General features: G+C 37.3%; 23 protein-coding genes, 2 long non-coding RNA genes, 2 other non-coding genes and 1 pseudogene across 37 annotated transcripts; 11 read left to right on the plus strand and 17 right to left on the minus strand.

Annotated features, from left to right (window-relative positions):
- The first annotated feature begins 70,245 nt into the window (after positions 1–70,245).
- On the plus strand, positions 70,246–71,939 carry LOC134743953 (uncharacterized). Its single transcript, XM_063677584.1, has 2 exons — positions 70,246–70,547; positions 70,890–71,939. Exons 1-2 carry the CDS (start codon positions 70,415–70,417, stop codon positions 71,927–71,929), a joined length of 1,173 nt encoding a protein of 390 aa, XP_063533654.1. The 5' UTR covers positions 70,246–70,414; the 3' UTR covers positions 71,930–71,939.
- Positions 71,940–74,769: 2,830 nt separating this feature from the next.
- Positions 74,770–498,337, plus strand: LOC134744237 (26S proteasome non-ATPase regulatory subunit 12). Of its 3 annotated transcripts, none has more exons than XM_063677982.1 (10): positions 74,770–74,779; positions 488,865–488,943; positions 489,335–489,451; positions 490,109–490,221; positions 492,314–492,542; positions 492,861–493,010; positions 493,559–493,782; positions 494,651–494,807; positions 495,241–495,404; positions 497,286–498,337. In XM_063677982.1, exons 2-10 carry the CDS (start codon positions 488,884–488,886, stop codon positions 497,425–497,427), a joined length of 1,356 nt encoding a protein of 451 aa, XP_063534052.1. In that variant the 5' UTR covers positions 74,770–74,779; positions 488,865–488,883; the 3' UTR covers positions 497,428–498,337. The 3 variants fall into 3 exon arrangements, with proteins under 3 accessions (XP_063534052.1, XP_063534051.1, XP_063534050.1); XM_063677981.1 differs by lacking the exon at positions 74,770–74,779 and adding an exon at positions 488,635–488,747; XM_063677980.1 differs by lacking the exon at positions 74,770–74,779 and adding an exon at positions 488,638–488,781.
- On the plus strand, positions 125,185–163,846 carry LOC134744222 (chaoptin-like). Its single transcript, XM_063677954.1, has 6 exons — positions 125,185–125,495; positions 158,025–158,195; positions 158,703–158,847; positions 158,943–159,053; positions 159,136–162,128; positions 163,484–163,846. The coding sequence occupies exons 2-6, from the start codon at positions 158,027–158,029 to the stop codon at positions 163,765–163,767; spliced, it is 3,702 nt and encodes a 1,233-aa protein (XP_063534024.1). The 5' UTR covers positions 125,185–125,495; positions 158,025–158,026; the 3' UTR covers positions 163,768–163,846.
- Trnat-cgu (transfer RNA threonine (anticodon CGU)) lies at positions 232,230–232,301 on the plus strand. Its single transcript has one exon. It is a non-coding gene; the product is annotated as a tRNA-Thr (tRNA).
- On the minus strand, positions 299,136–300,080 carry LOC134743989 (uncharacterized). Its single transcript, XM_063677620.1, has one exon. The coding sequence runs from the start codon at positions 300,078–300,080 to the stop codon at positions 299,136–299,138; it is 945 nt and encodes a 314-aa protein (XP_063533690.1).
- Positions 359,341–373,496, minus strand: LOC134744204 (aldo-keto reductase AKR2E4-like). The gene is made up of 7 exons (XM_063677923.1): positions 373,367–373,496; positions 371,871–371,960; positions 371,102–371,281; positions 370,622–370,738; positions 365,859–366,026; positions 364,076–364,273; positions 359,341–359,766 (listed from the first exon to the last, which is right to left on the minus strand). Exons 1-7 carry the CDS (start codon positions 373,424–373,426, stop codon positions 359,527–359,529), a joined length of 1,053 nt encoding a protein of 350 aa, XP_063533993.1. The 5' UTR covers positions 373,427–373,496; the 3' UTR covers positions 359,341–359,526.
- Positions 387,041–387,113, plus strand: Trnat-agu (transfer RNA threonine (anticodon AGU)). The gene has a single exon. It is a non-coding gene; the product is annotated as a tRNA-Thr (tRNA).
- LOC134744205 (uncharacterized) lies at positions 395,184–447,708 on the minus strand. The gene is made up of 8 exons (XM_063677924.1): positions 447,375–447,708; positions 428,393–428,493; positions 405,969–406,122; positions 404,656–404,841; positions 404,194–404,417; positions 402,937–403,153; positions 402,215–402,418; positions 395,184–401,711 (listed from the first exon to the last, which is right to left on the minus strand). Exons 1-8 carry the CDS (start codon positions 447,546–447,548, stop codon positions 401,574–401,576), a joined length of 1,398 nt encoding a protein of 465 aa, XP_063533994.1. The 5' UTR covers positions 447,549–447,708; the 3' UTR covers positions 395,184–401,573.
- LOC134744206 (NADH dehydrogenase [ubiquinone] 1 beta subcomplex subunit 10) lies at positions 454,693–457,954 on the plus strand. The gene is made up of 4 exons (XM_063677925.1): positions 454,693–454,883; positions 454,951–455,086; positions 455,583–455,722; positions 457,755–457,954. The coding sequence occupies exons 1-4, from the start codon at positions 454,781–454,783 to the stop codon at positions 457,859–457,861; spliced, it is 486 nt and encodes a 161-aa protein (XP_063533995.1). The 5' UTR covers positions 454,693–454,780; the 3' UTR covers positions 457,862–457,954.
- Positions 460,369–488,414, minus strand: LOC134744207 (meiosis regulator and mRNA stability factor 1). Its single transcript, XM_063677927.1, has 21 exons — positions 488,001–488,414; positions 487,299–487,462; positions 486,122–486,265; positions 484,054–484,214; positions 483,274–483,391; positions 482,766–482,956; positions 477,720–477,873; positions 476,323–476,455; positions 473,926–474,168; positions 473,196–473,733; positions 472,795–472,949; positions 471,437–471,572; positions 470,968–471,073; positions 470,605–470,760; positions 469,937–470,131; positions 469,153–469,507; positions 468,476–468,628; positions 463,575–463,742; positions 462,503–462,660; positions 461,929–462,028; positions 460,369–461,351 (listed from the first exon to the last, which is right to left on the minus strand). Exons 1-21 carry the CDS (start codon positions 488,128–488,130, stop codon positions 461,311–461,313), a joined length of 3,699 nt encoding a protein of 1,232 aa, XP_063533997.1. The 5' UTR covers positions 488,131–488,414; the 3' UTR covers positions 460,369–461,310.
- A 1,279-nt stretch (positions 498,338–499,616) lies between the features above and the next one.
- Positions 499,617–509,857, plus strand: LOC134743893 (uncharacterized). Its single transcript, XM_063677526.1, has 9 exons — positions 499,617–499,849; positions 500,288–500,410; positions 501,203–501,310; positions 502,518–502,672; positions 503,498–503,653; positions 506,563–506,669; positions 507,963–508,074; positions 508,970–509,100; positions 509,661–509,857. Exons 1-9 carry the CDS (start codon positions 499,685–499,687, stop codon positions 509,822–509,824), a joined length of 1,221 nt encoding a protein of 406 aa, XP_063533596.1. The 5' UTR covers positions 499,617–499,684; the 3' UTR covers positions 509,825–509,857.
- A 752-nt stretch (positions 509,858–510,609) lies between these two features.
- Positions 510,610–515,429, minus strand: LOC134744255 (uncharacterized). Its single transcript, XR_010128072.1, has 2 exons — positions 511,376–515,429; positions 510,610–511,323 (listed from the first exon to the last, which is right to left on the minus strand). It is a non-coding gene; the product is annotated as an uncharacterized LOC134744255 (long non-coding RNA).
- A 1,284-nt stretch (positions 515,430–516,713) lies between these two features.
- Positions 516,714–526,530, minus strand: LOC134744227 (inositol polyphosphate 5-phosphatase E). Of its 3 annotated transcripts, none has more exons than XM_063677966.1 (10): positions 525,742–526,530; positions 524,840–524,959; positions 523,926–524,054; positions 523,266–523,423; positions 520,418–520,690; positions 519,196–519,296; positions 518,661–518,786; positions 518,161–518,275; positions 517,722–517,860; positions 516,714–517,017 (listed from the first exon to the last, which is right to left on the minus strand). In XM_063677966.1, exons 1-10 carry the CDS (start codon positions 526,383–526,385, stop codon positions 516,903–516,905), a joined length of 1,920 nt encoding a protein of 639 aa, XP_063534036.1. In that variant the 5' UTR covers positions 526,386–526,530; the 3' UTR covers positions 516,714–516,902. The 3 variants fall into 3 exon arrangements, with proteins under 3 accessions (XP_063534036.1, XP_063534035.1, XP_063534037.1); XM_063677965.1 differs by having other exon boundaries at positions 517,722–517,869; XM_063677967.1 differs by lacking the exon at positions 524,840–524,959 and having other exon boundaries at positions 517,722–517,869.
- A 1,353-nt stretch (positions 526,531–527,883) lies between these two features.
- On the minus strand, positions 527,884–533,808 carry LOC134743954 (uncharacterized). Its single transcript, XM_063677586.1, has 4 exons — positions 533,676–533,808; positions 532,581–532,711; positions 530,572–530,701; positions 527,884–528,041 (listed from the first exon to the last, which is right to left on the minus strand). Exons 1-4 carry the CDS (start codon positions 533,728–533,730, stop codon positions 527,884–527,886), a joined length of 474 nt encoding a protein of 157 aa, XP_063533656.1. The 5' UTR covers positions 533,731–533,808.
- Positions 533,809–536,506: 2,698 nt separating this feature from the next.
- Positions 536,507–546,085, minus strand: LOC134744208 (ionotropic receptor 75a-like). Of its 2 annotated transcripts, none has more exons than XM_063677929.1 (12): positions 546,027–546,085; positions 545,578–545,682; positions 545,140–545,306; positions 544,579–544,753; positions 544,109–544,298; positions 543,186–543,358; positions 542,754–542,800; positions 540,999–541,098; positions 539,201–539,388; positions 537,949–538,056; positions 537,381–537,547; positions 536,507–536,785 (listed from the first exon to the last, which is right to left on the minus strand). In XM_063677929.1, the coding sequence occupies exons 1-12, from the start codon at positions 546,067–546,069 to the stop codon at positions 536,524–536,526; spliced, it is 1,725 nt and encodes a 574-aa protein (XP_063533999.1). In that variant the 5' UTR covers positions 546,070–546,085; the 3' UTR covers positions 536,507–536,523. The 2 variants fall into 2 exon arrangements, with proteins under 2 accessions (XP_063533999.1, XP_063533998.1); XM_063677928.1 differs by having other exon boundaries at positions 542,754–542,998.
- A 1,742-nt stretch (positions 546,086–547,827) lies between these two features.
- On the plus strand, positions 547,828–594,130 carry LOC134744233 (putative inorganic phosphate cotransporter). Of its 3 annotated transcripts, none has more exons than XM_063677973.1 (8): positions 547,828–548,110; positions 585,645–585,829; positions 588,316–588,555; positions 588,947–589,156; positions 589,629–589,793; positions 590,945–591,161; positions 591,495–591,733; positions 592,030–594,130. In XM_063677973.1, exons 1-8 carry the CDS (start codon positions 547,978–547,980, stop codon positions 592,210–592,212), a joined length of 1,572 nt encoding a protein of 523 aa, XP_063534043.1. In that variant the 5' UTR covers positions 547,828–547,977; the 3' UTR covers positions 592,213–594,130. The 3 variants fall into 3 exon arrangements, with proteins under 3 accessions (XP_063534043.1, XP_063534044.1, XP_063534045.1); XM_063677974.1 differs by lacking the exon at positions 547,828–548,110 and adding an exon at positions 564,458–564,670; XM_063677975.1 differs by lacking the exon at positions 547,828–548,110 and adding an exon at positions 582,723–582,857.
- On the minus strand, positions 583,320–703,512 carry LOC134744254 (uncharacterized). Its single transcript, XR_010128071.1, has 2 exons — positions 703,374–703,512; positions 583,320–583,550 (listed from the first exon to the last, which is right to left on the minus strand). It is a non-coding gene; the product is annotated as an uncharacterized LOC134744254 (long non-coding RNA).
- LOC134743894 (zinc finger matrin-type protein 5) lies at positions 594,847–598,177 on the minus strand. Its single transcript, XM_063677527.1, has 3 exons — positions 597,908–598,177; positions 597,429–597,563; positions 594,847–596,464 (listed from the first exon to the last, which is right to left on the minus strand). Exons 1-3 carry the CDS (start codon positions 598,062–598,064, stop codon positions 596,208–596,210), a joined length of 549 nt encoding a protein of 182 aa, XP_063533597.1. The 5' UTR covers positions 598,065–598,177; the 3' UTR covers positions 594,847–596,207.
- Positions 602,841–606,158, minus strand: LOC134744209 (uncharacterized). 2 transcript variants are annotated; one of them, XM_063677930.1, is made up of 3 exons: positions 606,039–606,157; positions 604,783–605,773; positions 602,841–603,674 (listed from the first exon to the last, which is right to left on the minus strand). In XM_063677930.1, the coding sequence occupies exons 1-3, from the start codon at positions 606,126–606,128 to the stop codon at positions 602,857–602,859; spliced, it is 1,899 nt and encodes a 632-aa protein (XP_063534000.1). In that variant the 5' UTR covers positions 606,129–606,157; the 3' UTR covers positions 602,841–602,856. The 2 variants fall into 2 exon arrangements, with proteins under 2 accessions (XP_063534000.1, XP_063534001.1); XM_063677931.1 differs by having other exon boundaries at positions 603,466–603,674; positions 604,796–605,773; positions 606,039–606,158.
- LOC134744236 (proton-coupled amino acid transporter-like protein pathetic) lies at positions 609,832–620,860 on the minus strand. Its single transcript, XM_063677979.1, has 9 exons — positions 620,737–620,860; positions 618,342–618,490; positions 616,176–616,320; positions 615,551–615,681; positions 612,972–613,195; positions 612,559–612,756; positions 612,062–612,170; positions 611,231–611,447; positions 609,832–610,074 (listed from the first exon to the last, which is right to left on the minus strand). Exons 1-9 carry the CDS (start codon positions 620,758–620,760, stop codon positions 609,877–609,879), a joined length of 1,395 nt encoding a protein of 464 aa, XP_063534049.1. The 5' UTR covers positions 620,761–620,860; the 3' UTR covers positions 609,832–609,876.
- Positions 637,397–651,315, minus strand: LOC134744251 (RAD50-interacting protein 1). Its single transcript, XM_063678000.1, has 14 exons — positions 651,027–651,315; positions 650,426–650,667; positions 649,827–649,982; positions 648,976–649,148; positions 647,671–647,885; positions 647,002–647,248; positions 646,355–646,532; positions 643,034–643,226; positions 641,639–641,783; positions 641,445–641,554; positions 641,013–641,194; positions 640,485–640,659; positions 639,919–640,046; positions 637,397–638,353 (listed from the first exon to the last, which is right to left on the minus strand). Exons 1-14 carry the CDS (start codon positions 651,156–651,158, stop codon positions 638,146–638,148), a joined length of 2,484 nt encoding a protein of 827 aa, XP_063534070.1. The 5' UTR covers positions 651,159–651,315; the 3' UTR covers positions 637,397–638,145.
- Positions 653,108–661,668, plus strand: LOC134744235 (lysophospholipid acyltransferase 7-like). Its single transcript, XM_063677978.1, has 7 exons — positions 653,108–653,399; positions 654,769–655,079; positions 655,892–656,043; positions 656,453–656,664; positions 657,720–657,893; positions 658,998–659,136; positions 660,066–661,668. Exons 1-7 carry the CDS (start codon positions 653,170–653,172, stop codon positions 660,294–660,296), a joined length of 1,449 nt encoding a protein of 482 aa, XP_063534048.1. The 5' UTR covers positions 653,108–653,169; the 3' UTR covers positions 660,297–661,668.
- On the minus strand, positions 661,657–688,528 carry LOC134744241 (keratin, type I cytoskeletal 9). Of its 3 annotated transcripts, XM_063677989.1 has the most exons (6): positions 688,360–688,528; positions 674,189–674,255; positions 668,481–668,615; positions 666,334–666,765; positions 665,940–666,036; positions 661,657–662,497 (listed from the first exon to the last, which is right to left on the minus strand). In XM_063677989.1, the coding sequence occupies exons 1-6, from the start codon at positions 688,360–688,362 to the stop codon at positions 662,437–662,439; spliced, it is 795 nt and encodes a 264-aa protein (XP_063534059.1). In that variant the 5' UTR covers positions 688,363–688,528; the 3' UTR covers positions 661,657–662,436. The 3 variants fall into 3 exon arrangements, with proteins under 3 accessions (XP_063534059.1, XP_063534057.1, XP_063534058.1); XM_063677987.1 differs by having other exon boundaries at positions 665,940–666,765; positions 688,360–688,524; XM_063677988.1 differs by lacking the exon at positions 688,360–688,528 and adding an exon at positions 680,396–680,537 and having other exon boundaries at positions 665,940–666,765.
- Positions 703,513–757,851: 54,339 nt separating the features above from the next.
- LOC134744211 (uncharacterized) lies at positions 757,852–762,956 on the minus strand. The gene is made up of 2 exons (XM_063677932.1): positions 761,951–762,956; positions 757,852–758,167 (listed from the first exon to the last, which is right to left on the minus strand). Exons 1-2 carry the CDS (start codon positions 762,908–762,910, stop codon positions 758,132–758,134), a joined length of 996 nt encoding a protein of 331 aa, XP_063534002.1. The 5' UTR covers positions 762,911–762,956; the 3' UTR covers positions 757,852–758,131.
- A 76,407-nt stretch (positions 762,957–839,363) lies between these two features.
- LOC134744248 (uncharacterized) lies at positions 839,364–848,216 on the plus strand. Its single transcript, XM_063677995.1, has 2 exons — positions 839,364–839,789; positions 847,966–848,216. Exons 1-2 carry the CDS (start codon positions 839,383–839,385, stop codon positions 847,988–847,990), a joined length of 432 nt encoding a protein of 143 aa, XP_063534065.1. The 5' UTR covers positions 839,364–839,382; the 3' UTR covers positions 847,991–848,216.
- Positions 842,640–844,424, minus strand: LOC134743955 (uncharacterized). Its single transcript, XM_063677587.1, has one exon. It carries the CDS (start codon positions 844,394–844,396, stop codon positions 843,038–843,040), a length of 1,359 nt encoding a protein of 452 aa, XP_063533657.1. The 5' UTR covers positions 844,397–844,424; the 3' UTR covers positions 842,640–843,037.
- Positions 848,217–853,129: 4,913 nt separating the features above from the next.
- Positions 853,130–861,572, minus strand: LOC134743956 (uncharacterized protein K02A2.6-like; annotated as a pseudogene).
- Positions 861,573–1,006,687: 145,115 nt separating this feature from the next.
- Positions 1,006,688–1,083,942, plus strand: LOC134744239 (voltage-dependent calcium channel gamma-3 subunit). The gene is made up of 6 exons (XM_063677983.1): positions 1,006,688–1,006,950; positions 1,071,849–1,071,969; positions 1,073,778–1,074,016; positions 1,075,833–1,075,925; positions 1,080,846–1,080,986; positions 1,082,944–1,083,942. Exons 2-6 carry the CDS (start codon positions 1,071,866–1,071,868, stop codon positions 1,083,708–1,083,710), a joined length of 1,344 nt encoding a protein of 447 aa, XP_063534053.1. The 5' UTR covers positions 1,006,688–1,006,950; positions 1,071,849–1,071,865; the 3' UTR covers positions 1,083,711–1,083,942.
- Positions 1,083,943–1,085,378: the final 1,436 nt, after the last annotated feature.

Below are 1,085,378 nucleotides of genomic sequence, written 5' to 3' on the forward strand. Positions count from 1 at the left end.
AGTTTGTACGGGGAATCAGTAAAAAGCAGATTGTATAAAAGATGCCCCCAGATACGTATTACAGGATTTTTAATAGTGAATACCCCCAACCCTTTAAATTAGGAGATGGAAGATTGTCATAAGCAGTTGCTTATGAGCGATGTTTGTAAGTTTACAAAAAGTAGTGAAATCCCACCAAAAGCATTTCATGCAAAATGTTGCCGAGACGAAACCATAAGTTATCAGATCTTTTGTAGTAGCCAAGCTTCTAACTTTACAAACTCTACACCTTAGTTAAAATATGTGACTTGGCCGTTTTGTTACATAAAAAATAATTTTTAGTGAATATATTTTTCACCTTACGCCTTACGTGACGGTAGCGAAACGGCCTAGCCACATATTTTGACTAAGGTGTAGAGTTTGTGAAGTTAGGGCTTGTAGAGTTAGAACCTTGGCTCTACAAAAGATCTGATAACTTTTTGACAGTGCGAGCCTTATGATTTCATCTTGGCAACATTTTACATGAAATGTTTTTGGTGGGATATGTACTTACTTTGTGCCAACTGCCCATAATTTTGCCAATTTACAGAGGTCAGATATAATACCATCATTTTTTTTTCTAACATCTCCATGAAACAATTTTGACCAATTTAAGGCCGTGCCTAAAATTGGATTTCCATAATTTACAAACAAATAAATATACTTAGTGAAGGTAATAAAATGCTTGTAAAAAGTATATCATGCTCTTAATTAGGCCCCATTCTCACGAGAGCTTTTTCAACGCGCGTTAAAAAAGCGTTTGGATAAAACAAATGGATAACCATGTAATTCTTAATTCATAATTCTTTATTGCAACCATGGTACAGTATAGATGTAAATTATAATATACATACAATGTCTCACATGGACCCTGTAAGGGCACAGCATATCACTAGCTTACTCATAACATATTATTATTATATTTTTTATTGTATTGTATGTAGCAAATTATTAATTTATCTAAAAAAAATATCAGGTCATAAAACAATTATTCTAATTACACATGAGATCATTAATAAATGTATTATAATAAATAAATTATTGTACAATATTCATATTATAAAATTGTTTTGTTATAAATTTAGGTAAGTATGTATGTCATAGTAATTTAAGTAAGTATGTCATTGTTTTAATAAATTTCTTAGAAGGTGTCTGTAACATTATCATTAAAAAAGTCCTTTAAGTCGTAGTAGCATTTATTTATTAGAAAGTCTTTCAACACTTTATTAAATTGTTTCTCATTTGCTTGAGCTTTAATGTCGTTTTTAAGGTGGTTATATATTTTAACTGCCATGACGTTTGGACTTGTACTATGGAGTTTGAGTTTAGAAGTTGACGGCAAAGCTAAATCATGTTTATACCTTGTTTCGAAGCGTCGGGGCTGGTCTACTAACTTTGTAAATAGGTCCGAATGTTTTCTTACGAATTTACAGGTTTCAAAAATATACATCAAAGTTAGGGTCAGAATTTCGTAGTTAATGAAATGTGGTCTACAGCTCGCTGGACTCCTAATATTCGCGAGGATGCGTATGCATTTCTTCTGTAGTAAAAATAAATCATTTACGTCTGTGCTATTTCCCCAAAGGATAATACCGTACTTGAGCCAAGAGTAGGCATAAGCATAATAGGCTATTTTTGCCGATTGTAGACTAGTCGTTTTTTTAATTCTCCCAAGGCATATATGAACTTAAGCATTTTATTCTTGATTTTCGTAACATGTGCTTTCCAGTTTACGCCTGTATCGATATCAAACCCTAGAAGGGTGAAGGTTTCTACACATTCCAGTTTGTGGCCGTTAAACGAATAATCAATTTCTAAAGCGCGCTTTTGTACTGGTTTAAATTGCATGATTTTTGTTTTGTTTAAATTTATTTCCAGATTGTGGTGATTGAGCCAGCTTACTACTTTATTCATTGTGTCATTTAGGTCGGTGTCCAAGGTGTCGTTATTTAAACATGATGTAAGGATTGAGACGTCATCCACAAATAACACGCATGATTTGTCTATGACTTTAGGAAGTTCATTTATATAAATTATAAATAACAAACAACTAATTACACTTCCCTGCGGTATAGAGTGATTAATGATTTGTTCGTCTGATTTTTTGTTAGTTATTTGACCCGTGTTATGATCGTGGTATTGGATTTCAACATATTGCTTACGATTTTTTAGGTAGGAAGCAAGCCATTTATGTGTTATACCTCTCACTCCTATGTCGTATAATTTATTCAATAGTAGATTACATTGTACGCGGTCGTAGGCTTTAGACATGTCTAGGAGGATTCCAACTGCATATTCTTTGTTATTTAGGGTATTAAGCATGTGTATGTGTATGTGTTCACACGAGGGCGGTTTTTAAGCGCGGCGCTTTTTTATCGAGCACTGTTCGATTTTCGGTATTGAGCGTTGACCGTTAATAGGGTATTTGACTACTAGTCAAATCAGTTTCTTTTTTCGAACTGTCAAAACGATTTTGCTACTATGGAACTTATATGAAACACTAGCATGTGACGTCACAATCAAATTACTTACTCTTTATAGTTTTATACGGGTTTTAAAATATAAATTGTGTCTAAAAATAACTGCTGTCTACGTTTCTCTATTAATCTTCTGGTGCTTTATTTCATGCATGGTGTAAAATAATTTATTTTAAATACAGTCAAATACCCTATTAAATTGAGCATACAAAATTTTGTGTATCTGTTCTCACAAGCGTTAAAAAAGCGTCGGCGCTGCTGTCAGTTAGCTGTCAAGTGTCAATCTTTGGTGTCAATCATCATGGCTGTGCCGAATTCGTAATAAATAGCTATGTAGGAGCTCGATCCCGAATTGTTAATACTAGAAGTCTAGTCTCGACCATTACTCTATGTTAAATCTTTACCGGAATACGCAAATATAGTACTTAAAAATGAAGCGTGTTTTTATTACTACACGTCCACAAGGCAGGGAGTACGAGTCACAAGTGATTTTTAAGCGTTCGTATGAACACAAATATTAGAAACGGTAAAAAAGCGCCAACGTCGGGTTTAACGCGGCGCTTTTTAAGCTCTCGTGCGAATAGGGCCTTAGGCTGTGTACTGTGTATAAATTTTGCTCTTGTAGACCATCGATATTGATAATTCGTGAGAGTGTCTGCGAACAATTTTCCAGCCAGTGATTTCTGCTATTTGGACTATTTGGTTTCTAACTTACCTACTTGGTAGATACCAGATACCTGAGTTTACCCGACTGAATGGTAAGTTCACACATTTAGCTAGGCTTTATTCTATGAATAACTTTCTAGACAATCTAATAATATGTATTATTATATTTATTATAGTTTGTCAAAGGACTGTCTCATTTAAATCATAGACAGAGAGAATCATACTATCCTTGTCTTACACTAGTACTAGCACCCAAAAGAAACGGATGAGTATAGTTTTTTTGTCCTTATTTACTGACAATTTGGTTTGACCAACTATAGTATCTAATAAACAGATTAAACTTATAATTTTATATGTAGTAAGGAATAGTACATTGTGCAACATGGGGCGTAAGTTAAATATTGCAAACGAGACATAGTTAAATCGCGAATCGCGACGGCTTGCCGGAGCGATTTATAGACTCAAGTTTGCAATATTATTACGCCCCGAGTTACACACAATGTTTTTCATTACACTTGCGATACAAAAATGAAGTATAAAGACAAAAAACTGTTAATTATAATACTAGAAACTTCATCCCTAGGGAAAACGCTTTTTCTATAGTTCCTTCTAAGCCTGCGTGCAATTCCACATTTACTGAACGAGTGTGATGAAAACATATATTATTAACTATGAGCTGCGGTCTACTGACGCATATCATTTAACCTATACGGGAAAGTAAATCAAATGAAGCTCGCGGTGATTGCTAATCCTTGAATATAATCAAAGGAACCTAATCCACGTGATTGTTTAAAACCGCGCCTTTGATAACGAAACAGTATTTTTGAATAATCAAGATTTCAAAGATGGTGAATCTCGTTGCCTATATTAAGGTAATAAAAATACAAAAGAGATTATTTTATTTGGTTCAAGCAGATCCATCTTCGTAATAGTCCATCCTATTACACATTTTTGTCTGACGTTGAAACGAAGAAACTTGAAAAGAAATGTAATTTTGCAAATTGTATATCACAGCGATCCCTGCGGGCTCGTTTCATCTGGAACACATACCTACATGCTACACTTGTTATTTATTACTTTTATGTTACTCTAACGCAAAAACTTGTTACATACCTTGTCTATTATTTGTTTTTTAAGGGTTCTTTGACGTTCTTTCTCGGAGAATCGCTACTCCTTAACATCATATCAAAAATCTTGCACAGATGGATGAGTGTCTAAAGTTCGCTCTATAACATAAAATATATTTTTCACTACTCATGCTCGTAAAATTCGACTTTAAGTCGTGCGTTGTCGACATAAAGTTGCTTATTATGTTCTGGAGCATAAAGTAAAATCATCTGTTACGACCCTTATTGACTTATCAATAAAGTCCAAATTCTGCCATGCAAAGTGCCAGTCCTGCCGGGGCGCCCCTGCCCGGCGTGCACCGCGCCCCCGACAGAACCGAGTACTTACTTTAGTCTTGAATGAATACGGTAAAATAACCTAAAATATTGGATATTTTTGTATATTTTACTCACACTCAGGCATAAATGTCGATTTTTATCCTCGACTATATTGGTCCTCGCTGCGCTCGAACCAATAAATTGCCTCGGATATAAATGGATCGCTTTATGCCCTTGTTGTACAATCTACTATTATAGGCGTGCATTGTTGAACTAAGATTGTCATTTCACCCCCTGCCAACAGAGGGGTGGTATAATCTCCGACGTAAACACAGAGGTTTAGGGCGCAAATTGACAAATAGTAAGAGATTACTTAGGTACTATTCAACCATGCCACTTTAAGTAATAATTTCCACAATAATGTCAAAATTATATTGAAGTACCCAAAATTTTATTTAGAATAGGCCTCCAGTTCTTAAAGCGGATTTCGCTCGTATCTACTAACGGATACGAGACTGGCGTTATAATGTCAAGGGTCGTCCATATTTTCCGATTCCCGTAAAGATGTCATAAAGTTTCCCTTCGGAGGTAGATAAGAAAGTTATATGGAGGACGCGACCCTTACGGGCGCATCTAACTCGCACTATCCATCACAGGTAATTGCAGCACTTCCTTCAGTGTTCACAAGAAGTATAAATGGGACGACCTGGACGTGACCGCCCCGTAGGCTCATTTATAACGCGTTTCGTGGGTACACGCTGCAGAGATAGGTACGCACCTACGCACCAGTACCTAATACACGCTAGTGTACTGATTTACTTGTAGGTACCTACATTGTTAATGTGGTAACGATCTGTCGATCTTTTCCCTATGGAGTTGTTCATGAATAGTTATTTTCGATACAAGTGCGGAAAAGAGGAAATTCGAAACGAGTGGCGATAAATTAAAACACGACCGCAGGGAGTGTTTTAAATCGACAAGTTGCGAATTACCTATTCGCACGTGTATCGAACAACGTTTTACAGTACATATGGCCCTATAAACTTTCGACATATGCACGAATAGTGCTCTTTACGCTCTAGTGCGAGAAAGTAGCACCATATGTATTGTAATAGTACATTATGATACAAGTGTGCTAAGTTTGTCATTACACACGAGGCGATATTGTGCGCGCAAGCTGTAAGCGAGCGCGCAATAAGAAAGCCGATGTGTGTAATGACCAATGCACACGCGTTTCATACGACGTTTTTCAACACACTTGCGAGAAAAAAAAGAAACTTTCATATTAATCAAATTTTAATAGTTAAAACAGTATTGTGTGTTTCATCTGTCATACTCGTACTGCCGGCCGGCCCTCGCTCGCCCCGGCCGCGGGCGGCGCGGCGGGCGGGCCGGCCGGGCCGCGCGCCGCGCACTCGCCTGTGGGCGCGCCCGTTCCCGCCAGTCCGACCAATTAAAGAAGAGGCTCCCTTTCCATGCATATTATTACCAATCAGTTAGCTTCTTAACTCAGTCGGATAATATAATGAAAAAGCACGAGTGGAAAAATACACTGAAAGAGCACGCGTGTTTAATATCTAGGATTATGAGCCAAAAATCGGTGGAATAAAAACGTCGTTTTGAGCAAGTGTGTTGAAAAATAGTTTATAGGTTGTATAGATGTAAAGCGTATTTTATAGATGAAATAAATAAACGTTAAAATACCTAGGTACTTATGGCGTTATTCATAAAGGCGCTACAAGCCTCATTTCGATATTATTCGTTTGTCTTAATCTGTCATTTTGGCTTATAAGAAGGGGATAAAACATAAAATAACAAATTGAACTCGTATATAATATTGTCTTCGGTTACCGCGATAGTTACACATGAAATAAAACTATGAAAACGGATTATATCGCGTATATTGAATTTATAATACATCCCGACGTTTCGAACCCTTTACAGCGCTCGCAGCGGTTTTGAACTCGTATAGTTTTATGAATAAGGGGGTTAGATAACATTACACGATAAGGCGGTATTCAGATAATATTGATACGGTATTACCGCCTTCTTCCTGTATTGCTCTTGTTTCATTTTAGTACGAGTAGGAAGTCAGTATAAAAAAAATCAAGTTGCGATTTTCAAGTTTTGAATGCGTTCCTAATATAAGTCCCTTCTCCTATTATGAATTGATGTTATGATCTCATTGATATCGATGTCTCAATTAGTTAGGTTTGCCCGAGCATTAGACTCGCAATATATTACAGTTGCTTATTCTTATTTAGATTGTAAAACATGATGCCAACGTAAGCTTTGCAGTAACATAGTGGTGTAAGAAGGACGGATGCTTAGAGCGACTTACGTACGTATTGTTGGTATCATATTTTTTTAAATCTGATTACGCCTGCAGTCCAGTGGCTACAAAAGAGGTAGCTGTGCTACGCGACGCGTAGCAATCTCTATAGCGGGCGGGCGCGTAGCAATCTCTACAGCGGGCGGGCGCGTAGCAATCTCTACAGCGGGCGTGCGCGTTCCCCTTTTTTGGTGTGCAATAAATACACAGAAAACACCCAAGACCTTACCGGGATTCAAACCCAGGTCCATCGGCCTCACAGGCGGTTTGACATATCAAAACATTGATTTATGAATTGAAATTCTTTCACTATATTTCGGTATACTTTTTTGTTTGACATCAGATGGCAAATTGTTGCGTTGATAATACGAGGAAGAGGTTGATAATAGGAAGACCAGGAGAGGCATTCGAACTTTACAAATAGATTTTATTTTGACATCTCACATTATGATGAGTTTGCAAGTAGGCTTCACTTGCAAACTCCAGCATCGAGCGAGGAGTGAACTTGGATTTCTGATCATTTTATCTTTCCTGTTTTGTTTTTAATTTTATTTAATAGGTATTTTACAGTCGGCAAAATGAAACATTTGATATTGCTAATGCAATATCTCTGCTTTGAGCATACTTAAATAGTCTTCTCATAAAAGCTTTTTCGTTTGATTAAGTATTCGAACTGGTTTAAAAATATAGACCAAAAATGCAGAAAATTGTAGTCTGGTAAGCTAGTGTTGAGACTAAGAATTTGCTGAAAATTATGCCCGGATAAATACTTACTTGGCGATCACGTTCAATGTATGAATATACATGTTGTGTTGTGAACATGTGTGTTTTCGTAAATATTGCAATCTAAATATTTTTCGCTAGGGGCACTTACATGTGTCTCCGATTGCAAGTCCTAAGAAAAAAAAAACATGGCCGTGGTGGGTCTATTAGGTACTTTAATTACTGATTGTGCAAAATTGCTTTCTTTTAAAATTTGTTTGGTTTCCTCGCATTCGATATGAAAAGTAGTGTTTAACTCGGGTGAAAGACACCATTTCCGTCTCGGACTATTGGCGCTCTCACGTACATATGATACATATTATAAATTAAATTACAAATTAAAATTAGTTTACAGTCTATAATTCAATAACAACTAAAACTTAATAAAGATTAAATAATATAATAAAAATTCTCGATGTATTGAGAATCGAATTTAAACTGTTGTGAGACATACTAACATTAAATATCTCCGAAACATGTCACGCAAGTGACTAAAAACAAGTCAGTCTAAACCGTAAAATTATTTAATGTATTGAGAATCTCCTGCAATTTTTTTAAGTTAATTAATTAATCCTAAAACTGTTACACTAATAATGGCTGGTGATGAACCCGTCATAGCATTAAAAGCAAATAGGTACAGCAATTTTATTGCTGAATGTACAATCCTTAAACAATCACCGCTCTGAAGGATTATTGCCAATAATTATACAAAGAGCCGAATAGTGAGGGCGAACCCTCGCTTATTATTTAACAGACTTTATTGTCAATGCAAATTACATTGTAAATCCAGTTTAAACAATGGTGGTAATCTAGCGTGCTTTATGTTATTACCGTTGCCTATTTACCTAGCGCCTCAGGAAAAATAATACCTACCTAAACCTGTGATTTTTAATAGGGTAAATAGCTGCCATAGTTGAATTTTATAACTCTGTCCGCGACTTCGTCGTCGTTGTCAAAACTGATATTGGTTGTTATTTTTACAATACAGAAAGACAGTTACTTTCGCATTTATAATAATTGTAGAGATTTATACATTCAGTATGTCACGTTACATTGTAACAAAACGTTCGACATACCGAACTTCATATCTGACTTTTGTTTTGCGTTAAATCATTCACTGCTAGTTTGAGCGTCTCCGCCTCTGTTCTGCTCGATAAGCTAAAGGAATTAACAACTTTGTAGGCACAGGGCTACAAAGGGTGCCCACTCGACCGATGTTTTCAATGGAAATTTAACGCCATGCCGAATTAGAATGGGGGGCGGGGGTCTTTCACGATAGTTTGACGTACCTATTGATACTCGTATTATATTGAAATTGTATTGATCAGTACGGGATTTACTACGTACGTACCTAGTGGATATCTAGTTGATATCTAGATCATTGTTCGAATTGGCCCGAAAGTCCCCCGCCGCGTCTGTCTGTATGTTCGCGATAAACTCGAAAACTACTGAACGGATTTTCATGTGGTTTTCACCTACCAATAGAGCGAATCTTGAGGAAGGTTTAGGTATATGATTTATTAAGGTTTACTCATGTGGAGCACGGGCGGGTCGCTAGTTGTGGATAAATCGAAACTTTCTCATCAGTTTTCGAAGACGAGCTGGTGTGGTGAAAATAACTATTACTTATCTTTTCCCAGTGGTGTTATGATTATGATCATAGTATGCATTTCATTACATCAACCACATTTAGCGCACTGATCAACATCGCTCAGCAGTGAACTATGAAAATTCCCATACAATAAAATTTTGCGAACGCTTATCGGTTAGAGACGGTTTGATGCAAGTCTGCTTAATGTGACGGACTGGCAACATGACTCAACATGCTTGAAGCAACAACATGCTGTTCACGACTGACAAAAAATTAAAAACTATTAAACTTGATATCAATATATGTTTCTGAATACACCCTCAGGGATTATGCCTTGTTTAGTCCATCATACCCGCCTGCGCATTATTAAAACACCAAATAAAGGCCTTAAACTTACAATGATTCGCTCCCCGCATTCTTTTATCCACCTTGCCCGCTTTCAGGCGTCGGACAGCTACACTCGATACGAAGAGGACATGATTAATAATTCCCGGTCCATTATTCACAATTGGTTTCTATAGCGGGCTGACAGCGGGGCTGATAATTCGTTAAGTCCTAAACCGCGGCCGCTGCGTGCGCCCGATAACACTCCAATAGGATTCGGCAAATATTTAACTGGGTTATGCGGCGTCAGTGTGGGTGCGTCCAGCTCTGTTCGCTGCATAATAATGATTGCTTACATCTCATTACCACTACCTTGAATAACATAATCGAGTAGGTATGATATAACTTACAGATGTTTTTCTTTATTATCAGAGATAAGTAACATAAAACAACCCTGCTTGCAAATGGACTTGCTTTGCTTACGACGATAGTGAACGTCCGCTTCTCAATACAAACGTAGTCCCTATATTCCTTTCTGGATATTGACACTATGGAAAATATTTTTACTCAGTTTAATGTACCTATATTGACCATGCCCCTTCGTTTGACTTTTTTCGATTTTTTCTGTGCTATTTCATTTCAGTTATACAAAATCAGTTTCCTTTAAAAAGTAAGGCTTCTAGGTATAGGTAACTCGCTGACGTCATGGAAGCTCTTTGACGACTAGAATTTAAAAAATGACTATTAAAAACCACAATATTAACACGACCTCTGAAAGTGATAGGATGACACTTATGTTTTCTTTTTGAGCGCCCGGTAAGCAACGAGAATTCAAGGTCTATTCCCAGACCAATCGAAATCTATTTCCATACCGATATTGTATAGGTAGCCAGGAAGGCAAGGTACGATACGTTACAGATTCCAATATGAGCTCACGATAGACTAGGATGTTTGCTTTACGCGAGATACCTACATGAGATAGTATAAGTCAATCACTTGTGTTATGTGCATCAAGGTTTATAGACATACACGTAACCAACTTTGCTTATAGTAAAAATGCTTTTTAATAATATTATATGCTCTAAGAGTTGAATCAATCAAACTTAAATTGTTTTACGAATAGATAACTTAAGTTTTTACATTACATTTGTGTCGTGTAACTGATACTCTTGTTTATAAAGGTGGTGCGATGTTTCCATGCTTTTTTTAAAAATAGCTACACTTAGAAATCATTTAGGTACCTACGAGTTACGATAGATGAAACGCGTTTAACTGTTCAGACATGCGAGAATTACACAAATAAAAAACCGGTTGTGTGAGTTCGTTTAACTCGCGCATCGAGGGTTCCGTACAAATATACAATTTTCTCATGTAACTATATTCACGAAAGACTTTTGACCAGAGTATACCAAGCGTAATTGTGTACAACGCCATCTATCGGCAAATTAGCTAACTAATTTGCGCGACCTGTATGCAGGGATCGAAACCGGTTTTTGGCAAAAACTTCGAAATAACCATATTCGAAATAATTATTTTATACTCGAAATGTAGAACTTAGTTGTGTTTGTAGGTAACGATTTCGTATTATTAGATTGCAATTAGAAATAAAATAATTAATTGCAAATTAAATTAGAAAATGATTTTTGATAAAAAAAAAGTTTTCAAGATGAGGTGTGATTATACTTTTCCTATAATATTCATGATAATGTTATTATTATGTAAAAAAATCATGACTGAAATTTTGCACCCTATATTGGGGATTTTCCATAATTAATCAAAAAAAACCGGCCAAGTGCGAGTCGGACTCGCGCACCGAGGGTTCCGTACATTACACAATCCATAAGGGTTCCGTTTTTTGCCATTTGGCTACGGAACCCTCAAAATTACACTTCTAATGTGTTTGGGTTAGCGTTGTTCATAACTATTCCAAATTTCAAATCGATAGTTTAAATAGTTCACGAGATATTTAGCAATGCGATAAACAGACGGATGGACGGACAGAGTCGCACCATAAGCGTTTCCTTTGTATGTTTTTGGTACGGAATCCTAAAAAGGAACGTTGAAACAGTGTAAATACAATTTCTGTCTCTTATTTGTGTCATTAAGGAAATAAAACATCAAACAGGAAATATGGGACAAATAGAGAAGCATAGCCGTGTGTACATGTACGGCGCGCCATCGCCGCGCCGCGCCGCGCCGCGCGAGCCGCGTGCCCTCACCCGTGCAACGACTCGTTAGAGAATCCGGTTACAGTTCCCGTTCAAAGTTTGTGTGCTTTTGCCTGACGGATGTCCAACATCCTGATTTTCTCTATGCCAAATTTGTGACTTTCATGCCAAATTTTTGATATTTGCTCTTCTAACAACGGAACGGTAATACTTGAGTTTACTTTATAGCAAAATTGCGGGTAATATTTTCTTTTGCGATTAAATATTTTACGAATACAAATCATGGAAACGAATAGGTAAGTAATTATCGAATAACAGGCGAGATGGACACTTGGAGAACTGTGGCAATTACGCATGATGGATCGTTGAACTTCCTCGAACTGGAATGACCCAACGTGATGCTTTAATAACGTTTAGTTTTCTTCTAACCCTTTTCTTATTGTTATTTAATAGCATGTTTCATAGGTATCCAGAGACTAATAAATGTTTCCAATTATCAAAAACACTTACAACCAAAAGGTTATAAATGTTGTTGAATAAAACCATGAGATCAGTATTACTTAAAATAATAACTTTAGAAAGCTTTTATTTCCGACTGATATTTCATTCGCACATTAATGTTAACGGTTAGCTTACAAAGAATTTGTATTATTTGTACCTACGTACCTACTTAACTATGTTCCATTTTTAGTCAATTGGACATTGGGAATCGATTAAAAACTTGCTTCTAATAATTGATCTGATCTGATTCAACATAATACCTACGTAAAAAGGGGTTTAATTGAAATGAGGTAACGAGGGAAAATCAGGAACTGTCAGATATAGTTCCTAGAAATAAATTAGTCTAACTTATATACATTCTGATTTTCCTTTAGGTATTGGCATATTTGGATTAAGCGTTCTGCATACATTGCAAGTAAATAAAAGTTAATAAAAAGGCTTTGCTATAGTTTTTTTTTAGATCCAACCAAAAATTTAAATTATCTGGTACGATGTTTTCATCGACGAAACGATGTAAAAGTATTGGTGGTTTAAATAAGGAATCGCATTAATATTTTACATTCGCACTTTCGCGAGGAGATTATTAAAGGGATAAGCCGGGAACGACGCGGTACAGACTCTGGTTTATTAACCTTATATTTTTTAATCCGGTGGGATGGATTTTGGGTATAAATTATGTAATTGGGTCTGGCGCTCGCGCCGCGATAAGTTTAGCCGGAGTTGTCGCGTGGCGTCATCCATCTTGCGCCGCCGGATTACCTGGGGCGTATCAACCGAACGTGATTAACGGGACCGCTCATGCTCTCATAAAACGCTTGCCCTCGACAGATGACCGGAAACTCATCACAAATGATGGCGACCCGATCACGCCTATATATTGCGGTTTCGCAAATTACAACGAACTGTTAAGTATGTTATTTAAGCATGTAGGGTAGGTACTCATAGGCCAGGATTGCACTTGTAAGTTTTACTTACGTAAGTAGGGACAAAGCTATTTGCTAGAATGAGATAACGATATTCATATCTCATTCTGTAGTATAGCTGTGTCCCTACTTACGTAAGTAAAACTTACAAGTGTAATCCTGGCCATAGGTAAGCGTGCTCCACCGTAGACCGCATCATCACTTACCATCAGGTGGGATCGTGGTCAAACGCCTGCCTATTCATCATTAAAAAAAAACGATTGATTTATGATTATCGATGTTATTTATAGCTACAGGTACTAAATGAATTTTGATGATAGACATTATGGCTAGTAAATTTTAAGGGACAGCTGTGTGATTATGAGAACATATAACTTATAGCAAAGATAGATATAACTCCGTAATAGATGGATACAGTCTCAGGAAAAAACGTGCCTCGAAAATAAAGAAAATTTTATTCTCGATCAGATGGCGCCACTACCTTTGGCCTACTCTCGTATAGATGGCGTTGATGGTTTCGTTTGTTATTTAACATTTTTAACGCATATCAGTGAAAGAACATGGGTTAAAATCATATAAAAATAATTAATGCAAATAAAAAAAATAATTTATCCATATATCAATATTTATTTTGATATTTTTATTTTTAGTTTTAATCGTGTGTCGATAGATGGCAGTGAATTTACTGTGGCATAAAATTTACTATGACAGTACCGCTTTATCCTATGATATCCTCTTTGCTTATAGTGAGCAAACCGCTACGAGCATATTCTATAATGTATTATTTAGGTACTTCAAAGCGGGAAATACCTAACAGGAGCGGGGCTAGAAGTTACAATTTTCAAATAAAATCCAGTTTAATATAAAAATCAAGGATTTGAAAAAATGTTGAAGGCATATTTATCGTTTCTCGTCGTGATATAGTATCTTTTATAATATCTCAATAATCTTTTTTATATAAGCAAATTTATAACAGCGGAAAAATTAGCCCCGCTTTGGGGCAAGTTGTTCCACCTTTGAGGCAAATTGTTCAGCACAGATTATGTCAATAAACAATTAATTTAACATAGCTTTTCTGTAATACAATAAATATTTAAATCCTTATAATCATTACTTTTTATGCTTTGCACGACTAAATGCAACGTAATAGGTAATAGGTAATCTTACTTTGCCTCAGTTATCACAGATTTTTATTACATTTGCTATTGTTGTAAAGGATTTACCTCTTTTTACACGACTGCCCAAAAAAGGAGTGTATTGTTTTTGGATGATTTTTTATGATTTCGCATTGTAAAAATGAAATATAATATCTCCGTTATTTTTTTATTAATGAAAACGATCTAAAATAATTGTTCTTAGCAACAACTAGACCCTTTAGAAGGGAACTACTTGCCCAAACTAAGATTATGTACATAACAGTCAGCAATACTATTAGCTTGGCACCCCTGCATATAAAAAATGTATGCAGGGGTGCTAAGCTAATAATTTCGATGAATGTACGTGGTAGGTACATACGTAGCCTGACTTACCGAAAATTAATAGCACATTATCGCAGAGGCTGGAAGAAGGCAATTCGTGGATGAGACTTACACCCAGTACAGCTATCATTTCATGCAGTTATTAGAGCGGTCGCTGGGCACTTGCGAACGGGGCCCGATGACTCTTGCAATGATCGTGATTCGATGGCCAGGCTGAGGTTACCGTTTCACAAAATATCAGAACATCGTTCGCAAGTGCCCGGCGACAGTGGATCAAAAAACTGCATGAAATGATAGCTGTGTCGGGCTGTGTGGATTTCATAATAGGCTATTTGCATTGTTTCTTCTTAGTCGTAACATGGTACTTAGAACGGTAAAATAAATATTTAGATTTTTTTATTTGTTTTTGACATTCATGAAGATCTTCCAGTACTATTTTTGCTATAATAAGACGAGAAGAGAAAAATAATATTTACACGAGTAACACTGATATTGACAGCTACTGAATACAGTCACTCAATCGTCGTTGCCAATGTAACTTTTTAGTGCCAAAACTAGTTACCTGAAGTTATTTCTGCGCTTTTCAAATATATTGCTATTTCTCTTCCTTACAAAGTTATTACCGTCGGAACACCTTACCCCGGGAACATTTAGCCCCGGTCTTCCCTACGTGCCACGGCGTAGCGGTACGAAATATTATTATATAGCGCAATGAAAGAGTTAGGTCCCATCTGTAAATCCGTTTGTATCTATAATGAAGAAAATTAAAAACAAATATTAATTACGCTTCCCGGATGCCAAAAGTTGCCTGAAATGAATAATTCTAAAGCAATGGAGAAGGAGAAACAAGGAGGGATGTGACAAGTGCTCGTTAATTCTTCCTCTCGGCGAGCCTCTAAACTGTTAAAGGAGTAAGGTAATTAAGTATGATGGATACTCGGAGTTTATCGCGGGTGGCGGAGACGGCAGCCACTGGCAACTTCCTTATCGCGTCCTAGGGCGTAATTCTGATTGCTCACCAAGCACCATATGTATTTCGGTTGCTGCTATAACAACAAATACTAAAAAGTACGAAACCCTCGGTGCGCGAGTCAGACTCGCACTTGGCCGGTTTTTTTTTGACTAAACATTATGTGTTTACAATCTGGAGATCACTGTTATACTGGCAGGTCCGTAAGTTCGACGATCTTGTACGTGGTAATGAGAATACGCGGTCTGGTCCAACTTTATGACGGCTCCGCGTCGCGAAATATTGCGACTTCGTCCGTATCCGTGACTAGTAGTCCGCACCCGTATGCTGCGATCACAAATCGTCCCCAAGGGTATCATCACATAATGTTTACAGTCAGTGCGTCAGTGGTGTACTATCATTCAGTTGCTGTAGTGCACTTTATTTTAAATAGTAATGGAAGCTGCTTAAATAGACGTATATAATTTTATTAGAACATTTTAAAAATCAATTGAAAAACAATTCAGGGAATATTACGCGAAACTCTTCACAGGGGGCGCCACTACCATAATCTGAGGGTCTATCGCAAATGATCGCAAAACAAGAAAATCAAAATTTCGTTATCTAACATCTCTGTCACTATTGCATATTCGAGCGATAAAGAGGCAGATAGCGAAATTCGGAATCGAGTTTCCCGGTAGGTTCTCTGTAAACACACCGCCGTGGTGCATCAATGTCATATTTTATTATCTCAGGCGGTCTAGCATAAGTTGCGTTCTCGCGCGCGACTCCATACATCTAGCGCGACTTCAAGTATGGACTCGCGCGCGAGAACGCAACTTATCTGAAATCTTGTCAAAAAACTGTTAAAGGCACAGTATGTACAAGTTACTCTATGGTTTACTAAACGGGCTAGTGCTGCACTCTGTTGGCAGAACATTGCAGTAATACCCCCTATTGACTCCCATCGATCCAATTCCGTTCAGTCATGAAACTCATGACGTTTTGGAAACGAAATAAAAGAAACACTTCTTACTGTGTGTGCTTATAAAGTTTGGAAACTCGTCGATTTCTCGTAAATCTTATCGATCTCACCATCAGTTCTGAAAAAGATGGCATCAATCAAGGAGTAGCTACGCGTTTCCTAAAACGATGTAAGTACGGTTGAATGTCTCACAATAGGTAGAATTCTTGATTGTTAAATAACATCATCTTCCTCGTATTGTCCCGGCATTTTGCCACGGCTCATGGGAGCCTGGGGTCCGCTTGGCAACTAAATCTTGATTGTTAAATAACATTGAAATAAAATCAGGTAATAAAGACAAGTTTTCCAAGTTAACGCCGATACATAAAAGCAATACAAATATTAATTTTATTAATAACGTCAAGAACGCGCATAGGTAAGTATAATATAATCCTCAACCCGTACCTAACCAGTACAACATTCAGTCTAGTAGTTTTAATGATAACAGATAAAGCTAGCGAATTAGGGCCTTTTAAACCTCACGGCACTTCACCTCTTTTGGGACCTCACGGCTTCACGGCTTCGGCGGCCCATTTAAAAGGCCCCTAATTCACTAGCTTTCCTCGGTGTCCTGCTTCAAAACTTGTATCATCGAATTAGGCGTGTCACCCTTAATGATTAACTTTTTCTAAAAATTATTTAATATGTTACTTCTTAAGTACATGTTTTTTCATTAGTTTTGAATCGTCATTTGCAAGATAACATCTCACGGCTAGGTACACAACATTATGACTTACATGAATACGAGGGTACTTGCTAACCAGTGGAGGTAGGTATTTTAATGAGATTCTGTGGCAGAACGAAGATCGTGTGTACAAAAGATTCGGTTCTACGTTCATATTTAGCTGGAACCACGGGGACCCTTGTCAAAGGAGATTTGTAAACAAAATACCCTCTAATTTGGTTTTGAATTTAGAAGTCACCAGCAGTTAGCCGTCTTATTAACTGTGCCGTAGAAGCCTTTAATTTAACGTTTAGGTACAATTAGGTTTTTAAGTATTCTTCTCTGAAAGAAAAGTGTTTTCCTTCCTCAGTTAAACTTGTAAGTTATTGTGTTTTTATTTTATATGCCCAAGTCTTCTATTTTCTTTGTTTCAGTTCCGGTTTACTTTGAATACTAATTTAAAAGCTCTGAAAAGGATGTGTACACTACACAATTACATTTATAAAAAAATATTTATCCTTATAATGTAACTGCGTACATTTTTACATAAAATGTTATTAGGGGCGAGCGGAGGTTAAATCAAACCAAGCGTAACGCAGGTGTTGTTGGGAATGGCCTCTTTGACCACATACCTAATGGTGGGTCGTGCCTTCTCTGCTAATTATAGAAATAATGCTTTTACAAGGACCTACTTTTATAACCTACCCGTTAATGAAATGATGCTGTTTTTATGATATTTTTTTAATTCAGACTGAACTGTTTTTTTTTTAATTCCGACTTCCAGGCAAATATCTACAAACAATTGTTTACTTTGATTATACCGTAAAATTATTAATTGAAGATAATAGTGCAAAAAAAAATCATAACCGTTTTTACTTCCCAACGGGGTGAATAGACACGATAACAGGGTGAGGAGACCCGCTATATGGGGTCAACAGACACGTCATATGGGGTGAAAAAGGTGACTGAGGGGTGAAGAATAACGAATGGGGGTGAATGGAAATATTTTTGCTAGGGTTGTCAAAACGTATTTTTTTCCATTTTTTTTTATTTCTGTTCTATGTAGATATGTAGTATTATGTAGGTATGTTGTATGTGCGTGTATGTATGTAAAATATCTGCGAGTATATACGCGTTGGTATATGAATTTGTGAAGTAGCAGCATAACTTAATACCCAGCTTGTAATATATGTAAGCAAAGAGCGATTTTTTTACATACAAATCTCAAACGTTTTATGAGTACCTATGTCATAGCTTAATAAAAAAAGTGATTTACACGTGAGTGAGTGAGTGACTCAGTTTATTTATTTACGCTAACCTAATAAAAACCTATTTGAAGATTGTGACAGCCCTGACTGTTTTTTCTATCCCTTCTCACGAATGTGTCGAAATCGGGTAGGTTTTCTTGATTTTCTCTAAAATAAGTGGGTAAAAATTAAAAATACGTATACAAAATTGAAGAACCAACTGAGACTCATACAAAAAAGTTCACTTTTATATAAAAGATATTTGAATTCATTGTTAAAATCTAGCTAGAACTTCAAAATCGTGTCTATTCACCCCGGTTTATATTTATAATTTTAGGTGTTTGCTGCTGTCTTAGAAAAAATACTGTGTGCAATGCAACGGTACATAATAAAATTAGGTCTTAGAATTCTCGGGCCTGTCTTTACAAAACTCAACTTCGTTTGGTTTTGTAATTTCGGCCGTTGAATTTTAACAACCCTGATTATGTACCGGTTATACAAAATACTATTTCATATTTCTTGAACCCATGGTTCAAGTTAGTTTTTTTTTCTTTCGGAGCGATTATTTCCGAAAATATCCACTTTATCAAAATATGTTTGTTGAAGACCCCTATTTGTTTTAAAAGACCTATCCAAGGATATCCCACACTTTACGTTTAGGGTACCATAAACATTTGTTTAATTTTATTTTATTGTACGAATTTGTCGGATTTATTGATTTATATATATATATCCATGCTAAATTGCAGCTTACTAGCACTAACGATCACGGAGCAAAGCCTCGGACAGACAGACAGACATAGCGAATAGTTGTGCCGTTCCCGCGAAAGTTCTCCATTTTGTATGGGAAATGTTCTCGAGTAAACGGAGAATGTTCTCGGAAACGGCACAAATATAGGCGAAACTATAAGGGTTTACCACGGAACCCTAAAAAGCGCTACGACTTTTCAAAATGAATCATAGCGTATGAATGAACAATAAAACTATAATATCATTCGTTATAGAATCATCGGAAAAAAGAGATCCTGAACTTGATTTAGCAGGATTTGCAGTTATATCCTTCTTATTTCTACTTTTGCTGAAAAAACAGAAACCCTCGTCAAGACGGATTTGTTAACTGAAAAAAGATGTACAATTTGGCTTTTATGTTTTGTTACGTCACCTGATCAAGATAAAGGAGGAACGGGAATCGCGTTTACTTTACGCGATAACATCTACAGCTGTAATCGAGAGAGATGGTAAACTTAAACACATTACAAATTGAAGCTTCAAACCATGACCTTCAAAATATGAAGAAGGGCTTCTGAACCAGTTGGGTAAAATACAGTTAACAGTGTAAGTTACAGTTCACTGTTTTCTTACAATTAAAACGAAGGTACCTACTACCTACGTTATAAGCCGATGAGTTTTAAATGAACGTAAGCGGTTAATGGAAAAACTAAATTTTATTCATGTAATCCCTTTTTAAACGAAATAATAATAAAACGGTTTAAAGCGCGTTCTCATAATAAAGGTTTTAGGATTGTACATTAAACAAAATATCTTTATCACCTCAGCAGCTCGAACAAGCCTACTTTCGTCACTCCCTGGAGCTTTCCTAGCTTTTTAATTTAGTGAAGTCCATTAACTGCCACTTCATACTTCATGCTTTGTAATAGTACAAATTCGTTTTTTTCTGTATTATTATGTGTAATTCGAAATACATTTTAACCTTTAATATGTTCTCACTACTGAGGTGAAAAATTATATGTGTCACACGGGAGCAAAGTTATTTTACATCTCGTGTTTTTGAGTCCCTCGCTACGCTCAAGATTCTAACATAGAATCTCTCGCTTCGCTCGTGGATCAATTATAGTATCTTTCGCTTTCTCGGGACTCAAAATCAACACTCGCAAGAAAAACCAACTTTCCTCTCTTGTTGCACAAATAACTATTTCACTTCTCATGCTCGTAAAGTTCGACTTTCAGTCGTGCATAAACGACATAAAGATGCTTATTATGTTCTAGAGCATAAAGTGAAATCATCTATTACGACCCTTATTGACGTAGCAATAAAGTCCAAAATCTGCCATAAAAACTACCAGCCCTGCCGGCGCGCCCTGCCCCCGACCGGCGTGCCCCGCGCCCCCGACCGGCATGAGTACAATTTTCTTTAGTCTTGAATAAATCCAGTAAAATAACCTATAATATTGGATATTTTTGTATATTTTAAAGTGAAGTAAAAAGTAGACTGTATAACTCAGGCATAAATGTCCATTTTTATCCTCGACTATATTGGTCCTCGCTGCGCTCGAAGTCGAACTAATAAATTGCCTCGGATAAAGATGGATCGCTTTATGCCCTTGTTGTGCAATATATTATTTTGTGTTGAATAAAAATAAGGTGAGGGGCGTGAGGCGTTAAACCGCTTATGGCCAAGAAAAAACCTCTATTCAGTTAATGCTTTGTGATAATCTTCGAGTTATTTTTAACAGACTTGGATATTAATACTTATGTAATACATTTCTTACTTCATTCATCATTCCGTCATTTCAATCATTACACTCTTAATATTGCGAGGCAATATATTGTCATTACTCCAATACTCATGCAAAATTTTAAACTTCTGTATTTACCGTCATTCCTTCATTCCAATCACCACACTGTTATTAGTAATGACATATCTATCTGTATCTGGTCCGTATTAAATCCTGTCATAGAAGTGCTACTAATAGATATACATTGGCGAAAAACGAAGCAACTAAGTATCTATTAATTTAATCTGTCGATCTATTTCTGATTTTATCGGGTCCCCAAGATAATGGAATTTGTTATGTTGATGTTTACTTATGAAATAAAACTATGAAAACGGATTATATCGCGTGTTTCAGAGAGCCCAGAGGATATGTGATGACCAGCATCTGGCCGCGGAGCTCCAGCATGCCAGGCGCGCGCTCCAGGCAAACGAGCTCAGGATACCGCGGGTCAACCAGAGGTCCCACATTAAGATCCCCACAGTCGAGCGCAGGCCTGCCATTCTGCCTTTTGTCAGGGGGGTCACGGACAGGATCAGCCACATCTTGAAGCGTGCTTCTATAAAAACATATTTCAAGCCAATGAAGAAGATGTCACAATTCCTGAGGCCTGTAAAATGCAATACCCCTCTACAGACTGCAGGAGTGTACAGGCTGGACTGTGAGTGTGGCCTATCATATGTCGGGCAGACGAAACGGAGCATTTCCACTCGGGTGAAGGAACACATAGCTGATGTCAAGCACCGTCGACCTAGGTCTGCTGTCTGTGAGCATGTCATGGATAAAGCCAATCACTCAATCAAGTTTGATAAGCCTCTGGTTCTTGCCAAGGAGAAGCGTTACATACCCAGAATGCTGCGCGAGGCCATTGAGATTAAGAAATATCCAAACTTTAATAGGGAAGATGGCTTTTCTCTACCACCAGCTTGGGATCCTGTAGTCCACCTGATAAAGGAGCAAGCGAGACATAGACTGTGAGACCGTAGTGTTGGATGATGCTGGACATTCTGATGTTTTGAAAAGATGTGTCCCGCCGAGTTTGTTGCCGGTCCCATATTGGGATACCCTCCTACAATTTAGGAGGGAATTAAATCTTCTCGGGTCCGTGGTGTAGGGTTGGAGCCGGCATAGTTTATTTTTATCGCGTATATATATATATCTTTACTTGAAAAATAATTATAGTGTATAACTAGCCTTATGAACCGATTTTGCATGTACAACCAGCCTTAAAGTTTGTAGTCTATGATTGTTCATTATTTTAGTATGTGGGTATTTTTGCATTTTGTAATTTTTCCTCAGTCACCCGTTGACCACGAACGCTGTAAAGAGTTCGAAACGTCGGGATGTATTATAAATTCAATATACGCGATATAATCCGTTTTCATAGTTTTATTTCATGAGTAACTATCGCGGTAACCGAAGACAATTTGATGTTTACTTGTTAAGTAAATGCTTCTGAGAATTAGGCGTTATTAAACCAGGTTGTTGTTCGAGGCACAACAACACAAACAGGTCTATAACTACATTAATAATATTAGTATACTCGTATAATGTACACAATTAAATTAAATTAATGCTTACATGTGGATTGTTAATAGTTGTATTGGCAGTACAATGAAAAATAACATATGAAATCAGATAATATTATATATAAAATTAGAAACACAACAATGAAATGGCGTCGGTCAATAAATACACGTTTATTTTTACATATAGGGACAGCTCCAATTGAGACGACAACACACCAATTTGCACAGCGACAACACAGCAATTAAATAATCGTATTATATCTAGCAGACTCGAGTAGGTGACACAGTTCAAGTAAGAAAAAAAAAACAAATTTAATATTAAATATCTCGTGGCAATCAGTCAGATTTATATACAAGTAGGTACTTATGGATTTTTATTCTTTTATTAATTTACTTGTCAATATATATAGATTATTCTATTACATCAAAATGTAATTTTTCTAATTTTACCTCCATAACTCGAAAACTGAAATTTGACCTCTGTAACTCTAAAAAATAGACGTAGTGTTTTATCACCTCTATATCTCGAAAGTACTTATCAACAAACATCTGTAATTTAAAGGAAAATAATAAGACCGTACTTAACACGAATGTATAATTACCTCTCTAATACGAATTTTCCATTCGCTTTACCTTTGTAACACGAAACCTCTTAAGAACGAAAAAAGATCTTGAAAAACCTCTAAGTCGATAACCTTTATAAGACGAAAACTCGTTAACACGAACTTTTTGGTGTTCAGGTGCTTCAGATTCATCCTATCGAGGTTCCGCTGCACCTCACGCACACATTACTAATCAAATTTCAGTTACATGAATGCTAACAAAATTACGAATAGGTATTTCTTGTTTGTATAAGGAGGGTACAGTTGAGTATAGTGTTTACAGAAGTTATTGATAAATAATAATAGATAGGCGTACAAGCTAGAAGTAAAAGTTAAAGTAAGCTCCGTATTGGTTTATTAATACAGCATTATTAATTCACGGTGAAATTGGTTGGGCGCTCAATTGATTACGTGTATAGCTACGTCAGCAGGATAGGTACATACCGGGATCTCACATCTACTGAAATATATGTGTTGTTCCATTTTGATTGTTCTGAATAGTAGGTTTTCACCATCCCAGAACCCTTAACGCCACTTGTACCATCCCACTAACCCGGGGTTAACCGGTTAAACCGTTAACTCAGGGTCAAATTGTATTGGTAACCATGGTAACTCCACGTTTAACCGGTTAACCCCGGGTTAGTGGAATGGTGCAAGCGGCCCTTAGGGACACTAGGCATATCTTAATATATATTTTCTAAAACAACATTTGTCAGCAATGCTTGAAACTCGTTAATTTTGGATAATAATAAAACTTTTATTAAGGTTCGGGTTCTTTTCTTTTCTCACTCTCACTGAGCGTAAGCGTGACCGCGGATATTATGTTTTAGATTTTTTTTGTATTTTATTAATAAAAAAAGTAATGGCCGAGTTCCCTCAAGCATAATATTGCTAATTGAAATAATTTTCATATTTTTAGTTTTTATAATCAAAATTTATTATAATTTTTTTAAATGCATTTTAGACCTATAATGTTGTTGATTTTTTTCTATCGAGCGAAAGTCAAAAACTCAGGTTTCCAATCTCTGAAGGCCCTATTAGAGAAAGGCTAATTAATTAATTTATTTTTGGCAACCATATTATTATGTAAAAAAGCGCTACGACATTTTTAAATACTCAGATTCTTAGCCTACTGCACCTTAATGCCCTACAAGACGGCGGTAATAACTGAAGTGCATCTCGCAGTTCATAATTTTTGTTACAATATCATTAATAAGTGCTGTCTTATTCCTAAACATTACATTTCTAAGGCCGTATAAGAGGAGTCTTTGAACTATTAGGAGTATATAGGAGTAGTTGAAAGTTGAATCTATTTGTCAAATAAAACCTTACTTACTTAAAATTATTCAACCTAAATAAGTATCTAAGACTCATTCCGCTCACTAATGTACCGCTTTTGTTTATTGCCTTAAACGGTAAGTATCTAAAATTGCACTCAAGATTTGAGGGATAATCTCTAAATTGGGGTCTTCATCTCATTTGCATAAATTCTACCTCAGAACAGGAAGTGACTAATGGCTAGTGACTTGTGTTCGCCTGCGAATCGACTTCGGAGGTAAGGTCACTTAATTGATAAATCACAGCTTTGGTTTATTTGTACCGTACGACGTGCTCGATCGATCTTGTGGTAAACGAATACACTACTTTTACGATAAAAAACAAAGTAACGAGTGAGGATGTAGATATTTACCATGTTTTTATAGAGTTTATCCGAAGTAAAGCTGTGAGAACAGAGCATTTCGGTGTAAATTACTATGCCATCGTTGTTGGTTCTAAGGTATTTTATGCCCTGTCGATAAAACGAAATTTTTATTTTTCCGGTTTTGGTAAAACAAGATTTAGATTAGATTGATTTTTTAATTAAAGTTTTTAACATTACCTTCACATTGGATTAAAATGAAATGTACCTAAGTCCGACCAAAACTTCAGATATAACTTTTATGAAAGAGTGTACCGATGACAGTGATTGTTCGATGGTCCAAATGTAAAGCTATAAGTATTACCTACTTATACTAAGTAACTAGATGAACCTGATGAAATAATGTACATGTTTCAAAATAATTACATAATATTTTTAGCATTATTGTATTCATTTCTTCAAATGCAATAGCAGGTAGAACGGACCGCAGCCCATGCCACCACAAAGCTGCGGGCGGCTCCAACCAAGTTTGCATTTGTTTCCATAAAGTCCGTACTATCTCCGAGTGATCTCCGACGTGCTGGTTTATGTGTTGCTGAACGAATCCTTATTACTTTTGATATTTTGAAGTTTTAAATAATACAAGATAATTATTTACAGTTTATGAAAATGGTTAATAGTAACAGAGAGGTAGCGAAATAATGTGATCTCTTGGCATTGGCGCTTAAATTACTAGATTATTGAATTTAAGTGGCAATTTATAGTATTTATACTAAGTACCTAAATAGGCGCAAAGGGTGAATTTATTTAAGTAGGTACTTATTTAAACTCTCCGAAAAATGTAGGATTACCCCAACAGTGTTTAGCTAAATATGCTGAACAATAAGAAGAAAGGGGTACATTATGTAAAAACCGGCCACGAGTAGAACTCGCCCACCGAGTTCCGTACAAATTTAACTTTTTTTCTACAAATTTATAGTTTTTTGATTTTTCCCTGTACTTGTAGTGTAAGACGATATTACTCGCCAAATTTCATAGTTCTAGCTTAGAAATAAATTAAAAGTGGAAAAATTCACTGTCTTGTAGTTACTGGTGAATTTCCATTATGACTTGGAACTCCGGTAGCCGTTTAAGAAGAGTAGGACTCTTACGGACTTTTTAATTCATTAACTGGTCGCCCAAGATACAGGCTATGCCTAGTTTGGGGACCCTGTTCATACTGTTCTCTATAAAAGTACCGCTGTATGCATGCAACCTCGACTTCATGTATATTCCATACTGAAAAACCCATTTTTGTGAGTGCAGATAAATATTTTTTTCACCTCACTCGCTCGGAAAACCTCAGTTTACAGCGCGAAATCTGCGTGCAAAAGTCTATTTTATCCGCTAGCGTGCAAAATCTTAGATTCCTTCGCTCGCTCAGCTTTCAATTTCAACACACGCCAAATAACCACTTTGCAGCCTTGCATAACAAATAACTATTTCATTTTTCATTTCATTTTCATAGACATGGGAATGTTCGATACTTTTGACGTGTAGTCGGAACCGCTACTTTTGGTGCTAACTGTACCTATCAAACATACGTTTAACATGCTCGTATATACTAAGTATATACGAGTTGATACAAGTATATACGAGTTGATACAAGTATATTATACTTGTATCAACTATGTATGTTTTCGAGTTAATATGGTTATTCTCATTATACCTTATCAAGGCTAACCAACCAAAACTACTGACGACAACTTTGACGAAAGTGCCGAAATATCGGGAAGTGTACCCCTAGTGTAAATTTCATTCGATAGCGTGACGTGACGTACGCGTTTACGTTAAATGTCATTTTGTATGGGATTTTGAGTTTCCTAAACGTCCCGTTTGGCGCGCTGTTAAAATCCCATACAAAAATAGACAACGCAACCGCGAACGCTCGTCACTCTATCGAATGAAATTTACACTAGGGGTTCTGGCGTCTTTAGTTCACGTACTCCCTCATTTTCAGTTGTAAGCCGTTACGAAAATAATCTGAGAATTGGGGATCAGTAAAACCGAGCGGCACAGGATCGGTCGGAGTGGCGAGCCTTGGGGGAGGCCTATGTCCAGCAGTGGACGTCTATCGGCTGACATGATGATGATGATGATGAAAACCGGCGATGTGCGATGACAGCATAGTGTATTGAGACCGTTAAAGGTCTCCAAATACAGTTAATGTGTGTTATGCGTGACCAAACTTGCTACGCTTCACGTCACGTAACGACTGTGGTATTTGAAATTACGCTATGTTATCACGTGAAACCAGTTATGTTAAATTGTAGATTTGAAAGGTATTTATCATTTATTGAATCAAACCGGGAATTAGGTCAATGAAAAATAAAGGTATTGACGATTGTAAACCATTATTAGTGGAATGTATTTATTATAGATATGTATTTTTTCTAAGATTTCCACCGTTATCAAATTTAGAAATTTAAATACGAGCATGCTTCAGTTACAAGAGGGCCGACTAGTCTAAATCCAGGAGATCCATTATTACAGAACTTACATGTAGCTTTAATAGAACACACGAAGGTGATTATTATAGTCCTGTGTAATTAACCTTTTTACACTTTCACGGTGCATCTTTGTTATGAAGTGCTACCTCGTAGCCTGTAGCATGTTATTTTAATGCAGTGAAACATTGTTCTGATACGCGAGCGCAGCATGTGAGTTATTTCGAACTAGGAAATCGGAGTTCCTTTTCAGGTTTTGGCCTATACATGTCTGCAAAAAGATGAAAACTTACACTTAATATGGAACTCAATTTTTTTAAAATAGCCAGTTAAAGTGTCCCACTGCTGGGCAAAGGCCTCTTGATCTCCACAACTTCCGCTGATGTGCTTTTTCCGGCCAGTTACTGATGAAGGTGTCTAAGTCGTCCCGCCATCTCCGTCTGGGCCTGCAACGTCCGCGCTTCTTTTGCGGCATCCACTTGGTGGCTATACTAGCTCACCTATCCGGATGCATGCGGCAGACGTGACAGCATTAGGTTATGTATACATTCAATTCCGTCATCATCATCTTTCTAATTAGGTTACTAGTAAGCGCATGCAAATGTGCATTGTTGCACTAAGTACCTTACTTCTTTAGCGCATACAAAGAATAATATATTTAAAGCCTTTTTAAATTTCAATATACTTAAAAGTAATATCAAAGCCTTGTTTTTATTCCTATAAAACCTTGAATTTTATTACCGCTACCTACTAATGATTGCAAGGTGTTTATCATATCTTACCATGAAATGTTACAGAATCCAATAATCCATCCTAAATCAACGACAAGTTTTCTCATATAATCTTCATTTACTTACGGTATTACAATGTGTCCTGGTTACGGTATTCAAAATGTTATTAACGAGGAGGATAATGTGTATCGGGTAGTGGAGACATTTTTATTAAGAGAAGCAGGGCCTATGCCGGCACGTGCCATTATGCTCGCCGCCCCACCGAGTGCTTAATGCAGGATAATGGACTCTCTCACTATTAATTTTGCTGTTTTTGTTTTCGAAACCATAACGTATTGGGGTCATCTTGTTATGGCGATTTGATTATGTACGAGGAAACATCTTGTCTTTGTTGTTTTTATGCAATAAACGAGTAGGTAAACTTTGTACTGTGGCTCACAAAATTTAGCTTTTGAGACACAGGGAAACCTAAGGTTTACGAGTAGGTAGAATAGAAATATCTTATGTCCTATTTCAGGTTAAACTAGGTACCTGCAACCCAAATGTTACCAAATAGTTGTTTGAGAGATGTTTCATAACTTTTTTACTCCAATTTCAGTAATAAAGAACCACACACACATAAATGAAACAAATAAATTTAACAAATAAATGAAATTACTACATAGTATAAAACAAAGTCGCTTTCCGCTGTCTGTTTGTCCCTATGTATGCTTAGATCTTTAAAACTACGCAACAGATTTGGATGCGGTTTTCACCTATCAATAGAGTAATTCTTGAGGAAGGTTTTAGTGTATAATTTGTAAAGGTTTTGTGTAACTCGTGTGAAGCCGGAGCGGGTCGCTAGTGTTACATAAATAACCGTTCAATATAAAAAGTAATGATACTTTGAAGCCTTTTTGAAACAGAAGTGTACAAAAAAATTCTTGAGGAAGGTTTTAGTGTATAATTTGTAAAGGTTTTGTGTAACTCGTGTGAAGCCGGAGCGGGTCGCTAGTGTTACATAAATAACTGTTCAATATAAAAAGTAATGATACTTTGAAGCCTTTTTGAAACAAAAGTGTACAAAAAGAGGAAATGTTAATAAATGTAAATGATTGTAGATAAGTTGGTATTGGCATTTCCCATAATTGAAAATAACAAACTTGTGGGCGTACCTATTTACTCGTATATCTGGAGGAGGTTTAATATCTAAAAATAATACTGAAGTTAGCGAAGTTCAAGTAATATTAATAAATAAATGTTATGATTTTTAAATAATATTATAATGTTTTGGTCACAATTATTAAGCCTAGCAACACAAATGCCAAAACTGACAGTCCGGTTCCAAATAACCAATCACGGGCGAGTATAAAAACGCCAATCCGACTTGTTTCCGGTCCGATTCTAGGCGCCATGTTGGTTGCAAAAGGCGGGTAGGATGGTGACAACGCTTTATGAGTGCTGACGTATTGTTAAGACTGAATACTTTGAATATAGCCGTATTTAATAAAATCAGTTACAACGAAGATTGACTTTGAATCTACAAAATAAATAACGCTTGTTTGCCTTTCAAGTGGTAAACAAATAACGATAGTTTTAGTAGACTTCAGCATAGAGAAATAAGTAAGCTTAGAGTGCTTACTCACATAGAGTCGGTGCGGAAAGAGAAGGGCCGTGGCAGAAACGGAAACTAACGTTTTTAATTTTATATGGCATTCAAACCTTTGACAAGTTCTTTCTTGTAAAAAGTAAACAAACTTCTGACATTGTGTATTTTTATTTACAAAAACTGTAAGTTTTATGTGTGAAGTATTTTCTAAGCAGGATAAAACTGTACATAAAACCACAAGGGAAATTATATTTGACATTGTTCGGTTTTGTCACCGGGAAAAAAACGGCTAAAAGCCGACTATCGACTTACAAAAGTTCACACAACGTGTTTCCGCTATGACGGGTAATTATGTTGTATTTAATATAAAATAATTAACTATTTAATAGTCCCCCTTATTAATTAGTCTCAGACACAATCGGTAAGTATATTCATTCAAAATATATTAATTTACTTAAATATGAAGGTCATTCATGATCTTAAAATAACCGACAAATAGTTTTGATACTTCGCCATTTGAGTCATACTTATACATATATGTATAGTTTATTTTCAGGACTAGGGTAAAAGTACCTATAGTATCTCGAAAAAAAAGACCATTTATTAGAAGAATATGCAATTATTTGTAATCCACATGTCAGACTCAAGCACATCCAGCTTAGATGAAGATATAATACATAGTTCGATGAGTGTCTCTGGTTATTTTGAATCTAGGTCAATCATAAGTTACGTTGAATATTTTAGATTCAGACTTCGATTTTAATGAATAAAAGTTTTCAATTAAAATATTTGATTATTTTAAAATTCGTATATTCGTATTGGTATTCGTAGGTTTTTTTAGTTACGAAATATTATTTCATATTTACCAGTGACTTTCGACGAAGGATACTATCGTGAGAGATCTGAACAATCCCAATGAGCTCCCATGCCGAGGTTTTCCCGAGGGGCTACCGTATGGGGTTCTTCAAAAAAGGAGAGTACAGGGTTTTAAAGGGTCGGCAACGCGCATGAAATATCTCTGGTGTTGCAGGCGTCCATAGGCTGCGTAATTGGGCCGTATGCTTGTTTACCACCGACGTGGTATAAAAAAAGCGTAAAAAAATGCGACCGTTTATGCCGCAAAAAACGTATAAGTATTTCGCCCCTCTCAAGGGAATCAAAATATATTGGGTACTTCCTGTTGATCTAGAACTATGAAACTTGGCAGGTACTATCATATTATACTACAAGTACAGGGAAAAAATCTCAAAACCAAAAATTTGTAAGAGAAAAAAAAGAAGTTAAATTTGTACGGAACTCTCGGTGAGCGAGTCGGACTCGCACTTGTGCGGTTTTTTGTATACGGTTTGTTAATCTAAAACAAAGATAATAGTGTTGGCTGTTACAAAGTTATTGATTTAACTGTAAAAGTAGCACGATATTCATTAAAATATGCCGTTAATTTTGAGAGGGTATACAGCGAAACAGACAGACAATAAGCAGCTATGGTGAAATTATAACGCCAAACTACTTAATAACATGACTACAGAACTAAAAACAAAGTAGGTAATCAAGTACAATGATGTTAGCTAATTATATACCTACTTATATATATAACCCAGAGAAATTATTAATTATCACTCTTCGTTCACATTTAAGGCAAACTAATAATAAAGCAGCCAAAACCAACACAGGCGAGCAAACAGAAAGTAAAACATTTTAGTGATAACAGAATAAACGTAGGTTTAATATGAAATTCGAGTCGGGCTGGATATAGCGGTTGTCATAAACAAATAGCTTTACGAACATGAGCATACTCAAATATTGGTAGAACGTGGCTTCAGAGACACCAGCCAAGATTTATTTCGCAGTGTATCAGTGTTATTGATTTTTATAACATATAGACTTTGTATATAATAGGGATTTAGATACAGGTCTTAAAGTTTATTATGTCAATCATCTTTAATTTTCGGTAATTGTATGTACTGAACGATATTGTTAATTATTCTCCCAAGTAACGTTAATTAATAATATTCGATATTTTATTTGAATAAAACAAACACAAATACTGCAAATACTTGTAGCAGCAGCATCTAGTTACATTGTTAGTAACGCAATAAAGTTCTCCACTAAGCTTGTAATTACAGGAAAACGTAACTAGATTCGAGACTGTTCGTCCGTATTAGCCTTGCTCCTATGGAATCCCAAGTACAAAAGTGACATTCCACGATGTCTATTCTGCTTTCATCATGCCGAGTACGGCACCGTAATAAAGAATTACAGTAAGTGAAATTACTGATGCGTAGAAATACGTTAGTTATGCCTACGGAAAGCTTCCACCTTGCTTACAAGACGAGTGAATTTCTGGCTTCATTATTATTTATTACAATATAATCACACGCCAGGACTATAATTGGGCATTAATTAAATTAGAAGATACGAGATATATTTAAGGCTTATTATTATTCGGGCAACTAAAATATTAAACAGGAACTTTCATTGATGGGCATATAATAACATAATTTGGCCGCGTATTAATATTTTAGACCTTAAAAATTTATAATAGCTCCAAATATAAGCATCATATTATTATTTAAAAAAACCGGCCAAGTGCGAGTCGGACTCGCGCACGAAGGGTTCCGTACCATTACGGAAAATAACAGCAAGAAAATCACGTTTGTTGTATGGGAGCCCCATTTAAATATTTATATTATTCTGTTTTTAGTATTTGTTGTTATAGCGGCAACAGAAAAACATCATCTGTGAAAATTTCAACTGTCTAGCTATCACGGTTCATGAGATACAGCCTGGTGGCAGACGGACAGACGGACAGCGGAGTCTTAGTAATAGGGTCCCGTTTTTACCCTTTGCGTACGGAACCCTAAAAACTGGCAGCAAATTCAAGCCACCAACATTATGAATAGGGAGCTTGAAATGATAGTTTGGCGCCTAAATAATAAATTGGCATCTATTATTGTTTAGCGTATGATTTTTAATATTTGTTAAAACGGATAACAACGCAAACACCATTATTTGCGCGTACCTAAGACCTAAGAGTTTTTCTTAGGACGGTAGGTAATTCGTTTCATGGGTGTTATACAGTTTTAATGATCATATAATAAGGTTTTTTAAAATTTGATATTTGGAGCATAGGTATTTCATTAAGTAGCTAAATCGATTTTTAATACAATGACTCAAAAAGTGCTATTTCGCTTAGCACTTTTTGTAAAAATGTTGTAAAAAAAGTAGAGGTACATATTTATGAACTAGACTGTACCTAGTTTACCTCACGCGTTTGAAATCGTCGCAGCGCATTATATAGTAGCCTAACAAAATTAAAGATGTTTACTACCCATAGGTTCGATTAATTTTTAACAAGCAGAAACGTCTGCGAACGATGCTATTAAGCTTAGAATAAATTTAAAAGTGGAAAAATTACTGCTTTGGGTGAGACTTGAACTCACGGCCTCTGGATCGATACTCCAGCGTCCGCCAACTGAGCCACCAAGACCTCATCCATAGTCAGCAAATCTTCCCACTATATGGGTCTAGGGGGCCCTAGCGACATCTACCGTAAGAGCGTTACACTTCTTAAACGGCCACCGGAGTTCCAAGTCATATTGGAAATTCACCAGTTACGATGTGCTACCCATACTAAATTATTTTTTAACAAGCAGAAACGTCTGCGAACGATGCTATTATTGGCTGAGCGCTGTAGTATCGATCCAGAGGCCGTGAGTTAAAGTCTCACACATGGCAGTAATTTTTCCACTTTTAAATTTATTCTAAGCTTAACCCGTGAAACGCCCTACGGTCACACGTGTGTCCGTAAATAGTACAGTTCCATACTACTGTGAAACTGGGGCACTCCAGGGGTTAATAGCACCAACGGCACCAAGCACCAACGGGCTCTTGAGCGCGGTCGCAGGGGCCCATGACAGCCCGATATTTGGACACTGGGCGAAGAGAGATTAGGAACTATACCAACCATTCCTTTCTATACCATCCATACTCATAACCTTACAAAAATCTATATTGTAATAACATTAAAGTATCCATATAAAACTATTGTCATGATCTTCTGTTGCTCCCCAAAAGATATCTCAGGTTAGCCTGGGAGTTCTTTTGGTTTTGGAGCAGCTTGGAATCCGGAAGCTATTATCTTAAGATTCTAAACGACATCCCTTTAAAGCCATGGTTTTACAATAAAAAATTTAATAGACTCGAAATATCATGTTTACCACGAAAGAGACTGGGCCATACAAGTGCTCCTTCTCATCTTGCGAGGTTTGAATTTATAGATAATTCTAAATGTGACTGTGGTGCTGAGGTGGCTGATATCAATCATATATTTTTCTCTTGTCCGCACTGTTTTTATGGAAGCCTTACAATCCAAACATATTCCCTTTCCAACAGACATCCCTTTCTTACTTATTGATCCTGATCTTTATAATATCTTAACTTGCTTCTTTACTAAGTATAGTTTTTTTACCACATTGTATTTTTTTATTTATTTTCCTACGGTTTTTGAACACATTTTAGAGCACTAACGATATGTACGTAGATAAAAGGAATTTAGAATTTAATTTAATTTATTTAATAATGTATATGTAGCTATTTTTAATTGTTTAAGTAATATAATATATGTGAGGTAGGAATAATGTCTACTACTAAGAATTATTTAATTTATGATATGTTAATTTATTGTTTGATTTTTTGTAATTTGTTTATGTTGTAATATTGATATCTTGTCCGAAATAAAATCTTTAAAAAAAAAAATTCTCGGGTCCGAGGTGTAGGGTTGGAGCCGGCGTACCTTTATCGCGTATATATATATATATATCTTTACCTGAAAATAGTTGTATTGTATAACTAGCCTTATGAACCGATTTTGCAAGTAGATAACCAGCCTAAAAGTTTATAGTCTATGATAGTTCATTATTTTTTGTATGTGGGTATTTTTGCACTTTGTAGTTTTTCCCCAGTCACCCGTTGACCACGAACGCTGTAAAGGGTTCGAAACGTCGGGATGTATTATAAATTCAATATACGCGATTAATCCGTTTTCATAGTTTTATTTCGAAATGAAAGTAAATGGATGTAAATTGTAAAGTAAATCATTTATCTTTTCTATTGAACTTCACTTTACGCGAAAAATATCTATGATATTAACTCTAAAACAAAACTAGGTTAAGCAATTTTTGCAACAGTAGTTATAACTAGTGCTCAAAAGTAAAACCGCAGAAGTTGCCTCGTTTCAAATCCGTCCGGGCGAAGTTATCCCAATTTATACGACAATGACGGGCAAATTTGTATTTCATCTTCCGATGGCGCAGTTACGATGATCGTTCATATTGTTCGCGATTAGAGCACAGGGTTGAAGGAGATATATCGCCGGCAATACACGGACCGTGGCGCGATGGACTAACAAATTATTGTCGTCCAGGGAGCACGAAATATCGTCCGAGCCGGCACGTTCGCCCGCGACCTACCAGAAATATATATCTGCACTCACCATCGGCTGGAAAGTGGAAAACCGAGGGAATACTGAGCGAATCTCGCAATCGAGGCAAGGCGCGGACGCGGTTCGGTTAGCTCGAGGGAAAACTATTCCAGCCTCCTAGCTTGCATGAGTTGTATGTTATCATACCAATCTGTTTGAGAGATTTATGTCTAGTTTGATTCGGCGAGAAAGTAATTTTCAAATATTTAAAAGTGTTTGTACTCTTATTTGTTCTTGCAGAATAAGGAAGGTCGTATGATTCTCATAAGTCATAACTACACAACCAAAAACACTTTTAGCCCCTTGTGTATATTTCTATCGTTATAATATGTATTCCATCGTAACTCCACTCGCTGTCATCATCATTAGATTCGTCGTAACTTTAGAGATCTTAGTGTACAATATTATGGGGAGCCAGCACTGATGTACACCAATTACTCATATTACAAAAGAAATGTATCCGCATTCTATCAAATACCCGGGTACCAAATAGCTGTCGTCCGCATTTCATTAAACTTGAAATCCTTACGTTACCCTCTATTTATATTCTGGAAGCAGCTCTATTTGTTAGGAAGAACATGAATTTATTTAAACAAAAAGTAATAAAATCACAGAGACAAAATAAAATAAACCAGCTAGAATTACCAACTTCAACGTTAGCAATGTTCAGAAATGGTCCGTATTACCGATGTATACTAATAGCAAATAAAATACCCGAAGAAATAAAAAACGAAACCAAAGATGAATTGTTCAAACGAAAACTTAAAGATCTGCTAATTAAAAGGTGCTATTACTCTATTGATGAATTTTTTAATGATACAACCTTATCGAATTAATATATATATATATGTAAATGTTAATAAAATGTAAATCATATTTTCTTGTACATTGAATCAATTTAGATTTTAAGCAATTATGTAAAATATTAAAAATGAAATTTTATTATTATATATGAATTTAATCATTTTATTGTCGACGTTAAATTTAATGGTTCCTAATCTAGTTAAAATAAAAAATATGTATTTTTGACGTGTCATGTTGCATGCAATATATATAAAAATAAATGTTGAAATATTATTGCTTTAGTATTTAGTATTAAGTTTTAGTTAATAAGTACATTGCTATATACCCTAACAGGGTTCATGTTAACACTTTAGCTGTAAAATGCTCTTTGTAAGACCTTCTGTAAACACATGATTATAAATGCAATAAATGAATTATGAATTATGTACTTTTAGACATTCAAGTTCGAAGGAACTAACTATATTATCAAAATCAAAGACCTTTTATTTACTAATATCAATATTTTGAATATACCATTGCTGTAGGTTTTACCTTTTATAAACGTAAATTGCTTAGTATTCTTCGTGCTGGTTAATTTTGCAAATGGTTTTGTTGAATACAAAAATCCTAAAGACTCTCGGCCGCCAAGGCAGGTCTGCCTTATTCTCAAAATCAGTTGTAAATAAATTTAGAATAAAAAGTTAATATAAAATGTATTTACCTACTTAACTGCGATGAACTTGTAATTCATTCCAAACGAGCTTGAGCTGAAGACAATAAAGTATTAACGATCTAATTTTATCCTGAAGACTGACGCCATTAATAATAAAAAAACGATTCCAGTGTACCGCCGAGCGGACCGTTCATTTAGATGCTCGTTATAGGGCACTCACACAGGATTAATTGTTAGAGCCACTATTTAATGATGAGCTCCTTTCATTTTAAAACCTATTAATAGAGTTTGCTTCACATTGCTTTTCATAATAAATGCAAAAGAAATGGCTAAACTTTTCCGCCCGTATTAAAGCGTAGGGTATTACATAGATTCAAATACGACAGGGACATAGAAAGGGAACGAAGGGCCCTGTCGGTCCGGGCGAATATGATCGCTCACAGATTTGCAAGGTTCTCCAAAGAGGTGAAAGTTACATTGTTCAGGGCGTTTTGCACTTCCCTCTATACCTGCAATCTGTGGGCGCAGTATTCGCCACGGGCATATGGGGCTCTTAGGGTCCAGTATAACAATGCGTTTCGGGTGTTAATGGGGCTGCCTCGTTTCTGTAGCGCATCGGGGATGTTCGCGGCGGCGCGCGTGGACTGTTTCTACACTACCATGGGTGCGCGCGCGGCATCCCTGGTGCGCCGGGTGCGCGGTAGTCCCATCAGCATTCTGCGAATGATAGCGGACAGGGTTGACTGTCCCTACTTGTCACACTGCGAGGGATTGCATTCTCCCGTTAGTGTTATTTTGTTTTAAATTTAAGTCTAGCTGTACCTACCTACTAACCCCTTAGTTTTGTAAGTGTTACTAATAAAATGTGTCTTGGTTACATGAAATAAATGTACAGAAATTGAAATTGAAATAAATTAAATGCGAAAAACTTCGATTATGTTCTAAAGCAGCTGATATATTATAAAAGTGGAGTTCGATAGAAATGTCAAATAATGTAAACCAATATGACCACAGAACTAGGATGACAAAGTATAAATTTTAGGTCTGTGAATATGACAGATTTTAGTTAACATTTGACGTATAACCTAACATTTTTTTTTTACTGAAATATTAATAAATAACATATTGTAAATAGAAATTTATACAATAAATAAAGGATATATATATAGGATGTTAATAATATCATGATTGTCGTTAAAGTTAAAATAAAGGTAAATTGGTTTACATTATTCGGAATTTCTATTGAACTCAGAAGAAGAAAAAGACGATTAGATCTTGTATACCGGGTGGCTAAAACAATAAGTGCATTCCCGTTGCCAGGGAGGTTTTGGGATTATGCTGAGCAACTTTTACTATGGGATTGACCACGAAATCGCGAAAAAGAAGAAAAAGACGATTAGATCTTGTATACCGGGTGGCTAAAACAATAAGTGCATTCCCGTTGCCAGGGAGGTTTTGGGATTATGCTGAGCAACTTTTACTATGGGATTGACCACGAAATCGCGAAAATTACCCTCCCATAGAAAATGGACCAGCCAAAATGTATAAAGCAGCAAAAATTTTTTTCGCGATTTCGTTGTTGCCCCCATAGTAAAAGTTGCTCAGTATAATTCAAAACTTCCCTGGCAATGGGAATGCACTTATTTTTTAGCCACCGTGTATAATGTTGAAAGGCACTAAATATAATGACCAACTAAAAATACTTTGGTACCGTAAATAAAGAAATATCTTTCACCAAAAAAAAATACTAAACACCAAAACAATAAGGTCTAAAATTACAAAAGTACCACCTGTTTAAATCACGACTGCACTTCAAATTTTATTCAAACACCATAAATTATGAATAATCACCAAATATAATTAATGATCACCAAATCTTGAAGACAGACAGAGGAGATTGAAGATCTGGTCTCCGAGCCGAACATCATCGGAGAAACGAAAGCCGGCCGGAAATGGCTCGGGCACGTAGTCCGGATGGGGGAAGATCGCGCAGTCTGGAGGGCGTACTCTGGAGTACCAAGTGGCCGAAGACCGTCTGGACGCCCTAGGTACCGCTGGAGAGACGAAGTGTAGAAAGACCTCAGCGAACTCGGCGCCGTCGACTGGACAGAAACGGCTTTGGACAGAGTAGCATGGCGGTCTTTGGTGACGGAGGCCAAGATCCACTTCGGGTCGTCGCGCCACAGCAGTAAGTAAGTAAGTAAATCTTGAAGAGCAAATTAATGCGATATTTTCATTTAAATAAACCACTATGATTACCAAAAAATGTCCAATTACCAAATAAAGTAAAATGATGCCAAAATGACTAGCCCCTCCCGCTCAATCCCCCGTAAACCGCACTGCACGCGCCGCGCTCGCCTTACCCAATCCTCAATTCAGTCACGCGTCACGTGCCACCTTTACAGAAAAGAAATGCTACTAGAGAAGTGGGTTAGGTTAGGTTAGAACTGCGATTGCGCAGCGCCTGTGTAGCTGCGAGGCGCCAGTACATGCGCCAAAGAAGGCGCAGGCAACAGGATGAAAACGAGGAACGCCGTTTGTACGAGGCCTACAAGACGTCCAAACAGGACTTGTCCGTGGCTATCGGAAAGGCAATTGAGGCGAGTCGTGCCGAATTCTTGGAGACCCTCAATACTGATCCGTGGGGAAGACCCTATAAACTCATTCGGAATAAGTTGCGCCCCTGGGCGCCTCCGCTGACTCAAACTCTCCAACCGGAGCTTGTGACGCGCGTAGTTGCGGGGCTTTTCCCTGAAAGAGGACCTCACCAGCCGCCTATCATGGCGCCGCCAGCAGTGAGGCCAAGACCGGAGGACATCGTTCCACCAGTTCTTCCTGTCGAGCTTGGCGTGGCAATTTACCGTCTCCGTGGCAAGAACACGGCCCCGGGGCCTGACGGCATTCCGGGCCGTGTGTGGGTGTTGGCCATGGATGCGTTAGAGCCGAGGCTGCTGCGTCTTTTGACCGCTTGCCTGGAACAGGGTTTCTTCCCAAAGGAGTGGAAGTCCGGGAAGCTAGTGCTACTCAGAAAGGAGGGATGACCGATAGACTCACCATCTGGTTACCGGCCGATAGTTTTGCTGGATGAGGTGGGCAAGCTCCTTGAGCGAATAATTGCTGCTCGCCTCATCAAGCACATGGAAAGAGAGGGCCCGGACTTATCCGACTGCCAATTTGGGTTCCGCAGAAACCGGTCAACGATCGATGCAATTCTTCGGGTCAAATCAATGGCGAACGAGGCGGTGATCCAGGGCAACGTCGTCATGGCGGTATCACTAGACATCGCCAACGCTTTCAATACCTTGCCCTGGAACACAATAAAAGAGGCGTTACGGTACCATCAAGTACCCCTTCACTTGTTCCGCATAGTCGAAGCATATCTCAGCGAGAGGTTCGTCACTTGGCCCGGGCAGCAGGAATGGGGAAGCGAGCAATGTCCTGCGGGGTTCCACAGGGGTCAGTCCTAGGACCACTCTTGTGGAATATAGGTTACAATTGGGTTCTAAGGGGGGAAAACTTGCGTGGAGTAAACGTCACCTGCTACGCCGATGATACACTTGTGACGGCTAAGGGACTCACTTACCGTGACGCAGCCGTGTTAGCCACGGCGGGAGTTGCTCATTGCGTGGGCAAGATCAGAAGTCTGGGCCTTGAGGTGGCCCTAGCGAAGTCTGAGGCCATATGTTTCTATGGTCCACGGAAAGCGCCCCCAGCTGGGGCGGCTATTGTGGTGGGAGGAGTCCCGATTGCCGTCAAGCCGACACTGCTCTACCTTGGCGTCGTGCTTGACAGCAAGTGGAATTTCTGTGCGCATTTTGAGCGCCTGGCACCCAAGTTGTTGCGTGCCGCATCCGCCTTTGGGCGTATACTTCCAAACCTGGGAGGGCCTGCGGCTTCACGCCGCCGCCTGTATACGGGTGTGGTGCGCTCGATGGCGCTCTACGGTGCCCCAGTCTGGGCAAATGCTCTCAATAGAGAAAATATCGCTCGGTTGCGCCGGCCGCAGAGAACAATGGCCGTGAGAGTTATAAGAGGGTATCGTACGATAAGCGCGGAGGCCGCATGTGTACTAGCCTGCTCTCTGCCCTGCTCCGTGAATGGATTGAAAGGGATTTCGGGGTTCTCACCTTTCGGCTCACTCAGGGGCTGTCGGGGCATGGTTGCTTTGGCAAATACCTGCATAAACAGGCAAGAAGAGAGCCGACCCCGGTATGCCACGAGTGCGGAGCACGCGAAGACTCGGCCCAGCACACACTGGCTGAGTGCCCGGTCTGGGGCGTCGAAAGAGAGGAGGTGATTGCCCGTGTTGGGCAAGATCTGTCGTTGCCAGCCATAGTGCAGGCTATGCTGTCTGGTGAAGAGGTGTGGCAGACGATGCTGGATTATTCAGAGCACGTCATGGCTAAAAAGGAGGCGGCCGAGCGCGAGCGCGAAATCCAGGTTGAGGCTGACCCAATGCGCCGCCGTAGAACCAGACGCAGGCGTGCTGCGCACGACAGACGCTTGCCACCTTAACATCGACCTCCGGGTGGCAGACACGGGGGCGTCTGTCACCCATAGGGAAGAGGTCCTCGGGTTGGAAGGCATGTCAAGTGTTCGGACATGCCCTTAATGGTGGTTTCGGGCAAACATCCGCCCGGTGATGGGCCCTAACGGGCAGCTGCTGGTGGGGTTGCGGATGAGTGACGCCGCGTGCCCGTGACTCCACCCCAAAGGCAGAGAGACGAACACCCCAGGTTTTTTAGTGAGTAGAAATCTCACATATCCTCAGTGCCTCCCCCTGGCGCTGGGGAATCTTTCGAAGATTTTTCCTGGGCAAAAAAAAAAAAAAAAAGGTTAGAACTGCGATCCTCACAGAACCGAACTGCTACCAGATAAGTGGGTTAGGTTAGGTTAGAACTGCGACATTTACAGAAACAAAATGCTACAAGACAAGTGGGTTAGGTTAGGTTAGAACTGCGACCCTTACAGAAACGAACACTACTAGAAAAAGGTGACGAAGTGGATTAATTAATTTAATGGGATAACGAGATGTTAAACATTTGCATATTTTTAATAAAAATTTGGTTAAAATTTTGGTGTTATTTATTATTTTTGGGTTTTACAATGATTAATTTGAAGTCATTTGCTAAAATAGGATAGCAAAATCAAAAATTTTGTTTTTTTTTTTTTTTTTTTAATTTATTTATTCACTTTAAATATTCATACAACTTTTGCCAGTATGCCACTATTGTAAACCTCTTTGGTTTATGTAATAGTTGGCGAGTTCGCGCGGTCCGATCCGCGTTTGCTTAATACTATTAGGTATATAATTATATTATACTATTATATATATATATAAAACTAATCTATACACATCAAATCTCTGCATCTATTTTATACATTACTCTAGACTTAGGTAGTATTTTTTTAGTCTTGGCATACATCTGCCGTGGTTTTCAACTATGTTAATGAGATCATACAGTACATTTTTAGGTAAGGTGTTTAGTATACATGGGAGTAGAAAGTCAGTTACTCTTTTACCGTATACATTGTTACTTTTTGGAGTTGTATATGCAGGTAGATAATCTAAGGTACGCAAATTACTGGAGCGAGTATTTTTATCTAATGATGGTATAATTTCACACTCCTCTGTAACTAAGGACAAGCAAAACCTATCAAAAACGTTAATAACTTTGCAATGTTTAAATAGACCCTTTTTATCATTTTTATACTTTCCTTTAATTTTATTTGGTACAATTGTTTTTAAAAGTGCTGATTGTAGGTTATAGATTTGTTTCAAGTAGGTTTTGAATGTCCGCCCGTAGCTTGTGATACCATAGCATATAATTGAGTCGGCGAGTGATAAGTACAGCATACGTAGTGTATTATATGGAAGTTTGTATTTAAGCAATGATAAGTTGGCCATGACGGATCTAAGTTTTGAACATATGTGATCTATGTGTGGTCCCCAATTGAAGTTATTATCTATAATTAGGCCTAGATAGGTGTGGTGTTTGACAAGTTCAAGTGTTTCGCATTTGCAGTTATTGCTAGGGTTGTGTAAGCAGTGATGTGCATGTGGTTATAATTTCACATTAAAATGGAGTTCTAATTTTAGTGATCATTTACTATTTTTGGGTTAATAATGATTATTTTGGTGTTATTTGTTTTAAAAGGATAAAAAAATGGTACAAATCTGGTAATCATTTCACATTAAATAGGAGTTCTAATTTTGGTGATCATTCATTATTTTTGGTGGTAAAAACGATTATTTTGGTGTTAAATTTTACTAAATTTGGTGATCTGTTAAATACATGCCAATGTTGAAATGTCAACTCGCACCGTCTTGAGATGTAGTGGGTTTAATCCAGGCACCCAGTAGTGTGGTTTGTGTGGCGATAAGAAAGCCAGAGTAGGGAGCTGGAAGGCTCCGGCATATGTGTCGTGAGGATGCGGAGCTGTGATTGGCTAATTGTACATATCACGCGATATTTAGGTGTTATGATCATGAAGTTATTCTACATTCGTGGTTATGATTGGGTGCGGCTCGATACAATGCAAATATGTGCTCAGTGTAGTGGAAATAAGGTTGAATTTAGAATGGATATAAATTAAGTGGTAAACGCAGCGAAGCGGCGTGAACATGCTCCCGGCCGTTGAAAGCTCGTACAGCTTTCAAGCTGTGTTTCAGTGTGGTGACGAAGACAGACGAGGTCATCTAGGTTTAGACGAAGGGAAGTGAAGATCGTCGCCCAGGCTAGGAGCCGGCAACGACGTTAAAAGATTGCCTGCCAATTAAAAGAGTCCCGGGGTAAGCGGCAGGAAATAATTTGATGATCATCAGTCAGTCATCGATTATTTAGTTAGAAATAATAATTCCATAACAATAATATCCCGGGCACGCACGGCTATCCGCTCAGTGCTCGGCGAGCTGCGTTCGGAGAAGGACCTAAAATCACTGCACCTTATGTCCGTTGTTTTTGACGTTGAGCCATTGAAAATGGGACGTTCAACCCAATAGGCAATATTACGCGAAACTCTGTGTAAGGGGCGCCACTACCACAATCAGAGGGTCTATCGCGAAACAAGAAAATCGAAATTTCGTTATCTAACATCTCTGTCAGTCTTGCATATTCGAGCGATAAAGAGGAAAATAGGGAAATTTCGGATTCGCGTTTCCCGGTAGGTTCTCTGTAAACAAACCGCCTTGATGCATCAGTGTCATATTTTATTATCTCTGAAAACTTGTCAAAAACCTGTTACAGATACAGTATGTATAAGTTACTCTATGGTTTACTAAAAAGGCTAGTGCTGCACTCTGGTGGCAGAATATTGCAGTAATATCCCATATTATCGCTCAACGATGGAACCGACCCGATAAATTCAAACGGCAACTTTGTGCGCCATAACGTCAAAAGGTATTATATAACTAATCCCACATTTGGCATTATAATAGGGGCTCATTCGCTGGTCCAATTCACAAACAAACATCAGTATAATTCGCTTTCCCCGTTTAATTAGTGTCGTTTCACGTCAAAAGGAATATTGGTGTATAAATGGCGAAGGCTGGCATTGTCACAGGGTGGTATATCATCGCAGTGCGGAAATTCAAAGGGCGCCCGGAAGTACTTGATTTATGAGAGCGCGGCCCATGTACGAGCCAGTATTAAAAATTTCATAAAAATATTCTTTATGAATTGCTTGCATTGTGTGGTGGTAAAATGCGGATTCATTCGCACGGCGACCTTGCCCGATTATTGTACCAGGGGTGTCGCGTACCTATTACACTACCTAGTGCTTATACCCTCATTACTCTTACGCACTATCATATTGTAGCGGCAAAAGTGCGAGGTGATACCAAAGACTGCAATAGTATCAAAGACATATCTCATTTTGTTCATGTTTGCGCGCGTGAGTATCAAATGTGCCATACAATGTGCAGCACAGTGCCGCACACTGGTGGAATCCCGCCTTTACTTGACTGTTAGTTGACTACCTGTCAATATTCACTTTAGTTAAGCTGGCCATACACGCTAGGGCACGCCTGCGCAGTTTTACCTGTACAGTTCAACTGTTAAAAATGAGAGTCTGTGGCAATCGACTGTGCAGTTTTCTACGACTGCACAGTTGACCTGCGCAAATATGAAAATAAATATTTTTTACCTGCGGGCTCTTGAACTGTACATCAGGTCAAACTGAGCGTGTTTGGCGTTCGCCTGCGCAGGCCTCAGTTGATCGCGGAGATCGTAGATCGCGGGTAGATTGCGACTGCATAAAAATGTTATAATGAGTTGATTGAACTTATATAAACAAAAACAAAAACAAAAATTATCCAATTCAAACCGACACAGAAGAAACCATTAAAATTGCAACTACAAATAAATAACAATACAATAGAAGAGGAAAATTATTTCAAACTGTTGGGTATAACTATAGATTCAGGGCTAAACTGGAAAGAGCATATCCAAAGTCTCAAAACAAGAATAATCAAATTTATCTACGCTCTTGGTATATTAAAAGCGAACACGGATTTTGAGTCGGCTTTATCAGTATATTTTGCTTATATCTATTCTGGCCTCCGATATGGCGTACTTTTCTGGGGAGATAGCACAGACGCCAAAGATATATTCATCCTACAGAAAAAGTGTATACGAATCTTAGCGAACGTACACATTCCTAACAGCTGCCGCCCTCACTTTATACGGTTTAAACTGTTAACGTTGCCCTCAATATACATAATGGAGGCTGTACAATTTGTCAGACAACACACAGAATTATTTCCATTAGAAGTCGATACGTGTAAAACTAGAAGTCAATATAGAAATAAGCTGCTACTACCTAGACCTAACTTAGCTATGTATAAGAATGGACCACAGTATAAATGTATCCAAATTTTTAATAAAATCCCTAATGTTATCAAATACGAACTAAATGAGAAAACTTTTAACTCTAAACTGAAAAGCCTATTAATAGAAAATTGTTATTACACAGTCGAATCATTCCTGGAAGATAATACGTTAGATAAATATGACATCGAATTAGTGTAAGACTGTTAACTTGACATATTGCTGCCATCACTTTAATATTAATTGATATTCATTAAATAAATAATAATTATAATAATTTGACAAGTTAATTCAATCAGACATTATTATATCGGTGCATTGTTGACGTCGCTATTGTTGAAGTTACTAAATTAATTTATGAGACTAACTAATAGGTTACTAAACCACTGATACGCTAATATGTTATTTTTATTATGTTACCTTAATTACAATATGTAGATTAGAATTAATAGAATAGAAAAACTGTACTATTGTGTGCCCTTACAGGGTGTCATGAACTGGCTATATAAAATGTAACACCTTATTATGTACATGACAATGCAATATTGAATAAATGACTAAATGACTAAATGACTATATCAGAGCTTTGACTCTGGCGTATCAAAAGTTTTAATATAGATTTCTGTAATACTGCCTTTTAATATAGGGTGTTACTATTGTTAAAATTATTGTTTTTTCATCCATCCTTAGATAGTTTCGGTAATCTTTAGGATATATTTTGAATTCTTTCAGTTAATCGACATGGATCAACTGATCTCTTTTTAGCAGCCATTACTTAGACCACAATTTAACGTTCTTTTGTTTCTTATTTGCTTTCTTTCTTACGCTTTATAATTAAAAACAATAACGTTAATAGTGCTGCGTCAATATCAAGCACAGCTGACGACGGTACCATCGCTCACAAAGCTCACACAACACAACTGAGACACAACTGAGAGTTTGTGCAGGTTTACCGCTATCGTGTGTGTGCTCCACCAAGCTAGGGTTTACCTGTGCTGTTTAACAGGCATAACTTGTTGTTTCAAAACTGGATTAATTACCTTCGATCTACCCTACCCATATCCCCCTGATTATCCGGTAATTAAACATTGTTAATAATTTTATAGTTATAAATAATAAGCCCATTATATATCTACTAACCCCCTTATTCATAAACGTCTACTAAAGTTGACAAGCCGCTAATAATCGTTTGTCCCTTTCCATCATACCAATACGTCGGAAAGGGACAAACGATTATTAGCGGCTTGTCAACTTTATCTTTATTGCATAATACTTACATACAAATGGCGGACTTGGGCATTGTCAAATGTCAATTAATTATCTAATCTCACCATATTACGACATATCTCTAAAGGGACCATATTGCCATGGGTTCCTCTGTATGTAAAAAAGTAATAAGTAGTTATTATTAAATGTACCTAATATAGCTAAATAAATTGTAATTTTCTCTGAACAATTGTTCCTTAGATTCCTAATTTTGTTGACTTTTGCCTGACAAAAGCTTTGGAACTCACAACGCATTGGCCGTTTTATACAGTGTGATAGAACTGTTTTCCGCATGGTCAGTGGCGGCGCTTACACGCGTAGTCGGTGAATAATTTGCATGAGGGGGGCCGCCGGCCGGCCGCGGGCTGGGGCCCCCGCTAAAGGCCACGGGGAGCGCCACAGCCGCAGCGCAGCTAAACGCAGAATAGGCACAATATCCACGCTTTTATCCTTTTCAGGCAAAGCTTTTATTCGAAGTGCTGTTCGAAGAGTTAATGTCGTCTGTTAGTCTGTGTAGAAAAAAACCGGCCAAGTGCGAGTCGGACTCGCGTTCCAAGGGTTCCGTATATTACACAATTTAAACAATGTATTTTGTATGTGAAACGTAAGTGAAATGTCTTTAAAAAACCCGTAGGAGTCGGATCAAAAACTAAGTAATTAAGTCCGACTCACGCTTGACTGCGATTTCTATGCGATTTTTCAAAATTTAGACCCAGTAGTTTCGGAGATAAAGGGGAGGGAATGGTCATGTTTTGCCTATTTTCTTGAATAACTTCTAAATTATTTATTCTAAAATTATAAAAAAAATATATTTGAGAATCTCACAATGAGCTCTTTCAATTGATATATATATATAACATGATATAGTCTGAAAAACTTTATTTTTTAATTTTTTCATTTACCCCCCAAAAGTGGCCCCCATGTTTAAAATTCATTTGTTTGTGTTACATGTCCGTCTTTGGGTCCCAAACGTACATATGTATACCAAATTTCAACTTAATTGGTCCACTAGTTTCGAAATAAAAAGGCTGTGACAGACGGACAGACAGACCGACAGACAGACAGACAGACAGACGCACGAGTGATCCTATAAGGGTTCCGTTTTTTCCTTTTGAGGTACGGAACCCTAAAAACTGCTTCGTATCATGGCGTGAGTAACAAGCATTCTGCGAATGCAATCTTTGTTTATATTTTTTGCCGCTAAGCAAATATTGTGATATGCATAAAAGAATGACAGAATGTCAACTCACTACTTATTTAGGGGAGTGAGCCTAAAGCGGGTACGCCGCCTAAAGCGGATATAGGCGCTGTTTTATTGCGAAATTAAGTGCGAATTTTATGTAATGATTATGTGAACTCTTCCGAGTTTTTGTAAGTTCCGATCGGGCACCAGTTATGATATTATGTAACTTGATTCTAAACAAAGAAAATGATGAATTTGTTGAAACTATGACAGGAATATTTCATCGGATAATTCGAAGCTTGTATATCTATCATAATGTTTATGACTATAGCTAAAACTTTTAGGCGTTCTTTGTTAGCTACCTGCTTTGGGCCTCTCTCCCCTAACTTGTATACATAATAGCAAAATTTGACAGTTCACGCAAACACCTTTTAAGTAGCAATATTATTAGGGTGACCCAAAACTATAAAGTTATACGCACTTTACTAGTAAGTATGTATATGTAGCACTACTGAAGCTTAGCTAACTGCGGACAGGATTTAATGGCGGGCGGCGGCGGCTCTCTGCCTGCCCGCTGGAGATACTCTCATCTCACCGGGATAACCACCATTACTATTTACTGGCTTAACGAATTGCAGTATGATTTACTGCTCAATCCTCTACTTTTACTTCACGATAATGAAGCGACCCATCGACCCATGTCATTGCTTCGCTGGCATTCATTACGCATGAATTTGAAGGAATTATATTTTACACGCGGAGTTGCACACATAGCCACCACCATTTCTGTTAACATGTTCGTTAGGTTCAAGTCATTGTTATTTGGAGATTTAGAAGGTTGGCAACGAATGTGTTCTATTTTAACAAAAGTACCTTGTGCAATAAGGATGGATACAATTGTTAACGAAGTCAATAGAATCCCGATGTGCGGCGCGCAGGGGTTCTTACTTCTTATGATTCGAATCATAAGAAGAGGGTTCTTACTTCTTATGATTCAAATCATAATAGCCCTGTACAATTTTAACACCAATGTTTTTCATTACACTTGCCGAAAAAAAATATAGTGATGATCGCCTTTATTTATATAATTACAAAATAAATATCGTCCACCATTTTCGTTTATTTTTTGATGTAAAGCGATAAAAGATTCGGCATACAGCTACGATTTCAAATCATGTAAAAATATTTAAACAGCTTTTAATGACCAAACCGCACCGATAGGTTTGCAGCAATCTTGCGCAAAAATGCAGCGTCTCTGCTGAGCAGAACGAGGGACAGCCCAAACAGCATCCTAAAGATGATTACTGATCATGCGTGTTGTCCTGTAATTAATGAAATAATTTTAAATGTAAAATCTAATTTAACTTTTAAGTACTAACATTATTTTTAAGAACATACTAACAAAAATAAGATCATTGTTAACTTTATTTAATAAATAAATTGAAATTGAATAATTCAAATTTAACTTTATAATCATACACAAAAAAGGTGAAGTAATAGGAATCACTATTTTGAAAGAAAAACTCATTTGTAGCTTGGTTTTAAATAAATATTTGAAAAGATTTAGGTTTCTTAGTTCATTGTGACGAAGTGATATAAAGAAAAAAAAACCATAACTCTAGGGATAAAATTTCGCTTGACTATAACGCCTGTTTAGAAATGCAGTACATTTTTATTTTATTTTGACTTAAATTTGTCTAAAATTACTGACTGTTACTATACATTAAACATTATCATAGCTAATCTAGCAAAAAATATGTTTTTAGACGTTGATAGCTTTTTTATACTTACATATTTAGTTATACACACGTTGATAGCAATTCGCAAATAAATATGCAATGTCCTTTCCTAAGTACCACGTCTGCTAAGAATTATGTAATCAATGATATTTGTCTCACAAAATTAGGTGTACATAACCTACGCTTACTTTTTCATGATTCATAACCCTCTTTATAAACAAAAAATAAAGTCTTCGGTTACCGCGATAGTTACTCATGAAATAAAACTATGAAAACGGATTATATCGCGTATATTGAATTCAATATACGCGATATAATCCGTTTTCATAGTTTTATTTCAAAAAATAAAGGTTCATAATTAATTGTGCTTGTTTAGGGAGTTGAACAATTAAGATAAACTTGGTGCACGTAAACGTTTACTCTTGCAAAGTTACAACAATGAACATTGAACAACCTTAACAAGGCCATCTCGTGTCTATTGTATGGTTAACAATTGAAAAACAAAATACATACATCGTTAAACAGCTCCCACCCGCTGTTTCCCGCTATTAGAGCAAAACGAGTGAACTTACATCTATCACTCTGCTGACATTATACCGATCCTTTAAACTTTAACGGGGTAAATTTTGTAGCTGTTTTTATTTACAATCCCAACCCATTCAGGTAGAAAGGAATGTACGAGTAACATCAAAACGTACACGTAACAATGGAAAAAGGTTAATAAAATCATTAAAAAAGTGTTTTAAGATACTGAAATTATTTTCTCATTGTATTTCTTACTACACTGCACATAAATCGAGAGCAGGAAGATTTCCATGGTTGTGGCTTTGATCTGTCAGCTGTCAACAGTGACATTCTTGGATGGAAAAATCTGGTTAATGAAATAATGTTTCTGGTTAAAAATTGTCTCATAACAAGAATACAAAGATCGAATTGCCCTCCAGAGCTTAAATTCGACTTGTTCTAAAGACAGCTCGTAAAATGACAATCAAAGTAAATTGTTGTAAAAGCAGGCATATTATTGATTTAGTATCTAATAACCCGATATAACGCCGTAATAGATGGATACAGTCTAAGGAAAAAACGTGCCTCGAAAATCACGAAAATTTGATTCTCGATCAGATGGCGCCACTAGTTTTGGCCTACTCTCGTATATCTATACGATATTTCTATATTATCTGGCGTTGACGGTTTTATTTGTTGTTTATAATTTTAACGCATATCAGTGAAAGAACATGGGTCAAAATCATATAAAAATAATTAATGCAAATAAAAAAATCATTTATCCATATTTAAATACATTTTAACGTATTTTTATAAATCTTCATTTTTAGTTTTAAAGTATGTCGATAGATGGCAGTGAATTTACAGTGGTTACAAAATTTACTATGACAGTACCGCTCTATCTTATTATATCCTCTTTGCTAATAACTAAAAGATTGCAAAACTGAAGTTGCAAGGAGACTGTCGCTTACCTACAGATTTACAGCCCTTTTGGTTTCCTATTCATGTTTGTGGCACTCGAAAGGAAACGTCATCAATATGCAACATTGAGTTAGTGCGGAAATTTCCAAAGGTGACCCAGATGCCACAAGTGATCTCCGTTCCTAACTTGCAGTATATTAAGTAGGTGCCCAGACTTAAATATGCTAAATCGTTTTGACGCAAGTCTTCGTGGCGCGTTTACAGTGCGGTACATCGCACCGCGGCTGCGTCATAAATATTCAGTTTACGGACACTCAACTGACTTATGGACGCGCTGATTTACACCATTCCTATTCATATTAATATTTAATACCTTGTCGTGTATTCCAATTGCTCGCTTAGCTAGGCCAATCGAACGCACAGGTAAACCACTGTACTGTAATGTAACCTTGAGATACACTCGGGATTATACTGAGCAATAAGAGTTTTGAATGATTCACGGATAGTTTCACTAGACTTATATTGACAGGGATAAAGACCGTGATTATATACTGAGCAACTTTTACTATGGGACCAACCACGAAATCGCGAAAAAAAAGTACCCTCCCATAGAAAATGGACCAGCCAAAATGTATGAAACAGCCAAATTTTTTTTTGCGATTTCGGGATTGGTCCCATAGTAAAAGTTGCTCAGTATAATCCCAAAACCTCCCTGGCAACGGGAATGCACTTATTTTTTGAGCCACCCTATAGAGAACAAATAAAAATAGGTTAACCTGAGCGTTTAATTCGCTTGCGTTCGGGAATAACAACTCTTGTTCCCGACTATGGAATGCGCCTACCTCCGTTTAAACTCCTTTTTACGACCTCCTTTCTAACCCGAACACAGACATGTGACGCAAGTACTTTTTTCATCCGACTGGAGCTTTACCTCAGTCTTATTTAAGAACAAAAGTGTGCCTTGAAAGTGTTTTTCGAACTGGGTCGAGTGTTTCAGCTCACGAGCTGGTGATAATATCTTTGAAAGCCTAAGTCGGCCGATAACCGCATGAGAAACAACTACACAGTAGATATCGGCTAAGATACATTCAGAGATTTTCTCGACTAAGCTTTATTCTTGGTGAAATGTTTGAACACAATAGAACAGAATTAAGTCAGTATTTGGGGTACACTACATAATTCAGAAAATTTTTATTCCGTTTTGATGGGTCGAGCATTTTAAATTTCCGTTTTTAAAATGCTCGACCCATCAAAATTCCGACTGTCGTAATTACGAATGATGAAAAATACGAAGATTTATATTTCCGAAAACCCAAAAAGCCGATTATAACAATTCCGATGGTGACAAACACCGAATTTAACAATTACGACTTTTGAAATTACGAATTCCGAATTGCCATTATTCCGAAATTTTAAATTCCGAACCACATAATTCCGATTATAGCAATTCGGACAGTGACAAACGCCGAATTTAACATTTACGATTTTCAAAATCACCAATTCTGAATTGCCCTTATTCCTAATTGACGTGATTCCTACTTTAAATATCCCAATTTTTAAATTTCCGAATAACGATATTCCGAATATATTGTTAGTTCGTTTTCTTGAGGGTCGCAGTTCTAACCTAACCTAACCTTCTGGCAACAGTTCGTTTTCTTGGGGGTCGCAGTTTTAACCTAACCTAACCCACTTCTGGCAACAGTTCGGGTTCGCAGGGTCACAGTTCTGCCTAATTTATTTATGCCGAATTTTTATACCAAAAATATTTTTTGCCGAATTTAACATGATGCGGCACGACAGGCACCCGTAATAATTACTAAAACGTGAGTCTTCATTTGAATGTCACGGATGTAATTTTTTCGACTTTACAAATAACCGAATTTCTGAATACCGAATTACTAAAACGTGAGTCTTTATTTGAATATCACTAATTTCATCATTCCGACCTTAAAAAAAGACCGAATTTCTGAATACCGAATTATTTTATTTCCGATCGGACAATGATATTTCGGAATTTAAGAATTCGAAAAAAAATATTTTCGGAAAAGTGTATAATCGGAACTTAAAGCTTTCAGTCAAATGACAATCGGATTTTAAGTTTTCGGAAATAGCACATTCGTGATTTAATTCCATCGTGTTTTTAAAAATAGTAATTTTGATATTTCGGACTTATAAAAAATCGGGATTATGAAAATCGTGGTTATAAAAATTGGAAAAACGTGCTTCGGAATATTTGGGTGTTCCCCAGTATTTGAACTTGCATTTATTTTGCATAGGTATAGGAAGGTTTTGGTAAGAATAGCGGCAAAGTCCCCATATCACTTGTGATTTAGACGTAAGACATGACAAATTAGTTGCTTACGAGGTGCTTAAGACGCCCCGTAAAGCCCCTTCACTAGCTATTTTATATTAAATTATACTGCTATGGTATGCAGGGTAAGTAAGTAAGTAAGTAAGTAAATATTCTTTATTGCACCAAAATTATACATTTTACATACATGTAAAACTACAAAGAAATATTTAAAGAAAAAATAGAACCAGGTAACAACAGGCGGTCTTATCGCTAAAAAGCGATCTCTTCCAGACAACCTTTGGGTAGCAGGAAATGTAGAACTCATACAAAAGTCAACAGGTAGTGCAAAGAGCTAAATATGGAGACTATTAAACACAAACACACATACTACAATTACTACTTATACATATAAGTATTAAAACGAAACCTAACACACAAATAAATATACAATACAATATATATATATATATAATATATATTTATACAAGCATATATACAATATATAAAATGGCAACTTAAGGCAGAGATAGAAAGTATAGTTTTAGCTGATTTTTGAATATGGGGAGAGATTTAGCTAATCTTAATTCTACTGGTAAAGCATTCCACAGCCGAACAGCCCGGAAGGTAAAAGAGCTATTATAAAATTTAGAAGTAGATGAGGGAGGAGCAAGAATATGAGTCTGAGAACATCTGATAGAAGAGAGATACTTGAAACGCTTTTTGAGATAAGGTGGTGTAGCGGGGTTAAAGAGAATGCCATAGAGAAGGGCGAGAACATGAGAGTCACGGCGAAGACGAATAGGAAGCCACTTGAGCTGAGAACGGAACTGTGACACATGGTCAAATTTGCGCAGACCAAATATAAACCTTATACCGAGATTCTGGAGGCGCTCGAGCTTATTCAGCTGGTCCTCCGTAAGGTCCAGATAGCAAATGTCGGCATAATCTAATATGGGCAATAAGAGGGATTGAGCTAGCGCAATCTTAGTGGCGTAAGGCAAGAAATTACGGAGTCTGCGGAGTGATGCAGTTGCAGCAAACATTTTCCTGCTAACCTCATTCACCTGAGGTACCCAAGAGAGACTCTGGTCCATCATGACACCGAGATTCTTTACCTGGAGAGAGTAGGGAATCTGAATACCGTCAAACACAATGGCAGGTAGAGAACCTAAATCAATCCGGGCAGTGAGCTTTGAGCTACCTATGACTATAACCTGAGTTTTAGTAGGGTTAACCTTGAGACCGTAACGTTTACTCCAATTTAAAATACTCTCCAAGTCAGTGTTCATGGCGCAGATAGTCTGTGATAGATCGGTAATAGAGCCCTGAGAGTAGATTTAAAGGTCGTCAGCGTAAAGGTGGTAGGAGGACAAAATATTGGAAGTGATAGAGTTTATGAAGATAGAAAAAAGAAGAGGAGACAACACGCCGCCCTGTGGGACACCAGCAAGCGTGTTGCACCACGAAGATCGATAGGAATCCGCCTTTATACGCTGCCGACGCCCTACTAAGTAACTGTGAAACCAGTCAACTACCGCAGGAGATACATTAAGTGAACGCAATATGCCTAACAAGATGTCGAAGTCAACCGTGTTGAAAGCATTACTGAAATCCAGGGTAATGATATACATATGAAAATAAATAAAAGTTACTCATGTTTTCGTGATTTTTTTCTATTGAGCCAACTTTAACCTTCTAATGTTTTGGCTAGAGTCAGAATGGTGATGATGACTGAGATCTAAATGATGTCGTGTTAGTTAGTTATCGTGCGTGTCGCTGGCGCCAATACATGTACGAACAAGTACAAGCGAAATGCACGATAACTTAATGACATCATTTAGATATAATTTTGATGTCAGTATTACACTGTTCAAATTGGCCTGAAAGTCTAGTTTCTATGCGATTTTTTTCTTGACCAAATGCCCTTGATTGTAAAATTGACATGTAAAAATTAAAAAAAATCTTTAAAACATTTTCAGCGACGTATAATGGTGATCATTTCCCAATTGCCAGTCACACAAATTGCTAAATTGATGTACTACCTAGTAGTATGTGCATCAAGTTACTATTGATGAAATACCAGACAGTTTTTGTTTTTTTCTGCCATAATGGATGATGATGATGATGATATATTATGTAAAAACTGATAACGTGGGTGCCGGTGGCATAATAAAGTACAACAAGTTCACGTCACTCTGTTACTTAAGGGAATTAAAAACTGAACACCCACGAGCCATTCCGGTTAATGTTATTATATATAGGTATATAAAAAGTGAATGTTTATAGTTTTATAGTCGTATGTTTGTCATAGCCTACATGGCGAAATAACGATAGGCAAAAACACATTGAAAATGAAGTAGTAAGACTGAAAGGTTTTGATTTTTAGGGTACCGAAGCCAACATATCAAAATATACAAGTGTTACCTATTAGTTTTAGAAACAATCGAAAGTCCAAAATAAAATAAAAATATGTCCTAAAATATACCTACATTCCAGGAAATTTATGTTGATTGAACATGATTGATCTGCTTTAGTTTTCTCCAATTAACTTCTCTTCTTAATGAATGACGTATTATTATTATTTTTATTTTGTTTCTCCATTTTGGATATCACGGGCCTTTAAATCCCGGTCTTTTGATAGGCTTGCGTGGGGATATAGATCCAACACGTAGATGCCCTTTGGATAGCTTAAATGTCATGCAGAACGCCGAGGCGCAACAATAGACACTCATGAACCGGTTTCAGCAGGCGTTGGGACTATCGTAGAAAAAGTGAACAGTATACCGGTCTATGGATTGAAGTTTGGGTGGACAATGAGACTGGGCTAGTGTTGTTAAAAGACTAGTCTTTAAGACTTTTGAACCTTAACGACTCGCGAACCTTTAAGACTCAAGCTTTGAAAGCTAGAGCGTTAAAGGTTCGCTCACAAAGCGGTTTAGAACCTTAACAACTCAAACTTTATATGACTTGTCAAAATGAAGTCTATAAGACTCGGGCCTCGTAAGGGAACTCTAGCTTTTTAAGTTAAGCTCAAGCCCCCGAACCTTAAAAGCTTGTGTCAAGCTTAGAGCTCATACGTTGAGCTCTCTTTGCAGAAATTATTTTTGTGTAGAGAATTTACGAATATTATAATATACCTATCTATATCGGAAGAGTAACTTAACATCAGTTAACGCATTTACTGCCTGCAACGTATACAGGGTGGACCATTTAGAACCGTGATTCCGTTGCGTATGTACATCCAAATACATTTTCTATAAAACTATATTTTAAAATTTTCCCGTTCCGTCCGGCCTATATGAGTGAGTCATAAGAAATAAAAATAAAAGTATTTAAAAAAATATATGTTACTTAATTAAGACTGGGTGATTACTTGAACCGCTTGAACGTTTTAACTTTTAACCGCCTCCGCTATTGACTAAATCATGAACGCAAACTAAACAACTAAGAGACAAAAAAACAAAACGGTTTCTGCAGAACTGTAAAAATTCCGCGGCATACATTTATGGACTGACAGACAGACGAACGGACAGACATGGCGAAACTATAAGGGTTCCTAGTTGACTATACGGAACTCTAAAAACGCGATAAGTCATAATTATCTTTTTCTGTTTTTCCCTATTTCACAACAACGTATTAAATTTCACCCTACCCTATAGCATCTTATTTGTTAAAAGCTTTTACTTTTTGCTCCAAACCTTTACTGCTAAAAACCTTACAGACTTAAACCTTCAAAGCTTAGGAGGCTTTAAAGCTTGAGGCTAAAAGACTCGAGGTTTCTTTGCTCGTAAGCAGCAACACGAACTCTTAGTTCGAGTCGTTAAGGTTCCGAGGCTTTAAGGTTCGAGGCTTCAAGGCTCAGCAGTCGCGACTCAAGTCTTGTAGTTTACGCCTCAAAGCTTAAATCCACAACACTAGACTGGGCTATTGCAAAGAGGTCTGGACACCTGCCATAACAATGTTTTACACGTTATCGAGGCAGGCGGTGACTCGCCGCCCACTAAATGGACCCCTGAAACTGCCGTCGTAAAAACGACCAGGAGCGACACCGGTGTGAGCGGCTCAGGGGTGTCGAGAGGTGTGCGCCGTTATTATTACGAGCCTATTGTGTCCCACTGCTGGGCAAAGGCCTCCCCCCCTCTTCTTCCTCTCCTCCCGGTTTTGAGCTACATCTGGCCAGTCTCTCAAAAAGGAGTCCAAGTTATCCCACCATTCGCCGGCGAGGTCTGCCGGATCCCCGGTTTGACTCACGGGGCACCCTCTCCGTGGTTATCTTGGCCCACAAGTCATTCGGCATACGGCAGACATCACCAGCCCAGTCAGACAGTGTTTAAAGTGGAAATGACGTAATCACCTAAAATACCCTTTTGCTTGTAAGGTATATAATATATATATATATATATATATATATAGTATGCAGTTTTTTCATCTGAAAACTATAAATTTGTAAAAAGAAAATAAAAAAACCGGCCAAGTGCGAGTCGGACTCGCGCACCGAGGGTTCCGCACTTTTTAGTATTTGTTGTTATAGGGGCAACAGAAATACATCATCTGTAAAAATTTCAACTGTCTAGCTATCACGGTTCATGAGATACAACCTGGTGACAGACAGACAGACGGACAGACGGACAGCGGAGTGTTAGTAATAGGGTCCCGTTTTTACCCTTTGGGTACGGAACCCTAAAAAGTAATATTTGTACGAAAACCCTGGTGAGCGAGTCCGACTCGCACTTGTCCGGTTTTTGTTTTGCGTTTTCGTCCGGCGTTTCTATCTTTTTAGGGTTCCGGGCAAAATTTTAGTCTAGTTACTAGCGGCCTGATTCGAACTTTAAGATATGTCAAAAATTTGCTAAAGATACGACATGGATCGGATATGTCAGTGACAAAAGTGTTTGAAGAAAATAAAATTGATCCCATCCAATCTAATCGTATCTTTACAAAATTTTGACGTATCTTATAGTTCGAATCGGGCTGCAGGACAAGTGGGGTACCATTTGAAAGAGCTTGAGTTGTATATTACTTGAGTTGTTTATTACTTTTTCACAGTAAAAAAAATATGAAAGAAAAAATAAAGAAAATACCATTCGAAATTTATCTCCGAAGTCTATCAAAGAATAAATTCCGTGCTCATCACACAAATAAATCCCGGGATTCGAACTCAGGCCCATCGGCTAAATCAGCCCACAGGCAGGGTAAATATAAAAATGTGCATAAATTATTATTGTTTTTTTAATTAACAAAAAATGTTACCGAATTTAGTTTGCTATTTAACCACCTTTGCGTGCATTTATTATAGGTACTTGACATTTCTATGAGATTACACTTGTTTCTTGTTTCAAATGAAAGAAAAATTATTGAAATCAGTTCACATGATAAAAAATTGTCCCTTAAAAACTAACATAGGTACATACATATATTAAATTACTTAGGCGATTTGCTCTATCTATACACATAGGTAATAAAAAAAATTCGTGTTTATAGTTGCATAATTGAACTCACTCTATATGGATTGTCTAACGTTCAGGTAGTACCTAAATAAACGGTAACTACTTATTTAGACACTGAACAAATTAGTATTAGTAGAGCGCTAAATAAATACATGGTGTCCCAGAACAACCACGTCACAGTGACCCGGGAGGTAGGTCAACTGAAGAGGAACGTAATCAGCATTTTTTTTAGTTGTTTGATTTTCGAGTTATCGATGCTAGTAGGTAAGTAAATGTAAAAACAGGGGAAAATTCTCAATTTTTTTTACTTCGGTAATAACTCGAAAACCTTGCAACTTTTACTGGGGTCATGTTGGCGGGTTAGGTTCCTCTTGAGTTGACCTACCTCCGGTGTCACTGTGTCATTGTACTTCTGGGACATCCTGTATATAGTGGGAAGCAAGGCGGATGGGAATTTACTTGGCAGGTAACTACGCTGGTGCTAATTTGAAGACGCTCCTACCTACCTTACTTTTGGGCGTGACAATGAAATTACCGACGGCCGGCTGGAAATAAACTACATATTATAAATTATAAATGTATTATAAATTCAATATACGCGATATAATCCGTTTTCATAGTTTTATTTCAAAACTACATATTAATTAAAATGATTTTAAACGGTTCACTCACGTATTATTAAGTCGAATAGATGCTCGATATTAATTCATAAAAACGTGGACAAAGTTGGTTTTAATTGTCGCAAGTCGGATACTTTTCTAAACAACTAAAAACGATTAATGAAATACGTAATTTTGTAAACTATTATGAACAACATAACTACGAAGTATATTCAGGTAAGGGTCGGTAACTATTATACATATTAAAACTACGACCCGAACATGTTCAGTAAACGGTGTGCAGATTTGTATCGTAATTTGCATAGCTTAGGGCCTCAGATTACGCAAAGCCAGTATAGCGAAACTTACGCCATAACTCTCATAGCCGATGTCAGCGAGCAAATAAGTAAAGTCGCAAGTTTCTGGCAAACACTATTAACTGTTTAGTAGTTTAAGAAACAGTCTCAATTTACCCTTAGCGTAATCTAGTTAACGCTTAATCAAAATTCCGGGTCAGGCGCAGAAGTGTGTGGGGTAGGGTAGACTGGTGACAACTGAAACAATTTATGTTTGATGGCCTGTAACTATTTTATTTTTACACTAAGAAAGGTATGCGCCTATGTTACTAAACCTTATTTTATTTAGTTCTTAAATAAAGATTGTTTGAAAGCCCTACCGCCCATGGTTATGTCACGAAAGGGAAAAAGAGAATGTGGGAGAGTGGTTCAATTGACCCCATAGGTGTGTTAATTCAAACACTATGTGAGTTCTTGTAGTTTTCGTGAAATTTGACTTGTTTCAATCATAACGTCATTCAATTGTCCCCATTCTACCCTAATCGCCCTTACCTAAGCCAGATGGCAGTTTTCGACTGCTGCCGTTGGACCGCTATTAAAGTACAAATTAAATTAATAATTGTGTAGATATAATGTGAACAGAACATTCAGTGTTGACGTACTTTAAATTCAAACCTGCCGGTTAAATGGAGCTATTATTCTTCTTCAAGAAGAAAAAAAAATGTCTTTTATATTTGTACCTAATCTAATAGGTATCTTAATTATACGCTCGCTATAATTTATTTTTGGTATTGTAATTAGGTATACAAAAATATTGAACAATCATCCTTTTTTACGGCTCATTGAGGCAAATGTGATTTAATGTAAAATTCTTAAGTGCTCATTAAATCGCTTCTTAGTGCGCACATCGAATGCTGAAAGCGTGAGTATTTTGTAATGAGACATTCTTTATCTTTTATATATGAAACGGCTGGGAAAAAAGGATAAAAAATACACTAAATAGTTTTCAAAACTGTATCAAACCATCTTTTGCACACAGTTTACAAAAACACATTACATAAATTAATTGGTATTACAATACAAACAAGGGGGACGATTTTTACCTATAGCAATAGGATACTAGTGCAGGCAGTTCAAAGCTAGTTTGTTATTATTATAATAAGGTAGAAGGATAAGTGTATAAAAACCGTCTGTCGATCACAAACTAAAGTTCAAAGACAACTTTTGTCACTTGTCACCTGTCATATTTCATGATAACGCGTTGCGAATCATAATGCGTTTTCTTCGCTCACCTTGGATAACGTCCCAGAATCTAAAAATGTTTTGTGTACTTAAATAATAAGTATTTGTAAAGTATATATTAATATAACTCTATATTTATATATAACGAATGTGTATAGCCGTGTGGGTATTGTTATCTAATTAAGGATTCTCTGTGTGATATGGAGCGTAGTCGCAGCACGGTCAACTTGTGTTGGCTCTAGTATAAACATGGACTATAGGCATGCATCTCATTAAAGTTCGTTGTACCTACTAAAGTCTATTATGTAAGTAACATTATAGCAATGGAATAAGCATAAACAAATTGTAAGGTGGATTTCTTGTGTATAACTCTGTAGCAAGTTTAATATGACGTCGAAGCATTGCAGTTAGCAAAGCAAAACTAAACAACCAACTCGTATAGGACAACTTAGACGGCACTACGATTCATTGTTGTCCCAGGTGCGAAAACTGCGAATGTCATTACAAAACTTTATAAACTAAAAGTACCTATCGATTCAACCGAAACTCAAGATGTGTAGCTTTGTATTAAATATTCAACAGCTTCATAGCAGCGGTGGTGGTTAAAATTTCAAGAGCGAAGCGCTGGCATCTCTTGTGGAGTATCGCGAGTTCATAAATTAGTTACTTTACGGGAGAAAGGTCGCGCCCTCGCAGCGAGGGCCGTGTATAATTTTCATTTTAAACACGGCCAGCCACAGGTCCTTGTCGTAAATCAGCACCGACCGTCGACGGCCGCCCTTTGACTTGCCGTGACGTAAGGCCGCCGCGCCACCCGCGCTGCGCCAGCCCGCCGCGCCGCCGCGCACCGCACCGTCCTCTATATGTAACAATGTAAAGACATTCGCATTGTACCCTAATAGGGCATTGTTTGTCACGTAAATTTCACCGCTGAATATGTAAATTTTGGCCCATGCAGACCTCCTACGAGAAATATTGCAAAAGTTTCGCGAAACGTAAAATCGCGGATCGGAAACAAGTTTAATAACGATCGTAATACCTTCGAAAAAAGTGTCATCGTGAAAGCAAAATGAAGTTAGCAACAACAACGTCTTAACAAAAAGGCAATATACTCAACGCCCTTCTAAATTTAGTAATAAAATGTTTACTTTTTAGTCAATTCTAAAATTGTCAATCTTTTCTTAGGCTGGTACAGTTGGGACAGATGGGAACGCCGTACATTGCATCTGTTCTTGACGAACTTAACATTAGAACGAGGGTCTCCACAGTTTGCTCCCAACGTGTACTTGGTTTCTTCGGCCATCTGAGCAGGACGGGGCCAGATGGCCTGGAAAAACTCATAATTACTGGCCGCATGGCAAGGAAGCGTAGGGATGGACGTATGGCCACGCGTTGGGTGGACAGAATAACGTCAGAGATAAACGCCACATTGCAGGCTAGCATGCACGGCCCAGGACAGAGCGGCTTGGAGACTCACGTATTTTAAGTCGTAAGACGCTCGACACGTTTCACTCCGTACCGAGGAGTGTCATCAGGAGCAAACCGTAATATCGTCACACATGGTTATACTACGTATTATTTGTGATTTTTTGGCATACTACATATTTCCGTCACGGGTGCGGTTTTTTAAATAGGTAATTGTTTCTATGGAAAAGCGGTAAATACGAAAATTAACATTTTAATTTTTTTTTATTGAAATGGGTTTTACATATCATTGTTATGCTATACTATGAATTTCAAACGATTTGGCTTGAAAAAAGTCGAGTTATGTTTTTTTTTAAAACAATGTATATAGCCGGAACAAAAAATCAATAAATAATAATAATAAATTTAAGAACCGCAAAAAATACCGTATTATCCTCGCAGATCGTTTCACCAAGAATTATTTGTGATTTTTTGGCATATTTCATATTTCCGTAACGGCCGGGTGCGGTATTTGTTTAATAATCGTTTATTGTTTCTATGGAAAAGACAAAAACCAAAGTGGTATTTTTATTTTATTTTATTGAAATGGGTTTTTACGAGTATTTTTATGCTAACCTTTGAATTTCAGATGATTTATCACGAAAATTCAAGATATCTCGAGATGCGCAAACACGCAAGATGGTTATACAACGAATTAATTATAATTTTTAGGATTACTACTCATTAATAAAACAGCTGCGGTTTTGCTGCAAAAAAAAAGAAAAAAAATCATAACTCGTAACTATTTATACCAAACTCATTTCAATCAAAAAATTACAACTTTAGTTTTTGTGTCTTTTTCATAGAAACAATACTTAAACGATTTTTTTAAACCCGTTACGGAAATATACATGCGAGGACATTACAGTATTTTTTGCGGTTCATACAACGATGGTGGCAAACAGGAATACAGCCCGCCCGATGGTAAGCGGCAACCGTAGCCCATGGAGGCCTGTGACGTCAGCAACAGTGATGTCGACAATCGTCGCACCTGTCACCGTGGTGAAATAGGGGCCGGTGACCTTGTTTGCATAATCGGAAGCATCGGAAGTCGATTATGCAAAAGTAGGTTGTCTGGGAGCAACTAAACATCGCCTCTATCTTTACTGACGTTAACTATATTCCTAGCCCCCCCCCCCCTCCGCTTTTGATACTGACTGTGTATGTTTTTTTACTATGGTATCTGAAGCTACATAAACTAATTACAGACCTAGATATATCTTCTTATTGACAGTACAAAGTTTCAAATCAATCTAGCTAGTCGTTTTAAAATGAGAGCCTAACTACGTTTGTATGGAGAACCGAGCTTGCCGGGGACTCTTAATGGATCAGGAGCTTTACCATCGAAACAGGGTAATTAGTAATGTTAGCAAATACTTCAGAGGAATTATATGCGTCAAACATGCGTCAAATTAAACGTTCTAATGAGTGGCTTACATATTGAATCATAAATATGCATGGAAGTTGTCGCTCGGCGGTGCGGGGAGCATTACGTGAGTATGTTACGTTACGAGTTACATTTAGAATGGTTTACCTCTGGGTATCGTTCATTTCATTTCATTTCAGCGTTGCAACAATCATCCGTCAGGGATGCAGTGGCCATTGATGATGATGGGTTGGGTATATACAAAGCTTTTTGTTTTTAAAATTTTCTTTGTTGCTGTGCTTTATTTTATTTGTTCGGGCCTTCTTTTAATAAAACGAGTTGGTCCTAATTAACATTAAATAATTTCTCGGTTTAGACACTTGTTTTAGTCACTAATTAAATGGAATAATAGAAAGATTTAAGCACAAATTTAAATGTGATAACCTTAGTTGTACTTACTCGTATTGTTATAGTTCGACAAGAAATTGTAGAAAATTATTGAGGGCGCCACTTCCTACGTAACTGTCACATTTTATTTATTTAAACATTTGGGAAACAAACAGGCAAAAACAACACACATAATAAATCAGATAACACATTCACAAGCCACACAGTTTCCACTAATGAATGATAACAGTTATGTTGAGTGATGTTTTGACGTAACATGCTTAAACATGGCAACAATTTAGTATGTAAGTTTTTTAGTTCCATTTTATATAGTTTCTACTATTTTATGTAGCACTATAATTTACATCTAAGTACAATGTTACCATGCAGTAAAACCTAGATTCTCTACTCTAAGCATTTTATGACGAATCAACCGGCTCGTAACAGAGTGGCTTACGACGAATATCCCCTGAGAGCCTTGGAACTCATAAATAGCTATAAAGCCCGAACTTTCAACGACGCCTTTATTAGCTCTAAAAATATTAATACATAACAGTATGAAACTCATTACAGAGATATAATAAACCTCATTATACAGTAAGAGCGAGATCTCGTTACCTACAAATAAAAAGTCTTTTTAAGGGAGGCTGTGCGGTGGCCTGAGGCGTTAATATTTAAAGCTGCGCTGCCGAGATGGTTCTAATGTGCTATTAGCCGCAGCGTGTTCAGTCGACGGGCGGCACAACCGCCGCCGCCACGAGCCTACCTCACAGATTAGTTACAGTAATATAAGGCCAGACACCACACTGTTGAACTTATACTTAAAACTAAAATTATTATCTCTACCATTTTTATTGCAATATCATGCAATAAAATTGCGTAGCTCATTACTATTCTAAAAATAAACTTAACCGCGGAAAAAAGCTTAAAATTTAAAAAAGCGATTCTGAGCTGGAAGGGATCAACCGGAGAAAGACTGTCTAAAGTTGACATAGACATCTTCTAGCTGTGCGAGTTTTTCGAACTACCTGCACTCGATCTCGGATAAGTCCTGTTTTAGTTAATAATAATGTGCAAAAATGTTATCTAAGTACTATTTATGTGTTTCCTGCTCATTTAAAGTTGCAAGCTGAGGTTGAATGGGTTTGTTATTAAATTCACGCTTTCTGCATGCATAGTATGAGGTGGCCCCTCTGCGTTCGTTTGTTTTGTTCCTACGCTCCCCTATAGCCGCTGGATTTGCTTTGTTAAACCAGGGCAGTGTCAAGCACCTCTGGTGGTGTGGTTTTTACAGTGCAGAAAACGCTTAGCATCAAAATTATTTAAAATAAAACAAATGACATATTTCAGCTTGTGAGTTGGGACCCTTACTCGTACCTTTGAGTTTTTTGGGACTATGGTACGAAATATCATTTAAAATTTACCAGTTGCTCTTCGGTAAAAGAAAGCATCACGAGGAAACTCGAGTTACCCACTGGTTGGATTGGATGACTCGGTGGCAGAAGCTTTCGTAACCAGTGCCTGCTGGAATGCCTGCAACTGTTTAGCTTAGGTTACCTCTATAAGGTCAGGTTTCTTTAAGGTACCTACCGGAAAGCGATTGCTTCTTCTAATATGACCATTTAGGAAATAATAATAGGGAGGCATTCAGCACCTATTATTATTGTTCATTGTTTCCTATAACACTTTACATATATTCTTTATTACATCCATTTGTACAGTTTCATTAGTATAATTCATACAGTTGACTTGCCACTGAAACTGATACATATAACAAAGAGGCCATGTTCACAATATGTAACTTATTGGTATTTGTAAAGGCCTCAAGCTGTATATATAGTGTATATCTATACCTGTAGAACATCAGCGATATTCGATATAATTACCTAATTAACGTGACTCTACAGTTTCGTTTTTTTAAACCTACTTAGATTTCGTAAAAGCGCCACCATAAATATTCATAAAATACCGGGCATCACAATTAAATTTCAGCGAGATTTCCGTTAAGCTATTTGCGGTTTACAAATAAAAACAGGTTGGTCTACTGGATGCTTAGGACACCAGTAGCCGTTTATAAAACGCGGCTCACAATTGTACATTTAAAACGTGCGGATGAAAGTTCTGAAAAGCGTTACCGTTTCGTTTTATTTTTTGATGACAGTCAAACGCCATCAGCTTTGTTGGGATTGCTCGCAGTGCGTCAGCCTTTGATCAATAAACATTGTTACAAATTCAAACAGTTGGAAGTTTGAGCCACAAATACGTTTTAAAGGCAAGGTTTTAAAACTGCCAAATTTTGAGCCGATCGGGTAAATTGATCTCGTCTATTTTTTTCCGCCTAAAATTAAACTAGGATAGGTAGGATAGGTTCGTTAGGTTGCTTCAGATGCCCGAAGGGCAAACTGTCTGTTGACTCAGGGAACGAGAATTTGATTTTCACGATTCACGAAGGGCTAGGAATTTCATGATCTGCCTGATTTTACAATCGGCCGCCGATACCTACCTATAAACAATGTTAATGGTAACCATTCATCCCACTAAGTCGTACCGCATTCTTACGAAAATTACTAAAAGTTTTGTGGCACGTACGAGTCATAGGATTCATGAATACTCGTAAATGTGAATCAATTGGACTCCATTCACCTTTACCCTAGACATTACACTGAGCAAATTATTCTGCTCAGTTAATACATTTTCGGAACATTATATGATTGAGTCTGGGACATACATATAGTATAACATACACCCAGTGACTTTTTCAAATACAACTACTTCAAGAAATATGAATGATATATAAAAAAAACTCGTAGGGATTTGTAATAAAGGGAAATCTAAAAATTTGAGTGGTACCGGGGCATTGTATAGTACCTAACGTACGATTTGATAATTTTTAAACAGTTCAATCAAATCACGTACTTATTCTTTATTGAGATCACGTTCCACTAATATTTGGCCATTCTGTCGGAATTACGTAATACGTACGACCTGACACGATTCATTTAATCGAATTTCAGCCAATAAATGGACAATGTCGCAAAAGTTTCCTACTTGCCTTCCACGTATCGAAGCCATAAAAGAAAATGTGTAATTGTATGTAACTTTCTTGTTCTGCTAGTTTGTTATAAAAATAAATACATTATCTTCTTTAGTGCTAAAAACAGTTACGTACGTTTTTATTAGAAAAGCTACATTAATCATTTGTTTTTAGTCATTGACATCCGTATCTGTAATATACATACTATATAAGTACTCTAAAGTGCTAAATTATATATAGAAAGTACCATCTCCTTTTTAGGGTTCCGTACCCAAAAGGTAAAAACGGGACCCTATTACTAAGACTCCACTGTCCGTCTGTCCGTCTGTCTGTCTGTCACCAGGCTGTATCTTATGAACCGTGATAGCTGGACAGTTGAAATTTTCACAGATAATGTATTTCTGTTGCCGCTATAATAATAAATACTGAAAAGTACGGAACCCTCGGTGGGCGAGTCCGATTCGCACTTGTCCGGTTTTTTTTATAAAGCATCAAGTGAATAAATTCACTAAGTAAAGGTGTCAATTTGATAAAATCGGAAAAGCGCTGGTGGCGTAGCGGTAAGAGCGCGCGACTTGGAATCCGGAGGTCGCGGGTTCAAACCCCGGTTCGTACCAATGAGTTTTTCGGAACTTACGTACGAAATATCATTTGATATTTACCAGCCGCTTTTCGGTGAAGGAAAACATTGTGAGGAAACCGGACTAATCCTAACAAGGCCTAGTTCAGCAGTCGCTTTCGTAAAAACTAGTGCCTGCGTCAATTCTTAGGATTAGTTATCAAGCGGACCCCAGGCTCCCATGAGCCGTGGCAAAATGCCGTTATAACGCGAGGAAGAAGAATGAACTTGGTCGTTTTCTGCAGAACGACGACGGTTAAATAGTTAATTATCTTTGTATGGGAGATACGAGGTGATGGTACTGACGATTGCACACCCCTCGCATTCATATCGACGATTAAAATTAGCCGTAATTTAATACCTACCGTGGTAAGGATTTAACATTGTCTCTCTCATTATTATTCAAAAAAAGCTTACCTGCAAATGGATGAGTAACGCACCTATTGCACCTATTTTTTACTCAAGGAAAAATTATAACTAGTTTGAGTGTTAATAAACTATTTCCCATTTATGATTAGTCTGATTACCTACTTATTTTTTTGGTCATTCATATAAATTAAACATCCTACTTGTTCGAAGCAACTTACACGTCATCATCATTTGTATTGTTACAATAAAATTGCTAAGGTATATTATTTAGGACCGCATAAAGTTAGAGACCGGTGGTGGTATACCAATTATTATACATTACCAGTATTTTATATTTTTGATCTCTTTCAAGCTTTTGTGACGTTTGCTTGTGATGTGGTCCGCTGGATTTTCTTTGATGTGCGCATGCTGACAGGTTGCTGGTTGTCGCTGACGTCGCTGTCGGCGTGCTTTCATTTTGCTTTGATTTTGTTCTACAAAATACAAAATACAAAAATCTTTATTTGTTTTAAACACAAATTGCCATGATTTAGGTGATGGAGCCGCCCGGTAAGCAAAAAATTGCCTGTGTCGGGAGGCACCGCTTCTTCCCTAGGTTAAAGCAAACTATTTGTACAAATAAAAAATTAAAATCTAAAGATTAATTTCTAAAACCAAAACAACAAAAATTACCATTTAACTTACACTAAATTTTAACAAACTTATGATATTGTAACTTAAATAATTTATAATAATAACTATAAATGCATGAAAAACGTGTGTGTGTGTGTTTGTGTGTGTGTGTGTGATACTGTTCTGTCCGTTTGCCTATTTTTTTTTTTTAGTATTCTGATATTAGTAGTTTTTCCGTTTCTTCGTATGATTTTGTTTTTAGCCACGCAGTAAGAAGTGTTTTGCAATCTCGGTGTGACTTTGAGTGAATGTCTAATTCTTTATTTATTTTAGTTCTACTCGTACTGATACGTTTTTTTAATCAGCCAGCGTTTTTGCCAGCATTTCGCAATTAAGGCCCCGTGAGTTCTGGTTCTTCTCTCACTCCCACTGAGCGTAAGCGTGAGCGAGATGACTGTGAGCGCCCGGAGTCGCAGATATCATGTTTTTGATTTTTTTTTTGTAAGTTTATAACGAAAAAGTAAGCGATGAGTTTGATCAAAAATAAAATTGCGCATTTTTAGAAGCAATATTCATATATTTAGCTATTGTGCAAAATTTCTTATAAATTTTTAAGGTGCGTTTTATATTCGTGATTTTTAGGGTTCCGTATCCAAAGGGTAAAAACGGGATCCGATTACTAAGACTCCGCTGTCCGTCTGTCCGTCTGTATGTCTGTCTGTCCGTCTGTCTGTCACCAAGCTGTATCTCATGAACCGTGATAACTAGACAGTTGAAATTTTTACAGATGATGTATTTCTGTTGCCGCTATAACAATAAATACTAAAATCAGAATAAAATAAATGTTTAAGTGGGGCTCCCAAACAACAAACGTGATTTTTTTGCCGTCCAAGTCCGACTCGCACTTGGCTGGTTTTTTTCTATGGAGCGAAAGTCAAGAAACCAGGTTTTGAACCGATAAAGTTACAAAAAAAGGCTACAAGATTGCTAACGAAATGTTTGGCATAAATATTGTGATTTAAAAAAGTGCTACGATTTTTCAAAAATGATGCTGGCTCGCTGGCTGAACGTACTTAAATATATCTGTGGAACCTACTATACACCCTAAGTTTTAAAGACTACTTCTGATCGCATTCAAACTGCTGTCATAATATGAGGTGACGTGTCGCTGAAATATTCTCCTTCCCGAAATATCTTCCCCATAGGTACATTACGATTTTCATTTGCCCAATAATTTTCACTCTCCATGGATTTGTATATTTTATCACAGTACAGTCAATGTGTCGTTTATTGACATCGTAATGAATTATTAATTGTCAACAACAATTATGTTTCACAGCTTCATTCTTTGCGATTTAAAGTTAACCCTTAAATGCATGATTTTTTGTATAACTTTTTAATAAATTGAAATAGATGTGTCATGCTGTATAAAAGTAATAAATGTGATTTTGGATAGCTGCATATTGAGCCACGGACCATCAAATATACGATGCATATATACATCATTATGCATTTAAGGGTTAACATAGTGTAGTAGCACCCCCAAGCATCAGCCTTGCACGGTTTTTTAAAGTTTTGTACTGGCAACATTTAAAAAGAAAAAAGTTACCCCTTCCACTACTCCCACCTGGCGACGGTTGGAACCGCCATTTTTACTTCATTATTCATTCCCGTGCTCAAGCCTTCGCACGCGTACCTTCCACTTTAAACATGGGGAAACGGAAGAATGAAGAGGATGAGATTAGGAGAAAAATTAAGAAGCTAGAAACCAAATTGCTACGACGGACACGTGGCCGATCAAGAATTCTATATTCTTCAGATTCTAGTGAAACAGACGGTAAGTTATAATTTTCTCTAGCTAGTTTTCATGAGCTGATGAGATTCTATTGAAAATGTGATGCGTTTTTGCTAATTACGGGCATTGACTGTCACGCATATGTTACTTTTGTAACAGCTTGAGGTCGAATGTTAGACCCATTTCAAAGACTGTGATGCGTATTTGCTAATTACGGGCTCTTACTGTCACACTTATGTTACGTTTGTAACTGTCTGAGGTCAAATGACCAACTTTAAGGATTGTGATGCGTATTTGCTAATTACGGGCTCTTACTGTCACGCTATTCCTTTCCTAGGCTCGATTTTACGGCGTTGTACAAGAAAATACAGAACGATTGGTTCTTTTCAGACGACATGATAGTCGATTCTGAAGCACGTCAAGATCGATGCTCGTCGCCGCGCGGCCACGTGGCCGCGCCGCCGCCGCCTCGCGCCGCAGCGTCGTCGCCAACACCAGCGCCAGACTCGCCGCAACAACCACCGCCTCAGCCCCCGACGCAACAAGAGCCGCCGCGACCAGCCTCTCCGCGCCCAGGCCCGTCGTCTGCTCCAGATCTACCAGAAACTCAACCGCAGGTACTTTCGTCTTCCGCGCAGGATCAAGAACTTGATGACGACATCTTGCTAATGCTAGGCGATGCTCCAAAACCAGAACTGGCGTTAGGCGACAGCATACACAAGGACGTGGCCAGTAGATGGCATGAAATCTTACTAAAAGGTTTACAAAAGGAGGTTAAAGAAAAACTTTTTCAAGAGTACCTCGTGCCCAGCAATTGTGACCTCTTAGTTGCTCCTACTCTTAACGCTGAGGCTAAAGCGGCATTAACAGTTAGTTCAATAAAAAGAGATCATGCCATAATGGAAAAACAGAAGCAATTAGGAATTGCTCTGTCTGCTCTCGCGCAGGCCACGGATTTATTGCTTAAACCAGATGCATCTGCGCAAAAAATCTTGAAACCAGTCAGCGATGCTTGTCGTATCTTGTGCGATAGCCACTACTTAGAAACAAAAACACGTCGCTACTTCGTAGTTTCATCAGTTAACACCGATCTTAAAGAGACTCTTACTAATACGGTTAGAGACGGTTTCCTTTTTGGAGATAATGTAACTGACAAATTAAAAGCCGCTCAATCTATTCAAAAGTCTGGGGAAACATTAAAACATACACCAAAACCGTTTAACAATCGTTTTAATAAAAATAATTTTGTACTTAACAAAAAGTCGCAGAAAAACAATTTAAACTTCAAACCCCTGCATCAAAGGACGCAGAGCAAGCCCGATGCAGGGCACTACCGGCCGCCGCCGCGCTCCAGCCGCCCGAGCGGCGCCCACGCCCCGCGCCGCTCGAGCTCGCCGCGCCGCCGCAGCCACCGGAGCTACAGGAGATAGCTGAACACGAGGTACGATACGCAGGACGATTACGAAACTATACCCATAAATGGGCACAGATCACTTCGGATCCTACGATCCTTCAATGGACCCAAGGGTATAGGATTCCTTTTACTTCTGTGCCTACCAGAAGAGATTGTCCTGCTGTTTATTCCAAGACAAGATCGGAGCGATCTGACTATGAAAAAGCTATCAATAAGCTTTTAGAAATTAATGCCATTTCAATGTGTGAACATGATCCCGACGAATTCATTTCTAGTATTTTTCTGGTACCTAAACCAAATGGCGAAAAAAGGTTCATTCTAAATTTAAAATGCCTCAACAAGTTTATCAAAACACGCCATTTTAAAATGGAAGATTATAGAACCGCGTCTAAATTGATAACTCAGGATTGTTATATGGCTTCTATTGATATTAAAGATGCTTATCTTTTGATTCCTATTCATAAACCACATAGAAAATACCTACGGTTTATGTTCAATGATACCTTATTCGAGTTTAATTCTCTTGCATTCGGTTTATGTACCTCGCCATACGTTTTCACGAAAATGCTAAAACCTATAGTCGAATACTTAAGACTACACAACTATCTGTCGTGTATATATCTGGATGATATATTATGTGTGGGTAGATCTTATGATGAATGTCTTGCAAATGTCACTGCATCCAAATCTCTATTAGAAGATTTAGGATTTATTATTAATAGCAAAAAAAGTTGCTTAACACCTAGTAAAAAATGTAAATTTTTAGGATTTATTTTCGACTCGAAAATAATGACGTTAAGTTTGCCTGACTCAAAAAGAAATAAAATAAAGGATAAACTTACGACATTTATCCGAACCCATAAATGTAAATTACGCGAATTTGCTAGATTAATTGGTCTTTTAATATCTGCCTGCCCTGCTATACAATATTCTTGGTTATACACTAAGCTTTTAGAACGTCATAAATATCTCTGTTTACTTAAAAATTCTAACTATGAAGCTTCAATCACAATATCATCTGAAATAAAGGATGACTTGTGTTGGTGGATAAAAAATATTGACAATGGGTTTTGTCCGTTCAGATTTAATCAATTCCAATTAGAAATATTTTCTGATGCATCGAAATCTGGCTGGGGTGCATACTGTAATAATCATAAAGCGTACGGTTACTGGAAAGAGAGTGAACGTTTGTTACATATTAATGAATTGGAGTTAAATGCAGCTTTTTTGGCTTTAAGGACATTTGCAAACGAAATTCATAATCGCGAAATTATTTTAAGAATCGACAACGTTACCGCTATCGCTTGCATAAACAGAATGGGCAGCGTCCAATTTCCTCACTTAAATCGTATTACAAAGGAAATCTGGCAGTGGTGTGAAAGGCGTAAAATTATAATATTTGCATCATATATCAATACCAAGGAAAACTATGAAGCTGACAAATTATCACGTACTAAATTTTCTGACACTGAGTGGGAACTAAGTAATAATGCATTTGTAAAAATAAAACAAACTTTTGGTATGCCTGAGGTCGATTTATTTGCAAGCCGTTGTAATACTAAGTGTTCTCTATACGTTACCTGGAAGAACGACCCAGATGCATGGACGATCGACGCTTTTACGTTTTCCTGGAAAAATATTAATTTTTACGCCTTTCCACCATTTTCATTGATTTTAAAGGTCATACAGAAAATCATTAATGATAAAGCCGAGGGTATTGTTGTCGTTCCAAACTGGCCCACACAGCCATGGTTCCCTTTGTTTTCGAAATTATTAGTTGAAGAACCCATTTACTTTCGGCCAAGTGCTAATTTGCTAACGTCTCCTTGCAGATCGACTCACAACTTGCACAGGACCCTGTCGTTGATTGCCGCAAAATTATCAGGAACTCGTTATTAAATAGATCATTATCCCCCAGATCGGTTGAAATAATGTTATCTTCACTATCTGATAATACATACAAACAATATGGCCCATGTATCAAAGCTTATATTGATTATTGTAAAACCTATGGACATGATTATATGGAAATATCAATACCAATTATTGTTGATTTTCTGACCCGTATTTTCGATACTGGCGCTAAGTATGGAACGATTAATAGTTATAAATCAGCTATTTCATTATTACTAGGTTGCACTTTAAATGATGATCGAATCAAACGGTTTATGAAGGGTATTTTCAAATTAAGACCAACATTACCCAAATATAATTTAACATGGAACCCGAGTACAGTTCTTAACCACCTAGGCCACAAATGGCCTAATGATCATCTTAGTTTGGAAACGCTTTCAAAGAAAACACTCACCTTGTTGGCATTATGCTCGGCACATCGAGTGCAAACCTTTTCATTAATAGAGTTGAATAACGTAAACATGCAAACCGATTCAGAAATAGTTATCAAAATTCCAGCTTTAATTAAAACATCACGACCTTCGTCGTTTCAGCCAATTCTCAGACTGCCGTTTTTCAACGAACGTCCTGAAATTTGTCCAGCGAGATGTCTTAAAACATACATAAATAAAACAGAGACACTCCGCCATTCAAATAACCATTCTTTATTTATAAGTTACAAAAAACCGCACAATAAAGTCACATCTCAAACGCTAAGTACTTGGATAAAAACAACACTGCGCGATAGTGGAATAGATACTTCCATATTCACTGCACATAGCACTCGTCACTCTGCCACATCCACTGCCAACAAGATGGGTGTAAGTCTTGACCTAATCCGTAAGACGGCAGGATGGACTGATTCCTCATGTGTATTTGCCAAATATTATCATAAGGAAATAATCACAGATTGTAATCAATTCGCTCGCTCAATTCTCTCTTCTGCCGGAGACCTGTAAATAAAACAAAAATTGTTAGTATTATTTGATACATAAGGATATATATGATTGTTATAAAACAGTACGTGTTGTACTTGTGATTAATTATATACATTTAATGTTTAAGATAAACAATTAAAATAAATCTAAAGATTTCTTTATGAAGGATGTTTGATTATATAATAACAAGTATGATGTTTACAAATGTGAATAAATAAATGATCTAATATCATTAATGGTTATTACTTACCTAGGTAAATCCTTGGATCCTTCACGCTTTATTTCACATTGACATGCTCTGAACATCCTACACTATGTTAACTTTAAATCGCAAAGAATGAAGCTGTGAAACATAATTGAAGATCAAACGAACTTACCAAGTGAAGTTCGATCGAAATTATGTGAACAGCTTCATTCGACGCGATTTATAACAACCCGCCCTCTAAACTTAAATATTGGGTACACAATATTAACTAACGCCCTACCCACATTAATATTGATGTGAAATAAATGCGTTTAAATTATGCTGTAAACAAATGAAGTAAAAATGGCGGTTCCAACCGTCGCCAGGTGGGAGTAGTGGAAGGGGTAACTTTTTTCTTTTTAAATGTTGCCAGTACAAAACTTTAAAAAACCGTGCAAGGCTGATGCTTGGGGGTGCTACTACACTATGTTAACTTTAAATCGCGTCGAATGAAGCTGTTCACATAATTTCGATCGAACTTCACTTGGTAAGTTCGTTTGATCTTCAATTTAATGTAGGAACTTAAGAACTAGTAACAGTAATTTATATGTAGTCAGTACGCGCTAAAAACTTTTGGTTAGTTTGAGCTTGTTTGTTTAAAACATTAACATTAGTGTTTGTGAAGTCAATCAATGTCTTCAGCAAACAAAGGTCGACTTTATGAATTCACGATGGCAACATTTATGTCATGTCATTTTTGCGTACATAATTTGTAATTAGTGTAAGACTAGTAGGTATTGTCCACACAAACTTGTTAATAAGACAAATCTTTTACTTCCTAACCGCTTGCTGTAAACTTTAGATCTGTGGGGCCAATATGCAGTGCAGGGGGCCGATTTTTGAATTCACATCAATATACTTCCACGACTAGGCATTTAAATCCTACTAATAGAATTGAAAAAGAGTGATCAATACCACTAGATTCCCAATTTCTATTGCTCGTATTTCAAAAATATCAATTCGCCGTTTTCCACAGATTTTCGAGTGACGAAATCGAGCGCTCGAAATTCAAAAATCGGCCCCCAGGTACAAAAATAAATGTGTACATTAAAGGGAGCGCTACGTATACTTATCTCTAATGCTGACCTTATTAGGGCCAATTTCTTTAACCCATTCAGCGCGTTGTCGTTTTGCCTCTACGAAGCATTTTCGCTACATACTGGAAACCCATGTTATCGTATCGACTACGACGTAGCGCTACGACCGTAGCTTAGCGGCGAATGTACGTAAGTAAGGTACCTAGTCGTCACAAAAACCGGTTTTCTAAATTACGCACGGCTTTGTGACCCCTAGATAACCCCCTTAAAATTATGTTATATCATATATGTATGTACTTAATGAAAAAAGTGTCAAAATGTTGGTGCAATATCGGAGTGTTACTAAGTATTAGCAATAGAAAACTTGTTGGATTCATGGTACGAGTCCTTTAAGCAGATAAAATATAATATATCTATAAAATAATTGAAAGAAAAAAAATCGCACACAAAACAGAAAATAAACATTATACCCATTTTAGAAATGTAAGTCTGATTACGTAGAGGATAAAAATGAATACCTACAATATTTGCTGGTGTTTCCTTTCGTAAATAAATACAATCGTTGTAACATTAGTAGGTATAATAACTCTATCTATTGAAGTTGTATAATACCGCCCTAAAACAACTCTTAACAAAGTTTTGAACGCCAAGACAGTTAATCGATAACCTTATCTTTGTATTATCTTGAAACACACTTGAGCAAACACTTTCTATAAAGGATGTCGGATGCAAACAGATCATAGTGGGACTTACTTAAGCGAGGAATTACGCGGACTTAAGCATATTTACCGCACTTAACGACTATATACATAGCTCCCCCTTCCTGATTGTAACTTCACACTTAAGTAGGCACGTATGCGCCATCCCGTATACCTACCTGTAGCAAATCTAATATAAATGCGACATAAGAAACGTATTTTTTTGTAATTATAAGGAAAACTGGACTGCGTAAAATAAATAATAAAAACCAGTCAAAGGTGAGTTGGTCCTCAGTAAAAAAAATAAAGATATTAAATATGTGATGTTATGAAAGTTACGAAACTCTTGGGGCACGTAAGCGCCATCCCGTATACCTACCTGTAGCAAATCTAATATAAATGCGACATAAGAAACGTATTTTTTTGTAATTATAAGGAAAACTGGACTGCGTAAAATAAATAATAAAAACCAGTCAAAGGTGAGTTGGTCCTCAGTAAAAAAAATAAAGATATTAAATATGTGATGTTATGAAAGTTACGAAACTCTTGGGGCACGTAAGCGCCATCCCGTATACCTACCTGTAGCAAATCTAATATAGTAAATGCGACATAAGAAACGTATTTTTTTGTAATTATAAGGAAAACTGGACTGCGTAAAATAAATAATAAAAACCAGTCAAGGGTGAGTTGGTCCTCAGTAAAAAAAATAAAGATATTAAATATGTGATGGTATGAAAGTTACGAAACTCTTGGGGCACGTAAGCGCCATCCCGTATACCTACCTGTAGCAAATCTAATATAAATGCGACATAAGAAACGTATTTTTTTGTAATTATAAGGAAAACTGGACTGCGTAAAATAAATAATAAAAACCAGTCAAGGGTGAGTTGGTCCTTAGGAAAAAAAATAAAGATTTTAAATATGTGATGGTATGAAAGTTACGAAACTCTTGTGGCACGGCGCGAGTCCGAATCGTACTTGGCAATTTTTTCATAATAGTTCTATTAGCATAATATTTAATTGAATGTGGAATGTTATCCCGTGGTTATCCCATTATAAATTGTGCTTAGTTTTACTGAATGAACAAACCAATTATTTCATGTTTGTAGACGTTAATATACACCGTGTTTTTATTGAATTCCGTTAACTTCAGGGTATGGCTAAGTACGTTTAAGAAAATTAAATGGCATAGTTAATTCCCAAAAAAAAAAAGTAATTAAATGTTACATATAGCGTTATTTTAACATGGGCATTACATTAAACTTAACCAACAATTGAAAACTGTGATATGTCAGTGTCATTTCGAATATCAATCATCTTAAGTTTAGTAGCAAATGTATGAACTCGTACTAAACACTAATCAATATGTAAACAGGCCCTAAGGCACTGTACACATTCGTAGGGACCTTATCAGATTTTTTTTATTGATTATCTTCGAAATGGAGTTGAGTAGAATACCGGTGTCTTTGAGAAAGTTACTTGATTTAAGCTCAGGAATGCACCCTTGAAATTTATAGAAATAAAACAAGTGCGAGTCGGACTCGCCCACCGAGGGTTACGTAATTTTTAGTATTTGTTGTTTATAGCGGTAATAGAAATACGTCATCTGTGAAAATTTCAACTGTTACAACAGCTATCACGGTTCATGAGATACAGCCTGGTGACAGACAGACAGACAGACAGACGGACAGACGGACAGTGGAGTCTTAGTAATAGGGTCTCGTTTTTACCCTTTGGGTTGGGAACCCTAAAAACACGGTGTATATAGACGTATTATTTATTCAGCAAAAATATAAATATTCTTCCAAATTTAATTTCGGTATATTCAGTAGATAGGCAATGAATAAGGGTGCCGCGCGGTCACTTAGAAACATTGTTCGGCACTTCAGCTGAAATGTATAGCGTCTTATCTAATTTATAAAGTAAGGATTTATGAGGTCGTGAGAAGGGAAAATAGCCTCACGCAACATGTCTGCACCGGTTCTATTGGATACGTGCCTGTGATACATCGAACGGCTCTCCACAACACGTAGCCAGGCGATTTATCTAGACGACTCTCCGACAATACGCCCCGCTCCTGGCTTGTTTACACCCAATAAAATAAATAGTACATTTTAAAACGCTATTTTATAATACTTACAATCAATCTTTATATCATTTTTAGAGGCTAATAGGAAATGGGGTGTTAGCGGTGTCAGTGTGACGTCCGAGGTATTTCGAAAAAGCTACGAAACCGACGGTTTTCCAAAGAGCGTAGGTAACGTTAATACTTTAGAGGCCGTACTACAGACTGGATGAAAATATCCCCGACAAAGACATCACAGAAACACGAAAATACGATATATCCAATGCTTTTGTTTGCAGTTCGTATGTGATTATTTTAAGCGCTGGGCGAATATAAATAGTTTCAAACGTACAGTATATGTTTCAGGTAGAAACTCCATTATAAGGCTTTCGCGCAGTTATGGACAGTTGGACAGAGTTCCCTAAAGTGATTTCTTTTTCAATAGACAGTTACTTCAGATCTACATTAATATTACGGTTTATCAAGTTATCCCTGTTCCCTCTTGGAAGCTTTTAAAAATACTTTTTAGATAAGTTAAATTGAATTAACAGGTCGGAGTTTGTCTAAAAGGTATTTTGCCGAGTTCAGTTGTTTGGGACTTTTAACTGCACAGGTAAAGCTGTATTGTATAGGAAACTGCACATAAGACACTTCGTTTTACTTGTGCAGTTTATAAAACTGCGCAGACTTTCCCTATCAGTGTGTATGGACAGCTTTAAATCGAATTAAACTTATAATGTTGTTTTTATCTATGCAACATAATAGAAAAAGTAAAAGATAAATTGAAAATAGTAAAAACATAGACTTACAAATGTGTGGTTTTATAAAGTATGGGGTTATGCAATATCACAAATCTACAATGAGTAAAAAAAAGTACTTAACTATGACATAAAAGCCGTGTTGGTGTCTGTATAATTATGGATATAAAACGAAAGCTATCCGTCTCTGATGCGGTTAAGATTGTGGTGTGTTAGCCATGTTCTCAAACAGCTTGACATTTCAAGTCTGGCTACATCACCCCGACACGCCCTTGTCAAGATACATGTCGGCACCTGCGTACACGCCGCTCGCAATAAAATTAATTTAAGTTTGTATTATCAATACATAAAGTTATTGAAGACCCGTGTTTCAATGAAGAACGCCCACATCCCCCTATCGACGGGATATTGGTGACCCCGACGTGATATTGGTGACCCCGACGTGATATTGGTGACTCCGACGTGATATTGGTGACCCCGACGTGATAAGATGATGAATTCGATCACATATTACTAACTACATAATTGCCTTAAAATGATATCACTAAAATGTTAAAATAACACAGTGAATGAAATAACTATCAGTGATCGAATTAAAATTAAAATAACACATAATTAGGAGTACAAAAACGGCAGGAGAAAAAGTCGATACCAGAAAAATTAAGTTAATAAGCTTACTGCGAAAGGATATTTCTATTTGCAGTGTCGGAAACGAAGAGGAAAAATTATTAATTGACTCAAATTTGAAGCACGAGCTACCAAGTCCGCTGCGAACTCAGGCCAAATGAAATGTTGATTTTACGTCGCGCGTTTTACGTGCTGCTGACGGCAGATGAAACAAAATACACGTTCATTAGCGCAGACCAGGAAATTATATTACGTCCGTACTTGATTACAAAATCAGCGAGCCGTCCTTCATCAGGCGCGGATTCCATACTTGGACTTGTATTAAGTACTCTGCCGTACTCGTGTTAGACATCGACACAGCAATTATATTTTACGGCGTATGATTCCCAAATACATTATTCATTATATAAGCCCCTAGTGCAAAATAAATTGCAGCAGGTGCGCTGGTATTAATATTGCAAATACCAGCAAAAAGTAAGTGATCCTAGAAGAGCTGTAGACATTTTGATGCAGGAGAGTTAATTTGATGGTAATGGATTCTGTGTGGTTGCGTTTAGCTTAGTTTATGAATACACACGTTCAAATGCTTACTGGACCTGGACAAGGGGGCCGATTTTTGAATTTCGAGCGCTCGATTTCGTGTGATTCACATCAATATATCTCCACTACTAGGCATTTAAATTCTACTAATAGAATTGAAAACGAGTGATCAATACCACTAGATTCCCAATTTCTATTGCTCGTATTTCAAAAATATCAATTCGCCGTTTTCCACAGATTTTCGAGTGACAAAATTCAAAAATCGGCCCCCAGGATTATTAACACTACCTCGACGCATTTGGGGTAACAGGTTACATTAGAGAATTCGGCAACGGGCGACGCGTCGCGTCGCGTCGCGTCGGTGACACGGAACAGCATTCGATGCATGCTGACATAAGACGAAAGTAGAGGACCCGCGCGAAATCGCCTTTTTATACAAACGTAGTCCTCATTTTCCTCTATGGATGTTAACATTATTGACAATATTTTGACTCAGTTTGTTGTATATCAACTATAACTATGCCCCTACTTTTGTTTTTTTTTTGAATTTTTAAATATTATAGGAATTATAAACATTTAAAAATTTGTATGAAATCGGTTTTTCGCACCTAATTTTTACAATAATAAAGAAATCGAAAAAGTTCAAACGTAGGGCTAGCTATGGTCATTTGATGAACCTATACATCAAATGATTTAAAAAATATTTTCTATAATGTCAATATCCAGAGAGGAAAATGAGAACTAAGTTTGTATGAAGAAGCGGCCGTCCCCTTTCCTCTTAATCCCAGGTAATGGACGTAATAAAATGTAAGAGGCGAGGATAAAGACGAACGTGCGCACGTGACCTGTTATCTCAAAATTTAAGATGACTTAAGTCAAATCTTTGACGCATGGACGTTGGTAATTAGAAACTTTGTAATTCTAATAAACTTAAAAAGCAAGCTTGTCATAAAAGAAGAAATATGTTCTGACATCAAATGTTCTTTATGAAGGTATCATCAAAGACAACTACCAACAATACCTCAATCGAAAACGAGTCCTCTTTCCTGATCCCACTCAAGTGGATGACGATTGTGAAATACCTCGTTGAAGAGGAAGTTTTTATCATCATAAGTTAAGATCACCTTCACTTTTTCTTTATGATGCTGGTTTTTGACAAATTAACACGTCAGCCAAGAGATACGGCGCGCGTCCCCGGGCTGCCCATCAATATTGACGCAGCGACCATTACTCAATATCACTCAAGTGGAACTGCCCAATTTACAGCTACATTTAACTGATTTGATTGAATCCATCGAAAGTTACCACCCTCGAGGATACGAGCGGTAGAGGGAACCGAATGTGCTTTCGAGCTTGTATGCAGTAGGAAACTGTAACCAACCGAAAAAATACATACCTAACGAAACCTTATCATTCACGTAGCACTATAAAAAGGTTTTTCTGCTCGTCGACTGTAATGATTTCGCATACCAAACTGTAATTTGGTACTTTTCGTGTATGAGCTTCCAACTTAACTATAATATTCATTTCGATACGAGTCAACTATAATGAATTGACCAATCACGTGGCGCCGCGGTCCAGTGGAAAAAACACTATAGGTATATATCATGAGTAATACCTAATCACATATTATGCACGCGTTGATGAATTTTGTACTACTGAGATACTTACCTATTTTTATTTAATTATTTAGGTTTTATAGTAGAAAAAGTATTATTTTAGATGACTCGTAGAAAAAGTATTGTATCACTATTGTACTTGTATACAAATGATTGAATGGATTATTCCAAATTTTATACCAAATGACTGTGAATATCCTCTATATAAGGTCTAAAAATAAATGTTTGTTTTAATGTTGAGTTGCAGTTTAATGTAACAGAAAATTATACTGTTTTTTTACTTGATGTACTTTTATTATTTTTTGATATATCTGGTTAATTTTTTTAGACATTATCCATTCCAAATTTGGAATTATCCATTCAGTCATTTTTATTTTAGAGCAGTTCTAAGTCAAGTATGGATCGTGAAATTTTTGAACGTTTTCTAATAATTTGTTAGACCAAGTAGTGAAAATGTTACATTATGTTATATATTTGTGATCCACTCACAAAGCCCTTTTATTTGGTACCCCACATGGTATGTTAAAAAGAAAAAAAGTTAAAAACTATGTACCTATTGCCGACTTTATGACGTCACAGCAACTACCCCCACCACTTTCGCGCTTATGATCTCATATATTTGTGTTCAGGACATAAAACTGAATGCGTTGATACCATATTAACCTATATCTGAGATGACATGAGCGAAAATCGATTTCTAGAAGACTTCTAGAGAAGCACTATAAAGCCACTATAAAGTAAACATGAAAGTTTTAGTAGCGAGCTTTCGAGATGGATCGTCCTTTACTATTAATAACAACTGGAGAACCGGATGCCAATATACGGATTGTTTTTTTAGAAACAGTTATTGAATATTCAATTACTCGGAATAAGTTTCTGATGAGTTGGCAAAATTTCTATTTAACTTTATGCAATGTCAAAAGGCCGTGGCAGGATAATAAAGGCTCGGCCAAACACAAGGACGCACGCACGCCGCGCCGCGTGATGCCTGTTCAAACAGGTCGCGCGCGGATCGCGCCGGCCTCGCGCTCTCAATACGCCCCGCGCGCGCGAACGCGGCGCGGACGCGGCGCGATGCGGGCGTGACTCGCGCCCGATACAGCAGCATGCGCGCGCGGAGGGTTTTCTCATTCACGTCCGACTGATGTGACCCAGTGTGCCGCCGCGTCCGCGCCGCGTTCGCGCCGCGTGGCGCGGGGCGCGACAGAAGCGGGGCGCGATGTCGGCGGGACGCAGTCTGTTTGACGTCGCTAACCTGTTAGCATGGGCGGCGGTCGCGCCGCGCAACCGCGGCGTTGAGTCGCGCCTTGTGTTTGGCCGAGTCTTAAGAGACCATCTTGTGCCTTAACAGCTTTTCGGCCTGATTTTTTTTCTGATGATTGGTCACGTCATTAGTAAGTGTTATACTAAATTTCAGAATTCGCCTTATCTTATTTTTGAACAAAAAATAAATAAATAAGAAACATGATTTTTCATGAATCGTTCCGTTTTAATGGAACGAATTACTTCGTGCTTTGCATATAATACACTTAGTTAATACCCGCTATTTATCCCTATAAACCGGATAACACTCCATATAAAAAAATAAAAATACATGTGTCAACATTTTTCAATATTTCTTTTTGGTCTTGGTGTTTTAGATAAAAACGTTCCATGTGATATAGAGCAGCAACTGACTGTAGTACCATCCTCCAGAATCATTTCTCCCAGATACGACATAGCTTGACCCATTTGTTATGTACCAGTAAAAAAAATATTAGTTGTTGTTCTGTCAATTCTGGAAAGTCAATAATTTCAGTACTATTTATTGGTTCTAACGGCAACTTTTGCAAAGAATGACTGAAAAGAGAAATGAAGAGAACGTTTTAATTAAATTAGTCGAAGAACATGGATGGCTCCGAAAAAATTGCCGTTAGAACCAATAAATAGTACTGAAATCATTGACTTTCCAGGATTGACAGAACAACAACTAATATATTTTTTTACTGGTACGTATCAAATGGGTCAAGCTATGACGTGTCTGGGAGAAATGATTCTGGAGGATGGTACTATAAATATGCAATTCGTCAAAGATAAATCTAACATCTTGAAAATACAGGTCCAGTCCAGTCACATGTCCAGAAAACGTTATCGTTGTTTTGTGGAATATATTCCAAATTGCCATGAAATTGACGGTACCTATCAAGAGTTTCTTCTGTGAGTGTACTCGCGACACGTACAGTCAGTTGCTGCTCCATTGCTGCAATCTGCAATTGTATACTATTTTGTATTGTATTGTAATCGTTTATTGCAGACAAATATTCCATATTATGTACCTACATACTATTTACAAGTAGAATTAAAAATGATTAAAAATAATCAATCACAAAATTCATAAACCAAGTCAAATAAATATAAATAAACGAACAATTAAATCATAAAAAAAATTAAATAAAAATTGAAATAAAAATTAAAAAGATTAAAATTTAAAAATTCAATATTACAAATTTAAAATGATTATATATGTATATGCATTTGTATTATATGATCTTTTATAGGTACGAATACATATAATATGGAGTCAAGTTATATAAAGGGGATATGTCAAAATTTATAAACATCTCAAAAACCAACTACATTTGTTTCTCGCTAACTAAGACAGGACAACCTAAGCAAAACATCAGCTTGAAAATTCATAAATGTCGTCCTACTCCCGACATTGCCTGTACATGCACTACAATGGAACAGGTACACTCAACAAAATACCTAGGTGTTGAAATCGATGAGAATTTAAAATGGGATCTACATTGCAAACATATTGCTAATGAAATTAGACAAACCGCGTATATATTTCTAGAACATCGAAATATAATTGACCAGAGAACACTTGAAACTGTGTATTTTGCCTTAACCCAGACTATACTATTGTATGGAATCATAGCGTGGGGTGCCTGTAGCGCAAAAAATATAGCAAACATTGAGATTGCACAGAAACTGATCCTAAAAATTATTAAAAGAAAACCAAGGCGTTTTTCTACTGAAGCAATTTATAGGTTAAGTAAAGTGTTAGCACCAAGGCAACTATACATCTGGCAAGTAATAATATATATTAGTAGACATATAGATGACATGGTATTAAATGTTAACCCGGCAAACCTTCGAAACACCAGAAGCAAATATAAGATACCGATTACGAACAGTGCTGCAGCTAGGAAACACTACTCATATGTTGGAACTAGGCTTTTTGACAAATTACCAGGTGACCTACAGGACATAATACAACCTAGCTATTCAAGCGTGTCTACTCAAAATAATCAAAGTTACATAAGTAGGCTAACTAAAAAAACTAAAGTGTTTCTCCTGAGTTTTTCTTTTACTGAATTTAAAGACTTCTACACAAAAATATTTCCTCAGTGAATAGATTGCTACGTAACTCCGTGTCATATTTCTCTATTTTTCCATATAATATATATGTATGTATGTGTATTAGATAGCAAATAATATATATAGCTACTTACATAATTATAAAAACCCAATATACGTATATTAAATACGTACATAAAAATAAAAAATACCAGTAATGCATGTTTATTTAATTAAGCTTTTTTAATTGAATTAAGTAAACTTTATATTATAAGAAAATTGTTTATCCAAAATCCGATCGCTCTCTAAAAATTGTGTCACATATATTGTAACTAGCCCTAGCACAGGCCCCGGTCTTTTTGGGCTGTTACTGCACACTATGTCTTTAAATGCTGGCTTAAATTAAAATGTATAATTAGAAATAGTGAAAAGTTTGTTGTATATATTTAATGAATAAAAAAATATAAAAAAAATATATATATAATAATTCTAACGATAATTTTGAAATTTAGAAAATTAACACAGTATAAGTATAACATTCAATAAATTAAAATCTTAAAATTAAACTAATCTGTGTTATTGAGTCCGGGAGTTCCGGGGCCTGACATGTAGGTCGATAAGTACTTTCGTGAGAGGACAGTCCAAACGATTTGCTAATACGTTGAGGATGCTGTTGGAGCTAGATCGCGCCCTGCGTGCAAGCGAGGCGACCCGTTTGCGCATAACGGTGTGGAAACCATCCGTGCGCGCCTCTGCGAACATGGCTGACGCGCTAGCGCAGTAGCGCGGCAAACCCAACAGCATCCTCAACGCATTATTATATTGAACTCGGAGGGCATTGATGGTCCGTTGCGTATAGTTGACCCACAGGCTACAGGTATAAAATGACTGACAGAAGGCTCTAAAGAGCGTGGTTTTACTTCTGTGGTACACCTCGCAAACCTGCGCGCCAACATATTGCTCCGGACCGCCAATGCCCGCCGCTCCCTTTCCACGTCAATGTTGTCCGAGAGGTCATCGGCGACCCAGTGAACCAGGTATTTGAGCTTTGACACTCGCGTTAGTTGCGTTCCGTGTAGTGTAACGGGCGGCACTGTGTCAACTTTGCTACCGCGCGGATTAAACACTAGCAGCTCGCTCTTTTTCGAGTTGTACCTGAGTCCATGGGCCCCCGCTTAGTCCTCGCACACACTGACTAGCTTCCTGAGAGCGCCAACCGATGGACTCAGCAGCACCATATCGTACACGTAACTGATATTATTTACACATGTTCCATCAATAGAACATCCGATTTTGGTATTGCTGAGCTCAACGATTAAAGAGTTCACATATAAATAAAATAATTTTGGTGACGTCAGCCCCCCACTGCCTCACTCCGCATTCCAACCGGTATAAGTCCGAGCGCGAGTCCGCCCACCTGACAAAATTTGTTTGACTATTGTACCAGTATTTAAACATGTCAATAACATCGCCAGGCAAGTCAGTCTCGCACTCCAACTTGCTCCACAGAACGTCGTAGGCAACCAAATCGAAGGCTTTGGATAAATCTAGGAAGCACGCATACACTGGTGTCTTCCTATCAGTATAGTACTGCACAGTTTGCTTGAGACACAACACCGCGGACTCTGTGGACAAACCGGCTTTGAAGCCAAATTGTGCATCGTGCAATTTGAGATGCTTCGTGAGAATTTTGTCAAGCAAACTATCCAGTACCTTGGCCACTATGGTCGCTAACGAGATGGGCCTATAGTTGGAACTATCGGCTACATCACCGGTTTTATTTTTCACAAGAGGAACGACTATTGTTTTAGTCAAGTCATCGGGTAAGTAAGAGTGCCTTATACCATAGAGTAACTTATACTAGAGGGGTACTGTCATAGTAAATTTTGTAACCCCAGTAAATTCACTGCCATTTGTCTACGCACTTTAAAACTAAAAATAAATATATATAAAAATACGATAAAATGTATTTAAATATGGATAAATGTTTTTTTTTATTTGCATTAATTATTTTTATGATTTTGACCCATGTTCTTTCACTGATATGCGTTAAAATTGTTAAATAACAAACGAAACCGTCAACGCCATCTATACGACAGTAGGCCAAAGCTAGTAGCGCCCTCTGAACGAGAATCAAATTTTGTTGTCGATCACGGCTACTTGCATCGAGCACCCGCGCCTTCGCGCGACTCTGAGGGAGTTCGACTTTGAAAACATTTTTAAAATGGTTAGCAATTAAACACGTTATTTATCACATGGAAGGTTTTTATCTAAAATACCAAGACTAGCCGAGAAATTAAGCAAGCGTTTTAGAAATTACTTAATGATAGTAATCATTAATGAAAATAGCGACGAGGACGATTGAGTCTAGTCTTACTTTTGTTATGATGCACCATTGTTAGAAGCTTGAATTAAATATATGTTATAGCTCATTAAAAAGCCTATTATCAGTAAAAAAATTGGAGGTGTCTCTGTTTCACAAGTTAGAAAAAAAATATTAAAAAATGTTGACACATGTATTTTTATTTTTTTATATGGAGTGTTATCCGGTTTATAGGGATAAATAGCGGGTATTAACTAAGTGTTATTATATACAAAGCAAGAAGTAATTCGTTCCATTAAAACGGAACTATTCATGAAAAATCATTTTTCTTATTTATTTATTTTTGTTCAAAAATAAGATGAGGGGAATGCTGAAATTTAGTATAACACTTACTAATGACGTGACCCATCATCAGAAAAAAAACAGGCCGAAAAGCTGTTAAGGCACAAGATGCTCCCTTATCCTGCCACGGCCTTTATCATTGTGTGCCATTTATCTATATGGTTATTTGTGGTACAAGAATGAAAAATAATCCATCATATGGACAACGTCACGTGTTGGGAGGAAATCCGACCGAGACAGATCTAACTATTAGAGTACACTCCTCTTGCTGTATTGAATCCTGAAAAAACAGTAAACTAATTGGAGTTTGTTGATTTCTCGTCATAAATTAGTTACAAATTGTTCCATAGTACCGGTTCCTGGTAATAATTACCTACCTACACTTAAATAATTATTCAGCAATTTCCTGGCGTTCTAATGGAGTTCAAATTGCTTTAAATCGAAAAATTATTATCAGATATTAAAAGTGCCTGCAGACGTACCGTTAATATATTCATAAATTGTAGTTAGAAGTACCTAAATCATATTGTAGTAAAATGATTTTAATTGACTTATGTCTCAATAAATCAAATGATCAGGTCTCTGAGGAATAAGAAACTGACTGATTTGATGGCATTATCTCATGATAATTGAGTTGACGATTGATCATAATATTGGTAGGAAGATATTATTATTATTGATATCTGATCGAAAATACAATTCATAATTATCACCGAAAATAAATAATCTAACCTCACATCCTAACAAAAGTGAATAATAATACTTGCTCGTATATATTAAAACTATATATATATTCTTAAAGACCGGCAACGCACTTACAACTCCTCTGGTGTTGCTGGTGTCCATGGGCGGCGGTAATCGCTTACCATCAGGTGATCCGTCTGCTCGTTTGCCTCCTATATCATAAAAAAACTAGCTATCTACTTGCAATATTTTAAAATTTTCCTCTTAAATAAACTACGTGTAGCATAAAATTACGCAAGTTAAACACCCTTTAAATTCGGGAGGCGTGACACTTTGGAAAATGGTGGCTTGTATATGGAAGTCGATGCGACTTTGATGTATCGCAGAGCGTCGTCGGTCGTCGGACCCTGAATATTTACGACGCTGAGCCTGCCCGCGTCTACCGTGGCCTACCTCTAGCACAGGACAATGGCTCTGTACAGAAGGATTCTTCTCAGTCCAAGCAATTTTGAAGCTACATCAGACTAAGTATGCACTTCATACTGAATCAATTAAAACGACGATGTAAATAGTTACGAAATTGTTGGGACGAATGAACGTTCCTCTTTAAACCAGTACGGTAACCACGACTTTGACACTGAGGTCAGTATCAATCTCGTGGTAAAACTACAGGTTGTTATTTATTCACGATCACAATAATAATATATACACGTTTAAATTAATATAAAGTGTATTTCACATTTTACAAAATTTAGAAAAAACGAAAAACAAATAAAAACCCGTACTTTCTTGTAAATTAACTAATATGGAGGTCCAAAGAGGCTGTCTAAAAAGCAAGCTAAGATATCTACCTATTCGTGCAGAAATATTAAGCCTTCCCATGCCTGCTCTCTCAATGTTCGATGAGCTTGTTAATTACTGCCATCACACATGTAAATAAATAGTAGCCAACGCAACGTATATATCGGCTGGTAGATAGTTACATATGTTTAACCAGTAGGTATTGGCAGTAGCCAATGCCTCTAATCACTGGTTATTTCAAACGGTCCTTCTGTATTTTCTATTTTGCACCTCTAGCGTCTAGGGAAGCGCGTCACATTATTCATGAATAGGGATATTTTACAATAGCTGCTGGCCCATTTTGGGGGTCGATTTGTGGCAAAACGGAAGACCGACTAGCGGTGCAAATTATAGCTCGTGCCTAATAATTGTTCCTCCATTAATTTTCATGTAAATTCCTTTTTTAGGCTATTCATAAATACAAGGTCTACATTTTATCGCAGCAAAAACGATGTGATATTTATTTAAAAAAAATACCCTTTAGTGTGCGCGTTTAACACTGCAATGTTGTTTGTACTAGCAAAAACTCATATAAATTTAAAGCCGATGGTATTTTACCTACAAACTTTATATTACCTACCTAAGTACTCGTTTTACATGAAAGGTTCTAATTTACAGCTTTAGAAAACTATCATAATTATTACCCTAGCACACAATACCTAAAACATGTCTATGTAAATTGATGAAATCAAAGTACCTTTTACCTACATAAACGAAGTAGCTGTAATATAAAAGTACAAAATTACATTCAATTTTGTTTGTAAACACTGGTAATTAAGTCATGTATAAATTATCAAAAAGCAAAATAAATTGATTGTAGTTAACAATCAGATCGTTCTAACAAATAAAATACATAGATATCGGATATTGATACAGTGTGTTAAGTGTGTTAATTGTATATGACCTATTTGTGGATAATTGTATGGGGCAAATGTTGTCAAACGGACGGTAAATGTTGTGGAAAACAAACAAAGAGGTAAATTACGGGAACCGCAATAATTTCTCTTGTGGACATTTTGTTTTCCTTTATTGGTTATATTTATCAATGAGCGCGCCCGCGGCGGCAAATAAATCGCGCGCCCGCTTCACGAAATATCTTATTTCTTCACGGCGTTCTTGAAACGAGACGTTGGAAAATATACATAAATCAAGCTGCGGAATATTAAAATAAGAGCGGCAACTGCATTCTAATAATACTTAATGGTTGAGAATAGGAGCATATATACCTGCATTTGTTACATTACACATGTAAGAAACGGTCGGAAAAAAGTTCGGCTCATATTGGCAAACTGTCTTTAATCCTAAATCTCGACATTTAGAAAAAAATAAAAAAAAAATAAGAATCTATAATAATTTACGCTAAAAAGTATTTTTGGCCAACGCAGCAGAAAATATTTGTAGTATATACATATTACCATATATTTCCTATTTAGGACTAGACTTTTTTGTGCGCGGTCGCCGTGGGTTATTGGAAGAGGAAATGTCAGCTACCTCCTTTTATAGTATAAAATCGCTCCTGTCATCTATAGAGACCGTGCGTGTTGGAGGGTTTGCCATCTCGTGACCTGAATCGATAGCAAAAACAATTTACGCTTCTAAGCTCTACTTCGCATAGCCAAATAGCCATCTAGTGGCTTAAATAAAAAAATGGAAACGACATAATGCTTCGCGCGAATGATTAGGGGGCTTCTGTGCTGCCGTCTACAGTTCATGCACGTTCCGTATAGGAGGCCTCATGGATTGTTATGAATCGATCTCAGATTTTCTTTGGGGACTTTACTTAACACCCTACAATCTACAAGTTAGTACATAATATAGGTAATGTGTTGCTTGTGTTCTTATTGACTCATCTTAAAATATTACCTATGTTAGTTAAAGAATGTCTATCACTGGTCGTAGTAGAAGTTAGTTAATGGTGTTAATAGACTATTCCAACTTGGAGCGCTAGGGCCCAACTTCGTGGTTCTAAGCGAACGCAGTGCGACTGTTCATTAATACTCTACCATGTATATTGCATTCATCCGTTCCAATAGTTGTTGTACTTATACTTGTGTTATATTTAGTGATGTCTGTACACGACAAAAAAGGTTAATTTGGCGGCGTTTGATACTGGTGAGATCTCTTCTTGTATAATTAATAGTTCATAGGACTTTTCCGATGATACCGCCGCGTTACCATTAACGATTTGGTCTATCGCTCACTTGCTACCGTTTCTGTGCCTACAATTCTCTCATACACATAGGTATGGCAAGAGATAGCAAGCATTCCGATGGAGCCACACTGGTGCCGTGGAAACTAAGTTCTGGTGTAGTACGTGCGTCGACAAATTCTCGCAGTCCAACATTCCGGTTACCCGCGATCAAGTCGGTGCTGTAGCCGACCAGGCCCATCAACTAAAGTGCCGCAAATATCATGTTTATTTACTGCAAGATTACGAGTTTGCGGCGCTTGCAGTGATAGTGGAGTGGTTCGTTGTCGGCCAATATGAAAGCCTTTTTAGGGCCATATCGCCACGGCTGTGGTTGACGCCACGGGAGACCTCCCAGCATATCTGCGTGGCAATACAAGACAGGTAATCCATGCCACAAGCGGAATAATAACTTTGAATTTATATACAATTTGTTTCCCTGTCCTTTTATTCCACTTCTGACTGCTTAGCATGACTTGAGCTGTCGCGCGTGACTCCATACTCGAAATCGCACGTGATATATGGAGTCGCACGCGAGAACGCAAAACATGCTAAGCGGTCTGTTAATACTACTAGCGACTGTTTCCTTTTCTGCTAAATATATTTAAGTACCTACCTACTCACAGCCAATCAAAAACTCTACTCGCAAATGGGCAAAATACAGACTTAGCCTAGTTTCATCATTGATGTATCGTGTACTAGTATTTTAAAACCTGTTTTGTCAAAAAAATCATTTTGTATTTTTGCATTTTGTATAATTTTTCGAGTATTTCTATACATTTTTTTGCTTGTTTTAAGTTAGGGTTACACTAGTTTTATTTATTTATGTATTTCTTTATCCATTTAAATGTTTTACTTACCTATTTATTAACTTTATTTACGTCTTTCAAAAATCACTTTAAAAATATCAGTATTAGGCAGTAGATGCAATATTGTATTGTGTAAAATGTATTTTTAGGGTTCCGTACCCAAAGGGTAAAAACGGGACCCTATACGGGATTAAGACTCCGCTGTCCGTCTTTCCGTCTGTCTGTCTGTCACCAGGTTGTATCTCATGAACCGTGATAGCTAGACAGTTGAAATTTTTACAGATGATGTATTTCTGTTGTCGCTATAACAACAAATACTAAAAAGTACGGAACCCTCGGTGGGCGAGTCCGACTCGCACTTGGCCGGTTTTTCTACACAATATTTTTCTCTCACAAGTGAATAAGTGAACCGCAAATAAAGTATCGTAGTTTAAAAGTAGGTATCATGCCCTGTCAGAATTCGTTTAGACACATTTTACATAAAATTACTTATACAAACATATTTTAACTCTCGGGGACAACTCGTGGGGGACTCTTTGACTAGGCTTAAGTTTAGTCTTAAGTTTATTGAACTGTTTTTGTTTTTGTTTTGACTTTAACTCTTAGTAAATTGTGATATGTAAATATGAATTAATCCGTATACTCCAAAGGGCAATATAGGTGATAATAAAATTATAAATAAAATTTCAATGTTTTATACTTTGGCTATTATATACTTAGTTATGAAATTCGACATTGTACAGTGTGTTGCGGACAAGACACTATCAGTAATTCAGTAATAATAGTAGCAGCCTTTAAGTAGGAAAGTGACATGTAATTATTAGAATGAAATAAAATGGTCTGAAAATTGGAATGAATACCAAGGAACGTCTTCTTTAATGCAAGTTAAAAATAAATAAATAAATGTATATAAGCTTATTTTCGTCTGACACAACGGGCAGTACACTTTGCCACTATCGTGGAATGTTAAGTGCATGAAAAGCGTGTGACACAACTTTTGCCGGAACCACTAGCACGTTCATAATATGGATGAGACGAAAATCGAATTTTATTATGAGTTCAATCGAGTCGACGATAGGCGTTCACGGGTAGCTGAGCCGGTAAATAAGGAATATAAATTTCTCTTAAATTCTTCCTCCCTGATGATGGGAATACGCTGAAGGAGAAAATTGCGAATATCGTGTCGCGCAAACGCTTTAATGTAACAAGCTAGTAATTACTACTCCATGCGGGGAAGGTATACGACGTATTATATGATGTAACATAATAAGACACCCCTTAGGTAGGTACTCGTCTGTCGGTTCGGCACACCTTTCCCTTAGAGAAGAGCATGTTGACGAGAAGAAACGTAATACTGTACACTCGCTAGACAATGCATAAAATGTTACGTCTACGGTTAATAGCAAATACAGTAAAACACTCAATACCGATGAAATCGAAAAACTAACGGAAATTTTCATTCTAACTGATCTGTTTTCATTGATATCGAGTATAGAAGGTACGTACTCGGAATTACCTAGAATTTATATAGGTGAAAAGGGTTCCCCTCATCTGGCATAATATTGTTTGTCAGATTACACTTCGTATATCATGTATCGCAGAAATACTTATATTACTTGACATTACTATTACCTACTATGCATACAATACATTTTGCAGCATATTATTTAGCAGAAGATTACTTTGGCCGAATTTAGTTTAGCATAATTTTATGTAGCATACTTTTATTATGGCATAATGATTTTTTCTGCTAGCAGAAGAGTAGATTAGGTACGTTAAGTAAGAACTACTGTGGCCCAAAAACATTGAACCTGTGCCAGAAAAGTAGGTTAGGTTAGGTTAGAACTGCGACCTCCTTCATAAAACGAACGGCTGCCAGAAAAGTAGGTTAGGTTAGGTTAGAACTGCGACCTCATACAAAAACAAACGGCTACCAGAAAAGTAGGTTAGGTTAGGTTAGAACTGCGACCTCCTCCGACAAAAACGTACAAAAAATTCTAAGCAATTATGCTATCCCATGTACATGTGTCACACAATAATGCAAGTGAAGTTGAAGTAATTTATCTGATTAACTTTAATTCATCTTGATAACTTTATGCCACGTAATTATTATGCAAAATATTTATCTGCGAAATTAATATTCGCCCAAAAGACTATTAAGATCATCAAGAGTATGCCAAAACATAGTTCGGGATTTTAAAAATCTGCGAAGTGATTAATGCTAAATGATACTATGCGAAAGGTTCTGCCAAACGATATTTCTGCCAAATTACATTATGCAATACAAAAATATGTCAAAAAACTTTCTGCAACACAATAGGGAACCAGGTGAAAAATGTGTTACGACTAATAAATAACATAGAAGAATACAACATTGATACATACAACTACGTTCACTGATTTGCATCGCACAGATCGCGCGCATCAGTTATACCAGTTTTTTTACGATTATTTTCAGAAAAAACGTCAGTAATCTCTGTAGCTGACTGTACTTGTTATAGTGCTTAATTTTCCTCTGAGTTTATTTCAATGACTTTTGCTACTTACTAAGCACGCAACTAAATGAACAACAAAACTTTGACGTTAGAGCTCTCTGTCATAATAGAAAAGTTTCAGTTTAAGAGGAATGTTCTTAGACACGGGCAGAATAATTTATTTTATTAGCAAATATTTGCATTGTTAAAACCGTATAAAGTATTAATAAAGCTTGTGCTGCAGGTATAAATATAAAAGTACTAGCTATTGCCCGCGACTTCTTTTGTGTGAATTTTGATAAATATTGTGCTGCAAAAAATAGCAGTTGGGTATTTGACAACAGGTAACATTTTTCCGTCCATCTATCTACGAAATCTTAATCTTTTACCCAAAAAAATATTGGTCCTCTATACAAACTTCTTTTAACCCTCTTAAGGGAAGAATCTTAAAAACTCTGAAAGTGCTTTTCTGCTTTTCTAATACTGTGTCTTTCTACGAAGTTTCAAGTCCCTTACTCAATAAGAAAATTGTTCACGATACAAACTTTCAACCCGTTTTAACCCCCTGATAAATAATGAATTTTTATAAAACAAAAATTACTTTCTTATTTTTAAATATTATGTCTTTTTCCGAAGTACGAGTATCATGTCCCTCACTCATATACATTCATATATTTTCATTTCGTTCCCGATACAAACTTTCAACCGGAGATGAATCGTCAAAAACGCTGAATTTTTTTTTCTAGTATTTTAATAAAATGCCTTTTTACGAAGGTTCAAGATTATATCTTAAAATTTTTAAAACGCTCCGTAGCGTAGCGTAGCCATCTCTCTCTATCACTCTTCCATATTAGTGCGACAGTGACAGTTGCGTTTTGTTCGCTACGGAGCGTAAACGATCGGCAAATTTAAACTCTCTAGCTTTTTTGTAGTGTCAGCTCTGCGTTGATGAGTCAGGCACGCATTTATATAGTTATATGTAGGTATATAATCTATTGAAAACAAAGCACAAATGCACGGCAAAAAAGCAATTATTACCCGGTTGCGGCGCTCAAAATAGGTAGGTATGTTAGTTCATTGATGGCACTCTCAGATTAAACGCTTAGGCCGACTGATGATTCTTACGTGTACCTATGTCTCGATTTATCTTCATTGTTTGAGTGCCATTACAGACATGATAGTTAAATGGAATTCAGTATGGCGACTTTGATTTGATTGCGTGGAATTAATACTTCCATGTGGGACTCCCTCAGTAAATTGTACTGCCCTTTTCACCCACTTAATGGAATAATTTCAGTTTGAAATCTATCTTGTCCCGGGGCTCGAACTATATCCACCAAATTTTACCTAAAAAAAAAAATAACGGGTAACGCTGTAGATACATGGCAATACCAGGCGATATGGTCATTTTTAGGGTTCCGTATCCAAAGGGTAAAAACGGGACCCTATTACTAAGACTCCGCTGTCCGTCTGTCCGTCCGTCTGTCCGTCTGTCTGTCTGTCACCAGGCTGTATCTCATTAACCGTGATAGCTAGAGAGTTGAAATTTTCACAGATGATGTATTTCTGTTGCCGCTATAACAACAAATACTAAAAAGTACGGAACCCTCGGTGCGCGAGTCCGACTCGCACTTGGCCGGTTTTGAAATAATTCTGCCATACAAAATCAGAAAATAGAATATTTCGTAACGTGGCGATGTTTGTGATATCACAAGTTGGAAAAAGGTGACATGGGTACTAAATAGTTAAACGGTCTAGAAGCAACAAAACCACTGAAAATTCAGTTTTAAAGAGAGCTGCGCAATAAAAGCAGTTGTGACAGATGTAGGCGCCCCGCGACTTACAAGTAGCCGAGTCAAATTTTGTAACAAGAAAAAGTTTGTGTAACAACAGTGCCCGCGGTCTTCCCCCAGGACGAGCCCGCAACAAATTACTAACAAACAACTTTGAAATAAATTAACTCTCAACTTCAAGCGTTTTACATTCTTTCTGTTACATGAAAAACAATTTCCTTTGTATTTATTAACGTCACCGAGTGGTCGCTGAATGCCTGTTATAGTACGAACTCGCAGCCATGCAGTTTTCTTGGCTAGTTTAGTTGATTACGTCGGTAGTACGTTAAACAGGTTAAGTTTCCAAGAGACGGATGGAAAACAGCTTCTATTTACATTGTTGCAGCTAAAGGAATGTATAGAATAACAATAGCCTCATTTTCAAAAAACTATTCAGGGCAGCCTTTTCAGAAAATAGTGCTGTATTTATTCAGAATATGGTATTTCTAGAATTATGCCACCGACGTTCAGACAGACTGACGGACAGATATGGATATGGCCAATGTACAAGGGTTCCTTGTTTACTTAACCTTAAAAATTGCCATTAAGCGGACAGTAGGTAAATGATGATTCCGACTAAACCAACCAAAATAGTGTGATTAAAAAAATTACATTTTCGTTTGTTTCAAAAACGCCCATACATTCTACGTAATATTTTTTCTTATTCCTTATTATTATGACATAATTGTATTAATATATTCCACGACTTATATGCTGCGATTACTTAATATATCGCATGAATTATAATTTCGTATAATAAAGTAATTTCCTACAACAATTATTTATTCAGAATAATTTTCACGCGTGTATCTCATTAAATTGTAAAAGACTATTAGAGTCGACAAATCCAGTATTTAATTGTGCCCTCCGAGAGTTTTCACAAAAGCTGAAGTACTCGTAAACCTCTGCTCAATTTGCTTTTAATTTCCCACTCTATCTACAATGTATGATATGAATGATTCTAAAGGAGTCCTACGCCGTGTTAATATTCAGGATCCCATGCTCGCATGTAATCATTCCACTTTGTGTTTCCCAACCCAACAACGGACCTCCTCTTTATTTATTTATGCCCTCGTCGAGTTGAAGGCAGACATGCGGGTTGTGCGGCACGGATTTTTATATTTAAATATTTTAAATACTTTATGATATGTTTTTGGTTAATTGGATCTTGTGAATGTGGAATGAAGGTCAAGCCATGCTTATGAAGGTTACCCTAAGGCTGAGGACAGCTACATATATGAATACTACATGTCTATTAGGGCATTATTACATGAGAAAAATTTTCGCTCAATGATGCAAAGCTTTTCAATCCCACTCCCATGTCCCCTACATTAAATACAACACAGGGAACTTCAAGGAACTCCGTTTTAGTATCAAAAATCACTACCATGGATAACTTGTTTAACTATGTACAACTTACCTACTAATATAATAAACTAGCTTTTGGCCGCGACTTCGTCTGCGTGGAGTTAGTAATTTGGGTAGCTTATTTTTATCCAATCTGCTTTTTATCGATTTCCTATACAAACTTCCACCCCCCTTTTCACTCCCATAAAGGACGATTACTGGGATAAAAACTACCCTATGTCCTTCCCCGGGACTCAAACTATATCTATACCAAATTTCAACTAAATTGGTTACGGGGTTTAAGCGTGAAGAGGTGACACACAGACACACTTTCGCATTAATTAATTTATTATTAGTATGGATGTCAGTATAGGGCTTGCCGGAGTATCATTAATTAGCAACTTTGGACCTAATACTAAGTTACTAAGATTATGTTTGTTATTAAGAGTAGATCGCGGGAGAGTCGTGTGGGTTGAGAAATTTAATCTATATCTTTAAGCTTTGATATCATGAATGTTTAAATAATTCCAGTAACTATATCATGATAGATTCCTCAATTTGTATTATTCTGTCATAAAATTCAACGTGTCAATATCCGCTATTGTATATTTTGTACACGCGCGTCATGTAAGTATATACCTATAGTGACTCAACAGTATCCGGAAAGTCTCTGACTCTGCAATTTTGCGCCGATTCTGTCCAGGTACCTACTATGTAATATTAATAATTAGGCAAAAACAGGTGTATTAAAGGATTAATTACCAAGGATTAAGTGCACGCAGTAATTAGGTCAAGTTCAATATAATGGATGACATGAATACCAATAAAATACCAAACAAATTATTTTATTAAATATTTTGATTTGTGTTTTTTTAAGTAGTAATTTGATTTGTTCCCAAACTTGTTTAACAAGCAGAAACGTCTGCGATCGATGCTATTCAGCTTAGAATAAATTTAAAAGTGGAAAAATTACTGCCTTGGGTGAGACTGTAATTTTTCCGCTTTTAAATCTATTACAGTTTTCAAAATATTGGTTAAACGTAACCTAGAAACAAACAAACATTGTCTTTCACCACCAAAATGTCATCAATAGCGTGTCGTTTCACTGTTTGCACGCAGTGTAGATAGTTTATATTGATTTATATAACAATACGTCGTGTGACTTCCAGATGATTTGCATAAAAAGGCAAACCAAGGAATGTTAAGTATATAAACTCCGGAGTGCTAATAAAAGCCACGAGTTTCCTATTTCACGACAATACAGATTGACACATAAATTGCGGTACAATATAATTTTCCTTTATTCTACAAAATTAGACATTCAAAATTCAATTCTCGGCCAAGAGTCCAATTTGGAATGCAATTTACGGCTAATTAGACTCTTAAGCACAGAGGCTGGGCGCGGGCGTCGGGCCCGCGAGCAGCGCCGGCCGAGCCCGGAGGAAGTTGGAATGGCTGCGTTAATGCTATGGAGGCTCAGGCCCAAGCACCGCCCCTAATGTGCACTAACGAGCCCTGTTTTGTTCCTGTCGTGCTCCCACTGACTTCGATCCGACACGAATGTTAGCGCGCCCATAGCGCCGATATCCTCTAAAATCCGCGATAAACACGCCTAATTGTGTGAAAAGATACCCTGCGATAATGCTCAATACCGTAAGGGAATCGAAATGTTTGCGGCTTGTGAAACTCTCATAAGAAGCGAGAAGTTGCGATGCGAGAGGTGCCTTTAAAATATGCTTACGAGGAAAGGGGACGACTGCCCCGAAACCGCCTTTCCATACAAACGTAGTCCCCATTTTCTTCTGGATATTAACATTATTGAAAACATTTTTACACAAGTTGATGTACTTTAATCATAGCTATGCCCGACCGTTTGATTTTTCTCGATTATTTTATTATTAAAAGAGTTAGGAGTATTTAAAAAATTATATGAAACCTGTTTTTCGCTCCTAATTTTTATAATAATTAAAAAAACCGGCCAAATGCGAGTCGGACTCGCGTTCCAAGGGTTCCGTACATTACACAATTTCTGCACACATAGGTTTTCCTGTCATTTATAGGTATTTTCTTGAATAAAGTCTACACTGTTTATTCTTAACTTATATTCAATAAAGTTGATATTTTCACAATGAGCTCATTCATTCGGCGCCTATCTCGTCGCATAATAATTGTTTGTCCTAATGCGAAATGAGTTTTTTGCGTAACAGTACATTAGGACAACCAATTATTATGCGACCCAATATAGACTACTTTAATTTGATATGTAACACGATATAGTTTGAAATTTTTTTGTTTTTAATATTTTCTTATTTACTCCTAAACGTGCTGCCCCCATGTTTAAAATTCATTTGTTTACGTTACATGCCCGTCTTTGGCTCACAAATTTACATAATGTGTACCAAATTTCAACTTAGTTGGTCCAGTAAATTCCGGAGAAAATAGGCTGTGACAGACGAACAGACAGACAGACAGACGCACGAGTGATCCTATAAGGGTTCCGTTTTTTTCCTTTTAAGGTACGAAACCCTAAAAACCGACAAAAAAAGAAACGGTCGGGCATAGCTGTAAAATTCTGTAAAAATATTTTCCATAATGTCAATATCCAAGGAGGAAAATGAGGACTTTCTAACGTAATCTTATTTTATTTACAAATAATATTAAATTATTTATCTCATTTCAAGCAAAGCTACGTTACGTACTTACCTATAATATTAAATGAGCGTATCTCCTGAATTTCGCGACATCGTCGCATACGAAGCGTGTTATGTTAATTTTATTAAGCAAATGTCACAAATGATGGAGAGTTCATCCCGCCCTTTAACTAAATTCTTTTGTGAGTGGTGGAGCAGAGTGCTCGAGCGGAGCGCGAATCGCCTCGTTACGAGCGCGCGAGTGCCCAGCAATCAACATAATAACGCAGCGGAGCCGCCCGATGCCTCTCCCAGATACCGCCGAGTACCTGCGAACTTTGCTTAAAACATTCTAATCGCAGTCACGTCAAGCTGTCTTGTCTAAAGCGTCGCAACGCGCCCGAGATTAGACGTTCGATTACGGCTTTGTAACAGTTTGATAATTTCCCGACAACTGTCGTAATCCAAATATTCTCAATGAGTCAAACTGGAGTATTTTCTAAAATAGCTTAGAGAAATTATTTAATTTATCAAATTTGCCTTAGGAAGGATCCCACCTTAACGCTAAAAGCATTCCAGAGCTTCTTAATCAACGGTTCACGAATATTAATTTAATTACTTAAAAGTTTTTATTACTCTTAAGTAAAAAGATGAAGAGGAAAAAGCCTCCACGGCGGCCAGGAGTCATAAAAGAAACTTTAGACTTTTCAAATCACGAAAGCTACATTTCATTTATCTTGCCTATTTTTAAATCAATTAGTGGAAATGGTAGCGTGAATAACATTTACATTGCAAAAGCTGGCTTGGGGAATTTAATTACTAAGAAAAACTGAGTTACAAAATTTAAATATGGTGGGGCAATTCGGTTAGCTTATCGTACTGTAATAACGGCATGTGAGTTTCATGCGAGGCATGTGAAAGCTGACGCCAAGCGCTGGGGTTTTATGATATTTAAAAACTGAAACAATTACCAGGCCTGCTATTGAAAGACACATAACATAAGACGGGTTACTTAACGTTTAGTACCGAATAAATTTACGAAATAAGTCATCTTTATCTTCTTATTGTTATGGTTGGTTGCCCATCTTTTATAAATTAAATTAATGCAAAATGGAATGGATCTTTTTTTTCTAATTTGATTGGAAATTTTATATTTACTATTCTAAGCTTGATATTAAGTATCGTGTCTCTAAGTAACCTAAGATCAGGCCGCGATTATAGAACTACGTAAGATAAGGTTTACTTCATAGTTTCTATTTGTTATTGTCTGATCAACTTCCTGTTAGCTATAGTTTTTACGAAAAGCTCCAAGACAGAGGAGAAACATTTTGTATAAAAACTTGCAACTTTATGCATTGCATGCACTGCTCGTAAAATTTACTCAAAATCAGTCTATCGTCTCCGCAAGCATCCGAATTTAAAAAAATGAAAGATAAAATGAGATAACCCCCCGTAAATAATTTTAACTCCCCGAATTTCCACACAAAATTATAAATAAGCGGTTTGACTTTTTCGCCGTGTACATTAAGTGGTAGTAATTGCTATAACGGTTCAAAATGTAAGATATCTACGCCAAACGGTCTCCGAGAAAAAGGCATTTAACCTATTTACAAGACCGAAGTGATCCCATAACTGCTTCATGAACAAAGTATTGTACGAAGCACTAAAATAGCCCATCTCACAAAGTCGGGAAGCCTAAAAATATCTCACCTTTCGTTTTCCCGTTCCGTCCATCTTCGGTCAACTTAAGAGGTATTTTCACGACGTTACTTAAAGCTCTAAATTCCATAAAAAATATTTCACAATATACGCCGAAGTAGTTAGCAGTTTTTCTGTTGAGCAAACAGAAATGAACGACACGGAGATATAAGTAATACGTGATTGTATAGGTAATAACTCATCTGGAACCACATGGTGACAATAGGTAGGATGGAAGGATAATTCCCCGGGACGTGCATATTATCCTTTATCCCCCCATAATTCACGAGGCATAGAAATGCGACAATATTGTTCTATCGTTATAGAATGCGACTAATCCAAAGCGTGTTACACGCATGCCTTTGTTATATTGTTATAAATACTGGAAAGTACAATTTCAAAACTCGTACGTTAGCGATAGAAAACTTCTTTCTGACTTTGAAATACGCCGTAAATAAGTTATACTTTAACAAATAACTGTTTTAATAGAGTGAATTAATAGTTTTAAAGCAATATCTTTATTTACTTATTGAGCTACTTACGTAATAAATAATATAATGTCGTGAGCAAAAAACCGGGTAGCTCAATCATTTTTGTGTATAAATACGACGTTAAAAGCATTTTCAAATAACAAAATCAGCGAAAAAGCTGAGACCGATAAAACCATGTCAATTCGATTGCTCCGCACGTTTCTCGATGCATTATCAGCTTATGTTCAGAAGAAAATATATGTGTAGGGGACGTCACGCCTTCTTTAAAAGATCCGTCGTTACGGCGCGTGGCGCGGTGGATTCTCCGCGGGGAGGTCGCCACTTTCGCTAAGGTGAGAAACTGAGAACACTACGGCCGCAGCTCTAATCTCTTCGCTGGAGAGTGCTTCGTACTTGGAGGATATAACTAAACGGTGACGCCATGTCTGTAATTTTCTGTACAAAACAGTCTGCCGATTTTTGCGGGGAGGGAAACGTCAAATGTATACGTACCGTAAAAATAGCCATGTCAGATAAACTACGTCAGTCCATACATTGTGTATGACCATTGGCCGCCTATTTTCGACAGAGGGGAACGCCTGTTAAGGGGCTACCTGAGGTTTTCATCGATTTTTGACAAGTTTTGAATCGTATCTCCTACTTTTGCACTACATATAGAATTATAAGACAAGCGGCTATCGGTTCTTCAATCTTTTATCTCCATTTTTGTCTAGCGGATTGTGAAAAAAATTAATACTTATTTATTTATGATTGTTTTAAACATTGTCTAAAAAAACACTCTTTTCGTATCTCGATTGCTGTGAAAGATCTTACTTATACGAAATCTACATATTCGTCTTAGACGTCTCTAAAAATTTGTCTAAGGTTTTAATTTTAAACTAATTAACACAAAAGTTATGGCCAGAAAACCAGTTTTTTGGCCTAAAATTGTTCAACTTTGATGCCAAATATTTCGAAAACAATGAACTTTGAAGTAAATATGGGATACTATATTGCTAAAATCCGTTGCTGTTAATATGATAAGCTACAAAAAACATTAGAAAACTAAGGGATTCAAATCGAAGGTCATTGGGGCATGGGATCCCCTTAATGGCTACTCCGTTTGGTTATATCCTCTAAGGCTTTGTACGAGTATATATATCAGCCCATAGGTGTATTTAACCAGAAGTAGATTTTTAGTACCTACAATTATTTATTACGCAATTTTTTTTTAAATTCTTTTATGTAAAAGAATTAAAAAACAATTAAGCGTAGATGTGGCGCGTCTTTAATTATATTAGCAAATTCCATTTTCCCTCAAACCTGCCTGTTATGAAATAGTCTTATCGGTTAGGTAATTACTTTAAACGGGGTATTTTTTTTTCGGTAGCGGAATACGTACTTATCAACCTATTAAATATAAATATTTAAAAAAAGTTTAACATGAGCAGGACCGACGGGCGTGTACATGGAGGCCAAGACTGATTTCGGGTCGCTGCGGCGGTAATTAGGTTTGTTTAGTTTTCCTATAGAAGTTTATTTATTTATTGTCTACACAAAAATTAATGTCGCAGTCGTCATTTCATAATGAAGGATCTATCTATACAAAAAGTCAGAGCATGTAATTACCATAACCGACGGAAGACCGTCCGTGAGGCTACCGATGTCCGGCAGGTGTAAAAAACAAGTATTTTCTCGCATAAGATGACGAAGAGAATGATGAAGCAAGGTAACATCTACAACCCCGTATGTATGAATAAAAAAAATCCCATAATGTTTACACTGCCGGCGACTTATTCTTAGAAAGTACACCTGGATGGACGTAAAAACCGCGCGCTAATTGTTTCTCGCTTATTGCCGGCGTTGGGATTGCTGCCTAAATAGGTGGTATTTTATTATTACATTAGCTACCTATACCAACGGCATTTTCTTGTGTCTCATTAGTTTGAAATTAGTTTGTTATGTTTCTTTTTTCAGAGGGGAAGAAAAAATATATTTCAGGAAAACTAGGTCATTTTGAAAGTACCTATCATATATCATAGTTATCAGTTATCATATTATGTAAATCTGACTTTGCCTCTAATAAAACTTACGAGTATACAGATCTCCTGGTCAAAGTTATTGGCTACGTACAAGCCCCATACCGGGGGTGTAATAAAAGCGACTGCAGTGAGAGTAGTGGCAAAACAGTAATAACTTTTTGTCGATAAGCTGATTGTAAATGTTAAAATTTGCTTTTCTAAGGGCCAGTTGCACCAACCACAATTAACAGGCTGATCAACGTCAAGCAGCAGAGAACTATGAAATTTCCCATATAATAAAATTTAGCGAACGCTAAAACGGTGACAAACGGTTTGGTGCAACCCGACCTAACTCGTATAAGTTGAGTTTTCACCAATGGTCTGTGTATGAGTGTCAGAAAAAAATATCTTCAATCGCGTCACCATTGACGTTACACTACTGCGTATTTTTTCTCCAGTCATATTACAAATTACTGTATACTGCATGGATGACAATTTATTCAATACTACTACGGTGGAGATTTCATAATTTTGTCTGATATTTTGCAAGTCTTCAGAATCTCGGCTAAAACTATTTTTTGCCTTTGAGGGTTGAGATTGAAAACGTAATTGATACGGATTTTTTATATATACGTAATATTCTTTGATAAAAGAACCGTTGTGTACGTACTTATATTTTGGATTTGGATTTTATGCTTTCTTTTTAGGGTTCCGTACCTCAAAAGGAAAAAACGGAACCCTTATAGGACCACTCGTGCGTCTGTCTGTCTGTCCGTCTGTCACAGCCTATTTTCTCCGAAACTACTGGACCAATTAAGTTGAAATTTGGTATACATATGTAGGTTTGTGACCCAAAGACGAACATGTAACGTAAACAAATGAATTTTAAACATGGGGGCCACTTTTGGGGGGTAAATGTGAAAATTAAAAAATAAAGTTTTTCAAACTATATCGTATTACATATGAAATGAAAGAGCTCATTGTGAGAATCGCAAATATATTTTTTTTATAAATTTAAGATAAACAGTTTAGAAGTTATTCAAGAAAATAGGCAAAAAATTACCATTCCCCCCCTTTATCTCCGAAATTACTGGGTCTAAAATTTTGAAAAAAATACACAAAATAGATAGAGGAAAACCAATTAGAAATGTGCAGTCAAGCGTGAATCGGGCTTAATTACTTAGTTTTTGATCTGACCCCTACGGGTTTTTTTTAAGGAAATTTTACTCACGTTTCACATAAAAACTACATTGTTTAAATTGTGTAATGTACGGAATCCTTGGAACGCGAGTCCGACTCACACTTAGCCGGTTTTTGTACATGTCGTTTGCTAATGTTACCTAACATTAAAAAAGTGCGTAATAAAACTTGAATTGCAACTAGGTACTTTATTTTTAAAAGAAAAACAATAAATATTTTCGATAGTAATTTTCAACGCTACCAGGCATTGTAGTACAACTAACATGCAGGATCCCATACCGACTGGTTCATTCTGTGTTCAGTAAGCGTTGGAAGTGACAGCACAGGGGCAACATTAAAAAAAAAAAAAAAAGCATTTGAAATTCCCAATTCAAATTCATTTTAAAAAGCATTCGCAGCGCATCTTGCTCGCAACGAGACATAAGTATAAGCGAGATGCACTAGTGGTGCCAATATGAGATCAGACTGAGAACAAAGAATAAAAGTCGAATGCCGCTTTAGGTACCGCGGCGCATTTTAATATAAGTAAATGACGCGCGGCTCAGTAAAATTTGACGGCACATCTCGGCTGGATTAGCGGCATACAAAGGCATACTTCCATGACGTTTATCGATATGGGTACCTTCGTTCACCGAGAATTTGCTACTAATATGTGTACTCGTAGATGCAGTCTTATTATATGATTGTAAGGGTCATCCGCATATGTGGGCCGATCAACTATTTTCTGTATAAACCTGTCCTGTTCATTTGGAAAATATTAACTCCTACTATATATGTATATTAATTTAATATGTTATAAGATCATAATCACAAACTTACATCTATTTTCTTATGTTTGCTTTAGCTTATAATGACGAATTTATTAAGTTTTTAGGGTTCCGTACCTCAAAAGGAAAAATCGGAACCTTTATAGGATCACTCGTGCGTCTGTCTGTTTGTCTGTCTGTCCGTCTGTCACAGCCTATTTTCTCCGAAACCTACTAAACCAATTAACAGCACGCCAGGCGCGCGCTCCAGGCAAACGAGCTCAGGATACCGCGGGTCAACCAGAGGTCCCACATTAAGATCCCCACAGTCGAGCGCAGGCCTGCCATTCTGCCTTTTGTCAGGGGGGTCACGGACAGGATCAGCCACATCTTGAAGCGTGCTTCTATAAAAACATATTTCAAGCCAATGAAGAAGATGTCACAATTCCTGAGGCCTGTAAAATGCAATACCCCTCTACAGACTGCAGGAGTGTACAGGCTGGACTGTGAGTGTGGCCTATCATATGTCGGGCAGACGAAACGGAGCATTTCCACTCGGGTGAAGGAACACATAGCTGATGTCAAGCACCGTCGACCTAGGTCTGCTGTCTGTGAGCATGTCATGGATAAAGCCAATCACTCGATCAAGTTTGATAAGCCTCTGGTTCTTGCCAAGGAGAAGCGTTACATACCCAGAATGCTGCGCGAGGCCATTGAGATTAAGAAATATCCAAACTTTAATAGGGAAGATGGCTTTTCTCTACCACCAGCTTGGGATCCTGTAGTCCATCTGATAAAGGAGCAAGCAAGACATAGACTGTGAGACCTTAGTGTTGGATGATGCTGGACATTCTGATGTTTTGAAAAGATGTGTCCCGCCGAGTTTGTTGCCGGTCCCATATTGGGATACCCTCCTACAATTTAGGAGGGAATTAAATCTTCTCGGGTCCGTGGTGTAGGGTTGGAGCCGGCATAGTTTTTATCGCGTATATATATATATATCTTTACTTGAAAAATAATTATAGTGTATAACTAGCCTTATGAACCGATTTTGCATGTACAACCGGCCTTAAAGTTTGTAGTCTATGATTAAACCAATTAAGTAGAAATTTGGTACACATAGGTAAGTTTGTGACCCAAAGACGGACATGTAACGTAAACAAATGAATTTTAAACATGGGGGCCACTTTGGGTAAATGAGAAAATTAAAAAATAAAGTTTTTAAAACTATATCGTGTTACATATCAAATGAAAGAGCTCGTTATGAGAATCTCAAATATATTTTTTTTTGTAATCTTAAAATAAATAGTTTAGAAGGTTTTTAAGAAAATTACCAAAAATTACCATTCCCTCCTTTTATCTCCGAAACTAATGGGTCTAAAATTTTGAAAAAAAATATACAAAATAGTTTTTTACCTATAGATCACAGGAAAACCTATTAGAAATGTGGAGTCAAGCGTGAGTCGGACTAAATTATTTAGTTTTTGATCCGACCTCTACGGATTTTTTAAATACATCTCACTCTATACATAAAAAATCCGACTCGCACTTGGCCGGTTTTTAAGAAAAATCATGGCGACTCAGGTGACGAAATTTGTCTCCCATACAAAATATTACTGTCCCTAAGGCGCATGGACTCACTACTAATGGTGATCCTGAAAATATTTTCCTAGACGACTTTTTTTATTTTACTCTGTTATTAAAAACATTTGTCTGCTTATTTTAAATTACTAGGACCCGTGCATGTTTGCCCCCGTCAAACCGGGGTATGATATACGGGGTATAACCGGGGTATTCAAACACTTGTGTGATCATATTATGAAACTTTTTTCCCTCGTTTCATAAACCAATACTCGTAATTTAATGCCATTCATTATATAGCAGTCACATAAACTACCAGAGACAATATTATATTTAACATTTAAGTAAACGAGTCACGTGTATTTCAATTTTCCGCCATATTTAACCTATTTAAACTTCTACATAACCATCTAAATTAAGTTAGTATGACCTAAAGAAAAGTGTCCCTAGTAGTAATCCCGCTTTTAAGCAAATAAAATGTTCCCAACCGTCAATTGCTTTATTTACTAACCACTTATCTTCGTCAACGCAACCTCATTTTTTTTACTTTATTTTGCATGCAGCTAGGTCCCTATTGCAAAAGCGTAGTGTGTAAGATAGGAGCTTTAATGGATTACTGTCGCAATACTTTAGAAAAGATCGTCAGCTTACTGACCGCTTTGAATGCATAATGAGCAGCAGTTTGAATAATTAAAAATAATTATTTTAACGAAAACTGATTTAATAAGTATTTGACGCGTTCTTAGAGGGGTTTTTAAACCTAATTAAAAGAGACCGCATGATTTCGAAGGATCATAAAAGTTAAAAGCATATTTTAATTTATTTCTCTTGTTCTCGACCGTTATGAGTTAGTCATTGTGATATGTGTAACGAACAAAACTATCCTTGGCAGGGTTACTATATTAAAGTATCCGAGTCTATAGTGTAATGTTTAGTAATAAAACGTTTCTTCAGTTAACACCGAGTTTATTATTATATTCCTCTTATGTTAAGTCTACACAGGCACCACCATTGATCGTCCAGACAAGAGAGAGAGATCTAATATGGCTAATCCTATAGTTACACAGTTCATTATAATTTGACAGCGTCTGTACTTCGAAACGACGCTCGTTGTCACTGCCACTCCCATATGCATTGGGTCATTATAAACAGTCTGTAGTTGCGTTCTGTTACAAGCATACATTACTACATATAGTCTGTATCTTTAGGTAGTTAAATCAATGTAAACAATGTGTTTTTACATTTTCGGATACTTGAAACATTTATCAGTTAACCAACCAAATAGAAAACTGCCTGGGTCTGTTCCTCATCGTTCTGGCTTTAACCTATTTCATTTAATCGTGTAATGTTTTCATCTACCGTCAAATGGCTAAATATATAATCTTGTTTTAGGTTCTTTGCTAGGGCGAAGTAATAGCGTATATTACAAAACTAAATTACTATTGATTAATCATATCATTCCGATATATTCCTATAGTAGCACGTTTATATGCTCAATTTTGTTTATTTATTTTATAGAGTTAATAACGACCCATTCCTGGCGAATTTATTTTCTAGATAATTGTTTAATTTATTGAATGTTTTTTAATCTATTATATAGAATTTAACGAAACTGCTGACATACTATTGTAATTTAATAATTTTGAATGTAATTTTGATTGTCTCTGTTATTTTTCATATTCAATTATTCATAATGTAAAAAACCGACAATCACAATATAAATTCCTAAGAATCTACCATGTGTAATTTTAAGTGCAATTGTATATTGTGAGATAAATAAATCATATCATATCATATAGCAGCTTCGTTGTTACGTTGAGTAAGTAATTATATCGTAGTAAAACTTCTGTAAATTATGGCATTTCCAGTTAAATGGACTTGAAGAATTTTCTTGCCCAATAAAATACCTAATTGTGGTTTGTTTACATTCTTTTAAATACCTAAAGACACAGACTATACATTTTACCCAATTGTAAGTGATGTATTTATTTAACATTGTAAAAATAGTGTGCATGGGGATGTTTGTTACGTTCCATGCCTAAAATGTCCTTTTGCGCATGGAGCATAAGGTCCCTTTAGGTATGGAATGCCACATTTGGTTTCAATGTAGGCTCAAAACTACTGAACCAGTGATTAATGGTTATGATAGTTAATTAATTGGCAATATTTTGATTTATAGCACGGGTGGCATAAGTAACATTTTTTTAACCATTTTCAAAAAGAAAGAAGTTTGTAAGTAATCGAAAAATCTTGTTTTTTTTTTTCACTTTTTAAAGACTTCTTTGCTTAGAGATCGATTTCATTCTGCTTAGAGATCGATTTCATTCGTTTGTAATTTTTGTTAAAATTATATCCGGAATTGATACGTTGTAATTCATTGAAAATAAAGACTGGCGTAATAATGGCGATAGGTCTTCTTTCGAATGAGTAATATTAATATGTATCAAAATTGGCTCGAAATCGCGTTGGTTACGGAGCGCTGGCTTGCAGTAACGCGAACCAAATGATTAATTGAGCAAAATTTTTTTTGTGAATTCGGTCCTAAAAACAGGTTTACTCTTTTAAAGTAAAAGTAAAGTAAAATTATTTATTGTACACAAAGATTTAGGAAGAAACAAAAATTATCTGGTCTTGAAACTAAAAGACAATTATGTACATTGCAAGTTTTATTCAAACAACCGCCTCAAAAAGGAACAATTTAAAGAGTTCATGAACTTTTTATTGTCTCGGTTTGCATGCGAGTACAAAGTTAATGCAGGGACAACGTCACCAAGCGTATTTTAGTGTAAGCTGCTAATACCGAGTTATTTATTTGTGCTTCCCTTAGCTTAGCTGCGCCGGATTAAACAAAAAATAACGTCGCTACGCCGTAGGCGGTCTACGACGTAGCAGTGCTACGGCGTCGCAGTGCTACGGACATTGTGTAATAAACGTTCTAAATGAAGTTGCTGATAACGTCACTAAAACAGAAACAGACAATATATCCTCAGAATGAGTAATATAAAACTCATTATGTAAAAGCTACACATTATATTGTTACGTCATTAGACATGATTGCACAATTACTGTAAACATGTGGCGGTGTGTTGCCCGACATCGGTACCGAGGTGGTAATTGTCACTGTCACGCAAACGGCTAATTATCAGAGAAGCACGTGTGCCTTAGACAAAGACTGCCCCCCACCGACTCCGCATTATGAAGCAATTCCATCGCGGTCACATATACTTGTAGGTCACATATACATGTAATGGTTATTCGGCTTGCGGCTCCAGCAGCGGGATGACGAGCGATGTCACTGTCAATATCTTTGGTTAAATTACTGACGTATTGAAAGTTTTAATCACGACGTGCGGAAAGGGCAGTAAAGCAATTTAAGTTTAAAGCAAGCAGACGACCGGTCTGGCCTAGTGGGTCCTGCCTCCTGCCTATGAAGCCGATGGTCCTGGGTTCAAATCCCGGTAAGGGCATTTATTTGTGTGATTGAGCACATATATTTGCTCCTGAGTCATGGATGTTTCTATGTACTTAAATATTTATATATTATATATATCGTTGTCTAAGTACCCACAAAACAAGCCTTCTTGGGCTTACCGTGGGACTTAGTCAATTTGTGTAAAAATGTTCCTATAATATATAATTATTATTTGTCAAGGAAATTTACAGTGATATTTTCCCACCAATTATCTGCTGCTGCAGCCGCAATCTGAACATTCAAATACTACGCGGCAAGCTTTTTAGACTGATTTACGCATTAGAACTTACCGTGTAGGGTTCCGTACCCAAAGGGTAACAACGGGACCCTATTACTAAGACTCCGCTGTCCGCCTGTCCGTCTGTCTGTTCGACACCAGGCTGTATCACATCAACCGTGATAGCTAGACACTTGAAATTTTCACAGATGATGTATTTCTGTTGCCGCTATAACAACAAATACTAAAAAGTACGGAACCCTCGGTGCACGAGTCCGTCTCGCACTTGGCCGGTTTTTTTTGTTGTTCTATGACCCATGTTTATACATTCCCAGAACGTAATTGTTTTTCAGATTTGTACTTATGTGTACTTGTTGAAGTAGACTTTTACTTTGTGAGTTCGAATAAGTATTCGCAAATTGTAAACTAGCATGCAGTTAAAATGAGCGTCTGAGTGGCTCTCATATAAAATTAGTATATGGCGACCGCAAGTCATCTTAAAATATGTAGGTAGGTACTCCGTGAAGCAGATAAGTGATCTATGGACTTAGCAAAACCTATTAAACACTCCCGCGCGACACGAACACCGTCAGTGACGTCACAACTCTATACCAACCTGTAGATAGAGAAAAGGAATCAGATTAGTTTTCATTTCAATGATGTGTGGATGCAAGTGTTCTTTTTACCTTTGCGGCATTCAATGTGTATTAAAATTATGAGATGTTTTGTGCCTTGGTTTAAGACGTACTGTAAAATAAATAGATAGTATCGGCCTATGATAATACTTATAATTATAGCGCCTATTCGGTACCCGATATCAAAACAATGCTGTCACTTTGGAGTGACATTTATTTTATTTGCCACAAACATGATTTAAATTTATAATTTAAAGTATTTAAATTACTCCATATTCTATCATTTTACGTTCTTCTTCGTCAGTAGTTCCACTTTATTACCAATTGGCGGATTCCGAGAATAAGGCTACGCGCGCACTGCGGTGCGGCGAGTTGCGGTGCGTTTTTAAAAACGCAAAGGAAAAAAAATCGTGTGTGTGCAGTACGCGCACAGCGGTGACATCTGCACGTTTTGCCATTCTAGTCCCAACTCAAGTTAAGGACGGACGTTGAAAATTCGGAGGCGCGCTAGGCGACGACATGACCGCGCAGCAACGTGTCGCGAGAACAACTGCGTCACTGGATGGCTGCCGGCCGGTGTCCGCACGGATTTTATTCCGCAGTGCGCGGATTTATTCAATAGTCCATAGGATGCAGAAAATTCGTGCGGCACCGCACCGCAACCAATCTGCAGCAAACCACTGATTTTAATCCGCATAAAGATTATTTTCCGCAGTGCGCGCACTTCAAAGAGGTTGCAGACTTCATAGATTTTGCGGAAAAAAAACGCACGGCAGAAATCCGCAGTGCGCGCGTAGCCTAAAAGATAAAAACTAGTGGCTCTGTTCTGAGCTATTGACCTCGCGATTGCCTCGCTATTGGTAAGTTTAAAACATGTAAAAAACAAAAAAAAAACTTACTTCAAACCGAGATAAATATCATATACAAAGGAAAAAATGAGCAAGGCCTTCAGTGTCCAGAGCTAGAATCGAACCAGCGTCCTCTGGTAACGCGACAGATGCTAGACCGCTCGGCCTTATGGTATATGATAATTTCCTGAGGGCTTGTGGCGCCCCCTGGCTATCCGTAAGGTAGAACAGTATGGTTCGACCTCCTAACTAATAAACTCAGGTGGTTACGGGCTAGCGAAGTTTAAATAGTAGTGTGTCTACTTTAAATAAAACAAATTAAAATATTTTAATAGAAAATAATGTTAATTTGTTCTTAGAATAATTACTTCGTTGAGTCATTATCATAGCATACTCACAATAGTCCTAAGTGCCATAGACGCTAATGGCACTTTAGTCCTTTATGCTACTTTCCACTATTTTGAACATCAAAAAAAAAAAGTAAATACAAAAAGTTCTATGTATACTGAACCTGCTCACAAAATTTCACGAGAATCGATTGAGAATTGCGACCTGTACCTATAGAGGAGAAAATCCGGAGTATCCGGACATACAAAAGCAGATTGTCCGAGTCAAAACGGAGACCTTCGCTAATGCTGTGCTATGATGCAATACCAAATTTAGAAAGTAGAACGAGCAAATCGAAGCCAGCTTACTAGTGTAGGTACATGAGTAATATTATCTGTTATCATATCCACTATTCCACGCCGACGTATTGCACTTTAATAGTACCTACCTCTGTGCCAGTTTTGGCAAAATATTTCTTTAAACAGAAACGTCATTTTTAGGGTTCCGTACCCAAAGGGTAAAAACGGGACCCTATTACTAAGACTTTACTATATAATTTAACAATTTAGTGCTGGATTTGTTTATAAAAATACAAAAATCACAATTTATAAACGTGAACATAATATACATATACATACAAATACAACAAATATATACACATATTATTCCTTTCTTTTTCGTAAAATAAAGTGTTTAGTTACTTGCTTACTTACACATTTACATACATACATATATAATCATATAAAAAATGCAAGTTAGGCAGCGATAGGTAATGTAATTTCAACAGATTTTTAAAAATGGGAAGGGATTTAGCACATCTGATATCTAACGGCAAAGCATTCCACAGCCGAACAGCTCGAAAAGTGAAAGAGTTAATGTAAAATTTTGATGAAGAAGATGGCGGAGCGAGGAGGATATATGGTGTGGTACCTACTTGTATAGTATTGTGTACGTTTTTTTACATTTACATATAATTTACTATACTTCCCTCAACTTTCTTTAGCCAGACTATAAAGAGTATCCAATAAACAAAATGTGTACCTACTACATTTATGGTTTACAACTAAAAGCAGGACCGTTTGTGTGACGAGGTGATCGCGACACTATGGCCGTCCCACCTGACACGATACCAGCTAATTGTGTTCATTCAGGCGCTGCCTGTGGCACCTCAGTGCCGCAATATATTGTATTTATCCCCGAGGAAAAAAGTGACCCGAGAAAATGTTGTTTTCCTTAATGTGTAAAGCCCGTGAAACCTTTGCCTGTTCCTTCACGTCCGATGACTTTATTGTATTTATGTCAGAGCCTAATCCTTATATTCTTAGCATATATAATATGCAGATATAGGTACGAAGATAGATGTATATGTATACACATCATATAAGATTTCAGTTTAAAGCTCTTAGGTGAGTTTGTAATTGAAGCTTAAATATTTCACTACGTTTAGCCGGGGATTAGCGTTGACTGAGCAGGATTTGAAATGTGCCGCCCGTATTTTAGTTAATTTTAGCGAGTGGCACTTTATTTGACATGGGCCGGAGTATAGTATGGTTTAGCTACAGAAATGTAGTGCACTCCGAGACGAGCTCGACTTATAAATTATTCAAGTAGCGACACACTTCAAATAGCGCAGTAGCCGCGCATTATTTTGAGAACAACGCGACGCCTGTGTCGCGTCGCGATCGTAGCGCTTGGCTTCGTTCCGTAGTCCTTTCAATTGCTCGTGCTCTTCTATTCGAACCCTGAGTTCTCTATTCTATCCTAACATGTTCAACACATTTTGTATTCGTGATGTTTGAGTCACGTTACCTAAAGAGGTTTATTATCTCACACCTTAGGTACTTATTTGGAACTACTTTAGAGTGCATATGGTGGTAGTGAAATTACGGCTTCCATTGTCTTTAAGCTCCGTCATTGATTCGCTATTAAGTATTAGTATGTGCAATATACAGCTATTGCAAAATCTCTAAGCTTTAAATATTCTTTAAGAATATTCCATAAATAAATGTTTCCTATAATTTGCCGGCTACCACAGTATCTATACAAGCTGCACCCGCTTTAACAAAGTCCAGCATTTGTTTAGAAGCTGTAGGGTTATTATTTTTAATATTTCTAAATCAATTTCATAGTTAATGGAGCTGCGCGCCGCCACCGTCGCGAGCGTTGTCATAATAATGACACAAAGGCTTTATTTTAAGAACCGCTATTATCTTTCCGCAGCGGCTTTTACACCGCCGGCTAAATTAAAGCATCTTACTACCAGGAATGAACTTTGCTCTGGCTTCATAACCACCAACACAATATACGCACAAATAGGTATGTGGGTATATAAATTATTTTGAATCGCACTATGATAAAGTACCTAATAAGGAGCTTTTAGAATTAATTAATTATTTTATTTAAAAGAGCAATAAACTGAACATAATTTATAACAATATAGACAAACCCGATGCATTTTGTGTAATATGCAGGTTAATATTCAAATGACCTCCTTAATCTGGTACTTTGTCACGCGATGTGTTATTACAAATAAGTAAACCTTTTATGTATACGCCTTATAAAACAAAGTGCTCCGCCGCGGGGTTCTGTCTGTATGTAGGTATGTATTACGCAATAAACTCAAAAACTACTGAACGGTGACATGATGCGGTTTTCACCTATCAATAGTGATTCTTGAGGAAGGTTTAGGTGTATAATTTGTTAAGATTTTGTGAAAGCCGTGCGAAGCCGGGGCGGGTCGCTGGTCAATAAATAAAAAAATATTATAGGACATTCTTACACAGATTGACCACGGTAAGCCCAAGGAGGCTTGTGTTGTGGGTACTCTGACAACGATATATATAAAATATAAATACATAGAAAACACCCATGACTCAGGAACAAATATCTGTGCTCATCACACAAATAAATGCCCTTACCGGTATTCGAACCCAGGACCATCAGCTTCACAGGCAGGGTCACTACCCACTAAGCCAGACCGGTCATCTAATAAATAAAAGCTAACATTTCGTTTTCTTTATTTCTTGTCAGTAGTTTGACAAGCGGTTGGCAGACAGGGAATACAATACGCAGTAAGTATGTGTGCGCTAGCAATAAAGTCACATGTTACGCAAGGTAGTAATTAAACCTGTACAAGGCGAGGCGTAAACTAGGAGCACCTTCGAATAAAGTGCACATAATTGTCAAGGTGGAGTAGTGAGCACAATTATTTCGCAATTATTTACCGGCGAGACATAGGGGAATGAAGGGGACTTGAGCCGGAGCCAAGAGCGCTCGGAGCCGGTCGGCGGAGGCCGTGTTGAGAATCATAAGAATTCATAAGCCTTTATACACCCGCCGCGAGACAGCCACGTATAAGCACTTTGAAGTGACACAGTTCGTCTCAGGTATAGAATATCTAAAATTCAAGGAAGGCTGTGCATGGTTCGGGCGCTCGCGCAACTACACAGCGAATACCGGCTACGGCTTAATTGACATACTAAATTAAGTATTTTAAAGATATTTCGCACCGCCGTCGTCATACAATAAAATAAATCTCAACAACGAAAATTTTATCAACACACTAGCTTCTCTATGGTATCTCTACTAAATTGGTAAACATTACTGGTGACATAAAGTCATACCCAATCTGGTATAAAAATATAATATAAATATTGAAGATTGGTTGAATACAAAACAATATGTTACAATTGGATTTAGTATGACCGAGTACGGAAGACTGATGAACCGAGAATTACCCTTTTTTGGAAGTTGGTTGACAATAATAGTAAATTAAAAGTAATTATGTTATTACTACTACTGTATTTAGCGAGAAAAAGGGGCGAAAGAGAAAGTGAAATTTGAGCTAGATTGTAATGAAATTATGAAGTTATGCAGACTAAAGTGTATAATAAGTGTAAGCGAAGTTACCTCAGGTCCGGGAACTGTGGGAACCGAATCGTTGGTCACCGTTGAAGACCGCAGGCGTTGATTCTGGCTTTCTGTCGCAAGATACAGTAAGCGTAAAATCGTTACCTGCTGCAGTCGCACAACTTAGACATCAGATTTCCACTCCACGGATGAGTTCCGCACATGACACCGATGACACCGGGATTTACCGACATAACACTGATTTTAATAATGTATTAACTAAAGGTGTGCTTTGAATAAAATGCGAGAATAGACGAGAGTAATAAAAAAAATATACATAGCCAAAGCATATCAATAAATAAAGGAAGTTACCAATTTAGGCATAGTGAAGGCATACTTCATTTCTATTATTCAAATGCTAACGAGTGAAAAAAGTAATTTCTAAGTGTAAAGTTTTTACGTAAATCCGCAGAGTGAGTGAATGTACTTAATCTGAAGTAGTCTTTGGCACCCCGCTCGTATAAACTAAGGCTGATTCAGTTGCATAACACAAGAACGTCTAGACGCATTCAGTACGCACCCTGAGCTGCTTGCATTTACGTCTTGCGTGCATACTTGCATATACTGCTGTGTGTGAATGATGCACGCATAATTATGTTACATGTTACGGTAGCTTTATGGTATCATCTCTTTTACTTGTGAAAAAGATATGTCATATTATGTAGTATCTGTTTGGTTATCTATTTCTATGAAACTGAATTCATGCTTATGTACTGTGCTACAAAAAATTGTAGAAATTAAATAAAATGGAACGAAAAGTTAATCATAGTGGCAACACCAGTTGTCTTGTCAAAATAATCCAATCCTAAACACTTCTGTGTTTAATGAGATGTCTTTCGAAAAAATGAATATTAGTAAATTTAATCGTAGTTCAACTCAGAAGATGCAAAAAACGTTGGCCAACGTTGATCAAATTGTACGGTAGTGATTTGTTTTAAAGATGTTTATGAATAACCTGCTAAAATGTCTGGTAAGTATACCATAATTCATAAGTTTTATAACTTAATTGAGTTCCAAACCAAGGCATTGTGTTACAAATATTGATTTAATTCTCCTAATTTCATTAAACTTTACAAGCCTCAATTAGTTAGATTATGTTTTATCCCTTTCTTTCAAATACATAAGTCAAAATTACAGATCAAGGCAAGTGATAATTAGCTAATTGAGGCTTGTAGCGCGTGTATGAATAAGTTAATTAGAATTTCGGTCTAATTTATGTACATATTGTGAAGTTTTGAGGTTGCTTGAAAATATCCGTTCCGGTATATAATTATGTCAACGGCAAACATTATCTCTCAAACAGAAAACGTACACGACGCACTTATGCGGCAGAATGAGATTTATGTATAGATGTTTCTATTATGTATTGCCTTTGGAACTCAGTGGCGCCCTCAATAAATTTCTTAAATTTCTTTTCGGACTGTACGTCTTAGTTGTAATTGGTTCAAAAATAGGGAATATTAAAAACTTTGCGCAGGGGGCGCCACTAGCACAATCTTGAGGGCCTACCCCGAAACAAGAAAATCTAGTTATTCCGCTCTATCACTGTTGGCGACAAACCCGCCACCGCATCAAATTAACTCCCCAAGCAACAGCGATGACGTCCACCTTCACGTCACCGGACCGGTTAGCCGGCGACGGGCCCGGGGGCCGGTCCGCGGGGGGACGTCAGATTCGAAACAACGGCTCGCGCAACGACACATGTCGCGTCGCGTTAAAAATTAATCTTGTAACTTGCAAATAAATTTAGTGTTTACAGTCCACTAGTATCATTTCACTCAGCAGTCTAGATCTCCAAGGTTCAACGTACGAATTAGGCACTAGACGCAACACATGGTCCTTCGAGCCGGATTAAAGGCCGCCGATTAAAGCTACAACTATTCCTCGTCTTGAGCTTTGCGGGGCCTTATTAGGCGCAAGGTTGTGCACAAAGGTTCTTGAGTCACTTACCCGGAAACCAGACCATTGCGTATTTTGGTGTGACTCGATGATAGTCATGGGTTGGCTATCATCATCTCCTTGTTCATTACGGCCTTTTGTCAAAAACCGGATATCAGAGATCCAGGAAAGCTCCAAAGCCGCTTCTTGGCGCTACGTACCTGCAAAGGAGAATCCTGCAGATCTGGTATCTCGAGGTTTAGGTGCCGACCTCATAATGAACTCTTCCTTGTGGTGGTCGGGACCATCATTCTTGAAGCAGAACATGGCCTATTGGCCGTCTGCCCCAAGGTCTGGTAACCAGTCTCCACTGCCAGAGATGTTACCGGCTAAAGCATTTGTCGCATGTCCCCCCCCTGATAACTCTTGCAACCCAATAGAACATTTAATTAAAAACAAATCATCATATTCAAAATTGCAACGGATAATAGCGTATACACTTAGATTCATCCACAATTGTAAAAAAGAAAATACTAAGACAACCGGTGGTCTTACGTTAGTTGAGCTAGAATCGGTTTCAGTTCTACTTCTTCGCAGGTCCCAACAAGACTCTTTTCCTGACGAGTACGAACTTCTTAAAACAGGCAAACCATTGCCAAAGAAAAGCCGGCTTAGTTCGCTATCGCCATTTTTTGATTCAGGGCTTATTAGAGTCGGGGGTCGACTTGTCAACTCATTCTATGACTATGGCATAAAGCATCCTATAGTCATTTGTAGTAAGCATCATCTTGCAAGGCTGCTTTTTAAAATGTTCTACTTACGTCTACTTCACGCGCCTCCTCAATTACTTCTAGCGACTATAAAACTTAACTACTGGCCGCTCGGAGGAAGAAACTTGGCAAAACAGGTTGTCCATACTTGTCTCAAATGTGTTCGGTTGAAGGGTGAAACAGTGCAACCAATAATGGGTAACTTGCCGAAGGAAAGGTTGCACCTTGAATATCCGTTCCTTGAAACAGGCACCGATTATGCCGGTCCAATTCTTATAGCTGACCGCAAAGGTAGGGGGTGTAGGCTCGTAAAGGCCTACATTTGCATATTTGTGTGTTTAGCATTCAAGGCACTTCATTTGGAGCTTGTTTCGGATTTAACCAAGGAGGCTTTTATGGCAGCTCTTAACCGATTTATTGGTCGTCGTGGCAAGCCAAAGGTAATCTTCTCAGATAATGGCACGACCTTTGTTGGTACCTTCAATGAGCTCTCAAACCTATTAAAACAAGACTTTGCGGCAGATATGGCCGACGCGCAAATCAATTTCTCTTTCATCCCAGCATACACACCTCACTTCGGAGGAATCTGGGAGTCTGCGGTGAAGTCGGTAAAGTACCACCTGCGACGAACCCTAGGTCTTACACACCTCACCTATGAGTTATTGGCGACGTGTTTAGTAAAGATCGAAGCGATTTTAAACTCACGTCCTCTTACGCCACTTTCTAATAATCCATCTGATCTATCTTTTTTGAGTCCATCTCACTTCTTGATTGGAAGGCCTCTCACGTCTTTGCCTTACCCTCAGCTTACTGACCGAAAGATTACCTCACTACAAAGGTACCAGCGCATCGAGTTCCTGAAACAGCACTTCTGGAACAGGTTCTCCACTGAGTACATTTCTGGTCTACAACAGAGAACCAAATGGCAGAGCTCAAGGGGCAAACTCGACGTCGGAACCATGGTAGTAATCAAGGACAAGAATCTACCGCCGCTTATGTGGCTGCTCGGCCGCATCGTCCAAGTGCTGCTTGGCAGAGATGGCATCGCAAGAGTAGCCGACATAAAGACGAAAAAGGGAGTCATTCGTCGGGCCTTCAACACAATTTGTCCTCTACCCATCCAAGATCTTGAAGACCCAAGGTCTTCAACGCCGGGAGTATATGTTGGCGACAAACCCGCCACCGCATCAAATTAACTCCCCAAGCAACAGCGATGACGTCCACCTTCACGTCACCGGACCGGTTAGCCGGCGACGGGCCCGGGGGCCGGTCCGCGGGGGGACGTCAGATTCGAAACAACGGCTCGCGCAACGACACATGTCGCGTCGCGTTAAAAATTAATCTTGTAACTTGCAAATAAATTTAGTGTTTACAGTCCACTAGTATCATTTCACTCAGCAGTCTAGATCTCCAAGGTTCAACGTACGAATTAGGCACTAGACGCAACAATCACTCTTGCACATTCGAGCAATAAACACGCAGATAACGAAATTTCGATTTTCGCGTTTCCCGGTACGCCTTCTGTAAACAAACCGCCTTGATGCATCAATGTGAAAACTTGTCAAAAAACTGTTTAAGGCATATAATGTATCAGGTAATAACCCTTTTTCTCTTATTTTAACCCTAAATTAATATTTACTTTTAGTTCAACAAGCAATCTGCTGAAATTACATTATTGCCTACGCTCATTCTCTTGAGAAAATCGAAAAAATAAGTCTGTTAGACTATTAAAAATACAGACTAGCGGGCCAATTCGAACAATGATCTAGATATGAAACAGAAACGATAACGAGATACATATTAAATCACAATTAAAATCGGGTCTATTGCGAATTTATTTTGTTACATTTATTTACCGACGTTTCGACACAGGTTTCGTAACCGACCGACCGAACCGAGGTGTCGAAACGTCGATAAATAAAGCATAGAATAAGTAATAGTATTACCATACAGATCTGCCACGCACCGCCCCGCCCCGACTCGAATTACCTCGCCCCGCGACACCAGATTGCTGGCTTTTCGCCGGCCGCTCAGTTCAGTTAGCGACGCGGTCACGCGATGACGGAACGTTCAAAATGCCGATGTATTGTGCGATGTATGGGTGCCTATCAAATTGGAGAAATAAAGAAGTTTTTTTATGTACTTAATAATACTTATAACTACGTGAAGTGTACCTAACATGTACCTATATAATACTGATAATACATCAAATAATGCGTTTTCTACAATCACATTCATTTAAACTAAAATTTGTCGAAAACCCAAATGTACGTCAATATAATAAAGTGTAAAAGGTGTGATAATATTTATTTATTTACTAATATTTATTTATTTATTTATTTTATTTAGGTACCTACCTAGTACCTACCTACCGATTTCAACCACCTGTTCGTTGAACTTGTGAACGTTAGCTAACATTCAACTACCTATAGGTAGGTAGGTCCATCTGCGGACTGCCCCGCGCCCCCCGACCCGCCCCATCAGCGCGTGCGCAACGAGCGACGAGGCGGGCGGCGCGGGCAGTGCACGACGTACAACCGCCGCGGACACTCGTGCCTGAGGATGGATTCCCAAAGAATCCGAAACATGTCGCCAAAAGCGACTAAAAATAATAATGAGTAAAAACCGTACTGATAAATATTTTGAAATATGTCTCACGATAGTTTAAGTGCGATTACCTATAGGTAGATACAGTCGTAGTCGGTTCCCTAACATAAGTATCCACTTTTCTATACAATTAGTATGGCAACTTGGTTACTTAAGTGGGGGCACCGACCGTACATAGATATTATTGCTTCGTAAATATTTTGTTTCTTGGTACACTTTTATCATATCTGAAAAAATATAATATCTATACAATATAACCGTTTAAATTAATAAAAACAATAATGCAAATACCTATTTAATTTAATAATAATTCCGTTTTCAAAGTAGGTACAGTTGAGTGTAAGATTATAAACCGACCAAGGACCAATTGCTTGGTGAACGGTAGATTGCTCATACAATTTCGTTTGTATACAATGTATTTTTTATGTGAAACGTAAGTGAAATGTCTTTAAAAAACCCGTAGGGGTCGGACTAAGTATTTAAGCCCGACTCACGCTTGACTGCAATTTCTAATAGGTTTTTCTATAATCTACATGTAAAGATCTATTTTGTATATTTTTTTCAAAATTTTAGACCCAGTAGTTTCGGAGATAAAGGGGGGAATGGGCATTTTTTGCCTATTTTCTTGAATAACTTCTAAATTGTTTATCCTAAAATTATAAAAAAAAAATTTGAGATTCCCACAATGAGCTCTTTCATTTGATATATAACACGATATAGTTTGAAAAACTTTATTTTTGAATACTCTCATTTACCCCCCAAAAGTGGCCCCCATGTTTAAAATTCATTTTTTTACGTTACATGTCCGTCTTTGGGTCACAAACTTCAACGTATACCAAATTTCAACTTAATTGGTCCAGTAGTTTCGGAGAAAATAGGCTGTGACAGACGGACAGCCAGACAGACAGACAGACGCACGAGTGATCCTATAAGGGTTCCGTTTTTTCCTTTTGAGGTACGGAACCCTAAAAATGGCAAAAAATACGCATCCGGCAGGACTAAAGAAAGCGTATTTTTTCCATTTTCCTTTAATATAAAATTTGTAGTAGGATCGATCGCAGACGTATCTGCTTGATAAAAAATTGATTTAACTTGATAGCTACGTAACAATGTAGATTGTCCTCTTATGTGGAAAATAAGTCAGAGAACCAAATCACTTTTATTCACCTATATTTATTATTTAAACTTAAACTTGCTTTGGTAAACTACTTTCCATTATGTTCTTTGAATAAATTATATTGTATTCGGTTACCGCGATAGTTATACTCATGAAATAAAACTATGAAAAACGGATTACATCGCGTATATTGAATTTATAATACATCCCGACGTTTCGAACCCTACAGCGTTCGTGGTCAACGGGTGACAAATTCAATATACGCGATATAATCCGTTTTCAGTTTTATTTGAATAAATTAGTTTAAAAAAAATAGCAATATTTGCCTTGGCCTACCTTGTTGCCTGAATTAAAAAAAATATCAGAGAACCTCCTCCATTTTGAAGCCTATTAAAACAAACTTTTGATAAAACTATATTTTCACTTGCAATACAATTAGTAGCCAAATAATCTGTTAACCGTTTAAAACAATTTGCAGTTGTTACCATTAAGGCTACGTCGTATAGTGTGGTATATGAGTACGTAAAATTAGGTATTAGAAAAAAAAGCGGCGCGACAAGCAGGCCTGGGTACCTGAAAGGTGAAGCTGAAAGCCCGCGCGGTCGGGCCGCCCACCGAGCGGCCTTCGGGCCTTCGCCAGTTTCACCGTAGCTGCCGAGGCGACCCGTCGCGCGCCGACATCTTGCCGCATGTTCGTTCATCCGTACAGTGCGCAACTTTAACATGGTCAACAACTCGCCGAAATTATACGACAAAAGTGACTAATGAGTTCTACGGAACGCCGAACAAAACGCTTAGACTTCGGATCTGAAAATTGCAATGGTGTTAGTGAAATGTGATTAATTGCTAACTATTCGTAAGTTTTCATTTATTACTAATTTTTCTCTAGAAATTACATAGATCTTAACTAGTCTTTGCAGGACATTATTTATACTATTATAGTTTAAGGTGGGGATGGCCGCGTTTTGATCTTTAGTCATTTTAATGAAATGTTTAAAAATGCAAGGTTGGTGATCCGGACCCTGAATGGATAATTGCTTTTCTGAAACCTGTGTGCTCACAGTTTAAAATACAATTTAGATAAAGTTTCATTATATTCTTTCAAATTTATGAGCTGAATACTGATGTATGATAATTTTCTTATTCATTGACAAAGTTACGTTGTTACCGTATGGAGATAAATTTATGCCATACCTTTTTAAATATGGCAAAGGAGTCGGATAAAAAGTTTACTGATGTATTTTGTGTGTATAAAAAACAAATGTTTTATGAAATTACTGTAAAAATTGCAAAAGTAAATTTTGTTAACATAAAAGGTCACAAGAAATTTAAATAATATTTTCCTCATTTATGTTTAAAACAACATCAGTGTGAATAAATTGCTTTTTTGTAAATATGCTTATATTTACAAAAAAGCAATTTATTCAATAGGTACAGTCGTTTTTTTTTATATGAGATTTCTGTACTTACTAAGGATTTAAGGTAGGCAGTTAGAGTTGACTCATCATAAAATTCTTAGAAATATAAATAGATTCATTACATTACTTACCTACCTTTTGATAAAAGGATTGAAATTTCCGAGTAGGTAGGTACCTTATTCTCACAGGAGTTTAGCACGTGTAAATCCGGCGTTTCTAAGTAGTTAAGTAGCTCTATTTTATGAGAAGGTGCGAAGTCGGGAGGCCCTTAAGAGTCAATACTCGCAGCGGTTTTACGTAGGGTTGACAGTCATGCGTTGCTTGCAAAAAAATGAACGGGAGTGTTTCGCTAAAGAAACCGGCATCGACACGTATATGAACATGACATGATCAATTTATAGGAGTAGGGCTTCTTTTGAGTTTACGTACACTAAGTATTAAATACCTCTAAATATTAAATTACTTCCATTATCACGACACCTGAGGCGCACGCACTAATGCAAATCAATTCAAATTACCAACATTTTATCCAATATATATTTTAGTCCGTCATATAAATTGGCATTTACTGACTGACTGACATATAGATTAATTAATTAATTTACTTCCGATGTCATAGAAGTTCCGGGCCAAAAAGTTCAATCTAAGTGACCATATAGGGGAGAGTTGATTATATTGTATCAGTTTTTACTTAAACATACACGTTTAAGTAAAAACTGGTACTCCGATATGATACTGACCTGTCAGTGTTAAAAGTCACGTTTTTGGATGAAGAACTGTCACTTATGACACTGACAGATAAGTATCATATCGGATTGAAATCTAATAACTAAAACTAGACTTGGCCTAGTAGACATTTTCTTTATGAAAATAGTTACAAACGCCTTCTTGGCTACATTAAATATGAAGAAGATCATTCAGATCATGAGAGGAAATTAACATAGTCAAATGCATTTTTCGGTACGATTTAGCCGACGTTTTGGTAAAATCATACCATCTATAATTATTTAAAATATATTCATGTAGCATTCTGAAAGTTTACTGCTTATTTTACAGATTAACCCTTAAACGGGCCTGACGCATTTTTACTTTTGATTACTGATTCGGGTAGATAATAGCGTTAAAAGAAAAGTACATTTTTATATACCACGTCGGTGGCAATCAAGCATACGGCCCGCCTGATGCTAAGCAGTTACCGTAGCCTATGGACGTCTGCAACACCAGAGATATTACATGCGCGTTGCCGACCCTTTAAAAACCTGTACACTCCTTTTTTGAAGAACCCCATACTGTAGCCCCTCGGGAAAACCTCGGCAGGGAGCTTCCACAGCCGAAGCGTCCGCGGGAGGAAATTCCTCTTAAACCGCACAGTACGCGACCACTTAGGTTCTAGGGTGTGGGGATGAACACCACCGACGGCGAGCGGTGCGGTGATAGAAAGCGGCCGTTGGCATCATGTCAAACAATTCTTCAGAGCACAACCCATTGTAGGTACAAGCGGTAGAACACACACAAGGAGGCGAAGTCTCTCCTATAAGACTTAAAGGTTCAATACCGCTTGTGAGTTTGGGATCGTCGACGATTCGTACAGCGCGCCTTTGGACTGAGTCGAAGGGTCCAAGCTGGCATCCAGGTGCATCTGCCCAAAGGTGACAGCAGTACTCCATATGGGGCCTGACTTGCGATTTAGCATTTATTAATATTGCATTCATATTTGATTTTTTTCCTTATTATCATTAATTCAATAAAAAAAAACCCGGTGGTTTTTATATGCCCACTGCCCGTTATCAATGGTGCTAATACGTGGTAAGTACATATATGGCCACTGCCTTGTTAGCCATACAGAGTAGTTTTAAGTTTTATTAGTAATAAGAGCCCTCACTTAATGACTATAATAATTTACAATTACCTTCCAAAAGGAATAACTAAAGAGCAAACATACACAAAATTCGTTAACAAGCTGAAAACCTACCTAATAGACCACACTTTTTATTCACTGCAAGAGTTTTGCAATGCAAATAAGTATTATTCTAAACTTATAATAGTACATTATGACACAAGTGTGCTAAGTTGGTCATTACACACGAGGCGATATTGTGCGCGCGAGCTGTAAGCGAGCGCGCAATAAGAAAGCCGATGTGTGTAATGACCAATGCACACGCGTTTCATACGACGTTTTTCAACACACTTGCGAGAAGAAAAAGAAACTTTCATATTAATCAAATTTTAATAGTTAAAACAGTTAGTATTGTGCGTTACATCTGTCATACTCGTACTGCCGGCCGGCCCTCGCTCGCCCCGGCCGCGAGCGGCGCGGCGGGCGGGCCGGCCGGGCCGCGCACTGCGCAGGCGGTCGGGCGCGCCCGTGCCCGCCAGTCCGACCAGTTAAAGAAGGCTCCCTTTCCATGCATATTATTACCAATCAGTTAGCTTCTTAACTCAGTCGGATAATATAATGAAAAAGCACGAGTGGAATAATACACTGAAAGAGCACGCGTGTTTAAAATCTAGGATTATGAGCCAAAAATCGGTGGAATAAAAACGTCGTTTTGAGCAAGTGTGTTGAAAAATAATATTAAAACACTAATACTGTACGTGTTTAAGTATTATCAAAGATAGATATAACTCCGTAATAGATGTATACAGTCTAAGGAAAAAACGTGCCTCGAAAATCACAAAAATTTCATTCTCAATCAGATGGCGCCACTAGTTTTGGCCTACTCTCGTATAGAGGGCGTTGACGGTTTCGTTTGTTATTTATAATTTAAACGCATATCAGTGAAAGAACATGGGTCGAAATCATATAAAAATAATTAATGCAAATAAAAACTCATTTATCCATATTTAAATACATTTTAACGTATTTTTATAAATCTTAATTTTTAGTTTTAAAGTATGTCGATAGATGGCAGTGAATTTACAGTGGTTACAAAATTTACTATGACAGAATCGCTCTATCTTATTATATCCTCTTCGGTATTATAGTTGGTCAAGCAAATCTTGTCAGTAAATAGGAACAAAGAAAACTATACTCATCCTTTTCTTTTGGGTGCTAGTACTAGTGTAAGACAAAGATAGTTTGATTATCTCTGTCTATGTTTGAAATGAGACAGTCCCTTGACAAACTATAATTGAAAGATTTATGTACCCCTGTCTTGGCATATTTTAATGTACGTGTAATTGCAATACTCTTTTAGGGTAACATGTTGTAATGGAATTATTGTACTTAGAGTAAGACCAACATGAGACCAATAAATATTCTATTCTATTCTATTCTATTCCATTCCATTCCATTCCATTCCATTCCATTCCATTCCATTCTATTCTATTCTATTCTATTCTATTCTATTCTATTCTATTCTATTCTATTCTATTCTATTCTATTCTATTCTATTCTATTCTATTCTATTCTATTCTATTCTATTCTATTCTATTCTATTCTATTCTATTCTATTCTTTTCTATTCTATTCTATTCTATTCTAAGAGTAAGTCACGTGCACGTCACATTTACACTTGCGTCAGAAAATGCACTAACTGTCAGCACTTGCTTGGCTCGCGTGGATGTCGTAGCTCGTAAGATTAACCGTTGAATAAATATTTAATTTAAAAACCAAAGGAAAATACATTACTTTTGTATTATGAGGGTTCATTCATAGTAATAAATCTTAGCTATAAATGTTATGTAAACATCCTACAGGGCAGTGGCCACTTAGAAACCACTTGAACGTGCCTTAAACGGGCAGAGGGTTAAGTACAGAAGCCTCAAAGATACTTGGTCGTTTAAGTCGTACCTATGCCGGTAGGTTATTAAGCATCGATATCCCTAAAATAAAACGGTTTATAAAAAACCTTAATCTGAAAATCTTCGCGGAAGTTTTGCAATTTGCAACTCTTATTAGGCGCCGCTTTAGTTGCTTTAAAATAATTTCTCACTTTCCTCGTCGTGAGCACTTCGTTATGGTTTCATTCATGTTTTAATTTATTTTTCTCCAGATCGTTTATCATTTAGAATCATTTAGAAACATTTATTCATCAATTGTGTATCGTTTCAAGTCTCTTTAGCATTCCGCTCCTAATGCGTCAATTACCGCAAATAAAATGCAGTAAGTAATTATCACTATTTACAATTAAGAAGGAATAGAACAGAGTCTGTGCGCGCGGCGATATTCAGATTTCTTTTATGCACGAAAAACGGATTTTGTTTTATTATGCATACAAAATGCTTTTATTTAGAGTTTTCGAATACTCCGCTAGTTTGGCACCATTCGTAGATATATTAATTTCATCCAGCGATAATCGATATATGCTGATGAGTTTTCCGGGACATGACTCAATTAAATAAAACAAAATAAAACTATGAAAACGGATTATATCGCGTATATTGAATTTATAATACATCCCGACGTTTCGAACCCTTTACAGCGTTCGTGGTCAACGGGTGACTAAGGAAAAATTACAAAGTGCAAAAATACCCACATACTAAAATAATGAACAATCAGTAGGAGTATCAATTAGTATGTGGGTATTTTTGCACTTTGTAATTTTTCCTCAGTCACCCGTTGACCACGAACGCTGTAAAGGGTTCGAAACGTCGGGATGTATTATAAATTCAATATACGCGATATAATCCGTTTTCATAGTTTTATTTCATGAGTAACTATCGCGGTAACCGAAGACAATATTAAATAAAACAAGTGAGAGTCGGACTCGCGCACCGAGGGTTCCGTACTTTTTAGTATTTGTTGTTATAGCGGCAACAGAAATACATCATCTGTGAAAATTTCAACTGTCTAGCTATCACGGTTCATGAGATATAGCCTGGTGACAGACAGATAGACGGACAGACGAACTGACGGACAGTGAAGTCTTAGTAATAGGGTCCCGTTTTTACTCTTTGGGTACGGAACCCTAAAAACAGTTGTGTCAATCCGACTCGCACATCGCGGGTTCCGTGCAAGCTTACCTAAGTATGTAACACTTACAGTTCGATTCCCAATCTTCTAACGAAGAGATAAACTTGTACTCAGGGACAAACTTAACTTTGCAGTTAGAAACTTGTTATCCCTATACATCGACATATGTAGCGTATAATGGGTTAATTTACCAACTGAAAATAATTTTATAATCGCAAAAAAGATATGTTAGCACAATGCCATGGCATTGCTTCTTGCCAAATTTCATGATTCTAGGACAACTGAAGTCCCCTATAAGATTTAGATTCCCTTACGCACACGGTCATATCTTTAGATTGCGTTGCCTTAAGTTCCACCCCACACTAATAGCGCCTCCAAAGCGTCGGCGCCTAGTCAACTCTATGGCTGCTGCTCGACGCAATATTGGCGCAACTGCGCAGCGAGCTCAGAAGACGCTACTGACGCTAGTGTGGGGTGGCCCTAAAAGTTTGATTTTTTTACTACTTCAAGGCGTAGCAGATCTCAGATGATGTTTAGGTAATATTAATTTCACCTTGATACCTCCACGCGTTCCCGAGAAAAAGCGTGTTAACTAATGGACAACAAAGTGATCCTATGGGTTCCATTTGCCGACTGAGGTACCTATCTTTTGAAATTATGTAAAAAGTTAAATACACCACATTTTTTTATAATTACCATATACCTACATAAACTATATAGTAACAAGCAGTAAGTCCGATTCAAAATAAATCTAATTTAAACTACATAAAACATAACATTTAGTATATTTAAAAGTCTGCGATATTTTACATCGTTATGCACCTTCACAAGATTTTTTTAATCAGCGCGAATGTGCTGCTTTAAAAAAAAATGTGTGGTTTTAGGAAACAACGATGCAAGTGAAACTTTTTTCGGATTATATGCATTTAACTGAAATTTAAAGGTTTTAAAGAGTGAAATGAAAATAACAAAAACATAATAGTAAGTAGGTTGAATCCACCGCTTGCAGCTTCTGACTCTATATCCATTTTCTTTGCAATAATTAGGTATCACATTAAGATAATTTCGGGTAATATCGCCACGCCACGCTCTGTAGCTCCGTACACAGTTAGCTCCTGAAATTATTTTTTAAATTAACACATGAGTAATGATGTCATTGGAGTCTAAAAGAAGTCATGAAAAATAAAAGCACAAGTATGGCCATCAAGAGGAAGCTTTTTGATACCTGCATAGTACCTGTTATCACACACGGATGCCAAACCTGGGCAACTAACAAATCTCACATAAGAAAAATAGAAGTTTGTCAAAACGCTATGGAAAGGAGTTAGGTATGATAGGAAAAAGACTGTCAGACAGAATTAGACTTACAACGATAAAAAGGTACACTAGAACCAAAGACATTACAAGAACCATCAGAAAACTGAAATGGAAATGGGCAGGACATACAATAAGAGGAAGCGGAAAATGGTCCAAAACAGTAATGTTCTGGTTTACAAAACACCTGAAAAGAAAACGTGGTAAACCCAAAAGAAGGTGGGTTGACGAAATAAAGAAGGAAGCAGGTGGATGCTGGACAACATTAGCACTAGAAAGAGAGAAATGGAAAGAGTTGGGGGAGGCCTTTGCCAACAAAAGGCATACAGACAACCCTATTATAATAAATAATTAAGATGTAATATACAAAGGTACCAAGTGAAACCATGTAATTGTCTGAAATAAAGGCTATTTTTATTTATTTTATTTATAATGATGTCATGATTCGGGTCCATCTTGTAGCTGAAGAATTTCAGGCATAGCTCTTACCTTTTGTATAAGCAGGTACCTTCATAGATGCGCTCTAGTTCCTCCCTTTAGCGGAATCAAATCGCACTATTTTTTGCAGAATGTCATCGGACATGGTTGTCGTGGACAAAATTAAAATTGCCTTGAGCACTACTAAAATTGTAAGCCTCCATGTGTTTTAATATTGGGAGGCTAATTTCCCTATTTGAATCATTCTCGTGTTTAATGCTTGCTCCATTTTTAAATAAAAAAAAATAATGGGAAAAAAGCGTATATTATCAATGACCTTTATTTATTTTCAGTCTTAGGCTAGGCTTTTTACAATATGAGTATAAAAGTAAAATATAAAAACACTTACAAAACATTACAAAAATATATAAACACATTATAAAAAAACCTAACCTAGGGTGCCGCCGGCAGCGGGGCAGGGCCCAAGCTGCCGGTGGTCAGGGCCGCAGAGAGAGGAACCGGCGGAATATCCGCGCCGTGTCCAAGATCACCGCCTTCTGCATCTGACCCTTGATCCAACCACCTAGCGAGAGTCTCTCAAGGTGTTGGTCGAGACTCTTCGCTATGAGACCGTTCGCTGAAACGACTATCGGGACAATGATCGTCGAATCAACATCCCACATGGCGGTTATCTCGTAAGCCAAGTCTAGGTACTTACTGGACTTGTCCTTCTCGGCTTTCACGAGATTCTCATCATGGGGGATGGTGATGTCGACGAGCACGGCCCGGCGCTGCGATCGATCTATTATCACAATGTCAGGCTTATTGGCTACAATAGAATGACCTTTTATTATTAATAGACGCGTGACATTCATAGTTGACAAAACTAAAATGCAGGCAACATTTAGTACAATCATGGGTTTTCTATTATTTTTCTTTATTATGTAATATTAATCTCTATCTGGCTTTGCTATCTGGTTTAAAATTACACGAAGTTTTAAAAATAATTCTTGCTGGGTTCATTGCGCAGTTTATAAAACGCCGTAAACACTGCGGTTACTGCAGGGCCATATGACCTTTTAAAATTAGTAAGTATTTCGCAAACACTAACGCATAAATGGAATATTATAATTATTGGAACTTAACTTGCTTATTATGTAGTTATTATAATCACTTAAGAGAACAAAAAAAACATACATTACATAAACAGTTTTAAATATGATTAAAATACATAATTTAAGATTTTGATTTCATTTTATTTCACTCCGCTGTTTAAGTGGGTATTTATCATATCTAAGCGTCGGCAACCCTAGCGTTGTGCCGGTGCGCGCGGTAGGTATTTGCGTTTTCTTTGAGAGATAAGTATCTGTTCGTAAGAACTATTATATAATCTGTAGCATGGGTACCTAATGTACCTATCTTGGACCCGGTCTGCTTGAGGGTACCTACCTTGGATCCGCCTGGTATGCCCGCATTAAGTTATGGGTATTAGTTTAGACCCACTTATATGTATACATTTATGGGTTACTAATTACTATCTTGTACCCACAATAAAACAATGGATATATTTATGCATATAGGTACTTGGATAGCAACTTGTGTCACGTGTAGTCTTCATCGGCCAGATACGTAAAAAAAGACGAGTTCCGTATTAATAAAAGTTCATCTATAAATTGAATGTATACAAAGGACGCACTATGCGTGCTCCGACGACGTTACATGTGACAACGACGGCATGATTCCATGCACTGCTGCTTTGTAAATTATATTTGTTGTCTTGGATTTGGATACGAAGTATAATTAATAATCAAATGAACCTGTGAAGTTTTATTACAATTATACGAGTATCCAAATCCAAGACACAAAGTCCCGCCCTCCCAACCCCGAAAATGAAAATAAAATAGCCTCTGTTCATAACACAAAAAGATCCACTGAAATAATGACGGGTAAGATTGGTTGGAGGGGGAAGGCAAGGGGATTATGGCATAGTAAGAGAGGGACGGCGCGAACTTGTTTTTTAAATATTATATCTCTAAAATGTGTGACAATGACGGCATGATTCCATGCACTGCTACTGTATTTTACTAATGTTGTAATGCATTTTATGCATTACTCAACATGCTAAAGACAGCCCAAAAAATTTGGGGCGATAGAATAAAAGTTTCACTTTAAAATATAAGGTTATTACTCTAAGAACAAATTAAATTATTTTGTATTAAAATATTTTAATTTGTGTTTTTTCAAGTCACACTACTATTTAAACTATAAACTGAAATAAATGTCATATACGAAGGAAAAAATGACTAAAGCCTCTAGTGTCCAGAGCTGTGTGATTTGATATTTGAATCCAGATTAAGTTTTTAATCCAGTTTGACCTAATCGAAATTTTGCTTATGGTCCTTACACCTTTTGGTCTAAAATCTGGCCTACAGTTTACATCTCAAAGTCAACGGCCTGCAGAACCTTGCGGCCGGAGAATCTTCCGAGTGCATTATACGCTATCCCAAAGGATCCTCCGTTTGTACACAAGTGGGCTTCAGCCGGCGATGTTTGAGCTCCTCCGTTGCCGTGCAAGATTTAGTGGAGCCCAGTAGGTAAAACAGTTGCAGCGGCTAGAGCATTTGCTTTGTTTGTGCTACCAAGACTGCATATCATACGTGTAACTTCTGTGATTTGCATTAAAAAATAAAGATACTGATAAATAAAGATATTGATACGATTTTAGCATCCCCTGGCACTGACTAAAATACCGACTTGGTTTGACATTACGTCTCAAAACTTTTTTGTAATAATCTTTTTACATGTAATGTTTTTGATGGGATCTCATCTCTTTTTGTAGGCAGTCCTTCTTTTCGTGTACTCATACCCATACCATACTCATACACATATCATAATTATACACATCTTCATTCATACGCACATCGTACAACCTCATACTTAACCTACTAATTGTAGGAACTGCAAACGTAACTTTGTTATCGCATATGTTTATTATTTATTAGGATTACAAACTTACTTGTGCAGTTATTAAATCTTTAAAACGTAACTGATATTGCAGAATTTTTAAGTTTTTATTAGCTTAGTACGCTAAAAACTAATTACATTTCAAATTTGGAGCTTGTGGGTCTGCTAGAAGTACCTTAGAATTATGATGATCGTGAGTGAGTGTGTCAGTGACAAAACTAAGGAACTTTGACATGCAATAATTCTTAAACTACATGTTTAAATTACATGTTTGATTACATGTTATTGAGAATATATCTAAATTATGTTATGCTCTATACGTTACTGAAAATTCAGGGTTCTAGCTTAAACTATGACAAAATTACAGAACGTTGAAAATGGCCTGAGTGGCTTCGAGAAAAGGATGGTACGGCCGTGCCTCTTTGTTTTGCTCGACTTGACAGAACTACTTATATGTAAATTATCGACGTACGCAGGAAGTTATCAGTCTATTTATGAGATCTTTATAGACCGAACCATATATAATATATGGGTGTGTAATGTTTAATATAAATATATACACGGTATTTCATGACCCACTGAAAACCTAAAAACAGTTTGTTCAGAATCGATAGGAGAATCGATTGCGCTACATTTAAAGGGAGTAATGTTTTTATTATTATTTTTTTATTTTTACATGCCCAGTCTACAAGTTTGTAATGCAACAATATCATAACTAGCATTTGACACGTTATTTGTCAATGAGCAACACCCTTAACTGGCCATTGGTAAACCTTATCTCGTTGCAGTAAGGTATGCATATGGTCAGTTAACAGTGTTTACGATGGTAACTAGCAATTGTTTGACGTCACTAAAACCACGAAGCATCTTGTGTAGAATTACCAGTCGAATAGAATTGTTAAGAAAACTAAACAACGAATATTTTTTTTTAATATTTATCGGATTAATGAATAAATACTCAAGATGAGTTCAAAATAAAAAAAATCTGTTGGGGTGTCTCAGGTTTTCAGTGGCTCAAGTAACACCGTGTATATAATAACATACATTTGTTATAACGCCATTTGATATATTATTATATCTTATAATGCAATTTTTATTATACGTTTCCTTTGTTATATTGTGATTTCATCTAAACTATCATTGGTATAATGCCTATTGTTATATAATTTTTAAATAGTATATGGACATGTTTTATAATTATATTTGTTATATTATATTTTCATATAACGTAATACTTCATATAATTTAATCAATTATAAATACATATATTGTATAACCATTTTTAGCATATTTTATTTAAGAATAACGTAACATTTTACATACTTTTTATCACTAGTACGCACAAAGAAGGGAAGTTTTGAATAAGAAAGAAAGGATTGAAAATATTTTAAACAATAAAACTGAATATACCGAAGCAGAGTTCTTAAGGGGATCCCATGCCCCAATGACCTTCGATTTGAATCCCTTAGTTTTCTAATGTTTTTGTAGCTTATCATATTAACAGCAACGAATTTTAGCAATATAGTATCCCATATTTACTTCAAAGTTCATTGTTTTCGAAATATTTGGCATCAAAGTTGAACAATTTTAGGCCAAAAAACTGGTTTTCTGTCCATAACTTTTGTGCTAATTAGTTTAAAATTAAAACCTTAGACAAATTTTTAGAGACGTCTAAGATGAACCCAAATATGTAGATTTCGTGTAAGTAAGATCTTTTACAGCAATCGAGATACGAAAAAAGTGTTTTTTAGACAAAGTTTAAAACAATCATAAATAAATAAGTATTCATTTTTTTCACAATCCGGTAGACAAAAATGGAGATAAAAGATTGAAGAACTGATAGCCGCTTGTCTTATAATTCTATATGTAGTGCAAAAGTAGGAGATACGATTTAAAACTTGTCAAAAATCGATGAAAACCTCAGGTAGCCCCTTAAGAGCAATTGTATCCAATCTTTATCTCAGAACAAACTAAGAAATGTGTTCATTATTATTATTTTATTATTTATTGTTTTGTGCATGCTGCATTTTTTAAAAATAAAATTTTGATTTTCTAGTTATGTGTTTTATGCTATCTAGGGAGGTCTCAGTTCTAACCTAACCTAACCTAACCAAATTATTCACGGATTTTGATTCTGTGGGTGCCGGTACCTTCAAACCCAACCTAAACCACTTTTTTTCCTAGGTATTTCATTCTACGGGGGGTCAAAGTTCTAACCTAACCTCGACTCGCAGTTTCAACGTAACCTAACCAATTTATATCATGCAACTATTATGCCACACAAATAATTATGTGATAATTATGTGTAATTATTGTTATAACAAATAATATTCTTTAGAGTATGTAATAATTTTGGAAATATATATTAGACGAAGTGTAAATATGCCTTATGACCATTATAGCAATAATTACATCATGTGTACCGTTAATTTAACTATTTTTTATTTATTTTTTAATTAGGTATTACGGTAGTATGCCATTTATAACGTTATTCAAAGTAACGATATACCAAACTATTATATATGAAAAGTAATTATAACAACTATAATGCACCCATAATATATATATGGTAAGTAGAGTTGACGTTACCTATTTTTGAAAGATTTTAACTTGGATATAAAATACAGCCTCATATTTTTTCTTCTTTCAAAAGTAACTTGCTTAAAAACAATTGCCTTCATAAAATAAAAAGTGGTCTAGCCGTTCTTTTTAACACGGGAAAAGTATTTAATGTTGAAATGATTAATCTTTCTTTACATAAGTTAGTAATCTCAATATGTATAATATTTTGGAACTACCCAGATGTTGCATATTATATTTTCCATTACGTTGCCGTCCGTTGTCAAAGTGGCGAGTTTGTTTCATCCTGTTATTGACTAGCGACCCGCCCCGGCTTCGCACGGGTTACACAAAACCTTAACAAATTATACACCTAAACCTGCCTCAATAATCACTCTATTGATAGGTGAAAACTGCATGAAAATCCGTTCAGGAGTTTTCCAGTTTATCGCGAACATACATACACACAAACAAGACGCGGCGGGGGACTGTTTTATAAGGTGGAGTGATTTGTTGTTTGCTAAACAACTTCTTATTTTTGGCATGGCATTGAAAATCTTGTGAGATCATTGTCAATATTCAGAGACGTTCCAATGGGGACTACGTTTGTATGGAGAAGCAGCCGTCTCCTTTCCTTTTAAAAAATAATTAGGTTAGGTGAAAGCGGAACCTTGTCTCAGCTCGGTCAACAAGACGAAATGTGTCACAAATAGTTATTTAAGTACATACCTACCACTGGCCTAGGTGAGATACAGTCCGACAAGAAATTGTAGAAATAGGGGATATTACTGCAATGTTCTGCCACCTGAGTGCAGCACTAGCCTTTTTAGTAAACCATAGAGTAACTTATACATACTGTACCTTTAACAGGTTTTTGACAAGTTTTCAGAGATAATAAAATATGACATTTGCATCAAGGCGGTTTGTTTACAGAGGACCTACCGGGAAACGCGAATCCGAAATTTCGCTATCTGCCTCTATATAACGAAATATTGACTTTCTTGTTTCGCGATAGACCCTCAGATTGTGGTAGTGGCGCCACCTGCGCAGTTTCGCGTAATATGCCCTATTAAAAAGTGAGTATTGTTACTTTTTAATAGGGCATCCCGTTTTCTTAGATGATTTATTTGAAAAGGACAACACTACAGTCACTTTTTAATTTCTACAATTTCTTGTCGGTGTATACGACAGTTTCAACACAGCGACAAATTGTGATGGGACTCATTTTAACTTACTTCAAGAAGGTTCTTAATTCAATAAAAAGCGCATGCGAGTTCTCGCACTGTCAAAATGAGTCTCGAGAAGTAGGTAGGCATAGAAAATTAAGTACCTATTATGGACAAAAACTTGTTTACGCAAAAATCATTCCTTCTTTGAAAATTATTTAAGTGCAGAGAATATATATATATATATCTTATTGTGTCGATGCTCTTTGGTTGTGGTTATGGAACAAATATGCATGGTCTGATATGCATCTGGCCCATTTATATAGGTAGGACACAACTTTCAGAACAAATCAAATTATTTTATTAAATACTAGCGACCCGCCCCTGCTTCGCACCGGTGCAATGCTGATGTATTATACACAATATAAACCTTCCTCTTGAATCACTATCTATTAAAAGAATCCGCAACAAAATCCGTTGCGTAATTTTAAAGATCTAAGCATACATCCCTATGTATGCTTAGATCAGACAGACAGCAGGAAGCGACTTTGTTATACTATGTAGTGATGATGTAGTGATTCACCACTGCCTGCCTTCAGCACTGGGAGGGCTTCGTCACTTTTTTAGGGTTCCGTACCCAAAGGGTAAAAACGGGACCCTATTACTAAGACTCCTTTGTTCGTCTGTTCGTTTTGTCTGTCTGTCCGTTTGTCCGTCTGTCTGTCTGTCACCAGGCTGTATCTCATCAACCGTGATAGCTAGACAGTTGAAATTTTCACAGATGATGTATCTTTGTTGCCGCTATAACAACAAATACTAAAAAGTACGGAACCCTCGGTGGGCGAGTCCGACTTGCTGTTGTCCGGTTTTTTATTACATCTATTTCTGTTTATAATTAGGTACCAGTTAATAAAAATAAATATTACGTACATTCATAGTAAACAAGAACAGGATGAGTTTAAATAAAGCTTCAAAATTTCTAAATAGTCGTGCAAAATTTTATGACCTGTCAAATTTTACGATCACATTTGCCTTAAAGGGTTTGAAGTGAATGTTCTTGTCAGAGCATAAACGAGTTTTGTTTATCACGGGTCTGTGTAATAAATTTGGGACCATCATAATGAGACACAAATTAAATGTTATCCTAATAAAGTGTACGGTCTACGAGTATACATACCTACTTGCAATATATGAGTAATATTTAACCTATCATCACTGCGCAACTCAGAATTGCTTTTTGACCGCTCGTGACGTGAAATCGCAAAAAATGTAGGGTAGTCGAGCCTAACGCCGGTACCCTTACTATGGCGCTGTTTTATTGAAATGTAGGACCTAATAATATGAAACTTTTGGAGGCTTAACTTGTTTTGACATATTCGTATTAAATACGTGTTATTTTTTCAAACACTTAAAGAAATGACATCGGGACGGCACTGGAATTTTCTTAGTGTGTGAACCTATCGCACTAGGATTAGGTACTTCCAAGTAACTGAAGTCGTCACCGAAAGCGTGTAGATATGCTGAATAGTTTGGGTGTATATGTGACGGCTGTGATGCTTATGGGCACGTTTATGAGTAGATTCCGTTCTCATCTACATCGGTATAATAAGAAGGCGCGCCGCAATAGCCGCTGCCGTAACGTAATTCAAAGCGCGACTCGGGTGCAGCCGCATTTTTCCGCCGTGAACCTCTGGCTCCACTCCAATCTTTATTTTCTCGACTACTATAAAGCACCTTCACAAAGCGTAAATAACGCAACAACTTTTGCTGTCAAATGAATTCTCTTTGAGTTTTCGCGCGTGAAAATGAAATTTTGTTATTTTTATGCGTTCATTGAAAGCGTGTCATGTAATTTAGTACATGCGGGATGCTGTTTGAGCAATTAGATGATTTCGTACGTATTCGAGTTTGCCGGGCCCTAGTTAATAGGTATGCATTCAACGTTCTAATTTCGTGACTGGGGTTAAATCAGTCGCTTCCATTTTACAAAAAGTACATAGGTGGTACCAGTGGCGAAGCGACAAATGTAACCTATTATTGGGCATGAAATCCTTAAAAATAAAATAAATATTATTGAACTACATTATCGTAATATATTTAATTCATTTCTTCAATTTTGGCCCGATCACAATAAAAGTTGATATCAGGGTCAGGGTGCCTACGCAAGATGTTAATCGTTCGCTTCTTAGCGAACGATACGCATATATGTCTCTCTCTCGCACTAATATGTAAGAGTGATAGAGAGAGATTACCGTTTCGTTCGCTATGGAGCGATCGATTTGCATCTTGGCTAGGCCCTTCAAAATAAATCCATAGTCGAAATCGTAAAAAACGCAGCCATCATGAATTTATAAATATACGATACGAGTAAACATTTTATTAAAGAAACAATATAAGGTACGCTGATTTTACAATACAATACTGAACAATTAAAAATTAAAACTAAAAAATACACAAATAAACCGCTCCCCGCCATTCCCGGCGCGAAGGTGCCCTTGATGCTCACAGCATTTCCTCGCTGAATTATTATAGACAGCCTTTGCACCAGAAACGACCCGAAGCCTCCCCCTTCTGTCTGAGTCGAAGACGGCCTAACTCGCGTGCAAACTAGCAAAGGTACTGACGCACGTAGCGTCCCACACCAAACACCGGCCCCGTTTCCTTGGAACTAAAGTTAGGCCATCAGGTCGTACACCATCTGTGCGGCTAAGACCTGGTGGCTCAAGCACCGAAGGGACACCAGCCGACCTAAGGGCCCTCTAGACAGTATCGTTAAGGGTATGGTGACGCGGATGCCTACCTGTGCAACGGCGGCAACTCAGTGCGTGATGCCCAGCCGCCGTATCCACCGTAGAGCCGCAGATGCATACGTCACAGCCCAGGCGGAGAGCAACGGCCACACGCAACGAGTCGCCGTCGAGTAAGGTTCCCAATTGGGGCGAAGGCCATGCGTGCAGCCATGCCCCTGATTCAGGCTGAGACACTGCCAGAAGCCTCGCACGGTCCACTCTTACGGCGCTCGTAATGAGGTCATCTATCGTGGCTTTAGTGCGAGTGTCATCCCACGCACGCTGAATTTTGGAGTTCTCTGGCATAGTCGCTCTTCGGTTGACGCACAACCAAGCCCTCAAAGCGTCCGCCACATGTGGTGTACACCCCGTCGCCATTTTGAGATACAATATTAGCAACAAGGCCTGCCACCCTATGGGCCGCACGCCAAGGCCATCGTAACGGACCGGAAGGGCTGCTTGTGTCCACTGGTTTTCGTTCATCGAAATGTTGACTATGGACTCTATAGTTAACTTTATAGCGGCGTCGAAGCAACCGATTTCGCAGGAAATAGTTAAATAGATTTTTATAAATCCATTTTTTAATAAATAGCGAGTTCTGAGCTCGGGCTGAACTTCCTACTTACTAATTAATTAAAACAAAACAAAAACAATGAAATATGGTTATGGCCAGGAAATGAATGCCCAAAAAAAGTTATAGAGGGAAATGCTTGGAACACAATTTTTGACTTCCTAGATTTATTTGGACTAGTTAGGAGGTGAACATAACTTACTTTCTTATTGCTTGGCCTATCAGGTCAAATCAACAAACATCACACATAAATTAAATTAAATTAAACAGAGGATGTCAAACTTAAACTTACACACATATTTTTATACAAAAATGCCATTATGCATGCGTCAAATACTACACATTAATAACATTTTCGACCTCGACTGTACCCGGATATATAAAAATTTAGCAATAGCTCAGATTTTTTGGTTAAGTATTTAAAAATGTAATTAGCTATCGTTTCTTTAATTAAGGAAACTGTAGGTTTAAAAATATTATCATGTATTTCTGCTTAACTATAAATGTATACAACCGCTTGTTTCTTAATAAACAATAAACATTTTCTAGTCAGCATCATGTTTGATGTTAAAAAAGTCATTAAAAAGTGCCAGGGCTCTAGCAGTGGGAGCGTTCTGGGCTCGACGAGTACGAATCGCACCGCGCGCGAACAGAGGCCCTCGTCTACGCACCCCGCCCTCACCAGTGTCTTCCGAGCTCAGTCGCGCCTGCGGTACATACTGACTGATACGCTCAGACAGTTGGATTGTCGGCATTATTATTGAGCAGTTGGTAGTAGTGTACCGCAAGTAGCAGTTTGCGCCGTAGCTCGAGTGTTTCTAAGCCCACCATCCCCGTCACGAAAAGAGAGGGAACCAGAAAAGGATAATACCCATATCGTCTTTTGTAGAGAAATCTCGCAAATTTCCTTTGGGTCTTCTCCAACATCAAGGTGTACTTTTTCTCATTTGGATTGGATCCTAAGCCGTGGACCCGAATTCCAATAAGCTACGTACGTAAGCATTGTACAATACTTTGGGTACGAGTCTGCTTTTAAACTGGGAGCTGACTCTCATTATGAAACCCAAAGTTTTAGTTGCACGCTTACAGATGGCAGTTATATGCGAACAGAAGTTAAGTACCCTGTCCATATGCCATATTCCTGCTCTCTTGCTATCAGTGAAGCCATCAATGTCTGTGACTAAGCGCAAAGAGTAGGAGCTGCGCTCAGCGATAAGGACCCCGCCCCAGCCCACATCACCAGCACGGTCCTTGTGAATCACTGTGCACTCTGGAGGGAACAGTTCAGCACCCAGTACTGAACTATTCAGGAGTTTCCGTAAGCGCGATGACGTCACACGGAAACAGTAATAAATTATTAAAAAACAGTTGGATTTTAGATCTAAGCCCACGTACATTCTGGTAGAAGATAGACACATGTTTCACATTGGAATTATTTTCTTTGCGCCCTTGTGGCCTCTTCGGTTTATATCCCTAATTAATAAGGCTGAGAACATGACAACGTGCCCGACACTAACAGCCTATATTACTTGAACAGCCCTTAATAATTTATGAAGCACTTTAATATTTCACTAGTTGTAAGTGTAGGTACGTATGTATGTACCCCAAATATTGTTGAGGGGAGACCGATGTAGGTTAACACAAAAATAAGTTGACACAGCGTCCGTATCTCGCAAACTATAGACCCTAGAAGTATGTGACTTGATTATTATTAAAAGTCAATTATGCCCTTACAAAATGACCAAAACATATTTACAAACCGAATTTTATTGAAAACTGTTCTGAATGGTGGAGATCTCTGTATGGAGCCAAACATGGAGGATATAACCAAGTTATATCCTTGGTTATATCCTTTCTTTTTTTTGTTCACGGAGTGGGCGAATGCATCTACGCATTATCCCCCCGGCCGTGGGAAGGCCATTGATGGGGTGGGGGGGGGGGGGGCTCAACTGGCGAGAGGGGAGGAAGAACTTGGCCCTACCCACTAAACCCACTCCGGCGTTTTACCCTCTTTGCCGTTTGCGAGAGCGCCATGGGATCGAGTTCACTTCACCATGGCGCCCCCCGGCAGCCCCGGCTTGGCGCCAGGACACCCGCACAGTGGAGGGGGATTAAAAACGCTTGATCCCCCCCGACGACGTATGTGGAGCCGTGCAATGCGGGTCCCGCACCCGTTGGCCCCACTAGGGATCGAGGCGAACATACGCTCATCGTCTTCGACCCCGCCGCCTGCGTCGGAGAGGACGGAGAGGCAGCGCGTCAGGATCAGCTTCGCGCCTCCTTTCCGCCTCCTCCTTTAGCAACATGACTTGTTCTCAGAAGGAGGCCACCGCTTCCCGATTCCTATCGCTGCCCAGCATCGCTGCTATGATGCCGTGCAGCGAGCGACAGGTACAATCCTTGGTTATATCCTCCAAGAAGCCAAATTTCGATGACTTTATACGAGGGTAAATCTGTAACTCTTAAGGTCCCCTATCATGGGCTTTACACTGGGTAGGGGAGACCGAGGTAGGTTAACACAAAGATAAGTTGATACAGCGTCCATATCTCGCAAACTATAGACGCTAGAAGTTTGAGTCCCAAGAAAAAAAATACTTAATTTTCCATTGTAACCAACTTCATCATACATGGTTTAGGCCTCAGATGATCAGTTGAGGTTTTACAGCGGAAATTCAAAATATTGCTAAACGTAAGTTTCTCGTCATTTTTTCAAGGCCATTTCTTTATCAGTTTTCGCATTTTTTGCGATATATGTTTAAAGCAATCTGCCAGTGCTTTTTATCACATATTTGGACCTATCAACGCTTTTAAGTCAATTCCATGTTTTGTAAACTAAAACTGCAACGAAGTGTAAACATCTGAAAAATGCAAGGGTGAGGTATGTTGAAACACCTTGTTGCAACTTGCCTCGTGTTTTTTTTGTTTGAGTTTGGCAGAGGCTGGTCATACCAGACTGTTGAAATTATATTTTTTAATTTAATTTTAGAATTTTGGTTACCAGTTGAAAGCTTATTGAAAAATACGTATATTTCATAATGATTTCGTCACTAACAACTAGATTACTCAACAAAAAATATGGATCATGTAGCATACTTTTATTTTTAAAATTATCAGTACCTGCTTCAAGTTACCTCGGTATTACGAAAGTTGAAACAGATTGGATTGATGCAAAAAAACAAATGTTTTTAAATAGTTCTAAGTACACTATGGTATTTCTGTTCTGGGTGGCAATAGCTTATGAAATTTGCTATCAGACGATACAAATTTCTAACTTGTAATACAACAGAGTTATGACCGAAACAGTAAAATTTGTTTCAACTCTCCTTGGTCTCCCCTACAACATATTTATACGTTAATTAGGTGACAACTATCCAAACTTTCTATAAATTTTGACGAAAACTGTTTCTAGTTGACGAGTATATATTTGATGTCTAACTCAGTTTGTAGGTACATTAATATAGTTAGTAATAGCTTTTATAAGTTTTTCGGAGTTTATGTAATAAATAATTTAGGATAAGTAAGTTTTTCTTGTTAAATAATGTTTACATGAATGGCGATGCTCCTTGGCCTTAGATGTAAAAGTATTTAAATTTATATAATCAGTTGATCACATCTGTGTCTGCCTGTCATGTCGGTCCGTTAAAGCATATTTAATCGTTAACGCTGAAAGATAAACATTTTGAAATGAATTTCAAATTATTTCCTTGAAGTCTCTTCCCAGATTACCGTAACTACAAGATGGAGCATGTTAGACAATTCGCGGTCACCAAACACAGGCGCTCCCATCCCAATACACACATTAGCCATAACAACAACTCATTTAGAGTCCTGAGTGACATAGTAGTTTTATAAGACCCATAATAATAGTTTTAGGTGATACTATGGAAATAAACGGTCTTATTAATACACTGGCGCTAGTAAGGTGATATAATAGACATATGATTGCATAATGCAGCTAAAGGCTGTAATAAGGTGGTATTAGCTGCCTCTTTATATATTATGGTTACCACTTTAAGTAGATTTTAACGCTGAAGGTTCTTTTGAGGTGCCCATTATAACTTACTCGCGCTATAGCTCTATAATCGTGTTATGTTTACCTTTTAGTGCTTAATGCCGCCTACAGTGTTACAACAGCTATAAAAATACTCTTAAGCCATTTAAGAGTGGCAACAGTAATTCTTATAGCTCTTAGTAATATAGTGATACAACCGACATAATTTTCCCAGTTAAATCACTTAGTTTTTTAGTGCTAGAAGTGCTATAACAGCAGTACGGAACCGTAGCTCTTCAAGAGTGTTTGTGCGAACATTATTACAGCTTAAAGTTATTTTTAAGTATTTCAGGTATAAGATACCTCTCTCTATAACCTTTAATGGTTTATCGTGATACATTGTTGTTTAAAGTTGAATACCACATTAAATATAGCCTTAATAGGCTCAAAAGCTCTAAACTACGACATAAGAAATTTTCTGTTAGGTTAAGTTTCTCGGCGCATTGGTGTTTGCTGTAATGCCGTTTAACCAGAATTGTATTAAATAAATAAAATAAATAAGTGTTAATAATCATTTACGCCATTTTGTTTAGAAACAAACACAAAAATGCTTGAAATATCTAGTAATAAAGCAGTAATTGTTAAGGTCATTTTGTTCTGATATTACAATATCTAGTATGATTAGCATAACTATTCACAAAACTAAAGATTATAATTAACTTACTTACAAAAAATAAACTAGGCTAGTATTTTTAGTATACAAAATTTATCAAAACATGTATATTTACAAGGCGCTTGAAAATTGAGATGTAAAATACCATATATAATGACAAAAAAGTAATAACCGCAATAGAATTTCAGTTGAATTCTCTAATACGTGTCATGAAACTTTGCTGTGTACTCACCAGGTAATAATAATTCCAATAAACCATCAAGCTGTCGCCATTATAAACAATATGTCTGACTACGTCACGCAACACTATGAGCGATTATTGGAAATTGTATTAAATATTTTGACATTTAAAACTACAAACGATTGTTTTCACTACTGCAGCGTTCTTGTAACACTGTAAGTGATACAAGATTACATATTACAAGGTTATTAGACTATAAGTAAAAATACTGCTACTTTAACCCTTTATTATCACTTCCGGCAAGAATAATCCCTATTGTAGCACTATTATATCACTAGTTTATCACTATTGCACATAAAATGAACCACTGTAGAGCTTCAAGCACTAACGTCGGTGCCTAATTCGGACTATAAGAGAGTTATAGCGTGCTATATCGCTAAATTTTAGGCCGCACTATCGCTATCAGTGTTTAATCGAAATAATAGTCAGCTTTTATAGAACTAGTTTTATCGCTAAAATGTTACTTGGGATACTTACTACGAGTATAAAACCTAATCATTGAAATATCCAGGAATAAATGTATCATAGGTATAATAACTTCCATCAAGGTATAGAAATCGTCTTTGGCTCGTGAAGTAAATAACTTAAAAGAAATGCGCAACAAAGGAAGTGTTGTAACCAACGAACGTACCCTGTCATAATACTCTTGTGTCACACAAGAATATCAGAGTACAATACATTATGTTGTTTTACCTCGTATCCAGGGGTTCTCGACACAATCTAAAATAACGAGACGCTATGTCAGCCGTTATAGACCACAAACGCAGGTTCTATTTCTGCTGAAAATGTGCAAAGAATATCTGTAATTTTGAAATATTTTTTTTTTATCTTTGCGGCTCTATTTATGTACTTTAGTATTTCTTGTCTAAAGCAAATAAATAATTACCTACATCTTTTTAAGTCAGGTTCATGCTGATTCCGCAAGTTACTCAGGCTCTTCCTTCGTTTTTTTTATTTTGTTCTTTTAAATGAGTTGTAATGTAATATAATTTAAATTTATATAAAAGGTATTAATAATAAATAACAATAATTAAAACTAATAATAAACTAAACGTCTAATATGCGCCTCCACCCTGCATCGTACCCGGCTCAAAAGTTCCCATGATGCCTGCAGCATTCCTTCGCTGCACTGCAATTGAGATCTGTTGAGCCAGGTACGATTCAGAGCGGGGGTTGCAGCCCCTCTCCCGTAGACGCCTCCCCAGTTCACCAATCAGACGCCGAGCCTCAGAGCCCCAGGGCCCCGCGGTTTCTATTGCCACCGGCACGAAGTCATAGCTTGATTCCAGGGCGGAGTATTTGGTGTGATTTAGCTTGGCGGCGGATTCCGCCGCCGAGCCAGCTCACCGTGAGGTTTGCCTCAGGTAGGACGCGGCAAAGGTGCTTACACAAGTCGCGTCCCACAAGAGACAACGCCCCCTCCGCCATGGAATCAAGGTCAGTCCGTCCGGCCTTTTCCCGTCCGTACGGCTCAAGCCAGGGGGCTCCAATATGCATGGCACGCTAGCCGACACCATCGCCCTTCGTATTATCTCGTTGATGGATTGGTACCTAGGAAATCGCCCCGCGCACCTTTGGCAGCTCAAACCATGGTGTCCGTTGGCTTCTACCATTGCTCCGCATCTGCAGCGATGAGCCTCGCACACACTGGCCCCCAATCGGAGTGCCACTGCTATTCTTAACGAGTCGTTATCTAACAGTGTACCAAGCTGGGGTGAGGGCAGTGCATGCATCCAGGCCCCTGACTCTGGCTGTGCAAGAGCTTTAAGGCGCGCGAGATCGACACCCGAGGCGCCAGAAATCAACGAGTTATACACACCTCTGCTCCAGATGTCGTCCCATTGTCTTTGTACGGAGGGGTCGTCAGGCCGTGAGTCGCCCGGCGTAGATGCGGACCACTTTGCCATGGCTTCTGAGACAAATGGAACCGGGGAGTTGCCACCATTAAGAGCTAATTCGAGTGACAAGATCCACATTTCCATTCGCAGATGCTAAAAAGGCAATGAGTCCTATGTCTTCGATGCGACGAATTCCAAGGCCGCCATATCGTATTTAGATTATTTTTCTGAGTTTTTGTTTAACACCTTAAAAAATAAATCAAATAATTTTCAACACAACCAAAAATAATCTGTTGTCCTACGCGATGTTTGCATACAAATTTACGCGACAGGGACTTGGGATTAGAGACAGTAAAAGCTTTTTTTTTGATATTGCAGCTGTCGCTGCTGTTGTTCCGTTTGTTATAGTTTGTTCAATCAAGTCTTCACAGAAGCTTGCATTTTGCGCCAAACATTTAAATACTTATTTAATCGGTTTATGATCAGACTCCGACCACGCTAAGTTTGCACAGACTCAGCACCCTGGCACTAACCTTGACCGCGGCGCCATACTCCACAAACTTGGCGGCCGACTTAGCGTGGTTAGATTCTAATATCCATGTTTCCAGAGCGTCACCTACTGACATATAAAATGTAAATCTTATCAATAAATAATTGAAATTGAATTGAAATTGTCATGTTCTTACATTTGGTCACATGGACAACAAAATTAAGGTCAAAAGTTTAAATTTATCATTCCTGCAAATGTAACGAGTCCAAATCCTGTCAATATGACCGCCACCTTCAATCTCCATCTCCAGATGAGCTTGATGGCATCATAAATTGCATTATCACCGGATAAAAAATCACAGTACCTACCCTTTCCAAATGGCTTACTATTATTCGGGCATGATGGCGTCAAACTTTCCCAAGAACATGTCATTATTATTTGTCTGTCTTTCCATATCACGGGACTATGGGATCCCGGGCCTTTGGGAGGCATGCGTGGGGCCAAAGCCAACAGCGCAGAGTCCCTTTAAGACAATTTATTCTAAAAGCAAGGGATACACGTGGCGGATATCATCCCCGAACGCACAATGTGATACATCCGGAGATGGTCCCCGCCTGGCACCTGCAAAGACTATTGCAGTGCAGCACTTTTGTGCTGCGATGGGAAGTAAGGTCATGGGCTATAGATTTGAATGTTGGATGGACTGGATAATGGGCTATGGGAGAGACTAGCGGACACCTGCCGTGACAATCAGTCTCAAAATTGTTAAAGACAGGTGGTGACTCGCCAACTCATTTAGTGGGCCCTACAACGGCCGCACGCACAGTGCGACAATAGAGCAACACTTCAGAGCGGCTGTGAGGTTGTCGAGAGGTGAGTCTGCGGTAACCAGATCCCGGTGATCCGTTCAGCAGGCCGCCGGCGTTATGACATTTTACACTTCCAACCTGGAGCATAGGTCCCGCTCTTGCGACTCCACTCTGGTCGGCCAGTCAAGGCAAGCACAGAGGCGAGGGTTAGTTGAAAGGGCCCTCTGGAATAGGGGTCCGCGGTGTCGCCACTCACCGTCAGCTCGCCACAAGCTGCCCCCGCGGGGTCATTATTATTCTCTTTATTTATTCTTTTTCTTATGCTAGGTTTTTTATAATATGCATATAAAAGTAAAATATAAAAACACTTACAAAACAATACAAAATACATATAAACAAATTATAAAAAACCTAACCTAGGGTGCCGCCAGCAGCGGGGCAGGGCCCAAGCTGCCGGTGGTCAGGGCCGCAGAGAGAGGAACCGGCGGACTATCCGCGCCGTGTCCAAGATCACCGCCTTCTGCATCTGACCCTTGATCCAACCACCTAGCGAGAGTCTCTCAAGGTGTTGGTCGAGACTCTTCGCTATGAGACCGTTCGCTGAAACGACTATCGGGACAATGATCGTCGAATCAACATCCCACATGGCGGTTATCTCGTGAGCCAAGTCTAGGTACTTACTGGACTTGTCCTTCTCGGCTTTCACGAGATTCTCATCATGGGGGATGGTGATGTCGACGAGCACGGCCCGGCGCTTATTATTATTATTTGTATCTCCTTCTGGATTTCACGGGCCTATAAATCCCGGTCTTTTAATAGGCTTGCGTGGGGATATAGATCCAACACGTAGATGCCCCTTGGAGAGCTTTAATGTCATGTAGAATGCCTGCTGGAACCCGTTCACAGGTGCACCAATAGACACCCATGAACCGGTCGCAGCAGGCATTGGGACTATTGTAGGAAAAGTGAACAGTATACCGGTTTATCGATTCAAGTTTGGCTGGTCAAAAGATTGGGCTATTGCTGAGAGGTCCGGACACCTGCCATAACAATGTCTGTACACGTTATCGAGGCAGGCGGTGACTCGCCGCTGACTAGATGGGCCCCTGAAACTGCCGTCGTAAAGACGACCAGGAGCAACACCGGTGTGAGCGGCTCAGGGGTGTCGAGAGGTGTGCGCCGCTTTCTACCCAGTGGCTGTTACTAGCCACTGTGCCAACTCGCGTCTTATGCATCTTTCACTTCCATCCCTGGAGCATATAGCTCTTACGACTCCCCTCTGGACGGCCAATGAAGGCAAGCCAGAGCTGAGAGTCCTGCGGGTCCCCTTGGGGTCCACTCCGCCGTTGGTTTGGGATGCAACCTGTGCCAATACCCTAGCGCTATCCCATCTCCATGGCACCGCAGTGAAGGCTGGTTCGGCTGCCAATTCGGCCGAGCTCCTCAAGCGGCGCAAGTATGCAACCATAAATAGTGGTTGCATATTTGAGCCGTTTGTTGTTGAAACTATGGGGCCTTGGGGGGAAAGCGCCCATAGGGTTTTTAAGGAATGTAGCCGCAGGTTAATAGAGTTGACGCTTGACCAGAGGGCTGGGTCATATCTAGCACAGCGGATCAGCATTGCCACCGTGGCAATGCTGCCAGCCTTCTGGGCACGCTGCCAATAGACGGTGATTTGGGGCAAATTTCTATTTATAGTTTATTTTTAAGTTTAGTTTTTAATTTAGTTTGTAATTTTGATTTTAATTCTTTTTAGAAAAACAATATATTAAATGTTTTATATTTGTTTGTTTTATATAAGCCTCGAGTAAAATAAAAATAAGGGATAGGCACTGTTGTTTTCTTAGCACTTACTCACCCGGCACTTAGACCTTGCGAAGGTACGGGGCATGCCCTTATTTCAATTTCTTTAACCCTTGAGGGAGAAGGCGTGAGCGGTATCCTATGCTTAAAAATAATACGATAACGCTAGATCCCTTTGAGATATTGAGATCAAATTTACTTTGTCGTGCATTAGGGATTTCCATCAACCGAGACGTGCACTCTGTTTGCTACTTAGTTATATGCAACATATTATTAGACTTTTGAATGATTCACGCTTAGTTTCACTAGAAATAATACAAAAGGTAAAAGGTCTTTAAGTATAGGTATTTATTCTCTCGATTCCAAATTATATGGAGCAACTGAAACCTGAACTAATTAGTAGAAGTGTTTAGTAAATATAATAAAATCTCGTTCCGTTCATTAATGATCGCTATCATTGATCGCCGCTAGTGAAATATAGGTTCTCCGGAATACGCTATTTTAAAGATGATTCAAATCAGCTGCCTGCCCACTTTTTACGGAAAGTCGAAATGTAATCTATACGGTGTCGGTTTCAGTACGGATCCAACGAAGGCCAACGATAGAGGACCTAATAGGTAAGAACTACCGACTTGACCTACTTGTTCAGCGAAAATTAATGGTTACGGAGGAATCATCAATTTTGTGTTCCCGGTGAATTGTCCCCACCCTAACCTCATTTTTGATTATTATTGAAAGTTAGTTATGCCCTTACAAAATAACCAAAATATATTTACAAACCAAATTTTACTGAAAACTGTTCTAAATGGTGGAGATTACTTTATGGAGCCAAACTTGGAGGATATAACTAAGTTATATCCTTGGTTATATCCCCAAGGAGCCAAATTTCTATGACTTTATACGAGGTAAATCTGTAACTCTCCCCTATCATGGGCCTTACACTAAGTAGGGGAGACCGAGGTAGGTTAACACAAAGATAAGTTGACACAGCGTCCATATCTCGCAAACTATAGACGCTAGAAGTATGAGTCCCAAGAAAAAATACTCAATTTTTCATTGTAACCAACTTCATCATACATGGTGTAGGCCTCAGATGAGCAGTTGAGGTTTTACAGCGGTTAGATCTAAAATATTACTAAAAGTAAATTTCTTGAAATTTTTTCAATGCCATTTCTTTCAGTTTTTTTTATTTTTTCGATATAAGTACATATATGTTTAAAGCATTCTGTCAGTGCTTTTTATCATATATTTGGACTTATCAACGTTTTTAAGTCAAATCCATGTTTTGTAAACTAAAAGTGCAAAGAAGTGTAAACATCTGAAAAATACAAGGGTGAGGTATGTTGAAACACCTTGTTGCAACTTCCCTCGTGATTTTTTTGTTTGAGTGTGGCAGAGGCTGTTCATACCAGACTGTTGAAATGATATTATTTTATTTTATTTTATTTTAGCATTTTGGTTACCAATTGAAAGCTCATTGAAAAATACGTGTATTTCGTAATGCTACAGTCACTAAGAACTAGTTTAATCAACAAAAATATTGATTAGTGTAGCATATTATTATTTTTAAAATTATAAGTAGCTAAAAGACGAAATTGAAAGCCAAAATTCTAAATTGAGCTTCGGTTACCGGTGAAAATATTTCATTGACACTAGTTTTCTATTTATCGTTTAAATTCATAAATTATAGATGTGTGTCAAATTACCTCAGTACCTGTTTCAAGTTACCTCGGTATTAGGAGAGTTGAAACAGACTGGATTAATGCACAAAACAAATGTTTTTAAATAGTTCTAAGTACACTATGGTATTTCTGTTCTGGGTAGTAATAGGTTATGAAATTTGCTATCAGATGATACACATTTCGTAACTCAAGCTTCTAATACAACAGTTATGACCGACAAAGTAAAATTTGTTTCAACTCTCCTTGGTCTCCCCTACAAATGTGTTAACTATGTTTAGTGCAGAAATCACGGAAAAATTACTCTGATCCGTCCATATCTGTGAATGCGTGATATACAATGTATGAGACTATGAGAGTACATAGTTTTGAAAGCTTCGTTGTGTAACATTTTATGTAGCATGGGTGGTTAATTTTTACAGTTCAGTTTACCTATAAAGGTTTGCAATAACTCCTTTGCTTTAGCTATAGCAGAGCGTCCACTGTGGTTGGATGCGACATACAAATTTTCGCAAACATAACGTATGCGAAATGAAATCTGGACAAAGTTTTGAACATGTATAAAGTAAAAAAAATACTGAAATTATATCTTACGGCCAATTTAAAGTCTATATATCTGTCAATTTATCCGGAAAGTTTCATGGGTTTCAATTTTATTATGGTCAACCGAGAAAAACAACGTCGCGGAACTGTATATAATTTCTTCTATTAATTCGCTATGGCCGAAAGCGAAGATAGTGGAACATTTTGTGGAAGCGGTTTAGAGATAAAGGTCTGTTTATAATATTTTTGCGTCCTTTTTCTTTACAAAAAGCTAGAAAGCCTGGTTCAGGGAAACATAGCCAGTTTTCTGAGAGAGATCGATTAAAGAAAATGACGTCCCGAGTCACAAAATCTTACAGCGAGGTCATGAGAACATTCAAATGTGGCAGTAAAACTTTTTACAAATACATATATTAAAGATATGGGCATCGGCAAACGTTCAAGGAAAGTTAAGCCCACCGTCTCCGAAAATAAATATAACTGAAAATGCCGCTATGTCATGTAGTCAAAAATATTAAAAACAGCTGTTTTTGCATTATGGGATTTATGGGTAATCATAATTGAAAATTCTTGGTAAGGTAACTATCATTTTGACGAAAATGTGAAAAAAAACTTAAAGAAATGATAACATTTGTGATTTTCGACAATGATGGCCATAAAGTATACCATACCATAACTTCCGTTAAAAATCTCGCATTGGAGTACTTTTTCTTGCATTTAACGTTGTTAAATACTTTATTAAAGAACATAAAGATTTGTAAAAAATAATGATGTATTTACTTAATACGACATTGTATTTTGTTCAGATTGCATTACGCATACGCGGCATACGTTATCTGCATAACCATCGTAAGTACGATAAGTATTAGTGTGTGCTCAGAACATTGTCTCTTTTACTTTTAATTTATTTATTTAACGTCACCAAATGAACATACAACACAGTAGGTACACAATAAAATAAATAAAAAGAGCACCAGGGCCACCAAACAGGATCCCAACTCAGCATGATGCACGGCAACCATAGCTTTTCAAGTTTTCAGCCAAAAACTTACTAACCTAACTTACAGGCGTATAATAATTTTAATTAAAGGATATGACTAGATCAGATCCATATTTAATCCAGATCTAATTCATATCCTGTAATTAAAAATAGAATACGTCTGTTAAACCAGGATAAGTGCCGACACAGACGCCAGCGAGCGGTTACACGGCTAATAAAAATCAATAATGTAAAAACAGGAATAAATATAACAATACGCAAATAGGATAGACAATCTTTTACATATTTAATAATAAATAATAATAATAATAAATCAGTTTATTAAAAGACAACATAGGTCCACACATTACATACAAAGCATAATTACAATTAAATAAATTAAATTAATTAAAAACAGAACAGAGATCAGTAATATTTTACATATCTATTTACTTAAAGCACATGTGGAGTGCACTACAGTGGTTCAGGTATGCCCCATCTAACCTGTCAGCATACATGGCCAGGATGCTGTTGGTGCTGTCCCTCACCCTGCATAACAATGAAGCGGCTCTTTTGCGCATGATGGCAGCAAAACTATCCACGCGCGCCTCTGCAAACATTGTTGATGCGCTGCAGTAGCGAGGGAGCCCTATCAGCACCCGAAACGCATTATTATACTGTACTCGCAGGGCGCTGTACTGTCTTTGCGTGTAGTTCACCCACAGGCTGCTGGTGTAAAAAGATGTACAAAAGGCTCGGAATAATGTTACCTTCACTGTCGGTGAGCTACAAGCGAACCTGCGGGCAATCATGTTCGCTCTAACAGCCAGCGCCCTGCGCTCCCTCTCGACGTCAGCACCGTCCTTGAGGTCAGAGGTAATCATATGTCCCAGGTATTTAAAACTGCTTACCAACTTAAGCGGGTTGTTGTTTAGTTTCAATAATGGGACTGTTGACGGACATTTACCTCTGACTCCAAACACCATCAGTTCGCTCTTAACAGCGTTGTATTTAAGCCCGTGTGCTGCAGCGTATCGCTCGCAGACCGTTATAAGCTTCGCGAGACCACAGGGTGACGCGCTCAACAGCACCATGTCGTCCGCGTAGCTAATATTGTTAATGCAAACGCCCTGCACGTGGCAACCGACATGTGTGCTGCTGAGCTCGGCAATAAGTCCATTTACGTATAGATTGAAGAGCTTCGGGGAGGTTAGCCCTCCCTGCCTAACCCCGCACTCCAAACTATACGGTTCCGACAACGCTCCTGCCCATCGAACGCTATTGACCTGTCTTGTGTACCAAAATTTGAAAATGGATATAAGCTCCGGAGGTACCTCCATATCCACAAGCTTTCTCCATAGTATATCATAACAGACCAGGTCAAAAGCCTTCGATAGGTCGAGAAAGCACGCGTACACAGGTGTGTCTCTATCAGTATAATACCTAACAGTCTGCTTTAAACACAATATGGCACTTTCAGTCGACAATCCGGGCCTAAACCCGAACTGATTGTCGTGCAGCTGTATATACTTATCTAATTGAGTATTAAGCAGACTGTCAAGTATTTTTGCAACAACAGTGGCAAGCGAAATTGGCCTGTAGTTGGTCTTGTCCGTCGTATCTCCAGTCTTGTTTTTTACAATCGGAACAACAACGGTTTTCATTAGTTCGGCCGGTAAATACGAATGCCCCAGACATAAATTATATAGCATTGCCAGCACCCGAGGTACGTGTGGGCCCGCATATTGCAGGTGTTCGATGCTGAGACCATCGTGACCCGGGGATTTGGCTCCAGACATTTTCTTTATCGTTTTAGTGACATCCTCGGCGGTTATTTTTGTCCCGATCGCGATGGTCTCAGCCTCGCACCCTGCAAGTGATGGTCCTAGTGGTGAGCGAACCAAAAATTGATTTTTAAAAAGTTCTGCAATCTGTTTGGGGTCACTTATACCATCGACACTCGCGGGACGACCAGGTTTAGTGTTCATCCTATTCGTACACTTCCAAAATTAAGTAGTAAAAGACGCCATTTTAAATCATGCCTTTTACCAACGGATTTTGTGTCTTGTCAAGCTGGAATTATAAATTACATTTCAGACTCAAAAGAGTCCATACCGACTGAGTCAAAGAGCGCCTTACTGGGTTTGATTCCTTCGATGAGTCAGTTAGGATATTATCTAGAATATCATGGATGGTATGGTGCAGTGATGAGAACATGTGTTTACAGTGATGGTGTTGGGCGATGCGTGCGTGCGCGCGCTACACGGGGCCACGCTGCTGGCGCTGCTGGTGGGCCCGCTGGCGGCGCCGCGCCCGGAGCCGTGCGCCGGCAGCCCGCTATGCTCCTGCCGCGACAAGCACATGTCCTGCATCGCGGTGCCGCTACACCGCTTCCCAGGTACAAACTTTAATAGGCATAGATGCTAAGAAACCAACCTTATAAAATTTGCCAATACCCTATGGATTGTCTAAGTATAAATAAAATCAAAGTAAATAATTGTTTGTAGATCTTTGCCTAGAAGTCAGAAGTGCACCTCCGACCGTCCTAGTCTGGGACCAGTCTGAAAGCCAGCGCCGGGCATCTCGGCCCGGCACACGCGAGACTGGAAACCCTTTACCCAAATTATATTCGAATTTGTTTGCTTGTACTTATAAATTAATAATTGTTTTTCTTTTATGAAATTTTATTTTCCTTTGTACTTCTGCATATGTGGCAATAAACAATTCTTATTCATTCTTAAACGTTTCTCTTATTCTGTCATTATGATTTAGGTATGTATTTGTAAGAATGGAATAAAATATAAATTAACTACTTGTCAGGTCCAAGCTGCTGTTAATTACCTATCCTTAGTTCGTACAATAAATAAGGTGTTTATCACTTACCTACTATATAATTCCTTTTCAGAATGGCCTCAGATAGAGTTACAACACTTGGATATAAGCATGTCAAATCTGGAAGTCCTATCAGAGAGCGCACTGGATGGCCTAAAACTTCAAACCCTAGTATTAGTAGCAAACAAATTACATAACATCGAACCACATGCATTTAGGTATGGATATGGTTCCCTCATCGGATTGGCTATTTTAAAAAGTATTTCAAAAGTATACTAAAGATATTTTAACAACTGAACTTGCTTCTTTCCAGTTCCATGGCTGTTACACTTGCCTCTTTAGATCTCGGATACAACGATTTCACAGAAATACCGCAACAAGGCTTGAAAGATTTAAAAGTTTTAAATTGGTTGAATCTGCAGAAGTAAGTCCGAACATTTAGACAGACATTCCTTTAAATCTTTCCTCGTAGCGGGAAGTATATTGAAATTTAAAATTTGTTTTAGCAACAACATAGCACATGTCGAACCTGAAATTCGATGGCATCACTTAGAAGACACATTGACGAGTTTATCTTTGAGCAACAACCAAGTGTGCGCACTGCCGCCGCGCGCGCTGAGCGCGCTGCGCCGCCTGCTGCAGCTGGACCTCGAGGGCAACCTACTGCGCTCCATCAGCCCGGACTCCTTACCTCCCTCCCTAACCCTCATCAAGCTCTCCAATAACTTTTTACACAAATTCTCCTGTGATTTAGTTTATAATCTCCCTAGGCTACAAGGTATACAATTACGACATAATTTTATTAACTTTGACCACAATTCCACTTGTTCGAACAACAAAACCAAAAAAATAGAGAAACTAGACTTGAGTAATAATAGACTAAATGACTCTACCGATATACTTATACTCCAAGAAATCCAAATTAGGCAAATTATTTTAGATCTCAACGAACTAACAATAGTTCCTAAGTTAGTGTATGCTAAGAATCGTGTAGAGAGATTGTCTATCTCGTACAATAACCTTAAATATATTTACAATGACGTATTTTTATCATTGAAAAACTCATTGGAGCACTTAGAAGTGGAGCACAACAAATTGTCCCACTTGCCGGACAGCCTGGCGCAGGTCACGCGGCTCCGCCATTTATCTCTGGCGTACAACCAGTTGGAGGAGTCGCCGCCCCTCCCCGGCCGCCTCCAGACGCTTTCTCTGGCCGGCAACTTTTTAACTGCCATGCCCTCTTCGCTTCAAACACTTGAACCGGGTTCCATTCGTTACCTCGATTTAAGCTATAACAGGATATCTAATTTGATGCCCGATGAATTCCGAGACTGGGCTATTGCTCTAGCGACTATCAATTTGAGAGGAAACAGGATTGCACAGATTTATAAGAACGTTTTCCCAGCTAGTATGCCAGTAAAAGAAATTAATTTGAGTTTCAACGACTTGTACTACGTTCATCCGCAATCTTTTTCGAATGTTACTAGCTCCTTGCATGTTTTAGAATCATCTTCCACTCTATTTAGTGGTTATTTTCCGTTCGAAATAGACGAAGGTCTAGTAAACCTTAGTTGGCTTTCTTTTGATAACAATGATTTTCATATACTGAGATTAACAGACATAGCGTTACTGCCGTATTTAAAGTTTTTAAATCTAGACTATAACAGGATCGTAGACATAGTTATCGACGAAAGTCATCAAAATGTCACCTTAGCTCTAAACAGCATAAGAATTTCCTATAATTTTATAAGTTCAATACGAGGCCGAACATTTACGAATATGCCTGACTTGAGAAACTTAGATTTATCTTATAACCGAATCAATAACTTAACTAAGCACAGTTTCACCAACTTACCGAACTTGAGATATTTATCTCTGGCTGGGAACATAATCGATTCGATGGAGCCGGAAACCTTTGCTAATTTGCCGAAACTAGAAATATTAGAGCTCCAAGGTAATAACTTCACGTACTTTCCGCTTCATTCGTTTCTCAACGTTTCTCATGCCGATATTACGTTTACGTTAAATGTCAGTAGAAATAATATTAGAAGCATAGATGGCCATTCCACAGTTTCCGTAAATATATTTGACTGTTCACACAATGATTTGCATGAAGTGCCAAATAATATCTTCCTTGTATTTGAGTCCACAATACGACAAATTATTCTTTCGCATAATAAAATTATGCATATTTCGAGTGAAGCGTTTGGCCAAGCTGCTCATTTAGAGATACTAGATTTGCATAAGAACAATATAAACTCAATTAAAAGAAAATCTTTTAGTGATTTGTTTTCATTACAAATATTAGACCTTTCTCATAATGTCATTTCCCAGCTAGCAGTGGAGCAATTTAGCAATTTAAATAGATTAAGATACCTGAAAATGGACCATAATAACTTAAGACTCCTTCCTAGAGATGTATTTAAGAATACTATGGTCGAACATCTAGATCTCAGTGTTAACGAGATCTCAATATTCCCAAGCACTGCTCTCTCTCAGATTGGCTTCACTCTCAGGTATCTAGATTTATCTTACAACCGAATTGAATATTTAGATAGCAACATATTTCGTAACACACAGTTTCTATTAACGTTGAACTTAGGTCACAATTTACTTACAGTTTTATCCGATAACACTTTTTCCTGTCTCGGAGGTTTGAGTCAGCTCGACTTAAGCTTTAATTCCATAAAAGCAAACTTTAAAGAGTTGTTCCACAACCTCCCCAACTTGCGGCATTTGAATCTTGCAAATATAAGTTTAAAATCAGTGCCTTATTTACCATTGACGAACTTAACGAGTCTCAATTTAACTTCAAATTTAATTAACAGTTTTAAGGAGACTGACGTTAAACGGCTAGTGAATCTTCGCCACTTAGACATTAGCCATAATCGTCTTACCTCTCTGGTGCCAAAGATGTGGTCGCACTTAAATAATTTAAATATTCTTGATATTTCATTTAACCCTATTATAAAAATCTCGCCAAGTAGTTTTAAATGGTTGAGCAACCTATCTCACTTAAATTTGATCGGTCTCAAGCATTTAGATATAGTTGATCAAGATTCCTTCCGCCCCTTAATGTCTCTACGGTCTCTGAGCATACAGACGTGGTCCACCATAAACCATTCCACTTTTCGAATCTCTAATATTACTTCGGCCCTTCCTTCCCTTTACAAGTTGATTATACACTGGACTGACGATGTAATGGACGATCAGCTGCATGGAATTGATGCAAGAAATATTCGTTACTTGGAAATTCGAGGATCGAGGCTGCGTAAAATATCAGACGAAGCCTTCGAGCCATTTTCGAGCAGTCAAGAGATGTTTATTCGGATAACAGCCACCTCCCTGGCGAAGTTGCCGACGGCGCTGATGCGGCACCTCGGACAGGTGCCTCAGCTGGGCCTCGACTTGAGCTATAACCAGCTCACCACACTAAATCCGGCCATTTTCTACCCGAACTTTACAAGCTGGAGTCATGTAGCGACTAAGCTGTTGTCAGGTAAGAGGTGGTAGAAGATTTAAGGTGACAATCGGATGGTAACTGCAGCTGAATTGCATGTTGTGGCATTCCTGCTGCGGCGGAGAAACGGACGCTGTCATTGTCAATTTCCTTGATAAAATGAATGACGTTCGTAGCCGCATTACTGTCGCGATAAGAACACACGAATAGGAAATTGACAGTGACAGCGCCCGCGTTAAGGCAGAAGCAGCAATGTCGCTACAGCAGCTGCAGTCACCATCCGAATTTCACCTCGATGCTTGTAAGTTTCCTAAGCATGTTTAGTTAGTATTAGAACAACACTCTCTTTGCTTTAAGGCGTTTGGAAAAACTAATATCAATCAACCAATATGCTAAAATATGATTTAAGTTTTAGGCTATTTATTGCTTGGAAATGTGTAATTTTAGTTATACTGTCATAAACGTACCTGCTATTGAATTTGAAGTTTGATCTACATACTTTGACTGTGGATAATTAGTCTAAATTCTGCTACCTACAATTCTGACCAAATTCTGTTCGATATTCATTAGCCGTCGCGACTTGCCTAAAATATTGTTCAAATGTTACAGATTTTTGTGTTGCAAATCTATTTCCGACTTTAATGCCAAGCTTATAGATTATTCACAAAATTTTATTATTCGTTTCCTGCAAAATGGATTCATGGAAGCGTATCTGGAAAATAAATTGTAAACAAAGAGAGGGGAAAAGTGTCTCGAGTAAAAGTCGAAAATATTGACTGATACTATATTTGAAACAAAAGTATGCTTTTAGAGTTGCGTGCTTTCAAAGGAAAAACATGGGAATCTTAATAAGATCACTCATGTATCCGACCTTCTCCCTTTACCGCCCTATTTTATTTGATACGGTATTGCTATACGTACCCACATTCTTCAAATTTAAAAGCATGTTGTGAGTCAAACACGTTATGTAACGCTTTTGGTACAAGTTATTATTTGACTAGACTTATATTGAATGGGACCGTGATTACCTTTTGTATTGTTTTTGAGCTCCCGATCACCGTGAATCATCTAAAACTGTTTTATTATTTCCAAGAATTTGAATGGAACCTAATTTTTGGGAGCCTAAAAATATCTTATCGGGTAGCAATATGCAACTCAAACCATTAGTAAGTAGGAAGTTATTCATCAGGTAAAAAAAAAGTTATTATAAACAACCTATATAGGCCGAATATTACTATCCATTGAGGTAGAAGCATCTTATGGCCAACTCATAACCTAATAGGATATGACCCCATTTTTAATCGTCTAAGTTCACCTTACTGATATTGATTACCTGCTGCGGATGGTCCAAATCTGTACCAATATATAAAGCGGCAACAATTGTTTGTTGGCAGGCGGCTTGATTCTGTCGGGTAACCCACTGCGTTGCGAGTGCGAGCTGGCGTGGCTGGGGGCGTGGCTGCGGCGATGGCTGCAGGAGAACGAGGCAGGCGCGGAGCTGCGACGAGCCGTGCGCGGCGCCACCTGTAAGGATCAGCTCGGCCGCCGCGTGCCGCTGCTGCAACTGCGCGCAGACGAGGCCGAGTGCCACGCCAGCGCTCTCTCCAGTGACGCGCAGCCAAAATACACGCACGCATCCTTCATCCTCGCTTTACTTTGGACTCTTATCTTCAGATGATGTTGTCCTAACTAGTCATTATTGTAGATACTGTACATATAGTTTTATCACAATTTTAATGATAAAGTTTGCATTTTGACAGACTGTAGTTCAATTAAAGTTTTGTAAGTACCATTACACGAATTAGCAGTAATTCTGGTCAAGATGTAGATATTACAGTTTTATCTAAATGTAGAATTGAACTGGCTATTGTCAACGTTTATAAAATAAGAGAATAGTGATATAATTCCCGAAGGGTACTAGAATTGTTTTGTTACAGATTGCAAAGAAGAGTTTTCTATCACTACCAACGTAAACTTAGCAACTTGATTTTATACATGAAATGATTTGCAAGTTATTTAGTATTATATTTGCTACCATTTTGTTTTTATTATCTTTTTTTATGTCTTTGCCATGTTACGAATTGTAAATATGTACAGAGTAAATATTTTTCCAAAATACACCGGTTTTTCCTTGTCGCGCCGATGGAGGCCAATCGGAGTGATTTGATAAAGGCGTCAGTTAGGCCTGACGCAAAATTCAAGAAATGTTTTATCACTCCCTTAATAAATTCACAAAAACTCCGTTTGGCTAAAGTGGGGCTTTGTGCTTTCAACTGTATATTATGATTCTCATTGTGATTTTAGCCCCAGACGTTTCCCTGGCATCGTGCTTAATCCCCGTACCAGAGCTCAAAGCAAATTGCTTCGCTTTATTCTATGTTTCTCTCGATTTTGCTGTCGACTTTATTCGATACTAATATAATATAGTTAGGTGTACGAGGGACCTCTTTCCGAAAAGTAAATACCATCAAAATGGGCTTCAGCAAAGTAAATAAATTTTGTTTTAACAACTAATTCAATAATGGAACGATTTTGCCGCAATTACTTGTTCAAACCGTGCGCGTTGTAGTTTTACTGGCATATTAATAAAACAAACTAACTTTTCACCTCAGCAGCTCGAACAAGCCTACTTTCGTCACTCCCTGGAGTGAGGAAAGTGCGACTTTCGTCACTCCGGGGAGTGAAACAATGTAGCTTTTTAATTTAGTGAAGGCCATGAACTTCATACTTTTATTAATTTTTTTTATGGTACGGTACGGTACGGTACGGTACGGTACGGTACGGTCCGGTCCGGTCCGGTCCGGTCCGGTCCCGTCTCGTATCGTATCGTATCGTATCGTATCTTATCGTATCGTACATATTATAATACTTTTTTTTCTGTTTATTCTGTGTAATTCGAAATACATTTTAACCTTTAATATGTTCTCACTACTGAGGTGAAAAATTCGCTTCGCTCGTGATTCAATTATAGAATCTTTCGCTTTCTCGGGACTCAAAATAAACACTCGCAAGAAAAACCAACTTTCCTCTCTTGTTGCACAAATAACTATTGTCAGTTCAGGCAGGCGTGAAAAATTCATATCAACATTGCAGGACTTAAAACAATAAGCATTTATTTATTTCTTTAGGTACTGAAACTTACTTTAAAAAAGTAAACGTTTTTAACAAAATATACTTAGGTACTTAATAGGTATATAAAAAAATATTACCTACCTAAATGATTCCGTCTGTCACCGTAAAAGCCCGTTTTTGTGAAAAAGCATTTTCCCTAGTTAAAACCAGTTTTCCATAATGCCTCAGTGAAAACTAGTTTCATCTGGGATTTATCCTTGGTGAAATTGGTGGTATTGGTCCTTTGGTGAAAATTATTCAAAATTTTTTTTAGTTAAGCTGGTTTTGATTAGTGAAAACGTTCTGCCAGCGTCGAAATAGGTGCGAGGACGAGAGTAGCGAGAAGGAGCGAAAAGCGAGCGAAGCCAGGCGAGAGAAGCAACAGTGCCACGGCAGCGGTTGGCGAGTGCCAAAATCGACTTTATGTATTTTATTGTTAACTTCAAAAAAACCTTTTTTTTGTGTTATGTGCATCGTAATGGCGACGTATTAAATATATTAATAACGGGTCACTCACGTATTTTAAGTCGAAAAACGCTAATATATTTAATATGTCTGTGTCTCACGGAAGTTTTTTTATTAAAATGGTGACGTTTCACGGGTAAAGGTACCTTATGGCGGTTGGCACTTACGGTATTATTAACGACGCTCCAATACTAATGCGGTGCTACGCTACGTAAGCGCCGACCGCCATAAGGTACGTACGTTGCTTTCTCCAAGTTCCCTTGCGAAAGCTAGTTTTGACTGAAAAATCTCAGTTGAAATTAGTTTTCACAGAGGCCTTACGAAAAACTAGTTTTCAAAACTAGTTTTAACTAGGAAAACTGCTGTTTTAACCTTTTGGACGCCAATGACCGATATATACGCACCGTAGGTTCAACGCCAAAGACCGATTAATCGGTCATAGACCACAGAGCAACATGCATATGCATAAAGTTCAATTTCTTCGTTCACGTGGCGTCTGGATGACAGCTTTTGTGTTTGACACGGCGTCGAAAAGGTAAAAAAAAACGGGTTTTTTCATACATCTAACAGATTAAAAAAACCTGCAACACAAAAACAAAGACAATAAATGGGGGTTAAGGCTTACATGGAGTCAGTCGACAATGATATATAATATATTTTATATACTACGAGGAAGCTGACTCACAGTGTAGTTAAGCAGATACTTAAATTCTATTTAAAAATATATTTTGTATTTAAAAAGAATAAATATTTATACCAAATATAAAATTTAAAGTTTTGATGAGGAACCTGAGGCACCAATTTTTTACGTATAATTAAACCCTGAAAAATCTTATCGCTGAAAGATCACATCAGTTAATAAAAAATTAGACGCTAGCTAGACGGTGGTGACCAAGTTTATTTTAAGTTACTGGGCAGGAGACAGCTAACCATACTCTGAAGTGATGAGCTATAATTGATATAGATGAGCTTCCAAAGCGCTTTCAGGCACTGCATAATTGCATATCGTACATGGTGGAACTAGATTCGTGTAGTTATGTTCGTAATCTATCTTTGAGGGGGCTGAATGTTGTATCGAAGTAGACGTCGATTAATGGGTGGGTTTATGTAGTCGATTCAATGGGTGGGTTTATGTAGTCGGTTCAATGGGTGGGACGAATGACTGAATGAAAGTATAGTACGTCCATATCAAAATGCTTAAATTTTAAAACTCAACAGCATTGCAGAACTATTAGTGGCGTTCGGCGGCGGTGGGGCGTGCAGCGTGGCGTCAGGCTCACAAGTGATGTGAGTACTGTAGCGTGAACTAAGCCGCTTCTATACGTTTGCATTTGTTTAACATGCAAGCCGCACGCCCCGTCCCGCTGCACGCCCAACTCGAGCGTCCACTCAGGCCTTACACCTATAATGTTAAATATCACTACAATCTTACGTATAAAAAGTCCCCCGCCGCGTCTGACTGTGTGTGTATGTAGTATGTTCGCGATAAACTCGAAAACTACTGAACTGATTTCGGCTCATGATTCTTATAGTATTCTAGTTTATCTGAAAGAAAAGTACTTACTTAAAAATCCTAAAAATCAAAGTATGGACACGAAATAATCTGCATGATATGGTAAATCTTAAATGAATGTGGATTTTAAGCAGCGCTTTTTTAATGATTTGTGGATATCAAACTACTTACATAATATTATTTTATTTAGTAACCAAAAAAAAGGCATACCATCAGATCCACAGCGCAAGGCTTCGTCACATTCATAGTGTTCATAGTGTTCGTTTGTCTATCTTGATCTGTTTATTGTTTCATTCTCAATTGCTCAAAGGTTGACTGGAAGAGATCCCTTATAGGGATAAGTCCGCCTTTGTACATTGTATATATTTATGTTCTTTTATTGTGTTTGTAATCTGTCTTATGTACAATAAAGTGTTTACATACATACATACATACACATTACAATAAGCTCATCCACCTCAGGTTTCGTCAAAACAGAACGTTCGTTTACACGTAAGTTATCTGCAACACGCATCGTCAACATTGATTAAAAACAAAGAAAAAATTATGAGTACAATAATAATAACATAAAAGAGCAAACCTAAACCCTAATCCGGTAATTAAAATACAATCATAATATAACGTTAACTTGTCTGTGAGTTTCAGCATTATATAGGTATATTCCACCGTACCTATGTTTTGTTGAACAGTGTTTTCTGATAATCTTTACTCGCTTCCTGCTACAATGCTACAATTGTATTTATATTTTCACAAGTTGTTTTACCCTCAATAGAATGTCGTCTTACCAAAAACCGGCCAAGTGCGAGTCAGACTCGCGTTCCAAGGGTTCCGTACATTACACAGTTTAAACATTGTATTTTTTATGTGAAGGCTATATGTCTTTAAAAAACCCGTAGGGGTCGGATCAAAAACTAAGTAATTAAGTCCGACTCACGCTTGACTGCACATTTCTAATAGGATTTCCGCTGATCTATAGGTAAAGATCTATATTGAGTATTTTTTTCAAAATTTTTGACCCAGTTGTTTCGGAGATAAAGGGGGGAATGGTCAATTTTTGCCTATTTTCTTGAATAACTTCTAAACTATTTATCTTAAAATTATAAAAAATATATATTTGAAATTCTCACAATGAGCTCTTTCATTTGATATGTAACACGATATAGTTTGACAAACTTAATTTTTTAATTTTCTCATTTACCCCCCAAAACTGCCCCCGTGTCTAAAATTAATTTGTTTACGTTACATGTCCATCTTTGGGTCACAAACTTAGGTCTTAAGATGACAATTCTATGTGCTATGTGTATTAAAATGTTCAAGATGTACCTATGTATAGTGTAAAGTTTTGCATGCCTATAGTGGTGAATTATGTTGAACTACCAATTTATGTCCACAATCTACAATGTACCATAATTCTAGCAAATAAAAAACTATGACTATCTATGACTATGACAGTTAAAAAAAATAAAAAAAATTACAAGAAAACTTGGTAAAGATTGTCCGAAGACGCTGTTCAACAAAACATAGGTATGGTCGAATATATAATGCTGAAAATCTCAGACAACTTAACGTTATATTATGATTGTATTTTAATTATATAGTTTGATATTAACAAGTTATTAAAAAAATTGCTGCTTGAAAATCCTCATTCATTTAAAAGATTTACCATATTATCCATGACCTGATTTTTTCGTGTCCATACTTTAGTTTCTAATGTCACAGGAACTAAATAATGGGCACGTTTTGTTGCAAGCAATATTGAACATAAATAGTGCAATTATAACGATTTCTAAAAAGTTTATGCTGCTGTTAGGTAGGTATGAAATGGGGAATCGTGGAATACATTTTCGGCAGACCTAAGTAAAATTCAATAAATTAGAATATATATGCATCTATAGAAATTAGACAAGAATATTGTTTCTCATCGAATAACGTCTGTTAATGGTGATATAATTTATATGCGGGCCGATCCAGGGGGTGAGGGTCATGGGGGTCATGATCCCCTGGATCCGCCCTTGTAGGTATTTATATGTTTTTGAATATCTTATTTGAGTCTGACGCAGTTGGTTGATTATGATCTATGAGTGGGTGCTGCGATTCACATATTTATATGCGTTGTTTAATAATTTTTTTAAGGTATCAAGCCGTATCACATATATATCAAATACTCAGGTCTTCTACGTCTTGGAGCAGTAAAAGAAATCAAACTACTAAGATAACGCAATCTTAAGATAAATCCGCCGTTTATGCTCCGTTAATGGCGCATAATATTTTGAAGCTTACCAGAATCAAAACCTATAGACTTCCCATTGATCTAGAATCATGAAAGGCAAGAAGCAATACCATGTAGCACAATTGAAGGAAACATTTTGAAAATCGTAAATAATTTTTCCCCTCGGAAAGTTGTCATTTATCCTTCAAGACAAGCGGGGAAAAACGCGTTTTATCCACTAGTGGGGAAAGTAATTTGACCTTGGATGGAGCGTGTTTAAGTAGCTTGACAGATAACAAAACGTATAACGCTCATGATAATGGTTCGTTCAATTTTAATTATCATGAAATAAATGGTTTGAGAATCTAATAAAAAATACCAAATTTAGCTTTATTTAATGATTTTAAATCATAAACCTTAAAATTCCATAAGAAACGTTTGTTTTTTTATAATGATGTTAAATATAATTCTGAACGCACAAGTTGAGTCGATGCAATTTAAAACGCATCGTTGACATTTCATACATCAGAAATGTCAACATTGTCAAAAATTTTTTTACTTAAAACCTTTTCTCACCGACTCGCGTAAAAATACACAACTTCCAGAGTTTTCTGTTATAATATCGTAAAGAAATGAGTAATTCCAGTGATGAAGATGATCTAACGCCTGTGGATGTTGCACTTTCCTCGCTATAGTGAGGTGAAAAGTTTTGTGTTACACACGGGCGCAAATGTATTTTTCCCCTCACTAGCTCGGAAAGCCGTCTTTTATCCTTTAAAACAAGCGGGGAAAAACGCATTTTATCCACTAGTGGGGAAAGTAATTTGACCTTGAATGGAGCATGTTTAAGTAGCTTGACAGATAACAAAACGTAAAACGCTCATAATAATGGTTCGTTCGATATTAATTATCATTAAATAAATGGTTTGAGAATGTAATAAAAAATACCAAATTTAGCTTTATTTTATAATTTTAAGTCATAAACCTTAAAATTCCATAAGAAACGTTAGATTTTTTATAATGATGTTAAATATAATTCTGAATGCACAAGTTGAGTCGATGCAATTTCAAAACGCATCGTTTACATTTCATACGTCAGAACAGAAATGTCAACATTGTCAACAAAAATTTTTACTTAAAAGCACTTCTCACCGACTCACGTAAAAATCAGAATATCCAGTGTTTTCTGTTATAATATCGTACAAAAATAAGTGATTCCAGTGATGAAGATGATCTAACGCCTGTGGATGTTGCACTTTCCTCGCTATAGTGAGGGGAAAAGTTTTGTGTAACGCTCGCTACGCTCAGGATTCTATTTTAGAACCACTCGCTTCGCTCGTGGTTCAACTATAGAATCCTTTCGCTTGCTCGTGTTTCAATTCCACACTCGCGGGTAAAATACAACTTTGCACCCTTGTATAACAAATAACTATTTTAATACAGTTGCTCAAAAAGTGCTACTTTTCGTGGCTGTTTAGCGTGCGGAAAGTTGGTTTTCGCGAACTAGTGCTTTTTACTTTTCCAATTTTTTTAAATTTTTACTTGTTCCAATTCATGACCACTTATTGATGAGTGTTAATATTAGTTTCCTTTAAACGTCGTAATCAACATAAAAACCTACTGTTAATGTAAGAATACGAAAAATATGCATATTTCATTCATCATTATAAGTTTATTTTTTAATGTTGAAAAACCGTTCTTAATAAGTTGTCTGAATGGAACGGAACGCCTGTCAAAGAAGAGGCGTATTTTCTTACTGTAAGAATGTTTTAAGTTTCCCAAAGCAACATTTGATATTGTTTTTATAAATATACGATACACAAATAATCGTAAATAACGATGTTTAGGTAATAATCGTACAATGTTTTAATATTTACAATTGTTTCTGTCTTATAGAAAATGAAAAAAAAAAAACTTTCATTGAAGTGGGTTCAATAATAATAACAAAATCTATTCTAGTCGAATAAAAGCTAGAAAAACACCTCTTCATAATGTCAATGTCAATGATGTCACAGAATTAATAATATAAAAGTTTCGAATTCCATTCCTTACTTGTTGCTTTTCGTGCGGAAATGTCATTCTTCACTCGTCCCGAGTCTTGCCACTCGCCTACTCGTAAAGTAATGACATATTCTCCGCACTAGCATCGAAATGTACTATTATTTCTCGTGTGTTGAAACACTCGCTACGCTCAGGATTCTATTTTAGAACCACTCGCTTCGCTCGTGGTTCACCTATAGATTCCTTTCGCTTGCTCGTGTTTCAATTCTACACTCGCGGGTAAAATACAACTTTGCACCCTTGTATAACAAATAACTATTTCAACACACTTGCTCAAAACGACGTTTTTATTCCACCGATTTTTGGCTCATAATCCTAGATATTAAACACGCGTGCTCTTTCAGTGTATTATTCCACTCGTGCTTTTTCATTATATTATCCGACTGAGTTAAGAAGCTAACTGATTGCTAATAATATGCATGGAAAGGGAGCCTTCTTTAATTGGTCGGACTGGCGGACACGGGCGCGCCCGACCGCCTGCGCAGTGCGCGTTCCGCCGGCCCGCCCGCCGCGCCACCCGCGGCATGGGCGAGGGGCGGCCGGCAGTACGAGTATGACAGATGAAACACACAATACTAACTGTTTTAACTATTAAAATTTGATTAATATGAGTTTCTTTTTTTTTTCGCAAGTGTGTTGAAAAACGTCGTATGAAACGCGTGTGCATTGGTCATTACACACATCGGCTTTCTTATTGCGCGCTCGCTTACAGCTCGCGCGCACAATATCGCCTCGTGTGTGATGACCAACTTAGCACACTTGTATCATAATGTACTATAAGTTACATCACAAAATAAATCCTTTTTTGCGATTATATGCTTATTCGCAATTGGTAAACTAACCGCGACCTATGTCGATGTATAGGGACATCAGTTTTCCCACGGCAAAGTGAAGTGTATCCATCAGTACAGTTTATCTTTTCATTAGAGGAACGTTCGAAGGAACTATTCACAAGTAAGTTTGTATGGAACTCAGTGCACGAGCACGAGTCCGACACGCACTTGACGGTTTTTTCATACTACACCACTCTTTATCTATAGGTAAGTATATCGCTATTCCTAATACCAAAGATAGATATAACCCTACTCCTTGGGCTAACCGTGGGACTTAGTCAATCTGTGTAAGAATGTCCTATAATATTTATTTATTATTTATTTATTTATTTATAACTCCGTAATAGATGGATACAGTCTAAGGGATAAACGTGCCTCGAAAATCACGAAAATTTGATTCTCGATCAGATGGCGCCACTAGTTTTGGCCTACTCTCGTATAGAGGGTGTTGACTGTTTCGTTTGTTATTTATAATTTTAACGCATACCAGTGAAAGAACATGGGTCAAAATCATATAAAAATAATTAATTGAAATTGAAATATTTATTGCAGACCGTGGTCCATAGTGTGTTAGTATAGGTACAATTAATATTTACATGTAGGTAACATAGGTAATTAAATTATGGTTAGTTATTACATAGGACACAAAACAAAACAAAACAAAACAATTACAAAAAATATTAAAGTTACACAACATAAAATTACATCCAAGACTGGGTAGGCGCTCTAACATGAAGCTCTATCCAGTGCTTCTGAAAAGGACAGTCTAGCCTATTGCTCACTACGGTCAGGATGCCATGGGTACTGCCACGAACACGCTGCGCCAGGGATGCGACTCGCTTACGTATAATCGCGTGAAACCCATCTGTACGCGTTTCTGCAAACATAACCGAGGCACTGCAGTGTCGCGGCAGCCCCATTAACATCCTGAACCCATTATTATATTGAACTCTTATAGTGTTCAACGTTCTCTGCGTATACTTCACCCACAGGCAATAATAAATGCAAATAAAAAATCATTTATCCATATTTAAATACATTTTACCGTATTTTTATAAATCTTCATTTTTAGTTTTAAAGTATGTCGATAGATGGCAGTGAATTTACAGTGGTTACAAAATTTACTATGACAGTACCGCTCTATCTTATTATATCCTCATTGCTAATACTAATACCCTTACAGAAACGATATGCTACTAGATAAGTGGGTTATTAGGTTAGGTTTGAACTGCGGTCGGCGGCCCTTATGGAAACGAAATGCTACTAGAAAAACGTGACGAAATGGATTAATTATACTGTATCTAATGATCAATTAAATACCAGCCAATAAGTTACATGGCATTTCAAACTGTTTTAAGAAGTCGGTTTTTTTCTATTAAAGATTATTTTCCTTGCCAGTTCCCCGTATCTTGTACAATTTCCTAATATAACGACTGGCGTAAGCCAGGTTACCCTATTATAACTATTTTGGAAGCAGCATGACGGAACATAACCCTAAACTGCTGTTAAATGTGTTATATTTTATACCTATAAAATAAACACTAATACAAGCTGGCAAACTCCCGAGCTACGGTTTAATTACGAGTAGTTGGAAGCACTGACTTCACAACAACAGCTGTCTTTCAATACTCCGCTACGTTTACTTCGTTATAGTTAAACTGTCAAAATTTAATTAAATACTTTGTTCCGCTCTATACACATCGCCAAGCAACTAGTGTATACATACTTGCCATCAGCTTGCCATTCGTTCCGGAAACCGAGTTACGTACAAAGATTTACGAAGTATTTCACCAAGATGTAAACTAAGTCATTAAAAATGTATTTTTCAGTGAAAGTGTTGCAAGGGATTATCGATTTCTAGGAGTGACGAGACTCGACTCAGTCTCAGTACATAGGACTCTAGCCGCCAGTCTTATCTGGAAACTAATAGTCGCAGTGAAGACTAGTGTTTTCGAAGACTAGCTATAAAGAAAACTCGCGCTCGCGCTCGACAGATGACGCACACTCGACCCGACTCGGGGCTCGGAGTCTTCGAGCTCATCTAGTCGTCTATTAAGTGAGTCGAGTCGTCAAAATTAGGACTCCAGAACTCGAGTCTTTTACAATATCATCAGTGATTCCACTTATCCCGGTCTTGTGGGAATGTTATGCAGAAGGTGATGCACAATTTTACTATACAGTTATATTGGTAACTAAGAATCGAACCAACTAACAAGGTACTTAATAAAATCTTGTATTCTTTTAGCAGAAATTATTTCTATTATAATTATTTCAACGACCAATCGAAATAGAGAAAGCTTCAAGTTACGAAAAGCAGCATTTTATTGTATGTACCTAGTCAGAAAGAGAGCGAGAGAGGGAGAGAGAGAGGAGAAGAAAATCTACTTACTCAAGAAGAATTGGTTACTTATTATCTAAATACATAGGTAACATCCGTAACGCGCGCGGACAAAAGTACGAGCGAAATGCATGATAACTGAATGACATCAGTTAGATATCATTATGATATCAGTACAGTACAGATATCGAATTGGCCTGTAAGTAAGTAGATATGGGCACTAGGCGACGATATACATAGAAAATAGAAACATACCCATAGTACAAGCTTTGCTTAGTATGGTTCTAGGTAGGTCGATCTATGTAAGATTGTTCCCAAATATTTATTTAGTTATTATTCACGAGATAAAGTCACAATTAAGTCTACAAAAATGTAATAAATTGAGATAGCCTTGAGCCAGGTTATTTATATAAACCAAATGAACATAATGAAGGAAAGCTCAGGTAGACAGGAAACGAATAAAATAGGGTGGCTTGGTGCGGCTGGATAGGAATAAATCAAAATGTCTGCAATGAATACATTTAATTTCCCGAACCGGCTTTGACATCGTATCGATTGTTCACCTATTTTGGTGCTACTAAATTCGTCGGAAGCTATTCAATTGGTCCACATTTCACCAGCTGAGTGCGAGCTGAGAGAGTAAATAAATAACATCCAATACCTACGCCTTTAGTGTCTGGACAATAATACACACTTCGCTACGCACACTTCAGAGAGATCGATTAGGTTGTCAAAATAATACTAAACTATTAAAACTTCAGTTTTTAAGGTTCCGTACCTCAAAGGGAAAAAACGGAACCCTTATAGGATCACTCGTGCGTCTGTCTGTCTGTCTGTCCGTCTGTCACAGCCTATTTTCTCCGAAACTAATGGGCCAATTAAGTTGAAATTTGGTATACATATGTAAGTTTGTGACCCAAAGACGGACATGTAGCGTAAACAAATGAATTTTAAACAGGGGGACCACTTTTGGGGGGTAAATGAGAAAATTAGAAAATAAAGTTTCTCAAACTATATCGTGTTACATATCAAATGAAAGAGCTCATTGTGAGAATCTTAAATATATATATTTTATAATTTTAAGATAAACAGTTTAGAAGTTATTCAAGAAAATAGGCAAAAAATTACCATTCCCCCTTTTATCTCCGAAACTACTGGGTCAAAAACTTTGAAAAAAATACACAAAATAGATCTTTACCTATAGATCACAGGAAAACCTATTAGAAATGTGCAGTCAAGCGTGAGTCGGACTTAATTACTTAGTTTTTGATCCGACCTCTACGGGTTTTTTTTAAAGACATTTCACATAAAAATACATTGCTTAAATTGTGTACAGTACGGAACCCTTGGAACGCGAGTCTGACTCGCACTTGGCCGGTTTTTTAAGCAATGACATTGTTAAAATAAGCATCCGTACGTACGAGTATTTACTTTATAGAAAAGTGTTTGAATATTGTACTGGGGTTTGAGTGGACTACCGGTAGTCCACTCAAACCGGCCATAGCTAGTTAATTTAATAGCTTGTCTTAAAGTTTAGTTTAACCAATATTTTAAATTTGCCCATTGAGAATTAAATGCATAAGGGCGTTTTTACTAAATCGTGTACCCACACTTTACTACAGGAAAATGATCAGTGTTCATTCACAAAAAATCAATACCATATACTATTAATATTCAATTTCGGAGCGACCACACGCAGCATTATCGATTTAAAAACAATATATTCGAAATTCAAGCCGAGCGCTCTCTAATTCTCTTCCCCGCCTATAATTGAAACTCACGCGCTATTTTTCTTCTCGCTCCAACTAATACCTTTCTGCTAAGTCTGTCTTTGTCTTCATGTTGTCACGTGTCAACACTATTTTGACAATTATGAAATTTCGGTGACGATAGGTGCCCTGTAATTTTGTATGGAACGGTGGAATCTTGGGGTCGTTGGACGGATTGTATCGGAACAGATGGATAAATGAAGTGACACAACGAAAATGACCTATTTTTATTTAATTTTTTGTGGGTATGTTGATATCCAGAGGAAAGAAAATACCTACTCTAAAATAAGGTGCAGGGGGGCAATTTCGACTAAGAACGATTTCGAAGAAGATTTTTACTAGTGGGATCATTATCATAACCCATCCACGGGGATATATTATCAAGCGAGACTATTATACCTCCGTAACGTCTACCTTTCTTCGAAGAGGGTTGTGTCTTCAATTACAAAGCGGTCATGAGGCAACATTTTTTTTAATATTCTATGGGGCCCTTGACACTTAGACTCAAGTTTCTTAGACTGACCTGTTCCTCCAACTATAGCTCTGACTACCCTAACTAGATTTCCTTCCTTGTACCCTTCTTCCTACTCCTATCAAATCTTTCTTTATTCTTTTCTTGGTTTTTCTCTATTGACTCCCTTGCTTGTTCCCTAATTTCTTCTTAGTTTGGTTATATTACATCTCTATCTATTTCCTCTATAACCTCGCTTAATACTCCCTGAGGCAGTGTTGGCCGAACGCTAATGCCATTAACCATTAAAAATTAACAATTAAAAAGGTTAATGGCCATTAACCATTAGCCATTTAATTCGGATTAAAGTTAATTCGGATTAAATTTTTGAGACGTTAATGGCCATTGAAGTTAATTCGGATTAACTTTAATTCGGATTAACTTCAATGGCCATTAAAGTTTCAAAAAATTAATTAGAATTACTCTCAATTGCATTAACGTCTAATAAAATTACATTCGTGATATTTTAAAATGAGACAGCAAAATGACCCTGACTGAACCCTGGCAGTAGTAGCAGTACCTACCTACTACCTAGTAGAATTCTGGTTTGGTGCAACACAGACATACGCGGTTTTGGTCATTTAAATCGTCTTGATGAGCACTTCGGAGAGCCGTACCCATGATAGAGCTGATGCTGAACCCTGGCAGTACCTAATGGATCTAAGGTTTGGTGCAACATAGGCACACGCTGTTTTAGTCATCCGACTCGTCTTGATGAGCACTTCGGAGAGCCATACCCATGATAGAGCTGATGCTGAACCCTGGCAGTACCTAATGGATCTAAGGTTTGGTGCAACATAGGCACACGCTGTTTTAGTCATCCGACTCGTCTTGATGAGCACTTAGGAGAGCAGTACCCATGATAGAGCTGATGCTGAACCCTGGCAGTACCTAGTGGATCTAAGGTTTGGTGCAACATAGGCACACGCTGTTTTAGTCACCCGACTCGTCTTGATGAGCACTTAGGAGAGCAGTACCCATAATGGAGCTGATGCTGAACCCTGGCAGTACCTAGTGGATCTAAGGTTTGGTGCAACATAGGCACACGCTGTTTTAGTCACCCGACTCGTCTTGATGAGCACTTAGGAGAGCAGTACCCATGATAGAGCTGATGCTGAACCCTGGCAGTACCTAGTGGATCTAAGGTTTGGTGCAACATAGGCACACGCTGTTTTAGTCACCCGACTCGTCTTGATGAGCACTTAGGAGAGCGGTACCCATGATAGAGCTGATGCTGAACCCTGGCAGTACCTAGTGGATCTAAGGTTTGGTGCAACATAGGCACACGCTGTTTTAGTCACCCGACTCGTCTTGATGAGCACTTAGGAGAGCGGTACCCATGATAGAGCTGATGCTGAACCCTGGCAGTACCTAGTGGATCTAAGGTTTGGTGCAACATAGGCCTGCAAAACAGCGTGTGCCTATGTTGCACCAAACCTTAGATCCACTAGGTACTGCCAGGGTTCAGCATCAGCTCCATTATGGGTACTGCTCTCCTAAGTGTTCATCAAGACGAGTCGGGTGACTAAAACAGCGTGTGCCTATGTTGCACCAAACCTTAGATCCATTAGGTACTGCCAGGGTTCAGCATCAGCTCTATCATGGGTATGGCTCTCCGAAGTGCTCATCAAGACGAGTCGGATGACTAAAACAGCGTGTGCCTATGTTGCACCAAACCTTAGATCCATTAGGTACTGCCAGGGTTCAGCATCAGCTCTATCATGGGTACTGCTCTCCTAAGTGCTCATCAAGACGAGTCGGATGACTAAAACAGCGTGTGCCTATGTTGCACCTAACCTTAGATCCATTAGGTACTGCCAGGGTTCAGCATCAGCTCTATCATGGGTATGGCTCTCCGAAGTGCTCATCAAGACGAGTCGGATGACTAAAACAGCGTGTGCCTATGTTGCACCAAACCTTAGATCCATTAGGTACTGCCAGGGTTCAGCATCAGCTCTATCATGGGTACGGCTCTCCGAAGTGCTCATCAAGACGATTTAAATGACCAAAACCGCGTATGTCTGTGTTGCACCAAACCAGAATTCTACTAGGTAGTAGGTAGGTACTGCTACTACTGCCAGGGTTCAGTCAGGGTCATTTTGCTGTCTCATTTTAAAATATCACGAATGTAATTTTATTAGACGTTAATTCAATTGAGAGTAATTCTAATTAATTTTTTGAAACTTTAATGGCCATTGAAGTTAATCCGAATTAAAGTTAATCCGAATTAACTTCAATGGCCATTAACGTCTCAAAAATTTAATCCGAATTAACTTTAATCCGAATTAACTTTAATGCAATTGGTTAATGGCGGAACTAATGGTTAATAAAATTGATCAATGGTTAATTAAAATTAACAATTACGGCCAACACTGCCCTGAGGCTTTCCATGCATTATCTTTAATAGTTGTAAAATGGTGGCATTCTACTACCAATTAATATATGTATAAATTATAAAAGAATAATCAAGTCTCAAAAACGTAGATTTCGTATGTTACTAGCTTTTGTTAATATTACCGGTAAGATTAGTAACTTACTGGTAATATTCCCAAATGGACTGGTAACAAGTATCTTACCTGCGACCCATCACTAGTTAGGACCGTTTCGCGGATCACTGTCGGACTTTGACTATCATTCCTAACTTTATTATTGCTTTAATGCAATGGATCCCATATAGACATTTGTTCCTAAAAACAAAACTGATCGATTGATACCAAAAATTTGTTATCTAATCCTATTACAGGTTCAGTATGCCCTAAAGGAACGTATGGTATTAAACCTAGCCCCTTCAAAACAGTATCGTTTACTGTTGCCCACTGTAGTCCTAAAGTTTCCGCGTCTGACTTACGTAAAAGGGTAGTCTAGTCTCACAATCCAATTCTATGTGACAGGCTATTGGATTGCCATTAATTTCAATTACCATCTTATGTTTACTGCTGGTATCGTCATTTGATGAATCACGCAGATCTTATTATTTTTGTTTACATGGAGAACTTTCATAACATTTATTTATCCTTCACGTCAGGTTTAGTGGCCTTTTTGGGACAATCACTAATAGCATGACCTAACAAATGACAGTACGAGCACTTAACAATGGGTTTTGGGCATTTAGAACACGGGTGCCCCTTCTCGTTGCAATTGAAACATACCACATTATCTGAACTTTGCCGTGATTTAGGAGGGGTCGCGTCACTACCGCTAGTTCTGTAATTTAGTTTACTAGACGTGTTATTATTATTAGGAACTTTTCTATCCATCTTCAGATCCGTGGTATTTTCTTTGTTCTGAACTTTAAGGGTTTTAAAGAATTGCAAAACGTGTTCTATTTTCTCAAAATGTGCCGCTTGAGCGCCTTAGAGGGGGAATGCGTTACGCATACCACCCAGGCGCAGGGACGGGCCTGGGATGGTTATGTGGGACTCCCATACAGGCTAATGGGACCCATGGTTTACCCACTAAACCCCCTCTGTTGCCGCCTCACTGCTATACGGCGAGGTCCCAGGAACGCCGAAGTACTCTTCCGCAACCTCGCCAGCGGCCGTCCGGACTCGGACCCGGCTCTTGGGGAAATTACCCCTTCACCTCAATGGGCGCCTTGTTTGCGCCCGCCCACGCAGGGACCTTTGTGTAGGCGACAGACGTCCCCGAGCCTGCCGCCCACAGGGACCCTTATGGGGGTAACCGGCGGTCGTATGCCAACCGCCGCCGCCCCACGCGCTTGCGGCGCATTGGCTGAGAGGTCGGATCTTCCTCCCTGCCGCGTTCCGCTGCCTCCTTCTGCACCATCACGTCCTCACAGAAAGAGGCCACCGCCTTCCATAGACTCTCCCCACCAAGCATGGCTTTCACCACCGCTGGCAAGGAGATGTCTCTTCCCACTGCGGCCACGAGTGCGGCCCGCTGCTCCGCCCACGCTGGGCATCCAGCCAGCGTGTGTAGCGCTGTGTCTTCAGCGTCGCCGCAGTGGTGGCACTGCGTCGTTGGTTCCCGTCCCGCCCTCCTACACAGGTATCTCCCGAAACAACCGTGTCCCGAGAGGACCTGGGTAAGGTGGAAGGAGAGGAACCCCCCCTTTCTTTTGACCCATCGCTCCAGAACGGGTCGGATGGCTTCGACAGTCCAGTGGCCGGCACTTGGCGCCTCCAACCTTTCATTCCACTTGTGGAGGAGCACTCGACGGGAGTCAAGTCTCCACCGTCTGACCTCCTCCAGAGGTGGTTGGATCCCCTCAGCCCGCGCCTCAGTGACACGCCAATAAACATCAGCGAGCACTGCTGCGTCGAGGTCCCAAGGCGGAGTCCCCGCCAACACGCACGCTGCCTCGTAGGAGACGGAGCGGTATGCCCTCACCATCCTGACCGCCATGACACGCTGTGGCCTTCGCAATTGGGCCTGATTTTCGGCGGTCAGGGAGAAGGCCCAAATGGGCGCCCCATATAGGGCCATGGACCGCACTACACCCGCGTACAGTTTCCTGCAGCCCACATTCGGCCCACCGACGTTGGGTAGAAGCCGGCTAAGTGCCGACGTCGCTCCAATTAGTTTGGGAGCAAGTCCCTCAAAGTGTTTCTTGAACGTCCAACGGCTGTCAAGGACTATGCCTAGGTACCGCATTATCGACTTAACACCAATGGACGTTCCCCCCACCATTAAGCTGGAACCCGCCGGAGGGGCTTTCCGAGGCCCATGAAAACACAAGGCCTCTGATTTATTTAGAGCAACGCCGCTTGAGCGCCTACCCTAACCCCCCTATCGTCCACACCATGTATAATGCAATCTATAGCTTCCCTACCGAAAATTTTGCAGCGATTCAATAGATTTATTTTCGAGAAATAGTACAATTCTAAGGATTCGCCGAAACGAGCTCTCTTAGCTAGCATCTCTGTTAATAAGTCTGCATAATTCTCGGTTGCAGGAAATGATTCCGTTAGAACTACTTTCCATTCGGGCCAAGTCCGTTTCAGGGATGGTAACCCTTGGTACCATAACTTAGCATGACCAGTTAGTTTTGGCAAAGCATAGTGGATAGTTTGTCTATCGTTCCATTTATACATTTCAGCGCATTCATCCACTTTGCTTAGCCAAACCGTAATTGGTTGTTCTCTACTTAATGGGTCATAGTCCGGAATGACATTGTTTAATACAGGAAAGCTGTTATTTTGCTCATTAGTCTGTTTCTTCATAACATTTAAAAACTCTTCAAAAAAACGAGATGTTGAATCATACCTGTCCTCGTTGTCCCTTCCAGGGCTCAGTCTCCGATTACGAAGCTCCATGTACCTCCCGGTACTTTCATTGTCCCTTCCAGGGCTCAGTCTCCGATTACGAAGCTCCACGTACCTCCCGGTACTCTCATTGTCCCTTGTTGGGCTCCGTCTCCGATTTCGGAGCTCCATGGACCTCCCGGTCTCCATGCTGTTCCTGTCCAGAGTCCGTCTCCGAATAGCAAGGTCTGTGAACCTGGTTCCCTCACCTTCTTCAGGGCTCCGTCTACAATTGCGTAGCTCCGAATCTCTATGACGTGCGCGTTCCTGAAGTCCCGGCCGTTCACGCTCGATCCTCAGTTGACTTTCTAGAACACGTAAGCGCTGTCTCTTGAGCTCCACCGCCTCCCGTAGCCTCTCGCTGCGCAGAGAACTACGACTACGAGTCCGACTGTGCCCTCGAACAATTAACCCAACACTAAGGTTTCGTTGACGGCTGCGACTCCTAGCCGTTCGAATGCTACCGGTACGGCTACGGTGGCGACTCTGCCTAGAGGTGGATCGGATTCTCTCTGACCTGTGATCTTCTCGATTACCGGCAGTCTCGTTTGGCGCATGGCGTCCGGCAGTAGCAGCCCTTGGCCTTTGTAGCACAGGACTGCTTGAAGTTGGTTGCCCTAGCTGGCCATTGTCATCATCACCCTCCATAATTCGTCTTTGTCTGAAACTTGTAACAACCACACTTGTATATGATATCATAATCCTACTCGACCTAACTAGAATAACTATAAAATATAACTAGAATAACTATTCTAGTCGTTCCCTTTAAGAAGCCACTTCGTCGTTCAACGAACTAGATTAGGAAAATAAATAATATAATGACTCAATGTTCATAACAAATATAGTATAATACATATAAATTTAATTTAATTTAATAATATCAATTGGGAGGTAATTAAATGATGACCAATATTATTATTTAAAATAATCTGCTATCAACTTTTGCGAATCAGTTTAATTGTAATCCAAAATGATGAAATCCGCTTACCCACTGATTGCTTAACAAAATTTGACTAATGGATCGCTTACTGCCGATCAAATAATTAATTAGACAACCAAATCAATTTAGAGCAGCTCAGAATGACATTATTTGCGAACTGGTTTAGAATTACTTGCTAACCTTAAGTTTCTGACAAGTATACATTTTGGCTGACCAAATATATATTTTTGTTCATCAAATAGGAATATTTTGCAGATCGATTAATGACACCCATATATAATTTTGTTTGTAATGATCTTTATTGTTACTAAGATCAAAAAATTAGAATTTTCACTTCGTCGTTAACATAGGATCATTCAACATAAATTAACATAATAATAATATGATAGATTCTTTTCCAAAACAAATACAGCACCCTTTTTTTTTGTGTGGGTCATATATTTTGTTGCTATCATTATGTCTCGTCAACTAAGAGTCAATTGTAGCATATTTAAACGAGCACGTGTACTATGCAATTTATCAATAATTAGTAGTGAAATGCATTTTTTTTTGTTTAGTTTAATTGCCATACAACTAGAGTTGAAGGAGTGACCTAAAAGAACGTAACTAAAATTTCATGTAGCGACTCTTTTTAGTTTGATTTGGAAACAGTATATAATTCAACCATTTAAGACCGTTCCATCGGTTTGCCGCTGTCACTGTCACATTTCGCAAGAAAGAACGGGAAAGATAATGCACGCCAAGTGTCAATTTTGATCGAATTTTGTCGATTTTTATTTATTTTAAAAACGTTACCTAACAATATCGAAATTCGAAAGCTATGAAATTACTATTTAAGTTAAGATTGTTTTTTTTCCCTTTTTTGTTTATAGTATCACATAATAAATAACCTCGTAAAGTTGGATTAAAAGTCCTAGTTAGAGGTTACTTTGGGAATTAATTGTATTGAGCGAAGTGTCATAATTCGTGTATCGGAAGCTATGTTATTAAAGATAATATAGTCAAAAACTACATATATTTTTTTCACGTCTACTAATATCAACGCCTCTTAGAAAAACATGATCATGTAAGGAGATTTTTCGCCTTCTGGCTCAGGGAACCGCCTTAACACATTTTTGTAGGTCAATGCCTTCGTATTTAGGTAATACAGTAAGAGCAAAAGCTGGCAACACCGTAATGTCTAAAATTTTATTAATAAAACTATCGCGTAGGAAATAACCTAACACTACCGCGTTTCTATCAGATTTTACCCATAAGCGTCTTTTCCTATGTACGCCAATAGCAACGTGTGTCATTTTTGTGATTAGGTATGTATATACCTACGTCGGTTGCAAGCCTACGTTTACAACAATCAAGTAGGAAGTGACATATTGTAGGCTTACCTACTGATAAACTCCGATCGCATAATAGGGTATTTGACTGTATTTAAAAATAAATTATTTCTCATCAATCTCATCATGCACCAGATAATTATTAGAAAAACATAGATAGCAGTTATTTTTAAACACAAGTTCTATTTACTAAATCGGATAGAAATATAAAAAGTAGGTAATTGTGTGATGTTTCATATAAATTCCATATTAGCAAATAGTTTTGACAGTTTTAAAAAAGAAACCTATTTGACTATATTGTAGGAGAATACCCTATTTGTTCACTTATTACTTATAGGTTTTGCATTCAATTGACATTAATTTGTTACTTACAAATCCATTTGTAGCAATACAAAAGAATGATATGACGGATTTGTATTCCAAAACGAGTGCAACAAGACAAATTTCAAACTAAATCGATAATCAGAAATGAATTTTAATTGGACCCCAATACAGTAAAATCACAGTTAACGTGTAGACTTTATTTTGACCCGATTCATCCTTATATACACACACGTTCTATTTTATATATATTTATAATTGTAACTAACAAATCTAACTTCCCAGTGAAGTAATAATTGAATAGTGGTTATAAGTTATGTAATTCATTTCATTTTAGGACCTACAATGGTTTCGGTTATGGTCGAATCATCTTTATGGACTAACATTTTAATATTCATTGTCGTAAATCAAATAAATTATGAACAATCGTTAAAAGGGAAGTGAAAAAAAATTAAACCGAATTAACGGTAATTTACCTTTTCGTGGGCCTGTGTTTTTATCCCGTCTTCTGAAGTTGATACGCTGCCACACTTTTTATTGGAATGTATAACAAAATAACACGAATAAAACGATGTTTAATAATTCACTGTTATATTATGATCAGTAAAGTATTATTTTACAATCGACCGTTAGGATTCGAACCCCTGACACGACTGGACTCTTTTTAAGTCGGATGCCCGTCCTTTTTCCATCCACCCTCTATATCGAATAATCAACTGTCAACAGTGTCAACTTTTTAGGGTCGTCTACCTACAACTAAATGTTGGTAGTAGGTTACCTTTATTAGAGAATAATGTTACATATGTGAGTTTCTTTATTCCACCATAACTTCTAAATGCCTTAACCGATTTAGATGTATGATATACTTATCATTAGAATCCTTACGTCATCCCGGGTGACATAGGCTATGTGACGTCATAATAAAATCAATATGGCGGACGTAATTCACAATAATGCGCGACATTTGGAAAACAACTTTAGCCAGTCTTTCTCCGGGAAAATGTCGTCTTCGAAACGTTGAAGATAATTTAAAGTTTAGTTATACGCGATGAAGTCACGTTTAAGTAAATAATAATGTGTTAAAATCGTGAAAGTCAATCAGTTTGTTCATTTGTTTAATGGGTTCCAGCGCAAAGTAGGACGGTTTAATGATACTGGTCGACATAAAATAAATAAAAAGTCCGGCAAGGCCAATGTACTTTCCTAAGATATCACTACACCTTATAAAATTAAGTCCCCCGCCGCGTCTGTCTGTGTGTATGCAAGATAAAGATAAGATAAAATATATTTATTCATGACGATCACAACGCATGTACAAACAACAACAGCAAGAAACGAAGAAATCATTAAGTGTGCATCACGAAATGGACCCAACTCAACATAATGCATGTGATATGTTCGCGATAAACTCAAAAACTACTGAACGGATTTTCATGCGGTTTTCACCTAAATTATCAATGGAGTGCTTCTTGAGGAAGGTTTAGGTGTATAATTTGTTAAGGTTTTGTGTAACCCGTCGAAATAGAGTGCCAAACTGTCAAATGTTGCATTACGTTAGCCTTATAGGTAATTGCTCTGTTTACTACTGATCTACTTTAAAGAAAACAGCCTATACTCGTATATTGCTCGTACCCAACTTTCAACATAAGAGGTATGTTTAAAAACACATGCTCGTAACGCTATAAATCTCGCGAGTCTCTCGCCGAGATAATCGTGCATAGTGCGGGCTCAAGCAAGCCAACTAGCGCAAACATGCAATATACAAACTCAGAAGATCCGGTTTGTATAAATAGGTGAGGAGTACGCTAAATTACTTGTTATGAAACGAACTAATTTCTGGTCCAGAAATGCCACTGTTGACAGCTGACAGATCATAACCATAACCGTTTCCTAACAAGAAATTAAAATTTGAATCGGACTCCTATTCCAAACAGCCATATATTGTTATGAATTATGATCTCCCGTTTTAGGGCTATCGTTCGTGAATTTTAAGCTGAATATTTATTAGCCCATTGGCAGTTAGAGACGCGTCGTATGAAGCCGACCTTCTGTGCGTAACTATTTTGTGAAGGCAGCAAGCGACAAGATAGCATAAATCATTGTGGAGCTAGTCGCAATTAGCCGAAGCCGACGCCGTGAAGCCTGTCCCCTGTGTGCTGTAATCTAAGGCACTGCTAAATTTTGTTTACCCGCTTCATCTGCGCTATTAAAGCGATGCGGTGCAGTCAGAGGGTACAGGGGTTTCTAAGCGTTTCAAGTAGATATTTATTTTATTCCTACTTCATGGCAATCACTATGAATATAAATATTATATAGTCCTTGAATATTAAAACTAAGCAAGTAGGCATGTTATAGTAGGAAAGCTGGTAGACATTTTTAACCGACTTCAAGATTTCAAAAGGAGGACGTTATCAACTCGGTTGTTTTTTTTTTAAGGAACTTCTCTCCCTGGTAAAGGCATACATATAGAGATTTTTGTAGTTTGTGAAGTGAAACTGCTAATGATGATCAGAACGGAACTCTTTAACGACGCATAGTTCTCACGTTTGGCGATTTGTCATCTTCGTTATGTTTGTAAAGCAAGTTAGTCATATTTTGTCATGCTCGAGTTCTGATGATGGAATCAATGAGGAATCGAGGGAACTTCTCATATATTATAGCGATTTTTTTAGTTTTTAAAAACTAAGCATTTGCATTTAATTAGTGCTACCTACTGTTGAAATAAAACTGCTCATGAAGACCACAATGGAACTCCTATACGACAAAAGATATTTAAAAGTCTTGAGGCTAATTATAATTGTTATGAGATGCACTGTGGTTGTAAGTTAAATAATTATTAATGACATTTCGAACTGTTTTGTAAAGTCGGTTTTTTCTCTATTAAAGATTATAGAGTAGGCATTTGAGGCAAGCAGAAAATTTGTCTCATACTTCTATCGAACCCTATCACAGAACTGCAGACCTGGCTGGGGGGTAGCGGGGCTAAATTAATCCTTTATCCTCATATGTATATTTAAAGTCGTATTTTTTTGCGTAAAAATGTTCTCGAGGCAATCTGTAATTTATATAAGTCAAAATAGAATATCTAGAGTAATAAAAATAATAGGTATGCCAGATCATTTGGTCAGGTCTTTAACCTTGCTAATCTTTATTTTGCAAAAATTAAAGAGGTATATATTTGAGGCAACTTGATATTTATACATATATGCTTACAAAGATAATTACGAAGTCACTTTTGCAGTGCAGTAAATTAAAGGTACACTAGGATCACCACCACGACCAGTGAAACCTGTCGAAATGTCGGAAATACGAAAGGTAACAAAGTAAATTCGCGACAGATCTAGTTTCAAAAGGCTCTCTTGATTGTTCAAAAACTGAAAAGAAAGTTGCATTTTATTCACATGTGAGGCAAAGTAATCAAATGCAAATTTTGAGTTGTTTTCTTATGTTTGCTGGTAGAATTGACTTTTGAATGATAAATATTTAATAACATTCATTTTGAATCCATTTGCTTTGATTTTGTTTGATACTTTACAGTTAGTATTTTCCTTGTGCTGATGTGGTGAAAAATTTTGTGTTTCACTGCAACCCTCGCAACGCTCAAGATTCCATTTTTCGAACGGTTCAATTTTGGAATCTTTCACTTGCTCGGGTATCGATATTAGCACGAGAGGTTAAACAACAATTTTGCCCCCTTGTAAAACAAACAACTATTACCCGCTTCATCTGCGCCATTAAAACGATGCGATGCAGTAAGGTTTCTAAAGTTTCTAAAGCGTTTCCTAATTGATATTTATTTTATTTCTACTTTATGAGTATATACCTACTATATCGTCTTTAAATATTAATTAACACTAGGCATGTTAGGACAGTTAGAAGGTGGAATTACAAATAATCGCGCTGAAGGAAGAGGAAAAGCTTCGTTAATGGATTTGGCAACTGTCAAAGGTTTTATTTTGCATAGATGGCGCCATCATAGCTTGCCCCTTTTTCTATGAGATTTAGCTGAAAGGGCTGGCATCCAGGGCATAAAAGTCCATTAAAAAAACAAAAATTTGACACATCTAGGGATTGACAGGGCAAGCTATGCTGGCGCCATCTGCTAAATACTTTAACCGGCCAACCCCATTGTGTCACTTGTGTCATTTTCGATGCAAAATATGTAAATAGATAGTTACTTATTAATAAGTTCTTTTCTTCGGTAGGAGAAATTTCAAAGACCAAACCATGTGCGAGTAGACACAAATGTAATAAATGATAAAGCATCAATTGTTAAAATGAGCGTCACAGAAGGCAATCATTTAGGTAAGTAAGCATCTGTAATATCCGTAATTAGAACGCGTGATATATCTCGCCAGTGACAGCCGCTGGCTTAGCGGGGGTTAAATCACGGAGCATTCCTACAGAGATTCGGCAGCGATCTCTCCACTCGACTCGCACTCGCTCCCACATCGACGTGCCTACGCTGCTCACGCTCCTTACACAATTTATGACCCAACCCGACTTTAACTTAGAAGCCGGGACAACTTCTACGAACTGCAAAAATAACTTCCATGTGAAATAACTACCTATATCTGATCCAAACTGTCTGCGACAGCAGCGGCGCTTCAATTTATTTAGAGTAATTTAATGTATGCCTAAGTAATAGACCTTTATAGCAATTTAAAAAGTAAATCGTTTGAAGTAAGCGAAAGTTATACGGGTATAGTTTTCTCTAAGCGAAAAGCTTTCAATTATCATAATATAGTCGAGTGCGGCGACCCGTAAACTTGCTCTCTCTTCAAATAAACACTGTACTGTCAAATATCTGCAATATTATTTAGTTTTAAGGTCTCCGAAGTACTTCGTTTTACACACTTCACAATTTTTTTAGGATTCCGTACCTCAAAAGGAAAAAACGTAACCCTTATAGGATCACTCGTGCGTCTGTCTGTCTGTCCGTCTATCACAGCCTATTTTGTCCAAAACTACTGGACTTATTTTATAGACTTTGATTATACTCATGATTCATGAATTGACTAGAAAATAGGAGGACGATTTAAACTAAGTTTTTTTGTAACGAAACACTTATGGAGACGATCTGTCAGCTGTCAACAGTGACAAAACTTCTGTTTTTAATTTCTAATTTCTAATTAATTTTTTCCTACACTACGTACGATTGTACGTGTGTTTATAGAAAATACATTTTATTTACAATAACATCTAAATTTCGAAGTATGCAAATGTGTCAGTCTGCTAACAACAAGATAGGCAGTTATATTAATAAACAATAAATATATAGGTATATTATATTACACACATTTTGCGGTTGCGTGTTCAGGTGGGGTCCCAGCGGAGGCGGTGCCCGACTGGCACGCTTCAATTACCTTCCACATACGCCACTGGAATTGCCAACATACTACTGCCCTATAAACTGATTGTCATTTATTTCACTGTATAAGTTGGACTATATTCGATAATTAGGGTTAAAATACATCTACAAGGACTTAGATATTCCTAATCAACAGAGGTGTAGGTATAACAAACCTAAAAAAAAATTACAAATTAAGATGGATAAAACCAATAGCCAGTTTTATCGTTTGTAAGAGAAAGCGCTTTATTTATAAGGACTCATAAAATTCGGGAAGCTATCCAATTTGGGATCGTACAAAGGTAGAGTCTGTGCGCAAAGAGAAGAGTCGTAGGATTTGAGGGCGTGCCGGTGCTATTTTATGATTTTTGATATGCTGACAATGACAACACTGTCACAGTTATAGTATTACACACAATTGTAGTACGATACTAAAGGTCATGATACTTGTTCCCTTTGAATCCCTTTGTTCCGGTTTTTTTGTCACGGCTTACTAAAGGGCTTACTAGTAAACGAACTTACAAATAAAGACATATTTTATTAGAAAAAATTGTATTCTTGAATCAAAATATTCAATGTCACTTATGTTTGAGCTAGCTTCAGAACAACCAGCGAGACTTGTTCTTGAATCTGACACGTAGATTACTAATTATTGCATATCACCTACTTAGTGAACTTTTATTCGAGATACCGTTTGTACTTTTACTCATTCCTGAAAAAATATATACATTTTTTCAAAGTATGACAACTATTTACAGTTATTTTAAGATCATGAATGACCAGCATTTTTATAAAAATTAATATATTTTGAACGTATATTTACCGATTATATACCGGAGACAAGTTACTTAGGAGGCCTATTAGATAGGTAATTATTTAATATTAAATACAACAGCAATATCCGTCATAGCGGAAACACGTTCCGCGACTTTATTGTAAGTCGATAGTGGGGCTTTTATCCGCATTTTCCCGCTGACAAAACCGAATACTATTAAATATAATTTCCCTTGTGGGACGGTATGATGGTTTTATTCCGTTTTGAAAGTATTTTATACATAAATCTTGCGGATTTTGTAAATAATAAAACGACAGAAGTTTATTTATTATTTACAAGACTGGTGTCAAAATTTTAATTGCCATATAAAATTGATAATGTTAGTTCCCGTTTCTGCCACGACTCTTCTCTTTCCGCACAGACTAGAATATTGAAGGCGGAAATCACAGACTATATAATATAATATTGTCGTTAGGTGTTATAAATAAAGGTTATGAATAAGGGCTAATATTTTTCACAATGGCACTTACGCGATGATATAGTGTTAGGTATGGTTAATTACATTTTCCAGCATTTAAATATTGTAGTGGTGGGGCTAGCACCTTTGTGGAGTAATGAAACAGCAGTGTTATTGCCGCGGGGCATTATACGTGCGGTGCATAAATTCATAAACGCTAACAAAACAATCTCCACTGATCCCGCATTGAACCGGGCACTGAACACTAGTAATATTGAGCTGCAGTTTAATCCACTGCAATCGTTTCGTTTCCAATAGAGAAATGTGAATTGAAAGAAAGATCGTCTCCGAGCCCGAAAGTAATTGTCCATACTTACAGCAAACGATTTCTATTGCTTATTGCCTCCAAGGATTTCTTGCAATTTTCTTAATGTTATTCTCTGACAACTGGATTTTATTATACTTTGGGACAGGCAAATTGCCATAAAGAAAAAATCTTTTCGAGACGTGAAAAATGGATGTTGAGTATCCTATTCAGGATTTAATTTTTTTTGGCAATTATCTGAATACGTGACGAAAAAAGTGCAAATAGGAATGGAGACTATTATTATATAGTGGCTGTTAGGAAACAAATGTACTTGGTGGATATACGCTAGGGGAAATAAGTTTGTAACAAGACACAAATAAAGATAATTATTTCAGGAGCTCATTAGCAGGCCCACCTAGTTAATGGCCTAACTTAGATAAACTTGGCGGCAACGAGTTCGCAGACTCCGTTATTATAAGTCTTCACATAACATAAGTAATAATATTCACGTCGTTTTATTGCTTATTAGGCTTTCAACCTAAGAAGTATTTTAAATACATGTGAAGTCTTTTGTTTTGTATCTTTTTGTCGAGCCTAAAAATATTTGTTTTACAAGGGCACAATAACTATATGTGCTAAAATTGATACTCGTGCAAGTGAAATACCTTAAAATTTAATCATGCGAGTGATTCCAAAAGTGGAATTTTGAGCGTTGTAGGGATTGAAAGACAAGAGGGTTAAACAGATTTTGTTACCGAGTAAAACACAACATTTTTCGCCACACCAAAGCGAAGAAAATACTAACCACAAAAAATAAAAAATACAAAATGAATCCTTCTAAATATTTATCATTCAAAGTCACTTAAAAGTCTATTCCACCAACCAAGCAGTCACCTGCGCCAGTTCTCGAAAGTGGTCGTACCACGCTCTATTGAGATCGATTTATCATCACTGTGTAGTGAATAAAAAAGGAATTGTAGTGAATAAAAATCAATTGTAGTTGTTAGGAAAGAAACTATGATGAATATGGAATAATGCCTGGATATGCCTGCGGCAAAGTATTGTCCTGTTGGAGTGCAAGGACCTTACATCTAAATCGGTGCTGGAAGCCTGGCAGGAAGTTGCAATTAACAAGACCAGATAAATTACATGCAGTTTAATATCAATTGGTAGGAAGAAGGTCCCTAGTTTACATGGCCGCTAGGGCAGTGGTTAATTTACACCCTTACTTCTAAGCTAGCGGTCGCGAGGTAGAACGGAACGCGGAATTCCGGCCGGAATAAGGGACAAAAGTTAGTGGACTCAAACCTTCGTGGACGTCGCTCCCGGTGAATCCCAATGTCGGTAGCGGCGACCAGAGCGCCGGCCGGAGGATACGGGCGTCCGTCAGCCGGGCTGAGGACAGGCCACGGGGGCTGGCCCTTTGTGTAGGGGCTCACATAAAGCGCCTTAGCATCGTCCTGGGACACGCAGCCTGCGAGCCAGAGCTGCGTCCTACGGCGTAAGGTATGGCGTCACTGCGCCACGCCGAAAGGCAGGCACCTGCGCACTGGAGGGCGCGGTGCCCCATCCTGCTGGGGCGGTGGTGGCGATGACGAGTCCGCTATCTCGCGCACTGCACTATACCACACGCGGTATCACGCGCACTTTACATCGGTGGGCTCCTCCTAGCCTAGTCGGACGGCAGGGGAGAAAGGATCAATAATTCTCAGAGCTTCGCGAAAAACGATCCGCCTTCAGCCCACTCAATATCCAATCAGTCCACTCATCCAAAAAATGGTTTACCCGCAGAGAGCGTTCCTATACGCGCTTCCCTTACAATCGTCAAATCACCTCGAACTACTTTCCAAATCAAACAATGTTCGAATAAAATAGATGTTTGTTACTATTTATACTACTCTAAAATACTAATGTTTATTACTAATAATTTTAATCTTATTGCAATTTTTTACTTTGTTTCATTTACAATGTCGTTCATCTTTGCGTAAAACCAAACTGTGAGGACTGTCACTTCACTTTTTGACAGATAAACGTCATTGCCTGATGTACCTACAAAATTCGTTTTAAAATTCATTAACCTATTTCATATATAATTTTGAAAACACTAAATGATTCGAAACGTGACCGATCTAAATAGCTTCAGTGAAATGCAAGAAACAATTTGATATGCTCATAGCTAAGTTCTGTACAGTAGTTGTGGTATAATTTAGATGTCAAGTTTCGCCAAAATCATGTGTTCTTCGAAGTTAGCTGGTTAAGAGGTATCCAGACTTCGAAGAACAGGACCTACAGCTGAGAAGGTATGCTTTAGTTTTACATAAGTGTTATACTGGAATATATGTTATTTTGTTGAAAATACGACATTGATGTTTTGCAGGTTAAATGGTATGTTTTCCTGTATATAAATCGCTACAACTGACAGGATTATTGTTGCCAATAAGCCTGACATCGTGCTGATAGACCGATCGCAGCGCCGGACTGTGCTCGTAGACGTCACCATCCGCATCCCCCATGATGAGAATCTCGTGAAAGCCGAGAAGAGCACATCCATCAAGTACCTAGACTTGGCTCACGAGATTACCGCAATTTGGGATCTTGACTCGACGATCATTGTTTCGATAGTCGTGTCAGCAAACGGTTTCATAGCGAAGAGTCTCGACCAACACCTAGAGAGACTCGCTGGGTGGTTGGATCAAGGATCAGATGCAGAAGGTGGTAATTTTGGACACGGTACGTATAGTATTTAGGTACGTCGGTTCCTTACTCTGCGGCCCTGACCACTTTTTGATGAATAAAGAGAGCCTTTACGAGTTGGTGTGGTAAAAATATTTTTGTGTAAGTAATCAATGTTGTTGATGGATAGCTTTTACTAGTATCTATGTTCAACACAATCTGAAATATTCGGTAATGTGCAGTGGGTACGTATTGTAGACTGATTATTGATAAAATTAGGTATGTTATATACTGATTTAAACTAACACTATTTTCACTCATAATTTTAAAACTAACACGGAACTTAATCACATACAAACTTACGTTTATTTATGGCCTGACGTTTTGAACATGACGTTATGTTCGTGGTCACATCAGGCAGACTGGCGAGGAATTGTATCAACATCTTCTTGCCGCGCGGGGGTTTTGAGAACTACCCGCACTTGATCTTGATTATTAACTTGTACGCTAGGGTTGTCACTTTGCCTACACACAACACTCACGACATCCGATGTTATGTGGTGGGATGTTTTCCCCCTTACATTTGCTAATTACTGGATTCCACGTTTTAAAATTATAGGTATGTTATTATTATATGCGTGAAATTTTTGTTAAAAAGATGTTTAGTTATACATATACAAGTGTCAGAGTTATCTTAATCAGGGGTTGACAATGTTATTTATAAAGAAGAAGAAAAACTAATTAGAATCAACATTGACCTAAAATTGGAGTTAATTGATATTAAGTTAATACTCGTAAGTGTCCCTAAAATAGAAAACGATACTACTTACTCTACATCAAAGAGAGTGTAGTTAGCCGAAACTCAAATGTTTCCTCGTAACCCACCCACCCATGAAGGCTTGTGACGAGAAATGAATAAAAGATACAAAACCCGTGCCATAGAAACAACCTTTGGAGCAAATTCCTTTTGTATTGTTGTCTGATATCGAACCCTGAATGCTACAATATCGTTGATGAAGAACTTTAAGATAAAACACGGTTCTCCCTCCCTTAGTAAGAGGAAAATAGTAGTTGTTTGGTTAAAATTAAAGAAAGTCGAATTGTGTCTAATTTCAACATGCATTAGTTAGGAATAATCGGGTCAGAGAATTAGTTGTCCATCCTGTCAAGTCTGGCAGGGGTGGCTTCCTCGCAGTGAAAACTGATGGCGCGGAAACCGAGTGAAATGAACGCCCGATGACTTTCGTTTTCTTCCGATTCTTTGTATTTCTGAGGAGGAAAACTGCCAACCACTTGACTAACCAACTACCCGTATTTAATAATATTTATTTTCCTGTCGTATTTTTGCTTGTAATTTTAAAAATAGAAAATAAATCTATTTTTGCAAAAACTTTTATTGGGATTTTCCTTTTTGCCACCGGTTCGCTACTCAAACATCTTAAAAGTTAACCAAGGATTGTAATTTTAAATTTGACTTTGTTTGCCCATTTCTTGACTACTATTGGTCCGACTCGCTTTAGGTTTTATATTGTTTACCTTCGGCTTGCATTTGGAATGTACTTAATGTATCCTCTCCGAAGGAGGCAAGTTACGTGAAGTGGTGTCTGCCCTCGTCTCTGGCTTATGAGAATACTTGGAAGTTCAACTCAACATTAATAAACAGATTAGTTCCACATAGAAAAATGAACTAGTTAAAATGTCTTCCAATTCCTGTTATAAAAATGTATGTAAATATGTACCTATGTTGGAACGAACGCCTTCCTGCCGATGCCGTCCGGTTGGACGCCTGTGCAGGTGTTTTCTAATAAGTAATAGTAACATTAGATTAATATTGAGTAAGACTATCCATATTTATTTACTATTTTAGGATCTAATTTATAGTTTTTGTTTTACTTACCTATTGATTCATCAGTCACCTTAACATAACTCAGACTCAAATAACAGTATAAGATGTACTAAGGTATTAAAATAACGCTCGTCTGCGACTACCTATATGATCTTAGATCTATAATAGCGACTCATAACTTCTCTGTTCGACTGTAAGTCATACAAGAGAGTTAAGTAGCGATTGCGATACAAAGAGCTATAGAAGACTTTTTATCGCCTGTTTAGAACCTTAAGTCCAAATTGCAGATCCTTTTTATTCATATAGATGTTAAGATTGTACAATTCACTTTGAGCTATAACACTAGCTGCTTAACATGCATTATGGCAGCCAAAACAGCTACTGTAGACTTTAAAGCTTTAGATAAACCTCTTAAACACTTTTATGTCACCAGAGCTTGTAGGCTAATACTAAATACTAAATATGTAGCTATTCTAGAACCAGTATATGGTTTTAGGTAGGTAATAAAATAGGTGCTAAGTGTCGATGTTGCCTAATTGTTTGTTGGGATTTATATGACGGTGCGCAGTGACCCATGTTGAACAAAATTCATCATTACTTGGTTGTGTAATATCATACACCAATAAAACTTATATTTTTTGATGGCTCATAATTTTTTCCGTATATTTTGAAATGACATTATTGCGGTAAAGTTATAATTGCTTGAGTCAGAAACATGTTTTAGTCATCTCATCAGTGAGACTTGAACTCACGGCCTCTGGATCCAGAGGCCCTGAGTTCAAGTCTCACCCAAGGCAGTAATTTTTCCACTTAAAAAAAATAACAATAATAGTATGTTTTATAATCTTTCAAACTTCACACGAACCGATCGGTCCCATAGGACGAAAGATGTGAACAAATATCAATGATTTTAATAAAAAAACTTCCGTGAGACACGGACATATTAAGTATATTAATAACGGTTCACTCTACGGATTTTAATTAAATTTTACATATAGATAGACTATGGCCTGGATTAACACATGGACTACCGTAAAATGGGGTGAGTAGGGACAAAACTGACATTCAAACCTCGATAACATTTTATTTTTACATATGCAAACTGAATGGTGTATATAATAAGTGTTCCGGACGTTTGTATTTTAGTTTTTATTTTATTTTGGGTAGTTCCATTTCATAACTTTGAGGATAAACAGGAAATCCCACCTCACCCCGTAGTCCCACGTAATTGGGGTGAGATGGGATTTCATACAAAGGTGATTTTGGAAGATTGTTGGATCGATTTTTTTTATTATGAGTATTACTATAGCTCCATTTTAAATTAGAATACATTATTTTTGTAGCAGTAGTCTTAAAATCCCATCTCACCCCCCTTTCATCCCTTCTCTCCCCATTTATAACCCAACTCTCCCCGGTATTTTATTTCTAATAGGAAACTGAATCTACGCAAAACAAAGTTAACGGAAAGATGGTATTGTAAAAAGGTAAAAAAAGAGTACTTGAGTCAGACGCGGTGAGCTGTAACTCTGGAAGTAATGCCTCTACGACTATGAAATAAGTGTCATTTTGTAGTTAAATGTATAAGGTATTTAACTTCTTTAGCCTATTTTATCACCACTCTTGTCGTTTTCCTATAAATGAAGCAAGAAAGAAAAAAGTGTGCCTGTGTTTACAATTTCATAATATGTTGATGGCTGTATATAGAAATATATTAATGTTACCACTATAAAATGTAGTATCGTTTTGTAGGCAATTTATCGACGATGATTTGGTCTCTGAAGAATAAACTCCTAAGTCGTATCGTTTTTGTAGAAAATTCAGAAAACCAGAATGAGGGAGATAAAAGGGGGGTAAAGGGGGGAAACAATAATTTCTCGACGTGTTTCCATATCGACATTGAAGCATATATATGACAGCTACATTCATGCCAAGTTTCATGCTTTCTTCACGATGGGACCATAAAACTGATTTTTGTTAGGACATGGAGCCGTACTAGGGCTCCTCGGTACGGAGTGAAACATGTCGAGCGTTTTTCGACTTAAAATACGTGAGTGACCCGTTATTAATATATTAAATTTCAATGATGATCGCCCGCCATCTTTCCCCCACCTTTTTTTCGACCCTTTCCAACCTCCATAAACTAAAACAGATCAATTCGTATTCTGGAGACCAGGAGGAACACATCCAGTTTTAGGTATTTAGAAGAGATGTCGACGACTTTTCTGTCGTACAAAATATCCATAAAATGGAATTTTTTAATTTTTTTAATTTTTAGTCGGTACCCGGACGAGGGAAGCGAATTTAAAAAAAACCTTTGAATGCAGTTTTGTTTCTAATGTTCCCTATAAGTAAAATGAGCTAACTTAAAGGTTTTAAGGTACTTTCCCTCCAGGGCCCATTAATTTTTTCCACACTGTATACTCAACATAATTTGAAAAATACTTATACATACTTTACTGGAACTTGAATTTGGACCATAGTTGAAAGTTGTGGACTAAAGTAACATGATTTTACGTTACGTACTCCCTTACATTAAGGTAATTCTAGCTCGTATTTGTTTAGAAGACAAAAATAAATTCACTCGGAAAAACAATTAAGTGTTCGATTTCGCAGGTGAAACAGCCAAAAGATAGTTCCGGTGGTGAGCGGTAAATGTCATTAGTGTGTTGATTCAGGGGCGGTGTGTCAGGCGTAAGCTCTACACAAACAGCCCAACCCAACAGATACCTATGTGCGCATACGATGTTCCGTAAAGTTTATGAGCTTAGGGAATCGTAATAATACAAGTCAGAGAATATCTCGATTGTACGTTTAGGTACTTGAGGTCTACTATTTATACAAATTAATAAATACCAATTGCAAAGACAAATATAAGGTTAAAATACTTCAAATATAAAATACCAAGGCTGATGCCACACCATGCATGACTTCTTAATTTTTAGTAGCGTAAACGAAAAACTTTCAAGAAAAAATGCATACCGTGGATATCCACGGTATGCATACCTATGCAAGTGATGTGCAATATGGAGTTCAAACTTAGCAGTAAGCGGTCTTATGAGACGCTCATTCGTCAGAAATCATTATTACAACACCTCTGTAACATAATACGTTCCTTCATATGCTACAAAGGTAGCCAAGGAATTAGGTATGGGACTCTGTTTCATGTGAGCTGTGCGTGTGAAGTGCAATCAATAACAACCCATTGTTAGTGGAACGAAATATCTGTTCTTTGGTTTTCATTTTCTTTCATCACAAAGATTTGATTCATCGGAATCACACTAAACCAATTAGGGGATTGAGGAAAATTGCGGAATATTTCATGTACAATTTATTTGTTTCCCTCTTATCGCTTTAGACTGACGGCGGAACTCAGCTGTCTCAAAATTAAGTAAATATTGTAATTTGTTTCGATTATTTGCAGAAAAAGTTATGAACTGCTCCGCGGCGTGGAATTTGAAGAAATACAATTAAAGATGTGTTACGAATTATAACTTTGGAATGGTAACAATGTTTTTTTTAAAAGATAAATAAATATTTTAGAACCATCTTACACAATTCGACCTAATCCCACAGAAAGCTCAATAAGGCTTGCGTTGTGAGTACTAGGCGACGATATATGTATATGTATACAATACATCCATAACTCAGGAAAAAATATTTGTGATGAAAATTTATGTGTATAAATGACCTTAAGCTTAGAATAAATTTAAGTGGAAAAATTACTGCCTGCTTGGGTGAGACTTTAACTCACGGCCTCTGGATTGATACTCCGGCGCTCTGCCAACTGAGCCACTAAGACATCATCCATAGTCAGCAAATCTTCCCACTATATGGGTCTAGGGGACCCTAGCGACATCTACCGTAAGAGCGTTACACTTCCTAAACGGTCTAGGTCTCAGGTCCACGTCCCTTAAACCTGTGAAAAAATCAAACTTCTAAGTAAAAGTAAAAAAAGAGCTACGGCCGTTTATGCTGCAAACAAAAACGTAAATTTCGACTATCTCAAGGAAATCAAAATGCAGGGTACTTCCCGTTGACCTAGAACTATGAAATTTGGCAAGTAATATTGTCTTACACTACAAATATAGGGAAAACCTGAAAACTATACATTTGTAAAAACTAAAAATAAATAGTTAAATTTGTACGGAACCCTCGGTGGGCGAATCCTACTCACAATTGTCCGGTTTTTTTAAATATAAAATGGCTATATTCAATTAAGTAGGTAGGTATCAGTGAGGCATTGTTCGCGAAGTTCGTTATTGAATCGTGTGAATAAACACCTGCACCTGAGAGAATGGGATACGAGAGTATTCACATAGTTTCAACCATATTATACCCAATGTAGGCACTTTGTGATCTCGACAAAGGGCAATAGTCGTTTATTTACCTGACGTTTATTACAAAAGATCATGATAGTCGTGTCACACATAGCATTAACAAATTGCTCAGATTCACCTAGATAATATTGGCAATATTGCCCTTATTAAATATTCAGCTTATGTAGCGATACATCTGGTAGGTGTAAAGGTAGTATATGCAAAAATAAATTAAAGAGAAAACAGCTTTTAATTTTGTTAACGCATTTGCTACCGGGGTGCGATAAGCTGATTGTAAAGAAGTCAAAATATTTTAGGGGGCCCCGGTGGTTTGCTTCACCTACTTCCTTAATTAAGATGGCTAGTGAAATTGTTTGTTTTACTGAATGATAATTAAAAAACAGCCGATTAGTGTTCTGGCAATAACAAACGTAAATTATAAGTAAATAATTCTTAGACGATGCTTTTGTGAACGTTTCGTTGTTGGCTGGCAATCGCTTATTGACTTTTCGGAAAATGGGCGTCTTTCTCGTGCACAATATGAAAATTAACAATTTGGGTTCATTTTACATACATACAGCTTTAAAGAAGTAGAAGTTTTAAAAGGCGTATAAGGGATAAGCAATTTTATTTTAGGCAAATTGAGCCTTAAAATTTATTTAATGATGTCCAGAGAAAAGAAGCATAGCATAACTAAAAATTTTTAAGCTGTTGCCAAATATCCTAATCAATCGTCATTGATTGAAACGGAAAAGTTAATTTCAACATTCCTATCATGTTTTCAATTAGAAATCAAATTAGCTTTATTTCTTTCCATTAATCAAATCTTCCTAGTTCCTGCATACTAAAAGTAGAGGATTTATATATATTCCTTTGCGTTAATTTGTCGTTGAAATTTAGGAAAATTTCTAATTGTTGATTTAATAAGTCATTCCTGGAAGCAAGGATTTAATTAATTATTTGAAAAAAAAAGAAAATGTTACTGGGACTTCATTTTGACGCAATAGTAATTTAGAGTCGCTTGTCTACTAAATGCCTAATAATATGGTTTAGGGCCACTCTGTGTAGCGAAGTTGTTAATTAGGTGCTTCAACCCATTCCAATTCTAAAAGTAGTGATCCGTTCCAAGCTACTTTATCGTTCTGCGACTGAATATAGTAGTTATAGTTGAGAATGCCTTTGTAAAATGTTGGGACCTGAACCACTCAAAGGTCTGAGAGCACAGACGCTTCTTATTAACCGTAGATATTACCGTGTGATTCCGCACAGACAATAAAAATGTTTGGATAGTATTGACAGAGCATCCGCGGAGGTCTACTGTCGTCGACGATTGATTGATATCGGCGCACACATCTACGACACATCAAGCACATGAACAAATAATGGTCATACATCTCTGCCAAGATAACGCGCTCCCCAGGTACGATGATAGCGAGTTTTTTGTTTGGCGTGTGACAAAGAGAAAATTGATAATTCATCAGAAATTCTCGTTGTTGCTGAGTGCTGCTGATGGCGTAATTCAAAGGGGCCAATTCGTTATTTTGACCTTTGTTTTGTTATCCGAATTCGGGACGTTAAGTAAGCTGAAAATGAAACTCCTTGACGGTTAATCCAAATAAGATGGATTACGTGACAGGTGAGGTTAACGATTTTCAAATGAAACCAGTAAAACAGCATTTGCTTTATATGAATAAGATATACTTACAATTAACTAACGACCAATCAATCAATTAATTAATTGACTTATAATTAGAATAGTCTTGCTGACCTAATAAACATAATAGGTAATAACATAATTATCTTAAGTAAGCGTTTAGGGTGGTCCAACTTTGCATGAAAAAAAAGTAGAGTAAAATTTATCTACATATTTCTACAAGGGAGCCCCCACCTTTATTCTATTATGAAATAGTAATCTATGTGCTAAATTTGTACTTATTTGCTAATGATTTAGTGGTTGTTATGATTTTGTGATTTGCAGGCGACAGCAGGGTGTCAACTAGCATGTTGAGCACTGGCACGTTTACTAAAATAATATATTTTGTTTCACCGTTTTACGATAGTACAATAAATTTGGTTCACATGTTTCATGTAATGAATGTTTGTCTTTGATCTGTCAATTAGATAAATAAGATTAGTACAAATAAAATAAAAAAACCATTCTTCTAAAATACAAATAGCACATGAGTTTTCTTATTGTTAATTTAACTTGTGTATTAAACACAATATTGAGTAAAATACAAAAAGAAACAGGAAATTGTGCAGTCATTATTTATTGACGATAAGGTTTTGTCAATAGTATGTATTTTCTTGTTTGATGATGTATTTCTGTTGCCGCTATAACAACAAATACTAAAAAGTATGGAACCCGTGGTGCGCGAGTCCGACTCGCACTTGACCGGTTTTAGTATTTGTTGTTATAGCGGCAACAGAAATACATCATCTGTGAAAATTTCAACTGTCTAGCTATCACGGTTCATGAGATACAGCCTGGTGACAGACAGACAGATGGACAGACGGACAGACGGACAACGGAGTCTTAGTAATAGGGTCCCGTTTTTACCCTTTGGGTACGAAACCCTAAAAATAATCGTTTTGTTCTTGGTTTGAGTAATTGCTGCTATATATGGTTTAATATTTACTCGCATTCCATTTAGATGTCATTATATAGGTTACTTAAGCTATCCTATTTAGGGTGCTCAAACTACAGCGGGCCACGCAACAGTGCGTACGGGTCGGCCCTATCTGCTCCACGCTCGAAATATCTAAGCACATGTTAGTAACAAATGGAATTTTCTGCGTTGGTGACAGCATGATCCGGGTCTATTATTCAGGGCCACAGTTCATACAGCCAGGCTCTGGGCGGATTAGAAGCGTCGTTCGCGTGCACCTGGTGGTGCGTTGATGAATTTAGGAGGCCCAAGCTAGCGACACCTGTCTGCCGTGAAATGAAAAGTACTTATTTGCTTGTGAAATATGAAATACATCGGAGCGGTACAGTGAAATCCAGAGGACAGGCTTCTGCTATTTATAAAAAATACCTATAGATGACGACCATACATCGTAATAAAAAGGAAGGCGCAGCGCATAACATTTTATTTTTATTTAAATATTGAATTGTAACACGTTTTCAACTCATTTTTGCACTCAGACAACATTAAGTATGATTTCCCCTGCAATAAATAAAACGTGCGCCATTTAAAGTTTTACCTTATAAATAACCCTAATCACAGTACCGCAAACAGGTCCGATCATTAGTCAAATTATTTCAGCGCATACTTATACCCGCAGGTCATAAAACTTTTGGGCTTTCTGGGAATTGTAAATATTCCGGTCATAAACATTTTGGTATAAACAAATTCAGCGGGACGTCGGGTCGAGTCGGCCGCAGGCGTGTGTGCTACAGCCACACGTTATCCATTACGGTAACGAACTTTGCGCTCTGGCAGCCGATTCATTAGAAGACCATTCATCTCCGTACCGGCTGCAGGTAAGTCGTCGAACACGAGCCCCGTTAGTGGCTAATATAACTCGTTCCCTACTAATAGATGAATTACTACGATCTTATTACGTTAGTTAAGAATAGTTTTCTACGCAGAAAACGGCAAAATCAAGGGCAAGACAAGAGTAGGTATACGTTTATACGTACCTATTTAGTCGCCTCTAATAATTAAAAACCCACTATGTAGTTAGTGGTAAATCGGTAGATAGTAGGTACTTTGAAATTAATTTTGCTTTAAATCGAAGCATTTATTCCATATAACATAATTGGGTACAAAAATAATAATACAATCCTTAAAAAATACCTAAGAACTAAAAATAATCTATAAAAAAAAACATAACTATAAATAAAACTAAAGTAACCTATAAAAAAACTACTCGAATAACCTCGCTGCGTTTCCGCGTTGAATCGCAATGGACAACCTCTGCGCCAGGAACGACCCGGAGCGGGGGTCGTGACCCCTCTCCTGCAGGCGACGCCCCAGTTCCCCGAGAAAAGATTTCGCCTCCGCGCACCAGCACCCAGACGTCTCCACGGCAAGGGGAACAAACAAGTAGCTTGTTAGCCCCGAGTACTTGTCCCTCTTTAGGGACGCCGCCTGCTCAGAGGCAGCTCCCGCCGATCGCACAGTGCGGCCAAGGTGCGTTGCGGCGAACGCACTGACGCAGGTGGCATCCCACAAGAGGCACTTACCCCTCTCCCACGGTACCAGGGTCAAACCGTCCGGTCTTTTGTCATCCGACTGGCTAAGGCCCGGCGGCTCGAGCACACACGGGACATTGGCTGACACCAATGCCCTTCGAATAATATCATTTAACGCGTTGTGCCGTAGGAACCTGTTGCTTTTAGCATTCTTTAGATTATTATTTGTACGTCTTTCCCAACACGGAACAATGGTGTTCCGGACCTTTGGGAGGCGTGCGCGGAGCCGAAGCCAATACATAGATATATGCCCTTTTGACACTTAATGAAATCTAAGGGGTACACCGAGCGGATGCTGCCCGTGTCATGGGACGCACGCAGAGGCAGCACCCACCAGGGTGTAAGGGCTATTGAGAGTTGATGGAATCTAAAATGAACTAGGTTTATTGGGTGAAAGCGATGGACTAAGTACTGAGCTATCGGATAAAAAACCGGACGCCTGCCAAATAAAACGGCATGCAATTTTATTTCCGGCAGACGGTTTCTCGCCCTCACAAGATGGGCCCCCACAAAAACCGACATCTAGGATGGCTCAAAGGCAACATCGGTGTGAGCAGCTTAGGGGTGTCGAGAGGTGTGCGCCGTTATCTACCCAGTGGCTGTTAACAGTCACTGTGTCAACTCGCGTCTTATGCATATTTTACTTCCACCTCTGGAGCTTATACTCGTAGCTGTAACTACTCCACTCTTCAAGACGCATGACGCATTCTTTCAAGATGCATGTAACGACGTCGAAATATCGGGAGCTCAAAAACAATACAAAAGGTAATCACGGTCTATATCCCGGTCAATATAAGTCTAGTGAAACTAACCGTTAATCTTTCAAAACTCTCATTGACTCCACTCTTGCCGGCTTGATCAGGCAAGCCAGAGGCAGAGAATTCTGTAACACCAACCCTCCTTGTGGGTAACAGAACTCTCCAGGAGCACTCGGGTACGTGGGGTCGCTACTCCCCAACAGCTCGCCACAAGCTGCCCTGCTACTTATTATTATTATTATTACAAAGGTAATATCGAGTTCAAGTTACGGATATGTGTTTTGCGGTGGCAAAAACACCTCGACATTGGCTTTCTTTGGTTCTCTGAAAACAAAAGTGAATATTTTACAAATATATTTTATTTAAACTCGACTTCAAAAGAGCCTACGCATAAAGTAGGTAATACTATCAAATGAAAACGAAGTCCCACTAGGTAGGTGAGATGCGAGTTTCCAACTTGACAAATGTGAAGCCTGGATGAGCGCACAAACGACTGGTCTGGACGTGTGCATTTAGTTGAACGTAAACTTTTCGCTTTGTAAGAGAAGTGTTCAGTTTAAAGCGTACTCTCGACTATCCGAATATCCGTCAGAGAGCGTACATCGCGTGTGTATTCAAGCGAGGCGAGAGACGCGAGCAAGCGGCCGCGTACGATTGTCCTACCGCTCCTACGACTCGCTGCACGATAACGAAACTCGTGCACCACCATTGTCGGCGAACTGCTCTGTTTCACATTCTATTATTCTACAGCTACACATAAAGGAGTATTAAAGGTAAATATTATTCAGTTTCTCGCTCTTCTAAATGGAGGCAGTTTGTTGGGCTGCAGAACGTAGCGACGTACGTCTGAAAATTTACTTTTACTACGCAATACAAAGACGACGGAATGAGGGTTTTGTATGTAGGAACTTTTCATCTTGTTTATGCGAGGTGCTTTGAAATGCGTGCAGCTATTTTAGCGGTGGAAGTAATTATAATTTGATGTTGGCAGTTGTTTTCTTGTAGATGTCACTAATTTAATATTTTCTGTTCAACCTACGCACTGTTTTTACTTTTACTGCTAATTTATTTTAACTTATACGTTGTACTTTTCCATAAGTTTCGGGTGTGAAAATAAGTCAGTTATGTTTGCCAATATCTAAAGAACTTATTTTAACTAAGTTTGAGGGCTTGTAGATGGAAGTTGGAGACACAGAAAGAATAGGGAGCTAGAGGAGCGCTTGCGATGCCCAATATAAATGGCGATATAAAAGCCACGTACAGTAAGTATTATTTTTGTTCAGGAAAACAGTCTACACAACCAGCGGGAGGGGTATTACAAGATAATTAAGGCCATACAAAATTTGTAAATCACAAATTTGCAAACCATTCTTAGTTGGCCCAGTTATTTTTAAAGCCGTTATAATTGGTTGGAGAGCGAGATGAGCCGAGTTGGCTCGTTAAGCTCGCTCCAAGTCGGGTGTGTTTGCGCTCGCCCTCAAAACCAGCAAACACTCTCGAGTTACACCCTCGCAATCTCCGAAATAAACATACGTCGTCGGCCCACTACTGGTAACAGCCTTACCAACTTGTGCCATGCCAACTTTGCAAGATTAACCAAGCCGAGATGTGTCTCATGCATAATTATCACTAATTCGGCCCGAAAACACTTGTCCTTTAAAGGGTCTGAATGGAGTTATTTTATGGTTATATGGAAATTGCATTAGAAGCAATGCTCTACGTCTTTATGAGGTGTAGCAAGATTTAATAACTTGATCTGTGTATCAAATACCTTGTCGATTTTACTTAAGTAGGTACTCAAATCAAACTAATGATGTCAATTTGACGTTTCATGCAGTAATGTCGCGCTGCAATGCAATACTGCTGTTAGTGGATGGTTAATGCAGCTGCATTACTGTTGCGACATTACTTACGGCTTACCTATACCAACCTATACTAATTAATTGTAAGAGTATTTTAAATCTTAATTTTCTGTTAAAAACTACTCAAGTCATTTTATGTACTTCTAACTGAATTTCTCCTGTTAGAAATAGCACGACAAACTGAAATACCCAAGTCCAGGCGTCGTGTTCAAGCGTTCTAATTATAGCTTGTGATATCGCTGTTTATATGACACGGGACATAGATTTAAAATAAAAATATTGAACGTGTAGCAGGTTGTAAAATAAAATATCATAGAAAGTTTTAATTAGGTATGTATTCATAATTGACCTGATATCTATTTTTTTGATTAATATTTATTAGCAATTAGGTATTGTAAAACATCCGTGAAACTTCACTATACACTATATTTAAGGACTGCTCGACATGGTTCGCATGTCGAGCAATCATCAACGCATGAGACTCTTTTCGATTTATTTAATATCTAGTAATAACAGTCAAAATTTATATTATATGACAGGATATTTCAGTTAAAATTGTATTGAAAAATAGGACCCATAAAATTTTAAATAATTTATGTAACTTACCTAATGCCAAAGCAGTCGGGCAAAAAAAGGTTCACTTAAACGTTAATTAATGAAGGAAGACTAAATTAATTATTTTAACAGGTATGTTTTCTTATAATGAGATTAATCCACACGTTAATTTATTCAAGATTCAAGTCCGATAATTTTATCTACCGCAAAGTTATTGAATAGAATAGAATAGAAATGTTTATTTGCCAGAATACGTTACAATTAGGTCATAAATGTCATAATACATAGCTGGGGAGCCGACGATGCTTAATGTGTAGTAACTCGAGCGTCGTAGAGACCTATTGGAATCGAAAGATTAGATGATAGGAAGAAAAAAATGTTAAATAATATTTTCTTTTTTAGCGAGCAGGAAAGCGTCCACAGATTTTTTTTAATGTAAAAAAATACCACCTTGTGGAGTTACTCGAGCGCGTCAGATATTGGTAGTGTCAGTCGCGCAACATGTCTCTGATAACAAGGGTATGTTAATCTGCCGGTTTACATAGGTGGTGATACGGAAGGGTACAAGAAAAAAAAAAAATTTACTCGAGCGCGTCAGATATTCAAAGGACTTGTTAAATGGACCCTACAAAAGTGTCTATTTCAATAATCTGATGATTTCAGCGAGCAGTAAGCAAATGGCAGTCACAAAGTTGCAAAAAAAACCGCCATCTTGAAATACTCGAGCGTGTCAGATTATTATACAGACAAGTTCAGATCGATGTCCCAGTTATGTAAACCCTTAATCTGACGAGAATGTGGATATCCTTATTATAACGATATTAATTTTTATTTTTTATTTTGATGATAATTTTAAAAATTCCAGTCGTATGTATTTATTTTATTTGTAAACTTTTTTTTTTACCTAAAACACTGAGCCGAATGCCGCTAAGTAGATCAAAATCGACCAAGCTTTTTACTATTCTGACGGGCTGTCCTTGACTCCCTGCTCGGTGTCAAGGATGCATACTTAGTGGAGGTACTCAACAGGATGCAAGGTATCTTAATCTGATGCGCTTGAGTGACTCCAAAAATCCCCTCTTGGGCTCCCCGACTAACAGTTATGCTTTACTTAATTTGCAGACATGATTACTTTTTTGGTCGTGTTTGTATTAATAAAAGTAACTCTGATATAGGAACAATCACTAATCTTACTTGACAACTTAACTTTTTGGACAAGATTATGAAGCCGCTTAAGTAAAAAAAGTCTTAATTGGTGTTACATTAAATTAAATAAACAGCTAGCTAGGCGAGATAAAGTATTTGGTTGAAGTAGGTAACAACCACTATTTTAACTTGTCTACATATAGCTGTTTAGTTTTTATATACCGTAAAATGGGGTTAGTAGGAAGAAAACTGACATTCAAACCTCGATAACATTTTATTTTTACATATGCAAACTGAATGGTGTATATTATAAGCGTTCCGGACGTTTGTATTTTAGTTTTTATTTTATTTTGGGTAGTTCCATTTCATAACTTTGACGATAAACAGGAAAACCTACCTCACCCCGTAGTCTTCGTAATTGGGGTGAGATGGATTTTCATCCAAAGGTGATTTTGGAAGATTGTTGGATCGATTTTTTTTATTATTAGTATTACTATAGCTCCATTTTAAATTGGAATACATTTTTTTTGTAGCAGTATCCTTAAAATCGCATCTCACCCCCTTTCATACCTTCTCTCCCCATTAATAACCCAACTCTCCCCGCGAACCCTACTCACCCCATTTTACGGTAGATATATTTTACAATAGTTGCCGTTTATTTTATCTTGAATACCTACCTCTAGTTAATTGATAACATTTTTAATATAATAGGTTTTGCCCAGATGTTGTAGCTTTAATTATAGTATAAATTGTGTTTAGTTATCTCTTTTAAATCAAACGATGGTTGTATTTTATTGTAAAACGCTTAAAACTTAGTTATGGTGTTACAAGAAATGAACAGCTAAGCGAGATAAAGAATTTGTTACAAGTTATGGGCCCTCTAACTCCCCGGGGCTAATTACGTTGTTACATGACAAAAGTTTTGGGTCTATTGGAGTTTCTTTAAGTTTCTTACAACCTCTCCTGAAGATCAATAACATTAGCTTCGCGCCAGAGCACATACAAAGATAATGACCGGTAACGGTCGGTGAAGTTATTTTATAATATTCATAAAATTATTTGCATGATTAAACATTAAAGGAATTGGAAAATTAAAGCCGCAATCTGAGCGGTTTTGTTCGATATTTCGGCCTGTCTATATCGCCTTGGTGATAACGCGATTTCAGTAGTTACAACTAGTTTTCACCGAGGCCATACGGAAAACTAGTTTTAACTAGTGAAAACGCGTTTTCACTGAGGTGACAGAGAAAACTAATTTTAACTAGGGAAAACGTGTATTTATTGAGGCGATAAGGAAAACTAGGTAGTTTTAACTATGGAAACGGGTTTTTACGGTAAAATCTACATTTAAAACAGTCGATTAAATTTGAATTAAATAGAAAATAATGTTTGACATCAGTGGATCGCGTATCGCGCTTGCTCACTTATTATTGTTACTTATTTTGGTTTTTCCGTTCACGGAACAATGGTGTTCGGGACCTTTGGGAAGTGTACGCGGAGCCGAAACCAATACTTCTCTACGCACCTTTTGATACTTTAATGTGGTAGGTGCTCAGGTCTAATTGTAAGGGGTACACCGAGCGGATGTGGCTCTTGCCGGTGTCATTTTTTCAGTTTTTATTAGCTTAAGAAGGCACACAGGCCACCAAGGTCTAATCGAATCTAATTATTTTCTAAAACATTGCTTATTCAATTTTTTGCAATTTTTTGTGAAAGGTACTTTAAAATTAAAATGAATACTGTAATAAGAATCATAATAATAATATAGTTTCCAAATTCAAGTTTCTTTATTTGGCCAAGTAACAAAATACGTTACATCTAGCAAGTCATCAATGTCATCATATACAGGTCATTGCTAAAACTAATCATGCAATGTCTTAATAGATAAAATTATATTGACATGGTAAGTAAATTCATATAAAATAATCATTATTTTATACGTAAATTCATTGATTGAATAAAAGGGGTTACATTAAAAGAAACATTTCAGTTTACTTTTAAACTCTATATACTCTATACCTACATGTTAAATTCGTTATGTTTACAGGCAATAGATTGTAGAGAGTAACTTTTAGGGTAATACCTTGCTTAAATGTTTTGACTAGCTTTGTTGAAGGAACGCATAGCTTATCTATATTACGTGTGCTATTTACTTCTGTGGATTTCTAACAGGCTGTTAAATATAAACAATGAAATTGCTGTCATAATTCGACTTAGTATAAATAATTATCTAGCTGTGCCTTTGCGTAGACATATGGCGCGATTCGAGAAATCAATTAGAGATTCACAAGATATGAAATAGTAAAAATATGTGACATTCCACGGCAAAAGGTACCTTATGGCGGCTGGCGCTTACGTCGCATAGCGTCGCAAATTATTGCGGCGCTATGCGACGTAAGCGCCAGCCGATATTAATTGAAGCGGCGTTAATAATAGCGTAAGCGCCAACCGCCATAAGGTACCTTTACCCGTGGGACGTCACATATCTTTACTATTTCATATCTAGTGAATCTCTAATTCATTTCCCGAATCGCGGTGTAAATAAAATTCTCAATGCTCATTTTTGTGATAAAAAAATTCTTTGTATTCCAACAGAATTGCCCCAAGTAGTAACGGCATAATTTAGATGAGCGTGAACTAGTGCGTAGTAAGCCGATATAAGTGTTTTACGATTAATATTGTCTTGGGTTACCGCGATAGTTACTCATGAAATAAAACTATGAACACGGATTACATCGCGTATACTGATAACTAGCCTTATGAACCAATTTTTCATGTACAACCAGCCTTAAAGTTTATAGTTTATGATGGTTCATTATTTTTTACACGACTGCCCAAAAAAAGGAGTGTATTGTTTTGTATGTGGGTATTTTTTCACTTTGTAGTTTTTCCTCAGTCTCCCGTTGACCACGAACGCTGTAAAGGGATCGAAACGTCGGAATGTATTATAAATTTAATATACGCGATATAATCCGTTTTCATAGTTTTATTTCATGTTTTACGATTAATTAAGGGTCTCAGTTTTAATGGTGCGTAATTACCAGAAGCAATTTTATTACAAATTTTGTCAATGTGAAATGAGTGGATTAATTTATTGTCAATGTGATATCCTAGAAATATTGTGTTAGTAACCATTATTAATGCTATCTCACTAATATTTATTATTGTATTATGAATAAAGGTAGATATCTAACTATAAATTTGTAGTAATAATAATAAACACTACATGTTTAATTAAATAAATTCAATAGTAAGTACCCACGTAGCTTGTAACTATCGTAAAAATTGCCAGTGCGGCGCGCGGTGATGTGCGTGCGTAAGCGCGTGTGGCAACGAACTGGCTAGCTTATCTACCGTGAACGGGAGGCGATTCGTGGGTATGATTCCGAGCTCGTGCGGAGAGTTCCATAGGCCTGGTCCGAGCGTTATCATGACACTTGTCTAGATAGGTCTGTACATAATATTTAAAATATATGTCTGTTAATCTCAAAGCATATAAAATCTTCTCTTTACAAGGGGTCAGGGAAGTATAATTTATATTCTAAACAAAATGTTATCGTAATTACAAGGGGTCAAAGTCGTGCTTTCTTTATAGCCGGCCATTGAATATAAATCGGGACCCTCGCTCCCTCTGTTCACTCCATTCCTACAAATAGGCTTTATTATGATCTCTTTAAATACAGTCCAAAATTAATTTTGTCAGTGATTTTAGGGTCCGCCTGTCTCCTTAAATTATATCTGGGCTTGCGTTTTGTTTCTTAATTTAATCCAAACGTAACTTCAATTTAATCAACTTATCAGTGCGTTGCAAAATAGAACCGTTTTCCCCCGAAGGGTAAAAAAACGGATATTTAGGTTCCTGCCGAAGCTTGAACCACATATGAGATAACACCCTTGTAACAGCCCTAATTAAGAGAATTTATCAACGAGTAGCGCCATCTATCGCGCTACTCAAAGACTAAGGTCGCCCGGTTGCTAGCGCTCGGCTGCTTTCTCCTCAGTACCATATTGTATCATATCTTCGGCAGAACCCTAAATATCCGTTTTTTACCGTTCGGGGGAAAAACGGTTCTATTTTTTAGGTGTCCTTGCCTCGCGCTTGATAATAGACATAAGAAGCTTTATATAAAGGTGAAATGACTGCAAGCCTCAAAACACCTCTTACTCGGCCTACTCCCGAGAGAAATGTACAAGCGACAAAACGAAAATACTAATGGGGTTTATTTTCGTGCATCAGTGCTTTATCGTAATATTTAAGACGAGTAGCGCGCTAAGTGCCGAGTCAAGTTCGACCTGCAAAATGTAAGCATCCTCGTCATTTGTACGTACCACTTAATGTAAAAAAAATACTGGAGGAAAATACACACGAGTGTGCACTGCTAATATTTAGTAAAATGTGACATCTGCCGTAGCAATTAGCATTGTCTCATGGAACATTTTAACGCTTTTAGGGACATTCGTTGCGAATGGGTTAGGCGGTCGTTTTGCCACATCTGAGATAAAAGAGACGTAAATTTGTACGTAACGTAAATGATACGTAAAATTGTTAAGCATAGATAGATCGAGCATTATACCAAATATGTTTTTATTTTAAGCATGTATCGGTAAAGAGGTGTTAATTGATATAAAACGGGGTGGTTTGAAACTAATGAATTTGCTCTAGAATTACTTAGGTACCTCAAATACTTTTTCCCCTCACTAGCTCGGAAAGTTGTCTTTTAACCTTCAAAACAAGCGGGGAAAAACGCGTTTTATCCACTAGTGGGGAGAGTAATTTGACCTTGGATGGAGCGTGTTTAAGTAGCTTGACAGATAGCAAAACGTAAAACGCTCATAATAATGATTCGTTTGATATTAATTATCATTAAACAAATGGTTTGAGAATCTAATAAAAAAATACCAAATTTAGCTTTATTTAATGATTTTATTCATAAGAAACGTTTGTTTTTTAATAATGATGTTAAATATAATTCTGAACGCACAAGTTGAGTCGATGCAATTTCAAAACGCATCATTGACATTTCATACGTCAGAAATGTCAACATTGTCAACAATTTTTTTACTTAAAAACTTTTCTCACCGACTCCGTAAAAATACACAACTTCCAGAGTTTTCTGTTATAATATCGTAAAAAAATGAGTGATTCCAGTGATGAAGATGATCTAACGCCTGTGGATGTTGCACTTTCCTCGCTATAGTGAGGGGAAAAGTTTTGTGTTACACACGGGTGCAAATTGTAAAATGTATTTTACTTCTCGTGAGTTGAAGCACTCGCTACGCTCAGGATTCTATTTTAGAACCACTCGCTTCGCTCGTGGTTCAACTATAGAATCCTTTCGCTTGCTCGTGTTTCAATTCTACACTCGCGGGTAAAATACAACTTTGCACCCTTGTATAACAAATAACTATATTTTTTATTAATGAAAAGGGAAGTAAAGACTGGTCTGCATTTCTTTAGTAATTCAGCTCTTGCTTGGTGTTTCTAAGCATACATAGGTAAATGAAACAACAAATAGATATAAAATACAAAGGAATCAAGTAAGTGGGATAAACGACAGCCTAACCCGAATGTCTTTCGTGAAAGCTGTACTATCTAGCGGAGGCGTAGTGCCGTTTAAAAAATGTGGTTTTATGTCACGAAAGATTGCAGTCCTAAAGTGTTATAGAATCTATGTTTAAAGAATTTTATTTTCCTCAAAAGAAATTGTACATTTCACTTCATGAGACTACATTAAAATAAAAGTAAATCAGTGAGCATCGCATATTATACAAAACAATCTTGGATCTTGTTATTTTTATGCCTTCTGAATACCCAGATAGGTTACTTTTGAATTTTCAGACATTTAGTAAAATGTAGGTATTTGTTGTTAATAACAGGTTACATGATTTTTCGTTGAAGTTATTAGCGTCTGTGAAAGTTTATATTATTTATATACGGTGGGAACCTATTTTGAACTAGCTTCTCCTCACGTCCCTATCCGTGTAAAAACCGTTATACTTACTACTCCGTCCCATCTCGTTTAGAACTTTAGTATTAACTTTATGTTTAGGCCAACCCCGAGTATGATTAACATAATAATGTTTCCCTGTATGAAATAAAACTATGAAATCGAATTATATTTCGTATATTGAATTTATTTACATTCCGACGTTTCGAGCCTTCTACAGCGTTCGTGGTAAACGGGTGACTGAGGCAAAACTAAAATGTGTAAAACTACCCACATACAAAAATAATGAACCATAATAAACTATAAACTTAAGGCTGGTTATACATGCAAAATCGGTTCATAAATTTAATAAATACGCGATACAATCCGATTTCATAGTTTTATTTCATGAGTAACTATCGCGGTAACCGAAGACAATATTATTTTTAATACAGTTGCTCAAAAAGTGCTACTTTTCGTGGCTGTTTAGCGTGCGGAAAGTTGGTTTTCGCGAACTAGTGCTTTTTTCTTTTCCAATTTTTTTAAATTTTTACTTGTTCCAATTCATGACTAAATATTGATGAGTGTTAATATTAGTTTCCTTTTAACGTCGTAATCAACATAAAAACCTACTGTTAATGTAAGAATACGAAAAATATGCATATTTCATATTTTATTACTTACCTCTTCATCATTATAAGTATTGTAACACGTTTATTTTTTAATGTTGAAAAACCGTTCTTAATAAGTTGTCTGAATGGAACGGAACGCCTGTCAAAGAAGAGGCGTATTTTCTTACTGCAAGAATGTTTTAAGTTTCCAAAGGCAACATTCGATATTGTTTTTATAAATATACGATACACAAATAGTCGTAAATAACGATATTTAGGTAATAATAGTACAATGTTTTTATATTTACAATTGTTTCTGTCTTATAGAACATGTATTTAAAAAAAAAGTTTGATTGAAGTGGGTTTAATAATAATAACAAAATCTATTCTAGTCGAATAAAAGCTAGAAAAACACCTCTTCATAATGTCAATGTCAATGATGTCACAGAATTAATAATATAAAAGTTTCGAATTACATTCCTTACTTGTTGCTTGTCTTATTTTTTCGCGACTGTATTAAAAAACGTCGTTCGATACACGTGCGGATATGTCATTCTTCACTCGTCCCGAGTCTTGCAACTCGCCTACGGCTCGTGGCAAGATATCTCGGTACTCGTGAAGTAATGACATACTTTTCACACTAGCATCGAAATGTACTATTCCCTGTATGTTTAGCAAATCTAAATACTAATATAATTAATTTCGTGACTATCCGCTAATAAAATAAAACTATATTAACTAATGGAGAGTCACGAGATGAGTCAACTATTTTGATATACGGGCAAGCTTAGCGTAAAGTACCTACCTACTCTGTGCCGAGATTAGTTCGTCTATGTATGTCACACGCGGATTAAGTACTGAAACAGGCTGCAGAATAGATGCATGCCAGCTCAAACTTGTACATATCAAGTGCACGTACACTACGCAGTCCTTATTACAAGTTGCAGTTGGAATGCAGTCTATCTGTCTCATAGAAGCACATTGTGATGGACGGACATGCCACTAGATATGATTTGCCTATAATAAGTATTTAAAGAGTTAGACCAAGATAAGTCTGCAACGATTTTGATAGCACTGTGTGTGCTATCAAAATCGTTGCAGACTTTTCTTGGTCTAACTCTACATCCTAATTTAAAACATGTATGGAGGAATTCATATAAACAAATTTCGTGTGGCTGAGATGTATAAAAAAACCGGGAAAAACATCATATCGTTTTCGACGCATTTTTAAGCCTATTTCTACCAAAACTTGTAAATGTCGTAGAGATAACAAAATGACATAATTTTGATAACGGAATGTAAGTTTGAATTGGCCTTTTTTGCCTTTGCAACCAGAAAAGACAATAACCTCCTCGTAGAACCTGAACTCTGTTAGGCGGTGTTCACACTGAATACGAATCCGCACGCTGTGAGGAGGTTGAGGTAACCGCGTAATGAATGCTCCTTAAGAGTCCCCGGCAAGCTTGGACGAATTTCACCTTCCCATATAAAGGGAGTTTCGTTCTCATTTTAAAACTACGTGTTGGATTGTAGTGAAACTTTGCACATACAATGACATGAGGTATATCTAGGTCTGTAATTAGTTTATATAGCTCCAGTATATAAATGAAACGAAATAGAGCAAAAACAAGTTTTGTATTAAAAACTTAAATTCGCTGTATTTCTTTAACTATGGTATCTAAAGCTACATAAACTAATTAAAAACATATATATACCTTATCCTATTGTAAGTACAAAATTTCAGAGCAAACTAGCTACTCGTTTTAAAATGAGAGCGTAACTACGTTTACAGTACATATGGTGCTACTTTGTCGCACTAGTGCGTAAAGAGCAGTTTTCGTGCATGTCGAAAGTTTAAAGGGCCATATGTACTGTAAAACGTTGTACGATACAAGTGCGAATAGGTAATTCGCAACTCGTGTTGATTTAAAACACTCCCTGCGGTCGTGTTTTAATTTATCGCCACTCCTTTCGACTTTCCTCTTTTCCGCACTTGTATCGTAACTAACTATTGTATGGAGAACCGGGCTTGCCGGGGACCCCTAACATAATAAAACACTATCAATACCTACTATCATGTTGTTCCCTGTCACACAATGTTATATAACATTTTATCACAGCTAATGTGGGAGCACCATAAGACATACAAACGCTTTTATATTCATTTCGTCGTTTCATTGAATGTTGAGCCTAATAATATAAACATATAAGAAGACTGATCATTTTTGATTTATTCTCGGAAATATGTTTTTACCTTGACATTTAAACAGATAAAAAAAACACCGAAGAGCCAGCTAGTAAGTAAGGATTTTTTATTCAATCCTTACAGTACGTACCGATATTATTAGATGCTACTTCGGAACATAACCAGGCTGCGTGTATACGGCGTTGTGTAGTAAATGTAATGATGTACACAACGTTGTGTGGTGAATGTAATGATGTACAAAACGTTGTGTAGTGAATGTAATGATGTAGTACAACGTTGTGTAGTGAATGTAATGATGTACACAACGTTGTGTAGTGAATGTAATGATGTAGTACAACGTTGTGTAGTGAATGTAATGATGTTACATCTCTAAGGATAATTTGATGATTCTTTTTTTTTTTTTATTATATATAACCTAGAGACTTTTACATTTCTAAACAATTTTAATACTTCTGTTGTTTGTATTTTTTTTATCAGTTTTTTTTTGTGTAATTCGAGATTTAGAGACTGGATACATCTCTAACAAATTGTCTAATATTTTATTGACTCCATATTTGTAATTGGTTTTTGTAACTTTTGGTTATTTTTATTGCTTGTAAAATTTTACATGTAAAAGGGCCCCTGTGGCCTATTTGCTGAATAAATGTTTGATGTTGATGTTGATGCTAATGTAGTACGAACTGCACGTGTTCGTTAGGCCAAGCAATAAGAAGGTATAGAGGGAAATGCTAGGAACACAATTTTCGACTTCGTAGCTTTGTTTGGACTAGTTAGAAGATGAACATATCAAAAGTCCCCGACCGTAACCCTGGTGCTGGGGGGGAGAGGGGAGTTTAAAGGTTAAATTTTTCGGTTTTTCGATTATATCTCGGAAACTATGCGTCTGAGCGACATGGCCACTTATACCAAATTAAAAGTGATTTAATTTGTTACAAGTTTTATTACGTCGTTTTTTGATATCTTGTATAGTTTTTGAGATATCCGCTCTTGAAGGTTTATTTAGGGCTCTCATTTTCATCTTGATTATCTACATCACTGAAGCTGCTAGGCCGGGTTTGGGAACGTTTTTGTATAAATCGTGGGTGCTGAATTCATTTATTGTATCAACATTGACACCTTTCCGAAGTAAAAAGATATAAATTTTAAACAAATTTCTTTTTTTTTTACTCCTCTTCACGCTTAAACCGCTGAACCGATTTAGTTAAAATTTGGTAAATAGATGTTTTAAGTCCCGAGACAAGATATAATATAGTTTTTATCTCAAAAATCATACTTTGAAGGTGTGAAATTTGGTGTGAGGGGAATTCAGCTTCTTCGCCGAAGTTGAATTCCTGAGGTTAATACAATTTAATTTAGGTTTGAAGTCATGTTTGGTATCATTTTCAACTAAATCAAACATGTAGACCATCCCAAATATTATTTAAATAGGTTCAGCGGTTATTGATTCCCCAAACAAATTTCCCCACTTTTCACACCCTTAAATTATGATTTTGGTTATAAAAGCTATTCTATGTACTCTCCCGGGACTCAAACCATCTCTATACCAAATTTCAATGAAATCGGTTCAGCGGTTTAAGCGTAGAGAGGAGTTAAAAAATTTTTTTTTTTAAATTTTGTTTTTACTTAGGAATGGTGATACCATAAATGAATTCAGCACCCCCAAATTATTCGAAAACGATACCAAACCCGGCCTAACAGCTTCACTGATGTAAATAATCAAGATAAAAATAAAGAGACCTAAATAAACCTTCAAGAGCGGATATCTCAAAAACTATACAAATTATCGAAAAACTTGATTGAATAAAACTTGTAACAAATTAAATCTCTTTTCGTTTCGTATAAGTGGCCAAGTCGCTCAGATGCATAGTTTCCGAGATATAATTTAAAAACCCAAAAATTGAACCTTCAGACCCCCCTCTCCCCCCAGCACCAGGGTTACGGCCGGGGACTTTTGATATGTTAACCTAACTAGTCCAAACAAAGCTACGAAGTCAAAAATTGTGTTCCAAGCATTTCCCTCTATAACTTTTTTTGGGCATTTATTTCCTTTTCTTTTATTAAGATCAAACCATTAAAATTGACTGATGTTTTATGGTATAGACTTGCTCTCTCGGTACCCTAAGGCAAAAATCTCAATCTCTTTGGCTGACAGATGTATTGACAAAATAATGTCGGAAAATTGATGATTTTGTGGAGCGCTGTTTTGGTTGTTTCCGTGAATGTAATATTTATTGTTTCATTTATTAAAATAAATAGGCAAATCTTGTTATAGGCAATTAATAAAACGACTACAGGTCGAGTGATGCAGCCGTTATTTACACTTATGTTTTTAGTTCAAGTCCAGAATGACTGAAAGCATCAAGTTATGTCATGAGGAATCGTGACGTTCGGATGTTAACTACAGCAATATTACTGTTGCGGCACTAGTGACATTACTATAAAGCACTTACAAATATTTTTATTTTTTATCTAGTATCTAACATATTTATGTAATAAATATATTAATAATATTTATTTGCAGATTTTCATGTCACAATAAATAAAACAGTAAATAGAAAGTCCATGCATAGATCGTGATCGGCAACGCAGGCTTCGTCAAGTGGACACAAAAGCAAATCAGCAACAGGCTTCGTCATCTACTTACAAATGATGTAATCCGCAACAGGCTTTGTCAATCTTAACCACTAAGCTTAGAATAAATTTAAAAGTGGAAAAATTACTGCCTTGGGTGAGACTTGAACTCACGGCCTCTGGATCAAGTCTCACCCAAGGCAGTAATTTTTCCACTTTTAAATTTATTCTAAGCTTAATAGCATCGATCGCAGACGTTTCTGCTTGTTAAAAATTAACTTAACCACTAAATTAAACTATTTAGGCTATGGTGCCACCCCGGACCGTAGCCGGCCCAAACGTCCCCATGACACTGGCAGCGTTGCCCCATTGAATTGCCAAGGAGATCTGTTACCAGGTACGATGCGGAGCGATGATCGCAACCCCTATCTCTCAGTCGCCGACCCAATTCCCACACAAACTCCTTAGCCTCCGCACCCCAAGGTCCTGCAGTCTCCACCGCAACTGGTATAAAATCATACAGCCGCTTACTCCGCAGCTGAACCAGCAGCACCGATGGTGTGACTCAGATGGGACGGGGCAAAGGTGCTAACACACGTTGCGTCCCATAAGAGGCACCGACCCTTCTGCCAAGGAACCAATGTAAGACCATCTGGCCTTTTGCCATCAGCCCGGCACAATCCCGGAGGCTCCAGGACACAGGGAATATTGGCTGAGACCAAAGCCCTGCGAACTACCTCATTTATCGCATGGTGACGCGAAAAACGCCCAGCGCACCTCTGACAACTAAGGCCATGGTGACCGTCCTCCTGAACCATGGCTCCACATATACACTTAGTACCTCGCAAACCTTTGAACCCAATCGTAAGGCAACCGCAATCCTCAAAGAATCGTTATCTAGTAACGTGCCTAACTGGGGGGAAGGCAACGCATGAAGCCATGCTCCTGATTCGCACCTAGATGCGGCCTTGAGGCGCGCTAAATCTGAGCCAATAGCCTCGCTCAGCAAATCCGCAACCACCTTCTTACATAGGATGTCGTCCCAACCTCTTTGGGTCGCAGGATTGCTTGGCGGTTCCGTACCCTGACAAAACGATGACCACTTGACAAAAGCCTCCGCAGCAAAAGGTATCTGGGAATTGCCACCATTGTCAGACAATATTCGAGTGACTAGTCCCAAAGTACCATGTGCCGAGGCAAGGAAAGCCACTACGCCTACTTCACGACACCGACAAACCCCAAGACCCCCGTGACGTACCGGAAGAGCAGCCTAGGTCCACTGCGCCTCATTCAGATGTACATTTAATATTGACTCCAGCGCTAACTTGAGTGTTTCATCTAATAAATTGATTATGGCCGTTTTTTTAAATTTTAATATGAGATTTTGATCTGTTGTAGTTTTTTTAATGGGGTAACTAAATGTAATAAAACTTTACCCCCTCCCCCCACTAAATGTGAGTTGGCTCTCTATGGCTCCCGGTCTTAATCCACTTCAAACCAACTGCCAAGTGTCAGCGCACAGTCACAAAGTGCCAGTGCAGCTAGGCCCTGAATGTCGTTTTATATGAAAACCACCCTTGTCAATAGATGTCAAATGTCTGTATAAATACTAGATAGGGTTAGGGTGCAGGCCGATATGTTTAAAGATATTTTGATTCTAAATTTTATCAGAAATTAGATTTTAAATTATTTCAGTACAAATTGATACTAGTAATATCAATCAGGAAACAGCTACAAAAAGCGGCAACTGTATTAATAAAGTCATATTTCTAGCTGCTGTGGATACGCAATTTTCTCAAAACTGGGTGACAGAATCAAACAAGCGGATCAGCGTTTGTAAAAATAGTTTTTAAATATTCCGTATTTGGCAAATGCGGCGAGCCGTCAAAAATTTAGGCAGCGGATCGAATGATTGGCTGTCAGTACGTCATCTGTTTAGAGGAGCGGCATCTGCTGCGTAATTCAAAAAACATATTGAATATTGCCTCTTCCCCACTAAAACTTGACGTTGAGAATCGTTGAATTCATATTTGTAGACCAAACTTTTGCTAGTTTGTCCGAGGCGGTGTGTTTGAAAACATTGTCAATAGCTGACCCTAAAAACTATCCCCAACAAAAAGCAACGGGTTTTTAATAGGAATATGTGCTAGCATGGCGTATGGCATTGAATTTAGTCATATTTACGCAATTATTTGTTTTATTTATTTATCACTAAAGCGTCTCGTAATAAAGTCATTGTAGTTCAGTCGGGAACCCAAAGTGAAAAGTATGCGATTATAGTGTGGTACCTATACGAAGTCTTAATTCAACCATTAAAGTCGACGCGTACAATAATTAATTAATGGATCATGATTAAAGCAGCCGTTGCTGCAGGCGTTGTGTAATACAATTGGCTACTTTAAGCATGATAATAGGACATTGCGTCTTTTACTCAGCGGGTTGATTAGCGTGGCAGTAGCTTTATCGTAACGACGTCTTCTTCTTGTTGGCACTTATGCCAATCAACAAGTTTTAATCCCTTGGCGAGCGAAGCAGTATTCCTGCTAGCAACACATGTCCAATGCCCTTTTCACAAGCTCTCAGAGAACATTCCGATACCTACCTACCTACCTACGGCAGCCAACCAGCGCCCAGATGAATGGAGTAGCGGTAAATAGCTTGTTATTTTGGTCAGTTTCGTATGCGTCGCACTAATAGCTTGACAAATAGCTACTTGTAACCGTGTAAGGTACCTGCAATATAAACTCTCAAGGATCATTACTTCAGTTCTTTACTAGACCTAGCTGCCGTAGGTATTCAATTCCAAATGATAACTAACAAATAAGTCAGGCGTCCTTGCAAGTTTTGATGATAGAATATTCATGAAAGTCTGAAAGCATTTAGTTGTCCATTTACGTAATGGTAGTATAGGTAACGGATAATAAACTTCGTAAGTTTGTCGTTTTAAGGGTTCCGTCCGTAGTCAACTATTTGCCAGCTAGTTGTGCCATATCCGCCTGTCTGCCCGCGTCCACGGCTTAACTCAGTGATCGCTAGTACTAGAAAGCTGTAATTTTTTGTGGATCTAGAACGAACAAAACAATTTTAAGATACCTCCCGGTAGTTACACGTAGGACGCGGTGTTTTTCCTACATAGTGTGAGGTGTACGTTTCTGTGTTTAGTCAACAATATCTACAAATACATATCCACATAGGTATTGTGATGGACGGGCAAATACGGAACCCTACACTAAGCATGGCCTGATTTGTATCTATAATAAATAGTTTTTTATATCGGTATAATACACGGTGACATTAAATCGGTGATCAGGAGCCCATTTTTCTAATTTAGTAATCGATGGCGATCACTTTTATGTAGCACTAACATAACTAAGTCATTTTTTATAATACCTAATTTTAAGGAAAATTAAATTTTAATTGAAATTTACTATCACCCTACCAATGGTTTAGCTTAAAGAGTTTAAACCTCTTTCCAAAGTAACAGCCATAAAAACTAAAGACATGAGCAATAAATAAGCTGTCAATTTGTTATTGTCAAATTTGTATTAAGGTGCAGTAGGTTCAGAAAACGGAGCGCTTTTTTGGATCACAATACGGCTGCCATAAATTTAATTAGCAATCTTGTGGCCTTTCTCGAGGGACCGTAACGATTCGAATCCTGAGTTTTTGACTTGCACTCGATATAAAAAATAACGAACATAGGTCTAAAATGTATAAATGCATTTTAAAAGTTTGTAACAAATTATGCACAAACGCTAAAAATATGAAGTGCTTCTAATCTAAAAATCGGCAATATCATGTAAACGTACAAAAAATTTAAAAACACCTACGGGCACGCACTTCCATCTCGCTCACGCTTTCGCTCAGTGAGAGTGAGAGAAAAACACGAACTTACTGGGCCTTGAACGATAGCACTTGAGGTACCGGACTTACCTTCAATAAAAGTAGGCTCCATGTATCCAGTGGCTATTAACTTTAACGATATCATTAACTGTAATTAAGTAAGTTAAGTAAATTGCATGAGATCTCGTGTATTGAACTTCATTTAGGTTGGTAATTTATATTTTTCAGCTCCTGTTCACCGATTAAATTTCGCCGTGTACCTATATTATTTTCTTCTAATGTTCAAAAGTACGCTATTCAGAAAAGCTAACAAGATATATATATATATATATACGAAAATATATAGGCACCTATTAAGTATAACAAACGGTAAGAATTTTCACACAAAACAGCAATCAGTAATATTCGAATTCATTGTGGCCGCAAGATCGCAAAGCCCTTATCCATTACTGCGTCCTGATTTGTCACGGTAGCTGATTCATTAGAAGCGCATTAATCTTCGGTGGGGTGTGAACAAGCAAGGGCAGGAGGCGGGGGAAGAAGGAGGGCAACTAGCGCGGTGATAACGCTTTTACACTTTACTTTGCTCAAGACGCCGTGACGAGCTCCTCGGGAGCTCGGGACACAGGGCGCTGAAAGCCCAACATTGGAATTTAATTAACCCAAACTTGTCCTTTTGTCTTAAGAGTATCGCGGCCCAACCCCGCGCTAAAATGTTTGTCAATATGTGGTTACTAGTGCGACGAGATCTCTGTTTTACTAAGTGAAGCGAATTTGATTGGCGGCATGTGGTAGTCAATTTAAACGCAAAGAACACTAGGCGATGCTTGTTTTCCACATCACCATACTTATTTGTTTTGCGCCATCACGTGGTGGTGCACATGTAAACATGTCGCGCGTTTTACTTGCACCGTCGTACAAAGATTTAGTCCAGCTCCGTGGTAGTGTGCAGCTGCATTGTTCTGTTTATATGTTTGATCCACATGTAGGCAAATACTGTCCCCTTCTTTCAGAAAGGAATAGTGTGTGACATCAAACGTCGTATTATTTTCTACTACTTCGTCTGAGGCGAGTACTCAGTATTATGGAGATAACAGCTCTGACATACAATATGAAACCGGAGAGTGGACGTGGAGACACTCACAAACTGAATACGTGTGTCTTCTGGCGCGTGTCAGCCGAGTACTTATGAATGTGCGTGAAGCTGTGAGAATGATGGGAGGAACGCGAAAAGCGGAAATAGAATTACATACAGTCACGAAAACCTGAATAATAAATGAGTCTGTGTAATCATTCCGAAAGAAAATGTAAATTAAAGTAGCGCCCATCATTCGTTGGGACAATATATTGTACTCGTATTTTATTCCTTCATGATTTTCAAGTGCTCTATAATATAAAATAAAAATTATATAGTTATTTAAATTTAAATGAAACGGCCCGCAACTAAAATCCAATTGATTTGTTCTCGTGTCAAAGATCTAACGATTATGTCCGCCGTAACCCTGGTCAACAATTGTATTTATTGAAAATATCTAAATTTCTTCTTCAAATGTAAATATACAGCAGACATCATGAAGATGACTATATGATTACTGTACCAATGAAAAAAAAAAGTATGGAAACGTGTATATATGTAGATATTTATGTAAGTATATCATATAAAGTATATGTAGTTTATGATTTCATAGTATATTAATTAGTATTTATTTTGTAAATACTTATTTTGTAAATAGGAGGTAGCGATTATCGTTTTAATTTTTCTAGTATTAATCCTGCTCCTAACAACCATCTCTTTTTAGCCCAGCGGTTGACTGGTAGAGAATGCCTTATGGCATTAAGTCCGCTATTTGTACTTATAATTTTATGTGCAATAAAGTTTAAATAAATAAAAATAAATAAATAAATATATATGAGGATTTAAATTGAATCAGAAATGTAAATAAATCGAAATTTGCATAAAAATTTAAAAGCTAAACTTTATTTTTATTTTTTGTTGGTTTCCCGGGAGTGGGACTGCATTTAATCCCTGTAACAAAAATACATCCTGAATATTTTTCATCATACCAAATCAAGTGATTTTTTTTAACAAGAACTTGTACTGTACTGTAGGTTTAACGTTTATATTTCAGGTTGTGATTTAATAGCATTTCTTGGTTATTGTTACAAGTTCCGTTTTTTTTACATAAAATGTGTACAATATCAATACAGTCACTTTTTAAATTTTAATTTCTATTAATATTGTATAAATGAAACAAGTATCACGAACAATAGTAGATTGTTAACCAAGGCATGAAAGGCACTCATATCTACCGAGGTCTCACTGCGTTCGAGCGCCAATAGTCCGAGGCTGAAATGATGCCTTTCACCCGAGTTAAACATTCTACTTTTCATTTCGAACACGAGGAAAGTAAAATGCATGTGTTGTTTTAAAAACATGACTAAGTATTCATTTTTATAGTATTTCTTGAGGGTACTTTTAATTAACAATTTAGGCAAAAGTATCGTTATTTATGGAATGGGGAGTTAAATATCAAAATGGAAATTTTATAACAAATTCATTTAAACCCCAATTTCAATTGTTATCGTAAAAAAAATCGTACTTGGAACGTACAATGTTCTAGTGCAGAGATGTATCATTTTCTGCACACCTTTAGAACAGCAATGACCCTCTTTCAGAGCTTGAGAAATGAAAAAAAAAAATTGTAACCATACTAAATTTACCTTAGACTTACACATACGTTTTTTCAGGCCAATTCGAACGTGCACCTAACATCAAAATAACATAAAATTGGTAATACGTATATCAAGAGGTTTTGTTTTGTAAATTGTACATGCACGGTGGCTAAAAAATAAGTGCATTATTTTTTAGCCACCCTGTATAATTATTTTTCAATAACTCTTACTAATATCACGTGATGTTGATGTATTGACTTTTCGTAACTGTAAGAACTACTATGTCGAAAACACAGTCGTTTGTTTTGAATTACTGTTTCACTTTGTCCCAACAATAAATGTGAAATATCCCATCACAAATGTTAAGTAAGCGCTCCAATTTTTTCAATACCATCAAAGCGTCGTTCCATATTGACAAATAAGGGAACGACACTACTTAATAAAAGTACTTCAAAGTGTCGATATTGGAAAGAAATCATTCGTTTTGGGACTTTTGGGGACTCGAGCCACGCGTCGCGAATATACCTAATGCAATTACGAGAGATGGATTGCTCGAGTTCGAGCCGGGAGGACGTCGTCGTATAACTTCCTTATCTTCTCGAGGTACCCACTTTTATGACGACTTTGCGTTATAAAAAGGGAAGCAAAAATACGAGCACAGCATTTAGACAACGACGTCTGAGAAAACCGTACAACCAGGAAAATTATTCTTATCTGCAATTTATTTTGAACACTTGTTACTGTGTGTGAGTAAAAAATATGCGTGTAAGTTCATGTTTTCTGAGTATCATAATCATGTTCTTATCAAATCTTCGAAGGGAAAATGGCCGCTTTGCGGTATTTTATACGGACATAAAAATTGGCGAGGCATGAGCGATCAAGGCTATTACTATTACTTACAATTTATGTCCTAAACTCGCATTTTCCCATGTGGCCAATAATTCATTTCGTAGGTATTCAATGTAGGCAGTACACGTACAAGTCTTTTGATTTTACACATTTTTAATCATTAGGTACTTGTTTTCTTTGTAATAAGGTTGATAATTGTATGTAGGGATTTTTCTGAGAGATAGACGTGTGCACTGTTTCAAGATTTATTTGTGACTGAATTTTGACACATACTTACATGCATACATTAATACGTTCACTCACACATGCTTAAAACGCAACGCTTTTTTGCAGTTTATAAAATGGGCGAAATAGTAGGTAGGTTCTTACATGTTGATCAAATAATGTAAATATCCAGGGAGAAAAATAGGGAATACGTTTGTATGGAGAAGCGGTCGTCTACTATACTCTTAATTGGAAAGCTGGTAGGCGGTTTTCTGTGGTCCACATAAAAGCAACTCCTTCGAAATATCGGTAGGTACTTAAGGTGATTTGGCAAACTTGTTTTTTCTGGTTAAGATTTTATATAAAAAGTATTGGGTGTAAGTAGATTCGATGATGTAAACGTGACTTTATGCTAATATAATTCTACCCGCGAAGTGAAAATACGAAAAATAGTACCTAGCTGCGTTATACGCTTTGGTTCTGTTTGAACAGCAGTTTATTTCTTAAGTGATGATACTATTTAATTATGTAACTTGCTTCTTGCTTAGCCTTAGTGCAATTTACTCAATAGTACATTATTACAGAGGCCGCGAGGTAAGGGGCCGAATACATATAGACGGCCGAACGTAATGAGACCGGATAGTTAAGAGCCTGATAACCCCTTTTCACGCCGATGTATGTAAAGTGCTCTCTCGAATATACAATGAATGAAATAAATAAAGAAATCTCCACGAACAGTTTTAGTTTTTTTCAATACCTCGGTGAAGAATTTATCAAATTCGGTAGCTCCTTCTAAATTGGAATCTATAATTTTGTTATCAATATTTAGTTTAAGATCATTCATTTTATGTTTCGATTTCGAGCGACCAGTCTCCACATTTATTACTCTCCAGGTTGCTTTAATAATTTTGGAACCATTTTATATTTTCTGACTCAGATAGTTTCGCTTAGCTATATGACAATCTATTTTAAACTTCCTTGAATATTGCTTGATATGTTCTTTAAATTCATTACTCGTATTAATCCGCCGTTCCTCATATATACAAGGCATACAGTTCACGTCTTTGTTGATGTAAGTCCGCAGTATCCCACTCACTAAAAACTGATGTATGAAATTTCATTATATTAGGACACATTTACTGAGTTTTCAACAACTACGTTCTTGAAAATAAATATATTGTTGTCTCAAATATTTTCTCCCAAGTCATAAAAGTAAATTGGTGTTGCGAGAATCGGATAAATTATAGCAGAAGTTAGAGATGTTGTGTTTAGTTTCTTAATTAGTTGCTTAATTGGTTCATGTTGAGGAACTTGTTACTTATATTATATATTATTAATAGTCGCTTAGTTGTTATAGTTGTTACTTTTCTTAGAATCATGATATATGTAAGTAGTAGTCAGCATATAGTATTTTTTCGCCTCAGCAGCTCGAAGAAGGCTATTTACTTTGCTGCTTAAAAACATATCACGCTGAGCAAAATTCAATTTTGCTCGCTGCAAGAGACAAAATTACATTAAAGTGACCCTTACAATTAAATGTCATTTCAACGTACAGGGCCTAATACAATTTCAAAATACTTGGATTCCATTTGCTATGTCCCTTTCACGTCGCTAGCACAGAGAAAGTGACAGAAAAACGTTCAACCGTTTGTTGACGGTTTATAGTAGACCTAAAAAAAGCCAAAACGCATCGTTCAAAAACACTTACTCGTACGAGTGTGAATTCGTAAAAAGAACCCGTTATCGATTTTAGTCGCAAAAATTTAAAATTGATAGATTTAGACGCTGAAATTGTACACCTTTTGATACGTAATATAAATAACAAGTACTGGTTTCTATTAGCACGTCTTCTCATTTTGCCGCTTTACAGATCAATTTTTTGAAAGCAGACTCACTAAATTAAATTAGTAAAGATTTTTTTCTGATGGACGTTTAGGTAAACACGCGTAAAGCACTGATTTTGTCGCTCTTATTTGTCAAGTATGGACGGCTAAAAATGGTAATTTTGTAAGTATTACACATGTCCTGTACTCCACCTTTTAACAGACTACATTATTATTATTATGACTTTGAAGTAGTGTAAATGAAAGTTAGCCGAAATCAATTTTCTCCAGAAATTACTTCAAAACAAGTGACAATTTCTCTGAAAATCGACTTAATTTCAACGGAATTTTGATACTTACAACATTTGCTGAAACTGTTCTTATACATCGATTTGTATAATTTACCACCATAATTTTTTGATGAATTTTTAAAAACTGCCCCTTTTCTTGATATACTACTGGTGACGCACGCTCGCGACCTCTCATTATTAAAAGGCAAGATAAGAAGACGTGCTAATAGAAACTAATACTTGTTATTTAGATATTACGTAACAAAACGTGTATAATTTCAACGACTAAATCTATCTTACATTTTTGCTCCAAAATCGTTACCGGGCTCTTAAAAATTAAAATTAATTTATAATAATAATAATAAAAAAAAATTACTTATAGGTTTGTAATTGGCTATGCGTTCTCAAATTTTCGTGCCGTTTGGTATTCAGAGCGAAACTAGTAAACTAGAAAACAACACCCAAAAACGTTTATTGCCTGACGAGAGTATTCGCTAACTCAATAGTCCGTCGGATTTCGTTGATATAACAAAGCGCCTGTGGCTTTGAGTTGTCCCACTGATTTCAATTTTTTCACTGCGTCGGCCCGCGGCGCTTCTCCACGTGGGATCTCGTTACAGGCGCGATTGAAATATTTCCGTACCGACACACACCTACCTATCACTATTTGTATACCTACTTGTGTCAATAAAGGAGCAAAAGCCTTATTGTACCCCGCTGGGACCGCGCACTACACCCGACCTTTACCACTCCACTCTTTGCCTTTGCCTCAGGATTTATAAAACAATCTCAGCTCCCCATGATTCTGAGGTATCCGGCATATTTTAACAACGCAAACCGGCAAATTTTATTTACCTAGAGACTATATTATACAATGATATCTGGGCTGCATAGAAACGGGCGGGCACTAAACATAATTTTAAATCTTTCAAATGTAATTTATTATTCTGAAAATTGAGCTTAATGTTCATCATCATCATATATTTAAGAGTTATACAATGTTACATAATGTTGCCTAAATAAACAACGGCATAGGTACCGTAAGGTCGGGGTACTTTAGCCCTTATAAGGTTACTTTGCCCACCCATGAAAACCCATTTATTGAATTAATAAATTATTAAAAATTACACTAAACGCTTACACAAAAACAGATTCATCACATAATGTCGTTTTTAGGAATGTATCAATTCAATAAAATAGGTTTTCATGGGTGGACAAAGTAACCTTGGAGGGCTAAAGTACCCCTTACGGTACATCCCAACTGTAGAAAATCTGTCCAGCTAGGGAACAAAATATTATTTTTAGTGTTCCGTACCTCAAAGGGAAAAAACGGAACCCTTATAGGACCACTCGTGCGTCTGTCTGTCAGTCTGCCCGTCTGTCACAGCCTATTTTCTCCGAAACTACTGGACCAATTAAGGTCAAATTTGGTATACATATGTAAGTTTGTGACCCAAAGACGGACATGTAACGTAAAAAAATGAATTTTAAACACGGGGGCCACTTTTAATCATAATCATAATCATTTATTCTTTTGGGGGGTAAATGAGAAAATTAGAAAATAAAGTTTTTCAAACTATATCGTGTTATTATTATTCACAACGACGGGACTTAATCGCGTAAAATAAGTTTTAAATTTACCTCCGACGTACGCGATTAAGTCCCGTCGTTGTGAATAATAATGAGTAAAAATCGTGAAAGTTTAAATCAGTGTATATCGTGTTACATATCAAATGAAAGGGCACATTATGAGAATATCAAATATATTTTCTTTATAATTTTAGGATAAACAGTTTAGAAGTTATTCAAGAAAATAGGCAAAAAATGACCATTCCCCTTGATCTCCGAAACTACTGGGTCTAAAATTTTGAAAAAATACACAAAATAGATCTTTACCTATAGATCACAGGAAAACGTCGAATAACCTCGAACCTCGTTAGAAATGTGCAGTCAAGCGTGAGTCGGACTTAATTACTTAGGTTTTGATCCCACCCCTACGGGTTTTTAAAGACATTTCACTCACGTTTCACATAAAAAATACCTACATTGTTTAAATTGTATAATGTACGGAACGCGAGTCGGACTCGCACTTGGCCGGTTATTTTAGTTAGTTAGTTTGTTTTTTAAGTAGTCACACTACTATAATATATAAATTATAAACTGAAATAGAATCATACATTAAAGAAAAAGTGACCAAGTCCACCTGACCACTACCGCCGGCCACTACCGGTGGCCGGGTGGTCTAGTGGTCAGGACGTTAGCCGCGTAAGCTGAAGGCGCGGGTTCGATTCCCGCCTCGGCCACCGGTTGACTTGGTCACTTTTTCTTTAGTGTATGATATCTACTTTAGTTTGTAGAAAATCTGCTTAGTGCCTCAATCACGGTGTTTTAGAATAGATACGACGGTATTTCCGAGATGGTGGTACTCAGATTTACCTCTGCTTTTATCAGGCTAATGTTCGTAACGACTTGAGCTAAACCGTCTAACCTATACCTTAATTTGGTAAACTAAATTTGCGTGCTATTTCAACTACCATACTAATTACGGTTCAGTGTTTGAGGTGGATTTAGTCTACGGACTGTACGCAATGTGAAGAAACAAATCTCTTACTCTTACCGGTTTAGGTATTAATCAACTTTACCATTGGGACTACAATTGTTTACTTGTTGGTAATTATAAACTTGATACCTATTCCTGCATTTTATAATCAACGACAAATTAGGTAGGTAATTAATTGTTTCTGGAAGCCCAATCAGTACCTTGGTATTATAAGAGCCTGATACAGTTTGCCATAACGTTCTCTTTAGTGCAATTAAGGCTTGGTGGCTTATAGCGCGTATTTAATTTAAACAAAAACATAAAACACACATTGCGAGTAATTAGCGCTCGTACAACTAAATATCGCGGGTGTTTGAACCATTAAGAAAGCACGTAGTCGCGACAGCATTTACTTTGTCCAAACCTATGTAAGGTGATATTTTAAACTGAAAAATCCATTTAATTATAGCAGCACACAACTATGCACGCACTCAGCTTTCACTATTAATGATGTCTTAAATATTCATCGCATTCATATAAGGAATCGTAAACTCGTTTGAGATGTACGACACATTGCTGTAATGGACTTATCAGCGTGCCGCCTTTGTCTGTACGGGCGATAGCTCAGCGTCAAACAACTGCGCTCTCTTGTGAATACACGATGGAGATTGCACTAATACTTTTGAGACCTTGTGTCACATAAAGTGGCTTGTGACTAAAACTTAACTATCACCTACGTACGACTATCCCTGTTAAGTAAGATAATGTTCAAAAATCGTAACATTTAGAAATTACATAAACTTATCGTTTTTCAAGCGCATTAGTAAGTGTCAACCGCTTTTAAGCCGCCACCCTTTTCCCGTTTTGTTAGAGGGGATTGTGCAGGAAATTATAATATCGAATAGGTAGGTATGTAACTTTAAAATGAGTCGAATCCAAATCAAATCCCGTGCGGATTCACGAGGCACGTTAAACGCGTGCTAATAGAACCGGGGTAGGGAACACTGTTCCAGATCGCGCCGTTCCGCCGAACACCTATTACGTTCTCATTAACGTGGCCATAGTGCGCCGCTTTACCCGCTCGTTAACATTGGCCTGCCTGCAAATTGTGCCTTCAGAATGAATATATACGACGATATTTAACAAAATTTCATTACTGCGTTTATGCGGGGCGATTCAAAGCGACTTTAAACACAAACGGAAAAGAAAACGTAAGATAATTTACCACGAAGCGTAAGCGAACGCTCGGCTGTTGAGTAAACTTTGTTGTGGGTTTTTAAATCTTTTTCTTTTCTAACGCCTGGGCAGATACTAGCGGTTTCGACAGCCGGGAGCAGGTGCGAGAGCTCCAATACCGCTTTTTGCATCAAACGCTTGTTTTTGTTCAAACTCGGGAAAAAGGAAAATAAAGACGACGAAATGCGTTTTGGATTACCTGCCACAGGAAATTGTGTATTGAAGATCGCTCCCACATGTTACTTTAACAACTTTTTTTTAGTACCACGTGTATTGCTGGTTACCTGCAAAGCAAAATCATATATTTTGACGTTCGTTACATAAGTCCACAACAGTAGTCTGTGACTAATATTAGATTGCATATAGGTACGTATATGTAGTGTACATAGTAGGTGGATAAAATGTTTTTATACAAAACTGGTCAAAATTAACTATCATTTGAACACGATTTTCTCAAAAACCTATGTTTTCTAAACTTTTGAAAAAGACATCGTTCACGTCGGACGTAATATGTTTCTAGGTAAACCCACGCTTAGTATAGGGTTCCGTAGTTGCCCCTCGTTTGTTTGTTGCGTCACTATAAAATGCATCAAAAGGGGTCATACTAAATATGGACATAAAAAGCAGAATTGAGTATCATTTCGGCACTTACCTCGTTCTCCTATCCTCACTCTACGTGTAACCGATTGCTATATACCTTTACCAAATTGCAGCTTTCTAGTATTGACGATCACTGAGCTTACTTCGGAGGGACAGACATACAGACATACGTGAGGATTCCTGAAATGCGTTTTAAACTCCTTTAGAGTTAAAATGAAACGCTTAAAATCTATTTGCGTATGATCCAAGTTTAATGTTAATATTATGGTATTCAGGCATGGAACGCCCAAATTATCATTTAGTAAATAAATCAGTAGTGTACTGAAGGTGAAATTTGTCTATGGCTTTCAGTTGTGACTATTTTTCCGCGGCGTAATAAATAAATGTTAAAGCTCTATCTCGCTGCGACAAAAGTTAATAATTACGCCCGTTATTGCCGTCAGCGCTAAAAATAGAACTGAAACAATTGCACACGAAACGAACGCAATAAACCCATTGGTGCAGCTATTGATTCAGAATATTTCATTATTGTGGTATAGATTTGGTCTTAAAATACCCGCACCCTTTTTTTTAACACTAAAAGCCTGAAATCATGACGTATATTTGTACCTAAATACAACCTACCTACCCGACGCTTTTAAAACAAGAGCTTGTTCATATCGTAAGTTTATGGAGTTCAGTCCTACGTAAAGAGACCCCAGGGACCACGGCCATATTATACATGAATAGCCGTTGTCTTCAGCACATCTGATGTTTTGGGGCCTTTTCTTTGAAACAGTTTATCTGAATAGTTAATGTATCTAGATACAATTTACTAAATTGTAAGATAAATTTATTAGGATTTGCATAGAAAACTCACTTTAGGTATATAGATTTATAAAATGGATACATTTTCCTAAATTGCTCATTAAAAAAATAATGTTCAAAGGCAAAAGCACAAAAACATTGAACCTTTGCAGCAATAGGTATTTGAAAAATGTCGCAAGCTGAGGTTGTTTGTGGGCGATTACAATTAGTGTTCTGAAAAATGTATTCCAGTTTTGTCTTTACGAGGACAGCTTTTTTTAATAAAGATTAAATTCCAATACCCAGATCGGCGAAAGATGGGTCCTGTGACACTTCTATCGTTTTTGGAAAATCGAGAAAGTGCATCAAAAATCATAAAAAGATCCCGATGAATTGTTGATGAATGAATGAATTTTTAAGTCGGTTAGTCATTTATTTGAACAACTGCCTACGAGTAAGTACCCATTGGCACTTTTAAGAGTCAATAACCTGTTTTAGAATCGTGAGTCGGAAAGCTTGTATTTTGACATTACATAGCGCTTATTAATTGAATCCCGGGGTCACACCGGTCGGCGTCACGTGCTATCCTACAGGGATTAGCTATTGATTGAATCCATCAGTTCCCGGCGGACGTTGATTTTACAGGACGGCCAACCGATCCACTATGTGTGACGGCTACCACATTGACAGAAAGCCTATTATGGCTTGATACTTATAACAGATAAGTTGATCTGGCTCGAGCTTTGTGACAAATAGATACGAGCGACCACGCCGCGGTAATATTACTACATGGACCTTAATGTTATAACCGTAAAGATTAGTTTGCAATAAATATTTAAAACAGTTATTGGTAATTGTAATTGGCATAGTTTAACAAAATTAACCTACAATTATTGGGTTACGTCCAATGGGTTGGGTTGGGTTCGATTATTAATTGGATCTGATATTTTAAATATTTGGATTATAAATTCATAATTATTATGCTTAGTAACATAATGTTTGACATACCTGTTACAGGTATTTTACATTTCATCAAACAGGTACAGTACCTGTTTGATGAAATAGAGGGACGTATTGAGGCGGTTGCCTTGCGTTTGGGGTGTAAGGTGTGCGAAGCACATCGGTGCATTTGTGGGGTCATGGTTGAAGAAGACGGTCACCATGGCCTTTGCTGCATGAAGTGCGCGGATCGTTTTTCCAGGCATCATGCCATCAATGATGTCATCCGCAGGGTTTTAGTGTCGGCCAATATTCCTTGCGTTTTGAAGCCTCCAGGGTTGTGCCGCACGGATGGCAAGAGGACTGATGGTCTGACATTGGTTCCATGGCAGAGGGGACGATGCCTCTTGTGGGATGCAACGTGTGTGAGTACATTTGCGCCGTCCCACTTGAGTCTCACTGTCAGGTCTGCTGGTACTGCCGCGGAGTATGCCGCCAAAATGAAGCATGCCAAGTACTCTGCCCTGGAACCAACGTACGACTTTGTGCCGGTTGCAGTCGAGACTGCGGGACCTTGGGCTGTGGAGGCTAGGGACTTTGTGAGGGATTTTTGTCGGCGGCTGAGGGACAGGGGGTGCGACCCTCGGTCCGGATCGTACCTGGTCCAACAGATCTCGTTGGCCATTCAGCGCGGTAACGCTGCCAGCGTAATGGGGACATTTGAGCCAGATACGATTCGTGACGGTTATTTTATTTAAACAAAAAAAAAAAAGACGAAGCCTGTTGCGGATATCATCATTGGTATTTTTGGGACGAAGCATTGTTGCTGATTTGCATTTGTAGCCACCTGACGAAGCCTGCGTTGCGGATTTTTAAACAAAAATAGTTTATATTACTTATGAAAGCAAAAGAATGTAATAGATTGTATATGATTTATAATTGTAACTTATTAGCTGGGACGTATTGACAAGGCATTTGGTCATACGTCACATAAACATATATTCAAGTCGGTCAGATATCTACTTAACTTAAAAATAAATTTATGGACTCGCCGAAAGGATTATTTGGGCAATGAATCAAGCTACAGGCAAATCCCTCCGGTGTATCAATATTATATGTACTGAAATTTCACTGATATGGTACCTCTAAGAACAAATTAAATTACTTTATACGATAATATTCTAATTTGTGGTTTTTCAAGTGGACACACTACTATTTATTTATGGAGCCTCGTCTGCCAACAAACCACTGTGTGGTTTGGCAGAAGAACATATGAATTTAATTGTACGTAAGATTTTTGAATAAACATTTTTTTTATTTTTTTTAAACTATAAACCGACATAAATGCCAAATACGAAGGAAAAAATTACCAAAGCCTCCATCACCTGTCCGGTAAACGGGGGACGCTGGTTCGATTCCAGCTTTGGACACTGGAGGCTTTGGTAATTTTTTCCTTCGTATATGACATTTATTTCGGTTGATATGGTACAGTCAATACAAAATCACTACATAGTATAAAACAAAGTCGCTTTCCGCTGTTTGTCCGTCCGTCTGCCCCTATGTATGCTTACATCTTTAAAACTACGCAACGGATTTTGATGCGGTTTTTTTAATAGATAGAGTGATTCAAGGGGAAGGTTTGTATGTATAATTTGTAAAGGTTTTGTGTAAATTAGTTGAACTACCCGTGCGAAGCCGGGGCGGGTCGCTAGTAAATTAACAAATAAAAATAATTTATTGAACAAAGTATTATGCACTGGTAGATCTTAAAGACTAAGAAGTGTTATAAAAGAGTGGTTTACAAAAGCCTAACTGTACTACACCTTTAGTCAAAATATGGAGCTTGGCCTTTTCGCTACCGTCACATAGGTGAAACAAGACGAGACACAGAAAAGTAATGTGACGATAGCGACACCGCTCGGCTTCCGCTAGACAATAGTTCTTGTGGTAACGAAACGGCTGAGCTACATATTTTTACTAAGGTAAGGTAAGTTTGTGAAGTTAGGGCTTGTAGAGTTAGGGCATTTAGAAGAGTTAGAAGCTTGGCTCTCCATGAGATCTGATAACTTTATGACAGTGCGAGCCGTATGGTCTCGCCTTGACAATATTTTACATGAAAATAATTTTGGTGGGATAATGTATTTTGCTCATATTATGTGATTTAGTTGTATTTTCACCTCAAAGCTAGGATTTTTTATTTTATTTGAAAATATACATTTTATTAATTTAGTCGCCAAGTACCTTAAAATGGTTAATATGTATTGCTGTTACCAATTTAAATATAAAAACTCGTGATAAATATACGTTAATAATGGTAAACAATGTCAGTTAAAACGCCACCAAAAGCGTGCAAAGCCCTGTGTGACGAGTGTGCATTAAAGTGCACGTGCCAACAACCACAATCAATATTATAAGTTTCACGAATGCCGTTAGTGCTCGGCACTTCATCTCACTTGGGACAGTCAGAACTGATTATGTTGGAATTTATGAATTCTGGTTTTACTCGTAGTTGTATGCGTCGTGTAGGTATTTACTTATTTTATTTCATATTTTACTTGCGATACATGTTTACTATTCAAGCAAAAAGTGTTATGCAGAACCTTATTAAGTATGCATTCAGTGGAAGGAAGTTGTTAGACGGTAAACTAAAACACTAAAACACGTAGTCTAGCGTTGTATTAATCATAATCTCAAAAATATATCTAATGTATATGGAATGAGATCTGATAAAGAATGACAAGCAATACCTACTTGCCAGAAACAGAAATTATAAGGACGCCCGTCGCCTATCTATGTATGAACAATATGTTCATGCCAAAAAAGTTTTTCATATGCCTAATATCCAACAACAAGCAATATAACAATAAAAATTATATATTAAACAAGGGCCAGAGCGAAATTACGAAAAGCTCTACTATAACCAACGTGACGATTCTGACTTATACTTATCGTGTAAGGTAGACCAAACGACGATGCAAACTGGTAAAAGTTAAGGATATTCGAACTAATGGACCTTTTACATTTACTGCAATTTTTATAATTTACCCAATTATTCGTAAGTCAAACAGCAAAATCCACGTGTATCCAATGAATGTTGTGTAAGTATAAGTATTTGTAAATGTTTTATCAAAACTAACTTAACTTAATTTTATAGGTTAAGTATAGAAATGTATTAGTAATTTATAAAACGTAAACATTTTTAGGTTTTTGTTGTAGCTAATCTGTAAGCTGGTGTACATATTTCAGTTAAATACCCAGGTAGAGAAAATACGTAGCTAAAACCTCTTTAGTAGTGAAGTGTATCATCGTACCTATATCATACGATTTTCTATAATACGCTTCAAAATAAATGAAAGAGAACAAGAGTTACAATAAGCGGCCATGTTGTTAATTTGATCGAATATTTAAAGGGCGTTTACAGAAAGCGAGAAGAAAAGATTGTTGATTACGAGTACAATGAAGAAACCTTTCAACTATGTAGACAAATAAAAAATGATCATAATTTAAAGGAAATTTCAAAGGAACTGAAGCCGAAAATACTTCTAGTGTCTTTTAAATATGTTACATGCCAACGTGTCTGATACCAAAGAATCTCTTCTTCAGAATATATATACATACTACGACACAAAAATATTTTTATTGAAGTCCATATTATTTATTATTCATCATCACCTTTCGCTCACTAAAGGGAGCCTGGGGTCCTCTCAGTAACCTATAGGCTAGGAGGATATAACCAAACGGAGTAGCCATTAACAGGCGTTACCCTCTGTCGAAAATAGTCGGCCAATGGTCATACACAATCTATGGACTGACGTTTATCTGACATGGCTATTTTGACGTTACGTATACATTTGACGTACACCTCCCCCGCAAAAAATGGCAGACTTTATTGTGCAGCAAATTACAGACATGGCGTCTCCGTTGGTTATATCCTCCTAGCCTATAGGTAAATGATAATGACTTTCTATTTGTAAATCTGTCATTTTAATGATAACTACTGTCTGAAAATACTACTTTTTATCTTGCATCTCTTGTAAATAATTGCACAATGCTTACATATTAATTCATAAGTGCAATTTATAATTTCCTTCGTTAATGCCGAAACGATAAGAAAAATCGGGTCACAATTTAAACTTTCCCCTTTCGACATTAGACGGTTTAAAGTGGTTAAAAAATATTCCTGTGAATCTTAAAAATACCCGTGACGTTCGCCCGTGACAAATTACTAAGAGATGATATTCCTGTCACTTACAGACAGCAGGCGAATAACTAATATTTTCAGTATAAGTTTGATGTTAGTTAACACATAGTAGTCATGGTTATCACGGTTATATCAAGTTGAAAGTTCGTCTTCGCTCGAACGCAATTCTTATAATAAGGCCTGGCATCATCGTGATTCTCCGCTGAAAGCGCCCACCTGTCGAGAGCTATCAACCTTTTTCACGGTATTTCATCAAGAACATAACTCCGTAAGGAAAACCTATTGAGCTTATTGAAAAGAAAGTGTAACGTAAAATACTTTGCGTCCAAAGGTATTGAAATAAAAATATTGTAAATGACAGTTCATTATATATTTATGTTTTGAAAAAAAAAAGAGGTAAATTATTATTTGAAAATGGCATTGTAATCAAATTGGTTCGACCGCATCGATTTTCCCTATTGAGATATTAAATGTGTGTAAGTGCGCTGCGCTGATAATAAATACGGTTTGAATTATATTTGGCTTTGTTTTTAATACCTAAATGTAGGTCTTGGTTTTAGAAAATAAGTTTACTTGTTCTTTGTGAGATTGTTTGTCTGCAGTGCCTTCATCAATCGTTCGTTTGTTTATGGTGCACATACGTGTGTTGTTATTAGTTTTATTCTCCTGTGATCACAGACTAATTGACTTCGCTCCGCTGTGACATTTCTGCTTCCGGGAACACCAGCGCGTGGGAATGACACGCGCTGCGCTACAAAAACTCACCTGCAGAGCAAGAGCGTAATAAACTTAGTGCATTCTACGGTGATTGGTAAGATAGGTAGTAATGTTTATGTGGATTTCAAATATTTTTTAGGTATGCGATGTTTGGCATCCAGATACAGAAAACCCGCTTAAAAAGATTCTAAAGGGTCCCACGGACTACCAAGAATACCACGTCAAATATGCATCTTAATCGGGAAAGCGTATTAATCGTGAAAAAAAGTATGAAAAGAAGTTGATGGGACCTGTGAAAATGACGTATAATGCCGGAAATCGTATTAAACTTGTTCGTATTAAGCGGGTTCTCCTTTTAGGTACCTATTCACATGGACTAGGAGCTCCGTAAAAGGTATTATAAAGTCCTAACAATTTAGACTGTGTCAAAAGATACACAATGCAAGTTTAAAAAATAAAAAGCTTTAAGCATCTTAGTATTCAAAGAACGATATCATTTAGCGTCGACGCCCGGGATGGCTAAGTGCTGTTAATGTCTCTAACAATACTGCTCAGTAGCTTGCTCTATGCATAATCACAAACTGATTTGTCACGCCCGCTGATTCATTACGCTAGCATTAATCTTGGAGCGTGGTTTCACAGTAACATGATAAAGCCATAATAAATTTACAAAATTCTCCCGGCTCGCTATCCCTGTCTGACGTATGAAGATTATCGAGTGTCGGAAAGGGCTACTTATGTTATCTGAATATAGACGTCAGTTTATTGTATTCCCGGCGGGCTAGACCTTTTGCGCCTTCGCCGGCCAGTCGCGGCTTGTAGCACTCCGCATACTAGTGAGAGTAGTGAGGATGTACGGCCCAATAGATTTATAACGTACCATTAAATAAGTTTCAGCTAACAATATTTTTATTGTGAAATAAATAAAACGCAGGTGTGCTGCGTGAAAATACATTGTCGAGTTATCATGTCAATGTTCGTTCGTTGATTTTAGGTGAATTTCAAGCGCACTTTGTAATTTATTTATGTATTTATATATATATGTAGCAGCTAAGAAATATTTTCCTTAATATTGTGCGCATGAAAATGATTTAGAAGATATGGTCAATCTGTTTCGAATTTCTTAAATAGCTGGTCGTTTCTAAAGAGTTAAATAGTACATAAGTCACGTTTTATACAACACAAGCTTCAAAATTCAGTCAAAACCAGTGCGAAAACGATCGAATTCTATAAATACCCAATCACGAGGTTATTTGAAAGACCAGTGTGGCTACCACCAGTTTGGTACTGACATAAACGCTATCGAGAACGTAACTTACTTTCTATGCATCTCGCTCGTACTCGCTAATTAGTGCGAGCGAGATATAGAAAGTAAATTGCGTAGACGATAGCGTATTTCAGTTTTGACACTGTCAGTGACTCATGGTACAGGTACCGTTTAGAAATATATTACTTACTCGTTCTGTGTTAGTAATTCAAGCATATATGTCTTATATATATATATATATATATATGTCCTATATAGAATGATAAAGAAGGATGCGTTTTAATATCTACACGAACATAAAATATGGATTTATTATTATTTAAGTGCCAAATAGCACCATTTTACGGTTTTCTATGTTCGCCTTGTTCACGACATCGTCCTCGGATAACTTGCAGTCACTCATGTCCTTTAACACTATTGTTCTGGGTCTGCCCCTGGATCTTCGACCTGGGATGGAAAGTTGGAGTGCCAAATTTCCTAGGTAGTCAGAAGGCCTTCTTTTTATGTGACCATACCAACGCAGGCAGCCTACTCTCCTGCATTTTATCGTTAATGTCGCGTACGCCCAGGCTTCCTCGTATGTACTCGTTACGGATTTTCTCGAGCCTGCATGTTAACGCCGCACATCCACCTCAGCATCTTCATCTCGGCAACTTGGATGGTATGGACGTGCCTTTGAGTCGTATCGAATATTTATTTTCGTAAAATATACAAGTGTTTATAAAGTAGGGATAGTGCTGCCCGGTAAGAAAAAATTGCCATTGGGCAACACCGCTCTTCCTTAGATAACAGATTGTTACAGGAAAGTTTCATGTACTAGTTACTAGTTTAAGTAATAATATAACCATTAAAAATATCTGGTTTGTGTAAGACATGCAGTAATAAATAGGAAAATAACGGAGCCAGTAATAGATGCTCGTTTAAAGTGACTCCTAGGTATTTAATTTATGATACTTTTTCAATGATTGGGCAGCTACAATTATTGAGATTCGATCTGTCACGCTATACATAAGAACCGGCCTTATTATACTTTTTTATACCAGACCCTTGAGTTTGACCGGCATTCTCCTGTCATACGTAACACCAGTCATTTCTCGCCATTTTAGCGAAGCATTTTATTGAGAAAAAAATTAAGATTGAAATAAATTACTCAATTTTATAGGTACGTGTTCACGAAGATGCTGCTTCCAATACGATTCCTCCACTAACCCATGCGATAACGTCATTAGTGTAGTTTCAATGCTTTATTTCGGAACGATGAAGACAAAACAATATTGATATTAGATAATGGAAAGATTGCGTGCAAGACACAAATTACTAGCGAGGAAAATTGCTATTTCCTGCCGGTGCTCTATCTGGAGCTCCTTACCTTAACAAAATAAATAACTGCTATAGCCAATTTCAGGCTATGTATGTTTCAAAGCAATAAGCAAATACTTCTTTCGATTAAATTGGGGCTAAATTCATTTATTAAAAGTACCTACCGAATGCGTCCCTTTGGAAGTGTCAATATTTTTAAAACAAAAACAAAAAATGCCGATAAATCTAGTACAATAAGCGCCACTTGCACCATTCCACTAACCCAGGGTTAATCGGTTAAACCTGAAGTTACCATGGCTACAAGTACAATTTGCCACTGGGTTAACGGTTTAACTAACCGCTTAACTCCGGGTTAGTGCCATGATCAGTTACGGGTGTTGCCGTTTGTTCCTACATCTGTGACGTTTTCAGACAAAATGTTATGTCAATAGGACTGTTGTTTATTCAATTCTTTGTCACGGACACCTTAATGACAATCGATGAATTGAAACTATTTGGCAGTAAATGCTATTTAATTTTGATGTTTTAGTATTTTGAAAACGTGCCCGTTAAAAGCATGATGGAAAAGTTGGCAACTTACGTACTCCTTAGGCCCTCTGCACACGAGGCGTAAGCGTAAGAGACGCGTTATACGCGCGTAGAACGAGAGCGCTACGAGCACGTACAAGTTCAAACAAGTCCGTACACGAAGCGTAGTCATAGCGTAGCGTAATATGCGATTTCTGTTGTTATTACGACAGTCTTACGACTGCGTAGCGCCTGCGTAGACCTTATCTCGTTGCAATGAAGTTTACGAAAGGTCACTTGACTGTGTCAATCGCCGAGTTGGATGACTGCCGCTGATCGGATGGGATGATGGTAGAGGGATAGGCGCTCGTAGTTGACCACAAAGTTAGAGGTTTTTTGAGACAACTTTGTTGTCGATGGGATGATGGTAGAGGGATAGGCGCTCGTAGTTGACCACAAAGTTAGAGGTTTTTTGAGACAACTTTGTTGTCCTATTTGTCAAAAAAATTTACTACTGAAACTGTACACGTGTTTTATTATTTTTCACGCACTTGCTCATTTTTTAATTTGGTTAATAATAACGATTTCATGGTGTATACATAGGAAACATCCATAACTCAGGAACAAATATTGATACACACAGTGATAAAACACAAATAAATACCTTTATTTTTACTCTATGCAACACTAATATTGTCAAATGAGTCCAAGTTATGTTTTCTTTTCGTTTTCAACATCATGTTTTAGCTTTTTTTGTATCTTTGTTTACAGTATGGAAATCCGATACTATCCAATATATTTAATTGATGGTGGAGGAGTAGGGCCCAACAAAAAAAAACTTACAAAATAATTGACCTATAAAAAGTGCAGACCTAAGACACAAGTAAATGTTTACTTACTTTAGGTATTGTTATCAAATATCCACGAGGGACAGAAAATAAAAATTCGTTCGGTATTAAAGTTTTTAACTTGACCTGTACCTATTTTGAGTTGAATCTATGAATGTACTAGTATTTAAGTATAAATTGTATATTTACCATTGTATAAAACCAATTAGCATAAGTTTTAAATGAATAAATATTATCTTATCTTATCTTAATTAGGCTATATAATTAACAACGAACTAATACGATTAAGTTAATCAACCTCTATAACATCGTATTTCACTTGTATTCCAATAATACATATATACATCTGTTTCAAACAATTACTCGATATTACCTCCCTGTATTGGCAATATTGGCATGACATTTTATACCTGGGGGCATCGAAGTAGTCCCAATTAATCGTCAGCGCTACTCATAATAGTTCGCGGCATTATTCGCGGAGTATATTACTAGTAATTACCAACTCCTCGTGTAAAGATGAAGTTGGTAACAAGCGCCGCTAATAGACTCTTTAATATGGTAGGTACAGTAAAGTCGAAGAGAGAACTTGTTCTTCAAACTAATTGTTGCAACTATCACATTAAACTTTTAACAATTTTAAACATAAGCTGGCTACTGTTGAAAAACTGCTGCTATAAATTTAGCATCAGTCTTATAGGAACTATTAAAGCAACTTTTGCTGTCTGCCTTTTTAATATATTCTACTGGTATTCAATAAATTTGAAAGTAGAATACTCGTATTCACCATTAGCTATGATTTAAGGTGTAATATTTCAACTTTGACGCGTAATCGATGCTGCGGAGCTACATGGAAAGGACATTTCCAACGTTTTCTTGGTTCATAACGTTTACTTCCTCGACGTTTTGGCTATCCCTTTACCTCTTAATATAGGACCGGCCAAGTGCGTGGACCACGCACAAGGGCGGTTTCATTACAGTATTATTAGCAAAAAAATACTCTACTAAACAATTTAACTGAAAGCCGCGGTGGGAAAGATGGAAACTACTTAGAAATGACCAGTGACCACGGAAACTTAAAAAAGGATCTTACATTTTTTTTTAATTATAATACAGATAACTTATTTAAATATGTTATATTGCCATGAATAAGTATAAATTTATAATATATTATGCGACTGGATTCCATCGTTTGAGGTAACGTAACAAATATCGTTTAAAAAAAATCAAGTACATATAATGAAAACGGGTACAATGGAAAATATTTACAATAAACCTGTTTACCCGTTCCCATTATTATACGTTACGTATTACGTACCGTGCGGTACCTAGTGCCATTTTTCATTGCTCTTAAGTGTACAATAGGGTGGATCACAAAAGCTTTTTTTTTGTTTATTTATTTGTTTGTTTATTTGTTTATATTAGGATCACCAACAGAAGATACAATTTACATACTAGAATAACATACTAAAAGGGCACATCTATTATTGATCCCCCACTTAAAGGCAATAACATTTCCGACGGGGCACCCACGTATTATGTAACACTTATTATGCTGATAGAATACACCAAGTTTCGTAACTTTATATCAACTACAATACAAGGGGGTGCTCAACTGCTCAACCACTGAAATGTTGTATGTTGTATGAAACCCAAAAAAATATATTTATTTTTCAGATTTTTATTTAAGTATTCACACTATTTAAACATGTGATTTATATGTTTTGAAGTAGAAAAACATTTTAATTTTAATTTTATTTAATTTTTCAAAAGTTATATTTTTGAATTTCACCTAAAAATCATAAAAAATAGAAATAAAAATGTTTCTTTACTTATTAACTTTTAAATCACACTTTCAAATAATGTAAAAACTACTACTTACATAAAAATCTAAAAAAATATCTAAACAATGGAAAATTTCAGTGTTTGAGCACCCCCTTGTAGTTGAGATAAGGTTACAAGACTTGGCGTATTTTATCAACATAATAAGTGTAACAAAATAAGGGGTTGCCGCTTATTCTAGCTAGTTTGAATTTTTCCCATACAAATGTGAACCATCCTGTACAAGGTAGTAAAATGTTTTCTGGCATGCAGTGACATGTAGTTGATGTGTAGTTGGCTCGTATGTCGCGACACCTGTACCTGTACGAAGGGCGTGCGTAGGCGAGGTGCGGTAAGCGGTAAGCCACTATCATTACTCATATTTCTCTTTGACACAGTATTCTCCGAGTTGTCTGCTGCTCCATGTGAGAAGGATTAAGTGCCGCCTGAATACAGCTGTGTCCTGTCGGATAAACATAATTCACTAACGACATATGCCAATCCTAACTTAATAATGGTGCAAATTACGTAATAATATTATTGCGACTACGACAATCAGGGGATTAACATTGTACGCCTTGTCGAATGTATGAATTATGAAAATGAATTAGGGTGGTTTTTCTGACAAATTATTTGTATTCTTGGTCCTTAAGAACTGCTGAGTGGCTTTGATTATAATATCATGTAATGAATTATCTGCAAATCCCCTAATAATGTATATTTAAAAGAATAAAGATCATTTATTTCGGCTAACGGTTGCAGACATTCCAGGGGTCTCCGCACTAGGCAGTGCCTGTATCGCGGGGAACCAATTACAATTTAAATATCAGATCTGTTACAAATAAAAACTATCAATTAGTAAGAAACTACTAACTACAAACTAAGGCACAATACAGACACAATATTGAAACTAAATTTTGTTAAATATGGCTTCTGTCTCAGCATAATTATTTAATTTTCTCGGGATATTTAGACATTTATAAACCAGTTAATAGATGTAAGATAATGTCCTGAAACAACTTAAGTGAGCCCTTCCTTGGAGAATTTAGAGATTTATATAGATAGGTAAGATGAACTAATCCGTTGACGATGGAATTGCGAAAGACACCTGATGCTCACAAAGAGAAACAGTTTATCCGAAAACACAAACGTATACTAGAGAAGATACAGTACCTTGAGGTAGTGTATAATGTAATATTTTGTAAGATATATGCATTTGTATATGGGTTCAAATTGCGTTTTCGTATAAAGAGATGAATGTTTCTGTGTTCTCTTTCGCTAATGCTTGCAAAACAGATTTCCTTTTTGTAACACTTAGCTTTATAAAATTGGGCCTAAGTTAACATATTAAGTTCTAACTTACCTATATCCACGTATATTATAAAGATTCCGAATGTTTTTAAAGGTAACTGTTATTTACTAATTTTTAATGTAATATTACTTTTTAGAATTGCCTGTTAATAACGCTTCGAGAAATAAATGTAACATCTTCCAACTCTATAGGTACATACTTAATCAAACAGTCGATATACCTACATATACATAAATACCTAACAATCTGAGCAACGCTAATTAATTAAACTATAAATATGGTACACACTACATATTTACCTATCTTCACCCACACCAAAGATAGATATAACTCCGTAATAGATGGATACAGTCTAAGGAAAAAACGTGCCTCGAAAATCACGAAAATTTGATTCTCGATCAGAGGGCGCCACTAGTTTTGGCCTAGTCTCGTATAGAGGGCGTTGACGGTTTCGTTTGTTATTTATAATTTTAACGCATATCAATGAAAGAACATGGGTCAAAATCTTATAAAAATAATTAATGCAAATAAAAAAATCATTTATCCATATTTAAATACATTTTAACGTATTTTTATAAATCTTCATTTTTAGTTTTAAAGTATGTCGATAGATGGCAGTGAATTTACAGCGGTTACAAAATTTACTATGACAGTACCGCTCTATCTAATTATATCCTCATTGCCCACACATAATATGCGCTATCAGGTAAGTACATACGGGACAGGGGATTGGTCGCGCCGGTCCCCCGAGGGTTATTATGACACTCGTGACACGACGACTTGACCTGTCTTGCCCGTGCCTATCCAAATTATTGTAAGACCTTTAACTCACAATGCGTTCTCATTCGATATAATATATATAAAATATAACAAGTAATGCCCCAAGTTCAAATATAAGTAAATACTGGAGATACTGTACCTACTCGTTATAAGATGAGAAAGTAAAGAGGCCATGGCTTTTTAAACGTCAGAAACTTTCACAACCACAATGCGTGTTTTGGGAAATATTTCATGAATTATCACGTGATAGCTGACACTAGTGGATGGAAACATTGTGCCACTCTAATTGGTAAACGAAAACTGGCTCAAATCAGTGTGACATGCATGTACTGAGGACAACAAGGACACTGGTCACGGGCGGTTCAACACGCACGGTCTACAACACCCTCACGGGTCGTTGAACTGATCATTTCTATATCTCCCGATGGTTGACTGGTCGAGAATGCTGTTAAGTGTTATGTCTGCCATTTGTACATTATTTTTGTATTTTGTGCAAAAAAGTTTAAATAAATAAATTTATATCAGCGGCTGATCTGAACAATATAATACTGTACTTTACATAAGTATAATTAAACATATTATACTTATGTAAAGTAAGCGAAGTAAACTACTTAATTGTACCTAAATTGTCCTACGAGTATAATTCTCCTGACTGTAAATGCAGCGAAACTCAAGTTACTTGTTAATGAAGTTATGTGTGATCCCCAGTGCAATTTGCAGTCCAACGTTATTTTCACACATTATAGTTATATTTATTCAATGTTAGGATCGATCTATTACTTAGCACGGATAGGATCTTGCAGCCAATATATCGACAGATCAATTGCAGCGCCACGCCGTGTTCGTCGACATCTCGTTCTACCATGATGAGAATATCGTACAGGCCGAGTAAACCAATCCAGCAAGTACGTTAAAAACCGGACAAGAGCATGTCGGGCCATGCTCAGTCTAGGGTCATTTCATAGTTACCGTTCTGTCACGTACAAAAAAGGAGTACTGCCGTAGCGATCTTTACTAAGAAGAGAACACTTTTTGTGATAATTCTAAAACGGATTAACCCATCATATCCGCTATAGTTTTCGTTTTCGGGGGACGACGCACATTTTTACTTTCGGGGCGATTATTTCCGAAAATATTCGCTTGCTGCCCTTGCCCGTGTCATGGGACGCATACGCAGAGGCAGCACCCAGCCAGGGTGTAAAGGACTATTTAATTGAGAGTTGATGGAATCTAAAACGAATTAGGTTACTGGGTGAAACCGATGGGCTAAGTACGGAGCTATGGGATAAGATATCGGACGCCTGCCTAATAAAACGGTATGCAATTTTTTTATTATTATAATGGTGATAGTTATTTTATTTCCAACAAGACAATAGTCTAACAAACAGTAATATTTAGTTATAAAACTAAGCCTAATTAAAAACTAAATATCTAAATCTAAAGCTAAAGTTGGCCCCTATAACTAGATTTATAAAAGGAAAAAGTGCTAGAAGGTAAGCAAGATAGCAAAGCTTGTTACGGTAAACTAATGTTTCATCATTTAAAGATAATTAGGTATGAACCTTAGCGACGCAGTACTAATTACATTATTAAGTATTTAGTAGCTTCTTTCCACGCGGGGCTTTTTATATTCCCACAGGAATTATAGGGGGATTAAATGAAGGAGAATAGACCTTTTGATAAAGTAAGGACGCTAAACACGTAGAATTTTGAACATTGACCCTATATATATCGCTGTCTCGAGTGTCTCGCCCATGTGCCGGTGGTCAATGCCACTATGCGAGGGCGACAGCAATATGATTATGCGCGTGCGATAGAGATAGGAAATTGCAGGTCAATGTACGGAATTTATTCGTGCTTAGCGTCCATACTCTAGTAACGATTTAAGACTACGCAGCAAGCACGGCCGAATTTCACCTCCCCATACAAACGGAGTTTCGTTCTCATTTTAAAACTACGTGTTGGATTCTAATGAAACTTTGCACATACAATGACATGAGGTATATCTAGGCCTGTAATTAGTTTATATAGCTCTAATGTGTAAAACAAACGAAATAGAGCAAAAATAAGTTTTGTATGAAAAACTTAAATTCGCTGTATTTTTTTAATATGGTATCTGAAGCTACATAAACTAATTACGGACCTAGATATACCTTATCCTATTGTAAGTACAAAGTTTTAGAGCAATCTAGCTAGTCGTTTTAAAATGAGAGCGTAACTACGGTTGTATAGAGAACCGAACTTGCCGGGGAGTCTTTAAGTGGATAAGCAAATTATGAACAGTGCATAACAGAATGCAGTTAGGGTTCATCCATTTATTACGTCACACGAATTTCTAGATTTTTTGACCCCTCCCCCCTCCTTGTCACACTTGGTCACATTTGGTAAACCCCTTCCCCCCTGATGTGACGTCACATTTTTTCAACGAAATCCGCAAATCGAATTAAGTATTATTAATTCAATTCAATTCAATTCAATTTATTTTAATTCAGACATAAATATCCATAAGATTGTTATTACACCTTTACATATTTTAGACATTAATATTTAATCAAAATTTTTTTGACAAAAGAAATAATAGTAATTTTATAACAATTATAACCCAAAACTGATTAGGAAAGTAAATTAAACGAATAAAAACGATTATCGTTCCTAAAACTGTACAGCTAATAAAATAATTAAAATAAGTTAGTGTCGTCATGAAGTTTGTGACCCCTCCCCCTTGTCACAACATGTCACATTTTCTTAACCCCCCCCCCCCCTAAACGTGTGATGTAATTAATGGATGACCCCTTATTAGTAGACTTTGAAAGAGGATTACATGTTTTATGAACAAAACATGTTTTTCAAATTTTATTATTCTTCTTACATACCTATTTAAGGTTCGTATGATTGTTTGGATACTTTATTTGCCTCTATGGGATTTACTGCGTGCAAAAATAGTCAAATCTTTATCTTTATCTTTACCTATACTTAAGTGAAATAGCAAAGTTATATTTAAAAAAAAAAACATGGAATACGCAAAGTAATGCCCGTTTCAGTATATTATACCTAATTTATCTAACAAAAATAATAATCGAAGTCCGCCATTGAAATAATGTATACGTAATTTCGATTAGGCGTATTTTCATTTGATGGAAAAAAATAATAACGGCCACGATTTCGAAATTGAACGCGAAAGGAGTTTTCAAATAGGAAAATTCCAGTGAACCAGAGATTGGCCGGTTCGTATAAATTAATTTTGCCCTGACCCGTGTATTAATATTCAGAGCACTCTCGAAGTTCGCTCTAACTGCGAGCGGAAATACTCAAATTTATTAATTTTAGTAGCGTCTCGTCCCACGGGCCCCAATGTTCTACTTACATGTCATTCCCTTGAATACTTATCTTTTAAAATACGACTGTTCGAAAAATAAGCATATTTATTATTGCCGAAAATGTATACTAACCAGGAAGGCGCATATAAATAAGTAGGTACGCCTTAATATGTGCTTTGATTTTTTTTATGTTTTTGGTTACGAAAAAAAATGAGGTTCACAGATGACAAATATGGGCAAGTACTTTATATGTATAATCATTAACACCACTAGTTGATAGTACAGTACCGTATACCTAAAAAATTTAAATTAATGCATTATGAAGAATTGATATACGTATACAAACCGCCTAAAAGCGGCCCTTATAAAGGTGGATTAGTATAGGAAATATAGTTAGTAAATACGTAATTCATTCGAATTTAAACTGTTGTGAGACATACTAACATTAAATAATTTTACGGTGTAGACTCGCGATACACGCCCGTCGTAAACGCTGCTCGCACTATTACTGCTTAAGAAAGGAGATAAGGAGACCTAGGCTCTCCGAAACATGTCGCGCGAGTGACTAAAACAAGTGAGTCTAAACTAAACCGTAAAATTATTTAACGTAATTCATTATGTAGGTATGCTGTTATAATAAGGACATCATATTACGATATTATTAACTGTAATATTGTATATACTAAGTATTGATCATATTTAAATAATGTTTATTGCGCTTTTCAGAAAAGCAAAATAGAATATTCTACAATGAAGGTGTTATAACATGTAACTCAAAACTTATAATAATGGGAAGATGCCCCGTCATCAATCACGCATCGGTTCAGGTGGATCGAGTCACGAGCCCGCCCAAAGCACTTGATATCTGTCTTTATATTATTATAAGGTGATATGATTGTATATACCGTAATATAGTGATATAAATAATGCATTATTAATTTAAAATTATTAGGTATACTGTAAGGATAGTTTAAAAAACTTTGGAATAATTGCATGAGTAAATAAAGTTTCTACCTATAAATGTATAACCGAAAGTGAATAGAATGATAAAACTGTTATCTGAAATAATCAAAAGATAGTAGAGTAGCGTATTAGATAAAATCTGATCAAACATCGCGCGAAGCCTATTTACCGAGTTGGGTATATGAGCACCTCAAAAATGCATCCAAAAGAAGGAGCACTTCGTATTCTGAAGTTTGCCTCGACAATAGTTCCACTGGACTAATCTATATTTACAAATATTATTATACTTTTATTCCTAGTTAGTACCTAACAGTTTATGTAGAACTACGAGGGCTGGTCCGAAGGTTATTTTATTGGCTGCTCCAGCTATACTCAGAATGCGATTTGAAATATTTGATTCGTTACCATTATTCATTATTTGTATATATGTGCCATTTTCAACCAAAAGGGTACTTATTGTCGCTTGTCAGTAAGGCGCTATTTCCATATAGCTTCAATTAGAAATCAAACTTATCAACAAGCGACAATGTGGTACCTTTTGGTTGAAAACGTCACATATTTAAATGGTGTACTCTTTTTTTGGCGAAATATATTTCGCCGAATTTCACTTGGCAACCAACTTTTCGCCAAAGTTTCATTTGACAAACCAATCGTTGGCATAACCTTATTTCGCATTTTTCTAATTTCGCAATATTTTTATATTGCAAAATGTTACTTCATCACACTTCCATGTGGCAAATATTTATGTAGCAAATGATTTTCTTAGGCGTTCAAGACATTGTCAAATATCATTTGGCAAATTTTTACTTTGCAAAGCAAACTTTTATGTTGCAAAATGTTGTTTTTATGTTGGTGGGGCTGCAGAGGAAGAGGAGTGTTGGTGTTACGATGTGCCGTTCTCCCTGTCCCCTGCAGCCGAGTTGTGGTTTTGCGGCAGAACCATAGACCTGATCTGTAGCCGGGCGCCGGGGAAATTCCTGGCACCCGTGACTTCCTTGTGGCGGGCTCGGGGGGGTCCGCTACAATACAGAATGGAAGCCGAGGAGGAAGGCGCGTCCTACCATCTGGCGCGCCTAGCGTGAAGGGCCTTCGGGCATTCGCGAAGGAGCCGCGCTCGCGGGCGGCTGCCGCCGGTGGGGTCGCGGATGAGTACGCAAGCGTTCCTGTAACCCCACCAATAGGGCGGCGAGGCGGCATATGGGGGGTTTTTTAGTGGGTACACCGTGGGCCTCATTAGCCTAGACGGGAGTCCCACATAACCACTCGGGTGGTTTTGTGCCTTTTTTCCTGCCTAACAAAAAAAAAAGGTTAGAACTGCGACCCCTTAGAAGATAAACTGCTGGCACAACAGTAGGTTAGGTTAGGTTAGAACTGCGACCCCCTAGAAGATAAACTGCTGGCAGAACAGTAGGTTAGGTTTGGTCAGAACGGTTTGCGGAGCACGCGAAGACTCGGCCCAGCACACACTGGCTGAGTGCCCGGTCTGGGGCGTCGAAAGAGAGGAGGTGATTGCCCGTGTTGGGCAAGATCTGTCGTTGCCAGCCATAGTGCAGGCTATGCTGTCTGGTGAAGAGGTGTGGCAGACGATGCTGGATTATTCAGAGCACTGTGACTGGCCAGAAGCCTATTACACAGTAAAAAGCTTACTTATCAATATAAAACTTACATTTTTAGCCTTGAAGCAAAGTTCGTTTTCGTCGGTCCTTTCCATCGCCGGTTTTCTCCGTAATTTCATCGATTAGTTTAACAATAATAACTTCTAACACTGCTTTCACGGCCTACGTTTTATCACATATAACTGAGGTTAAATTAATTACTAATTCACTTAGTAAAAACACAAAATACGAGCAGAAATCCGCTTGAGAAAATATAAAATATATTGACATTACGATTGTTTGTTGACATTGAGGGAGACGTAAGTGTCATAACGTTCCAAAATCGTTATGAAATATAAAGTCCAAAAGGTGCAATACAGATAAGACGTTGCCATAATTGAATTTTAAGTTTCTATATGTTTTAATTCAATATGTTAAAAATAAACATGAAATATTTCAAAACGAGCATCATTTTGAAATAACAAGCTAAATAAGAAATAATCTAAAAATGGGAAATTGTCAGCACAATGGAGTTTGACAGATTTTAGAACATACCGTTTTCGTTGAGCTAGTTCTACATGTGTGCGTGAAAATCGTCTTCGTTAGCATTATGGGATTTGGAGCTGTAATATGTTTGACATAAAGCTTATTAATCAAGGCGGGATTATAGACATGTGTTCGTGAGAAACTTTTGGTCGTTAGTTCAACTTGTGTGAGTGAAAGTCACCTTCGTGAGCATTAATGGATTTGGAGCTTTAATATGTTTGACTTAAAGTTTAGTAAGCAAGACAGGAGTAACTTTTTGTCGCCGCTTTTACAGTACCACACAAATGTAATTCCAAGATCGCACCTGCAGAAATGCCTACGTAGGTTATTTTGGTAGCATTAATAGATTATGATTCTTAATATGTACTACAGATGACTTAGCAAACAAAGTAGGATTTACGACTATTCCCTTTTGGAGTGTGTCGCTAGTTTTACGGTTTTATGGTTTAATAATTGCTTTCTCGGATTATGAAGAATATGGTCTTTAATATGATGGGCGTAAGACATAGTAAACAAACCGGGGATTAAATCCTTATCTTAGTAATTAAATTCTTAAGATTTATTAGCATATTATTAGAATCTTTTAATTTTTTTTTTATGTGATATTCAGCAAACGAGCAGACGAGCCGCCTGATGGGAAGCAGTCATCGTCGCCCATGGACGTAAGCAACATCACAGGAGCCACTTAAGCATTGCCGACCCTTGAGAACCCTAAATACCCGCTTCTTGAAGAATCCCATGTCGTAGCACAAAGGAAATACCTCAGGAGGCAACTCATTCCACATTCTGCACGTTCTGGGAAGAAACGAGCGGGATGCCCGCTTATTCATGGTGTGCCATGTGTCTAAGAAGTGAGGATGAGCTTTGCTCCTTTGGCGGGAGCTGCGGTGATAGAAACGAGACGATGGCACCAGATAAAAAAGTTCTTCGGAACATTCCCCATTGTACAGACGGTAGAACATGCAAAGAGAGCCAACGTCTCTCCGAAGACTAAGAGGTTCTAAGCCGTCAGTAAGTTCGGAATTGCCGACAATACGAACTGCCCGACGTTGGATGGAGTCAAGGGGAAGGAACTGGTATTGTGGAGCGCCAGACCAGAGATGAGAACAGTACTCCATACTCCATAATTTGCCAGCGTTAAGCGATTGTAAGCATTAAAGTGTCGGCCATATGCCTTTCCTTAATGGGAAACAAACCAGGACTTATGATCTTTCTTTTAGAATATGTCGCCATTTGGCCAATATAAAGCAGGGCAGGGGGGTTTCATTAATTTTCTATCCGTCAAACTAGCAGTGTCTCTGGCTTCGCGCGTGCATTACTTTCGTAAGTGAAATTACTCTGTCACTCTGTCCATTTGTATAGCCTAGCTTAGAGCTATCTAAGCGAAGTTAAACTTAGGACATTGGATTTGTGTTTGATTGTACAAAGATAAACCTATCTCTGTGGAATTAAGCCTGGACTATGATGGAGGATCTTTACTTACCTGTTTGATTTATTTTATTGTGAAGTGAGGTTTCCTACTCTGTGTTGTTCTTAGTGCCGTAAAGCTATGCACAGATAGTAAATATCGTGCATATCAGGAACTGGGAATGGTGTCTTGGTTTGATTTTACGGAAAGCAATTTTCGTAACGTTAAGCCTGGATAACAGTGGGGGAATTTCATTTCTCTGATTGGTTTATTTGTTCTGTGAAAAGTTTAGTTACATAAAAGTGAACTTAATTATCTTAGTGTTCTGCTATGTGGTGCTTTTACTATATTACAAGCCAGATCATTGTTTGGACAGACTGTTTGTCCAGCCAAACATCCAGTTCCCTTGCGGTGTTAAGAAGTGGATGCTTGGGAGTCTTTGTTCCAAGATTTGAGGCTCTTGGCATCTCGTTTATATTTACATAAGAGATGAACTACCTCCCAGGTATCAAGGTCCAGCTGTCCGATAAATGTGAGGGCATCACGTGCGTGCCATTCCGAGTAATCGGAGCTCATTGCAGTTGGCAGTAATTGATCCCCGGTCTTCTATTAAATATACTTATATATTTCGGTGCTCCGGTTCATACTAGTGCTGGCTGCAGGGGAGGATTCTGTCGTGACTGATGTCATACACTTACAGTCGTAGTCTCGGCAGAGCTTCCAATGTGGGTAGTGCTGGTGTGTTCTAAGGGTGCCGATCCACTGATAGACACGGAATAGGGCGACTTACTCTATACCACCGGGCTTGCGAGCTTGTATAGGGGGGAGTCACACAACACACTGGCCGATAAGTAACTATACCTCAGGGTCGCCTCCTGAACTGTACAGAGAGTTAGGGACACACTTGCGTACATGTCAAAGCACTAGGCCTATGGTAAGTACGGATTGTGCTTTGAGTGTACTAGCTAGGGCTCCAGGTAGGTGTAGGGTAGAATCGCACACTATTTATCGAAATCTAATCTGGTTGGTATATATTTCTCTATTAAAGACTTTTAATATGGCTTCATTATCCTAAAAAGCGTACGTGTAATAGGCAAGGGGTTTAATTGCCTATATATTCCTATTTTATAATGTATCTGCGTAAAAAGGTATTGTTGTATATAAAATCTTATCCTAATTGTTTTATTTTGCTAAAATTTCTAGTGTTCTGATGTAAAATAGAGGTACTGAATATTTCATTCTGGTTTCCAAGGTATATACAAAATAAATTCTTAAAATATTAAGCTGGGTTTAGGTATACATACCGTTCTGGAATAGAAGAATGGTTTGTTTTAGGGATCCCTTGGCAGGCAAGAGCAGTCCAATGGGAGATGTCAGAGTGGAATAATGCTCGACTTGATATTTCTGTCTCATAAAATATAGTAAATAACCTTAGTACTTCGTTTGTGCGTCTAAAGACTAGAAATACAGTCTATTCTTTCAGTTTTGGGGATTGGGGAAAAGGGATCAGTATCCCTAGCTTTTGAACATAAAAAAATAAGTAATTTTGATTGATTGATGATACTTGGCGCTTCTTTCATCAGGTCATCTAGGAATGCATAGGATTGCGAAGCGTTGGTCATAGCCCGTCTGGCTACAATGTTAGGATAGGTGACCCGAATGATGTTTTGGAACGGGCTAAGAGTTTTCAGACCCGCATCGAGCATGCGAAGCAGTACGTGTGGACTCACACATCGTTTAGAAGGTGATAGTATAATTATAACTTTCCTAAAAAGCTAGGGTGTAAATGGGCTCATCCCAGGAGTACTGCTTTGTATGTTAACCCGAAGACTTAATAGGTGTAGCGGGACTTCGCCAAAAACATTTTTAAACTAATTTTTCCAACAACATTTTTAACCTCATATTAACCATATATGCTGCAATTACCTAATTAACATCATATGTAGTAAACCTTTAACAGCATTTACATTACACGAATAGATTTAATAAAAATGTAAAATTATTTACATCACTACGCTCGAGATTCCATTTTAGAATGCATCACTACGCTCAGCATTCAATTATGGAACCCTTCGCTTTGTTCAGGATTCTATATACTGAGACATATAGGATACATAGTGGTGTGTTTGGGTTTGGGTCACCTAACACTTGTAGCGACACACATCACGAATTCACTATGTCCACTACGCTGTCACAACACTCACTGGCATTCTGCTGAGGAATCACAGGCTTCCATGCTGGCGGCATAGCCCAGCCGCTATCCCGATTGAAATACACCCAAGCCTACTTGTTTTAGTCGCGCGAGTGACTAAAACAAGTGAGTCTAAACCGTGAAATTATTTAATAATAAATTCGCTTTCACCCAATAATCTAGATCATCTTAGATTCCATCAACTCTCAATAGTCCTTACACCCTGGCGGGTGTTGCCTCTGCGTGCGTCCCATGACACGGGCAAGGGCAGCATCCGCTCGGTGTACCCCTTACCCCTTACATTTCATTAAAGTGCCAAAAGGGCATCTACGTGTTGGCTTCGACTCCGCGCACGCCTCCCAAAGGTCCGGAACCCCGTTGTTCCGTGATGGGAAAGACTTAAATGTTGTATATTCCCAAACTCAACAAAAAAAATATTCAAATTAAATACTCCATTTTGCCCTCTCACACAAACAAGCCTGAGCTCCAATTCTAGTTCCAATAACAAAATAAATTTAATTCCATAGTCCAGTAGAACAATGTTTGAACTGCGCTTTGCTTGTTTTCCACCCAATACCTCGCCTTTTTTTAGGCCTCAGACCAGTAAATAAAAGTGAAATCAATACAGATAACCCTATATTAAAATATCATTACATGAAAATTTAAAATTTCAAAATAAAAAAGTCGCCAGGGAGACGAGGGGCGGTAATTGACAGTGGTTGTATCAGCGCTGCAAACTTTTTATGACGTCATAAACACGAGATGAAATTATATCCTAACGGCTCAATAAACGAGAAAAACTCCTTTCAGCCACCCGTTATTACACGAACGGAAAGCCTCAGCGCCGTATTTGCCCTGCAGTTATATCAGTACTTACCGATCTTACTACCGCTATTCAATTTTCATAGCGTAATATAGGTAGATTTCGTTGCCACCGAGGTTAATAATTAACGCGACATCAATAAACGTATTAATCACATTTCCGATTTATTTTGGAAGCGTTTCGTTTCGTATTGCTTACGCAACATTGCAACTTATTAATCAATGGAAAACCGTTGTGCTAGCAATCGGTGGGATCGGGCCGTTGGCGAATGGTGCTGAATCTCCCAATTAGCATTTAATTTAGTTTTATCTCTCATTTCATTTCAATGCTGAACAACACCCAGCGACCCTCGTCACTGAAGCCTTTCACTGGAAAATAACAAGACCTTTGTTTATTTTCTTTATTTTTCCACGCAAAATGCTGCTAAAGCAACAATTAGTCTCAGTGAATTAAAACCTGATCCAAAAAAAACAACATTCTGTGCCTTATCTTCCCCACAACCGGTTATTGGGCAGTACCGGTCGGTTTAAGCTGTTGCAAATATTTATTCGTAATCCCCTTTCAAAATCGTCATTTTCCGGTATTCATTCTTGCGAAGCGATTCATTCTCATCCGAGGCAATTTATGTCCGAGCGCAGCGAGGACCAATATAGTCGAGGATAAAATGGACATTTATGCCTCGGGGGTTCGGGGCACGCCAGTCGGGAGCGCGCCGGTCGGGGACACGCCGGCAGGGCTGGCAGTTTGTAAAATATGTTTTTAATTTCTCATGTTTTAATAACAAAACTTCCGTGAGACACAGACAAATTAAATATACTGCTCATGCTCGTAAAGCTCGACTTTAAGTCGTGCGTAGACGACATAAAGTTGCTTTTTAAGCTCTAGTGCATAAAGTAAAAACGTCTATTACGACTCTTATTGACTTAGCAATAAAGTCCAAAATCTGCCATACAAACTGCCAGCCCTGCCGGCACGTCCCCGACCGGCGCGCTACCGACCGCCGTGCCACGCGCTCCCGACCGGCCAGAGTACAATTTTCTTTAGTCTTGAATAAATATGGTAAAATAACCTGAAATATTGGATATTTTTGTATATTTTACTCACAATCGATAAATTGCCTCGGATAAAAATGGATCGCTTGATGCCCTTGTTGTACAATCTACTATTACAGGAGGTAATTGACATTCTGTTGAAATGAAACGCCGGTTCTCAGCTAAACTAGTAAGTAAGTTTAAGCGACGTCGCGCCACGCAGCCGCTCCGCGCTACACCGCCACCCGCCTTCTGCTCTGCACCGCTGCAAGATAAACTTTAGAGGGAGTTACACAACTCTTTAAATGAGCAGCGTCTTGTTGGAGTTGCAACACTCGCCGTCAACTCCCTATATTAACTTACCTTGGTTTATACCGCTGTTTCTTTTGGCTACCTACTTCTAAATGATATTCGAAGGAACGTAATCCTGAAGTAGAATGAATAGATTTTTATATTTGTTATTGAACCTGATTCGTATTCATTTACATAGAAGAGTAATAAAACCTAAGCATAATAGGTTACATAAATCAATTTTTAACCACCGTAAGTTACTCAGTCTGAATACCAAATCGCAAAGAAAACCCGACCGAACTTAAAATTCATCCTTGCTCTGCAATTTATTAATTTCCCAATAAAAACCGCACTTTTCATAAGTCACATTATTAAAAAGTTCTCGGCACTTGAATGAAAATAAGAGTACCTATTTTAGTTTTGTACGTATATACTGTATTAATAAATAGGTAATCGTTTTGATTACATATCTACTGAAGATATAATGTGTATATGAACATTGCACATACTTATTAAGTGGCGTGTAGAATAGGTAAAGCAAGGTTGCAGTTTAAAACAATTTCAGCCTTAAAAACTAATTTATTCGTAGGTAACCTACTATATGAAAGCCACAATTAATTGTTTACAGACCACCAATCAGATTAAAATATTTTTCGACATGAAAAGCAATTTACAGAGTTGGCCACAGCACAATACCCGTCAGGAGCAGCTTGAATCTGCAATATCTGGTTGAGGTGGGAAACGCTGCACATTTTGCTTGCAAAATAATTCCAACGCCATTTTTGTTCAGAAACGAATTTATATATGTCACTATGGATTAATGGGTACGGTTATAGGCGTAACAATTGCATTTACCTATTAACTAAATTCATTATACGTAAAAGCTCTACAGCAAAACATGTACCTCAGTGACCGACATACGATTAATACAGAAAAATCCGTAGATATCGACATAACAAACGAAAATCGCCGTCTCTTCGCCGCCCTTAATTATATTTATATGACTTAAAGCTTGACCTATCATGGTAAAAAATATTTTCATTGAAAGTTTTAAGCGTTTATTGAGTTAAGGATGACTCACGTTAGACCGGGCCGTGTCTGGGCCGGAGCTTCCGGCGCTTACTTTTCTATGACATGACAGGTGATCACGTGGTGCTTTCCATAACGAAAACGAAAACGAAGCGCCGGAAGCTCCGGCCCGGACACGGCCCGGTCTAACGTGAGTCATCCTTTATGCTTTATGATTTTTTTTGTATTTGTTGGATACATAGTTTAAAAACTGGAGGAGGGGCACATTTTTTAGACTTTCAGAGTGATTATTTCCGAAAATATTACCTTTGTATCTTCACATATGTTATTCATTTCTTGGTAATTTTATTCTACTCTTATGCTACTAAGCCAACCTGCCCCACTTTTCCTAATCTGGTAAGTTTTGTTTATACATATATTTCTAAAGTTATAAAGTTTTATGTTATCATGCAATCATGCAAAGTATAACTACTTATATAATTATCTGCCCAGTAGTCTTTGATAAATTAAATGTACCTACTTACATATTATTATTATAAAAGATTGACATTATGGTCAGAGTTAAATATATGTACGTTGGTATCGTTAATATTTAACTAAATAAATTTAATCGAGGTCTTGTGGACACGAGAAGTTATGCTTTAAATTAAAAAAAAAGTGACATGAGAAGTTAGAATATTTAAGAAGCTGCAACAGTTACACTCGTGAGGCTGGCACTCTTTTAGATTCCATTCCTTTTAGGAGGCTAATAAAAAATTTAGAGTGGCGGCCGAGTTTTTACTTGATGTTTTGGGTACATGCACGAAAAACATTTCCAGCTGTAAATGTTTGATAAATTTAAATTCTAACGTTAATGTACACACGTTTATACGTAACAAGTGTTTAAATATTAAGTGTGAAGTAAAGAGGTTTAGTAAACTTAACGAGGCTTCTTTAATTTAACTATCCCAAGTATATTATCGTCCAATGTAAAGTTTAAATAAAACGACGCTCGAGTCGAGACGCCTACGCTTAAGTAAGGAGGTTAGAAGGCTCTCGACACGCAAAAGCGATCAGACTCCTCCTAATTTGCATTGATCGATTATAAATTGATTAGTTTGAGTAGCTAAGTGTTTTGGTCTATTCTAACCCTATCACGTTCGGGTGATTTTCAAACTGTTCAAACTGTTCCCGTTAAAATGGCGACACGACGCTCTCTATCTTGACTCAAATAATTCCAGAAGAAACTCTCAATGAGGTTAAGCATCTTGACGTGATTAATTGTGATCCGTTTTGCGAATGCGTAACGTAGTTTAACAGTGTAGGTCCTACGCTATTAAACTACGGTTACGCATCCGTAAAACGGATCTCAATCCTACACTGTAGGATTTAGTTGTTGAAATAACATTCCTTTGAACTGATATCACTGCAATTTTACAATACCCTCACCCTTCATGTTATTATGTTTACGTATTTAAAGATACAAATAAAATTACTATGACTAAAAACGTAAAATAAATAATATAAAAAGTGAACAATTATGGTTGCCTTCGTCATTGACAATCATTTCTATCTGTAATTATATTTTTAATACGTGCAACTAACACAATTACGTGCCGCAAGGTACCTACGACGTATTAAATTTATATTTACTAAACGTTAAGTGCTTGAATAAGTGCAGCGTAATTTTGGCGAGGCTGTAATATTCGCGCGGTTGAAAATTTGAGAACACGCCCGCCTCGCTGATTTTAGTTCATATGATGCAACTATATTCAAACGTTGCCTCTCGGTTACACACAGTAGCCTTGCCATTGCAATTATAGTGCGATACATAAAGCAAAACCAGGCCAAGATACGCCGCGGAATTGTATGAATAAAGTCCGTTCACAGTTCGGATTTCCTAAATGTTCAAAGCTGCCGTGATAACTAAGTGATTTAAATAAAATCTAAAGAATTATTATACGTGTGTAAATCTAATACGGGCCATAAATTAAACCACACATAGAACTCATTAGTGCAATCATTAATTAAGATGTTTTTTTAAGCTGCACTTAACTGTGACGCCATAATTAATTTTTAAAATTTTATCAGCAGCAATGTACTGTAAACATGGTTGCGTTACCAGAATATCTATTCGAAACGATTACTACGCATTTACAAACTTACCTAATATCTACAGGAACAATCACATGTTAGTAGTATTACACTGAGTTTAATGCACTAAGCATGTTAAAGATATTAAATGTTATTTATTTATCATTTTTATCAACAAAGAACTGACTTCATCTACTTAATGTCATTTTAATCAGTCACGATAACAACACTTGACGTGATGATTCTTAGTACTGAGCATAGACATACTTTAATAGCACCTGACCTGACCTGAGCACAGACAATTATTATGATATCACTATTTCATTTGTCTGATTTTGTTATACCAGCCGGGCTAGCACATGATTGGCGCGAGAGTATCTCGCCGCGACAAAGACTACCCGTCCCTCTTTAATTCATACAGTTAGTAAAAGACGGGTAGTCTATCTCGCGGCGAGATACTGTCGCGCCAATCATGTGCTCGCCCTACAGATGGTAGGAAATAAGCATACGGCCTTACCAAAATTGATTTTGAGAATTAACTAAACAGTCTAAACACCACAAAGTTTGGTACATTGTTTTAAAACGTGACAAACTCTTTGGTAAAGTTAAATGTTTTTTTATTTTATTTCAACTTTAATTTGACAAGGTCAGTCATTCTATACAGAAGTAATCGTAAGTTATAAAAATGCCTCGTTTAACAACTTTTACTGTTCCCGAATTAATGGACATGATTTTAATTTACGGTGAAGCATTACAAAATGGTAATCGAGTGTTAACTCTATACAACAGAGAGCGATACCCTGATCGAATTGTACCAAGAAACGCTCGAGTAATTGTAAACGCGATACAGCGAGTTCGCGAAGGTTTGCCCGTGACTGGAAGGGTGGAGTGGAGGGAGCAGATATTCACGATGAAGTACCAGTTCCATTACAAGACCGAATCCTATTATAAAATACAAGGAAGACACGTGGAGAATGTATCTGCGGCGAAACCGGCAAAACTCAGGCAGCTCAGGTTGCAGGCGTACATAGGCTACGGCGACTGCTTAACATCAGGCGGGCCGTATGCTTGTTTGCCACCGACGAAGTATAAAAAAACTAAACTGTGCTTTTAATAAGTAGGTATTAAAATAAATTGCTTTTTTAAGTCGTTTTTTTTACGTGTACGAGTAACTAACTTTATTTTTGAAACTAGGTATTACGTATATCAGATAAAAAGCATCATACTTGGTTAGTATTTGCCCACTCGTGACAGTTAATGACAATAATTACATTACATACGCGATGTGAGCTTTTGAAAGTAACTGTCAACGAGCGTTTAACGCGAGTGTGTTTACATTACATTGCGGGCCGAATTATTTTGTATGGATAAAATTTTAATTGCATTTCTAAGTAAAAGTTATCTAATTACATTTCTTATGTCCTATACTAACCACCGTTAAGAGATTCGGCCGTATTAGATTTACACACTGTACATATATCCACTTATCGCCGTAGTGAATTAATATTAATAAGGTTCTGCAAATTAACCAAGTTCATTGGTGCTTTATTCAATACCTAACGCATAAAAGTACCTTATCGCCAAGTGGTTGGTTCTGAGTAAATAGGATCACTAGGCCCAAACAAAATTTAAAATAAACTTATTAAGCTTATTTGTTCCTGCTATACTACTGAAGATAATAATTAAATCGACTATTATGCTATTCACTTACAAAATATGTACATATATCGATGGCATAATATTTGTTACATGACCACTTGCTCGTTCCTAAATTATTATCATAACATACGAGCGGCCTCTACGACCAAACCCTCCGAGCCCGAAGATAATTTTCATAATAAAACATCCCTTTTCTCAGGCACTTTGCTGTAAATCAAGTTTTCCGACCGCCCTTTCAATTTCCTGACCACAATACTGCGCCCGCCAAACGAAATTTTCATTAGCTCTTAAAACAACCTACGTTCGGTCCAAAATAATATTTTTGCTAACTGATTAACATCAGTGGGTAGGCTTCGTAACTTCGTTGGGCTTACAGATACGTAGTGTAAAGTGTGCGAGAGATAGAGAGAGGAGAGAGAGAGAGAGAGAGAGAGATAAATAAATTAAATGTAAATAAATAATGTCTCTACCTACTCGTCGAAGTAAATCATTATGTCTCACCTCGGATATAAGAGGCAGCAGGCAGCTAATACTAACAATAATGCCTCGGCACATAATGAAAGCACGCTCCGAGCGTCACGAAGGTGCATTTCGTGGTCCTCGGGTAATAAGCTCTATCCTAATCTACCCTGAGTGTTGGCCCTACCTAAAGCGCCACTACTTCAAGTACAAATAACTTGACACTGCGCTATGACTGAAGTTAAATAAAAAACCGGCCAAGTGCGAGTCGGACTCGCGCACCGAGGGTTCTGTACTTTTTAGTATTTGTTGTTATAGCGGCAACAGAAATACGTCATCTGTGAAAATTTTAACTGCCTAGCTATCTCGGACACAGACGGACAGACGGACAGCGGAGTCTTAGTAATTAGGGTCCTGTTTTTACCCTTTGAGTACGGAACCCTAAAAAAGAGTTTATTGCATTGTGGTCAAAGCCAACATAAAGATTACCTCACTGACTGATCCGAGGTGTGCTGTAGCCGTACCATGAGTTGAAATTGGACGTTTACGTAACGACTGCATAAACTCGATTGCATTCCATCTCGCTAGCACTGATGTATTGTTGCGATAGAGAAGGAATGCGATCAAGTTTAAGCCGTCGCTAACGTAAATGTCAAATGCCAAGACGTGGTAGCCGTGCAGGTTGCAAATTAAATATTTTGAGAGTCATTTGAGTACTCTCAAATTTAGGTTCTTAGTTTTAGGATATTAAGTGGTTTAATGTGTGGCGGCTGCATTGCGTATTAACCATCGAACAATTAAGGCATGCAATCCTTATTAAATTTGAAAACACGTTTTTAAATATACATAGTTCTTAGTATTAAATTTGATCTGTATAATAATTCAATATTATCATGGAATAATATTAACACCAATAAATTGCTCTGATAATTAGCTTAAGATAATATATATGTACATATTATTCACCATTCATAAGTCCTTGTTGGTAGGTCTACATGAATAAAGTATATTTGAACTTGAACTTTGAGATAAATGATTAGACCATAAATAATGTACATAATTTAGTTAGTATTTGTTGTTAGTTACAGAATTTGACTTTTGACGTTTTGACTCAGCGAGGAGCTAACTTACCTACTCTGTTACGGGCCAGGCAATATATCAAGAGTAATGACATTACTTTGAAGAAATGACATTACTAGTGATAATGTAGTGATTGTAATGGCCAAATGTAAAAACCAAAAATGGAGCAATTCAAGATGGCGGCCGTTTTATTCCAGTTTTGACCCCAGAATAAGGGGATTAAACTCTCGGATTCGCAGATATCGACTTTTATGATCAGAGCAAGATTAGACCAGAAATGAAAAAATCAAGATGGCGGCAAGACAGTGCGAGATAGCAGGCCCGTAATGACGGGCCGCCGCCATGGACCTCATCCAGGATGGCATTAATTTTCAATACAAAACCAATGAACCTCAAGCACCAAGGATTTCTCATGAGTATATTAGTAATTCCTGTAACCATCACCTGACTCCATCACGAGATGCAGGACGTTATCTCGGTAATTTGAAGTCATATACCTACGATTTTATAATAATATTATTACCTTAACTTATTCCCAACTGAGTTTATCACTCAACTCCGCATAAATTTAATAAATCCTAATCAGAATTCAAGTAAAAACATAAAGAATAACCATTGAATAACTGGACAAGAATTGGGTGATGACACTTTTTTCATATAAGTAATGGAATAGTTAGGGGAAGGCCGGGTAATCAAGAACGCTAGGTAATCGCGAACGCAGCTGTTTCTGTATGTTAGAGAGAGCTAACATGATTTCACTCATCGCCATCTTAGAAATAACGCCATCACTACTGCCAAGCGACTAGCGGAGCGTTACCCGTTTACACAGGATTCAAGTTCTAAACTAATTCAAATATTTGCTTACTTTCGTTGCAATTTTACCATAAATTAAACCATTGTAACTTATAAAGTAATGATAGTTCTAACACGACATTTATCTGCATAAATAATCAGCCTACATTAACCTACAAATACTATCTTTTGATTTATTCCAAAACTCCCTTATATAGGTGTTCGTAATTACCCCGCCTTCCCCTATACTTGCTAGTTTAATGAATGAACTATAATAATTATAATATTTATTTACAAAAAGCAAGCATTTACGCCAGATCCTTTAATGAAAAATGAAGCATTTTGTAAAATATGCGCGTTAAAGGAATAAGGCCTCTTTAATGCATGCATTCTTTTATGCATTTAAACTTTTTTTATGCTCCAAACATTTCAGTCTGCATTTTAAGCTTCAACTTTGCGTTTGGTCCTATCAACGGTTTGCAGGCCGAGCCAGTGATTAGAGATAAAGTTGACACAATTTTTGGGCTCCACTTCACGTATTTAGTAGATATATTTGTTTACTACACCCATTCGTTATTTATTTAATTACACGTTAGTGTAGTTTCCGGAAGCCTTACCTATTTTAATACAGCGCCATCTATTGGCAAATCGGCTCATTAATTTGCGCGACCTTATGTACCTATGCATGTTGGATTTCAGGGATAATTTTTTATCCCACCAAAAACATTTCATGTAAAATGTTACTAAGACGAAACCATAAGGCTCGCACTGTCAAAAAATTATCAGATCCTTTGTAGAGCCAAGCTTCTAACTCTACAGGCCCTAACTTCACAAACTCTACACCTTAGTTAAAATGTGCGGCTTGGCCAGGGACCATGTTCAGCAGGGATTTCCAGGCTGATTATGGACTCATTGGATATTGACTAATTTAATACATCAACGACTAGGTATATAATACAGTTACAATCCCCAGCCAGCATAATATATCTTCAAAAAATTACGATTACAAAAATGGAAAAGAACGCGGTGTTTGTACCATTCTTAATTAACAGTGGGTACCTACAATTCTCCTATCGAATTCTAAAACATTACTACCCTGCTTGATCGCCATTATTTCCTACTAGTTCTACGAGTACTATCTCTGATAGTTAATAGTGTTTTTACTATTGCGCCAATGCCATTAGCATTCAGGACGTGGCCTTGTTGGAATCAGTTGTTTTATTTAATTTGGAGCACGTTCTTTATTTCGCCCGTGCCAGGCGGTGCCTAGCCGGTAATACTTCGACGGCTGCTTTGCCTACCACTACTTTCATGGTCACATTTATCTATATTTATCACCCTTACTTACAGTTTTTCAGTTACCGTAAAATGGGGTGAATAGGGTTCGCGGGGAGAGTTGGGTTATGAATGGGGAGAGAAGGGATGAAACGGAGGTGAGATGGGATTTTAAGGCTACTGCTACAAAAATAATGTATTCCAATTTAAAATGGAGCTATAGTAATACTCATAAGAAAAAAAAAAACGATCCAACAATCTTCCAAAATCACCTTTGTATAATTCAATTCAATTAATTTGTCGTCAAAGTTATGAAATGGAACTACGCAAAATAAAATAAAAACTAAAATACAAACGTCCGGAACACTTATTATATACACCATTTAGTTTGCATATGTAAAAATAAAATGTCATCGAGGTTTGAATGTCAGTTTTGTTCCTACTCACCCCATTTTACGATACAGTAAAGTAATCGAGTATTTTTAAAGCGGTTATTTGTTTCTCTGAAATGACTTCTACCTCATAAAAATAATTACTAAACTAATACTCCAATTGGCACAGTAAAAGGCTATAAAGCGGTATTCGGCACCTCTGCTGAGCTGGTGGCGTAGGCGTACACTATTTTCCAAATTGGCGATTTTGAAGTTAATATTTGGATAAACTTAAAAATAATATTTATCAACTGTAATGACGGCGATTATATGGATAACCACAGAGCTCTTTATGCAAATTACTAAAGCTTAGTAAAGTAGTGGTGAATGTAAATGACGTATTGAAATTGAATCGATAACCTATTGGCTACTACATATCAAAGCTCATATTTATCAGTCTCCGCGCATGCAAAATCTTTTGTATCATGTTTTCACGTTACCGAATATGATGCCGTATGAACAGTAATTTTGTAGAAAACGCTACGGTGCTATAGAAGTTGCTCGTAGCAAGCTCTTCGCAACGAGATGATAAGATATGCGCTCCAGGCGTGTGCATAACATGAATATTCTATAAACGATGGTTGTTATTCATGAACGATAACATCGCATGCGCAGGCGTGTTCGTGGTTGATGACAATACATGACATTCTGTGTGATTGGAATTTGGTTACAAAAGTTGGAAGTTATCTGGTACATTCAACGGCATAAATATATATACATAGCCAAAGTTTCAAAAATATGTACATCTACCGGAGGCTAGTAAATAGAAACGACCGACAACACCAGTAACAGGCCGCACGCCTCGTGTCTCGTCGTTACTGTAGGTACCTAGGACCAATTTTTAATTTTTTTTGGCGATTTTATGTTTTTGTCAGATTTTGATAAAAATAGGTAGGTTTGAAAAGCTCCTTATTCTGGTCGGAATAAATACGAAATCCAAATTTGGGACAATTATTTTAAATAAAAATTCCCATTGAGTTACGGAAAATTTCATACGTTTTCCGTAACGTTTCTATTAAAGATTATTTTGGCTTTAAGTTTGACACTTTTACATTCTTTGTCATGTTATTCCTAATATAATTCCATGCGTAACATTGAACCTGCCTGACCGCTTTCAGATACATAAAAGTACAATGATATAATAAGAGAATATTACGCATATTTTTACTTGTATTAAATACTATCTAGTAAGCCTGAAAAATTAAAAAAAGTAAAAAGTAGGGTAGGGGCGTAATGCCCATTGCCCATGATAATTTTGCCAGTCTTATGACTGATGCATTTTACTGTTTAATGTATCTGAATATAATTATTTAAAAAATTCATAATCGCCAGTTTTAAACCTATCACCTAGAAGTCATGATGGTATGATTGGTCTATAGTAAAAATAATGAAACTCTATAGCGCATATGAAGGATATTAGTACCTAAAAGTATTCGATTTCAATAGGTAAGTCTCGGTAGCTTAGTAGGTAAAACGGCAACGGTAACAGACAGACACATTTTATTTATTTTATTCCCATGAACTTTCAATGTTACTGTAGCTTTCATTCAATATTTATTGAATACCTACATACATACGAGTATATAAAGACCACAGAAGCACCGAGAACACATCTCATTTATTCTGCGCCCGTTATACACTCACTCATGACAAAATAAGAACAACGATACAATGAAGAGGCCATAAAACGGCGCAAAACAATTGCAATCGGTTTTTTGTTATAACAGTCCAGGTGTGTTCTGTGATATATTGGCAAATCGAATCGTTTACGTGGTTCAGAAAGCGCTTGGCAAACGGTTAGGTACCGCAGCTGACTTAAAACGAATATTTCAGTAAGGACATACCATTAATCATTCAAGCTTCTCTCATGTGTACCTACACCTACTAGCTATACGGTGTGGTTGATACATTAGGTAATGTTACAAAACAGTTTAGTACCTGTTTCAATGTTTACAAACTGGGGCAGCTTATACTTAGTTGTAATATTATGATACACAGTTTTGATAAATTATTGTTCCGAGTCAGAGGAGTGTGCTATGTGCAAATTACATAGAGGCACAATATGGCGAGATGAGATGAATTGGAATAGTTTCGGGAGGCCTATTTCAGTCGGTAAGCAGTAGCTACGAAACCATACATAGATTCCACTGCCGAAATGTAACTGCTAATCTTTGCTTTTATTTATTTTGATATTATTACGTAAGATACACATAACAGATATCGTCACATTTTTCTTATAAAGTAGTGTGCAGTGTCTATGGTATAGGCAATCAAAAATAAACTATCAACTTTCGTGTTTTCTCTCCGAACAATGGATTACGCCAGTTCAACTGGCAACTTGGTCAAGTGTGCGCAGAGCTTTTGAGTACGAAACTAGAGTACCTACCTATTAATAATTCTGTATCTTGTAACACAAACTGAAAATCGACATGTATTTTTTTACCATTAACCTTTTAACCCATGTACAAAGTTGTTTTAAGAGCATTATACAGACACGAGTGACACGACACACACTGAAACTCGTTTGACAGCTTACAAGATTCTGTGAGATCATTATTTACATCGCATAATGAAGATTTTGTCACCGTTACAAAGTCAGTCTCTCAATTAAACAGTCTGACGCCGCCATTCACGGCGTATAAAATGCCTGCTAATAGGAGTTAAGCATGTCTGATAACCTATTTATGGGCGAAAACATATTGATTCAATACCACGTCGCGTCGTTACGTTCCTTTTAATTATAATCTCCTCGTTAGTTCGGCATTTGCACTTTGAGGATTTTATGTCCCTAAACACTAACCACCGCAGGTATTGCTGATGGCTTGCTAAGCCAGTATGCCTGTTTAAGTTGTAATTTAATGAATTTAATCTACTATGGTTGGTTGCCTTGGAATTACTGCTTTGTCTCGGTGTAATTCCGAGGCATCACAAGCGGATTACTCCGCATCAGGGGGCGTTTACCTCCTTGATTTGGATACTCGAAAGCCCATGTATCCACATATTGCTTCGAAGTAAATAAAGATTATTTATAGGCACATAAATTACTATTATAACATTTACTAGTCAAAAATATACAGTCATATATCTACTCGTAGAAACGTATTTACTAACATATACAGGGTGATTCATGAGACGCGAGCAGGACTAATCCTGCACACTCAGTAATTGTTAATTGATCGACCACCGTCGTATTTAGGGGAAACAACCGCACTTTTGCATATGTTTTAACTTTTTTGGTGAGGACAAATTTAATTCTCTAGTATCATGGTCACCCTACAACACCTAATTAATAAACATAAAACCACTTTAACCGTAATGACAGCATTTTGATTATGAAGAAAATAAACTGTCAAACTTGAGTGAGATATGAGGTTTCAAAAGTAACCAGACTGATGACAGTGATGAAGTGATGACACTCAATTTGACACAGAATATCGGTAGTTTAGTACTTATTCTAATTGTAGGGCGACCATGCATGTCGTAAATAAATTAATAACTTTTTTCAACGCGACTAAAAAAATTACATTAATCACTAATACTGATACGAAACAGTTGCTTATAATTTACGAAATGCGCAGTGTTGATCCTGCTCACGTCTTCTGAATCACCCTGTATAGTAACATACTTAAAACAAAATAATATGACTAGGAATGAAAAAATTAGTAGGTACATACAAACTTTTCTGGTTTTCATGTAAGATGCAACAGAGAGATCTACGACTGTTTTACATTCACTTGTGTCCGCAATACTTGTACTTGTTGTTGTTGTTGTTGTATTTGTGTACTTACAAATAATCATAACTATTAAGAGTTCATACATTTTCGCGGTTATAAAAATATATTTTTAATATTAATAAAACGAATCATCGCTTTGTAAATTTGGAACAATTGCATTAAATACCAAGAACAATTTTGAATCTTAAACTTCATAAATAGCTAATCGTAAATTCAACGTTTTTTTAGTAATGAAGTAGATTGTTAAAGTTAAAGTAGTTACCTAAATACCTACGTTGTAAGGCAGCAGATGTACCTATTTACGCTAAAGAGAATAATGTACTCTAAATTAGGTATTTTTGATATTATTTCGGCATTGCCAACCTATCATTTATACGATTTTTTACATAATTGTCTCCACGCTATCCCAATGCGGATTCTAGTCTTCACCCAAACCTTTTAATGTTTTCACTGTAGTGTATCTGATACTGTATAGGATTATGACAAGAGTTTAATGTCCATAAAATAAGAAACAATTAATAACGTATGTTGTAACTATTTTCATAAGTATAATCTCTGTTAATTACACACTGATAATTTATATAGAATAGAAGCAAAGTGGATCAACGACTTTGACGTGTACCGAGCTATTAACAGCGGCGAATGTATGCAGCTCGGGTGCGCACGGCACACCACTCGCCCCTCGCACCCCGCATGATTGCCCTGTCTATACGTCTTCGTCGAATGACTGTATTGTTTTATATACTGTGACAGAGGAGTATGTTGTATTTTAATTATTGTATTAAATTTTTAACAAGAGAAGCATTTTCACAACAGAAAGATCTTCTATACATTAATGGCGTTATTCATAAAAGCACTACAAACCTCAGTTAGCAATTATCGTTTATCTTTATCTGTAACTTTGACTTATAATTATACTTGTAAGACAGGGATAAACCCTAAAGTAACTAACAAACTAACCAACTCTTTTCAGTAACTTGTGATATGTACTATGTACTACATTTGTATTCGTTCTGTGCAAGAAAAACATTTTTTATCTTATCTTTACCTACCCAATAATTGGCAATGATTTTAACGAAAATGATTGTCATTGAAAAAGTATCAGTCTATGGCATTTGTTTTTGTAGGAAAATTGCTGCTTCCTTAAGACGGAAAAAGCTGTATAAGTTATTATGAGGTATGTTAGTATCCGCAGCTTTCAGATATTTCATTCACCCGAATATATTTGTGTGTATCCTTGAGGTGTATGGTACAGTCACCTGCAATAATATCTCTCTACAAATAGGCTTTACAAATAAGATCGTGTCAGATATTTTTGCGGTCTTCGTTGTGTAACATATATTATTATTGCAGGTGACTATACATTATACTAATTTAAAAAAAAAACGAACTAACACATTTAAAGGAGATGGGTACTTATTTTCATCATGTTAATAAATAAAGTATAGAAACATCTCTACATGTATGTCATTGTGATGTGTAGGTAAGTGTACCTTACCTACGTGATGGTGACAAAGGTTTTTACGGGACGGCGCGTTGCTTATTGCCTTCCGAGTTACGATGCGGACGTTTTTCACCTCGAGCCCTGAGCTGTTCCCAAAGCCTGCTGTTCACAACAGAGCGCCCGCCAGAGGCAAACCCGGACAACTGTAACTTAAATACGTAACAGCTAAGTAGGTATAATCAGACATAATGTGTATACTTGGTGGCCCAAAAATACGTTAAAAATTATTTTTTTGGAATATTTTTCTTAATAACACGTCTTTTAAAAATGTCACTAAAAATTTAAACTAGGTACAATCATTTAATTAAAACAAATATTCATCTTCAAAATTATATCCTAAAGCTTTGATACACAAACGCAAACGTTTGTTAGGATCATCAACAATATGCCGTAGTAAAAAATCTTCGTCAACGTATTTTTAAACTCTGTACTGGTTGGTCAGAGGCCAACACTCGCCTGCACTTGTGAGTGGAGTAAATATAGGGCCTGTTGGTATAAACTTGCTGTGGTCTCACGCACATAACATGCACCCGGTGCCGCCCAATACTAGCCATTTATTATTCTGTTATAGATCTACAGCCCGTCTTCGGAATTACATTGGCGTGAAAAATTGCCTCTAAAAAAGCTCCCGTAACAAACAGATAGGTACCTGCAACAACCGCTTAGTTGACAGTTGATTTTTTGAATGATTCGCGGTTAGTTTCACTAGACTTATATTGACCAGGATATAGACCGTGATTACCTCTTGTATTGTTATTTTGGGGAAGTGAATTGTCGAGCATTTTATCCAAAAATTTAAAGTGAGCCGCGATATATGTATATAAATAAAGAATAAATAACAGGCCAATTCGAACGTACACTGACATCATTTAGATATCATTATGCTGTCAGTATTTGTTCGAACTGGCCTGTAAGTATCGTATCGGTCAATTAGTAGACGCGAAGATAGTTACTGGTATTCAGTGTTGGCCGAAACGTTAATGCAATTAACCATTAACCAGTACAAATTGAACCGTAAACTGTAACCGTCCGTTACGGCTTACGGTTCAATTTGTACTGGTTACTGGTTAATTGCAATTAACGTTCGGCCAACACTGCTGGTATTATTCCAGTCAAAAATATAATACCAAAACGTTGACTCTTGGATACGGTGTAACTATAAAACTCGTTTACATATTTATTTACCTACATATAATATAATATATGTATACACACGCACCATTTTGGTACATCGTAATGCAGTGCTCCGCGCTAGAAACATTCATCTTCTTACCGACTTAACCCAGCGCCGTATATGCTAAATAGGTAATGTTGCATGTCTGTCTACAACGCGCTACACGCCATTCTGCGCTGTGGTTAGTATACATTTATTACCATGTAAAGCGGGGTAGATAGAGTGGAGATTTAATGATACCAAACCTGACCTGTTTAAGGATCTGAGGGATAAGCCTCCATATGTAAATAGACGTTTTAGAAAAAAAATGCAGGATATATAACTTTAAAAGAATTTTATAATATTTATAACGTATGTATAATAATATTGATTAATAAGTACTCATAATTTACTTAAATAATTTTAAAGATACATCTTTGTATTGGATCTAGTCAATTGTCTATCCAAACCGTCTTTATATACTCCATCTGTCATAGATCTCTGCTGAGTTACTTTTTTCAGACCATTGATTATGGTTGATACAACTGAGGGCGTAAAGGGTTAGAACCTTAAAATTCATCATATAATTCTATTATACTAATTCGTACACCCGAAAACATTTTATACAGGATGACCTTAGCCATTGGACAAACCCTGAAATTACACTACTGCTCAGGAATGCTCTAACGTTAACATTTTTTAATTATAACAAAAAATTAAAATTAAAATTCCAAACAAAAATTCATTCCAATGATCGACAACAAAAAGAAACATACTGTATTAATCATTGGCAGTGTTTTTAACAACTGGTTCGAAAATGTGCGGCAATGATGACATTTGTCAAAAGTCAGAATCTTTTAATGTCATAAATAAAAAAGGTAATCATTAAGGTCGAAGAAGGTTTCATACTATTTATTACCTCAGAAGCTATTAACACATACAGGCTGCTCCAAAGTAAAAAATCGTAATTTGTTAATTTCTTGATAACCGCTACACCGGTTGTTATGATACTTGGTATACTGATTCTAAATACCCTAATGCATAATATGTACATTTCGGCTTTGTCCAATGGCTAAGGACATCCTGTATACAAGCAAAACCATGTAATTTCACATCTCAAAAATATTTGCATACTCTTATTATCAGTTTCCGTAAGTTTTTAATTCATAGCCGCTTCGTAGCCTAAAGTAGGTACCTACTCATTTAACTTTTTACTTTTAATGAATGGTTGACTTTAAGATCGTGACCTACGTCTCGTCGGGATATCAGACGGGGAACGGAAGAGTGCTGCAGCTGCAAGCCCTGATTAGTTCAACTCAAGATAGTGTTTACAAACTTTTAATGGAATACTAACAGAAGAAAATGCGGAAATTACATTGTGTAACCGCCCGCGCGTGAAGATAATCAAACAGTGAAGTTATCTTAGGAATTCACTTTACATTATTCGTCACACTCATGCTTAAACGCAACTTTATTACAATGTGACAGAATAGCTTTGTAGTATTCATTCGATTAACATTACATGCTTTCGCATTTAAATAGTAAATCATACTGACTTACTACTTTAAAAGCGAATTGGGACCGTGCACGACGACAGCGCCACACATCGGTTATAACAGATTTATAGGCTCGTATTTTGTCACAACTATTAAGCGAGAAGTAAGTAAATCTTAATAATTTAATTGAAAACGTCTGAACGGATTTTTATGCGGTTTTTACCTATGAATAGAGTGATTCTTGAAGAAAGTTAAGGCGTAAAATTTGTTAAAGTTTTGTGTAAATTGGTTGAAATATGACGATATTTCAAGTCAGAAAAAAATCACGCTGGCTAAAAGCTTTAATCGAAAACGCTACCCAATCCGTTTGAGATATAGCAACACAATGGTGGAATTGTCTCTCTGTCATTGGTCTACAAAAAAGTCCGCGATATCTTTTAAGGATAGCTTACTATACCCATTCTTATCTTTTACAAAAAGATTTCATAATATGTGGTATTTTCAAAGTTATTTATACGAATACAGTATTAATAATTATCAAATTAAATACGTTAGTTATATTAAGCATTTCATACAGATTACAATGGTCCCTTACACCATACAATTTAAATGAATATCTTTTTTTTTTTATTACAAAAAGGCAAGCATTTGACCGCAATCTCACCTGATGGTAAGTGCCGATGCAGTCTAGGATGGATCATGCTTACCTAAAAGATGTCTATTCACTCTTGATTTAAAAAGATCCAAGTTATAGTGTACTGGGAATATATTTGCGGGAAGTGAATTCCACTCCTTAGCCGTTCGCATGATAAAGCTGGATGCATAGCGCTTAGTACGAATCAGTGGCAGAGTAACGACGTAAGGGTGAAATGCAAGTCCGCGTCTAGTCCCACGGTGGCAGAATGGAGATGGGGGGATTAAATTATGTAATCCCATCGCACACTCCCCGAAATGTATCCTGTAGAACACCGATAAACACGCTACCTTTCTACGGTGTTCAAGGCTCTGCAGTCTAGCCTCTACTAATCCCGCATCTCCAATAAGCTTCCTAGCGCGTTTGTCTATGGAATCTAAGGCGGCTAACTGATATTATATATCTCAGGAGTAATCGTAAATTAAAGTTCCATTTCGAGCCATATAACTTGTATGAAATGTTTAAGACTCTAACATCCATTAGTTGCCTATTTTTACCACCTTATGCGCTGCGATCGCTTTATTTACCCCCAACATGCACGCACGGTGCCATGATGCTAAGCATATATAATTTCGTACTAAAACCCGCCATTTCCCGATGATTCCGGCGGTCAATGCCACTATGCGAGCGGGACTGCAATAAAAATATGTGCGTGCGACAAACATAGGAAATGGCGGGTCGAAGTACGAAATTATTCGTGCTTAGCATCCTTATTTTATTACAACTGGCATTGGCATTTGGCATGCTGAATGCTTAAGTCCTGGAAATGGACATAATGTAGTTTTTGGAAATTGACCCCCATTATGTACTACATATTATGTAGTTTATAAATACTAGCTTACCCCCGATCCTTACGCGTGGAGTTTGGTCTGCGTTGTTTTCCCTTCCTCCAGGGGGTCAATTTCCAAAAACTACATTTTGTCCATTTCCAGGACTTAAGCATTCAGCATGCCAAATATTATATTACCGAAATATATTATATTTCGGTTTGGATGGTGAGGCCCGTTTTGTGTTGCATACATTTTTTGCAATCTGTTTTAAGAATAATATAATAAAAATATAATAACACTGCAAACAAAAAATATTATATAACTTATAGCAATTTCATGTTTAGAAACAGACACTAGTAAATGGATTGGTACATGAATTGAATCGTCATGATGATACGAGTATGACTTTTAACCCTTAAATTCATAGTAGTGGGGATGCAACCTACACAACAAAAAACATATAAATTTATGCATAATTAGATACAATTATTTTTAACAAAAACCTGCAGTATTTTAGCGTCAATATTTTGTGAAATAGCATCATACATCTGAGCTAATAAATTGGCAAAAGGGCAATCAATTTGGCTTCTGGGGCCGATGCCCCCTACAAACACGGCTATACCCTTTGCGCAGTATCTTAAGTTAAAAAATTTACATTTGTTTTAAGACAAATTCACGGAAAAAAGCCTTTAAGGGTTAATTTCGATTTGTCTTGATTTGCTTATAATATATTTTGGTTACTTTTATATAAAAAAAATCTAGCTTCGATAGTTAAATATGTCATAAAGCAATTTGTCACGACATCGACACTAACTTAGATAGATAGCCGAAGTTGAGGAACTGCGCCACCATCCATTACGTAGTTCGTGGCATGCAAATGATTTAAATTGTTTAGTAATTATAAAGAATAATGTGCATATATATTCCCAACTTTTTCAGTTGTAGATAAGCTTTTTAAATCATCTTTAATTTCACTTATCTGAAATTCTCAGACAGATGAACAAAAAATGTATCGAAAAATGGCGTCGAATACAAATCAGCCCTACACCTCACAGGTTGCTTTGGAGAAAATAAATAAAAAAATATTATTGAAAACTTGTTAAATTTTTTGTTTATATTTTTTCCTGGATTGTTTTGTACCTTCGTAGCCTGTGTAGTAAAAAGGTATTTTTTTGTAAATAGGTAACGTAACGTATCGTAGTAGAAATTAAATAAAATGGAACTAAAAAAATTCCATACTAAATTGTTGCCATCAAAAATGTGACAGCTCATTACGTAGGAAGTGGAGCCCTCAATGTTTTTTTACAATTTCTTGTCGGACTATAGTGGCACTAATGATCGACAGGAACCAAAACAATAAAACACTTACTTCAAATACTTGCAACTTGAAAGTATTAAAGCTGAAGGCAGAAGTACGTACTTAATTTATTTAGTAATAACGGATGAGTACATGTGAACAAAGAGCTGGTCTGTGACAAAGGGCATACATGTATTGCAGCAAGAGATTGACAACCGGGCGTAACCGGAGAGCCCCGGGCAGGAAGCCCCGACGGCCGGAAGGCCGCGTGATGTATAGTGTTAAATCCGATTAATTTGGGAGACCTGTTACCGGGACAATAACGTTTAAACACATTCTCGTGTCGGCGTCTCCTGTGCTGCGTTGCGCCGCGCCACCGTCCCGTAATTAGTTAAGGTAACACGTAAACCCATTTAACAATAATTGAAATAGCTAACATATCTAATCTACGTATCTATTATTTGCGTACGTGCATCGCCGCAAGTTTCTAGATATTACAAGCAGGTTTTAGTGACAATCGCCAGAATGGGTTAATAATACGCTCTATTTTAACTAGCTGTAGGTATAATCAGACAAGCCCTTCAGTTATAAACTGGGTGGGACCGCAACCTTGGTCAGCGAAATATTATGTAGGAAATTAGTGCGATTAGTTCATATAAGCGCTGGTGGTCTAGCGGTAAGTCGCATAATATGGATTCCAATTCCAAACTGGAGGTCATACCATTGGAATTTATGTATCTACCTACTAAATATCTTTTGATATTTACCAGTATTTGGTGCAGGAAAACATCATAAGGATACTGGACTTATCCCAACAAGGCTTAATAGTATCTACTCTTGAGTTGGAAAGTCACATGACAATAAAAACTTGCGCCTGCGCCAATTCTCGGGATAAGTTTGGAAAATGCGGTTTGGTAAAATGTTATGCAGCCCATGCAATATCATGAGAACTATTGTCTTATGAACTAACGCCATAAATAACACATAATACTCGCCCGGTTTAAATCCAAGTTTCAACAAACATCAGTTGACAGTTGCTCAGCTTCGAACAAGGCTACCTAAGTAACTTAGTACCTAGGTACGAAATGTACTTAATGTCGTATTTCGTATATTTACTATTTAATGTTATTTAAATACTTATACATTTTAAATACTTACGTAAAAACACATTATTTATTATTACTAATATTTGTATTATTTTAACGATTTTAGTTAACAGCTGACTTAAACACGATGTTGACAGCTCGAGCACCGTTCAGGATTTCAGATACTCAACTCTCTTCAACTTCGGGCCAATTTATTTACATTGCACTTTGTAACCAAATGTACTATTTTATGGTGAGAAATGCGATAACTCCCTGATTCTTATATTATTACTCCACTGGTGGATAGCTGGCAACTTCCGCACGCATCAGCATTATAATAAATACAGTGGGTTAAATGCTGCCAGAATCCGTGACGCCTTGGATTGCCGAGATGCCCAATAAATTTTATTTATCTTAGTTTTATTTCATCTTGGTTTATGTGATTAAATTCAGTTTTAGTATTTACTATAGTAAAACGTCAGCATAGCCATCAAAAAATATCTACCTATAAATATAGGTATTATTGTAAATTATCAAACTACGAGTATTACGCATGAATGACTCACGTTAGACCGTCCGTGTCCGGGCCGGAGCATCCGTCGCTTACTTTTCTATGACATGACAGGTGATCACGTGATGCTTTCTATAGAAAATGAAGCGCCGGAAGCTCCGGCCCGGACACGGCCCGGTCTAACGTGAGTCATCCTTTACGCGTGACAAAGGTAACTAAATTTTTTTTATTCCGTAGACTAAAATGACGTTTCATGTGTATGAGATGACATTTCTTAGTACCACATGAAATGTAATTTTAGTCTACGGAATAAAAAAAACAGAATATACTTAGGTACTGATGTTTTAAGTGTTTTCGTTTGCAAAGCTAGCTGAAACTTAAAAGAGCAAGCGGGATTCTTTGTGCAGCGAATAAATGATGAAAAATAACGATTAAAAGAATTCACGATCTGACTGGACTCAGCTTTACAGCGGGAAATTTACATTTTATTCCGGCGGAGAGCTTAAAAGTAGTATTTTCCTGGTAGGAAAATATGACTCACAAGGTTGGTCTTAGAAATAACTTGTACGCGAGGGCGGCACTACGTATGTTCCGTTAATGTCATTAGCATAGATACAGTACTCAGTCGGGCTGTGGTAGATGCAGTGCGATTACCGCAATCATGATGCAGACCAGCTTCTGTGGTTTCGTGCTCCTGGCGCACAGAATGTTCAAATACTGGATGATACTGAATAACTAACGATGCTATTTGTTTTCCATCGCTTTTATCACAAATAATAAATAAAGTACCTAAGTGCAAAACAGAAATCTTCTGCGTTCATACTTCGAAAATTCAAAATTCGTTTATTTTTTAACAAGGTTTATCCTGGGTGTCGACTCCTCCTTTTAAGTTTGACACTTGTGTTAGGAGGTATTCGCTCTTTCATACAAAGCTGAGAAAAAATTAAAAAATAGGTTTGACAATATTATAAGTGTTATAACTAAAACTAAACATTACAAGAATTGATAGTTCTAATGTTTTTTTTTCCTGTCGGTGTAGGTGCATTGAGCGTTCACGGTTGTAATTATAATATAATATATATACACATACATATATACACATACATACACCATATATGTATATGCATACATACACACATACATACATATATACATTTTGATTTTACATAAGGTGTGTAACCTTACATTTCAAATAAAGAGGGTAAAGATCTTAATTAGGTACAATAGTAAGTGTGTAAGAGTGTATGTGTGTATGATCGCATGAGTCGTGCAAATCTCGGATCCGGTGCGATAAAGGTCAATGTATCATTGTTTCGGTTTCTTCGTATGTTTTACTTTTTAACCATATCGCAGTCTTTATTTTACACTCGTTATATGATTTATTGTAAATACTAATAATTCTGTTCGCTTTGTTGTAAAGATGAATAGATGTTGTATTAAATTGCCTTTTAGCAAAATAAGTCCTACCAATACTTAGTTGATTTATAACTGAGTAAGGGTTACGTTTTTTTAATATGCCAACATCTGGTTTTATACTTTTATGAACTTTTAGAATACAATTTAAGATATATAACTGTCTCACAGTTAGAACATCAGCATCTTTATAGACATCAGTAGTGCTGTAACGTATATTTTTGCCTAGAAGTACTTTGAGGATTAATCGCTGGGCCCGTTCCAGAACTATGAGTTTATTTTTGTAGGTACCGCCCCAACCAGGCAGGCAATAAAGTACAATAGATTGCACAAGTGTTTTATAAATGTAAATTAATAGAACCCTATCGGATACTTGTCTAAGATATTTAAATAACCATATCAGTTTTCTAATTCGATTAGCGGTAATATCAATTTGTTTGTTCCAGGAAAGAAGTTGGTCTATATGGATACCCAAGTATTTAGTGGAGTCAACATGAATTAGGCTAGAGCAGGAACACGTATTAGTTTCTTGGCTTTTACATGTATGGCCAGTTAAATTAAATTTAGTTTTATCAGGTTAAGAAGAGTTTAAGATTGAGAATGTAATGTAATTCGTTTTGTTAATGTTGTTAATTGCTCGTCTTTCATCAGCATAAACGTTCATAAATCAATAACCTTTTTAGGTTGGCCTTTTGGCTGGCAGGACACATTTCGGTACTTAATTAGACCAAATTTTGTTGTTTTTAACGTAATCAACGTCCAACGTACTAAAAATTATTGGTCTTCACGTAATTTAAGGTCGAATATCGCTCAAAGACCGGATGTTTGACGCGTCTTAGTCACAAATGGAGCTTGCTCCCTTGACGACCCTCCTACATTTTACAATCGATTGTCAACTATCTTCCACCCACTATATCTTCGTCTTCGAATGATCATTGCCATGATAAAAACTATCCTCTGTCATTTACCAGGACTGGAACCATTTCCATGCAAGATTTCACATAAATACGCTTACGCTTAAACGTGAATAGTTAACAGACAGATAAATAGGGATACTTTCACATTGAGAATATTAAGTGATATCATTATATATTATGTCAATGTAAAACCCGTTTCTAGTAAAAACGCGTCTTCACTAGTTAAAACTAGTTTTCCGTAAGGCTTAAATTAGTGAAAAATAGTTTTGACTGAAAAATCCCCGTGAAAACTAGTTTTAAGTTTTAACTAGTGAAAACGCATTTTCACTGAGGCGATACGGAAAATTAGTTCGAACGCGTTTTCCCTAAAACGGGTTTTTACTGTAGGTAATACACACATATATATAATATATATATATAATGTCATCGGCTACACATGCGCGCACGCACACACGCACACACGTCCAGACACACATCCGGGATATAAAATAAATAGTTAATAATTTATAGATTCGTACGCGGACTAATAATTATAAAATAGTCCACATTGACGACATTTTCACTCAATATACCTCTCTTCTTCTTAGTCGGCGTCTTCATTGCTGAAGGTCGTGTCTAGTTTGAAGAGTTTCCTGCGCGATGTACCATGCTCTTCCAAGTGTTCCTGTCCTCGGCGGTCTTAATATCTTCAGGTATTGGCAAGCCGGTAATGGTTTTTATCACGTCTGACTACCGCGTAGGTGATCGACCGCGTCCTCTTTCCCCTTCGACCTTACCAACTACCATCAGCTTTTCTAAGCTATCTGGGTCTCTACGAGCGACGTGCCCGAAATACATAAGGATTCTCTGGAAGCAGATAGTGGACAGCCTTGTGGTTATTCCGAGCTCCTTGAGTATGGACACGTTGGTCCGACGTGCGTTCCCGGGAATTTGAAGCGTACGTCTCCAACACCACATCTGCCTTATTGTCCAGGATTCGGCGCCATAGAAGAAGATTGAGAATACTAACGCAATATACCTACTCGTAAATATTTATTTACCTATACCAAAAGAACCGAAATTCGCCTTAATCATTCGGCGGTTAACTAGTTTTGAATAAATTGGAACAATTCCAACCAGATCAACCCGGCTTTAAAAAAATATATAAAAATATAGCTAACTGAAAGTGTGGGCTGCCGTAAAGTGTTTAATCCTATTTACGAGAATAAAAACAGGCGCAATTTTCCCTTTGGAAATTGTTTTTTTTTTCATTGGACCTTTTTTACGACAACCTACTTGCTATAGTATAGTTAGATACAAATACAATAGTGTTGTATCAGATTTATGTGCAACCTACTGTTCAAATTCTGATGAAATATTTAGTACATTTCGACGTAGGTACCTATTAGTGATAGGCTCAATGGGCACTTTATTATGGGGAGTGTCCCATGGATGTATACTTACGGTTGAGACGTATGTGGTTTTAAAGCTCTTAATCATAGTATTATATTTTATTGTATTCTTTGAAGTTTGAACCTCGTTGCGCTGCAGCGATACAAAATTCACGTACGTGACATGACGTCACGTACGTGACATGACGTCACGTACGATTGCAGTGAGCGGGGTAAGCGAGTGGTGCGGGTACAGAGCGCTTACCTCCGCGTGCTCCGCCCAGACGCTCAAGGGCATTGGGCCTACCTAGCGTCTTAACAGTCTTCATATAAGTAATCCTTATTAAGGTCAGATAAGAGGAACATAGTTTGTTTTGGCCGGGGAAAGGAACAGTAAGAGAACTACTAAGAGACAAAATATGGTTTTTGCTGCTAGAGCCAAGAATACATGTTATTTTTGCCCCTGTGTTCCTCGTAGCTCATTTTACTTACTTCAAACTTGTGAAACATCCGCAACACTACACTTCATCTCGTGATATGTTGCTAAGTAAGCTTAAATTCCCCAATAATTAATTTATTAGAGAACAAGCTCCACGAAGGCTCTTAAATGGAGCTTTTGAACAAACTTAGGTCCTCATTTAAGACCGCGTGTAGTGTGCTCCGTGGCAGCCATTGTTATAATACTAGCCGCACCCGGAAAGGATCCATTCTCAAATTCTCAAATGAGCAGTCGACGTATCAAAATGATATTGAAATTACATTTTGACACGCCAACTGAAAATGATAGTTGTTTGTAACACAAGTGTGGAAAGTAAGCAATTATCATTGAGTGGCAGTAGTTGAGAATATCTTACCACGCTTATTATTGGATGTGTACCTTAGTATTGTATTGTATATTTAATTATGTAAGTACTGCGGAATGGAGTATCGAGACAAACCATTCTGGTTTAACGATGCTTTTTATCAAATATCATGTAAAATTTGTGATTTATCTCTAATAAACAAAAAAAATAAAAAAAATACACATTACATACTGAATTATGAAATAAGATACCTATAGGAAAGGATATATACATTTTATAATTTTTCTTCGAATGTTCATGACCTCAACATGTCTTCCTCGTTGCGCGAGGAGCGCATAATTACTTTACAGTATGTGTATGGCAAAATAGTACTTCATCAAAAAGATATGTCGTATAAAAATATTTTACATGTTTTGTAAACATTATTATATCATTCGTATTTATACCTAGCATTCTTCCTTACTGATAACGTGGCAAAAAATCTTGCCTCATGTGCGACCCTCTGATATACATATAACAAACTGAATGGATAGTACCTATTTTAATGTTAGTTTCCGAATATACCGCAAGCGCGGCAAGTACGACTATTGTTATAATACGCCTAATGATTCTCCAAACTAAGCGACGTCGTGGAGAGAAACAGGCTTTGCTGATTGCAAATTGTGCTTACTGTCGAACACAAATTGTAAGCGAATTTGCTCCTCTCGCTTGGTTAATTCTCGAATGGAATTGACCTCCTGTAAAGCTTTTTCGCGAAGATATTACTCTTCTGTTAAGCTGCGAGGGCCATTTTAGTAGCGCACGCGATATATTCAGAATCTATTCCTTTACTTTACGACATCGGCTTCCTTAAGTTGCTTCGTCACGACACAAATAATAGGTAGGTATGCAAATATTAACATAATAAGTTATTTAGGTGTGTTGATAAACTCTTTGATATATTTGTTTAAAATGACGTCTGAAAAAAGGACGATCATACATAGAATAATCATAGTCCTACATTTAGTACCTACGCAGTTAAATGTATGAATATCATGTGGTTATAATTATTTTGGAAGTACACACCATATTTTTTAGAGCTGACCTGAAGAATGGTCTGATTATTAAATCCATGACAAAGAAGACAAGACCACAATGATCCATTTTTTTTTTAATTTTAATGGAAACATTGTACCGCATACATACACAGCCTAGATAAAAAGATCCCCATTTGTATGTAGTAGACATTCCAAATTTTAAATAACTAAATAAGTGTCCTAAGTTTTTACGCATAATAGATAATAGGTATATAACAAAAGTTGTTAACCCTGCTGGCCAAAGTACGGAATATCCACATAAGAGGGAGTTATAAGATCGCGCCCATAATCGACAAGGTTAAAGAACGTCGCCTACGATGGTATGGACATCATGTACGCCGCCCTGAAGACCATCCACGACAGCGCGAGGCGCCGGAAGAAGGCCCGCCACCTGGTTGACGGCGGTCCAGGTGCAGAACGACCTGAAAGAGATAGGAGTAGATAACACCGTAGCCCAAAACCGGGAACAGTGGAAAAGGCAGACAAGAAGAGCCGACCCCAGATAATGGGATAAGGCTTAGGACAAGAAGAAAAGTTATTAATCCTGTCCACTTATATAGTTGTCAATGTCAAGTAATTTCTTAGAATAATTAAACCGGGCAAAAATAAGAACTTGGTAGAAGGTATATACGCTATTACATATCATATTAAAGGCATATAGCCTATGAGTAAATGTCGAGACAACAATCCGCAATAATTACCTTTCGTTTTTTTTAGGCTTGTCACTAAAATGAACTGAGCAAAATGTCAAACGGATGTAATTGGATGTAATATATATCCACAGCCATATTAAATATATAATTGTTATTTCACAGTAGATTGTGAACATGTACCAACTTTAATAGTCGTATTATATTTATTTTGTTGAAATATTTCGCGGAATTTCACCGGTCATTTCGCTTAATTTTAATATAATATTGTTGCGATTTCTGAAAGATTGTTGGAAAACGTGCTGAGTTTTTATTTGTAATGCTTCGAAGTTCCTTATGTGACAATATCTTGTGTGATCGAGGGCTGTAAATCACACACAGGAACAGAAGAAAATAACCATGAACAGGTAACCTAATCTAACCTTATATTGGTAAGTTTTGTTCAATTTTGATGATATAAATTTATAGGACCAAGATAAATATAAAAATCAATATTAGTAGTTTATGTAATTATACTACGCCAGTCAATTCTGTATAAATTTTTACATGTATTTTCGAGATTTTCTGGAAACTATGAAAGGTTACGTTTTTTCGCATAGTGATGTGTGTTTTTATCGACCTCGGAACAATTATCTTAATATCATTGATGAACTTTCCTTATCTGACACACCTTAACTTTTTATTTCAGATTTACAAAACGACGAGGAATTATTGAAATAAAAAAATATATATTTAAACGTTTACTTTCATTTCCATTTGGTAAATAAGATAAGTAGCAACTATAGTTAGACGATCCTGAGTGGTGGTTTTATTACTCAAAATCCAAATCAAAAATATTTACTCGTATGTGTAAACGGACATTCGTAGACGAATAATTTAAACTGCCTTGTATATTTTGTTATCTATTTGCCAATACGTGATATATTTTTTTACATAAGACACATAGGTGCATAATTTATCGATATAAAGGTCGACATAGTACATCACTAGCAAAGTACCAAACTTGTGACACCCTACACAAATGTGACGTTTTCAATCAAAAGGTACCACATTGTCGCTAACCATAAGGACGAAATTAGATTGTATCTTTATACGAATAATCTGTCAGAGCGTCCTTATGGCAAGCGACAATGTGGTACCTTTTGATTGAAAACGACACAAATGAGGAATAACAAACATACATCCCTTTTTCACACATTATCTAATTCATAAGGAAGTTAAGGACATACATGTTTGTGAAGCATTTTTGTCCAGTTTCTATGCGTTAATTATTCTGAGAATAATCTAGTATATGCGTTTTTAAAGTGTAAGTACATACACATTACACATGCAAGACACATACTTTTAACTCTACTACCATTCAGTGAAAATTCAACAACATACATTTACCTCTACTACATAAGTACCTAACGTATACATTTCAATTTCACCGTTAAAATTGCTGAAATCTTAATGTAAATCCTCATTGATATTTCTCCAACAAATTACTAATTAAAAACGAAGTCCTTGGAATTACGAATAAATATCGCGATCAAACGAAAGGTTTTGTTAACGTCACAAGCAATCAAACTTTGCTGTTTTCGTCCGACTAATTAATTAATAATTAAAAATTAATTGTAAGCAAAGCTAGGTTTTACTAACAAAGAGAAATGGTGGTAGAAAGTAGATAACGGGTACTAGCACAAAATATATATGTAACGTCAAAGGGGTCGATTTGTAGGTACTTACAAATTAATGCCAATTTGTTCTCATTTTTATCTGCCCGTTCATCTCCCTGGAATTATATATTGGTGTGAGCTATAGTCTGTATCTTTCATTGGGTAATATGTAATTGTATAGACTAGAGGCGGCCTCTCGAAGAAAATGTTTCCGCACCTCGATGAATAATTACGTTTAGTACGTCACCGACTACTGGCGAGAAGCCACAGAACCGAAGGAAAAAAAAAATATTGTGCGTAATGATAATAATGTAATATTAATAATAAAATGCTGTTCCCATTAGCTGTAAGTATTGTATTGACATGTAAAATATTTACTTATATTTTATCAATAAAAGATTGATTGATTGATTGAATGATAATTTTATATATCTAATTATTTATTTCTGTGGTGCCAAGCCAAATAGTACAATACTGGTTCTGTCTCTCATCGAACTACACCAGGGTTGGCATTCTGGTTGACGGCGTGTTGACGCTTTTAAGATTTGGCTTGGCACCGATTTTAAACGTATCAGGTGCTAGCGCATATAACACGGGATGATATTTTATTTTATTCTTTTTGAAGTTGGTTTTGTTATGAGATGTTTATTTGATGGTGGGCCTTTTTATCTGACCATTGCATAAAACCACTAGTTATGTACAACAAATTTTCATTATTTATACATATAATATTCACGATATCTTCGTTTTTTTTTAAATGGATATTGCTACATGTACCTAGGTAGCTAAAGACTCTATAAAGGTTTTAGTTGTGTAAAAAACCTATTATAACTGTACTCGTATTTTTAAACCCACTTTAATATTGTTTTTGGAAAGTTTTTTTACAGAATAGTTGTTTGCAGAATAGACAGATTTACATTTACATTGTGAAGTCATCATTTAGCAAACAAATTGACAACTGGGGTTTCCACATGGCTTATACGATCATTAAATTCTGCTTGTTTGTGCCCAAATTTACGTATGCCCTTCGATGCAGTCACTTTTGGAAATATCCCCAACTTTTGGCCAAACTAGACGAACTTATAAAAAATAGGGTTTTTTTTTCAATCATGAACATTCATTTGGACAACCGTCAATGGACCCAAGCCACCTTGCCCATCAGACACGGTGGTATTGGGATCCGTCAAATTTCTAGTATCGCATTACCTGCCTTCCTTTCTTCGGTTCATAGTATTCAGAATGTATTTATCAAAATTCTAAAAATCAACACAGTTAACAGTTTGGACTTGCCTTTTTTGTCAGAAGCCATGGCTAGCTGGAAGGCTGCCTGTCCCAACAAGGACCTGCCCGAGATGCGCCATTCGCAACATCAATGGGACGAGCCGCACTGCGTGCTGGTACGTGATAATGATAATATTTATGAAACGGCCACCAGCCCTGCAGAGCGAGCTCGTCTTCTTGCTGGAACGAAATGGGAATCTGGCGCATGGCTGCAGGCACTCCCTTCCAGTAACCTCGGCACTCTGCTAACCAGCAGTACTTTTAGGCTTGCGGTATCACTGTGGCCCCACACCGTTGGCACTGCGACACTGACGTGTCCAAGTTCGGCACCCACGGCCTCTCTTGCTCCAAGAGCGCCGGCCGCACGGCACGCCACGCCAGTCTTAATGCCATACTGCGCCGGGCCCTCGTCACTGCCGGAGCGCCGTCGGTTCTAGAACCGACGCATGGGAAGAGGAAAGATGGCATGACAGTGGTTCCCTAGAGGCTGGGTCGACCCCTCGTCTGGGACGCCACGTACGTGGATACCCTCTCGCCGCCCCATCTTCCAGGGACCTCTGCTGGGGCTGGCGCTGCTGCCGATGCGGTCGAGTGTCTCAAGCGGCGCAAATATGCAGCCATTGACACCGGCTGCATGTTTGAGCCGTTTGGTGTGGAGACGCTTGGGCCGTGGGGTCAAGGCGCGCACAGCATCTACAAGGAGTTGGCCAAGCGCCTAATAGACGCAACGGGTGATCGGAAGGCTGGATCATACCTCGCCCAACGCATCGGATTTACCGTTCAGCGCGGCAACGCCGCCAGCTTTAGTTAGTTTTTAGGTTTATAGGTTTAATTTTAATAACAGTTTATAGATTTTGTTATTGTATTTTGGTTTACTTAGTATTATGTATAGCAATAAATCAAATCAAATATTGTCCTACTTCGGCCCCATAATGAGGAGGGGAGATGAAAGCCTTGAAAAGCTGATCATTGTTGGAAACACGGAGGGCAAACGAGGCCGGGGACGGTCTCCAACTAGATGGAGCGATCAAGTAAAAGGGGCCCCATCCTCAACCAGCTTTTGCTCGGTCGTCAGAGACGCGATGGACTCCACTGATGACCACGATCCTCAGTCATGAGGGAGCGACCACAGAGAGATAGCAATAGAAACAACGTTTATACATTATATTTATTTTAAAGCTATAAAAGTGTATATTTTACGGGTTGAAATCTCACTCCTAGGGGTTAACAAGCTCCCACGTGACGTGCCCTCATAAAGCATCGGTCGTGGACAGCAGTAATCAGAAGAGTGTAAATGTTACGTCGTTACAGACCGTGCATTGATCGCATACCGAACAATCGCCGAGGTAAACCAGTACAATTTGTTCTCAGATTAGGAATAATGGCTTCGGATCTCGATAAGTACCAACTTTAATGGATTCACCTGAGGCAAACGCTCTGTTAACCATACACAATAACAGTTCCGACCCCGCCGGGCTGCCGTATCATGGCTATCTCATGTAACTCAAAAAACATGATTTTGAGTAAAATTAGTTAAGATTTTTTTTTTCATTATTCGTTATTTATTTAACGGTTATATGCAAAAATTTAAATAAAATTACACAAATACCGAGAGTATTAAACAGTCAAATAGAAAAATGAAATAAAAACTATATTTTTAAATATAAGTAAGTAGATATTTATGAAAAAAGTAATTGACTTTTTTGGCATCAAAAAAAAGTATTAATTTAAAGTAAAGATTATTTGCAGAATTACTTTAAATAATAAATATTTTTTGTAACTAAACCTAGTTGTTAAAATTAAAAGAGTATTTAACAATCAAATAGAAAAATTAAATAAAAACAACACGCGACGAGCTACGTCACAGGTAGGTACTTCCAAGTTTCGCGTTCAACTTGGAAATGTTATTGGATTACGCACAGTGAGCGATGTCCTGACTAATCAATATAAAGCTTGTCGTGATGGCTATCTCATGTAAATAATTAAAGTTACACTATTTAGCCGTCATACACTAATAGCAAAAACTGAATTACACGACCCTGTGACAGACTTGTTTCTAGGAATTGGTAAGGGATATTCCACAAATTGTTTTTACTTCTCATGCTCGTAAAGTTCTACTTTAAGTCGTGGGTAGACGACATAAAGTTGCTTATTATGTTCTAGAGCATAAAGTAAAATCATCTATTACGACCCTTATTGACTTAGCAATAAAGTCCAAAATCTATAAATCTATAAAATCACCCCCAACCGGCGCGCTCCCGACCGGCGTACCTCTCGCCACCGACACAACCGAGTACAGTTTTCTTTAGTCTTGACTTGAATAAATACGGTAATTTAACCTAAAATATTGGATAGTTATGTATGTAATATGTATATTTTACTTACAATCGAAGTGAAAAGCAGATAACTTAGGCATAAATGTCCATTATTATCCTCGATTATATTGCCTCGGATAAAAATGGATCGCCCTTGTAGTACAATCTACTATTTTTGGTAGGTAAAGACATTGGAAAAAATACGTTAGACTTTTACGCGTAACTCGTGTATCTCAAGTTCTTCTCTCTTCATAGGCATGATACGGCAGCGGGCAAGTACGATAAATACCGTCTCACCTAGCCTCGCCTGAACACAATACTGACCAAATATAGATTTAGGGCTCTTTGTCTTACGTCAAATTTAAATATAATACAGTCTGTTGGCAGTAAATCCTAATAGAGACAATAGAGCAGAAGATCTCTCTTCATGCAAATTTTGTCCCTGGCAACCTGAAGAAATTCAATGAGGGTTGGAAGCCGGATTTCTGCAAGTAACTTAAGGTTTCAATATTATAGCGTGTTGAAGAACTCCATACACCTTAATTCCGTAGAGACTGCAGCCGTTGTTCGGAAAACGGACATACTGGCGCCTACACTTACATATTTAAGTTTAAAAAAAACCGGTCATTTAGCGCTAACTAATTTGCGCGTCCTGTATGTATGTTAGTTTTCCAGAAATAGGATAATTCTTTATCATGTGAACGGATTTCAACAAATTTGTTTTATTTGAAAAGATGTTTAGTGTAATCACATAGGTAGATATATACAATATAATGAACACCTGCAAAGGGGCTTAAATTATTGCTTGTAAATTAAATTAGAACATGTTTTTTTAATAAATAAAAAGTTTTCAAGATAGAGGTGTGATTATATTTTGCCTGTAATATTTATAATGTTATTATTGTGTAAAATTTTCATAATTTTTATTAAACTTCGAAGATAGGAGGAGGGGGTGGTATTTTTTTTACTATGAAAAAAATAATGTATTGTTTTCTAATGTTCAATTTGAGCTCTTTCAAATGGACGGTTTAAAATAAAGTGGAAGTTTCCGTACAATGCACCCTAATTCTAGTATGTACATGTCAAATAAGGTTAGCAGTCCAAGTTTCCTAAACAAAGGTCGGCAAGAGTCTCTCGGCTTAGCTCCGCATACCGCTCTAACACACTTTTCTTGAATCAAGAACGCTTTATTAACATCTGTGCAATTGCCCCATATTGATATGCCATATCTTAACACTTGTGCGACTTATGGTGTTATGTCGCACGCTCAAGGTCTTTGTGCTAGATGGAGTGGTGACCCATTAAAAATCAGAAGGTTTAACTTATTATTTTATTTCACGTATAGTTACAGCAATGGTCTCTCAAGAAGTGGCGGGGCCCGTGAGAACATACCTGACGCTTACTCCCCGCGCGTCCCGCGCCCGATCCATTTTCGCTGCGTAGTGGGATTAGCTAACCAAGTGTGTTCCCACAGTAATCCCCCCCTTTTTGAAAAAAAAAGAAATCAAGCACACACAAAAAAAAAATAACAAAATAATTTTAATACACTTGCTCCGGTATCACATTGCCGGCTCGAGTTGCAGTAGGAGGCGGCAGCGATGCGACGGCTTTCCGTAACCAATTTCTCATGTGACTTTTACATTTGGCGCGTAGGACATACACCAATACGAGGAATAGGACCACGCCGACTACTATGAGCCCTATTCCCACATAATTTAATTTTGCTTCGACCTGCCCGGAGATCGACTGAACCTGGGCAATCGCGATGTTGCTGTTCTGGGACTTCTCGTCTCTACTTTGACCCAGACCCATTCTTCCAAGTAAAATAATGATTAACGAAAATAATAACGAAACGTAAGGCAGTAGCGCTTACGCTGGTCTCTGATTGAAATTGGTTACGTCCCGTCGAAATCGCTATTTAAATATTACAAGATTAGCTTACTGGCAAAATACAACATGAGGTTTCACAAGATTTATTTAAAAGTATGTCTAATTCAAAACAATCTTAACTAGGTTGCAACCTAAGATATAGCGCTATAGGTAAGTATAATTTAAACACAAGTGATAATGATTCCTTTGCATTACAGCTGACCTCGTAAACATTACTGACGTTGCATCTCGGTCGGCCGAACCGTACGATGTTACAACAGCAATGCAACTTGGTGCCATAACCATTAAGTAATAAGTCATATTTTAAATAACACATGACAGTAGATAAATACAACATGTATGTAAGGAGGACTTTGCTCCTTTACACAAGAATGCCTGAGCTCTCCTTACGGAAATCGACACCATAATTACATAAACACTATTAAATTATTTCATAATATATATTAATGCTATGGATCGATCCTAAAATCTAATGTGCACATAGGTTAATACGGACTCAATCGTCAATCAAAAATCGAACTGGCCTCTTAACAGTCCTTCCGCTACGTGTGGTCCGAGTCACCGGAACAGGAATGGGCGATGGGGCCGCTGATGGCGTTTCCCGATCCCCCGTATCCTGGGACGTACGCATATTCTTTGAGCTACTTTGATTATCAGAAACGTCATGATCGGTATTCAAATTAAGTATAAACGCCGGTTTTAACCTATCGATGGATACACGAGCTTGTCTGCTGGGAAGTTGTATTAAAAATACTTTTTCACCCCTTTCGATGACCTTAAAGGGTCCATCATACGGCGGTTTCAAAGGCTTACGCACGGTGTCGTCTCTAAGGAAAACATGCGTGCACGTAAGCAAGTCATTATGTACGAAAATAGCCCTATCTCGTCTATCACGCTTGAATGCTGGCTTGAGACTAGAAATGTGATCCCTAATTTTCTCTACCACGCTGTAAGGATCGACGGGGTCCCTATCCCGCGTCGTTTCGAAAAACGCTCCTGGCAGACGAAGCGTACGGCCGAACGTCATTTCCGCTGCGCTTATGCCACTGTCGGACCTACCCGCGGTGCGTAACCCGAGCATTACACAGGGAAGCACATCTACCCATGAGCTTCCATCTCCGAGCTTTGCCATGAGCGCAGCTTTGAGTGACCTATGCCAGCGTTCGATACGGCCATTTGACTCTGGTCGATAAGGGGTGGTTCTTATCTTATCTACCCCTAATAACTTCATTAGTTCCGAAAATAACCTGCTTTCGAATTGGCGTCCTTGGTCGCTAGTTAGCCTTAGCGGACAACCGTAGCGAACAATCCAGCCTTTGTAAATGGTTTTGGCCACTATCTCTGCGGTTATTTCCGAAATAGGGAATGCCTCGGGCCAACGTGTATACCTATCTATAATGGTTAGGAGATACTTATACCCGTCTGCTGTTGTTATTAATGGCCCCACGATGTCTACATGTATATGTTCGAACGCTGCTGAGTCGGGGAATGTGCCGAGATCTGATACCGTATGTCGGCTGACCTTCGCCCTTTGACATTGAATACACGACCGAGCCCAATTTCCTACATCCTTGTTTAATTCTGGCCAAAAATAGTGCTTACTAACCATTTTCCTACTGGTGCGGACTCCGGGATGACTTAATGAATGTAAACTGTCAAATATTTTTCGACGGAACTCTAAAGGTAAATAAGGTCGAGCTTCGCGTGTAGACGTTTCGCAAAGAATAGGTTTAGTGCAAGTCGGTAATGTTATTAATTTGAGTTGCACTTTGCTCGCGTCATTGGTACTCGATTGCGCCATGCTCAAAACATAATCATCCTTAGCTTGTGCGTCGGCTAATTCTGAGAAATCTAATACCGACGGGCAATCAATTGTTTCGACTCTAGACAGTGTGTCTGCGACTACATTGTCCTTGCCACTTATATGACGTATGTCCGTGGTGAACTCGCTAATAAAAAGGAGTTGCCTCGCGCGTCTGGGACTTTCCTTGCTGTCATCACCTACCTTATTAAACACTGTACATAAGGGCTTGTGGTCGGTATACAAGGTCAATTGGCGACCCTCAAACGACTTTCGGAAATGTCGGATCGATAAATAAATAGCTAGAAGTTCGCGATCGTACGTACTGTACTTAGCTTGGGCCGAGGACAACTTTTTTGAGAAAAATCCCAAGGGTTCCCATGAGTTATTTACCCGTTGTTGAAGGACACTGCCGACGGCAATATCTGATGCGTCACACATCAGGGCTAAAATGGCGTCGGGCTTGGGGTGCGCGAGTGTAGCTGCCTGTTGAAGACCTGCTTTACACTGCGCGAATGCCTCCACTGCTTTTGTTGTCCACTCAATCTTGGTTTTGTCTTTCTTTTTAGTGTTAACTAAATACTTATCTAACTCTGCTTGCTTGACGGCCGCGCCCTGAATGTGACCTCTATAAAAATTGAGCATTCCTAGGAATCTGCGCAGCTCTTCCACGGTTTCTGGCTTCGGATAGTCGACTATGGCACTTACCTTATCCTCGAGCGGCTTGATACCTGCCGTCGAGACATGGTGCCCCAAAAACTCAACCGAAGAGCGTCCAAAACAGCATTTGTCAAGATTTATCGTGATTCCGTACTTTGTGAACCTCTCAAACACTAAAGCTAGATGTCGCTCATGCTGCTCGTGGTCGTCGCTCGCTATGATAACATCATCTAAGTAATTAAAAAGGAAATCCAAACCTTGAAGTACGGAATTGTTCATAAATCGCTGGAATGTCTGGGCAGCATTCCTGAGGCCAAAACTCATGCGGGGGAACTCGAATAATCCGAATGGTGTAATAATACTTGTTTTTTCTATGTCCTCTGGCGCAACGCTAATACAGTGGTACGCGCGGTTAATATCTAATTTAGTAAATATTTTCTTCCCCGCCAGAATGTAAGTAAAATCGTGCAGTCTCGGAATGGGATACCTATCGGGCTTAGTTATAGCATTAAGCATCCGATAGTCCCCACAAGGTCGAATGTCACCATTCTTTTTCGCTACTACGTGTAGCGGACTAGCCCACGCACTTTTTGATGGACGACAAATACCTAACTCCTGCATTAATTCAAACTCTTTTTTAACTTTCTTATACCTATCTGGGGGAAGTGGCCTAGCACGCGCAAAAACTGGTGGCCCTGTAGTTTCAATGTAATGTAGTACGTTATGCGGTGCCGTTTCTTTAAAAGAGGCGGGTTTAGTAATTTCCGGGTACTCGGACAACAGTTTACGGAAGGGATGCTCCTCGCTAAATGCGAAAATAGAGGGCTGAGTGGTACTTACTATTTTTGCGGTGACCTTGAGAAACGTCGTCAGGTCTATCAACCTACGTGCACTTAAATCAACAACCAGCTTATGATGGGCTAAAAAATCAGCTCCTAAAATAGGCTGCTTAACGTCGGCGACGACGAACTCCCAACGGTACGGTCTACGTAATTTAAGGTCCAACACTAACGTTTTAGTCCCGAACGTTTTTATTTCCGTATTGTTCGCGGCATAAAGTTTATATCTCGCGCACTCGTTACTATAAAAACGATTCTTGGGCGGCAGAATAGATACATCGGCGCCCGTGTCAACTAAAAACTTAAGTCCACTTTCCCTATCCGTAACACACAAACGACGGCTAACCGATGTAGTGCAAACCTCCGTCGACGATTGCACCATCGTTTTTAGTTTTCCGAACCCGACAGTTTCCACGCGCACGGCTGGAAGCAATGCTGGGCCTTTTCGCCGAACTTGAAATGATATCGGCAAAGCCATTCTGGATCGTCCTTGGCGCGCCGAGGCTGTCCGCGCGAAGAGCTCCTACCGCGCGACGTTGACCTCCCGTAGCTGCGTCGTCGCTGCTTCTGGTTTCTCTGCCGCGACCTTGACCGCTCCATATTCGACATTTGGGCGGTGAGCTTGGCGTCCTGCTTAGTCAGGAGGGCAATTTCTGACTGTGAAGAGGTCGACGCGTTGCCGTCACACGGCGGCTTGCCGAATGACGATGGTTGCCTGACCTCGGACACATAGCTATGTCGCGTAGCTTCGATTACATTATCCGCGATAATGGCCAATTTGTCGAGGTCGCTTGTTTCTGCTACTGCCAGGACTCCTCGTACGTTCACAGGCAGGCGGCCTTGCCACAGAATCCGCAGGGTTTCGTCTGGGAAGTTTTCTCGAGCCAGGTCCTTCATTCTGTTCAGTAACTGGCTTGGTTTTGACTCACCGAGCTCCAATTCGCCGATCAATCTTTCAATCTGACGGATTCTCGTGTCCTCGAACAAGGATAACAGCTTGGCCTTCAGCGCGGTGAACTTGTTAGCGGCCGGCGGGCGAGACAGGAAATCCGTGAGCTGCACAATCACTTCCTTAGGCAGTTTCGCGACCACAAGATCGAATCGGGAATCATCCCCGAGCTTCTGCGGCGCGAGGATGGCTTCGACGCGAATGAACCACACTCGCGGCTGGTCCGTCCAAAATTCCGGCAAACGGGACGACAGCGAAATTGCCATTATATCTGGCTTGGCTTCTTCTGGCTCGGCGATTGGGTTTGCGGCGGCGCCTCCGCCTGCAGGAGGGGCGTTCGCCTGTACCGGGGCTCCTCTCGGGGCTTGTGGCGGATCAGGCATCGTTGACCTTGAGACTTAAATCTTCGATGTTTAAAAAATCACGTCGGGGTCACCACTGTGCGACTTATGGTGTTATGTCGCACGCTCAAGGTCTTTGTGCTAGATGGAGTGGTGACCCATTAAAAATCAGAAGGTTTAACTTATTATTTTATTTCACGTATAGTTACAGCAATGGTCTCTCAAGAAGTGGCGGGGCCCGTGAGAACATACCTGACGCTTACTCCCCGCGCGTCCCGCGCCCGATCCATTTTCGCTGCGTAGTGGGATTAGCTAACCAAGTGTGTTCCCACACACTGATGCAACATAGCCGTGGTACGCAAGCAATGCTGTTTTTTCTCCAGCTACGGTCCTAAGCTGTTTTAAAGCGTAGACAAACCTATCGAGTTTGTCGCATATTAGTTTTACATGATTTTTCCATGTACAGTGTTGATCTACGATAATGCCTAAAAACTTCATTTCGTTAACTCCCTCAATTATCTGATTCCGACAATGTAGTTCTAAGTCCATTGGTTCCGTTTTGTAGTTCCGAAACTGAATATAACATGTTTTTGATGTATTAGTTTGTAAGTTGTTTCTGTTTAACCATGAGTCTATTGCGTTTATTGTTTCATTCAATTGGTTTGTATAAGAAACTGTTGTGTCATCAGCATGCCTTGTGATGATGGATATTGTCAAATGTCAATCTGAGTAACCGCATTCAGAAACACGAATTTGACTTATACTTTACACAGCTAGTACAATCAAAGAATCTTTGGTTAAACGTAGAAATTGGTTATTATTGTAGCTTGCAATTGTAAATCACTAAACTTGTAGGATTGTAACACTGTTCCACTCGAATGTGCCATTAACTTAAGCAAATCGAGCTCCAGTGAAAATAGTATTGTGCTGGGCGAAACGCGGTGCTAGCAGTCGGCATCGTCAATATTCATGAGGCAACTTTAACTGCGCCTCGGACTAGGCGTTTTAAACGGCCATTACTATAACAGCATCTCTGTTTGTGTACCGGGATGTAGCGATTAGCAGGTTTACTGTTCCGTGTATCATATATGATACGTGAATAGCATTTCGTCCTTAATACTTTTCATAAATCAAATATGATGAAGCTAAAAATATTGCAATATTGTTCATTGGTAGTAACTTCAACCCATATTCTAATAATAATGAAAAACTGCAAAATGGGACACAAAAGTGAGGGAAAGGGGAGCAACAAGCACTTGACAAATTGCTTCTCCTTCTATTTTTTTTCTTACCTACATAACCTACATGCATGCCAAGTGCTTTCTTCCGGTTAGGTAAAGTTACTTTGAGCTTACGAGTCCGGACAATCACGTGGATTTCAATTAAAGCTTGCAGAAACAATAACGAAACAGCGTCGCTCGTCGCTCGTTATGTCTTTAAGCGATCCGATGACTCAGGTGCGAGTAAACACATTCATTGTTTCATCGAGTTAATTGTCCATGCACATTGGTTGAATGGCGGCGCTGTCAGCCCACTAGCTTGCACATTCGGTAATCTCATGCATTACAATGCTGACTGCAACACAACGCCTAGCTGTAGCATATTAGAAGGAATCCAATTTGAGCGCACAAACGCGACGCTCTCGCCGTCTTGCTACTCGTACACGCTATCTCTACTGTTTAAGGATGACTCACGTTAGACCGGGGCGTGACCGGGCCGGAGCTTCCGGCGCGTTGTTTTCTATGGAAAGCATTACGTCATGACCGGGGCTCGGGAGTGCGACGGTGCGGGCACGGTACGGGCCCGGGCCGGTCATGCTATGTGCAAAGGCCTGACATCCCGGGGCCTCCTGACAAGCCATTGCTCTTGGGGTGGTATTCCACTTGTTTAAGATCTGTGTCCAACGTGCATTGCGTCTCACTCTCTCATTAAGCAAAATGTGAAATACAAATACACGTTGGACCAAGATTGGACAGATGGAATACCACCCTTCGCAATATGCATGCCCGGGTGTGTCGGAATATATTTGCCAAAATAAAAAGGTTGCAAAACGTCATATATTTGTTTCTTAAATATGATGGTTTAGCTAATTCGTTAATTGGTCGGTTTATGTTCATGACATCCCGGGGCCTCCTGACAAGCCAGAGACTCAATTCTTCTCTTGGGGTGGTATTCCACTGTTCAAGATCAGTGTCCAATGTGCATTGCGTCTCACTCTCTCATTAAGCAAAATGTGAAACGCAAATACACGTTGGACCAAGATTGGACAGATGGAATACCACTCTTCGCAATATGCATGACCGGGTGTGTCGGAATATATTTGCCAAAATAAGAAGGTTGCAAAACGTCATAAATTTGTTTCTTAAATATGATGGTTTAGCTAATTCGTTACTTGGTCGGTTTATGTTACTTGGCGCAAAGAGAAGTTAATCAACAATGACTTTCAATCTCTTTAAAAATGCACATTACCATAATCTATTTTAGTCACACTGGCTCTACATTTTACTTCAGATAGTTGATAGCGCCAGACAGCCAGTTGCCTAAGAATTTTTTTGCCAATTTTAATACTTCCGTTCATTTTTTGACTTAATTGCATTGAAATAAAAAATGTTTTCAAGAAGCACTTGTAAACAGACCTGAGAAACAAACCGCCTTGATCATAGACATAGTATAATATACAAGTAGTTATAAACGCGCTACCGAGCGACCGGGGGTAAAAGAAAGAATATTCATATAAAATTTGGCAGCATAGGATTTTTTCTCTTTCACTCTTATAAATTCGGTATTTCACCATCGCCTCCTATATATGATGCTACCCAGTCGGTGATAGGGACAAAGCATTGCACTATTTTCTCTTTCCTCTTATAGGAATCGCACTATCTTTCTCTATCATAGAGTGTCAGTGGGCCTTGATGTATAATGTCAGTTAAAACTTGTCAAAAAACTGTTGAAGGCCTAGTATGTATAAGTTACTTTAAGAGTTAGTATTGTGCACCAGTGCTGCACTCTGGCGGCAGAACATTGCAGTTATACTTCCTATTAAAATGCCTGCCTGCAAAGAGTACAAACATCATATTATTTCATTGTATTACTCATAAAGGGATATTTATTGCTAACTGCGTGTATTATACACCATAGCGTGTAAGTAACGTATACATACTATGCCTTAAACAGTTTTTGACAAGGTAATTTGTTAACAGATGGCCTACCGCGAAATGCAATAATCGAAATTTTGTTATCTGCCTCTCTGTCGATCGAATATGCAAGAATGATATACAGGCAGACCGAAATTTCGATTGTCGTGTTACGCCGGTTACGCGGTAGGCCCTGTGATTGTGCTAGTGACGCCCTCTACCTATGCAGAGTTTTGCCTATTTTCTGTCTAAAATTACCCAAAGGCACTAACTACTGAAATAATACAATAGTACTCTTCGTATATTTTATTGTTCTTTTTTAATATTAATGACTAAGACGTGGAACGCGTAATTTCCTTAAGGGAGCCGCCAGACATCCAAAATAAAAATTTCATCTATGTGTGCCTCTCCTCCGCACAGATATATATAAGATCGATAGAGAGGCAAATAGATGAAAAAATGAAGTGGTTCGCGGTTATAGCCCTGACTGTGAAGTATGAAACCAGGCATACTGCATGTGTAACAATATTAAACTACAATTCTGCCATGGAGTATGCTCTACAGCTGAAACATAAGAAAGCGTACAACGAAACTAGTGATACTTATAGATATTTTTTAAACTAGTCTAGAATTGTAAAGAGTCTGTGCGGAAAGAGAAGAGTCGTGGAATGTATAGGTCCCAATACATTCCACAACTCTTCTCTTTCCGAACAGACTAGACATTATATAGATATTTCCTATATATTCATTAAAGCTAAGGTGGTTCTGCTGTGGAGCATGAGTAGCATGACACGAATCCCCTAGCCTGATCCTCTAGGGATCCTGGTGAATTTGGGGCCTGAACCCTCAAGCCGTAAAGCTGCAGCGTTTACATTACGGCAAACATATATAATTGTTAAAGGTTTTCTTGTTGTTCAAACCGCGAGTTCTCAGTCCGGTCCGGGGCGAACTACTAGTTATATATCAAACAACAAAGAATAAACATTTATTGAATATATCCTGCTTAGACGTGGCTGCTACGGTCTTCAGGATTTGATTTGCCATGTGATCATCGCTTTCCGGTTGCAACTTGATGCCATCGAGGAATATCCATGGTACATATATGAAAAAAAAAAATGTTTATTATACCATTCATTGTACCTATCACAATACCTAATACTACTAGAGGGCACCTGTAACATTATTTTGGCTATCTGGTTGTCTATATCAGGCATTCTCAAAGTGTGCTCCGCGGACCCCTAGGGCTCCGCAAAGCCTCTGTTGGGGCTCCGTGAGAATACTTGTAATAATAAGAAAAAAAACAGTTTTTCTATAGGTATATCTGGTCCATAGTGACGAACGAAAATTTTAATTTGGGGCTCAAATACATCCTGCTTAATCGGTTCAGTAGTTTCGGAGAAAATAGGCTGTGACAGACGGATAGACAGACAGACAGACAGACGCACGAGTGATCCTATAAGGGTTGCTTTTTTTCCTTTTGAGGGAACGGAACCCTAAAAAATAACTTCTACTTAACATAGCGCTGTTTCTTTGTAAATAATAATATTTAATGTATCTACCAATCCTATGATACGACCTCTGTTCATGGGCTCTGCTCGTTTGCCTCCTATATTTAAAAAAACCGGCTAAGTGCGAGTCGGACTCGCGCACCGAGGGTTCCGTACTTTTTAGTATTTGTTGTTATAGCGGCAACAGAAATACATCATCTGTGAAAATTTCAACTGTCTAGCTATCACGGTTAATGAGATACAGCCTGGTGACAGACAGACGGACAGCGGAGTCTTAGTAATAGGGTTCCGTTTTTACCCTTTGGGTACGGAACCCTAAAAAGGGGCAAATGCGAGTGGGACTCGCCCACCAAGGGTTCCATACAAAAGTATCTTTTTTTTACGTTAACTTAGAAGTTTGATTTTTTCACTGTCAAGGGGCTATATAGACCTGAGTAGGTATATGATTTTAATTTCAAGTCTATTCCTCCACGCGTTCACCAGATAAAGGGTCTTGAAATACACTCAGACAGATAGACGGACGGATGGACAACAAAGTGATCCTATTAGGGTTCCGTTTTTTTCCTTTTGAGGTACGGAACCCTAAAAAATAACTTCTTCTAACATAGCGCTGTTTCTTTGGACATACTTGTATGGTAATATTTGATTTACTCCGCTTCTTACTTATTTCAGTTCCTTTTACATTCTTATATATAGTCCTCCATATCGTGTCCGACAACGGCGACCTTTACAATTTCCTTTGATGAGCACGTATATGGCTCGCAAAACCGAATTTTGTCTTAAATATCCGGTCGCACTGTGCACAATAAAGCTTTACGTTCTTACATAATACGTGAAAGACAAGTCTAATGCATACTAATAATATGTAGGTATTAGGTCTCACAAAGGCGAAAGCAGGAAGCTCTGTCCGTCTGGTTCCTATACTAAGCTGATTCAAGCGGCACTACACTACACCATATCACACCTATTAGCCAATACCTTACTTAGTACATCTTATGTTGTTATGTTACTGACGCGCGGACCGCGCGGTAACACGATACATTACATTCAAAGTGTTCTTGCATATTTATTCATACATTTGGTATCTTTCTAAACATAAGATCACTATTTTCTCTCTTGACATGTTTATTTTACTATTCGAAAAACATGACAGCATCAAATATGTAAATGTCGTAAAAAGTATATAAGTAAAAAGGCTCAAGAAAAGAGCCCGCAACATATTATTATTATTTGTTAGACCCTTTAGTCTTACTTCAGACCTTTGCTTCAGACCAACTACACTAGAGCAATAGAAAGGTACAAAAATGAAAAGTATTTTGTTTTGTTTTTGTATGTTTTTGTATTTTACTTTTATATACATATTGGAGTTTTGAATGATTCACGGTTAGTTTCACTAGACTACAAAATTACAAAAAAAAAATTGTATTATTACAAAAGGTAATCACGGTCTATATCCCGGTCAATATAAGTTTATATACATATGACGCTTCGGCTGTGGAATGAGCTCCCATGTCGAGGTTTTCCCGAGGGGCTACAGTATGGGGTTATTCAAAAAAGGAGTCACAAACCTACATATGTGTACCAAATTTCAACTTAATTGCCCCAGTCGTTTCGGAGAAAATAGGCTGTGACAGACAGACAGACAGATAGACAGTCAGACAGACGCACGAGTGAGGGTTCCGTTTTTTCCTTTAGAGGTATTGAACCCTAAAAACGGCAAAAAAAAATCACGTTTGTTGTATGGGAGCCCCACTTAAATATATATTTATTTTATTCTGTTTTTAGTATTTGTTATTATAGCGACAACAGAAATACATCATCTGTAAAAAAATTCAACTGTCTAGCTATCACGTTTCATTTGATATGTAACACGGTATAGGTAGAAAAACTTTTTTTTTTGATTTTCTCATTTTCTCATCGTCGAGCGGCCCCACACTATCGGTTCGTGTTAGTCGTGAGGCCAAAAACTGACAGAGAACTGTTAGTGTGTGGCCTTTTGCGGTTAACTGACAGGCTGATATCGTCCGGCGGCCTGGTAGTCAGTGGGCCCCTTAAGAAGTAAGAAGCTCTATTTACTGAATCTCTCTGACGGTGATGAATTGAATCCAAAGATACTTTAAATATATACATAAGAAGAAATTGGACAACCGCCCCGTAGTTTCTATACAAACCTAGTTCCCACTTCCCATTTTCCTCATTGAATATTGATATTATGGAAATTATTTTTATATAATTAGATGTAGAGCGAAGGAAGATAGCTATAGTTAATAAACATCTAATTTTATAAAACTATATTCGTAATAATCTAGAGAGGAAAATGGGGACTATATTTGTATGGCGAACCGATTACTCCTTTCTTCTCAATAGCTTTATATATGCTTCGGCACATTATTATACTTATTTGTTATACACAATACACGCATTGTATATCTTACCTTAAACAGAGAGCCAGACGATGTTTGCTGGTTATTGGTTCCTGAAATCTAGTTATTGGTTTGACCAAACGGTGTTTAATCCTGTCGTGAATGGCTTCGAAAGAGTCTTGGGTCATATGAAAATAATCAAAAAATTTGTCGTCGTAGGTCCAACGCAGCAGCCTCTTCATCTGCCGTTACGGCAGCAAGGGACAAAATTTTAATTTTATTCGGCCTTTCCATTTTTTCTCCTAGTTATCACTATCAGCAAACAATTATTTGTGACATTTGTCATAAACAGTCCGTTGCTCGGATATACAACTAGTGTCGGGTGGCCCTGACGCCCCGGCCCCGGAACGCTCCGGCGACGGTGGCGCTCCTGATAGCCCCTGTGTCGGATCGCTCCGGCCCGCCCCGGTCCGGTCACGCCCCGGTCTAACGTGAGTCATCCTTTAGTGGTTAATTACTGCACCAGCCAATTTACCCGCGGATCGCGAACACGCGATTTAATAATAAACCCCGCGATTGCCCGTGATCTGCTATGAATACAAACAAACAACACAATTTTTTTAATACAGTTGCTCAAAAAGTGCTACTTTACGTAGCTGTTTAGCGTGCGGAATGTTGGTTTTCGCGAACTAGTGCTTTTTACTTTCCAATTTTTTTAAATTTATTCTTGTTCCAATTCATGACTACTTATTGATGAGTGTTAATATTAGTTTCCTTTAAACGTCGTAATCAACATAAAAACCTACGGTGAATACGAAAAATATACATATTTCATATTTTATTACTTACCCTTACCTACTTCATCATTATAACACGTCTATTTTTTTATATTGAATATTGAAAAACCGTTCTTAATAATTTGTCTGAATAGAACGGAACGCCCGTCAAAGAAGAGGCGTTTTTTCTTTCTGCTTTAAGTTTCCAAAGGCAACATTTGATTATTGTTTTTATAAATGTTTTTTTATTTTTTTTATTTTTTTATTTAAGCTTTGTTTGTTCTACAGTCAATTTTTTTCTTGTTTTTGTGTTTTTACTTTGGCTTTGTTTTGGGGCTGACTGCAGATCCCAACTGCTGGGTAAAAGCCTCCTCACTTTTTCTCCACTCATCCCTGTCTTGGGCTTTTTGGAGCCAGTCTTTTCCTGCGACGGAGGAGATGCCGTCTATCCATTTCTTTTTGGGCCTTCCTGAGCGCCTCCGTCCTACAGGTCCAGTCCACTTTGTTGCTTCCAGTGTCCATCTTTTGTCCCGATATCTGGATACATGACCTGCCCATTGCCATTTTAGATGAAGAGTTTGTTGAAGAGCGTCTGTAAGTTTGGTCTTTTGACGTATTATTTCGCTTCTAATTTTCTGTATTTTTCTTATATTTAATAGACTTCTCTCCATCGATCTTTGACAGGTCGTTATAGCTTTACGCACTTTATTTGTGTATGTCCAAGTTTGGCTTCCGTAAGTTATATAAATGTACGATACACAAATAATCGTAATTAACGATATTTGGGTAATAATAGTACAATGTTTTTTATTTACAATTGTTTCTGTCTTATAGAACATGCATTAAAAAAAAATCTTTCATTGAAGTAGGTTGAATAATAATAACACCCAGCTAAAAAAACACCTCTTCATAATGTCAATGTCAATGATGTCACAGAATTAATAATATAAAAGTGTCGAATTCCTTACTTGTTGTTTTTCTCATTTTTTCGCAACTGTATTAAAAAACGTCGTTCGATACACGTGCGGAAATGTCATTCTTCACTCGTCCCGAGTCTTGCCACGAGCCGCAGCCGAGTGGCAAGATATCTCGGTACTCGTGAAATAATGACATACTTTCCGCACTAGAATCGAAATGTACTTTTACTTCACATAATCTTTAAAATTTAAGGTAGTTTATGGTCTTACAAATTAATGAAACTAACTTTTACAATCCGTTCATCATAAATTAATCTCCCCCCTCCCCCTTCCTCCTTCTCCGGCTCCATTAAAATTCTATCAAGAATAAATAGTAAAAAGGCTTGCGATCACGCTTGTTTAATTTTAAAAAATCCTAAAAATGTGTATGGTTGATTGTTGACTGAGAGTTGAATAGCACTAGTTTTCAGTTGAGATAAAAGAAAACTTCGAGACTAAAATGACCTGAAAGGTTAAGTAAGTAAATACTCTTTTCTTTATCTACAATCTTTCATATATGAAAAGTTCATTTTAGCGTAATTAATTGGTGAGTATATTTTTTAGGGTTTCGTAGTCAACTAGAAACTGTTATAGCTTCGCCATGTCCTTCTGTCTGTCCATCGAAGACTTTTTTCTCCGAGCTCCGTGACCGTTAGTGCTAGAAAGCTGCAATGTCGCATGGATATATAAATCAACTAGCTGTTGCCCGCGACTTCGTACGCGTGGATTTGTGTTGGTTGTTATATAAGTCTTTTACATGAGCATAGAACATTATGCAGCAAAATATATCAGTAGGGATGGTTAATCATTGGTTAATAATTATACAATACATAAAATTATTCTTTCACAAGCTACGAAGTTTCAAGCCCCTAACTTACAAAAAATGTTGTCGATACCCACTCAACCCTCTTAGAAGATTTTCAAACCACTACTTATTTAAAAAAAATGTTCGCTCCCGATGCAAACTTTATTAATACAACTTCAAAAACGGTGAAATCAGTTTTCGTCTATTTTAATATAATGCCCTTTTACCAAGTTTCAAGCTCCTACCTTAAAAGAAAACTTGTACCACATATAAACTTACATCCCCTTTTTAACCCCCTTAGGGGTTGAATTTCTAAGAACGTTGAAATAACTTTTTTTGTTATATTATACAATGCTTTTCTAAGAAGTTTCAAAGCATAATAGATTCAAACTTTCAACCCCTTTTTTACCCTTTTAAGAGATGAATATTTAAAAACGCTTATATTACTTTTCTTGTATTCTAATAATATACTTTTATACAAAGATTGAAGTGCCGCACTCAAAAAAAGGTTTGATCTCCATACAAATTTTCAACCACTTTTTCACCACCTTGGGGGATGCATTTTTAAAAACGCTGGAATTAGTTTTCTTTTCTTTTCATTAAATATCTTTCTACGAAGTTTTAGGTACCAAGCTTAAAATAAAATTAGGACCCCTAAAAACTTTCAACCCCTTTTTAACACCCTTGGGGAATGAATTTTCAAAATCGATGAAATTACTTTTCTTGTATTCTACTAAAATACCCTTATACAAAAAGATTCAAGTCCCGCACTCACAAAAATATTTGATCTCCATACAAACTTTCAACCCCTTTTTGACCACCTTGGGGAATGAAGTTTTAAAAACGCTGAAATGAGTTTTTTTTTTAAATATAATACCTTTTTGCAAAGTTTCAAGTTCCTAGCTTAAAATAAAATTTGAACCCTAAGACAAACTTTCATCCCCTTTTTTACCCCCTTAGGCGTTGAATTTCCAAATCGCCGAAATCCCTTTTTTTGTAATCGGCTATTATACCTTTTCAAGAAGTTTCAAAGTATTTGCAATGGATTCAAACTTTCATCCCCTTTTTAACCCTGTTAGGGAATGAATTTTAAAAAACGCTGGAATTAATTTTCTAATATTCTAATAATATGCCCATATACAATAATACAAGTCCCGCACTTGAATTTTTTTTTATCTCTATACAAACTTTCAACCCCATTTTTCACCACATTAGGGGATGAATTTTCAAAAACGCTAAAATTATTTTTCTTGTATTTTAATAATATATCTTTTTCCGAAGTTTCAAATTCCTAGCTTAAAATAAAACTTGAACCCCATACAAACTTTCATCCCCTTTTTAACCCCCTTAGAGGTTGAATGAAAACTATAGCGAACATGATCAGTTAAGGCGTTTTTGAGCTATCGCAAAAAGTCTTCCCTTCTTAATAAAAAGATGTCGAGAGCGCTGCGAAGGTACTCCCCTTTGCTTGTTATGTACATGATACCTACTTACAGTACTTACTAATAACCCGGCCCCCTTGAAGGCAACCTATTATGACAGATGGGTAACTACGGATCCCTACATGCTCTTGGCCGGTTTGTTATAAGTATCTACTTAGGTTAGGTAGGTACCTCCTTGTTTTCTTAACAACTGAAATCCCCTAAAACTGAAAGCTTCACTAAAAGATGTTTGTATCGCATTCGTCGGTCACTCTTTTCTGAACGTTGCCATCACAGATACAATTTATCACAGGTTCAATTTTGTCAGACCATGCAAGAGATGCAAGCAGGTTTCCACTAGTTCCACTTCACCAACTAAGTACGACCATTTTTATAGCAGCTCTGTCTATAACGTGAGTATAGTAAGAAAGCAAAGTTAGTACCTAACCGATCCTTTATCCATTACGAAATCGAATATAAGTTACGGTGAGCGGCGCCGGCGTCTCTGGGGTCGGCCCACAATGGCGAACGTTCACGGTGCAATCTCGCCTCCTTGTCACATGCAATATTCAACTGCATAATGTCACACTTCTTTGAAATACTAAAACACTTTGTTTGCAATAGAACCATAGTATTGTATTGGTAACTGGTAATATTTAGGATAGCCAGAAAAACTATTAAAGGAGAGTGATTGTGACATAAGGGAAGACATCATTGTCACATCATCCACACACCTTATAATGCAAAGTCCTCTGCCACGTCTGTCTGTCTGTTTGTTCGCGATAAACACAAAAACGACTAAAGGATTTTAGCACCGATTTTAGATTTTAACAACATAAAAACTATTATAATGTATTCAAAAGGTACTTAAATACAAAACACAGTACCTAGCGGCTCGGGATTAGTTGCCAAGCGGACCCCTGGCTCCCATGAGCCGTGGCAGAAGCCGGGACAACGCGAGGAAGATGATGATGAATCACAAATATATCCCCCTGATGACAAACCCCTGTGCAGTTTAACAAAATTGGTTAGTTAAATTATTAAAACTTAGAATGTCCGCAATTAATCAAAGTACATTGAAAGAAAGAAAGAAAGAAAGAAAGAAAAGACATTTATTGTAAAGACCTTCTACAAACAGCGCCACCTCAGTTACAAAAAAGAAGAGAATTACATTGGGTAATTGCGGACGCCAAACATCGCCTGGGAAAGAAACAAGTGTCCACAATTAGTCTAACAACGGATATTCGAAGAAATTAAATATATAAATTATTATTGAGCGAAGACACACGTTTTGGTTTCATTATTATGTTAACTCCTTAATATTGTGGACAAAAGAAGATTACAGAGCAAAATATAATGTCGTCTACGCGTATATTAACAGTCTATTACGCCGCGTACTACGTAGGCGAACAACACGCGAACGCGAAGCGGCGCAACAATGATCGGTGACAATGTAATATATAATATATTATAAAGACATCATGCTGATGCAGGAATAGGAAAGAAGGGATAGTAGTACCTAAATGACTGTCGAAAGTTAAAGCTTGAATGTCTAACCCGTTCGTATAAAAATACCGCAAATCGATGTACAGGTTAGCCGTTTGGCACACACATACTAGAGGCCAAAAAAAAAATTTTGAATTTTTGTTAATAATATGAAACCGTTACCAAAACGGTCGGTTTTTGTCGTTCATACCTATGTAAGCGTGAACTAGACAATAAAAACAAAGTAAAATGTTACAGCTCTCGTACATTAAACTCTGAAGTGAGAGTCGGAAAGGGGACGGACGTATTATTTCTTTTACTCAACCTCGCTAACAGATACATTAAATATACTCTTCAAATAAATAAATAAATCTATTAGTCCTCAATCTAATATCCCTCGGTTAATTTCTTTTGCGAGCGTGTGTATACACATTTTATTTAACTCGTTCGTATCTTTCCTGTAGACATCGCACAGTTAATGGAATTTTATGCTGGACCCTTTAAAGCGGGATACATTCTTTCTGTACTTGAGACTCATAAAATTTAACTGGATCGATCTCGTTATTAATAGCGATGCCTGCTGAAAATGACCCTTTTTGTTTCAGTACCATATCTCCTGTAAATATTAAGTTATCTATGTTAAAGGGAAAGAGTCGCAGTCCCCCTACGCGCGTGATAACGCCGAGAACCACCATGATAACAACCAACTCTTAACTTCCCCTACTTAAACTTTGTGCTTTTCCTCAAGTAATACTACTTATATAGTTTGTTTTGATTGAGACAAACGCTTAAGAGTGGTAATTAAAAAAATAAGTTCACAGTTTCTCTATTTTATATTAAGAAATTTTCCTGGATACAGGAAAACTCTTATTAGGTATCTACTAGATTTTGATTTGTATAACTGAATGCAAAGATTAACCCTTCATTTTTCAGTCTGTGTCTTCATTTGACGTCCAAATGCGGTGAAACAATTAAAAAAACAGTTTCTTTCATTTAATAGCTGGTGTCAAGCAAATGGCTTCCAGAGATGTGTCGTAAAAATAATGGCAGCCGTTTTCAAAATATTGCGAGCTCAGTTAAGTACCTAAAGGCTGTTGGAATTTACGGTGAGTAGACCATAATACAGTAATAAATAATCTAATAGGGCTTTTAATTATAAAACTGTTCACACCATAGTGTATATATTGAAACTGTACAGAGGTAGCTAATTATTACCTACGTGACACAGCGTAAGCGTCGTCTCTGTTTCAGTTTGAACAAAAATGTTTTCGTATGTCCGGATGTTCTCCTCTGCAGGTCGCATTATTAGCTCACTACCGTATTTTTCTAACTATTACTAAGTAGTTTTCTGTAGTTTCATTTCTTGAAATGTTTAAAATTGTGGAAATTGGCATAAAGGACTTAATTGTCAGTAGGGTAAATGGCACTTCAGACCATTGTGAATTCGCTGTGATAATGACTCAACGAAGTAAGTTTTTATTATAAGTACATATTTTTTAAGCTTATGAAGATTGTCGCGAGGTCTTACTCATGTATTTTAACAGGCCAACTCTATTTAGTTTTAATTATTAGATCTGTTTTCAATATGCTACTGATATGATACTGATCTGTCAGTCAAAAGTGTCATTTCTTCAACCAAAAACATCACTTTTGACACTGATATGGTGTCATAATAGAAACAGATCTAATAACTAAAACTAATTGGCCGGTTGGTCGATGATTGCTCAACACGTTTCACTCCATAACAAGAAGCTTCTTTGGGAGCACGCGTTGGCTGACCGACGTAGACTGCATAATACAGAATAATACTACTAATGTGAACACCGAAGGTTGCTAATTTCAGGCATATTTCTCTTTTACTCCACTTAAGGCTTAATTGTAGTGCCAGAGATAGTTGCTCGAAATTTACGAACTTAGATTTTCGCGACTATATGCCTGTACTATGTCTGTACATTATATGTACTGTTTGTAATGTAGTTATGAATTAGAGAACCCATTAATAAGTGTGGATCGAATTTAAACTGTTGTGAGACATACTAACATTAAATCATTTTACGGTTTAGACACTTGTTTTAGTCACTCGCGCGACATGTTTCGGAGAGCCTAGGTCTCCTTTCTCAAGCACTAATAGTGCGAGCAGCGTTCACGACGACCGTGTATTGCGTACGTATTGTGTGTTCCGAAACATGTCGCGCGAGTGACTAAAACAAGTGAAGACCTGTAAAATGCAATACCCCTCTACAGATTGCAGGAGTGTACAGGCTGGACTGTGAGTGTGGCCTATCATATGTCGGGCAGACGAAACGGAGCATTTCCATTCGGGTGAAGGAACACATAGCTGATGTCAAGCACCGTCGACCTAGGTCTGCAGTCTGTGAGCATGTCATGGATAAAGCCAATCACTCAATCACGTTTGATAAGCCTCTGGTTCTTGCCAAGGAGAAGCGTTACATACCCAGAATGCTGCGCGAGGCCATTGAGATTAAGAAATATCCAAACTTTAATAGGGAAGATGGCTTTTCTCTACCACCAGCTTGGGATCCTGTAGTCCATCTGATAAAGGAGCAAGCGAGACATAGACTGTGAGACCTTAGTGTTGGATGATGTTGGACATTCTGAGTATAATATGTTTTGAAAAGATGTGTCCCGCCGAGTTTGTTGCCGGTCCCATATTGGGATACCCTCCTACAATTTAGGAGGGAATTAAATCTTCTCGGGTCCGTGGTGTAGGGTTGGAACCGGCGTAGTTTTTTTTATCGCGTATATATATATATCTTTACTTGAAAATAATTGTAGTGTATAACTAGCCTTATGAACCGATTTTGCATATACAACCAGCCTTAAAGTTTATAGTCTATGATTGTTCATTATTTTAGTATGTGGGTATTTTTGCACTTTGTAATTTTTCCTCAGTCACCCGTTGACCACGAACGCTGTAAAGGGTTCGAAACGTCGGGATGTATTATAAATTCAATATACGCGATATAATCCGTTTTCATAGTTTTATTTCATAAAACAAGTGAGTCTAAACCGTAAAATGATTTAATAAGTGTGGATAGTCAGAATACTCTGTTTATTAGATAATTTACGATAGCTACCGTTATTACGTTATGAATCAATCCACTTAAATCGAATGAACCTATAATAACCTCATTCGAACACAATAATGACAACAGATTTGCTTAATATAGTTATTTGAAATCAACGTTATTGACTTATTGACTGGTTGTGGTTATCGCGATATTTAAATTATAATGCGAATAGTAGAGTGTAATTTAAATAATCGACTTTCGCTCAAAAGTCTTGACCTCATCTCATGATATGGCATCTCGGATATGGGTATATTTGGTATCAATGCATTCAGTATGGTGTCCTGCATACAAGTATACGAGTATACGAGATTGTGCGAAAATGGCGGGGGTAGTGACTGCAACGTCAGAAAGTCGGCGGTACAAAGAAAACTTTCTTTTTCTTTTAAATATATGTACCAAATGGGATATCAAATAAAATGGCTTTGCATTGATACTATATTTACCCATATCCGAGATGACTTGAACGGAAAGTAACCTAAAACCTGGAGCGGTATTCGACATGCGTTAAGTGACGTTACGTGTTGAACTTCAGTTGAATGGAAGAAATCGTGTGTTGTCGAATAGGTAAATTTGACATTAGCAATCCACAGTTAGGTGACAACGAAACCAAACCGAACCACGACGAGTTCAGAGCCATTTTAAACCGTATAGTAGTAAGAAAACAAAGTTGATTTTTGTTGAATAATTTTTTCAATGAATGAGTTTTGGTTGTACCAAATGATACTTTCCACGGTTGATGAACAAATGATTCATTCCACTGTTGAACTGATGTTGAAGCCGAAACTGACAGTTGTGCATCTCGAATAGGGCCCCTGATTTTACACCGTAGGGCCGCCGTAGGGCCGGGTCCCCCACCCTCGCTATTAGTAGTAACAGCGACTATGTATGTATGTTAAAATCCAAAAAATATTTAATTAAATAATAAACAGTTATCTTAAAAACATTGCATCAGCCTAATAATCATTTACAGTATAATTTTAAGGCACTCTTCATCACGTTTTTTTTTGTAAATATTTACTACCAACTTTTGCCCGCGATTTCGTCTGCGTGGAGTTAGTAATTTGGGTAGCTTATTTTTTATAAAAATAATCCAATCTGCTTTTTATCGATTCCCCATACAAACTTCGACTCCCCCTTTTCACCCCCTTAAAGGATGACTTCTGGGATAAAAACTACCCTATGTTCTTCCTCGGGACTCTATATACCACTTTTAATATATATGTATATTAATCTTTTAATATGTATATCATCACAACTATCTATATACCAAATTTCAACTAAATCGGTTCAGCGGTTTAAGCGTAAAGAGGTAACAGACAGACAGACACACTTTCGCATTTATAATATTAGTATGGTAGCAGTTGCTTGTTATTCTATTTTATTTGAGGTCAGGGATGGTAATGTCACATGCGAGTTGCCGAGCCATTAAAAAACCTGTAGGTACTCTCATGTGTGTTAATGTCTGTATATTTGAGTTCAAACTTCCATACCGGAGTCGTATCATGCTTTCTACACACTCCCTAGAAAAGTTGGGTAGAATGCGATATTAATCTCACATTATATTTCCCACACAAACTTCTTCAATGACGTAATTAACTTGTAGTAGGCGCTATCAGCGTGCTTTTGATCATGACTTTTAGAGCAATAATTCAGAGTAAAAATAATTTTTTTTTAACGAGAATTCACACTGGATCAGATTTCTGAACGTACACTTCCTACTTCCCGCCTAAGACATCTGTCAGTGTCACCTCATTGTCGTTTGTCATGTTTGCCAAACGGTCTTGACTTTCTATTAAAATATCAAGTTTTATTTAAAAAGGACACGAAACTCCTTAAAATATGTAAAGAAGAGTGACCCAATTGTAAATTGGAAGATAGAATAAGAAGATCGCAGAAGAAGATACAAGAACGTTCGCGATCAAGGTCGAGCGTCCCCTCGTCTGCAATTCGGCATGGCCGGTATGCTGGGACCTGGGACGCGTTACATGTTGAGATCACGATCTTGGACCTATTCTAGGTCGGCAACATAAGATCCCTATCTCCGCCAACGGCGTCGAGAAGTAGATCTCGCTCGGCATCCAGATGTAAACCTCGCTCTCCGATAGTGCCAGCATTCCAAATATTCGATTAATTTTACTATTTAATACACCTAACATTCCGAAAGGGAACATTATTGCAAGGTAAGAAATAGAATGTAGTAATACCAAGTGCAAAATTGTTCATGTTATTTTATTTCCATTTGGTGTTAGTGCTGTGCGTTTGGAATGTTATAACTAGACATCTCTAGTTGCTGACTGCACTCGGTGGTTGTGCTGTACAATTTGGAACGCTATTTTAGGCGTATCTGGTTGTTTACTGCATAAAATGGCTGTGCTAATCATTTTGGAATGTTAATCTAGACATCTCTGTTTGATATTTGCACTTGGCAATCTTTGGCGTACTACAACTAGGTGCGTTAATTGCCAGTAGCCATGGGATATTGTTGGTGTTGTCTCATATCCCTTGCCAACAGCACTATGAAAGCCACCTACAAGTCTTGCTAGATATACTTACTTACTGGTTTTGTGGCGTGTTTGACTAGACACAGCTCTTAACCAAATGAGTTAATCATGTGGTATGCCAAAGAAAAAGGCTGTCCTGTGATATGTACTCATCTTCAACTAGGTACTGCAAATGCGTAGTGGCAAGTCTTGCTAGACGTACTTACCTACAAGTTTTGTGGTGTGTTCGACTAGACACAGCTCTTAACCAAATGAGTTAATCATGTGGTATGCTAAACTCATTGCATGATTGTGGCTCATGATATATACTCATCTTCAAGTATATGAATTTAAGTAGGTACTTATTATAATTTCAGCAAGCGAAGAATTAAACTAGTAAATCTTGACCTTGTGGGAAGGAGGCACCTTAAATTTGGATATAGTAAAAATTCTTCTAGGATAATGTTGTTGTCTGTTTGCAGATATAAAATTAAAAACAATACAAAACAAGACGACCCGACCCCACAGACTAAGCTGCGGCTGGTGAGATGCTTCTCAGTATTTACAGTCACTACAGCCTTGTTCCCTACAAGGCTAAGTATTGAAATGAAACAAAATACATTTTCTTATTCTTTAACAATAATGATTTAGCTCTCAAGTATTTGTGTGCTGTAGCCAACTATCAAAAGGTGATGGTGCTCTTAAGTGACTCTGCTCATTTTTTGTGGGAATCCTACACCACAATAAATGGTATATGAGGTTTTTATCTTTTTTAAATCTTTTTAAATATGCTGTTGACAAGTGACCTTTTTAGAAAAATCTAGCGAAGGACTAATGACTTGTAAATTATTGAAAGTCTTACTTACAGCCTCGGTCAGCCGTATCAGTCATATTTTCCAATGTATGTCTTGCTTACTTACTAATAACATACAGGAACTCTGGTCAAAAGCATCGATAAGGAAGCGGAGAAAGATTTTCCTCTGCAGTCACAAATGTGGCCGCACTCAGTGACATCATGGCAGCCTGTGTTCATTTGGAACAAAATTCTTGAAGCTGTGGTTTGCTTAAATTATATACTCTTTTCAGCAATAGCATCATATTTACAAGGATTTTGTCCGGGATATCTCATACAAAATTCCTTTTTTATCTGTACCAATACCTACAGGTATTCCAAAAAGTGATAATTGACAGTCAAATACAGAAAAAATATGTGACTGTGAATGTATACTGCATGTACAAATATATGCCTATGATAAGCAGTTTAAGTTAAAAGGAATTGGAACTGCCATAAAACTAATAATACAGAATTGCTATATGAGCATTGCTCCAAGATGTATTTACTTGATTTATTGGTGATTTCTTGAATGTAGAAAACATCTCTGTTTCATGTGAAAATATGAGATTTCAGTTATAAGTCCTGTCTAGATTATGGGACTGTATATCTCTAGCTAGCTATATGAATCTCCTAATAAATGTTTTATTTAATACTATGTACTACCTATACAAGATTAGGCTTGATACCATTACCTACTCGTACATGGAACTGTAATCAAGTGGAGATAGCTTCTTGGCACTTACCTCAGAAAGCTGACTAATATCTAGATTTATTTCTTTACTTCTTTCTTTCTTATTATTATTTACCCAAAACTCAAAGTTAAATAAGAGATAAAGCTCTTTATAAAATTGGTCATATATTTTATAAGTTTTAACTGCCATAAAAATGGGTTGTTTGTATAGCTATGTTTGGCTAATGAATATGGCTATGTGTGCAAACATACACATGAGAAAAATATATAAAGGTATTCTGAATTCAATATGGTTAAAGAAATGTAATGCCAATATGTCACTTAGTGTGACATGATTCGGTGGCTAATTAAAATAAAGGGTTATAAAATTTATGAATATAATTTTATTTGCAAATGTTTATTCAATTAATTCACTTCAATATCGACTGTTGAATTATGAAAGGAGCCTAATAGAATAAATTGCATTAGTCTTGTTCAACTTATGGTGGTCTTCCTTATGTATAAAGACCTTTCTTTCTGATTTGCCAGACTGTGGGATACTTCTGAGAGAAGACAACACAGTTGTCGAAAAATGAAATACCTACAGTATTTTTACCACAGTATTTCTGTATCTGGGAACATCTGGTAGTGGTGTGAAAAGAAACATTGCAATGTTCTGCTTAAATGCTGTATGTGTTAGAAGTGTCATGAGCAGATTGAGAAATAATAACGTAAGATTGCGGAGATTTAACGCAAAATCGAACAATGAATAAGGTATTTTGAAATTTCCTGCATCATTTTGAAGCTCCATATACCTACCGATGAAACATGTCACACGCTTGACATATATCTTGGTGATGCCCAGATGTTTTTTCTACATAGATGCTTTCACATTTTCAGGGATATAAAAATTGCTTTATCTATGCTTTCCTTCCATTTGAAATGAAATCTAAGGTATCAAAGTTCTAGGAAAAGAAGAAAGCATGGTCATTCGGGTCATTGTACCTACTCAAGTTTGACAACTTATATATTTTTTCTCTGTCTGTCAACATGACAGTTTAGTGTTGCCGTGGTTATTTTGTGAAGGTGGCTTCACACTAATGTATGTGGTCGCCACACATAGGAATTGTATAGTTTGGAGCCCCAGCTCTCATTTACAAAAACTTATTCCATTAACCGATTTCAAGTTTCAACAGCGTCCTATCCTGGTTATCCGGGAAGTGCCATCAGCCATGGCACGGAAGAGCGGAGGAGCGGCAGAAGGCGCGGAGAAGAGGAGCTTCCGGTTAGTGCGTCCAACAGTATGGTAAAATCCATTGCGGCCAACACCATTAAGCAGTATGATAATAATTAAAACACTGGTATATGTTTTTGTGGAAATAATTACTTTAATTATTTTATGGCACCCGTCCCAGAAGTGCTTGCTGTTTTAATAGCATTATGTAATGAGGGAGCTAGGTATATAAATGTAAACTTTTGTGAATTTGCTCTAATTAGTCATACTTGTTATGGCCATTTTTTGCCCGGATGCTGCACTTCATGATAAAAGCAAGCCGCTTTGCACAGTGCTAGTAGGGACCAAACTGAGCGATTTGACCCGCAGCAGCGCAAGTTTCACCCCTTAGGAACGGAGATGGCGCCACTTCTTTAAAAAATATTTCAAAAAATTCTACAAGCTAAACCAATGAACCGATTTAAATGTTTAATATCTCAAATGAAAGCTCATTATATACATTACTTTTAAAAAAATACTCAAAAAATATATACTGATTACTTTCGACAAAAAACGGCATCTTAAGTTTTTTTTTTACTCGATTGATAGTTTTTACTTGGTTTCTCTCAAAAAATGTACGGAACATGAATAGCTTAATGCATGTATATATTACTGAATAAATAACAAGTATTATAAAAAAACCTGACACCGATACCTCTCATACTTCACGAAATATAAAAGTTTGAATGTGAGTGTAAATTTCTTCAAAATATATTTCAAAAAATTCTACAAGCTTAACTATTTGACCGATTTCAATGTTTAATATCTCAAATAAAAGCTCATTATATACATTACTTATAAAAAAATACTCATAAAACATATACTGAACCCTTTTGGCAAAAAACGGCATCTTAAGTTTTTTTTCTTACTCGATTGATAGTTTTTACTTGATTTCTTAAAAAAATATATTATGGAACATGAATAGTTTATTAAATATATATATAGTACTGAGTATATAAAAGTATTACAAAAAAACCCGACACCGATACCTTTCATTCTTCACGAAATATTTAAGTCCAAGTATGCACGTTCTTACAAATAAATCCTTTTAAAGAAATCTTCAACCGCAGTAAGTGCACTGATTTTAATATGAAATGTGTCATATGAAAAGAAATCACCCAATTTATTTTAATAAATAAAAAATTTATAAATAAAAACTGAATAAAGTTTTTTCCTGGTGGTGAATTACAAAAAAAATATAACAAATCTAAAATTAGGAATTATTTTATTTAAAGTGACTACATTTGTAAACAAAAAACTTAAATGTCCTCTTCGGGTTCATATTTCAACCATGGTTTTATAGGTATTACAAATTCTTGGTAGTTCCACATGGACCCCGTGGGGGCATGCCAATATTACATGCATACTTAGGATCTAATCTTAAATCTATGTGTATAATATAAAAGTAGGTCAATTTAGTAGTTTTTATACATATAAGCCGAATTGAATCAGATAATTGTCAGTGTATTAAATACAAAAATAAACGGGCAACTAATTATTATTAGGTGATGTCAAAGAGCATATAATTACTACGTTCTATGTCAAATTATATGGTTCACCGGTAGATGTAAAACTGAAAAAGAAAAGTCGTTTTGAAGTACTCGTACCATTCCAATACTACAAAATCACTGATCATACATGAACTGGGTGCTGTAGATTACTGTTGAATTATTTTTGTGCCTAGTTGATAACCATTAAACCTATAATTTTGTGCCAGACCTATAATTAGTGGTCAGCATGCAAAATAACCCTGGATTGAAAATTACATTAACTTACTTTTGATTTGTACAGCCACATTTGCATGATTTACACTGGGCTGTGCATGGCCAGCTGACGCGACGACACCCACAATGCATAGTTTCGCAGCCAGATTTGCAGCCACAATGGTCCAAGAGGCTTAATTGAGACCAAATCGCGGTAACCATTCCGGAGTCCAACTCTCTTTTTCCTCAGTCCATCCCCAAAAAAGATGTACATGGTATGGAAACTTCTGGTTTCAGAGCGTTTCCCCATATATGGCCCTCTTGGTAAGCTGCTCGAAGTGCATGTTTATAGAGAGCAGCTCATGTAGGTGGCAGGGTTGGCAGGTTCTAATTTCTCGGCCAAATCAGATTTGTTCCCTGAACGACGCCCTCCATTGACTGACAACGAAGGTGGACAAATTTGGTTTTCGTACTGGAAGAATTCGTTCAGATCAAGCTGCCTTTCTCTGGCCACTATAAAAAGACGGGAAAATAGGAGTATGTCAACTTTTAAGTTTTTGATTTTGTCAGTTGTCAGGTGTGTAACTACATATTTTAATTTTAGTATAAAGTTACCCTAGATTTGTGTTATTGTTTGGCCAAACGGAACACATAAACGTAAATGAAGTTCACAAATATTTGTTAGCTTCAAAAAACAAGCTTCTGACAAGCCTGCCACCTACATCAGCTGCTCTCTATAAACATTCACTTCGAGCGGCTTACCAAGAGGGCCATATATGGGGAAACGCTATGAAACCAGAAGTTTCCATACCATGTCCATCTTCTTGGGGATGGACTGAGGAAAAAGAGAGTTGGACTCCGGAATGGTCGGCAGTTACAGCGATTTGGTCGCAATTAAGCCTCTTGGACCATTGTGGCTGCAAATCTGGCTGCGAAACTATGCGTTGTGAGTGTCGTCGCGTCAGCTTACCATGCACAGCCCAGTGTAAATCATGCAAAGGTGGCTGTACAAATCAAAAGTAAGTTAATGTAATTTTCAATCCAGTTATTTTGCATGCTGACCACTGATTATAGGTCTGGCACAAAATTATAGGTTTAATGGTAATCAACTAGGCACAAAAATAATTCAACAGTAAATCTACAGGCACAAAAATCATCCAACAGTAATCTACAGCAACCAGTTTATGTATGATCGGTGATTTTGTAGTATTGAAATGGTACGAGTACTTCTCAAAACGACTTTTTATTTCAGTTCTACATCTACCGGTGAACCCGAAGAGGACATTTAAGTTTTTTGTTTACAAATGTAGTCACTTTAAATAAAAATAATTCCTAATTTTAGATTTGTTATATTTTTTTGTAATTCAGCACCAGGAAAAAACTTTATTCAGTTTTTAGTTAATATTGTCTTCGGTTACCGCGATAGTTACTCATGAAATAAAACTATGAAAACGGATTATATCGCGTATATTGAATTTATAATACATCCCGACGTTTCGAACTCTTTACAGCGTTCGTGGTCAACGGGTGACTGAGGAAAAATTACAAATTGCAAAAATACCCACATACTAAAATAATGAACAATCATAGACTACAAACTTTAAGGCTGGTTGTACATGCAAAATCGGTTCATAAGGCTAGTTATACACTATAATTATTTTTCAAGTAAAGATATATATATATATACGCGATAAAAAACTACGCCGGCTCCAACCCTACACCACGGACCACGGACGGATATTTATAATCCGTTTTCATAGTTTTATTTCATCAGTTTTTAGTTATTAATTTTTTTATTTATTAAAATAAATTGGGTGATTTCTTTTCATATGACACTTTTCATATTAAAATCAGTGCACTTACTGCGGTTGAAGATTTCTTTTAAAGAATTTATTTGTAAGAACGTGCATAATTGAATATAAAAATATTTCGTGAAGAATGAAAGGTATCGGTGTCGGGTTTTTTTGTAATACTTTTATATACTCAGTATATATATTTATTAAACTATTCATGTTCCATATTTTTTTTTATGAAATCAAGTAAAAACTATCAATCGAGTAAGAAAAAAAACTTAAGATGCCGTTTTTTGCCAAAAGTATTCAGTATATGTTTTTTGTATATCTTTTTATAAGTAGTATATATAATGAGCTTTTATTTGAGATATTAAACATTAAAATCGGTCGACTAGTTTAGCTTGTAGAATTATTTGGAATATATCTTGAAGAAATTTACACTCACATTCAAACTTTCATATTTCGAGAAGTATGAGAGATATCGGTGTCGCGTTTTTTTTATAATACTTGTTATTTATTCAGTAATATATACATGCATTAAACTATTCATATTCCATACAAATTTTTTGAGAAATCAAGTAAAAACTATCAATCGAGTAAAAAAACAAACTTAAAATTCCCGTTTTTATCAAAAGTATTGAGTATATATTTTTTGAGTATTTTTTTAAAAGTAATGTATATAATGCGCTTTCATTTGAGATATTAAACATTTAAATCGGTTCATTGGTTTAGCTTGTAAAATTTTTTGAAATATTTTTTAAAGAAGTGGCGCCATCTCTGTTCCTAAGGGGTGAAACTGCCGCTGCTGCGGGTCAAATCGCTCAGTTTGGTCCCTACTATCACTGTGCAGAGCGGCTTGCTTTTATCATGAAGTGCAGCATTTTGTTCATAACAAGTATGACTAAATGCTTTTATTGGGAAAAAGGATCTCCTCAAATGATAGAATGGAACGCTTTATCAATAACGATTTTTCGATTACACCCACCTCGACCTTAAAATGTAAACTGGCACCCTTAATCAGTCTTAAATCATTTATCAACAACGTCACAAATTAATTATTAAAAATATTTCATCACAGACCTAAAGCCCGCTCCAGATTACGCGGCCCGAGGCCGCGAGCGCGAGTGTGGAGGGAGCTTAAGAAAAAGTAAAAATTGCTTTATTACTTTAATTAGCTATTGTGATTGAACACAGAGTAATATCATTTTTTTACTAGTATTCTGATTTTCTGTCCTTATAGAAATTTCAGCAATCTTTGCTATCCTTAGCATTCATTTTTCAAGGGAAAAAGTTAATTTGAAATTGAATAAGTTTTGCTCGGGCCAAAGATTATATAAATGACGATGATAATATTCGTGATGGTAGTTGATAGTGATTACTTATTGCCCCCAAAAACCTCATAAGAAAATCACTTCCCAAGCGATTTGGAGATGGATTAAGTCAACTCTTAAAGATGTTACTTATTGATGTTTTTATTTATTTATTATTTTCACCACTCATTTAACCTGTTATGCGTTGATGTCAGCCGCAAATCATTTAGAAATATTGATGGAAGAAAAACATCAAAGTGGAGTGACACTTCTAATGTTTTATGCTCAATTTCATAATAGGGCCATAGTGCCATCCAATAATTTTGCTAGATCCTTAGTATCTAGTTAATGAGAAAATAAGTGTTACTATAGATTGTAAGCAGTAACACACTGTCAAGAGTTGCATAAAGTTGTTGAATTGGCTAAAAATGCATCTCATGCAATCCTTTGATTTCTTTGATAGTCCTATAATAATTAAGTTTTAATGTGGTCTTTGGTAGTACTAATGAAATACCTATTAATAAGGAACAAATTATTATTTGTTTCAACTATCATGTGATAGGTAGTTTGATGAAATGATGATCTCGATAGATCCCTAAATAATGTTGTAAGAACTAAATATCCATATTGATCTCGATAGATCCCTAAATAATGTTGTAAGAACTAAATATCCATATTGGAAATACAGTTAATGATAACTGAAAAGGTACCTATTTTTTATAATGAAATCGTAAATCGTTGTTAATAATTGATTTCATTGTTGCAATACAAAGCCATAACAAACTTTGAATACCTATCTCTAAACATCTACAAGTTAATTACGTCATTGAAGAAGTTTGTGCGGGAAATATAATTAGGAATTAAACGAACTTACCTGTAAGTGAAGTTCGATTCTTATTATATGAACCGCACAAACTTCGAAATGATGATCCCTCCCGCCCAGTACCCGCGTTGTCCTGCGACAACCAGGGATTCTAACAGTGTAAATCCCTGTCAAAGTTTAAAATATTATTGGCTTTGCTAAGTTGTGGGCCAGGCTGTTATGTCTGGTGGTATGTTCACTGCCAGCGCGAGCTACGAGTGAAGCTGATAACACGTGTTTTTTCCGCTTTGTAGCGACAAGCGCCTAAGAATAGAGAATCCGCCTAGCGGGTCACTGGCAGTGAAATTGTTATGACTTGGCTTGTACTCTAAACTAAATGAGGTGACACTGACAGATGTCTTAGGCGGGAAGTAGGAAGTGTACGTTCAGAAATCTGATCCAGTGTGAATTCTCGTTAAAAAAAAAAATATTTTTACTCTGAATTATTGCTCTAAAAGTCATGATCAAAGGCACGCTGATAGCGCCTACTACAAGTTAATTACGTCATTTCGAAGTTTGTGCGGTTCATATAATTAGAATCGAACTTCACTTACAGGTAAGTTCGTTTAATTCCTAATTTTCTCTCATATTTTCTCATATATTCCTCACAAGAACCGTGAAGACATTGACAAAAGATATGTGTTAGGGCCCGGGAAGTTAAGTAAGTGATGCTTCAGACCAAACTAGCTGCTAGTCGTGCTTGCATAAGGTAATATTGTTGAGAGCTTGCCAAGTATGATGGCGCATTTATCAACGGTAAGCTCTTTTAAATACCGAGCGCGAAATTCCCACGGATAAAAAAGACAATGTACTGCATGGCGTGTGTGGAGGCTGACACTGTTGTGCTTAAAATTATGTGGCTTACCATCATAGAAACTGAAAACTAAAACTAAAAATGAATTTTGACGACATTAATTTAATTATTTTAATTTTAGAAAGAATGGCTTTTCTTTAATATAAAAGGCGTCGGCTATTAATATCTTTAATCATCTGCCTAATGAAATTAATAGCCTCGAAAGAAATACACTTATATAGGATCCTTAATAAAACTTTTTAATAGTTTTCTATAGCTTGAAATAATTTTATAACTATGTAAATCCTTTATTAAACCTTAGTTTAAGATAAAATAGATTGGTGGCCCGAAAAGGGTAAAACTGTTGATACGTATCAAAAAATATACCTAGCTATACTACTGTACCTACACAGTTTATTATGATAAATATTTCTGATTCTAATTGTATATGTATGTGGATACAGTTCGTCATCAGTAGGTACCTACACAAAGTAACAAGTAATTTTCAATAAAAAAAAATTGTGACACACACTTTTATTGCTGGCTGTACTTCTTCTCGTTTGCATGTCTATCGAGTACTTCTTGAGACCTTTATAATGAGCCTAAACTTGATCTGTTTGTGTTTTTCCATCGAGGAGTTCCTTTGGCTACCTACCGGCTGCATCATCAAAACACCTCCATGTTAGGATATTATTGCCTTGTCACCGGAATTACGACAGTACTCCAAATTTCAACTGAATCAGATACCGGGAAGTGGTTTAAATTTTAGTTACAAGATTTGAAGCACTATATATACAAAGGTAGGTATATACGCAGTGAAGCTAAATAAAAGTGTGTAATAATAATAATAAAAGTGTGTAATAATAATAAAAAAGCTAGGCAGTCTAGTTTAATATGGGGGAAAGCTGGGAACTTGAATTGAAATGTGCAGGTAGTGTGACGATTGTTACGTAATCCGGTCCCTTATGTTTTGTGTTTGGGTGTATTTATTATTTACTTCATATATATAGAATATTCTCGACATACACTAAGAACAAAAATAAATTACTTTAATGTTTAACAAGCAAAAACGTCTGCGAATGATGCTATTAAGCTTAGAATAAATTTAAAAGTGGCAAAGCCACCGTGACCAAATGGCCGAGCGGTCTGGGTATCGGTCGCGTAAACAGAGGATGCTGGTGGATGCTTTAATGCCAGCTTTTGACACTTGAGGCCTTGGTCATTTTATTCCTTTGTATATGACATTTATTTCGGTTTATATGTCGTTTTCTTGACAAGATAATAATCACGCACATAAAATTTATGTATGGTACCAGCATCATTTCGGAAACACTTAAAATAGGTAAGCTTGTCTCATTTTCTTCGGTAACAGGTCGGAATGGGCACCGCACGGCATCTTTATGAATTAGAAACGGCTATTCAACTGCCGAAAAGAAGATTAACTATGGCCAGGCCAGGTAGAGTAAAGACCGGACTATTCAATATTCATGACGCGACAACGACGTGGTTGGTAAGCCCGGGCGCTACCTCCGGCACTCGATTAGAATCCATCGCTAATGCGGAACTCTAATTCCGCAGACAACAACTACACGTACCGACATTCGGAGTGTGAGGAGAAAACAAATGAAACGATAAGCCGGGAAGAAAAACTGAGACGAGATTAGAACAATCACTCTCGCTGGGATTGTTAAAAATTAATAATGGAAACAAAATGAAATAAAACGCAGAATAAAAATATATTTATTAAAATACTAGCTTCTACTTGTAACTTCGTCTGCGTGCTGATGATTAGCGAGATTATAGCAGGTCGTTATTGCGCTAAATTATTTTTTTATATTATTAATTATGCCTTAATTTGCAGTGCCAAGAATGCGCTCTGGAATCGAAACTAACTTTCGTTGTAACATAATGTTAGGATAGGATAAATAATACATAGTTACCATTATTTAAATAAAGTAGGTATAACATAACTTATACGACCTGTCTTTGAAGACCTGTCTGGCCCAGTGGGTAGTGACCCTGCCTGCAAAGCTGATGGTCCTGGGTTCGAATCCCGGTAAGGTCATTTATTTGCGTCATGGGTGTTATTTAAGTATTATTTTCTATGTATCGTTGTCTGAGTACCCATAACACAAGCCTCCTTGGGCTTAACGTGGGACTTAGTCAATCTGTGTAAGAATGTCCTATAATATATATTTATTTAATTAATATTTACTAAGATTAAAAAAACTACTGCCTTGGGTGAGACTTCAACTGAGCCAACAAGACCTCATCCATAGCCAGCGAATCTTCCCACCGTATCGATCCAGAGGCCATGAGTTCAAGTCTCACCCAAGGCAGTAATTTTTCCACTTTTCAATTCGTTATCGTGCTGTTTGTGATAACATCAGGTCGCCAAACATTACCCTTAGTTGCGATAACTATTATCCTAACCCATGTTACAATGGACATAGCTAAAGTGACAATCGTTTATAGAAAACGCCGATTGAAACTTGAATAATACTTTTATGCAAATGAGGACATGACTTTTCATCGCATATGTCATCCCAACATACACATACACACAACACAACAGTAGGAGGCACGCGGAGTGCGAATGCGAACGTTACAATAACAGTTCATACGCACACTTGGCACCTCCGCGGCTGACGGCGGCTGATAATGGACGCGCCACAGCCGCCACAGGTGACCCCAAACCTCCTCCACCCAAGAGGTCAATTCTCGAATAGTATTTCATACATTTACTATTAGATTTAAATAACATTAAAGATGTACGTCGTACGATTCATATTATATTATCTTACAGTGATGCAAAATGGTAGCTAAACTTTTAATTTGAAATTATAATCAATAATTTTTGCTTCAATTCAAAAGGTTTATGAACATTTCATAAGTTCGAAAGAGGTAGACTACAAATGAAAAAAATGTGACCACTTTTGAGCTTCATAGCGGCCGCCAGGGGCCAGCTAAGCTTAGCCGACTGTAAAATACGAAAAGCTGCGTTTAAGAGATACGGTGTGTAGTTATATCATAGTTTTATGATATATTAGGCAACCGAGCAGACAAATCGCCTGATGGTAAGTGATTACCGTCACCCATGGACATCCGCAGTAGGCAGTGCGTAGCCGGGATCGGATTATGCTTTTTTTTCTTGAAGGTTGAAGGTCGTATCGGTAATACTGTTACTAAAACAAATAATTAGACAATTAGTTTTAAAGGAAACAAAATATATATTCATATACTACTGTCTTTTCTTTTCTTCCTCGCGTTATCCCGGCATTTTGCCACGGCTCATGGGAGCCTGGGGTCCGCTTGACAACTGATCCCGAGAATTGAAATAGGCACTAGCTTTTTCGAAAGCAAGTGCCATCTGACCTAGGCCTTATTGTGATTAGTCCAGTTTCCTCACGATGTTTTCCTTCACCGAAAAGCGATTGGTGAATATCAAATGATATCTTGTATATAAGTTCCGAAAAACTCATTGGTACGAGCCGGGGTTTGAATCCGTGACCTCCGGATTGAAAGTCATACGCTCTTACCGCTAGGCCACCAGCGTTTATAACTTAAAAGATATACTAAATTAACTAAATTAATAACTAGGTAGCTTAAATCTAAAATAGGCCCTTGAGGCATTGTACCAAGAATGCTGGCGGCATTTCCTCGTTGTATCGTAATGCTGATCCTACGTTGTGCCAGGAAGCCAGCAACTCTTCGGTCACTAGTTACGACAACCAGACGCTTCGCGATTTCTGCAAACAATTTTAAATTCAGTTCTTCCAATGACATTTGACATCATTTCGATTTTAGTCGCATTATTGATTATTTACAGGTCATCTTGTACATACCTAATAGATCTGAGGTTTCGTTCGACATCTAATATGTTTGTTTTGAGTGCCTGCATGCACGAGTAACTGTCGGTACTCACACCACGTGTAATCCGATAAGTGTGTCTAAAATTACCTTTAGGTATTCTTCAATGCTAATTTGACCTTTTAAAACATAGGTATCTATTTATCGAGAGCGCTTGATTGATAGCACAACAGCGCAATCATATGTTTGCAAAAGCGACGCACAAATAATCATATCAAATTATCCTAGATCTCATTCCACACTAAATATAGCCTTGGTACTTAAATCAGATTAAATTGAAATTAAACTAATACAAACCAACTTGATCGCTCTTACCGAACACAGCCTTCACACTCGCTAATAATATCTAAAGGGATACGAATTTAATTTAATTTAATCGTCCAACCGCCGATTGAGTTATCTGAAAACTAGTTAGATGTCTGATAACGTTAGATAGGTACATATCTGTAGGATTTAATATATTTAAACCATAATTTAATCAATGTAATTGTAGGGGTGTAGTGAAATAAAAAATTACAAACATATTTTGTACTAGCGACCCGCCCTGGTCTATCCTGATTATACACATAAGCCTTTCTCAAGAATCACTCATAGGTGAAAACTGCATGAAAATCCGTTCAGTAGTATTTGAGTCTGAGACAGACAAACGCGGCGGGGGATTCGACTTTGTTTTAACGGTGTAGCGATAATTCCTGCAGTTACTAGTGCAAGTTTCGCGTTCGCTATTATCCTCCTTACACATTTCGCTATTCGCAGGAATGTGTAGTTACAATAATATTTTTATAGTACCTATTTAATCTCGTGATGTTGTGGTGGTTAAGTTGTCTGGAAGAGATAGCTCTTTCCTAGTCTACCTTTACCTAGTCTTAAGCTTGTATTTCGCTTTCTCTGTATTTTTTTAACTTTATGGTGCACAATAAAGAATATTCACTTAATTAATATTTAAAATAACATTAATTGTAGGAACATAGGTATTAAGTAAAAAAAGTTTACTCAAGTCAGTAGTAATTAAAACGTGAAGCCTATGCGATTGCAACACTTCCCAATCAGTGGTATAATGATAAATCACTCTATTTTTACGACTCATGCAACGGTTTCATACCTCCGAAATGAACTTAATTAAAACGCGAAAATATTTTCCATATGTGACATATCATTTTGCGTTTAAATAATTGAATCACTTCAAAGTTTAAAAAGAGAACCGGGGCCGGCATTAATATTTTAGTAGGATTATTTCGAGCCACGTACTCGACATGACATGCAGATGCCGGTTTAATGTATCCTTTACGGCTCACTTTGATGGAGTTATTCATCAAAATGTCGGTAGCATTTCTCTTGCTATCTTATTATTTCAGCGCGGGAGTGGCGCGTAGCCAGGGAGATAGAAAACTTTATAATTCAGTCCGTAGTTCGGACAATCCTGCGCGGCGCGGTCCCTGCACCCTCGCTCTTGTGTAATTAATGTTTGCTCCAATTATAACGCCACAAGAATATGTAACGAATTTTTTCGCTGTTCCGCCTCTTCAACTTTAGCCATAAACCTAATGTGCTAGCGTAATCACATTACATTCCACAGGGAACTGTGCTGACGAGCTTATATTTAAATATGTATTGTTATATTTTGTACTAAAAGAGTTATTAAAAAGTTGCTCAATTTTACTTTCACAATTTAGACACAGACCAAATCATATTACGATAAGGATTCGGGTTTGAGTTTTTCGGTTCTTAACTTTTAACAGCCGTTAGAAAGAACTTACCTAACAAAATCAACGACATTTCTAAAGCGGTAAAGAAGATCGACAAAAACATTTCCTCCTTTAATGAACCTTAAAGGATTTTATCTTTAATACTTATATTTTCGAGCTCTATGAATTCTTTGGCGTTATCGTGATACGAAAAGCTGAAAGTTCGCTGCAAGTGAGCTAATACACCGATAGCCACGACCGCGGAGAGTAACTTGAGTTCTACTACGAAACTAAGCGATCGTAAAACGAATAAACTTTTAATCTACGTACATTGCACTACTACTATCGGGCCTGCCTTGTTTCCCTCTTGGTCGTAAAACAAACGAGCTGCGACGAGCGATGTAAACTCGCCCTTTACAATTTCCATTCTGTGACTTGATTACGGATCAGCTTGGGCGGCCTCGCGAGCACTCCCCCCGATTGCACTCAATATTGTTGGCACCTACTTTTTTCGGCTACAATGAATATTCAATCAATAAAAGTGCAAAATTTTACGATATTAATAGTATTATTATAGTATTTTTCACATAGCTTGGGTACGGTTTAAGGATGATTCACGTTAGACCGGGCCGTGACCGGGCCGGAGCTTCCGGCGCTTCGTTTTCTATGGAAAGCACCACGTGATCACCTGTCATGTCATAGAAAAGTAAACGCCGGAAGCTCCGGCCCGGTCACGGCCCGGTCTAACGTGACCGTGAGTAATCCTTTAAGGTTATAGCTATGTAAAAAATATTATAACGTGATAGGAATAGTTTTTTTATTGAAAAGATGATAAATAGGTACAGAAGGTACAATAACGAAGAAGATTAAACAAAACCAAATTATGACTACTTATAAAATAAAACTAACAAAACTAAACCTAACTAGGAAAAATAAAAGTGTGTAGTATTTGTACAGCTATAGTAGCGTACCTAGTACATTAAGAAAAAAACATTAAGTAAACCTATCTAGTATATATTCGTGGGATATCAACATCCTTCGGATTGTGGTGAAAATAATGTAAACTAGCGGCTTTGTGAGCCTCGGATCGATGGATCGACCTCGTGATTATATTCATAAACTTAAAAAAATTAAAAACAAAAAATACTTACTTCGCTGAGTCGCATTATCACAGCGTAATAGCCATAGACCCTAATGGCACTTAGTCCTTTATGCCAATTTCCACCATTTTGAACATATGCCAAAAACGAAAGAACAGAAAAAATCTATCTAACTACTGAACCTGTAAAATTCTTTTTACCAATAAATAAACTGAACTGAACTGAACTGAACCTGCTTACAAAATTTCAAGAGAATCTGTTGAGAATTGCGACCTGTAGAGGAGAACATCCGGACATACGAAAGCAGTTTGCTCAAGTCTATAGGAGACCTTCGCTAACGCTTCGGTCAATAAAGAATTTTACTAAAATACACTAACCGTTTCTTTTCTAATCAACATTTGTCGGAATCATGAGAAGCATATTGGTTAGTGCTGATCAAAATGCGCTGAGGCACATGCAAATCTGATACCCCAACCATTAACTTCCTGGTTTGGTATCAGGTTGCACAATATTTGTATTTCTGTCCTCAATATGTCAAACGAAAGTGACGCAACGACACAACGCAGCAACAAACCAGTGAGTTGTGGCTTTAGAGCACGACACTGATAATTTGATTGAAGTTGGCCGAACTCTCAAAATCATGTCGACATCACTACCTTCACTAATTTCTAAAAGCAACCAAATCTGTTCAACATATTAACCATGCGGAACAAAATATCAGAAGAAATGCGATGATGCAGAAAACAAGTCAGTTATGGAATTATGTATGCAGGTTAGCGCTTCATATGAATAAGTTGCTAAAGTCTGAATGGAATGCCATTGCGATTTCGACGTAGCCCCTAAAGTTTTGTCAATAGATCGAATATAAGTATTTATTTCTTACTTTATTTTCTATTGTAACATAATTATAGGAAATGCTGTGTTTATGACAAAAAGCCATTTTTTTCATGGCATTGGATCTGCAATGTAATCCATCAAACTGTTTATAATTCGTCAGCAGAAAAGTATAAAGTACCTAAGCGTGAGATGTTTTAAAACCGGCCAAGTGCGAGTCGGACTCGCGCACGAAGGATTACCATTACCCAAAAAACGGCAAATAAAAATCATGTTTGTTGTATGGGAGCCATACATAAATATTTATTTTATTTTGTTTTTAGTATTTGATGTTATAGCGGCAACAAAAATACATCATCTGTGAAAATTTCAACTATCTAGCTATCACGGTTCATAAGATACAGCCTGGTGACAGACATACAGACAGACGGACAGGAGTTTTAGTAATAATAGGGTTCCGTTTTTACCCTTTGGGTACGGAACCCTAAAAATTATGTGTACACAAGTCTGTAGTTAAGAAAATAAAATATGAGACACCTTAACTTAGCAACTTTTACTGCTGCTGACAGTACGTACCTACACCAACAGTCAAACACAATATCCACCTTTTTTGGTTTCGATATATTTAATAACATAAAAATATAAATAAATATTAAATAAATTGCACATTGTTGCGGATCACCCAAGATGGCCAAGATTAGTTACTTAGCTAAAAATACCTATGTAGATATTGAACAAATATACCTAGTACAATACCTATACGTATTGTATGATCATCCGAAGTAGTTTGAAGAAATTTATATGCAGTACCTTTTAAGTAAACGGTTTTCTTTAATTCTTATTGTATCGTATCTTTTTACAATATCCTCCTCATTTTTCCCGAAGGTAAGTGTTAGGGTCCCATCGTGCAGTAATAAAATGGTAACTTTAGCGGTATAAAGAAATAAGTTGGCACTGCCTGATCGGTATTTATTATTTATGGATTTCACTGTGCTTTGAATTTAATGAAGCTGAATGCAGTCACATGGGGTTTTTTGAACGTTTATTTGAATTTTTATTTGAACGTCACTAATTACCACTAATTTTCTATATGTATATTTATTCACACAGTAAAATACACTTTCAAATCTGTTAGAATTTACGCAAATCGGATATTTTAAAATGTACAGAATCATATCATAACTCTTTCGGTAAGTTTGTGCTTAACTTTTTCGGTATAAGTCGTGTTGTCTTATTTTGGGTGGGATTTATTTCCTGTCAGAGAAGGTGAAGGGAGGATTGTCGGGTTCACGAGGCAGGCACAAGGCCGGCCCGATATTTTTCCTACTCTGGCCAAGTCTTAAAAGGGAAATTGTTGTAATGTTATTACTCACCAGATTGAAATTTTTTATAGCGACGTTGAACCTTACTTTAGAGAATCCAATTTCTATTTACTTTGCTTGATGTCGAATGAAAAAGAAACGGAATCTGAAAATGCCCATTATAACATTTGAAACAGTGCCAGAAGGCTTGTAAGTTGATCGACCGTGAAGAAATGCATGTACCGCGTGGAATCCCGTAGGAAGGCGGACAAAGCTGAATTGTAGCGGAGCGTTGTCGCTGTGAGCAGACGGCCTCAATAAAACTCTATTGCCATTGCCAATACTTTTCCGACGTACTGTACACGTTTATATATTATGCATTTTCAGCATGAGTAAACACTGCGCAATGCGACTATTTCGACTTCAAATACGAGAACTGTTAAAGCACAACAATTTGCTTTGCCTACGGCAGAATGATTCGCTTTGTGATAAGCGCTAGTTTTAGTTTGCGTGCTATTTACGCATTATGTTTTGGTGCTCAATTAAGCTTCAAACCACGGGATGTCACTAAGTAATTGATTTATCCAAATATTAAAAAGCGATAACATTTAAATTATAAGAAGATTTATGGGTACTACCCGTTCCTGTATCCAACCAAGTATCTCTTGGGAACCCTTGGATACAATTCATTAGAAATCAGACGGACCTTTAGTTTGCTATCTACTGCATGTCGAACACTGCGCGGAGAGTCAGATTGTCCGGAACTTGTGAGCCGCCTCGTGCGACTGTTTGTTCCAGATGTCTCCAGAATAGATCTCAGGCCGCGGAGACGCGTTCTTTTAGCTGTGCCGGCTGCGCGAACTGTGTCGCGAAGAAACTCGCCACTGCCGCGCGCTCTCTCTCTACTTAATGCGCTCTTGGCGTCAGCACCTGAATGCGATTTGATTGCATGGCGATGGGTGGCTGTGAGAAACGAATGATTGAGGTTCTGTGGGTGATGGATGCTAGGCCCTCGAGTGTAACGTAATGTTTGTTATCCGTGTGTGAAATGTAGTGTAATGATTCTATGTTGTTATGTGTTAGTTTCATGTCGTATTGGTTTACTGTAAAGTCGTGTAAACGTATTTATAAATAAATAAGAGACCGTTCCAGTAACTCCTTAACATAAAGATCGTCCTGAATCGCTCCGCTGTCTGTCTGTCCGTCTGTCACCAGGCTGTATCTCATGAACCGTGATAGCTAGACAGTTGAAACTTTCACAGATAATGTATTTCTGTTGCCGCTATAACAACAAATACTAAAAAGTACGGAAACCTCGGTGCGCGAGTCCGACTCGCACTTAACCGGTTTTTTATCTCTGAATCCGAGCTCTGTTTTATGAAACGCATCAACATCTCTCGACGATTTTAATGAATGTGCATCTCAAAAACGAATTTCATTATATTCGTGGCGACACTCGATCTAACTCCGACTCTCGCGTTCGCGGCAAAGCGGTGGATAATGTAAAAGTGCTTATTCAGCGATCGAATTGTGGCATGCGATGCAAGCGGCTGTCGCTCCCCGAGGACGAGGTTGGGTTGGCGAGTGGTATGGCGCTGGCGCCCGTAGCGCCCGTGGCCCCCGCGCGTTTTGGCGCCACAAAGTGTGCATGTGCAATGCACATGCACAAAGGGGACCTATAGCGTATTCAGAAACTTAAAGTGTGGTACGAATTTGATCTATGTTAGTGCAACACAGTTTAGAGCATGCGACACATATCGTTATTGAAATCAAATAGGTCGAAAATTAAAACTCCAGTGCCTCTTATCCATTCATTGGTTCTTCTGACACGAGGTAGGTCGATAGCTTGAGCTAGGAAAAGCTCTTTGTGGTCGGCCACGGGAAAAAATATTTAGAACACCCGACCCGTTGGACCGACCGGTTGTCATAAAAGGAGCTTATTCAGGCGGCTGTTTGAAAAGGAAAAATGTGCGAAGCCTTGTTACATAAAGCAATTTGGTGGCGACTCTAATAAGTATAGGAATGAGAGACAGATAATGATATAGGTATAGGCATATAGGCAAACCATATTTCCAAGACTTTTTACTTCTAGATACTAATATACTATGTCATCTCAAATTCGTTCAGTCAGACATTACAGGATTGCAATTAAATCGCTATAAAATCTTTACAGCTTGCACCGATTGACGTTTTGTTTACGCCCCGCTCGCTTGGCTCCGTTGCAATGGGGCGTATTTACACAACACAAGATCCTCACTATGTCCTAGTAAGTGCTGTCTACGCTCGTTTCAGACGTTTTTTTACTGACCACATCGAGGAAAGCCAACTTTTTTACCCGCATTACTTAACCAAAAATTGTTTTTCTCGAGTGTTAGTTGAATCGTAAATACTTTAGTATAGTACCGAATTATTTTTTCTCTTGTAGCTAAATGCTGAAATTACGGAAGTTTTCTCATAGACTTAAGGATGACTCACGTTAGACCGGGCCGTGACCGGGCCGGAGCTTCCGGCGCTTCGTTTTCTATAGAAAGCATCACGTGATCACCTGTCATGTCATAGAAAAGTAAGCGCCGGAAGCTCCGGCCCGGTCACGGCCCGGTCTAACGTGAGTCATCCTTTATAAGAAAACCCATGAAATAAAACGTGACTACCTAGAGGAAATTCCCCAATAACGTTAAGAGCTCACTTTTCTAAAAGTGCCGGCTAAGTTAGTTCACATATTTTCATTTTTGCATCGTTATCGTGTGAAGCCAAAATTTTCTACTTACAAAGAAAAGTTTTAAAGCCACACCTAGCTCTCGCGTACACAGTTTAAGCATGGTTAATGGTAAATTCAGAAACTTTAATATCGTCATTATTAAGTGTACGTAGGGATGCCTACTAATTAAGGTTTTATTATTTTAATGTGTTTTTTTTTTTTTATTATTATTATAAACTGATCGGCGATTGGCCCTAGTCACACCTGATGGAAAGTGAAGACAGGGCCTAAGATGGAGCTCACCGGTTCAGTAACAGCCTATTCACTCTTGTTTTAAAGATAAATAGATTAAATGAATGAAATGATTAAATAGATGAGATTAGATTTAATAGATTGTTGTGTTAGATTTTTTAAATAAAAACAGTCAAATGAGAGTTTGTTACCATAAATAGGTATCACACAAGTTTTTTGTTCCTTTAGAAAGACTTATTTACGCGTCGATCGCTTTTAATTGTCTGTTTTATTTTTTTAATTGTTTGTAATATATACCTATTTAACTGTCATAGGTGTCTAGCAAAAAAAACACTTCGCTTGTTGCAGCACTAATATATAGGTAAATAGGTACGTCTTCTGTGTGTATAATTTCAATTATACCTACTCAGATCATGAAATACAGCGCCCTGACTAACGGCCTGATTCAAACTTTAAGATATGTAAAAAATTAGCTAAAGATACGATGTGGATCGGATATGTCAGTGTCAAAAGTGACATTTTTGTTTGAAGAAAAGTTCGAATCAGGCTGTAAGCCCAAAAAACACCGAGGTAGGCGAGGTAAGCTATAGATACGCTTCGTAAAATGACTAATATATTTTACAAAAATCATAAATATCGACGTAATTATATATTTTTACATTTCTCATTATTTAGATTACATAAAAATATAATAACCTTTTCATCAAAAAACAATAATTTTTTGGGGTTTCCCCCATCCTTAGAGCTGAAACTCGAAAAAATTTTTTATCAAACCCATACGTGTGGGGTATCTATGGATAGGTCTTCAAAAATGATATTGAGGTTTCTAATATCATTTTTTTTAACTGAATAGTTTGCGCGAGAGACACTTCCAAAGTGGTATAATGTGTGTGCCCCCCCCCCCCCCCTGTAACTTCTAAAATAAGAGAATGATAAAACTAAAAAAAATATATGATACCATACCATGCAAATTTCCACCGATAGGATAAGATAAGATAAGATAATCTTTATTGGTACAATACAGGTACACGTCAAATACAATTTTGTACAACATAGAGATGACACAATTACAGAGTATTTCGACAGAAAATATACACAACATTGTAATGTCATCAATTCATAATTAATAGAATATAATAAATTACAAAAAAAAAATATAATTAATTATTATATCATAAAGTCATTGGCAGTTCCATTATTTCATTAACAGTATAAAAGTTTTTTTGTGAGCAGCCACACTTCTAAATTCCTTTTAAAGGATGGGTGAGACGGTGCATCTCTTATGGTATCTGGTAGGCGGTTGTATAACGCAGGGCCTATGACGTATACCGACTGCTCTGATCTTGAGAGTTTGTGAAGCGGTGCAACTAGACGGTCTCGGTGTGAATTACTTCGTAGGTTATGTGAGGTCACTATGCCTTTACGTTTAAATTTGTTTATATTTGTGTGGGTAAAGGTCGCGATTTGGAGAATAACTAAGCTTGGTAGGGTTAAAATGCGCAGGTTTTTAAAGTGATCGCGGACTGATTCGTCACTACGGATACCTACGATGCCTCTTACTGCGCGCTTCTGCATTCGAAAGGCACGATCAAAATCCGATGCTCGGCCCCACAGCTCAGTGCCGTACGACAATATCGAATGGACGGTTGCGAAATAACATAACCGAAAATTGGTTTGACCGAGATCTAGTAAGTAGGTTTTTTTAATACGTCATAAATCGTAAACCGCAATTTACCTTTCATTCAATCAACTGGAATATAAAAATAAAAAAATAAAAAGTACGGAACCCTCGGTACGCAAGTCCTACTCGCACTTGGCCGGTTTTTTTACCCTTTGGGTACGGAACCCTAAAAATGACTCATTCAAAGGTTCCCTCTGTTTTAATCTGTAGGTTAGTGTAAGTAGATAGGTTTAGTTAGAATATACTTTAGCATAGGTATCTACATTTCAATATTACCGCAATGATTCTTATTCTTTTATGAAGATTATTCAATTTTAAAAACATAAGTAACTATTGAAATAAATAAACAGTCTTGAGGGATAAGTTTTCCAAGACGGTCCAAGTTTAAACCAACGACCTCTGAGCACATAACCATACAGAACTTAATTTCGATGACTTAAACCCATCCTTTTGAGTGAAATCACGTTCTACAAATGTTTGCTGTCGGAGCGTACGTCGAGACAACCATCTAAATCTAAAACAAAGTTATTGAAACTTTTGTCATGTGTGCGTTACACTGCGACCTCGAGCAGCGACACGGGAGCTTGATACTTCACTAACTGTATCAAATAAACAGCATTATACACTGTGTCCTTTGAAATTTACTGTACCGTATGATTTAATTAAAATGATACAAGAGAATGTTTCCTTACGGGTATCTAACTAATTTCTGCATTTAATTTGTATAAGAAACATTATAGTAATAAAGAAATAAATTATACCAAAGTATACCCATTATATTTTTAATGATATCTACTTAGCGATATACTAAAGGTTGTTGGTAAAAGAAACTGGAAAACATTGTGACGTTTGTCTTGAAGCGTAATGATTTGCATATAGGTAAAAATCCAAGGTAGGTATTTAATTTTTTAATTTTTTCGGATTCTTGTTTAGAATTTGAACAGTCATTATTATATCGGAGCTACAAACTTAGATATAATCCTTATTATTTTTCATTCTTTCATCGTCACGTTTTTTCTGATAAAATCTCAGATTTCACCATATACAAGTAGAGATGTAAATGTAAATATTACCTACCTACTTATATTAGGTGTTTACTGTTTATACTTAAGAATTATCAATATCTAAAATAATATAAGCTTACCATGCAACCTGTAAACCATACAGAAACAAAAACAAAATCCAGGCAATAAAACATTATCGACGAGAGGATTGCTCAGTCTGAGACTACGAAACTTTTCGATACGATAAGAAAATGCGAAACGATGTTTGCTTCGGAAGAACTTTGCGTCGTAAAATATTTAAGTTTTGTTATTTTACAGAATTCGATTTGAACCATATATTATGTGTACTGTACTTATGTTCTTTGTCTTCATAAGAGTTAGGGGACTTATTTCAAATTCAACCTGATAAAGTTAGGACTGTAAAAATAACGTTGGAGGGAAAATTTGACCGTAGGTATTCTTGTTGCTGGCACCGTATATATAACATTAACCAGTGTGTCAATTCTGCATAGATGAATGCAGAAGATTCTAAGAGTAAAGATGAATCCATCGAAAAATCTTACTTTTTTTTAATCGCCTGCTATGTTTTGCACGTTTTATCTTGAAAGTGTGATGAAGCAAAGAAACAGTTAATACAGACATGACAAAAATTAAAGAAAAACATTTAGTTTATACACGTTTGACATGGTAACGAAATTACTGTAGAAGAGTAGATTTAGTGGAAATACTGCATAAATATACTTTGTATATGAAGTGTCAAGCTACAGATAAGTTTAATTTTGTCGAAGTCATACATTATGTTATGACATGCCGACCTTTATACGAGTACGTACTATACTTTCGGGGATAATGTCCGTAAAAGTCTCCTCCGCTCCGTCACAGTGTTCGAACGCAACGCGTGAGAAATTCTTGCATTGCTCTTTATGTAATTTAAACTGTTAGATACATACGGATTGTTTGCTATAGATTTGTTTAATATTGGCAGCATCCCTTCGTAACTGATCATTAATCAATCAATCTTTGCAATCAGTTTCTAATTATCAGTAAACAGTGTGGGCGACGGTATTTATTTAATTTACGTACAAAATCATTAATAAGTATACTACAAAATATTTAAAGGACTAGATTTTTGGAATGGCAACGCATTGCACAATTATAATCTTGCAATATTTTAAGAATTTAGCCGGAATTAATAATGTGAACAAAAAATCCGTTGACTTGCAGTCGAGTGTACATTATTTCTTAAAACAAATGCTGCGTGGGCTACAAGACATTTTACCTTCTCAACTATTCCAATGAAACACAAGCCAACATTTCTGCTTAAATTTATTCCAAGCCACGTGCTTGCGCATAGTAAACAACATATGTGGAACGAAATTAAACTTTCGTTAACTTAAAATCTTGTACAAACTCCGTGAGTAAGTTAATCATAGCGAATAAATTTCAGAGAATGTATTCACGTAAATTAATCCGGTACTCTGTATTATAATCACAGAATCTTTTAAAACGTGTTAGTTTTGAAATGATAATTTTAGATCAAGATCAATATTGTGATTCTATGTTCAGACGGCATTTTTAAATTTAATGTTAAAGAATTATGTTATTCTTTAAATGTCCATTAAGAAACGTGCATACACTGATTGGCTGACTGTCCGCCGAAACGGTATTTTATTTATTATTAAAGTTGTCTCTTCTATTCTCGAAAGTGAAGGGTAATGGAAACTAATTTCTGGTTGAGACGAATATCGGTTAACACCGTGGGCATAAATTGCACTAATAATGATCTTTAAGGAACAGAAAAGGCAAATTGAAACCTTAATCTGAGTGACTTAGATCAGCTGAATAAAAAATAAGTAACAACAATGTGTTGAACACATAATTTAAGTCGGTCAAGCGTGAGCGTCTTCAGTTCATAATCAGAACATTATTATAAAATGTATGGATTATTTGTGCACGAGCTCAGCTTGTACTCGTTTTTGTTTAATATATGTGTAGGTAACCAGACAATCAAACAAATTGACCGAACATTATTAGCCCGGAAATTATTATTCTATCGGGCTTGGTTGCCTGAAAATAAATGAAATTTAATTTGACTTGATTAAAACGGAGTCCCTTTGTTTGACATAATTATTGAAAGTCATAATGTAATGATTGTCATATTCTCATTAGTCATAATTCTGAAACCTTTAACTTTCAGGATTTTCCTCGGGTTATCCTATAGATAGGTTAGGTTAGGTTAGGTTTGTTTTATGGCAATCCTGAAAAGTTACGCGTTTTTGAGAAAAACCAAATTATGACTAATGATAATATGACAATTATTACATTATAACTTTCAATAATTATGTCAAACAATAGAGACCCGATTAAAACATTTCATCGTATATTGGCATCAATAGATGCCATCAGGGTACCTATTTTGCGACATTGATAAGAGGGTACGGAAACCACTAAGGTATATATGTGTCAAAAGTTTAAATAATGACATTGTGAAAGTAAGTATTCAGGGACCGCCGGGTGGCAGGCGCCGGCGGCATCAGATGTGCAATGTTGGATGTTTAAGGGATTGTCTCGGCGGGCGACGCGACGTCGTCCCTTGTTAATATTCCATCTGACAACACTGGATCCACTGTCTTGTGAATGTTGAATAGAAGGCTACAATAACAAAAGGCTTCCTGAATTCTGAGCAGCCAACTGATGATGAGTACGTAGTGACTGACTTATTACAGTGAATAGGTATGAATAAGCAAGTTTAATGTCCTTTTGAACTTAAATTAATAATTGGTGATAGCCTAAAAATGAATTAAGATAATTATTTGTTTGATGCGCATTATACATGTAAAAGTGACCAACATATTTTTAATCAATGAGTGATGATCGAACATAGTCCTAACTCTAGTCACTTTGTTTAGTTTGATTATAATTCAAATGATTCAAATGAAGTAGAAACTGCCGCAGGAAAAACTGAACTAAAATAATTTAAACGGATTATAACTATTGAGTATAATTAATATAGAATACATTCATATCATGCAGGAGTTTACTAGCTGGACTGAGGCAGACAAAGCGGAGCATTTCTACTCGGGTGAAGGAAAACATAAATGTCAAACACCGTCAATCAAAATCTGTAATCTGTGAGCATGTCATGGACAAAGCCAATGTCATGGACAAGGACAAAGCTAAAGTTTGATTATTTTCTAGTTCTTGCCTAGGAGAAGTAATATATTCCCAGAATTTTGCGTGGGGCTATTAAGAAATATCCAAACTATAAGGGGGAGGATGGTTTTTCTTTGCCACCAGGTTTTCATCCAGTAGTTCATCTGATAAAAGAGCAACCAAGAGGTTATACATTTTCTAGAGTTTTGAATGATTCACGGTTAGTTTCACTAGACTTATATTGACCGGGATATAGACCGTGATTACCTTTTGTATTATTTGTGAGCTCCCGATATTTCGACGCAGTAGACTAGACAGTAGACTAGAGGGTAGACAGAGCGCTGTCTACACAACTTTGACACCCACCCGCTATCTTCAGTCACCCGTGAACATGATGCATGTAACTGCGTCGAAATATCGGGAGCTCACAAATAATACAAAAGGTAATCACGGTCTATATCCCGGTCAATATAAATCTAGTGATACATTTTCTAATCTGAAAAAAGAACGGACTATAGTTAGACAATGCAATTTTGACAGAGAATAAAGACTACACGATGAAACCCGGCCAATCATGAGTGTATATTTTTACCGAATGCACATATTCAAGCAGTTCTTTTAATTTAATAATCTGTAATTATTGTAATTTAAAATAAAAATACAATCATATTACAATGTATGGGCTCCTGTGATTTTTTGCCAAATATATATATAAATTCATCATACCTTAAAGTTTTTGTCTAGCGTTTTTTAATAAACTTCACTACTATACTATGCCACAATTGTATTTACGTTTTCATAAGCTGTTTTATGCTCATTAGAATGTCATCTTACCAAAAACATACTTTTTGAAACTCTTTTCTACTTGAGGTAGTCAGGAAAACTTTCTACTCTAAGCACTGGAAGTTGTTTTATATGGCAGGCATTTTTTGTCAAAAGCCTAATTCATCAAAGTTAAAACACCACAGAACTATCTCAATCTGAACACAATCAATTTTTTTTTAGGTATTATGAAAAGATAATTAAGAGTACAAACTAGGTACAATTTGGTTTATATAATTAAAAATAATAAAATATTTTAACTGGAAAATTTGGTGAAGACTGTCAGAAGACCGTGGACAAAAAAATATAAGTACTGTGGAATATATAACGCTCAAAGTCACAGACAACCTAACTTTATATTATGTTCCTAATTTTATTATGTAGTTTGATAATAACCACAAAAATATATAGGGAAAAGTGTTGCTTGAAAATGTACATACACAAAGTGGCCGGGTTTCATCGTGTACACAGTCTTTAGTATTTTTCCTTAACCCTTAAATGCATAGTGATGTATGTATGTACACAACAAAAAACATATAATTTTATGCATAATTAGGTAAAATCTATTTGGTCCTGTATATTATTTTGATCGTAACTTTCCGTCGTTTTATTGAAATTTGCGCAGTATTTAAGTTTAAAAAAATTACATTTCTTTTAACACGAAATGGCAGAAAATTGGGAAAATTTAATGATTTTTAATATGTAATTTAGGCGGTTTTTTCGGGGTTTGTAATTATTTATATTTAAAATCTTTATTATAGGTATATTACATATAGTATAAATTTCTAATGGTAGTAAGATTTTTTATATCTTTTACCAATAATTGTATAAATTTACATAAATTATTATTTACCCTATGTAAATTCTAATACTGGTTAAGCAGTTAAAATCGATGTTTTAATTTATATTTTTATTTTTCCTAGAATCAGTAAACAATTATGTAAGACATATATTAATTTCAGGCAAAAAGAAAAAATCATGCATTTAAGGGTTAAATCACGTCGGGATGTATTTTAAATTCACTAACCGCGATACAATCCGTTTAAATTTTAAGTTTTATTTCATGAGTAATGGTAGACAAAGACAATGTTATAACTGAGGTAAATTAAATCAAAATAGTTTTGTCATGAATAGCTTTCCGTAAATAGGTCTTCCGCAATAAATAGCTTTCGACCAAAGTTTTTCTTCTATTCTAGGTAAAGGTTCTAGGTTCCTATAAGGAAAAAAAATCTAAAATTTATTGTGCCTAAAAATTATATGCAAAGCCCAATAAGTACAAATATTGTAGAGCTAACAGTTGTCACATTCATAATTTAAAGGTTCAAATTTCTACTATTTCAGTTGTCTGATATGAACGTAGGTACTTATTGGTTCTCTAAAGACTGTAGACGAATAAACTATACATATCTCTTATAAACACTTACGAATTGACCTGCAACAATTTAAACTGTAAGATTTAATAGAATCGTGTAATTATTTCAATAGCGAGTCTTGACAAATAACGGGTGGCGTGACGTGAGCCATACAAATGGTCTGCCCGGCTTCTCTCGTGTGCGGTATAAATGTGCGAGCTCACAGCGCGACCGCGCCGCTAAACAGATATGTAGCGTCCACACAAACTAATTGCAGACTGGATCTAAGCTACCGCTGAAAAACCGGTAATACTGCAAACGGTATAGTTTCACGGTACGGGTTGAGGTGAGATACTATTATTATAGACTACAATAATATTAGAGCAAACAGTTGGCTCATTGAAACTTGACTTGTCAAAAACACTTTAAACTAGCATTTTAAGAGGCCGGTGTCGATTTTAGTCGCAAAAATGTAAAATTGATAGATTTAGTCGGTGAAATTGTACACCTTTTGTTACCTAATTGAAATAACAAGTACTGGTTTGTATAAGCGCATCTTCTTATCTTACCTTTTACCAGATCAATTTGTTGAAAACAGACTCACTAAATTAGTAATGTTTGCTTTTCTGATGGACGTTTAGGTAAACGCGCGTAAAGCACTGATTTTGTCGCTATTATTTGTAAATTTCGTATAGTTTGGACGGCTAAACATGGTAATTTTGTATTACACATATCCTGTACTTGACGTTTATCAGGCTACATTTTTATTATTATGACTTTGAAGTAGTGAAAACTCCAGAAATTACTTCAAAACAAGTGACAATTTCTCTGAAAATCGACTTAATTTCAACGTAATTTTGATACTCAAACAATCTACAACATTTGTTGAAACTATATTTATACATCAATTTGTATAATTTACCACCATACATTTTTGATGAATTTTTAAAAACTGCCCCTTCTTTTCATATATTACCGGTGACGCACGCTTACAACCTAATTATTAAAAGGTAAGATGAGAAGACGTGCTAATAGAAACCAATACTTGTTATTTAGATATTACGTAACAAAACGTGTATAATTTCAACGACTAAATCTATCAATTTAAAATTTTTGCTCCAAAATCGACTACGGCTTCTTAATAGGTAAATACTGCCCACCAAGCATAACCACCTTTACATTTCAAATTGTTTTTCTAATTACTGTTACGGTGTTATAGGTGGTTAGCCAGAATAGACCAAGATTTACATTTAGATATTAACTTTACTGTTTTAGGTTCCTAATACACAAAAATTACTCTTCATTTTCTTTAATACGAGTACATTGAAATTAAATAAAAGAAAGAAAATGAAAGAAAGAAAGAAAAAGATATGAATATCATTATTATCATTAAAGTAGCTATAGACCTAATGACCGTTGTGGGCTTACTAAAGACCTGTGGGCCGAACCCCCATGGCTCCGCCATTTTGAACAATTTCCGAAAACTAAATTGACGAAAAAACTACTTAACCATTCAAATTGGCAACGTCATTTTGTAGTACTTGGAATTTTGATTTTCTCAATTAATCAGATTTTAAATTTAAATTACTTAATAGACCACGAGCTGGCGGCCTGCCACTTGAAGGGTTAATTCTTTAACCGCTTACAAAATTTCACGAGAATCTGTTGAGAAATGCGACCTGTAGACAATAACATCCGGACATACAAAATCATTTATGTCCAAGCTGAAACGGAGACCTTCGCTGACGCTCGGTCAATAAAAAATAGGAAATGGAACTTCTTACAATAATAATATATAATACTTACACACAAATGGATACAAGGGAACAATGTAAATGTAATCAACTGCGTAAAGAAAATAATTCTACTCCATTAAACAAATCTTGACATCAAAGTACTCATAATTGTTACGGAAATTGCTTCAAAAAGAATAAAAACGATTTATTGCCACATCGTTTCTACGCCATTACGTTTTTGATAGGAATGGAATGAACAATTAAGTATCTTTAAGAAATGGATGTAGAATTTTGTAACATGCGTAGGTACGAGATACGTAGATAGTTAAAGAAAAAAGCATCAATGTATTAAATACTTTCAAATATTAAAAATATTGACTTTTTTCTTTGAAATATTACATTTAGTAGGTACCTAAGTACTAGTTTATACTAGTTTAATGTTGTTGAAAGTCGTACAAAATCATAACATGATATCATTCATTCATACAAAATAAACAACCAGCGAATTAGTTACCCCAAAAAATAGACAAATAGTTATATTTAAAAATAAAACATTGTGTCGTTTCAGTTCATGATTTTAAGTGGCCCATTTAAGAACTTTCAGTGTTACCTGTGTATCTACTGTTGTATACATACCTACATTTTGTCGTCAACTGTCAAAGAGCTTAAGCTTACTAAAAGACTGGTCGACTTCACTGGTGACTGGCTGGCAGCTTCCTCGCGCAACGTAAATACAGCGGGGATATGCTTTCAGCATCCTCGACACCATGCCCAATTTTCTAGATATTTTTTAGTTGTAATACATTAGTATTAGTTTTTAGTTTGTTTAATTTTCTTTTATAAATAAAATAAACAAATAAATATTATAGGACATTAATTACACAAATTGACCAAGTCCATCGGTAAGCTCAATTGAGCTTGTGTTGTGGGTACTTAGGCAACGATATATATAATATATAAATACTTAAATAAATAGAAAACACCCATGACTCAGGAACAAATATCCGTGTTCATCAGTGAACAAATGCCCTTACCAGGATTTGAACCCAGGACCATCGGCTTCACAGGCAGGGTCACTACCCCCTAGGCCAGACAGGTCGTCAAAGACAGGTCGTATAATGTGTTACACCTACTTTATTTAAATAATGGTGACTATGTATTAGTTATCCTATCCTAACATTATGTTACAACGAAAGTTAGTTTCGATTCCAGAGCGCATTCTTGGCACTGCAAATTGAGGCATACTTGGAACGGAGAGCCCTCGCTGCCTCCTCTTCACTTGACCTCACCATATTTAACGCTCACTGCGTTAAGCTTCGTTTCTTAACATCCGGAAAGTACGACAAGTTTATTTTGAGCCATGAAAATGTTGTCTCTAAAAAAGTGAAGTGACCCAAAAAAGTGCGGGGTGGGGGGACATTTAAATGCATTTCACGTATTATCACGTCAATTTTCTTATTTAGAAAATGTTTTTGGTACGGGAGGTAAAAAAAATTGTGTCGTAATGTGGTCGTAATCTTAGTTTATGGGATTAGACCGCACTGAAAGGGTTAGCTCTTATTACTAAGCCTAGACTTTTAGTCCGTCCGAGCTTTAACAGGATTTTGTCTTTAACCGTAAATACTGTATACTATAAAATCTGGGCATGCATGATCAAGAGGCTAAAGAAATTAAAAACGAGTGGTCAATTACGGTCAATACCACTAGATTTCCAATTTCTATCACTCGTATTTTAAATTAGCATTTCGCCGTTTGCCACAGATTTTCGAGTGACGAAATCAAGCGCTGGAAACCCAAAAAAATTCAATTCGCACCACATTCTCAAAACAGTTTTTAAATCATTCACTTTTAAGTATCCATTTTAAATATCCAGGATGCCATAATATTACGGTACAGATTTTTGAATACATGAATAATAACAAAACTATGTAATTTAATACGTGTGAAGAATAAATATGACATGACGCATCATGGCGGTTTGTTTACTGTTTGTCCTAGTAGCGCCTCCCTACGCAGAGTTTTGTGTATTTTGATACCAAAATAATGTAAAATTGTTTGTCCGAAATACACTTCGCATACCATGTATCGCATACCATATTTTGCATAACTATTACTTAGCATTACTATTACTACGCATACAATACATTTGGCAGCATATTATTTAGCAGAAGATTACTTTTGCCGACTTTCGTTTAGCATAATTGTATGTACTATAATAATCCTGCAGCCTATAAAACACGAACGGCTGCTAGACAAGTAGTTTAGGTTAGATTAGAGCTGCGTCCCCCTACAAAAACGAACAGCTGTCAGAAAAGTAGGTTAGGTTAGAACTGCGACCTCATACAAAAACGAACGGATACTAAAAACGAGCAACTTCCAGAAAAATAGATCAGGTTAGGTGTATTGGCGCGAGCGAGATGCAACCGCCCGGGCGAATGATAACAAAACTTATAATTCTGACATCAAAATGTAAGTTCGAATGATACTATGCGAAAGGTTATTCTGGCAAGTAACATTATGCAATACAAAAATATGACAAAAAACTTTCTATATCTCGGTACTCGTGAAGTAATTACATACTTTCCGCACTAGCATCGAAATTTACTATTCTGTAAGGCCTCGGTGAAAACAAAACTGGAATTTTTCAGCCAAAACTAGTTTTCGCAAAGTGCCTTGTTGAAAAAACTGGCCAAGTGCGAGTCAGACTCGCGCACTCATATATTTTTTTTAGTTTTATCATTCTCTTATTTTGGAAGTTACATGGGGGGACACACATTCTACCACTTTGGAAGTGTCGCTATCATTATCTTGTATCTCGCGCAAACTATTCAGTTTAAAAGAAATGATATTAGAAACCTCAATATCATTTTTGAAGATTTTTATCCATAATACCCCAGACAGTATGGGTTTGATGAAAAAAAATTTTTTGAGTTTCAGTTCTAAGCATGGGGAACCCCCAAAATTTATTGTTTTTTTTTCTATTTTTGTGTGAAAATCTAAATTCGGTTCACAGAATACATCTACTTACCAAGTTTCAACAGTATAGTTCTTATAGTTTTGGAAAAAAGTGGCTGTAATATACGGACGGACAGACAGACAGACAGACATGATGAATCCATAAGGGTTTCGTTTTTTGCCATTTGGCTGCGGAACCCTAACTAGTTCTGACTAGAATATATAATAACATAAAATATATATTTTAAGATTGACGGATTTAAAATGAGTTCTTTCCTCGATGGTAATGCCTGTAGCCTACAGCTGTCGAAAGATTCTTGACATGCCCCGCTGACCGGAATGAGGGTTGAGCGAGCTTTTGTCGCGGTTATCTTCGTTCATAATGATAGCGATTAGTTCGTGTCGCCGGGCATAATTTATAATACGGTCTGGCGAAACGGCCAACTAACTTTTCGCATAAATAAACTGATGATAAAAACACTACTGCCTACTACTATACAATATAAATTACGCAAATCCTCCTAGCTAGCCCGCTCAAGCTATATTAATAAGCGCAGTTCTTTGAAATAAAAATAAATACCTATTTTTATAACATATTCCTACATGAGATATGAGAGAGACAGCCAGAATTATCCCATTCCATTTGATACTTTATGGAAATAATTCTCAAAGGACACAGCAGCATAATGTCGCGTTACACGACATTTAGGCCAATCAAATTACATAAAAAATCGTTTTGAAGAGTTAATTCCCAGCTAGCTGGAAATACCTTCATTTGATCGTAAATGTGCATATATTATGGAAGCCTTGGGAGATACATTTTTCCTTGGATTGTCAAACCACTCGATGTAGAAGGAGAAGGAACCTGTAACAGATTGACATCTACTTTCATTTATTTACTCTATCGGAAATTACTGAATTTGTTAGAATTGAATTTCGCGCGTTATATTATCTGACTGAAATTGTGACAGTGTAGTCAGAGCGCCATTTAGCTTTTAATCAGTAAACTAGTAGATAGTCTAGTTTTGATTCACGCTTTACTACCCTGCGAAATTATAATATTATTAATTAATATTATTAATATAAATTATTAAAGCAACATTTATTGTTTAATTAATTAAATGCAATGAACTACTTCATTGAGCTATGAATTTATTTATTCATGTTATCTTTAGAGACGCCATCTGCTGTAAGGCAGATTAATCAAAATACGCGGGAATGAAGAAGACCAATCATATGCAAGCGTAATAAAGGTTATCCAAGGATTTTGGTTGGATCTATGAGCAACTTGCATTAACATGGCGGTTTAGGGGTTCTCATGGGAGCCGAGAGCGAGGTTATTTAAGGGACTTAAAAGAGGATTCGAGGCTTTTTTTCCGTCAGCAGAGCGTCGAGTTAATAAGAAGTCCAGTGTTAGTTTGTAAGGAAAACCATGTGTTTAAGCTTATTTGCAGATACGATACGAGTATTAGCTGCCGTCTTCAGGAGTTCAAGATGTGAACAAGAGCTAGAAACTACAATGAGCGAGACACCGCCTCCAGCGTCTGTTCTTGACTTGAACCATGGGCATGAAGAACGGTGTATGTTCACCACGAGACAGCTACCAAAAGAATTACATCTAACGAGCATCGGGTCATAAAGGACATACTGTGAATGGTCAATGCGTGAGAAGGAGCTTGACGAGGGCTGCGACAAACATGGGTGGCACGTTGTAGGAGCTTCATCTGGACCGTGGGCGTGTACACGAACCCATCACGGGGCAGCTGCCAAAAAACTACGTTTCACGGTACGTTAATTCCATATTTAGTCATTTTATATCTCGAGGAAACCAACATACATGTTGCGTTCGTCCATAGGCTGCAGTGATTGCGTACTATCAGTAGGATTGTAGGCTTGTTTGATACCGCCAAGGTAAAAATAGAATCATTATTTTTATATAGGTATTCATGAATACCTATATAAAAATAATGATTCTATGAATGATTTATGAATATGAAAATTGAATAGCGGGTAGGCTGCATAGATCGCGTTAGGTTACACTCTTCATTGTGCGACAAAAGTCCAATTTCTGTTCATGGTTAATGTAAGTTCAATCCTGGTATGTTAGTGCTATTCTAAATACTATGGCAGTGGTGTTCAGTATATTCAATTATATTTGTTCAGTGAAAACCTTAATCGTGCATGTGCTTGTGTGCTTACATTAACTCAATTTGAAGGTAGGTGTATCAAAGTGTTCGTGTATGCAATGTGAGTACAGGATACCTAGATGCATCCAATTGCGATGAAGTGAGAGAGGTTAATATATTTTGGTACGTAAATAGTATTTAAGCTGTAAATCACGGTCTATATCCCGGTCAATATAAGTCTAGTGAAACTAACCGTGAATCATTCAAAACTCTAAGCTGTAAATATTTTAGTCGTAGGTATATGTACCTATGTAAGTTAATGAGCAACATGAGCGTGCTTGTGATTGTAGACTAATTGACTTCTAAGAGAATAGCAACGATAATGCTTTAGTCATCATGTAAGGGTATTAAGTGTGTATTACGTAAACTGTAATCCTATCTTATAAGCCGGCAACGCACTTACAACCTTGGTGTTACGGGTGTCTATTGGTTGGCGGAGGTCACTATAATCAAAACGTCAATCACAAACCAGCCATCATTTACAATGGCACTAGTTACCAGCAAGGGGATCAGACACACCAGTGTCAAAGGCGTTTTCAGATTTTAAAGTAAGTTTTCGGATTTTAAACTAAGTTTTCGGAAATCAAACATGAGCATACTAAAAATAAAGAAATTCAAACTGGCAGCCATTTTTTACAACTACAAATTCATATTAAGGTACCTTTCGGATCCTCAGATATCAATTTTCATTATGATTAGAGAAACAAATCCGTCGAACATACCGTTTTCGACCTACAAGCAAACAACTGAAAAAGACCAAAAAATTTTGCACATTTAGAAGCAAATGAAGGTGTTAAAATGATTTCCAGCTTGCTGGGAACTAATTCTTCAAAAAAATCTAATTTTATTTGTCTAATTGACGTAGATAAGTATTAAAATAAACTAATTGGAAGCAAAACTGGAAGACGGTAGTTAGTGTTAGTTAATTACGTGATAGAGCACTTTTGCAGCTAAAAACGAAGAGAAAACAAGCAGCTAATTAATTAAAGCCTCCAATGCGCCTGAAATCTACGTCAATGGACGCGCAAATAGCTGACTAACTAGTATCTCATTATATCGGCTCATTACTTCAGCAACCTCGATCTGCTAGTTTCAAAGGACGTATGATACATTAAATGGAATGTAACGTACGCTCTTTTAGACTATCCTGCGGCCTATAATATCAACAGCTCGCGCCCAAATCAATTAGGTGATCCGAAAGCCGCAGGCTCAGATAAAAGCTGCGGCATTTTCTTTATACCCGCGGGCAAAAGAATTTAATTACTTAATACTAAGGAGATTAAAAAGGCTAACACAACTCCTTTGTGGTAAGGTGGATAGGTATTTAATTATTGGAAACGTGTTCTCTCTCCCGCGCAGTGTTCTCAGTTATTTTAAGTTTTAGTACTCGATTCAACAACACGAAATTAACAAGTTTGAGAACAAATCAAATTATTTTATTAAATATTTTGATTTGTGTTTTTAAAGTAGTCACACTACTATATATAAATTAAAAACTGTAATAGATGTCATATATTAAAGAAAAAGTGACGAAGCCAGTGGTGAAGGCCGGATACGGCACTTTTTATTTAATATATGACATCTATTACAGTTTTTAACACGAAATTAATTTCACTTTACCAAATCTTTGATCGGGAAATCGTTAATGAAAAATAATTTGCAGTCAATTGCTAATGATGGAGTAAAGGTCCACTTACCGACAACTTTACTTACCCACGTAGGTATTGCACGCAGTAGACCCGGATAGTTTGGACGCAATACAGTGCTTATCTATAAGTAGGATAAAAAAAAACATGTCGTGCACAAATATTATATTGAAATATTATATTTTTGTAACGTTTGTGTGTGTAATTACTTAAATTGAATTATAATTTAAAACCCTTATATTACCAAATCACAGGTTTTTACTACGATATATCCTTATGACATCGTTATTTAAGAATCTTAGTTTATTCACCGTAAAAAAAATTACACATAGGTACATAATTACATATTAGAACCATAATTTAGACCAAATGCCTGTTTTTGTTATATGCGCTTAATAAGCGAATTTTGTTTTAGTGTTTGTTAGTTTTTAGTTTAGGTTAAGATTTTTGTAATTTTTGTGTTGTAGATTTTAAAATTTTCCAATTGTATTTCTATTTACTTTGTAATAATGTATTATATTTGGCTCAGGCTTAATAAGTAATAGTAGCCATATTTATGTATTCAAGTGATGTAAAATTTTACTGCAGCATTTACTGAGTTAACGATTACTGAGTTACGAATGTACTTAACACTTTAACGTTCAGTTTTCAATCCAGATTCATTATAGCATACTTGCAGTGAGAGGTAAATTAATAAAGATATTTAAGCTCCACACAAAGCCAGTGGCCCGCCCCGTCTGCGTTGTACACATAACAGCACTATTTATTTAACGTATTATTTTTGTTTCTGTGATATGAAAACTGTCATCTTACTGATATGTATAACTTCAAACTGTACTCGTAGTTGAACGTCATTCGCATTAAACCTATACTGAAAGCTAAATAATTTAAGTCATTTTATTATAATACCTAGGTACTAAACCATCTACTTTTAATCCTCTGTCCTAAATATATCAAGATAGAATAGTAAATTAATAAGATTCTAGGTGGAGCTATTAACTATAAGTATAGATGATTTCAGGAGAGCTGGCACTAATGGTTTGAACTTAAGTAATGTTACCTAGTTCTCACTGTGCATATCATTATTATACAGGGGCCTCCTAATATTTTGTAAACAACTACATTATTATATAGTTTTTTGAGAGAAAGAGAGAAATTACTAGTAAGAATAATCAGATAAAATATATGACAGTGGGTACTGTAAGATACTTAAAGATTGATATAGTTAGGTAAGAAAATTAAACTTGACTATTTTCTGCAAAAATTTGCCATCATGGAGTTGGTTTTCGTTTTGTATACCACATTTTCACATTGACTCTGCAATCCAGAAAATTACGGAATAATGACACAAATTCAGTTCTTCGTGTTCTTCCGCTTAAAATTCCGCAGTTCACGTCGTCAGTGCGCAAACGTGGTCACATATACGTAAGGTTTTATTTGTTCATATAAATCATATATATTATAATGCATGAACGTTAATTTACGAAACCAAAACATATTGACTGATAAAATTCTTATTATAATGGCACTGTCCATGTCCACTGATCGTCAAACATTTAGTTTTATACTGTAAAACTTTTTTATCTCATTTGGAAAATGGCTTCGTCTAATCTTGGTTCAGGAAAAACAATGAACAGTCCCAAAAATTCATTATCTATTTAAAAATGATTTTTCACCATATTATGTTTTAAGCAAAATAATCATCGAAATTATCACCATAATGAGCCGTAAGCCTAGTGTCTGGGATTTATGACCCAGGTTAAAATGTGTCATTAATAAATTCTAAATTATTAAAGATAAATAAAAACAACTGATATAGAAACGGCAAACTTGAGTAATATTAAAGGTGTGAAGAATACAAAAGGTATGGTATGGTATGGTAGGTAGGTGGTGGTGGTACTCAAAATAAAAATATATAAAAATTGAGTCAAATATGGATATTTTCGTCATAGAAAATCTTCCTTACGATTTTTTTATAATAGGTTTGGATTGTACCTATAAAAAAATTCAAATTAATGCAAGATGAAGAAATAAACATTTTACAATATAATAGTCCAGAAGATAAAAAGAAGCCCCTGAATGGATGAAATTAAGAATTGGACCATTTAAAATCCTAAAAAAGATTTCTAGCTCAATATTATCGAGCAATCGTTTTATAGCTATGATGAATTCATTGCGTGTAAGGCATAAATCATAATGCTTACTGTTATTATGTTAATGTTCCACCATTTGTAGTATACATTATTAACTATTATATTGACAATTATTATTAAATCATTTAGTTAATTATTATTAATCAGAACTGTTTGTACCTAATAACTATATCACTATTATTAGTAAATCACTATTATTCATTATTTTTTATTGACGTGTAAATTGGTTTTATAAATAAATTATTATGATTATGATTATGATTAAATAAACTTGATGCAGCACACAAGAAACTGGAATTAAACTTTTACCACATTAGCACATTACAAAATTGTCTCCTGCGGTGGCAGCATGGTTCCATTTTTATTGCCTGACACTATGCCTGTCACTTTCGCACTTACATACTTGTTAGAACGTGACAGAGACATGGTGACATGACAGGTAATAAAAATGCGACCGTGCTATGGCCGCAGTGTTCCTTAGTCCCTAAATTACGACGGTTATCGAGTATTTTTCATATTTACTTAAAACATGTTACGTTAGTTACATTGTTTTTGAAGAGTTCGACCGAAATCCATGTAGTCAAAGTTCTGATTTTAACAGCTGCAATCGATCATAATCTCGTGAGAAAATATTGTTAAAGAATGGTTTTTTGTACTTGTTTATTCCCACGTGCCGATGCCTCTGAGGCGTATTCCAATTTTAATAATACGAATAATAAAAGTACTCACAACACAAGCCTCCTTGAGCTTACCGTGGGACTTAGTCAATTTGTGTAAGAATGTCCAATAATTATTTATTTATTTAATTTAAATGACATTTATAATTTTACTCGCTCACGCACGTGAATTTCCGGTGATTTTATAAGCACGTAAATGCTAAATCAATATTATATTTTTTAAATTTGAATACACCCCTCGCTCAAAAGCTGCGTGAAAATTTTGACGGGCTGATGCTGCTTAATTAAAGTGACTACAACAAACTGAGATGAAAGGAAAACAACGTTGTTATTTAATATCCAAATTATTTTAACAAACAGCAATTTCATTATTCGCTACTTTTCTTTATGAAGTTTATTCTTCTTTTATCTTTGATAGTAAGGTTGGCACGTTTATTCTAGGGTATTACGTAAGATTTAAGTTGTTTACAATATTTTTGGTTAAAATCACCGATATTCCCGGTGGTTTAACGTCTGGAGACGATAAGTAATAGTGAAATTTCTGTTACTTTTTCGCCAAAAAAGAAACATTGGTTATATTATGTGAATTTAAACGATCCAGTTATTGAATATGAAATAAAGCTAATATTTTAACAAAGCTAGAAAAATATGGATGTTTTTCGAAATAACGAAAGATGCCTTGCCTAAAAGGTATTCATTACTGTGTTGCAGCTATTTACGTCTGAGGCAGGGCAATGTGGTTATCTGAAAGTAAATAAGAACAAAACAAGAAGTAAATCCCAGTATTATAGACATGGGCGTATATAAAATAATGGCTTATTACGGTAGATTTGCTGCAATGGGGACGAAATCTGCCGGTCACGGACGGAAGCCCGAATTATAGTCAGAAACAAAAAAAAAGGGAATCAGGAAACTAAAGGATAAACTGAAATAAGTAATATTAAAAGTCTTGTTCTATATTTTAATTTCTTGTTAATTATGTTATTCAATTTCATACATTATTCTAGAATGTGAAAAGTATAAAATTTGACAGGGAATAACATTTAGTGCATTCGTTTAGACAGCGTTTACGAATTATTACCCTAAAATGAAATTTACCATCGAAGTTTATACTATCCTGTGTTTTAATCCTCCTTGCTGTGTTCAATAATGTACTGTATTTCAGCAGCTGTAAGGTTCTTTTTTTCAAAAGGAAATTCTGGATGCGGGTACCATTTAGCCGGTGTTCTGAGCCTATAGTCTTTGTTAAAGGTAGATAACTCAGAAATCTCCCGGGGGCTCAGGCTGAAGTCACATATGTCAATGTTCATCTGTATGCGCTCCTTGTTCGTGGAGCGAGGAATGGCCACTAATCCTTGATCAACCTGTAAGGTTGTAAAACGTACATAAAATGAGCTAAATTTCCTGTCTCAAAGATTCTTGAAAGTGAGAAAATGTATGGAAAATAGATTTAAATCATTTTTAACACTTAGGATCCGGTCAACAAGATACCTATATATAACAATATCTTGTTGTCCGGAAAACGTAATTCTGTACATTAATTTCGTAGACTAACGCACAAAACTTGGCCATATGTTAGAAAACAAGTCGTATTTTTACAGGAGAGCAGAAATACGTCTTCTCCTTTTGTTAAAGAAATGTATAATATTATGCCTATTATAATAAGTATTTACAAATATTACTTGATCTTTTGAAAATCGCCCTGGTTCATTTTAATGATAATCATTAACCATATGCTTTCCGGCAGGAAAAAGGTATAAGATAATGGCTTAAATTTAAATGAATAAACAGCTCCCAAAAAGCTACCTAGAATTATGAAATAAAACTATGAAAACGGATTATATCGCGTATATTGAATTTATAATACATCCCGACGTTTCGAACCCTTAACAGCGTTCGTGGTCAACGGGTGACTGAGGAAAAACTACAAAGTGCAAAAATACCCACATACTAAAAATAATGAACCATCATAGACTATAAACTTTAAGGATGGTTGTACATGCAAAATCGGTTCATAAGGCTAGTTATACAATACAACTATTTTTCAAGTAAAGATATTTATATACGCGATAAAAACTACGCCGGCTCCAACCCGACACCACGGACCCGAGAAGATTTAATTCCCTCCTAAATTGTAGGAGGGTATCCCAATATGGGACCGGCAACAAACTCGGCGGGACACATCTTTTCAAAACATATTATACTCAGGATGTCCAACATCATCCAACACTAAGGTCTCAGTCTGTCTCGCTTGCTCCCTTATCAGATGGACTACAGGATCCCAAGTTGGTGGTAGAGAAAAGCCATCTTCCCCATTAAAGTTTGGATATTTCTGAATCTCAATGGCCTCGCGTAGCATTCTGGGTATGTATCGCTTCTCCTTAGCAAGAACCAGAGGCTTATCAAACTTGATTGAGTGATTGGCATTATCCATGACATGCTCACAGACTGCAGACCTAGGTCGACGGTGCTTGACATCAGCTATGTGTTTCTTCACCCGAGTGGAAATGCTCCGTTTCGTCTAATAATCGTCGTCTGTCGTGTCGTTTCGTAATTTAGGAGGGAATTAAATCTTCTCGGGTCCGTGGTGTAGGGTTGGAGCCGGCGTAGTTTTTATCGCATATATATATCTTTACTTGAAAAATAGTTGTATTGTATAACTAGCCTTATGAACCGATTTTGCATGTACAACCAGCCTTAAAGTTTATAGTCTATGATGGTTCATTATTTTTAGTATGTGGGTATTTTTGCACTTTGTAGTTTTTCCTCAGTCACCCGTTGACCACGAACGCTGTAAAGGGTTCGAAACGTCGGGATGTATTATAAATTCAATATACGCGATATTATCCGTTTTCATAGTTTTATTTCATGAGTAACTATCGCGGTAACCGAAGACAATATTATCTACCTAGAATTACACAACGTAAAAAAAATTCGTTTCATAAATGATGTCTAACAAATAATGAATTCGAGTTCTGACTTCCTCCACGAGGGAATTACCGAATATGTAATATTATCGCACTTCAATAGGCACATGTAATATTTGAGTTGAAACTACAAGTCCCTGAACGCTTGGGACCGATGAGCGGAGTTCTAAACGTCCAGGCCCGCGCCAAATATTTGTTTTTAGTAAATAATATAGTAGGTATCGAAACTAAAGTCAAACATGATACCGGTTATTCTGGGAGTAGAGATTGATAATTATGCCCTTGACATGGTCAGAACAATATTTAGGGCGAGCGAAGCGAGCCCTATGACTATTCGACAATCTATGCATTTTTGTGGTACACTTTACAGAAAAACTATCAAACTGTTAGCTTTGAGATTTAACATAGTAATTTATATTCATGTCTAGATGTGTTATCAAACATAAAAATATAATTTTATAAATATAAAAAAATTAAATAAAGGAATAATACTTTGTATGACTACTAACGCCATCTGTTAGAAAAATAATGAATTAACATTCGTGCTAATGTTTCTTTCTTTTTCTAACAGATGGCGTTAGTAGTAAAAACCGGACAAAGGCGGATAAGTGCGAGTCGGACTCGCCCACCGAGGGTTCGTACTTTTTAGTATTTGTTGTTACAGCGGCAACAGAAATACATCATCTGTGGAAATTTGAACGGTTCATGAGATACAGCCTGGTGACAGACAGACAAACGGACGGACAGAGGAGTCCCGTAATAGGGTCCCGTTTTTACCCTTTGGGTACGGAACCCTAAAAAAGGCAACGACAAAATAAAATCTGTAGCAGACAGGCGTACCGGACAGCGAGCGACCGTGGTCCGGTCAGTATATTTCTTTCTAGCTCTCAGCTGCGTTCTTAAGAGTCCGCAGCAAGCTCGGGTCTCCATACAAACGTAGTTACGCTCTCATTTTAAAACGACTAGCTAGATTGCTCTGAAACTTTGTACTTACAATAGGATATGCCTGTAATTATTATAGTTTATGTAGCTTCGGATACCATTGTTAAAAAATTACAGCGAATTATTATTTTTACAAAACTTGTTTTTGCTCTATTTCGTTTGTTTTATAAGCTGGAGCTATTATTAACTATAGATTGTCAAAGGACTGTCTCATTTCGAACATAGACAGAGAGAATCATACTAACTTTTCTTACACTAGTACTAGCACCCAAAAGAAAAGGATGAGTATAATTTTTTTGTTCGTATTTACTGACAATTTGGTTTGACCAACTATAATTACACGCATAGATATACCTTATGTCATTGTATGTGCCAAGTTTCGTTACAATTCAACGCGTAGTTTTAAAATGAGAACGAAACTCAGTTTGTATGGGAAGGTGAAATTCGGCCGAACTTTCTGTCTCTCTATAACTCTTCCATATTAGTGCGATGCGATAGTGACAGCTGCGTTTCCTTCGCTACGAATCGGAAACGATAGGCATGCGGGCTACGCACCCTGGTTACAATAATAAACAAAACCGTTGAATATTTAAATGTGAAGTTAAAGGCGTTATAATTTTTTGGCATGAAATAGAAGAACTATTCTATTGGAGCGTCAGTCATCATGAGGTACCTATCTATAAGTACCTTTAACAGAAGCATAGAAAACAGCTGTCTAAACGCGAATTATACAGCATAACTTGGTGAAAACATGAAAAATTAAAATTATGCTTTCACCCATCGCGGAACAATGGCTCTGGCTGGACACTTAGGAGGCTTGCGTGGAGCCGAAGCCAACACGTAGAGTCACTTTTGACACTTACACCTTACACCGAGCGGTTGCTAGCAAAGTGGTACTTTTTGATTGAGAACGCCACAAATATTATTTTATTCTGTTTTTAATATTTGTTGTTATAGCGGCAACAGAAATACATCATCTGTAAAAAAAATCTACTGTCTAGCTATCGCGGTTCATGAGATACAGCCTGGTGACAGACGGACAGACAGACAGACAGACACACGGACGGACAGCGGAGTCTTAGTACAAGGTACCCGTTTTTACCCTTTGGGTACGGAACCCTAAAAAGGAAAAACAATGTCGACGTGGCGTCGTCGTATCAGGCTGTCAAGGAGAAGGCAGAGAACCGACATGCATGGAAATCGCTTCACCAACAACAGTCTAACTCTTAAATATATGATGATGAGGTAGAAAAACTCCGCGAGCCCTTAAAAAGCTCTGCTTTTTGCTAGTTTACTATAAACATGTGGGGTTTTTGCCGATATGTCACAAATACTTTGAGCCGAAATTGCCTGTGCATTTATCGGTTAAACTTGAGATGTAAATTGTTATGAACCTTCAACTTCAAATAATGTCAAAACATAATTACTGATGAGATGACCATGCAGTTACACAAATACTTATTATGATATGATTCATAGCATATTATGTTATTTGTTTCGTAATTACTTTTTGCTTTTTTAATTTACTCAATTTCTCCATTTAAAACTAGTAGGATGTTTTCTTATTTTACACCCAGAAAAATATTCCCCAAATGGCATCACTAAACCAGTTCAATACTTCCTTGTTTTCTGGTAAATATTAAAATCGAATTCCTCATAAGATATTTCCCACGTGGCTGACGTGGCATATTTAAATCGTATGAATATGAATTAAGACGCATATCAGAGCAAGTGCCTATTAAAAGTTAAAACATAGTACCTACTCATATGTCTCGTGAGTGTTTACATTTTGAACACAACTTACCAAATATCTTATTAATATCTGTGGAACAGTTTTGTTATATTTGTCGGCTAGACGGCGCAGGGTCGGGTGGTCGGCTCTTGGCGGCGGCGCGGTCGGTTTCCGGCCGAGAATGGCGCCAAACGGACTGTAAGCCATCACGACCACTCCATGGGCGCGACACCACGTTATCAACTCAGTTTGGGTTATCGTTGGGTTCACCTGTAGAAGTCATTCTCATTGATTTACTAGTGACTTTTTTCCTAGTTACCTAAATACTAGTTGTCCTAATTCCTAATTATTACTTAACGTATACTTGTTACCGGCTGTCGGTAAGTAGGTACACGTACGATAATAATAGCAATCAGAAGCGCGGCCTATTATTATCGTACGTGTACCTACTTACCTATATAATACGAGATTCACAAAACTTTATCGTGCAAAATATCCAATATGCACCGCTTGTCTCTGCTGTTATTTATATAAAAGATTAGAATAAGGACAAATCATATCCTGATCTTAAAATTGGACATTTTATAATCTGTTAGCCATTCCACTAAAAGGCAGCTCATGAAATTGCCAGCAAATTTCGGCCACTACTAGAAAAATAGATTTATTATGGCTAGCCACCCGATAGTCATAAAATCTTAGGATAAATTATCCAAGTCTACGAACTGCTAAGAATTGAACAACTGGACAAGAAGCTCCTCACTCAGTATTATTTTTAGTTACATTATAATACAGAATGTATAAATAATATAAATATCGAATTGATATAGGCATGAAAAGCCATTATGATGTGTAACGTGCAGCGTGCAGGTGCGTGCCGTCTAGGTATATTGCGATGTAGAAACATTATGGATTGTAAGTTAAAATTAATTTGAAAATTTGTAATCGTAGAATTTCAGGTAAGTTAATGAACTCTTAATTTACCATTCGTGTATAAGCCGCAAACCCTTATGATATTAAGTACCTACATCACTTATTATTTATTATACAAATATGTACAGTCGACGTCAAAGCGATTACAGCGTAAAAAAGAGTAAAGTGCAAAAGTGTAAACATACTTGTATCTTTGACCTACGCAAATCACACACCAAAACATTTTTTTGGTTTAAGAACGGATTTGGAGCGTGAAGGGCACGAACCATGCACGAACAAAATTCAGGGCGTCAGGGGACTACCAATATTCAAACATTTTAGGACTTCCACATGTAAGACCATTAACTGGAAACGCACGTGTGATGAGGTCCTAACAGTGTCAGTGTCATTGACTCATTGTCTTCCTCTTCTAAATTCTGTACATTTTGTGTAACTTGTGTATGTATCAAGTGTTTTATTTTATTTTTTATAACATACCTATGTTATGCTTGCAATTATCCTCTGGAGTACATTGTGTTTTAAGAACGTTACAGTTTGCTGCTTGTTGCGAATTATTCCTTTTAAAAATACAATACAATGCGGTTTTGAAAAGAATGCGAAGCAGGCGCCTTGCTATGCGGGAAACAGCGGGAGGTGTTTTCGTTAGCACTCATGGATTACACATGTCGCTTAACATCAGACTTGCATGTAAAACCAACATAAGTATATCGACAATGCTTTTTTACGTAAAGCCGTAGAAGTTTTAAGAAAGCAAAAAGTAAGAAAATTAAAAAGGTAGGCACCTAGTAACATCGCAAGCCATTCACAATACAAGAAATTTCTAAATGCTCAAATATATATTCAGTTGATCTACAGACATATTTATAAATAATTTAGAATACAATTAAGTAAAAAAAATAAAAAATGAAAAGAAAATCATATCTACCTCGATTTGTAAAACTGCCGGTTTTATCCTAGAGTTATCCCAAAGTCGCTGCATCTGCGTTACGTTGAAATTTGAAACACCTATGGACTTAGTGAGATTCATCTCTTTAGAATCCTCCATGCCTTTCCAAGTTTCTAGGTAATCTGTAGAACTGATGCTGCCGTCTTTCTGCAAAGTGTAAGATAACCTCAGTATCAGTAGGTAACATGAAGTTAGCTGTACTTTCTATGGCTTATTGTTTAGAACTTCATAATATATGTAAAATGTTCCAACTGTTCCAAGTATGTATTATGTTTTAGATTTTACTTAGTATTGAAGTATTGATAGTTTCAAGACAATTGCTCATTAACCGGGGAGTTTTTAAACTCCAAGTAAAACAGACATGCTTTGATCACATTGTGTCCTGTATAAACATTTGTGAACATGAACTCAAAATAAAAATATCTACAATAATAGTTATTCGTGAAGCAATAAAAATATTTAAACTTTATTGCACATTAAAAGTTGCACTACTTAAAGGCAAACTTCTTGCCAAAAGGCATATATTTAGCACAATCGGATTAGGTCTAACCTCAAAATCTCTTCCAAAGTTATGAAATTTGGTATGTATCTATAGATTAGAGGTCTCTTTTTCATAGTACATTTGGGGACCTCGAGGAAGCGCAGCCATCTTGGAAAATGTGTACCACCCTGGAGAAATTTGCGTTTTACTCTAAATCTACGTTCTCTGTGAAAATATGGTGCAAGGCAACATTAAAGCTTATTAAATTCTACACAAAAAAGTCCTAGATGTCTGCGGAAAAAATACATCTTGTTATAGAAAATAACTGCTGAATCCAGATTTAGCGCTTATATCCTTTCAGGGGATATTCTCTTAATAGGAAACTTGTAGAAATATGAATTCCATGACAATTTTATGACACGCAAACAGGCATCCCTTAAATTGTAGGTGTCAAATTTCATTACTGTCACTATTGTTTAAACCCCATTTAAGACCTAAAATCTGTTTTTGCAGTAACATTTTTGAGTCCAAAACATTTTTCCTCCATTTATTTTAGTAAATTTGTATTGCATAGCACTCGTGTACCAATTATGCATCTACTGATGTCTATTTTATTGAAATCCACTCCATAGTTTAGGCGCTAGAAGTAAAAATATGATTTAATATTCGGCATCCTCTCAAGGCGGCTGTATTGTTTTTCTTTAATAAAACAAGTGTAAACAGGTTGTGAAGGGTAAGAGGAATCCACCGATATGTTACTTTAAATAATCCGTCCAGTATCCTGAGCTACAGGGTGTACTGATTATCAGTATTTACACCCATAACCCTACTTTCTGTTTAAATCGCAGTCGAGTAAAATGTTGATATTGGGGTATAACGTGTACAAATGTATAGACAAAAGTGGAATTCATATTATCCTTGTACAACAATGTACAACCTTTTAGATTATCCCCTGAAAGGGTATAAGCGCTAAATCTGGATTATTTTCTAGAACAAGATGTATTTTTTCCGCAAATATATCTAGGACTTTTTTGTGTAGAATTTAATAAGCTTTAATGTTGCCTTACACCATATTTTCACAGAGAACGTAGATTTAGAGTAAAACGGAAATTTCTCCAGGGTGGTACACATTTTCCAAGATGGCTGCAATTCCTCGAGGTCCCCAAATGTCAAATAGTGTGGACTTAAAAAAAAGAACTTTAATTAACATACATACCACATTTCATAACTTTGGAAGAGATTTTGAGGTTAGACCTAATCCGATTTTGCTAATATGTAAAAAATAATTAATAATTGTAATGCCAATGCTAAAAGTACCTATTGAATTCTTATTTGACAGAAAGAATGTTAAAAATTGATACAGTGTAAGGGAGCTCAAGTTTTAGTGGGGTCACGTCTGTATTTGATGTCCTCCTGTGCAACTTATGTGCGCTGCATATTTCTAAGTTCGGTAAACGTCAATCATGAAATTGACATTTATTTGTAAGAATCTACATAGTGCAATAGTATACGGGGAAATAACATTTTAGTCCAACTGAATGGTAAATAAAAGTTTTTTTTTACAACTGGTTTTAAAAAACTAGACAAGTTCTATTTTATTCCACACTAGCGACCCGCCCCGGCTTCGCACGGTTAGTTCAACTAATTTACACAAAACCTTTACAAATTATACATATAAACCTTCCTCACTCTATCTATTAAAAAAAACTAAATCAAAATCCTTTGTGTAGTTTTAAAAATCTAAGAATACATAGGGACAGACATACAGACAGCGGAAAGCGACTTTGTTTTATACTATGTATGTAGTGTTGTTCGAACGTTACGGTACAGTAAGCATAACTTAAAAAAAAAAACAAATTCAAAATTTATATCAAGAAATACAGAAATTTCAATAAAAGCAGTACAGTGATCCCCACACTAATAGGCTGAGCCTGTAACGTGGAAATCTTAGAGAAATACCGAATATAATTAATATCAAACTATATTATACCTAAATATGATTTTTTAATTTTTTTACTTAATAAAAGAAATTTTAAAATGCATTTAATTTTAAAGCCTGACCAGAAATATATGATCATTAATTGTCAAGAGGGCGCTGTTATTCTCATGTATAGAGTGACAGTTCAGTATAGTATGAAAAAAATAGTTCCAGTGAAATTCCGCAACATGGCGCGTGATCATTAATTCCTGGTCAGGCTTCAGCAAATGACAAATAGGTAATAGTGTCGGTAAAAATAATACAAACTTGGTTAAAATTATAAATATCATTTTAAAACCTTAATTTAAATTAACACTGATCTTATATTATAATAATTGCTGTCCATTACAATTCGCCGGAAACACCTGAGTATTAGATTCGGATAGGAGGTATGAACCATAGGGTTGGCTTAAGACGCCGGAAGAGATTGCAGTGATTCGCCGCAGTGATTCGGGTGGTGGCCGAGTGGTTAAGACATCTGCCGCGAAAGTAGAGGAGGCTGGTTCGATTCAAGCTCTGGGCACTGGAGGCCTTGGTCACTTTTTCTTTCGTATACATTAGTATATGACATCTATTTCAGTTTATACCTTTTTACTAAGTTTTAAGTCCCTAGCTTAAAAAAAAACAACTACAGATCTAGTCACATTTCATGAATCGAACTCAATTTATACTTGGTCTAATGAAGGCTCACGCAGGCTCAAGCTGTTTTCCTTCCGTCTCCTAATAACTATTTTTTTGCACGGAATTAACAATTAAAACAAAACGACGCAGTTCTTAAAACTAATTTCTGCAGAAAACTTGTAGCGAGTTAAAAAGCGTCCAACAATTTTAAAATGAAAATACAGCGAATAACTTGCAAAGTTTCAAGTAGTCTTGCCTTTAAAGTTTTTGCTGACACCTTCAAGTTGCTAAATGAAAGTAGGTGTTTTATGTTATAATCTTTTAACCCAGCACGGGTGTGCTAGTTGCACTTTTATCGCTTATTATGTCATATAAGCTATTCTCACAGTTACAATAATTTCAAACATAATACGGTGCGTCATCGTTACATCCAGGGGTCCGCCAACCTCTCGAATGTGGAATGTGCCCTGTAACGTCCACTGTCACCGTGAGGGGGCTTGCTCAGTAAAACACAAGAGGTTTAGTTCCGTCCACGTGCGACACGTCCAGCGTCTGTCTGTTCTACCCACACATTATTATGGTCATGACAGCGGGCGGCTCGCCGTGCACATTTATTTATGTATACATTACATGCCCAACGCGGAACGTGGATCCGCGCAGTAAGTATTGAATTCTAATTAATTAATAAGTTCCGGCATTCGAGAGGTTAAAAGCTGGCAACATTTGTCAAACTTTTAAAACCGCATGGTCCAGGATGTGGCGTAAATACTATTTTTTTTTTACTGTAATACCCCTATAGGTACAGTCGCCATCAGATATATCGGAGCGGCTAAGGTGCTCAAAAATATCTGAACACGCACCCTAGCGCCTTGACAATAGAGGCGTGTTCAGATATTTGTGAGCACCTTTGCCGCTCCGATGTATCTGATGGCGACTGTACATGAATACCGTCAAAGAAATATGCTCTTCAAAAGTGTCATTAATAGTAGTTATGCATGCGGAAATAGTAGACTGTGTCACAAGGGAGCAAAATTACATATTTACGTCGAGGGCGTACATTGAATCCTGAACGAAGCGTAGCGAGGGATTCTAACATAGAATCTTTAGCGTAGTGAGGGATTCAAGTGATAACGCCCAAGATGGAAATAATTTTGCTACCATGTGACACATACTGTTTTTCACATCACCTATGAGAAAATTATTATGTTCTAAAATACTAATTACCTAAAAAAATTGTATGCAAAAAAGAAAAAAAACGAGTCCTAGAACAGAAAAGTGCCACTTTGATCCCTCCTAGCGGGGATGAATAAGCCCTTTTTCGAATAGGTGATGTGAAAAATAATGTGCTTGCGAATAACCCAAATGCCATTGAATAGACAGTATTGTACTGCGCTGTAGTGAAGAAAACTCAACACTACTCGGAGAAGTGTTTAGATACTCGTACAATCCTCCGAGATATTACATTCACAAACGAGTTACTTTTTATAAAATTATTCAACAGTCTAATTAAATCATTGCTCTTGAATGTAATATGCAAATTCTCTTAAGAATGCCTAATACTTACAATTTACAAGCTCTACTTGAAAAATAAGTACAATTCCATTGAAATAGCATGTTGAAGTTCCTTTTGCTTATTTTTCAAGCTAAGTAAAACAAATATACCTTATATGCCATTGGATAGTGTACGAGGTAGAGATCGATGTAGTCCATTTGCAACAGCTCTAACGACTTCTTCAGAGCTGGAATCACATCGTTTCTTTCGTGAGCATCGTTCCATAACTAGAGAAAAAGAAAATAGAACACGTTTAATGTTTCGCCACGACAAAGAAACGTCATTAGACTAGGGAGACATGAAAGGTAGCGTGCTATTTTAACCAGTTTTCACCGGCTAAACAGATACGTACGTTATTATAGTAAAATGCTGAGCGGTTAAGCAGGTTATACGGCAAAATTTTGCGTGATAAAGTATAATCTAAGAGTGTAACAAGTTGTTCAACGTTATAACCTATAACAAAAGTCAAACGTCTAAAGTTAGAAGCGAGCTGAGGTAGTAATGCACGGAAAATACTCATTTACATAGTGTTCCCGTGTGAGTATTTGACTGGATGGTGTAGGTTAATTGTTAAACATCGGAATACTCACTTTTGTGGTGACGTAAACGTCGGCGCGGGTGTCGTTGTGTCGTAGGAAGCGGCGCACCCCCAGGCCGACCTCGTCCTCCACCCGGTACAACGCCGCGGTGTCGATGTGTCGATAGCCGGCCTCCAGGGCCCATTGTACCGCGCGGGCGAGCGAGTGGTTCGTCGGCAGCACCCGCGTGCCCTGCACGACGGTTAACATGGCCAGGACATGTCTGGGTGTTAGCTCCGCATTTGTTAACAAGGCCGCACTAAGGCCGGTTTCATATTTAGAAACTGTCCAATATATATTCCGCACGGTAACGGTAAGATAATACCATTTCAAAAAAAACTTGTACCTACCGTCTGTTTGATATTAGAATTAATGAAGTAGATTTTTATAAAAACTCTATACCTAACTGCTTGTTACTGTACACCTATAATAACTTTTTTTAACTACATCAATGTACAAATAAACTATAATATTAAACTATTAAATGACATATGCAGGATATAACAAAAATAGTGGGGATCCCTTTAAGGGGATATTCTGCGTCAAGAAATTATTTCTTGTACTTTTGCCTAATCAGAACACGATACCGAAAATGCCCTTAAACGGATCCCCACCATTTTTGTTCCAGTGAAACGTTATTTACAGGTATACCCCCTACCCTATACCATTCAAATGCAGTATTTATATTACTAGTACCTATATACATTGAATATACAATGTAATTCTCACGCAGTGGCAAAACTTATTCCGCGTTAGAAATATTTCAATTTTGCGAACTTACATCTGCCAAATGTCCCAGGCTGGTGCCTAGAGCAACAGCAGGAATTTCATTTCCGTCGTTTAGTTTGTATTTTATTAGTTCCCCATTTACCTGCAAGATAACAAAATGAAAATCACAAATTATATTACTTTCAATTCCTTTTGAATATCTTTGTTTCGTATTAAAATATTTTACAAGTTGACGGGCAATTTTAAAATAAAATAATTAGTCTTAAGCAATAATTATATTGACGCTGCAACCAGATGTGGCTATGGTGTGCGAGCGAGATAGTTATGCATGTACCTATAGCGCTGTCTCACTTGCACGTCGTCTCCATAGCGGCGCCCGTGTAATGACCGCCTATAGCTAGTAGTAAAATGAATTAGAATTTGTTATTGTAAGCTGTTTATCAAAGTAAACATATACATCGTAAAAATAAATTATATTAGTACCTAGGTGTGACACGTCGTTGTATACAAAGTATTCATTAAGATCATATTTATGTACCTGGATCTGTAATTTGTTTTTAAAACATAATGACAAAAAAGTCTGAATGGGTGAAAAAAAACCTGTCAAGCGCAATTCGAGCCGCGATTAATGTGCCGCGCCGACCAATACAGAATTACGAGCCATTCCCAGGCTGAAAAACAAGCCTCAATGTACCTAATGGTAAGCTTTTGTAGACATAGAACATGTTGAAGGTGCCCAAATTTTAAGCTCTATTATAATTATAAGGCAATATATTTTAAGGTTAATTACAAGGTAGGTATTTAAGGTTACTTGTAGGTTACAAGTAGATGATATTTTGTACATGGCACATTTTGTATAACTGCAGTTCATGGTGATATTTTTATTTCGAACCAGATTAAAGGAATCAAGTACACATTTATTAAGCTATAGTATAGCTTCCTTCATTGTTGCTTTACACGGGCTATTGTAAACTTAATGAAATTTCTGACAGTTGCCACTGGAAGTTTGTATCAAAGAACTCGGCTGACTCGGCAAATTCATTGGAGCTGTCCGTAACGCCCTGCGATTTTGATTTTGATAGATCTACCTATAGTAAGAGAGTTGCGTAACAGAAAGCAATTCATATATCGTATCCTTAGTAAAGAAAAAAAATCTTCAGATATCCGTCAGGCCAACCTACGTATCCAAAAATCATGACTGAAAAACACATCAACATCATAATTATGACAACGAATCATTTTTGGTCAACGAATCAATTGAGTCAATAACTTTATGAACAAGAATCCTTGTATAGCGGTTTAACTATTTAAGCCTTATTTGGTTGCATTTGAATAAAATCTAACTGAGCAAATAAATGTTAAAATTGTATGATCTAATCTTAGGGTCATCGTAGTTCGGATCTCTCACGCGTCATCTTACACGTCTGCCTTGAAATCTTCGTGTTCTGTATTTCTTGTATATTCCCACTTATAACCGGCATAACTAAAATTGATCGGATCTTAAAAATGGTAATGTGTTATTATCACTAGTTACAAAAATAAACTAACTTGAGAGAAACAAAACAGTATCGATAAGAATGATCCCGCGCACTTGACCGTAGCGACCATGATGCGTGACAGACTCGATTGGACTGCCAGTTATAAAACAACGTAATCAGAGACATACTCGTATATATGAGGCAACATTCTTCCTAGGGTGCGTTCAAAAACAACGCCGACAAAAACTATACGCCTAATTTTACAGAATCCAAACTCGGTAAATAATAGTAATTTATGCAATCGTGATATAATAGAGAGCTTTTCAGTCGAGTACTTTGTTGGCCAACCAATCACAAAGCAGATGCGACGCAGCAGCTTGTTTAGTAGGCTAATTTGCATTGAATCGACAAGAAATATTTAATAAACATTTTATCGAAATGTGTGAAGTTTTATTGTTCGATAAAATTCTTATGCTTGAGTCGGAAGTACCATAGAATATCTAACGTTGAAAAGAATAAGGTTGTAGTGTTGCATATGAAGTTGTAATACACAGATTATACTCGACGAGTAGAAAAACGTTTTAACGGGACTCCCTCTGGTCGCAGGTCGCATAACAACTTTTGTCATATTTTTAATGGTCATAACACTATATGCATAAAATTGTGAGTCATAATAATCTGTAGTAAGAATTATTCCTGAGTATAACTGGGTTTTTGCCATAAATGAGATGTCATAATTTTTATAGTCATGAAATTTTAAGTCATCTGCTTAATATCCATAATTGTTTTTCGTTCGAAGTATTGCAGTGCATACTATTAATATAGACATAAAAAGTTAAGTCATATATTTAGTGGTCATAATATGTTTTTTTCATCAATGTTACAAAGCATAAATAATAAATATGTATGGTTGTGAGGAACCCATGAAGCAAATATTACTTTAGTCATAATCATAACCACACAAAGACCGTATAAAAGAGATCGAAGGAGAGGAGTCCCATCCAGTAGGAGTACCGGTTTTATAAAAGAAACTAGTCATAGATATAGATTTATTTAAGTAGTAGGTAGGTTAGGTTCGTTAGGTTTCTTTAGATGTCCGAATGATAAACTACGCAGAAATAGGAGCCCCGCGTCAGCGGGGCTCCGTCGAATTAAGTGTTTGGACGGAGATTAGGGAAAACTTTTTTTTTTTACGCCTAAAACTTATTGCGATATGAGGATTGCGAGGATTATGAAAAAAAAACATCAGGAATATTGATCGTTATGGTAAAAATGCTTAGGACAAATGAGTTTTAGGGCAACCATTATAACAGTTGATCGTTAGGGCTAGTGCCCATTAGGACAAAACAGGGCAAGTGACTTTAGTACAAATGTTGTTAGGGATTTTGAAGGAGACCCTACCTACTCAATTCTTGCATAATTTCAAGACCCTGTATTTGCGGCGTAAATCCCTTTCAGTAAGTATTCTAAAATATTCTTGTTCTTAATTCAACGTTCCATAAGGCAGCCCAAACATTCCGGCGAGATACCGATACGTTTTCTGCAAACCATTACGTAATTGCCTAAACCATAAAGCCTGTTCTACCTCGGAACTGTAAATACAGAAAATTCAAAACGTTATTGTAGAGTGATTTATCTAGAATACATTTTTGCCCTGAGCACCCACTTGGAGAATAACGAGTGGCTGGCATTTTGCCGCAGTAAAAGAGGACAAACTGCAATTTAAATTCTCGTAATGTCTCTCGTTGTACGTTACCGTATATAGATGATCGAGTTTAATTTAGGAGCAATCAGTAATTACTTCGGTGCTTCTCCTGCAACGGCAGAGTGTAGGGCTGGTGAAGTACGATGTACCTAGTCCGATACTGGAGGCGCGGGTCTATGCAACTCGTAAAGCCGTTTTGAGAATTTAGGTTCTGCGGTAATTTAACAGTTATTTAAAATTACCATTGCACACTATCTATATTTCAAATGTGAATTTGCTCCAAAATAATGTACCTACATTTGGTAAAATCGCTTGTTCTGTAATATGTTTTATTATATTTGTTGATTTCCTGCTGCTATAAGTTACCCCGTTACCTAGGTGATAAGAGTACCTCCTATATAAGTGGATATGTGAAACGAAAACTGTGACGTTTTAATGTATCAGATTTCGTTGGTTTTCAAATTAGATTTCATAAGGGCTGTGAAACAATTTAATTTATTTATAGGAAACGACTTCCACTTTGAAGCCCACAGGGCTATAACCGCGAAAATCGAAGTTCGCAAATTGCCGGCATTTTTCTCTGTCACTCTAATTACGCCTACATTGGAGTAAAAGAGAAAGATCCCCGCAATTTGCGAATTTCGGTTTTCGCGGTAGCCCTGCAGATCCTTCCAATCGCTATTATCCGAACGCGGGAGTCACTACGTGTCATAAACGTTAAAATTAAAGACAGATTTAAATACTTTAAAACAATACCTACTACAGCGTACCAAAATGACAAAATAACAAGTCAATTATCATGGAAATGTTATAATCAAAAAAAATATCCAACGCTCTCCGCTGATAGTTTTATTTTGACTGAATTTACCCTTTAAACGATACAAATTAATAATGATTTGCTGCTCGCAGTTCGTGACCACTGTATTTTTATCGCGGATCAATATCAGGTTAGAGGTGGTCTAATTTTGGAGGCTGTTTCAAATCCAAAGAGCAACTCTTACCTACCCAAGTGAAGCTAGCGTAATAAATTATTTCATGCGAACCCTTTGCGTGGTTAAGCTCGGAGGTATTGGAAGTTAATGTATCGGCCGGGGGCGGTATTGCTCTGGTACAGTAAACTACTCCTATCTGACCTCCCGCGTCCTCTGTAATACAACCTCGAACAGAACAAAGAAGGTACAATCCATTACCTTCAACAGATCGCATTATGTTGGATATATTGCATGCTAAATTTCCTAATATACAACTAGCCACATCCCTAACTCATTCTAATCCCTCGCGAATACGAACAGTTCGTAATCATGGTAAAATGTTACAATTACATTCTAAAAGGTTTATCCCACGTGATAGTTCGAAAATGATGTTTAGATTAAAGTACGAAGCGCACCGCCTGAACTGAAATAGCTTTATTGGAAATAGCAGAGGCTTCTCTGAAAATAGCAGGTGCAGGTGACATTTTCTAATTTGTAAATATCAAAAGCCAAGCAAGCAATATTTTAGAAAATATTCCATTAACCACAAAATAAAAACAACTTGATTTCTTTATGAGATATATTATTATAGGTATTTTATTTATAAATCAATTTGCAGTAAGGTTAGCCGGGAAAATTTCGTCACTGTGTTTTTCAATATTTTTACTCTTCCTTTAAGCATTATGAAATATTTAATTATAATTAGTGTATAGAAATATTTTTCCGCTCTTTGTTTTGTACAAGTCTTTACCAAGAAAAGTGATGAAAATTTTCGCTAGACTAAGTAATTTAATGATACACAGTTTTTTTTACCGGGAATTTAGACGCCTTTTGTTCCTTTTTGGGAAATTTCATCATTTTAAAAATATTGAATATAATTAGGTTTATCAAACTTCATAAAATGGGTTCAAAATACAGTATTAAAGAAGACATTAATTAAAACTAGTGGTCAAATACAAATATTAACGACCTCAGATGGAAAATTATATAATCTGAGAAAATGCGTCTTTAATTTGTAGACGCATTTACGCAAACCTAATTACAAGATTTTGTAATTAGGTTGTGTGTTTTTGACGATCAAAAGACTGAGATGAAAATAAGTTCAGAGGGGTTTTATTTTTACCTTTATCACTGATCGAAAAAACGATTGCTAAAATTAAATAAAAAGTCTTTCTGGTAAAAAAGGCTGGAATATTTATTATATATCATATCAAGAAACAGGTTGTTGAACACCACATAGGAACACCACGTTGACATTGGAACAAATGTGTTACGCAGACACAGTTACCTCAAAGTTGCTGACGCATTTTGCTTGAGAAATTTATTCCACGAATTTGACGGATTTTTTCCAAAACAAAACCGTTATTAACAAAGATAGTGTATCGTACGTCTCAGCAAACTAATATTCGTCCCATTTATTACAAATTATTATCAAACATCTCAAGAAAATCAAGAATGTAAACGGATTTATTGACTTACTGCGTGCAACCTGTAGGTCTGACGAGACACTAAATTTCGGAATGGTCGACGACTTGAATACGAATTCTCCAAACGCCCTCTATATATTACGTGTTGCTTTTCAAGTAGGTAGTTCAGGCCTTCATCTACATGTAGATGATGGCAGGAGCTGTAGTAACTAACGTTGTATAGAGAAAATAACTCAAATAGACGCATACTGGCATTTATCCCGGTTGACTTTAGGTATATATTCATAACTGCAGCTGTATACAGCAACGCAAAGTAATTTTTGATGCGTTGGTTATGCAGTTTCGATGTCAATGACAGATTGAAAGCTCCAAAAATACCAGAAAAACCCATCGCTATCACAAAGCGCAGAAGACACGTACGATAGAACTTTGTATATTATGATGGTCCAATCGCTCGTTTTAAATACATGAAGAGAATACTTTTATTTTGTTTTTGGTTTGCCAAGTGAAATTCTGCAATACAATTTTCGGCGAAAAGGCAGAGAACCTAGGTACAAATAATTAGATAAAAAAATTACACATATTTGGTGCAGTAAATAACCATACGGATGGCTTTATAATTGGTTCTCTGCCTTTTCGCCGAAAATTGTATTGCAGAATTTCACTTGGCAACCAATTTTTCGCCAAAGTTTCATTTGGCCGAATTTCATTTCCCAACTTTACATAATCCAACCTAACCTAACCCAACCTAGTACGTCATTTTCATTTCCCAACTTTGGGGTTGGGAAATGAAATGGTTGCGAAATAATTATTTGGTAACGATTGGTTTGTCAAATGAAACTTTGGCGAAAAGTTGGTTGCCAAGTGAAATTCGGCAATACAATTTTCGCCAAAAAGGGAGTACAGCTTGTACCTATTTATCAGAAAAATTTCAACTTTTTCAAGATATTCTGGCTCGGTAGAAAACCTCACTGAATTAAAGTTTTCTGCGTTTAACTAACCAGCTCGTACTTCTGATGTAAAAGCTCAATTACAAAGTCCAAAATAGAGAAAACGAATTAAACGAGCAACTAGGTAAGTAACAAGATCAGCCTTTGCTACAGTTTTAATTTACAGAAATGTCTAGTTTTTTCCGTGGAGTGAATTTTCCCGGTTCCATTCATCAGGCGACTGTCACTGTCCCCCGCCGAGCAATTACTGATGTCGCACTCCACTGCACTGGCGCAATTACTACCACCTACCAGTAGGCATATACTATCAGTACATTGCAACCTACCACGACTCCGCGGCTGTCTCTGCTTGTCCTACACACACACACACACACACACACACCTGGCATACGCACAGTCGTCTCTGGTTAGGACGTTGCTACTAAAAGCTGGTTTGTTTTCCTATTCTCACGAATAAATGCTGTAATAATAGGCTGTTCTTCATAAAAGTGACATCGCCAGCTGTCAATAGGTTCATGTTAGAATTTTTTTGTTCAATATGTATAATTTTTAAATATTATTTATTAATATATGTTTTGAGACACTTTTTACACAGAGGCGTAATGATTCGAATTAGATTCAATTAATTTTAATAATAAAAATATAACGTCGTTTTATCATTCACTTTCCGTGTCCCAGCGCGGGGTAAGTTAATTTAAACTACATATATTATTCACTTAACTTGAATCCCGAATTTTATTTGTATATGTCTTTATCCTTTTAAAATTGTACTATTGAATAACAATAATATACATAGCCTCCTAGCCTTGTCGGTAGTGACCCTGCCTACGAAGCGGTCCCGGGTTCTAGGCACCTGTCCAACAAAGTCGGATGAACGACTCAATGGCAGGGGAACTATGCGTCCCACTAAAATCATCGAAATTATTGAGCAGTCACTAACATAACATATTTTACATATACAGAAAGATATTTTACATAGGTATACAGAATAGTTATTTGTTATACAAGGGTGCACAGTTGTATTTTACCCGCGAGTGTGGAATTGAAACACGAGCAAGCGAAAGGATCCTATAGTTGAACCACGAGCGAAGCGAGTGGTTCTAAAATAGAATCCTGAGCGTAGCAAGTGTTTCAAGACACGAGAAGTAAAATACATTTGCACCCGTGTGTAACACAAAACTTTTCACCTCACATAGCGAGGAAAGTGCAACATCCACAGGCGTTAAATCATCTTCATCGCTGAAATTACTAATTTTTCTACGATATTATAACAAAAAACTCTGGAAATTCTGTATTTTTACGTGAGAAGTTTTTAAGTAAAAATTTTGTTGACAATGTTGACATTTCTGACGTATGAAATGTCAATGATGCGTTTTGAAATTGAATCGACTCAACTTGTGCGTTCAGAATTATATTTAACGTCATTATTAAAAAACAAACGTTTCTTATGGAACTTTAAGGTTTATGACATAAAATCATTAAATAAAGCTAAATTTGGTATTTTTTATTAGATTCTCAAACCATTTGTTTAATAATAATTATTATCAAACGAATCATTATTATGAGCGTTTTACGTTTTGTTATCTGTCAAGCTACTTAGACATGCTCCATCCAAGGTCAAATTACTTTCCCCACTAGTGGATAAAATGCGTTTTTCCCCGCTCGTTTTAAAGGATAAAAGACAACTTTCCGAGCTAGTGAGGGGAAAATATATTTTTTATTATAGGTAGGCAGTGCAATTATTTCACTGAGTTATGTTCCTTTTTAGGGTTCCGTACCCAAAGGGTAAAAACGGGACCCTATTACTAAGACTCCGCTGTCCGTCTGTCCGTCTGTCTGATATCAGGCGGTATCTCATGAACCGTGATAGCTAGACATTTTAAATTTTCACAGATGATGTATTTCTGTAGCCGCTATAACAACAAATACTAAAAAGTACGGAACCGGCGGTGGGCGAGTCCGACTCGCACTTGGCCGGTTTTTTTTAAATAAATATTTATAGAGATAATTTACTTATATCTTAAATAAAATGCGATAGGTAGGTAAATGACGTCCATTTGCGGTGAATGATAACGAGTAACCGGGGCCTAACTAAGATGACAATCGTTCGCAGATAAACGAAACGAAACGCTACCTGTCTCTATCGCGCTAATACTCGTAAGGAGTTTTCTACAAAACGATTGTCATCTTGGCTAGGCCCCCTGGTTACTCGTTATCGTTCACCTGAAATGGACGTCATTTGCCTTACTACCCATAGCATTTTATTTAAGATATAAATAAATTAATCGCATTTTATTTAAGATACAGGTAATCGAGAACAGGTGCAGGTTAGCAATACCTGTCGATATACCTTTCAAAATGTTTATTTCAATTTGTACTTATTACTCGCTAAGTCGCTAACCTGCTTCTATTGTCGATTTATCGATAACCTGAGGTATCATCATCTTGCACCTGTCAATTAAGTATACGTCGTTCACCTAATTTTCAAACCCCTATTTCTTCTGAAATATTTAAAGTACTTGTTTCCTCCGTTCAATTTATCAGTTATTTAATTTGCATTCGTGATCCAAATAAATATTTGTTTTGAAAAAGAATCTATTTTAATTCTGCGTCGTTGCTACTTTTTTTAGAAACAGCCAGTAGCACATTCAATTCACCGAAATAACATTATATTGTCAGTATAACAGCACGACACGAAATAGTTGCTTATTAAGGAGCAGGGGCCTACCAATGTCTGTGTTTATTAGAAAATACCTTTTCCTTTCACGTCTCACGTAAGGAATTTTTCTCGTTGGCGGAAATTTACCCCTGCGCACCTGCTTTTTTTATACGCACCAACAAAGGGCGGCCCTTCCTCGCTTTCACCTCGCGTAGTTTTTTCCTTCCTACGAACGCCCTTATTGGGATCCCGATCAAATAAGCGTTATTTATTTAAATGGGGGAACTAATCGAACCTAGAGATACGAAACCGGCTTGACGGACAGAACAAATAATAATTTGCACGCAGCGCGCCCCGTACCTTACAAAAACATTGTAAAACGAAACGACCTTAACGAGCGCAGGGATAACAAAATATTTTTGTCATGAATTCACTTTGATAAATACAGCTTTCAATCTAGAGAAATAAAAATGAGTCAATGTGAGAGTCAACAATGCGGAACAAGTGAAACGTTCCGATAATAAAAAAGGTAAAACGGATCGCTGTCGCCCCGATTTTCAATAAAGTTTGCAGGTGAACGATGGTGTTATTCATATGTGTAAAGAGTTTCCCTTATGTAATGCTTGCATCATCTGATATGCGGATGTTTAATACCGTTAATGCTTTAAATTGAGTGTAATCGTACAATCAGCGTGTTGCTCTATTCAAATTCACAACATTCTTGTTAAGACGATCGTTAAATGTGTGTAGTTAGATACGTCTTGATAATTTCGTTACGACATTGAAGTCTCATCTCTTTTCCAGACTTGGAAAACCATTTATGCAGAATGTATGCAGTCGACGTCGCAATCTGAGAGAGGGTTGGGGCTCGTTCTATTCTCGCATCTCGTAGCAGCGGCCTCTGTGGCGGATCTGCCCGCATCAGCTTCGACATAGAGATTTTAGTATCTCGGCCTCGGCCTGTTCAAACTGGATTAGTTTCCGTGAGCCAAGCTAAATAGGTTTGGAATGAATTTAGCAGTGACTTTATGGCAACGATATATTTTCTAATATGTTATGTTTCAGTTTGTGATATGAAAAAGCGGAAAATATTTAATATAAAAAACCGGTCAAGTGCGAATCGGACTCGCGCACCGAGGGTTCCGTACTTTTTAGTATTTGTTGTTATAGCGGCAACAGAAATACATCATCTGTGAAAATTTTAACTGTCTAGCTATCACGGTTCATGAGGTACAGGTGACAGACAGACAGACGGACAGACGGACAGCGGAGTGTTAGTAATAGGGTCCCGTTTTTATCCTTTGGGTACGGAACCCTAAAAACCACCACAATTGAATAGTTATATATGTATTTGGAACTATAATTTTATTGTCGAACGAGCGAACGGAGCGAAGCGAAGTTTTTACATTCAACTTCAACGGCTGACTAAGGGCAAGTCCCGGCATTTCGATGTCTTATGACTGAACTATATTTCAAATCGTCATCTGAAAGGCCCTTTAAGAGGCCGTAGTCGATTTTGGAGCAAAAATGTAAAATTGATAGATTTAGTCGTTGAAATTATACACGTTTTGTTACGTAATATCTAAATAACAAGTATTGATTTCTATTAGCACGTCTTCTCATCTTGCCTTTCAATAATGAGGTCGCGAGCGTGCGTCACCGGTAATGCATGAAGAGAAGGGGCAGTTTTTAAAAATTCATCAAAAAATCATGGTGGTAAATTATACAAATTGATGTATAAGAATAGTTTCAGCAAATGTTGTAGATTGTTTAAGTATCAAAACTACGTTGAAATTAAGTCGATTTTCAGAGAAATTGTCACTTGTTTTGAAGTAATTTCTGGAGAAAATTGATTTCGTCTAACTTTCATTTACACTACTTCAAAGTCATAATAATAAAAATGTAGTCTGATAAACGTTAAGTACAGGATATGTGTAATACAAAATTACCATGTTTAGCAGTCCAAACATTACGAAATTTACAAATAAGAGCGACAAAATCAGTGCTTTACGCGCGTTTACCTAAACGTCCATCAGAAAAGCAAACATTACTAATTTAGTGAGTCTGTTTTTAAAAAAATGATCTGATAAAAGGTAAGATAAGAAGACGTGCTAATAGAAACCAGTACTTGTTATTTCAATTAGGTAACAAAAGGTGTAAAATTTCACGGACTAAATCTATCAATTTTACATTTTTGCGACTAAAATCGACACCGGCCTCTTAATATAAATCCGTCGTAATTAAAAAAAAAACGGCAGTCATCTTGAATTTCTAAATTTTTTTATTCAATCGCGTCGAAAATTAAATTAAAATTAAATAGATAGTGGCGATACTATAGTGTTGTCCCTTTCAAATCTATCTAAGAAAACGGGACGATACTACAGTATTGCCACTTTTCAATTTCTACAATTTCTTCTCGGACTGTACTCTATATACGAATCTACTCTATATAGTTTTTGGCTAACCACGAGTTTCAAATTTTGGGCGGTATACTAGTTATGTTATTCCTACTATTAGCATTACTGTGTTTAATCATTTATCTTATATCGCAGGGTGAAGCTCTGTGTAAAAATCGTGAAAAAAGTGCAATGTCAAGATAAGAAGTAAATATATTGAAATTGATTTCCTTGCAATACCACAACCAATTTAAAAATGTCGTTTTCTATTATTATACTAAAATAAAGTAGATAATAACACCTATACCTAAACAATACCTAGTCAAAACCAGTATCGATTTCTATCTAACATAGCGCAGCGTACTACGTAGGCGAACAACACGCGAACGCGAAGCGAAGCGATGTGGCGCGGGGTGAATCAATACTTTGATACCTATAGAAGTTTACGTGAAACTCGCTTTCACGTAAAAGAAACCCCATAAAAATCAGTCCATCTGTTGGAGAGCTACGACACCACAGACAGACAGACATTGGCGTCAAACATATACCTAACACCCCTCTTTTTTCTTGGGGGGTTAAAATAATGAAGTCAATATTGTGATCTGATATTCTTTGACTTTCTAGTAGTTTAGACCCTTACAAATTTTGGGCTAATCGTTAAATAAATTTAATCATTTATTGACACAAAACAATAAAAATGTGCACACTACATAAAAAAATTTTTTTTGGAGAAAATCGTAAAAAATAATCTAGTTACAAATACATTTTGACGTCACGGACATTCATGCTAGAATTGAATAGCGCATCCATTGCATTCAGAGTAAAATCTACATATCGGCTAAGCAATGCAGCCGACAGTTCCCGCCGTCGAGGAGACCATTCGATCGCCGATGAAATGGTTATTGCCAAATCCAAGTGGAATGCAGGCATGGAAATAGCCGATACCAGACAATGTCGTTTACATACATGCAAGGTGTAGATGTGTAGCAATAGAGATACAAACAGCGTCTTTCGATGCGATGTAATTGCACCAACCAATACGAAGATCAATATTTTAAATACTTGAACTGTAAAAACAATACCTTGGTATGTAACATAACGTATTGGTGATTATGTTACCTTGCTACTTTAAATTGATGAGTAGTGACAATTAAAAACTATCACAACCTTTCAGTTTGTTTTTACATTTCTCTAAAATGTCCTCAACGAGTTATATAAAACATAACTATATAAGAACGTATGAAGGAATTTACGTAGCGTCTAGCGAGATTACACTAGAAAAATAAATGTTTGTCCGAGTTCAGTTCAGTCACCCGGTTATTTTTAATATCTGATAGAAACAAGGTTTAAAAGTTGTAACATGGCAAACCTGCATAGTACAGCCACCGCGCGCACTGGCCGGTTGTAAAAAAAACTAAGCCATTCGCCCGTCTTTTGTTTTTTCTTATAAATTTTCTCTTGAAATTTTGTTGCAAATAACCCACAACTCTGATTACTTATAATTATTTAATGTGACTCCATGCTTATGATTTGTGTTAAAAGTACTAATACGATAGTAATACGAGGGCTGCGTCTAATGCAGGTAAAATTCGTATAATTGTATTATATAGTATTAAGTTTATGTTTATGTTGTATTCGAATCGCGACGGCGCTTAGAGCTGGATTCCAAGCGCGACGAAATAAAGGCCAGACCACCTGCGGCAATACATAATAATTACTCAAATGGTGGGTCTCACATGCCCGCAATGCCCGCGAACTTTTGGAAACAAAATTGGCTACGTCAGCCACTTGCGAGCACACCAGAGACAGCAATAACGGAGTTGATAGCAGTCGCCGTGGCCGAATCGGCCGTGGAGTTATTATTATTATGTTTAAATTAAACCTAATCCAAGTCTTATTTGTACGTCACTGGTTCTTGTAACTGAATGAGGCTTGGGTTAGGTTTCAACCCGAAAACTAAGAACGCACGATTGTTGCAGCCCTTTCTTTTGGTTTAAAACTGAAGACGCATGATTGAAGCTACTTATTTTCTGGATATTCGCTCCCGAAATTTTTATCTGCTTGCGCCTGGTGAGCCCGTGTAGCCCGCAGTTGCTACTACCGCTGCCGAAATTCATCGTTCGGCTCGACGAAGATTGGAATTTGAAAACGTTAAGGCCAGTGACGATATTTTATTGGTTTTGACTCGTGTACTGACAAACCTCCAAAACTCTCGCCAAAATCAAACTGGATGTCACAAAAACCAAGGACCCTGAGCTGGTGGACGCTTTTGACAACTTGATTCGACAGCAAGTATCTGTATGGGATGCACCCGTTGACGTAGAATGGAATTCTATTAAAGACCTCCTCACGGGAACAGCATGCGAGGTTTTGGACTTGCCCGGAAAAAAGTTCCAAACTGGTTTCCCGACAATTTACAGGAGCCTTTCTTAGAATCTAAGCGTGACACAGCACTAAAGTACCGTTTAAACCCCAGCCCGGGCACCCGCACAGAGTACTGCACAGCGAAGTCTTCGCTTCAACGAGCATGCCGCCAGCTCGCTAACACCTACTGGTTACATCTGTGCAAAAGCATCCAGGACTGTGCTGCCGATGCCGTAGGAAATTTTCACGGTCTATGCTGGAATAAAGGCGGCTCTAGGCCCTGAGCAAAAGAGAACGGCCCCTTTGAAGGAGATTGACGGAACAGTCATTACTGACAGTAGCCGTCAACTCAGTCGATAGGTGGAGCACTACACTGAGCTTTATTCTCGACCGGTCGAGATCAGCCCAGTAGGCGTGGATTTATTCAAATCGCCTAGCGGGGTACTAACGGGCATATGATACGGAGGGTTGAAAGTCATGTGATGCGAAAGGTATTACGAATAAATGTGGGAGAATGTAAGAGGAAACGAAAACCAAGAAAAATGTGAATGAATTAAAAGTGGAAAAATTCACTGTCTTGGGTGGGACTTGTATCTTCCCTAATTGCTATAATATATGGTGGAAATATTCGCTGCTTTGGGCGTACCCAACCGTAACCGTAGACAAGACCTGGACCGCGAGCCAGGCGCAAATTTCGTCAGTCATCGCGTCCCGGGCGAAAACTCGTATAGTGGTTAACGGCTATGTATGATGAACCCTCGTGAACGTCAGCTGCCGCTCCGTTGGTGGGTTGAAGAATGGCAGCCACCTAAACGTACAACACGTACGGTCTTTCCACCGCGATACAACCGGCTGACGATTTATTTTATTAACAATAGCATCTAAACTATCATCTCACAAAGTATCAAACGGGAGGCGATGACGCCGTTGACTGAAAATAATTTTTATTTTTACATGTTCATGTGACCAGCTGTCGGTTTTTCCACTGCGATACAATCGGCCGATGATTTTGTTTATTGCTTTCCCAGTATATTGTTATTGTGTATTGTTTTATTCACAGTAGCATCAAAACTATCATCTGACAAAGTATCAAGCGGGAGGCGATGACAAAAAAAATTATAGACTTTATTTGCTGCCATTCCTTAACCCACCAACGGAGCGGCAGCTGACGTTCACAAGGTTGATCATACATAGCCGTTAATCACTATACGAGTTTTCGCCTGGGAGGCGATTGGTCATGGAAATCTGTTCCTGGCCCGCGGTCTAACCGTAGTCTTGGTGGCTCAGATGGTAGAGCACTGTGCTAGTGACCCAGTGGTCGTGGGTTCAAGTCCCACCCAAGACAGTGAATTTTTCCACTTTTAATTTGATTCTGATCGTTCGCAGACGTTTCTGCTGGATACAAAATTAAATGTGAATGAACTGCGTGAGGGATGATATGAAAAGAAAGCAGGTGAATGGTGAAATGACGAACGACAGAGAGGCATGGAGGAAAAACACATACTGCGCCGACCCCAAATGATTGGAAATGAATGAAGGGCAAGTGAATGATAACGTATACCCCGTTCAAGGCACCGGCCCGACATGATCCTGGCCGGTTTTGCTAAATATAACAGAGCATTTCTTCAATTTAAGCACTCATCTAAAATAAAAGGATCGAAAGTATTTAAGTGACCACTCCGAACTTTCTTTCATTACATCATTTACATATACAAATTTAATCGGTGATCAGGAGTTCAAAAATATGTATCAACCTAAATATAATTCAATACGCGAGATCTCGTGCAATTTACTTCCCCGTCTAATTATTTACGGTTAATGATAGCGTTAAAAAGTAATAATTACTGGATACATGGACACCCTGTTTTTATTTGATCCTTATAGATAATATTTTATAGTTTTACTCATTTTGCTTATTATTCATTTAAAAGAAAAACTGCATTTGTACGAGAAAGCAGTTAACGGAGACTTTTGAGGCAGCTAGTTTTTTTAACAAACCATTCCACACCCTGAATGAAAATTTAAGCGGAAAAACATTCGTCATTTAAAAGTATGAAAGAAAGAAAGTACGAGCACTACAGCAAATATTTTTCGGAAAGCCTCCACATGTTCAGGCGAAAGATGCGATTGATAGGCAAAATGAGGATGTATTCGACAGGTTTTACCTAAAAATACACCCTCTACCTGCGACTGTCGTGAGATATTGTAAATCGGACCCCGGGCCATCCGTTTGACCTTTTTTATTGGCAACATTTTACCCGTTCCGCATGTTTGAGCGTTTGAATGGAACTGCTCGTGTTGTCAAATTGCGCTGATATTCAAGCCGGCGCTCACACGCGAATGATGGTAGCTGCCGGTATTCACTTGTCGTTAAAAAATGGCAATAAATATTTAATTATCTCATGTACTAGGTACCTAAAGGTACGTAATTATTAAACAAAGTTGTCGATGGAGTAATAAATGTTAACAATAAAGGCTTTCTATTTTAAGCGTGCTCAAATAAAACTTCCGATGGTTGTGCTTAACCTTCGTGCTCGTACCAGAATAGATGATACTACACAAAGAGCTAGCCCGGAAAAATGGTGCATGATATGAGAGCAACGTCACTTGACAGTTAACTTGCTATACTATCCGAATTACTAGATCCAGGCTTTTGGCTGGTCAACTTTTCTTGGAAGTATCCTCCTCCTCCTCCTCGCTTCGTTCTCCTCAGAGCTGAGGGTCGGGGAAGAAACCTAACCTAACAAAAAATTACAATTTATTTATTACAATTTCGCTCAGAAAGTTCAAGTATACACGGTGAAATTGAATCGGTGTTTAGGAACCAATTTATCTAATTCAGTCATCGATGGTGACCACATTTATGTAGCACTAACTCAATTCTAAGTCATTTTTTATCATACCCAATTTTTAAGTTGAAAATATAATTTAATTGAAATTTATTGACACCCTACCAATGGTTTATTCTAAAGAGTTTAAAAACCTGTTTCCAAAGTAACAATAAAACCAGACCTTTAATAAAACCAGAGCCTTATGAGAGTTATGAGCAATAAGCTGTAAATTTGTCATTTACAAATTACGTACACGACGTACGTACGACGTACACCTACCCTTCCCTTCAATAAAAATAGGATGTCTGTTCAGAACGCACCCGAAGTGACGTCACGGACGGTCAATTGCGTCCGAAATTCAAAGATCGATAATCATCGGAGGCCCTATATAACGTCCGCCGACAGCAGCTAACGCTAATCTTCCAAAACATATTGAACGACAAACTCGAGTTGTACTGTATTTAATTTAATTATAATTTACAAATAAATCTTTGTACACAAGTTTAAAAATAACAAGTCTTCATTGAAGCAGGCATCCGTGCATTACTAGAAAGGAGCCTTGGCCTCAACAGTGTCCATATGTATCCTGTAGTTATTAAATATTAATGCTATCATTAACCGTAATTAATTAAACGGTGAATTCAATACGCGAGATCTCGCGCAATTGGTAATAAATATTTTTCCCCTCACTAGCTCGGAAAGTTGTCTTTTATCCTTTAAAACAAGCGGGGAAAAACGCATTTTATCCACTAGTGGGGAAAGTAATTTGACCTTGGATGGAGCGTGTTTAAGTAGCTTGACAGATAACAAAACGTAAAACGCTCATAATAATGATTCGTTTGATATTAATTATCATTAAACAAATGGTTTGAGAATCTAATAAAAAATACCAAATTTAGCTTTATTTAATGATTTTATGTCATAAACCTTAAAGTTCCATAAGAAACGTTTGTTTTTTAATAATGATGTTAAATATTATTCTGAACGCACAAGTTGAGTCGATGCAATTTTAAAACGCATCATTGACATTTCATACGTCAGAAATGTCAACATTGTCAACAAATTTTTTACTTAAAAACTTCTCACGTAAAAATACAGAATTTCCAGTTTTTTTTGTTATAATATCGTAAAAAAATTAGTGATTTCAGTGATGAAGATGATCTAACGCCTGTGGATGTTGCACTTTCCTCGCTATAGTGAGGTGAAAAGTTTTGTGTTACACACGGGTGCAAATGTATTTTACTTCTCGTGTTTCAATTGCACACTCGCGGGTAAAATACAACTTTGCACCCTTGTATAACAAATAACTATTTCAACTCGAATCCTGATCACCGATTAAATTTCATCGAGTATTATGTTTCACAGCTTCATTCTTTGCGATTTAAAGTTAACATAGTGTACAAATATCTCATCATATGGTAGGACGTTCACTACTGCTGTATTTGTTAATACTACACATACGCACTAACACTCACCACACCTTTACATCCCTACGACACTTCTATTCTATTCAGACATTATAATGGCAATTTTATTAGAAATAGGCCAATTATTCATTACTATTATAACATTATAATTTCTACATTGATAGTCTGTTAGTGACCTGGGTTCTAGCAGAATTACCAGTGCTTCGCTCGAAAGAGCGGAGTGTATAACTGAGCCAGAACCCTTTTGTTTTGCTGCAACGCACACAGCAATCGGTTTATTATTTTTAAGTTTTGTTTTTTATCTTAATGTTGCTTTTTTGTATTTCTTCTGTTTCTTTTTTTTATATGTGTGTATTGTGGTAAACGAATAATTGATTTAAAATTTATCTATCTATCTATCTGTCTCATTACAAAGTCGCTTCTGATGTATTGGATTTATATAACAAAATGTTATGGCTTAAGAGTCCCCGGCAAGCACGGCCGAATTGCACCTTCCCATATAAACGTAGATCCTCTCTCATTTTAAAACTTCGTTTTGAATTGTAATAAAACTTTGCACATACGATGACATGAGGTATATCTAGGTCTGTAATTAGTTTGTATGGCTCCAGTTTATAAAACAAACGAAATAGAGCAAAAACAAGTTTTGTATGAAAAACTTAAATTCGCTGTATTTTTTTAACTATGGTATCTGAAGCACATATTATATGGTACATAAACTAGTTGCAGACATATATATACCTTATCATATTCTAAATACAAAGTTTCAGAGCAATCTAGCTAGTCGTTTTAAAATGAGAGCGGACATAAATTCTCATTTTATCAACTACTGAATTTACTTACATTTTTTTTAGAGTCGCATTACTGATGATATTTTTCATGTGCAAACATTTCTGAAATTCGAAATGACACTAGTTTGAAGTATTTCCTTTTGAAATCTTAGGGATGATACAATAGCGCTCGTAGGTATCTAATAAATAGAAGATAAATATATCCTGCAAAACGCATTAATTATTTCAACACCAGGAAACAATTAAAACCAGTAAACAGCAAATTTTAAAAATAGTAACACTAAAAAGTACCTTAAAGTGAAATTTCAGCATACTTAAACAACAACAACGTAGCTGCCGCGAAAAAAGTTTCCATGCGAGCTGTATTTCACGGAGAAAGTCAGCGGACTCGGTAACCATAGCTTGAAAAAGTAAGCAGCCATAAAACCGCCTAGCACTGTATCTCAGCGGCGACACTTTGCAAGTAGTTTACGGGGTATCTAGTACACATTACTAGCGCAGCGGGAGCGGGTGCACTGCGAACCAGTCTGGAGGATATTACTTTAATCGTACAAGGCCTCCGTTATGGTCAAAGTTTCATGGACGTTACCAGCCGCAACTCGCCCGCTTATTGCTCCCGTTGGTTGTTACAATTCTCTCTCGTTATAACTCCGCCCTTTATTTTCACTCGCCAAGAAAAGTACGTTACGTATTAATTTTTGCGTCTACCGAGGCAACCGTTTACACAACAGGTAATTTTGTTTCGTCGCTAGGTAACGTTTTAACGGAAATGGAGGAAAAGATCTGATAACAAATCCGCTATTTCAAGAATACGGCTCCATTGTAACATTTTAACCAATTACGAAAAAGTTTGTTGCATTTTACGTAAATAAAAAACTTATCCGCGATTAATATTAAATACTTATCGAAAAACGTAGTTTTGTGTTGAGCGTAGATTTCTTTACTCAAGATATAGATAGCCTCTATCAAAGACGTTACTAAGACATATTTGCTAACTAAACATATAACTTGTAAGCTAGCCATCATATACAACAAACATCGTACAAATTAGAAGCACAAATCTCCGCCGAGCTTGCCACTAGATAAATAAAACTGTTATGTTCCACCTAATTGCCTTCATTTGTTGCGAAGTTAAATTAGAGTGTATTTATTATTGCTCCTCCCGAGAAGTTCGCTCGTCAGCGCCGCGGCTTATTTTACATGGCTCGCTGTATTACAGTTAATTTCCCAAATCAAAGTTCAGTGCGGGACATTTAGAATTGCTTATAAATAATTCATTTTGTAATTAATTACATTAAACATGCAATCAAATTGGATTTGTTTGCTGAGCCGATTATACTAGGCTTTCCTGTTTTGTATTTATTCAGATAAACCGAAATAATTCAGATAGATTTAATTTGTTCTTAGATAGCGATCGACGGACTTTGTGAAACTCATTTAACAAACTTGCTTTAGACCAACTGAGCAAATTGTGTCACGTAAATAAATATAAGTATATTCCAGTAATGTTGCATGCTAGTCCGGCCAGGACAGTTAAATTTAATATGGATAAAAATCGGCCAAGTGCGAGTCGGACTCGCCCACCGAGGGTTCCGTACTTTTTAGTATTTGTTTTATAGCGGCAACAGAAATATATCATCTGTGAAAATTTCAACTGTCTAGCTATCACGGTTCATGAGTTACAGCCTGGTGACAGACAGACGGACAGACAGACAGATAGATGGACAGACAGACAGAGGAGTCTTAGTAATAGAGTCCCGTTTTTACCCTTTGGGTTCGGAACCCTAAAAACGACTTGTTTTTTGGAACAGCTGTACAAAAACATTACCTAAATATATTAAAGAAAATAAGCTAGCTTAAGTAGTGATTGTGTTTTCCAAACATTTAGCACCAAATCTTCGCCCGACTTAAATGTTTGTTTAGTTCAGCTGCAAATAACGAAGCCGGGCGCTGTTTGTATATAATCCAAGTCGGCGAAAGAGTAAACAGGCGACCGGCACGGTCCAGCTAATTGAGCGCATTAGTCATACGTGGGTTCAGACACAACTTCCCCTTATCTCAGTGATTTGTAGTATCGCTGAAACTTAAGTGGCTGCCTCCAGGGTTAATTATAAATTACAACTCCGCAAATATGGAGCGGTTAGGTAGGACAAGGGTTTAGTTGTTTAGATTACTTGGGGATTTCGGAAAATTGTTAAAGAGATTTAAGGCTACGGTATTATTTTAATTTTATTAATAAATGATTGTATTGCATTGTATTGTATATAGGTACTTGGAATAAAGGATCATAACACATAACACGTGCATATAATTTTATTTTATAGCAATAGCTATAATAATATACTGATATCTTATATCAAAGAAAAAGATTATAGCTTCTTTTATACCAAGTAATAATGGATATTCCCTGCTAAAAAATAATACATACAGAAAAATCGGCCAAGTGCGAGTCGGACTCGCGCACGAAGGGTTCCGTACCATTACTCAAAAAAGGGGCCAAGTGCGAGTCGGGCTCGCGCACGAAGGGTTCCGTACCATTACGCAAAAAAATCACGTTTGTTGTATGGGAGCCCCACTTAATACGCCGGCCACAATAATGTGTAATATATTAGTATGTAATTTCATGTATGTAATTTAGTTTATTAGGTACTGTTCTGTAACATAACATAGCCTGTATGTTAATACTAACAACTATGGACTGTAACTGTCTGAAAATATATATTTTATTTATTTATTTAAATATTTATATTATTATAGGGCGCCGCCCAATCTCGAATGCTTCACGTATTTTACGTGGTACGTAGCATTTTTCCGTACCAGTAATCTCACCTTGTCGAACCGAAGATAGCGCGACGTGCCTGTATCTAGGGCGTGCTCTGCCACTGCAGAGTTGCTGCAGTCCATCTTCTTCACACTTCGTATGTGTTCTACGCAATCGCATGGTATCTCGTAGACGCCCGGGTTACCCAGCGGATCCTTGTCCTTTGGTGAGATTTGTGTATGCTGTCCAAATGATTTAAATAATGACTATTTGTTGCAGATCAGTTTTAAAAACGGCTGATCATTTAATTACTTCCCTTAGATTTCATCAAAAACGCTTCGAGATGCTATCTGGTTTTAAAGCCTGATATATGATCATGCGCCATGTTGCGGAATTTCATTGGAACTAATTTCTTACACTGGCAATAACTTTTATGATAGGTTGTCACTGTTGTTGTCAAAGTCATTGTGGCGGTTTACTTGAATAATGCTTAAGTGTTGATATTAAATAATAAATGACAAAAATGACCAAAACTATACATAGTCAGGAGTGGAACATGTAAATAATAAACTGCTGGAAAAGAACAGTTCGGGAAATTAAACCATTTCGCTACGAAACATTTCCAAATTAAGATCAGAGCTGACAGGTAAACAAATCAAAATGTCATTATAGTCTGGTTACTGCGACTTAGTTATTGCAGTGTTATGTTATACAAGCGAGGAAACACGGTAACAGAAATGAGTTTGAGTTTGAAAAATATTTACTATGGGTCCCCAAAGGGTCCAATCTTGTTAATTGACAATGTAGCAGAACCTATGTAAGGTTACGGAATATATACCTAGTAACATGACCATCTTCATCATCATCATGGTGGCCTTTTGGTGATTTAATCTTGGGTCTAGGTCTACCTCTTCCCAGAATGGAGTAACATGATAGACGAAATATTTTTCAACTATAGAGCTGAGCTGAGCTGATGGTGTGGCTAATAGTACTCACACCCGACTAAATTAAATACATATATGTAAACTTATATAAATAAATTTCTAGGTAAATCGGAGGCATCGATTACGCGGATTACGAGAGAAGGTTTTATGCAAACCAAAAATAAAAAAGAAGATGCAATTAGACGATTTTGATGTGTGATACGTAAGAAAATACATGAATTTTATACGGTAAAAAAGAAGTACCGACTATAAAAAAAAGTGTAGACACTAAATAAATAGGTTCTGATTTTGATTACGGTGAATAAAAGTAGATATAAGTCAAACGAGTTGCCAATCCCCATTGTTCAGACTATACTGAACTGTTGCCATATAAATGAGAATAATAGCGCCCTCTTGACAATGATCATATATTCCTGGTCAGCTTTACATCCTGGCACTCTGCGTTTCGTTAGTTTCAGAATCAAACAAAGGATGTCGCTAGTATTCATGGCACAGTAGTGTCCTCTATCAAGGAATGATTGCACACAATTTCATCTCTTTAGTCCGTGCTGTAGCAATAGGGAACGTGAATGAACTGTAGGGGGCAGCACAGGAGCCCCCTGTTTAGCATTGTCTTGACGGATATCGCGCGCTTCGCGCGACTCCGGAAATTAAACAAAGCTTCTAGTCAATATTATTCTTTATTAAAAAAGACCTTTATAAATATTCGGCTAACAAATCCGATATTCCTTGACTCCAATACAACCCTTCTCTAAAATAGACATCACAGATAAAAATATAGACACAGAATATTTTTTGCCACTAAATCTTCGTTTGGTGTCTTATCAAACGCTGTTTAGCTTCTCGTGGTTAACATCAACAATATAATAAGTCGAGACCGAAAGTATAATCTAAAGTAAAATAAAATGATTCATGTTCAAAATATATTTTCATGACTATAGTAATTGGGCTAACATTATGTGTGTATCTACTTCTTTCGGTTTACTTTTCTTAAGAGTAATAGTATCAAACCCAACAAAGTATTGACTATGCGTTGATATCTACTTTCGCTACTAACGCTGCGTGATATATAGTTAACGCTATCTCTACTGAGCTCGTTCACTTACCTGTACTAACAATGGCATTCTGCTAAACAAAAGCCATTATTTCTTTTGTGTGAGCGCGTGGCCTTTGTGCCTGCGCGCGTGGCCAATTGTGTGTGAGCCTCAGACACAAAGGCCACGCGCTCACACAAAAGAAATAATGGCTTTTGTTTAACAGAATGCCATTGTTAGTACAGGTAAGTGAACGAGCTCAGTAGAGATAGCGTTAACTATACCTGGGGTCTAGCCAACATTACAATCGTTGATAGAAAACGTCCATCGAAACTTAAGTCCCCGGCAAGCTCGGCCGAGTTTCACCTTCCCATACAAACGGAGTTACGTTCTCGTTTTAAAACTACGTGTTGGATTGTACTGAAACTTTGCACATACAACGACATTAGGTATATCTAGTTCTGTAATTAGTTTATATAGCTCTAGTATATAAAACAAACGAAATAGAGTAAAAACAAGTTTGGTATGAAAAACTTAAATTCGCTGTATTTTTTTAACTATGTTATCTGAAGCTAAATAAACTAATTACAGACCTAGATATACCTTATCCTATTGTATGTACAAAGTTTCAGAGTAATCTAGCTAGTCGTTTTAAAATGAGAGCGTAACTACGTTTGTATGGAGAACAGAGCTTGCCGGGGACTCTTAAATAATGTATGGAAATAGTCACGTGACTTTTCGTAGCATCTGTGATCCCGATACATTTTTCTTTTCGTTTGGGGTCGATTCGTGTCGATGTACAATTTACATCTTGGTTAGACTATGGTACAGTCAGCATTAAAAATAGTGGATCATTCAGTGGATATTCTAATAGGTTTACCTACAAAAAGTGATCTCTATTTGTACCTAAAACTATGAGAGCTTGGCAGTTACTTTTGGCGCAATGTTCTACCCGCTACTATTGATGCTGATTATATAGCGAGCTGCAAAAGTTCATGGCCACTTCTTTATAAACTAAATCCATTCATAATGTGTCCATGCAATTTTGCAGCTTACTGTACATAGAAAAGTAGTATCATTCGTGATGCAGTTAAAAAAAAGCAACTAATTCCCAATAGATACTCGTAAATAAGTATATAATATTAACTTGACAATGTGTGATTACCAATTAAGTTGTTTAAGAAAGTTTATAAAATATTCCAACAAAAAACCGGACAAGTACGAGTCGGACTCGCCCACCGAGGGTTCCGTGCAAATTTATTTTTTTGTATTTGTTGTTATACCGATAGCGGCAACAGAAATATATCATATGTGAGAATTTCAACTGTCTAGCTATCACGGTTCATGAGATACAGCCTGGTGACAGACAGACAGACGGACTTAGTAAGTCTTAGTAATAGGGTCTCGTTTTTACCCTTTGGGTACAGAACCCTAATAAAAACCGGCGGTAGAGCATTTTAACGAATACTGTGCGACTGATTGTGTGTGTCAAAATGAAATAGAAAACCACCCCGGAAGTGTCTGACAAACCGACTGACTTAAATGGTTCGGTTATGAAATTAAAAAACGTTTCAGGATACCCCCATTAAATCATACTTCATTTAGTCCATGGACTGTGAAAGCCTTCAATGTGAAAGTTTTAAAGCAGTTTTAAACATAGGATAATAATATGTAAAATAGTTATATGATATGTTTTAATAGTACAGCCCAACTTCTTAAATCTACAGGAATGTAGACAATTGAATAGGTGAGCAAATAGTCCAAACCACGAGGTCTTAAATAACAGGTATCGATGTCATTTATTTTAAGGATGAACATCCACCAAAGCTGTGCGAGATTATGCAGCAATGCGAGGAAGCATTCTTGGTGCGTGCGTTTTTCTTGGCGTATGCACTGGTTGTGGTAGATTTTCCTCGCTATCTGGCTCAGCTCTGGTGGATGCTAGACCCAACTGTATAAGTATCATATAATAAGTATATACTTCGCTCCCTGCAAAATAATACCTTAATTATTTTATTAATAGATTTAAAGAAACAAAATCATCAATTTAAAACTAAAAATGAAAAATATAATTTCATTTTCCCTTTTTATGTGCAAATAAATGATTATGATTATGATTGGTCTTAAAATAATTTATACAGATTTTCATGCACGTAATGAACGTTAGATGGATGACTGCTAACGGGATAGCAGACTCTACCCCGTGACCACAAATTCTGGAAATTTCTCAAATGTCGGGATGTACATAGTATAGTACATCCCGACATTTGAGACCCTATGTAGGTACATAGATATTTCAAATTCAATATATACCTACGCGAAATAATTCGTTTAATATAGGTATCCAGTTTATCATTTTATACACCAGAATCATGTTGAATTACTGTGATATTAATTTAAATAAGGCAAAACAGTAATTTCCACCGTTTTATCAATTGATAATTTAAAATCGTATCTTTGGAAACGGTTAGACTGTAGCATTGATATTGCTATATTTATTTAATACATAATAAGGGGATTTCATTCCAATAGGTCATTAGATATTGTCGCATGGTAAACATTATACACAGGTACTCTAATGTCACATATACCTAATGTTAATGATCTAACAAAGAGCAATAGCAGCTAAACATCATTTCATAGTAGATACTATAATAATAGGTTTCAGTATATAAAACGTGCCTTATGTATTTTGACGGCTAAATACAATATTTACAAGATCTATGGTAAGCCTCGTGATTAGTGAAAAACCTAACAGACGAAACATTTTCGAATGAATTCTGAAGACACGGTATGATTATTACCTACTAGCGATCCGCCCCGGCTTCGCACGGGTTACACAAAACCTTAACAAATTATATACCTAAACCTTCCTCAATAATCACTTTATTGATAAGTGAAAACAGCTTTTGAGACTCACAGACAGACAGACGCGGCGGCGGCGGGGGACTTTGCTTTATAAAGTGTAGTGATATACAATTATATAACTATTTATTTATTTGAGAATAGGTAAATGAATCTACATCACAACATCCATTATTGTTTAATTCTTTAAATACAGCAGGTATGTCAATCGTAAATGATAATAATAACAAATTAAATCAAAAATTATAATCCAAATGTTTTAACTTTTTTATCTTAATCATAGACTGATTGTTAAACCATGGTAGATGGTAATTGCATGTTACGTTAGACATTTTTTTCATAAAGCAATGCTACTGTAACCAACATATACTACCAGATGTAGTTGTAGGAACGCACAATCTAGGAGACAGGCAGGTACTTAAAGGATCTCCGTTCAAATCGCGTTGTAGTTCTGTGGCCCATTTCTCGGATGGTAATAATAGGCCATAATATTATTAGTCCACGAACTCTCAAGTCGTATGGGACTATGGGTTACCATGCCAACACACTAATAATATTAGACTAATACCGTTTGAGAAATTTGTGCCTGTATATGACTGTAGTGCTTCTACTTATGGGGCACATTTGTTATCGGACAGTTGATAGCTTTCAAATAATACGAAGATGTTTCATGAAACTACATAGTGCCGCCGGACGTTATCGCTTGTATTTCCACTACCACGCACTTCACACATAGCTGACAAGTTTTTTTGGAATGCATGCCCTAAGCGAAATAGCATATTATAAGTTCTAAAGTTGCATACACAACCGTGGTAGTCATTTGCACTTAAAAAAAAGCCGACTTGAAGACGTGAGATGAAGGTACAGCAAGCTGCAAAATTGCATGAACACATTATGATTAAATCCATTCATAAAGTGGCCAAAAGCACCAGAAGTCTTTAAGCAGGACATCAAGCATCCGTACAGCTGGCTGTACACTGGTGTGTAGACACACCTTTACACAAGTTAATCTTATAAGTTATAACGTCCTCCGATATCGTTAGAATGCTTGTTGAGCAAATACAAAAAATTAAATATTAGGCTGACGCCAACATTCATCAACATTACATTCAAGGTACATTTGAAAAAAAAAAAACAAATTTGTTTAAAAGCTGGTCCTCTTTAATATATTTTTTTAATGTATATAGTTATGAAACTTATTTGGGGCATTAATTATACCTACGAGGCCTGATGTAACTACAGTTTTTCTAATAATTAATTTAAACGAATACAAATTTCAGTTCACGAGTTAGATCATGCATTTTGTACATGTACTTACTTATTATGGCCTAATTTCATTAAGCCCATTAGAACAACTACGAGAATGGGTTATACGACCATTTTAACAGTTTACCTACAAATTATTAGTTTATTTTACATGTGAACGACTAGAATCGTTTCTATATAAGATGAATTATTATAATGAACGGGCTACTTTCTGTGAATATCGACCGACCGACCGACTAATAAATGAGGGTTTTCAGGAACGTACGCGCAATAACATGTACTTGGTCGGATGTCTTCAGATAACGTTTAATACAACAGCGATGGATGGAGTTATCTTTACTTCATATTCGAACTTTTGTACCTTCGTCCGTTACAATAAAGCGAAAAACATCTAATATTTGACTCCAGGTACGTACCTTCAGGTCTGAGTGTTTTTAATACCATTTGCATGTCATTTAAAAAACCATTATTGGAACCGGCAAAATTTGTTAAAATCCGTCAATATAAACATGTTAGCATACTTTGCTTAATAAAGTTACCTACTTGCATAAAGCATTTATAATAATTTATATGTTCACATTGCATAAAGTAAAACGGTTCCACCATCCCCGCCATCTTCGAAAATCGGGGATAATGCATAAAGAATTGTAAACCTCTTTAAAAAAGAATGAAGGTGATGAAAAATACAAATTACTTTTAAAAAGGTCGATACTACCTAACTTATAAAAACAAATAAAGAAAATATAGCGGATAATTTGATACCCGTAACTGTTTAAAAATCTTGTAAGCTTAAAGCAATTGATGGAATTACTGTTTACTTGAGCAACCCCGGACCCTGTGGCCCTTGAACCGATGGACGATGGACTCCGCGTGTTACCTAAATATATAAATAGCCATGTTTAATAAATTTCCGATTTTGTATTATCGCCTACTGCGACTTTTCCTTTTACAATTTTTTGGCACAATACAATTTTTACGTTAATTATTAGAAAAAGTTATGTACTTACTTACTTACTTCACTGGCTCAGTGACCCAAAAAGGATCTTGGCCTCCGACACAAGAGAGCGCCACTCTGCCCTATTCTGCGCCACTTCACGCCAGTTGGGTATTCCGAGGGCGGACAAGTCTTTTAGGGCTTCGTCACTCCAGCGGTATCTGGGACGCTTTCCGCCCGGGTGCCCCACATACGCTCTTCTCACAGCACGATCCCCTCCCATCCTCTCCAGGTGACCAAGCCAGCGGAGTCGTGTGGCTTTGATTTTGCCAATTATATTAGGCACCGCAACCAGCTCCTCTAGCTCCCTATTATTCCTGCGCCTCCAGGTTCCATCTTCTCTGATAGGCCCCAGAATCTTTCGCCAGTTTTTCCTCTCCGCCACTAAGAGCTTGTTCTCTTCTTTCTGAGTCAGCGTCCAAGCTTCAAATCCATACATCAAAACTGGCCTAATTACAGTCTTGTAGACTCGAATTTTGGTCGGTCTACTGATCAGCTTGGACACTAAAACTCGATGGAGCGCTGCCGAGCATCTTAGGGCGTTTTGGATTCGCAGATCTATCTCTTCCTCCCTTCGGTTAGTATCAGTATGTACTTACTACCAATACCTATTTGGAGAGTGCAAGTAAACCGGGTGTCTCAAGTTCTCTTAAAAATAAGTACCGTAAAATGTATTGTGGTGTATAAGTGTTGTGGTTGTTTGTATTTGTAAACCACCTACTCATTAAGTGAAATGTGAAATGTAACATTTCTTTTAAATAAGGAGTTTTCAATCACCATACAAAAATAAGAGAAGTTTCGGAAATTTCTCTTGCAGAAATTTCGCAATTTCGGAAACTTTCCAGCGGCACATCAGTTTTCCACCAGTTCCCAGACAGCCTTGCACCGTTGCCTACGCTAGGCAGATCTTGTCTAGTTTTTGCTTTACCGTAGTAACTCGCGCCATCAACTCTTCTGCCCACCGGTGGGCAGTGCGGTCGATTGTGGATGGCACCATGATGCACTGCATACCTCCGAATTCGCATGCCATCTGTAATGATGCAAATGAAATATAAATACATAGTCAAATAAAACACTATTAGATATTTTATAAAAACTGTAAAATACGTATAGGCTCCTATGGACACTATAGGTAGTCTACTAGTCCAAAGGCATTAGGTATGTTTAGTCGACGGAGTTAATTAAAATCTTTTTGAAGTTCGTCGCTCCAGCGGTACCAAGGACGTCGGACGGACATACGATCTTCACCCATACTTACTTTATGCCCATACGCACCATGAGCCCGAACCATTGGAGTCTTAGCGGTTTAGCCAAAGAAACTGTACTACGTACAGTTATCAAACTGCTAGTTAGCTGTAGTTTGGTCGCTCACCCGATAGTCATGTAGCAACGCGCGGTCAGTGGCGCTAGCACCGGGGGCCATCTCCCAGAGGAAGTGGTTGCCGAGCTAAACTGCTAGCTAGACGTAGTTTGGTCGTGCGGCCAGTGGTCACCTCAAACTTATAGCTATTTCGTCGTAGTTAGGTCGCTCACCCGATAGTGATGTAGCAACGCGCGGTCAGTGGCGACCCCAACAGCGCTAGCACCCGGAGCCATCTCCCAGAGGAAGTGGTTGCCGAGCTCGATAGCGTCGCTGGGCCGCACGGCGTACTTGCTGCGGTGCTTGAGCGCGTGCGGCGCGGCCCAGCGCCGGGTCTTCCGCGACGTCAGCAGCGGCGTCGGCGCGTCGGCGTCGTCCTAAATAGATTAACAAAAATTAATCATATTATACTTATTTTTTTAGGAATGAGGTCGTGTATATAGCATATATAATACCTATAATTGTAATGTATAGTAGGTAAATAAGGCGTAAACTCTCTCGATTTTAAGAGATCCAAGTAGACACCATACTCGATAAATAAATTGAGGTAAACATTTTTGTTATATTTTCACAAGTTGCGGTAAGAGTATCAGTAGGGTAATAGAATATAATAAATATAATAATATACTTAGTCTATATTATGGCAAGCAGAAGAAATTTTCCTAAATATGAACACCGACACGAGCTTAGGAGGCCGGTAGTGCGGCGAGCAGCTAGCAATCTGGTCGACGTAAATTACTATTTACGGTACACTAACTAAGGGCTAAGCTAAACCTCGCGTAGGGGTTACCGAGGGCTACTTGTAGGTACCTACCTGCGGTGCTATAGCACGCATCCACATCTCGTCCTCGTTTGTCACAACCAACTACAGCCGTAAGTAAATCTAGTTTCTCACCTCCCACCGCAAGTAAAAGAAGGCGTTCCTAAAAATGAACGCTGAGGGCGCCTTCGCCGGCGTATTGTATGAGGCACGCAGCGCAGTGAGTAGTGCAGGCAGCGTGCGCTCGCGGCGCGGCAGCACCGCCTCGTCCACGTCGATCACCAGCAGCCAGCCCGCCGTGGACATGGAGCGGTACAGGCAGTCGTTAAACGCTGCGAATTGACCCTCCGTCCTGGAAATACCAAAGGAATAATAGCGTACATTACAGAATACAGAATACAGAACTTTATTGGTAAAAGCAAATTTTACAGGTCACATTTTACACTTATAAAAAAATATATGTACATATGTTCGTTAATATAATTAATTACATATTTCATAACATTTTTAAACTTAAAAAAAAAACATTATTAGATTTAAATATAACATGAATATATTTTTTTTTAAATTACCATTAGTACAACTTTGCATGTCGCCTGAGGCTAGGCTAGGTTCACACGGCAACGTAGGGCAAACCTTGGCTTATCGGTGATACTTGGTGATACTGCGTTATTATCTTACGCTAAGCTCACACTGGTGAAATGTAAGCAATTAAATCGCTGCCAACCCGATTGCAAGCATCAAAACTGATAGCTGCCATCGATCTTATAGCTTGTATTTCCTCATGGTGAGAGCTGTGTAAGATAATAACGTAGTATCACCGAATTACCAAGTATCACCGAAAAGCCAAGGTTTGCCTGCACGTTTTTTCATGTATTCGATTTTAAACGTACAACCAGTCGGGTGTTCACACGGTAGATTTTCATTCGTTTAAAAACCGTTTTCACGCCGAATTGCCACAGTTTTCACGCAGTTGCCACAGTGGGTAGACGTCTGTGATGGATTCACGCTTTACCGTACTATTTATATTGGTATCGATGGCCTTCCTTGTGTTGTCGACACGCAACATTCACACCTCGAGGGCTAGCGGTGAATGGCTTAAATCCGACAAGTAGACATGTATGTGTGCAAATTCAGCTTGTAGTGAAGCCGACTGACCATACCTCTGTCTATCAACTTTGTGAATATCAACGAACTACTAGCGACGATTAAGCTTATGTCACATTATTCATGCGAACCTTTGACTATTAGGCTTTGATTATTATATATTCGTGTATTTTAGCTTATCACCTATGTAGGAATACCTAGTATTACCTAGTCTTTAACATAAGGACATGATGACACTAACTTCATCATTAATGAAACCACTGTAGAAAAATATGTCACCCTTACCTTATTTCTACTTTAGAAACTATCGGCAGTTTCCACTGTAAGAGCGTGACGAGACCCTCTCGCCGGTAGTGTTCTAACAGGCACGCTACGGGAGCGCTCAGTGAGCCATTGTACATGTAGAAGTGGCTCGCCCCCAGTAGACGGTTCAGCTCGAACCACTCCACCAGCCAGTCGTCCCTGGCGTACGAGTAGTGGAATGGTTTTACACAGACGTGTAGGTTTTCCTGGAAAACAGAATCGTCATTGCAATATTATGGCTCTATGGTTAAAGTACTCAAAAGCAATATAAATTCACTATCTTCTACATATTAAAAAAAATATTAAGAAAATAGAGTTAGTCTTGGTGATATAAATAGCCGATAGTTAGTGTTTTGTCCCCAACAGTGGCACACGTTACTGTTGTATTAAACTGTCATAACTCGAAGACTTAGTAGTAGTAGTTAATATTATAACTGAGCCTACCTCTATGCCACTCTTGGGCGTGGTGTCGAGCACTGGCAGTAGGTTGGTGGGCGCGCTATGCGTGTGCGCGCTAGCCATCACCGCCACTGCCGCACCAACAGTCTCCTGGGGTTTCACGCCAGTGTCCCTCAGGCTACATAGCACGTACGTCGCACTATATTTGAGGTTCCAATTTTCGCGTATAGGCTGAAATATGAGAGAACGGTGGTATTGTTTCGGATCGTCGATAGAAAAGTATGCTAACTTAGATTGACCCATTATAGATAAGTAGGTACACACATCTCGATTTGAAACAATCAAAACAGGGAAACTATTTATAATAGGGTTACATAGTGAATTATATATTCATTCATATTAAAATACAGTGCTTTTTTTTTATAACGGGAAATTTTATTCGACTCCACCAGTAGGTCTCCTATAATTCAAATTAACCGCAAGTCCGTATACATAATATCTTTTTCACATCACCAATTTGAAAAAGGGGTTTTTCTTTCCTGCTAGGAGGGATCAAAGTGGCACTTTTCTTCCCTGCTAGGAGGGATCGAAGTAACACTTTTCTTTTCTAGGACACTATTTTTACATTTTTTTGCACATATTTTTTTTTAATTTAAATAATATTTTCAAGCATCATAATTACCTTATAGGTGATGTGAAAAGTTGTATGTGTCACATGGTAGCAAAAGGATTTCCATCTTGGGCGTAACACAGTTAAATCCCTCACTACGCTCAGGATTCTACTTTAGAATCCCTCGTTACTCTCGGGATTTAATGGACGGCCTCGCCGTAAATATGTCATTTTGCTCCCTTGTAACAAAGCTACAAAGCAGGCTAGAAAGTTACTACATCCATATTTACTTTACTGTGCTCGCCTAAAAATTTTACGGGCATGAGATTGAAACAAAATCTGGGAATTATAGGTATACCGTGCTTTCCAAAATATCCAGATTAAGATATCCCCCTATACTTATCTTTTTCCCATTTAGCCTTTTACTTATATCTTATATATTTTTTGTTAAGGCCTTCAATTCATCTTAGTTCTCTGCTTTAATACTCAGTATGCTGCTTTAATACTCAGAGTAAGCGTTCGGTTGTCGAGCAGAAACAGGTGGCAGGGCCACGCTGTCTGCGCAGCGTGTTCACCCGTGCCGTTCCCAACTGCTTGTCACTTCAAAGTACATAAGTAGGTAGTCTAATATACCTGGAATCGGGCCTCGGAGTCGTCGGACATGCAACGCTCTCTTTATGTCTTCGTCTTGTTTGTCGCGACACCCACACCGAATCTACCGTCGATCGCTTAGTAGCCTGTTTCATACCTTAACTCTAGCCTTGACAGTAATCGTACGGTTGTCCAGCAGCCACAAGCGACAGACCACGGTGTCAGCTCCGCGTGTTTTGGTCGCCGCTATGATCCGCACCGCGCCCACCGTCCGTCGCTCCATATATGCGGAGTATACGAAGAATTTGAACCTGCAATTAAGAAATGTTCATGAGAACTCATACTTTTTGAAAATTGAATTTACAGTTAAAACTTTTTCTTTAAAAAATGGCACTCATATTATTGTAAAATTATAGGATAAGTTCATATTTACATAGATATATTGCTGGAACTATGCTTAAAATTACAACCGATTTTAAATCATAAAATGTGTTGTGTGGAGGAGTCACAATAACTGAAATGAGATCAAAATTACATACACTACATAATATTATATTCATCATTTCAGTTATTGTGACTCCTTGCTGAGTAACATTAATTACAATAAAAATTCAACATTCTTTAATAAACACCGTTTAAAGGATGACTCACGTTAGACCGGGCCATGTCCGGGCTGGAGCTTACGGCGCTTACTTTTCTATGACATGACAGGTGATCACGTGATGCTTTCCATAGAAAACGAAGCGCCGGAAGCTCCGGTCCGGACACGGCCCGGTCTAACGTGAGATCCTTAAACATAAAGTTAATATTTTGATATTTAGTAAACAAATTAGTGACCGACCTTAACCTATTTTCAACCGTAGAAAACTAGGCCTCCCTCCATTCTAGCTAAAATAAATCTGCAGCGAAAATTCATCTCTTTCTATACGACCGAACTTTTATATCGAAACGAATCAAACAATTTATATTTAATAATATTTAAAGAAGAAGAATGTATTATTATAGAATACGCTTGTATTATAGTATTGGTAATTTCTAAACTGCTTCTAATCCAATTTTATCTTCATTGCCGTAAGCAAAAACGAGGTTTGTATAGAACGCCCTGCACAAATAAAGTACCAGCGCATTATTTTCTTCCTTCTATTTCTAGTCTTAAATACAATTTAAAGTAACTTATAGCTACATTATCAGGCTTTAATAAGAATTCATTTTTGTCAATAACAGGAAGTAGGCAATTGGTGGACAAGTAATAATTCGCATCTTTTCTTTTAATCGTGTAAATGTAACCTTTAATGCTGTTATTTTTCTTAATTAATTTCAACACATCAGGGGTGGAACGGAGGTAGAATTCATTTGAATATTTTTTTTTAGTAAGTGCGTTTAGAATTAGATGATTTGCTTCACCAACTGTAGGTACCTATTACTTATACATATTAGGTACAATGAACGCCTTTTTCGGTCAATAAACGATACAGACCTTAAATTGTTTGTATCGTATACATTATCAATATCAACCTTAAAGTACTTTTATTGGTCATGTATAGTGTAGATATGACGTGAAAAATCAATAATCAAAGTGCATCTCTTAAACAATAAAATAATGAGCACGTTTTTCGCCGGCTTAAAAATTTGAAGACCCTAATGTCCTGGTTTTTTTTATCTGTCTCTCAAAAAATAATGAAAATGTTTTTAAAAATTACTATCACAAACATTAAACAAAAAGAGCGATTTAATGTATGTTATAGTAAACACTTTCACTTGACGCACAAATTCCCAAATACCTCAACAAACCAGATCGCGAACAAAACACCTCTTTTCGCCGGCAATTCTTCTTTTTCCATTTTGATAAAATATTTTTCCTATTTGGGTAGTCTCGTTATTAAGAGCAGCCGACTGAAAAATCTCATTTTGTTATATGCTAAGCCGTGGATGCTTACATTAGAGAAATATGAAAGGACCGGTCCACGTAATAAGGGCTTTCCTTTGCCCCTAGTTAGGCTAGAGCTAGAGCGCGTCGCAAGAATGAGCCTGATTTTAATATTAGGTATTTACATAACAATTGTATGGTCCTTTCGAGTAGCTAATATTACTGAAAATATTTTAATCCCTGCTTTATAAATAATCCAAACTGGAGTATTAAAACACTGGCGATTAAATAGGTAATGGGTATATAGGTTGCTATCTTGTACGTCTTAATAAGACCCATGTTTTCATTGTGATGTAAGTATTATTTTCATATAAATTATTGCAGTATCTAGCTTGTGGATATATAGCGTTTATCTAAAGGATGACTCACGTTAGAGCTTCCGGCGTTTCGTTTTCTATGGAAAGCAATCACGTGATCATCTGTCATGTCATAGAAAAGTAAGCGCCGGAAGCTCCGGCCCGGCCACGGCCCGGTCTAACGTGAGTCATCCTTAATTCGGCTAGCGGCTAGTCAGATAATTTAATATTCTTACCTAAATACTTCAAACATGTATTTATTGAAAATGTTGGACGATATTTCTGTTTAAATTTATACCGTCTAGATTTAGAAAAACAAGAGATGTATTGAGATGGTATTTTTTTTATTGCGTGTGCCTTGCTCGTCAAACTTGCATATAGTAAAATGCTGCTACCGGAACACAGCACATTCTGTTGAAAACTACCTGTTTATATTACGTAGTTTCCACATGTTCCATAGCGTAATACTATTAGGTTTACATTGATTTACATGCAATTGCAACTACGCTGCTGTACGCGTGAGTCGAAGCTAAAATGTTATTAAGCAAACTAATTGCGAGTTGTATGTTGGTACGTGGTGAATTCATAGGAGTAAATCAGACTGAAACATTATTAAAAAGCTCATTTAATTATTTTATGATAAAAACTGTCACTACTAGTACATTGTATCTATGTATTAACAATTTACGTCGAAATGAGCGTGAATTAATTCGGCAACGCTATTATTAAAATAGCCGCTTGAACGTTCCAGAGCCCGCATGTCAAAGCGGAATTAATTTTGCATTTGCGAATTCGTGCCGGCCGGTTGTTCCAAAACAAAACCGAGCTTTGAATTCAATCCCGGCTCACTGCACCGCTCAAGGGAATTAATTATATATAGCGAAAACTTATTTAATTGCAGTGTCTGACCTACTAAACTAACCAAAACATACTAAAAGGCACAAGGCAAGGGCTTGTTCGTGTACAGTTGTGACTGGTCAGGTGCCTATTGCCTAGTATTAACCTCGATTTTTCATTTTATTAATTATTACTCTTTACCACATCGGTGGCAAACTTAAGTAAGTATGTACAGCTTCCAGCAAGACGGTGTTTTCTTTTCCTTTTAGCATAAAATAATATTTCCATCTCCATAATCGAATATATCACTCGACAAATACAAATTAAGCTTGTAATTAATAGCTAGAGTAAGACCTCCAGTGAATGAACACTTAAGCAATTATCTAAGTTTGAAAAATCATTTCTCAGCATTAATAATTGGAATAATTAATTGCAATGTAATCAATCCTCATTTAATAATTAAGAAATTAATTTCTGCGACTTTTTATTACTTTCATAGTTTTTGAGTTATAGCATAATTTATCAAAAAGTACCTAAAAACGTAATGAATGAACATGAAAAATAGCGAATGAACATAATCAATTTTTTAACATACTGATACGTCTGCGAGCGATACTCCAAATTTTAAAGTGTAACTTTTTCCATTTTTTCCTTTAATATAAAATTTGAATGAACATAATTTCGATCTTTAATCGGTATTAAAAAGACATTTTTAACACAAAACCCGTTTCCAGCTCTATTTTAGTAGGTATAGCGAAAGCGTTTATATATTTTTATCCCCTCCATATTAATTTTAAATATATCAGAATGTAATAAAATGATGGTTATTCACCAATAACAGAAATCTAACATATTAATAAGAAAAAGAGAATTAATCTTTAAAACAAGTAACAACGTGCATATTTTGATGAAAAAAGGTCAGGCTCAGCAAATAATGCTTAAAATAAAAGACTTTTCATTGCGTTGTTCGCGGTTACATTGTTCATACATAGAATTAGTAGAAACCTAATAAATGAACAAGCCAAATTTTGTACTGTTCATACATAGGCATGAAAAGTAAATGGACTATAGAAATTTGGTTTGTTCCAATACTGACTGAATGAATCTGAATCGTTTTCTATGCAGAATCACAAAAAACAAATTCAATACTATTTCGTTTACATATAAATTTAGAAAAAAAATGAAATCTAGACGACACCAGTAAATGAACACACCGTTCATTTACTGGTTTCAGAACATTTGATAAGCCAGTAATGGAACTATAAAAAATAAAGACTTAATCGCATAATACGCCAACAAAGTGTGCATTTATAGAAGGTTTAACTCTTAATTTATTTAAATAACTAAACTTTGTACAGGTAAATTTTAAATAAGCACTTCATATGTTGCTCCAAACGTACACTGTTCTTATCTGGGATCTAATTTTTCCATACAAAACTTCAAAACCAGAAACACGTAAACTTCAAACGCCAGTCACATTCAAACTGGTCGAAAATAAATTTTATCACGGGTTGCCATTGCATAGGAAATAAAATTGTTTATAAGAAAAAAAATAGGACAAGTGGTAGAAATTGCTATATTTCTTATTTTATACAAAAAACGTGAATTTGTCATTCACTGGGGGTGTTCATTCACACAACCAAATACCCGTAACATACGCAAACGTAAGTAGGTATATTATTAAAGCAAGCGATTGCACACTATCTAACGCTATAATACACACATTCCACATTAGACGATACCAGGCACAAACCACCTCAACTAGTTAAGTAGGTACTAAACGGAACACATAAGACAACCGAGGCTACTAAAGGTGTACCTGGGTTGTTATAGTTGAACAAAGCGTTAGCGAAGGTCTCCGTTTTGACTCGGACATACTGCTTTCGTAGGTCCGAATGTGTTTATTTGTTGTTTCGTATGTGCAAATTTAATAATGTTTTATTTATTTTACCTATTTTTAGTTATGCTGCTCGAATCGTAGCATTTCATAAGTAAAATTGCACTTATGTGTGGTGATCACGAGCTCTTTGTCTATGTAGTCTGTGCCCCCAGGTAACGTCGAATGTGATTTAATGACTTAAGGATGACTTAGACCGGGCCGTGTCCGGGCCGGAGCTTACAGAGCTTCGTTTTCTATGGAAAGCATCACGTGATCACCTGTCATAGAAAAGTAAGCGCCGGAAGCTCCGGCCCGGACACGGCCCGGTCTAACGTGAGTCATCCTTAATCCTAATAACACACATTTACTACAGCAGGAAAGTACGTGAAGCAATTGAAATCAGAAAACATCGAAACTTCAATCAAAATGAGGGACAGGGGATTTCGTCTTCGTGGAATATCCTTTTGTTTCTTTTTAAAAATAAAAGAATGTTTCCTGTAAGTAAAATGAGCTAACTTAAGGTTTTAAGGCACTTTCCCTGGGCCCATAAATTCTTTCCACCCTGTATATAAAGTATATATATTTGACCATGACTGCATACTTACAGGCCAATTCGAGTTTTAGTTATTCGATACTGATCTGTCAGTGTTAAAAGTGACATTTCTTCAACCAAAAACTACACTTTTGACACTGACAGATTAGTATCATATCAGAACAGATCGAATAACTAAAACTCGAATTGGCCTGACAGTGTCTGATAAATGACGAAACGAAGCTCAAGTCAATTTCGTTCCAATATCTGATGTACTTACCTAATATCAAATGAAAATGCGATTACGATTTTGTACAGGTTGCCATATTTGGAGCAATATTGTAACGGGCTTGTGCTCTTAGCTTAAATCTATTGAGTAGTTTTATAGGTAGGCTTAAACCGTGAAACTACATTCAACAGGAAATGTAATCTAATAGCTCACAATGACAACATCCTTCGCCGGAACTAGGAACAGGCGGTTGTTGGCGACTTGATGGATGGGTTTCCGCTATTCCATTATACACCCATACCAGCGCCTTTTCTCTACTCCCTTTTCTCGAATAACCAACTGAACGAAGAACAAAATGAAATTGGATTTTTACGGAATTTGTTCGCAGATCCTAAATTCGATAAAAATTTTTTGCTCATATCATATGAACAGTCGTCTGTCTCCGAACTTGAATTGCCTCAGGGCAAGCATGCATTCGTTGTCAACCCCAGGCGGTTCATTCTTTAATAAAAAATGTGACTTTTTCAAAGAAAAGGTACCACATTGTCGGTTGATTTCAAATTGAAGCCATACGGAAGTAGCGCCTTATTGACAACCGACAATAAGTCCCTTTTGATTAAGAATGGCACAAATACTAAATTACAGCCCAATTCAAACGATGCTTATACGATGTCACAGCGATACGATACCGATCTGTCAGTGTCAAAAGTGACGTTTTTGGTTGAAGAAATGTCACTTTTGATACTGAAACACACTACTTATTTTACACTGAGGCTTCTCAAAATATATATACTTATAACTTTTAGTAGGTGAGAACTGTGCTAAGGCTAACCTAACTTTTGTAACTTGATTGTTTCAAAAAGTATGAATGTAAGTCAATTGTGACCTTTCAATTGTATAATAAAAGTCAGGAGACCGAAACTGGCTACATATGAACCAGATTTGTGTGAAAACTGTTTTAATGTAGGTATGGAGTCAGATTTAGGGTATCTGTCCAAAACCATAAATTTCCACGGAACATAAATGGGGTCCAAATCGTTTGCACTAGTTTAGGATCTTCTGTATGACTGGCATTCGTTTGATCTGTACTGAACGCAGTCCTCTGATGTATTTTGAATCATAAATTCATAATATTTTTAATTAAAAGTTGATTCTCCGAGATATCAGCTAAAGAAGTTTACTTAATAATCAGAATACGAGCAAATAAGATATTAAGTACCTATAAACTTGAGTATTATTTCAATGTTTGAAAAACTAAGAATAAGTGAACGGAGAAGTATTATTTGTAGTAATTTATATAATAAGAGATGCATCTTTAAGCAAGATACTAAATACCACCATTTTACAAAAAAAATATCGGAATATTCACTATTGTGAATATGTTTATAAGTTATGCATTTACTGCATAGTAACGTGCGAACCTGAAGTGCAGAAGTGAAGCAGATATAATGCCATTTAGAGCTATGAATTTTTTAATTCCAATTCAACTTTATTCAGCAACTTCAGCGAAAGTTTTTATGTATATAAGATATTAAATTGATCTCTCCCTATTCCAAATGTTATCAAGAACGTGTGTAGCATATAGTAAAGAGTTCTAAATTAGTTCCAGGTGTTCCAAACGAGTTCCAGTTCCAGCTTCTAACCGACGTGCCCGGAACTGCAAACAAGCGTCATTTCCCTTCCACATATAAATCATGACGGATCTGCCCTAGTCATTTCCTATTCAGTACGCAGACAATGCGGACGACACGACAATCTGGAGCGGTATACGACATTTTAACAGCCTCTAGACACATTTTAAAAATACACTGATGGCAAAGAAGTATAAAACATAACGTATCACCTATTGGTAAGTGGTTCCGTAGCGTAAGGATATATTGAACTCGACTTGTGTCACATGCACCGGCAAAAGCAACCATTTTAAATCCCTATCTCCCCACTAATATTAAAGATGCGGAAGTAACTCACTGTCGGTCTGTCTGTTACCTTCACGCCTTAACCGCTGACCCGATTTAGATGAAATTTGGTATGGAGATAGATTGAGGCCCGGGGAAGAAGAGAATAGCTTTTATCACACAGACGAAATCCCGGGCAGAAGCTAATAGTACCTCCATAATCCTTTGCAAACAAGTTGTGAAAAGTTGCGATATATGTAACAGGGAATGTACGGTAAAAGTAAGTCTTACCTAAAAACAACGGGTAGAAATTTCACATCACGACACAACATTAACGATATCACGGCCTGTCATAATACAAACTCAAATACATCACCTATGTTTTACAAGTTTTACACCGTGCGAATGTTTTTTTAACTACTTAATATTGCTCCGGACTCCTGAAAAACAAATGTTCCCATTAACCAGCACTTAACATACAAAGCTTCAAATAACTACCTCAACAATTAACCTAATTCGGGCGATATTCGAGCAAAAATAAATAAATTTTACAAACTTAATAAATGAACCAACTACAATCAATCAAAATAGTTACTTACCTAAATATTTGTTATAAGCTCTACCTAAAGCAAGACATTATTATATGTAATTATGTAAAATACTTAAGTCGCGTTCGTATGAATTGCAAATTTGTTTTTGAACAAAAATAAATTGTAGTAATTAAAAGCGATCAAATATATATCAATCAGTTGGTCGGTTTTTTCATCTTAGACATTTTCATAATGGGTAGGTATTTATGATGGTGAGGTGGTTATTATTCAATCCGTAATTGGATATTGACTTACGAATTCGTTCCACGTTCCTTCAAAGCTGAGAAAGTATTTCATATAGAAAATACTTTGACACAATTTGATGTACATATTAACTATAGATATGCCCCTTCGTTTCACATTTTTGATTGATTATTATAAGTTGCGAGTAAAACACTAATTCCATGCAAAATTTAAAAAGCAAAGCCTGCACCAACAAACGCCCTTTTTGGCCCAGTGGTTGACTGGTAGAGAATGCCTTAAGTCCACCATTTGTACTTATTTTATGTGCAATAAAGTATAAATAAAAAATAAAATAAATAAATAAAAAGCTCGTAACTTTTATAATAGGTAATTGAAAAAGAATAAAAATAATAATAAATGAAACGGCATAGCTGTTAATATAAAAATATCTATAAAGTTAATATCCAGAGAGGAAGCGGTCGTCCCTTTTCCTCTTAATTAGGGCTCAAAAAGCTACCCAGAGGTTAGAGGCAAGGTCTCTGAGATAAGACCTTAGATAGTCAATTTGTTACAAATAACTAAAATATAAGCAAAGGCAACTTACAAATGTGTAAAGCCGATCAAAATTGGTAAGTTCAAACTAAAAACTGCCTCATGTTGTAAAGTTCAATATAGTGTAGCTATGTTTGTATTTCACCTTTACTTAGCTCTGGTTGTTACAGAGGTTGTATTTTCGTAGATTAACTTGCAAAATAGGCAAAGCTTCCATAAATACCTCTAGCCCAGCAATCTGGGTCGCATGATATCGGGAAGGCTCTGTCAATATTAAATAGTGCCACTGCCTCAACAGTTTGGCGCTGCACTATTTCGTAGGTAGGGTTCACATTGCTCAATTTTTCAACAGGACCGAAACCTTGTCACAATAATCATTTATTATGTTCACTCGTGCAGTGTGGGTTGAGCCCATGTAGGTATTCCCGGGGCGGGCGGTAACTTATACCTCGTGAAGAAAGGAAAAACACCAGAAAGACCTCTTCTTTATGTCGTTGTAAATATTTGAACAGATATGGACTCATATGAGTGAAATCAGTTTACTTTACCTAGACACAGGTAGCTATTTTAAGCTAAAATTATACCGCTGAGCTTTTTTCTCTGTGTGCAAAGATCGCGAGGTTCACCTGCTTCGTACAAAGTAAAAACAAATTCGATCACGACACTCCGCTCTCACTCGTGTGGCAAAGGCATGTAAATAGAGGGTTGTAGTTATTTAGTAGGTAAGCATCATTAAGTAATCCGCGGTACAAGTGCGTCCTTTATGATAATGGCTCCAAATTGGAGGAGTATCGGGAGTTAAGTAAATGTTTACATTTTAAGAGACTAAATAAGCATAAGCATAGTTTTTTAATACCTATTTCATGTCATCACTTCTTCTCAACAAGGTTTTAACTTCGATTCCTAACTTTTTAACATTATAAATATTCAACTAACTCTGTTTGTTTGTATGTCTATTACCTTTTCACGCTTAAACCGCTAAACATATATTATTGTATGGAAATCGTTTGACCCCGGGAACGGAAATAGGATAATTTGTTGTCATGGAAATCGTCATTCTACGCAGACAAAGTTGCAGGTTGCAGGCAGAAGTTTGTCAACAATACTTGTGTAATATTTTGACTGTCAGTATGTCAATTTCAACTATTGTCAATCAGCTGTTGTAGCATGGTCGCATTTTTATCACCTGTCCTGTCACCAAGCCTGTCACGTTCTAACAAGTATGTAAGTGCGTAAGTGAGAGGCATAATGACAGGTGATAAAAATCCTACCATGCTACCGCCGCAGGGGATTGACATTAGACTTGTCAGAATGATATAAGATTGATAAGTTTTGATATGTCCATACTTGCTCTAGTTATGGGCTCGCATGATGAAGAACAAATACATGAAAGCGTCCAAAACGTAAACAATGTAGATTCATAATATAAAACTTGATAAAAACCGTATTTGCGCCGAATGCACCAGACACCAAACATTGCTTATAATCTAACTATTTGCTGATAAGTTGAGTGCAATTTAAGTGGTCACTCCTAGCTAAATCTTCTTTATTGCACATTCTCGTACGAGCCACGGTAAATTGATATTGGATTAAGTTCACAACCAACCTTGCCATTGTTCGTGGCCTTAGGTACTCTATATTTTCTGCTGGAGCTGTAACTTACTCAACTAGTCTGCGAGTTGAACAAACTGTAGGGAAAAATGAAAACATTTACCGAAAAATTAAACCGTTCCGATGGATTCAATAACCCAATAAATAACGATTAAAGTTATCTCCGCGAGTGCCAGCCCTAAATTATTCATTTTTGCGCAAACTGCGAATTGAAAAATATAATATCGTCAGTTATCAAGGGAAGACATCAATCCGAGGCTGACAACGCAAATTCGCGGAATGAAATACCGCGCAGCGCGAACTTTGTACGACGATATTAATTCCGAGCCGAGTAGAATTTCTCGTCAGCGGCTAACATAAGCAAAGCATTTATTAGGAAGTTTAATTCACACGAATTCCGAGACACTAATTAAATTCCTTCACATCTGGCCGACATACAACATGTGCCTATTTAGGTGTAGGCAAACATTTGTACATGTTGCTGTCGTTTAATTACAATGAATATTCATTATTTAAAATAAATTTACGCGCTCTCTGATGGGGTAGTAAACGTAACTCATATATTGCTCAATATATGAGTTACGTATACAATATACATTTACTTATTAAATATTCAGAATGAAGGAAACTGTCGAGAGCAGTATTCAGAAATAGAAGTTTTGGTATAAACGCCCGCGAGCTCGCCGTTTCGCTTAAGTTTTAACTATTAATGTTAGCCAGCGAAGTCTTCCGGTAATGAATATAAAATGCAGCTATTCTAGTCTACCACGAACTACGATATCGTTCAATACATTTTTAATTTCATGAAAACACATTTCAAGGATCCAAAGTGCAATTTATTTCTTACTAGAGAATTGACTAGTGTGGGAATAATACACGTGGAATAGTGTAGTACATTTCAATGCAAGTGTGGAAAGTGTGTTATTATTATGTATGAGCCGTAGGCGAATAAAATACCTACATGGGACAAATAAATAATAACACTTTCAAACGCAATGTACGTGTTACTACAACTACCTACGTTTTTTATTACATTTGCGTAAAAATCTCAATAAAACAAATATTGGTTACATGAGTATTACACTTACAGTTACGAATATTCCCTTGAACATGAATGATATTGCATATTATATTATTATTATCCAGCACTATAAAATACGTTCAGCGTTGATTTAAATTGCAAAAATTAATCACATTAATTTATTGCATTTAAGTAGAACGTGTTATTAACGCCAGCCGTCTTTCAGGCTTTAAACTTAGGCCTTGCCTTGTAGTACTAATAAAAAGTAAGATTGTTAGATTGATACTGAAATTCGAATGCACCTACAAGTCCTACAAGTATTATGATCAAAATAAAAAATATGGCATTAAATAATTAAACCTCAAATTTTAGCGAATCGCTTTAAGTTTTCTGACAGAGAAGTTATGCGCCGAATAGGGAAAGGACTCTTACTTATCCGGACCGTTCAGCGTAATATACGAAAATCGTGATTCCCATTTGTTCCATAGAACAGCGACGTCATAGAACTAAGTGATATTTCAATTTTCAATTATTTCATAAAACATAAGATTACCAAATATAATTTGTTCTATAGAACTATTATTCTATGGAACAAAATCATATAGCCTTATTGTCATTTGTTCTATAGAATACATGGCAAAATTGCATTTTAAAATTATTCCATGGAACTGACAAGGTACAAACAAAAAGCAAATAAATAACAACCAATAAGCTTTTTCGAGCTTCTGGTGTAGTTTAAATATATTGGGATAGGACAAATGTCAAAATCTCGAGAAGAAAGCTGGAATTCGGTTGGTATGTATGTTATTTAAAGATCCCGTTTCTATGTCCAGACTATTTCACGTTTGACTAGGTACCTACATCACGCACATACAAGTTAATTTTATTCACACTAGTTCGGGACAATGGAACTGACATTTTGGGATACCTTTTATTAATGGTAGAATGGAGAATGCTGACGATTCTGAGAAGGAAGAGTCCAAGTAAGTCCAGATTTGTAAGAATCAGGTTTTCAGTCTTTTTCTTTTGGCAAACGCTCTGTAACGTCGTTTGCAAAGGGTTGCCTAAAATACTAGTACGTAATTCTCTGGGACATCTAGGAAATGTAATTACTTGGAACAAAGTGAGATATAATAGTTTTATTTTGTTCTATTGCGTCACTGGCAAGTAAACTAGGGTAAAAAGTTAGTATGTAGTTCTATAGAACAAAATGAGAATATAAATCAGTTTGACATCATGCTAAACAATACCAGGGTACCTCAGGTGGACAGGGCAAAATACTTAGGCTTCACAATAGATTCCGGACTAACATGGTCCCCTCACATTGACCTCTTATGTGACAAGCTATCGTCGGCATGCTATGCGCTCTCAAGACTTGCACCGAGTTTGTCATTTAAAAATGTTAAAAAGGCATACTATGGATATTTCCAACAAACACTATGTTTATGTAAAACACTATGTTTTATGAATAAATGCTTGAATCTTGAATCTTAAATGCTGTTTTCTACGGAACGGAGTGTGGAACAAACGGGAATCACTCGTAGCGGCAGAGGCACTACATTGCGACGCGATTTGCCCTCGCGGGACTTGATGGCTCCTTAGTGCAAAAGTAGAGGTTATTAACGCCAATGACATCTAATTCTGGCTTTTACAATTATTGTAATTCAACGTCTAATGTTATTCAAAAAGAAAAAGTTATTTAATTAAGCTTATTAACCAAACTGTTTAAACTATACCGATAAAAAAAGCAAATACACCATGAATCTGTTTTTCTACTTACTTACTTAAAAGGATACCTTCTCGTAATTTCTATAGACGACTATAATTTATTCAATTTAAGTTGACAAACAAAACTGCGTATTCATTACTCATACACATTCATTTGAATTAAAAATGTATGTAAAAGCCCTAAAATAGCCCTTTTTCCTTTATCCTAATTCTGTATAAGCATAGTTGCTGGTGTGTGGTACGGCTTGAGTACGGCTGCACTAGTGGTGAATTGATATGCATTACGCCGTCGCCTGCAGGGTGCAGGCTCGCTGTAAATTTATACCCCGTTCGGAATCCCGCTACACGCTATTAACACATAAAGCAGATTAAACGATTCAATTTGTTTGTACCAATTTGAATCCGGGAATGCAGCGCGCGATTTAAAAAAATTATCCCTTGGGGATACAATTTCACGCCCAAGTTTTTATTAAAAGTATTACATTTACTTACTTGAATTACGTGTATGGGTTCCCTATTGTGTTGCAGAAAGTTTTTTGACATATTTTGGTCTGGCATAATTTTACTTGGCAGAATTACCTTTCGCATAGTATCATATAGCATACAATCACTTTGCAGTTTTATAATTTAGAACCATATTTTGGCATACTGTTGATGTTCATATTAGTCTTTTAAACGAATATTGATTTCGCAGATAAATGTATTGCATAATATTTAGGTGGCGTAAAGTTATCAAGTTGAGGCTTTCTCTACTTCGAATAAACCCTTTGTCGTTCCACGGTTCTCAAACTATCAGCATACAAAATTCCATCTAAGTCACTTTAGCGATTTAAACGTGAAGAGGTAACAGACAGACGGACAGAGTATGATGGAATTACTGTTTGCTAGTTTTTAAAGTGTGTCTATACGGTAAAATAATCAGTAACTATAAGGTCCGTCGGGTAAATATAAAATATTATAAAATTAATTTCATAATCTAATGATAGGTATGTTATGTTCTAACCTAATCTATTTTTCTGGCATTTGTTCGTTTTTGTATGAGGTTGCAGTTTTAACCTTTTTTTTTTTTTTTTTCGTCAGAAAATGCTTTTACGCATACCCGGGCTTGTAGAGGGAGCCCGGGTAATGCAGGACTCGACGGGTGTATGTTGCCCGTAATACCTGCTAAAAACTGACGTTGGCCGCTTCGCTGGCTTTAGGTGGGAACACGGGTCCACTTGCGTATTCTTAGTTTTAACCTAACCTAACCTACTTTTGTCCGTTTTTGTAGGGAGTCGCAGTTCTAACCTAACCTACTTTTCAGCTGTTCGTTTTGAAGGGGGTCGCAGCTCTAGCCTAACCTACTTTTCGGGCAGCTGTTCGTTTTTTGTCGTGTCATAATCTAATGATAGGTATGTTATGTTCTAACCTAATCTATTTTTCTGGCATTTGTTCGTTTTTGTATGAGGTTGCAGTTTTAACCTAAGCTAACCTACTTTTCTAGCAGCTGTCCGTTTTTGTAGGGAGTCGCAGTTCTAACCTAACCTACTTTTCTAGCAGCTGTTCGTTTTGAAGGGGGTCGCAGCTCTAACCTAACCTAACCTACTTTTCTGGCAGCTGCTAGTTTTTGTAGAGGGTCGCAGTTCTAACCTAACCTTACCTACTTTTATGGCAGTTGTTCGTTTTTGTAGGGGGTCGCAGTTCTAACCTAATCTAGTTTTCTGGCAGTCGTTCGTTTTTTATAGGAGGTTGCAGTTCCAGGGGTCTTGGGGTCTTACCTAACCCAATTTTCTGCTAGCAGAAAAAAACATTATGACATAATAAGAGTATGCTGCAGGATGATTATGGTACATAAAATGATGCTAAACTAAAAACGGCAAAAGTAATCTTCTGCTAATAACATGACATAGATGAGGGTAACCCATGTGTATGCCTTTTTGTTTGAAAAATTTATAATATTCATAATTTTTTTTTTTTTTCGTATACTTAGATAACACTGGTACCTAGGTAATATATATAGCAATTTATAGTACAGAATATATTTCTACCGAAGAAATGAACATGTAGCATCCTTTTTCTTACCTGTATATTGTTACTTACATGAACGTCTACAGGGCCCAGGGGCCCATTTCTCGAACGGTATTAGACTAATAATATTAGTCCACGAACTGCCAAATCGTATGGGTTACTATGGCAACACACCAATAATATTAGACTAATACCGTTCGAGAAATGGGCCCCAGAAGTCAATAATACAAGCCCATAGGTATAATATAACCTATTTTCTTTACAGGTCGCATGACATTTCTTACGTACCTACGTTAAATCTTAGTATAAAGGACAATACAATACAAATATTCTTTATTGCTCACCAATATGAAAAGAACATGACATACAAATTAAGCACTTAAACTATGGTAGACAACAGGCGGCAGGACTTTTACTAAACTCTAAACAACATTTCTACATTCCAGCCACATAGCAAACATGTCACCTGTAAAGTGCCGGTTCAACGGGTAACGACTTCGAAACGGTCTGACGTAACGAACGTACAGACTGACTCAGGAAAATCGACTTCGACAAACCCCGCAATATGCATGTCGAGAAAAGCGCTCGCAATAAAATTCCGCCAACTTTATTTTACTTTTATAAATATTAAACGGACTCCTCTTGAAAACAGAACAGTATTATAAAGAAAGGTTGCAGTGCAACGAGCCTTTAAACTTTCGTCACAAAAATGAATCCTTCAAAGTTGTGCCATCAAAGAGTAATAAAAACAAAGTGAAGCCACAACAATATGTTTTGGAACAAAAAATCCCTCGAGGCATGCATGTTAAAGTTCAACGGGAGGGGCACCGTGTAGAGCTGTTGAGGACTCTCCGTCGATGATACTCATCGAAGCCTTTCAACTCGCCCTGGCAATTGCCTTTGCTCCAAAAGAAACACTCTACGTTACCCTCTCAGTGCCTATTGTATCAAGGCGTCAATCACAGCGTTTGTCTATATCGTGATTCTCCATTCCATTGTGCAGTTATTAGATCGTTTTCAGTAACAAAAATGCAATAAATAACAATTTACATCAGCAAATCGTACCCATGATTCAAATATTGATTTAACAGTTTTATCATTTCAACAGAGTCTTAAGACAGTGTAGATTACTTATTGTGAGACACTGCAGTCTGAACTAATATAACGGTGTAAATCTGTAATACAGATCTCCAAAAATATATGTTTCGATTTCAATAAGCAATTACGTTAAGTGATGTGCCATGGGAATTTTTCGGAACAATGAATATTCCCTTATGGGAAATTTCCCGTTCCCGGGAATATTCCCCAAACATTGAAATGGAATATTGAAAGTTGAAATATAGACTAAGACGACAAGTATAACTGCGTTGAGTAAAATAAAGTAGCCATAAACCGTAAACTGCAAGTGGCTTCCCAAATAAAATACTTGGAAAGTGAGTTTGATTAAAACAGTCGCCACTTTGGGTTTTCAAAAAAAATACGGCATCACTTTAAGCCCCGGAAGTGCCTGGGATGCGAAATCTTAACGAAGTAGAAATTTTCTCCATACAAATACAAAAAAAAAAAATTTCGATGGGCAAACAAAATGGCTACAGTTTTTTTTATTGTATATTTTGATTATGCATTGCATTGCAAAAGATTTCACAAGAACCCGTCCTTAATACTCGTATGTATAAGAGTTTCTTGGTAAAAAGCTTACGGAACTCCACTATTCTTATTAGTACCTAACTTATTTTGACCCTGATTAAACTGTGATGATTAGTATCGACTTTGTTGATTAAAGATTATTATTGTTAAACATATTTTATTTTGGCCGGGTAATTATTGCCAGTAACTATGGGAAAATTCCCAGGGTGAATGGAAAATTATAACATTTAAAACCTTCGCGCTTTGAACACATATTAATCATAATCATAATCATTTATTTGCACATAAAAAGGGTTTTACATAGATATTATTAAATCACAATTAATAACGGGTCTATCGCGAATTTATTTTGTTACCTTTATTTACCTACGTTTGGGCACAGGTTTCACTGGTCGTGGTCGCGGCTTACTGACATCCCAGCAAATTCGCGATAGACCCGATTATAAATGTGATTTAATATGAATGGGAAATTTCCCGGGAATATAGGAAATTTACTTTGGCGGATGAGATACGGTTATTAATGTTTTTGAAAAAGGTTTAAGATGATTTCTGATAATAAAATAGTATATATAAGATGCACAATTGCAAAATTCCCCTATTTTCCCTTCAAAAGCGAAATTTCCCGGGAACGTTTCCGGGAACGGCACATCACTAAATTTACGTTTGATTGGCCGATAATTTATGCCTTGTCCATTAGGTACTCGAATAAGTTCATGACATTTTTCAATTTTCCCGTTGTCATTCTACTTATACTTGCATCAATAAGGAAGTTGAATTCGAATTTTACTTTGTGGACATTCAAATCAATCAAGATTTTGTCATGATTGCATTGACCTATGTGAGCTTTTTATATTTATTTAAGTATACATAGTATTTTACATTAAAAATAAATGATCAGGCTCTAATACATCTTGTCACTATTATCAAGAAAATAATCTCTAACATCAAGGATAATAGAGGAACGGATAAGGTTTCCTCCATATTATTATTAGATCAGACAGCTTTGTTGTTCCTAATAGGGGGTGCCATTGACTTTTGTTTTACGCAATAATCATTACCTACCCACTAAACAATCAACAAACAACCAATCGATACGCAATGTTATTTGTACAAAAGGAACAGTATATTTTCATAATATTAAGAATACAAAATAAAAACAAAGTTTCGAAAAAATACTAGTTCTTTAATTTACTCGTCTTGTACGAGTAAGTATGACCAAAGAAGCCTTTGAGTTTGTTCAAAAAAATTAGCATAAAATGCAAAGTAGGTACGTATTTTGCCTAACGTGGCAGCGCAGCGGTGGATTTGTAACCTGATGAAGGTATCTGAGTGAGACCGATGTAGGTATAACACACGAAATTTGAAACAATTTTCAAGTAAAATAACGAAAGTAATACTTTACAACCACGAGTTGGCAGGCAGCCAGCAGTCCGGCCGACAGTTTAAATAGTTTTATTAAATGCATCGCGCTTGAAACTCTTAAGGGCATTATGAGTTGATAAGTGAAGAAGTTTTAAGCCTTTATTGAATACTTTTGAGACTTTTTAATTATGTACATCCCAAAGTTCCGAGTTCTATGCATTTATTACATTGCCTAAGAACTTTATAAATTAAGTACGAGTAAATCACCATTTTAATACATTCATCAGCCAAAGTAAATAAATACATTTTGCTAACAGGCAAGTAAGTAGGTATATACTACCTTAGTAGGTATATACTACCTTATATTAACTCCAAGCTGCCCGCCCTTGTTAAAACAAAAACGTCAAGAGCAAATCTGCTCTTAAGTTACTTTGACTCGACCCTACTTAACGGCCCTGATTGTATCTCTATTTGGAAATTCTATTAATTAAGTAGAAAATGCGTCTGGAATAAGATAATGTATGGGATGCCTATATATAATAACTAAATAGGGAGCTATAGACTCTTAATTAGGAGAATCGCAGTATGTCAGTGAGAGATATTAGACTTATGAATGTTTCACGTTTATTGATTTTAAGTTTACGATGTACATACCTACTGTTGAAGTTCAGGTGGTTTGTTAAAAAAAACATTGGTTTTTACCTGATTGGGATAAATAGAACGGGGAAGCACAAAGAAACCCGAATAACTTGATGGATATTATTGTATGAAATGTGGTTAGATTAGCCACACAGTTTTGTAAATTGACAAATTAGGGTTTGATTACAGCACAGAAAACCACCTATGTGGATGACAGCAAGCCGCCGAGACTGTGCAATTTAAAGAAAAACACCTTAAGATACATAACCAATCATCATCTACGTAATTTCCAACGGAAATATAGTTAAAATGCGTTTCAAACTTCTTTTTACTTTTTTTCAAAAACGCGGTTTTAGATGTGTCTTAGGTTTGATGATTTTTCAAAAAATAGTATGGTCATGTAAGGGTCATGATATTTTTTTTGTATTAGGTAGCTTATATAACGTAGATTTAGGATCCATGTTTAACTTCATATCGAGCATAAGGACCCTTTAGCCACGGAACGTCACATTTTATTAATTTTGTCAATTAAAAAAAACCAGACAAGTGCGAGTCGGACTCGCCCACCGAGGGTTCCGTACTTTTTAGTATTTGTTGTTGTAGCGGCAACAGAAATACATCATCTGTAAAAAATTCAACTGTCTAGCTACTAGCTATACTCATGAGATACAGCCTAGTGACAGACAGACGGACAGACTGACAGCGGAGTCTTAGTAATAGGGTCCCTCTTTTACCCTTTGGGTACGGAACCCTAAAAATAAACTAGACAAAGTAGGTAGCTAAGCAATATCTTTCATGCCAAGATTATAGATATGTTATGCATTTTCAAACTTTACATTTCACACCGATCACTATAAAATGTCGTATAATCAGAGCACATAATTATTACTATTATTAGGTCTGCTTTCTTTAACACTATATTAGAAGGCAAGATAGAAGCGAGAAGAGGCCGCGGAAAACCACGAGCAAGCTACACACAACAACTGAAAGCGAAAGCAAATGTCGTGTCTTACAGGGACCTAAAGAGCCTGGCCGAGGACCGAGAAAACTGGCGCATACTCCACCGACAAGAGCCATGCTCTTAAATTATGAATGAAGGTCTGCAAATGCTCAAATAATATAACGTTTCTCATGCAATACCTACATAATATAACAAAGAGCCGTAGGTACAATAACTTGGCCTAAAACGACTAATGTAGGTACTTCCGTTTCTGTTTCACGAGGTTAGATCGACTTTTGAAACTTTTCAGTGTACAGAAATTATTCAACAATTTAAGGCTTAAGTCGCTTACGCGTAGGTATTAATTTGGTATTGTCACTTTGGTTTGAACATTTATGCTGAAGATTGACAATGACATGGTTCAACGCTCAACGGTCAACGCTGCAACGGTATCGCAACTCGGTTTGTTATTTTCTTTATACTGCTAAAATAAAAAAATACGATTATCCATATGTGACACACAACCTAATTTGTTAAGTAAATATATGTTTTACTATTTTACAAAGTAGGTATGTAATTCGCGGTAAGTTATTTGCGTCCGATGCAAATAATCGAGTTAAAGGAGGTAATAATGTCCGAACCATCAAAACATACCTACACAGAAATAAATGGGTAAGGTTCTTTTAGGGCAGCTGCGAGTAATGGTCTCATCGGGGGTATTTTCGTAACGTTATTCCAAGATCTCATTTAGTGTGTATGCCTTCATCTAGGGCTTTCACGTTTTTACAGTGCCTATAACAAGGCCTATGCCCAAAAGTGCGATGTTTATAGGCTGGTAATGATGTTAATAGTTTCATGTATAATCGAGAATAGATTTAACACTTTGTTATAAGTAAAACCAAATCAACGCAAACTAAGTGCGCAAGACAAGTGTGCAGAATAACATATTAATAATATTCTCAGCATGTTTACCATAACAAATATTTCTACGCGACCCTTGCCAAATTATTATACTTTTTAATGCGGACACAAAAGTTGTTATGTCCAAATCCCGGAGGGTCCCACTTTCCCGGAATGTTTTTCTTTTATCTCCTTTTTATCTTTGCTGTTTAGTGTGTATGTTAACATTATGTACTTACTAATGAACCTCCAGGTCTGTTTTCTTAAGTATGTTAAGTACATTTGTACTTCAAACCCATTTGTATATGTGACTGTTTGTGTTCTAAATAAAGTAAAAAAAAAAAAAAAAAAAAAAAAAAAAAAAAAAAAAAAAAAAAAAAAAAAAAAAAAAAAAAAAAAAAAAAAAGATGTAAACTCATCGTAGTTTTCGGTCGGGTTTCCCATTGCAATGTGTGTTTACTATGGAAATTTTGAGCTTTATTTGGTTGTCACATACAGAATGTTTTTTTTTCGATACGAGGATATGAAATTAAAAAAATAAAACGAATGACTGTTAGTTACTTACTTGTCTTTTTGGCCAATTGACCTACTGTGGTATCTAACATAAAAACATAACTGGCCTAGACTAGGATAATAATTAACCTATCATCATTGATTGTGTGTGAAAAAACCCTTAGATTCTTGCACAAAGCTACAAACTAAGAGTTCCCCAGACTTTCCCATTATTCATGGCATTGTCTGGTATTGTATTATTCTTATTGGGCTATTCATTTACGCTGGCATTTAGTAATTATTTACGACGCTACGTCGGCATGAGAGGAATGTAACCCAGGCCGTATATTCCCAAAGAGTAGCCGGGAGCATCGAGTTTTTAAAGCTCTTACCTGAACTTCATCGCAGGGCTTTGCCGCGGGTGTATCATAAAGGAGATCCCGAAGATGCGTTTTTTAACAATCCATTTCAAAATAATCTCGCAGACTTTAATTTATACGAAAGTGTCATGTGAGCTTCTAACTAACCCAAACGAAAAATTACGCTTAATTGCGATTAGCCTTGTTTACATACTATGTGTTCCTTCGCCAAATTGCAACTGGTAAATATCAGTTTCAATAAAACTCAAGCAGCCTGCATGGTTTCGAATCCACGAACATATAGGTTGCAATTGTTTCCTGACCTTAAGTTCCATAATACTATGTACATTTATGTGTATGTCACTTTATTGCACATAAACACAAGGTTTACCTAAAACAAAACAAAATAAAAAGAAAATATATAACATTTTATTTATATTTTTAGTTTGGCGAACTTATCCCTAAAAGGGAGTTACCATGGAGTTACCATGATTACCAGTACAATTTGACACTGGATTAACGGTTTAACTGGTTAACCCCGGGTTAGTGGGATGGTGCAAGTGGCGCTTAATGTTGGTTAGTCATTTATAGTCATATATTGGCGATTGGAATCACACTGATCGCACGCGTAAATTCTCGTAGCTTACCAAATACTGGTTTTCGAAATCCGTACAAGTAACCGCGAGTTACATATATAAGTTGGTTTGTCTTGGGAATACGAGTGCGGAGTGCCGGCGATTCGACTGGCTGCCAGATAGCGTCCGTGCCGTCCGCGCCTGAATCGCCTTTGGCTTCCCATCCCTGTGTGTGTGTGTGTGTGTGTGTTTTTTTTATGATTAGGAGGCAAACGAGCAGACGGATCACCTGATGGTAAGCGATTACCGCCGCCCATGGACACCCGCAACACAACAATGTTGTGTGTAACATAACATTCAACTATCGGAGATGTGCTCACCGAGTGCCGGCGACTGGCTGCCAGACAGCGTCGAGCGGCGCGTGCGCTGGTGGCGGTGGATCCGTGCCGTCAGCGCCTGAATCACCTTTGGCTTCCCATCCCTGTAACAAATCAATTGCTTTAGTACTTATTTCGTTATAGTAAAAGTTCGAAGGAAAAGCCGTGCGACTCTGGAGTGTGTATAGTTATTGACTCGTTAAGAGGATAATGGACAGCCGCTTCTCTATACAAAGTAGTCCCCATTTTCTTCCCTGGATATCGACATTATGGAAAATATTGATACACAATTTAAGGATGACTCACGTTAGACCGGGCTGTGACCGGGCCGGAGCTTCCGGCGCTTACTTTTGTATGACATGACAGGTGATCACGTGATGTTTTCCATAGAAAACTAAGCGCCGGAAGCTCCGGCCCGGTCACGGCCCGGTCTAACGTGAGTCATCCTTTATTGTATATTAACCATAACTACATATGCCCCTTTGTTCGATTTTTTTAGATTTTTGATTATTTTAAGATAAGACTTAGAAGTAGAGTTATATCCTCGAGCGAGAATATTCTCCATACAAAACAAAAAACGTTCTCGAGAATGGCAATACTCTAGTTAGAAGCGTCAAACAAATTCCATACAAAATTTTAAAAACCCCCAAATCTTATAATACTTAAGAGCCAACAGGAGTGGTCATTTCTCCATACAAACGTACTCGACTGTTTCCTCCGTGGTTTTTGAAGCTAGAGCAATGATTTTTTCAACACAAATTAATATTGTCAATATCTGTGTCGGTGTGTTTTGCTTTTTTTGATATTTTTGTTTTTTAAGGCGCTAGAGCCCTTCACACATGGCCAAAAATGGCCTCACTGACTATGCCGCAATGAGAGGCGTGGTATTCAAAACTGGTATCAATTAGCCAAAAAATCAAAACAGTCCGACACAGACAATTTCATAATCATTTAGATTTCCAAATTTGGTTACGATTGGTTAAGTTTTGGAGGAGGAAACAGTCGAGTACAAAACCTCGATTTTTGAGATTTTTACGCAGGATTTTTCGCCTAAGCTGCAGTTGTTCTTATCGCACTAATTTTAGGGGCGGGGTCAAGTTTCTAAATACGTACACAGACAGAAAAGTGATGGGCAATAGTCGACATTAAATGTCGATAATCTAGTGATGTGATAAGATCGATAAACCATTTTGAAAGTCGCGATTTGCCTCTTAGTAGGCGAAGTAAGTAAAGTGAGTATGCACTTTGGCCTCAGGGGATATCGTTTAACACTATTTATTATTCCTTGGTTCATACAAAGCTGAGCTGACGCACTAGCTACGAGATTAAGTCCTGGTAACCCGCGAAAAAGGGAGGGGAAAAGTCGGCTTCTGCGGTCCAGTTTGCCTCTATTTCTACATATCTGTTGCTATGAGATCAAATTTGGTATAATTATTGTGTAAATTAGGGACGAATAATTTATTTTAGAAATAATAGTTTCACATTTTCATACACAAATCTGAATATATGAACGAAACATTAAAATCATATATAATTTTTGGTCACTGATTTGCTCTTTAGAAGCAAATTGTGGTGATTTGCACTAAAAATTAATTACACAATTTAGTCCATTTATTCGTTATTTAGAAAAGTATCAGTTCTAAGTACGTATTCATACATTTGATTGTAAAAAGAATTAATAATACTTTGGTTAAAATATTGTTTTATATTTTACAATTTTCACTATTATTCTAAAATTTATTTTAAATAAAGTATTACTTCTATTAAATCGTTTATGACGTGATCTTATTAAGTATGTATATGAAAAGGGCTCCACGAGGCGAAATACTTTTTACGCCAATTATTTTCTTTTTTTTTTATTTACAACAAAGACGAAAGTTCGAGAAAAATGTGGTTACTTAATAATTGCCTAACTTGTTGAAAAAATAACTTTACATACTATCAACTTATAACCGTAGTATATTCCATGATATGTTTTAAATGCACCATATTTTTTTCTAATTTTTAAAAGAATATTTAATACCTTTAAAATAATATCTGTCTGTCTGTCTGACTGTCTGTCAATCTATCTGTCAGTCTGTATCTCATGAACCGTGATAGCTAGACAGTTGCAATTTTTACAGATGATGTATTTCTGTTGCCGCTATAACAAGAAATACTAAAAACAGAATAAAATAAATATTTAAGTGGGGCTCCCCAAACAACAAACGTGATTTTTTGCTGTTTTTTGCGTAATGGTACGTTTGCGTTTTTTGTTAATAGCTTTTGAACTTTTTTTATGTGGGAATGCTTCGAATACATTTTTCTAGACATCATTCCGAATCTAATGAGGTATCATACGTATTTTTAGGAGTTAGTATCTCTATTAGTGGCAGCCGTACAAGCCCAATTTCAAAGAAAAACCGCAAATGGATGTACAAGTTAGCCGTTTGGCACACGCATACTGAGGTCAAAACAAAATTTTTGACCCGCAGTTCCTAAAAAAATCCCTTAGGAAGGGTGTGCTACAACTTTTTTTTTTTGTATGGAAAAAAACATTTTTTTTTTCAAAAACCTATCGTGTGTGGTTTACGAAAGGGCTTTTTGAGGCGATTCTAAAAGTATACCAAATCATTTCATTTTAGCCATTTTTTTTTGTAAATTAAAACAAATAGAATTTTCAAAACATACCAAGTTTGGGGTCAAGTTAAAGGGTTAAAGAGGTATTTCCCGTTGGATATATGGATATTACGTATCCTTGTATGATTAATATGTACCGTATCTGCAGTACAGTTCCATAAGTCTCGTAAAATAGGTATTGAAGTAGAACGGCCGGTCCGGGCCGTAGCAACTACGCTCGCATTCCATTGCTAATTGTTCTGTTTATAAGTTATTGATATACCCGACAAAAAAAAACAAAAAAAAGTGTTTTTTGTTTAATTTAGTTTAATTTGTATACTTTTAGTTTAAGTCATATATGTTAATACCTACAGTATTAAGTTATTTGTTATAGGTTAAGTGTGCGCTCACCGATAAAATGTATTTTGCGTGAAAAAACAATTAATTCTCGTGTAAGTGAATATTATGTATTCTTATAAGAAAATAAAGATCTTTAAACCTAACTGTGTCACTTTGTATTTAAAAAAAAACTAAATAAAATTATCTTCGGTTACCGCGATAGTTACTCATGAAATAAAACTATGAAAACGGACACTACTATGAAACTATGTCTTCTCGGGTCCGTGGTGTAGGGTTGGAGCCGGCATAGTTTATTTTTATCGCGTATATATATATATCTTTACTTGAAAAATAATTATAGTGTATAACTAGCCTTATGAACCGATTTTGCATGTACAACCAGCCTTAAAGTTTGTAGTCTATGATTGTTCATTATTTTAGTATGTGGGTATTTTTGCATTTTGTAATTTTTCCTCAGTCACCCGTTGACCACGAACGCTGTAAAGAGTTCGAAACGTCGGGATGTATTATAAATTCAATATACGCGATATAATCCGTTTTCATAGTTTTATTTCATAAATAAAATTATTTTTAAAATTCCTTTTTTTGGGTTAGATATGAGGAAATCACGTATCATTTTTGGTATATTGTACAAAAAAAAATCAGCCATATCGTATCTGGAGGAGCCCAAACTTGGTATGTTTTGAAAATTCTTTTTGTTTCAATTTAAGAAAAATGGCTAAAATGTAATGATGTGATATATTTTCAGAATCGCTTCAAAAAGCCCTTTCGTATGATAGATAAGAGAAGAATACGATAGGTTTAAAAAAAAAAGTTTTTTTATACAAAAAAAAAAAAGATTTTTTATACAAAAAAAAGTTTCAGCACTCCCCTCCCAAGGGATTTTTTTTTAGGAACTGCGGGTCGATAATTTTGTTTTGACCTCTAGTATACGTGTACCAAACGGCTAACCTGTACATCGATTTGCGGTTTTTTAATGCGAACAGCTTACACTATATTTTTAACCACCTTGAACGTTTTGTAGACTAGACCATTGTCCCAAATTGGGGTTTCTTATTCATTCCGACCAGGATTAGGAGCTCTTCAAACATACCTATTTTAATCAAAATCTGACTCATAAATAAAAAACGGACCATTAATAAAACTGTATAATTACATCAACGTAAGAAATATCTCATGTCACATGTTTCTTTGTTATGATAATTTTATCTAACCTGAGGGTTTCTTTTTTTCTAATCAACGAAGCCGGAGAGCGACAAATTTGTTTTTCATCACACTTGCTCGAAAAGATCTTATTTCATGCAGGTGTACTGAAGGGAAAACAAAAGGCCTATATTGTTCCCGCGGGAGTTATAGCTTTCTTTTTTTAATTAGATATGTCACTAATTCATACGAAGTACGAACCAAGTAAGTTATAAGTAAAATACTTTGTTTAAAGTATAAGGGTGTGTAAGGGAGTTTTACTTCTAAAATACTGACAATTATAATTTAGTATTTTTGTTTATAATATTTAATTGGATTAATTTAATGGCCGTTTAAAATATTTTTACACAAAATTTTCAATCGTGGCTGAATGCCGAAGGTCTGTGCCTTAGATGCCTAACCTGTTAAGAAATGACAATATGGCGGACGAATATTTGAAATGTTACCGTATTTTATAATTATTTCCCTGAAAATTTAGTTTTTCATCACAAGTGTAACGAAAACCATTGTGTGTAACTCCGGGGGTAAGAATATTGTAAACTCCTCCTTTACAAAATCTCACTTACCCCCCTCGTTGCACAATGTCGGTACTAATAGCACAGCGTGTCGAAAGTTGATACTTTCCGCACGGAAACGAGAAAAGAAATGATTGTTTTTTTACTCTCCTGTAAAAGTCAAAATGTTATTTGGATTGCAGGTTGTAGAAGGATATTGAATTCAGCTACCTAAAATCAAGGTTAAATCACAATAACAGGAAATAAGTAAACGCTCAGTGGTGGTAGCGAGCTAAGCTAACAGAAAAAGTTTGTAAGAACTAGCTATAGCCTATGATATGCCTATATAGCGGGCCGCGACCGCGACGCGACTTGCAGGCATAAGGTCCGTGAGCGCAAATGACGTGCGCGTCTGTGTGCGTGCACCACACACACGGGGATATGGCGGCGCCGCCCCCGTCAGCGCGACGGAGATAATCAGTTTGAAATCTCAAAATTGAGAATTCGCTCAGCTCCTGTTGGCTCTTAATTTAAAAATCGAAAAAAAAAAAACAAAAAAAAATCAAAAATATCAAATCAAGCTCTGGTTAAAATAAAAATACATCAAATAGCGTATAAAATATTATCTATAATGTTAATTTCCAGAGGAAAATGGAGAATCACACGTTTGTATGGAGAAGCTCTCACGTGATTTCGTCTTCTTTTCGTCTTAATATTTACAAAGTATATGATAAACACAGGCTTTTTTCAGGCATTTTGCAGGCGTGCAAAATTGAAAATGGATTTCTCATCAATGGCATCTTATGCAGATAATTTTTGTGATTGTTTTACCATGAATAGATACCAGATTGTTAACCAAGGGGGGAAAGCAACCTAGATCTGTCAAGATATTTGGTCCATCAATATTTCAAGTCAGAAATGGATGCTTCACCCGAGTTAAGTTTAGATTACGAGAAACCTGATTAAGTTATAGTGGACGGCGTACGAGCCCAATTCCAAAGAAAAACCGCAAATCGATGTAAAAACTGTACATTGTAGCCATTTGGCACACGAAAGCTAAAGGTCAAAACAAAAACTAAGAAGAGCTGTCATAATTATGTTTTTTGTACGGTGCAAAAAAATTTTTTTTTGGAAACCTATCGCGTGTGGTACCATATAAATAAATAAATAATTATTGGGGACATCTTACACAGGTCGATCTAACCCCAAACACTAGGCATTAGGCAACGATAGAAACATACTTATTTATATGGATAAATACATACTTATATACATAGAAAACAACCATGACTCAGGAACAAATATATATGAAAGGGCTTTTTGAGGCGATTCTAAAAATATACCACATCATTACATTTCAGTTTTTTTTTTATTAAAACTTAAATTATTTTCATAACATACCAAGTTTGGTCTGCTCTAGATACAATACAAACTTTTATACAAACTTTCAGAGCATGACCAGAGCATTAAAAACTATATATTTTTTAATTTTCTTAAATAAAACTTTTAATAAATTTAATTAAGAAATTAATTGTGATTTTGCTAATAATGCTCCGGGATGTTAGTCTATGGAAGCTTTATCGGGAAATGTTATGATTCGCGACTAAAAATCATTCTGATTAGATCGATTTTATACTTATGTAACTATTTAAAATAGACATTGATACGATCGATCGATCAAATAGGCAAGAGTGATAGAGAGGCAGAAACCGAACTTTCGATTTACGTGGTTCTTACTTGGCTCTACATGTCAATTTCACTAAAACATTTTATCAGAAATCAGTTTACTTGGTTCAAACATGATTTTTGAGATCTAAAAGTGTAATACCTGTCTGAAATTTAATATTTCTATTTCAATTCAAAATTGACACATTTATCAACTATATCTACTTAATTAAAGCTGTAGGTTTAATGAGATACCTTAAGAATTCCACCCCATTGATTACGTTTGAAAGATACACGAACTAGAGCCGCGGAGCGATAAGCTAACCTTTCCTTAATTACTGCATCAAAAATTTATGGCTCTTCTGACAGTATTTGAGAAAACGTTTGAAAATGGATTTTCAATAAATATTAAATATTCTTACAAGTTCGACACTAGAAAGGTGTTGGAGCCAGGTTCATAAGTTTATTACAATATTTAAAGTACCTATTGCGATATCGATTTTATCCATTTTCAAGTCGGTGGCCGCACACCGAGACCCCTAAAGGTTCGCGCTGGCGGCGTATGTTTGCAGCAGGTAAAGTCGACCACATTCTTGGGTTTCGAAATCGACCGAAAGCTGTCCTGGGCTCCCCATATAGATAAGCTATGTGGGAAGCTAGGGGGTGCATGCTTCGCACTGCACCGCCTCGCTCGAGTCGTGCCGAGACATGTGGTGCGGACGTGCTACTTTGCAACCATCCACTCGCAACTGCAGTACGGCACAGAGCTGTGGGGGCGCGCCGCGGACTGGCTGCGCGCGTTCCGACTCCAAAAAAGAGCCGTGCGCGCGGTGATGCAGCTGTCCCAAGATACCTCCGTAAGGCCCTACTTCAAGGAACTTGGTATACTAACCTTGCCGTCCCTAAGAATATTACAGATTGCCACGTACGCCTACAAAAATATGTGCCATTTTAAAAAACGCTCCGACTCAGCCCGCGTGCTTCGTCACCCGAACAGGCTGTTGCCGGTAAAGCGCCGACTAGCGAGATCGGAGAAGATAACTCACGTGATGTGCCCGACTGTATATAACAGGTTGCCAGTGTCAATCACCTCGGCTCCTTCTCTAGCTTGTTTTAAAAAGAAATTAAAAAAATGGCTTCTCGAGCACACATTTTACAGTTTCGACGAATTTTTAAAAAATTAAATTATGAGTTATACCTAGTGTATAATTATTATAATTAATTATATTAATGATTATTGCCTATATTATTAATCAACTTTTATATTCAATATTTTTTGTAAATAACTGACATGTAATATTAATATTATACAATAAATGATTATGATTATGATTATATGTAGGTACTTGTACATACTTAATACTTATAAATAAAGGTACACAATATCATAGGACACTTTTTTACACAGATCGACCTAGTCCCACAGTACGAGTAAGCTCAGTAACGCAGCGTCTTATTTACGTAAGCGAACAACTCGGCGGGCCCACGGCGTTCGCGTTCGCAACGAGATCGCCCACGCTACCCAAGTAGGACACTTTTATAGGTATCAAAGGATTGATTCACCCCGGGCCGCATCGCTTCATTTCGCGTTCGCGTGTTGTTCGCCTACGTAGTACGCTGCGTAAGGCTTGTGTTGTAGGACTTGTGGGTACTAGACGTCAATTAAAGACAATGACATTGAGACCCATCCGAGTCTGAGCGCTCGTCACTGTCCCAGCACATGACTGTCATCTATAACCTTAAGTCACTGTCAATAGTGGTAAGCATAGTGTCATATATTGGCTATTAGTATGTCAACTATGTCAAGGTCAAGCACTGACAGATGTCATTTCAATACAATTTTGCGAGATTTTGCGTTTTCAGACATTTTATGGCGATGACATCTGTCATCGTACCCGAGCTGTTTGAAAAATACTATAGAAATACTTCCTAGGTAGCAGTGACCTCAGCGACGTCATAATGACATAACGGACGTCATAATGACGTATAAATGTTACCTAAGTACTGTAAAACGACAATTTCGATAACATTGATGAATATAGCACATAAATAAATACCTATTTCATTATTACGATAACATACGTTGCATACAGTAATTAAATAAATAATCGGCCAAGAGCATGTCGGGCCATGCTCAGTGTAGGGTTTCGTAGTTACCATTCTGTCAAAATAGGCCAAACGGGGGTTATTAGTAAGTATCATGTAGATACATTACAAGCATACGGCGCATTTTGCAGCGCTTTGTATTTGTACGTCTTTTTTTACTAAGAAAAGAAGATTTTTTACAATAACTCAAAAACGAGTTTTTATTGAAAGTACTTATTTATTAAGCTTTTGATTTTTCTCTTTTTTTTTGGACCCATGGTTCAAAACACATATTTTTTTTCTTTCGTAGCGATTATTTCCGAAAATATTACCTATATCAAAAAATGTTTTTTTTTTACCTTTATTCATTATACCCATTAGGACAAAGCAAAAAAAATGAAAATAAAAACATTTTGTAACCCTAAAAAAATTTTTTTTATACTTTTTATTATACCGTTCTGTCGCGATGCATGATTTATGTATCTATGCCAAATTGCAGCTTTCTAGCACTAGCGATCACGGAGCAAAGCCTCGGACAGACAGACAGACAGACATGGCGAAACTATAAGGTTTCTAGGTGTAGGTGACTACGAAACCCTAAAAAGGGAACCCGTAAATTGCAGCATTAATTGTGGTTATTTCCGATCAATATTACTGGCGCTGACCTTGTGATCGAGTGTCACGACTTCAGATAGGTACCTACTCCACGATTTGATTAATGTTTAGCTACTTTAGCTTGGATGCTACTCTAGTATAAACTTTTATGTCACTTATGTGTAAGTAATGGATTGGATACTGTTAGCAACACTGTTTGTAAGGATCATTATTTATTAATAGCTTATATTTTGATCATTTTTACTTTTACGATTAGCTTAAAAAAGAGTATCAGTTGACCCTTACTTGTCACTGGTTCCCGCCATGTTGAATTGTTATTAAAAGGCGGGTACACTGTGACAAGGGGCAGTTCGTGTACAGACGAGTTACAGTGTAGACGTCTTGGAATATTTATTGTAAATTGGTCGTTATTATGTTGGTAACGAACGAATAAAGTTAAAATATTGGTACAAGTATTAGTTTTCATCATCAACCCGGTGGTAACCTAACAATACGTTATGGTCCAGTTCAATTAAGGGTTTCACCTCGGATGAGAGATAATAAGCTGGAAATCTTGAAAATGGCTCATCTCATGAAAAAATGTTTGCTACCTAACGCTTTCTGTGCCCGTCCCAAATTTTATGCTCTATAGCTCCTACCTACATGTAAATAACATCGGAGATATAGAAATATCCGCGAAAAATAGATTTGTATAGCATTTGACCTTGAATAACTTCTGACGCGCACACGATATATGCGTCGACTTTTAAGAGAACCTTTAATACGTCATAACGAAGGTGTATACGAATTTCTAGCTTATTATCTCTCATTCCGACCTTTTTTAGGCTTAAGATGACTGGCCCATTAGGCTAGTACCAGCTAATAATATCGGCCTCATATATTTGTTTATTTTTATGATACTTCCTGAAATATTTATTTTCAGGCAATTCATTATTTGATTCTTATTCATTGCAACATGTGAACAGTGGTAATTGGGCGGTAAATGTGGATTTGTTTATTTAGTAAACTTTATATAGCGCAATAAAATGAAAAAGAACCTAAAGATCGACTGAAAGTATTTAGGTAACTACCCGTCAAATACATTCATACTGCAACAACTGCCAAGTTTCACCGACAGAAAATTCATGCATATTCATTTATATGAAAATATAAAAAGGCTATATTTTATTACATTTATATTATTTATTCTGTGTTTTCTAACAATGCTACCCATATAATATTGTCTTCGGTTACCGCGATAGTTACTCATGAAATAAAACTATGAAAACGGATTATATCGTGGTCACCCGTTGACCACGAACGCTGTAAAGAGTTCGAAACGTCGGGATGTATTATAAATTCAATATACGCGATATAATCCGTTTTCATAGTTTTATTTAATGCTACCCATATTTGAACGAATTTGCGCACTATTGAATCTTACGACCATGTTTCTTTTTATCGACGTCAGCTCAACTGGCTTTCTATCCGTCGGCGTAGGTCCCTTAGAATCCTGAGTATATTATTTTCCATCTTGTTCGAGCCTTCTACACCAGGATATCTTAAATGTAAATTCACTTTTGTCGCCCCCCGTCCAGGCTGTGAACTGCGTTCCTCCCGCTCACTCAAACTCTCCATCCCTTCTCACCGTACTGGTTTTATGTCCAACTCTTTCGCCGTTGAGGCAATCCGTCTCTGGAATTCCCTCCCTCTCTCGATTCGACAAGCCCCAAGCAAGCCTGTTTTTAAGCGTCTACTCCGCAAGCATCTTCTGTCAGAAGAATTTAAATAATGTTCTCCATCTTGTATGTACTAATATGTATTAGTTTATCTTTAGTATATCATATAAGTATTAGTATTTAATCATAATTTTGTTAGTTTACGGTATTATGTTTATATATATATATATACATAATATTTGATTTTTTTTGGTTCTATTTCTCGTTATAATTTATGAATCTATCCTGCACCAACATTTATGTCTCTGTTTGACCTAATGGTTGACTGGTAGAGAATGCCTTTTGGCATTAAGTCCGCCATTTGTACATTTTTCTTTGCTTGTGCAATAAAGTTTAAATAAATAAATAAATCTTGGTATTTTGAGCGCTGTCCCCGGTTTGCTACGCAATTAGATTCCTTTAGGACCAGAGTTCTTCTATTCAGTGGCGTAACTAGGGGGGGGGCTGGGGGGGGGCACGTGCCCCGGGCGCCGTCCAAGGGGGGGCGCCAAAACGGGCGAAAAATATTAAATTATTTTCAAAAACATTGATTGTTCCCGCCGCGTCGAACTCTGTTAGTTCGGGGGTCTACAGGCTACGTTTGGGGGGGCGCAAATTTGGTGCCTGCCCTGGGCGCCATTTCCTCTAGCTACGCCCCTGCTCCTATTGAACCATTTACACATTTGGAGTAAGCTTTTAAGAGTACCTATAGCTAAGAAAAAACAAATGGACAAAAAATAGCACGATTTTCTGTTTTATATTGTTGCGAGCACGGTACGTAACAAAATTAGTTTAATAGAAGCACGTTCACTTTCATCCCTTCGGCACTTAATTGGGATGTCCCTAGTGTCCCTACATAGCCCCTCGGGTTAGTTCCCGATTCGCCGGAGTCGTGTTTCGTCGGATTCTCGTATACTCGGATTGTGACGTACTAAAGTAAATCCGGCGAAACAGGAATCCGGCGAAACGGGAACTAACCGCCCGTCAGACCCAAATGTCACCTCTAGCGCGAGATTATAATTTGGATAGCGACTACAGCAGCGCTACAACGACGCTAGTTTCATTCTCATTCTCAATTCATTGACATTAATTTGTAGACATAAATATTGTATAGGTGACTTGTTACAATATTAGATAGAAACATTTGACCAGTGGTTAAACTTGGAAACAACATGGAAACCAATAAACTATGTGCTGACTTCAAATTGAAATTTCGCTATCCCCTCTTTATCACTCTTACATATTCGAGCGATAGAAACGCAAATAGACGAAAGAAATGGTTCGCGGTAATCCGTCAGAAAGTAGCGCCACGATCACTTGTGGCGCACTGTCCGCAGTATGTTTCAAGCAAGAAAATTAGCGACGTGACGTGAAAATATCATGGAACTGGAACTATCGGTGTGAACGTACGATAAATACTGTGTCGGTATAATTTTTACTGTCTATATTTAGTTTCAAGTAGACTTGAATTTCGTAGGTGTTAAATTCTTGAACTGTCTCATATTATACTGGATATTTTAAAATCAATTATTATGAAATACCTATGCCTCCATATTACCTACCAAGATTTATTATTTTTAGGTACCTACCAAGTGTTAATGTAGACACTCGGCAGCATTTACAATATTTTATACGTACCTAAAGTCCAATAAAGTTATAAACCAGACAAAAGTAATGATTATTTTCCACGGTTTGAAGTGGAAATTCCACTTGTTTTTATGTAATTAGAAATATAGTTAATGTGCAACAAGAGAGGAAAGTTTGTTTTTCTTGCGAGTGTTTGAGTCCCGAGAAAGCGAAAGATTCTATAATTTAAGTCTAAGATTCTAAAGTTAGTATCTTGAGCGTAGCGAGGGACTCAAAAACACGAGATGTAAAATAACTTTGCTCTCGTGTTGCACATATAATTTTTCATCTCAGTAGTGAGAACATATTAAAAGTTAAAATGTATTTCGAATTACACAGAATAATACAGAGAAAAAATAAATAAAAAAACTCAAACTCAAAGGTACTCAAAGGTTAACTGGAAGAGATCCCTCAAAGGGATAAGTTCGCCTTTGTACATCTTATTATTTGTACAATGTAATTTTTATTATGTATATTTGTACAATAAAGAGTTTACTACTACTACTACTACTACTACTAAAAAACGAATTTGTAATAGAAGTATGAAGTGGCAGTTCATGGCCTTCACTAAATTAAAAAGCTACTTTGTGTCACTCCCTGGAGTGAGGAAAGTGCGACTTTCCTCACTCCAGGGAGTGACGAAAGTAGGCTTGTTCGAGCTGCTGAGGTGAAAAATAAATAAAATCATTGGGAGGGAACTTAAAAATACTAAATAAGGTACCTGCTCCAAAGATACATATACATGTATATACATATGTTTATAATTGTGAATGGGTTAAAATTTTGCGTCCACATTCGCTAGTAGCATAGACAAAACTGCATGTTCATATTAAACGTAAAAACATATACATATATAACGCTAAACCTTCTTTGGCACAGGTACCTTATTAAAGAGAAAAAATTGGCTAAAGGAAAAGTAAAACTGCGTGAAAACCATTTGCAAATGAAACAGTTGAAACTGTTGCACGGCTCACAGGTGCCTGTTTTATTACTTCCGGAAAATAGGGCACCCGGCAGCCTTTTTAGTTCTGTTTTTGAAAATGCTTCGACGAATAGAATACCTACCACTACTCTACACTTGCTTTGGAGGCATATTCAGTGTTTGTTAAAAGGTAACTATGGTCACAATATGGTATCAATATGTCAGCCATTCTCAAAAGTGTGCTCCGCGGACCCCTAGGGCTCCGTAATGCCTCTGTTGGGGCTCCGCGAAAATACTTGTTAATATTAATTAACACCAGCTCTTCTATAGGTATATCTGGTCCCCAGTGATGAAAGAAATGTTTTCATTTTGGGCTCCGTCAAATATTTCGCGATCCAAAAGGGTTCACCAAAAAAGTTTGAGAACCGCTGCAATATGTACCTAACGCTTGGACTAAAATATTTGTGCGACAGGGACGGAGCGAGACGAATGTTATTGATGTTGGTATCAAATTTTCAAAATCGCAATACACCTACGACTTTACAAAGACGAACCATTTCAGTAACGACTTTTTTCATGAGCTTTTAAATATCGATTGTTTGCACAAAGCTCTTTTTAGGGTTCCGTACATCCGTAGTCAACTAATAGTTTTGCCATGTCCGTCTGTCTGTCTGTCTATCCGAGGCTTGCTCCGTGATCGTTAGTTCTAGAAAGCTGAAAAAGGGCATGGATATACATATAAATCAACCAATCTAAAAGTCGTAAAATAAAATGTAAAGAAAAAATTTAGAGTACCTAATATGATGAATAGGGTAAAAGATATACATATATGTATATAAAATCGTAAAATAAAAGCTTAATAAATACTTTCAATGAAAACTATAGCGAATATAATCTTCTCTTCTTAGTAAAAAGAAAGACGTACAGTCGCCATCAGATCATCAGATATATCGGAGCGGCCGAGGTGTTCAACTGTTCACAGTATCTGAACACGCGCTCTAACGCCCTGACAATAGAGGCGTGTTGAGATATTTGTGAGCACCTTAGCCGCTCCGATATATCTGATGGCGACTGTACAAAGCGCTGCGAAACTATACGCCCTTTTGCTTGTGTGTACATGACACTAATAGATAGCCCCCGTTTAGCCTATTCTGACAGAATGGTAACTACGGAACGGACCCTACACTGAGCATGGCCCGACATTCTCTTGGCCAATTTTATTTAAAGCGATGTTCCATTTGGACGAATTACCCTGAAAAAGCATATATGTTTCGTAAAAACATATCTAACAACACATAACTACAAACTACAACAGAAACTACAGGACGTACATATATTTAAAAAAGAACTTTTCAAATTCCTAGTAAATAAAGCATATTACTTCATAAAAGAATACCTAGATGAGATATAAACATTAATTCCATATTAATTAGATTCTCGTTCTCTTTGACATTTGTATGCCAACCGGCAAAACATATTGCTCAATGTATACCTACACCTAAGACCCATGTATACCTATGTTTTACAAATAAAGCATTCTGTTTCTGATTCTGATTCTGATTCTAAAATGTTATTGAGCATCATTAAGTGTAAAAATTATAAAAAGGGTCATAGCTCTTCTAAGGCTCTTCATAGCTCTTCTAAGGCTTCTAAGGCTCTTCTAAGGCGGCGCGCGTGGACTGTTTCTACACTACCATGCGTGCGCGCGCGGCATCCCTGGTGCGCCGGGTGCGCGGCATCGGCAGTCCCAACAGCATTCTGCGAATGATAGCGGACAGGGTTGACTGTCCCTACTTGTCACACTGCGAGGGATTGCATTCTCCCGTTAGTGTTATTTTGTTTTAAATTTAAGTCTAGCTGTACCTACCTACTAACCCCTTAGTTTTGTAAGTGTTACTAATAAAATTTGTCTTGGTTACATGAAATAAATGTATTGAATTGAATTGAATTGAATTAAAACCTATTTGTACTTAATGTACTTACTTACCTGTACTTATAATAAATTGAAGGGTACACGGAAATAACATGTCTAGTCACTTTTTTCGGAAAATGAGATTTTCATCTCAAAATATAGAGCATTTAATGAACTTATTACTTATATGTTTTGTTACCACGGTATAATATAATATTATACACAACTTATTTTACTTTAAAAATTCCTAGTCACGGAATTATCATACATTTTGACATTGTTCCAAACTTTAAAAACGTGATTACTCAAAATGTTACTAAAGTGACTAGACTAGACATGTTCTTTCCGTGTGCCCTTCAAATAATATTTACTTGAGGGATAAATGGTTGTCATGGCTAGCTTAAGTTGGTAGTTTACATAAGCACATAAGTAATTTGAATTTGATCCAGATCAATGGATAGTCCTAAGGGCGCACAAACGTAACTTCATAATTTTCCCGGTCTCACCAAAGTTGACCTTACCTTCCATTCCACACAGGAAATAGCACATGACAACAACAGCGATTGATAGGACAACAAAGCTCAATGAACCAACAAATTGGATCTCCGCGGGTAGAAAAGCAGAAAGGAGAATAACAAGTCGATTGTCAGTATTCAGCGAAGGGGGTTATTGTGATCAGTTCGTCTTTATGACAGGAAAAGATTATCACGGGTTTCTTTAGTTTAGATAAACGTAGGAGTTGATTTACTGAAAGGATCTACCTACAGCTACAGATGTACAAGTAGCGGAAAGTTTCCTCAAAGTTGGAAAAGTTCTCAATTGTTACCAGAAAATTTAACAAGAAAAAAAAAAGCTTTCTGGAAATGGAAAATTCCGTGCCCTATATAAAAATATGAGAAGATTGCAAAATTACATCATGTTGAAAATTCGTAATTTTCAAAACTTCGAGGGCATGGCACTTTAGCCTACCTAGGTACCTACAACAATAATCATAAATACTCGTAAGTAATATTTATTAAAGCTGAAATCATGAGACAAAGAAAAACTGACCCACATACGGACGTGTATATTTATGAGATTATGAGATAAGTATTTCATGAGATTATTGCGTTATGGTATATTTTATAATGCATTCATTGATTAGTTACGTTTATTTCACGTGAGTATATTACGTTCATGCGATAAAAAATCCGAGGCTTGTTCAATATACATTATGACATACCTACATGATTCAGGAATATTTAAATAGTTGATTGTTAACCAAGGGATGAAAGACACCCACATCTGTCGAGGTAGTTTGGTGCTCGAACGCAGTGAGAGTGCCAGTAGTCCCGAGACTGAAATGGTGCCTTTCACCCGAGTTAAACACTCTACTTTTAATTTCGAATACGAGGAAAGTAAAATACATGTGCATTTAAATAGTATTTCTTGAGCTTATATACTTTCAAATAACAATTTAGGCAAAAGTATCTTTATTTATGGAATGGGGAGTTAATTTTCAAAATGGAAATTGTACAACAAATCCATTAAAAACCAAATTTTTATTGCTTATCTTAAAAAATAAGAAAAAAACGTACTTGGAAAGTAAAATGCTCTAGTGCATAAACGTATCATTTTCTGCACACTTCTTCAAACAACAACGACCTACTTTCAATGAAAAATCAATTTCATTTCTCATGCTCAGAAAGTGGGTCATTGTTGTTCTACAAGGTAAACAGAAATTGATACGTTTCTGCACTAGAGCATTTTACATTCCAAGTACGTTTTTTTATTTTATTTTACGATAAGCAATTAAAATTTGGTCTTAAATGGATTGATTGATTTAAAGTAACACGATTTTCACTCATGATTTTCACGTTCGAAACGTCAGGCCATAAATAAACGTAAGTTTGTACGCGATTAAGTCCCGTGTTAGTTTTAAAATTAAATGGATTTGTTGGACAGTTTCTATTTTGATATTTAACTTCCTATTCCATAAATAACGATAAGTACTTACTTTTACCTAAACTGGTAATTGAAAGTACCTAACTTTAAGAAGTACTATGTAAGTTTACGAGTATACTTAGTCATGTTTTTTTTAATACATGTTTTTTACTTTCCTCGGATTCGAAATAAAAAGTAGTCATTAACTCGGGTGAAAGGCACCATTTCAATCCTTGGTTAACAATCTACTATTTACTATAAAGGGAAGACTTTTTGCGATAACTCAAAAACGGCTTAACTGATCATGTTCGCTATAGTTTTCATTTGATGTCTTTCTTAAGCTCTGTATTTACGATTTTTTTCATATTTTTTGGACCCATGGTTCAAAAGGTAGAGGGGGGGGGATTTTTTTTCTTTCGGAGCGATTATTTCCGAAAATATTAACGTTAACAAAAAATGTTTGTTGAAGAACCCTATTCGTTTTGTATAAGACCTATCCACTGTGGGGTTGAAGCAAAAAAAAATACACCCACACTTTACATGTAGGGGAAGGTACCCTAAAAATTTTTTTTTTATAGATACCTATTACGACTTTGTCGGATTTATTGATTTATATATCCATGCCAAATTGCAGCTTTCTAGCACTAAGGATCACGGATCAAAGCCTCGGACAGACAGACAGACAGACGGACATGGCGAAACTATATATAGGGGTTCCTAGTCCTAAAAATGGGACAACAAAAAAGTTCTAGATAATACGTGCGTTACCGACAATCTTATCTATACTTATAATAACGCAATTTTACCAATAAATATGTTGATTCATTTTTCACGATTTTAATTATACTAATACAGCCAGCTTCAATAGAAGCGGAGGAGACAATGCATCAAAAGTATTTCTTCTGTAATAGTTTTATTCCAGTTACCTGTGTTCCGGACTCTAGAAATACATAATATACCAATAATTAAATTATTAAAATATATAAAATATATAAAAAAACAACGAAAAAGGGCATTCTTACACAGATTGACTAAGCCCCACAGTAAGCTCAAGAAGGCTTGTGTTATGGGTACCTACTCAGATAACGATATATAATTTACAAATACATATATACATAGAAAACACCCAAGACTTAAGAACAAATATCTGTGTTCATCACACAAATAAATGCCCTTACCGGGATTCGAACCCAGGACCATCGGTTTTACATGCAGGGTCACTACCCACTAAGCCAGATCGGTAGTCAAAGATACGTTTAATAATATACTTTTACTCATTGATTTATTAATATTATCCTTGCGACACTGATTGTAATAGAAGAAGTGAGGCAAATGGATACGAAGTTGATGGTAGGTAAATAATGAAATATATAGGTACCTTAATACCTACTCATTTTATTATGAGACAATGACCCAGCCTTTTCACCAATTCTCAGGACGCCAAATTAATCTTTTTAACTATTGTTCGTTTGTTAGTTAGGCTGCCGTTCCATGGGCCAAACATAAACCACCCTGTATATCATTCATGTATGATTAATAATCTTCAATTACACTAACCATAAAATAGTATTAATAGTAAAACAGTACAACAGTATAGCTACTCATTTGAGTGCACTTTTGGTATACCTACCTACTAAACTGATGATAAGGAAAATTGTCCAGTTAAATAAATGTAAATGTAAATTTCTTATCAAAATAAAGCTGATTAGCTCAGTTTTATCACTATTTCGGCTACATTTAACCATAATAAAAAAACTTATTGTTTCGTTATTATCAAACAATATTATCAAAGCACAATGCTGAACCTTTATTTAATATCAAACCACCAAAAAAGCTCTTCACACTTCACAAAATCCGTAAACAATTGAATGTTTTGTAAGCTGACCTGCACGTCGTCGCTATATCGGGACCTGGAAGAGGCGAGTGGCGGGCGCTCCAGTAGCAGCAGTTCCGTAAGCACGATCACTCCGAATACCGCGAAGAACATGATGAAGATGAAGAAGCTTATGTTCGCGCGCTCCTTGGCGCGCGAGGTGGTGGAGCGCGCGCGCCACCGCATCCTGCCACTAGCACGAGACGCGCCCGCCTAGCTCCGCTCCGTGTTGTCACATGAGCAGGTGGCCGTGCTCCGCCTGGCGCCTGCCACGCGCGATGCCGCGCACTGCCGCTTACTAAGTGACAGGACTCTGTTGGACGCGAGTTGCAAGCGTAACGCCGCTTATTTACTAGCATTCACGTGGAGAGCTTTGCTTGTAGATAAGTACTCCGTTTGAAAAAATAAGAAAAAATTGTTGAGGAAAATATTTAAAATACTATACGATTAGTCTCACAGGCAAATTAAAGAGCATTGTAGGTATACGTACGAAACCTAATTTAAGCAGGTCAGTTTCTTGTTAAAATAAACTTAACGAAACTGTTGAACACAGTATGCAACAGACAATGAATTTAAGGATCCTAGTAGGTATACGGAATTGGGCATCTGAGGGATTCTGACTTAAATGAATTAACACTGAATGCCTCCTACTTGTGTTTGAACTATTCGATTTCGTTCGGGTAATAACATAAGATTGTGCTATTCGTGTTGAGCCAGCAACCCCAAGGGACGCCAGTATCCGCGCATGCGCTCGCCGCCGTTCGATGACTGGCCGTAGAGCTTCCCGCGCGAGCTTCACCCCCAACAATATGCGGAATGCCATTATCATCTCAAGTAGGTAATGCGGCCAAAACAACATAAGTAGCTGCTCAATTGCTCATGTTTTGTCTCGTAAGACTCAAAAAATAAGTTAAATTATTAAATTACACTGTTTTTGGAGATGAGTCAATAGATTAAATTAATTTCAACTTTTACACCCGTTTCGATCAGTAAGGTAAGAGGAACGACCTCTGTAGGAGAATAGTTATTAGTTTTACCTATAACGGCTATAACACAATGTTATTAGTTTTTACTATACAAGGGGGCAAAGTTGTCGTTTAATCGCTCGTGCTAATATTGATACCCGAGCAAGCGAAAGATTCCATAACTGAATCACCAGCATAGCGAGTGGTTCGCAAAGTGGAATCTTGAGCGTTGCGAGGGTTTCAAGGCATGAGGGTTAAACACATTTTGCCACCGAGTGAAACACAAGATTTTTCACGACACGACAAATATTTATCATTCAAAATCATAATTTAAAAGTCAATTGTACCAGCCAATAAGGAAACAACTCAAAATTTGCATCAGATTAATTTGCCACACGTGGATAAAATGAAACTTTCTCATCAGTTTTTGAATCAAGCGAGCCTTTACCGATACCGGCTGGTGTGGTGGAAAATAATTGGCCCCTTTTAACACAAATAGTTGTTGAAAACAAACGTCGCCGTCGGTACTAAAAATGGAAATTTTATCAATGTTTCACTGGCTCACATCCTATATGAATACTGTAAACGCCATCCTGTCGCGTCCGAAGGTCTCATACCATCGCAACCGAAGGTATGAGACCTGCCGGACCTGAGAGTGGCGGTTTTTCAAGAGTGGAGTCACCTTTTTATTTAATTAGCTAGACTGTAGTGACCGCTAAGGCGGTTACATAACTAGAACAATTTCGATGTATTTAGGTAATTATTTGTGAGCTTGAGTGGTTTGCCACCCGGCTATTGTTTAAAGCCCTCTTGTCCTCCGATTTTGAGAAATCATTCAGTTTGACGTTCATTTGGTCGATAGTATTAGTCTTGGTGGCTAATAGACGCTCTGATAGGCCGCCGTCCGCAGGGCAGAACCGTCTTCCGAGTGAGTAAAAAAAGAATAATGAGGGAATAATTCCATGGCGCGAAACGTGGGAGTTTTCTTAACCATAAATCCGGTTGTTTTCAGATTGGTCCGTTCCATCTTTAATATTTAAATGGCATCTACCTACGCCCCGCTGCAATTTAATATATTAATGTATTTTGTAGCAACAGATAGTTTTTAAACTGAAATAGATATCAGAAACAGTAAAGAAAAAGTGACCAAGTCCACCGGTGGCCGAGGCGGGAATCGAACCCGCGTCTTCAGCTTACGCGGCTAACGTCCTGACCATAGATTATGCACTAGACCACCCGGCCACGACTAGCTAATTACACACACGACGCACGACGATACGACGCACACCATCACGCACGACGCACACGACACGACGACACGACACGCACACGACACACGACGGGGCAGGACGGGCTAATTTATGTATGTGACTACTTACTTAAAAATACAAATCAAAAAATATTTCATAAAATAAATTGATTTGTTCCCTAGTTGAACAGATAGTTTAGTTAAAAGTTTTGGAAGTTCTGGTGCATAAAAGTAATCCCCTTTGGAATAAGCGGGAGCTTTTTTTACATTTATTTTACCCCTTAAAATACAGCAACGTTACAATTTATCATTTTAATTTAACGTTGTAGCGGAAGCCGCTCGACTCTAATTTCAAAGGAATACCGCAAATCGATGTACAGGTTAGCCGTTTGGCACACGCATACTAGAGGTAGAAACAAAATTTTTGACCCGCAGTTCCTAAAAAAATTTCGCTTTCCAAAACCTATATCGAGTGTGGTATCATACGAAAGGGCTTTTTGAGGCGATTCTAAAAATATATCACATCATTACATTTCGGGCATTTCTTTTTAATTAAAACAAAAAGAATTTTCGAAACATACCAAGTTTGGGGTCCTCCAGACACGATATGGCTGATTTTTTTTTGTACAATATACCACAAATATTGTACAAAAAAAAATCCTCATGTCTAACTCCAAGAAAGCAATTTTGAAAATAATATCATTAACATTTTTTTTTTATTTAAAAACTGTAATAAATGTCATATATTAAAGAAAAAGTGACGAAGCCCTCCAGTGGTGAAGGCCGGATTCGAACCGGCGTCTTTAGCTATCGCGGCTAACGCCATGAATCCCTAGGCCACCCCGCCACGGCGGTGCCCGTCCGAATTTCTCGACTATATGCCATCTTAGTAAGACTAGGCGTCTTTGACCAGCTCTAAGGGCAAGCAGTGCGCGCTTGCACCTCCAACACGAACTCCTTACGGATTTACGTTGTAGCGAGAGAGACTGGTGCTGCCATCTATGAACAAGTTTTTTTTTTAATTTTTAATTTTACAAAGTGACACAGTTCTACTTCAATACCTATTTCACGAGACTTATGGAACTATACTGCAGATACGGTACATATTAATCATAAAATGATACGTAATATCCATATATCGAACGGGAAATACCTCTTTAACCCTTTAACTGTGCCTTTCATCAGTTGGTATAGTTTGTTTAGTATTTGACACAAAATATCAAGATTGTATCCTTCAGATACGATATACCCTATCGATTTTTCTTTGTACAATATACCACAAATGATACGTAATATCTTGATATCGAACCCCAAGAAAGCAATTTTGAAAATAATATCTAACATTTTTTTTTTTTTTTACAAACTGACACAGTTCTACTTCAATACCTATTTCACGAGACTTATGGAACTATACTGCAGATACGGTACATATTAATCATAAAATGATACGTAATATCCATATATCGAATGGGAAATACCTCTTTAACCCTTTAACTGCTCCTTTTCATCGGTTGGTATAGTTTGTTGTTTTTGACACAAAATATCAAGATTGTATCAGCCATATCGTGTCCGGAGGTACTTTGGTATGTTTCGAAAATTCTTAATTACCACTCCCAGCGAATTTTTTTTAGGAACTGCGGGACAAAAGTTTTGTATTGGTCTCTAGTATGTGTGAGCCAAACGGCTAACCTGTACATCGATTTGCGGTATTTTTATACGAACGGGTTAGATTATTGAAAATAGTCCTCCGCGCATCAGTTTTGGAATGCGCGCGCGGAATCAAAAGAAAGTAGGTGTACGTAACATGCGATTTTTTTTAGTATTTAAAAAAAATTATAATAAGCATGGTGTATTTCAAACATTTCAAAAATTTATTCCCGTTACAAAATTATCTTTAAAATTAATATTTCAAACAAGTTAGGCAATTGTATAGATACCTAACCTAACCTACTTAAAAATATTCTCAAACTTTTGTCTTCACGGTAAATAAACTTAAAAACAAAATGTTGAAATAATTGACGTAAAAATATTTCGCTTCGTGGAGCTCTTCTTATATACAGACTTGACACGGCATAAAAGTTTGGCAAATTGGCCCCCTTTCGAGTGAGGAAGTGAGGAAAAACTACAAAGTGCAAAAATACCTACCAACATACAAAAAATAATGAACCATAAACTATATTAAGTTTTTAGTTAAAGTTTATAGTTTATGGTTCATTATTTTTTCTATGTGGGTATTTTTGCACTTTGTACTTAGATTTTCCTCAGTCACCCGTTGACCACGAACGCTGTAAAGGGTTCGAAACGTCGGGATGTATTATAAATTCAATATACGCGATATAATCCGGATTCATAGTTTTATTTAAAAAAAAAATAACCGACTTGTCTGACGAACGAAATAAGTTGCAATGGAAAGTATACAACTTGTACAACATGAATCAATTAGGTTGCCTATCTTTTTTCGGTGACTATTATGTGGTTGCCGTGTGTTAGGTGAGTTTATGTCGATAATTGCACTCATCTGTCTGACGCTTGAATTATATAGTCTGTTCGGAAAGAGAAGTCATGGAATGTATTGGTGCCCATACATTCCACGACTCTTCTATTACCGCATAGAGTCTATCAAAATGATGATAATTTTATTGTGAATACAGTGGTATAGGGTTGCTAGTGAAAATCCGGTCACAAATTTAATAAGTGTTGCCAGGCTTTTGCCAGCATTTTGAACTAAAATCGTACCACAACTGCCTATTTCGAGACAAAATACCTTCGCAAAATATCCTCTCTTCTTTATGCCGGCTGAACTCGCGGGTGGTATACTTGTATACTCTCTTTTGCAAATTTAATGAGAAAAAAGTTCACTCCATATAACTGGTCATGAGGGGTGGGGGGAAATGTCCGAACGGGATAGTCTTATTATCTTTCAGTAGGAGTAGCAGAGAAAGCGCTGTTATTGTTTGTCCTTGTCACAGTCTCACTTTTTCTTTATTCCCCACCGTAAATTTAGTATGGTTTATTGCGTATGTTTTGTCCCTCACGGGCGCACGCGTATAGCTGATCTATGTAATGCTAGGTCTATGGTTCACACTAATGAAATGTTGGCAAAATATGAAAATTCCTTAACTTTGACAGGAAAACTTAAACCATCGCCAAAACTTGATTGTTTTGCCAACAAAGAACGGATGAAATAGCGCAAGCAATATTCAGTCTGGGAATGTTGAGTCTATGTTGAGTCGAGGTTGAGTCGGTCGACTCACGGTCTAACTCGCGGATGCAAGTTATGCTAGCCGTGCTGGGAAAAATTACACTGGCACAACAACTTTGTCAATAAAATAAAGACTTGGCTTAAAGGACTCACATCCTGGCCATAATTGTTAAAAAAAATAGAAAAAGGCGGTAAATAAAAAAAAATTGGCCCGAAGAGTTGACTTCCCATAGAAAATTTTAATTTCGCGCCTTTTTCTACTGACAAAGTGACATTTTATAGTCTGTCAAGCCATTTCCGTCAGTAGAAAAAAGCGCCAAATTTACAAAAAAAAATTGTCGCGAAGTGTTATCGTCCCATAGAATTTCGAGACTTTTTCTACTGACAGTTGTTTGATAGACTATAGTTTGTGAAAGGACTGTCTCATTTCAAACATAGACAAAGAGAATCATACTATCTTTGTCTTAATACTCTTAATACACTAGTAAAGCCTGATCAGGAATATATGATCATTGTCAAGAGGGCGTTATTATTCTCATTTATATGGCAACAGTTCAGTATAGTCTGAACAATGTCTATTTATTAATCTGTGACAATGTGGATCTGCAACTCGTTTGACTTACATCTACTTTTATTCACCGTAATCAAAATCAGAACCCATTTATTTGGTATCTTCACTTTTTTTTATAGTCGGTACTTTTTTGCCGTTATAATTCATGTATTTTCTTACGTATCACACATAGGTCAAAATCGTCTAATAGGGGATATTACTGCAATGTTCTGGCACCAGAGTGCAGGACTAGCCTTTTTAGTAAACCATAGAGTAACTTATACATGCTTATAACTTTTAACAGGTTTTTGACAAGTTTTCAGAGATAATAAAATATGACATTGATGCACCAAGGCGGTTTGTATACAGAGGATCTACCGGGAAACGGGAATCCGAAATTTCGCTATCTGCCTCTTTATCGCTCGAATATGCAAGAGTAACGGAGATGTTAGATAAAGAAATTTTCTTGTTTCACAATAGTTTCAGATTGTGGTAGCGCCCTGGCGTAGAGTTTCGCGTAATATTCCCTATTGCATCTTCTTTTTTATTTTTGGTTTGCATAAAACCTCAGGAGGTACAACCTTCTCTCGTAATCCGCGTAATCGATGCCTCCGATTTACCTAGAAAATTATATAAATTTACATATATTTAATTTAGTCGTAACATACCAAATGGTGTGACTACTATTAGCCACACCATCAGCTCAGCTCAGCTCTATAGCTGAAAAAATATTTCGTCTATCATGTTACTCCATTCAAGGGAAGAGGCCTACATTCAAGATTGCATTGGATCACATTGGTCATGTTACTAGGTATATATTCCGTAACCTTACATAGGTTCTGCTACATTGTCAATTAACAAGATTGATCGTCTCCACAGCCCATAGTAAATATTATTCAAACTCAAATTCACTGTGTTTCCTCGCTTGTATAACATAACACTACAATAACTAAGTCGTAATAACCAGACTATAATGATATTTTGATTTGTTTACCTGTCAGCTCTGATGTTAAGTTGGAAATGTTTCCTAGTGAAATAGTTTAATTTCCCGAACTATTCTTTTCCAGCAGTTTATTATTTACATTTCAAGTAAACCGCCACAATAACACTGACAACAGTGACAACCTATCATTAAAATTATTGCCAGTGTAAGAAATTAGTTCCAATGAAATTCAACAACATGGCGCATGATCATATATTTCTGGTCAGGCTTTACTATAATATCACCCAAACATCACCCAAAAGAAAAGTAAGTATAATTTTTGTTTTGTTCTTATTTACTGACAATTTGGTTTGACCAACCTATAACTGTCATGCCGTTCTAATCTATATTAATGACTATCATGTTAGTTTCCGAACAACCCCTCTGAATTCAAACGTCAATGTCAAAATAATCGAACTTCTTTCATTTTCCATCGATTACTTATTTCATTTTACATAAATACAACGAAAATGACCGCAGGGGACACGAAAGTACCAGGAGAAGATAATGCTTTCAAGGCGTTTATGAGCGCACTTTATAAAACGGTTGATGCACCAGTAACATGGTTCCGAGGTATTATATTTTGAGCACTAAATGTTAGTTATGTAAGTGTTTGGGGTTAAAAATTGTTTTGCTTCAGAGTCGATCGTGGAGCCCAACCAGCAGAAGTACCCGTGGTACCACCAGAATTATCGCCGAGTACCGACTATCGATGAGTGCTACTCTGACGACGTAGTGTGTGACTTCGAGGCGAACGCGCAATTCAAACGCGATAGGTTAGTTTTTACAAAATTATTTAGGGGGTAATTTTCTAGTAAGCATTGTAAAATGTAATAAGTATTTTGAAGTTAATTAAAAAATAAGTAATTTTTTCTGACAAAATTTGTTTGTAAAACGTAAACAAGACAGAAGTAAACAATAGGTGATCTTATTGCTCCTGAATTATCTCTTCTGGACAACCTTGGGTCAGGAAGAAGAGAGGAGATTGATGGTCTACAGTTTTAATTATTATTAAATTTACGATACAGCGGGGAAATGCCGCCAGCATCCTTGGTACAATGCCTCAAGGGCCTATTTTAGATTTAAGCTAGTTATTAATTTCATTTACGTAATACCACTGTATATATCTTGTATGTAAATAAAGTGATTATTACTTAATTATTTAAATTAAGCTTGTTGATGATATCAAAATAATCATTAAAAAAGATAATTTATCAATAAACTGTAGATAAGCATGCAGTATTTAAACCAGTCTTGTTATATTTATTTCAGAGCTGTAGACTCTGAAATCCTGTCCATCCTCCGCCAACGTTATGAAGAATGTATGCTGTATGAGACTCCAGACCACCTGACTGTTTGCAAATCTCTGTGGGACAAGTACAAGGATGCCGAGGAAGCCTGGTTTATTAAATGTAAGTGCCATTTACTGTGCTAAGTGCTACATCAGCAGCACAAACATTAACCTTTGCGATACTGTGTCAAACACAAAAGCTGTCATCCAGACGCCACGTCAGCCAAGCGTCAAAACTGAAATTGTATATGCATGTAAGTCTATGTTGCTCTGTGGTCTATGACCGATTAATCGGTCTTTGGCGTTGTACACACGGTGCATATATATCGGTCATTGGCTTCCAAATGGTTATATAATTTCAACAATCCCGCCAACCTTATCTTTTGCTCGGCAATGATTTTATTTCTACTAGTAGGTTATAAATAAGCCCTTATGGCTTCAGAATAATATATCTCTGGGCAATGGGGTTGGCAAGTCGGCAACTGTCAAAGGTTTGCATAGATGGCGCCATCATAGCGTGTCCCTTTTTCTATGAGATTTGGAGGGCATAAAATTCTATTAAAAAAACAAAAATTTGATACAATTCTAGGGTTTGACAGGGCAAGCTATGCTGGCGCCATCTGCTAAATACTTCGACCGGCCAACCCTATTTTATTGAATAAAATTCAATAATCTGCAAAAGACAGACTTGATGCCAAATCGTATTCTCTGTCAATCAACCATGAGGTCAATCAGACGAGGCCTTATTACAAAGGCGTAAGGTGCAAAAGTGTAAACACATGTTTGACGTTGACTGTACAAATTGTGTAAACCCCAAAATTAAGTATATGGGTTAGTTAGAAATATGAATAATAATAATATTCCTTTAGTACTGTTTGGCAACTAAAAATTGGTAACCAGCTTCGAAACGGGAAAGAAATACCAATTCGTAACTGGCTTCAATTTGGGACTTGGACGATTTGTAACCACGTTTGGTAACCGGCTACGATACAGGAGAAATTAATCCCGGGTAACTGTTTACAAAATTAGCCACGGTTGTTGGAGTAAGCTCAAGTTCGTCAGACTGTCTCTTTTCAAAAAAACATTTCCTTCACAACTTAACTATGTCTGGGCGGTTTGCCCTTGGGTCATTTGAAGCTACCTAACGAACCTAACCTACCCACCTATTGATTTAATGTAATTTTGGATTTACGGTACGGTACCACTCTGGCACAGATTAATAAATAGTTACTGCGTAACAGATACATCATTTCCATACAAAAGCGAAAATACCTACGCTATAATAGCCTGAAAAATCTTAATAATAATACCTGCTGCTCAGGATGAGAAGAAATGTACCATAAGTACGCGCACAAAGAGTCGAGACTGTGTTGCCCGCCGTGCGAGTCACGTGCCAACGCGTCATCGTAAGAATGCGCTAGGGTTGTACTGTACATATGATGATTATTGTAATAAAACGAATGTTGCGAATCAACCATATTTTTTATTAGTCAATCAAATATTTAAAAACAACACTGAAAAATACTCCTTAATTTACGATTTACCTACTTATGTTCAAAGAAATAAATGGTGACAAAATTCATAAAGATTAGATTTAAAATACTACTCACCTTTTTTCGTCTCTCGGCAATGAAAAAAAACGACACATTTTCCTTTGTTTTTTGACTTTTACACCCATCTAGTGCACAATAATTACGTGGTTTCGGCATTTCGAAGCGTAGGCGCGGGCACATACGGTGCGAGCGCTCAGGCGGACGTTCGGCGGCCCTGTCGGTTGTATCGTCGACGATACGCCGAGCGGTAGGCATGTAGCGCGTGGCCTTGAGCGAGTGACGGAGGCCAGACTGGCCCAATTCGTAACTAAGTACATACAGGGAATTTTAGATTCCTGTTTTGTAGCTAGTTACCAAACGGTAACCAGCGTCACAGTATTACAATTATTATTCCCTACGGTAGCGCAACGCCTTTGATGTCGCGCGATGCGTAACCCAATACGTAACCGGCTTCAGACTGGGAATCTTGATTCCTATTCTGTAGCTGGTTTGTCCCTTTCCATCATACCAATACGTCGGAAAGGGACAAACGATTATTAGCGGCTTGTCAACTTTAGTAGACGTTTATGAATAAGGGGGTTAATGTTTTTTTTTTCGTAGATGGCGACCTTGGAGGATACGCAGATGCCAGGAAATGTTACATGAAACAAAAACATCGTATGATTTGGGAGAAGCGCAATGGTCCCCTGTCGGACCAAACTAAGTAAATGAAATTATCAGCATTTCTGATTAGTTTCCTGTACATGTTATAATGTAATATAGACATTGGTCTGCTATATTAAATCAAAGTTTAGTATTTACATCCAGTATTATTTCTGTATTTATTAAATAGCACATAGCAACATTTTTCCTTGTGTCCAAAATATGTGCCGGGATTCGAACCCAGGACCATCACCCACATTGGTTTCTTAAGTATGGTGTCTAGGTGATGTCATGTGAGAATCACAGAAAAAAAAAATCTAGTAAATAAAAAAACAAGATTCTAGTTATTATAAAAATATCATTTATTTTCCAACACTACATTCATTTTTCCATGCAATACTAACAACATACTACATCCAAACACTGATATTTCACTATTGGTGACAAATCAATGAGCGGAAAACACGAATTAGTGTTCACTACAGTACACAGAGAAAATAAAGATTATATCTTATTAATTACCCTCTTACTGTACTTTCAAATACTTAAATCTATAAACCTTAGTGTTATAATTGTAAAACTTTGATATTGGTCACATAAGAGTAAAAACAACATTATCTTAAAACGCTACAGTCTTAAGTAAATTCAAAATAAAAACATCTATGAAACAATATTTCAAGACTTATTATAAATTACAAGGACAAGGGGCCACCGCAAACTTCGAAAATCAAAATTTATGTATCTCCATTCTGTCGCTCCAATAATGCAAAAGAGATAGAGACAGACGATTACGACTTTTGATGTTCGCGGTGGCCCCTTAGTATCACTTCACTCGAAATGCGAACTGGCAGTGATGAAAATCGTAACCCATATAATTCCATATTATATTGCGATCCGCAGTCGGCGTAAGGCCCGCCTTACTGACGCGGATCTCGGGCGGGTTATTAGTGGTGCGTTTTAAACGCTTGATTACTCTGACCGCGAAATTATTAGCTTATTAGAGATGTTATAAGAAAAAAAGACTGCATTATATGGATGTCTTTAGGTAATTGATCGCTCTGCTGCCTAAGGAATCGAGCGTTATAAACTCTACAAGAATAACTCGGACCCGCTCGCCGACATTCCACATCGATACCTAGGACCGGACCGGCGTTATATAATCATGTACGACTCCTAAATAAATTTATGCTACGCTTTGTACCAATTTTTGCGCGTGATTAAACATATGTACACTATATACATAAATAAATCGAGTTCACCTAGCAATATGCAGCTCATGATTCTTAACGCATATATTTATGTACTAAAATGATAGGATTAATTTCGATACCAGTTGCGCCCTTGATATAATACTAATGAAATATCACAGTAGTAAGTGTTGCACATAGGTTAAATACACTATTTACAAAACTAACATATCCATACACACGGCTAAAGACTACACGATGAAACCCGGCCACGCATGATGTGGTAAATCTTTTAAATGAATGTACATATATTCAAACAGCACTTTTCCCTTAATAATTTGTGGTTATCAAACTACATAATAAAATTAGAATCAAAATATAAAGTTAGGTTGTCTGTGACTGAGCGTTATATACTCCACAGTACCTATATATTTTTGTCCACGCTCTTCTGAGTCTTTACCAAATTTTCCAGTTATAATATTTTATTATTTTTAATTATATAAACCAAATTATACCTTATTACATTATCTTTTCACAATACCTAACATTTTTCTGATTGTGTTCAGATTGAGATAGTTCCGAGGTGTTTTAACTTTGGTGAATTTGACTTTATGACTTATGACAAAAAATGCCTTCGCAAAATGCATTCGGTAAAAAGATATACCAGATCATGCACGGCCGGGTTTCATCGTGAACAGTCTTTATTATACAGAGAATATATTAAGTATTTGTTGCGCTTCGAACGCGTGCTGCAAACCATCTAAAAAACGCGCCATAAAAAACCCTCATAAATGCATTGTGCCACGACAGACCTTTTTAGCATATACCGGAATGCCGCGGTCATCGCACACTACCTTATCAGTCCAACACATCTTGACAATGTAAGATACACACTTACATAGAAAATATATTTGTACCCTAATTATCAATGTGGAACTGCGAGCAGCAGGCGACATAGACAAACAAAACTGCGCGAAATACAAGAACCTAAGTATTCTACCAGGTCGGAACAGATGCATACAACCGTCTATGAGTCAACTCCAGCAACAACAGCTTCAATGATATCCAGTTGTTTCTAAACATACTATTAATAGTCATAGTTTAATTATCCCAGAGCGAGCACGATTTTTCTTTTGTCAGAGAATATGTATTTATATGTGTTATCACTTAAATATACAAAAAAATCGTAAAAAATTTGCACATCTATAATTGACTCTTAACATTGTAGCTAAAAACGACCACAATTCGGTCGTTGTTATAAATGTAAACCTGGCATATCGCGATGTAAAATTTTATATCTCAAGAATTTAGTAAAATAGTTGTCTAAAAATTACAGGACTTTGAAACAGTGATATTTTCTATAACCGACGAAGTAAAACAATTAAGACTGTACAGTAACAATTCTTAATACATTTCAATAAACAGGTAAGGCCTAATTATAGCGATTTGATGGAGATCATGTAAAAGGATAAAATTCTTACGACGAAACAAACATACAGTAATAATATTGTACTTTATAAGAACATTCGGAAAATGTTATTTACACTTTTTAATATTATAAATAATAATTACATTCAATCGTATACCTACTAATATTTGAGCTTGACTTACACCTCTTAGACAATAATTATTGATATTTCAAAATGGAAAAACGAACGTAGTTACTTCTAATTTGCGTTAACTATTAAAATCAGACGTACAGACAAATCGATCAAGATAATAAATGAAGATTGTTCAGAGTAAAATGCATGAAATATCAATAATAATTAGGCCTGTTCTAGTCTTCCAAACCTAAAATAAAAAATGTCAAATGTTAAAAAGATTAATACTTCACATTCATTAATCGGTGCATCATTATTAATGAACAGACCAAACCTAATTCCATGTACCGCTGATTAAGGACGATCAATACATTAATAGTAAATACTCGAAACATACTATAATATAAACGAGAAATACTTTTTGTCAATAAAGTAAAACTGGGGAGAACTAAATATAGACTATACACAATTCTTAAATAATTTTAATATAACATTCGAGATACACACTGATTTCATTTTGATCAGGGTGCAAATTGTATGCATTGTAACATTTTCCGAATGTGTTGAAATATCTTATCCTTAATAAACACACAAAAATATACGATCTAGAACATTATTGTTATAGACATCACATTTTTAGGACACTTGAATTAGTCTAGATGATAAAATTCGTTGCAACCCTGGATACAATCCTGATATAGCTGGGGTGACGTTGGAACGCATGCAATTTTTACGAGATAAAAATTGGAAGGAATGTATCACCTTGCTGGAGCGGCCGCGAACAGCCTATTGCATGGCGTCGAACTGCGCCGCCAGGCGGATGCGGCCTGCGGAGGAGAACGGGGTGTTGCAACCAGAAATCACAATCAACCATTCATTACGAGACTTCTGGAAGAGGTTCTATGTTCCAGTTTTTTTTTTTAGGTCAATCAAATTAGATCCAAAAATAGCGTTTTGAAGAGTTAATTCCCAGTTAGCTGAAAATCGTTTTAATACTTCCATTTGGTCCTAAATCCGTGCATAAATTGTTCAGAACTACAAGGCTGATTTTGCAGTTTGTTATGGAACAATAAAATTGTAACTAAATAATCACTCGTAAAAACACATAAGTACATAGGTACATACATGCCAAATCTTGGTCTGCCATTTGGCTCCTTGATGGTTAAAGAACAAAATTATGGGGAACAATATAAACGAAGAAAAAAAATATGGCGAAAAAAATTTGCAAGATTTTTTTCATAAAATTTTCGTTAATACTTTAAACTTAAAGCGGGAAACTGATTTATTACTTATGCCTGTAAGGTATCAAAACGATTTTGTTATATTATGTATGATTAAAGTAACATTGCAATGCGCCTATCGCTCGTTTTATGCGACCTGCAGTTTCTAAGAGATAATACATACGTTTGCTCTCGTGCACGAGCAGCGCCGTGGGCGCGGGCAGCGCGCTGGCGGGCGGCGAGCACCACAGGCTCGTCTTCGGCGACTCGAACACGCGGGAACCCTGCAACAGACACACATGCTATATCGCCCCGATATTTTATTCATATAGGTACCGTAAGGGCATGGTATAAAGACCGGTTTTTTGTTGCGGTTTAAAGCTAACATTAAACTACAACGGTATAGCTTGTACATCAGAGCAAGCTTCAATTAGCTTGTCTCATCTGTCATTTTGACATATATATTTGTGAGAAAGGGATAAAAGATAAATTATCTAATTGAGGCTGCTAAATTTTTATGCATAAAGGGTTAGTCATTCTGGCATTAGCCATTAGAATTCGTCCAAGTTGACGTACTCGATTCAGCTCGAGCAGTGAAGTGAGAAGTATCTTTTCAAGTCATTATTTTTGTATGTTTTTCATAGATAAATAAGCCCTTTTGAAATAAATTCTCATTAGTATTCTGAGCGAAGCGTGGGAATCAACTGTTTGTTCCCGAACCCGAGAGCTATCGAGAGAGCAAATCTAAATATAAGTACCTTTTGTCCCGGCGGCGTGTCGTGAACAGAGTAGTCCTCGTGCCTCTGGGAGCCCAGACAGCGCGGCGCCGCCACGCCGGCGCTCAGCGCCCAGCGAGCGCCCGCCTCCACGAACACCTCGCGGTAGTGCCGCAGGAAATCCACCACCGACTCGAAGCCTGCCACACCACAGGTCAAATTAATATTGTACTTTATCTTTTTTTGTTTAGGAATGTTCTATTTTTAAATGATGGAACTTAAGACGAAAGTGGGGGAGCGTGAAATCGCCTTTTCATACAAACGTAGTCCTCATTTTCCTCTCTGGATATTAACATAACTGATTTTTTTACACGATTGGTTGTATATCAACCACAGCCATGCCCCTACGTTTAATTTTTATCGAATTTTTAATTATTATAAGAGAGGAGCATCAAAAAATTTGTATGAAATCTGTTTTTCGCTTTTAATTTTTACAATAGTCAAAAAATCTAAAAAAATATAGCTATACATCAAACTATGCAAAAATATTTTCCATTATGTCAATATATAAAGAGGAAAATTAGAACTACGTTTGTATGGAGAAGGTGCAGTCCCCTTTCCTCTTAACGCGAATAGTTAACAGAAACATCGCCGTCACGCGGCTCGGGCCAGACGGTTCGTAGATCGAGCTGTTTTGTGCCGCGATTTTCTTGTAAAGCAGTTCATTCCATCGCGCCTCTAAAACACTGCTGTGTATTTAGTTTGTATGTATGTAGTCTTTATTGTACAGAGCACAAAAACACAAATATGGCATAGGATAGGCAGTGCAAAGGCGAACTTATCCCTTTAAGGGATCTCTTCCAGTTAACCTTTGAGTAGATGATAATTGATGAAAATTTTAGTCATGCACTAGCGACCCTCCCCGGCTTTGCATGGGTTAACAAATTATACACCTAAACCTTCCTCAAGAATCACTATTGATAGGTGAAAACCGCATGAAAATCCGTTAAGCAGTTTTTGATTTAATCGCGAACATACAAACAGACCAACGCGGCCTGGGAATTTGTTTTATAAGGTGTAGTGATTATGTCTTAAGTAATTCAAAAGAACTCACCCAAATCCGCGCACGGGAACAGCGGTTCGAAGCGACTGGTGTATTCGCCGAACACGTCCATGGCGGGCATGGGCTCGGGCCGGTCGGCGAGGATCTGCGCCACGCGCCACACCACGCGCCACGCCGGCGTGAGCTGCACGCAACGCGCGTCAGCCAATATTACTCCAGCTAGGACAATGACAATAGTAAATAGCATTCAAAAATGCAGCCATAGTAAACATTTTTCTAAACATCTACAGGGAGCGTGCGTAACCTATATGGGTCAAGAGGTACACTACATAATTCCGTAAATTTTTATTCCGAATATTAGAATGTCCAATTTTATCATTCCGATTTTTAAATGCTCGACCCGTCAAAATTCCGACTGTCGTAATTACGAATGATGAAAATCACGAAAACCCAAAAAGTTGAATTTATGAATTCCGAACCACATAATTCCGATTATAACAGTTCCGACAGTGACAAACACCGAATTTAACATTTACGATTTTCATAATCACATTCTGAATTGCCCTTATTGACGTGATTCCTATTTTAAATATCCCAATTTTTTTATTTCCGAACAACGATATTCCGAATATATTGTTAAAGTTCGTTTTTTTTTAGGGTCGCAGTTCTAACCAAACCTAATCCACTTTTCTGGCAACAGTTCGTTTTCTTTGGGGTCGCAGTTCTAACCTAACCTAACCAGTTGTAACCTAACGTAACCCACTTCTAGCAACAGGTTGTTTTCTTAAGGGTTGCAGTTCTAACCTAACTCAATTCTGGCAACAGTTCGGGTTCGCAAGGTCGCACAGTTCTGACTAATTTCTTTATGCCGATTTTTTATGCCAAAAATATTTTTTGCCGAATTTAACATGATGCGGCACGACAGACACCCGTAATAATTACTAAAACGTGAGTCTTCATTTGAATATCACGGATTTAATTTTTCCGACCTTACCGAATTTCTGAATACCGAATTTCTGAATACCGAGTTACTAAAACGAGTCTTTATTTAAATATCACGAATTTCATTTTTCCGACCTTACAAAAGACCTAATTATTTTATTTCCGATCGGACAATGATTTTTCGGAATTTAAGAATTCGGAAAAAAATATTTTCGGAAAAAGTGTATAATCGGAACTTTCGGTCAAATGACAATCGGATTTTAAGTTTTCGGAAATAGCACATTCGTGATTTTATTCCATCGTGTTTTTAAAAATCGTAATTTTGATATTTCGGACTATTCTGATATTTCGGTTATAAAAATCGGATTTCGGAAAAACGTATTTCGGAATATTTAGGTGTTCCCATGGGTCAAGAACACCACTGTTTTATTCACGCGTGCATGAATTGTAGGGGGCAGGCATAGGACCCCTTGCTTATTGGCGCGAAGTGTAAATGTCAAGTTTAAGCTTCCAATGTAGCCTATAAGATGGCAGAACCTACAATGCACAAGAAAACGTACGTGAACTGTAGAGGGCAACACGTCACGTGTCACTGTATAGTTCATATATGTTTCCGCATGAGGCCACAAGATGGCAGACCCTCCAACGCGCACGGCGCCTATAGTGTGAATGGTAAGTTTCAAATTTAAGCCGCAAAGTGGACGGGTGAGACGGTCCTTTTTTAGAAAATTAGAATTTTACAGTTGATGGTAATGGGTAATTTGCCCCCAAAGGTAATGCATAAGTAACCCCCTTATTCATAAAACTTTATGGGCCAGCGGGCGCAGCATGGTTCCATTTTTATCGCTTGTCACTGTGTCCGTCACTTTCGCACTCACGTACTTGGTAAAACGTGATAGGCATGGTGACAAGCGATAAAAGTGCGATCGTGCTACCGCTGCCGATTTAGTTAAATTATGTTTTATCCCTTTCTTACACATACATACGTCAAAATGACAGATAAAGACAAACGATTCATAGCTAATTCAGGACAGTAACGCGTTTATGAATAACGTCATAAGCTTTTTTAAATAGCATTATGATGATGAGCAAGTAAGTAAATGATTGTAGATAATATAATATGGAGGTACCTAGCGCCAGTCGTCGCACATCAGGGTCGCAGCCGCGCAGCTTCCTGAAGGCGCTGGAGAAGTACTCCTCCGTGCTGCCGCGCGCCACGCTGCGGTCCGCCGACAGCACCGCGCACGTCGCCACCCACAGCGGATTGTAGATAATATAATATGGAGGTACCTAGCGCCAGTCGTCGCACATCAGGGTCGCAGCCGCGCAGCTTCCTGAAGGCGCTGGAGAAGTACTCCTCCGTGCTGCCGCGCGCCACGCTGCGGTCCGCCGACAGCACCGCGCACGTCGCCACCCACAGCGGATTGTAGATAATATAATATGGAGGTACCTAGCGCCAGTCGTCGCACATCAGGGTCGCAGCCGCGCAGCTTCCTGAAGGCGCTGGAGAAGTACTCCTCCGTGCTGCCGCGCGCCACGCTGCGGTCCGCCGACAGCACCGCGCACGTCGCCACCCACAGCGGATTGTAGATAATATAATATGGAGGTACCTAGCGCCAGTCGTCGCACATCAGGGTCGCAGCCGCGCAGCTTCCTGAAGGCGCTGGAGAAGTACTCCTCCGTGCTGCCGCGCGCCACGCTGCGGTCCGCCGACAGCACCGCGCACGTCGCCACCCACAGCGGATTGTAGATAATATAATATGGAGGTACCTAGCGCCAGTCGTCGCACATCAGGGTCGCAGCCGCGCAGCTTCCTGAAGGCGCTGGAGAAGTACTCCTCCGTGCTGCCGCGCGCCACGCTGCGGTCCGCCGACAGCACCGCGCACGTCGCCACCCACAGCGGATTGTAGATAATATAATATGGAGGTACCTAGCGCCAGTCGTCGCACATCAGGGTCGCAGCCGCGCAGCTTCCTGAAGGCGCTGGAGAAGTACTCCTCCGTGCTGCCGCGCGCCACGCTGCGGTCCGCCGACAGCACCGCGCACGTCGCCACCCACAGCGGATTGTAGATAATATAATATGGAGGTACCTAGCGCCAGTCGTCGCACATCAGGGTCGCAGCCGCGCAGCTTCCTGAAGGCGCTGGAGAAGTACTCCTCCGTGCTGCCGCGCGCCACGCTGCGGTCCGCCGACAGCACCGCGCACGTCGCCACCCACAGCGGATTGTAGATAATATAATATGGAGGTACCTAGCGCCAGTCGTCGCACATCAGGGTCGCAGCCGCGCAGCTTCCTGAAGGCGCTGGAGAAGTACTCCTCCGTGCTGCCGCGCGCCACGCTGCGGTCCGCCGACAGCACCGCGCACGTCGCCACCCACAGCGGATTGTAGATAATATAATATGGAGGTACCTAGCGCCAGTCGTCGCACATCAGGGTCGCAGCCGCGCAGCTTCCTGAAGGCGCTGGAGAAGTACTCCTCCGTGCTGCCGCGCGCCACGCTGCGGTCCGCCGACAGCACCGCGCACGTCGCCACCCACAGCGGATTGTAGATAATATAATATGGAGGTACCTAGCGCCAGTCGTCGCACATCAGGGTCGCAGCCGCGCAGCTTCCTGAAGGCGCTGGAGAAGTACTCCTCCGTGCTGCCGCGCGCCACGCTGCGGTCCGCCGACAGCACCGCGCACGTCGCCACCCACAGCGGATTGTAGATAATATAATATGGAGGTACCTAGCGCCAGTCGTCGCACATCAGGGTCGCAGCCGCGCAGCTTCCTGAAGGCGCTGGAGAAGTACTCCTCCGTGCTGCCGCGCGCCACGCTGCGGTCCGCCGACAGCACCGCGCACGTCGCCACCCACAGCGGATTGTAGATAATATAATATGGAGGTACCTAGCGCCAGTCGTCGCACATCAGGGTCGCAGCCGCGCAGCTTCCTGAAGGCGCTGGAGAAGTACTCCTCCGTGCTGCCGCGCGCCACGCTGCGGTCCGCCGACAGCACCGCGCACGTCGCCACCCACAGCGGATTGTAGATAATATAATATGGAGGTACCTAGCGCCAGTCGTCGCACATCAGGGTCGCAGCCGCGCAGCTTCCTGAAGGCGCTGGAGAAGTACTCCTCCGTGCTGCCGCGCGCCACGCTGCGGTCCGCCGACAGCACCGCGCACGTCGCCACCCACAGCGGATTGTAGATAATATAATATGGAGGTACCTAGCGCCAGTCGTCGCACATCAGGGTCGCAGCCGCGCAGCTTCCTGAAGGCGCTGGAGAAGTACTCCTCCGTGCTGCCGCGCGCCACGCTGCGGTCCGCCGACAGCACCGCGCACGTCGCCACCCACAGCGGATTGTAGATAATATAATATGGAGGTACCTAGCGCCAGTCGTCGCACATCAGGGTCGCAGCCGCGCAGCTTCCTGAAGGCGCTGGAGAAGTACTCCTCCGTGCTGCCGCGCGCCACGCTGCGGTCCGCCGACAGCACCGCGCACGTCGCCACCCACAGCGGATTGTAGATAATATAATATGGAGGTACCTAGCGCCAGTCGTCGCACATCAGGGTCACAGCCGCGCAGCTTCCTGAAGGCGCTGGAGAAGTACTCCTCCGTGCTGCCGCGCGCCACGCTGCGGTCCGCCGACAGCACCGCGCACGTCGCCACCCACAGCGGATTGTAGATAATATAATATGGAGGTACCTAGCGCCAGTCGTCGCACATCAGGGTCGCAGCCGCGCAGCTTCCTGAAGGCGCTGGAGAAGTACTCCTCCGTGCTGCCGCGCGCCACGCTGCGGTCCGCCGACAGCACCGCGCACGTCGCCACCCACAGCGGATTGTAGATAATATAATATGGAGGTACCTAGCGCCAGTCGTCGCACATCAGGGTCGCAGCCGCGCAGCTTCCTGAAGGCGCTGGAGAAGTACTCCTCCGTGCTGCCGCGCGCCACGCTGCGGTCCGCCGACAGCACCGCGCACGTCGCCACCCACAGCGGATTGTAGATAATATAATATGGAGGTACCTAGCGCCAGTCGTCGCACATCAGGGTCGCAGCCGCGCAGCTTCCTGAAGGCGCTGGAGAAGTACTCCTCCGTGCTGCCGCGCGCCACGCTGCGGTCCGCCGACAGCACCGCGCACGTCGCCAGGCACGACGTCACCCACAGCGGGGCATCACCTGTACAGTATACAGTACAGATATATGTAAACTCAATAAGAAACGCTTATAATCTGAGAGATGAAAGGGAGAGGGAAAAGGTAGTTTGTTTCGAGTCCTATGAATTTGCGACACATGTTTTTATTTCATTAGCCATATGGATTTTTATTTCAGCCGTGCCACTAACAGTTTGTCACTAACAATATATGGCACGGCTGAAATAAAAATCCATATGGCTAAAGAAATAAAAACATGTGTCGCAAATTCATAGGACTCGAAACAAACTACCCTTTCCCTCTCCCTTTCATCTCTCAGATTTATCTCTCAGATTATAAGCGTTTCTTATTGCGTTTACATAACTACTAAACTTTTGATGAAAAATGTCAGTATGGCTATATATAATAGATGCTGAAATAGATGTCAAACACAATAAAAAGTCCCCGGGCCAAGGCCTCCAGTGTTCAAAGCTCCCAACTTTATCCCGGCGGCTAAGCTCAGTGAAATTTGTGATTGGTATGCATTAAATATGCACAATAGGTACACACCTGGGGCACGAACTAGGCCATTCTCAACACAGCCACCCGTCGCGTACACGAGCTCTTCCAACGTCGAGGCATTAAGGACGTCCGGCTGCGGGGGGGCGCCGAACTGCGCCGCGTAGGCCTGAGGGAGGGTCTCTAAAGTCACAGGGCCGAGGGCTCTGAATCGCGTAGCTAATAATGCCCGGGCAGTTCTAATAGCCAGCCTCACGCCCCTCTCGCCGCTCGGTTCAGTGTATACGGAGACAGCGTCGGGGATAATGTCGAAAAGGTCGACGAGCTTGACGCAGCCGTAGAGGGCGACGCGGAGCTGGCTGCCGAAGTGAGCGTGATAGGCGGGTACGAAACGGGAGAATTCCATCTGAGAAAAATATTCAATTATAAATATACGACGATAAGGAATATTGTCTTTAAAGATCTAGATACAAGAATATAATTTTTAAAGTTATATACGCCACAAAAACAGCATTGCTGGCGATTTTTCACCTCATTTAAATCGATAATAGAATCGATTATATATTAGGTTCTCGTCTCATCATGGACGAGACGTCTAGCTAGAGTCTCGAATAAGGGCCAGGTAAAGCAATCACCATTCGGACGTTCCTCAGAAGTGAAGTATGAAACTTCCTATACAATAACATTTTGCAAACGCTCCAAGTGCCTCTGCTGTCTCGCGACACGTTACGCGCGGCGCGGACACGTTAGACGGATTTTACCCGCGACGGTGCCCTCGGGCGTGCAAGACAGCGGAGCCACTATGGAAGCCACCTCGGCAGTATCGGATACTCACCCTCAGGTTGGGCGTGTAGCACAGCAGCTCGACGGCCTGCAGCGCGAACTGCGCGGCGCGGGCGCGCTCCTCGGGCGTGGGCGCGCGGCGGGGCAGCGACACGGCGCCGTCCGCCGCCGTCGCCACCGTGCCCGCCGACACTCGACGCATCAGCTCCGCCAGCGTGCACACGCCGTACTCCGCCGGCGAGAATGGCTGGAATCACATATTCATTCAATCGTATATTCTAAAAATCGGCTACAAATCTCGGATGGCTGGACGCTTCTACACGTTAAGTTAAACTTTTCATAAAAAGAAAGGCCTACCGAGAAGTCTCTTCGAGCTGTTGGCAGCGATTTTGAAAGCCCAGACTGTGCAAGTATTATTTAAATGTCACAATTTCATAGAAGTTTGCATTAATAGCATTTGCACAGTGGGCTATCAAAATCGCTGCCAACTTAGCCTGGTCTAAATCATCTTTTAAGATTTACTGCAGAGCTTTGTTCAAGTTCAATTATTATACAGATCAAATTTAATACTAAGAATTTCACAAAAAGATCGTCAAACATTGTTTCAAAGGAGAAACAAAGGTTTGGAATAATGCGAATTTAAAGTATTGTACCTGACCGAAAGGACAGCAACATCGTTTGAATGCACTCGTATGACCCTAGTAATGAACATTGACCAACCTTGCCGAAGTTCTCCTGGTACAAGGCAGGAATGTCGTTAGGGTACACGGCGCGGCCGGGCACGGCCTTCAGCAGCTTGAGCAGGTCGGCGGTCCAGCGCCGACCCTGTGCCGCCGCGGAGATGGTGATGATGCGATATGACCCTGAGCCTAGTACCTGGGAACGGACGACTTTGTTAGAAAATCTGGGGGAAAATTTACGCGACAAATGGCACAAAGCCATAAATGCCAACCCTGAAGTAATAGCGAATATTCAAAACCAAATGCGGGTAGTTCGTAAAACTCGCAGTTCTAGGAAGATGTTTGTACTTGTACCTCTACTAGCTTTCTTGAAAGTAAGTAAAACGATAGATTATGCACTCACCACGATAGTGCTGCTGAGCGCGGAAAGTAATTCAGGTAGCTTCGTGAATCCGTAATCAGCTACGCGGCACTGGCGACCGAAATGATGATGGAAAGATGGTATCAGCCTAAAACAACAATTATGTTTAAAGAATTGCTATGTTTTACGCAATTTAACTATATTAAGTTATAAAAGCTAAGCCACACCCAAATTCGTATGCATCATTCTCCACCTGTGTGTAGTACGTAGTATATAACTTGCGTTGCGTACCGCATTCGTTATAAGTGCCTACGCAATGCAAACGGTGTACTGCAATGAGAGATGGAGCCGTGCTGTGTGCATCGGCCTGAAGGTCGCGGAACGCTCCGATGTCGTACGCCAGACACTTGTTTTAACCAATGTACGCCGGTCGGCGTCAGAGTCAAGCGCACCTCGGAGCGTGAATTTCGTGAGTGAGGCGTTAGAAATGTACATAAACGTGTTTACTGACTTGCTGAAGGGTATGCAGCAGCGGGGCGCGGCTCGCAGCAGGTCCACGAGCTCGCGCTCGAACAGAGCCAGCATCGGCTCCAGCGCCGGCGCCGTGCGCGGCCGCTCGCGTTCGCCGCTCGACCGGGAACTAGAGCCTGGACAGGATACTGATTTGTTATACAATTGTAAAAACTAACTCATTCCAAATCATGAATCTAGTATAACTGGATCGGTCATGAGGGGTGGGGGAAAATGACCGAACGGGATAGTCTTATGTATCTTTCAGTAGGAGTAGCAGAGAAAGCGCTGTTATTGTTTGTCCTTGTCATAGTTTCACTTTTCCACCGCTGCCACAACCGAGGTTGTGGCACACAAATAAGTACGTGACATGCTGACATGTCATGTTTGTTCGTTGCTTGTTTAATTATTGTTGTTTTGTATGAAATTGTGCTTTCTCTTATGAAATATAGCGTTAGCGTTAGCGTTTTGAATGCTTGAACTTTGATAAAATAATGGTGAATTGTTCTGTAATCGGCTGTAATAGCTGCTCTGAGCAAAAATATGAGATCATAACCTTTCACACGTAAGTACGGTATTTTACACCTTCCTCTTAACGCACTATGTGAGAATAACATCGTAAAATTACGTAACACTCAAAGCAATGTAGAATCAAACGATTTCAATAAAAATATCGCCCAAATTACGTAGGTAGGTAGGAGTCTTGAGGTCAGCCATTTTTAAACTTCTTCTTAATTTAGCTGCATAACTATCATGTTAGGGATACCGGATGAAAATATCATAATTTTATGGGTAATTTTGACCTAGAAGTTTTTTCGTACTTCTATTTCCAAAAAAAAAAAAAACAAATGTTGTGAAGATTAAATGTGGTGTACATTAATTGGTGTGATTGCGATTTGTGATTTCTTTGAATTTTAACCCATAATACATTTTATTGTACGTTTTATTTACTAAACATGTACATACATGTGTTTATGTACATAGTTTTGTACCACCTGCGCGAATTATAGGAGGTATTTCATTGTTCATACGCCTAAAAAGAACGGCCCATTGACATTTTATTTAACAATTTTTTAATACCGTCAAACAAGCTAACTTTGCCTCCAGGGTAATCGCCCCAACATGATATCAAATATTGGGGTAATTTTTACCAATATGGTATCCCCACGTTTATGACGTCATCTATGTCTATCCCTCACGGGCGCACGCGTATAGCTGATCTATGTAATGCTAGGTCTATGTTCCAAATGTATAAGGCCGCCTGCGAGCAACGAAAATGATAAAGTAATGTTGGTTATGTGGATCTATATGGAAAAACACTTTCAGAACACAAGTTTACATTGTAAGAACAGAACTCACTGAGATCGTGCTGCAGCTCCTTGCGCACCAGATGGCGCGAGGGCGCGTCGCGCAGCTCGACGCCCGCGGCGCCGTGCAGCAGCAGCTCCAGGGGCACTCCGCGGGTCGCGTCGTACGAGAATGACGAGAATGCCGCCTCGTAGCACTCCACGAAACTGAAATACGAATAAGTTATGACCAAACTACTAGGTACTACGAAAGCTTGCACGAATGGAATAAACGAAATTTTCATTGTACGAGTGACACTGTATTGTAACTTCAAAAAATTAGAACACCACGACAGAAACGCAAAGAGTAAGTAATATACTTATTGAATCCTCATTTAGACCTAGTCTACACGCATGAAGACAGAGCGGAAGACGAAGCACAAAAAATAATTCCTACATAGGTATAACACTAACCTTAATAAAGGCAATTTTCCTCCATGGCTGTCCAGCAGCGCTAGAGTATTCTTCGCCAGCACAGAAATCTCCATAAAGACGGGCTGCAGAATCCTACTCCCATCCTCATGTCCCGTACTCAATCCGTCATGAATATGACACTTCCACGGCGCCTCCTCCATGTCTAACTCTGTAACTGGTGTTAGATCCGTTAATTGTACGAGTCGCCCGTAGCCTTCGTGGATTACGACAGTGTCTTTAAGCCTGGCTATGTCGGAGGTGGTTAGCGCACAGCAATGGCGGCTAGCGTAGTTATCTCTCAGTCGGAGCAGAGGCAGGGCGTGGTTGGGGTGGTCCAGCAGGATGGCCCGGAGCCTGGCGCGCAGCACGTCCTGGTTGGGTGCGGGGGAGGGTCTGCCGAGCGCCAGCTCCAGGCGGCGTCCGCCCCACGCGTTGTCGAGGCGGCGCTTGTGCACGCGCGCGATGGCCAGCCGCGCGTCCCACTCCGAGCGGACCACCACGATGGCTATGGGGCCGTCGTTGTACACCCACACCGTCACTATCAATAATAAAACCTTTCTTAACATTCAATGGCGGACATTAAATGAAATTTACGAAAGTACACAGTAAATACAAGACGAAACACGCTATTGCCCTTTAAACTATATTAAAATCAACAAAACTCTGGTGGATTAATTGTGACGTTGAATCTCCGTTTCTCATAGTTGTATGGTAAACATCAGAAAGTTACCTTTGACAACGGGGACGTACTGGCTGAAGAGTTTAGTGAGCATGGCCTGTATGACGGCCGGGTCGAAGGGCGGCAGGTTGGTGACGGTGAGCTCGGCCGTGGAGTCCTCGGCCTCGCTGCCGGGCTCGCTGAAGGAGGCGGACGAGTTCCACGGCGACGCGGCGCGGCTCTGGCTGTCGCGGGCGCGGCTGTCGTCGCCGCTGTTGCTGGACGAGCAGCCCGAGCGGTCCAGCGGAGCGGATCCTATTTACAATTAATCAATATTACCCCTTTGACCGCCAAACACGTCAAATGACGCGGGCGGCTACAGCCCAATATCAACCTTCGTGCATTTCGACCACGCTTACGATGACGCACCAGCGCCACGCACGACAGGCGTAGCGTTCAAAGGGTTAACCTTTTAACGCAGAATGCAGTCCATAAAACGACCTTTTCCAAGATTGTGAACTTATAGTTAGCCTATAAATCTTTCATTTTAACTTTTCAACTCATTAAAGTATCCAAATTACCTCCTACACAACCTTAAGGTTATCGTAAATTTCATTACGCCTAACGTATAAATAATTAGACATTAAAAAGGACGTCTTCTGACCATACAATGAGGGCCTCAAACGCGCCTCACCATGACCAAGGGCGAATGAGCCAGCGAGGTGAAAATTATCTTGTATTGCCAGAATGCAGGTAATAGTCATCATCATTTCAATCAATTCAATATTGTCCAATAAATATTTTTAGTCACTTGTTACTTTTCATCATCATGGCATCAACTGTTTTTTTTACGAACTGTCGAGGATTTAAATATAAAATAACTAGCTTTTGCCCGCGACTTCGTCTGCGTAGAGTTAGTAATTTGGGTAGCTTATTTTTTATCCAATCTGCTTAAGGGATGACTTCTGGGATAAAAACTACCCTATGTCCTTCCCTGAGACTCAAACTATCTCAATACCAAATTTAAACTAAATCGGTTCAGCGGTTCAAGCGTGAATAGGTAACAGACAGACAGACAGTCACACTTTCGCATTTATAATATTATTAATATGGATATTCACCAAAGTTTGGTCATTTAATAAAAAAATATCTTTATCCAAAATTATAAACTTTTAACCAAACGCCCTACAGAGCAATACCTAATATACCTATAATGCATACATCAGCAGATGATAAGGCCTTAAAGGGTCGGTTGCACCAAACTGTTTGTCATCGTTAAAGAGTTGCAAAATTTTATTGTATGGAATAGAATAAAATTTCATAAATTTCATGGAAAGTTTCATAGTAAACCGCCGCGGCGAGCCGGGTGACGTTGATCAATCTGTCTAGTGCGGATGGTGCAACTGGCACTAATACTTCATGGGCATTTACTAAAATAAATATTGAAAACCCGATTCTTTCAAATCTGGCCATTATTGGGCTCATTCTAAGAATCGACAGCATTCTCCATCCTACCTTTAAAAAAGATGTCCCAAAAAGTTTTAGTGTGAAAAAAATTTTCATTCGTATGTGTGTGACGTAGTAGAATGAACAATTTTCATACAAATTTTTTTATCATCAGGATTGAATATGCTAGTGATTCTTGAGTTGAAAGAACCCAAAAACCAGTGTTGGCCGAACGTTAATTGCAATTAACCGGCTCTTGTCGGTGGAGTAACCGCCACTCCGTTCTTCTTTCTGCCACTGTTTTGAGCTCCTGATACGTCACTACGTTGATTTTCTCTTTGGCTTGGTCCAAAAACGCACGTCTCGGTCTTCCTCTGCCTCTCCTTTTTTCTGTTCTTCCTTCTATTATAGACTTTATGTAAGTATTGTGCCGTATCAGGTGCCCCAACATGTTTCCCCTTCTGTTTTCAATGATTATCAGCAGAGATCGTTTCTCACCTACCAAATCCAATACTTCTGCATTCGTTTTCCTCTCCTTCCAGCTTATACCTCCATGTCCACATTTCAAAAGCGCTTAGTCTGTCTCTATCACGTAGGTCTTGATAAATCGCTTTCTAATGTTTCGGGATATCTTTGCTTTAAATAGGTGTTTTTTGGTGTTGAAAGGTTTTTTTAGCCATGACTATGCGTGTGACGATATCCGAAGTGCATCTGGAGTTGCATGTTATAACGCTCCCTAAGTATTTAAAACTTTTTACTTGCTCAATTACTGTATTTCCAATTTTTATATTTTTATTTTTAAAGGACCATTAATAAGTACCAGTACAAATTGAACCGTTAACCGTAACGGATGGTTACAGTTTACGGTTCAATTTGTACTGGTTAATTGTTAATTGCATTAACGTTTCGGCTCACACTGCCAAAACCACCAGGAACTGTGAGAATCAGGTTTTCTATTGTAGATTTATTTTATTTTAGAAAAGGCCCTCATAACACTGACGTCAGGACGTCACCGTCACTGACCGTGCATGCCGCGGATCTTGCGCGGGCGCGGCGCGGGCGGCGGGCAGAAGTCGAGCGGCGGCGGCGTCGGCGCGGGCAGCGTCTGCAGCGCGCGCGCCCACTCCGTCGGCGGCGCCAGTGGGACAGGTGAGGCCTAAGGGACAAGTTACGATAGTCAATTAGCTCCATGCATGAATTTATTTTTATTTTTGGATTCATAATTTATATCGTTGGAACACCGGAAATGATAAAAATACTTTTGTAAACCTTAACATTATTTTATTAAAAAATATTTAAAATGTTAAAAATTTTTGAGCGGTTGAAACGCACATAATTTTTGGCGCGAATTCGACAGAGCGTGATGACGTCACACGTTGGGCGGCCCAACTGACGTTTGCTACTAATGACACTAATCTGTCGAACGTGTGACGTCACGTGGCGTTTCGAGCGTTTCGCTCACTAGCTTTTCGCGGGCAAATTTTTGTACTTTTTATTAATTATCTTAAACAATTAAATGATAATTTAATAACGGAACTGCATTTGTAACATGATATAACGGTAGCAAACATGCGAATAAAAAATATTTCGTTCAAATATAATGTTCATGCATGAGGCTAATTAGCCTTATGCATGAAAAAAGCTAAAAGCTAGTGAGCGAAACGTCACGTGACGTCACGCGTTCGATAGATTATTTCACATAAGTGTCATTAGCCGCCCATCACTGGAATTCTTCTTTAACACATCCAAGAAAATAATATAAAACTTTAACGGCTCTACACTTTCTGGTACTTGTGATGTTATATCTATTGTTCATTTCTTATTTTTCTCCTTATGTTGGCAATGGCATGCTTCTTAACTGTCAAAACTGTCCCCTTTCCCGCTCTTTTTCTAATAAACTGAACATAATGTCCTGTCCTGTTGTCTGTGTTGTTCATAACAATAAATGTTTTTGTTCTAGGTTCCCAGCACAATTCCTCTTATCCAATCAAAATTAATTATTCACCGAACATTCTCTTCGTGCGTTTTAAATAATTTTTAATAAAATAATGTGAAGGTCTACAAAATTATTTTATTTTTCCCGGTGTTCAAGCGACATAAATATGGGGGCACGGAAGTGCCCCCGCCAAGTCGAGCAAAACCAAGAGGCACGGCCGTACCATCCTTTTCTCGAAATCACTCAGGCCATTTTCAACGTCCTGTAATTTTGTGATAGCTAAAGCTAGAACCCTGAATTAACATGATTTAGATACATTTTCAATAACATGTAATTTGAACACGTATTTTAAGAATTATTGCATGTTAAAGTTCCTTAGTTTTGTCACTGACAATCGCCGCTGGAATACGCGTGGTAGGGCTGGAGGGGGCGCAGGTACCGCGTGCTGATCTTCCGACCGAACACGTAAAGCAGCTTTGCTCACCTGCACTGGCGGCGGTATGAAGGCGGGCTGGTCGACCCCGGCGGTGCTGTAGCCCTCGTCGCTGGAGTACGCGTGGTAGGGCTGGAGGGGGCGCAGGTAGCGCGTGGTAATCTTCCGACCGAACACGTCCTCGCCGTCCATACGCTTCAGTGCCCTGGCGAATATTAATAATTAGTAAATACAAAACGAATATTAATAATTAGTAAAGAAAAATTATAACTTGTCAAAGGGCCATGGAGCGGAACATCATGAACCTAAAACTTAGAGACAAACAACGTCACACGGTTATAAGGGAAAAATTAAAGTTATCGACGCACTATCACATTGCAAGAAGCAAAAATGGAAGTGGGCTGGCCACGTCGCACGAATGAACAACGAAAAATGGACTAAGAGAGTCACTACATGGGCGGGACCTCCCGGTAAAAGAAAGTCAGGCCGCCCACTGGAAAGATGGGCTGAAGAACTAAAAAAGTTTGTCAGCGACGACTGGATAACTATTGTTACCCAAGATAGGGAAATGTGGAGTAAAATGGAGGAGGCCTTTACTCGTCAAGAGGTCCTTAATAATAAAAATAATTAAAAATATTGTATAAAATCGCTACCGACTTAAACATGCATGTTAAATAATTTGATAATATTTAATTTAATTTATTAATGTATTACAATTATTATATTTTGAATTTAATAATGGAATATAAATATGTGTATAATTATTAAGGAATTAAATGGCTTAAATAAATAAATAAATACAAAACGGATTATCTTTCACAATTCAATTTAGATACAGTTATTTGTTTTATAAGGGGGCAAAGTTGTTGTTTAACCGCTCGTGCTAATATTGATACCCAAGCAAGTGAAAGATTCCAAAATTGAACCACGAGGCACTGTCTCAAGGCACAAACCAAAATTTGCCAATGAGTGAAACAGAATAATTGTTACCCCGCCAACGCGAGGTAAATACTAGTTAGACCAAGATAATTCTGCAGCGATTTTTATAGCAAAGGAGTGCAATGTATTATTTGTCATAATTTCATAGAAGTTTGACGTTTAAAATAACACTTATTATTATTTATTTATTTACAAAAACATGTCCGGCTCACAGCGGAGGCCAAACGCCATGACATGAGAAAAAAACATTTCATACACAACACAAGACAAGTAAAACACAACAAAACAAACAATTCATCAGAAATAACATAATTAAACATAATAAAACAACATTCGGGCATATCTCCCAACCGCCTTAGTCTAGGGACGTGTGACAAAAACATTTAAATATTGAGATATTTTTGAGCACAAAAGACACAACTTGTCATTTAAAAGGTCAGCATCCTGGACCGAGCCAACTAAACCGTTTAGAAGTTCGAGGGCTCTCGACGTGGGCGCTATGTGCAATAAAAACCGCTGCAGAGTTTGAAGCAAGGAATGGAAAGCAAGTAAGTTTAATAAATGTCATAATAAAAATAGTTTTGATTTGTTAGTTTTTATTTTTTTTATTATATTACTGAATTATTATTTTTTACAATTTGACGATCTTTTTGTGAGTTCATGTTATTTAGATACATTGTGACATTGTTAAATATCATGTAATTCCCAATAAGAAATAAATTAATCTAATCTAATCTAGTGAAAACCGGCTTTATTGAAATGACAAATAGGAAAAGGAGCAATAATATTTACAAATTATGACTTGAAGTGAAAATATTAATGGTTAATAATGACTGACTATGATAACGTCAACGCTTTGCGGAGTATCGTTATTTTGTAGTTAGGAAAAACGAGAATTCTTACTCGCTACATTTGAATATTCCCTATATTTTTCTAATCGTCTAGTCACATTTGATATTATAATAAGCTAAGCTTAATTTTCATATAATCTGTTGTCAATTATATCCAACCAAATGTCGACTATTTTATGAATAATAATAATGGTAGGTATAGGAACTCTCATCATCCCACCAGATAATCACACTATAATAGCTTATCGTCCTACGATTTTCATACCTATAATAATATATGTAAATACAATTGAGAAAACACCTAAACTGATTGCAGTGAAAACCTTTAAATATTCAACTAATTAGCTGTTTATCAGAGTAAACCACAAACGTACACATATATTCATATGTGTACGTTTGTGGTTAATAAATCAGAAATCAGCCGTTATCGTTCAACCATTATAAAACGAACAAAGAAATTTGAATTTGATTCGTTATGGAGTGACAGGTGCAACCCCCTCCAACGTACATATTTGAAATCAGCTGTCATAGTCCCGCCATATTTTTAACCGTTATGAATGAATACTTTTCCCGCCAATTCTTATTTGGATAATAATAATACGATATTATATTAACATAGCTCCAAATGAAAGCTTGATTTCAATAAGAAATACATGAATGATAATTAACTTCAAAACCGCCTACTTGGCCGGAGAATACTGCTTACAAAATGTTGCTAAAGAGAACCATTCAACTCCTAAATACTTTTATTTGGCTAAATAACCAACACAACCTTAGCAGCTTTGTATAGCGGATTTCAAATGTTACAATTATAACATTTTTTGTTGGTCACAACAGTACGTAAATAGTAAAATCTATTAGGTCTCATTACAATAAAAGTTTAGAAAATATTTTTATTTTCCCAGCTTTTCTATTATATTTGGCATTTACTTTATATTTTGTTTAGCGATCAAGTGTTAAAATTGTATTATTAAAAAAATAACCAAATATTTCGCCATGCTTTTTAAGTATTCAAGTTCAACAATAAATGGTTACTTTAATGATATGTTATGGATTATCCACTAATAACGAACTTAAAAAATCTAAAGTAAGATACTGAAAACCGTTTTTCCTATACAAAATTCCAATAAATCGTCAAATTAGACAAAAAAATCTTACCCTGAGACTAGCATGATTCACAAATAAATAAGCAACGAATAAAAAAGGCGTTTGACGCCTATAAAATTAAACTTATAGTGTTAGACACCACGAATATCGAATTATAGCCGTTAGAAATTATTTAAATTTCGAAAGTATAGTAAAAATCACTGTTTCTGGCTTGTGTCTGGCGATGTAATGACCGTTTGGACGTGGAAGGACGACACTGTAAGGTGACCCCTATTGTGGGTAAGTACACATTTGCGACAACTGAATGAGTATAAATGATGAAGTACCCACATATGAGATTCTAACGGATGCGTTCAGTATAAGATTATTTATACAGTTCTATGGCAACAATAGGATTGAAATCGAAAGTGTATTTTTTCCATTTTGCAATTTATATGAACTCAACAGTTTTAGACTAAAATATTAAATTGTAGGTAAAAATTATGGCGTTATGCGCCGGAATGTTGGAAAACTACTAAACAGAGAATCCGCGGTGTTTGAGTTAGACCAAGATAAGTCTGCAACGATTTTGATAGCACACGCTGAGTGCCAGTGTTATTTTAAACGTCAAACGACTATGAAATTATAAAGCTTACTCCACACTCGTGCGCGAATTGCGGCGCGATGCCGCGACGCGAGTGTGGAGCGGGCGTCGTAGATCTGCGAAATCGACTCCACACTCGCGTTCGCGGCTTCGCGCCGCCATTCGCGCACGAGTGTGGAAGGGGCTTAACGTATAAATAACACTTGCACTGCATGCAAAATCGTTACAGACTTATCTTGGTCTAACTCTACCTCTAAAACTCTAAGTCTATTAAGAATACCTACCTGCTATTTGTGTACAGAAATAGAAATAGTTTATTTGGTGTTGAATACAAGCTTAACCTATAATACAAATATCTTATTCTAATACAGGACACCAAAATGGATGCCACTGAGCATGTGCCGATGACTATCGTCCTTAGCCATGGCGCTGATTTTCAGGGCAACCAATTTAAATTAAAAACACATTAATAATATAAAATAAAGCAAATCTTAATCCAACATGTGGCACAAGAGGTGACAGTTGAGTTAAACTATAATTGACAACAGTACATATTCCGTGCTTGAACAATTTTAAAGTAGAAGTATATATGTGTTTGAAAACATGAAGCAAGCTATATAGCTGAAAAATAACAACATGTAATAACAATATTTAGCGCAGCACGTCAGCTCATACGTTGGAGGTTAGAACAACAGAAATATTACTTTTAAAAGTTGCTATTGTCGATAATCATTATTACAAAATCGTCTTTTTAGGGTTCCGTACCCAAAGGGTAAAAACGGGACCCTATTACTAAGACTCTGCTGTCCGTCTGTCACCAGGCTGTATCTCATGAACCGTGATAGCTAGACAGTTGAAATTTTTACAGATGATGTATTTCTGTTGCCGCTATAACAACAAATACTAAAACACGGAACCCTCGGTGGGCGAGTCCGACTCGCACTTAGCCGGTTTTTTTTTGTTACATAAACCAGCAAACATTAAAATTACAAATTTTATTAATTATAATTATTGTAATTCGGGTCCAATCTTATTTCAGCAAGTAGATGCTACAGAAGTAAATAGATAATAAAAAAGCTAAAATCACAACAGCGTAACGGCTCGTTTTTTGGGTGTAATTAAGTAACCTTGTAAAGCAGTCAAGCGCATGGTATTGTCGTTAACCAGTAGATTTTTATGGTTAAAATGTCAGTCTACCAGAAATTCTTTCTTTTAAAATTAATACCAGTAAACCGAAATAAAATAATTAAAAGTAAATAAATTAAATAATTTAATTAATAAAATAAATAAGTGATTTAATTTATTATTAGAGTAGGTATTAATTACCAGTAACTTACGTATTGTGTTACATATTATCGCCAGTACATACCATATACATATAGTAGGTGTCCAGTAAATAATGGATTCTTAACCATGGCACAGATCATATAAACCATGGACAGGGCAACTTAGGCTGGTTCCGTCCTGTCCCGCAGCATGGCCGTGGACGTGCACAAAGAACAGCTAACAGGAGTACCTGGCAGCATGGTCGGGGGCGTGGGGAACCGCAGCACGGCCGTGGACGTGTCGACGCGCAGCCTGCGACCCTCGGTGTCTGAGCACAGATAACAGGAGTACCTGGCAGCATGGTCGGGCGTGGGGAACCGCAGCACGGCCGTGGACGTGTCGACGCGCAGCACGCGCCCGCCGCAGTTGTCGGCCAGCCGGCGCAGCCTGCGGGACACCCGGTCCGGCGGCTGTTCCAGCGGCAAGTTCCTCACTTCCACCTCACATATTGGGTCCTCCTCCTCTTCAGTTTGGCTTAGCGTCTATGAAATAATAATAACTGTATTGTCTAAACGTCAGTAATACATAATGTGAATGCAGCAAAAAAATGTGGAACCCAACGATTACAGAAAAGATCACCGCCTTAAGCAAACTGCAAGATTCGAACTTGCTACCTTTCGGAAGTCCGGTTTGATCGCTCTAACTAACTGAGGTAAGGAGGCTTGCCAGACCTGTGCGAATTTTTCCATATCTTCTTTTTGTTTACACACCTTTTGCTTTGTTTCGTTCGCATGCAGATATCTCTGCTCAGTACAAAATTAATACCAAATATTTTTTAAGCCCATACTAAAATACATACCTTTGGGTTTCTAGGCAAGTGAGCAGTTAGTTCGTTATAACAGTAATGCGACGAGGCGCAGGTTATAAGGGCGGACGATGTATTCTGCTTATGCACCAGTATTACTTCCATATTTTTCCTGTTACAAATGAGAGTACATTATTAATTATGCTTGCAATATTTTTAATCATGTATATGTTATTAGACATTAGACATAAATATAGAATGCATTAAATCAGTTTACTAATTAGAAATGAGTTTTAATTAGTAATGGATATGTAAAAAAAAGATTTATCATACTTTACTAATTACAATGTAGCAATCATGATTAAATAATCTCTCATTATTAACTCATTCAAATTAACTCTTCAAGACCGAAAATGTTTAGATGTTTTGTGCCCGATATTTTTAGGTAGATTGATTCATTTTAGGTCAACTATTTTTTTTTTGATTAAGACAAACCAAAACTTCTAAGAATTCTAACATTAAAAAAATTACAAGATTTTATTTTTAAAAGTAACAAGTAAAATGTTTGAAAAAGTGTAAACCGATAACGGTTTCTTTTTTAATCTTAATGTCTGTTAAAAATGTAGTCTACCTCTCCTAAGGGTGGTAGACTACATACCTGTCCAATTTCTTTGTCCAATGTGCATTGCGTCCCACTCTCTCATTGAGCAAAATGTGAGACGCAAATACACATTGGACCAAGAAATTGGACAGGTGACAGGTGTAATAACTAAGATACAAAACGGATTGATAAAGGCTTCATTTATTAAAGGATAGCAATGAAAAAATTCATACCTATGTCTAAAGTCACTTAAGTCAGCCGCAAAGTTAATGTCCCCTGAGATCAAGAGTAGCGAGGCGGGGGCGCTGTGCAGCTCCCCAAACCTGCGCATACACTGCCGCAGCTTCTCATCGGCTGCGTTCTTTTGCGTGCCGCACACGTGGATCAAGCTTACCTGTTACAAAAACGGTTTACCCTCGTTTTGCAGAAAATTGTTTCATAGAATGTAATGTTTCGCAGAATTTTCATTTCATAGAGAACATATTTTTTCACAAAGGGTCGCAGTTCCAACCTAACCCAACCTACTTTTCTGTTAGACCTAATGGGTTCTACACCATCATGACCTTTTAGCTGTACCTAAAAAGTTATCGGTTATTAAAAAAAAGTTTCTATGAAATAAAAATTCTGCGAAACATTACATTCTATGAAACAACTGTCGATGAAAGAAGAGGTCACCTACAAAAACATAAATTTTTAGCAGAGTTACAGGCAGTCTGTGAGAAAATAGTAAAAGAAAGTATCATCTTTTGAAAGATTTTGTATTCAAATATTACTTCTACAGCTTAATTCTGCACAATACAGCAATTTTAATTTAATAAACAATATTTTTACGAGCATTACGTGTCACATGAACGTCATTCGAGTATGTAGATTACAAAACAACTGATTACAGTTTGTAGCTATTAAAGAAACTTTGTGTTATGCAAATAATCTAGCTAATAGTGCTCCAGTTGTAATACTATCTGACTCAAGGAGTGCACTTCAACACCTTAATTTTTTTTTTTTATTTATTATATCGCGTATATTGATCCGTCGGGATGTATTATAAATTCAATATACGCGATTAGACATCGGCGGCTCGTGGCATTTAGGTAGCATTTGACGTTTCTGACAGACTAGTGATGTAACTGTGTTTTTACAAGTAAGTTCGAGTAAGTTACAAGTCGAACAAAGGAAACCAATTAGAAATATTATTAATATATGACATTCGTGATATACAATTAATATTTGTTCTAAATTATTACAAGTTATTCTACGGTTGTCAAAATACAGTGGATTCCTTCCCACGTAGGGTTAGTAGGAAACGAGGCAGTAGATAAGCTTGCTAAAACCGCTGTAATGGATGACTCTGTACTAGATTCTATACCAATTCAAGTGAAGTAATTCCCAGAATAAAATAAAAGATGTTTACAAAAATGGGAATACCATTTTGGAGAACAATCTTTATCAGGGGGTATAGGAATCTGGTACAAAACAATCCAAGCTAGACCCTTGTGGATACCCTGGTTTGATACTGTCAACCTCGCTAGAAAAGTGTTAGTCTCAGCTCTCCGAGTTGTCCAGACACATCTCTACAAACAAGTTTCTGTGTATGATGGGTGTTAAACCCACCACTGTGTGTAGACTGTCAGAAGTCTGATGCCTTTCTCACGTGTTGTTGGACTGCGTCAATTGGGACTTGAGAAAAAGAATTTTTGGTAGTTTTGGCTTCATGCACAATGGACAGATCAATTGTTGGTTGGCAGAGCCTTTATCAGACGAAGCAATCAGTGTATACCACTTTATTGATCTCTCCCTTGAGTAGGGAACTATAAAAGCACCCACGAGGCTGACATGTTCACCTAGATAGTGTCCAAAGCCTCAATAAAAATCGAAAATCGAATAATTTAATACTGGGTTTCCGAGAAGGGGCTGGGGTGGTTAGTGTAGAACTACTAACGCAAAATAGGCACAATGGCTGTTGATTTGTGGAAAATGTCCAGGAAACTACTGACAATAATAATTTAATCTCTCTCAATACCTTGATACTGGCGAAATAGTCCCACTGGGCTGAAGCCATAATTTTAAAAGAAGAAGAATTTAATCTCATATTATGTTTTTAGGGGAAGAAATATACACCCATATTTATGACCAACAGAAAAACACTGAGACTGAATACAATCTTTATCTTTATCTAGTGTGAACTTGTTAACTGAGTGAACTGACAGATTTTTGTTACTTACAAATGTTTGATATTGAATTACAAGTCTTCAGTTATAGAGATAACAATTTAATTAGATTCAAGATAATAAAGCTACTTACTTGAGCATCATTAAGTTCCTGGAGCCTCAGTGGTAATTCTTTCCTCACATCACAGACCACCACAAAGTCTGCCTCTCGCCGCCCCGTCAGAAATTTGGCACGGATAGCTGCTACTACATCAATTGCTGAGCAGCCACGGGGCACCTAAAATTAACATTGATATATGTTCTCAGTTTTAAGTGCCACCATATTTTAAATACTTAAAATAAATATTTGGGGGCATCTTACACATATCAACCTAGCCCCAAACCAAGCAAAGCTTGTACTTTAGGTACTAGACAACGTAAAACATACTTATATAGATAAATACATACATATACCACATAGAAAAAAAACATTACTCAGGAACACACAAATAAATGCCTTTACTGGGATTCAAACCCCAGACCAATGGCTTCATAGGCAGGGTCGCTCTCCACTAGGCCAGACCGGTCTACCTCATTTTCGTCCTCATCCTCATTATAGTCATTATGTAAACATAAAAGAGTCAAAATATCTTGTGATTATTGGACCGATATCCTTTGATTCTATGAAAAAAGGTCATACAATTTTTTGAGTAGTATCAGAAGCAAATTCCTATAAAAATGTATAAGTAGATAAGATAATTATTTTGCATAAACATTTATTGCTCTGTACACATTTACCATTAATAATATAAGTGCATTCAATGCTTTATACCGTTATTTTAACACATATTTACTGTTGTTTCTATATTTACAAATATGTAATTAATTTATCTGAATTTTATATAGGTAATGAATTGAAAGTGTATAATCTTAAACCTCTTATTATGATAAGTTGTGAGGTTATCTGTATTTATAAGCATCACTTTGTAATAAAACATGTGGTGTTTTCTATAAAAAGGGACCTTATTATCGATGGCGCTTACGCCATTATAAACGATGCTCCGATATAAATACAATGCCGCGTGATGCTGTGCGGCGTAAGCGCCATCGACAATAAGGTCCCTTTTCATAGAAAATGCCCCATATGTTTCCATTTTATGTGGATCTTTGTTTACCATCAAAAGTTTGAACAGTGCTATCAATTATAAATAATATTTACTTACAACAAAGTTTATCTGCTCAAGTACTACCTATATGTAAGTAACATCATGAATACGAAAGAAGTTTTTAGCTTTATGGCCAAAAAATTTAAAAATATCCAAGATACCAACCTGACAGTTCTCTATGTCCCAAAATATTCCTAAGGGTACAGTAACATTAGACCTCTGCTTATAATGTCGAAACCTTGATTTGACTCGGGTCCGTTCCGGGTTAAACACTCCCTCATCCCTCACACAACTTTCAATTTCTTCAGAAGATTCCTCATCTGACACATCTACAAGTAAATAAATTTATGAATTAAACACATGGCAGAAAACAGCGATGGCCATGTGCTGATTAAATGAATTCTTATAAAATGGCATTTAATTGATATCTCAGTAAAATACGGTATTTCAATAAACAAGTTAATATTAACTCAGTACACTTAATTTAAGAAGTAGTAAAGGAAGAAATACCAAACAAAATTGGGAGAAAGTAGGCCATATCTAACAGATCAGTGTCACAAGTACAATAACTAAGTAACACACACAAAGTTCCACATGAGTAACATGATATCTTTATTGTATGACTTAGTGAACAGGATATTCAGTTACGTAGAGCTTATTAATTGAACTCGTGTTCAAACCATTCTAAGCCACAATCAACAAACCCAGATCAAAATTACTAATATGGACATGTCATGACTTGTGCCATAAATATAAAATAATTGTTTTTAATCTTCATAGTAGTTAGTGTAATAATTAAGCCTGTAGCCCCCCCGTAACTTGTCGACTGTTACCTAACAAAAAATACCATTGTCAAATAGAACGCACCTGTTATCCACAAACGGGGAGGTAATGGTATTTTCATGACTGGACTAGATGTAACATTGTTGGCCAGACCTTGAGCAGAATGACTTCTTGTGCCCCTGTCACAACTCTCAAGATCTCTTAGAAAATCCATAATGCGTAATTAACTGGTTCTACGTGACGAATACAAAACTTATCTCTCACTCAGCATATGCTAAACAATGCAAAATTAGGCTACCAATGTAGTAAGTACACAAACAATCACAAACATGTCACACTTTGAACGTACAAACACATTACTCTCTACACTAAATACTTAAATCACAAGATTTGTGTCTTAACATTAAAACAAATATATACAAAACGTAAAAATAATATCGACATTATCTCTACGCCATATCCATAGCTGAATGGTGAAATGAAATTACAATCCATTTGTCATAAACAAACAACGAGCAGTAGAGTAAATGAATGAATGAAATATGTTCAATTCAAGTTCGACAACATTATCATATTTTTAACTGCCTTCACACTATAAATGCTATAAAGTACTATATTGGTTAGATCGTGTGTTAACGTTTTAATATTTTAGAACCTTTCAAATCTACGTGGTTTTGGAGCATACAGCTTTTTTTTGTGGCAACACAGCGATTTGTTAACGTCAAACTACGTGAATTGTCAAGTCAAGAAGAGGATTGCAAGTCACTTTTTTGTTTCTTGGTTTATTATTCTCACTATCATAGTCAATTTAACTTAAAATAATACAAAAGGGTGTGTATTTGAATAATACTTCTGTTATAGTTGGGTAAATTATACATAACACATATATAGTACTGTTTTATCGCCGTATTTGTTACCGTTTGATGTACCGTAACTTTTGCTTTTCAGTTTCTATTTTCCTGAAAAAATGTCGACGAACGATGATCTTACTAGTCTTGATGCCGGAGGCAAAATAGTAAAAATGGAGGTAAGGACGCATCTAAGGTTCCTTCATAATACATCATTATTTTTGTCTAAAATATAGGTTATGAAGATGGCGCTATAAACAGCGCTACTTTGGTTTAATAAATTGCCGTCGACTGGGTTGGCCTAAAGCAAAGGGGGTGCAAAAAAAAGACTTAGAATTTTTTTAGTAGGTACAATAACGTCTGTTCTGGCGCTCTGTTTGATCGCGATCATCGCGGTCAACCTAACACTCCTCGCTTCGCTCGTCGTCGCACCTATCTTGTCTCTGTTACTTAAATTTACTGTTCCAAATGATTGATTTTAATTTGTCAAGTAGTAGTTTCAAATTGCGGGTCAAATATCTCGGCCATAATTTTTTAATGTTTATATTATAGTACGTTTTACAATTTTAGGTGGACTATAGCACCACCTGTGATGAAAAGATCCCCTTGTGGAAATCATGGGCCTCCAAAGGCAAGGTTCAAGAAGCCATCGACCAGCTGCTGGCGCTGGAGAAGCAGACACGAACGGTAAGTAAAGAAAACTTGTTTGTAATGAAACTATTCCTTTGAGAAAAACAAAAAACGTCACCCTTCCTTTTTCATCAGCTCGTAATAGATTAGCGTCCAAGAAAATAAACCGTCTTCTGGTTTCTTGGATGCTAATCTACTAATTCAGGGGTTTCCAAATTATGAAACCACCTAAAAATCAGTTCATGTGATTTGGGGCATATATGAATTCTATAGAATGTATTCGCTACACTTAAGAGCCCGGTAACGATTTTAGCGGAAAAATGTATAATTGATAGATTTAGTCGGTGAAATTGTACACCTTTTTTACATAATTGAAATAACAAGTACTGGTTTCTATTAGCACGTCTTCTCATCTTGCCTTTTTCATTTCGTCTTACTTTCATTTACATTACTTCAAAAATGTAGTCTATTAAAGTTTGAGTACAGGATATGTGTAATACCAAAATTACCATTTTTATCAGTCCAAACTTTACGAAATTTACATAAACGACATCAGTGCTTTGAAAAAATCATTACTAATTTTGTGAGTCAGTAATGTAGTAATAGTCACAATTTCACCAACTAAATCTATCAATTTTACATTTTTGCTACTAAAATCGTTACCGGGCTCTTAACATATTCCATGTTATTAATAAAAAATATATTTCATTTCAGGGTGCTGACATGGCTTCTACTGCCAGGATTTTAGTTGCAATAGTGCAAATTTGTTTTGAGGCTAAGAACTGGACTGCACTGAATGATCAGATTGTGCTTTTGTCTAAGAGAAGGTAATATTCCATAATATCCTAAGCAAGTTTATTGTATCTTTTGTTATAGAGTTAGAATAAACTATATAATATAAGTAGTGTGCAATAAAGGGTCAAATAGGTAGCAAGGTAAAAAAATCTAAACAAAACTTCAAGACAAACATTTTTTAGTAACAAAAGGTAAACAGACTTTTTTAAACAGGCCAAACTGACAATCAATATAATATCATTATCATATTGAATGAACCATCCAAGGATGTAGAAATGCATATGATTATAATAACAACATCAGTTATGAATACTATACTGGCTCTCACACCAAATGTGGTTGTCCCTTTAACCCGTGGAGCACCCTACTGTCTTCTTCCTTCTTCTTATTCCTTGTCGTAACCTCATGACGTGATGAGTGTGGACACTCTTCACCAGTGCTCTCCAGGCCGCTCCCTACCCTACTGTCACACGTGTGTAAGTAGTTAGTATAGGAGTTCTGGAGTGTAGAAACTGGGGCGCTCTAGGGGTTAATGTGTTAACACTAGTGTCTTACCGGAACAGTGGAAAACGGCAAATGTGACCCCGATTTTTAAGAAAGGTAGCAAATTCCGTCCCGTCAAACCGTCAAATTATAGACCAATAAGCCTTGCCAGTGTAGTCTGCAAGGTCATGGAAAAATTAATAGTGAAACACATCAGAAGCTTCCTTACCCAGCACACTATTATAGGTGACCAACAACATGGCTTTCGTCCGCACCGCTCGACTGTCTCCAATTTGCTATCCTGCCTTTCCTCATGGACAAATAGCTTTAATGTAAGAGAGCCTACCGATGTAATCTACTTAGATTATGAAAAAGCTTTCGACAAGGTTCCCATAACAAGGCTTATTTTCAAACTGGAACACCTGGGCATTAGAGGAAAGCTATTAAAATGGATCGAGGCGTTTTTGCGTCATAGAACACTCAAAGTGAGAGTGGGTGAATCAATGTCAATGCAACGAGACATACACAGCGGAGTTCCACAGGGGTGAGTTCTAGGCCCTGTTCTGTACATAATATATACTTTTGACTTGCCTCACTGCTTAAACTGCAATATCAGTACCTTTGCAGATGACACTAAATTATTTGCCAACCCATTGCTTGACTATGACTTGCTACAAGACAACCTGAACAAAGTATGGAACTGGTCTAAAGAATGGCTCATAAATCTGAATTCTACAAAATGTACTGTTCTGCACATAGGTAAAAACAACCCTCATTACACATATAATATGGACAACACTCCCTTAAAAGCTGTCAAGGTACAAATCGATCTGGGTGTCAAAATCACTGAGGACTTGAAATGGGAAGAACATATAACTGCAATCGTTAAGAAAGCAAAGAGCCTTATCTACCTCATAAGAAAAGCTTATGGGAATCTGACGCCGGATATGATGCTCAAAATTCACAAAACCTATGTTAGGCCTATATTGGAGTACGCATTTCAAGTATGGAGCCCTTATTTTATCAAGGATATTGAGATGTTGGAGAAAGTTCAACGTAGTTTCACCAAGATACCGAAGAAACTCAAAAACATGTCCTATGAAGAAAGACTACAATTCTTAAAGCTCACAACCTTGAAGGAGCGCAGAGAACGCGGAGATCTGATTGAGACATACAAAATACTAACCCAACACTACGACCTTAAAGATTTCCATAAGATGCTAGAACGCAATAGTAACAACCGTCTGAGAGGTCATCAGTATAAGCTGGTGTCTCACAGGTCCTACAATAATCCTCATAGACACTTCTTTAGCAACAGAGTGGTCAACGCTTGGAACAAACTCCCAGAGGATGTAGTAGCGGCCCAAAGTGTCAATGAGTTTAAGAATAAATTAGATAAGCACAAAGCAAATTCTACTCAACACTGAGAACTCGGTTTATGACTCTGGATACAGGCATTATCAGTTGTTTAAACTGCCTGCCTGCATTACAAATAATAATAAAAATAATAATAATAATGTTCTTATATCTACTGTCACATGTGTGTAAGTAGTTAGTATAGGAGTTCTGGAGTGTAGAAACTGGGGCGCTCTAGGGGTTAATGTTCTTATATTGGTCTTGACTGTATAAAACTATTTTTAGATCTCAACTTAAACAGGCGGTTGTCAAAATGGTCCAAGAATGCTACACTTATGTTGACAAAACGCCAGACAAGGAGACTAAAGTCAAACTCATAGAGACTCTGCGATCCATCACCGAGGGCAAGATCTATGTGGAAGTGGAGAGGGCCAGGCTCACACACATCTTGGCTAAGATCCGGGAAGAGGAGGGCAATGTGGCAGAGGCAGCCAAAATTATTCAGGAACTTCAGGTACAATGTATTATCTATTAGTACAATACAAATATGGTACTCGTTATTAGGCGTTTGTTGGTAGTCTGATTAAACAATTTTATTTTATTTTATTACACAATTTTGTCTAAAAACAGGAAAACTTAATTAACTTAACTGGAAAGGTACATTGAGATTTCCACTGTATATTTTTTCCTTCTCAACTGGACAGTTTTCTTGTTATAATTTAATAGAGTTTTTTAATTCCAAGAATGTATTAAAGTAAACTTGAATTGTGTTAAATTGAGTTTATTTTAACAATGATAATGTGTAGAAAGTATTATAAAATCCTTATTCTAGGTGGAAACCTATGGCTCCATGGACAAGCGTGAGAAAGTGGAACTTATATTGGAACAGATGAGGCTGTGCCTTGCTATCAAGGATTACGTCCGGACACAAATTATCTCAAAGAAGATCAATACAAAATTCTTTGAGGAAGAAAATACTCAGGTAACTGTGCACCATTTAAGCTTAGTAATGTAGAAAAAGAAGTAATATCTTATAAATAAAAAAGTAATAATATTTATTAACTTTACACAGTGTCTCAGTCAGTATTATTTAATTCCACAACATACAACAATATACAGACTAGACATAATGTAAACTAATTAAATTAAATTATAATATTACAAAATTACATTTATTTAAACCAGGCTGTTTATATCTCAGCATCATCATTTATTTTACTCTTGTCAAAATTTATATTGTATGATATTATATTCTATGAATCCCCAACCCACTCAACAACCCATGGTCCATTTAAACTCACTTAGGGCCGCTTGCACCATTCACTAACCCAGGGTTAACCGATTAAACCTGTAGTTACCATGTGTCCAATTTGACACTCGGTTAACTCCGGGTTAGTGGGATGGTGCAAGTGGCGCTTAGTGTTGTTTTGAAAACAGAAGAGTTACTAAGAGTTTAACGTGTGTTTGTGTTATAGAGTATTTTTTTATTATTTAGGGACTTTTATAAATGTTTCCATTAAACATTGCCAGGAGTTAAAGGAGAAATTCTACCGCCTGATGATCGCCGTAGATCAGCACAACGGAGCCTATTTATCCGTGTGCCGGCATTTCCGAGCGCTGGGCGCTGCGGGCGGCGCGGACTCGCTCATAGGCAGTGTGGTGTTTCTCGTACTAGCACCGTATAACAACGAGCAAGCTGATCTCACGCATCGTGTCAACGAGGACAAGGATCTTGACAAACTGCCTGATTACAAGTACGTACTAAACATACATCGCCTCAATAAAAAGATAATTATTGCCTGTCCTTTGATAAATATCCTTGTGTCTTGACTGTTCTTCGTAAACTTTTCACAATGTTTTTGTTTAGTCATCTGCAGAGAAAATTATCCCAATTCATAGAAGTTTGTATGCAAATGTTCGACGATCGATCTGGCCTAGTGGGTAGTGATCCTGCCTGTGAAGCTGATGGTCCTGGGTTTGAACCCCTTTAAGGGCATTTATTTGTGTGATGAGCACAGATATTTGTTTCTGAGTCATGGGTGTTTTCAATGTATTTAAGTATTTATATATTATATATAGTACCGGCCAATAATATATCACTTCCATGTTTTTACGGTATAACTTTTTTTTTATTTTTGTGAGTGACTTCCACCTCACTGTTTTAGGTAGCCTAGTAGTATTCCTTTGTACGGGCGATGAGAAAAATTGTTCTCATGTAATGGTTTTTTCATAGAGATTTTTTTTCAATATATTGTTAACATCATTTTTATACTAGAGGTTTTTTATTAATATGCAATGAAACTACTGTAATTCACAGTATTTCATTGCAATATTCATCATATATTTGTATAAAATGACTAGGAAAATATGCAATCTACAAACTAACATATATTGTTTTTTTCTCTATACAAGCTCATACAAAAACACTCAATATTATTGGCCGGTACTGTATATCGTTGTCGTAACACAAGCCTCCTTGGGCTTACCGTGGGACTTAGTCAATCTGTGTAAGAATGTCCTATAATATTTATTTTATTTATTTATTTAAATGTGCTAAGCTAATAGTATTGCTAACTGTACAATCTGTACATAGCTTAACTAGTAAGTTCTCTGTTATTTTAGGCAACTACTGGGGCTGTTCATAAACCCCGAGATCATAAAGTGGAACAGCATCTGCCAGCACTATGAGAAGGCGCTGCGAGCGACGCCCTACTTCGACTCGACCGACGAGAAGGGACAGGAGCGATGGAACGACCTCAAGAACAGGGTGGTAGAACATGTAAGTTAGTTCAGTTCAGTCAGGTTTTTGTTTATTATTCGGCCCCATAAGCATCGCTACAGTTATTGACATGTTTTAGACTTGAGGCAGTGATATATAGAGTGTCAACATCCTACTGATCAGCTTCTACTATAAGACCAAACCCTGCAAGCCGCAAATAATAGCAGTTTCCTACAGTTCGGCAGTTAAAGGTCCGATTTACGAGATCCGGTTACTTTTACAAAGTTTAAAGCTTTGCTGGAAACACTATAAATGATTTTGGTGGGATACTTTGTAGAGTTCTCAATATTCTTTGGGCATTTACCACCAATAATGATAATGTTCTATAGATCATCATAAAGAGAAAATTATTCTGTGTCTTCAGTACTCATGCAGAAGCGATTAACTTCTGTGAAATGGAACTTAGCTTGAGAATAATGTATTGTTTTTCCAGAACATTCGCATCATGTCGATGTACTATACGCGCATCTCCACGAAACGCATGAGCGAGCTGCTAGGCCTCACTGAGACCGAGACGGAGGAAGCGCTCAGCCAACTTGTTGTCAGTGCCGTTGTGAAGGCCAAGATCGACCGTCCTGCTGGCGTCGTGCATTTCAGGTAACTGTCATAAGTCATAATCTACCTAAGGCTTCAGTTGCGGGGTCGCCATAAAACAAAAGTGAATCAGCGCCAATGAGAGGAGGATGGAAGAAGCGCTCAACCAACTCGTGTTCGGCGCCGTCGAGGAGGCCAACATCGACCGTCCCGCCGGCGTCTTGCACTAGGTAACTGTTATACACATTACATTTGACTTCAGTGGCTAAGTCGCCATGTGAAGGGGCGTTATATGACGCAACTATACACAAGGTTAATTCTTTCCCGAAATGCTTACGCGAAACGTAAGGGCTAGACAGCGTCACCGGGAGCAAGACGGAAGAAGCGCTCAGCCAACTTGTCAGCGCCGTCGTAAATGCCAAGAACCGTCCCGCCGGCGTCGTGCATTTTAGGTAACTGTCTTAATCAACATAAGACTAGTGGTAAGTTCACCATGAAACGTGAAAACGAGACAGCGTTACCAAGAACAAGATGGAAGAAGCGCTCAGTCAACTATGACCAATATGACCTCGGTCTCTTTAAAGCAAGAGTAAATAGGCTATTACTGAACCGGTGAGCTCCATCTTAGGCCCTGTCTTCACTTTCCATTAGGTGTGTCTAGGGCTAATTGCTGATCAGTTTATAAAAAATAAACCGGCCAAGTGCGAGTCGGACTCGCGTTTCAAGGGTTCCGTTCATTACATAATTTTTAACAATGTATTATTTTATGTAAAATGTGTGAAATGTCTTTAAAAAACCCGTAGGGGTCGGATCAATAACTAAGTAATTAAATCCGACTCACGCTTGACTGCACATTTTTAATAGGTTTTCCTGTCATCTACAAGTAATGAACTATTTTATATATTTTTTTCAAAATTTTAGACCCAGTAGTTTCGGAGATAAAAGGGGGGGGGGAGGTCATTTTTTACCTATTTTCTTGAATAACTTCTAAAATGTTTATCCTAAAATTATAAAAAAATATATATTTGAAATTCTCATAAGGAGCTCTTTCATTTCATATGTAACACGATATAGTTTGAAAAACTTTTTTTTAGGGTTCCGTACCTCAAAAGGAAAAAACGCAACCCTTATAGGATCACTCGTGCGTCTGTCTGTCTGTCTTTGAAAAAAATACACAAAATAGATCTTTACCTATAGATCACCGGAAAACCTATTAGAAATGTGCAGTCAAGCGTGAGTCGGACTTAATTACTTAGTTTTTGATCCGACCCCTACGGGTTTTTTATAGACATTTCACATAAAAAATACATTGTTTAATTTGTGTAATGTACGGAACCCTTAGAACGCGAGTCCGACTCGCACTTGGCCGGTTTTTTTTTAATTTTCTCATTTACCCCCCTAAAGTGATGGGGGTCACTTTAGAATTCATTTGTTTACGTTACAAGTCCGTCTTTGGGTCACAAACTTACATATGTGTACCAAATTTCAACTTAATTGGTCTAGTAGTTTCGGAGAAAATAGACTGTGACTGACGGACAGACAGACAGACAGACGCACGAGTGATCCTATAAGGGTTCCGTTTTTTCCTTTTGAGGTACGGAACCCTTACTTAATTGGTCTTTTAGTTTCGGAGAAAATAGGCTGTGACAGACGGACAGACAGACAGACGCACGAGTGATCCTATAAGGGTTCCGTTTTTTCCTTATGAGGTACGGAACCCTAAAAACTAGTTATCATCGCCGTCGTGAAGGCCAAGATTGACCGTCTGGCCGGGGCAGAATTTGGCCACTAAAGCCGCCACTGTTTGATGCCGACTATACTCATTGCTCAAAATTCAAAGGCGTCAGAGAAAATACTCCCTTATTAGTTATTTTTAGAGGTATTATTCGAATTATGTTGAACGTGTTGTTACGTTCGGGTATTTCAAGACTAACCTTGTTCCAGCTTGAACATGAACGCATCAGACCGGCTCAACGAGTGGTCGAACAACCTCAACACGCTCATGCAGCTCGTCAACAAGACCACGCATCTCATCAACAAGGAGGAATGCGTGCACAAACACTTGCTCGCCACGGTTGCCGAGTAACTTACGCGTACCTTATGTCAAATTAACAATAATTTTCTCTTCCATAAACTATCAGTTGGATAATTCAAATACCGAGGCAGTTTCTCGCGTCGATCAGCGAGAAGCAAGTAGTTTTGACGGTGTTTTTTTTTTCTTTGTGGGCTAGTTTACTTCGAGAAAGGATGGTATGTGCATCTCCTCCATTCAACGAGACTTACATATACAAGTACGTTGTTGAACGAAATAATTCTATCACTAATCGCCCGGATAGCTGCAAAAGTTATTCTACCTTTTGGATGAAAACAGATGGATAAAAAAATACAGAATGGTTGCATGAAAAAACGAACGCGGGCGTAATAAAACTTTATCCGATTTTATTTCCGAATTCCAAAATAATGCTTGTCCTTTGCTAGGATCGCCCCCAAAAATAACTTGTTGCATATAACCTAACCTAACTCTTATTATTGTGCAACGTTAAAGACTAATTTCGTAAATGAATCGCCTAAGGGTATTCCATCTGTCCAATTTATTTGTCCCATGTGCATTGCGTCTCATTCTCTCAATAATCAAAATGTGAGACGCAAATACACATTGGACCAAGATATTGGATAGATGGAATACCATCCTAAGCTAAACTCTAGAAGGAGAATTATTGTTCGGGTGAAATATTTTATTCATCAGTATCGGTATACATTATTGAAAATAAATATATGCACCGTTGCATTTGTTCCATAGAAATAAATTGGCTTTTAATATAGAATATGACCTAGATTATTCAATGTATTGTCTTTGAAATTTTATTTGAATTTTAATAATTTTAATTTCTGGTCAATAGTGAGTTCCAATACGTGTCTGTCTGGTAATGAAACTTTATCCTTACTTACCTTATTTCTGTAAGTCTAGTTAATAAATACGAATTGATATAAAATAAGCGCATTTTGATTAATTTGTTCCTTCTTAATCACATCCATTACATAAAGACAAGACCAAGATAAGTCTGCAACGATTTTGATAGCACACGCAGTGCAAGTGTCATTTTAACGTCATAATTTCATAGAAGTTAGGTATAGAACTCTACGGTAGTATCCATTAGTATCCAGTATTAGAAAGGATGACTGTGTAAAGATAGCTATTTAATGTAATTATTACTACTATTCCCTGTGTAAAACCATACTAAATACTACATTGTTAACTGTGGACCTTACAGCGTTTTCACATCGTCTGATTCGATATCGGATAGAACTAAAATGTATAACATATGTGTTTTCTGTACATATTTAGGAAATCTGCATGGCAAAAAAAATGTTAACGAAAAAAGGCGGACTTCGTGCTGTTTTTTTCATAAATGCCACCCGGCATCCGATATCGGATCGACACTTCCGATAATTTCAGCCATATCGGACTCTAGTCCTTATAAATAAATTACATAACTCATCGTCTATATCCTATTTTGTTAAAAAGTAAGATAAATAAATGCAATCAGTTGCGATTAAAAAAAAAACCGGCCAAGTGCGAGTCGGACTCGCGTTCCAAGGGTTCCCTTCATTACACAATTTAGACAATGTATTTTTTATGTGAAACGTGAGGGAAATGTCTTTAAAAAACCCGTAGGGGTCGGATCAAAAACTAAATAATGAAGGCCGACTCACGCTTGACTGCAATTTCTAATAGGTTTTCCTGTAATCTATAGGTAAAGATCTATTTTGTGTATTTTTTTCAAAATTTGGACCCAGTAGTTTCGGAGATAAAGGGGGGGGGGGGATGGTAATTTTTTGCCTATTATCTTGAATAACTTCTAAATTGTTTATCCTAAAATTATAAAAAAATATATATTTGAGATTCTCACAATGAGCTCTTTCATTTGATATGTAACACGATATGGTTTGAAAAACTTTATTTTTTAATTTTCTCATTTACACCCCAAAAGTGGCCCCCATTTTTAAAATTTATTTTTTATGTTACATGTCCGTCTTTGGGTCACAAACTTACATATGTATACCAAATTTCAACTTAATTGGTCCAGTAGTTTCGGAGAAAATAGGCTGTGACAGACGGACAGACAGACGCACGAGTGATCCTATAAGGGTTCCGTTTTTTCCTTTTGAGGTACGGAACCCTAAAAACGTACTTACTGCTTAACACATTACTGATAATTTACACTAATAAAATATCACGATATTCCTGATAAGATATTGTATTGTACGGATGTTTCATTATCATCATTTGGCAATCGTTAGCCACCTGATTAGGTCGTCTAGCATAACACTAATTTACTAAAATGTTAACTTTAATAATTTCTTTGATAGTTCCGCTATCCCTTGTACTAATATTTAGGTTTTTAAATGCAGAGCGGAAACCGGCGATATTCGGAGTTTACCAGCAAAGGAACAAGACTTACTTTCTGAAATTTATTGTTTTGTACTTATTTTTAAGGAGTAGACAGGTAAGTTATTATTTTATACTTTCCTAATCATTACAGAAACAATCGAGAGAAGATAATGTGGCATACAAAAGCCAGATGGATTTCTACAAAAATGTAACGCGAGTCGCGATTTAATTGCGTGTTTTATTATAGATGCAACTTTATGTATCAAAATATCTAAGGATGTAAAATAACATTTATCTATAGATAAATTGACACTTAAATTTTTATCATGAAATTTTAAAGAATAGGTACGCAGGCCTGCAACTCCTGTTTTCCCGGCCTGTTTAATTAACAGTCAACCAATTCGTTTCCTAGACCACTATAGACCCTTGTCGCTTTAACTACTAGATACATGATATACATCACCTCAATAAGCACTGTCGTAAAAGATAAACATATTGATTCGTTATGAAATGGTTTTATAGTGGCCTGTACCACTTACATTTCATGTCGTAGTTAATCAGACACCTAAGAAGACTGCGCGCCGTTGATGTGGGTCGAAGCGATGATGGCACCATCAAACCACACGAACAAGACGAGCCTCTGGAGAAGAAATACTATCTAGGAGATTATCCACTGGTAAGTCTCTTATATATACCGGCCTATATTTCCCACACTAGATAATCAGTATCCCACCAGCATCCTCACACCCTAGAACCTAAATGGTTGCGTACTGTGTGGTTTAAGAGGAATTTTCTCCCGCGGACGCTCCGGCTGTGGATTGAACTCCCTTCCGAGGTTTTCCCGAGCGTTTACAGTATGGGGTTCTTGCTCTGGAGATGCAGACGTCCATAGGCTACGGTGACTGCTTACCATCAGGCGGGCCGTATGCTTGTTTGCCACCGACGTGGTATAAAAGGCACTTGAAACAATTAAACACCGTAAGAAAAATCAACCAACGAATAGGTATGCACAGTTACTATAGAGAAGCCATACCAAACAATGAAATTGTCGCAATCGCAACCTGTACCTCGCGACCTAAACGTCGTGAAATTTATGGCGCTTACGCGTTTAGGTCGCGAGATTCACGCTCCCCTTCCAACTATTTGTTGTCGGCCGTCAACAACTCATGGCGCAAAATACTGGTTCTCTGATCCATCAGATAAATCGGAGCGGCCAACAAGATGCTCAAAAATATCTGAACATGGAGTTTAAAGGCTTTGTTCAGATATTTGTTACCTTGGCCGCTCAGATATATCTGAGGGTGACTGTACCTATGTACTTACAGATAAATACTTACCTATAGCACCTATAGGGTGTATAGGTCCTTTTTACGTTTTGTTCTTGCCTACCAGCCTTACCCCATTATGATTAGCAGTGACCTACGTTTCCTAAACCTTTTTGATAGGTAATTATTGTTTTCATTTGTAGGCCGTGGATGCGGTATATTACAACGGGATGTCAAAAGAAGGAGCTGCTTTAGTCTGCGGCCTGGCATGCAGGGCTCACCACGATGTCGATGCATTTATGTACTTGAAAGTGAGTTCATACTTCTTACTGTAACATTATCCATCCTAAGTTTGGAATTAAACAGTCGAAGTAACCGAACAGGGCCGTATAGTGATGTGTCAAATCGAAAAAAATTCAAACCGAATAAGTCGACTCCGATTTAAACCCAAATCGGTTTGCAAACCGATTTGGCCAAGTCGATTTAACGTCAATTTTTTTAAGTATCAGTACAAACCGCTCCGTAGTCCGTAGTCACTTGGTTTTGAGTCGAGGAAATCGATTTGTCAATTTTACCTTTTATATGTTTGACCCTTAGAATCCTTAGCTAGGACAGGACCTAGACACACGACAGCGAAAACTATGACGTAAAAACTTTTGTAATATTTTTTTACTTTCCGCTGCGCCGTAGATCACAATTTCATTCATTGCTAAAGCTAAAAAAACGGGAAAGCAGTATCCGAGCAAGTAGGAAAGAGCGTGCGGTCTCGTGCGATTCCGTGAGTCATTGCCGCGAATTTGTACAGTTCGCAAATCGACGCGGCCCAAAACTGCCAAACCGATCCAAGTTTACCGCCAAATCGATCTCTCGAGCTTATTCGAAATTGAACCTTACTACTCAAATAATAAGTTTCATTTTACTTTACTAGTAGATACGAAGTTTCGACGACTCAATAATGGTGGCTATGTGCATGGCAACAGTTTTCGTGGTTTGAAGTCGATTCGCGTACATCTTATTTCTCAATATGTCAAACGAAACTAACGAAAGTGACGCAACAACAAATCGAAAAGGTTGCGTTTAGAGCGGGTGAGGTAAACGTATCTTAAATCGATTTACAGAATACTCACGTCGATTTAGTCGACTTCAGGCCTAAATCGGTTTGAACCGACTTTTGAAGTCGAATCGTAACATCGCTAGGCCGTAGCCAGCCAATGAACTAGGGGGGCAAGTTAATATCGCCGGAGGCCTAGAGGAGGGGCAGAGGGGCTCCAGTTCAGCTGCCCCCCTGCTCCTACCTGCCTACAGTGCCTACGCCCATGCTGTAACCGAACGGCGTCTTACGATTAAACGACTAACGTCATTAAGGTGGGTCCACCTCATGGCCACTCGATCACCAATCGCCCCACTATTCAGAACCATTATATAAGTTACCTAGAAGATCATGTATACCTTCATTTTATCAAGATAAACTACGTTTTACTATTGTACCATTTTGTCTTACTTATCATTTATCTACAGGTAGAAGGAGAAGAATTGTTACTCACACCAAATCTCCCCGACACTTGTGCAACTCAAACAGCAGTGGAACAGGGTCACTACAAGTCAGGGGGACTCTCCATTGTTAATTTCATACCTATGCGGACCTGGGAGGTGACTTACAGCGGCGAGATGAAGTAAGATATTTTTATTACTTAACATGATAGCATAATACCATAGAGTAACTCTAGAGCGGTACTGTCATAGTAAATTTTGTAACCACAGTAAATTCACTGCCATCTATCGACACACTTTAAAACTAAAAATGAAGATTTATAAAAATACGATAAAATGTATTTAAATATGGATAAATGATTTTTTTATTTTTATGATTTTGACCCATATTCTTTCACTGATATGCGTTAAAATTGTTAAATAACAAACGAAACCGTCAACGCCATCTATACGACAGTAGGCCAAAGCTAGTAGCGGCCTCTGATCGAGAGTCAAATTTTCTTGATTTTCGAGGCACGTTTTTTCCTTAGACTGTATCCATCTATTACGGAGTTATATCTATCTTTGATAATACCTATTATTTACTAGTCTAGGTACAGACTTTTTGAGTAAACCGTTAGCGACTACTTTTTATATTAACATGTTTCCTCGCCTTAAACAATGGAAAAGTATTGTCTTACTTAAACGACTAATAAATGAGTGAATTGCAAAAAGATACATAGTTAAGGACCTGTTATTAGTCTGAAGTTAAGTGATTCCATTGTGTTACGACAATTAAGCCATTTTGTTTGAAGTTATTTGCATGAAAGTGTATCAGAGTATGCTATAGACTTATGTGAATGAATTTAGTACAATAAATACAATACAATTTACATGGTTAATCATCGTAGCACAATTGAATCCATTAACTTAAGACTGCTTCTTATTTGCAATTCACCCAAATTGTGTTCTCGAATAATATTTAATTTTGGAACTAATTTGTCTTAATTATAAATATTTTTTTCCAGAACCAAGGATGGCAAGAAGATGGACGTCGAATTAAGCGTCACATGGAGTGCCCACTTCGGCCACTTCAACTATGACACCCAGATGGCGCCACTCAGTATGGCTAGCGACATGGCTCGCGAGGCTTGGTCCGCCGACTATTTCAAATTACTTAAAAAGTTAGCGTTTCATTAGTATGACCTTAATTAATATGATCGAAGATACATTGATTGAATAAGAGATACGTAAAATCTAAGACAATTCGTGCTTCGAATTTGACAGATAAACGAGATGGCACTGTACAGCTGCTTACGTTTTGCAGTAACTCTGTCAAAAGTTGACGTTTGACAATCCAGTGACCACAAAACATATGGCGCAGCACAGCGCCATCTGTTTTGGATGTCAAACTAACGGGCACTTTTTTTCCTAGACTCCTCTCTGTTACAATTAATTATCTTTGATATGATTTATTTGTTTATACTCGTACAAGCAGTAATTGCTGCGATCTCATGCAAATCTATAAACATTTATTAAAGTGTCATACCTATATTAACTTTCAACCCAGAGGGACAATTAACCTTCTCCATTCGGATTAAATACGCAGACTTTGCATATATGATACAGTCAGCAAAACCATTAGCTTAACTCACCTGCATAATACATGTTTGTATATATTGTATGCAGAGATGCTGAGCTAATAACTTTGCGGACTGTACATACATGAACTGCTATCAACGGCTTAATGTACTGTTAAAATCTTTTTTACGGGGCTTTTACAAACAAGTAAAAGCCCCGTAAAAAAGACCTACATCATTGGCCTTTAACATCAATTAAATGATGGTTTAAACAGCGTCTATGACATTGCGGCACTTACGTGAATGACTATAGTAAGTCCAATGTGAGAGCGGCAGCCGTGACCGCATAGCGGACAGGAGAATGTCATGCCCCGTGACGAAGGTGGGATATTAGCGCGCTGATATTTCAGTTTTCGCCTAGTGTGAAGGAGGTTAAGCCATGCTTCTTACGATGGACCCTGCCACTGTCCAAAGTGACCCCTGGCATTCGCACTAATGCCTACCTGTTTGGACTTAGAACCGGTAACTGCCACTCTCCGTGTACATAACTAGCGGCTAGCGGGCTATCCCTCTGGGAGTCGCGCGTTCTGGTCGCTCGCCAAAGCTGCCGAGGGAAATTTTTGTCAGTCGTCTTTACCACCTCTGCGAAAAGCTGATGGTGATCTGGCCCACAGTGCAAAAGAGAAAGCCGATCTTCTTGGTACTCTTTTTGCCTCGAACTCGACCTTGAACGACGACGGTAGCGCCGTGCCGCCCACCATCCCGCGGTGTGCATACTCCATGCCCGAAATCTCATTCACGCAGAGGGATATTCGGCGGGAGTTGCTATCCCTAAACGTTCATAAGTCGAGCGGGCCAGACGGCATTCCAGCACTTGTGCTTAAGCAGTGTGCTCCTGAGTTATGTTCCGTGTTGGCGCGTCTCTTCACACTCTCTAGCAACAAACGGCATGTTCCATCTTCGTGGAAGACGGCCCTTGTGCACCCTGTGCCTAAAAAGGGCGACAGATCGGACCCATCGAATTACAGGCCTATCGCTATTACCTCCCTTCTCTCTAAGGTCATGGAGCGTATAATCAACGCAAAGCTCCTGAGATACCTAGAAGAACACGACCTGATCAGCGACCGTCAGTATGGTTTTCGCCACGGTCGCTCGACTGGTGATCTTCTAGTGTATCTCACTCACCGCTGGGCTTCGGCCATTGAGAGTCAAGGTGAGGCATTGGCAGTTAGCCTAGATATAGCGAAGGCGTTCGATCGGGTCTGGCATCGGGGTCTCCTGTCGAAGTTACCATCTTATGGATTGCCGGAGGGACTATGCAAATGGATCGCTAGCTTTTTGTCTGGCAGACGCATACGAGCCGTAGTAGACGGAAGCTGCTCCAATAGCATGGACATTAACGCTGGCGTTCCGCAAGGCTCTGTGCTATCCCCAACGCTGTTTTTGCTGCACATCAATGACATGTCGTCTATCGACGACATTCATTGCTATGCAGACGACAGTACTGGGGATGCCTATTACGCAGGCCGTGCCAACATCCCTCGTTCCGTGGTGCTAGAGAGTCGTGAAAAGCTTGTGTCGGATATTGAGGGCACTCTATCCAGAGTTTCGGTGTGGGGCCGGGACAATTTAGTGCGATTCAACCCCACCAAGACACAAGTTTGCGCGTTTACCGCTAAGAAAACCCCATTTACTGTGGTCCCACAGTTCGAAGGCACAGCCCTTACCATGTCAGGGAGTATTGGGATCCTCGGTGTCGACATCTCCAGTGACGTCCAATTCCGTAGCCACCTGGAAGGGAAGGCTGATCTGGCATCCAAAAAACTCGGTGTGCTCAATAAAGCACGGCGATACTTTACTCCGGGGCAAAGACTGCTGCTATATAAATCGCAAGTCAGACCCCATATGGAGTACTGCTGTCACCTTTGGGCAGGAGCACCTGGATGCCAGCTTGGACCCTTCGACTCAGTCCAAAGGCGCGCTGTACGAATCGTCGACGATCCCAAACTCACAAGCGGTATCGAACCTTTAAGTCTAAGGAGAGACTTCGCCTCCTTGTGTGTGTTCTACCGCTTGTACAATGGGCTGTGCTCTGAAGAATTGTTTGACATGATGCCAACGGCCGCTTTCTATCACCGCACCGCTCGCCATCGGCAGGGTGTTCATCCTCACACCCTAGCACCTAAATGGTCGCGTACTGTGCGGTTTAAGAGGAATTTCCTCCCGCGTACGCTTCGGCTGTGGAATGAACTCCCTGCCGAGGTTTTCCCGAGGGGCTACAGTATGGGGTTCTTCAAAAAAGGAGTGTACAGGTTTTTAAAGGGTCGGCAACGCGCGTGCAATATCTCTGGTGTTGCAGGCGTTCATAGGCTACGGTAACTGCTTACCATCAGGCGGGCCGTATGCTTGATTGCCACCGACGTGGTATTAAAAAAAAAAAAAAAAAAAAAAAAAAAAAAAAAAAAAAAAAAAAAAAAAAAAAAACATAACGTAATCCATATTTTACATTTCAGGTTCCATCAAACTCGCTATGAGCAGATGGGCCACCTACTAGGCACTGTGACCATCAACGGCCTCACGACGGATATAAGCATGCCGTGCGTTAGAGATCATAGCTTCGGTAAGTTCACACTAGTGGCTCTGTGAGCTGTAGACCTCGCGATACACTTAAAAAAAACTTTACGTTGAGCCATTATCACAGCGAACTCACAACTGTCTTAAGTGCCATGTACCGTACTGGCTCCCGTTTAAGTATGCCAATATCCGCCATTTTTTTTTTTCAAAAAACAAAACAGAAATGTTATGTTTAACTACCGAACGTGCTCACAAAATTTCACGAGGATCGGTTGGGAAATGCGACCAGCAGAGGAGATCGACATCCGGACATACGAAATAGACCGTGAGCCAGGCGCAAATTTCGTCAGTCATCGCCTCCCGGGTGAAAACTCGTATAGCGGTTAACGGTTATGTATAATGAACCCACGTAAACGTCGTGGGTTGAGGAATGGCAGCCACCGAAACGCGTAACACGGTTTTTCCACCGCGATACAACCGGCTGACGATTTGTTTTATTAACAATAGCATCTTAACTATCATCTGACAAAGTCTTAAACGGGAGGCGATGACGCCCATGACTGAAAATGTTTCTTTTTTACATGTTCATGTGACCAGCTGGCGGTCTTTCCACAGCGATACAATCGGCTGACGATTTTGTTTATTCACAATGGCATCTAAACTATCATCTGACAAAGTATCAAGCGGAAGGCGATGACTATTTTTTTATAGACATTATTTGCTGCCATTCCTCAACCCACCAACGGAGCGGCAGCTGACGTTCACGAGGGTTCATCATACATAGCCGTTAACCACTATACGAGTTTTCGCCCGGGAGGCGATTGGTCATGGAAATCTGTTCCTGGCCCGCGGTCTAAAAGCATTTTTGCCCAAGCTGAAAATTGAAACGGAGACCTTCACCAACGCTCGGTCAACTAGGCAATGATAATATAGGTTCTAGTATAGGTATGTAGGTACATTATAGATACATTATACGTCTCACTGCTGTATGCTGTGTGCTGCATGTAGATACATTATACGTCTCACTGCTGGGTCCTCATAGCCCATCCAGAGCTCGTCTAACTTTTCTGCACATGGATAAGTCGCTTTAAGTCCATCACGTACTTCTCACATAGCCAATATGAGAATGGATGGGTGACGATGGTCGAAATTTCGTTATCTGCTTCTCTATCGCTCTTGCATATTCTCAGAAAGGCAGATAAAGAAATGACGATTGCAACTCGTGTTTGCGTAGGTACCTATTGGCTTAATTTCGTATAGCATATTGACGAAGGCAACCAACTCGACTCGACTCGACTCGAAACGTATACTTACGTAATGTTTTTTTATTACATTTCAGGAAACTATCGCGATTGGCGCAATTTTCACAGATACGTTCTTCACTTTTTGTATCTCGAGAACGGAGATTGTCTGACTGTGGGTTGCGTATCACAACCTGTTGTCATTTCCCAGTGAGTATAAAAAGTGTTTACCTCTACTATTCTTAAAACTACTTATTTCCCACCTTTTTTAAAGCTTTTAAATAGGCCATGAGGTTTTAGTATTTATAGTCATCGTCAATACATATAATAAACCTGTGCAAGTGGGCGATTGAGCGATATGCATAAATTTTGTATTAACACATTCGCCGACACGAATGCATGTCGCGTAGTTTTTTGTTTCCTTTGGCCTATGACACATGACGTCCTGACGCGAACGTGTTAAGCAAAAACGTCTTAAACACTCTTACGGTAGATGTCGCAAGGGACGCCTCCCTAAGGCGCATAGATTTGGAAATATTTACCGTCCTCGGGTGTAGTGTCTCGGTAGCTCAGTTGGCAGAGCATGGGCTAGTGAACCAGTGTCGCGAGTTCGAGTCTCGCCCGAGACAGTGAATTTTTCCACTTAATTTATTTTTAAGCTTAAGAGCGTTCTGCGTTGAATGCTGTTCACATACAATTGGGCATACCTTCGTGTGAAGACTGTATGCGGTTAGCTATATGTTACGATTAAAATATCTACCAAATCATTTTCAGTTACGACGATATTGGAAAGTCATCCAATTCAATTTGTACGCATTGACTTATATAATTATTACTTCTTATGGGCACCAAGAATGATGCCAGCACAGCGGTGTCACTGAGTATTGGGCTGCGAGCCAAGCGTGCAGTCCAACGCAATTGTGTTGCACCCATCGCGCACGTGATGCGAACTCATCAACCAATCGCGTTGTAGCATTCCACCGAGGCACACCAAACGACAATGTTCGATCGGAATTATATGAACGGGCCTATCTTTACTTTTGAAATCTTTGTTTCTGTTCTACGGTACTTTGTCCTTGTCGCAATGACACTGACTTTTTTTCAGTCTCACTATTGGCTACCTATGCCGAAAGGCCGATCAGACGATATTTCCCGTGAAGTCCACCGATTTTAAACTATACCAACACGGAGAGAACGGAATATTGCCAAAGGATTACGGATTCAGTTTTAAAGCAGGTAAAAGCAAATTAAGAGCATTTTATAGTGAGTTATTAGTCACATTGATTCTGTAAGAAGTGTAAAGTCTTTTAAAGCCGTAACAGACTACTGCACCGGACCGCGACCTCAGTGCGGTCAAAATATCTCTTTTTCGCTCTAACTTATAGCTGTGTCCGTAACGCACGTACGGCGACCATATTATACACTAATTACACTATCGTTACGTGCGGTAGTCTGTTATCTACGGCATTTAGAAAAAGAGGTGATAAGTTTATGTGTGCCACGTACACCTAGCCCACGTTTTTTTACACTTCGTGTCTTAGGAGGCCCATGAGAAGGCGCATTCAGTAATAATTATCACTAAAGTATTACGCCTACCTAATAATATATTGACCATGAAAGTAACATTAATACAATGTGTTAATGTAAAAAAAAAAACAAATCTACTATGTCATGACTTCACGAGGAAGTCAATTCAAAATTTTAATACACATGAATACCTAAATATACTTAAATAACCTAACGTAACCATTGTAATGTAGATTTGAAGTGTATAATTTATTCAATTATACTTTCAGGAGGTGAACGGTACGTAGTCAAAGTGTTAGTGGACGAGGAGGATTCATTCTTCATGGGTAAAGACCGGGAAGCGAAGATCTACGAGCGCTGGTGCACCGCTGAAGTAAATGGCCTTAAAGGCTGGGGCTGCGCTGAGTGGCACTATAATAATACTCGCAAGTGAGATTTGTATAATTAAAATTTAGTAGGTAATAAAGTATATGCTTGTTTGCTATTTTTTTGTTGTCTTTTTAGGGTTCCGTACCTTAAAAGGAAAAAACGGGCCCTTATAGGATCACATTGTTGCCCGTCCGTCCGTCTGTCTGCCAAGACCATTTATCTCGGGAACGCGTGGAGATATCGAGTTGAAATTTAAATCATATACTCAAGTCTAGGGTGTCTTAAAGGTGTGAAAAAATCAAACTTCTAAGTTAACGTAAAAAAAAGATACGGCCGTTTATGCCGCAAAAAAAACGTATATTTCGACACTTTCAAAGGAATCAAAATTGATAGGGTACTTCCCGTTGACCTAGAACTATGAAATTTGGCAAGTAATATCGACTTACACTACAAATACAGGAAAAAAAGTGAAAACTGTAAATTTGTAAAAAATAAAATAAATTTTTTGTTAAATACTAGCCACCTTGGCTTGGAGCTAAGCTAGATAGCTTAGAAATAGAAAAATAATTTCTCAAATAGAAAACAAAAATAGGTACTTATAGCTAAAAAATACATACACTTGAACATGTCATTTTCATAAATACGTTCATAAGTGACTAGAGAATAAAAACACAACTTTGTAGGGATTATCTCGTAGTATCTCGTACGTAGTCGTAGATAAATTTAAATCGCGCTGTCATTTTCCACTAAATTGGTCACTCTTCTAGAAAGTGACCTCTGCGACAAATAATTAACCTTAGAAAAAAGAGCTGTGAAGCTACCTGAATATCATTTTCGTTAGTAAAAGTCTTTATTAGCGAGGAAAATTTTATTAAATAGTGTAACATTTTAGTATTCCCTTAATAATACTATAATTATCTAAATATATGGACTAGCCAAATATCGCTTTGGTGAAAATAATACTTTGTAACACACATATCAGACCGTTACAACTACAAAAATGTTAAAGGAAAAGTCGTGGCTTCAATAGTCGTGTCAATAGGGCGTCTATGTACCTATATTATGTACTGCGACCTCTTGTGAGTCGTCTAGTTTACCTATTTTGAAGCTTCAGATTTTTCCTAGACATTCACAATCTTTATAATTTATTAGTCTCTGATCCATCTTTTACTTTTATAACTACTGTCGAATACTTTTAGTAACATGATTATTTTAGTCATACAAAATAGCCTGTAAAATTAGGTTGGTACCAATAAATAACAATGCACTGGCTGCACGGTCGTCAAAAATCGGTGGACACTTGTTGGATTGTAATGTGCATCCATAGTAATAATTGTAATAAAAAATACAAGGATTCTTGAGGGCAACTGTACAGTAGCAGAAGTGGCTACAAATTTACCTGCGAACATTCTTAAATTTGTTTTAAGTTAATTTCGAACAGCTTGTCCGCTTATAAAATTGTTCTGTACAACTGTTCAGTGAACACGGTGTTCACTTCAAATTACTCGCTTTAATTGAATCGAGACATCCTATTCCATCGAACATCTTGGTGTAAAATAGTACCTATAATGTGCAAACTAAGTAAAATTGTGCCGTCCTCAAACACCTATAACACCTATAATGTGCAAACTAAGTAAAATTGTGCCGTCCTCAAACTAAAGACTGTATCTTCTAGTCTGAAAAACTAGCAGCGTTTGTTTGACGCCGGGTAATTAATTTACCTATCACTATTCTCCTTCTAATAACAATTATTTTATTATGAAGCAAAAAATATATTTTGAGCGTAGCGTATCTAAACTAGTTGTAATAGTTAAGGTAAACAATGCAGTTATTATTGATTACTTCAGAACTAAACCAGAAGGTAGTTAAAATTGCCCTGCACCCTATTTTATTATTGTTCTTGCGTGAAAAAGCGTCACCATAATATAATGCTATGCAATTAATGCAATATGCATAAGCACAAGCATAATATTACGTTTACATACAAACATCACATTACAAGGTATGGAAGACTGGTGGATTTATTTAGACAGATACGATTCACGGCTCATAGGCTCCTTATAGGAACCATGGACAAATAAAACGAGAAGATCGACAACGTGTATACAAAATCGCGTTCTTCCAATATTCACTTTTTCCAGATGGCGTCACTAACGCAGCAGGTTTCTGTTCTATCCATTTTGTTGGATCCTTTCGGGTTCGGGAACCGCAGCGCCATCTATTGAATGGAAGTAGAGATATTTTGAAAAATAAGTCTCATTTCCATCTATTTTGTTCGACGCTTAAGTTCTGCAGTCCTAGAATAGCGGTGCCGTCATATAGCGGCCGTCTCCATACAAAATAATACGGCTAAATATGGATGAGTAGTATTTTGTATTGAGACGGCCGCTATATGACCACTATCCTAGGAAACCAGAGCTATAGACCTCTGTCTTTGGGTTCGGGTACCGTAGCGCCATCTATAATATGTCTCAGTTCCATCTTTTTGTTTGACGCTTAGACCTTCTGTCAAAACACCTCAACTTCCGTTCAATAGGTGACGCTGAATGAAGAACACTACTTTGTAGATACCGTCTTCTTGTTTTATTCATCCACGTAGGAACTGAATCCAAAATATGTATTTTCTCTTTTGTAATAAATATGTAACTATAATAGGTATATAATAAAATCACAATAATTAAAATTAGTGGTTTAGAAAGTACAATCAATCGGTAGGTGTAATGATGACTTTTTGGTGTTGTTTGTTATCGTAATCGAGGCTGCAATGTTTATTTTTATATTCGTACACTTATTTTATAGAATTATAGCTAGAGACGGTGAAACATACAAAATAACAATTGAACATTTTTATTCGAATAATAATCCCAAATTTTAGTTTTTAGTTATAAAAGGTTTATAATTATAAGAAAACAATTATAATTTGTCATATATGAAACTGGTTTGCATTTACTAAGACTTAGTGTTCCTCATGTACTAGCGTTTTCTTTGAAATGACTTTAAAATTGACTTCTGCAAGTACATTAATAAATGTGTTTTTGTACGCTTTAAAATGTTATAATTATAGTGGAGTACGATAAGAGAATAACGTAAGATCGCATATTTGTCAGTTATGAATTGACCCTTACTAATATGACGTTAAGGCGAAAGTGGAGGACCCGCGCGAAATCATCTTTTCATACAAACGTAGTCCTCATTTTCCTCTGGATATTTAAATTATTGGAAATAAATAAATAAATTAAAATTTGTATGAAATATGTTTTTCGCTCCAATTTTGCAATAATCAAAATACATGTCTAAAAAAGTCAGACGTAGGGGCACAGCTATATTTAATATACATCAAATTATGTAAAAATATTTTTCATAATATCAATATCCAGAGAGGAAAATGGGAACTACGTTTGTATGGAGAAGCGACCGTCCCCTTTCCTCTTAAACGGTAGTTCTTAGCACATTTGCGGTATTGGGAACCATATGCTACAAGATTAAATAGAACGAACTAAGGGGTAGGTAGTTAGTCGCTATGAACTTTGGAATGGACATCAGACTAGAAACCAGAGTAAATCACAGCACATGATTTGAAATGTTCTTAACATTTCGCAGACGGTACTGTTTACACAGCGTTAAGGCAGAGAATGTCGAGGCTTCGCACGTCCCATATTCTAATATACACGAACCACACAACAAACATAAATATTTATATAACTACACGAATAAACGATTCCTCGTGCTATAACTATTCAAACATAGTTTTGGCATCAACCAACCAACAGCCAAACTCGATATATTCTTGTTTGACGATTCTATAGGTTGCTGATGCTGATGCATACTGACGAAATTTGTCATACTCGACATACTCGTACAGAGCTTTGACATTGTGATGTCAAAGCTCTGTAGTTTTCATGCCATATTTGTCTTATTTCGTCACTCGAAATACGAGCGATATAAATAGGGAATCTAATGGTATTGACCAGACGTTTTCAATTCTATTAGTATAATTTAAATGCCTAGTAGTAGAGATAGTATTGAAGGGAGCTACATGAAATCATGCGCTCGAAATTCAAAAATTGCCCCCCAGTCGCTGGCAGTTTTCACTAGTTTTGATCACGACGACGAATACGTATGTTCATAGTCGGATATCAGGTAGATGCGTTCCTTAAATGAAGCTACTAAAAGCTGGCAGCAAATCTGAGCATTCTACCGAAGTTTAATCCTAAAGTTCTTAACAATGGTCCTCTCCGGTGCGAAGCCTCCCTACTGTTTCAGTAACATCACACATCTATCTTACATTTATATTACAAGCTCATTCTTTCCTACCTTTCTACCTGGGCTACTAACAGTACTAACTATTCAAGTTTATAAAGTATCTACTAAAACTCAAGTTCCTACAACACAGCTAATAGGTATAATTAGAAACATTTAATAATTATAGTATAACTTAAAAATAATACATAAAGCGCGTTCATTTTATATTTAACTCATCGCAATGATTAAAACGCAAGACTATACTCCGAATCCAATCTACTTCATTTAAATTTTCATCAATCAATCGATCAAATGTATTATTATAAACGATCGGCCACACCGCTGCTCATAATACGGTGACTGTACGGAACCGCAGTGACGTACCGTAAACGTGACGACTTTATCGCATGCCACACCGCGGGTAAAAATACGCTGACGCAACGTAGTTTTGCATAATGAGGCATGTCACTGCGATTCCGTACCGTCGCCGTATTTTGAGCAGCGATGTGGCCGAACCTTAAGATGGAAACTTGAATAGAGTGGAAGGTTATAATAAGGTGTTTTACTTAACAACGAGGCAAGACGTCACAACGGTGGTGTTACTAAATTATGTAGGTAGATACATATTTGTTTGTTAGGGCTCCAATTTGAATTCGGTCCTTACCTCGCTCCATCGTTGAAAAAGCACGGCTTAAAACCTCTACAGAAAACATCAATATTAAAGGTTAAACAGCTTTTTAAAACTTAATATTAAGTAATATAATAACTGTAATACGCAATGAGTTTTATGATTAATGGACATCTTTTGCACATAGGTACTTGTACTAATACCTAAACTATGACATATTATTGGCATGGAACCCATTTTACATATAATATACACAGTTGGTAAGTTTGGAATTGTGGTGGTCAGTGTACCAATTTAGGGATAACATTATTTTAAGTGAACATTTGCAAAGCATCGCATCGTTACCAAATTAATCTGTTCGAATAACGTCTTTACTGTCTAAATAAAATTATTAGAATTTTAACAGTTTATACGTCTGGAATCTTAAAGAATGACTACCTGGACAGGCAAATCTTGTAATACTATGAAATACTATCAAATTGGGATTCAATTTAGCTATAAGATTAACATAATTGTTAGATCCACTTCAATTCCAACTTCTACTCGTAATACACCGTAACAAAGCCATTATAAGCTAACAAAAAGCAATAAGCAACTATTTAAAAATACTTAAGTACTCGGTTGCAACACAACAATACAATGACTAGACGATGTCTTTTTTTGGGTACAGCGTAACAACTTAAATATAACAAAATTAATATATTTCAACGTCTTTTTTCATGTCTTTATCATGTGTCTTAATTCCAATTTATTTGAGCACCTACTCCAATTAACCAGGTAACAAAACTTGAAATAATACTCGCAACACAGCACTGTAAACATAAATAATCAATTTGTACCTATTTGTGCGATTATGCACTATAAATAATATTCAAAAATTAAATATTGCGTTGTAAAATGAGCAACTTATTAAAAAAAAATAGTTTTTTAAGTAAATAAACTTTGTACTAAATAACCTCTGTAGAAGTTCTACGTTAAACGATATTGAACCATGATTTTGTAGTTCATTTCGAATTTTTTTAATAATACCTATATAAATAGAATATTTGAAGTACCTTTTGCCCCTTTTGGTACAGAGAAATTTATTTTTAAATAAATAATGTAATGGGTTATTATTAAATAAAAACCCTTTAAATATCAAAGGACCTTGATACTACTAATAAATTTGTGCATACCTTAAGCAAAATTGTGCATTAAGCTTAATTTCTAAAGAAAAGAACCATCGTTATGTATATTGTTCCCTACATTCAGAATGACAGATATTTATTACAATATTAACTAAACAAACATAAACTCAAATGTGACTGACACCTTGATTTAAATACTGATATAAGATATTCGAAATATACTTAGCCCCGTAAAAAGTTTTTGAAAATATTCTAACATTCATAATTGCCTTATTAAAATAGTGTCCGAATCAACAGTTACAGTTTAGACTTACATTGTTACGCTAAACTGCATTTCAACTGCTTACTTGTATCACAAAGGTCCGTCTAGGTCTGGCTTATGAGCCACTTTTAAAGTCGCTCACAACGGGCTTTACCTACTCGTACAGATGTAGTGCATAGGTAATTGTTTTCCATCGTATTTTCTCGGAAACGTTCGTATTTGTCATACGTATCCAGCGTATTGCTGCGTAAGCGTGTTGTTGCGTTCGTGTTCGTTTTGTTCGTATTTGTGTACTTCAGGAAACCTCAGTACTTTTTGTACCGAGACTGTCTGAAATAGCAACACACTTTGGTACGTTTCCGTGAAAATACGATGGAAAATAATTATGCACTACATCTGTAAATCCCGTTGTGAAGCGGCGGGTTTCGTTCCTTCCATTAAGTACGTTTAGCACGCTTTCGGTAGTCAACCAAATACAGTGCTCTGTTAAAGGTCCGAGGCGAAAAGCTCACTTCATTTAGCCTAGCTTACCCGATACGGGCATTCCACGAGAATGTCGCTAACGTAACGCCATTCTTCTAATACTTCTGAAAATGCTGATAAAGCGATATTGGGTCTGATAATATGCGGATTTCCTTCAGAGAAGGGTCCTTATGCTTCATTTATTTATTTATTTATTTAACCATGACGGCTAGCAAATTGTCAGTATATTCTCGAGAGTTACGGATTTGATTGAGGTAGCTGCCATATGAAAAAGCATCACGTAAGCGACATTCTCTCGGAATGAACTTATTATAGACCCGAATCCGGAGTCAATGTGGTTCAATATAAGCACTCAGGTGGTATCGGCCGTCTATTTTAGTAAAGCAATTATGTGTTTGGGTTATTGTATGGCGCAGACGGCGGACGTGCCGGGCGCGTGGTCGAGCACCGCGCGGCGCCGCTTGATGCCCTCGAGGTACACCTCGCGGTTGAACAGCCCCGCTGCTAGGGGGACCCTGGAATTTTGGAAACTTGTGGTGATTGGTAAAGCAAATAGGTAATTACTACAAAAAGAGATTTTAAGTGTAAGAAGAAACATGTTTTGAAATTGACATCTGGCACTGTAATTATGTTGACAATCAATTTAGGTCACATAACTAATACTCTTTGCTAATTAATACCCATAAAACTCTTTGCTAACCACAACTGAGTTAGGTATATGCGCTTTTTCAAAAACACATTTTTAAAGTGTTATGTCATGGGGAACCGTGCTGATATTGCAGGCCTTATGTCGTCGCAGTAAGGTATAGTTTAAACTTAAACGTCGGTACCGGGCTACCGCGGCGAAGCGCGGCCGCAAGTAAGCCCCACACCGGCTTATAGTTGCTGATAAATACATATCAGAGCAGTCGAGACACGCACTCTAAAACCTTGACAATAAAGGCGTGTTCAGATATTTGTGAGCACCTTGGCCGCTCCGATATATCTGATGGTGATGGCTGAGTTGAGTTGTATACCTCGCAGTTCAACCTTGTCACCACTGATAATAAATAAATAAAATAAAATAAAAAGCTTTTATTTCAGGCATTTACCCATATTGCGTACAAAAATTAAATACTACTTAAGAACTAATTGACACTGTAAAGGGGTGCCAGTCATGTTTATATGTAATAGCATTGCCGACCTTATGTCGTAGCAGTAAGGTATAGTTTGTACTCACACGTCGGTGCCGGGGCGCAGCGCGGCCGAGAACAGGCCCCACACCGGCTTATGGTCGCTGGTACATATCGACTGCACAGAGTTGTATAGTTCACACTTCAACCCTGACTGGACTGGGACTGCGCTCAGACGGCGTAGACCTGAAATCACTGGAGCCCGTCAATTTAAAATTTAGTAGTGCAGGAGGTAAGGAAAGAAAGGGAAGGTATAGGCGGACAGTGAAGGGGGTATAGGGGGATAGTGAAGTTCACCAGCCTCCAGCCAACTTCCGTCCTACTTCAGGCTGGGAACAAGCGTCTCATTGTATAAGAGGGTTTGTACTACTAGGTTAATTTGATTGGACAAAAGCTGGGCTAAGGACTAGGTATGTGCAAAGTGCGTGGTGTAAACATACTCGTAGCAATAGAAACTAGGAAAGTGTATAACCGGTAAATATTCACCTGAGAAGGCCGAGGAGTTCCCAGTCATAGTCCTGGCCTTAAAGAGTATCCGATCGGTGTAGGCCGGGGCGCGCTGCTTGCTTGAAGTATCGAATTGCTGACTTCCCGGATCGTACTGTAAACATATATTGAGTCGGCTAGTAGAAATTCAAAATTCCAATCTAACTTTAAGAATTAAAGATTTTTGTCTAGCAAATTTCAAAGTTTTAAACCCTAGGAATCAAGGGCCTAATTATCGCTACGTATGAATTAAACTATCGTAAAATGTGTCCGGTTTCACATTGAGAGTTTTTGCAGATTATTTTATACATCTCTTCTCTTCTAGACTTAACGAAATCCTGCCCTAGCCCTGTGATACAATCATATAAGTGTAGCTGGGTAAATTAGTATTCAGAATAAGTTAGAAGTCTGACCTTTTCACTTAAGGAGAATATCGCATTATCATATAAAACAAATAGTGGATATGACTGTATCTGGGTTGGGTTGTGTATTTTGATTACCTTATAGGTGGGCGGGAAGGTAATGGGCGCCTCTCGGAAGTCCCTGAAGGCCGCGCCGTCCTCCAGCACGGCCGTCAGCTGGTCGGCGTGCAGCAGGCCGTGCGGTAGGTGATGGGGCAGCGGGAACTAAAGCGAAACAAGTTAATACATCGCTGGATATAGGCAAGGCTCGGAAAAACGGCAGTTGTTTTTTAAATATAACCATACATTAGGACCTATTTATAAGTTTAAAATGTTCGTTCAGTCATTGGGGCATATTCAATCGTTGACATTGGTATAATGAAGTCTCTGTTGAACGGAACGGGGTTATGTTTTCTGTAGGAATTGTTGTCTCCTGCTTGGGAATTCAATTTAGATGTGTTGTTTCTCGTCCGTTGAAATGTTTTTTGTTTTTATAATATTTCTAGGTAACTAGAAATGTACAGTAAGTGCCGCAATTTGTAGTCAGCGACTAATTGGGTATCCGATCACTGATTAGTCTGCTAGTCAGCCAAATCCATAGTTGGTATATCACTAGTAGGTAGATACTACTTACCTCTGTCTGCTCGATCCACTGTAAAACAGCAGTTCTCGGTTCACCCAGTCGAAAATTTAGATCACCACACCAGAAAACGTAATCAAAGTTATTTGTTACATCTGGAAAATTACAAGTAAACAGGTTAGGGTTTCTGAACACGATATTATACGGCGTAAAATAATATTATATGGACATTCTTACACAAATTGACTAAGTCCCACGCTAAGCCCAAGGAGGCTTGTGTTATGGGTACTCAGACAACGATATATATAATATAATAAATAAATAAATAAATATAAATAAAGCCTTTATTACTGACTTATTTTTAACAATAAAAAAACATCTTTATATATATATTTCACTTATTCTAATTTGTGTTTCTGACATCCGGGACGTTTTCATTGTCAGTCTGCCCTTTGGCAAAGGCCTCCCCTAGAATTTGCCATAACTCCCTGTTCATGGCTTTCCTTCTCCATAATGGTCCAGCTATTCCTCTAATTTCGTCCTCCCATCTTTTCTTTTGTCTTCCTTTTCTCCTTTTCCCATCACGGGGGTACCAGACAGTGATATCTTTGGACCATTTGTCTTTCCGGCTACGAATCGTGTGCCCCCGTAATATATAATATATAAATACTTAAATAACTAGAAAACATCCATGACTCAGGAACAAATATCTGTACTCATCACACAAATAAATGCCCTTACCGGGATTCGAACCCAGGACCATCGGCTTCACCGGCAGGGTCACTACCCACTAGGCCAGACCGGTCGTCTTACACAGTTTCAGTAATAGGGTAGTTGAAAAATGTTTATTAATGGTCTCAGTCGATCAGGTTTGTATTGAGAATCAAATGTCTGTATGGGACCCATTGCCTTAAAGCAATACAAAAGTCTCGAAACGCTCCTAACAAAGTCACGATGTAACGTCGCTATTGCTTAGAAGCCGTTTCGACGTACGGAAAACAAGGAAATTGCGATTCTGGCACTGAAATGTTGCGTTTATGTACGAGTATATTGTCGCTATACAATATTATTTTTAATAAAATGTAAGGAATCGAATCGTACCATTATTTTGTTCCTTTTTGGATGTTTAAAAAAAACTAAAATTTTATTATTTTCATGTTCCTTTTTTAAGTTTTCAATTTATTGTGATATATGTATTGCTCGTTTTCTATCTATTTAACAAGATTTAGTTATAAAATTCAACATGTGTCAACCCTATTATACTGCTTGGACATACCTTTACTTTTATGTCTGCACGGCAAATTCTTCGGTAAATCAATAGCCCTTATAATCCTCTTGATATCCGAGACTCTCTCCTTGACCTTTTCCTGGTGCGCGGTCAAGTGCGCGGTCACGAACAGAAAGGTCGAGCCGAACAGCGCGAAAGAGATGGCCACAGCACCTTTCGTTCGGAAGGCGGTACCCGGCCTTACGGACAGGCTGGCGTCCTCTGGTAGCGAGCAGAACCATATCAGATCTCTTCTGATGAATACTGTTAAGTGGATTGTTCCTGTGAGAAAAAGATCAATTAATTAAATAAATGTCATCATGTCAGTGAATTTAATTTCCTAACCAAACTGTTTTCAGCAGAGACAAATTTTAGAAAATCAAATTTAAGAATGTCCGGTAAGCTTTAGTTGTCTAAAAGATATTTATAACGGTCCATAAATAAAATGAAAAATCCATTTATTAATCGGTTATTCATACTACCTACTCAACTTCATAAATTATGATGATTCAAGATTCAATAAAAAACATACTTCCCAGCGATACCTATAGTGGGTCAAGCAAATCTTGTCAGTAGAAAAAGGCGGCAAATTTAAAACATGTAGGCGCGAAGGGATATCGTCCCATAGAAAATTTGAATTTCGCACCTTTTTCTACTGACAAGATTTGCTTGACCAACTATACCTATTTCTTACGGTTCAGGTTCAGTTCGGCTAGGTTTTGAATTCGGAATACCTATAAGGGCCACTTGCACCATTAACTAACCAGGGGTTAACCGGCTAAACCTGGAGTTACCATGGTTACCAGTACAATTTGACAATGGGTTAACAGTTTAACGGGTTAACCCTGGGTTAGTGGGATGGTGCAAGTGGCCCTCATAGGGTAGTCCTTATTTCGTCAAAGTAATATTTTTTCCCCTCACTAGCTCGGAAAGTTGTCGTTTATCCTTCAATACAAGCGGGGAAAAACGCGTTTTATCCACTAGTGGGGAAAGTAATTTGACCTTGGATGGAGCGTGTTTAAGTAGCTTGACAGATAACAAAACGTAAAACGCTCATGATAATGGTTCGTTCGATTATAATTATCATTAAATAAATGGTTTGAGAATCTAATAAAAAATACCAAATTTAGCTTTATTTAATGATTTTATGTCATAAACCTTAAAATTCCATAAGAAACGTTTCTTTTTTTATAATGATGTTAAATATAATTCTGAACGCACAAGTTGAGTCGATGCAATTTTAAAACGCATCGTTGACATTTCATACATTAGAAATGTCAACATTGTCAATTTTTTTTTTACTTAAAACCTTTTCTCACCGACTCGCGTAAAAATACACAACTTCCAGAATTTTCTGTTATAATATCGTAAAGAAATGAGTGATTCCAGTGACGACGGTGATCTAACTGTGGATGTTGCACTTTCCTCGCTATAGTGAGGTGAAAAGTTTTGTGTTACACACGGGCGCAAATGTATTTTACTTCTCGTGTGTTGAAACACTCGCTACGCTCAGGATTCTATTTTAGAACCACTCGCTTCGCTCGTGGTTCACCTATAGAATCCTTTCGCTTGCTCGTGTTTCAATTCTACACTCGCGGGTAAAATACAACTTTGCACCCTTGTATAACAAATAACTATTCTACGCTTAATGTAAAATCTACCACTAAAAAACAAATGTAATTTTTTTTCAGAATTTTTAGCGGTTTCACTCATATGTCGCGCAAGTGACTAAAAATACGTGAGTAAAACCACTAAGTTAGCTAAGCTATTTTAGGGGACGCTACCGCGCTTTGAAAATTTGGACCCTCCGACGAAATAAGGACCACCCTAACTTATAAGCATAATCTAATCGGACATTCTAGCGGTTCTTAATCAGTCGATCTTGCCTTAATTAAGTTGGTGAATTCGGTTCGTTGTAAAGGGCTAAAGAGACCGGTAATTAAAACTGATACATTAAAAAACCGGACAAGTGCGAGTCGAACTCGCTCACCGAGGGTTCCGTATTTTTTTAGTATTTGTTGTTAATAGCGGCAACAGAAATACATCATCTGGGAAAATTTCAATTGTCTAGCTATCACGGTTCATGAGATACAGCCTGGTGACAGACAGACGGACAGCGCAGTCTTAGTAATAGGGTCCCGTTTTGACCCTTTAGGGAACCCTAAAAATCGACTACTAAAGGGCCAAGGCTAGATAAAATTAAACAAATATTTGACATTCATTTAAGTAGAACCTAGATTATGCATATAGCTTTTTAATGTTTGGTAATAAATGTTATCTTATAGGTAACATTGCACATTGCTGGACCGACTTGCATTTATCTGCTAAGAGCACAAAGTTAACTTTCCTTAAAAGGCATTTGTATGTCTATTGTTTGATGTGACATTAGGCATCTCATTGTTGCCAAAAAGAGACCAAGAATACCTCTCTCTTTCGGCTTCCATTATTAAGAGTAAGTGCTAACAGCGACACTCTTAACTAACCATTGATGGACCTTATACATTCGCAATAAGGTTTAAAATATGACAGTTAAAAGCGTGGATATCGGCACACAATCACAATCGAAATGATGATTAATGTGTTTATGATGCGATCTAGTGTGATAATTGTTGTTTCATTTATATTAGACACATGCCGAGTTTGTATAGGTTTGTATATGGGTTCGTATATATTATATATGGTTACCTCAACTCACCTCAACTACTTACTTAAAGGTTAGTTTTTAAAGCTTAAAGAGATTTCTTCAAATTCTGTACATGAGGATAGATTTAACAAAAAAAATTTTTTAAAATAAAAATAATATGACATGAAATATACTGACTAAAAAAACGTTTTCATTATGTTTAAAGTGTCTTACCTAAATAATAAGAGTGAAGAAGCAAATGTGACGGTCCTAGCACCTCTTGAATTGTTATTTCCCACTCTGTCCGCTCCGAATATGACTCCTGAGTGCCAATGGCGAATATGTCTGGTACATGTTTCACTTGGTTAGGGAAAATAAAATCGGCTAGTTCTCTGAAATTTTAAAATGTTGCTTAACATTGCTGAATTATTTTATTTCTAACTATAATATCGTTCACTGCAGCCAATACAGAGACGTTTAAAGAGACACTTTTGAATTGTAATCTCCGTTTAAGAACGAAACGCCAGTTGCACCATCCCACTAACCCGGGGTCAACCGGTTAAACCGTTAACCCAGTTTCAAATTGTACTGGTAACCACGGTAACTCCTGGTTTAACTGGTTAACTCCGGGTTAGTGGGATGGTGCAAGTGCCCCTAAGTGACTTATGAAATTGCCTGTAAGTGGGGGATCAATAAAAAATGTGCCCTTTTTGAAAGTTAATACTAGTATGTAAATTGTATCCTCTGTTGGTGATCCTAATAAACAAATAAAGAAATTACTACAATGTTTCGTGAAGATACAAGAGTCTAGTGAAAAGGCAATAATTCTGAACAGTTTAATACTGCCCTTTCACTAGACAAATTTAAATATTTGACTAAATCTCATGAACATACTTGGGTGGAGCTTGGCCATTCATATTCCATGTTCCCACGAATATTTTCACCTCCCTTTCTGGAAAGACGTGTTCCAACTCAGCAGCACCCAGAAGGGAGTGGGATGCTAGTCGCCCATACAAATAATTCCTGAAAAACATTATGTAGGAATGAAATAAGAAATAGTTACATAATAATACAGTGTACGGCCTAGGTGGCAACCAGCGGCGCGTTAGACGACCAGCGTCGAGCGTTCAATGGATTTGACTAGCGTGTACTGAGGCCACTCGCATATGCTTGCATTTGTTTGAGATGATCGCCTCGCCAAATGCCCGGCTGGTCGCCGCCGGTCGAGTGGCCTTTCAGTTTGCATATTTTTATTAGTTTCTTGTTAGTTCTTAGTTCTAAAAAGTTAGTTCTAAATTTAAATATAACTTAACAGTACTGTACCTACGAATTCGAACCAGCCTACATATTTTACTCGGAATTTTAAAGTAGGTACTGAGGATCTTTGAATATTTTTATTTATTAAATAGACAATTATTAAAGGCAATAATAAAATCCATGCTACTGATAAATAGCATAACCAAACCATAAAACACAGAATGAGGCCTAGAAGCAACCTAGGGTAATTGCGCTAGTTTTCGTCCAGCTCTAATTTTCGCCCACTTGGCGAAATATGAATATAAACCTACCTCGCCGCACAAACTTGGACTTATTGCAATCCTTAATGTCTAAACAATAGATCTATCTACATAAAAAGAATATTTCGAAAATAGCAAATTAAAAATGAAATATATTTGTTGCTAGTCCGTCAAGTGCAAGAAAACTAGAGCTGCATGGAAACTAGCACAATGACCCTAACTGTTTATAAAAAGAATTATAAAACCATAAAGCACATAAAGCTAGCATGAAGAATAAGGCATAGACACAACCTCTCCCTCGCCTCCTGAGTGGGAATGAGCCGAAGCACCTGAGCAGCGAGCAGAGAGTTGCGAACCAAGCTGTCTGTGCTACCCGCACGGGAATGAGATCTGGTTATTGTTGACTTTGTCCTGTATGAAAAGTTACGATGTAAGTATCAATATAGCGCACACCATATACCTTTACCAGTTAAGTATTAGTTTACATTGTATGTAAGTAAGCATCAATGTTTTTTTTTTGGATCTTGACAATAAACACTGCTCACTAAATTTAGAGCATTCTATCTATCTATCTATAGATAGAATGTTCTAAATTTAGAACATTAAATCTTACTTAATAAATATAATTCTAAATAGACCAAGGAAATGAACACCTTGATTCAGGTCTGCATTGTTAATCAGCAATTCAGCATAATTACTTAATAACTTTATTACAAGAGAGAGTTAAAAAGCTGTGAATACAAGAAGAACTACCTTATGAATGAATGATTTGTCAACACATTTGCTGCGCCAATTAAATAATTAGTAATTAACCATACTTTATATCGGGTCTTTCAGCCCGGTGCAACAGTGAGCGTGTTAAATGAACCTTCTGATTGCATTAACTCTGTCCTTTAGAGGGCATACTTTTTTATTGATTTGTCAGAACAATTTTTTATCAATATTTTTTTTTATTTTATAAAAGAAGATTTATAATATTTTTGTTTATTTTGGTTTATTAAAATGTCAAATACTTAAGTTGTTCCTTGTGGTGTTCCTTTTTTGTAGTGGTTCGAAATAAAGATTTAATACTTAATAGAGTACCTACATTTCATTAAAATCACAAATAAATACTTAACAAATCCTGACATACAAATGTGAACAGCACTTTATAAATGTACCTTATACAAATAAAATAATAATTTTTAACTTACCTTTTTTTGCGATCTAAGGAACTGCTTCTATCACTTTCAGGAGATGATGTATGAAACAGTGGTTTGGTGTCATTAGATATTAAATGATCAACTGATAATCTCTTAACAAACAGTTTACTCTTTGGTTTTATGCCTTCAAAGGACCCTGAATGTTCAAAGTACTTTCGAGGATCTTCATTCTTCGGAAACTTAACAGTAACTTTTGGTATTTCGTCAGACTTAGTTTGTGACACTGAGTTTTCACTATAACTATTGCTAGTGACTGGGCTGCATGGTCTGGAATTAGTGTCAGGTTTTGATTGTGCTTCTACTAGACTCTTCGGCCGAGATCTTCTGAAGAATGTTTTACAGCACTGAGGATTGGTATCGTCGTCCTTGTGAGAGTGATCACTGCCTTGGCTTGTGTTGTTGCTAAACGGCTCCGACGCATTCTTGTGGTTATCGATAGACTCCAGGCTCGTATCAACTTGTAACTGACTATGAGCAAGGAATGGGTCGGCCGGGGAAATCGGACGAGACGTCGACTGAGAAAACTCATCATTGGAATCTGTATCGACATAGCAGCCAACTTTGGGTGACTTTTTAACGAACAACCGTTTCCGTAACGACAGCTTCTGTTTGGTTTTGGTGGGTGAGGTGGTCATATTGTGTTATATGCCACCAGCACTATTAATTTATGTTACTAATTACATTTTATATAAAATATAGACAACATAACCTACATCACTTTGAATGACATTTTGCGCTACGGAATCTGTCAAAATCCTGTGATACGTTCCGAAGTCGGCACATGCTTGTCTGTTTATAAAATAAATATTCGTATAATCAACTGCACTAATTAAGTTCAATATATGTGATTAATTTTACATTTATTCATAAACCAAGTATTGATGTGCATAATATGACATACAGTTATGCATCATAATAGTTGTTATGGAAACCGTAGCGTAGGCAGCTGAGCATTAAAGCGATGACCCTTCATGGTGCCATGTCAAAACGGTACCTATTATTGTTACATTTGTTACCCACCAGTGCTTGGTGGGTACATGAAGTTATGGTGGGTAACAATGAACCCCGCCCCGATGCCCGAGGACGCGGTGGAACGACATAGCAATATCACTTGCTCTCTCTTACGCAGAACTGCGTTTGTATGGGCTCTAAAGACTTCACTGATTTTTGCGATTTGTAGGCGCCATTTGCTAAATACTTCTCCCGGCCAACCCCATTAAAATCCACACTTGCTATCGGGGCCGATGTCGGGCCCGACGTCGGGCCCGAGCAAGAGTCGTTTTCCGTTTCACGGAATATTACATAGTATAGTAGCTATAGACATGAAACCGAGCGACCAGGGGTAAGAGAAAGACATATTCATGTACCTATATTGACAGGTTAATGTATGGCAGCATAATCCTTTTTCTCTTTCACTCTTATAAATTTCGGTATTTCGCCACTTTCGCCATCGCCTCCTACCTATGCTGCCATAACCCGACCATGAAAAAAAAACCGGTCGGTGATAAGGACAAAGCATGGCACTATTTTCTCTTTCCTCTTATAGGAATCGCAATAAGCCTATCTTTCTCTATCAAAGAGTGTCAGGCCCTTGGAATATTAGCAGTATCAGCACATCTCAAACAATATTTGATATCCACAATAAAAAAGGAAAAAAATATATTAACATTTAATATTTGATATGTAAAAAATACTTTGTCTCTAATAGGGAATATTACGCGAAACTCTGCGTAGGTGGTGCCACTACCACAATCTGAGGGTGTATCGCGAAAGAAGAAAATCTAAATTTCGCTATCTAACATTTCTGTCACTCTTGCATATTCGAGCGAAAAAGAGGCAGGCAAATTTCGGATTCGCGTTTCCTGGTAGATCCTCTGTAAACAAACCGCCTTGATGCATCAATGTCATATTTTATTATCTCTGAAAACTTTTCAAAAACCTGTTAAAGGTACAGTATGTATGAGTTACTCTATGGTTTACTAAAAAGGCTAGTGCTGCACTCTAGTGGCAGAACATTTCAGTAATATTCCCTATTGCCAAAAATGTTCAATGTTTGATATTTTTTGATATTTTTGGATATAAATGTGGAGGTCTGGATAAAAATTTAAAACTTTTTAGTTGTTTACTAAAATATTAAATATAAACGGTAATCGCAGCGAGAATGAATAACAATAAGAAACTAATCTGAATAGCCGAAGCTCCGCCGCCAGTTCCAGGAACGAGTAGGTTGTCTCCCACATATTCCGGCGTCGGTGACAGGCTACCTCCCACCACCGACTGGATTCCATCACCTATTGAAAACATATAAAACGTAGTTCAGTAAGTTTACTTTACTGTACCAACCCATTGCAGTTCTTTTACTTATCGCACGTTAAGGGTCCTCTACACGATGGCCCAGCGTAGGCCAGTCCAAGGGACACATTTATGCGTAAGAGGGAGCAAGTGATATTGCTATCTCATTCCACCGCATAGCTGCGTCCCTTGGACTAGCCTACACTGGGCCATCGTGTAGAGGAGCCATTATATCGAATACAATTTTTTTACAATGGCAGGCATCAGTTGAAGCTGCTATTTTTTTTGTAACGAGCAGACTAGCCGCCTGATGGGAAGCGGTCAATACCGCCCATGGACAAGCAACATCAAAAGAGCCACTTAAAATGCGTTGCCGACCCTTGTGAACCCTGAATACTTGCTTCTTGAAGAACCCCGTGACAAGATGACTGATCGTTTTTGAGTATTAACTTAATGCTTTAGAAGGTGGGTAAAAACCTTTTTCCATGCTTCTAAACCAGGTACCAGTCGCTATTGCAGAACCTTGTATCAAAGAGGATATAATATTATAGAGCGGTACTGTCATAGTCAGGTATCCATCTATTACGGAATCTTTGCTTGTGTCTACACCACTACTAGACTGTAAAGTAGCAGGGGGCCTAGCCAAAAACCATCAAGACCGATCGATGGAAGATCGAAGAACGCCAAACGAATAGAAAAAAATCTACCGGGAAGACAGGGTCGGCAACGTGCATGTAACACCTCTGGAGTTGCAGGCGTCCATAGCATAGGCTACGGTGTCTGCTTACCATCAGGTGGGCCCGTCCCACCTGATGGTAAGCAGACACCGTAGCCTATCGTAAGCTTGTTTGCCACCGACGTAGTATTAAAAAGACCGGACAAGTGCGAGTCGGACTCGCCCACCGAGGGTTCCGTACAAATGTAACTTTTTTTTTTACAAATTTATAGTTTTCAGATTTTTCCCTGTACTTGTAATGTAATACGATATTACTTGCCAGATTTCATAGTTCTAGGTCAACGGGAAGTACCCTATAAATTTTGATTTCCTTGAGTGTCGAAATATAGGTACTTTTTTGCGGCATAAGCGGCCGTAGGTATCTTTTTTTGCGTTAACTTAGTTTGATTTATTCACAGCTTCAAGTGACTATATCTGCGGTTTTTTCAAAATCGGTTCCGCAACCGCAAAAAAATTAACGTACGGCATGCTTTATAAGCGCACGCACTTAAAAGACTGAAACCGCAAGAAAAAAAACTGCAGTGCGTTCTAAGCCAAAGGCGGGATTCTATTCTACCAGTGTGCGGCACTGTGCGGCACTGTGCGGTACAAGCATTTTTGTACGGAATATGCTTACAAAACTGGCGTATAACCGCGATAATCGAAGTTCGCAAATTGCGGGCATCTTTTTCTATCACTCTAATTACGCGTTCATTGGAGTAAAAGAGAAAAATCCCCGCAATTTGCGAATTTCGGTTTTCGCGGTAGCCCCCCTGATGTTCATGAGGGTCATTTTAGGAAAGCAGCTTAGGATATCTTTGTTCTGTTAAAGTCAGGAAGTTTGTTCTGTTAAAGTCTGTGCAAAGTTAGCGGTGGACTAACAGACTGCAGTGTAACGTTGTCGGTTAAGGGTCCCCGGCAAGCTCAGTTCTCCATACAAACGTAGATCCGCTCTCATTTTTAAACTACTAGCTAGATTGCTCTGAAACTTTGTACTTACAACCGGATAAGGTATATCTATGTCTGTAATTAGTTTAAGTAGCTTCAGATACCATAGTTAAAAAATACAGCGAATTTAAGTTTTTCATACAAAACTTGTTTTTGCTCTATTTCGCTTGTTTTATAACTCCGTTTGTATGGGAAGGTGAAATTCGGCCGAGCTTACTGGAGACTTGTTTAAAATGGCGTTTTCTAATTTCTATCAACGATTGCAATCTTGACTAGGCACCCTAGTGTTGCAGTAGCGACTACTAGTAATTAATTAATGGGGATATTAGATTACGTATTCATTACAATAATTAGCGCAGGTTCGCTAAGTGCTCTAGGGAAGTTAAGCTTGTGCTATTTCGGGCATATTGCCAAAGTTTTTATACTTGCCAACTATGGACGAAATATACACGAAAAGCTTACAGCATCCTTAGAGTACAGTACAATGACGCTTTGCGAATTCTGACCAAACAACCACGGTTCTGCAGTGCGTCAGCGATGTTTGTTGAAGCCAGGGTACCTGACTTCTTTGCCATTATTAGAAACCGAATAGCGTCGTTCTGGAACAGGGTACGCATTTCTAATAATAGGCTTATTGTGACAGTAAATGAAAACATTTACCAAAATGCGTTTTTCCTGCATTGGTTGTCCGCGCATCAGCAACCGAACCGTAAGTAGTTTAGTTTTTTAGTTTTTAGTGAGTTTTATTTTATTATATTTTTATTCTATTTTATTTTTACCGTATTTCTTTTTATGTTTTATTGTATTGTATGTAATGGGTCTATTGCCTGAATAAAGAAACATTCATTCATTCATTCATTCATTACCTATATTGCAAAGGTCGTTAGTGCACGCTCGATAATAAGTGCGGAATGTGGAGTCGGTAATGTCGTGATTAAGGAAATCAGGGGTTTCCTCGCAGCCTCTGATGAAACTGGCGACCTCTCCTATAGGATCCTGGAAAATGTATAGGGTAAGTCAGCGAAGTTACTCGTAAGAGCCCATCTACGTGCTCACTAGCGCCACTGGTAAATAATTGTGATTATTTAAATTGAACAATAGATATCAAAAAAGGGGGGCGCTATGTACTGTATTTTGTATTCAGTTACCTTTTGAATACATTATAATATACTGGATTCGTCAATCTATGCGTCCAGATAAAACGGCTGTTTTTGTGTTGAGTTCATAGATCGACGAATCCAGCAACATAAACACTAGTTTGATGTATTCAAAAGGTACTTAAATATACATAATTTTTAAGAAAAAAAACCGACTTCAATGGGGGATGCCGCTGAAAGTTCACTTATTGTTGATGGTGCACTCTTAGATTCCAGACAATGAAATGAAAAAGACAGTATCTTTTGCCTAATTATGTAGAAAAGGAGGTAAAACCACCGACTTTTCTAGTAGCATTTCGTTTTTGTAAGGGTCGCAGTTCTAACCTAACCTACTTTTCTGTTAGCATTTCGTTTCTGTAAGGGTCACAGCTCTAACCTAACCTACTTTTCTGATAGCAGCAGTTCTGTTCTGTGAGAATCGCAGTTCAAAACACACCCACCCACCTAACCCACTTTTCTAGTAGCATTTCCGGGTCCGGGTCTGAGTCCGGATCCGAGTCCGGGTCCGTGTCCGGCTGTCCGGGTCCAAGTTTGGGTCAGAGTTCGGTCCGGGTCCGGGTCCGAGTTGGGGTCCATGTCCAGACCCGGGTCTGGGTCCGAGTCCGGGTCTAAGTTTGGGTCTGGGTCCATAAGGAAGAGAACAAATCGCCAAACGTGAACTATGTGTCATTGAAGAGTTCCATTCTGATCATCATTAGCAGTTCCACTTCATCAAATGTCACTATTTAAAATGAAAATGCTGGATTTGTTGATAAAAATACAAAAATCACTATATGTATGCCGTTCACATTTGAGGAGTTCCCTCGATTCCTTATGGATCCCATCATCAGAACTGCTTTTTTGAAAAAACGGAACCAATCTGTATGTATATAATTATAATCAAAAAAAGAATTTTCAAAATCGGTCCAGAAATGACGGAATTATGGAGTAACAAACATTAAAAAACAAAAGAAACACAACCGAATTGAGAACCTCCTCCTTTGAAATCTTGAAGTCGGTTAAAAATACAGTACATAGCGGCCCTCTTTTGAGCGCTGGCGCTAGTGAGCACGTTGATATGGGCTCTTAAAAACCGCTACAATCACTGTGGTATGGGTAAGCGCTTATACTTATTATATGATCTTATATATAATCTCTATTTAAAGGCGTAGACAAGATACCAATCGTTAATGCTCCGTAGCGAACGAAACGCAACTATCTCTGTCGCACTAATATGGAAGAGTGACAGATAGAGATAACTACGGCAACTACGCTACGCAACGGAGCGTCAACTGCATCTGCTTTAGGAAATTTGGAATTTTTGACATGGTACGGGACTGATAAAAATTGTAGAAAAATTAAGTACCTAGACTAGACTAATTATAGGATTTGTCACTAAATTAGCGATTCATGCCATCTTGTGGGCTACAGCGGAAGCATAAACTTCACATTTACGCCTCGCGCCAAAAATCTGACGCAATCTGACCTATCTGACGGCTCCTGTGTTGCCCCCTATATGCACCATATTCCAAGAAACAATCCCAAATCGTTGATCTTTTAGGCCCCATCGGCACGAGAGCTTAAAAAGCATTGCGTGTGCGACGCACCCATAAGTAAGAGCGAGAAAGCGATATCTCTTTCTAGCGCAACGCTTTTTAAGCTCTCGTGCGAATGGGACCTTAACGTACCTATGATTTACAGAAACGCCTAGAATAAAAGAATAGCAACCATCGGCTTACCATGAACTCCTGCCGCATAATGGTACAGTATGTGTAGGGGCAGTCGACAGTGCGCGTGTCGTCGGTCACATCCAAGCACGTCCGGTCTGTGTCCACGGATGAGAAAGAGCAAGCGTAGCACCTTAGCTCACCTGCAGAAACCATAGCTGATTAATAAAATTGATTATAATTTATAGACTGTTAAGCCATTTCCGTCAATAGAAAAAAGCGGCAAATTAAAAAAACCGGACAGGTGGAGTCGTACTCGCCCACCGAGGGTTCCTGTACCTTTTAGTATTTGTTGTTATAGCGGCAACAGAAATACATCATCTGTGAAAATTTCAGCTGTCTAGCTATCACGGTTCATGAGTTACAGCCTGGTGACAGACAGACGGACAGTGGAGTCTTAGTAATAGGGTCCCCGTTTTTACCCTTTGGGTACGGAACCCTAAAAATGTAGTCGCTAAGTTTTTTTCGTCCCATAGATAATTTGATTTTTTACGGCTTTTTCTACTGCCAAAGTTGTTTGACCGACTATACAGTGTGGAAAAAATGTATGGGCCCTGGAAGGAAAGTGCCTTAAAACCTCAAGCTAGCCAATTTTACTTAAAGGAAACATTCTTTTATTTTTATAAAGAAACAAAACTGCATTCAAAGAATTTTATAATTCGTTTGTCTCGCCCGGGATTCAAACCGACAAAAAAATCCAAAAAATAAACGTTGGCTATTTTATTGTATTTGTTGTGACTCGATGCAGTTAATGTTAATGATAACACTTCTCCAAGAAACATTATGTTTTCCACCCTGTACTGTATATTAGAATGAAAACCGAAGAGACGTGCATGGTGTACAAAATCAGAGCTCCGGTTTTGACAACAACAATACATAGAGGTATTGGTCGTTCTACGTAAGTAGGTACTAGTACTAGTTAGATTAAATACAAACTACCTACTAAAACATTACAATATGTATGTATCAAACAGGAAATAATAAAAAGGAAATTTAACGCTTTTTAGCACAACTATTTAATCTCCTTATTTCTTTTATCTAAATGTATTTATTTACGTATTGTATATATAACATTAAAAAAACGAAAATCACTAAAGCTAGACTTACCCATGGATTTTCCCACTAGCGCACAAAGCACTAACAAAACAACACTTGTATTCATTGTATTTCTTAAACAAATACTTAATCGATACTGAATGCATGTGATTTCCCGCTATCTTTGTTATCAATATGGTAAATGATAATCAAAATCAAAATGCGGACTTATATCAGTCAAGTATTAATTGAGCCGGAAGTAAATATCGTGACGTATTAAATAAGGTACTTATTAAGTAGTTTTTATCTAGTCAGCCCAGCGAAGGAGAGCGGCAAACGGCACTTTGCTACTGACTTTGATTGTGATATAAAAATAATATTAAGTACTTTCCGTTTTTGCAACCGTGAAACCGTCCGTTTTTTCCCTGCTAATAAAACACCTAACACATCAAAAACAAAACGGGATTGTGCAAACCGTAATCGGACTACGACTTTTTGAATTCTTCTTTGCGTATAGGTTTGCCTATTTTGAAGGAGTTAAGCATCTGTATTTAAGAAGAAACATAGTATTTATGCTGTCGCAAGAATTATTTTATAATTATCAAGATTTTTTTGATCAACCTATAATTGTTTAAATGCAATTAATTTATATACCTTTACTTCTTAATATTGTATAAATGTTATTAATATTGTGATATTTAAAATGTTGGCGTGTAACTCTGTTATTAATAATAAATTTAATTTAATTTCATTTCATTTAATTTCATTTCATTTCATTATCATCGACTTGCCCTACAGGACAGGTATGGTTGACGCGCTGCCACTAAATAATAAGCGGACTCCACGAGGAACTCGGAAAAGTCGGAAAGCGGTCGAGGGAGACAACGGGGGACCCTCGCGCGGGCAGCTTTCTTGCTCAAAGGCTTGCTATCGCGATACAGCGCGGGAATGCTGCCTGCGTGATGGGCACCTTGCCAAGAGATCAGGGTTTATTATAGGAATTTTTATTTTTGTAGGTAGGTTTAGTTTTAGTCGTTTTATTTTATAAGTAGTCATAATTTTGTTTTATACAATTAATGTAAATGTTATTTATCATCTTTTAATAAAGCTTAAGCTTTTACTTATGAGCTTATGACATAAGTGTGTGTATCTAGTTGTGGTAATAATTATACACTATGTCGCGTTCAGTACGAAACAAACGAAGACCAATGAAACCAGTGAATAGGCTGTTACTGAACCGGTGAGCTCCATCTTAGGCCCTGTCTTCACTTTCCATCAGGTGTGACTAGGGCCAATCGCCGATCAGTTTATAATTAAAATAAATAAAATAAAACATTTATTTTCGCTGAAGCTAAAATACATAGGCTCCTTTATTATTGGCCTTCGTTTGATCCATATTGAACGCGACATCCTGATGTATATTTAGTCAACATCTAATTCTACCCAAAATTTTAACAAGTGAAGTCTTCCGAAGGTAATTTAAAATTTAAAACTGTCTTATCGCAATCAGGTTTCCGTTAGCCGGGGTGCGGACAGTAATTTAAACAGGAATCTCCAGCCTCAGTGAACCTGCAATTACTTTAACCATGGGCCTCACCGGGACAGCTTTACTACCAATTTTAATTAAAAATACATTTCAAACCTGACTAGTGGTTGATACAGATCCATGAAACTGAAAACTTTATGTTACTGAAACAAACCAGTTAATGACTAAGTAACTCCAATCATACGTACACTCAGTGAAAAGTCGTTCGCAGAATACCTATGTGCCATGTGAACACAAAATTTTCGTTGGAATTAGGTGGAAAATAAACAAAAAATAAAGTAAAATTGTTGGTTACTTTTTTTATTAACTGTACTAAGTACACTACCAATAATATAGATATACCTACGGTTACTAACACAAAGCTCACCAATTTTTTCTCTACTATTTATATTATACTAGCTTTTGCCCGCGACTTCGTCTGCGTGGAATTAGTAATTTGGGTACCTAAATTTTTAAACAACCTTGCTTTAATTCTTTTCACCCCCAAAAAGGACTAATTAGTCAAAAATGCATAAAATTTTTCTGTATTTGCAATAATATTTTTTTTTTATTTATTAATAAGTTTTGTTTCTTCACTTCACTTCAACTTCTCCAAGTTCTTCAACTACAACTTCTTCAACTTCCACCCCCATCTCATCCCTTTTTTACCCTTAAAAGGTGATTGGTCAAAAATACATAAACATTATTTATTTCTTACGGTAACTAAAATAGTAAAAGGCTTATGTCATTTTTAAAGAAATTATTGATCCCCTCTACAAATTTCCAACCCATGTTTAAGGGATGATTTCGGGGATAAAAAGTATATTATATACCACCAACTCAAACTATTTTTGCACCAAATTTCATCTAAATCGGTTCAACGCGGTTGTTGATTCCCCATACAAATTTCCACCCCCCTGTTCACCCCCTTAAGGGGTGAGTTCTGGGATAAAAAGTAACCTATATCCATCCCCAGGACTCAAACTATCTGTATACCAAATTTCAACTAAATCGGTTCAGCGTGAAGAGGTAACAGACAGACAGACAGATATACTTTCGCATTTATAATATTATTAGCGACCCGCCCCGGCTTCGCACGGGTAGTTCAACTAATTTACACAAAACCTTTACAAATTATACATATAAATATTTCCCCTTGAATCACTATCTATTAAAAAAAACCGCATCAAAATCCGTTGCGTAGTTTCAAAGATCTAAGGCTCTAAGCATACATAGGGACAGACGGACAGACAGCGGAAGGCAACTTTGTTTTATACTATGTAGTGATGATAGTATGGATGGATGTGGCCCATTCTAAAACCTTATTACAATGTTAGCACTAAAAATAAGCTTATACGCGACATGCAACAGAATTTACCGAGCAAATGATAATAATTAATAATCTCCTACATCAACACTACACGTTTTTGCACGACTAATTTTCCTAAGAATATCGTTTCTTCGTTTTGTCAATATTTCTAAGAAGAGCAGACCAACAGAGAACACAGCTCCGTAAAATAGCACCAGTAAGGCTGGGTAGCAATCCACCATGCTCACGGACACAAAACTTCCCCCTTGCCCACTGCATTTAGGTCGTTTTTCGTATAGCAAGCGATTCTCTCTGGATTGTAGACCGTGTTCTTGGATACGTTTTGTTCTAGAAGATAATTAAATCGATTAATGAATGGCGGACATGAATAAAAGGGTTTCTAATCTCATATTGTGCGTCCGTGATAACACTGATAACGCTCACATGCACAACTAGGGCTGAGCAGTGAATGGCTGCAACGCGAAAAGCGAGTATGTGTGCGCGAAATTGGCTTGACTTGAAGTCATAGTTTTGTCTTAGCGGTCCTACTCGTATCTGTATATCAACTATTGGAGTGTCATGGCTCCTCTACACTCTACACGATGGCCCAGCGCTGGGCCAGCGAGATGGCCATGCGATGGTTAAAACGCAACTACACGATGGCGGCATTTAGGCATCGCTGGCCCACCACTACTTTGATGTGCGGACGAAAAACCGACACCGCGGCTATCCCATTGCCACCCCGCCGCGCCATATAATAAACCATCCGAAACCACTACCCTCTCTACACGCTGGCCCATCGTAGTAGGCCACTATGATGGTCCATCGTGTAGAGGAGCCATCACAATATTATTTCTTTATAATCCACTATCGTACCTACTTGGTAGGTATCGAAATAACGTGACGTCGCAGGACTAACCGCGAAGTCGGTTTTAGAACTCACCCTAGTTTGAACATTTCCTTGTAAGGCGTATTTTTTCTAACCGCCAACCACGGGTCGATCACCTGTAAATACTGTATTTCCTTAAGCCCACATTTTTCGCTTTCTTGGAAGTACTTTCCTACAAATTTGTAGCCGACGCCGGTCTCCATATGGAATGCGAATAGACCCTGAAAAAGTAGGTAGTGTTTTTCTAAACTCTTATCTTATAACCGCAATCTTTTGAAATTTCAAACAACCATTACCAGATGTGTTTCACTCGATGGCAAAATTTGTTTAACCCTCGTACCTTGAAACCGTCGCAACGCTCAAGATTCCATTTTTGGAATCTTTCGCTTGCTTGGGTATCAATGTTAGCACGAGAGGTAAAACAACAATTTTGCCCCCTTGTAACACAAATAACTATTCTTGCATATACAATTTATGGCGTAGTTAGTACTTTATAGTTAAAAAAAAGCAGTAGTAAATGTTGTCACCATGACAAGAGCTGCCATTTAAAAAAATCGAATACCGCTCAAGATGATCAATTGATCATTAATCTTTTATATTTACTAGTATAGTAAGTATTAACCTTTTGCATTTTCTTCACACCTTCTTCCATAGGCATGAACCTAGGTGTTGACCCACGTGGCGCCACCTTTGTTTCATAAATGGCCTTTCTGACAGGTTCCGTTGCGGTCTGTAAAAGAGGTAAAAATAGTCCTCACCCTATAGAATAGAATAGATAGAGATTAACTAAACATTAATTATTTTCTGACACATTTTTTTAACGACTGAATTACCTATTGTCTGTAAATAAAACAATAGATGCTTGAACAATGCGTTAAATAAAATGCTATCAAATAGGTACTAGTAAAATTAACAAGTTCCTGAACTTACATAGCCAGACTGCCGGTATTGTTCATAAATACATACCTACTAGGACATATATATGTAGTATATACTAGTATATACGTAGCAGCAGTGTGGCAACAAAACCCTAGACTAGAAAAGAGAGCTAGTGTTACGGTCAGGGGCGTAGCTAGAGGATATGGCGCCCGGGGCAGTTACCAAATTTGCGCCCCCTGACGACTGACAAAAGTTTCCCTGATGCTGCCTTTTGCCCATTTTGGCGCCCCCCCTTTGATGGCGCCCGGGGCACGCCACGCCACTGGTTACGCCACTGGTTACGGTTGTTATCTGATGATACCTATTCTCTCTCTCTCTCTCTCACACACACACACACACACACACACACACACACACCACTCTTTAAATATAAATTCCACTTACGCATGTCTCTCCTGTATGTTTTATTTCAATTGTATTTTTTGTTTGTATATGCACCCTGCATGCACTTTTTATAGTTGAATTAATTATATATTTGATATTTCTCATTAAAAAAAATGACCATCATATTCAGTTTCGTTAAAATCTCTCAGTAAATTCTATTTTCACGGTTCCCGAGATATGCTGAGCCTAGTTTGGGGCCGATGGAGATTAGCTTAATTGTAAAATCTAATTTTTTGTCAAGTTCAATCTGTGATGTCAATTTGTAAAATATACTTGGTAAATAAACGATTTGTATTTGTATTTATCCTTGGTGGAGCAGCAAGCAATAAACTAACCAGAAAAAGTAACGTAAAAAACTTTGTGCCTAAATTCGTAACGTAAAATTATTATATTATGTAGTAATTAATTAAAAGTAGATCATTACTATCATGTATTAACACTTAAATGAGGTTGTGATATAGATTTCATATAAACAAACTGTTGGAGCACAAGTACCCATAGTTAATGGGGAACAAAATAGGCACATTTTACAGCGATAACTTCAAACTTACTGAAAAATAATACTTGTTGAAGACCGTGTCATGGACGCCGAACTTAATCCTGGAGTGGAGAAGGTCTTCCAGTGTCTTTATTTGCGAAGAGCTGGACTGCAGGAGAGCCACGATATTGGCCGCATACGAAGTATACAGGAACATCAGAGCCAGGAATAAGATGAGCATTACAATACGGCCTAGGGAGCCTGTTGGGTATTTAATGAGCCTTGAAATATTTTTAGTTTAGATCAAAGACCTATGTTACTCCGTATAAGATAAATAGTCTAAGGAAAAAACGTGCCTCGGAAATCAAGAAAAATTTATTCTCGGCTAGATGGCGTTGACGGTTTCGCTTTTTATTTACCAATTTTAACACATACCTACAGTTGTGTGCAATAAAATAGGAGAATAGTCAATAGGAAAATGAAAATTAGGGTAAAACAATAACTTTAGATCAATTATATTGGATCTTTTTTTATAATTCTTCTGCATTACTTAACATTGCTTCAAATTAACCGTTACTTAAATAATATTGGAAGTATTAAAAAAATATCATGAAAATTGGCTTTTTTACTACCTTGCGGAAATATATCTTACAAAAACGTATCAAACTACGAAAAAAATACAATTGTGTACTATAATTGTAATTTAATATCTTGCCTATTATTTCCAGTCAAAGCTTTACATCTAAACCCATGTCATCCATTTTTTTGGGTGTTATTTAATCGATCTGCAAAATATTCCTATTTTGATGAACAAAAATATATATTTGGTCAGCCAAAATGTGTATTTGATCAGCAACTTAAGGTTAGCAAGTATTTCAAAATCAGTTCGCAATTAATGTCATAATGAGCTGCTCTAAATTGCTTTGGTTGGCAAATTAATTATTTGATCGGCAGTAAGCGATCCACAATTAATCAAATTTTCTTAAGCAGTCAGTGGGTAAGCGGATTATGTCATTTTGGATTACAGTTTAACTGATCCGCAAAAATTAATTCTAACCTAACCTAACCCACTTTTCTAGTAGCAGTTGTTTTCTGTGAAGGTCGCAGTTCTAACCTAACCTAACCCACTTTTCTAGTAGCTAATATCTTCCATTTTACACCTATAATACTCTCAAAGTATCAAAAAATACGCCTCTACATACAAAAAACACCGCAATGTGACTGCTAATAATCATCGAATGAAATACACGCGCACGATTCCGCTCCGCCTGCAACCCTGCCGATTTTTCAAATCAAACGCAATCCATCTTATTATATCAGATTACCATTTGTTTAATATGCATACGTCTCAATTAAACTGCCAACCAAATTTTAAATCTTGCTGACCAAATGGCTGACTATTTAATTACTTCCCTTTTTTTTTTCATAAGACGATCTTCGTCTCAGAGTGTACTAGTAGTCCATCATTCGGACTTTGTTGTTGATTTTTGACCTTCCGTTTGGCCTTCGATGTTATTGTCAATAACTTAATGCCAAAAGGGTTCCCCATACTTTTCAGTAGGGTGACCAAGGATTTAGGAAAAAAGGGGACAAACAAAATTACTGCTACCTACCTACTGTCCGCGCGCCAATTCCGTGCATTCGGAGGTCGAGGAAGTGGGAGGGTGTGCGCCGCGCCCGTACATACAAAATGACACTACTCTGTCATGACGCCCAACATTCCTAACATTCCTCAGCCGTGCACGGAATTCGCGCGCGGACAGTTACTTGTTGTTAATTATTGTTAATCAATTACGGAGTTAGAAATACTACAATTATCTTCGATATTTATGTAAACAAGCTCTAAAAGAAAGTAAGTTTTGACACTAAACCTTTTAATTCAACAATGCTTCCTTGTTGACAAGCAGCTCCAAAAATCAAAAGCACCACATCAACTACACTTGCTCTTAAGATGCCGGAATCTGCTTCTACCTAAAATAAAGTAAAGGGTTTTGCAAAAGTTATATCCAAGGTATTTATGATTACTAGATGTAGGTACCAACTCTAAAGCAAATTCACAATTTCTGAGTTTCGAATATACAGCCACGTCTAAAAATATCGATACGGGCAATGTGCCAATAATATGTATACCGACCTTATTGTCAATATATTAAGGTAGTGTATACATATTTTTGGCACTTTGTCCGTATCGATATTTTTAGACGTGACGTGACTGCTAAATTGGGAAAAAAATTGCGTTTTTAACAGAATACCTATTACCGAGGAAAAATACATAAAAATGCTTCATTTACCGTATAGGAAATGGCATAGATATTATACTATACGATGCCACAAAAGTTTTTTCACCTCAGCAGCTGGAACAAACACACTACTTACTTTCTTAAAAACAGTAAGCAAAATGCGATTTTGCTCACTGAGTGAGACAAAATGGCATTCAAGTGACCTTTATATTCGAATGTCATTTCAACGTGCGGGGCGGGGCCTAATACAAGTTCGAAATACTTAGATTCTATCGTCTGTCCCGTCTGTCCAGTCTGTCTGTCCCGGTCACGACATTAGCAAAAAGAAAGAGACAAAAATAGATCAAACGTCATTCAACGTTATATTGACGGTTTATAATAGACCCCCGAACATGGAGACTATATAAAGGAGCCAAATCTCTATGTATGAAAAGTGTCCATCAAAAAACAGTAATTAGGCGGCGCCACCATACATTAAAATACTACCAAAAACAACCTACGTAATTTGGTCGGGTTATTTGTTGCCTTACATGTTATACTCACGTCCCAGAGCCTAACTAGCGCCACCGGAGAGATTAGGAACTATTATTTAAAGCTGAAAGCGGTCACTTTTGCAACAACTCTGCCATAAGAGATTGGCATCCTTTCTATACCATCCATACCCCCGAAATAAGTCAGATCGTCAGATCGCATCGTTCCAAAACACTCATAGGGAGTATGAATTCGTAAAAAATAATTAATTTAAAAAGTTAAAAATTTCATAAAAACACTATATTTTACATATTTTATAATACAATTAAAATAATGAACTAAAAAAATTAAAGATTATCACGCAAAATAAATAATTCTACTTTTAACGACCTCTTGTATAGTTTTAACAAATAGTTGTATCCGCAATTCGGACCGTATCATACAGTTTTTTTGAACAAGAAAACGTTGTCGATTAAATTAAATTGTCAATTGATGTTCGTTATTTTCATATAATTTCACTGAAATTTCTTTCGTTTTGTTTTTGTGTTTTATTGCGGTAATTAAACTTATTGTTAGAATATCTTAAGAAAACATGAGTGAAAAAGTGATTAAGACGGATTACATTTTTACAGGTTGTATTTATTTTTTCCTTCCAAATATGTTCTCACTGCTGAGGTGAAAAGTCTTGTGTACTACACGAGATCAAAGTTTTTACATCTCGTGTGCTTTTGAGTCCCTTCCTACGCTCAAGATTCTACTTTATAGAATTATAGAATCTTTCACTTGCACGGGACTCAAAATAAGCACTCGAAGAAATATCTAACTTTGAACTTTGTACACATAACTATATTGACTTTATGAAAGAGCATGCTTGCTTTTGAATTACAACACGGACGTAATATTTGGTGAAGGTACCTTTTTATCTTCGTGTCCGCGTGTCTTCTTCCATTCCCAAATCGTGACTATAAACAGAACTATCACTAATAATAGAAGTAAGGCTATGGAGCTATACCAAACAGATGCCCGAAAGGACAAAAGGAACAAGTTATTTTCATAAGAGAGCTTTGGTTGCCGGAAAACAAATTTGGACCGCGTTGGAGTTGGGCTCGATATGTAATCGACTATGGAGATCCGTTCTGATGTGAAGAACATCGGTGAACCTGTGAACATATTATTTTGTATTAGGATAGTTAGAACAATATTCAATTACCAATCTATCGGATATTATACGGATCACGCGAAACGTCTAGTTCTCTCTCAGGTGAACCGTGGATGATCTGGATGTTTGGAACTGAATCAACATTTTCCTTTACCTACTTATAACATTTACAAACATTATATCATTACCTCCAATTTCAACCTCTTCCCTGATCAAAGAACCAGTCATTCCGTTCCAAGTGCCATTGACTCGATATCCCCAAGTGTTAGCAAACACATATTTTCTGGTCGCGTTGAGGAAATCTAATAAGTGGTTCGTTGTTGGAAAATTTACTTTTGTTATCGTGTCGATGTGGTCGTTTCTGAACAATGGACAATGATTATTATTATGACAGTTGTAGGTGATATACAAGTACTGAAAGTAAAGGAGGAGAAATACCGGTTGCTGTAGATATTTAATTTAATTATGTTATAAAAGTAAAAAGTTATTTCACCACACCAGCTCGTAAAGGCTCTCTTGATTAGCTCTATGTTGGCTGGTAGATTTTACTTTTAAATGCGCCGTTTAAATAATAAGTTTAAATGATAAATATTTAATTACGTTTGTATTTGATTGGGTTTGATGTTTTACCGTTAGTATTTTCCTCGCGTTGATGTGGTGAAAAGCAACGCTCAAGATTCTACTTTTCAAACCACTCGCTACGCTCGTGGTTTTTTCGCTTGCATAAATATTATAGCACGAGCGGTTAAACAACAACTTTGCCCCCTTGTAAAACAAATAACTATTTTCAGGTTCATGCATTGCTCTATTACGTGTGCCGTTTTCAATCAAAAGAGTACTTATTGTTGGTTGTCAATAAGACTCTATTTCCTTTAATCTTCAATTTGAAATCAACCTTATCGAAAACCGAAAATGTAGTATCTTTTAGTTGAGAACGTTAAATTTGGTAATGTATTCTTCTTTCTTCAATACTATTACCTAAGTCTTCTCGACCTTCCTATTTGTTTGCTGAAGTTTCCGTACTTTCATGAACTTAATTGGCGAACATGGAATTAATTAAGTCTACAAGAAGCTAAGAAACATGACATAAAATAAAATAAAAACAACATACACGTTATCATAAAGGTGGTTAATGCTGTCATTATCGGTGAGAACGTAGCAGATTGCAAGTTCAAAACTCTCCAGGTCTAATCTACGTAGAATTATTTCTCCCTCCGTAACTTCTTTTTGTAACCTTCTGCTTTCATTCCAAGTACCGTAAAACTCCTTCTTCCAATCCGTGTTATAACCTATTCTGTAAACTGCAAAACAACTGTAGAACTGAATAACTTAAGGCGCATAAATACGCATTCTACGGCTATCTAAGAACCGTATACCCGTCACCCGTGTGTGTATAATCGTGAATTTACTTACTGGAGATTGGTGGATTGAAGAATTTATTTTTGAATGCCTATTTGAAACTCAAGAATGCTGAGAATATATAGCCATCAATTATAATAAAATGGAGTTGCGTTTATATGAGTGTAACATTGCGTTTGTATGGGACTCTCTGTATGGGAATTACTTTAAATATGTACTTACTAAGATGTAACCTGTACGACCCATCTACCAAATGATGAGCTAGTATTACTTCAGAATCAACCAATATATCGAAGTTAGCAACCGCGTTGGGAATATAGCTTTCAGACGTATCATTATTGCCCGAATCGATCAGTATCCAACGGAAGGGTGATCTGAAATGCTTGTTTAAACTGCTCTGAAATCAAATACAAGGTGAAATATAAATTGTAATTAATCAGAAGTCTTATTTTAAATCATGTACAGTAAATAATATTACTGGGTGAAGTTTGGACACTCTATACGATACACTGCAATATTATATATGACACTTTCCATACATTAATATGTAAAAAAAGTACGGTGACCATGGTTTACTGAGTTTTTTTTTTCATTCTTATTTTCAGTGAAATGACAGTAATTGCTAAATTCAGAAAATGTGATTTCCGATATAATACGCATCTCGGAGCCACCCTGGATACCTTTTACTATAGAAATAGATAGGTACTTTTGCAATGTAGGTATGTAGCAATGTCTGTCTGTGTGTATTACTTAATGGAGATCAAGAATATCAAGATACGATACCGTTCGAAAGTAGGAAACAATGTCCGGGCAGTCCAGATCAGCTAAGAAGACAATATGCTGGTCCTGCGCATGTCGCTCGGGCACTGTGCCCGCCTTCAAAAATTGCATCATGGTTATTTGTGTCACATTTTCCCCTTCGAGTGCCGAATATAGTTGCAATTTCAAATCTGTTAAATAAATAAAAATTAAGTCTAGGCTGTCTAGGATATCTTTATCTCTTTTCATCATGTTTTTTATCCTTAAAATAGGTATTTAAAATTGTAACTAAAGTTCCTAAGGTTAATTAATGCTAACTAATAAGATGTAAATTCCCTATAATATAAGAAGTATAACGGTGCAACATTAAAAAATACAATAAAAAAATATATAATAAATAGGAGGTATATAAAAACCAAATCGTGCAGATCTATTTTCGATCCTGATTGTCAGTTTTCTTACTTGAAGTCCAGCAAAGCATAGCGATCACGGCCGACGGCCGCTGCATCGCGCGGATAACGTCGGCAACCATAGCCGGCTTCGATGCTTCTTCCGCATGACAACCAACTGAAAATAATAACGGTTTTTTTATTATGAGGGGAAATACAAAGTGTAACAAAAATAGTGAGGATCCGTTAAGCCCGCATATTCGGTATCGTGTTCTGATTAGAAAAAAAGTTAAAGAAAATATTTTTTTGACACGAAATTTTTTTGACCTGGACGACATGCCCCATAGAAAAACATGTTTTTTTATGTTATAAAAAAATCTTCTTCTTTTTCCTAATCAGAGGACCTAAACGGAACCTAAAGATGTAGTAAAACTGTATGTTAGTACGATATTCATTAACTAGTAGGTACTTAATTTATAGCTAGTTAATCGAGAGTATGGTTTAGGATTCACGAAAAAATACCCTGTATAATAAACAGAAACACCGTAAAGCAGAACAGTTTCATGATGAGTTGACACTTGATTGCAGCATCGATTCAAGTGTAAAATAAACGCAGAGAAAGCTGGACTTTATATGAAATAGAAAGTAAACACAAAATTGCTAAAATTGGTGTGTCGATTTACAATTCAATTATTCAGGGATTGGTTCGCTCGATGGCACAATTGGCACTTTATTATTTTAGTAGGTTACTTTCGTAGTCTACGGGATTTGTAGTGAAATTTTATTCGTGTGTTATTTTGCATTCATTTTGTTTTAAATATATAAAGAGAAATCAGCTAGCTTTATTTATATATTCTTGATATCATTGGGTAAACAGTTAGAAATCTGCAATCCTGCATAGTTATACATTAAGTATCTTTATACCTTATTAGAAAAAATAGCCCCTTGCATACTCTTAAAAAGTCACGTCATCATAATTTCCATATATAGTAAGTTTAGATTGGCATTTTCGAACGACGATAAAACGATTTTCACTTGACTAGGCCCCCTGATGCCTAACTTCGCCGAATAATAAGTTTTTAGCAAAAATTTCATTTTTGGTACAAGCTTTTATCGCTGACTGTATTTTTCTTTCCAACAAGTAACTAATACCAACTAATACTCATCGAGACAATAGGGATGTTGACACGAATAGCGAATATATAAAATGTTATGTTTTTATCATAGCATATTTTGTACTAACGACCCGCCCCGGATTCGCACGAGTAGTTCAACTAATTTACACAAAACCTTAACAAATTATACATATAAACCTTCCTCTAGAATCACTATCTATTAAAAGAAACTGCATCAAAATCCGTTGCGTAGGTAGTTTTAAAGATCTAAGCATACATAGGGACAGACATACAGACAGCGGAAAGCGACTTTGTTTTATACTATGTAGTGAAGTGTAAATATGCGTAATAAATTAATCAAAAATAATTAAGTATTTAAAATAATGCCCAGCATCACGTGACTGCAAACGCAAATCGAAACCTCTGGCACTGACAGCAGTTTGTTTATCACATCGTTACGTCATCGTCATTCAGATCAGATCACGTGACAGTTTGGAGCGTTTTTGCGCGAAATTAAGACACTAAACTAATTAGTCGGTTTTTTATTAAAAATTAATGTATCTATAAAATGAAAACAGTACTAAAAAATTGTCAACAGCTCTATTCTAGAAACCCCAAACACAATTAGGTTTTGTATAATCTGTGATTAGGTTGCGTTGTTTTATCACAGAGTTCCTATGGCCACAGCCTGTCTCCATCATCAGATCAACTCGATGGTACCATAATATTGCATTGTCACCTGTATGTATGCAAATTATCAGCTTCAATGGAAGTCGGGAAGTGGGTCAAAACTCAAATTTAACTTGCAAGATTTGACCCGTACATACATTAGGTATACATTGCACGTTATGTAAAAGCTTGTAAAATGCCTAATACGATCAAGGTTACTCAGATAGGGATCAGTTTTCTTATAAATGAACTAAAATAGATACGCACCTAATATATAATCCACAGTAAATTGATTATGAATGTACCTAACCTATCTAGTTAGCTATAATCACTTATACTTTACGCCTTATGAAATGAAATGTCTATTTGTATCCTAATTGTACCTATATATTGTGAAACCAGTGACCGCGTGTACTTATCACAACGATATCTTTATTTACAAGCAATGTAATTACTGTATCTGTTTTCATTTACTATACATAATTGTTATTGTCAATAAATACTCATTCAAGTATTTATCGCACAATTATCATCATTTGAATTCATAAGTCGGGTGTGTGGAGCGTACTCATGTATGCTGCAAAATCGCGTTGTTTCTTGACATTTAACCAGCATCAAAAATTCTACATTCGTATTTTGAAACCGCTTTAAGTAATAATATATAATAAAAGTGTGAATTACTTTGAACTATGGACGTTTTTGCAAAAGTGCTGACTAGCAATGGAATGGATTTAGTTTCGTTTGAGAAGCAAGGAGTATCTGCATCCGAATGGACACCATTGTTGCCGAGGGCCTCGAAGACTAATACACGATTCTGCAAAGGTATGTTGCGTATCAAATGATTATCTTGAATTGTACGTGGTTGTGTACCTAAAGACATATCTGCCTCTACCAATGTAGGGTACAGTCAGCATCAAATAGATAGTAACGGCCAAATTAGCCATCTATTTGCTATCACCATCTATTTGATGCTGACTGTACAAGGGGCCATTTAACTGGGAGCGGTATATGTAATTGTGCATGCCTATCAAAGCGAACTCGCAATTCCCGATTCCGATACGATTCTCTAATTACTATTTAATTAGGTATGGATTACGAGGAATCTCTGAAAAAGTCTATGTAAAGTACCAAACCTATCTATAGAAATTTTAGAAAAATTAGCAAAAGCCTATCATAACTAGATATATTTGTACAACTACAGTCAGTCCTTCCAACAAGGAATGCCCACGGATATCGTCCACAGACCGCAATAAGCTATGTGAAAATTTCCACTGCCCTGCATGATAATTAACAGTCGAGATAAAGATGTTTGTTTATTTACCTTGCTCTTCAAATAATCAAGCTATTAGCTAATAGCTTAGGATGTTATCTATATTGGTAAATATCAAGCGCAACAATGTAAGCAGTTCTCAACTGGAATGCCATCAAAAAGGAAGCGGCTGGGCGTTTAGCCTGGTTGGTTGGAACTGTCTACGGAGTTGGAGTTTATTTATTTGATAAGCACACAGTCAGCACAGATGAGTTATGGATGTTTTCTGTGTATTGATCTCAACTATTTAATTATTATACCTGTTATACAAATCGGCGTCTAGTACCCACAACACAAGACTTATTGTACTGTGGGACTTCACTTGATTGATATTTATTTATTGGGCTGATAGGTAAACATGTATTAACTAGGGATGTACCGACTAGTCGGGAAAGCCGACTATCCGGCTACATTTGTAGTCGGCGATTAGTCGGCGACTAGTCGGCCAAAATGGCCGATTAGTCGGCCTTCTATTAGTTACAGAAAAACAGGACATAAACTAAATAAACAGCAAATACATTTGATAAAATTTCAATTTTATTCAATGAAATTAATTATACTTTATACCTGCTAAGGGTGCATACGAATATTGTTATTCATATTATTATATTAAATTCATGTGTAGGGAGTAAATAGATAGATTTATTTGTTTCTTAAAGAAAAAGACACAGTACTTTATACAAAGAGATAAAACAAAATGCTTTCACGAAAGGATCTTCAACTTAAAATTGAAACAGCAAAAATAACAACTTATGAAGTAAAATATTAAATAAATAAAAAATGTTACAATAAACACTGTGATGTGACTCACAAAAAAGAGGTATTGCCGAAATATGAAAAAAGTATGTATGTCCTCGCAGTCCATTAAATATTATGTAGTTGGTTGCAATTACAAACGTTTTATTACAGTGCCTATGTAATTTTTATTATTTGAGGCGCGCGGGTCTCTTAAGGTCTCTTAAGGTCTCTTTTGCTCAAAATGTTCAAATGGCAATTGGCTTATTTATGCATAAAGCTTGTATTTGAAGGAAATATTTTTTATTCGAATATTTGATGCCGTAATATCTTGTAGCATATGCATTTCCTTGGTTAAATTGTCATTTAATTGCTTAAAATGTGAAATAAAATGTATTAAAATTACGTGCTAAAAGCTAAAACGACGAAAGGAACAAGAAATTTGTTTTACAAATGCATCCTAACTTAGACATAGCTGCTGCAGTGACCATCTGAATGTAAACTTTAAAGAGAAATAATGATTTATGAATTTGGCCGACTAGCCGACTAGTCGGCCGACTGATCGGCCATCGGAGCGCCGATTAGTCGGCTAGTCGGCCAAATCAATAGTCGGTACATCACTAGTATTAACCAACTTACGCCAGTCATGAAACAGCTGTTCTAAGGGCCACTTGCACCATCCCACTAACCGTTATAACCCAGTGTCAAATTGTACTGGTAACCATGTTAACTCCAGGTTTAACGGGTTAACCCCGGGTTAGTGGGATGATGCGAGTGGCGCTAAGCAACTAAATATGTAAATCTAAACATGCACGTGACTTTGCTTCTGATCTTACGACTGAGACCTCGTTGTTTAGGTATGACATAACAAGTATGCCAACATTTTGTCTAAATATCTTCAAATATCTTAGCAAACAAACCATTTGCCCTAATATGCGTAAACACCTACCTACCCGAAATAGGCGATAAAACAATAAATAATCATTATTATTAAATTAAGCTGAGCTATTCCTTTTAAAGTAACAGTTTTGCGAAATCAGAGATCGGCCTCAGGGTGCCTAGCTAAGGTGACAATAGCTTGCGCTACGACAACGAAACGCTTTGTGTCTCTCTATCATTCTTTCATATTAGTGCGATAGTGACAGCTGCGTCTCGTTCGCTACAGAGCGTAAATGATTGGTAGATATATTAGCTACGCATCCAGATTTTATATTGTTTTTTTTTTCTTACCTCTTATTTTTTAAAGCTATAATTAAAATTATACTTATTAAATTACCTTATAAATTCGTGTCATAAACCCGGCAAACCGTAATAATTTGTTTTGGCTGAAGTGTCTACCTAAAAAAAAGCTTTTGCTAACATCCTATTCAATATATGTATTTATTAATGTGTGCGAACGAGTACCAATAGTCCAATAAGTGGATTCGAATGTGTATTAACTATTTGCACTGATAAAAACTTGGTAAGTTATTCACTTATTTATTTACTTTTAACAAAGCGAAGGCCATTGACTTAAGTTAAATATAGAATAAGGAAGTGAGTACTAGGTTTCAGAGTAGGTTTTCAGAAGTACTTAGGTATCCTATCTCTATAGTTGGTCAAACCAAATGGTCAGTAAATAAGAACAAAAAAAACTATACTCATCCTTTTCTTTTGGGTGCTAGTACAGTGTATGATAAAGATAGTATGATTCTCTCTCTATGTTTAAAATTTGATAGTCCTTTGACAAACTATAGCACTACCAGCCACCGACTCAGTTGACAACTTTTTTCATTTGATTTAGTTTCGCAAACGTAGGATATACCTATAGTAGTATTAAAAAAAGTTTTAGGTGCCTATATAATGGTTGTGTTGTGACACTAAATTATGTTCATCTTTATATCCTTTATTCTACTTTTATAACTATCTTATAATGTAAGTTAGGTAACTAATGTGCCTCGGCCAAATATGACTTTTATGTGAAACCAACGTACGGAAAGTTTACCAACTGGAAGAAGGTCGCCAGGCACCGTGACAACTGGAGGGAGATTGTGTAGGAGGCCGACCCACAAAGGGTTGTAGCGCCAACGAAGTAAGTAATGTGGTACTTGGACAGCTTGGTCATTTCTATTACTATTTCTAAAGAGCGTTCTGTTTAGTATCATCACTCTTCTTTTTAACTGCCGGTACAGTCAATTTCATGCTGCATTGTCAATTTGTAAATTGTCATACTTAATGCAGGGTCTAGAGCGCCTTTTGAAGCTGGCCGTATTAGGCATTTTTTTCTGTAGTGGTCGTGATTCACTGGACTTTTTTTAGGATATGTAAATTTAATGTTATTTGTGCCCAGAATCATGAGCTGATTCCATGCTCCTAGGAAAGAAACAATGTCCCAAAATTTTCATACATTTTACGTGTTTACCATTTCGTTACCGCCGTACTCGGCCGTGCAGTGTTTGAAAAATGGCAACGGAATGGAAAAATAAAAATTGGGACGCTTTTTTCCTCCTAGTAGGAACGAAGGAACTCGTGATTCTGAGTAGGAAAAACATTAAATTTACCTATTTTGGAAAAAAAGTCCAGTGCATCACTATCACTACAGAAAAAATGCCCAAATTAACATCTTAGGCACATTAACATACCACCCGAGCAGTAGGTAGTCGAGTATAAGTGTGGCAGCCAGGCAGTCTGCCGCGCCTAAGCCATTACTGCACCGGACCGGTAGCAAAACCTTCAATTACCGACCAATCAATTACTGACCGAACTTGCCAATGCGCCGTTACTGGCTTCGAACTCATTTTGCGCTGTTCTACTTTTTTAGGCAATACCGAAGAAATTTTATACTTTATGCGGGATTGACATCTTATTTTTTTTGAAGTTAGCGCGTTAAGGAAAGCCATTAATTAGTTCAAGTCATCCTTTTAATGTACTTTGTAAGTAAGATCCGAGACTCCAAGGCTGTTTTTATTTTTTGTCTGGTTGTAATTGTAACTGGTGCAGTACGTTGCCCGGCGCGTGCCAACCGGGCAATGCATGCATGATCTTGTTGAGGTCCAGGTTGCTTAAATAATTTTTTCACGCATCATGGTATAGAAATACCAGACAGATAAATTGAGCATCGTTTTCGATGCATGTTTGAAGAAAAGAGAAGAGTCTAAAATTATAGATTAGAGAGAGACATTATTTAATAAGCTAACCTTTTGGTGGAAACTTGTATATTACTAAAATATAAATACAAAAGTGTGGCTAAAAATAATTTTGCTACCATGAAATTGATAACCTTTCCAGTAGTTAAATAACATAAGTTGAAGTTCGTCACGCTGCAATCGATATCGATGCATTTAATTGAAGCTCATTTGTTACATCATTAAACTACAAGATTTCGTAACGTTACGTAGAAGTTGATATGTTTAAGTTAAAATATATTTTGGAAATCGACGACACAGCTCTATGAAAATCCAGTTTGACATCGCGGGTGGCGCACTCCAGTGGCCAGTGAAAGGCGCATTACGTGTATACAACTATGCACCCACACATTGCAGTTAATTTGCTCTAAACATCGGAGAAGTGGTTAATAAGTGGTTATGGTAAAAGGTGCAAGGACGGAACTGCATTCCGTAATGATGGATCGGCGATTTCAACAGAAGATGGCTAGGACAGATATTATTAACGTAATTTTTCTGACAATGCGAAACATACATAGGTATAATGATATTGAATAGTAGATGTAGGCAATTTTTTTTAATAGCCTGTAGTCTCCCACTGCTGGGCAAAGGGAGAGGCCCTTTGATTTCCATGACTCCCGTTGTTGAGCTGTTTCCGGCCAGTTATTAGTGAAGGTGTCTAAGTCGTCCCGCTATCTTCGCCTGGGACTGTTACGTCCGCGCATCTTTTGCGGCATCCACTTGGTGGCTATACTAGCCCACCTATCCGGATGCATGCGGCAGACGTGACCTGCCCAGTCCCACTTCAGCCTAGCGGTCTTATCCCCTACGTCAACTATGCCTGTTCTGGAGCGCAGTGACAACATATTATATGTCATCATCATCATCATCATCATCATGTCAGCCGATAGAAGTCCACTGCTGGACATAGGCCTCCCCCAAGGCTCGCCACTCCACATATTATATGTAAAATAAACAAAATAAAAATATTGTTTGTAAAGAAAGACGAATTCTTTTAAAGTTAATACGAAACAAGTCCACAAACGTGTTCTTTATATATATTGTGTTAGATTTTCTAAACGGTTAGTGGCCGGTAAAGACCCTGAGGTACTTTTTAAGGATATTACCTTTTTCCTGTAGCAAAATCTACATAATATTAGGGTCTTCATTATACCAACGTGAAGTGAATATATATACATAATAACACCGCCACATAACAAGGCTAACTCGTGGTTAAGGTGTCGATATTAAGTTTGAATCACAATATTTATTTAAATTTTTAACAGTGTTTTTTTTATTTTTTAAAGGGTACTTATTGTACTTATTGTAGGGTACTTGTTGTCAGTAAGGCGCTATTTCCATATAGCTTCAATTAGAAATCAACCTTATCAACAAGCGACAATGTGGTACCTTTTGGTTGAAAACGTCACAAATAGTGAAACTAGCGCGTGTACCAAAATACATAAGTTGTGCCGACTACGACGTGCGAATCGCATCCAGTGCAATAACCGCCTTTATCACTTGCTCATCTGTTCGGATAACTTTACAAAATCGGGTTAAAGATATTTATTATTCTCAAAAGAAATTAACATTTCACTTCATGAGACTTAAAAACTATTTACTTACATGCCATGCAATTGCGCCCGTAAGCATTGAATTTAAACTTACATTATTTACAAATATCACAATAACAAAATTTACAAAAACAATCGTGGGTAATTATTGCACTACTAACAAATAGAGGGACGGGCAGAATACAATACGCGCACGCGCAAATAACACAAGTTATCCGTGAATAAAGTTTTGTACGGAACACTAAAAACAATCGGCACGGCACGATATCTAATTAATAGCTGCAAATATCCGTTTTTTGCTAAAGTTTTTTTCTCAATTTTGCAACCGCTTATACTGATGGAAAACAATAATAACTGACCTAGCTAGTTGTTTCCATGGGGGGTATTATAATGATAGAAAGTGGGGCATAATGTTACATTGATGTAAAAAAGAGTAACCGTAGCATAGCGTGTCATGGATTTATTGTGAAATTCAGATCTCAAAGGTATCGAAATCAAATCACAACTTACTTTAACAGTGTTGATGCGATTAATCTTTCGATGAAATTGAGTATTTTTAGGGTTCCCTATTACTAAGACTCCGCTGTCCGTCTGTCCGTCTGTCACCAGGCTGTATCTCATGAACCGTGATAGCTAGATAGTTGAAATTTTCACAGATGATGTATTTCTGTTGCCGCTATAACAACAAATACTAAAAACAGAATAATATAAATATTTAAATGGGGCTCCCATACAACAAACGTGATTTTTTTGCTGTTTTTTTCCGTAATGGTACGAAACCCTTCGTGCGCGAGTCCGACTCGCACTTGGCCGGTTTTTTATGGATAATTTACCTTATTGATTAATCTTAATCTTTTGCAAAAAAGTGCTGGTAGCCTAGCGGTAAGAGCGTGCGACTTTCAATCCGTAAGTCGCGGGCTCAAACATTACTCATTAGGTTTCATTTCAATTGATTTTACACTTAACTAAGGTCAATGTGGCGAAGACCGGCATATAAAATTGTTGGTTGGGTCACCGTCATAGACCAAGAAGTATTTGAATAAGTTCTTAGCTTCGCTCAGACACAGTCAGCATGGAAGAGCTTCGGTCTTTCTGCTCTACCGACGTGTAGAAACGCAAGAGTTAGAAGCAACGAAAGAGCTTGTAGATGGTCTTATAATTGACTTGACAGACGGACTTCTCTTCCTATATGGATACACGGTGTTACTTGAGCCACTGAAAACCTGAGACACCCCATCAGTTTTATTTTATTTTAAACTCATCTTGAGTATTCATTCTTTAATCCGATAAATATAAAAAAAAAATCGTTGTTTAGTTTTCTTAACAATTCTATTCGACTGGTAATTCTACACAAGATACTTCGTCGTTTTAGTGACATCAAACAATTGCTAGTTCACCATCGTAAACACTGTTAACTGACCATTTGCATACCTTACTGCAACGAGATAAGGTTTACCAATGGCCAGTTAAGGGTGTTGCTCATTGACAAAAAACGTGTCAAATGCTAGTTATTGATGTTGTTGCATTACGAACATGTAGACTAAGCATGTAAAAATAATAAAAAACAATAAAAAATTACCCCCATTAAAATATAGCGCAATCGATACTCCTATCGATTCTGAACAAACTGTTTTTAGGTTTTCAGTGGGTCATGAAACACCGTGTATACATGTATCTATGCAAAATAATATACTTATAATTAAAATGTCTTTATAGTTCATAGATCAGCCCTGTTTTAACGGAGTTGTTACCATCTAGGTACCTTTAATAGGAAAAACTGGTACCTACATAAACGTAGCTACAATGTTTTAGCCGTATTTGCGCGATCTTGTCGTAAATCAGTACTGAATTAAGGTGATTAGATACGTTGCAATACAAATGTCGCAACTCGTAACAATGGTCAAACAGCCTAGCAAAGGCATCACATTGTCTCTCGATTTCCTTTCAGCAAGTACCACGCAAGGTTGCTGCGGCTGTGACCCTGCTCGGCAGATTTGCAAAACATCTAGATAAACATTTTTTTTATATAAAATTTGGTAATTTTTATGTTATATCTATTCAGAATCACGATCTCATTCGATCGAAATTGGAGAAAAAAAAGTGTCCTAAGATTTTATCCCATTCCGTTACCATTTTTCATAAACTTCGTAGGTAAGTATGCCGATAACGGAATTCGACACTTTGCAAGGAGCAATTTGTGTCACATACTTTGGATCATATTAAGTGTAAGCATTAGTTAGTACTTAGTAGTATTTTCAAATAGCGAAGGGAGCTATGGCTCGGCTAGATAAGATTTGGAAGGATCGTAGTATATTAAGACAGACGAAGATTAGACTTGTGCGTTCTCTCGTTTTCCCAATCTTTCTGTATGGTATGGAGACATGGACTATCCGAGCCAATTTGACCAAGCGTATCAACGCGTTTGAGATGTGGTGTTGGCGCCGGCTTTTACGAATACCGTGGACGGCAATGCGTACCAATCAGTCCATACTGGAAGAGCTTGGCATAAAACGCCGGCTGTCAACGATATGCCAGGACCAAATGCTTACTTACTTCGGACACCTCTCAGGTCGTTCTCCGGATAGCCTGGAAAGAGTAATATATAATGACGGGCAAAGTTGAAGGCACTAGACCTCAGGGCCCTCCTCCCACTAGATGGTGTGCTCAAATTACGGCACCTATGCAATTAAAACTGCACGAGGCCATGCGCTTGGCGAGGAACAGAACCCTATGGAGGAACCTTCAGCAGAAGGACATGATGTCACTATCCTCAGTATTGAGGGACCCACTGAAGAAGAAGTATTTTATTTACGGAAGGGATTGCAATTTCACTTTCCTACTTAGAGGTGATAATTTATAAGTCTTATTGTATGTAAGAAAATTTTCATACTTATGTTATTTAACTTTTCTAAAAAAAAATATGTATCTCATATATACATACCTATAAGTATTTTATTTATTGAAGCAAATATAAGGTCAATTTTACAAGTTTTTAATTTGGTACATATACTTTTACCAAGCTTGGTATCTTTTGGTGTGTTTGTGAACCTTATTAGTTAAATTTTGCTTGGTAAGTAGTCGAGTTAGACCCGGTTTCCATTTAGTTAAAATTTAGGCCCTATGACACCGAATCAAATCAACACCGAATTAAATGCCCGAATCCGGTTTTGATCTCAATGTGCTTTGTTTTATAATAATATATCTAATGCGACTTTGCAGTTTGGCTAGCCGGCTATAAATTTTTTACATGTCTACGTTAAAAACATTTTTCTGTAATAAGTTTTTAGCAAAAATTCCATTTTTTGTACACGCTTTTATCGCTGACTGTATTTTTCTTTCCACAAGCACCTAATACACATTAAAACAATTCTAAAAACCCAAACACAATTAGGTTGCGTTGTTTTATCACAGCGTTTCTATGGCGACCTCCTGTCTCCATCATCAGATCAGCTCGATGGTATCATAATATCGCATTGTCACCCGACTTACGTATGTTGCAAATTTTCAGCTACATCGGAAACTGGAAAGTGAGTCAAATTTAACTTGCAAGATTTGACCCGTACAAACATACATAATAGGAACATTGCAAGTTTAAAAAGCTTGTAAAGATAACCATGTTTATTTGACAAAATAAGTTAATCCGCAGTTACAAGTCATTCACTCGGTAAATAGGACATAGAAGAGGATTTAAAAACAACCACCATATACCGCGTATTTACATAAGATTCCTTCTCGGAATGTGTTTAGGACTTTAGTTGTGATTTCCACGGATCGTCAATTATCAATATTTATAAATGGTTACGGTGAGGCAACCACGCCTCCACGACTTGAAAATCGTAAATAGGTTGTCTTCAATCAGAAATGTTACCCTTGACAGCTGGCAGATCATAACCATAACAAAATGACATAATTTAGAGTCTGTTCGGAAAGAGAAGAGTCGTGGAATGTATTGGGCCCCATACATTCCACGTTAGTTTGATATTTTCGTCATGAACATCGTTCAGACGCCAACCAATCGGATAAATCGGAGCGGCCAAGGCGTTCACAAATATCTGAAAGCATCAGACATCAAGACATTAAAGAGCATGTTCAGATATTTGTGAGCACCTTTGGCGCTCCAACATTCTGATGGCGACTGTACAGTGTCTATTGAATTATATTTAACAGGCGCACAGCATAGGTTCAAATGAAAACTGTTAACCAATTATGGCAATGATATATTGACAAATATACTCATGTTTTTTGGGTTTCCTCTAAGCACTCGTGCCGTTGGTGTGACAATTCGCACATATCACTCTGAACACTTACCTATTATTTTTATTCTGATGCGTATTTATTCTCAATGCAACATTTAGTTGAAAATTTTGAAAGTAAGTAACATACGATAACCCATCATGTACATTGCTTATCATTTATCAATGTTACTTACAGTTGTTTTCAAACCCCGGCTCGTACAGTCGCCATCAGATATATCGGAGCGGCCGAGAGACTCAAAAATATCTGAACACGCACCTAGCGCCCTGTCAATAGAGTCGTGTTCAGATATTTGTCTGCACCTTGGCTGCTCCGATATATATGATGGCGACTGTACCAATGAGTTTTTGGGTGTACGAAATATCATTTGATATTTACCAGTCGCTTTTCAATGAAGGAAAACATCCCAATAAGGCCTAGTTTACCCTCTGCGTTGAAAGGTCAGATGGCAGTCGCTTTCGTAAAAACTGGTGCCTAGGCCAATTCTCGGGATTAGTTGTCAAGCGGACCCCAGGCTCCCATCGAACCGTGGCAAAAAACCGGGACAACGCGAGGACGATGATGACTTACTGATGATGAGTTGTTTTCATTAATAGTGTTTAATTTACTCTGACATCGGTCGGTAGCCTTATTAGAAAATCGTCCAACAAAACGATATTAAAAACAAATTGCATAAATGTTTGTAAATAATAAATATGTGTACCATCAGCATGACCAGCACATCTTGCCGCGACTCGTATGATTTCATATACAAGTTGCGTCGATTTGTCCTCGCGCAAGTCGCGGTAAGATGTGTTTCAAAAGTATCTGGACGCAATGGTATTGAAATTGAATTGACATCACATTGGTAATGAATACCTATCTATAAAGTTTTTAAATGCCACAAAGTTCGCTGAGAAAGTCTAAAAATCGCAAATTTTAAACTTAAAAACAGAATATCATCCAAAGTCGGTTATGCGTTAAGGTTTAACGCTTAACGGACTTTGGATGATATTCTGTTTTTAACCGCTTAACGGTTAAGCGGTTAATAGAATTTTTTTCTTAAACACTTAATTTTAACCAACTTTTTGGACAACTAAACCTACAAGACAATATTATATCTATTAAAAAAATATAGGTATTGTGTGCTCATAAAACGGATACATCTTTTGACTTGTTTTAGTGTCACCTCGTGACATAGCGATCATTTGACTATTTTTGCGAGAAGTGGCGATATTATCAGCGACATTTAAATATTACAAGTCATGTCAAAATGAGGTATTTACCTAGACATTGACATAATATATGGAAAACTTCGTAATATAGCTTTCGCCATATCAACATTGTATATAGTGATTATTAGAAACGGTATAAAATTGGCATTAATTTAAATTATAATTAAGCTAGCTAATTTAAATTATAGGAAGCTTAAATTTTACATTATATTTTATACAAGTAAAAAGTTACACTAAACTGAATAAAAATAAAAATTACAAACCAAATTAAAAACTAAACTTAAAAATGAACTATAAATAGAAAATTTGCCCCAAATCGCCGTCTACAAGGCCCCATAGTTTCAACTCCAAACGGCTCAAATATGCAACCACTATTTATGGTTGCATACTTAGCCGAATTGGCAGCCGAATCAGCCTTCACTGCGGTGCCATGGAGATGGGATAGCGCTAGGGTATCGGCCCAGGTTGCGTCCCAAACCAACGGCCGTCCCATCTTACATGGCACGAGGGTCATGCCGTCGGGGGCGTCGGGTCTTTTACCGTCATCGCGGGCCAGGCCGTTGGCCCCAAAACGGCCGGTGCTCCTGTACTGGCTAAGGCCCGACGGATGATATCATTAAGGCCTGCATGGCGGGGGGCACACCCAGCACTTCTGCCGCAGGATAGTCCATGGTGGCCCAACCAGTCGACTGGGTCACCACAGCGACAACGATGTGGGGCATCACAGTTCACTCCCATGCGGAGAGCGACAGAGAGGCGGAAGGTGGAGTTGTCTAAAAGTGTTCCAGTTGATATGGAAGGCAGAGTTGGAGCCACTGCCCGGATTCCCATTCGAAAGCGGCAAGCAGGCGAGCGCGCTCTTGAAGGCTGGTTGCCGTTTGATACAGGTTTATGCCGTACCAACGCGGCTCGTCCCAAAGTAGTTACCAGTAGTTAGTCAAAGGTGGGAAAAAATTCCCAGTAGTTACCACTGGTAAGAACTTGGTGGTAACTAGTGGGAATAACTCAAAATTTTTAACATCTTCTACGCGGCTGCGTAACGTTAAACTACAAAAATTTAAATCAATGACGTAAAGACTTTGATATAATATTTATGATTTATGATGTTATGCAAAATAATACGCACTAGGTTATTTGCTTCGCTAAACAAACAAGGTCTTATTATAGTTTATTTTATTGAATATTAAAAAGCCATCTTACTATTTCTGAGAAATGTTTATGAGGACGGAGGAGGATTTGCTTCTACGGTTTGAATAAAGTTAGGATCTAGCCCTGCTAGCTAAATCTCTGACCTGCTAGCATGAGTTGCGTTCTCGCGCGCGAGTCCATCCATACTTACATCTTGTGAGATTATCCTTGTCCGAATCCTTGGAATCAACTTGTTTTAAATCAATAACATGATCCAGGACAACACCGACTAGCCTAGCATGACTTGCATTCTCGCGCGCGAGTCCATACTTGAAGACTTCAACGACTTTGCAGACTTCGGTGAATTTTATAGCATTACCTACTTTACTATTTGTCATTCATAATGTCTGGCTGCACAGTAGTTTTTTGCACTCAATCGCATCGCATATTAGGTACCTATTTACAAAAAATATTATTTACTAAATCGGGACTAATACTGTGTTTACGCGATAAAGTCCTGTTTTCGTAATAATTTTTAAGAAAAAAAAACCGACTTCAATGGGGGATGCCGCTGGAAGTTCACTTATTGTTGATGGTGCACTCTTAGATTCCAGACAATAAAATGAAAAAGACAGAATCTTTTGCCTAATTATGTAGAAAAGGAGGTAAAACCACCCACATTTCTAGTAGCATTTCGTTTTTGTAAGGGTCGCAGTTCTAACCTAACCTAACCTACTTTTCTGATAGCATTTCGTTTCTGTAAGGGTCACAGCTCTAACCTAACCTAACCTACTTTTCTGATAGCAGTTCTGTTCTGTGAGAATCGCAGTTCAAAACCCACCCACCCACCTAACCCACTTTTCAAGTAGCATTTCCGGGTCCGGATCTGGGTCCGGATCCGACAGTCCGGGTCCGTGTCCGGCTGTCCGGGTCCAAGTTTGGGTCAGAGTTCGGTCCGGGTCCGGGTCCGAGTTGAGGTCCATGTCCAGACCCGGGTCCAGGTCCGAGTCCGGGTCCAAGTTTGGGTCTGGGTCCATAAGGAAGAGAACAAATCGCCAAACGTGAACTATGTGTCATTGAAGAGTTCCATTCTGATCATCATCAGCAGTTCCACTTCATCAAATGTCACTTTTTTTAATGTAAATGCTGGATTTGTTGATGAAAATACAAAAATCACTATATGTATGCCTTTCACATTTGAGGAGTTCCCTCGATTCCTCATGGATCCCATCATCAGAACTCGAGCTTGACAAAAATGTTTCTTGAAAACCTAACTTGCTTAACAAACATAATGAAGAGGACAAATCGCCAAACGTGAACTATGCGTCATTAAAGAGTTCCGTTCTGATCATCATCAGCAGTTCCACTTCATCAAATGTTACTTTTTTAAATGTAAGTGCTTGATTTGTTGATGAAAATACTAAAATCACTATATGTATGCCTTTAATATTTGAGGAGTTCCCTCGATTCCTCATGGATCCCATCATCAGAACTGCTTTTTGACAAAAACGGGACCAATCTGTATGTATATACTTACAATCAAAAAAAGAATTTTCAAAATCGGTCCAGAAATGACGGAGTTATGGAGTAACAAACATTATATAAAAAAAAAACCGAATTGAGAACCTCCTCCTTTGAAATCTTGAAGTCGGTTAAAAATCGTGAAAGTTTGAACAAAAAGTAACAATTACTAGGTGTGATACCAGCTTATTTTATACGAACTATAGGTACTTACCTACTTTTATAGGTAGAAATTATTTTCTAAATAAGGTCTAGAACACGTCGTTTAACCATTTGTGTTCTTACCGACCACGTTGCAATAAGAATTCGTGTTCTCTGAAATAAAACTAATTGGTACGTCGTAGATAGGGATTAATTTAAACAGGTACGTGTTGAACGATTGTTATATATTCTTGTGCAAACAAAGGGTTGATGTTTAGAATGGTAAAACTTATTATGCAATGTTAGTTATGTTAGTAAGGCAGGTTAAAAGTACCCGTAACTCATGACGTGTTCATTTTAAATAAACGTTAATGACATCTTTTGTTTATATTAAAATCAATAAAAAAAACAAGTTTATAAGACATTCTAAAACACTCATTTTTTTTTTCAATAAAGCTACAGCTTAATATAGTTAATGACTTCAACAAAAAAAATAACTTAGCCTGACTACCAGCCGACTACGAATTTCCTAATTTTTTTTATAAAATTGCATTCATTTTTGAAATTTTAGCTAAAAGTATATTCGAGAACAGCCTGTAAAATGAAATTAAAGTTGTTTTCTCTGAGAGTGCAGTAAAAGTGAAACATGCGCTACTTTTCAAACTGCAGTGGTGAGCGTATGGGTCTAGACTCTAAACTTGACCTTTCGTGCTCGTTACGATTACGTAAGTGCGTTTATGTAATTAATGTAATTAGGATTATTTTGACTTCTCCATTTAAACCGGAAGCATTGCAATGTTAGCCGACTAGACACGATTGACTAATAATGTGTTTATAAGTGGCAAATCAATTTTAGGTTTAGAGAATGCGATTCAGCTAACCTAAGCTACCTATATGTAGGCGCGAAGGGTTATTATCCTGTAGAAAATTTAAATTTCGCGCCTATTTCTACTGACAAAGATGTTTGACAGACTATAGCTATATTTTGATTGATTGGTTGTATAATTCGCTACTATTCACTGTATCGTCTGTATCACAAAAATTTTCTTTTATATTAATAAAGAAAAGTTTCAGGTACTTATTCTACAGGCTAATTTGCGAGGTTTTCCTTCCTTCGAAGATCTAATATACTAGAATTAATTTTCAATAAATAAGACCCTATTAACCGGTCAACAATAAGTGGATTTCAAGATATTAGGCTTTTCAGGGTATGAAACGTAATAAATGTGCAGCATCCGTTATCTAAGTATACAAGTTTGGCCGAACTGAGGTTTTGGGTTTGTATTTGTACTACAAATGTATTTTTTTAGTAGTGTCTGTATTTGAAATTTTGCTAATAATTACTGAAGTTACTTTTAAATCTGAAAGTCGCGTACTTAATGACGATTATGTCCCGAGCTCCTTGTACAGATTAACGGATAATTTACTGAGAGGCTTTCATCACAAGTTCAAAAAAGTTATTAAAGCAAACAAGTTACTAAAGGCAAGTCAGAAAGTTACAAAAAAATATATCTAATATTTCTTATCTTAAAAGATTAATCCATTTATTTTTGACCCCCGGTTTATAGTCTTATGTTTTGCAAATTAACTCTAGTTTTATTAGCTCCTTGAAAGCATAAATTGAATTACAAATCAATACAAAATACAATACAAAAAATTTACAGTTTGGGTACCTTGGTACCTACGTAACTTATGGTAGGGATTATTAGCGTATGCAACTCGAGTAACCAAATATGAAGAGAAAAAATCCCTAAAAATATTTGTATTCAATTACATTGGCTGTAATGGTATAGGTAGGTAGATTTATGTTGTAGAGTTAGTACCTATGTTGTATTGGTTAATTGAACAAAGATAAATTCAGGTGTCTATTGTTTTCCTTCTGGAATGGAAGGTGGGGTGAGATGGTAAAGTAGGTGAAAATTACCGCCTGCGCCGAATTTTGGTCTAATATCATACAGAAACCCCACTGATCCGGAGATTCGGGTACAGTAGGTTACAATACTTCAGCTCGTCAACCATCCTACATGCTCGCCGTACTATATAGGGACGGAGCGTCTGCGCTCGCGCCTATTGCGAACAGAGCCGCACGCGCGTATGACGCCTGAATGCCTACCACTCCCGCGCCGCGAACACAACGCTCTAAATTTGAATATTTTTATTTTTTCGAATCGAACACAAGTAACTAAACATATTTATAAATAAAACACTGAAGGGACTGTGGGTGTTATTCAAAGTATTAATCTGTTTTATAATTTTTTTGGTGATTGGACAGTGATGCGGACACAGACTTAGTGATTTAGTGCATCCTATTTAGAATTGAACTATCAAAATGTTGACCGGCTGGCAGTTACTTTTATCGAAATGTAAGTTTAAAATGTAATTTTTAAATAATACAACCCTAACATTATTTCCAAACAACTCCAAACCATAATTTTATTACCAAATACCTACTCTTTACTAATTTTTTTTAACAAGCAGAAACGTCTGCGAACGATGCTATTAAGCTTAGGACAAATCTAAAAGTGGAAAAATACTGCCTTGGGCGAGACTTGAACTCACGACCTCTGGATTACCTATTCTTTGTATTTTAGTGTGGTTATAAATAAGTATTTGTGCTGCTACTATTCAGCTTAATAAGTTATTTAAATGTCCAAATGTGTGTAGGATGCAAGTCTACCGGACTTAGCTTTACTATGGATCCCTACCTGACGATATTTTTTTTATTAGTATACTTATTATGTAACCAAATGTAATATTTATACATATTAATACGGTCAGCCGTAGAGAAAATTACCCAAGCACTTCTTGGCCATTCTACGAAAAATTGTCCACACTTATTTCATTTTATTTATTCTTGAGAGAAAAAAGTATCCCAAAAACTTCCATACATTTTTTTAACCTGACTTGGGCTCTATTACACTAGGGCAATTAAAGCGATAGGACTGTGTGGGGGATGGTAGCCTGGGGAAAATCCAGGACCCTTCCGCATCACACGAACATTTTTCGTACCATCATTTGTTTGTATCAGGAATGTAATGGAATGGAAAACAAGGAAAGAGAGTATGTAGAGTAGAAATAACATTAATAACATAACATTTTCCAAATTAGAAAATATTGGTTTAACTTTCCAAGAAAATAGGAACATTTATTACTTATAGCTCTGAATTAAAACAATTTTTTTAGGTTAGGGGGCCTGAGAACCTTGACCTAGTGAAAATAAATGACCTACAAGTAGGTTACTTTTAGTATAAGTAATTACTTATAAATAAGGTGATAGTGTGGCTAGATAAGATACTTACAATACCTACATATACAGGGTGACCTTATGTTTGTCCAATGGCTAAGGACACCCTGTATACATACCATATTACTAAGACAGGTGCCATTTTACCTACTATCCTAAATTGTTTATATTAAGGTTATATCAGATTACTGAATTTTAAGTAGACAATAGACATAAACTAGGTTTACTATATTTATAGCATTATTTCATTTCGCTCAGTCACATGGTAGATATCAATATTTAGCAAACATTAACCTTCTAAAACCATTACATTATATCACAGTAACTGTGGCATAAGTTAGTTTTTAACACCTAACGGTGTATTAACATGTATTTGACCGCCGCCATAGGTACTGTACATAAGGCGGGGACAAATGGGAATAGTTCATATAAAAACACGTATTCCCATCTGTGCCTAGCGTCCACAAATAGGAATACACCGACCTAGCTTAGCTCGGGAACTAAACAGATATACACCCTGGTAAGTACATTTAGTAAAGTTTATCAGTAATTTAATAATTTTTGTTGTTTGGAAGAGCTCGCTTAGCAGCGATATGGCCACCTGTTGCTACCTTTATTTACATTATTTTTTCTTTCATGGTGCAATTAATAAATAATCTTTACTTAAGTTATTATTTCGCTATTGCCAGCAATATCAGAGCTATATCAAAAAATCGGCCAAGTGCGAGTCGGACTCGGGTTCCAAGGGTTCCGTAAATTACACAATTAAAACAATGTATTTTTTATGTGAAATGTAAGTGTTGTCTTTAAAAAACCCGTAGGGGTCGGATCAAAAATTAAGTAATTAATTCCGACTCACGCTTGACTACACATTTCTAATAGGTTTTCCTGTGATCTATAGGTAAAGAACTATTTTGTGTTTTTTTTTTTCAAAATTTTAGACCCAGTAATTTTGGAGATAAAGGGGCGAATGGTCATTTTTTGTATATTTTCTTAAATAACTTCTAAAATGTTTATCCTAAAATTATAAAAAAAAATATTTGAGTTTCTCACATTTTTGATATGTAACGCGATATAGTTTGAAAAACTTTATTTTTTAATTTTCTCATTCACCCCCCAAAAGTGGTCCCTATGTTTAAATTTTATTTGTTTACGTTACATGTCCATCTTTGGGTCACAAACTTACATATGTGTACCAAATTTCAACTTAATTGATCCAGTAGTTTCGGAGAAAATACGCTGTGACAGACGGACAGACAGACAGACAGACAGACGCACGAGTGATCCTATAAGGGTTCCGTTTTTTCCTTTTGAGGTACGGAACCCTAACTAGCAGGGTATTTTTAAACGTATAAAATAAACTAATAACCATTTTCTTCATTGGGTCCTTTCTTACTTCTAAAGTTTCTAAACCTTTTTGCTTCCTTGGTCACTAATATCTTGAGTATTGATACTTTGTATCCATTGGCTCTAGCATTTATTTTGTCAATACAAAGAAAAAAACATTGTTTTGTCAGCCAGCCAGACAAACATTTTGTATCACGTTGATCAAATGACCGGGTCACAACTCACAAGCTTAAGAAATAGACAAGCTAAAATAATTTTATTAAATTATTCGACGGAATGCACGACGATAACAAATGTAATACCCGTATTTTTTACTCGACATAACTCGAGATGGGCATGATTGTTATGATTATGACTGGAAGCATACCGCTTCATCCACAATTTACGTCAAACAATAGACTATTTGGATATGTGCCACTGCTAGATGGATCAACTAAAAGCGATGACAACGTTAGCCGTGGCAAACATGTCAACTATCGTCGGACTAATTATTGACACTATTTGACAGTCAAATAACGAATATACTTATACGTCCTTTATGGCGGTATCACCGTCATGGACATTTCTAATACAATAGTTATACAGACGTCACAGTTCATAGTATCTACGAATATTGGATGTATTTTGTCCCTAAATTATATCGGATAATTAAGTAACATTAATAGAGATCGACATACAAGTAATAATATTAAGCAAATTGTTAAAAGCTAGAAATTTGTACAACATGTTTGGGTTTTGAAACTCTTTTGCGGAATATACATATAGTCAAAACAAGATGCAAAAAATAAATTAATTATATGTTATTTTATAGTTTCAATGCCAATGTATTTTATTTATTTGTGTTACAAGGGGGCGAAGTTGTTGTTTAACCTCTCATGCGAATACTGATACCCGAGCAAGCGAAAGATTCCAAAATTGAACCACGAGCGAAGCTAGTCTTGGAATGAATCTTGAAGAGAATGGAATCTTGAGCGTTGCGAGGGTTTCCAGGCACGAGGGTTAAACAAATTTTGCCACCGAGTGAAACACATTTTTTTTACCACAGCAACACAAGGGAAACTAACTGTACAATATCTAACAAAATCAAAATAAATAAATTCAAATTGAAATTTATTAAACATTTATTACACAAAATCATCATTTAACGCCTTCACTGCCAGGGGGCGTGGCCTAGGAACAAACTTATATGACGGTGAACGCACATGTGCGTTGGGGGCAGTAAATGTGTTAAAAGTCACATCTAAATAAAATGTAAGTTTGTTATCAGTTTTTGAACAAATGCGCTTACACGCCGCAATGCGTCGTCGCTAAGATGAATCACATACACGTAATTAACAACTTTTGACAGGTGTCAATGTCGTTACAAGGCGAAGATAGGAGTCACGTTGTAGGAGACAGTGTGGAGAGACACGTGGCTAATTTATCTAATTGTATAGGAATTAAAAACGTAATGGCGACTACGTCAGAAGTAAACTGGATTAATAAATCGATAAAGTGAAATCGTTTATTTATGATCATCATCAGTATAACAATATACACCTTAATTCTGAGGCACAGGAAACATTTTATTACTATCCATTCATGAGGCAATGAGGAGGAGATATTTTGATATTATTAATGTTCAGAAGTTTTTAGTAAGTAAGTATATAAGTATTTTTTGTTCTGAACGACAAGACTATAGACTGCAACGAGACAGTTTTACGAAAAAAAATCGGCCAAGTGCGAATCGGACTCGCGCACCGAGGCGATACTTTTTAGTATTTGTTGTTATAGCGGCAACAGAAAATTTACAGAAATACATCATCTGTGAAAATTTCAACTGTCTAGCTATCACGGTTCATGAGATACAGCCTGGTGACAGACAGACGGACAGACGGCCAGACGGACAGCGGAGTCTTAGTAATAGGGTCCCGTTTTTACCCTTTGGGTACGGAACCCTAAAAAACACCATTTCTTATAAAAAATATATATGTACCTATCCATTAGATATCTATCTCTTTTAAATGGTTATTTCAATATAAAGTAAAGGTAGTCAGCAATCGAGTTAAAGGAATAGGTAGAAGATTTTAGATAAAGTTAAAAAAGAAAGCACTTGAAACCTTTGGTTTTAAATGGTGTGTGGCACTGACATTATTTAGTATTCTGTATCTACCCATATTAATTCTACATGCTAATTCGCAGGAAATGCATGGTCGAAAAGCTACAATAGTAGTTTGTTGCATTGTACCTAAGCATTGTGACAGACATCAGCTCTTCAGAAGCAAGGTTGTGCATGACACACGACATGGCATCTGATTAGCTATTATATACAAATTGTACAAGTCTGGGATAATGTATTACATTCCTGGAAGTGTGTGATCGTAATGTACTTAAACTATATATTATGTAGATGTCCGAAATTACAACTTATGTCGGCATATCGATTTCAGAGTGCAGTCAGCAAACATGCGCTCAAACATTTGGCTGATTTGGCTCTGGCTCTACCTACTTATAAGCTCTATTAGATCGATTGAGAGTATGCAACTAATTTGGCTACTAACCAATGGGGGTAGCCGGTCGAAGCTATTTATAGATGGCGCCAGTATAGGTTTCCCTGTCAATCCCACCAACAGTGTCAAATTCTGTTTTCTTTATTCATTATTTCATGACTCGGCTGCCAGTCCTTAAATATACCTTTATCTAAGCCTAGAAACCGAAAAAACCCTACGCAAATTAAATTTAGGATAGGGAAAGCTGGAAGATACTCCACCGAAGTTTTAAGACGGCTTAAGTTAATGATGATGATGATTAAATGAAATTTGGGTTTAAAATGTTTGCATGGATTTGTTATTTATACAATTTGCATTCTGATATTTAACTCCCCATTCCATAAATTGCCAAAATTGTTAATTGAAAGTATCCTCAAGAAATACTACGCATAAAATTTTTTTCTTAGTCATGTTTTAAGAAAAACACATGCATTTTACTTTCCTCGTATTCGAAATGAAAAGTACTCAACTCGGGTGAAAGGCATCATTTCTCGGGTGAAACTACCTCGGCTGGAGTGTCTGCTTTTCATCCCTTGGTTAACAATCTATGTCCTATCGTTAAGCACATTTCAATAAAAACAGTATGAACCTACATAAAATGAATTAAGTACAACGGACTAACCTATAGAGTTAGACAAACGATAGGCTGTCTTATCGCTAAAATGCAATTTCTTTAGTTTAGTTATTGTACAGTTTTAATTTAATTTTATATTTTTAAATTCTAGAGGTCGAGGGCTATGATTGTATTAAAGAGTTAAAATGTACTACTTAGAATTTCAATTATTTACCATTGATCTCCTCAAGTGTTAAATGAGTTGACACGGTCAGCGGATACCAATTTGTTAATCGATTACAAAAATAAGGTTAGATAGAGACACCGCTCTACTATAAAATGTGACAACCTGTTTATCGACAATGACTTTACATATTTACATCTTTGAAATCCAAACCAATCAACTTTTGTACTTTGTTTTTTTACGATTATTGTGTGTTTTTATTAGCTCAACCGTATTGACACGACTCGTTGATTTGTCACTACGTAAATCAAATTGATGCAGACTATTGCAGGCAAATTAATTATGTAATTACCTAAATAGGAACACTAACAGGCAAGTCAGGCATATTACCCCAGTAATTGCGGGACACACTAAACTGTTTAGATATTTAGTGGCACTCCAATAACGTTCTAGATGCGAGTTAGCTCAGTTATTACGAATACTAAGGAACTGATTTATCGAGTGCGGAGAAAGGGGCCCAGCCAGCCTGCCGGCTGCTCTCTGTCATTAGGAGAGCGTTGTAAAGTTGTGACTCATTTTCTGGGAGCCTATTCGACTCAAGTGACAGGAGTGAATATGTGGCTATTGGCTATAAACTTAACGAAAGTGGAGAATGGCTCAACGTGACAACATTACGCTTCAAATCTTTTGTCCCTTAAATAGCTAACGAAATCGCTTTATGGTCCGACCTGAAAGTAGACTTAAAGAAGTTGATGTCATATCAATCAAAGGTATGATGAATACATAATTGAAAGCTACAAATCCGGGTAACAAATGATTTACTTGGTCATTTACCGTTGTTTATATTTTGGTTTGGACCAAAAACTGAAAAAAAAAAAAAAACTATGAAAACGGATTATATCGCGTATATTGAATTTATAATACATCCCGACGTTTCGAACCCTTTACAGCGTTCGTGGTCAACGGGTGACTGAGGAAAAAATTACAAAGTGCAAAAATACCCACATACTAAAATAATGAACAATCATAGACTACAAACTTTAAGGCTGGTTGTACATGCAAAATCGGTTCATAAGGCTAGTTATACACTACAATTATTTTCAAGTAAAGATATATATATATACGCGATAAAAACTACGCCGGCTCCAACCCTACACCACGGACCCGAGAAGATTTAATTCCCTCCTAAATTGTAGGAGGGTATCCCAATATGGGACCGGCAACAAAAGTGATTGTTGACCACGAACGCTGTAAAGGGTTCGAAACGTCGGGATGTATTATAAATTCAATATACGCGATATAATCCGTTTTCATAGTTTTATTTCATGAGTAACTATCGCGGTAACCAAAGACAATATTATGAAGAAAAAAAAACTTTTTTTTTTTCAGATATATACGTATTTGGTTTCCTCTAAGACAAGTCTAAATATGGAACCTCACAAATTAAGAAATGGACAAGATTGTTGATTGTAGAGATTCAGTACACACCTGAAGGACTCAAATTTTAAGATGGGATAGAGCAAACTCGGATTATACGCATTTAGGGCCAAATTAAGGTATTAAAATGATTACCAGCGTGCTGGGAATTAATTCCTCAAAACGCTTTTATTGGATCTAATTTGACTGGCGTATGTCGTTCTATCTCTTTTGCGATCGAGTCTTGCGAGTGATACTTTTTAGGGTTCCGTACCCAAAGGGTAAAAACGGGAGCCTATTACTAAGACTCCGCCGTCTGTCTGTCCGTCTGTCACCAGGCTGTATCTTATGAACCGTGATAGCTGGACAGTTGAAATTTTCACAAATGTAATAATGTAGTTAATTCTGTTGCCGCTATAACAACAAACAACAAACACTAAAAACAGAATAAAATAAATATTTAAGTGGGGCTCCCATACAACAAACGTCATTTTTTTGCCGTTTTTTGCGTAATGGTACGGAACCCTTCGTGCGCGAGTCCGACTAGCACTTGGCCGGTTTTTTTAATCAAAATAGCTAATGGAGGAATACAGATACAAATACGTAGCTATAGCCTACTTGCCGGCAAGCCTCCAGTTCTTGTATGACTGGTTTTCTGTTGCTGTTGCTAATGAAGTTCCGTTTGATTTAAGTATTAATTAAACGCTCCTGTCGCGTCTTGTGTGCTAATTAATCCTTAGAACCTATGTTTTATTTTTGTTTTTAGTTATAGTCGTAAAGAATAAAAATGGAAAGTTATGCAACAGTGAGCTGCAGGCTTTGCTTTACTCGACTCCCCTGCATGCATGCCAATAGTTTTAGGATCCAGTATCCTTATTTTTAGGGTTCCGTACCCAAAGGATAAAAACGGGACCCTATTACTAAGACTCCGCTGTCCGTCTGTCTGTTACCAGGCTGTATCTCACGAAACGTGATAGCTAGACAGTTGAAATTTTCACAGATGATGTATTTCTGTTGCCGCTACAACAACAATTACTAAAAAGTACGGAACCCTCGGTGGGCGAGTCCGACTCGCACTTGTCCGGTTTTTAGAAATAGACAACTTATTATAAGTTAGGAGGCAACATAGTGTTATGTAACTCTGAGACTATATATCTGAGGTATAGTAACTTATTTAACTAACAACTAAAGGCTTTTCTTCGTAAATCAATCTTTACCTACTTCGTCTACATAATTTAAAGCTAAGCAAATATTACACCTAGTACGCAATGTTAAGTTACTAGCTAAATTTTATCCATCCGCTGTAGTGCCTGTAGTCAAAATCAAGAGTTAATGGAATTTTCCAATACATATTTAAGTACTTACGACTACATTAAGTCCATCCAGTAAGATGGCGTATGTCCATCAGAATTCAGATTCATAAGCGCCATTTCGCTACGTGAGATCAGATGCGCTTGCCAGCCAGCCTGTCTGCCGAAGGCAACTGCTCCAGGTCTGCCATTGGCCGACGAGCCTCATACGATACCTGCACAGTAAATACTTTATTATCAGTAGGTACTTAACTTCTTTAACTGGGAATGTTAGCTAAGTTTTAAACAAGTAATTAATGGCATACGCATTCCATTACTCATTCCTACATGACTTTTTTGGACCTGAAAATTCTCGAATACTTCAGGATTTATCCAGTTAGATTAAGTAGGTAACATGTAGTAAATAATAATAATAAACTAGTCTCTGTGACCTGTAGACCTTACGAATCCATACAACTCCGCCATTTTTTAAATAAATAATATAATAATATACAACGACATATATATTATAATATACATAGAAAACAACCATGACTCGGAAAGTTCGGAAACAAATATCTGTATCATCACACAAACAAATGCCCTTACTGGGATTCGAACCCGGGACCATCGGCTTCATAGGCAGGGTCACTACCCACAAGGCCAGACCGGTCGGCAAACCATTCCATCAATTTTGAAACCATAAACAGTATCGACTCAAAAATTCCAACCAATTATCTCCGCACACAAAGTTCACATTCTTATTTTTGAAAAAAATGAAAGTAAATGAAAGATTTATTGGGTACACAACAGGTTTTAACTAGGATCGAAACAAGTACCTTCTTTTAAGTAAAAAGATACTTGTGCCAGAAGGCTCCGCTCTTCCATTAAGTACAAGGCTTACCAAAATCATCTTAAATTAAATTAAATTATCTTAAATCTTAAGCTTATACTTATTATAAGGTAAGATAGGTACATTAGGTACTTTAGATTAGAAACTAAGTTTAATTTAATACATATTATATAATATTACCATGAATTTCTATTTCTATTTAACATTTTTATTTAACACTAATAGAATCGGTTGAGAAATGCGACCTGTAGAGGAGAACAACAACCGAACAGACATACTAAATTTTGCCCAAGTTAAAAAGAAGACGATCAGTTAACTACGGATAGGTATATACATGTGTGCCACATATTGAAAAAGTATATTATTATACGTTATGTGTTAATAAATTAATGATAATGCATACAGTGTATTAGTTACACCCCAAATTACAATAACAGAGACATTCAATTCCATAACTAAGGGGTCCGTTATTCAGAGGGTTACTGTCGTAGTAAAATTTGTAGTCACAGTTTACTGCCATCTATCGACACACGATTAAAACTAAAAATGAAAATTTCAATTTCAATTCAATTCAATTTCAATTTATTAACTAAAATGTTTAAAATGTATAAAAATACCAAAAAATGTATATATGCATAAATGATTTTTAGGGTTCCGTACCCAAAGGGTAAAAACGGGACCCTATTACTAAGACTTCGCTGTCCGTCTGTCTGTCACCAGGATGTATCTCATGAACCGTGATAGCTAGACAGCTGAAATTTTCACAGATGATGTATTTCTGCTGCCGCAAAAACAACAAATACTAAAAAGTACGGAACCCTCGGTGGGCGAGTCCGACTCGCACGTCCGTTTTTTTTAAAATATTTATTATTTTTATATGATTTTGACCCATGTTCTTTCACTAATACGTGTTCAAATTATTAAATAACGGACGAAACCGTCAACGCCATCTAGCCGAGAAAAGGTCAAAAGGTGTAGCACCATCTATCCGAGAATAAAATTTTCTTGATTTCCGAGGCACGTTTTTTCCTTAGACTTTATCTTATACGGAGTTACATAGATCTTTGTACATAAGTATATAGGAAAGTTGAGGAATGGTTGCTTAAAACAAATTTAATTAGCCTCCCGTAAAAATCAAGTTACTGATCTATGTTTCTACGCTGTACCTAGGTACCTATCGCCGGAATGCATCGGCCGGTTCAATAGAAATCTGAGATCTGCGAGTACGCGGTAAAAACCACTCCTTCTAACGAGTTTCTCAATTCCAATGCCAATTTTAGTAGCCGACTCGACAGGAACGTGCCGTCTTATGGTCCTGGTTTTTGCGCGGTGGAGTAATACTAATGATGTGCGTACGTGTACGCATCCGATTAATTGCATTTTGCAAGTTATCTCTGTTGATGTACATTTAATGTGTAACAATTTATTGATTTATTTGAAAACCTTGAAAATACCATAGAGATATCATCATTATTAAGCAACATTGAGATAAAAATATAGGACAACCAAGGAAACAAAAACGCAAAATAAGTAGAAAAACTATTTTTTATCAACATAATAAAATGTCAACTACCTTACAAGATATGACAGGCCGTCTCAATTATTTAGAACAGCAGAGTCGGGCCAGCAACGTCGAGATACAGTGTGTACCCCAAAAAAGTAATGAAAATGTAATTAAAATTGTTATGGACTTAGGGAAGATTGTAAAAAGCGAAGTAAAAGAAGAAGACGTCTCTCACTGCACGCGAGTCATGAAGTCAAATAACAACAATAACCGACCTAAATCCATTATTGTGCAATTTAATACACCCAGACTTCGAGACTCATTCTTAGCTGCAGCAATTAACTTCAACAAATCTAAACCTGTTCCCGAAAAATTGAACACGTCACACCTGGGATTTGTGGGTGTGAAATCCCCGATATACGTTATGGAACATTTGAGCCTCGCAAACAAGTCACTTCATGCGGCAACACGAATAAAAGCAAAAGAGAAGGGATATAAGCATGTCTGGGTGAGAGGAGGCCGCGTCTTTGTGAGAAAATCTGACGTTTCCGAATATATACTGATTAGAGATATGGACTCTTTAAATAAGATAGTTTAAGATAGTTTAAGATACCTAGCAAGCTGATTTGTTATAACTATTTTAAAATTCTCGAGCATTAATATATATTATCAAAACATAGGTGGTCTTAGAACCAAAACTCATAGTGTTTATACGAATGTCTGCTGTTCTAATTATGATGTTATAGTTTGGACTGAGACCTGGCTAAACAAAAGTGTTTCTTCACATGAACTTTTTGATGACCGTTATACTGTATTCAGGAGGGATCGAGAGTCAACCGGCTTTGATTGTGGTAAGGAGGGTGGTGGTGTTCTTGTAGCAGTATTGAAAAGGTTCGCGCCCGTTAGAATGTATAGTTGGGAAACTAACTGTGAAGATTTATGGGTCACTCTCGATCTCCCCTTGCATAACTCATGTGCCAAAATTGCTTTATGTGCCGTATACTTACCCCCACCTGTTGTGAAAACTACCTTAGATTATTTCCTCTCAAACTGTAATGAGGTCATGGAGTCAATTGATAGCTCGACAATTCTTATAGGAGACTTTAATCTGGGACGCATAAACTGGGCACAACCGAATAATCAGCAATCACTTAACGTTAAATTGTCGCTGACAGAAGAGATGCTAATTGATTTTGCGAATTTAAATAACCTTGTTCAGCGTAATGGCATTCTTAATAATCTCGGCAGAACACTCGATCTAGTTTTGACAGATATTATATCTACATCTGTTTCCAATGCTTGTGAGATTCTTTCTAACCCAGGCTCTCATCATCCGCCCATTGTTATCACTATTCCTTTAATCGAGACCAATAGTTTAAAGAGCAACAACCTTCCCTTGATCCCAAACTTTCGTAAAGCTGATTATGACAGCATAAATAAACACTTAGATCGTCAAAACTGGGATGAATTATTTGGAAACTGTGACGATGTTAATGAAATGGTATCAACGTTCTATGAGGTTCTTATGGATGCAATTATGTTACTGGTCCCTTTTTATAAAAAAACCCATTCGAACACATATCCAATTTGGTTTAATCGTACTCTTATAAAACTATTAAAAGAAAAAAATAATGCAAGAAAACGGTACAAAAAGTTTAAAAATCCGCGAGACCTAATTGAATTAAAATTACTAAGAAAAAGATGTGACGCATACGCAATCTCTTGCTATAACTCCTATATTTCTCACGTTGAAAATAATATACATAATAATCCAAAATATTTCTGGTCCTTCATAAAAGCAAAACGAGGAGGTGCGAGTAGCTTTCCTGCTTCGATGACAGACGGGGTTACTGTAAGCTCGGAAGGATTAGAGATTTGTAATTTATTTGCTCAATATTTTTCATCAGTTTACAGGGAGGATGACACCAATAACTTTAATATGGCCAGTGTCATAAAATCATCTGAATGTCTTAATAACGTAACATTAAACCTTGACTCGATTAATAAAAAACTGAAACACCTTGATGCTGCTAAAGGAGCTGGCCCTGACGGTATCCCCCCATTTTTTATATCTAATTGTTCAAAAACATTATCTTATCCGCTACATATTATTTACCGTGAATCGCTTGAAACTGGTATTTTTCCAGATGTATGGAAAAGAGCTAAAGTTGTTCCAATACACAAGGCCGATGATATTAGCGTAGTGAAGAACTATAGACCGATATCTATACTTTGCACTTTTGCCAAGATATTCGAATCCCTTATCTGTCCTTTTATTCAATGTCACTTCAAACAGTATATAACCGATCATCAACATGGTTTCGTTCCTGCACGGTCAACTTCTACCAATCTTGCCTCCTTCTCTGAGCTTGTCACTACGGCTGTTGATATTAATAAAGAGATCGACGTTATCTACACCGACTTTAGTAAGGCATTTGACCGAGTTTCTCATATGGTCTTGATTCAGAAGCTTTCTTCCTACGGCGTCACGGATCCCCTACTAAAATGGATTGAGTCATATCTCCATAACCGTTCATTTTATGTAGTTATTAATGGTTTTTCTTCTCAGACTTATAATATCCCTTCAGGTGTTCCACAAGGCTCCCACCTTGGTCCAATATTATTCAATATATTTATAAACGATTTGCCCGCCCAACTTCATCACTCTATCCCGTTCATGTATGCAGATGACCTCAAATTCGCTAGAATGATAACTTGTCCTTCCGATATCGCTCTCCTCCAGGATGACATTGACAGACTTAATAAATGGTGTTCAGAAAACGGTATGTCTCTCAATGCCAAAAAATGCTCCTCTATTAGTTTTACACGTAAGATCAATGCAGTTTCTTCATCCTATCATATTGCTGGCGAATGTCTTCCTAAAGTGCAGACTATACGCGATCTAGGAATTATCTTTGACACAAAACTTACATTCGTTCCTCACATCGATGCAATAGTAAAAAAAGCTTCAAGTATGTTAGGATTTGTCATAAGAAACGGAAAGGTATTTCGTAGGACACAAACCAAAAAACTCCTCTATTACAGTCTAGTACGCAGTCACTTAGAGTATGGTAGTATCGTCTGGCGACCACATTATGCAACTCATTGTCTTCGGATTGAAAGATTGCAAAAAAGATTTATGTGGCACTTGGCTCGATCGGTAGGTCTTGCTAAAAGATCTTTCTCTTACAAGGATAGGTTAAAACGTTTTAAAATGATATCTCTTGAGAATCGTAGAGATCTACTCGATCTCAAATTTCTCACTAAGCTTATAAGAAATAGTATAGATTGTCCACAACTCCTGAGTAGCTTTCGATTCTCAGTGCCTAGAAGAACACCGCGTTTTGCTATCAAGCCACTGTCTCGCCCCCAGCGCCGAACTGTTTTAGGGTCAAACTCCCCGGTACCACGCTTGAGCATTTTAATAAATAAATATAGTGACAAGTTCGACATTCACTTTGACTCCTTGTCCAAAATTAGAAATTTATTCACTAGTAGTTAGTATATTTAGTTTTAATTCCATATTTAATAATACAACTTAAACAGTCGACATCATGGTTGCGCTTTGCTCCTTATTCTACAATAATAAGGTGTTCAAATGTGTCGGCTTTGTCGTTGACTTTGCTTTTAAATTATTCGCATGTGGTGTTTACCAGTAATTAGTTATACATTTAGCATGTAATTAATGTTTGAATAGATGTAAGCCTCAATGTAATAACTGTCGGTGAACCTTAAAATAAAATAAAATAAAATAAAATAAAAACAGATGTCCACAATAAACAGACAAACTACTGAAAAAAAAATTGGTAAAATGTTTGTTCGTTGGTAAGTATAATTAAATAGTTTTCAAACCATTCCAAAGATAATTTAGGTAGGTAGATATGCACTGTCTTGTTTCTGAAAACTAGATAGACGAATAAACTGTGGAAATTGAGTGTACCTAAAATCCTTGTTTTTAAATTGTTTAATAAATTCATTTATACATATATAAGTAGATATGCCTTTTAATGAAATTATTAACGTTAGAACTCTATTCTGTTCATCAGTATTCTGCTCAGGCAATCGGAATCGGAAATAATAAAACTGTCTTTGTGTGTCGATGACGTGCGCAGCATTACGTCGATTGTCTAAATATTTAATGGTCTGGTGATGCCGTTAAACATATATATATTATTTATTTATATTTGTGCTGTTTTGACATAACATACCTATAAGACAACAATAAAAAATAAAGAGCTAAAATATGACGTGAAAACTAAAAACAGGATCCAATTCCTAATATAAATAATCTGCAAAGCTTTTTCAGTCCTTAGATACATGTAAGTATAGCCCGCTCCAGACTACGCGGCGCGAAGCCGCGAACGCGAGTGTGGAGTCGATTTCGCTGATTAGCGAACTAGACTCCACACTCGCGTTCGCGGGTTCGCGCCGCGATTCGCGCACGAGTGTGGAGGGCCCTTATAATCAGAAGAAGTATCATGAGTAATGAGTATAAACTTGCGAGACTTTGTGAAGACTTTTTTCTACAATTCCTGAAAGACTAAGTACAATCCAATTTTAATAATTTACAATGTAAATATAACAAAACTTGTAAAAACGCTGAATATAAATTTTTTGTTAGGGTACCCACCATTTTAGACTACTTAATGGACGCAGTCCAAATGAGGCATAGAATGAATAGCTTCTACACCATTAAATAAAACACAAAGCAAAACAAAACCACTGAATGCAATATTTTTTGTAACAAACTGTAAATGAAATGCTTATTTTGGAAGTTTGTATTTTGACAACCATATCCGTAGAGAAGACGAAGGCTATAGAACAGAATCTCTAAAACATGCTGCGTTGGAAAGTGCATGTCAAGAGTTACGTATCGTTTATTCAAGTCAGGTGGAGAGGCGATTAACAATTAGTGTGTCAATAGAAACACCGAGTTAACACCGATAATTACTTAAGTGTTGTTGAAGCGACAACCGCGGATATAGAACTTTTCTAAATGGACGTTAAGTAGGTAAACTGTTGATTTGTGCACCCATATTTTTACACTTGACTGTACATAATTATATACTGTAATCGTTTTCGTCTCAAAAGATTTTTTAGATAACTGAGATCGCGAAGGTAATCGCCATCATGAATAAGCAAATAACCCTACACAATGTGATGCGGAAAATATGAGTTGTGTTCAGAGCGGACACCTTGTTGTCCGAGGTTGTATTGTAACACACAGAAGAACATTAAGGAGAAATCAGTCCATGAGTTCAATCGTGAACCTCTTTCTTTATTAAAATCTGCAGATTTAATGACGTTAACTCGACAGGCTATCCGATCCAAACTCATCGCCTCCTATGAAAATCTAGTTTCGTCCAGATGCTCCAGTCATTGTTAAACCCTTCACGGTTCGCTTCACAGAGGAATGACAACAATTACACATACGCCCTTTGATTCCACGTATCGTGGTTATTGTTCGAGGATCAGTGTCATTAGTCGTGTCGTGGCCAAAGGTCTCGGCTGCACTTACGCGTTGACACTACGGTGGCGTGTAAATAGGCTTCTGAAAAAAAAAAACAACGTGCACTGTCAACCATTGTCAACACAATATGAGTCGTAAATTGAGTTATTATCTCGCGTATGTCGTGAATTAAACAGTAGTTGAAATTGATTGTACCTACTGTGATTTATGGGGAATGTAGACGTTTTAGAGTTGATTTCAATTATAGGTTATTAATGTTGTACCACAATGTTAATGATTTTTGGAAAAAATACACGGAGACAATTGATTTCAAAAAATATTTTAATATTACCATTTATAGGGTACAATCAAATATTGTAAGGCAAAAATGACCACATCAAAACACCATCTTTTTGTATTTTTTCTTGAGCAGAATTTTGCAGGAACCCGTTTCTGAATAAACAGTTTATATATTATGATTTTGACACGATCTTGATGATCCTCTTGATGATTGGTTCGCATCTCAAGCACAATTTTATTGCATTTCGCAAGCACCAATGTTTACGGTCGTATCAAAATAATATAAAAAACAGAATAAATTGTTTAATCAGAATCGGCATCCAGTGACGCCATGAGGTTGAAAGCTTTCATGTAAAAAACCGGCCAAGTGCGAGTCGGACTCGCAGACTATTACGGAAAAAAACAATAAAAAAATCACGTTTGTTGTATGGGAGCCCCATTTAAATATTTATATTATTCTATTTTTAGTATTTGTTGTTATAGCGGCAACAGAAATACATCATCTGTGAAAATTTCAACTGTCTAGATATCACGGTTCATGAGATACAGCCTGGTGACAGACGGACAGCGGAATCTTAGTAATAGGGTCCCGTTTTTACCCTTTAGGTACGTAACCCTAAAAACCGAGATGTGCTTACCTATGTACGCTACGGCAGGAAAAATGTAGAAACGAAGATAAAACATAGATGTAGAAGCGATGCGAAGATAAAACATTTAGGTACCTGATGCAATCCTAAATACAATCAGTGTACCATTCCTAGTTATACTATCTACATTAATGAATTGCCTCACTTACAAGCTATACTTGATCGATGTTTATCTGAGATGATTATATATCAATGAAGTTAATACACTAACATACCGGATGAGCAAATGCTAACGGATCGGACGAGATCCTCGTATAAGGCTACTGACCGATATGTTTATACTTTATAGGTAAGTGCAGCGGCCTTTTCATTCACTAGACTAGACCATAAAACATAATTTTAGCCGACGATACCTATCAAGAAGGCGTTACTATATATTCAAAGTATCAAAATAAAGCATATTTAATCTCTGTTTACGCATAGGTAATACAGTCAGCTGCAGAGAAAAGTGTCTATACAAAGGTGCTAAGCGAATATTATAGCTAAATGTCTACTGAAACAATTAAAACGGTACCTTAGTTCTTACTTTAAGAATTAACATATTGTGCTGCATACGGGGGGTTATGTCACAAAATATATAATAATAAAAAATATTAATAGTTTATAAATAAAATGGGTGACTGCCTTGCAATTTAGCGATACGCAATTACGCATACGTATGGCGGGCATGTTAGAAACGTTTAGAAGTTAACATTGCCATATTTCATCATGGCATAGGTATGACTTGGTTCATGTCAAACTGAAGTCTTACAGCTAACAATAAGAATTATTAAGGGGCCCACTGACTATCAGTCCGCCGGACGATATAGGCCTGTCAGTTAGAACAAAAATTTGACAGTTCCGAACAACTGACAGGCCGATATCGTCCGGCGGACTGATAGTCAGTGGGCCCCTTTACACTTTCCGCCATGAGTGCTTTAACCGTCACGGATTCCTTGATGTGTGCACGCACACTTGACTAAATGTTTGCTGAATGCATTCTTGTCTGAGTCACAACAAAGCATGATAAGGACATAACCCAAATATTTTATCGTGTAAAAAGTGTTAAACTAGCTTAACGTCATACGGAAGTCTTTATATAGATAATGCAAGTTTTGTTTTAAGACGAGCATTTAAATATCAAAAGTCATTGGATTGGAAGGATTAAATGCAGATGTATTAAAACTTCTGGTATAAATTAAAGTTCAAACGAATGGTAATAAGGAATAGATAAATTGACTGCAGTCAGAGACATAGGTAATTATTTATATATGTACATTTTACATCAGGAAGACGTAACGTGGAAGTCTTATTTGAAGGTTACAATTTCGATCTAAATGCTCATATAATCACATAATTACGTTTATAAATGTTACTTAAACTAATGATACCTAGTTTTTGTCAGGTTCTGCAATAGCTTTCTAGTGATTAGCTATGCTGCTTATTACAAGAATTGTGAAATAGTAAAACTGCGTACAGTAAACACAAGGTATTTTAGAGTATTGTTTCGATTTGTCGCTTAACGGCTTAAAAACTGTACTTCTCATTATAGTAGGTAGTAATGTTGCAATATTTTACCAAGGCCTTCGCCAATAGCTATCATAAAAAAACCCGGGGAAGTGCGAGTCGGACTCGCGCACCGAGGGTTCCGTACATTACATCATTTTAACAATGTATTTTTATGCGAATCGTGAGTGAAAGGTAAATTGCGGTTTACGATTTATGACGTATTAAAAAAAAACTACTTACCAGATCTCGTTCAAACCAATTTTCGGTGGAAGTTTGCATGGTAATGTACATCATATATTTTTTTCAGTTTTATCATTCTCTTAATTTAAAAGTCACAGGGGGGGGGGGACACACTTTTTACCACTTTGAAAGTGTCTCTCGCGCAAGCTATTCAGTTTAGAAAAAAATAATATTAGAAACCTGAATATCATTTTTGAAGACCTATCCATAGATCAGTTCCAAGTATGGGAAACCCCCAAAATTTATTGTTTTATTTTTGTGTAAAAATCTTAATGCGGTTCACAGAATACATCTACTTACCAAGTTTCAACAGTATAGTTCTTATAGTTTCAGAGAAAAGTGGCTGTGACATACGGACGGACAGACAGACAGACATGACGAATCTATAAGGGTTCCGTTTTTTGCCATTTGTCTACGGAACCCTAAAAAGTATCCTTGAGGAGCCAGTAAACACTAGGTTATTCCTAAATAGGTGCATACTAGGTTAATGTAAGTCAAGTCTCAACGGGCAACGTTTTTAGTTTTACGAATCCGACATATACCTACTTACCCCCTTATTCATAAAACTTTACGGGCCCGGTTTAGTTAAATTATGTTTTATCCCTTTTTTACAAAAAGACAAACGATGCATAGCTAATTCAGGCCAATAACGCGTTTATGAATAACGCCATAGTTATTTACCCACGTTCTCAGTTACAGTTGGTCTAGGTCAACTACTTATTTGATTCTCTAGTACTATGAATACTATGAACTACTGAAGATCAGCAAGTCTTCATATGCAATGTATTTTGCAAAGGACATAAAATAAAAATTCGTTAGTCTTAGGTTATGAAGGACACAATTTTATTTTAACCCTTAAATTCATATTGTTGCCAAATGTATACAAAAGCATTAGACAGCTCACAGATTCAACAGAAAAAAAGCTTAAGTTTCTGAACGCACCTTTAAACCAAACCAAAAATAAAAAATCATGCATTTAAGGGTTAAATTGGATAACGATTAAATTATGTTTTAAACAAACTTTTAAGTTGTAGGCACCTAACCTCATCTAATATTTCATCTACTTAGCGACATCAAATAGGTCGAAATGAGTGTCGAAACACTCAAAGCTAAACGCAGATGGCGCTGCAATCGTTTAAAAACAAAACTTGTCCTTAAATATGCCAAATCCAAAGAAACACAAATCATAGACTTCTGTCATTTTTGTTGCCAGTTGGAACCAGTATACCTAATCTTTGGGTGTTTAACCTCATTCCGAGCTAGTGGCATAGTTCGGAATTACGACTTTTGTTGATGTCGTTTATGCGGGCTCAGGTAGATACCCGACATTGTTTAAACGTAGTGACATTTCTAAAATAGCGATAATTTAAAGTTCCGTCGATAGAAAACCAAATCGAAAGTACTTTGAAAATGCCCCAAAACGGCATAGGCTCCATGCAACGGCATTGATTACTAATCCACCGGACGGACGGTTTGTTTCATTCTCAATTGCTCAAAGGTTGACTGGAAGAGATCCCTTATAGGGATAAGTCCGCCTTTGTACATTGTATATATTTATGTTCTTTTATTGTGTTTGTAATCTGTCTTATGTACAATAAAGTGTTTACATACATACATACATACAATATCGGCCTGTCAGTTATTCAAAACTGTCAAATTTTTGTTCTAACTGACAGAGGCTGATATCGTCCGGCGGACTGATAATCAGTGAGCCCCTTTAGAGTTACTTGTAAATCTTGTAGTTAAGAGAGAAGTATACCACGTACTCCATTCTCCATGATTTTTAGTAGTCACATTAAAAACTAGGTTTATAGGTTTTCCTTTTTTTTCAAAATTAGCAATACAAAAAATTAGCAATAAACCAAATCAAAATCAGTCCCGAAATGAAATTTCATAGAAAAAGTACCGTTATTTCGTTAGGAATATTCTTCCCTCTTAGTTCTGTTAACTCCCGATTAATTTAAAACACAGCATATTTAATTTATTTATTTATTTATCGTATGGCAATTATATTTTACACTGTTCATTTATTAGCTAGCTTATAATCTAAATCTACAATTGTCCAAGTAGGTGATGGCTGCACTCGTTGCGGTTTTAAAATCTTCCACTGGGCCATCGTACTTTGTCAGTGGACACTCCAAGACGATATGCCGAACAGTTTGCTTTGGGCATCCGCATTCGCAGCACTCCTGATCACTCCATCCCCATTTTTATTTAATTATTTATTGTGTTACAATGAAATACTATTAACTTAGAAAATAAGTCAGTTTATCACAAAACTTTGTTTGTTTTCAGTTTTCTTTGTACCGCAGCGATGGGTGATGGCTGTGATGGGTTTCCTGGCGGTGGCCAACGCGTACACCATGCGGGTGTGTCTCAACATCGCCATTACGCAAATGGTGCGACGGAAGGCCGCCTCCACCGGCTACGATGAGGGTTCATGCCCGGCTGAGATCGAGGAAACCGCGGCCGATCCTAATGTAAGCATGTGGCAAGTTAATCTGTAATTTTGACGTTGGTTATATCCCTATACTTAGGTAGGTACACCATTCGGGTATGCCTCATCATCGCCGTAACAGACGTAGATGCTTTGTTGGGCTAATTCCGCCGGTTTTGATGAGGGTTTTTGCCGATAAGGAAGAGGTTAAGAAAACCACGCCGGGCTTTGCGATACGAATGGTAGGTATCCTACGAACTGTAATTGTATGCGCGGCAGCGGGTGCGGGACCCGCATTGCACGGCTCCACATACGTCGTCGGGGGGATCCAGCGTTTCTGATCCCCCTCCATTGTGCGGGTGTCCTGGCGCCAAGCCGGGGCTGCCGAGGGGCGCCATGGTAGAGTGTACTCGATCCCACGGCGCCCTCACAAACGGTAAAGAGGATGAAACGCCGGAGTGGGTTTAGTGGGTAGGGTCAGGTTCTCCCTCCCCTCTCGCCAGTTGAGAGGGGACAGGAGCGGCGAGTCCTACAACACCCCCCACCAATGGTGGGGGGACGGTGCGTAAAAGTATTCGTCCACTCCGTCAACAAAAAAAAAAGGAAATCCATGTACACTGAAGGCAGCTAGTAACCTGAAGACTTTGCTAGGCTTAGTGGCGGAGCTGGGTTGGTTAGAGTAGCGCTACCTCGTCTCACGCAAAAGAGGCACATTTGGATGTCGATTTGCGGAAAATGCCCAGCAAAACTAACTAACTAGCATCACCATCACGCAGTCAAGTGGTGCGTCGCGTCGGTGACCACAGGGGATACTAATATGTAAAGTTAGTATTAATATTACATTCTCTTATCCAATAAGCGGTGACGGGTTATCTTTTGAAAAAATTACACAAAATAGATCTTTACCTATAGATTACAGGAAAAAATTGCAGTCAAGCGTGAGTCGGACTTAATTACTTAATTTTTGATCCGACCCCTACGGGTTTTTTAAAGACATTTCACTCACGTTTCACATAAAAAATACATTGTTTAAATTGTGTAATGTACGGAACCCTTGAAAAGCGAGTCCGAATCGCACTTGGCCGGTTTTGAATAGTTTAGCCACTAAAACTAAAATTAGGTTAGTACCAACTCAATTATTTACCTAACTACAAATGCCTACTTATTTAGTTGTGTCATTGTTGATTGAGCTGTGGAGTGTGGGCGTCTGTGAAATTGAGGAGACATAACATATCACATTACGTTCATCGATTTTTAATTACCTTTATAGTAGATACCTACCTACCTACCTAATATATCTTCACATAATAAATAGGTTAATAGTTCCGTAACTTTATAATTATAATACTTAATTACTTTATTGAATAGCAATTACTATTAATTGATTTTAACAATTTTTATTTCAAAAACAATTAACAAAAACAAACATAATAAAACTTAACCTATAGGTAAAAAATTTGGCCTAAATCGCCGTCAATGGGCAAGGTGCCCAGAAGGCTGGCCGTATTTCCACGCTGTGTAGCGATACTAACACGCTGTGCGAAATAGTGGCCAGCCCTCTGGTCGCCCGAGGACTCTATTAGGCGCGTCGCCAAATCTTTATACAGCCGACGCGCACTTGGTCCCCATGGCCCCAAGGTTTCAACGCCAAACGCCGCAAATATGTAGTTACTTCCTAGGACGGCATATTTGCGGCGCTTGAGGCTTTTGGCCGAGGATGCCGCAACGCCAGTGGTGGCGCTGGTGCTTAGAACATGGGACGGTGCCAGGGTATCAACGCAAGTAGCATCCCAAACTAGCGGCCGACCCATGCTCCAAGGCACCAGCGTCATTCCGACAGGCCTCTTGCCGTCGTCCCTGGCCAGCCCGCTGGGCTCGAGGACTGCCGGCACTTTCGCACTGACAAGGGCCCGACGGATGACATCGTTAATACTGGCGTGGCGGGACAATCTACTGTGCATTCTACCAGCGCTCCGGACACATGAGAGGCCAATTACTATTTATTTTATGAGTCATAAATGTCATAATTGGCCAGCTTAGCCAGGACTCCGAATGTCAAAACATGATGATGAGTTCCTAGAAAGCTTTTCCAGAACTTAAGATAAGAATAGTTTTTAATAAATAATAACACAAATAATGCAGTTGGTAATATACCTATTATACCTAATAACAATTTGTAGGACTCACAAAACAAGGACTCAGCTGGTACTTAATTCGCCGGGTCCACACAGAGCGAGCATACGCGCGAGGAAATGGCCTCGCGTGTATGCTCGCTATGTGTGGACCTATACCTATTGTTTGTCTCATTACCTGCTTTTATCCTTGTCATTATTAAGATAAAGAATCCTAAATGCATCGTAATTGGTTATCTCTATGGGAGGCGGAGTTTAGCTCGCTGGTAAGGATCGAGGTAAAAAATTCTGAAGTGCTTCACCGGTAATACCTACACCGCCGCGTTAACAACCTCAGATATTTTTATAAATAAAAAAATACTAAAAGAACAAATATCATTTGTGTTTATCTTTTCAGGATTTATCTGGTTTCGACTGGAACGAAGAAACCCAAGGAATAATACTCAGCGCATTCTACTACGGCTACATAGTGACGCACTTGCCTGGAGGCATGCTAGCCGAGAGGTTCGGCGGCAAGTACTCGCTGGGCTTCGGAGTGCTGAGCACGGCCGTGTTCACCTTGCTGACGCCGTGGGCGGTCAGCATGGGGGGCGCCACTGGACTTATTGTGCTGAGGGTGCTGGAAGGTCTGGGAGAGGTAAGATTTTTTTGTATTACATAATGCCCACTTTCGTATTTTGAGCACTGTAACCTTCACGTAGATAATACCGTGGGCGATAACCATGGTTGGCGCCACTGGGCTTATTATTGTGTCAAGGGTGCTCGAAGGACTGGGAAAGGTGGACACAACTTACCTAATGTACAAACAACCGAAGAGTGCACCACAGCAAAAAAATACAATAAAGTGAATTTATAGAGTATCCTACCATAAGACTCCTTAAAGGTTGGTTTTAGATTAAGTATTCGTCCCTATACCTACCATTGCCGGAGAAATAAGAATTCTTACGAACATATTTAAGATAGATAATTTTAGGATCATAATAACACATCTTGGAGTTGGAGTTTAATAAAAGGTTTGGCCTTTTCAGGGTACCACATTCCCAGCATTAAACGCTATGCTGGCTCGCTGGGCCCCCATCACCGAGCGGGGCCGGATGGGCTCGCTAGTGTTCGGAGGGGCGCAGATCGGCAACATCGCCGGCACTTACCTTTCCGGACTCATCATGAAGGAGACTGGCGATTGGCAATCGGTGTTTTACCTCTTCGGTGCTGTTAGCATACTGTGGTTTATTCTATGGGTAAGAAGAAACCGGTTACATTACTTCTAAGAATTTGGTACGGAAACGTGAACAATACAATGGGCAAGAAAATTATGAGGTGCACTATTAGGTACCTCTTATAACAGCGGATTGCTAGGTATCATACCGAGAGAGGTGTATTTATAAAAACCTAAGATAGGTACATTTGCTTTTTGATGAATAAAAATTATAGTTACTTAGGCACTCATTTATATTATAGTGCTAATAAAATTGATTGCGAGTATCGAGATATCACAAGATGATTCCTCCTTAGTAGTTGTAAGACGATTGCGTAAAACCCAGAACATGTTTCTCTCTCCCAAAACACCTTCGGTGTTGTATTGCCTTATAGTTTTAGTATCAATTCATGTGACCCCACCACATGGGGTACTGTTTATTTCCTTGTATACAGCATACAGACATAAAGAATGATCAGAACTACCTATATAAGCAAAGTGAATTTTTTTAACAGTCGGTGCTCTGCTATAACGACCCCGAGTCCCACCCCTTCATTTCCGATAAGGAGAAGAAATATCTAGAGGAGGCGCTGGGCAGCCACCGAAACAGTCAGCCCTCAGCCATCCCGTGGAAGGCCATCTTCATGTCTGTGCCGTTGTGGGCCCTTGTTTGTGCCCAGGTGAGTTAACAAACAGGTCAACTACTTACTACATAATTGTCTTTAATGAAGACTATTCAGGATTTACCTCTTCATGCTCTTTAGCTGTTTATCTTAACCAGTGGCGTCTTAGAGTATCAATAGTCTCGATCAATTGCTGTTACTACAACACATTAACGCTTGACTAAATAGATAGGAACTCCATATGTTAATTTAATTTCGACATTTAACTTTTGTGATTCTTGGTAGGCCATTAATTACGCAAAATATATGTGCATATTCGAGTAGGTATTTATTAGGTACACCGGTAAAATTACCATTATGAAAATTTATGGTGTAGGAAAGTAATATTTCTCACGATAAGGAAGCAACACACATTTGCATAGCTGCTAGGTGACGGTCAATAGAATTATTCGAATATAAGTAGATATATTACTTTAATAGTATATTATAGTATATATTATCTTATTGGCTACAATAGTCCTGTCAGTGATGATAGACCGATCCCAATAGAGCGTGGCACGACCATTTTCGAGAACTGGCGCAGGTGAGTACTTGTAGTAGGTCACTTTGCGGTCCACAAGGCCGAATAGGAGAGCAAGCTGCTGGTGAATAATTCTGGCTACGAGATTTATCTTATTATTATTATTTGAACTGCTGGGCAAATGACTCCCCCAATTTCTCCAAAGATCTCTGTCCACTGTCCAGTGCTATGGCCACTCCTTTAAGAAGGAGTCCAGTTCATCCCGCCATCGCCGGCAGGGTATGCCAGATCCCCGATTTGAGTTTTCGGGCTCCAACTTTGAAGTGATTTTGCCCCGGCATTTGGCATTCGGCAGACGTGACCAGCCCAGTCCCATTATAGCTTGGGTGCCTTCCGAGCTACATCGGCGATTTGGGTCTTCGAGCGTAGCGTGGTATTCCGGACTCGATCCAGCAATTTGACATTATCTTATCTTATTATAGTAGAAATATGTTAAACCTAATGTCGTTCGGAAGTTCCTCTTCTTCCCGTAAACTCGGCTACTTAAGCATTTCTATCCAAACCACCACATAAAATGAAGCGATGCTAATCATGACTTCAAACAAACATTTGCAACGTATGTTTGTAACGTACAAACATGAAAATCCACCCCTAGTTGACTCCATCAGACGTCCTTGCCACGTTACAGATCGGCCATGACTACGGTTACTTCACGATGGTGACGGACCTGCCCAAATACATGACCGGCGTGCTGAAGTTCGACATCCACCGCACGGGGACGCTGGCGGCGCTCCCGTACGCGGTCATGTGGATATGCTCCATCGTGTTCGGCTGGATGTGCGACAAGATCGTCAAGCACAACTGGATGACGGTTACTAATGCCAGGAAAACGTTTACAACGATAGGTGAGAACTCTTCAAGGTTCAATTATCTAACATAAAGTTTTCGAGCCGATACTGGCTCTTCAAGCAATGCAATCATATTTTATGTTAACTGTTGGCGACACCCGAAAGAATAGGTAATATGTAAGAATTATCATCAATTATCGATAAATGATAAAAGAAAGGTCGTGATGAGATGTTCTTTGTATCTAAGGGCCAACTGTTAATGCAACAGTTACAGCGGATTCTGACTTCTTCTGTCACATGCTTGTTATTCTTTGTTATTATACATTTTTTTCAAAACAATCCCTATATGTAGTTGTATACTCGTATTAATTGATGATTGTTAATTTTCAGCGTCAGTAGGCCCAGGAATCTGCATGATCCTGGCCTCATACTCCGGCTGCGACACGTCGACCGTGGTGATCCTGTTCACCGCCTCCATGGCCCTTATGGGGGCCTTCTACCCTGGCATGAAGGTCAACGCGCTAGACCTGAGCTCCAACTACGCGGGCACCATTATGGCCATTGTGAATGGCATCGGGGCGATCACAGGCATCATTGCTCCGTATTTAGTGGGGTTGCTGACGCCTGATGTGAGTACCGTTTCGTTGCGGAGGTGATATTACCAGGATATTGCAGTCAAAATATTAATAAAATCCTTGACTGCCCTGAAATAAACATTATTTCCGTTAAGTTACATAATTAGGTACTACAATGCTAGGTAAATCAGTGCTTCTTTGCAGTTGAACAAATGCATAATACCTATAAAGTGAAAAGATAATCCTCCGTGGTTCACTAAAACATAAATATTTATTTTTAGGCTCAGAGCATTCTACACATCCAAATCCATCCAAATGCATCCACTATAAAAATACTTCTTTTTTTTCAGAGCACCTTAGTGCAATGGCGCCTTGTATTCTGGATAACCCTCGCCGTGTTCATCGTGACGAACCTGGTATTCGTGGCGTGGGCCTCCGGCGACGAGCAGTGGTGGAACGTCGCCGCCCAGGACCCTCGGAAGCAGCAGGAGGCCGAGATGACGCGATCCGTCAACGCGGAGATCAAATTGTAACTGTGGGATGCACGAATATGAGAGAATTCACTGTATGTGTATTACCTACATGTAATGCACTAATAACCGAATTTAAGACGTTAACGTCAAAAATTAACCGCTTGGCACCTACCCGTCGCCGGCTGATGAAAAAGTGAGAAAAATATAATTTCACTTTTATATCATCTGTGTCAATATAATATAAATATAGGTCATTGAAAAAAGCGACAGACAGTTAAAGTACTAACGACATGAACGTGCATAGACAAAATAGTGACGTAATGTAGCCAACAATGGTGCAAAAAATAAAATATGATTAATGGAGAACATGAGCAGCTATTGAAATGTCGGTGGATTACTTTTCTAGGTACCGACCGGCATTCGAACAGTACGGCTACCACCAGTTTGACACTGACATATTCGCTAGCGTGTAGTGAATATGTCAGTTTGACACTGCTAAGGCAGTCGTGGTAAGGCTACTGGGCCCTTAGGACTGATTGAATATGAGTGTTAAGAGAACTAACTAATGTACCTATATAGCGGTTACGTAAAGTACATATTTAAATTAAACTTTATAGGATTTTTATATTATATGAATTGACAACATCGAGACTTTAGCTAAAGCAGCTTTCTGAAGAGGAAATTGACAAATTTGTGGACAGTTAAAACAAAAACAAATAAGCTGAATTTGTGATTACGCATGATATTTATGTCGTCTACTTAGTTAATGATTACTACCTAGCTAATAGGGAAATATAGCGTTAAATGATAGATAAGGTTTATTAGGGATTTTTTCTAAATATTGTAATCCACAGCCAGTGTAGTGTAGTGTGTAGTACCTAATTTAAAATAGAGACATCCAAAATATCATATTATTCTTATTAGAAAAATATTTTTAGACGAGTCGAATAGAAATAAATAATAAGTCGTGTCGTTCTTAAGTAGTACAGAATGATGTTCTTAGTAATGCTATTTAGTTTTTACCTTAGCAGCTTGAAAAACCATAGGTAATTTAACTTTGCTGATAGCAAACACCATAATACAAAACCGTATTTTGCTTAGCTACTGTGCGCGTGCGCGTGCGCAGTTATGACAACAATATTGGGGTGGTTGACTGGTAGAGAATGCCTTTAGGCATTAAGTCCGCCATTTGTACTTTATTTGTTATATTGTGCAATAAAGTTTAAAATAAAAAAATAAAATATTAGAGTCTGGCTAATGAAAGTTAAACCTGAAAAAACGCGGCAATTTCAAAAACTCTGTAGCAGGCAGCTCTTTGATTACATAATATTTGTACTTTTTATGATTTCTAGAATATGAAGATTATAAAAAGTATAAGTAAAGGAGGCCTGTGCCCAGCAGTGGGACGTATATAGGCTGAAATATTATTATTATATTATTATAAAAAGTATAAAAGTTATGCAATCTTTGTAATCAAAGAGCCGCCTGCTACAGATTTTTTGAAATTGCCGCGTTTTTTCAGGTTCAACTTTCATTAGCCAGACTACTCACGCGGTTTGTCATTTCATAGTACGCGGTATTTTTAAGATTGCATATTTTTGAAAATTCTTTCAAAAATGACGTGGTAAAAAGATTGGATTGTACCAAAGGAGACCGTAACCTTGTGACTTTGAGTTTCTCGCTACGCTCGTGAATCTGTTAAAGAATTTTACATTTGATCGGGACTTGAAATCCTCTCTCGCACCCAAAACCATCTTTGCTCTCTTGTTTCAAAAGCAATTACTGTTATATTATGAAGTAAATAAAAGTAAGTTAACATCCACCTGTTTCATAACTCATAATATGAAGTATTTTGTAATTGTAATATTAAGTGTTTCTTTCCTAATTGTTGTAAATATAGGTAATCTAAGTTATATCTTAATTAGGACTGTTATAAAACATTTCTTAAGAGTATTGTATAGTATAGTTGAAGGGTACACGGAAAGAACATGTCTAGTCACTTTTTTCGGAAAATGAGATTTTCATTTCAAAAGCTCTTAATGAACTATTAGTTATATCTTTTGCTACCACTGTATAATATATGTAACAAAACTTTTTTTTTGTTAAAAAAGACTTGGTCACGGAATTACCATACATTTTGACTTGGTTCCAAATTTTAAAACCGCGATTACTCATAATGTTACTAAAGTAACTAGACATGTTCTTTCCGTGTACCCTTCAGTTGTATTGTATTGAATGTACCTATATGTATTTGTAAAAAACAAGTATTATGATCGTGTACATGATACTGAGGTACAATCAGCTAATAGGTATAAATATAAGTTTCCTATAGGTATGCAGGCATGCAGGGGTGCATTTTACGGACTGTACTGTACACGGGTTGCTGTCTTACTAGATGCGATTCGCACGTCGCTTTGATGTTTGAGCGAGACAACGCTATACGCGCATTATTATATAGCGACATCCCGCTCGTACATCGGAGCGACGTGCGAATCGCATCCAGTGTGATAACCGGCGTCTTAGACAAAGATCTGTTTAAATTAGGACCACAATTTGGATTTTAATGTGTTTTAATGTATATTAACAAAGGCACTTTTACATTATGTATGTACCTACCAACGGTTTTGTTTACAAACTTAAGAAAATGTATCACTTAAGGGCTGTGAACATCTTTGATTAAGGTATTTTCTAAAAAATTGCCCTCAAAGTGCATTTGTGCCATTGTATAGGTATTATTTTATACGAATGAGTGAGATGTTCAAACAAAAAGATAAGACAAAAGTACAATATCAAGATTAATTTGTTAAATAAAAACAATGCTTGAATTTATTGAAGTTTTATTACCCAAAGTTATACCCAAAAAAAAGGATGAGTATAGATTTTTTGGTTCTTATTTACTGCCAAGTTGGTTTGACCAACTATAATTTGTCTAGTTTGTGTTTACAAATAAAAATAATTCAATTTTATTCTATAATAATACGGATTAATTATTCACAGTTTTCTCCACATTTCTTTCTCAGAAATATGGCAAGCAGAATTTGTAATATAAGTAAATTGCGCATGATGAATAAGCTACGTTATATCGTAAATATTTTATGGCTATGCGATACATATAGAAATTTTATCACGCAACAATGGAGGCATACTATATTTTTCTTGCGATTTTTATATTATTAAGCATACAACAGGTATGACTTTCTTTTACACACTACATATTTAGGTAAGTTAGTACCTACAACAATATTTTTAGCTTACAAAAAATATATAAGTAACTTTGAAACGAAACAAATTATTTTATCAAACATTTTGAAAGATGTTGGTTGTGAATGCCGAAGACGCTTTTTCTTTATTAATATGACATCAATTTGAAGGTAAATATTTTATAACATTATAATAAATCAATTCACCATTTTAACTCATTCATTCATTCGTCATTTTTAACTCTTGTTGTAGAGTAAGCGGTGTCATGTCTCACATAGAATGAGCAATGCTCCAATTCAAATAGGTACCTAAATAAAACATTTTTTTCAGTATAATGCAATAAGATATGAAGTACCAAAAGAGTTTCGATTTATAAACTATGTACAAACTGAGTATTATCTACCAAAGAAACAAACAATACCATGGAAAAGGAGAATGTATTCAAGAAGACGTTTTCTGTAATAAGTCTTATTAGATGTGGCATGACTGTCATAAAAGTATATTTTTACTTTAATTGGAACTACATAATTTTACCTAACCACACTGGCATCGCCTTCTAGCCGCAAACCCACTGCTGCGCACGGTCCAGCTATGCGCGTGGGTACAAAAACGCATTGTATTCAAAATGTAGGTGTTGAAACATCCACAGCGGTGCACAAGCACGCTACGTATGGACTGATATCACTCATATACGCGTGACCTGTTCCGAAGTGCCCCCTATGCACATGCTGAACTACAAACGACTAAAAACAATCATCCTCTTGATTGTGGTGATAAAATGTTGTGGAATGGCCAATGCTAAAGTATTCACATAACATAACTGTCTTGAGTGGGGATAACAAAATGTCCATTCGTTATCCCCACTCATTAACTTCAGAATTGTAAAACTCTCCCAAATTCACTCTTCTTACACTCGGGGGCAAAGTGCCATAACTTTCAAACGTTTCATTGTAAGTCCAGGGGAAAATGTGGGTCAGTCCATTCTTATCATAAATTATAGTGTTGCTGTCTGACTCACTGCGTTTTGATGATTTTTCAGTTTGCAGCTTTTTGTACAGATCTTCAAGTGATGGTTGGAGAGGATTTGTTTGTTTATGTTTCTTTGATGCAACTGTAAGATGAGATACATAACATTACAATAGCATGTAAAACAATAAAAGTATATTAACCTAAGGCCCAAGGTCCTACATACAGTACCTCTTCAGTTCGATGAAATTTAAACCCTATTCAACTGGAACAGACGCTTTTGCTTTGTTTCGTTCAATTTTCCAACAACGCAAAATCAACTCTATTTACTACACTATAGGTTCAAATTTCAGTGGCAAATTTTGGATTTTTCATTTGTATGGCTGGGCCTTATGAGGTTAAAGTTACATAAATTCTAACTGGTGCTAGTCATACTAACACTACATAGTTACTTATATTAACCAAGTGAGCAGCTTTACTAAGCTATTGTTAATAACAAAGGCAAAACTTTGACATTTGTGAGTAGGTCATAACATATTTCCTATGAAAACCTGCCAATTGTGAGTCTGACTAGTCATTGGAGCATTATATACTTGAGTATAACAAATTTATTAGAACATTTCCTTTTTTGAGTCAGAATCATTGTTAGCCAATTTATTTAGAAACAAAATACATAAATTAAATAAATAAATGTGCTTGACAGATACAAGTTTTAATATTTAAATCTACCAAAATACCAATAATATAAATTCAATATTTAAAACCTATAACACAACACTTATTTTATTGACCTAAATATGATTATAACAAGGTAGACATTTAAATGAATAAAAACCATCTGTCAACACACAAACTAAAGAAGAATGTAGCACTTTCCTAGTCACATCCTAAAACCAATGTGGTAACTGCTAAAAATCAGTAGTGTCGAACCAAGCTAACTCTACATGGCATTTGCAATGACAAAGTGTGGCGATGCCATCAATCATATCAAATTTCTATGAAATATGGCATTAATAAGGAGACTCTTTCACTTTGTTCCATTCAAGTCGGTACAAAGTTAGCTTGGATGGACTCTATGAGTTTACTAAAGTTCAAATAATGTTATATACCAATTTCCTTCAGCATCTGTAACTGTTCCGGGAAGTAGTGTGAGAAGCGACAAATGCTACCAAACTGACATTCTCCCCTCAGAAACCGACTGCATGGTTTCTTCATACTTTCTTCTTCCAGGATAGTCTTCGGTTCTGAAATTATATAAAATTAAACATAATATCACAATCAATAAACATAATTCTAAATAACAAATATTTCTTACCAGACCTGCTAGCATGAGTTGCGTTCTCGCGCGCGACTCCATACATCTTGCGCGACTTCAAGTATGGACTCGAGCGCGAGAACGCAACTCATGCTGGACGGTAGACGGTCAACTTGTAAATTAAATATATTTCAACTTTGTTGCATCACTTGCATCATAGCTAACAAACAATGACATTTACATAACAAATTAGCAAATGTGTCTTGGTTACATGAAATAAATGTATTGAATTGAATTGAATTGAAAGGACCAAAATATCACATAAGTATTTACCTTTATATTGTTGATAATGTTCTTGAACTAGTTTTTGATGTAACAGCCCTTTATTGTGCGTTTTCACGATTGCCGGCGTAGCAACCATGGTCTTGTCACAATATTCACAGTGATAGCGTTTACCCATGTTTTGGTACGGTAATTGTAATTCCTTCATTAATGCTTCACGAAACTCTTAAAAATGTTATATGTAAATTACATGTTTATTTTAATTTACTTTCAAGAAAACATTGTTTATTTACTATAGGTTTCAAATACGGCAATACAGCAAATATCATAAAATGCCATCTATCACATTGACAATATTGACATTGACAGTTAAACTGTTAAAGGTAAATAAATGGGCTCCACAGACCTCTTGAAGCATTTTATAGAAACTCATTTGAAAGCGCCATCTCTGATTTGCATCCGATTTTACTATGTAGATATGTGTTCGTGTCACATCAAAATATGCACCAGTATGTGTACTTTCGACCTACAAAATATTAGGTCTACTTAGGCGGTTTACAAGTAAATTTTTTGTTTGATTTCTTGTAACTTACTTATTATAGTTTTTTTTTTACTAGATATCAACCCAAATATTGACTTGTAAGCCGCCCAAATAGACCTAAATATTGTGTAAAAAAAGTTTTAAAAGAATGAAATCAAAACAAAAACATAGGTATGTATAATCGCACTTAAACTATCGTGAGACATATTTCAACATATTTATCAGTACGGTTTTTTCTCACTATCCGAAACAAAGAAACCAAACAAATAAAAACCAAGAAAACCGAAACAAGAAAGAATAAGAATCCGAAACATGTCGCTAAAAGCGACTAAAACCGTACTGATAAATATAGGTATGTCAAACCAAATTTTCAGTAAATAAGAACAAAAAAAACCGGCCAAGTGCGAGTCGCACTCGCCCACCGAGGGTTCCGTACTTTTTAGTATTTGTTGCGGCAACAGAAATACATCATCTGTAAAAATTTCAACTGTCTAGCTAGAAGCTAGAACCCTAAATAATAAACGATACTCATCCTTTTCTTTTAGGTGCTAGTACTAGCGTAAGACAAAGATAGTGTTATTCTCTCTATGTTTCAAATGAGAGTCCTTTGAAAAACTATACTTAATAGTAAAGCAACGATTTGTATTATGTTTATTGTTTTCAATTTGGTTTAGGTACAAGATAGTAATAGACTAGGTGATCAGCACTCGCAGCGAAAAATAACTTTGCTCTCTTGATGACCTATTTAGGATAGGAAATTTGGAAGGAAAGCTTCATTACAGGAGGTGAAATAGGTAAGTCAAGTAAATATTACTGATTTGCTCGGACGATAACTTTAATATACCGACATATAATAATTAAGTTTTCTAACTAGGCACTTACCATCTCATCATCATCATCATGTCAGCCGATAGACGTCCACTGCTGGACATAGGCCTCCCCCAAGGCTCGCCACTCCGACCGATCCTGTGCCGCTCGCAACCACCGAATTCCCGCGACCTTCACCAGGTCGTCGCTCCATCTCGTTGGAGGCCTACCGGCAGTTCGTCTTCCGGTACGCGGACGCCACTCCAGAACCTTCCGGCCCCACCGGCCATCAGTTCTGCGAGCAATGTGCCCCGCCCACTGCCACTTAAGGTTTGCAATTCTGCGAGCTATGTCGGTGACCCTAGTTCTACTGCGGATATCATCATTTCTGACTCTATCACGCAGAGAAACCCCGAGCATAGCTCTCTCCATTGCCCTTTGCGTGACCTTGAGCCTTCTTATGAGGCCCATTGTTTTCGCCCACGTCTCAGATCCGTATGTCATCACTGGCAACACACACTGGTCAAAGACTTTTGACTTAAGACACTGCGGCAATTTGGACGAAAAGATACTGTGGAGCTTCCCGAACGCTGCCCAACCGAGTCGGATTCGACGAGTGACCTCTTTCTCGAAGTTGGACCTACCTAACTGGACTGTTTGTCCTAGGTACACATAATCGTCAAAAACTTCGAGCGCAGAGCCTCGGATTAATACGGGAGTTGACACAACATGGACGTTAGACATGATCTTCGTCTTGTCCATGTTCATTTTCAGACCAACTCGTTCAGATACTCTGCTGAGATCAGCGAGCATCGCACTGAGGTCCTCCATGGTCTCAGCCGTGACTACGATATCATCGGTAAACCGAAGGTGAGTGATGTACTCGCCATTTACATTGATGCCTCGTCCTTTCCAGTCCAGAACCTTGAAGGCATCCTCCAATGCAGCGGTGAACAGCTTTGGGGAGATTACATCTCCTTGTCTGACTCCCCGCTGCAATGGAATAGGCTTCGAGCTCTGGCCCTGTAGTCGGACGGACATGGTGGCGTTTTCGTACAAACACTTCAGCACTTCGATATACCGGTAGTCAATTTGGCACCTTTGGAGAGACTGCAGCACAGCCCAAGTCTCGATCGAATCGAAGGCTTTCTCGTAGTCCACAAATGCAAGGCAAAGGGGGAGGTTATACTCCTCAGTCTTCTGTATAACCTACCGCAACGCATGTATGTGGTCTACGGTACTATAGCCTTTACGGAAACCTGCTTGTTCGGGAGGCTGGAAGTCGTCAAACCTGCGTGCGAGACGGTTCGTGATGACTCTCGAAAACAGCTTGTAAACATGGCTCAGAAGTGAGATGGGTCTATAATTCTTCAGCAAGGTGTTATCACCTTTTTTGAACTTAACCATCTACTTACCTGATAAACCTAAATTTTAGTAGTAGTCTGAATCTACTGCGCCTTGAATGTAAATAAATCTTCTTATTAATGTCGTTGTTATCGTTCACGTAAAGTGCCTAAGCCTATTTTAGGTGGAACTAATCTTTTATTTTTAAAAATAAACAAAACTGCATTCATAGATAAAAAATTAAAAATCTTCTATGATAGCTGCACACAATATAATTTTACAAAAACCATAACAGAAAGAAAAAATTACACTAGCAAATAAAATTAAATTACAAAAAAGTACCATAATAAAAATGAGACAGAAATGAGTAGGTACAGAAGTAAAATTATGTACAAACTGTGTGCGTTGCAGCAGGACAAAAGGGTCACGGCTCAGTTATACGCTTCGCTCTTTCGAGCAAAGCACTGATTTTCTACCGGAACCATAAGCATAAATTTTAGGTCTGTGACCGGAACCCAGGTCACAACAGATAATATAATTATTTACGATGTACTTACGTAAGTCGGAATGAATGAGGGCTATCGTTTTTTTGCTCACCAGTTGGCGCCTCTGTTGATGTTGGTCCAAAAGACTAGATATGGATGGTATGGTATAGAAAGGATGCCAATCTGTTAGGCAGAATTGTTACAAAAGTGACCGCTTTCAGCTTTAAATAATAGTTCCTAATCTCTCCGGTGGCGCTAGTTAGGCTCTGGGACATGAGTATAACATGAACCATATAAAAATAAAAAATAATAATAAAAAATAATAAAATAAAATAAATAAGGCAACAAATAACCCGACCAAATTACGTAGGTTGTTTTTGGTAGTATTTCGGTGTATGGTGGCGCCGCCTAATTACTGTTTTTTGATGGACACTTTTCATACATAGAGATTTGGCTCCTTTATATAGTCTCCATGAGACTAAAGAACAGCTGTCAGTCATTGAAGTGACAAGTGACATTTCGAACTATGGAAAAGCACCATCTACACTAGCGCCCCTAGCGGCGAATTCATACGCGTTAGCCCTCATTGTACAGTGTAAAGTGTGATTATATGTGCATGTCGTGTGATCATTCTTAATTAAATACTTAGACAGTAGGTAGGTAAATTGACCCCTGGGTAGTGCACTGTGTGTAAGCCTCCTAGTTGTGTGACATCAGCCATCAGCCCCACCATGTTATATCCTAAAGGGGCCCACTGACTATCAGTCCGCCGGACGATATCGGCCTGTCAGTTAGAACAAATATTTGACAGTTCCGAACAACTGACAGGCCGATATCGTCCGGCGGACTGATAGTCAGTGGGCCCCTTAAAATCTGCAACGAAATAGCTGAATGGAATCCCAGCGGTTTGTTTTTCAATAAGAATTTTTTTTAATGTTTTTTTTTTTAGATTTAAGCTGTCTTAAAGGCGGAGGGATATCATTCCAGCATTTGGTCGCAAGAAAACGGAAACAACCGGAAAAGGCAATCGTCCTATGAGGATGTACTTCTAAAATGCAACGTCGAGTAGATCTTGTGGCGTGTCGATTGTGAAAAGAAGAAATATTTATTTTAGAATAAAGATATTCGGGTGACTTGCAATTTATAACACCAAAGAGAAGACAAGCAAGTTGTAAATGTCTACGTGAATTTTGCTTGTCTAAAAATATTCTCGATTTTATGGATATTTTGTACGACAGACGAGTGTAAGACCTAATGTTTCTTGGAGAAATGTTATTATTAACTAACTGTATCGACTAGTAGAATAAAATAGATGGTGTTTATTTTTTGGAATTTTTAGTCGGTTCGACTCCCGGGCGAGACAAGCGAATTTAAAAAATCTTTGAATGCAGTTTTGTTTCTTTTTAAAACTAAAATAATGTTTCCTTTAAGTAAAATACTTTCTCTTTTAAAGTACTTTCCCTCCAGAGCCCATAATTTTTTTCCACACTGTATACGTTTGGCTGATTCTATGGAACAAATGTTTTGAGGTCTAAGTGAAATGCCGTAATTCATTATTTTTATATTATTGACCTTGCCTAGCGTTTCTAAACTATTTTTTTAAATATATTATCAAGATATCTAGGTGATGTAAAATATATTTATTATATCTTATATAAAATATGTTATATAAAAATGTACCTACTTACTTGTAAAATTAAAAACATTAAGTTTATAGAGTATCATTAAACTCTCACGCAATATTCTACTTAATCTACATCTTAAAATACATATTTGATGCAAATGGTAAAAATAACATGGAATAATCTTAACTTTATGAAAGTCTACTGGTATTCGACCGTTCTCGAAAAACTCATAGCTGTAGTGGGCGTCGCAACAGCGCGGTGCCAAGTTCTAGAAAATCCTTCAGAACTCTGTGGCGACCCTTCAGGCGCGGCTTGTCGTAGCGAAAACACACTTGGCGAATGATTAAACGAAGGTGGTTTTGATTGAATAGGCTGTGGTTGAAGGTGTTGCAGTATCTTGAATATATTTATCTGATCTTGCGATGATAGTGATCCAAATTGTGCGAAACGCTCTAACGGCCGATGAGGGGGCAGTGGTTTAAATGGTCCAATCGGTTCGAGAGGTGGCAGCGGCGGCAATGGTTCGAACAGTCTATTCCTTATAAGAGGGCGAAGTGGAGGTAGCGGTTTAAACATTCCGAAGTGTTCTAGCGGTGGAAGAAATCGCTGCAGTTCATTTTGTCCATTCCCATCCAGTTGCCAAGGAGGAGGCAGCAGTTCATATGGTTTCATTGGTTCCAGCGGTGGTAAAAGTCGTGATTCGAATGGTCTATTAAACTCTAGAGGACGCAGCGGAGGCAGTGGCTTAAAGGGTTCCATTGGTTGCAGAGGTGGCAGCGGTGGCAGAGGTTTAAACCCTCCATTACCTTCCGGCGATGAAAAAGGTGACAGCAACTTAAATGTTTTATTTGCATCAAACGGTGGAAACGAATTTTGCGGTGAAGTAAATGACTTCCCAGTTGGAAAAGAATTTCTTGAAAGTATGTTAGAAAACGATGGTAACATGTTAGAAATATCGGGGTTTGAATTTTCTAAAGGCGAATACGGATATTCGGACTGACCGGACTCGCTGTTACCTGAAAACAATATTTAAATCTGTTAGGATTTGAAAATGTTCTCCGAATAAAATAGACTGCAAAGCAATTAGTAAAAAAAAAAACATTAAAAAAACAAGTTTGTTGCTAAGAGCGTAATGAGATTTATTCAATACTTCTGAGAAAAATCACTCCGAAAGTCAAACATATTGTGCTCTCCCCTCTGTAATTTTGAATCAAGTGTGAATAAAAAAATCTGAAAATAAATGCTTTCCACGAATATTATGTTAATTTTAGGGTTTCGTACCCAAAGGGTAAAAACGGGACCCTATTACTAAAACTTCGCTGTCTGTCTGTCCGTCTGTCACCAGGCTGTATCTCATCAACCGTCATAGCTAGACAGTTAAAATTTTCACAGATGATGTATTTCTGTTGCCGCTATAACAAAAAATACTAAAAACAAAATAAAATAAATATTTAAGTGGGGCTCCCATACAACAAACGTGATTTTTTTGCAGTCTTTTTGCGTAATGGTACGGAACCCTTCGTGCGCGAGTCCGACTCGCACTTGGCCGGTTTTTTTAAACACTTATCTCCCTATTAAAATGACATTAAGAGTGCCTCGAAGTTACACCTTTTTGCTTTTGTATCGCTTTTCATATTGTATGAAGAATTGAAGATACGGAACCCTCTACTATGCTTGGTCCAAGGTGCATATTGGCTGTTTTTAGGGTTCCGTACCTAAAGGGTCAAACGGGACTCTATTACTAAGACTCCCCTGTCCGTCTGTCTGTCACCAGGCTGTATCTCATGAACCGTGATAGCTAGATAGTTGAAATTTTCACAGATGATGTATTTCTGTAGCCGCTTTACCAACAAGTTAACAACAACATAGTACGGAACCCTCGGTGGGCGAGTCCGACTCGCACGTGGCCGGTTTTTTTTTTACCTGCGATAGCCTCCGGTATTTAACCTTTCCATGAAACCGACGAAAACGTTCACGAGGTTTTATGATACAACTTTATATTCTCAAGTAAGTATTTCCAAGTAACCTTATCGCCCATGAGAAAACGATTTACGAAATTTCCACCAAGCTTGTGAACCAGTGACTGTAAAGTCACAAATTAATATTATTTTGTGAATTAATTACCGAAAGAATTAACCTGCAGCCCTGACAGTGGCGAGTCTTCTTGTGGAGCCATTCTCGTTTCTGCTGCTGCTACTTCTGGCAAATCAGGTGTACCATCTCGAAGAGGAGATTTTTGATGGAAAATTCTGAGACTCTTTATTGGAGAAATGTCAGTTAAAGCCTCAATATCAGATCTCACCAGCGATTCAACACCGACATCTGATAATAAATCTGATCTGGCATCTTGTTCAGCATCTATGGAAGTTGGTACATTCTCTTCTGGGGCTGCAGTTCTTAATTGCGAATATTCACTAGCGCCTTTTAATTCAACTGGTGCTATTTTAGAGTTCTTGTTTTCTCCAGATCCGGTTTTAGAATTATCTTCGCTTGCACTTCGAAGATTGGACATTTCTATGTTATCTTCTTCAGGAGCTCGTCTTGATTCTTTAATATTTATATGTGATGCATCATCTCGATCAGCAGTTTCAGTTTTAATAATTCCTGATTTTAATTCTGGCGCCGCATTATCATGTTCACCTGATCTACTTTGGCTTGAGTCACTATTTCCCTTAGAATTCCTTAAAGTCCCTGCACACTTAGCACATGGTATTACTCCAGTTCTACTAGATTCTGCAGATTTTTCTGGATTGGATGCTCTGATGGCAGCTTTTTCATCATTAACGTCTGCTGACCTGGTTTCTTCCTTCTTACCTTCCTTGCTGGTTTCGTCGGTAGATCGTTCGTGCCTTTCCGAGCTTCCCGATTCTGCAGCGCTACGTTCTTCAGTCGCTTCCGACGTGTCAGACTTAGACTTAGCTTCTTTTTCTTCTACTGTCCCCTCTCTAGAATTTTCTTGTGTACTTCTTGAATTTGCTTCGTTGCTTGGTGCGTCATCGGATTTATCAAGTGATCGTTCTTCTGGGGAAGAATCGGATTTAACAACTATGCGTTGTTCTGCGGAAATATCAGATTCTCCAGCTGATCGTTCTTCTGGAGATATCGGAACCGGGACCTGAGTGAACCAATAAATTGCATTAAGGTCTATTATTACTCATAAAAATTATATATTTAAGTACCTAAGCTTTTGCAAACAATTTTAAATATTTTGTACTTTTAATAACTACAGTACAACAGATTACATGGGTACTTACACATTAAATATATTTTCGTTTTTTCATTGAAAGTATTTTAATTTTAACACTTAGCCATTAATACAATAATTATTACAAGAGTAAATGAGCTATATATAACATAAACAAATATTACAATTAACTTACTTCGTCCGGTATTACTTTACACTGGAGCCCCGCAGCTAAAAGCACAATAATTGTAAATACTTTAATCATATTTTTCTTTGTGTAAACCATGACTCGTATAATCTAACTGCCAGCCCGTGGCCTGCTTAGCTGATCTTATTAGGTTTTGCCATGAAATCGATTGGAGACGCTGATTCACTAGTTATTCACTTATAAAGTTAAAGTTCCAAAGGTATATAACTTTAAAAGGAAGCCTTTTTGGCAGGGCTTAAGGCACTTTTTTAACAAAATCTACAGTTTTGTTTTAAAACTTTCATCGGACAGTGTCCTAAATAATTAATAAATAAATAAAAATGTAATTTATTCAGGTATCAACCCATTACATTACATTTAAATAATAATTATTATAATTAGAACATTCAGACAACTTATTAAGAACGGTTTTTCAATATTCAATATTAAAAAATAAACGTGTTATAATATAATGATGAAGAGGTAAGTAATAAAATATGAAATATGTATATTTTTCGCATTCTGACATTAGCAGTAGGTTTTTTATGTTGATTATGACGTTTAAAGGAAACTAATATTAACACTCATCAATAAGTAGCCATGAATTGGAACAAGTATAAATTTAAAAAATTGGAAAAGTAAAAAGCACTAGTTCGCGAAAACCAACTTTCCGCACGCTAAACAGCTACGTAAAGTAGCACTTTTTGAGCAACTGTATAAAAAAATCAAATTTCTGGCCTTAATATACTTACTAGTTTTGTCAAAGACCGATCGATAGGCATGTGTGTGGTATGTCGCTTTATTATTGATAAAGCACTGATTAAAGTCATGCTATTTAATCATTGTTTTTTTATGTTTTTGTTTATTAGGGCATCAACTGTGCGTCAACTAATTGCATTAGGCAGGTAAATACGAGTAGGTTACTTATTATTAATTTACTTCACAAACCTGTTACACGGTAGATACATTATTGTTTTTTCCCCTCACTAGCTCGGAAAGTTGACGTTTATCCTTCAATACAAGCGGGGGAAAACGCGTTTTATCCACTAGTGGGGAAAGTAATTTGTCCTTGGATGGAGCGTGTTTAAGTAGCTTGACAGATAACAAAACGTAAAACGCTCATGATAATGGTTCGTTCGATATTAATTATCATTAAATAAATGGTTTGAGAATCTAATAAAAAATACCAAATTTAGCTTTATTTAATGATTTTAAGTCATAAACCTTAAAATTCCATAAGAAACGTTTGTTTTTTTATAATGATGTTAAATATAATTCTGAACGCACAAGTTGAGTCGATGCAATTTCAAAACGCATCGTTGACATTTCATACATCAGAAATGTCAACATTGTCAACATTTTTTTTACTTAAAACCTTTTCTCACCGACTCGCGTAAAAATACACAACTTCCAGAGTTTTCTGTTATAATATCGTAAAGAAATGAGTGATTCCAGTGATGAAGATGATCTAACGCCAGTGGATGTTGCACTTTCCTCGCTATAGTGAGGTGAAAAGTTTTGTGTTACACACGGGCGCAAATGTATTTTACTTCTCGTGTATTGAAACACTCGCGGGTAAAATACAACTTTGCACCCTTGTATAACAAATAACTATATTTAATTGGGAGAAATTGATAAGATGCAAAGCAATATGTAACGAATTAACAACGGCAGTAAATGTCAATTTAATGCCTAATATGCCGCAAAAACCAAGAAAACAAACCTAATTATCTAGATTCAAAATGCTGTGCATAAAACTTACACGCTTTTTTAAAGTACAGTATAGTAGACATTATATTTACGTAAGGAGTACCTAATACTTAGTGGCGCGTATTTAAAAATGTGATTAGCTCCCAATCGTAGTTAAATATGTAAGTCAAAAAGGTAAACTCTGCAAAAGAAAATTCCATCATCATCATTTGCCATAAAATTATATTTTTCAAACAGCGGTACGGTGACAAATGTCATCTCCATACCCTTAAAACGCAAACTATAGTATAAAATATAGTATTGAGATGACTTGTGTCACCGTACCCATGCTGATTGAAAAATATTATAAGTGAAACCACTAGAATTTGCAAGTGTAAACATTTCTTTGATGTCGATTAAGTTATACCTTCCTACGTCAAGGGGATTTTGTTATTTAATTTCACCATCATCATCGTCAACCGAGGTAAATTTAGGATAGGTAACTGTATTTTTTTTTGTTTTTGGTTGGATGGTTGGTTGGTTAGAAGTGGTTGTGCTTTGAGGATGTTTTTATTACATTGCACAGTGTTAGATTAGTTTTAGGTTGGGTTAGTTAAAATAAATACAGATATTAAAAAAAGCTATATTTAAGTATCTCAAATACGTAAACCTAATTTTGCAGGGACTTTAGAGTAAATGACAATAGTGTTACTATCTAGAGCGGTGAGCCGGGGGCCTACACAAGATGACAAATGACATCGACAAATACCAAACAAATAGAAAAAATGTATCGGACTGAGAGATGCTAAGAAAAGTCACATGACATGACTATTTCGTATGGCGTTTTCTACCAAGGATTATCATTATTATTCACAACGATGACGACGACGTAAAATATGTTTTAATAAACAAGACCAAGTACGGCTAGTTCGAAAAACTCGCGCGTCTAGAAGATGTTGATGTCAACTTTAGCCAGCCTTCTCCGAGACCACGGGGACAACGCCGTCCTCGAAACGTCGGAGGTAAATCTTAAAACTTAAATACGCGATTAAGTCCCGTCCTTGTGAATAATAATGAGTAAAAACCGGCCAAGTGCGAGTTGGACTCGCGCACGAAGGGTTCCGTACGATTACGCAAAAAAACGGCAAAAAAATCACGTGGTGGAAGCCCCACTTAAATATTTAAATATTTACAGAAATACATCATCTGTGAAAATTTCAACTGTCTAGCTATCACGGTTCATAAGAGACAGCCTGGTGACAGACGGACAGACAAACGGACGGACAGCGGAGTCTTAGTAATATTCATATTCATATTTTTTATTTGTATTAATCATACATTGTAATAGGGTCCCGTTTTTACCCTTTGGGTACGGAACCCTAAAAATCGTGAAAGTTTAAATAAGGATTGTCATTTTGGCTAAGTCCCCTGGCATCCCGGAGTCGCTATTTCAAGAAATCTCTACTGAGTACAAATTTAATATGTTTAATACTTCATGTATTTTGTTTAGGTTTATAATATTTTCTAGGTTTCTGGCTATCCCAGTTTAAAGCATTAAGAAAGGGTAAGTAAGTACTTGTTACTATTTATATTATTTAGCCGTTACAGTCGACGTCAAAGATGGCAAGGCGGAAACAGTGGCTCAACTCGAACAGTGGCTCAGTCGCCCAAATATCGCCTCTCTCGTGTTGAAATTAGATTGAGTGAGCCACTGTATCCGGCCTTGACCATATGCATCTTACCCCTTGACCCCTGCGAGCTGAAAAATTGTATAGACACATTGTGAAAGGAATAGGGAATATTTCGCAAAACTCTGCGTAAAGGGCGTAACTAGCACAATCACAGGGCCTACCGCGAAACATGAAAATCGAAAGTTCGGTTTCTGCCTCTCTTACACTCTTGCTTATTCGATCGATAGAGAGGCAGATAATGAAATTTCGATTTTCGCGTTTAGCGGTAGGTCACCTGTAAACAAACCGCCTTGATGCACCAATTTCATAGTGAAAACTAGTCAAAAAACTGTTTAAGGCCTAGTATGTATAAGTATGGTTTACTATGTGCACTAGTGCTGCACTCTGGCGGCAGAACATTGCAGTAATACGACCCTATTAATTCATAAAGTGACCATGGACTTTTGCAGCTGTGTGTACATCATGGGTCATTGTAAGTTAGATATTAGTCCTCTTAAATTGGAATAAGTCCCGGCAAAAAAGAACAGTACGCCTACTAGTAGCACTAAAACATTTTTCCATAGACGCCATTTGTATTTTCCTAGCCCTGGGTCCTCCCAAATGACAAGTAGTTCAATGATGGCGGGAAAGATGAAGCCCATATTTGACAGGCAAAAAGCTCCGAGCTGCAACATAAAAAAAAACATTTTTTTTAATTTGTAATGGGCATTTTCAGTACTTTATTACTACTGAAGATTGCGTGTAGAACAAAATATTGAGTAAATGGTTATTTCCCTTTGCCGTGAGTGAACATATTTCTCTATCTGTTTCTACAGGGATTTATCCTTTAAAATTAACGGTTATTTCCTTGATAGTACCCTAATTAATAGAGCTTGTTAGTTATCGCTCTGCAGGAAAAGACGGCAATAGAAGGGTGACGTAATTGAAGGTTACCAATATTTATTTTGCATTTTTACAAGCTTATATTTAACTTGCCCTGTTAGTATGTAATGTATGTATGTTATCCTCTAAGAACAAATTAAATTATTTTCTATAAAAATATTTTAATTTGTGGTTTTTCAAGTAGACACACTACTATTTAAACTATAAACTGAAATAAATGTCATATACGAAGGAAAAAACCAGCTCTGGACACTGGAGGCTTTGGTCATTTTTTCCTTCGTATATGACATTTATTTCAGTTTATGTATGTTATTTTGTTAATGTGGGTCAAATCTTGGAAGTTAATTAAATTTGACCCACTTCTCTATTTTTCGATTGAGCTGAAATTTTGCATACATATGTAAATCGGATGACAATTTGACAATGCAATATTATGATGACATGGAGCTGATCTGATGATGGAGACAGGTGGCCATGGGAACTCTGTAATAAAACAACGCAAACTAATTGTGTTTGGGGTTGTTAGAATTGTCTCGATGAGTATTCGTTGCCTGTGGATAGAAAAGTACAGTCAGCGATAAAAGCTTGTCTACCAAAGCGCAAATGTCTACCAAAAAATATTTTTTTGCCAAAACCTTATTTTTGCTTAATTCGTAAAGCCTATTTATAAAGCTTCCTTAGGCGGTACGCATCATTGGCATCATTAATTACATAGAATATTCCTAATTTATTACATTTAAGGATGACTGGGCCATGCCCGGGCCGAAGCGTCCTACATGTCATTTTCTATGACGACTGGTCGATGATCACGTGGTTGCTTTCCATAAGTAAACCAAGCGCCGGAAGCTCCGGCCCAGTCTAGCGTGAGTCATCCTTTACTTATTGTAAACAACACAACCACATAATATTTATTTTAGATTAAATCTCTAAATTACTTACCAGACCCATCAAATTTCCAATATTAGGAAAGCCAATAGCGATAGCGCTAATAGCAACGATGAACACAGCTCTGTACACTCTTTCCCACAGCCAGTGCCTCTTAGCGTCGTGTTTCTTAGACATGTAGTGCCATACCAGGTTGAAAGGCGCCCAGAAATTTAGCGCGAAGGTTATGAATATCATAATGCCCATCAGGCACTTTAAGACTATTGGGAACCTAAAAAAAATATTTAAAAAATTGAGGACAAGTTTTATATAGAAATTTTAAATGGTAAACGTAAAATGTACCTATATGCGGTATTGAACTTTTGAGTCTTTAGAAAGACTTTGCCTCCTTGTGTGTGTTCTACCGCTTGTACAATGGGCTGTGCTCTGAAGAATTGTTTGACATGATGCCAACGGCCGCTTTCTATATCAGCGCACCGCTCGCCGTCGGCAGGTTGTTCATTCTCACACCCTAGAACCTAAATGGTCGCGTACTGTGCGGTTTAAGAGGAATTTCCTTCCGCGGACGCTTCGGCTGTGGAATGAGCTCCCTGCCGAGGTTTTCCCGAGGGGCTACAGGTTACAGATACAGTACAGTGTCCAGGTTTTTAAAGGGTCGGCAACGCGCCTGTAATATCTTTGGTGTTACAGGCGTCCATAGGCTACGGTGACTGCTTACCATCAGGCGGGCCGTATGCTTGTTTGCCACCGACATGGTATAAAAAAATATGTCGGAGTCGGATAAAAGAGTTCTATGGTATTTCTGTATACCTTTTAGGTTCAGTCAACTTGAAAAACTTACCTACACATTATATTTTTCTAACAAAGGTAGGTAGTTGTACTTACGCGCTATCGATTGGGAAATTCAGAGTAACTGGTGATTCCGAAAGCTCTCCAAATCCCCAGTAGCCAAAAAATCCAACCAAGATCAAAAATGAAACCACTACGCACATACCTACAAATAAAAACAGAAAAAATGTTGTAAAATACATGCACATGTTATACGTAAAATATTTTTGTACAGTCAGTTCACAAACACAAGCCGTAATGAACTCGTCCGTACAATAAAACAGTGCCATATATCATTCTCACAAAAGAGCCATGCAGCTTAGCTGCACTAAACCGTCTAATGTGATCGTATTTATTTATATCTGACGTTCGCTGAGATGTTGTAGGTACCTACGATTCAAATGGGAGGAAAATTGTATCTTATACCTATATTGTTTTTATCATGAGATCAAGATGCTCTTCATGGCAAATATGGCGATACCACTAAGCTGGAACAGGCCCATGCCGTCCTTTCAGGCCGAGACGTTGCTAATAAGCGGGGAAAATGTACTTACTAGCGCAAAGCACCTTGGAGAACTTGAGTGGATCTTTCATATTGTTCTCAATAGGCAGCGAGACCCCGATTCCCTCCATGCTGAAGATGGCAATGCCACTGAACTCGAAAAGGCCCAAGCCATCTTTCCAAGCAGGGACAGTGCTGATTGGTGGGGGATCGCGCATGCTGTAGTATAATGTCGCTACTACGCATACCACTGAAAGAACATAAATTGTTAGTGTGCAATAGCTTTGTAGGAGCGGTGAGCGGTCGCCTGGAGTAGTGCGTATACGTATGAGTCATATGACATTACGCCACAAGCGTTTTTTTTTACTTACAATGCATACAATACTTTGTGATGGGCCTCAATCTCAAGCGTGAGGAAACGACGAAAAACAACGTAAACTAACAGTAACACAACGGAAGACTTACCAATAAACACATCGGCAAGCAACGTAAAAGGCGCCAAGTACTTCAAGGTGGTTATCATGCACATCAGCAGTATAGGAACCAGAAGGATGAGCACATACAGCCGGAGCCTGTTGATGTCATCGTCCACGCCCTCGGCTACTTGGAGGATTGTCTTTGCTATGATGATCTGGTAAACGCAGCAGGCACCGAACAGATCTATGCAAATCACTGTGTCTACTGCGTACCTGAAACAAGTGTTGATCAACGAACATTGGTTGACATTTGACGTCAGCGAGATTTGATTTTTCAATGATAAAGAATTAAAACTGTCGTTTTTGCGTGCATATGCAATTGTATATCATTATGTGTAACCGTAATATTTCATGAATTGAAAAGCGTCTGTTTTCCAGTAAAGGACGTACCTACTTATAAATACCTGTAAGAAAAAAGAAACTGACTTATGATTACATTACCTAGGTATGTTAGAATTCAGTCGTATAGCCAGTGACAATAGTTATTTGTTATGCAAGGCTGCAAAGTGGTTATTTGGCGTGAGTGTTGAAATTGAAAACTGAGCGAGCGAAGGAATTTAAAATCTATAGATTCCTGAGCGTAGCGCGGCTTTCAAGACACGAGACGACACATAATTTTGCAGCCGTGCGGAACACACAATTTTTCACCTCACTACGGCGAGGAAAATGCGAGATGCAAAAAAAAGAAAAAAAATTATATATATATATATTATTTTTAATTTACACTTAATTATGACCCCGTAATTATTATTATTTTTAATTTACCGAGCAGCAATGTACTGCAAACATTAAGAAACATAAGATGACATTACATTACGAGATACGAGTTAATAGTAACTGCCAACAATTTAAGCGTGGACAGTTACTTTAAAACGCTCGTATCTCGAAACTTGTGTGGTGTATTACATTGTATGGATAAAATTTTAATTGCAATTCCAAGTAAAAGTTATCTTATTACATTTCTTATGTCCTATACTAACCACCGTTAAGAGATTCGCCCGTATTAGATTTACACACTGTATATGTATATATATATATATATATATATATATATATAAATAATCATGTTTAATTTTGCCCTCTATTTAACATATCAAATTAACACAACACACTCAAATCCAAACAAAATAAACAAGAAAAAAGCACACATATTCATCTTGTTCGAAATTCAAATGACTTATGCACGCTAGCGGATAAAATAGACTTGCACGCAGATTTCGCGCTATAAACTGAGGTTTTCCGAGCGAGTGAGGTGAAAATTTATTTTTTAATACAGTTGCTCAAAAAGTGCTACTTTACGTGGCTGTTTAGCGTGCGGAAAGTTGGTTTTCGCGAACTAGTGCTTTTTACTTTTCCAATTTTTTAAAATTTTTACTTGTTCCAATTCATGACTACTTATTGATGAGTGTTAATATTAGTTTCCTTTAAACGTCGTAATTAACATAAAAACCTACTGTTAATGTAAGAATACGAAAAATATGCATATTTCATATTTTATTACTTACCTCTTCATCATTATAAGTATTATAACACGTTTATTTTTTAATGTTGAAAAACCGTTCTTAATAAGTTGTCTGAATGGAACCAAAGAGGATATAATAAGATAGAGCGGTACTGTTATAGTAAATTTTGTAACCACTGTAAATTCACTGCCATCTATCGACATACTTTAAAACTGAAAATGAAGATTTATAAAAATACGTTAAAATGTATTTAAATATGGATAAATGATTTTTTTATTTGCATTAATTATTTTTATACGATTTTGATCCATGTTCTTTCATCGATATGCGTTAAAATTATAAATAACAAACCAAACCGTCAACGCCCTCTATACGAGAGTAGGCCAAAACTAGTGGCGCCATCTGATCGAGAATCAAATTTTCGTGATTTTAGAGGCACGTTTTTTCCTTAGACTGTATCCATCTATTACGGAGTTATATCTATCTTTGATGGAACGGAACGCCTGTCAAAGAAGAGGCGTATTTTCTTACTGCAAGAATGTTTTAAGTTTTCAAAGGCAACATTCGATATTGTTTTTATAAATATACGATACACAAATAATCGTAAATAACGATATTTAGGTAATAATAGTACAATATTTTAATATTTACAATTGTTTCTGTCTTATAGAACATGCATTTGAAAAAAAATCTTTCATTGAAGTGGGTTCAATAACAATAACAAAATCCATTCAAGTCGAATAAAAGCTAGAAAAACACCTCTTCATAATGTCAATGTCAATAATGTCACAGAATTAATAATATAAAAGTTTCGAATTCCATTCCTTACTTGTTGCTTTTCCTATTTTTTCGCAACTGTATTAAAAAACGTCGTTCGATACACGTGCGGAAATGTCATTCTTCACTGGTCCCGAGTCTTGCCCCTCGCCTACGGCTCGTGGCAAGATATCTCGGTACTCGTGAAGTAATGACATACTTTCCGCACTAGCATCGAAATGTACTATTGTTCTCTGCAAGTATAATTTTAATAATTCCGACGGGGCTGTTGGAGGTCGGTTGCCTTATGTTGGATGTTGATTATAAATTTGAAAGCAATATGTCCTACCTGAACCACTTACTGTATTTCCTCAGCGTGGGGAACGGGCCGATCTCCATGGCAGCCTCGGCCACGTCAGGGTACGACAATGTGGTCACATGCAGTCTTTGGTACAGCACTTGCGCTGATTTTACTAGTAACTGAAATTAAAGAGATATTTTTTTACCTGACGTCTTAAACAAAATATGTTAAATGGTTTAAGGTTTTGCGGGCTACTTGAAACCGTCAATATGACTAAAGTTATTGTTAATACCGTACAGTCAAGGGCATAAATATACATGTATACATTCCCAAAGTTTCAAAAATATGTGTACGCTCTTACACCTTAGACAATAAAGTCGTGTTCACATATTTTTGAGCCATTTGTCTGGATCGATATTTTTTGCCTTCGACTGTACAAGCTGCAGCAATTATAAAGTTAAGGGCAAGTGTTGTTGTTTATATTAGGTACCATATATATTGGATATCAGAGAAATGACATCCTTGACAACTATAATTAAGCTATGTAGCATAAGTTCCACCAGTAGAGGACTAGAGAGCCAAAAAATTTTCTTTTGTAATATCATCAGGAGACGTTGTAAGCTCCTGTACCTACTCGTCTATAAAAACAAACACAAAACTCATAAGTACTCACATGTACGCAGTACGTAATATAGAACCCGTAAACTACCGTCAGCACGAGCGAAGTCCATAGCCCTGCTTTCATGTACGCTTCGTGTATGCCTAATATGCCACCTCCAAGGCATCCTTTTATTAGATGGCCAGTCGATTCAATTACGCTGAAATTATTAATATTAAATATCATGTATTTAATATGGTAATAAATAAAATAGTTTTTTTCATATCACCTATTCGGAAAAAGGCTTTTTCTTCCCTGCTAGAAGAAATCAATGTGGAACTTTTCCGTTCAAGGACACAATTGTTTTACTTTTTGGCTTAAATAATATTTTGAAACATAATAATTTCATCATAGCGGATATATTTCCACTTAGGGCGTTAACACTTGAAACCCTCGCTACGCTCAGGATTATATTTAAGAATTCCTCGCTTAGCTCGGGATTCAATTATAGAATCCTCCGCTTCGTTCAAGATTTAATGTCCTCCCACGCCGTAAATATGTAATTTTGCTCCCATTAAGGAAATTAACTTGTGACACAATCTACTATTCTGAGTACGTATCTATAAGTAGGTATCTTAAATGTCGTAGCGTAGGTATGAATTTGCTAACCGAATAGGTGTAACTAATTAAATACATTAATAAAATAAAACTATGAAAACGGATTATATCGCGTATATTGAATTTATAATACATCACATACATTTTGCACTTTGTAATTTTTCCTCAGTCACCCGTTGACCACGAACGCTGTAAAGAGTTCGAAACGTCGGGATGTATTATAAATTCAATATACGCGATATAATCCGTTTTCATAGTTTTATTTCATGAGTAACTATCGCGGTAACCGAAGACAATATTACATTAATAAAATTACAGTTAAATGAATAGAAGAAATCACTATGGAATTACTGACCTAGATGAAGTTCAAACCCTTGACTCGTAATAACTGTTAGTAAACAGAAACAAGACGCTTCTTTGTCAGGGACATGGTCAGTATATGGGGCATTTTCTGTGAAAAGGGACCTTATTGTCGATGGCGCTTACGCCGCACAGCGCCGCGTGGCATTGTATTATATTATATCGGAGCATCGTTAATAATGGCGTAAGCGCCATCGACAATAAGGTCCCTTTTTATAGAAAATACCACATATCTCCAATGATGTTCGTTGCTACAAGTATAATTATCAAAAAGCGAATGGTTCGTTCGGTAACTACTCGTACAAAACTTTTCTCGCACATATCTCGTAAATATTCAATATTTAGCCAGTTAAGTTAGGAAGTCTATTTTACAATAAAAAGGAAACACCAATCGTTACGCAGGGGCTTGATTTGACATAATTTAATGACAGCTCCACACATGGCATTGTCGCACATATCACGTAAATATTCAATCTTTAGCCAGTTAAGTTAGGAAGTCTATTTTACAATAAAAAGGAAACACCAATCGTTACGCAGGGGCTTGATTTGACATAATTTAATGACAGCTCCACACATGGCATTGTCGCACATATCACGTAAATATTCAATCTTTAGCCAGTTAAGTTAGGAAGTCTATTTTACAATAAAAAGGAAACACCAATCGTTACGCAGGGGCTTGATTTGACATAATTTAATGACAGCTCCACACATGGCGTTGTCGTAGAAACGATTTAGATGACTATTTGAGGACTAATATTAGCGTAAACTCGCCGTAAGTTGCCACAAATGATTCGGCCTTACTATTTATTTGGATTCATTGACAAATAAAAATACGAGCACGTTGCATTTATAAATATGAATATATGACTGTAACTAGTTCCGATTTTAATAGGGGCCTATAACTGCGGAAATGGCTTTATTACGAGATCTATATATGCTTGCATCCAGATTCGTCAGATTCGTCTACGATATGAACCTAGGTACGACCTCTTGGGTATATCCATTTTCTTAAAATTGGATCCCAAACTAACTTTCTTATGTAACATAAATTCGATTTTACGTGCGTTTTTTTTAGTTAGGTACCAACTGTACTACCTATAGTTAGTCTAAACTTGATTTATATCTACTTTTTGCCATCATTTACCTGTAAGTCCAGGCAAAAACACTTTACTGTTCCCCAAAAACGTTCACGAAGGGTTCCTTATCATTGAATTTTCATTGCCGGGAAGATATACCTGAAAAATAAAATTTAGAGGGTCTCACTTGGTAGGTTTGGACAGGTTCCGTGCAGAGACAAAGTCAAAGGGTTCCTTATCGTAGTGCCTCACAAATTTCTGAACTGGCTCATCAGCTAGCGGCGGTTGTCGAGGCGGTTTGATCTTTGGATCCACCTCTGTTTGTGTGTGGTTGTTCTGTGAATAAAATACGCTTTATCTTTCCTCATTTAGGACGGACAGCAAAGGGACGGCACGATTAAGACTAGGTATTATGCCACTGGCTAATGATAATGACATAATGAACTTAAAGGTAGTTATGTACCTATAGGCATTACTTGCATTAGCAATGCGTTGGCAACTTTACTGTAAGAGGAAAAGTAGGAAAGTGTTTAAAAATCTGTATTTGCTTATTAGTTGTAGGGTAATTCCGGGGTATAGATGGCCATAAGGGCAAGATTGCCCATCGAAATATTTTTTTAAATGGAAATGCTGGATTTGTTGATAAAAATACAAAAATCACTATATGTATGCCCTTCACATTTGAGGAGTTCCCTCGATTCCTCATGGATCCCATCATCAGAACTCGAGCTTGACAAAAATGTTTCTTGAAAACCTAACTTGCTTAACAAACATAACGAAGAGGACAAATCGCCAAACGTGAACTATGCGTCATTGAAGAGTTCCGTTCTGATCATCATCAGCAGTTCCACTTCATCAAATGTCACATTTTTAAATGTAAGTGCTTGATTTGTTGATGAAAATACTAAAATCACTATATGTAAGCCTTTAACATTTGAGGAGTTCCCTCGTTTCCTCATGGATCTCATCATCAGAACTGCGTTTTGATACAAACGGGACCAATCTGTATGTATATACTTACAATCAAAAAAATAATTTTCAAAATCGGTCCAGAAATGACGGAGTTATGGAGTAACAAACATTTAAAAAAAAACATACAACCGAATTGATAACCTCCTCCATTTGAAATCTTGAAGTCGGTTAAAAAGGAAAAGAAGTTAATTGAGATAGATGTGGTAGGGTGGAAAAAATATCACTATAGCCTCTTCTCGTCCATGTTTAGAGTGCGCTGTTTGTGGTATTATGTGGCCTAAACGGGGTCTTGAGAAGAAAAGAGACTTTGGAATTAATTTTAAAATTACTGCAGTTTGTTAAAATGTTTGTTTTAGTAAATATTGCAATCAATTTTTTTTCGCTAGGGGTTACTTATCTTCACACATGTAAAGTCCCCGGTTTGATTCTTATTAGGTACTTTAATTACAAATTTTGCAAAATTGCTTTGTCTAGTTTGATTTCCTCGCATTCGATATAAAAAGTAGTGTTTAACTCGGGTGAAAGGCACCATTTCCGTCTCGGACTATTGGCGCTCTCAGTTCTCACTGCGTTCGAGCGCCAAACTACCTTGACAGAAATGGATGCATTTCAACCCTTGGTTAACAATCTATTATTAACGGCCTTCATAGCCACGTGTCATGAACCCGTGAAGAATCTTACAGCAACACTCTTAACTGTCCATCGGTCGACCTTATGCCTTTTGTAATAAGGTTTACGAACTATCAGTTAACAGTGTCGGCGATGGTACAGTCGGTTCCCTAACATAAGTATCCACTTTACACTTATGGCAAGTGATGGTATGGCAACTGGGGCACCGACGTACAACTTAATATAGTAGTTTAAGATAAGACAGGTCTGATTGAAACAAAGACATTGATATGATGCACTTGTAAATAAGCCACACCTGTAGGTATAAATTAGTCAGAAATTTTTTGTGCCTCTTCTTGGTGGGACCAGTAAGTAGGCTTAGCAGAGGAGCGCCGCGACAGTATCTCGCTCGCTAATCTACCCTAGAGTTAGAAAAAGACGGGCAGTCTATCTCGCGGGCGAGAAACTGTCGTAGCTCTCCTGTGCTAAGCCTCCAGACTCCAGAGGGGGATTTTGTACTCTTATATGCTATCATAGCACTGAATGTATTAAGCATTAAACAGAGCTAGTCCTACTTTCCTTATACGAATAATTTATTAAGGTACGATTACCTACATTGTCCAGAAACGTTAAAAGAGTTTGTGGACCTTCGACTTCATCTAGAAGTAATTTTTCAGTTACTTATGAGTTTGCAGTCCAAGTGTCCACCAATTCCACCTTATTTTGGAGACTTTAATGATAAGCTATTAAGTACATACTCTTTTACTGCACTGTCTGCATAATTATATAATTAAATTCAATTTACTACTGTTTTAGAAAAGTTTCAGAATTTTCCTAATTCGGAATTCCTAGTCCCCAATAACAACTGCTATAAAACAGATGGCGTTTTGCTAGGCTAACATTAATAACGACACAATTTTTTATAAGAGCGACATACGTTTTTACTATAGGTAGGTATATATGAAGATATTTATTATGAAATAGGTACTTTAGGTACTTACATGATTGGCGCAAGTCAGTTCCATGTTATCAGCTACACACAACCTGCTCTGTCGTGATCTTTGAGTCGATTAACTCTCAGATCGTTTGCATGCGTCCAACCTTGTTGTGTACAGTCAACCAGAAAATATAGGTACAAATAAAACCTAAGGCCTAAAAGTGAAGCCGGAAGGAGACAAAATTAGGCTGAAAATTTTGAAAATAACTAACTTCGGTCATCTAAGCACCATATTCCTATGAAAATAACTAACTTCGGTCATCCAAGCACCATATTCCTATGAAAATAACGGGAACACCGTTGTTAATGACACCGGGGTTAGTGAGGTAGAGCTTGGTGACAGACGGATAAACAGACAGACGGACGGACAGCGGAGTTTTAGTAATAGGGTCCCGTTTTTACCCTTTGGGTAAAACCACTGAAAAGCCACTGCCACTGCGGGGTTGAAAACTGAGGCATCGTAGCCATATATAATTGTGTTTTTAGCTTTAAGATATATTTTATAATATGTAGGTATGCTAGTTTTAAGGTATTTATCTATGGGACAATAGTCGCCTGAAAATAAAGATTTTCATTTCATTTCATTTATAAAAAATCTGCTGTTTGCTGCCAGCTTTTCATCCCCTTCTTAGGGGGTTATTCCCAAGATAAAAAGTACTATGTACTTATAAACTGTACTAGATATAATTTATTTGTAGATGTTAGATTTCACTCTTTGTTCAGTCAGTGTCAGTTGCATATTTGTGCAAGAAACATTCAAACATCTAAATATCCAAACACAATTTTTTATATTCACGAACATATATCAGGAAAGACCTTAATAGTTGTTTTCGTATCTTTTAGGGCTCCGTACCCAAAGGGTAAAAACGGGACCCTATTACTAAGACTCCACTGTCCGTCTGTCCAGGCTGTATCTCAGGAACCGTAATGCAATACGTAACGTAACGTAGCGTGACGTATAATGTCAGTTGAAATTTTCACAGATGATGTATTTCTGTTGCCTATAACAACAAATACTAAAAAGTACGGAACCCTCGGTGGGCGAGTCCCACCCGCACTTGTCCGGTTTTTTATAAGAAGGAATGATATCTTATTGGTATGGGTCCCATACTTATAGGTCTCCACTACTCTTGGCCATATAAATAAAATACCTGGTAGTAATAACCTATTCTAATAATTGAGCAAATTGACAAGCATCATTTCCAATACTAAATACGTATAGGCATTTATAATGGACCGATACGATTGGAGTAATGGACATCACTTGAGGCAATATGCGGTGATGGGGATATTTAATGAAATCGTCAATATCGCCACCAATTTGTTAGTTACATCGGAAAGATACAGTGTGGTTGCTGTACCAAGAGCAACATCACACTGAAATTATGTTTGGTAAGGTATCTAATATTAGGTGGTGCAATAAACTCACCTTCCGAGGTTTTCTCGAGGAACCTCAAACGGAGTTCTGCAGAAATGGAGTGCAATACCTACCTATTCGATACAATACCTACTAACCACAGAATACAACGAAAATAAAATTGCTTGCAATTTCTTGAAGCGTCTAAATAGGCTTTCACTTTGGAGAAAACTTGCTACTCCTCCGCACTGAATAGACATTTTTAGGGTTCCGTACCTCAAAAGGAAAAAACGGAACCCTTATAGGATCACTCGTGCGTCTGTCTGTCTGTCTGTCTGTCTGTCCGTCTGTCTGTCCGTCTGTCACAGCTTATTTTCTCCGAAACTACTGGACCAACTAAGTTGAAATTTGGTACACATATGTAAGTTTGTGACCCAAAGATGGACATGTAACGTAAACATATTAATTTTAAACACGGGGGCCACTTTTGGGGGGTAAATGAGAAAATTAAAAAATAAAGTTTGTCAAAATATATCGTGTTATTAATATATCAAATGAAAGAGCTCTGTGTGAGAATCTCAAATATATTTTTTTAATAATTTTAAAGTATAAACTATTTAGAAGTTATTCAAGAAAAAAGCGAAAAATGACCATTCCCCCCCCCCCCCTTATTTCCGAAACTACTGGGTCAAACATTTTGAAAAAAATACACAAAATAGATCTTTTCCCCTCACTAGCTCGGAAAGTTGCCGTTTATCCTTCAATACAAGCGGGGGAAAACGCGTTTTATCCACTAGTGGGAAAAGTAATTTGACCTTGGATGGAGCGTGTTTAAGTAGCTTGACAGATAACAAAACGTAAAACGCTCATGATAATGGTTCGTTCGATATTAATTATCATTAAATAAATGGTTTGAGAATCTAATAAAAAATACCAAATTTAGCTTTATTTAATGATTTTAAGTCATAAACCTTAAAATTCCATAAGAAACGTTTTTTTTTATAATGATGTTAAATACTGAACGCACAAGTTGAGTCGATGCAATTTCAAAACGCATCGTTGACATTTCATACATCAGAAATGTCAACATTGTCAACAATTTTTTTACTTAAAACCTTTTCTCACCGACTCGCGTAAAAATACACAACTTCTAGAGTTTTCTGTTATAATATCGTAAAGAAATGAGTGATTCCAGTGATGAAGATGATCTAACGCCTGTGGATGTTGCACTTTCCTCGCTATAGTGAGGTGAAAAGTTTTGTGTTACACACGGGCGCAAATGTATTTTACTTCTCGTGTGTTGAAACACTCGCTACGCTCAGGATTCTATTTTAGAACCACTCGCTTCGCTCGTGGTTCACTTATAGAATCCTTTCGCTTACTCGTGTTTCAATTCTACACTTGCGGGTAAAATACAACTTTGCACCCTTGTATAACAAATAACTATTACCTATAGATCACCGGAAAACCTATTAGAAATGTGCAGTCAAGCGTGAGTCGGGCTTAATTACTTAGTTTTTGATCCGACCCCTACGGGTTTTAAAATACGTTCTGTGTCTAATTGACAAAGTCAATTTTGAGGCGATTAGCAGGAAAGTATAAATATCAACCAAATTAAACATATAATTTAATAACCAGTATGATTCGGTCTCACTAATAACAAATTGTGATGTTTTCAACCAAAACGTACCACATTCTCGCTAGTCGATAAGGTTGATTTCACATAAGCTATATGGAAATAGCGCCTTATTGACAACCGACAATAAGTACCCTTTTGGTTGAGAATGGCACAATTGGTTATTTACTTAGATTAAAAAAAGAGATTAAAAAAACCGGCCAAGTGCGAGTCGGACTCGCGTTCCAAGGGTTCCGTACATTACACAATTTAATCAATGTATCTTTTATGTGAAATGTCTTTAATATTTATCTTATTTGGATTAGTCCCGGCAAGCTCTGTTCTCCATACAAACGTAGTTACGCTCTCATTTTAAAACGACTAGCTTGATTGCTCTGATACTTTGTACTTACAATAGGATAAGGTATATCTATGCCTGTCATTAGTTTATGTAGCTTCAGATACCATTGTTAAAAAATACAGTCAATTTAAGTTTTTCATACAAAACTTGTTTTTGCTCTATTTCGTTTGTTTTATAAGCTGGAGCTATATAAACTGATTACAGGCATAGATATACCTCATGTCATTATAGGTGCAAAGTCTCATTATAATTCAACACGTTGTTTTAAAATGAGAACGAACCTCCGTTTGTATGGGAAGGTGAAATTCGGCCGAGCTTGCCGGGGACTCTTAAGGAAATTAGATGAAAACATAATTTTCCTCAAGACCTAAACAAGTTATAACAAACTGGTTTTACACCTCTTTGATTAGGTTGCCTAAGTAAAAGAGCGGGTCAAACCTACATATTTAATGAACACATTTATTAAGAAACCTTCGTGTTTGTACACGTTTCGCAAATCCCATAGAGACCTGAGGGCCTACCGCGAACACCGAAGTTCATACATTGCGGGCATCTTTCTCTTTTACTCCAATTAAGACGTAATTAGAATAACAGAGAAAGATCGCCGCAATTTTCAAACTCGGTGTTCGCGGTAGGCCCTCTGAAAACTTTAGTGCGTCTAGAGGCCCGTCGCTCTATATCTTTCAATTTCTGTAGTAAATATCCGTATAATTTTTTATATCCGATGTAAATCGATATACTTACGGTAAAATCATATTACAATAATTGTTTTACGTTAAGTACTGACGTACAGTCAACAAGACTATTCGCTTAGCACCTTTGCATACAAACTTCTATGCAGGGGCGGTACCTTTTCTCTGCAGCTGACTGTACATACGAACCGTGTAACGAACATGATGTGAAAATACCTATAGAAAAGTATGTAATAATAACTCTGATAGCTATGGTAAATAATTAGATTTAGATATAGTGCAGTGAGTTAGCACTTTTGTCTCTGGCGATGCCGCTTGGCACGGATCGTGACTAGCTCATAAAATCCTCTAGCACGAGTTTAACTCTTGACTAGCCTACCCCTTAAAACGGGAAGGGGGAAAGGTGGCTCCGGCGGTTTCGCGCTAACCGCAAAAAAAAATCTGGTTGTTGTAACGAGAATTCGGTAGACCCTACAATTTTTATCGTAGTATATGTGACAACTCTACAGATAGTAAACTCAACTATTAACTATTATATTAACAAATTGAACATTGCCCGTTACAAACGAATTGTAATCGCTTCAAATCAAATGGTTGGCTAACAGAATTTTTTTTTGGGAGAACGCAAAATTTGTTACAAGAACAAATTCCCATTTACAATACATTCTGGTAGTATTGTAAAAAATATTTTTTTCCGTGCTCAGTTTCTACCTACCTATAGCTATCAAGTCAATGGGATCGTCAGGAATTCATGTTTATAAAATAATTGTATACCTTTAAATAATATAAAAAATAAATAAAAAATTCAAATAATATGTAATTTTTAGTCACTATTGTGATTATTATGGTTTGTGGATACTAAAAATATACAAATTTATCGCTAACAAGTACACATCAATGACGACAAGGTTGCACACTTCATTTATCTTAATTCATGGAATAATTTGGTCGAGAACTAAATTATGACGACATTAAATTGGTTCGATGCGAAGGAGTTAATAAGCACATATACAATATCGCGGCCAATGTCCACTATTATTTATGTATGCCATTGCCAATAGTTACTTTTGTCGAAAAAAAAGAAATTCAGTATATAATTCTATCACTATCCCATTTTAAAAATCTAAACCACAGGTCTTTTTTATACATTTCATATGAAAGGCAAGATTACTAACTTTTTATTTATTTTTATTACAAAAAGGCAAGCACTTGACCGCAATCTCACCTGATGGTAAGTGCCGATGCAGTCTAGGATGGATCATGCTTACCTAAAAGATGTCTATTCACTCTTGATTTAAAAAGATCCAAGTTATGCCAAGACACAGGTTTGCGCGTTTACCGCAAAAAAGTTAGAATTTGTCGTATCACCTCGTTTTGAGAGCACTCCCCTGACTGCCGCAGCCAGTATCGGAATCCTCGGCGTCGACATTTCGAGTGAAGTCCAGTTCCGCGGCCATTTAGAGGGTAAGGCCAAATTAGCCTCAAAAAAGCTCGGTGTGCTCAACAGATCGAGACAGTATTTCACGCCGGCCCACCGCCTACAGCTGTATAAAGCGCAGGTTCGCCCACACATGGAATACTGTTCTCATCTATGGGCAGGGGCACCCCAATACCAGCTTCTCCCTCTGGACCGCATCCAGCGAAGAGCGACTCGAATTGTCGACTGCCAGCGTACTTCGGAACGGCTTGACTCCTTGGCGCTGCGTAGAGATGTGGCCTCGCTCTGCATTTTCTATCGCGTGTATAACGGGGAGTGCTCCGAGGAATTGTTCGGATTAATCCCTGCAGCTTCTTTTCGCCATCGCCCTACGCGAAAACATTACCATCCTCACCACTTAGATGGTTGGCAGTCCTCAACTGTACGTTTCTCTAGAAACTTCCTGCCTCGCACAGCTAAACTGTGGAATGAACTGTCGCCTGCGGTATTTCCGGACCGATATGACCTTCAAACCTTCAAGAAAAGAGCGTATTCCCATCTTAAAGGCCGGCAACGCACTTACAACCCCTCTGGTGTTGCGGGTGTCCATGGGCGGCGGTAATCGCTTTCCATCAGGTGATCCGTCTGCTCGTTTGCCTCCTATTTCATAAAAAAAAAAAAAAAAAAGTTATAGTGGACTGGGAATATATTTGCAGGAAGTGAATTCCACTCCTTAGCCGTTCGTATGATAAAGCTGGATGTATAGCGCTTAGTACGAATCAGTGGCAGAGTAACGACGTAAGGGTGAAACGCAAGTCCGCGTCTAGTCCCACGGTGACAGAATGGAGATAAAAAGAACTTATTGATATCGCGTCGTTGGGACGCAGAGGTAACTTTACTACCAGTATGATAATTATCGCGACTTATTATAAGAGGTAATGGGTTAAAAGGTCATATAATATTCCTCTTAGGAATCAAATACTTTATATAGAACGGGTCGGGAAGTGGCGGTCACAGAGATTTTAATCTGGAGATCGTGGGATCAAGTCCTGGATCACAATCAATCTTTAACTAGTTTTTTGTTGAAGAACTAGAATACGATTTTAGAAAAGTAGTTTTCACCGAGTCATGTGATTTGATAAATAAGGCCAAAGGTACTTTCTCATTTAAAAACAAACCAATTTAACCAATATTGATATATTTTTTTAAAGAAATAAATAAAAAAACAATGCTATGTCTGTTTGTTTTCTCTTATTACGCTTAGGATTTAAACACTTTGAGTAAAATTAATATTGTTGTAGGTATGACCAGTATTTTTACCAAGTAAAGCAAAATATTTAATCATTTTCAGTTTATCTTATTTTATCATTTAATTATAATTCCATCTGCTATTTGTTTAACGAGATCATAAAGATAACGCCGCGATTAGTACAGTCGGTTTCAAATATGGTTCAGTTCATAAGGTGGAATTGACGAATAAATGTTACCTTGAACAACGTTAAGTAAGTAATTAAGTATAAACCGAAATTAATATTTTCATAGAAAGTAATTTAATTTGTTCTTAGAGTACAAGTAAGCAAGTAAGTAAATATTCTTTATTGCTCCAATAACAATACATTTTACATGTAAAATTATAATGAAAATTTAGAAGAATAATATTAAAATCATAGCAATTATATCGTAAACTTTTACGTATTCAGTTGGATTGGTTTGACATCATTGAGCCTGAATTGATTACAAAATAACATTGGGTAGGTATCGAGTTGAGTGTGTACTAAGAGGCAAAGAAGAAACGGTGTTCGAATTCAGTTAATAAGAGTTTCATTAACAAGATAAATATTAAACAGTAGGTACAAAATTACTTAGTCCCTGACAGGGAACTCAAGATCGGACTTATAATCAAGAATGTAGATGAAGTTTGCTTTGATTCTGTTGGAATGGTTTACGTATCTAATCTCTAGATAAAAAAAATGCCAATGCATATCAAACACGCTTAATCCATGCAAAACTTAAATGAAAAGTAGGTAAGCATGGTATTTCTCATCTTACTGAAATGAATATAATTACCCAGGTCACGGTCACGGTTATAAACATGAATACATTTCCACTTTATAGGCCATGCAATAAGAAGGTATAGAAGGAAATGCTTGGAACACAATTTTTAACTCCGTAACTTTGTTTGGACTAGTTAGGAGGTGATCATATTAAAAGTCCCCGGCCGTAGTCTTTGAGCTGGGGGGAGGGGGTATGAAGGTCCCATTTTTCGGTTTTTCACATATCTTGGAAACTGCATCTTAGCGAAGCAAATCGCAGGTATAGCAATAGTTATATTCATCACACCAGCTGGTAAAGGCTCTCTTGATTGTTCAAAAACTGATGAAACATTGCATTTTATCCACATGTAAGTCAAAGTAATCAAATGTAGTTTCCTTATGTGGGCTGGTAGAATTGACTTTCAAATGATGATTTTGAATGATAAGTATTTACCTAATAACATTTATTTCAAAAGTATTTTGTTTGATATTTTACGGTTAGTATTTTCCTTAGGGCAAAATTTGTTTAACCCACGTGTCTTGAAACCCTCGCAACGCTCAAGATTCCACTTTTCGTACCACTCGCTACGCTCGTGGTTCAATTTTGGAATCTTTCGCTTACTCGAGTATCAATATTAGCAAGAGAGATAAAACAACAACTTTGCCTCCTTGTAAAACAAATAACTATTGTTTTCCTTTCAATGAAAACTATAGCGAACATGATCGGCCCAGCCGTTTTTGAGTTATTGCAAAAAATCTTCTATTCTTAGTAAAAGTATACTATTCTGTAAGAGCTACGTATTTGTATGATTTGATGTACATATATATTTTATAATCAAATTCCTATAAAGAAAAGTACCTACTGTATGTAATTGCATGAATTCATTAGTAATTTAAATTGTATTTTTTCTTATTTACTAGTAATGCATGTTAATTATAAGATGTATTGTTTTGAAAAGATGTGTCCCGCCGATTTTGTTGCCGGTCCCAAATTGGGATACCCTCCTCTAATTTAGGGGGAATCTTCTCGGGGCAGAGGTGTAGGGTTAGAGCCGGTGTAGCTTTATTTGACGTTCATAAACGCATTGTAATACCTATGTCTACTTGAATAATAAACTTTCTTTATCTTTATATGATACATACTAATAGCCCCCGTTTGGCCTGTTCCGACAGAATGGTAACCAAGAAACCCTACACAGCATGGCCCGACATGCTCTTGACCGTTTTTTTTTCTTTTAAGGAATTGGGTAATTTTGGTATGCATCGACGCATATTTATGTTAGAATAAATATCCAATATTATTCAAATTTATAAAACAAATGTCACCGTTGATGTTAATGTCAACTGATTGACGTGCCGTTAAATATAACTTAGTAGGTTTTTTTATGATTTTATATTGTATATGATTTATGTAATTATAATAGAGTACATATAACTTTGCGGTTACTATTTCAAATCAATTATTATTACTAAATCATGTTTTACTGGTGTTAATGTTGGCCTTTCCATCGGCGGAGCGAAGCGAGTTGGACACACGACAATTTCATATTTGAGCGAGCGAGCGCGAAGCGTCTCCGTTTGAGTTTGGACAAAAATACTTTCGTGTGTGTTCGATAATTGTGGTTTTTTTTTGCAAATTTAGTTCTAGGATTTTTTACAAAAAGGCAGAGCCAGTGCTCGGAAACCGTTTTATGTTTCAAACCGTTTTCGTTTATACCCGGGAACGATAAGGATATCGTTTCCGTTTGCGGTTAGGTACCGGTTAAAGAACTGTTGTACCGAGTCGAGACACGAGTTTTTTTAGTTCGCGTTTTATCAGTTAACTGGTTATTGAATGAACGAATAATACAACGGTTTTGGAACGTATTATGTGTATGTATGTATGTCACTTTATTGTAAATAAATTAGTTAAGAATTTTTTTACAGGTATAAGTACCGGTTCCGATTCCTTAGTAGAGCCATACATTTTTCAAAATTTAAGTAAGGCAAACACAGACGCGAGGTCTACAGAACCACTAGTTTATAGCGATTGAAGAAACTAATCGAATTTAAACTGTTGTGAGACATACTAACATTAAATAATTCTCCGAAACATGTCGCGCGAGTGACTAAAACAAGTGAGTCTAAACCGTGAAATTATTTAACATAATTACTAGTTCAGTAAAACATCATTGTCATTGAAATGCAACACTCAAGTCACTCAACATAAAACAATTTAATACAACATTTTACATCAGACACCATAGAAGACAATAAGATTTTAACTAGCGTATTATGTATGTAGGTAGGTATGTGCTTAACTATATAATATTTATTACACTTGAACTTGATTATTATTTTACGATTTGACATGCACATTAGTAGTAGTAGTAGTAGTAGTAAATCACTTTATTGTACAAAACAAAAATTGTTAACATGAAATTCATATAAATTTAGGTACAAAGGCGAGCTTATCCCTATTAGTTTTGTTACGGCGAATTTACTTTGCTATATTCGCTGTATTTAGCAGCCGCATCAGTATGAAAGAAATGACAATTGTAGTCTAACGGTTTAGCCACGACATTGTGCGACAGCGGCGAGCGTCGAGTCCGTATGAGTGGGAGTGAGAAGTCACATCGGGGCGACTCACTCTTACTTGCCGCTGCCGGTACCAGGCGTTAAGTACGAGTACGTGCGCTAAGTAAACACACAACGAAATAAGGAGCTACATTCCAACTTTTATCATATGAAATGATTTTGGGGTTTTATTTATTTGGCATTACTGACAATCTCACTAATTTATAAATACGAGCGAGATGCACTGCCAGTGATGTCAGATCAATATCAAATATAGAACAGACTTGTTGTTCGATTACCTCTTATCCAATAGTCATATGCGCAAATAGAACAAATAAATGCCCTGTCAGTTACGTAGGGTATAATAACTATGCCAGTGATGCAACATAGTTACGAAATTAAACTATTCATTTAAGCACATCTTATGTCATTTATTAATTTAGCTACCAGTGTACAGTGTACATCGAAGTTGTTAAAATAAAATATCTATCGTTTACTTAGAAAAAGGAGATTAGAACAATAGGTGTCATCAGTAATATTGACGTATACACCCTCCGCAGTAAGGTCCCTTTTCTGTGAGTGTCTGCGAGCGACACATGATGGTGCTTTGCTCACGAATCTAACATTGAAAACGACAATTAACGTTATTTGCCATCCAAGGAGTTGATTAAACATTTAACATTCACATACAAGAGGGAGGCTTCATTCCTTCAGTCATCAAACATTAACAATCGTATCAATTCTTCGATAAATAACTTAATATAAAATTTAAGAAAAAATACAACATGTATAAAATTTCGTAATTTTTAAATTACATTCGTATAAAAATTGAGTAGCAAAAATATATTAAAACATTCCATTTATGTCGTTCACGACACCTACAGCTTGTGTCTGCGGCTACTTTGAAAATCATAAAAAATGGCGTATTGTAACATGAATCACATACGGCTTAAGTGCCCGGTTGTTTTATGCGATAAACGCAGCGGTACCTAAGCGCATTGTCATTTTCCCTACATTCCGTGATCGCATGCGTTCAACGCTGCGTTTATCGCATAAAACAACCGCGCACTTTAATGTACATACTTTAAAGGCTACACAAAAACAGGACAACAAAATCAGACGAAGGTACACTTCTTGTTGAATTGAGTCTACAAATTCTACAATATTCAAGCGCCAGCTTTCGTGTTTTTATTGTTACGTTCTCAAATGTTAGAAATGCTTGATATTTTGCTCAAAATACTACTGGTAGTTTCCGCACAAGCTATATTTATTCCACGCGTCTACACAAATAAATTAAAAATTTAATACGTTTAATGTAATTCAGAATTAATGAATGTAATTTCGAAGATTTAAATACAAATCGAATCTAATGTTTCCCTAGTTGCATAGCATAGCCATCAGATACAACTTGTTTTTGTTATGATTTGTATTTGTTGTTATTATATAATGATACGAAAACCTCTATTATCAGCACTTCTTTAGTTCTTATTGGCACATTTAGACTTATTTTTATATCAAATCGATAGTTTATTTCAACCTATGCTTGGCTCTAAATAAAAGAGTTTCGTTTAATTACTAAAGAAAACAAAAGTTACAATTGCCGCCAAACAACTACGCATATTAGCTTCTGAACTATTTAACACACTATCAATATGATGCCGATTTTGTAATACCGCTTCATTTTTAGGGTTCCGTACCCAAAGGGTAAAAACGGGACCCTATTACTAAGACTCCGCTGTCCGTCTGTCTGTCACCAGGCTGTATCTCATGAACCGTGATAACTAGGCAGTTGAAATTTGACATACACAGATCAGAGATGGGCATTAATCGATTAATCTTTTAGTTAACTAATCAATCGATTAAAAATATCAATCGTCATTTTTTAATCGCGATTAATTTAGTTGCGATTAAATTAGTTGTGAGAATGTTCGACTAACAACTAAATTAGTTTTAGTTTCAATCGACTAAATTTCACGATTAAATCTATATTAAAACTACGTAGTCGCCCGTTTTTGCATTTTTTATCTTGCAATATGTAACTACAAGTACGTATGTATGTAACATACGGAGGTACTCGTATGTTGTAACTATGTTAGTTTGGGTAGAATTTTGCGACTTATTTTGAAGCAGATATCTTCATCCGATTGAGCTAAAATTATGTATACACGTTTAATTTGAAATGCTTGAATGACAATGCAAATAATGCCATAATATTATTATAACGATATATTGGTAATAACGACAAATAGCGAAAAACTGCATTGTTTACAAATCGCAAACAATAAAGTAGGTTGGTGCATTATTAATACTTTGAATTATACGATACTGAGTAAATCTTAGACATAGAAACTTTAATATACTACTTTTAACATTTTGCTGTCTCTGACAATAGTAAAACTCTTTTTAGTGTCACGCGGTGACAAAACAATGGGATAATCCTACTTACCTGGAACTGGAAGTTGTTTGTTGCATTTTGGTGCAAGTGCCGACGCATCTTCTAAAAATAACACGTTCTATTGAATGACACATCTGCATGTTGTTTATTATCTATATCTACGCGGTCTATTTTGTTTTCAACGTGTGGTCATTAAACTTTAGCAAAATAATAGTGAGAACAGATCTCACTCCTTAGAAACGGTCAAAATATCGTAAGTAATACATGACTATTTTATTTTTAAACATCCGTTAAGATGTCCTAATCAGTCTGTCAACATAGCCATACCGAGGTATTCTATTCAATTTGCTTCTAACATTAGTCGCGAGAAAATAGTCTAACTAATTAGTCGATTACAAAATTTAGTTGTCCGAAATCAATCGGCAACTAATTTAGTTGCAACTAAATTAGTTGCACTCTATACAACTAAGATTGATCAATCGTCGTTTTCAATCGTCAGTCGCAATTAATTCTTGTAATCTTAATCGTTAATCGTTAGTCGATTACATTTTGCCCATCTCTGACACAGATAATGTATTTCTGTTGCCGCTATAACAACAAATACTAAAAAGTACGGAACCCTCGGTGCGCGAGTCCGACTCGCACTTGGCCGGTTTTTATTGTACATTTTAAACCACCTAACCACTAATTATTATTAAACTAGAATTTTAAATAATGGGGCATTTCACGTCAAGCGGGCAGCGAAAAAATTGTCAGGTTCTGGATTTTGTTTATAGTTGGGTTAATTGGACCTATATGAGAACTAAAAATTTTGGCATTATTACTTTTTTAATATATTGCTTTGTAAAAAAATTATACGCATTTAAAAAAACGACAAAGTCTGAGGAACGGATTTTTTAAAAGTTATTATTGCAATTCTTTTAATGGATTTAATAATAACTAAATAGTGAATATTTGAGAATATTAGTTGATTTTCTTGGAAATTAATAAAAAAATAAATTTGTATGTTTTTTTCATATAATAAACCGGAAGTTAATATTAAAAATCCATTTTTTTTCAAGTTCGCATTTTTTTATTTTTTTTATTTTTACACAATAATGTAGCTTATAGTGTACAAATGTCCTATAAAAAATTTCATAATGGCATCTCGATTGGTTTTGAAGATTCATGAAGTCATTCGAAAGTACTGTGCGACGCTCCGTACTGAGCGGTAGTTCTATGTGGCAGTATTTAATGGCCAATGCAAGAAAATAATGAAACATCGAATGTTTAATCGTTTTATCTTACCGGTTTTATTACTTTTGCGTAACGGAGTTCAAACAATAAACAATATTAATTCAACAGTTAAGATTTATAAAAGCAAATCATGTATTATTCAATCGTGCCTTGTAGCGCCATCTTTTATCAACCATAGGTAATCGCCCGATGCTGATGTTAAGTGCTAGAAAGAGATAGATAGTGACGCTTAGCAAGCGTCACTCGATGTTTCCGTTACTTATTAAAATTTAGATGTCACTTTGGCCGCTTCGCGTTCTGTTGTGTTTTCTGTTATAATTCGTAATACTATGAATTACTACGGTAATCGGTGTTATAATCCCTTAAAGTTAGAATCTCACCCAAAATCTAGTAATGTTAGAAAAATTTCAACAAGTTTAGCTGAGAGGTGGGGATTTTCATCATTTATTTACCTGTGCACGTCCTGCAGGATGCGCCTTTCGAAGGAAATACCTCCAGGAACCAATCTCGATCTTGTGCAGTCGCAGACGTCACATAGCAGCCAGACGTCAACTGAATATTCGCAAAACCAGGAAAATGAATCATTTGTTCCCGAAGAAGAAGGACATAAAACTATTTCAACACAGACAGACATAGCTGCAGGAGACCAAGAAATTATGTGCCAGCTAAAACAGAAATTTCATGAGCCGTCTACTTCTGCATCTATGAAAACGTTAATACTTACAGTTGCTCCAAAGTCATGGAGTGAAAATAAACTCGCAGAAGAATTTGGTACGTCGCGACGTCAAGCGAAAAAAGCTAAAGAACTTGTTAATGAACATGGCATTTTGGCGTCACCCAATCCTCGCAGCGGCCGTAAACTACCAGTCGAAACCGAAGAATTGGTGAGAGCGTTTTATCTTCGTGAAGATATAAGTCGAGTTATGCCTGGTAAGAAAGATTTTGTATCTGTCAAAACAGACGACGGACGAACACACTTGCAAAAACAGCTCATAATGTGTAACATCAATGAGTTGTATCAGCAATTTAAAGAAGAGTATCCTGACATTAAGGTAGGCCTAACCAAGTTCTTTACACTCAGGCCCAAACAATGTGTTCTTGCTGGAGATTCCGGTACACACGTTGTATGCGTGTGTACATATCACCAGAATGTCAAATTGATGTTAACTGGAGGAAATATCGATTCTCTGACTGCAGGGACCAATATGCATCTTTCATCTTATAAGGAGTGCCTGCGAATGATGATGTGCGCCGATCCTACGTCAAAATGTCATTTGACGACATCTAAATCATACCCGAGTGAACGTTGTAATCTTTGTCCTGGATTAGATGCGATTCGTGATCATATACAAATGATTTTTGATGATAATCAAATAACAAACGTGCAGTTTGAGCAATGGTTAGGAACGGATCGCTTTTCGATAGTAACGCAAGTGCTTCCCGCAGATGATTTTGTAGATAGCTTCTGTAACGCTTTGGATATCTTGAAGCCTCATGCTTATATAGCTGAACAACAAGCGCTTTACTTTAAACAGCTGAAACAGACAATAGCTGAAGGCGAAATCTTGGTTCAGTGTGATTTTGCCGAAAATTATAGTTTCGTTGTACAGGATTCCGCACAGTCCTTTCACTGGAACAACGATCAAGCTACTCTGCTAACGTCAGTATTTTACTACAATGACGGGAATCAATTGAGACATGGAAGCATTGTCATCATATCAGATGACTTAAAACACGACACAGCTTCGTTTTACGCTTTCCAGAAATTATTACACACACCTCTTAAATAAAGGTATTGCTGTAACAAAAATTATATATAGTACTGATGGAGCCTCACAACATTTTAAGAATAGATTTAATTTTGTAAATATTCATTGTTATAAAGAAGATTTTGGTATTGAAGCAGAAATTCATTTTCATGCAACCTCACACGGAAAGGGGCCATGTGATGGTCTTGGCGGGAACCTGAAACGACTGGCAACCCGCGTAAGCCTTCAAGTGTCGGCAAACAGAGCCATAACCACCCCTTTACGTTTATATGATTGGGCGAGAACATCTTTGAAGGAAACTTCAGTGTATTATTGTTCCAAGGAAGAGATCCAACAACACAGACTGTTTTTGCAACCACGATTTGAGAAGGCAGTAACCATTCCAGGGACAAAAAAATTCCACGCCTTTCTGCCGACGTCTGAGGGTATAATGGTGAAACGAACAAGTTTTACGGCAAACTATAAAGTCACTAAAATAATAAAATAAATTATAGGTACTATTTTTACCACTGCTTTGTTTCATTTAACCCGCCGACTTGTAAACAAAGAATATATAATAAGTTTAAAAATTATTTCATTAATATTGTAATATTTAAAGCTAATACCTTATACTAATAGCCATTATATAAGCATTTGTTTATTAAAATAGTCATCGAACTATTTTTTATTAGTATAATAATAAATAATAAATCATACAGAGTAAGTAACATCCAAGAACACCGCACTAAGAAACAACAGTAATGTGCGCCCCGCGACACCTTCATACTAGTGTTCATGAATCTTCTAAACTAATCGAGGTGCCATTATGAAATTTTTTATAGGACATTTGTACACTATAAGCTACATTATTGTGTAAAAATAAAAAAAATAAAAAAATGCGAAGTTGAAAAAAATTTGATTTTTAATATTAACTTCCGGTTTATTATATGAAAAAAACATACAAATTTATTTTTTTATAAATTTTCAAGAAAATCAACTAATATTCTCAAATATTCACTATTTAGTTATTATTAAATCCATTAAAAGAATTGCAATAATAACTTTAAAAAAATCCGTTCCTCAGATTTTGTCGTTTTTTTAAATGCGTATAAATTTTTAACAAAGCAATATATTAAAAAAGTAATAATGCCAAAATTTTTAGTTCTCATATAGGTCCAATTAACCCAACTATAAACAAAATCCAGAACCTGACAATTTTTTCGCTGCCCGCTTGACGTGAAATGCCCCTAATATTAAATTGGAATGCTTTTAGAACGTTGGTTAACAGTTAAAACTCATTAATTACAGTCAGAACAACGTAATAAGTGATTTTTGACAGTTATGAATTTAGTCTTAACCTTTTTATGTATAAGACAAGGGTCAATTCATAACTGTCAAAAATAATTCTTACCCTACTTTGAGTAAAACAAATACTTCCATAAAATGTATACCTACACTTGCGAGAAAAGAAACTAAATCACTTTACATGTTCGGTTTCCCCGCTCAATAATTTTCCTAATTTTCATGCAGAAAATATCTTGAAAAAAAAATTAGTTTCAATTGAAACGTGGAAATATAACCTATTAAAGACCTACAATTTCATTAGTTTCAGGTTTGACAACAAAAAAATACCTGTTTTCTAAGAATAGACAAAAGAGAAGTGATTTATAGGTAGGTATAGTGAGAGTGATAGCTAGCATTGGCTAATGCGTTTTGTTAAAAAATATAATTAACTATTAATCTAGTAAGGTATTCGCCTGCTTTACAAATCAATCAGTCACGCTTTCAATTAAGTCAAACTTAAAACCACTAATGGTTGAAAATATTTTGAAGTTGCTTTGTTGTGTGCAACTCGGTTCATTTATACTACAAATTAGTACTAAATGTTAAGATATTTTGACAACGGCCTGATGTACAGTAACCAAATGAAGCGGTATCACCGACACAGGCACCTGCACGTGCACACACCACACGTCAACTTAAAGCCCTCCCCCCTCGTACCCTCAGAAGAGGTCCATGACGGAGCGCTCGGGCACGTCGCCGAGGTCGGTGCGCTGGTCGAGCACGCGCAGCGCGTGCGGCGGCGCCACGTGCCGCACGCCGCGCATGCGCAGCGCGTCCGCGCCCGTGCCCGGGTGCGCGCGCACCAGGGAGCGCAGCCGTCGAGCTTCGTCGTACTCCATGTTCAGGAGCACGCACGATTCTAGCAGCCTGAAATGTGCTACAAGTTAGGAGACTCGACCATCGCAGGTAGTGGAAGGGGGAACCGACTATTTATTGAGCCCCGTTAGCCAGTAGAAGGTTGTTAGAAGAATTTGTATACCACGTTCGACTGCCACTTTATGGAATGGGCTAGTAACTACCCCAATAAAGTGTATCTAAACTAAAAGGAGAAAGTGACCAAGGCACCGATAAGAAAAAGTTGATTCACTCAAAGATTAAACTTTTTTGATTCTTCGATAAGAATCTAGAGTAAAAAACGAATAAATCTACTTAACATGCTGAATAACGAGGAAGATAAGTATAGAAATAGGGTACTTGCCAATGATCAAGATACAATATGCCAGAATAATCACGAAACGCACCGCAAAAATAAACGTAAAAAATTAAACTAAAATGAGGAATCATACAGGCAGTCCAAAATAAAGACAATGAAAAGCAATTTTTGAATTTTTATTAATCTAATTTAGCTCGCACGTGTGCAGTGTGCACGCGTGTTTGGCGCGCTGATTTGCCCTCACAAACATAAGATGTAGTGTGACATTTCATAATAAGCAGTTTAGTCAAAAAAACACTCTATTCTATTGTAAACGAAGAAAGTGGAATTTACAATACATTTATTATTAGTTTGTGATTGATGATGTTTTTAAAAACATGTTTTTGTTTTGTGTTTGTTTTGTTTTGTTGTTGTTTCGTTTCTTTTATTTATCATAAAAACAATATTACAGCATAACTAGTCGATGGTATGTCTTAAATAATATACAGGTGATTTTGCTATGTCTGGTCAGACATACATACATGGTATATATTATGGTCATTGGTCAATGACCATACCATGTCAGACATAACACAATCACTCTGTTTAGACTTTATCATCTTCGTGTTAAGATAGAAAATCTAATAAAATAAAAGTTGTAACCATTTGTCAATCACAAAATAGCTTCGAAACACCTGTACTTACGTTCAAAACAGAATACATGCTATTGGCAAGGTGCGAAGTCGGTGGAAGAAGAAGTGACACCGATGCTAGCGGCCGCCTTCTTCTTCTTCTTCCTGCCTCTTCTTCCATTCTCCTCTATCTTTCGTCACCTCAGCACTCACTCCTTTCTTTCTCATATCCTCTTTCACACAATCCATCCATCGTTTTTTGGGTCGACCATCCACTCACCGTCCATCAACATTCATCCGTTTCATTCTCCTCATTACATGCCCATACCACGCTAACCTATTACTCCTCATCTTCTCCGTTACTGGTGCTACTTTCAAACTTCCCCTTATATACTCATTCTTAATCCGATTTTTTCTCGTCACTCCAAACATATCTCTCAACATTCTCATTTCCGCTGCGTGCACTCTTCTTTCATCCGCCACTTTCGTCGCCCAGCATTCTGATCCATACATTACAACAGGTATCACGATCGTCCGGTAGATTTTCCCCTTAAGTTTCTCTTAAGATTGAACGTAGAAAAGCCTATAAAATGAGGGCAGCGCCCGTCGTGCACTTAGCAAATAAATACATTCAGAATACAGTCATGCTGGCAATAACGATTACTCACTTTGGTAGAAGGTTGGTCTGCGACGCGCTCTTATTAGGCGGAGCGAAGGCCGGCACGAGGTTGCGCTTCACGTCGTGAGTGAACTGGATTGTGCCGCCCGTGTTGAACCAGCTTTCCAGCACCACCTCCTACATACATCTTTTATTAGTCACGTAAAATGAGGAACCGTATTCAGATTGATTTAGCCCCTATTTGAGGAACCGTATAATAACATTTTTAAAGGATGTAACTTTTTGGTCAACAAAATACCTGGTGTGATTTAGCGAACCCAAAAAAAAACAAGAGCTCAAGTGCGCCCTAAGTTATAACCTCTTGCATGGAACTGATCTGTATAATAAATGCGCATCTCACATTCACACGCATTCCACACATACATTGCTGTAAGTCTACGGGTTAACATTTACAATTTTGAGGGGTTATTATGGTGGATAACGGTGTGATGAAAGGTTTGGCTGCACGCGACTGACTGGTATAAGTATCAGTAAGTAAAGTTCAATAGTCGAATACAAAGCTATATTCTACTATAAAACTACAACACCTGTCTGTCTATGTGTAACGTCCATTACCTCGAAGATGTACTGGTCGACGCTCTCAGCCAGGAAGCTCCTGAACCTCACGGCCAGGACAGGGGCCAGTTTGGCCGTGGCGTTGTTCATGCGCGTGCAGAGCGCGGACAGAGGCGCGCACAGAGGCGATGATACGCAGAGCGCTATCTCTTCCACTACCAACATCGCGTGCCATCTGGAATGAACAGTCAGTATATATTGATCATTTTTAGTACAATGTGTGGTTGCTTCTCTTGTATTTTTAATTAGCTTCCTCCACTCGATGTCACCATTATGTTCAAGATGGTTACATGTAGGTACTTACTTCTGCCGCCTGTCGTCTCGAGCAGCGCGAGGTTGGCGAGTGCAGTGAAACTTGCATCACCAACAGTGGTCGCGTCCTCCGCTCGTTATAACCATCATCTTGTGGGTGACTGTGCAAACTTTTGCAACCCCACTTTGACAGTAGAAATGACGCGATATTAAAATTTTCTATGGGAGGACAACCCTATTTCTACTGGCGGAAATAGCTTGCCAAATTATACTTACTTCTGTCTCCTATAGTCTCGCATGGCGGCGCGGAACTCGAGCAGAGCATGGTCGGCGAGAGCAGTAAGTCCGGCGTCACGCAAACGCGCTAGTAATGCCGGCGCTTCAGCAAACACGCCCGCTTCTTCAGAATCGTCGTTAGATAGCGGCTCCGTTACGGACAAGTTTGCTATTGGCGATGTCTGCGACAAAATAATTACAAAGTTACTAAAAATGCCTGCAAGAAAATTGTCCTCGTCGTCTTCGAATAAAAATTTCCAACATATTAGAACAAAAAACAAATTAAAATCAAATCTAGTTTTTATTAACTTTGTGTTAGGAGATCTATCGGACCTTCGGAATTCGTTCGCAAACTGGAAAAAAAATGCAATTTTTCCAATGTGGTACCTATAAAATAATTGCACTAACAAACTCGAAACTTGAGGAACTTACGATATCAAACCGGCTCAATTCAGGCAACACTGAATTGCGACGCATCACTTCATCAATAGCTTGGTTTTTCGCCTTCTGCTCTACATCTTTCAGCGACAAGGCGTCATCGTCTGTGAAGAGTGTATAAAACTTGAAGTTTACAAGCAAACTTACACCTTAACACCATATAGTAAGGTGCAGCATCGTTTTTTTACCTGTTTTTTCTTTTTCGTCATCACCGTCCGCGTCAGATTCGTCAGATTCTTCATCGGAGCTGGACGCCGATTCGGACTCGTCATGGTGTTGTTGTTGGGTGAAATGTTGGAACTGGCGACGGTAGTAGTGCAGTTGGAGATAGTGCTGCAAGAAATTAACCAAATTATAGCAGTGTAACAATAACATTATTAAAGTCCGTGCTAATATTATTCACTGCTATAAAAGTTGTAAAACTTGCTTAATAAATTACTTGACAGAGAGGCTTAAAGAGCACACGCGGTTTTTTTCTGCGTTAAGTTTTTTTTTCCTTTTTTAGGGTTCCGTACCCAAAGGGTAAAAACGGGACCCTATTACTAAGACTCCGCTGACCGTCTGTCCGTCTGTCTGTCCGCGTGTTACCAGGCCGTCCGTATGTTGTATCTCATGAACCATGATAGCTAGACAGTTGAAATTTTCACAGATGATGTATTTCTGTTGCCGCTATAACAACAAATACTAAAAACAGAATAATATAAATATTTAAATAAATATACAACAAACGTGATTTTTTTGCTGTTTTTTTTCCGTAATGGTACGGAACCCTTCGTGCGCGGGTCCGACTCGCACTCGGCCGGTTTTTTAATATTTTAATAGCTACTTTCTATTTAGCTGCAATAAATAACAATAAATAACTATCAACCGAAGTACCGGAGATAAAGGCATAAAGTACCAGACAGTGCGCCCACTGCAGCAGGCCGGTGCGGGCGTGGTGGGCCGCGTTGACGACGGCGGTGACGGGGTCCGGGCCGGCGCCGGCCGGGCACGCGGCCGGCGGCTGCACGCCCAGCGCCGCGGTCAGTAACGTACCAGACAGTGCGCCCACTGCAGCAGGCCGGTGCGGGCGTGGTGGGCCGCGTTGACGACGGCGGTGACGGGGTCCGGGCCGGCGCCGGCCGGGCACGCGGCCGGCGGCTGCACGCCCAGCGCCGCGGTCAGTAACGTACCAGACAGTGCGCCCACTGCAGCAGGCCGGTGCGGGCGTGGTGGGCCGCGTTGACGACGGCGGTGACGGGGTCCGGGCCGGCGCCGGCCGGGCACGCGGCCGGCGGCTGCACGCCCAGCGCCGCGGTCAGTAACGTACCAGACAGTGCGCCCACTGCAGCAGGCCGGTGCGGGCGTGGTGGGCCGCGTTGACGACGGCGGTGACGGGGTCCGGGCCGGCGCCGGCCGGGCACGCGGCCGGCGGCTGCACGCCCAGCGCCGCGGTCAGTAACGTACCAGACAGTGCGCCCACTGCAGCAGGCCGGTGCGGGCGTGGTGGGCCGCGTTGACGACGGCGGTGACGGGGTCCGGGCCGGCGCCGGCCGGGCACGCGGCCGGCGGCTGCACGCCCAGCGCCGCGGTCAGTAACGTACCAGACAGTGCGCCCACTGCAGCAGGCCGGTGCGGGCGTGGTGGGCCGCGTTGACGACGGCGGTGACGGGGTCTGGGCCGGCGCCGGCCGGGCACGCGGCCGGCGGCTGCACGCCCAGCGCCGCGGTCAGCAGCTGCGTCAGCCGCACGCGCCACTCTTCGACCAGCTCGAGTTGTAGTTCGAGAAACTGAAGCCTGCGAACAAATAACATATCTGTAACTGTTTCTTGATGACTAAAGATTAGCCCTCCATAATATTCCTAGTAGCTCGTAATAAGGGGCCGATTGCATAACAACTTGTAACTAATAATATTAACGGAATTCTCTTTCCAATTCCTTTGATTAGAGGTAGTATTTACTCACGAATTAATAAACTAGTGGATGTGAAATGACTCCTATTTAGTATGAAAACCAGTGTCGCTAAACTCACACATTCATAGCCACGTTAAAATACGTCACACACTTACAAAATTGCTCTGATTCGTAGCAACTTTCCATACCAAAAAGTTATTACCGGTGGACATTTCTCGAACGAATATCAACTGTAGGCTACATGAGTGACGGTTTAAATTATAATGTCAAAGCTATATGACATACGACTCTTTCATTATCTCATTCATCTCACAAAAGCTCGCTCAACGTTCACCTAATACAACTACTCAACACCAGATGGCGTTATTTTATATAATTTTAAAATCACTTACTTATTACAGGCGAGAAAAGGGCTAAAAAACCAGTATAAGTAAGGTCTAATTACGCATGGTTTGTTACGGATCTCACGGTCACGTTACACTGGTGTTTTCGAGACCTCTACACGCCTGCGAGTAGCTAACCGTTGGAACTTCTTTCCATTCGACGATATAGGGAGGGGACAGTGTAATCGGAGTGTTTTATCGATATTTGTGTGTTCAGTTAGGTATTGATATTTCATTACCGTATGTTTTAACACATTTAGATGATACTTTATTTATGATTATAATATAGGTAGTGATAATCGTGATTGTATGAAAAATAATATGTAGTACAGTACAACAAATATCTAACTAGAAATTTGTTTCTTATTAATTGACCAACTAGGTTGTTAATGTGAACATTAAATATATCTTAAAGTCAAACAGATAAAATCATAGTTCTTTAAAGGTCTATTAACTCGGTATTGCTGTTATTTTGTGATCACAAATCTGCAATTACTTACATAGGTAAGTATTCGTCTTTAACAATATATTTACTTGTAGCAGCATTTAAGGCCAATCTAGACGGGACAACCTGATTAAATTGTCAAATTAATTGTATGGTGTGAAAGCATACATGAAACTGGCTCATCGATCCCACTTGATTTGATTGTAAGATTGTGACCTATCAAATCAGGAAGGGGGGCGGCAAAATTCCAATATTTCACGCTAGTTTGCGTGGTACGGAACACTTTTTATTAATTAAGTGAGCCCGAATGTCACTAATAATTACTAAATTAGTAACTAAGTTTTAGGCGTGTGGACGCTAGATGAGATGTATGGCAATTTTATCCCCAGAAATCTTTCTCTAAGAAATGCTTGCAAATGGTGCTATATTTTTGCGGAAACTAATTTTCTTGCCCAGTAGCATTGACCCATTTATTTTTAATATCGGCATCTTGTGGTAACCTACAATAATTAATAATAAAGAAATAGAAAATATAAAACGTTTATTCATGGCACATTGCATGCATTGTCAAATTAATTGTATGGTGTGAAAGCATACATGAAACTGGCTCATCGATCCCACTTGATTTGATTGTAAGATTGTGACCTATCAAATCAGGAAGGGGGGCGGCAAAATTCCAATATTTCACGCTAGTTTGCGTGGTACGGAACACTTTTTATTAATTAAGTGAGCCCGAATGTCACTAATAATTACTAAATTAGTAACTAAGTTTTAGGCGTGTGGATGCTAGATGAGATGTATGGCAATTTTATCCCCAGAAATCTTTCTCTAAGAAATGCTTGCAAATGGTGCTATATTTTTGCGGAAACTAATTTTCTTGCCCAGTAGCATTGACCCATTTATTTTTAATATCGGCATCTTGTGGTAACCTACAATAATTAATAATAAAGAAATAGAAAATATAAAACGTTTATTCATGGCACATTGCATGCATTGTACGCATAAGTGCATTAAGTACCTAGTCTAATTATATTAACGATGAAAATATGATGGGTGTAAAAAACAAAAACGTATGTAAAGGAATACGAAGGTTTGAAAGGTTGCCATGAAATGACCCCGACTTAACTTAGTGCTTGATGACCAGAGCTGCCATATTTACTAAGACATTGATTATCCCAAATAATAATTAGAAACGTGTCTAAAATAATAATTTATTACCGAACTACCAAACATCAAACTTGAAATATCGTAACTTTAACTTTATCGATATAAATGTCGACATTGCGCAGCATCTGAGTAGCGAAGTTATTTGACATTTAGGATAGCGAATATTCCTGATAAACGTAAAGAATAGTGACAAAGGATTGTGAACTCTAAGTTCTAACTGATAAAATATAGATTTACTTAACGAACATTCGTAAATAATGCAATAGAAACAGATTTTTCGTATTTATCGGATTATATTTAAATAAATAACCACCGGTGATAGGAAATACCTCCACGTGAAAGATTTTTTAAACCGCTGTGATTTCTGCAGCTTAATACTGCACAATACGGCATTTTAAATTTAATTATCAATTTTTGTTAGACGAGCGTACGTACGACGTGAATGTCATTCGAGCATGAAGTTTACACAACAACTGAGCATAGTCTGTGCATAAAGTGAGTCGGTCGCTACTAACTGTCGGATAGACGGGAACGCCCACTTGCCATCTCCATCCTACTCCGTGTATTTACTTGTAAATTCTGATACATCAGATACTTTGGGCAGGAGCACCGGAATGCTAGTTTAACTCTGTGGCTCGGTAGACCGACCGAGTAAGCAAAGAGTCAAACAGAAAAAGAAAACAGAAAGGCAGTGTGTGAATCGTCGACGATCCCTATTTACAAAAGATATTGACCTTGTGTGTTCAACCGCTTGTATAATTGGTTGTGTTTAAAAGATGATGCGTATGGCTGCTTTCAACGATTGCAATGCTCGTCGACGGCTAAATCACTTCAAACGAATTTCCCCATACGAACGCTCGGGCTGTAAAATGAAACTACTTGCCGAGGTTTACTCGAAGGACTATGTATCGGGTTCTTAAAAACAGACTAAAGTTTTCTAAAGGGTCAGCAACGCGCATCTAACACTTTTGATAGTAGCTCAAACCATTTAACTACTAAACTGCTGAGTAACTCACCGATGTCCAGGCTGCGGCAATACAGCGTATCGATCCTCAATTGTTTTCAATAGCGACATGAACCAATCAGCACCCCGCGGAACCCACAGCACGGACCCTACGGCGGAACCCATACCGCCGGCCACGGGCTCGATCCAAGATTCGGTGTCTATAGTCTCATCCATTTTTGATAAGGCATCTGCAATAAAATGTTAGGCTAGTTACTCAATAAATAAACAGCTAGTAAGATCCAGTCGATTTTTTTATGATATAGGAGGCAAACGAGCAGACGAACCGCCTGCTGGTTAGGTAACGTAAACAAACCACACACTCTTTTCAACCGAAAGCCATCTGACAAAGATCTCCGCTTTCGTCAGCACCGATAACCAGTGTTGGCCGAACGTTCATTGCAATTACCCATTAACCAGTACAAATAGAACCGTAAGCCGTAACGGACGGTTACAGTTTACGGTTCAATTTGTACTGGGTAATGGTTAATTGTATTAACGTTTCGGCCAACACTGCCGATAACATACGCTGTTAACTTGCCCTGTTGCCCCTCATGCACCAGCTCACGGCGGCAGTCCAGGGCCTCGTCGACAGTGTGCGCGAAGACCTACGAATGGCCAGTCCACTGTGTCGAGGATGGTAGTAAAAAAAACACTTACATTTCTTTTCAACAGAAAGCCATCTGACAAAGATCTCCGCCTTCGTCAGCACCGAAAGCACGCTGTTAACCTCATGCCCCGTTATCAGCACCAGCTCACGATGGAAGCCTAAAGCCTCATCCACAGCGTGAGCGAAGGCCGCGTCCATGTCCGCGCGTTTTTCCTTGACCCCGTGTGCGTTATACATGCCGAGGACGGTGTGGAGTCTTTCCGCCGCGAAAGAGATAAGACCGGCGTTGAATTCGTCCTGAAAATTATAAATTGATATAAAAAATGTTTGAGACAAGCTCTCATGTCGGCTAATAATGGGGTTGTATTGCTGGTCAAATCTTATTAATTAATTACTATGGTTTGGAATCTGTCATCAGACCAGCTCAATGAGGAAGGAAAAATAAAATTGTATCATCCACTTTACATTATGTAATATGGGGCGGAAGATAGGTAAGGTTTTAAATTACAAAATAATGTTACTTGATCACTATCTTTTTTTCCTTAGCATATTAAAGTGTCCCACTGCTGGGAAAAGGCCTATCCCCTTGATCTCCATGGCTCCTGGTGTTGTGCTTTTTCCGGCCACTTTGTGGTCATCCGGCCATCCCAGTTTAGGCCTGCCCCATCCACGCTTATCTTTATTATAAATACATAAAATAAAACACAAGTAACACTTACAACGGCCCGAACATGCCTCAATTGCAGTTTGTCAGCAACTGGCTGTACATGTGTCCTCACAAAGCCCTGGTGATCCTTGATCCAAGTGAGCGTCTGAGTGAGGAACCATTCAGGGCGGTCAATGCGCGCGGTCTGCCGAGACCCAGTGAAATGGAATGTAAACCTTTTCTTCAGTGGCCGTACCAGGACTTTTACAGGTAAACAAGGATTATCTGCTGGAAGAAGGCAAATATTGTTGCTATAAGAGCTTGCGACTTTCAATACGGAGGTCGCGGGTTCAAACCTCGGCTCGTACCAATGAGTTTTTCGGAACATATGTACGATATATCATTTGATATTTGCCAGTCGCTTTTCGCTGTAAGAAAACATCATGAGGAAATCGGACTATTCCCAATAATATATTTGCATGCTGCTATTGGCTAAACATGTAATACTGCTTATAATGATTATGTGAACTTAAAATTACCATGTTTAAGCAAATAAATAATTATCTTATCTTATCTTATCTTAAGGGTTACCCTCTGGGTTGGAATGTCAGATGTTAGTCGCTTTCGTAAAAACTAGTGCCTACGCTAATTCTTGGTTTTAGATGCCAAGCCGACCCTAGGCTCTCATGAGCCGTGGCAAAAAGCCGGGATAAGGCAAGGAAGATGATGATGTGGCGAAAAAACTAATTACTTGATTTACTACGGTTCCATACCCAAAGGGTAAAAACGGGACCCTATTACTAAGACTCCGCTGTCTGTCTGTCTGTCTGTCCGTCCGTCTGTCACCCGGCTGTATCTCATGAACCGTGACAGACAGTTAAAATTTTCACAGATGATGTATTTCTGTTGCCCATACAACGAACGTGATTGTTTGCCGTTTTTTGCGTAATGGTACGGAACCCTTCGTGCGCGAGTCCGACTCGCACTTGGCCGGTTTTTTGTACTACTAGATGTAAACTATAAGAAATGTTACTTTTTTTAATAGTTTATGCCTTACTTTATCCCATAAAAATAATTACAAACTGATATTTTTTTTATACCACGTCAGTGGCAATCAAGCATACGGCCCGCCTGATGGTGAGCAGTTGCCATGATTATCCATTAATACAAAAAAAATAACAAAAATCATATTTTAATAACAAAACTTCCGTGAGACACAGACATATTAAATATATTAATAACGGGTCACTCACGTGTTTTAAGTCGAAAACAATGAATCATGTTGAGTATGGGCAGCAATATGCTCCCCACGCGAGCACTCGCGTTTTACGGGAAGATGGTGACTACACTAGGGCTTATTTTTACAAATTGATGTTACCTAAACTGAAATCCCCTGACTGTATTCTGGCTTGTTCATCGTCTGGTTCTTCAATCAGGAATAAAAACTTGGTCAGATTATGGAACTTGACCATCACATCTTTAGGCAAAGGGGACATGTCAGGACGCATTACCACTGGCCATTTTAGCAACTTTAATACATCTTCATATTGTCTGCAAGGAAAAGGTAAATTTTACTCTTAGCTGAATTGTCTGGACTAACCATATCTGACCTTGCCAAAGCACATAAGCAGTGACAGTCAAAATAAGAAATCTTCTTGTTATAGAGATTCCTTTGCATTTACTTATGCTTGTGTTATATGTTCACTTCAAGGCAAAGAGAATGGATAGTATAAATACAAATACTAATTATTTATTGGCCAGGGAGGGTTATTGTTGTAGTAAATTTTGTAGTCTCGGTAAATTTACTGACATCTATCGACAAGGATTAAAACTAAAATGAAAATGTATAAAAATATCAAAACATGTATATATACATATATGGATAAATGTTTTTTTTTATTATAATTTTTTTTAGAACACCATATGACTGACCCATGTTCTTTCACTGATATGTGTTAAAATTGTTAAATATCGCCAACGCCATCTACCCGAGTATAAGCCAAAGGTGTGGCGTCATCTATTCGAGTATAACTTCTTCTGGATATTCCAAGGCATGTTTTTTTTTCTTAGACTACTTATCTTATTATATACGGATTTACATATATCTTTTCATCTCTCCTATTTGGATAGTTCGCCTTTCATAGGCTGATAGGCGGGTGGAAAATTGCATTTCCCATTGCCGGGTGGAAAGTATACTAGTTTCACACCAACATAAAATATAGACCATACTTAGTTAATTTATCCTTGAGTATATTATGCCAGTAGTGTGTGTATTCCTTGAAATAAGTGCCTCTGTGGTCATCCTGGTATTGTAAGCACAGCTCTTTAAGTGCTCCAAACAGCAGCACACTCTGCTCATCTTCATTACAGTTGGACAATTGACGGCTAAAACAAAATCATAGAATATTTTTTCAATCAGTTTCAATTAGAATGATAACAAATCATTCTGATTGCAACATGTAAAAGACCTGTAGTGTAGATACCTACTGATGTGGTTATTATTCATTCACACTTATGCAGAAACAATAACATGTGGTAAATTATAGTTTACAATAATTTTAAATTCATTATCATGCGGTTGACAACCAGTCTGGCCTAATGGTAGTGACCCTGCCTATGAAGCCGGTATGAAGCTGGGTTTGAATCCCCGTAGGGGCATTTATTTGTGTGATGAGCACAGATATTTGTTCCCGAGTCATGGGTGTTTTCTATGTATTTAAGTATATATATAAATATTATTGTCTGAGTACCCACAACACAAGCCTTCTCAACCTTACTATTAAGGATGTGTTATAATATTTATTAATTAATATAATTTGTATACTCACCACAAATCTTCTACTTCTATATAGGTTTTTAAATATGACTGAACCTTCACTAGTTTATTGATAGCTGCAAACCTTTTGTTCAGTTCATCACGCAGGGGCTCAGTTTTTACCAGAAACTGGTCTAGTTTGTCCTGCAACTTTTCATTTTTCTCTTTGAGCTCTGCTATTTGAGCAGGCTTTTTCTTTGCTTTATCTATTGATGATTTTACTTTTGTTGGCACTTCATTGTTTTCCGCCTGAAGCTGAAAAAATATGTAGATTATATTTTTATTTTTATTAATAAATCTATCAAACTAAATGTTAATTTATTATAAATTAAATTAGAGTTTTTAACTCTTTAAAAAAATAAAAGAAATTGCCAAATTCAAAAGAACAAAAATAGGCATATGTCTTACGAGGAATAAGATAAGCCTTAAATAAAAATATCTTCTAATTTACTACTCAAATGTTATGAGCCAGCCCTAGAAACTAGTAAAGTTTTTTAATCAGTTGACCAGTCTGCTAGATGCAAGAGTTAAAAGCTCCTCGCTTCTTTTTATGTTGTGATGATTTTTTTTATGAAACATCTAAAATTTAAAAATCAATGAAAATGAGTACTTACAGAGTTTTGTAATTTGTCGCGCTTTTCTACATATTCATTCTCTAATTCATATGCGTTAGTCAAGTTATTAATATCATCTCCAATTTTAATATTAAATCTTTGGATAAGCGCCTGTTTGTCTTCTTCGTTCATAATTGAGTATTATTTAAATTCATTCGTTCTTGAAACATAAATTGCATGCATTGTTACTTAGTTAATAATATTGAAAGTTGAATTTTAAATTGGGATTGGGAAATGAAAAATCAATACACTTAATACACTTTGAAACTCCACTAACCACTCATGCTAAGTTGCTAACCACTAATCCACTCCAGCAAGTCCAGCAACACAAAAATGACGTTCAGATAAAATGTCAGATGTCAATGTCACTGTCATTTATTTTGTTCCTCACGGCTCACGGGCGCGGACTTCCGGTGCGAGCGCCATCTTGATAGTTAGCATCGTGATTAATTACTTTGTTTTTTGCTTATTAATATTGTTTAAAGTGTAATATCGATAGCTTATTATACAGTAAACTAATGTGGTAGTGTGCAGTGAATGGAGAATTAATTTTGAAGCGCGTTTAACCACCATCTTGGAGTCAACGGCCGGTAGTCCACGTGCTTCTTGTAAAGACTAGCTATCGATTTACAAGAGCTAACAAATCACCGTACACTGTCTTGTACAACCGTACAATTTTTGTCGTTTGTAAACCTCTCAATACCTTGATACTGGCGAAATAGTCCCACTGGGCTGAAGCCATAATTTTAAAAGAAGAAGAAGAAGGCTCACGGGCGCACTCAAGTGGGGGACTTGGACGGTTTACGAGTCATTTTTTTTTGTTTGATATGAAAATATTTTATAAGTTACAAGAAATCACTGTGAATCGTGGGACTTAGTCAATCTGTGTAAGAATGTCCTATAAAATTTATTTATTTATTTATATTATGTTTTTTTTTTATCTTTATTAAAGGGCTTTTTCGAGTTAACGAATATGTCGCCCCTTATATTATGATATGATTATGTTAGACGAAAGTACACGTACGGATGCATATGTAGATGTGCACGCACACATACATAGTTAGTTTCGGGAGCAAATCAGAGATGGTACTTTAAAATGAGTTTCCACAAAATGCTTCAAGAGGGCTCTCTTTACCGAGTGCGAAAGTATAATATACTTTCGCACTCGTAGCACATCTAATGTAATTTTCATTCGCGATTTTTGGACTAACTTAAACAGCTTTAGGAGCATTCCACTTGTTAAAAGCTGCAAAATTTAGGCTAAACTATAGTTGGTCAATAAGAAACAAAAAACCTATACTCATCCTTTTTTTTGGGTACTAATACTAGTATTAAATTACATTTAAAATCGGGTCTATCGCGAAATTTAAATGTGATTTTGGGGTTGGTTTTGTGTGATGTTGGGGATTTTAAATGTGATTTAATATGTGTTCAAAACGCGAAAGTTTTAAATGTTATATACTAATACTAGTGTAATTAGCCCGCTCCAGACTACGCGGCACGAAGCCGCGAACGCGAATTTGGAGTCGATTTCGCTGATAAGTTCGACGTGTTGCCTTCCTGTCACACTTCGCAGCGCAGTAAGCCCTCAGACTAACGAAACGTGGGTTGGTCCATATAATATTATTATTATAGTCTGTCAAGGGACTGTCTCATTTCAAACATAGACAGAGAGAATCATACTATCTTTGTCTTACACTAGTACTAGCACCCAAGAGAAAAGGATGAGTATAGTTTTTTGTTCCTATTTACTGACAAGATTTGCTTGACCAACTATACATATATGAAGACTTAAGCGAGGTTTAGACTAGCAAGAACTTGCATGCAATTTACGTTACATTGCCGACTACTAAGGTAAACTGCATTCAAAAGTTTGATCAGATACCGCAACGTAACGTAAATTGCATGCAAGTTCTTGCTAGTCTAAACCTCGCTTTAAGCACTAAAGCAAAATTAAGTAAATATGAGAATGGAACACAGTTACCAGGTATCCAAGTGACATTGACATTTGACATTTCACATCATCTCGAATTCTCGACTCGACGTGGGTCACGTCTCGAACTTATTCATTGTTTCTGTTATATTTCTATTTTTAATTATATTATTATTGAATTTTTATTGCTAACATATAATTAGCCTCGAAATGTGGGCCTTTTTGGCTAAGAACAAAAATGATATTATTTATTTATCGCTTCTATTGTTCAGTGTTGCGATAGGACCGTATTATCGGTCCATTAATTCAATAAATGCAAAAAAGTGGGCTGGAACTGGACTTGGAATTCTGCTCATTATTATTGTATCGGGATATAATGCTGTACATCCTATTTTCTCAGCTCTTCTTGGAATTTTAGCTATTAAACTGGCGACCGTAAAGTAAGTTATTGTTGGTTTATTTATTTAGCGATACGCCCCAGTTTCGCATGAATTACAGTAAGTAGTTAATCAAAAAAAAAAGATCTCGAATATCTTTTAGGGAGACCTCTTTTTCAAACCAGTCTAATACTTTCTGAGATTGTATTTTAAAAAAAAGGTCCCCCGAACTTTAATAAACATATACATCCACTGAAATCGTGCCTTTTAGCAATGCCATTTATATATACATCATTCAATTATCCATTTACTGTAAAAGTCAAAAAACTTGTTTGGCAACTTTACTACCAGTGAAATTAGAAAAGTGATTACAGTTAGGTTAATGAGGTCATTGACATAAAATGCATATTTATGTTAATTTGATCTGCAGCAAAAAAAACAATATATTCTAACAATTAGATATAATTCAGTTGCTTAACTTCAAACTCGGGAAAGTAAATTCATCTGTCAGATTATGCGATTTTGATATTAAGATAAGGTAGATAGAAAGAAGAAGGCAGAAGAAGGAAGGGAGTAGAAAGTAGGAAGAATAGGGTAGATATTTGCTGAGGAGGTCGAATGGATTTACCTGAGTTTGAAGTTAAGCAACAGAATTAGAAGTCATTCATTTTGATAGCATGTTTTGCTTAATTTTTGTTCTTAAATATCACCTCACCTTTTTTTTTTTTTCTTTTTTCATTGGAAAAATGCTTTATGCATACCCACACCCTCGGGGGAGAAAGTGCGGGTTATGTGGGACTCGGCAAAAGGCGCCACTACCCACTAAAAAACCAACGGTATGCCTGCGCGCCGCCAATGGGGCGTGGCCACGGGTTCTCTTAAGTACGCAACCGTGACCACGCCGCTGCGAGGCCTGTGTAGACCTCGCTAGGTGGGGGGGAGGAGATGCCGAGCCCCTGCGCGCTTGCGGCGGATCGGGTGCGAGGCTGGGTCGGCCTCCCGTTCCCTCTCCGCTGCCTCCTTCTGCGACATTACATCCTTGCAGAAGGAGAGGACCGCTTTCCACGACCTCTCGTCAGCGACCATAGCCTTAACTACGGCCGGCAAGGAGAGGTCGTCCCCCACCACTGCCATGAGGTCACGGCGCTGCCCCGCCCAGGCTGGGCATTCCTCCAGGGTATGCTGCGCCGTGTCCTCGCCGCAGCTGCACTGGTGACACTCGGCCGTCACCTCCCGTCTTGCGAACCCGTGCAGGTAGCTCCCGAAGCAGCCATGACCCATGAGCACCTGCACCAACCGGAAGGTTAGCGAGCCCCGCTCTCTTTCCAGCCAGTCTTGTAGGACCGGCCGGACCGCCTCGACGGTCCTGTGTCCTCCCATCCACATCCTCACCTACATTAACCCACTGACATAATTGTATTTTTTTTTTCAGATATTGTCATGTGGTCACATTCTTCCTCATGTTTGGCTACCTGTTTTTCTTCAGGCTATCTGATAAATTTGGTTTCCCATTACCATCAGGACAAACCAATCTCATTGAGATGATAATTGTTCTTAGAGTTGTGGGAGTAGCATTTGAAATGAACGGGTCTTGGTTAGCGGTGGGAAAGGCTAAGAAAAAGAACGAAGAAAATAAAAGTGAAGTAAAGGAGACAGACAAGGATGATGAATTTTTGGAAATAATTAACCCTAATCTTGAAGACTTATTTCATTATTCATTTACCTATGTTGGGTTGCTTACAGGTAATTATTAAGGTTTATAAACTTTGGGTGGTAGACATGACTTTAGAGTTGTTGGGATTTTAACTTTCTGTCATGTCAAAAATATATTCCCGCTGCAAGAGTTTGCCATTTGAAGGGATTATATATATTAAGGTTTAAGTTACTAATAAATTGTATGGATCATCTGACCTAAACATATTTTTTATAAGCCATAACATAATGGAATGTGTATTGAAATTAAATTAAATTGAATTAGTTATGTGTCATTGTCAAGCGAAAGGTAACATACCTCGGCCAGAGGATAAGCCTGATCATCCAAAAAGGTAATGCTGCCAGCCTTCTGGGCACCATAACGCATGAAGGTGACCTGGGGAGCATTTTTTTATGTATAAGTTTACTTTAAGGTTTATTAGGTATAGTTTATTTTTAATGTTTAGTTTATTTTGTTGTCTACCTTTACTTTTGTTATCTACCTTTACCTTTATCGTAATAAATAAATATTTTTTAGCAAAAGGTTGACATGGACATCAATTCCTACTTAAAAACTCAGGCATCTCTAATACCACCTATCAATACATGAAAGGCTCTATAGCCACAGGAGAGAGATCGTAATATTTAAATTTGGCTGAACACAAAATATGGATGTTAGAAGTCAACATGTTTAACCCTTTTGACCCCATACCTGTTGTGTGCGGCGCGTCATCGTGAACCTTGTGAATTGTGAATGCACGAAGGTTGATATTGGGATGTAGCCGCACGCGTCAGTTGACGTCTTTGGCGGTCAAAACGGTTATTATTTCTACATATTAGCAGTGCTATCTTGTAATTTTCAGGTCCTTACTACAGATACAGGACTTTTGATGACTATTTTAACTTGCCCTACAGCAAGTATGCAGATTGCCGGGGCGCCACAATTAACACACTGAAGATGGTGCCTTTGTACATATTCTTGTACCTGGCTATGTCCAACATCTGGCCATTAGAGGTAGGTATTAAGGTAAAACGTTCAATAGATGACACCCTGCTGTCATCTTTATTGCTAATGACATGGGAAAGTGACAAGCACTATGATGTCTACCTGACCTATAATAACACTAAGTCAGGTAGATATAAGAGTTTAGAATATTGGAATGAAGGACAGTCATGAAGGTGGGAAAGGGAATTTAGGGAAGGCATGTTTGCATATAGGCATACGTCAGTCACCTGAGAGCACACCAGCGACACTCAGCGGTAGAAAGCAGTCGCTGTGGCCGAAAGCGGCTAGGAGATGATGATGATGATGAAGCAGTTACTTTCATAAGCATGTTATTGGGTGAACATGTTTTTCATTAGGTAAGTTTCTACTCTTATGCAGATCATTTGTTTCTTCATATCATAATAAATTTAATTTTCAGTATGTCCTAACTGAAGAGCACAATAACCGAAACTTCATCTACCGTATGATGTATCCATGGGTTCTGTTCGCCGCGTTCCGCCAACGCATCTACTCCGGCATGACACTGGCGGAGAGTGTGTGTACGTCAGCTGGCGTCGGGGCGTATCCTGTGGAAGGCAGGAATAGGACCGGACATGGACCTACTGTTGGATATTTGAAGCTCAAACAAATGTACGGACATATTTATTTAATAACTGACAGGCTAACAAGGCCAGGTGTTGAAAAAGAGTGGAAGTGAAATATTGGCGATACTGCCTTATACGTTGAAAATGTGACGGTTATGTACAATCGCCTGCGCTCGCGGTGTTCCACCCTTAGGGCGATACTCGTTTGAACGCCTTCAGGTAGGCAGGTATTAATTTCTTAACTGGAACACCGCGAGCGCAGGCGATTGTACGTCACGTTTTCAACGTTTACGAGTACTTCTTTGTTTTCTTGGCTGTCAGGCTTCTATGCTTTTATATCACTGTTATCATTCCTGATCTATTGTGATCGCTACGCACTACAATTCACGGTCTAGCCTTGTAGCTTCAAATAGCTACAGGATCCTTTTGATGTCGAAAAACTAACTACTATACTACGAGCGTATTTATAATAACTTGTAATAATAACTTTACTTAGCCGTAGCTGGACTCATAAATCACAAGACGGTATGATCGGAGTATATGTATGTAAGTACTGTTGAATGGACACGAACTTACTCATTAGAGTCGGGCCAAGCTATCGCTGCACAGACTTTGAAGCAAAAAAGTGGGAAAATGCCACCATAAATATCACACTCCTAAGGCACTCGACAAGACTGCATATTTAAAATAATTTATTTACATAATTAAATATACAGAGGTAGAGGTACTACAATACAAATACTAAACAAAATAATAACTATCTTAAATCTAAAATAGGCCCTTGAGGCATTGTACTAAGGATGCTGGTAGCATTACCTCGTTGTATCGCAATGCTGACGATATCTACGTTGTGCGAGGAAGCCGCCAGCTCTTCGGTCACCAGAGGGCCTACCGCGAACCACGTTCGACGTGTTGCCTCGCTGTCATACTTACGTACGAATTTACAAGTGCGACAGAGAGGCAGCACGTCGAACGTGGTTCGCGGAAGGCCTTCTGTTACGTCAACCAGAAGCTTCGCAATTTCTGCAAAAAACTTGTACGCGCTAGGACCCCATGGACCTAGACTTAAACTGCAACCTGGCTATTTATTTATGTTTACAGGACCGAGGAAGAGGCAAAAAAAGCTCAATATGATTTCAAAACCATGGATTCTATGGATGTATGGGGCTGTGAGACCGTGGAGACACTGCGAGACTCCATGAAGGTTTGGAACAAGCCTGTGCAGTACTGGGTCGCTATGGTTGTCTACAAGAGGTTCCCTGTTAAACCTCTCAAGTAAGATTTGTTTTTTAAGCTGGTTCTATCACAGATTGAACTTTAAGCAAAGGAATATCAAGACGCGTAAAGTAGGCAGTAGAAAAAATTGTAGCCGCAAATTTGACAGCTGAAGTACCTAGATGACGCTCTACGTTACTGTGGTAGCTCGATTGTTAAACGGTAGCGCGCAATATTTTATACAACTTTACGCGTCTTGGTATACCTTTATCCATGGTTGAGACATGAATGGACAATATGGAATGGATTATTGTCCATTACACTATTAACTTCACACTAGATTGTGTCGAAACATCATAAATAAGGCTATTTCATCTACAAAGCTGGCTAAATGAAACGATGCATGTATGCAATTTCAATAACTCTATTCTTGATCAGTTCTTACTAGCTTTGGTGAAATGATTTGTATGGGCTTTTGTTTTAACGTCACTAATGTGATTGCATGTCGATTAGTTCTGGGATATAACCTGGGCTGTTAAGAAAGAAAAAGAGTGTGAAGTGTGAGTGGGCAATGGTCTGCCACCAAAGTGCAGCACTAGCCCCTTTAGTAAACCAAAGAGTAACTTACACATACAAGTTTGACAAGTTTTCAGACATAATAAAATATGACATTGATGCATCAAGGCGGTTTGTTTACAGAGGACCTACCGGGAAACGCGTTTCCGAAATTTCGCTCTCTGCCTCTTTATCGCCCCCGCCCACTAACTTTTGAACCATGGGTCAAAAAAAACTGAAAAAAAAATCTTAGAACAAAAGCTTAATAAATACTTCCAATAGTTTCAATGAAAACTATAGCGAACATGATCGGTCCAGCCGTTTTTGAGTTATTGCAAAAAGTCTTCTCTTCTTAGTAAAAAGACTACAAAGCGCTGCGAAGGTACTCCCTTATGCTTGTAATGTACATAATACTTACTAATAGCCCCCGTGTAGCTTATTCTGACAGAATAGTAACTACGGAACCCTACACTGGGCATGGCCCGACATGCTCTTGGCCGATTTTTTTTCTATAAATTTCTGTATTTGACACTACATCACTCGATAATGCCCTCAAGCTAACTGCTGAAATGTCTGTAATCGTTATCACATTTGCATTGTATTTTCCAGGATTCATGCAGCGCTGTTTGTGTCTGTGATATGGCATGGATTCCATGCTGGGTATTTTTTCTGCATTTATGCTTGCTCCTTTTATTTGATGGCCGAAGATATTTACTACAAGCTGTACTACAAGGAAGCCACTGGAATGGTAAGTAAATGAATCTTACATGTATAATTTATACAAGTTTACTCATGAGAGATCGCTCTTTAGCGATAACACCGCCTGACCGCCTAGCATGAGTTGCGTTCTGCATGCGCGCGAGTCCCTACTTAACGTGCTAGATGTATGAAGTCGCGCGCGAGAACCCAACTCATGCTAGCAGGTCTGTTGTTTACTTCTGTCTTCTTGTATGTCTGAGGTTGTGCAATAAAGAGGCTTTGTATTACATTGTAGATGTGCTCAAGGATCAAGAATTTGCATGCGATTTTCGATACATTGCGATATTTGATCTACTGAATTCATTGTACTCTGTAGTTAGCTATAAGTATGTATCGAATATTGCATCGAATATCGAATATTGCATTTAGTATGTATCGAATATGGAATATTGCATTTAATTTAGTATAAAGTTCTCGCGCCGTGTAAATGGGGCTTGTTTACTTTTTTGGTTGTATTGGTTAGGTTATGTGATTGACTTGGGCCTTTTGCGCCAGATAAATTATTTAATTGACGGTTGATTCGTATATGGATGTATAAAATAGTACGAGTACTTTTGCTCACGAAAATACAAATTTTTGCCACGACTTGGCAGTGTCGTCGGCAAATTCTGGTCTCGACGCTTTTATTTTTCCCACCACCCACACTACATATGCAAGTCTTTGCAAGTGGTTATATTCTCTTTGGTCTTATGTGTGAAAGTAAAAAGAAAATTTTACCCTTAAACACAAAAGCTGTCCCTCGGACGCCACGTCACCGAAATGTCAAACTGAAATTGAACTTTATGCATGCCTATGTTGCTCTGTGGTATGTGACGGATTAATCGGTCTTTGGCGTTGGACCTGCGGTGCCGATATATCAAAAGGTTAATTTCCCAATCATCGTCATCATATAACATCGAATGCGTTTTTATTTTTCAGAAAAAGAAGATAATTGGATTTGTGATGTGGTTCTTAAGGTCCCACTCCGAGTCATATCAAGGGGCCGCTTTCCTTCTGCTCACCTTTGATCGAATCTGGATATACTATTCATCTATGTACCACTACTGGTATGGAGTGTGGCTCGCATTCCTTTTACTGGGTATTGTTTTGAATAAAACACAAAAGCGTAAACTCAAGAAACTACAAGAGAAATCAGACAATAGTATATAGTCGGAAGAAAAACTAAAGGAAAATTGATAGAGATTAATATCTCATAGAGATTTAGACAAATTATGATTTTTGTATAGGTCTAACCGTTTTTTTGACTTTATTTTTGGTTTTTTTTATGAGATTGCTCAAGAAATTGTTTTGGTAATTTTAAGATTTTTATGTATTTTTTTAATTTTTATTTTCTTTTATATCAATATCGAATGTTGCAAATAGTTGGTAAGTAACAAATGAGATTTTTAAATTTGAGATTGTTTCTGTATACAGGCTAAAGCAATGTCGACCAATAATTCTCTCCACTGATAAAAATAAATGTTTATGAATTTATAAATCATTGTTAAGTAATGGTAGTATTAGTCGTGATAGTTTATGATACAGCAGCAGACACACTCGTATAAAGATGAATCTGTTGCCATGACAATGTTTTTGCTGCTGTTTATTTTACATTATAAGGGTTTTTAAGTACCTAGGGTATTTGGTGTTAATTATAATAATTATGATTACTATGTAGTTGCCGAGATTCGAGGTCGGGGATTTTATATTGTCAATTTTGGAAGATTCTAAAACAAGGCAACTATATCGAACTTCCAGAATGCCAACGTCACACACCCAATTATCTCTCCTAGTCAGCATGTTGAAAAGAGACCGGAATGGGGTTAGCATTAAAGGTTTTTATAGAGGGCGCCACCATGTGTTATACGTGTTATGCCTAAATACCTATTTTTTTTATGAAATAGGAGGCAAACGAGCAGACGGATCACCTGATGGTAAGCGATTACCGCCGCCCATGGACACCCGCCTATCTCTAGTTCTATGAGATCTGGAACTTCGTATACTCTTATAAAAAATTTGCTACTTTTAGCCTTGAAATTATAAAATACAGTAAATTGTCTGGGACGTATACGGGACAAAGCATACGTCATACGAAAGGTTAAAGGGCTAGCATCTGGGCCATAAAAAAAACCGGCCAAGTGCGAGTCGGACTCGCGCACCAAGGGTTCCGTACTTTTTAGTATTTATTGTTATATATAGCGGCAACAGAAATACATCATCTGTGAAAATTCCAACTGTCTAACTATCACGGTTCATGAGATACAGCCTGGTGCCAGACAGACGGCCAGCGGAGTCTTAGTAATAGGGTCCCGTTTTTACCCTTTGGGTACGGAACCCTAAAAACAAGTCAATGGTGGTACAGATTTCTTGATGACTTATGACGTTGTTGGTATTCTGGAGGTTTAATATAGTATATGCTAAACTAAGTAAATGGTTACATTCCTATTGCATTCATTCAACCCGTAACCACCAACATAAATATTATAGATTTCTAGTCTTAGTTATAATGGCAAATGAATAAAGGTGTATATTTTATTTAAAATGTTTATTTCTTTAATACAATTTTGACAGGTACTATAAAATGGAAGTCTTGCACCAGAAGTTATAAGCAGATAGGTTAAACCTGACTGCATTAAAAATTAACAAATAAAATAAAAATGTTTCTATGTTGAGGAAAACCTCGTATAAGACTAAATGTTCTACCAGATTAGGTGGCTGAAGGTGGTATTCAAATTTCTTGGTCCAATGTGTATTTGCGTCTAACGTTTTGCTTAATGAGAGAGTGAGACGCAATGCACACTGGACAGGTGGAATGCCACCCATTAATTATCTATCACATTTTACATTTATACCAATCGCTGTAATATCACTAGGTTTTTGAGTTACTTTCTAAAATTAAGAGACACGCATACACATAAGGCACATAAAGTCAATATATTTTGTATCACAAATACGGTAAAAAACCATAATAGTTATTTACGATACAAGTGCGAAAAATAGGAAATTTGTAAAACGTTTTACAGTGCATATGATCCTTTAAATTTTCGACGTAGTTACGTAATTTGCTTATTATAGCACAGGGTGACGTAATGGAGGACAATATTAGCGCTTACACTAAACTACATTTAACTGCCGTCTTTTGATTTAAGAGACAAAGTGACAAAATAGTTCATAATTTCGTGTGCGTTTCTTGACGTATAGGCGTCTAAAAGTTTCAAACGGCGATCTAGTTACAGTAGTAACATAAATTATCAATTTCTGCAGATTACATACATATTAGCACAATAACAATAAACAACTAGGTTAGTTTTCAACCCCGCGTCATACTGTAGAGGTATTGCTGTGTCAGGTATGTCAAAACCAGTATCACGCTGAAAACAGACGTAATAAAATACATTAGAATTATGGCACTAAAAGCAAATACGCACTAATAAAGCTTAAAATAGAGTATTGATACATTGAACTATCTACATAGCGTTTTTATTCTGGCTCGTCTCAAAGGTTAAGGTTATTTACCAAACGTAGCTATTTCGTGATTCCACTGCTTTTAAATATAGTCTAATATCATTTTTACTTAAAGCGTATTGTTACTCGATACAATATTGCCTTATAATAAAGATTATTTTCAGTTTGATAAATAAAGTGACACTTATGGAACGAGTATTTAGCGTAATAACATAGCCATATTATTGCAATTAAATAATAGTAAATAATGGTAAAATATAAAAATAAACTATAGGTAACGAATAAGTGCGGGTTGTGATATTTACAAAATAATGACAATAACAGTTCTATACACTTATGATTATGAAATTATGTTACCCATTTCAGCCTCCTATAAAATTATAAATTAGTTTGTGAATAGTATGAATCCAGTTTAGCCATTGTCCAGAGTAAGTACATGCAGGGCGGATCACCTTATTTACAAACCGCGTCAAATATTTGACCAACCATCTGTCTCTATCAAGATTCTTCCTTTTGGGTCTCACAAATATTTGCCAAACTTTGAAATGTGACCAGCAGATACCACTTAGGAGTTTCTAGCATTCCACCTGTAGTTCTCTTACACAAAAAACAAGGAAAATCATTAGTATTAGAGATTCTTATTAGTTAGCATATTAATGTACCAGCATTTTTGGTAATTTTCGGTGTTTAGTTCTGTTAGTGTTCACCGCAGTCGCAGGTCGTGTTTGTGACTTGTGTATAGGTATTTGTGAGTAAGACAAGTTTGCGGCCATGCGTGGTGTTCAAGGGGCTTCAATATATTAAAGTTAGACGTTAGAAACACAATACTGATACATACGTACATTCTGTAAAGTATGAATACTTTGAACGAGTGTCTTTTTGTTGAGCGGTGATTTCTGATTTATAAAAAGGTATTTGTTTAAATTATACTTATTAGGTAGGTATAGAACCAATAACTCCAATAAGGTGCTACAATAGGGTAGTTTTTATTATTAATGGTATCAGTCGATCAGGATTGTTTTGAGGATCAAATGTCTGTATGGGAATTGGGACTTGGAACCCATTGTCTTAAAGCAATACAAAAGTCACAAAAATGATGGTCAGTCTGGCACCCGCACTTTACTGACTAAACGCTTCTTACAAAATGGCAATACATCGTGACGTCAACATGTAACGTTGCTATTGCTTAGAAGCCGTTTCGATGTATGGAAAATAAAGAAATTGCGATTTTGTCGGTGAAATGTTGCTTTTATGTATATTGTTGCTATACAATATTATTTTTAATAAAATGTATGGAATCGAATGGTACCATTATTTTTTCCCTTTTTGAATGTTTAACCCATTCAGGGCCAGCGACTCAGCGTGTGGGTCATTCTCAAACAGTTCCGCAGGGCCAGTGACTCATATGTGAGTCATGAATAAATTCTGTTTTAAAAATAAACGAAACGTCATTTGACGTAATAACGTAAGTATCATATAAGCTAACAAGCATTTCTATAAGGTATATTAGGATAAAAAAATATAAACACGTTTTTTTAAATAAAAACAGGGTCTTAAATATTCAAGTTTGGTTTACTATCAGTGCAATATAGTAAAAATACTGAAATTCTAGATACATACGCGTTACAAGCAAACAGAAAAATCCATATTTCAAAAATATCAAATATATATATATATTTCAGAAGTTATTGACATGGCTCAAGGTATGGGTCACCGTGGCCTGGCGCTAGATGTAAAAACAACAAATGTTTCCGTAGCAGGCTAAAATAAACTGTATTGGTTTTAAAGCTTATTTCATGTTGAAGCTGTTTGATATTGTATCATTTTACAACCGATTACTGTTTGGATTATGGTAAGCAACATTTTGTAGGGACCAAACCGTAGTATAATAATATTTTGTTTTGTATGAGGGGTAAGGCAACGAGGATTTTGGCCCACTGTACTTTTATGTCATAATATTTGGTGATCGTTGTATTGTATCTTACTACTAACAATCATGTTAAGATTCTTTTTTTCGTTTCAATATAAAACAAGGCGGTTAAAACAGTCACCACTAACTAATACGTATTGTATTATCGTAATAGTGTGTAACAAATATTAACAAGTTTTTTTAAACATTCGTGGTTTCTACGGCAGATTAAAAAGTAAGTACTATAAGTACTCTATTGTTACTAATATTAATATAATGGCGTTTACCAAAACAAAGATAATGACCGACCAGGTGTAAGCTTATCGGACACAATTGGACAGTAAACAATGAATGCATCCGAGCCGGCGGTATTATCTTTCATGTGGTATTTTTCACAAGAGTTCAAGAAGTGATTCACCCCATCCCCCCTATTAGAGATGTATTTTGGAGTAACATGGGAAATATTATTCAGTCACGATTTCATCTCAATCGGAAATCGGAAAATTGGACTAATTTAACTTCCATGATTTGACCCAAAAAACATCAACAACAAACACGGCAAGTTTTAAACGCAAAACTTCTATGAAATTATGACGTTTAATTTAACACGCACTGGCTGGGCTATCAAAATCGCTGCCAACTTAGCTTGGTCTGACATTAAAAGCTTATAGAAAGTAAAAATGTTCATTTCTACAAACTGCAATAATTAGTTTTTTTTTGATAGGCACAGAAAAAAGGTGGTTAGTAAATTGTTGCATAATGTTGTTCAGCTGGTCGGCTTCATAAGCGGCGATTTATTTACCGTTCTCGCCAGGCTCGAGACCCATAAGCTGAGTCATGCGTTTTAGCTAAAAACGGTTTGTATGGTGGCCCGGCGTAATGAGTACGCTCGGCGGTTCTTGGCCATGAATGGGTTAAAAAAAATATTTTGAAACTTTGAGGTCTTGCATTTCTTTATTATTCCCATATTTTTTTAGGTTTTCAATTTATTGTGATAAAATGCTCATTTTCTATCTATTTAACTAGATTGAGTTACAAAATTCAACATGTGTCAACAACCCTATTATAAATAAAATAATCAAATTCACATTGATCGAAATTGAATAAGCCGCTGGTATATACTTTATACAAAGCGATATACCTATAGGTACTGCACCCAAGCACAAAAGCAAAAAATATTAATGCCCGGAATACAGTGCCAGCATCATTTTGTAGATCTTTTTTCGCATGATATTAGTGTATGCTAAACGTTGTAATTATTTTACGTTTGCCATTAACCAAGAGCACCCAGTGGAATTGAGATACTTAATAAAATTGTTAGTGCAGAATTGTGATTATAACTAAATTAAAATAAATAATAAAAAACTACAAGAAGCTTAGATTAGCAAAATAATAGTTAAAACTCCACCCATGTTACTGTTACTGAATTTGTTATTTACCCGACATTCCAGCCATAGGTCGCGGGCTTGAAAGTGGAGGCCGCATTGGGTTTGGCGTGCGTCCCCCCATAGTTCCTGTTCTGAGCCGGTTGGTATCCTGATGACGGATAGTTAGAGTTAGAACTCCTAGAATTTGAGGGAGAGGCATAGTTAGGATTTTCCATAATCGGTCTGGTGTTGAACAAGTTGTTTATGCCTCCGTTTTTAGACAGATTGCCGAGAATGCTGCCGAAGATGTTGGACAGACCCTGGCCGTTGCCGCCGCTGCTGGAGCCTCCGCCTCCGCCTCCGCTAGCGTATTTGTTAAGCGTATTGAATATGCTGTCCAAGGTTCCTTTGCCGCCAGAACCGAAGCCTGAACCTCCAGAGCTTGAGCCACCATATGGTGAATTACCTCCTCTGTTGTTGGATCCACCATATGGTGAGTTTCCTCCGTAGGGCGAGCCACCACCTTGGGTGCCTCCGTAAGGTGAGCCTCCCGGATAACTACTTCCTCCGTTTGAATTGCTTCCATAAGGAGAGCCTCCACCATAGGGAGAACCGCCCCCGTAAGGTGAGCCTCCTGGGTAGCTGCTGCCTCCGTTTGTGTTGCTTCCGTATGGAGAACCACCTCCGTAGGGCGAGCCTCCAGGATAGTTGCTTCCTCCGTTATTCGAGCTACCGCCGTATGGCGAGGATCCTCCATAAGGCGAGCCGCCGTACGGGGAGCCGCCAGCAGGCGGGGCGGGCGGAGGGTAGTTAGGAGCCGAGTCGGAGTCCCTCGAGGGTGTCTGAGGTCTCGCTGGCATTGGTTTAGGCACCGACGGCTGCGGTTCAGCGTGTGATCCTGAAATATTTGTATCTTATCTTATAAATGTAATAATTACTAATAATATTTCGAGAAGTTTCTGTATCACTCAACTGTCATAATACCCTACCTATAACATTTTGTATAATTTATTTGTTAAGGCAATAAAGTTTACATTGTTAAATACCTTACACTTTAAAATGTTATTAAACAATCAGTTTTTATTCAAGAATTCGCTGCTATAATTTATAACAATGGTATTCTGAGCCTAGCATTTTTCTTAACTGAGTAGATAGATTTATTTAGTTTAGTTGTCTGTGTTAACGATTAACATGTTTATTAATGCTCGTGCAGGAAATACAGTCACTATCTACTCGTAATATATGTGGGATGTTTGAACTGATTTCAACAGTAATGATGTCAGAATATAAATATCGGAAACGTATTGATGTTAGGTATAATTTTTCGTTATTCTAAATCTGTCCGTTGATTTGTCTAAAACACTACCCTGTAGGCGGTAATCAATATATACAAAACAGCATGTGATGAATCGATAGGATGTATTAGGTCTTTCTATAAAATCTAATATCTTTAAATGATAGGTACCCTATCTGTTGAAAATATTTACTTTTAAAAGTAAGTACGTAAGGTCAATTGAGTTTCTAACAAGGTAACGAGTCCAAACACATTGGAATGCCAGTTATTCAATACAGAGTTCCTATTAAGGCCGCCTACAGTCATCGTCACCCTCGTCAGGTCAGTCCATCCATCATATATGTACCTACCTACATACCCAGGGGATTTTGGTGTGCGAATGATTTTAAAAAGACTAAGAACTGTTTCCCACTAACGTCCAGGTTTTTGCGGGTACGCGTACGGTTTTCTGCAGGATCCCGTTTTAGTAGTATACGTGCTAATATAGTAACGTTCACACGAGCATTCTGTTTGCGGGATACTGCACGCATAGTACAGAAAACTGGATCCTGCAGAAAACCGTACCCGCAAAAAACTGGACGTCAGTGGGTAAGAGCTCTAAAGTTAGACAGTTAGGTTAGTAAAAAAAAAACCGGCCAAGTGCGAGTCGGACTCGCGCACCGAGGGTTCCGTACTTTTTAGTATTTGTTGTTATAGCGGCAACAGAAATACATCATCTGTGAAAATTTCAACTGTCTAGCTATCACGGTTCATGAGATATAGCCTGGTGACAGACGGACAGCGGAGTCTTAGTAATAGGGTCCCGTTTTTACCCTTTGGGTACGGAACCCTAATCATATTATTGCCTACGTCATGTCGAACTCATGGTAAGTAGGTATGTATGTATACTTTTACTTATCCAGGCCCGGATTTAGAGACCTAGGGCCCCTAGGCACTTGGTATGGCACTAAGAATTTAGGGGGGCCCCTTCTCCATGTTATAACCATTGCTAGGTTACCTGGGCCTCTAGGCCCGGGCCTTGTGCAGGACCTAGGCGGAAATCCGGCCCTGATACTATCCCAGCAGTAAAATAAAACAAACTAAAATGAAAACTTGCCTTATGCACGACATAATACAAAAATAGATTTCATATTAGGTACTCACAGAAAATAAGTAGAAAAGGTATCTTTTATTTCAAAGCAAGTGCCTCCTCCACATGTACAAAAGATTTGTTAACTGGCAGATCCAAATAATGAACTGGGGATGCGATGCGAGCGTCAATGTGTTTTAAGGCGGTTTGCATTTTAAGATGCTTAAGTTTTAAATCTAGACGAACATACCTTCAACTGCAGTCTTCTTTTTACATGTTGGGTAAGTGCCACAGTCCCTGGTGTGGCCGAAAGAACAAGGATCTTCTGCCAGAACGCACACCTCGCTGTTAAGGCACCCTATGTCTTTGCACGAGCGCCCATATTCTGGAAACAAACACACATCATGCAAATGTTTCTTAAACATATATGTGGGTTTTCATCTCAGAAAGTACCTTTTGACATGAAATGCTATATAGACTCCGACTACGCTGAGTCACACACTTTTTGGCAGTGACATTACATGATACATTCAGCAGTTTCACCACCAATAGTAGCGGATGAAACAACGCGCCAAAAGTACCTGCCACCCTGGAATACTTTTCTAAATACCTACTGATATAAAAAAAAAAAAAAAAATTGTAATTGCTTTCACATTGGTAAAATTACAGATGTTCTTAATCGATAATGTATCACAACATGACACCCTGTAAGGGTATTGCAATTTTATCTATCTACTCTAAACTAATACATATGTAAATTAAACACAGAGATAACATTACACAAAAGTTATACCTATCTAAGCTATGTATTACTTATATGTCTATTTATGGTATTTATTACAATCAAAATATTCTTGTATAGAATAAAAACAATTACTCGTTAAATAATTTTTCAAGCAGTTAACAAATTTATCATATTTTTGCTCTCCCGCTATTTCCTTTGGGAGACTATTGAAAATTCTTATTGACATATTATAGGGGCTCTTATTACTTATTTGTAAGTTACTGGCGGGAAGGGCTATTTTATTTTGGTGTCTTAAATTTAAGGTACAAGTATTATGACGATCTTTAGCTTGTAAATATAGGTCAGGATGTTTTCTTACAAATTTACATGTTTCTAATATATAGAGGGATGGTAGAGTTAAAATATTAATTTTTTTAAAGTACGGTCGGCAGCTTTCTTGGTTTTTTATATTACTTAATATTCTAATACACCTTTTTTGTAATATGAATAAATCTGCACTATTTGTGCTATTCCCCCACAAATTGATCCCGTATTGGAGCCATGTCTGGGTAAATGCATGATAAGCACTAAGAGCCGTTTTTAACCCTGTGGTTTTTTTATATCTTTATCTGAGGCAGAATAATTGAAATAGGTACATATAAAGGCATATCTCCCATTGTATAAGATGGTAGATACTTTTAACGCGTAGTCTGATCCGCTACTTTTGATGCTGCATGTACCTATCGCATAGAAGCGCTATGCGAATACTTGTCGCCACCTTTATAGAGCGCACCAAATAATTTAGTTTAGGCCTATATAAAAAATAATTTAACCTTGACCAAATAAACTAAACGCTTTAAAATTAAACCAACAACCTGTTTCAAGAGAACAGTAGAAGAAATATTAACAACAGCGTCAAAGCTCAAAGAAAACCCTTAGGCAGAGTTATAAATTAATATTAATATCAATTAATAAAGGGCCTTCCAGAGGCATAAACAAAGAGGATTTAAATCATAGGCAAAACATAATTTCAGTATTAAACTAATCGTTGTGAAATGCAGCGAATGCTTAATATGATTTTTACCTAATAATAAAATAAAAATATCTACCATGCCATGCCAAGTTGTCCAAAAAGGCCCCAGTCTAAAACATTGTCTACAGTTTCACAAATTCCTATAACAAGCCATAAAAGGTAATCCAAGTAAGGGCATTTTTTTCTTCTCGCACTTGTCCGGTTTTTCCTTCGTCTGAGGTCCGAGCAACATGACGCCGCGAGATAGTCTACCCGTCTTTTTACTAACTGTATGAATTAAAGGGGGACGGGTAGTTTATTGTTTATTTATTTATATCAATCAGACAGCACTAACAGATAAACCTTACGTGCTATTTGGCATAATATTACTTATTATCTAACATGCATTAATTACTTTAAAATAGAAGGAAAAAAAAATACAATATTTGGCAAGACAAATAGGGCCGTTAATTACCGTAAATAAAATAAATTTAAATTAAATTGGATTGAATCAATAAATTATACATAACCGAATACATAATTATGAATAACGAGTTAATAATAATGTCACAATTTTCTTAATTAAAAAATAAAATAAAATTAAACTCATCTTTACAGGCCTAAGTAAATGTCACATTCTATTCTAATAAAATTAATAATGAATTCATTTCTACATAACAAAATTAAGAAAATTAGTCAAATTGTTCAAAAATAATAATTAATGATATTTTTTTTTATATGCACTCATTAGTAAATAATGGAGCTAGGGGTAACGATTTTCTCGATATAACGACATGATGCAGCTAGGTTATTTTTTTATTTTTTATGAAATAGGAGGCAAACGAGCAGACGGATCACCTGATGGTAAGCGATTACCGCCGCCCATGGACACCCGCAACACCAGAGGGGTTGTAAGTGCGTTGCCGGCCTTTAAGATGGGAGTACGCTCTTTTCTTGAAGGTTTGAAGGTCATATCGGTCCGGAAATACCGCAGGCGACAGTTCATTCCACAGTTTAGCTGTGCGGGGCAGGAAGTTTCTAGGGAAACGCACAGTCGAGGACTGCCAACCATCTAAGTGGTGAGGATGGTAATGTTTAAATTTGGTCTCGGTTGTTATGAAGATTTCAAGTTGGTCGTCGCTGTCTAAAATGTCATTTAGTAGCATCTGTGCTTGATAAAGAGGAGAGTTAGCATGCATGCGAGTTCGAGCTGTAGGGACAGCGAAGAGACCGCGGCGTCGAACACGGAGTGCTATTTGTGACAGTAATTGGGGGTTAGTCACAGTCCCCCGTATTAATTGGACGAAATATTTCACTAGGTATATATATACTCCTGCGGGTTTCGAGGGATGTGTAGTTTACCATACCCAACACGAATAGTGTTGGATACAGAAGAGGATAATACCCGTATAATTTCTTATAAAGAAATCTTACGAATGATTTTTGGACTCTTTCAACTACAAGCGTGTAATGTTTTTCATGGGGATTCCAAATTATCGCATTTGTTTCTAGCTTGGACCGGACGAATGCGTTGTAGAGGACAGCTATAGCGTGACTGTTCGTGAACAACCTGGCTTGGCGTATGACAAACCCTAAGCATATTCGGGCTTCGTTACAGGTCTTCGTGATATGCTGGTTGAACGTGAGCTGCGTATCAAACCATGTACCAAGATCCTTGACTTCAGTGACTCGTTTCAGGGTTTTACCTTCTATTGTGTAAAGATGATTTACAGGGTGCCGATTACGCGTATATGTAATGACTGAGCATTTTTCATTGTTCAGAGTCAAACTATTATTACGAGCCCAGGCCGAAATATTATCAATATCCAGTTGCAGTAGAGAAGAATCGTCAATACTGTTGATTGGTAGTGCCAGTTTCAGGTCATCGGCAAATAAAAGGCACGTCGAATGATTGAGTACTGATGGTAAGTCATTTACGAGGATAAGAAATAGAAGGAGTCCGAGGCTACTTCCTTGCCCAATACCCGATGTGACTAAGAACAGAGAAGATCGCGCGCCGTCGTACTGAACGAATTGATTTCTTTCCGAAAGGTAGTTGGCCAGCAGTTCTAGTAAGTGAGTGCTGAAACTCGCGATTGACAGCTTCTTAAGCAGCACATCATTATCGACTTTATCAAATGCCTTTTGGAAATCAAAATAGGCAATATCTACTTGTCTTCGCTGGTCCAGATTATTAGATATTAAAGAGATGACATTTATTAAGTTAGATGCTGTTGGGCGCCTTGGTAGAAACCCGTGCTGTTCGTCGCAGAACCAGCCATTCAGCTGTTTATATATTTTGGCGTAAATTACAGATTCAAAGACTTTTCCAAAAATTGATAACACAGCGATCGGTCAGTAGTTGCGGACATCAGATTCGGAGCCAGATTTATGCATTGGCAAAACTTTGGTGGTTTTCCAGACGGATGGGTAAGTTTTGTTTTTTAATGCGAGGTTAAATATATTTAGCGGTTGGACAAATGCTTCGCGACAGTCCTTGATTAGGAATTGGGGTATTCCGTCAGGGCCTTGAGTATATTTGGGCCGCAGGCGGTTGATCGTGATATGCCAAGCGTTGGGGATTGGTGATTCGGCGGCTGCAGCCTCCGAGACTGTGAACGCATCAAGATTGGGGACGTTCTGCAAAAATACACTCTTGAAGAAATCAGCAAACGAATCTGCGACCTCTCGAGGTGACTTGTTGCCAAATGTGGCAGGTTGGTTAGATCCGCGTAGTTTCTTAACGTATGTCCAAAAGGAGGAGGGATCGCGCAAGATATTGTTTTGTAACCTATGAATGTACGATTGCATACATATTTCGGATTTCGCATAGTAGTCTATGTCGCGGTGAGATACTCTCGCGCCAATCATGTGCTAGCCCGGCTGGTAGCCTAAATAAATTTTTTACCTACCTAAGCATCAAAAGAAGGCTTATACGTTCTTTATTCGTGGCTTGGTGCTGTCAAATTACAATAGGTGCACAGTACACACTATTTGTGAATGAACAAAAGGAATCTCTTTTGTTCGCGGTAACCCGGTAAGCTACAATGAATTTTATAGTTATTAAATCCGTGCTCCGTGGAAAATAAACGGTTTAGGAGTCAGAATATTTAATTAGAAGCTACCTAGATTTCAAGATTCTCTAACAAACATTTTATTCTGATAAAATTATAAGTTACACCAGTGCCCTGTTTATCAAAATCTTGTAGCTTGTAATACAAGCGGAACTCACTTTTTGAGAGCTATTGTTAGAAAGGGACTTCCACTTGTATTACAGCTTGTAGCTTTTGATAAACAGGGCACAGGACAAAAAAACGCTTCAGAACCTACGAACCAATAAAATTATTTCGACATAATGGGGACTGAAAGTACTGAAACCGAAATTTATCTCGAATAAAAATTACATTATTGCGAATTGTAAAAGTAATAAAACGTACTCAACCGAACAACACAATAGCGGGAGAAAAAACTAGAAGCCAAAAACATTTTAAGCTAAGAGCGAGAAATGTGAAGAATTCTTCGGTGGCACGGAATTTGCGACTCGGCAAGTGCGAGTTTAGAGGCAATAAAAACAAATAAAAAGAGCATCATAAGGTCGGATCATAACTCATTGTTTTGATACTCTCGAGGCGTCGGGTTGCTCGTTTTATGTGTGCATTAGGTAATGGATTCGAGCCATATCTTACGGGAGCTCGGGAGCACCGAAGACGTGCCTGCGAGCGTCACCGGTGGCTGTGGGCCGAAGCCCGTGTTCGGCGAGTCATCAACTATCGCTAACATAGATTAAAGAATAATTACTCTGCGAAGTATGACGCTCTAACATGCGTATCCGATTTAATCAGTTGAAGTTATAAAGGTCACGTTCACTGTACGACGCTCGAGAACAGGAAGTTCCGTTCAGAGATAAATATGTATATTTCATGTTAACAATTTTTTTTTGTACAATAATGTGATTTACTACTACTACTATATACTAAATATGTTTAGCGCAGGGATCGGATACCGGTATTTTTTTTTGTATGGGAACGAAAACGGTATTCTAATTAGGCAATCTAATAGTACGAAGTCATTACCTAAAAACACCACTGAGTCCTACATTTCGAGTATAAAATAGTTCGAAAAATATGCCTTTTCGAAGTTTTTGCAAAAAACCGGTTCCGATCCCTGGTTTAGCGCAGTATCAATTTTAAAATCAAAAACCTAATAAAAATAAATAACTTACTTGAAAAACCATCAGCATAAAACACGCACGTTAAGATCAGAAGACCCGTCCTCCAATCCATTTTTATCTGAAAAAAAAAACGCTTTCGTTAGACTAAGTTAATATAAAGTCTGAAGGAAGATTATGGCTGTTTTTAATTCTGCAATAAGGCATTAATTAGTAAACCAAAAAAAGTGAAAAAGCGGCGGCCGAGTCTACAGATAATACAGCGAGAAGCTAAATAAACTTAACGGATACTTTCTGTTGTACAAAGATAGGTATGTACCTATCTTTGTACAACAAAAAGTATCCGTTAAGTTTATTTAATAATAATTTATTTTTTTATAATGAAAATAAAATTTGTACCTATCTTTGTATACTTATGTATAATTGTATATCCCTAGGTAAAACAAAACAGAGTCCATTAGGTATTCACTAAAGTAGATATTATTTTCCGTATGAATAATTGAATAAAAACGGCATAAAGATATAAAAGTACAAACAAATAGGAGGCAATATCCTTACAAATATGTATTTACATATTAGACACGTGTATTCGTAAAGCTTGGAACAAAAATAAAGCATGTTACGTCTACATATTTTGTATGATAAATCAAATATAATTAATAATACTTTTGTAAATTGTTGCTTTGACTTTGATATAAAAATAATTCCGTATAGGTAGGTACACCTAATCAAAGATACAAAATGAGCAAAACATTTCGGCGAATACGCGTTCTTAGAACCCACTCAAAAGCAATAAAAAATGTTACAGATCACTACCTCCAGTGTTGAGCGTAATTAATTACTTGTGTAATTTAATTACTAGTTGAATTACATGTAATTAAATTGTTTGTAATTTAATTACATGGACATTTTATTACATTTAATTCAATTTGCTGTGTAACTTGCCATTGCAATTACATTAATTGGTAATTGAATTACTCAATTACTTTTCGTTAACCTTTTTATTAATTTGCAAAGATGAACAAATTTACTTGGAGTAATTACATATTAGAAAAAGTATTTTTTTATCCATTATACCCTGGATAACGTTATAACATATTTTTTATCCCGAAAATCAGAGGATAAAATGTGACAAACCACGTCGAAAGGTACCTTATGGCGGTCGGCACTTACGTCGCATAGCACCGCATAAGTATGGGGGCGCCGCTAATAATGGCGAAGGTCATTAGGAATGGTCGATAGGTAGGCGGTATGGATGGTCAAAGTGAACTCTGGCCACGACATATTGAACACAAAAAAATTACACGCGCAGTACGAGCATTTGCTACATGTAGTTCAATATTATCTCTTGTGTCTTATAGCATAAAATAATCATTTTAAGTGTATGACATATTTTATTGCTGCTAGAAGAATAACGTTCCAAGTGTTCCAACCAACAGGCGAAATAATATTTTAATAATAATTATTAAATTCACTCTTACTGTTATTTTTTTTCGTAAGTGCATTAACTAAACACCATGGCATAAGAATCAAAAATTTTGATGTTTCGATTTACATTATTTTCCCTTGTACAAAATCTTGCAACAATAGATACTCATTTGAATTTTTTTAATATAAAAATTCAAATATTTACAATATTGCTTATACAAATTTAAAGCTCATTCAAATTTTTCATCTGATTTTGGAAATAAAGATGATCGAAAACTTGCATTCAATAAAAGCAATTGTAATTGAGTAAAGTATTTAATTTCAAAATGTAATTACCACGGAAGACCAGCATCGAGATCCTTAGGTGGATTCTTGACATTAAGCTGAGTGGATACCTTTTCAGTGACGCTTAATAATAAGTTGGTTCTGTATGTCTCAAGTAATACTTAAGTTAAATTTAAGCGTTTCTGAGTAAATTTCTTCTATTCTATTCTATTCTAATTTAAAAAATAATTAACATTACATTTTGCAATTGCAATTGTTAATTGAACGCGCAATTACTTTCTACATGTAATGCAAATTATCGTTACTTTGTAATTCAATTACTTTTCCCCAACACTGCTACCTACAACCTCTTTAATAACAATAACATCGGTTCGGAATCTATCTAGATTTTCAAGAGTATTTAGCTATAGAATAGGTACTACCTACACTATGTTTTAAATACAATTACAACATTTATAATTTTGAATTGAGGCACGATATAAAAACATCTTTTTACGGGAAAGTGTACACAATGGTACGTAACGTAAATTATAAGCATCTGTCATGTTTTTAACATAAAGATGCCTATAATTTTAATGTTTTTTTTTTGTTATGTCGGGACCAAAGAGAATAGGGGATATTACTGCAATGTTCTGCCACCAGAGTGCAGGACTAGAATTTTTAGTAAACCACAGAGTAACTTATACATACTGTACACTGGTACACAACCTTTAACAGGTTTTTGAAAAGTTTTTAGAGATAATAAAATATGACATTGATGCATTAAGGCGGTTTGCTTACAGAGGACTGAGAGGACCTACCGGGAAACGCGAATCCGAAAATTCCCTATCTGACTCTTTATCGCTCGAATATGCAAGAGTGACTTGAGTCGCGACTGACGAAAAGCTCAACAGCAGCATAAGCATAAGCAGGAGTTGAAAATCCCGTTACCGGTTAATCCCGTTATTATATTAAATGAAAATCGTTGAGCATTAGACTTTCCGTTCGTCGCGACATCTATTGTCAAGTAGCAGTACTGAAAATTCCGCTACTTGACGCTAGATGTCGACTACGAAAATAATAGTCTTTTGGTAACAAAACTGATGTATGGAGTGAGCACTCTATGTTTACTTAATAATCTTTGGTCGGGACCGATTTGTGGTAAGTAGTTGGTATTTTTTCAGTTCCATTTTTAGAACTACGAACAATTTTTAATTTAAATGAATAATAATCGAATTTAAACTGTTGTGAGACATACTAACATTAAATCATGTCGCGCGAGTGACTAAAACAAGTGAGTCTAAACCGTAAATGATTTAATAAATGAATAATGGAAAAAAATACACCTCTGGCTGCTTGATAAAAAAAAATAGTTTACGAACAATTTACTGTTGTGTTATTTTAATTTTCTAATTTAATCTAAAATATAGCAGATTAGCTTGGCTCGCCTTAAAATATCAATGTGGTATGATTCTAGTATTTGTAGAGAAAGGACGCTTGGCATAAGGAATTTGGTACATCGACCTGCTGCTGCAGCATTAATTGGCCTGTTCCTATCTCTATCGTACACGCATGGTTATATTGCTTGCTGTCCCGCTCGCAAAGTGTCATAGACCGCCGGCATTATGGGCGGGAAATTCCTTGTGCTTAGCGCCCTTTCTTAAGCGTTGTAATATTTGTAACCAACCACGAGGAATAGAATTCTTTGAGGATTTAACATGTTTGCGACTACATACAAGGAATAATCCGCTATGACTCGCCGTGAGATTATGCTTCTGTTTGAACGCATTTCCTGTTGAAATTATGTTTTTTCTATAGGACTGTATATGTACTATAAGGTCCTTATAGTAAGGAAAAGTACTTTAACCCTAGTAAAACATGTTGATCTTCTCGACTAATGCATTATTAGAATCTATGGCGGCGCGAGTTAAGGGGCCCACTGACTATATATCAGCCCGCCGGACGATATCGGCCTGTCAGTTGGAACAAAAATTTGACACAAACAACAAAAAAACAAAAAATAATAATACAAAAGGTAATCACGGTCTATATCCCGATCAATATAAATCTAGAAAAATTTGACAGTTCCGAAACTTCCGAACAACTGACAGGCCGATATCGTCCGGCGGACTGATAGTCAGTGGGTCCCTTTATAACTTAGAATACGAAATAAAACTATGAAAACGGATTATATCGCGTATATTGAATTTATAATACGGGTGAGTCACCCGTTGACCACGAACGCTGTAAAGAGTTCGAAACGTCGGGATGTAATATAAATTCAATATACGCGATATAATCCGTTTTCATAGTTTTATTTCATGAGTAACTATCGCGGTAACCGAAGACAATATTAACTTAGAATACATTACAACATACGGCGGCTGCTTGACAATCTAGATTTTCTATTGCTAATCACTATCTTTGTCGAGTACTTTCTGCTGTTGATAATATCTATTCGCGTAATTTTGTTATATTATTTAATGAAAAAAAGTAATAATTTAGGGACTTAAAAATTTACTAATTGATCATAGAGGTGATGCTGTAATTGTTTTAATTACGACGAAATTGGTACAAAATTTACCATCAAAATGCTGTTTTCACTTAGATGAGGATCATTATGAACGACACGACGACCTTATAATAAGGAAAAGTGTTTTCTTTAGTTTTTTACTACGTATTTACTTTAGGATACTTTTTTATTCGTCAGTGTCGTATTTACCGTTATGCGATTTGAGCATATTCATTAATCTTTAACCTGGATTATGATATCAATAACCAAACTACGCTCAGTAACTTTAACTGTAGTGCTGTATCACTAATGAATACGTAGTTAATTAACTCGATTTCAATGCAATTTGTGCACAATAACTTAGTCAATCAGTATACTATGAATGATTAGTTATACCTAGCATAATTCAGAAGCAGTGCGAATTCAAATCAGGGTTTAATCATATTTTTCCCCAGTATACACCTTTGAATTTCTTCGCGGATGCATAAGGCACTTCTTCAAATGAAAATTACGACCAATTGATACAAAGGTGATGATTGGTATAGTTGGTATTCATCGAGTTATCTCCGAATTAGACGAATAGGTATGATATGTAGCTAAGCTAAAAGTTTGCCGTTGCACATTTCAGCACAGCACAGGCAATATTAGCCCGTCCGTCCGTCGGTTGCAACTTTATGACACCTGGCTACATTTCTCAAACAATTTCGTCCGAGACCGCTCCGCATAAGCTCGTTACCAACTACTGTGGACCGCTGGGAAAAACGCTTTGTGAATATCCTCGCAAATATCTCGCTTTATTGAAAACTTTGACACACGATATTTAGTTTATTGTTCAACAAAATATCCTACACAACTCGGGGTATCCTACACAATTCCTGAAAATAAGTGTAAGTACTTTTCCGCATGAGCACGAAACGAAACGGATCGATGGCAATGAATTTGTCATTGATGGAAAGCGAAGTGAGCTAGTGGCGGCATGGGGCGCCCCTAATGTCACAGGTCACTGAAGGTCACGCGGGTCAGGCTAAGGGCTAAGGGTAGACACGCGACTAAGTTACCACTTTACCCACACGACGACTAAGCTAAGGATTTTACACAATTTTCTTGCATGTTTGCTCCGGCGACTCGCTGGCTCGGGTATGATTAGTGGCGTCGTTATTAGAATTAATGGCTTCGTACTGATTAAAAAGGACGTCGGACTAAAAATTAAAAGGACCCCCAGGGGATATTACACGCCATACAGCAGAAATTGGATGTGAAGCGATACGGGAGATATATTGCCCGACATAAAGCCGTGCTCGGTAACTTTCTACCCATTTCCGGCAGCCCACTTGTGAATCGTATTTCGGAATCCTTTTTATCTTTTTGCGGGTGCGGTGTGGCGGCGGAACGCGAAGTGACAGCGGCCCCGAGCCACTTCGCAGCTCATATATCACTTGAGCCTGTAACGGCGGCGTTAACGGCTCGCCTGTCACCTCCGCACTTCACCGGCGGTCCGGCCATACCTCTAACCGCACCTTCATCCGTTGTCTATCAGCTTAATAGTTTTTTGATACCTTTTGTCTGTTTCAGATTGTTTTTTCAGGTCATGAAACAAACTGCCGTTTTACGAACCAAATTGTCCTTTTGAAGAGCAGTCTAGTGATATAATGCGGAATCAAATGCGAGTACGTGACGAGCGCTATGCTGCAGCGGAGAGGGATTTAGTGCGTTCAAATTCTAGACGCGGTGCATGGCAGCCGGTCTCACAAATTCAGGGATTGCAAGCCACGGGTATAAGTAAGGGTGTCGCTTACAGGGATTTATATCGGCGGGTATATCCGGCGTGTTCACACTTCATGCCCGTGGGACGGTGACGCCAGATAAAATGCGCTCGAGAAGTCGGGTGCGCTTTACACAGATTCTCGGCTACTGACTGCATATATTACATGGAATATAACATCGAACTGGTATCTACACTGTTTGACTAGATTGAAAGAATATTGGACTCAGAATCGTACGTGAGAATTTATGCACCGTTGCACAGAAAATGTATGCGATAAAATATTTAAACTTACGACTTTTAACTGCAGGTTTGGCAAAGAACAGGATGCACTACCACACAGCGAGGATGGTCAAATCACAACTGAATTAAATACGCACAAAAGTGGCTACTGGCGCCTCGCCGCTAACCGACTAAATCACTCATTGTTTACGAAATGACTGTCCGAGACTGATAACACTGTTTACTTGGTAATTTGTAAAATTAAATGACATCATAGGCGTAGATGTTACTCTCGAGTTCATGACACAGGCAATTCTCGGTAATGCATTACATTTCATGAAAATATTATTGTGGAAATCCTTAGACATAATTAAGACAGACCGAGCTCTTTTATGCTATCTCTTACTGATAAATCGCTTCAACCGAATCAGTCTATTTGTGACTTACGTTTACGCATAGCTGTTACGGATATAGTCGTCAGTCGTATTTTGTTTTGGTTTACTTGAGGCGAGTGCTTGCAGCGATAGATAGGTTTAAAAAGCACTGCATCTAGTTATCTTACTTCCACTAAGGGTTTAGGCAAACGCCCACAGTTTTGAGACGGACATTTTAGACGTCTACCAATCAAGGCACAAAAACAAAAAAAAACTACCTATGCTTAATTTTTGCGATTATTATCGCAGGCGAAAAACCGGTTGTTTGTAGAATGATGTAAACATCCTTGAGATGATCATTAGGATACGAAGTTAGAGCGGTTGTACTATCGTCGACCGCATAGCAATACATCCATTTATGTGCATTTGTTTACTACTGGTTTGGATAAGGATAGTATACATGTTAAGACCAATCAAAAAGTATACAACTATTTTTAGAATACACATACAGAAAGACATAATGACACCAGGGAGCAAACATAAGAGGCAGATTACAGATTAACGAATTCAAAATAACTTAACCATTTCTGATATTTCTGACAATAATGGAATATACAATAGGAAATTAATCGTATTTACCTATATGACAATGACTTCTGAGAAAAGAATATTAAGAAATAAATATCTCGGTGCTTATAAAAAATAATAACCGACTGTGTAAGTGTCATATGCTACGCCACCTTTGCAAAGGCTAATAATACTAACATAGCAGACCGAACTCTTATCCGCGATGTCAATTTCATAAAGTCAAGGAGATTTTTATAAAACATTACGCTGTATATACTGAACGACGTCGTCATATTTTATCCCTCAGTGGAAGCTACGTGAACGTGATGGCCACTTGTCTTACTTTCAAGCCTGGCTTGTGTACTTACTACTTAGATACGTATTAGGTAAGTATCTTTCTTGTTTATTAAACTATATATTTATTTAAGCTAACACTAATAGGGCATATTACTGCAATGTTCTGCCACTAGAGTGCAGGACTAGCCTTTTTAGTAAACCATAGAGTAACTTATATACATACTGTACCTTTAACAGGTTTTTGACAAGTTTTCAGAGATAATAAAATATGATATTGATGCATTAAGTTAAGGCGGTTTGCTTATAGAGGACCTACCGGGAAACGCGAATCCGAAAATTCGCTATCTGCCTCTTTATCGCTCGAATATGCAAGAGTGACAGAGATGTCATATAACGAAATTTCGAAATTCGCGTAGCACCGAAGCCTAAATAAGGCATGATCGCGTATTTTCTTATATATTTTTTTCCGTTTTTGACATTTTTATGCTAAAGTATAACCGCGTACTTATTTTCTCATACTTTCTTGCGTGAAAATACTACGCTTTTACGCTAAAGCTGTCAGAAGTGCCTTTCCGGTTAGATCGTAAGATTTGGCGTAAACACTAGTTTTATGTGTGTAGTAGTAGTGTAGTAGTGTTTGACTTCGATTTTATATTATTTTATTTTATTTCATTCTGTTACTGCATGATGTATTAGGTAAGATTTTTGATTACGATTTATGGTTGTATTAATATTAATGCTTGACATCATTCATGTAAGAGTAGCATAGGAAATGTTTGTTTGTACACCTGTAAAGGTAGAGTCTTGGTGAGTCCACATAAAATTGTTACATTAGTAATTACTGTGCAATGTACCCATTTCTCACAGACAATAAAGATTATGATTATGATTATGATTATGAGCGTGTAATCCAAGAGCAGGATCGACCTAATTGGCTCAACACGGTTTACTTTTCTAAACATTTAGCAAACGTTGTGGTATTTATTTGTATTTCGTACACAAGTAGTTACCTAGAACCTCACTAGTAAGATTTAAACTCATAACAGCGCGCATTCAGTTTTTCAAATTCCAATACCACGCACTTGCGATGGCCTGCGACATGATACCGTGCACCAAACGTTGCTGTCATAAAGTATAAACTTCCGCCATTGCGCAGCCATCGCCTGCAGTTAGGGTTACCAAATGTCTGGATTCACCTGACGTGTTAGGAAACCAATTCTTGTTGGAAAACTCATAATCTGGACCCCAATAATTGGAAAATGCACATACGAAGCAAAGAAATTCCAGCGGCACAATTGAACAAAGAGTAAAGCGCGCGGTCGTTTTATGCGATAAACGCATCGTTAAATGCAATGCGTTTGCCGCACACCCATTTTACATAAGAAAATCTAATGACATTACATCGTTTTACGCGGTAAAAGCATTGTAATTTTTCGTACATTCCGTTGACGCATGCGTTTATCGCAGAAGACAACCGCGCGCTTAAAAAAGATAGACGTCCGAGTGCTCGTCAACTCGTTACCGTCCCAGTACAAGTCATCTTTAAACTTACCTATGACATTAGCAATAGAGGTGAGAACAGTGTTATTTACAGGGTGGTCCAAAAATACGTTGAAAAAAAAAAACGTCAACAAAATGCCCCAGTAAAAATCTAGACAACGTATTTTTGGGCTAACCTCTATTGAGCACTGAGACATTTATTTTGTTACAGTCATGACAGGAAAACAGAAGACATAAATACTGCTCATAGCTTTTATAGGGGAAATGTTATCAAAATGTAAGAACCGGAAATGTATGGTATTTTTTCAAATTTTCCTTTAATTTAAAAATGTAAGAATGTTATATATTCTGTAAGATTTGTACAGGTTATTTTAGGCGAATGTAGAGTAGAAACTTAGAGGGGTAGAGATCCTCCTGATCATTTTTAATTTCTACGCACTTCTCTAGGTATGAGACATTTCCCAATCAAAACTGATTCTGATCCTGCAAAAAGACGAAACAGCATTTTCTTGACACCAGACGAGAAGAGGCCTGAGCGCATACATTATACCTCTACCTCTCATCATCATCTAAAATAATAAGACCATGCCTGGAAATGTAGATACCTGTTTTTAATTAACGCGTGCCATGGTACCAAAGTAAACTTAGTTACGATTTTACAAGCTCTTCCGCTAAAATACATTTTCCTAGTTTTATTTGGAAACCCTATACTTGCAGCATTATTTTCGTTTACTGCACCGGATTTTGGGCATTCTGGTGAAACGTGACTTATAACCGTTTGAGTCTGCACCGATATTAGCGGGCTCTAGCTGGCATGCCGCCATAATTGCGACGGGGTACTAGGTTAGCAGAGTCGAAAGGAAGTGTTCCTTCAAGGAATCCGACGCTTTTATGGTGTTGTACGTCATGCGTGAAATATGAAATAGGAATTATGTCTACAGCCGAAAATAAATGTTTTAATATAATGGTAATCCCTTTTTATTCTCCAAGAATGAGGTTGAGTGCGTGCGCTGTATCAAGCACATACTTTTGTTTAAGAATGTATGAAGGGTCTCGAAGAATCAAAGAGTAACTGTCTGGCCTTAGGTGCTGCGTCACGAAGCGTAGACGCAAGTTAATGAATTTAATGATATATTGATTGACATACCTATACTAAGAAGTTGAAGAAGAAGACCTGACCTCATGACCTGTTTCATAGTGGATGCTTGCAATTCTAGAGGATATCCCAGTCTATTGTAAGATTATATTTTATTTATTCACTATTGTATAAAAAGTATAAAAACCGTAATACATAATTTGAAGTCATCATCACGTAGTGATTCTTTACATTCAGACCATCTAACAAATAATAGCAGGATATATCAATTTCAATTGAGCTGGAAGTGTATACCTACCTACAGACACTTTATTGACCATACATAAATCCACTAGCTAGACTATTCCGCAGTGTTGGACAAAAAGTAATTGAATTATAAATTAACAATTGGAATTAAAAAATGTAATTGCAACAAATAATTTCCATTACATGTAGAAAGTAATTGCACATTCAATTAATAATTGCAAAATGTAATTACATTTTGAAATTACAATTTGTAATTAATAACTTTACTCAATTACAATTACTTTTATTGAATGCAAGTTTTCGATCATGGTTTGGTATTTGTTGTTATAGTGGCAAGCTGGCAACAGAAATACATTATTTGTGAAAATTTAACTGTCACTATCACGGTTCATGAGATACAGCCAGGTGACAGACAGACAGACAGACAGACGGACAGCGGAGTCTTAGTAATAGGGTCCCGTTTTTACCCATTGGGTACGGAACCCTAAAAAGGTACCTTCAATCCCCCTACACCTCAGCACACCCCCCACCCTCGAGGACTTTTAGTATGTTTATCTGGACACCACAAGGCCCCACAAGGGTACAACTATACCAATTTTCAAACCTACACGAATTATTTTCGCAGATTTTTTTAATTTTCTTGAGCTATTTATTTCGATAGTCCTAATAAAATTGCATGAGATTTTTATTGTTGAAAAAATTTACTTCTAAAAAACGTTGTCCAAATCATATTGTCTTCTCTTACAGCATGCATGGGCTCGAAGCAAAATTGTCAGTATAAGTATTGGCAGAGCTGTGTGGTTACTGTGGTATAATAAATCTATGTTTGGGATGCATACAGTTACTGCCTTTCAACGTTGAGTAGCTGTATGAGATTTTATCAAAGTATATAAGAAATATGTAATGTAATCCCTAACCTACGAGTATGACGCGCAAACTTGGTCAATAACTGAGGCTCTAATACCGAAACTCAAGGATTGCCAGCGAGTGATGGGGCGCAGTATAGGCACTAAGTGTTAGCAGAACTGATTGAATCAGGAACACAGATGTAGAGATGTTGGCGTCAAGACCGCTACACTTAAGTGGGAATGGGCTAGACATATGTGTATTTATTTATTAGATATCTACTGCATGCACCTGGAAATGTGGGCCAAAAAGATTACTGAGTGGGACTCACGGAACACCATAGATGGTGCAGGTCGGGGTGCAAGCAGACCAAATCTAGCTGGATCAATAGGAAAATACAAACAACAGGACTGGGACGAGTGAAGAAAACAAGGGGAAAGGGCAGGCCTTTGCCTAGCAGTCGGACACTAAATTAGGCTAATAGGGAATATTACGCGAAACTCTGCGTAGGGGGCGCCAGGGCGCCACTACCACAATCTGAGGGTCTATCGTGAAACAAGAAAATTTCTTTTGCTAACATCTCTGTCACTCTTGCATATTCAAGCGATAAAGAGGCAGATAGCGAATTTTCGGATTCGCGTTTCCCGGTAGGTCTTCTGTAAGCAAACCGCCTTGATGCATCAATGTCATATTTTATTATCTCTGAAAACTTGTCAAAAACCTGTTAAAGGTACAGTATGTATAAGTTACTCTATGGTTTACTAAAAAGGCTAGTCCTGCACTCTGGTGGCAGAACATTGCAGTAATATCCCCTATTAAAAAAAACAATGTAACATTTTTTGTCAGCATAGTCACTGTCACAGATTAATTGGCGTAGTTTGAGTGAAAGGGAAGTGTACAAGCAATTTCAAGAGAGTTGGTAGTTTTATTTCAGTGCATTAATTTAGTATTAAATTTGATCTGTATATAATTCAGTATTATTATGGAATAATATTAACATCTATAAATTGCTCTGATAATCACTTAAGATAACATATGTGGTATTTTCTATAAAAAGGGACCTATTAAACATATTAATAACGGGTCACTCACGTATTTTAAGTCGAAAACGCTCGACATGTTTCCACACAACAACAAGAGTAACAAGACGCAACACAACAACACGCAACACAACACAACACGCAACAAGACGCAAGACTCAAGCTCCTGATGACGCTCCTCGGTACGGAGTGAAACATGTCGAGCGTTTTCGACTTAGAATACGTGAGTGACCCGTTATTAATATGTTTAATATGTCTGTGTCTCACGGAAGTTTTGTTATTAAAAAGGGACCTTATTGTCGATGGCGCTTACGCCATTATTAACGATGCTCCGATATAAATACAATGCCGCGCGAATCTGTGCGGCGTAAGCGCTATCGACAATAAGGTCCCTTTTCATAGAAAATGACCCATTATGTACATATTATTCACCATTCGCGTCGTACGCGAGTGGAATAAATTACCAGAAGCAGTGATATGTGCTCCTTCAGTGAACACCTTTAAAAACAGACTTGACAAACACTTAAAACAACTAACACAATGAACACTAATAGACCTAATAGTAAAAAAAAAAAAACAAGTGCAGTGATATACACGCATCAGCTTTCAGCTGCTAGTGTATTAAACAATATAATAATATAATTCATTAGTGCTTGTTGGTAGGCGTACATGAATAAATTATATTTGAACTGAACTGAACTGTGCAAATAAACATTTCGCCTATCCCTACTAATATAATAAATGCGAAAGTAACTCTGTCCTGACGGTCTGCATGTCTGTTACCTCTTCATGCTTAAACTGCTGAACCAATTTAGATGAAATTTGATATGGAGATAGTTTAGGGCCCAAGGAAGGACATATTCATATTCTTTATTTGTATTGATCATACCATAGTCATAGGACTGTTTTTATCAATCATCATCATTATCCCATGCCAACAAAGCAAATAAGATGGTTTGCCAACAAATATCAACTGCATAGTTCCATCAGTTAATGTAAAAGTTAGGCTCTTTTCTAAAATATAAGAACCTTTCAATAAATCTAAAAATGTACTGAGCAGTGTGGGTATGTCAGCCCAATTTGTAGTTTTTATCGTTTATAGTATATTAAGTGAATCTCTGTCAAGTATTTTTCATAACATAGTTCTATTCTTTTGTTGTCTATGAATTCAATTTCAGTTTTGAACTCCTCAGAATAACAAAAAAAAAAGGTTTGATTTTGTAATTCACATAGAAATTTATTAAAGGGTTCTTCTGTTTACAGTTGTAAACAGAAGAACCCTTGTGGACCATTTCAGGTGACCACCACAACTGCCGTTCTAAATGATACAAACTACATAATGCAAATTGTAAACCTATTCACCATTAGTATTTTGCTAAGTTACCGGACATACAGATAAGTCTATTGAATGTGTATACTTTTGTATAGTCTATAGTTACCAGTGTATTTGTGTAACCATATGCTAAACTACATTTGGATAAAAAAGTGAGTAATCAAATGTTTTTATTTACGTTTAAGTATTTTTTTTTCCTAATAGCCGGGTCCACACAGAGCGAGCATACGCGTGAGGTAATTTCCTCACACACAAAACGGCCAGTGTAGACGTGCCTATGTGGACCTGGCTTATCAAGTAAAGAAAATATCAGAAAAAATACCAATTTGTAATCAAGCAAATATCAGAAAAAAGGCCATTGAATGCGTTCAATAATGTGTCTGTTCAACTTTACTTCAATTAATTCAATTCAATTAATTTTAGAAACATTGTTTTCTTTAGTTATTTTATGTGCATAATGTTTATATTATAAACATGAACATGAACATTACTAAAGATAAGCAATAATGATTCCACTATAATGCGGATGTGTAAGGTGTATCCTTGCGAGTAGTAATTAAACCCCATGGTTGTGCGTCATTGCTAGGAATAACCCAGATATGAGCAAAATTTATTCACTTCTTTAGAAAGATTTAACAAATAAATCTAAGGAAATTTGTCATTAATTTAAAGTTTAACAATTAAAAACATGTACAGCTGGTTAAACTAAAAGTATACCTACTTTAAAATAACACTTACCATAAAAAATGTTGCCTCTTGTTCTTGTTTCGCAAATAGGATGAGAATAACTGATCAATTTTTCCCTAGACACATGAAGCTACCTGAATGCTTTGATTTAGTCACGCAACACAATACAAGGTCTGTACTGTACAATTCTGTCATTAAATATTATATTACTCACTTCAGAAAAACGAGTCGACAGCCACAGGGCCAATCCGGCCAATTGACGTTTGACGTTCAGGCGCGTTTATAATACAATCTCCAGTTCAGTCCGGTTATGTACGGAAACCTTAAGTAATATTGTTTTCAGATTGTGCTTTAATATTCCAAGCATTATTGTTATATTTCTATAGGTTAATTAATAAATATAGTTGGTCAAGCAAATCTTGTCAGTAGAAAAAGGCCCGAAATTCGAATTTTTTATGGGACGATATCCCTTCGCACCTGGTGTTTTTAAATTTGCCGCCTTTTTCTTCCTTTAATTTTGACCAACTATAGGTACTAATAGTTAAGTACATACCGGATTTAATTTGTGAAATTATGGTTTCTGAACGCGCTAAAAATTAAGGATTAATGCTTTGACCGGAAGTTTTAAAAAGATGAAGGATGAAATTGTCTTTCCTTTTCTTTATTTACTTCCGTTTTGGTTTTTGCCAATTTTGCCCTGTGCTGTTCGTGTCGTATTTTGTCAACACCGAAACGGTCGAGCGTTGATTATGATTTACTCCGGTTCTGTGTGGTCTTTCGCAATGAAATTACATTAAAATGACGGAACCAAAGCTTTCAAGTCAATGGACTGAACATTGTATAAACTTTGTACCTATCACTTAACTTTACGGTTCACGGTTTAGTTTCATTGTGTTTTCTTGTTACTTAGTGGTCTTAGTGTATTAGTGAAAACGTGAAGCCACTTCGTCTTCTTTGAGGAAAATAGGATTACTAACAGTCTGGAAACAGCAAAATGAAAATCATCAATATCATCATGCTGTGTCAGTATGTCAGGTATGTTATATCACAGAACACCTAATTTAGGTGTTCTGTGTGTCATATTATACCTAATAAGGGCCCTCCACACTCATGCGCGAATCTCGGCGTGAAGCCGCGAACGTAAGTGTGGCGTCGATTTCACGCCTTCGCGCCTAGTTCCCCGTTTTTTGTCGGTTTATTAGCCCGCGTCAAAGGAGGCGCGAAGCGCGAACTGGCAAGACTCCACAATACACACAATTTTGACTCATATGTGGCAAGATAAATAATAATTATATAATATAAAGCGGCTATATTTTACGGTTTTACAACAAAACAAAATGGAAGAATAGCTAAATCACGTATGATGCCATAGATAACTAGCAGTTAAGCTCGATCAATGCTGGATCAGCTGATGCTTTTCCGCCATCTTGACGAGAACCAAACTGCGAAATCGCCGTGAAGTTTGAGTGTGAAGTCATACGTCAACGTCGCGACATGTTCTCTCCGCGAAGTCGCGCCGCGATTCACGCACATAGTCTGGAGAGGCCTCTAGAAATATATCATTAGCATGGGTAACATGATCTTCTCAAAGATGCTCTGAAATGGCGCACGAAGGGTTCCGTACCATTACGTAAAAAACGGCAAAAAATCACGCTTGTTGTATGGGAGCCCCACTTAAATATTTATTAATACTTATACTAGATCTATGCTGGTGACAGATGGACAGACAGACATACAGACAGACAGACGGAGTCTTAGTAATAGGGTGTCGTTTTTACCCTTGTCCCTTTGGGTACGGATCCCTAAAAATGAAATTGAATAAAAATATAAAAAATATATACCTATATAATATATGGATAATTTTTATTTTTTTAGTTTTTAGATCGCCATATAACTTTGTTTTGACTCATGTTCTTTCACTTATTTATTGAAGTAAGAAGAAGTTTGTGACCCAAAGAAGAACATGTAACGTAAACAAAGAAGAACATGTAACGTAAACAAATGAATTTTAAATAGGGGGGCACTTTTGGGGGGTAAATGAGAAAATTAAAAAATAAAGTTTTTTAAACTATATCGTGTTACATACTTATCAAATGAAAGAGCTCATTGTGAGAATCTGAAATATTTTTTTCCCCTCACTAGCTCGGAAAGCCGTCTTTTATCCTTTAAAACAAGCGGGGAAAAACGCATTTTATCCACTAGTGGGGAAAGTAATTTGACCTTGGATGGAGCGTGTTTAAGTAGCTTGACAGATAACAAAACGTAAAACGCTCATAATAATGGTTCGTTCGATATTAATTATTATTAAATAAATGATTTGAGAATCTAATAAAAAATACCAGATTTAGCTTTATTTAATGATTTTTTGTCATAAACCTTAAAATTCCATAATAAACGTTTGTTTTTTAATAATTATGTTAAATATAATTCTGAACGCACAAGTTAAGTCGATGCAATTTCAAAACGCATCATTGACATTTCATACTTCAGAAATGTCAACATTGACAACAAAAATTTTGCTTTAAAACTTCTCACGTAAAAGTACAGAATTTCGAGTTTTTTGTTATAATATCGTAAAAAAATGAGTAATTCCAGTTGATGAAGATGATCTAACGCCTGTGGATGTTGCACTTTCCTCGCTATAGTGAGGGGAAAAGTTTTGTGTTACACACGGGTGCAAATGTATTTTACTTCTCGTGTGTTGAAACACTCGCTACGCTCAGGATTCTCTTTTAGAACCACTCGCTTCGCTCGTGGTTCAACTATAATAAATCCTTTCGCTTGCTCGTGTTTCAATTCCACACTCGCGGGTAAAATACAACTTTGCACCCTTGTATAACAAATAACTATATTTGTAATTTTAAAATAAATAGTTTGTTATTTAACAAAATAGCCAAAAAATTACCATTCCCCCCCCCCTTTATCTCCGAAACTACTCGGTCAAAATTTTTGAAAAAAATACACAAAATAGTTATTTACCTATAGATCACAGGAAAACCTATTAGAAATGTGCAGTCAAGCGTGACTCGGACTTTTGTAGTTTTTGATCCGACCCCTACGGATTATTTAAAAACATTTCACTCACGTTTTACATAAAAAATATATTGTTAAAAATTGTGTAATGTGTGGAACCCTTGGAACGCGAGTCCGACTCGCACTTGGCCGGTTCGTTTTCTGACGGAAGAAATGCTCAGTAGTGACAGTGACACACGCCACACGCACAATAGGACACACGTCAAAGTGCCAACATAGCATAAAAGCGATAAACGTCAAATAAGTTTTACTTCAATCGCGCGTAAAGATTACACGCACACACTTTTTTTAATCGTATGGCATAGTATGACTATGATAAACATAAAACAAGTTATAAATACAAAATGAGTCCAATCAGCCACTTGATGGCCTCGGCGCTAAGGACGATCAGGACAGGATCCCTGATGTTAAAATTGTTAAATATCAAACGGTGTCACCAACGCCATCTACACGAGTAACGGCCAAAGGTATTGCGCCATCTATTCGAGTATACATTTTTCTTGATTTCCGAGGCACGTTCTTACTACTTTATACGGAATTACATATATTTTTGATAGTAGGTTCTGCCATCTTGTGGGGGCTACATCGGAACTATCGGAAGCATAAGCTTCACATTTACCTACGCCTCGCGCCAAAAATCTGAAACGGCTCCTGTGCTGCCCCTTGTAGTATATGCACGTCGAAAATATTTACCTAAACATTTTAAATCGAAAGCGTAACAGAACATGCCAAGTACCTGCCAAGTTTAGTAAGATCGAACTGTATGTATCTACCTATTTGACGTACCTCTCAATCACCGGTACACATTCTTTCGTGTGTCATTTAATGCATTTTAGCATAATAGCAAAATTCGAAACACTCGGCAATAGCAGCCGGCAAAGGTACGATAAATTTAAATTCTACGCTTCACTTGACATAACATAGAACTTTGCAACGCGGGCTAACTTGTTTACTCACTCAAAGGCATCTTGACTCTGAGGTGCATTGCAGATACGTTTTCAAAAACACACAGACGAAAGAAATTTAGTTTTGTAGTTGCGTAGACTCTTTATATCTTCAGCCTCGGTTCGCCATAGTTTCGGGGTAGGACGTGCACGGAATATTACAATAGTTTCAGAGTTATTTGTCTGCTCACGCGTGACTTATGAGAGGGGGAAAATTAATATCGCGAATTGATTTTGACTGGAATAATTGTTGCTGACTCATTGCTGGCACTTATTATCTCGTACTAATCAATGTGTTGGGTTACAGGGTATCACCTTTACTATCGACAATATTTATTTGTGCTTTCGGGATCGATTGCGGTAATGAATATGTTGCTAATGGAATACCAATTAGAGAAAACCTTTGAACTGCCACAACAATAATGATCTATTTAAGTAAAGAAAGTCAGTTACTGCTAATAATGTTAAAGTGGATACAATCTTTTTTCTTCATGTACGAGTACGAGACCTGCTCCGAAAGTTGTTATAATTATTTTTATAGCTGCTCTTAGCTCTAGCATAGAGTAACTTATACTAGAGCGGTACTGTCATAGTAAATTTTGTAACCCCAGTAAATTCACTGCCTTCTGTCGACACACTTTAAAACTAAAAATCAAGATTTATAAAAATACGATAAAATGTATTTAAATATGGATAAATGATTTTTTTTATTTGCATTAGTTATTTTTATGATTTTGACCCATGTTCTTTCACTGATATGCGTTAAAATTGTTAAATAACAAACGAAACCGTCAACGCCATCTATACGACAGTAGGCCAAAGCTAGTAGCGCCCTCTGAACGAGAATCAAATTTTCCTGATTTTCGAGGCACGTTTTTTCCTTAGACTGTACTGACTGTAGGTATCCATCTATTACGGAGTTATATTATCTATCTTTGGCTCTAGTAATGCTATTGATATATTATTAAACCATTGTGAGGGATCCTTCAGTCAGTACTTATTGAAATGGTGTAAATTAATTTTTAGGGTTCCGTACCCAAAGGGTAAAAACGGGACCCTATTACTAAGACTTCGCTGTCCGTCTGTCCGTCTGTCACCAGGCTGTATCTCGTGATCTGTGATAGCTAGAGCTAGACAGCTGAAATTTTCACAGATGATGTATTTCGGTTGCCGCTATAACAACAAATACTAATAAAAACAGAATAAAATAGAGATTTAAGTGGGGCTCCCATACAACAAACGTGATTTTGGACCGAAGTTAAGCAACGTCGGGCGGGGTCAGTACTTGGATGGGTGACCGTTTTTATAGATAATGGTACGGAACCCTTCGTGTGCGAGTCCGACTCGCACTTGGCTGATTTTTTTTAGAAAACGCTTAGTTTATATATTATAGTTTATGACCGAGAATTATTCAAAAATGAATATCCCCTTAACCTGCTTTAAAAGATTTCTCATTACGACAGATAACTTTGTGTGCAAATATATCAACAATATTCACAAACATACTAAATAAAATCATAGCGGAACAGGGAGACGCAAAAAGTATCGACTGAAAAGGCGCAACATGTCTTCTGCGATGTGTATATATACTTTAACGTGTCGAAGCCTAACCAACAGTCATGATGATCAGTAATTGAATACCGTATTTGATTTAAAACATATTTTATTTTTAGGTGCAGCTGCTAGCAAAGTCGCACCTGCTTATTTTTTGCTTTATCACCTAAACGGAAAAATGTGATTGGGGTATAGCAAAGGAAGGCCGTTCATGGGACTTAAAAATTTGCCCCCCTTTGCTATACTCTAACCCACAATTCCCCTAATGAAGGCGCCAACGCCACTGAACGCTCGGTACAGTACAAATTCTGAAAATAGCAAATAGTACTAGTAGTAATTTTAGAGGATTTGAAGGAAAAAAATCGCAAATATGTTTTTCCTTTTTTATTTTATTGTAGGACCTACCACATTATTACAATCTATAACGTTGTGACGTTGTTCACAGTTGCAATGACTAAATTCGCGTTGGTTGGCGGATGGTCAGCTGGCGGAATTGGTAACGCATGGGACCGGCAATTCATGGGTGGGTTCGAGTCCCACGTTGGCCAGAGTTGATATCGTTGATTTTTTCATTGTGATTGACATTTGTATTTACAATTTATAGATTTAAAAAAAACCGTTACTAAAATTTGCGAAAGTAACTGTTATTTTGATGAAATTTGCGTTCCAGGGTAGGACATAGGATAGTATTTAATCACGGAGATAATCTTTTGCGCAGACTAAGTCGCGGGCGGCAACCGGTATAGACATATTTTAAGTATTAAGTGCAGAAATTGAGAATGAATGATCCACTCTATGATGACAGGGTCTGGTCATCATATCACTTACACGATTTATGGATGAAGGCTCTGCGGCTTGATTACCTACTTTATATTAAAGGCTTGAGTTGTAACTGTAAGGCAGTCCGAGGAGGGTCCGAGATATTCGTGTCATACATAATTTATCTTCTCATATATTATGACAGGAAGTGTCCGTCGCCTTGTCTGCTTAGAATGAAGTAATATCCGGCACTGCAGGACCATTTAGATGAAACCTTGAGTAACATAATGCGTTAGTGCTGGATGGTTTAGGTAAAAACAAGTGCGAGTCGGACTCGTGCACGAAGGGGGGGTACCATTACCATTACGCAAAAAACGGCAAAAACAAACACGTTTGTTGTATACTACATCTTAAATATTTATTTTATTCTTGTTTTAGTATTTGTTGTTATAGCGGCAACAGAAATACCTACACCATCTGGCAAAATGTCAACTGTCTATCTATCACGGTTCATGAGATACAGCCTGGTGACAGACAGACATATAGACAGAGACGGACGGACAGCGGAGTCTTAGTAATAGGGTTCCGTTTTTACCCTTTGGGTACGGAACCCTAAAAAAGTTTTAATACCTACGTATTTCGAGAAACTAATAACTAAAACTAACTTCGGAACATCGGCTGACTTGGTGTTGGTAATAAGTATGTAAAATGTAAATGGAATCGAACAAACAAAGGGTATAGAAATTTCGATATAAAAGGAAGGCGCACTATGAAGCGAACTAAATGTGGAAAAATAATTTATAATTACTTGTGTTGAATCTGACTTAAATTTACAATTCTACATTCATATAATCCGGCATAGTCGTGGTCCGATATTTTATTACAACAGGGCGCTGGTATCTCACAAAGTATGCTTATCCACCGCTTGGTTTACGAGCCAAATAAAATAATTTGTTAGAGGTAACAAAAGCAAGATTGCTGGTTTTACAACGATTGCATCTGTATTTGTGGAGCTGGCGCTGTTATTGAGTACTGGCGAACCTTTTATTTAGACATAGACTATTCTCAAACGTTATGGCAATCGATAAAATCGTAAAATTCAATTATTCCAACAAACAATTTATTAATAAATATATAATATATTTTTATATATATATATATATATTTTTTTTTTTATATTAAAAATAATTCTTTTATTTTCACGTCACAATAAATAAAACAGTAAATAACATCCATGCATAGATCGTGATCGGCAACGCAGGCTTCGTCAAGTGGACACAAAATCAAATCAGCAACAGGCTTCGTCATCGACTTACAAATGATGTAATCCGCAACAGGCTTTGTCTAGCTTAACCACTAAATTAAACTATTTAGGTTATGGTGCCACCCCGGACCGTAGCCGGCCCAAACGTCCCCATGACACTGGCAGCGTTGCCCCGTTGAATTGCCAAGGAGATCTGTTGGACCAGGTACGATCCGGAGCGAGGATCGCAACCCCTATCTCTCAGTCGCCGACCCAATTCCCACACAAACTCCTTAGCCTCCGCACCCCAAGGTCCTGCAGTCTCCACCGCAACTGGTATAAAATCATACATTGGTTCCAAGGCAGAGTACTTCGTATGCTTCTGTTTAGCCGCATACTCCGCAGCTGAACCAGCAGCACCGATGGTGTGACTCAGATGGGACGGGGCAAAGGTGCTAACACACGTTGCGTCCCATAAGAGGCACCGACCCTTCTGCCAAGGAACCAATGTAAGACCATCTGGCCTTTTGCCATCAGCCCGGCACAATCCCGGAGGCTCCAGGACACAGGGAACATTGGCTGAGACCAAAGCCCTGCGAACTACCTCATTTATCGCATGGTGACGCGAAAAACGCCCAGCGCACCTCTGACAACTAAGGCCATGGTGACCGTCCTCCTGAACCATGGCTCCACATATACACCTATGTACCTCGCAAACCTTCGAACCCAATCGTAAGGCAACCGCAATCCTCAAAGAATCGTTATCTAGTAACGTGCCTAACTGAGGGGAAGGCAACGCATGAAGCCATGCTCCTGATTCGCACCTAGATGCGGCCTTGAGGCGCGCTAAATCTGAGCCAATAGCCTCGCTCAGCAAATCTGCAACCACCTTCTTACATAGGATGTCGTCCCAACCTCTTTGGGTCGCAGGATTGCTTGGCGGTTCCGTACCCTGACAAAACGATGACCACTTGACAAATGCCTCCGCAGCAAAAGGTATCTGGGAATTGCCACCATTGTCAGACAATATTCGAGTGACTAGTCCCAAAGTACCATGTGCCGAGGCAAGGAAAGCTACTACGCCTACTTCACGACACCGACGAACCCCAAGACCCCCGTGACGTACCGGAAGAGCAGCCTGGGTCCACTGCGCCTCATTCAGATGTACATTTAATATTGACTCCAGCGCTAACTTGAGTGTGTCATCTAATTTCGCTACATCGTCATGAAACATCCAGGTGGGAGATGTTCTTAAAATATACATTATCCGAGGCATCGCGAAACAGTTCCGCAGAAGAACAAGCGAGACATGGGCGGATAAATGGCTGAGGTGTATCTGGGCCTTAGCTAAAGCCAACCTTTTCTCTTCCAGAGCCGAACTGACGCCTTCCGGAAATATAGGAGCACCCAAAAGAGAAAAGGTTGACTTTTGCAGGCGTCGCACCCCTGGCAATACCGCCTCAAATCTCGATATGGTATTAGCCTCATCGGAATCGCAACAGAACAGTTCGCATTTGCCCGAATTTATCTCCAAACCGATCCCTCTCAAAGCCGGCACCAGCCTTTCAACATCGTTCAAAACTGTTTGCGGATCACCTCCAATCGTTCCGTCATCCAAATACCACACGTTCAGGGGTGAATCTAAAGATGTGATAACCTTTTGCATGGCCAAGCAAAATATTAATGGACCCAAAGGATCTCCCTGCTGGGCCCCAACCCGCGAGGATATCAGGGTGTCGCTATACTGTAAATGGCTGTCAGCATGGTAACATTGATAAAGGAACGGGTAAATCGATGGTACTTTGTACATAGTTTCATCAAGAATAGTGTCCCTCTCAACGCTATTAAAAGCATTCTTGATGTCTATCTTCAAAATAACGGCACCCGTATCCCTATTCGCTAGTGCAAATGCTCGAGTGGCATGGATCGCTGCTTCACAACCCTGAGCGGTACCAAAACCCACTTGAGTTGGCTGCAGATAATCGGCCATCGGTTCTTTAACAGCCCGACAACACAATTTAGCCGTGAGTCGACGAATTGTGCATCCTATTGCTATCGGCCTGACCCCACCGTCCTTTTTGGTAAGAGCGCAAAGGGAAGCGCCATATAAATACGGACTGACAAGGGGATTGAGCGATCCCTTCAAAAGGAAATTACATAAGTTCGTTAATGAGTCGAGTAGCCGGGGCCCATTACTACCCGCCGTAGAAGATGTCAGTTCCTTAAGATGCTGCGGACGCAAACCATCCAAACCCGCAGCAGACCCGTTGTAAAATGAACCTAACGCCTCCCCCACTTCAGCCGGCGTCACCGACAAGGAAGGGCTCGAAGCATCAGGTTCCGGCGGAAACACTAGAGGCCTGGACGGTGACGGATGTTTCTCACGAAGGGATGCCAAAGTTTCATCGTTCGACGGCGCCAGCGACGAGTCTGACAAAAGGAGCCGGACCGCACCTCTCAAGTCACCATCATGCACCTTGCCCTTGCATATTTATATTTAGAATATATAAAATACCTATTTTATATAAATAGGTTATATAAATAGGTAGGTAAAATACCTAGTTTACCTACCTATTTATATAACTTATAATTGTACGAATTTAATCTTCAATACAGATTAATACGTTTATAATAAATCGCTGGTAGTAAGATCGATTCGATTATCTTTTCACCATTAATTATCATTATTCATCGAATAACGAATGATCATCATCACTACAAACAAACGTCAAAGAGAATGCGTTATCAAAAATCGCTGTTGCACTGGTTTGTCTGAAATTAAGGCTCGCTTACGTTCAGTAAGCAACAGTAATACATTGTGTGCTCATGTGCTGTGATAAAAAAGGGAATGAAAAGCGTGAGTGTGAGCAAAGCGAGTGCAACAGAATCTGGACGTTGCATATACCGACCGAACGCAATCTAGTTGGTCGCTCAGGCTGACCAGTGTAAAACCTTGTACGTACTTGTACACCTTGTAAATACCTAACACAATTACAGCCTTTTTTATGTTCGTAACAGAGGTCTGTAATGGCGCGAACAATTTGAATAATGTGGGTACTAAACAAGCTTAGAAATTTAAAATTTTGACGGAAATGGTTGCCCAGGCTGTACGAGCACTAGCACATGCTGCGAAGATAAAGCCTCTAGTGACATTTACCACTGAAATTGTAAACCACAATAAACTTCAGCAAAAGCTTGTGGCCTTCGTAGATTCCACTGTGTCGCCAATATACTGGTGCGTTTGATTTTTTGGACTTCGCAAGCGACTGGAGGAACACCTCCTGTACGGCTGAGTTCGGCCGAGCGCTTTATCCTCATGAGAAATTAACTGTTCCATTAGTTTTAATTCATTCGACGCCCGCGCGGTACGGTTCATTATTTCCGCTATATTCGGTGTAAAAATGCGTTAAAATATCGCCTTCGCGCTCGACTGCAAAATAAAACTGATATAATATATTATAGTGTAGAGAGTAATGATATTATCCGAGTTACGATATTCAGCGCTCCGCGGTCGCGCCCGTTTTGGCGGAATGAGCATGACTTTGATTTAATTGGTTTTCCAAACTAAATCAAGCCTGAATTAATTTTGTATTAAGCATAAATGTCAGCTAATGGTAAACGATGTTTAGAAATAAAGAAAAAGAGGAAAAAATAACTGTCAGAGGAAAGTCTGGATATGGTGGAAATATTCGTTATCAACGGGTAAGTCTCGGTAGTTTAGCTTACTTGGTAGAGCGGCAAGCTGGTATGTCGGAGTCATTCGAGTCTTGTCTTGATTTTCCTCTTTTTTTTTCATTTCTAAATATTATGTCAAGCCTAAGTATGTAACGTTTTCGATGAGAAGGTATTGTCGGTAATTAATGATTATTAACCATCAACCAAGCTTATTAGGTAAAAAACTAGTCTCAATGATGCTGAATGTAGTTTTGAAATGAAAGCGTAGCTTCGATTGTACGGCGGCGGCTAGATTCGTGCGACTCTAAAGTGTTGTGTTAGACAGTACTGATGTGCCGTCGGAAAGATTCTAAAATTGCGAATTTTTTTACTTGGAAATTTTGGTAAAATTCGGAAACATGTATATATAGTTATAAGTTGACATGTAAAGGAGCTATTAGCTTAAGCCTATTTACAGAATACACATTTTGATTTTGATTTTGATTTTGAAACCTTACATTTTTCTATGAGGAGCGATATCTTCCATGGAAATTTCCTTTATTACTTGTGTTATTTATAATAAAGAGAGAGCTCCCTTTATTATTTTATAGAACTTTCTAAGAACTTTTTCAACTATCCGGAAACTTATCGAAACTTGCACAACCGTACACCCATAGCATGTGCTCTGTCTTTCTGCACCTATTATAAACTAGCTTTTGCACGCGACTTCGTCTGCGTAAAATTAGTATTTTGAGTAGCTTCTTATTGATTCCCTGTACCAACTTCCTTATATCCTTATAATTTTAAGACTAACACGGGACTTAATCGCGTACAAACTTAAGTTCACGGTTACGTTACGGTCAGCAAGAGATGTTATCCCTCATCAAACACCTGGCGTTTATAAGATTGAATGCAGCTGTGGTAGTTCCTATATTAGGGAAACCAAACGCACTATAGTGGAAAGGGTCAAGGAATCGCAGCTGTTAAAAAACGTCAAATAGATAAGTCTGCGGTAGCCGAACATTTGCTACAATCGGGACAAAACCACTGGATTGAGCTCCATAATCCCAAAGTCCTCTCAACGGAACGTCTTTACCACAGCAGGAAGGTACGTGAAGCAATTGAAATCAGAAAACATCGAAATTTCTATCAAAATGACGGACAGGGGATTTCGTCTTCGTGGAATCCAGTAATTAGCAAATGTAAGGGGGAATGTCGTGAGTGTTGTGTGTAGGCAAAGTGACAACCCTATCGTACAAGTTAATAATCAAGATCAAGTGCGGGTAGTTCGCAAAACCCGCGCGGCAAGAAGATGTTGATACAATTCCTCGCCAGTCTGCCTGTGACCACGAACGTAACGTCACGTTCGAAACGTCAGGCCATAAATAAACGTAAGTTTGTACGCGATTAAGTCCCGTGTTAGTTTTAAAATTATGAGTGAAAATCAGTTCAGCGGTTTAAGCGTGAAGAGGTAACACACAGACAGACACACAGACAAACAGATTTTCGCATTTATAATATTAGTATGGATAGTACCTATGGATTCCCACGAAAATGAGAAGAAAATTAGCCTGAAGAGTATATGCGTGGCGTCCTGGCGTCATTGAACGTCATATTTGCGCTCTTCGGGCTTTTGTTTGGTGCGCAAACTCCAAAAGATGTTGGGTAGATGTTTATAAATTTCTGGTTGACGACCGATAAATAAATTACCTTTTACCACTAATTAGGTAAGTTACATTCATCTACTTAAGCAGTAACGGCGCCGCGTTAATTTAAAATACTTAATTAATTATTTCATTTATTAATTCATTTATTCATATAAAACAATTACACAGTTACATACATACATACATACATACATATAATCACGCCTATTTCCCGGAGGGGTAGGCAGAGACCACGGATTTCCACTTGCTACGGTCCTGACATACCTCTTTCGCTTCCTTCACTTTCATTACATTCCTCATACACGCTCGCCGGTTTAGGGTGCTCTTGACCTGGCCTTTCTTCAGGATTTCCCCGATCTGATCAGAGAAAGTCCGCCGAGGTCTGCCCCTTCCTACTCCCGTTTCTACCTCTTCCTTATACACTCTCTTTGTTAGCCTTCTTTCACTCATTCTTTCCACGTGTCCAAACCATCTCAACATACCTTTCTCAATTTTTGTCACTACATCTTCGCTCAGTCCACACTTTTCCCTTATCACACTGTTCCTAATTCTATCTTGTAATCTCACACCACACACACTTCTCAACGCTCTCATTTCCACTGCATTCACTTGGCTCTGATGCCTCTTCTGCCATACCCAACTTTCGCTACCATACATAAGTGTAGGCACCAGCACCCCTCTATGCACAGCCAAACGTGCCTTTTGCGACACCTTCTGGCTGCTCATAAAAGCGTTAAGTGCCCCATTCACGCGATTTCCAGCACTCACTATCCTTTCAATATCTTTATCATGCTTACCGTCCCTAGTGAATAATATTCCCAGATACACAAACTCTTTCACTTGTTCTACTCTTTCTTGACCAATCAAAATTTCACAGATTGTCATATATTCCTCCTTTTTAAATACCATAACTTTCGTCTTACTTACATTTATTTTCATTCCTTTCCTTTCAAAAGATCCATGCATTCTAGTTACCATCTCCTGCAACTCTCTCCCGACACAGTTACATATATACTATAAATGCGCCAAACTGGAGTTTGTTGGCGCGCCGCGCTCAACTCTTAATTAAATGTTTACTTGATATTGTATGGCTAATTGCATGCCAGCAAGTTATCTCATTTCATTAAAAATATAATATTTACGCTAGTCTCATTACTAAACTACATTGCGTTTCACTTATAGACAACCTGCTTTAGACTTTTTATTTTGAAAAGTATACAAAGAAATCCGGTCACTACACTAAAGTTGGTACGCTAGGAGTCAAACCACTTAGGTGCTGCACAAACATTATATTGCAATAGCATAATGTTTCCAAATTTACCTTTATTTGTAAAGATATTTTAATTATTTATTCAACTTATGCATGCTTCTCTTAAGCATTTTGAATGATTCACGGTTAGTTTCACTAGACAACACAATACGAAAGGTAATCACGGTCCATATACCGGTCAATATAAGTCTTATGCATGCTTGGTAAATGTGGGCCCAAATGAAATCGCGCTATCATACAGCCAATATGCGAGCGCATATATCTGTCGTTTCTTTCTATTTGCGCTATCTAGTGGATAAGTTATCCATGGCCTCACTGTAACTGAGCACCTCCGTCCGAGTTTATGACCAGCCTGCAATATTGTGCGTGGAAAGTTAATGAAAAGGAAACACCGCAAAATTACACACGCAAGAAAATACACCAACTTTATCCTGTACAATAATATACGCCTTGGAAAATTACGTAACAAGGCCCAACTTTTATTGTACCTCGTTGTCGTGAACAACTCCTAACACGCTCGTTTATTAACTAAATTAACCGAATTCACAAAATTATTAATTCCACTTTCCGATACGCGTTACTATAAAAATACGTAAATCACCAATCACCATAGGTGTACATCTACAATATTAAATAAAAGAGCTCCCTCAATTTCTTCAGGCGCCCATCATCAGATCCTGATTTGATGACATTAACAACTAACTATTCCAAATCTGTCAAGTTGTCTTCGAGAAATCGGGAAACATGCATAAAAAAGTCGGACTCGCGCACCGAGGGTTCCGGACATTACACAATTTAAACAATGTATTTTTTATGTGAAACGTGAGTGAAAGGTAAATTGCGGTTTACGATTTATGACTTATTAAATAAAACTACCTACCTAAGTGTATCTCGCGCAAACTATTCAGTTTAGAAAAAAATGATATTAGAAACCTCAAGACCTATCCATAGATACCCCACACGTATGGGTTTGATGTAAAATAAATTTTGAGTTTTAGTTCTACGTATGGGTACCCCCAAAATTTATAGTTTTTTTTTCTATTTTTGTGTGAAAATCTTAATGCGGTTCACAGAATATATCTACTTTCAACAGTATTATTATAGATTCGGAAAAAGTGGCTGTGACATACGGACGGACAGACAGACAGACAGACATGACGAATCTATAAGGGTTCCGTTTTTTGCCATTTGGCTACGGAACCCTAAAAAGCAAAGATCCCGACGAGTGAGAACAACGCCTTCGAAACATTGACGTTGGTTAAAAGATATATTTACGTCTTACCTCTGTCTTATGATAGTAAATAATAACAATATTTTAAAAGATATATTTACGTCTTACCGCTGTCTTATGATAGTAAATAATAACAATATTTTAAAACATATATTTACGTCTTACTGCTGTCTTATGATAGTAAATAATAACAATATTTTAAAATATATATTTACGTCTTACCGCTGTCTTATGATAGTAAATAATAACAATATTCTAAATGAAATAAAACTATGAAAACGGATTATAACGGATTATATTTTCATAGTTTTATTTCATGAGTAACTATCGCGGTAACCGAAGACAATATAATATTCTAAATGTCAAAATGATTTAAACTTTTTGGGGTGTAAGTTCTGCCCGCTAAATATATAAAAGCCGACTTTTAGCGGGCTATTGTAAGAAATATATCGTATTCTAACGACGTTATTAACTACTCGTAATTACGTTACCAAAGAAAAAAAATGAACGATTTGTGGTAGTTAGGTAAATATAACAGGTATATATTTATTCTCTACCTAATTCACAAATTACATTAAAGACACACATATATCAGATCAATCTAGTTATTAAATCCCTCGTTATATAAATATGGCAATAGAAACCAATGAATTGAAATCAATTTCACTATCAATTTAATGTGGCTGGGACCTGAAAAGCGTTTTGTGGCAAAGTAAACAGAAATCTCTCCGAGACGAAATCGTTTTATAAAATAAAGTAAGTCCAATAATTCACCACTTCGTCGCTCCTTAGAGGGTGAGATATATAAAATGGAGAAAAACGTCCCTAATTCAGTTTGCCCCCGTCGAACGGTGTACGGCAGCCACTAGATCGAGTTCTCGTTTACTAACAAATGTAGGCGAGTTATACGCTAAAGCCATCCAGTGTAACGTTGACCTCGATCCGTAAAAACTAAGCGTAACTGCAGAGGGCATCTATGGTCTGTCTCAGTGTTTGCTGAACTGAATCACCTGTGCTTGATTGGAATAAGACTGACATTTCAAACGCTTACAAAACACAGACGAATCGAACGTTCAATCGAAACAGGCTCTTTCTACGCATAGTTGTTAGGTATTTCGGGGTCAAATAAATTTGGAAATCCAAAACCTGAAGACCCGTGCTCGCGCGGCAACATGGCTAGGTATTTACACCGAGTGGAGAAGGAAGTAATATCTATCAATGGATGGAGCTTACTCACCTGCTGGCAGCGATGACTTCACTTACTCACTGAGATCTTTGGCGGCGCGATGTCGTGTTGCTTTTTGTTTAAGCTTAAGTAGGTATTCTCCAATACTTTCGTGGAGCGGGCTAGTACGATCTTTTTGATCTTCTATTTCCTATTGAAGGATGTAGTTACCTTCGTAACGTAGTTTTAAAAAAGACCTAAAGCACCACTTGGTTGTTTGTCATAGGGATGATTTCTGCTTGCATATTTATGCTAGTAGCGTCTAACAAAGTGGATTCTTTGCCTCAAAACGAAACGTACTTATAGAAAAAGCAGGTATATCAAAAATGTGCCTTTGCACATTTGCGTATTCCACCTATTCCTTATGAATAAAAATAAAACAACACACGAAATCTTATTGTTTAGAGCGGTCTCATCCACACAATTAAGCTTTACTCGTATATCACACGCGCTTATGGTAGGTACTACTAATATCTATACATATAATAAAGCGGAAGAGGGTCGAAAGTCTGTACATGGAAACGATAACAGAACACGTTCCAACAGTTTTTAGAATTTTTGTCTGTTTATCTGTTTGTCTTCTTATCTGTTTGGTCTGAACGGATTTTGATGCAAACTTTACTAATCTGTCGAGAAAATCTACGGCCAGGTTATAGGCTATGAAAATTTGAGAAATTTCACCCCTAACGGGGTTAAAAAGGGGATGAAAGTTTGTATGGGGTTCAAGACATTTTAAGCTAGCAATTTGAAACTTATAGACGAAAAGATATATTATTGAAATACAAGAAAACTAATTTCAGCGTTTTTGAAAATTCTCAAAATAAGGTTGAAAGTTTGTATGGAAATCAATTTTTTTTTCGAGTGCGTTACTTGAAACTTAGTATATGGGCATATTATTATAATACAGGAAGTGATTTCAGCGTTTTTAAAAATTCATCCCCTAACGGGGTTAAATGGGGGTTGAAATTTTGAATCCATTACACAAATGCTTTGAAACTTCTTAGAAAGGCATAATAGACGATTACAAAAAAGTAACTTCACCGTTTTTGGAAATTTAACCCCTCAGGGGGTTGAAAAGGGGATGAAAGTTTGTCTTAGGGTGCAAATTTTATTTTAAGCTAGGAACTTGAAGCTTTGCAAAAAAGTATTATATTAAAAAGCAAGAAAACTACTTTCAGTGCTTTTGAAAATTGATCCCTTAAGGTGGTAAAAAAAGGTGTTGAAAGTTTGTATGGAGGTGAAACATTTTTTGAGTGCGGAACTTGAATCTTTATATAAAGGCACAACGACGACTGGTCACCAGTGTCACCACAAAAGTACCCTACACTCGATTTAGTCGTAAGTGCAGGTCCTAAAATACAAAAGATTTCCTTTGGCAGGATTGGATTTAAGAAGTGGAGCCACCAACATTTGTTATGTAAATATGTAAAGGGGGGGGGGGGTCTCAACTTTATCTTGATATCTATATCATTTAAGCTACTAGGCCAAGTTTGGTATCGTTTTCGTATAAATCAGGGATGCCGAATTCATTTATGATATCAAAATGACACCATTCCGAAGTAAAAACCCAATAAATATGATAAAAATACTTTTTTTAAATTCCTCTTCACGCTTAAATCGGTCAATCACGCTGAACCAATTTAATTTTGAATAAGGTCGAAAAAAACTGTTGATATTGGAGTGTAGTTTTATTTAGCGGTAGCTAATTGTAAAATATTTTATCTGGACTACAGTCCTCTAGCGTATCCATCTGTCAACTTTATTCAAGTTCCGCCTCCAGGGGAAAGGGAGAGAAATTAGGGGTGAATTAGGCGCTTACTGACTGACACAGACCGAATTCCACGCGGGCGGAGCCGCGGGCACAGCTAGTAGGTGTATATTATGCGTAGCATATTTTTGTGCGCTTCGATGTGTAAGATATTTTTGCATGTAATTTTACACTTAAAGTAGGCAAACAAATTGTGTTAAGTATCATCTTACTAACACTCGAACTATTAGCAAAACAATCCCAATGAAAACTAATTAACAAGATCCAATCTTCATTAACTCGAATTGCGAAATCAACCGGCTCCGAATTCTCCGATTTCGACGAGCTTGAATACTAGACGAATTGAGTACATTATCTTTAGTTACATAGCCTTGCTAGTTAGCTGCTTGTTCGCAGTGGAAACTTGTCTACGTAGGAAGACAAGACGAAGGGGGTGAAGTGGCTTATGCACCCACCTCCACGCAAATTGTTACCGCTTCTTGCTTGATTGTAGATGGCGGACGCTCTAGGTGTAGTTTGAGATTGCAAACTGAACTCGGGAAATTTAAAATATAACATAAAGCTTAATGTGTATTTACTTTATACTGTTACCCACAATATGTGACACATATGACATACCTCATATATATAATAGGAGTTATAGGTATAGGAGGCATCCCAGGATTCCCAGGCTTAGGGGACAAAATTTCTTGTTTTTTTTAAATAATAAGTCGAATTTAATTATTAAGTATGTGAAGTATGTCTGGGTTTAGACTTTTTTTTATGGCATAGAAGGCAAACGAGCAGACGAATCGCCTGATGGTAAGCGATTATGGCGATTACTGTCGCCCATGGACACCAGAGGGGTTGTAAGTTAAGTACCTACTAGGAGAAGAAAGTATTTTCATTTTCACCGGTGCTGTAGTCTTCATAGGGTCGTCGGGTTTAAATATACAAAAACAGAGATGCATGTTGCTGTGGCGTGGTGTGGTCATGTGAAACATGTGGACAGTTAGTACTTGTTTGCGTAGACATATCATGTACTGTGCCAAGTTACATTCGAGAAACGAAACGTAGAACTACGAACTGCCAAGTTACAATTCAGTGCGTTAAAATTGAAAGCGACCGTAGCATTACTATATAAGCAGTACATATTGTAATAATCAGGGCTTGTGGAGTTAGGGCACGTAGAAGAGCTAGAAGCTTGGCTCTACTACATGAAATCTGATGACTTTTTGACAGCAAGAGCCATATGGTTTCGTCTTGGCAACATTTTACATGAAAATGTTTTGGAGGGATTTCACATCTTTTTGTAAGTTGCTTATTCAAACTCAAATAATTTATTTCAGAACAAAAATCCCATATAAAATTACATTTAAAATAAAAACTAAATTAAAATTACAATTTTTATAAATAAGTTCATACAAAATTTATTTCCCCACTGTGGCATGGAGTTGAATCCATCGCCGCATTATCGGGGAGTCCCACCTCTCGGCCAGTGTTTGTAGGATGTTGTTCGTGGAGCCGCGCACACGTCTCATCATGGAGGCGGCCCGCTTCCTGATTACGGCGTAAAAGCCATTAATTTGCCACTTCGCAAATATCGCGGAGGCGCTGCAGTGTCGTGGCCGTGGCAGCCCGAACACGCATCATTATACCTACCTACTGGACGCGCAGGACGCTGTATGTACGCTGCGTGCGCCCAAAAATAGTACATTACTACAGAGGCCGGGAAGGAAGGGGTTGCCGGCCGAATAGAATATACGGCCGAACGTAGTGAGGCCGGATAGTTATGAGGCCGACAACCCGTTTTCACGCCGATGTATGTATAGTGCTTTTCTCAAACGTTTAATATAGGTATATAGTTTGTCAAAGGACTGTCTTATTTCAAACATAGACAGAGAGAATCATACTATCTTTGTCTTACACTAGTACTAACACCCAAAAGAAAAGGATGAGTATAGTTTTTTTTGTTCTTATTTACTAACAAGATTTGCTTGACCAACTATATATATCAATCAAATATCGTTTTTTTTAAAACTAGGAGTATTCCAGCTTCCAGCGTAGCAAAACCGTCTCGTGTGATGCGGAAGGGTCCTGGATTTTCCCCAGGCTACCATCCCCCACACAGTCCTACCGCTCGAATGGCCATAGTGCCATAGAGCCCGTCAGGTTAAAAAAAAATGGCTGAATGCCATGATGCTGTGCCACAATTATATGTGAAATAGAAATTAAAAAAAAGCCACTTCCCGGCCTAGGCCTGCAACTTTGTATGAAATTTCATTAAAGACCTCTCGTCTAGCCGCGCCTGAAACGTGATATTTCCCAGCCTAATATAAGGAACGTAATATCAATATTACATAGCATGTTTGAGAAAAGGGTTACTTTGACTGTATCAGTACAACGTGCAAACCGCCGGGCCAGCTCGCTCTTAACTGCGTTATATTTAAGCCCCATGGGCCTCCGCGTATGACTCACGTAAGTCACAAATGCTGATGACAACAAAAATCATCATCATCCTCCTAGCGTTTGTCCCGTACTGTGACGTGGTCCGCTTTCTAACTTTTTTCCTTCCACTTCGCTCTATCTTGGACATCGGTTTCCGCTAACCCACAGGCGTTTAAATCTTTGGCGATGACATTACGCCACCGCTGCCTTGGTTTGCCCCTCCTGCTTGGACCTGGTAAGGTAAAGCTAAGGGCTCTGTTGCCTACGTATTCAGGCGGCCTTCTTTTGACATGCCCAAACCACCTCAGCCGACTTTCTTGGAACTTATCGGCTACGTCTCTCACTCCGAGGCTACCACGGATGTGTTCGTTTCGAACCCTATTAGTGGAAGCCGCTCGACCCCAATTTCAAAGAAAAACCGCAAATCGATGTACAGGTTAGCCGTTTGGCACAGGCATATTAGAGGTCTAAACAATTTTTTTGACCCGCAGTTCCTAAAAAAAAATCCCTTAGGAGGGGAGTGCTGAAACATTATTTTTTTTTGTATGGAAAAAAAAAATTAAAACCTTTCGTGTGTGGTATCATACGCAAGGGATTTCTGAGGCGATTCTAAATACCACATCATTACATTTCAGCCATTTTTTAAATTAAAACAAAAACAGTTTTCAAAACATATCAAGTTTGGGCTCCTCCAGATACGATATGGCTGATTTTTTTTTGTACAATATACCACAAATGATACGTGATATCCTCATATCCAACACCAAGAACGCAATTTTGAAAATAATATCATTAACAATTAGGGAATGCAAACCGGTTAACCGGTTAACCGAAAAACCGGTTAACCGAGACATTTTATGCTCGGTTAAAAAACGGTTTTTGGAGCCAACAACCGGTTAATAACCGAAATGATATTTATCGTATGAAACGACCTAAAAAGGTATAAAATAGCTTCGCTGCCATAAGTGAGTCTTATGATGGTCTTGTACACGAGGCCTTTCATTTTTATCGGCATTTTACTGTCGCAGGTCACACCAGTTACCTCTCTCCACTCGGCCCAGCTCCAGGCTCCAGGCGGCCGCAATCCTGTGTTGAATGTTGGTCTCCAGTGACCATGATGACAAAAAAAATATTTTGTTAATTTTTAGTTTATTTTTGGGGTCTATTTCTTGCGCATCAGAGGTGACTTTTTTCATAGCCCACTCTACTTTGCATCTAGTCTATTATTTTATCTAGTATGAAATTAAGTTTGTTTGGGAAAACCCATTCAAAATTCCATCCGCTAATTTAAAGGGTGGGGGGCGATTTAGTAAAAATCCTAAAGTACATATTTATACATATTTTATAACAAGGAGTCCCTATATCAATTTTCAGACCTCTAGCATCAAAATTTGCGGAAGTCTCATACAAACTTCCATCCCCTAATTTAAGTGGTTGGGGGTTGACACAGTATATTTAGAACTTAATGGCATAAGATGGAAAATTGATATGCCGCCGACTGTAGGTAAAACGGAATTTTAACATGTTAACTATGTACCGAAGCTTAAAATGGTATTAGGTGTAAACTGCATCTACAAAGTGAACAGGCTGCAAAAGGTGATTTGTTTTTAACAAACACGGCTTAATGTAAAGGCACACATGTTAAAACAGAGTTTGTTTACGAAAATGCTCGCTGGTTTCGTATTTTTTATCGTGGTTTGACATAGACTACCATTTATGGACTCTGCATTATGAAACGAATAAGAAGACTGGCAATCGCCCCGCGAAAACGCTCTTTAACTTGCAAAACACTATACCGCGAACACAACATCTCCAACACCATTTTATAACACATTGATCCTTGTTAATCTCATGGAAGTGTTTTTATGGATGTTTTGTATAAAGTACGCCCTTCGTTACATTGAATGCAGATTTTCACGCCGCTCCTGTGTGGGTCATTAAGTTACTATACGAGTATATAATATGACGATATATTGCATTACTATACGAGTAACATACGCTCATACACCGGAGCGACGTGCGAATTCGCATCAGTGTGATAAGTTGATAACCGCGTATTAGCGAATAAGCAATAATGTGCTGTAATTCCGCTAGTCGTTTATATACTCTACCTATATATGGCTCATCTAGTATGTATGTAGTCTGTGTTGTTTGCATAGTACTCCGTTCTGGCTTCCTGTAACGAATGCTGAATCTACGCGTTCCTTGGATATATGTTTTTTTGTGCAGGAAAGTGGGAATCTTTTTGTAAGGAAACGATTAAAAGTAGGTAGGTATCGGCTTTTTATTTTGGGCTCTGTATTATGAGCTGTTCACTTTGTCTGACGACTTCAATATTTTTCACCTCCCGTATCCCCGAAAATTAAGGATAGTAGGTTAGGTATCGAACTACTAAAACCGTCCTTCACGTTGTTAAGTTCTGAACTAAAATTGTAGACCTTTGTTTTGTTGTTTTCTGTAACTTCAAGGAACAAGAAAGGGTTAAAAAGGCAAATTAGAACTTATGGTATCCTTGTATGCTTCGTAATCACCTATCTTAGCGGTTTCATGTTTTTTGGCGACGGAACCCTTTTGGAAAGCGAAATATTTGACGAAGCCCCAAATTAACAATGTTCTATTGAACTGGTTATTGTCTTTGTTTTCGTTTTTTTCGCGGAGCCCCCACAGACGCCCTGCGCACTTTGAGAATAGCTGATTCTACAGCGCAAAAACGTTCGGCCGACTGGGGTTGGTTTCAGTTTAGATTTTAGAAGGATGCTTGTTTTAATCAAATTCGGTTGAGTATAAATGAATTAAATATATGCATAAATGAATGAATGAATTAATTTTTTTTTTCCTAGACGAATATAAAACGAAAACTTCACACTGTATTTTCAGCCGAAATATCTAAGAAAAGTATAGTTCCATCGAAGAAAAGTTATACATAATGCAAAGCAGCCTATTTATCTGGTTGCGTGTCGGTGGCACGGTGCCTCCGACAGCTAACGCGAGATTAGATCTGCGTCTAGCCGGCATCATTTACTCGTTTTAAGTTAGCGGAGAACGCTAACGTCATGAAATATGGAAGCACAGTGAATAATAAATACGTCCTATATTGGATCCCGTAAACTGTCATCGCCCTGCCTTGGCTGTAAGTGGATCGCGGGGCTGAATACAAAAGGGAGATCCCCTGATAATGGTTTTTAGAATCTTCTTTCATCCGGCTCTTTACAGCTGATCGATTAGGAATTTCGATACGCGGTTGGCTGTGGGAAGGTTAAGCTCTTGCGGAAACACCTTCGAAAACTGTAGCGTTAAATTTAATACCTTTTTCGCTAGTCAATTTCTACGTTCCTGCTAAAGTTTTTAAACGCCAAGTTAGACCGAATTTTATCCTACCTTATAACCATATTTTCATAAATGCATTTTTCTTTTTGAAAATGTGCGCGCGACCGGCCCCTGGTAAAGTAACCATCATATTCAATTTACATTGGTTCCGTTTTCATACATTCTGAATATTTTTCTCGCAATATCTGTGCATTTTCCGTACTGGCATGAAAGGCAAATGGATTAGTGGCTTTTAACGGAGCCGGCATCCGACAGCGGCGAACATATGCATATATCTAGAAAGACGCATCAAACTAGGTACTTTATTTGCACTATGCTTTTACAGAAACATTGTGAGTCCAACTTATAACCGAGATAGTGAAGCGTAGGTGCTTAAATTTTTTGTTCTGCAAAATAAGGGGCTTTTTATTAGAAGGTCAGCGTAAAGTCTGGTTGCGTAACGCAAGTCAATTGTGTTTATCAGTTTATGTACATTATACTCTTAGGGCCACTTGCACCATCCCACATCCCTTTCGCAACCGCCACTCACTCTCATTTTTATTATTTAACGAATTGTTGTTTATTTTTATTTTTGCATCTTGTTTGTTTTAATTAATCTTGACGTGTCTTTTATTATTTGTTTTATACTGTGTTAGTATTCTTAGAACTGCACTAGTTCATGGCCCCGACGGAAGATCAGCGCTAGCCCAGCCAGGCTAGCACCATGCTGAGTCGGGACCATTTCGTGGCTTATATTATTTATGTTGTGTTTCCTATGTACGTGTTTTCCTCTTTTTTGCCACGAATAAACGCTATCTATCTATCTAACCCGGGGTTATACCAGTGTCAAATTGTACTGGGTTAGTGAATGGTGCAAGTGGCCCTTAGAGACCAAACGCATGGGCCAAGTTAATGTTTCTTACGTACACTCGATTTGTCTTAATTATCCGAGTGTCACAATGAATGTCAAGTTAAACAATGAATGTATGTCAAGTTAAACAATGAATGTTGCCAACATTCAGAGGCCATATTGTAAAAAAAGAAAAATCTACATACCTACTAGGGATTTAAAAATCATCTTTAATTTTCATTGATAGTTTTTGGTGTTCCGTACCTCAAAAGGAAAAACGGAACCCTTATAGGATCACTCGTGCGTCTGTCTGCCTATCTGTCTGTCTGTCACAGCCCATTTTCTCCAAAACTACTGGACCCATTAAGTTGAAATTTGGTACACATATGTAAGTTTTTAACTCAAAGACGGACATGTAATAAATTTAGAGAAAATTAAAAAAACACAAAAGGTAATCACGGTCTATATCCCGGTCAATATAAGTCTAGTGAAACTAACCGTGAATCATTCAAAACTCTAATTTTAAATTAAAAAAAGTTTTTCATAGTATATCGTGTTACATATCAAATGAAAGAGCTCATTTTGAGAATCTCAAATACATATTTTTTTGTAATTTTAAAATAAAAAGATTAGAAGTTATTTAAGAAAATAGCCAAAAATGACCACCCCCCCCCTTTATCTCCGAAACTATAGGGTCAAAATTTTTGAAAAAATACACAAAATAGTGCTTTACCTATAGATGACAGGAAAACCTATTAAAAATGTGCAGTCAAGCCTGAGTCGGACTTAATTACTTAGTTTTTGATCCGACCCTACGGGGTTTTAAAGACTCACGTTTCACATAAAAAATACATTGTTAAAAATTGTGTAATGTACTCCTTGGAACGCGAGACCGACTCCGGTTTTTAAATATGAATGACTCGCTGTCGGGTTTATTTTATTTTTATTTACTTTTGTTTATGAAATAATTTTCGGAGTCAAATAAGCTTTCCCTAAAATTGCGTTTTACCGTGGTGGTCATCAACCCATTTCAGAAATAGTAAAAGTCGATAATACTCGTAAGTATACCATACCTTAACAAAGGTGTACTTCCTTTTTGGCGAAATTTATTTCGCCAAATTTCACTTCGCAACCAACTTTTCGCCAAAGTTTCATTTGGCAAACCAATCGTTGGCACAACCTTACTTCGATCCAACCTAACCTAACTCAACCTAGTACGTCATTTTCATTTCGCAAGTATGGGGTTGGGAAATGAAATGGTGAACCCCATACTTGCGAAATGAAAATGACGTACTAGGTTGAGTTAGGTTAGGTTGGATTATGTAAATTTGCGAAATGAAATTTTGCCCAACAAAAAAAAATATGGGATAAATAGTTTGGGAACTGAAAGTTTGTCAAGTAATTTTCGCCGAAACATCAGTAAACCCTTAACAAAATAACAATGAAAATGTTTGTAATACGCAGGCTTGAGCTGTTCCTAGAATGCGGAATGATAAGGCGTGGGTCTGGGCCTAAGTATCCAACAATTTACTTTAAAACGCCACATTGTCCCCGTATTATTTTTATAATAAATACATTTTTGTATACACGACACGTTCGCCAATCCCCTTCCCCTGCGCCTCGTCTGAATAAAACGCCGCAATGGTCCTAATTGCAGTAATTATGAAACTCTTCGCTCGTTGATGAAAGTAATTTTTCTGCAGGGACTACCAATTAGACATTACCAATTAGTACGAAGAGGAGCCATTTGTAACGTGAACTTCGAATTATGCCGATAAAAATAAGTTGACAATTTCATGCTGAATTTAACTTCAGACGATTAATTTTCTAAATCGGTTCTGGCAGGGCAGGAGTGGCAGGGTTAATGTTTTAAACAACTTATAACTCTGGTGGGTAATCGAGACTAAAATGGGAACGATTAAGGTTTTAAAAATATCAACTTGGTTTATTATTGATCTGATACGACCTTGACACGAGCAACGCAACTCGTTACTATAAAAAAACTTATAAATAAGCATGGTACAGTGTTGTTCCTGTCGAATTTAGGGGTTGCCGTTAAAAGCGTTATATTGCCGTGCTTAAAGTGCGTAAAAAGATGTGTATTCGAACTTACCTATTGGACACTGTGTACATTCACAAAAGCTAAAAAAATGTAAAGGCGCTATTTTATTTTTGAGGGAACTCATCGAATTTTTTTTTGTTAAGACTTACAAAAGATTAAAAACATGATATTTGCGGTCCCGAGGACGCACATCCATCAGAATTCTAGGTAGCTCACGTTTACGCTCAGTGAGAGTGAGAGAAGAACACGAGCCTACGGGACCTTAATTGTTGTTGGCCGCCTTGGTATCTTTACCATTAACCGTAGGTAACATATATAAGTATATTAATGTTACTAGTATATAAAATTACCCATTTTGTAATTGAATTCAGTGAGTTCACATGATGAATGTGGATATGATGTTTGCACAGCTTTATCCTTTTTAGTATAGCCCCAGTTAACGGCTTCGGGACACTTCTGGTAGGTAGTATGCGGCTTCGCCTAAAACTACTTAAGTCACTACTCAATGTATACTTTGCCGTGGGGTGTTTAAGTTCGACATGTTCGAGTTGTTTTATTCAAAACTCATTTAAAGTTGCTTTGGGAGACCACAGATCGACAGCTTATTTTCACCGGCTCGTTTATTGCAAAATGAACCTTACAGACCGTGAAAAAGTCGTTATTTGTAACTCGAACTACTTTAAAACATGAGGTTGTGATGGTAAACAGCGCAAATACTTGGGAAGGCTTAGACTTCTTATTTGCATATCTTGTAAATTAATTGGGCACCAAATATAATGACGACCAAAAATACTTTGGTACCCTAAATAAAGAAATCTCTTTCACCAAAAAAAAATACTAAACACCAAAAAAATAAGGTCCAAAATTACAAAACTACCACCTGCTTAAATCAAGACTGCACTTCAAATTGTATTCAAACACCAAAAATCGTGAATGATCACCAAATATAATGAATGACCACCAAATCTTGAAGAGCAAATTAATGCGATATTTTTACCTAAATAAACCGCTATGATTACCAAAAAATGTATACATATTACCAAATAAAGTAAAATGATGCCAAAATTACAAGCCCCTCCCGCTCAACCCCCCGTACCCCGCACCGTACGTTAGAACTGCGACCCTTACAGACACGAAATGCTACTATAAAAGTGGGTTAGGTTAGGTTAGAACTGCGACCCTTACAGAAACGAAATGCTACCAGAAAAGTGGGTTAGGTTAGAACTGCGACCCTTACAGAAACGAAATGCTAGAAGAAAAGTGGGTTAGGTTAGGTTAGAACTGCGACCCTTACAGAAACAAAATGCTACTATAAAAGTGGGTTAGGTTAGGTTAGAACTGCTACCCTTAGAGAAACGACGTGCTACAAGAAAAGTGGGCTTGGTTGGGTTAGAACTGCGACCCTTACAGAAACGAAATGCTACTAGAAAAAGGTGACGAAGAGAATTAATTAATTTAATGAAATAACGAGATGATAAATATTTGCACATTTTTATTAAAATGTGGTTAAAAGTTTGGTGGTATTTATTATTTTTGGGTCTACAATGATTAATTAGGAGTCATTTGCTTTAATAGGATAGCAAAACTAACAAATTTGGTTACAATTTCACATTAAAATGGAGTTCTAATTTTGGTAATCATTAAGTATTTTTGGGTTTACAATGATTAGTTTGGAGTCATTTGCTTTAATAGGATAACAAGATTAAAAATTTTGGTTATAATTTCACATTAAAATGGAGTTCTCAGTTTGGTGATGATTTACTATTTTTGGATTAATAATGATTATTTTGGTGTTATTTGTTTTAAAAGTATAAAAAATGGTACAAATTTGGTAATCATTTCTCATTAAATAGGAGTTCTTATTTTGGTAATCATTCATTATTTTTGGTGGTAAAAACGATTTTTTTGGTGTTAAATTTTACTAAATCTGGTGATCTGTTAAAAACATGCCAATTAATTGGACGGTAAGTTTCGACTATGTACTTCTATGAAAATATTTTAATCTTTTCTATTCATGGTCGCTTTACAAATTAATAGTTAGGTTCTTCACCCAATGGGCTGCGTTTTCGTATAGCATAAGTAAGTCCAGAGTTCCTTTTTGGGCACTCGCGGACTATGTGTTAAATGGACTGTACAGGTAAATCTAAATAGTTATTTATGAATTGTAATATGCCGTACAACTAAATAAATAAATCTTTTCTTTTCTTTATTCTTCTTTATAAGTATCAAACCTTTCACTGAGCAGAAAAAACGTGCATTACATGGCAATACAATTATTTAATACTTTTACTGACGATTTTAAAGCCCTTCCAATAAAACTATTCAAAAAAAAATTATTTGACCATTTGATAGAGAACTGTTATTATTCAATTGATGAATTTTTGACATTATGTAAATTATAGGTTATAGATTTTACATTGTTTGACTATTGATACATTTATAATGCTCTATAATTATTGAATATTTTCACATTAGACAAATTGTAATCTTAAATTATATTTACAATTTATGATTTTATTATTAATTATTAATTGTACTTTTATTATTTTTCAATGTGACATTTTATTTTAATGGAGGTTTAATATTAGTTAGTAATTTAAGAATATTTGTACGCCATGTATTATGGTAAATCAAGGACTGGAAACAATATTATGTAACAACAATTTATACCCTTTATTGCACAAATAAACGATTCTATTCTATTCTATTCTATTCTATCAACTTGATAAAGTTTTCAGATTTTAATTGTTTATTTAGGCGAAGTCAAGTTTTTTGTCGCGCTTTTATTTAATACTAGCTTTTGCCCGCGACTTCGTCTGCGTAGAGTTAGTAATTTGGGTAGCTTATTTTTTATCCAATCGATTCCCATACAAACTTCCACCCCCCCATTTTCACCCTCTTAAAGGATGACTTCTGGGATAAAAACTACCCTATGTCCTTCCCCGGGATTCAAACGATCTCTATATCAAATTTTAACTAAATCGCTTCAGCGGTTTAAGCGTGAAGAGGTAACAGACAGACAGACAGACAGACAGACATACTTTCGCATTTATAATATTAGTATGGATTGGCTTTCGTAGCGAGTCGTGTCATGTTCCAGTTTACGATCCTCGAAATGGGACGAAACGTAATCGAACGGATTGCTTTGTCGTTTGTCGTGCGGTAATCGACTAAATGACGCGAGTAATCAAATAATCTTAATATGTTCGAATCTCATGAGGATGTAGGAGTTAGAATTACTGTCTTAAAATGCACCGCTGTTAAAGAAAATAAAAGGAATGTCCTGGAATTGCACTTTAAAACCTATTGTGCGAACCTCCAGCGGTGTCAGCAAGGTTGCATTTTCATCACTTGTCACTATGCCTGTCACTTTCGCACTTACATACTTGTAAGAACGTGACAGGCATGGTGACAGGCGCTAAAAATGCTACCGTGCTAAGCCCGATCATTGAAGGTTAAATAGGAGAACTTATCGTGGTCTGTGATGACCAGGCGAAGCAAAGCATTTCAACGATCAGTCGTATTTTAAGAGTTATGAGAAACTACTCGTAAACAGTCTAAACATAGTGTTTTCTATAACCCCATATTTCATGAGAGTATCTAACTAACACCTCATGTAGGCATTACAACTCTGGCACATTTAAATAGGTACGTAGTTATTACTTATTATCTGCAGTCATTTTACAATTATTATACATGCCATACGATAAAAAAAAATCTGCTGTAACCCTCAATTTAACAAAGACATTGTATACATTGGTATTTCTTATAATATATTGTCGACATGATTTTTAACAAGCTGTTTAGTTATTCATAATAATTACCATTACTACAACTTCCTATACATACTATTCCAAATTACACTCATATTTATTACAAAAATTGAACGTTTGGCCACCATGGAGTGAAGAGCCGTCCATAAAACTCTATTCCCACCGGTTTGCTCAATGCTGGGTACGTTTGATGTCCTCCCAGAGCAGTGCGTCCTGGAACCACCGAAATGGTTAAGAATTATTATGTTTGTTATGATTTTATTTAAGACGTCATTTAGTCCCATCTGTCCCTATAGTTTCTTGTTTTCGCATTGGGTCGAAAGAACATTCGCTGCTTGAAAACCATAGTGCTGTTACTATATATAAATTTAAATGATTTGTTCTTAAAAATTTAACCTTTGAATAATCGAACAACTATCGCTTTTAAAGGGCGATTTCTAGGAAGGTTTTTGCTGTTGACACTACTGGGAATATCCACCAGAATCACAAAGTGTGTTTGTACTGTGTGGGTGTATGTTTGTGCAGCGTGTGAGAGAAAGGGAAATATTAATATTCACAATGAGAACAAACAAAAACGAAGAGCGAACTTCATTTGAAGTATTTATTTAAATTCAAGTTACATTTTGTGCAAGCATTATTCATTCTCTCAATTTTGAAATCCATTGTCTGTGTCATGGCATGGCAACACCAAACTTTGCACTGCGCAGCCGCGAAAAGAACAAGCGTTCAAATGGACCAATCAAGTTAGTCTTGATTGTCGGTTGTAAAAATGTCGGAATGTAAAAGTTTTCTCAGTGCATCAAACTAAGATTTATATTAAAAATATTGTGAAAAGTGAACTCATATTTACCTAAAAGGATTTGTAATATAACTATAAGTGTGTGTGCATAAAGATATACGCTGGGCCCGGTCGAAACATTTAAATCTGTGCATGAACAATCTAGCGCACATCGCCGTCGTCGCATGTCATCAAAGAGGTATGTGGATTCATTTTTGGTGGTTTGTGTAATGCTAGTACAGTTAAAGGTTTAACCTATGGTTTACAGTTAGCAATTATAATATCGAAGGCAAAAATACACAACATAATTTGGTCCATCGAACCGGGTCATTGACCTTTAATTCGCGGTGCGGTCAATGTAAATAAATACGTGTGTTTATTTTGTGTGTTTTCAAAATGGCGAAGAACAAAACAAATTATATTCGGTTTAATATAGAATGCGACTGGTTGCAATCATCTTTTGAGATGATAAAATCCGAGATTAGTTCTAGTATTTTAGCGGCGAGATTACGAAAGTTGGAATCTCATTTCGATAAATTGACTGTGGCGTATGAGGGTTTACTTGAAAGTCTCGAGGTGGAAACCGATGGTGAAAAGATCAAAGAATATAAGGCTCGCTATAAAAATGCTGATATGCAGTATAATCATTTAGATGCATTGTCCTTGGAAAAAATGAACTTGGAGGTCGCAGCGGCCGTGCCTTCAGCACAACGGCCTCGCCTCCCACAAATCCATCTTCAGCAATTTGATGGCGATATATTTGCTTGGTCCGGGTTTATGAGTCTCTACACCTCGTTGGTCAAGTCAAGGACAGATATTTCAAAAACTGAAAAATTGCATTATTTATTTTCAAACTTATGCAATGAACCGAAGTCATTAGTTCAACATTTGCCTATGACAGATGCTTCGCTAGATGTAGCGCTGGAAATTTTGAAGTCGCGGTATGACAATAAACGGTTGCTCGCGGATAGTCATATTTCGCGTATTTTGAATCTAATGCCTATTAAAAAACAAAGCGCATTACGGGCGCAAATATTGAATCCTTTACTTGAGTCGACACGGGCCCTTAAATCTTTGGGTTAGATTATCGAAATTATACGAAATTATCTATTGATATTAAATCTCGGTTTGAACAAGTTTATGGAGGCGTGAAGAAGATTCCTGCATTCGAAAACTTGGTTGAATTTCTACAAAATGAATGTCAACTTATTGACACTGCTAATACGTCAGAAATAATCGCACATAAAACGGGAAAAAGCGTAAATATAATTGAACAACGCGTAAACCATGATAATTCGATTCCTAGTTTGCGGTGCGCTTTTTGTTCTGTGTCGGGACACGTTATAACAGATTGTTATAAGTTTAAAAATAGTACGCCCAGTGATCGCAAAAATTGGGTACGAAATAATAATCGCTGTTTTCGTTGTTTTGGAAACCATTCGGCGGCAATGTGTAGTCAATACATTCCTTGTGCACGGTGCGGGAATATTGGACATAATTATTTAATTTGTGTGATGGAAATGAGCACACGTGACCCGGTTGAACAATATAATCGGCGTGTTCGAAATGAGCGAACTACAAATGCGGCTATACTAAGTTCTAGGACCACCGCCGCGGACTGCATGCGTACTTGTACTTGTACGTCCGAGCGCTCTGATGCCCCAGTGACATCTATTGACAACACGGAATAGCAATTAATCACGAGTAATGTTTCTTCGAAGCCCGCTTTGCTTGAAGATGTAATTTTACCAACTGTTATCGTTAGTGTATTATCAAAAAATGCAGAATTTATTAAGACTCGAGCTCTTTTAGATTTAGGTTCTCAAACTACAGTAGTGCGGAGAGATTTTGTTGAAACTTTGGGGCTAAAGAAACATTACTCTTTTACCTCGCTATCGGGTGTCGGTGACAAAGGTAGTAATAGTAAGCATATAGTGACTCTTACTTTTCGGTCGGAACGTAAAGAAAACGTTGTTTTGTCGGTAAATGCGGTGGTTTTACGGTCGCCAACGGCGTATATTGCTTCTCGGCTCGGTTTATCTAATGAATATCTTTCGGATTTCGGTTTTGAACACATGTCTAGGGTGGACATAATATTCGGTTGTGACATACTCGGTGAAATAATTGAAGGAAATAAAATCATTATACGGAAGGGTGGTCCATATGCTATCGATACAATATTTGATTTGGCGGTTTTCGGTCCATTACGTGGTATTAATCGGGAGATACCACGTAGTGTGGAATGTTTTTCGGGTGTTTCCTTGATTGACACGGTCGAGCGGTTTTGGAAAACGGAAGAGCCTCCTAAGGTTTCTATAAAGGATCCTATGGATGTGGATTGTGAGAATTTGTTTGCTACTACGGTTACTCGGGGGACTGATGGTAAATATGTTGTTCGTTTACCGTTAATACCTAATCATGCGGAGTTAGGTGACTCAAAACCAAATGCGATTCGTCGGTTTATAGCTTTAGAAAAGCGCATGAAATCGCAGCCGATATTTAAAGAAAAATACAAACAATTTATGGAGGAATATCAAGAACTTGGTCATATGAAACTTTCACACTTTGATGTGGACTCTGGTCATCAATATTTCATTTTGCCTCATCATGGAATTTTTAAGAAATCTGGGGACACTGAAAAGATTCGTGTTGTCTTTGATGGAAGTGCAAAAACAACAACTGGTGTTAGTTTAAATGATTGTTTATATTCAGGGGAAAAATTGCAAAATGACATAACTACAATAATTTTAAATTTTCGGTTGCCCTTGATTGTTTTTACTACTGATGTAAAAATGATGTTTCGAATGACGTGGATTCATCCTGAAGATCGAAGATACCAGCTAATTCTTTGGAGACGGAATGAAACTGAGCCTGTTCAATATTTTGAACTGGCTACTAATACCTACGGGTTGAAGTCGAGTCCTTTTGTATCGATTAGGTGTCTTCACCAGCTGGCTGCGAACGAAAAGGAGCGGTTTCCGAATGCTGCCAGGCTTCTATTAGCTAACACATACGTAGACGATATCAACGGAGGAGCAGACTCCATTCAGGAAGCTGAAATGCTTATGAAGGAGCTAATCGAGATCATGCGAACTGCGGGCTATGAATTGCGAAAATGGGCATCTAATGAACCTCGCTTATTGGCTGGATTTCCCACGGATCATTGTGAAGTTCCTCGTTGTTTTGACAATGATGATAGTACTGGATTTATCAAGGTCTTAGGTATTCAGTGGAATCCATCAACGGACACGTTTACCTATAGAGTTAATTTACCTGACGAGCAAGCTACGCCTACTAGGCGCAGTATTCTTTCGTCGTTGGCAAAATTATTTGACCCACTCGGATGGATTAGTCCCGTAGTTTTCAGAGTAAAATTATTATTACAGGAGCTAGTAAGTGATGGAGCTAAACGAGTAGACTGGGATTCACCGGCACCTAGCCATATAGTCGACAAATGGAATAACATTCTCTCAGACTTACTCAATTTAAAAAAACTAGTTATTCCTCGGTGTTTGAAGTTAAAGAGCGAAGTGTCATACTCTTTGCACGGTTTTTGTGACGGATCGTCTGTCGGTTATGCAGCTGCGGTATACTTGCGATCAGAATCTTGTGACGGAGAAGTTACTGTTCGCCTGGTTATTGCAAAAACAAGAATTTCTCCACTTAAAACCAAATTGACGATACCACAGACGGAATTAAGTGCCGCAACTTTGCTGGCTAAATTGTTGTCTCACGTATATTTAGCACTATGTGAGCTCTCACTTACAATAACGGAAATTATCGGTTGGTGTGATAGCACGATAACTTTAGCTTGGCTAAGTATTTCACCCCATAAATTGGATGTATTTCAAGGCAACAGAGTTTCCCAGATAAATGAGCTCAATTTACCAGTTTCTTGGTTTTACATTAACAGTGATTTAAATTGTGCGGATGTTGCATCTCGTGGTTGTACAGCCGCCCAATTACTTGAACTTCCTTTGTGGTGGAGTCCAAAATGGTTAAATCAGCCTCGAGAATATTGGCCTAGTCAAACCAAGCCAGATTTTCCTGAGAACTTGCCAGGTTTACGTTCAAAATTTGTGTCTAACAGTCTAGCTTTAGGTGACTTTGATTTAGTCGATCGGTATAGTTCGTTTGAAAAATTAGTCAACGTAACTGCTCTTTTGTTTCGATTTATGAATAATTGTCGTGGTAATAAAAACATTAACAAAAATGTTTCTGTATCGGAACGTCGTTTCGCCTTGTCTCGTTTGTTCCTGATGATTCAAAAGAAACATTTCTATAATCATATCGAAGATATATGTGCTGGGAAACCTATTCGAGACTCGTTACGAAAACTTAACTTATTTGTTGACGGACAAGGATTGATTCGAGTTGGCGGACGTCTTTGTCATTCAGAACTCCCTTATTCGGCTCGACATCCCATTTTACTTCCGGGAAAAGAAAAACTCACATTTCTTTTAGTGGAACATTATCATAAGGTATATTGTCACGTAGGTGCTGACACTTTAGCTTCAATTCTAAGTCGGAATTATTGGATATTATCAATGCGATTTGTGACTAAAAATGTGACATTTAAATGCATTCCATGCTTTAAAACTGCGCCTCGACACCAACAGCCATTTATGGCAGACTTACCTGCGGATCGGGTTCGATGTTATCGAGTGTTTGAAGGAGTAGGAACGGATTTTGCAGGTCCAATCCTCATGAAGAGCAGTAGTTTAAGAAATGCCCGCATTCAAAAGTGTTATTTGTGCATTTTCGTTTGTTTGTCAACAAAGGCGGTACATTTGGAAATAGTCTCTCAACTATCAGTCGAAGCATTTGTCGCTGCTTTTACTAGGTTTGTTTCTCGAAGGGGGTTACCTTCATTGATTCGCTCTGATTGTGGTACAAATTACGTCGGGACTAACAAACATTTAAAGGAGTTATTCATATACTTAAATAATCACCACGGCGAGTTAGAACGCGATTTAATCAAAAACCAAATTACATGGCTGTTCAACCCTCCCAGTAGCCCAAATATGGGTGGATTGTTTGAAGCTGCTGTTAAATCGGCTAAAACACATATGTATCGTGTACTCGGTGATCAACGGCTTACGTTCGAAAGTTTGTCGACATTTTTTACGAAGGTCGAAGCGGTGATGAATTCAAGGCCTTTGTGTCCTCTTAGTTCAGATCCGACAGACTTGGAAGTTTTAACTCCTGGTCATTTCATTATCGGTCAACCACTAGTAGCTCTACCGGAATATCCATTTGAACTAACGAACATAGGGCGTTTGTCACAATTTCAACAAGTTCAAAAACTGACACAACATTTTTGGTCTCGTTTTCGCAATGAATATCTTCATACTCTACAACAGCGTCCGAAATGGACTTTACGTACGAAATCTCCGGAAATTAATGATTTAGTTTTAATAAAGGAAGATAACTATCCACCTTTACAGTGGAAACGTGGCCGCATTATTAGATTATTGCCAGGAAAAGACGGAATCAATCGTGTAGCTGAATTAAGGGTTCAAAACGGTTCTTTACTTCGGCCTGTTTCAAAACTGTGTGTCTTGCCTTTGATGGATAGTTGCTAACCAAGACCTAGCTTGGTTCGGGGGGAGAATATGTGCAAGCATTATTCATTCTCTCAATTTTGAAATCCATTGTCTGTGTCATGGCATGGCAACACCAAACTTTGCACTGCGCAGCCGCGAAAAGAACAAGCGTTCAAATGGACCAATCAAGTTAGTCTTGATTGTCGGTTGTAAAAATGTCGGAATGTAAAAGTTTTCTCAGTGCATCAAACTAAGATTTATATTAAAAATATTGTGAAAAGTGAACTCATATTTACCTAAAAGGATTTGTAATATAACTATAAGTGTGTGTGCATAAAGATATACGCTGGGCCCGGTCGAAACATTTAAATCTGTGCATGAACAATCTAGCGCACATCGCCGTCGTCGCATGTCATCAAAGAGGTATGTGGATTCATTTTTGGTGGTTTGTGTAATGCTAGTACAGTTAAAGGTTTAACCTATGGTTTACAGTTAGCAATTATAATATCGAAGGCAAAAATACACAACACATTTGTTAGTAATTCCAGAATGCCGTTCGCACTGTAGCTGTTGCTAACTCGGCACATTGCAAGTTCTGTATAACTTCGCTTAAATGCGCTGAATGCAATTAAATGCCTTCTTCATTGAGGTAATTATAAACATTCCCGCTTCGAAGAGTCCGCGATAAATAGCGTATCGGAATGATAAATAAACCTTATTGTTAATATGCTATGTAATGCGGAAATTATGAAGGTATTTTGACAAACTTTAGAATCATGGGTGATGCGCGCAGCGCAATACAATAATGGATGTCGCACGCTTTATCAATGAGTCCCATCAGTTTCCATGCAACGACTACCGGGCCAATTCGAACAATGATCTAGATATCAACTAGATATGAAACAAAAACGATAACGAGATAAATTCGATTATTGATAACGAGATATTAAAGAAAGTTAATAAATTACAATTTTACACATAGTAATTACATTACAATACTATTCTAAATAATGTGAAACAATATAAATAGTAGGTAGTAACATTACTACATTATAGCTGTACTATTTGTAATACAAGAAATACGAAAAAAAAAAAATTTGAAACTAAAATCCGTTCTGAGCCATGCCGGGTCCAAAGGTCCCCATAACACTAGCAGCGTTACCCCGCTGTATGGCGATGGAGACCTGTTGGACGAGCCATGACTCAGAACTCCCTTTCTCTCTGAGGCGCTTGCCAAGCTCTGGGAAGAGCTCACGCGCCTCCCGCCCCCAGGGCCCGGCTGTCTCGACGGCGACGGGCACAAAGTCATAGGTGGCTTCCAAAGCAGAGTATTTGAGGCGCTTGCTTTTGGCGGCAGTCTCTGCCGCTGAGCCTGCCGACTTAGCAGTGTGTCCTACATGGGATGCAGCAAATGTACTCACACAGGTTGCATCCCATATAAGACACCGCCCTCTCTGCCAGGGAACCAGCGTCAGCCCGTCGGGACGTTTGCCGTCTGTTCGAGACAGCCCTGGTGGTTCCAGGAGGCACGGAACACCTACCGAGATCATCGCTCGGCGAACGATTTCATTTAGAGCATGGTGCCTGGGGAAACGACCGGCGCATCTTTGGCAGCTTAGCCCATGGTGACCGTTCTCCTCCACCATTATTATTTTCTCGCCTTATTGCTTCTTCACGTTTGTTGAATGCACCAGTACATTCAAGTATTACATCAACATTCCAAGGAATATTTTCAGGGCTCCGTTCTCTATACAAAGAAAACTTTCGGCCATTTATGGATAGCCAATTTTGAGACTCATTAAAATCAATATCACCACTGAATTTGCCATGAATAGAATAAGAAAGAAAGTCATGTCAAATTTGACATTTCCGCGATTCCGAATGTCCTCTTGAACGATCTCTTAAAGATTTTCTTAAGATATTACTTAGATATCCAATGGATATATGTAATGGATATCGCAAAGCGTTACAATAATTGTACGTGAAATGACAATTGGTTTCTCGAATCGAACTGCAAAAGATAACTAGTTGAGAACTAAACTATAACGTATCTATTAGATCTCGTATTGTTCTCGTATCTAGTAATCATCACGTTGTTCGAATTGACCGGTACGAACGGCGGCGCACAATCACATTAGGTTTATATACAGGGGGCTAAAAAATAAGTGCATTCCCTTTGCCAGGAAGGTTTGGGATTATACTAAGCAGCTTTTACTATGGGACCAACCACGAAGTCGCGAAAATTACCCTCCCATAGAAAATGGACCAGCCAAAATGTATAAAATAGCCAAATTTTTTGTTCGCGATTTCGGGGGTGGTCCCATAGTAGAAGTTGCTCAGTATAATCCCAAAACCTCCCTGGCAACGGTAATGCACTAATTTTTTAGCCACTGTGTATATTATTCTAGTTAGTTTGCTGGCTGATTTTCATCAAGGGAAATCAAAATGACGAGCCAGCAAAACTTTATACTTGAAAAAAAAAGGAATGCTAAAGTACGTGAAAAGTGTCGCAGCTCTGAGGTCTCATTTATAAATTGCGTATTATGTATAACCAAAAAATGACCTGCATTATTTTATCTCCACCGATGAACAGCTGCCAGATGCCAAGATCCAGTAATAAAGATAGTATAGCAAACTGTCTAGTGTCGTTGCTTCCATTATCATACTCGTTTACTATTGCTAGCTAGGGCTAGCTCTCCGTCTACTAGCATGGCATCGACACTCTTATTTCCAAATGCTACTGGATGTTACCTGATTGATATCTACAAGTCGCAAATAATGACCCAATGTGAACGCACCCTTAAGCTTTAAGCTATTTTCCTCCGTGTCAACATAAAACACTCCCCAGTAAATACAATAAGTTCGTTGCGCCTCCGTATTTGATAGTGCACCTTAATAAAATAATATAAAATTCCCGGACTCGCTCGGCTCTTTGTGAATTACGACACCCCTGGAACGTTCCTTATAAATCTTTTCTGAGGCACGTATTTCTTAAATTGCACTGTTATTTCACTATTATTACATTGTAACCGTCTTCATTTTAGAGTAATACATCAATATAAGCTTAACGACGCCATTGCTTACAACGAAAGCCTTTGTAAAATAGAACCCTGAATTGACAAAAAGATATAAGTAATGATACTACATAGTTCCATTGTCAATGTAGGTTTTAATAAAGGTTGGTGCATATGCTGGCAATATACGTACACCCAACTTTACTGCATTAGTGCGTGGCGTTCTTCATTTCAATCTTTTTAACCAAACTTCAAAAAATGGATGTTCTCAATTCCTCGTAATCTTTTTTTATGTATAGTTTGTCAAATTTCAAACATAGACAGAGAGAATCATACTATCTTTGTCTTACACTAGTACTAGCACCCTAAAGAAAAGGATAAGTAGTTTTTTTTTGTTTCTTATTTACTGACAGTTTGGTTTGACCAAATATATGTTCCCCGATTACTCGAAGACGCCTAAACCGATTTGGATTTTTTTTTGTTTCAGACCATTAAAATTAAAATTTTATCGAAATCGGTGTAGCAGTTTTTTAAGAATCAACAAAAAAAAATGATCGATGATATTTTCGTTAATTCCGAAACCTCGCTGTCTCATCGGAGCAGTGCGTTTAGTTGGCCTACCCATATTATAATAATATATTGAAAAAAAAACTCCATTAAAAATTTAAAAATAAAATCATTAAAATAAAACCGCCTTTAAAAAACACCCAGGAAGTAAAAAGTAAAAAATAATCAAACCCTCTGCCAACAAACTGTCTTGCAGTTTGGCAGAATAATTGAATGTAAAATAGGGTTTATTTCGCCAGAATAAACGATTCATTCATTTTATTTTTATTTATTTAATTGATATTTACATACGATTTCCTGATAATTCAATTCAATTCAATTCAATATATTCTTTATTCAAATAGGCCTAGCAACAAGCACTTTTAAATGGTCAAGTTTTTAATATTACCTTAATCTAAATATCAGAGCAATTTTTTGATGCAGTTATTATTATTCTTAAAAACATTGAATTATTATAGATATGTCAAACTTAATAATAAGAATTCACAAAAGGATCGTCAAACACCAATGTGTGATATGTTTTAAGTCGATGCCAAGCCAAATATGTAGGTCCCTCGCTACACCCCGCTCGTGCGACGGAACGCTCGAGCGAGGAGGGAAGGCTCGTGCTGAGCGACACGGGCGCAGACACGTGTGCGAGACGTCGGGTGTAGCGGGGGACCTATTTGGCTTGGCACCGACTTTAAACACATCAGGAAATCGTATGTAAATAGATACCAATTAGTTTTCCCACACATGTCATACAAAATAAAACATTACAAAGATCTTAACCTAAACTAGAACCTAACAAACACAAAAACTATTCACAAAATGCGCCCCGCGCCCCTCCAGATGCAAAGGAGCCCATCACGCTCGCCACGTCCATAATAAATTAGTTTTCCTAGGTGGTTTTTGAAGGCGTTTTTTTTTAAATTTAAAAATAATTTTCATTAGTACCATTTGGGTACGTATGAAATGAATAACTTATTAAAACAATGAAATTTTATCATTCCTATTAATGCTTGTCATTATGCGTTCTTTATAAAACTTTTTTTTATAAATATGACTTCACTGCACTAATCGAAATCCTAATTCCAATAACAGATGCCTCATTGTTATGACAACTAATGGGACAGTGTCAATCAGTCGTTACAGTTACTTACTACCTATTTTCACGCCAGGTAGCGGTAAATGTAAAAGGCTGAATAAGTTTTATCGTAACATGAGTATGATATCCCACCGCGACACTATTCGCATCTACATGATCTACACACAGTTCGTAAGTAGTACTCCTGCAAACAACGAAGGCATATATTAGGACCGTACGAGCCTTTGTTTTGATGGCATAGACTATTTCCAATAGATTTCTTCATTATAATGCATTTACAAAGACTTGCAGTCTTCTTTGAGGCGCTCTATTTACCTCTAAACTTCTACTTTTATTGTCATTTACTCGTACATGCGTAGGTACAACACGCATATGACGGTAGAATTAATAAGCTATCGTTAGTCTCTTCCTACATAGTGCTGGCAAAAAGTCGCGTTTGTGTTATTTTGTCGTCATCAATAATTTTGATCATTAGATATTACGTCTGGTGGTACCTATGACGTCTCTCATTCTAAAGTTAGTAAACTCCATCTATTTTGTACTTACTTGTGAATGTTGGTTGTTAGCGAGTATGGGGACATTATTCTATTACCGTTTACACTTCCTAGTTTCACAAGTCTCGGGGTACGCGAGCCGCACCACTTCTATGCAAAGATCGTAGACAATCGACGCAATAGACGCATAGCAACTAGATTGACCCCTCCCGCTCTAAACTAAATACTAGTGGGATCGATCGAGAGCTCAAGCTTAGATGCTTCGTCCATTACGTGAGTGATCTTTGGTCAGCGGAGACAGTGACGTTATATCACCGTTCACACGTCCTAGCCTATTGTGATAACACGCAGAACTGTGAGTGAGGTGGTTACAGACTTGATTGGTTTCGAATACGGGCATACCCGGTACTCGCTCGCTACACGCCTATCTGATGGAACCGAACATCTGGACAATGAATATTCATGCTTTCGGCTCCGTAATCGCGTTCTCAATCGTTTCTCTAAACATAGTTTGCCCGATGTTGTTGTTTTCGGAGTTGTTTTTGATGCGATTCTGATTTGGAACCCGGCTTCGGGCTATTGTTGGGCAACTATTATGTAGAATTTGTTTAATAAGAATAAGCATAATTTATTATTTTAACAGAAACATGGTATAAGTTGCACAAATGTTGTCCTGTGTATCCCAAACTAGGCTGAGCCTGTACCTTGGGACGCACCGAGTCGGTTATTACATGAACATTTTACCCAATGATATCTACATTAGGAAGTTACATTACAAACAACAAAAACAATAAAACACAAACAATAAAATTTAAATATTACATGAAAATATGTGTGTGTGTGTGTGTGTGTTCGTGTGTGTGTGTGTGTGTGTGTGTGTGTGTGTTTATTGTTTATGTTGTTTGTGCATGGGCATAATATTGTTGTAGCCTTTTTATACCAAGTAGGGTAGGACGGGGACAAATGAAACACGTTATGATTGAAACAAGTCAAATTTCTTGAAAATTACAATACCCATGCAATATGCGTGTGAACCAATACTCAGGCTATGCGGTCAGTCATTCTTAAATCCTGGACCAATAGCGCTTGAGCGCGCGAACAACGCAGTAGTCTTAAGGAGCCGTTAAAAAATTTCGCGGTATAAAGTGAAGGACCTGTGCTCGCATACTTTTTCGTTAAATTTTTTTTACTTATGCATTTTGACTACTTGAATTCTGTTGGTGTTTTAGATGGGAATTATGGAATATTTTAACTGCCATTAAAGAATATTGGTCCTTAAAGTAAAATATGTGACGTGGGGACGGTTGAAACAACGTACTTGGGGACGATTGAAACGTTTCAAACGTCCTCGCGTTTTTCACAACTCTTACAAATAGCTGATTATTGATATTAGGACTTCTTTTTTTTCAAAATAATACATGTTTTGTGAAAAAGGGAATGACAGTAATTTTATTCTGGTCATGATTGAAACATTGTTATAATTTTTCAATCATTTTCAACTTTTGACTTTTGTATGAAACACAATTATGTATTTCTACTAAATTTCCTTATCGTCATATCTTGTCCTTGCATTAAAACACGTTTGATTAAGCTATTGTATTAGATAATCACAACAAAGAAGTCTAGATCTTTTACAAAAAAAATAGCATCCCTTTCTTTGATCAAGATCTTCAGATGCAGATAAATTGTAAAATGTTTGTAATTTCTTTGCGAACTTTAGTTGACATCATTGAATACCATGATAGTTATTTAAAAAAGATTAGAAATAACAAATTATCTTTCATTTTGCCGAATATACTAGGGTGTTTCAAATGTCCCCACATAATGTTTTAATTATCACACTTATGGGGTCAATTGAACCACTCTTCCACATTCTCTTTATTTCCCTATCATTACGTAACCATGGGCGACAGGCTTTTCAAACACATTTTATTTAAAAACTAATTAAATAACTTTTAATAATACAGGCACATACCCTTCTAACTGTAAAAATAAAATAGTTACAGGTGGTTAGGGATTGCAAACCGGACTGATTTTTAAAGTTAAATTGATATTAAAAACTCGGGGTTTGCCAGAGAGCTATGGAGCGCAGCATATTAGGTGTAAAATTAAGAGATCGAGTCCGAAACACCACGCTGCGCTCTAAGACTCAAATAATAGACGTAGCTCGGAAAGCGGCCAAGTTGAAATGGGACTGGGCTGGTTATGTCTGCCGAATGCCGGATGACTTGTGGGCCAAGTTAACCACGGAGTGGGAGCCCCACGAGTCTAACCGGGGATCCGGCAGACCTCGTCGGCGATGGCGGGATAACTTGGACTCCTTCTTGACAGGCTGGCCGGATATAGCATTAAACAGAGGGGGGAGTGGAAAAAGAGGGGGGAGGCCTTTGCCCAGCAGTGGGACACAGTGGGCTCTGAATAATAATAATAAAGTAACACATTTTCAAGTTTTTTGCATATTTTATGAGAAGTGCAGGGTATTTTTTAAATGTACGTATTCCTAAATCAATAATTTAAATAATAAATACCTTTAACAGTAAAATAAAACTTAGTACCTATTAAAAAGTGTGTTTTATTTTTTGTTTATAAAATCATATATATTAATATTAATTAAAAATAACCTTAACAAAACTACATAAAACTAAAAAAGGGAGAAAGATTAAAACTAAAATTACAACTAAACTTATAATTAAAAAAATGGCTCCAACTCGGTGCCTTGTTGCAAGGTGCCTATTAGAAGGCTGGCGGCATTGCCGCGGTGGACTGCAATGCCAATGCGTTGCGCGAGGTAAGAGCCAGCCCAACTGTCACCTGTCGCCCCCACGAGGCGCTTCGGCAGTTCATTAAAAATGCTGTGGGCGTCAGGTCCCCACTACCCGAGGGTTTCCACCCCAAACGGCTCAAACATACAGCCAGAATCAATAGCTGCATATTATTAGTTCTTTGTTCTGTTCAACTCATACCATCCATCCGTCGCCTTTACCTCATCTAAAACGCACAGCGCGTGCTGTGGGTGGGCTTTTTCTTTTTTTCCCTGATCCGGTGATTTTAACCGGATCCGGTGGGTACCTCCTGATCTGCGGGATCCGCCGGACCGGATTGCAATCCCTACAGGCGGTTAAACATAAAGTGTTTCAAACCGTCCTACCCTATATGAAATAATTATAGGTCAAAATTCAAACTTCCTTTCTATTTTGAAGTACCTACCCAATAAGCAAGCCCGAGTTGTGACCTATATGCCTAAAATTCGTTAGTACAATAATTCCACGTGATCGGATTTAATTGAAGTTTTAATAGATATTAATATTCAGTAAGTTTAAAATAAACCGGGCTTGCAACCTTTTAAAAGACACACAATACCGTGGGTAGTGACCCTGCCTGTGAAGCCGATGGTCCTGGGTTCGAATCCCGGTAAGGGCATTTATTTGTGTGATGAGCACAGATATTTGTTCCTGAGTCATGGGTGTTATCTATGTATTTAAGTATTTATATATTATATATATCGTTGTCTGAGTACCTATAACACAAGCCTCCTTGGGCTTACCGTGGGACTTAGTCAATCTGTGTAAGACTGTCCTATAATATTTATTATTATTTATTATGAATAGCTACGCGTAGGTACCAGTCAGAAAATACCACAAATTTTGGTTTATTTTTATTTTTGGGGTAAATAAAAAGGGGAAACCTCCAACAACAGTACACTAAAATGTCGACTGTTTGCCTATCGACGTGGACACAGTATTGGGCCGCAGTAAACGATCCCCGCCAACAATGTGCAAACTTTGCCCAGACCACCTGAAGATCCCGGCTGCTATTGGGTTAGGGAGGTAATTGCACCGAACGCCGGTTGTGTGATAGAACTAGTCTAGTCGAATTGTCTGCTAAGTGCTGACGATAGACTTAATTAAAGTGCCCAGGTAACAATTTAAACTTATGACTTGTGTAATAGGCTGGCTAGCAAAACGGACTCGAGCTGGGAATCCTACTATGATTTATGCCTTGAATCTCGGCTTCCTCGTTATATTCAACATTATTTTAAGTGGCTTGTAAAGTGCCTTCGGTCAGCCGAGGTCGGTAGGAAATTGTTCTTTGCGACGGCCTTTTGAGTTTAATGTTATGAAAATAAAATATCAACCGCAATACTCTTATAGCGTTTTGATCTGGAATCTTCCTAGATTCTAATCCTTGTAAGGGCATTTATTTCTTGATGATAACTACTTGTAGTATTGGAAAGTAAATAATACATATACTTATTAGGTAAGATACCTACTGCAGTAAAAATCAAGGAGGCGTGTATAAGAAGAAGAAGAAGTAAGAAGTTCTTCTCAGTTGAAAACTTGATCTTTGTACCTAATATTGTTCCCAAGTATTCATTTAATATTTTATTTATTTATACTGAACAAGTACATAACACAGAGAGAATACAATAAATGTGTGCAAAGGCGAACTTATCCCCTTAGGGGATCTCTTTCGGTTATCCTTTAAGCAAATGAAAAAGACAAATACGAATATGGTATGTAGTCAAACTAAGCTTTGTACCTTGTACATGAGCAAGACAAAAGAAGTAGCTATAGCTAACTCTATACATTACTATTTAAATATGATTTAAATACGTTTCATTTGGTGCATAAGCATAAAGGTATAAATATACAAATAACTACATGTTCATAAATATAGTAATACATACTTTTAAATACGTATATATGTTGTCGTTGTCATAAAAACACAACTTAAATTTTAATCTAATATGTATATTGTATATCAGTTTTGTTTGGTTAAGGTTTATCGTCAACTTTGCCATAACACGCAGGATATTTAACAATAGTATCCACTATAATAATTCTCGGCTGCAAATAGGCGTCACACAGTTCAGTAGGAAGGCTGGAGCAAATTTAAGATGAAAGGACTTTTGCCCTAATTTACATGTATTAAGCGAACTTACGACAATCAAGCTTTGCTTTCGCTCCGCTGTATAAAAGCTTAAGTCGTAGGTACTTCTAGGGTAAGCGCGAAAGTTGTCGATTGTCGGGTGACGGTGTTTGCCACTTAGCACACTTTGTTGAAGAAATTCCAGAGCAATATGAGACACAGGACACAAGTGGCTTAAAAATTGTTCGGTGTAAGATATTATGCTCCCAGCCCATGGCCTGGGTGTCAAGTTATCAATGGAACCCTTTGAGCTCGCTCACTCACACAACGCTCACTCACTTCAGCGGGTTGTCTATCTAATGATAGTATGAAAACCAAAGATTTCAAAAGTAAACATAGGCCCGTTCATATAACGCCGAGCGAACATGCGCACCAACGAAATGTGCACAAACGCCATTTGCGCATCAATTTTCTGGCCCAGTTCGTAGGGCCCGTAAGGCCTGTCTTTACCAAGTAATATCTATCAAAGTAAGTCAATGATGAAAACACTGAAACAGTGCGAGTCGGAGTCGATCTTCCTGATTTATGTAGGTCCCTACTACATTTTTTTCATTATGTTTTAGATTTTTCTTCAAGACCGGCTTACGTTTGAACGGTTTTTATAATTGGTTGTTAAAATGAAGTGCGACTTTGAATTGATTATCAGTCGGCCGGACGATATCAGCCTGTCAGTTAGAACAAAAATTTAACAGTTCCGAACAACTGACAGGCCGGCATATCGTCCGGCGGACTGGTAATCAGTGAGCCCCCTTAAGAATCTAAAGTAATTTTAATTTTTTGGTAATAATCAATTTTGGTTTTATTTTAAAGTTTTTCTTTATTATTCATCTTTACATACGATTTTGATCTGTCCAGGGGCGCAAAACCCACTCAGAAAGTTGATCTGCCACTGGAACATCTCTGGAACAATGGGTTTTCAAACTCGTAATCTTAACTTCGCGCACTTTTAGGGTTCCGTACCCAAAGGGTAAAAATCCCCCCCCCCTATTACTCCCCTATTACTACATGTAGATGTAGTGTAGGGACGCCCGGCCGGAGGCAGGCGGGCTGTCGATCACGTGTCGCGTTCATTCAGCCCAGTTCCCTGAAGTTGGAGCTGCAGGTTACTATCCGGCCGGCATTCCCACACTATTCTCCTCAAATCTTCTTGTTTTCCTGCAGAACAGAAGGACATCTTTAAGTTCGACGTCCTTTAGTTCATTCTCTCTCAGCGTGTATCTACCGAATGTATTATATCGCGATGCCGCATACATAATACACTCTGCTAATAAGTGAAAGCTAGTCTCCTCCTTACCACAATGTGGACAGGAGGCGTCTCTGGTAATTTCCATTATTTTAAGGTGTCTGTTGAGAGTGTTATGACCTGTAATGATACCTGTCAATAGTCTTAGACTGGTCTTACCTAGTTTCAAAAGATACCTGGTTTTCCTGTGATCTATACCTTTCATCATCATCTTCGACTGTCTGCATCCAGCCTCTTCTTCCCATACTCTCTGTGCTTTTATCTCTTTTACCTTCTCTATGACTCCCTTCGTGTCATCCGCTGACATGGGCAGAGCCGGTTCCGGACCTATATATCCCGTCTCCGCCCCTATCCTCGCCAGCTCGTCCGCTTTCTCATTTCCCGTTACTCCCTGGTGTCCTGGTACCCATGCCACCGTAACGCTTCAATGCTTGCTTATCGAGTTCAGCTCCTCTCGACATTCTCTCACCAGAGGAGGTAACCGATATTTTCTTTAGTGCCTTCAGTGCTGCTTGGCTATCTGTGTATATTACAACAGCACCATCTTGTTGCACACTCTCTTTTACTATACGTGCGCAGTGCGCTATAGCACATACCTCTGCTTGGAACACGCTAGCATATCTACCCAGTGGTATTGATACTTTCTCTCCCAGTTTAGGGATCACTATGCCCGCTCCTGGTAGTTTCGTCGAGCTTCTTCTTGAGCCATCCGTAAAGCAGGTAGTCGTCGGGTGTCTGACTTCCACATTCCAGTTGTCTCTCTCTCTCCTATATGTACTCTATATTTCTTATCAAATATCTCCTGTCTCTTTATAAGGTCGTTATTGGCCATCAACATCTCAAGTTTTGATAATGCCCTTTTTATGTGCAAATAAATGATTATGATTATGCCTCTCTTTGTATCAGCGCGTGTCTCTTGTCCACGCAGCTTCCCCTCCATTCCTTGCATGCTTTCATTCTATACCACTGCTCAGTGGCTCTTTTCTCCACCTCAATCCCTCCAGAGTGGCTTCAAACCTAGCATAACCTCCATTGCATGTGTCGGGGTCGTTCTCATAGCCCCTGTCATCATGAGGCACGCTAATCTCTGTACTTTGGTTAGGTCTTTTTGATATTTTTTAATATGTGCCCTATGCCACCATATCACGGCCCCATATAGCACCCTGGGTAGTATTACCGCCTTGTAGATCCAGTGGATCATTCCTGTTGTTTTAGACGGATTGAGATCCAATCCTCTCTCTCTACACCACCCCAGAACCTGTCTGAGACCTCTTATCATTATATCTCTTATGACGCTAAGAACCGTCCCTCTCACTAGTAGCACTCCGTCATCAGAGTAAGCCTGCATGTACACGCCCCCTCTGTTGAGCCCTTTCACCATTGAGTCTAGCAGTAGGCACCACATCAGGGGGGACAGACATCCTCCTTGTGGGCACCCTCTTCTTGGACTGATTTTCTTTGTTGCTCCTCCCAACTTCGCCGTTATGGATCTGTTTTTGAGCATTCTTTCTATCCATTGCGCTATTGTCGTTCGGATACCCTCTCTCTTCAGGCTTTCCTCTACGGCCTCAAAGGTTGCCTTATCAAAGGCCCCCTCTACGTCAAAGAAGCAGCCTAATGCGAATTGTTTCGTTTCTAATGCCATTTCCATCCTTACCGTTAGGTTGTGTGTTGTGTAGGGCTGTCTCCGTTGACTTTCCTGCCATGTAAGCGTGCTGATTCCCGTGTAGCGGGTCTCCGCTGCTTTCCACTTTCTCTCTTATATGCTTATATATCACCTTCTCTAAAGCCTTTAGTACAAACGACGACAGACTTATGCTTCTAAATAAAAATTCCCCTATTACTAAGACTCCGCTGTCTGTCAGTCTGTCCGTCTGTCACCAGGCTGCATCTCATGAACCACGATAGCTTGCCAGTTGAAATTTTCACAGATGATGTATTTCTTTTGCCGCTATAACAACAAATACTAAAAACAGAATAAAATAATTGTTTAAGTGGGGCTCCCACAAAAGAAACGTGATTTTTTGGCTGTTTTTGCGTAATGGTACGGAACCCTTCATGCGGGAGTCCGACTCGCACTTGGCCGGTTTTTATGATCTTACGTAAAGACTATCAATACCCCTCCCACCCCATTGTAAGAAAAAATGAGTCATGGTCCAACCCCCTCCCCCCTAGGTAATAAAAGAATGGCACCTTACGCTATCGGGTTTTTTAAATTTTTTGTTCTCATTAACCACGGCAAGTTTGGGGTTAATATTTTACATCAAATTCCCCACTAACGCCCAAATTACACTACTTTAAGTAAAGGAACGCACTTCGCTTTAATACCCATCGTCTTATCATATCCAATTCAGTTACCATTCCCCATGTATGTCTATAGGTACATACGTCATGAATGCAAAGCAAGCTTGATCTCTATGCATTTCCAATGCAGTGGAGTGCTACGAGCCTCTACGCCGTAGCAGACCTATATTCTCACAATTATAGGTACAAATCTTGCGAGCATGGGCGAATCAAGTTCGCGGACTACTCAGTGTAACTTGACTGAGATCTAAATAACTATGCGAATTTCGAGACCGCGACCTTTATCTGGTTCGCCCGAGATATTAAATCGTCATGTGGCTGGAATTACAGCTACGACTGATTATGTCGCCTCAAAGGTAGGCATGGAATAATTGCGATACGGTTTCGAATGATATCAAGATGACATGTGTTATTGATGAACAATGACAATGACAATGTATGATTATTACTGAATAAATATCTTAATATGCAGATCAGTCGATAATAGCGCAACTTTAGTCGTAACAGTCTTGCATATCAGGCAACAAATACCCTGCACGACCTTATATGTAAAGTTAGATATTGTTTTTATTTTTATATACAGTATAGCGTATCAAATTGAGTAAAACTAAGTCTAGTAAAATACCTATAAGTATATTCTGACTGACACGGTACCCCGTACTAAGGTGTTACAGGTAATGGCAAGCTTTTTAAACTCGTTTGTTTTGTTGCTAGCTCTTTGGCGACTGTAGAGTGCACCTAGCCATTTTATCGGCTTCGCGAAGTGACGGCAAGGGACGAGTCGACGTCGCCATTAAGCTGGAATTCCCTCGCCCTCTTCCTTGTTAATGTAATTTCTCGGAACCTCCTCCCTAATTCGATAAGGGAGAAATAAACAATAGTTGCCGACAAGTGTTTTCCTTAATACGAACATTTTATTACTACTAATCACTGCTTTACGCGGCACGAACTTGCGCAGGTGTGCAACACAGGGGCATTTTCGGCTCTTATTCTTCTTATATCATTAGTTTTATTATTTCGTTAATTTAAGATCAAATCTAAGGAAAATAAAATTAAAACATTAATTATGATAGAAGTAATAGACATTGAAAGCCACTTGCCAATTTCATGAGCCGGAAAAATACATCTCAATCGTTATACTCATGTAAAGTGTCGAATGGGGACTTGATGAATCAAGTTTAGTATGGATTTTTCTTTTGTATGCATTATGATCATAATCAGACTCAAATTAAGTCTAATTAATGTAATTGTCAGTGATTATGTTGCGTTTGCACAACCTTGTTTTCGCGTGAGCGGCAACACGGTATTTATTATCATCCTAATCAGACTCAAATTAAGTCTAATTAATGTGTTTATCAGTAACTACGAGTACGTTGCGTTTGCACAACCTTGTTTTCGCGTCAGCGGCAACACGGTATTTACTATTATCCTAATCAGACCCAAATTAAGTCTAATTAATGTAATTAATTATCAGTAACTACGTTGCGTTTGCACAACCTTGTTTTCGCGTGAGCGGCAACACGGTATTTATGTATTAGGATCCTAATCAGACCCAAATTAAGTCTAATTAATGTAATTAATTATCAGTAACTACGTTGCGTTTGCACAACCTTGTTTTCGCGTGAGTGGCAACAATAACATTGATAGTTTCCTATCTGCCAAATATAAGAAAATCCCACCTTAGAAGTAACGGCTTAATGTCCTAATAAAGGCAAATACATCAACTTAACCTGAAACGACAAATGCAATTATAAGTTATTTTATTTATAGATAAATTCGTTTTTAATACCACAAATTTAATGTATTGTTATTCCTTTAATAATTTATATTAAAAATTTACTGAAGGCGTACTGAGCATTATAAATTGTCCCAACATTACATGTGCTTATTCTACACCAATGGAAACTATTTCAGCCAAGCGTCCAACTCGATGTATCGATATGAAACCGGATTCACCTAATAATATTCACGACAGCTGTCATAAATAAATACATTTTGATGTACGACCGCATCGGTCTGGGAAACATGTTTCCATTTTATGAAGGTAGCTCGATAATAATAATATAGTCCTATCCAAATAAAAAAATATAGCAGTGAGGCAGCATCAGAAATAATCGGTAGTGTAGGGTAATTTAATTGTTGTTTGCAACAGCAGCAGAGATTTTTTAATCTTTTTAGGCTCTGTTAAAATTGATGTTTTCATGGACTTCGCCCGGTGATATTTACGACGACATTAGGTAACCGACATTTGAAGAATAACGTTATATAGTATCAATTAAAATGGAGAGGACCACCAGGAGGGCGGCGGGCTGGCCGGCCGCAGCAGCGTTGGGCTGATGACCTCCCAGGCTGTGGGAAAGCAATGGATGGCAATAGCTTCAAACAGAAGCAAATGGATTGAGTTGGAGGAGGCCTTCACCCAAAGAGGGGTTCACCACTAAGCAAATTAAAATAGATTCAACCTACAAAGGTAACCCAAACTTAGTGTGAATAAACGGCTTTTTTATTTATTTATAGTATTAATTAAATTCACTTTTTTTTGTGCCATCATATCCATATGTACAAGTAAAAAAATACACATTTGTAAATTAGATCTATTTACCTACGCAGAAAGTACCGAAATAGAGACAAAAATGATGTCTAAAAAGAGCCATCCCCATACTTACTTAAAGAAACTCAGATAGAGATAAACTCGAATTGTTCTCACAGAGTATAATGTATTCTACGTACCTATTACCAGCACATTTCTTATTCAAGTGTGTTCTAGGAGCCAAGTGTGCTTCCTCGCTATGTACAGTGTAGTGGTATGCGCTATCGATCGCTCAACTACCTCTCGTGAACTAAGTGACCCGATAGATTCAATTTGGGAAGCCCGCTTTGCTTTATGTTAGTACTGCCTGCAGAACAAATAAATGAAATTTCGATATTTCTATAAACATACGAGATTAGGTATGTTTATTGTTTTAAATAAATGCTGTTTAATGTGTTTTGTTTACATAATTATGCATTGCCGTTGTATTTATCTACACACATATCGTTAGTGCTCTAAAATGCGTTCAGAAACCGTAGGAAATGACCAGCATTATTACAACCAATTTTACTATGAGAACTTTATTATCTGTGGTAGTAGGTAAAATCTGTACTTTAATGTTATTATATTATAGATTTTTGTAAGGTGGAGTTTAAATTTGGAACAGCTGTCTGAACTCAAGTGGGTCTCTATTCTAGTATCCATAGATATTAAAACAGGTTACCGATACGAAACGTCAATTCAGTATGTTTTTTTAATATTAAACCGCACGACATTTGATCTCGAGTGACCTGAGAATAGAGACTTCATTCGTTTGTCTATAATGAAAAAAGAAACATTCGTCTTGACATTTCATCATCATTGTCATTTATTTGTTGGTTTTTGCTCTTACATAAGTAGAATAATGAAAGGTTGTTTGTAATTTCCATTTTAGTTGAAAATATGACTAGTTTGTTTCTGTATTTGTTCAAATTTATTTGTATTGCATCATTTTAATATCTATAGTCTATATATATTTTACAGGTAGCACTAGTAGCAATGCAGATCATTTCCCTACGACTTCTGAACCCATCTTAGAGCACTTATGATATGTGTGTAGATAAAGTAGTGTATGCAACTGTACATAATTAGGCCTCAAAACACTCGTGTGATTCTATTATGAAACTCGCTAACGCTCGTTTCATAGATTATATTAGTTTCCATCAGGGACCGGACAACCCTTTCCGCGATAAAACCCTTTCAATGGGCGACACTTAAACACGGCTAACACATTGAAAGACTTTCCCTTTTGAACTGCAAGCCCATTCATACCCTTACCTTTGACTAACCCTTACCGAAAAGCTAACCAAAAATAAGGCTAGCTCTTAATAAGGGTTACCCTTATCTTTAAGCGCTTTTTATAAAGGTTTCCCTTTGCGTGAAAGAGACAGGATTAGTATATATCTACGGTAGTGTATGAAAAGGAAAGAAAATACGTGCCTAGTCAAAGAACGCCGCCGTCGCCGCCGACGATCGCTCAGATTCGAAGTAATGTGTGCTTTATGAACAAGGTAGACGACTTAAATTAGCACGCTTATATGCTAAAAGGGAAGCCCTTTATAAGGCTAACCCTTATAAGCAATATGCAAGGTGTTGGTGAGCGGATGATAAGGGTTTTGTAAGGGTATTTGGGCTACCGATTACTCAAATGTGGTAGCTTTATATAAGGGTTTTTAAAAGCAAAACAAAGGGTTTTGTCTGGCAACTCACCATACAGTTAAGCCTTATGCAATACCCTTATAAAACCCCGATAAGGGATAGCGGGCCGGTCCCTGGTTTGCATGAAACCATACTTGTGTTTTAAGGCCTCTCATTATGTATCAGTTACATAAACTACTATTACACACTTGTAGTAATGAGTTACCTGTTAATAGAGGTATTGTCTTTTTGTTTTGGCATATGCCGATCAAAAGTAACATGACAATGTATCTATTTTGTTATTCTTTTGCTTCAATTTTATTTTTAGTTTAAGCACGTTATGCAGTTATTGTAACTGCCATTTAGCTGTTATTTCCGGGTTCCGTACCCAAAGGGTAAAAACGGGACCCTATTACTAAGACTCCGCTGTCCGTCTGTCCGTCTGTCTGTCACCAGGCTGTATCTCATGAACCGTGATAGCTAGACAGTTGAAATTTTCACAGATGATGTATTTCTGTTGCCGTTATAACAACAAATACTAAAAACAGAATAAAATAAATATTTAAGCGGGGCTCCCATACAACAAACATGATTTTTTTGCCGTTTTTGCGTAATGGTACGGAACCCTTCGTGCGCGAGTCCGACTCGCACTTGGCCGGTTTTATTCTGAAATATTTAGGACATTACCTATGATTACCTAGATTAAATATGTGCCTTAGCTGTCAAAAAAAAAAAAAAACCAAATGTTTTAATAATAAATATTTAGGTTAAAGTAATAAATAAATCATAATATAACATTTCGCAATAATGAAAACTGTTTAGTTATTATAGATTCTCCACACAAGTGACCCATTTTCATTATTAAACGTTAACGCCAATACTAACATTAAATAATTTCACGGTTTAGACTCACTTGTTTTGTATTAGTGCTTGAGAAAGGGGACGTAGGTTCTCCGAAACATGTCGCGCGAGTGACTAAAACAAGTGAGTCTAAACCGTGAAATTATTTAATGTTAGTATGTCTCACAACAGTTTAAATTCGAACACCATGCAATACTGTGCTGCTATGGTCTAAGAGGATTTCAATAAACTGATACTTATTCTTCGAGCAAATATTACTTAGGTCATGTCATCAAATAAAACGAGTCCACGAAGAGCACATAAAAGTCACACGCCACATGTGACCGTGTTTTATTCCTAACCGAACTCATATGATAAAGGGTCCCCTTTCTCTTTTCATGTTCACTGGTGCGAATGAGTCGAAAATAGTTTTGCGACTCGTTTGTTTCTTTAATTTTGAATAGTTTTCGGACGTCCTTATCTAGATATTGTCGTTATTATAACAAGAGTATTAATGTATGTCTTTAATAATACCGTGATACCATTCTTAATGAAAACGCGTTTTCTCTAATTAAAACTAGTTTTCCGAAACGTCTTGGTGAAAATGCATTTCCGCATGCACTAGTTTCCGCAATTTGTCGAAAACTAGTTTTGTACTCTAGGCTAAATAGCTTATTTTTCTGTTTTTATTTATTTTTATTAGCCTACTTTGGTTTTCCACTGCTGGGCAAAGGCCATAGATTAGTATATGTTATTACTGTAATAGATAAGAAACTCTCGGACATTTCACGTTCACGTCTCTACTAGTGCTGCCCCTAGCGGTCCTGCTCTCAACTAATGAGACTGTATATGCAGTAAACACGCACACATGTACACACACACACACACACACACACGTACTTATGGGTTCTTTACCTACATGTAACAACTTTAATATTGGAAACTGATTTATGTAGTAATCTTTGTCGTACCAATTTCCATTTGCTTAGAAAACTACATAAATCAGTTTTTCAGAATAAATAAATGAAAACTTATGTTGAATCAAGTACAATATATTATTTATAAGTACCTACTTATTTACATACGTTCCATTCCAAGTAACTAAGACACATGCAAATACAGCGACGCTTTAAGCGCACTTCCGTGAAAATAACTTAACAGCAAGTATGTAACAATTTATTTCCTGACTATGTTTTAAACAATAATTAGAGGCAACCTAATTCATTTCTTCTTCTTGATCCCAAAATAACTTGGAAAGCTTCAATAGTTTGATCCAACTTTTTTTGATTTAATTTAGATCCATTTTTGTCGCATACCTGCCGTGTCGCAACTTTATTCTGAAAGCTTTTTAATTCCTGAAAATATATTAACAGTTAAGATGTTATCAAAAGTATAAAAAGGTTATTTTACAGCGAAACAGGACAAGTGTTGAGCATGCATTTTAAGGGTGTGCTATTGTCACATTTAATGTTAGGTAACAAGAAATCAGTGAATCGGGATATTATTCATGTAAAATGTCGACAAAGGTAACGTATTGTGGTTGGATTTTATCAGTAGATGTATGTCTTTCTAATTTTGGCAGGTTGTAGTTGATTTATCAGATTAAGACCTAGGCACGGAAAATAGTATCTTAATTATGATAATCAGAGCAACGTGTATGACGGGCCTTACGGGCACTAAGAATGGTGCTAGTTCAACGGCTGTTATTTGAAATGTTACAATGTTCCATGTTCCATCGCCAACATTTCATAAATATGCTTTACCCGAAGCCTCTATCAAAGCTTTTGATAAAGATGAAATAATAAATAAATGTTCAGGAGGTATATATATATTATAAACTCGAAAATTTACTTACCTTGCCCTTATACCGATGTACATACAAGAAGGTACACAGATTCGGCGCGGCCCGGCCGGCATTGCTTTTCATCTTGCCTGCGTTGGTTTGGTTGAATGAGTAAGAGCACAACTCAACACAACTTACAAGGTTGGTTGTGATATAAAGAAACGCTGTTTGTTAATATCTTAACATAAATCTGACCAAAAATATGTTTAAACGGAATTTATATTAAAAAACAACTTAGAAATAATTTCAAAATTTCCCGTCAAACCAAACGTCATTTGGTTTTTTTATTCGTCTAAATACGTCAGTCTGTCATTGTACGGTGTTTGCACAACATATTAAAAAAACTACTTTTACGTTTCAAATTTATTTTGTTTCCTAGTTCATTTGCAACGTAAGGTTAGTAACACTATCAAAACATTTTTTATTAAAATATATTCTTCTAGATTTAATTAAATACGATTAAGTTACCTGCTTAAATATTTGTTTTGGTATATTTTGTTTTCTACTATCTACACACAAGAATGATATCTAGCCACACTCAGCCCTCCTTATGCTAAAGGCGGTATCTCAAAAACGAATGAACTGGAAATGGAACGTTATGATTCAAATTTAAGGTACTTATTTGCATGCAATCTTCAATTGAGATACCGCTTTTTAGCTCAGCAGGGCACCACGGCTGAGGAATATATGTCCAGCATAACCCAGAGATGGCATTATTATCAGCATTACATTACTCCTCTTCAGAGATACTATACCATGGCAAAGGCCTCCCCTCGCTATAACAACAAATACTACATATACAACAAATACTAAAAACAGAATAAAAAAAATATTTAAGTGGGGTTCCCATACAACAACCGTGATTTTTTTGGGTAATGGTACGGTACCCTTCGTGCGCGAGTCCGACTCGCACTAGGTCGGTTTTTAGGGTTCCGTACCTCAAAAGGAAAAAACGTAACCCTTATAGGATCACTCGTGCGTCTGTCTGTCTGTCGGCCTGTCTGTCTGTCCGTCTGTCACAGCCTATTTTCTCCGAAACTACTGGACTAATTAAGTTGAAATTTGGTATACATATGTAAGTTTGTGACCCAAAGACGATGATGTAACGTAAACAAATAAATTTTAAACATGGGGGCCACTTTTGGGGGGTAAATGTGAAAATTAAAAAATAAAGTTTTTCAAACTATATCGCGTTACGTATCAAATGAAAGAGCTCATTGTGAGAATCTCAAATATATTTTTTTTTATAATTTTAGGATAAACAATTTAGAAGTTACTCCGAAACTACTGGGTCTAAAATTTTGAAAAAATACACAAAATAGATTATATAGATTAGAGGAAAATCTATTAGAAAAGTGCAGTCAAGCGTGAGTCGGGCTTAATTACTTAGTTTTTGATCCGACCCCTACGGGTTTTTTAAAGACATTTCACTCACGTTTCACATAAAAAATACATTGTTTAAATTGTGTAATGTACGGAACCCTTGGAACGCGAGTCCGACTCGCACTTGGCCGGGTTTTTTTATTTTCTGAATTAAGTTAGTGAGAAAATAGTACATTTCGATGCTAGTGCGGACAAGTAAGGAATTCTAAACTTTTATATTATTAATTCTGTGACATCATTGACCGTGACATTTTTTTTTGAACATTTATGGCCTGGATGCGAGTCCTTTAAGCCAAATCTTTTTTTTGCTATTTTTTAAATGGCAGAGAATGCACTAGTAATTTTGTTAATACACTTCACTTTAAATCTTTAATGCTGTATATATTTTTGATATATTTTTGCAACGGACACACCGCGGGGCAGGACGGGAGTTGAAAGGGGCAGACCTCGGCGGACTTTCTCTGATCAGATCGGGGAAATCCTGAAGAAAGGCCAGGTCAAGAGCACCCTAAACCGGCGAGCGTGTATGAGGAATGTTATGAAAGTGAAGGAAGCGAAAGAGGTATGTCAGGATCGTAGCAAGTGGAAATCCGTAGTCTCTGCCTACCCCTCCGGGAAATAGGCGTGATTATATGTATGTATGTATGTTGTGCAACGGAACGTAACTGTCAACGTTTTTAAGAATATCGGTGAGACGGCGGGGGACATTATTATCAAACACTTCACTTAATTCACTTGCAAGGATGAGTCTTTGAATCGCAAACACTTGGCATTGATCATGACATTATGAAGAGGTGTTTTTTTAACTTTTATTCGACTAGAATGGATGTTATTATTATTGAACCCACTTCAATGAAAGTTTTTCTTTTAAATGCATGTTCTATAAGACAGAAACAATTGTAAATATAAAACGTTGTACTATTATTACCCAAGTGTCGTTATGAGGTAAGTAATAAAATATGAAATATGTATATTTTTCGTATTCTTACATTAACAGTAGGTTTTTATGTTGATTACGACGTTTAAAGGAAACTAATATTAACGCTCATCAATAAGTAGTCATGAATTGGAACAAGTGTAAATTTAAAAAAATTGGTAAAGTAAAAGGCACTAGTTCGCGAAAACCAACTTTCCGCACGCTAAACAGCTATGTAAAATAGCACTTTTTGAGCAACTGTATTAAAAAATATACTTTCAAACTCAAAATTGAAGAAATAACGAAGTCTCAAAAAATAACATTTTTACTTTTATCATTTGGATTAGGTATATGTACGAGTAGGTGAAAATCGTGGTGGAAGTTGAAGACTATGTCTTTTTACCCCGTTTTACGGCACCTGTTGTTGTATCGAGTTGTAGAAATTTACATGGCACGAAACTGTTGAATGTAGCGGCAAGCAGCGGCGGATCGAGATGGTAATACTCGTATTAAGATCTTATGGGTCGAGTCTTATGTTCAGCAAGTGTGGTGTTTCGGCTACGTTGTTATAAGAACTACTAATACTTCCTGAAATATTTCCACGGTTCAGTAACGTTCTTGAATTAGTCGAGTTGGAATTAACTTTTTTCGTGTTCTTGTTGAATTAATATGAATAAATTATGCCTTAATAGCTACATTAATAGTAGTTTATGTGACTGCTACATAATGAAAGGCATTGAAACTCGAGTGTGGGTTTACACAAGTGTTTTAATGCCTAACTATGAACAGTTACATACACTGCTTTATCTACACACATATTATAAAATTTATATGATTGATTCACTGGTTAGTGAATATATCATAGAGCCGACATATTACAGCCGACATTGGGGCATAGTTGCTCTCTGGCTGAATTTGCGGATATGAGGTGGCGTCTCCGAAATATCTTTATCGCACATTTTACACGAAACTTTTGCTAGAGTTACTTTGAAAACAACACAATTCTTCTACAGAGGCAAAACGGTAATTTGACCGGTAGGTACAGTGAGCTGAGAATTGCATGGAGAAATTATGAATGAATTCATTGATAAAGTCGCCATGCACTTTTGCGGCTGATGGTACTTACTGTAAATGTCAGTGTCCACGACAAGCTGTTCAAGTCATCTTTATCTTCCATGTTTAGGCAAATCCATGTCTCGCTACAGCTTACACTATTATTGCTATCTATTGAATTAATAATTCATAGCCTATGTTGTTAGTGCAAATGCTAACAGGAGGATTTCCCTATAGCGTGTCCAAGCAGTATTGTTACTTTAATACGTTTAACACGTTAATGAAATAAATAGGTAGTCATAACGTTCTGATACTGTGATATTTCATAAGATTTCGATTAAAACGAGAATTATTTTGTGTCGAGTTACGTTAAACTAATGGCATTCAGTGGGTAGTGATTAAAAATGTGATTTGTGATTTAAACAAAAAACTACTTGAGACCTCGGGTGACCTAGGGCTGGCTCATTCCTAGGCCAAAGAATAGGCATAGCCATCCAGCGGGGTAATGTAGCCAGCCTCATGGGCACCCTTCCGCAGGGGACAGACTTGGGGGACCTTTCATAGGTGGGTATTTTTCTATATTATTTTAATTTTTAAGTAGTTTTATTTTAATGTTAGTTTAGTTTTAATTTGTTTAGTTTATATGTAGTTTTAATGTTTTTTTTCTACTCGTCGAGTATAATCTGTGTATTAGAACTTCATAAGCAACACTACAACCTTACTCTTTTCAACGTTGGATAGTCTATGGCACTTCCGACTCAAGTATAAGAATTTTATCGATACGGTTTAGTCAATTATAAAAATTTTGAAAATAGAACTTCATACATTTCGATTAAATATTTCTTGTTTACGGAGACTCGATTCAATGCAAATTAGCCTACTTAAACACGCTGCTGCGTCGCATCTGCTTTGTGATTGGTTGACTAACAAAAACATTTTATTTTATGTTGTAGTAGAAACAATTGCTTCATAAGTCAGAAACGCGCATGTGACACCCTTCATATAGCAACATCCATACCCTACGAAAACCGCTTAGCGTTGCTTGTTAGTCTCCATAGGCTACGGTGGCCAAAATCGAGAAAAAAACTGTCTTAAAATTGAATTTAGCAAGGAGTAGGTACCAGGGCCTCATGAGTTACGAGGAGGTGTCGTTGACCAACCCGCCGGGGGCGCCGGGCCCGGCGGCCGGGCGCGTACGAGTATGAAGGTATCGCGGGCTGCGGCAGCTCGCGTATCTTAGCTGTATACTTTTGGTTTGTTTACCTATATGATTCTACTAGTTGAAAGTATCATTTTTTTGACTCGTAGAAAAAGTATTGTATACAATAGTGATATAATCAAGCTTTTCAATCTCGTACCTTAACTTAAGCAACTCAGCAAGCTTCGTTGCTTAAACACGGTACTCGACTGAAAAGCTCTCTATTATATCACGATTGTATAAAATACTATTTTAATATGTGCTGTTGTGTTAATTAAATAAATTGGCTATAGTAAATATAGTCACAGATTTGTGTTTACCCGAATATTTGTTAATTAATCCATCGGTAGTCGCGAAAATGCCCTTTCTCTCCTACCCGCCAATTCTAATCATGAAAAAGTATAAATATAACGTACCATGGGGTAAAAGATTAATTCTCGCTATGGCCCTGGAACTAGTATAACATTTCGTATTAAGATACTAAGTATTATCCGCTAGAGCACCTACTGTAATAACATATATTGTTTTGGTACAAATGTGGTACAAATAGTACTTTTTTTGATTAATAAATATTAATTTGTAAGAAAATGATAAAATGGTATTTTTTATTCATCAAATAGTTACAACCTACCTCAGAAGCTGTCACAACTTACTTATTACCTCGGTGTTAGGAGAGTTGTGACACGGGGAGTTGTTCTGGTTTTCGTAGATTTTCTCAAATACTTTTATTCATATTCGTAACAGGTTTTGGAAAAGTATGAATTAAGCTACACATTATTATAAACTTCATATCGATGGTATGCTTTGTTGCCGAGATATGTCGGTAAAAATAAAATTTGTCAAAACCTTCCTCGGTCTCCCCTGCGTAGCGTAAAGTGTGAAGCGTATTGAACTGAACGATTCACGCGCGCTAATGGATGACTGTTGAATTGATTGCTCCTCTGTTTATGATGTTGTCACGCGAAGATGCGGGGAGCTAACGATCGATGGTATCTCCTTGCTGGTAATGAAATGCAAACGAATCCAGGCTCCCTTACTCGCTCACATTAATCTTCAGTGGCTTTCTTTTTCTGTGGCTTTCACAATTTGTACACAGATTTGTCATGATTTCGGATTTTCCTTGTTTTCGGTGATACGTTCTCGTAATGGTACGATGACATTAAAGCGTATATAGTGATGTGTCGTTTGACTCTTTGCGACCGCACCGCTCTTGCTTTTAGCTCCATTTTGGCAAGGTAATGGCGTCGGAATGATATACTAAGGAAGTTAAGTCATATCATTTTCGGTATATGTACAATCATACAGTTAGAATGTTAGATATGCGTAGGTATACCTACCTACGTATATACGGTATATGTATGTAGGTACATAATATGTACCTACATACATATACCGTAATCATCATGATTATTGCAATATTGATACAGACATTACTTCGTAGTCTACTTTTTAACCATGTTAAAATGGTTAAAAAGTAGACTACGAAGTAATGTCTGTATCAATATTGCGATAATCATTATGGTTGCATAAGGGCAGCAAAGTCAAGCGTTATTTTACCCCAGGTCAAGCAGTGGGCTACAAATTGAATAATTATCTTTGACATTGTTCTCCGGACCGTCGGCGATCACAAAACCACCCCACCATCCAACCTAATTTGCAAAACATCATCCCCCCTAGTAGAACTTAGATCTGTAACAAATACTCTAATTGACTTTTAAGTTTTTCATAAAACAGTTGTAATATAAATTTACTATTTTGACTTAATTGATCCTAGGAGTTCTAGATAAATAGGAATAACTATTTAGTAGGTTTTGTACTTTCCGACGTCACTATTTTGTGTTACGAAATCACCAACACCAGGAAACAGCGACCAGGAAATCTATAGTATATTTTGAAACGGAACACCATAATCTTAACATAAATTAAAATTTATGTGTTTTGTCGATGATATTATATTTACCTACGCTTTACAGGAGCAACATAATTATGCAACGTAATGATTGTATTAATATGAATCATTACGTTGTATGAGTGATTACGTCTAGTCAGTTGCTGCTGAGTGTATGTATATATAGTCAGAGGTTACTGATATACCTAGCTAGTATTGGTTTGAAAGAGGCGATTCGGTAAGCGTTGTGAATATAACCGCCTAGAACGGAGCGCCTGACCGAGTCGAGGCAGTTGATTGTTATCTGTGGCCCTTTAGGCTTAACTTGTAGCGGAGTTTGTCTAAACAAGGGGCTTAAAAGGCTGCGATAGTGCCGCTAGCTTAGCGGCCCATTATTTGATTGATAGTTGACGGAAGTCAATTTGTCTAAAAATTTGAGCAAAGGTGATGATCGCAACAGCAAAAAAAGGCCGCATTTTTTTGCTATCTCGATCATTGTTTTAGGTACGGTCAAACAAAATCAAATAGATAATGACGGTCAAATAAACCTATCTATTTAGTAAGGTGTATTGCGATCATTATCACTTTACCTATTTAATGCTGACTGTACACTCCCTACTTAGCATTTCGCATCTAATAATTAGGTAGAAGTAGAGCTTAATGTAATGTAGCCAATGTGGATATAGTTCTTCCATACCTCTCTGTCATCCGTCATCGCATCATTCACTTGCGTTCGTTTCATATCATCTCTCACACAATCCATCCACCTTTTCGTCGGTTTTCCTCTCCTCGTACCTCCCTCCACATTCATTCTTAAAACCTTTTTCGTCACATGACTTTCATCCCTCCGCATCACATGCCCGTACCACGCTAGGCGATTTGCCCTTACTTTTTCTGTTATGGGTGCAACTTTCAGGCTTCCTCTTATATACTCATTCCTTATCCTATCTATTCTCGTCATGCCACACATCCATCTTAACATTCTCATCTCCGCTACATGCAATCTCTTTTCATCCGTCACCTTTAGGGCCCAACACTCTGATCCATACATGACGACAGGCCTTATGATTGTTTTATAAATTTTTCCCTTCAACCGAAGAGGCATTCGGGCGTCGCAAATGGTTCCCGTAACCTGTCGCCATTTCATCCATCCTGTGGTAATCCGGTTTTTCACGTCACGGTCAATATCGCCATCGCACTGTACGAGCGAACCGAGGTATACTTGAAGTCGGAGCAGACCGGCACTGTAACGCTGTCGAGTTCTATGGCAGCAAAACTGGAGAGACCGCCAAAATCGCAGAACATGTGTTCTGTTTTAGATCTGCTGATTTTCAGGCCAACATTCTCCCAATTTGCCGCCATTTCTCAAGTCTGCTCTGCACCTCGAGCTGGTTTTCACCTACAAGCACAATGTCATCAGCAAACAGCATACACCAAGGTGCCTCTTCCTGTATGTCCGACGACAGAGCGTCCATAACCAGCAGGAAGAGGTAAGGGCTTAAAGCCAATCCCTGGTGCAAGCCTACCGTGACACTGAACCTGTCACTGGTGCTAGCAGCTGACCGGACGCGTGTACAGCACCGGATTAGCTCCACATACTTCCCAGGCACACATATCATATATTCAGGATTGAAACTTAATAGTATTTTACAGTACATATGGTGCTACTTTCTCGCACTAGGGCGTAAAGAGCACTTTTCGTGCATATATCGAAAGTTTAAAGGGCCATATGTACTGTAGAACGTTGTACGATACACGTGCGAATAAGTAATTCACAACTCGTGTCGATTTAAAACACTCCCTTACCGCTACTCGTTTCGTTTCGAATTTCCTCTTTTCCGCACTTGTATCGTAAATAACTATTACAGTACATATGGTGCTACTTTCTCGCACTAGTGCGTAAAAGAGCACTTTTCGTGCACATGTCGAAAGTTTAAAGGGCCATATGTACTGTAAAACGTTGTACGATACACGTGCGAATAGGTAATTTGCAACTCGTGTCGATTTAAAACACTCCCTGCGGTCGTGTTTTAATTTATCGCCACTCGTTTCGAATTTCCTCTTTTCCGCACTTGTATCGTAAATAACTATTATACAATCGTGATATAATAGAGAGCTTTTCAGTCGAGTACCATGTTTAAGCAACGAAGCTTGCTGAGTTGCTTAAGTAAGGAACGAGATTGAAAAGCTTGATTATATCACTATTGTATACAATACTTTTTCTACGAGACAAAAAAATAATACTTTCAACTAGTAGAATCATATTAGGTAAACAAACCAAAAGTATACAGCTAAGATACGCGAGCTGCCGCAGCCCGCGATACCTTAATACTCGTACGTGCCCCGGCCACCACCGGGGCCCGGCGCCCCCGGCGGGTTGGCCAACGACACCTCCTCGTAACTCGAGGTCCTGGTACCTGCTCCTTGCTAAATTCAATTTTAAGACAGTTTTTTCTCGATTTTGGAGGATTATGGAGACTAACAAGCAACGCTAAGCGGTTTTCGTAAGGTATGGATGTTGCTATATGAAGGGTGTCACATGCGCGTTTCTGACTTATGAAGCAATTGTTTCTACTACAACATAAAATAAAATGTTTTTGTTCGCCAACCAATCACAAAGCAGATGCGACGCAGCAGCGTGTTAAAGTAGGCTAATTTGCATTGAATCGAGTCTCCTTAAACAAGAAATAAATTATCGAAATGTATGAAGTTCTATTTTCAAAATTTATATAATTGACTAAACCGTATCGATAAAATTCTGATGCTTGAGTCGGAAGTGCCATAGACTATCCAACGTTGAAAAGAGTAAGGTCAGTGTTGCATATGAAGTTGTAATACACAGATTATAGTAGACGAGTAGAAAACTTATTTTTAAAATACTTTCCGGGTGAATTTTATTTAAAACGAAACACACGAATTATCTTACCAAAAAGTAAAACCACAGACAATACAAACAATACAATATATGATATTGTGGTATTGTAACATGCTGTGTAGTGTATAGCAATCTTCAGATTACTTTGTGTTAAACAATTGTTAATAAAGAATTAATACTCAAAAGACCTAAGCGAGTCCTATTCATTTAATCACCGCTACTCCTACCATTTATTAATAGCAAAATAATAAAATGCAGTTATTGCTTAACTACTTGCGCAAAGATGGCATTCGAGAGTAAAATCAAATAAGGGGTACTTTATTAATGTTAATTTCGAATAAGGAAAACCGTTATGCAGGTATAATATTTATTAACACACTTTCAAAATCCAATGCATGTTTAATAAAGTATACATTTCACAATCGCGATTATAGAAACCATAATGCACAATAATCGTTAAATCTAGAAAACCTAGCTTCCTAAATAATAAGTACTAAGTACTAGGATACCCAGGTATTCTAGTATTACTGGCAATATTAAATAGGAACAACAAATTACAAATGATTCCAAACAATTTAAACCACACAACTGAATCGTTAAGCGTTAACTACTTTAAGACAAGACAAGACAAGACAAGAGACGCCACACCCAGCCAGGAACATGCCTGCTCCGGACTAGCCGGCATACCAGGGGACGTAATTTTATGGGGAGTGACACGCTCTGGGATGGGAAAGGGATAGTTATAATCAGCCGGCTATGCAGCCTTAAGCCAATATTGGAAGGTAGGTGGGGTAGGTTATGTCGTCGAGGGAGAGCGTTGGTGATATGCTTCTCATCGTTTTCGTTTCGGTCTTCGTAACATCTTGTGCCAAGCGAGGCCAATATCATCTTGAGATGCCGTTTGCTCGTCGATTCGAGGTGTTGGTTCTTCTTCGTCTGATTCGCTGTCGGTATCGTCCAGTTGATATATTTCTCTTGCTGCTTTGATGAATTCGCCTTTGTCGTCTGCCATTTGAGCCACTCAGAGGGATGCCGGAATGGAGCTCTGTAGCTATATTTTATGCGGCTTCGAAGAGATGAGGTTTTGGTCGTCTTAGGATGTCCTATAGGTAGCATTTTATCTTCTTGTTTATTTTTTGCCGTTTTGACATCAATTCCCAATCACGCGATTCTCCCCGCTCGCTTGCCTCCTATATTATAAAAAACGAAGTCTACCAAAATGCCCATACTTCGAGCACAAGAGGACGGCACGTTGTCACTTAAACAACACTCATTTAAACAATTCATACACAAATAGCACCACAAAAAAGCACACAAATAGCACCTTACTTGAATTGCATAGCTATCAATTTTGAGTGGTAGAGTCCTCTAATTCCGCGTAGTGATACCCTTTTTTTGTCACTGCACATGTTGTAGCACTGACTGCGCATGCAGGAAATCGTGTAGACAATGCAAAAGGAATTTTGAAGCGTAACGTTGACCACTCGCAGTCAGTAATAGTAACTCGCAGTAAGTAAAGTTCTTTGTTCGTTGAGCCCCCTCCCCCGCGTCCGTCGGCCTGCACGTTCGGGATAAACTCAAAACACCGGACAAGTGCGAGCCGGACCCGCCCACCGAGGGCTCCGCACTTTTTAGTATTTGTTGTTGCAGCGGCAACAGAAACACATCATCCGTGAAAACTTCAACCGTCCAGCCATCACGGTTCACGAGACACAGGCCGGCGACAGACAGACGGACAGCGGAGTCCCAGCAACAGGGCCCCGCTTCCACCCCTTGGGCACGGAACCCTAAAAACCACCGAGCGGACCCTCATGCGATGCGGCCCCCACCCATCAACAGGGCGACTCCCGAGGAAGGCTCAGGCGTACAATTTGTAGCCTATTAAGTCGTTTGCTTTTAAACTAACTTAACCCCAACAATGCCTAATGTAGTTGTACCTGCAAACACTGTTAAGAACGGACCGTTATTTAAAAGACGTGAAATGGAAAAATCTCACCGGTAAATTGCACTGTTAACATTGCCACTCACTGTTTCACTTTCACATACAACCAACCCACGTTTTTCGAGATAAGCAGATATTTTAGAGAAACGTAAACTGCATATCTAGATGCTCGCGTCGGTAAAAACTATCACGGTCCGGTCAACATCTGGCGACAAGATGCAATTGCGAATGCCATTGTAAAGGGCCCCCGGAACACAACCGACCCCGGCCGCGGTCAGAACCAAACTCCTTAAGCGTTAACTACTTTAACTGAATTTAAATAATAAACCATAACTATGAATTCGAAATAGAACTATTAATCATCATTAAACAAATATGCCAAGTCTATAAAACCAATCACTATCACTATAATTTAACGGTTAAATTCAAAACGCTATAATTTAAGTTAAGGATTAATATTAAGCACAAACGCGACCGTTATGGAAATACAACAAAGAAAGCAACCTACAGCCGTTATATACCAATTGTAAAATCGAGAAGCACCAAAATCTACCAAAGACACAGGTAATAACTATAATGACTAAATTTAGTACTTATCTTTTAGCACTATGACCGCACAACCACTATACACTTGTGCTAGCTACAAAAGTTCAAGCCGTAATGCCCGCGTCGGTCTACATTTTGGAACGGCCGGATAACGAACTCCCTCCAATAATCTGGTTACAGTTGCCTCGGCCAATCACGTTGCGAGATTCCCGTAGCGTGACTGGTACGAACGCCGCTGATTGGTCCGTTTTGGCGGGAATGCTGGCATCATTGTTGTGACGAACGAGCGCTTTCTTGCGGCCATGATGAAAACGAACTGGTTTGACGTGTTGATGGCAGTGACGTTGCTCCATCGAGGCAACCATCGCGCCATCTATTGGCTGCTTGAGAGACTTCTATGGCCGTTATTGACACTCGTCCATCCTGACGACTTTGCGACTCTGCAAAGGAAGGAGAAAAAAAAACAAGAATTATCTGATTTTTATGACTAACAGAAATAGTATAAATTACTTATTTAAAAACCATATTTTCCATTTTCCTTTTATCTTATCCACTTTAATTTTCCATCAATTAATCCATGATAATCTATATCCATTTCCATTCTTAAACCATAATCAGTCCATTAATATCCAACATTTATATCCAATAATAAACCTTTTCGTCCAAAAAATATTTCATATTTGTCTTTTAAACCAATAAATAACCATATATATTAATCCAAGTCTTATAATCCTAAATAAATAGGAATGCCCAAAGCTAATTTATCCTTCCAGTAAGTCAATTAACTCCTCTGTACTATCTACCTGACTCTCATCAGAACTGCTTTCTGGCACATCCGTCTCCTTCTGAAATCTCTTTATCGAATCTGAAGATACTAAAGCTTCAAATCGCTTATAGCCCTTTACTCCTTTAAGCGAAGTAATTACGTACCTGTCGTTACCTGCCACTTTTGTGATCTTATACGGTCCACTAAATTTTTCTTTCAGCTTCCGCCTCACGTTGATGTTTCTATCGGCCGCGCCTTTCCACAGTACTAAATCATTTACCTTGTACTTCGTTGGTCGTTTCCGCTTTGCATTAAAATGTTTTTGCATGACCTCTGCCGTTCTTTTAAGATTACCTGATGCAGTGCACCGAGTTTGCTCCGCAGTCTGTTCATCGTCGAAGGAATTTCCTGCTATTGCTTGATATCTGCTGCGGCTTGCGCTAAACATTAATTTGAAGGGAGTAAATCCAGTAGATGCACTCTGTAGATTGTTCATACCCCAAGTTACATCGGACAGCTTCATATCCCAGTCTCTCTCGTTGTCCACGCTGGTGTTTAATGAGTCTAATAATGTACGGTTATACCTTTCAACCTGTCCATTAGCACGAGGGCACGCTACTGCATTAATGATATGTTTGATAAAGTTGTCCAAACAGAATTGTTTGAAACTTTTGCTCTTAAAGCAGGAACCACTGTCGGATATTATTCGTTTGGGATATCCAAACGAACAAAATATATTAAATAGAGAACTTATTACCTCTCGAGCCCTCGTGGTTTTCACAGGAACTGCCCAAGTGAATTTTGTGAAGGAATCGACAACCATTAGCAAGTAAGAGTTACCTGCACGGCTCTTGCAGAACGGTCCCAGATGATCGATGTGCACTGTATGCAATGGTTCTGCGATCTTCTCAATCGGGTGAAGCTCACCCTCAGCTCGCCCATACTGACTTCTTTTGTACAGACAATCTAGACAGGCACTTACATACTTACGAATAAATCTAGTCATACTAGGGAACCAAAAGGTGTCCTTGATGATCTGTTCACAGCGTTTTAACCCGGGATGTCCTATACAGTCGTGAAATTTTCGCAACACATTCCACCTCCCGTACTTAGGTACAACCAGCTTTTCCTTACCACCTGCAATTACTCTATACAACCGCTCTTCTTTTAACATATAATTGTTTTTAATATCGGGCTCCGCCTCACCTGATTCCAGTTTGGTTTTGATGATACGAATCTTTTCATCCTGATTTTGAAGACAGACAATCCAGTCAAAGACATCAATGGTGTTGATATCAATTTCTTGAGGAGGCTCGACCGGACTCCTGCTGAGGGCGTCTACGTGGCTATGGGACTTACCAGGTTTATGTTCTACTTCCATGTCGTATTCCTGAATGAGTAACCACCATCGTGCTATTCTTGGTGTTATATCCTTTTTCTGGAAGGTGTAACGCACTGCAGAGCAATCTGTGACAACTTTAAAATGGTTACCTACCAGGTAAATTCGAAACCTTCTTAAGGACTCCACGACTGCCAAGGTTTCGAGCTCGTAAGAATGATACATCGATTCTTCTTTGCTCGTTTTACGACTGAAGTAGGATATAGGTTTTAAATTGCCGTCTTGCTTTTGAAGGAGAATACCAGCTAATCCTCTGCTACTGGCATCTGTATGAACCTCGATGTCACCTTCTCGGCGAAAGAGAGAGAGAAGGGGACGAGTCGTTAATACCTTTTTCAACTCCTGGAAAGCCTTTTGTTGTTGTGGACCCCACTCCCAGCCAACATTTTTCTGCAGCAACCGGTATAAATCGTAAGCAATACCTGCATAGTTTTGGACAAACTTTCTGAAATAACTGGTGAGCCCCAGGAACATTCTCAGCTCATGAATGTTAGTCGGCTCCTTATACGCCAACACTGCCTCAATTTTTTTGCTGCCTGGTCTGATACCTTCCTCACAGATTTCATAGCCCAAGTAATCAATTTTTGTTTGCAAAAAGAAGCATTTCTCCAAATTTAAAGTCAAGCCTGCATCTTTAATTATTTGCAATACTACCTTCAAAAGATCAAGACCTTCCTCTATAGACTTTGTAGGGAGTAGCACATCATCAATATAAGGCAAAACCTTGTCATGACGCAGAGTTGAAAATATACGATCCATCAACCGCTGGAAAACGGCAGGTGAATTCGCCAAGCCGAATGGCATGCGAAGAAATTCGTAATGCCCTTCAGGTGTCACAAAACCAGTTTTATGAATAGAGTCTGTAGCTACCGGAATCTGATAAAACCCTTGAGACAAATCGAGACTTGTAAAATACTTTTTACCACCTAGCTTTTCGATGTGCTCCTCTATAACCGGCAAGGGATACTTGTCCTTCACGGTAATGCTGTTAAGTTTCCTAAAGTCGACACAAAGACGAAAGTCTCCATTTTTCTTACGTACCAGGATAATTGGGCTCGCGTAATTGGAAGTGGATTCTCTAATGATTCCATTAGACAACATATCCTCAATCTTCTCCCTCATTATGGTCTTCTCAGAATAAGATAACCTATAAGGTCTATAACATACCGGCTTATCAGAATTTAACTCTATGTTAAGTTCGACCTTGTTAGTAACTCCCAATTCACGCGTGTTTTCTGAAAAACAATCCGAAAATTCTTGCAAAATTTGACTCAATTGATTTAAAACCGATGGATCCTGAACCCCGCATTTAATCTTACTAACATCTACTTTCATTATCGAATTTCCAGAGACATTTGTTCCTTGAGGAGCAGGCACGGATGTTTCCTCTACTACATACCCTCTAACTAGCAGCTGTCCCTTCTTAAAGGCCAAGGGATTCGTACCTTGATTTATAACTAAGACAGAATTAACTGGAGTACAGTAAAGAGAAGAGGGAATACTGTACTCCACATCATCAAAACTACAAGAGCGAGCATCAACAAACAATACAGTGGAATCTTGAAGAACCTCATTACTACCAGTCTCCACAAATTGAGCCGTATTAGCAGGAATAACGGTATCAGTAGAACAGACTAATCTTACCTTGGAAACTTCTGCATCTGCACTAATTGAACTTATGTGGACTACCTCCTCGTTGGCAGGCTCCTGTTTGCTTCTCTCGAAGGTAACCGTTGATCCTTGAATAACTAACCTGTAGAGACCATTATTAAGAACTGGCTGACCTATAAATATATCGGCTTCTTTTAGGGGAATGTTGACCACCAATGCTTCAGATTTAACTTTGATTCCGTCGATAATGAACTCTACCGACACCTGACCACAACAGTTGATTAGTGGCCCGTAAAGCCCATTAATAAACATGTTGCATGGTTGTAAATTGAGATTTAGTTTACGAGAGCACTCCAATGTTATCAGATTCCGCCGGGCCCCCGAGTCTAAATAGGCTCTTACCTCATGACCATTTAAATTGATGTTTTTATAATAGCAATCATTTACCTGAGAATCAACAAGATTCACCGAAGCCTTCCGGAAACACTGCTCCGTCTTGTGGTTCGTCTTCCCACAGATGTCACATTTAACAGCGTTGGGATTCTTCGGACAGGACCGCACGACGTGACCTGCTTCCTTGCATAAGAAACAGGTTACAGATGGTTTGTTTGATGATGATGTAGGCTTCTGTTCTCCTGCGGTCACTTCCTTCGACGTACTAGGAGCGTTAAAATCTCTGCCACGTGTTGGATATTGTCGGCTTGGAGGTCCCTTTTTGTCATCGTTCATACACAAGAACTGAGAATATAACTCACCAGGGGTTCTGTAGTTACCTGCTCTAGCTGAGGTTCTTAAGTGAAATGGTAGCCCTTCAATCAAACAAGACACAGCCTTATCACCAGTGATTTCGCATTTCGTTAACAAGCTGCATTTAGAGTAAAAATAGTGTGTCATTGTTTCACTAAATGATTTCTTTCTATTGATCATTTCCTTAAGAGCCTCAGCATAGTCCAAGTTTTGAGGGAAAGCCTCAAGAATCCGCTCCTTCCATTCAAGCCATGTCATTTCGTAACTCCGTAAAGCATTATGCCACATTTTTGCTAAGCCCGACAGGCGTGACTGCATATAATAGCTTTTAACACTATCAGACCAACCGTGAATGGCGCCCAGTTGTTCAATTTTGTTGAGCCATTGTTGCGCTGGTAGCTCCGACTTTTCAGGATCGAACTCCGGGATAATGTCAGGTTTCACCATTACACCATAATAATTTGGATTGATCCTACCAGGTTCATCCAGCGCAGCAGGCGGCTCACGATCCACAGATTGTCGCGGCCGCCAAGGAGCCCAACGCCTCGGTGTACGCTCACGGCTGCGCCTGCGGCTACTGCTGCTGCGTCCTCGTCGTTCCAGTCGCGTGTTGTCCCACCGCACTGGACTACGGGACCTGCTCCTGCTACGTGAATCCATATCCCACTTCTGAAAATGTTAAACAATTGTTAATAAAGAATTAATACTCAAAAGACCTAAGCGAGTCCTATTCATTTAATCACCGCTACTCCTACCATTTATTAATAGCAAAATAATAAAATGCAGTTATTGCTTAACTACTTGCGCAAAGATGGCATTCGAGAGTAAAATCAAATAAGGGGTACTTTATTAATGTTAATTTCGAATAAGGAAAACCGTTATGCAGGTATAATATTTATTAACACACTTTCAAAATCCAATGCATGTTTAATAAAGTATACATTTCACAATCGCGATTATAGAAACCATAATGCACAATAATCGTTAAATCTAGAAAACCTAGCTTCCTAAATAATAAGTACTAAGTACTAGGATACCCAGGTATTCTAGTATTACTGGCAATATTAAATAGGAACAACAAATTACAAATGATTCCAAACAATTTAAACCACACAACTGAATCGTTAAGCGTTAACTACTTTAACTGAATTTAAATAATAAACCATAACTATGAATTCGAAATAGAACTATTAATCATCATTAAACAAATATGCCAAGTCTATAAAACCAATCACTATCACTATAATTTAACGGTTAAATTCAAAACGCTATAATTTAAGTTAAGGATTAATATTAAGCACAAACGCGACCGTTATGGAAATACAACAAAGAAAGCAACCTACAGCCGTTATATACCAATTGTAAAATCGAGAAGCACCAAAATCTACCAAAGACACAGGTAATAACTATAATGACTAAATTTAGTACTTATCTTTTAGCACAATGACCGCACAACCACTATACACTTGTGCTAGCTACAAAAGTTCAAGCCGTAATGCCCGCGTCGGTCTACATTTTGGAACGGCCGGATAACGAACTCCCTCCAATAATCTGGTTACAGTTGCCTCGGCCAATCACGTTGCGAGATTCCCGTAGCGTGACTGGTACGAACGCCGCTGATTGGTCCGTTTTGGCGGGAATGCTGGCATCATTGTTGTGACGAACGAGCGCTTTCTTGCGGCCATGATGAAAACGAACTGGTTTGACGTGTTGATGGCAGTGACGTTGCTCCATCGAGGCAACCATCGCGCCATCTATTGGCTGCTTGAGAGACTTCTATGGCCGTTATTGACACTTGTTTAAAGATACATTAAGTTCTTAATTGTCTTTATATCTGTTAAGTAAACTAGAGAAAAGAATAATATTTAAATAACCCTCCCTATTTATATTGCACAGTTAATTAATTCCATTAATTAAAATTCAAAACTCAGTATTCTAGGCGGCCATCTTTTGTCTGATCTATTCGCCGATAAAATCGTTGTTATTGCTACGATCATAAGTATCAAAACGTAAGTTTGAAATGTTTATATACCATAATTTGGCTATAAGCGTCTCGATTACATCGACGATGACAAGATGATAACATTAAAATCTGACGATATTTTTACACAAACGGCCAAATCTGGATCAAAAACATTCACTTTCGGGGCACGTTTTCGCATAATGTGGGTGCCATTATGACGGTCATTTCATAATTTTCAGTCTCATAAGAAGGAGGACTTGCTGTGCATATCTACATAAAAAGAATTATGTTAGACGTAGTTTACCGCAGTCAGTGCCTTGAACTGAACGTTGGTAGGTTTGCTTATATACTGACTTTCTCGACTAGCCTTGAACGACACTGAGTTAATTATTATAATGTTTTTATATACACACATCTCATAAGCCCTCTATGATGCGTTCTAAAACCTCCAATTACGGTCAGCATAAAGATAAACTGTTTTATTACAAAATACCGGAAGCGCGAGTCCGACTCGCCCAGTACAAATTTCACATTTTTTTTTACAAATTTTGTAGTTTTCAGATTCTTCCTTATACTTGTAGTGTAAGACGATATTACTTACCAAATTTCACAGTTCTAGGTAAGGGGAAATACCCCATAAATTTAGATTTCCCTGTGAGTGTCGAAATATACGTTTTTTGCGTCATAAACGGCAGTATCTTTATTTTGCGTTAACTTAGAAGTTTGATTTTTTCACAGCTCCCTGTAAACTTTTTTTTATATAATATATGGTTTAATTTCTAACTAGATACCTTCACGCGTTCCCGAGATAAAGGGTCTTGAGTCTTGACAGACAGATGGACGGACAACAAAGTGATCCTATAAGGATTCCGGAACCGTAATAATTGTGAAAGTGTTGTTATTGCGGAAATGATAACCTCGAAATAGATTTTATAATGACATTCAAATTTCTAACATTGCTGAAAAACAAAGGAATTTGATTAAACCTCTATTCTTATATGAGTCGAAATGAGGTTTTTTTTCTAAATAAAATGTGAGTCTCCATGGTGAGTTGCTAACAGTTTTGACAAATGTCGTATGTTACTTCATATCGAACAGCAGATGCAAGGGGCCGACTATGGATTGTATAGAAAGGATGCCAATCTCTTATGGTAGAATTGTTGCAAAAGTGACCGCTTTCAGCTTTAAATAATAGTTCCTAATCTCTCCGGTGGCGCTAGGTAGGCTCTGAGACCAAAGAGTATTGTAATATATAGGAGACTCTATGACATGAACCATAGAGGTATAATAATGTAGAGATGAGATGAGGGAGGGGCAGAAATTACCCGACCAAATTACGTAGGTTGTTTCTGGTATGTTGTCAGGAATGTTAAAACGTGTTTTTAATTTTGTCGCATTTCGTATGTTCTGTCCCTCGCGGTCGCACGGGTGCACATATATATAAATACTAGGTGTATGGTCTAGGTTCAGTGTATGGTGGCGCCGCCTATTTACTGTTTTTTACGGTCACTTTTTCAGAAAATTAATTTCCTTACCTCTACCTTCCATAGGGCCGACTCTGAGCGCTTATAAAATGTGTGTAGATAAAGCAGTGTATAATGTAACTTTACATCCCGATCGACATAATTAGGCATTAAAACTCTCTCGTGATGTGACACTCGTATTATGAAATGAGCCAACCAGTAAACCCCACACTCGTATTTTAATGCCTTTCATTATGTAGCAGTCACATAAACTACCTATACTATTACTATGTAGCTTTAACACTTATTTGCGTTAAAGGATGAAATTTAAGTGAACGCTTCTATGCGTTTGAACCTTTACTAAAATTACGGCACTTGGCGACTACAAATTCAATGGATGGCGGCAGTGAATGCAATAAATAGTTCATTTTTTGCAAAAGCAGTAGTTTCTAAAAAGAGCACAGAGTAGGTACGTACACACGATCCATAAAGGCTTTTACTTACGCCGTGCTACGTTAACCGAATAGCGCAACTAACGTCAATCTCGCGTTCCCAAAACTTGCCGCAATAGAAGCCATCTGAGTTAAATGTGTTCAAAGTATGGAAAATTGCATGCTAATTCAAGTGCCACTAGCATGTATGCAAGCCACAGGCAGCATCCGACGTTCCCGTTTCATTTCACTAATCTCGTCTGAATATCTTTTGGCTACGGGGAAAGCATCGTTAGAGATAAGTTTACGCTGTAAACGTAAAAGAGTTTGCAAGGTGAATACCTAATTATTTTGGGGAGGGAAACGAACTGCGTATTTTGAGAGTAATTATTATCAGTAAGTAGGTACCTACACATCTGTTAAATGTGGCACGTGAACCGACTAGAATCAATATATAAGAAATATTTAACTATTCACCTATTACTATGACTTTTAAAGTTGGGTTACTAGGTAAACGGACTGATCTAGATGAATGTAACTACCTGTTCATGAAAATTGCTTAAATATTTTCTAGTTATCGTGTAAAAATGGCAGATTCATTCTCAAGCAGACGACCAAACGATAGATAGTGGGATAGGTCTTCAAAAATGATATTGAGGTTTCTAATATCATTTTTTTCTAAACTGAATAGTTTGCGCGAGAGACACTTCCAAAGTGGTAAAATGTGTGTCCCCCCCCCCCCCCCCCCCCTGTAACTTCTAAAATAAGAGAATGATAAAACTAAAAAAAATATATGATGTACATTAAATGCAAAACTTCCACCGAAAATTGTTTTGAACGAGATCTAGTAAGTAGCTTTTTTAATACGTCATAAATCGTAAACCGCAATTTACCTTTTACTCACGTTTCACATAAAAAATATATTGTTTAAATTGTGTAATGTACGGAACCCTCGGTGCACGAGTCCGACTCGCACTTGGCCGGTTTTAGTATTTGTTGTTATAGCGGCAACAGAAATACATCATTTGTGAAAATTTCAACTGTCTAGCTATCACGATTCATGAGATACAGATTACATCCTAGTGACAGACAGACAGACAGACGGACAGTGGAGTCTTAGTTAGTAATAGGGTCCCGTTTTTACCCTTTGGGTACAGAACCCCAAAAAAGCATTACCTACTAAATAATTGAAGCAAAAAACAGCAAAAATCGCGTATCCGTTTTTTCAATGTTCAGCAGTGAGTAGTGTTCTGACGGCCAATAAAGTCCCTTTGTGGATGTAGTAGAGGATAAGATTACACACAAGTAATAAAATAAACAGCCGCGCGGAGCATCGATACCGGCGCACCCGAGCTCTGCACATGAAATTGAAATTGCAAGCCTGAAAGGGGTCAAAAAGATAACGAAACCCAAGGTTGGAAAGCTGTTACCATAATAAACATTACTTTAATATAGCACCCACGGAACCGCGAAATGTCGAGAAATTATACCAATCCTTTTCTTTGTTAGACTGTTGCTAATAATAATTCCTTTAATAAATCCTTCGGTTGAAAAAGTAACTATAGGTAGATGCTTGAAGCGGGCCCTTAGCTTACATAAATTAATTAGCTTGTAATACGGAAGGGGCCTGTACGTAATATTTTTCTATCCGTAAAAGCGTTCTCGCAGATAGCTGCTGGTATTTGTTTAGGTTGAAAAAAGGAACAAAAAAACGAAATATTTTTTTAGGCACTGTAATATGTAGATTTCGAAGTAGGCACATCCTGTTTTGGTAGGTACATTTAATTTAAATAATTTAATTCCGTAGGATGTAAATTAGTTAAATTACCCACTTTTATTTTCATATTTTATAATATGCATGTAGGCCAGGAAATGAATGCTCAAAAAAAAATATAGTGCTGGGAACACAATTTTTGACTTCGTAACTTTGTTTGGACTAGTTAGGAGGTAAACATATCAAAAGTCCCCGGCCGTAGCCCTTGAGCCGGGGGCTGGGGGCAGAGGGGGAGGGGGGGGGGGGGGGGGGTTAAGGTTCCATTTTTTGGTTTTTTGATTATATCACGTAAACTATGCGTCTTCGCGACATGGCCACTTATACAAAATGGAAGGTGATTAAATTTGTTTTCTTAGTCAAGTTTTTCGATATCTTGTATAATTTTGAGATAATATCCGCTTTTGAAAGTTTATTCAGGGCTGTACACGTGTACTGTACATAACCAAAGTTGTATTGGGTTTAATTTAAAATAAACTAGCGACGCGCCCGGCTTCTCACGGGTTACACAAAACCTTAACAAATTATACACCTGAACGTTCCTCAAGAAAAAGGTTGTAACCGCTTGAAACTCCGTTGAGTAGTTTTTGAGTTTATCGCGAACATACATACATACATACAGGCAGACGCGGCGGGGACTTTGTTTTATAAGGTGTAGTGTTTAATGCAAAAAAAAATATGTTGTACATTATGTTTAGTGAAATCTATCCAATAACAATATCATTGCATTAATCTTCAAACTCCTGGCATTTAAATGACACGGTATTAGAAATCAAAACACGGAATCATATAATAATAATTATATCCTCGATATCACATATTGTTCTGCAGGTGTACACAAAGCGAGATATTTTTGCGGGATCGCTTTATCCAAAACAAACACCCACAGATGTTTGTTTTGGATAAAGCGATCCCTTTACATTAACCGGGTTTCGATTGATCGAACTGACCTTAATATATGACTGACTGAGCTATACGAGTAACGTGACCTTATACGTATTCACATTACCTAAATGCTTTGTCCTATAAATTTTTTCTCAATGGAATTCAAATATTATTCTCACATCACCCTAGCGTTGATCGTATAAGGTTTCTGAACTGATCACTTGGACCTATGTAATTCGTATACCTAATGTTAGTGATGCAACGAATGATTTGTTAAACAATTTAGGTACTTTTAAAATGAAGCGAAACAATATCTTAAATTGAAACTATCCCCTTGCAGGGAAACTATCCCCGACTTTTTCTTTTCACTCGTTGCCATGGTAACGGTCTCTTGGGTCACCCTTGAAACCCTGGTGTTATGGTATTGAAAATAAGCAAACTTATGTCTCTTCTTCTTCTTCCTTGGCGTATCCTCATGACTGAGAGACGTGACGACTGTGGACACTTTCACCAGTGCCACAGATCAATATTACTTGGACAGCTCGATATTACTGTCGTTCGATGTTGCTCATAACGTAGTCAGTCGCAATATAATTGTGGTTTAATTTCTTTTTTAATTAATGCATTGAATTCGTGTTGTTATTACTGTTTGTATGTCATTTATAATGTTTTTAATATATGACAATTTAAATATCTCTTAATCTGTTAGATGAAAATTTCGTAATGGCTGATTGTGTCATTTGGCGACATCTATGATGTCGATTTGAAAATAATTATAAGACCTTCGAGGTGGGAGGGCATGCCAGTGCTCTCCAAGCCGCTCCATCCCGGGCCCGGTGTATGCTAGCCTGACTGATGTCTGAGGGCGTGTAAATATCTAATAAAATTACTGCGTTAAGGTATAAGTAGGTACTTTATGCCTAAAAACTATTACTTATATCTTTTAAAATAATATAGTCCAGTGGACGGCTGCATGAAAACCTACCTGATAAAATAAAACATATACCGACTCTGTAGGGGTAGCTGACTTTTAGTACCTTTAACTGCTCTTGGTCGGCCGCGGCTTAACTGCAAATGGCAAAAAAATAGTCATCAAAAAATACCTCATCGAAAAATAGAATGAAACTTGTATGGTAGGATAGCTCTGCCTTTGAGGACAGTAAAAAAAAGTGGTCGGCCAAATCCTGTGTTGGCAGGTTCCTGTGTCCGACCGAATATGTGGTAAACACGATTTTAAAAATGTGAAATTTTAAGTTAATTTTCGTGGCAGAGTTTACGCAACAGTACTTGGCAGAAAGACGCGCATCCGCGCGCGTCCAATTTCCTTTTCTGTTGTCTTCGGAAGCGACTAATTATTTAGCCTGAGGCAAGTGGGGCAGCCTGTGCCGATGCGCTGTTGTTTTTGCTCTTACTGCGGTACGTGACTCAGTGCTAGTGTTTAAAAGTTAGTACGTCTATGTGGTCTAAGTAATTGTAATGGCTATAAGGCGTAGGGATGTGTCGACTCCATCGCCCGCTGGTTTTACCAGTGCAATCAGTCAGCGTTGGGCAGCTTGTGGCGAGCTGTTGGGGAGTAGCGACCTCACGTACCCGAGTGCCTCTGGCTTGCCTTGGCCGGCCGGCCAGAGTGGAGTCGTTAGAGCTATAAGCTCCAGGGGTGGAAGTGAAATATGCATAAGACGCGAGTTGGCATAGTGGCTGATAACAGCCACTGGGTAGAAAGCGGCACACACCTCACGCTAGAGTCCAAAGGGCCTCTAAGTGTTGGCTTCGGCTCCGCGCACGCCTCCCAAAGGTCTGAAACACCATTGTTCTGTGACGGGAAAGACATAACTGCTTCAGTAAACTGCCATGTTGAACCTTAATTTATAGCCGCAAATGTATGTATGTAATGTATGTATGTCACTTTATTACACATAAACAAGTTTACACAAAATAGTCATGACAGAGCGAATGTTTGGATATTTACTTTACAACATAGTATTCCAGCCATTCCAGGAAATAGACCGCGGGCCAGGAACAGATTTCCATGACCAGTCGCCTCCCGGGCGAAAACTCGTATAGTGGTTAACGGCTATGTATGATGAACCCTCGTGAACGTCAGCTGCCGCTCTGTTGGTGGGTTGAGGAATGGCAGCAAATAATGTTTATAAATAAAAATTGTCATCGCCTCCCGCTTGATACTTTGTCAGATGATAGTTTAGATGCTATTGTGAATAAACAAGATCGTCAGCCGATTTTATCGCTGTGGAAAGACCGTCAGCTGGTCACATGAACATGTAAAAAAGAAAATTCTTTTCAGTCGTCTGCTTCATCGCCTCCCGTTTGATACTTTGTCAGATGATAGTTTAAATGCTATTGTTAATAAAACAAATCGTCAGCCGGTTGTATCGCGGTGGAAAGATTGTTACGCGTTTCGGTAGCTGCCATTTCTCAACCCACCAACGGAGCGGCAGCTGACGTTCACGAGGATTCATCATACATAGCCGTTAACCGCTATACGAGTTTTCGCCCGGGAGGCGGTGACTGACGAAATTTGCGCCTGGCTCGCGGTCTAAAACCATTGCTTTGTATCTATACCTACTTTACTATGGCATCATCTTCATCCTGCCCTGGCTGGTTTCGGCCACGGCGGCTGGGTTTTTACTAGCTAGTGGCTGACGTAGCCTATTTTTGCAGTGAAAGTACGGCCACACTAACTCCAAGTCAGCACCCCCCCCCCCCCCCCTCTAAAATTGTAGTTTATGAACGCAGGTGGTTGGGTTGCGCCGAAGTCTCCCAGTACGTTTATTCAATGTCACATCTCCGCATGTTGAGGTTTAGCACATCTTTGCAGCGCAAAAGTTGGCCGCCCTATTTTGCTCTATGTATATTGCTGTTGACTTATTGCAGCTCAGAGTTAAAGATCCGCTTAACTCTGTCATTGGATATACGGGAGACATGACCACACCATCGCGGCTGTCGTCGCATTAAATAGGCTTTAAAGGATGACTCACGTTAGACCGGGCCATGTCCGGGACGGAGCTTCCGGCGCTTCGTTTTCTACGGAAAGCATCACGTGATCACCTGTCATGTCATAGAAAAGTAAGCGCCGGAAGCTCCGGCCCGGACACGGCCCGGTTTAACGTGAGTCATCCTTTAATGCAGCTGACATTAGCACGGCGTGGCACTCCCGTGTTTCTGACACGAACCGACCAAGGTATCACGCATCAAAATATCACGCAGGCAATTAAGGTGAAACCTATCTAATGTGCTTTCGGTAGAGGCTCCACGTTTCAGAGGTATACAGGAGATTGGACAGACTATTGCCATATACCTACACAGAGGCCTTGGTCCGTAGCTTATTGTCATGTAAATAAACGACATTTTCAATACGTAATTTACAACGGAATTCGTTTGTTTGAAAAGTGAATCCTCACCTACTGGTAAAGTATCTATTATTTTTGTATCTAAATAGTTTTTGGTTGTCTGGAAGAGATCGCTTTTTAGCGATAAGACCGCTTGTTGTTACCTGGTTCTATGTCCCTTTAATATTTCGTTGTAGTTTTACATGTATGTAAAATGTATAATTAAAGATAAAAATAAATAGTTGATTATTTAAGTTGGCATATTACCATGCGCTTATGAACGTCAAATAAAGCTACGCCGGCTCTAACCAGCCCTGATCTCTGCCCCGAGAAGATTTAAATCCCCCCTCAATTGGAGGAGGGTATCCCAATATGGGACCGGCAACAAACTCGGCGGGACTCATCTTTTCAAAACAATACATCAATCAACATGCATTACTAGTAAATAAGAAAAAAATAAAATTTAAATTACTATAGAATTCATGCAATTACATACAGTGGGTGCAATTAAGGTGCGAGGTGTAGGTGTAATTATTGATGTAATAAAGAATATAATTGAATAAATATGCATAGTCTCGGCTATTGACCGACTCGGCATCAACGTACACTACACATCAGCTAGATTATTTCATTCCTTGTTTATCTTGTAGCAAACTTACATGTCCAGGTTCTTAGGCCTATTAGAAATTGGAAAACTAACCTAATTTGTTATTGACTCTTCTTCTTTCCCCTAGACCGGTAGTCCCATTTACTTGGGGTCGGCCCTCCTCGTCCGCATCCTCCACTGAGCACGATTGCGTGCGGCGTTTTTATCAATTTGAGCTTCTTTAAGGTCTCTTTCGACCGTCGTCAGCCAAGTGGCGGGTGGTCTTCCATGGCCGCGTGGCTGGGTTATAGGCAGGTTTAAGGCCAGTTTTACCGGATGGTCTTCTTCGCGTCTTTGGACGTGGCCGTACCATCTAAGGCGTTTTTCTTTGGCTTTGTCGATTATTGGTGCGACTCTAAAACTTCCCCTAATGTACTCATTCCGGATCTTGTCCAAGAGTGTGACGCCAGCTGACCATCGTAGCATACGCATTTCGGTAGTGTGTAACTTGTTAAGGTGGCATTTGTTTGTAGCCCAGCACTCCGATCCATACAAAACCGCGGGTCTTATTGCTGTTTTGTACAGTATTCCTTTGGTCTTGAGCGGCATTTTCTTATCGCACATGACTCCTGTAAGCTGTCTCCACTTCATCCAGCCCGTAGTGGTCCGGTGAGTAACATCGCTATCAATTTTACCGTCACTGGACACTATCGAACCTAAATATTTAAATTCTGACACTCTGGGTATTGGCGTGTTTCCTATAGAGATGTTGATAGTTTTAGGGTCTGTTAAACCGTCAAAGATACAGGACATATGTTCGGTTTTCTTCCTACTTATCTTCAAACCGTTGGTTTCAAGCGCTTTTACGGACGTTGTCCGAGATTAAAACCACATCATCTGCATAAAGTAAGTTCCACGGTAGCGGTTTTTGACAGTGTTAATTTGTTATTGACCTTTTACGAATTTGACAACACTCGCCGTGCATGGCGCTCGCGGTTGTGTCATAAGAATTTTTAAACGCCGCACAATGCTCTTTAATAAAATGTGAAAGTGAAAATAATTTTTTCTACTACACGCTTCATTCTGTAGCATTACGTTGTAGCGAGTAGTTTTTAGGGTTCCGTATCCAAAGGGTAAAACGGGACCTTATTATTAAGACTCCGCTGTCCATCCGTCTGTCTGTCTGTCTGTCTATCTGTGTCTGTCTGTCCGTCTGTCACCAGGCTGTATCTCATGAACCGTGATAGTTAGACATTTAAAATTTTCACAGTTGATGTATTTCTGTTGCCGCTATGACAACAAATACTAAAAAACAGAATAAAATAAATATTCAACAAACTTGATTTTTTGCCGTTTTTATGGATAATGGTACGGAACCCTTCGTTCGTGAGTCCGGCTCGCACTTGGCCGGTTTTCTTTTTTGTAGCGCTTTGTTCATCATATAGTACTTAAATAATTTGCAGAACATTCTGTTAATAATATGTTTTTATTTTAATTAAAGTTACCTGCGATTTACTACCGAAACAGTAGAGTAACAGTAAAACGGTCATTCTACTTTTTCGTGACCATTAATCTATTCCCAGAAAAAAGTATGATAGATATTGGATTCGGGTGTAAAAATTGTATTCCCAAATTCCACCTGAAGGTTTGGTCGTCCATAATAATGCACGACGATTTTCGGCACAATAGGCTATCATAAAATTTTCTCGCCCGTGGTTTCACGCATGCGGCCTGTTTAGGGCTCCATTTTGATTTCTTCTGCTTTTCAAAGGTTTTTAGGGTTCCGTACCCAAAGGGTAAAAACGGGACCCTATTACTAAGACTCCGCAGTCCGTCTGTCCGTCTGTCCGTCCGTCTGTCTGTCTGTCTGTCTGTCACCAGGCTGTATCACATGAACCGTGATAGCTAGACAGTTGAAATTTTCACAGATGACAACAAATACTAAAAACATAGTAATATAAATATTTAAATGGGGCTTCCATACAACAAACGTGATTTTTTTTCTGTTTTTTTCCGTAATGGTACGGAACCCTTCGTGCGCGAGTCCGACTCGCACTTGGCCGGTTTTTAAACTAATTCTTACCTTAGCACTTATCACGTTGGACATTGCTAGCCGATGTTCGTAATTTATTGGCCACATCCCTAACAGACGAGGATTTTCTTCACTTGAGGAATCTTACCAATTTTAGATACACAGGCCTCCTTATTCAACCACTTCTTGGTGCATCGAAAAAGGTGAATCCTACTTCCTCCTACTCCTACTACTACTACTTTTGTATGGATTCGATGTTAACTACTGCAGAATCCGCCAACTCTTTGAGCGTGATGTTAGGAATCGTTCACCATTTGTGCACAATATATTTTCGTTTTTCTGGAGAAATGCTCCTCATTTCGCGTATTTTGCATACAAGCTTTGCGACGAATGTAAATAATTATAGATAAATAAGTAACTGACGATTTCATATAAGTAACTTCTTTTTCTAGTTAGTATTATGAATCCAAAAAGCAGCATTGCAAAGTTGTGCAACACTTTCTGGAATACCCATTATATTTTTTCTAGTGGGTGTAACATAACGCATTCGTTTTATATTATTATCACCAATTCAAAAATAAGTCAAAATCATATCGCAAAAATATGTATTTCCAAGTCCCCGTTTATTCCGTTTTAAACTAACTAAAATTAATTTACAATTGTCATGGACATAAATTGATTTGGTATGCATCGACAAGGGTCTTACCCCCACGGCTGCACAAAAGCCTCGAGCACAGTGCCATCAGAACACTTGCATATCGTATCAGTATCGAGCGCACGTTGTCGCCGGTGGTAAAACAGTGGCTCCGGCAACAGCATATTACGTTACTACAGCGCCGCCTGCATCCGAATGAACCCCCTTCAAAGTTACTTTGCCACAGAATAAGTACAACAACACTATCCTATCTCCGAATATTTAGGAGTTCACGTTCGACATTCAAATCCTACATGAAAATTGCTCGTCTTTCCTAAACCAGGTCCATTCAGGCTATCGGTGCCCTTATGGCATAATACGCTGATTTTTCCACAGCCGGCGTTTGTTAAAACTTTCAATACTTTATATAAATATACTCTGATTCTATCCTGCACCTATTACATGAGATGTTTGTGCAACGAGATGAATATTGAGTTCAGACTTGAATTTTCAATAAACTCCACGTCATTGATATGTTTCTGACGCTTCAAAGTATATTGCTAGGTTGTATGTTGACATCTGATTTTGATGGTAATCTAAAATGTATAATAGGAATGTCACTTTTTATTGGTGTTTACGTGTTTGGATTTGATAGCTTTTATATTAAGGAAGGATTCTAAGTGCGTAGTTATTGTATGATAGCGTTCTAAGACCACATTTTAAGTAAACACTTATTCAAGAGTCTGCATATCTGTTCCGGTGTCATAACAAAGTTACAAAACACTTTACCTACGCTCATCATTATCATTAATAAACATATATACATCCGGTTATGAATATATGTAGGGTCCCTTTGTTTGACATAATTATTGAAAGTCATAATGAATGTCAGATTATCATTAGTCATAGTTCTGAAACCGTTAACTTTCAGGATTTGTATTATGTTAGATCTTTGCACTCTCTTTTTCTTGGTCGCTTCGGAAATGCCATGTACTTTGCTAAAATATTGTGCACCGATATTAAAATAAGAATTTGATGGCCTGTAATCCGCATGTCTTTAGAGCCAAGGTAAAAAGATGTGTATTCGGACTTATTGGACACGGTGTAGGTAATAGAGTTGGCTTAAACGGAATAGAGGTTGTGTCAAAAATTTGATTTAAGAAAATGTGTGCAAAGTTTATTTTTATCTTCAGATAATCTGTCTATGAAATGTTACCAGGTATATATCAAACGGTTATAATAATATATGTATACAGCCGAAAACATCGAAAATAAATGCAACTAATTATAGGTATTCAAAATGTAAAACACTTTGTGTGATTTATCGAATATCTAATAAGCTAACACTTGAAATTTGTCGGTTGCCAAAGATTATAATTTTTCGTTTGTGCCATAGATAGGAACCGACAAGTTTGTGCCCTTTTTCGTAAAAAACTCGTTTTACTATTTTAACTAAAATAATTGCAATAAGATTAGGTTCTTATTTCTAAAACTTTCTAGATACATACTAAAATCACCTGTCCTCAAAATAAAATTCTAACTTAACTTCTCTGCCACTTGGAGTCGGGAACTATATTGAATACAAATGCAATCAATAAAAGGAACTGCTTAATTGACATTAAGAGGCGCACGAAGTTGAATTAATTCTCGACGGTTATCCAGAATTGCAGGTGACTGCCTTCCACACCAAGTACCTTACCATTGTTTAAAGTGTCTCATTTATTTTTATTACAGACTTTCAATATGTGCAAACTATTTTTATTACCTTTATATTTAGATGATGGAGGATTTGGCGCGCATGATCTTTCCCGTTCTTTCTTGCGAAATGTGACAGAGACAGTGGCAAACCGATGGAACGGCCTTAAAGCAGTTTTGCTCAAGCTGAAAATGAGATGCTACGCTCGCACGTCTCGCTCGCTTTAAAAGTTTAAAAACCGAAAAATTATACAACTGCTATAGGATATTAGAAGTTAAACACATGTGAGAGACAAACACATTTGGACAATTTTTTAACACGTTGAACGCCACATGGCACACCGGTGAGCCAACGCAATATGCCCGTACACGCCATAGTAAAATCAAGTAATACGCGATTTTTCAAAAAAAAATTTTTGAGTAATTTGGAAGCGGACCATGATATTTATTTATGTGGATTAAAAAAAAAACAGGTTATAAGTAAAAAAAATCAAATTTCTTAAAAAGGCTCACGGGTGAGCCGCGTGGCCTCATAGGAAGGAATTAGGGCGTCTTAAGGCTGATGCCAAGATGAAGTGTAAAGGAAGATGTGAAGGAGTCTACCACAAGAAATGCGCTGAGAAAATAAAGGGGTTTACGAGAACGCAGCTATGTGATGAATGTCAAGATTCACCGATAAAGCCTCAGGGGGCTGGCGAGTCGATAAACATGGAGATGGCAAAGGCTACCCCGGAAAAAATACTGGCAGCGGTTAACGAGAAACTCACCATAGTGTTTGGCATGAAAAAAACACTCGAAGAGATGGCGGATGACGTCAGTTTTTATGCTGAAAAATACCAGGAGTTGGTGGAAAGCAAAGTTATAACCGATAAAAAGATAAAGGCCTTGGAGCATCAGAACGTGCACCTAGAGATCTGCAATAAGGCGCTGGAAGAAAGAGTGGCTTACTTAGAAACGAAGGAGAAGGAAAACAATGTGGAGTTGTATGGCCTGCAAGGAATCGAGAAGGGAAACTTGGATAGTTCTGTTAAAAAAGTAGCGGACCAGCTGGGTATGGACCACGGAAAAATTTGTGAAATAAAATGGGTAGGTGCAAATAACACCGCGGCGGCGGCGGTCGCTAAAAACCAGCGCGACGGTGCCCGCGCGGTGAAGCCACGCCCGGTCGTGATCACGCTGTCGACACGTGATGCCCGCAACCAGTGGTTGGCAACCAGAAAAACCCATAGGTTAACAAACGATGATGTGTTTGAAAATGGAGACAACCAACGTATTTATGTCAATGAGGACCTGACAAACTACACTCGAAACTTACTCTGGACCGCCAAAAATGAGTTAAAGCCGCTGTTTAGGTATATATGGGTACAAAACGGCAGGGTATTGATGAGGAAGGATGACCCTCAAGACACCAAAATACGTGCTATACGTACACTTCACGACATAAACAAGTACGCGACACAAGATGAGGAAGTTGAGTAAAATTCCTTCCACCGAAAATTACTACCAGGTTACCTATCCCATTAAAATTCGAAGACCAAACAAGGTATATTGAAACTGGAATAAAATATACGAAATATGAAAATACTCACCAATGGCAGAGGGAATTACAGGAAAATAACCTAAACGTTTTTCATTTGAACATACGATCCCTAAGAAAAAACTTTGATGAGCTTCAATTATGGCTAAATATGTGTAGGGAAAAACTGGATATAATTGCGCTTACAGAAATAAATATAAGAGAGCAGGAACTATCTTTGTATAAGTTGGAGGGATATGATTCATACATTAACACAAGGGAACATACAAGAGGAGGCGGAGTACTACTATATGTGAAGAAAAAATACAACTTTACCGCTCAATTAATTAGAAATAACTATTGTGAAGGCCTGCATGGGCAGCTTAAACAAAATGGAAAAGTGTTACACATAGTTATTCTTTACAGACCACCGAAAACAAATAAAATAGGGTTCCTGGAAGAGATACATCAACTCTTGTCTAGTATTCCTGCGAGCTGTGAATTGCTGTTGTTAGGCGATACAAATATTAATCTTATGAGCGAAACCGGTTCGGGAAATATCATCAGTGCGTATAACAATAACATGAGTGAGTTAGGTATGCAGTGTGCTATAAGGGACGTGACGCGCGAGGAAGTTTATGGAAATAGTGTGACGCGAACGTGCATTGACCACGCATGGGTCCGTAGCCCGCGGACTACAAGTTCGTATGTGATTACAAGTAAGTTATCGGACCACTACCCAATAGGACTAAGCCTCGCAAACGCGAACATCTCGGAGTGTGACGGAACTGGTAAGCAGCCTTACATTACTCGAATATGTGACAATAAAGTTGCGGAAGAGCTAGCTAGTGTGTCGTGGACTGAACTATTGAACTGTGAATGCCCTCTAGAATTATATGATAGATTGTGTGCAATTTTCTCCTGTATTTATAATAAGTCGGAAATTAAAATTCCTATTAGAAAAAAACGCCAAAACAAACCTTGGATAACTAAAAAAATTAAATGTATGATTGGCCTACGGGACAAACTATTTAAAAAATGGAAAGCAAAGCCAAGCGACATGAACTTAAGACTTCAGTACAATAGGTATAGAAATAGGGTTAGTAAATATATATTCAGAGCTAAGAATAAGTACAGAAAGGAAGAAATATTAAAATGTAATAAGAATATAAGAAAGATCTGGTCAAAAATAAATGCATGGACAGGGAGAGAAAAAGTGGGTGTGGATGCAACTATACTAAGGTATTTAGGTAAAATAGAGGCAACTGAAGTTATATGTAATAAATTCTCTGAAACTTTTACCAAAGAAATCCTAAGTATTAAACATGATTGTAATAATAAGTTTTTGGCCAGATCGCAATATGTAAAAAATAGTGAGGTCTCGTTAAGGTTTAAAAAAGCGTGTCCAGAGGCTATACTAAAAATTATAAATAGTTTAAGTGTTGATAAGTCGCCTGGGCTGGATAAAATACGAATAAAGGATATAAAATTAGTAAAACAAGACATAAGTAAAGTAATAGCGTTATTTATTAACTTGTGCGTGGATAAGGGAGTATATCCTAGCACTCTAAAAGCAGCTTTAATACGTCCAATATATAAACAAGGATCTCATTGTGATTATTCTAATTATAGACCTATAGCGATTCTCTCTGTAGTTAATAAAATTGTCGAAAAATATGTAGTAAATCAGATAAGTTCTTTCTTGGAACGGAACAGAATTATAAATAACGCGCAGCATGGCTTCCGGCGCGGGCGGAGCACGGCTACGGCTCTGGCACAGTTCGCGGACGACGTCAATGAGTGTCTGGGGCAGCGGAAGCAGGTGGTGGTGGTATACATAGACTTCAAAAAAGCTTTTGATACTTTAGGGCACCACCAGCTGCTTCAGGCTATGGAGGAGTGTGGCATCGCGGGCCCGTTGAGCAGATGGCTGTGCGCATACCTTACGGACAGAACCCTCCAGACGGTCGTTGACGGCGTGCGCGGGGCGCCTGCGCGCGTCGAGTGCGGCGTGCCGACCGGCTCCGTGTTCGGTCCCGTCGGATATATCATGCATGTCAATAATATGTGTAACGTGGTGCATAACTGCAACATATATATGTACGCGGACGACACATGTCTACTGTATGCGGATAAAGACTTGTCGGTAATAGAAAATAAAATGCAAGAAGATTTTACTAACATTATTAAGTGGGCACACGACAATGGAATTGTTATCAACATAAATAAAACCAAATGTATGCACGTGCGATCCCCGTACAGTAGACAAGCTAGTCGGCCGCCGCGCATAATTGGCCACACGTACGAGTGCCTGCACAGCGCGCTACAGAATTGTGAGTGCGCGAGTATCGAGATTGTGTCAGAGTACAAGTATCTGGGCTTATTAATAGATAACAATTTCTCTTGGAAAAATCATATCAATAAATTATGTGACAAATTAAGAACTGTACTAGTAAAACTGCACCAGTTAAAATATGTATTGGACAGGGCCACGATGTTTACCTTATACTATGCGCTGGCAGACTCTCTGTTTTCTTATGGCCTGGCATGCTATGGTAGGACATTTAAAACTTATCTAGACAGGATTAAATCATTACAAATACGCTTTATGAAACTATTAGTCGATAATAAAACTAAAACTCGCTGCAAAAAAAGCGACTATGAAGAATTATTTGTGGAATGCCGTATGTTGCCGGTGCATGAGGAGGTGGGGAGGTTGCTGGCGCTGGAGCAGTTCGGTAAAGATGAGTTTAAAACCTATATAAATCGCCCTAGATTAACAAGAGCAATGAGTAAAAAAATGTTAGAGGTTCCGGCGTGTGGTAATAATTATTATGGAAAAAGAAGTAGGAAGTACCTGGTCCCCAAATTGTATAATGATATACCGTATGATATAAGGAAATGTAAGTCATTTAGGATGTTTAAGCGTAAAATAAAAATGTTTCTGTTAGACAAAGTTAAATTGAAGTTACCGTAAACACTAAGATGTACCTAAGTAGGCTATGTTTAACTTAGTATGTAATTAGATAAGACTACCCACCTGTTTTAAGGGAGTCCCCTCTGCCAACAAACTGTCATGCAGTTTGGCAGAAGAAATTAATGTAAGATAGGGTTTATTTCGTCTGAATAAATGATTTATTTATTTATTATTTATTTTATTTATTGCGGTTTGCAATTCTCGGGGGCCGCGGGGGTCATGCTGTGGCCCACCCGCCCGCGGCCCCCGCACTTGCCTGCGCACTCGCAGCGGCTGACAGTACCGCTAGTATCCAGTGACGTAACACTCGTGCCATGCGTATACATACGATTTTTCGTTTATAATAGATTATTACAGTGTTTTTAACTTGTTCGTTCATTATGGATGACGATGGCTTTGAAGACTTGGTTATATCTCAAGAGGACTTAGCAGAGATTGAAAACGTCGAAATAAACCTTTTAAACAGCAGTTTTCAACTAAGTTCAGAAGATGAGTTGCAACCAGTATCATCGCATCGAAAAAGACGACGTATTTTGCACTCTGACTCCGAAGAAAGCGAAATCGATAATAGGGTTGTTCCTGATACTTCGGGTAAGTAGGCAAGAAGTAAATTATAGTACTAATAACTGCAGTGAATGTTGGTTGTAAAGGTATAAATTACATATAACTAGTAGTCTGCCTCGAACTAGGAACTCGCTCGGTGACAAGTATAACAAGACCTCTTTTCAAATCTTTGGGGTCCTTTGGCTCCACAACCCCTTGATTGATCCTGCTGAGATTTTAATCAGTAAATTTTGTGGAAATTTTGTAAAGATTGGAATAACGATCCTCAAGTTATCGTCTAACAAACTGTCAATCTGGAAATGCCATCGAAATGCATAGCCGTCCCACTTGCAAGTCGAATGTAAAAACTTCGTTCGCTTCGCTCACTCGTTCAATTATACTTGTAGGTAGAATCGTATGGTCTTCTAATCAAAAGTTTATATTTTACAGGTAATACACCTTCTTCGGACCGATGGACGGATCCCTTAGGTAATTAGAGAGTAGTTATACCATACACAGACATTCCTGGAATGCCATTTGAATACCGTAACAGCATGAATAACCAAACTCCGTGTGATTTCTTTGAACTTATGGTGCCTGACGAAATATTTGAAGAGATTGTTAACTGCACTAACCTATTTGCTATACATAAAATTGCTACATCAAACAATGCTTTTAAATTCGCAAGGCTTAAGAAGTGGGTTCCAACTAATGTCACAGAAATAAAAAAAATTTTTGGGCTTTTGGTGTTCATGGGCATTGTAAAACTACCACGAATCGCTGATTATTGGTCTACAGATAAGGTTATAAGTCACCCTTTTCCACGAACAGTAATGTCGCGCAATCGCTTTGAGCTGCTACTACAAATGCTTCATTTCTCTGTTGACGACGAGGCCCACAAATCTGACAGACTACATCGAGTTCGGCACCTTTTAGAAATGCTGAATACGAACTTTAAAAAATACTACGTACCATCTGAAGAACTCTGTATAGATGAAAGCGTTGTGCCGTTCCGAGGAAGAATAGTATTCAGACAGTACAACAAGCAGAAACGACACAAATACGGGATCAAGGAATTCAAACTGTGTACCTTGCCCGGTTACGCTTATAAAATCAGTGTTTATGCTGGTAAAAATGATTCTACAAACAGTTCTCCAACCAATGTAGTAATGGACTTATGTGGTGATCTTTTCAATAGAGGACACACATTGTACACCGATAACTGGTACACTAGCGTTGACCTGGCAAAGAAGCTATTAGACCAGGAAACTCATTTAGTTGGCACGTTACGAAAAAATCGGAAAAATATTCCCAAAAGTGTCACTTTGAAAAAACTGAAGAAAGGCGAATACATTGCCAAAGAAAGTCCAGACGGCATTACTGTTATGAAGTGGAAAGATAAACGAGATGTTCTCGTTCTGTCCACAAAACACTCTGTTCGTTTTCATAACGTGACGAAGCGTGGTAAAGTAGTGTCTAAACCTCATATAATCTTAGATTATAATAAGGGCAAAGGTGCCGTCGATTTATCTGACCAGATGTCATCCTATGCTAGCCCATTACGCAAATCAGTGAAGTGGTACAAAAAATTGGCAATTGATTTACTTCTCAACACGTCGATGGTGAATGCTTTAACATTGTTTAAAACCACTAAGAAGGCTAGTATCCAGATTATAGACTTCCGTAAACAAATTTTCATGAATTTGTGTGGTCAAAATGAAAAAGTCGTCACCGTACAACGGCCCAAACGAACAAAGCACGTTTTAACCAAAAAGGAGGGCAAAGCTAGATTAGTTAGACGTACCTGTCAGCAATGTTATAAAGACAATGCAAAAACTATGGGTGCGAAAATGGCTAAAACTAAAACCAAAAAAGTTACGACATACTGCGCAATTTGTCCTAATAAACCGTGGCTGTGTTTAGATTGTTTTAACAGAGTTCACTCTTAGAGTGGTTAATTACCTACTACTCTGTAATAATACTAATTTTAATATCTATTTAAGTATTTGCGACTGATTTCTTACGTTTGATCTCATGTTATGTGCTGATTGATTTTATAGAGTTTTGTGACTTGATAAGATTTATATAATGTTACTGTATGTTGAGAATACTTTTTAGTTTATTTTCTGATTGTGATAAGTTACTCGTTTATGTTACCTAAGAAGACTAAGTCTTTCGAAACTTTTGTGCCATCCTAATAGCATGTATGTTCATATACCACTTACTTAACCAAAAGTTAATAATAATGTACGTTTTAATTGCTTAATAAATAAATACAATATTAAAAACTAGTTTCATTTCATTTTCTGATCATATTTCATGTTTTAAATCTTCATTGTCAGTTTCTACTATATATCACTTAACCATGCGTAAGGCAACCCTAGCAAAGTATAAAAAATGGTGAAAAAATTTCAAGTCCTGTACGGTACATAAGAACCAAGCGGGTTTGTATTTTCTCTGGGGCCACGCGGCTCACCCTAGATACGTTTTTAGTTGGAACAAGCGATCTGTGGCCTGTAAAGCAGGTTTTAGTTGAAGGCTCACCGTGGCTCACCGGTGTCCCCCATGGCTCCAATGGTTCAATATGGTTTGGCCCACCGGTGACCCCGGTGGCTTGAATGGAAATTCTACATTTTTGAAGTGGCGTTCAACGTGTTAAGTGTCCCAGAGAGATAGATGGGGAGTGTTGGACTGCATCCCACTAATCATAATTGCATCTTACTCTCCCACTACCCGCCGCAAGACTTTTGCCACACACGACAAACAAGTCTTAGTAAGCTACACTAAAAAAAACTTACCACTTATGAGTTTGTTTAAGTCCCCGGCTAGTGCGACTGTGGTAAGGGCCGAAGCCCCGACCTCGTTACACCACCAGAGACAATTTTCTCCGTGCAACTTCCCCGACAAATGTGATTACTACGCTTACAGCTCTGAGATAAAACTTCTGTAATTGTGTATTCAAGAACTTTTTGGTTGCGTAAATCTTAATTCATGGTATCATCCGTGGACGCTTTTGGGATATTATGATTTGTTTAAAACTTCAGTTAATTTAGCTCAAAAGTAGGCTAGTTAAAGTCGGGGTTAAGTTTGAACTGTTGCAAACAAGTATAAATTTCAGTGAAAGTCTTGAATAATGAACTTAAAAATTTCTGTGGGCTCGCGTGTATCTAAAGCTCGGATCAACAAGGTGCTGCAGACACGTAGCACGTAGCCTAACAAAGCCGTAACTTTAGATTTTGTTAGCGGCTCGGCTCTAACTTTGAAGGGATTTTCAAACGGGTTTTACTTCCATGCCGTGCCAAAAAATAGCCTAATTTTTTTTGAAATCCTTTAGGAATTTCATCAAATGAGTTTTATTTTGATTATTGATTTATTTAATCGTACCGTTTACAGAGATTACAGCTCACTAACAGCCGGACAGGCGACTAGCGGATTATTAGTAATATGATTTTAATAAGGTTTAGAATTTCAATGAGATTATAAATGATTGCTACAATCATAAACCCAAAACAGTCTGTAATCTGTGGTGTATGTATTTTTACATCAGGCATATCAAATGACATAATTTTTTTACGATTGCGAACCATCTGCATTAAGCTTTCAGCGTTTATCATTATTGTTAACTGTCGGGTACAGATTACTAAAACCTAACCTCCCCCATTTTTAGCTGGAGGGGTTAAAAACGATCACATTTTCATTCAACCTTAAATGTTTCGAAAAAGAAACACGGTTTTTTTATCGCAAATTGCGCTCATTGAGAACGATTTTTACTAAACTATACGGGAAATGGTCATAACGTATAGCAATTCAATCAATATAATAGTAGTAATGAAACATTGGTTCGGAGCAAAACAATTTTTATGTAGGGCGCCCTTTTGTACAAATGCTACTATTACGTCCCTTTGCTCGACGGCACTTCGCGAGCCAACGTTTCGATCTTATTGAACGTGCTGGCCTATATACCTACGAGTCCTACGACGAAGCATTGAGCCGAGGGGCAAAAGAAACATTTCCTTTTCTGTGTTATCTCCGGGGCGCCTATCAAAAAGAGTTCCATCAACACTTGAAATAAATAAACCGGTGCTAGTTTCCGATCCATGAATCGTTACTTGTGCGGATACAACCAGCTTTAACTTTTTTCATTTATGATTTTTATCAAACATGTAATTTTCTTTATACATACTTAGTACGGTGTAGTCTGTATCTTTAATTCAGTTTGTACACTTCGTACGATATACGTACACTGCCAAAGTCTATCCATAAGTATCCATGTTACTTATGCATAATGAATCTACCTATACAATCTGAATTGCATCATGATTTACCTATCGATTTGATTACCTATATATAATTTGAATTTAACTAGGAATAAAATTATAATAGTAATTTAGTCAGCGACCTTTATCCTCTCAAATTTTTACACTTTACATATTACATAGGTACGTGTAGTGTACTTTTACTATTTTTAGATTAGTTAAATACTTTGTTTTGACATCTTGTTTGAATCCATTTGATTTTCGACCTTAATATAAATTAATAAAGTTAATGATTTAAGCAGTGTGTTTTACGCCATTGCCAATTATACAAATTATACGAATGCTTGTAATATTGACTTGATTATCAAAAGGTAATTAATTGTACCTAAAGCAGACAGTCGAAATATTCAGGGCCGTAAAACGGCTTTGAAACGCAGGGGCGACTTGGATATTTCAGTTTTAAGCCATAATATTTTTAAAAGGAATTTTTGTTAGTAGGTATGTTTATATGTTACGGCTAATGTTACGAGGTTAGTTGGTCCGCCTAAAGCAAAGGGGGCGCAATATAAGGAGTTAGAAAATTTTTGACCAAAAGTGAAAATTATACAGGAATCATAAAACACTTAGAAAAATTTCATTCGAAACGCTAAAATAAGCATGTTTTGTAGAAAAAACTTTTTCTCTAAAATCAAAAATGGCCGAGATATTGGACCTGAAAGTTGAGCCGATTTTTAGGACATAGAAAAAGTTCGATGGGTGTTGTTGTCATTATGACCCCTATTTATTATGATGCTATCGTATAGAAGACGCTAAAATAAGCATGTTTTATAGAAAAAACTTTTTCTCTAAAATCAAAAATGACCGAGATAATAAACTTCAAAATTGGCAAAGCAAAAGGGGTGCAAAAAAAGACTTAGAATTTTTTTAGTAGGTACAATAACATGTCTGTTCTGGCGCTCGCCGGCCGCTGCCGCGGCACGCTCGCTTCGCTCGCTCGGCTTCGCGCTCTGTTTGATCGCGATCATCGCGGTCAACCTAACACACTCCTCCTCGCTTCGCTCGTCGTCGCACCTATCTTGTCTCTGTTACTTAAATTTACTGTTCCAAACATGCTTATTTTAGCGTCTTCTATACGATAGCATCATAAAAAATAGGGGTCATAATGACAACAACACCCATCGAACTTTTTCTATGTCCTAAAAATCGGCTCAACTTTCAGGTCCAATATCTCGGCCATTTTTGATTTTAGAGAAAAAGTTTTTTCTACAAAACTTGCTTATTTTAGCGTCTTCTATACGATAGCATCATAAAAAATAGGGGTCATAATGACAACAACACCCATCGAACTTTTTCTATGTCCTAAAAATCGGCTCAACTTTCAGGTCCAATATCTCGGCCATTTTTGATTTTAGAGAAAAAGTTTTTTCTACAAAACTTGCTTATTTTAGCGTCTTCTATACGATAGCATCATAAAAAATAGGTGTCATAATAACACCAACCCCATCAAAAAATTTTTAAGTCCTGCGCCCCCTTTGCTTTAGTCCAACCAAAGTTCTTTTTGTTTTCGGGCTTACCCGACAGGCTTTGGTAATACTAGGCATACCCAGGTCAGGCGTGGCTCACTCCCTGATTTCGTCGCGTCGCTACAAGTACATGCGGCCCACACCAATTTTGGTGTCTAGCCATAGTAGTTGCCGCGCACCGCTACGGAACGAACGCCTGCTCGCGCTTGGGCCACCTAGCGGTCATATCTGTCGTAATAGACGCATTTTGTTAGAGTTTACTTTTTTAGTCTCCCCATTTTATACGGTGTTAAGTTCCATTGCCGCTGTAAAAACAATAACAAAAATATATTTGTTTAAAGAAGATGGATACCATGCAAAAATCCTAATTATTAAGTGTTTTTCGTTTGTCAGTGGGCTGTGTCTTTAGTACCTAATAGGTGTATACATTTTTTTTCCGAACGCGTGTAAGTATGACCATGTGGTATCTAATACACACCCATCGCGTGCTATTTCAGCAAAAGCGAGCCGAAGACTTAGATCAACCAGCATTAAAGATGGTCTCGCTCGAGGTTACGTTACATGGCGGTTGGTTTGTGCAGTCAATGAGAAAACACGAACCATTTAAAGAGAGGCTGCTGCCGGCGCTGATGATGCGAATGCTTGATAACTTTCCAATTTACCGCGGCCACGGCCGCGTCAATCCGTTGACATTCATTTACACGCTATTAAAAAGTGATCGAAAAGTTGGTTACATTGAACATTTTAACCTTAATTCTTTGATCAAACAGAAGTTATGCTAAAATACAATTACTACGAAAATCAATTAAACGTGATTGACTTTTATGAGACAAACACTTTATGAGATCGATTAAAAAATACTTTTCACCTCAGCAGCATGATCAAGGGTACTTTGCTACTTAAAAACAGTGAGCAAAATGCGATTTTGCGGAGTGAGATACAATGACATTCAAGTGACCTTTACATTTGAATGTCACTTCAACGTGCGGGGCCTACATACTCGGATTCTGTTCCCTCTATCCCTTTCACGTTGTTAGCAAGAAGAAAGAGACAAAAAAGTTCAAACGGCATTCAACGGTACCTAAGATATTGACGGTTTGTAATGCCGGATCCAGACTCTCTCGAGGCGCCTCCTAGAGGCGCTCGGCGCGAGTCTTGGCGAGTGGAGGCCGTAGGAGTGCTAGCCATCCACACTTTAGATTTATTCACAGTTGTGCTATGTACCAAAAACCAAAATTAGTATTAATCCATGTAAATTTAGCATAGATTACATGAAAATTAGGGAAAAATTATTTGTCCAGTTTCGATGTTCTCTGCAGCAGCAAACACAAAGTGAGCGAGCGCGAGAGTGTGGTTGATTCCCTCGCCCCTCGCCTCACCCCTTCGCGTCATTTGACTCGCGTTCGAAAAACCGACAACAAGCGCACAAGCGGAGCGACAGCGAGACGAGCCGAGGAAAGACGAGGGGACACGAGCGCACCGTCCACACTCTCGTACTCGCGTTCCCTCCTGTAGCCTCCTGGAGAGTCTAGATGCGGCATAAGGCATAATAGGCTCCCGAAAAACGTCTGAACGCATCGTTCCAAAATACCTACAAGTATGAATCCATCCATGAAAAAAAAGTTTCAAATTTGATTAATACACTATATTTTACGTATTTTATTGTACAATTAAATTAAGGGACTAAAAAATACTAAGACTATCACGCAAAATAAATAATTATAGTTTTAACAATCTCTACTATAGTTGACAAATATGTAGTAGTATCCGCAATTCGGACCGTATCTTACAAGTTTTTTATTTTTATTTTTTTTATTCGTCCTTCTGGACAGGCTAAGACCATAGGCCATACTGCCTCTTCTTAATACAAAGTTTGATTACAAAAAGTTGTCTATTGAACTGTCAAAATTGATGTTCGTTATCTGTTACCTATATCCATATAATTTCACTGAAATTTCTTTCGTTTTGTTTTTGTGTTTTGTTGCGGTAATTAAACTTAATTGTTAGAATACCTCAAGAAAACATGAGTGAATAAGTGATGAAAAGGATTACATTTTTGAGGTTGTATTTTTCCTTCTAATATGTTCTCACTTCTGAGATGAAAATTTATATGAGATCAAAGTTAATACATCTCGTGCGCTTTTCAGTCCCTTACTACGCTCAAGATTCTAAATTAGATTCACGAGTGTAGCGAGTATTATAGATTATTTCGCTTGCACGGGACTCAAAATAAGCACTCGAAGAAATATCAAACTTTGCTCTCTTGTTGTACAAATAACTATTGTCGCAATTGTGGAGTTTTTTGCGACTTTATTGTATGTTGATTTGTCGAGATTTCGTTTTCTTTTTTAAGATCGTAACTTTGTCACACAACTCCCAAACTCTTAATTAACTACGCACTACGATTTTTTGTCGTGCGATAATTTTGTCGCAGAAATGCAACGTATGTGTTTATATGCCAGTGCGCGCATATATACGAAAAAAAAAATGTATAAGGCTAAGCGCACACTACGATTTTTTGTCGTGCGATAATTTTGTCGCAGAAATGCAACGTACTTGTTTATATGTCAGTGCGCGCATATACGACAAGAAATATGTATTACAGGTCGCAAAAATCAAAATCGTAGTGCGCGCTTGGCCTTACAGCGCGATTCTAATATCGTGTCGCAAGAATTAAAATTGTAGCGCGCGCTTGGCCTTAGTTCCAAGATAAGTATCTCAACAAAAAAAACTAGTAAGTAAGTAGAATCTTCTAGACTCGACAGTCGGCGGCTGGCGGCAAAAACAAGCTAAAAGCAATGATGAGATTTGTCTTCCATTTTCTCAAAGGCAACTTTTATCATTCTCCGAAGAAAATGCATAACACAGTTATTTGTGGGACGCATTTGTCGTGGCCTATAGGAAACGAGGTAAAGCAGTTTTGTCCGGTTCAGAAGCATTCATTCAGTAAAGAATTTCATGGAAATACAAATTAATTACATACTTTTTTATTAAATACAGTCTTGAAGGAATTAGTAATGGAGACGCGGTTATGTCGTTTCCACTCTGCCAAAAACACCAGATCAATTTTCAGACCATTTTATAAAAACTACTTCATTCATCAATTATTGACAGTCTTAATTGCGATCGTATTCCGCGCGTGACGAGCTCCGTCAAAATGCCTGCATGTGCTGTTTATGGGTGTAAAAAGCGATCAAATGTACACCAAGTATACAAAAGGATGGAATATCATTTGACAGTTGAATACATTTTTGCTTTGATTATAGCATATTACAGCATAATATTAATACATTTCCAAGGAAACAAGGCATCTAGAATCGATTACAAAATCAGTTTTCGCAATATTCGCATACAGTTGACTGATAGAGAGAGTCTGACGTCTTAAACGTCACCGTATTTAAGGTTAATAATAATAAGGTCTACTGTCTTTAAAATGTTATATGAAATTACAAGCGCGATATCAGCCTTCGTGAATTAAGTATTGTAGGCGGGTCTACCATAGTCCGATTATGAAGCTTATTTCAAAGCATTTAAGGTTGAACTACGTATTGCAGTGTGCGTTAGACTAAAATAGTGCTGAGAGTGTTATTCTTTACAGTAAAATATCGATGAGAAATGAAATATTCTTTTGACATAATGTAGTGTGCGCTACGTACGTTACACACACCTTCATACTGTATCTCTATATATTCCGTAGGTTAAGGCTCATATTTCATTATTAAACTATACTTCCAACCAACAAGTTGTATCAATTGACGCCACACCTCACATGGCGATCCTGCCAGGATGCCTCGTGCTGCGCTGGTAGCGCGCTGCGCTTGCCAGTCAAGGACGTGGAAAAATCAAAATTTGAATTAAAGGATATATATAAAGTAAAATTACATCGGACATTGGTGATTTATAGTGCGTAAGGTGGCATTGTGTAAAGCGAACGAACTAAAATTGTGCGTAGATGCATAAATGGACAGTTAATATGTTAATAAATTGAAATAAAAACTGTTAAGGTAGTACACGCGATATAAAACACTGACGTGACGGATGATTTCATTAAATTGGTATTAAAAGGACAGTGTGTCAAAGTGAAACAACGAACGGTGAAAATCATAAACAAAGGACTCGAGACGTAAAAAATGTGATTTTAAATTGGACTAATTAAATAATTTTCACCTTGACTTATAATAAAAATACCGCCGGGAGCAAAACTTGTATATGATGGCCTGCAGCAGGGAGTTGTTGATGTCCTTGGTCGAAAATGGCGAGTCTAGGGGTCCGGGGACAACAAGGAAAGAGTCTAGTAATGGATGATTGGCTGCCCAATGTGGAAAATGTGGTCTACAATATATACATTTGATAATTTCGTTTTATTCAATTTCATCTTATACTTAGTAACGATGACATACTTTTATTCCTTACAAATATGGCACATAACGGCGGCGCGTGCACTCCTTAAAGGGATCGGCATGCGGCGTGTTATTTCATCTTTAATTTCATAGAAGTTGTGCACTGATTTAGATACCTAACAAATATTATTGTAATGAAATTATAGTTAGTACGTTAGTTAGTTAGTAAATATTTCAAATTTTAAATTTCAGATTCTTAAATATGTACCGAATTTTAACCATAATTATATTTACATTTAATGTTTAACTTAAATAGATATAAAACTTTATTTTTAATTAGAATTCGAATAGTGTTTTTTTATGATAGTGAGTTATAATTGTATCGGACGAGACTTTTTTTTTTAATTCACGGATCTGACATATTTAACAAACAAAATAATGACGAAGTATTATAATTATGACTTTTAAAGTGAATAGTGGTATTGTAAAGAAGATTAGTGTTATTGTAGTCATGTCAAAGTAAAGCTTTATGGTTGGTTTTTAAGGATCGTAAGTTTCGTAAAAATGTCGGTGATTGAATGTTTGTGGAAAGTTTCAGAAAGGTAGGCAATGGGATAAAACGGTTGATTGGGTTTTAGATTGAGAAATTGGGAAAAATGGAAATTGTTTGATTTAAGAAAAGTGCGTTTGCAAAGTGTTTGGGAAAACTGATATACATAAGTTTTTCAAATGACGATTAGCGTGATCAACTAAGAGTTTCTGAAATTCTTATATGTTGAAGTTTTCATGGTGTGGTGGTTGGCTTGGTTTATAAATGTTTTTTTTTGAGTGGGTAATATGAAAGTGAATTAATTAAATATGCCTGTCGCACCTTCGCTGGCTCGAGAGGCAGCCTTGGGCGATTAGGTATTTAGCAAGGGTACGCCAGGATACAAGGCAGGTAGGGAATCCTTGGATGTCTGATCATGATTCGATCGAGCATCAATCGTGGAGACTCCTTGGACACATGGAAGGTTATTATGAAAAGGAAGTGTTAAAAGAACCGCCTGAATGAGTATATAAATAAATAGTATGTGTGCGTGCGTAATAATAAAATTCCTTGTATCCTGAGCAAATAAATAAATGTGCAATAAGGTCGGCCGACCACGTATGTAAAAGCGTTGCATACCCTTGATCATTGATGTTAGTGAGGCACATAAGTTGCCACTGTAAGTATATGAATAAATAGATAAAAAGTAGTACTTCTACGAATGACGTCATAGCGACAACCAGAAATATAAATGAGAAATTATATTATAAGGTACCAATGACGTTTAAAAAGAATTGTAATGTACGTAGGTACATATTGCAATACCTAAAAGGACAAATAAATGTAGTGTATTGACGAATACGCTACATAATAAAATAAGATATTGATTATACTTAATTATTATTTTTTAGTTTCTAGTTAGGTAAAAATTATATCTAGTGTTGTTTTTCGTGTAATTTTATTGTTTGTATTTTATGTTGCGCTTTGTCATCAATGCGTACATAAATTATAAATTACTTTATGAAGTATAAAAAAATATATATATACTATATTGAAATGTTTATTCTAAAGGTTTTTACAAATAAAATATCTTTTAAAAATATTAATAACATTATTTTGGTCATAAATTTTCATAACGCTTAAGGAAATGAAAATTATACTTTTTTTATCTTTTGATTGACATGTTGTTACTTTTTGACATACGTACGTAATTAATAAGTAAATTTATATGATGTGTTCAAAATAAAATAAGTATTTTACTATAAATATAATTATTCTATTCTATACTTTATTCCGGTAGTAATTGGTAAATGAATTATGTATTTAAAAGCAATTCAGAAAAATTACAGCAATTGTAAAAAAAAACAATTTTTTTTTAATTAATTAATGTTAAAAAAAAAACTATGTAATCTATTTTTTTTCCTTTTAAGGGGGAAGGTGTAGTGTGCGCTACGTACGTTACACACACCTTCATACTGTATCTCTATATATTCCGTAGGTTAAGGCTCATATTTCATTATTAAACTATACTTCCAACCAACAAGTTGTATCAATTGACGCCACACCTCACAATAAAATTATAGCATAACTAGTTAATTGTATTCATAGTAAAATTCATCGGTGCCGCTATGTTTAACTAAACAGTGCTTTATTTGGTACTTTCAGTAGTATTTCAAATATGATAAATACAACGCATGGTTTCCAAATTGTATACTAGTATCTAGCTTAGTTTTTCCTTACTTTCCTCTTGATATTGAAAAATTAGAAGTGGAATATACTCGTAGTAGCAACAGTAGCTTTATTTATTAGTAAGCACCGTAATAGCTTATTTAATTTTGTAATCCAGTAAATTATTTGATATATTTGTTAAACAATTCCGCGAGTACCAATTGGCGCTATCTATGACGTCTAGAAAATTATATCGATACGATAATATCCAGACACTTGGAAGCCTTTAATTAATCGGTTCGATTACGCCTACATCGATAGTGAGAAATTGTGTCCGCATATAGTTTTTACTGCATTAGTGTGCTAATTTAACTTAGCGTTGATGTATTATTTTAGTATGGGTGCGTAGTAACGAGAGGAAAAGATGCAATTATTTAAAGATGTAATCTTCTACTATGTAATAAGCTGCATTTTTGATACATAAATAAATCATTTTTCATTTTCATTTTTATTTCATTTGTAGTTAGTAACTGGATATGTGTGCTACCCCGCCCCCCTCGAAACACGGCAGATTTTTTTGTTAGGAAAGATGTAGCGATGCATACTCAATTACTAAATCCTTCAAGCATACAGTTTTAGTCAGTGTAATCACATGCCATTAGCAATGAAATTTTAACTATAGAACTGTCGTGAGACTCAAACATATTAAATTATTTTAAAACGGGTCACTCACGTATTATTCAGTCGAATAGCTCAACATGTTTCGATCCAATTTACGAGGATCCTCTTCACGGAGTAACAACACGTCTTCACTGGTCGAGCTATTCGACTTAATAATACGTGAGTGACCCGTTTTAAAATAATTTAGCAATTAAATTGTTACCATTAGGTGAAATTTAAAACTAAAATGAAAAATTGACAGGATTTGAACCCTCAACGTACAATTTTATGTGGTTTATAGTCTGGCTGCCGACTTTTTTCACTTTATTTTATTCCTTCTTGATGGTATTTACAAGGGAATTCAGACGATGAGAGCGATTTCAGCTTTTTATGTATTTTGTAGCATTTAGTCTTCTTACCAATACTTTATAACAATTAAGTTGTTTACTCCTGCCCAACGGTAACGAAAGAATACCTAATTGTATTTACGTTTTCTCTTAGTTAGAACGTCGTCTACAACTTGTTCGCTGTTGTAAGTGAAAGTTTTTGCTGCCGCTCATTACTTTTCACCTCACTAGCTCGGAAAGCCGTCTTTTATCCTTTAAAACAAGCGGGGAAAAACGCATTTTATCCACTAGTGGGGAAAGTAATTTGACCTTGGATGGAGCGTGTTTAAGTAGCTTGACAGATAACAAAACATAAAGGTGACTGTCCATTTTCAACCGCAGCTGCGTTACTGCTCCGACACTACTGCAGCGGCCTGAACGCGTCGGTGTTATTGTCAATTTCCATAGTAAAATGAATGACGATATCGACTGCACGTAATATGGTGATTTTAACGTTTTCCCAACCGCAGCTGCACTACTGCTCCGACACGTCGGTGTTATTGTCAATTTCTATAGTAAAATAAATGACAAGGCCGACTGCACGTAGCATGGCCATTTTTGCGTATTTAGTGTATTATTGCAACTGCGGCTGCAGACCGCACGTCAAATCTGTCACCTGCACTGAAATGTCTTTGGGTCACAGATATGAGTAGTTCTAAGCAAAGAGGATATAACCACTACGTTCTAAGGAGTTATTACACCCACGGATAAACAACCCCGATGGTACCGTCGCCATATATCGCAGATATATCGGGGCGGCCAAGGAGCTCACAAATATCTGAACACGCCTTTATTGTCAAGGCGCTAGAGTGCATGTTCAGATATATTTAGCACCTCGGTCGCTCCGACATATCTGATGGCGACTGTAGTACTACTGTAAACTTTTTTGCTAATCTATATTGAGCCATACGAGTATCACAAAGCCATTTAGGAAACTAGAATGATAGGTCCGAAAAAGAGAGTGTCAAATTCGGAAGTTAACTATAGTCTGGCAAACCCTTCGAGCAACACCGGCTTCCGACACGTCGGAAGGGAGGAGCCCAAGCGATATCATACCGTACAAATCGTTCTGCCATTTTTTGCGGGGGAAAACGTGCACACAGTCGCACTTCTCACTCACTACTTGCAAAATCCAATCTCTAATTAGGATTGTTCTTTTTTTTTTATGTTCTATTTCGAAAACCATTTCGAGATATTAGGTTTTTAAACAGTTTCCGACATTTGCTGCGATATAATAATCGAGGATTGAAGATATTTCAACAAATATACTGATGACCTTAGTTTGACCTTCTCGCGAGGCTGAATATAATAATGTCATCGTATAGTAAAAGTTATCGAACCATAGTAAATAAATCCGTCACTCACGTAATTGTCAAAGATGTCATTGTCATCAATTGTCATAATAAAAAAATTCAGTTAAACCGCTAGTTTCTTACGATTTGATTTATAATTTTTAATACCTAAACAGTAGATTTTGATTGCTTAATATATCAAAAACCTTGTTTCCACTTGTGGGAATGATTTACAAAAATTATAGTCCGCGAAGACCTACGTAAAAGACGGTGTTGTCGTGAAGTAAATGTGGAATGGAATACTTCAAGTGTTACACACAATATTGCTGTGAGGATCACGTCGATGTAAGTATAAAATTAATATTATTTTACTACGAATATTTAAAAGTCCATTTTGGTGGTCGGGTCACTATTACCTATTTATTTTCTGTGATGATGTGGCCAGAATATCTAAAGACAAACCGTTTAACACAGCTTGTCCGCTACTAGCTCCGTTTTACTGATTTGAAGTTAAATTCAACAAACAGACATACATATATGTAACTTATAACCATCTTGCAAGCAATAAATCATATACATACAAAAATACATAGTTATATTCAAAATACAACATGAAACTGAAAAGATAATTTCTAATTTCCAGGTACCTACAAGTTGCAGTTCAAGGCTCAAGCTGCTGATATCACGATCATGGCGGACAAAACTAAAGTTAATAAAGAGTTGTGAAAAATAAAACATGTCTTATTTTTTACTTTTTTATTAATTTACGAAAAACCTGTTTCCCAAAAAAGTGTATACATTATATGTTCAACATGTTCTGCACGTAAGGTTGACATTGAGGGCTTTGTTTAGTAGCATTCAGTTGAAGTTGATTTAGGTTCTACTCTTGTTGATCCAGAAAATAATTGTATAGTTTATTATTAAATCTATGCTCACGCCCAGGCACTATTCTTGCTATAACTTTACATTCTCCGCCTTCTCTAGAAATTTGTACATTATATACATCCAATAAAACTAAGGTATATAACTTAAGGCAGATTTATTTATTTATTTTTATTACAAGGGGCAAAGATGTTATTTAATACCTCATGGTAACATATTGATATCCAAACATACGAAACGATACAAAATTGAACCACGAGAGAAGCGAATGGTTTAAAATTTAGAATATTGACAGTTGCGGAGGTCTCAAGGCATGAGGGTTAAACAAACTGTGTTACAGTGCAACACGTAATTCTTCACACCAACACGAGGAAACCATTTATTATTCAAATTAATTTATTAAAAGTTCTTTCTATCGGCCAAGGTGAGGGAAATATCTTTCTTCATAAAGGATTTCTTGTCTCGCCCGTCAAGTTTTATATGGATGGTGCGGTCATATCATAGAGTGCCGTCGCCCATTCACACCTGCAACTGGACAATATGAAGTGTAAATTACAAATTATTTTATTCATCATACTTCACTGTTTGGTACCTAAAGAAAGTAAAATTGGCTTAATATGGATACTTAGAAAGATAAATCTGTAATATTTTGCTAACACCGAACGACTGCCTGCCCACCATTGGATAATTTTATTCTTACGTGTCGCATCGTCATCTCCAGAACCCACGAATCACTTTGCAGAAATCAATAAAAGGCCTGCTAAAAGAGCCTACCTGGCATGGTTTTGAGGGGACGTTTATTACAGACTTCTAAATCCAGCCGCACGTTTCTGACGGCCGAGTACCTATACGTGATGCAGGTGGATCAAGTGCGCACTCCCCCCGTATATATCACGAACTCCATGAGTCCCGTTTCCGTCGGATTGCTGTGTGCGGTGGTTACGCATTTAGGCAAGAGGATGGGGAAGAAAATTTCACATTGTGAACTTACCTTAATGTTAAGAATAATTTTTCCTCTGCATTAATTTTATTTGAGTAATTTGATTGTATTTCGTCAATTATTAAGTCTCATTCAATGTTGAATTGCTTTTCATTTAATCGGCAATATTATCTGAATAAAGGATCACCATTAAATATCAGATTTTTTATTAATATTGCGTAGCTGCCTTCGTCGGACTCTGACTATTGTAGAAAGGCAAACTGGTCTTCTTTTTCATGTAGCATGTAGCATTATCGTCACTCGCTTCTTCACGTAAAAAATACAAAAGTAAATTAGTATTTTATTTGTACGGCTGACATTATATGACTTGACATTGACAAGCCATCAACGAACGCTGTCGCGACTGCACGCCGCAACAGCCGCAGTCGTGCTGCTACAGTAGTGCGGCACCGCGTAACGTCGCAACTGCAGTGCAGCGGTAGTTACAAATGGACAGTCACCTTTAAACTCTCATAATAATAGTTCGTTCGATATTAATTATCATTAAATAAATGGTTTGAGAATCTAATAAAAACTACCAGATTTAGCCTTATTTAATGATTTTAAGTCATAAACCTTAAAACTCCATAATAAACGTTTGTTTTTTAATAATTATGTTAAATATAATTCTGAACGCACAAGTTAAGTCGATGCAATTTCAAAACGCATCATTGACATTTCATACGTCAGAAATGTCAACATTGTCAACGAAAATTTTACTTAATAACCTCTCACGTAAAAGTACAGAATTTCCAGAGTTTTTTGTTATAATATCGTAAAAAAATGAGTGATTCCAGTTGATGAAGATGATCTAACGCCTATGGATGTTGCACTTTCCTCGCTATAGTGAGGGGAAAAGTTTTGTGTTACACACGGGTGCAAATGTATTTTATTTCTCGTGTGTTAAAACACTCGCTACGCTCAGGGTTCTATTTTAGAACCACTCGCTTCGCTCGTGGTTCAACTATAGAATCCTTTCGCTTGCTCGTGTTTCAATTCCACACTCGCGGGTAAAATACAACTTTGCACCCTTGTATAACAAATAACTATTATTCAGTCAGATCAACAGTTGTATTTATTTTCCGGGTTCCTCTCACAAAGGCCATCAATAAACCAGCATGGCTTCTTTATGTTCTATGGGAATAGATTACTATTGCGAGTGGCAATCGCAAATAACCCATCCATTTTTCCACCGACATTAGGGAAATCCTCACAAGCCCTATTTAGGAAATTGCCTTCTTTATCGCGCTGTGGCTAACACAGTTCGGCTCGACCCGGAGTCCCGGATACAGAGGCCCTTCTTATTTTGTAGACTAACTTTTAGTGGTCGTCCGCGGTTGCTGGTTCGTTTTAAATTATTGAGGATGATTATGTTGATGCGGGTAAAAAATATTGTCAGCACAAGTACGAGCCCAAATGTAAAAGAGTTCGTCTAGTAGTAGTGTAGTAAATCACTTTATTGTACAAAAAAATATGTTAACATGAAATGATGTGTGAGTCAAGTCACTTGCATTGCATAGCGACAATTTTCTTTTCAAATCTTTAATTACCGCTGGAATGTTAATCTTTTAAAAATATATTTAGCATTGGTGACAATTATATTAATATCGGGCTGATATGGTACTTAGCAAGAGAATTAATCATTTTTATTTTGACGTCGCACAAGCAAAAAAGTTAGTTTCACATAGTGATAGCGGTTCGCCAAAAAACGCTGCAAATGGTGTTAAGCCGGCACGATTGATCTTTAGTCCATATAAATCAATTTGACCCGAAGCACTAAAAATTAAACAAAAAGGAGGGGTTGACGTAATTTTTTTTTGTATGAAAAAAAAAATGTGGTTGTCTGTAAAGTCGGTTTACAGACGATAATTTTGCGTGATAACGTCATAAGAAAACATTGATGAAAAATTCTATACTTTTAGTTACCATGGAGATATGTCCACAACGTTTCCATGGAGATCTGTACATAACGTGACACTTTTTCGTGCATGCCACCGGTGTTCATCGATTTATAAGACGTGTTCATAACGTGACACTTTTTCGTGCATGCCACCGGTGTTCATCGATTTATAAGACGTTCATCACGTCAAAAAATATATTTTTGTTCAGAAACCTATCGTGAGACTGTGACAAGGTCAAACAATAACAGCGCTTTCTCTGCTACTCCTACTGAAAGATACATAACATAAGACTATTCCGTTCGGTCATTTCCCCCCACCCCTCATGACCGATCCAGTTATACTAGATTCATGAAAATCGACGTGCTCGGGCAGGGGAACTCACCGTAAGATGGCGAGAATAATCAACAAACATGTTTTTGTCGATACATGCAAACGAGCCACGAAAAGACCATTCTTTCCGTATCCCATGATACGGATTCTATACGGCGAAAGAAAAACCTTTACTTACTGAACTTAGAAGAGGCGAATATTTGCTTTAGCTCGTCGAAACTGGACTATTGATCAATGGTGATCCATGGTGTAAACATATTTTAAACAGCTATTAAATTAATCGAATTAAATATTTTTAAACATATTAAACAAAACAATTAAATTATAAACTTTAGCATTTTGAAAGTTAAACTCATTTTATACCTTGACTTTTAACAAGTATTTTACTTAGAACCTACTTGGTTCGTATGAGTTAGTGACATAATAAAAAAAAAAAAGCTACAACTCCCGTGGGAGTAAAATGGACTTTACCTCCCGCTGCACATGCGTGAAATAGCTCACTTAGTAAGCAAGTGTGATGAAAAGTTACATAAAAAACTATCAAATTTTGTTCTTATGAATGCTTCAATTTTATTTTAAATATTGGGTTTAATATAAAATGCAAAAACAAACCAGGCGAAATAAATGAATAAATCTAGAATAATAAATACTTTTTACGAAAATTGATTTGAACATTATCGGTGACCCATTAAAGTTTTTTCCCAAAAAAAAACCTTATTAAAAGGACGTAATACCATGTGCTTTTGCTGGTATGTTTTTTTTCTATATACGTACTAGTCTGAAAATAAGGAACGCATATACGCACATTTTCATGTTTATTGTATTTACAAAAATGCGTTTGGCTGCTGGCAAATATACTCAGCCGATTCCCATTAAAAGTATAAAACCTTTCTCAATTGGCTACTTTCCTAACGGGTCATTCGGCTAACTTGAAACATTAAAACGATTGTCTATTAAAAAAAGATAGTACGAGTAAGATGACGTCACAGTTTTATATGATCTCACTAATCACAATCAGTTTAGTTATTGTTCTAAGTGGCCCATTTTACTAAGGGCCACTTGCTCCATCCCACTAGCCCAGTGTGTCTCAAATTGTACTGGTAACCATGGTAACTCCAGGTTTAACCGGTTAACCCCGGCTTAGTGAATGGTGCAAGTGGCCCTAATTGGTGGTGGTTTTGTCCAAAAAATGATAAACTAAATTCGACACAGTTTTTAGTGTACATTTTCATTAATTAATACGTCTATTTTACGTTTTATACTTTTTCTTACGGAAAACCAGTCAAAGGACAAAAACGACCTCTACAAATAAACAGGTCACGCTGCCATGAGAAAATTAAACAAGTTTCCTCATCTCGAATCCACTTGTTAGGTTTCTTTAAGTAATTTTCAGCACTATACATAACAGACATTTGCAGGGTTTCAGACTTAATTACGTTGTTTGAAAAAGTTGGCAGAACCCAAGCAGCTTCAGAAAGTTGATTAGGTCCACAAGTTTCATATTTCACGTAGTAACGTAAGATACGGGCTCTATTCATGTGAAATTGTACGAGTTTTCCAACTTAAATTGCTCAAAGTGTAATTTATATTTACATCCCCACGTATGCTGTTAATACAGTTCCGGCAAAAGCCTGTTATGGTCAGGTTTCCTTCATATACTTTTTTTTAATTATTGTGCTATGGAAATTGGAGTCTACTTAATTGCTCATGAAGGCTTAAACTATTAAATCGAGTCTCATCCACGAATTGCCGTATCCCGTATCCCTCTGTAATTATTGATTATTCTTCTGATTTCACGAAGATATCAAAATTCGTCTTTAAATATCTATCTTTATATGAAAAAGTTTTTGCAAACAGATATTATTTAATAGGTACCTCTGTGCCTAATGCCGAATATTTATAACTAGCTGTTACCCGTGGAGCTTCTTCCATAGAACAATATTTTTTAAGGGGTTGCTAAGTTTTATGAATAATAAATGAAGGGGGTACGTGTACTCGTACTTATTTTATGGTATGCAATTCAGTAGTCTCTGCGAATATACCCATCCAACCTAACCTAGACCTATAGGAATTATCCATCTAAAAATAACGTTTTAACCGTTTTAACATGAATATTTTCGAACGAAACCATTTACCTGAAGCGAAAACCATAAAGCGTAGCATTAACGTTATACATTTATAATGGTTAATAAACACGTTTAGTTTTTTTTTATCTTACTTTGTCAATTTATTAAATGATTTCTTCCGCAAATGTATGAAAAGAAATACCGTGTATAAAAACTTGAGTTTCGTATGCCTTTTCAGCGTCTTAATCCGGATAATACCTACTCCTCAAACCAGAAATACACATCTTTCCTTTCATGCACACCATTTGCTTCAGGGGTAATGTTTTTCTATGCACTTACGATATTCTCAAATTTATGAGGCCATAAAAGGTGTAACCGAGGTTTCTGGCAACTAGAGTAGCTAAAGAGAATGCTATTTCAGTAACATTTGGAATAATCGATGGTCCGTAATATCTCTCCATGCCAAGTTCACGAAAATATAAGCTAATTTACATAAAACGCTTTACGCCTTTAGGCTGACAAACCCTTATCTGTGGCTAAATAAGTTAACAATTAGGTAGACAATATATAAGTATTATATTTTATTTGAAGATGATAATTGAGCATGTCAGTCAATGGGTATTTGAAAACAAGGCAGAGATAACTAGAAAACGGATTTTCTTGGATTAATGTATAATCAGAAGATAGAGTAAAGATGGACTGAGCGTTAAGGAAATTAATTTTCCCGCCAATGAAGCCCCGGGCGCTATATCGTGGTATAAATGGCTGATTCCTTGCTATCTGAGACTAACTGGCTGATAAGATAACTACCTATATATTACCTTATTAAGTATTGTCAGTTATTATTTTATAAGTACAGGACATTTGGCAATGAAAGGATATTGCATGGCCTAGAATTACAACTAAATCTAAAATTTCATTTATTGAATTATTATGTACACATATTAATAATTCTATTATTCATAATTTAAAAATAGAATTGATGATTAATAACACCAAAAAAATATATAGTAAAGGTTTTCGTCGGCGATGGCGGGATAACTTGCGACTTCTTTTTGAGAGGCTGGCCAGATATAGCACTAAACAGAGACGGGTGGAAAAAAAAGGGGCCCAGCAGTGGAAAGGAGTGGGCTCTACGTCGGTCAGGGTCTCCGTCTCCGACGTGTCTTCGTCAGTCGGAGTCGGAGTGGACCTGAATGGGACCCGCAGGACTCAGCTCTGGCTTGCCTTCTTTGGCCGTCCAGAGAGGAGTCGTTAGAGCTATATATGCTCCAGAGGTGGAAGTGAAAGATGCATAAGACGCGAATTGGCACAGTGGCTGTTAACTGCCACTGGATAGAAAAGAAAGCGGCGCACAGCGCACACCTCTCAAAACCCCTGAGCCGCTCACACCGGTGTTGCTCCTGCGGGCTTAGCACGGTAGCATTTTTATCGCCTCAATCGCCTGTCACCATGCCTGTCACGTTCTAACAAGTACGTAAGTGCGAAAGTGACAGGCATAGTGACAGGTGATAAAAATGCAACCATGCTGACACCGCTGGTCGTCTTTACGACGGCAGTTTTAGGGGCTCATGTAGTCAGCGGCAATTGTTACCTAAGCTGACTTTTTGACATTCGTTTTTGTTTTACAATTTACCTGAATATGTCTTCCACGTCAGTCTTGTTCGAATTCCTACTTATAAAGGTAGTTAATAATAAACACTATCCCGCGGCGCAGCTCTTCATGGCTTTTATGCCGGTAAAGATGCACCACAGCAAAGATAATTTAATGAAATAATAATTAGTGCATGCAAACCGTGCTGCAGCTATAATTTATCGGTGTTTGCGTTGCCGTCAGGGTTTTCTGGGTAACACAAATTTATAACGAGCTCAGCTGAATCAATGTTGGGAATTGAAATTGGGGGTTGAATCATGACAAAAGAATATTATTGCTGAGGGTGCTATTGAATTGTTAGTGGTTGTGAACAATGAAAAAAGAAATCGAATTGATTGTGGACGATTTAAAACCTATTTAACCTTTTTTGTATTTGTATTTTTTTGTATTTTGTATTAAGAGGCCGGTGTCGATTTTAGTCGCAAAAATGTAATATTGATAGATTTAGTCGATGAAATTGTACACCTTTTGTAATCAAATTAAAATAACAAGTACTGGTTTCTATTAGCACGTCTCCTTATCTTGCCTTTTATCAGATAATTTTTTTGAAAACAGACTCACTAAATTAGTAATTGCAGTCATTATACGTATTAAAATTAAAGTTATCTAATATTGATGCGGTTTTAACACCCCCTGGCATTGACTAAAATAACCGACTTGGTATCATATTACATCTCTAAACTTTTTTGTAGTAGAAGTATTGCGTTGCGAGACTGGCATGTTTTTACATGTAATGTTTTTGATGGATACTCATTGTGTTCGATAATTTGCAATCAGTGTTTTAGGTACAGTTTTGGCTGCATCTGGCGTTTGTTTCCTTTAACTAAAATTAAGTACCGTAAAACGGGGTTACTTTAATTCGCGGGGTAACATTGATCATCGATTTTGGAGAAATATGGAGTTGATTTTTGAACCCGAACTTAAACATTTTATGATGTGGTTGGCATGTTTAACAGAACTAGATGATGAAAGCATTAAGAAAAGAATTCTTTATAGTTTAAAAAAATCAATGATCAATGTTACCCCACGAATCAAAGTACTTACAAGTAGCTATAAAATTAATTAAATGCAAGCCCGTAAGCGCCAGTTTAGTGTATCCTATTCTGAATACCTTTTTAATGTCTAAACTAAATTATCCTAGTCGGTAGCCCGACTAGCCCGTCAGTGGCGACATTTTAGTAGACAGGAACTGCTGGGTAGTTCAACAGTTACTTACCTACAGAAAAAATCTAATAGTCGATCAAAATAAACATAACGTCATTTAATGACTATTATGAATTACCTTTTAGTAATGTATAGGTAGTATTTTATCATTTTGTTCCTATACGAGTAAGTACCTACAATTGTAATAACGTCTTTACAGATTGTTCGCAAACTTTTTACGTTTTAATTTCCGAGTATAAGTGAAAGCAGTAGATTTATGCATGACAGCTCGTCTCAATCAGGATGTGAAAAATGGGCTGACAAAGGCTCGTTATGAATGCGAGTGTCGACTCCAACTTCAGGAAAAATCGTTGACGCTGAATTTTACCGCGATTTTATACACAAATCTGCATAAAACTTAGAAGTTTTGACAGCTTGACTCGTGTACCCTGGCACAGATTGATATTAGTCTACTTACATAGCGGGGTACGGAAATTTATAAACATGTTCAAATTAACAACTTTTCGCATAAAGTATCGAAGTTCCTACCTACTCAAAACTCTGTAGCTCTACACATTTTGTTGTTCCTATATCGACCGATCCTACTAGTATAGATACTTATTTTTAATACTTTATTTTCTCTTAAGTTTAAAATCATGCTACATACATACATACACACACATGGAACTATTCAACCCAATGTTAATTTATACTATTGCCAAAAATCATAGGAAACTATCAAATTTCCTATGTAGCTATAACAAAAAGGATTAGAAGTGACAGAGCGGTACCTTTTGCACTGATTTTGTTGCTGGAAACCCTGTGAGCCGGGCAAAGCCATTCACTCTTTATTTGTCGTGGGCAGAGCCCTCATACGGTAATTAATAGGACCAGGGGCTATAAAAACTCAACGGTGGGGCATAGCCTGCACACATTCCCTTTTATATACGATCGTTTATTTATCATGATGTCACCTGTAGCCTCTACGTGATCCTCGAAACAAATGTTCTACAATTAATTAGGCACTTTCAATGGATTACGACAGGGTCCGGTTATCGCCCGGAAAATAAGGATAGACGGATTGATGTGATCGATATAATGGACGCAACCGATTTTTATGTGTGTGCCATTTTTGCAGACTTTTATGATGTACTGAATACGTGTGCAGTTAGTTCAATGTATACATTTCTTTTATTTAGAAAAAAAAAACTTTTCCTTTTGAGCCGGGAATTTACCTTTGCTAGGTCAGTTTTCTAAATAGCACTTCAATCTACGAAAATCACATTCCCTTGCGAGAGAAAAGATTCTATCGGATCAGTAAATCCACCTCGCATAAGTCTAGTTGGCGTCTAAATACATTATAAGACGGAATCCTGGGCCCGGCCTAAGTCTATAAACGCAGAATAAATCGTATCGTAACGCTGCGTAATGGCCCAAGGGCGTACAACGAAAAACTTCCGGGGAGCTATTAACTTTATTTAAGAGTGTTATAAACCGTTTTCAACGTTATCACAATCCCGCGAGCCTAGTTTGAGATTTTCGTAGATTATCAAATTGACACCGCGGGACGCCTCGCACCTTGCAACTATGCCTGCTTTACTACCTACAATTTAATTTATGAACATCCTTAATATTATTTTATTTTGCCTCATTTTTTATATGATTAGTGTCAATGGTAGTTTTAAGTTTTTAAAAATATGTAGGTATAGCATACAACATAACTTGCTGTTTTTAGAACACGTCGTGTTTGTCATCGTAAAGCTACATCGTTAACAATGCGGTGAATCGAGGTGAAATTTGAAAACAATAGAGGCCCTTTGTGGACAAAGGCGGATAAGATGTACTGAGAATTACCTACAATTTCCGAGTTAGTTACGTGGAATAGTCGATACAAAGGGTCAATGGAGTTAAACTGGAGGACAATCTTAATTTACTTTTGTCCCGAATACCTAGAGTAGCGAAGGGCCGGACATCATACCCGGAAACGGGCGTGCGATGGCGATGGGACATAGAAGAAAATTTAATGCCTACGGTGGGGGTGACAACAAATGCAAGGAAATGAGGGACTTCCGACTATCGGCACGTCGATTCAATTTACTTTGAGTGTGCCTGCCAGCATGGGCCTTCATTATAGGTGAGGAATTTTATCTAAAAAGGCCTTTACTTAACTAAAAGGTTACCCTCGATTGTGACTTTATCCTTTTTATTTTGCAAAGAAGTTTGTTTATAAGGATGACAATAAATTCAGTAGAATATAACTAACCGCGTTATAATTCCCTTAAGACTTATTTTGAGATAAAACATCGTCTTGTGAAATTTGATACCTATCGTTTTACAATCTTTCAATTAAAATGTAAAATCTTATGAATAAATAATTGAATTGAATTGAATAACTTCAATTTGAATTGGACGTTTAAAACACTTTATGTTTAACCGCCTGTAACTATTTTATTTTTTACAGTTAGAAAGGGTATGCGCCTGTATTATTAAAGGATATTTATTTAGTTTTTAAATAAAATATGTTTGAACAGCCTATCGCCCATAGTTACGTAATGATAGGGAATTAGAGAGTGTGGAAGAGTGGTTCAATTGACCCCATAGATGTGATGATTGAAACACTATACGTTTGAAACAACTAATTTAAAAAAAAAACCCTTGTTGTGGCAATAAATAATATATCTATCTATCTTATCTATCTATCTATCTATCAATGTATTCGGCAAAATGAAAGATCATTAAATGAATTTGTTATTTCTAATCGTTTTTAAATAACTATCACGGTATTCAATGAGATCAACTAAAATTCGCAAAATTTTACAAACATTTCACAATTTATCTGCGTTTGAAAATCTTAGTCAAAGAAAGTGATACAAAAAAAAATTGAAACACATTTTAGACTTCTTTATTGTGATTACCTTATACATATAGCTTAATCAAACGCGTTTTAATGCAACAACAAGATATGACGTTAAGGAATTTTAATATAAATACATAATTGTGTACATCATGACCATAACAAAAATCACTGTCACTCTCTGTTTCACAAAGCATGTATTATTTTGAAAAAAAATATATATATCTAAATGTCAATAATTAACTAGGTATTTGTAAGACTTGTAAGAATTTTAAGATTATTTTACGTTTAATGTAAGAATGTAACGTATATTAAAGGCTATTCTACGTTCTTTATCATCATCATCGTCGCCTTTGCGTCTATTGCAGACGATTTATGCATTGCTGTTTAGACAGCGGGTTTGGTGACTGTGGAGAGTGTGGAGGCCGATGCGTGAGCGGCACATATATATTTATGAACGATTAGAGCGCTGGTGGCCTAGCGGTAAGAGCGTACGACTTTCACTCTGGAGGTCGCGGGTTCAAACTCCGGCTCGTACCAATGAGTTTTCGGGACTTATGTAGGAACGAAATATCATTTGATATTTATCAGTCGCTTTTCGATGAAGGAAAACATCGGAAATCGGACTAATCCCAATAACGTCTAGTTTACCCTCTGGGTTGGAAGGTCAGATGGCAGTCGCTTTCATAAAACTAGTGCCTACGCCAAGTCATGGGATTAGTTGCCAAGCGGACCCCTGGCTCTTATGAGCCGTGGAAAAATGCTGGGATAACACGAGGAAGTTGATGATGATGATGATGTAGACGTACGTAGTAGATACGTATAGCTTCGATAGCCAACAGCTAGGTATTTTTATTTCCTGTAAATAATATCGCTATATGCTAAGAAAAATTGTTTAAAAGGGTCTAGCAGGCTAAGCTAATAAGTGGCCCCCACGAAGGATTTGGTTATACTTTTAGGTGGAATAGTGGCTGGACCTAAAAACACTGTACGCCTTAGATCTTCTTTTGTTTCAGATTTATTCACATTAATGTTAAAAAATCAAGGTAATTTTTAAAACTTATATTTTACCTACACCAAGCATGCGAGTGAAACCAAATAAATTCAGAATTCAGGAGGATAGAATGGGGTTAATAATGCATATTTTTACATTTGATATTAGATATTATCATCATTTGTGTATAGATGTAGTAGGTAGGTAAGCGTGTAAGCTGTTATATTAACTTATAATTTTTCAGTGAATACCTAGTTTCAAAATCAGAACCTCATTTTAATTCTAGTTGGTTACGTCTGGGGACGATTAAAACACGGGGACGTTTGAAACGTTTCAATCGTCCCCAAGAAGGTTGTTTCAGCCATCCCCACATCACATGTTTGAGTTCAAGGGCCAATATTATTTACAAACAACGCTCCGTCACTGTTCAATGGCAGTTAAAATATTCCTTAATTCCCATCCAAAACACCAAAAGAATTCAAGTAGTCAAAATACATAAGTAAAGAAAATTAAACGAAAAAGTATGCGCGCACAGGTACTTTGACTTTATACTACGAAATTTTTGAACGGCTCCTTAATACAACCACATTGCTCGCGCGCTCGAGTGCTGTTGGTCCAGGATTTAAGAATGACTGACTGCATAGCCTGAGTATTGCGTCATATGCATAGGTATTGTAGTTTTCAAGAAAATTGGCTTGTTTCAATCATAACGTGTTTCAATTGTCCCCGTCCTACCCTACAGTAACGTAACTTTACACAAATTATCCTGACAAAGACATTCATTTTACGGAAAAGCTTACTCATCATTTAATGAAAAGGGAATGCTTTTTATTGTAAATTAATGACCATTTTTCCGTATTGTTACAAAAACTCATTATATTGTAAGAGAAGTGTGTAAATCTGGGAACACATCGTGTTTAATTACCTACTTATTAATATACATTTGCTTTTAAGACTAATTCATGTTAGTTCTTACGTAGCTAAATCGAACATTTTAATTAATTCAAACACGTGGTAATTTAAATATGTGTGTAAAGAAGTCTGGATGAATATTAAAAATGTAAATTTATAGAAGCACCGCTTTCAAGATAAATATAATTATTTCCTTAGTCGAAGCGATACTACCGACGCCTCATATGCATTAGCATAACTCCCTCTTAGGTCTGCCAAACTATTTAAAAGCTAGGCTTTACGATTATTGGATGGAACACTAACTCATAAAAACGCATACTTCGATATAAAACACTACCTACTACAAAAATAATATAGTTATGTAACTTACGTATCTCGAAAAATCCTTATACTCAGGAGACCGGGCGTTTATTGATGACGGTGATCACTTACCTTCAGATGACCCACGGGTTCTCGATTACTCAAACTGTTATCCTTATATCGTATACTCCCTAATCGTACGTAGATTTTCTTTCAAAATTCAAAGTAAAAGTCTCTAGTTATTTGGCGGATATATCAGATGTAGATGTTTAACCTGAAAATGTCTATAGGTAAATATAACGGTAGTATCATCTTTTTCGTAAAATTGTCAACATTAATATAAAATTAATTGAAGTCTATCTTCCTGACAAGGGTTGACATCGACTCTGACGCTGGACGAAATGATGAAAGAAAGAAATACTCCAAAGGCTCTGCCTTCGAGGCATCTGCGTTTGTCTGTATTTTGTGGAAGTGACAGCCGAACACACCATAATTCTACACTTACTCACATTATTTTAGTATTTTCTTTATTATTCTTTTTTCATAGAGTTAGAACAAATAAGTCTGCAACGATTTTGATAGCAAAATCAGTACGTGTCATTTTTAGGGTTCCGTACCCAAAGGGTAAAAACTGGACCCTATTACTAAGACTCCGCTGTCCGTCTGTCACCAGGCTGTATCTCATGAACCGTGAACACTTGAAATTTTCACAGATGATGTATTTCTGTTGCCGCTATAACAACAAATACTAAAAACAGAATAATATAAATATTTAAATGGGGCTCCCATACAACAAACGTGATTTTTTTTGCTGTTTTTTTTCCGTAATGGTACGGAACCCTTCGTGCGCGAGTCCGACTTGCACTAGGCCGGTTTTTACGTCATAATTTCATAGAAGTTTGACGTTTAAAATAACATTTGCAGATTTTTCTTGGTTTAGACTCTATTTCAGATTGTTTTCAGCCACGAATTAATAAACTAGTGGATGTGAAATGACTGCTATTTAGTATGAAAACCAGTGTCGCTAAACTCACACATTCATAGCCACGTTAAAATACGTCACACACTTACACAATTGCTCAGATTCGTAGCAACTTTCCATACCAAAAGGTTATTACCGGTGGAGTTCGTTTTTGGGACATGGTGTTGTATAACTTTTTAGTGTGGAATTTAATAAGCTTTCGTTTCGCCATACACAGTATTCACATTAAACCCAGATATTCCGAGAAAAAAAGAAAAACCAAAAAAGACTTATACTTTTCAAGATGGCGTTTGATCCCCGTGGTCCCCGAAGCTCCAATTTTATGACACGCAAACAGGGATCCCTGAAATTGTAGGTGTCAAATTTCATTACTGTCACTATTGTTTAAACCCCATTTAAGACCTAAAATCTGTTTTTATTGTCACATTTTTAAGTTTTACACATTTTTTTTCCATTTATTTTAGTAAATTTGTATTGCATAGCACTCGTGTACCAATTATGGATCTACTGATGTCTATTTTATTGAAATCCACTCAATAGTTTAGGCGCTAGAAGTAAAAATATGATTTACTATTCGGCGTCCTCTCAAGGCAGCTGTATTGATTTTTCTTTAATAAAACAGGTGTAAACAGGTTGTGAAGGGCAAGAGGAATTTACCAATATGTCGTTTTAAAAAATCCGTCCAGTATCCTGAGCTACAGGATGTACTGATTTTCAGTATTTAAACCCATAACTATTTTCTGTTTAAGTCGCAGTCGAGTAAAATGTTGATATTGGAGTAGAACGTGTACAAATGTATAGACAAAAGTGGAATTCATATTCCTCCAAGTTTCATATTAAGAGAATATCCCCGAAAGGGTATACGCGCTAAATCTGAAAGCAGCTATTATTTTCTATAACAAGATGTATTTTTTCCTCAGAGATATCTAGGACTGTTTTGTGTAGAATTTAATAAGCTTTAATGTTGCCTTACACCATATTTTCATACAGAACGTATATTTAGAGTAAAACGCAAATTTCTCTAGGGTGGTACACATTTTCCAAGATGACTGCGATTCCTCGAGGTCCCCAAATGTCAAATAGTGAGGACATGAAAAAGAGACCTTTAATTAACATATATACCAAATTTCATAACTTTGGAAGGATTTCGAAGTGAGACTTAATCCGATTGTACTATAAAATATAATGTCAAAGTTATAAGACATACGACTCTTTAATTATCTCATTAATCTCACAAAAGCTCGCTCAATGTTCACCTAATACAACTACTGAACACCAGATGGCGCTATTTGATATAGTTTTAAAATCACTTACTTATTACAGGCGAGAAAAGGGCTAAAGAAACCAGTATAAGTAAGGTCTAATTACGCATGGTTTGTTACGGATCTCACGGTCACGTTACACTGGTGTTTTCGAGATCTCTACACGCCTGCGAGTAGCTAACTGTTGGGAACTTCTTTCCATTCGATATAGGGAGGGGACAATGTAGTCCTAGTGTTTTATCGATATTTGTGTGTTCGGTTAGGTATTGATATTTCATTACCGTATGTTTTAACACATTTAGATTATACTTTATTTATGAGTATAATATAGGTAGTGATAATCGTGATTGTATGAAAAATAATATGTGTACAACAAATATCTAACTAGAAATTTGTTTCTTATTTATTGAGCAACTAGGTTGTTAATGTGAACATTAAATATATCAATAGATAAAATCATAGTTCTTTACAGGTCTATTAACTCGGTATTGCTGTTATTTTGTAATCACAAATCTGCAATTTCTTACATAGGTAAGTATTCGTCTTTAACAATATATTTACTTGTAGTAGCATTTAAGGCCAATCTAGACGGGACAACCTTATTAAATTGTCAAATTAATTGTATGGTGTGAAAGCATAACTTATTTTCTTCATACTATATATTAGGTAGGTATTATAATGTTGCTATAATTTACCTATAATTGATCTCATACTACTAAACTAAATAAGGAATGGAACTGCATATGATAAAAAGGGCTAATAAAACTGCCTCATTGTATAAAGATGGTGATTGTTATTATTACTGTTTGAATAAAGAATAACAATACAAAACAATATTTAAATAAGTTAATTAAATAATACTGTGGATACAGAAAACAATTGTCAACACGTCAAAACTTCAGCCTGAATAGCTGGGAATAACTCCCGACGCTAATTATACTTCAGAATACAAATTTAAAATACCACAAATAAATTTAAAGTGTTCTAAAATAGGACAAAAGTAGTAAATTACGTTTTATTTAATTAATCTTAGTGTTAAAGTAATATGTTTTCATTTTTAGTATATATATTAATTATTTATACAAGCGAGTGCTAATAAAACTGCTTAGTTTATAATTCACCCGAGACATACTTATTTATTGGCAACACATGAATCACATGATGAATAGTCTAAAAGATCTCGTATAATTTAATAGCAGTGAAAGTATTAGATAAACAACATTATTCATAAAACAATACTTTTATTATTTCTAAACAACCACATTTTCAATAATCAATTTATTTAATTTGACGCAAGTTTATAAATAATCAGATTAAGGTCGGCGAGCATCACCCTTTTATACCCGGTTCAGGAAGTGGCCTGACCGACCCGTTTTCTTCGCCTACCGACATTATTACTGTACTTTAAATGTTTGAGTGAAATGTACCTTAAAATGTTACAATTATTAGATGTAATAATGGCAAATCCAACACGGCCATACTGACTAGTACTTCGATCTCGAAGTACAAAACTATAAAAATTAATATTTAAATTTATAATAATGTATAATATTGCACATTTACATTTTTTTATGACCTATCTTAAGTCACATTCTAATATCTTATACTAAATCACAATTTTTTTGTTCAAACTGTTATAAACATATCAACAGATCAATAAGTAGCCAAAAGCCCTGACATGTATGCCCCGACACCTGCTGCTCGTGAAGACAGGCAAACATCAGACTAGTGACCGACCAGCAGTATACATTTAATTGACAATCATATTAGTAGCCAAAAGCCCTGACATGTATGCCCCGACACCTGCTGCTCGTGAAGACAGGCAAACATCAGACTAGTGACCGACCAGCAGTATACATTTAATTGACAATCATATTAGTAGCCAAAAGCCCTGACATGTATGCCCCGACATCTGCTGCTCGTGAAGACAGGCAAACATCGGACTAGTGACCGACCAGCAGTATACATAATATAATTAACAATCATTTTAGTAGCTATATGCCCTGACATGAATGCTCCAACACCTGCTGCACGTGTAGCCAAGCAAACATCAGACATATAACCGACCAGCAGAATAACATTCATATCGTTCTGAATTTCATATATTTTACATGAATGTACATAGTTACATATTATGAATCAATTTTTATATGTACCGATATACCAATACAAACAATTTACACATATCCAACACGGCTAAAACTGACGCATTCTACAAAAATATTACTGCCACTTTTAGTTATTTAAGCCATTGTTTAATTCTAAATAAGCAAATCAAAATTATCAAGCATAAGCGTAATGCGTGACGTAGATAATATTTTAGTGGAATGCTTCACGAATAATTAGCACAAATTATGAAGATTCAATTTATCATTTTGTCTATGTTCCATATCACCGATATTATATAGGTACATTAGGTACTTTGTTATTGCGTCTTACTGAATTAAAACGCTCCCTAGAATTTTCTGCTAGTAAACATAGTCGTTGATATATGCATATTGCCTATCTGCTTGTAAGTCAGTATTAGAAGTATTCATATTGACTCCTAGGACTTCAATTAGTCGAGCTTGTATACAAGAGAGATTTACACTGCGACCAACCAATAAATATTCCGGGGTAAATCAAGTCAATTTTTACTGGTACTGGTGTTTAAAGAACCACAGTCCACAAAGAGCTCGGCCAGTCTGACCTATCATCACAAGAAGTATTTAACATATTGGTTCAAACGTAACGCTGGGCATTATGATCTTTATGTAGTTCCCCAAACGGTAATTTTGAGTAATATATACTTACAGTGAACCATAGAGATTCTAAGAGAGATACATTTAAGGAAATTAACACATAATGACAGTGCACTGTCAATACACGTATAAGAATATTCTGTACGTACATAGAAATATTGTCAATTTTAGGAAATATTGAGACATTCATAATATTAATACTAGAAATAAACATAAGCTCGTAGTGCCCTTTATTCGGCTCCATAAAACTAAAAAAATATTCATGGATAATTGTGTAAGATTTTATAGAAAACTTCCAAACCATATTATTGAATTATCAATTAATAAATTTAAGAATTATGTAAATCGTAAACTTATTTTCAAAGCTTATACCTCCACACAAGACTACATGAATGATAAAACAACGTGGGATTAATTACGATTCGAAATTATTGAATTAATGATGAAATGGATATTCCAATGTATGGTCTGGTTTTTTTTTTGTTATTTAAATTTCATTTTAGAAACATTCTACACTAGTATTTTTTATAGAATTATTTTTGACGACCATTTTGTAAAACTACCTGTACCTATTAAATTTGATCTGTATATTAATAATTAAATATTTTTATGGAATAATATTAACATTAATAAATTGCTCTTAGGTAATATATATGTAATACTATTAATAAGAGCTTGTTGTTAGGCCTACATGAATAATATATATTTGAATGGAATTGAATTTAACGATATTAGCGCTGAAATTATTTAGTTCCTTGATTAGTAGGTAAATTGCTATTTTACTGTGGGGCAAACAATCAGTATCTCGCGAATAGTAAATATAAATTCCCTCTAGTTGATAGTTTTGAATATGCAAAATTTACTACATCAATTTGCATTATTAATAGCCATCATTAGAGAGTGGGAAAGGGACAGCATAGTCTAAATGGATGGTTTGAAATGGAACAGGTATTTTAATAATCGGATACAAATACCCTTGTTTAGGACACCTGAATGGCTGTTTCGTTCTAGTCTATACTCACTGATCAGTTAAATGTTTTGATTTTTTTACATAGGTTACCGCTCCTCAAAACCAGAAATTCTTACATAGTTTTGAATTTCCTTGTTGTAACCGAGGCGACAATTAAATCTGCTCCCTTTAGGTACAATGTAATAAAGTAAGTACATTATGCAACGACCGGTAAGACAAATTCCGCAACTAGAGGTCCATAGATTCACGAAGTCGCTGGCTAGAGTGAATTAAGGACTCGAGTTTGCAATATTTCCACCCCGGAGTTACACAATGTTTTTCATCACGCTTGCAAAAAAAAAACTAAATTTTAAGCGAAATCATTATTAAATACGCCGCTGACATCGCCGTCCGGCATTTAGCCATAAATAAAAACGTTTATTTATCAATGAATTATTTTTAAACATAAACAAAACAATTAAATTATAAACAGTATATTGAAGATAAAACCCATTTTATACCTTAACTTTTAACAAAGTATTTTATTCAGTACTACTTGGTTCGTACGAGTTCTAACTCCCTTGGGAGTAAAATGGACTATGTAATTTATATATATTTTTATATTTGGTAAAATGGTCTAAGTGCTCAATAACAGGCTTAATTTGGGACATAACATAGTCACTAGGATAGGAAGCAATGTGGTTGATTACTCAATCAAGTGGCGAGCATCACCCTTTTATACCCGGTTCAGGTAAGTGGCCTGACCGACCCGTTTTCTTCGCCTACCGACATTATTACTGTACTTTAAATGTTTGAGTGAAATGTACCTTAAAATGTTACAATTATTAGATGTAATAATGGCAAATCCAACACATACATGAAACTGGCTCATCAATCCCACTTGATTTGATTGTAAGATTGTGACCTATCAAATCAGGAAGGGGGGCGGCAAAATTCTAATATTTGACGCTAGTTTGCGTAGTACGGAACACTTTTTATTAATTTAGTGAGCCCGAATGTCACTAATAATTACTAAATTAGTAATTAAGTTTTAGGCGTGTGGACGCTAGATGAGATGTATGGCAATTTTATCCCCAGAAATCTTTCTCTAAGAAATGCTCCGAGCCAATGGTGTTATATTTTTGCGGAAACTAATTTTCTTGCCCAGTAGCATTGATCCATTTATTTTTAATATCGGCATCTTTTGGGAACCTACAATAATTAATAATAAAGAAATAGAAAATATAAATCGTTTATCCATGGCACATTGCATGCATTGTACGCATAAGTACATTAAGTACCTAGTCTAATTATATTAACGATGAAAATATGATATGGGTGTAAAAAACAAAAACGTATGTAAAGGAATACAAAGGTTTGAAAGGTTGCCATGAAATGAACCCGACTTAACTTAGTGCTTGATGACCAGAGCTGCCATATTTTCTTAGACATTGATTATCCCAAATAATAATTAGAAACGTGTCTAAAATAATAATTTATTACCGAACCAAACATCAAACTTGAAATATCGTAACTTTAACTTTATCGATATAAATTATCGACATTGCGCAACATTTGAGTAGCGAAGTTATTTGACATTTAGGATAGCGAATATTCCAGATAAACGTAAAGAATAGTGACAAAGGATTATGAACTCTAAGTTCTACCAAATAAAATATAGATTTACTTAACGAACATTCGTAAATAAAGCAAAATAAACAGATTTTTCGTATTTATCGTATTATATTTAAATAAATAACCACCGGTGATAGGAAATACCTCCACGTGAAAGATTTTTTAAACCGCTGTGATTTCTGCAGCTTAATACTGCACAATACGGCATTTTAAATTTTATTATCAATTTTTGTTAGACGAGCGTACGTATGACCTGAATGTCATTCGAGCATGAAGTTTACACAACAACTGAGCATAGTCTGTGCATAAAGTGAGTCGGTCGCTACTAACTGTCGGATAGACGGGAACGCCCACTTGCCATCTCCATCCTACTCCGTGGTTTTCAGGGTCATCAATAAATTAAGTTCGTAATAGTACATTACTACAGAGGCCGGGAAGTAAGGGGTTGCCGGCCGAATGCATATATACGGCCGAACGTAGTGAGGCCGGATAGTTATGAGGCCGACAACCCCTTTTCACGCCGATGTATGTATAGTGCTTTTCTCAAACATGCAATGAAATAAATAAAGAAATCTCCACGAAATCAAAGTTTTAATTCTAAAGAAACTAAAACTAAACTAGGCACAAAATGTAACTACCACCTGTACCTATCTTTATCACACGTGTCGTATATTTTACACATGTAGTTAATCAATTTATTACACAAATGTTCAAAGGTATATTTATGTATGTTTGATTTTTCGCCTTGCATCCTTCTGACTGTAGTTTTAGCCACATAACTAAGATTACATCGTTTTTTATGTTGATATTATGCTTCACATACATCGTTGCCTTAAACATGGAGTATAATTAACAGGTATTAATTTAATATTTTCGTCGGAACTCATATTAAATAACTCAATAAACAACGCACAATAAATCCAATAAAATAGAATTACAGATACACAATGAAAAATGTTCAACTTTACCTCCAAAACGATTAAAAAAACACCAACGCGTGTTTAAGTAGACATTTTTACCGCTAATATTTAAATGAAATATAGTTTGTCAAAGGACTGTCTCATTTCAAACATAGACAGAGATAATCATACTATCTTTGTCTTACACTAGTTCACCCAAAGGAAAAGGATGAGTATAGTTGTTTTGTTCTTATTTACTGACAAACTGGTTTGACCAACTTTATTTTAAATCTGTATTTGTAGGTAAATTTGCAATTCAATATTATTGGAATTTGTTAATAATGTTTTATTTATATATTTTTTGTAAATTCGATACAAATAAAACTGCAAAATATATTAATTATCGTTTATTGTTTTTTTTAAGGGATATTGGCAGAATGTCATTCCGAACCATAAGCAAATATTGGTTATAGTTTTTTTAGCTGAATACCATGATGCTGTGTCACAAATATATGTGAAATGGAAATTAAAAAAGAGCCACTTCCCGGCCTAGGCCTGCAACTTTGTATGAAATTTCATTACAGGCCCCTCGTCTAGCCGCGCCGGAGTCATGATACTTCCCAGCCTAATATAAAGAACGTAATATCAATATTACATAGCATGTTTGAGAAAATATTATTTATTGCAGCATAAAAAACCATTAAACATTTGTAGATAACTATTTTTGCAGAAAAGTTATTGACATGAAATATGCTTCTAAAAAGTGTATTTATTAATAATTGAACTCATCGATGACTTTTTGTGTTAAAAGTAACTAAAAAAATTCGATAAAAATGATATCCGCGATCCCAGGCACGGGGCCGTGCACTAAGTGCTCAGCGAGCTGCGTTTGGAGAAGGACCGGAACTCACGGCGCCTTAACAAGTAAGTATAGATTTTAAAGCGTGCGTGGATATACAGGGTTGGCCAGATTAAGTGTCCTAGTTTTGTAATGCCTATGTTTTTTAACTATATTATTTTTTATTAATCGAGAATGTATGCATCCTTATGATTTCTAGACGTGAGCTTGATATATATTGTTTTTTATATTTTTTTGAACATGGACGCGAATCGCCAGCTCGTTGTAAATGTATTACAAGCAAAAATTCCGACCGTGCGAGATATTTGGAAAGCTAAAACATTTAGATATATTAAATGTAAGGTTCATATCTCGGACCATTAAGCGATTTAAAAAAAACAGGATCTTCAAGAATCAGAAGAATGAAGAATGTTTCTGTCGCGTCGATCTTGTTTGATGGCACCATCATTCCAGTATCTAAACAAGTGAAAGATCTCGGCCTTGTTTTAGATCCAAGCCTTACCTGGAATTACCAAATCTCAGAAGTTAGTCGGAAAGTCTGTTGGACGCTGCGTAATCTCTACAAATTTAAGAATTTTCTCCCAGTAGGTACCAAAAAACTACTAGTGCAGGCTCTAGTTATGCCAGTCATTGACTATGCGGACGTGTGCATGACTAATATCTCGCAGGAGTACCTCAATAAACTTGACCGTCTCATTAATAATGGCATACGTTTTATTTTCGGCCTTCGCAAATACGACCATGTTTCTTTCTATCGACGTCAGCTCAACTGGCTTTCCATCCGTCGGCGTAGGTCCCTTAGAATCCTGAGTATATTATTTTCCATCTTGTTCGAGCCTTCTACACCAGGATATCTTAAATGTAAATTCACTTTTGTCGCCCCCCGTCCATATTGAACTGCGTTCCTCCCGCTCACTCAAACTCTCCATCCCTTCTCACCGTACTGGTTTTATGTCCAACTCTTTCGCCGTTAAGGCAATCCGTCTCTGGAATTCCCTCCCTCTCTCGATTCGACAAGCCCCAAGCAAACCTGTTTTTAAGCGTCTACTCCGCAAGCATCTTCTGTCAGTAGAATTTAAATAATGTTCTCCATCTTTTATGTACTAATATGTATTAGTTTATCTTTTGTATATCATATAAGTATTAGTATTTAATCATAATTTTGTTAGTTTACTTTATTATGTTTATATATATATATACATAATATTTTACTTTTTTTTGGTTCTATTTCTCGTTATAATTTATGAATCTATCCTGCACCAACATTTATGTCTCTGTTTGACCTAATGGTTGACTGGTAGAGAATGCCTTTTGGCATTAAGTCCGCCATTTGTACATTTTTCTTTGCTTGTGCAATAAAGTTTAAATAAATAAATAAAATAAAAATAAATCAGGCCCAAACCTGGTGGAAAACCATCTGTTCGTGACAAACATATAATTAAAAGCGTTCGTGGGCGTATTCGGCGAAAACTAGCCCAAGGTGCAAGTAAACTCACTAAAGATATGAAAATATCCCGACGATCAATGAGTCGTATATTACGATTTGATCTTGAATTGAAGGCCTACAAGAAACAAAAAAAAGCATGGATGAACGTATGGCCAGAAAAAATCTAGAGTGAAATATGCAGGGACTGGCTAGCTAGCATGAGGGCGATGAAATTATTTTTTCGGACGAAAAGATGATTCAATTGCAAGATAACCAGAATCAACAAAATGACCGAGTATACGGTGCTTCATTTGGGGATATTCCAGTAGACAAATTAGCCGTACAGGGGTTTCAAAGTGCGTTGGCCGTCATGGTATGGGGTATTTATTCTTATTTATATTTATCATACATGATAAAATTTATTTAGCTTGTCATATTATGAAATGTATAACTTTGATCGTCCAAAAACTTTAAGTACAGGTTACATTCTGATTGCGAGTGCAGCAATGTTACGAGTACATTGCTGAATGTAGCACATCGTCATCGTCGCACTCCGAATGTAGCCTTTACTGTTAAAATTAGATGTAGAAACCTTCTCCTCCAATGTCATTATCAGGTGCATCATTTTCCACGTGATCACATTTTCTACTCCTTGATCTATTCCGTACATGCCAGGGTACGAACAGCGATCTTCAGATTTCAAATTATAATCCTTCCAAGATATTAACATTACAAACTAAGAAGCGATGGGACATAATCTTTCACGCATTGCGCAGTACCAACGTTATTTGATAAGAGCGGGGTCACAGTGTGACAAGCTCATAACTCACGAGAGCGCTCATATTTCACTGCTCTGGAACTTTCATTAAGCACTCATTAAAACCGTGTACAGGTAAATTCACTCATTTGAGCGCGCTCGGCTGCTCACACATATAACGCTGAGTCATTAGAAGGATATTTTTAAATACAATTTAGTATTTCCCATTTGTACGCCTCTGTTTATTTTGTTTGTGTGCTTGTTGACTGTCAAGTGCTCAGTTAAATTTGAATATTCATTATTGTTCACAATAAGCTTCAAGTTTAGTACTTAATAGAATTATCAGTAACGCAGTTAGGTTTAAATAGTTAGAAGATAGGTTTGTGTCATAATTTCAGCAGATAAAATATATTTTGTTTTTAATTACCGTATTTGATTTACTTTGAGAACTAAAATTTGGTAATTTTTTGTCTGTGTAGATAATTACGTCCTTATATGCAGAAAAGTTGATTCACTAGGGTATGCGCTAGATTTGAACTGAATTGTCAATATAGGGAGTATAGGGACACCTACATATAAATTAGATTGTGTCATTCCCACACCTTAAACGATTTACTTACGTATCGGCAAAAATATGTAACATCAAGCTACTTGATCTGTCAAAAAATACTATAAATGTAGGTGAACAAATATCCTTTAAAAAGTTACCCTGCCTTTATCGTTAGCCGACAAAAATAATGAAATGCGTTAATTCTTATTTCGTTTAAGGTTGTAATATACTAAATAAATAGGACGCCATCTAAATTATGCACAGGTGAGGTTCGGCGCAAAAGATCAACACCTAGCTTCTAAATATCTCGGCACTTGTCACAAGTTTCCGGAGTTGGTCGAGGAATGTGTGCCCGAATATTAAACCCGAATCCCGACGCCTCCCTCTGACACCCGACTAAAACGCTATTTAATTAATTGCCGTAATGAACGAACGCTATAATAGGTCGTGAGTTGATATGGCACGAAGTTTTCATAGGCAAATATTGTCCTGTATCATATCAACTAGGTACACGGGTACATGGGTAACTACCTATAATTACAGTTGCGAATTTCTTTATCTAAAATGTACATGCAGGTAAATAGTAGATTGTTAACCAAGGTTTGAAAGGCACCCACTTCTGTCGAGGTAGTTAATAGACCGAGACGGAAACGGTGCCTTTCACCCGAGTTAAACACACTACTTTTCATATCGAACAAGACAAGGCAATTTTGCAAAATCAGTAATTAAAGTACCTAATAGTCCTACGGCCATTATTTTTTTCCTAAGGAATTGTAATCGGATTTATTCGGGGTTATTTATCTTTACATGTGTAAAGCGTGTGTGTGTAAAGATAAATAACCCCTAGCGAAAAACATTTAGATTGCAATATTTACGAAAACACATACATATTTTAACAAGCTGCAGTAATTTTAAAATGATTTGTTCATTATAGTATCAAAGGATTGCCTCTTACTTTTTAATTTTTTACTTTCTCGTTCTAAAACTCCCAATAGTCAATAGCATCCTAGTGATTCAGCCAACATAATACAAGTATTTTAAAGAATTTAAATATTAAATAACAATTTAATGAATAAAATAAGCAATCTTTATCTTATATTTTATGTTATTTTCATGAATATAGTGCTAAATAAAAAACCCATTTAATATCGTACAAACGTTTACCTAACTGTGGTCGTATAAGTTTCTGCCTTTGCTCATTTACGCAAGTGTAGGTAATGTTTAAAAAAATATTTTTGGTGTATTCCTTTTGGTTCCCGCCTTATGAAATCGAGTAAATACAATTCAACCAAAGAAATCAAGAATAATTTAATTTAATTACCTACATCATTTTTGATAAAAAAATATTCAATGCGGGATTAGTAAAATTAGAACAATTGCCAATTGTTCCAGGCAGGGAAATAAAGATATTATTTTTCCATTTTGTTTCCACCCAGTTGCTCGTGGGATGGGGACGCAGGGGAGTACACCACTTTTCTGCACTAGAGCAGAATTGTATCACTTTCTGCACACTTTTGAGAACAACAACGACCCATTTTCAGAGCATGAGATATGAAATAGTAGATTGTTAACCAAGGGACGAAAGGCACTCATTTCTGCCGAGGTATTTTGGCGCTCGAATGCAGTGAGAGCGCCAATAGTCCGAGGCAGAAATGATGCCTTTCACCCGAGTTAAACACTCTACTTTTCATTTCGAATACGAGGAAAGTAAAATGCATGTATTTTTTTTAAAACATGACTAAGTATACATTTTTATAGTATTTCTTGAGGGTACTTTCAATTAACAATTCAGACAAAAGTATCGTTATTTATGGAATGGAGAGTCAAATATCAAAATGAAAAATTTATTACAAATCCATTTAAACTCAAATTTCAATTGCGTATCGTAAAAAAATTAAAAAAGTCGTACTTCGAACGTAAAATGCTCTAGTGCAGACACGTATCATTTTCTGCGCACCTTTTAGAACAACAATGACCCTCTTTCAGAGCATGAGAAATGAAAAGGTTTTTGAGTACTTAGTTTATTCGATTCTACCGAAAATATTCTTTACTAAAAATTGGGATTATGAAATGTCGGAATTGCGATACTTTCAGACAATTTATTTTTAGGGTTCCGTACCCAAAGGGTAAAAATGGGACCCTATTACTAAGACTTTGCTGTCCGTCCGTCCGTCCGTCTGTCACCAAGCTGCATCTCATGAACCGTGATAGCTAGACAGTTGAAATTTTCACGGATGATGTATTTGTGTTGCCGCTATAATAACATAATATATATATACTAAAAACAGAATAAAATAAATATTTAAGTGGGGCTCCCATACAACAAACTTGATTTTTTTGCCGTTTTTTCGTAATGGTACGGAACCCTTCGTGCGCGAGTCCGACTCGCGCTTGGCCGGTTTTGTATGTTTCAGGTGAACCTTTTTTAAGCATGTAGTAATAATTCCTATCACTAATGTTACGTTTGAACAGTACAAATTACCTACAGTAGTCATCGAGTGGATTATTACTTGCAACTCTTGCAAGAAAATGATTTTACATAAGTATGACGTAGTCTGCGTCGGAACGAGCCATTAAGCAGGACCTTTGAGATGGGTTAGCATCGACGGACAGGGTCCGCTCAAAAGGCCACTTACAACAATCGTTTTCTCATCTTTCCTTACACGTCATCAAACAGCTCATCTTGTACAAGTAGGGCTTTATGATAGTATTCTAATTTTATGATTATGACACTGTCATACTGTGTGAAGTGAGGATTAGGTACAGTAACTTATTTAAAAACTTAACAGTTTATGGACGTCTTTCAGTTAATAATCATGTTGTTAATCAGGTGTCTATTTAGTTTAGCTATACGTCAATGTTCCTAACCTTAAAAAAGTATATTCTAGATAGACACCTCTAATCATACAGTATGAATACGAGTAGACACATATATGTATGTAGTCAGTTGAGCGGAACAATTTTCACCTGAAATACCACAGACAATTATCCTTGAAAATGTCTAGCTTATCCGCATATTTATACATATATCAAAGTGGGATAATCATTTTGATGCAGTAAACCTGCCCATGATTTCATGATAAATTATTTAAAGCGAAAAGACTCTTAATCCCTGCAAACTTCGCTCCCAATTAGTATAAGTTGCCAGCTTACAGTTCACCCGCAGTTTATCTTCTATTTGAAATTCATCCGTTTATAATGGTTTTCGCGCTACGAACGCTGCATGACGCAAATGGTTATATATTGAGAACGCCAAGAGACTACCGATATAGGACCTACTTAAAACTTTCGTTTTGAATTGAAATTGCGCTCAACTTCTTTCGATACACCACACTGTAATAATCAAAGAATCTTGTTAAAACTTTTAATTGACACCATAAATATTTGAAGTAATTACTTGTAGAGGAGGTATAAAGCGACCGATAATGAGTTCGCTCGTGACTTAGTACCGAAATTAGCAAATTTGGGATCGAGTGAAAGTTTCTTAGTGCTAAGCGGTGAAGTCGACGAGCAGGTTATTATTGGAGGAAAGTTTTGTCAGTACAAGATTGATTGCGGTGATTGATTTTACAACGCTCGCGATCTTTAGGGGTGATTAGTTTTGTTATTGTTTGTGAAGTATTCGACTGTATTAAGTATATTATATGTAGATACTTTTAACTATAAAACTCCCGTGAGACTCAAGCATATTATTCGACTTAATAAGTTAATAATACGTGAGTGACCCGTTTTAAAATAATCTAGATACGTTTACTAGTTTCTTCAAAGATAAGTTATTTAATAAACTGATTTATAATTATTTACATTTTTTAAGGGGTTCCGTCTATTTGGCATAACTTCCGTGACCCGAAACGCATCTGTCATAACCTATTTGGCAAAACTGTTTTTCGACGAATGTTAACTGCCGAAAGCTTCGGTTTGCATAATATACAATTGCCCGAATGTTTGCGACTCCGAATCTTAAATAGACTATTATTATCTTGGCTGACTTTTGTACGAATAATTTGTGTCATAAGCTACATTTGGTAGAATTGTTTTTCGACGAATGTTAAAATTAACATGAGAACTTCAAATGGGTGTGCTGCATCATGTTAGATTTTGATGAAGAAAATCATCGATGATTATATAGATACTTATAAATCTTATGATATTTTGCATATATTCAACTGTCCGAAACGCATAATTAAATTTAGTGGTGCTTAGTTAACTATGACAGTTGGTGATAAAACAAAAAAACTACAATAAACTACCTAGTTTTTGTTTGTGATTTTTCCAAACTACTATAGTAGGTACTTGAAATAAATTATTTATTTATTTTCTTTATTTAGAAACAAACAGTCTCTTATATTAATAAGTTGTTACAATATAGGGTAATAGACTTATAGACCTACAGTTTCCTAAAAAATAGTATGAAAACCATGTGACTTATATAAATACTAAATTAAACTAGAAATAGAAATTCCAAGTTGTCAAAATAATGTTACAAAAATACTCTTTCATTTTAACAAAAATAAAACAAGAATGAATTAGTAACCTAATCGAAAACTGTTGCCAGATAAGTGGGTTAGGTTAGGTTGGAACTGCGACCCCACGAAAACAAACAGCTGCCAGAAACGTGCGTTAGGTTAGAGGAGCGACCCCACGAAAACAAACTGTTGCCAGAAAAGTGGGTTAGGTTAGGTTAGAACTGCGACCCCCATAAAAAAAAACTGTTGCCAGGAAAGTGGATTAGGTTAGGTTAGAACTGCGATCCCACGAAAACAAAGAACTGTGAAAAGATACTTCGAAAACTTATGCTAATTCAATACTGCAAAAGATTCGGCAAATTAATTTCCGCCAAAAAATATTCGGCCGACAATCATATATGAGTCTTGCAAGTATGCAAAACTTTTCTATGCCATAAGATTCTATGCTTGTAGTACTTTATGCTTAATAGCGAATTATGCAAAAATAAATTATTACAAATAAAATTATGCGAAATGAAACAGATACCAGGTCTCGATTCAGACATACCTTTTATGCCAAAAGATACTTCGATCAATAAAAATAATGCGTAGACTGTAGAGTGTGTATGCGCAACTATCTATTATCAAGTGAGTTTATGTTAACAGTATATTATGTCTAAAGTTATTAAGCAGAATATAATTATTACAAAAAATATGCCAAAGATAGGGGAACTATTTTGAATATATTAAAAGTTTTTATCTACATCCATATTCATAATATACCTATTCAGAAACGATAAGCTAACGGCCTATATTAAACAACCTATAAAATTACTTTGTTTTGTTGAAGCTTATGATATTGATGTGAATAAAGCAGTGTATGTAACTGTACATAATTAGGCATTAAAATACTCGTGTAATCCTTTTATTACCCACACCCACACTCGTGTTTTAATTCCTTTCATTATGTAGCAGTCACAAATTTTTGACGTAGGTATCTAAAAGTTCGAATCAGGCCGAAAGATTTAATCGATCGATGTGATTGTGATTCAGAGTAAACACACATGTCTTTCTACTTATTCTTTAAGAGGCCGGTGTCGATTTTAGGCGCAAAAATGTAAAATTGATAGATTTAGTCGGTTAAATTGTACACCTTTGTTACCTAATTGAAATAACAAGTACTGGTTTCTATTAACACGTCTTCTTATCTTACCTTTTATCAAAACAGACTCACTAAATTAGTAATGATTTTTTTTCTGATGGACGTTTAGGTAAACGCGCATAAAACACTGATTTTGTCGCTCTTATTTGTAAATTTCGTAAAGTTTGGACGGCTAAACATGGTAATTTTGTATTACACATATCCTGTACTCCACCTTTTATAGACTACATTTTTATTATTATGACTTTGAAGCACTATACTTAAATGAAAGTTAGACGAAATCAATTTTTTCCAGAAATTACTTCAAAACAAGTGACAATTTCTCTGAAAATCAACTTAACTTCAACGTAATTTTGATACTTAAACAATCTACAACATTTGCTGAAACTATTCTTATACATCAATTTGTATAATTTACCACCAATTTTTTTATTAATTTTTAAAAACTGCCCCTTCTCTTCATATATTACCGGGGACGCACGCTCGCGACCTCATTATTGAAAGGCAAGATGAGAAGACGTGCTAATCGAAACCAATACTTGTTATTTAGATATTACGTTACAAAAAGTGTATAATTTCAACAACTATCAATTTTATATTTTTGTTCCAAAATCGACACCGGCCTCTTAAGAGATGTTCTAAATTTTAGTTCCTATAAATTTTGCGCTGCTGTGTATTGTATTAACTTTATCTAATATTAATTGTTTCATGCTGTTATCAAGTGTTTCAAATAAGACGGAATCTCCCTTGTGAGTTTGAATAACAAGTTCAAAGTGCGATAATACCAGATTGTGTTGAACGGAGAACATTTACCTGTCCGCCGATTCAGCTAAGGCGGGTAAAACCGTGAGTTAAATTACCATCTGCTATCCCGCTCTGAAAATAAGTGAGAATAAGGATAGCTATATTTGGCTGTGCAATCTGATTCTGCAAATCGGACGGCGGTCTCTGGGGGACGATTGTCTGCGGTTTCGCTGCATTAAACCCTTTCATCGCGAACTCTGCCATATCTACCCTTAATTCCTTGTCTAACAATACAATAGCATTTTAAATTATTTGTTCTTATACAAGCCAGTGTTTTTGTCGCTTTTTAAAAATATGTAATTGGTAACGGCTTCTTTGTGCCCATCTTGATTGGACACGTGACTCGAGTAGGTATTATGAAAATATAAGTATCTGATTTTGTTTAAATCTTATTCGTTTTATAAGCCAAACATCTTAATATAAGTATCTTACGTACGTATTTTAAGAATAATAAAGGTATATTCCAGGTAGGTCCATATCCATATTGTAGGTATATAAGTATAAACCTACAATATGGACAATAATAATAATAAATAAATATTATAGGACATTCTTACACAGATTGAACAAGTCCCACGGTAAGCCCAATTAGGCTTGTGTTGTGGGTACTCAGACAACGATATATATAATATATAAATACTTAAATACATAGAAATACCAAAGATAGATATAACTCCGTAATAGATGGATACAGTCTAAGGAAAAAACGTGCCTTGAAAAATCACGAAAATTTGATTCTCGATCACATGGCGCCACTAGTTTTGGCCTACACTCGTATAGAGGGCGTTGACTGTTTCGTTTGTTATTTATAATTTTAACGCATACCAGTGAAAGAACATGGGTCAAAATCATATAAAAATAATTAATGCAAATAAAAAAATCATTTATCCATATTTAAATACATTTTATCGTATTTTTATAAATATTTATTTTTAGTTTTAAAGTGTGTCGATAGATGGCAGTGAATTTACTGGGGTTACAAAACTTATAACTTTTCAGTCATCGATTTTCACATAAGATTAATCATAAAAAGGGATTACTTGTAAATCCAATGATACGGCGGCCCAATGAGAGATTTAATGGTAATTTACTGAGTGAAATCTATCAGTATCTTTACAAAGCCAAGATTATCGGAGTCTAAAATTCTTAGCACATTTTTGTGATTACCGCGGGTACTCAGGTGGGTGTCCTTCAAGCTGATTGCCCCCAAGGGTCCCGCTGAGCACTCGCGAAACCTTTCATAATGGGGGAGGGTTTCTTGCGAATCTACGTAAAACGTCTAAATGAAGTTTGTAAATTCAAATTGGGTTAATGGCATAATTCTGTATCGTATTGAATTATTGATTCGATGATATTGCCCATACTCTATTGATAATGCAAATTCGAATACCTATAACGTGGAAGAAGTAACCTGTAAAACGATTTATTCAATATGCAGGAGGAAAATTGGTACAAACTTTAAAAAGAATACGACGTCGTATAAACGGTCCCTTTTGAATGGTGCAGAAAATTGCTTGGTTTCAGAAAAATACACGTATGAATCGATTCTAACTGAAAATCATTTGACTAATGCCTGAAAGTTATTTTCAATTTTGACAAAGGTATAGCTTAATTATTATAGCGTCAATATTTCCCTTTACGTCCCTTTTACCCATTTTCAATCAATCAAGTAAAAAGTACCTATAAAATTAAAATTGTGTTTGCTAGGTATACAAGACTAAACTCATTTATAGCATCCACGTACTGTTGGTTTAGCAAACATCACTAATGACGATGAGTGGCTATGTAATATAATACTTTACCCAGCACTTATATACGGTGCACCTTAGTTCATGATCATAAAAGCTAAAATAGAACGTATCTGTAGCAGCTGCTCGCTGGTTACAAAGGCCAGCTGTGACAGGAATAAAGTTAAACTATAATTAAGGCGAAGCTGCCCACGGAACTCTGTTCAGATAAATTAGTGACCCTTTTCTAAAATGTCAGCACTGGCCATTAAGCGGTAGGGAAAAGGTCCCCGTGACCAATGGAGTTCTGAAAAGTGTCTTTGTATATTAAACAGTTGATTAACTACAACTGTGAGTTCGATGAAAGCGAATAGAATAAAATACTTTTTTTAAACAAATAATAAAAAAAATTAAATGTAAGTACATATTTCTAGCAAACGCAACCGCTAATTGAGTCAAATAATAGGGGAAGTACGTGCAAAAATGTAGTGTGCATTATGTAGCTACTTTTGTTTCAGGTGATGCCGCTTGGCACAATTGTTCCTTGGGTCGCACTGAGCTGATCTAATGCTCTCGTCTTAGATCGCCACGAGATTTACATTTGACTTCTTTCAAAAAGGGAGGAAGGACAGGTGACTCCGGCGCGCGATCCAGTTTGCGCTCTGGTTCTACTAGTACCTACCTGTGGCTATCAGGTATTATTTCATAAATTAATCCTCGTCCCTAATAACTTGACCTGATACTTAGCTACAGGTCGGTAGAAACAGAGAGCAAACTGGACCGCCGGAGCCACCTTTTCCCCTCCATTTTTGGGGGGTAGCCAAGAGTTAATCTCCTGACTAGGCTAGTACGATCCAAGGAACAATCGTGCCAATAAGCGGCATCACCTGAGACAAAAGTGCATACTTACCAACTAACTGCACTTACTTCCCTGACTATAATGCTAGAAAGTCAATTTATGTATCAAAATTTGATTTATGGGTATTTCGTTGAAATCTTTTTCATTTACTTAAGCCAAATTCTTCCACTAACATACTGATTGTGTGGAAGCGTGCGGCACTCATAAGAATACATTTTGGTCACATATGAATGAATTAAATACCCTACCTACTGTATAGGGTCCTTGTGTACAAATAAAATACACAAAGTGAAATGAAACCTTTTAAAACACTTCAGCACTTGCATTTTTAAGTATAACTTATCAGCAAAGCTAATATGATACGGGATGGAGCTGGTCACATAAAGTCATATAAACTGGCAAGCAGGCAGCCAGACATGACGGTAATTTGTTTCTAGCTTTCTCCGCCGTGATAAATGTTCGAGTAGACGGGAAAAACTAAAATAAGATTCTGGAAACCGTTTTCCTTTTGTAATGATTTATCATTACTGATTATTTATCGTAGAGCTTTTTTGGTTGATTTATCTAAACCTACGAAATATTTTGGAATAAACAATCAAAAAATGTTACTACTTACCGGGAAAACTATGCCACAAAACTGCTATTATTTATACACTAATTAGTAATAGCACAATCGGATTAAGTTTCACCTCGAAATCCTTCCAAAGATATGAAACTTGGTATGTATGTTAATTAAAGGTCTCTTTTTCATGTCCACCTATTTGACATTTGGGGACCTCGAGGAATCGCATCCATCTTGGAAAATGTGTACCATCCTGGAGAAATTTGCGTTTTACTCTAAATATACGTTCTCTATGAAAATATGGTGAAAGGCAACATTAAAGCTTAATAAATTCTACACGAAAAAGTCCTAGACATTTTTGCGGAAAAAATACATCTTGTTATAGAAAATAATAGCTGAATCCAGATTTAGCGCTTATACCCTTTCAGGCGATATTCTCTTAATATGAAACTTGGAGGTATATTAATTTCACTTTTGTCTATACATTTGTACACGTTCTACCCCAATATCAACATTTTACTCGACTGCGACTTAAACAGAAAGTAGGGTTATGGGTTAAATACTGAAAATCAGTATACCCTGTAGCTCAGGATACTGGACGGATTTTTTAAAATGACATATCGGTAGATTCGTCTTGCCCTTCACAACCTGTTTACACCTGTTTTATAAAGAAAAATTAATACAGCCGCCTTGAGAGGACGCCGAATAGTAAATCATATTTTCACTTCTAGCGCCTTAACTATTGAGTGGATTTCAATAAAATAGACATCAGTAGATCCATAATTGGTACACGAGTGCTATGCAATACAAATTTACTAAAATAAATGGAGGAAAAATGTGTAAAACTTAAAAATGTGACTACAAAAACAGATTTTAGGTATTAAATGGGGTTTAAACAATAGTGACAGTAATGAAATTTGACACTTACAATTTCAGAGATCCCTGTTTTCGTGTCATAAAATTGGACCTTCGGGGACCACGGGGATCAAACGCCATCTTGAAAAGTATAAGTATTTTTTGGTTTTTCTGTTTTTCTCGGAATATCTGGGTTTAATGTAAATACTGTGTATAGCGAAACAAAAGCTTATTAGGTTCTACACAAAAAAGGTATAAAACACCATGTCCCTAAAACTGAGCTTTCTTCTAGAAATATGGCTCAGAAGTCAAAAGGTTATACTTAATCATCAGTGATCGGAATAGGCAGAGTATAAATACCTAAACTTGGTAGAACAAAGTCATAAAGTGGAGACTGCCTTGCGATAACATTTTTTTTCGGGACTAAAGTCCCGGAAACGTACGAAGTAAATAATATTGTTATAAATACGGTAAAAAACAATGCATTCCTCGTTTTTGTTCAATACAAGCAATAGGCGTAAAATAAAATAACCAATTTGTTTCTGCAACTTTCCATATATATTTCTTAAATCTAAATACACACATATTGTCAATTAAATATTAGTTGCGAATATGATCCTGATTCTGACGACATATACTTAGATTTAAGAAATATACATAATCATTATTATTATTTTTTAATGTTATAGGCTTTATTGAAAAGATGATAAATAAAATTTACATTAATTGTATAAAACAATCATTGTACGTCGCGAGACATATTACAGAGAACAATAGTATTTTATACAATAGTGATATAATCAAGCTTTTCAATCTCGTACCTTAACTTAAGCAACTCAGCAAGCTTCGTTGCTTAAACACGGTACTCGACTGAAAAGCTTGATTATATCACTATTGTATAAAATACTATTGTTCTCTGTAATATGTCTCGCGACGTACAATGATTGTTTTATACAATTAATGTAAATTTTATTTATCATCTTTTCAATAAAGCTTATAACATTAAAAAATAATAATAATGATTATGTATATTTCTTAAATCTAAGTATATGTCGTCAGAATCAGGATCATATTCGCAACTAATATTTAATTGACAATATGTGTGTATTTAGATTTAAGAAATATATATGGAAAGTTGCAGAAACAAATTGGTTATTTTATTTTACGCCTATTGCTTGTATTGAACAAAAACGAGGAATGCATTGTTTTTTACCGTATTTATAACAATATTATTTACTCCGTACGTTTCCGGGACTTTAGTCCCGAAAAAAAATGTTATCGCAAGGCAGTCTCCACTTTATGACTTTGTTCTACCAAGTTTAGGTATTTATACTCTGCCTATTCCGATCACTGTTAATCATCTCCTACTAAAATTTTATTTTAAGACGGGTCAGAAAAAAATACTTGTATAATTTTTACCAATTTTTGGAACACAAAAACATTATCTACCGAACCACGAAAAAAAAAATGTGTGGAAACTTGTAAGCTTCCCTTGTAACTTGTAAGCCCTATTTCTAGAAAAAGGCTTCGTTTTTGGGACATGGTGTTGTATAACTTTTTAGTGTGGAATTTAATAAGATTTCGTGTCGCCATACACAGTATTCACATTAAACCCCGAGAAAAAAAGAAAAACCAAAAAAGACATACTTTTCAAGATGGCGTTTGATCACCGTGGTCCCCGAAGCTCCAATTATATGACACGCAAACAGGGATTCCTGAAATTGTAGGTGTCAAATTTCATTACTGTCACTATTGTTTAAACCCTATTTAAGACCTAAAATCGGTTTTTGTAGTCACATTTTTAAGTTTCACACATTTTTCCTCCATTAATTTTAGTAAATTTGTATTGCATAACACTCGTGTACCAATTATGGATCTACTGATGTCTATTTTATTGAAATCCACTCAATAGTTTAGGCGCTAGAAGTAAAAATATGATTTACTATTCGGCGTCCTCTCAAGGCGGCTGTATTAATTTTTCTTTAATAAAACAGATGTAAACAGATTGTGAAGGGCAAGAGGAATCTACCGATATGTCATTTTTTAAAATCCGTCCAGTATCGTGAGCTACAGGGTGTACTGATTTTCAGTATTTAAACCCATAACCCTACTTTCTGTTTAAGTCGCAGTCGAGTAAAATGTTGATATTGGCGTAGAACGTGTACAAATGTATAGACAAAAATGGAATTCATATTCCTCCAAATTTCATATCAAGAGAATATCCCCTGAAAGGGTATAAGCGCTAAATCTGGATTCAGCTATTATTTTCTATAACAAGATGTATTTTTTCCGCAGTTATCTAGGACTTTTTTGTGTCGAATTTAATAAGCTTTAATGTTGCCTTACACCATATTTTCATAGCGAACGTATATTTAGAGTAAAACGCAAATTTCTCCAGGATGGTACACATTTTCCAAGATGACTGCGATTCCTCGAGGTCCCCAAATGTCAAATATTGTGGACATGAAAAAGAGACCTTTAATTAACATATATACCAAATTTCATATCTTTGGAAGTATTTCGAGGTGAGACTTAATCCGATTGTGCTATAATAGCACTAGGATCTAAACCGCCGCGGATCTAAATCTACCTAGGATAGAAAGCTGACTTCATAAAAGTATGTATCGCAAACTACAGGTCTGTTGGTAGAGGCACTTGCTTTAACGAAGACATACTAGAGATTAAATAATTAGAAAAAAGTAACAGCTTTTTTTATTCGTAAAAAAAGCAATTCACTGTTTTATACCGAAATTCATACATAAAGTAGCTTGCTTATGTGCTGATATAAGCAGGCTACAAGTGCCTCTAGCCTCTACCAACCGACCTGCAGTTTGCGATACATACTTTTATTAAGTCAGCTTTCCATTAACCTAATTCTCCATTCAGGTAGCTCGCCTTTGGAACAGTCTCCCTGTTAAAATTAGACAGTCTCCAAATAAATTTGCTTTTAAAAAAACTTTAAGTGAGTACTTTGCTGGCAGAATGGCAAATTCTCAGCGTCTCTATTTTGTTAGTTTCATCTGATTTCTTATGTATGTGTATGTATATGTATTTTTATATGTATTTTTTTACTTACCTATATATGTATGTATTATACCTATGTATTATTTATATTTCGTGTATTTGTTTAGTTGTATGAGTTGTGTAAAAATACCTACTTTGTTTTGTAATTACAACATGATGTTGCACCGCCTACAAGTTATCTGCTTTGTCTGAAGGTTGACTGGTAGAGAATGCCTGGTAGCATTAAGTTACGCCTTTTGTACATTTGTATTTTCTTTTGTACAATAAAGATTAAATAAATAAACCTGAAGCTCATGAAGCGAGATAAAGTGTAATTAGTGCAAATTATGTGGTGTAATCTTAGCCGCCTTTAGTAACTTCTCTGTAATCCTTCATTTAGCTGCTCTGCTCGGCTAATGTTATAAATTATAAAACTTTATCAACGCTAACTTCTCTATCCAAGCGTGGTATTCGAATTTTAAAATACTGTTATTAATTTGATCTTTATTTGTTATTGATCTCAGTGCATCTTGCCCGCGTTATTATTGGTGCGAGCGCGATGCATAGAGAGTAATATAACTAAACATCAAATCATTACCTAACATTTTTATAAATCTGAATGTAGCACAACATACAATTTTAACTCTATGAAAACGTTTAATTTGTTGCATAATACCGTGATAAAACATAATATGATGCTAAAACTTTTATTCGAATAGCAAACTAATAGTTCTGCATATTAAAAAGCTTTTTTAATACAGTTGCTCAAAAAGTGCTACTTTTCGTGGCTGTTTAGCGTGCGGAAAGTTGGTTTTCGCGAACTAGTGCTTTTTACTTTTCCAATTTTTTTAAATTTTTACTTGTTCCAATTCATGACTACTTATTGATGAGTGTTAATATTAGTTTCCTTTCAACATCGTAATCAACATAAAAACCTACTGTTAATGTAAGAATACGAAAAATATGCATATTTCATATTTTATTACTTACCTCTTTATCATTATAAGTATTATAACACGTTTATTTTTTAATGTCGAAAAACCGTTCTTAATAAGTTGTCTGAATGGAACGGAACGCCTGTCAAAGAAGAGGCGTATTTTCTTACTGCAAGAATGTTTTAAGTTTCCAAAGGCAACATTCGATATTGTTTTTATAAATATACGATACACAAATAATCGTAAATAACGATATTTAGGTAATAATAGTACAATGTTTTAATATTTACAATTGTTTCTGTCTTATAGAACATGTATTAGAAAAAAAAAATTCATTGAAGTGGGTTCAATAATAATAACAAAATCTATTCTAGTCGAATAAAAACTAGAAAAACACCTCTTCATAATGTCAATGTCAATGATGTCTGTGTCACAGAATTAATAATATAAAAGTTTCGAATTCCATTCCTTACTTGTTGCTTCTCTTATTTTTTCGCAACTGTATTAAAAAAACGTCGTTCGATACACGTGCGGATATGTCATTCTTAAGCGCGGATAAGTAATGACATACTTTCCGCACTAGCATCGAAATGTACTATTGTTTGACCCAATATGTTTAAACTAGTCATGTTCTTATGTTTTAGTAGGTGCTACCCATTGTATATATATATTTAGATACCGACGAGCAGTATCAGCTATGCCTTAAGTACTCAACATCACGCTACAAATCATGTAAATTGCATTTTAATAACTTTTTAATGACTTGATATCGTACGTCGTCAAAGATATTGCCAAATTATAACTCCGGGCTTCATGAATAAAACCTCCAAAAAAGGAGATCCATGTACACACTTGCCTTTTTTGTTAATCAAATGTTTCCTTTACAAAAGCCCCGTGGCTCCTGCCCGCCGCGAGATCGTCGAATAGTTTATGCGCTCGTAAGGCAAATCTCCTTCCCTATTTATCTTTTCTTTTCACTTGTCCTTTCGCAAAAATGAAAATTTATTGTCTGTGTAACCGGAACGTCTCGGCTGACCGCTAATGAAATGTTATATAGCCCTGCTAGGAGGCAGCGAGACTCTACCGCCGAGATTTATTTTTTGCGCCACGGGAATCTTAACAGCTTTCAACTTGAAGGATAGTTTATATTCGTGAGTTGCGCATCTATCATAATATGAGAACTTATGAGTTGTGGCTTATAGTTTGACGATTAGGTATATGATTATCTTAGTACTACGTTACAAAACACGTTTTATACACTGAGAAAGAAATTGTGTTTCACAAAGAAAGTACGTAAATATCTAACCTTTCTTTATACGTCTGCGAGACCTTTTGTTCGAAGAAAGTACTCGGAGCCTCGGAAATGAACTTTTTTTATTGTATTATTTGAATACAATGGATAACGTAACGCAACGAACTTGATTATTTTTTTAGGACTGTACATAAAATAAACGGTAACGTGATGCAAAAATAATTCTTTATAAAAATAATATTTAAGAAGATTTCGCAATCAATATTTATGAGTGGTGTGAGAATCCATGGCTGGCACAAACTTTTAAGTCGAGTTTTCACATCATTCACAATACTCAGGGGGGAAGAGACTGAAGGCTCATTACACTCCGAACTTTCCCAAATCGTTAGAAATTTCAACTTCATTTAATGAAAATGCAAAAACTTTTTTATGGAGGCGCTGAAACGAATGTGTCAAAAACATTTTCAGTTTTATACTTGGGTATTTGCTATCAACGATCATAGCATTAATCATTAGGATAAACCTTTGACAAACATTGTAATATTAATTAGACCAATTAAACATAAAGCTTAAAGCTTAGTCTTAACGTTTAACGTTTGATCAAGATCAAACCTCAGACCCTATCAGACCCGAGGGTCAATTCGGGTTTTATTTAGTAAACGTTAATAAACGTAGATTTTTTATTTTTTTATTACACATCCCTGTATAATGTTTGTTTAGCGTACAGGTATTTGATTATTAATAATATAATTATAATTTCTTTTGATAAAATATATTTTAAATGTGGTTTTTGCCCTAAAATAGTGATAAATACTCATGTGTGGACCGAGTTATTACTACACCATGCGGACAATTGATATTTTTCATTGTAGACACCGCGACCATGGGTCGCAGTCGCATTACAACCGTGTTGACATTTGTCATACTTCACCGGCAAAACTACAAAATTATTAGAAATGATAACAAGGAGTCGAACTAAAGCGGTAACATCAAGCGCACGACCACCACCCCCGCCCGCCTCGTCCAGTTCCTCGTCCACATCGTCGTCAGGCGACGAGTTTGCAACGGCGCCTGACACAGACGCGTCCAGTGACGAGAGCGGGCCGCCGCCGCCGCCGCCGCCACGACCACCTGCGCGACGAGGGCGGCCACCGCTGCCGGCACGCTTGGGGCCTGCGGGACATCCTGCCCCGCCCACGGCTCCCGCTGCCGGTGGTATAGTGCGTCGCATGAGATGGTCTCAATCCATTAATGAGAATGTCATGCGCGCCTATTATGGGGCTACAGAGGGGGGAACACAGCTATCCGCGTATCGTTCAAGAATACTGCCACTGTTTCAGGTTCTTGAACCCACCATCACCGTGTCGGAGCAACGATTATCGGATCAGGTGCGCGTCATTCAGCGGCTAAAGCGTTTGGATGATGCGACACTTGAATTTGAATTTGAATTTGAATTTATTTATTTACATTTATAAGCATTACAGTTTAACCAAATCGCTTATAAACTAGCTATTACAAACTACGGTAGCATTACAAAAACAAATACACACATTGAAACACAATTAATTATTTACAAAAATAGTACATACATATAGGGTTATTAAATAAATTAAATTAATTACATTAAAATCATCATTATTATCATTAATTATTTACATATATCATCATTATAGCAAAATAGTAGTCAAACATTATTTCGTCAGGTATTGACTCAGGAATACTGAGAGCTCTCTACCAAAACTACCAACACTATCCGCGAATATGTCGATCTGTGGGGCACGGATGGACAAGACATTAAGAAGCTCCAGTGCCCGAGCCGTGGGCGAATTAGCGGCGCGGCGGGTGCGCGCGGGGCACCCCGCGAAGAGGCGCGCCGGGCGCCGCGCGGGCAGCGCGCTCAGGCCCGGGGGACAGGGACGCCACACCGGGACGAACAGGCCGAGTCTCTCCAGTACACTCGGATTATTTACTGTGTTGTTTATTACACCATAGTAGTGCATTAACAACAACAGTTTCCGCCTTAGCTCCAGTGTGTGAAGCCCCACCATACCCGAGACGAAAAGCGAGGGATACAGGAGAGGGTAATATCCATACTGCCTCTTGTACAGGTGTCGGGCGAATCGTCTTTGGACTCTCTCCACCATTAACTGGTATTTTTCCTCGCTGGGGTCCCACGCTATGGCTCCAAACTCCAACTTACTGCGGACGTAAGCATTGTACAACAATATCGCCACCCTGATGTTTTTAAACTTCGCGGATACCCTCATTATGAACCCGAGCGTTTTCGTAGCGGCTTTACACATCTGTGTTATATGTGTACGAAAGTCGAGCTCCACATCCAGTTTGAGTCCCAAATCAGATATTTCACTGACTCTTCCAAGCGGAACGTCCCGGAGATGGTATGCAGCGTACACTGGTGAACGAGCCCGAGTAAAAGTGATGGTTTTACACTTAGATGCATTAAATTGCAAGTTGTTAGCATCACTCCAATCTGCAACAGCCCCAATATCTCTCTGCAGTCTGGCACAGTCATCCCGTTCACCAATCTGCATGAAGAGCTTGAGATCATCTGCAAATAACAGGCACCTAGAGTTTCTGACGACCTTCGGTAGATCGTTGATCATCAGTAGAAACAGAGTAGGTCCCAACGTGCTGCCCTGACTAACACCTGATCGGGTGTAATATGGCTGGGACTGATATCCGGACACTGCTACGTACTGACTACGACCGCGTAGGTAATCTGCAAAAAAATGCATCAGCCTAGGCGTGAATCCGAACCCAGCCAACTTCTGTAGCAAAACGTCGTTGTCAACCAAATCGAACGCTTTTTTGAAATCAAAGTAGGCCGCGTCAACCTGGGAGCGGTGATCCATGGCTGTAGTCACATAATCTACAAAACAGATGTGATTAGTTGTGGTTGATCTACCAGTCCTAAAACCATGTTGAGCGTCATCAAGTTGAGCGGCCGTTTGATTATTGATTCTATTGTTGACAACGGTTTCGAAGACCTTGCCAAAAACTGACAGAACAGCAATGGGCCGATAGTTAGTCACATCGGAACCGACACTGCTTTTGGGTACAGGTGTTACTCTGGTGATTTTCCAGCAAGAAGGATAGGTAGAGTGCTGCAGTGCCAGATTGAATATGTAGAGAAGCGGTTGCTCCAAAACACTAATACAATCGCGGACCAAGAAGGGAGGCACACCGTCCGGGCCCGAGGCAGACCGTGCCCTAAGAGCCCTGACCGCGCGGCGCAGCTCCCGCGCGTCCACGCTGTCGACAGCCACACGCACCGCATCAGCCCCCGTCACGCCACAGCCCGCCGCCTCCTCGGCGTCTAAGCGCGGCGCCTCGCTGTGGAACACAGAGCTGAAATATTCTGCAAACGCGTCTGCCGCCTCCTTCCCGACCACGATTTTACCTTTATACGAGTAGGTACTTTCACGTCTATCCCTCCTTTTACTCCTGACATAATTCCAGAATTTATTTGGCTCAGCAATAATATCTCGCTCAATGTTTTCGAGGTATCGTCCATATGTAACTTTGATTAACATTTTGACATGTCCCCTGTAGTATTTATAGAGTTCCCTGTTGAACACTTTTCCCGTTTGTTTGTATTTTTTTAGGTGAAAGTATTTGCTCTGAATATACCTGATGATTTCGGGTGTATACCACGGAGGATAGATATACCGCAAGAAGTCCCTCTTTCTTGGCATTTTATGGGGAACACAGCTAGATATACATTCTTTTAATTTTGTATAGAAAACTTCGGTCGCCAATTCAACGTTACGTGCCTCTAAGACCTCGCCCCAATCGATACAAGCTAGTGACACGTACAACGACTCTAAATCGGCTTTACGAAAATCCCACACCGGCGGCACGGAGAGACCACTCAGCGAAGGCGAGGGTGTTGTTGTCAACGGTACGCCTCGCGGCAACACTAGCGCTATTTCGAGAGGCGGGTGGTAGGCGTCCGGCGGCACCAGTGGCTCTATGTCATCGGACACTGTCAGGCGATCAGAAACCAGCCCACTCAATACCAGGTCCAACAGTCCACCGCGGTGATTATGAATTGTGTTGTGTTGGTAGAATTGGCAAAAAGCTAAAAAAGTCTCGAAATGGTTTCGAACCTTACCACTACATGAGTTCAAATTGAAATCACCTATAATTATCATATCAAGGTCAGAATATTTACAGGCAGCATTTTCCAGGCATGATAGAACGGATAAGTACTGATTATCATTGTAGCTTGGTGGAAGATAAACTACACAACACAGGAACTTAACATTTTTCCATTGAACTGTAGCAATTACTAACTCCATTTCCTCTGTAATTCCGTCTATCTCATAAATTGGGCGCAAAGTGAGAGAATTTGATGCTGCGAGTAGAACCCCTCCCCACCCAACGTCGCGTGCTCGATCTTTACGTAGCACTACAAAGCCAGGGGGAAAGAGTTCCGAGTCGCTAACAGAACTGGTCAGAAATGTTTCAGTTAACGCAACAAGATCACAAGTACAAACTAGGATATTATTTAAAAAATCTTCTGTTTTGGTTCGCAACCCTCGCACATTTTGATAATAGATAGAAACAGTTTTATCATTTCTTGGTTTATTAACTTTTTGCACGAAAGTTCTGAAGCCACGGCTTAATGCAAACGTCCTTGGGCCAATTGTCACTTGCCATAACATTTTCAACAAGATTAGGTGGTACGCTAAGTTTGAAGGACGCGTAATTACCTCGCGCTTTTAGCGCAGTTACACCACAAATATCACTGTTATTAATATCACTAAGATGCTGCCGTACCTGTTCCTCAGTAGTTCCCTCCTTAACATAGTAAAGGTGCAGGTAATGCCGCCTTTCAGCTGCCTGTAGTGTGGTGCTACCTACGGCTGCAGTTCCCCGCATTACACCTGTAAGAGAGCTACGCGAACGCCCTGGGCTAGTATCCTTGGGTGCCTCTGTGTTGTTGACAACGATTGGCTCCTGAACATCTGCAACAGCTGCATCCTTAGCCTGCACGCCCTCATTCTTCTTTTCCGCCGCTCCACTAGACTTGCGCCGCTTTAACTCTTCCTTATTACCGTTAAGCACATGCTGATTCACCCGCTCTGAAATAACCGGTACGTTATCCCCCTTTTCACTCGCGGATGCAGGTTTCGTGCTAGAACTAGCAGTTGCGTTATGAGTGGAGTGGCGCGAAGGGAGATCCTGAGATGTTACTACTTCTATCGAACTATGGTTTTGTTTAGAACTTTTCGTCCCTGAGTTGTTACCTGGGCTCTTTGCTGTCTGTTTTGCTGACTTTTCCTTTCGCTTGCCCTGCTTCTTCCCTCCCGCCACTATATCCGCAGGGAAAGTAGGAGACACACCTGGAGCAGCAACAGTAGATAGACTGACTTCAATGGACTCAAGACGCTTTTCAATCACAGACACGTTTGCGTTCACACGCGACACAATATCATTAACTGCTAGGGCCATGTGTTTGGAGACAATATCCTCGATTTTGGCGGCCATGCGTTCATTGAAGACACGTTCCAGCTCGTCGCGAACCGCCACCCTAATACTGTCCATATGCATGGTGTCCTCAGTAAGCGACGCATCCGTTGCGAGCACCGCTGAGAGATCTAGATGCCGCGGAGGCCGACGTGTTGTGACATAAGATGCATTAATGTCAGCTGCTGAACCAAGTGTCGTGAGGCTAGATGATGTCTGAGCCTCGTTAAGGCCGCTTAAAATGCCCGTCGCTGGGCCCGCGTTTTCCTCTTGCCTTCGAACCGGTGTGTTGCTATTGTCGCCTTTTGGTTGCTTACTCTTGCAGAGTACACATACCCAGGCTGCTGTGACGTACCTGCCCGCGTCCACTACATTCGCGCACTCGAGGCAATATGCTGCTGGGCACCTGCCACACCGGAGGTGTTGACCGTCATGTAAAGTTTTGTGACACCCTTCGCACTTATTGCTGTCGGCCATGTTCGCTACTGCACGGTACTATTTTCTAATTAAGCGCCTGGCACTTTTTTTGTAGCAATGTAAACAGCGTAGACTTGGGCGAGAGGGCTAAGCAAAAACGCTCAACTATGTCTATGCTCAACTTAGATAGATGTATTCGTACCTTGCTATGGCAACACTAATTTCGCCGCGTTGTGTTGGTAATGCTGCATAAATGTCGGTGTCGAATGTGTCAATGTCACTGTCCGCTGCCGAGAACTGTCAGTGGTGACCGGCGTGGTATTGTTGTGGTGCCGTTATCTCTTCGTTTCTTTTTGAAACATCATGAATTTGAAAACAAACGGACAAAATGTGTACTCTCACCAGTGCAACAGATGTCAATAATATGCTTCTTTCTTCCTAGTTCGGTATTTAGGAGTACTATTCCAGTGTAAGTGTTCCTCTGGATGTTCTGTGCGAAATCACTGACTCGAGACGTACGTATTTTCAATTTAATTGAATAAAAAAGTAGCAAAGCTCTAAGTTCCAATGTTTACTTGGCCAGAGTTGCCAGTATTCCCTTGATCGGCTTCGCCTGGAGGCTCTCTCTGCTCGCGCAGCCTCCGCCTCGGTGCGAGATCTGCCCGCCACGTCGCCGGATCCGGTGCCCGCACCCGACCTGGCACCGGGGGCGCCGCGGGTTGATTTTAGTACCGACGAGGGGGATTTTGCGAGTCAGAGCGTGAGTACATCTGCCAATGAGCAACTGAGGAGGACTTTGGAAGAGGCGATTACGCAGTATCGCGCCACAACCAACTCTAGGCCACGATTACCACGTCTGCCTATAAATAGACGCAATCTAGCGCTAGTGGGAGCCCTAAGCGCTTTACTAGAGCCACATTTACGGACTAGTAAAGATTTAGATGATACGCACTCCATCATGTACTGCGGAGCCATCGCGGCGTGCCGTGTTGCTCGAGTCAAGTTTCCGGACGCTGAACGTGCACCTAGGACCGCCGGAGGTGTCCCTGCATGGCAAGCGCGGATTGAGCGACGTATCAGCTCGTTTAGGACTCTCATTGCAAAGCTGATCTGCTTTAGGGGGGGCAACAACCTCCCCCGAGTAATGCGCTTTGTGAACCAGGCGTTCGCGGGGACGGATGTCAGGCCCCGCGACTACATGGCCAATGTCACAGAGCGCATCGACTTTCTAAAGCAGAAAGTCTATGCATGGGCAAACCGTATTCGCCGCTACAGAAAGCGTGTGGATCGATTCCAGCAGAATCGTCTTTTTCAAAGTGACCAAAGGAAGGTGTACCGAAGATGGGAGGAAACCGACTCTCGTGTGTCCGACGTACGGCTACCGGATGCTACTGCCATGACTGATTTCTGGCGTAGCATCTGGTCAGTGCCTGTGGAACACACGGAGGGCGGTTGGATAGACGTTGTCGAACGTGAGTGCGAGAACATCGAACCTATGGGGGCTATCACCATTAGCCCCGACGACGTAAGTTGTGCCATCCGTACGGCCCAGAACTGGAAAAGTCCTGGACCGGACGGATTGCACAACTTCTGGCTAAAATGGTTTCGATGCTCGCACGCACGGTTGGCAACGCAGTTCCAACAAGCCCTAGAGCTCGGTTCCCTCCCACCTTCCCTAACAACTGGTGTAACCTTCCTGCTCCACAAGTCCGGTAGTACCACGGAAGCGAAGAACTACAGACCCATCACGTGCTTGCCTACACTTTACAAGCTCCTTACATCCATTTTGAGAGCAAAAATTAACGCGCACATTGTCGCTAACAACATTTTGGCCTCCGCTCAAAATGGATGTAGGGTTGGGTCCCGTGGTACTAAAGAGCTCCTCCTCATAGACATGACCATATGCCAGCAAGTTCGGCGGAACAGGGGGGCCCTCTCGGCCGCCTGGATTGACTATAAGAAGGCCTATGATTCGGTGCCTCACTCATGGCTGAGAAGGGTATTGGAGCTGTATAAACTTGATGCAGCTTTAATATCCTTCCTAAGTGCGTGTATGAGGCAGTGGATTACAGTCCTTCGTCAACCAGGAGGTGGGGATGACCGCCCTGGCCCGCAGGACTTTATAAGGATCGAGCGAGGAATATTTCAGGGTGACAGTCTGAGTCCCCTGTGGTTCTGCCTAGCTCTGAATCCCCTCAGCACCCTGCTGAAGGATTCAGGGTTAGGTTGCCAGCTTCGGAGAGAGGGTGAAGTCATTTCTCACCTACTGTACATGGATGACCTCAAGCTATTTGCGCCAAATAACCAAGACTTGATGGTGCTATTGAAAACCACAGAAGTTTTCAGTACCGCCATCAGAATGGAGTTTGGTGTCGATAAGTGTGCGGTTATGCATGTACAGCTGGGGGAGGTTGTAAATTCAACAAATTTACAACTTTCTGAGACAATGTCTTTCAGATCTATCTCTGAATCAGAAACCTATAAATACCTTGGTATGTCACAGTCGTTAGGTATTGAGGGCGAGGGTATTAGACGGTCGGTGAAGGAGCGCTTTTTCAGTCGGCTCACAAAAGTCCTTAACAGTCTTTTGTCAGGAGGCAACAAAGTGCGCGCCTTCAACGCCTGGGTAATGCCCTTACTCATATACTCCTTTGGCATACTAAGGTGGACTCAGACCGAGCTGGACGCCCTGGATCGGAGGGTCCGTCTAATGCTCACCACACACCGTATGCTACACCCACGCTCGTCAGTTATGAGATTGTACATCTCACGGAAGTGTGGAGGTCGAGGCTTCCTTAACGCCAAAGATCTCCACAACCGCGAGGTGTGCAATCTCAGGAATTATTTCCTTAACAACGAGTGTGGTGTGCATCGTGATGTGGTGGCAGTGGACAGGAACTTCACGCCGCTCTCCTTGGCAAACGAGAACTGGCACAAACCTGTGGTACAAAGTGCTGCGGGCCGCAGGGCGATATGGGAGAGTAAGGTGCTACACGGGCGGTTCTACAAGGCCCTCATGGGACCTGATGTAGACCTGCTCGCGTCGGTGAACTGGTTACGATTCGGGGACCTCTTCGGAGAAACCGAGGGTTTTGCCTGTGCAATTGCGGACGAAGTTATGATGACGAACAACTATCGGAAATATATCCTGAAGGACGGTACGGTCGGCATTTGTCGGGCATGCCGCCGTCCCGGAGAGTCACTCAGGCATATCATTTCCGGTTGTTCTCATCTTGCTAACGGCGAGTACTTGCACAGACATAATCTCGTAGCCAGGATTATTCACCAGCAGCTTGCTCTTCTATACGGCCTTGTGGACCGCGAAGTACCGTACTACAAGTATTTACCTGTGCCAGTTCTCGAGAATGGTCGTGCCACGCTCTATTGGGATCGATCTATCATCACTGACAGGACTATTGTAGCCAATAAGCCTGACATTGTGATAATAGATCGATCGCAGCGCCGGGCCGTGCTCGTCGACATCACCATCCCCCATGATGAGAATCTCGTGAAAGCCGAGAAGGACAAGTCCAGTAAGTACCTAGACTTGGCTCACGAGATAACCGCCATGTGGGATGTTGATTCGACGATCATTGTCCCGATAGTCGTTTCAGCGAACGGTCTCATAGCGAAGAGTCTCGACCAACACCTTGAGAGACTCTCGCTAGGTGGTTGGATCAAGGGTCAGATGCAGAAGGCGGTGATCTTGGACACGGCGCGGATAGTCCGCCGGTTCCTCTCTCTGCGGCCCTGACCACCGGCAGCTTGGGCCCTGCCCCGCTGCTGGCGGCACCCTAGGTTAGGTTTTTTATAATTTGTTTATATGTATTTTGTATTGTTTTGTAAGTGTTTTTATATTTTACTTTTATATGCATATTATAAAAAACCTAACATGAGAAAAATAATAAATAAAGAGAATATAATAATATAATATAATATAATAATATAATAATATTATCGAATATTACAATAACATAGCACCGGTAAGTTGTGTTAAACAGTATTAGATGAGTAGACTCCCGCCTAATCCCTCCAAACTCTATAGGGGTAATCTCTGCTCCTGGCAACGGCAACGCAACTTACTTGTTACTTGTTCCCGATATCTACGGCTCCGTGGGAACGCTAATCCTCATAAGATTTCCTCTTTTAAGCGCGTTGATTATGAAGTAGCTAGCAGGATATACTGAAGTTTAATTTAAAGACGATGCGTGGCAGATTCTACCCGAACAGGAGAGGAAATAGGAATTTGCTTTGAATAAGACTTGACTTGCGTATTAGCGCGGCTCATCAATTTGAACGGTTATAACTAGTTTTGTGTTTATTTACAGTTCAGTGCAATTGCATGTGATAATAACAATGTTTGAAAGCAATCTTGAGGCCTCTCTCGAGGGACTGTATCGATTCGAATCCTGAGTTTTTGACTTTCGCTCAATAGAAAAAAATGACGAACAGGTTTAAATTGCACTTTAAAGATTATGCACAAAAGCTAAAAATATGAAAATTGCTTCTGAAAATCGGCAATATCATGTTTGAGGGAACGTCGTCTTCCTCGCGTTGTCCCGGCATTTTGCCACGGCTCATGGAAGCCTGGCGTCCGCTTGACAACTAATCCCAAGAATTGGCGTAGGCACTAGTTTTTACGAAAGCGACTGCCATCTGACCATCCAACCCAGAGGGGAAACTAGGCGTTGTTGAGGGAACATATCGATTACTATTTATTAATTTGTACAAAAAAATTAAGTATAAAACATGATATCTGCGCTCCCGGGCAAGCTCTTCCATCTCGCTTACGCTTAGGCTCAGTGAGAGTGAGTGAGAGAAGAACACGAACTTACTGGGCATTTATGTCGTTACTAACGCAGAAAGATAAAACAACAAATACCCGTAGATATATTATCACCATAGCAACTGAATTTTACCAAAAATTATACACAAGTAGAGACGGGTCAAGCGAGAATAACACGAACCTGAGGACTACCAACGAGAACAACAACATAAAAATACCAGAAACAGAACCTAAAGAACTCGTAGAAACACTGAAGAAAACTGAAATCAGGGAAAACCCCGGGTTCAGATAATGTTACAACAGACGTCTTAAAAATTGCCATCGGAACATTATCCCTACCTCTGAAAAATCTATTTAATCTTATAATAAACACAGGAAAAACACCTAATCAATGGTCAGAATCGAATATTATCCTCATTTATAAGAAAGGAGACCCAAAGGACATTGCTAATTACAGACCAATTAGCTTCTTACCAACTATGTATAAACTATTCTCATCTATACTAAACTTCTCATCTATACTAGACTCCAGTTTAGATGTTTTTTTTATTTATTTTTTTATTCATTTATTCATATAATACAGTTACACAGTTACACATATACTATAAATGCGCTCAACTCTTACATAATTAAATGTTTACATTTGTGACTTATTCTATTGTTAGTAGAAGAGAAGGAAAAGAAAGCATGCATTTATTTATGTTAGAATAATTTTAACAGCAACATAACTTGAAAAATTCTCCACCGAGGTACCAGTTTCCACAACCAAGGACTTAAATTCATCACCCTCGTCTGCCGTTACATTGTTAGAAGGTAATGTCCCAGAATGTAGTAGAGACCTTCATTTTGAACATGTGAGTGACTCAGATATAATAATAATAATAGTCATCATCATCATATCAGCCCTTTATCGCCCACTGCTGAGCATAGGCCTCTCTTCCAGAACGCCACTTGTCCCGGTCCTGAGCTAATCTCATCCAGAAGTGACCCGCAATTAGATATAATACAGGCGTATAAATCAATTAATGTCAAAAAAACTAGTGACACCTGGGGAGTCTCTGTCCATGTTGTAGCGCCTGACTTGGTAGTTATATTTAATAACAGTGTTGATTGCGGTGAGTTTCCTGATCTAATGAAACATAGTAAAGTCGTCCTTTATTTAAATCATGTAGCACATCCGACCCCATTAACTTTAGACCGATATCAGTGTTACCGACATTCAGTAAAAAATTTCAAAAATTAGTTTTGTCTCAGTTATTGAAACATTTTAACATCAATAATAGTCATTCATCATCATCATTTTATCATCAGCCTAGTGTCAGAGTCACTGTGAAAAATTTGTTAACAATGTTTTCTGGCAATAAATATTTTGTATTTTGTATTTATTTGTATTTGTATTTGTAATAATGTAATGCATACCAAACAATTTGGTTTTACAAGGTGTCGCTCAACAGCCGACGCTGGTGTTGAGCTAATTAAACAGATTTTCGATGCCTGGGAGGAGTCGCAGGATGCTTTGGGTATCTTCTGTGATTTATCTAAGGCCTTCGATTGCGTCTGTCATGAAATATTGATCAGGAAACAGCACTTTTATGAAGAGGATCTGCACTGAATTTAATTAAGTCCTACTTACACGGTAGAATACAAAGGGTCGATGTGAATGGACAGTGATCATTCATTCATTGGTCTCTATGGGTGTACCGCAGGGATCAATATTGGGGCCGTTCCTGTTCCTTATGTACATTAATAACCTGCCATACCTTGTAAAGACCCACCATGATATAGTATTGTTTGCAGACGATACCTCACTTATTTTCAAAGTTAAACGACAGCAAAAAGCTTACAATGATGTAAACGATGCTATTTCAGAAGTAGTAAATTGGTTCAATGTTAATTATTTATTGTTAAATGACAAAAATACTAAATGTATTAAGTTTGTCACTAGTAGTAACGTAAGGCATGTGCAAACAAGTGTCATTGTGAAGAACGAGGAATTGGAATTGGTTGATAGTACAGTTTTTCTTGGGATAACTTTAGATTTTAAACTCTAGTGGGGTCCCCATATTGCTTCTCTTTCGAATAGACTGAGTTCTGCAGCTTTCGCAGTGAGCAAAGTCAGTTAACTGATGTGAAAACAGCTCGATTAGTATATTTGAGTTACTTCCATAGCCTTATGTCATATGGTATTTTACTGTGGGGTGGTGCTTCAGAGATAAATACCATTTTTGTTTTGCAGAAGAGGGCTATTCGAGCAATATATAAAATGAATCATAGAGACTCACTTAGAGATAAATTTAAGGAAATTGACGTAATGACAGTGCACTGTCAATATATTTATGAGAATATTCTGTATGTACATAAAAACATTGCCAATTTTAAGAAAAACTGTAACATACATAAGATTAAACTAGAAATAAGCATAAGCTCGCAGAGCCCTTCACTCGGCTCCATTAAATGAAGAAATCATTCATGGGTAATTGTGTAAGATTTTATAATAAACTTCCAAATATCATCACTTAATTGTCTGTTTATAAATTTAAAAATTATGTAAAACGTAAGCTTATCTCTAAAGCCTGTTATAGCACACACAAGACTATATGAATGATGAAACACCGTGGGATTACGTGTGGTTGAATAGAATTAATTATTTATTATTATGTTAATAATGATGAAATTGATAATTCAATGAATACTTATATTAGGTAATCCGTATTTTTTGACATTTAGATTTTTATTCTAGAAAGTTTCTAGACTAGTAGTTTTTTATACAATTTTGGTATTCCGACGACCCTTTTGTGAAATTCTTATTATAAAGTTTGATATATCTATAATAATTCAATGTTTTTAATAACAATAATAACTGCATCAATAAATTGCGCTGATATTTAGATTAAGGTAATATTTATAGAACTTGACAATTTAAAAGTCATTGTTGCTAGGCCTATTTGAATAAAGAATATTTTGACTCTTTGACTCTTTAAACCAACGAATAAGCATCACACTGGAAGAAAGACAACCGGTAGAACAAGCAGGGTATGTAAAAGGATTTTAAAGGAAGAAAAAACTAAGCTACAAGCTGTCTTTGGAATGTAATTTATCTAGCTATTATATATATATTACTATTGTATTTTAGGAATAAGTCTATTGTATACCCTAAACCGGTTGATTGTGACACTTACTATTATAAGATATTATTGTAACATCTGTATACTGACATGCTCAATCTGACAATAAATGATTACTTACTTACTTACTTAATATAGAATTTTGATACCATGACTGTGTTGTATTTTTTAACAATTGAAATACTACAGAAAGTACCGAATAAATACTGTTTAGTTAAAAATAGCGACACCGATCAATTTTACTATGAATACAAATAATTTGCTATGTTATAATTTTATGTCAAAAGAATATTTCATTTCTTATCGATATTTTATCGTAAAGAATAACACTCCCCGCACTATTATAAATATTTAACCTTAGACGCTTTGAAATAAGCTTCATTATCGAACTAAGGTAGAGCCGGCTACAATACTTAATTCACGAGGGCTGATATTTGGATTGTAATTTTATACATTTTAAGGACAGTAGAGCTTATTAACGTTAAATACGATGACGTTTAAGACGTCAAACTCTCTCTATCAGTCAAAATCAAATACGAATTGTATGCGATTTTTTTTATGCCGCATCCACTCCATGAGGCTCGAGTACGAGAGTGTGGAAGGTGCGCTCGTGTCCCCTGAGTCCCCTCGTCTTTCCTAGGCTCGCCTCGCTGTCGCTCTGCTTGTTGTCGGTTTTTCGGACGCGAGTCAAAGGACGCGAGGGGGTGAGACGAGGGAATCAACAACACTCTCGCGCTTGCTCACTTTGTGTTTGCTGCTGCAGGCAACATCGAAACTCGACAAAATAATTTTTCCCTATATTTCATGTAATCTATGCTAGATTTATATGGATTAATACTAATTTTGGTTTTTTGGTACATATTTTTGGAAATAAGAGTCACTTCAATCACGTCCATCTTGTAGTAGACGTAGCGAGCAACTAAATAAATCGCGAGTGTGGATGGCTAGCACTCCTACAGCCTCCACTCGCCAAGACTCGCGCCGAGCGCCTCTATTAGGAGGCGCCACGAGAGAGTCTGGATCCGGCATCAAACTGATTTTGTAATCGATTCTAGATGCCTGGTTTCCTTGAAAACGGTTGATATATTAATATGTGTAATATGCTATACTCGTAATGAAAGCAAAAATTTATTTAACTGTGAAATGATATTCCATCCTTTTGTATACTTGATGTATTTGATCGCTTTTTATACACCCATAAACAGCACATGCAGGTATTTTGACGGAGCTCGTCACGCGCGGAATACGATTGGAAGACTGTCAATAATCAATGAATGAAGTAGTTTTAATAAAATGGTCTGAACATTGTTCTGATGTTTTTGGCTTAGGGAAACGACACGAAGGCGTCTCTTTTGCTAAATCCTCCATGGAATCCTAAATGAGTTCTGGCAAATTGACGGCACAACGCTGGGAGGATGATGACGTCACGTCGACGCGACTCGACTGTTCCAGCCATGAATCTAGTATATCTTTCAGTAGGAGTAGCAGAGAAAGCGCTATTATTGTTTGTCCTTGTCACAGTCTCACAGTTTATTTGTTCCACACCGTAAATTTTGTATGGTTTATGGTGGGCAACAAATAGACTCGACCAATCACATTGTCGCATTGCGTATGTTCTGTCCCTCACGGACGCACGCGTATAACACATCTAAGGGATCCTACCGTCTATTATGGTTCAACTGAGAATAATATGAGCATAATGCTAATTAAGGAGTAAACCTAAATTGCGGTTCAATCTTAGTTCATTGCCTCTCGTAATTATACGTACATGGTATTAGCAAACATTAATTAACATACACGTTTTGTGATCAACTTCCAGCTAGGAAATACAAACAATCGCTGTCATGAAGTGTAATAATAGTACAATCGGATTAGGTCTAACCTCGAAATCCTTCCAAAGTTATGAAATTTGGTATGTATGTTAATTAAAGATCTCTTTTTCATGTCCACAGTATTTCAAATTTGGGACCTCGAGGAATCGCAGCCATCTTGGAAAATGTGTATCATCCTGGAGAAATTTGCGTTTTACTCTAAATCTACATTATCTGTGAAAATATGGTGTAAGGCTGTTGCCTTACACCAATATGAAAGGTTATTAAATTCTACACAAAAAAGTACGAGATATCTTTGCGGAAAAAATACATCTTTTTATAGAAAATAATAGCTGAATCCAAATTTAGCGCTTATATTTTCAGGGGATATTCTCTTAATAGGAAACTTGTAGGAATATGAATTCCACTTTTGTCTGTGTGTGTGTGTGTAATGCCTCATTTAAGGTAGTGGCAATCAAGGTATGAAAAAAATATAAACATAGTTTCTCTAATATTTAGTATTAGTAGCGGACCGCCCCGGCTTCGCACGGGTTACACAAAACCTTTACAAATTTTACATCTAAACCTTTCTCAAGAATCGCTCTATTGATAGGTGAAAACTGAATGAAAATCCGTTCAGTAGTTTTTAGGGTTCCGTACCCAAAGGGTAAAAACGGGACCCTATTACTAAGACTCCGCTGTCTGTCTGTCCGTCTGTCGAATAAAATAAATATTTAAGTGCGGCTCCCATACAACAAACGTGATTTTTTTGCCGTTTTTTGCGTAATGGTACGGAACCCTTCGTGCGCGAGTCCGACTCGCACTTGGCCGGTTTTTTAAGTTTATCGCGAACATACATACACACAGACAGACGCGGCGGGGGACTTTGTTTTATAAGGTGTCTAACTCTCGGGTCTTTCGAGCCCGGTCATTTAAGGCGTGCGGTGGGGGGATATAGATCCAACACGTAGAGTCCGTTTGGAGAGATTTAATGTCATGTAAAACGCCTATTGGAAGCTATTGTAGATAATGGAAAGAGTACGACAAACTCTGGTCTATGGTTTAAGTTTGGGTGGAAAATAAGATTGGACTATTATATTGCAAAGAAGTCCGGACACCTGCCATAACATTGCATGTACAACTTATCTACGAGGGCGGGTTGATAAGTTTCCGAAATGAAGACAAAACAAGTGCGAGTCGGAAGAAATTTGAATCTGACTAATTTGTTTTTCTACATATGCTCGTTCTAGCTTGATATAACTAAACAGAGGCTTTTCGGGGGCCATTATTCCGTTTTAATATAATTTTCTGTAAATCAAAATAGCCATTTTTCAAAATAACAATTTTTTTAAATACTTAATTGTCAAAGATTGCAAATTACGATAGAGAAGGAATTTATATCAATATTTTGAAACTTAATTGTCGTTTTGGTTTTTTATCAACCCACCCTCGTAGGTAGGGCGGTGACTCGCCAGTCGCTAGGCGGGCACCTGTAGGCCGAGCACGTGATTGGCGCGACAGTATCTCGCCGCGAGATAGACTACCCGTCTTTTACTAACTGTATGAAATAACGGGGGACGGGTAGTCTATGTCGCGGCGAGATACTCTCGCGTCAATCATGTGCTAGCCCGGCAGATGCGCCATCGTAAAGATATCTTATCTACGAGGGCGGGTTGATAAGTTTCCGAAATGAAGACAAAAAAACCGGCCAAGTGCGAGTCGGACTCGCGCACGAAGGGTTCCGTACCATTACGCAAAAAACGGCAAAAAAATCACGTTTGTTGTATGGGAGCCCCACTTAAATATTTATTTTATTGTTTTTAGGGTTCCGTACCTCAAAAGGAAAAAACGGAACCCTTATAGGATCACTCGTGCGTCTGTCTGTCTGTCCGTCTGTCACAGCCTATTTTCTCCGAAACTACTGGACCAATTAAGTTGAAATTTGGTACACATATGTAAGTTTGTGACCCAAAGATGGATATGTAACGTAAACTAATTAATTTTACCCACGGGGGCCATTTTTGGGGGGTAAATCAGAAAATTAAAAAAATAAAGTTTGTCAAACTATATCGTGTTACATATCAAATGAAAGAGCTCATTATATATTCATTTTATTCTGTTGTTAGTATTTGTTGTTATAGCGGCAACAGAAATACACCATCTGTGAAAATTTCAACTGTCTAGCTATCACGGTTCATGAGATACAGCCTGGTGACAGACGGACAGACGGATAGACAGATGGACAGACGGACAGACAGACGGACAGACAGACGGACAGACAGACGGACAGCGGAGTCTTAGTAATAGGGTCCCGTTTTTATCCTTTGGGTACGGAACCCTAAAAAGAACAAAGAAATTTGAATCTGACTAATTTATTTTTTTACATATATGCTCCTTCTAGCTCGATATAACTAAACCGAGGCTTTCTGGGGGCCATTATTCCGTCAGGGGGGTGTCACTGCGCAGTTTAGGTATATTTGGCCGGCGCACCGCCCGGGCAGGTGTATGGCAGTGGGCTGCCGCTCGCGCAAAATTGAAAATACGCAATGGCTTCGAATCCTAAATCGCGATCTAATCTAATCTAAAGATAATATTCTGTTTACGGATGTCTGAATAAACGGAAGAACAAGGAAGCAGAAAAAACATTTTTTTTAAATTCCGGACTACATTGACCGACATATTTTCAAAGGAATAAGTACTTCTGTGGTAGGGTTGCCACCCATACTATAATATATAGTATCGTACTATATTTTAGTCACTTGTACTATATATTATACAAAAACAATATAGTACGAAAAATACTATATTTTCATCACTCAAGAATGGGGTATACAAATGTCACCGATATCGCATCGTATGCGACTTGGATTTTTAATTCGCCTCAAATCGACGTCTTATTTTTTTCCAATTTTCCCAGTAAATACTATATTTTTTTCAATATTTTGACAAAAATACTATATGTGTATAGAAAAAAGGTGGCAACCCTATTCTGTGGCATACCTACTTCCGCGAGAATAAGACATACTATCTCCGGCTAAAAATTTTATGTTTACGTTTGTAATTCCTACATATTTATCTTAAAAATAATAAATCAGTAGTAGCAGTAGTAGTAGTAGTAGTAGTGATATATATATATATATATACGGCCGAGGAGACGAGTGACACGAGCGTTGGTTTATAGCACACTACTTTATTGACGTAAGAGATGGGTCGTGGGCGCAGCCACACACACACACACACATGCATGGGTAGTTGCATACATATACAACACCCCTCCCTCTATTTTACTAACTAATATCCTAAAAATATTTCTTAAAACCTACATTTAATTTTGAACGGCTTCGTAATCTGATACGCGAATCTGAGCGCACACCTTGGGTACCTTGTGGCTCATCCTCAGTGGAGACTATCTCTGTATCAATCTCTTCAGAGCTATCCGTAAAATATTCCGCTTCTTGAAACTCGGCGTCACTTGGCACTGACTCTTTCCCCTCCCGCGAGAGGTCTGGAGTGTCACCAGACGGAGACGACGGATCTGGAGGGGGAACATGGCCTCCATCGGTCGTTGGCGGCGGCGGCGGCGGCGGCGGCAGCAGCGGCGGCGACGGCGGAGGCGACGGCGGCGGAGGCGATGGAGGGTCTATAGATGGTAAGTACTCATCCAAATCTGTTAAACTTAGGTCCCCTGAGCTGTCAATCCTTATGGTACCATTGTATTTTGCTATTTGATTTATGTGTTTTTTTACAATACTGTCTGTATAAAAGTCTTTGATTAAATACAAAACTTTACCAATCCTTTTTTCGATTATCCCTTTGCACCAGTTAAATTGAGACTTGTTTACATACTTTTTGTAAAGTATTAACTCGCTTTTTTTAAAATTACGTGACACGTTTTCTTTACATGGTGAACACTGTTGAATTTTTCCAGGTTTATTAACTACGGACTCGGCAGATGATAAGGGCGATAACTCCGACAATGGATTCGACACATCAAGCCTACATCTTATTTTGTGACCGAATACTAACTGTGACGGGGCGCAGCCTGTGGTTGAATGTATTGAATTGCGATAATCCATTAAATATCTTAATAAGAGTAACCGCCTCTGTCTATCATTTTTACCCATTAACATGCTCGACTTAATACCCTTTTTTGTGATCTTAACAAAAATCTCGGCCTGGCCGTTACTGGGGGGGTGGTAGGCCGGTGACGTAACATGTTTTATGTCGTTAAGGTCACAAAATCTAGTAAATTCCTGCGAGCAAAAAGCAGTACCATTGTTACTTACTATTGTTTTTGGTAACCCGAATCTGGAAATAAAGTCGCATAACTTGTCTACTACGGCCGTGGATGTCGTGCTAACCATGGGATATACCTCGAGCCATTTACTATAAGTATCTACGATTACTAAATACGTATGTCCATATAGCGGGCCGAGGAAATCAATGTGTAACCTTTCAAAACAACGCGCAGTCTGAGGCCACGGTACAGGTGGCGCGCGGGGCGGGGACGGCCGCAACTGCTGGCACACCTCACACGAACCCAAAAACAACTCCAAAGCCCTGTCAATCCCAGGAAACCAGAATCGAGCACGAGCCTCTGCTTTGGTTTTAACTATTCCCAGATGTGACGTATGTAGTTCTGCCAGAACTTTATCGCGTAGCGACTGTGACCCCGCATAATAATACCATTTTCTACAGCTAACTGAGTTCTACATAAATGGTACGGCTTGAGACGCACATCGGTGATTTTATTTGGCCAACCATTGAGGATATACCTACTCACGATATTTAATATCGCATCTGTCTTGGTACCTACCTGTAATTCATTTAGAGTTAACGGTTTAGTCCCGCCATCTGCAACAAAACAAACATATGCGGCCTTATCACTATCGGCGAGTGCTGGCTCCGCGCCGCGCCCACTCTCCCCCGGCAGGCTTGCCCGAGACAAAAAGTCTGCATTATTGTCCGCACTACGCACATATTCTATTGTGTAATTATAACCGCTGAGAAATAGTGCATACCGTTGTAAACGATTAGCGGAGACCTCGGGGATGCCTTTGTAGGGCCCAAATATTGAAGTTAAAGGCTTGTGGTCCGTCCTTAAAACAAACGGCTCTGCCCTACCGTACAAATACTGATGGAAGCGACGCACTGCATAAATTATTGCGGTTGCTTCCCGCTGTATTTGCGCATACCTTTTCTCCGCGGGGTTTAGAGTGCGCGAGGCAAATGCGACCGGCCGCTCGACCCCGTCAGAATCCAGCTGTGATAAAATAGCCCCTAGGCCACTAGGTGATGCATCACAGGTTAAAAACAGCTTTGTTTTAGGGTTAAAGTGTGTAAGAACCTGATCCGACACCAGATGACTTTTAATTTTGTTAAAAGCGTCGTTATGCAACTCTGACCACTCCCACTTTGTATTCTTTTTAAGTAGGTCATATAATGGACTGAGTATGGTCGAGGCGCCCGGAACAAAATTTCGGTAGTAGTTACTTAGCCCTAAAAATGATTGTAACTGACTAATATTTGTTGGCACCGGTGCTTCGACTATGGCTTTAATTTTCTCTGGGGATTTTTTTAAGCCTTGTTTATTTATTATATAGCCTAAGTAGCTAATCTCGTCCTTAAAAAACTCGCACTTATCCCGCTGCAATACCAGTCCCGCATCCTGTAATCTTTGCAACACTACCTTTAACCTGGCCTGGTGCTGGGCGACGTCGGCGCCCGTGATAAGCACGTCGTCGAGCAGGCACAACACGCCGTCGAGGCCTGCGAGCACGCATTCCATTGCTCGCTGAAATATCGCTGGCGCAGAAGCCAGCCCAAAAACGAGACGTGTAAAGCGAAATAATCCCCGGTGCGTGTTTATGCAGGTCAACTTTTGTGAGTCTTCGTCTAGCTCGAACTGGTTGTATGCCATAGACAGATCTAACTTTGTGAATGTTTTCCCCCCGTGTAACTTTGAAAACAATTCATTTATTGTAGGCAGCGGATATTGATCGATAAGCAATTGTTTATTTATGCTGACGGAATAATCTGCACATAAACGTACTGAACCATTTTTCTTTAAAACTGGCACTACAGGTGAGGCATACTCGGAATGATCAACTGGCTTCAGAACCCCTAAACTGACAAGCCTATCAATTTCTTTGCTAACTGTATCGCGTAATGCGAACGCTACCGGCCGCGCCCTAAAAAAAACAGGTTTTGCGTCCTCTTTAAGCCTTAAGTTGACCTTATACTTATTGAATAACCCTAAGTTACCTGAAAATAATTTGGGATACTGTTTCTCTAAGTCAGTGCTACCTATATGTAATTTATCATTACAATAATGCACAGATTGCACAGGTGTAAGTTGCAATTTAAACAAAGCAATAAAATCTCTGCCTAGCAACGGCGGCCCGTCGTCGTTAACAACATATACGTTCAATGCGTGAGTGCTACCCGCATATTCCACCATCGACCGTGCATTACCTTTACACTGTAGATGTTCGCCTGAATAAGTGACTAATCTTTTTTTTGTAGGTAACAATGGTACATCTTTAAAATGCATTTTGTACGTAATGTAAGAAACAACAGTCACCGCGGAACCAGTGTCGATTTCAAATTTTAACTTTCGACCATTGATTTTTACCGTTTCAACCATAGGCTCACCCCTGAAAGATCGAATGTAATACAACTTACCGTCGTCGTCGTTATCGCCCTGACAATCCGCCGATACATTAACGTAATTTACGCTAGTGCACATCTTACGGAGATGCCCTTTTTTATTACACTTTTTACATGTAAACTTAGCGAAACGACACTGTGACGCACTATGGTTGGTGTAGCCGCACACCGAACACTTCACCTTTGCACTTCCCTCGTTTTTACCACCACGCGCGATCTTAAATAACTCGGAGGCCGAGGAGTCCGACGATCCCGGAGTAACGGCAGCGGCGCCGGCGCCGGCGCCGGCCGCGGCCGCGCCTGCCCGCGCGCGACGTATGTTTTCCGCAAGTTCTACCGCCTTTGCTAGAGTTAACGCGGATACATCTTGAGCGTACAATTTTTCTTTTTCCCTGCCCGGCAGCATCCCCATAACGAAACGGTCACGTAACGCTTCTTCTATGTTATTAAACGCACAGTGCACTGACAGTCCTCGCAGTCTAGCGGCCCACTGCGGGTATGACTCGTGTTGTTGCTGCGCCGCAGAGTAAAAGTTGTGCCGCTCGCCGAACCCGGTTAACTTGGGAGTGAAATGATCGTCCAGTAATTGTAAAATGTCTTCGTACGGCACTTCTTGGACATCTTTGGGCAACGCCAAATGCGTTGCCAGCTCGTATGAGCTGTCATTGAGTGCGCTTAACAAAATCGCTCGTCGTTTCTGTCCCTGTGCATCTGTAGCATTTGTAATATTATTAGCGATGAACCACTGACACACGCGACTTTTAAAATTTTTCCAAACTTGCACATTATGGTCAAAAGTCGGCAGGACCCCGAAAACAGCACTCATCTTTTTTTAAATGTGGGTAAACGTCGCCACTGATATATATATATATATACGGCCGAGGAGACGAGTGACACGAGCGTTGGTTTATAGCACACTACTTTATTGACGTAAGAGATGGGTCGTGGGCGCAGCCACACACACACACACACATGCATGGGTAGTTGCATACATATACAACAGTATAGGTACAAAAACTTGTCAAGTGACAACCCCGTGCCGACACTCGCAGCTCGGTCATAAAACTGCGGCGCGCAAAGAAGATTTACGGTTCGTGTGCGGTTATAAGTTTCAATTTTGCTTGCAGGCGGCGAGTGTAGGTATAATTTTGTACCTAAATCTGGCTTTTGTGAAGGAGTAAATTTTCTGTACGGTTACTACCGTTTAATTAATTAGTTTACGTTACATATCCATCTTTGGGTCACAAACTTACATATGTGTACCAAATTTCAACTTAATTGGTCCAGTAGTTTCGGAGAAAATAGGCTGTGACAGACGGACAGACAGACAGACAGCGGAGTCTTAGTAATAGGGTCCCGTTTTTATCCTTTGGGTACGGAACCCTAAAAAGAACAAAGAAATTTGAATCTGACTAATTTATTTTTCTACATATATGCTCCTTCTAGCTCGATATAACTAAACCGAGGCTTTCTGGGGGCCATTATTCCGTCAGGGGGGTGTCACTGCGCAGTTTAGGTATATTTGGCCGGCGCACCGCCCGGGCAGGTGTATGGCAGTGGGCTGCCGCTCGCGCAAAATTGAAAATACGCAATGGCTTCGAATCCTAAATCGCGATCTAATCTAATCTAAAGATAATATTCTGTTTACGGATGTCTGAATAAACGGAAGAACAAGGAAGCAGAAAAAACATTTTTTTTAAATTCCGGACTACATTGACCGACATATTTTCAAAGGAATAAGTACTTCTGTGGTAGGGTTGCCACCCATACTATAATATATAGTATCGTACTATATTTTAGTCATTTGTACTATATATTATACAAAAACAATATAGTACGAAAAATACTATATTTTCATCACTCAAGAATGGGGTATACAAATGTCACCGATATCGCATCGTATGCGACTTGGATTTTTAATTCGCCTCAAATCGACGTCTTATTTTTTTTTCAATTTTCCCAGTAAATACTATATTTTTTTCAATATTTTGACAAAAATACTATATGTGTATAGAAAAAAGGTGGCAACCCTATTCTGTGGCATACCTACTTCCGCGAGAATAAGACATACTATCTCCGGCTAAAAATTTTATGTTTACGTTTGTAATTCCTACATATTTATCTTAAAAATAATAAATCAGTAGGTATAGGTACAAAAACTTGTCAAGTGACAACCCCGTGCCGACACTCGCAGCTCGGTCATAAAACTGCGGCGCGCAAAGAAGATTTACGGTTCGTGTGCGGTTATAAGTTTCAATTTTGCTTGCAGGCGGCGAGTGTAGGTATAATTTTGTACCTAAATCTGGCTTTTGTGAAGGAGTAAATTTTCTGTACGGTAGTACTATTAGTTATTCTGTGATTCCGTTTTCATATAATTTTCTGTAAAGGCCCTCAAAATAGAAGTTTTTCAAAATAACAATTTTTTTAAATACTTAATTGACAAACATTGCAAATTACGATACAGAAGAAATTTAAATAATTTTTAACAAGCAGAAACGTCTGCGATCGATGCTATTAAGCTTAGAATAAATTTAAAAGAAGGAGAAGGAATTTATATCAATATTTTGAAACTTAATTGTCCCTTCGGTTTTTTGTCAACCCATCCTCGTAGGCAGGCGGTGACTCGCCAGTAGCTAGGCGGGCACCTTATGCGCCATCGTAAAGACGGCCAGCAACAATACGGCGCACCGTGAGCGGTTCAGGGGTGTCGAGAGGTGCGCAGCGCATTTACTCGCGGCGTTATGCCTTTAACACTTCCACCTCTGGAGCATATAGCTTTGAAGACTGCCCTCTGGACGGCCAATGAAGGCAAGACAGAGCTAAGAGTCCTGCGGGTCCCGTTGAGGTTCCACTCCGACCGAAGAAGACACGCCGGAGACGGAGACCCTGATCGACTCTCTGGAGCACTTGGGTCCGTGGGGGTCGTTATTCCCCAACAGCTCGCCACAAGCTGCCCTGGGAGATGGCGGGACAACTTGACGCATTCTACCCCAAATAAAAAAAAATGCCGATGACAGGGTCGAATGGAGAAAACGAGGGGAGGCCTTTGCCCAGCAGTGGGACACCAAAGTAGGCTAATAAAAAAAAACTAGATCTCTATAAAAAAAACATGGTAATAGTCTCATTGATATACTTAGTGTAGAGTGTAGTGTAGAGAATTTAATTAATTTGTCATTTTCTTAAAAGCTAGGAATACATCGTGCACAAAATTAAGTTGTCTTTTACTGCCGCTAATATGAAATTGAATATATATTTGTTTTAATAATATTTTATTTTTACTTATTACTTGCAGGTTTATGAACAATCCGGGTCTTACAAGGTCAGTTCGCCGAGCTCTTTCATAAATTATCTTCTAAATAAATATCATCAAAAACAACAATGATATAAAAACTTTCGCGGCTAAACTTATATGCAGCTGCAATGATACATGTACAAAGTCATATGCAATGATACATGCACGAACCTATAAAATTCAGCAATGAAAAGCTAAAAAACTAAATGAAACAAAATACCTACTTTTTGGTGTTCAAAACTTTGACTTGATATACCGGTTAGTATCAACAAACTGTCAAATGTTTATGCGTGACAAGAAATCAGTGTTGCTACGTAAAAATAAACAGTCGTGTGAAGTTCGTTCCAAAACTACTAAATTAACGCAAGTGGCTCTTTCAAAACTTTTTCATGCCATTTATCCCCTACGTGGTCGCAACTCAAAAACCTCTCTGCCGAGCTGCCCCAGCAGCCGTCGGTAAATCTCTACAATGCGTACGGATTTGGATGAAATTTGGCACACCAGTAGGTTTATACTCGTAATCTGAATAAATACCAATTTGAAGTCAACCTGTATACGTTATATAACACTTCATGTTGATTAAAAAAATTAGTAGTGCTATTTATATCTCCATGTAGATTAAGTAGCTTTGATTATATTATGTAAGTACCTATGTTAGATAGCTGCGCTTAAAACCGTTGCGTTTCAATCAATGGCGTCTGCTAATTTGCGTTATTTAATTGAGACAAAAGCGCTACGCTGCCAATGAAACAGCTTAACGCAGTAACAAATTACAATCACGAAATAGGCCTATTGAATACTGAATATCAACTCGTGGGTATTCGGGATGATTACCTATCGAGAACCTATTTTGTAAATGATTGCCACATTGCAGTTAAATATCGAAAAAAAAAACATTGAGTGTTGAAGTCAATAAAGGAATTCTAGGAACACTTAATTATTTCGCTATATACCTAGACATTTTATTCAGTATACTACATACAACGACTACAGAGCGCAAAAGTATGTTACAGTTCTACCAAGCAAAAACACAACGAAATAATTTAAGCTAAAATATGTTACATAGACGTTCGTGGTAAATGATGGCTTCGTTAATACAAATAACAAGTTTTAAAAATCCGTCGCACGTGATATCGTCACTGTCTCCAAAATAGTTCTTAAAGCTAGCCAAACATAAGCCTAAGTTCGCCATGTCACTATCAGTCAGTAAAAGTGTCTCCAATTTACTACTACTACTACTTACTTTTTAAATATTATCTAATTAAATTGTTAACTAGGTTGCAAGTCATTTTAAATGTAGAGTTTAATTTAAATATAAACCTCTGGTCTCTACTTTGTGCAAGGTCGTGCGAATTATGAGGACGGTGTAACCGCACAGTGCAGACAGGGCAAAAAGCTATATAATTAGTTAAATGCATATTAAATTCCGCTTTACCAGAAAGGTCGGTTAGTTGGAAGCATTTTGTATTGCGACAGTTTTAGCTATGTTCTGTAGAGTGTTAATTACTTAGAACATGATTCAACCAACCGCATTCTCGTTAACTTTTATTTGAGCCCAGAATATAAAGCAGTTCGTAACTGACCAAGGGCAGACGTAAAATACAGTGACTTGAATAGCTATCGCTACACAAACAAGTAATAACCTTGACTTTACTTTCCCATCCTTTCGAGGTGACCAAGCCAGCGGAGACGATGCGCTTTGGTCTCACGTATTATATTTGGCTCGGCTATTAGATGTTCTTTTTCGACATTCTATTTGGGTATTAAGGATGGGCTGGATGGGTGAAGATTGGGCAGCCAAAAGGGCCTACTTGTGTCCACTAATTGGACGCCGTCCTGTTGGTCATCCTAAATATCGTTGGGCGGATAGAGTGGAGGCAGATCTCTGTGAGCTCGGCATCGGCGAAAGCTGGCGTGATACCGCTCTGGACCGAGTAAAGTGGCGTGCTCTTGTGTTGGAAGCCAAGACTTATTTTGGGTCATCGCGCCAGCCAAGTAAGTAAGTAGTAAGTTACTTTCCTAGCTTTCTAATATAGTATCAGGCTTGCTACATTAAAAAAAAAACTTACAGGAAATGAAAAAGTCCTTGCACATTATGAAAACAATAGGTATCTCACTCCCTATACATTATGATGATCGTACGGAATTCTCGTTTCCGCAGCACCACGCGGCCATGAGTTATCTAAATCCGGTGAGCGTCATAGGCGTTTTCTGTTCGTGTGGCTATAAATTATTCAACGGCGTCAGTGCAATGCTGGTATGATCTCGATGCAGGTTCATATTTTACGAGACACCACCGTGTGGCGTAATTAATGTGCTAGTGAGGTCGGCTAGTGGAGACACAATCTAACGGCAGTATGGTCACTATCAGTGACTGATATTAGAATAGAGGTCAAACGAATTGCTTGTCTCAGATATGTTCTATATTTGAATGTCATAAAGAAATCGATTTCGATGTTGTTATTACGCAATAGTAACATTTTCACAGATAAGTTTGTTGTAATGAAACAGTTTATCTTAAGGCTGGCCGTTTCTTGCGGTTTTTGAATGCATCGTAGAGTGCTTATGATATGTGTACCTCCTGCTTGCCTGAGAATATTTTTAGAGCGTCAAAAAGCACTGATAGTTAAGTAGGTGTAATAAATCTCTTGTCACAACACTGGACTATTTTCATCTAATATTTAATAATAGGGATAAAGATACAAACACGTCCGAGCCATATTTCGCCGGCTTTCTTCGTCCGAAATAATGTGGCACATTAGCTACAGTTACAGTGATTAAATGACTGGCTAGTACGAGCGGAAGTAATAACGTTATTCTCACTAAACCATTAATATGTGTATGCGCAAAGCTGTGTTGGGTTATTTGTTTAATTTACTTAACGATTGATGTTTGTGTTGTGTCGCAGGTACTTGTGTCTCGTCTGTTATATCGATATATTTTTAGGGGAAGTTAAAAATTTAACTGTTTGTTATGGTTCTTGAGATACTTACAAGTAGAAACAGACAGACGGATAAAAACATGCAAAAAGTTGATGTAATAAAAATTCAATCTTTAAATTTCGGTTATAAGAATCGCATGTGAGCTAGCATCGAGATTTTATTTCCTTTTCCTGTAAATATTTACGCACCATAAAACAATCCCGCATTCGCTTGACGCAAGTACATAATATTACGACCTTTGATTTCTTTATCAACTGTAATATATATTTTAAGGCCCCTATAAATCAGTATTGTAGAAAGCTAAAGCTACTTATCGCGGAAAAATGTAAGATGTATTGTCCCAGGGGTGATAGTTGTCGTTTGGCCCGGTGACGCGGTGACTTGCCCGTGGAGAATAGCTCGTTCGCTTCAAGCTTCTTTTAACTTTAAGGCACTGAGCCGAACGTAATACAAACTACAGTTTGTAAGAAAGAAGAAAGTTACAACTTTCTTCCTACTTTCTGATATAAATATTTAAAGTATGTACTTATGAATATTACTTATATTTGTTTTAACTCTCAATTGACGTCTGATATTTTTTTAATGAAATAGCAATTTAAATAACGCCCTTTCTCGTCGTTATATAAGAATTATGAAAGTGGACTTAAGTAATACCATTCTGTAAATATAAAACAATTCTGTCGTTTATTTATTTGACTTCGTGTCGTATTTCTTTACCAATTATTTTTCAAACCACGACTGAAACTCATTAAAGTTGATTTAAATTGATTTTAGTCACTCCGAACCAGAAAGAGACTGAGACAAATTTTCTCCGATTACCTGAACTCGACCCCTTTTAATGAGGCAAGCTGAAACCCTCTGTAAACCCCCAAGGGTAAAAACCTAACTCTTGTAAACTATTCAGGGCTATTTAACCTGCCTATTTAGTTTGTGTATGAAACCGATCAGGGTCATGTTTTCATGTTCCATCTAACGTTTCTGTATAACTGTCTTTTTTTGACCTTTTCTATTGAAGGAGGGATACATGCGTTAGTTGTTATAGTAAGGGACAGCGTAGCGGGGTTATAAATAACGCCGCTCATGAGAGCCTTCTGTGAAGCGCTTCCGCGTCGTTTCCTATTCCCAAAGGGACAGGATTTATATCAACAGAAAAACCGGACAAGTGCGAGTCGGACGCGCCCACCGAGGGTTCCGTACTTTTTTTTTATTTGTTGTTAGCGGCAACAGAAAAATATCATCTGTGAAAATTTCAATTGTCTAACTATCACGGTTCATGAGATACAGCCTGGTGACAGACAGATGGACAGACAGACATAAGGGCAGACGGACAGAGGCCCCGAATAATAATAGGTCCCCGTTTTTACCCTTTGGGTACGGAACCCTAAAAACTAGTTGTTCCTGTCTATACATATAGGTGTAGTGACAGTCTGTAGTTTATGAACATGTTCGATTTCAGGAGACATGAAACGGGTTTAGGTACTATCACGCGTTTGTTTGCCTATGTTAGTTAGGCTTAACTAAAGGATTCTTGATGCGAATTTATTAACTATAGGTCTTAAGTTTAACTTAACCCAGAGGGTTTGCGAGGAGTTAATATTGACTAAGGTGTAGTTGAAGTCTTGATGCGTGCGATTGATTAACCTAACCAACAGTCGTGAGTCAAATGGAAGGGTTGTTAGAGATTTAAGAGAAGAATTGCTGTTGTTTTGGCACTATTTTCACGGAATAACTGACGTTCTGTGAGTTTTAGTTGTGGTCTACCCACATTCTCTTTCTAATCAATTTTTAAGCACAGTTAAGTCTAACCTTTTAACATTTTTTACAGGTAAGTTGGTTTTCAAATCGATAATTGTTAATCCAGCTTTTTATTGATCGTTTGAAAACAGAATTAATTGAAACGGGATTAAAACATGCATGTATTGTAATTTTCAAAAAATATAACTTGTTTCAATCATGACGTGTTTCAATTCCCTAGGACCAAGTCTGCTTTCGCAAAAAGATTTCAAGATTTCCTTTTACCGCATATATATAACAAAGTTAACAAAGATTGTGATATTAAAAACTGCACTGCTAGTAAAACTAAAATAATAGTTACCTCTTGGTTAAAAAATCTCACTTATAATGAAACAGAACAACTAATGAAATCTAATAAATGGTAAAATTACTGGACAACTCCTCGGTAGGCTTTCTCTTCCTAGTACCTACAAGAAAACTTTTCCTTCTATTTCGCTCAATTCAACACACACAAACATCATAGACACAACACACACACACACACACACCTGCTGTTTACAATTAAATAGTAATAATGTGCCTTGATGTAATTTCTTTACTAAACCTAAATTGTGATTTATCTTGTATAGATTAAGTTCTTATTTTTATATAATACTTTAAGCTATATGTATCACCTAGTATTAGCACAATGTCAAAACTTCAGCGTAGGAAAATGTTAATTAAAAATTGGAATTGTCTCAACTGACTCCACAAGACAGGCCTAGCCTAGTGTGGAGATCATAGGTTAATAAATCAATGTATAATTTTTTGGTAAATAAACTATTTTTATTTTTTATTTTTTTTTATTGTCCCCGTCCTACCCTACCTAACGCAAATAAATACGTGCAAATAACAACTTATACAGCTATTAAGTCCCGTCAGTCTACGAGTATTACACTGTTAAACTGAGGATATAAATTCGAGAAAATCCTTTGGAAGACTATCCTACACAGGAACTCCCGAGGGTGACGAGGTGCCAAATACTTGCTGTAGACGTAAAGTAAAGAGCCACTGTTGTCTAATCCGGCATAGTTTACAGAGGCAGAAAATTACAAGAGCAGATGTATCTGTTTCTCTGTATACAGTTGCGTCTCAAATGGAGACTGTTCACAACAATCTAAATTATTATATTTTTTTCAAATTATAGGGTCAATTTTCAATTGAGCATTTTTTGCTGTTCCAAGGCTAAATATAATTCCAAATACGTCGAACGAATAGTATTGCTATGTGTATATTTTCATTATATATGTTATAAAACTTATAAACGAATAAAACATATACTGATATTCCTTACGTATGTATTGTTTGAGATTAAATCGAATTTCACAAAAAACGGCGAAATCTACCGCTACTTCGTGTGTCCCACGTGCGGTTTGGCTTTAAAAAAAATCATATGTTTGGATGTATGCAACGTATTATCAAATACTTAAAACCTTTATGTAGAGAATTATTAAGAGCATCGGTTCACTTATTAATTTATAAAGTTTTGCGTTATTTATTAAAACCAGAAAAGCCTTTTTGTGGTTGTCCCGCGCGGCACTGTTTTTGTTATGACTTAAGACTATTACTTACTTATTCTGTGCTTAAGGATACCTCCCTAAATCTGGTTTGTCTATTGATCTACCATTACATTTTAATTAACGATACAATAGTACATTACTTGGCCTTCTATCTTCAACGGTAGTGGACACAGAGACGGTATTTTTGACCGAAGAAACAGTCAATGTTTTCGAACGACGTATTTTGGTACGGCCACCACGACATTTGTATGGGTCCTTATTTATTGATATACAATTGAAATAAAAATGTGTTTCTTTGTAATACAAGTTAACAATATGGTTGAAGAATGCTGTGTTTAATAAATACGTGAATCGGATGCATAATGTACGAAAGATGGCCAAAAAACCATTATTGTCGACATTTGTATGGCAACATTTATACGGCTACTTTAACCATACAAATATTAAATGTGGCATACAAATGTCGACACAGTCCCATAAAAATGTCGGAAAGGTACAACTAGGGGTCATCCATTAATTACATCACACGTTTAGGGGGGGAGGGGGGTCAAGAAAATGTGACATGTTGTGACAAGGGGGAGGGGGAGTCACAAACTTTGTGACTTGTGACGTCACTTTAACTTATTGAAATTATTTTATTCACTGTACAGTTAAATAACAAGTTTTTGGAACGGTAATCGTTTAATTTTCTTTCCTAATCTGTTTTGGGTTATAAAATTACTAATATTTATTTCTTTTGTCAAAGTTATTTTTTCATAAAATATTATTAATACTTAAATTTTTTCAACGAATTCAATGCCGATTTCATTGAAAAAATGTGACGTCACACCAGGGGTTTGCGTTTGTGACCAAGTGTGACAAGGAGGGGTCAAAAAACCTCGAAATTCGTGTGACGTAATTAATGGATGAACCCCTATCGTCAGGGCCTTACGAATGCAACAAACTAGTGCCATAAAATTTTTGTTACTGCCATAAAATGTCGAAAAAATGCCATATATTATACATGTCAAAAACGCCTTACAAATAGGTGAATAGTGTCATACAAACGTCGCTATACTAATCTAGCTAACTATATAACAGAGTGGTGCCTCGTACAGTATATTTTTTGTTATTAAAAACCCTTCCTAAAACGATGATAATAAATCAGGGCCGTGTTGCATAATAAACTACAACTAATATTACAAGCGGAACTCCTTTTCTAATTTCACTTATTAGACCCTGATCCCCAAAAAAATTTTTTTGCTTGATCGCGATCCGTAAACCGGAATACTCGTAAAAAGAAAATAAACCCCGTGAATGTTCAACAAAAACTAGCTAATTTAAATGCATTATAACTGATTTATAAAAGAATTGTGGGGCGTTTCATACCATTTTTGCACTAAGAGCTCATCTAGATAATGCAAATATTATTATAGAAATCTTATTTTTCCTTTTATGTGAAAAAGAAGGTATAAACGTTATTCCCGAGGCTAACATCGATGAGATGAATACCTATTCCGATTTACCTACTTGCTTAAATCGGCTTAAAGGATTTCAGTTTCTTATAGTAAAGGAGTCTAAATTTTAATGGAGTAAAATCCCAGTAAACCTAAACAGCTGATTTCAGTTATCAAATTATATCTAAATTCAATAGAAATTTGCGAATACTGTACTCGTAAACAAACAATTTACTTGGTAATGTCGCACGTTTTAGGGATAATATACTTAAATATTTTATATAGATCTTCTATACTGAAAATATATGTTTATTCTTAATATTTCCGTGAACAAAATCTGTCATACATATTTAATATTGTCTTCGGTTACCGCGATAGTTACTCATGAAATAAAACTATGAAATCGGTTTATCTCGCGTACATTGAATTTATATACATCCAGACGTTTCGAACCCTTTACAGCGTTCGTGGTCAACGGGTGACTGAGGAAAAACTACAATGTGCAAAACTACCCAGCTACCCACATACAACTGGTTTTACATGCCAAATCGATTCATAAGGCTAGTTATACATTACAAATATTTTCAAGTAAAGATATATGCGATAAAGCTACGCCGGCTCTAACCCTACACCTCTGACCCGAGAAGATTTAATTCCCTCCTAAATTGTAGGAGGGTATCCCAATATGGGACCGGCAAGAAACTCGGCGGGACACATCTTTTCAAAACATATTATACTCAGAATGTCCAACATCATCCAACACATTTATCATATTTGTTTACATTATTTGCCGTTTCTATTGAACTCTACTTTATATTTATATTTATACATTTTCGTGGAGGGATTAGGATTTTTAAGAGTAGTTACCGCGTATGTGACACGTCTGGAGATTTTAAGTGGAAGACGGTTCAGTTACCAAAAAGCAAGGGAACAAATGACACATAGAGACATAGTGCTATGAGACATAGTCCGGCAACTAAACCAAAATAGGAATGTTGCGGCTTTGTTTTTAGATTTATGTTCTGTTTTTGATCCGATTGATCACAAAGCGTTACTCGTAAAACTGCAACATAACGGAATTAAGCGCGCGGTTGTTTTATGCGATTACTGGATACGAGCTTTTTAAAGTAATTGTCAACGCTTGTTCGCAGTTACTATTAAAAAGCTCGTATCTCGTAATGTCATGTCATCTTATGTCTCTTAATGTTTGCAGTACATTGCTGCTCGGTAAATTAAAAAATGATAATTAAGAGGCCGTAGTCGATTTTGGAGCAATAATTTAAAATTGATAGATTTAGTCGTTGAAATTATACACGTTTTGTTACGTAATATTTAAATAACAAGTATTGGTTTCTATTAGCACGTCTTCTCATCTTGCCTTTTAATAATGAGGTCGCGAGCGTGCGTCACCGGTAATATATGAAAAGAAGGGGCAGCTTTTGTTATTCAAACCAGTACTTGTTATTTCAATTAGGTAACAAAAGGTGTACAATTTCGCCGACTAAATCTATCAATTTTACATTTTTGCGACTAAAATAGACACCGGCCTCTTAAGTGTAACTTCAAAAAACTTCTTAATATCATCATTAAATAAGGTTTAGGCAAAAATTTCATTTTTGGTACAAGCTTTTATCGCTGACTGTACTTTTTTTCCACAGGCAACTAATACTATACTGCGACGTAGTATATTGCATATGAATAAATGAAATGCAAGCGTCTTTGGCAAATGGTGCTACGGTCATCGTTTACCATCTGGTTCCTATTTCACCACGGTGACAGGTGCGACAATTATAAAACATCACTGTTGCTGACGTCACAGGACTCGCAGGCATCCATGGGCTACGGTTACCGCTTGCCATTGGGCGGGTGGTGTGCTTGTTTGCATAAAACCTTTTAATTAAAAGTAACTCCATTATATTGCCAATAAATAAGTACTTATTTAGCGAAGCTAATGTTTTGGTAATTCTTGACAGGAAATGAGTTCTGACTTCTGCGTCGGAATTTCGTGACAATTGTCGTGTTTCTTGTGATAATTGTCATTAGCTTCGCAAAATAAATACTTATTTATTGGCGATATAATGGAGTTTTTTATTTATTAAAATGTTGATGGCAAACAAGCACACCGCCCGTCCAATGGTAAGCAGTTATCGTAGCCTATGGAGGCCTGTGAAGTCAGTAACAGTGATGTCGACAATTTTGTCGCACCTATCACCGTGGTGAAATAGGGGCCAGGTGGGCTCTAATTTACCACCGGCGCGTTATTAAATTTTCGTGGTATTAGATAGGTAATAGTCCTGCCATTCTAAGCTTTTGACGCACCCATGTATAATATTGTCTGTTACATTTTATCCACTATCCAATTTCGTAGCCATAAACTAAATAGAGAGTTAGTCAACACTCCGAGCTTTAAGTAGACGATGGGAGTTAAACTCAATTCTGGCAACAATTTTCATAGTTGCAAAAGTTTCGCTTTTAAACGCAATTACGCTGCTATCTACGTCGCTCGACGAAAGAACTTCAAATTACACCTTACAGTTGGGGTTTGGGGGAGACAAATCTACTTTATATATTCGATGATTGGTTAGATTGCTAACCGATCTAAACAATAACTTTAATGAAAATGTTCAAGGTAGCCGTTACCGAACTATTTGACGTGTTACATATGAAAAATCTATGTATTTTTGTAGGCATATCAATAATCAAACCGTGGTAAGAATCATTATTTTGTATAAGTTACAGTTAATTAATATTTAGAGTTACTTAGATTGAAATTAATAATGTTGATTACGGTATAATATAGAAATGATACCGCAATTTAAAAATGATGTGCTTTTTAGGTTTCCGTTACCTCAAAAGGAAAAAAAACCGAAGTCTTATAGGATCACTTTGTTGTCCGTCCGTCCGTCTGTCTGTCAAGACCCTTTATCTCGGGAACGCGTGGAGGTATCGAGTTGAAATTAAAAGCATGTACACCTATATTTGTACCTACTCAGGTCAACAGTCCCTTAATTGAAGGTGTGAAAAATTCAAACTTCTAAGTCAACTTCAAAAAACCGGACAAGTGCGAGTCGGACTCGCCCACCGAGGGTCCGTACTTTTGAGTATTTGTTATGGTAGCGGCAACAGAAATACATCATCTGTCACAATTTCAACTGTCTAGCTATCACGGTTTATGAGATACAGCCTGGTGACAGACAGACGGACAGCGAAGTCTTAGTAATAGGGTCCCGTTTTTACCCTTTGGGTACGGAACCCTAAACAATACGGTCGTTTATGCGGCAAAAATAGTATTTTATACAATCGTGATATAATAGAGAGCTTTTCAGTCGAGTACCGTGTTTAAGCAACGAAGCTTGCTGAGTTGCTTAAGTAAGGTACGAGATTGAAAAGTTTGATTATATCACCATTGTATTCAATTTTAAGACAGTTTTTTTCTCGATTTTGGCCACCGTAGCCTATGGAGACTAACAATCAACGCTAAGCGGTTTTCGTAGGGTATGGATGTTGCTATATGAAGGGTGTCACATGCGCGTTTCTGACTTATGAAGCAATTGTTTCTACTACAACATAAAACAAAATGTTTTTGTTGGCCAACCAATTACAAAGCAGATTTGCAATATTTTATCGAAATGTATAAAGTTCTGTTTTCAAAATTTTTATAATTGACTAAACCGTATCGATAAAATTCTTATGCTTTAGGCGGAAGTGCCATAGACTATCCAACGTTAAATAGTGGGTATCCGTTCAAGGCTATATTACAATATACAAGTGCGAAAAGTAGGAAATTCGCAACAAGTGGCGAATAAATCGAAACGAGTTGCAAATGACCTATTCACACCTGTATCGTACAACGTTTTACAGTACATATATGGCCCTTTAAATTTTCGACATACGCACGTGAAGTGCTAATGTTATTTTTCTAATATATCAGGCTAGTTTTTATATATTTCTAGTATAAAAACTAGCCTAGACAAATCTTGAACTTTAATTACATCCCAAGCGAACTAGAACTTGGCACCCATATCGATCTACATTATTTTTCGGCCGAAGTCAACAACGACGCATATTCTTAATATTGAACTTGGCTCTCATTTCACACTTATGTTTTTGATGGGATAAATATGTACATGATTGTACATCAATTAGTTGTCCTTGAGATTGAAATAATATGTAAGTAAACTTATTGGTTTGTTATGTAGGCTGCATCCAACAGTATGCAATCAAAGGTTAAGGAGCTATTATATTCCAATAGGAAACGAAAAATAGGAAATTCGCACCTGTATCATACAACGTTTTACAGTACATAATTATGGGCATGGCCCTTTAAAGTAGCACCATTGGTACTGTAAAATGATTTCAGTGATAAACATTTCCGCTCCCTTTTTCCGATAGTACCTAATGGAAACGCTCGATCGACGTGCCTAGCCGCTGGAAAGTTAGACGCCATCGACACCTGAAGCTGTTGTGCTCACATTGTCAGTAAAATGAACACCTTACTTAACTTTTGTTTCAGTTATAAGAGTGGCACATCATGAGATTATCCGTGCTCAACTAAGTGGACTCCTTTTTTTTATTTGGCTGAATGGAAATCATTGCCACGTTGGCTGTCGTTAACAGAAAAAATGAAAAATTTAAGAGTAAAACCGGCGCCCGCTATTTTGACTTAAAATTTAGTTGTATCAAAATAATTAATTTAAATTGCATCTTTTTGTATGAAATGAGTTAATGTGATAACATTTTGCAATATAAATCAACGCTGAACGTAGTTTATAGTGCTGAATAATATACAATATCATTAAAGTTCAAGGGAAAATTTGTAACTGTAAGTAACTCATGTAACCATCAGTATTTGTTTTATTGTGTTTTTTTTCGCAAATGTATTAAAAAATAAATAAATAAATAAATAAAATAAAATTCATTTATTTCGGACAATTCGGAATCCATATACAATTTACATATCAAATATTAAATATTAAAATTAGAATTAAAATTAAAAAACATCTCGGGGCTCGTAAATAGTAATACCTACACTTTCAACACTTGCATTGCAATGTATTATCTATGTTTATATCGTTTATGTATTTTTATATCGTTTTTCTTCTTGTTGAGTAGCTTCTTTGTTTTCTTAATGTGTTGAATTTACTTTTTTTCTGTTAACCTAATTAGTACATATTATGCAGCTACGTCAGTGCAGTTGTCAAGGATATACGATGAATTATCGCTACAAAGCGAAAAACACCCTCTTCTTGCTACTTTATACATTTCTACACGAGTTGTGACCCTAATACGGCAAATGACTAAACAACATTTTAGGTCGAACGATTAGGAAGCTGAGGAAACGAAGCGAAGGTTGCCGCCACGTTGTGCAAGGAGCAAAAAAAATATTTTTTTAGTTTTTCTAAATTTCAAACTAAATGCACCACCTAAAGATATTGTATACATACATAAATTATGAATATTATATCATGTATATTATATATGAAATATATTATAGAAGTTTAGCTTGGCGAATGTCTGAAACTACACATCATCGATTAAGCATATAGGAATAGACCAAAAACTTAACTTAAAATGATTTTACTTCGTGAGATCCAAAAGGAATAATTTTGTTTTTGAATTTAGTGCCTCAAATAAGTTTATCACGTTCACTGTCCCCATACAAAATGAAATGACAAAGTCCCACGTCCAAGTGAGCTTTCACTTTGAAGATGTGAACTCATAGTGGAAGCATGGACTCTTGAAAAAAAGCTTCATGACCCCACATTGGTGGCACCCGGAAAGGGATCGTGTTCAAATTTTGAATATGTACAAAAAATGTACGTGGATAACCGGCATTAATACACCTTTACCTACTAATATATCAAACTACTTGTTAGAGTAAGAAGATGCCTATGATAAAGAGGAAATTCATTCTAAAATTAAATATTTTTACTCACGTTGCGCAATTTCGCAGCGGCGGAGATGCCATATTGTTTCTTAATCGAGGGAATTTGGAACGATAATTAGGGGAATGGAATTATATTACAAAGAGCACGTCACGAACGCGTAAAAGGGAGGTAGGACCTAATTTATTATAGCCACCTACCCTCTATATACCTCGCGTTATGATTCAATTTGCGACACAAAGGCCATGCTTGCACCTCTACGTGGAAATTCGAGTGACAAAATATCGCGCAGCATTTAAGAATTTTTCGGAATAAAATACACTACTACTTAAATTTACTAAAGTTAATAGTAGGTATAAAGCAAAAGCATACCTACTGCTTGAAAGTAGCTACTTGTTTTATAGCTCTCGTTTTACATGTAATAATCTAGACTACGACATTTTATTAATAAATGTGTACCGTGTTTTTTGAACGTTTTCAAAAGCTTATCAAATCTTAGATTAGCACTAGCAAATCTTAAATTAAGTTCATTTCTCACATATTCTAATTTACTCCATTTTGAAGATAATCAATAATTTATTTTATCTGATAAGGTCCTTACTAGCATGCCTTAGGGCTTTAGTTACATATTGATTAGTGTTAAGTAGGAGTTCATACATTTGCTAATAAACGCGAGTAGGTAAGTAGGTACTATCTGGAACTATCGATGTTCGAAATGACATTGATAAGTCACAGTTTTCAATTGTTTTGTTGAGTTAAATATAATGCCTGTGTTACAACAACGCTGCGTGCAGCATTCAATGATTTTGTATGATCAATAAAAATAAAATAATACGAAAATTAACTATGCCATTTTACTTAAACGTACTTTAGCTATACGCCGAAGTTAACGGAATTTAACAAAAACGCCGTGTATTTTTATCACTTAAGTGCTACAACGTGAGTCACAATTTATTTTTGAAGTATGTTTTATTCGTTTAACGCTTTCAATCCGCACGAGGGCAAAGTTGAGTACATACATATAGTCCGTATCAGTAAAAAGTCCGTCCAATACACAAGTTGTAATTTTTTTTATAACATGAAAGTTATAAAAACTTTTGGAATTAAAATTAGCCAGGAGTAAAATTTATGACGCCTCCTTAAAAAAATTGCTTTTTTATTTTTAAAGTATTCGGCCATCTAGTTTATGCCTGAAATAAATTAATTTTTGTTTCAGAATTTATTTGGTGCGAGGAGAAAAACATGCATTCGAATTGGAAGCAGGCGCGATAAATATGAGGTAGGTATACATATACATATTTTGTAAGAAAAAAGTAACTTTCTTGTGCGAAGTATAAAGAAAAACATTTACATTTGATGGCTGATCACATGTAAAGTTTATCTTTATCCTGTATACATACTTAGTAGTAAAAAGTTAAACAAATACTGATTGAAATTGCTTCATTTTACATTAATTATGTTGTAAAGTTCATTTTTAAAGCAAGCTTTTGTTGACTGTCCGTTCATTGCTCAACCGTTTATTATTTCAACAAATTCATAATACCTCTAGGTATCAGACCGCATGAAAAAGTCACATGGACATAATACTCGCAGCGACATTTTAAATTGAGAATTGATATGTTCATACTCTGTTACTTGAGTCTGTGCTTAGTTTCATTCATTTAACATTCGTTTCATTCTCGTCATAAATTGAGAGACGTAGAGCGAGTTGATCAAATCAAGTTCAGATTTGTTAAGTTCGATTGCTGGCTTCTATAAACCTTGTCGCGGGAACCGAACAAATTATTATCGAGACAAATATTCTGCTTATCCCAAATTACACACGGAAGCCTTGTCACTGACAGCCAGCATGCCTCTGTGTCTCATCATTCAATATAATCTTTGGCGGACCTATCCATAGAGTCTAATGGTTGGTTATTTAATTCAGAACCCTTAGTAATTATATCAAGTGCTATTAATTTCACGTTCCATTCGATCCGACCCTTAATGTCGAAGCCGCTCTATACTGTGTATAACTTAGTTAGATTATAATACCTACTACTCGTTAGGCGTTGATTTGACACCCCTTTGTTAGCCACTATCTATTATGGGTAGGGTAAGACCTCCAGTGAATGAACACTTAAGCAATTATCCAAGTTTGAAAAATCCTTTCTCAACATTCATTAATAATTTGAATAATTAATTGCAATTTAATCAATCCTCATTTAATAATTAAGGAAGTAATTTCTGCGATTTTTTATTACTTTCATAGTTTTTGAGTTATAGCATAATTTATCAAAAAGTACCCAAAAACCTAATGAATGAACATGAAAACTAGTGAATGAACACCGCAAAACCCATACATAAAAATTTAGAAAAAAAATTAAATGTAGACGACACCAGTAAATTTTAGAACATTTGATAAGCCAGTAATGGAACTATAAAAAATAAAGACTTAAACGCATAATACGCCGACAAAGTGTGCATTTATAGAAGGTAACTTAACTCTTAATCTATCCAAATAACTAAACTTTGTACAGGTAAACATTAAATAAGCACTTCATCATCATCATCATCATCATCAGCCTACTCTCGTCCACTGCTGGATATAGGCCTCTCCTATTGCACGCCATTGAGCACGATTTGTGGCTACTCTGATCCAGCTCTTGCCAGCCGCCTTGCTAAGGTCATCGCTCCATCTAGCACTTCATAATGTTGCTCCAATATATACAAAACTTCAAAACTAGAAACACGTCAACTTCAAACGCCAGTCACATTCAAACTGGTCGAAAATAAATTTATCATCGGTATGCATTGCATAGGAAATAAAGTTATTTATAGGAAAAAAATACGACAAGTGGTAGAAATTAAAAAAACGTTAATTTGTGCATTTTGGGGGGGGTTCATTCACTAGAGGGTTTACCCTATAATTGATTGCGCGTTGAAGCTTCGTTTGAAGTTTAAAGTGGTTCCCTGAGCCAGAAGGCGAAAAATCTCCTTATTTATGATCATATTTTTCTAAGAGACGAGTTGATATTCGTAGACGTAGAAAAAATATATGTATAGGTAGTTCTTGATTATTATTATCTTTAATTTATAAGCTTCCGATACACGAATTATGACACTTCGCTCGATACAATTAATTCTCAAAGTAACCTCTAACTAGGACTTTTAATCCAACTTTACTCGGTTATTTATTATGTGACACTATAAACAAATAAAAAAGAAGAAAAAACAATCTTAACTTAAATAGTAATTTTACCGTTTTCGAATTTTAATATTGTAAGGCAACGTTTTTAAAATAAATAAAAATCGTCAAAATTGGCGCGCATGGTCTTTCCCGTTCTTTCTTGCGTAATGTGACAGTGATAGCGGCAAACCGATGTAGACTTAGTGATTCCACATCCGGTACCTATGCTGTATTATTGTGCCTTTAGCCCATTTATACAAAGTGGGCCTAAATACGCAGACAAACTTAAATCCTCCATCCATAAGGATAGGAACGAGATATCTCTTGACGAAATCACTCATGATGTGTACCTACTCGATTAAATTTCACATGACTTTGTATGCTTCTTTTATGGGCCGCGCTTAGCACAAGCTAGCGCGGTTAGGGTAAAACGTCCCTTTGGCGGGTAAACTTACTCAAATTTTAAACTGAAATAAAGTATTTCCTGTAAATAATTTAATTTGTTCTAATACTTCTAACAGTGTTACTCAAATTTATTTCATATTTAACTACTGCTATTACAGTTGTGATATCGCAGTACTACATTCTTCTTATATATTATCTTAACTGGATCAGCGCGTGCGGTAACTAGTATCTAGTTATCATCACGCACTGATAGTTAAAACCTATTCTGCTGACCGGCATACTTTTCTTTTCCGTTTCAATTGTAAAACAGCAAATATACTCGTAAAATGTATAAGGCTCCTTACAAAAAATAAGTAGTGTATAGGTACTTAATTTACCTATCATGCATGCATGAAAGCTATCCGGAAGCCTACACACAGTTTTATTAGTATCCTTAAATTATTCTACTGTTATTAAAATCCAGGAAGGGTTTAAGTGAAACCCAATTTCATAGGTAAATTAAACTAGGCTTTAAGTAAAACGGAATCCCCTTAAGTGAAAAGTTCCATCACCTTGTTAAAGAAGGTTAATGAAGTCTCACAGCGCAACCAAAAAGCACTCCCAGATAGCTCAAAAGAAATAAAACGTAAAAAAAGTTGTAAGACAAGAAAGGGTATTACATTGCAAATTTATTCGGAGCAATTTGAAATTTAAATTGGAGTTCATCAAAGTTTCTGCTTGCTGAGATACTCGACATGTTCACATGTAGATGTGTGGGGCAACTCAAATGCCTGGGGATATTCGGGGGTACAGGGATAAGTAAAATTTCCTAATTGGTTATTACATCCTATTAACAAATTCCGATTTTCTTCAACGGGACGTTCTGTATTACAAGATCTTTATGTTTCGCTTTAACGCTGCTCCCTGCGAATCCCTGCTGAATCTGATTTAAAAGACATCATAAAAGCTCGGGATTGCTCCTTTTACCTTGTACCTTGTACCATTACCATGTACCTACTGTAGTTTTTATTTTCTAATAAAATGTACTTGCTTTTATGATCCGAATATAACAAACTAAATATGGACGTAAAGGGATAAACCCTTACGTTAAATCTCTTAAGTAAATTCCGTATAAGGGTCGGAAATGATAATCAAAATACAATTTGGTTACGTAATGAATGATTTGTAACTTGTAACCATAATTGAACAAGCGAGATCCGTACAATGTAATTAACGATACAATTTCAAACTTCATTTTCACTGACGAAATTGTTAAGTTTTGTAATCTAACTTTTAATTTTGTATTAAACTTCAGACGATTAGGTGAGAACTTTATTCAAATTGAGGGATATAACTGAAAATGATATATTATATTTGAGCAACTGAACAATTAAATAAATACTTATTAGGTCTCATTTACCTATTAAACAAACATTATTATAAAATAACTACCACCATAATAACCACTATCCGCGATTTTTTCCCTGTGGCTTATTTCCACATCTGCCTTTAGTACTTCCTTGCTAACTTTCAACCCATTTGGATGTTTTTTTATATATATATAAAAATGTCCTTGACTTAGGTACCCGAGCTTGTACTTTTTCACCAGGAACAGCAAACTGTTGTTATAATATATATAATAACAGTTTTTTAGGGTTCCGTACCCAAAGGGTATAAACGGGACCCTATTACTAAGACTCCGCTGTCCGTCCTTCTGTCTGTCCGTCTGTCACCAGGCTGTATCTCATGAACCCTGAAAGCTAGACGGTTGAAATTTTCACAGATGATTTATTTCTGTTGCCGCTATAACTACTAATACTAAAAACAGAATATAATAAATATTTAAGTGTTGCTCCCATACAACAAACGTGATTTTTTTGCGTACCTAATGGTACGGAACCCTTCGTGCGCGTGTCAGACTCGCATTTGGCCGGTTTTATTTTATTTTATTTTAATACTTAACGTATTAACTTATTAAATGTTCTCCCTTTATTTCTCATTATATTTCCATCTCCACATTATTTTCGTTGGGATTCCCAATGTAGCAAAGTTTGGCAATTTCGGACAGCTTAGGGATTTTGGTCAAAATTAGGCGCAGACTACGGTAATTATGCCTATAGCATAGATACATTTCGGCGAAAGTTTCCTTACGATGATATAATTGTTTCGAATCTTGTTTAGGTTAGGACGATTTCCACTTGCTGTGAAATAACACGGCTTTAATGTAATTATTTACAAAGGTGCTTTTATTTATACCTAGGTAGAGTACCTATATGACTTGACTGTTCGCGCGCACTCGGTTCTTTCCCGAGCCCCGAGCGGCAAAACTATAGAAATGACTTTTCCAACAATGGTTATTAAGAGGAAAGGGGATGGCCGCTTCTCCATACAAACGTAGTCCCCATTTTCCTCTCTGGATATTGACATTATGGAAAATATTTTGACATATTTTGATGTATATTAACCATAGCTATGCCCCTACTTTTGACTTTTTTAGATTTTTTGTTTATTGTAAAAAATAGGAGCAAAAAACAGATATCTATAATTTTTTAAATGCTCCCTCTTATAATAATTAAAAATTCGAAAAAAAATATCAAACGTAGGGGCATTGCTGTGGTTGATATACAACCAATAGGCTAGATGACAAATTTTCATTAATGGTATTAATCGATCGGGTTTATTTTTAGGATCAAATGTATATATGGGACCCATTGCATTAAAGCAATACAAAAGTCAGAAATGATAGTCAAAGTCAGACAGTCGTACTTCACTCGCGAAACGCTCCTAACAAAACGATAAGTGAACGTGACGTCAAGGTCACTGAGAGCCCATTTTGAATGTATGGACAAAACAAGAAAAATGCTTTTTTGTCGGTGAAATATTGCGTTTATGTATATAGTTGCCGTACAATATTTTTTTGGATAAAACGTAAGGAATCGAATGGTACCCTTACTTTTTTCCTTTTTGGAAGTTAAAAATTACTTAAATTTTGATACTTTCAAGTCCTGTATTTATTATATTATTTCCATATATTATTTTAATATCTACATTATTGTGACAAATTGCTCATTCTCTCAATCTATGTTACTAAATTTTGTTATAAAATTCACCATGTGTCATCATCCCTATTGTGTCAAAAAAAAAGGAGGAGAGGACTTTGGGTTTTTGGGTGTTCAAAACGCGAGAGTTTAAAGTATTATATAGCTTGGTCCGCCTCTATAAATATTCCATGCTAATCATGTATATCGGTCCTATGCAGATTGCTCAAATATATTTAAAAGTGCTGGTATTCTAGTGCCTTGGCAACAGAGTAGTGTCCAGATTACTTCAGATATTCTAGTGTATTCTAAATAATACTAATATTGATAATACCACTACATTAGTAGTGCTTGTAGGTAAACTGGGTATTGACCCAGTATACCTACAAGCACTTAACATTCTAGCAGTTGATCTATACGGTGAAATTTGATTTGTTGCTGGAATATTTATATTGCGTTATATCTAGTGTTGGCGGGGCTGGCCTAAACAAACTCCTATAATACTAAGTAAACTTACTGAACAGCTCCTCGGAGATTTACCTTCACCCTTAAACGAAACTTGACCAACTCTTATTGCTTTTTCCGCAAGAAAGTTGAATAGAAAGGGACACTCATATCATATTTTGTGATTTGCTGTAGGTATATAGTTCCATTATATAACCTATTCGCCTTGCAGTTTTCCTTTTTTAATGTGAATAATATTTTTATGCCACTTTCTGATTTCAATAGGTAAAAGCCTAATTAATTACATTTATTTGGGCCAATTAGTCTCCTTACATCAGGCGCGTCAGGAAAAAGAGGTCGAAAGAAGGATTGAAAACGCTCAGAGGAACTATTGGTCCATGAAACACCTGATGAAAGGTCCGATGTCACTCATACGGAAGCTCAAGGATATGTGCATACTCCCAGTTACCCCCCTACCTACGGTGCACAGACTTAGTTTTTGACTAAAGCTCAGAAGTACAAACTCGGGGTTTGCCAATGAGCCATGGAGTAGCATTTATTAGGTGTCAAATTGGTTAATCGAGTCTGGAACACCACGCTGCGCTCCAAAACTCTAATTGTCGATGTAGCTCAGAAGGCGGCAAAGCCTCTCGAAGATAATCGAGTCCATTATCAACTGCCAGCTCCTTCGGTACCTAGAGGACCACCAGTTGCTTAGTGACCGACAATACGGTTTCCGTAGAGGCCGCTCGGCTGGTGATCTTCTAGTCTACCTGACACATCGTTGGGCACAGGCGATCGAGACAAAGGGTGAAGCATTGGCTGTTAGTTTGGATATAGCGAAGGCCTTCGATCGCGTCTGGCACAAAGCACTTCTTTCGAAGCTACCATCTTATGGGCTTCCCGAGAGATTATGTGTATGGGTCAGTAGCTTTCTAGCAGACAGAAGCATAAAGGTCGTAGTTGACGGCGAATGCTCAGACTCCATGTCTGTGAATGCTGGTGTCCCCCAAGGCTGTGTGCTATCACCCACGCTATTCCTTCTGCATATCAATGACATGCTGCAAATCAGCGGAATTCATTGTTATGCTGATGATAGTACGGGTGATGCCTCTTACACCGGCCGCACCAATATCTCTCGGGAAAACGTCATCGAGAGCCGGAACAAACTTGTGTCTGAAATTGAGACTTCCCTAAAAGAAATCTCTGAATGGGGTCGACTAAACTTAGTCCGTTTTAACCCCGCCAAGACACAGGTTTGCGCGTTTACCGCAAAAAAGTTAGAGTTTGTCGTATCACCTCGTTTTGAGAGCACTCCCCTGACTGCCGCAAACAGTATCGGAATCCTCGGCGTCGACATTTCGAGTGAAGTCCAGTTCCGCGGCCATTTAGAGGGTAAGGCCAAATTAGCCTCAAAAAAGCTCGGTGTGCTCAACAGATCGAGACAGTATTTCACGCCGGCCCACTGCCTACAGCTGTATAAAGCGCAGGTTCGCCCACACATGGAATACTGTTCTCATCTATGGGCAGGGGCACCCCAATACCAGCTTCTCCCTCTGGACCGCATCCAGCGAAGAGCGACTCGAATTGTCGACTGCCAGCGTATTTCGGAACGGCTTGACTCCTTGGCGCTGCGTAGAGATGTGGCCTCGCTCTGCATTTTCTATCGCGTGTATAACGGGGAGTGCTCCGAGGAATTGTTCGGATTAATCCCTGCAGCTTCTTTTCGCCATCGCCCTACGCGACTACATTACCATCCTCACCACTTAGATGGTTGGCAGTCCTCAACTGTGCGTTTCTCTAGAAACTTCCTGCCTCGCACAGCTAAACTGTGGAATGAACTGTCGCCTGCGGTATTTCCGGACCGATATGACCTTCAAACCTTCAAGAAAAGAGCGTATTCCCATCTTAAAAGCCGGCAACGCACTTACAACCCCTCTGGTGTTGTGGGTGTCCATGGGCGGCGGTAATCGCTTACCATCAGGTGATCCGTCTGCTCGTTTGCCTCCTATTTCATAAAAAAAAAACTAAAATGGGACTGGGCTGGTCACGCCTACGTCTGCCGCATGCCGAATGAGTCGTGGGGCAAAATCGCTACAGAGTGGGAGCCCGAAAATTCAAATCTGGGAATTGGCAGACCCCGCCGGCGATGGTAAATAAGCCCGCAGGGCAGCTTGTGGCGAGCTGTTGGGGAGTAACGACCCCACGGACCCGAGTGCTCCCGAGAGTCGGTCAGGCTCTCCGTCTCCGGCGCGTCTTCGTCGGTCGGAGTGGACCCCAAGGGGACCCGCAGGACTCTCAGCTCTGGCTTGCCTTTATTGGCCGTCCAGAGGGGAGTTGTTAGTGCTATATGCTCCAGGGGTGGAAGTGAAAGATGCATAAGACGCGAGTTGGCACACAGTGGCTGGTAACAGCCCATACCCTGTATCAAGTCATTTCCTTTTCGTATAGCATTGTTTAATAGTACTTATTCGAAATATTTGTATGGTAAAGTGACAACAGGTAAACAATATTTAGTTTTTAATGTATTTTTTGCGTTAATTGTGATATTTTTGGTATAACACTGTAATGCTTATATATGCTAAATAAATGAAATCAAGTCAAGCGTGAGTCGGACTTAATTATTTAGCTTTTGATCCGACCCCTACGGGTTTTTAAAAAACATTTCACTCACGTTGCACATAAAAAATACATTGTTAAAAATTGTACGGAACCCTTGGAACGCGAGTCCGACTCGCACTTGGCCGGTTTTATTCCTAAGAATTATTATTTTATTACTGTAGGTACTATAACGTGGTGACCGCATTAATTAAATACACGGCAATTTACACAACACCATTTCATAACCGTAAAGCCAAAATAATTTTATAATAAGTTTATTAGGGTAAATTTAAGAAGTAGGGATGTTCAATTCGAAACCCAAGAGCATGTTATATTACTGGTTCACACGACGCAAAACTTTTCCTGTTACACACGTAACATTGCATACACATCATTACAAGTCCCCACGAACCGAATAGCCCTGAAGGGTGCTGACAGGCGAATATAGCCAGTTGGTTGCTGTCTTTATGGCCCCAGTAAATCACTTTTACCTTCTTGACCCGAACGTAACCGATAGTGCCCGAACATTAAAGGGTTTGATTTATATTCGAAGTTGGCACATTGTCGCCATGTGCCGCTGTAGTTGAGTAGTCTATTATAAAGGTGGACTGTTGCAATGTTGTTTCTTCTAAGTTAGAGGTGTGAAATGAGTTCGTATATCTCGAGATTAGAAACTCGCGCTTCAACTAAGGCTTCGTAACTTATCGTAACATCGTAGTTTATGGACGCCTAAAACTGAAGGCGTCACTCAGCGCAGCGCAAGGGGCGGAATTGACATTGCAAAAACTCTAATGACAAAAGGGAGAGAACAATCTGTTCTATAGATTTATCGATAATTAACGCAGCACATATAAGAATAATCCATATATCCATGCTAATATTATAAATGCGAAAGTGTGTCTGTCTGTTTACCGATTTAGTTGGAATTTGGTATAGAGATAGTTTGAGTCCCGGGGATGGACATAGGGGGTGAAAGGGGGGGGGGGGTGGAAGTTTGTATGGGGAATCGATAAAAAGCAGATTGGATAAAAAACAAGCTACCCAAATTACTAACTCCACGCAGACGAAGTCGCGGGCAAAAGCTAGTAGGTATATAAAATAAGATTATGTGAGGGTAGGTATTATTTTATTTAATCAAAAGTTAACACATTCGCGGACACGAATGCTATTGCATAACGTCACTTACCGTCCGCGAACGTGTTAAGATGAAATGGCCTCACGATGAAAATGGGCGCAATCTACAAACGCTATTCGAAATTTCCGAGGATTGAAATGTCCAATCGATTCAAAATAGAAATAGTTAACAGTGTTCAGTGGGGTTTCACCTGAATCGCGCTGTTAAAGATTGACGCTTACTTTTCCTACTTTGTCAATCTTTACATTCGTAATTAAAATTTGTGAAAGTATTCTATTTTGGGTCTCCCTCGCGATCCCTAACAACGTTTGTCCTAAAATCACTTGCCCTAACTGATGTCCTTTATGGGCACTAGCCCTAACGATCAATTGTCATAACAATAGGGCATTACACTGTATTTGCATGAAATAAAGCACCAGATAATTATTAGAAAAACATAGATAGCTGTAATTTTTAAACACAATTTCTTTTTAATCAATCGGATTGAAGTATAAAAAGTAGGTGAGTTGACCGTGACGTCATTGTGTAATGTTTCATATAAATTTCATATTAGCAAATCGTTTTGACAGTTATAAATAAGAAACTGATTTGACTAGTAGGAGAATACCCTATTATTTTCCACAATGTAGTGGTTGTCCTAAACCTCATTTGTCCTAAGCATTTGTACCATAACTATCAATATTCCTAATTTTTTTTTCATAATCCTCGCAATCCCTAACAACGTTTGTGCTCATAGCACTTGCCCTGAATTTTTGGTCCTAATGGGTATTTGTCCTAATAACAATCAATTGTCATAACAATTATTTTCCATAATGTAATGATTGCCCTAAAACTCATTTGTCCGAAGCATGTTTACCATAAATATCAGTATCCCTAATATTTTTTTGCAATAACGTCAGATGTCCTAATAACTTTTATCCTGAAAATGTTTCATTCACAAATCGACATAGTCTCATAGTAAGCTCTATAAGGCGTTCTGCTGGTGGTGTTCTGGGATTCTTTGGAGAAAACTAAAATTTCTTTGATACTTTTTGTCATGGTCACTTGACTCGTGACATTAGGTATGCGCCACGCGTTATTTTGTAGGGGCTGTTTTAATCGCAATGTAATGTTTAGTGAGGGCGGTGAGCAGCAGTCTACTTAATTCATTAATTTTGCTAATCAAACATACTTTATAAAACCAGTGGTTCAGACGTCGACTTTCAGTTCGGAGGTCTCGGGCAGGGGTCGGAAACCGGTATTTGCTCTTTAGTTCCTTGGTTTATTATTTCATTTTTAATGGGACAATCTAATAATACAAAGTTGTTACCTAAATACATGATTCAGTCCACAAAATAAATCAAAATATTGGTCTGTATCGGTTTTTTTTTAATACCGGTTACGAGCCCTTTAAGAAATGATACATTTGCGAATAAATTGAAATTAAAAATATTTATTTCAGGCACAACAAATTCAATGTGAAGTCTCCAACCCGCTTTGGACCAACAACTACACTATTAAGCATCTGTCCGTCTGTCCGACCGTATTGATAAAATTCCACTGAAATGCAATGGAATGTTGTCATATGAATGTTTGTCTATCAGTTTCTTGCTCTCTAATAATGCAACAGCGATAAAGATGGATGTATGTTATTTGATGTTCGCAGTAGATATCCCCTCTGGTTGATGACAAACGATCGAGACGAAACGGCGATAGGTGGTTATGTGTGCGATAACCTTAAATCGGTATTTGAGCTCATAGCTCCGGCAAGTTTACATGACTTACTGCTCCAGTAGAAATTGCTTATATATCAGTTTGAGAACTCAAAATTGCGGTACACGAGCAACTCAGAGACTTTCCTTTAAGTTCCTTCGCCCTAGGTAATTACAAACCTAATAACAGCAAAACTAATAAAGAACAGTAGTGTAGAGTTCAATACTAAACCTACATAGACTAGGTATTAGGTAAGGTAGATACCTTATATAATACCAGAATATGTATAATGTATATTTTAATAGCTTGAAAAATTAGGAGAGATCATAAAATAAAGAATTAAATAACGAATCTGTAACACAAAATTCTTACTTACGCGCTTAAAAGCTCGAAGGTGTCATTTTATTTGTTCGTGATGTGACGCTTACGGTATTTACTTTGTTATAAGGTTATTTAAAGTTAAATTAAATTAAATAATTATTTATTTCAGAAATTCAATTTCCATAATATATTAGTAACTTATTCTATTAACTCTTAACCTATGACCTATATTTGTTCGTTAGCTTTCATTTGCCACCAACCAACTGGTATTAGATTAATCGCATCAAAATCGCCCGTGAAAAACACTTCGTCAAGCGCGCGGTCTCTGAAGTAAACGCATTTAACCAATTGGCGAGACCGAAGTGATCCTATATAACTGCTCCGTAAACAAAGTTTTGTACGGAGCTCTAAAAAAAGTTCGAATTGACAACCATGTTTTTACGTAGTCGGTATTTTCGGGTAATTCAGATAGTATCTACATCTACTAGTCCAATTCATTTTATGAAATAAATAAAAATTATGTGACATATCTTAGGTAAAAAATGCTTAGTTCAAGACCTGAGAAATATTCCTTATTCCTTTACAAATTAACGATATGAAAATCTTTTTCGTTCGAGTGTCGTAGCTACTGAAAGTTTGAATTACTTTGTTTCAGATAATTCTTAAATTAAACAATCTTATGAAATAAAACTATGAAAACGGATTATATCGCGTATATTGAATTTATAATATATAGGATATGTGATGACCAGCATCTGGCCGCGGAGCTCCAGCATGCCAGGCGCGCGCTCCAGGCAAACGAGCTCAGGATACCGCGGGTCAACCAGAGGTCCCACATTAAGATCCCCACAGTCGAGCGCAGGCCTGCCATTCTGCCTTTTGTCAGGGGGGTCACGGACAGGATCAGCCACATCTTGAAGCGTGCTTCTATAAAAACATATTTCAAGCCAATGAAGAAGATGTCACAATTCCTGAGGCCTGTAAAATGCAATACCCCTCTACAGACTGCAGGAGTGTACAGGCTGGACTGTGAGTGTGGCCTATCATATGTCGGGCAGACGAAACGGAGCATTTCCACTCGGGTGAAGGAACACATAGCTGATGTCAAGCACCGTCGACCTAGGTCTGCTGTCTGTGAGCATGTCATGGAAAAAGCCAATCACTCAATCAAGTTTGATAAGCCTCTGGTTCTTGCCAAGGAGAAGCGTTACATACCCAGAATGCTGCGCGAGGCCATTGAGATTAAGAAATATTCAAACTTTAATAGGGAAGATGGCTTTTCTCTACCACCAGCTTGGGATCCTGTAGTCCACCTGATAAAGGAGCAAGCGAGACATAGACTGTGAGACCGTAGTGTTGGATGATGCTGGACATTCTGATGTTTTGAAAAGATGTGTCCCGCCGAGTTTGTTGCCGGTCCCATATTGGGATACCCTCCTACAATTTAGGAGGGAATTAAATCTTCTCGGGTCCGTGGTGTAGGGTTGGAGCCGGCATAGTTTATTTTTTATCGCGTATATATATATATCTTTACTTGAAAAATAATTATAGTGTATAACTAGCCTTATGAACCGATTTTGCATGTACAACCAGCCTTAAAGTTTGTAGTCTATGATTGTTCATTATTTTAGTATGTGGGTATTTTTGCATTTTGTAATTTTTCCTCAGTCACCCGTTGACCACGAACGCTGTAAAGAGTTCGAAACGTCGGGATGTATTATAAATTCAATATACGCGATATAATCCGTTTTCATAGTTTTATTTCATGAGTAACTATCGCGGTAACCGAAGACAATATTATAAACAATCTTAATTCTACCTATTTTGTTATAAACATTTATAACTCGTAGGTACACATTTTTTAACCGACTTCAAGATTTCAAAAGGAGGAGGTTCTCAATTCGGTTGGGTTTTTTTAAAATGTTTGTTACTCCATAACTCCGTCATTTCAGGACCGATTTTGAAAATTCTTTTTTTTTATTGTAAGTAAGATTGGTCCCGTCCCAACGCAGTTCTGATGATGGGATCCATGAGGAATCGAGGGAACTCCTCAAATGTTAAAGATACATATAGTGATTTTCGTATTTTCATCAACAAATGAAGCATTACATTTAAAAAAGTGACATTTGATGAAGTGGAACTGCTGATGTTGATCAGAACGAACTCTTCAATGACGCATAGTTCACGTTTGGCGATTTGTCCTCTTCGTTATGTTTGTTAAGCAAGTTAGGTTTTCGAGACACATTTTTGTCAAGCTCGAGTTATGATGATGGGATCCATGAGGAATCGAGGGAACGCCTCAAATGTGAAAGGTATAGTGATTTTTGTATTTTTATTAACAAATCCAGCATTTCCATTTGAAAAAGTGACATTTGATGAAGTGGAGCTGCTGATGATGATCAGAAATATCAGAATGGAACTCTTTAATGACGCATAGTTCACGTTTGGCGATTTGTCTTCTTTTTTAATGTTGTTAAGCAAATTAAGTTTTCAAGACACATTTTTGTCAAGCTCGAGTTCTGATGATGGGACCCATAAGGAAACGAGGGAACTCCTCAAATGTGAAAGGCATACATATAGTGATTTTTGTATTTTCATCAACAAATCCAGCATTTACATAAAAAAGTGACATTTGATGAAGTGGAACTGCTGATGATGATCAGAGTGGAACTCTTCAACGACATATAGTTCACGTTTAGCGATTTATTCTCTTGGTTATGGACCCAGACCCAAACTTGGACCTGGACTTTTTTTTGAACTGCGATCCTCGCAGAACCGAACTGCTATCAGAAAAGTGGGTTAGGTTAGGTTAGAACTGTGACCCTTACAGAAACGAAATGCTATCAGAACATTGGGTTACGTTAGGTTAGAACTGTGACCCTTATAGAAACGAAATGCTACTAGAAAAGTGGATGGATTTACCTCCTTTTAGTTAGACAAAAGATGCTGTCTTTTTCATTTCATTGTCTGGAGTGCACCGTCAACAATAAGTAACCTTTCAACGGCATCCCCCATTGAAGTCGGTTTTTTTTCTTAAAAATTATTGTAACATAATAATACAAAATTAGGTTGTTTGCGCCCACCCTGTATAACGCTAATGTTAATGCGAACGACAGAAACCGGATTTTCTCAGGCACGTAAAAGCTTAATGTGCCTAAAACATGTTTTCTCTACGAGATAAATTAATGTTTTGTAGGTAATTTCCACGCAGTGTTAAGCGGGGCTCGGGTAGAATCAGAATTTAACCAAATTACTTAACTTTAAGACAGATTTATACTTATAACAGTCAAGATACATCTGTTGCTCTACAACCTATACATTACTTACTTCTACTCGCAACTTTGTGTGCATAGAATGATGATTTCCATGATAAGATATATATCTATGATATGCCTTGTCTCGGTACTCAAACTATCACCATACCAAATTTCTTTCATCGACATCGGTTTAGCGGTTTAAGCCTGAATAGGTGTCGGACAGACAGGTAGAGTTACTTTTGCACTTAAATTATTACTATTATTAGTAAGGATAGTAGGCATATTAGTAGGGGTTAGTTGGACTGAGTACCTAGGTCCTAAAGTTTGCTGTAGGTATCTGGTTCTGGCTGCTGCAACTTCGATAATTATTATACTTGTTACTAACAAGATGAAATAAACGAAAAAAGTGCCAGATCTTTTACGTTATCCTTTGGTAATAATTCTGTTCTAAGGCCACCACAGTAGTACCACAATCTTGATTATGAAGCATGGTTAAACTGACTAAGCTCCTTGTCCGTACTAAATCTTACCCTCCATTTCATACCTTTTAGGGTGAAATAAAAATTACCATATATGTTAATCCAGGTTACAAGCTACAAAATGCTTAATAGGTATGTCAGGTAAGGTATCTTACCTTCCACTTTCATAATATTAGTAGAATAGAATATGACAATTCGCGCTGTACACTCATCTGCGCGACTGGAATTATGAAATAAGTAGGTATCTACGATGCCTTATTATATTATTATTATGAAGACGCATTTAACAGCCATTGGAAAACACATATTCAAAGTTGAAAAGGATGGACGTAAGAGCATAAGGCAGCCTTGTCTTATATTCGCTCCGCTACTATATGTTGAAATACAATTCTACTTAACATTTTATATTAACATTGAAATACCATATCAAATATTTTATTTAGTCCTTACTGAAACAAACTGTCTGCAGCTACTCGTAAAGTTACTGGAACTCGCATCTGGCATCGATGTTTTATCATTAAGGCGGCAAGGGAAGACAAAATACGCAAAGCACTCGTAGATCACAGTGAGACATTTTAATAAATGGGATGGCTTCCGGGCCTCCCACACAGCACTTAAACATAATATGAAAATTAATCTGAAGTGGGATATAAATAAATTTCGTGGTTTAACATAATCGTAGTTACCGTGTTTTTTTATATAATGCTTTTTTTTATACCACGTCGGTGGCAATCAAGCATACGGCCCGCCGATGGTAAGCAGTTACCGTAGCCTATGGACGCCTGCAACACCGGAGATATTACACGCGCGTTGCCGACCCTAACACTCCTCTCCCTCGTTGAGCTCTGGCAACCTTACTTACCAGCAGGAACACAACACTATGAGTAGGGTCTAGTGTTATTTGGCTGCGGTTTTCTGTAAGGTGGAGGTACTTCCCCAGTTGGGCTCTGCTCTAGATCTGGAATGACATCCGCTGTCCTGTGCCCTACCACACAAAGCGAGATCTCATTCACAGTGCCCATACCTCTCTTTTGGACGTAGTTTAAGGACATATCCGGGTCCGGACGCAGTTTAAGGACATACCCGGGTCCAATTATTTGCCCGGGTTATTTTTCGTAAAATAATTGACTTTTATCACATTTTATTTCAGCTAGTCATAAAATGTATTTAGTGTATAATATTGTAATATCCGACGCCAAAATTACCTATATAAGTAAGGTAAGGTGGGGTAAGACTATCACCAGGATAAGGACTATCACTTGACTATATCGACCGATATGGACCGTGATTACCTTTTGTAGTATTTTCGAGCTCCCGATATTTCGACGTATAAGTCTAGTGAAACTAACCGTGAATAATTCAAAACTGTAAGATTATCACTTGTATGGAATCCTTATACTGTTAGTCTTGCCCCGAGTAAAATAAACTATGTTAGTCTTACCCCACCTTACCTTATCTACTTATACTTGGCTGTGGACAGTTTTGCATTTATGAGCTTGATTCAAGTTTAGATACTTATGTGGAATGCAATTCAATCAAATCAGAACTTAGTTTAATTTAATACAGATACCAGACCGAGCCACAACAAGGACGCCAATTCGAACTTACACTTTGATATCATTTTGTTTATCAATGATCCGTATGGGTGTTACATGCGCGTTGCCGACCTATTAAAAACCGTTTAGCTTACACTAATGCATGTACGAACAAGTACGCTCGAATGATATCATTTTGTTATAATTCATCCGTACGCTTAGCTTACACTAATGCATGTACGAACAACTACGCTCGAATGATATCATTTTGTTGTAATTCATCCGTACGCTTAGCTTACACTAATGCATGTACGAACAACTACGTTCGAATTATATCATTTTGTTATCATTCATCCGTACGTTTAACTTACATAAAGCATACATGCTTGTGTTTTTGTTTAATGTTTGTATAATGTACTTATGAGTCACATCAGATACTCGAATTAAATGAATTTTAATTTTTTTTAATTTTAATAATGCATGTACGAAAAGTACGCTCGAATGATATCATTTTGTTATCGTTCATCCGTACGTTTAGCTTACACTAATGCATGTACGAACAAGTACGCTCGAATGATATCATTTTGTTATCATTCATCCGTACGCTTAGTTTACACTAATGTATTTACAAACAAGTACGCTCGAATGATATCATTTTGTTGTAATTCATCCGTTCGCTTAGCTTACACTAATGCATGTACGAACAACTACGTTCGAATTATATCATTTTGTTATCATTCATCCGTACGTTTAACTTACATAATGCATGTACGAAAAGTACGCTCGAATGATATCATTTTGTTATCGTTCATCCGTACGTTTAGCTTACACTAATGCATGTACGAACAAGTACGCTCGAATGATATCATTTTGTTATCATTCATCCGTACGCTTAGCTTACACTAATGCATGTACAAACAAGTACGCTCGAATGGTATCATTCTGTTATCATTCATCCGTACGTTATCTTACACTAATGCATGTAGGTACGAATAAGTACGCTCGAATGATATCATTTTTATATCAAAATGTAAGCTCGAATTTGCCTCCTGAAATATAGATTTTTGACTAAAATAATTTCGTAAATAAATGCATAGGTCGTCATTACTGCTACTACTCATAATATTATAGTTATTTGTTACAAGGGGGCAAAGTTGTTGTTTAACCTCTCGTGCTAATATTTATTTATTTTAAACTTTATTGCACATAAAAAGTGTACAACAGGCGGACTTAATGCCATTATAGGCACCCTATAATATTGATACCCGAGCAAGCGAAAGATTTCAAAATTGAATTTTTTCGCGAAATTGGTTCGAAAAATTGAATCTTGAGCTTTGCTAGGGTTTCCAGGCACGAGCGTTAAACAAATTTTGCCACCGAGTGAAACACAAATTTTTTCACCACACCAACACAAGGAAAATACTAACTACTGTAAAATTTAAAACAAAACAAAAGCAATTATTAGGTATTTATCATTCAAAATCATTATTTAATAGTCAATTCGATCTACCAGCCTACAGGTAACAACTCAAAATTTGCATTTGATTACTTTGCCCCACATGTGAATAAAATGCAACTTTCTTATCAGTTTTTGAACAATCAAGACAGCCTTTACTAGCTATTAGTGTGGTGAAAATACATTTGATGATCAAAAATTCTGCTGAGACACCTAGTGAATGTGGTTAAAGCTTTGTATAACGGTTACCGGTACACCATGCTGTAGTGCCTAAGAAAATAATGAAGAATAAATGTAAACATGTGAAGTTTTTACATGCGATGACGATAACGCCGTCTTGTTATATAAACAAGAACACAAGAATCTATTTCAATTTCCCACGTCGCCGCCGCAAGTGGATACGCCGACATAATAATTCCATGTTGTTGTTGGTTTTGATAAAACGCATACATTTTATACGCGAAACAATTTTCGTAATTCCAGACAGCTCTTCAACACCGCCAGAATAACAATATCCCAATCTTCCGGTGTCACGTACTAACCAGTCGTTGGACCCCCAAAGGAGAAAAGTAATCATTTCTAGCAATCGAAACATCGAAATTTATATTCAGGGACCGTCAATTTTAATATTTAGCTTTTTCTACAAAACGAAATTGACTGAATATCTCGAAAAACGTAGGCTTGTAAATTGATTTAAACATTTTGTACTTTGAGATCTGAGAATAATTTGAAAGTTGTTTTTCAGCGGTTGATCCTTGTATATTTAGATTTATGTATCTAATACACTAAGTAGAAACGATATAGAGTGGAGTTGCTTGAAGCGGCATTCAAACATAAAAAATCTGTTTTTAAGTGATATCGATACTCTCTCTCGGTGCATCTTCGCTCGACCCTATTTATTAAAATGCGAGTGCGAAGCATAGAAGATTGTAACATATTAAATATGAAATCAATAACTACATGAAGTTTAACGGAATAACTAAATAAAAGCAATATACTTATGAAATATATAAAGCTGATCATGCACGGCCATATTTTATCGTGAACAGTCCTATTTAGGTTCATTTTTCGTAATTTGTTTTCACAGTGATAGTTTTCAACAATTTTCTAATATTATTAACTAAAACTGAACACGTCTTCTTACCATACTCAACACTCTTACAGGATTCACTTAACTAACGTCAAACTACTATCGGTTAAGGTCTCACACGTGGAATTTATGTAACATTCGGTATATATATGATATGATATGATTAAAAAATACGCGCCAAATTAAACCTTTGCCCTCATTCATTTTGTTATGAGTATGAATCAATCACACGTAAGACCTGATAAAATATCCAACGATACCAGTTTCATTCTGATTCTGATATATTGATGCGTATCGAGATATCTACTCTAGCCTTTGAAGTTTCGGGTTGTACAAAAGCGATTAATTAAAAAGAGAACCTCCAAAAAGGATCCAATATCATTCGGGTCTTCCAATCGGGTGTTCGGCTTTCTAGTGGTTGTGCTGTATTTTCAAATTCGTAATTCGGACGATTTGGTTCTTTCCAATAAAATAAACATTACCTCAGATTGGCGATTTTCATTTCTCCTTTCGGTTTATTTTTGAATGGTCAATTAAATCAACAGCTGATGTTTTCATTCGTTACGTGTTTTGCATATTTGTGAGTATGCAATGCAGGTACCTGTTATGATAGCTCGTATAAGCAAAGAAACCGTCGGTCTGTATAAAGAACCAATCATATAAAGATACTACTTGAATATATTTACTTTATATTTAGAATAGAATATAATAGAATAGAATAGAATAGAATTTCTTTATTTCTCGAAATCGCAGTACGGCTGACCAGATTTTCCTCTTAAAACAGATCATGGAGAAGAGATGGGAATATGCACAATCTGTAGACGTAATGTTCGTAGACTTCGCTAAGGCATACGACAGCATAGACAGGGACTCTTTATACACCATACTGAGGAACTTCAACATCCCTAACAAGTTAGTTACCATGGTTGAGGCTGTAACGAGGGTCAGTAATATGAATGTACGGGTACAGGGCGATCTGACGGATGCGTTTTCGGTGGACACAGGGTTAAAACAGGGCGATGCTCTATCGCCAATGCTTTTTAATTTAGTACTGGAGCACGTCCTCAGAAAAGTTCTAGATTTGGAAGTCGGACTAGAGCTGAATGGAAAGCATATGGTAGTGGGGTATGCAGATGACCTGGCTCTTTTGGGTAGTAGTAGAGCAGGGGTCCAGGTGGCGACTAAGACCCTTGAGACTGAAGCGTTGAAAGTAGGCCTACGTATAAACCACGGTAAGACCGAGTATCTCCACATGCGACGTTATAAACCCGATCGAGGCAAACCTGCAGATCTACATGTCGGAGTGACCGTGTTTAAAGGGGTGGCCAAATTTAAATACCTAGGCTGTACGATCAATGACAACAATACCCGTGACGAGGAAATTCGCATTCAGAATGCCTTGCGGTGCGGTGCAGCTCTGCACAAAGTCTTGGTGTCCAGGCTTCTCAGCAGAAACACTAAGATCCGAATTTACAAGACCGTAATCCGACCTATTTTAATATACGGACGGAAAGTAAGCTGCTGGTGGCTGAGAGGAAGATTCCGCAAAATCCTCGGTCCAACGCAGAGACCCGATGGCAGTTGGAGAATCCGCAAAACCGCCGAAATTGAACAATTAGTTGCTGAACCAAATCATTGGTGTGACAAAGGCGCAAAGGCTTCGGTGGCTCGGCCATCTGGAGCGAATAGGAGACGATCGGGCGGTGAAAAGAGCGTTTGAGGGAAAACCGACAGCACGCCGCCCGGTCGGGCGACCTAGATACCGATGGCCGGATGCCGGATGTGGTGGACGCTGATCTTGCGCGAGCTCCAGGTCCAAGACTGGCGAGAAACTGCACAGGACCGGGATCAGTGGCGAACTGTCGTGTTGGAGGCCAAGACACAATTTGGGTTGCTGCGCCGGAGGAGTAAGTAAGTAAGTTATTTGCCAGAATACGTGTATAAGATGACAACAGAAAAGGTTTACATGTATCAGTATTCAGTCGAGGACACGACATGCAAATAATTGACAATTTAATAATTTTAACATAAAATAAAAGTACAATATAGAAAATATTACGACAGAAATGAAAACAGTGGGTAAATTATTCCTGTTTTCTGAAATTGGTCTTGTACTGTAAACTTATATGTGTGAAATAAATAGATGACATTAATTGGAATTTGAATTGAATATGTAGGGTAATTATGTACATAATTCTCTTATAAATTCTATCCTACTCTGATTATGTAGGTATACGGCGTAAAAAAATAAGTATACAGGGTGAAATTGTTATGTTTGACCATACCTACGCTAAGCTAAAGGGTGTGTATATGTGGGTCATACTAAACAACTTGTACTATGGGGCCAACTCCGAAATCGCGAAAAAAAAATCAGCCGTTCCATAGAAAACAATACATTGATGATTCACCGAAATGTATGAGACGGCAGATTTTTTTTTCGCGATTTCGGGGTTGGCCCCATAGCATATATCCACTCCTCAGCGTATGGTAAAAGATAACAATTTCACTCTGTATATTAAAACTTTTGTGTGTAGGTTTCAAATTATAAACTGTGCTAATGCTAACATAAACAAACTCACTTATTGAATAATTTTGCAGTTTGCGTGATCAAGATTTAGGGAAGAATCTTATCTCTCAGTTGCTTAAAACACGGAGCACGAGTTGTGTGTTTTCGCCGCGCTTTACTCAGCTGTACACCTTCCTGTTAAGTATTAGGTAATTGTATGTTTATACGTCGCAGAGTTTTTTTGCAGTTTGCCTATACCTACACATACTTAGCAGCTATGTACCTACTAACAGTGAATACTACTTTACGCAATCTTTTTATTTAGCTTTGTCCTGATTTTAGAGACAAGACGACAGACATGACATAATGACAACGATAAGTTTGAATACTGCTAGTTAATCAGAACTACTACACGGGCTGTCTCCATCATGACACGGCTCGTGTAGTCGCGTTTATCATTTTTCTTATTTACGGGCCGCACAGCCTTACCGACAAAGGGCTACAATTCTCCTCATTACCATAAACTAAACGATGCGGGCGATGACTTATGGTAGTATGTTGGAAAGTTACAATTTATACACGATAGTCAGTAAAGTACACAGCCCCGCGAAAGTGTTGCGCTGCTCGTGCGTGAATGATTATAGACGTGACGACGAGCTCAGCCGTGCTATTCCTATAGTTTACCGAACGAGCGGTGAGTTTCATTCAGTATAAGGAATGTTTTCTCTTTTGTTCCCTCAAGTTAAGAAAACTGGAGCCTAATTTCTGGTTGTCTGTATTAAAGAGTAGAGCTGTCTAGCGTTGCTAGCTTTTGGGGTTTATGCCAGATAGGACCAAGTAAACCCCAGGCCAAAAGTATGAAAAAAAAAAACGTTTTTTTCTTTAATATTTTATGTTTCTATTATTATTATTGTATATTGGTAACCAAAAACTTACTTTAGGCAACCCCAAAAGATTAAAAATACACCCTAAGTATTAAAACAACCTAATACTTATATATTGTAAAAAAGATAATAACTAGAAATTAGAAACAATTAAAAATAAAGAAATTACTTTGTTCTGTTTTAGAATATATTTTATGCTATTCGTGCACTCTGTAAATAATGTAAATAATGTTTGTTTGTATTTCTCTATGTAAGTGAATTGTAATATTCTTTTGGAGAAAAAAAAAATTAAACCATAGACCATAAATTTTGAAAAAAATACATATCGCTATGTTTAATTGCCTTACAAAATGATAAACTAGCAGTTGTATAGATTATCACTACACCTCATAAAACAAAGTCCTCCGCCGCGTCTGTCTGTCTGTATATTCTTGTTCGCGATAAACTTAAAAACTACTGAACAGACTTTCATGCGGTTTTCACCTATCACTAGAGTGATTCTTGAGGAAGGTTTAGGTGTATAATTTGTTAAGAGACAACAGGAGTGGTCATTTCTCCATACAAACGTACTCGACTGTTTCCTCAGTGGTTTTTGAAGCTAGAGTAATTTTCAACACAGATTATTATTATTAATATCTGTGTCGGACTGTTTAGATTTTTTTGATATTTTTGTTTTTTAAGGCGCTAGAACACTTCAAATATTCGCAAAAACGGTCTAATTTACTAGGCCGCAAAGAGAAGTATGGTATTCAAAACTGACATCAATTAGCCTAAAAAGCAAAACAGTCCGACACAGATAATTTCATTACCTTCAGGTCTCAAAATTTCGTTACCTTTGGTTTTGGAGGATGAAACAGTCGAGTACGAAACCTCGTTTTTGAGACTTTTACGCAGGATTTTTCGCCTAACCTGGTGTTGTCCTTATTGCACTAGTTTAAGGAGCCTCTTCCGTTAGCGAGACGGATATATTCACCTAAAATATTTAAATCTCAGCTCCCGTAACCTCTTAAGGTTTTGTGTAACCCATGCCGTGCGAAGCCGGAGCGGGTCGCTAGTATACTTTTAATAATATATGTTCTACATGTTATCGGTTTTACTAGTTTTTTTTTGTAATATTCTTGTTGTAAATTGTCATATAATAGAAGTTTGTTTCCATACTTTTTGTCTGGTATATTTATTTTTTTGTCAAGTACTTCAAAATACTTGTCACGTATTTTGCATTGCTAGTCAACTTTTACATTTAAGCCCAAGGCTGACGCTGCAATCGTTTCCTCTACCCTCATCATGGAGCTTGCACAATGAAGTTACACTGGTCCACCTTTGCGTTCGCTCTCCTGGGATAGCTCTGTACGCAAAGGCAAAACGCGGCCAGTCTTCGGGCAAATCATTTTTCACCTCAGCAGCTTGAACAAGCCTACTTTCGTCACTCCCTGGAGTGAGGAAAGTAAGTGCGACTTTCCTCACTCTAGGGAGTGAAACAATGTAGCTTTTTAATTTAGTGAAGGCCATGAACTTCATGGAGGCCATGGAGGACCTCAGTGCGTTGCTCGCTGATCTCAGCAGAGTATCTGAACGAGTTGGTCTGAAAATGAACATGGACAAGACGAAGATCATGTCTAACGTCCATGTTGTGCCAACTCCCGTATTAATCGGAGGCTCTGCGCTCGAAGTTGTTGACGATTATGTATACCTAGGACAAACAGTCCAGTTAGGTAGGTCCAACTTCGAGAAAGAGGTCACTCGTCGAATCCGACTCGGTTGGGCAGCGTTCGGGAAGCTCCACAGTATCTTTTCGTCCAAATTGCCGCAGTGTCTTAAGTCAAAAGTCTTTGACCAGTGTGTGTTGCCAGTGATGACATACGGATCTGAGACGTGGGCGCTAACAATGGGCTTCATAAGAAGGCTCAAGGTCACGCAAAGGGCAATGGAGAGAGCTATGCTCGGGGTTTCTCTGCGTGATAGAGTCAGAAATGATGATATCCGCAGTAGAACTAGGGTCACCGACATAGCTCGCAGAATTGCAAACCTTAAGTGGCAGTGGGCGGGGCACATTGCTCGCAGAACTGATGGCCGGTGGGGCCGGAAGGTTCTGGAGTGGCGTCCGAGTACCGGAAAACGAACTGCCGGTAGGCCTCCAACGAGATGGAGCGACGACCTGGTGAAGGTCGCGGGAATTGGCACAGGATCGGTCGGAGTGGCGAGCCTTGGGGGAGGCCTATGTCCAGCAGTGGACGTCTATCGGCTGACATGATGATGATGATGATGAACTTCATACTTTTATTACATTTTTTTTTATGGTATGGTATGGTATGGTTTGGTATGGTATGGTATGGTTTGGTATGGTATGGTATGGTATGGTATGGTATGGTATGGTATGGTTTGGTATGGTATGGTATGGTATGGTATGGTTTGGTTTGGTTTGGTATGGTATGGTATGGTATGGTATGGTATGGTATGGTATGGTATGGTATGATATGGTATGGTATGGTATGGTATGGTTTTGGTATGGTATGGTATGGTATGGTTTTGGTATGGTATGGTATGGTATGGTATGGTAGGGTAGGGTATGGTATGGTATGGTATGGTATGGTATGGTATGGTATCGTATGGTATGGTATGGTATGGTATGGTATGGTATGGTATAGTATGGTCTGGTATGGTAGGGTATGGTATGGTCTGGTATGGTTTAGTATGGTCTGGTATGGTGTGGTGTGGTGTGGTGTGGTATGGTGTGGTATAGTATGGTATCGTATCGTATCGTATCGTATCGTATCGTTTCGTATCGTATCGTGTCGTATGGTATGATATGGTATGGTGCAACACGAGAGCAAAATTATTTTACATCTCGTGTTTTCGAGTCCCTCGCTACGCTCAAGATTCTACCTTAGAATAACTCGCTTCGCTCGTGATTCAATTATAGAATCTTTCGCTTTCTCGGGACTCAAAATAAACACTCGCAAGAAAAACCAACTTTCCTCTCTTGTTGCACAAATAACTATTTCCAGTGAGTTCCCATAATAATGAGTTATACCTGTTTTCAACATGAGTGCAGCGTAAACATGCTACATAGATAGGGTAGATCAGGGACGAGAGTAAAAAACACTCTGTACAGTGTACCTATACTTTAAAATAGTCAAAGTAACTATCCCGCTATATATCCTAATATGTATAAGTTGGCGGTGCGACTGTGCGTTTTTTGTCTATATGTTATTTTAAAGTTTTGGATAATTTTCGAACCTTGATATCAATTGGATTAGTGTCATTTTTAGATCGGGCAAGTAACAAAGCGCTACGAAGATAAATGTATCTTGTCACCCTGGAATCTATGGCAAAAACAATCGCCAAATAAACAGTGTACCGAATGTAATGAATGATAAAATATGGGTAGTTATATGTTGCATTTCATTGGTCAATAATATTGACAACACTGGGTGTTAAACAACTATTACCTTGAGTAGGAAACACAATTTTAAAACAGGAAACCTAATCGCACTAATCCGTTTTTGTCAAAATTGGTTCTGAATACTAAGCCTTGAGTCTCGGTCGCGACCTGCACAGTAGCTGCGTCCCATGATTGGCTAAACGAACAAAAGACAATAGTCGAGAAATTCCTTCATTCCCTATTCTAGTGAAAACCTGACTTTACTTGGCTATTAAACCGAACGAATCGCCCTGGCTCACTGACAATAAAAATGCTACTGAATTTCTTTCGGCCGTATTTTCAAATCGCCTGAACTCGCTTGGAATGCTTGTTTGAGATATTTAGGACCCTTTACGCCTACAGCTGACTTATGTGACGGGCGCACTGACGTGCTGCTCTCAACAACCTCTGAATGGTAGAGAGATCCGTATAAATACGCAAATACAGTAAAACCTAAGTATTTATATTCATCGTACTCGGTTCTTTATTGCTGTACTTACACGCACTAATGAACCCACATGACAATGTGTTTCTGCATGATAACAGGAATCTAGTCTATTTTTTTTTTAATGGAATTATTCCGCCTTTGAACAAAATTCTTGGCCTAGAAATTATTTTGGCATTTTTACAATATTTCATGTAATCAATTGAAATCACATTGATTAAATAAGCGGACATTCGCATATTGAATTTGATGAGGTCTTACTACATGCCCACTTACTTAATGTTTTAGTGAATAGGTATCCTACTTCCCTTATTGCAGTCTCTAATTAATTACTCTTTTATGATATCAAATTCAATAGAGTTCAATTAATAAAAAATAAAAAAAGATGTCCGAGGAATGAAATAGGGAATTTTTCGACTTATCAAAGAAAACCAAAGACATTTCAAACAATAAATCCCCGAAGGGTCCCGTATAAGTATAATATTTGCAATAAATCACAAGTTCTCCCCGAGTGTGTGAAACACCGACGTCCTGTTATCGTCATCTTCTGAGTTACGTTATTTGGGTACACTGAAAATTTTCTACACGATGGAAAAATAACTTTTTTTCACGCAAAGTATGCGATAAAGTTCTTGGACAGTGCGGTAGATAAAAAGAATTATGACTAAACCTTATAACACATTTAAGCGGGGAAAACCGTGGAGTAGAAGTAAAGTACCTTTGTGAGTTTGTAGATAAAGTAAGATAAAATTAGATTACTAACGTTTCATGCAATAACTGAACACACACTCTTTAGTTTTATTTACATACACGTAGTGACTCCAAGTGAACATTAGTTTCCTTTCATTTAAACTTTGAAACCGCTACTCGAATATCAGAATTATGGGTATAATTATTATCGCTAATAGGCAGGCTACCTTAAACTTTACGTCGACATCCATTGGGATAAGTTAACATGCCACACTATCGTTCCCTGTGGTTTAACCCGACCAATATAAATCATTCGCGGCCTTGGTACAACTTTGTTGTTTTCGACTATAATTAAACTAGGTGTTTAACAATATATCAGTTGGTATTTAGACAACCCCCTCGTTAAGGGATCGTGAACAGCGTTACTTGACGTAATATACCAACGAGCTCGTACATATAAACAGACGAGCCTTAAGCTATCTCGACCACTCGGTGTGAAATCTATGAATGTGTGAGTCGAGCCAAAGTGCCCCTATCTACCTACATCAGGTTTAATGTCACAATGCCACGCTGTGTCCTACTATTGAACCGACCGTGTCTAGCCACAATAGCGCCCGCAGTGTAGTTCTCTGGGAAGCGTAATTTTCTTAGACTAATATTTATTTTGCAAGCGTCGCTTTTATGCAAGTTGCATGCTAATTGTTACGACTAAATAGCAGACAAGGCGTGTTGCTAAAATATATTATGTTAGCAAATTGTTTGTACTTATGTTAACATCGGCCTTCTGTGCCACTTTTATCCTCTCATCTATGCCATAAACTATAAATCTCGGTGACAAACCAAAGAATGTCGCCCAACTACAACACCGCCAACAAACATTATTATGTACAAGTATTTGACGCAAAAGTTCCAAGTTGCCTATTATGGCTGCGGGGTAGAGGGTGCTTATTCATAAGTTGTTCTGTTCGCAGATACGTCAATGTTTGGGACTATATACGGACAAGGGTCCGTTTTGTTTAAGTAAGCTATAAATTGTTGCGTAGGTGTGATCGATTAGATTGCTGATGTTAGTGAATATTATTAATACAAATGCTTAGAGATATTGTTCAGAATTTTGTTATATATAAAAATATATGCAAATATTTGTAAGCAGGTTGATGGTTGATCATTTTTAAAATTAATTAGTTTTTCTTTTTTTTTACTTAGGTTTTGTAATGATAAGCACTAGGAAGAAGTCAATAGATCTTAAGGGATGTTTACATTGTTTACCTATGATAATACTTTTTACCCAACTTTGCTTAATGTTAAATTTTAAAACTAAATATAAAGACCAAGACTGAATTGTAAAGCTTTGTATACCTACTACATACTATAAGATATTTCAGCAGAATGAAATCCTTTTAAAATAATAATTTATCGTAGACATGATTCTAACAACATACTGATAATATGCTTATATAATAAAACGAAATGGCTAATAATGAAATTCTTGTACAAAAGGCCGCTTGACGCCAACGGGGAGGGGTTAATAGGTTAATTAATTCTATCATGTACCTATTTTACTGAATTGATATTTTGTCATAATATTTTTTCTTAGATATGTACCTATAATATTACCTACAGAAATTTCTTTATTAGTGTATTAATGCCTGTTATGTGCTGATGTAAAAACGAGCTGATTATATTTTATCCATTTTTTCTTTGATAGGGCATCATCCTATCGACAAAAGAGAGATACAAAGTGATTAAAATAAATTTTATTTCTAAATTGAGACTATTCGAGATCTTTCAGATATGAACTTATTAGAACGGAAATGTCTGTTCGCTGATTTCAATTCCCAATCACGAACAGTTTAGCTTTTATCCTGGATTTAAAGGGGAATTTGATAAGTTAATTGACGTTTAAATAATTTACGTTTAAATAGAGTTGAGGATTTTATGTAGGTACCATATTATTTGTTTTCCTGTCACTGCTCATAAAACCAACATCGTAACACATAGTTAGCCAACTAATTGCATCAGGTAACATTAACTAATTGCATGTAAAAATACGCAAGTAAGTATAACGGCTGTAACGTAGCGTAGTACATTTTTGTAATATTTTTTAATACAGTGTAATACAAACATATCTCAGGAATGTTCTAATGTTAATCTTTTTTTAATTAGAACAATAGATAAAAAAAATCAAACAAAAGTTATTTCCAATAATCAACAACAAAAAGAAAGATACTGTATTAATCATTGGCAGTGTTTTTGACAATTTGATCAAAAATGTTTGTCAAAAGTCGGAATCTTATTAGTGTCGAAGAAGGTTTCATACTATTCTATGTAGATGCAGGAGGCTGTCTTTAAGGTTTTAAAGCTGACAAGCTAACCAAAGGTATGTAATTTAGGTAAACAAATAAAAGATGATACTGATTCAAGTACTTACTGTTTTATTATAACAATATCAAATGTGTCCTCAGTCCTCACACTTAACTTACCCATGCAGGCATGAATGCTTGCTTTACTATAATTAAGGCATAAGCGTTAATAAAATAATTTAACCATACAATTCACATATTAGTACTTTCTTCCTAAATCTCCTTTTCTGTGGGTGGTTAAAACAAGACTGCCTCACGGCCGTTGTCACTATTCCCGCTACTTCAGGCGTCATCACTGTCGGCCAATCAGAACGCCGCGCCACCATTTTAGCAGCGCCCTGATTGGTCGACGTGCCAACTGTCAGTCTTGGTTTAATCATTTCACTAACTTCTTTTACTAAATTATTAGATTATTATTAATAAAAGTACAAATGTATGTAAATAATATGTTATAATTTATATAAAGCTAACATCTATGAGGATGTATTACCTCAGGGGCTACTATAATAAGTATTATATTCTTTGCTACTAACACATACCTACGGGCTGCTCCAAAGTAAATAATCGTAATTTGTTAATTTCTTCGTAACCGCTACACTGGTTATGATATACAAAGTATCATACTGGTTCTAAATGAGTGTGTACTGTCTTTTCCGAAAATATTCACAATTTTTACCATATTTGATTTTCTCAATAATTAGCTTCCTTTCCCGAAAGCATTTCTAACCATTCGCATATTTTCCCATTAATTTTATTTTCCAATACCTAGCGTATTTTCCTGTTAGGCTTTCTTCTTTAACGGGCCTGCCGTCAGGGATAGTTTAATAATTACTACTTATTAATTTATGATTATCTTATCAAACTACACAATAAAATTGTTAGGTTGTCGTTTGAGCGTTATATATTCCACATTACGTATATTTTTTTGTCCACGGTCTTCTGTCTGTTCTGTCTACTAAATATTCCAGTTAAAATTATTTTATTATTTTTAATTATATAAACCAAAATATACCTTATTACATTATCTTTTCACAATACCTAACATAATGTAGGCAATTTATTGTTTCACAGGAGTCGGGAAGTTTAAAAAGCGTTTTGAAGCTTTATAAACTTTATGAAGTTTTTAGAAATTTAATAAGGGTTTTGCTGTGGGTATTTTACCACACCCTGAAATAGTCACCTCCGTCCATTTCGATGTGGTTCATACACATGGGAGCCACGTGGCCAGAGAGCGTGAACACCCGCGTTACACAGAAGCCAGCTTCACCGGACAAGGCGAGCCTCCTGCCCCGCTGCTCCAAGGTTTTCAGTTTTGACTGTTTTGAGGTTGGTCCGTTCTATATTTTTGATTTTCATTAAGTATGGGCGCCCGCTTCAATCTGATAGTTTACCGTAATTTATGAGCAACAAAAAATTCAGTTTAGTGTTTTGAAAGTTCTGGTGTATAAAATTTAAATTTAGTAATGTAGTAATTTAGTAATAGGTATAATAATTAAATAGTTGAGATCAATACATAAAAAAACCGGCCAAGTGCGAGTCGGACTCACCCACCGAGGGTTCCGTACTTTTTAGTATTTGTTGTTATAGCGGCAACAGAAATACATCATCTGTGAAAATTTCAACTGTCCAGCTATCACGGTTCATGAGATACAGCCTGGTGACAGACGGACAGACGGACAGCGGAGTCTTAGTAATAGGGTCCCGTTTTTACCCTTTGGGTACGGAACCCTAAAAACATTCATAACTCATCTGTGCTGACTGTGCTTATCAAATAAATAAACTCCACTTCCTAGACAGAGTTCCTACCAAATCTACTAACCAGACTAAACGCCAAGCCAAATAATTATAATTATAGTTGATATCAAGGTAGGGTTCTAAGTACACAGGTACTTACTTCATTATTGATGGCATTCCAGTTGAGAACTGCTTACGTTGTTGCGCTTGATATTTACCAATATACATCCTAAGCTACATACATCATACCGTTGTCTGAGTACCCATAACACAAGCCTCCTTGGGCTTACCGTGGGACTTAGTCAATCTGTGTAAGAATGTCCTGTAACATTTATTTATTATACAAGTACATACTCACATTATCGACCTCACCCTCGTAGGTACCATATTTATTTAGTTTTTAATTTAAGATCGCTTGTGTGAAACTTTATTTTGGACCCTCTTAAGCGACCCAGCTTTACCACTGATCTTTTGCTCTTGTTTTATGGTGTCAAATTTAATATATTCTCTCGAGATAGACTTTCATGCAAGTGAAGTGGTTTAGAACTTTTAAGTTTATAGTCAACAGTCTAAAGGCAAGATTTAGTTAAGTAAATAAATTTTGTTAGATATAAATTTTGTTTAATTATTTCTCCTCTTAGCTTTCCTGCAGCAAAGTTAGACACCGTAATGATTAATTTATTTTCGATTTACTTATTAATCTTTGTTAACATGGCTGTACCAATTTCGAATAAGCCGGAGCTTTCATCTCATTTATTTTTAACCCTTTGCAAACAGCTGTGTTACACGGGTTAGCACTGATTGACTAGCACGTAATTTTTTCGCGGATTAGCAAAGTAATATTTTTGTTTCAATTAGATACTTCATCCCTAGGTGAATTAGAGTTGCAGTGTGTCCTACGTACATAATTAAGTTCGAATAAAGAATGGTTTGGCTATCCTATCAGTTAATAAGTTGGGTTAAAACATATATTATATGATCAAAACAATGGCTCTGTATAATTGGATCTGAGACCCAAAAATAGTTAATAACCGTTAAGCTCGTTCCTTTTGTAAAGAGTTATAAAATGTAAGAGCACGTAATTACATCCTAACTGCACTTACATCTTTTTGAAGCGTTTTAATCAGTGCAAATCTAGCGAAATGCGAGGCACAAGTGGTGCTAACTCCACGTACAAAAACAGTAAATGAACTCTGATGGAATTAGAGCTAACAAGTCGAAACAACTGTAGCTTTGCCGTAACAACTTGCAACACTTTTCGCGTGCGGAGTTGCGGACTAATATAATTCTTACTGGTAGCCGTTGCGCTTTTTAGGGTTCCGTACCCAAAGGGTAAAAACGGGCCCCTATTATACTAAGACTCCACTGTCCGTCTGTCTGTCTGTCTGTCACCAGGCTGTATTTCATGAGCCGTGATAGCTAGACATTAGAAATTTTCACAGATCATGTATTTCTGTTGCCGCTATAGCAACAAATACTAAAAAAGTACGGAACCCTCGGTGGGCGAGTCTGACTCGCACTTGTCCGGTTTTTGTTTTTTAGCTGTGACGCGCTGTAATAAACATGTTTTTAGTCGTAATTGTTAGACATGTTGTTAGACTAGTACGTAACGAAATTATTGTCACAACATTCACAGCCTGTGTTACTGTGCTTCTTACTTTTAAGTAAGACTAGACATGTGTCTTACTTTTTAAAGAACATAACACGTGACCAAGATTTATCGTTCATTTTCATTTTCTTTAACATACTTTTTTTTTCAATTTTTTTTATTCAAATTAATTGTAAAATACGACTCCATACAGGGCGCGGGCGGTCAAAGTAATGAAATCACTGGCGCTGCGAGTGTTTATTTACATATGCCCATAAAACAATGTTATATATGTATGACCAGATTGTATCACAAACATTAATTATATTCTTTGAAAGCTCAACGTTGGAGACCTATGCAGTTTACGATTCGATACCAGTAAAAACTTTAACGACTGGCTAGGAATTGGCGGAGAAGGCGAAGTTATCAAAAGGCCAGATATTGCGAGCTCGCAAAATGTGTTATATGTTATTTTATTATTTTCATAACTTTTATCCACACGTTTATTTAGACAATATGTACTGGAACAGGTTTCAAAATTACCCATTAATTGCCAAACTCAAACAATTAACTGGTCTTGTTGTTTGTGGACGAGAATAGCAAGTTTGAATTTATTTTTCCCGAAACATTCCGGTGCGCCTCAAAAATCATTAATCAGGCTTCACTTTGGCAGTGACCCAACGTCCTTACTTCCCTCTCATTTGTATTTACCGAAAGAGTTTCTGACCATAAATCATGCCATTTTGATAAATGAATTCATTCACTTTTTTTAAACACCACTTAAACCATGGTTGGATTAAAAATTTGTTTTCCCAATCTGTTGTCACCTCTTTGGAGTTACTTAAACATTTTATTTTTTATATTTTGATCGCTTATAGGTTTTATTAGCCAAGCAGCTTAATTTATATATTCGAGTAAAACAGGTTAAGTAAACACAGGACGATAACACATCCTCGGCTGAGGTCATTATTTATCAATCGGCAGATAAATCAGAAAAATGCTTGTTTATATCTTTAGCATTGAAAGTTACTCTAGAATTACTTCTGCTAATCGGACTCATTGATGTATAATTGGCTCCATTGCTCTTAACATATGTTGCTCATTTCCTTTTTGTTTTTCTGTCGGGAAATAAAATGTAAGAGTTTGAATAGTTGTGGGTTGTGGGCGCATCACGAGTCGATAGCACGATGAATGGGCCATCTCCGGCAGCCGCGAGTGCCGGATGCTCGCTCGCTTCCCGCTGCTTTTACCGCTGCACGAGACCGAGCTGATTGAATAGTGAAAAACTTGACTCAAAGGTGCCTCACCAGGTATTCTTTTGCTGGCAAATTTCTTGCTCCTGCTTTCAGATAACGGCAGAGAAATAAAAACACTTTTTGCAGGTTTACTGGTATTTAAAAAGTAGGTATTATTGCAATTTTTGTGCATAGTTTAAAAAAAACAGACTTGACAAACACTTAAAACAACGAACAAAATTAACATTAATCGTTAAAAAACAAGTGCAGTAATATACACGCATCAGCTTTCAGCTGCGAGTGTATTAAAAAATATAATATAATGTATACTCACTCATTGACTTAGGAAAATATTCTATGGTAAATTATTGTCAAAAAAATAGAGAAAACACACACTAAATTGTGTACTAAGCACTCGCAGAGACGTCTGCTAGCGAGTTTTTTAATTCTTAAAGTGTTGGAGTTCGAATCTTGCCGGAATCGGTTACTTTTTTCATTTTTACTTTAAACAGTTCCCAGTTGCATGATTTTTTGCAGCTGCTGTTGCGCGACCTGTAGGAATAAATTATTTATGTTTGCTAACTGTAATAGAAGTTCACTTTATTCAACACTTTTATTACACATACCCTCTTAATTAATTCGTCCAGTGAAGGTAGTCGTGGGAAGGTAGTTTAAGGTTTTATGTTATGTTATGACTCTATATTATTATAGTTGTTTTTAACACGCTTTTATTAGGTCGATCTGTACGTAACTATGTAATGGAATCTAAGGTAACTAATTTAACCATCTTCCAAGGATCGCAGCGTCATGAAAATTGGCAACTGTATCTAGTTCTGATGACAATACAATAATATGGTACTGTCCTACTGTTGAACTGATCTGATGATGGAGCCGGAAGATATGAACTGGAACTTCATGACGGAATCAACTAACTATGTAATGGAACCTAAGGTAACTAATTTAACCATCTTCCAAGGATCGTAGCGTCATAAAAATTGGCAGCTGTATATGTAGTTCTGATGACAATACAATAATATAGTACTGTCAAACTGATCTGATGATGGAGCCGGAAGATATGAACTGGAACTTCATGATGGAATCAACTAACTATGTAATGGAACCTAAGGTAACTAATTTAACCATCTTCCAAGGATCGTAGCGTCATAAAAATTGGCAGCTGTATATGTAGTTCTGATGACAATACAATAATATAGTACTGTCAAACTGATCTGATGATGGAGCCGGAAGATATGAACTGGAACTTCATGATGGAATCAACTAACTATGTAATGGAACCTAAGGTAACTAATTTAACCATCTTCCAAGGATCGTAGCGTCATAAAAATTGGCAGCTGTATATGTAGTTCTGATGACAATACAATAATATAGTACTGTCAAACTGATCTGATGATGGAGCCGGAAAATATAAACTGGAACTTCATGATGGAACATCGTATCATAGCTGTGTTTGGATTTGTTAGAAAAGTCTTGTAATGAACTTTGACCACGATTAGGTTTCAAGGTCTGATGATGAACCCGGAAGATAGGCATTGGCATTCCATGATGGAATATCGTATCATAGTCATTTTTGCACTTGTGAGAAAGGTCACGTAATGGACTTTGAACACGATCAGGATTCAAGGTTATAACAAACCTACTACTACTAGAAATTGGTAATAGGAACTCTGTGATAAAACAACGCAACCTAATTGTGTTTGGGGTTTTTAGAATTGTCTCGATAAGTATTAGTTGCCCGTGGAAAGAAAAGTACAGTCAGCGAAAAAAGCGTCTACCAAAAATGAAATTTTTGCCAAAAACTTATTTTTGTATTAATTTTTATTATCTTTGTGCCGTTGGCGGGTGACACTGAAATCCCGAGCCACGGATTTCCGCGGCACTATGCTAATTGGTGATACTAATTATTTTAGCGTCCAATATTTATGTTTTAGTTTTCTTTACGTTAATCTTATCCATACTAATATTATAAATGCGAAAGTGTGAGTGTGTCTGTCTGTTACCTCTTCATGCTTACACCGCTGAACCGATTTAGTTAAAATTTGGTAAGGAGATAGTTTGAGTTCCGGGGAAGGACGTAGGGTAGTTTTCTCCCAGAAATCACCCTTTAAGGGGGTGAAAAGGGTGGTGGAAGTTTGTATGGGGAATCGATAAAAAGCATATTGAATAAAAAATAAGCTACCCAAATTACTAACTCCACGCAGACGAAGTCGCGGGCAAAAGCTAGTATCATATATTACTGATATTGTAAAACATTAAGCACCATTGGGCAACTGTACCTCAAGACCCAAGGTGTAAGTATAAGTAGACCTAATAGTTTAATTTGACTCATTTCGTGCCAAATTTAGTCTGTCAAAATTCCTCATAGTGACTTCTGCCGTAATATAAGTAGGTAACATATTCGAATAGTTTATGGTTTGTCAAGTATTTCACAGGAGCTATCAAAGTCAGAAACTTGTATTTGACGAGAGCATTTTGTCACGTCATGCCTCAGGAAATAATTACGATATTGGTAGTCAGTCGATAGTGAACCAGTCAATAAATATTTGAAACTTATATATAGGTAAATATACCATAAAAAGATGCATGCATAGAAATGCACACCTCTAAGTTTATTTTACTTACATTAAGAACCCGGTAACGATTTTTGAGCAAAAATGTAAAATTGATAGATTTAGTCGTTGAAATTATGCACGTTTTGTTACGTAATATCTAAATAAGAAGTATTAGTTTAGTTTCTATTAGCACGTCTTCTCATCTTGTGGTCGCGAGCGTGCGTCACCGGCAATACATGAAGAGAAAAGGCGGTTTTTAAATATTCATCAAAAAATTATGGTGGTAAATTATACTTAATTTATGTATAAGAACAGTTTCAGCAAATGTTTTAGATTGTTTAAGTATCAAAATATTTTGAAATTAAGTCGATTTTCAGAGAAATTGTCACTTGTTTTGAAGTAATTTCTCGAGAAAATTGATTTTGTCTTTCATTTACACTACTTCCAACTCATAATAATAAAAATGTAGTCAGTAAAAGGTGGAGTACAGGATATGTGTACTCAATACAAAATTACCATTTTTAGCCGTCTAAACTTTACGAAATTATCAAATAAGTGCGACAAAATCAGTGCTTTACGCGCGTTTACCTAAACCCTAAACGTCCATCAGAAAAAAATCATTACTACCTAATTAAGTGTCTGTTTTCAAAAAATTAATCTGTAAAACGGCAAGATGAGAAGACGTTCTAATATAAACCAGTACTTGTTATTTCTATTACGTATCAAAAGGTGTACAATTTCAGCGCCTAAATCTATCAATTTTACATTTTTGCGACTAAAATCGATAACGGGCTCTTAAATATTATTAGCTTTTCATTTCCCGTCGATAAAAAGTGTAACCAAAAAAAATTATCGTACCGAAATCGAGCATCATAAAACGACAGTGATTGTGTTGAGACTAAACATTTGAAAACAGATTACTTTTTAAATATGACTTTCGAAAAATGTGTATAAATATGTATAGACACTGCGGTAATGTTCACTGAGGCGTGATGTTATTCACTCTGATTGGTGTTTCAGTTACCAAGGCAGATTGCTGCATTTCATACTTTTAAATATTTTGTTTAAAATTTTATTTATCTCAATGTTTTTATTAAATGTGGAAATATTTTCTTTCATCCTTTCAGTATATATGCTATCGGAAATGCCCATTTTAAGTGAAAACGCGTTTTTCCTAGTTAACGCACTCAGTTCCAGCGCGAGCTACGCGCTAATACGAGCGTAAAGCCGGATTCACATTTGTCTGTCGTGTTGTGTTGTGTCGTGTCGTGACGGCAATCGGTTTCATACATTTAATATAGTGCGTGCACATTTGTCTGACGCAGCGTGCATCAGAAATCGAAACCGATAACATGGGAAAAACCGTATGCAGAGAAAAGCCGGCGCGGCGACGAACAGAGAACCCAGCTAGCGAGTCGCTGGCAGTGAATGTTTAAAACAAGTTTTCCGTATCGCTTTGGTGAAAACACGTTTTCACTAGTTAATACTAGTTTTCTTTAACGCCTTGGTGAAAACTAATTTTAACTGGGATTTTTCAGTAAAAACTAGAATTCGTAAGATGTATGATGAAAACTAGTATTTACAACAAAAAAAAAACAGTTTCAGCTAAAACTAGTTTCGACATTAGGGAAAACGCGTTTTCACTAAAACGAGCTTTTACGGTAACATACATAAATATATATACATATATATGTATCAGTTGTTCACAAAAATCATGAAATAAATGTTAACTTTAATTTATTTTACTGACGGTCTTCACGGGCCACGGCCTTGACGTTTCTTCAAACAAAAATGTCACTTTTGACACTGACTTATCCGATCCACGTCCTATCTATGGATGGTATAGAAAGGATGCCAATCTCTTATGGCAGAATTGTTGCAAAAGTGACGGCTTTCAGCTTTAAATAATAGTTCCTAATCTCTCCGGTGGCGCTAGTTAGGCTCTGGGACATGAGTATAACATGAACCATATAAGGCAACAAATAACCCGACCAAATTACGTAGGTTGTTTTTGATAGTATTTCGGTGTATGGTGGCGCCGCCTAATTACTGTTTTTTGATGGACACTTTTCATACATAGAGATTTGGCTCCTTTATATAGTCTCCATGGTCCTATGTTTAGCAAATTTTTGACGCATCTTAATGTTTGGATCAGGCCGTAATTTAATTGAAGTCACAGTAGATTATGCAGTTGCGGCCTCTCGTTAATGTCGAAGCATATCTTTGCAGAATGCCTAACTGTCGCTTGCCTTAATCCGTTGGCAATTAATCCCGAAAACACTGCAGGCCCTGCGGTACGGACTCTCACAGCAAACACGTCCGCCTTTGATCATACACAAAATGCAGCAAATAATACCCGCACTGGCTACATAGTAATAAATATGTTAACACTGATTACAAACAGCTCATTTCTGTTGCCTAGATAGAATTATTTGCAGCTTCCATTTTGACTACCGAGTACGTAAAGCTTAACGATTTTCAAATCAAATATCATTTATCATTTCATCGCAATTGAAGCACATCTCCTAGCTGCATTGTTCACGACAAAAACAATTCTATTTCGCCTTTTATGTATAAAAGTTTGAGTGAACAACTTCGATACTCAATCCTTTGTGGTAGGACTTTTGAAAAGTCCCAGCATAAGACCGGGGCACAACCGGTAGTGACCGGCTGGCTCGCGACCGCAGCGCTCTTCCGCTCTCACAGGCCGGAGATGTGTCATTTATTTTTGTACATTGTAAACCTTAAAACCGTATTTTCATTTTCACCACAGAAGACTGAACAACCTCAATGGAAAGCTTTATTCACTATACATGAAAAGCTTCGTCCCAGAATCCCGGAGGTTCCTAGTAATAGTTATTTGTTTTACAAGGGGGCAAAGTTGTTGTTTAACCTCTCGTGCTAATATTGATACCCGAGCAAGGGAAAGATTCCAAAAATTGAATCTTGAGCGTTGCGAGGGATTCAAGGACAAATTTTGCCACCGAGTGAAACTCTAAAATTTTCACCACACCAACACAAAAAAAATACTAACTGTAATAGTACAGTCAGCTGCAGAGAAAAGGCACCCCCCCTGCATACAAAGTTCTGTAAATTAGTATGGACGTGGGGTACCTTTTCTCTGCAGCTGACTGTACATTTCGATGCTAGTGCCTACGCACGGCTCACCTACGACTCGTGGAAAGATATCTCGGTACTCGTGAAGTAATGACATTTCCGCACGTGTATCGAACGACGTTTTTAATACAGTTGCGAAAACATAAGAAAAACAACAAGTGAGGAACTTTCGCAGTGAAATTTTTGACATTATGAAGAGGTGTGTTTTTTTAAAGCTTTTATTCGACTAGAATGGATTTTGTTATTATTATTGAACCCACTTCAATGAAAGTTTTTTTTTTCAAATGCATGTTCTATAAGACAGAAACAATTGTAAATATAAAACATTGTACTATTATTACCTATTAAGTAACGTTATTTACGATTATTTGTGTATCGTATATTTATAAAAACAATATCGAATGTTGCCTTTGGAAACTTAAAACACGCTTGCAGTAAGAGAAAACGCCTCTTCTTTGACAGGCGTTTCGGCAGCTATTCCATTTCATTCAGACACCTTATTAAAAACGGATTTTCAATATTAAAAAATAAAAGTGTTACAATGATGAAGAGGTAAGTAATAAAATATAAAATATGTATATTTTTTATGTTTTTATGTTGTTGATTACGACGTTTAAAGAAAACTAATATTAACACTCATCAATAAGTAGTCATGTATAAATTTTAAAAAATTGGAAAAGTGAAAAGCACTAGTTCGCGAAAACCAACTTTCCGCATGCTAAACACCTACGTAAAGTAGCACTTTTTGAGCAACTGTATTAAAAAATATCAAACAAAACCAAAGCAAATCTATTCAAAATCAATGTTATTAAATATTTATCATTCAAAATCATCATTTAAATATGCATTCTACTAGCAAACATAAGAAAACAACTCAAAATTTGCATGTCATTACTTTGCCTCACATGTAAAGAAAATGCAACTTTCTTATCAGTTTTTGAACAACCAATAGAGCCTTTACCAGCTGGTGCAGTGAAAAATACTTTTCAATTAAAAGGTCATCGGTCATCGATTTACCGAGAGTGTTTTGTACAGTAACAGAGGAGTCCCGTACAATTTACTTAATTTGTATTTACTTTTCCTAAAGTATACGAAGAAGGAAATAAAATTACCCTGTGAACAGAGTTTTTTCATTTCACTTCGAAATGTAAAAAAAGGAATATATAGATAGCCCCAAAAAATCCGTTTGTATTTTAGTCGAAGAGAAAAGTCAGTGTTTAACATCCCGAGTATCAATTAAGCTTGTACTCGTTGACTCGGCCGTCTTTTTGTCGCAGTGAGTGGCGACGAGCGTAAACCCGAAACTTTACGATTTCATTGCAGTCTCTGAACAGCTATTGCAGTGCTATATAGGATTTTAATGAAACTTTTCAACCACATCACTCTATTCGTTCAATCGTAAACTTTGCTAACATGCAATCTTGTACAGCGGCAGTTCACCACAGCTGTACCGGATTGCAACTTTACATGCGTAACATCACGTTAAGTAAGCGTTCAAGTTAAATATTGTGAATGTTTTGAAGTAAAACCGCGGTATAAAAGCTTGTGTTTATTTGAATACTGAACGGCATCACGACCCCTTTTTCTCGTAAGACGTTTCTCACTTATTCTTTCGGGGTTATACCGTCACTGGCGGAGGCCGCACCGAGCTCATCATTTGCATCCAAATAGCTCCTATAAATTCGCTACCCGAATTTTCACCATTCTCCCCGTTCCTTGGGAGCAATTAAATACTTTTTTCTCGTACTTCGGGCTTCGTGCTCGATTTTCCGGTGTGAATATATTTCGGGCCAGATTGCAGTCAGCGGCAGCTAGCTTCATTAAATTATTTCGACACATTCCCCTGTGCAGCGGTGGCGGCTGTCGTGACAGGCAATAAACACTCGTATTGTTTCATGTTAACTCTTGTAGTTTGAAACAAAAATAATATGTAATGCTGCGTCTTTGAGGTTTTATGACCTGGTGTTTCAATGCTACTAATTCCCACATTCATTAGTTCTATCGTTAACTCATCTGCTTACTCACTTATCCTATTACAAATAAGCGACGGCTTGTCTTTGGGAAATTAATAAACTACATAATATTAATGAAATAAAACTATGAAAACGGATTATATCGCGTATATTGAATTTATAATACATCCCGACGTTTCGAACTCTTTACAGCGTTCGTGGTCAACGGGTGACTGAGGAAAAATTACAAAATGCAAAAATACCCACATACTAAAATAATGAACAATCATAGACTACAAACTTTAAGGCTGGTTGTACATGCAAAATCGGTTCATAAGGCTAGTTATACACTATAATTATTTTTCAAGTAAAGATATATATATATACGCGATAAAAACTATGCCGGCTCCAACCCTACACCACGGACCCGAGAAGATTTAATTCCCTCCTAAATTGTAGGAGGGTATCCCAATATGGGACCGGCAACAAACTCGGCGGGACACATCTTTTCAAAACATCAGAATGTCCAGCATCATCCAACACTACGGTCTCACAGTCTATGTCTCGCTTGCTCCTTTATCAGGTGGACTACAGGATCCCAAGCTGGTGGTAGAGAAAAGCCATCTTCCCTATTAAAGTTTGGATATTTCTTAATCTCAATGGCCTCGCGCAGCATTCTGGGTATGTAACGCTTCTCCTTGGCAAGAACCAGAGGCTTATCAAACTTGATTGAGTGATTGGCTTTATCCATGACATGCTCACAGACAGCAGACCTAGGTCGACGGTACGGTACATAATATTAACTTGATTTACATTTGTTTTTAGAGATTTCTCACACAATAATTTGGTACAATTGGATTGTATTTTAATGTGATTTGTTGGAAAATTTAATGCAATTTAAATACATTAACATGACCTGCCTCTACGTAAAATTAGTTACTTAAATATCGTAACCTAGTTTCCACGGCAAGAGTTTTGGCAAAACTATTATTTCAACTAAGATTGCGCTAAGTAGCATAAATGTTATCCAAGTTCCTGGAGTCACGTATTCCTGAGATGTTGTGCGCCACGAATAACACTTTGGCGCGGCTGCTGGGTTAAAGCGAAACTACAAGCGACCTTATTAAGTGGAATAGGAATAACCTAAAACGAGCAGATGTACAAAACGTTACAAACAGTTATAATAGGGTATTTGACAAATTTTTATTAATGGTACTTATATCAGTACTATCAGTAGATCAGGTTTATTTTGAGGATCAAATGTCTGTATGGAACCCATTGTCTTAAAGCAATACAAAAGTCACAAATGACGGTAAAAGTCTAGCACCAGCACTTTACTGACGAAACGCTTCTAACAAAATGGCAATACATTGTGACGTTACCCCATGTAGGGAACACCCAATAATTCCGAAATATGTTTTTCCGAATTTCATAAGCACGATTTTCATAATCCCGATATTTTACAAGTCCGAAATATCAAAATTACGATTTTTAAAAACACGATGGAAGAAAATCACGAATGTGCTATTTCAGAAAATTTAAAATCCGATTGTCATTTTACCGAAAGCTTAAAGTTCCGATTTAACACTTTTCCGAAAAAATGTTTTTCCGAATTCTTAAATTCCGAAAAACCATTGTCTGATCGGAAATAAGATAATTCGGAATTCAGAAATTCGGTCTTTTGTAAGGTCGGAAATATGAAATTCGTGATATTCAAATGAAGACACGTTTCGTTTGAGTAATTCGGTATTCAGAAATTCGGTCTTTTGTAACGTCGGAAAAATGAAATTCGTGATATTCCAATGAAGACACGTTTCGTTTGAGTAATTCGGTATTCAGAAATTCGGTCTTTTGTAAGGTCGGAAAAATGAAATTCGTGATATTCAAATGAAGACTCACGTTTTAGTAATTATTACGGGTGCCTGTCGTGCCGCATAACGTTAAATTCGGCATTCTTAAATTCGGCATAAAATATTTTTAGCATAAAAATTCGGCATAAATAAATTCGGATTCGGAGATTCGACCTCCAAGAAAACGAACTGTTGCCAGATAAGTGGGTTAGGTTAGGTTAGAACTGCGACCCCCAAGAAAACGAACTGTTGCCAGAAAAGTGGATTAGGTTAGATTAGAACTGCGACCATCAAGAAAATTACCTTTAACAATATATTCGGAATATCGTTATTCGGAAATTTTAAAATTGGGATATTTAAAATAGGAATAACATCAATTCGGAATTATAAAATTTGGAATAATGGCAATTTAGAATTCGTGATTTCAAAAATCGTAAATGTAAAATTCGGCGTTTTCACTGTCGGAATTGTTATAATCGGAATTATGTGGTTCGGAATTTACAAAATGCGGCTTTTCGGAAATATAAATCTTCGTGATTTTCATCATTCGTAATTACGACAGTCGGAATTTTGATAGGTCGAGCATTTAAAAATCGGAATAATAAAATTCGGTATTCTGAAATTGGGCATAACGTTTTTCGGAATTATGTAGTGTACCCCACCATGTAACGTCGCTATTGCTTAGAAGCCATTTCGATGTATGGAAAACAAGGAACTAGCGATTTTGTCGGTGAAATATTGTGTTTATGTATATTGTTGCTATACAATATTTTTTTAATAAAATGTATGGAAGCGAAGGTACCATTTTTTTTTTCTAGTTCATGTTTCGAACTAGTAAATCGGAGTATTGGGGGCCAAATGGGGGCTGTCACTATATCGATATGGAATTTTTCTTTTTGCATTGTAATTTTTCTGTGAAACGTGAGTGAAATGTCTTTAAAAAATCCGTAGGGGTCGGACCAAAACCTAGGTAAGTAATAAAGTCCGACTCACGCTTGACTGCACATTTCTAATAGGTTTTCCTGTGATCTATAGCTAAAGGACTATTTTGTGTATTTTTTTTTCAAAATTTAGGAGTCTGTAGTTTCGGAGAAACGGGGGGGAATGGCCATTTTTTGGCTATTTTCTTCAATAACTTCTAAACTATTCATTTTAAAATTACTAGAAAAATATGTTTGAGATTCTCACAATGAGCTCTTTCATTTGATATGTAACACGATATAGTTTAAAAAACTTAATTTTTTTTTATTTCTCATCTACCCCTCCACGTGGCATGTTGAAAATTCATTTGTTTACGTTACATGTCCGTCTTTGGGTCACAAACTTACATATGTGTACCAAATTTCAACTTAATTGGTCCAGTAGTTTCGGAGAAAATAGGCTGTGACAGACTGACAGACAGACGCACGAGTGATCCTATAAGGGGTCCGTTTTTTCCCTTTGAGGTACGGAACCCTAAAAAATATTCAAAGTATAACAATAGGGAATATTACGCAAAACTGCGTAGAGGGCGCTACTAGCACAATATGAGGGCCTACTGCGAAACGCGAAAATCGAGATTTCGTTATGTGTCTCTCTATCATTCTTACATTTAATATTCGAGCGAGAGAGGCAGATAACGAAATTTCGATTTTTGCAGTTCGCGGTAGACTCTGTAAACAAACCGCCTTAATGCATCAAAGTCATAGTGAAAACTTGTCAAAAAACTGTTTAAGGCATAGTATGTATAAGATGATACGGGAGCTGAGATTTAAATACCTATTTTAGGTGAATATATTCGTCTCGCTAACGGAAGCGGCTCCTAAAACTAGTGCGATAAGGACAACGCCAAGTTAGGCGAAAACTCCTGCGTAAAAATCTCAAAAAACGAGGTTTGTACTACTTAGACTGTTTCCTGCTCCAAAACTTAACCAAATGTAACGAAATTTTGAGATCTAACTGGTAATGAAATTATCTGTGTCGGACTGTTTTGCTTTTTAGGCTAATTGATGTCATTTGTCATTAGGCCATTTTTGCGATTATTTGAAGTGCTCTAGCGCCTTAAAAAACAAAAATATCAAAAAAGGAAAGAAGTCCGACACAGATAATAATAATAATAACCTGTGTTGTAAAAAATCATTGCTCTAGCTTCAAAAACCTCGGAGGAAACAGTCGAGTAGGTACGTTTGTATGGAGAAATGACCACTCATTTTGCCTCTTAATCTATGGTTTGCAATAATATATGTGCTAGTGCTGTACTCTGGCGGCAGAACATTACAATAATAATTAAACAACATATTAACTTTATTCGCTTTTTCTTTATTTTAAAAGGATTATGCGTAACCTCACCCATCATCTAGTTTTCTAAACAGATTTATTGTAAAGTATGTCACGTAGATGTAGTCTTCTTACTTCATTCAATGCATGTGGTGTTTCTGTTTACCTTTAAGTAATTGTTACGCTAAGCGATAATAGTTTAAACGTTTGTAGTTGTACTTAACAAAGTGTAAACAATTGTTGGTGAACCAATAAATATAAAATAAAAATAAATTTAAATAACTGTTTAAGAATGCTATGATACTCTTAACCTGCCGATAATTTGAAGTATGCTTTAAGTGACATAGTACTTACTACTACATAGATACATACTTGATAATCGGCTCTAAAACAATTCTTCCAAAAAAAAAACACTTCTGAATGAAGCTGGGAGCGATCACTAGTAAAGGGGAAAACACGTTAGGTATTAACCACATATACACACAGTACTACATATACAGGAACTCCATAATATATAGTAGTTTAACTAGATATATGTATAGGAACTCCTTACCTGTCATTTAATTTCGCTTCCCGAAATTCCGATGTCTGAATATATTTTTTTATTTTTTATTTAGGCAACAAACAGTCATATACAAAAATGATGTAATAATAAGCAATGTGTTAATAGACCTTGAGTGCCCTACCTTAATTAAATAATTTCTAATCTAAAGTAGCTAGTGTAGGAGCAGTAAGCGGAAAACAAAGTTATCATTAATTAACAAACTTATCAGTAACTTGAAGTGTATCTATATTCATTCATCCATGTATATGTATGCACGGGCAGGTTGCTTACTCGTACATACATCCACACGGGGTACACAAGGAAAGTATAAATTATTTGTGCATAAGTTACCTATTACAATGTTAAATTATAGAAGTTGTTACAAAAGTTTAATTATACCTACTTAAATAAACAGTTTGTTATTGTTTACAATTTCGATTTGAAGTGAGTAATAATTTGTTTTTTAAAACTTTCACAGGTTTTATACGAAAAAAGATCAATGTGGGATACATTTATATTATAATAATTGAGACAACGGTTGAAATAAGAATTTGAGCAATATCTTGTACGAGAGAAAGGAATAGAAAATTCTTTCTTATGGCGTGCAGTGCGTTGAGGTATCTTAAATAACAACGTACCAAGAAGTGAGGGGGAGTCAATAAAGCTGTTAATGATTTTGTAGAGAAACATTATATCAAACTGTGCTCGACGATCTTCAAGTGTCAGCAATCCATAGTGAACAAGACTATTTTTATATGAGTTTCGACTCCGTCCCATACGGAAGTCGATAGACTTGAGAAATTTCCTTTGTACACGTTCTATCCTATTGATATGACACTTAAAGAAAGGGTTCCAAATGATACACGCAAAATCTAGGATTGATCTGACTAAACTGTAGTATAATATCATGTATGTCATTTCGTTTTGAAAAGGCCTACAAACCCTTAATATAAAACCAAGTTGTTTGTAAGCCCTTATATAATATTGTTACACGATAACGTACAGTTCGCTCGTTAGAAAATCAAATAAAAAATTGACATGTCGACATCGACCCACTTACCTCACCTTTCATAAAAAAAACCGGACAAGTGCGAGTCGGACTCTCCCACCGAGGGTTCCGTACAAATTTTATTACTATACTAAAATACTATTTATAATTTTTAACATACACAAATACATCATCTGTGCAAATTTCAACTGTCTAGCTATCACGGTTCATGAGATACAGCCTGGTGACAGACAGAAAGACGGACAGTGGAGTCTTAATAGTAATAGAGTCCCGTTTTTACCCTTTGGGTACGGAACCCTAATTATCGCTTCCGTTAAGTACAATGTTCGATTACGAGATCATGGGTTCCAATTTCATGTCGCGCCAATTATTTCGGGAACTCACGTAACTTGTAATCGTGTATTTAAGTAAAATACGAAATTCTGTATTTATTACCACCAGGTTCTTAATTAATGATGCCATCGCCAGAAAAAAAGCTAATAGTATTAATTATAAAACTGGACTTAATCCAGTATAATTAAGTTTTGAAATTTACCTCCGACTGTTCGAGGAGAGCGTTGTCCCTGCGCGTGCTCACGGAGAAGACTGGCTAAAGTTGACATAATCATCTTCTAGCTGCGCGAGTTTTTCGAACTACCCGCACTTAGTCTTGTTTATCAACTTGAATGTTAATAACACCAGGGATATCACTCGGTCGCCACATAACACTAACGATATTCGATTTTTCAAACGTCGATATCGGTTTCTGCTTACATTTACTAATAACTTTATTCCACGTGGATGAGATTCTAAAACCCTCGTCCCTATTGAAATTGCAATGTTTTTTTATTTCAATGGCTTCCCGCACTTTTCGACTGTTTGTAGAAATGGCGATCTGTGTAAAGGATTTTAAGATTATGCAGCTCCATCCTGTGGTTTGGTCCTGACTTCAGTAAATGCTCAGTCACGGCAGACTTGTCGATTTTTGACAGCTGCGATATATTCCATTGTTTTTCCAATATATGAACTACCACAACTGCAATCAGTTTTATCTATTGACTTTTGTTAACAATGATTACCTTTATTGCACAATGCATTATACAAAAGCCTAGCGGGGGAAAGTGTGGTATGTGAAGTGTTTTTGCTCGTTACTCGAAAACTCTATTTGACTGTTTTCTCTCTGCACATGAAGTCGCATTCTATTAGAAAAAAAAACTAGCTTATTGTGAATGAGGAAAATAATGCATCGTGTTTGTTTTTGAATGCTGAAGATGATTTCGTTTGTGACTAAAAAACATAAGCTAAATGCCTCAAATACGAGGTAAATATTAGTGATGCAAAGAATAGTGCATGTGATAAATACTCCTAATAGTTGTTGCGTTTTTAGAAAGAAAATTCGTATGGTCTGAATTAAAAAATCATAGAGCGAGTGTGAACCCACTAAATACAAGGCAGATGTCGTGTTAATCTCATTCCACATGAGTAAATTACAAGATCGCGAGCTGGACGCGCGCCAAATAGCCGCTCGCATCAGCGACCGCACTCGCGACCGATAATTTCAGCCGCCCCGTTTTGAGAAGCCCCGGAGTTAAATCATGGCTTCATTGGCTCCACGTACATTGCTGAGGTTGCACTTTTAAAAGCTGATAAGGGACCCCAGCCAGAGTCTTTTAAGTCTATTTATTCGTTCGGTGGTCGATTCTATCGTAAAAAGTTGGAAAGTTTATTTTAAGTGAATATTTTAGGAAATTGAAAATAAATCAGTACTTGGTTTTCGCATAATTTTACTGTATTCAGAATAAGTAAATTAATGACTGCACACCGAAAATTCCTTAAACCATCCTGTTAGAAGCCCTTTCAAATTAATCATGGCTTTAATGCCTCAAAACATAGCTGAGTTTGCATTTTAAAAGCTGATAAGGGAAAAATCGCTTAGGTCAGAGCGTTTTTAAAAGTCAATTTATCTTTTGAAGCTATCTATCAATTCCGTTGTAAAATTTAATTGAAGGCATGTTTACAAAAACAACATAACTAACATTTTTTGCGGATTTGAGTTTTTGGTAACATAGCATTCGTCTAAGCAGGATCTACACGTAGAGCAAAAGATAGTGTCCAAAAATGACCCCAATTGTCCAAAATCAGTCCCCAAAAATATACCTATTTTACAAAAACTACATATCTACATTGTTTTGACAACAGCAGCGGATGTGAGGATTAAAATAAATCCACTACTCGTAGTTAATTAAGATAAATCTGTACCTCTCTGATAGAATACAAAACATAATTTCTATAGAAACTTGTTTTATTTGCTTACAAAAAGAACATAACTAACAAAATTTTACAAAAACAGCATAAGTGACGAACTTATTTTTCAATTTTTTTCCAAAAATACTCGTCTTTGAAATGTGTAATCGTATATTTCGGAACTATTGGCCACTTACTAAAAATCACCTATACAATGTTTATGTCCAATAACTAATATATATAAGAAGACATTTAGTTTTTTTCTGTTCCTGTAAATTCATGTCTAGTGTAGTTATGTTGTTTTTGTAAACATGCCTTCAATTGTGTAAATAATAACATGCAGCAGCAAGAAAAATAGTTACATAAGGGAATGCGAGCAAAACATTTAAGCCAATTTTATTGTTCCCGATAAAGATTAAATAGTTCGGATTTTTTTATTATAGTAATTCTGGAGAACAAGATCGGTCCTATGCCATGTGCTAATAATGTTACTTAATGTTACTGTCAAACTGTTCCATAGCCTTGACATGGGTCGAAAAGGGTTCACAATAGCGCTGCGCTTAAGGGTCCCCGGACAGGCTCGGTTCTCCATACAAACGTAGTTACGCTTTCATTTGAAAACGAGTAGCTAGTTTGCTTTGAAACTTTGTACTTACAATAGGATAAGGTATATCTATGTCTGTAATTTGTTTATGTAGCTTCAGATATCATAGTTTAAAAAATACAGCAAATTTAAGTTTTTCATACAAAACTTGTTTTTGCTCTATTTCGTTTGTTATATACTTACTAGAGCTATAAAAACTAATTACAGAACTAGATATACCTACCTTATGTCATTGTATGTGCAAAGTTTCATTACCTACAATCCAACACGTAGTTTTAAAATGAGAACGAAACTCCCTTTGTATGGGAAGGTGAAATTCGGCCGAGCTTGCCGGGGACTCTTAAGTCCTAGCACGGTATTCACCTGAATGTATAGGAGGAAACATGGCAGGAATATGTGTTTTATTGCATTGATTACCGTAGTCTTTTTTTAAAGAATGTTATGTTCACAATAAATTTATAATGGTGCTGTTGTCAGTAGGTATACATATGACAGGACAGGATGGCTAAGAGGTTTAGGGGAGGCCTAAAGCCGGAAAGCTAAAGGGCAAGCCCAATTTTTTTGATTTTACAAACGAATTTCATTTCATCCGACAGTAACTTTAATATAAAAAGGTTTTGTTATTTGTTACCTAACATTAATTATGTTAAAGACTTCGTTTTCAGCAAATCAAGACTGTCTTTTTTTCTTATATTTATTTATCATTTGGTATGGTATGGTATGAAAGAAAAATGTATATAATTGCTCCGGGAACACGTAGGTACTCGTTAAAAAAAAATTAAACCCTTAAACGAGCTATAAAAAAATAGGTCTACCTCATTCTAGGGACAGGTACACAGATCTTTATTAAAGGTACTCAGAGGAACACAAAAGGTAGGTACAATATGTTTATAAATATTTATTAGAAATTCACTGAGGGCCACTCGCTATCTTGACGCTCACAATAATTATTCATTGATATTATCTTTAAATTTCTTGTGCATTGCATTAATCGAAGTACCAACAAAACGGTCCAAACACAGGAACAATTAGGTTTTAAGAGCCCGGTAACGATTTTGGAGCAAAAATGTAAAATTGATAGATTTAGTCGTTGAAATTATACACGTTTTGTTACGTTATATCTAAATAACAAGTATTTTCTTGCCTTTTAATAATGAGGTCGCGAGCGTGCGTCACCGGTAATATATGAAGCAAAAGGGGCAGTTTTAAAAAATTCATTAAAAACAAATATGGTGGTAAATTATACAAATTGAAGTTTCAGCAAATGTTATAGATTGTTTAAGTATCTAAATAACGTTGAAATTCAGTCGATTTTCAGATAATTGTCACTTGTTTTGAAGTAATTTCTGGAGAAAATTGATTTCGTCTAACTTTTATTTACACTACTTCAAAGTCATAATAATTAAAATGTAGTCTGTAAAAGACGGAGTACAGGATATATGTAATACAAAATTACCATTTTTAGCCGTCCAAACTTTACAAAATTTACAAATAAGACCGACAAAATCAGTGCTTTACGCCTACCTAAACGTCCATCAGAAAAAAAATTTACTTTATAATTATAATATTACTAATTTAGTGAGTCTATTTTCAAAAAAATGATCTGTAAAACGGCAAGATAAGAAGACGTGCTAATAGAAACCAGTACTTGTTATTTCTATTACGTATCAAAAGGTGTACAATTTGAGTGACTAAATCTATCAATTTTACATTTTTGCGACCAAAAATCGATAACGGGCTCTTAATGAAGTCTAGCGATTTGAAATATGAAATCCTTCGCTCGCTAAAGGTATGGTATAAGAGGGCTGGAATTCCACGCCAGCTTGGAAGGAATTTTTCCAGTAATTTGGATTCAATTCACAGCAAGCTATGGAGGGCAATAAATAAAGTGCAACTCCAAATGAGGCTGGCTCCAGGGGAAATCGAAATTGGAAATAATCCAACTCTCTCGTGTACTTTTTGCTTTATTACACTGCAATAACTGGTTCAAATGAGGGCTTCTGTAAACACCGCCGCGTTCAGTTATTTATTTTCTGTATCTAAAAACGAACTATTTCTGTGTGTATCAGATCGAAATACACAGTCTGGAAAAAATGTATGGGCTCCGGAGGGAAAGTGCTTTAAAACCATAAGTTCATTTTACTTAAAGAAAACATTCTTTTATTTAAAAAAAAATCTGCATTCAAAGATTATTTTTAAATTCGCTTGTGTCGCCCGGGAATCGAACCGACTTAAAATTCCAAAAAATAAACATTCGCTATTTTATTCTATTATTCGATACAGTTAAGGTTTATGATAACATTTATTTAAGAAACATTAGGTCTTACACTCGTCTGTCGTACAAAATATCCATAAAATCGAATATTTAGTATACTCAAGAATATTTTTACATATGCCAAATTGAAAAATAAATTCAAAATCTTTGAATGCACTTTTGTTTGTTTGTTATCCACCCTGTATAATGTTATTAAGTTTTATTGGCAACAATAAAGTTTAGTTAAATTTAGAATTCGAATGAAAGAGATAAATTTACGCTTAGTTGTTCGGAACTGTAAATTTTTTGTTGCAACTGACAGGCCGATATCGTCCGGCAGACTGATAGTCAGTGGGCCCCTTTATTCATGGCGCGGATATACCTAAATGATTCAGACTACAATCGAAGCGTTAATTGTTGTAGCGTCCTTTTGGACGTGTTCAACTCTGATGTAAAATAGAAATGCTCAATTATTCACATATATATGGTTTAAAAGCTTATTTAAGGTGGTTCGATTTTCATACAAAATTCAATCGGCTTTAATTAAGGCACTACACACTATTACTACACAAATATTTGCTCATTTATCTACTTTCGAATATTCGTTTGCGCTAAATTAATAGAAAAACTTTGTTTCATACAGAAATCATACATAAATCAACGTAATTTTTTCATCAATTTTACGTATGTGTGTGTCACAAATGTCGTGTACAAATACGTTGCGTGCGGCGTTGCCACTCTATGACGTTGGCGACGTTGCCTGGCCGACCTGGCAGGATTTGCAGTGCCGTCATGTTTAGTGCATTTTTTGTTGACAGTGTTGACACTGACACATAGGGTCATGTTTATTGTGACTTATCAATTTGTTTGTATAAATTGAAAATGATAGCAACGTCTAAATCAAGTTACAAAAATCATCGGAAATCAATCAATCCAGGAAAATTCAGACTCAATTAAAGCGGAATTCATGATGGTGAAGTTTCGTAAGGTACAGTTTCACTCCTTCATTGTACATTGTAATTTTCTCGTGCCGATCTTTTTAGAAAATAATTCTCACTTCTTCCGTATTGGTAGGATAATAAGCAGTGAACAATACCTATATAATGTAATTATTACTGTTTTGGTTGCCGAATAGTCAATGTGTCACTAACTCTAGGTTTTTTTTAGGTATTGTACAAAATGAAGAGGCATTCTTGGAAATAAAATGTTTTCCTTCATTAGCCAGAAAAAATCAGGACATCCTTACTGCAATAAAGTAAAATAAAACATTTCCTGGGGTTGAAAATTATGGAATTTTGTCTATGAATGAAGAACACAATTATTACTAGTTAAGTAAATGATAACTTTATTAGAATCCATATTGTTGCATCATCTTTCTTCCTATAACATTAGAGATTTTGTGCTATCATGATATTATTTTTCTTTCAGGTACAGGGACAACTACGGATAACAAATATGAAAAAAATGTTATTTCATTTGTTGTGTGAATCTATCTACACCAACAAGGCATCGACTGCTGGACATAGGCCTCCCCAGGGATCTCCACAACGACCGGTCTTGCAAGACCGGCCAAAATATCAAGAAATAAATAATATAAATAAACATGATAAATATCCGCCATGCAATGTTGTTACTCACTGTACTTGAATCCAAAAAAAATATATATATAAAGAGTTTTAATTTTATTTTACAATTACTACTTTATTATTAGTCATTACGATACAAGTGCGAAAAGTAGGAAATTGGCAACGAGTGGCAATAAATTAAAACACGACCGAAGGAAGTGTTTTAATCGACACGCGTTGCGAATTACCTTTTCGCATGTGTATTGTACAACGTTTTACAGTACATAATTATGGCCCTTTACTTTCAACCTAATCGACAACCGACAATGTCCTTTTAGTTCAAAATGTCACATATTTTTATAAAACGTTAATAAACTAATTTATTAACAATACTGAATATCTGGGAGACCGAGCTTTGCTCGGAAAACATAAGTAAAAACTCAAAAATGCTCGTTTTCCCAGAGATAAGACCTAGTTAGATCGAACCCCTTACAGCAAATTTCATCGAAATCGTTAAAGCCGTTTCCGATATCACTGAAATATATTTCGGTTATATCGGAATCGGACAAGAATTCGAAGAAGAAAAGGTATAAGAAAGATAAGATAAAAGGACAAAAAAAAGTACCCCTGTCGTACCAGTCTCGAACCCGAATCCTCTTGCACGTATTTCCACGAACATACCGCAACGCCATGGCAGCATACTTACACTGTATGAATTTGTCTACTACAATCATCACGGAAACACTGTTTGCATGTGTGAGTAATAGTAGGAAATAGCATGACAGAAACACTCTGTCGACATTAAAGGTGGTTTTTGCACAATGGAGTATTCAATGTTTATTATAATAGTTCAATATTTTTTAAACAATATTTATGTAAAGAGTGCGCTAAACATACTTTTAAGTATACATATACCAACACTATTCCACAAAATAATAAAACCTGAAAATTTGCGAAAGTGACGCCATCTAGCGGGGTTTAAGCTTTGGGTAACCTAGTCGAACCACCTTAATGGTAAATTACTTACAATATAATTTAACGTAATTTACTGTCTCAATTTTGCATAATTTTATATGATATTCGAATAAAAGTCATAAAAACACCCCAAAAAGACGCGCCTGCGTTAGGGGTGATTTTTAAAGCCCTATTTATTTATTTTCCCCTCACTAGCTCGGAAAGTTGTCGTTTATCCTTCAATACAAGCGGGGAAAAACGCGTTTTATCCACTAGTGGGGAAAGTAATTTGACCTTGGATGGAGCGTGTTTAAGTAGCTTGACAGATAACAAAACGTAAAACGCTCATGATAATGGTTCGTTCGATATTAATTATCATTAAATAAATGGTTTGAGAATATAATAAAAAATACCAAATTTAGCTTTATTTAATGATTTTAAGTCATAAACCTTAAAATTCCATAAGAAACGTTTGTTTTTTTATAATGATGTTAAATATAATTCTGAACGCACAAGTTGAGTCGATGCAATTACAAAACGCATCGTTGACATTTCATACATCAGAAATGTCAACATTGTCAACAATTTTTTTACTTAAAACCTTTTTTCACCGACTCGCGTAAAAATACACAACTTCCAGAGTTTTCTGTTATAATATCGTAAAGTAATGAGTGATTCCAGTGATGAAGATGATCTAACGCCTGTGGATGTTGCACTTTCCTCGCTATAGTGAGGTGAAAAGTTTTGTGTTACACACGGGCGCAAATGTATTTTACTTCTCGTGTGTTGAAACACTCGCTACGCTCGTGGTTCACCTATAGAATCCTTTCGCTTGCTCGTGTTTCAATTCTACACTCGCGGGTAAAATACGACTTTGCACCCTTGTATAACAAATAACTATTTACTACCAGAACTGCTACTGTACATGTTTGTTTTTATTTGCCATTTGCATTTACCGTAAGTTTGAAGGGTATTAGCTGAAGTACAAACTTATCGAAGAACTAAATGCTGGTAATTAAATAATGTCCTAATAAAGTAGGTTCATACGAATAAACAATTGAAAATATTTTACTAATTTTTACTTTCCATTGTTAAGGATTTTTTTTACAATCCAGCCGCGCGTTTGCGTCTAATGACAATCATAATGTAAACAAGGATTAAATAAAGTTACGATCAGAATTTTAAATTAATTACATTACGTTTTGATGATTGTTAATAAACAAGGCTACATTGCTTTATTAAAACCTTTGTATTACATTTTATCAACCAAAACTTTACTTAACTTTTGTCGCAGAACTTATGGACCGACTAAACTGAGCTTCACGATCTTCAGGTCTTTTAAAAAGTCTGGTTCCTGACATATTGATTTGAGGTGCATTCTTAAATTTAAATGTCTCAGCTAGTACCTAGTTGTTAACTAAGTATGGCATCTTGAAACACCTAATAAAAATTGGTGACTGGCATAATTTCTTAGAAACAATGTTATCATACACTGCAACTATGCTGAAGACGGCCCACATAATGCCTGATTATACAGTCGAGGTATTGTAGGTATAAATGTCTGACTGCCATTTCTTTTGTATAAAATCGCAATTTGAAATAGGTAACCGTGGCAACAATATTATAATCAGAAATTGAATTACATGACCTTATTATTCTTACTACCTATGATATTATGCATATGAAAACTTTATAGAGACAATTATCCTCTCCTACAAAAGTAAATGCCCTTGTACCTATGATATTATGCATATGAAAACTTTATAGAGACAATTATCCTCTCCTACAAAAGTAAATGCCCTTGTACTTACTTGTACTGTACTTACATAAGTACCTAAGGTTCCTGCATCACTTATTTTTGCATTAAAATAAACAAAATATTAATAATGAGGTATTTCATGTAGCCTTAGTAGCCTTACCAAGCCAAGGCCACGTCACTCAAAGTATGAGGTGTAAAATTTGCCACAACAACAATAGCGTAGCGAAGCTAAAATTGAATTTAAGTTGTCGAGGCAGAACGTCTGCAAGATAATCAACCGTGAAATGGGCGCGTCCACTCTTCTAGCGAAGATTGCTTCACACTCGCGTTACGTGGACTACATACGTATGTAGTGCCGGAATGTAATTGGTTTATTTTACACAAATAATAATTGTGAAATATGTGTGACACCGGTCAACAGGTCGATTTGGAACAACAAAATCGGTTTTAGGATATTGATCAATATATATATATTACTTAAGTTCCGTTATGTTTTAAATTCCTCAATGAGTTCGGCTACTTATTTTTTCAGTGTAACGCATTTAAAAACAGGCAACATTTTTAGCATAATCATAATCATTTATTTATTTACAGACAACCTGGGATTAAAATTAAACATTACAATTAAAATTAAGTTAAATTTCGTTAATAATTAAATTAAAATTAAATAAATTAAAAATTGCACTAAGTCTATACAATCAGTCACTTGCTGGAGCCGGACGACTTTTTAGTGAAATGAGCCCACAGATACACTTTTTGTCGGGTAGTCACACAAATCTCTGTTTTGACAATTTGCTGGGACGTCAGTTAGCCGCGACCACGACCAGAGAAACCTGTGTCGAAACGTCGGTAAATAAAGGTAACAAAATAAATTCGCGATAGACCCGATTGTAAATGTGATTTAATATGTGTTCAAAACGCGAAAGTTTTAAATGTTATATTGATTTTTTATAGTTTGTGAAGACAAATTATATGTATACCCTTCCCGTTTTAGGGGATAGTTTTCAAGACAAGAAGTATTCTTAGGTCATATATACACATAGATACATTTGTAATATTTACTTTGTTATCCAGGCAATAATGTGTACAGTGTTTCGAAAATCATCTACTCTTTTTTTTCCGTGAATGAGAAACAAATATTGTACGACATCCATCGCAAGTAAGTTTTTTTATTTATTGTTAACAGTATTTTGGGAGTCTATAGAAAATGTTGTCTGTCACACATCACAATGTACAAATGTGAACTTAAATCTAACTCTAAGGTGGTCTTGACATTGGATGGTGTAATAGCCGCGTAACACCGACTTTATTTCAGTGGTGATTATGGTCGATGTGAGGATAATGTTTACGTATTGGTAACAAGCTATTTTGAAGCTGACTGTACATTATCGCCAATCCTCCTTATACAGAAACATAACGCAACTTCAGAATGATTCATTGCGTTGCGTGGAAGTGAAGGAAGCTATAAAGTCTTACGTGAAGCACGCCTAAAAATCACGATAAATGTTTGATATTGAAATTTTGTGCAGCAGCGGAATATTAATCTTGGATCACAACTATAATGAAATAAAACTATGAAAACGGATTATATCGCGTATATTGAATTTATAATACATCCCGACGTTTCGAACCCTTTACAGCGTTCGTGGTCAACGGGTGACTGAGGAAAAACTACAAAGTGCAAAAATACTCACATACCTACTAAAAATAATGAACCATCATAGACTATAAACTTTAAGGCTGGTTGTACCTACATGCAAAATCGGTTCATAAGGCTAGTTATACAGTACAACTATTTTCAAGTAAAGATATATATATATATATACGCGATAAAAACTACGCCGGCTCCAACCCTACACCTCGGACCCGAGGGTTCGTTTTCATAGTTTTATTTCATGAGTAACTATCGCGGTAACCGAAGACAATATCACAACTATAATCTTTAATAACAAAAAAAACCAACTGCACAAGACAGTTTGAAATGCCATGACTATTATTTATTTATAAGCATAGTGCATGTGATAACAATTACAATTAGCCTCAAGACTTGTCGTGAAGGAGTTTCATTCTGGTCTTATGCTTATAAGAGTTGAGTAGTTCCCTCAATTCCTCATGGAATCCATCATCAGAAGTAACAAAACAACGGATTTAGTTTCAGTGTTTTCTTCCGTATTATTATTAATTGGTCGATAAAGCCAGAACCCCTAGTGTAAATTTCATTCGATAGCGTGACCGTTCGCGTTATGTCTATTTTTGCATGGGATTTTGAACAGCGCGCCAAGCAAGACGTTTTGGAAACTCAAAATCCCATACAAACTAACGTCGCGCTATCGAATGTAACTAACACTAGGGGTACTGTTCCCAGCCGAGTAAAAAGGAGCTAAACATTGATTTGAATGATTACTATAATGTCAGGATTATAATTCTTATTTGTCTACACTAAGCTATTAGGTTTAACTCACGTATTTTCAGTCATGGACTGCTAGTGCTTGAAAATTGAGACCTAGGCTCTCCGAAATATGTCGCACGAGTGACTAAAAACACGTGAGTTAAACCGTATAATTAGCTTAGTGTTAGTACGACAAATTCGGTTATTTGTCTACGTCTACTGTCTGCAGTTATTGTCAGAGTAACAAAGCCTTTCCGACTTCACCCTAGCCAATAGCTGTTAATCATTTTCTTGCGGCATTTAAACATAAACAACAATGTTAAAATCAGTGGTCGAGTAAAACTATGTCGGTCTCTCAGGCAAACAAATTTTGGAGCAATCCCGGAATTACGAGCGCAATAATGGGCCATTCACTTGAAACATGTAGTTAAAGTAGAGTAAAACGTGAACATCCGACGACGCCTTGCTTGTATTTACTGCTCGCCGGCTGTACATTGTGACATACATTACTTACACGCCTGATAATGACAACGACAAGTTTAAATGAGGCAGTAGATTTACAGTTGTATCGAAACACGATTTTGTAGTAGTTTTATGGTAATACTGAAAGTTTCTATAATGTGAGCTACTTATTGTGGCCGTTGCAGCCGATGAAATACGGCGTTTCCTGAACCGAAGATTTCCTTTGGAAGGATTGATCTGTAGGCACCAAGATTTTTGAAGTAGATTTTAAGTTCTCTCACCTTTATCTTGATATCTACATCATTAATGTTTTCGTATAAATCGGGAATGCCGAACTCGTTTATGTTATCACATTGACACCATTCCGAAGTAAAAACAAAAAAAAATAAAAAAATATATATATATTTTTAAATAGGGTAGGGTGGTCTAAGACTGCGCACTTAAGGTTTGAGGTGTGATAAATTAAAAACAAACGGTAATAAATGAAAGCAATATTAGTTATTTTCTTCCAGAATAACAAGACAACATAATTTTAAATACTATTTGTTAATGAGATCTATCTATCTTAATATAATTGAGCATAATTGAAAACTGAGAAACGCGCATTCTTACACTACCCGCCGTGTAAGATTGCGCAGCAAGACGTGTAACCGCGCGGATGGTGTAAGAATGCGCGAAACCCCAGGAGGCTATAATTATTTAAATAATTATAGTAAAGGCGGCAGCACCCGCGTGCGCTGTGAATTGTCCATTGCACCGTTCATTACAAGCAGTGCACGCTACTCAGTCCTCAGTAATTGCTGAATAACCAATTGGTTCTTTATAGATCTCGCCACATACAAGGACTGTACAAATTTTTTTGTTGATTAAACTTTGGTATTGTTTAATAGTTATTTTGGCCATTTTTTGTTTCGGTTTAGCAATATACATTAGTATTTGCAATTAGTTCAAGCTGTTTTATTTCAGCCGTGAAACAGACTCGGCCATACCTAAGTTCTTTTGCAACAGATATTTTACTCTCGCCTTCCGCAATACGTTTACGTGTGGCTTCTATAATTTATGAGGACAAGTAAAACGGTTTGAGGTTTTTTTCCCTCCGCGGTGTCATACTGAAAAAGGAATACGCTTAATTATTAACGTAATGCCCTAAAAGGATGTGTAAGACTGCGCGCGCATTCTTATATGGTCGTCCCCTGCGCATTCTTACACATTATTCAATTTTTACTTAAATCATACTGGCAAATCTATCTATGCAAAATGATGCGAAATAGCGACATCCTTTCAAACACACCGCTGTATAGGCAACGCAAATTTAAGGTCTCATCTTTTAATTTACTCTACTTAGTGACTTCACGTTTAAATTAAAAAAAAAATAGATCAAAATGTGATAATAACTTTAAGCTCATCTAGGGTGTCGTATTTTCACAGTAAAATAAATATATTCCGGGATCAATAACAGCTGCCATTACACTTCAAAACCACACTGAAGATAGCCACGAACTTCACTTTGCATTTAAGTTATGACGTATGCGCATTCTTATCGACCGCGCAGTTTTAAACCACCATTTTCACACTTGAACCGCTGAACCGATTTAGTTGAAATTTCCAATTCGACCTTGTGTACTGTTTCATTTCAACTGTGGTTACTCATAGAGTACGTCTGAATGTCTGCCAAATTAAACCAGTTTGACAGTACTGGCTTCCCTGCTGCTGGCTTGGCTGGTAAATTTGGTATAGAGATAGTTTGAGTCCCGGGAAAAGACAGGATAATATTTACCCAAAAAACCGGCCAAGTGCGAGTCGGACTCGCGCACGAAGGGTTCCGTACCATTACGGAAAAAAACAGCAAAAAAATCACGTTTGTTGTATGGGAGCCCCATTTAAATATTTATATTATTCTGTTTTTAGTATTTGTTATCACGGTTCATGAGATACAGCCTGGTGACAGACAGGTAGACGGACAGATGGACGGACAGACGGGCAGCGGACAGTCTTAGTAATAGGGTCCCATTTTTACCCTTTGGGTACGGAACCCTAAAAATGATCCCTGAAGAATGTGAAAAGGGGGGTGGAAGTTTGTATTGGTAATGAAAAACCGTTGAACCGATTTAGTTGAAATTTGATATAATTTACAACTTTGATTTAGTTGAAAATGTGACCTAGAACCCTCAGACGTCGCCGAAGCTGAAAGCCTTTTGATTTTACATGAATTTTCAGTAAGACCTAAGTATATAGCTTTATTTTTATCGCTCTTTGGATCATCATCATCATCATCATTTTAGCCTTCAGTCGCCCACTGCCTGAGCATAGGCCTCTCTTCGTGTACGCCACTTATCCCGGTCCTGGGCTAGTCTCATCCAAAAGTAACCCGCGATTGTGATATCATCTTAAAAATAGATTTCCACTCCTTTTTAATATTATCTGTATCACTGCGTCTAGATATACAAAAACAGGAAAGCTCTGAAATAGCAAAATAACGTTCCAGTTCCAAGATCAAAACAGCCGAGCTAATAAAACGAGAAAACGTAAAATAAGTCGGGAGGTCAAGTTAAGGAGCGCCACGGTTGAGTGAACATAAATATCGAATGCCGAATAAAACTGAGCGCATTTATTGTGGCCGTTTGCTACTGAAGGATTACAAAGTATTCGATAAGGCGGGGAACTTAGTATTTTATTCCCATGTGTTAAATAAAAACATAGAGATTTGCGTGAAAACGTGAAGACAATCCAATAGCCAACGCTGCAGCCTCGCTGAAAGCAAACACCAAATTGCTCGCTAACTTGAGATTACACGGCGAGGCTGTAACCTTAGCCTCCCCCCGTCCCCCTATTCGCCTCCTTTCTTGCTCCCGTCTCACTTCCTCCTTACTAAAGTGTTGGAAAAACTAATGAAACTTGACCGAGTAGTGAACCGTTTGCACAAGGTTTGTCGTCTTGATCGTATCGCGAAGTGTCTCGAAGGAAGGCAAGTTTTTGTGACTCTGATCGGTCTTGTCCGTTGAATATAATATGGGTTGCTGAACTTCTGTTCGCATCGTTAGGAACCGTTTAAACTTCAGCGCAGTTGAAAGTAAATATTTGTTTTACTGTTAAACTATTGCCTTCTTTTAAAGTGGGAGTTTATGATCTTTGAAATGTCTTTGCATGACAAAATCTTGACATTACAACCAAACCAAACGTTGTTCTGTAAATATATTTTCACCTCAGCAGCTCGAACAAGCCTTCGTCACTCCCTGGAGTGAGGAAAGTGCGACTTTCCTCACTCCAGGGAGTGAACCAAAGTAACTTTTTAATTTAGTGAAGGCCATGAACTGCCACTTCTATTACAAATTCGTTTTTTTTTCTTCTTTGTATTATTCTGTGTAATTCGAAATACATTTTAATCTTTAATATGTTCGCACTACTGAGGTAAAAATTATATGTGCAACTGTTGCACATATAATTTTTCACTGCAACACGAGAGCAAAGTTATTTTACATCTCGTGTTTTTGAGTTCCTCGCTACGCTAAAGATTCTAACTTAGAATTACTCGCTTCGCTCGTGATTCAATTATAGAACTTTCGCTTTCTCGGGACTCAAAATAAACACTCGCAAGAAAAACCAATTTTCCTCTCTTGTTGCACAAATAACTATTTTTATCTTTGTGCCATGGTTAATATATTTTCTTGTCACGATTCATGAGTTTAGTCCATATTGACAAGGCAAACAGACAAATTAAACAAAAGTACAAACAGGCAGAAACAAAAGATCTTTGATTGTACCTTATCTAAATGGAAATAATTAATATTCTAAATCTATTGCTTCTTGAATTGCCTGTTCTACACTAAAACGAAACTTAAGTGAACGTCCTTTCGCTAAACGACACATTTACGACGCATAGGTACGTGAGCGTAAAGAAAGTGAGCATAAACCGATTTTAGTATTACGATGATACACTTTTATGAAATGATCTTATCTTCATACATCGGGGTTTTCGGTGCAGGAATGATTTTAGTAAGAGTCGAGATAAACAGATAGGTAAGTCTGAGAAAACATTCTATAATGCCTAATTGCATTTTATTCACAAGAATGGCGAAATTCGATGCAAATTTTGAGTTGATTTCTGATGTTGGCGAGTTGAATTGACTTTTAAATGATGATTTTGAATGAAAGATATTAAATAACGTTCATTTGATTTGATTTGTACTGATTTAAAGTCGGTATTTTCCTAGCGTTGGTGTAGTGAAAAAAATTGTGTTTCACTTGGTAGCAAATCTGTTTAAATATAAAAAATGAAATTTATAATTTTGTTAAACTTTATTCATTAGGTACTAACCTGCTAGAGTACATTCTGTTTTTTAAGTGTATACCTGCTCTTTGGTTAATGTCAAACATTCCCGCACCGAAAACCCCGATGTACGATCTTATGATTACTTACCGCTAAAATAGGTACCTAAATAAATTTGTACAAGATGTATTGTTTGTAAATTTACCTCACGTTGAACCTATCCATCACTCTTTATCAGGTGTGTCTCAAAAGCAAACTAATTTAAAATATCCACGGAACAATTCGCAAACCTAGAGTTCCAGACTGTAGAAATTTTTCAAGTAATTTAGATTCTATTGACTTGACAACATTCGAGCAAGCGTTGAATAAGGCGGGACGACAAATGACCCGGACAGAACTGCATTACGCCGATAGCCGAAGTGCATTGCATTCAGCCTTGCAGCCGCCATACCAAATGAGTAGGCGCATATTTTCTGAAGGAAGCTAATCAAATGAATATCTGTAAAACCATATTAAGAATATAAAATGTCGATCTTATATTTTTCTGTATCATTCTCGACACGCAAGGGTTACATTCGGAAAGCGGCTGCAGTTGCGTTACTGTTGCAACGCGGCAGCAATGTGTCGCTATCCGAATGTAATTTTTACATACATAGGTATTTTTACATAAATGTTGTCGTTAAAGCAGACATTGAAAAAACAATAAAAACCGAAAACCGGCCAAAAGCCTGTCAGGCCGTGCTTAGTGTAGGGTTCCGTAGTAACCGGTCCGTCACAATAGGCAGCCTTGAACGGGGGCTAAGTACCTACTTGTTGATTAGACTTTAATACCAGTTGTTTTTTAGGGTTATGTACCCAAGGGGTAAAAACGGGACCCTATTACTAAGACTCCGCTGTCCGTCTGTCCGTCTGTCCGTCTGTCCGTCTGTCTGTCTGTCTGTCTGTCACCAGGCTGTATCTTATTAACCGTGATAGCTAGACAGTTGAAATTTTCACAGATGATGTATTTCTGTTGCCGCTATAACGCGCATTGGATTTGCATTGGATTCGCCAAGTTATAGGTTGTCGTAAATTTAGAAAATAGGTTATGTATATATAGTTGTAGTCTTGTAGTATCATGTACAAATTTAACATTAGTTCTTAAGTTATACTAACAAAATATGGATGTAAATCTGAAATAAATGTATTCAATTCAATTCAATTCAATAACAACAAATACTAAAAACAGATTAATATAAATATTTAAATGGGGCTCCCATACAACAAACGTGATTTTTTAACTGTTTTTTCCGTAACGTAACCTTTCGTGCGCGAGTCCGACTCGCACTTGGCCGGTTTTTTTTAAATTGAAATTATTTACTAAGCATTACTAAAGCAGTGCACCAACTGCTTTGAAAGCCTCCTCATCGATTGGTCAATGATCACGACACAAGAACCTGTCTAAAGACCAATAAGGTACTTAACTTTCGTGTTTTATTTTATTTTATTTTAGCCTCGTTATAGGTATTCATCGTATTGTCTGGGAAAATGACTCCGAATGTAAACAATATATTATGTTAACTAGCTGTTGCCCGCGACTTCGTACGCGTGGATTTGTACCTATGTTGGTGGTTATACCGGGTGTTTCCTGTAACAGGAGCATTAAATTAAACTGGAGGCTGTACTCCTCAAACTGACCAACATTTGTTCAGCAACTTTTAAAAATAACTTGTGTTTTGATTTTCATTACACTTTAAAGTTTATTCTAAGACGCAATGTATTGCAAAAATTTTTATGTTTAAAGGGTGACAAGCAACGTCAAACACAGATGGCAGCGTACATTGAAAATAATATTTAATTAGTATGAAAAAGGTATAATCTAAAAATTTCATTTTAAAAAGTTGCTGAACAAATGTTAGTCAGTTTGAGGCGTACAGCCTCCAGTTTAATTTAATGCTCCTGTTACAGGAAACACCCGGTATATTTTACATGAGCATAGAACATTATGCAGCAAAAGATATCAGTAGGGACGGTTAATCATTTGTTAATAATTATACAACGCATGAAATTTGTCTTTCACAAACTACGAAGTTTCAAGCCCCTAACTGAAAAAAATTGTTTTCGATATAATCCCTCTCAACACTTAGATTTTAAAGTCCACTATTTAAAACAAATGTTCGCTCCCGAATACTCTCGATGCAAACTTTATTAATACAAACTTTTCAAACACGGTGCAATCAGTTTTCGTCTATTTTAATATAATGCCCTTTTACCAAGTTTCATGTTCCTAGCTTAAACGAAAACTTGTACTACATATAAACTTACATCCCCATTTTAACCCCCTTAGTGGTTGAATTATTAATAACGTTGAAATAACTTTTTGTAATATTATACAATGCCTTTCTAAGAAGTTTCAAAGCATTTGTAATGGTTTCAAACTTTCAACCCCTTTTGAACCCTTTCAGGGGATGAATTTTTAAAAACGCTGAAATTACTTTTCCTGTATTCTAATAATATGGCCATATACAAAGTTTAAGTTCCGCATTTGATAAAATTTTTGATCTCCATACAAACTTTTAACCCCTTTTTCACCACCTTAGGGGATGAATTTTCAAAAAAGCTGAAATAGTTTTCTTTTTTTTAAATAATATATCTTTTACCCAAGGTATTTACCGAATTCATAGCTTAAAATAAAACTTGAACCTCATAAAAACTTTGGACCCTCATTTCATCCCCTTAGGGGATGAATTTTGAAAACCCCCTTCATAGTGGATACTAACGTTATAAAAACTACCTATTGTGAAAAATTCAGCTCTCTAGGTCTCACGGTTTGGGCTGGGCGTTGATTTAAGTGAGTCAGTCAGTTAGGACTTTTATGTTTATATATATATAGAAGAAGATAAACATCTTTACTGGAACAACTAATATTGATATCTACTACTATTCTTATTCGAAATATACGCAACAACACAGGTATCTAAGCCGTCCTTAGAGGGTTTCATAATGACTGTAACATCATGTATCGTGTTACAAACCTGATCAAATTAACTCAAGGGTGTATATAATATCCAGTTAACCCTGCTTCGCTAAGGATTAATTTGCAGGCTGATCATGGACGGGTAGACGGGCCTTAGGTTAGTTTATTTTTAAATTTGATGCAAGATAAATTTTAACAGGCACATTAGACGGATGAGAAGAACGAAAAGTAACATTTTTTAAGTATAGGTAAGTATCTAAAAAGTTTCGGGAATAAAACAAGTTACTGACAAAAATTGTCTCGTGTGTAAAATCACGTTTAATTATCTTAATAAAATGAATATCTTCATATACCTCATTATCTATAGGACATAATTATGTAGTAAATAATATCATTAAGAGTTTTGAATGATTCACGGTTAGTTTCACTAGGCTTATATTGACCACGATATAGACCGTGATTACCTTTTGTATTGTAACTGCGTCGAAATATCGGGAGCTCATAAACAATACAAAAGGTAATCACGGTCTATATCCCGCGGTCAATATAAGTCTAATAATATCATTATCGATGTAATCGTTGATTTCAATGTTATTTTATTGTTATAAGGCCAGGATTACACTTGTAAGTTTTACTTACGTAAGTAGGGGCAAAGCTATTTGCTAGAATCAGATAACGATATTCATATCTCATTCTGTAGTATAGCTGTGTCCCTACTTACGTAAGTGAAACTTACAAGTGTAATCCTGGCCTTACGACAACTCGCTTTTGTCTAACGGTTATATGAAAATTTCAAACCCTACTTATAGTTATAATCCTAATTATTCACCAAGCGCCCTTGTGGTAAGCATACCACAAACGATTTTGAGTACGCTGCGGTTTACATCCCTAGTTGTCTTGACTGTTGGAAACATACGTCGCCTTGCGGTTACATATGCTGTCTCCCTTTTTATTAATGTGTTGGTGAAAGATAACGACAATTAGAATAAAGTTAAATATTGGCTGCCAATGTATGGGAGAAGGTTTCGTGGTTGTTAGTAATAACTAACACCACGAAACCTTCTCCCAACACGAGGAAGCTAACGCAAAAATGTAGCGGTATGTAATGTATGCGGACAAATTCCAATAACCTGATCTTATTGTATTAAAGGTAATACATGATAATGGAATAGGTATTTAGGTTCCTTCGTTCCTAAAAGTTGAAATGAGCAAAATGCAATCCTTAATATAATTATGGTATAAACTTAACCCTTTATAATATATTTATGTGGTGGTATGGTGGTTAGATCTTTGATCAATGGTATCCCCTTTGTATGGTAGTTATTATTAAAACACCGCAAACATGCCGTGCGCCGCTTTCCTTCTCATTTGAACTGTAATTATTCGAAATAAATAATAATAGTATATATAGTAGTCACTTTCGCGCGTGTTATGTGGGATCTCACTTGCAGTTGCATTTTATTATTATTTTCAGTTTCACTGGCGTACACACTTACTCGTACATTTCCTTTACGTCGTGCAGGTGTACTAGAATTACAAGTAGCTTAGCTAGCTTACCTAATATTTGTATTTAGCCGCTTTATCAAAAATGCGCCTACTCCAACTGCACAAGCTCTAAAATCAATAATAATACTTTTCATGTCTCATGCTCTGAAAGTGGGTCGTTGTTGTTTTAAAATGTGCGCAGAAAGTGATACGTTTCTGCTCTAGTGCAGTAAAGTGGTGTACTCCGTAAACATCCCCGCGTCCTCCGTTCATCCTCTGCGTCTCCGTCCCACGAGCAACTGTGTAGAAACAAAATAGAAAAAATAGTGTCTTTATTTCCCCGCCTGGAACAATTGGTAATTGACTAATTTTTCTACTTTTACTAATCCCGCATTGTATCTTTTTTGTTATCACACTGATGTAAGATAATTAATAAAATAAATTTAGAGATGCAACGAATATTCGGCCACTATTCGGTATCCGGCCTATTCGGCCTCAATTTCACTATTCGGCCGAATACCGAATAGTACGTTAACACGTAGATAACGGTAAACGAGGGGTAAAAAAGTAACAAACTACAAGTAATCAATTATTAAAATCAAATGATAAAACTCGCTACAAACATATTTTTACACACACGACGAAAACTAACGCACTGCAATGTCCGCAATTCAATACGCACTGCGTGCAAAATAAGCGCAATTTCTATCAAAGACATGCCTACAGGGAGAAACAACTTGCAACTTGCACAGCGCACGCACGCGCGCGTTCGAATTTACTTCATTTTAAGGCAGTGGTTCCTAACCTTTTCAGTACTGTCACCCTTTTGACTAACTAGGGAACTCGATTTTACCCCTCCTCCATAATATTAATATTCTTTCTTATAGATAGGTCTTTGTTATCTTTGAATATGAACCCCGTAAAATACCAGTTTTACCCCCGTAAATGCCATTTTTACCCCCGCGGGGGTAATTACCCCCAGGTTACGAACCGCTGTTTTAAGGCAAAACTTCTAGCCGAATATTCGGCTATTCGGCCGATGGCTGCGCCAAATATTAGGTATTCGGTTTTCGGCCAAGCCACTATTCGTTGCATCTCTAAAAAAAATCATGGCCGTAGGTCTATTAGGTACTTTAATTGCTGATATAGCAAAATTGCCTTGTCTTGTTTGGTTTCCTCGCATTCGATATGAAAAGTAGTGTTTAACTCGGGTGAAAGGCATCATTTCTGTCTCGGACTATGCGTTCGAGCGCCAAACTGCTTCGACAGGAATGGGTGCCTAAGTGCCTATCAACCCTTGAATTGAATTTTGAAAATTAAATTAAGGGTATAACTCAATTATCACTAAGGCGTTAACGAGAATCTATCCAGAGGCCTAATTGCCGCGAAATTGTTTGCGTTTTCTAGGGCGGTTGTCGTTGTCGTTAAGGCTGCATTAATAGGAATTTCAGATAGACGTGGATACACGCTCTTATTGTCATGCGATTAAAACTCAATTTTAAATAATTAAATTTGCTTTCTATGTACAGTCAGCAGCAGAAGTCGCTATCCGGGCGAGGTGTTCTAAATGATCTTGACGCGACGGTATTGTTAAGAGAATAAGAGCGTATCAAGGTCATTTTGAACATCTTGCCCGCTTAGTAACTTCTGCTGCTGACTGTACAACGCGTATTTCACACAAAAAAGTTTAAATGTAAAATGAACATGTGTAATTAGAATGGTGACAAAAGTCATAGACCTTGATGTAAATGATATAGCTTAGCAAGAATATGTTGCCAACTTGCCACTAGAGTAGATGATGAAATAATCATACTGGTTTTTTTTGTATTAGTATTATTATCAGGTAGCTCGCCTTTGGAACAGTCTCATTGTTAAAATTAGACAGTCTCCAAATAGATTTGCTTTTAAAAAAGCTTTAAGTAAGTACTTTGCTGGCAGAATGGCAAATTCTTAGCGTCTCTATTTTGTTAGTTTCATCTGATTTCTTATGTATGTGTATGTATATGTATCTTTATATGTATATATATATATATATATATTTAATTATATATGTATGTATTATACCTGTATTATTTATATTACTTGTATTTGTTTAGTTGTATGAGTTGTGTAAAATACCTACTTTGTTTTGTAATTACAACGTGGTTGCACCGCCTACAAGTTATCTGCTTTGCCCGAAGGTTGACTGGTAGAGAATGCCTTGTAGCATTAAGTCCGCCTTTTGTACATTTGTATTTTCTTTTGTGCAATAAAGATTAAATAAATAATTAAATTATCACACCGAAAAAGGATTTATTTTAGTTTACCTCTTAGTCTACTGCTACTGATTATGATATTTAGCCAATTTGATGCTAATTGTACTTAACTGTCTGCTCAGCTACATCCGTTGAAAGGTTGATTTAATTACTAAGATTTTATAGCACGCGGAAAAATCGCGTGGAAAAGTTAGAGGTATCTGTATAGTAGCTAAACAATTTGTATGCAAATCACGCGTGTTCGCGGGTGCGCGAGCGCGCGGCGCCGCAAAACAAATAAACACACAGAACTTTAAGCCGAAACCGAATGTTTTATTTGAACGCGGGACGGAATCAAACTTTTCTGATTCAAATTATTTGTAGTGTTTATTTGTGAATAGAAATATATCAGTCAGCATGCTAGGAAATTAAATACGTCATTGTGATATACCTTATGGTTAATTGAGTTGTAAATGTACATTCTCGTGCAGCGTAAGGTACAGCTGATCTACTTAAAGTATATCTTATCTGTGTCCGTTCTGCCTTTCACGGGCATAGGCAGAACTGAATTAATAGTGATTCATCCTCATCCTAACTGAATTAATAGTAATTCAGTTAGGATGAGGGTAGCTTTGGGTGAAACTGAGCTAATGACTTATTTCATAATTGCATGTTCATTTTCTGACTGTCTGAGCTAGTATTTCTATTTTTGAATACGTGTGATACAAGTTTGAAATACAAAAAGACGTGATTTTATTTTAAAACTCATAAAAAAATCCAATTCCATTATCCCGAAGGCACGTTTTTGAAAATTTGACGATGAAGCAGCAGCTGCTGATTTTGACAAAATTTGTGTTTTTTTTATTTGTTATCTTAGACAAGACTATTGACGTAGATTGTAAACCAAGGGATGAAAGTTACTCATTTCAGTCAAAGCATAGTCCAATTGTCCGAGACTGAAATGGTGCCTTTCACCCGAACACTCTTAACCTCTTGACCGTCGTTAATGAGGGTACTTTCAATTGACAATTTAGGTAAACAGATCTTTATATAAATTAAATGGAGAGTCAATTATCAAAATGGAAATTGTACAACAAATCCATTTAAAATCAAATTTAAATTAATTATGGTAAAAAAGTGAAAAAAAGTACTTCGAATGTAAAACGCTCTAGAACAGAAACGTATCACTTTCTTACTTTCTGCACATTTCATTAAAATATATATATAGGTTATATATATACCTATTTTTATTTTATATACCCTATACTAATTTTATTTTATATACCCCACCGGTGGGGGTATATAAAATAAAATTTTGTTTGTGCTTTTCAGTGGGTTGGTTTTTGAATGCAGTTCCTTTTTTAAAAAAGAAATGTAATTAAGTAAGTTATTTTGGTTTTGTTTTTTATTTTTTATTTATTTTTCACTCATTGATCAACCTTTCTACTGTGTAAAAAATGCATTTGATGATTTCATATATTTCTAATTACATAATACTCTTAGAAAGTTGCACCCTATTTAAAAGTTATATAAAACATTAAAAATTTGAGTCTTCGATATTCAGAAAACTTTCAAATGTATGGGCGAATTGAAGTAATTATAGTTACACCAGTTTGTCATGACAAGGTTTGTACTAAATAGTTGTCATGACAAACTGCTGTAAGCGTTATAAATCAATAAAATAATAATAATACGGTAAAAAAAACATGGCCTATTAAACCGTGTATTTTCTGTCTCGTTTTCATTAAAATATTTTATAAAGTCTCGAGATACCTCTCAAAAACTAATCGCAACTTTAAAGTTGATTTTCTCCAAACAGCGTTTTTAGAGATACAGCAGATAGTCATGACACAGCAGAGTAATATTTCTACAATGACAACATTTTACTAAACAATGTATGACTCAAATAAGGTGGAGAATAGCTCTGATAAATCTAATACGGATACTGATTAAAACATTGTAACTCGTTACCGTAGCGTGGCACGTAGTTCCTTGATGTCGATTCAGTGAGCCGGATTTTTTGTTTGTTTCTATTTTAATAAATCGAAATTCGAAGTACTGTAATAATTGTAATTTTTAACCAATGTTGACAGTACCAATAAATAAATCTATCTGTCTATTTATAATCGGAGGAAGGCAACTCTATGGAGTTAGAGCTCTTGCCCACTGACGTCCAGTTTTTTACGGGATACGGTTTTCTGCAGGATTCCGTTTTAGTAGTATACGTGCTAACGTTCACACGAGCATTCTGTTTGCTTGATACTGCACGCATACTACAGAAAACGGGCTCCTGCAGAAAACCGTATCCCGTAAAAAACTGGACGTCAGTGGGAAAGCGGCCTTACAAGTACATTTTTACACAAATTGATTTGAATCACAGCGACATTTCGATGAGCGTTCTTACCCTTCCTACATTCCTCACAACAGTATGTTCCAATACTGGTATGTGGCCATACTGTGATCATAAGCCACGTGCGATAACCTCACGTCGTCGACGCTTTTCAGCACTGGCTCCTTTTTGCTCTTGCGACGATTTAAAACATATTGTTTTATTGCACTTATGTGAAAACCGCCAACAACGTTTATTCTCGTTCAGGGACACACTAGTACTTTGATACTAACTTAACCTAATGCGCGTGGACTCATTATACCAATAGCTTATATTTCATTTATTTTATCCGAGTATAACACCCAGACGTGTGATCAGCAAACATAAGTACCAATTTATTTGCCTCCTAATGGCCTAATCGGTAGTGACCCTGCCTACGAAGGGTTCAAATCCTGCTAAGGGCATTTATTTGAGTGTTAGTCATGAATATTTGTTCCTGAGTTATGGACGTTCTATGTATATAAGTATTTATATATAACTATATATTATATATAGTATGAATGTTCTCAAATGATTTTTAGGCCTCAGACCCTAATCCCATAGTATAAACAGGGCAAAGTATGTTATCTTCATACAAACGCACCGCGCGCGACTTGTATGTGTGCGCCATAGTATCTATGCGTCGCCGCACACACACTCAAACAAAATCTCAACCTGCGCACTGAGAAACGCGGGTCGAGATTTTGTGGTGTATGGCGCACACATACAAGTCGCGCGCGGTACGTTGTATGAAGATAACATACTTTGCCCTCTAAGAACAAATTAAATTATTTTCTATAAAAATATTTTAATTTGTGGTTTTTCAAGTAGACACACTACTATTTAAACTATAAACTGAAATAAATGTCATATAGGAAGGAAAAAATGACCAAAGCTTCCAGTGTCCAGAGCTGGAATCGAACCAGCGTACCCCGTTTACCGGACAGGTGCCTGAACCGCTCGGCTATCCGGTCACGGTGGCATGGGTCGAAATTTCCAAGTATATGACAATTCCCGAAGGCTTGTGGCGCCCCCTGGCCATCTCTAAGGTAGAACAGTATGGTTCGACCTTCTAACTGAATCAACTCGGGTGATTACGGGCTAGCGAGGGGGTTATTTCAGTTTATACTTTGCCCTGTTTATACTATGCTAATCCGTTAAACAAAAGCCGTTGTTTCTTTTATGGAAAGGCGCCTTAGTCGCGTGCCAAAGCAACCATGTCGTTAAAAAGCAACTATCGTGATAGTATTAAGGTTCAAAATGTAACAGCTCATTCTTTTTGATTGAGTTTTGGTAATGAAGGACGATCGGTTGCCTGTGTGTGGCCTCAGAATCTCACTCTGCTACATAAATTTGAACTATATTAAATAGGACGGTAAAATTTCTTTTTAAACGAGTTTGTCCCCGTTCAGTCAGTAGTGGTAGCATTGGTAACCGCTAAACAAAAGAAACAAAGGCTAAACAAAAGAAACAAATTGAATTATAGTAGAAAATTCATACTATAATTCAATTATATCGTCGTATAGTACACACAACACAAGCCTTACTGAGCTTACTGTGGGACTAGGTTGATCTGTGTTGAAATTGTCCTATAAATTTATTTATTTGCACCCGACTACGGCGAAGCATTAGGAGGGTTATGACTTTTACCGGTGTTTTATATTATTAACTCTTTGTGTCACAGATTTTTGTTTATTATAATAAAAACTTATTTTTTGCATTTATTTATTGATTTGGGCTAATAATATGAAAATCCATGACTTTTTTTCTGTTTGAAGGGGGTGTTCTATAGGGTGGTTAGTAGGTGTAACCACCGTGAAACAAGTACACAGTCCTATTTGCAGAAATATTGTATTATATACAAAACGAAATCAATTAATACATAATACCACGGTCTTATGCGTGCTTTAATTCACATCACGATGTGAATTAAAGCACGCATTTCCCTCTTTACAGTAGCAAAGTGGTACTTTGCATATTTTGCAGCTCCACACAGTGCGGACAGGTTTGGCTTTTGTGATGCATACGCTGCATCGTCGCGATGTACCTCTTATTGGTAGATGATTGGCTACTGCATGCCTCATAGAAGTTGGTACAAAGGGTTTGTGTTTTATTATAGGTGCATAAGTCGGCAAGTTAGTGTTGCTTTTCCTAGAACTGCTGTTTGCTCTCCCGCTGCTGGCATTAACTCGTCTCCACCGGCAAAACTATCATTGTCTGAAGGTATATCTTCATATATTAAAGCGTTTTCGATTTTTCGATCGGTCAATCTTTTTCTATACATTAACTAAAACAAAAATAATATTTATGACCGTTTTGAAGTATATTATTAGCCAAATCTTTTTTATTACCTAAATACTTGTGTCACGGTGGTCATCGCTGTTAACCACCTTGAATAAGTCAGCTTTTACCTAAAGGTACCTTTTAAAAACTGAATATTTCACACTTTTTATTACATGTGAAACTATTTTTTACAAAAAAAAAATCGAGTAACAAAAAACAATTGTGCCACGGTGGTTATCGCTGTTAACCACTTTGACTAAGTCCACTTCTACCAAAAGTTATAAATCTAAATATTTTCACTTAAAATAAATGAATAAGTATATTTCATAATAAGTATCACAAAACACAGCAAAAAAAACGATTATTTATAATTTTTTACTCACCAGCAAAATCACACTCACATTTCCGTAAACGACGGTTTTCGAATAAAAATTTAGTTCCACAAACGGCCGTCGAGCGAGCTGCGAATGACATTGTTATCCAACTTAGGCCTTCTTGTTGACCACGTAATACGATACTTTGACCATAGATGGCTCTGTCACTAAATAATCGGTCGATAAAAGGTGGTTATTGCAGATTGCAGACCAGAACGAAAAGAGTTAATGCAGCACGCTGATATGATAATTGTTTATTTGTTTTTCTACTCGTCGACTGTAATGGTTGAATTAAGATTTCGTATACCAAACTATAAGGGGTCATCCATTAAGTACATTACGGTCCTGGTCTGTAGCATCACTCAAAGTTAATCTGAAAAAGCTTTGGCTTTCCCACGAACTGTGATTTGGTTGAGTGCTAATATATATATTTTATTTATATATTATATATTATATATATATATATATATATATATATATATATATATATTTATTTATTTATTTAATATTTATTTAGTACTATATATTTATTTTATTGCATAATGCTATTGATGTATTTTAGTTATTCGTAGACGTTAATATTGTAGTTTTCCTTTTTAAATATTATTGTACGTTCTGTAATTTTGTCTATCTATCTCATTTACTATAAGGTTAGCTGGAAGAAATCCCTTATAGGGATAAGCTCGCCTTTGTACCTAAATTTATATGAATTTCATGTTAACAATTTTTGTTTTGTACAATAAAGTGATTTACTACTACTACTACTACTACATTACACGTTTAGGGGTGGAGGGGGTCAAGAAAATGTGACATATTATGACAAGGGGGAGGGGGGGGGGGGTAACGTCACAAACTTTGTGACGTCACTAACTTATTTTAATTATTTTATTCGCTGTACAGATAAATAACAAGTTTTTTGGAACGATAATCCTTTTTATTTTCTTTCCTAACTAATCCGTTTTGGGTTATAAAATTACTAATATTTCTTTTGTCAAAAATATTTTGATAAAATATTAATACATAATTCGATTTGCTGATTTCGTAAAAAAATGTGACGGTTCGTGAGATACAGCCTGGTGACTGACAGACAGACGGACAGCGAAGTCTTAGTAATAGGGTCCCGTTTTTACCCTTTGGGTACGGAACCCTAAAAAGACCAATCACGTGCCGCCGCGCTCCCATAGAAAAAACTAAACGGGCAACAATAGTCGCGCGACTTTCAAAGCACGAGGGAAGCACAAATTTTGTCCCCGAGTGAATCTCAAAATTTTTCGCCACACCAACCCGAAGAACAAAGCAACACGAGAGCAAAGTTATTTTACATCTCGTGTTTTTGAGTCAAAATAAAATTGTACTCAAAATAAACACTCGCAAAGAAAACAACTTTCCTCTCTTGTTGCACAAATAACTATTATTGCACAATGTAAAAAACAAGTTGTTACAAAATTAAATATTACATAATTTCTCATGAACCCTAATAGGATACCCAAACATTTCCTTAAATTAAGTATTATTAAAAGAACTTATGAAAGTACTGATGTATTTATACATACGGATCGCACGCGTACCCTTCCTAATCCTTCTGGGAATACAATACTTTACTTTCATAGGTCTTAAAAATATCGTATCACCGAAGTAATAAAATATTATTGTTCACTGAGGTAGACAAAACACCACGATCTCGTTCTCATAATATTTGTATTCAATAGTCGTGGCGCCCGTCGTATTATTGCTTTTTGCCTTTACTAGAAATCAAAATTTATGTAAGCAATATTTAACCATATAAATCAGAGTGTTCCGTATTTTACCATATTTTTTCTATCCTGGAGCGGTCATAGGCGACGATTGGAAAATAACGACCCTGTAGATCACCCGCATGGATATTGAATTTGATTGGTTCCTGTAGAATAAATATCAGCGCTCACATGAGGGCAGATGGATATAGATACCCCTATGCTTCGAGCAGCTCAGTATGGATGTTGACAGCTTCGCTTCGATTTAGGTATATAAGGAGCGTTCCCCGAATTAAAGCGTTTTATGATACGTGTTTTAACTGCGTGTATATTTGTACTAACATATCTGTAAAACCCAGCAGTTACCACCAAAATTTTGTTAGAGTTCAATACCTACTAATAATAACAGTATAAATATAGAGTGCTTTAATAAATAATTATAAAACGATTAGTATTTCAGTAAACTGCCTTAACCCTTTACCGCATGGATTTTTTATTCTCACCGAATTAAATATATGTAACAAAACATTATAAATGAAACATAAAAAATATATATATTCGACCCTACTAAAAATAATAGTGTAGAGTTTGTAAAGTTAGGACTTGTAGAGTTAGAAGCTTGGCTCTACAAGAGATCTGATAACTTCTTGACAGTGCGAGCCTTATGGTTTCGTCTTGGCAACATTTTACATGAAAATGTTTTTGATGGGACTTCACTTCTTTTTGTAAGTTGCTTATGACAATCTTCCATCCCCTAATTTAAAAGGTTGGGGGTAATTTACTATTAAAAATCCTGAAATACGTATCTGGAGGCATCTTTTACACAATCTGCTTTTAACTGATTCCCAGTACAAACTTCAACCCTCTTTTTCCTCCTAACTTTCTTTTCCATACCCTTACGGGGTGATTTTGGGGTATGTTTGTGTACTAAGACTATCTTATATAAGTACCAAATTTCAGCTTCCTAGGATTTCAGAAAGTACGTAGGTACCCTAAAGGTTTTGATCATCATCAGTGAGTGAGTGAGTGAGTGACTTACGAAATCGGGATTTTTTGATATGAATAAAATCTAAAGTATAAGAGCTATGTAATTGAAATTTTGTAGGTATGCTTAATAAGTCCACTAATGACATCATATCCTGAAAATTTTGTTTATCTGGTATAGTTCGAACCCAAACTATGAGGGTTCAAAAAAACGACGAAGCGCTTCGAGTTGAGAAATTACCAAAAAATATATATAAATGTATTCGAAAAAATATGATAGATTATTTTCCGCTACTGTACATAGTTTAATGACTTTTAGTAAAACGAAATAAGCACAATATGATATGTAAATAGATACTCATTACTTTTTTGCAAGATATGAAAGGAAAAAAGCCCGGGAAAGATTAGCCGATACATCGAAATGATCCCATCAGTGTTCTGTTTTTACTTTTTTACAACATATACAGGGGGACCTGTACCCATTTTATTAAAAAAGTGCATAGGTATGTATATCAAAACCAGGGGCTATTGGAGTACTGATACAATTAATATTATAACGATACCTTTTCATGCATGACATATGCATGCCAAAAAGTAGGTAAATATGTATTTTGATTTTATATTTAACACTTTTATAAAATACTTTAAGTCTGCTACGGGGCAAATCTCCCGGACTCCCCACCGGGAAAACTATGCCACGACTATGATGTACCACTACAAGCATACCTAGTTTATCTGTGAATAAGAAAAAGAAAATACGTGCAAAATTTGTTTATTGTTTTTACAAATTTTATTCGTGTCGTAAAAATATGCCAATTAAACAGTTTAGGGGTCAATGTCGGGTATTTTTATTTGGAAAAAGTAGCACTGATATTGTTATTGGATTTCAGTTTTAAAATTCATACCAAACCAGACTCGGTAGGATTTTTATATATTTTATATAATATAACAGTTTTGAGCAAGTAGTCACTCTAACGAAATTGTTTGAAATTTCAGTTATGATAGGATTTTATTCGACTCACAAAATAAAACACAAATATTTTTTATTAATTTATTTAATCCCAAAATAGCAGTGGTGGTTGAATGGATCTGGCGTCCGACATTCAGTCCGGGTTCAAATCCTGGCTTGTACCAATGAGTTTTTGGAACGTAGATGTACGAAATATCGTATAATATTACCACAAGCTTTTCATCTAAGGAAAACATTGTAAGGAAAGCTGCGTATATCCACCGAGAAATTCGAAAGTATATAAAGTCCTCAAGCCGTTTTGGATCAGCACGGATACTATAACCCAAGGAGGCCTGTGCTCAGTAGTGGCACGTATATAAGCAAATTTTTTTTAACAAATCCGGTACAATCTTTTAACCCGTTGCCGGAAACATTATCGTGACAGTGCTTAAGAGGCCGGTGTCGATTTTAGTCGCAAAAATGTAAAATTGATAGATTTAGTCCGTGAAATTTTACACCTTTTGTTACCTAATTGAAATAACAAGTACTGGTTTCTATTAGCACGTCTTCTTGTCTTACCTTTTATCAGACCAATTTTTTGAAAACAGACTCAGTAAATTGGTAATGTTTGCTTTTCTGATGGACGTCTAGGTAAGCGCGCGTAAAGCACTGATTTTATCGCTCTTATTTGTAAATTTCATAAAGTTTGGACTGCTAAACATGGTAATTTTGTATTACACATATCCTGTACTTGACGTTTATCAGACTACATTTTTATTATTATGACTTTGAAGTAGTGTAAATGAAAGTTAGTCGAAATCAATTTTCTCCAGAAATTACTTCAAAACAAGTGACAATTTCTCTAAAAATCGACTTAATTTCAACGTAATTTTGATACTTAAACAATCTACAACATTTGCTGAAACTATTCTTATACATCAATTTGTATAATTTACCACCATGATTTTTTGATGAATTTTTCAAAACTGCCCCTTCTCTTCATGCATTACCGGTGACGCACGCTCGCGACCTCATTATTAAAAGGCAAGATGAGAAGACGTGCTAATAGAAATCAATACTTGTTATTTAGATATTACGTAACAAAACGTGTATAATTTCAACGACTAAATCTATCAACTTTACATTTTTGCTCCAAAATCGACTACGGCCTCTTAAGCGTGCTAAAGCAAACGGAATGACTAACTGCTACGCGTTTTATGGGTCTCTTAAGAGTGAGTTAAATTAATTAGGCTCGCCCTGATAAACTGTTCCTGGCTACGTTCTTTTATTTTTGTATGTAATATATTATTCAATACACATATAATTAATTAATTTTATTACATATAAAACGGTGTAAACGGTAAGTGGGTCAAAATTATTTTCGTTGTCTTGTTTCTGACCACTCTGTCACGCTTGTTTATGTGTTTTATATCAACTAAATAAAAATAAACAAGTGCTATTGCATGTCTTTCTAGCTGTAGATTATAATCTACACAAGAAAAATTAAAAATAAAATTTCATCTCATACAAAAATCTCCACTCCGTCACATTTTTTGGGGACAAAAAGCAAGACAACGAAAATAATTTTGACCCAAGTACACTATTACAGTAGGGATTCCCAACGCTTTGCTTTCAAATTAATGTAAGCTACCGCTAGAAGCTACATAATACAGTTATATATAATACAGTTTTTTTTTATGTAATATTTTTAATGGTATCAAAACCTGCCAGATACAAACTATACAACCAAAGACAACTTCACACCTATTATTTTTTTGCTTTTTCGGATACATAAGTAGCAACCCTCGTAAAATACGAAAGAACTTTTTCCCCGACCTATATTATCACAGATTCTTTCAGCAAAGGTTCTGCCCGACCAATCCGACCATGCATAACAAGCTAACCAATGTAAAACAAATTCTAACGTATTATCGCGCAATTAATTACACGTTGGAAGTGCTGGAACTGGTTTTCCAATGAAACACTGGGATATTTTGCTATGTGCAGCAACATTTGCAAACAAAATGGAAACTGCAAATACTTAAGTGTGGGTTGTACATAATTTAGACGACCTCGGTTAAATATGGCGAAATTTTTCCAAATTATAACCCGTATAATGAAACAATAGTCAAGACTAAAATTGCAGCAGGTAAACTATCGTCGCTCAGGTACCCATTAGCTTTTCACTGATTCGTAGCGTCCCAATCGTAAACAAAAAATTGTCGGTATATAAAAGGCAGTGAGTGAAAAGAGTAATTTTCTCCTCCATAAAAACAGTTACGCAGTTATTTATGGTGATACCGCAATCTATACAAGGGATTTCGCTCTGGGCAGAGTATTAACGATTATCCGGGTTTTTCTGACGAAGAAATGTTACTTTGACAAATAAATTCCGTGTATTTCTTTTCACGCTCAACGAAATCTTAGTAGGTATCGTTCTCGACGCTAATATGAAATAATATTTTCTACTCAATTACATTTCCTTTCTCAAGTCGGCGTTCTCTCCGTATTTAATCACACGGGGCCTACAATAGTAGAGGGAAAGTGCAGAGTAAAACAACGAAACGGCCCTTTTGTTGTTTCGGGTAATATGGTTAAGGAATATTCCCTAACGATCCGATAAAATGTTTTGTCTTTGTAAGTATCGAAATTATGAGCTTTTACAATTGTATTAAAATGAGAACGGTATTTTATTAACACTATCAATTTACAATTAAGCCATACGGATTAAGGAGCCGTATTATGGTACCGAAGCAGAAACGTTTTATGAAACCTAATTTGTTTCAGTATCAGTGTTACGCTCACATTACAAAAGCTTCAAAGAGAGTAAGTACACCAGTATTAAAACGATATGACGACCGGCCTGGCCTAGTGGGTAGTGACCCTGCCTGTGAAGCCGCTGGTACTGGGTTCGAATCACGGTAAGGACATTTATTTGTGCCATTTTCAACCAAAACGGTACTTATTGTCGCTTGTCAGTAAGGCGCTATTTCCATATAGCTTCAATTAGAAATCAACCTTATCGACAAGAGACAATGTGGTACCTTTAGGTTGAAAACGTCACATTTGTGTGATGAACACAAACATTTATTCCTGAGTCATGGGAGTTTTCTATATATATAAATATGTATTATAAGTATGTATATCGTCACCTAGCATCCACCTACAGTACAAGCTTTGCTTAGTTTGGGGCTAGGTTAATCTGTGTAAGATGTTCCCTAATTTTTATATTTACTTAATTTAATTATTATAGTTAATATGTATACTGTATATAGGTAACTATAGAGTTATTATAAACAATTCGTTAAGTATAATCGTTATCTGCTTTACAATATCATCTTATCTTGTTTATTATCTTAGTTTGACTACCATTTCGTTTGTATCTCTCTCAGTTACTTAAAGGTTAGCTGGAAGAGATCCCTTAAGGGGATACGTTCGCCTTTGTACACATTTACTGTATTCTCTCTGTGTTATGTACTTGTTTTTTTTTATGATGACCTGGTGGTAAGTGATGATGTGGTCTACGGTGGAGCACGCTTACCTATGAGATACCTATTAACTCTTGCCTTGAAGAGCCCCAAATTGTACTCATGCGGAAACACAGACTCGGACAGGGCGTTCCACTCCTTGGCAGTTCGCATAAGAAATGTAGAAGCAAAACGCTTCGTGCGTATTATAGTTCCTACCATGAAGCGATGCCGGAGTGCCGTTTGTCGTGTGGTCCGATGGTAAAAATGGGACGGAGGAATAAGGTTGTGCAGTTCCTCGGCACACTCTCCGAAATGTATCCTATAAAAGATCGACAGGCTGGCAACCTTGCGACGATGCTCCAGACTTTGGAGTCGAGCATTCGTCAGATTGCTGTCATTGATGATTCTCTTGGCCCTCCTCTCAACTGACTCGAGCGCCTCAAGCTGGTACTTTGCAGAGCCATCCCACAGATGAGAACAGTATTCTACACACGATCGGACTTGTGCTTGGTAAAGGTCGAGCAGCTGCCTAGGTGTAAAATACTGCCTCACCTTGTTGAGGATGCCTAGCTTTTTTGCCGCTAACTGTGCTTTCGACTCGATATGCGGGCCGAAGTTGAGTTTCGAGGTCAGCGAGATTCCGAGCAGCTCAAGATGGTCGGTTAACGGAAGGGATACATCTCGGAAAGTAGGAGTGAGATGGAATGGACTCCGTTTAGCGGAGATAAGACACGCCTGAGTCTTACTAGCATTGAACGCAACCAGATTGGCTTCGCCCCAATCGGAGACTGCCTTCAGTGACACGTTCATGCGTTCGACCATTGCCTCCCTGAGCGCCTGAATTTGGGCTCCACTAGCTCGTGAATTGGGTATGTAGCTTTCAACAACCGTGGTGTCATCTGCATATCCGAACGTACCTGGCTGCAGCAGGTCGTTTATGTGGAGCAGGGAAAGGGTCGCTGAAAGCACGGACCCTTGAGGGACTCCGGCATTGATTGCCATCTGATCGGACGAGCAGCCATTAATGACAACCCGAATCGATCGATCCCTCAAAAAGTCTGATACCCAGTCACAGAGACTAGTGGGTAGACCGAAGGACGGTAGCTTGCTAATAAGGCCCTCGTGCCAAACCCTGTCCGATGTATCGAAGGCCAGGGCCAGGGGCCTTTGATACATCTAGAGAGACAGCTAAAGCCTCTCCATTCTTCTCGATGGCCTCACTCCAAATGTGCGTGGCATACGCTAAAAGATCTCCAGTAGACCGGCCTCGGCGGAACCCATATTGCCGGTCACTGAGCAGATCATTCGCTTCTAGGTATGCCAGGAGTCGGTTGTTCAGTACACGTTCCATACTCTTACAGAGCATGGACGTGACCGAAATCTGTCTATAGTTGGCAGGGTCAGCTCGGCTACCTTTTTTCGGCACTGGTTGAACATTAGCAAGCTTCCAAGACTTCGGAACCTGGCCGGTAGCCATAGAGAGGCGGAAGAGGCGCGTCAATATGGGACATAGCTCAGGTGCACAGGTTTTAAGAACTATGGTTGAAATTCCGTCAGGACCACTTGCTTTGTTCACGTCCAGGTTTTGCAGCACTTTGCGAACCTCCGTCTGACGTATGCGTATGTCCGACATAGAAGTCTCGCAAACTAGTGGACTAGGAGGTTTTGTGCCAGTTACATCTAGACGTGAAGATTCAGCGAAGATAGAAGCAAATAAATTCGCTTTCTCTTCAGCAGTGTGGGCAAGTGACCCATCCGGTTTCAGCAGTGGGGGTAGTGAGGCGCGGCAGAAATTCGATTCGACTGCTTTCGCAAGGGTCCAAAACGCTTTACTACCTGTAGGGTGCGCAGCGAGTTTTTTCCCAGTCCGCGTATGTGGTCAAATCGAGCTTTCCGTAGAGCCTTTTTACTGGACTTGGTTGCCCTATTGTAGGCTCTCTTCTTATCTGGTATGTCACCAGCTTTGCGGTTACAAGCATCAGCCCAGGCAAGGAAGACCTCGTGTTTCAGTGCTTCAGCACGTCGACACTCAGCTCCAAACCAGGGCTGTGCTTTGCTAGATGTGCTCGCATCGGAAAAAGGAATAAAGTATTCCATACTCTGGCGCAGCACATCTGTTATAGCATCCGCACAAACTGAGGGATCACCCGAAGAGAAGCACAAGGGCCGCCAAGGATAGAATGCAAAAAACGAGCGCATCCCATCCCAGTCTGCCGACTTATATCGCCATATCCGTCTAGTGCCTGTGGGGCTAAGGTCGGGTGGGGAATATACCGACACAGATTTCACTAGACAGTGGTCAGAGCTACCTAAAGGGGACGACACTGACACTGCGTAGTGATCCGGGTCGGTAGTCAGCAGAAGGTCCAGGCAATTAGCTGTTTGGCCGTCAACATCTGGAACCCTCGTCGCTCCTTGGATCAGCTGAGTGAGGTTTAATGCCAGGGCGAGTTTTCGCATCTCTCTCCCAGCATGGTCAGTGTGTTGGTATGGGAATAGCCACTCTTGGTGGTGGGCATTAAAATCCCCCAGCAACACTAGTTGGGCAGTTGGGTATTTGTGTTGAGCGGCTTCCGCCGCCTCACTTAGATACTCTGTGAGCCTGGTCGTCTCCCGATCTCCGCTGTGCGACCGGTAAACACAGGCATAGAGCATCTTCTCCATGCCTGTATCCACCAGTATCCATAGCGTGGAGAAGTTAGGGTCTTCAAAGCTTCGGAGACGCCGACAACAAATGTCGTCGCGGGCATATAATAAATAAAAATAAATAATAAATTCGTTTATTGACAGGCAAGTGACACCCATAGAAATGTTACATACAAATAATTCAAATAATTCAACTAAAATACAAAGAAAAAACAAATAATAAAAATTATAATAAAATTAAAATAATACGATATGTACTAAATAGCACATATATAGTCACTTCCGATTCCCGTCCCGGTGCACAGATAGCCAATATCGGAAGATTTGACTATCCGGATCCCTGAAAATGGTTTTTATAATATCGTTTTCTGAACAACTAAGTCTCTCCCAGAAGGAAGCCACACGCGTCCTCATCACAGCGTAAAAATCCGGCACTCGCGCGTCGGCAAACATACCGGATGCGCTGCAGCATCGCGACAGCACACACATACACGCACATGTATACATATACATATACGCACATGTTTACTGTTTACCGTTTCTCTTGTTTCTCTTTGCCATGTTTGTTATTTTTGAAGGAATAGGTATGAAGGAAGACGGTAGTAAATTTAGGCTATGGGCTGCTTACCCTAAAGACGTACACTGCGAGACCACACCAGAGGCTTACTAGCCTGGAGACTGCGGGGACGCCCGAGCCCCCCCGAAGTTGTCCATAGGGCCCTCTCATCCGGTCGCCAACCGGCACTATGGCGCAACCCGGGCTTTTTCGCTAGTTGGCGGGGCAGCCTTTCCCAAGGGGCTAGCTTGGTACTTTGTGCAATAAAGTGTTCACTACTACTACAACACAATATTGTTTATTTGTTTTTTATGTGATTCCTTAAAGGTCTATTAATGGCCATTTTCTGCCACCTTTTTTAACCGACTTCAAGATTTCAAAGGAGGAGGTTCTCAATTCGGTTGTATGTTTTTTTTTTATGTTTGTTACCGTCATTTCTAGACCGATTTTGAAAATTCTTTTTTTTAATTATAAGTATATACATACAGATTGGTCCCGTTTTTATTAAAAAGCAGTTCTGATGATGGGATCCATGAGGAATCGAGGGAACTCCTCAAATGTTAAAGGCATATATATAGTGATTTTAGTATTTTTATCAACAAATCAAGCACTTACATTTAAAAAAAAAGACATTTGATGAAGTGGAACTGCTGATGATGATCAGAACGGAACTCTTCAATGACGCAATGGTTCACGTTTGGCGATTTGTCCTCTTCGTTATGTTTGTTAAGCAAGTTAGGTTTTCAAGAAACATTTTTGTCAAGCTCGAGTTCTGATGATGGGATCCATGAGGAATCGAGGGAACTCCTCAAATGTAAAAGGCATACATATAGTAATTTTTGTATTTTTATCAACAAATCCAGCATTTCCATTTTAAAAAGTGACATTTGATGAAGTGGAAAAATTTTGAACTGCGATTTATACAGAACAGAACTGCTATCAGAAAAGTAGGTTAGGTTAGGTTAGAGCTGTGACCCTTACAGAAACGAAATGCTACTAGAAAAGTGGGTTGTTTTACCTCCTTTTCTACATAATTTGGCAAAAGATGCTGTCTTTTTCATTTCATTGTCTGGAATCTAAGAGTGCACCATCAACAATAAGTGAACTTTCAGCAGCATCCCCCATTGAAGTCGGTTTTTTTTCTTAAAAAATATTATTTGTCTTTGCTCCAGGTCCAACACTGGCGAGAAACTGCACAGGACCGGGATCAGTGGCGAACTGTCGTGTTGGAGGCCAAGACACACTTTGGCTCGCTGCGCCAGAGGAGTAAGTAAGTAAGTAAGTCTTTGCTGAAGTAGTACGTAGTAATAGTAGGGTTGTCACTAAGAAGAAGATTAATTAATTTTAATATTTTTACTAATTGTTCGTAACAAAAATCAAAATATTACGAATCGATTCTCCATCATTTAAACTAATCCCCCTTTGCGAGAAGGATCGTCGTGTCTTTCCACCCTGTATATACATTTTTTGGTATTTTTATACATTTTCATTTTTACTTTTAATCGTGTGTTAATCGTTACATGGCAGTCAATACTTCAAAATTTACTATGACAGTAACCCTCTATTCTATATATTCTCTTTGGTATCTACATAAAGTCCCCTTTTAGGTCCCCCTTTTGACGCACGGGAACTACGGAACCCTACATTACGCATGACCAGACATGCTCTTGGCCGGTTTTTTTACTACATTTTGAGTTTATGGGCTTGTTTGTCCAATGCCACGTTATCCGATGAAAACACAGCCGCAAAATAAGTTTTATTTTTGTTGGTCGTTAAATACGCTTACTGTCGGAAGTAACCTGCTGTTTAGGGAAAACGGAAACTTTTTACTCGCACACAATTTTGGCAATGTTTCAATATTAGTAAGTAAGTAAGTAAGTAAGTAAGTAAGTAAGTAAATATTCTTTATTGCACCAAAATTATACATTTTACATACATGTAAAACTACAAAGAAATATTTAAAGAAAAAATAGAACCAGGTAACAACAGGCGGTCTTATCGCTAAAAAGCGATCTCTTCCAGACAACCTTTGGGTAGCAGGAAATGTAGAACTCATACAAAAGTCAACAGGTAGTGCAAAGAGCTTAAATATGGAGACTATTAAACACAAACACACATACTACAATTACTACTTATACATATAAGTATTAAAACGAAACCTAACACACAAATAAATATACAATACAATATATATATATATATAATATATATTTATACAAGCATATATACAATATATAAAATGGCAACTTAAGGCAGAGATAGAAAGTATAGTTTTAGCTGATTTTTGAATATGGGGAGAGATTTAGCTAATCTTAATTCTACTGGTAAAGCATTCCACAGCCGAACAGCCCGGAAGGTAAAAGAGCTATTATAAAATTTAGAAGTAGATGAGGGAGAAGCAAGAATATGAGTCTGAGAACATCTGATAGAAGAGAGATACTTGAAACGCTCTTTGAGATAAGGTGGTGTAGCGGGGTTAAAGAGAATGCCATAGAGAAGGGCGAGAACATGAGAGTCACGGCGAAGACGAATAGGAAGCCACTTGAGCTGAGAACGGAACTGTGACACATGGTCAAATTTGCGCAGACCAAATATAAACCTTATACCGAGATTCTGGAGGCGCTCGAGCTTATTCAGCTGGTCCTCCGTAAGGTCCAGATAGCAAATGTCGGCATAATCTAATATGGGCAATAAGAGGGATTGAGCTAGCGCAATCTTAGTGGCGTAAGGCAAGAAATTACGGAGTCTGCGGAGTGATGCAGTTGCAGCAAACATTTTCCTGCTAACCTCATTCACCTGAGGTACCCAAGAGAGACTCTGGTCCATCATGACACCGAGATTCTTTACCTGGAGAGAGTAGGGAATCTGAATACCGTCAAACACAATGGCAGGTAGAGAACCTAAATCAATCCGGGCAGTGAGCTTTGAGCTACCTATGACTATAACCTGAGTTTTAGTAGGGTTAACCTTGAGACCGTAACGTTTACTCCAATTTAAAATACTCTCCAAGTCAGTGTTCATGGCGCAGATAGTCTGTGATAGATCGGTAACAGAGCCCTGAGAGTAGATTTGAAGGTCGTCAGCGTAAAGGTGGTAGGAGGACAAAATATTGGAAGTGATAGAGTTTATGAAGATAGAAAAAAGAAGAGGAGACAACACGCCGCCCTGTGGGACACCAGCAAGCGTGTTGCACCACGAAGATCGATAGGAATCCGCCTTTATACGCTGCCGACGCCCTACTAAGTAACTGTGAAACCAGTCAACTACCGCAGGAGATACATTAAGTGAACGCAATATGCCTACCAAGATGTCGAAGTCAACCGTGTTGAAAGCATTACTGAAATCCAGAAGCGATAATACCGTGATCTTACGATTATCCATACCGGCCCGGATATCGTCAGTAATTTTTACAAGAGCAGTAGTTGTGCTGTGGCCTGTACGGAATCCGGATTGGTATGAGTTCATGAGCGCGTGTCTGTTCAAAAAAGAAGTAAGTTGCTGATGTACTAGACGCTCTAGAACTTTAGAGAGGAAAGGAAGAATGGAAATAGGACGGTAGTCTGAGAAGGCGGAGGGACTGGATTTTTTAGGCAAAGGAATGACGTCGGCATCTTTCCAAAGCGACGGGAAAACATTAGAAGAAATGGAGCTATTGAGGATACAGGTGATAATAGGAGCTATGAGGTCAATGAGGGGAAGGATCATGTTTCGGCTCAGATTATCGACTCCAACGGCATTAGACGAGATGGCTATTACGTTCTTCTTAACGTCACTGTCAGTAAATTGAGCAAGAGAGAAAGGGGGATAGTCAGGAGTTGGGATATTTGAAAGAAAGTTAAGGGTGTCCAACTTAACTGACCCAGAAAAAGTGGCAGAAGAAGAAAAATGCAGGTTAAGCTGGTCGAGGTCAACGCTATCACTGATTGAGTTTTGAGGTTGCTTCCCAACTCCAAGTGACTTTAAGAACTTCCAAACTTTGGCGGGGTTCCCATTTTCTACGGAATTGTGAATGTGTCGCCTCTGAGCATCTCGGCACATTGTACTGCAACGATTCCGTAAAGCATGGTACTTAGCCTTATTTTTGTCTGTAGGGTATCCCCTGAATCTAGATTTAGCCAAATTCTTTTTTGCTATTAGTAACCTAATGTCCTCAGTAAGCCAGGGAGCAGGAAGGTGCTTAATTTTTACCGGGCGTATAGGGGCGTGAACATCGTAGAGATGAGTTAGAGCAGAGTTAAAGAGCGATACCTTCTCATCTACTGAAGCAGCCTCCAACACCCCACTCCAGTCGAACTTCGAGGCATCCTCACGAAGCTTTTCAACACACATCCGACTAAAATTGCGCTGAAAGAGTATTTTAGGTTTGGCCTTAGGGGGACGGATTTTATAAGACAAAAAGAGCAGATGATGATATGAAAAGGCGTCCGCAGAGAATTGGTCATACCTTGCAACATGATCTACAGAAGAGACAAAGGTAAGGTCGAGAAGCGACGGAGAACAGTTAGGAAAAAAATGTGTGGGACCGGAAGGCAGAATGAACATATTGCAGGCTTCAGCAAGGGATTTAAGAGACTTGGAGCGAGAGTCATTTTTTAGAATACATGTATTAAAATCCCCCATAATAATATGATGGGTATATGATGGCATTAAATCCTCAAGAAGCTTTTCAAAAGACGCAAAGTAATTAACTTGAAGGGAGGGAGAATAAAAAACACCTAAAAGAACTTTAGAGTGAGATAGGCTCAACTCTAGAAATAAATACTCCGCGGTGACAGAAGGGGATTGAGCAGACATACTTAAAATGGAATACGGGATATGGGATCGGAGATAAATAGCAACACCCCCACCTCCTCTGCCAGAGCGATCATTACGGATTAAACAAAAACCGGGCAGCGAATAAGAGGTAGACGAGAGGCAAGGCTTGAGCCAAGACTCGGAGATCAAAATGGCGTCAATACGACTTAGTTCAAAAGTTAATAAAAAATCATTAAAGTGGGCGGGAATACTTTGGGCATTTATATGCACGACATTAAAGTTTTTGGGAACGTCAGAAAGTTGTTGGTCAAGTAAGTCATGAAGAGAGGGAGGGAGGCTATGAAAGCTATCATCACAATCAGAGGAAGCAGAAACAAAGTCACTATTTTCGCTAGAATCGTTAAAGTTTGCCATTTATGGATAAATATATATAAAAATAAATAAGTATTATAAAATAATAAATATAAAAAATAACTAAGACTAACAAATGCACTAAAATTATTTCCAACGACCCGCCAGCAGTAACTGAATATTATATGATACAAATTTTAAAGTAACTACAAAACGCAATTTAGTAAGTGGCAACACTGATACATGTCAAGTGTCACTTGTGACATTTATCACTACTGTCAGTGCCAAGCGAACAAGAAATTTATAACGATAGGTGAAATATTAACCGACAGAAGTGTAAAGTTGTAAAAAATAATAACGTAAGAAGAGGGTAAAAGAGAAATTCGCACAAGATATTACACGGCCAAAAACAAGAGTCAAATTGAAATGTAGAAACAGGAAACTTACTCGAACAACTAACAACACAATAATAACACTATTCCTCAAACACGGGGCTTAATAGCTCCCTGACGCTTCACCCTTTTGTCTGGCTTGTTAGCAGCCGGGCCTGGTACCGCCGCTGTACTAACGGCGGGTTGGGACTCCGGCGCCGGCTTGATGGAGTCGAGATCAGCGAGTGACGACACGCAGCGGCGTTCCCCTTCCTTAACTTGAACGTAGACACTGCCGTCCCGCGTAAAACAGTTACGAACACCGAGACGTTCACGGGCAGCCATGAAGACGTCGTGCCGGGGTTTAGTCAAAAACTCCGACACAATCACGCCCGTTCCTTTCAAGGCGGTTTTGCTATACCACACATCGTTGCGATGAGAAATGTCGCGAAACTTCACTAACACGCATCTGGTCTGGTTTTTACGAGGACGCCCCATACGGTGACTCCGGGATATGTCATCAGTTGTGAGCTCGCTCTTCAAATGGGTCCTCAGCAATCCCACGACTCTTGCCGAAGTATCCTCACCATCTTCCTCAGCAACACCATGAAAGAGGAGAATCTTGCGCCTCGACCGCATCTCCAGGCTGTCAACTTGATGGCTGAGGAAATCCACTTGTTGCTGAAGTGTCTCCAAGGCTTTAATTATAAATGATCGGAAAGCCTCAAACTGCGCAGCAACAGAAGAGACGGTGGGACTCCCCGGAGTAGCCATATCTATTTGTGCCTGGAACTCCGCCATCCTTGTGTTGAAGCTCACAGACATCTCCTCCACGGACTGCTTGATGGACTTCATTGTCAGTTTAAAGTGCAGTGAAAGTGACTTAACACAGTAAACAGTGTCAACCTTATTAAAAGTGAAATTAGCAAAGAGAACTGCTGGTAGGTAAAAAGTATCAACTAAACATTAATTTAATTTTGATTTAAGGCCAAAATATTTACTTTTTAATAATTTAAATAAAAGTTTTATCAGCTGATGTGTACTCGTGTTTCTATGCCTACCCTCTATCTACCTAGTGAAGTCGTAGCGAATCATTAAAACTTTGAAAAATACACAATTTGTTACAATAATAGTCGTTAACAAGACATGTTAATTTTATCATTATTAAGAATTTAGTTTTTCAGAGCTGGGTGCCTATGCCTAGCTAACTGCCAACGTGCCAATCGTTTACGCTCCGTAGCGTAGCGTGCGTTTCGTTCGCTATGGAGCGTTAACGATTTGCACGTTGCGTTGCGCGTTGGCTAATATATACGCACCCTGAATGCACGGCGCCTTAAACTGTCATCTTCTAGGTCTCATACTCATCAATACGTTTCTTTCACCGGTATTGCGGTTTTATTTCTTTTGCCACCTTCGGTATTCAATTAGGCCAGTTTGATGAATGATGGTAGTACCGTAGCTTTGCATTGTTACTGAAGTTATTTACCTAGCTCAAATGTCACTAACAAGATTTGAGTTCGGACTAAAATACATCGAGAAATAAGTAATAATATTTTATATTAAAGGAAAAAATGGAAAAAGTTACACTTCCGGCAGGATTTGAATTTTGGATTTGAGATTTGAGGATTTGTTCAATTGGTTAAGAGCAACGCACGGATTGCGGAGGTTGCGGGTTCAAATCCCGGCGGAAGTGTAACTTTTTCCATTTTTTCCTTTAATATAAAATTTGGGGTATCGCTCGCAGACGTATCTGCATGTTAAAAAATTGATAAGTAATAATAGTTTGTAATAATAACATTTTGTATTTCTTTTTCGTTTAAAAACATTTGTTATTAAGTAATATAAGTATATACAGTACAGCAGACGTATTATTGATGGTTTTATCCACGTGATAAAACAAGTGTCACTTTTTAACACCACGCAATTGAAAGGATAGACACTGTCATTATCACGCTTTCACGCAGGCAAAATACGAGCATCATATCCCTACAGGTAAGAGTAATGAAAACGCTTGATACATACAAGATGTAACAAAATAGTGGGGATCTGTTTCAGGGCATATTCGGTATCGTGTTCTGATTAGGAAAAAGTAGAACATTTTTTTTGATGCTGAATTTTTTTTTGTAAACCATACAAAGGCAAAAAAAAATGTTTTAGGTTTTCCTAATCAGAACACGGTACCGAATATGCCCTTAAACCGGATCCTCACTATTTTTGTTGCACCTTGTATAGGATGGTATAGGAGGTATGTTTGTACCTAATAGTAAACTAAGTTAACCGTTTTGCTGGGTACTTATACAAATAGAGTAGTACCTCCGAGTTTTTAACAAGAAATGCGCTTTTCATTCGTAGATTTTTTTAACAAATTATAAGAACCTAGCCAAGTTTAAAAATCATTGAATCTTATTTAAATTAGCGTACGCGAGAATAAACCCACCGCATGCTGTAAATAGCATATAGTCCACGGGCGAGTGGATAATTCTGGGGTGGCCACACGCTGGGTGCCCATCCAGGACAACGCGAGGACACCTCTGCGGTGTAATGAGATGAAAAATTATGGTCGTCCGACTGTGGTGACCTCTTTTGCACCCCTACCTTTCACTTTGCTCGGTGACTATTAGCTATTAATAGGCTAATATTCGTAGCATAGCGGGACATACAAACATTAAAACACGTTATAATATATTTTTTGTACCTTTTTTTACTGTATAGAGAACGAAATGTAGGTCTGACGTGCAACGACATCATAAAGTCCTTTTAAAAAAAATATGTATTAATAATAGCTGCTATATATGCTTCTATTTTATTAAGTTTGCTTGAAAATAAAATAGGTAGACATATAAATATTTGTATGAACGTTTCTTACACTGCATGTATTGTGCCGGAATATTACGAATACATTACTTTAAGGCCCACTTGCACCATTCCACTAACCCGGGTTAACCGGATAAACCGTTAACCCAGTGTCAAATTGTACTGGTAACCATGGTAACTCCAGGTTTAACCAGTTCACCCCGGGTTAGTGGGATGGTGCAAGTGGCGCTTAGAATATACATTTTTTAAAATCCTCTCTTTGTTCTTTTTTCTCATATTATTCTTTTTTAGGGTTCCGTAGTCAACTAGGCCACAAACATTCGCCATGTTCGTCTGTCTATTTGTCTCTCTTTTCGTTCGTCCGCGGCTTTGCTCCGTGATGGTTGTAGAGCTAGAAAACTAAAATTTATCACGGACATATAAAACAGTTATGCCGACAAAGTCCAACATGATCGGCTGAGCCGTTTTTTAGTTTTTGCAAAAAGTCTATTTTGACGGACGTGTAATAACTACGGAACCATACAATGAGCATGCTCTTCGCCTGTTTTTAATTACAAGTAAACTAGAAAAGTCAGTAAAAGTTATAATAACAACTGCATCATGATATTTTATTTTATTTTAGTTTTCAATCTAAACAACTTTTGTCCGTCGCTTTGCACGAACTGGCACACATTTTATGCCAATTTACACAATTCTGTCATGTGACAGGGTACAAATGAAAATATTCTTTGAAATCCACTGGCACTCCGACAATACCGTCCTTGCAGTTGAATTGTTTCAAATGTAAAACATTCCCTCTGGTATTGATTCTGCTGAAAACTGCATACCTAGTTGTATTATTTCTATAAACATATAGGCGAAATATTTAACAGTAGGTATCATCGTCGACACAGTTAACTGATAATTATATTTGTTAAATGGTCAGGAGTGTTCCTGTTAGTACATTCGAAAGATCGATATCACATTTAGCATTAATGTTGACGTCGACATACGACCCGATTCGAACAAAGCTTATATAAGAAGTCACAGCGGTACGAAAGCCGGTGACGTGTTTTGGTTGAAGAAATGTCAGGTTTAAATTAAATTAAATTAACGTTTATTTCGAGCTCATGGCTCATAAAATGTTAGTACTTACAATAAAACTTAAAAAACTATGTTAGTGACAATAAATATCTTAACTAAATTTACAATTACTATACACTGTTACTGGGCTTGTGAAGTTCACAACAGTGCATTATGTATGGACTATCAATTCTATCCGCAATCATAGACAGGATGGGCAGGACTTTTGACACTGACAGATCGGTATCGCACCGCTGTAACATCTTATACCTCTAACCATTGTTAGAATCGGGCTGATAGTTGCAAGTGTGATCCACTGAAAAAAAAAATTGAAATCAATCTTTTTCTTTGTACAATAAAGAATTGGATGGAAGTTTTTGATCGTTGATTCTTATTATTATTCTTAATAATATTAATACGAGACTAGACTATCTGAAACGTTTTCAATTTGATTTTCTATCTGTGCTAATTTGTTCCTGGATCTAAGTTGTGCACACGAATAATAATGCAAAATATGCTTGCAGCGTCTTCTAACTATCTCGCAATACAGTCGTGTTAAACAACAATCTAATATGGAACCTGCACAGCGTAGTTGAAGTTTGTAGAGCTATCGGTTTGATGCGAACTTCAGCCACTCGGGACGTTCGTCAAATGCCCTTGTGTACTCGTAACTCGATACGTACGAGTACTACGAGCTAGTCAGGATATGTACTCGTATTTATCACTGTAAACATACAGTTTTTAGTTCACATGTGACGTTTTAGGTCGCATTTAGTAGGATAGGATACGTTGAAGAAAAATACCCGGATTAAAATTACAAAATGTATTTAAATTAAAAACTAACTAAAAGGAAGATAGGGCCGTGAGTCTAATTCTGAGCTGGCAAATTAGTAAATTAGCGCGAAACAAGTCTTTGATAGGAGTCACTTCCCTGCACTACGTTGCAGAAAGTTGCACTCGGAGATAGACGTCTTCAGCCGTGGTTCCGGATCCTCAGCATGGGAACCTTCCGGAACGTAGGGGAGCATGCGCATTGCGCATCCAGGTTGGTAGGTGAGTATCTCAACCCCAGGTCCCTAAGATTTTATACATCTTAGTAAAATACTAAAAATGTTGTGTGACTGCGACATCCGGCGCACAAAGGAAGAATTATTAAGCGACCCTTTAAGCATTATTTCAGTGTTCACGGATATAGCAGTCACAAAGATTACAATAGAAAGGTAAATTAAAATCAAATTGTCCTTATTAGAAATTCACAACACTTACCCGATCCGGGGAAATGTACACAGCATATTATGATTTAAAAATGATCGGCAACTCACGATCTAGCTAGTTTGCGTCAAGGTTTTAATTATATATTAATATTTTAAATATTTAGAAGATTATTTGTGAAAGAAATGTCACTGATCTTCACAATTTTCTTAGTGACAGATTTCCAAAGATTTCAAGATTCAAATTTTTAACAGCCGGCCAGCACAAAAGGCTAAACACAACTCTCTATTTTTCTTAATAGAAATACAGGTTATCAATCAGGCTTCACTCACAAAATACCTCTTCATACATACAACACGCAGACAAACTAGCAATAAACACTACAGAAAAGTGTTTTTGCGTCCATACAGACTGAGTATTTTACTTTAGCTAGTATAAATACTCTCATATAACTATTAATAGATATTGGATTCGTCTAACTCTAAACCTCAGTATCCAAGTTGTTTATGCATACTATTCTTTATCTTATAACTTTGTAGAAGTCTTATAACCTAATATAACAGGCAAAGTCGGCAAAGAGCTCAACAACCCGTAGGAGTCAATAGCAAATTATTTTAAAAAACTTTGTAGAAGTTCAAAAAAAAATGTAACTAATAAGTACTAATTAGAAAGTTATAAGAATGTAACAGCAGTTTAGTTAGTATGAGTTTCATTAGAGTTTTCTACGGAATTAGACAATAGCAATAACCGAAGAAATTAATTTTAACTCTGATTATAGTTAGTGATTTTAAAATCTTTGACATGCCAGTCACCTAAATTATTACCCTGCATGTTTTCAACATGTCAATTCAAGTTTGGATGTGAGCGTGTGTTTGTGTGGGTAGTGTGTGTGTGTGCCAGAAGGAGCGTGTGTATGTTTTGCAAGTTTGTGTTATGTGGCAAGGTTAAGCCTTCGTTGTCAGTTTTTCCGTCTCCGTGAGACAAAGTGTTCATCCATCTTGTTACTTATTGTGAACGGGCATTGATTTGATGTTTAGAGCCCTACAAATATTGTTGTAGGTGTATAGATGTGCGAATTCTGGAGACTTCCTGGCCAACGCAGACCTAACTGAGGGTAGACGGGCTTTGAAGGTTCTCTTTAGTAGCATCTCCTTATATGACAAAGAGTTGAGTAAGGATCGGTGGGTACGCGTGACTGCTTTTAGGATGTAGAGCTGCCGTACTCTTAGTAACTTGGACTCAGAGTATAACCGATTCGTAGGGAAACGATAGCGTTTTTTGTATATAACTTTGATCACGGCTCTTTACAATATAATACAATACAATATATTTTATTTTCAGACCATGTCCATAGTGTTAGTGTCTTTGAGCGCGTTCCATTGTTACGCGAAAAATGATATTAAATAATACAATAGATAAGTATTTAAAATAATTACTGTGTAGCGATTCTCTCAAATTATTGGTTCAATGTAATGAATACAACTTCTTTATTTTCCCCATTCCTTTTTGTATAATATATGTTTATCCTATTAATTTTGTATGTGTTTATATCCTTTGTCTTTCTGGTACCTTGTTGTACATTTTGCTACATTTGTCACCCTCTTTTTACTTTCTCCTCTCATCTACTTAAAGGTTAACTGGAAGAGATCCCTTAAAGGGATAACTTCGCCTTTGTACATCTTATTATTTGTACCATGTAATTTTTAATATGTATTTTTGTACAATAAAGAGTTTGCTACTACTACTACTACTTCTAGAATATACTTGGAATAGTAACAGAAAGGAAACATAGCAACAACATGCCTTAAAATTAATTGAAACAATTTCCCGGTAAGATTTCATAATTTACTATTTACAAAATTTGGGCATCTCTTCAGAAAACAGAAAGGAACTCAATTTATCGGTATTAATAGGCTCTTGTTTTTTATTTCTACTGATGTTTGAATTATCACAATAAATAATTGCTCTTTTAATTGGTCATCAGTGTTTAAATATAATTAAGTTATTATTTTGAGTGGGTATTTAAAACTACTTTGTAATATTTGTATTGCAACTGTTTTCACCTTTATGTTGGTTATAGTTGGTGGTCATATAAACTTACACCCGCCGAAATCTCAGAATGGCATACGAATAAAATACCAGAACGGCCTATATAGACTCCCAGGCTAAGCTTTTTTCATATTGCAATTTGCGCAAAATTTAACTGTATTTTCATTAAGTACGATATTTCATGAAACTTTATAACTCTCTTTTCGACGTTTTACTCAGAATTGTCGATGTTTACGGTCGACCGAACTAACGGATATATCATTTGCATATCCCTGGGAACCCCAGAAAAGCATAAATGTACCGAGTAACGATGCATGCCGAAAGTAAATAATGTTGTTAATAAAATTGAATGAACACAGCAGCGCGGTCGCAACAAAAATAACGCATCTGGGACGCGGGCGTCACGAATTTTAGTTTCGGCACAAATTCGTTTTGCACGAGACCGCGGTGCTCATATTGAAACTATTTGCGGTATAAATGCGCAACTGAATACACAGTGTTTTTTTAATAACCTACTGGAAGCCTTTTTTGCGGAATCGATAATTAGTGGGAATATTGTGGTGGAATGTTTAATCACACCAGCAGCTCGTGTAACACCGGTACCCAGTTTAAAATGAAGAGCGAAAAGACAATTAATTGTGAGTAGCACAAATTATTTCATTGTACGAGTAGGGATCCCGGGCCTGAGAAGAACCTTAATTCATTGCACTTTACTTAGGGAAAACGCGTTTTCACTAAAAACGGGTTCTTACGAAAACATAAGCATATGATAATGTGACGACGACAATGATGACGACAGCTTTCGTCATCACTTGTGCTAAATATTTAACTGAGTAGATTTATACGCGTCGCTTTGTCGGTGTTCAACTGTTCAATTTAGTCCGTTATGGTGACAATAGTACATTATTAAATATCATTAAAATATAAGTTTCATTCAATCGGCGCATAAGCATAATCTAATGCGCACGAACCAATGCGATTTAAATTCAATACCAAATTGAATTGCAATCACACTTGGATTAGATTAAGACAAGAATATACTCGTAGCAGTTCTGAGCACCTAACCTAATAAACGTATTACTTAATTGCGCCAATCTAACTTCGCGAATGAATTAAGTTAGCGAATGTGTGCTTAATCCGCCACCTTAAGACCTTAACACTGAGTCTGGCAACTCGCGAAGAGACTTAGTTAATTTTATGCCGTTCACGGCTACTTAAATTTCTCGCTCGGTTGATAATTTTCTGGCGCCGGTGCCCATGGATGAAATCTGGCTAAAAGTCGCGATGTTATTTAAATGCAGACGCTGTACACAGCTAGCGTTCGTATTTTATTACGTCTGTAATATTCGAAAGCCGGATAGCTGGAATTGTATCTCTTTCACATATTAATTACTAAAACTTGAGTTAAAAAATGAGCCATATGTTTGAGCGGAAATGAGGAGTAATATTTGTAACACTGTAGAAAAACGTGGAATATTTTTCAAGTGTATGTATATTATGTATTTCTTTTACCACTACGCTACTCCAAAATATTTGAAGAAATTAAATTATTTTACCCTCGTTGCACAAAAAAAGTACAAATGGTGTACTTGATGCCAAGTGGCGTTATTTGACGTTTCAAATTGAATTATATTAATATCGTGTTGGGTAAGAAAAACATAGGTACTTTATTTTTGCACGAGGCAAGAGGAACAGTATGAGAATCCCCTACAAGTGTTATCCCTTGCCCCAATGTTTCTCACTAACCTTATTTTACGAAATTGTATCGTCTCTAAACGATAAGGTATAATTATTTCCAAGTAAACTAGACATGAAACTGCGTTCATAAACATCAGTTATTTGTATCACGAACAATCATTGAATAAACTCTTTATAAATCCGGAAAATTAATTAACAAGTGCTATTCCTGTTAACGAATTACGACTAATTGTTAATTAACGTAAATACTCGATTCGTTAACAGCTGAATGAAATAACATTACCTATATGATATCAAATTTTTATACCTATGTTATTTTCAAGCCCGGCCATCTAACTGGATTAGGGTTGAATCGCCTTGGTAAAACATAATAATGTAATTCGCGCATAATATCGCCGCTATACTTACTCAACCTCGTATCTGCAACACTCATTTGATGACAAAAACACCCGTATTCCGAATGAAAGAAAAGCGACATTTCCATCAAATGATTGTTGCAGATATGAGGTTAGCGACGATATAATACACCTATCTTTATGTAAGTAAATACTAGTTTGAACGTGAATGTAAAATTCGGTGTGTTGCACGTGTGAAAAATGTATTATGAAAGTTAGGTCAAAATTTTATTCACCTAATTGCAGATATGTAAAATGTAATTTAGCAAAAATAAGAGGCCATAAACTTAAGAAAAAACATAACATTTTAAACTTTCGCGGTTTGAAAACATATTAAATCACAATAAAGGTGACAAAATAAATTCGCGATAGACCCGTTTGTAAGTGTGATTTAAGAAAAAACAGTTAAGTACCTTTTTTATCAACAAAATAATAGTTTTTGGACTTACATAACAAGTAAAAAAATCATATCCTGAGGTTGCGGGTGGCATCGAATTCGGGCGTGGCCAACCTGGAGATTACGCCACGTTGATAATCGTACACGCTAGTAAAATCTAAAGCTACTTTCACAATTAAGCTTAGTTTAACAACTCATGTACAGTCCGTTAACTCTTGAGAATGACCTTCGGATTTTAGAAAGATACATCGGGTATCGGCGGTAACACGCGAAGGTGATACTGCTGTTCTGTTTTCGTATTAACTCACAAAAAGTATTAAACTTACCGCAAAAAGCTAAGAATACCTATTGTCTCAATGTAAAATAAGCCCTAATTTAATGACATTATGCTTAATATTCGGTCGAATAATGCGATTTGACTTTTTGTCATAATCTAAATAAAATAAAATCAGAATTTGAAATTCGTCCGGAGGTAATTTGAAAACAGAACGTCACACCGTCATTTACTACTTCTGGCGAAAATTATATAGAGTTGTTAATACCAGTCATATTTCAATTCATACGGTTAAATTATACAACTTTTCAAATTCGGGAGATCTTTGAATCTATTCTGGAAATCATATACCGTCCTCCAGAGTTAACACAGTCCTTTTTCGGTCTCTTTTTCTTTGGCGTTTCAATGGGCTTGGATGGAGGCTTTTGGTCGACTTCACTTAATATTTTTCTTAATGTATTTTTTGAAATTCCTGTTACTTCTATCACCCGGTCTTGAATTTTATTAAAATATTTACAATTGTCACTTCTTAAAAGTTTTGCGCTTCTTTTCAAAAATATTTATATACTTTATATATGATTTCTCGCGATTGACCATTTACAGAAATACACCCTTTTTGAGAGTCCCCATTAAATTAATTGCCGAAAAATATGAAATTAAATAGTTACCTAGTTATGGTGGTATTAACTACACTATATAGTTTAAGGCTGAAAAGACGACTGCACTCTTTGGGTGTTGGCATGGTGTTGGATTGCAACTAAATCAGTGAGACACTGTCATTTTCTATGACGCGATTACGTCCGATTTTACCCGAAAAACGAATGTCATTCTGAGAGTTAACGGACTGTACTTATAATAAACGACCGTTTTAATTGATCGTTTATGACTTAATCATTACACTACATTGATATTTCCGTGAAATTTCCTGTATTAAATATAAAAACAAAACAATGTTAAAGTTTATTTATTTTGAACGCGCCTTAAACGCTGTTTTCGCAAAGGGGCTAATCACGTGACACGTGTGACGTCACGCGCAAGTAAACTCAGTCAATGACCTTAGTTAATCTCATGATTTATGTGCACTGAATTCATTATTTCACTGTAAAATGGTATATAAATGGTGTATAGTGCCGCAATGTTCAAGTACGACTATAAAAAATGCAGACAAATCGTTTGTTTCCATTCCAACGAATCCCAAAAAAAGAAAAATGTGTTTAAAACTAGCGCTCTTCGCGCAAAGAGCATTTTAGCGCATACAAATGTTTTTATGTGTGAAGACCACTTCGATGTAAGTAATATTTAACTGTAAATAAATATGGTAATTAAAGCAGCGAATTTTGTTATTTAACGAAACAAGATCTAGGTATTTAATGTATTACTACATAACCTCATAACATAGCTCTTTCAGCATTAGTAGGTAGTTAGTAGCATACTTTTTCTTTCAAACTAAAGTTCAGTATGGCGGTACTATTCTCGTCATCGTATTCTATATATATATCGTCGTCGTATTCGTATCATCGAAATCGAAATGTTTGTAAATAAACAATTTCTACGTATATCCACACAGCTGTTTTTACATTTCTAAGTTCCGCAGCATAGTAATCCGGATTATCTTTAAAGAAAAGTGCAACCATTGATGCGTCTATGTCTGGTAGGTTGCCGCTATCAGCTTTTACATATTTCGGCTCCATTTTGAGATTCTTATGAATATTGTGCCACTACACGATAAATATACGAATAAACCGACAAACGGATAAATCGGAATATATCAGAAAACTGTGGAACAATAACTAAAATTAACTAAATACAAATAAAACTGCTAAAACACTCAAGACAAACAAGAATTTACCCGCGTGTGACGTCATCCGAACGTTGACCAATCACAGAGCGTTCACGTCCCTGATGAAATTTCAAAAAATATTAAATTTTCTTTCGTTTATTTTCCAAAAAATAAACATAATTTACATTCAAATATAGTGAAATATACTTTATTAGTTTATTATCTTTCAGGATGACAGCAATTCGTTATATATTTTTAATGTTGTCAAATACCCTATTACTAGAAAAATGTAAACAGATCTTGTTATCCGCATTTTACCCAAAAATTTATTTCACGGTGGTATGTTAAATTCCAAATTTCAATACTCAATACGTTCTGCACCGACACCTACTTTGATTACAATAAGCACCCCCAAATTCAGCCAACCGATAACATAGCTCACTGTCCGATAAACTCAATATTCCCTTCCGATGTACCTAAATCATACACAAAATCAGAAAAGCTCAGTTGTTATGAAGATCGGAAATGGTGTAATAACAATAAAACAGGCATCGTTCTCATCAAAACACAAAGTTAATGTCTTAGCGAATAGGGCGTTCAAGGTTAAAATGAAATCCTTTACACTGCTACTCCAAGTAATAATAAAAATGAGATGTCAGAAACTACCAATATATGTTCAGCTCACAATTTTTAAATAGATAATTAGGCGTTTATGGAATAATGACCATGTCATAAAATAACTGTAGCCTTTACCAAGGAAAAAAAAACTTCGCAAACACTTTAAAATGCTATCATTTTATGGTTTCCTACTTCAATTTCACTTCACTATAATGGTGCTATCCGAGAGCAAATGCCCCAATTAAAAGGGTTGTACCAATAATATGTGAAGTGTTCCCATGATTTCTCCAGGATTTTGTCATCAGATCCTGACGTAGTGACAATGAGACCGACTGTGTTTGTGTGTGTGCGTGTGAACTGTGTGTCTACCCTTTCAAACTAAACACAATCTTTACAAAACTATTTTTTATGAAGCAGAAACGTCTGCGAGCTTTAATCCAAATCGCAGTTTCGAGTCCTACCGGAGGTGTAAATTTTTCCATTTTTTCCTTTAATTTAAACATTTCAAATCTTTACAGACTGGTCCAGTAGGGCTAAGATGGTGGGTTCTTTATCATTTGTCACCATGTCACGTTCTAACAAGTGTGTAAGTGCGAAAGTGACGCGTGACATGACAGGTGATAAAAATGCGACCATGATACCGCTGCAGTGGCCTTCAACCTACACCCCCCAAGCAAAATTAGGTGTTGCAGGCAACTTGAACTAAATAATAAAATACGCTTGTGGTAGAAACCACACCCTTGTGGTTGGCTGTTAGGAAGTCTACCAATCAGCCTCGATCGAATCACATCCTAAGTAGGTTGAGGTTTTTCTCCCTTTTATACAACTATTCCATAAAATCATTATTAAGTCATTAAACTTTGTAACCGTAATTATTTCCGTCACAAAAGCTCTTAGCTAATGAATTCACTTTTGTTGAATAGTTAATAGTGCACTGAGTGAAACATAACAGCGGCTGATGAGTGTTATAATCGGTGCCACTTAACGCACTCGGCGCTGTTACGCGAAATGTATTGCAGACAAAATCAACTGTTGCTGCAATTGTAATACCGCTTCAACCCCTTTTATATACTTTATTTTTTAACAGTAAACAAAAAGGGATGTTATAAATAAGTAGGCATGAAGGGAATACGAATTACAACTTTGTAAAAGTTTAAAGTGTATATTGCCAGATGACAGACGGGTGGACGATGAATATAGGGTTCTTTTTCTCACCTTCTAAGCACAGAAACCTAAATAGCAGGCAGTTCAAGTTAAGCCTAATTTAAAAACGAAGTATTAATATTACTTACACATAGCTTTTCTGAGTAAAATAATTTTCAACTTGTATAAATTCAATACGAATATTTAAACGGTGGTTAGCATAGGACCTAAGAAATAAATTTTGCTTAGAAATTTTGCTTTCTAAAGTAGCTGTCAAAAGCTCGTATCTCGTAATGTCATGTCATGTTGTTTCGTAATTTTTGCAGTACATTGCTGCTCGGTAAATTTCCAAAAAATAATTACGGGGTCATAAGTGTTAACTGATAAATTCTATATCCGGTTTAATTTATCGCCCGTATTGGATTTACACACTATATATTAACAGTCTGGAATACTTTCTACTTCCCATATCCATAATTAGACTGCATTATATTGAGATTTATTTTCATGTACATTCTGACGAAAACATTTTGTGTCCAGTAAATCTTTACCATCGAAAAGTGAATCTTCAACGCAAAGATGTTTTAACATAAACCATTTTGACCGCTCCCCCAGGGGTATTCTTACCCACTATTTACATAAATAATACCTATGCCTCATATTCAAATCACCCCATGAGGACATCAACAATGTGTAGATTCAAGACCGGGAGGTACCTATTCAACTTTTTTTACATCATCTTTACACTCAAGTGCAATAATAAAGTGCGTTATCATTGCTCTTTTAGTACACTTTCCAGATACGGGTTTGTACTGAAATACTTAAGTCGAACACCCTATGTTGCGCGTAAAATGAGGTTAATAATGTTGAATTTTGTTTCATGAAAATATAAGTAAACCAACATTAAATGAGGCAAACTTGTTAGCGGCTTGATTAAAAATGCGCAAAGCTCTGCAAAATTTCTTCTTACAACCTTGTCGAATTGAGTTTCTTCAAAAACAAATATGGGAGGCTGGTACGAAATTTTATACAAGATGTATTAACTCGCAGCCAAGGATTCTAGAATATGCCAGTAAGAATCTGCATTGTCTGGCTTGCTTGCATATATTAAATTCTTAGGGTCGTTGTTTTCATACTATAGCCGCTCGGCGTTCTATAGAATGATGGACTGATATTATATTGGTACTGCATATACATATCCCGAATATTGTATGTTGGGTTGAGCTTATGGGCTCAAAACATTTCATGAGTTTGATAAAATTGCATTTTTAATGTGAGTGAATTGCAAAAAAAGTGTAGGTAACTCAATGGAATAATCAAAAAATATGCAAAAATGTAACACAAAAGTGAAGAAAATATATGTGATTTTTTTTGTGTTACTTCACACAAAATCACACAAAGGAAGCCAAAATCGACGCCGCAATATGTTTCACCGCGTGTAAAATAAAAGTGGTGTCGATTTCAGGAATCCAAAAATATCATGCCTAATAGCAAAGTAATTTATCTATAGAATAACGTGAAAACAGTACCTAGTAGAAATCATTTTAACTGCTATCCAAATTTCCAGTTTTTTTGCGACAAAATACTAAAACACACATTTTCTCACCATTGCTCGAAAACCAATATACTTAGCTGACGACACGTAGGTTAACAGTTTTTAAGAAGTAATAACATGCGTTCATGCGCCAAATGCGCGATGGGTCCAAAACAGACAGCGGATCGGGCTCTGGAACCTTCTCAGAAGACCTGAACATGTCAATCACCACTCCGCTAGGAGCCCATAACTCGGTATTCCAGGCTGAGTGCATGGGCATCATAAACGCGGCGGCTGCCATCACTGCAAGGAAGGTAGTAGGATCCTCCATCCGCATACTCTCCGACAGTAGAGCAGTCTTGATGGCTCTAAAAAGCCATATAGTCACATCCAAACTTATACACGAATGTCACGAACGACTAATGGAGGTATGTCATAACAATAAAATCACCCTACAATGGATCAAAGGACACAGCGGATCCCGGGGTAACGATGCTGCGGACGAGCTTGCCAGGCAAGGATCGAGTGCGGGAGCGATTGGCCCAGAACCGATCCTCCCGATACCGTTTAGCAAGGTACGTTCAATGCTGCTGGCACGTACAGGGAAACTACACACAGAACATTGGCTAAACCAGACTGGATGCAGACAGGCCAAACAAGCCATGCCTGGCATCAACGGAAAGCTCACAAGGGTGCTCCTTCAATTAGGAAAGACCCGACTGAGCATGGTAACCAGTGTCATAACAGGTCATGGACTATTTAACAAACATCTTTTTATAACAGGTGTCACAGACAGTCCCCTATGCAGAGGATGCATGGAGACAGAAGAAACAGCCTCTCACGTGGTGCTGGAGTGCAGCGGAGTGGCCCCATACAGGGCAAAACATCTCGGATCCCCGAGAAACCTCCCCGAGGTCCTACTCAACATCAAAAGTTTGATAGGTTTCCTCGAGGAGCTGGGCTGGCAGGACTAGCCCACCCCCATGTCCCCGCAAAATAGGCGCCAGTCGTCGAGTTGCGGAAAATCGCCCGAATTACAATACAATACAATCTATGCCTGTAATTAGTTTATGTAACTTCAGATAACATAGTTAAAAAAATACAGCGAATTTAAGTTTTTTATACAAAACTTGCTTTTGCTCTATTTCGTTTGTTTTATAAACTGGAGCTATATAAACTAATTTCAGACCTAAATATACCCCATGTCATTGTATGTGCCAAGTTTCATTACATGCGTTCATATTCTTCCTTCCAACGCGTGAAATAGCGTAACACAGGTGGGTAACACAAAGGCACGAAATCTGTCCCCGATTTTCAACACAAGATTATGTTATACAGGGTGTCCTTAGCCATTGGACAAAGCCGAAATGTACATATGCATTAGGGTATTTAGAATCAGTATACCAAGTAACATAACAACCGGTGTAGCGGTTACGAAGAAATCAACAAATTACGATTTTTTACTTTGGAGCAGCATGTATGTGTTAATAGCTCCTGAGGTAATAAATAGTAACCTTCTTCGACCTTATTGATTATCTTTTTTGTTTATGACATTAGTAAGATTCTGACTTGACAAATGACATCATTGCCGCACATTTTCGAACAAGTTGTCAAAAACACTGCCAATGATTAATACAGTATGTTTCTTTTTGTAGTCGATCATTGGAATTAATTTTTGTTTGAAAATTTATTTTTTTATCTTTTGTTCTAATTAAAAAAATATTGACGTTAGAGCATTCCTGAGAAGTAACCCTAAACCTAACCCTGTATAAAATATACGTTAAAACCGTCTAACAGGCATTTTGATAATAAGTTTTTGGTTGTGTAAAAGACGTCATTTAAAAAACACGCTGAGCCAATTAACACAAAAGTTATGAATTTTTAATTACAGTGGATTGTTGCGAGGACATAGGCATTTTGTATGGGAGAAAAAATACAACATGTATACGACTGGCCTGTGTGTAAGCTGTCACGATTTCATGGCCGCGGCATTTTCAATACTTGTACAATCCCTTTCCGAAAATTCATCAATTTATTTTAACTACAACTTCATCCGTTTATACCTACATTTTGGAATAGTTTATCATATACATTAAGCCTAAGAAAATACGTATTTATGTCATGAGTCATGCCCGTAAGTATATTTATACACTCATGGACAAATTTAGAGAAAAGCAAAGAAAAAAGTTTAATTATTAATTTTGAAATATCTCTAGGTGCTGTAATCCAGCAATTAACCTTTTTTTTGCGTTCCCATAAATTCGTCAATGAGTTTATATTTTCACGCAGTTTTTTGACACGCGCTCCGCTTCGTGGGTGGAAAGGTAGAAAATCTTAAAATTAACTGCTTATAGAAGGTAAAATTCTCGCCGATGGGAATCTTATCTCGCACCTAATGCCTTTTACTGCGACAAACTCGAGAATCCTTGTATAAGTTGGCCATTGTCTACAAACCTGGAGATTTAAGGTTCAAGTCACAAGATGCTTGCTCTATTGATGGATTATGGCCAGTTAACACTTTTTAGCCTTCAGGTTTGAAATAAAATGCTTATATTATGCTTGCATTACCCCTTTCGTGCCAGATAAATTTCTAATTATATAAGTACCTAATTATAATTACTAACATATTCTCAATTTCTTAGAGGAAATCGTAGAGGGTGCATATGACTAACGTGTAACTTAACTATTCATTGATAAAAGTATATTGAAATTAAACGAGAATAACGAGATAAACAATTATTTCTAGTTAGACCAAAATAAGTCTACAACGCTTTTGATAGCACACGCAGTGCAAGTGTTATTAATACGTCATAATTTCATAGAAGATTGACGTTTAAAATACCGCACTGCGTGTGCTATCAAAATCGTTGCAGACCTGTCTTGGTCTAACTCTAAGTAGATAGCTACTACTATTATATTAGGTATACGGTTTATGATGCTGTTTTCTAGTAATTCTCGAATTTGCAATTAAGCTATTAACGTTAGTAAGCTGGTTGCACTGATAAATATAACTAAGGAATGTAATTAAATTTAATTATGGTAATACGGCTTTTGCTACAGCACAGCTAATAAACTAGTCTTAAAAATAATAAAGCAATGTTGTGTTTCTCGAAGTTTTTCCCGTACACCATGCCTTAAGGATTTATTACTTGGGTATTAAGTGAGTCAGTATTCTTTGGCAGATAGGACAATCGGCAACCATGGGCCAATTCCGCGAGGTTATTGTAAATAATTATCAAGAAAAACTCGCAAAACTCGGGAGGTGTTCATCTGTGTAAGCCATAGATAACCCAGTCCTTTGTGAAAAACCATAAGGTTTCATGGCAAGACAGCGTGGTTTTATGTTTAATAATAAAGAAAATAAACAAGCAACAATGAAGTCGGTCGTAAAATACCTAAATAAAAAGTGATGGCATTTAATAACCACGAATTGCGTCAATGTACAATTTATCTTCCGGAAATATTTTACGAGACGTCATTAAACACCGATAAAATATTTTAGTTACAGAGTATGAGATAACATAAACATTAAATTGTGAAAAATTTAATAAACAAACATGCAGTGGACGCATACAATACATTATTCAAGAACAAAGAATCTCGCTGCAACGTAATAATATTTTTATTACACTGACAAAATCCTTCTCATTTTTCATACAACACGGTTTAACGAAACGTTTCGCATTCATCAGATTCCAGCGTACAATATAAAGATTTTAATGCACCTACGGATTGCAGAGGTAATCTTTTTGTGCGGTCAATGGGAATATGAAGGGGTATAAAATAAAATTGGTTGCAATAAAACGGGTAATACACGACGAGTGCGGATACCACGGCTATTTCGGCGACCATAACTGTTAGGCCGGTGCTATCAGAGCGCCCGTTTTGCAGCTCAAACTAGGTACGGATTTGAATGAATTGCTGCTCCTATTAATTATATGACAAGCCCAAGAATAAGAAGTATTATGGTGTCGAGTAATCACAATTTAAAATAAATTAATATGATACGAAAGGAACCAAAATAAATTAACAAGTAAATTAATAAGTTCCACTCCCGGTGACTGTGTATGCAGTGCTAGAGCAGTAAGAACAGTTACAGATATTTATATGTAGTGTATAATCCTTCCATCGTATTTTGTCCCAACATTCGTATTTGTCATGGTACCTACTTCCACCAGTTTCAGTACAAAAGTTATGCATTTAAGTATACTTATATTCTCAGAATTATGTGGTTTATTACTTAATAAGAAGGATTTAAGATATCAATATTAAACCCTAAGTCTAAGTATTAAGTTTAGGTTCAAGTTTGTAAATAAAACAATTGTCTACGTCGAAATTAGTTACAATTTAAATTCGCTTACAGAGAGATTACACTAACGATCATTATTTTAAAAGTGGACCATTCACGAAAAAACTATTTCCACAGGCTGCCGGGCTAAATGCAGTGAAACCATTTTCGCGAGCATTCCGCTGGCCCATGACTGTTACCATTAGTGGACACCCTAATGGACCCAAATGGCCTGGAAGCTCTATGCTAAATACTTTAATAATACCCTGCCACGGCAATTTTGTTACCATACCTACCTACATCGAATGTACGATTGAGCCGAAACCTCGGTTTAACAACGAGCAAGTTGAGGGAGATTATGTAACTAATGGAAACGCCAAATGCAAAACCAATATCGACATTATAAGGTGGACTCATTGAACCTTAAATGCATTGATGCACTACATCGCTGTTAAATTTAATTCAGATGGTTAATTATAGCATAGAGAAATAAGTTATTTCTCTATGATAAAGTCATACATCGTGGTTTTCGGTGCGGGAACGTTTGATATTACCCAAAGAGTAGGTATTGACTTAAAAACAGAATGCACTCAAGCAGGTTTCTACCTAATGAATAATTAATGAAACAAAAGATTAAATAAATAAAAAAATTTTTTTTATATTTATACAAACTTTGCATTGTTAAATATTACAAATCAAATCCAAATGAACGTTATTTAATATTTGTCATTCAAAATCATCATTTAAAAGTCAATCCTACTCTCCTACATTAGAAATCAACTCAAAATTTGCATCAAATTACGCCACCTGTGAATAAAATGCACTTTCTCTTCCGTTTTTGAAAGATAAAAGGGCCCTTATGAGCTTGTGTGGTGAAAATAAAAATATATCATATTGTGTTTAAAATTCACAGACAGGTAGTTATTCATTATAATATATAATATAATAGTTAGTCCGTTACGAGTCGAAAAATAACTTTTTTTTAATGTTTAAAATATCATTGCATTGAACCCAGCCTGCAAAATTTCTTGTTTATCTACTAGGTCTACGAGTATTGCAATAACACAGAATTTTCCTTTCTTTTTCAGCACGAAAAGCTGTGAAGTCAAACAAATAATTTCACATACAATAGCCAAAATGAGACGATACGCAACTTACTAAATTATTTTAGCGCTACTTAAATGTTTTGATATTTAAAAAAGGTTTTGTTGCGAAATACGCCTTAGGTTCCATGGTTTAATGAAAATACCGCTATAAAAAGGGGTAATGATAAAAATAAATGATTCTGTAAAATAGGATATTTTCGCTAATCACGGCATTATATTAGGGTAAGCTGGTCTAGGACTAGGAGTTCGCACTTAAAGTTCTCGAAATTCTAAAATAACAATAATGATAAGTAGGTAATTAAATTTGTCATTATTCCATGTATAATTTAATCATCTTCCATAAAGTGACATAAAGCTATGATAGTTTTCTAATAATAATAACAATTAATAAAAATGGGTATTGCGTACTCTTACAAGCCCTATTGGATAAAGTTAACGCTGATAAGAGTACGCGGGTCAAGCACTGCATTATTTTACTTGCACAGGTCATGTATATATGGAGACCTACTCAAAATATCTGACCTTGCTCTCTAGTGCGTAGATTGTGAAATAAATCCAGCGCATGGTAGAGGGACAATATCTCCGAGCGGTACAAAAAGTGATTCAACGTTTAGAATTTGCAGCGAAGCAGTTGAATTACGCGCTCTGTCTGTCAACACCAGCAACTGATCTGATAACATAAGGGCTGCGAAGTATTTCCAAAGTGCGTCGTTCTCACCGTCTTTATTTTGTACCAAGTCAGCAGCTGCCTGGAAAATACGAGTATATGCCTCAGTAACTGTACTGTAGGTTGTCAGCCGATTGTTCAATTTGTTCTTCATGAGGTCCTTCCACAGGCATATTTTGTGGTTGGTCATGGTAAACCTCCTGTGGTTTGTCATCATAAGTTGATTGGAAAATTTGTATCTCATCGGAAACTAACCAAGGCACATTTTGTACGGCATGATCAGTTGTTTGATCTACTCGTCTGTCATTTTCGAAATTGTTCTACATTTCTACCAACGGTAGATTCCGCGATAAATCAGCAACAGGCGCGTAAGAGTACGCGCATACTAGTACTCTTACACGATACATTACTGCGGACTCATGCACACAATGGTCATATGGTAAACCTGCGGATGGCAACACCATCCATTAACTCTGACCAGAACTGCTCCCTTGTAACGCGGTAGGCAACGTACTTGGAGTTTGCACTGCATACTTCATTTTTACAAAATAATTACAATCTTGTCTCAAAAATACTTCCAAAATTCTAAAAATAATTAATTACGTAACTTCTGTATTTCATTGAATTTTTCTTTATTTTCCGTACAGCACTTCTAACCTACGTTCACTTCAAAATACGACGGATATTGGTGTAGCGTGCTCTTATCGGATGCATGCTCTTAGACCAGCTTACCCTACTCGTAATTAGTTTTTTCCAAGACCTGTGACATGGTGCTCAATTATATCAAAATATACACACCGATGGAGATGAAGTTCTATAGATGATTTTATCTTTGACGAAATCTTTAGGTATTGCACTATTTATACATGCATGTGCAAATCATTGTCATTTACCGTATTTTTTGTCCTGCATTGTGTGTAATAGTTATGTTTGGATCAATAAAGTTGATATAATTTACGTCTTAGGCGTTTCTCGACAGCAAAAACCACAAGACTTCAATGAGACACCCCAAGTGTTCGCTTAATTGCTCCTCTATTCAACGTAAATTATGTGTGAAATTTAATGCTTTGTCGAGCGCGTGGGATCCGAGTACGATATTCACCTTCTAGGACTCACGTGAATCTAATTATGATAGGTAAATGCAAAACTGACCGACTTTTACATTTGTGCTGTAACTACTTACATAGGTACTTAGCTAATCTTGTTTTATTAAAGGGCCGTTTTGAAACTACTGCCTTTATCTAAGCCTTTTAGGTACTTACTTAGGTACTACAATGTCTCACTACTGGGCAAGGGCTTCTCCCCTTGATCTCCACGACTCCTGATTGAGTGCTTCCTCCGGTCAGTTATTATGAAATGCGTCTAAGGACTGTAGGCTATTTAGGATGCGAGTTTGTTGACACGGTTTCGCTTCAGTGACAATGTAAGGTTGCTTATGTAGCTTTTTACAGACCCGGCATTCGCTTTCTAGCGATATAAATTAAAGGATGACTCACGCTACATGGTCCGGGCCCTGGCCGGGGCGTCCGAGACATCAGTTTTTTATTAAACGCACCATGTGATTACCTGTCATAAAAAAAGAAGTGTCGGAAGCCTCGTACCTAAAGCTGACCCAAGTGAATGTATATTTACCAACATATTTAGTCTGCTCATTTATCTCGTACCCACGTTGCGTTGCGTTGGTAGGTTGTTTAGTTTTGGTACGATTCATTTAAAGTCCCATTTTAAGTCTTGCGTTGCGTCTCTGATGTTGGAGCAAAAGAATAGCTATGCCGGTCAGCAGAATAAGTTAACCAGGCTAAGGTAACTTTTACTCATACCTCATACCCTAAAGTGGTGACCCCGACGTGATACTTATTATTGTTCCCTTTAACGGGTTACCAATATAGTGAAGTGGCAACCGTGCACGTCTATCCCCATGGGTCACCACTTTAGGGGCAGATGCGAATGAGTAAAAGTTACCGTTGTCTGGTAAACTTAGACTAATTTATAATTATGTACTAACTAGTGGTGATATCGAAATATTAATGTTTTGATGATACAGGCATTATATTAAACTAGATTAGCACGCGTGCACGCGCTGATAACATACATACTTCTGAGCGGAATAACAACGATGTCGGCAAAATGAGCATTTGACAACCGCTTATAACCGACGACCACTCTAGCCTCTCAGGAATCTGCCAGGCTTGCAAATGTCAAAGACAACGGGGTCAAGTAAAACATTGGAAATAAATGTATGAGCTTAATTTAAAGTTCTTATTTTTGATTTCACGATTATTAATATCTGTTGGTAAGATGCTATGAGAACACTGTCAAGAAAACTCGTTACTAAAGAGACGGATATTTGGATTAAGATAGGTACGCTAATATTTAAAACTTTAAGATTAAACTGGAGAAACTTTAAAATGAAGCTCTTGCTTCGCCACCATAAACTAAGTAAAAATAATAAAATCCTGGTTACAAGAGGCACGTGAAGTTGACAGCTGTCGTTTTTGATTAAAGCGCGGTTTACGATGTAATTTTTTTAAGTTTTGATGAATTTTAGGTTTCTGTTTTTAATCGGGCGCAGGCGCTCTCGTAAACTCGACTAAGCTGTTTTAAAACCGAGTATAATGAAATTTATACATATTTAATATAGTTTTATTGGACTGTGGGATGGTGATGGTACCTGGTATTTATTCACATACTTAATGTAAATCAGGTTTCTAGAACTATGTTTCTAATCCTATTTTGTGCTTAGTGATTGATATTGACAACTTATATATGATCGCACTTAAACTATCGTGAGACATATTTCAAAATATTTATCAGTACGGTTTTTACTCACTATTATTTTTAGTCGCTTTTGGCGACATGTTTCGGATTCTTTGGGAATCCATCCTCAGGCACGAGTGTCCGCGGCGGTTGTACGTCGTGCACTGCCCGCGCCGCCCGCCTCGTCGCTCGCCAAAAGCGACTAAAAATAATAGTGAGTAAAAACCGTACTGATAAATATTTTAACTTATATATGCTGTTTTCTTATATTTTTATTTTTCTTCTATGCATAAAATGGCTGAATATATTTCTATGTAGTGTGTGTGGTAGGTACTTTGGTTCATTCATATTAATTTAGTCTAATTCCATAATAATCGTTACTTAAATTCTTTTAAATCTATAAAAATATAAGTTGTGTTTCACCTTATATTGTCATGTTATATATGAAATATAACATGTTTCTCATGTTATATTCAAATGAATAAATAAATAATTACACAGATCGACCTAGCCCCAAACTAAGCAAAGCCTGTACTATGGGTGCTAGGTGACGATATACATACATAGATAGATAACACCCTGTAACACTATGGAGTCTCCTCCAGTGTTTTAAATGGCTTAGTTGAGTCGTATAGGTGAGTTCGATAGATGTTCGTTTGGTGAGGATTTAGTAGTTAATACATGTCTAACGATGTAGTTATGGTATGTATTCGATGCTTTAAGACCTATAGTGTTGTTTTCGAGCCTCATCGAGTTTGGCTTAATCTTATAATCATCATTAAAACTTACCCGGGAAGTAAAGGTTTATGTTGCGTTGTTCATACTCGCATTTGTATGCACGTTTCTTGTTTTAACTGTGAATTTATAGCATGAACACTTCGTTTGTCTTATTGCACTTACGTTTGGTATCGGAAAACTTATTTTGCACGATTAATTTTGTTCAAAACTCAGAATGTAAGTAAAGGTAAACAAGCCGGATTTTGAGGTTAGAATCCCTTGAAGTTGTTTAACGTCAAAGGTTCTCTTGTCTGTGATCCAAAGGGGCAGCCTAGATGTGTCGTATATTAACAGACGTAAAGTTGTTGTTTTTTCATATTTTATAATTCCTACTTATAAATAATGTAGCTTTCCAAATATGTAATTCTTTATATTTTTGGAAGTGCAAAATTTTCCTATGCTAGCGAAGTTCGTGCGCGTAGTTCACACGAAGGATGCGTCCGCAAGTCTATGATTGAATAGAGGACGATGTAGTTGTTAGAGGTCACTTGCTTTTCGAATGGACTAAGATGCATAGAGATTGCAATCTGTTTGTGTCCCATACCACGATGGATGTGGTGAATTGTCTTATTTAGAGAAGTCTGAAGCTATATTGTTTTCTCTTGGTGTTTAGTGCAAAACGTGAAAGTGTATTTCATTTGTACAGCTTTGTTCGCGTTGGAAAGGGAACATAATTTGACCACCGATCACCATCTTGTGTGATCCTAGTTATTTATAACCACCTCATATTCAATTTGGTCAGTATTTAAGTGTACCTAATGATTATCGAAGTGTGCGTAGGAGGCGTTATTTTGTTTAGCAATTGTCTAATTACGGTGTCGTAAACATCTTCAGCTTCCTGTGTCTCAAAACGCAGTCTGGGTTCGCGGTGGTGTTGAAGCACGTAGAGCCGCTACCTCTTAAGAAACACACACCTTTTCATAAACATTTTGCCTAAACAAGTGAATCCTATTTAAATAAATTTAAAATTAAATTTCTTAAAAACAATTTAGTATTGACTGGGTACATTGTCTTTATCCCCAGGGTTTCAAGTTAAGGTTTCAAGATACAGTTTCAAGTTATGGTTTCAAGTTAATGATAAGAACCGTCTAGAAGAAGCTGAATTTCTAGTAACCGCTGATTTTCAACCATCGTGGACCGTTGTCGCAGCGGCCTCTCAGATGTTATTATTGAAATCGAGGTGTTATCCTAACAATTTATTTTTATAACTAAGACCGACTTTGTAAAGTAGGTTAATGTTTTAATATGGAATAAGGAGATAGATATAGGTACCTTCCTAGTTATCGGTTTCCATCCTAACTATGGTTACGTACGAAGAAAAAATAATCTTTATTCGAAACCAGTATCGTACAATAATAATTTTTTCTTCCTTCGTTACCAGTTACGAAAGGTCGGTTACGTACACGGCCGAAGGGCCTCGCTCATGGCAATTCTGCTTTTAAATGGGTTATTGTTTAGCAGCTGTAACTCTGGTTACCATCGGTATCGAAATAATTTATAAGTAATTTTGTGTGGCAACTGTGGCTACCAGCGGTACCGAAAATTAATAAATTAAGAATTTAATTTGGACCTGTCAAGCGTTTGCTGGAAACTTCAATCCTGGGCGTCCTTTTTTAAATACTGGATTTGAGTTTCTACTCCAAAGTTGCCTGTACCTCGATCCTAGTCTCTTTCTAAACTAGCCGTGAGCATTTTTTTATTTCTTAGAGTAGTGGTTTCCCTGGATACTCGTAGTATTGTAGGATCTTCTCATAGAGCATCTTCTCATAGTGGCCCATTCTCAAGTATTTCAACCCGTAACTCAGGAGCAAATATTCGTGATGAACACACAAATAAATGCCCTTACCAGGATTCGAACCCGGGACCTCCTGCATTGTAGGCGGGGCCACTACCGACTAAACTAGGAGGCCGTTAGGATTTGAGAGGAATATTGGTATTTGAGGGAGGAATATTAGTATTTGAGATCTAATCCCAAAGCTATCACGGTTTAGACTGTTGTACACTGTATTTTTTCCACAAGATATAGTTTTCAAGTAGAATTTAATTTATTAACATGTCACACATTTCACATAAGATTTATCAAATATTAAAAACTAAAACAAACACTTACATATAAAACTAATCAAAAACACTAAAACTAACTAGAAAATATACATTATCTATACTAAGTATAAACCCCATTCCCACCCCCGCCTTGTCCAAACGTGCCAAATATACTAGCGGCATTGCCGCGCTAGATAGCAAGCGATATTTGTTGGACCAAGTAGGAGCCTGAACGGGGATAGCAACCTCTATAACGTAAACGCCGCCCCATTGTCTCTTACCAACTTCTTCGCTTCCAAACATCAAGTAAGCAAGTAGTATTTGGACGTTATATAAGTACATACTATAAATTTTCTCGTACATAGTTATGATCTAATACACAAGGCCCGACTGCGGCTTTATATTGGACCAGTAAAAGCCAGTCGCTCGGTATTTTTGTGATTTAAATTCTGATGAGTGTTTCACGTTTCAATGGGCAGGCAATTGTAAACACTCGTACAATTTGCTTTGAAGGTACCTACCATAATTTGCGAGAACGAGAAGAAGAGATAATTATCTGAATGTCATTGTAGCTATCACTTTCTTTTCAGTTATCATTATACCTAAATATAATGTTGAGAAATGCAATCTGTTAATATTTGGAACAGTTAACAGCAAACAATATAGTTACGCGAACCAAGTGTTCAAAGTTAAAATGAACTTCACTAGACTTAGTCAAGAACAAACTGTGTGTTTACCGATGATCCCTCTGAGCTTCTAAATCTACGCAGATACTTCAACTTCTGACTTATCCATTGAAATATACCTTCACTATTCTTCAGATAAATCTACAATAGGTAATTAACAAGGGGAACAATAGCCGCTACGCACCTAACACGAAGTTTTGTATTGACCCCAAGATAGATGAAGACATCAAGCGTTTCTCAAATAATCTAAGTGAAGATGTAGCTTTACCGTGGGCGTAATCATCTTCCCTTTTGAGTGGGATGCCTTGCCGATAATAATTCAATACTCGTAAATTATTTGCTTATGTATGCTACGAGTGTAGCATAATTTGCTGTACCTATGTACCGTCGATATCAGAGATATTTTTACGTTATTGCACATTATTCCATTACATTACGCCGAAACATATTTGCAGATATATAATTTGCGTCTACCATACCGTAATGAAAACATAATCGATTTAATGAGCAGAATAAAAAATATACCCATATAGCTTTAACCTTATTTACCTGTGGCTTTTTGGCATCCGAACAGCACTCAGTTTAAAAAATATACCTAGAATCAGAATCATTTATTCGTTTAACAGGTACATAATATTGGTCTCAAAAAATAAAGCATGTTGCGATCACTATGTTTTGCCGGTAGGCGTACGATTTTTTTCATATAAATTACTTAATTACACATGCAAATAATTAAAAATCAATAAATATTAAATGATGTCAACAACGTAAATTTTAAAGAGGGCATAATACAATTAAATAATGTCAATATTAAAATACGCTATAAATCATTATTCACTATTTTGGAGAGCTTGAATAGAGCAAACGCTGACTTACTTAATTTCTTACATACGTCATTTATGTGATATTTCCAGGTAAATTGGCTATCAATGAGCAATACTAGAAATTTAGTCACTTCTACAGTCTGTATAATATTTTCATTATAATTAATATTCATATCCATTGGTTCAATTCGTTGATAAAAATGCATTACATTCGTGTTGGTCAAATTAATTACTAGATTATTATTACTAAGCCACAATATTATGTCAGTTATTACATTATTTATATCATTTTCATAATTAGTCGGGTTACTGCATTGAATAATAGAGGTGCTATCGTCAGCAAACAAGATTATAGGGTGGGAAATGGCTTTGGGCAGATCATTTATATATATTTAAAAAAAGCAAGGGTTCAAGTACACTTCCCTGCGGCACACCATGTTTTATACTTCCTGCATCCGATATGTACACTATGTCTTTTTTTCTTTTAGCACATCTTCTAGTAATTTCAGTATATTGCAGTCTTTTGGTGAGGTATGATTGAATGAGTTCTAATACATTCCCTCTAACACCATATCTGTTAAGTTTACTTAGTAGTACTAGTAGTACTAGTTATTTATAAGAACCGGTTAATCGTTTCAAAATATGGTGTTTCAAATACATGATTACCTCCGGCAAGCTCGGTTCTCGGTTTGTATGGAGAACCGAGCTTGCCGGGGACTTTTAACTTGTGTAGTAGGTAACTATGCGATCTCGCGACCGTCTTATAGGGAATATTACGCGAAACTCTGCGTAGGGGGTGCCACTACCACAATCTGAGGGTCTATCGCGAAACAAGAAAATCGAGATTTCGTTATCTGACATCTCTCTCAGTCTTGCATATTCGAGCGTTAAAGAGGCAGATAGCGAAATTTCGGATTCGCGTTTCCCGGTATAGTCATACTTGTTATGGCCATTTTTTGCCCGGATGCTGCACTTCATGATAAAAGCAAGCCGCTTTGCACAGTGCTAGTAGGGACCAAACTGAGTGATTTGACCCGCAGCAGCGCAAGTTTCACCCCTTAGGAACAGAGATGGCGCCACTTCTTTAAAAAATATTTCAAAAAATTGTACAAGCTAAACCAATGAACCGATTTAAATGTTTAATATCTTAAATGAAAGCTCATTATATACATTACTTTTAAAAAAATACTCAAAAAATATATACTGATTACTTTCGACAAAAAACGGCATCTTAAGTTTTTTTTTTTACTCGATTGATAGTTTTTACTTGGTTTCTCAAAAAAAATGTATGAAACATGAATAGCTTAATGCACGTATATATTACTAAATCAATAACAAGTATTATAAAAAAAACCCGACACCGATAACTCTCATACTTCACGAAATATAAAAGTTTGAATGCGAGTGTAAATTTCTTCAAAATATATTTCAAAAAATTCTACAAGCTTAACTATTTGACCGATTTCAATGTTTAATATCTCAAATAAAAGCTCATTATATACATTACTTATAAAAAAATACTCATAAAACATATACTGAACCCTTTTGGCAAAAAACGGCATCTTAAGTTTTTTTTCTTACTCGATTGATAGTTTATACTTGATTTCTTAAAAAAAAATATGGAACATGAACAGTTTAATAAATATATATATAGTACTGAGTATATAAAAGTATTACAAAAAAACCCGACACCGATACCTTTCATTCTTCACGAAATATTTAAGTTCAATTATGCACGTTCTTACAAATAAATCCTTTAAAAAAAATCTTCAACCGCAGTAAGTGCACTGATTTTAATATGAAATGTGTCATATGAAAAGAAATCACCCAATTTATTTTAATAAATAAAAAAAATATAAATAAAAACTGAATAAAGTTTTTTCCTGGTGGTAAATTACAAAAAAAAATATAACAAATCTAAAATTAGGAATTATTTTTATTTAAAGTGACTACATTTGTAAACAAAAAACTTAAATGTCCTCTTCGGGTTCATATTTCATATTTATTTATTGCAACCATGGTTTTATAGGTATTACAAATTCTTGGCAGTTCCACATGGACCCCGTGGGGGCATACCAATATTACATGCATACTTAGGATCTAATCTTAAATCTATGTGTATAATATAAAAGTAGGTCAATCTAGTAGTTTTTATACATATAAGCCGAATTGAATCAGATAATTTTCAGATAATTGTCAGTGTATTAAATACAAAAATAAACGGGCAACTAATTATTATTAGGTGATGTCAAATTATATGGTTCACCGGTAGATGTAAAACTGAAAAAGAATAGTCGTTTTGAAGTACTCGTACCATTCCAATACTACAAAATCACTGATCATACATGAACTGGTTGCTGTAGATTACTGTTGAATTATTTTTGTGCCTAGTTGATAACCATTAAACCTATAATTTTGTGCCAGACCTATAATTCGTGGTCAGCATGCAAAATAACCCTGGATTGAAAATTACATTAACTTACTTTTGATTTGTACAGCCACATTTGCATGAATTACACTGGGCTGTGCATGGCCAGCTGACGCGACGACACCCACAATGTATAGTTTCGCAGCCAGATTTGCAGCCACAATGGTCCAAGAGGCTTAATTGAGACCAAATCGCTGTAACTGCCGACCATTCCGGAGTCCAACTCTCTTTTTCCTCAGTCCATCCCCGAAAAGATGTACATGGTATGGAAACTTCTGGTTTCAGAGCGTTTCCCCATATATGGCCCTCTTGATAAGCTGCTCGAAGTGCATGTTTATAGAGAGCAGCTGATGTAGGTGGCAGGGTTGGCAGGTTCTAATTTCTCGGCTAAATCAGATTTGTTCCCTGAACGACGCCCTCCATTGACTGACAACGAAGGTGGACAAATTTGGTTTTCGTACTGGAAGAATTCGTTCAGATCAAGCTGCCTTTCTCTGGCCACTATAAAAAGACGGGAAAATAGGAGTATGTCAACTTTTAAGTTTTTGATTTTGTCAGTTGTCAGGTGTGTAACTACATATTTTAATTTTAGTATAAAGTTACCCTAGATTTGTGTTATTGTTTGGCCAAACGGAACACATAAACGTAAATGAAGTTCACAAATATTTGTTTGCTTCAAAAAACAAGCTTGTGACAAGCCTGCCACCTACAGCATCCAGAGTTATGCCAGTGTCGCGTCTAGGATTGTTCTGACCTACTAATTGTCCCGATAGGAATGGGAAATTTGAAATGAGTAGGCAGAAGAACGTTCAATAAAAATATTTATTACCACAACTAGCTCAGATGGTCAAAAGCGGGTAAAATGTCGTGGTTCGCGCTAATACTTGTCGAGATCGGATTCCGCTAGTCGTTTGCGGCCAAAGTACTCCCCTGACGGTGCCGAGGTGGTAGGCGCAGGTCTTTCGGGTCGGCGCTGAGTTCAGCGCAGCTCGTAACTGTGTGGCGCTGAGTCGGGGAAAGGGCCAGAAGCAGAACGGCAAGCGGGCGGCAAGCAGGCAGCCAATAAAAGTCACTCTAGACTTTGGACCCCAATTCGGGGTACACTTTAAAACATAATTAAACACCACAGTGATTTTATAATCGTTGAGGGACGCGTAGGGACGAAGTCAAAATTCGATAACGGATTCGTTATTTCGAACCGTAGCAGAGATCGATAATGAGCGACGTGCGTTCCACTCAACTTCAATGATAGAATGCCCGAGCGAGCGGGTGCGCGCGATGACATGACACAGCGCACCGATAAGTGCATTCATTCAAGCACTCGCGAATGTGAACACTATTGTGAATGAATGTTATAACTATGGCGCGACATATTTGAAATAATCAGCGTGATGATGATTTTATATTCCTGAATACACAGTTTTAAGACAGTATTGTTGTATAATTTAGTGTGTAATATAGTTAACAATTGTAAATATATTTTTAATTAGGTAAGTAGTAGTTCTTAAGGTATATTTTTATGAAACATGTAACGTATTACGTTACATATACCAGTACCTGTATACCTGCTCTCTATAAACATGCACTTCGAGCGGCTTACCAAGCGGGCCATATATGGGGAAACGCTATGAAACCAGAAGTTTCCATACCATGTCCATCTTCTTGGGGATGGACTGAGGAAAAAGAGAGTTGGACTCCGGAATGGTCGGCAGTTACAGCGATTTGGTCGCAATTAAGCCTCTTGGACCATTGTGGCTGCAAATCTGGCTGCGAAACTATGCGTTGTGAGTGTCGTCGCGTCAGCTTACCATGCACAGCCCAGTGTAAATCATGCAAAGGTGGCTGTACAAATCAAAAGTAAGTTAATGTAATTTTCAATCCAGAGTTATTTTGCATGCTGACCACTGATTATAGGTCTGGCACAAAATTATAGGTTTAATGGTAATCAACTAGGCACAAAAATAATTCAACAGTAAATCTACAGGCACAAAAATTATCCAACAGTAATCTACAGCAACCTTTTCATGTATGATCGGTGATTTTGTAGTATTGAAATGGTACGAGTACTTCTCAAAACGACTTTTTTTTTCATCTACATCTACCGGTGAACCCGAAGAGGACATTTAAGTTTTTTGTTTACAAATGTAGTCACTTTAAATAAAAATAATTCCTAATTTTAGATTTGTTATATTTTTTTGTAATTCAGCACCAGGAAAAAACTTTATTCAGTTTTTATTTATTAATTTTTTTATTTATTAAAATAAATTGGGTGATTTCTTTTCATATGACACATTTCATATTAAAATCAGTGCACTTAATGCGGTTGAAGATTTTTTTTAAAGGATTTATTTGTAAGAACGTGCATAATTGAACTTAAATATTTCGTGAAGAATGAAAGGTCGGGTGTCGGGTTTTTTGTAATACTTTTATATACTCAGTACTATATATATATTTATTAAACTATTCATGTTCCATAATATTTTTTTTAAGAAATCAAGTAAAAACTATCAATCGAGTAAGAAAAAAAACTTAAGATGCCGTTTTTTGCCAAAAGGGTTCAGTATATGTTTTATGAGTATTTTTTTATAAGTAATGTATATAATGAGCTTTTATTTGAGATATTAAACATTGAAATCGGTCAAATAGTTAAGCTTGTAGATTTTTTTGAAATATATTTTGAAGAAATTTACACTCACATTCAAACTTTTATATTTCGTGAAGTATGAGAGGTACCGGTGTCGAGTTTTTTTATAATACTTGTTATTGATTCAGTAATATATACATGCATTAAGCTATTCATGTTTCATAAATTTTTTTTGAGAAACCAAGTAAAAACTATCAATCGAGTAAAAAAAAAACTTAAGATGCCGTTTTTTGTCGAAAGTAATCAGTATATATTTTTTGAGTATTTTTTTAAAAGTAATGTATATAATGAGCTTTCATTTGAGATATTAAACATTTAAATCGGTTCATTGGTTTAGCTTGTAGAATTTTTTGAAATATTTTTTAAAGAAGTGGCGCCATCTCTGTTCCTAAGGGGTGAAACTTGCGCTGCTGCGGGTCAAATCACTCAGTTTGGTCCCTACTAGCACTGTGCAAAGCGGCTTGCTTTTATCATGAAGTGCAGCATTTTGTTCATAACAAGTATGACTAGTAGGTCCTCTGTAAACAAACCGCCTTGATGCATCAATGTCACCTTTTATTATCTCTGAAAACTTGTCAAAAACCTGTTAAAGGTACATTATGTATTATTTACTCTATGGTTTACTAAAAAGGCTAGTGCTGCACTCTGGTGGCTGAACATTGCAGTAATATCCCCTATTGTAAATTGCTAAATTATTGTGCTTTAACTTTGAACTGCTTAATCGAGCTAGTCCGGTTAATGTATCGAACTGATAACCAATCAATTTTTTATATTGGGATACCCTCCTGCAATTGAGGGGGGATTGTAAATCTTCTCGAGGCAGAGGTATAGTGTTAGAGCCGGTGTAGTTTTATTTGACGTCATAAGCGCATTGTAATATGCCTACTTGAACAATAAACTATATTTATCTCTTTATCTGTCTCTGTCTCTGTATCTTTATCTTCTCATAATAAAAAATACATATGTTTCTGATTTCTGCAAAAGAATTTTGATTTTGCTTCGTCGTTCCTAGTAATAAATATACCTAATACGTTATATATCTAACACGTGATTTTTATGGTTCCGTATTCCTACTAAGTACCCTGGACCAGGGTAATGAACAACTCTGGCAGTAGGGTACTTCACGATTTTTTAAGAGACGAAGAAGCTAAGATTTCTTTATTTAACCTACAAACATTATTGTATTACAGCAATTAACAATTAGGACCAAACCTATTAACTAGATTGTTTACCAAATAACTCTTTAATACATTACTCTTTAATCGATTATAAATAGTAGTTGTTTAGGACCTTTTTCACAAAACTAAGGTAGGCAATTTTTTTTTGTCTAAACCTAAACCTAGAATCTGTTTTTGCCGTCACATTATTAAGCCCTTGGAATTTCTCCCTCATTCATTTTACTATATTTGTATTGCGTACTACTGGTGTTTCAATTAGTGACCTACTGATTTATTTTTGATTGAAATGTACAGATAAACGTGGAATTCCTATTTATCCAAGATTAATATCAAGAGAATGTCCCCTGGAAAAGTATAAGCACTCAATCTAGATTCAGCAAGTATTTTGTACAAGAAGATTAATTTTTTCCGCAAAGGTATAGGTAGGTATAGGTATAGGTAAGGTAGGTAGGGCTTTTATGTGTAGAATTTAATAAGCTTTAATGTTGCCTTACATATCATATTATTTTCTTAGAATACGTATATTCAGAGTAAAATGCGAATTTCTCCAGGAAGGAACACATTTTCCAAGATGTATGTGGTTCCTCGAGGTCCCCAAATATGTCAAATGGTGTGGACATGAAAAAGGGACCTTTAATTAACATATATACCAAATTTCATGACTGTCCAAGAGATTTCGAGGTTCGTTCAATTCCGATTGTGCTAATTGTTGTTTGTTACACAAAAAAGCTAGTAGTTAACATTTAATGTATTGCGCGCATTTTCTTTAAGAAATAAGAAAGGCTAACAAAATATTTTAAAAATCACATGTTGGCACAGATACGGTCATCAAAATGTATAGAAATTTGGACCTTGTTTCAACGATATAAGGTGGAAAGTAAATCCATATTCGCTAACGTGACTACTTGATTTCATAAGCGCAACGCGCGCGGTAGCTACGAAAGCCTCCTCTCTTATGTTCCATGTTATTATAATAGTTTCCACCTACTTGGTAGGTAACGCGGATGCTTACATGTTGTTGCGTTACCAATACTACTTGGCAACTGCCTCGGCCGAACAACGGCGCCGGCGCTCAATACATAATTTATGTTCAAAAGTATAATACAACAAAAACTTGTACTTAACTTTTCTCTATTACTTGAATGTTAGTTGGTATAATTTACGTGATGCGCCTTGCTTATGCGAACTGCCATAGTGAAATAAACGTCAAGTTTCTGAAGAAACAAACTCGCATTTCTTAACTATACATATTGGTTCCATTGGTAATGGAGACAGTGCATTTTAAGCATCTTTGACATTAACTGCCATACGATTATTGAGTTTAGTTGTAAAAGTAATAGTGGGGAAAGTAAAAGTGGGTGGGGAAGTAATATATATATATAAGTTGCTAAATAATCGCTTAATACATCATTCAATGCCCACTTTTCGTTGTTGTGTGTCACCTGTCTTCCGTCATCGAAATGTGTATTTTACGAGGAAAGTCTTATTTTTTTAAATCACCAATATCAAAATAATGCAGGTGTAGCGACAGTGTAGAGGTTTAAATAGATCACGCCATTTTTTGTTACATTTAGCTTTTGTTGTCCTATTTGAAACTCGTTTTTCTTAAAAAATATATCATGACGTTTGTTAAAATAAATAAGAGTATAAGCAGGAGAATATCAATAGAACTCTATTGATATTCTCCTGCTGCATACAGTGAATTTAATTTATAAAAACACGTCCACAATCGTCGGCTATGTAATTCCCTAACCAATTTCATTTTTCAACCCTTTAAGCTACTCTGCATGATGCAACTAGTACGCATATGTATATCCATCCTTATACAATCTCAAGCAATGTATTGCAACGGCTAGAAAGCCACTTATATACTTGAGCTGAGAAAAATAAAAACCACAAAACAAAGAGCTCCATAGAACTACATACTCATTCCTCACATTTCATTTCATATCAATCACGGCTTACAAAGTCTCGGGCGCATTCGGGAACGTTCGGCGAAGTTCGGTACATTATCATCTCGCAGCGGCTGTACTCCAGTCTGTCTATGCCGCTACGAGGGCCGCACGTCTACGGCGTAGCGACTGCGGGATACGAGCTCCAGCTACGCTACGTAGTCACAGGACGGATGAAGATAAATATCTTTTTACGTTCATACCCGTGCTAGTGTATACGTGATATGACAGTGTTGTAAACAGCTTTAAGGATTATACAAGTGCTTTTTGAGATTTTTACCAGAATTTTATGGTGAGTAATATATATGTTTAATTATTTTTATAATTATTTACGACGGACCGGTTTTTCTTGTGCTAGTATACATACAGTTTCTGTTATCTCGCAAACAATGTAATAAATTTTATTATTGTTTGAACACCGTACAAAATATAAAAAAATGAAGATACATAATTAACAATACTATTAAGAAACTAACCGATTACGGCTTTGTTTTTGTAGAAAAAATTCCTCTTCTTTCAAAGTTGATTAAAATAGCAACCTATGTTAGCCGTGTTATAAAGAAATATTTTGTCACCTCATTCACTTCAATCGAGTTTTGAAACTACTGCGGAACAATCGCCACAAATAATACCTACATATAGTATATTTATAGATACATATAGTTACATGGTAAAATCATGACCCTTTCCGTAGTTGGGTAAAAATGAGCAACTTATACATTTCTATTCTTAACAAACGTATAAAACACATAAGTTTTAAGTAAATATTGTTGTATCTCAGTCAAGTGATCCAGGCTGACGTAGGTAGGTATTAAGTGTAGCTCTTACCTACCTCTGTGTAGCGGTTGACACATGACAATCCTCGTAGTTTTCTCGCTCCTTTGTATTAGTACGCGGCTTCCTTGACACTGACAGACGAATACAAGCTTTATTAGATAACAGAGCTCGTACCTCAAGTCATGAATATTGGCAGGGATATCTCCCGTTTTCCGTTGCTGCAACTGCAGTCTCAATCCGAATGTGACCTTTATAATGTATAATTAATAAGTAGTTATATTTTATTCCATCTGTATTATCCAGCATTGTATAGAAAGCCTAAAAAGTCAAGACAAAGTATGAAATATATTCTACTTTGACTACGCATTTTATAAAGTGCGTAATGATTTAATGAACACTCAACATTGTAAACAACGCCTAGGTATTCTATAGAAGCTAACACAAAGTTCTATAGAGAATATCTAGGAGAATATCTAAGACTAAGAGGCCAATTAAAACCTAAATTTTGTCAACAAAATGATATCTAAATGATGTTATTTTGTTCTCATTCGCCCGTGCGTCTCGCTTGCGCCAATACATTTATGAACAAGTATATAACTAGTGAAATGTATTCGCGAATGATGACTGAATGACATCATTTAGATATCATTTTGATGTTAAAGTGTACGTTTGAATTGGCCGCTAGGTAACTAGTTAAGGCGGAGTTTCTATATCCGCCCTAATGGACAAAAGGTAGCTAACGGACCTACCCAGGTAAAAAAGACCTGCCGTGCTAGCACATGATTGGCGCGAGAGTATCTCGCCCCGACATAGACTACCCGTCCCCCTTTAATTCATACAGTTAGGAAAAGACGGGTAGTCTATCTCGTGGCGAGATACTGTCGCGTCAATCATGTGCTCGGCCTACTGGGGTCGATATTTGAATTTCGACCGCTCGATTTCGGGTATTTTGTTCAATAATATCTCCACTACTAGGCATTTTTAATTTTACTAATAGAATTGAAAACGAGTAGTCAATACCACTAGATTTTCGAGTGACGAAATCGAGCGATCGAAATTCAAAAATCGCCCTACTGGTCGTATAGGTGCCAGGGTGAGGTACTTTACCTGAGTTCCTCTAGGCATTTTAGACTATTACATACTAGGTATTCCACATATTGCCTAGTCTATGGCAATGGCGGCGCGGTAAAAAAACTGGACTAGTGCGAGTCGCACTCGCCCACCGCGGGTTCCGTTATTTTTAGTATTTAAAAAAAAAAAAATTATACCACGTCGGTGGCAATCAAGCATACGGCCCGCCTGATGGTAAGCAGTTACCGTAGCCTATGGACGCCTGCAACACCGGAGATATTACACGCGCGTTGCCGACCCTTTAAAAACCTGTACACTCCTTTTTTGAAGAACCCCATACTGTAGCCCCTCGGGAAAACCTCGGCAGGGAGCTCATTCCACAGCCGAAGCGTACGCGGGAGGAAATTCCTCTTAAACCGCACAGTACGCGACCATTTAGGTGCTAGGGTGTGAGGATGAACACCCTGCCGATGACGAGCGGTGCGGTGATAGAAAGCGGCCGTTGGCATCATGTCAAACAGTTCTTCAGAGCACAGCCCATTGTACAAGCGGTAGAACACGCATAAGGAGGCGAAGTCTCTCCTTAGACTTAAAGGTTCAATACCGCTTGTGAGTTTAAGATCGTCGACGATTCGTAAAGCAATGATTTCAATGACGTATGGCAATGGCGGAATAAGTATATGCATAGTCCATATGCCAGTACCATTCGTACTCGTATGTGTTGTTGTAGCGGCAACAGAAATACATCAACTGTGAAAATTTTAATCTATCACGGTGACAGACAGGCAGACAGACAGACAGACGGACAGATAGATAGACGGATAGTGGTCTTAGTAATAGGGTCCCGTTTTTACCCTTTGGGTACGGAACCCTAATAAACTGCACCAATACATAGGTATACTCGTACTATTATTATTGACCTATGAGACAAGCTGTCACTAGCTGAGTGAGTACTAACAACGTTGAAACATTTTATATTTAATAACAGGACGGTAATTGTAATTTAAAATGAAATAAGTTTTAATTAGGTACAATTTGGTTGTACTTTCTCTTTTTGCTCCAATTTGGGCATTTGCCTAGTTTTATCTAGTAATGAAAGGATGTCGATCGTAATTTGTAATTGTAGCCCGTTTTAAGAAATGGTATGGAGGAAAAAGTATTGATATTATGTAGTATGTGATTCACGAATAATCCACCACCAAATTGCTATGATCATAAAGTGCCAGCTCCGGGGTAATTAGGGTAAGCTGGTCTAGGTTACGCACTTAGAGTTCTAAAATAATAATAATGATAAGTAAGTAATAAAATTTGCCATTTGCCAAATATGAAATACTTTCAATTTCAATATATATTACATTCTAACATTTTAATGTATGACATAAAAGAGGTATGCATCGAGGCAATTTAAATGCAACTAGCATGTAAACATGAATTTAATAACTCAAAGCAAACTGTAAACTGAAATAGATGTCATATATTAAAGAAAAAGTGACGAAGCCCTCCAGTGGTGGTGGTGGTATCCGGCCTTCACCACTGGAGGGCTTCGTCACTTTTTCTTTAATATATGATATCTATTTCAGTTTATAATTGATATATGTGGTATTTTCTATAAAAAGGGACATTATTGTCGATGGCGCTTACGCCATTATAAACGATGTTCCGATATAAATACGATGCCGCGCGACGCTGTGCGGCGTAAGCGCCATCGACAATAAGGTCCCTTTTCATAGAAAATGCCCCATATAGTAAGTAGACTACTTAAAACACAAATCAAAAAATATTTAATGAAATAATTTGGTTTGCTCCCAAAGTTGTCAAAGGAAACTGATCAATGATCAATAATGCTAATGTAATAGCTACTTGAACACAAGCTCATTAGTCAATACTATTGACTCAATAGTCAAGTCCATTAGTAACAGTTTAGGTTTCGCTCCACATATGCACACTCATTTTATAATTAATGCATAGTATGCATTTGTAGGGCCATCAGAATTTACTCTATACAAAACATAGGTGATACAATCAAATTAAATTTTATCTGCTGTTTTCCCCGTATTTCATGTATAGTAAAATACTACTTCTTGTACTAAAATAGTTTATGTAATTCCATAGTTGACCACTTATTCTGTATTCACTAAGTTCAGTCATTTCTTGAACTACCTACTTAATGTGTTCGGCTATAATATTCTTACTATTTTTTGTGTTGTATTTAAAAATACCTATGCAAAAGTTGTAAGTAATACGTTTTTTCGAGATATTTAAGAATTGTGCATTCAAAATACCTGTTACTAATATTAAAATTGAAAACGCGTTTGCTTGAGCAGAAAACAACCAGGAAACAACGCAGACGGCCAAAACGAACGGACGGTGCAACGTTAGGAGAAATTTCAAATATTTCAATATGGCGAACTAATAATACACATACGAGGGGAGGTACAAGTATTCGCGGAATGAAGTATTTGCAAATTAAGTAATACAATAGAAGTATTTTTCTTTTTCAATATATTTACCCTCAAGTTTAATGCATTTTTCAGATCGACTAGTGAATTGATGTAGACCACCAAAAAAAAAATATCTTTGCCCTCAAAATGACCCAAAATAGCCTCCTTCACTTTTTCATTTCACAATTTTTTTTCTACTTAGTTCTTTTTTTAAATTTGGGAACAAATAATTATCGCTGGGGGCCAGATCCGGGCTGTAGGGTGGGTGAACCAGCGATTCGAAGCCGCACTTGTTAAGAGCAGCAGTCGCAACATGACTCTTGTGAACCGGTGCATTGTCGTGCAACAGCAACACACCTTTTGCCAGTTTCCCCCGCCTTTTTTCTTTAGTGGCTTCACGTAGTCTTTCTAATAGCATTGCATAATATATGTCCCAGTTATGGTAACACCCTTGTCCTTGTAGTCGATCATGATAATTCCTTTTGAATCCCAAAAAATCACCTTTCCGGCCGATTCTGATACCCTGAACTTCTTCGGAGGTGCTGCACCCTTCTTATGCCACTGCATATAGACTCTTGTTTCGACTCAGGTTCAAAATGATGAATATGTCCCATCTCCAGTCACAATTCGTTCCAGGGTAGGATTGTCACCGCACAGATTCAAAAATTACTTCGATGCTTCAACTCGTTGTTGCATCTGCTGCGGTTTAAGCATTCTCGGTACCCACCTAGCACTCACATTCGTCATGCCAAGATGGTCATGCAGGATCCTCAAAATTGTCGTATCTTTTACACCAACTCATGCAGCTAATTGTTTCTTTTTAAGCCGAGCATCTACTAGTACGAATTTTTCAACTTTTTGAACGATATCCGACGATGTGACTTCAATCGGCCGTCCTGGGCGAGGGTCGTCTTCAATTGACTCTCTGCCATGTTAGATGAGGCCATGTCACTTGTAAATCATAGTTTTAGCAGGGCACTGGTCCCCGTAGACGGTTTTCATTTTATTAATTATAAGTTGTGGAGGTTTTACTTGCTTCGATAGAAATTTTACCACGGCACGATATTCAATTTGCTCCATAGACGCACGTTTATTCCGAAATAATTTATCTGAAGCGCGATATTTTTAAAACAAATGACGGTTTTGAATTGAAATTTATATATTTTTTTCTAAAGAGTTCTCATTGTACCATTTTACCTCCTACTTCATTCCTCGAATATTTGTAAAGCCTGACCAGAAATATAATTATGATCATTGTCAAGAGGGCGCTGTCATTCTCATGTATAGAGTGACAGTTCAGTATAGTATGAAAAAATTAGTTCCAGTGACATTCCGCAACATGGCGGTGTTCATATATTCTTGGTCAGGCTTTACCTCCCATCGTATTCCTTTTAAACTATTTTGTTTTCCCACTATACTGGCTAGAATATGTAGTTATTTTTATCACACTTGCTCAGTAAGCGTGCTATTTCACGCATGTGCAGCGGGAGCTAAAGTTCATTTTACTCCCACGGGAGTTACAGCCTTTTTGCCTAGAAATACTTGTTAAAAGTCAAGGTAAAAAATGAGTTTTACTTTTAAATATTTTATCACAATCTTCAATCGTAGCTGAATGCCGGACGGGTCTGTGCTTTCGATGCCTAGCCATTCAAAAATTTACAATATTGCGGACGAATGTCTGAAATGTCACCGTATTTATGAATTATTTCGCTTAAAATTTAGTTTTTAGGGTTCCGTACTAAAAGGGTAATAACGGGATCCTATTACTAAGACTCCACTGTCCGTCTGTCTGTCACCAGGCTGTATCTCATGAAATTTTGCTAAACAGTTGAAATGAAAACAGAGCCGAGATTTGCCGAGTGTGATATGCTAGTATAGGGCAATAGTAGATTGTTAACCAAGGGATGAAAGGCAGTCATCCCTGGCGAGGTTGTTCGGCGCTCGAACGCAGTGAGAGCGCTAATAGTCCGAGGTTGAAATGATTGACCCGAGTTAAACACTCTACTTTTCATTTCGAATACGAAGAAAGTAAAATGCATGTGTTGTTTTAAAAACATGACTAAGTATACATTTTTATGGTATTTCTTGAGGGTACTTTCAATTAACAATTTAGGCAAAAGTATCGTTATTTATGGAATGGGGATTTAAATGTCAAAATGGAAATTTTATAACAAATTCATTTAAACCCAAATTACAATTACTAATCGTTAAAAAATTTAAAAATCGTACCTACTTGGAACGTAAAATGCTGTAGTGCAGAAACATATAATTTTCTGCACACCTTTTAGAACAACAATGACCCTCTTTCAGAGCATGAGAAATGAAAAAGAATTGAAGTTTTACAGATGTAAGTTTTGAAATACGTTGATCTTTCGTAATTTCAATACTTCCTCCTAGTATAATATATGTATAAAGTCACTACGGGTACTTAAGTGTGGCATACGGGTAAGTGTGGCCGGCCTTCACATTGGGCCTGTTTACACATTGGTCAGGGTTAATTGCGAGGTTATACATTTGCCAATAAACGAGAGTAGCAAGTAGCAAATTTATGAACTTGTAAACCGTGTGTATGAAAAATATGAAGAAAAAAAAAACAAGAAAATAAAGCTTTATGAATACCTACCTACTATCCACTAAAAACATTTGTTTCTCTTCTTTTTAACCCTTAACTTCATGCATGCGGGCACGTGCTTTGCCGGTTTTTCGTCACCGCCAGCTATTAAAGGGTGATTTTTAAACACAACTTAATTCTAAATTCCTGGTTCTCAGCTATTGCAATAACGTCCTTGGACATTTAATTGCACAAGTCATTTGATTTCGTACGATATTACCAGGCGGTGTTTTTCGTTTTGTCTTTTTTTATATAATTTAAGCTGTCCTTTCAGTCTGTTTTTGTAATATTTAAGCCAAATTACATACTGTTACCTACTTGTTGGGTCATAGAATCGTTTCACAAAACCAAGCCCCTATACTTGTAACAAAATAATCCAGGTGTTTCGTAATGAGTTTACAACCCAAGGGTTATAAATGTAGTGAAATCTTGCAGCAGGTCTTAAATTGTAAGGAAATTGCCCGTAACCGAGACCTCTAATAATGCACCTGATTTAACGATCGTCTTAAGCCGCCGGCTCGGACATTTGCGACGCAATAACATCGCTGACATTGTAACCTACGCGAAAAGTTATTCTGGAGCCCAATTCCATTTAGGTATTCAGAAATGTTAAATATGACAGGATTTTCTATGCTTGTGTCGGCCCCCTCCCAGGGATTGGACCCTTCGATATTAAGGTCGATTCAAACTTACAAACTGATGTCAATTTGAACTCATTTTGGCTTCATTCCCATGAGTAATTGTGCATCTTGCTCGAAGGTAATTATAAAAATAGTGCGAGTGAGATAACACTCCATAATGTTTAATTGCTGGTTCAGGTTGATTTTGATATGTATTTTTATGATTTTCGATAATAAGTGATCTTTTTATTCAAAGCAAATTTTATAATAAATCAATATTACACCCATAGGAATCCCAGCTTACTTTACTCTAAAAAGCAAACTGGTTTTTATCTTTTTACTAAATAAGTGGAGAAAAAAAACCGGTGACACCGGATTAGCCACATCTGCCTCGCCACAAGGTACCTATAAATAAATAAATAATAGTACATTGTGATACAAGTGTGCTTGAAGATACGTTGGTTACGAAGGCGATATTGTGCCGAAAAAATAAGAAAGCCGATGTGTGTAATGACCAATGCACACGCGTTTCATACGACGTTTTTCAACACATTTGCGAGGAAAACAGAAAATTTATAAATTCGTTTTTTTTTGTCAAAACAAAACAGTACAATTTTCAAAATAGTGGCTTACAGTTTTAACATCGAATAATTGCACAAAAGCGTGCTGGGCTTGTAGGCACTTGTTCGCCAGTTCATTGAAGCAAGCTACCAACATGCCAAGAAAGACGGGGCGTTTTTGCTGATTTTCCATTGTATAAAATTGTGTATTGTATTATCCATATGCCGCCAATTATTTTTCACCCGGTTTTGATGGTAAAAGGATATCGTTCTCGGCTCTTGCCTCTATTAGTATTACTGGCAGCGCATCGTCAATTTTATGTGTTTCATTATTTGCAATGCTTAAAAATGACATTTTCGTCTATATATAAACTAAAAACATGCAAAACTATTCCAATTTTATAACAAATACGGAAAATGGCTGGCGCGTTATTTTTTTTTACGCACGATTCCAATGCGCGCGCAAGGCAAAGGCGCGAACGAAATCGGCAAACAGCCAATAAAAAAAATGTAAAAAAGCTAATATTTTCGTATTTCTAACCGACGGATGGAGATCAAATCGATAAAATGTTATGTTTATTCATTAATATAATTTACGAGATAATTTAATCTATAAATGTGGTATTTTCTATAAAAAGGGACCTTATTGTCGATGGCGCTTACAAAATTATAAACGATGCTCCGATATAAATACAATGCCGCGCGACGCTGTGCGGCGTAAGCGCCATCGACAATAAGGTCCCTTTTCATAGAAAATGCCCCAAATTATGTTTGGTGAGATAAAACCTCTTTGAACTAACATTTAAAACCTATGTTGGTTAAAAAAATGTATTACTCGACCAAATTAAGAAGGCTCCGTTTCCATGTAAGTATATTATTAGCAATCAGTTACCTTATTAACTCAGTTGGATAATATAATGAAAAAGCGCGAGTGTTATAATATACTGAAAAAGCACGCGTGTTTAATATCTAGGCTTACGAGCCAAAAATCGGTGGAATAAAAACGTCGTTTTGAGCAAGTGTGTTGAAAATAAATATTATAGGACATTCTTACACAGATTGACTGTCCCACGGTAAGCCCAAGGAGGCTTGTGTTATGGACCTATAGACAACATACATACATATTATGTTTTAAAATTGTTCTGGACATTAAAGCAGCCTTATTAATTGATAAGATTGATCACTGTAAGCTGCAGAACGGGTTGACATATTTGATTAATTGATAACCTACCCTTGACACGCCTGGAGTTTGACTTAGACATGTGTTAGACGCATTTTGGCAAATTATTCGCGATTTAGCGTGTAGTGAATAAAACACAAGAACAGTTTTTTGAGACCGGCCTACACATGAGCGGTTATTATTTCTATAGTTTTACAGTAGATAACTTCATAATAAATTATGACTCATACTAAGGACTGTATCGTTTATTATAAACACAACTTAGCTTTTTTTTTGGAATTACATTTTTATTTAAAATATTTTTATATCAGATACGGCTAGAAAATACCCTCAGATCAAACCCTTAGAAGATAGTAATACAAAATAATGTTGCTAGGCAGAGTGATGGCAGGTGGACTAAAATGTTAACGGAATGGTGGCCGCTTTCGAATGAAAGAAGCCCCTGGCGTCCATCGGCTCGTTGGGTGGACGACATCCGGAAGATTGCGGGTCACTTCTGGATGAGATTAGCTCAGGACCGGGACAAGTGGCGTATTGGAAGAGAGGCCTATGCTCAGCAGTGGGCGATAAAGGGCTGATATGATGAATACAAAATAATACACATATCAACAGTTAGACCAGGTTTTATCTGTATTTATAATAAACGATATAGTCCTTAACTTTGGTTTAGTTTTTGACTTAATAAAATGGGCCAAATGCGAGTCGGACTCGCAAGGTTTCCGTACTATCACTCACTTTTTACAATGTTTTTTTTTCTTCTATAGGATTGACTTTGGTACGCTGGAACTGTTTTTATTATTTGTAGTCAATATACAGTAGGATAGAGCGGCGCAATTTGCATTTACTGTTATTTAATTTCTAGATCATGTTTCTTAGGCTAATTCCAACTGTAGTCCACAGCGATTTTTTGAGGAAAAGTCTGTTATGACACAAAACTTGTTTCATGGGTTTTGAAATAATTTTATTTATTGGTCAACTTTCCCAACTGCTTAACATTTTCGTTTCTATACTTTTCTATATAATCGCGCCAATTTGAGGGTTTTAGATGTTTAAATGTTACGATTTACATAGTAACATTTTTTTTTACTTCTAGTTTTAGTGGCCAAAAAAATATGTTGTGTCAACCAGCAATTTATATTTTTAGGTCCATAAAGTTATAAAAAGACAGTTCCTAATTCCAATATCGCGTTTTATTACAATTCTTGAGACACGGCACATCAATAAATGAGTAGGCTCCGGAGGTTTCTTAGTGATTTTTATTTGTTTGCCACACAGGCTAAAGAACTCTAAAAATGGTTCCCACTTGTGGGATCCCCATGCTTACTTCCCTTACATGCTTTTTGTTATTTAGTATTTAATCCGCCAGAATCTCTTACGATTACGTACCTTTGCCTTTTAAAGGTCGGACAGCCACAAAGATGAAAGACGGTGTATGCTAAGCAGAAAAGCCCTCGTGTACGAAACCCAAAAGGGACACTAATATACCTTTTTCGATAAGCATTACTTAGGCAACGTGGTATGTTTAAGATATCCTGTAAATAAAACTTAAGTCTTAATGATGCGAGCAAAACAGAGAGAATTTGTTATCAACGGAATTTTAATGGGTATAACAGACGGAAACTGGTAGGCTCCTAAATAGCATAAAATATTGAGAAAGCTTTCAACAGATCCTTAAAGAGTACATACAAAAGCAAAGAAAAATCATAAAAATCTAAGAAGCAGATACCCAACTTATTGTTTAGACTACCAGTTTCAGCACCAGTTGAGTGAACAAAATGATAAAATGCGGCACATCAGTTTAACCGTAGAACATGTGTTCTATATACATTAGTCACGAGCGTCGCTCTCAATAATCAGTACTAGACAGTCGCCGTGGTGTAAGCCGGCCAGGACAGTCGGACAGTATGATGACCTACTTGATTATTTTAATGTCTGTGTCTCACGGAAGTTTTGTTATTAAAATTGATTATTTATTTACCTATTCTTCTTTTTTTTGTTTGTTTAATGCCTGCACCTACTACTGTTTCTGTTTAGCCTGATGGTTGACTGGTAGAAAATGCCTTTAGGGTTTAAGTCCGCCATTTGTACTTTATTTGTTATATTTAAAATAAAAAAATAAATAATAAAATATTCCCAAATGTTTCTAAACTAATTCTGAAGCTGCATTTTTAATAACCGAATTCAGCAGCTTACATAATATTCGTATGATAATAAAGTACCCACAGAGCAGCTTGTGGCGAACTGTTGGGGAGTAACGACCCCACGGACCCGAGTGCTTCCGAGAGTCGGGAGGACTCTCGTCTCTGGCTTGCCTTCATTGGCCGTCCAGAGAGGAGTCGTTAGAGCTATATGCTCCAGGGGTGAAAGTGAAAGATGCATAAGAAGCGAGTTGGCACAGTGGCTGTTAACAGCCACTGGGTAGAAAGGGGCGCACACCTCTCGACACCCCTGAGCCGCTCACACCGGTTTTGCTCCTGGTCGTCTTCACGACGGCAGTCTCAGGGGCCCATCTAGTCAGCGGCAAGTCACCACCTGCCTCGATAACGTGTGTTAGCATTGTTATGGCAGGTGTCTGATCGACTTCTTTAATAGCCTAGTCTCATTATCCACCCAAACTTCAATCCATAGACCGGTGTACTGTTCACTTTTTCTACAATAGTCCCAATGCATGCTGCAACCGCCTGTGAGCGGATTCCAGCAGGCGTTCTACATGCCATTAAAGCTCTCCAAAGGGCCTCTACGTGTTGGATCTATATATCCACGCAAGCCTATCAAAAGACCGGGATTTATAGGCCTTTATTCAGCTTTACCGGCATTCAGATTAAAATAAAAATATTTTGTCGCGTTTGGTATATAGATGCGAAATAATGTAATATCAAATGATTGTGATAGTATAAACATTTCAATATACGATTCGGTAAAGCGACCAAAAACCCAAAATAAATAAAAAATCTATATAAAAGACTGTATCAAACATAATTATTAAAGTAGGTAGTTTAATTATATTTATAATTAGCAGATTCAAATCGAGCTTAGCGTAATATTTCGTGAGTTTATACAGCAACGTCAAAATTGGCTTAAAAATGCTTAGCGACAACTCATTCGACGAAATAATTAGAAGTTCGATCGACACCTACGCAAACTCCGGCACGTTAACTTGAAAACTGAAACTCGCGAACGGGGGTAATAAAATGAGCTAAGAAACAATTGCTACTCAACGAAAATGAAACCGCGCCCATTCAGAGCTTCGCTACATATTGTTTGAGGTTAAATTAAAATGAATACCGACGTCGAGTTAACATAATATTGTTTTATCATTTTTAAGCGTAGGATTTAAAGAGAACAAATTTTAAGGAATTGTTTTTAGAAACCTTTAACAATGACTTTAAGCAGTTGTATGTGCTTACATAAATATATTTCTGCTCAAGCGTGTTCTATTTACAGACATGTTTAAAAGCCCTTTTGAACTGCGACAGTACAGAAGAGACTAGGTATGTAAATCGATAGAAACCCCCGTTTTCGTATAGGTCGTGCATCCTTAGTAGCTGCGAGAGTTATGGCTTCGAGTTTTAAGATGAACCAGTATAACGTTCTACGTGATCTGTATCAGTTGTGTGTAGTTACAGAGCTCTTGCAGACTGGTTAAAACCAGTAGACGCTCAGTTGCATTGGAATAATCCCCAAGCTCTCATCAGCGAACTGGTAGGGGGTAACTATGCGGTAATATATGATAATGGCGGTAAAGACAGGGTGCTGAAATTAACGTGGGTCTTGCATACGAGTATTACTACGAAGTACTTGAATATTATTAAATGTGGTATTGGAAATCCTTTTTAGGAGTCTTTGCTAAACTAGGAATCAACAATTCATCCGCGTCTCAGTTCAGCGATCGTTAGTACCAGAAATCTATCATTTGGTATAGAATATAATATATCAATCACGCCGACAATTGGTAAAATAAAAACTATTTTTATATTTGTGTAAAGGTGATGATAATAACAACGATGCATACAAGTAAACTTGTTAAGTAAATAATCAATCGACAGTATACGTACATTTCCTGACATAGCCTATGTACCTATTAGTAATCATGACCTATATATAAATACGATTGAAAAATAAATTACACACTCCAATTATAATTTTTACTATACCTTGTATAAAGTAACAACAAAGTTACTATATATAGGTAGAAATAAATCTACTACCAATAAGGTTCCAAGACGTTACACACGTTCGTTGTAATTTAAGCTTGAGCTTAAGTTCTTTATTTGCATATATTAGTACGTAATAACTAATCTTTATAAAGAGAGCGGAAAAGTCCTGGTGGTTCGAGTTAAGTTACGTTACAAAAACCCTGCTACCCATATACAAAACACTTATCAACAACCTTTAATCCCACCCCGAGACTCGAAACAAATTACTATTTCCCTACTCACTTTGCTAAAGTATATGTAGGTGTGTATTATTACTAGAAACTTAAGTAAGTACACTCTTTTCAATCAAGTAAAGTAACTAAGATTCAACGAGTACAATGTGATCGCGAAAAAAATGATTTTGTAAGAAAGGCACGAGCAAATATTACAAACGTTTCCCATTTGTACGAAAATTGTTTACGTAGAGAGTGAACAATTTTCAATCGCACGCCGCGCACCCTTCAAGAATGACGCGTAGATAGGAGTCATCACGCCCGCATCCGTTTTATTGGGGCGATACCCGACCCGCGAAGCCTTCTATTGACCCTCGAGCGGGCATGACGCATAATAATACACTTCGTCTATTAGGTAATCAATATTTTGTTCCGAAACTCATCTATGTTTTACGGCTTTTGGTACACGTGTGAATATTGGGATATCCCATATAACGAAATATTAAATATATTAATAACGGGTCACTCACGTATCATACATACGTCACGTCACGTGTCGTACATGTCGAGCGTTTTCGACTTAAAATACGTGAGTGACCCGTTATTAATATATTTAATATGTCTGTGTCTCACGGAAATTTTGTTAACGAAATATTGTTATAGAGCACACAGCAATAAAGCATAAGTATGACATATATACGAGTAGGTATATATTCAAACAGAGATTGACTAAAAGGATGACTACATGGGCAGGTCACCAAGGCAAAAGAAGGGAAGGAAGACCGGTAGATAGATGGGAAGACGAGCTGAAAAAAACAGCCGGCCCCAACTAGATTCAAGTAGCCCAATCTAGAGAGGAGCTATCTTTCGATGTTCTTGCAGATTAAAATCATATCAACTAATATCAATTATACTAAATGATCTAAATACCAATTAATTTTAAACACTAATAACTCTATTACTAACAAAAATGGATACTACTAACATGTTAGATTTTTTTTCTTATCTCGTTTTTGTAATCTGAAACGAAATAAAAGGCTTTTAATTTATAGGTATTTTATTTTATTTATTTATTTTATGTGTATTTGCAACAACCGCGACACATGCACCAAACTCTTAAGGGGCCCACTGACTATCAATCCGCCGGACGATATCGGCCTGTCAGTTGTTCGGAACTGTCAAAGGCCGATATCGTCAGGCGAACTGATAGTTAGTGGGCCCCTCGTGGGCCCCTTTAACAGGGACTTGCGAAATCTACATTACCTACAAGAATTATAATTGTACTCGTTGTACCATATTTGCACTTATTCCAATACACCGCCTTCGTTTTTCCTCTTGAAATAACATTATTATCATATTAATTTTAAACTGGGATTGAAATGTACGCCATCTGTTTTTGAGTATAGTATTCACACAAGCATCGGGGATGATGACAATTATTTTGTTGGATAATACCTATTGCTCGACTCGCCGAGACTTGATCCACTGATAATATTATTCGGCACGATCGCCCCAATCCGGACCACGTTCACCGAGCTTACAAGCCAGCAAAGCCACCACTCTTTAAATTTATCCGAGATCTTCTTGAAGTATGGTGAGCCAGAAAACCTGCTTGACTGCACGATCGATCGATCGTACGAGTTGTTCGGTTTTTGCGGTTGTTAGAATATTATGTGCAAATTGTACTTATTACGTTTAAAATCGACCTGTTTCTCTTTGAGGTGACCAATGTTCATAATATATTGCACTATTTAAACACTTAACACAATGGGTACGATATGAAACCACTAGACCGCGGGCCAGGAACAGACCAATCGCCTCCCGGGCGAAAACTCGTATAGTGGTTAACGGCTATGTATGGTGAACCCTCGTGAACGTCAGCTGACGTGGGTTGAGGAATGGCAGCAAAAGTCTATAAAAAAAGTTTAGTCATTGCCTCCCGCTTGATACTTTGTCAGATGATAGTTTAGATGCTATTGTGAATAAACAAAATTGTCAGCCGATTGTATCGCTGTGAAAAGACCGTCAGCTGGTCACATGAACATTCATGGGATTAAAAAAGAAAATTCATTTCAGTTATCGGCGTCATCGCCTCCCGTTTGATACTTTATCAGATGATAATTTAGACACTTTTAGATGCTATTGTTAATAAAACAAATCGTCAGCCGGTTGTATCGCGGTGGAAAGACCGTGTTACGCGTTTCGGTGGCTGCCATTCCTCAACCCACCAACGGAGCGGCAGCTGACGTTCACGAGGGTTAATCATACATAGCCGTTAACCGCTATACGAGTTTTCGCCCGGAAGGAGATGACTGACAAAATTTGCGCCTGGCTTGCGGTCTACACGGTTGATAAGAGAAACACTGGTAGTAGTAACTTTAAGATAGTAGATAACAGACTAATAAGATTTGTAAACTACTTTGAAGTGATTATATTTTGTATTAATATTACTGATTAGTAATTATGTATAACGGAGTTTATTGAAAAGATGTTGTTATAATTTTATTCTGCATAATTCGATAAATGGACAAGGTCCATGAGAAAGTACGTCTGTGACGTCACTTATCGAATGATGAGTTTAGTGGCATGATCAACCAGTTGCCAGGTAGAAATGAGTATAAAAGGGACCGACCGATCCATTATTGATCATTCTTCTTTGCGCTGCCGCACTGAGTTCATCGTCGCCAATGGAATATTGAAAGTTAAGTAAATACTATGTTGATTATAATTGTAATTGCTATAATTATTATGTACTTACTTAATTAATTAGATGGATAAATTAATCAATAATTAATTCAATCAACTCTTAGTGAATTGTAAATTGTTGTTGATGATAAGGTGAATAAATTGGATTATTTACTTTAATAAAAGAGTTGTATTTTAAATTAAATCTGTTCATTATTGTATTTATCATACGTATAACCTAAATAGCACCCAGTTATTGTTTTAGCAGTTTTACATAATTTTGAATCATGGATAATAAACAACTTGATGACAAGTTTCAGTTTAATATTTAAATCATTTATTTACATAAAAGTAGGATTTACCCTATTATTTACTTAGACATCTATTTTAAACCTTAATAATAGTAATTCTAACATTCTTGTCTTCGCTATTGTCGTCGGTTAAAATTTAGACCTGCGATGTCTATCTTACGTTTAATTACGCGGCGGAGGAGAATAGGCTTGATGACATTCTTTTGATTAATGGTATCAATCGATCTGGTTTGTTGATGGGATCAAATGTATATATGGGACCCATTGCATTAAAGCAATACAAAAGTCAGCAATAATAGTTAGTCCGACAGTCGTAGTTCACGCTCTCTACGAAAGCTCCTAACAAAACGATAAGTGAACGTGACGTCAAGGTCACTGAGAGCCCATAGCCCATCTTGAATGTAGGCAAAGAGTTATGTAAGTAAAATGGGTAAAGAGAGCCCTCTTGAAGCATTTTATGGAAACTGATTTGAAAGCGCCATCTCTGATTTTATTCTGAAACTAAGTATATATGTGTGCATGCACAACTACATATGCATCCATACGTGTACTTTCGTCCCACATAATATTAGGTCTACTTGGCCAGTTTACAAGTCCATTTTTTGTTTAGTTTCTTGTAACAAAAAACTTTTATTGATTGCAAGATACCAAACAAAAAAATTACTTGTAAACAGCCCAAGTAGACCTAATATTATGTAAAAAAGGTTTTAAAGAGTGGAATGAATATAACAAAACCATAACAGTAAAGTAAGTATTTTTATTGCTTTCAATTGGGTATACAAAGATAGTACCGACCTATTATAAGAGCAGGTGTATATGTAAGTACCAAGTAAGTTGAATGTTGAATCCACCGCTTGCAGCTTCCGACTGATCCATTATCTTGGAATAATAATTGTCGCATTAGGGGAGTTTCGGGTAATATCGCCACGCCACACTCTGTACACAGTTTGCTCCAAATATTATTTAAAATAAACACATGAGTAATGTAATGTTTGATGTCGTGATTCGGGTCCTTCTTGTAGCTGATGAATATCTTCATAGATACACTATCTTGTCTTACTTAGCGGAATCAAATTGCACAAATCTTTGCAGTGTCATTGGACAAGTTTGTCGTAAACAAAATTAAAATAGGTAATTTTAAAGGTCTTTATCATAGCCAGCCTTTTTATCGCTGATTGCAATGAGCGCCCCGGATAGTATTTTTTTATTTTTACAAGTAAAGCATTGTGTGCGATTGCCAAGTCATTATATGTGTGTATTAAAAAAATAAAGGTATCTAATATTTTTACGGTTTTAATACCCCCTGGCACTGACTAAAATAACCGACTTGGTTTCACATTAAATCTCAAAACTTTTTTGTAGTAGAAGAACTGCGTTGCGAGACTTGCATCTTTTTACATGTAATGTTTTTGATGGGATCTATTTTACTAGATTTTGTTATAAAATTCAACATGTGTCATCATCCCTATTTAAACCAAAGTGATTCTTAATTTCATTTATCCTTAAGTATTTATGAGGGGTTAATAATATACACCCTTCATGAATACACTGTATATGGTTTCAAAATATTTCAGCAGGTAATCTGAATACGCAAGCTGAAAAAATACATGTTACGTTAATTAAAACCTGAAGAGGTGTTAAAATGAAGCGTATGTTTGTGTTTGTATGATTCGGTCATAAAGCTTAAATGCTTTCATCCTAGTTGATCCGGAGGCTGTAAAAATGTGCCCAGCCTGAAACAGATTTAGTGAGGAGAATTGACTATTCGACTATCGGCAATATATTATCAATGCAGAGTTCACGCTGTATAGTTGCATAAACAAACGTGGAATGTTAGCTTTTTACTATGTGATTACGTGATTTAATAAATAATATTATGTGATTTATTTAATATTGCAATTTTTTTAAATACACATGTCAATTATCTTATGTAAAACGAAGGTATCTATATAAAGTCAACCATTAGTTTCTTCAAATACTACAAATATAAATCACAAAATTGTACTAGAGTATGATAAATACTAGAAATGAAATGAAATCCTAACAAACAGATACACTACTTCAAAAAGCGCTTGTCGACTGAAAAAACCAATAAAGGGGGAGAGACAAGGGCCTGTGAAAAATAACACACAAAGTAACATGATGTAATATTTCACGTCACTATTCCCCTCTCCGCATAATGTCGATAATGTGAACAGTTATCGAGCATAAAATAATTTGGCACACACTTGACTGAATATAGTAGCAGAGATAATCGGGCCCCGAGGTAGATATGGGTTGTTTATGATTGCGGTAGGTTTTCATTTGGCTTCACAAGGAATTGGTTCTTTTACTTGTTATATTGTGGCTCAAAACTGATTAAGAAATAATGTTAATTGGTCTAACTGCGTGTATTACCTATTTATTTTGTAACTTGTCATCTGACACCTGCAAATTAGATTTATCAATGAAATTAATTAACCTCGTAAGGCCCACCATATAAGATTGGCCTATTTTTGACCTAATTTGAACCTTGTTGTGTAGAAGATTAGGGTGACTTTAGTTTGTTTTAGAAAACAATGAAACAAAAGAAATGCTACTTAATTCAGTTAGTGTAAGGTTCAAATTGGATTGAAACAGAGTGTACATTGTAATGCATATTGGGCCTTACGAGGTTAAGGTAAGGTGGAGTAGACTAACATATTTAAAAATATACTAATCCTAAAATGATACAGAGAACAATAAATGTGGTATATTTTTTTCAAAATAAGGCATATTTAAAGCAGAAAAAAATAAAATGTTATTTTTTTATTATGGGACCCAAATTTAGGTACCCTAATTTCAAGGAAACTATCACACACACACATGCATGGGTAGTTGCATACATATACAACAAACCTCGTCTTCTAACCTTCAGGATATTATTTTCCTACTTTTATAGAGTACGAAATGAGAAATAATCTAGTTTTGTAGGTGCCCGTTTTCTTGTTTAATTCAGTCAAAAAGTCATCAAATATGGATATAATTTTTAATGCCTTCGGCCAATAATATAATATACCCCTTTGAGTGTTTTTGTATGAGCTTGTATAGAGTAAACAATATTAGCACAATCGGATTAAGTATCACCTCGAAATCCTTCCAAAGATATGAAATTTGGTATGTATGTTAATTAAAGGTATCTTTTTCTAGTCCACACTATTTGACATTTGGGGACCTCGAGGAATCGCAGCCATCTTGGAAAATGTGTACCATCCTGGACAAATTTGCGTTTTACTCTAAATATACGTTCTCTATGAAAATATGGTGTAAGGCAACATTAAAGCTTATTAAATTCTACACAAAAAAGTCCTAGATAACTTTGCGGAAAAAATACATCTTGTTATAGAAAATAATAGATGAATCCAGATTTAGTGCTTTTCCCCTTTCAGGGGATATTCTCCTAATATGAAACTTGGATGAATATGAATTCCACTTTTGTCTATACATTTGTACACGATCTACTCCAATATCAACATTTTACTCGACTGCGACTTAAACAGAAAGTAGGGTTATGGGTTTAAATACTGAAAAACAGTACACCCTGTAGCGGATACTGGACGGATTTTTTTAAATGACATATCGGTAGATTCCTCTTGCCCTTCACAACCTGCTTACATCTGTTTTATTAAAGAAAAATTAATACAGCCGCCTTGAGAGGACGCCGAAAATAGTAAATCATATTTTTACTTCTAGCGCCTAAACTATTGAGTAGATTTCAATAAAATAGACATCAGTAGATCCATAATTGGTACACGAGTGCTATGCAATACAAATTTACTAAAATAAATGGAGGAAAAATGTGTAAAACTTAAACATGTGACTACAAAAACAGATTTTAGGTCTTAAATGGGGTTTAAACAATAGTGACAGTAATGAAATTTAACACCTACAATTTCAGGGATCCCTGTTTGCGTGTCATAAAATTGGAGCTTCGGGGATCACCGGGATCAAACGCCATCTTGAAAGGTACAAGTCTTTTTTGGTTTTTCTGTTTTTCTCGGAACATCTGGGTTTAATGTGAATACTGTGTATAGCGAAACGAAAGTAACAAAATACTCACAGCATATTACTAAAAAACCTCTAGTAAAAAAATTAAGTTAACAATACATTTAAAAAAAACCTCTATGAAAAAACCTATTACATGAGACCAATTTTTCTCATCGCCCGTACAAAGAAATACTATTAGACTAAAGGTTGAACACGCCAAAACGAGGGCTCACATTTTTTCTTATAATTTTTGTCGTGTGTGTGTTTTTTTTTTACTTACTTAAATTAAAATCGCTATTACCTAAAGCAGTGAGGTGGAAGTCACTCACAAATATAAAAAAAAAGTTATACCGTAAAAACATGGAGGTGATATATATTATTGGCCGGTACTGTAGTTGTTATTCTGTTCACACGTAATTGTTTTAAATAATGAAATCTGCTGTAGATAACGATTTATGAAGTACAATTTGATAAATGTACGCCATTTATCAGAGAAATCGGAATGAACATCAGCAACGCAAATAAGTAGTGTATTTGTGGCAATTCCTAGATCTAATTTATTGTTCAGAACTTTTTCAATAAATAGGCGGTAACAATCACCCGCCGGAAACATGGGACAAGTCGACCAAAATAACTCACATCCACCTCAGTGTGGGGAGGCGTGAAGAAAGATATTTCAGCGTCACGCATCAATACTGAAACATATCCATTCTCGCTGAGTTCAAGCGACAAAACTTTTCTTCAAGCCGTAATGTATGGAAATACGATGGAGACATATATCGTATTCTCGCAGCTCTTCTTCTGAGTCTATATACTAAATTGTATATCTTACATTGTTCAGCGTTTGATGCTTTTTGCTCGAGGAAACAATGCTATCCATTTGGCGTACTTCACATTAAGTAGATCCAAACAGTAGTGCCGCGAATCGAGTTAAGAATGGAGGTATTGTTCATGCACTGTTTTCAATTCGGAATATTTGAAAGAACGGGAGTCGTGCTCCAGTTCGGTTTGATTTAAAAAGTTTATCGCCAATAAAAATATCATGCATCTCCAACTTTTATACGGCTACTATAACTTACCTTAACGGCATGACAGAGACGTTTCGCATTTCTAATCCTTTTAAAATCTCACTAAACAAATATTATAATTATTTATCAAACAATATTATTAAGCGTCTTAAATAACGATTCCAGCAATACAAAGGCCATGTCCCGAGGGAACTGAGCAAACTAAAAAGAATATGACCAAAGTGCGAGATCCCTGACTCTCAGTCACCTTTTGTTCAAAATGCGGGGAGAATAGTCCATATTTCATTTTCGTCCGCCTCTTGAATACGCAACGAGTCCAACACTATGAATACTAACCAGACAACAGTTTAAGCGGTTAATCGTGTAAACAAAAAACTTTCACTTCATGTGAAACACTTACATATTCAGTGAAAGGGCTGAGGATTTGTTGTTATAAATACGTTACCTTATCGGATGTGTGTTACACCGTTCACTTTTACCGTATTTAATACTGTTATATCAAGGTTGTTTATCTGTCTAGAGTAGTAGTAGTACCGATCTTCTATGACAGAGCTAACATGAAATGTTAATAATGTAAGGAAAAATTAAATCAACATGTGGCACACCATTTGATAGGTTTTCGACAATAACATAAGGTTGCTAAAAACGTTTTTTTTATATATATAATTGCTCCTAAGTCAAATATATTGTGTCTGTATAGTGAATGGAGTAACCAAAAAAGTTTATTCATTCGACTGCTCACGTATTTAGATTAATACACTCATGTGGTTTCAGAGTGTGCCTTAGGAGATTTTTTTTTTGACTTTTTTCAATATTTATCTAAGCTATATTTTATTTTAAATAATTTGAATGCGAACCTGACTAGCAAATAAATTCAACCCTAATAAGCGAAGGCGTTTGCTAACGCCCGACCGTGAAACATGCAGCATCATGCCGCATCATTGAAATACCTACTTAAATCTGATATACTACTCTGGAGTTTATCTGATGCCTGGGGTATTTATGAATAAGACTATAGTCTATATATGTATGATTAGAACAGATATTTTTGTGACATTATTTCCGATAGGCTTTTTCTCTATTTTATGTACTGCGTGAGAAAGACACACTAGTTACCAATATGAATTCGACGCACTTTTAAGTAGATACTTTTAGTAAAATAAGTGCAGTAATTACTTCATCACCATTATCATTTTCCGCCTTTTATCGCCCACTGCTGAGCATATGCCTCTCTTCGGGTGTCACTTGTCCGTCCTGAGCTAATGTGACTCGCAAACTTTCGAATTTCGTTAAAGCTAACGGAAAAATTAGAAAGCGGCCACCAATCCGTTAACATTTTGGCCGATCTGTAATCACTCTTCCTGGAAATCATGTCTCGCCCAACTTTATTTTATTTCGGTCGATAGTGACCTATTCCACGTATTGCACTGGGTGCGACGACGGATCTCGACATTTATCAGTCGATCTTGAAGCTTGATGCTGAGCAAGGTGCGCTCAATGGCTCTCTGTTAAACTTTCATTGCATAGCCTTCTTAGTGAGCATACTTTGTCTCTGTACCGTATATCATGGTGGGCATGATACTATTTTCTACTGCTACGAGTATCGCCTGCGTTAACGCTGCAACAGTAATGCTGAAACAGTAACGCAGCTGCGATCGCAATCTGACTCTTAGGCACTTTGAATCTTTAGGTAGTAATTTTCGTTTTTACAGCAGATTTGCTGAACATTTTGTCTTGCATAGTGTCTGGCATTAGGAAATCATGTGATTATTATTGAGCCTGAACTAGTAGGCATTGTCTTATAAAACTAATAAGGAGGAAATATCTCTATATACTAGTTTCTGCGCGCTACTTCGTCTGCGTGGAATGATGATGATATTGATAATTGATAAAAACGATGATTGAGATATGGTAATATCTCCTGCCTCGGGCCTTAATCTTAATCGGTTCATCGGTTTAGGCGTGAAGAGGTAACAGACAGACAGATAAATAGACAGAAAGTTACTTTGCATTTATAAACTACTAGTAGGGGCTAGGAAATATACATAGAGCTGACGTTATTTTATCGAGTAATGTCGCCGGATTCGTTTCGATTAGAAAATGGTTCTTCTAGTCAACCAATTTCATTCATAGGCTACTATAGAACCTTGTCGCTTTAACTACTAGATATAATATGGCATACATCACTCAATAAGCACTGTCATAGAAGATAAACAAATTGATTCATTATCAGTATTATGACATGGCCTTATTATGAGTGGCCTAGGAATAAAATTGGTTGACTGTACTTTGGTTTTAATATGTATTCTGTAATAATATTAGTAGGGCTAGTAGGTATATTTACTCGTGATCAGGATTGCGCCCCACCGCAGATACACCGCGTCATGCCATAGCTAGACTAGACAGTTGAAATTTTCACAGATGATGTATTTCTGTTGCCGCTATAACAACAAATACTAAAAAGTACGGAACCCTCAGTAGGCGAGTCAGACTCGCACTTGTTTAATTATTTTAGATTGAAGAATTGAAGAAAAACTTTGGTTTAGATTCAAGAGCTCCTTCCTCATTCCAGACGGATTAAATAGAAAATCTCAATGTGTTAAAAAAATATACTTACGCAGTTTTCCGTTGAATTACGCAGCGTACTACGTAGGCGAATAACACGCAAACGCGAAGCGGCGCGGCGCGGGGTGAGTCAATCCTTTGTTACCTATAGAAGTTCCTACGGTTCTACGTGGGCGATATCGTTGCGAACGCGAACGCCGCCGTGGGCCTGCCTTGCCGCGCCGCTTCGCTTCGCGTTCGCGTTCGCGAGTTGTTTGCTTACGTAAATAAGAGGCTGCGTTACGAAAATACCATACGTTGTTGTAACTAAGAAATAATTAAAAAAATATTTAAATTTTTATAAGGAATATTTTGTGGGACACGGTGAGGTTGCGCTTATATTGTACAGAATAGGGAACTATATGTTCAACAAATTTGAACAAAATTTGACGAAAGAAAAATCTATAAAAAATTGCCCATAAAGAACATGTCACCTTCTACTGACGCTCTTGCAAACTATTCCGAAACCAATTCCATATTCCTGACACAAATTCAATCGAAAGTCAAATAAGCACGGTCGAGGTTAAAATGAAATCCATGTCGATAGAGTTACACTAGTGATTGAGTGTCGGATAAATTTATACAACCGAATGTCAGCCTCATTCGTCTCCGGGAAACTAAGAGCTCCGCAACTCAATGAAAGTTTTATGTGCGTAAGACAATCTCGAACGTTAAAATGCGCTATTGTTATTTGAATAAATTCAAGTCATCAAATCATTTAAAGTTCAAGGTTGAATTGTGGCATTAAAAATGTACCTATCAGTTTTAAATTCTTAAAAGAACGCATCTAATATTTTTATGCAACGATTTGCTATATAAACAGATTATTTTTAATTCAAGATTCTTTTTCTTCAAGATTTTATTTATTCGACTTGTTCTTTTTTAATTAATGCTTTTTTATTTGCCACTTTTCAATAGATACTTCAAACTTTGTTTTCCACTCATAGGAATAAAAACGGTTATAATACATTATCAAATTAGTAAATGATTTTTGTACTACTGTTATCGTCACAAAAAATATAACTGTCATATTTATGAAGGTGAGACCAAAGAAGTCTCTCCAGATCAAAGAGATTTTAAAATTATTTCAGATTTGTTTAAGATTAAATCTTGTAAGATAGTGAGACAGCCATAAATTGCATACTCATATGTAGGTACACTTCTAATTTAAATGACGTATATAAATAAATAGGTACAATCAACAACAAGTCAAAAATATCTGTCATGAACCTTTACTTTGATATCCACATTTTTACGACTAATTGAAAAGTATAAGATACAAAAAAAGTTGGCTTTACGTAGTCTTCTTTCATTCCAAGTGTAATATACCACCCAAATATACCCACGAAAAACTAAATCATAACTCAGGATCCACTTTAATAGCCATATCTGTACAGTATAGTCAGTGAGACCTATGAACTTTCATAGCCACGTTATAAGCTACAAAATCTGCCCCAGGGAACCTTCCGGAATTTACAAGTTACCAAACTGTACACTGCAAAGGAATTGCTTGGTTAACAATATAGGGAGGAGGAGCATATAAGTAATTTATGACTGATATTGTTTTACAAAGTGTTTGTAGCTTCAAACCAACTACTTGCGATGTAAAATATCGAGCTTCTTCATAGAATATTTATTAGAAATAAAGCAGCAATGGAAAATGATTCTTACGGGGAAATTTTTGTTTGTTCTTTTAATAAACAATAAGCGAATATAAAATGATCATCATGGATGCTTGAAGAATTTTCGAAGTTAAAAGTCTGTCTAGCATAAAAATTATTTATCTTTTTTCGTTGTAATAAATTAAACTATTGAAATATGTATTTGGAGGTACTTGAGTAGCATAATGTACTTGTGACTTCTGAGTGAGAAGGCTTTATTTACTCTATACTTGAATACGCGGACCTATTATTATGTTAAGGGAGTTAAGAACCTCTCCGCCGCCTCCTCGCGTGACATAAGATGATTCGAAAAGCCTCTTAAGGATATTCGAGAACCTTCACAAGTGCAATCCCTAAGTCTGCGTCCACGGGTAGAACCTCGACCTTTACCGTACATTTAGCAGCGGAGTCTCATTTCAAGTTTACGTGGGGGATCAGAATTTAAGTGCCCTACGAGTCGGGATACAAGCGTCAGAGTACGAAGTAAAAAGTAGTTATAATGTAAGTCACAGTCAACTTTTTTCAAATATTGCCTCTATAACAAATAATACGTACGCTAATACATATCATACATTTGTATTAGCGTACAGATGTAGTGCATAATTGTTTTCCATCGAACTTTTTCACAAACATTCGTATTTGTCATGCTACTTCAGTCAACCTCAGTACTTTTTGTACCGAGACTGTCTGAAATAGCAAGACGTGAAAATACGATGAAAATAGTTATTTGTTTTACAAAGGGGGCAAAGTTGTTGCTTAGCCTCTCGTACCCGAAACAAAAGATTCCAAAATTATATAAAAAAAGGAATCTTGAACGTTGCGAGGGTTGCAAGGCACGAGGGTTAAACAAATTTTGCCACCGAGTGAAATACAACGAGCTGCGGGTGCGCAGGGAACTATGCCTGGTAACATATATTTTTAAGCTACTCAGGGGCAAATTGTACAACAGTCAGGTGTTGAGTTATGTGAGTGTCTATGTGCCCGACAGGTATATGTGTGGCGCCGGCTTCGGCCGCGACTACTGGCCGAGCCGCGCGGGCGCACCAACTTGCTCGGTCTGGCGCCGTTGACGCGCGCTGTGCGGACCCTCAACATAACAGCGGAAAATATTGACATATTCTCATGTTCTCTGAATGAATTCACAAAATCAGCATTGTATATATTATGTTATAGACGTGATGACATACTTTAGATATTTGTTATTAATAGTTACACTATTGTCTTAGGTTTACCTGTAAAAATAGTTGTAAGTGTGGAAATAAATGAAATAAATAAATAAATAAAAAATTACCAAATAGCATTAAAATAATTAGTTAAAAATAAAATTATATGTAGCTGCGTGTCGAGTTGTGTAAATTTGTATCATTTAACTAGGTAATTTACTGAATTTATAGTATCAAGTAAAATTGTCTATACTTGTACCTTTTTAGTTTTGTGCGGAATGGAACTTTAACTCGCTACGACTCCGTGCACTGTGGTTAGAACTCAGAAAAGTAGCTAGCTCACTACTTCCCTTACAGTTGCTTGTGAGTTGAACTAATTCTCTGCCACTTTCTATCAAAAGGTTACCTTTTTCAATGTGATAGTATAGAATCATGTCATATATATAAATCTAAGCGTATACTAACTATACCTAGTGTACGAAATGCTTCTAACTTTCATCATTCACATTGTAAAACATGATATATATAAAAACAGGTAAAAAAACCAACAATGAAACAGTTCATTAGGGTTCCATACCCAAAGGGTAAAAACGGGACCCTATTACTAAGACTCCACTGTCCGTCTGTCTGTCACCAGGCTGTATCTCATGAACCGTGATAGCTTATAATGACAAATACCAAAACCAATAGACAATGGTACGCAACCCTTCGTGTGCGAGTCCGACTCGCACTTGGCCGGTTTTCTTTATTTTGCAGTACATTAACTGACTAGCCGAGAATGCTTAAAGCATTATTTTCCTTGGAATTCCATTGTTCTAAATCGAAATACATAGGTAATAAAACATTTTCAAGTCGAAACTTTACTCACGTAAAATCCATCTGTTTAAAAGTGCGAAAAATTCTCCAGCAACGCTATCATTTTGATATCTCTCACGCACTTCCCGAGATTTTGGCTCATCACTGTTATTACCGGAGTTCCCAGTGCGGTGATTGATGGGCCCGCGAGAGGTCGCGGGCGTCTAGAGTGACATAAAAATCGCTGTAATCCGCCACCCAATTGCTTGATTATAGCTGTTAATCTCGCCAAGATGGAGAACGCCTTCTGGGCCTGTGCCTTTTTAATCTCCTTTTTTATTTCGGCCCACTAAATAGATTGTAGTCGTTCGAAATTACTTAGCCAAATTGAAACGGAACGCTGAGATAAATGCACATGCTCACAAGTAGGCGTATTAGCGTTGATTTGTTGGAGAATGCTTTTCCTAACAATACCGAGCCGCTTCTGGTTGTTGTGCGTGATTGTAAATTTGCGTTTTCCTAATTGCGCCCGTTTTTCGAGATCTCATGGATACATTATTTTATTACAGTTATTCGCGGCTGTTTCCCGATGTGGTTGACGGAGAGCACGGGTTTCCACTTGTTACGAACCAGACACATCTGTTTCCCTTTATTTGTTTTCAAAAAATTCTTCAATATATGCCATTATTTATGCATTATGCCATTATTTATCGTATGGCGGTTACACACTGGTTACAAAAAATACAATAAAGTATGTAAGTGCCATTAAGTATGTATTTTATGTATTGTATATTGTCACCCATACAGTGACCCGTGTATACCCGTGATACAGTTCACACTAGTACGGGGGTCATATGACACTTACTTGCTTGTTGGTTTTGTACCATATATAAGTTAAAAAAAAACAATGTAAGTGTGTGCACCTTTATTTACACAATAAAATATCTTTATCTTTATATTACCCATAGTACAAGCTTTGCTTAAATTGGGGCTAAGTCGATCTCTGTAAGATTGTCCCCAAATATTTACTTATTATTCTTGTTAATGTGTTGGGTAGCTTCTCCTTATTTTTAACCGACTTCCAAATCTCAAAAGGAGAAGGTTCTCATTTCGGTTTTTTTCTAATATAGAACTGCGTGAAACCAACTTCGTTCCTCTTATTAAAATTAATATATTTGTGTATTAGTCAATGACCTTTTATTAATGTTTTAGTTAGTTGAATTTAATTTGTCTTTACTATTTTTATTAGGATAGAAATAGAATAATATGATAGCTAGATTGACAGCCTATCCGTAATCCCAATAATTGACAGCCTGATTGTCACATATCTTGCACTAAATTAAGATTGAACGTGCCAAATAATGTGGGACGATATTATTGTTACCCGGTATTATAACCTGGGATAGTTTACCTTACCAAAATAGTTTAATGTTAAAAACACTATCCCTCACTTATAAAGACATCTGTCTTCTTTCATCTGAAAGGTATATATTATACACATGGTTCAATGATATTGTCTTTGGTTACTGCGATAGTTACTCATGAAATAAAACTATAAAACGGGTGATACCCGTTGACCACGAACGCTGTAAAGGGTTCGAAACGTCGGGATGTATTATAAATTCAGTATACGAGATATAATCCGTTTTTATAGTATTATTCTATGGTTCAATAGTTATTTCTAACATAGATTAAAAAGTATGGGCTCGACTGTCGCTTGCAATTTGTTGTCATATTTACTTTCCATATCAGTTTTAAAATATGGATACATAAATAAATTGTTGGTCAGCTTAGAATATCCCCATTACTTAGCGGAAATGGCCAAACTTTTGAAACTCATTAAAATAATCCCTTAAAACATATCAGAGTCCTTTGATGTAGGCCGCCAGCGGCGTTCTCTCATAATAATTACTTGCGCAATGCGTAAGCATAAAAGCAGGAGCATTTGGAACAAAGAATTAAATGAGTAATTTTAAACTTGTTATAATATTAATAATATAATATAATATACCTAGGTAGATTTAGACCATAAATCTGCTTATTTATTTTATTTTTTTTGTACAGATTTAAGGCTGCAATCTTTTTTATAACATTGCTGCAAACTTGTGAACTTTAATTCGATATTTAGTTCTCTATAGTTTTATCTAAGTTAACATACGCACATAGCACACTTAACCCTTATGTTGGCAAGCAAATTTTAATTTTTTTTTGTAACCTATTGACTACACTAGACTATTAAAAAATCGGCCACGTGCGAGTCGGACTTGCGTCCTAAGGGTTCCGTACATTACACAATTTTTAACAATGCATTTTTTTATATGAAATGTGAGTGAATTGTCTTTAAAAAAACCCGTAGGGGTCGGCTCAAAAACTTAGTAATTAAGTCCGACTCACGCTTGACTGCACATTTGTAATAGGTTTTCCTGTCATCTATAGGTAAAGAACTATTTTGTGTATTTTCTTTTAAATTTTAGACCCAGTATAGTTTCGCAGATAAAGGGGGAATGGTAATTTTTTGCCTATTTTCTTGAATAACTTCTAAACTGTTTATCCTATAATCATAAAAATATATATATTTGAGATACTCACAATAAGCTCTTATATTTGATATGTAACACGATATAGTTTGAAAAACTTTATTTTTTAATTTTCTCATTTACCCCCAAAAGTGGCCCCCATGTTTAGAATTCATTTGTTTACGTTCCATGTCCATCTTTGGGTCACAAACTTACATATGTGAACCAAATTTCAACTTAATTGGTCCAGTTGTTTCGGAGAATATAGGCTGTGACAGACGGACAGACAGAGACGCACGAGTGATCCTATAAGGGTTCCGTTTTTTCCTTTTGAGGTATGGAACCCTAAAAATAATGAAAAAAATCCAGGGTTTTCCAGTTTCGGAAAATCATATGTATCATATTTAATACAATGCCAATCCCTCGACAAACTAGTTGCCTTGCCTACTTTTTAGAAGAAAAATGTAGATTTTAATAATGATAAAACAGAAATCATCATTTATTGTTATTAACCGCAATCTAAAGCATAAAATGACTATTTACACCTGTAAAAATAAATTATATCTACGAAAAATAAATAAATTATATCACATGGCAGATATTTTTATCCCGTAGACATTCGAAAAACAATTTAACAAAAAGTTGTGTAAAACAGGGAAAGTAAACAAATAATCATAATAGTTAAAAAAAATTGTTTATCTGGGAGGCATTTTTTTGCCATAAATAAAATTTGCCGCGCTACGGTCTACGGCGTAGCACTAAGGCTACAGCGTACGAATATACAGTTGAAATGAAATAATATCTATTACTTAAAAAAAACAAAATTCACTAACTTATTAATAGTATGATAACTAATATGACATGTTTTGCAACTTGGCAATATATTAAATATACACACACATGTACTTTTATGAGTTCTTGGCAATGTATTAAATAGGATAAATAACAGTTTCATGTAAATATTCTGTTCATTTTTTTTTAAATACGATCACTATGTAAATCCTAATTCACTAATAAGTAATAAGTGCATTAAATTACAGATTATGCAAAAGTATATACTGATCTAAGAAATAAGTGAAAATCCTTTAGTACGAAACGATATCTGTTAATTCCATGACACCATGTTGATTATTACTAATTAATTTACAGTGACAGTTGTATGCATTATTTTTTGCTATAATAAAGGACGATAGATCGACATATTTATAGCAGAATTATTTTGTTAAGTAATCGAGTCACCCTGCTAGATTTTTTAATGTTCCATGTATCACGGGTGTTACAATGCAAGATAAGGGTTAATTAATAAATATTCGTATACCTACGAATGTACCTATTTATGCCTAGTTACAGTTAATGTATCGGTAAATGATTTTGTTACATTTGCCCAAGAACATCTATTTTTGTTTGTGTACTTAGAATACTTAATCAAAACTATTTAACTGTTTGTTTTTAACATTAGGACTTCATGTTTGATATGGCATATCTGTTGTAGCCAGCAAATCTATAACCAAACTACTTATTTCTATTAAACAACGTTAGTTAGCTTAATGAATAGACCCTACTCGATGTCTGCTCATAAATAAAAATATAAGTGGTGAGTATTTATTTCTGAAACATCTAAACACAAGTGTATAAAAATATTATACTTCAATTAAAATCACACAAAATTGACCTTAATCATGATTTCTTGGTAGTTGCCCAGAAGACAAGGCTGGCCGCATTGCGCCTCAGTCTCTTTAGCATTGCTGCCGTGCTAAACAATAAATGCGGTAACCACATTTGAGAACTCAAGCAATTGTTTATCTTGTTCTATTTTAATAAACTCTCTATTTAAACTATTTTTCTCATGCAAGTACTGCATTAGTAATAAGCAGTGCAGATTGCTTATCCGCTGAACAAAATATTGTCTAGCCCTGTGATCACCCGAAGCCTTTATAAAGCGTTTTGCTCACTGTAAGTGCAAGTTAAATAAATAAAATAAAAGTAAAGGGATTTTTACATGTCATGTCATGTAGCCTTAATATTTATAGTTTTTTTTGTTTCATTATTTTTGCATGTATATGTAGTTTTGCCAGAGGTGATTATGTATTTTTCTTCAGTCTCCCGTTGACCACGAACGCTGTATCATAACGTCGTGATGTGTTTAAATTCATTATACGCGTACGCGATATAATATATAAACGGCCAAAAATCTTACTTCGTATATCCATTGCAGCATCAAAGAGTAGGATGAAGTAAACGACAAAATGACTACAAAACAAGTTGAAATGAACTGAACTAAAAAAATATTATTTTTGTGCAAAAAAAGTAGCAAAGATGTAAACAAAATATTACTTAACAAGATGTCGTAAACCGATGTATGAGTTTATCAGAGTGGACATCATATACTTAATGCTTTTCGTCCAAGTTGCAAGAGTGTTTCCAACTTATACGATAGAAACGATTTACTTTATGCGACTTTGATGTCTAATTTCTATCCTCGCAAGAAAACCTCTGACAAGATAAAATAAAAGGAAATTACCAGAGAAAGTTGTAGACGATGGCTTCTACAAATTTATATTAGTTAAAATTGTGTCTAACTTTTATCAGATCTTATTCGCGTTCTCTTTTGATTTCGATTCAGTTGCTAAGTACAAAGTTACGAGAATGATATGTGGGAATAAAAATAGGTATACTTACCTGTCAGTTACATTCTCTTCGGCTTCTCAGCCTTAAACACGTTTATTTATTTACGTGAGTGAATATAGTCAAGTATTTCGGTTATATTTTTGTTTTGTTATAATTGACCGAGCGAGTGCGAATTGCGAGCGAAGTGTCTCAGTTTGGACACATAATAAATAATAGGTTTGGGGAAAAATGCTTTCATAATGTTCGGCTGTTCGTCTGTCGTCTTCTACAGGTCGCACTTCTCAACCGATTTGCGTGAAATTTTGTGTGAGGTTTAAATTAAATACGGAATCTTGCATACCATTTTTCGATCAAGTGATTATTTCCGGAAATAATCGCTCCGAAAACCAATAAAAATTGTCCCAGAAAAGTTAGAGGCCCACCCTCTAACATTCTAACCGTGGTTCTAAAAAAACTTGTAAATATTACCAATGTAAAGCTCCTTAACACTTAAAAACCATTTTTTTTCCGCAAAAAGGTTTCCGTCCTTACTCGTAGTAAAAAGGCGATACCTACTCAGAGCCCTGTTGCATGGTATTTAGGTTCACGAACTTATTGTCAGTGTCTTAGCGCCACTTGCACCATCCCACTAACCCGGGGTTAACCGGTTAAACCGTTAACCCAGTGTCAAACTGTACTGGTAACCATGGTAAGTCCGCGTTTAACCGGATAACCCCGGGATAGTGAATGGTGCAAGTGGCCCTTAGAGGCGTGTCAATATTTTTTTGGATCGTTGGCTAAGATGTTTGTGAACTTGACTGTACATGCACAATTTCATTCCATTCATAATTTCTCCATGCAATTTCGAACCTAACTGTACATGGTAGCTACAAAAAAAAACCCTTTCAAGTCTGCCTTTTGTGATAGATACCTCTCATGATACCATGAGCATGTATACACTTTTCGCCTTGTGTGATTATTACGTAAATATAACGCTTTTTTAAAAGAAGAGGTTATGGATATTTGTAGTTTAAGTGTCTTAAACAGAAAAAGTATAACGACGAACATTGACCTGGCTTAGGTATATTACCTAACAAATAAAATTGTTGCTTCCAAATCTGTCATTTATCGATAACAATCTATTTATTTACAAATATGTACTTTTTTCATGTAACTTTCATAGGTATACATGTATTTACGATGTTCTTTATATTGTGTTATCATATAGGAACTGTAGTTGACGCAAATTATGAAATAGCTTTACATTTTACGAAAAGCTTAGCTAGTAAAATGTGAATGTTTCTAGTTAATTTTCTCGCATGTGCTGTTTCTTTGATCGCTCGCTCGTGAGCCCATTCGACTGTGATATACCCGTTAAAGTGGACAGCTATACTTACGCGTCTTTTACATCGCTTTGACTAAAAACAACAAAGACTCGGTTACAAATTAAACCAGCGGGAGAACGGACCCTGGAATTAACTTTTCAAAATGAAATATCAATCAATTAGCACTTTCGGAAATCTTTCTCGTTCGTACCCAGGAAGTTTCGGAATAATTTAATATAAAGAGGCAAAGTTTATCTGCCGGCAAAGTTGTCAGGAAGTTCATCTTTCGGGCTATTACTACGAGTTTTGGAGGTGAGCTCCGTTTAATTGTGATGAAGGTCATGGAGGAAGCGTTTTTTGTACATAATGATTAGGTGTCGATACTCGCACAATTTAGTCTAATCCCTTAGAAGATTATATTTCTGGCTTAGCTAGCGACTGGTGATTGATTAAAAATAAGCTTCTATCGTATAGGTAGATATGGTACAATAGGAACATGAAAGCCTGTGTGTTAAAAACCCTTATTAGCACAGCGCAGTGGAATGATTAATAAAAAAAAAACTAACTAACTCCGCTGGTTCACCGACCCGAAGTGAGTCTTGGCCTGATGAATGATTAATATGAGCCTGTAATTAACTCTATGTTTAATCATAATACGGCTTGTGAAGTCGTGTGTATGAATGCACACGCGAGATATGATCAATCTAAGACTTATTCGCACGTAGGTAGCGAGCAAACTAGACAAGGATGGAATACGCTCCTTGATTGATTGCTCTTCGCTCGGATGCCTCGCCATCCATTATTTTTGCCGAGATCCATGAGAGAATAGCTATCATTTGTATCCAATTGCGTTGTTATGCCGAGGACATTAACTTCTGGCGTCTCCGTGGCCACTGACGTAATCCCGCAATCTTCGAATTAGTTTACTACCTTGCACAAATATAAATATGTGTACAATCTGTATTCACTATGGGTATATTAAATATATACCCATAGTTGTATACTTTGAATAGACATTCCTAAGTGGTTTCACGTTGGAATGTAGGTAACCGCGCAAATTATAAAAATTAAACTTGGGTATGATTAATTTACCCTGTTTACAATTACAATTGCAGTTACAGTTACAACAAAGTCACGAATTTGTAACAATCATCATCATCAGGCCTTGTTACGAACTATTTAAGAAGCATATGTGATCTTTCGACAGCGTATCTATATATCTATCTACTGACGGCTGAACAGTAAAAAAATAATATTATCACCGATTTAATTTTGGATAAAATATAAACAAATAAACATCTGACAAAACTCTTTCTACCAATAAAGTTGTTGACGTTTGCCATGGCGAATAAGAATCTGGATCCGATACCGTATTCAATAAAACTTGAACAACACGTGTATACTTAAGCTACGCTCCGGGAACGATCCATCAACGTCTTGATTTGCTGACGCCGAGTTTACCACTTGAGATTTTAAAAACGTTTTTTTATCACGAATTGCAAGGTGAAAGTATTTATGAAGTATTTGTCAGAATAATAGCCATGTACGTGTCAGAAAGGAGTTAGTTTTTGAAGGCAAATAGTAAAAGCAACAAACATGTCGCGCGAGTGATTAAAAAAATTATTTAATGTTAGTATGTCTCACAACAGTTTAAATTCGATTAGCAACAAACGAGTTTATTGCCACAAAAACTCAAGTTTCCTTAAGGCATCTTAATCGCTGCGTTAAATTGAAGCTATAGCTATTCCACATGGCGGTGTAAGATTTTCTGATAATAGGTTGAGCATGATCGAGCATTATGGCAGATTACACCCATCGTTGGCAAGCAGGTAGGTACCCAATGTGTCAACCATGATGATCGATGCGACACATTATTATTATTCCACTTGTTATACTTCCTATGTCACGTCGGGTTGCCGTACATATATTTAAGATTATTATTACCATAATTACATTACAATGTCTCATTTTGTTGGCTTTTAGGATTAAAATAATACAATCTTTTTACAAGCTTCCTTACTTACATGTGTTTTTGAACCGGGTCATGACTTTCAATGGAACTAAAAATTTGTAAACTTACGCATCTTAAATTATATTACATATAATGTAATCATAAGTAGGTGTGACGAGTTAGTGGCCGTAGGTAATTCTGAAACGAAGGTACCTAGAGCTATATTTGAACTGAAAAACAAAATAAAGTTAAAAAACTTTTTAAGAGTTCTATAAAAACCGCAATTGCGTATTTAAAATTGTTGAAAGAATTGTTGTTTTTTATCCCATAGCCCAATATTTAGTCCATTGCTTTTACCCAATAACCTCGTTCATTTTAGATTCCATCTACTCTCTATAGTCCATACACCCTAGCGGGTGCTGCCTCTGCGTGCGTCCCATGACATGGGGCAAAAGAACATCTACTTGTTGTCCGCTCACGCCTCCTAAATGTCCGGAACACCATTGCTCCGTGATAAGTAAAAAATGATAATAATAGTACTACCTGCGTAATTGGGATTATATATTACATTTTATTTGGATTGAGTGTCATCACAAAATTATATATGCTTTTGACCAGAAAAGATTCATAAAATCAAAGTATAAAATTGTATTTTTTCAACTCTAGTGAATTCAGTATAATAACCTGGAAGACGCGAGAAAACTTTCCCGGTTACTCAGGGCTCGGAAAAAGTTTAAATTTAGCCTTTGCAGACGAGCTCCACTTTGAACGGCCAGGTAACAGTAAACACAGAGCAAATTTATAAAAGGCGTCATTTAATCGATCTGCAACATATTCCTATTTTGATGAACAGAAATATATATTTGGTCAGCAACTTAAGGTTAGCAAGTATTTCTAAGCCCGTTCGCAATTAATGTCAAACTGAGTTGCTGTAAATTGATTTGGTTGGCAAATTATTTGAGCGGCAGTAAGCGATCCACTATTAATCAAATTTTGTTAAGCTATCCGTGGGTAAGCGAATTATTTCATTTGGGATTACAATATACTTAACTGATCCGCATAAATTGGTTAGAAAAATCTGTTGATCAGCAAATGTCTAACCAACCTAGCCTACTTTGTGCTGATCAGCTGATTTTTTGAACAAACTTCCCTTTCATTTTGTCCTTCAAAACGCTACCCACAAACGCCTTTTTCTACTGACAAAGTGGGTGTGCCCGAGTATTATTTAGCATGTGAAGGCGGGAACAGGGTTTAATAGAGGCCAGATTGGAGGACGAACTAGTTACCAGGTTTTGGAATTCGGTTGAGGAGTGGACTCCAGCATTAAGCAGACACAAAGCACGAAAAAGACAATGAGTTGTCACTGTTGTAAGTTGTCAAAGGTTCCATTCACATTCAGACTACACCTGCGTTACTGCTTACGAAAATGTCAACGATTCGTCCATCAACATTGATTTCGACTGGCAGTGAAGCAGCAATGTCGCGCCTCAATACTACAGCAGGAATGCTGGTGCAGTTTAAATAGAAATGGTACCTTAAGCCTATCTACTTATATATAATATTAACGATTTTCATTCCCTTTTCTAAAGGCATGTATTTAATTAAACAGGCATCTACATTTAAACAATAACGATGTGGAACTCAAAGACGAAAAGGTAAGTAAGTATGCCTATACCTATTACGTGTGTTCAATTTGCTGTGAAACCTGTAATAACCAATATTATATTATCTACATATGGTGCAAGTTTTAAGATGTTTCATTCCACTTACCCGTCATCAACTCCAAATATTGTAAACATTGTCGTTTTTGGGCTTGAATCAAGTTGAATCGCCTCGTGCTGAATTTTTCCTAGGGTAAAATTATTCGTCATGCGGAAAAGTAACTCCCACACGCCGCTTTTGTAAGGTTTCATCATGTTTTTCCCGTTTATCACAAAATACAAAGAATATTTAAATGATTCTGACAATACACATGCTATGTGAATGACGTTTAGTGACTGCTAAGTAAAAAAGTACGGAAAAAAACAGCAAAAAAAATCACGTTTGTTGTATGGGAGCCGGAGCCCCATTTAAATATTTATATATTATTCTGTTTTTAGTATTTGTTGTTATAGCGGCAACAGAAATATATCATCTGTGAAAATTTCAACAGACAGACGGACAGACGGACAGACGGACAGCGGAGTCTTAGTTATAGGGTCCCGTTTTTACCCTTTGGGTACAGAACCATAAAAACGTTCCCATAAGTATAGTAGTAAGTATATAAGTATAGTATAGTTTTTTAGGGTTCCGTATCCAAAGGGTAAAAACGGGACTATTACTAAGACTCGTCTGTCCGTCTGTCTGTCACCAGGCTGTATCTCATGAACCATGATAGCTAGACAGTTGAAATTTTCACAGATGATGTATTTCTGATGCCGCTACAACAACAAATACTAAAAAGTACGGAACCCTCGGTGGGCGAGTCCGACTTGCACTTGTCTTTTTTTAATAGGCTGTCAAAATACTACGCTGCAGACTTTTCTTGGGCTAACATGCTGGCTGGTAGCAGCGGTCAGTTTTGTTGTTTGATTAGCTCCAACTGGATTTGTAAATATTGGAAGGTTTTTTAAAATAAACCGGGCATGCGTGAGTTGAAATCTTGCCTGCATAGAAAGTTAGACCAAGATAAGTCTGTAACGATTTTGCGTGTGCTATCAAAATCGTTGCACTTTTCTTGGTCTAACTCTATTAACTTTTAGGTACTTATGTTTAGAAAAGTATTGTTTAGAAATAAGCGCTTGTGGCCTAGCGGTAAGAGCGTGCGACTTTCAATCCGGAGGTCGCAGGTTCAAACCCCGGCTCGTACCAATGAGTTTTTCGGAACTTATGTACGAAATATCATTTGATATTTACCAGTCGCTTTTCGGTAAAGGAAAACATCGTGAGGAAACCGGACTAATCCTAACAAGGCCTAGTTCTCCCTGTGGGTTGGAAGGTCAGATGGCAGTCGCTTTCGTAAAAACTAGTGCCTACATCAATTCTTAGGATTAGTTGTCAAGCGGACCCCAGGCTCCCATGAGGAAGATGGTGTTTAGAAATGTATTTTGACATTTATTTTTATTGTAATATACTTTTTTTTATTAGCCTACTTTGGTGTCCCACTGCTGGGCAAAGGCCTCCCCTCGTTTTCTCCACTCGACCCTGTCATCGGCATTTTCCCACCATTTGGGGGTAGAATGCGTCCAAGTCGTCCCGCCATCTAATAATATACTTAGTGTTTCAAAACGAATATTAAAGAAACAGGCAAAGTGCGAGTCGGACTCGCGCACCAAGGGTTCCGTACTTTTTAGTATTTGTTGTTATAGCGGCAACAGAAATACATCATCTGTGAAAATTTCAACTGTCTAGCTATCACGGTTCATGAGATACAGCCTGGTGACAGACAGACGGACAGTGGAGTCTTAGTAATAGGGTCCCGTTTTTACCCTTTGGGTATGGAACCCTAATGAACTGTTTCATTGTTGGTTATTTTACCTGTTTTTATATATATCATGTTTTACAATGTGAATGATGAAAGTTAGAAGCATTTCGTACACTAGGTATAGTTAGTATACGCTTAGATTTATATATATGACATGATTCTATACTATCACATTGAAAAAGGTAACCTTTTGATAGAAAGTGGCAGAGAATTAGTTCAACTCACAAGCAACTGTAAGGGAAGTAGTGAGCTAGCTACTTTTCTGAGTTCTAACCACAGTGCACGGACACGGACAGCGGAGTCTTAGTAATAGGGTCCCGTTTTTTCCCTTTGGGTACGGAACCCTAAAAAACAGCTATAGCTATAATATAGCTCATTTTACGATACCGTTGAGAACGACGAGAACTGAGAAAATTTAAATGAATTAGACAACGAGGCAATGTAGATAAGCCACTAATCCAACAAATGACGCCGCCAATTATTGAGTCAGCCATAACAGCATTAATAACAGCAAAAAACCGGCCAAGTGCGAGTCGGACTCGCGCACGAAGGGTTCCGTACCATTATCCATAAAAACGGCAAAAAAGTCACGTTTGTTGTATGGGAGCCCCCTTAATTATTTATTTTATTCTGTTTTTGAGGTTATAGCGGCAACAGAAATACATCATCTGTGAAAATTTCAACTGTCTAACTACCTATCACTGTCCATGAGATACAGCCTGGTGACAGACGGACAGACAGACAGGCAGCGGAGTCTTAGTAATAGGGTCCCGTTTTATCCTTTTGGTACGGAACCCTATTATAAACCAGGAAATAAAATGGGAGTACCAGTTTTCTCAAAAATAAAATGGGAGTACCAGTTGTCTCAAAAACAATACTAAATAACTAATAATTCATAAATGGTGACGATTATGTACAGTCAGCCTGAGTCAGAGATTATCTCCCCAGTTATCTCTGCAGCTGAGTGTACACGTACAAAAATGAAATTGAAATTTTAATACTAATATTTTACAACAGTGTAACTGGTATTATATCAGTATCTATATGGTAATATTATTTGTTTTCATCAAAGGAAACAAAATATTAATATAATTAAGACGGTTGCACCTGATATTTGTTTTATTTATCTGGATACCTATCTGGGAATAAATTCAACAATAGGATTAAGCTAACTAATTTCGGGCACGTGCAAAAACATTGTTTCGGATTAAAATCACTGTCAAAGTTTATTATAAATTACGGTGAAACCCAAATCTATGGTTTAGTATTATCGGGGTTATAAATAGGGCCGCTGTACATGAACAAAACCAAGTAAATTACGTGAGCGGTGTTAACCTAAAAATATTAAGGGGGGCCACTTTCAAAACAACAGTGACCTACATACACAAACTGTTACCAGATAATAAGGTTAAAAACTGTCACTCAACGTAAGTAAACTAAAAGGCGAATACCTGAAGTTTATTATACAAAACTGCATTTTTTTTTTCAATTTCGCTTGTCTAAAAATGCTTGTTTCTTTTTAAAAATAAAAGAATGTTTCCTTTAAGTAAAATGATCTAACTAAAGGTTTTAAGGCATTTTCCCTCCAAGGCCCATAATTTTTTCCCACATTGTGAATTTCGTACGTTACGCTTACTAAACCTTATATCAGTAAATAGTTATATCAGACAAAATTAATCAAATTGAATTTATATATTCTGAACAGTATATTATAAGTTTGCATATATGTTCTATTACTTACCGTCTTAGCGCTATACTAAGTGGTGCATCTCATCTGGTCATTCGCTTTTCCTCCATAAAATGAAATACTATGATGCTTAAGGCGGCGTACCGCCCACTTCAAAGTGTAATGAAAGTTGGATACGCGGTTTTGGCCCGCCGCGGTGGCGGTTGTAGATATATGGCCCTGGGCAAATAACCGATCTCATAAGCGGGCGCCCACGGGCCGTGACCCGGCGCGAAATAACTTTCAATAAATCAAGACGTGACCAGTTTGTTATATTATAATAATGTTCTTTATTTATTTTCTGTTACGGAATTTTATAAAGCCAGAAAAAGATGAAAGCAGTAAATAGGTACTGAATTATAAAAAAGAAAACTAATAGTGGATTAATAGGTACTGTAACATAAACTTGTCTCGCATAGTGTCATTGATGCTGGCAACATTTCTCATGGGAATGCAATGTGTGTTATGCGGGAAATCTGCTAACTCTACATCAGTCTATGAGATGTCCGCTACGTAACCTCTCTGAGACTGAGATATCCTTGAAGATTTTTTTAAAGTGCTTAAGGTCTATGCGCAATGTAGTGGAAAACACTAGTTTGTACGTGTATTTATCATTGCCCTTTCGTCAACTGCAGAAGATTGATGTTGTAACAACGAGAGACACCGTTTCTGTTATCAGCTTTTTATGTAGGTATATTAAAAATAGTAATTTTACCTATAATAGCATATGTAAGGACATAATTATATATTTATAAAAATCTGTAATCGATTTCTATATTCACAACATTATAGCTACTCAGAAGAAAAACTAGATCTAGCTACACAGGTTTCATTCGTAGACAAATTCATTCCACCTTTTTTCTGCGAACACAGCAAAAACTCGTAGTTTATTCAACGAGCTCGCTCGCCCATGTTTTAGTAGATTATAGGATAACGTGGTTAACTACTAATCTGTTTTATAGCATTGTTGCATGGTCAGAAAACCGATATTTGATGTAACATTCATTATAAGGTATGAACAGTCTGAATGATTATATGAGTGGAGAGAATGATTAGAATAACAATAAAATTATTAAATTTTTATAGAGTAAAATTCTATATTCTATAGCTTAATTTACAAGCCTCCACAAAAATATTAAGCACCGTTTAAATTCCTCGCATCAAATAAACGTTCTAGGGAAGCTGTAAAGCACCGTCACTTAATAAAACTTCTCCCTAGGGAAGTGATGCAAACGGCTCAATAAGATGAGGAGGTATCATCGCAGCAGGGTGAAAAAAATGTCATAAAACGTAGGCGGGGCCACATTAAATAAATTGCAGGCGCCTGCCGACGCGCGACATCTGTGGGCTTGCTTCACGTCGCTACGTTCCACTTTAGAGCATGGATTAATACACCCTAATCACAAGGTACTATAAAAAAAAACACCTTAAAAATGTATTACCGACTTTTAACTCCCGGCTCAATGTAAATACCATCCATCATGTTGAAGGTTTGATGTGTTTATGTGAGATTGTAGTCGAGCAGTTTTATTTTATCAAATGTCTTTGTTCTTTCTAAAATATAAAACGCACCCTTGAATAGTAAGTACTTTGGAGTTGGAGGGTGTGTTTTCAACGCTCAAGCATTTGAATAACGGCTTAGCCTTTTCACGGTAGCTGCATGCATCTAGCTACTGTCGATTTTCGCTTCAAGCCAATTAGTTGGTCTCTTAAAGCTGAGGATTGTGACTGCTATGCCACGGTGGGGAGAGCTGATAGCTTGCCACTAAGCCGTGTGGTTTACCGATTCTAATCCTAAAACCGATCCGTCATCACGATTTAAGCTATATAACAAGAAAACAATAGGTAGGTACTAGGACTTAACACGGTAGTGAACCTAGGGCCATGCCATCAAAATGTGACACGTTACCTATGCACGGAATTTTATGCCGGCATATGATGCACAATAAAAGTATAACCGGGTGCAGCATGTTGCATACGTAAAAAGAGTTTTAATAGTAGGCAAATTATGCTAGATGTGGTATAATCTCGTGATAATGGCTATTATAGTATATGGCCGCTTATGTAAAATGTGACAAAGTTCACAAAGTCAATAACAAATTGCTATAATATTATAATCTAAATACATATATGTAAAGTTGAAATGGACATACAATTCGGGTGTCTCCTTTAACACGAGCAGAGCATTAAAACATAGATTGTACACGGAAAAAAATACTTTAGTAGAAATTACATACCCGTTTTGTAAACGGCGTTAAAACAAATTTTTAGTCATTACCACTAAAGTTTAGCTGCTAGCTATATTTTATTCACTTTGGTAATATTAAAATGTAATTCCCACAAATTACTATATAAAATAACTAAAATCGACTTCTTACGATTACAAAAAGTTGATGTCCTGGGAATTAGAAAAAAAAAATGTGATTATTACTATTTTTTTTGTTGGATTAAATGAACATTTTTTACAGTGTACTCCTCAAACGATAAAACGTTTTGTTCACAAAATTTAAAAAAAATATTATTTCTTTAGATTTTTCATTTAATTTAAATATTTTTTAATGTACGCTAAAAAGTGCAAAATGGAGGCCGGTCGACGTGGCCATTTTATTGCCCTCCCGCTGCGGGAATTCGGCACACGAAGGGATAGTGAAGAAAATTATATGAAATCGTGCTCCAGTTTTGCATAGAACACACGTGGCCATTGTAAGCCTCAGTGCATGCGTACGGAAACGGCAGCTGCGGCGGCGTTCATGCCCTGTATTCCCAACGCTTACCAAGCATACGCGAATTATACAAGATAATGTATATTATCTGACCTCGATATCCATTACACATATACATAATCTGGGATCGCATTTATACCGGTGTACTTCAGTCGATTGCTCGCCTGTGGTCGGTTCTCGGTGGAATTAACCCGTGATTTCACCGTGAACAATTATAATATGTTCCCTCCACTTTTTTTGTTAAGAAAAATTGTGTAAACGTGCCATAAAATACTTTATGCGAACAATGTGGCGCGTTTAGTGTATTATGCAAAATTGGAACAAGTAAAATGTTCACAAATGTTCGTTAAGCAGTAAAACGAAAATTTTGCAGTTTACATAAGCCATACAAATAATTAATCCAACTTTTATATACATTTACTTAAAATATATCAGAATATAGTACTTAAGGCTGTTCAAAGATTTACATAGGTACATATATTTACGTATCTCTTACAAAAATAGCACGAAATAGTTTTTCTCTTTGTTTGATTTCATTTTCACCAGAGACTGAGAGTCTAATTAAATTAAAGAGCTTACCTCACAGGGTCGTAAATCACCCAGTCCTAGTTTACGAATTCCTTTTACACGCCATGTGTATTAGCTACGCGTGTCGGATTACCGGCAAATCCGCCCAATTGCATGTGGTAGCTTTTGTTTGAAGTCATTCAGATGCTCCAATGACGAAACCGAAAACTACAGTAGAATGTATAATCGATCAGCTTCATATTTTTGATGTTTGAGTCTCTCAAATCATCTCCATTTAACATGGTTATACTTGCGCATACAACTTAGCCTTTTTAGGGTTCCGTACCCAAAGTGTAAAAACGGGACCCTATTACTAAGACTCCGCTGTCTGTCCGTCCGTCCGTCTGTCACCAAGCTGTATCTCATAAACCGTGATAGCTAGACAGTTGAAATTTTTACAGATGATGTATTTCTTTTGACGCTGCAACAACAAATACTAAAAACAGAATAAAATAAATATTTGTGGGGCTCCCATACAACAAACGTGATTTTTTGCCGTTTCTGCGTAAACTTGGTCGGTTTTTCTTACCTTTCTTTTTCGGCTATTTTTCTTTCAAGATGGAGTAGCAAAAAGGTTTCTAAGCTTTTTAAAGTCTTTTAAATATTACGAGCTTTAATCCTTATAAACTTTAGGTTTAGTGCGTATGGGTATTGGGTGGGTAATTATAAATAGCATTTTTTTAAGTTTATCTCATCGGTTGTATCATCTTTGTGATAATTACGTCACTGCGTGCACAGTCCTGTATTCTGTACCAAAGCTTGACAGTAGAAATATGAAACATAATGCAAATCTCTTATTAAGAATTAATGGTACTATGCGGAACACATCTCCCAAACGAGTTTTATAAGCTGCGCCCCGATGAGAGTTCGACTCGTCTAGCACAACGCGCAATGTCGCGTAATCCTGTTTAATGACACCGTTTATCGTCACCATTACTATTAAAAAGTTTGTTCCGCCTCTACCCGAGCACTTTCGCAGCCAGACTACCATTTTCATGACGCGAATTTGCGACGGATAACTTGTAACACGTTTTGTAATTGGAGCAACATAATTGACAACTACGAGTAATTACTTACAATGATAAATCACTGGCAACTCATTGTATCATTTTTATTTTGGATTTCACGGGCCTATAAATCCCGGTCGTTTGATAGGCTTGCGTGGGGATATAGATCCAACACGTAGATCCCTTGGAGAGCTTTCATGTCTTGTAGAACGCCTGCTGGAACCCGTTCACAGGCGCAATAATAGACACCCATGAACCAGTCGCAGCAGGCATTGGGACCATTGTAGAAAAAGTGAACGGTATACTGGTCTAATTATTGAAGTTTGGGTGGACAATGAGACTGGGTTATTGCAAAGATATCCGGACACCTGCCATAACAATGTTAACACACGTTATCGAGGCAGGTGGTGACTTGCCGCTGACTAGATGGGCCCCTGAAACTCGCCTCGCCTCTTTACGAAAAGACGACCAGGAGCAACACCGGTGTGAGCGGCTCAGAGGTGTCGAGAGGTGTGCGCCGTTTTCTACCCAGTAACAGCCACTGTGCCAGCTCGCGTCTTATGCATCTTTCACTTCCGCCCCTGGAGCATATAGCTCTAACGACTCCTCTCTGGACGGCCAATAAAGGCAAGCCAGAACCGAGAGTCCTGCGGGTCCCCTTGGGGTTGCACTCAGATCGACGAAGACACGCCGGAGACGGAGACCCTGACCGACTCTCGGGAGCACTCGGGTCCGTGCTGGGGTCGTTACTCCCCAACAGCTCGCCATAAGCTGCCCTGCGAGCTTTATTATTATTAACTGTGTTATTTCTTAAGACGCCAATAGAAAAGGTCGCACGTGAATTCCATCCTGACATTTTGACTCTGACAAGTAATATGTGTCTGGACAATGGAAATAAGTATTAGCCTCTCCAACGTTGGAATTTTCAATAAAATGTTGTTCGGTTACTGTTATTGGAGACGGTATTAAATAGCAATGTTATAATTCGATGTAGATAATGTTATTTTGTAAATGAAACATGTAATGTTGGATGGCTTTTAATGAAACTAACATTATTTACAGTAATAACTGTAGGTAATTCGTCCGTGTAGCAAACAGAGGTGTGAATTAGCATCATTAAGCTGATTTCAACACAAATTTCTGCAAATTAATGGCAAGGAACCTAGCGGCTACTGACTTACTAAATTTTGAATTCAAACGCAAACTCCATCTCCATGTTTGCGTAAAGAACCATTTTTATGGAGTTAAGAAGTTGACTTGTTTAATTCAAAAATAAAAACACCTTGAATGTACCTACCTAAATAATCTCGACTAACCGGTCAGTTCGAAAAACGTAATAATTAATTTTAATTCTTAACTAGTTATCTTTTGCAGTTAGATTCGAGAAACCAGTTGTCATTTCCGCTACAATTATTGTGACATTTTGGGACATCCATTACTTAGATGTCTAAATAATTTCGCAAATCCTTAAGAGATCGTTCAAGAGGACATTCGGAATCGCGGAAATGTCAAATTTGACATGACTCTTAAATATTTTGTTATCGTTTCTGTTTCATATCTAGTGGATATCTAGTTGATATTGTTGATAGTGGATATCTGAGTTCGAATTGGCCCGTTGGCCCCAGAATAAAAGCTTCTAACCTAGATTGTCCACATTGAACAAGTAAATAAAAACGAAATCGTTTACGAATAAATTTAACAAATCTAATTGAATTAGCCGCAAAGCTGAGCAAAAAGCTTTATTATAATAATAAAAAGTACGAACGATCCGTAATGTTAACAAAAGCTTGGATAGAGAGAAAATAATTGAATTTTACTATGAACGTCCTTCACATTATTACATTGCGGGGCCGGGTCGCGGGAATGGTAAGTTTGGAAGAAATGAAGCTTACGTTGCTGCGAAAATTCGCCGCTAACCCGGGGACACGGCGACGGAATATCAATGTCCACCTTCGTCGGAGAATCCTGTTTGGGGAACCCGCGACAAAGGGCCAGGGATTTATCCTAATGTCTCGATAAATTCACTACACCAAATACCCACGTACAGCGGAATAAGCTACGCAATTTATAAAGGAGCTATTGATAAAGGTTTTTTTTTTTATCATTTAAATTTAGTTACCTAGCTTATGTCCGATATTTCGTCTGCGTGTAGTGAAAATGATGATTGATAAAAACTATCCTATGTCCGTTTGTCTGAGTCCATAAATTTATGGACTCAGACATACTACCATGCCTCACATACGGATGCCAAACATGGACGCTTGATCTCAAAACAAGAAAAAAAATTCAAACAACTCAAAGAAAGATGGAGAGAAGCTGCCTGGGAATAAAATTAAGGGACAGAGTGAAAAATACGCTTATCCGTAAAAAAACTAATATTACGGACGCTCTAACTTTCTCACTAAAACGAAAGTGGACGTGGGCAGGTCACGTGGCCAGATACAACGACGACAGATGGACCATCAGAGCAATAAAATGGTCTGGACCACGGGGCACGCGAGCCAGAGCCCGTCCGCGCGCCAGGTGGGCGGACGAGATAGTAGCGACAGCAGGGCTAAAGTGGCTCGATATAGCCACAGACAGAGACACATGGAACACTTTGGGGGAGGCTTTTACCCAGAAGGGGTCCACACATTTATGATGTAATTTCTGTTTAATTTTTGTTTTTATTATTTTATTTCTTAATATTTTAAATGTATAGTTTCTTACTACCTGTATATTCTTGTGTGGAATTAAATAAAGCTTTATTATTATTATATTATTAATATTTCCTTTATTTATTTTGAGTCTTAGGTTAGGGTTTTATAACATGCATATAAAAGTAAAATACAAAAACACTTACAAAACATTACAAAAAAATATATAAACACATTATAAAAAACCTAACCTAGGGTGCCGCCGGCAGCGGGGTAGGGCCCAAGCTGCCGGTGGTCAGGGCCGCAGAGAGAGGAACCGGCGGACTATCCGCGCCGTGTCCAAGATCACCGCCTTCTGCATCTGACCCTTGATCCAACCACCTAGCGAGAGTCTCTCAAGGTGTTGGTCGAGACTCTTCGCTATGAGACCGTTCGCTGAAATTATTATTCTCTTTATTTATCTTTCATCTTAGGCTAGGTTTTTATAATATGGATATAAAAGTAAAATACAAAAACACTTATAAAACATTACAAAAAATATATAAACACATTATAAAAAACCTAACCTAGGGTACCGCCGGCAGCGGGGCAAGGCCCAAGCTGCCGGTGGTCAGGGCCGCAGAGAGAGGAACCGGCGGACTATCCGCGCCGTGTCCAAGATAACCGCCTTCTGCATCTGACCCTTGATCCAACCACCTAGCGAGAGTCTCTCAAGGTGTTGGTCGAGACTCTTCGCTATGAGACCGTTCGCTGAAACGACTATCGGGACAATGATCGTCGAATCAACATCCCACATGGCGGTTATCTCGTGAGCCAAGTCTAGGTACTTACTGGACTTGTCCTTCTCGGCTTTCACGAGATTCTCATCATGGGGGATGGTGATGTCGACGAGCACGGCCCGGCGCTGCGATCGATCTATTATCATAATGTCAGGCTTATTGGCTACAATAGTCCTGTCAGTGATGATAGATCGATCCCAATAGAGCGTGGCACGACCATTCTCGAGAACTGGCACAGGTAAATACTTGTAGTACGGTACTTCGCAGTCCACAAGGCCGTATAGAAGAGCAAGCTGCTGGTGAATAATCCTGGCTACGAGATTATGTCTGTGCAAGTACTCGCCGTTAGCAAGATGAGAACAACCGGAAATGATATGCCTGAGTGACTCTCCGGGACGGCGGCATGCCCGACAAATGTCGACCGTACCGTCCTTCAGGATATATTTCCGATAGTTGTTCGTCATCATAACTTCGTCCGCAATTGCACAGGCAAAACCCTCGGTTTCTCCGAAGAGGTCCCCGAATCGTAACCAGTTCACCGACGCGAGCAGGTCTACATCGGGTCCCGTGAGGGCCTTGTAGAACCGCCCGTGTAGCACCTTACTCTCCCATACCGCCCTGCGGCCCGCAGCACTTTGTACCACAGGTTTGTGCCAGTTCTCGTTTGCCAAGGAGAGCGGCGTGAAGTGCCTGTCCACTGCCACCACATCACGATGCATCCCACACTCGTTGTTAAGGAAATAATTCCTGAGATTGCACACCTCGCGGTTGTGGAGATCTTTGGCGTTAAGGAAGCCTCGACCTCCACACTTCCGTGAGATGTACAATCTCATAACTGACGAGCGTGGGTGTAGCATACGGTGTGTGGTGAGTAGTAGACGGACCCTCCGATCCAGGGCGTCCAGCTCGGTCTGAGTCCACCTTAGTATGCCAAAGGAGTATATGAGTATGGGCATTACCCAGGCGTTGAAGGCGCGCACTTTATTGCCTCCTGACAAAAGACTGTTAAGGACTTTTGTGAGCCGACTGAAAAAGCGCTCCTTCACCGACCGTCTAATACCCTCGCCCTCAATACCCAACGACTGTGACATACCAAGGTATTTATAGGTTTCTGATTCAGAGATAGATCTGAAAGACATTGTCTCAGAAAGTTGTAAATTTGTTGAATTTACAACCTCCCCAGCTGTACATGCATAACCGCACACTTATCGACACCAAACTCCATTCTGATGGCGGTACTGAAAACTTCTGTGGTTTTCAATAGCACCATCAAGTCTTGGTTATTTGGCGCAAATAGCTTGAGGTCATCCATGTACATAAGGTGAGAAATGACTTCACCCTCTCTCCGAAGCTGGCAACCTAACCCTGAATCCTTCAGCAGGGTGCTGAGGGGATTCAGAGCTAGGCAGAACCACAGGGGACTCAGACTGTCACCCTGAAATATTCCTCGCTCGATCCTTATAAAGTCCTGCGGGCCAGGGCGGTCATCTCCACCTCCTGGTTGACGAAGGACTGTGATCCACTGCCTCATACACGCACTTAGGAAGGATATTAAAGCTGCATCAAGTTTATACAGCTCCAATACCCTTCTCAGCCATGAGTGAGGCACCGAATCATAGGCCTTCTTATAGTCAATCCAGGCGGCCGAGAGGCCCCCCCTGTTCCGCCGAACTTGCTGGCATATGGTCATGTCTATGAGGAGGAGCTCTTTAGTACCACGGGACCCAACCCTACATCCATTTTGAGCGGACGCCAAAATGTTGTTAGCGAAAATGTGCGCGTTGATTTTTGCTCTCAAAATGGATGTAAGGAGCTTGTAGAGTGTAGGCAAGCACGTGATGGGTCTGTAGTTCTTCGCTTCCGTGGTACTACCGGACTTGTAGAGCAGGAAGGTCACACCAGTTGTTAGGGAAGGTGGGAGGGAACCGAGCTCTAGGGCTTGTTGGAACTGCGTTGCCAACCGTTCGTGCGAGCATCGAAACCATTTTAGCCAGAAGTTGTGCAATCCGTCCGGTCCAGGACTTTTCCAGTTCTGGGCCGTACGGATGGCACAACTTACATCGTCGGGGCTGATGGTAATAGCACCCATAGGTTCGATGTTCTCGCACTCACGTTCGACAACGTCTATCCAACGGCCCTCCGTGTGTTCAACAGGCACTGACCAGATGCTACGCCAGAAATCAGTCATGGCAGTAGCATCCGGCAACCGCATGTCGGACACACGAGGATCGGCTTCCTCCCACCTTCGGTATACCTTCCTTTGGTCACTTTGAAAGAGACGATTCTGCTGGAATCGATCCACACGCTCTCTGTAGCGGCGAATACGGTTTGCCCATGCATAGACTTTCTGCTTTAGAAAGTCGATGCGCTCTGTGACATTGGCCATGTAGTCGCGGGGCCTGACATCCGTCCCCGCGAACGCCTGGTTCACAAAGCGCATTACTCGGGGGCGATTGTTGCCCCCCCTAAAGCAGATCAACTTTGCAATGAGAGTCCTAAACGAGCTGATACGTCGCTCGATCCGCGCTTGCCATGCAGGGACACCTCCGGCGGTCCTAGGTGCACGTTCGTGCAAATTATTATTATTATTATATTATGTCCGTTTGTTATGTTATTTGGATTCCGTCTCCGTCAAACTATCTCCATTCCAAATTTCATTTAAATTGGTTCATTGGTTAGCTAATCTTTAACGTCACTTTCTAACAAATATGTATCAAGTGCAAGGCTATCATCACTACATATTATTTATTTATTTAAGAAACAAACAGTCTTCTATAGTTATGCATAACACTGGAAATTTTCTTAAAGCTAGACTTACAGTTTCCTTAATGAAAATATTTTAACATCATGTTTAATAAAGTTTCAACAGAGTAAAACAGAGCTATTTGTGCAAACAAGAACAAACACAATAACAACAATAATGAAAAAAAAAATGCAAGAGTATCAGGGTGTTAACAATTAAATTGTATATAAACTGAATACTAAAAAGGTTTTGTTATTCTTATTACTTATTAACGTTCAATACTGAGATTTTTTCCCAATAGCGCCAAACTAATGAATATTATAAAACAAAGTCGCTTCCTGCTGTCTGGATGGATGTCTATCTCTATGTAAACTTAGATCTTTAAAACTACGCAACGGATTTTGATGCAGTTTTTTTAATAGATAGTGATTCAAGAGGAAGGTGTATATTATGTATAATACATCAGCATTGCACCGATGCGAAGCCGCGGGGCGGGTCGCTAGTTAAAGATAAAGATTATCTTTATCTTTAATAGCCTTGCACAGATAAAAATTATGGTTGTCAATGTTGTCTCCTTATAGGCTATTTCGCTAGATAAAAGTAATGTTTGTGATTGGACGTGAAAGTCATACATTCGATTAAAAGAAAAAAAAGTTTATTTTTAAATCATATACCGTTATTGAATAATTTGATAACTATATTTATCAACGTTTTTTAAGTGTAAATATTACTGATTATTCTCAATAAACGGGGTTATACGTTATGACTTAAGCTACATAGGAGTTAAAAGAAACACTAACCAGCAGTTTGCTCTGAATTCTGAACACACATACATCTAATGCTACCGACTGGAGTTCAGATAGATACGGTCGGTTACATACATATCAGAATACCGAAAATTGATTTACCTAATGTCGAATCACCTATGCACGATTCACCTATTTTTAAATTACCTAACGATCATTTTACCTAAACATTGAATGATCTAAGTTTATAATACCTAATCTCAATTCACCTAATGGACGAAACACCTAATGCACGATATTCCCTAATGCACGTTATACCTGACGCACGTTTCACCTAAAGCTATTATACCTAATGCACGAAGCACCTAAAGCTATATACCTAATGCACGAAGCACCTAAAGCTGATATACCTAATGGACGATACACCTAAAGCTGATATAAGTACCTAATGAACGAAATTGGTTTATCTAATGAATGAATGAATAAAATACCTAAAGATGTTATACCTAACGAACGAAATACCTAAAGTCGATACAGCTAAAGGACGGAGTAACTAAAATCGATATACAGTCAGCAGCAGAAGTTGCTAAGCGGGCGAGGTGTTCAAAATTACCTTGATACGCTCTTATTCTCTAAACAATAAAGTCGCGTCAACATCATTTTGAACACCTCGCCCGCTTAGCAACTTCTGCTGCTGACTGTACTTAATGCATGTAATACTGAAAGTCGATATACCTAATACTGCCCTCTTAAAGCAATTGGCGGTAACTCATTTTTAGACATTTCGAGATATTAGAGAAAACGTGAAAATTGATTTCGCATCACCTTAGAGTAAGAAAATTTTAACTGCGAAGAATTATTCATATAATAATTTGTCTTTATTTATTATATATAGGGTTGTTATCATAAAAATATTATTTTTTTGTCGTTTATTTGAGATACCGCTATTACGCTACGTATTATTAGGTTTTATTTCTCAGTTGTCGCTGTTTCCCTTAGCGTCGGTATATAAAGTCCCATACAAAAGTAAGTGTAAATATTTTGGCTGAAAATGGATATGAATTTTGTACAAAATACATTTTAATATATTGTTATAATATATTTTTTAGTCAAAGATACTAATTGTAACTTAAATTCAAACAAAACTAATCATTTTCTATGTTTTTGTTGACATGAAACTATGCGCTAAATACAGGTAATTCGTACCAAAATTTCATTCGATTGGAAGGTATTATATTTAGCATTTAATTTTTATACTTATTGCGCTTTGTATTTTTGGATATACCTGCAGGCTTATTCTTTTTCTTTGGAGGTGGGAGCACTTTTGATTTTAATATACCTAATACTTAGTTATGCATTTAAGTATGTTTTATTGCAAATAAATTGATTGATTGCACGCAAGGTACATATCAAAATCAGTGTAAGTAATAAATTTATTATAATAACGGACACTTTGATAGTTTGTATTTCGAAGTCGTAAATTTAGTTTTTCATGCGTTTTATTGATAGTTCTACCCCGTGTTGAAAAAAATCAGCGGACAAAAATTTGTGACCAGTTTCAAATTAGTTGATAGTGATTTTTTCCACGCTTGTGTCATCAGAGTTAATATTTATTAAAGCTAATAAATAAAATTAATAATTCAAAGCTGAAAAAAACCCAGGTTTTGTTCTGTGCTGAGCAATTATCAACCCACAGACCACAGAATGATGTTTTTAATGTCTCTGTCATGTCTCTGTAATAAATTTAATACTTTTTTATTATTATTATTGGGAACCAAACAGCTAACAATCTTACACAATATGATTTGATATTAATCAAACAAAGCCAAAACTTATAGGTAGATAACCAAAGTGATCCCTTAATCTTAAATTAAATTCAAATACCTATTTGTTTTTAATAAAGAGTACTTATTTCGTACTCGTTTTCCGTAACGAATAATAAGTACATATTAACTAACCTATAAATTCTACAACACTCACTAAATACCTATCCGGTTGTATAGGTATTTGTGATCCATTCAATGAAGTGCAAATTCTGAAAACTGACGTACTCTCACCCTAACTCTCCTTTTTTAAGCTATTACCTAGTCACATCACTCTTTAATCCACTTTTTTTAGACATTAATATGGTAATTTCAAAGCATTATGCCAAGATTTCTCCTCACTTTGTTAACAACAACTCGTAATGACTAGAAGTCACTAGGTATGTTAGGTACTCGTACTAATTGCACGAAGGATGGTAGATATCTTGCGTACATAATACTTAGCGATTTGGCCGTAACTAAAGATACGGTTCGTCTTAATATATTAGTTTTTTGTTGCGGTTTGGCAGTAAATGAGTATACTGCTATTTACCTTAGCAATATTAGACTACTGCTAAATGGCTTCGGAAATGGTGGGAAAATTGAGATATGCAAAATATTCTTAGGGGTTTTTAGTCATGTTACAGGTAAAATACGACTAATTTGTTTCGTACAACCTATGCAGAATGTTTTAAGCTACACGATGGTATAACTAACTCAAAAGTGTATTTTTTTGAGATACCGCCAATTGCTTTAAGAGGGCAGAATAGACGATACCCCTAAACTTGATTTACCTATTGAACGAAATACCTGAAGCTAATATACCTAATACACGTGACACCTAAAGTTGTTATACCTAATTACCTAATGCACGAAATACCTAAGGCTGCTTTACCTTTTAACGAACAAAATACCTATAGCTACCTAGCTATATACCTACCTATTGGCACCGTCCGAAGTGCATGGTGGGGGGTAAGTACAGCTATCGCAGTTTGTATTAGTAGTAATTATCAATTTTTAGCAATTATAAAGTAAAGTAAATACATATGTATAAGGCTTTTAGACAATTTTCCTTCGGAATCCTAAAAAAACCGGCCAAGTGCGAGTCGGACTCGCGCACGAATAGTTACCATTACGCAAAAAACGGCAAAAAAAATCACGTTTATTGTATGGGAGCCCCACTTAAATATTTATTTTATTCTATTTTTAGTATTTGTTGTTATAGCGGCAACAGAAATACATCATGCGTGAAAATTTCAACTGTCTAGCTATCACGGTTCATGAGATACAGCCTGGTAACAGACAGACGGACAGCGGAGTCTTAGTAATAGGTTCCAATTTTAACCCTTTTGGTACGGAACCCTAAAAAGGGTAAAATTAAATTCATAACGCCAAATACAGTATTAGGTAATGTTAACCCTCGGCGTACCAGGCTGGGTTACAGACACCAGAGTCTATCTTTTTAAGAGAGAAAAATAATTATAGCTTTATTATCAAAAATACTTTTTTTATTCATACAAAAATATCCTCAAAAATAAGGAAAAAAAAATAAAAATGCAAAATTATTACACATTGCTCGACAGCAACAGATTCATTCACAATGGTATTTTCTACGTGCATTACCTAGGTATATCAACTTTAGGTATTTCGTTCAATAGCTAAATCAACTTTAGGAATATAGTACATTAGGTATATCGACTTTCGGTATTACGTGGATTAGGTATATCGACCTTGGGTATTCCGTGCGTTAGTTATATCGACTTTTAGGTGTTTGGTTCGTTATAACCGCTTTAGTTAATTTATGCATTCGGTATATCAGCTTTAGGTGTTTCGAGCAATAGGTATATCAGCTTTAGGTAATTCGTGCATTAGGTATATCACCATTAGATATTTCGTGTATTAGGTAAATCGGTTTTAGGTATTTCGAGCATTAGGTGTGTCAAGTTTGGGTAAATCGACTATAGATAATCAGAGCTTAGGTAAAACAATGTTTGGTGAAACATGCATTAGGTACTTAGTTCATTAGTTGATACTAGCTTAGGTTAATTGCCCATTAGGTATTTTTTTTAATAGGTGAATCGAGCATAGGTGATTCGACATTAGGTAAATCAATTTTCGTTATTCCGATATATAACCATACGGTGTCTAGGCAAATCTTACCAGTGATGTATCTGTAGCGATTCATTTTAACGTTTTTTGAAATTTCTCAGACAAAGACCATCACTGGCAACTCAATATTTATACGTATTGGGTGTCTTGTTTGTTGATTGGAGGGCATTAATTGTTACGTACCAATGAACGAAAATATTTTGCCCTACAGACTTTTACAATATTACTGCTATAGTAACTGACATCATGGACTACAAAGTAAACATTGTACACAGAGTAAACGCTATCGCACTAAAGCATTCAATTTCAATCAGGTTTTTTTACTTTGAACCTTTATTTTGTCGTTGTGTTCTTTTTTTGTGGTTGTTTTTCCTTTGTTTTTAAACTGCGTGATTTTCGAATCGTAAGCCGAGACCGGATATTTAACATTTTACGTAAACTTTGCCGTTTTATGGCTTCGTTTGGCTTTGATCCATAAATACCTACCTACATCGAAATTTGGAAGATACTCTTTAAGGGGCTCCCTAACGCCAATAACTTTCGATCTGAATCCCTTAGTTTTCTAATGTTTTTTGTATCTTATAATATTAACAGCAACGGCTTTAAGCAATATTGTATCCCATATTTACTTTAAACTTCATTGTCTTCGAGATATTGGGCACCAAAGTTGGCAACAAATAAACAAATAAATAAACAAAGTTGAACAATTTTAGGCCAAAAAACTAGAAAACCAGTTTTTTGGCCTAAAATTGTTGTGAGAAAAAAATTGTCATTTCACGCTACAATTATTGTGACGTTTTGGATATCCCTTAGATATCCATTGGATGTCTAAGTAATATCTTAAGCAAATTTTATAGAGATCGTTCAAGAGGACATTCGGAATCGCGGAAATGTCAAATTTGACATGACTTTCTTAAATATCTCGTTATCGTCTCTGTTTCATATCTAGTGGATATCTAGTTGATATCTAGCTCATTGTTCGAATTGGTCCGTTACTATTGGTGCAAGTAAGTTACGCAGACGTTAGCGAATATGCCAGTATCAAGCTGGTGGTAGCCGTACAGGTACATGGTACATACGAGCATTGACCAATTAAAGGCCCTAGCTAGACAGGTACAATGCTGTATAAGAGACCTTCACCAAGGTTAATAGAGTTTTGACCCACGGGATAAAGGTGGGTGGATATTTCAGCTGTTTCGCGGACGGATTACGTAATAGACCGCGGGCCAGGAACAGATTTCCATGACCAATCGCCTCCCGGGCGAAAACTCGTATAATGGTTAACGGCTATGTACGATGAACCCTCGTGAAAGTCAGCTGCCGCTCCGTTGGTGGGTTGAGGAATGGCAGCAAATAAAGTCTATAAAAAATTTAGTCATCGCCTCCTGCTTGATACTTTGTCAGTTGATAGTTTAGATGCTATTGTAAATAAACAAAATCGTCAGCCGATTGTATCGCTGTGGAAAGAGCTTCAGCTGGTCACATGAACATGTAAAAAAGAAAATTCTTTTCAGCCATCGGCGTCATCGCCTCCCGTTTAATACTTTGTCAGATGATAGTTTAGATGCTATTGTTAATAAAACAAATCGTCAGCCAGTTGTATCGCGGTGGAAAGACCGTGTTACGCGTGTTGGTGGCTGTCATTCCTCAACCCACCAACGGAGCGGCAGCTGACGTTCACGAGGGTTCATCATACATAGCCGTTAACCGCTATACGAGTTTTCGCCCGGGAGGCGATGACTGACGGAATTTGCGCCTGGCTCGCGATCTATAACGAATCGCAACCATACATTATGAGGTAATTTTCAGTTAGGTTCAGTTAGGTAGGTATAGGTGTAAGAATTTTGAACGAATCACGGTTAGTTTCACTAGACAATACAAAAGCAATCAAAAACAATACAAAAGGTAATCACGGTCCATATCCCGGTCAATATAAGTCTAGGTATAGGTGTAGTTTATTTCATATTATGCATATTCCAAATTTATGGTTATGAGCCTTAGTTAGCATATGTTGTTATCAAAGCAACCTTGTTTAGACCTGTCTTGCCTGGTGCTTATACTTGACCTGGGTGCCTAGCCAACATGCCAATCGTTTACGCTCCGTAGCGTAGCGTAGTCATCTCTCTCTATTACCATATTAGTGCGACAGAGAAATTGGCGTTTCGTTCGCTACGGAACGAAAACGATTGGCATCTTGGCTACGCAACCTGGGTTATTACTGCAGTGTAGCGTATTAAAGACGTTTCTTTAATCAGCTACAGGGGAAAATTACCTAATTTCGAGGCACGGGTGTAAATCGGAAAACATTGTGTTGTCTGCTTAGTTACATGCCTACTTACTATAAAGAACAGTACTGTATACCTACAGATCACATTATACTTACTCATATAAGTATAGCACATTTGAGGAGCGATCGGATCAAGGGGTTGTCATAAATCCGAAGCCGGTTCGGTCATTAGGCCGGGACCGCTGTTCCGCGCTGGAATGAGATCAGCTCTCTAATTTCCGCACATCATTTACGTTTAAAAAGCATGACAGTACTTTCTGATCAATTGCTTTTGAAATAAAGGAAACTGACATTGACTTTTTTGTTTGAGGCTTGCTACTAATATAAATACAGTATAGGTACTGGCAAATATTTATATAACTCCGTATAAGATAGATATACAGTCTAAGGACAAAACGTGCCTCGGAAATCAAGAAAATCGGAAATCAACACGGATTTTTCAAAGGTCGTTGTGTCGAGTCCAACTTAGTCTCCTTTACAGATTTTTTACTAACCGCACTAAATAATAAACGCCAAGTCGATGTCGTGTACACGGACTTCTCCAAGGCTTTTGATAAAATTAGTCCCAGAATCTTATTGGAGAAGCTCTGGAGTGCCGGAATACATGGCGACTTGTTCCGATGGATCAAGTCATACATCACAAATCGCTCACAAGCCGTTTCGATCAAAGGTTTCATGTCAGATTTTCTTTACATTCCTTCAGGTGTCCCTCAAGGGTCGCATCTCGGTCCATTACTGTTTACACTTTATATAAATAATATTGGTGATGTACTTGGCAGCAGTCATCACCTGTTATATGCTGATGATGCAAAAAAAAATAAGATTATTAACACAGTCAATGATTGTTGCGAGCTTCAAGCCGATATTAATTCTCTGTCTGACTATTGTGAGAGTAATCAACTATTTCTTAATCCTGATAAGTGCAATATTACCACATTTACACGTAACAAAAATCCAATAATATATAATTATATATTAAATAATCACCACATAATCAGGGTTGACAAAGTCAGTGACCATGGGGTTTTAATAGATAATAAACTTACTTTTAATAATCACATAGATATCGTTGTTCAAAGGGCTTACAAACAACTTGGTTTTATATTAAGGGTTTGTAGGCCTTTTCAAAACGAAATGACATACATGATATTATACTACAGTTTAGTCAGATCAATCCTAGATTTTGCGTGTATCATTTGGAACCCTTTCTTTAAGTGTATCATATCAATAGGATAGAACGTGTACAAAGGAAATTTCTCAAGTCTATCGACTTCCGTATGGGACGGAGTCGAAACTCATATAAAAATAGTCTTGTTCACTATGGATTGCTGACACTTGAAGATCGTCGAGCACAGTTTGATATAATGTTTCTCTATAAAATCATTAACAGCTTTATTGACTCCCCCTCACTTCTTGGTACGTTGTTATTTAAGATACCTCAACGCACTGCACGCCATAAGAAATTATTTTCTATTCCTTTCTCTCGTACAAGATATTGCTCAAATTCTTATTTCAACCGTTGTCTCAATTATTATAATATAAATGTATCCCACATTGATCTTTTTTCGTATAAAACCTGTGAAAGTTTAGAAAAACAAATTATTACTCACTTCAAATCGAAATTGTAAACAATAACAAACTGTTTATTTAAGTAGGTATAACTAAACTTTTGTAACAACTTCTATAATTTAACATTGTAATAGGTAACTTATGCACAAATAATTTATAACATTCTTTGTGTACCCCGTGTGGATGTATGTACGAGTAAGCAACCTGCCCGTGCATACATATACATGGATGAATGAATATAGATACACTTCAAGTTACTGATAAGTTTGTTAAATAATGATAACTTTGTTTTCCGCTTACTGCTCCTACACTAGCTACTTTAGATTAGAAATTATTTAATTAAGGTAGGGCACTCAAGGTCTATTAACACATTGCTTATTATTACATCATTTTTGTATATGACTGTTTGTTGCCTAAATAAAAAAATAAAATAAAAAATTGATTCTCGAACAGTCGGCGCCACCACGTTTTACCACCTTTGGCCTATTCTCGACTAGATGGCGTTGACGGTTTCGTTTATTATTTCACAATTTTAAAGAATATCAGTAAAAGAACGTGGGTCAAAATCATATAATAATAATAAATGCAATCATTTATCCATATGTAAATACATTTTATGGTATTTTTAACCATCTTCATTTTTAGTTTTAATCGATAGATGGCAGTGAATTTACTGTGGCTACAAAATTTACTATGACAGTATATACTCCTCTATCCTATATATGTACCTATCCTCTTTGGTACTGGTAAACGGTTGCTGTATCCTATAGACATGTGCATGTCCATCAGTGTCACCTGCTGTCGCCCCTCTTGAAACTTGTACACTCTTTTTTTGATAAATATTTATTTAAACTATCGTGAGACATATTTCAAAATAATAATGAGTGAAATATTTGTTTCTGGTTATCTCTATCCATAAACTATGCTTTCTGATTGACTAAGTATAATAAAATTGTAAAATTAAAAAAAAAACGGAAGGAAGGTGTTCGGGTAGTTTCGAGTACTTACTTCAGAATGTCAACTCACTGGTAACTCCGAAAATCGCCCATATTTCAATATTTTTTTAATACCTATATTTATAGAATTAGACGAATACTTCTTAAATCATAAACTTGTATGGGGACAAAGAGCCTGCTAATTTCATAGTCAGCATGTTTATGTCTACATAATATATCTATATATCTATGTTAATATACCTAAACATGTTGAGGCAATTTATTTAAAATAGATATTCGCCAAGTAAAAAGTAGGCACTGCGATCGCCGATCTAATTGGCGATTGCCTTGGCCTACAAAAAATACCTAAAGGGTTTATGGTCCCTACAGGGTCAGACAATTTGGCCGAACTATGCCATTATTCCTTAATTACAGATCCTTCCGTCCCTTTGATTTAATTAATCGATTGAGTTTTAGTGGATATCGTGTGGAATTTATAGATGGGTAATACATTCAGTCAAATAGGATTGGCTTTAATTACCAGTAGCCACATTAGTGTGTTGGCAGTTTTATGTGCGATTAAAGGAAGTGGGTCAAATTTAATATGTTACAGACAGAAAATAATATTTTATTCTAGACAGTTTGTAAATATTTCAGTCGTTTTCTTAGGGAAATTGATACTGTATAATAAAATAAAATATTTTTTTATAGATCATTCGGTTTCATATTATAGTTACATAATACTATAAGTACATGCTATGCTTCACTAAACTGACTATATATTTAAGAATAGCAATTACAATACAATTAAGGTACTGATTGACTGTCATGATGAAACCGGTAAAGGTGAAAAAATAAATGAAATTCGTTACCGTGTGATGCTGATGCAGAGGCAGACTTGCAAAGTATTCCATTGGTTAAATTGGCAGAATTTTAATGGACTGATATCAAGGGCCTGACACTCTTTGATAGAGAAAGATAGTCTTATTGCGATTCCTATAAGAGGAAAGAGAAAATAGTGCCATGCTTTGTCCTTATCACCGACCGGGTTTTTTTTCATGGTCGGGTTATGGCAGCATAGGAGGCGATGGCGAAATACCGAAATTTATAAGAGTAAAAGAGAAAAAGGATTATTCTGCCATACATTAACCTGTCAATACATGAATATGTCTTTCTCTTACCCCTAGTCGCTCGGTTTCATGTCTATAACTACTATACTATGTCTATGACTGATATAATTGCATAGGTGACATTTACTCGAAACAAAATTTAAGTCTATAAATTAGAATCAACAAACAAAGCATGTCCAGTGAACGGAAAACTGGTTAATAATTCAGTGAAAGCGTGTGCTGACGCGAATGACGTGGCCGCAACTCGTAGGTTAGGTCCCCACAAGATGGAGTATTTAAAGATATTATTGTGCACCTAATCTTGAGTTGTTTGATACTTATATGTCTTGAAATATTACTGATGCTAGTACGAAAACGAATGTACATACTTTATAAGGGATCTCATTAACGTTAGTCAAGGAAATCAATAGCCTTTCTAGTGGCCTAGCATGAGTGCGCCGAAATAGTATCTCTCGTGCGATTTAGACTACCCGTCCATTTCTAATAAATACATTTAGCGCCACTTGCACCATCCCACTAACCCAGGGTTAACCGGTTAAACCCCGGGTTAGTGGGATGGTGCAAGTGGCGCTTAGAGAAAAACGAGTAATTGTCTATCTCGCCTGCGAAATTGTGTCGCGGGAATTTGCGCTAGGCCTAAAATACCGTTACACAATTCCATCATTAAGTTAAAAACTGTAATAGATGTCATATATTAAAGAAAAAGTGACGAAGCCCTCCAGTGGTGAAGGCCGGATTCGAACCGGCGTCTTTAGCTATCGCGGCTAACCGCGGCGGCGGTCTTTAATATATGACATCTATTACAGTTTTTAATTTATATATAGTAGTGTGACTACTTAAAAACAAAAAAAACAAATCAACATATTTAATAAAATAATTTGATTTGTTCCCAAACTTGTCCATCATTAAGCTTTTTTGGGATCGTGACCAGATCATTAGGGCAATTCCCACGCTGCGTTTTTTATTGGGTAAGTACGTAGTCGTCATCTATTTCTGCTCAGCAGGTATCGATTCTTCGAGCTTTGAGTACCACCCACTTCTATTTAAAATTAGTAACGCCCTTAAGTATACATCAATATATATACAGATCAGTCTCGATCTGCCTGTTGCCAAGTTGGAAGCTTTAGCCTTGTTATGAAACCCAACGTCAAATTATTGTCCTGTCGTTTCGCAGTCAGCACATACCTATTCTAGATTTGCATAGCTAAGGATTTTTCGCAACTCTGACCCCGCCAGCGCTTGACCACTGATGAGGGATCGAATGAGAGATTATCTATGACGTAGCCGCAACTGCAATATGTTAATGGCGGTCGACAGTGACGTGCTCACGGGGAGCTATCTCGCAATTAATTACCTATCACTCGGTGTGTGTTGCATTAATAATTAATTACTGACAACCATCAAACAATCGTATATTATTGCACTTCATAAAGCTGCGCTTTGACCAGAGATTTGCGAGGATGCGTTGCGAGGGCAGTGATTCTATTCGTTCTAAATAAACAGATCTCTCGTCTGGTCGAAGCGCAGCCTGAATGCAGAACTGCAAAATAATGAATTATTGAATATTTTATCAAGCGTTGGGTGCGTAAGTACATACTAGTCAAAATATAATTAGCTACTTCATCATTAGCCTTAGGCGGTCGACCGCCCAATGACTAAAAGCAGGTCGATGGTCATATCAACCGTTAAATGTGAAATTTATTGTATTGATCCGTGTCCATACCAGCTACTCAACCAACTGCCAAAAAACCGTTCGTATTACAGTCGCCATCTGATATATCGGAGCGGCCGAGGTGCTTAAAATTATCTGAACACGCACCTAGCGCCTTGACAATAGAGGTGTGTTCAGATATTGCCTTGGCAACTCAAATATATCTGATGGCGACTGTACAAGTTACATCTAATCTTAATCTACTTATAATTTCAATCTTTTCGTAAAAAAAGGGGTAGAAAAGTGGTTTCACCCACGAGACAGGTCCCGAATATCGGACGAATACTTATGCACTAATTTTTACGATTTCTTGTTACGGCATACAAAAATTTACTTGGCAAACCTACAAAGCGTGATAAAGCCGTTTGTCCACTAAGCGATGTTTTACATATACCAGTTAATTCCCGTCGGACCGCGCCCGATGTGCGCAACAATCCAAACTCGAATCGAACTGCCATTGCAAGAACAGACAGTTGTCATTGACTTGAGTGCATGTCCCTGTTACATATTCAATTTGGAAGTTCCACTGCTGGAAACAAACAAACGTCAACCTTAACTGTTAAACTTTAACTTATATTTTGTAATGTTTATGCTAACGTGATAGGTATCACTAGTTTTCTTCTTGGTAGGAGTAGTAGATTTTTATCATTCGGTCTACATCTAGGATGCGGAGCGTTACTTATTATTTTGTTTCGTATCGCTTATTCCACACACAATTACAATCGAAACTTTGCGCTTTAAATCAGTTTAGGTTAGAACTATAAATAGCCTTGACTTATATTATTGTTTCGCGATCGAAATCATGAATGTCAAACTTTTTTGATTTCATACTTAAGTACAAATAAAATAAAGTATTAAAACATGTCACCTAAAATACCTAATGCTTATAAATGTTTACTGACTTATAATAAAGTACTTAAACCTTGTGTAAAGCTTTAGCCCGGGTGACTTGAAATTGAACTTTTTTTTTGTTTCAGTGAGAGGCAGGGAAGGTATGTGGGGCGGCGGTGCGCAGTGCGTGCACGCAACGCTGCCGCGTGCCGCGCGCCAGCCCGCGCCCACGCTCAGCGGCGCCATCGCCAGCCGCCGCCCGCCCAGGTAACCCGACTGTAGTGTCGAAAAGGAAAGGAGAGTATTACCCATACGGGTACTAATATAACACAACCTCTAATTCTTACAGACCGCATTTTGAAACGTTTCATTCTGATTGTGACTACTGCAGCGGTAACCCGGTGGTGTCATCTTGTTAAAATGAATGACGGACAACAATGTCCGACACACAACAACAACAATGTGGGAAGCAGTAACGCTGCTGCATTCGCAATTTGAAATTGTACTCGTTTACTTGTAAATTACTACATCACCAACGCCAACCACATTACTGAGTTGGTTCTAAAGTTGACATGTATCAGTATACAGTATACAATATCCAGTGATCGGCCAACGTCTATAGCTAAATACACCTCTAAGCGAACTTTTGATAATATTTGGAATGAGTACATTAGTACAAGTCTTATACGTGGACGTAACAGAATTGTGCACGTTCTCTTATATTTTGACTAGTATAGGAATCGAGTCGTCTTATATCCTATTCATCCTCCCAATCCATAGAGGTCTTAATTTTAATTATTGTATCACAACTACTCAGTATGCTCCAAACTTAGGCTTCAATTATGGCTCACTCTAAAACAAATAATAGATGCGCATCAATTTAATTCAATCAGGTTTGCGCGTCACACCGACCTCTAAGCAGTTTTAACGAACGTTATAGGTTTCATTAGTTTAAAAAATGTTGCAAGAGAAAGTCCCTGCCAATTCTGTGGATTTATGTCTACCTATTTGTAACTCTTTGTATATAATGATAACCACATTATTTAAGTAGCCACATATACATACACTTATGTATATAGGGGAAGGTTGCTATCATTGGACCACTTAATTTCTCTGCCTTATAATTTACACAATTCATGTAAGATATTACAACAAGTTTGAAAATTTTGAACCATTGAAATATATTTATTCGTTACCTTATACAGACAAATGAGTACAGTTTAAAAATCTAGGAGAAAAAACGTGAAAAGGATTTTTTGCACTGTTGCCTTGTTTGGACCACGGAATCACCATCAATGGACTTAGGATTTTTTTGCTGATAGTCCAATCAAGGAGACTTATAGAAATTGACATTTTTATTTCTTCTAATATATTTTTTGTTTGCGTGGAAACAATTATAAGTAAATAAATACATAAACGGAAGATATAAACATTTTTAAAACTAAAAAAAAGTTGTCATTATTGGACCGGTCCGATGATAGGACATACATGCGGTCCATTGATAGCAACTACCTAGTTGCTATCAAACCTAGCTACCTAGTTGCTACCTAGTTGTATTAATAACAAAAAAAAAAACAAAAATAACTGGCCAGAAACTATTATTATGAATTTAATGATTAATAGATTTTTAACCATCATACGTCAATACACTCAAACAAATACAAAATGTAATGACACCTTTTTGCGTTTCTCTTTCGCGTAATTATTACATCGCCAACGCTCGAAACACACTTGCTCACGTCACTCGTCGCCGAGAAGTGCGGCGCGACTGAGGAAGCGGTGGGGCCGCTTGAATCGCTCAAGGACACTTTGTACGTTGTCTATCTCTGTCTAGCATGCGTAGGTTTTAAAATATTTAGATGGTCCATTCAAAGCGCCGGTCCAATGATAGCAACCTTCCCCTACCTATCGAATAATATTTTTTGTTATATTATTGCTCGGTTCAGAAATGTATGTACCACGTTCTTATTTATATTCAGAACAAAATACAAGACAAACTAAAATTATGAGGAAACTTCACCTCATTACAAGAGAATAAAAGGCTTGACACTGATCGAAGTTGCAAAATTTTCCAGACCAATACCTCCTTCACCAACGCTGGTGGCGCAGGTCGACTCGTCCGTGGCGTGCCTGTGGCTGCTGACCCCCCTCTCCGCCGGTACCGCGGTGGTCGCCGTCCTCGTCGCCGTGTCCACCAACAACTGGCTTCATACGGAAGAGAACATGCTCAACCCCTCGTACAACGGCACCGGGAGGCATAGCCTTGTGGCTAAACACACCGTTTCGGGGTTGTGGAGGCTTTGTCATACTGACCGTAAGTTTTATGACCATTGAAATTGGAATATTCACCAACAAATGGCTTCATACAGGGAAAAACGTTCCCAGCCAGGAGTATTTACAATGTCACTGGTCCATACAGACACAGCTCCATTGCAAATCATACTGTCTCCTACCCCTATCCATTCGATAGTGCGACGTGACATACACGTTTGTGTAACGACCCGCTTGGCGCGTGTGGTGCGGGAAGTTGGAGGAGCAATTAAACAAGTGAATGCTGATTAAAGACTAAAGTTTTATTCAATAAACACGTAATTTATGGCTACATAGACAGCAAGGTGGTATTACTTACTTACGAACTAACTCCTTACACGCGCTGTTCAAAACTCCATACAAAAATAGACATAACGCAAACGTGAACGCTCGTCACGCTATCGAATGAAATTTACACTAGGGGATCAGGTTGTAGCTATGCCTCCACAACCCGGTGTATAGTTCATGTACCATCACGCTTCGTGATTGTTACTCCATTTATGGTCATAGCTAGTATACTTACGCTATGGAATGTCCAATTTAACTCTAGTAGGGTTCTAACCCTAAATGGCTTAACAATCACGGAGTATGACTGCAGTACCTGTACCTACATATCCAATATAAACATAATATATTAGTTTGGCCCAAAACCAAATGAATGCAAATTAAATAACACCAACAATACCTACATAAAACTAATACCTACGTGTTATGAAACTAACAATGTGATGAAAAAAATTGAGAACTTTATAAAGGAAATGAATGCATAAACGCAGGACAGTCAGTCAACTCGCACATTGCACAGTCCGCGCGTAGAAAGTGGGGCGCCGTGTACACTCCGACAATGCGTTTCCGTCGTCGGAAACGACGCATTGTCGGTCGCGCGGAAGTTTCGTCTGCCCACTCGGTATAACGCTGCTCTGTTGTGCAGGTTGCGTTTCATGTAACAATACTTGGTTAGACAGAACAATCGTAGAAACTACGATACTGCCAACAAAGAAGAAAATGTATGCACACTACTTGTCTTGTACGATACCGAAACTGACATAACGGAAATGCGCTGAAAAATCAGTGACCGCCCAATGTCTGCGTTATGTAAGTACTTGCTTAGACGTAACAATCATACAAATTGAAATTGAAATTGAAATCTTTATTTCAGGCCTGTCGGCCCATATTTTGTTAGTTTACAGTTTTTAAAAATATATTAGTAAACACACATAAATTGTAAAATAAATTAATTAAAATTAAAATTATAAATAAATTAAATTAGCTTCAATTCAATAAAATTTGATAAAAAAAATTACACATCAATTAAATTCCATTAATTTACATTTAAAATTTATAAGTAAATAAATTAGATCCAAATGTACGATCTAAAGGGGCCCACTGACTATCAGTCCGCCGGACGATATCGGCCTGTCAGTTGTTCGGAACTGTCAAATTTTTGTTCTAACTGACAGGCCGATATCGTCCGGCGGACTGATAGTCAGTGGGCTCCTTAATAAAGGGGCCCACAGACTATCAGTCCGCCGGACGATATCGGTCTGTCAGTTGTTCGGAACTGTCAAATTTTTGTTCTAACTGACAGGCCGATATCGTCCGGCGGACTGATAGTTAGTGGGCCCCTAAAGGGAACTGTCAAATTTTTGTTCAGTTAGAACAAAAATTTGACAGTTCCGAACAACTGACAGGCCGATATCGTCCGGCGGACTGATAGTCAGTGGGCCCCTTAACGAATTACAGCATTAAAAGAACGTTAAATGTATGTGACAAACCCATGAATATAATAATAAAAATGCATAATAATTTCCCTTTTTCAGCCGGGAGCACGGTGTTCAGGTGTGTCGACATTCCGTATTTCCCGCTGTCTCAGCATGGCCCCGACCCTATCGACTCGACAAATGCTATACCATGTGAGTATATTTAAATGTGTGTGTATTTTTTATATTACAAAACTCTAATGGACATACCGTAGGCCGCTCTCTTATTCATAAACCGCTTACTATAACACTTTAACACTTGTTTGGCTCCGTCATAAATATGAAAATTATAGTTATAGACAGATGCAAATAAAATAGTACATCACTGATTTAAACTTTCACGATTTTTACTCATTATTATTTATCTCCACGGGACTTAATCGCGTAAAATAGTTTTAAAATGTACCTCCGACGTTTCGAGGACGGCGTTGTCCCCGTGGTCTCGGAGAAGACAGTCTTCTAAATAATAAAAATAGTACATTTCAAATTCAAATTCAAATTCAAATGTTTTATTCGTGATAAACTTAAAACTAAAATTACATACAAAAGTATACTAAAGCTATAGGAACTTATAAAATAGGTAGGAGTTGAAGTTTACCACGAAATGGTCTCGCCTCAGCATAATGCTGAACCGAAGGTCAGCGCTGATCTTCCGGCGGGACCATTTTGGGTCACGATCGCAGCCGTACGACACGGCCCAACCATAAGCTGAACGCAGCCTTTGCAGCAGCGACCAGCGACATCTTGTCTACTGTCTATGGCAGTACTTGACAATGTCATTATTGACAACAACAAGTGTATAAGAATAAGAAATGGCTATGCCGTACAACGCGATAAAATATATGTTTGCCTTTCATACGTTTAAATGTACAATTAACAAAAGAGATAAAACAAATACAACAGAACAAAAGTGGTGATATTTACTTTGTCGAGGTGAAAGTTTCAGCAGTTGACCATGGAGTGATATAGTTGGGAGTTTATACTGTGCACTAAGGGAATTACATATACTCGTATTAAGGAAAATAAATAACGAGATAGCTACAAGAATATAACCACACGGGCAATTGTAATGTGGGACAGCGAAGAAATTCATTACAACAACAACTATATACATATTATTTCGATGCTAGTGCGGAAAGTATGTCATTACTTATCATTACTTACTTACTTACATAAGAATGATATATCCGCACGTGTATCGAACGACGTTTTTTAATACAGTTGCGAAAAAATAAGAAAAGCACCAAAAGCAAGCAAGGAATGGAATTCGAAACTTTTATATTATTCATTCTGTGACATCATTGACATTCACATTATGAAGAGGTGTTTTTCTAGCTTTTATTCGACTAGAATAAAAGCTAGACTATGATACAAGTGTGTTAAGTTAGTCAATACACACGAAGCGATATTGTGCGCGCGAGCTGTAAGCGAGCACGCAATAAGAAAGCCGATTTTTATTTATTTTATTTTATTTTAAAATAAATAAAAATCGGCTTTCTTATTGCTTAATGACCAATGCACACGCGTTTCATACGACGTTTTTCAACACACTTGCGAGAAAAAAAAGAAACTCATATTAATCAAATTTTAATAGTTAAAACAGTTAGTATTGTGTGTTGCATTCCGTCATACTGCCGGCCGCCCCTCGCCCCGGCCGCGGGCGGCGCGGCGGGCGGGCCGGCCGGGCTGCGCACCGCGCAGGCGGTTGGGCGCGCCGGTGCCCGCCAGTCTGACCAATTAAAGAAGGCTCCCTTTCCATATTAGCAATCAGTTACCTTCTTAACTCAGTTGGATAATATAATGAAAAAGCACGAGTGGAATAATACACTGAAAAAGCACGCGTTTAATATCTAGGATTATGAGCCAAAAATCGGTGGAATAAAAACGTCGTTTTGAGCAACTGTGTTGAAAAAGCTATTCCGTTCATTATACTTATCAAAAAATCGTGTAAATAAACAATGAAAGCTTTGATAAACATAGTTATTTCACTTATTATTGAATTCAAAGCTGATATAATCTAGTTTTGTTCTGTTCTATTTATATTAAGTACGTAATTGAGATAATAACGTTGTAATTAAATACAAATCAAATATATAATTTTGCCTTTGTTCTTATGAAGAGGCCTGAGTAAATAGAAATCTGCTTATATTTCTTAAATTAAATACAATTAATTTTAATAAGTAGTTCAGTACAAATATTAATTAAAGTCTGTTTATCTGGGTCCCTTTACGAGTACCAGCTTGTAGGTATATTAGCGCCTTATAATAGGTAGTTTCTACACAAGAGAGAATTTTTACAACATTACGCACAGTGTTGGGCGCAATTAATTACTTGTGTAATTTAATTATTAATTGAATTGCATGTAATTAAATTATTTGTAATTAAATTACATGAAAATCAATTACATGCAATTCGATTTGCTATGTAATTTGTAATTGTTATTAAATAATTCAGTAGTACTTTATTCACACAAATACAGGCTAAAATGTATCTGAACATAAAACTGATTAAAAACTAATATCATAAATAACATGACTAAATTGAAACTATCTAAATTAAATCTAATAAAATAAAGAAATAAAATAAAACCCCCACCTATGAAAAGTCCCCCAGGTCTGTCTCCTGCGGAAGGGTGCCCATAAGGCTGGCTACGTGCCCTCGTTGAATGTCGATGCCTAATTGCAATTATAAGAACTGGTAATTAAATTACTCAATTACTTTATGTTGCCAGAAGACTAATATAACAACAAACAGGCGAATAAAAGTATTTCAATAATAATTGTGTATTATAAACTTACTGTAATTTTTATTTATACATTTACTAAAACCCGAACGTATAAAAATCTTACATTTTAATTCTTCGATTTCCCATAAATAAAACAGTATTTTATTTATTACTTTTCCTTGTATTATTAGTAGCGACGGTAAAATCGACCGAGATGTAACGCACACAACAACGACGGGGTGGATGAAGTGGAGACAACTCACAGGCTTAATGTGTGACAAGAAGATGCCCATCAAACTCAAGGGAAAACAGCAATTAGTCCCCTTATACTTTATGGTACCGAGTGTTAGGCATCCAATAAACAGCAGCTGTATAAGCTACACACGACAGAAATGCGCATGTTACGCTGGTCAGCGGGTGTCACACTGCTGAACAACGTACGGAATATCCACATCAGAGGGAGTTATAAGATCGCGCCCATAATCGACAAGGTTAAAGAACGTCGCCTACGATGGTATGGACATGTACTCCGCCGCCCTGAAGACCATATGGTACGAGTTGCCCTGAGCATACCCACGACAGCGCGAGGTGTCGGAAGAGTCGGAAGACGGCCCGCCACCTGGTTGACGACGGCCCAGAAGGACCTGAAACAGATAGTAGACAACACCGTAGCCTAAAACCGGGAACAGTGGAAAATGCAGACAAGGAGAGGCGACCCCAGATAATGGGATAAGGCTTAGGACAAGAAGAAGAAGATTTTGCCTTGTACAAAATCTTTTAAAAATACTCATTAATATTTTTTTAAATATAAAATGTCAAAGTGAAATTTAAACCCATTCATAATTTTAATATGATATTGGAAAACAAGATGTTCGATCATCTTGTATTCAATAAAAGTAATTTGAAATTGAGTAAAGTAATTAATTTCAACGTTTAAATTTTAAAATGTAATTGACAATTACATTTTGCAATTGCAATTGTAAATTGGATGCGCAATTACTTTTTACATGTAATTGAAATTAATAATTTCAATTGCTAATTGTAATTGTATTTTGTTGTAATACTTTTTGCCCAACATTGATTACACATTCCTTTTGACGACGAAAAATGTATAATTTTTGCAATAATTTAATAAAATATTATACCATATAAAAAACTAGGGCACTGGAATTAAGAAGAATAGTACATTACGATACAAATGCGAAAAATAGGAAATTACCTATTCGCACATGTATCGTACAACGTTTAACAGTACATACTTATGGCCCTTTATATTTTCGACATAGTTACGTAATGTGTGTGTGTTACGTAGTGTTATCGCACTAGTGCGGTAAAGTAGCACCATATGTACTATGTATCATTATAATAATAATAATATCCTAACCCAAGATATAAAAGGAATAAATGAAATAATAATATATAAATATCATTATAAGTAATAGGTACTCACAGATAATAATTCTGGCTATATTAGGGATAGAAAATAGAAATAAGCGTTACAACTAAAGAAACATCCCGCGCTCACTGCTGTTTCCGGCGCAAAGGTGCCCACCATAATTGCGGCATTTAATTTCCACGTTGGATAACTAATATGCTATGCCTTTTAGGCCAAGCAATAAGAAGGTATAGACGGAAATGCTAGGAACACAATTTTTGACTACGTAACTTTGTTTGGACTAGTTAGGAGATGAACATATCAAAAGTCCCCGGCCTCAACCCTGGTGCCGGGGGGAGGGGGGTTTGAAGGGAAGGAAGGTTTGAAATTTTTCGGTTTTTCACATATATCTTGGAAACTTTGCGTCGCAGCGACATGACTACTTAAACAAAACGAAAACTGATTAAATTTGCTACAAGCTTAATTCAGTCAAATTTTTCGATATCTTGAATAGTTTTCGAGATATTCTCTATTGAAAGTTTATTTGCGGCTCTAAATTTTATCTTGATTATCTACATCAATATCGTATCGTTTGGTATCGTTTTCGTATAAATCGGGTGCCAAATTCATTTATGGTATCACATTGACACCATTCCGAAGTAAAAACATATAATATAAACTTTAAACAAACACCTTTTTTTTAACTCCTCTTCATGCTTAAACCGCTAAAACGATTTAGTTAAAATTTGGTATAGAGATAGTTTGAGTCCCGGGATAGACTATAGACATAGTGTAGTTTTTATCCCAGAAATCATACTTTAAGAGAGTGAATAGGGGGGTGGAAATTTGTAGGGGAAATCGATAAAAAGCAGACTGGATAAAAATAAACTACCCAAATTACTAACTCCACGCAGACGAAGTCGCGGGCACGAGCTAGTACATAATAAATCAATTATTTTATTATCATTTCCAGATGTAGTGACGCGCTCGGCCGCCCCGTTGCTGCTCGCAGTTCTGACGCAGGCGTTTGGGGCCCTGTGTTGCGTGTTGGGCCACTGCGTGAAGGGCCGGCGGCTGTGCACCTTCATCGCTGGAGTTCTCTTTATCATATCTGGTAAATATTTGCTTAATTATTATGTAGATTTACTAGTTTTACTTCATTTAAAAATAAAGCATGCCGTTCACCCTAATTGTCGACGCTAAATCCGCCAGAGAATCTGTATGTCTTTGCCGTAAAAGCGATACAAATGCACTATCGACACAGCGGGATATCATATTAGAACGACATCTGCTCTCTTGATTACTCAGTCTTAACAGGTATAGGGTGGGCCAGTGATAAATTCTCTTTTCGTATTGATGTCTTTCGTTAAAATGTATTTATCATTGGCCCACCCTATATAAAAGCCGTATGTGACATTGGAAAATCAATTTGTACTTGCTCCGTAATCGATTAAATTAATTTCTTGCAAATGTTTATACACTTGTTATGTATTGTGGGGTAAATTACATTAAAATTTGGCTAGTAGTAACACTTTTGTCCAATTCTTGTGCTGGTTTACGTAACTCAAACCACTACCCACCCCAATTAGTACAATTATTATTGTAACATTTGTAACGTCAAATATATAGTGGCCGTTGTACCAGGTGAAATACGGCGTTTTGTATACCAAAGATTTCCTTTGGCAAGATTGGTTCTTATTAGGACCCAAGGATGGCAAAGAAGTGCAGCCACACATGCAGCCAGTAGGTACATTTTTAGAGAAAGGCTCGCAACTTTATACTTTATATCTACATCACTTAAACTAAACTAAACTACTTGACACCGATCCGAAGTAAAAACATAGAAAATATAATTAAAAAAACTTTTTTTAATTAACTTCACGCTTAAACCGCCGACCCGATTTAGTTAAATTTGGTATAGAGATAGTAAAGTTGTGTCCCATGGAAGGACATAGGATAATTTTTATCTTACAAAACTTCCCCTTGCGATGTCTCTCCATTTCTGACGGTTGATAGCGTCGTGAGTGCACTCGTCCACGAATACCTTAGTCGCCTTTTCATACAAACGTTGTTCTCATTTTCCTCCCTGCATTTTAACATTATTGAAAATATTTTGACACCATTTGTTGTATATCAATCATAACTATGCTCCAACGTTTGATTTTTTTCGATTTTTATAATTATTATAAGAGTTAGTAGCATTTATATATTTGTATGAAATCTGTTTTTTGCACCAAATTTTTACAATAATCAAAAAATCTAAAAAAGGTAAACGTAGGGGCATAGCTATGGTTAATATACATCAAAATATGTAAAAATGTTTTCTATAATGTACATATTTAAAAGGGAAAATATCTACGTTTGTATGGAGTAGCGGCCGTCCCCTTTCCTCTTAACTTAAACAGTTATTAACCTTAGATGCGCCGAGGCTGAAAATCCTCCTCCCCCTCCCCACTTGCATCAAAAATCTTGGTGGCTCTACTTTTTAAATACATCTTAGAAACTCAAAGAATAATTGCCAATGGAAAGCTTTGTTTCAGAAAAAGCCGTGTTTGATTTTTTTATGTCGTGCACAAACGCAACCTCATAATTATAATTTTCATCTTATTCCTTTGTAATAAAGAGAAAAATGTACCTTTAACGTCGACAGCTTTTATGGTGTTGGTGTGTCATTAAATTCATTCGGCATACCACGTTATATTGTAACGTTTGTGTACAAAGTTATAATCATAATAATGCATAACAGGTACAAACAAAATACGACATAATAGTATTTATATTTAATTAGTCGAATAGCGTTTTCAATTCTCATGCATAAATAAAAAATAGGTTTATGTGATTAGTTCAAAGAAGTAGTTATTTTCAAAATCCTTTTTCCATAGCAAATATTGCTACTTAACAGTACAGTTATGCTTAGCCCTAACCCTTAAGGCTAAAGTGCCAACCATTGGATCAACAATAGGCTACCTAGTTCATTTCCATGCCATTAAGGTCCTGGAAAATTAGTCAAATTTAATTAAAATTTCAAAAATATAGTTAATTATAATTGCTGTTTTTACTTTCATTTTCAGGACTGATAATGCTCACAGGAATAGTGATGTATATATCGGTGTTCAAGTCCCAAGTGAACCACAAGCTGTATTACACGGTGTTTGCGACGCCGCGTATGTCCTACAGTTACGGCTACTCGTTCGGGCTGTACATCAGCGGCTTCATCGCCGTGGAACTGGCCGGCACCTCGGCTATATTCCTGTTCCTGCAATGGTACCAAAAAGACTGGATCACGGAGCTCACGGAAAAGGCTAAAGCGGACGGCAGGGCGTGGGATCGCGAGTACGCATTCTCGGATTTTAGGGAGCGCGACTCCACACTACTGGAGAGACGGATGATGAAACGGGACACGTACCCGCCGAGCGGGTCCTCGGCCGCCACGCCGCGCGAGCGACGCCGCTTCGTCTTCGACGGCGACGACATTCCGCACTGCTCCATACATAAGAATAGAAGAATTAATTTAAGCTCGGCGTCGCTGAAAGACCTGTCCACCTCGACCCTGTACGGGTTTCCGGCGGCGCCGCGGCCGACGGCCTGCGACAACTACTTCGAGGAGTTCAAGGAGGTGCCGCAGAGCGCGAACACGCTAAGCGGGCTGCGGAGCGCCTCGATATTCCAGTCGCAGGCGTCGGTGGCGAGCGGGCGCTTCCTGGACACGTCGGCTGTGGAGCCGCCGCCGTCGCGCGAGGAGGAGCTGGTGACGTTCGGCGCGGGCGGCAGGGAGGAGCCGGGCCGGCACGACCGCGGCGTGGGCACGGACGCCTACCGCCGCACCACGCCCGTCTGATGTCCGCCCGCACCCGTCCGTCTGTCGTACCCGTGCCCCACCTCCAAGCATATCTTCGAGTGATAAGTGACGTTTCGCGTACCGTTCGATCGGTGTATGTCGCGCGTGTTTGGCGCGAGATAGTATTTAAGAGAGGTGATTTTCGAATTTATGAGCGTACGTGAATTAGCATTATGTTATTAGTTAATTTTTAACTGTTACATTTCCTGAAATAAACACTGCCAATTGTGTAGTTTTAGTATTTTTAGCATCTCCATCCCAGTTACGCACTCGTGAAATTCGTGGCATTCGTGAAACAGGCCCCTGAACCTTAATCGTGCGGAAGTCCCTGGTAGAAACCAAAAGGAGTTAAACAAAAGACATCCGCCAGCAGTGGGGCGACACTCCTCCTTTCGGGTATTCTCGGCTCCGTTCGGCTCACCATTACTTCGAGCATCTATTAGGGTTGGCACAACTTGACGTCCCTTTGCATGTACGACCTCAGGTAAGATAATGACTTGGACTTGAATTTTGACAACCCTAAATGGCCGAAAGGTGCCATACATTAGAAAGGGACAGCATGATTCGTCCCTGAATCGCTGTCAAATTTCGGTTGTGTAGGAAGTGTTTTTTCGGTACGGTAGTACTATTATTTATTTATTCTGTGCCGCCAGTAAGCATTACAAATAACTTCCACGAAACAATTGCCTAAAAATGGAGGCACGTTAAATTGCTACAAATTGATATGTACATGTTAATACTTTTATTTCCTTTTTTATTGTGGGACGTACCACATCCAACATCCTATTTAACACAACCACGTATTGTTGTGTGGTCGGGAGGCATTGTGGTTGACATCTGCATGTACTATTGATATGAAATTGATTACGAGAACAAATAATAGTTTTTTTTAACTCTCTCCTCCCGAATCGATGGTCATGCTCATCCTTCCTACAAATACGCTTGAAGTTATCTTCAGACTAATCATAATATCATGTAGCTTCCCCATTTATAAATAATTGAACCCTCATCTACGAAATAATTTCTACGAGTGCATAATATATTTTTTACCTCAGCAGCTCGAACAAGGGTACCTTGCTACTTAAAAATAGTAAGCAAAATCGTTTTACTGTATTGTTTTTTACCTCTTAAAAACATATACAGCTTATATTGCGCAATTAAATTGAATGAACGAATATTGAATGGTACTGAATGGCAGTATGAGGCAAAATATAATATTGATATAAACAAGTACTCAAATAAATAGAAAACATGCATGACTACTAGCCCTTACCGGGACGCGAACCCAGGACCATCGGTTTCATAGGCAGAGGGACTCCGACTAATAGGCCAGACCAGTCTTCAGGTGTGTAGGTAATTATCTTCCTTTCTTCATGTAAATATTGTAAGTATGTACCTTCCTTAAGCTTACTGCAAGGTTGCATTTCCATGAGCTTGCTTTTCAAAGATAAAGCAAATTATGTGCTCAAACTTGTAGCAGTATTCAGACGTTAAAATCTGCTACGGTTTTGATATTCATTTGCTGAGATGAGCAGAATAAAGAGAGGGAGAGATTTGCTCAGCATTGGGTCACTAACTAGGATCTTAACAAAACAACATTTACCCCATATCATTATTACTTATTGTTTATTTGGGGGCGCCATAGCCTTCAGTAACAAGTGCATATAC

This window comes from Cydia strobilella, chromosome 9 (genome assembly GCF_947568885.1).
Source record: "Cydia strobilella chromosome 9, ilCydStro3.1, whole genome shotgun sequence".
Lineage (NCBI taxonomy): Eukaryota > Metazoa > Arthropoda > Insecta > Lepidoptera > Tortricidae > Cydia > Cydia strobilella.

Coding starts and splice junctions, on each gene's coding strand:
- LOC134744237 (XM_063677982.1), top strand. CDS start 488,884: ATGTCGACGAACGATGATCTTACTAGTCTTGATGCCGGAGGCAAAATA. Junction 489,452..490,108: donor TGGAGAAGCAGACACGAACG/GTAAGTAAAGAA, acceptor ATTTCATTTCAG/GGTGCTGACATGGCTTCTAC. Junction 492,543..492,860: donor AAATTATTCAGGAACTTCAG/GTACAATGTATT, acceptor TCCTTATTCTAG/GTGGAAACCTATGGCTCCAT.
- LOC134743955 (XM_063677587.1), bottom strand. CDS start 844,396: ATGGCCGACAGCAATAAGTGCGAAGGGTGTCACAAAACTTTACATGAC.
- LOC134743954 (XM_063677586.1), bottom strand. CDS start 533,730: ATGAATACAAGTGTTGTTTTGTTAGTGCTTTGTGCGCTAGTGGGAAAA. Junction 532,712..533,675: donor GCTAGTGGGAAAATCCATGG/GTAAGTCTAGCT, acceptor TGGTTTCTGCAG/GTGAGCTAAGGTGCTACGCT. Junction 528,042..530,571: donor TAACGACCTTTGCAATATAG/GTAATGAATGAA, acceptor TGTTTTCAATAG/GTGATGGAATCCAGTCGGTG.
- LOC134744248 (XM_063677995.1), top strand. CDS start 839,383: ATGATAACAAGGAGTCGAACTAAAGCGGTAACATCAAGCGCACGACCA. Junction 839,790..847,965: donor CTTGAACCCACCATCACCGT/GTCGGAGCAACG, acceptor ACGGTCTCATAG/CGAAGAGTCTCGACCAACAC.
- LOC134744207 (XM_063677927.1), bottom strand. CDS start 488,130: ATGGATTTTCTAAGAGATCTTGAGAGTTGTGACAGGGGCACAAGAAGT. Junction 476,456..477,719: donor TCATACCGCCGCCAGTGCAG/GTGAGCAAAGCT, acceptor CTTGTCCCTTAG/GCCTCACCTGTCCCACTGGC. Junction 462,029..462,502: donor ACACGCCGCCGGGACAAAAG/GTACTTATATTT, acceptor TGTCTGTTGCAG/GGTTCCCGCGTGTTCGAGTC.
- LOC134744208 (XM_063677928.1), bottom strand. CDS start 546,069: ATGAAACTGTTCTGCTTTACGGTGTTTCTGTTTATTATACAGG. Junction 542,999..543,185: donor GGAAGAGGTTGAAATTGGAG/GTAATGATATAA, acceptor ATATGTTCACAG/GTTCACCGATGTTCTTCACA. Junction 536,786..537,380: donor AAGGAAATGTTCAAACTAGG/GTGAGTTCTAAA, acceptor ATTATCTTCTAG/AACAAAACGTATCCAAGAAC.
- LOC134744222 (XM_063677954.1), top strand. CDS start 158,027: ATGGTGTTGGGCGATGCGTGCGTGCGCGCGCTACACGGGGCCACGCTG. Junction 158,196..158,702: donor GCCGCTACACCGCTTCCCAG/GTACAAACTTTA, acceptor ATTCCTTTTCAG/AATGGCCTCAGATAGAGTTA. Junction 158,848..158,942: donor ATCGAACCACATGCATTTAG/GTATGGATATGG, acceptor GCTTCTTTCCAG/TTCCATGGCTGTTACACTTG.
- LOC134744233 (XM_063677973.1), top strand. CDS start 547,978: ATGGACGTTTTTGCAAAAGTGCTGACTAGCAATGGAATGGATTTAGTT. Junction 588,556..588,946: donor TGCTGGAAGGTCTGGGAGAG/GTAAGATTTTTT, acceptor TGGCCTTTTCAG/GGTACCACATTCCCAGCATT. Junction 591,162..591,494: donor GAAAACGTTTACAACGATAG/GTGAGAACTCTT, acceptor GTTAATTTTCAG/CGTCAGTAGGCCCAGGAATC.
- LOC134744204 (XM_063677923.1), bottom strand. CDS start 373,426: ATGGTCGCTACGGTCAAGTGCGCGGGATCATTCTTATCGATACTGTTT. Junction 371,961..373,366: donor TACTGTTTTGTTTCTCTCAA/GTTAGTTTATTT, acceptor GTTATCTTGCAG/GTAAATGGGGAACTAATAAA. Junction 359,767..364,075: donor AGATATTAATAAGATATTTG/GTAAGTTGTGTT, acceptor ACAACCTTACAG/GTTGATCAAGGATTAGTGGC.
- LOC134744209 (XM_063677930.1), bottom strand. CDS start 606,128: ATGGTTTACACAAAGAAAAATATGATTAAAGTATTTACAATTATTGTG. Junction 605,774..606,038: donor GTAAAGTAATACCGGACGAA/GTAAGTTAATTG, acceptor TGGTTCACTCAG/GTCCCGGTTCCGATATCTCC. Junction 603,675..604,782: donor GCTGCAGGTTAATTCTTTCG/GTAATTAATTCA, acceptor TATTGTTTTCAG/GTAACAGCGAGTCCGGTCAG.
- LOC134743893 (XM_063677526.1), top strand. CDS start 499,685: ATGTTAACTTTAATAATTTCTTTGATAGTTCCGCTATCCCTTGTACTA. Junction 502,673..503,497: donor ACTTACAGCGGCGAGATGAA/GTAAGATATTTT, acceptor ATTTTTTTCCAG/AACCAAGGATGGCAAGAAGA. Junction 503,654..506,562: donor TATTTCAAATTACTTAAAAA/GTTAGCGTTTCA, acceptor TTTACATTTCAG/GTTCCATCAAACTCGCTATG.
- LOC134744235 (XM_063677978.1), top strand. CDS start 653,170: ATGTGGGCCTTTTTGGCTAAGAACAAAAATGATATTATTTATTTATCG. Junction 655,080..655,891: donor CTATGTTGGGTTGCTTACAG/GTAATTATTAAG, acceptor TGTAATTTTCAG/GTCCTTACTACAGATACAGG. Junction 657,894..658,997: donor TTCCCTGTTAAACCTCTCAA/GTAAGATTTGTT, acceptor TGTATTTTCCAG/GATTCATGCAGCGCTGTTTG.
- LOC134744251 (XM_063678000.1), bottom strand. CDS start 651,158: ATGAACGAAGAAGACAAACAGGCGCTTATCCAAAGATTTAATATTAAA. Junction 647,249..647,670: donor TGAGGCATGTTCGGGCCGTT/GTAAGTGTTACT, acceptor TATAATTTTCAG/GACGAATTCAACGCCGGTCT. Junction 646,533..647,001: donor GCTTTCTGTTGAAAAGAAAT/GTAAGTGTTTTT, acceptor ATTTTATTGCAG/ATGCCTTATCAAAAATGGAT.
- LOC134743989 (XM_063677620.1), bottom strand. CDS start 300,080: ATGCCTGATCCGCCACAAGCCCCGAGAGGAGCCCCGGTACAGGCGAAC.
- LOC134744241 (XM_063677987.1), bottom strand. Junction 666,766..668,480: donor AAAGAAGACTGCAGTTGAAG/GTATGTTCGTCT, acceptor CAAATATTTCAG/GATCACACGCTGAACCGCAG. Junction 662,498..665,939: donor ACCTATGGCTGGAATGTCGG/GTAAATAACAAA, acceptor GTCTGTTTTCAG/CGTGATACTGGTTTTGACAT.
- LOC134743953 (XM_063677584.1), top strand. CDS start 70,415: ATGGGGAAACGGAAGAATGAAGAGGATGAGATTAGGAGAAAAATTAAG. Junction 70,548..70,889: donor TAGTGAAACAGACGGTAAGT/TATAATTTTCTC, acceptor GGTTCTTTTCAG/ACGACATGATAGTCGATTCT.
- LOC134744236 (XM_063677979.1), bottom strand. CDS start 620,760: ATGGAACTGACTTGCGCCAATCAT. Junction 616,321..618,341: donor AACCTGTCCAAACCTACCAA/GTGAGACCCTCT, acceptor TAATAATTTCAG/CGTAATTGAATCGACTGGCC. Junction 613,196..615,550: donor AAATACAGTAAGTGGTTCAG/GTAGGACATATT, acceptor CACTTGTTTCAG/GTACGCAGTAGACACAGTGA.
- LOC134744239 (XM_063677983.1), top strand. CDS start 1,071,866: ATGTGGGGCGGCGGTGCGCAGTGCGTGCACGCAACGCTGCCGCGTGCC. Junction 1,074,017..1,075,832: donor GAGGCTTTGTCATACTGACC/GTAAGTTTTATG, acceptor TCCCTTTTTCAG/CCGGGAGCACGGTGTTCAGG. Junction 1,075,926..1,080,845: donor CTCGACAAATGCTATACCAT/GTGAGTATATTT, acceptor TATCATTTCCAG/ATGTAGTGACGCGCTCGGCC.
- LOC134744211 (XM_063677932.1), bottom strand. CDS start 762,910: ATGGATTCACGTAGCAGGAGCAGGTCCCGTAGTCCAGTGCGGTGGGAC. Junction 758,168..761,950: donor TGAATCTTGTTGATTCTCAG/GTAAATGATTGC, acceptor CTTCCTTTGCAG/AGTCGCAAAGTCGTCAGGAT.
- LOC134744206 (XM_063677925.1), top strand. CDS start 454,781: ATGACCGCAGGGGACACGAAAGTACCAGGAGAAGATAATGCTTTCAAG. Junction 454,884..454,950: donor ACCAGTAACATGGTTCCGAG/GTATTATATTTT, acceptor GTTTTGCTTCAG/AGTCGATCGTGGAGCCCAAC. Junction 455,087..455,582: donor GCGCAATTCAAACGCGATAG/GTTAGTTTTTAC, acceptor TATTTATTTCAG/AGCTGTAGACTCTGAAATCC.
- LOC134744227 (XM_063677965.1), bottom strand. CDS start 526,385: ATGACCACCTCACCCACCAAAACCAAACAGAAGCTGTCGTTACGGAAA. Junction 524,960..525,741: donor TCCTTAGATCGCAAAAAAAG/GTAAGTTAAAAA, acceptor CTTTTCATACAG/GACAAAGTCAACAATAACCA. Junction 518,787..519,195: donor AGTGGATCGAGCAGACAGAG/GTAAGTAGTATC, acceptor GTTTCGCTTTAG/TTCCCGCTGCCCCATCACCT.
- LOC134744205 (XM_063677924.1), bottom strand. CDS start 447,548: ATGCGGTGGCGCGCGCGCTCCACCACCTCGCGCGCCAAGGAGCGCGCG. Junction 403,154..404,193: donor GTTTCTAAAGTAGAAATAAG/GTAAGGGTGACA, acceptor TGGTATTTCCAG/GACGGAGGGTCAATTCGCAG. Junction 401,712..402,214: donor CGTTGCTACATCACTATCGG/GTGAGCGACCTA, acceptor GCATCATTACAG/ATGGCATGCGAATTCGGAGG.
- LOC134743894 (XM_063677527.1), bottom strand. CDS start 598,064: ATGAAGGAATTACAATTACCGTACCAAAACATGGGTAAACGCTATCAC. Junction 597,564..597,907: donor ACATTATCAACAATATAAAG/GTAAATACTTAT, acceptor ATATAATTTCAG/AACCGAAGACTATCCTGGAA. Junction 596,465..597,428: donor ACAGATGCTGAAGGAAATTG/GTATATAACATT, acceptor CTCATCTTACAG/TTGCATCAAAGAAACATAAA.